Genomic DNA, 1,153,433 nt, shown 5'->3' with positions numbered 1-1,153,433 from the left:
TCTGAGCCCTACAGCGTGCCCAAACAGCCGTTTACGTCCACCGATATGGCATCGCCATACCCGGGAGAACCCTGTTAATATTTTATGTGGTATTTGTGGCACAAACTGAGCACAACATATAGTGCACTAAAATGACACATCAGTGGAAAATTTTAATTTTCACTCTGCACCATCCGCTGCGCATTAAACCCTTTTTCGCACCATGACTTAATAGCATGTCGTGGTGTGGGGGGTGATATATGGAGCATCTCATGCGCTGAGCCCGCGCCATACGCTGCGGGTGTCAGCTGTGTATTACAGCTGATACCCGGGACTAACGGACAGAAACAGCGATCACGCTGTTACAGGAGCCTGTAAAAATCACAATATACTGCAATACATTAGTATTGCAGTGTATTCTACCAGTGATCTAACGATCGCTGGTTCAAGTCTCCCAGGGGGACTAATAAAATATGTAAAAACAAAAGTAAATAGTTATTATCAGTTGAAAAAATTAAATAAATATTTAAAGTCCAAAAAGAAACCCTTTTCACATTTTTTCTCTAAAGTAATTAAAAAAAATAAAAAAAATACACAAAATTGGTATCGCTGCGTCCGTAAAAGCCCAAGCTATTATAATATACCATTATTGAACTCGCACGGTGAACGCCGTGAAAAATAAAGAATTTTAAACGGCAAAATCACAGTTTTTTGGTCACCTCGGCTCTACCAAAAAATGTAATAAAAAGGGCTCAAAATGTCTTATGTACCAAAAAATGGTACCAATAAAAACTACAGCTCGTCCCGCAAAAAATATGCCCTCTCACCACTCTATTGACGGAAAAATAAAAAAGTTGTGGCTGTCGGAAAGCGGGAAGGAAAAACGAAAAAGCAAAAAGCAAAACATGAATCAGTTCGTAAAGGGTTAATTACTTTCTAATGAAAAAGCATTTATGACCACATGTGGGGTATTGCCGTACTTGGGAGAAATTGCTTTACAAATGTTGGGTTGCATTTTCTCCTATATCCTTTGTGAAATTGAAAAAATTCAACATTTTAGTGGAAATAATGTTAATATTAATTTCCACGCCCTAATTCTAATAAATTCTGCAAAAGACGTGTGGGGCCTAAATGCTCACAATACCCCTAGATAGATTCCTTCAGTGGTGTAGTTTCCCAAATGGGGTTACTTTTGGGGGGCTTCCACTGTTTCGGTCTCTCAGGGGCTTTGCAAATTCGACATGACACCCAAAAACTATTCCAGCTAAATTTGAGCTCCAAAAGCCAAATAGCGCTCCTTCCCTTCTAAGCCCCGGTGTGGGTCCAAACAGTAGTTTATTACCACATATGGGGTATTTACGTAATCAGGAGAAATTGTTTTACAAATGTTGGGGTGCTTTTTCTCCTTTATTCCTTGTAAAAATTAAAAATGGCTACCTTTTTTCAGAAAAAAAGTAGATTTTTACCTTTACAGACTAATTCCAATGAATTCAGCAAAACAACTGTGGGGTCAAAATGCTAACTTTACCCTAGAAAAATTCCTTGAGGGGTGTAGCTTCCAAAATGGGGTCACTATTGGGGGGTTTCCACTGTTTTCATCCCTCCAGTGCATTGCAAACGCGACACGGCACTGAAAACTATTCCAGCAAAATCAGAAATCCAAAATCCAAATGGTGCTCCTTCTCTTCTGAGGCCTGCTGTGGGCCCAAACAGCAGTTTATTACCACATATGGGGTATTACTATAATCGGAAGAAATTGCTTTACATATGTTGGGGTGTTTTTTCTACTTTATTCCATTTAAAATTTCTAAGTTTTTTCACAAAAAAAGTAGATTTTCATCTTCACATACTAATTCAAATAAATTTAGCAAAAAAACTGTGGGTTCAAAATACTAACTATACCCATAGATAAATTCCTTGAGGGGTATAGTTTCCAAAATGGGGTCAATTTTTGGGGGTCTTTACTGTTTTGGTACCACAAGACCTATTCAAACCTGACATGGTGCCTAAAATATATTCCAAAAAAAGGAGGCCCCAAAATCCACTATGTGCTCCTTTGCTTCTGAGGCCTGTGTTTCAGTCCATTATCACACTAGGGCCACATGTGGGATATTTCTAAAAACTGCAGAATCTGGGCAATAAATATTGAGCTGCATTCCTTGGGTAAAACCTTCTGTGGTACAGAAAAAATGTATTACAAATGAATTTTCGAAGAAAAAAAATGAAATTTGTAAATTTCACCTTTACTTTGCTTTAATTCCTGTGAAACGCCTAAAGGGTTAAAACACTTTCTGAAAGCTGTTTTGAATACTTTGATGGGTGCAGTTTTCAAAATGGGGTGACTTCTGGGGACTTTCTAATATATAAGGCCCTCAAAGCCACCTCAGAACTAAACTGGTCCCTGAAAAAATTGCCTTTTGAAATTTTCTTGAAAATATGAGAAATTGCTTCTAAAGTTCTAAGCCTTGTAACGTCCTAGAAAAATAAAAGAATGTTCAAAAAATGACGCAAACATAAAATAGACAAATGGGAAATATAAACTAGTAAGTATTTTGTGTGGTATTACTAACTGTTTTACAAGTAAATACATTTAAATTTAGAAAAATGCTAATTTTTGCTAATTTTCTCTAAATCTTCGCGTTTCTTACAAATAAATATTGAATTTAACGACGAAATTTTTTCAGTATCATAAAGTACTACATGTCACGAGAAAACATTCTCAGAATCGCTTGGATAGGCAAAAGCATTCTGGAGTTATTACCACATAAAGTGACACATGTCAGATTTGCAAAAATGGGGCTGGTCCTGAAGGCCAAAACAGGCTTAGACACTAAGGGGTTAAGCATGGCTGATCTTTTTTTTTTCTTAATAGGTTTGTTGCTATTCACAAACAATTTTTTGTAGGAACTCTCACTGGTTATACCAGTAGAAATACTTGAGCTCTAAGGGCAAAGCCCCACGTGGCGGAATTGCTCTTGAATTCCGCTGCGGACACTCCGCAGCGTTAATCAGCAGCGGAGCCATTTCTCCATTGCCTTCCACTTCTTTTTAGTAGGCTTCGTTTAGACGAGGCTGAAAATTCCGCTGCGGAGCATAGGCTGTGGTGCGGAATTTGGTGTCCGCAGCATACAATGGATGTTGCGGACCAGTGGCGGACTGGTTGCGGACTCATTACGGAAGTTCTCCATTGACTTCAATGGAGATTCTAAATTCCGCAATGAAGTCCGCAGATGTCATGCACATGTTATGTGTGCTGCGGATGCGTCTTGATTTTTGGACATGACATTTCTTCATTCTGGCTGGACCTATGTATTTCTAGGTCTACAGCCAGACTGAGGAAGTCAATGGGGCTCCCGTAATTACGGGAGCGTTGCTAGGAGACGTCAGTAAATAGTCACTGTCCAGGGTGCTGAAAGAGTTAAGCGATCAGCAGTAAATGTTTCTGCACCCTGGATAGTGACTACCGATCCCAATATACAGCAACCTGTCAAAAAAATAGAAGTTCATACTGACCGAGAACTCCCTGCTTCTGTCTCCAGTCCGGCTTCCCAAGACTGACGTTTCAGTCTAAGTGACGGCTGCAGCCAATCACAGGCTGCAGCGGTCACATGGACTGCCGCGTCATCCAGGGAGGTCGAGCAGGATGCCGAAAGAGGGACGCGTCACAAAGACAACGGCCGGTAAGTATGAAATTCGTTTACTTTCACTAGGGAAAGTGCTGTCCATTCTCTCTATCCTGCACTGATAAAGAGAAGGGAAGCACTTTTACCGCAGTACGCAGCAGCTAGTCCGCATCAATTTACTGCACATTTTGGGCATATCCGCCGCAGAATCTGCAACGCAGATTCTGTGCGGCATTGATGAGGACAGCTGCGGAGGAAAACCGCCACGTGGGGCCATGCCCTAAGGCTGGGTTCACACAGAGGTTTTTGGAGGCGGAAAATCTGCCACAAAATTTTGTTTGAAATTTTGAGGCAGATTTTGCTCTGCCTGCAGGCCATTGAGCGCCGCGGGCAAAAAACGCCATGAAATACGCTTTCTCTGCCTCCCATTGATGTCAATGGGAGGTCAGAGGCGTAAACGCCCGAAGATAGGGCATGTCCCTTCTTTTTCCGACGAGACGGTTTTTCTGCTAGCGGGAAAAAACCGCCTCCGCCTCCCATTGAAATCAATGGGAGGCTTTTTCGGCCGTTTTTTGGCGCGTTTTCCAACACGGTTTCCGCATAAAAAAAACTCGGCAAAAAACTCTATGTAACCCCTTAGGCTGGGTTCACACAGAGTTTTTTGCAGGCGGAAAATCTGCCTCAAAATTCCATTTGGTCTGATTGGTCAGCGTCATACACTTCTCTCCACAACGCCCACTTGGTCAAAAAGTAAAACACGCCTAGTTGTCCATTAAGAAACTCATTAGCATAAATCTAATATAGGTCATAACTCCGTCAAAAATAATCGTTTTTCAAAATAAAAAACACTGCTGTAATCTACATTACAGTGCCAATCACATTATGTACAAGATAGGCCACTTATAATGTGGTGACAGAGCCTCTTTAAGCTGTAAGCCTATCACTAGTAAATCTAAAACCAGATTACAGCTTCTAAAACGCATTCGTTTTTTAGGTGCATTTTTCTCCCTATGGGTATGTGCACAGAAAAAATAAAAAACGTCTGAAACGGAAAGGGAAAACAGCTCCCGATTTCAGACATTTTCAATTCAAAGTCGCTCTATAGAAAAACAGCTCCAAAAACGGCCACGAAAAACGTGAGTGACTTAAAAAAGGTCTGAAAATCAGGAGCTGTTTTCCCTTAGGGTATGTTCACATGCTTAACAAAAAACGACTGAAAATACGGAGCTGTTCACACGACCTATTTTCAGACGTAAACGAGGCATATTATGCCTCGTTTTACGTCTGAAAATAGGGCTACAATACGTCGGCAAACATCTGCCCATTCATTTGAATGGGTTTGCTGACGTACTGTACAGACGACCTGTCATTTACGCGTCGTCGTTTGACAGCTGTCAAACGACGACGCGTAAAATGACTGCCTCGGCAAAGAAGTGCAGGACACTTCTTTGCAACGTAATTTGAGCCGTTCTTCATTGAAGTCAATGAAGAGCAGCTCAAGATTTACGAGCGTCAAAGACGCCTCGCATAATGCGAGGAGGAGCTTTTACGTCTGAAACGACGCAGCTGTTTTCTCCTGAAAAGTCTGTATTTTCAGATGTAAAAGGAAGCTAGCGTGTGCACATACCCTAATGATTTTCAGGCGATTTTGAAGCTGAAAATTAAACTTCTTTTAATCTGGAGCTTCTTTTCGGGCTTCTTTTGAGGCGTTTTTCATAGTGTTCAATGGAAAATCAGCACCAAAAAACGCCTCAAGAAGTGACACGCTACTTCTTTTTATTGAGCATCTTTTTACGCTCCGTTTTTTAAAACAGAGGCGTAAGAAGACGCCCCGTATGAACTAAATGCTGTTTTTCCAATTGATTTCAATGGGCAAATGTTGGTAGGCGTTGAGCTTCCGTTTTCTCCTGCGTTTTTCAAGGCATAAACCCCGGAAATACTCCTGAAACCACTGCGTGCGAACATACCCATACAGTTCAAAAACGCAACATAAATGCAATATTTGAACCCAACCTTAGGATCGCTACTAATCTGCTCTATGTTTTCCACTGAGACAACATGAAAAGGTGAGATCTATTGATTTGTTCACATGGCTGTGGTGCAGTGTGAGGGTCTCTCATGCTGTGGTGCTGGGCCTGTGGGGGTACGTGGCCCAGAGCCTAGGAGGCTTAGCCTGGCAGCAGGGGTTCTGCTGGGTTTCTTTGTTTCTTTGCAGGTGTTGTGTTGCAGTGGAATTAATTGCCAAGCAGTACTGCACCTAATAGAGTAGGGACCCACTAAGGCCGGGTTCCCACGGGACGGATCCGACATGGAACCCGCAGTATATTCCATCCGAAAAATCACACCACAATGGTTTTTGGGACGGAAAGCAGCACTTGAAAAAAGAACAAAAATGTTGATACTTACCCCCTCCCTCTTCTCTACGCGTAGTCCAGCCTCCTACGATGATGTTGCAGACCATGTGACGCTGCAGCCTGTGATTGGCTGCAGTGGTCACATGGGATAAAACGTCATCCCAGGAGGCTGGACTGCAGGAAGAAGGAGGGCGTTCTGGGTAAGTATGAGTTTTTTTTGTTTTCTGTAGTTGCGAGTTTTGCCCCGTATTCGCTGCGAATTTGCTGCAAAAGTCGCAACACTTGGCTTTCTGTTGCGGTATTTGCATCCCCATAAGAATTCAATGGGGAAAACCTGCAACAGAAAATCAACTAAAACACAACATAAATTGACATGCTGCAGAATTAAATTCTGCACTGCAGGTCAATTTATTAACATTTACACTGCGGTTTTTTTCTGCATCGTGGGCATGAGATTTTATAAACCTGATCCACTTTGCTGCTACTGTAAATGCTGCGGAATTTCCACACAGAATTCCGTTGCGGAAATTTCACAGCGTTTACGCTACGTGGCAACCCGGCCTTAAAAGAGATTGTCGTGAAGTGGCAAGTGGTATTATACAGTTTTATCAAACTGTTTTACAAAGAACTTCATGTTAATTTTTTACATTTCGCTTAGCAGCAATATATCAATGTATAAGTGGATGTGCGGTCCATGTCTTGTTCTACAGTAATGGCAAATGGAAAAGCTATGCAGCTACGTTTTTCAACAGTACAGTACCCCATTAAGGTTAGCACAGGCTTTTTCAAGATATTATAGGTCCAGCCTGGTCATCATGTCGCCTGAACATACTTATCAGCTATTTAGGTGCTGACTGTCTGCTCACCTCTGACTGAACTTCTTCTGCCTTTCCAACCTCAGCCTGAACCTGACCAGCAAACCGTCTTCAGTTATTGCAATGTTTATTCTTGATGTTGACCTTGAACTGCATGACCTTAAATCAGTCAGGGTAATTGCAACCAAAAAAGGAGCTCCTAATTCAGGGGGGTTGATTGTGTTTCTTTATGGAAGCACAATTATCACTCAGTAGATTTGATCAACTTCTATGCAAATTGTTGTTTACCTCAAATCATCAGTAAAGATTAAGGATGACCTAGGCAGGGAATAATCATTTCAGCTGCACAGATGGCCAGTATGAGTTTTATATCTCATTATTTTTTTATTTGATGTATGCATTATTTTTCTGTTTTGTTTTATTATTATCCATTGAAAACATTTGATAAAGAAGAAAACTGTGAAAAAACAAGAAGTACCACAATTTCCCAACATTTTCTTTGTGGGGGCAGAATAGCCAAAGACATGACTTCAAGCTTCTGGGACCCAATTAAAAATCTGTAAGGGCATGTTCAGACGTGGCGGAAATATTCCGCTGCAGATTTTGCCACAAATTTGCCAGAAAATACGCAACGAATCTGTAGCAAAATTAACATATTTGAAGGTTTGTCCATACGTGGTGGATTTCACAGCAGACATGCCGTAGATTTCAGCCTTTGCACTGCAGTGAAAATCCACTGCTTCTCCGCAACAGACTGTGCATGTTGCAAAATGTAATTTCTGCACCGCAAGCTGGTTTCCGCACAATTGTTTTCCGCAACGCTTGCACTAAATTAACTAAAATGCTGTAGAAACCAAGGGAAGAAAGAGTCTGCTGCGGATTTCCACTGCGGCCTGAACGCAGTAGAATTCCGCAGCAAATAAGCCACATGTGAACGTACCCTAACAGAGGCAGTGCAGAAGTAGTGCAGCAGACTACAGTATTTTAGAGGCATAGCTATAGAGTGCAGAGGTAGCCATGGCACTCTGGTGTCTGACGGGGCACAAAGACCCCTCTGTCGCAGAAGGAGATCCAGTTTTGAATGACACATGGTAGACAGGGGGTAAAATAAAACCTGACAGATCCCATTTATATATATACAGTATCTACAAAGGCCCAGGCTATGTTATCATGTGATCATAGTGTGTTTTCCTTTTTTTCATTCATTACTACAAGGTCCGGCCTTAAGATAGATGACGGCCCGTGCCAAATTTTCTTTCGGCGCCCCACCACATCATTAAAAAAATGCCCCATAAAAAAGTATAATACCCACCCCACAGTATAATACCCTTTATAGTGCCCCCCCACAGTATAATGCCCTTTAGTGCACCCCACACAGTACAATGTCCCATAAGTGCCCCCACAAAGTATATTGCTTCCCACACAGTATAATGCCCCTTTAGTGCCTCCATACAGTATAATAATAATATTTGATAATATAATATATTATATTACCCCTTTAACCTCTTAACGCCGAAGGATGGATATATCCGTCCTCTGCAGCTGCTAGTTTGCGCAGGAGGACGGATATATCCGTCCTCTGATCGCGCGGGTACTGCCAGTTTACCCACGCGATCAGCGGCAGGAGCACGGCTGTTATACACAGCCTGGCTACTGCTGCAACTACAGGAATCGAAGCATGCTCCGATTCCGGAAGTTTAACCCATTAAAGGCCGCTGTCAATAGTGACAGCGACATCTAATGTGTTTGACAGAGGGAGGGAGCTCCCTCTATCACCCCATCGGCGCCCCCGCAAAGAAATCACGGGTCGCCATCGGGTTTCCATGGCAGTTGGGGGCCTAACAAAGACCCCCAGGTCTTTCTTCAGAAAATGCCTGTTAGTTTTACACTGACAGGCAAAAATGCTTTGGTATACTAAGTATACCAAAACATTATACATGCGATCAGCAGATCGCATAGTGAAGTCCCCTGGTGGGACTAAAAAAAAAAAATGTAAAGCAGTTAAATAAAGTTTGTGAAAAAAAGAAATAATAATTTACAGTCAAAATCAAATAAAACTAAATTTTTTTGCCCAAAACATGGTTTTATTTAGTAAAAGTGTCAAAACAATAACACATACACATATATGGTATCCCCGCGATCATAACAACTTGAACAATAAAATTAACACATTAATTAAACCGCCGGATGAACGGCGTCCAAAAAAAAATGCAAAAAACAACGGCAAAATTCTCTCTTTTCTCCCATTCCCCCCATAAAAAATTAAATAAAAGTTAATCTATAAGTCATATGTACCCCAAAATAGTACTAATGAAAACTACAGCTTGGCCCACAAAAATCAAGCCCACTTACGGCCACATTGACGGAAAAATAAAAAAATTACGGCTCTTGGAATGCGGCGATGCAAAAACAAGTAATTTTTGTGCAAACGTAAAAAAACATATAAAACCTTTACATATTTGATATACCCATAATCGTGCTGACCCATAGAATAAAGTTAACATGCTATTTACGCTGCATAGTAAACGGAATGCTGGAATAGCTGCTTATTTTAAATTCTCTCCTAAAATAAAGTTAATAAAAGTTAATCAATATAGTATAAGCATCTAAAAATGATACAATTACAAAATACAACTCGTCCCGCAAAAAACAAGCCCTTATATGGCAATGTCCACAGAAGAAAAAAAAGTTACGACTCTTGGAATACGACCGTGAAAAAACAAAAAATAATCCTTGGTCATTAACGCGTAAAATGGCCTGGTCATTAAGGGTTTAAGGACACAGTATTTTGTTTAAGTGTGCCCACACAGTATAATGCCCCCTAGGTGCCACACACAGTATATTGCTCCCTGTAGTGCCCCTTCACAGTATAATGTCTCCTTAGTGGCCCCCTACACAGTATAATGCCCCTTAGTGGCCCCCACAGTATAATGTCCCCCCTCTCCTGGGTGCCCCACACAGCCCCCCTTGTAGATAGTAACCCCCTGTAGATTGTGTCATAAAGCCCCCCTGTAGATTCTGTCATACAGCCCCCCCTGTAGATAGTGCCATACAGCCCCCACCTTCACCTTGTAGATAGTGCCATACAGCCCCCTACCTCCCCTTGTAGACAGTGCCAAACAACCCCCACCTCTGTCTTGTAGATAGTGCCATACAGCCCCCCACCACCCCTTGTAGACAGTGCCCCCTCCTCCCTCTTGTAGACAGTGCCAAACAGCACCCCACATCCCCCTTGTAGATAGTGCCATACAGACCCCCACCACCCCTTTGTAGAAAGTGTCATACAGCCCCTCACCTCCCCTTGTAGATAGTACAGCCCCCAAATAAATAAAAGAAAAAAATTGTACTCACCTAGGCCCCGTTCCCGTGACAAACGGAGCTGCTCCACAACGGGATCCTTGCGTAGGCCGGCAGATCCAGTGATGTCATTACGCCAGTCTGCGCAGGGATCCTGTTCCTGCGCCTGATAGGCTGCAAGGCCTGTAGCCTAGTAAATAGCAGAGCAGGGAGATAGGACACAGATACTATTGAATGTGGCGTCGCTACCAATGTAGCAGCCATAGCGGCTGCTAGAGGTGCCAACGGGCATGGGGGACTGTCCCGGCAAGTGGCACGGGTCCCCTTATGCCGTGAGCCCTGTAGCATCTGCTATGGCTGCTACAGCGGTAGTTAGAGAAGGAGTGCCCGGGTGGAAAGGCAGCTGGAGAGTCGCCGGGCCCAGGCGCTTAAGAAACACAAGCAAGGGAAGAGAGCCAGCACAGCGCCCCCTTCTAACTGCTTGAGTGAAGCCCTGGTGCGATGGCACAGGTTGCACACCCCAATGGTCGGCCCTACATATTTCCCCTGAATTCAATGAGATTTTTTTTTATGACAGTTCGCTTTACCTAGCCTTAGTTCTGTCAGGTTTCCATTGTTTTTGTCAGGCAGAATAGGGCAGTCTCGTTTCTACCTGATATTCCCTGTCTTTACCACCAAAGTCAATAGCATGCTTTCTCTTTCGATTGCTAAAAACAGATATAGAATCCCATTGCAAATGTAAACAGTGACTTGAGTAGAGAAAGTAGAGATGTCCTATGGGATGGTTCTCAGCTCCTTTGTTTGTTAATGTTGTGGTGTCTGTGGAGATGGTAGCCTGTATAGGTTTACTGCCCATGGGAAGGGGAGTGGAACCAATATAGAATGGGCCACAATTATCAGCCACATGGGCTTTATCTATGATATAGTATTATACAGTATTATAAATGGCACATGGTAGGTGGGGACCCTGTTCCAGTGTTTACATTGGGGCCCAGGAGCTTCAAGTTACACCTCGGCATAAGTCACTGACTTCTGTTTGGTGCCAAGAGCTGCAAGAAATCCATACCAGTGTGAAATATATAAAAGAAGTACTTTACGGTTCTGGAGATAATTTGTAGCACATAGCTCTTTAACAAAATATAGATTTTTTTTTTTCAAACCAACAGAATAAACTATAAGATGCTATCAAATATTTTAAAAGAAAATCACTTGATTGTTAGAGTGTCATTTTCCTAGTTAATATATTTTATTGATTTACAATCCTTTGAGAAAGAAAAACTTTTTTTTTTTTTTTATAAATTACCAACATTCCCCAAATAGAATTCTCTAGGGACATTCTGTCATTTTATATTTGTTTGTTTTGTAATGCGGTGTGACGCCTGAGCGCTCACAGTGATTGAGTACTGAAGAGCATCCCTCATGCTTACTTGATTTCTGTGAAAAAGTGTTTCATAAGTGATCAGAGTCAGTGAAAGTGGCATAAAATTGAACTGCTTCTTAAGTGGCAAAGCCATTTCTGCTGTCCCCCCTCCTGAGCTCAAGAGCATTCGTGCCCTCCAATCATGCGATGTGCTCTTACATCTTCAGGCTGACGCATAAGGCATTCTGAATGCCAGGCCAGGAGGGTGAATACTCTTCAACCAGCTCATTCAAACAACCTCAGAGGCCAAAACTGTGACTAGAGGAGCTCTTGGAATGTGAACGAGACACGCTTCTTCTGTCCTCAACACATCAAACTGATTAAAGAAGTCTGGAATACAGCTGTGACACTGTGAGCTTTATTTAACTGTTGATGCCTTTGTTTCTCTTAAATGTTAACTTTTTGCAACCTCTTCTCTGTCTATTCTGTTCTCTTTGGATCTTTAAATGACCTGTATAGTTTATATTACATAAGGCTTAAAGCGGATCTCTCACCAGAATATGCTGCAGCATTGTATGGGGAAAGTCTCGCTGTACCTTTAGCCCAAATAGCACAAAAATAATTTGCCATTTGGCTAATAGAGCCTAACAAGTGCCCCCACACAGTATAATGCCCTTTTTAGGCCCCCTCACAGTATAATGTACACCCCGGCAACCCCGTAGGCGCAAGGGAACACCCACCCCCATCCCCGGGGACCGAAATAGCCAGCAATGAAAAAGTACGAGAGATCAACTCACCGGGCTGTGTCCCCACCAGCCAGGGTGAAGGATTCATCCAGACGTCCATCCTGTCCACCGATCTCTCAGTCATCAACTTCATCTGGACCAGCCAGCCCCGGACAAGCGCCACACGACCGACATCCACGACTCTCCAAGGAAGCACTCCGGACTAGCGCGGATGAACTTGGCCTCTCCGCCAGTCTGTTGGGGGCCTCGTCCACCCCGCGGCCTGCCGGTAGCCGCCCACCTGCCCGCCGTGTCACCACCGACCGTGGTACACGCCTGGAACCCGTGGCATCATCCTATGGACAGGCGGGCCGCCTGACTGGATCATCGCCAGCACGGCCCACCGCAAATTCTGGATCCCGTCTTCTGGAGGCAGAGAGCGATCCCAGCTGCAAGGGAGCCTGCCCCTCCACCTCCGCTGAGCCAGGCCGGCTGACAGGATTCCTCTCAGACCGGGCCGTCCTGCTCCTGGCAGCCGAGCGGGGGGCCCGGCCTGGAGGGTCCCCCGTGGGGCTCCTTACCCGGCGCATGGCTCGCGGCATGACGTCTGGGCTCAATCTCTCCGGAGGCCTCCTCCTCTCCGAGGAGATGACGTCACCGCCTGAGCCCCAGATCCAACCACCGACACCTCCTCTGCACCTGCCGCCGGAGCAGAGGGATCTACCCGCTCCTCGCCTCGTCCGCTCACCGCAGAGCTCGAAGCCGCCGACAGCGGGCCGGATAACCCCAGCCCCTCCGCAAGCCAAGCCATGCTTCATTCTGCCACGGCCGCACGGAGTTGAGTAAGTAGGGCATCTATAGTTGAAGCAGTAAAGGACAAGCTTTCCTGTGCTGCTTAGTATAATGGCGGTGTCCTTCCTCTCTGCCCACCCTTAAAGGGAATGTGTTGCCAGAAAAACATGTTTTTTTTTTTTAAATTAAACATTTAGTGTGTGGGTGATTAAACATTGTTCAAATTTTTTTTATTTTTTTCACGAGTCAGGAAATATTATAAATTAATTCTAAATTTATAATACTACCCATTTTTGGTCACTAGATGGAGCTATTCCCAAAATTGCAGCAGTGCAACATAGGGTTAAAAGCCCTCGCTCTAGTGAGCTCTCAGCATCCCCCCTCCTTTATCCTGGCTAGTGCCGGGATAAACGAGGGGTTTGAACGGTGTAACCTCCTACACTGTGTGTCGCCATTTTTTGAGCTAACACACAGTGTAGTAGGTTTACATACAGTAGTAAACACACACAAACACGAACATACATTGAAATCTCTTACCTGCTCCTGCCGCCGCGGCTCCCTCCGGCCCGTCCGCTCCGTTTGCTGCCGCTCGTCCAAGTGCACAAATCCGGAAGCCGCGACCGGAAGTAGTAATATTACTGTCCGGCCGCGACTTCCGGTCCACAGGAAAATGGCGCCGGACGGCGCCAATTTCGAATTGGACTGTGTGAGAGCGGCGCATGCGCAGTTCCCACACAGACGCCGTACACGGAAGTCAATGGGACGGGAGCCGTTCGCAGTCCCTATGGGACTGTGGCTGCCGTATTCCATGTCTGTATGTGTCGTTAATCGACACAGACAGAAATGGAAAAAAAATGGCAGCCCCCATAGGGAAGAAAATGTGTAAAAATAAGAAAAAGTAAAACACAAACACACAAATGAATATAAACGTTTTTAATAAAGCACTAACATCTTTAACATATAAAAAAATAATTTGTGATGACACTGTTCCTTTAAATATCCCAGCCTCGCCCCACTAACCTCCGCCCCCCACTACTTCCTAGCCACCCCTCCTAACTCCTTAACTCCTTCCCTGCCTACATCCCTGATCATGGTGGCCTCCCCCCAGGGCATTCTGCCGGGTCCGGCCTGTACTGTGAACTTTATTTAACTGTTGATGCCTTTGTTTCTCTTAAATGTTAACTTTTTGCAATCTTTTCTCTCTCTATTCTGTTCTCTTTGGATCTTTAATTGACCTGTATAGTTTATATTACATAAGGCTTAAAGCGAATCTCTCACCAGAATATGCTTCAGCATTGTATGGGGACAGTCTCGCTGTACCATTAGCCCAAACAGCACAAAAATAATTTGCTATTTGGCTAATAGAGGTTAACAAGTGCCCCCACACAGTATAATGCCCTTTTTAGGCCCCCTCACAGTATAATGTCCACTAAGTGCCCCTACACAGTATATTGCCCCCTGTAGTGTTCCTACACTATATAATGTCCCAGTAGTGGCCCCCACATAGTATAATGCCCATTTAGTGACCTCCCACAGTATACAGTCCCTTGTGTCCCACACACAGCCGCCCCCTTGCCTATATAGTGTCCCCTGTAGATTCTGCCATACAGCCCCCCTGTAGAGTCTGCCATACCGCCCCTCTGTAGATTCTGCCATGCAGCCCCTGTAGATATTGCCATACATCCCCTCCCCTCCCCCTTTTAGATAGTGCCATACAGACCCCCACCTCCACCTTGTAGACAGTGCCATACAGACCCCCACCTCCACCTTGTAGACAGTGCTATACAGCCCCCACCTCCCCCTTGTAGTCAGTGGCCTATAGCCCCCCTTTTAGACAGTGCCCCCCAAACTAATAAAACGTTGTCACGCTGGCCTGCAGCCTAGTAAATGGCAGAGCAGGTAGATACCTCCCTGCTCTGCCATAGGATTCAATGGTATCTGCGTCCTAAGGAAGGAAAAAAGTCCAGTTTCATGGACTTCCATACACACAACTTACTGATAAGTATACCTTCCAGCATATATTTATATGTCCTACAGGTTTACTATATGGACACTACAACCAGCAGCTTATCATTACTCACCGCTATTTAACCTGCATGATCGTTCATGTCTGTGTATAATACGAAATCTGACATTACTTCAGTCAGCATGTTACCTCTAGTTTATGGTATTATACCTTATTGATCATTTTTGTGTGGCTCAATTTTGAAGTAATCTATTACTCTATACTACCTTGTTATATGGCCACAATAAATGGTATTTCCTGTTAAATTCGATTAACCATGTCGTTTATTACCCGGCCGGGTTTGTGATGTCTGTTTGTGGTTTTTTGTGCAAGATTGCATAATTTTAAATTCTTTATATATTAATACAAAATGTTGATAACTCAATTTGTGACATATACTGAGCCGAGTGCCCCTTTCTTTACCAGGATCTGTTTTCTTTTTTCTTCCTTTTTTCTCTAAGTTTAGATTTCCTGGTCAGCACCGTATATATATATATACTGAGCTCTTTAGTCTGGAGATCACTTGTTCTCTTTGTTTTTATCTACAGAGTGGCCTGCAGAAGTGGATGTAAGTTACAGTGCTCTGCAGAGGTCGATGTGTAGGTAATAGTGCCCTGCAGAAGTGGATGTAAGTTACAGTTCTCTGTAGCGGTGGATGTGTAGGTAATAGTGCCCTGCAGAAGTAGATGTAGGTTACAGTGCTCTGCAGCAGTGGATGTGTAGGTAATAGTGCCCTGCAGAAGTAGATGTAGGTTACAGTGCTCTGCAGCGGTGGATGTGGATGACAGTGCTCTGCAGTGCCCTCATAGACATACAATGTATGTCTATGGGGGCACTATAATTCTATATGGCAGCAAACTATGATATATTTCTATGGTGGCAGTACAGGGTTGCTAACAGACATATTTTTGAATTCCCAGAGAACCCCTTTAAAGTCATTAATGGCGTAGCCATCGAAAAATCACAAGATTGCTAATGAGAAACGAATATTCCAAGAAAAGTGGGAAAACTTATATTTTGTCATGGAGGTAAAAGACAGAGCCCACTGTCTGCTTTGTTTCCAGTTTATCGCGGTGCTTAACCCCTTCCCTCTTTAGCCACTTTTGACCTTCCTGACAGAGCCTCATTTTTCAAATCTGACATGTGTCACTTTATGTGGTAATAACTCCGGAATGCTTTCACCTATCCAAGCGATTCTGAGATTGTTTTCTCGTGCACATTGCACTTTAAGTTACTGGCAAAATTTGCTCGATATGTTCAGTATTTAATTGTGAAAAACACCAAAATTTAGAGAAAAATTGCAAAAATTAGCATTTTTCTCAATTTAAATGTATCTGCTTGTAAGACAGGCAGTTATAACACACAAAATTGTTGCTAATTAACATCCCCAATATGTCTACTTTAGATTGGCATTGTTTTTTGAACATCCTTTTATTTTTCTAGGACGTTACAAGCCTTTGAACTTTAGCAGCAATTTCTCACATTTTCAAGAAAATTTCAAAAGGCTATTTTTACAGGGGCCAGTTCAGTTGTGAAGTGGAATTGAGGGCCTTATATATTAGAAACCCCCAAAAAGTCACCCCATTTTAAAAACTTCACCCCTCAAAGTATTCAAAACAGCATTTAGAAAATGTCTTAACCCTTTACACATTTCACAGGAATTAAAGCAAAGTAGAGGTGAAATTTACAAATTTGATATTTTTTTGCAGAAATACATTTTTAATACAATTTTCTTTATAACACAGAAGGTTTTACCAGAGAAATGCAACCCAATATTTGTTGCCCAGTTTCTGCAGTTTTAGGAAATATCCCACATGTGGCCCTAGCGTGCTAATGGACTGAAGCACAGGCTACAGAAGCAAAGGAGCACCTGGTGGATTTTGGGGCCTTATTTTTGTTAGAATATATTTTAGGCACCATGTCAGGTTTGAAGGGTTCTTGCGGTGCCAAAACAGTGAAAATCCCCTTTGGACATTTCAATTATTTACTTAAAGCAAAGTAGAGGTGACATTTACAAATTTCATATTTTTTTGCATAAATAAATTTTTAATCATTTTTTTTTTTGTAAAACAGAGTTTTACCAGAGAATGCAACTCTATATTTATTGCCCAGGTTCTGCAGTTTTATGAAATATCCCACATGTGGCCCTAGTGTGATTATAGACAAGCATCGGCCTCAGAAGCAAAGGAGCACCTAGTGGATTTTGGGGCCTTATTTTTATTAGAATATATTTTAGGCACCATGTCCGGTTTGAAGGGCTCTTGCGGTGCCAAAACAGTGAAAATCCCCCAAAAGTGACCCCACCTGGGAAACTATACACCTCAAGGAAATTATCTAGGGGTATAGTGAGCATTTTGACTGCACAGGTTTTTTACAGAAATGATTGGAAGTAGGCTGTGAAAATTAATATCTAATTTTCTTCAAAGAAAATGTAGGTTTAGCGATTTTTTTTCTCATTTCCACAAGGACTGAAGGAGAAAAAGCATGGTAAAATTTGTAAAACAATTTCTCCCGAGTAAAAAAATACCCCACATGTGGTAATAAACGTTTGTTTGCACACACGGCAGGGCTTAGAAATGAAAGAGCGCTATTTGGCTTTTGGAGCTCAAACCTAGCAGGAATGGTTTTCGGAGGCCATTTCACATTTACAAAGCTCCTGACGGGACAAAACAGTGGAAACCCCCCACAAGTGACCCCATTTTGGAAACTACACCCATTGAAGAAATTATCTAGGGGTATAATGAGCGTTTTGACCCCACAGGTTTTTTGAAGAAATTATTGGAAGTAGGCCCTGAAAATGACAATCTAAATATTTTCAAAGAAAATGTAGGTTTAGCTAATTTTTTCTCATTTCCACAAGGACTGAAGGAGAAAAGGCACCGTAAAATTTGTAAAACAATTTCTCCCGAGTAAAACACTACCCCACATGTGGTAATGAACGGCTGTTTGAACACACGGCGGGGCTTAGTAGGGTAAGAGCACTATTTGGCTTTTGGAGATCACATGTAGCAGGAATGGTTTGCGGAGGCCAGGTCACATTTGCAAAGCCCCTGAGGGGACAAAACAATGAAAATGCCCAAAAAGTGACTCCATTTAGGAAACTACACCTCTTGTGGAATTCATCTAGGGGTGTAGTGAGCGTTTTGACCCCACAGATGTTTCATAGAATTTATTAGAATTGGGCAGTGAAAATAAAAACAATCCTTTTTCTTCAATAAGACGTAGCTTTAGCGCAATTTTTTTTATTTTCTCAACAAGTAAAGGAAAAAAAGAACCCAACATCTGTAAAGCAATTTTTTCCGAGTACGGCAGTACCACATATGTTTGGGCAAACGGCAGGGCTCAGAAGGGAAGGACCGCCATTTGGAGTGCAGATGTTGCTGAATTGGTTTCTGGGCGCCTCTGGGCCCAAAACAGTGGAAACCCCCCAGAAGTGACCTAATTTTGGAAACTACACCCCTCAATGCATTTACCTAGGGGTGTAGTAAGCATTTTAACCCTGCAGGTGATTGGCAGTAATTGGTGTGCACTCGATGTTGCAGAGTGAAAATGGGATTTTTTCCCGTAGATATGCCAATATGTGGTGCCCAGCTTGTGCCACCATAACAAGACAGCTCTCTAATTATTATGCTGGGATTTAGAAACACCCTACATGGGGCCCTAATCTTTTGCCTGGACATTCGACCAGGCTCAGGAGTGAAAGCGTACCATGTCAAATTGAGGCCTAATTTGGCGATTTACAAAGTATTGGTTCACAACTGCAGAGGCTCTGATGTGAAATAATAAAAAGAAACGCCTGAGAAGTCACCCCATTATGGAAACTGCACCCCTCAAGGCATTTATTAAGGGGTGTAGTGAGCATTTTCACCCCACAGGTCTTTTCCATAAATGATTGCATAGTGCAAATTAAAAATTTATATTTTTCCTTAGATCTACCATTTCAGTGGCAAATATGTCATGCCCAGCTTATGACGCTGGAGACACACACCCCAAAAATTGTTAAAAGGGTTCTCCCGGGTATGACAATGCCATATATGTGGAAGAAAACTGCTGTTAGGGCACGCTGTAGGGTTCAGAGCGGAGGGAGCACCATTTGCCTTTTGGAGAGCGGATTTTGCTTGGTAGTAGATTTATTTGCGTATTGCTGATGTTTCCATTTATAATGTGGGGGTACATCTAAGCCGGGCGGAGTATATAAGGGGCATAGTCAGGTAGTATAATAATGGGGTAAAAAAACAATAAAATGATCCATAGATGTGTGTTACGCTGTGAAGCAATACTTTCTGCACAGGCCGGTGTCGCACTAATAAATGGCGTCCTTTCTTATCCCCCTTTTGGTCCACACTCCGCACCTTTGCAGTTTGGGGAAATTTGCTGGGAAGTGTGGTCCTGGTATAATACGGGCACCGTCGCTTCCAGCGGATATGTTTAGGCTCTCGTCTTCGTGGTTCCCTAATTTTAGGTCCTTGATAAATCGCCTCTTGAAACAGAAGAAATGTTCCGCTCGGACCTGCACAACTGCATATTTTTTTATTTCCTGACTTATTGGAGCCATAACTAATTTTATTTTTCATAGACGTAGCGGTATGAGGGCTGGTTTGTTGTGGGACGAGCTGTAGTTATTATTGGTACCATTTTGGGGTACATGCGACTTTATGATCACCTTTTATCCTATTTTTTGGGAGGCCAGGTAAACAAAAAAACGCAATTCTGGCACAGCTTTTTTAGTTTTTTTTATACAGCATTCACCATGCGTTATAAATTATGTTAACTTTATTCTGCGGGTCAGTACGATTCCGGCGATACCTAATTTATAGCACTTTTTTATGTTTTACAACTTTTTGCACAATAAAATTACTTTTGTAAAAAGAATGCCTTTTTTCTGTCGCCAAGTTGTGAGAACCATAACTTTTTAATTTTTTTGTCGACGGAGCTGTATGAGGGCTTCTTTTTTTGGATACGTGCGACATTTTGATCACTTTTTATTCTAATATTTGTAGGGCAAAGCGACCAAAAAACAGAATCTCTGGTAACGTTTTTGACGGGTTTTTTTTACGCTGTTCACCGCGTGCAATAAATAATATAATATTTTGATACCTCAGGTCATTACGGTCGCGGCGATACTAAATACGTATGGTTTATTATTATTTTTCAATAATAAAGGACTTGATAAGAGTAAAAGGGGGATTGTGTTTTATTTTATTACTTGAAACTTTTATTGTTTTCAAACTTTTATTTTTTGCACTTTTTTTTTACACTTTTTTATACTTTTTTTACACTTTTTCTCAAGTCCCACTGGGGGACTTGAAGTTCCAATGGTCAGATTTTTTTTTTTCTAATAAATTGCACTACCTAAGTAGTCCAATGTATTAGATCTATCAGTCATTCACTGACAGCAAGCCGATTAGGTTTCGCCTCCCGGCGGGGCCTAAATCGGCTTCCGTAATGGCAGAGCAGGAGACCATTGTGTCTCCTGTGGCCATAGCAGCAGTCGCCAGTCCTGATTGCCTGTCAGGGCTGGAGATCTGCTAGTAACCGCTACGATGCAGCAATCGCTTTCGATTGCTGCATCGAAGGGGATAATGGCAGGGATCGGAGCTACCTCAGGTTCCTGCCGTTACTGGTGGATGTCAGCTGTAACATACAGCTGATATCCACCGCTGATTACGCCGGATCAGCTCCTGAGCCGGCGCCATCTTGCCGGCGGCTACGGAAGCCGATCAGGCTCCGCCGCCGGGCGGATCTTGACCGTCTTCGGTGCTAGGCAGACCGGGAGGCCAGTATTAGGCCTCCGGTTGCCATTGCAGCCACCGGAACCCCGGCAATTTCATTGCTGGGGTTCCGATGAGCTGCAAACACCTTAAGTGCAGCGATCGCTTTTGAGCGCTGCACTTAAGGGGTTAATGGTAGGGATCGAAGCTAATTTCGGTCCCCGCCATTACAGCCGGATGTCAGCTGTAAGATACAGCTGAGATCCGGCGATTATGGCACCGGCTCAGCTTCTGAGCCGGTGCCAAACATTTGTCGTAAGTATACAACATTTTGCGGGAAGCACTGGCTTTCCATGACGTATACTTATGTCGGAAAGGGGTTAAGGACTACAATGTTCGTCGACATTACATGACGCAGCATGGAAAACAGTATGATGCACTGTCTGGCAAAACACGCAATGAAAACGTTCAGCAACTAAAAGCATCACTTAAAAAACAGCGAACCTTTTTCTCAAGTATTAACAAGTCAAGCGAATCTTCAGTAAAAGCGAGTTTTGTCCTTAGTAACATGATAGCAAAATCTTTAAGACCATTCACTGAAGGCCAGTTCATTAACCCCTTAAGGACACAGCCTATTTTGGCCTTGTGGACACAGCCGATTTTTGCAAATCTGTCACTTTATGTGGAAATAACTCCAGAATGCTTTTGCCTATCCAAGCGATTCTGAGATTCTTTTCTCGTGACATGTTGTACTTTAGCATACTGAAAAAATTTAGTCGTTAAATTCAATATTTATTTGTAAAAAAACACCAAAATTTTGAGAAAATTTGCAAAAATCTGCCTTTTTCTAAATTGTAATATATCTACTTGTAAAACAGATCGGAATACCAAACAAAATATTTACTAGTTAACATTTCCTATATGTCTACTTTATGTTTGCATTGTTTTTTTCACGCTTTTATTTTTCTAGGACGTTACAAGGCTTAGAACTAGAGATGAGCGAACTTATCAAAAGTTCGGTTCGGCTAGTTCGCCGAATTTCACAAAAAAGTTCGGTTCGGACCGAACTAGTTCTGACCGAACCTGTCACTTCCGTGCGCCGAGCATGCTACTGTCCGGGGTGCTGATAGAGTTAATGGGCTGCACTAACTCTTTCAGCAACCTTCACAGTACATGCTCGGCGCGCGGAAAATACAATTTAAATGTAATAAAAAAATAAAAATTATACGTTCGTACTTACTTTCCTCCTGTCCGGCCTCCAGCGATGATGTTTCAGCCCTTTCGCCGCTGCAGCCAATCACAGGCTGTAGTGGCGGTCACGCACGTCAGGATGACGCTTTATCCCACGTGACCGCCTCTGCAGCCAATCACAGGCTGCAGCGGCGACATGGATGAAACGTCATCGCTGGAGGCCGGACAGGAGGAAAGTAAGTATGAACGTATTATTATTTTTTTTTGGCATGTATGTATGTTGGCATGTATGTATGTATGTATATATGTATGTATGTATGTATGTATGTTGGCATGTATGTATGTTGTCATGTATGTATGTATGTATATCTGTGCATGTATGTTGGCATGTATGTATATATGTGCATGTTTGTATGTATATTTGCATGTATATATTTGCATGTATGTATGTATGTTTGCATGTGTGTATGTATGTATTTTTGCATGTATGTTGTCATGTATGTATGTTGTCATGTATGTATGTATGTATGTATGTGCATGTGTGTATGTATATTTGTATGTATGTATGTATGTATGTATGTATGTTTGCATGAATGTATGTTTGCATGTATGTGTGTTTGCATGAATGTATGTTTGCATGTATGTATGTATGCATGTTTGTATGTATATTTGCATGTGTGTATATATATATATGTATGTATGTATGTATGTTGTCATGTATGTATGTATGTATGTATGTTGTCATGTATGTATATATGTGCATGTATGTTGGCATGTATGTATATATGTGCATGTGTGTATGTATGTATATTTGCATGTATATATTTGCATGTATGTATGTCGTCATGTATGTATGTATATATGTGCATGTATGTTTGCATGTATGTTGGCATGTATGTATACATGTGCATGTTTGTATGTATATTTGCATGTATATATGTTTGCATGTGTGTATGTATGTTTGCATGTATGTATGTATGTTTGCATGTATGTATGTTGTCATGTATGTTTGTATGTATGTTGTCATGTATGTATGTATATATGTGCATGTATGTATGTTTGCATGTTTTTATTTTTGCATGTATGTTTGCATGTATGTTTATATATATGTGCATGTATGTAATTATGTTTGCATGTATTTATGTTTGCATGTATATTTGTGCATGCTTGTATATATGTATGTATGTATCTTTGCATGTTTGTTTGTTTGTATATATGTTTTCATGTGTATGTGTGTGTATGCGTGTATGTATGATAGTTTGCATGTATATATGTGTGTATGTTTGCATGTATGTATATTTGAATGTATATATGTGCATGCTTGTATGTATGTTTGTATATATGTATGTATGGCCATGTATGATACTGTCTGCTGGCGCCCTGTATCTAAGTCAACTTCACGGCAGGCTTCTATACATGGTATAACAGTCAGTATCACACATTAAACTGAATCTAAGCCTACGACATGTTTTATTTCATTTTTTTTTTTACAGGTTTGGTGTTTGGACTACGTCGGTTTCGAGGACTACTTAGATGACGTTTTTTTTTCTACAATAAAATGGTTAATGAGGGTTGTGTTGGGGGTGCTTTATTTCAATAAAATATTTTATCTATATCTTTGTCTTTTTCTTTTCAAATTTTATTACTACCACTTTAGTAATGGCCGCTGTCTGAGTGACAACATCCATTACTAAGGCGAGGCTTAGTGTTAGCCGGTGCAGAGGCTAACACTAACCACCATTATTACCCCGGTACCCACCACCACCAGGGGTGCTGGGAAGAGCCAGGTACGATCCAGTACCCGACCATCTGTTGTGATGGTCGGGCTCTGGGGCGGCCGCAGGCTGGTATTATGAGGCTGGGAAGGGCCAAAAACAGTGGACCTTCCCACCCTTGTAATGCTAGGCTGCTGCTGCTGTGTTGTATCTGGCTGGTTATAAAAGTGGGGGGGACAGTGTTATTAGCCTGGGAATGGACAAAACCAGTGGCCCTTCCCACCAATGTAATGCCAGACTGCTGCGGCCTTGTATATGGATGGTTATTAAAAATGTGGGGGACCCGTCTATTGCTAAATTTGTTAAATTAAAAAAAAAAAACGACTTGGGGGTCCCCCCATTTTTATAACCAGCCCGATACAACACAGCAGCAGCAGCCTAGCATTACAAGGGTGGGAAGGTCCACTGATTTTGGCCCTTCCCAGCCTCATAATACCAGCCTACGGCCGCCCCAGTGCCCGACCATCGCAACAGATGGTAGGGTACTGGATCGTACCAAGCTCTTCCCGGCACCCCTGGTGGTGGTGGGTACCGGGGTAATAATGGGTGGTTAGTGCTAGCCTCTGCACCGGCTAACACTAAGTACCGCCTTAATAATGGATGCTGTCAATCAGCCAACTGCCATTATCTAGGCACTAATAAAGTTTAAAAAAAAACCACAAAGACAATTCTTTTTTATTGAAATAAGAAATCCCCAACAAAACCCTCGTTAACCATTTTATTAAAATTTGAAAAAACGTAGATCTACGCAGTAGTCCAACGAATCGAAGATGTAGTCCAATCGGTACATCAAAATCTGCAACAACATAAAAAAACAGTTATCAATGTGAACAATACCAATACTTCTACTCACCTACACACATATATACACGCACACACAAACAAACAACCATACACAGACACACACATATATACACAAACACAACAAGATATACACACACACACACACACATAAACAGACAAACACACAGACATATACACGAACTCACACATATACAAACAAAAACACACATATCCAAACACACACACACACAGTTATACACACACACATACACGAACACATATACACAAACACATATACAAACAAAAACACACATACCCAAGCACACATATACACAAACACATATACACAAACACACCCATATATACACACAAACACACACCCATATACACACATATACACAAACACACACATATACAAAAACACACACAAACATCTACACACAAACATATACACAAATACACCCATATATACACAAACATATACACAAACACATATACACAAACACACCCATATATACACACACACACACACACACATACACAAACAGACATATAAAAACAAAAACAGACAAAGTCACATACCCAAACACACATATATACACAAACACGGTTTCTTTTAAATGCTGCTGGGGAACCCGCTCGATCCACTATATAAGGCTGCGCTACAGTGCAGCATTTAAAAGAAACAGGATCCTGACCTGTCCATAGAGTTTAAGGCAGCACAGAGTATTTCAGGAGATGAGCGTGCAGATTCAGTGCTGCTGTGAACTCTGCTCTTACCATTACGTAGCTCTCAGTCTGTTACCTCTCCTCCACTCCTGTCCTCCAGAACACCTTCACATGATTGGCAAGTCACCACGTAATGGTAAGAGCAGAGTTCACAGCAGCACAGAGTATTTCAGGAGATGAGCGTGCAGATCTTGTGCGGGGTGGTGACTTGCCAATCATGTGAAGGTGTTATTGAGGACAGGAGTGGAGGAGAGGTAACAGACTGAGCTACGTAATGGTAAGAGCAGAGTTCACCCGTGGCTGACAGAAGTCTATGGGCCCGCTATTTCGGGTCGTAATTACGACCCGTGATAACGGGTGTTTTTATGGTCGTGTGCATGAGGCCCCATAATGACGGGTGGCTACATGTGTGCACCCGTCATTACGGCAGCGTTGCTAGGCGACGTCAGTAAGGGTATGTGCACACACACTAATTACGTCCGTAATTGAGGGACGTATTTCGGCCGCAAGTACCGGACCGAACACACTGCAGGGAGCCGGGCTCCTAGCATCATATTTATGTACGATGCTAGGAGTCCCTGCCTCTCCGTGGAACTACTGTCCCGTACTGAAAACATGATTACAGTACGGGACAGTTGTCCTGCAGAGAGGCAGGGACTCCTAGCATCGTACATAACTATGATGCTAGGAGCCCGGCTCCCTGCACTGTGTTCGGTCCGGTACTTGCGACCGAAATACGTCCGTCAATTACGGACGTAATTAGTGTGTGTGCACATACCCTAAATAGTCACTGTCCAGGGTGCTGAAACAGTTACTGCCGATCAGTTAACTCTTTCAGCTGAAAGAGTTAACTGATCGGCAGTAACTGTTTCAGTACCCTGGACAGTGACTACCGATCACAGTACCTGTAAAAAAAAAGACGTTCATACTTACCGGGAACTCCCTGCTTCCTCCAGTCCGGTCTCCTGGCCGTTGCCTTGGTGACGCGTCCCTCTCGACATCCGGCCCGACATTCCTTGATGAAGATGCAGCCCATGTGAGCGCTGCAGCCAATCACAGGCTGCCGCGGCCTCTGCAGCCAATCACAGGCTGCAGAGGCCTCTGCAGCCAATCACAGGCTGCCGCGTCAGAAAAGGTCGGACTGGAGGAAGAAGAGGGACTCGTCACCAAGACAACGACCGGGTACGTATGAAATGCTTTTTATTTTATTTTAAATCAGCAGCCTCTTTTCTCTATCAGTGATTGATAGAGACAAGTGGCTGCCGATGTGTATAATGTTTTTGACCGGGTTCGGTCAAAACGGGTTCGGCCGAACCCGGTGAAGTTCGGATTCGCTGCGAACCGAACTTTTCCGGAAGTTCGGACCGAAACCGGGTTCGGTTGTCCCGGTTCGCTCATCTCTACTTAGAACTTTAGCTGCAATTTCTCGCATTTTCAAGAAAATTTCAAAAGGCTATTTTTTCAGGGACCAGTTCAGTTCTGAAGTGGCTTTGAGGGCCTTATAAATTAGAAACCCCCTATAAAACACCCCATTTTAAAAACTGCACACCTCAAAGTATTCAAAACAGCATTCAGAAATTATTTTAACCCTTTAGGCAGTAGTAGAGGGGAAATTTACAAATTTCAATTTTTTTTTTTAATGAAATTCATTTGTAATACAGTTTTTTCTGTAACACAGAAGGTTTTACCAGAGAAACACAACTCAATATTTATTGCCCAGATTCTGCAATTTTTAGAAATATCCCACATGTGGCCCTAGTGTGGTAATGGACAGAAACACCGGCCTCAGAAACAAAAGAGCACCTAGTGGATTTTGGGGCCTCTATTTTATTAGAATATATTTTAGGCACCATGTCAGGTTTGAAGAGGTCTTGTGGTGCCAAAACAGTGGAAACCCCCCAAAAGTGACCCCATTTTGGAAACTACACCCCTCAAGGAATTTTTCAAGAGGTATAGTTAGCAATTTTAGCCCACAGGTTTTTTGCTAAATTTATTGGAACTGGTCTGTGAAAATGAAAATCTACTTTTTTTCTGAAAAAACATACGATGTTTTTGTTTTTACAAGGAATAAAGGAGAAAAAGCACCCCAACATTTGTAAAGCAATGTCTCCCGATTACAGCAATACCCCATATGTGGTAATAAACTGCTTTTTGGACCCACGGCAGGGCTCAGAAGGGAACGAGGGCTATTTGGATTTTGGAGCACAGATTTTGATGGAATGGTTTTCGGTGCCATGTCGTGCTTGCAAAGCCCTGGAGGGACCATAACAGTGGAAACTCCCCAAAAGTGACCCCATTTTGGAAACTACACCCCTCAAGGAATTTTTCTAGGTGTATAGTTAGTATTTTGACCCTACACGGTTTTTGCTGAATTTATGGGAATTATGCCGTGAAATTGAAAATCTAAATTTTTTCTAATAAAATGTAGTTTTAGCTCAGAATTTTTCATTTTTACAACAGATAAAGGACCTAAAACACCCCAATATTTGTAAAGCAAACTCTTCTGAGCACAGCAATACCCCATATGTGGTAATAAACTGCTGTTTGGACACATGGCGGAAGTTAGAAAGGACGGAGCACCATTTGACTTTTGGAGCTCAAGTTTTGCTGGAATGGTTTGCGGCCCCATGTCACATTTGCAAAGCCACTGAGGGGCCAAAATAGTGCAAACCCGGCAAAAGTGACCCCTTTTGGGAAACTATACCCCTCGTGGAATTTATCTAGCGGGATAGTGAGCATTTTGACCCCACAGTTTTTTTTGCTGAATTATTGGGATTATGCAGTGAAAATTAAAATCTACATTCTTTCCACTAAAATGTTGAATTGTTTTCATTTTCACAGAGAAAAAGCGCCCCAACAATTGTAAAGCAATTTCTCCCGAGTCCGGTAATACCCCATATGTGGTCATAAACTGCTGCTTGGATACACCGCAGGGCTCAGAAAGGCAGGACTGCTACTTGGCATGTAGATTTTGGTTGATTGTTTTTTGGGCGCCATGTCGCATTTGCAGAGCCCCTGAAGTACCCGTACAGTAGAAACCCCTGAGAAGTGACTCCATTTTTGAAACTTTACCCCTCAGGGTAATCATCTAGGGGTGTACTGAGCATTTTGATCCCACAGGTGTTTCATAGAGTGTATTAGAATGAGGCAGTGAAAATGAAAAATTATTTTTGTTCCCAAAAATATGTCATTTTGCACCCATTTTTTTTCTCCCACAAGGGTTAATAGGAGAAAAAACAACACATAATTTGTTACCCAATTTCTCCCGAGTACGGCAATACCCCATTTGTGGCCCTAAACTGCTGTTTTGGCACATGGCAGAGCTCAAAATGGAAGGGGTGCCATGTGGCTTTTAGAGCACAGATTTTGCTGGACTGGTGTATGGGCGCCATGTCGCATTTGCAGAGCGCTCTTAGGTACCAGAGTAGAGTGTAAAACCCATGAGAAGTGACCCCATTTTGTAAACTACACCCCTCAAGGCATTTATCATTTGCCTGGACATATGACAGGGCTTAGGAGTGAAAGGCGCATGTGAGGCCTATTTTGGTGATTTTCGCAGCATTAGCCCACAATGGCAGAGCTCTGGGGTCAAATAGTAAAACAAACCCCCAAGTAGTGACCCCCATTTTGGAAACTGCACCCCTGAAGGCATTTTGACCACACAGGTTTTTTTTTCTATTAGAAATGAATGCTCAGTGGATGGTGCAAAGTGAAAATTGCAAATTTCCACAGGTATGTGCCATTTTAGTGCACAATATTTTGTGCCCAGTTCGTGCCACTGAAGACAAATACCTCAAACTGTTAAGCGGGTTCTCCCGGGTATCGCGATGCCATATTTGTGGACGTACACTGCTGCACGCTGCAGGGCTCAGAAGGGAGGGAGCGCCATTTGGCTTTTGGAGCGTGCATTTTGCTCGCTAGTTGTTCTGTTTGGGGTATTACTGGTATTTCAGTTTATGATGTGGGGGTACATGTAATCTGTGCGGAGAACATCAGGGTATAATAAGAGGGTATAATAAGGGTTTATAATAATTATCCACAGATGTGTGACCGGTGTCGCACTGATAAATGGTGCCCAATCTTATCTGCTTTTGGACGCTCTGCACATTTTGCGTCACCATATTCTGAGAGCCAAAACTTATTTCTTTTTTCTCCACTGGAGCTGGGTGAGGGCTTATTTGTTGCGAGACAATCTGTAGATTTTATTGGTACTATTTTGGTGTACATGCGATTTTTTGATCACTTTGTATTTCATTTTTTTGGCAAGCAAGGTGACCAAAAACCTGCAATTCTGATGTTTTTTTATAATTTTTTTTTTTACGGCGTTCGCCATGTGCTATTAATGACAATTTTAATTTATTCTGCGGGTCGGTCCGATTACGGCGATACCATATGTATGTAGTTTCTTATGTTTTGCAGCGTCTGCACGATAAAATCACTTTTGTTTCAAATAATTTATTTTTGGTGTCACCATATTCTGAGAGCCATAACTTTTTTATTTTTCCTTCAAAAAAGTGGTGGGAGGGCTTGTTTTTTGCGGGTCGGGCTGCAGTTTTTAATGGTATCATTTTGGGGTACATGCAACTTTTAGATCGTTTTTTTTATTCTGTTTTGCGAGGGGTAGTGACTAACAAACAGCGATTCTGGAATAGTGTTTTATTACATTTTTTTACGGTGTTCACCGCATGGGTAAAATAGCGTGATATTTTTATAGTTTGGGTCGTTACAGACGTGGGGATACCACATATGTGTACTTTTTTTTATGTTTTTTGTTTTTTCCTATAATAAAAAGACTTATTATAGGAAAAAAGGCTGTTATAGTGTTTTTTAACATGAAACTTATTTTTTAACTGTTTTTACAACATTTTTCTAAACTTGTTTGAACTTTTTTTTTGTCCCACTAGGGAACTTGAAGGCATGAAGCCCTGATCGCTATTCTAATACACTGCACTACCTACATAGTGCAGTGTATTAGAGCTGTCAGCTATTCAATCACAGCGATCGCCGGCAGGAGACCGCTGTGAATGGTCCCCTCATGTCTTACTGTGTCGATCAACTGTCATAAACAGTTGACGGCACAGTTCTGTCACCTTGTCCTTTGACAGGGTAACAGTTTTTAGCCAGGACGCACCGGTACGTCCCGGTGCCTTAAAGCACTTCAATGCAGGACGTACCGGTGCGTCCTCGTGCGATAAGGTGTTAAAGACTGTTTTATAAAGGCATGTGAAATTATTTGTCCGGACAAACATAAACTGTTTGAAGGCATAAGCTTTTCGCCAAATACTGTTGCTAGTAGAATCACTGAATCTGCTAGTAACATTCATCAGGCAACTGATTACAAGAGCGCAAAGTTTTGAAGCATTTTCCATAGCGCTTGACGAGAGTACTGGTGAAACAGATACTGCATATTGTGCTCTGTTTATTCGTGGCGTTGATGGAAACCTAAACATAACCGTGGAATTATTAGATTTATTACCTATGAAAGGCACAACGTCCGGTCGTGATATTTTTTAAGAACTCAAAGGTTGTATTAACACAGCAGGACTGCCATGGGATAAACTCGTGTCCGTGGCAACTGACGGTGCACCAGCAATGTTGGTATTGTGGGCTTATTGAAAGCAAAATGAAACCAGCTTTCTTTGTCGAGTCCTTTCAGTGCAATACACTGCATTCTGCATCAGTGTAGAAAAAGTCTAAAAATGAAAGAAGTTATGGACTTTGTTGTTAAAGAGGCTCTGTCACCACATTATAAGTGGCCTATCTTGTACATGATGTGATCGGCGCTGTAATGTAGATTAAAGCAGTGTTTTTCATTTTTGACGGAGTTATGACCTATATTAGCTTTATGCTAATGAGTTTCTTAATGGACAACTGGGCGTGTTTGTCAGGACACTGCAGTAACGTTATAGTATGTTTATGTGTAAATGAATGGGGAGAAGTGTATGACGCTGATTGGTCAGCGTCATACACTTCTCTCCACAACGCCCACTTGGCCAAAAAGTAAAACACGCCCAGTTAGGCATTAAGAAAGTAATCAGCATAAAGCTAAAATAGGTTGTAACTCCGTCAAAAATGATCGTTTTTCTTAATAAAAAACACTGCTGTAATCTACATTACAGCGCCATTCACATTATATACAAGATAGGGCACTTATAATGTGGTGACAGAGCCTCTTTAAGACGGTTAATTTTATATGGGCAATAGGTCTTAACCATAGGCAGTTCCCTTCATTCTTATCCAATATGGACACTGAATATGGAGACTTGCTGTATCATACCGAGGTCAGATGGTTGAGTCGGGGAAGCGTGTTGAAGAGATTTTATGCTTTAAGACAGGAGATAGCGCTTTTTATGGCACTAAAAGATAACAACGTTTTCCAACTTTCTGACCCAGCTTTTCTATCTGATTTAGCGTTTCTAACAGATGTCTCAGAACACCTCATCGCACTCAACTTGAAACTTCTCGGGCCCAAAGCAGATGATTATTATGATGTATGAAAGTATCCAGGCATTCAGATGTAAGCTGTCTTTGTGGGGCAAACGGCTGAAGTCTAGCAATTTGGCTAATTTCTCAGCTATGCAGTCGATACGAGTTGAACCACAACACTTCAGTTATTACCCAGATATAATTTCTCAATTACTGCAAGAGTTGGATCGATGTTTTCATGAGTTCCGGGATCTTGAACCTGAATTTGCACTCTTTGCCACTCGGTTTGCGGTAGACGTTGCTTGCTTTTCAGAAGATCTGCAGATGGAGATTGTGGACTTTCAGTGCGACACTGTTCTTAAACAGAAGTATATGGACATTGGTGTTCCAAATTTATACAAGTTTGTCTCTCAAGAAAAGTTTCCAAAACTTGTTAATGCCGCTGCCAGGATCATGACCATGTTTGGCTGTACATATGTATGTGAACAGTTCTTCTTTTCTATGAAGATGAACAAATCAGCATTACAGTCAAGACTTACAGATGAACATCTTCGTGCAACATTGCGATTGGCTACCGCGCATGATATCAAGCCCAATAATGACATTCTTGTGTCTGCCAAACGCTGCCAAACTGCATTTAGCGAAACTTAAAGTGGAAAACTGCATTGTGTAAACTCACAAATATCCAGTAAGTTTAAACCTAGCGGGATTATTATAGTAATGTAGTAATGTTATAGTAGTTCAAATAACTAATTGATGATTCAATCTTCGGGGAATGCCCCCGACTGTTATTTGCATTGTTGATGTACAGTTTACCTTTCCTTGTTAACCTTCAATAAAAATTCTTGAAACACAAATAACTAATTGATTAACAATATTTTGTATTGTATCAAATTTTAATGTAATGTGGCCTGTCAACTTCACATTTTTTCCATGTGTGTCCCATCTACCTGGGCGAGTTTGAGACCCCTGCTCTAAACGGTAATGTACCATGATAAATTGTGAACTTTTTTTATTGTGTGGTAACGCGGGCGCCGAGTCACGGTGGGCGGGGCTCTCTGAGCTGAAGTTGGTATTCGTGCCCTTTGGTCACGGTGGCGCACTTTCTCTCTCCCGCTCCTCGGGCCGCAGAACCAGTAAAATAAGTGGTGCTTGTGGGATACACTGTTCTCTGTCCCCTGGGATGTTATGTGGTGTACCCCGAAATAAGGATGTTCCAAGAGACAGGGTTCAATAAACTTTCACAGTACTTTTACTGGGCACAATATGCTTGGTGGTTACTTTTGTTACAGAGGCAATGTCTTTAAGTAGTATAAACATATCACAGGGTATTGCAAATGGTGGTACCTGCTTCACCTCCCTTACTCTGTCTGTAATTCCTCCAAGTGTGCTGTGAGCTCTGGTCCTCTTTCTTCTCTATACTGTGCTGGAAGGTGCGCTGCTGACTGTCCCAATCCAGTTGCACTATCACAGAGGAATGGTGCCCCTTGGGGATTCTAGGCTGTGTGCAAGCTCCTTGCTTTGCTCTAGGTACTCTCAGTAGTGTCCAAGCCCCTTGTCTGTCTTCTGTACCACATGCAACACACACTGACCTGCACTCCTTTCACTTCCACATCGCTGGCTGCAGCATCTCACTGAATCCAACTTCAGACACTGACTTGTCTGCTCTCCTCTGCCTGCACGCTACTGCACACTTCTCCTCACTTCTGCACTCCTCTGCTCCACACTGCTGCACTCCTCTGCTCCACACTGCTGCACTCGGTGAGGTTCGTTCCTGTGTCCCAGCTAGCTACACCCCTCCCCTCTCTCTGGAGAATACATCTTAAAGGTGAAGCAGCCCATTTATGTTTCTTCTGAGTCATATAGGGAAGTGAATTCAGTACCAACCATGATTACAGAATAAAGCACATTAAAACCTGCATACTAAAGCAACAGTACAATGACAGTAAATAAACAGCAATTTTCCTGGGTATCACAATTGCAACCACCAATGTATTCTTTAAAGAGCTCAGGAGCAAGCCATACATGTAGTTGAATGGCCTACCATGGATGGGCGGGGTCACTTCTGGAGACTGCTGGGAGAGAGCATGCATATAAATCTGCAACCTCAAATCCGCCACAACTTTGATCAACAGAGTCTAAGACTACTCTATGGTATTCCCCAGAGCCCACTGCAAGGCAGGATGGTCTTTGTTACATAGAACCCAGGTTGTTTTAGCGAATTCACTGTTGGATTAGAGGTGCAATGCAGGCAAACCTAAACAGGATAACCAGACAGCCAGAGGTTAAACAGAAAGTCAAAATCAATAAGCAAGTGGATACCAGGTAAAGCAGAGGTCAGAGCCAGCCAGAAGCAGATAATCCAAATCAGAAAACAAGGGGTTAACGAGAGACAAGCCGAGGTATGTATTCCAAGAAGTTCAAAAGTCAGAGGTATGGGGTTTAGTCAGAAGCTTGATCAAGACACCAGAAGGTAAGGAAAATCACAAGCAAAGACTGAGTGAGAAAGACAAGTATAAATACTAAACCAAATCTGATAGGTAGAAAGACAGAGAAAAGAGATAGGCTCAAGGGAAAACCAGAACCGCCAGAAGCCAGAACAGTAGTCATGGAGATCATTAAAGGAATAGGCGTTTCCTAACATATTATATGTAAAGCAGTCTCTTATAATCCTCATGGGCTTTACTGAGGTAAGGCTCTATTGTCGTGTCAGACCCTTAGTACCCTTGAAAATCATCTGGTCTTCTGATAGGCCAATTTTACCCTGATCTCTTCTTGGGAAATAATCACTTTAGGAGATATAGAAATGTTCATTCAGTACATGTGAGTATGAAGCAAATTTAAGTTTGTTCTAGCATGAATTAGTGCACCATGGCACTGAGTCACAAGAAGCTTCCACATGAGGCATGTATTCTACATGAGTACAAGTTATTTGAAAATACGCCACATCCTGTAAGGAATTTCACCTCTCTCTCAGGATCTGCTCCAGATTCTCAAAGTTGATGATTCCACATCAGTATGTTGAGCCGCCTTGTCACTTTAGTTTGTGCTGAATATGTCCCAACAATCACCCTTTTCTTAAGGCAACTGATGTTAAACAAGATATTGCACTGTTGGGCCTGGTACTTATACATCACTAAGCAGAAAGTTCATTACTTATTAAACATACTTACAGGTAGTTATTTCGTGGCCAGCATTACTGTTCCCTCTGCTGTTTCAGTGTTCAGTAGACATTAATGACCCCAGTAGGATAATTAAAGAATAACAACTTGATACTTTATTCTCATGAATATTGCCTCAATATCTTGAAGATATATGTGCTATACATTGCCTTTAAGAAAAACCTCTAGTATATATCTAAACATGCAGACTATACCTTGCTTCCTATCTTTTTAGCTATATAAATATTGGGGTTATGTGTAGAGATGAGCGAATTTGGCAAAATTAATTTCGGGTCTGATTTGGTTGAATTCGATTCGGTTCGAATAAATTTGTCCCGTATCTAAATTCTCCTGATTGCACTAAAAAATCATGTATGGGGTTTTCTAAGACTGTATCCAACCTCTTTTAAACTCTTTAACACCAAGCAAGTAGGTAATGTGAAAGTGATAGCAACATATATGGGTAGAGAGAGAGAGAGGCATAACTGCAGTGCATTTATGGAAAGCTGTCTCCAAGGCATTATGGGGAAGCCCGTCCCAGCTCATGTGATCCTTTTTCTAATCAGTATAAAGGTTGCCAATTCATGCTCTGCAAACCTCAACATTTTCTATATTCTCTAAATACGAACCTTTTGGGAATTTAGGACTGAATTCAATTTGTGTAGAAGTAATTAGCTCATCTCTAGTTATGTATCAATATTGTAATTTATACAGCATTCAATTTTGATTTAGTTGGTGGAATGGTATCTATGACACATCTACAATGTCACATACCACATCATACATTCACCACAATCTGATCCATTGGGACGTATGCACAAGAGATCTAGTGTAAGAAGATGATAGGTATGTCACACTATTGCAACTGCTTAGCTATTGTCGGACTACAATTTCTTAGGCCCAAGAAGGTTTTCAACCACTTTGAGTTTTAATATTAATTGTATTAAAACATTATTTAGACATTGAATACTAGTGTTATTAGATTATTTATGTATAGAGATTTATGTATTTTGTCACTTAGTATTTAAAGGGAACCTGTCACCAGCATTTCACCTATTAAACCAGCAATACCTGGTGGTAGTGGGTGAAAATTCATTTCTATATAACCTATAATTATCTTCTTAGTCGGCTCTGTAGCTTTAGTATTCAGTTTTTTAGTGTTCCCACACCGTATGCTAATGAGCATAAAAGAGTCATAACTTCATTTCAAAAGAGTCAAATCTTCGTTTGAAAAGAGTCAAATCTTCATTCCTCAAGTCTTTCCGAGTTTACCCCGCCTCCTTACTTTTGATTGACAGCTCCTCGACTTCCCCAGCACACATAATCCTGCGCTTGTGTATTGATGTCCTCTTCTGCTGTGTGTGCACAAAGGGACACCGGATTATTACGATAAAAGGCGTGAAATGTTTGCAAACCGTTATTTACAGTCGTCGGAGGAGTTTAGGAGAGGGGATATCGGTAATGAACTTTTGATAGCAGCGGCCAGTGAGGGATAAGCAAAGTTCAATAGGGGAAATGCTGGTGACAGATTAATTTCAATCCCTGTATGGTTGTATTTCTTTAGACATTTTGTTAGTGTACAGTATTTTATTTAGGGTGGTGATGGCACTATATATATCGTTCCAAATTATTTAACTGTATGGAGGTGTTATTAGGCCTCCATAGGACACTGCTATGTAGGTACCATACTTTATGACATTTATAATTAGGTACGTTATGGTTATGCACTGTATGACAGTATACCATGTTGGGGGGGGGGGGGGCGACAGAAGGTACTGTACAGGGCATTATCCAATGTGAAGCTGGTGCAGGATCTTCTATGCCCATCTCAGGTCTGGGTCATATTAGTGTTAATAGTAACAACATAAGACTCAAGGTCATAACGATATTTTCTCTCCGTCTTTATAAGGAAAAATAGAGAACACATCTAAGTTAATTTCTATGTTGTATGGATTTATTGCTTTTTTGGGGCTACTTACATGTCTGTGGCGTTTGTTAAATATCACCAGACAATATATGAATTCAGCCTTTGCCCTTTAAGCCAACATAGTAGACACCAATTAAATTTAAGGTTAACGGCAGTGACATTTTAGGAATATGTGAAAACACAGGGGTCAATTAGAATGATTGAATTGTAAGAGACTTGAATTTGTTATGATAAAAATCCATCAACTGGTTGACAGCACATGGGACACAAACACAATGACGTATAGATACTAAACGTAATGTTGATTACATGGTCAGTATGTCTGTTATTTGATTATGAATTGTTTAATAATATAATGACGGTTGCTGACTGACAAAGTTTTTCCATTACACTTTACCCCGCCATAATCTAATTTGATTAGTAAGTTGACAAAAGGTATAAATCCCCAATTTCTGGTTTTGGGGGAGAGGCTGTACATGGTATACTCTTAACACCCACTAAATTAACCCTGAGTGAGAAACTTTTAAATGCACCTGTCTAAAGTTGTCTCATAGGCTGGATTTACACATTGTGTATTTGTTGCAGATTTTGGTTTTGCTTTTTCAGACAGACAGAAGTGGATCCAGGACCAAGGAGAAGTAGAAGTTCTTCCGTTTTATTTTCCATTCCTTTTGAAACCACTTCTGGCTTTGGTTAAAAAATCTGCACTAAAATCTGTAACAAATATGCGATGTATGAATCCAGCCAAAGGCTTTGACACTTTTTTCCTCCATTTTTGTACAGACCTTGAACTCAAGTCTAAATTATACATCCACTTGTTCATACAGTATTTTGATTTCGACTTGTGTCTTACTATTGTCTTTTTGTTTTCATTCTTTTATTCCCATTTCTCCCATTCTATCCATTGTTTATCCCTAATGCCTAAAAAGATGTTAATATTATTATTTGTTACTGCATTATCTTATTTTTACTATATAATTATCTGGGTAGCATGGTGGCTCAGAGGTTAGCACTGTTTTCTTGCAGCACTTAAATCCTGCATAAGGCCCAGTTCATACAGAGTTTTTTGGCGCTGTTTTTGATGCAGGAACCGCATCAAAAACCGCGCCAAAAAAATGCCAAAAACACCTCCCATTGATTTCAGGAAAAAGAAGTGTCATGCCCTTTCTTCAGGAGTTTGCATCTGACATCAATAGGAGGCAGAGAAAGCGGTTTTTGTGACGTTTTTTGCCCGCAGTTACCCATTGGCATCTTCCGAAAAACACAGCGAAAATCGCTGCAAAAAATGCAGGCAAGTCAAAATCTGCCTCAAAATTCCTGAAGGCTGATTTTTCGCCTCCAAAATACTCTGTGTGAACAGGGCCTTAGAATCCAACCAAAGGAAACTGCATGAAGTTTGTATGTTCTCCCCCTGTTTGTATGTGTTCACACCGGTTTCCTCCAGCACAGGGTCGATTCTAGCTTTTCTGCTGCCTGAGGCGAAAATTTAAATGGCGCCCCCAGATTTTGATTGACATCTCCCTGGCTATTCTAAATCACTACCGGCCTCCTCAAACTCTTGCGGATGCGTCGTTCCCTTGTACTCTCCTGGCATGTGCGGTGCAGCGATGAAGACCTCGCTGCATGGTGCGTGCCGAAGTAGTACAAGGCAATGGCCCATCCGAGAAAGTTGTATCAGCCAGGGGGATGTCAATCAAACATGGAAAGGTGGGTTTGGAGGCAGGACTATGTGACTCTCCAGGATAGCAGCACCGCCCCATGACACTTTAATGAGTAAATAGCATATAGCGTGCACCGTTTTAAAAGTTGATTTTATAGATTTTGCTGCATCTGAAAAAATATATACATTTGGAAATATTGTCAGGTCATGTATAACCGCATGGTGGGGGTTCAAGGGGTTAAAACTACTAGACAGGTTCCCATTAAATAGACAATGAATTGAAAACAACTGCATCTGCCCTGCAATTTTGTTATTATAAATATTTCCTATATAATTACAGCTCCAGAACCAAGCTCTGACATATATATCTCCAGAACCAAGCTCAACACATTTAAAAAGCACCAGAACCAAGCTCAGTACATATATACAGCACCAGAGCAAAGCTCATGCATATATACAGCATCAGAACCAAGCTCAGTACATATATACAGCACCAGAACCAAGCTCAGTACATATATATGTCACCAGAACAAAGCTCAGTACATAAATAGAGTACTAGAACCAAGCTCAGTACATATATAAAGCAACAGAACCAAGCTCAGTACATATATACAACACCAGAACCAAGCTCAGTACATATATACAGCAAGAGAACAAAGCTTAGTACATATTTACAGCAACAGAACCACACTCAGTACATATATACAGCCCCAAAACCAAGCTGAGTACATATAAACAGCCCCAGAACCAAGCTCAATACATATATACAGCCCCAGAACCAAGTTCAGTACATATATGCAGCCCCAGAACCAAGCTCAGTACATATATACAGCACCAGAACCAAGCTCAGTACATATATATGTCACCAGAACAAAGCTCAGTACATAAATAGAGTACTAGAACCAAGCTCAGTACATATATAGAGCAACAGAACCAAGCTCAGTACATATATACAACACCAGAACCAAGCTCAGTACATATATACAGCAAGAGAACAAAGCTTAGTACATATTTACAGCAACAGAACCAAACTCAGTACATATATACAGCCCCAAAACCAAGCTGAGTACATATAAACAGCCCCAGAACCAAGCTCAATACATATATACAGCCCCAGAACCAAGCCAAATACATATATACAGCCCCAGAAAAAAAGCTCAGTATATATATACAGCACCAGAACAAAGCTCAGTACATATATACAGCACCAGAACAAAGCTCAGTACATATATGCAACACCAGAACAAAGCTCACTACATATATACAGCACCAGAACCAAGCTCTGACATATACGGCTCCAAAACCAAGCTCAATACATATATACAGCACCAGAACTAAGCTCGGTACATATATACAGCAACAGAACAGAGTTCATACATATATACAGCACCAGAACAAAGCTCAGTACATAAATAGAGTACTAGAACCAAGCTCAGTACATATATAAAGCAAGAGAACAAAGCTTAGTACAAATTTACAGCAACAGAACAAAACTCAGTACATATATACAGCCCCAAAACCAAGCTGAGTACATATAAACAGCCCCAGAACCAAGTTCAGTACATATATGCAGCCCCAGAACCAAGCTCAGTACATATATACAGCACCAGAACTAAGCTCAGTACATATATACAACACGAGAACCAAGCACGCTGCATATATACAGCACCAGAACAAAGCAGTGACATATACGGCTCCAAAACCAAGCTCACTACATATATACAGTACCAGAACAAAGCTCTGACATATACGGCTCCAAAACCAAGCTGAATACAAATATACAGCACCAGAACAAAGCTCAGTACATATATACAGCACCAACACAAAGCTCAGTACATATACACAGCAACAGAACGAAGCTCAGTACATATATGCAGCCCCAGAACCAAGCTCAGTACATATATACAGCACCAGAACAAAGCTCAGTACATATGTACAGCACCAGAACAAAGCTCAGTACATATATACAGCACCAGAACAAAGCTCAGTACATATATACAACACGAGAACCAAGCTCACTACATATATACAGCACCAGAACAAAGCTCTGACACATACGGTTCCAAAACCAAGCTCAATACATATATACAACACCAGAACAAAGCTCGGTACATATCTACAGCACCAGAACAAAGCTCAGTACATATATACCAATGAGGGAGACTAGACATGGACCGGACATCCACTATATACTATGATCAATTGCGGCTATGCAAAATTATTAAACATGAACAAGAGGTTCTTTGTAACATTTTGATCAAATTGTATGCAAACCCACTTGCCACTTCACGGCTACCTCTTAAAAGTGGGTCCCTACTCTATCGGTTGCACCACCGCGTGGCGGTCACCGCCACTGCAGCACCACTCCTGCAGAGGGAGCAACCCAGAGGCCCCATGCCATCAGGCCAAGCCAAGCCTCCTTGGCTCTGGGCCACGTCCCCCCACAAGTGCAGCACCACAGCAACAGACACCACCCCACAGTAGCACAACAAGTGAACAGATGGAATAAGCTCACCTTACCATGCGCCCCCAGTGGACAACTAAGAGTACAAGCAGAAGCAGGAACACTTATGAGGTCATTCCTAAATTAAAATCAGCTGGGCCAAAAGTGTGGAGTGCTGGTACCAAGTAAACCAAAACAAATGAGGGGGATAGACTCTGTATCATATCAATGAGGGAGACTAGACATGGACCGCACATCCACTATATACTATGATCAATTGCATCTAGGCAAAATTATTAAACATGAACGAGAGGTTCTTTGTAACATTTTGATCAAATTGTATGCAAGCCCACTTGCCCCAGAACCAAGTTCAGTACATATATACAGCACCACAACAAAGACCATATATACATATACAGCACCAGAACAAAGCGCAGTACATATATACAGCACCAGAACCAATCTCAGTACATATATATTGCCCCAGAACCAAGTTCAGTACATATAACAGCACCACAACTAAGCTCATATATACATATACAGCACCAGAACAAAGCGCAGTACATATATACAACACCAGAACAAAGCTCAGTACATATATATACAGCACCAGAACAAAGCTCTGACATATACAACACCAGAACAAAGCTTATTACATATAAACAGCACCAGAACTAAGCTCAGTACATATATACAGTACCAGAACAGAGCTCAGTACATATATACAACACGAGAACCAAGCTCACTACATATATACAGCACCAGAACAAAGCTCTGACATATACAGTTTCAAAACCAAGCTCAATACATATATACAGCACCAGAACAAAGCTCAGTACATGTATACAGCACCAGAACAAAGCTCATACATACATACAGCACCAGAACAAAGCTCAGTACATGTATACAGCCCCAGAACCAAGTTCGGTACATATATACAGCACCAAAACAAATCTCAGTACATATATACAGCAACAGAACCAATCTCAGTACATATATACAGCTCCGGAACCAAACTCAGTACATATATATTGCCCCAGAACCAAGTTTAGTACATATATACAGCACCACAACAAAGCTCATATATATATATATATACAGCACCAGAACAAAGCTCAGTACATATATACAGCACCAGAACAAAGCTCAGTACATATATACAGCACAAGAACAATGCTCTGACATATACGGCTACAAAACCAAGCTCAATACATATATACAGCACTAGAACAAAGCTCAGTACATGTATACAACACCAGAACAAAGCTCGGTACATATATACAGCACCAGAACAAAGCTCAGTACATATGTACTGTAACAGAACCAAACTCAGTACATATATATTGCCCCAGAACCAAGTTCAGTACATATTTACAGCACCACAACAAAGCTTAAATATATATATATATATATATATATATATATATAGCACCAGAACAAAGCTCAGTACATATATACAGCACCATAACAAAGCTCATACATATATATAGCACAAGAACAAAGCTCAGTACATAAATACAGCACCAGAACCAAGCTCAGTACATATATACAACCCCAGAGCGAAGCTCATTACATATATACAGCACCAGAACAAATCTCAGTACATATATACAGTACCAGAACAAGCTCGGTACATATATACAGTACCAGAACAAAGCTGAGTATATATATATATATATATATATACAACACCAGAAGCAGGCTCAGTACATATATACAGCACCAGAAGCAAGCTCAGTACATATATACAGCACCAGAAGCAAGCTCAGTACATATATAAAGCAACAGAACCAAGCTCAGTACATATATGTAGCAACAGAACCAAGCTCAGTACATATATATAGCCCCAAAACAAATCTCAGTACTTATATACAGCCCCAGAACCAAGCTGATTACATATACACAGCACCAGAACGAATACAGCCCAATTTAGTTCAACCACTGCTGTATAGGTTTGTACGGTGTAAAACTACAGCTCCTAACATGACACAAACAATGGTAAGGATATGCTGGAAGATGCTGTTTTACAAAAACAAAATCATATCATAATCCTACCACCCATCATCTCGCTGCAGATCATACAGTGACTACATTACTGATTAGAGGCAGAAAAAACATTTACATTAAGTGACTCACCCGTGTCGTCTCAGATTCTAGTTCTTTTTCTCTTTTACTCTCCATCCGGTCCAGACCTGTATAATGACTTCTCCCAGCCACAACCCATTTCTGCAGTTTTCCACTCAGATGTCTTCAGCTTCTCACTTTGAAAACATTTCTGCACCTATAACTGAAGATAAAATTCACAAAACCCCTATTTATAATAGCACCATACACTGTGTCCCTGATTATAATAGTACCATACACTTTGTCCCACACACACACACACACACACACACACACACACACACCGTGCCCCCTGTAGATAGTGCCCCAATAGCCGCCCTGTAGATAATGACCCCCATAGAGCCTCTGTAGATAGTGCCCTACATAGAAGCCCGTGTAGATAGTGCCCACATATAGACTCCAGAGCTGCAAGGAAATAGTGCTAACCACTAAGCCACTGTGCTGCCCTACATAAAGCTCACCCTATAGATAATGCTCCACATATAGCCCATCTCTGTATATAGTGCTCCACATATAGCTCACCCTGTATATACTGTCCCACATATAGCCCACCCCTGTAGACAGTGCCCTACATATAGCCCCCTCTAGATAGTACCCCACAGGTAACCCACCCGTTTAAATAGTGTCCCACATATAGCCCACCCCTTTATATAGCACTCTACAAATAGCTCCCCGTACAGATAGTGGTCCAAATATGTCCACCCCTGTAAATAGTGCCTCACATATAGCGCCCCCTGTATATAGTGCCCCACATATTGCCCACCACTGTAGATAGTGCCTCACATCACCACATATAGACCCCTTCTGTAGATAGAGCCCCTCCTGTAGATAATGCCACTCACAGTTTTATTAGAAAAAAAATACTTTACATACTCACATGATCCCGTTCCCGCGCCGTCCGGTGGCAATGCATACCTGGTTTCTTCATTGCGCCGCTAGTGTAGTTGAAAAGCGCTTATTGGCAGGGCAGAATGACCTGCCCCGTCAATCAGCGCCTTTCAACAATGGAAGCGGCATGATGACGTCATCACTCCGCTAGCGTCATTGAAAGAAAGGCGCTGATTGGCAGGGCAGAATGATTTGCCCGGCCATAAAGCGCTAATTTGTGTAATTGCAAACAATTAGTGCAGGAGGGGGTGGCAGCGGCTGGTTTCAGTGGCGCCGCCGCCGCCCCCTCAGAGAGGCAGCTGCCGTCTGAAGCTCATCTTGAATCATGGGCGGTCCGGCTCTACTCAAACATTTAAAAAACATAGTAATAAGGTATTTAGCTTTCTATGAAATTAGATGTAAGTTTGTCATAAGAAATCTATCTATCCATATTATTATTTTTCCTGGACAAACCTGCACACTTGCTTGCCATTAAACTTTTATTGCTTCTGTCAAACTATTGGACGCACATAGGACATTCACAGGCATTCTTGTACTCATTACATGCTGGGTACATTTGAGTATTGGATTATTTTTCACCAGTGCAGAATACAAATTACTCCAGCCTATCTGTCTTTTCTTGCTATTTACAGACATTTTCTCTGTTTTATGTTAGACACAAAAAGTTACTTTTTCAGAGGAGGACCTATTAGACCCAAACCTGTTTTTATTCCCCCATATAAGACAATACAGCATAACTTTACCATTCTTTACATGCTGTTTAGAGGTTGTATAGGAAAGCAGCATTTGTGAATATCTCATACAAGAGAAAGGAGCAAGGATGTGTGTCATCAGCCCCCTTCTCCACACATGGTGTGAACCTGCACAAGGCTTCCCTTTTTCCATAGATGCTGCAATGTTAGGAAACAAGGACATCAGCTCTCTCCTACAAAGGAGGCAACAAAGTAATGGGTCAGCTCTCATCTATGATTTATGGGGAAAAAAACTGCTGTAAAAAAAGTATGCACAAATTCTAAAAAACAAAAGACACTTTCCAGCACTAAAACATATGCAAACATACAACATACCGATCTGTGCCCCTGGAAATATAAATTATCATCACCAATTTAAACAAGACAAATGGAAGTACAGTGGGTCAGTGGTCTGCACTGTTCTCTTGAAGCGTTGGGATCCACTCCAGATAAGAACAACATTTGCAAGGAGTTTGGTTTTCCCTGTATTTGTCCGAGTTTCCTTCTACATTCCAAAAACATACTGTTCAATTGGCTTCCTATGGAATTAGCCCTAGTGTGTGAAATATAAGGAGATTAGATTGGGGGACAGTGGTAGATGTAAGTGCCCCCAGTGGAATAAGTTGACGCTATATAAACAAAGGAAATTATAATGGAAGTGTAAATATCTTTGTATCTTTTCCCTAATTTGCAATTTGACCAGGCACAACTCCGTCTATCACTTGTGTATCCAATGTGTTCCTGCCTATGTAACAGAGCCATTTATCAATATCGCTCTACTGCAAAACTAAGGCAAAAACCGCTACACAATCACTGGTCTTGAAATCAATCATGAGATTCTCCTTCATTTTAATGGGACAGATTTTTCTTTGTAAATCTGGTGTGGCTAGCAGACTTTGATAAATAACCCACTAATATCTTTCTCTCTCATTGCCTTACACAGAAATGTCTGACATTTATCTTTTCTCGCCACCACTAATATTCATCAGAGAAAAAATGAATTTCTCCTTTAAAAAAAATTGATTTTCCCATTAAACCCTAATGCTAATTATTTTTATTATTATTATTATTATTAGTAGTAGTAGTAGTAGTAGTAGTAGTAGTAGAAGTAGTAGCAGCAGTGGTGGTGGTAGTGGTGATATAGTAGTCACAGTAATAATTATACATTTTGTATCAGCTCAGTAGCCTATGGTCGATTTCTCTGTAAGGAAGTATTAACTGAGCCAACCAGTTTCATAAGTGTTATATTTTCTTGCATTAGTGATCGGCTTTATACATCTATCCACATTACCAAAGACAAACTCATTTACAGCAACTAAAACAAATTATGTACTACTTTATTTTAACAGTACTATATTATATATACATACATATATATATATATATATATATATATATATATACCATGTATGTATATATACATGTATATATATATATATATATATATATATATATATATATATACACACACACACACTACCGTTCAAAAGTTTAGGGTCACTTAGAAATTTCCTTATTTTTGCAAGAAAAGCACAGTTTTTTTCAATGAAGATAACATTAAATTAATCAGAAATACACTCTATACATTGTTAATGCGGTAAATGACTATTCTAGCTGCAAACGTCTGGTTTTTAATGCAATATCTACATAGGTGTATAGAGGCCCATTTCCAGCAACCATCACTCCAGTGTTCTAATGGTACATTGTGTTTGCTAACTGTGTTAGAAGGCTATTGGATGATTAGAAAACACTTGAAAACCCTTGTGCAATTATGTTAGCACCGCTGTAAACAGTTTTGCTGTTTAGAGGAGCTATAAAACTGACCTACCTTTGAGCTAGTTGAGAATCTGGAGCATTACATTTGTGGGTTCGATTAAACTCTCAAAATGGCTAGAAAAAGAGAGCTTTCATGTGAAACTCGACAGTCTATTCTTGTTCTTAGAAATGAAGGTTATTCCATGCGAGAAATTGCCAAGAAACTGAAGATTTCCTACAACGGTGTGTACTACTCCCTTCAGAGGACAGCAGAAACAGGCTCTAACCAGAGTAGAAAGAGAAGTGGGAGGCCCCGCTGCACAACTGAGCAACAAGACAAGTACATTAGAGTCTCTAGTTTGAGAAATAGACGCCTCACAGGTCCTCAACTGGCAGCTTCATTAAATAGTACCCGCAAAATGCCAGTGTCAATGTCTACAGTGAAGAGGAGACTCCGGGATGCTGGCCTTCAGGGCAGAGTGGCAAAGAAAAAGCCATATCTGAGACTGGCTAATAAAAGGAAAAGATTAATATGGGTAAAAGCACACGGACATTGGACAGAGGAAGATTGGAAAAAAGTGTTATGGACAGACGAATCGAAGTTTGAGGTGTTTGGATCACACAGAAGAACATTTGTGAGACGCAGAACAACTGAAAAGATGCTGGAAGAGTGCCTGACGCCATCTGTCAAGCATGGTGGAGGTAATGTGATGGTCTGGGGTTGCTTTGTTGCTGGTAAAGTGGGAGATTTGTACAAGGTAAAAGGGATTTTGAATAAGGAAGGCTATCACTCCATTTTGCAACGCCATGCCATACCCTGTGGACAGCGCTTGGTTGCAGCCAATTTCATCCTACAACAGGACAATTACCCACAGCACACCTCCAAATTATGCAAGAACTATTTAGGGAAGAAGCAGGCAGCTGGTATTCTATCTGTAATGGAGTGGCCAGCGCAGTCACCAGATCTCAACCCCATAGAGCTGTTGTGGGAGCAGCTTGACCGTATGGTACGCAAGAAGTGCCCATCAAGCCAATCCAACTTGTGGGAGGGGCTTCTGGAAGCATGGGGTGAAATTTCTCCCGATTACCTCAGCAAATTAACAGCTAGAATGCCAAAGGTCTGCAATGCTGTAATTGCTGCAAATGGAGCATTCTTTGACGAAAGCAAAGTTTGAAGGAGAAAATTATTATTTCAAATAAAAATCATTATTTCTAACCTTGTCAATGTCTTGACTATATTTTCTAGTCATTTTGCAACTCATTTGATAAATATAAGTGTGACTTTTCTTGGAAAACACAAAATTGTCTGGGTGACCCCAAACTTTTGAACGGTAGTGTATTTCTTGTTGTGACAGCTGTAACAGTCAGTAATGCACTCCCGGATCAAAGGCTTATTAACCCCTTAATGACCGCCGATTAGCCTTTTCACGGCGGTCATTAATGGGCTTTATTCGACAGCGCCGCTATTCCACGGCGCTGCTGTAGAATAAAGTAAACAGAGCAGGGAGCCGTCAAATCTCCCTGCTCTCAGCTGCCAGAGGCAGCTGAGGGCTGGGGGCGTCCCTGCTCTGCCGGGTGAGATCGATACTAGTATCGGTCTCACCCGCTTAACCCTTCAGATGCGGTGCACAATAGCGTGCACCGCATCTGAATGGTTTTGGAGAGAGGGAGGGAGCTCCCTCTCTCCCCCACCGACACCCGGCGATAAAATCGCCGAGTGTCTGTGTCTTCTATGGCAGCCGGGGGTCTAATAAAGGCCCCCAGGTCTGCCTGGAGAGAATGCCTGCTAGATCATGCCGCAGGCATGACCTAGCAGATGCCTGTCCGTTTTAAACGGACAGGCAGTAATACACTGCAATACAAAAGTATTGCAGTGTATTATAATAGCGATCGGAGGATAGTGAAGTCCCCTAGTGGGACTAGTATAAAAGTAAAAAAAGTTTAATAAAAGTTAATAAAAAAAAAAAGTGAAAAAAAAAAAAAGTGAAAAAAAAAAAAATTTAAAACCCACTTTTTCCCCTTACAAAATGCTTTACTATTAAAAAAAACTACAATAAAGCAAAAAAGTTACACATATTTGGTATCGCCACGTCCGTAACGACCCCGACTATAAAGCTGTTACATTATTTAACCCGCACTGTGAACGCCGTAAAAAATAAAATAAAAAACAATGGAAAAATTGCTGTTTTCTGTTAATCCGGACTTAAAAAAAATGTGATAAAAAGTGATCAAAAAGTCGCATCTACTCTCAAATGGTACCAATAAAAACTGCAAGTCTTCCCGCAAAAAAACAAGACCTTATACAGCTATGCCGACGCAAAAATAAAAAAGTTATAGCTCTTTAAATGTGACAATGGAAAAATGTAAAAAATGGCTTGGACATTAGGGCCCAGAATGCAAGCAGGGGGAAGGGGTTAAAGGTTTTCCTTTTCGGTATGTTAATATATCTTATTTGCAATATAAATAAATAGTTATACAATTTTCTAACAATGTTTTGATTCCTCACCATTTTCAAGATATCCGTTTGCTGTCAGTAAATAAGAACAGTCTTGTCTACATTCACAGGCAGCAAACCCCAACCGAGACAATGCTCTGTAAGGCCCAATGCACAAGGCCATAATTTTGATCCGCAATGACGGACCGTAATTGTGGATCAAAGTATGGACCCATTAATTTCTATTGCCCACGAACACCATCGCATATATTTAAGGGAAGGTGTCCGGGCCGTAGAAAGGCTCCATAAAAAAATAGGACATGTCCTATTTTTTTATTTTACGGACTGTGCTACCATACTTTATAATGGGAGCACGGCCCGCAAATGCAGATGACTGTCCGCGGCCGACTGTGCCCCTAATCACGGACTACGATTACGGCTTCGGCTGTGTGCAGGTGGCCTAAGCTACATACATCAGCAGCACCTACACAAATCTCTTCAGAAGTTTACTACAATGCATCAGTTCAAAATCCAGGCTGTTGAGTTTACAGACCAATGCCTAGATCGAATACCATTGTATCCACTTCTCAGCAGGCATAGCTATGTACCAATTTGCAGTCTGTGAATGTAAACTAGAGTGCTCTCATTCACTGCCAGCATACAAGAAAGCGAAGAATAGAAACACAATGTATATAAGAAAGTTGTAGAATTTTTAATTTATGCTGTGATTAAGCATTACTTACATAAAACCGGGAAATCTCTAAAACATATATCATTTAGTGAAGGCGCTATGGGGCACACAGAGCTCATTGTTGCACCATGAGGGGCCTTAGGGGACCCAAAGGCTCCTTTTGTCATAGAAGAAGTAAACATTAGTTTATCTTACGATAGATAGATAGATAGATAGATAGATAGATAGATAGATAGATAGATAGATAGATAGATAGATAGATAGATAGATAGATAGATAGATAGATAGATGTGAGGTAGATAGATATGAGATAGATAGATAGATAGATAGATAGATAGATAGATAGATAGATAGATAGATAGATAGATAGATAGATAGATAGATAGATAGATAGATAGATAGATAGATAGATAGATAGATAGATAGATAGATAGATATTAGATGAACAGATTATCTATCTATGTGAAGTGATTACACATGATATATGGGGGCACTAGAACTGTTAATATCAGAGGCCCGTGAACCCCAAGTTATGATTTCATGGATTCCTATTTAGAAAAAAAACATAATAACACTGCCTGTTTTGTGCTGGATTTTACTTTTTGTGCAATTTTTTTTAATTCAAATTTCCTTGAATGTAGATTTCCCATCCTTAAATGACTCTCATGAAGTGATTTGAATATTTGAATATACTTTTCTCTATATGTCATTTATTAATATACCTTCTATGCACCGTGCTGTATTTTATATTTCCATGTAACAATATGGGCATATTATAATGCATCCTCCCCGTGTCTCGCAATGTTTTACTTTATGCCAATGAAGATAAATGTACTTTTCATCCCCAGCCTTTCTGCTGTGTTTTATGCTGGTCTCTTTTTGTCGCTTTATATTCACCACTAAACTAAAATCTACGCCCTGGTTCATGTTTGCAAGAAAGAAACGTTTCATGAGAGGTTCATGGCAGCTCTTTCAGTGGACTGTTCATTAGTTTGTTACTATTCAGAACACAGAGGGAGCCTATTCCAGAGCATGACTTTGATCATCTTAGACATTGTACAGTCAAGTCACATGAAACAGATGCCATGGAATATATGTTATCATGTACATGAGAGGCAATAGTTAAATCAGAGAAAGTGAATGTAACCATAGCAACTGGGGGTCCTGTGCCTGCTCTGGGCGACCGTCTTGCTGTCCCTATGAATTGGCTGCTGTATGGAAGAAAGCAGGTAGAAGGCAGTCACTTGGTACTTGGAGTTGGGATGTTGCATGTCAACCAAGAATAAGATGACCTAGAAGCGCTTTCCAAATTATGATCCATAGAATCTTCATTTATTCCATTCTTCATATAGATGTGATACCAGGCAAGACATGTAAGTAACTCAGCGTGAAAGAAAATACTCTCCGCAATGCAGAATCCTAAAAATGAGACATTCATTTACAAGATTTATTATTGTTAGTAACAACAGCAAGCTGTAACATGGGCGCTTGTTGCACCTGGCATATGCCATGCACATGTCATAGCGCGCAGCACAGGATACATTGTGCATGCAAATAATTCAATTCTCAGTTTCTCATATTATAGTCTTTGATTCTTTGTCGAAACATCATCACATCTCTGCCGGCTGTGGCACAATAGTGTTCTTATATAATGAGTGTCATGAATTAAACATATTATTAATGGGGGCAAATATTAAAGATATGCCGAGATGTGTCTGTTTCAAAATCTAATTTTTTTAATCAGTAACATAAGTCGGACAACTTGTTTTGATGTAAAAATAAGTTATTGAAATAATGTACAACGGACCAGTTAAAACAGTCATACTATTATTATTATGACTATTATTATTATTATATAACTTTTTTTTTCATTATTATTATTATTATTATTATTATTATATTACTATTATTATTTTAAACATCGCAATAGAACCTTGTTATAATATAAATCCTACAGCTAGGGTTTTTGAAACATATATTATAACACTAAAACACAGTATATCTATGGATATGCAGCATCCTTTTGAAGAGGATCCGTCACAAGAACAACTCTCTAGACCCCACCGTCCGTCAATACCATCGCCGGCCAGAAGGCCAAGATTTAAACTTTTTGGTGCATGACATGTAAATACAGAGACTTTTTGTACTAAGACTTTTTGCCACAGATTAGTCAAAACATGAATAAGCAATTTTACAGAGATTTCAAGGGAACTAATATTACTTTCAGGATGAAAAGGTATCTTCTAATCTCAGAAATCCCATCAAGAAGGAAATAAAAAAAATAAAAAAAAAATAGCTAGTGATTCCTATGGACAGTGATTTCTGAGTGACTTTTTGGATGTCTGACTGAGGTTCCTTGGGCCCACCAGAGAAAATATTTCTGAGGGCCCTCCCTCCATCTATATATCCACATCCATTTTAAATTGCATTGTAATCAAAGTTAGCTCTGAATGGGGTTGTCTTTTGCCTGACCTTTGGGGTGTATTACTGTGTTGCCCTGGATCCTCTGGTGGGTCAGTATGACCTTGTTTTAGAGCAGAGCGATAAAAGGTTTGCGTGTAGTGGTAGCCCAATCCTTCTTCAGTCAGGGGCCAATCCCGTCAAAATCGACAAGTTTGAGCGACTTTGATATAATTTGTATGGCCAGCTTAAGGAGTTAGTAAAAGTACTCAAAAAGCGTATACCAGGGCTGGTTTGTATTAGTAGGTGTTGGGTCTCTAACTTTCAAGTCATGATAAAACAGATGTTCATGTCCAAAACTTGTTGCTCATATTAGCCTAAAAGGTCCTTTTCTTTAGACTTTCACGCAATGTGTCTGGACACCTTTAGCGAGACCATATGCACAGATATAAATGAATTTGGAAAATGAAACGCCTCTATATAGTTATGGCCTCTCCTACTGTCAAGAAGATATTAATTGAAATGTAATTTCTTGTCTTATTAAACTCCGAAGTATCATACAATTGACAGATTTATGCATTATATGAGCTTGTCACTTCTGAGGTTAGGCTTTTTTGGAAATGCAGTCAATACCTTATCGTCGTAGAAAAAATTGGAAGACCCTAGTAGTTGGCAGGTGTATGAATCAAATGGAGAAAACTGTTGTGCTAGAGGCACATAAGCACCCAATTTCCCAACTACTATATAACCAACAATAAAATGTAACTTTTATTAGTATGCTTCAAAATGTCCATGTGGGGACAACAACAGATGCATTGTGGTTAAAAATTTGGCCAAAGTCAGCTGGCACTGACTCTATATCTGCTATGTCTTGTCTGTGACAGGATAGGGTGTCGTAGATACAACGATGTGACTGCATAGGGCAGCAGCTGCAGACTGCTGAATGATGCGTAAGTATGTCAATGAAACCAGATATAGAGGCTAGTCTGACTTGGCTATTAAAAGTGTCTTAGCTCCCCGACATGTTTCGCTGTAGACACAGCGTCCTCAGGGGAATAGAATGGGGCTAGTGAGCGCGCGCTCCGGTTTACTCCTACTTTAAAATCTCGAGTATACAGTGTACAGGAATCACCTCTGTCTGGACCAATCATTTTCCCTGTCTGGGGACAGGCCTACGTACAGGGAGACTGGCGTACAGAGAGGCCAATCAACGAAGTGTGTAGGGAGTCAAATCAGTGAGCGTAGGATGCGCATGCACATCGCATCTAGAAGCGGACTTAGCCGATTTTTTGTTTGTTAGTTAAGAGATCAAGTGCGCATGTCAGGGCACTTAGAATTTGCGATGTCAGAATTAACCTGCTAGGTTTACAGGTAAGAGGATGAAACAGTGCCAAAAAAAAGCATACTAATAAAAGTTACATTTTATTGTTGGTTATATAGTAGTTGGGAAATTGGGTGCTTATGTGCCTCTAAACACAACAGTTTTCTCCAATACCTTATCGTCCACTCTTGGTCACAAGCAACTAACACAGATCTTGTGTCCTACGTCCAGCAGCTTAAAGAATTCAAATGACCCTGATGGGGCTTATCCAGCAGTGAAGAGGTTAAGATCACAAGTCCTTTATAAGGCTAATTTGCCCACAAGTGGATAGCTCTTCGTTCTATTCCTGAAGAAGTATTCTTTCTATTTGCAGAGAATTGGATCAATTTGAGGCTGATTGTCTCTTTCCAGTACATTGTCCCGCCAGTAGACATTCATGCCCTTGGTAATACCTTACGTATGTGGTGATTGAACTTGAGGCCTGACACTTGTCAGCTGCTTATAATCCCAGCGACTGGCAGCCTTGTTCACACATAAATAAAGCAGGACAGGCATAGATAAGTAACCTGGAAATACAATAGTCACCATACTCCTGAATGAACGCACAAATGGAAAGTGATATGGCCTGAACTATTATACAGCCATTTTACTCTATGGATATTTTCCAGCTTGCAAGAATCAACTGTAAAAACTGCCACCAAAAATACTTGGAAAAAATGCAATGAAAACAATTTAAAAATGGTGGTGTAAAAACACTGAAAAAAGAACCCGTCACAATGAGAGACCGTTTTAGATTAGAGTTTTTGTGTGATGCCCTAATACAGTTCACTAAAAAGCCCCCCCAAAGTGCAAAACAGGCATCTGAAAAGAAGGGACTTCCTGATTCTATGGAGTCACATGATATATCACATGGTATATCACATGATCCCCGCCAGTTAGCAGCTCTGAAAAGTGAAATACACTCCCGACTCCTCAGAAACAGTAGTCACAGACTGCACCACATGACCATTTCAGAGCTGCTGACTGGCAGACGGTGATTATTTGATACAGCATGTGACCTCACAGAACCAGGAAATGTTTTCTTTTAAGCCTCCCCTTTTGCACTTTGGGGGAGGGTAGCTTTATCAGAGTGACAGGTCCTTTTTAAAGGGGTTGTCTCATCAAGACAATCCCTTCTCAGATTTCAGCTGGCATGGCAATCAGTTGAGGGTCGTAAGTTTAACTTCAGAAAACCACAGTGATTAGCCGTCATTGTCGAGGGAAGCTGTAGCCAGCCAAAATTTTGTATTATATGCCAGTCGTTCAAATGTATTACAAGGATGGGTCGGACCAGTCAGATCAAGAGCTGTTCTTTGTTAGAAATTCTCCGCTATGGGAGGGGTTTCCAAAACAATGGCGCACTGATATCTACTGCCCCAGAACAACAGCACTGGGACTCTTGGCATCCTGAAAAATAGCACGGACAATTAGGGTCCAAGAACAATGGATTCTTATGACACTTTGGGTCACAGAAAAATGACCCATTGACCCTGGTTACTGCTTATCTAATCCATTGTAAAATCAAGACAGAACTGTTATGAGGAATGACACACAGGGGACAATTTCTAGCTGCGGTTTTGCTTTTTTATACGAAATCCTATCTTGTATTTGAAAAAAGAGGCCTCATTAAAATAAAGGGAACAGTAAGGGTCCTTCACCATAGATAGAAGATATTGTTGTACTATTTGACTTTCTTATGTGTATTAAGTCCCTACCTTTTTATTGTCATTTAACATACATCTCTATCTATTCTGTTGTATACCCTTAAGAGCTCATTCAGACAAATGATTTTCACATCTGGGTGCTGTGCCAGTGTAGAATGGACAGCACCCGGACTGAACACTAACTCATTATAGTTAATTGGCTAATTCAGATGCCAGTTTTTTTTCACGGACCATCCATCTTTGACGATAAAAATTACAGCATGCTCTATCTTTGTTCGTTTTTTACACAGGAATGGCCCATAGAAGTTGATGCCATCCACTCCATTCCGTTTTTCACAGATGGTAGCCTGGAGACATTTGAGACGTGAAACCAGGAAGTAGAGCCAAAGCAGAGTGGTCCTGAATATAAGACATGGTCAGAAGCCAAAAATATGCATGAGGAATATCTCATAATGCTCTCTATGCTATAAGCAATAGAAAATGGTGTTTCTTCGGTCATAAGACCATCTGGGGGTGTTTTCAATTGGTTGGGACAATTAAGGACATTCTTCAGTTTTTTTTTCACATGAAAAACAGATGGCACACTGAAAAAAACGGACAAACTGAAGGCACTTTCCGAAAAAACTGCACAGTTGTCAGTTTTTCACCAACTCAACTCAAACGAGTATAACAACACTTCTCTGAATAAGACCTAAGGGCCTGTTAACATCTGTGTTGGAGGCTCCGTTAGGGGCTTCTGTCACAGATCCGGTCTAAAATGGCAGAAACAATAGTGCAGTATGCTGGGCTATCTTTTCCAGTAAAACGATGGACATCATGACGGAAACCCGATGGAGCCCATTACAGTCAATGGGTTCCGTCAGGCGCTGATAGTGTCTGTTATGCAATGGAACTGGCAGTTCCGGTATTTTCGTTGTTCTGCTCCTCTGACAGGCCCTAACACCGCCTTTGACAGTCCTTTGTTCTTCTAGGGGATTAGCGCTGTCAGGGGTGTGAGGCAGCAGCATATCCCCCTCTAACTTTTAATATATACATGCACGTGTGGCCGAAACAAACAGGAATGTTTATGGGGAGTCAAAAGAGATAAATATTGGCCAAAGGAGTGTACATCTACATCAGATGAAATTATTTGGAGGGGACCCCTCCATATATACAGAACATTTGCATGTCCACGTTTTGTTCCATCATAATCTTTATCAATAGGTTATTTGTCAACCAACTCATAAGACATTGACCCTAGAGGCAAGTCTTTTTATTAAAAAATGATAAAAAATAAAAACCAGCTGTCTAAAGGCCAGATCTCTCTAATAATATGGTATATATCTAGATATTTGTCTGTTCTATAAACGCATAGTTATTGATGCATTTTTGACCTGTCCCAAAGCTATCTTACCACATTTGCAGTATATGGACATACAATGCTGTGAGTGTTGGTTACATCCAGTAGTACTTATTGGGATTTTAATCGATCTTTTGCCATTTTTAAGAGCCAATAACACAGTAGAAAACTTGCATTCATTTTTTTTCTGTATTGATGTTGGAGCCACAAAACAATGTTTAAATTGGTTGCCAAAAATCATTAAAAGTAGAAAAACATGTTAAAACGCAGTTCCCATTCTCCTTGTCAGATATTGGGCCCTGGCCATCTGGCTTTAAGGGATTAGTGATGTGAGGAACATACAAAGAAATCACAGGGCCCCATAACAGAAATCTGATTTGTCCCCCAACCCTGAAAAAAAGCACAATCAAACATCTTCTCTGATTGTATTTGTTTGCTTTCTCTATTCTGCATCTGGCCAAGACCTTCATCAAGGCTTCTTCCAGTTATGCTCGCCTGCTTCTCCCCTTTAAATTGTTCCTGTTACACCCACTATATTTTTCCTGCTGTGCTCCCCCTGTTGCTTTTAATACTGCCTATTCTTTGCTGCCCCAGATGCCACCTAACACTGCCTCTGTTGTGCCCCCTTGCACTGTGCCTTTTGCCCCCTTTACTGTGCTTTCTGCCACCAACTCAATACACATCTCCGTCATTGTCCGTGTGCCCTCTTGCGCCTCCTGGAAGAATGCTTCATGCTTTTGTCCACGTTTTTTTGCAGCGTAAATGATGTCGGTGTGGCTGCATCTCACCACCAGACTCCCCTAGTCCATGGACCCAATAGCAGCTGCATGGTTGACCTCCATTGGAGGTTTGCTACTGGGCGACATCTATTTTATAATATATATGCCAAACCAGTCAGATGTCTCTTAGTGAAAAGATATAAACTTGTATGTATAGAGGAAGTTACTGGGGAATGCAGATATTATAAGATATATATATATATATATATATATATATATATGCAGATATAATCACTCTAGACAAATTTATCAATTACGTGCTGTGTCTTTCTTAGACTGGTGAAACGCTGGGACATTCTGTTCATGTTTTCTTTGTAATAAAGTAATTATTGCTGAAATAATATATACAGAGATAAATGAATTGCTGTGACATAAATATTTATGATGTGGCTCTGTGATGCTATCATAGTTTGATCAGCGGAAAAGCCGGTACTAAGCTTTACTGTCAGAGACTGTTCTTCTGTCCATCATTTCACGTTTTCAAGAGAAGAATTAATAATCTAGTGGACGGGACAAAATGTTGCTGTGATAACTGTGTAATTTAAAAGCAATCAGAGTAATAATATTTTGTCATTCATCAACCTGTACACAATCCGCGATGGATGTCAGGAGGATGCCTGAGATGCTGTGAAGATTAGGGGATGTAGTAGAAATCTGCAATTATTAGAAATCATTGCATCTGCTGCGGAAATCTTGCAGCCTAGGTCCATAGTGGGAGCACAATATTAATAAGTTGGTAGAAGTCCATGACTGAATGCTGTATGTGTTTAGTGTCCTGGTACACAGGTGAAAAACATTTTCCTATACTAGTACCAAGAAGAAGGTGTAATTTAAGGCTGGGTTCACACAGAGTTTTCTGCAGGCGGAAAATCTGCCTCAAAATTCCGTTTGGAAGTTTGAGGCAGATTTTCCTCTGCCTGCACGCCGATTTTTGCGGCGTTTTTCGCCCGCTATCGTTGAGCGCTGCAGGCATAAAACGCCACAAAATATGCTTTCTCTGCCTCCCATTGATGTCAATGGGAGGTCAGAGGTGTAACCGCGCGAAGATAGGGCATGTCCCTCCGCCTCCGCCTCTCATTGAAATCAATGGGAGGCATTTTCGGCCGGTTTTTCGGCACGGTTTCCGCGTCTAAAAACTCGTCCAAAAACTCTGTGTGAACCCAGCCTTAAAGGGATAGTGTCATGATTTTTTTAATTTTTTTTTATAATATTGCTCTTAGTATGATATTAAAATAAATTTTATTTATTTGTGTTCTTGTGGTCTACTTATTTATTTATTTTTACTTTTACTTCTCTATGGGGTCTGCCATTTTTTTTTCATCTCTGTATGTGTCGATTAACGACACATACAGAGATGGAATACGGCACATACATCCCCATAGAGAATGTGAACGGGAGCCGTTCCATTCACTGCAGCGTACACCGTCTGTGTGGGAACGCTCCCACACAGACCAAAACGAAGCTCGTTAGCAGAGCGAAATCCGGATCCCTTTTCATGTGGACTGGAAGCTGCTGCCGGACAGTCAGATGACGACTTCTGGCCGCGGCTTCTGGCCATATTTTCAAGGAAGCGAAGACGCAAGGAATAGGAGCGGAGGCGGCAGCGGCGGCAGGAGCAGGTAAGTTATGTTTGTGTATGTCATGTGTGTATTATGTTCATGTATGTTTGTGTTATACTGTCTGCTGAGCACTGTATCTAATCCTCCTACACTGTGCATTCGCTCAGAAAATGGCAGCACACAGTGTAGGAGGTTTGAAGATTCAACCCCCTCCTTCTCCTGGCACTAGCCAGAATAGGGGAGGAGGGGTTGTGTCAGGACACTAGAGCGAGTGTGTCTACCCCAAATTTGCAGCATAAAACAATGAGGTTGCTTTACCACATTGATCATGCTGCAATTTTGGGAACTTCTCCCTCTAGTGACCAGCACATGGAAATGTTATAAATTAGAATCTAATTTATAATATTTCCTGACTTGTGAAAAAATTAAAAAAATGAAAACAATGTGTAATCACTTAAATAATAATTGTTTAACTAAAAAAATAAAATAATTTCTAGCGACACATTCCCTTTAAGCTCCTGGGACCCAGGGCAAAATCTGTAACCTACCACCTACCGTGTGCCACTAATAATACTGTTGTCTTCTTATGTGGCAGAGTTGCATTTGGGTCCCCTTAGGCTCAAGATCCCGGGCGCGTCTGCTACCTCTGCACTCCCTCGACTAAAAAGAAGCAATCAAGAAGAAAGGTTTGTGTAGCTCTGAAGTAGTAAATACGCTTCTTCTTGGCACCTTTATTTACTCTAGAAAGAAGAATATTGCTGGTCCTATGCGGCTTCCATGATCACATTTGGAAGAAATATGAAGAAGCTGGCTGGGTCAAGAAGGAGTTGTTCACTATAGAGGGTAAACTTTCTACAAGGGGTGTGTGGCACTATTTACAAGGGTCTTTGTGGCACTATCTACAAGGGGTATTGTGGCACTATCTACAAGGGGGGTGTGTGGCACTATTCACAAGAGGCAGATAAGGCTGGATTTCGGCCGCAGATCAACGGGTCAGTATTGCATAATGCAAATGTGACCCATATGAATATAGCCTTACTGTTGGTGTTTATCTCGGACCTTCACCTAGGTAAATAACCCAGGTAAATGGAACTTTAGTAAAAATAGTTGAGTACTCCTGCTTTAGGGGTTGTCCCATCAGGACTGATCATCATGGGGGAAGCAGCAGGTGGTAATCAACCGGGGAAGTTGTGGGTGACCATGGAATACATTGTCCTCCAGGGCAGGGGCCACTTTGCAGCAGCTCTCTACTCACTTATTGTGGCTCTATTGCAAATGAGCAGTCCTCAAGAACAGCTTTAGAAAATAATGATCTTCATTGGAAAACTGATGAGTGCCTGTGCTCCTATAATGGAAAATATCAGAATACCTGCAAGGTTGAGGGAGGGGAGATCTTTAGCAAGCTTTGTTTTTAAGATTGATGTTGATAATCCTGACTGGGCTGGAGCTTCCTTACTGCCAATGCAATATCTGACACATAGCACTGCTGGATTTCCGATCAAATATCAGACAGAGAAGTGAAAATGGGAATGAGGAGGTTCTTTAAATGCAAATAAACATAAGGAAAAATGTTATTTCTATATGAGAAGAACATAATTGTTGTTTAGGGCTAGATGCTTAGGAGGATTAACCCCCTGGTGCACCACGACGTAATAGCACATCGTGGTTTGATGTATGTAGCAGCATGTTTTACAGCAGACACCCGGGACTAACGGCCAGGAACAGCGATCGCACTGTTCCTGGCCGTTTAACCCCTCAAATGCTGACCGCAGCATCTAAGGTTAAAAAAAACAACTTTTTCCCATTTTTCCCTCTAAAAAATAAAAAAATAATTTTTAATTAAAATTGGTATCGCTGCGTCCGTAAAAGTCTGAACTATTACAATATACCATTATTTAACTCGCACGGTGAACGCTGTAAAGAATAAAAAAAAAATATATATTTTAATTCTTATATTTTTGTTTTCCTAACACAAATAAGAAAGGATAGTGCAGACATAAGCAGCAGAGACATTGGCTCACAGACCAGTATATACAGTAAATGCGAGAAAATAACAAGGCACAGCTGAAAACGTTATCGAAAAAGACATTCTATGCATCCTGAACCCGCAGTCATGCATAGCGACCTGTAAGAAAACAGGACAGAAAGAGAGGGAGAAGAAAAGAAAAAGGGTGGGCTGAGGGAAAAAAGAAGGGAAGAAAACTGACACAACACTCTAGGCCTAGGAATTATACTCAAGAGGCCATAATGGTCCTAAACGCAACAGAAGATTGCAATCGAATCCAATGATGCCATGTTTTGAGGAATATAGCATGGGTCACTCTCATGGATGCCATGAGATCCTGCATTCTCATAATCTCCTGGATCTTGCCGAACCACATGCCCACCAACGGAAGACAAGATTGTCTCCACAGCGCGGGAACGAATGCTCTAGCTGCATTCACCAGATTGCGAACCACTGAGCGTCTGTACGTAGATAACGGAACATCACACAGATGGAGCAGGTAGAAGGGGGAAATCCGTAAATTTGGAGATGCGCCACACCTCTGACCAGAAGTCTTGCAACTGCGGGCAATCCCAAAAGATGTGTAAAATTGTGCCCACGTGGTCTCCACATCTCCAACACAATGGTGAGACCGCAGGGATCATCACATGCAATCTGGAAGGCACTCTATACCATTGTGGCAAAATCTTAAATCCCGCCTCCTGAAGTCTGCTAGCCATGGAGGATTTATGTGTCATTGTGAACAAACGATCCTTATGTTCCGCAGTAAATGTTAGACCCTAGTCCCTCTCCCAACTAAGCAAATAGGAAGGTGTGGAAAGATTGGATGGAGCGATCAGGAGAGCATAAAGTCTGGACAGCGAATGACGCACTGTGTATAAAATGAGCAGCATGTCCCCTACCCGTCCTCAACCAGTGCTGGAAGGGAACCCGTTCCCGCCCGGGGGGAACTCAGGATTCCCCAGGATAGGAAACAAGGGGGAGGGAGACGGGGAGATCTCCTTCCAGGGAAAAAGCCGGGACGCAACCGCCAAGGTGGGTCCAATAGTCGGGTGTGTTTGCCCAACCAAGGCAGTGCCTGCAGTGGGACAGCAAGGAAGGTCTGTTCCATCGACACCCACTGTTTAAAGAGGCTCTGTCACCACATTATTAGTGCCCTATCTCCTACATAATGAGATGGGCACTGTAATGTAGGTGACAGCTTTGCTTTTTATTTAAAAAAACAATCTATTTTTACAACGTTATGAGCGATTTTAGCTTTATGCTAATTACGTTCTTAATGCCCAACTGGGCGTGTTTTTACTTTAGACCAAGTGGGTGTTGTACAGAGGAGTGTGTGACGCTGACCAATCAGCGTCATGCACTTCTCTCCATTAATTTAGTCAGCACATAGGGATCCTGCTAGATCAGTATGTGCTGTCTTATACTGACACATTAACGATACTGAAGTGTTTAGACAGTGAATAGACATTCCTTCCAGTCAGGACGGGATGTCTGTTCACAATACCGACACTACGTGAACGTTTCTGTGGTACTTGCAGCAGAGCAACGTAATCTCGCGAGATCACTCTGTAGATGACAGGTTACAGGGAGATTACGCTTTGCTCGCTCTGCTGTAAGTACCACAGAAACTTTCTCGTAGTGTCGGTATTGTGAATAGACATCCTGTCCTGGCTGGAAGGATTGGATTGGAGCAAATATGGCACAAGAAGGGCTCCAAGCATAAAATGAAAATTAAGGGGGACAAGGGACAACCTTGCCTCGTACCATTTGAGATAGCGAGTGAGGAGGAGAAATGACCATTAACCTTAACCCGGGCCGAGGGGGAGGAGTAGAGACTCGAAATCCATTGCATCATATGAGTGCCTAGTCCAATATGCCGTAAGGTGGCCAACATAAAGTCCCAGTTGACCCTGTCAGAGGCCTTCTCCGCATCCATGGACAGAAAGAAAGTGGGCAGAGCTGAAGCAGCAGCTTGATATATTAAATTAATTGCCTGTGTGGTATTATCCCGAGCTTCCCTAAGAGGCATGAAGCCCATCTGGTCGTTATGTATAACATTTTGTAGAAGCGGAGTCATCCTATGAGCCAGGATTTTCGCAAACAGCTTTAGATCTACGTTTAACAAAGATATGGGGTGATAATTTTGGCACATGGAAGGGTCCTTCCCCTCTTTGGGTATAACCGTAATGTAGGCCCTCAGCGTATCTTGAGGAAGGGAACTCCCCTTAGTAAGTGAGTTGGAGGTGTGTAGGAAATGGGGCAAGAGCAGGTCCGAACAGACATTATAGTATTGCAAAATATCAGGGCCCGATGCCTTCCCTGCTGGCGAGTCCTTCAATGCCCACGACAACTCCTCCGGGGAAATAGGAGCCTCCAGAGCAGCGATAGCCTCCTGGGGGATACATTTAATCCCTGAGGACGAAGATATGACTCAATCTTTTCCAAATGACTCCCTCCATCCGGAGATGAAGAGGCCCGAGGGAAATCATAGAGAGAGTGGTAGTAGGCACGGAAGGCCTCCGAAATGTCATGGGGAAGTTGCAAATGCCTATTGTGGGAAGCTTGAATATGAGGAACATAGGTACGAGAACGGGTTTTCCTAAGTGCCCGTGCCAGGGTCCTACCCGGTTTGTTACTAAATTCATTAAAATGCCGTCTGCATTTGGCTAAGGAAGCCCTAGCCTTGGAAAGGCAAAGCAAACGAACCTAAAATCTCAGCTGCCCCAGCTCCGCCCCCACAACCCGGTCCAGGGTTGCCTTATGGGACTGTTCCAACAGATGTATGCGGGACAAAAGATCCAACAAGTGTGCAGTCCGCTCCTTCTTTAGCTTAGAACCAATACGAATGAAGGAACTGCGAACAGCACACTTATGCGCCTCCCAAATGCAAAGCGGGTCAACCTCCGGAGAAATATTTGTGGCAAAATACTCCTGGAGGTCCCAGCGTATGTCCGACACAACCGTTGAATCCTGCAGGAGCGATTCATTCAAGCGCCACTGCCAAAAGCGAGGGTGGACCGTTGGGAGGGAAAGGGTAAGAGTGATAAGAGCATGATCAGAGAAGGTGATATCATCTATGGAGGCTAATGTGAGGCCGGAAAGATGTGTATGACGTAGAAAGAAATAGTCTAATCTGGAATATGAGTTATGGGGAGCCGAAAAGAAAATATAGTCTTTTGTCGATGGATACATGAGCCGCCACGTATCAACTAATTGGTGCTCATGCAACAGCCGACGCATACGACGATGAGCTGACCTAGATAAAGACGAGTGTCCTCGTGAGGAGTCTAATGTGGGGTCCAAGGGGACATTCAAATCCCTTCCCAGTATTAGAATACCTTCCAGAAAGTCATCCAACTCCACCAAAACCCTCTCCAAGAAGGCAACCTGACCAGAGTTAGGGAGATAATACGAGGCCAGTGTGAACAGAGTGTTAGCCAGCCTACCTTTCACGAAGAGATACCTTCCCGCTCCATCTGTGCGAGTCTCCACATGTTCCCAAGGGAGAGAGCATGAAATCAGGATGGAGACCCCTTTAGTCTTAGAATCAGGGGACACACTATGATACCCATCCGTATAATGGGAGTCCGTAAGCTTCGGTATACAATCAAAAATGTAAACCGCCAAAATCGCTGTTTTTTGGTCACCTTAGCTCTCAAAAATTTTTAATAAAAAGTGATCAAAAAGTCGTATGTATCAAAAAATGGTACCAATAAAAACTACAGCTCATCCCGCAAAAAATAAGCCCTCATACCGCTCAATCGACGAAAAAAATAGAAAGGTTATGGCTCTCAGAATTTTTGTTTTAACAAATAGTTTTTTGTTTGTAAAAATAGTAAAATATATAAAAAACTATATAAATTTGTTATCACCAAGATCGTATTGAGTTGCAGAATTAAGTTAAGTTGTCGTTTTTAACACACGGTGAAAGCCGTGAAAACTAAACCCAAAAAACCTAGGAGGAATTACAGCTTTTTCCAATTTACATTTCTTTTTCAGTTTCCCAGTACATTATATAGTACTTTAAATCGTGCCAATAGAAACTATAACTCCTCCCCCACTAAATAGAATCCCTCACACCGCTCTATTGATGGAAAAATAAAAAAGTTATGGCTCTTGGAAGGCAGGGAGTGAAAAACAAAAATGAAAAAGCAAAAAATGGCTCAGTCCTGAAGGGGTTAAGTAATTAAAGCTCATATCATAGTGGCATCTTGCAATGCTTAAGATTTTGGGATAATGCTACTCCCATCATTGCCTTGCTCTAGGTACTGTGCGGTCTGCTATGGTGCCTGCCAATGTCTAGTTGCTCCATAATAAGTTTTTATAAATTTCTCAGTATAAAAATGAAAAGAACAAGAAACATACATATAAAAAAACAAACAAAGGTAAATTTTACATATATCAGGTTTTCACAAAAGGCAAGGCACTGTATATAAGTATCAAGCAAGTAGTGGTGGTGACGGCCTCCCGTGGTATAGTTAAGTTATTCCCGGAATCCAAGCCATACATTAAAGCAGCACATGGATTCCACATTCAATTTTATTTATGCTTATATGCTGCCTTTTCTTTCTACAACTGTGGCTTATATATTAGATGTCATGTATTTATATTATAAGAATATATGTTATGTTAAATAGCCATATTGTGCAGATATGTTGCAGAAAGATCCCACTGATATACATGCCATATGCTATAGCTTTATGCTGGGTCTATTTGAAATGACCTTATCCGAAGCTAGAATTTCCCTAGCTACAGAAACAAGGTAAGCTTTGATGCTGTCATGAATGTTTTCTCTCAAGCAATAAAGCTGACTGAGCCTTCCATTTGTATGTACAGTATTAAAGAAAAAAGCCATATCTACATAATGTTCTTATTATTCTAATAAAAACAATATTTAACATTTGTCTGATTGTAGCCAATCTATTGTGTATACGGACATTTTTTACAGATTCATTGCCCATTATTCACAAAGCCCCAACATTCACAGATATATACAATACCTAAACAATGTCATGACCCTATTGGGGGTCACAATCTAATTTTTGCGATTCAGTACACACTTAAAGAGGCTCTGTCACCACATTATAAGTGGCCTATATTGTACATGATATGATCGGCGCTGTAATGTAGATTACAGCAGTGTTTTTTTATTTAGAAAAACAATAATTTTTTACGGAGTTATGACCTATATTAGCTTTATGCTAATGAGTTTCTCAATAAACAACTGGGCGTGTTTGGAGACGCTACAGAAGTGGTCAGGAGAATGAATACACATCACGTCCTGGCTGGAGGTAATGTATATTCATTGTCATGACACATGAGTAGCGTTATAGTATGTTTATGTGACTGCACATAGCGATATAGCTATATCGCTATCTGCAGTGTAAATGAATAGAGAGAAGTGTATGACGCTGATTGGTCAGCGTCATACACTCCTCTGTACAACGCCCACTTGGTCATATAGTAAAACATGCCCAGTTGTCCATTGAGAAACTCATTAGCATTAAGCTAATATAGGTCATAACTCCATCAAAAATGATCGTTTTTATAAATAAAAACCACTGCTGTAATCTACATTACAGCGCCGATCACATTATGTACAAGATAGGCCACTTATAATGTGGTGACAGAGTCTCTTTAAGGACCTATTACACCGGCCGATTTGGGCCGCTGCAGCGAGCGCCGATCAACGAGACATCGATGATCGGCTCTCATTTTCTTTTTCCCAAGGAGCTATGGATGGGGACGAGCAGTCGTTACTCCGATCGCACGTCCCTATACATTATAATCATGTCGGCAGCGCAGCTCCCTGTTTACATAGGGAGATGTGCTGACAACAACGATAATATTTTACTTTTTTTTTAAAACAATACGATCAGCAGATGACCGAGCATTTGCTCGTTCATCTTCGGATCGCTGTCCTGTTTACACGCGGCAATTATCTGCAATGAGCGTTCTATGAACGCTCGTCTGCCCGATAATCGTCCAGTGTAAAACCCCTTTACACACTACGACCAATTTTATAGATAACCAATCAACCTATCGGCATGATTTTGTTGTGTGGAAGGAGACTGTGGTGTTTAGGAGATATAAAAAAACATGCAAAAGGCTCCCCAATTTTGGTTTAACCACAGTGCTGCAAAACACCAGTATGAACCACCGAGTCACCATGCTCCCCGACCTTTGCATGCAAAAAAAATTACAAAAAATTCTCACAATGCTGCTGTATCATAGAGCCCACAGTGTGAACAATCTGTGCTGCTCAGATGTAGAGTCTTATTGTTCTGAAATATGTGACTAAAGAGTGAGGTGAAATTACCTTTACCCACTACAGCCGCAGTGCAATTTCCATGGGCAGGTTTCTTAATATTGATGGGACTGGAGTTTTTAATTAAATACTAATTAATATTATCACCGCCGCTGCCTCCCAGACTCTTCATAGCATTGTCACATTGATTAATACACATTCATTTATTACTTTTATCTGACATGCTGAGGTGGTTAATGACAAAGCAGATGAAATTATCCTCCTAGCAGTATCATTAAAAAAAAAAAAAAGAATAAAATAAATATACACTCTGCTTCCGAAATAACATTCTCCTTTGTGTAAAAGTGTAATACATTTCATTATATACAGCACTGAGATGCTTTTATACATAACTACTAATACCAGAGTAGAAATTCATTTAATCTTGATTGCGACGGTAGCCCAAGGTGCCTATTATCCAGCATTTGCTGTATTTATGAATATTATTAATGTGCTGGTTAGACAACGGTTGAAATATCCTTTAAAACAAAAATAATTAAAGATAGGAATAATGCGCTAGTAATATGTTATTCCTTTAAAGTGCTTCTGCTGACTAAATATAGTGGAACAGGCCACGGAAAGACGGGTAAGCCTCCTGTCTAGAATACAATACTATGTTGTGGTGAGTGTTGGAGTGAAAGGGCTTTGGGCAAAATTCACGAGAAAAAAAATGATTTATGCTAAATTTGCAGAATGTTTCTGAGTATAATGTTGGCTGTGATAATAGTCCAGGCACTGATCTCACATGAGTCAGTTTTATCTTGATGCAAAGTCTTGAAGGGTAGAGAAACCTATCACTGCTATGTTAGGTCTCATCCTGTACAGTCCAGCAAGTGACACGGTTGTGGAAGGAGAAGGGGGCAAAGGGCTGCACTATTCCATTATAAATGACAAAAGATAAGTCTGAAGGGACACTGAATGCTTTGGATCCATCAATGTCTGCCAAGTGGATATCCCACAGAAGAGTCCAGATGTATTGGATGCTTGTACACAAGAGATATTCACGAAAAAAACAAAAATCATGCAAATTCTAAGAAAGATGTCAGTAGTTTATACAAATAGTATGGGTTTCTTTGAAGACATTACAGTGGATCTGCCAATACTTTGCCTTCTTTTAGAGAAGCTTCCAAAACGTAGTAATGTCGTAAAAAATCTATTGTGAGACAGAACCAAATTTTATTGTATTCTATACATTTACACCCAAATACTAATGTATGAACATATGAAAAATTCAAGCAGTAAACATGCCAAGTGACAGTGATACAGTGTTCGGGTCCAGTTTGACAGTGCTCTGTGTAATGTCAAGTGTCTGCTACACATGATAATGACTAAGGAGCCACGTGCCAGAGAAAAGGTTCTGACCATTGGTCAATGTTGCAGTCATGCGATGACATTCCAGGTGTCGTTGGGGCACAATTGTATCAGCATCTGCGCATAGATAGGTAGCGCCATACATCTACAATGCTGGGTTGGGTGACTTCCAAGAAAACTTTTAAATCTTTACAATCTTTAAATCGTGCAAACAGATCTATGGTTGGTGAGACATCTTCATGTCCTTAGACGCCTACTTTGCCAGAATTACCAGTGGCACAGAGGACATATAAGGGACTAAGAACATGAAGGAGGTGTTGCAATACTGGTCAAACACTGCTGACATCCAAAGGCCTGTAAGAAGTGAAGAGAGAATAGTGAAGAACTGTCTAAAATTATCCTAAATCTGCTGTTAAAATTCCTAACTGTTTAGTGTCTCTGTTATGATACTTCCTAACCTCGGCTAAACTCTTAATAGCAAAGATGTTAAAATCCTCACATGCTCCAACTATCGTTAACTGGGCTGAAAAAGTAGATTTGGAAGAACTTTCTCATTAGAAGAAAATATCTTATTAAGTTTTAAAGACAATCTGATCCTCCTTGTACACAGTCATAACTCCTCAGCCATACTTGTAGCAACTTATGCCTATTTGGCAACCAATTTTTTTACTAAATGCATATTATACATTCATTTAATCATTGATGACCATTTCAACTATACCTCCTACCAAGACCCTACCCCATTTGACATGCTTTTTAAACTCTGTTTTGTTTATACACGTTACAGTTTTATGTTTCATCCTAGTCTATCTTTTGTCTATACAGCAGATCAGATATGAGCAATGGGCGCTATTTCAATGTGTATATCTACATAGCTCACTTGTATGCTGGATCATTAATAGACTCCCTGCAACCTCTGTAACGTCCGTGGTCGCTGACCACTAATTCCTTCCATCCAGTCGACGCCCTTCTCTCAAGAGATGTATGCACATACGGCCGTCTTTCTCCACAGTGACCACCAGGGTGCGCTCACGAGCTCAGTCCAGACTTAAGAAGCCAGAGCGCACGCATGTTGGTGATTTAAGCTAATTGCTCCAGAGCACCCTGGGCTATAAGACGGTCCCAGCCCAATCCTTCCACGCCTGAGCTTTGTTGTTGTGTTCCAAGTCTGTCTTGCAAATGGTCCCCTAGTGTTTCCTGCTCCGTGTTCCCTGTTCCTGTATCCTGTAACCTGTAGCCTGATCTAGTGCCGTGCTGAGCTGTAGTCGTGCTGTGCTGTATACCACGCCTGACGTATACCTGACGTATACCACGCCTGTATACCACGCTTCTCCACGCCTGACGTCTACCTGCTGCCTAGTTCCTGCCAAGCCTGCCTAGCTACTGTCCGAGCTGCCACAGATACCCTATATAAACTATGGACTCTGACCTGCGCCCTGTTGGCCAGCTGCCATACCGCCAAGGCGGTACGGCCCAGTGGGTCCACGAACCCTACGTGACAACCTCATTGCTATGATCATTCATTTTCCTGTTTTATCTACTAATCTTTTATTTTCTTTTTAATCAAAAGAAATGTGAAAATAAAAAATACAAGATGTCTCAAACCATCAAGGCTATCAAACATTGTAAAGCATGATACTGTGCCATACTGAGCCTCCATTTCGTTAATGGATATAAACATGTAAAGATAGAAAAAAAAAAGAGATGAATGATATTTATTACAATCATTTCAAAACACATCCAGGGAATTATGATTTTCTTTGCTATTCAGTCATGTTAGAAAAGACAACTCTAATAATTCCTTGAAGACTAAAAATGAAAAAAATCCAGGTGTCTATGGAAACACAGTGCATGCATTTTGATGATGGGAAATAACTTGAATACACTGAAGGATGTCTAGATTATTCTATATTACATTCTCTATGGATTCCAATTTAAAATCACCTGCTATGTGAGATTTAAGTCAGATATGTGAGTATATGTCAGATGACTTGCATAAAGCAGACTGATATGAGAATAGAGTGGGATAAAAAAAACGTCTCTTCCTTTTTAAAGGGGTTATCTCATGGAGACAACCCCTAGAGGGGGTCCCCCGCTCTGCCCCTCCCTATAAGTCAGAGTAGAAAGCCGCTCTGTTAGAGAAGATTCCATTTTGGTGGACTTGAGTTACATATTACATGGATGGCCATTCATATGAATGTTCGTAATGTAATACTACATGTCTGCGGTGGCTCTTTTCTGAATGGGAGGTCTCTGATGACACAGCAAGGCCGAAGAAACTTTATGTACTGCTGTATGTGCCTCTTTAGAAATATTTCTAGGGGAGAGTACTTCCATAATACAGCATTCAATGGAGCATACAATAATTTTTTTTTCCGTAAGATTTTATATGAAATTGAATTCATACAGCTGTAGAGTATTGACCAATAGACTCCTTTGGGTGCCATATTACAGCTTCATACAGCTCGGATTTGGTACAGAGTGTATTGTGTGCATGAATCCTATCAATTTAGACAGTCTGCCTATCTAGTAACAAATTATATTTCGAAGTAAATGGGGGAGGAATCCTCCAGCTCACCGATCCTATGTCCGAGCCCGGACAGCATACGGATCCCCGTGGTGGCACACGATGAAGATCAAAGCAGAAAAAGGGAAACTTGATCCAGCGCTGGATTTAAAAGGAAGCAATATTCCAACTTTATTCCAAATGTATTAAAAAGTCCATATACAAAGGGGTGGATGCATCAGATAGCAGACCTACGCGTTTCAGACAAATCATTTGTCCTTACTCATGGTGTGTTGCACCACCCCAATTAGCGAGAGACAGCCAGAAGAAGGGGAAGCATAAAATAGAATAGTCTGGGGTTCTAATGGTAGTGTAGTTCCCCATTTTTCCTTGATAAATTCTATCACAGACTCCCAGAACACCCTTACTTGGTTACACATCCATAAGCAATGATACAAATATACCTTAGGCAGGCTACATTTGGGACTAATAATAATAATAATAATAATCTTTATTTATATAGCGCCAACATATTACGCAGCACTTTACAATTTAGAGGGAACATGAAACAAACAATATCAGACATTACATAGTGACAAAGTTCATTTACAATTCAAACCTGGGGAGTAAGGACCCTGCTCGCAAGAGCTTACAATCTATGAGGACATAAGGGAGACACAAAGTGTAATAGTGTTTGTTCTGTACAATGGTCCGGCCATTTTTATACACATGCGGTGGTAACATAAAGCTGCATGAGCCGGTCACCAGCCAGTATCCGTGTATGACGGACATGAAGAGAAGGAGTGTGAGGGAATCTTATTCTGATGACTAATCTAAATGGAGGGCCATGGAAAGGAGTCAGATTAGGGAATGTTATGGGCCTGTCTAAATAGATGTGTTTTCAGGGCACGTTTAAAACTGTGGATATTGGGAATTAATCTGATTGTCTGGGGTAGCACATTCCAGAGGACGGGTGCAGCACGAGAGAAATCCTGGAGACGGTAGTGGGAGGTTCGGATTATGGAGGATTTTAATCTAAGGTCGTTGGCAGAACGTAGAGCCCGAGTAGGGTGGTAGACAGAGATGAGGGAGGAGATGTAAGGAGGTGCAGCACTGTGGAGAGCTTTGTGGGTGAGAGTAATAAGTTTGAATTTTATTCGGAAGGGGATGGGCAACCAGTGCAGTGACTGGCACAGATTAGAGGCGTTGGTGTAGCGGTTGGTCATAAAGATGAGCCTGGCTGCTGCATTGAGGATAGATTGGAGAGGGGAGAGTTTAGTGAGGGGAAGACCGACTAGTAATGAGTTACAGTAGTCAAGACGAGAGTGAATCAGAGCAACAATGAGAGTTTTGGCAGTTTCCTCCGTAAGAAAAGAGCGGATTCTGGAGATGTTTTTGAGGTGAAAATGACAGGAGCGTGAAAGTGATTGTATGTGAGGAGTAAAGGAAAGATCTGAGTCAAAAATAACCCCGAGACAGCGGGCGTGCTGCTTAGGAGTTATGATAGTGCCACACACAGGGATCAAGCGAGATGGAGCATTTGTGTGTGGGGGGATATTAAAAGCAAAAATCGCCCTATTAACGAAGCTAAAGTTTGTCTCCTTATATTGTTCATTAATAACCACTTTCTTTATTATCCTCAATCCTTCAAGAATCTTTTGCGGAGAATCAATGTCTTCCAATATACGAGACAAATCCCCAAAAATGTTGTATGTAATGGCTTCAGTCATTTTCCTCTTAAAACCCCTATAGAGGCTCGATACTAATCTCCTAAACAATGCCTTCCTAATATAGGCAGCAAATGGGTTAGCCCTCACTTCAGCAGAGAGGTCTTTCAATTGTTTAACACAGAATGCCCTAACTTGAGTATATTGCAAATGGACTTCCGAATGAGACAGGAATCTGGCCTGGAGCTCAGGTGGAGAAAGTTACATTAGTTCCTCCCCATGCCACAATTTACACAGATATTTGATACGTTGTTGGCGCCAGGTATTAAACTGTTTATTCACATGCCCTCGAGGGAAACCTGCTGCTTTGTTCCATTATGGAAGATATTTAGAGATTCAAAATGACAGTTTTATGCATTAGAACAGTAAAACATGATTGCAAACATGGACATATCCTTTAAGTGTGTTTACAAATAGAGATGAGCAAATCTTCAAAATTCCGTTCAAAATGTGAACCACTCATATTTCCTGCAAATCATGAACCTGTGAAGTTCATGCTAATATCTCTATAAATAAGTGAAAAAACTGCTTTTTCTCAAGCATTTACCAATTATACATGTTTGACTACAAATAACTGTATGGGAACATAAAAAATCTGTACAATCCAAACAATACGCAAAGTGTAATATTTGATCTGTACTTTTTCTCTTGCAGAACACCCAACCAAATAACCAATACTACTGTTTTCTCTGAAGATATTTCTTTAAGCAGCTCTTCTCCCTATGGGGTATGTTTGAACATGTTGCAAAGCAATTAACAATCATCCCTTGGGAACAGCGTGAAGAAATATGAGATATATAATAAAAGTAACTGTCATACTAATGGAATATTGTCCTTGAATTTTCTATTCCTTGCCTAATTAAACCAAGCTTTACTGACTAATATATAAGAAATCCTTTTTTGGACAGTCATGCTCCTTGTATTTATGGTAAGCTGATGTTAAACTGCACCATGTAAGCAGAGGTCCACAATTTTTTTGTTTGCTTTTGAACTATGTTCAGATATAACAAGTGCAGAGACACATTAAGTATTAACAGGACGGCAATGCCCCATGGGATAAAGTATGCAATTTGGTTCTTCTCCTACCTCCAATAGGTGGCACTAGAGAGATTGTTTTATTTCTTCGGGAGGAGAACTAACTTTCATATTTATTTATTTCTTTCCCCAGCAAAAGTCTCCATACATGTCTTTTTAATGAGGACCAGCACCCCCCTAGCACTTCATGAAGGGCCTTTCACCCAGCGAACATGCACCCTGCTCTGTACTGACATGGGGCAAAAAAACGAAGCAGCTGTCTACAGATGGTTTCTCTTCCTTTTGTCGAAGTCTAGGGTTTGGCTAAAATCCCTAGTCGTGTTTCAAAGCTCTTCTACATGTTGGACATTGATTTACAGGAAAGCTACCTCCAAAAAGTGGCACTAGAGACATGGTTTTCCTTCTATTGGAAGCTTGCATATCATAATAGAGACACGTAACAATCAGGAATATTAGTAAGGAGCAGATGTACACATTAAGCATTAAAGGAGTTTTTCATGAGTAAAACATTGGCCATCAATATTTTATCAGTAGAGGTCTGACCCCCGGGACCCCTGCTGTTTAGAAAAAAAGAAGGGTGATTTAGCCCCTCAATTGTTTACATAGGCACAGTGGCTCATATGGACATTCCACTGTGCCTGTGTAAACAATTAAGGGGCTGCAGCTGACTGGCAGGGGTCCTGGAGTTTGGACCCTCGCCAATTATACATCGATTGCCTATCCTAAGGAAAGGTCATAAATGTTATACTAATGGAATACCCCTTGAAGGAAAGTTCTTAAATTATATTAGTAAATATAACTGAAGAGATGGAAGGTCAAATATATAAACAGATGGAGCGGGCTGCACAGGCGGGTACTGTAGTGATAATGGGAGATTTTAATTTCCGGGATATTAATTGGTGTCATGGTTCGGCTTCAACTGCAAAGGGGAGACATTTCCTCAACCTGTTGCAGGAAAATTTTATGGGCCAGTTTGTGGAAGACCCGACTAGAGGTGAAGCTCTGTTGGATCTGGTCATTTCTAATAATGCAGATCTTGTTGGGAACGTCAATGTTTGTGAAAACCTCGGTAACAGTGATCATAATATAGTTATATTTTACCTATACTGTAAAAAACAAACACAGGCTGGGAGGGCAAAAACACTTAATTTTAAGAAGGCCAATTTCCCCAGGATGAGGGCTGCAATTCAGTATATAGACTGGGAAGAACTAATGTTAAATAATGGGATAAATGGGAGATTTTCAAATCTACAGGGTGGGCCATTTATATGGATACACCTAAATAAAATGGGAATGGTTGGTGATATTAACTTTCTGTTTGTGGCACATTAGTATATGGGAGGGGGGAAACTTTTCAAGCTGGGTGTTGACCATGGCAGCCATTTTGAAGTTGGACATTTTGTATCCAACTTTAGTTTTTTCAATGGGAAGAGGGTCATGTGACACATCAAACTTATCGAGAATTTCACAAGAAAAACAATGGTGTGCTTGTTTTTAACATTACTTTATTCTTTCATGAGTTATTTACAAGTTATGGGTGACATTATGGGTGTCAGGTCCGAGTATTCCTAGATGAACAGTTTCCTGGAAAGTGGATTGGTCGTCGTGGGCCAGTTGAATGGCCCCCTAGGTCTCCCGATCTGACCCCCTTAGACTTTTATCTTTGGGGTCATCTGAAGGCAATTGTCTATGCTGTGAAGATACGAGATGTGCAGCAACTGAAACTACGGATACTGGAAGCCTGTGCTAGCATTTCTTCTGCGGTGTTGCTATCAGTGTGTGAAGAGTGGGAGAAGAGGGTTGCATTGACAATCCAACACAATGGGCAGCGCTTTGAACACATTTTATAAGTGGTCAGAAACTTGTAAATAACTAATGAAAGAATAAAGTAACGTCAAAACCAAGCAAACCATTGTTTTTCTTGTGAAATTCTCGATAAGTTTGATGTGTCACATGACCCTCTTCCCATTGAAAAAACTAAAGTTGGATGCAAAATGTCAGACTTCAAAATGGCCGCCATGGTCAACACCCAGCTTGAAAAGTTTCCCCCCTCCCATATACTAATGTGCCACAAACAGGAAGTTAATATCACCAACCATTCCCATTTTATTTAGGTGTATCCATATAAATGGCCCACCCTGTACTTTGGGTAATTATAGTGCAAAATTTATTCCTACAGGTAACAAGTATAAACGACTAAAATTAAACCCCACATGGCTTACACCTTCTGGAAAAAGGGCAATACATGACAAAACAAGGGCATTTAAAAAATACAAATCTGAGGGTACAGCTGTAGCCTTTGTAAAATATAAAGAGCTTAATAAAATATGTAAAAACATAATAAAATCAGCAAAAATACAAAATGAAAGGCAGGTGGCCAAGGATAGTAAAACAAATCCTAAAAAATTCTTCAAGCATATAAATGCAAAAAAGCCAAGGTCTGAACATGTAGGACCCTTAGATAGTGGTAATGGGGAGTTGGTCACAGGGGATCAAGAGAAGGCAGAGTTACTAAATGGGTTCTTCCGCTCTGTATATACAACAGAAGGAGCAGCTGATGTAGCCGCTGCCAGTGCTGTTAATATATCAGTTGATATACTGAATTGGATGAATGTAGATATGGTGCAAGCTAAATTAAATTAAATAAATGTACACAAGGCCCCGGGACCAGATGGGTTACACCCTAGAGTTCTTAAGGAGCTTAGTTCAGTTATTTCTGTCCCCCTCTTCATAATATTTAGAGAGTCTCTTATGACTGGTATAGTGCCAAGGGACTGGCGCAGGGCAAATGTGGTGCCTATTTTCAAAAAGGGCTCTAGGTCTTCGCCGGGTAATTATAGACCAGTAAGCTTAACATCAATTGTGGGGAAAATGTTTGAGGGGCTATTGAGGGACTATATACAGAATTATGTGACAATAAATAGTATTATAAGTGACAGCCAGCACGGTTTTACAAAGGACAGAAGCTGTCAAACCAACCTGATTTTTTATTATGAAGAGGTAAGCAGAAGCCTAGACAGAGGGGCCGCTGTGGATATAGTGTTTTTGGACTTTGCAAAGACATTTGACACTGTCCCCCATAGACGTCTAATGGGTAAATTAAGGACTATAGGTTTAGAAAGTATAGTTTGTAATTGGATTGAGAATTGGCTCAAGGACCGTATCCAGAGAGTTGTGGTCAATGATTCCTACTCTGAATGGTCCCCAGTTATAAGTGGTGTACCCCAGGGTTCAGTGCTGGGACCACTATTATTCAACTTATTTATTAATGATATAGAGAATGGGATTAATAGCACTATTTCTATTTTTGCAGATGACACCAAGCTATGCAATATAGTTCAGACTATGGAAGATGTTTGTGAATTGCAGGCAGATTTAAACAAACTAAGTGTTTGAGCGTCCACTTGGCAAATGAAGTTTAATGTAGATAAATGTAAAGTTATGCACCTGGGTACGAACAACCTGCATGCATCATATGTCCTAGGGGGAGCTACGCTGGGGGAGTCACTTGTTGAGAAGGATCTGGGTGTACTTGTAAATCATAAACTAAATAACAGCATGCAGTGTCAATCAGCTGCTTCAAAGGCCAGCAAAATATTGTCGTGTATCAAAAGAGGCATGGAATCGCGGGATAGGGATGTAATATTACCACTTTACAAAGCATTAGTGAGGCCTCATCTAGAATATGCAGTCCAGTTCTGGGCTCCAGTTCATAGAAAGGATGCCCTGGAGTTGGAAAAAATACAAAGAAGAGCAACGAAGCTAATAAGGGGCATGGAGAATCTAAGTTATGAGGAAAGATTAAAAGAACTATACCTATTTAGCCTTGAGAAAAGATGACTAAGAGGGGACATGATTAACTTATATAAATATATGAATGGCACATACAAAAAATATGGTGAAATCCTGTTCCATGTAAAACCCCCTCAAAAAACAAGGGGGCACTCCCTCCGTCTGGAAAAAGAAAGGTTCAACCTGCAGAGGCGACAAGCCTTCTTTACTGTGAGAACGGTGAATTTATGGAATAGCCTACCACAGGAGCTGGTCACAGCAGGGACAGTAGATGGCTTTAAAAAAGGGTTAGATAATTTCCTAGAACAAAAAAATATTAGCTCCTATGTGTAGAAATGTTTTACTTCCCCTTTCCGATCCCTTGGTTGAACTTGATGGAGATGTGTCTTTTTTCAACCATACAAACTATGTAACTATGTAACCAATGAATAAAAATTGTAATAAATGTTTTTTGTTTTTAAATTATATAACAATTTAGTAATAAGAACAAATGAAAAAACAAAGCAAGAAAAAAAAAGGAGCCATCATTATGTTCTTAGGCTAAAGTTAAGTGCTATTTATATGGCCTGTCTCCTGTGTCAGATTTTAGTAATTTGATGATATCTTTGTGAACAATAGTATCTACGTACAGCTGCAACATTCAATAGACCCAAGATCCACTTGTGGCTCCCAAGCCAATATCTGGGCATCACTGTGCTCTTTTACTGTTTTACACCTGTATCCAGGGATGTAGCTAGGGACATGTGCCCTAGGTGCTGGAAGGCAAAATGCCCCTGGCACCAGAATGAATTGATAATAACAGGGATACATACTAATTTAGCAGCAGACTCTCTTTGCATGGAGAGTGGGGCCATTACCCAGCTGGGCAAGCTGATGATTGGGCTGGCAGACTACAAATGTCTGCATGCCCGGCAGCATAACGGGATTTGCATGTATTACGTTGTTGGGTGGGGAGGGCAGTAAACTTAATCTTTGAATTTGGTGAAAGAACACCCAGCTTTGACCCTGTCTGTACAGTTCACCTTCTGAACCACAATCCAATTCACTCTTTACCTTTAACCTCAACAAGCAGTTCTCTTCAGAAGGAGGGCTATGTCATGGCTAAAATGATAATTGTTGCTTAATGGCACCAGCCGTATTATGACTCCGTATTGTATAGCACATGGGGCCTTTACTGTAACTCTGTATGCCTCTGATTTCATACAAAAATAATTCAGTGATCGTAAAAAACAAACTGGAGCATGCTCCATCGGATGCTGTATGTATGTAGCTATTCTCCCCCGGAAGCATTACTGTTAGACAAAGGTCTGGAACAACTCTAAAATCTGCACTAAAAACAGCATGTATTATGTGCAGATTTTGGCATGGATATAACCCATTGTATTGCAACAGATAGGTCATGCTGCGGATCTTTTAGTCCACAGCATGACTAGAATCCGCTGCCGATTTTGTATGCTATTTGCAAATAGGATTTGTTGCTCAATTTCCGCAAACAATAAAAAAAAAACGAAAAAGGATTCCAGTCATGCGTCCTGAGGATACATACAAAATGGAATGGAAAGTAGCGATTGCCCATGGCATTGGGCAAAAGACCAGGGCCTAATGACTCCACTTATAGAGAGCATATTTGCACCCGCTATGTGTGCAGAAATGTGTTATAGCTGCAAATCCCTGCTCAACCGCAGGTCTATTGACCTGAACTAGCAGCAACATAGGGACCTGGGATACTGTTAGTTCGGATCATTAGAACTGTGTTTGGGTCATACTTTGTGGCTATTCTGCGCTCATATCACGCTTCTGTGAAACTGGCCTAAAAGTCTGCCAAGGTGCCAACAGATGTCCTGATCTAGAGTTGACTTATGCTAGTGACAACGGACACTTTACCCATTATGGCAATTGTAATCTGAGAAATGGATTGACTGTTGTAATGCAATAAGGATAATTGAAATTCTTAAAGGAACAGTGTCACCCCAAAAAAATTTTTTATATCAGTTTGATTTGAGTGTTTTATTAAAAACTTTTATATTTATTTGTGTGTTTGTGTTTTACTTTTTTTTATTTTTTTACTTTTACTTCCCTATGGGGGCTGCCATTTTTTTTTCCATTTCTGTATGTGTCGATTAACGACACATACAGACATGGAATACGGCACATACAGTCCCATAGTGAATGCGAACGGGGCCCGTTCCATCCACTATGGTGTACGCCGTCTGTGTGGGAACGGCGCATGCGCCGCTCCCACACAGTCCAAGTTGAACTGCGCGCCGTCCGGCGCCATTTTCCTGTAAACCGGAAGTCGCGGCCGGACAGTAAGATTACTACTTCCGGTCGCGGCTTCCGGACTTGTGCACTTGGAGCAGCGGCAGCAGACGGAGCGGACGGACCGGAGGGAGCGGTGGCGGCAGGAGCAGGTAAGTTATTTCTATGTATGTTCGTGTTTCAGTGTGTGTTTACTACTGTATGTAAAGCTACTACACTGTGTGTTAGCTCAAAAAATGGCGACACACAGTGTAGGAGGTTTGACCTTTCAATCCCCTCGTTTCTCCCGGCAACTAGCCAGGATAAAGGAGGGGGGGATTCTGAGAGCTCACTAGAGCGAGTGAGTTTTTTCCAATTTTGCAGCATAAAGCAATGTTGCTTTACCACATGCAATGCTGCAATTTTGGGAATTGCTCCATCTAGTGACCAGCACTGGGAAATATTATAAATTAGAATCTAATTTATAATATTTCCTGACTCGTGAAAAAAATAAAAAAAAAATAGAACAATGTTTAATCACCTACACACTAATTGTTTAACTAAAAAAAAAAATTTTTTTTGCTAGCAACACATTCCCTTTAAGATCTTACAGGCCCAGTTTAATTAACATATAATATAAATAAAAAGACTAAACAAGATAATAAAGCATCTTATATTTCTTGTCACATGTTATAAAGACATCAACTATCGCTTCCGACTTAGCAGTCAAAAGAGAAAAATTGCAAATCTATGTTTAATAATAGACACAGCTCCATTACAATATATTTATTTAATAATAAAAATAATAGCATTGTCAATCACACCCCAGGAAATCAGACTGAGACATTAATACAGCTGCATACGATACCAGTATCGACCTAGACAGGGAAGCAAGCGCTTGTTATGATATCCATGTTCTGATCTGTTTACATTGCGCTACCGCTTGACAGTTGTCATATTTATTACCATAAAACATATTTTCTTACAGGTTTTTAAAGCATCAACACAGCAAGGGGGAGCCGCACACAACGAGAGTTGCGTGGGTGGTAATACCTATGTACCCTTAGTCAAGGGGAATATTAATGCAAAAATATTTTTTAACAAAAATCTCATTTATTACACAATTAAGGTTTACGACATAAGTATGGGAACAGCTCCTCAAAATTACATGACACATCCACATATAACAGATGAAATGATTTTCAATGAGTTGATATGCAGAGCTACGCAATGATGTCATGGTTGTTCAGGTGAGAAGAATTCATAAATTAGTAGCAAAGATTACAATCCATAAGAATGAAGTATTCTTGATGCCCTCATGTATTAGGGCTCTAGGAAGCCTCCTTCTCTCAGATCCTGCACTTTGGCCGTTTCGCGTCAAACGTGGTCCCTCACGTGATTCAAGGAACCACTCTTCTAACCATAGCGCATATGGACTTGATTATATAGTTACAAGCAATAAAAAAACATTTAAAAAGAACAGCTCCAATCCTAGCAACAGTGTAACAGAATGTATCCTAGAGTGAAAATACATGTAAATCATTCCGCTCGTAACTCGTTCATACCTAGAGATCCCAATATCTCTGTGCGTAAAATCAAAAAGGCTTATTTTGTAACAATATCTCATGTTTCCTAACACTTGTCTTTATTCTCAGCAAGCCGGCAAATTTCATGTCGCATCTGCATTATGGCATTCTCTTACAAGTTGTATCAGTCTTGGCACACCACGTCCCGTCGTTATTGAATTCCTATGTTCTCGAATGAATAAACATAAGCCTACATAAAAGAAATTTCATGAACATTTGATGCAATATACCACATAGTCAGAAAGCTCACGTATGTAAATATAACAGAGCCCAGATTGATACAGCCATCCCTAATAAGATATTCACAGAAGGAACACGAACCACTATGATGATTGGTAACCATTTCTCAAGCCACGTATCATGTTCAGACACAAATTAATTTACACAAGGTCAACCCTCAAATTCCCTGCATGTTTAAATGAAACTTTAGGTTTCCTCACAGCCATCTTTTGTAGATCGGGATTACTCTCAATTATATGCCAATGGCGAAGTATCGTGTTTTGTTTTTTCAAGAAATCGGATATTAGACTATATTGAAACGAAAACACAAATCTTTTATCTTATTTTTTCTCCTTTTTGTGAAAATTAAATCTTGCCTTTTTATAGACAGAGCCCTACAATAAGCTTCCTAAATAACTTTGTTTTTATAACCCCTGGATCTTAAGTGAAACTTTAAGGGTATGTTCACACACAAACTCAAAAACGTCTAAAAATACGGAGCTGTTTTCAAGGGAAAACAGCTCCTGATTTTCAGACGTTTTTTAAGCCAGTCGCGATTTTCGCTGCCTTTTTTTATGGCCGTTTTTGGAGCTGTTTTCAATAGTCTATGAAAAACAGCTCCAAAACCGTCCCAAGAAGTTACATGCACTTCCTTGTCGTGGCCGTTTTTTTACGTGGTCATTTTTCATAACAGCCGCGTAAAAAAACGGCCCGTCGGAACAGAACGCCGTTTTTCCCATTGCAATCATTGCAATGGGCAGAGGTTTGGAGATGTTCTGCTTCCGATTTTTCGAACGTTTTTCAGGCGTTTACGGCCCGAAAAACGTCCGAAAATAAGCCGTGTGAACATACCCTAAGGGTATGTTCACACGCAGAGTTTTCAGACGTAATTCGGGTGTTTTACGCCTCGAATTACGCCTGAAAAAATGCCCCTAATATGCCTACAAACCTCTGCCCATTACTTTCAATGGGTTTTACGGTGTTCTGTTCCCACGAGCCTTAATTTTAAGTGTCGCTGTCAAAATAAGGCGCGTAAAAAGATGCCCACGAAAAAGAAGTGCATGTCACTTCTTGGGACGTTTTTGGAGGCATTCATTGACTCCATTGAAAAACAGCTCCAATAACGGACATAGAATACGCCGCAAAAAACGCGAGTTGCTACAAAAACGTCTGAAAATCAGGAGCTGTTTTTGCCTGAAAACAGCTCCGTATTTTCAGACGTTTTTGGTCACTGCGTTTCAACATACCCAAACTCTTCAGCTTGGGTAACATAATCCTCACTAGTAGCATTAATCCTGCGCAGTTACAGAATTTGACCATATAGAACTGCTTTATTTAGATGGGAGGGGTGATTGCTCTCAAAATGTAGCAGGAAATTGGTAGCGGTTGGTTTCTGGTTCCCTCTAGATTTTAACACATTATCTTTAATGTATAGATTTATATCCAAAAAATTGATTGATTGATCCCCCAACTGAACCACAAATCTCTTGTTAAAGAGAACCTTTCACCTGCCCATACATGTGCAGCTGAGTGCAGCATGTAATAGGCAGGGCTGCGCAAACCCTGGGGCACTTTAAATTTTCCTACCCCCCTCCGTTATTTAGATATCGGTGCCGTTATATTTGGCGCCCAATATTTAAATAACCCCCTGAACTGTCAATGTGGCATGTAATTGGCAAGGGGGCATGTAACATCGCTGTGACACTGTCTAATCAGCTACGGACAGTGTCACTAATCAAGAGCTGGAAAGAGGAGAAAGTGTGCACGTGCGCACACGCGCAGCTCTGCCGCCACCACGGAACAGAAGAGAAGAAGAATGTCAATTCTTCTTTTTCTGTTCCATGGTGGCGGGAGTTGCCGGGCCCCACTTTCAATTAGGTTTGGCCGGCCCCTCACACCAGCACCCCTAATACCCCCCTGATGGCAGCCCTGATAACAGCACCGGTATCTAAATAACGGAGGAGGATAGGAATTTTTTTTTATAGTGCCCCAGGGTTTGTGCAGCCCTGCCTATTACATGCTGCACATGTATGGGCATGTGAAAGGTTCTCTTTAACATCATTACTATTAAAGGCTATGTCACCTATGAAATTGTTTCTCTCTTTTTTTTTTTTTTTTTATAAAAATGTCTATCAGTTTGATTGGTGCAACTTTCAAAATACTTTTTATTAAAAATTATTTTTTCTTTTTGAGATACAGCTGTTCTGTTTTCTGCATACAGAACAGCTGTATCGTATGCTGAGAGCTTAATCTGTCATGTCCGTGGCACTGACGAGTTCAGTGTCAGCGCGTCCTGTGTGTCTCTTGTTAAAGATAAATTTTATTGAAAACTGACATAGGTGGTACAAGGAGAAAAAGAAAGGGCATTGGATATGCTGAAAAACAATGATGTAAGCACCTATACATAATGATGTAGCATTTTAGGCATAGAACACACAGCCAACAAATAAATAGCAATAGCAAAAACAAAGGAGTAACTTACAGTAAGGGCCTGTTCACATCACCGTTCATTTCCGTTCTGGGGTTCCGTCTGATGTGAACAGGCCCTAACTCTTAATGAAATACGATACACACAAAGTGGTCAGAGAAGAAAAATGTGAATTACAGGAGGCATCCCACATCTAGTAATGTTATTAGGATGTATGAGGATTGGTTATCCAGGGATGCCAAAGTTTCAGGAATTTATCCAGGCAGCCACACGCTTCATAAGTAAGTTTCAAAACTGGGAGATTTGAGTTAATGTGGTCCATGCCTGCAATGTAGGGACTTTAGGATGTTTTCATTTCAGGAGTATGACCTTTTTGGCATAGAATAGTAATAACATCATAAGGGATCCGGAGGGAACAGCATGAATAAGTTCTTCTAACAGAAGAAGCAAGCAGGGTCCAATATACGGGGAAGTCCAACCTTGGATTCCATAAATTCTAATACTTGTGACCAGAAGGCAGAAATAATCGGGCACACCAAAAACATGTAAAGGAAGGAGCCTTCCTCTCTCTGGCACCTCGGGCATGTAGGAGAAGGGAGCTTCTCCATTTCAAATAATTTAGATAGGGTGTAGTAGATTTGGTGGAAGAATTTAATTTGTATGAATCGATCTCTTGCGGATATCTATGGACCATTCAAGGCACCCAGCATTTCCGCATGATCCTCTGGAGATCAGGAGGGCAGGGTATGGGACCATCTATTCAGCGCTCTGTCAGTTTTATTAGAAGAAACTCGTAATAGCCGTTTGTAAAGTGTGGATAATGGTTTGAATAATGTCCCCTGTGTCACCCAGTCCTCCACCGGGGATGTACATAGCCGTAGATCATAACCCGCAAACTGCGACCAAAGTGCATGCCTAAGCTGGAAGTATTGGAAAATTCAAGTGAGTAGGGACCTGATGTTTAGTCCTAAATTGTGTAAAGGTTACAATTCTATGTTCTACCACCACATCCTCCAGAGTCAGTATGCCCAGTTCCGCCCATATAGAGGGATTGGAGAGTCTTCGTATGTGTTACAAAAGTGGATTATACCAAAGAGCTGAAACCTCCTCGGTGCGAAAGAGCAGGAGAGACTTCTGCTACACCCTCAAGGTTGTCTGCATTAGAATTGTAAGCTGATGACCTGGTGGGGTGCTTGTCGGAATAGAGAATTGACTAGGGCCTTATGGAATCCCAACAGTGTTGCCTAAAGGTCTGTAGATGGGTTCAGATGTCTATGGGTAAACCACCACCAGTCGTATACCAGTTGACTGGTATAATATAGGTATAAATTTGGTAAAGCTAGACTCCCCGCTAAGTAGGGAGTTGGAGTATACCAAGGGTGATCCGAGGGGTTCCACCTGCCCAGATAAAGGATCCGAGATCCTTGTCTACTTCCGAGTAAAACGAAAGAGGTAACCACACAGGGGGAGTTATGAAAGAGATATAGAAATCTCGGGAGGGACTTCATTTTAAATAGATTGATGCTATCTGTTACCGAGAGGGGCAGGTGTCTCCATTTGTCAAAATCTACCTTAAAGAGGCTCTCTCACCCCATTATAAGTGCCCTATCTCCTACATAAGGAGATGGTCGCTGTAATGTAGGTATCAGCAGTGTTTTTTTTATTTAGAAAAATGATCTATTTTCACAAAGTTATGAGCGATTTTAGCTATATGCTAATGACTTTCTTAATAGACAACTGGGCGTGTATTTACTTTTGACCAAGTGGGTGTTGTGGAGAGAAGTGCATGATGCTGACCAATCAGCGTCATACACTTCTCTCCATTCTAGCATAAAATTGAGAACCAAGAGTCACAGAGCTACATATCGAGTAGAAAAGATACATTTTATTACATATAGTTTAAACATACAACCAATTGATAAAAACATAGCAAGGTTTCTAAAAAGGAAAGTAATCTATGAATCACTCCAAAGTAGCATATAACCACAGGGATAGTATGAATATTATACCATAGAGAGAACAGGACATGTATATATTGGGCAGGAGTGGTGTGCAAAAGTGCAGTGTAGTAATGTGTTGTCAAAAGAAACCACTATCTGTCATGTAGAAATGTCACACTGACGTATCAGTACATAGCCAATCAAAATCCCACGTATCCAATAGGTATCACATGGTACTCTCAAGGGAAAGACTCAATCACAAGGAATGTATCGTGTGAACGTCCCATGGCATAAGGAACCATCAGAAATAATAGACATCCCAAGGTGTAAAGGGCTACTCATCTGGAAACTACCAGAGGGAGCCGATAAACACAAACTTACCCATGGAAATAGAAGTGAGCCCCAACCAGAGGGAGCCGATAAACACAAACTTACCCATGGTAAAGAATACCACCCCAACGCGCGTTTCGCTGTTTCAGCTTCCTCAGGGGGTCTAGACCCCCTGAGGAAGCTGAAACAGCGAAACGCGCGTTGGGGTGGTATTCTTTTTACATGGAGCACGGGCTCACTTCTATTTCCATGGGTAAGTTTGTGTTTATCGGCTCCCTCTGGTAGTTTCCAGATGAGTAGCCCTTTACACCTTGGGATGTCTATTATTTCTGATGGTTCCTTATGCCATGGGACGTTCACACGATACATTCCTTGTGATTGAGTCTTTCCCTTGAGAGTACCATGTGATACCTATTGGATACGTGGGATTTTGATTGGATATGTACTGATACGTCAGTGTGACATTTCTACATGACAGATAGTGGTTTCTTTTGACAACACATTACTACACTGCACTTTTGCACACCACTCCTGCCCAATATATACATGTCCTGTTTTCTCTATGGTATAATATTCATACTATCCCTGTGGTTATATGCTTCTTTGGAGTGATTCATAGATTACTTTCCTTTTTAGAAACCTCGCTATGTTTTTATCAATTGGTTGTATGTTTATACTGTATGTAATAAAATTTATCTTTTCTACTCGATATGTAGCTCTGTGACTCTTGGTTCTCAATTTTATGCTATGATATAGTAGAGTCCGCTATTTTCTGACATTTTGGGGGTGCCTTGAACTAATGTTGGTCGTACCTAACCATTTACTTTCTCCTGTGAGACATTTATCTACTTCTCTCCATTCATTTACTCTGCACATAGTGATCCTATATTGTTCACTGTGTGCAGTCACATACACACACATTACCGTTACTGAAGCGTCTTGACAGTAAATAGATATCGCGTCCAACCATGACGGGATGTCTATTCACAATCCTGACACTTCGGTAACGTTTGTGTGTGACTTACAGCACAGCACATTGAGATCACGTTGTACTGTCATTTACAGCGTGATCTCGCGAGATTACGCTTGCTGTGCTGTAAGTCACACACAAACGTTACCGAAGTGTCAGGATTGTGAATAGACATCGCGTTGTTACCTACATCACTGTTGTTACATAACTTTTGTTACCTACATTACAGCGCCGATCTCATGTAAGAGATAGGGCACTTATAATGTGGTGACAGAGCCTCTTTAAATATATTTGAAAATATAATAAAGAAAATTTTCTATATAATGATCAGAACAAAGCCCTTGGCCAGCTCTATATACTGTACATCTTCTCTGGGAAGATGTTGGCCCTGTTATTGTGATTTCATACAAAAGTGCAATAGTGGAAGCATGTGATCAGGTATAAAGGTGTTTGTGTGGGGACTATTTACTGAACCAAGGTATGTAATGTTATCCTCCCACTGTAGGGGTGCAGGAAGAAAAGTTCCCCTGGCTCCCGCATCGACCACCATTATCCAGGACTTGGACCAATTAACTCGTAGACCAGAGAACAGTTAAAATGTATCAAATAGTAGATGCAATGCTTGCAGGGATTGATTAGGGTCATTAAAGAAAACAAGAGTATCATCAGCGTACAACTAAACCGTTTCTTCTCTACCTCCCGCAGTATATCCCACTATATCAGATGACTTTCCTATGGCCAGAGCAAGGGGTTCAATCGCTAACGCAAATAGGAAAGGTGACAGAGGGAAGCCTTGTCTAGTTCCTCTAGCTAGGGCAAATGCAGGGGAGATATGACAATTGGATTTGACACTCGCTATGGGCTGTGTGTATAGGAGATGCACCCATTGGATAAAGCGGTCTCCAAACCAAAATCTGTGTAAGACATGCAGGACCCACTTTCACTGGATACGCCAGTCCTACAGGTTTCAGCTGCTCTGTGTACAAGATACAAAGCAGCTGTATCTCAAAAAGTAAAAATAATTTTTAATAAAAAGTATTTTGAAAGTGACACCAATCACACTGATACACATTTTTATGAAAAAAAAATAAAAAATATTTCAAAGGTGTACATAGCCTTTAATGTACTCAATAAACTGAAAGAATTCCAGTGTGTGTATGAGATAGAGAAAAAGGATCGTAAACCCTATTGGGGACAGGGACTGATGTTAATGGCGAAAATGTCTATACAGCACTGCGGAATATGTCGGCCCTATAAAAGCTACAGAAATAAACAAATAGTTATGGACCATGGGAACAGCGAGTTCAAGGAGGAAAAATGCATAATGCTGTTTATTTAATCTGCCATAGGTGTCATACCGTAGATCAAATGGATTTCTAAATAGGACTGATTTAGGTAGTAAGGCTAGGTTCACACCGCGTCTGTGGTGAACATTCAATTGACAAATGCATGCCAAAAGAGTTTCTTTTTTTTCATATACATTTGGCCGGTATACATCAGGATACAGTTGCCTTAACTGTATTGAAAAGTATATTTACTTATGCCTTTCAATGCAACTGTATAAATAACAAACATTTACTGAGGTATACACATTTTTTTCTTAATGGAAGTGAATAGCAAATGTATTCAAATGTATAGGCATACAGTTCACATCACATTTGATTTGCGCTGTTGAATTGTAAGTTTTTCTTGCTGTTTAACTCCTTGCAGTCCAAGGCATTGTTTGCTGTTTCGTTTTTCATTCCCCGCCTTCCAAAAGCCATAACTTTTTATTTTCTCGTCAATGGAGTGGTGTGATGGATTATTTTTTATGGGAGGAGTTGTACTTTCTATTGCCACTATTTAAAGTACCATATAATGTACTGGGAAAATGAAATTATATCCTTTGTGGGGTGAAATTTGTATTTATGGTGTTCACTGTGCGGTAAAAACGACAACTTAACTTTATTCTGCTAGTCAATATTATTATGGCGATACCAAATTTATATAGTTTCTTTATATTCTGAGATCCATAACTTTTGACCGGTCTGTGGGCTTATTTTTTGTGGGACGATCTGTAGTTTTTATTGGTAGCATTTTTTAGTACCGACATTTAGATCACTTTTTGTTAAAAAGAGCTACGATGACCATAAAACAGCGATTCTGGCATTAAATTTTTTATTTTACAGCGTTTTTTGTGCGGGTTAAATAATGTTATATTGTAATAGGTCAGACTTTTAGAGACATAGCGATACCAATTTTGTTTTATTTACTTTATAGAAAAAAAATAGGAAAAGTGTTTTGTTTTTTTTAATTGTTATTAGCTTATATTTTTAGACTTTTTTTGTACACAACTAAAAACTTTTTTTTAACTATTTATAACACTTTTTACTAGTCCCCCTAGTGACTAGTAAAAAGATTGCTGGTACAAGATTGCTGGTACAATACACTGCAATACTTAAAGAGGCTCTGTCACCACATTATAAGTGCCCCATCTTGTACATAATGTGATCGGCGCTGTAATGTAGATTACAGCAGTGTTATTTATTTAGCAAAATTATCATTTTTGACATAGTTATGACCTATATTAGATTTATGCTAATGAGGTTCTTAATGGACAACTGGGCGTGTTTTACTTTTTGACCAAGTGGGCGTTGTGGAGAGAAGTGTATGACGCTGACCAATCAGTGACCAATCAGCGTCATTCACTTCTCCCCATTCATTTACACAGCACATAGTAATATTACTAGATCACTATGTGCAGCCACATACACACAGATTAATGTTACTATTCATTAATGAATGGGGAGAAGTGTATGACGCTCATTGGTCACTGATTGGTCAGCGTCATACACTTCTCTCCACAACACCCAGTTAGTCAAAAAGTAAAACACGCCAAGTTGTCCATTAAGAAACTCATTAGCATAAAGCTAATATAGGTCATAACTCCGTCAAAAATTGTTGTTTTTCTAAATAAAAAACACTGCTGTAATCTACATTACAGCGCCGATCATATTATGTACAAGATAGGGCACTTATAATGTGGTGACAGAGCCTCTTAAAGAGGCTCTGTCACCACATTATAAGTGCCCTATCTCCTACATAATGTGTTAGGCGCTGTAATGTAGGTAACAGTTGTGTTTTTTATTTAGAAAAACTATACATTTTCACAGTTATGACCTATTTTAGCTTTATGCTAATTACTTTCTTAATGCCCAACGGGGCGTGTTTTTACTTTCGACCAAGTGGGCGTTGTGGAGAGAAGTGTATGACGTTACTGAAGTGTCTTGAGAGTAAATACACATCGCTTCCAGCCAGGACGCGATGTCTATCAAACACTCCCGACACTTTGGTAACATTAATATGTGTCACTAACTCGAGATCACGCTTGCTGTCTTTTACAGATTGGTCAGCATCATACACTTCTCTCCACAACGCCCACTTGGTCAAAAGTAAAAACACGCCCAGTTGGGCATTAAGAAAGTCATTAGCATGAAGCTAAAATAGGTCATAACTTGGTGAAAATTGATTGTTTTTCTAAATAAAAAACACTGCTGTTACCTACATTAGAGCGCCAATCACATTATGTAGGAGATAGGGCACTTATAATGTGGTGACAGAGCCTCTTTAAGTATTGCAGTGTATTGTCAATTTATTGACAACCATCAACACCCCGCAATCGTGTGAGGGCTGATGGGCTGTGGGAGGGGGCCGCCACCCTATTTCTAATGGCTTAGATTCCACAGTTGCTATTAACCACAGCAGCTAAGTGGTTTAACAGCCAGGGTCAGAGTTATCTCTGATCCTGACCGTTAGTGCGAGGTGTCAGCTGTAATACACAGCTGACACCCGCAGCATATAGAGTCTGTGAGCCCTCTCCATATTTCACCCACCGCACCATGACGTACAGTTTCGTCATGGTGCGTCAAGAAGTTAAAGATAAAACATACATTTAAGGCTTTCTTCACACCAGCATTATTGTTTTCCATTGTGTTAAAAATATCAGAACCCTGACGGAAACTTGCCGAACCTCATTATATATCAATGGGGTCCACCTAAATTTGTTATTACCTGTTTGAAAACAGATCTAGCATAGTTGCCATGGCTCTTATGTACAGTAGCCATGACACTAGCGTGAAAGCATGCTGCTGCCATAGTCTTTCATTGTGGAAAAAAAAATAACAGGCAGGCTACATTTTCTTATACAATGAAAGTGGCAACAGTATGAAAGAGCATAGGAATGTTGGATGCTGCTTTTAAATGTATATTTTATCTGCAAACAGCAAATAAATACTTCAATAATACTTAGGCTATGTTCATTCTTTGAGCAACATTTGGGGTATACTCGAGAAATACCCCCTAGACGTTTACCCCAAACATAAACATAGGGTGTAATAGCAACCTGCCTGATGTAAAAGAGGCAGTATCCTTATCGGCTGTGCTTCTCAATGCAACTGGATCCTGAATTTTTTTTTATACTTTGCAGTATACTTTTTTTTTAATCAATCATATATGTATGCAGATGTATAAGCATACAGTTGCATAGGTCTAGCCTATATGTTCTGCGGCCTAAGTCTACCGAACCCAAGTGCAGTATGAAAAGACCCTTAAACAGAAAATGGCAAAATATTCCAATCCTTAGCCTGGGCCTTGAGACAAATAAATAAGCAACTAGCCCATTGTAGAGGTTTTTAGAAATGTTCATCTGCATCTAAAAGAAGTTTTCCGATCCTATTAAAATGCTGATCTCCACTTGTCTCCAAGCACATGTATACGTACACAGGCGGTAATGAAAAATGACATCTTACAAAGTAGAAAAAAATTGAAAAAGAGCATTTCATCTTCGAGACATTGTTTTTGGTCTCGTGGGGGGAAGCGTTTGCATCCTGTTAAAATGTTATCTGTTGTATTGCGCTCTAGAAACTGCTGCATTACAATGCTTTCTATGCTGCTAGTGAATTGCTATACATTTGCTGCAGAGCGCTATAGACACTAACTGTAAATGCCTCTTTCTTCTGTGCTGGGCTTTGCATTTCTATTCTTTAGTCTTTTATTTACCATGGTCTTTGTAAAAGTGATAATAAAGGAAAACTTAATTTCTATTATTATTGCTGCCAGTAAAAGTTGCTCTGTGTCTTTTTCTTGAACGCTTTGCATTCCATAAGGACAGCTACAAAGCATTGTATTCTCATTCTTTATTTATATATGAGCTTTACATCATTTTTAGGGAAAACAGTTATTTGCTTTGTATCACACAGCCGACAATATTATAAAATGGAGCTACGAAGAACAGAAGCTTGACAAGTGCTTTATTGTATTTGACATTACATTTGGAGTAAAGTCTTTTGAGAATTAAGGAAGGAACATAAACATAAAGTTAAAAATAAAGAAAAGAAAAACTAGCACCAATTTAAATTTTTCTTAAAGAAGTAGCTCTAGAAAATATTGCTAAAACTGTCCTTATGAGAAACTGCAATTGTGGTCAATAGGTTAGTCAGTATAAAAAAATGCTACGGAAACTCAGATAAGGCATGCTACAGAATATTCTAGAAAATACAACTACTGGTCAAATTGTGTGGACTGAATTTTTAGATATTCCTTTCTTTATCATATAACATCTGCCCACAGGGGTAAAGCACCACAGTGGCTAAAATGTTCAAAAACACCACATGTAAACTTAGCCTTATGGCAGGGGTCTCAAACTCGGTCGGGTAAATGGGCCACACATAGAAATAATGTGAAGTTGACGGGCCGCATTACTTTCAAATTTGATAAAATACAAAATTATTGTTAATCAATTCATTATTTGAACTAATATAAAAATACTACATTACTATAATACTACATTACTATAATACTACATTACTATAACAATACTACATTACTATAACAACACTACATTACTATAACAACACTACATACTATAATAATACTACATTACTATAATCATACTACATTATGAATTACTGCCTATGTAAACTTTTAAAAATATTTTATTAGTATAAATCTAAAAAATTGGGCACTAACGCCCAACAATCTGAGTATAGGCGTTGACAAAACAGATCATGGATCCCTAATGAAGTGTCTGAAATAAATCAGTAAAGTTTGGTAAACTCATATCAATACGACACTAGACAGGTGTAGTAATTCACACTACCGGTCTATTTGCCATGGCGATACAAAATCATCAAGCCTCATTGAGATGTCCTATATGCACTAGTAATGAACATGCAACACTTTACACATTCAAGGAGGACCCTAACAATTATAACAATGGTCTGTTAACCACAAGTAAGCAAACGTCCCAACACGTTTCTGTGCCCCTGTAAATATAGGAGAGCGTCCACAGGGGTTTATATTGCTTAAATTATTTAATATTGCCGATCAGCACATATTATGCTGTTTATTTTGTATTCTCCGGCGTGCACTGAGACACTGATACCTGGTCCAGTGCACGCCAGAGAAACTCAAGAGCCTTATATGGCTAGCCCCACCCACATCATGAACGTAATTGGAACCTAAACCAATCAATTTATCGAACGTCACACTAACGCCCACCAACTGGAACGGCCCATTGGTAACATCGCATTCAATGAGAAAGATGCATAACGCATCGACAGTCACTAGGGGAGCTTCAGACGGCCTGAACATACATCGCTGAAGAAACAAGGTAAGAGAGATATGAGCGCTAGAGGAAGCTAACGAAGTAGCGAGTAAGCATCAAGACTATAAGGAATCGGTTGTGTATATATGATGCAACAAATAGTATCTACCACAATGAAGGGATAAAACGGCACATAAGGAGTGCATACCGAGACAGGAATAGATCATTGGAATACCAATGCAAAAAGAGGCCAATGTGGCAACAATGGTACGGGGCAATAGCTACATGCTGGTGCGTACAATATGATGATGCAACACTATGTAAACACCCAATAATTCAATAATGAACCCATGGGACAAGGTCAAAGGGTTAACCAGATTATAAAAAGGGGAGATATGATAGGTGTTCATTAAGCCCCAGTGGACTGACGGTTTTCATCCTAAAGATTCACTGTGCCTCCTTCTGTAGAATCCTCCTGTCCCAGTCCCCCCTCTCACAGATGGTTCAATATCTTCCATCCCCTGGAATTTAAGAACCTTGGGGTCCCCTGAATGACTTTCCCACACATGTCTGGAAACTGACGTATCTTGTTTCCTGTTGATATCACAGATGTGATCCCTGTCCCTCTGCCTGAACTCTTTCTTAGTCTTTCCGACATACTGTATACCGCAGGCACAGGTTATCAGGTATACCAAACCTTTCTTCAAACAGTTGATGAAAGTTCTAGTTTCAAAGACTTCCCCTGTGGTTGTACTTTTAAAGGTTCTGATCAGGGGCGTAACTAGGAAAGACTGGGCCACATAGCAAACTTTTGAGTGGGGCCCCCCTCCCCTGGTTGTCACACAACCCCCTCCCTTGTAGATAGTGCCTTTTTTACAGCCCCCCCTGTAGATAACGCCATACAGCCCTCCTCTGTAGATAGCGCTATACATCCCCCTGTAGAGAACGCCATACAGCCCCCCTGTAGATAACGCCATAAAGCCCCCCTGTAGATAACGCCATACAGCCCCCCTGCAGAGAACGGCATACAGCACCCCCCTGTAGAGAACGCCATACAGCCCCCCCTGTAGGGAACGCCATACAGCCCCCCCTGTAGAGAACTCCATACAGCCCCCCCTGTAGGGAACGCCATACAGCTCCCCCCCTGTAGGGAACGCCATACAGCCAACCCCCCCCCCCTGTATGGAACGCCATACAGCGTTCCCCCCCTGTAGGGAACGCCATACAGCGTCCCCCCTCCCAAAATGCGACCTACAGTGTGTCCTACAGTCCCCTGAACTTCTCCATGACAAACCTCTGACTTCCGGCGTCTGCGCAGCTCAATAAAAATGAAAGGAGCGCTGGTCATGCATGCGCACAAGCATTCATTTCTACGGAGCTGCCGACACAGACCCCGGAAGTCCAAGGTTTGTGATGGAGAACTTCAGGGGACTTTCAGTCCCCCGTTCTCCCTATCAATGCCAGCGATCACACATGTATCCCCTATCCTGTGGAGAGGGGATACATGTCCTGTGGAGAGGGGGGGGGGGGGGATACATGTCTTTTGCTCTATTTTGCGCCTTCAGGACCAGACACCGTTTAGCCATTTTTAGCACGTGTTAGTTAAATGGCTATAACTTTTTTATTTGTTGGGCTAACGACATAATTTTTGCGACGTTTTTTCCGTAGACAATGCAGGTTTCATTTTTTATCATTTTTATACACACCTTTTTTGCTATTTTAGAATTTTTATTCATAAAGTTTGAAAATAATAGTAAAAAAATAAGCTTTTTTACATTTCAGCTATTTTTTTTTGGGTAATAACATAGTTTTACCCTAAAATAGACCTTTTATTTGTGATCGTCATTGTCTACCGTAAATGTTTATATATTACATGTCTATATTAGGGTAATTGGGTCAGCGCCAGCGTTACAACAATGATTGGCGGGGGGGGGGGACGTTTTTTTTTGGGGGTGGGTATTTTATGTGTATTTATTATTTACATTTTTTTTGCACTTTACTTTATTATTTTTTTATTACTATGGTCTGTCCCCCAAAGGTCAAAAAAGACCTTTGGGGAACTTTATATATTTTTTTTCTTTCTTTTACACCGTCTTTTCCACTGTAACTGGAGCTGCACAGCAGCCCCAGTTACAGGGGAAATCAGCCCTCTCATAGTGACGATTGTCACTAATAGGGCTGTGCTGGGTCTAGTAAGACCCAGCAACAGTCTGCCACTAACGGCACCCGGCGATCATGTGACCAGTCACATGATCACCGGGAGGAATAGAGACAGCGCCGCTGCTGCTGTCTCTATTCCTGTACACAGCGCGCATTCAGCGCTGTGTACAAGTGATCAGAGAAGACGGAAGCAGCGAAAGCTGCTTCTATCCTCTCCTCAGGGTCCACGGCAGTCACTGACAGCCGGAGACCCGACATTCAGCTGCCCGATCGCGCGGGCAGCAAGTTAAAACCCGAGCCGTAGAAAGTCTATGGCTCGGGTTTTAAGGACCCTGACCGCTGGCCGTAAAAATACAGTCAGCGGTCGGGAACCAGTTAATGGCAGAGCGGGGAGATACCTCCCTGCTCTGCCGTAGTGTTCAGTGGCGTCCCGCTGTAGCAGCCATAGCGGCTGCTAGCGGAGCCTCCGGCCATGGTGGGGGCCCATGCCGGCGGGCGACACGGGCCCCCTCATGCCACGGGCCCCGTAGCAGCCGCTACTGCTGCTACGGCGGTAGTTACGCCACTGGTTCTGATGTTCCACATGGAGATACATGCTTTACATCTACCACAGCTAAACGTACCCTTTAGATCAGTAGATAGCCAAGTCCTGCTTTTTTCCGCCTCCAGATGACTATGCACCAATCTATCTTTGATGTTTCGACCTCTTTTAAAGGTAATCTGTGGCCTATCACCGACAAGGCCACCTAGATCCGGATCTGCTTTAAGGATATCCCAATATGAAGTAAGTATCCTTCTGACATCCTGATGTGCAGCATTGTAGGTGCCTATCACTCTGATAGTCTCCTCCTGTACTGGATGTATTTTGGGGTTTAGCAAGGATTCTTTATTCGCCCCCAAAGCATGTTGATATGCTGTTTTAAGTACACCACTAGGATAGCCTCTCCTTTCGAATCTATTTCTCAAACCCTTTGCTGAGGTCTTGAAATTAGATACTGTGTTACAGTTGCGTCTAGCTCTAATGTATTGACTCTTAGGTATACCTGTCTAAAGGGGTATAGGATGCCAACTATCCCAGCTAAGCAAGTTATTGCTTGCAGTGGTTTTCCGGAACATTTCTGTTCGTATATAGCCAAGATCGGTTTTCTCAATCTTGATATCCAGGAAAGTAATATTCCTCTCCTGGATTTCAGATGTAAAAAAGAGGCCCAAGTCATTAATATTGAGAATGGATAACAACTCATTAAACTCAACAATAACTACACTACATTACTATAACAATACTACATTACTATAATAATCCTAGATTGATATAACAATACTGCATTACTATAATAATACTACATTGCTATAATAATACTACATTACTATAACAATACTGCATTCCATTACTATAACAATACTACATTACTATAATACTACTACATTACTATAATACATTACTATAATAACAATACTACATTTCTATAACAATACTACATTTCTATAACAATACTACATTACTATAATAATAGAGAGCAGAGTTGTATATTTGGTTACCATAATAATACCGCTAGTTTTACACTTAACGGAAATTTGCAAGTTTACTCCACGTGCGTATTTTAACAATCCAGTTTGTGTCGCTAAATGCAGTCCGGCTGCTCAGTTGGCAGCGTTTGACAGACAAAAGAATGTCAAGATTGGGTAGCCCCTTTTTAGATAGTGCCACAGTGCCCTCTGTAGATACTGCCACCCCCCACTGTTGATAATGCCACAGTGCCCACTGCAGATAGAGCCACGCCCCCCTAGATAATGCCACAGTGCCCTCTGTAGATAATGCCACACCCCCCCATAGATAATGCCACAGTGCCTTCTGTAGATAATTCCCCAATGCCCTCTGTAGATAATTACCCAGTGCCCTCTGTAGATAATGCCACAAACCCCTTTGTAGATAGTGCCACACACACACCCCTTTGTAGATGTTGGCACTTTGGCAAGAGATTCCTCTCCTGGAAGAGCCCCCGACGTCACGGTCCATATATGGACAGTTACGTGAGAGGCCTCGTCTATCAGCGGAATCCCAGACCAGTGCATCGGCAGTGCGCTGGCTGGGCATTCCGGTCCAGGAGGAGCCACTGGCTTCACTGTCAATATATGGACAGTTGCGTTAGAGGCCTCGGCCATCAGCGGAAACCCTGACCAGAGCACACTGGCTGGGAATTCCACTCAGAGAGGGAGCCCCAAAGAAACTATCTATAGAGAAGTGGGTGTAGCGCTGTCCACAGGGAGTGGTGTGTGGCGTGGCACTATCTCCAGGGGGGTGTGTGTGGCGCTCCTCCTTCGGCCTGCACTCTGTTCTCACGCTGTCAGGGGGCCACAGATGACAGCTTCAGGGGCTGCATGTGGTCCGCAGGCCGCGTGTTGGAGATCTCTGCCTTATTGGGTTGATCAATTTGTAAATTTTATGATATGTCAATCAGACACTTTATAACTGTCAGATTTGATCCCAGTCCTGACTTGGTCACTGGCTTTAGCATCTAAAGGTTAATTTGGACATTCGGGATGCAGTGTTTTTTAATTTTTTTGCCTTACCATATTCTGAGACCCATAATTTTTTTATATTTTCGCAGATTTGTTGTGTGAAGTCTTGTTTTTTGCATTTTGCAAAGTACAGGAAGTTACAGAGGACAACCCTGAGGGCCTTTGTTATGCCCAGGGCCGTTCCTCAAGGTCAGGATCACACACACAGTCTTGATGCAGTTTTTTTTACTTTTGAGCAAAAGTTAGAAGTGGATCCAAAAGGGAGCAACGTAATAAAACCTGATGCATCTTCCTTATGTGTCCACTCCTTTGTTTAACTTAAAAAATAAAACCTGCACCAAAACTGTGTGTGTGTGATCCTGGCCTATAACTGTCAAGAATGGCAATAGCAGTTAGCGGCAATACTGAGCCCCCTTCCTTGGGATGCTGTGATTGCTGTGCATCCCAAGGATTTAATCATCAGAATTCCGTTTTTTTAAAATCCAATATTGGATGTTTGTGTGATGATCGCTTGGGTATTAGCAATATTAAGTAACACCTCTGTCACGGCGCGGGGTGTGGACCCACTAGGCCGTACCGCGTAGCGGGATAGCAGCTGGCCAACAAGATACAAAACAATGTCAATAGTCCAGAACGGGTACCTGAGGAAATGTAGACAGTAGCGGTGACACAACTTGACTTTCACTGTAGATGACACAGTAGATGCAGTGGAAGACACGACTTGACTTTCACTGTAGATGGCACAGAGACATGGTAGCACGGATAGAGGGTACAGGCAGCAGGAACTGCAAAACACTGGGAAACCATTTGCAAGACAAACTTTAGGTAGACAACAACGCTCAGGCAAGGATCAAGTTGGCAGAGCCATTTTTATAGTCCAGCAGCATTCTGGGCTAATTATTGACTAATGACAGCTGGACGCGTACTGGCCCTTTAAGGCCGTGCACGCGCTTTAATGGGATATGTCGTCGAGAACACAGAAGTCCATGGCTGGGGTCGCCAGAGGGTAAGTCTGAACGACGGACCACGGCCATAGACGTTACAACCTCCTATCGCCGTACATCTATGGCGGTGGGCAGCAAGGGGTTAATGGTGGCTGTGTATGGTAGTTACGGGTGTTACAGCATGTAATTACAGTTTAGTTATGCTAGTACCAGGACATCGCTGCAATAATCTCCCAGACATTTTCCATGACAAAGAGAATAGTTGTCCTACATGAGCCCCTCATTACAATTTGCAATAGCCGCACAGGAAATCCAAAGATAAATCATCAGAGCATCGTGGGAATTGAGTCATTTTGGCGGAGTCCCTTTTAATATTTTTTTATTCTTACTCAAATGACAGATAGCTTCAAAATGGTTCTGTTTGGGAATAGAATAGAAGCCCTCAGTCCGTGTGGAGCATAACACCTGAAATTCTTGCATGAATGCTTTAGCATTTTGATCAGCCCTATGGATTACACTGACAATCGTGTGAACAGCAAACATATGCCGCCACAGAAATCAACAATCCCAGTGCGTTTAGAATTATCAGGGAGCCTTTCTTGTGTCTTGTTCCAGCCGAAACATGACAGGCGGAAACATCCCAGTGTTCATCTGAGTGATCCATAAGTCTGCAGATGTATGATCAGTCATACTGTGAAAAATAAGAAAATTGTCCCGTTTTGCATGATTTCACTCATATACTCCAGTAGATACATTACATAGGTAGATTCTTTTCTGAAAATCTATTGTTTTTGCTTCGTCTTTATATATTTTACATCTGCACTTTATGTATTTATTGTATTTGATGAATTGATGTTAACACTGTTCAGTGAATATCACCATAATGTCTCCGAATTTTGTAACTGCATACAATAAGGCATATTCTTTTTCTATATTTTAAAAGTCACATTTAACATTTTATTACCCTTTTCTGGGACTTGATGCCTGGAGCAAACTTTTACCTTTCGGAATGCTGCGAAGGTGATTATTTTTCTATTTCTTAGACTGCACCAAAATATTTTGTTACCTTTTTTTGTGGGACACATGGGGCTTTTTTTTTTAAATTTAGAAATAAAGCTGATATTAATTCATTTTGTAGGTCTTATTTAGGGAAAAATGGCCAGAAAGAGCAAATACATTTTTTCATATTATGTTCACCCCAAAAATGAAAACTCAAATTCTCCGCTGCAAAGTGATGCCATATATGAGTACACTGTGTGTTACATGAGACGTTGCTATATCACGAGAACTAAGATCCTATTTTAGCTTTAAATGTATCTCTCTTCCTTAGCTTCAGATATGGCCTCTGCACAGGGATGATAATCATCCAGGTACAGAAATAAAGCAAATAGAGCCATGGTAAAACAGGCAAAAATTGTGGCCGGGAGTAATTATTGTATGCTTGTGGTAGTGTACATTCTGGAACGTAATAATGACTGAGCACCTGACGTTCATGCAAAATGCATTTGTGTCATGCAGGATGTTAACCCCCTTAATGACCACCGATACGCCTTTTTCACAGCAGTCATTAATGGGCTTTATTCTAGGCTGCCACCTTTTCACGGCGGCCCAATCAATGTGCGGCACATGCCTGTCCGGCACTAACTATACAGTAGGCATCCTAACTAACACAGTGCAGGCCTAATGCCTGGCACCATAAACCACGCAGGCCATACAACCTGTTATGAACGCAGTCGGTTTGCTCTCACAAGCTCCTCTCCCAAGGCTGAGAGAGAGTGTGACTGAACTGCAGCCTTTTTAAAGGGCGATCACAACTGACCCCTGATTAATAGCTAGACAGCCCAAGACCAGGACTGTGTGGATGGAGTGGGGACCCACCCATCTCTCCCCACTCCAACAACAAGGCCCTTTTCCAGGTTTTAGATAAAACCTATTGCAGAGGGAGAACCACATTCTCTGCTGAATTTATTCCCTGGTTGTTTTCAGATAGTAGAAGACAGAAATCTTGGGGAAATATAGACCCCATCCACAACCTCTCCACATGGTCTGTCACACAACCCATAGAATAAAGGTAGAATGTTATTTATGCCGCACAGTAAACGGCGTAAATTTAAAACGCATAGAACAATGGCTAAAAGGTAATAAAAAATGCTATATACCCCAAAACGGTCCCATTGAAAAATACAATTCATCCCGCAAAAAACAAGTCCACATACAGCCATGTCCACATGAAAATAAAAAAGTTATAGCTCTTTGAATGTGACGATGGAAAAACTAAAAAAATTGCTTGGTCAAGGGGTTATGGGGTGAAAGGGTTATTATTTTATTATTTTTTATTATTGTAATTACTTTTAATTATTTTGATTTTTTAAATATTTTACATTATGTGAGTGTTCCCTGTTTTCCCTATCTATGGATCACTGATGACAGTGATCTAAAGGTAACAGACCAGTGATTTATATACAGAGATATGTAGAAAAGATGTATGTGGACGCGGGGTGAGAGAGAAGGGTTTACTGAAAATTAAGGAGATAGATAGATAGATAGATAGATAGATAGATAGATAGATAGATAGATAGATAGATAGATAGATAGATAGATAGATAGATAGATAGATAGATAGATGATAGATAGATAGATAGATAGATAGATAGATAGATAGATAGATAGATAGATAGATAGATAGATAGATAGATAGATAGATAGATAGATAGATAGATGATAGATAGATAGATAGATAGATAGATAGATAGATAGATAGATAGATAGATAGATAGATAGATAGATAGATAGATAGATAGATAGATAGATAGATAGATAGATTAGGCCACTTTCACATGGCACAATATTTGGGATCAATATTTGTAAGACAGTGGGACCTTTAAAAGCTGTCCAGCTCACATTCATGTTTCAATACCTCTGCACATACACTGTGCATGTTGAATTTTTCTGTGTTAGATACCATTGATCAGGGGTGTTGAACATCCGGCCCACTGGCTGTATAAGGCCCATGAGATCTTTTGGTGTGGCCTGAACTCTCTCAGATCTCGGTGTCGCCGCGTCGTTCGCTACTTGGTACGAAGTATGGCGGCGGCGGTCTGAGTGAGGTCAGTGCCACTATAAAGAACTAGCACATAATTTATTAATTTCAAAAACTGTACAAAGGACCAGGGGACATTTAATATATGTGGAGAAAAGGCGATTCAGACATCAATATAGTAAAGTAAAGGGTTCTTTACAGTTAGAGTATGTAATGCCATATCCCAAGAGTTAGTAATGGCAGATACCCTGACCACATTAAAAAAAAGGGCTAGATCAGGGGTCTAAAACTCGGCCGGGTTAGTGGGCCACATATAGAAAAAATGTGAAGTGGTCAGGCTGCATTAGTTTCAATCTGCCGCAGTGCAGAGCCTATACTAGCGCTCTGCCCGGGACTCCGGCTCAGGGGAAGCTCCAGACATCGTGTGTCCAAACATGGACAGCGATGTCAGGGAATTCCACAGAGTCCCGGAGCAGAGCTGATACTAGCGCTCTGCCCGGGACTCCGCTCTGGTGAAGACCCTGACACACTGTCCATATATGGACAGCGATGTCAGGGAATTCCAGAGTCCCGGAGCAGAGCCTATACTAGCGCTCTGCCCGGGACTCCGCTCTGGGGAAGACCCTGACACACCGATGTCAGAGAATTCCACAGAGTACCGGAGCAGAGCCTATACTAGCGCTCTGCCCGGGACTCTGGCTCTGGGGAAGCTCCAGACATCGTGTGTCCAAACATGGACAGCGATGTCAGGGAATTCCACAGAGTCCCGGAGCAGTGTCGATACTAGCGCTCTGCCCAGGACTCCGCTCTGGGGAAGACCCTGACACACTGTACATATATGGACAGCGATGGCAGGGAATTCCACAGAGTCCCGGGGCAGAGCCTGTACTAGCGCTCTGCACGGGACTCCGACTCTGGGGAAGCCCCAGACATCACTGTTCATATGTGGACAGCGATGTCAGGGAATTCCAGAGTCTCGGAGCAGAGCCGATACTAGCGGCTCTGTGTCCCGTGGGCCGCAGATGACAGCCCGCGGGCCGCGTGCTTGAGACCCCTGGGCTAGATGATTATCTCATGACAAATGGCATAGAGAGACATACATAATTTAGTCTTAAATTATGTATAATGGATTCAAGAAAGGTTGAACTTGATGTGTTTTTTTTCAACCTACGTAACTGTTTTTGCAGGTGGATGACAGAGTGACCAAAAGACAGTTGCAAGACTCCAAAATGACTGACCATGGTTGCAAGTTCCTCTCCTAGCTCATAATAAGAAGAAAAGCCATAGAGCAAAAACTGCTGATCCAAAAAGTGAGTTTGTGCTACCATTGCCCTCATGTGAGAATCCAACCCTAGAGAACAGGAGTTTTATTATTTGAGCAGAGATGCACATTAAATATAAATACAATGACATTTTTTTATTCACAATAACAATTGGAATATTTTGCGTCCTCTAGAACCTGCATCAGCCCCATTATAAGCATAAAAAATTAGCAATACATTTAATATAATATAACCTAGAATCTTATTTATGTCATGAAGTCACATAGCATTTTATAGTATGTACCAGTTTAATGACAGCAGTAGCTTCATCCTATTAAACAATTCATTAGTATACAATTTGCATTGAGTAACAGGTATAAGTACTGTAAGACCATGTCTAATGCATGTTTAACATCGCTAGTATCAATGTATGTGTGACATATATGACACTTTTTCTAATAACAATGACAGCCACTACCATCGTAATTCATTCTTTATAAACAAAATAATGTAAAACCTAAATGTCAGATTGTATATGCTTCATTAATTCAGACAAGCTCATTCCCTTTTGTCAATGAGGTTGATTTAAAAAAAAATGCCCCTGTAGAGTCAAATTAATAAAGAAAAATTTGGGAACAAAGCCACAGCAAAGCATTATCTGGCATCACAAGACAAAGCCAAATAGAAGGTGTAGGTCAGCCTCTTGCTTGTTAGAGCAATCCTTCCATTTCTTTTATGGGGTCTAACCTGCCCCCTGTACCACCACACATATATAACATATTCCTTTTGCTCCAATGATGATCCAGACCTAATTGCATGAGATTGTGATGCCCGAGAAAACAGGGGCGTAACTATAGAAGATGCAGAGGTTTTACTCACATCCAGGGCCTGGATCCTGAGTGAGCCCAAAAGGTTCCTCTGTCCCATAGGAGTAGACCAGTAGTACTAAATGCCATGTGATGGTTAGGGGCCCTGTTACAGATTTTTACTTTGGGGCTCAGGAGCTACAAATTACGCCTATGCAGTCCATCTAGTGAGAAGGAAGTGAAGATAAAATGTGCTCTCTTTCCACACAGGGCCCACTGAAGGGGGCCCAGTGCAGCCGCACTATTTGCCCTATGATTAAATTGGCCCTGCAAGTTCCGACTCCCCACATGGCAATGGAAAACTAGTAAGATCATTATTATATCACGTATTTGCTTACAACTCAGTTTCATAAAAATATAATGTGCTTTATTCACTGCTAGTTAAAATAGACCCCTGCTCTGACATCAGCTATTGGATGAAGCTGCACCTCACAGACTTCTATTTTAGCTGTTTCCTCCTGCATTTGGGCCAGAAAGATTACCTGAAAGGGAGCAGACAGTCTTAACAGTACTATGTGCTGCCTACCTCCCAACTTATGGAAAGAGGGACAACCACGATTCTAACCCTGTCCAATTCCTGTCCATGCACGCCAAACTCTGAGTAGTCTTGTGTCACTGTGCAGGACTAAAACTGTGCTGTGGCTCCTTAATTTTTGAGATTGTAGATATACAGAGTTTTTTTCTTTTATGATAGTGGTAAACAGATAGTTCCTCACACTTTAATAGTTCCCCCCTTCTAGCCCCACACAATAATATTATCCCCTTTGGGCCACACACAATAATAATGCCCCATGTGCCGCACACAGTAATAGTGCCCCCCATTGTACCACAAATAGTATTGGTGCTCCTGTACAGTAATAGTGCCCCTTTTTGTGCCCTGCACAGGGTGGGACAATTGGAAGGTTTGTGTGTAGAGAGCTTGCTGGGTGGTGGGCAAAGCAGGAAATCTGTGAGGATTAGTTTCAGCCAATAGCTGTAGAGCACTGAGTGATGTCAGAGAAGCGGGCGTCATTTTGGGAACTTTTCCTGGACAGCCCAGTACATGCAAAAATATTCTTATTTCTGGGGAAAAATCACATTTCAACCATAGTAGCTCCATTTTACTTATTATGGAAATTTTTATGAAGGTTCTCTTAAGCTGCATTGTTACATAGTTACATAGTTACATATAGTTACATAGTTAGTACGGTTGAAAAAAGACACATGTCCATCAAGTTCAACCAAGGGATGGGAAAAGGGAAGGTAAACATTTCTACACATAGGAGCTAATATTTTTTTGTTCTAGGAAATTATCGAAGCCTTTTTTAAAGCCATCTACTGTCCCTGCTGTGACTAGCTCCTGCGGTAGACTATTCCATAGATTCACAGTTCTCACAGTAAAGAAAACTTGTCGCCTCTGCAGGTTGAACCTTTTTTTTCTCTAGACGGAGGGAGTGCCCCCTTGTTTTTTGAGGGTGTTTTACATGGAACAGAATTTCACCATATTATTTGTATTATGTGCCATTAATATATTTAGATAAGTTAATTATATAGTTACATAGTTACATAGTTACATAGTTAGTACGGCTGAAAAAAGACACATGTCCATCAAGTTCAACCAAGGGACGGGAAAAGGGAAGGAAAAATTTCTATACATAGGAGCTAATACTTTTTTGTTCTAGGAAATTATCTAACCCTTTTTTAAAGCCATCTACTGTCCCTGCTGTGACCAGCTCCTGCGGTAGGCTATTCCATAGATTCACAGTTCTCACAGTAAAGAAGGCTTGTCGCCTCTGCAGGTTGAACCTTTTTTTCTCCAGACGGAGGGAGTGCCCCCTTGTTTTTTGAGGGGGTTTTACATGGAACAGGATTTCACCATATTTTTTGTATGTTCCATTAATATATTTATATAAGTTAATCATGTCCCCCCTTAGTCGTCTTTTTTCAAGACTAAATAGGTTTAATTCTTTTAATCTTTCCTCATAACTTAAATTCTCCATGCCCCTAATTAGCTTCGTTGCTCTTCTTTGTATTTTTTCCAACTCCAGGGCATCCTTTCTATGAACTGGAGCCCAGAACTGAACTGCATATTCTAGATGAGGCCTCACTAATGCTTTGTAAAGTGGCAATATTACATCCCTGTCCCGTGAGTCCATGCCTCTTTTAATACACGACAATATCCTGCTGGCCTTTGAAGCAGCTGATTGACACTGCATGCTGTTATTTAGTTTATGATTTACAAGTACACCCAGATCCTTCTCAACAAGTGAATCCGCCAGTGTAGCTCCCCCTAGGACATATGATGCATGCAGGTTGTTGGTACCCAGATGCATAACTTTACATTTATCTATATATTGTCAGTTCAAAAATAAAGAAACACAGTTATGAAATACATTTTCAAGTAATTCTAGCAAAGCATAAAATATTTTTCCTGGACCAAGACTTATATTTACTGAGCACTTTACTCCAGTCCTTAGCGTAAACTGCACCAAGAAATAGTCGCAAAACGCTGGCACATAGCAAATCTGCCGTTAAATTTGCACCTTTTCTCGTCAATTGCCAAATTTGAAAAGCAATTACGGCACATTTTTACGGGCCCATGGACTTCTATTGGCCACGGGTACCTCCCCGTATGCTTACGGGAAGGTGCCCATGCCGTTGAAAAATATAGAACATGTCCTATTTCAGGCCGTAATTACGGCACGGGCAGGCCCATAGAAGTCTATGGGGCTCCCGTAATTACGGGTGACGACGTGTGTGCTCCTGTAATTACGGGAGCGTTGCTAGGCGACATCAGGGGATAGTCACTGTCCAGGGTGCTGAAAGAGTTCAACAATCAGCAGTAACTCTTTCAGCACCCTGGACAGAAACTACCGATCACAATATAGATCGACCTGTAAAAAATAAAAGACGTTCATACTTACTCAGAACTCCCTGCTTCTTCCTCCAGTCCGACCTCCTGGGATGACGTTTCTGCCCATGTGACCACTGCAGCCAATCACAGGCTGCAGCGGTCTCATGGACTGCCGCGTCATCCAGGAGGTCGGGCTGGATGTCGAAAGAGGGACGCGTCACCAAGACAACGGCCGGGTAAGTATGAATTTCTTTTACTTTTACTGCGAAAAGGGCTGTCTCTTCTCTCTATCCTGCACTGATAGAGAGAAGGGCTGCCGATTAGTGCAGTGCAATTTTGCAGCGAAAACGTGCCCGTAAATATGGGTGGAATACTGGTGACATCGGACCCGTATTTACGGGCACGGGTCCGTAAATACTGGTGCAATACGGGTCGAATACGTGTGACCAAGGACCCGTATTTACGCCAGTATTTACGGGAGGAAAAATATACGTTCGTGTGCATAAGGCCTTAGAAAGTGGACTTGGTTTCCAATAAGATGTAGTTCTGACCGCATTAATTAAGCAAACTAAGTGGAAAAAGGTGCAAATGTTGGTGCAAATCTACGTCTCGTCTTAACTACTCTGTCGGAGAATTCAAAATACAGATGGTGCGTGCCTCATTTATTAAATAAACTATGTTGAAAAAGGCGCACATTTTGGTGCTAATGTACTCCTTGTCATAACCCTACCTGTCATAGCCCTTATAATGCTCCAAACTTATTAAGAGGCGTGCGCCTTTTAATACATTTAGAGCAAATCACTATCTCATTTACTTAGACGTGCGTAGTTGTAACGTCCGTGGTCGCTGACCACAAACTCCTTCCATCCAGTCGACGCCCTTCTCTCCAGAGATGTCTGCACATACGGCTGTCCTGTTCCACAGTGACCACCAGGGTGCGCTCGCGAGCTCAGTCCAGACTTAAGAAGCCAATGCGCACGCAGGTGGGGATTGAGCTGATTGCTCCCAGAGCATCTTGGGCTATAAGAAGGGCCCAGCCCCTTCCTCCCATGCCTGAGCGTCGTTGTCATACAAAAAGTTTGTCTATGCAAATGGTCTCCTAGTGTCTTCCAGTTCCCAGTGTTTTCCCTTACCTGTATCCTGTATCCTGTATCCCGTGCTATCCTGGTCAAGTGCCATACTTGCTACTGTCCGAGCTGCCAGTAGCTGACAGTAGTATATGCCAGTCTTAGTACATGTGGGCCCATGTCAACTACTGTGTCAAAAGTCCAAAAACTCCATCCCCAAACTACCCCTTCTTTTCCTAATGTATTTATATAGAAAATTTTCAAATTAAGGACAACAGCTCTAAATAGCAGGAGACAGCGAACATGGATGAAGCTATATACATGGATGAAGCTATGTACAATCACTGCCTTCTCTTCAGTTTCAGCTCTTCAGACTGACTCTTAGGGCCCTTTTACACAGGCCAATTATCAGGCAAGCGAGCTTTCATGTGAATACTTGTTTCCGATCATTGCCCTGTGTAAACAGCAACGATCAGCCAATGAACCAGAAAACGCTTGTTTATTGGCTGATCTGTTTGTTTTCGGCAGCACATCTCCCTGTGTAAATAGGGAGATGTGCTGCCGACATGAAGGAAATGCATGTTGACAAACGATTGTAGTAACAATCGCTCATCCCCATACATTACTGATCAAAGCTCCTTGTGAAAGGAGCAAACGAGCGCCGATCCACGAGCTGTCACGTTGATCGGCACTCGTGTTTATGGCTCATATCAGCCGGTGTAAAAGGACCCTTAGCAGAGTTATCTTTACACATTTTGAGTACTACATGTCACTATGGCTTGTAACCATATGTTATATTAGTGTGAAACCAGATTAATTTAATTCTAGAAACAAGCAGTAATTCCAGTCTCCTCAGTCCACTTCTGCCACTTAATATTGAACCTAAGTCAATGTCATTATTCTATGGTTTAGTCCTTCTGTTTCGGGGTACCCTTTATATAAAAAAAATTCCGGTTGTTGTTTGCATGTTGTTTTTGTGATTAACCCCTTCATTCTTTGGCCACTTTTGACATTCCTGACGGAGCCTCATTTTTCAAATCTCACGTTTCACTTTATATGGTAATAACTTCTGAATGCTTTTACCTATCCAAACAATTCTGAGACTGTTTTCTCGTGACACATTGGACTTTATGTTACTGGCAAAATTAGCTCGATATATTCACTATTTAATTGTGGAAAAACACCAAAATTTAGTGAAAAATTGCTAAAATTAGCATTTTTCTCAACTTAAATGTATCTTTAAATGTATAATCTTTTTTTGAACATCCTTTTATTTTTCTAGGACATTACAAGGCTTACAACTTTAGCTGCAATTTCTCACATTTTCAAGAAAATTTCAAAAGGCTGTATTTTCAGGGGCCAGTTCAGTTGTGAAGTGGCTTTGAGGGCCTTATATATTAGAAATCCCCAATAAGTCAACCCCATTTTAAAAAACCCTCATAGTATTCAAAACAGCATTTAGAAAGTTTCTTAACCCTTTAGACATTTCACAGGAATGAAAGCAAAGTAGACATGAAATTTACACATTTCATTTTTTTTTTTCAGAAATTAATTTTTTTTTATCCAATTTTTGTAACACAGAAGGTTTTAAAAGAGAAACACAACTATATATTTATTGTCCAGATTCTGAAGTTTTTAGAAATATCCCACATGTGGCCCTAGTGTGGTGATGCACTGAAGCACAGGCCTCAGAAGCAAAGGAGCACTTAGTGAGTTTTGGGGCCTCCTTTTTATGAGAATATATTTTAGGCAGGTTTGAAGAGGTCTTGTGATGCTGAAACAGTGGAAACCCCCCACAAGTGACCCCATTTTGGAAACTACACCCCTTGAGGAAACTATCTAGGGGAGTAGTGAGCATTTTGATCACACAGGTTTTTTGCAGAAATTTTTTGAAGTAGATCGTGAAAATGAAAATCCGAATTTTTTTGCAATAAAACGTAGGTTTAGCAAAATTCTTTTCATTCCCACAAGGACTAAAGGAGAAAAAGCACCACAAGATTTGTAAAGCAATTTCTCCCAAGTAAAACAATACCCCACATGTGGTCATAAACGCCTGTTTGGACACACGGCAGGGCTTAGAAAGGAAAGAGCACCAATTGGATTTTGGAGCTCAAATTTATCAGGAATTCTTTGCAGAGGCCATGTCGCATTTGTAAAGCCCCTGAGCGGACAAAACAGTGGAAACCCCCAAGTGACCCCATTTTGGAAACTACACCCCTTGAAGAAATTATCTAGGGGTGTAGTGAGCATTTTGCAAAGCCCCTAACGTACCAGTACAGTGGAAACTAGGGATGCACGATGCATCGAAACTTCAATACTGTTTCGATACTGTGCACCCTCAAACGGTTCGATACCGTTATTTCATGTATTTCGATACTAAGATATGCGGCCGCACGTCTTAGTATAGTAACACATGAATGTATAAGAGCGGAACAGCGGCTGTGTAATACAGCAATTGCCCCGCTTGTGAGAAGTGTGTGCGGTCAGCATGAGGTGATGCGACCAGTGCTGCACTAATGAGCGGCGGCACTGAAGACAGAACATGGCGGATGCACTGCAAAACACCCCCCAGGTTCTGTCTTCGGTACCTGCCCCGCCGTTCATTAGTGCAGCGCCGCCGCATCACCTCATGCTGACCGCACGTGCACTTATTGTCAGGAGCGGGGCAATGGCTGTATTACACAGCCACAGTCCCGCTGTAACGGCGGAGATCAGAGAAACCTCTCATCTCCGCCGTTATTCCCCTGAATGCTGCGATCAAAGCTGACCACCACCGCAGCGCAGCATTCAGGGGAAATTGAGAAGGTGGGTGCCTCTTGGATCGCATCACAGGGAATTCCTGTGACACGATCGAGGGCCATACCATATATGGTCAGACAGCCCAGGGTCCATTGAAGGACCCCAGGGCTGTCTGACCATATTTCCTGTTGTTAGGACATACTGAGGTATGTCCTAACAGCTGCCTGTGTACTATCAGTACACAGGCTAATGTACTGGCATATAGATATATGCCAGTACATTAAAGTTTAAAAAAAAACAAGGAAAAAAAAAAAAAACACACACACATTAACCCCGTCATGTTCCTCAGTCATAATGGACAACATTGGGTTAATGTGTGAGGTACATGATGGGGTTAATTACTATTAGTCATAATGGACAACATTGGGTTAATGTGTGAGGTACATGATGGGGTTAATTACTATTAATGTGAGGCACATGGAGGTTCAAAATTCATAATACCTCATGCCTACCATAGTGAAAGAAAGCCGTTTTGGTATCTAACTCACAATACTACACGAAGTATCGGTATCGAAGTCCAAATTCTGGTATCGTGACAACACTAGTGTAAACTACCCAAAAGTGACTCCATTCACTAAACTACACCACGTGAAAAATTTGTCTAGGGGTGTAGTGAGCATTTTAACCCACACAGGTGTTTCATAGACTTTATTAGAATTGGGCAGTGAAAATAAAAAAATCCTTTTTCTTCAATAAGACGTATCTTTAGCTAAAAATTTTTAATTTTCTCAACAAATAAAGGAAAAAAAGAACCCCAACATTTGTAAAGCAATTTCTCCCGAGTACGGCAATACCCCATTTGTGGTCATGAACTGCTGTTTGGGCACACGGCGGGGCTCAGGAGAGAAGGAGCGCCATTTGGCTTTTGGAGTGCAGATTTTGCTGGAATGGTTTCTGGGCACTTTGTCGCATTTGCAAAGCCCCTGTGGGACCAAAACAATGGAAACCCCCCAGAAGTGATCCCATTTTGGAAATTACACTCCTCAAGGTATTCACCTAGGGGTGTAGTGAGAATGTTAAACCCGCTGGTGTTTTGCAGAAATTAGTGTGCACTCGATGTTGCAGAGTGAAAAGGGGATTTTTTTGCATAGATATGGCAATATGTGGTACCAAGCTTGTGCCACCATAACAACACAGCTATCTAATTATTATGCTGTGTTTCTTGGTTTTAGAAACACCCTGTAAAGGATTTGCCAGACACAGCTTCTGTGTCGACGCCCGTGGGCAATCAGTCTGCACCTGCTCCTATGTCTGTGAGACTGACTCCATCTTCCACCACTCAGGATGGCAGGCTTAGGAGTGGGAGAGCCTATCACAGCCTGGCCAGACGGAGCTAGCTCCCGCCCACTGTCTATTTATACCTGCCTTTCCTGTTCCTCCTTTGCCTGTGATTCTTCTATGCTTATTTCCTGGCTTGCTGCTGCTGCTTGTACTACTGATCCTCTGCTTGTTTTTGACCTTGGCTTTTTGACCACTCTCCTGCTCAGCGTTTTGTACCTCGTTCTCTCCTGGTTTGACTCGGCTCGTTCACTACTCTTGTTGCTCATGGTGTCTCCGTGGGCAGCTTCCCCGTTTCCCTAGCTTCTGTGTACCCTTGCCTGTTTGTCTGTCTTGCACTTACTGAGCGTAGGGACCGTCGCCCAGTTGTACCCCGTCGCTTAGGACGGGTCGTTGCAAGTAGGCAGGGACTGAGTGGCGGGTAGATTAGGGCTCACCTGTCTGTCTCCCTACCCTGTCATTACATACCACGGGCATCGACACAGAAGCTGTGTCTGGCAAATCCTTTACAGTGCCCCCCCTTTTTGTAATGACAGGGTAGGGAGACAGACAGATGAGCCCTAATCTACCTGCCACTCAGTCCCTGCCTACTTGCAACGACCCATCCTAAGCGACGGGGTACAACTGGGCGACGGTCCCTACGCTCAGTAAGTGCAAGACAGACAAACAGGCAAGGGTACACAGAAGCTAGGGAAACGGGGCAGCTGCCCACGGAGACACCGTGAGCAACAAGAGTAGTGAATGAGCCGAGTCAAAACAGGAGAGAACGAGGTACAAAACGCTGAGCAGGAGAGTGGTCAGAAAGCCAAGGTCAAAAACAAGCAGAGGATCAGTAGTACAAGCAGCAGCAGCAAGCCAGGAAACAAGCATAGAAGAATCACAGGCAAAGGAGGAACAGGAAAGGCAGGTATAAATAGACAGTGGGCGGGAGCTAGCTCCATCTGGCCAGGCTGTGATAGGCTATCCCACTCCTAAGCCTGCCACCCTGAGTGGTGGAAGATGGAGTTAGTTTCACAGACATAGGAGCAGGTGCAGACTGATTGCCCACGGGCGTCGACACAGAAGCTGTGTCTGGCAAATCCTTTACACACCCTACATGTGGCCCTAATTTTTTGCCTGGACATTCAACCAGGCTCAGGAGTGAAAGTGTACTATGCAAAATTGAGGCCTAATTTGGCGATTTACAAAGTATTGGTTCACAATTGCAGAGGCTCTGATGTGAAAAAATAAAAGAAACCCCTGAGAAGTGACCCAATATTGGAAACTACACCCCTCAAGGCATTTATTAGGGGGTGTAGTGAGCATTTTCACCCCACAGGTCTTTTCCATAAATGATTGCGCTGCGAATGGTGCAAAGTAAAAATTTTACATTTTTCCCCAGATATGCCATTTCAGTGGCAAATATGTTGTGCCCAGCTTGTGCCACTGGAGACACACACCCCAAAAATTGGTAAAAGGGTTCTAGCGGGTATTGCGATGCCATATATGTGGAAGTAAACTGATGTTATGGCACTCTGTAGGGTTCAGGAGGGAGGGAGCACCATTTGGCTTTTGGAGCGTGGATTTGCTTGGTAGTAGTTTTGTTTGGAGTTTTACTGGTATTTTAGTTTATAATGTGGGGGCATATGTAAACCGGCAGAGTACATCAGAGGCATAGTCAGGTGGTATAATAATGGGGTAAAATAATCCATAGATGTGTGTTACGCTGAGAAGCAATCCTTCAAGCACAGGCCAGTGTCGCACCTGATAAATGGTGTTGTTTCTTATCCCCCTTTTGGTCGACACTCTGCACCTTTGCAGTTTGGGGAATTTTGCTGGGAAAGTGTTGTGCTGGTATGATACGTGCACCCTCACTTCCAGCAGATATGTTTGGGTCCTACACTCCCTGGTTCTTTACTTTTAGGGCCTTGATATATCGCCTTTTGAAACAGAAGTAATGTTCCCCTCGGGCCTTCACAACTGCATATTTTTCTTTCCTGACTTATTGGAGTCTTAACTAAATATTTTTTCATAGACGTAGTGGTATGAGAGATGTTTTTTTGCGGGACGCGCTGTAGTTATTATTGGTACCATTTTGATCACTTTTTATCCTATTTTTTGGGAGGCAAGGTGACCAAAAACTAGCATATCTGGCATCGTTTTTTACAGTTTGTTTTTTACGTTCACCATGCATTATAAATGACATGTTAATTTTATTCTACGGGCCAGTACGATTCCGGCGATACCAAATTTATAGCACTTTTTTATGTTTTACAACTTTTTGCACAATAAAATGACTTTTGTAAAAGAATGTATTTTTTCTGTCGCCATGTTGTAAGAATCATAGCTTTTAAACTTTTTTTGTCGACTAAGCTGTATGAGGGCTTGGTTTTTGCGAGACGAGCTATAGTTTTTATAGGTACCATTTTTGCATACAAGCGACTTTTTGATCACTTTTTATTACAATTTTTGTAGGGCAAAGTAGCCAAAAAAAACAAAATTCTGGCATTGTTCTTTACGTTTTGTTTTATGCCGTTCACCGTGTGGAATAAATAACATAATATTTTTATAGTTCAGGCTGTTACAGATGCGGTGATACCAAATATGTATAGTTTATTTATTTATTTTCATAATAAATTACTTGATAAGGGAAAAATGGTGATTGTGTTTTATTTTATTACTTGAAACATTTATTATATATATTTTTTTTAATTCACTTTTTTTACACTTTTTTTTACACTTTTCTTTAGTCCCACTAGGGGACTTGAAGGTCCAACTGTCAGATACTTTTTCTAATACATTGCACTACCTATGTAGTGCAATGTATTAGATCTGTCAGTCATTCACTGACATCAAGCCAATTAGGCTTCTCTCCTCCGGGCGTGGCCTAATCGGCTTCCATAATGGCTGAACAGGAGGTCATTATTAGGCCTCCTGTTGCCATAGCAGCGGTCGGCAGCCCTGCTATAGCATTCCAGGGCTGCAGATCTGCTACCAACCGCAATGATGCAGCGATCGATTTCGATCGCTGCATCTAAGGGGTTAATAGCAGAAATCGGAGCTAGCTCCGGTTCCTGCCATTACAAGTGGATATCAGCTGTAACGTACAGCTGACACCCACCGCTGATGACGCCGGCTCAGCTAATTGCTTGGGTGCCGATGAGCTGCAAACACCTTTAATGCAGCAATCGCTTTTGACCGCTGCATTTAAGAGGTTAATGGGAGGGATCGGAGCAAACTTCGGTCCTCGCCATTACCCCAGGGTGTCAGCTATAACAGGCAACCGACACCTGGGGATGGTGGCACCGACTACGCTTCTGAGCCGGTGTCCACCATTTGTCGTATGGAGATACGGCAAAATGCGGGAAGCACTAGCTTTCCATGACGTATGCATACGACGAACGTCGAGAAGGGGTTAAAGAGATTGTTCCAGGGTTGACTAGGATAAGTCACTCTCTATATATTGGAATCCTTGCAGTTCATATTTCATGATAATGTATTTGTTGTTTCAGCTAGGGCATTAGAAACATGAAATCTGTTAATTTCCAGTATGTTGTGATCATTATAGGAACTTGTTTGGGAACCGATCAAGGAACAACAATGCATGCCAAAATATGACGAGCCGAAATGAGGCCAAAATAAACGTACTGAGTAAAGCACATCGAGGAATGTATAAATGAGCAATAAATTCACTGCTCTCATGACGTGTGTAAAGAAGCACAATAAAAAAATGAATAGAAGTAGCCAAGAAAATAAATAGGAAATGTATCATCTACTACGTTGATCACCACAGGCTATATCACATTGGCAGTAACATGCTGGGTACGTGCAAACCGTGTATGCAAGTCATATTACAACATTCTGAAAACATAGGCAGTGTAAACACTTGGGTCCTGTTGCACCCTGCACACTACACACAACATTTATAGAGTACATTTTCCCAAATGTGTAATGATCAACATTTACATTGCTTGCAATGTGCAGGTTTACCTAACATGCAATAGCTGGGTCCAAAATTTGTCATATGCATATTAAAAAATAAAAATAAAAATAAAAAAACAGCTGCACAGTGGTTCAGTTCCATTAAACAACGAAAAGTTAAAAATCAAGCCTTCTGCCCATATGCATCCACAGGCCTCCATTTTATTTCCTCCTCTTTAGCAGACTAAGGCCTTATTCACATGAACGTGTGCGTTTTGCTCACGCAAAAAAATGCTGCGTTTTTTGCGCGTTGCAGTTGCGTTTGTCATCAGTATGTGCTGCGTGGCTGCGTGATTTTCACGCATAAGCCATGCTTATGACACTCGGTTTTGAAGTTTAGAAAAATAAATGAAGGAAGTGCTTTTATTTTTTCCTTCATTTCTTTATCTACTGTTGCGCAAATCACGTGCGTCACACGGAAGTGCTTCCATGTGCCGTGCGTGATTTTCACGCACCCATTGACTTCAATGGGTGCGTGATGCGCAAAAAACGGCCAAGTATAGGACATGTCGTGAGTTTTTTTCAGCGGACATACACTGTGTGATAATCACGGACTGTCTGAACGGCTCCATTCACTAACATAGGTCCGCGCGACGCGCGTGATTTTCACGCACGTATCACGGACGTAATACACGTTCGTGTGAATAAGGCCATAAAACAGGAGCAATGCAGCCGAGACTGCTCCACTGATGTGCTTGCAATGAAGTATAGGCAACCTAAGCCCCACTATTTGTCAGGGGTGTAGCTAAAGGCTCATGGGCCCTGCTGAAAAAGTTTTTTTTGGAGCCCACCCCCGGAATTCTCTTCATCGCCCAACAGCCCGCAGCTTTCAGCTGCGTCACTGGGTCTCTTAAGTGAATCATTGATGCAGCACTAGCAGCCAGGAGCATCTCTAAGGTCTTAAGACATCAGGGGTAGTAGCCGCAATACATATGTTTTGTCCCCCCCAAATATTGGAGACGGCGTATCTATAGGACTTCGACCCCTATAGCTCCGCCACTGCATAGGATTATATACATCAGTCCAGCAGACAATATCACACATCATAGGCTTAGATACAGGGCAAAACAGACAGTATCACACATAATAGGCTTAAATGCAGGGCCTAGCAGACAGAATCACACATGATAGGCTTGGAAACTGGACCTAGCAGATAGTATCCCATATCATAAACTTGGATACTGGGCCCAGCAGGCATGACATGATGACACATGGTAGACTTAGATACAGGGCTCAGCAGACCGTATCACACATAATAGATACAGGGACCAGCGGACAATATCACACATGATGGGCTTTGCTACAGGTCGTAGCAGATAGTATCACACATGATAGACTTGGATAATGGGCCCAGAAGAAAGTATCACACATGGTAGGCTTAGATACAGGGACCAGGAGACAGTATAACACATGGTAGGCTTAGATAAAGGGCCCAGCAGACAGTTTCACACATGATAGACTTAGATACTGGGCCCAGCAGACAGTATCACATCACACATGGTAAGCTTAGATACAGGGCCCAGGAGACAGTATAACACATGATAGGCTTAGATAAAGGGCCCAGCAGACAGTATCACACATGGTAGGCTTAGATACAAGGCCCAGGAGACAGTATAACACATGGTAGGCTTAGATAAAGGGCCCAGCAGACAGTTTCACACATGATAGACTTAGATACTGGGCCCAGCAGACAGTATCACACATGGTAGGCTTAGATACAGGGCCCAAGAGACAGTATAACACATGTGTCGTGGAAATCCATCGCTCAAAATATATTAGACTGAAATTTAGACAAGTCCAAACAGACTCTCAAGGCCAGACCCCATTAGTCAGTATCCTAATTAGGATATTTCACGATATATATCGAGAGAGGAGAAGAAAACACACAGACACTGCTGATATGTTCAAAAATACTCCTCTGAAGGATTTATTACCAAACTCAAACTGTTAAACTGAAATTCAGAAGGGGTGTAGGCTTGAGGTTAACCAATCAGAGACAATGTGACAATATTTGTTATTCAGTAAAAAGCATACAATAAAATACATCCCAGATACATCATTATAATTCTTCACACATTAGGTGTGCAGGTGGCCTTATCTCTTTTGGACAGAATGTTCTCGTGGAGATGAGGGGGGAGACCTTCCTTCACGCATACTTGCCACCCTCCCTTCTTACTCCCTGTCCATTCTCTACCAACTTTGCATGGGAACCAAGGTCAAAGATAAAACATACGAAATCAACATTACTTGTGTTAAAGGAACAATGACTTTCCTATTCACTACAAAAGAACCAAGATGGGAACTCCAGACAAGATGGCTGCTGCACGAAACTAAATCATTTAAACATTATCATAATCCCTTTCACATATTACATAGTAATTCGGCATCCTGCTTGATAATTCACAATGTAATTTCATACAGAGAATATAAGCAAATAAACCATCCTTCACAAACCACCCTTTTTCTCATATTAAATTACAGAAATGATATATTATGATTATGAAACTCAAACAATATATCAATAGGGCCACAACTAATATGATGCCATTACCAATGTCCGGTTTGGGTATGGGGTCCCACCACTGTATTGACAAGTCCTGTACATCATCGTCCTCTTCTTCTCCTGTCTTCTGATTAAAACACTTGATACTGCTGACGGATTCACTCAGGTCTTTGGTCTTTACTTTGAACTTTGCTGATGTCATCAGGACTTGGTTTGGTCCTTCTCATTTTTCAGACCCTGTCTCTTTTAGTTTACGTCACCGGGCTGTACATAGCACCTCATGCTGTGAGCCTGGTGTGAGATCCCACGTAGGCGGATTAGTGGAGTTTTATTGTGACTACCACAAACCCTCCGCTCATCTGTCTTCTTCCTCTGGTAAGTTACTTGTCTGGGCGGCTGCTTGGAATTGGGACACTGCCGTCAGTTCATGACAAACGCGTTGTACTGGCTCCGGCTGCGCCTGCCGCACCTCAGTGATGGAGTTCATCGTATTAAAAATCTTTTAGTTCATATTTACTGGCACTTGCTGGGGACCCCCAACCCTTGTCAATTGTTAAAATAAATACAAATCTGGTGATAACATCTACGTACTATAAAAGTTGTTCTAAGTACATACAATAACAATGTCAGGCCCTTAAACTAAATCAAACAAACACCTTTTATATAAGAAAAACTTCTCTGTTCCAATGGACATGGCACCTAGAAGATGTGTAATTATTGGGTACATTTCATTTGCACTTGGTGTCACACTTTCCAGCAGGATTTGTACCTTGATCTGAGCTGATTGCCTGGAACATCTCCAGCTCACCAAAATATATATAGATTCCACATGTTTATCTGACAAATGTCGCAAACCAATTTTTCTTACTCTAATTTGTATTGCATGGGAAGGCCTCTCAAGGTCTGTTCTCTTTGTGGGAGGCGGGTATGATAAGGTTGGCACCGGTCTGCCAGGACTGTTCTGTAGGCAAATCAAACAGCTCTAACAGAATTTAGCAGCAACAGCTGTAAAGCCTGGGACATACCAATTAGATCTTACCAAATCGATCCTTGCAGTCTTGGGGCATATGTGAGGTCATACACCATCAATACAAGTGCTATCAAGAATGCCTTGGGTGTTACCGGTTCACCTTCCCTTATCCGTCCACATTCTGTTAGAATCTGGTTCTCACGCCTCCATTCAGAGTTGGACTCTTCCTGTGGAGAACAAGCTTTTTCATTGTATAAACATTAATTGATCTTAATCAAATAATTAATTTGAAGAAAAACATTAACAAATAACATCTTTACATCAAATGTTCACATTGAGCAATAACTAGAAGTGATACATGCAAACTCATTTTTCTTCTTTATATATATATATATATATATATATATATATATATATATATATATATATATATATATATGTATATATAAAAGAAACAAAGAAAAAGCAGCACCGTTCCTCCTGTGTGGGGTGCAAAAAATTCCCGTTCGGACACTCGACCGGTGTCTCAAACAACCAATACGCTCCAAAATACGAGACAGCACTCCAGAAATTGTGAAAAAATAGGATCACTTTAGATCATTTTTAGTTATTTTTTTGTTGTTGTTATTATTGTGAAAGGAAAATTCTGTGCCGTGTGTATATATATATATATATATAATACGCTCCAAAATACGAGACAGCACTCCAGAAATTGTGAAAAAATAGGATCACTTTAATGCGACGTTTCAGCCCTACTCCATGGGGCCTTTCTCAAGCTGCTTGAGAAAGGCCCCATGGAGTAGGGCTGAAACGTCGCATTAAAGTGATCCTATTTTTTCACAATTTCTGGAGTGCTGTCTCGTATTTTGGAGCGTATTATATATATATATATATATATATATATATATATATATATACACTGCACAGAATTTTCCTTTCACAATAATAACAACAAAAAAACAAATAACTAAAAATGTTTTCAAATGGGAATATTCCACTTCTGTACCTTTATCTGACACCTCCAATAGTCCAATGCTAAGGCTGATCCAGAACTTTACATAAAACTTAACTTCAGTATTTAATATTCCCACAAAACTTCTTAAATACAGTTATTAAACAAACTAACTTTGGAATAACATCTGGAGAACTGCTGACATCTTATTATTGTACAAACATCAGGTCAATACTTGGGATAACACTGTTCCCCTGTCACTTACACACAACGTCTGCAGTGGGGAAAATACCGGCCGGGCTTCAGGCCCCCCCCTGAGAACAGATCTACACACACGAGCACATTGTCATACACTTCTACCTCGGGTAGTTGTATGTTCTGCAGTCGCTGGGACGGGTAATCTGGCCGGGCTTCACTTTTCACAGGTACCTTTGCTGTTTTACCTATGTCACGCCGTGCGCACATCATGCCGGCTGCTACAAACCTAGTGGTGGCATTATTGTATCCAGGGACAAGCCAATTTACTGATACCTGGCTGCACATTCCCTTGTTGTCAGTTCTGTCTTCTCTTGCTCTCTCAATTGGCTTACCCGATGATCCAATAAAATTCCTACTACCAATGGGCCCATAATTGTGGGCGATGCCAAAAGCGTACCTAGAGGCAGTGTAAATGTCGGCCGTCTTACCTTCTGCCAGGTTATAAGCCTCAGCGAGCACCTCCAGCTCCGCTCCTTGAGATGAACAAGAAGGTGAGAGTGGTTTCTGGGTAATTTACCTTGTGCCTCGTATCCTGTTCTACACATACTGTATATGATGAAGTATGTCTACATTACAAATTTACATTGGAAACCCATGTCACATATAGATAGAACATTTCAAAAGGGTGGAGTTTTATTGTTCTACATTCATCTGATGATCCAGAACACTTGTAAATCCCACCCACCAGGTCCTGTAAATACCTGATTAATACAAAAACAAACAAAATATGTTACTGAAATCTGGCATAAAATAAACAATATTCAAACTATTTTTTTGTTTTGCCTTCTCCCCATCTAAATCTGTGAAGACTCATCTGTGGGTGACGTCACCTCTGCCTCCTGTGTAAATTTGCTGGAGGGGGATGGTCTTTTACACAATACCTCATATTGGGTGGAGACTACAGCACAGCATACCCAGTGCCATATTCACCGTTCTGGAAGGATCTGAAACCATCTACACAAAGAAACCTCAAAATGTAGGTTACTGTCATACACATTTAATCTGGATTACTCATTGAAGCTCATACAAATTTTGTAGATCTCCTAGAACCAAATTCATTAATTCAAAACAAAACACAAAACAAAACTAACTGATCAGTTCCTTCACCAGTCCCTCCTTTTTGGAATCTGCGAAAGTAATGTAGCAGGGTTCAAAACTACAGGTCAACATAATAAAATTGGGCACTCTATCAGGGGGGGGGGCACTAATTTAACCCCCCGTAATACACAACAGCCTGGAACAAAAAATATGACATTCTCCTGACAAAAATAAATTTTATCTTTAAAATGACCTGCAACCATTTACCTGTAAGGGTATGTTCACACAGCCAAATTTCAGACGAATACGAGGCGTATTATGCCTCGTTTTACGTCTGAAAATAGGGCTACAATACGTCGGCAAACATCTGCCCATTCATTTGAATGGGTTTGCCGACGTACTGTGCAGACGACCTGTTATTTACGAGTCGTCGTTTGACAGCTGTCAAACGACGACGCGTAAAAATACAGCCTCGTCAAAAGAAGTGCAGGACACTTCTTTGGACGTTTTTGGAGCTGTTTTCTCATAGACTCCAATCTCACATTTTCAAAAATAACGTTTAGGCAGCACCATAGCACGTGCCTCATGTGTGAAAACAAAAAACAAAACAATTGTAATTAGTTATTCAATAACACAGAAAATAATATATCTGGTAATATTAATTACTGCAAACCAATAAACTATACATAAAAATAGGGAACAGTGGGGGCACATACATTTTCAAGACCCCGTGTCTCACAATATCTGTATTTTAATTCATTTGAATCAACATCAAAACATTCCAACATTAAATCTTATCACATCATAACACATTAATATGCAGTATAGCTTTTATCTTTTTACAAACAGATCCAGCTGGCTGTAATATTTTTCTCGCTTGGTGTAGTTACAGAGAACTGAGCGTGCGCGAAGATAAAACACATTCCATAAAAAATGAAAAAAAAAGTGGAACTGATTTTAACTACATACACAAAACACTACAATTTTTAGATATTACTGCTGTTAAAAATAGGAAACATACAATATAGTTCTGCTTTTATTATGGCCATTAGTTTCAAACTTCAGACATGTTACATTACACACATCACACAGATGTCTCATCACATCACACATGTTACATTACACTCCCCCCGTTCTGACCCACATTAGTCACTGCAATATACACGACTGCTCCGTTTTCTTCACTCTTCCAATGAAAATTTACACTTGTATTTAAATTGTTCTTTCTCACATCATCTTACTTGTAACCACCTGTAATCACCTGCTTTGTCCTTTTAACTTATGCCTTGTCCTGGCCACTCCACTCCCTCTCTCAACATTCCACAAACCCATTCTATTTAAAACATGCAAACATCCTTCTTACGGCTGCCAGCCTCTCCAACAATTTTTTTTACAATGTGTTATTTTGCCTTCACATACTTTACAATTAAAGCCCCAGCTCCTTTTGCTCATTCTAATGTTGGCCGGGACCAGTGCCCCAAAGCATCTTTGTCCAACTTCCTCCTGACCCCATGGTCGGAGAGCAGTAGGGTGATTTCCGGTAAATCCCCCACCTCCAGGCAAACAGGCTACGTTTTCCGACAGATATCTCAGACCAGTCTATCTCCTAGACTGTCTTACCAATACGATATCAAAAGTCGTTCCTCCAGACATTCTAGCAGTAGGATCCTCTGATCCCTCACTGGATTGAACATCAAGACTCTGATCCCTCACTGGATTGAACATCAAGAACAGACAAAATGCTGCCAAACAACAATTACAAGAGCAAATTCTTCAACACAATCGACATTCATGAACCTCCATTGATCCAAACAGGAGTTGGTCACATTCATTTATGTAGAACACTTGCTGCCGGGGGGTGTCTTTCAGTTCATACAGCCTGTGATGTAGCATATATCCCAAACTCTTTCCTCTAGCACTTTGCAATGGTTTCACATGCAAATTATATTTGGTAACATATATATATTATCCTCCCCGCTCAGCCGTTCACTCTGCAGGTTGTAGTTTAGGGGGCTGTTATCTATGTTGGTGATGATTTCTTTAGGGGCTCTGGGTCTGAGCCAATACCAATGTCCTTCACTGTAATTACTACTATGACACAGGTGGCATCTGGGGTAAGTGTCAGGGTCATTCATTGAATACAGGATGTTATATTACAACGGTATTCAATCCAGCGGTCTGATGTTATACTACTACAGACTTAATTACTTGGATGTTATTTTACATCAAAGTGTATATGCCGGATTATCACATGTGCTAGAAATCAGTCTGTACTGATTCCCACCTTATGCCAGTCTGGCAATGCATACAACTGGTTTATGGACCCTTACACACAATATCACTGTCTGGCAATGAGTTAGGAAAATATAAATGATTTTCTAATACAGTATTCAAAGTTTTCCCTATTGCACTGGGTAATGGTATTGAGTGCAAATTCAATATAGACGCAATTGCTTCTCCTTGCACTGGATTCTACATTATCAGGACTTAACCATTGAAGCCCCTGTGGTACTACAGGATATTACTCACAACTATCCAACTTTCCTCTCACCTACCAACAGTCAATACCTCCCAACTATAATCCCAGACAAACGGGTAACAGAACAACTATTAATCCTCAACAATTTGACACAACTATATAACAAATGACACTACAACAGAGCAGCAAGCACAAGTTTTGTTTTTTTCCTCACAGTCCAGACTACAATCTTTTCATTTCAAATACTTCACATGTGAGTTACGACTTCTCTCCGCCATACGCTACATTACTGCATTCCAAAGGCGGAGGTCTTACACTTCTCACAATTTTTCTGGTTAACAATGTAATTGCTGGCAAAAATTCTCTAATGTCTTTCATATCAACAGTTTAAGATCACGTACACACCTGCAATCCCTCATCACACAAAAAGCTTCAACATACCTTTTTGGATCTATCTTTCAATCCACTGCTGACTAAGGAGGCCTCGTCCAGAAGATGTGACGTCTGACAGCTAGATTCCAAGGCTTACGCAATACATGTGTGAATGGTGTAAGAATAAGCTCCTTACCTACCGCGGATTTTTGTAATTCACAGATGCAAAGCCAGACCTCTCCAGTGACAGCTTATCAGACGTGCAATCTCCCGGGTTTCGGCACCATTACTGTCGTGGAAATCCATCGCTCAAAATATATTAGACTGAAATTTAGACAAGTCCAAACAGACTCTCAAGGCCAGACCCCATTAGTCAGTATCCTAATTAGGATATTTCACCGATATATATCGAGAGAGGAGAAGAAAACACACAGACACTGCTGATATGTTCAAAAATACTCCTCTGAAGGATTTATTACCAAACTCAAACTGTTAAACTGAAATTCAGAAGGGGTGTAGGCTTGAGGTTAACCAATCAGAGACAATGTGACAATATTTGTTATTCAATAAAAAGCATACAATAAAATACATCCCAGATACATCATTATAATTCTTCACACATTAGGTTTGCAGGTGGCCTTATCTCTTTTGGACAGAATTTTCTCGTGGAGATGGGGGGGGGGGAAGACCTTCCTTCACGCATACTTGCCACCCTCCCTTCTTACTCCCTGTCCATTCTCTACCAACTTCGCATGGGAACCAAGGTCAAAGATAAAACATACAAAATCAACATTACTTGTGTTAAAGGAACAATGACTTTCCTATTCACTACAAAAGAACCAAGATGGGAACTCCAGACAAGATGGCTGCTGCACGAAACGAAATAATTTAAACATTATCATAATCACTTTCACATATTACATATCTTAGTAATTCGGCATCCTGCTTGATAATTCACAATGTAATTTCATACAGAGAATATAAGCAAATAAACCATCCTTCACACATGATAGGCTTAGATAAAGGGCCCAGCAGACAGTTTCACACATGATAGACTTAGATACTGGGCCCAGCAGACAGTATTACACATAATAGATACAGGGACCAGCGGACAGTATCACACATGGTAGGCTTGGATACTGGACCCAGCAGACAGTATCACACATGATAGGCTTTGCCACAGGGCCTTGCAGACAGTATTACACATGATAGGCTTAGCTACAGTACCTAGCAGACAGTATCACACATGCTTGGCTTGGATACGATACTGGGCCCGGCAGACAGTATCACGCAAGATAGGCTTGAATACAGATCCCAGCAGACAGTATCACATATGGTACGCTTAGATACATGTCCCAGCAGACAGTATCACAGATGGTAGGCTTAGATACATGGGCCAGCAGACAGCATCATACATGGCAGGCTTAGATACAGGGCCTAGCACACAGTAACACACATCACATGTGATAATGTCTGCTGGGATCTGTATTCAAGCCTATCATGCGTGATACTGTCTGCCGGGCCCAGTATCGTATCCAAGCCAAGCATGTGTGATACTGTCTGCTAGGTACTGTAGCTAAGCCTATCATGTGTAATTCACTGGGTGCGTGTTGCGCGAAATACGCACAAAGAACGGACATGTCGTGAGCTTTATGCAGCGGACTCACGCTGCGTAAAAATCACGGAATTGTCTGCACGGCCCCATAGACTAATATAGGTCCGTGCGACGCGCGTGAAAATCACGCGCGTTGCACGGACATATATCACGTTCATCTGATACTGACCAAATCCCCAACTCGATTTGCTCAAATGCAGCCCCAAACTTGCAAGGAACCTCCACCATGCTTCACTGTTGCCTGCAGACACTAATTATTGTACCGCTCTCCAGCCCTTCGGCGAACAAACTTCCTTCTGTTACAGCCAAATATTAAAAATTATGACTCATCAGTCTAGAGCACCTGCTGCTCATTTTCTGCACCCCAGCTCCTATGTTTTTGTGCATAGTTGAGTCGCTTGGATTTGTTTCTACGTCAAAGTTATGGCTTTTTGGCCGCAATTCTTTTATAAAGACCACTTCTGGCTAGACTTCTCCAAACAGTAGATGGGTGTACCTGGGCCCAGGGTCGGCGTCAGAACCCGGGCAAGTGTCGGGGCCCACTGCTCTTGCAGGGGCCCACTCGGCCGCCGGGCGCTTTACGAAGCCCACTTGCTTAAATGAACTGTACCCGTCCATGGTGCGTGGCGGCAGATTGCAGAGGAGCAGAGCGGAGACCTCGTCTCTTGCATCCATAACAACCTAGTGTTGCGGCGCAGATGACGTATTCATGTCACGCTGACGCGTTTACGTCATCTGTGCGACTGCGGCGCATCGCTATGTTATCCATTGAGAAGACAGTGACGAGAGTCGGGACCGTTCAGCTCGTCATGGGAACGTGTTAGGGGAGTTTGTTTTAATTATTTTTATTGAAGCAAAGGCACCAAACTAGGGCAGGTCAGGGCAGAAACTGGGGGCTCGCTTGACTTTTACATTGGAGAACAACGGACTAACTTCTATATGGGGGCATGTATGTATGTATGTATGTATGTATGTCCATGTATGATACTGTCTGATGGGCCCTGTATCTAAGCCTACCTTGTGGTAGGCTTAGATACATGGTCTAAGAGACAGTATCACACATTGGCCCTGTATCTAAGCTTACCATGTGGTTATGGTAAGATGCTTAGATGCAGGGCCCCAGCAGACTGTAATCTTATACAGTATAAGATTACTGGCTGCTGGGGCCCTGTATCTAAGCCTACCTTGTGGCTTAGATACATGGTCTAACAGACAGTATCACACATTAGCCCTGTATCAAAGCCTACCACGTGTGTGTTACTAATAGGGTTTTTTGTTGCAGGTTCGGTTGTTGGACTACATCGGATTCGAGGACTACTTCGATTAAAGCTTTTTTTATTTTCAATAAAATGGTTAACAAGGGTTGTGTGTTTTTTTTTAATTTCAATAAAATATTTTTTCTCTGTCCTTGTATTTTCTTTTAAACTTTTATTACTACCGCTTCAGTAATGGCCACTGGCTGATTGACAGTGGCCATTACTGAGTCAGGGCTTAGTGTTAGCCGGTGCAGAGGCTAACACTAACCCCCCATTATTACCTCGGTACCACCACCACCAGGGAGCCGGGTACAATCCAGTACACTACCATCTGTAGCGACGGTCGGGCACTGGGGCGGCCGTAGCCTGGTATTATTAGCCTGGGAAAGGCAAGTAACAGTGTCCCTTCCCACCCTGGTAATGCTTGGCTGCTGCTGCTGTGTTGTGTCTGGTTGGTTATGAAAAATGGGGGGGATCCCACGTAATTTTATTATTTTAAATGGAAAAATGACCCCCCATTATTTATAACCAGCCAGACACAACACAGCAGCAGGCAGCATTACCATGGTGGGAAGGGCCACTGTTTCTGGCCTTTCCCAGCCTAATAATACCAGCCTGTGTCCACCCCTGTGCCCGACCGTCACTACAGATGGTTGGGTGATGGATCGTACTCTGCTCTTCCTAGTACCCCTGGTGGGTGGCGGTGGGTACTGGGGTAATAATGGGGGTTAGTGTTAGCCTCTGCCCCGGCTAACATTAAGCCCCGCCTTAGTAATCGATGTTGTCAATCAGCCAGCGGTTACTAAGGGGGTAATAATAAAGTTTAAAAAAATCCAATGACATAGAAAAAATATTTTATTGAAATAAAAAAAAAAAACATCCCACCTTAACCATTTTATTGAGAATAAAAAAAAGCCGTAATCGAAGTAGTCCTTGAATCTGAAGTAGTCCAACATCCGAACCTGTAAAAAATACAAACACACAAAAAAAATTAGTAACACATAACAAAGCAATTACATACATACACACACACACACACACACACACACACACGCGCACACACACATACACATTTTTTTTGGGGGGTGGACGTATGTTAGTACAAGGATACTTACTGCTGGGGCCCTGTATCTAAGTATGTCATATGTGATACTGTCTGCTGGGCCATGTATCAAAGCCTATCATGTATGATACTGTCTGCTGAGACAATGCATCCAATTTTATCCAGTGGTGTAGCTATAGGAGCCTTAGATATGCTATCTCTGATATGTAGCACTACTGTATGGGAGCACATAGGGATGTATTACTGTGTAGAGAGTACAAAGTTGGTACTAAAGCTGATCCATAACTGTTTTCTTAAAGGTCGCCTTTTTTGGGGGGTTGGTGTCCTGTAAGGGACAGTATAGGTGGTATTGGTAGAGGCAGTTTATCAACATCACGTTTACCTCTAACTCCTCCAGGTACTGAAATACTCAAGCCTATAGATACCAGGTCTTCCGGAAATCACAACCTCTGTGTAACAGGTACATCAAGATTCACACATCACAGAAACTATCTGGATTCATTGGCCCATGACATACATGTACATGGTAAGTGATCCACGGTTACATCCTTCTGGCATTGTTTGATAAATTCTCACGTTGTATGTATCTTGTTCTAGGGTTTCTTTGCCATTGATCACTGAAAATATTGTTTATCTTTTGGTATTTTAATGTGTTTCATTTAAAGTTAAAAGGGTTAGCCATCTTTTAAAAATGTATGGCCTATCCTTAATTATAGGTCCATTTTCAATCTCTGGTCTCCCAGAAATGTTTACATGCCAGGAGCCAGCTGATCTGGGGGGGTCCCGACAGTTGTACCACTAGAGATTGAAAATGGACGGCTTATCCTAAGGATAGGCCATCAATTTTGAAAGGACGGATAACCCTATGCTACAGGGTTTGGTCAGTGTTATAAATTCATATTCACTGTCTAGTTTGTGCCTTTATACCGCGGCCGCTCGAGTTGCACCGCAAAGGGGCTCACTAAGGCTCTGTCGCCCAAGGGCCCCCCTAAACCTGGAGCCAGCCCTGCCTGGGTCTCACTGGTTTCTGACAGTTCTGAGCTGATAGCACAGTTGGACATCTTCTGATATCAAAGGGAAGTAAACATGATGTGTATTGGATCTGATGCACTAAGTTTCCTTGGCCACTGCGTCTAAGGTTCTCAATGTTGCTTGTTTCTTTGTGCTTCTTCAAAAGAGCTTGAACAGCACATCTTGAAACCCCAGTCTGCTTTGAAATCTTTGCCTGGCAGAGACCTTGCAGTATAACTTCCTTGTGTTTTGTTGCTGTTCTCAGTCTTGCCATGGTGGACCTGTAACATGAAACTGTCTTCCACAACCTCACCTTTGTATCAGAATTTGTCTGTTCCTCACCCAGATTAAGCCTCTACACAGCTGTTTCTGTTACAGTTAATGACTGTGTTTCAACCTACATATGAAAATACTGATCATTATCACCTGTTTGGTATAATTGGTTAATCATACACCTGACTATAATCCTACAAAATCCATAACTTTGTGCATATGTACCTAGAAGAATTGATGCTGTTTTTAAGGCAAATATTGATTTGATTTAGATTTCTCCTCTGTTCATTCACTTTGCATTTTATTAATTGATTAAAAAAAAAACCTGTTAACACTTCTATATTTGAAAGCATTCTTACTGTGCAGCATTTTTCCACAGCTGCCTAAAACTTTTTCACAGTACTCTATATACATATATATATATATATATATATATATATATATATATATATATATATATATATATACATATATATATATGTTCAAAATTGTCTGCTAATTTATTTCTAAATATTTCTTAAAGGCGGTCGGAGCTTTGTTCTGATGCAGAGCTAAAAAAAAAATCCCCTACATATCTGGCTGCCTGCAGCTGCCACTAGAGGGAGCTTAGGCGCTTACTATATACTGCTTGTGCATTGAACTCGATTATAACAAGTATGCAATAAGCTGCTAAGCTCCCTCCAGTGGTGGCTGCAGGCAGTTAGAATGTTATGTTTCAAATCAATGTCTATGCAAGGGATTTGGAGCTCTGTATCAGAAAAACCGAACCCCAACCGCTATAAAGATGTATTAAGAAATTAACCCCTTCCCCCTGCATGCATTCTGGGCCTTAATGACCAAGCAATTTTTTCGTTTTTCCTTGGTTACATTCAAAGAGCTATAACTTTTTTATTTTCCAGTCGACCTAGCTGTATGAGGACTTCTTTTTTGTGGGATGAGTTGTATTTTTCATTGGCACCGTTTTGGGGTATATAGATTTTTTAAATTAACTTTTATTAACTTTTTTGTTTTGGGGGGATATAAAAAAAAAAAACAGCAATTTAGCCATTGTTCTATGCATTTTAAATTTACACCGTTCACTATGCATCATAAATATCATGCAACCTTTATTATATGTGTCGGTATGGTTACAACGATACCAAATATGTACACTTTTTATGTTTTACTACTTTTGCAGAATAAAAAGACTTTTGAACTAAAATAATTTTAGTTTGCATTGCCGCTTTCCAAGAGCCATAACTTTTTTATTTTTCATGATGTCGCCATCTGATGGCTTGTTTTTTTACGGGACTTCATTGCTACCATTGTTGGATACATGGGACTTATTGATTCATCTTTATTATTATTTTTTGGGGGGAAATGGAAAAAATAGCAATTTTGCCATTGTTTTTTTGCATTTTGTTTTTTTACGTTGTTCACTTTGCGGTTTAAATAATATGCTAACTTTATTTTTTGGGTCATCACAATTGATCGATACTATATATGTGCAGTTTTTATTTAGCTTTTTACACTTTTACTAAATAACACCACTTTTTTGAAAAAAAAAATGGTTTTATTTTTTTTCTGTGGACATTTAATAATTTAGGGACTATATAGTGCGATATTTCGATCGCTTATGTAATGATTTGATATACTTAGTTCTTAGTACTTTGGTATCCGAGCACTGAGACACCCACCGATCGCTAAAATGGAGCGCTGAGCGGCTTGGTTTCTGATCGACTTTTCTTGGAAAGCCGATATAAAGGTGTACAGACTTAATAAAAAGTCCATGAGCGCTTCTGCTGCACGTTTTTGCGATCGGTGGGGGTCTCAGTGCTCGGACGCCCACCGATCAAAGCTTCTGACATGTCACTATATGTCACTAAAGTTTAGTTACTCTTTAATAAGATCGCTCCTGCAGGCAATGGTCAGGTCAAGACCAGGTTAATTAATAATGTCAATATTATATAAGAATCCTACAATTAAAAAGTAAATATATATAATATATTCTTCTGATTATAGATGGAAATCTATGTCTGAAATACATCACAAAATTCCTAGTGACATATGAATTTAATGAAGGGGTGTTATGGTGCCAGGGCAATGCTCTGTCACTTTTTTGGCTGCCAGGGCACAGAAGGGTACACTACAAAGAGGCCCCCTGTGATGTGGTAAAAAAAAAACAACTATACCTGGGGCAGAGATTTGCCGGCACATCACCCTATCTGCTGTATAGGAGCGCCACAATGACATTTACATTTTGCTCATGTCTGCGACGCTGGTATGATCCCTTATAGCAGCAAGTTATTTGGAGGACACAATGAATAGTTGTAACTACCGAAGAATATTATCCATCTTTTTTCTACCTAAATTGAGTAATTTATCATCATAATCATATTTGTTCTCATCATTATTGCTGATCTTTAGATTTTTCTACCATATTGGGCAGAGTTTGTGTTTACAATAGTCTGCAATTTAACAATCCTGACATAGGTGGACTGGGAATTTTCCAAAGCAAGATTGCATAAGTAGGTCAAAAAATATATTTTTTATTACCACTAACTGAATTCATAATGAAAAGACAGGAAAAATTAATATACTATTTTCAAAGTTTGAACAAAAGTGCGAGACGTTAGAAGTTGGGGTTTATGTAAATTAACATGGCAATGAACATAATTGTGATGGTGCTATACAACGTTATGAAGCCTTATTAAAAAGTTGTTTATACAGATATGCTTTACATTTTTTGCGGTGAATAGATGGAACATAAAATATGTTTTTCTAGCAACAAAGTTTTGATTTGTTAATAACCTGCTTAAAGAGGATCTGTCACTAGTTTGTTAATTCCCTGTCTCCTAACTATTCTAATAGGCGCTGTCATGCTGATAACTACAGTGTATTTTATTTTTTCAAAAAAGGTTTATTATTTTAAAAGTTATGAACTTTTCTAAATATGCAAATTTGGCTCTAATAGCCTAATAGGAGGTGACTCTATTGGTTCTGTCCAATCAGCATACAGCTTCTCCCCCTTCCCTGCCCAGCGACGCAACGTGACCATATAGTATACAGCTTCCATTCCCGCCTGTGTATTTAACTGGTGATATCTCTGGTTGTGTCACAGCTAGAACTGCAATCCTGGTGCCATATGAAAGATTAGAATTCCATCTTTTATATGCCACCAGATTTCACAGCCGGATATATGGCTATTTGAAGTGATTCCCCTTCCCTCCAGCCTCAGTCTCTCACACTGTGTGAAGCAGCTTCATGCTGATAGGACAGCGTCAGAGGCTGTGAGGGAGCTCCACCTCAGGAGAATCACTGCTGTTGACACCCACTTGTCAAGTATAGGCTTATTTGCATATTTAGAAAAAAGCTCATAACTTCTAAAATAATAAACTTTTTGGGACACAATTTTCACTAGCATTATCAGTGTGACAGCGCCTATTAGATGAGCCAGGAGATTGGGCATTACTAAACTGGTGACAGATTCCCTTTAAGGCACATCTTGTTATAGCCCTCCCTCGGAGGTATACATCTGGAGGACTACCGACAGAAGACTGCAAAGTATCCCACTATATGAGCATACAGTGGGATACATTGCCTATGCAGCCCCCTCTCTTGGCACAAGCAGGCATATACCTCACAACATACAAATCTTAACACCCCCAGATACTGGAGCTCTTATTAATAATAATAATAATAATAATAATAATAATAATAATAATAATAATATATAATAATAATCTTTATTTATATAGCGCCAACATATTACGCAGCACTTTACAATTTAGAGGGAACATGAAACAAACAATATCAGACATTACATAGTGACACAGTTCATTTACAATTCAAACCTGGGGAGTGAGGACCCTGCTCGCAAGAGCTTACAATCTATGAGGAAATAAGGGTTACACAAAGTTTAACAGTGTTTGTTCTGTACAATGGTCCGGCCATTTTTATACACATGCGGTGGTAACATTAAAGGGAATGTGTTGCCAGAAAAACATGTTTTTTTTTTAAAAATTAAACATTTAGTGTGTGGGTGATTAAACATTGTTCAAATTTTTTTTATTTTTTTCACGAGTCAGGAAATAGTCAGGAAATATTATAAATTAATTCTAATTTATAATACTACCCATTTTTGGTCACTAGATGGAGCTATTCCCAAAATTGCAGCATTGCAACAATGGGTTAAAAGCCCTCGCTCTAGTGAGCTCTCAGCATCCCCCCCTCCTTTATCCTGGCTAGTGCCGGGATAAACGAGGGGTTTGAACGGTGTAACCTCCTACGCTGTGTGTCGCCATTTTTTGAGCTAACACACAGTGTAGTAGGTTTACATACAGTAGTAAACACACACAAACACGAACATACATTGAAATCTCTTACCTGCTCCTGCCGCCGCGGCTCCCTCCGGCCCGTCCGCTCCGTTTGCTGCCGCTGGTCCAAGTGCACAAATCCGGAAGCCGCGACCGGAAGTAGTAATATTACTGTCCGGCCGCGACTTCCGGTCCACAGGAAAATGGCGCCGGACGGCGCCAATTTCGAATTGGACTGTGTGGGAGCGGCGCATGCGCAGTTCCCACACAGACGGCGTACACTGAAGTCAATGGGACGGGAGCCGTTCGCAGTCCCTATGGGACTGTGGCTGCCGTATTCCATGTCTGTATGTGTCGTTAATCGACACAGACAGAAATGGAACAAAAAATGGCAGCCCCCATAGGGAAGAAAAAGTGTAAAAATAAGAAAAAGTAAAACACAAACACACAAATGAATATAAACGTTTTTAATAAAGCACTAACATCTTTAACATATAAAAAAATAATTTGTGATGACACTGTTCCTTTAAGCTGCATGAGCCGGTCACCAGCCAGTATCCGTGTATGACGGACATGAAGAGAAGGAGTGTGAGGGAATCTTATTCTGATGACTAATCTAAAAGGAGGGCCATGGAAAGGAGTCAGATTAGGGAATGTTATAGGCCTGTCTAAATAGATGTGTTTTCAGGGCACGTTTAAAACTGTGGATATTGGGAATTAATCGGATTGTCTGGGGTAGCGCATTCCAGAGGACGGGTGCAGCACGAGAGAAATCTTGGAGACGGGAGTGGGAGGTTCGGATTATGGAGGATTTTAATCTAAGGTCATTGGCAGAACGTAGAGCCCGAGTGGGGTGGTAGACAGAGATGAGGGAGGAGATGTATGGAGGTGCAGCACTGTGGAGAGCTTTGTGGGTGAGAGTAATAAGTTTGAATTTTATTCGGAAGGGGATGGGCAACCAGTGCAGTGACTGGCACAGATTAGAGGCGTTGGTGTAGCGGTTGGTCATAAATATGAGCCTGGCTGCTGCATTGAGGATAGATTGGAGAAGGGAGAGTTTGGTGAGGGGTAGACCGACTAGTAATGAGTTACAGTGGTCAAGACGAGAGTGAATCAGAGCAACAATGAGAGTTTTGGCGGTTTCCTCCGTAAGAAAAGACCGGATTCTGGAGATGTTTTTGAGATGAAAATGACAGGAGCGTGAAAGTGATTGTATGTGAGGAGTAAAGGAAAGATCTGAGTCAAAAATAACCCTGAGACAGCGGGCGTGCTGCTTAGGAGTTATGATAGTGCCACACACAGAGATGGTGACATCAGGTTTACGGAGGTTAGTAGATTGTGGGAACACAAGGAGCTCAGTTTTAGAAAGATTCAGTTTTAGATAGAGAGAGGACATGATGTTAGAGACAGCGGACAGACAATCACTGGTGTTCTGTATTAGAGCAGGGGTGATGTCACAGGAAGAGGTATATAATTGGGTGTCATCAGCGTAGAGATGGTACTGAAAGCCAAATCTACTGATGGTTTGTCCAATAGGAGCTGTGTAGAGAGAAAAGAGAAGCGGACCTAGGACTGATCCCTGAGGAACCCCGATAGGAAGAGGAGAAGAAGTGGAACCAGCAAATGACACACTGAATGAGCGGTCAGAGAGATGGGAGGAAAACCAAGAGAGAGCCGCGTCCTTTAGGCCAATAGAGTGGAGCATGTTAAGTAGGAGTTTGTGGTCTACAGTGTCAAAGGCTGCAGAGAGATCCAGAAGAATCAGGAGAGAGGATTTACCGTCCGATTTAGCCGCCAAGAGATCATTTGAGACTTTAGTAAGGGCAGTTTCTGTGGAGTGTTGAGTGCGGAAACCAGATTGTAAGGGGTCTAGAATGGAGTTTGCAGAGAGATAGCGGATAAGGCGAGAGTAGACCAAGCGTTCCAGGAGTTTGGAGATGAAGTGCAGATTAGAGACTGGTCGGTAGTTAGCAGCGCTGGATGGGTCAAGAGTTGTTTTTTTCAGTAATGGGTTTATAATGGCATGTTTAAAAGCGGAGGGAAAGATACCAGAGGAAAGAGAGGTTAAATATTTTAGTCAGGTGACTAGTGACAGCTGGGGAGAGGGACTGGAGGAGGTGTGAGGGGATAGGATCACTAGGGCAGGTAGTAGGACGAGAAGAAGAGAGGAGCCTAGAGACTTCTTCTTCAGTTATTGGGTCAAATGCTGAGAGTGAAGAAGAGGGAGTGCGGGAGGGAAGGGGATCGATGTTACTAGGGAACTGGGAGATAATATCATGCCGGATGTTGTCAATTTTAACTTTAAAATAATTGGCCAGGTCTTCAGCACAGAGATCTGTGATCGGCGTCTGCACTTTAGGACTAAGGAGGGAGTGAAAAGTATCAAAGAGGCGTTTTGGATTATTAGATAGTGTGGAGATGAGAGAAGTGAAATAGACTTGTTTGGCGCGGTGAAGGGCAGAGTTGTACGTTTTGAGCATAAATTTGCAATGGAGGAAATCTGCATCCAAATGCGATTTTCTCCACAGTCATTCGGCACATCTCAAGCACCGCTGAAGAAAGCGGGATTGAGGCGTGTGCCAGGGTTGTCGTCGTCTTTGTCGGGTGGTTCGGAGTGTAGGGGGGGCTGCTTCATCCAATGCATTTTTGAGAGTGTTATTGTAAAGTTTGGCAGCCAGATTGGCACAGGAGAGGGAAGAGATAGGGGACAATGAGGACAGAAGACAGTCTATGAGTTTCACAGTGTTAATGGCATGTAGATTTCTGTATGTCTGATACATAGGGATGACCTGAGAATGCAGAGAATATTTGATAGTAAAGGAGAGAAGATTGTGGTCAGAGAGCGGGAGAGGAGAGTTAGTAAAGTCAGAAACTGAGCAGAGACGGAAGAAGACCAGGTCAAGCGAATACCCGTCTTCATGTGTAGGAGAGTTAGTAAGTTGTGACAAACCTAGGGAGGAGGTTAAAGATAGAAACTGGGAGGCAGATGGGGAGATTGGGTTATCAATGGGGATGTTGAAGTCACCAATGATGAGAGTGGGTGTTTCAGAGGATAGAAATTGTGGAAGCCAGGCAGCAAAATGATCCAGGAATTGGCAGGGTGAGCCCGGGGGGCGGTAGACAACTGCCACTCGGAGGGAAAAAGGGTGAAAGAGTCTGAGGGTGTGGACTTCAAAAGAGGGAAATGTGAGTGAGGGGACCGGGGGAATGACCTGAAAAGTGTACGGTGGGGAAAGAAGTATACCTACTCCTCCACCCTGCCTGTTCTCAGGTCTGGGGGCATGAGAGAACTGGAGACCACCATAAGATAGAGCAGCAGGGGAAGCAGTGTCAGACAGGTGTAGCCATGTTTCCGTAAGAGCCAGAAGGTTGAGAGAGTTAGAAAGGAATAAGTCATGAATAAAGGTGAGTTTGTTGCACACGGACCGAGAATTCCAGAGAGCACAGTTAAAAGAGACAGGAGAAGACATACAAGGAATGGTAAGAAGATTTGCAGGGTTTCTATGTGTGGCAGGTAAGTGGTTGAGCTTGGCAGAAGAAAAGGGAGGACCAGGGTTGGGAGATATGTCCCCTGCAGCTAGTAGCAGGAGAAAGGAGAGAGACAGCAAATGGTTCTGTGATTTATGAGAGCGTTTTTTATGTTGGGCAGTGGTATGAGATGGGTTAAGGTGATTGAAGACAGTGAATAGTGCATGGGAGCTGTACATGGGCGAGGCAAGGAGAGAGGGACTGATGTGGACTGGTTTTTGCCAAGGCCTAAATGGGCGATAGGATTGTAAACCAAGAGCAGCTATAATGGTGAGCGCGGTAGCAAACATGGTTGTAAACATATAGAGTTTGGAATCTAATAATTAGAGCGTGTGATAGTTTGTTTGTTTTGCTAATGCAGCTTACCTGTCACTGACCCTGTGCTACTGCCATGTATAACTGCCATGTGTAACTGCCATGTGTAACTGCCATGTGTAACTGCCATGTGTAACTGCCATGTGTAACTGCCATGTATAACTGCCATGTATAACTGCCATGTATAACTGCCAGGACACTTTGACAGTATGACACTTAGACAGAGATGACTTCTGCCTTCGTGCCCCCCTGCATGAGTGCCTTCCCCATATGCTACATCTAAATTTATAGGGGAGTAGATGCTCAGATCTAGGCCTAATTAAGCTCGTTCAGCTATTAATCAAATCAACTAAACACATGAGGTGAAAAAGCTATGCAGGGATAAACAAACAAACTAGCAGGTCTGGATGATCATAAAACTTAACGACGATCAAACACTTTGACAAAAGTTAGAGATAACATTAGACTATATAGGAAGACAGGAAAGCAGAGTTCCATAAAATAAAAGTTTCAGCTGTTTGAAATGCAGCTACAGCAGAGATGAAGTTCATGCAGGAATGAAATGGATTATGACATTATGACAGCATCTTGGTGCTGGAGGTATGCAGGGCTCCCCTGGCAGCAGCAGAAAGAGGGAAGGCAGGGAACCTTCAGGCTCTGGTCCCCTTGTGACCTTCTACTTCACTGCTGTTGCTGCTTTTGACTTGCCTGTTGGTGTCCGAAGTCTGCCAAACCCCCACCTGTCCAGCTCACAAGGCTGTGCTGCCCGGGAAACATGTCTGGATTGCAATGCGCCCCATGCAAGGACTCCGGCTGCTTCCAGAGAAAAGTGGAGCTGAGGACCTAGCCCAGGTAGTTAAAGGGAATGTGTTGCCAGAAAAACATGTTTGTTTTTTTTTAATTAAACATTTAGTGTGTAGGTGATTAAACATTGTTCAAATTTTTTTTATTTTTTTCACGAGTCAGGAAATATTATAAATTAATTCTAATTTATAATATTTCCCATTGCTGGTCACTAGATGGAGCTATTCCCAAAATTGCAGCATTGCATGTGGTAAAGCAACCACATTGCTTTATGCTGCAAAATTGGGTAAAAAGCCCTCGCTCTAGTGAGCTCTCAGCATCCCCCCCTCCTTTATCCTGGCTAGTGCCGGGATAAACGAGGGGTTTGAACGGTCTAACCTCCTACACTGTGTGTCGCCATTTTTTGAGCTAACACACAGTGTAGTAGGTTTACATACAGTAGTAAACGTACACAAACACGAACATACATAGAAATCTCTTACCTGCTCCTGCCGCCGCGGCTCCCTCCGGCCCGTCCGCTCCGTCTGCTGCCGCTGGTCCAAGTGCACAAGTCCGGAAGCCGCGACCGGAAGTAGTAATCTTACTGTCCGGCCGCGACTTCCGGTCCACAGGAAAATGGCGCCGGACGGCGCGCATTTCAAATTGGACTGTGTGGGAGCGGCGCATGCGCAGTTCCCACACAGACGGCGTACATGTTAGTGGATGGAACGGGCCCCGTTCGCAGTCCCTATGGGACTGTGGCTGCCGTATTCCATGTCTGTATGTGTCGTTAATCGACACATACAGAAATGGAAAAAAAAATGGCAGCCCCCATAGGGAAGAAAAAGTGTAAAAATAAGAAAAAGTAAAACACAAACACAAAAATAAATATAAACGTTTTTAATAAAGCACTAACATCTTTAACATATTAAAAAAAAAATTGTGATGACACTGTTCCTTTAAGGCGTGTACTCAGCCTGCCACCTTAGTACAAGGAGGAGGAGGATTAAGCAAAGGGGAGGGCACAGCAGCCTGCCCGCTCTAGGGTATACTACACATATTGGTTTCTCCTGTGGGTGCAGGGCGGTGGGCTAAAGGGGTGGACAATTGATGCAGCGACAGCTGTGGCAATAACATCACTGCTGCTTCTCGATATACTGTATACGTTTAACAGAGATCTGTCATGGATGCCATAGAGTGGCACACATAGACTGTTATGGCATTCGTTAAACTTATCAGTTTTTTCAATTGTATGCTGTGTTATGGAATATCGTAGTCCACTCTTTGGGCCTTCATCACGCAATGGAGCCCTATGGACACGTTTAGCGTGTACCTCTGGAGCTTCCCCAACGTACATGCTAAACATAGAACAAAACGTGATGTGAACAGGGTCCAAACCAGTTTGCAACCCGCACCTTAATTTCCGTAACTTTTTTTTGCATTAACACGCAGCCTATAAATGATGCAATAAATCACCACAGTAGCTATTTGCATAACCAAACCTCTATTTTCATGACCACACCCACAAATATTGTGTTTACTACTCTAGATATTACAGTCCTAGAACTTTTTTGTAGGATGACATCCATGATGTAATGTAATAAAACCCATCACCTAGGGTATGCAACCACAATTACCTTCACCCTCCCAAATCTGCAGTCCTCAACATCAGCTCTTAAGGAACAAGTACTACTTATGTCCCGCAGAACATTTAAGAATACGGAGGCAATGCAGCAAACATATTTAATTCCACTTATGGTATTTTATCCATGGAGTTACATGAGGATCTCATCTGCATTGGAACATTGCTAAGCTCGGCATGAATAAGCCCCACCTGAAGTGCTAACTCGAACCATTATACTAGTAAGTTGTTCGGAGATTGACAGACAAAGGAATTATTAATTAATTGTATAATTTGGGCTCTTTGTGATATTTTAAGAACATCGAGGGGTAACAAATATTGGACAATGTGGTTCCATAATATTTTTTTTATACCAGTTTAATTAAATTCACGGAGAACCAGTTTATTACAGATAGAACTTCCTGTGACCACTTCTGTATTTGTAGCTATACATACTCACTCGGTGGTCACCAAGACAGGAAGTCACATTCTAGGCAACCTGCATTTAAACAACCAGCAGAAAACACTTAAAGGGAGCAGCAAGAAGAAAAAAACATTGATTCTTCCGAGGTATATATAATATAATAATACTAATGATGCTACAAGTAAACAGTGGAGAAATGCTTTCATTATAATTTATTGTCTGTCCCTTTAATTCATGAAGCCGCCTAGAGACGTTGGAGAAAAAACAATACTGAATAGTCCCGTATTAAAAATAATGCTGCATTTTAGTTCTGAACAGAGATGCCTTAACAATTTTAAGCATTTTAAATAATGAATATATTTACTTTGGCAACCAACAGACAAGTGGAAATAAAATCAATAGAGCTAGAAAATTTCCTGGAGTACCGTAGCTAATTTTTTTAAAAAAAACAATTAAAAACAAAATAAGAATTTCGAACATATTTATGATATTTTTGGTCTGAAATTCTAGTTCTGGACCAAGCGATCGACACATAATGGAATTTCCAATTGAACTGCTGCAGGGGAGTGAATTTAGGCAGCGCTCCAGTCTGATATTCGGCAACAATTGTGTTTACTTTTGTGCTAGAAGAGGCTTTTGTGACTAAACGCTGTTAAATAAAACTCTCATTTCTGGGTTTACTAGGTAATTCAAGCGGCTCAGCTCTCCAGAGCTTCCACGCTGCGCCTTATTTTTGAAAGGGATCTAAATTCACCTTGGAAAATTGAAATCCATCCTTTTTCTCTTGTGTTGCCCGTTCTGAGGGACCACTAGCCAATATATCTGTCTGTCTCCAAGAAGCCAACAAGCATAGCTGATACGACAAGTGGAAACATCCTATCCTTGTGAATGGCATAGACAGCGGGCTATGCTGTAGAATTAAGGCTCCTTTGCATGTGAATGTTTACCGCTGTCTATGCCTTAACTCCTTCCCTGACACATGAGCCATGAGTTGAAAGGAATTCAGGCTCCAGCAAATTTTGCATTGCTCTTCAATGTGGCCTCTGGGATTGAATAAGGGCAAATCTATTATACTGTTGCTATGGAGACCCTGGCACAACTGCTGATAAAGAGTGTGTGATGTTTGGTGAGCCCCTGTAGCATGGTACAAATCATTCAATATGAAAGAAGGCAGCGCATGGAATATGGGAGCGTGATTATGCTGCACGCATGGGTGCAGAATGAAAGCACCAGCTGAAATAGGTTAGATGAGAGGAACATTATGAGAGGATGTCATGTATCACCATGCTGGATGTGCAATAATTTAATGCCTCCAGCAATATAATGTACCAAGCGCGAGTCATCACACAGATATGATGAGGACAGCAAAAAAAAGTGAGGGGAAAAAAAACAAGATGCATTCATTACCTTTCATCCAATGAAATACACAAGATCATTTCATCAATATGTTACCAGTAATCTTCTGGGACAAATAATTTTTATGTTGTGTTTACTTGCAGTGAATACTACGACAAGGAAAATAATCTAGATAGAAAGATTAGATAGATTAGATAGATAGATAGATAGATAGATAGATAGATAGATAGATAAATAGATAGATAGATAGATAGATAGATAGATAGATAGATAGATAGATAGATAGATAGATAGATAGATAGATAGATAGATAGATAGATAGATAGATAGATATGAGATAGATAGATAGATAGATAGATAGATCGATCGATCGATAGATGATAGATAGATAAAAAAAAGTCCACAGTCCAGCAGCACCAGTCAAAGTTGTGGATGGGTGCGCGCCCTGGGAGCTTGATCACTGCTCCAAACCCAAGTATAGTCGTCCAAAGACAGGCAGCACTCCAAGTTTTAGTGAAAAAATTGCTTTTATTTAGCCCTTGTGCAACGTTTCGGCACAGCGTATGGAGCCTTTTTCAAGCAAAAATGGCTCCATACGCTGAGCCGAAACGTTGCACAAGGGCTAAATAAAAGCCATTTTTTCACTAAAACTTGGAGTGCTGCCTGTCTTTGGACGACTAGATAGATAGATACAGGGGCGTAGCTAAAGGCTCATGGGCCCCCGATGCAAAAGTTCTTATTGGGCCCCCCCCCCGCAAACTCCTCATGGCCGATGGTCCGCAGCTTTCAGCTGCATCGCTGGGTCTCCTATGTGACACAACAATGCAGCACTAGCAGCCGGGGGCGTCACTAAGGCTGCGTTCACGCACCCTATTTACGGACGTAATTCGGGCGTTTTAGCATTGAATTACGTCCGAAAATGCGACTCAAAAGCGTTGGCAAACATCTGCCCATTCATTTGAATGGGTCTTACGATGTTCTGTGCCGACGGTCATTTTTTTTACGCGCCGCTGTAAAAAGGCGGCGCGTAAAAAATACGCCCGCGTCAAAGAAGTGCCTGTCACTTCTTCAGACGTAAATGGAGCCGTTTTCCATGGAAAAACAGCTCCAATAACGTCCGTAATGGACGCAGCGAAAGAAGCCTGCACATGCCATTATGTCTGAAATTCCGGAGCTGTTTTCTCCTGAAAACAGCACCGTAATTTCAGCCGTAACGGACGCTGCCGTGTGAACATACCCTCAGGGCTTAAAATGTCAGGGGAAATAGCCCCAATACATGTGTCCGCCCCCAAAAAAATGTGTGTATAGGAGACAGCATAGCATATCTATAGCACTACGACCCTATAAACTATGGATAGGATTAGATACATTGGCTCAGCAGACAGTATCACACATGATAGGATTAGATACAGTGGCTGAGCAGACAGTATCACACATGATAGGATTAGATACAGTGGCTGAGCAGACAGTATCACACATGATAGGATTAGATACAGTGGCCGAGCAGACAGTATCACTCATGATAGGATTAGATACAATGACTCAGCAGACAGTATCACACATGATAGGATTAGATACAGTGGCCGAGCAGACAGTATCACACATGATAGGATTAGATACACGGCTCAGCATTCAGTATCACACATGATAGGATTAGATGCAGTGGCCCAGCAGACAGTATCACACATGATAGGATTAGATACAATGACTCAGTAGACAGTATCACACATGATAGGATTAGATACAGTGGCTCAGCAGACAGTATCACACATGATAGGATTAGATACAGTGGCCGAGCAGACAGTATCACACATGATAGGATTAGATACAGTAGCTCAGCAGACAGTATCACACATGATAGGATTAGATACAGTGGCTCAGCAGACAGTATCACACATGATAGGATTAGATACAGTGGCTGAGCAGATAGTATCACACATGATCGGATTAGATACAGTGGCTCGGAAGGCAGTATCACACATGATAGGATTAGATACAGTGGCTGAGCAGACAGTATCACACATGATAGGATTAGAGATAGGGCCCAGCAGACAGTATCACACATGATTGGATTAGATATAGGGCCTAGCAGAGAGTATCACACATGATAGGATTAGATACAGTGGCTCAGCAGACAGTATGACACATGATACGATTAGATACAGGGCCCAGCAGACAGTATCACACATGATAGGATTAGATACAGTGGCTCAGCAGACAGTATCACACATGATAGGATTAGATACAGTGGCTCACCAGACAGTATCACACATGATAGGATTAGGTACAGGGCCCAGCAGACAGTATCACACATGATAGGATTAGATACAGTGGCTCAGCAGACAGTATCACACATGATAGGATTAGATATAGGGCCCAGCAGACAGTATCACACATTATACGATTAGATACAGGGCCCAGCAGACAGTATCACACATGATTGGATTAGATACAGGGCTCAGCTCGCTGACATTGCTGCTCCAGCGCTGGACCCAGGAAAGGTAAGAATAATAATTTTGCTTCTTTATGTGTTACTGATTATTTTTGTGTGTTTGTGTTTTTTTTACAGGTTCGGTTGTTGGACTTCGGATTCGAGGACTTCAATGACGGCGTTTTTTTTATTCTCAATAAAATGGTTAATGGGGGTTGTGTTTTTATTTCAACAAAATATTTTTTCTATGTGCTTGTATCTTTTTAAACTTTATTATCACCGCCTTAGTAATGGCCGCTGGATGATTGACAACCTCCATTACTAAGGTGGGGCTTAATGTTAGCAGGTGCAAAGGCCAATACTAACCCCCATTATTACCTCGGTACCCACCGCCACCAGTGGTACTGCGAAGAGCCGGGTACGAACCAGTACCCGACCATCTGCAGTGACAGTCAGGCAGCGGGGCGGCCACAGGCTGGTAGTATTAGAATGGGAAGGCCAAAAGCAGTGGCCCCTACCACCCTGGTAATACTGCCTGCTGCTGCTGTGTTGTATCTGGCTGGTTATGAAAATTGGGGGGGACCCGACATCGTTTTTTCCAATTATATTTTTTTATTTTATTTTTTTAAATGACGTGGGGTCCCCCCAATTTTTCATAACCAGCCAGATACAATAAAGCAGCAACAGCAGCCTAGCATTACCAGGGTGGGAAGGGCCACTGTATCTGGCCTTTCCCCTCCTGATAATACCAGCCTGCGACCACCCCAGTGGCCGACCATCACTACAGATGGTCAGGTACTGGATCGTACCCGGCTCTTCCCAGCACCCCTGGTGGCGGTGGGTACCGGGGTAATAATGGGGGTTAGTGTTAGCCTCTGCACCGGCTAACACTAAGCCCCGCCTTAGCAATGGATGCTGTCAATCAGCCGGTGGCCATTACTAAGGCGGTAGTAATATAGTTTCAAAAAAAACACAAAGACATAGAAAAAATATTTTATTGAAATAAAAAAAAAACCCACACAACCCTCATTAACCATTTTATTGATAACAAAAAAAAATCTGTCATCGAAATAGTCCTGGAATCCGCCGTAGTCCAACGACCGAACCTGTAAGAAAACACACAAGACAAACGATTAGTAAAACATGTGTTAGGCTTAGATACAGGGCCCATGTGTGATACTGTCTGTGGGACCCTGTATCTAAGCCTACCACAACGTAGGCTTAGATACAGGGTCCAGCAGACAGTAATCTTATACAGTATAAGATTACTGTGTGCTGGGGCCCTGTATCTAAGCCTACAGTGTGGTAGGCTTATATACAGGGCCCATCAGACAGGATCACACATGGGCCATGTATCTAAGCCTACCATGTGATTGGCTTATATACAGGGCCCAGCAGACAGGATCACACATGGGCCATGTATCTAAACCTACCATGTGATGGGCTTATATACAGGGCCCAGCAGACAGGATCACACATGGGCCATGTATCTAAGCCTACCATGTGATTGGCTTATATACAGGGCCCAGCAGACAGGATTACGCATGGGCCATGTATCTAAGCCTACCATGTGATTGGCTTAGATACAGGGTCCAGCAGACAGCATCACACAATCTGTGATCCTGTCTCATGGGCCCCCTAAGCCTGCTACATCACAGTGTGACCGGAATTAAGTGACCGGAATGAAGGGGAGCAGATCTCGTACGAGTGCTGCGGCCCCTTCAAAACAGCTGATTGGCGGGTCCCGGGAGTCGGACCCCGCCAGTCAGGGCTAATCTTAACTTCCTCTTCAGCTGCGGCAGTAGTTCTGTCGTCTCAATGCTGTGCGCGGCGCATAGCGCTGTGACGTCATGCGCTGCGCACAGCGCTTGACGTCAGGACCTCCGCTGCGATCCGGAACCAGGAAGGTAAGTAAAGTCTGTTACTATAGTAACAGGGGCCCGCGGCCCGAGTTACTATAGTAACTTTTTATTGATGTGGTGCGGGGGGCTGTGGGCCCCCCTGGCTTCGGGGCCCGGTCGCAATTGCGACCGCAGCGACTCCTATAGCTACGCTAGTGGATAGATAGATATGAGATAGATAGATAGATAGATATGAGATAGATAGATAGATAGATAGATAGATAGATAGATAGATAGATAGATAGATAGATAGATAGATAGATAGATAGATAGATAGATAGATAGATAGATAGATAGATATGAGATAGATAGATATGAGATAGATAGATAGATAGATAGATAGATAGATAGATAGATAGATAGATAGATAGATAGATAGATAGATAGATAGATAGATAGATAGATAGATAGATATATAGATAGATTTGAGGGAGGATAAAAAAAAAAGGCAGGGCTTAAATGTCCCACGAATGGGGATATAAATGTTGGGAGGTATGCAGATCTGACTGCCTTCCTGTCTCTTTCTGTATATGATATAGGCACAGATAGCACTACCTTACTGTAGATGATGTAAGCACAGATTGTACTGCCTCCCTCTAGATGATATAGGCACATATATACTACTGTCTCCCTGTAGATTATGTAGGCACAGATAGTACTGCCTCCCTGTAGATTATATAGGCACAGATAGTACTGTCTCCCTGTAAATGATGTATTCACAGATAGTACTGCCTCCCTGTAGATGATATAGGCACAGATAGTACTGCCTCTGTGTAGATGATGTAGGCACAGATAGTACTGCATCCCTGTAAATGAGATAGGCACAGATAGTACTGCCTCTCTGTAGATGATGTAGGTTACAGATAGTACTTTCTCCATGTCTTTCCTTGTATGATGAGTCCTTCTGCAATCTCTCTTATTCATTCACAAAGAATAAAAGAGGAACTTTGTGGTAGAGAAGGAAGTTATAAAAATCAGAATAATACATTATATATCATAAAAATCGAAAATAATACATTATATATCATAAAAAATCTGAATAATACATTATATATCATACAAATATTTTCTTTTTTTATTTGATTTGTGTTTCTGAATACACATATATGATATAATCTTTTAGACAAAAACAAAAGCCACAAAACAGCTGCTACAAAACACTATAAGGTCTACGTAACTAGAGACTAGATACTCCTGTATTATTAGGTAATAGATAAAATATTGGTATTTGCCTTGTTTTACAGCTTTGGAGACCATAACATTCTCTTTGCACAATTTCTACACACTTAATTTGTCAATTTCTAAATTATTCCATTATTCTAATGCCAAATGCTTTAAAACCACAAATGTATGCACAGAAGGTTTGAATATTTGAAGTGATTTTTTTTTCTATTTTTGCACTTTTGGGAAATAAATGCATTGTCAAGCTGTGGCACAAATAAAAAGTGCTAGGGGATACACAAGCATTTCATCAGTGCTTGGTTGATAATGGTCCGCGAGCTTCTAAGAAGGGATATCATCTTTTATCACTATTGTGTATCGTGCAGGTCCAGATGGAGGATAAAACATGCATGAGTTGCCCGCAGCTCTGAAAATAATTATACTCATTTGCCAGAAATCTAGAAAGTGCATCCAACCAAGTCACCACCCATCATAGTGACACTCCGTTTGCATACTGATGAACTGGGGAGTCAGAGACAATGGAATTGATATCAATAATAGCAGAGGGGGCTGGGTATCATTAATGGTGCAGGATTAATGACTCCATCACTTTATATTACATTGAATCTCACTTTATGCTGCATGTCTGTGATCACAAGATATTTTTTTTTTAAATCTTATTAAATAACAATTGCGTGTCTGTATTAAATTCCAGATTATTTACCTTATAATTTAATGATCATTTTTACAATATGTAATTTTAATTTTTTATAATGTTATTTAAAAAAAAAATTATAATAATCCTATCAAATAAAGACCAGCTTTGTGCTAGCAGGCCCAGGATTTGTGTTGTAATTTATTACTCACGAAGGTTGGATATAAATCTAAAAAGTTAATATACAGTATGCCAAGGTTAAAGAGAACCTTTCACCTCCCCATACATGTGCAGCTGAGTGCAGCATGTAATGGGGAGGGCTGCACAAACCCTGGGATACTTTACATTTTTCTCCTACCCTCCTCCGTTATTTAGATATCGGTACCGTTATATTTGGCACCCGATATTTAACTAACACCATGAACCATCAATGGGGCTTGTTTAGGCAAGGGGGCGTGTTACTATGGCTGTGACCAGTTGGGTAGCTATAGGGGTCGCAGCGGTCTCAGTTGCGACCGGGCCCCTAAGCCATACAGCATGTTTTCTAACTAAATCTTGTGTGCCGTGAAGCCGGCACTTCCTGGTTACGGTCACATGGTACACTTAGTGTACCATGTGACCGTGTTGTCACGTGACACGGCTTCCAGACAGAGCAGAAGAGTCGGTGCGGAGGACTCCAGGTAAGCTGCAGTGTAATGTAATGTATTGTGTTGTAACGTTAGGTATTGTAATGTAATGTAATGTGTTGTGATGCCTTGTAATGTATTGTGTTGTTTGCGGTGGAGAGGGGGGGGCATTAAATCACAGCCCCCCCCCTCCTCCACCGCAAACTGCACAATACAGTATAGTACACATGAGTGTATGAGAGCGGGGCTGCGGCTGTGTAATACAGTCACTGTCCCGCTCCTGAGTCCTGACATGTGCGCGCCGTCAGCATGAGGTGATGCGGCCGGCGCTGCACTAATGAGCGTCGACACTGAAGACAGAACATGGCGGGCGCGCTACAAAACACCCCCATGTTCTGTCCTCCGTGCCTGAACCGCCGCTCATTAGTGCAGCGCCGGCCGCATCTCCTCATGCTGACCGCGCGCGCACTTATATCAGGAGCGGGGCAATGGCTGTATTACACAGCCGCAGCCCCGCTCTATAACGGCGGAGATCAGAGAAACCGCTCATCTCCGCCGCTATTCTCCTGAATGCTGCGATCAAAGCGGACTGCAGCATTCAGGGGAAAATGAGAAGGGGGGATGCCCCTGGATCGCGTCACAGGGAATTCCTGTGACGCGATTAAGGGACATACCATATATGGGCAGACAGCCCAGGGTCTATTGAAGGACGCCAGGGCTGTCCTACCATATTTCCTGTTGTTAGGGCATACTGAGGTATGTCCTAACAACTGCCTGTGTACTATCAGTACACAGGCTAATGTACTGGCATATAGCTATAGGCCAGTACATTGAAGTTTAAAAATAAAGTAAAAACAAAGTAATGTTAAATTAAAAAAATACACATACACCTTTTTTATAATAAACATTAAAATAAGTCTCAATACATAAAACATACATATAATCGGTATTGGCGCGCCCGTAATAACCTGCACAACAATTTTTTTGCATCATTTATGATGTGTACTCTGTAAAAAAATGAAATAAAAATTGCTTTCTATCACTTAGGCTCCATTCACACGACCGTGCCCGCAATCACGGCCCGCAATTGCGGGCACGGCCGGCCGCCGACTGCCACCCGCATTTTCGGGCCGTGCTCCCATACAAAGTATGGGAGAACGGCCCGCAAAATGCAAAAGGACGGACATGTTCCATAATTGTCGGAGCATTTCTACGGCACGGACACCCATCCGTAGCGCTACGGAAATGTGTCCGCGCTCAATGAAAGTGAATGGAGGTTATTTACGGTCGTGTGCATGGGGCCTAATTGTGAGGCACAAGGTGCGATGATGAATTTAACCTCCATGTGCCTCACATTAATAGTAATTAACCCCATCATGTACCTTACATATTAACCCATTATGACTGAGAAACATGATGGGGTTAATTACTATTAATATGAGGCACATTCAAAATTCATCATCGGTGAATGAATTCGTGCCTCACATCAGAAAATGGAAGAAGTTTTGTTTTTTTTTTATTACTGTTGGCAAAGTAAACTAAGTATCGGTATCGAAGTCCAAATTTTGGTATCGTGACATCCCTACACTGTGGGTCGCGTCCCCCTGGGGGTTCGTGAGTCACTCACCGAGGTCCCGATTCCAATCAATGCTGGAGCAAGGAGCTGACATCTCCTTGATCCAGCATTCCCTGTGCCGTGAGCGAGCCGACGCAGGCAGGCGGGATGTAGCGACATCATCGCGCCTGCCTGCGCTGAGTCACTCATAGCACAGACCGGAGGAGGCGAAGGATCCTCCACTCGACGTGGGAACGGGGATAGGTAAGTAATTATGCACATATGGGGGCATTATACTGTATGGGGGGGCTGATATTGCGGGGGGGGGCATTATACTGTATGGGGGGCTGATATGGGGAGCATTATACGGTATGGGGCTATTATGGGGGGGCAGTATACGTTATGGGGCATTATACTGTGTGGGGGCAGCTATGGGAGCATTAACTGTGTGGGGGCATTATACTATGGGGCTGTTGGGCAAGGCGTCTGGGTATAGGAGCACGCAGGGGTCTGATGATGATGGTGGTGCTGGGGAGGGGTAGGGGGGCCCAAGCTGAATTCTTGCACCCGGGCCCATGAGCCTTTAGCTACGCCCATGGCTGTGACACTGTCCAATAAGCTACGGACAGTGCCACAGCAAGAGCTGGAGAGAGGAGAGCATATGCGCGCAGCTCGCAAGCGCTTTCACTCACTCTTCAGCTCTCGGCAGACAAGGACAAGAATGTTCGATCTTTCGCGAGAGATCACAGTCTTGTCCTTGTCTGCCAAGAGCTGGAGAGAGGAGAGCAAGCGAGCGAGCGTGCACGCTCTCACTCACTCTTCAGCTCTGGGCAAACAAGGACAAGACTGTGCGATCTCTCGCGAGAGACCACACAGTCTTGTCCTTGTCTGCCGAGAGCTGATGAGTGAGTGAGAGCGTGCATGCGCATAGCTCCAAATTTAGGGTGTGCGCGCGCATGCTTTCCCCTCTCCAGCTCTTGCTGTGGCACTGTCTGTAGCTGATTGGACAGTGTCACAGCGATGTTACATGCCCCCTTGCCATTACACGACCCAATGACAGTTCAGGGGGTTATTTAAATTACATGCTGCACTCAGCTGCACATGTATGGGCAGGTGAAAGGTTTTCTTTAAGAAAAGAGGTGTGCTTTTATCCAGAAAAAGCTTCACACCTGTCCATGGGCTGTACCTGATATTACATTTCTGCCCTATTCACTTAATTGCAGTTGAGTTGCAAAACCACACAGCCCATGGACAGAAGCGGCACTGTTTTTGGAAAAAATACCTTTTTTATAATCCTAGACAACACCATTAACCCCTTCCCCCTGCTTGTATTCTGGGCCCTAATGACCAAGCCATTTTTTGCGTTTTCCATCGTCACATTCGAAGAGCTATAACTTTTTTATTTTTGCGTCGACATAGCTGTATAAGGGCTTGTTTTTTGCGGGACGACTTTTAGTTTTTATTGGTACCATTTTGGAGTAGAAGCGACTTTTTGATCACTTTTATCACTTTTTTTAAGTCAGGATTCACAGAAAACAGCAATTTTTCCATTGTTTTTGATTTAATTTTTTTACGGCGTTCACCGTGCGGGTTAAATAATGTAATAGCTTTATAGTCGGGGTCGTTACAGACGCGGCGATACTAAATATGTGTAACTTTTTTCCTTTATTTTGTTTTTTATAATAATAAAGCTTTTTGTAAGGGGAAAAAGTGGGTTTTTCATTTTTTATAATTTTTTTTTATTAACTTTATTCAAATTTTTTTTTAACTTCTCCTACAAGGGGACTTTAAAATGCCATCATCCGATCACTTTTATATTGCAGTGTATTACTGCCTGTCCGTTTAACCCCTTTAGGACACAGCCTGTTTTGGCCTTGTGGCACAGCCGATTTTTTCAAATCTGACATGTGTCACTTTATGTGGTAATAACTCTGGAATGCTTTCATCTATCCAAGCGATTCTGAGACTGTTTTCTCGTAACATATTGTACTTTATGATAGTGGAAAAATTTGGTTGATAAATTCAATATTTATTCGTAAAAAAAAAACAAAATTTAAAGAAAATGTGTAAAAATTTGCATTTTTCTAAATTTAAATATATCTGCTTGTAAAACCGATAGTAATACCACACACAATAGTCACTAGTTACCATTTCCCATATGTCTACTTTATATTTGCATTGTTTTTTGAACATCCTTTTATTTTTCTAGGACGTTACAAGGCTTAGAACTTTAGCAGCAATTTCTCACATTTTCAAGAAAATTTCAAAAGGCTATTTTTACAGGGGCCAGTTCAGTTCTGAAGTGGTTTTAAGGGCCTTATATATTAGAATACCCCAATAAATTACCCCATTTTAAAAACTGCACCCCTCAAAGTATTCAAAACAGTGTTCATAAAGTATTTTAACCCTTTAGGCGTTTCACAGGAAATAAAGCAAAGTAGAGGGGAAATTTACAAATTTCTCTTTTTTTTGCCAAAATTCATTTGTAATAAAAAAAATTGTGTAACACAGAAGGTTTTACCAGAGAAATACAACTTAATATTTATTGCCCAGGTCCTGCAGTTTTTAGGAATATCCCACATGTGGCCCTAGTGCGGTAATGGAGCACCTAGTGGATTTTGGGGCCTGCTTATTTTTAGATTATATTTTAGGCACCATGTCGAGTTTGAAGAGGTCTTGTGGTGCCAAAACAGTGGAAACTCCCCAAAAGTGACCCCATTTTGGAAACTAGACCCCTCAAGGAATTTATCTAGGGGTATAGTTAGCACTTTGACCCCACAGGTATTTTGTTATATTTATTGGAGTTAGTCTGTGAAAATGAAAATCTACTTTTTTTCTGAAATAACATAGACATTTTTAATATTTTCAAGGAATAAAGAAGAAAATTCACCCCAACATTTGTAAAGCATCTTCTCCCGATTACGGAAATACCCCATATGTGGTAATAAACTGCTGTTTGGACCCACGGCAGCGCTCAGAAGGGAGGGAGCACCATTTGGATTTTGGAGCACAGATTTTGCTGGATTGGTTTTTAGTGCCATGTCGCGATTGCAACCCCCTGGAGGGAACAAAATAGTGGAAACACCCCAAAAGTGACCCCATTTTGGAAACTAGACCCCTCAAGGAATTTTTCTAGGGGTTTTAGTAAGCATTTATACCAAACAGGTCTTTTGCAGAATTTAGTAAAATTAGGCCGTGAAAATGAATATAAACATTTTTGTCCACTAAAATGTTGAATTTTTTAATTTTCACAAGGGATAAAGGAGAAAAAGTCGCCCTGAATTTGTAACGCAATCTCTCCCGAGTATGACAATACCCCACATGTGGTAATAATTAATTTTTTTAATAGAAATTAATTAAACTTTGCAGGACTGATCCTTTTTTGCTTTTCCATTTTAGTTTTTCACTCCCCGCCTTCCAAACGCCATAACTTTTTTATTTTTCCATGAATTCAGCGGTGTGAGGGCTTATTTTTGGCAGGACGAGCTGTAGTTTTTATTGGTACCATTTTTTGGAAGATGCAAACTTTTTATCACTTTTTATTACATTTTATTTAGAGCTTTGGTGGCCAAAAACAGTGATTTTCGCGTTTTAAATTCTTTATCTCTTACGGCGTTCATAATGCGCTATAAATGACAATTTTACTTTATTCTGCGGGTCGATACGATTACGGCGATACCATATGTATATAGTTTTTTTATGTTTTGCAGCGTTTGCACAATAAAATCACTTCTTTATAAAATAATTTATTTTCTGTGTCACCATATTCTGAGAGCGTAACTTTTTTATTTTTCAGTCAAAAAAGAGGTGTAAGGGCTTGTTTTTTGCGGGACAGGTTGTAATTTTTATTGGTACTATTTTCGGGTACATGTGACTTTTTGATCACTTTTTATTCTATATTTTGGGAGGGGTGGTGACCAAAAAATAGTGATTCTGGCATTGTTTTTAGTTTATTTTTTTTGCGGCGTTCACCGTGCGGTAAAAATAACATTATAGTTTTATAGATTGGGTCGTTACGAACGCGGTGATACCAAATATGTGTACTGTTTTTTAACAATTTCATTTTTTCCCTATAATAAGATACTTATTATAGGAAAAAAACATCTTTTATTTTTACACCTTTGTAAAACATTTTTATTAACTTTTTTTAAATTTTTTCTTTACTTTTTACACTTTCTTTTTTTACCTGCAGCTCTGATCGCTGCTAGAATACATTACACTACCTAAGTAGTGTAATGTATTCCAACTGTCAGTGTGACGTCACAGTCACTCTGACAGTTAGCCTACGAGGACCAGCAAGAGGCTGATCCTCATAGGCTTGCATACATGGCAGATCCGGGGGCCGTTGTCTGGCCCCCGGGTGCCATCACAAGCATCTGCAGCCCCCACAATTGCATGGGGGCTGCTGGTGTGCTACAAAGCCCCTACATGCGGAGATCGCAATCGAGCCCCGCATGTAACGGTTTAATTGCCGAAATCAGCGGCAATGAGCCGCTGATCGGCAACTAGTGGAGTGTCAGCTGTCGGGGACAGCTGACCTACCGGTTCCCGATGCACACTGTCGCCGACAGTGTCACAGACACTGTCATCGACAGTGTGCATCGCGAACGGCAGTGACGTCCTGTCACTCTGACAGGAAGACTATCAGGAGGCTGATCCTGATAGGCTTCCGTACATGGCAGACACGGGGGCCATTACTTGGCCTCCGATCGCCATGCTAGCCATCTGCAAACCTCACGATTTTATCGTGAGGTCTGCCGATGAGCTAGAAACTACTGAATGCGGTGATTGCAATCGATCACCGCAATCAAGGGGTTAATTGCCGGAATCAGCGGAAATATGCCGCTGATCGGCATACAGTGGAGTGTCATCTGTCAGGGACAGCTGGCCTCCCGGTTCCCGGTGCACACTGTCGCCGACAGTGTGCACCGGGAACTTCGCAGTAACTGTACGTCCCTGTGCGCTAAGACACTGGCCACAGGGACATACAGTTGCGTCCTGGTGTGCCTAGGGGTTAAAACGGACAAGCATTTGCTAGGTCATGCCTCTGGCATGACCTAGCAGCCATTCACTACAGGCAGACCTGGGGGCATTTATTAGGCCCCCCGGCTGCCATAGAAGACACAGACACTCGACGATCTTATCGCCGGGTGTCAGTGGAATGAGAGGGAGCTCCCTCCCTCTCTCCAAAACCACTCAGATGCGGTGCACGCTATTTAGCGCCGCATCTGAAGGGTTAAACGGGTGAGATCGATACTAATATCAATCTTACACGTTCGAGTAGGGATGTCCCCAGCCCTCAGCTACCTCTGGTAGCTGAGAGCAGGGACATTTATCTGCTCCCTGCTCTGTTTATTAATCGGCGGTCATTAAGGGGTTAAGACATTATTTTTAGATTTAAAAAATTTCTGTCTAGTGTAGTAGTGCAATAGTAAACTCCTTTAAAGGTGGACTGTTCCACAAAACACATGTATCCCCTAACCACAGGATATGTGATAACTGGGGGTCTGACCACTGGGACCCCCAGCGATAAGAAGAACGGAGAAACTAAAGTTCTCCGAAGTGCTCCATGAGAAGCTTGGGACTTCCGGTGGCTGTGACTGGCTTGTGAGTCTGGCAGCTACATAGAAATGAATGGAGCACGGGTCGCGCTTGTGCGCATGCGTGATTGGCGCTCCATTAATTTCTATGGAGCTGCCGGACACACAAGCTGGACACAGACCCCGGAAGTCCCTTGCTTCTCATGGAGCACTTCAGGGGACTTTTGGTCCCCTGTTCTCCTTATCGCTGTGGGACCCAGCGGTCGGACCCCCAGCGATCACACATGTATTCCCTATTCTGTGGATACATATGTTTTGTGGGACAACCCCTTTAACTATATTGTTTCACAATAGGCATTATAATTTGTTATTAAGTCTTAAAATGAATCTCCATCACATGATGTAATTTCAAAGTCCAAAATTCTATTCTAATTAATTTTTCGATATAACGTTATAGAGGTTGCAGATTTGCTTTTCTGATACAAAGCTCCACATTCCCTGCATTAACATATATTGAAAATACAACATTCTGGCTGCCTGCAGCTGCCTTAAGGAGTTTAGGAGCTTACTGCAGACTGTTTTATTATTTGATGTAGACCAGTATGTCGTTAGCTCCTAAGTTCCCTCTAGTGGCAGCTGCAGGCAGATAGAATGTGATATATCAAACACTGTGGACATCTTTGCACTAATTTTGTTTTATTTATTTTTTTGTTCATTTGTTTTCTAAATGCAAAATTAGGAACTTTCCAAGTAGTCTTCCTTAAAAAAATCCTACCATTTTGCTGCTGCAGAGTCTGCACAACTCCTGTTCATAGCTGGCTGTGATTCTGACATATATCCAACAGAACGTTCTTTCTGTTCTCTGCCTTCCTTCTCTAAGTGTTAAAGATAGCAGAAGGGAGGGGTTGTACATGGCAGATCTGAGTGTGGAGAGGCAGAAAAGCATCAAAGTCTTCAGGGAGAGCAGACGTGGCAATCTTTGGGGGGAGGGGGGAATCACACAGGCTGTGTAACACTAGTCCAGACTCTGTAAGGGGAGGGAGGAAGGTCAGCATTAGTGTCTTCCAGCACAAGGGAAAAGAGATCCCTCATGGGCTGTAGCAAGGAAAAGCAGTACACGGATGAAGCCGTACAGATACATGAGATCTAGTGAAGGCAGCATCCTGGATTCACAGACCTCACATCCAGCATGTATAACTGGGAGGGAGATGCTCATAGGAGTAAAGTCTGAAACTAGGAGCAGGTTGTAAACTGAATATGAAAAGGTCTGAAGATGAATGAAGATATGAAGATTGCAGCCTGAAACTTAGTGCAAGTTTTTTTTTAACTCCAGGTAACCACTAACATATGTAAAAATCCTTCATGTCAAAGGTGTCCATAGTTATTACTTGTTGCAGAAAAGAAGGAGAGATGATCCAGCGCTGAATAGAATTTAAAAAGGAAGGATTGATCCCACTTTTATTGGCAAAATTGGCTCTAACATCTTTTGCCATGACTAAGAACACCGTACGTGTTCGAAACGCGTAGGCTTGGGTATTTACCCGCACTACTCCTTGCCTTGAGACTGCGTCTCTATTTCATTTCTTAACGATTTTGCCAATAAAAGTGGGAACAATCCTTCCTTTTTAAATTCTATTCAGCGCTGGATCATCTCTCCTTCTTTTCTGTATCACACACCGCGGGCCGTCGCGGGGATCCGAGCGAGATATCCGGAGACGCAGAACCGGTGAGCTGGAGGTCTCCTCCCTTTCTTATTACTTGTTGCTCTGATGTGTGGACCCCAGTGGCATTGTTAGTCTCAAAGATAACATAGCTATAAAACTATTTTCTATGTATGATATTATCCCTCTAAATTATACAGTCATAAAGTTATTAAATAATACTACTAACCACTATGCAAAGAACAAGTATCACCATACAGTTACTGAACAAAACCCAGTATACCAAGGTCAATTTTACCAATGATACCACTATACAAGGGACAAATATAACCACTACATCCCAACCACATACTACCACCACCACATAGTGACTGAATAATACCACCATACTGTTAAGGCCCTGTTACACGGGCCAATGATCTGGTGAATGAGCATTCATATGTACACTATTGCCCTATGTAAACAGGGCAGCGATCAGATCATCAGTAAGCAAATGCTTGCTCGTCGGCTAATCAGATATTTTATGCGGCCAAAAAAATAATCGCTATTAGGCAGCGCTTATCCCTGTGTAAACATGGAGATGTGCTGCTGACAAGATTAACGATTGCTCATCCCCATACTTGCAATCATTGCTCCTGTTGAATTGATCAAAATAGCGCCCATCGACATGCTGTATTGTTGATCAGTGCTTGTTTAATGGGCAGAATATCTTCCAGTGTAAAAGGACCTTAACTGAATAAAAAGCTTTATACAAAGACCAATATTACCACCATACGGTGACCATATAGTTGTAGATAGCAGTTTTAAAAAGGCGCTCTGCAGACTATATAAGTCAGTGATCCCCAACCACCGGGCCGCGGACCAATACCGGGCCGCGGATCATTTGGTACCGGGCCGCGGTATCTGGTACACGCCCCGGTGACCTCAGGGAATTTCGGGTGAAAAACTGCACCAAACTGTGGTGCAGTTATTCGTCCGCAATGTCCGCTGCGGAAAACTGCTGAGCAGATCTCCTGGGATTACGTTTCATCCTAGGAGACCCCTGAAGCCTGTGATTGGCTGCAGCGGCTGTCACATGGTTTGAAACGTCATCCCAGGAGGCCGGCTCTCTAACGTCATCCAGTCCGGCCTCCTGGGATGATGGTTCATCCCATGTGACTGCCGCTGGTCCCAGTTCCAACTGCATCTGTATCCTTTGAATGCAGATACAGTTGAATTGAATGTTGGAGCAAGAGTGACGGCTCCTTGCTCCAGCATTCACTCTGCCGTGAGTGGGTCGGCGCAGGCAGGCGCGATGTTGTGACGTCATTGTGCCTGTCTGCGCCAAGTCATGTATAGCACAGACCGGAGGAGAAGGATCCTCCACTTGTCGTGAGAACGGGTATAGATAAGTAATTATGTTATTATTTTTTATTAGGCACATATGGGGGCATTATACTGGGTATGGGATGGCGGCATTATACTGGGTATGGGAGGGGGGCTGATATGGAGGCAGCTATGGGAGCATTTTACTGTATGGGGCAGCTAAGGGGGCCTTATATTGTATGGGAGGCCTTATACTGTATGAGGGGCATTATACTGTGTGGGGGGCATTATACTGTATAGGGGGCATTATACTGTGGGGGCAGCTATGGGGAGTATTATACTATGGGCGAAGCTGTCGGGGGCATTATACTGTGGGGAAGCTATGGGGGGCATTATACTGTGAGCGGGCAGCTATGGGGAGCATTATATTCTAAGGGGCAGCTATGGGGAGCATTATACTGTATGGGGCAGTTATGGGGAGCATTATACTATGGGGCATTATACTGTGTGGAGGAAGCTATGGGGAGCATAATATTGTGGGGGGACAGCCAGGGGCGTAGCTAAGTTCTCCAGCACCCGATGCAAAGATTAAGTTTGGCGCCCCCCCAACCTCTTTCCCGACATCTCCTTCCCCCTCGCCATGTTTGTTTTCCCTATCAATCAATGACGTATCATTTCTTTTCCACATTCTTTTTATGTAACTCAAGCATAACAAAATTTGCACATTTTACAAACAATATAGTTCTATACACAACACCAGAACCAAGCTCATTACATATATGCAGCACCAGAACAAAGCTCAATACATATATACAGCACCAGAACAAAGCTCAGTACATAAATACAGCACCAGAACCAAGCTCAGTACATAAATACAGCTCCAGTACCAAGCTCTGTACATATATACAGCACCAGAACAAAGCTCATTACATATATACAGCACCAGAACCCAGCTCATTACATATATACAGTATCAGAACAAAGCTCAGTACATAAATAAAGCTCCAGAACCAAGATCATTACATATATACAGCACCAGAACAAAGCTCAGTACATGAATATAGCTCCAGAACCAAGCTCAGTACGTAAATACAGCCTGAGAACTAAGCTCAGTACATATATATAGTACCAGAACCAAGCTCAGTACATATATACAGCACCAGAACCCAGCTCATTACATATATACAACACTAGCACAAATACAGCTCAATTTAGTGCAACCCCTGCCGTATAGGTTTGCACTAAATTGTTTCCAGCTCCCAGCATGGCCCAAACAATGGTAAGGATATGCTGGAAGTTGCTGTTTCAAAAAATAAATCATATCATAATCATACCACCCATCATCTCGCTGCAGATTATACAGTGATTATAGTACTGATTAGAGGCAGAATAAACATTTACTTTAAGTGACTCACCAGTGATGTCTCAGACTCTAGTTATTCTTCTCCATCCGGTCCAGACCTCTATGACTTCTCCCGAACATAGCCCATTTCTGCAGTTTGCTGCTCAGATGTCTTCAGCTTCTCACTTTTCAAATATTTCTACACTTATAAACAAAAATAAAGTTTTTATTATACCTCACACTATGACCCTAAATATAATAGCGCCATACACTGCACCTCTAATTATAATAGCACCATACACTGTGTCCCACACGCACACCATTCCCCCTGCATATAGTGCCTGCCATAGAGCCCCCTGTAGATAGTGCCCCCCCATAGAGCCTCCTGTAGATAGTGCCCCCCATATAGCCCACCCCTGTATATAGTGTCCCACATATAGCTCCCCCTATAGTGCTCCACAGATAGCCCACCCCTGTATATAAACCCCTGTAGATATAGCCCACCCATGTATATAGTGCTCCACATATAGCCCACCCCTGTATATAGTGCTCCACAGATAGCCCACCCCTGTATATAGCCCCCTGTAGATTTAACCCACTCCTGTTTATAGTGCTCCACATGTAGCCCACCCCTGCATATAGTGCTCCACATATAGCCCACCCCAGTATATAGCCCCCCGAGACCCCCTGTAGATAAAGCCCCCCCATAGATAAAGCCACCCCCCGTAGATAAAGCCACCCCCGTAGATAAAGCCCCCCTTGTAGATAAGGCCCCCCTGTATATAAAGCCACCCCCGTAGATAAAGCCCCCCCCCCCCCTCGTAGATAATGCCACACACTTTTTTATTCAAAAAACAAACTAAGCAAACTCACCTTAATCTTGTTCCAACGGCGTCCAGCGGCAATGGAGACCTGCTCTCTTCTGCGCAGGTCTCCTTGGGTTGAACGAGGCAACCAGCGCGATGATGTGATCGCGCCGCTTGCGTCTACGAAAGGAGCTGATTGGCAGGGCAGAATGACTTTCCCTGTCAATCAGCGGGATATACCCCCGGCCGCCCTGGACAGCGGGACCCCGCCCGGAATCCAGGACTGTCCGGCCGAATCCGGGACGGTTGGGAGGTATGAGATAGATAATAGATATGAGATGGATAGATAGATAGATAGATAGATAGATAGATAGATAGATAGATAGATAGATAGATAGATAGATAGATAGATAGATAGATAGATAGATAGATAGATAGATAGACAGACAGACAGACAGATAGATGATAGATAGATAGATAGTTAGATAGATAGATAGATAGATAGATAGATAGATAGATAGATAGATAGATAGATAGATAGATAGATAGATAGATAGATAGATAATAGATAGATAGATAGATAGATAGATAGATAGATAGATAGATAGATAGATAGATAGATAGATAGATAGATAGATAGATAGATAGATATGAGATAGATAGATAGATAGATAGATAGATAGATAGATAGATAGATAGATAGATAGATCGATCGATAGATAGATATGTTTAACCCCTTCCCTCTTTGGCCGCTTTTGACCTTCCTGACAGAGCCTCATTTTTCAAATCTGACATGTTTCACTTTATGTGGTAATAACTCCGGAATGCTTTTACCTATCCAAGCGATTCTGAGATTGTTTTCTCATGACACATTGGACTTTATGTTACTGGCAAAATTTGCCTGATACATTCAGTATTTAATTGTGAAAAACACCAAAATTTAGCGAAAAATTGCAAAAATTAGCATTTTTCTCAATTTAAATGTATCTGCTTGTAAGACAGGCAGTTATACCACACAAAAATGTTGCTAACTAACATCCCCCATATGTCTACTTTAGATTGGCAACGTTTTTTGATCATCATTTTATTTTTCTAGGACGTTACAAGGCTTAGAACTTTAGCAGCAATTTCTCACATTTTCAAGAAAATTTCAAAATGCTATTTTTACAGGGGCCAGTTCAGTTGTGAAGTGGCTTTGAGGTCCTTAGATATTAGAAACTCCCAATAAGTCACCCCATTTTAAAAACTGCACCCCTCAAAGTATTCAAAACAGCATTTAGAAAGCTTCTTAACCCTTTAGACATTGCGCAGGAATTAAGGCAAAGTAGAGGTGAAATTTAAAAGTTCATTATTTTTTTCCAGAAATTCATTTTGAATCCATTTTTTTTGTACCACAGAATGTTTTACCCAAGAAATGCAACTCAATATTTATTGCCCAGGTTCTGCAGTTTTAGGAAATATCCCACATATGGCCCTAGTGTGCTACTGGACTGAAGCACCGGCCTCAGAAGCAAAGGAGCACCTGGTGGATTTTGGGCCTCCTTTTTATTAGAATATATTTTAGGCACCATGTCAGCTTTGAACAGGTCTAGTGGAACTAAAACAGTGGAAACCCCCCAAAAGTGACCCCATTTGGGAAACTACACCCCTCGAGGAATTTATCTAGGGGTGTAGCAAGCATTTTTACTGGCCAGTTTTTTTGCAAAATTTTTTGGAACTAGGCCATGAAAATGAAAATCGACATTTTTTCAAATAAAATGTAGGTTTAGCTAATTTTTTTTCATTTCCAAAAGAACTAAAGTAGAAAAAGCACCACAACATTTGTAGAGCAATTTCTCCCGAGTAAAACAATACCCCACATGTGGTAATAAACGGTTGTTTGGACACACGGCAGGGCTTAGAATGGAAAGTGCGCCATTTGGCTCTTGGAGCTCAAATTTAGCAGGAATGGTTTGCGGAGGCCATGTCGCATTTGCAAAGCCCCTGAGGTGACAAAACAGTGGAAACCTCCAACAAGTGACCCCATTTTGGAAACTATACCCCTCGAGGAATTTATCTAGGGGTGTAGCAAGCATTTTGACCGGACAGTTTTTTTGCAAACATTTTTGGAACTATGTCATGAAAATGAAAATCTACATTTTTTCAAATAAAATGTAGGTTTAGCTAATTTTTTTTCATTTCCAAGAGAACTAAAGTAGAAAAAGCACCACAAGATTTGTAGAGCAATTTCTCCTGAGTAAAACAATACCCCACATGTGGTAATAAACGGTTGTTTGGACACACGGCAGGGCTTAGAAGGGAAAGAGCGCCATTTGGCTCTTGGAGCTCAAATTTAGCAGGAATGGTTTGCGGAGGCCATGTCACATTTGCAAAGCCCCAGAGGTGACAAAACAGTGGAAACCCCCAACAAGTGACCCCATTTTGGAAACTATACCCCTTGAGGAAATTATCTAGGGGTATAGTGAGCATTTTGACCCCACAGGTTTTTTGCAGAAATTTTTGCAAGTAGGCTGTGAAAATGAAAATCTAAATTTTTTCAAATAAAATTTAGGTTTAGCTATTTTTTTTTCATTTCCACAAGGACTAAAGGAGAAAAAGCACCATAAAATTTGTAAAGAAATTTCTCCCGAGTAAAACAATGCCCCACATGTGGTAATAAACGGCTGTTTGGACACACGGCGAGGCTGAGAATGGAAAGAGCGCCATTTGGCTTTTGGAACTCAAATTTAGCAGGAATGGTTTGCGGAGGCCATGTCGCATTTGCAAAGCTCCTGAGGGGACAAAACAGTGGAAACCCCCAACAAGTGACCCCATTTTGGAAACTATACCCCATGAGGAAATTATCTAGGGGTACAGTGAGCAGTTTGACCCCACAGGTGTTTTACAGAACTTATTGTAAGTAGGCCGTAAAAATGAAAATCTACATTTTTTCAAAGAAAATGTAGGTTTAGGTATTTTTTTTTCATTTCCACAAGGACTGAAGGAGAAAAAGCACCGCAATATTTGTAAAGCAACTTCTCCCGAGTAAAACACTATCCCACATGTGGTCACAAACATCTGTTTGGACACACGGTAGGGCTCAGAGCACCATTTGGATTTTGGAATGGTTTCTGGGTGTCATGTCATATTTGCTGAGCCCCTGTAGTACTAGTACAGTGGAAACACCCCAAAAGTGACTCCATTTGGGAAACTGCACCCCCTGAGGAATCATCTAGGGGTATAGTGAAAATTTTGATCCCAAAGGTTTTTTGCTGAATTAATTAGAATTAAGCCATGAAAATGAAAAATAATTTTTTTTCCCAACAAGATGTAGTTTTAGATACACATTTTTCATTTTTACAAGGAATAGAGAAGAAAAAGCACCCCAACATTTGTAAAGTAGTTTCTCCCGAGTACGGTAACACCCCATATGTGGTTATAATCAGCTGTTTACATATATGGGAGCATTCAGAAGAAAAGGAGCTGTATTTATCTTTTGGAGCGTAGATTTTGCTGGAATGGTTTGCGGACGCCATGTTGCATTTGCAAAACCCCTGATGTACCAAACAAAAGTGACCCCATTTTAGAAACTACACCCCTAAAGGCATTTATCAAGGGGTGTAGTGAGAATTTAGACTCCACAGGTGTTTTTCAGAAATGAATACGCAGTGCATTGTGCAAAGTGAAAATTGCAATTTCTCCACTGATCTGCCTATTCATCGCACAATATGTTGTGCCCCTAGAGAATCTTACCCCATAAATTGTTAAGCGGGTTCTCCCGGGTATGGTAATGCCTTACTTGTGGACATAAATTGCTGTTTGGGCACACTGTATGGCTAAGAAGGGAAAGACCGAGATTTTGAGCATGGATTTTGCTTGGTAATAGTTCTGTTTGGGGTTTTGCTGGTATTTCCGTTTATAATGTGGTGGCATATGTAATCTGTGCGGAGTATATCAGGGGTATATGTAATCTGTGCGGAGTACATCAGGGTATATGTAATCTGTGCGGAGTACATCAGGGCATAATAAGAGGGTATAATAATGGGGTAAATAATACAATTATCCATAGATGTGTGTTACGATGTGAAGCGATCCGTTATGCGCAGGCCGGTGTCACACTGATAAACGGTTTTCTTTCTTATCACCCTTTTGTAACGCTTTGCACCTTTTGGGGACTTTTTCTCCTTCCGTAGTTTGGGAAATATTACTGGGAAAGTTTTGCGCTGGTACAATACGGGCGCCCTCGCTTCCAGCGGATGTGCTATGTCCCTTCCCTTTCCTATTTCCTAAATACTAGGGCCCTGAAACTGAAGGAATGTTCCCCTCCGGCCTGCGCATTGAGATGTTTTTTCATCACCGCATTACTAGTGCCATAACTTTTTTATTTTTCAGTTGATTGAGCAGTGTGCGGGCTTGTTTTTTGCGAGACGGGCTGTAGATTTTATTGGTACCATTTTAGAACACATACGACTTTTTGATCACTTTTTATTTCATTTTTTGGTAAAGGAAATTACCAAAAACAAGCAATTCTGGAATAGTTTTTTATTGTTTTTTTTATCGGCATCCACAGTGTGGCCTAAATTACATGTTAGCTTTATTCTGCGGGTCGATACGATTACGGCGATACCAAATTTATATAGTTTTTTTTATGTATTGCAGCTTTTGCACAATAAAATCACTTTTTTTATAAAATCATTTGTTTTCTGTGTCGACATTCTAAGACCCATAACTTTATTATTTTTGCGTGCACAAAGCGGTGTCAGGGATTATTTTTTGCGGGACGGATTGTCGTTTTTTATTAGTACTATTTTGGAGTAAATGTGACTTTTTGATCATTTTTTATAGCATTTTTTGGAAGGAAATGTGACCTAAAAGCAAAGATTCTGGCGTTGTTTTTCATGTTTTATTTTTACGGCGTTCACCGTGCGGGATAAATTACATAACAGTTTTGTAGTTTGGGTCGTTACGGACGCGGCGATACCAATTATGTATAGTTTTTTTTATTTTTACGGTTTTTCCCATAATAAAAGGCTTAATATGGGAAAAAGTCAGTTTAGCTTTATTTTTATTTGAAATGTGTGTGTTTTTATTGTTTTACCACATTTTTATTTACTTTTTTTTACTTTTTTTACTTGTCCCACTAGGGGACATGAGGGCCTGATGCCCCGATCGCTACTCTAATACACTGCACTACATACGTAGTGCAGTGTATTAGCGCTGTCAGTTATTCACTGACAGCAAGCCTTTGAGGACTCGCCGCAGGCGGGTCCTCATCGGCTCCCATACAAGGCAGACTCGGACGCCATTTTCTGGCATCCGATTGCCACAGCAACCCAGCGATTGCATCACTGGGTTGCCGATCGGGTGAAAACCTATCAGATGCTGCGCTCTATTGAGCGCAGCATCTGAGGGGTTAATCTGCCGGATCGGAGAATAGCTCCAGTCCTGGCAGTTACAAGAGGGTGCCAGCTGTATAATACAGCTGTCACCCCGCGGTGATGGTGCCGGCTCTGCTTCTGAGCCCGCACCATCACTGCGCCGTACATATACGGCGCTTTGCGGGAAGCACCTCCCGACAGCGCCGTATATATACAGCGGATGTCGGGAAGGGGTTAATGGAGAAATTTGTTTTTTTTATTACCACTATTACTACCACTATTCTCCCTCTCCTGCTAGGAGAGGGAAAAGTTACAGCAGTCCCATGAGGGACACAAGAGTTTCTAAAATCATAAAATAATGTCATTTATTTTATGATTTTAGAAACGCTAGTGTTCCCAGGCACTAAATTGTTTACACTGTATGCTCACCACTGTCCTGTGTTTTCTTGTCCTCTGCAGTGCTCCACTCCGGTGTGTCTGCTCCCTTTCTCCAGGCAGACTGCTGCATCATGGACGGTGTTGTTCTGGCATCCCCCTCTAAGTTGCGCCCGGGGCACATGCCCCGCCTGCCCCCCCTAGCTACGCCCCTGGGGGCAGCTATGGGGAGCATTATACTATGGGGGCATTATACTGTGAGGGGGGCAGCTATGGGGAGCATTATACTATGGGGGCATTATACTGTGTGGGGGAAGCTATGGGGGCATTATAATGTGGAGGCAGCTATGGAGGCATTATACTGTGGGGGCATCCATGGGGACTGTTGGTCAATAGTGGCTGGGCACAGGCGCGGGCAGGGGTCTGGTGGTGTTCGGGAGGGGTAGAGGGGCCCAAGCTGAATTCTTGCACCAGGGCCCATGGGCCTTTAGCTACGCTCCTGCTGCTATTTGTTGTGTATTTTACCTCCCCATTGAATTCAATGGGGGAAACCCTGCAACAAATTAGCAACGTTTACGCAAATACAATTGACTTGCTGCGGAATAAAATTCTGTGCCGCAGGTCCATTTCTGAGCGTGTTTTACGCTCAGTATTTACGCAGAGTGTGGATGGGACTTGTTTTATCTCATTCACTTTGCTGCTACTGTATTATGCTGTGGATTTTCCGCAACATATTACAGGTATTATAAGACAGGTATACGCTGTATTTACGCAATGCGTGAACTGACTCTAACCGCTGCGGTACAAAAAAGGTTGGGGACCACTGATATAAGTGAGTACAGTACATTTAACTGTTGTTTCATAAAACTTTTGACTTATCATATTTGAAACAAAGGGGCAGAAACGCTCAGCCAAGTCCACTGCCTCTTTGGCTGTGATGGGATTACTTTGTATATTTTCGGTACTTTTCTTGTGTTTCACTATGTGCTCGGCAACACAAGAATTCTATTTTCAATTGACCAAATTATAGTTAGCTCCCTCCCTCCCTCCGGTCCGTCCGCTCCGTCTGCTACCGGCGCTCCAAGTGCACAAGTCCGGAAGCCGCGACCGGAAGTAGTAATCTTACTGTCTGGCCGCGACTTCCGGTCTACAGGAAAATGGCGCCGGACGGAGCACAGTTCAACTTGGACTGTGTGAGAGCGGTGCATGCGCCTTATGTACCCTACAAGGATATCACCTGGCTACGAGGAGACTTTGCATACAATGAGACACCTGAGAACAGTCCATCGATCAGTAATTTCCAACCTTATTACCATGGGGGAACCCCTAAAAATGTGTTCACTCCCAAGAAAGCCCTATTTACATTCCTACCTCAAAGAGGCTAGATGTAGGAGTCGGTAAAGCATTTTACCATTTCATGTTCTGTACGGGATTTGTTACCTGCCCCCATGCCAAGCATCCCTTGAGCATGCTGAAATCAGTTTGCCATCCCTATTTTAAAGTGGCAGGTCTTGCTGCTGCTTTCTATGGAACCCGTGGTTGGAAATCACTGCCATAGATCATACATTTTAACCCTAAACTGACCAATTAATGGAACCAGAGAGTTAGTTTTCTTTTGTCTGGAGGAGAGCTATTTTACATATTTTGTCTCAGGAAGCATTGCTCTAAAGACTCCCTACCAGCTGACTTTCCGCAAGAAGAGTCAGTACCTTCCCAGAGGCTGGACTCTATCTGAGAAGACTGATAGATCTCCTGATAGCCCCCAATACAATTTAATGAACTATGTTTGGGTTATTTGAAGCTATTTCATATATTGGACTTCATCAACTTCCTGCCCCTCACAAAAATCTTCTAAACAATCGGGATAAATGCTTCGACCCAGGATCTACTGCATCTACTGTGTCAATTATTATGTTTGGAAAAGAGCTTGCAACTAATTTAATAAATTAGACATTATATTGTAGTATAAACACTGATGAATATTTGGTATTATATATTCATAGGATGCGCACTAATGGTATACATCAGCCCAAGTCTATTTATAGTCCAAGGAGAATCAATACGAGGACAATTAATAAAGATGTAAGTTAATTTTCCCCCCTGATGTTCGGAGGAGCTTACCTATAATAAATAATGTAATTTACTGGCTGCATATCCTAATGAAATGCACAGTTTATGCCTAGGTTTACTATACTTGCCATGCGTTCATGCACATACTGTATCTCCTCTGCCACAAAGCAATTTCCAAGAAATTACTTTATGTGTATATATTAAGGAAGCAATAAAGTTATCTATCCCTATATATCAGATGGGATCGTCCCAGATGAACATTATAATGACAGTCACTGACAGTGATTGAGAATTTTTCTCATAAGAAACCACCAGGGTGCTCACTTTAAATGTGTAGAACCTTGAAGACAAAGAAGTGCCCATTACTCTCAATGGGTTGGGGGTTACTAGGAATCTTGCGGTATTAAAGATTAGGCCAATTAATTGTCATTGTTTTTAATCTTATTTTTATGCTTCTTCAAATATTGTAACATACAAGTGTAAGTGTTATCACGTATGTATTACCATGATAAATCATGTATTATATAGGATTATCATTAATAATATTAGCAAGTACATGAGGAATGTGGTAAAAATACAATACAAATCTGATAGGCATAGGGCATGTTGCTGTTTTTAAAAAAAATGCACCGTGCACTAAAAAAAAGTATGTTTTTCAACTTTATTGTGTAAATGAGAGCTAAAGACTAGAGCTAAGTGTTGTGTAAGGCTCAATTCCCATCTCATTTTTCAGGTACGTCAGATGTAAATGCTGGGAGTATTAACTGACATATACTCCAAGGCGACAATAGCCTTCCAGCATATGCTAAAAGAGTATGTGTCGGTATACCTCTTTTTTCACTGTATAAAAAAGTGTGGTCTACCATGCTTTTCTAGGCAGTGGGGCACAGTAAAACCAATTACCACGCATGGCCCACGTATGGAACTGTATGCCATACAGTGGCATAGGTTGGAGGCATATGTCAGAGCCAAACATTGGGAATACTCCCGGCGTATACTTCTCATGTGCCTGAAAAACAAGATGTGAATTGAACCTAAGCTATATTCAGGATCAGTGGCAGTATGCGCCATGTTTGATACTAAAAGGTAACTGGATAGTAGCTGGTGTTTGGAAATAACAATGGATACCAGGCACAACCCGCGATGAAGGTCAGAAAGGTAAATACCACGAGGTGTGGGTATAAAAGGCTCAAGGCTTATAACGCATTTTGAGGTGTAAATGTCTTCTTCAGATATCAGTCTTATAAAGATAATTCTATGGCCTCTGTCGGCTAATGGAGCCCTATGGAAATATTTAGCGTTTACGTCAGTAACTTTCGTGATGTACAAGCTAAATGTAGGGTAAAAACGTGACGTGAATAGGGCCTTACAGAGATGGCCTGGATTTTTAATTGATGGCCTAACTTGGGATAGGCCATCAATATTAGATTGGTGGGGGTCCAACTCTCGGCACCACCGCCTATCAGCTGTTTGAAGGAGCCGCAGCGCTTGTATGAGCGATACAGCCTTTTTATTTTTTACATCAATTTCATTTTTGTTTGTGCTTGCACTTGCTGTTACATTCTTAGCAGCTGTGCAAGGTATTGCAGTGCTGTCCTGCTCTTTTAAACAGCTGATCGGTGGGGGTGACAAGAGTTGGATCCCCACCAATCTAATATTGATGGCCTATCCCATGTTAGGCCATCAATTTTAAAATCCTGGCTACCAATCTAATATAGATGACCTATCCTAAGGATAGGCCATCAATTTTAAAATACCAGATAACCCCTTTAATATGGTGCTATATGAAGGCACCATACAGTGACAAACGAATTATGTATAATATTGTTCCTGGATACATTCCTTACACAATCCTTATACCCATTGTCCCTACCCAATAAAATATTGTATTCTCTGGCAATGATAAAATGTTTTTAGTCCTGCCAATAAAGCTAATTTGAACAAGAAAGAAAGGCCCATGTTGGATACTGAAACGTTGCATTACTATGGGTGAATAAAGCACCACTTTTTCACTGGATTACTTCACTGAGTGCTGCCTATTGTTTGGAATATTACAGATAGATAGATAGATAGATAGATAGATAGATAGATAGATAGATAGATAGATAGATAGATAGATAGATAGATAGATAGATAGATAGATAGATAGATAGATAGATAGATAGATAGATAGATAGATAGATAGATAGATAGATGATAGATAGATAGATAGATAGATAGATAGATAGATAGATAGATAGATAGATAGATAGATAGATAGAGACAGTTAAAAAAACAACATTCATTGCAAATCAGAGTAGCCTGCTTACACTATGTCCTGCTGTGAAAATGGCACCCGCCTAGTAAAAAGGATCCAATAAGTTACAATCTCATTCTGTTTATGCCTATAAAAATAATTGAATGGTTGTCCTGAAATTGTTTATTCTTTTTAATTAACAATGTTTTCCCGGGATAATGATTGTGCACATAATTTTTTTTTTAGCTAATTATGTTATACAAGAAACGTAGTGTAGGGAATAGGTATGGCAGATAGCTTGTTAGGTGTGACAAGATTTGATGTGTCATTTACTTAGACTCTTAATACCAAATATATGTCAAAATCTAAAAACAAATAAAGTATGTTACTTGTATACTCTTTTATTCTTTGCATTTTAATCAGTCTCATCATTATTATTGTTCTGCCTAGCAGGATTGCCTCCTCTACACAGGTACATTCTAATGGAGATAAAAAGGGAAATTTACTTCCATATATATATATATATATAATTTATTTATAGATACACCCAAACCCCAAATCTGGTACTGAGTTTTGCCCCCAGGACAGAAGGGCCTGGTGTTTATTTCTACTTCAACCTCTTTTCTATGACCCTTAGGCCAAAATATCCCACCCCAGTGGCTCCTTCTATCCATAGGCCCCTTTAGCAGCCGCATGGGCTTCTTCAATGAAATAAACAGTATGCCCTTTGTGCCTGGTAAGGTCCGAGCCCATGTGAGGGAGTAACAATAATCACAGTGCTTCATGGCACCACATCAATAGGGGTTTTTTATATTTTTAACAATGGCACTTCCCTGGTTACCCAGTGAACTTCAGGCAACCACTCCTTGGTACTGACAGCTGTGAATTGATCTTTGCTTTAGGCAACTGCCTAATGTTTTTTCTGCACTAATTCTTTTAAATAAGGAAATACAGGGCACATTTATAAAGGGTTGTGGCCTGCGAAAAGAGGCATTGGTTTGCAAAAGGGGCATGACTTACGTAAAAAAAAGGAGAAAGCTATAACTAACCGTAGGCCAGCCTTTTCCACATCCTACATGATCATTGATTAAAAGGAAGTACTAGACAATACTGCTAAAGAAGTATACACATGTGCCGGTTTTGTCAGCTTCCTGCTTCAGCATTACTAGAGAGCGGAGGAGCAGAGGGAGCTCCTCCGCTCACCGAGGACTCCCCGAGTACAGCGCTACTTTAAGTGTTGTGCCCAGGGAAGCCCTTGACATCACTGTCCCTATATGGACAGTGACATCAGTGGCTCCTCTGGTGCGGAATCCCCATTGCCAATGCTCTGGCCGGGGATTTCGCTCCTAGAGGGAACCCCCGAGGTCACTGTACATATATGGACAGTGATGTCAAGGGCTCCTCCTGGAGTGGAATCCCTGGCCAGAGCGTAGGCAATGCTCTGGCAGGGGATTTCGCTCCAGGAGTAGCCCCTGACGTCACTGTCCATATATGGACAGTGACCTCGGGGGTTCCCTCTAGAAGCGGAATACTTGGCCTTTGCTCTGGCTGGGGATTCAGCTTCCAGAGGGAGTCCCAATGGCGCTATCTGCAGTGGGGAGCGCTATCTACAGAGACAGTGGCGCTATCTTATAGGGGGGTGTGTCACTATCTACATGGGCACTGTGGCACTATATAGGGGCACTAGCTACAGGGGCCACTGGTGCTATCTTCATGGGTATTGTGGCACAATCTACATGGACACTGAGACTTTATATGTGGGCACTGGCACTAGGGGCAGCTAAGGGGGCATTATACTGTATGGGGGCATCTAATGCAGCATTATACTGTATGGGGAAGCTATAGAGGCATTATACTATATGTGGTAGCTAGGGGGCATTATACTGTATGGTGGCAGCTAAGGGGCATTATACAGTATGGGGGCATTCTAATGAAAGGGGAAGCTATGGGGCATTGTACGGTATAAGGCATCTATGGGGGCATTATACTGCACGAGGGCAGCTATGTGGGCATTATGCCGAATGAGGCAGCTTTGGGGGCATTAAGCTGTAAGTGGGCAGCTATGGGGCATTATGCTGTATGGGCAGCTATGGGGGGCATTATACTATATGGGGCATTATACTGCATGGGGCATTATGCTGTATGGGGCAGCTATGGGGGCATTATGCTTCATGGGGGCAGCTATTGGGCCTTATGCTGTATGGGGGATGTTGTTTGGGCATTATACTGCATGGGGGAATCTGTGTGGGCATTATACTGTATGGGGGCATCTGTGTGGGCATTATACTGCATGGGAGAATCTGTGTGGGCTTTATACTGTATGGGGGCAACTGTGTGGGCTTTATACTGTATGGGTGCATCTATGGGGGCATTGTACCTTATGGTGACAGCTATGGGGGAATTATAATGTATGGTGGCAGCTATTTGGCATTATACTATGTAGGAGGCACTATGGGAGCATGATACTGTGTGGGCTGAACCGGGTGTGTATGGGTGGGGATTCGGTGGGATTAGAGATGTGTCTTAAAAGAAAAAAAAATTGTCCCTCTTTGTGATACTTGAAAGTTGGGAGGTGTGCACATATGCAAAATTCACTGCAAAAAAAGGTGACAAAACGGCATGCGAGAATGTACCCATATATATGATAAACTAAACTAAACTACTGTGACAGACCATGCAAAATACATACAGCATACAAACATTGGTAGCAAAAGTAAGTCTTATTAGTATGTTTTTGCGACACGCTGAGTACAAAATGTTAGCAAAATCTCTACTATAATACTCACAATTATTTTAAGAATGATAGTTTGCAATATTGCGGTATGTATGTGCATAAATGTGATAGAAAGTATTTGGAATACATTCACTGTGGAATTTTGCTTACATTGGACACAGATGTCTGATAACAGATAAAATGTTAGAGATACTGGAATGGAATCGCAGTATCATCCAGCATGCATTATTTAGAATATAGAAGTTATACACATCCAATATACGTTTGCGTTTTATAGTTTTACATTATTACATCTAGTTTTGCATTGTCACTTAGAGACTAAGCAAGAGACTAAGCAATTTTCTTATACGAAACATATTTATATACAATTATTCCAAGGATGAAATTACCTTTGATGAGCCTTTACTTTTACTTTAGCAAATTGCAACTATTCCTCATATCTATTATCAGAATTACCACTTTCAAAAAAAAAATCCTTATTTAGTTTTTTTTTTCGGATTCAACAATGTCAGAGTGCAGAGTCCTACAGGGAATTGAGGGGGGGACAGGACCTTGCCGTCAAAATTTTTTATAGACACAGAGAAAGCGTTTGACTATGTCCGATGGCCCTGGCTATTTGCAGTTTTGAACAAAATGGGATTTGAGGGACATTTTCGGGATTTTTTTGAAAAGTTTATATAGATAAGTAAAAGCCCAAATAGTAATTGAAGGGAAGATGTTGGAAGTAATTGACTTAGGCAGAGGGATGAGACAGGGATGTCCCCTGTCCCTTCTGCTCTTCAATTTGTCAATACAGCCCATATCGAAAATTTATAGCTAAACAAATACTAATTAGACGTACTGTATAAAAATAAACACACAAGAAATTAACCCCTTCGCGCACCTTGGCGTACATGCACGTCTGTCTAGGTGAGTAGTATCTTCGCAAGGGCGTGCAGTTACGTTCGCGCATTTAGGGCTCGTTCAGACATGGCTGAATTTTTCCGCTGCAAATGTTGGTGCAGATTTGAGGCAATTACGCAACGAATCTGCACCAACTTTTGCATATTTGACAGGTAATTCAGACGTTGCAGATATGACAGCGGACTTGCCACAGATTTCAGTTTTTGCATTGCAAAGGCTGAAATCCGCAGTGAAATTCCGCTTCTTCTCGTCAATGGAAAGAGCATGCTGCGGAGGGAAAATTCTGCACCGCAGTCTGATTTCCGCACAGTAATTTTCTGCAACGTCTGAACTAACTTTTCTAAAAATGTATAGAAACAAATGAAAAAAACGGCTGCTGCAGAATTCCACTGCGGACTGTCCACAGCGGAATTCAACAGCAATTTCGCCACGTGTGAATGTGCCCTAACAGTTAACCGGTGCTCGGCTCTACACCGCATGGGCGGTTAACTGTGCAGGGTGTCTGCCCAGCTCTCCCCGTTGCCGATCAGTGACCCATCACCGCTGAATTCGGCAATTGACCCCTTAGATGTGGCGGTCGATTGCGAGCGCCGCATTTAAGGGGTTTAGAGCAGATCGGCAGCCCCCACATGCAATTTTGGGGACTGACGATGGTTGTCATGGCAATTGGAGGCCAGATGATAGCGTGCCATGTACGGAAGCCTATGAAGACCAGCCGAAGGCTGGACCTCATAGGCTTCCTGTCAGAGTGACTGTGACTTCACAATGACAGTTGGAATAAATTACACTACATAGGTAGTGTAATGTATTCCAGCATCGATCAGAGCTACAAGTCTTCAAGTCCCCTAGTGGGACAAAAAAAAAGTTAAAAAAGGTAATAAAAATGTTTTATAAAAGTATAAAAAATAAAAGTTATAAGTTACATAAACAAGAACTGCGTTTTTTTTCCAATAATAAGGGTGAGTTCACACAGAGTTTTTTGCAGGAGGAAAATCTGCCTCAAAATTCCGTTTGGAATTTTGAGGCAGATTCTCCTCTGCCTGCACGCCGATTTTCACTGCGTTTTTCGCCCGCGGGCATAAAGCACAGTGAAATATGCTTTCTCTGCCTCCCATTGATGTCAATGGGAGGTCAGAGGCGTAAACGCCTGAAGATAGGGCATGTCCCTTCTTTTTCCTGCGAGACGGTTTTTCCGCTCGAGGGAAAAAAACGCCTCCGCCTCCCATTGAAATCAATGGGAGGCATTTTCGGATGTTTTTTGGCACGTTTTGCGGCGCAGTTTCAGCGTCAAAAAACTCATCAAGAATCTTAGTGTGAAATCCCCCTAAGTCTTTTATTATAGGAAAAATAATGAAAACGTTTAAAAAAGTACACATATTTGGTATCATCGCGTTCGTAACGACCCAAACTATAAAAACTATCATATCAATTTTCCCGCACGGTGAACACCGCAAAAAAATAGGTAAAAAACATTGCCAGAAACGCTATTTTTTTGGTCACCAACCCTCACAAAATATAGAATAAAAAGTGATAAAAAAGTCGCATGTACCCAAAATAATACCAATAAAAACTACAACCCGTCCCGCAAAAACCAAGCCGTTAGACAGCTTTTTTGACAAAAAAATAGAAAAGTTATGGCTCTCGGAATATAGCAACACAAAAAATTTAGTCTTTTAGCGGAAACGCTGCAAAACATAAAAAAAACGATATACATATGGTATCGCCGTAATCGTATCGACCCACATAATAAAGTAAAACTGTAGTTTATAGCCCAGGATGAACGCCGGAAAAAAAAAAAAAAAAAAGAATAAAAAACTTTGGCAGACTTAATGGTTTTTGGTCACCTTGCTTACCAAAAAATGGAATAAAAAGTGATCAAAAAATCGCATGTATCCAAAAATGGTACCAATGAAAACTACAGATTGTCCCGCAACAAATAAGCCCTCACACAGCTCCGGTGGAGAAAAAATAAAAACGTTCTGGTTCTCAGAATATGGTGATGCAAAATGTGCAGAGCGTTCCAAAAGCGGATAAGATTGGGCACCATTTATCAGTGCGACTCTGGCCACATATCTGCGGATTATTATTTATTTACCCCATTATTACACCCTCTTATTATGCCCTGATGTAACCCGCACAGCTTACATATGCCCCCACATTATAAACTGAAATACCAGCAAAACCCCAAACAGAACTACTACCAAGCTAAATCTGCGCTCCAAAAGCCAAATGACGCTCCCTTTATTCTGAGCCCTACAGCGTACCGAAACAGCAGTTTACGTCAACATATATGCCATTGCCATACCCGGGAGAACCCGCTTAACATTTTATGTGGTATTTGTCTTCAGTGGCACCAACTGGGCACAACATATTGTGCACTAAAATGGCATATCAGTGGACAATTTTAATTTTCACTCTGCACCATCCGCTGCGCATTAACCCTTTCGCGCACCACAACTTAACAGCATATCATAGTGCGGGGGGGGATGTGATGTATGGAGCGGGCTCACGCGCTGAGCCCACACCATACGCTGCGGGTGTCAGCTGTATATTACAGCTGACACGGACAGGAACAGCGATCCTGTCAATATGACAATATACTGCAACACATTAGTATTGCAGTGTATAGTACCAGAAATCTAATGATCGCTGGTTCAGGTCCCTTAGGGGGACTAATAAAATGTGTAAAAAAAAAAAAAAGTATTAGTGAAAAAATGCAATAAATATTTAAAGTCCAAAAAAAAACACATTTTTTTACAAAAATACACAAAATTTGTATCGCTGCGTCCGTAAAAGTCCAAACTATTACAATATACCATTATTTAACTGGCACAGTGAACGCCGTAATAAATAAAGAATTTAAAACGCCAAAATCTCAGTTTGTTTGTCACCTTAGCTCTCGAAAAAAATTTAATAAAAAGTGCTAAAAAAGTTGTGTCTACCAAACAATGGTACCACAATAAAAACTACAGCTCATCCTGCAAAATATAAGCCCTCATACCGCTCAATCGACAAAAAAAAAAAAAGGCATGGTGAAACAAAACAATTTCTTTTTTAACAAATTGTTTTTACTCTGTAAAAGTAGTAAAATATAAAAAATACCTATGTAAATTTGGTATCACCGTATTCATATTGACTCGCAGAGAAAAATTTAAGTTGCTGTTTTTACTGCCTGGTGAAAACCGTAAAAACGAAACCCAAAAAACGATGGAGGAATTGCAGTTTTTTCCAATTGCACCCTGCAAAGAATTTTATTTTCAGTTGTCCAGTATATTAAATGGTACTTTAAATGGTGTCAATAGAATCTACAACTCCTCCCGCAAGAAATAAGCCCTCACACCACTCTATTGACTGAAAAATAAACACGTTATGGCTCTTAGAAAGTGGGGAGGGAAAAACGAAAAAGAAAAAGAAAATGGATCAGTTCGGAATGGGTTGATTAATTTCTAATAAAAGACATTTATGACCACATGTGTGGTATAGCCGTACTCGGAAGAAATTGCTTTACAGATGTTGTGGTGCTTTTTCTTCTTTATCCTTTGTGAAAATGAAAAAATGCAACATTTTATTGGAAATAATGTTGATATTCATTTTCACGGCCTAATTCTAATAAATTCTGCAAAAGACTTGTGGTGTCTAAATGTTCACTATACCCCTAGATAGATTTCTTAAGTGGTGTAGTTTCCCAAATGGGGTCACTTATGGGGTGTTTCCACTGTTTTGTTCTCCGGGGCTTTGCAAATGCGACATGACACCCGAAAAACATTTCAGCTAAATTTGAGCTCCAAAAGCCAAATAGCTCTCCTTCCCTTCTAAACCCTGCTGTGGGTCCAAACAGCAGTTTATTACCACATATGGAATATTGCCGTAATCTGGAAAAATTGCTTTACAAATGTCGGGGTGCTTTTTCTCCTTTATTCCTTGTAAAAATTAAAAATGTCTACGTTTTTTCAGACTAATTCCAATGAATTCAGCAAATAAACAGTGGGGTCAAAATGCCAACTATACCCCTAGATAAATTCTTTGAGGTGTGTAGTTTCCAAAATGGGGTCACTTTTGGGGGTTTCCACTGTTTTGGCACCACAAAACCTCTTCAAACCTGACATGGTGCCTAAAATATATTCTAAAAAAAAAAGGAGGCCACAAAATCTACTAGGTGCTCCTTTGTTTCTGAGGCCTGTGCTTCAGTCCATTAGCACACTAGGGCCACATGTGAGCTATTTCTAAAAACTGCAGAATCTGGGCAATAAATATTGAGTTGCATTTCTTGAGTAAAACCTTCTGTGTTACAGAAAAAAATGTATTACAAATTAATTTTGTAAAAAAAAATGAAATTTGTAAATTTCCCCTCTACATTACTTTAATACCTAGGAAACGCCTAAAGGATTAAAACACTTTCTGAATGCTCTTTTGAATACTTTGAGAGGTGCAATTTTCATAATGGGTTGATTTATGGGGGGTTTCTAATATGTAAGGCCCTCAAAGCCACTTCAGAACTGAACTGGTTCCTGAAAAAAAGCCTCGTAAGGGCGTAGAAAAATAAAATGCAAACATAAAGTAGACATATGGGATATGTGAAATAGTAACTATTTTGTTACTATCTGTTTTACAAGCAGATACATTTAAATTTAGAAAAATGTTTTTCACAAATAAATATTGAATTTATTGACTACATTTTTTCACGAGTATAAAGTACAATATGTCACGAGAAAACAGTTTCAGAATCACTTGGATAGGTAAAAGTTATTACCACATAAAATGACACATGTCAGATTTGAAAAAATCGGCTTAGTCCTCTTGGCCAAAACAGTCTCAGTCCGGAAGGGGTTAAAACCAGCCTGTTTACTTACGATCTCCTGGTCTTCTTGTCAGACCCAAGATTCTCCCTGCCTATCATATTGGAGATACTAGAAGACTTTGGCACCCGATCCGGAGATAGGATCAATAGATCCAAAAGTAAGATCTTTTTTCTAAGATCTGTAGGGGATAGGAATTGGCTCCGGGATTAGAATAGTAGATCGGAAGTTTACTTATTTAGGGATTGTCTTAGCACGCTTTAAACAAGAGATCTATGATCACAAATTGTGATTCACAATATTGGAGGGGTAATAGAAAAGATTAAAAAAGAATTGCATAAATGGGAAGATCTTTATTTGGGAGAGCACAACTTAAAAATGGTCAGCTTCACATGTCCATTCTAGCCTTTACAGACACTCCCGTCAATAGGATGTTCTTCTCATTGATAAATAGTTAAAAAAATGTATATGGCAAAATAAAAAACACGTATGGCTTTAATGAGATTGATGGGACCAGAAAGAGAGAGGGAGTGAGATTCCCCGATATAAAAAAAATATAATATGGCCTGTTTGACTAGATTCTGTATAGATTTATTCCATACATAGCCGTTTAGAAGAAGAACTAGTGTTGCAATTCTTGTTAGTAGGCATTTTGCATGCCAATTTGACAACTATAACACCTGTAAAGAACATGATTATTATATCAGATACAAGAATAGAGTGGCGACAAATCTGAAAATGGTGTGATCCTCCAATCCACGTCTCTGGTCATTTAAAAATAAAAGACCACCCAAAATTTTGAATGAATGGGAAAACAAGGGGCTTTTATTGGTGAAGGATCTTTTTGATCATGTTGGTAAAATGAGAAAGGAGCTCACCAACAATTTGGTATTAGTGATAGACATTATTTCACATATAAACAACTGGGAGAGTTTTTTTGAGAGATAAGGGAAAGAAGAATTAATCAATTTAGACTGATCCCATTATTTGAATCATTATTTGCACCCGGAACTTCTGTTCCTTTGGCAAAAAGGGATGTAAAAATGAGAAAAATTGGATGTTTCATATTGATGATTGTTAAAGGTGGCAAATGACTATCTGTATTATCTCCCTTTTCTCCGTTCCTAGTCCGTTACCTCTGTTTCCTATATAGTCCGCTTACTTTGTATTATTCACAATGTGCACACACTCCAGTCCTTCACACACCACAGGAGTAACATACAACCCTCGCAGATACTTAAATATATAAAAATACTTTACTCATAACATAGACGTGACAAACCAATATACACTACATCAAGATACAATACATTACATAGACAACACAACCACACACAACTGCCTCTGTTCCTACCTTCCCTGGACACTTTGCACATGTGACTAGTAATGTGTATGTATATATAATATAAATCCAGGTACCAACCTTATACGGTCTCCTGGTACTACAACTATAACCAAAGCCACATACAGCGCCTGACCATTAGTACATGTACATATAGAGACTCATGCATAAACAGCATATATATATCTACTCATCTATAATCCACATAAGATTCCTAGAATATCTCTATGTACACATATAAAGTCTGCTGTAATATAATTATACTTATATACATACACAGAAAGCACACATATAATATAACTTAGCTTGCTCCTGATGTTAAGTGCTGAGCGTCCAGGGCTGGCAGGAAAGAGCCAGCACCAAGAGCTTCCCATGACCTATATGTTCCTATCCCTGGGTTGAACCCACCCATTCCATTGACTCCACCTTATGACCACCCATACACCTTCCAATGTGCATCTGTACAGTATAGGTAAATCTATTCCCAGTATGCTCAGCTGTCTCTACATCCAGTTTACAATGGTTCCTTCCTGTACTGAGGTCCATTGTAATGCTAATAAGGCAGTAGATAAGAATCTATGACCAAATGGCTTCTGAGCATACTGCCACCTCAAAGGGTGAACACCACTGAATAATATCAGTATATACTATATCTATTTACCAGGTATGTTTTATGTGGTCATAAGACAGAGTGTCTGGATGGGAACAATATTCTCCTGTAACATTCCCCCTGTTGTCGGTATACCGACACAATATGTTGGAAGTCTGGTCTTTTGTGTGTGGGGTGCTTACATTTCATTGCAAAAACAATTAAAGGTGAGAGCTTCTGTCAACCACTGTGGAGGAGGTAGAAAAAAACATCTGTGTAATTGGCACACAGCAGGAAAAACACCTAGGAAGTCCACAGTGAAAAAATAAAGATCACTTCTTCTCCCTTGGATGTGAGAAAGAAGATTGTCCACAAGAACATGTATCTTAGAGGCAGTCCATATGTTCTTGCAAGCACATAAGACATAGTATAAGTTTATTCATTTTGCATTTCTGGTCAATCTGTTGGTTCATCTTCTTGGGCATCATCAGTTCTGGTTGTCACTCCATCTTGAAGTCTATCAGAAATGGGTTGTTTGGGCGGATGTTAGGTCACTTTTACCGTTCAAGGCATTCATTGTTTCTTTGTGCATTTCTGTACCTGAAATGATATTAAGAGAACAGTATGCTCCTCGGAGGAGGTCTCCTCAATAGCTGCAGTTAGTACCAAACACAAGGTTCAAGACATTTCATCTCTGCATGTTGTCCATGCTTTCCTTCACCTGTCATTGTTGTCTCAGTTATCTGTCATTTACATGATTAGAATCCATCAGGAGATTTGATGCTCCCCCTGTGGACGGTATCTATAACCGACTACAACACTTGGCACCCTCAGTAGTTACAGTATGAACAGAGGCTTGGGATCATGACTCCTCTGGAGTTCCCCCTTGGACCGGCTGCGGCAAAGACCTGCGTCCGACCGGGCGGTCGTTGTTCCTTCAATGCGCCTCTGTGATTTACAGTGGGGCTATCCACTCCCTCACAGAATCCCCAATAGTGAGAGCTATGCTCCACGGCCTATTGGCTGCGCCGCAGACTTTGAAGGCTTGCGCCCAAATCGCACCACACGCCTCCATGGGTCCTAGTGGAAGCTATCCGCTACATTTCTTTGGACCGGTTACACAATTGGTCGGCAATTGTCGGCCTGACCAACCACCTACGTACAGGGTTTACCTTAGTAAGAGACACAGGAGAATAAGCAATAGGCCTTGGAAAACATGTATCAAGACCCAACACCACCGTGTTCAAGACCGCAGCCTGTATCACATGCAGTTCTGCTGCTAGGTGTGTTCTGCATCATACTCTTGTCTTTTAGGTACATTATGCATCTGCCTTACCATTCTTCAATGGTCTAGGGGTGTTAACATTTTAGCACTCCCAGCATGAACTGAACAGCCCAATTCTACAAGAACTTATAGTGCTTGGAGTTCTGTGCACTACAATAGTTTGAGAACCATCAACACCATTATTGCCATTGGATGCCAAGAGACAAACAAAATAGTAAAAATATTTTGCATTTTAACAAGTCAAAGATTGATATTCATGAGCATACCTTTCACAGAAGACACCAAATGTGTGTGTAAAGTAAGGGTTTTCATGCTATGTTTGCCAGTATAACAAAATTGTACTACAATGAATGTGCATAAACTAGTTAGGCCAGTAGTTCCTTCTTTAAAGGCATGGTGTTGCCCGAAAAACATGTTTGTTTGTTTTTTATTAAACATTTAGTGTGTGGGTGATTAAACATTGTTCAAATTTTTTTTATTTTTTTCACGAGTCAGGAAATATTATAAATTATTTCTAATTTATAATACTACCCATTTTTGGTCACTAGATGGAGCTATTTCCCAAAATTGCAGCATTGCAACATTGGGTTAAAAGCTCTCGCTCTAGTGAGCTCTCAGCATCCCCCCCTCCTTTATCCTGGCTAGTGCCGGGATAAACGAGGGGTTTGAACGGTGTAACCTCCTACACTGTGTGTCGCCATTTTTTGAGATAACACACAGCGTAGTAGGTTTACATACAGTAGTAAACACACACAAACACGAACATACATTGAAATCTCTTACCTGCTCCTGCCGCCGCGGCTCCCTCCGGCCCGTCCGCTCCGTTTGCTGCCGCTGGTCCAAGTGCACAAATCCGGAAGCCGCGACCGGAAGTAGTAATATTACTGTCCGGCCGCGACTTCCGGTCCACAGGAAAATGGCGCCGGACGGCGCCAATTTCGAATTGGACTGTGTGGGAGCGGCGCATGCGCAGTTCCCACACAGACGCCGTACACGGAAGTCAATGGGACGGGAGCCGTTCGCAGTCCCTATGGGACTGTGGCTGCCGTATTCCATGTCTGTATGTGTCGTTAATCGACACAGACAGAAATGGAACAAAAAATGGCAGCCCCCATAGGGAAGAAAAAGTGTAAAAATAAGAAAAAGTAAAACACAAACACACAAATGAATATAAACGTTTTTAATAAAGCACTAACATCTTTAACATATAAAAAAATAATTTGTGATGACACTGTTCCTTTAACTCACAAAGTTTATATGCGCATTGCCACTGCTGTTGTATCTGGGAAATCAAGAGTCACAATGTCTGTGAAAGCTGCATGGCCTTACCCCCTGAGGGGCACACCTGTGAATAGAATGGCTTCTACAGTAAAAACGACATAAAAGCCAAGGCAACTGTAGATATCTATGTAGAGGAATGATCGAGGCACTCACCGAAGCTGGCAAACAATTTCTTTATTACAAAAAGATCTTGGTCAGGATGTGGAATTGCCTACGGCCGTTTCACGTGCTGGTACACGCTTTCTCAAGGCCTTCCTCTACATATATATTCAGCCGATTGTGCTACTCTTTCGATGAGCAACTCCGTGGCAATTTACCTGCAATTATCCAACAGTAAGCAAGCCATATTTCAACTCCCATTCCGATTAGGCGGTTTTGGCAGTGCCAGCCTCCTTCCTTCTTCCCATTGACTGTAGATATCTCTTGTGTAGAAAACCCCCATCCACTGGGGAAACAACAGGACTGTAATACATTTACATTCTGCTAAGAAAAACAATACAACAAAGAGGTTCTGTAACAGTAAACCAAATCCCCCCCCCCCCCCCCTTTGTTGGTGATCATGTCTTATCACCACAAACTGAGAGTTATTTAGGTTTACATGAATAATAAATTGTGGCCAATTTTCTATGGGGTATCCCTGAATATTACATATTAGGGCCAGATGTTTAGGGATCCCCAACCACAAGTCTTACTGTACCAGTATCCCAATATGGGCATCTGTTGTACCAGTGTCTTGTACCAGCCCAACTTTATCTGTAGCCTGTGTGCTCACATGTTCCCTTCTGTACCTGTGTTGGAGTACCTGCCCACCTAACATAATTAGATTTCATTGTGAAACCATTATTATCTAAGCTCACATGATTCTTGTGAACTCTTCGTGGACAGAATCGCTTTATGTGCCCAAATTGTAGGCAATGGAAGCACCGGACATTCCCCCACTTCCCAAATTTGGATGCATTAGGATACACAGGTATTTGGCTAGAAGCCTTATCCTGTAGCACATGGTCATGTTGCAGTTTGCTATTAGCTGCTACCTGTCTCCTGATATTTATTGACTTTCTTTTCTCCAGCAAATCCTGCCTTAACTGCTCTATCACTAATGCTGCTTCAATGAGTGATGGCGCTTTAGCCGCGTCCAAACGAATTGCGATGTCAAGATATGGAAACTTTTCCACAAACATGCGTACCATTCCTTGTGGGACTCCCATACTATGATCCTTAGTCACTTTCCTATACATAGCTTCAAACCTCCCACATAGAGACAAGGGCTCATCATGGATGGTAGGCCTGAAATTACTTAGGACTTCCGGGGTGACGTCTAAATGCCCTGTTACCAATTTCATGAGGATGGAAAGTCTGTCTTCCTCATCATGAAATAGGCCATTCCTGGGGGCAGTTTTCCCTAGGACCTCATATCTTTGATGAAGATGTGTAGGTAACCATAGTTTAAACAGTTCCATGCAATATTCCTGAGTGACAGAAAATTTCTTACAATGTACCTCAAAAATGTCACAGGAAGTGAAGGGATCTACGTTTGGATCATATCTAGGAATCAGTTTGTATATCTTCATCAGAAATTGCATCGTCTCCATGTTATGGAAAGATTGCAATTCTCCAGTACTACTGTGGCACATTTGTGAGTTGGAGGTGGCCTGAAAATTCTCCACGTCCCCCCCCAATCCACCAACTGTGTCACCAGCAATACTTGTGGCAGCATTACAAGCAGTCCCCTTTGGGTCAGACCTTGTATAGTCTGCAGTAGCCATAGGTGCAGTCTCCTCAGTCCCCCTGTTTGCACTCAAAACACAAATTTGTTTTGTGGACAAATATTGTTGACTTGATGACTCACCTATAGTCTTTTTCAGATCACTGATAGTCTCATCCCTTTTACCTAGCTCGCTTTTCAGGTCAGCAATAGTCACATCAGTAGATGCTGCTTTTTCCTTATATTCAGTTATGTCCATATATAACTGTATAAAAACCTTGTCAACATCTGCATAATATTTCTCTCTTTCAGCTAGTTGATACTGTAGCCTGATTATTTGGCTGTCTTTCTCTATTGTTACCTCACTGTTTTCTTTTAGTTGTGTCTCTAAACTGCAAACCTGTTTAACCTGTTCTGTACAACAATAGCAATGTAAATTTCCAGAGATAACTGTCTCTGACCTATTGTGCTGGTCAACCTCCTCCAGCTTACAAATGCTGTTCTCAAAAACGCACACCAGCTTAGCAAGCATGTGAAGGCGTTTAGAGGTTTGGTTCAACACACTATGCTTGGCAATATGCAACTTATCATAGGAACCAGCCTGTTCTAACAGTGATTCCCATAAAATCTTAGTAGATTCATACGTGTTCAGTATTACAGGGTTAAACGTACTGCATTTACTTAACTTTTCAAAAGTTACATGTCCTGCTTTGTCACTCATTGTTACCCTGCGATCCGTGCTACTCCTATGAGTGGTGTCTAGTGGTTGCTGCATGGGAAAGATCCTCTTTTGAACTTCTTTCCCCGACCAGCAAGATTCTACCAAAGGACTGAAAATACAAAACAAAGAAACACAAAAAACAAAAAAAAAAAAAAAAACAACAAAAAAAAAACACAGGAAGTCACCAATATTCTAGGAACTCAACTTAACTAGATTCGCTGTAATTAATCGCTCACACTAGGCCTCAGAAGAAACTGTGCTACCTGTCCGAACCTCTCAGGGATAATAACCTAAGTTCACAGTATAACAAAGATTTCTACTTGATATCCTAATAAAGAGTAGTTAAAACAGTCCACGTTCGGGCGCCATTGTTAAAGGTGGCAAATGACTATCTGTATTATCTCCCTTTTCTCCGTTCCTAGTCCGTTACCTCTGTTTCCTATATAGTCCGCTTACTTTGTATTATTCACAATGTGCACACACTCCAGTCCTTCACACACCACAGGAGTAACATACAACCCTCGCAGATACTTAAATATATAAAAATACTTTACTCATAACATAGACGTGACATACCAATATACACTACATCAAGATACAATACATTACATAGACAACACAACCACACACAACTGCCTCTGTTCCTACCTTCCCTGGACACTTTGCACATGTGACTAGTAATGTGTATGTATATATAATATAAATCCAGGTACCAACCTTATACGGTCTCCTGGTACTACAACTATAACCAAAGCCACATACAGCGCCTGACCATTAGTACATGTACATATAGAGACTCATGCATAAACAGCATATATATATCTACTCATCTATAATCCACATAAGATTCCTAGAATATCTCTATGTACACATATAAAGTCTGCTGTAATATAATTATACTTATATACATACACAGAAAGCACACATATAATATAACTTAGCTTGCTCCTGATGTTAAGTGCTGAGCGTCCAGGGCTGGCAGGAAAGAGCCAGCACCAAGAGCTTCCCATGACCTATATGTTCCTATCCCTGGGTTGAACCCACCCATTCCATTGACTCCGCCTTATGACCACCCATACACCTTCCAATGTGCATCTGTACAGTATAGGTAAATCTATTCCCAGTATGCTCAGCTGTCTCTACATCCAGTTTACAATGGCTCCTTCCTGTACTGAGGTCCATTGTAATGCTAATAAGGCAGTAGATAAGAATCTATGACCAAATGGCTTCTGAGCATACTGCCACCTCAAAGGGTGAACACCACTGAATAATATCAGTATATACTATATCTATTTACCAGGTATGTTTTATGTGGTCATAAGACAGAGTGTCTGGATGGGAACAATATTCTCCTGTAACAATGATGAATCCTCGTTTTTTTTAATATTGATCATTTTTGGCAATAAAAGAAACTAGCTCATTGACCCCATATGACTCAATAACACATCTAAGGATTTTGATACGTCACCTGACTGATCTGTGTTTTAGTGTATCTACAAGATGTCCTGTTAAAGGGGCTTTCCCACAATCTGAATCAAGCCTCATTGTACACCTATTATAAAATAATAAATATTTGCCAGTTTAACCATTTTTCAAAAAGCAACGGTTCTGAAGTAATTACCCCCCAAAATACCCCATGTAATCTGTTTGTTACTACCTGGTTGCCGTTAGTTATATCCTCTGTAGTTCCAAACTTGCACAGTACAGCACCACTATTTTACTATAGCCGTGCTCCCTCTCTCTGTGCTATGCATTCGCAGTTTCCCCCTCCGAGGGCATGAAAGTAAACGCTAGGGGGAGATTGCCTTGGTGTGGACTCTGTATGTATGTACACTACCGTTCAAAAGTTTAGGGTCACTTAGAAATGTCCTTATTTTTGCAAGAAAAGCACAGTTTTTTTCAATGAAGATAACATTAAATTAATCAGAAATACACTCTATACATTGTTAATGTGCTAAATGACTATTCTAGCAGCAAACTTCTGGTTTTTAATGCAATATCTAGATAGGTGTATAGAGGCCCATTTCCAGCAACCATCACTCCAGTGTTCTAATGGTACATTGTGTTTGCTAACTGTGTTAGAAGGCTAATGGATGATTAGAAAACACTTGAAAACCCTTGTGCAATTATGTTAGCACCGCTGTAAACAGTTTTGCTGTTTAGAGGAGCTATAAAACTGACCTTCCTTTGAGCTAGTTGAGAATCTGGAGCATTACATTTGTGGGTTCGATTAAACTCTCAAAATGGCTAGAAAAAGAGAGCTTTCATGTGAAACTCGACAGTCTATTCTTGTTCTTAGAACTTAAGGCTATTCCATGCGAGAAATTGCCAAGAAACTGAAAATTTCCTACAACGTTGTGTACTACTCCCTTCAGAGGACAGCACAAACAGGCTCTAACCAGAAAAGAAAGAGAAGTGGGAGGACCCGCTGCACAATTGAGCAACAAGACAAGTACATTAGAGTCTCTAGTTTGAGAAATAGATGCCTCACAGGTCCTCAACTGGCAGCTTCATTAAATAGTACCCGCAAAACGCAAGTGTCAATGTCTACAGTGAAGAGGCGACTCCGGGATGCTGGCCTTCAGGGCAGAGTGTCAAAGAAAAAGCCATATTTGAGACTGGCTAATAAAAGGAAAAGATTAATATGGGTAAAAGCACACAGACATTGGACAAAGGAAGATTGGAAAAAAGTGTTATGGACAGACGAATCGAAGTTTGAGGTGTTTGGATCACACAGAAGCACATTTGTGAGACGCAGAACAACTGAAAAGATGCTGGAAGAGTGCCTGACGCCATCTGTCAAGCATGGTGGAGGTAATGTGATGGTCTGGGGTTGCTTTGGTGCTGGTAAAGTGGGAGATTTGTATAAGGTAAAAGGGATTTTGAATAACGAAGGCTTTCACTCCATTTTGCAACGCCATGCCATACCCTGTGGACAGCGCTTGATTGGAGCCAATTTCATCCTACAACAGGACAATGACCCAAAGCACACCTCCAAATTATGCAACTATTTAGGGAAGAAGCAGGCAGCTGGTATTCTTTCTGTAATGGAGTGGCCAGCGCAGTCACCAGATCTCAACCCCATAGAGCTGTTGTGGGAGCAGCTTGACCGTGTGGTACGCAAGAAGTGCCCATCAAGCCAATCCAACTTGTGGGAGGGGCTTCTGGAAGCATGGGGTGAAATTTCTCCCGATTACCTCAGCAAATTAACAGCTAGAATGCCAAAGGTCTGCAATGCTGTAATTGCTGCAAATGGAGCATTCTTTGACGAAAGCAAAGTTTGAAGGAGAAAATTATTATTTAAAATAAAAATCATTATTTCTAACCTTGTCAATGTCTTGACTTGATAAATATAGTGTGAGTTTTCATGGAAAACGCAAAATTGTCTTGGTGACCCCAAACTTTAGAACGGTAGTGTATATATAAAGTTTCATCTTGTTGGAATGTGCTGTTCAAACTTTTGTGTTGTTTATGTGATTCATATATGTGAGGTTAGTGACTGCCTTAATTTTTGGATCTTGCACTCCTCCCATTCTGCCCTGGGTGATTATAATTAGTTTCATGCTGGTTCCTACCATCACCAGATATATGTAGGCTTAGTCCCAGTTCTGGGAGTATGTGCAAAGTAGGTCCCCACTATAGAGGACGTCTTGTCGTGGCAGGTGGGCCCACACATTTTGACCAAAATGTGCGCCAAGCACCTCCCTATTGTAAGTATATTTAGCAGTAATGCATATTTATTTATATTTAGCGGCTTAGGTGACATTGGTGTTCGCAGTGTGCTGTCACCATTTTATTGTGCAATGTATATATATATATATATATATATATATATATATATATATATATATATATACAGGGTGGGCCATTTATATGGATACACCTAAATAAAATGGGAATCGTTGGTGATATTAACTTCCTGTTTGTGGCACATTAGTATATGGGAGGGGGGAAACTTTTCAAGCTGGGTGTTGACCATGGTGGCCATTTTGAAGTCGGCCATTTTGTATCCAACTTTAGTTTTTTCAATGGGAAGAGTGTCATGTGACACATCAAACTTATCGAGAATTTCACAAGAAAAACAATGGTGTGCTTGGTTTTAACGTTACTTTATTCTTTCATGAGTTATTTACCAGACCCAGATCTAACCACCTAAATAAATACAGACCCCCTAAACATATAGAGCACACAGACAATACCCTAAAATAAATACAGTCCTCATACCAGTCCCCAGAATATATACAGACCCCTTAAAGAGGCTCTGTCACCACATTGTAAGTGGCCTATCTTCTACATAATGTGATCGGCGCTGTAATGTAGATTACAACAGTGTTTTTTATTTAGAAAAATGATCATTTTTGACGGAGTTGTGACATATTTTAGCTTTATGCTAATTACTTTCTTAATGGACAACTGGGCGTGTTTTACTTTTTGACCAATTCATTTACACAGCACATAGTGACCCTGCATTGTTCACTATGTGCTGTCACTTACTCACATATTAACGTTACCCGTCCTGACAGTGAATAGACATCACGGACCAGCCAGGACGTGATGTCTATTCAGAATACTGACACTTCGGTAATATTTGTGTGAAATTTACAGCACAGCAAGCGTAATCTTGTTTTAAATGACAGTTTACAGCGTAATCTCGTGAGATTACGCTTGCTGTGCTGTAAATTTCACACAAACGTTACGGAAGTGTCAGGATTCTGAATATTGTATATAACAATAAAAATAACTTTTTTTGAAAAATTTAAAAAAGTTGTGAACCATAGTGGCGCTGCTGGTAAGGAGGTTTAGAAAGATGAGGAGAATATATGAAAAACAAAGGTTTTATTATGAGTGGCTACGCGTTTCAACGCCGGACCAGCGTCATCATCAGGCCAAAAAAAAAAATAATGTTTAAGATGATAAGAAAGTCATTAGCATAATGCTAAAATAGGTCATAACTCCGTCAAAAATGATCATTTTTCTAAATAAAAAACACTGCTGTAATCTACATTACAATGCCAATAACATTATGTAGAAGATAGGCCACTTGTAATGTGGTGACAGAGCCTCTTTAAATAAATACACACCCCGGACTAGATTCCTAAACAAATACTGACCCAGATCAGACCCCATAAGCAAATACAGACCTAAGATCAGACCTACTTATTAAATACAGGCCACAAACCAGACTTTACAGATACTCACCTCTCGTAGTTCCTGCAGTACTCTTCACGCCGCGGCACCCCCACAGAGAACGACTGGGAGTAAAGAGGACTGTAGGAACAGGGAGAAATTAGCATTTAGTGAGGATGCAGTGCCCGGGAGACTTGCCTGCTCTTCCTGGATTCCGGGAGGTCTCTCCTTTTTCCAGGACTTGGGAAAGTTGGCAAGTATCGGATCAGTACAAGATGAGTAATACTATGAATTTAAAACAGCTATTCAAAATGTTATTTGTACATTAGTTCTTTATCTAAATTGTAAAGTCATGTTTAATGGTGGACATACCCTTTAAAAAGATCTGTCTGGTAACCTGTTCTCTTAAATAGCTACAACTATTTCTCATCATCATCGTTGTTGTCATCATCATCATCATATTTATCAAGTCTAACCTATAAAGAAATCTTCAACAGCTTTCAACATTTCCAAGGTCACTTTACAAGAGGTCAATGGAACTAGAGGCACAGGGTGAAGAACAGAGTGATGTTATTTTGTTTTTATTAGTGACTCATCTTCATGTAAAACCTTTTCTTTGGTTGCAGGTAGAGCAGCACCACCATGCAATCTGGAATAAACCAAATGTCAGGCTTGTCATCATAACATTGTCCCTTAGTGGTCATGGTTTTTCAGCAGTGGTGAAGCCAATATAATGCGTTTTAGATATTAAATTTAGTTACATTTCGGAATTTCTTTTTAAGATTCCTATGACACTAGGAAAAAATTTATTTTTTCTTCTGAAAGTGGATGTTCAGTTGGACAGTTTATTTCACAGATCATTACTTTACAAGAGTGAACAGAAATTGCAGTAAGAAGGAGAGTGACATTAGCCTGCTGAAAAGGAGGCACAAGTATAGAACACATAAATCTCACCAGACACAGCCAGGCATAAAATACAAGCTAGAACAAAAAAGACACACAAGATAAAAACTAGCGAAATTCAGCTTTGTACAATTACCCACAAATACTGCATGGAGAAAAGACCCAAAAATAGTGTATACAATGCAAATTATTAAAGGGGTTATCTGGTTTAGAAAACACATTTTCAAATAACCTTGACCCTATGGATCTTCAATTTCTCTTCTTCAGGCAAGCACCAATGTTGAGGACAACTACATAGAAAGACATGTAATATAATAGGTATGTATTTGCAATGTTCGAGAAACTTCTGAAATGGTAACCACTGTTCCATCATGCTGTAGAGATGGTACTCAATATAGCAGCTCCTTGAAGGGGTAGTCGCAACATGGACATCACCGTTCAATAGACTGACCCATGCAGGTTATCAATTTTATCAATTGGAATCAATTATTCCTATATCTCTAAATATTATCTTACCAACTCCCCATGATAGGCTGCATGTTTCCCGAGTTGCCTATGGACACGTTCACCACCGGTGCACATTGTGGTGACCATGCCAGCACTATTTAATTGCTTAACATAATATGTTATTTTAAAAAGTAAAACAGTCTTCAAATCAATGCCCTTAATGAACAGTTTCCCCTTTCTCTCTGCACTGACCACGGCTATAGCATCAGTGGTCACCTCTGCTGCAGATCCACAGCTGGACAATGAAATGGACCGTGTTTGTCACTGTGTTTTCCAACATTTATATATTTGTGGCATATACACAGGACATAAATATCTGATAGATGGGCGTCTTACCTTTAAGACTCTCACCTATTGGAAGAAAACAGCTCCTGACCTGTTTTTGGCCAGTAAAGTCATCCAGTTGCCACCAGACCAAATGAAGAGGTGGTCGTGCATGTGCACAGCTCTCTCTATTACAGTATAAGAGATATATGGAAACAGCTAACCACAACTCCCTATTAGTTGGGCTTCCTCCTATAAATCATCAATGGCATCCTGTGGATATGTCATAAATGTCTAAAATACAAAACCCCTTTAATAAGCTATGCAATAAGCATTTTTTCCTGCAGGGCAGAAGCACTATACCTGTTCGGGATATACTATGGGAACACTACATTCAGTGTACTAACGTGGACACAGTTAATAAATAAGTGCAGTCCATTAATGCAAAAATACGCATCTAAAAAGAATTGTTAAGTGGATTAACGGTGACATGTCAATAAATATGCAAATAGAAGTATAACTGAACTTTGCTTTTTAATTAATTTTCTTCAGAGCGTTAAATAAATTATCTGCCTACACGCAGAGTTTAAGGAATTACAGTTCTGCTTGTGGTTGCTAAGATAGAGATGTTCAGCTAAACTTTTTTAAATGGGGGCAGAAAATGTTTCAAATTTCTTTTGGTATATGGCATAATGCACCCATTCATATTTAGAGGTTCTCTATTTTGGGGTTTGACCATGTGATTTATTACAGAGGAGCTACTTATGCACATACCTTCATAAACATCCCTAAGCCTAAAGGACTTACGTGGGTTTACATGCCCATGACAAGCGCCGATTGACACTAAAACAAGTCGATCGGCACTCTTTAACAGGCCCTTTACATGGGCTGATGCTATACTGTATTGGAGTGATTGATCGTTAATATGATCGCTCGTTCCTCAATAGTTTGCATCATTGTCGGCGGCACATCCCCGGTTAAAACACGAAAATGTGCTTCCTAAAAAAATTATTTTATAGGAAGCATAAACTATGTCATCAGCTGAAAAATAAGGTTTTGCTCGTTGTTGGCCGACCACTGCCAAGTTTACACGAACCAATATTTAGTCGAACAAGCATTCTTAGAAATGATCGTTACTGATTATTGGCCCATGTAAATGGAGATTAAAAACTGATCTAGGCTTTAGGTACTTAAATGACTAGCGTGTCAAAAGACTACACTACATTCAAACAGAGGCTTTGATCTGTGTCTCAGAAAATGCTTTTAAATTAAGTAAATATTAGAAAACTCTAAATATTCAATTAGAATCTGTCACCTAAACAGCCCGTCTAGACAACTGGTCCCCATACACATATAGATGGCAGTCAGACGAACCTGAAGATTTTAATTGGATGGGCAGACATTCTGATTTGTATGGTGGTGTCCCCACTTTCCCCTAATGGCAGATGTTCGTGGAAAGAAGGATTTGCATATTGGATTTTAACATGTTTGATCCTTTGTTCCCACAGGAGATAAACTGTTACTAAAGGTGTCTGGCATGAATAATCTCATGTGTGCTAAGGATGCATGTTACGGGCGAGTCGGGAGGAATAGCTGTCTGCCCAGTATGGTTGGGAGAGGAAGTCAAAAGTATCCGGATTGTGTCCCTGGCGCAGTCTGAGATCTGGAAGTTCCTATTTCCGTTAAGGACGAACGACCACTTACTCAACGATTAATTCAAAGGATTTCTAATTGCACATAAAAACATAGAAACACGACGCATTTCGAGGCCGAAACCAGCCTCTTCATCAGGTTAATTACAGTAATACGGTGGTGGCAAATTCCAGCACTTTTATATAAGATCGAAGATAAGAAAAAAGAGTCGGCCGATAAGGATTGGTCGTGATGCTTGGCCTTTGGGTTAAAGGTCACAGTCAGCAAAGCCGATCTTGATTGAATAAAATGATTGCAACAAGATACTAACATAGTTACAGAGTCTCATTGGTTGAAACATATTAATAAAATATTAAGAAATAACTTGCATGTATAAATAGATTTACATTCATTAAAGAAGTGTATACAAAAAAAGTGGTTTGTAATTTATTTCACATCTGCAAGTCAAGAGTATGGAAGTATGTTGGACCAACGGACCCTTATGTTCGTAGCTACTCCCATCATAAAGTATGGTTAGCACTAGTTAAAGCTATTGGGCACTAACTGAACTTATAATCTGTAGCATTTCTTTTGTGAGACTTAGGCCTCATGCACACGACCGTAGCCGTGTGCACGGCCGTGATTTTCGGGTCGGCCGGCTGCGGACTGTCAGCCGCGGGCCGCCCGCAAATCGTAGGACATGCACATGGCCTCCGTCATTGTTTTCAATGAGCCCGGACCGCAGAAAACGGCCGTAATAGGACATGCCCGTTCTTTCTGCGGTGCGGGTTCCCGGGCCATGCACGGACCGTAAAAACTACGGTCGTGTGCATGGCCCCATAGAAATGAATGGGGCCGCAATTCTCCCGTGGATTTTCGGGGGAATTGCGGCCGCAAAAACGCGTTCATGTGAATGTGGCCTTAAAGGGAACCTGTCACCAGCATTCCATTAACCCCTTCGCGCTCAGGTCAGTAATATTACGTCGTGCTGAGCGCATCGTTCGCGCTCAGCTCAGTAATAGTACTGACCTGAGTTAACACGGCGCCATCTTAACCCGGCGCGTGTCTGAGCTGTGATACCTGCTGTTTCCGACAGCAGGCTATCATAGCTTAGTGTGCAGGAACCGATCGCGGTGGTCCCCGCCGATTAACCCATTAGAAGCCGCGTTCAATAGCGATCGCGGCTTCTTAGGGGTTAAGCTGCCATCGCCGGCCTGCTACACGATAGCGGGCCGCGATGGCTACTATGGCAACCAGAATCCTAACAATGGACTCTGGCTACGCCATCGACGGAAGCCTAGTGGGTCCTGACAAAGTCAGGACCCACTATGCTTGCTGTCAGCGAACAGCTGACAGCTCTAATACACTGCACTACGTATGTAGTGCAGTGTATTAGAATAGTGATCAGAGCCTCCTGCCCTCATGTCCCCTAGTGGGACAAAGTAAAAAAAGTGTAAAAAAGTTAAAAAAAGTTGTGTAAAAATAAGAAAATAAAAGTTTTAAAAGTGCTAAAAGTAAAAATCCCCCTTTTTCCCTTATCAGTCCTTTATTATTAATAAAAATCTATAAATAAACAAATAAACTATACATAATTGGTATTGCCGCGTCCGTAACGTCCTGAACTACAAAACGATGTTGTTATTCATCCCGCTCGGTGAACGCCGTAAAAGAAAATAATAATAAACCGTACCACAATCACAATTGTTTGGTCAATTCATCTCCCAAAAAATGGAATAAAAAGAGATCAAAAAGTCGCATGTACCTAAAAATGGTAATGATCGAAACTACAGTTCGTTACGCAAAAAATAAGTCCTCGCACGACTTTCCTGATGGAAAAATAAAACAGTTATGGCTCTTAGAATAAGGTAACACAAAAAATAAATTATATTTTACAAAATGTATTTTATTGTGCAAACGCCATAAGACATAAAATAAAACTATAAACATCTGGTATCGCCATAATCGTATCGCCCCGCAGAATAAAGTGAATATGTCATTTATAGCGCATGGTGAACGCTGTAAAAAAAAAATAGAATAAAAAACAATAGTAAAATTGCTGTTTTTTTAGTCACCGCGCCACTTAAAATAGAATAAAAACTGATCAAAAAGTCGCATGCACCCCAAGAAAACGACAATTAATTACTCAAGGTCTCTAGTTTCCAAAAAAGGGTCACTTTTGGGGGGTTTCCACTGTTTTAGCACCACAAGACCTCTTCAAACCGGACATGGTGCCTAATAAATTAAATTAATTAAATGTCAACTCTACTTTGCTCTAAATTCCTGTGAAACACCTAAAGGGTTAGTAAACTTTCTATATGCTGTTGTGAACACTTTGAGGGGTATAGTTTCTGAAATGGGGTGTTTGATAAGGGTGTCTAATATATGGGCCCCTTAAAGCAACTTCAGAACTGAGCTGGAAACGAAAAAATAAAATAAAAATGAGGCAATACTTCGCTTCTTACATTATACTCATAATGAACCGTGCCCACCCCGAGATGACCCCAGTTTTGACCGTTTGTATAAACGGAGACCCCTATTAGACCGTTTCAGTGCCCGGTTTTCCCAAGCATACAACCCAGAGAAGTGTATTTCTTTTGATGAGTCCTTGGTACATTTTAAAGGGAGGGTTCAATTCCACCAGTACCTGCCGGGTAGGAGGGCAAGGTATGGCGTGAATATGTATAAGCTGTGTGAGAGTGCATCAGGGTATACCTACAAATTTAGGATATATGAAGGGAAGGACACCAGTATTCAGACCCCAGAAGGCCCCCCCTTACTGGGAGTTAATACAAAAATTGTGTGGGATTTGGTGCACCCACTGCTGGACCAGGGTTACCACCTCTACCTGGATAATTTTTATACCAGCGTCCCACTCTTCAACTGCCTCGCTTCCAGAAGTCCTGCAGCATGCGGCACTGCTAGAAGAAATCTGAGAGGCCTCCCTAAGACTCTGCTTGGGCAAACAAGAAGGGGTGAGAGCAGGACACATTCTAGCAGCAACATATTGTGTGTCAAGTACAAGACCAGGGAGATGCCACACCTGTACCCATGTACCTGTACGAGGTACCAGTACAGAGACCCCAAAACCAGACTGCATCCTGGACAGTATACTATAGGTACATGAGAGGGGTGGACTTGTCAGATTAAGTCCTGAAGCCCTACAGTACTTCTGGAGGCAAGGCCACACGCATCGTACCAGGGCAACACTTTTTAGGAGAAGTTCTCCAAACTGGCAAGAAGTGAAAAAGTCAAAAGAGGTGCAAAGTCTGCTATAGGACACAATATATCAATGTGACACGTGTCCCGAAACACCAGAGCTCTGTATGAAAGAGTGTTTTAAAATTTATCATCCATCCCTTTATTTTTAATTTACCCCAGTTTTACTCGCTTTGATCCTCTTCGCACAGCTTACCCCGCCTCATCTTTCCCCTCTGAGCCCTGCTGTGTGCCCAGGCAGCTGATAACAGCCACATGTAGGGTATTGCCGTACCCGGGAGAACCAACATTACAGTTTCTGAGATGTATATCTTCGGTGGCGGATGCTGGGCACAATATATCGGACACTGAATTGGCATATATGTATAGAAAATGGCAAATTTCACTCTGCACCAACTGCTGCACATTATCTTTTACACAATACATGTGGGGTCAAAATGCTCACTACACCTCTAGATGAATGGCTTAAGGGGTGTAGATTTTAAAACAGGGTCACTTCTCGGGGGTTTCAACTGTACCGGTACCTTAGGGGCTTCTGGGTACAAGACTTAGCACCAGAAAAGCTCCAGTAGGCCAAATGGTGGTCCTTTCCTTCTGAGCCCTGCCGTGTGCCCAGGCAGCTAATAACAGCCACATGTAGGGTATTGCCGTACCCAGGAGAACCCACATTACAGTTTATGGGGTGTATGTCTCCGGTGGCACATGCTGGGCACAATATATCGGACACTGACATGGCATAAATATAGAAAATTGCACCATCTGTTGCGCATTATCTTTTACACAATACTTGTGGGGTCAAAATGCTCACTACACCTCTAGATGAATTCCTTAAGGGGTGTCGTTTTTAAAACGGGGTCACTTCTCGGGGGTTTCAACTGTACTGATACCTCAGGGGCTTCTGCACACATGACTTAGCACCAGAAAATTCCCAGTAAGCCACATGGTGGTCCTTTACTTCTGAGCCCTCCCATGGGCCCAAACGGCAGCTTATCACCACAAATAGGGTATTGCCACACTCAGGACAAATTAGGCAACAAAATGGGGTATTTTTTTCCTTGTGAAAATAAGAAATTTTGAGCCAAAACTACCTCTTATTGGAAAAAATAAAAAATAAATTAATTCACAGCCCAATTCAAATAAATTCTGTGAAAAAACTGTAAGGTCTAAATGGTCACAACACCCATAAATAAATTCCTTGAGGGGTGTAGTTTCCAAAATGGGGTGACTTCTCGTGGGTTTCCATTGCTTTGATACCTCTGGGGCTCTTCAAATGCAACATGGCACCCGAAAACCAATCCAGCAAAATCTGGGCTCCAAAGAACACATAGCACTCCTTTCCTTCTGAGGCCTCCCATGGGCCCAAACGGCAGTTTATCACCACAAATGGGGTATTGCCGCACTCAGGACAAATTGGGAAACAAATTGGGGTATTTTATTCCTTGTGAAAATAAGAAATTTTGATCCAAAACTACCTCTTATTGTAAAAAATTACATTTTTTTTAATTCACAGCCCAATTCAAATAAGTTCTGTGAAAAAACTGTGGGGTCTAAATGGTCACAACACCCATAAATAAATTCCTTGATGGGGTTTTGTTTCCAAAATGGGGTCACTTTTGGTGGGTTTCCATTGCTTTGATACCTCTGAGGCTCTGCAAATGCGACATGGCACCCGAAAACCAATCCAGCAAAATCTGGGCTCCAAAGAACACATAGCACTCCTTTCCTTCTGAGGCCTCCCATGGGCCCAAACGGCAGTTTATCACCACAAATGGGGTATTGCCGCACTCAGGACAAATTGGGCAACAAAATGGGGCATTTTGTTCCCTGTGAAAATAAGAAATTCTGATCAAAAATGACATCTTATTGGAAAAATTGTCATTCTTTTAATTTCACAGCCCAATTCAAATCCGCGCTGTGAAAAAACTACGGGGTCAAAATAGTAACAATAACCATAAATGAATTCCTTGAGGGGTGCAGTTTCCAAAATGGGTTCAGTTTTGGGGGATTCCTACTGTTTTGGCACCTCAACACCTTTCCAAACCTGGCATGCTGCCTAAAATATATGCTAATAAAAAAGAAGCACCAAAATGCACTAGGTGCTTCTTTGCTTCTAGGGCTTGTGTTTTAGTCCTCGAGCGCACTAGAGCCACATGTGGGACATTTCTAAAAACTGCAGAATCTGGACAATACATATTTAGTAGTGTTTCTCTGGTAAAACCTTCTGTGTTACAGAAAAAAAATAGAATAAAATTGACATTCAGCAAGAAAAATGAAATTTGCAAATTTCACCTCCACTTTGCTTTAATTCCTGTGAAATGCCTGAAGGGTTAAAAAACTTTCTAAATGCTATTGAATACTTTGAGGGGTCTAGATTTTAAAATGGGGTGTTTTATGGGGGTTTCTAATACATAGGCCCCTCAAAGCCCCTTCAGAACTGAACAGGTACCTTAAAAAAAAGGCTTTTTAAATTTTCTTAAAAATATGAGAAATTGCTGTTCATGTTCTAAGCCTTGTAACGTCCAAGAAAAATAAAATAATGCTCTAAAAACTATGCAGATCTAAAGTAGACTTATGGGAAATGTGAACTAGTAACTATTTTGGCTGGTATAACCATCTGTTTTACAAGCACATGCATTTAAATTCGGAAAAATTCTATTTTTTCAAATTTTTCTCTAAATTTTGCAATTTTTCACAAATAAACACTGAATATATCGACCAAATTTTACCACTATCATAAAGCCCAATGTCTCACGAGAAAACAATCTCAGAATCGCTTGGATAGGTTTAAGCATTCCGACGTTATTACCACATAAAGTGAAATATGTCAGATTTAAAAAATGGGCTCTGAGCCTTAAGGCCCAAACTAGGCTGCGTCCTTAAGGGGTTAATTAAACCAGCCTGGTGGAAGTGGGTGAAATATCATTTTTATGTAAGCTATAATTATCTTCTAAGTAGGCTCTGTACCTCTAGTATTCCGTTTTTTTGTGTTCCTTATGCTAATGAGCATAAAAGAGTTATATCTTCATTCGAAAAAGTGTCATATCTTCATTCCTCAAGCCTTTCCGAGTTAACTCTGCCTCCTTACTTTTGATTGACAGCTCCTCAGCACATATAAAATCCCGCGCTTGCACATTGATGTCCTGTTCTGATGCATGCGCACAACGAGAGACCATATTGGCGCATGCGCGGTAACTAGATTTGAGGCCCGGACGAAGCAGGGAAGGGTGTCGGACCATAAATGATGGGCACATCATAAACAAGATTTTGGCATTCAGGACGGGCCAGTTTTCGGCGGTGAGCGGGCATAAGAAGAGGAACGAAAGAGATTGCCGGATTATTACCATAAAAAGCGCATAATGTTTGCAGACCATTATTTACGGTTGGAGGAGGAGTTTAGGGGAGGGAATAATGGCAATAAACTTTTGACAGCAGCAGCCAGCGAGGGGTGAGTAGAGTACAATAGGTGAAATGCTGGTGACAGGTTCCCTTTAATGCCTCTGGATGCTACTTAGCTAGTTCTAAAAAGGCATAAGAAAGATGACTCTTTCCAGTTAGGCCTTTGCAAGATATAGGTTAACTTTAAGGATCAAGTCGAAACAGCTGATCGGCACAGAGTCGCTGATCGGCACAGAGTCCGGTTGTTGGACCCCCACCGATCATATATTGATGACCTATCCTGTGGATAAGTCATCAGTATGAAAAACCGCCCCATGCCCGAACAACCCCTTTAACTCATTATGTCTCTCACTCCACAGTGGACTTCTTGGATCTGAAGTTACTCATCAAAGAAAAGTCTCTACTACAAAATACCAGAAGGAGACGGCCACAAATAGCCTATTACATTACTGCAGCTTGCATCCTGATCATCTTAAATGGGGCATCCCTACGGACAATTTATGTGGATTTGAAGAAATTGCACGGAACCACACCAATTTAGGGAACAGGCTTGAGCCCTTATACAGTGATTCATAGATTGTGAGTATACACGTGACCTTCTTTCTCAAGCATTTCAAAGACTCACTCTTCCTTATTGCATCAAGCTGATAATGACTTAGGCTGGGTTCACACGACCTATTTTCAGACGTAAACGAGGCGTATTATGCCTCGTTTTACGTCTGAAAATAGGGCTACAATACGTCGGCAAACATCTGCCCATTCATTTGAATGGGTTTTCCGACGTACTGTGCCGACGACCTGTCATTTACGCGTCGTCGTTTGACAGCTGTCAAATGACGACGCGTAAAATGACTGCCTCGGCAAAGAAGTGCAGGACACTTCTTTGCAACGTAATTTGAGCCGTTCTTCATTGAAGTCAATGAAGAGCAGCTCAAGATTTACGAGCGTCAAAGACGCCTCGCATAATGTGAGGAGGAGCATTTACGTCTGAAACGAGGCAGCTGTTTTCTCCTGAAAACAGTCTGTCTTTTCAGACGTAAAAGCCACTTCTCGTGTGCACATACCCTTAAGGTTCATCCCCATGTATTACAAGCAATGAATGGAGATTCGCAAAGTCCTTAGGACTCATTGGAACATTCTGCAAACAGATCCAAGGATTCCATCTAATATACCCCAAACTCCTTTAATTATTGCTAAAAGAGCGCCCAATTTGAAAGATAAGTTGATGAGTAGTCACTTTATAAGACCAACCACCCATATTGGAAGTAGGAAAACCTTCATAGGCTCCTTTCCTTGAGAAGACTTCACTGCACTGCACTTTATAGGAGTTGCGGAAAAGAGTTCAAAAACACATTTACACTATTACCCTTGCCCAAACGTATCAGGCGGAAGACAAGACTAACATCAGTGGTGGCACACTTTCTCAACCAACATCAAGGTAGGCAAAATGGGTTGAAAATTGTGGGATTAAAAGAAAATTCACACCAATATTAGGGATGGGAACTACACTAAGCAGCTTCTAATGAATTTATAACTTGGACTTGGTGACAACTAGGGGCATAAATAATGAATTGTTTGCAAGTTAATTTATTTTGCTTCACCCTCAAATCCAGTTTTGTGCCTTATTTACCTTACATTCTTCCCTTCACGTTATACTCATTTTCACACTTCACACATAGTCTTGTGCCTTTTACACCTTACTGTTTTTAAAAGGGTTGGCCAGTCCCAAAAAATCAATGGCCTATCTGCCGATCAGTTGTTTTGAAGGAGTGCAGCGCTCGTACTTCCCCTTCATTTCCTTTACTGCTCACACTGTGAATCGACAACACACTTGTAGCACCGGTTCACAGTATTACAGCCTTCACCCATTGAAGTGAATAGGAGAAGGATATAATACTGTATGGGCGCTGCAGCCCCTCCAAAACAGCTGATCGGCGGTTGTGCCGGGAGTCGGACCCCAACCACTTAGATATTAATGGCCTATCCTTAGGATAGACGATCAATTTTTTGAGACTGGTCAACCTCTTTAACACATTTTTTTTATACCCATATAAATATATTTCTCACTTAAAGAGGCTCTGTCACCAGATTTTGCAACCCTTATCTCCTATTGCAGCAGATCGGCGCTGCAATGGAGATAAGAGTAACGTTTTGTTTTTTTTTAAAAACAAGCATTTTTGGCCAAGTTATGACCATTTTTATATTTATGTAAATGAGGCTTTCTAAAGTACAACTGGGCGTGTATTGTGTGCGTACATCGGGGCGTTTTTACTTCTTTTACTAGCTGGGCGTTGTGACTAGAAGTATCAGCCACTTCTCTTCACAACGCCCAGCTTCTGGCAGTGCAAAGACACAGCGTGTCTGGTTCTTAGATGCTCTGGTTCTTTTTCCAGACTATAAAAGAGTTGCGGGCCTATATAGAAAACCTTACTTAAGACATTTTGTTCCCAGGCTCCTAGACAGCATATGCTGTCTTTTATTTATCTTTGGTTTTGTACTAATATAAATTTGGGAATTGTTACTTATAACTACTTGAACACATTTTCAGGCCTTCATCACATGATAATCGATTAGAAAATCACTTTATGTGATAAGTGACATCTAAGCATAACATGATTAAATGTCTCCATGATCTTTTAAGGATTTTTTAAATTTGAAATATAATAACTTCACACATGTCTGAATGCCGTACTTTGTTGGCAAATTAGTACTGCAACATATCATTGGGAAGTACTGATGCATTAGTTGATTTGGATTTTATTTATTTTTCTTTTCACATTGAGGCTATAACCTTTATGTACACTAACCCTGAATGCATTTTTCTATTTTGTAGATCAACGCTATATCTATTCATTATTATTTTTTGTTTTTTAGAATCTCTTTATGGTTTTGTTTATGGATACATTGGCAAATCTTTATAAATATACGGTCTTTTTTACTTTTTTATGTATTGTTTTGTTGCCACTAGGACCACATGCACACGTCCGTGCAGTATTTACAGTCAGTAAATACTGCATGGACGGGCTGCGGAGTGCCGCATTTGCGGATCATGCTCACAGTGGTAAGTATAGGAGCAGGGTCCGTAAATGCAAAAAATAGGGCATGTCCTATTTTTGCGGCTCATTTCTACAGCCCGGACTCACACCCGTAAATATACGGGAAGGTATCCGTGGCCAATAGAAATTAATGAGCCAGTATATCATACGCAAATACAGATCTGGGTGCATGGGGCGCATGCACCCTATGGTATACATGTGTTGCAGTAATGACTTGTGTCCACTGGAGGCTTTTGCTGACATGCACAGTATAATACTAGGGTTGATTATTTACTCCTTTTTGACATGCGCACTCCTTATTCAGCGATACTGAGGTTTGACAAGCACAGTCGTAATTTTTTTCCACGTCGAATTCATATATTTTGTATGGTTATTTATACATCTCTCTCTAACTTATTAGGTTAGATGTATGGTCTTAATTTATATCATAATCATTTATTATATGTCACGATACCTACGTGTATGTTTTTGGTAGCTATTTTTTTGTACTTTTACCCCCCCCCCCCTTTTTTTTGTCACTTCTGGTATGTTTTTAGGCACTTGCACTTTTTGTTTCACCTATATGATCTTTATGCCATATACTAGCACCTTATAATCTTGTCGAGTGGAAAGGTTGATTCATTACCCATTTATTTCTTGACTGGTCATTCCCACATTTTGGGTTATCACTAGAGAAGGGTTATCCCAATATTTGTGAATCTTATGTATGAACTACATTTGTTTTAAATGTTTTTAAATTGTTTTGTCAGATGTGTTCATTATACTTAAATAAAGTATTTATATTTTGAGTGCTTTGGGTGTGCACACTTTGTGTTGTAGCTTGAGTTTTGTCATTATGTTCTGCACAAAGATCAAAATTGATCAAGGGAAGTCCTAGTAGTGGGACACTATATGATTAGAATTTTTAAAGGGGTCCTTCCTGCAACAAAAGGGATTGTCCAAAGCAGTACACTCCTTTAAAAAGCAGATTTCATTGCAACCTGTTTTTACTGTAAACATTGTTATGTATATTCAGCCAGAACACAACTCTCAAACTCATTTCTTCTTTTTTCCTAGCAGTAAGAATAGCTCCCTGGTGAATCTATCCATTAAATAAGTTCTAGTACTGTATATCAATTTAATTTATGTTAGGATCCAATATTTTTGCAAACGTAATTAATAAGTTATATAAACTATTCTATTACCATCTGTTATGGAAATGCAAGTGGAGCGATACCTTAAGTCTGCTGGAGTCTGCCGGGAGAGAGTGTGCACGTAAACCCGCAACCTCAAATCCTTAACCACTATGATCGACCCTGTATAAGGCTACTCTAATGTGTTCGCCAAAGCCAACCGCAAGGTGGGATGGACTTTGCTGCTTAGAACCCAAGTTGTCTTAACAGAGTGTAGTTTTGGAAAAGAGGTGCAATGCAGGCAAACCTGAACTGGAAACTAGACAGCGAATAGGTTAACTGAAAATCCAGAAACGGAGCAGAGGTAGTCAAACAAACCACGGTCAAATTCAGCCGGGAGCAGATAATCAGAATCGGTAAGCAGAGGGTTAACGAGAGAGAAGCAGAGGTCAGTATACACGAGGTCCAGAAATCAGAAATGCTGGAGCAGTCAGGAGCTTGATCAGAAACCAGGAGATAGGAAAATTTACAAGCAAAGACAGGTGGGAAAAAGACAGGTATAAATACAACACCACAGCTGATTGTCAGAAGGACAGAGATGAGAGATAGGCTCAAATAAAAGAAGTACTACCCAGAAGCTAGACAGGTTGTCATAACGACCTTAAGGAACCGGTGTTTTCCTAACACTATCCCTGGGTGACATCTTTGTACTATGAAGGATTTCATCACTAATTTCCTATAAATAACTCAACATGTGGCCATGTACTTTATATTCTCAGAACTCCTAGAGGGATTTTATTGGAGGTACTTAGGCCATATATTGTTTACAGGATAGATAGTATATTCATGTTTCATGTTTCAGTTCGGGACAGTATTCCTGCGGGGAGGCAGGGACACCTAGCATCATACATAACTATGATGGTAGGAGCCCCAGCTCCCTGAACTGTGTTTAGTCTGGGAAATGCGGCCGACATGCGGTCCATGTATCACAAACCGAACACGGCCATCTGAATATGGTCTTACAGTGAAGGGAAATCCTAATGCTTCAGCATACCAAGACAATTTGGACAACTAAATGCTTCCAACATTGTGGGAAGTTTGGAGAAGGCTTTTTCTGTCCAAAAAGAAAACAGACCGTGCCCCAGTGTACAAAGCAAGGTCCTTAATGACATGGTTGGGTTAGTTTGGTGCGGTAGAACTTGACTGGCTCACACAGAGCCCTGACCTAAACCCTATTCAGAGGTGAACTAGAACGGAGTTTGCAAGCCAGTCCCTCTCGTCCAACATCGGTTTCTCACCTCACAAATGCTCTTCTGAAAGAACGGGCAAAAATTCCCACAGACACACTCCAAAATCTTGTAGAAAGTCTTCCCAGAAGAGTGGAAGCTGTTTTAGCTGCAGAGGGAGGACCAACTCCATATTAATGCCTATGGATTTAGAATGGGATGCCATAAAATCTTCTGTAGGTGTAATGTGTAGGTGTCTCAATACATTTGTCTGCATAATGTATTTTATTATATAAGAGACTACATTATTGAATAACAAACATTATTTTTTATTGTACTGAAATAAATCTCACTGATTTCTAATGACAGGATCGGGACCTTTAGCAGATAATTAGCACCAATACCAATTAGTTAATTAGCAGTACGGTGTTAAACTGGCCGGTATTACTGATGGCTACAATGGAGTTCAATTTCAACCAACAGGGAGTTTTGTAGGCTGTCTAATGTTTGTTCCCCATGGTCCAAATACGTAATAGAAGATTAATTAGATGTCCATTAAGATGAATTTAATGTATGTAAATTGGCCTTGGTGCAGTGAATGTGTGCCTGTGACACGTAAATTACATTGTAACCTCCTCTGAGGCAAACACTGACGTGTTAGAATAAAATATAGTGTACAACATGTTGTTATAATATAAATAAAATATAACAATAATATTAACATTAGAAGCAACTTCATAGGTTAATAATACAACTATTACCTCAAGGGCACAGCTATTAGAGAAAAAGGCCCCGCATCTATAGTGACCCCAAAACTATTAAAGAAGCCTCAGTGATGTAGAACACTTATTGATCAGTCATTTTCTACTGCAGGAAAATGTAAGAAAAATTTCAGCCAACAATGAAGTCTATTATAATGTGGTGTTTATATGTTTCTTATTATGAGATTGTAAATGTTTTGAACACTCTATTATTGTTATATTTTACACATTGTAGCACTATTTGTAGCAATTGTATCATGAAATAATTTTGTCCAGGCCAGCAAATGTTTCAGTTCTTTGTTAACCCCTAAATTGAACATGTCATTCAAGGGGATCAGTCAACGGTGTAAGAATTGTACAAATTATATACCATAAACATCTGAATGGTGCAGGTCCCACCTCTGGTACCCTCACTTATCAGGTTAGAGGACCCCTGTTCTCCAGATAAGTGAGGGTTCCCAAGGTGTAACCGGCACCTTTAAGGCATTTATGGCATCTCATATAGATATACCATGAATGCCTAAGAAGGGAAAGTACACCTTTAAGGAAAGGGAGCAAATGACACAAAGGACATTGTGAGGACCATAATAAACATATCCTTTTCATTTCGTGAGCTCAGTTACTGCTGATATTTATCATGGTGGAGTTGGGTCCTATTCCATGTTTTGCTAACAGGTCCTCATGGATAGTTGATCACAGTGAGCCCTTTAAAGAGAGAGGGCCTCATAGGAAAGAACAACCTCATTAAAGTGCCTGTTGACCCCTAGTGCCATTTTTATAACTGTTGGGCCAATACCTCCTCTTTTGCATTTAACGCAGTTCCTTTGGAGAGAGGAATCCTTCGCCTAACAGCAAAGTGGATGTGACCTACCAGGGCTGTACCCCCTATCTCCAAGAACCCTATAGCAGCCACTTCATTGATCATCATATTCAGTTCCCTAATCTCTGACTGCTTATGTGCCACCTTTGTGTTTTAGACGCAATTCCTTCTAGAGGACCTCTGAGAAGCAAATAACAGTATTATCAAAACATATTTGCCTAATAATCACACAAGCAAAGGAAACGTCTTTATTTGAAACCATTAAAACTTTTAATGATTAGTTCTGCTATTGCCATCTATTCTCTGTAGAACACTGCAGGTATGCATTCTTTGTTCCTTTTACTGCCAAAATTGTGTGTGCAAAGGAAATATTAATGTCACTGGTGCTTTAAATTGGCTCCTTGGAGATAGATATTCCTTGCACAGTTCCATATTAACTTTTTTTTCTTCTCTGGAAAAATGTTATTCTGTTGATATTAGACTTATTTATCATTAAATTTCATGTCGGTTCAGAAAACAGCTATACAAATAGTTTCAATAAGAGCGCATTATAATATTTTAATTGAAACATGTTCTTTATACCCAAGATACACCATCCACGTCAAATCGCTTCATATTTTTATTTTGATGGCATTTTTATTTTAAATCCTACCTTAAGGAGTTAATGAAGTCCGGAATATACTGTTATAAGCCTAATTATTTTACATGTCTTCATTTCATTAATGAATTTATGTTTTTTTTCCACATGCGTCTTCTTCCCTGTTGGTTTTGTTTAAACCTCCTGGTGGGAAAAGAGAGATTCATTCTGTAGTGCCTTAATGAAAGTGTATGCTACATTAGACGTAACCATTTGGTACGCTCTGCCAACATCACCATTATGCATAATTAGACTCTTTGTTGCTTTTCCCAAACTAAAACTGTCCTTTGATATTTATCTATGAACATAGAAGCACTGACTATAATTGTAATATGTAAGAACATTCCAAAACATGCCAGACCAATAATCCACACAATAGTCAAGAAGAAATGAGACTATAAAGAAGGATTCACACACGGCAGATTTTGTTGCAGAATTTTTTTTAAATGAGAATCAGTTCCATTTATCTGAATTGAACTTGTAAAAATTCTTGTGCCTGCTGCAGAAAAAAACATTCATATGAAGGGTACTGATTTTTAGTTACATAAATTTCTGCAACAAAATCTGCAACGTGTCAAGGCATCCTATCGGTTTTTACATTATTAGCCCTATAGGTGTGAAAGCCGGGCATGTAGATTGACCAGTACCAAGCCTAACTCCATGACTTGTTCTACCTATCAGTGCCCGTGCTACCGCTCTGTCTCCCTGATGGGTTGTCCCAGCCTGGCATTTGGCCGGCCTACTTACAGTGTTTTGATTCCAGATTTGTGAGGGCGGGCTAATGATCTTATGGACCACCTTCCACTATGGTTTCACTTTTGGGTTTTGCTGCTCTGGACAATTTAGTTTTAGACATTGCTTAATAGGATCATCTCAAGACAACCACTGTCTATATACCCTATTATGTCATATGGACATCATAGAGGGGAGTCACCTGCTTGGAACCTTACTCTATGAGCCAGAATATAGAGTTACTAACTCTCACTCTGGCAGGCCAGGTCCATCCATGTTTTCATTGAAATAGCCAGCACGTAATACTACATTTCCATTGCAGTGAAAATGTATGTGTAGCCACAGTGTAAAGGATCTGCCAGGCACAGCTTCTGTGTCAACACCCATAGGTAATCAGTCTGCACCTGCTTCTATGTCTGTGAGACTGACTCCATCTTCCACCACTCAGGATGGCAGGCTTAGGAGTGGGAGAGCCTATCACAGCCTGGCCAGACGGAGCTAGCTCCCGCCCTCTGTCTATTTATACCTGCCTTTCCTGTTCCTCCTTGCTTGTGATTCTTCTCGTTTGGTTTCCTGGCCCTGCTGCAGCTTCTGAACTATTTGACCCTGCTTCATATGGACTCTGGCTTACTGACTACTCTCCTGCTCTGCGTTTGGTACCTCGTACACTCCTGGTTTGACTCGGCTCGTTCACCACTCTTGTTGCTCACGGTGTTGCCGTGGGCAACTGCCCCATTTCCCTTAGCTTCTGTGTACTCTTGTCTGTTTGTCTGTCGTGCAATTATTGAGCGTAGGGACCGTCGCCCAGTTGTACCCCGTCGCCTAGGGCGGGTCGTTGCAAGTAGGCAGGGACTGAGTGGCGTGTAGATTAGGGCTCACTTGTCTGTTTCCCCACCCCTATCATTACATAATCACAAGCGTATATACCTAGTCTACCCTGGTCCCTCACACTACTATGGACCCCCTTGAGACCCTGGCTCAGCAAATGCAGGGTCTCTCCCTACAGGTCCAGGCCCTGGCTCAGAGGTCAACCAGCCTGATGCTACCATGGTAGTGCCCCTCACCTCACCTCTTGAACCCCACCTCAAGTTGCCCGACCGGTTCTCAGGGGACCGGAAGACTTTTCTCTCCTTTCGGGAGAGTTGTAGGCTCTATTTTCGCTTAAAGCCCCACTCCTCAGGTTCTGAGAGCCAGCGGGTGGGTATAATAATGTCCCGGCTCCAGGAAGGGCCCCAAGAATGGGCCTTCTCCTTGGCTCCTGACGCCCCTGAACTTTCCTCCGTTGATCTTTTCTTTTCTGCTCTCGGACTCATTTATGACGAGACTGACAGGACTGCCTTTGCCGAGAGTCAGCTGGTGACCTTACGTCAGGGTAAGAGACCTGTTGAGGAGTATTGCTCTGACTTTAGGAAGTGGTGCGTAGCTTCTCGGTGGAATGACCCTGCCTTAAGGTGCCAGTTTAGGTTGGGTTTGTCGAATGCCCTGAAAGACCTGCTAGTTAGCTATCCCTCTTCTGACTCCCTAGACCAGGTTTGAGCAGTACGACTTGACCGACGTCTCAGGGAACGACAACTTGAAAGTTTTTGTGTTTTCCCCTCTGACTCCCCCATGATGCCTCCCGAGGTTCCGTTGCTTCGCTCTTCCACGGAAGACTCGGAGGTACCTATGCAACTCGGGGCCTCCGTGTCCCCCCGACAACGTAGAGAGTTCCGCAGGAAGAATGGTCTCTGCTTCTATTGTGGGGATGACAAGCATCAAGTGAACGCCTGTCCTAGGCGTAAGAATAAGCAGCCGGAAAACTTCCGCGCCTAAGTTATCATGGGGGAGGTCACTTGGGCGCACAGGTATTTCCCGTAAATATGAAACCTAATAAAATCTTGCTTCCCTTTCCGGTCTCTTTTGGTGGTAGGTCTGCTACCGGCAGTGCCTTCGTGGATTCAGGGTCTTCTGCTAATATCATGTCTGTGGAATTTGCTATGTCTCTAGCTATGCCTTTGATTGATTTGCCTAAACCTGTCCCTGTAGTGGGTATCGACTCCACTCCTCTTGCTAATGGTTATTTTACACAGTATAACCCTGTTTTTGAACTCCTTGTTGGCTCCATGCATTTGGAGCAGTGCTCTGTACTGTTGATGCAGGGATTATCGTCCGATTTGGTTTTAGGCCTTCCCTGGTTGCAGTTGCATAATCCCACGTTTGACTGGAATACTGGGGAGCTTACCAAATGGGGTAATGAATGCTTGACGTCATGTTTTTCTCTTAATTCTATTTCTCCCCCTGAGGAGGTGAACACGCTGCCTGAGTTTGTTCAGGACTTCGCTGATGTTTTCTCTAAGGAGGCCTCCGAAGTGTTACCTCCTCATAGAGAATACGATTGCGCTATCGATTTGGTACCAGGAGCTAAACTCCCTAAGGGTAGGATATTTAATCTCTCTTGTCCCGAACGTGAAGCCATGAGAGAGTATATCCAGGAATGCCTGGCCAAGGGTTACATTCGCCCCTCTACTTCTCCGGTAGGTGCTGGCTTCTTCTTCGTAGGGAAGAAAGATGGTGGTCTTAGGCCATGCATTGACTACCGTAACTTGAATAAGGTCACTGTAAGGAACCAGTATCCCCTTCCTTTGATTCCTGATCTCTTTAATCAGGTTCAGGGGGCCCAATGGTTCTTTAAGTTTGATCAACGGGGGGCGTATAACCTTATCCGCATCAAAGAGGGGGATGAGTGGAAGACTGCGTTTAACACGCCCGAAGGTCATTTCGAATACCTCGTCATGCCCTTTGGGTTGTGTAATGCTCCCACGGTCTTCCAGAATTTCATAAATTAGATTTTTAGAGATTACCTGGGGGTATTTCTTGTAGTGTACCTTGATGACATACTTGTGTTTTCCAAGGACTGGTCCTCCCACATTGAGCATGTCAGGAAGGTGCTCCAGTTCCTTCGGGAAAACAAACTGTTTGCGAAGACCGAAAAATGTGTGTTTGGGGTGCAGGAGATACCATTTTTGGGTCAAATCCTCACTCCTCATGAATTCCGCATGGACCACGCCAAGGTCCAGGCTGTGGCGGAATGGGTCCAACCTGCCTCCCTGAAGGCGTTACAGTGCTTCTTGAGGTTCGCTAATTATTGCAGGAGATTTATTGCTAACTTCTCGGTCATCGCTAAGCCTCTTACGGAGCTCACTCGCAAAGGTGCTGATCTCCTCCACTGGCCTCCTGAGGCTGTCCAGGCTTTTGAGGTCCTTAAGAAGTGCTTTATCTCGGCCCCGGTGTTGGTTCAGCCCAACCAAATGGAGCCATTTATCGTGGAGGTTGACGCGTCCGAGGTGGAAGTGGGGGCTGTCTTGTCCCAGGGTACCAGGTCCCTCACCCATCTCCGCCCCTGTGCCTACTTCTCCAGGAAGTTTTCGCCCACTGAGAGTAACTGTGATATTGGCAACTGCGAACTCTTAGCCATTAAATTGGCATTTGAAGATTGGCGCCACTTCCTGGAGGGGGCTAGGCACCAGGTAACGGTCCTTACTGACCACAAGAATCTGGTTTTCCTAGAATCTGCCCGGAGGCTAAACCCGAGACAAGCTCGATGGGCGTTATTTTTTACCAGATTCAACTTTTTGGTTACCTATAGGGCTGGGTCTAAAAATATTAAGGCTGATGCACTGTCGCGTAGCTTCATGGCCAGACCTCCTTCGGAGGAAGATCCTGCTTCTATTTTGTCTCCAGGTATAATCATTTCCTCGATTGATTCTGATTTAGTCTCTGAAATTGCGGCTGATCAAGGTTCAGCTCCCGGGAACCTTCCTGAGAACAAGCTGTTTGTTCCCCTGCAATTCCGGCTAAGGGTACTTAGGGAAAATCATGACTCCGCACTATCTGGTCATCCAGGCATCCTGGGTACCAAGCACCTCATTGCCAGAAACTATTGGTGGCCTGGGTTGCCTAAAGACGTTAAGGCCTACGTCGCCGCTTGTGAGGTTTGTGCTAGGTCCAAGACTCCAAGGTCCCGACCAGCTGGCTTATTACGTTCTTTGCCCATTCCCCAGAGACCTTGGACCCATATCTCCATGGATTTTATCACCGATTTGCCTCCATCTCAAGGCAAGTCAGTGGTGTGGGTTGTAGTAGACCGCTTCAGTAAGATGTGCCACTTTGTGCCCCTCAAGAAACTACCCAATGCTAAGACGTTAGCTATCTTGTTTGTCAAACACATCCTGCGTCTCCATGGGGTCCCTGTCAATATTGTTTCTGACAGAGGGGTACAATTTGTTTCATTGTTTTGGAGGGCCTTCTGTAAAAAGTTGGAGATTGATCTGTCCTTCTCCTCTGCCTTCCATCCTGAAACCAATGGCCAAACTGAGAGGACTAATCAGTCTCTAGAACAATATTTAAGGTGTTTTATCTCTGACTGTCAATATGATTGGGTCTCATTTATTCCCCTCGCCGAATTTTCCCTTAATAACCGGGTCAGTAACTCGTCAGGGGTCTCCCCCTTTTTCTGTAATTTTGGGTTTAATCCACGGTTCTCCTCCGTTTCACCTGGTAGTTCCAACAATCCCGAGGTATAGGTCGTTCATCGGGAACTGTGCACAGTCTGGGCCCAGGTTCAGAAGAACCTAGAGGCGTCCCAGAGCATACAAAAACTCAGGCAGATAGAAGACGTTCTACTAACCCCTTGTTTATGGTCGGGGATCTGGTGTGGCCATCGTCGAAGAACTTGGCCTTAAAGTCCCGTCCAAGAAGTTTGCTCCCCGGTTTATAGGGACGTACAAGGTCATTGAAGTCCTCAATCCTGTCTCCTTCCGACTGGAGTTGACCCCATCTTTTCGAGTACACGACGTGTTTCATGCCTCCCTCCTTAAACGCTGCTCCCCGTCCTTGGCTCCCTCGAGGAAACCTCCTGTCCCCGTTCTCACCCCTGAGGGGGTGGAATTCGAGGTGGCCAAGATTGTGGACAGCTAGATGGTCCAAGGCTCCCTCCAGTACCTGGTCCATTGGAGAGGATACGGGCCTGAGGAGAGGACTTGGGTACCCGCCCGGGATGTTCATGCTGGGGTATTGGTCAGGAGGTTCCACCTTCGTTTCCCCAATAAACCAGGTCCACCTAGAAAGGGTCCGGTGGCCCCTCATAAAAGGGGGGGTACTGTAAAGGATCTGCCAGGCACAGCTTCTGTGTCAACGCCCATAGGTAATCAGTCTGCACCTGCTTCTATGTCTGTGAGACTGACTCCATCTTCCACCACTCAGGATGGCAGGCTTAGGAGTGGGAGAGCCTATCACAGCCTGGCCAGACAGAGCTAGCTCCCGTCCTCTGTCTATTTATACCTGCCTTTCCTGTTCCTCCTTGCTTGTGATTCTTCTCGTTTGGTTTCCTGGCCCTGCTGCAGCTTCTGAACTATTTGACCCTGCTTCATATTGACTCTGGCTTACTGACTACTCTCCTGCTCTGCGTTTGGTACCTCGTACACTCCTGGTTTGACTCGGCTCGTTCACCACTCTTGTTGCTCACGGTATTGCCGTGGGCAACTGCCCCATTTCCCTTAGCTTCTGTGTACCCTTGTCTGTTTGTCTGTCGTGCACTTATTGAGCGTAGGGACCGTCACCCAGTTGTACCCCGTCGCCTAGGGCGGGTTGTTGCAAGTAGGCAGGGACTGAGTGGCGGGTAGATTAGGGCTCACTTGTCTGTTTCCCCACCCCTATCATTACACACAGCTTCCTATGGCCATGACAGCTGACGCGCTCAGTTTGATGGCATTGCGCACTCCTGCACATAGTTCCATCAGCATGATTGAGCGGCCAGTTTCGGAGCCCGATCCTGTATTGTGACAGAGAATGGAGATAATCTGTTACAAAAAAAAAACCTGAACACAACATTCATATTGAACAATGTTTTCCCGAATGCAGTAGCCACAGCTTCTGCATTTGGGCGGTTCTGCAATCAGGTGTCACTAATGATGTCACAGGGATTTCATGTGGAGAGAGGGGGCTTGAAGAAGATAAGATACGCAAAACATAAAATAATTATCCTCCGGCTATCAATTTAAAGGGAAGGTGTCACGAAAAATAAAGTTTTTTATATGTTATTGCTTTTAGTATGTCATTAAAATAAATTTTATTTATTTGAGTTTTTGTGTTGTACTTTTTTCTTTTTTCTTTCTTTTACTTCCTGCCATATTTTTTTCATCTCTGTATGTGTCGATTAACAACACATACAGAGATGGAATACGGCACATACATCCCCATAGAGAATGCGAACGGGAGCCGTTCCATTCACTATAGCGTACGCCGTTTGTGTGGGAACGGCGCATGCCAATGCTGCAATTTTGGGAATTGCTCCCTCTAGTGACCACCACATGGAAATTTTATAAATTAGAATCTAATTTATAATATTTCCTGACTTGGGAAAAAATTAAAAAAATTAGAACAATGTGTAATCATTTATATACTAACAGTTTTTTTTTTCTAGCGACACATTCCCTTTAAGTCTGTTCTACCCTGGCCCTATCTACTTTTGAACCTTTACTGAAGGTTCGATCCATAGACAGATTCTGTGTGAAAAGCTAAGTGAGGTAGGTACTTTTAACGCAAAAACAGGGCTATATCAATGTCATACATTACACAAAATTAATTGATATTGGTACCAATTTTAAATAATAAGAAAAAGATAGACTAACAAAATAAAAATGTATCTTTAGATTGCAGCACTCCAAAAAGTGAAATTAAAAGAAGGAGGTGCAATGGTGCATGATAATGTAGTCAAGCTAGATAGAAATATTGGGGTAATTTGGTCCCACTAGATGAAGGGATTCTCAGGGCTCACCATTAATTTATACAGCATTCTAAACTATGCTATTATCCCTGCACAAACAGGTCATATCACTAATCATTTCTAAAAGCAAAATCTTATATGTGAATCGACTAATTAGGTTCTGTGTGGATTCTTATTTGTGAATCGACTCCATAAGAATTGTCCATACGAGCAAGTGATGGGTTCCAAATAAGCATCTTCTGCAGACTCTTCCTTAATCTGTGGTGCAGATAGCTCTGTGTGTAGGTCAATTGTGATGATATCTCACTTGAGAGGGAAAAGCATTGCATGTCTCCCCCCCCCCCCCCCCCCCCCCCCCCCCGTCCATGCCTGAAAGATGCCTAGTTTACCAGTAAATCCGCCAGGAGGCAGGGGAGGGGGTTGTAAAAAAAAAAATCTTTGCATTTAATTTTTTATTACTCCCCTCCCTCAAGTCGCCACCCATGGCACTAGAACTCTAGTTCCTAGTGGTAAAAACGGCCCTGGATATAATATACTATAATTTGCATAACATATCTCCATGATATACAGTGTCTTGTAAAGCTATTGACAGTCAAGTGAAGGGCCCAAATCTATCTTTTACACAAAGCTATGCTCCTGTTCAAGACACAATTACATTTTATGACATAGGCGATAGCTGAGCCAAAATGTTATCACCTTATCTGTCTCATCTAGCTATCAGAGGCCCTGGGCCCCAATCCAAGAACTGGAACAGGGTCCACAACTACCATGTGCCATTTATAACACTGGTTTCTGCTTATGTAGATGAGGTGCCTTTGGGCCCCCTCAGATACTGGGGCCTGGGGTGCAACTGCATCTTCTACGCCCTTTTCCGTGTATAAGGGGCTATATGTGTGTGTGTGTAAAAAAGGAGAATTACATCATATGTACTATTATAATTTGCCCAGTTTAAACTTAATGACATAATATAGAAATACATGTGAAATTACTTTTAGAACTGTCATAAAAGAAATTTAATTCTATCAGATGTAAAGGAAAGTAAACCTGACATCTCTATAATTGTGAGTGATTGCTAATTACATATTAGGAAAGTTACTGGTGCTGCACTAAATAGTCTAAAATGAGCAAAAGTATCTATCCCAGTTTCCGTAAATTTTGCCATAAATGAATTCAAAGAGATTTGTTTTAATATGTTAACCGGAGAAAATCTTATTTTTGTATTAAAAATATTCTCAGTGTAGATGTGTCGATCAGAATATTACATTTATTGTGGATGTATTACCACTTAGGAAAATTTCTGTTTTATTTAAAGTGGAACAGCTCTACTATTAGCCAAACAGAACAAAACAATATGATGCCATGTGGTTAATAGAGCCTCTCACAGAATACAGTGGACTCATAGTTATGAGTCTACGGGATTCTTGAGGGGAGTGCTCGACCTGCGCCTCTCCCCGCCTCACCCTCACCCCTCTCATTAGTGACTTACCAATAGTAAAGCAGACCTGTTAAATAGGGAAAATAGGGAAGATTCACTTTTAAACAACAGTTTACTTAAAAATCTACAAAAAATGTTGAGTAACTTTAAAATTACTTTGCTATACTTATCTTGTACTGATCTACAGTTACATCATGAATTCTCTTCAATTCATTAAAAATTAAAGGGGTCTATATTCTTTGGACAATCCCTTTTTGTTAGAAGCGTACTCTGATGATGATCTGATCGCAGGTTGTTTTACCCCTGGGACCCGCAATGGTCATGTGTAATATGTGAAGGCAGCATGTATCCAATTTACCTACAGCACCATTATAGGTGAAATTAAACATTACACAATTCTGATTGACATCAATGTAATGCATAAACATGGTGGGTCCTCCAGAGCAAGAGATGCTCATTGTAGCTGCTCTCCATTCTTGCTAATAGAGGCAAGATCCTGAATAGGAGACTTCTCCCTGTTGAAGGGAATTTCTCAATAAGAACATTTGTCACCTATCCACAGGATGGGTGATAAACGTATGATCGCTGGGGCCCTCACCACTCAAACCCCCACCGATCACTAAAACACGGGTCTTGGGCGATTGCAGCAAGGAAGATTTTAAAGAGCGACGGTAGTGCATGTGGCTTGCACCTCCATTCAATGTCTATGGGGCTGACAGAAACAGCCGAGCGCTACACTCGTCAGTCTCCATTCAAAATCCTCACTGCAATTGTGCAGTAAAGGGGAACGGGGGCTTGGAACCCCCGTTCTAGGGATTGGTGGGGTTCTTAGTGGTGGGGCCCCTGCGATCATACATTTATCACCTATCCTGTAGGGGATAAACCCCTTTAACCTCATGTTGATTTTTATGGAAGGAGAGTAAAAAGCTGTCAGACCTCAGGAATTAAAATTCTTTGCAGATGAGGTGGTAGACAAAATAATTCCCTGATAAAATATCCAAATTGTCTGATTTGTTTTTCCCTCCTAAAATGCATAAGTAAAAGAGTGTAGCAGCCCACGTACGCTGTTTAAACAGTCAAAAACATTGGCACCTTCTGGCATCATAGACATGAGATATTTGTCAGCATTTGTCAGATGGATCTCAGCAGAATCTCTATGGTGAACAGCAGACCATTTCCTGGTGTTGAGGTAGGATAGGGTAAAGAAAAAGAGCTCCTAAATGGGGTCCTCCTGTAGCTGATCTAACCACATGATGGTAGTTAGAAATTAATTGTTTCTATTTAGACAGGACGTACTTACAATGAAACAAACACTGGCTAAAATGGAGTGCTACGCGTTTCGACCTAGTACTTAGGTCTTCACTAGGCTTATGAATAAAACAAACAAGTGCATTCTTTAAATGCTCACTTGAAAGAACTGCTTCTGGGTCAAAGGTGCAGGTGATAGTTCGTGGTAGGAGTGGTAAGTTGCCGTTCCTCTACCAGTGATTGGTAAATGTTTATAATCAAATGTAGTAAAAAAATAAATAATAAAATGCAGTGCATGTAAAAATTGTGACAATGTTAAAACCATGTAAAAACTATACAACACCAATTCAAATTCAAATTGACAGTACAACATGACAGTAAAACATCCAATATTCAATTATGGGCAATAATGTTCCTTTATGTGTTGTGCTATACTAATATTAAAAAACGCACAGAGAATTTTATGTGTCCGAAAAATATATATAGAATAGGGCTATGAGATGTTATGGTGTTGAGGTAAACAAAGATTGGACAGGTGCCAAAAGGTGCCATCCGTCGATTGTTCAACTGATCGCTATCTCACTACTTTGGTCAGCTTTGATCTAATGTGTATGGGCACCGTATGATTGTGATAAGAACAAACGTTTCTAGGAAAGGATAATGTGGAACCTAGGGGCTCACAAATCCTTCTAAATATTTAAATATTTTTTTCTGAAATGGAAAACAATGGAGAGCCCTCAGTGATGTGACTTATTGTATTTCCTCATATAAAGTAGCAATTAAAACAAATGAATTGGAAAAGCAATGAAAATGTACTTTAAACGCTAACGTTGTATGACATATAAGTGATAACAATAATCTAGTAATCATGTATTGTGAGATATGCCCTTGGGCAAGAGATTACATTTTGATTAACATGGTATAATTCAGTCTCTTTGCAGACAACATAATGGCTGTCTAATGGATAACAAAGTGAGAAACAAAGCAGAAGATGCAGAACACACTCTCAGTGGGTCTCCTCAATATTGCAAAATAATTTTTTATCAAATGCAGGTATAACAATTCTGCTTCCTGGTGTTTTCCCTTTTCTTCGCAATTGTAGCCCCTCGTATTATATCTACATTTGTAGTTTATTGTGCACCATAAAACACAAATAAGGCTGTAATATCCAGTAGACCATAGGCCTGGACTGTTCCCTAAACTTCGGCAGTCCCTTTCCTCTTCCCCACTGCGGGCCTGTCATGCCATGTATATGGTAAACACCACTTTATTGTACTAACAGGTTTAAGCCGTTAGCGACCGCCCATAGTTTTTTTTTACGGCAGCCACTAACGGGCTTTATTCTGATGTAATCACCTTTTTTACGGCATTGCATTAGAATAAAATAGTGCCGCCGGGAGGAGAGAATGTTCCCTGCTCCCAGCTACCGGAGGTAGCTGAGGGTTTGGAGCACTGACTGGAGACCATTGTTTGCGGTCCTCAAATCGGTGAACGCCGGTATCATCAGCCCCCTTCTTCACACCCCCATTGGAAAAAAAACAAAATGGCGCATGCATGCCTGTGACGCAGAGACTGCCTATAAATAGTAACTGATCAGGGACTGTTGTAATTAGTCCCTGATTATATGGTCACTGTGATATAACTATCACAGTGACCATAGTCACATATTGAGTAAATACAGCACAGGATTTGTGCTGTTTCTTTCCATCCTCTCACTGAAGTTGTTTTGTGAGAGGAGAGAGAGATGCTGCTTCAAATCTTGTGGTGTCATACTGTGAAAAACACCACATATTTTCACCTGTGTTTGAACATTACTCGTAATCAAATACAGATTACCCATAATCACCCCAAGATTACCCATAATTACCCCCAGATTACCCGTAATCTCCATGATCTTTTTTTTTTTTCCTGATTACGCTGCTATAATAGCGGTTATTAGCTGCGGTTAACGTAAATTTCTTGCTTTTTTTAGTGTTTTATATATATATATATATATATAGAGAAAAATGTAGAGCGTAGTAACGGCACCAGGACTTCAAGATGGATGAAAGCAAAAGTGGATTTATTTCACCTCAACACAGCAACGTTTCGGTTCAACAGGAACCTTTCTCAAGCCATAGTAAACTGAATAAAGTGTCAAACATTTATAGGAGGAGCATACATTAATTGGTAATAAAACAATTACATGTGTAAATCCATCAAAATATGAACAAAACATATACCAGTATTGAATGAAAGCATTTCATAAGGTGCAGATCACTTTTCCACTGTGAAATATACAAAAACAATAAAATATACATACAAAATGTAGTAATAATTACAAGACAACATAAATAAGGACAATTTCCGATAATTGGAAGCAGGCAGAAGCTAATTATAATAAAGCACCAATGTACTCACTGTAAATCATTCAATCTGTGAAGAGATGACAAGTGCGTCCGACACACACATGTGTGCGTCTAATACGCATGTCCAAAGATGGCGCCCAAACCGGATGTTTACATCCGGTGGAACGCATCAGATAGCAGGTTCCTACTGCGCACGCGCCACGACGGAGCTTGCGTTCCACCGCTCCTGCGCATGCGCCAGCCGGAACTAAGCTATTCAAAACCTAAAGATGTCCGAAAATAGCACAATATCTAAATTTAGACCATACTCGACACAATGCATTGGACTCAATTGTCCTTCCATAATGGATTTATGCAGATATTCAATCGCCTATACAGATAGTAAGGCTACAGCAAATATCAATGTGTACAAGATGCAAAGCTGCAGATGTAGTATACGACCCCCTAGTGGTAGAGAACTAAATCTACATGTCATATTATCTAAATATGATATGATTGTAAATATCAATGGGAATATTACGAATATTCTATTAGAGGGAACTTTAAACACTCCAAGCAAGGATATCAGATAGACCCAATAAATAGCAAGGCAGAGAGAAACACATCTGCCAAAAATCACGTAATATAAATGAATATCGACGCTAAACCCATATTTAAGTAGAGAAATAGAGTAACATTTATTAAAAATGCCAGGGAGGAAATACAAACATCAATAGCATTGCAACTATGTGGTCCGGATAAACAAAAATTTTAGGTTTAAACAAAGCTCTGCTAATATGTATTACAAGTGTAGCGTTGGTGCTTTTAAAGGGAAGACTTCTGCCGCTATCCAATGCCTCTCAAAATTGTTTAACAAGCAGTTGTGTATCTAAAGCGTGGAAAAAAAACGTGGAAAAAAAGAGAAGTATATTAATATACAAAATATGCCAATTAAAAACAAATGTATAAAATATATGTATATAAATTCAACCAAGGTCAAAATAGGACCCCAGTTGAACTATACATTACAGACACAAATTATACCTTTGAGGACGTCAACCAATCATATCTCTAAAGAACCACGGGAGAGAATAGATATCAAAAATTATCTCAAATATGTGGGCCACAAGAATATTCAATGTTCAACCCCTTAGGAGACATGGTTTCCAGTCTAAAAATCCACTCAAGCTCTTTCCTTTTGAGTACCAGACCCCTGTCACCGCCACGTCTCAGCTGAGGCACTGAGTCAATGACTCTAAATCTCAACTGTGATAAACTATGCTTCTTCTCAACAAAGTGTCTCGATACTGGTAGATCTTGTCTCTTAGTTTTAATGTTTGATTTGTGATTTCTCATCCTGAGACGTACCTCCGTAGTGGTCTCACCAACATAGTGAAGACCACATGGGCAGCTCAGCAGATAAATCACATAAGATTGAATATCTGCATAAATCCATTATGGAAGGACAATTGAGTCCAATGCATTGTGTCGAGTATTGTCTAAATTTAGATATTGTGCTATTTTCGGACATCTTTAGGTTTTGAATAGCTTAGTTCCGGCTGGCGCATGCGCAGGAGCGGTGGAACGCAAGCTCCGTCGTGGCGCGTGCGCAGTAGGAACCTGCTATCTGATGCGTTCCACCGGATGTAAACATCCGGTTTGGGCGCCATCTTTGGACATGCGTATTAGACGCACACATGTGTGTGTCGGACGCACTTGTCATCTCTTCACAGATTGAATGATTTACAGTGAGTACATTGGTGCTTTATTATAATTAGCTTCTGCCTGCTTCCAATTATCGGAAATTGTCCTTATTTATGTTGTCTTGTAATTATTACTACATTTTGTATGTATATTTTATTGTTTTTGTATATTTCACAGTGGAAAAGTGATCTGCACCTTATGAAATGCTTTCATTCAATACTGGTATATGTTTTGTTCATATTTTGATGGATTTACACATGTAATTGTTTTATTACCAATTAATGTATGCTCCTCCTATAAATGTTTGACACTTTATTCAGTTTACTATGGCTTGAGAAAGGTTCCTGTTGAACCGAAACGTTGCTGTGTTGAGGTGAAATAAATCCACTTTTGCTTTCATCCATCTTGAAGTCCTGGTGCCGTTACTACGCTCTACATTTCTCTCTATCTGGATATTGGGGAATTGATTCACCCCCAGGTAACGAGCACATGGCCTGATTTGTTGCATTTGGAGTGCTGTGTTCATCCACCCTGGACTGTGTTTGTTTGAATCGAACACGTGCACCCTGCTTACATTATTGCTTTGATTATGTCTACTGAGGATGAGCTGGATATAGGTGTGATTACGCCTCAAGTTTTTACTTATACCAGAGAGGACGCCGACCGTATCCTACAAGGTCTATCGGGAGATGTCACCTTTCTAAGTGTTCCCACCGTTGAAAATGTACGGAGAAAATGGGAGGCAGATTCCAAGAGGTCAATTTCCCTTGAGCTACATTTATCAACACTTGGCGAGTATTACAGATGTCTCCGTATACCGCGTGGCATGCGCTCGCATTTGAGACCCAATCTCTTCCCTGCCAATACAGCATTTAAGGAGAGGTTTGAAGCTATCTCAAATAAATACTCCCAAGACCTTCTGCTGTTGAACCTGGAGTTCTTACAGAAGGAAATCGATCTGGTGAAAATACGTGTGAGCGAGAAAGAGGCTCAGCTGAGAGAGATGATGTCTCCACAAGATTTCTCTAACCTGAGAGATAAAGTTGTTTTATATTTACAGAAGTTCCGCAGCGACATTGAGAAGACCAAACGCCAGAAATGGCAGCGAGATCTAGATGATTACGCCACTGGCAAAATCTATTGCTGGCAGGGTGAAGAGGCTGACCCAAGGGGTCCCAGGAGGATCGAAAGAGGACCCAGAAGAAGATACAGGGGAGCCGAGCCATACGTCACGGATTCAGAATTCTCTGATGACCAGTATAATGTTCCTTTTTTAGGGGACAACATGGACACCCCTATTTTAGGAGAAAGCGAACCCGCCGGGGCGGGAGGAAATATAGGAGGAAGAGCGAATACCAACAGAACCAGAGGCAGGTCGACTCCAGCACGGGGGATACGGCAATACCAGACCAGAAAGAAAAACCCCCAGATCTAGTGGTGAATATTTCGTCATGTATATTAACCGATTCACAGGTTAAAGTGCTTAATCGTGGCCTATCTTTTTGTCCAAATAACCCTATTGATTGGTTTAGATTAAATTTAGACCTTGAATGTTTTTTTAGATCATTGAGACTTAAAGCATATTTTTGCGAACAGTCTCAATTCGCTGATGAAACTTCCATGACTTCAGCTAGTGAGATGCTCCATCTAAAGGGATTATGGGTTATTTAATAAGAGTAAATTTCAACCTCCCCAAAATAACCATGCTGTTGAAACTTATATTTTACTTGTTAGAGAACAGATAAATTCATTGAAGAAAGTGCAGAGTGGTCAGTTTACTCAGAGAAATTTGACATACACAGAAAATTTGGCACTTAAAGAATTGATAGATAATAGGGATCTTACCATCAAACCGGCAGATAAGGGGGGTGCCATAGTTGTTATGGACACCTCCCTTTATCTGGAAGAAATGACCAGACAACTGAATGATAGTAGTGTCTATGCTGCTCTTTTGGGTGACCCTAAGTTCATGTATCTTCGTGAGTTAGATACCCTGATTGGCAATGCATTCAAGAGCAAAATTATTGACAGGAATCTACATGATTTTTTACAGGTGAAATTCCCTGTGACCCCCGTTCTTTATTTACTGCCCAAAATTCACAAGGATCCCACTCGGCCCCCTGGACGTCCTATTGTCTCGGGGTGTGATTCCCTATTTGTCCCAGCTGCTACATTTCTGGATAAAATTCTTAGGCAGTTTGCCATTGGTGCAGACTCCTACATCAGGGACACCTCGGACTTCCTGGTCAGGATTCAGGATCTTGTGATTCCTGACCGGTCGGTTCTGGTTACCCTTGATGTGGGTAGTCTGTATACCTCAATCACCCATCAGGAGGGTATTGATGCCTCGCTTTTCTATCTAGAGAGGTCTGGCTTTTCTGAGAATAAAATTGGGTTTATTCAATCATTATTGGAATTTATTCTTGTGAAAAATTATTTTTTAGTAGGAGACACTTTTTATCTACAGAAAAGAGGAACGGCAATGGGGTCCAATGTGGCCCCCACATATGCCAATATTTTCATGCGGCGCATTGAGGAGGGCCTTGTTTATGTGTCCCACCACTTCAGTTCAGTGCTGCGGTGGTGGCGATACATAGACGATGTCTTCCTCATATGGACCGGCTCAATGCTTCAACTACAGGAGTTTGTCACATTTCTCAACGATTTGAATCCCACAATTATATTTACTATGTCTTTCTCTACAAGTTCTATTGAATTTTTGGATACCCGAATTTCTATTGTCAATAATGGATTGGTTTCTGACCTGTTTTCCAAAAAAACGGACAGAAATAATCTCTTACATTTTACAAGTGGGCATCCAAGTATGTTGCTGAAGTCATTACCTTATAGTCAGCTTATTCGAGTTAAAAGGGTTGTGAGTCAGGAAGAAAAAGTATCCTTAAGACTTAACCAAATGTGTAAAAAATTTTCCGATCGGGGGTATCCAGACTATGTGCTGGATTCTAATAGACGGAAGGTGGATCTGCTGGACAGACAGGACCTTCTTAGTGGTCAGATTGCTATTAGGAAGAATGTTCGGTTGCCATTTATCTCCACTTTTTCCTCATTAAGCCCAAAGATTGGTGGGATTCTGAGGAGGGATTGGAAGATGTTGGAAAGAGCTCTTCCTGGAGTTACTGAATTCCAGGAGAGGCCTATGATGGCATATAGGAGAGGTAAAACACTAAAAAACTCTTTGGTCAAGGCAGACATCGGGTCACATCGGAAAAATCAGATGTTTCTGGCCCCCCCTAAACATGGGTGTTTCCCATGTCTTGGTTGTAACATCTGTGATATGATGATCAAAGGTAGCACTTTTAGTCACCCACAAAATGGCCAGTCAATAAAGATAAAAGGTTTTTTCACGTGCCAATCATCTTATGTGATTTATCTGCTGAGCTGCCCATGTGGTCTTCACTATGTTGGTGAGACCACTACGGAGGTACGTCTCAGGATGAGAAATCACAAATCAAACATTAAAACTAAGAGACAAGATCTACCAGTATCGAGACACTTTGTTGAGAAGAAGCATAGTTTATCACAGTTGAGATTTAGAGTCATTGACTCAGTGCCTCAGCTGAGACGTGGCGGTGACAGGGGTCTGGTACTCAAAAGGAAAGAGCTTGAGTGGATTTTTAGACTGGAAACCATGTCTCCTAAGGGGTTGAACATTGAATATTCTTGTGGCCCACATATTTGAGATAATTTTTGATATCTATTCTCTCCCGTGGTTCTTTAGAGATATGATTGGTTGACGTCCTCAAAGGTATAATTTGTGTCTGTAATGTATAGTTCAACTGGGGTCCTATTTTGACCTTGGTTGAATCTATATACATATATTTTATACATTTGTTTTTAATTGGCATATTTTGTATATTAATATACTTCTCTTTTTTTCCACGTTTTTTTTCCACGCTTTAGATACACAACTGCTTGTTAAACAATTTTGAGAGGCATTGGATAGCGGCAGAAGTCTTCCCTTTAAAAGCACCAACGCTACACTTGTAATACATATTAGCAGAGCTTTGTTTAAACCTAAAATTTTTGTTTATCCGGACCACATAGTTGCAATGCTATTGATGTTTGTATTTCCTCCCTGGCATTTTTAATAAATGTTACTCTATTTCTCTACTTAAATATGGGTTTAGCGTCGATATTCATTTATATTACGTGATTTTTGGCAGATGTGTTTCTCTCTGCCTTGCTATTTATTGGGACTATCTGATATCCTTGCTTGGAGTGTTTAAAGTTCCCTCTAATAGAATATTCGTAATATTCCCATTGATATTTACAATCATATCATATTTAGATAATATGACATGTAGATTTAGTTCTCTACCACTAGGGGGTCGTATACTACATCTGCAGCTTTGCATCTTGTACACATTGATATTTGCTGTAGCCTTACTATCTGTATAGGCGATTGAATATCTGCATAAATCCATTATGGAAGGACAATTGAGTCCAATGCATTGTGTCGAGTATGGTCTAAATTTAGATATTGTGCTATTTTCGGACATCTTTAGGTTTTGAATAGCTTAGTTCCGGCTGGCGCATGCGCAGGAGCGGTGGAACGCAAGCTCCGTCGTGGCGCGTGCGCAGTAGGAACCTGCTATCTGATGCGTTCCACCGGATGTAAACATCCGGTTTGGGCGCCATCTTTGGACATGCGTATTAGACGCACACATGTGTGTGTCGGACGCACTTGTCATCTCTTCACAGATTGAATGATTTACAGTGAGTACATTGGTGCTTTATTATAATTAGCTTCTGCCTGCTTCCAATTATCGGAAATTGTCCTTATTTATGTTGTCTTGTAATTATTACTACATTTTGTATGTATATTTTATTGTTTTTGTATATTTCACAGTGGAAAAGTGATCTGCACCTTATGAAATGCTTTCATTCAATACTGGTATATGTTTTGTTCATATTTTGATGGATTTACACATGTAATTGTTTTATTACCAATTAATGTATGCTCCTCCTATAAATGTTTGACACTTTATTCAGTTTACTATGGCTTGAGAAAGGTTCCTGTTGAACCGAAACGTTGCTGTGTTGAGGTGAAATAAATCCACTTTTGCTTTCATCCATCTTGAAGTCCTGGTGCCGTTACTACGCTCTACATTTCTCTCTATCTGGATATTGGGGAATTGATTCACCCCCAGGTAACGAGCACATGGCCTGATTTGTTGCATTTGGAGTGCTGTGTTCATCCACCCTGGACTGTATATATATATATATATATATATATATATATAAATAAAATGTAAATACAAAAAAAAGGTTAATTGGTTAATTAGTGTAGCGAAAAATGAATCGCAGCAACAGCAGGGTGTTTAGGCGTACACCTTGCTGTGCTCCAGCAGTTCAGGCAGCGATACGGACATTGTGTCAAGCAGAATTTAGCTCGGAAAGCGACACAAGTTCTGCTTCTGCCACTGAACCCCCCAGCCCTATGGTGGTGGACGCCGCTGTCTCCGTTGAAGCATCAGAAGCAGGGCTTAGTAATGCAGTCCCTAGCGCTATGTGGGATCCTACAGGCATCAACACAGATGTCTCAAATTTTACCCACTATGACTTTTTTAAGTTGTTCATAGGCGATCTGGTCCTGGAACTAAATGTTCAGCTATGCCAGAGCATGGATCCCCACAACAGTCTCTTAGATAAAAAATTTGGGTTAGTCAAAAAGTCTTCCATCCGGTCCTACCGGGCCACCAGCGCTATCCAAAGCACCCCGGTTTTTGCAGCCGTTATGGCCTGAACGCGCTATGAAATAATAATGCGTTTCATGCACTTCTCTGACAATTCCCAAATCCCCCCCAAGAAGTGACCCATGCTATGATCGCCTCAACAAATTGAGACCCGTTATCTCCCTTCTAAGAGAGTAATTTTTAAACATTTACACTCCAGGTCAAAATCAGTGGACAAGTCTCTTATGAGCTTCAAGGGCCGTCTATCCTTTCGGCAATTTATCCCCTCCAAAAGAGTCTCAATACAGTGTGAAACTTTATAAGGAGGGCGAGAGCACAATGGGCTACACCTGTGTTTTTTTTTATTTATGAGGGCAGGGGCAAGGAGGATATTGGCATTAGTGGGAAAATCGTCTAGGAACTCATGGTGCCATTCCTACGGAAAGGATACCATGTGTACATGGACAATTATTATACCAGTGTCCCCCTGTATAAGTCCCTCCATGCTGCTAGTAAGGAGGCCTTCGGGACGGTACGTAAAAATAGAGTTGGCTTCCCTCAACAACTGGTGTCCAGGCGAATAGCAAGGTGTGCGTCACTCTCATTTGCAAGTGACTAGTTGCTCGCTGTCAAGTGGAGTGACAAAAAGGAGGTTTACATGCTGACCACCGTGCATGAGGACACCACAGTGGCAGTAAGAGAGAGGGGAGCTACCACTGATAAGAGGAAACCGGTCTGTGCAGTAGACTATAATAAATTCATGGGGGGGAGTCGATTTATCTGGCCAGGTCCTACAACCTTACCTAGTCAAATGTAAGACTAGGGCCTGGTATAAAAAGGTAGTGATCTACCTCATCCAGATGGCTACATGTAACAGCTATGTGCTTTACAAGACACAAGGAATGCAGAGTTTCCTACAGTACCAGGAAAAAAATATTGAGAACCTCCTGCTTGACTCCCCCGCACCTGGAGAATCCTTTAATTCAGAGGATGATAAAAGGCTCACTGAGCGCCACTTCCTTCACCCCGTCCCTGCCACTGAGAATTAACAATACACACAAAAGAGATGGCAGGTGTGCAGTAAACATGAAAGGAGGAGGGACACTTGGTTTTACTGCCCCATGTGCCCTTCAAATCCAGGCCTGTGCAACACCATTTTTATATGTATGTATATATATATATATATATATATATATATATATATATATAAAAAATTTAGGGAATACCAAAAAGGGTGGGGTGGGGGTTTCATTTTAGGGAGTCAAATTAATTTATTCATATTTTTTTTTTAGTTTCTGGGCTTTCTAAGGGAGAAAGAGATTCTCATTGGGAGGTAGTAAAGTGTATTTTTTTCAGACTGTAAAACAAATGGTACCCCTTATGATTTTTTATACAATTTTTGGACAATTAAATCCTGGACTTGATCACTCACAAATTATTATTTTTTTTTATTAATACAGTTTATAGTGCAGGAGCCCACATCTGTCTATTCATGTGGGCATTGCATTTATTAGTAGATAAATCCAACACCTGCGGCCCCCTTGCCACCCCTGAATTAGTGGAAGTCGTGCATTTTAGCAATGATTAAAATAATAAATTGAGGATGTATTTCCTTTTTCTTATGACTGTGTCCTGCCACATACAGCTGTTACATTCCTAATTCTGTACCATGATATGGGCATGATATATATATTTTTTGGATGATCTCTAATAATCGAGCTGTTCCTTATCAATACACCATGGGCTTTGTTACAGTTTTGTTCAGATTTTTACTAGGCGTAGTACACCCGACAATTCTTCTGGAAATACTGACATCATTTTGGGGATTAGTGATCCTTTACTGTTCCTATAGATGGTTTTGGACACTGCCCCTTCATTTATACTTTAACCGATTGGTTGTTTTGTGCACATAGCGGTTCCTACCTTGCCGGGCAGGGGTCTGTTATGGTGTACCGCGTCACTTGGCATTTTCGTCCCTCATATAGGGATTGATGGAGCTAAAGAGTCCGTTGTACAACCGGTCACTGAAAAAAAAAAAAGGTCATAACAGCCCTGCAGGTGTTCTTTTATCTTGTGAACGAACAAACTTGAGTTTGCCACATAGTTGGATACATTTTCCTCAATTTTTTTGAAGATATTGCCCGTCACTCCAGTACAGTTTATTTTTTCCTCTCTGACTGATTTTATATTAGGACAGAATTCTGTCCACAATGACATCATAATGGCACAGATGCGGGACAACTGCTTCTTTAGCAAGACATAGTCATAAGTACAGGCAAATACGTCTATAGCGAGATGCATCCGTTATGAATACACGGCTTCAATTCTCTTTTGTATGCCGGACAAATTTATTAATGTGGCATATTTCTAACAAAATAACCTTTTAGCACATGTCTCCCCTATTTCATGTGGAAATATAAGAATAATTTGAAGAAAACATTATATACCCATAGTGTCTGAAATACTACCCATTATTTCCTCCTTTAAAAACATTTTGGTCAGCAGGCTCACTAGATGAATACCTTTAGGGGTTTAGTTTTTAAAATGGGGTCATTTCTGGGTGGTTTCTTTTGTTCAGGCAGCTCAATGCCTCTAAATGTATGATATGGGGCCTAGAATTTATTCAAATGTGCTCTGAAAGCCAAAGGGTGCTCCCTCTCTTTTTGGCCCAGACACACATCTAGTAAGCAGATTGAAACCACAATGGGGGTATTTTTCTAACCTGCTTTGCATTAAATTCAGCAAGAAACTGTGGTGTCAAAATAATCTGTCTTTAAAATTATACATTTGTGAAAAAAAATTGATTATATTTTTTTACACCTGCGTTGCATGAATTCTTACAAAAAAATGGTGGAGTCAAAATACTTACAACACCCCTTAATAAATACCTGAAGGTGTGTACTTTTTAAAATGGGGTTATTTATGGGGATTTCCATCATTCTGACACCTATGAGCCTTTGAAAACTTGGGTTGGTGCAGGAAAACAAAATGTACTTCAAAATGTATAAAATGATTATTAAAATTGTAAGTCTTTTAAATTGCATTTTTTTTTTTTTTAAATGCTGCCCAAATAAAGTAAAGAGATGGAACTATATATTTCATTAAAAAAAATGTGTACAGTATGTTTGTAAATATGTGGCATATTGCAGTTAAAAATAGGGAAAAATTTTAATTAAAAAAATGTCATTAATTTTTGTACTTTTTTATTCATTAATGCAAATCGTATCCGTTTACTTTTACCACCTAAATAAAGTACATGTGACGAAAAACCAATGTCAGAATTACTTGGATATGTAAAACTATTGCAGAGTTAGGGTATGTTCACACGGCAATGCCAATTATGTCTGAAATTACAGAGCTGTTTTCAGGCGAAAACAGCTCGTGAATTTCAGACGTTTTGACAAGTGCACGCGTTTTTAGCGGCGTCTTTTACGGACGTAATTGGAGCTGGTTTTCATTGGAGTCAATGAAAAACGGCCCCAATTATGTCCCAAGAAGTGACATGCACGTCTTTGAGCCGTTTTTTTGGCCGTAATTCGAGGCGTAAGACGCCTGAATTACGTCCATAAATAGGGCGTGTGAACATACCCTTATTGTCTGATAAAGTCAGACATACCAGATTTAAAAATTCTGGCTTGGTCATTAAGGTCCAAACAAGCTTGGTCATTAAGGGGTTAAAAGTGATATCCAGGATTTCAAAATTGATGGCCTATCCTTAGGATAGGCCATCAATATTAGATCAGAGTTGGGCCAACTCTCGGCACCCCGCCGATCGGCTGTTTGAAGAAGCAGCGGTGCTAGACAGTGCTGCAGCCTCTTCATAGTTTACCTCGCGTTTCAGGCTGTTCGTACTCGCATACACTGTTACTTTTGTAGCGGCTGTGCATGGCATTGCAGCGTTGTCCCATTAAATGTTTTATTAACTCACCCGTCTACTTTTCTGCTAAGAAAATAGTTGGAAAAGGTCAGACCTTGTGTTTTTCACTTAAGCCAGATTCATCAACTGGGTGTGCACTCCAATCTGTTATACACTGCACAGAGAAGGAAACTGGCACGCCACTCTCATGGTGCATTAGTATTAAAAGAGCTTCCCTATAAAAATCGGTTATAAATCTATAATGAACATTCATTTAATATAAAAATAGGTAAATTTATCGAAGCTTTACGTGGGGTGTGTGGCTCGTATATAAAATTTTGCTATGGAGCGCTATGATTTCTGTCTACACCCCTGATATACACAATCCAAGCAGGAAATATATTGAAAATAAATACATGTAAAATATCATTTAGATAAATCAGCCATTAAGTAAAATGCTAATTTAATGCTTCTGGCGTACAATTAGTATATTTTTTCATGCAGCAACCATCTTTTATTTTAATCTTCTAAAATTAAAATGAACTAATTATTATCTGTATCCCAGAGTGATACGGTGTGGGAGCTATACATCATTAGGCTTTACATTCATTTATATCAACTTTCCTCATAGACAATATACTGCCATGGCTACAAATTACTAAATGGCGGAATATTAATCAAATTATTATTCATTCATAATTATTCTCAAATGAATAAAGTCACTACCTTTTTTGCGTGTGAAGAATAAATAACAAAACTTTTGTTCTGCATTATATTAGGATGTTCATTTTTTTCCGAAATGTATATTTTATTTATTCATGTGCTTTTCGTGAGTACTTTACAACTCATGGCAGACCATTCAATGGGACAATTAGCAGAGGTAAAATGGGGTAAACAGATCGGTTGTCACCCCCATTCTCAATCGTTTACTCCAAGACTGATCAGAAACTGGACAGGCCTTATGCTGGATGATGCCCTGTGGGGCACTTTCCTTTGGCACACCCCAATGATGTAATGTCATACAGTGCACAAATAATCATATCATACAGTGCCTAATTAATAGCGCCACACAGTATGGTGCCCATATAACAGTGTTGTAGGTTGGCCAAATAACACTTTCATACATTTGCCTAAATAACAGTGCCATACAGTGCCACTACCACCATACACTGCAAAAATAATATATTCTACAGTGCCCAAGTAGCAGTGCCAGAAAATGCTTAAAGAAGCACTCCACTTTTTTTAAATTGCCCCCTTCGTTTGTACATTGGTGCTTTAGTGGGGTGCTGTTTGGAGAAATTCTTACCGATCCCTGCATCGTGTCATTATCGGGTCCAGCGCTGCCCATGTGATCTTCACTCTGACCTCTCTGTGCTCACTGTGCTTTTCAGAAAACTGGAACCCGGACTCTCAATGCATTCCTATGGGAGCCTCCTTCTGACTCCCATAGGAATGCACTGAAACACCAATGTACAAATAGAGGGGGCAATAAAATAAAAAAGTGGAGTGCTTCTTTAAATAATACTAACATACAGTGACCAAATGATAGCTCTATATACAAAGTAATCTAATAGCAATGCTATACAATATACTGCTGTACAATTATTATTGCAATTCTCAAATCACAAGTCCTTAGTGGTGCCCTCTTCAGCAGGGGTGGGTGTTGCAGGCTGTGCGACCACACAGGTTCCACACTCATTAAGCTGGCCATGATCAGTACCAGGGGGCAAGATAAAGGAGTGGTCTAGTTTAGCCAGCTGTTTTTATTTAAAGTGGGTTGTCCAGGCAGGGGGCGGTTTTTCATACACATGATCTATTCACAGGATAGGTCATCAGTATATGATCGGTGGGGATACAGCACCCAGACCCCGCACCGTTCAGCTGTTACGGTTGCCTTCGGGCAGCGGATGTTATACAGTGGTCGTTCTGGAAGCAGAGAGCTCTGGTCACAGTATAGTGGTCGTGCTGGGTTACTTCAGCTCTGCTCCTATTCACTTGATTAGGAGGAGATCTGCAGTACTGCAGCACGGCCACTATACTCTGACCGAAGCCATCTGCTTCCGGCATCGACCACTGCATACTTCTGGCTCCCAGAGGCAGCCTGAACAGCTGATCGGTGCGGGGTCAGGGTGTCGAACCCCCCAATCATATACTGATGCCCTATCCTGTGGATAGGCAATCAGAATTAAAAACCGCCCCCTGCCTGGACAACCCCTTTTAGCAGATCCCTCTGGCATGGGGTCAAGACATGCCCAAAGGATATTTCTTATACATTTACTAATCAGAGGGCCACCTCTATTAACTCCATATGTCCATAAAAGACTATCCATATAATGTGGTTCAGTTTTATCCACTTTTACTTTTAGAATTGTTTAAATACATATGTATAAAATGGATGGGAACTTGAGGATTTGTGTAATTTGCTATATGAACTATGACTAACATTCAGATATTAATTGGTGGTTCATGAACTATTTTGCAAAGACAACTTCATGAATGTTTCTTATATCATGTGCTGAACCATGAATGGCTCCAATGTGTAGATTAAACAAGTCACACATACAATGAAGACATAATGGTGGTTTTCTTATTTCTTGTTTTTGTCTGATCTGTTTATCCATTTTTTGTGTTTACGTCTTCTCCTTCACTGACTGATGAGATCTGAAGGAGCAGAGAGAAGAAACATGAGAAGAAGTCATGCAATCCAAGGGTAAAACAAAAGTCAAGTTGGTTAATCAAACTGTCAGCAATAGGGACTATGGTGCAATCTGGAGCCAGGCCACACGGAGGGCAGGGCAAAGGAGGCAAAAGCCCAAGATTTCACTTTCATACAGGTTTCACGCTGATATTACCATATTTATCTTATCTGAAAAGGTTATCTCAAGATAATTAATTCTCAGATTGTACTTTACTATTTATTTTTCATCAAAAATATTCTGTTTTACATCCGGCCCATCAGTATAGCTTATATCCACCAACAATACTGTTAGAATCTATGATTTATTGGTAGTCTACAGTAATAGGATATCATGTCATAATACATTTGTTTAACCCTTTATGTGTGAACGTTTACCTTTAAGTTTAAGAGTACTCAGGTTAACCAAGGGTTTAAAAGAATTACAAGAAAATGTAATTTTATTTAAAAAAAATATTTTTTTTTCTGTGTTCTAACACAATAACCTATGCACTATAGCAGGGGTAGGCAAAGTTTTTTGTACGGCGTGCCGTTAAAAAAAGAAATCAATGATGAAGCGCTCTGTGTGCCACGCAAACATGAAAGTCATATAAGATACGTGACATTACTCAATTAATCAGTTAGTTAATTTTGTGCACATAGGAGAGGCTACGGCTACTGAACACCAGCTTGGGGGGAGGGGTGCACATAATAGAAAGAGGTTTCAATTTTTGCTAACTTTTTCTTTTACAGAGCGGTTACTGAACTCGGTCCTTACAATGCTGAACACCAGAAGATAGAGCAGTGTTGGACTGTGTGCTTGACATGTGTTAAACAGCGACAAACACAATGAAGCACAGGTCTTTCTCCTGGTAATCAGCGCCGAGGGTGCCAGCAAACCATGCCCCATGTGCCGGCTGTGGCACCGGTGCCACAGGTTGCTGACCCCTGCACTATAGCCTTCCCCTTTATGCAAGGGACCTATAACACTATACAGAATGAAGAGGCTTGTGGAACTTGGCATGATATGTAATTCTCAGGAGGACGGAATAGGCACTGAGCAGACAAAATTCCTTGATTCTTGTGATCAGTGGGGGTCACAGCGGTCATATCCCCAGGATCAGCAAGTGATTGCATATCCTAGCATTATGCCATCACTTGTTAAGATGGGGAAACTCTTTAAGGCAGGTTCCACACAGAAGTAACATGGCACATTTTAGTGTATGTATTACGCCTCAAAATCCCCTGTAATCTCTTGTGTTTTACCGAATTAAACATAGATCACTATAGAACTATAGTGATCTAAGTCCAGTTCAGAGAAAACGCGTAAGGTCGGGTGTTGCGAGCATAATACACAGTAAAATGCGGCCATATGACGCTTATGTGAAATTGACATTATAGGCCATTCAAGGTTTGTAAGCTGGTGAAGAACCCAAGATTTTTAGGTGGAAATGCACTAATACGGTTAAATAATGTGAACATCAGCAATGATAACAATCAACGAAACTCAGAATATGACAATGCTTCACATCTCTCCTCACATTTCTCCTATGCGGGCATTTGAGCTGCCATCTTAATCATCGTAATCAGTTAAGAAAAGTGCAAAGAATACCTGTAATGTTTAATTGAGTCATGCAACTAGCAATTCTCTTTTGAATAGAATATCCTAGCTGTCTTAATAAGAAGTGTTAGATGATTTTCCAACGCCTATCACTCAATAGACTCTAACAATGGAAGTAATTCTGTACAATGAGAGAGCACAAAAATACATCTTAATATTAAGAAAATTATTATTCTAGTTTTGATATTGTATAAATGCTAGATGTAAGTGGTCTAGATCCATATTAATCCGGAGAATCTTGGCTTGCATTTCACCACATTCAATGTTTTTGGTACCTTTGTTTTTGTTGTCTAAGTGTTCTAGCATGTGGGTGTCTATGTTACCATCTCGGACTCTGGACCGAGACTCATGGTCCATAGTTGACTAACATTTGTTTCTGTTTTAGCTACAGTTATACAAGAAGTTTCCTTGGCCTAAGGGCTGACAACATTTATATTTAAAAAGGAAATATTCATTTTTGTTGCAAGTGTTGTAATGTCACCATTAGACAAAAGTTACATGGGCCTGAAGGCAGGTTGTCAGAAGTTGAAGAACCTGAACAGTCTAGCTACTGATATTGGCAGTACAACTCAATCTAGTTGCCAGGGGCGTAACTAGGAAAGACTGGGCCCCATAGCAATCTTTTGACTGGGGCCCCCCTCCGCTGGGTAACACATAACCCCCCCTTGTAGATAGTGCCTCCCTAAAGATTCCACCACACAGCGCCCCCTATAGATAGCACCATACACAGCCCCCTGTAGATAGCGCCATACACAGCCCCCTGTAGATAACGCCATACAGCCCCCTGTAGATAACGTCTTACAGCCCCAAATCCTCCCTGTAGATAACGCCATACAGCCCCCTGTAGATAACGCCATACAGCCCCCCTGTAGATAACGCCATACAGAACCCCTGTAGATAACGCCATTCAGACCCCCCTGTAGATAACGCCACACAGACCCCCCTGTAGATAACGCCATACAGAGTCCCCCCTGTAGATAACGCCATACAGAGTCCCCCCTGTAGATAACATCATACAGACCCGCCTGTAGATAACGCCATACAGACCCCCCCTGTAGATAACACCATACAGAACCCCCTGTAGATAATGCCATACAGACCCCCCTGTAGATAACGCCATATAGCCCCCCCCCCCAAAAAAAAACAAAAGGCCCTTTAGTTTGTCCTACAAAAGACATGCATCCCCTATCCACAGGATAGGGGATACATGTGTGATCACTGGCAGCGATAAGGAGAACGGGGGACCGAAAGTCCCCCGCAAGTTCTCCATGACAAACCTCGAACTTCCGGCGTCTGCGCAGTTCTATAAAAATAAAAGGAGCGCTGGTCACGCATGCGCACAAGCGCGACCGGTGCACAAGTCATTTCTATGGAGCTGCAGACAGACACCGGAAGTCCGAGGTTTGTCATGGAGAACTTCGGGGGACTTTTGGTCCCCGTTCTCCTTATCGCTGCCAGCAATCACACATGTATCCCCTGTGGATAGGGGATGCATGTTTTTTGTAGGAACAACCCCTTCAGTGGCATCGCACTGTAGCAGCCATAGCGGGAAGAAGAAGAAGAAAAAAAAATTGCATGAAAATCTGCAACACTCGATGTTTCCAGCTTAACTCTCCCATACTTCTGTATATTTTGTATGTTTTATTATTATACTTTATAAAGTTTGTTTCTACTTAATATTCAAATATCACATGCTGGGTAAGATGAATAACTACCTAATTGTAGCCAATAATAGTATTCTGAAAATATCAATAAACCTAAAAAAATAAATGTTGTATTTCAGAAGAAAATTAACAAAATAAAAGTTATGAAATCCTGAAATTGTAGTCAATTAACATGGTTATAATAGCTAAATACTTCCTAATTATAAATTACACATTTCTTCTAACCACATTCTTCCTGTTAATTATTTCATAATTAAAATTATTTCTACATATAATTAGCATCTTAAATCTGGAGTTAACTGCTGTTTCTGTTTAGTTAACATGGTGTGATTAGCACTAATTTATGTCTGTCTAGTGAACCTTGGCATATATTCCTGAAAGCTGCTTCCCTATTCAAAATGAGGGGATTGAAAGGTCTATAGATTACTGCTTTCTTACTGCTATTGGTGCATGGCTCCAGGGTAGTGGTCGTTCCATTGTCTGTTTTGTCAGCTAGGCTACAATTTCCATAAAAATCAATCTGTAGTATCAGAGAGAGCTATGTATCTACATAGAGTACACAACTCTCTTGAGACTGGGTTAATGCCAGAACATCTTCAATTATAAAACTGGTTTTACTTGCATTGTCTTATTCTGGGTGCGAAGGTTCTCGAAATGTCCTCTAGAGGTATGGAGAGATTCCTGGGTGGGGCTGATTAAGGAGACACATGTAGTTTTTGTGGCAGATTTTTTTAAATCAAAGCTAGGAATAGATCCAAAAGGAGTGAAAGCCTAAGGGTATGTTCACACGGCCTGTTTTCGTCCATTTTTCGGGAAGTAAACGCCGAAAAACAGCCGAAAGATCGGAAGCAGAACGCCTCCAAACATCTGCCTATTGATTCCAATGGGATAAACTGCATTCTGTTGCGACGGACCATTTTTTTTACGTGGCCGTTTTTTTTTTGCGCCCGTTTTTTTAAACGGCCACGTAAAAAAAATGGTCCGTCGCAAAATAACAGGTCACTTCTTGAGCCGTTTTTGGAGCCGTTTTTCATAAACTCTATTGAAAACAGCTCCAAAAATGGCCGTAAAAAACACAGTGAAAAATGCAGCGAAAATCGCGAGTGGCTTAAAAAACATCTGAAAATCAGGAGCTGTTTTCTCTTGAAAACAGCTCCGTATTTTCAGACGTTTTTAGTCTAGCGTGTGAACATACCCTAAGGCTGGATTCACACGAGCGTGGCATTTTTGCGGACGCAAAAACGCGGCGTTTTGCGCGCGCAAAAACCACTTGACAGCTCCATGTGTCATCCGTGTATGATGCGCGACTGCGTGATTTTCGCGCAGCCGCCATCATAGAGATGAGGCTAGTCGACGTCAGTAAATAGTCACTGTCCAGGGTGCTAAAAGAGTTAACTGATCGGCAGTTAACTCTTTCAGCACCCTCGACAGTGAATTCCGATCACAATATCGAGCAACCTGTTAAAAAAGACAAAAACGTTTGTACTTACCGAGAACTTCCCTCCCGGCCGTTGCCTTGGTGACGCGTCCTTGGTGACGCGCCTCTCTTGACATCCGGCCCCACCTCCCTGGATGACGCGGCAGTCCATGTGACCGCTGCAGCCTGTGCTTGGCCTGTGATTGGCTGGAGCTGTCACTTGGACTGAATTGTCATCCCGGGAGGTCAGACTGGAGGAAGAAGCAGGCAGTTATCGGTAAGTCAGAACTTCTTTTTTTTTTACACGTTCATGTATATTGTGATCGGAAGTCACTCTCCAGGGTGCTGAAACAGTTTAACTCTTTCAGCACCCTGGACAGTGACTATCTCCTGACGTCGCGTAGCGGAAATTTTTTTGCCGGGTTCAGTCAAAACGGGTTCGGCCGAACCCGGTGAAGTTCGGTTCGGCTGTCCGGGTTCGCTCATCTCAAAGACACTCCGTTTGGATGTTTGTAAACAGAAAAGCACGTGGTGCTTTTCTGTTTACATTCATCCTTTTGACAGCTCTTGCGCGAATCACGCAGTTCGCACGGAAGTGCTTCCGTGCGGCATGCGTGGTTTTCACGCACCCATTGACTTCAATGGGTGCGTGATGCGCGAAAAACGCAGAAAGAACGGACATGTCGTGACTTTTTTTCAGCGGACTCACGCTGAGGAAAAATCACTGACATGTCAGCACGGCCCCATAGACACATATAGGTCCGTGCAACGCGCGTGCAAATCACGCGCATTGCACGGACGTTTTTCCCATTCGTCTGAATAAAGCCTCAGGCTGCGTTCCCACGGTGCAGATATGCTGCAGATTTTGTATGTATTTTTTAAGCCAAAACCAGGAATGGAACCTAAACAGAAGAAATGCCTTATAGCTCTGCTCCCCTGGATCCAATTCTGGTTTCGACTTACAAAATGAAGGCAAAATCGCAAATCTGCATTGTGGGAACCCAGCCTTATACTTCTTTTCTTTTTTGTATTTACTCCTGTGTTTGACTTCAAAAACTGCATTGCAAAATGTACCAAAAACGACATGTGTGATGCCAGCCTAGAAGTTCTCATGGCTTACGGTGTCCACAGAAATTGGATTGTTTGCAGTTTTCAACAAGATCCTCTAACAATGTGTCATGACTCATGATCTGTGGGTATGTGGACCCATTGCGCCGTACCGCCGTAGCGGTACAGCAGCTGGCCAACAGGATACCAAGTCAATTTCTATAGTTCGAATAAGGGTAACTGTGGTAATTCAGACAGTAGTGATGGTTCGGCTCGGATGGAACCTTAGCAGCAGACAGACACCAGGCGTGGTGTAACACAGCAGGCGTAGTTTATGGCACAACACGAATCCAACTCCCTACGACACAGGAAAAAGGTAGCACGGGATACAGGATACAGGTAGAGGGTAAAGGAACACTGTGAACTGGAAAACACTAAGGGACAATTTGCAAAGACTAACACGAGTAAACACAATGCTCAGGCAATGAAGGAAGGGGCAGGGCCCTTCTTATAATCCAGGGTGATCATGGGCTAATTTTACCTACTTTTCAGGTGCTCGTCCTGGCCCTTTAAAGCCGGGCACGAGCCTGCACGCGCACCCTATGGGACACCGCAGAGTGAAGCGGCAGTCAGCGCTGGCGTCTCCTGTGGAGGAGATGCGGGCTAGCGCTTACATACTTGGCTTCGGCCATCGGGAGGTGAGTAATTCCGACAGTCCGTGGCCATGGGCATTACAGTATCCCCCCTCTTACGCCCCCTCGTTGGGCCGACTGGAGATAGGTGAGGTTTTTGTGGTCCGTATATATCAGGATGGGGTGAGTTGTGCCCTCTAATAGATGTCTCCACTCCTCCAGAGCCAACTTGATGGCCAGTAATTCCCGATCGCCAAACGAGTAATTACGTTCTGCGGATGAAAAAAGTTTGGAATAATAGCCACATACCACTGCCTTCCCTTTAGAACCTCTCTAGAACAGAAGTGCACCTGCACCAATAGAGGAGGCGTCCACCTACAACGAAAACTTCAGAGATACATCAGGATGATGGAGGGTTGTGGCTGACGTGAAGGCACTCTTAAGGCTATTAAATGCAGTTTCTGCCTCTGGAGGCCACACCTTGGCGTTCCTACCTTTCTTGGTGAGGGTAGAGATGGGAGCTGTCAGTGAAGAGAAGTTTGGAATAAACTGCCGGTAAAAGTTGGCGAATACCCCCAAAAATTCTGTATGGATCTCAAGCCTTGAGGACGTGGCCATTCCAGGACGGCCTTTACCTTCTCAGGATCCATCTTGAGGCCTTGACCGAGATGATGTAGCACAAGAAAGGTAGAGAATTCTACTCAAACACGCATTTCTCCAGCTTGGCATACAGGCGATTCTCCCTTAGTCGCAGCAGAACTTGACAGACATTTCTCCGATGAGACGTTGGATCTGGGGAAAAAAATCAAAATGTCATCGAGATAGACCACAACACAAACATAGAGGAGATCTCGGAAGATGTCATTGACGAATTCTTGGAAGACAGCGGGAGCATTACAGAGACCGAAGGGCATCACCAGGTATTCAAGTGTTAAACCCAGTCTTCCACACATCACCTCAACGGATTCAAATTAAATTGTAAGCCACACGCAAGTCTAGTTTGGAGAAGATCTCGTATGCGGTCAAATAGTTCAGAAATAAGAGGCAACGGATATTTACTTTTGACCGTGACTTTATTCAGACCACGGTAGTCGATGCAAGGTAGAAGAGATCCGTATGTTTTCTTGACAAAGAAGAACTTGGCCCCGGCCGGGGTAGATGATTTTTGTATGAAAACCCTCTCTAGATTCTCCTTGATGTAGGTCGACATGGACTGAGTCTCCGGCAAGGAGAGAGGGTATACCCGGCCACGGGAACGCATCTGGAACCAGTTCAATGGATACAGTCATAAGCCCGGTGTGAAGGAAGCATCTCAGCCAATGACCAGGGCAGAGGAGGCTGGGCAGGATGAATCTGTAACAAACAGCGGCTGTGACATTTATAGCCCATTGGAGAACTTCCCCGGAATTCCAGTCCAGAACTGGGGCATGTAGTCCGAGCCACGGTAGGCCCAGCAGGACAGGATTGACGGCTTTAGGCAAGACAAGAAAGGAAATTAGTTCAGAATGAAGGGCTCCAAGTTGCAGTCTCAGTGACTTTGTCTCAGACACGATCGGATCGGGCAGAGGTAGTCCATTTACTGATGCCACTAGCCAAGGATGTCTCCAGAGAGACTGTGGGCAACTGGAGGAGGTCCACTAGATGTTTTCCGATGATGTTTGCTGCGGACCCAGAGTCTAGGTGTGCCGAACGCAGTAAGTCTTCTCCCCAAACCCAATGGTCATGGGAATGGACAGTTTGGAGGAGAACTTCTTATCTAGCATCGTTCCCCCCTGGTGTTGTCTCGCCAACCAATCCTAGGCATTGGAGTCTCTTTTGTTTCTGAGGGCAGGCATGCACAATATGGCCTCCGAGGCTGCAATACAGACAAAGTCCAGAAGTGTGTCTTCAGAGTTTCTCCTGGACAGACAGTTTAAGCAGGTCCACCTGCATAAGCTCCCCTGATGTGGATCCTCCCTCCCGACAAACTTCTTGGGATTGCTCCCGGATCCTCATGTCAATACAAGTGGCCAAACATAGATCACGAGCAGCAAGTTCGTCCTTAATTTTTGAAGACAGTCCATGCCAGAATGTAGCCACCAAGGCCTCGACGTTCCAGGACAGCTCTGCCGCCAGGAACTGCCTTCGGAACTGAATGGTGTACTCACTGATAGAGGTGTCCCCCTGGTGAAGGGTCAGGAGAGATGCAGCTGCTGAGGAGACTCGGCCAGGTTCCTCGAACACTGTGCAAAAAGACTGTAGGATACCCTGGAAGTCGCGGGACTCTGGTCACTGATGTTCCCAGATAGGGTTTGCCCATGCTAGGGCCCTGCCAGTAAGGAGTGATATGATAAATGTGATCCTTGCGCTCTCAGTAGAAAATGCTCTGGTGTGGAGACTGGTGTGGATCTGGCACTAGTTCAGAAATCCCTTGCATCTCCGTCATAGCGAGGATGTAGTGGCAGCGAGAATCGAGGATCAACACTGGTACTGCCAGGAGGTGTAGCAGGAAGAACAGCCGGAGCAACAGGAACGGATGCTGAGACAGCTGCAGCTCGTGCGCCCAGCCGATGTGTGATAGCGTTCACCGCCTGGAGGCGTTGGTGCTGTCGTAACTGGCAGACTAGCATATCTTCTCGCATGGTTTGTGATGTCGTCATGGTCTTGGATTGACCAGCGGGGTCAATGGCCTGAGCATACTGTCACGATTTGTGAGTATGTGGACCCACTGGGCCGTACTGCCGTAGTGTTATAGCAGCTGGCCAACAGGATACCAAGTCAATGTCTATAGTTCGAATAAGGGTATCTGTGGTAATTCAGACAGTAGCAATCGATAGGCTCGGATGGGACCTTGGCAGCAGACAGACACCAGGCGTGGTGTAACACAACAGGCATAGTATATGGCACAACACGAATCCAACTCTCTACGACACAGGAAGAAGGCAGCATGGGATACAGGGTACAGGCAGCAGGTACGGGAACATTGGGAAATGGTAAACACTAAGGGTCCATTTGCAAAGACTAACATGGGTAAATACAACAACGCTCATGCAATGAAGGAAAGGGCAGGGCCCTTCTTATAGTCCAGGCTGATCATGGCCTAATTGTACATACTTTTCAGGTGCAGAGTGAAGCAGAATTGAGCTCTGGCATCTCCTGTGGATGAGATGCGGGTCAGCACTCACAGATCCAGGGCTGCGGCCATCGGGAGGTGAGTAATCCAGACGGTCCGTGACCATGGGTGTTACACAATGCATATGGGTGTAACTTGGAGTTTACTCAAGTGGTTTTCCTTTAATGGCATCACAGTCCCAGACCAAATGAACGTTGAGCAAAATATTTTACTGGACACCACTGCTGACACAGTACCCATAAGCATACAGTTACAACCCCTTTATGAGGCACGACAAGTATAATGGTTACAACACTCAAAGTGGTGCAATTTCTAAAACATTACTAAACAATAGAACAGATGAACACTCTCACAAACTATTTCCTTCCACAAGTCTCTGTGCTTAGGCCCGGGCTGTGTTACTCCACACAGCTTTCAGACTTCTTCTTAGCTTACCATCTTTTTGTAAGGTGAAACTCTACTTCTAATTGTGCTAAATTTGCCTGAAAACCTTTTAGCCTCTGCTCTTTTAAAGTTACATTCACATTAAGCCCAGGCAAACATGTATGTAAATGGGGATGGCAGACAGGCTGCTAATATTAAGTTTTGAGTTTGATTTTTCTTGGTTCTTCGCAATTCTGTTAACATGGGTTAATTTAATTCATTAAAAGGGTTGTCCACTTGTGACAATCCTTTTTGTTAGAAGGATCCTTTTATGATAAATTAACCACATATTGTCCTGGTGCTGAGACCCCAAACAATTGACTGTAATCTGTAGGGGAACCTGGCAAAAAGTGTTAAGTTCATCTGTAGCACCACTGCAGGAAAAATAAAGCATTGCACAGTTCACAATTAAGTCAATGGACTATATGCCATTATCAATGCAAAGAGAGAGAGAGAGAGAGAGAGAGAGAGAGAGAGAGAGAGACTCTTTGTAGCCGCTCTCCATTCTTGTTATGAGAGTCTTGAGTGTAGGACCATCGTCTATTAATTCAGAATTTCCTAATAGTGTCTTTGAAATTGTATTCTCTAAGCAAGAAAACATCTCTCCAACTGCACAGTCTTTGTTTTGGAGAATAGCACCTTAGAATGAAAAATATGAATTTCAGATGACACTATCCTCAGAAAAGCCCTCAAAGTCTAGTTGTCACATTCATGTTTAATAACGCAGATACACATAAATCGATATAATGCTGGTTGAGAAGGAACAGACATAAGATCAGAAGGCCACGTATACAGTGTGTTTATGTTACTGGTTATTTATGAACGGGGTACTTGCTTGCCACATATAGTAGGTTTTTTCCTCCCCTGTGTATGTTGGCTAAATCATTGCTGTCAAAGCATCTCAATCAACACTTTGGTTAATGTCCCATTATAGTGCATTTCTCTAAGGTCTGTATATGTTTTATTATTTTCACATCATTAATGTGCCCAGCATACTAAGGGATGTGAGTGTGCTGATCTTCTGGAAGGCATTGATCTGTTGTTACCTGTGAGCCCACTATCCTTCAATGAATACAAACAACCAGAATAGCATTTTCCTCTACATTAACATTCCCATTCCAATAAAACTAGATTGCATGCAGGTGTTGTACATTAATCAGATTCATTCATATTAAAATAAGCCTGACAAATACGAAACTGACAATGAAGCAACAAATATCTTTCCACAAACTCACTTTATATCAAAGTCATTGGATTGAGACATGCAGAAGCGTAATTTGAACCTCCTGGGTACCAATGAAAAATCTGTAACCCCCACCATGTGCCATTTTTAACACTTATGTGGTAGAGGGCATTTTGGACTACATCTGCATCCTTTATAGCTATGCCTTTTTGCCCCTGGAGACAGTGGCGGATCCCCATAGGTCAGCTATGGGCGGTTTCCTGGGGCCCGAGACTCCCGGGGGAGCCATGTCCGCCTAAAGACCACATCGCAGTTTTGTCACTTTTTTTGCCGCGGATCGCGGCAAAAACCGTGACAAAACTGAAGGCCCCTGGACTCAATTGTATCCGCATCGAAAGGACGTGGATATAATTGACATGGCTGGCAAGGCAAGGGAACCATCGGCCTTTTCTTGTGATGCAGGCGCCGCTTGTGTCGTTTTGCTGGATGCGACCTGGTAAGAAGAGACCAGGCCTGCATCGTTGGAGAAGAGAACGACACTGGAACAGGGACAGGTAAGTGTGACACTAACTACTGGGCGTTGGTGCATTCAACAAGGGGATGTGTGGCACTTTCTACAGGGGGATGTGTGGCGCTATCTACAAGGGGGATTGTGCTATCTACAGGGTGTTGTGTGGCGCTATCTATAGAGGGGTGCGTGGCACTATCTACAGTGGGGGCTATGTGGCACTAACTACAGAGAGGACTGTGTGGCACTATCTACAAGATGGTGGTGCTATCTACAGGGGGTTGTGTGGCTCTATCTACAGGGGGCTGTGTGGCGCTATCTATAGGGGGGTGTGTGAGGCAGTATCTACAGGGGGTCTGTATGGCGCTATCCAGAGGGGGGTGTATGTGATGCTATCTAAAGTGGGTGTGTGGTGGTACTTTCTACAGGGGACTGTGTGTGGCAGAATCTACATAGGGTGGTGTGATGCTATCAACAGGAGCTGTGTGTGGTGCTATCTATAGAGACTGTGTGTGGCGCTATCTACAGGGGGCTGTGTGGCGCTATCTACAAGGGGGATGGTGCTATCCTCAGGGGGCTGTGTGGGCACTATTGCTGTAAAGGATCTGCCAGACACAGCTTCTGTGTCGACGCCCGTGGGTAATCAGTCTGCACCTGCTCCTATGTCTGTGAGACTGACTCCATCTTCCACCACTCAGGATGGCAGGCTTAGGAGTGGGAGAGCCTATCACAGCCTGGCCAGACGGAGCTAGCTCCCGCCCACTGTCTATTTATACCTGCCTTTCCTGTTCCTCCTTTGCCTGTGATTCTGCTCTGCTTGTTTCCTGGCTCTGCTGCTGCTGCTTGAACTACTGATCCTCTGCTTGTTTTTGACCTTGGCTTTCTGACCACTCTCCTGCTCAGCGTTTTGTACCTCGTGCACTCCTGGTTTGACTCGGCTCGTTCACTACTCTCATTGCTCACGGTGTCTCCGTGGGCAGCTGCCCCGTTTCCCCAGCTTCTGTGTACCCTTGTCTGTTTGTCTGTCGTGCACTTACTGAGCATAGGGACCGTCGCCCAGTTGTACCCCATTGCCTAGGACAGGTCGTTGCAAGTAGGCAGGGACTGAGTGGCGGGTAGATTATGGCTCACCTGTCTGTCTCCCTACCCCGTCATTACAATTGTACTATCTACAGGGGGCTGTGTGGCGCTATCTATCGTGGGGGTGTGTGAGGCACTATCTAAAGGGGGTTTGTGTGGTGCTACCTACAGGAGGGCTGTGTGGCGCTATCTACAGGGGGGCTGTCCAGCGCTATCTACAGGGGGGCTGTGTGTGATGCTATCCACAGGGGGGTATGGCACTTTCTACATGGGGCTGTGTGTGGCAGAATCTACAGGGAGTGGTGTGTGATGCTATCTACTGGGGCTGTGTGTGGCGCTATCTACAGGGGGCTGTGTGGGGCGCTATCTACAGCGGGCTGTGTGGGGCGCTATCTACAGGGGGAACTATGTATGTGGTGCTTTACTTTACAGTGTTTGACACAATTATATTCAGGAGCACAGCGTTTGGTAGTATTTCATTCAGGGGCACAGTGTATGGTGCTATTATATTTAGGGGCACAGTGTGTGGCACCATGAGAAATTTATCTTCATTTATAGGTGTGGAAATGTTGGAAAAGTGAGGAGCCGAAGACATCTGAGTAGCATATTCTGCAGAAATGGCTCATGCCTGGGAGAAGTCATCATGAGGTCTGGACCGGATGGAGAATAAAAGAGAAAAAAAACTAGTATAATCTGAGAAGACGTCATCTGTGAGTCACTGGATTTATAGAGAATCACCACTCCTGGCATGTTTATCATAGGAAATTCTTCTATTTCACAAAAAGTATTTGTGTAGTCCAGGACTGATAGACAAATTCAGGAGAATGTGTCCCTGCACTGTGTGATACTGTCAGCAATGGTTGGAGATTGTCAATATGTAGGGACACAGCCCTTTGACAAGAGGAATCGTAACACCCATTTGTTAATGCTTGCACAAATAGGTAGTGGTAACAATAGTTATGGCACAGCAGGGCGACGGTGGAGAGCAGGGGCCCAATTTTTTTAAACAGCCCAGGGCCTATGGTCTACTTAATCCGCCACTGCCTGGAGACATGCTAATTCAACAGAGCATCCATCACAAGGTCAGTCAGGTGGAAGTAGTCATAGTGAACAGATGTACCAGCACAGAAGGATCATTCTTGTTTAGACCATTTGATTTTCTGAACCAATATGGTGATTCTTCATTAAATTCAGCCACTGACAGAAAATGATCAAGTATTTATGATTTCCTCAAAAAAATCATCTTTTCTATGCACCTTGTTAGAAAAGTCCATTATAGAATGTTGGAAAGTCCAAACTCTAGTCACCTGAATGCCAACAAATATTAGATTCATGATAAACTAATTAAAATATGCCCCCGGATAATGGTTGGTTTGGATGAATGTACTTCTTAAGTCTTCATGCCTTCCTGGAATTAGGCTAGGGCTACACTGCGACATGTGTCACGTCACAAGAAAATTGCTATGTTGCAGTCGCATGCGACTCGCACACAAATCCCGCCCATAAAAGTTGCGTGAGATCAAATCGCATACCATTTTATGTTGCGCAACACTCATGCAATTTGATGTCACGCAGCACATGTGACTTTGTAGTCCTAGCCTTACACCTTCAAACATTTTTTAAGAAAATATTAGCAAGCTGCTAAAAGGGGTTTGTCCCGTGATTATACATTACATTTATCAGTGAGATCACGCAAAACAAACATTTTTCAATTAGAATATTTTTTTTTAAATGCCCTTGTAACTAGATTCTGCAATTACATACTTGTTATGGTACCCCTTAGTGTTCTTTTGATTTCCTCTCAGAACGTCCACCTAATGTGTTCAGTGGCGGTAAGAAGACGCTGCTTCCAGTGCGCCAATTCTTAATGGTTTGCGCGCACAATAGCAGAAAACACTTTGCCGATTATGTTCAAATGAATACAGACAGAGGGACTGAACTACTGGGCATGTGTGTACGCTGTCACTGAAAACATTAGGTGAATGTTCTAAGAGGGTTTAAGGCAGGCGTCTCAAACTCGGCCGGGTAAGTGGGCCACATATAGAAAAAATGGGAAGTTGACGGGCCGCATTACTTTCAAATTTGATACAATACAAAATTATTGTTAATCAATTAGTTATTTGAACTACTATAACACTATATTACTATAATAATTCTACATTACTATAATAATACCGCTAGGTTTAAAATTTGAGAGAATTCTCCACGTGCTTATTTCAACAATCCAGTTTTCCAGTTTAAGTGTCGCTAAGTGCAGTCTCAGTTGGCAGCGTTTGGCAGACACACAAGTCAAGATTGGGCAGCCCCTTTTTAGATAGTGCCACAGAGCCCTCTGTAAATTGTCCATATATGGACATGGTTGTCAGGGACAACCCCAGAGCTGGAGTCCCAGGCAGAGCGCTAGTAGGCTCTTCCTGGGACTCCAGCTGTGCTCCTGATATCACTGGGACTCCTGCTCTGGGGTAGTCCCTGACATCACTGTCGATGTATGGACAGTGATGTCAGGGGATTCCACAGAGTCCCGGAGCAGGGCCTATACTAACACTCTGCCCGGGACTCCGCTCTGGGGAAGACCCTGACAACACAGTCCATATATGGACAGCTATGTCAGGGAATTCCACAGAGTCGCGGAGCAGAGCCTATATAGCGCTCCACCCGGGACTCCGCTCTGCGGAAGCCCCAGACATCGCTGTCCATATATAGAACCAAGAAAGAAAATAAATGCTGAGAGACAAGGAGGTAATGAAAATTACAAAAATGCTTTATTTGACACAAAATACACTATATAATGATAAAAGAATCCATAAACCAACAATAAAAACACGGTTACTCGGCTGAAAAATGTAGTAAGATATATGTAGACGACACATGCGGATTTCCTATATAAATGTTCTTTGAGACATGTGTACTGCCATAATAAATAAACCAAGTATATATATAGTTGCAGATGCATGTAGATTAACTAGTGCCATAAGCCAGGGTCGCAGCCCACAGATAGTTAGATAATGTTGATATTTCAATCTTGGTCTACTGACCTCAACATTATATGTGTCATGGTGCAATCAAAGTAAGTTTAGGCATGTAAAGACAAAGATTAAATCACAAAAACAGGGAAAAACTCACGTACCCATAATGAACAAGAACGATAAATACAGCCGGGATCCTCCCCAACGTGCGTTTCGGCGCTAATGCCTTCGTCTGGGGGTGGTGAAGGGTTGAGGTCAAAGCGTCTTTATGTGAGAATGAGCCAATTGAATATCTGCATATAGGTACGGACATAAACACAATACCGGAATATAGTTACACTTGAAAGCTGACTCAGTTGAAAAATATAATAAAACAACGAAATAAATATGTGTGTAGAGTTGGGACATACATAATGAGGTGTGACAAGCCTGGGAGACATGAAGAATACATGAGGAATACAACCAATGTGAATGAAAAGGTTTTTAATGATAAAATGAAAATATGAGTGCATAATGTTGGGTGTGAACAGGGCCAAATAAATGGCAAATGTATGAAGATACAAATTACACAAATCATCGTAATGATATTTAAGGGCATACAATATACATATATATAGAGGTTTGCTGTGAAGTGTAATATTGATAACACAAAAAAATGAGTCAGTGAAAACCAAATATAAAATAAATAAGGCAGTTTGTGAATCAATTGCTAGTTATACATGTGCATTGAAGTGCATGTGTAATTAAAGTAATGGCTAATACAAAATCGATTACTTGACATATAATTATTAAAATATATATGTATTTAACATAAGCCTGTTATATTGTATGTGTATATAGTTTATATTAACATATATAATAATGTGAATAAGATTGAGGTGTTTAAAAGTGTAAAATAAATAAGTGTAGTGTAAGGCTATGTTCACACGGGGTCTTTTGCCGAGTTTTTTGACGCGGAAACCGCGTCGCAAAACTCGGCAGAAACGGCCCGAGAACGCCTCCCATTGATTTCAATGGGAGGCGTCGGCGTCTTTTTCCCGCGAGCAGTAAAACTGCCTCGCGGGAAAAAGAAGCGACATGCCCTATCTTCGGGCGCTTCCGCCTCCGACCTCCCATTGACTTCAATGGGAGGCAGGAGAAAGCGTGTTTTATGCCCGCGGCGCTCAATGGCCGCGGGCGAAAAACGGCGCGATAATTGCTATTCACACGGAGTATTTTGGGGGAGGAATATCTGCCTCAAAATTCCGTTTGGAGCTTTGAGGCAGATATTCCTCCCCCAAAATACTCCGTGTGAACATAGCCTTAGGCTATGTTCACACTGAGGTTTTTGATGAGTTATTTGACGCGGTTTCCGCGCCAAAAAACTCGTCAAAAACGGCCCTAAACAGACTCCCATTGATTTCAATGGGATGTGGGGGCGTTTTTTCCCCGCTGGCGTTAAAAACGCTTAGAGGAAAAAAAAAGCGACATGACCTATCTTCAGGCGTTTTCCGCCTCCAAAACCCCATTGGGATCAATGGGAGGCTGAAAAACAGCGTATCGAGTTTTCGAGGCTTGTTTTGACGCTGTATTTCACAAAAAGCGCTTGTGTGTAAAACACAAGCCCAGCCCAAAAAGGGGCTGGCATAAACGGGAGGCAGCCATTTCCTGGAAATCCACATCGTGGAAGAACTCCCCTGAGGACAGCAGCATCATCCATTTGAAAAGCACCATCAGAGTGAAAAAGTAAGTGCAATTACTGGTTCCTGTTCACATCTGACATACATGCCATACATGTATGCAGATGTGTTTTTATTTGTATTTTTTTTAATTTTAAAAAAAAAAAATGTTTTTTATTTATTTTTTAAATATTTAATGAGCTTCATTTTACTAAATATTATTTTTTACATTTCAGATACCAAAATGTCTCAAGTGGCGTACCATCGTATTGACTTGAACGTCGGGAAACTGATACATGAAGTGAGTATTCAATGTTTTTTCATGTGTGCCTGTGCACATTAGCGCTGTGTTTCTGTTGTGGGGTTCAGTCAGTGCTTTCATTTGGTGGAACCCCGCAACGGAAAGTCAAACAGAAAGCACAGATTCCCTTTGCATCACCATTGATTTCAATGATGATGCATGTGCGCTAATGTTTTTACTTTGCCTCAGTTGTGCAAGTGTTGCGCTGTTTCACATCAGCGTTGGCTTTCCGTTCAGGGGTCCCATCCGTCGGAGGTTTCCGTTGTGGAACCCCGCAACGGAAAGTCAAACAGAAAGCACAGATTCCCTTTGCATCACCATTGATTTCAATGATGATGCATGTGCGCTAATGTTTTTACTTTGTGTTTGCACTTGTGTTTGCATGTAGTAAATAAACTGACGTTTCAATTATATGTTATTACAGGTCCAGTCACATCCCTGCCTATGGGACAAGGGTGCCGACGGGTATAGTGACCGTAATGTCCGCGAGGATGCATGGACACCAATCTGTAAGGCACTGTACCCGGACTGGAGCAGTCTTTCACCTTTTCACCTGCACAAAAAGTTCGTAACGGTGAGTTTTTTTTGTTTTTTTGGAACTGCATTTTTTTTCCACATGCTATGTGTTTTTGACAACTATTTTGAAATGTTTTTTTGTCGTTGCAGCGGACGATGTAAAAAAACGATGGAAGAGTGTGCGGGACCGCTTTATGAAGACAGAGAGGAGTGGGACCTCTCCATTGAAAAAACCTAAGGTCCCTCATTACGAAGAGCTGCTGTTCATCTTGCCTAGCATGGGACAACGGCCGTAAGTATTAATGCCTATGTTTTAATTTCCCAAACCAATTCTCCTAGGTACTTAATGGTTTTTTTTTTCAACAGAACTGCTGGCAATTTTCACGAGCCAGAGGCGCCTGCCACCCAAGATGAGCAGCAGCAGATAGAGAGGGAACCCACTCCGTCAACTTCCAGCCATCATGAAGCGGAGGGGGAAGATCATCTTGCGGGATACTTGGTGGCCACAGACATGCCGCTGGGGGAGGAGACACCTGTCTCCTCACCCTTGACAGTGTCTCAGCGTGAGGCCCCCCCTGTGGCCACCCAGGTCAGTGATCCCGCCCGCCCTACCAGCACCTCTTCCACGCGGGTGCGCAGAAGGACCCCCCGGGTAAGGGACAGGCAATTGGATGTGGAGTCCGAGGCCATCTCCCTTATCCAGAGGGTGGACGGCGATGACAAATTTTATTTTTTTGGGTACGCGTTGGCATCTTCCTGCCGCAAGATGCCAACAGATAGGCAAGATCATTTTATTGCCTTTTGCCACGCCATGGCGGCAGACTTCTGTAACGCCCCCTCCCTGCCGGAACTCTGTGTTTTTCTTAGCCATTTCTGGCAGGACATACAGCTCCATATGACTCAACTTTCAGGGCGCGCCCACCACCGCCACCCCGCTCCTCCCCAGCCCAATGCTGACCGACAATGTTACCAAACATTTGACTCTTACCACCCTCGGAGCACTGGACAACATCCTTCGTGCTCAAACCCCACCACACCACCCCGGTATTACAATTTGTAGTTCACCTCTGGCTGACGTTGCCCATGTTTTGTTTTTGTTGCCAAGTTTAAAATTGCGGTAAATTATGGTGGGTGGGTACTAAGGGATCCGTTGCTTTTTGATATTACTTGTTTTGTAATAAATTTTTATTTAATTATTTCGTTACATTGTGTGTGTGTCTATTTATTTTAACGTTAAATTGTGTTTTTAATGTTTTCACACGAGACACATTTACGATACATCTACGGAATATGTCATAAATGTAAGGTGTGCGTACAAGACCTGGAAACGGCATCTGTCTTGACATTAATGACATATCTAGCGGATAGCTCATAAATGTCCCTCATGTGAAAACATGACATTATGCTTAATCCACTCTATTTAGATTTCCTTCAGATCTGTATTGGGGTCCCGTTTTTAATTTCCATGGGAGTTTTCCCTCTGAACAGGACTATAAATAGATACAAAGTGACACCGTCATAAAACAGAGGTTTCCGTCTGCATCAACTTTGATTGATATGGTGACGGAGCCGGTGACTGTGGTTTACATTTAGCTCTTTTGTGCATTGAATGACTGATGTAGTGCACAAATGAGCCAAACGTAAACCACATGCATCGGCTCCATCACCTTATCAATTAATAGTGATGGCGACGGAAACCTCTGTTTTCTGACGGTGACACTTTGTGTCTGCTCAGATGTGAACGAAGCATAAGGTACATTTCAGCAACAACACAACTGTACAGTGTCCTGCTCAGACAGAAAATAATTTGTCCACACGTATCCGAATTGCTGCGTATTTGCCACACAGAAATGTGGACGGGAAATACACATCTGAATACAGTAGCAGCAAAGTGTATGAGATTCAACAAATCGCATACACACACTGCCCAAAAAATTAAAGCCGAACTTGACGTGCATGGTCTATTTTTTCAACTAAGCTGATCCACAACATCAAGAACAACGGGATCCTTGCATAGACCGGCGTGATGCGGTGATGGCATCACGCCGCTAAAATGCTGGGATCCATTCTCTGCACATGATAAAGATGCAGTACAAAGATGTCCTCTAGCCTATGGCAGAGCAGGGAGATTCCTCCCTGCTATACCATACTGTTCAATAGTATATGCGTCCAAGGAAGCACATACTATTCAATGTAGTGTGGCCATATCAGATGCTAGCGGCATCTACGGGCATGTGGGGGCCGGTGTTGGAGGACGGCACGGGCACCGTCATGCAGTGTACCCCATGGTAGTTACAACACCGCTAATGGCCTGGATGCCGTGGAATCACATCATCTATTACTACAATGGACATGATCATAATTCGCTCTTCACATATTTTTAGAATTGCAACTGCAAAATCAAACAAATCTCACCATCGCAGTTCTGCGTAGAGATGTCCAATATGTCCCCTCTGTGGCCGAAGTTCATTTATGGGGTGTACCCAGTACCGACGGTGCCGTTCTCTGCGTCGCTCTTCCTCCTGAAAAAAATGAAGCGTTGAACAGAAATGAATGCTTTGTCTAACATTTGATAATGCAGCGTAGAAAAAGTGTTTGTAAAAACTTACCTGACGCAAGCGACATCGACGCACGACGTTGATCAACACCTTCATGAGGAGGCGCATCTCACGCCTCCTCACCTTTACTCGTGGCTGTGGTAATGCCACACTGCTGCGCTGCTCTTCATTTTGGTCCATAGCTGTTCTGTTTCTCCAACAACACTGTGTGTAATGGCGATTGTGAAGACTGGGAGGAGTTTTTTCCCTCTTGGGAAGTACAGCCTTTTCCTGTGGGATGTCTTTAAAAAACCGCTTCAAAAACCGCTTCCTAAACCGCTTCAAAAACCGCTTCAAAAAACGCGTCAAAAACTGCGTCCACTTGTAAAAAACCGCTCAGGTAAAACCTGAACTGATTTTGCTGGAGGAAATTCCTCCTGCAAAATACTCCGTGTGAACAGTAGGCTATGTTCACACGGGGTATTTTGCAGGAGGAATATCTGCCTCAAAATTCAGTTTGGAAGTTTGAGGCAGATATTCCTCTCCCTGCACGCCGATTTTCGCGGCGATTTTCGCGCCGTTTTTCGCCCTCGACCATTGAGCCCCGCGGGCATAAAACAGCGCGAAATACGCTTTCTCTGCCTCCCATTGAAGTCAATAGGAGGTCAGAGGCGGAAGCGCCCGAAGATAGGGCATGTCGCTTCTTTTTCCCGCGAGGCAGTTTTACTGCTCGCGGGAAAAAGACGCCGACGCCTCCCATTGAAATCAATGGGAGGCGTTCTCGGGCCGTTCTTGCCAAGTTTTGCGACGCGGTTTCCGCGTCAAAAAACTCGCCAAAATACCCCGTGTGAACATAGCCTTAGTGACCAACCATTGAATAAATATATAATCAAAACAGATGTTACATTTTTATAGATAAACAGTACTTGATTGAGCTACTGTACATATGTATATGTACATATATGAAAAAATGATCAAACATCGATACAATATAGTTGTTGTAATATTTATGCAATAAACATATGTCGGTATATAATAAGAGATGTGATAGAGATAGATGAAAATGATGAAAGAAATAAAAATATAAAAAAGTGATCAAATAATAAAAATGGATGACGAAAAAAAGAGATGGATGATATAGAGTAAGAGTGTAGAGATAATATATTAGCACAGGAGCACTCGAAATGATTAAAGATAATCAACGAGTGCACAAATGCAAAACTAAAATAATAATACATAATAGTAGGTATCGACGGGCGCAGTTGATGTTCGGATTGTCCGTGACGATCCAGAGGAAGAACAGAAAGACCTCAACAGTAAAGGTAGCAAATATTGATATACGTCTAATCTGTATAGTGAGAAATATAATAAATTAAAATCATAAATTAATAAAAGACAATTAATAATGTACTTCAAACCCCACACCACTAAAATTAGGCAAGCAATCAGAGGAATGCAGAGAAGCCAGTGGTTTCATTAAGACCTTTAGGGGACATCGTTTGGAGTTTCCAGATCCATTTGCATTCTTTTTGTAAAAGACGTTTTTTAACATCACCTCCCCGCATATTGATGTTCATATGATCAATGCCGCATACCCTCAGAAGTTTGGAGTCACATGCATGATGGAGTAGAAAATGTCTAGGGATTGTTTTTAGTATCTCCATGTTTGGCTCCGTTTTGGCATTCTCAATATCCCTGACGTGTTCTCTAACTCTAACTCGAAGTTCTCGAGTAGTCATGCCAATATATATTTTTGGACATGGACAAGTGGCATGGTAAATTATTCCCTTCGTTCTACAAGTAATCGGCCAACAGATTTTAAATTGAATCTCACCGCTAGAATCAGTAAAGGACTGGGAGCGTTCGATATTGGAACAACTAAGGCAATCTCCACATGATTTACAGCCCCATTTTGGGCCTTTGGTGCCAAAGATTTTTCCTGGTTTAACCCCTTAAGGACGCAGCCTAGTTTGGGCCTTAAGGCTCAGAGCCCATTTTTCAAATCTGACATATTTCACTTTATGTGGTAATAACGTCGGAATGCTTAAACCTATCCAAGCGATTCTGAGATTGTTTTCTCGTGACACTTTGGGCTTCATGTTCGTGGTAAAATTTGGTCGATATATTCAGTCTTTATTTGTGAAAAATTGCAAAATTTAGAGAAAATTTACAAAAAATAGCATTTTTCAGAATTTAAAGGCATCTGCTTGAAAAACAGACGGTTATACCACCCAAAATAGTTACTAGTTCACATTTCCCATATGTCTACTTTAGATTGGCATCGTTTTTTGAACATTCTTTTATTTTTCTTGGACGTTACAAGGCTTAGAACATAAACAGCAATTTCTCATATTCTTAAGAAAATTTCAAAAGCCTTTTTTTGAAGGTGCCAGTTCAGTTCTGAAGTGGATTTGAGGGGCCTATGTATTAGAAACCCCCATAAAACACCCCATTTTAAAAACTAGACCCCTCAAAGTATTCAAAACAGCATATAGAAAGTTTTTTAACCCTTCAGGCATTTCACAGGAATTAAAGCAAAGTGGAAATTAAATTTGCAAATTTCATTTTTTCTGCTGAATTTCAATTTTATTCAATTTTTTTTTAGTAACAGAGAAGGTTTTACCAGAGAAACACTACTAAATATGTATTGTCCAGATTCTGCAGTTTTTAGAAATGTCCCACATGTGGCCCTACTGCGCTCGTGGACTAAAACACAAGCCCTAGAAGCAAAGAAGCACCTAGTGCATTTTGAGGCCTCTTTTTTATTAGAATATATTTTAGGCAGCATGCCAGGTTTGAAGAGGCGTTGAGGTATCAAAACAATGGAAACCCACCAGAAGTGACCCCATTTTGGAAATTACACCCCTCAAGGAATTCATTTATGGTTTTTGTTATCATTTTGACCGCACAGTTTTTTCACAGCACCTATTTGAATTGGGCTGTGAAATGAAAAAAATGATATTTTTTCCAATAAAATGTCATTTTTGATCAAATTTTCTTATTTTCACAGGGAACAACATACCCCATTTTGTTGCCCAATTTGTCCTTAGTGCGGCAATACCCCATTTGTGGTGATAAACTGCCGTTTGGGCCCATGGGAGGGCTCAGAAGGAAAGGAGCGCTATGTGTTTGTTGGAGTCCAGATTTTGCTGGATTGGTTTTCGGGTGCCATGTCGCATTTGCAGAGCCCCAGAGGTATCAAAGCAATGGAAACCCACCAGAAGTGACCCCATTTTGGAAACTACACCCCTCAAGGAATTCATTTATGGTTTTTGTTATCATTTTGACCGCACAGGTTTTTCACAGCACCTATTTGAATTGGGCTGTGAAATGAAAAAAATTATATTTTTTCCAATAAGATGTCATTTTTGATCAAAATTTCTTATTTTCACAGGGAACAACATACCCCATTTTGTTGCCCAATTTGTCCTTAGTGCGGCAATACCCCATTTGTGGTGATAAACTGCCGTTTGGGCCCATGGGAGGGCTCAGACGGAAAGGAGCGCTATGTGTTTGTTGGAGTCCAGATTTTGCTGGATTGGTTTTCGGGTGCCATGTTGCATTTGCAGAGCCCCAGAGGTATCAAAGCAATGGAAACCCACCAGAAGTGACCCCATTTTGGAAACTACACCCCTCAAGGAATTCATTTATGGTTTTTGTTATCATTTTGACCGCACAGTTTTTTCACAGCACCTATTTGAATTGGGCTGTGAAATGAAAAAAATGATATTTTTTCCAATAAGATGTCATTTTTGATCAAAATTTCTTAATTTCACAAGGAACAACATACCCCATTTTGTTGCCCAATTTGTCCTTAGTGCGGCAATACCCCATTTGTGGTGATAAACTGCCCTTTGGGCCCATGGGAGGGCTCAGAAGGAAAGGACCACCATTTGGCCTACTGGAGCTTTTCTGGTGCTAAGTCATGTGTGCAGAAGCCCCTGAGGTACCAGTACAGTTGAAACCCCCGAGAAGTGACCCCATTTTAAAAACTACACCCCTTAAGACATTCATCTAGAGGTGTAGTGAGCATTTTGACCCCACAGGTACTGTGTAAAAGATAATGCGCAGCAGATGGTGCAGTGTGAGATTTGCAATTTTATATATGTATATGCCATTTCAGTGTCCAATATAGTGTGCCCAGCATGCGCCACCGGAGATATACACCCCTTAAATTGTAATGTGGGTTCTCCTGGGTACGACAATACCCTACATGTGGCTGTTATCAGCTGCCTGGGCATACGGCGGGGCTCAGAAGGGAAAGATGAGGGGGGTAAGCTGTGCGGAGTGCATCAGGGTAAATTGAAAATCAAGGGATGTATGATACATTTTAAAACAATCTTTTATACAGAGCCCTGGTTTTTCGGGACACGTGTCACATTGGTATATTGTGTTCTTCCTTATCCCCCTCTTATAGCAGACTCTGCACCTCTTTTGACTCTTTCCCTTTCCACCGGTTTGGGGACCTTCTCCTGGAAAGTGTTGCCCTGGTACGATGCGCCCCCCCTTCCTGGTCCCTAAAGATTAGATCTTGAAATTCCAGGAAAGTTCCCCTCTGGCCTGCACATCGATGTAGCACGTACGCATTGTACAAAGCCTTCTGTATGATGTGCCCGGCCAGCTTCTTATACCACACCGCATGGCGCTGTAGGGCTTCAGGACTTGATTTGACAAGTCCATCCCTCCCATGTACCTATTGTAGTCCAGGATGCAGTCTGGTTTGGGGGTGGCCTTTCCTTCATATATCCTAAACCTGTAGGTATACCCTGATGCACTCTCGCACAGCTTATACATCTTCACGCCATACCTTGCCCTCTTACCTGGCAGGTACTGGCGGAATTGAACCCTCCCTTTAAAATGTACCAGGGACTCATCAATAGAAAAACACTTCTCGGGTGTGTATGCTTGGGAAAACCGGGCACTGGAACGGTCTAATAGGGGTCTCCGTTTATACAAACGGTCAAAACTGGGGTCATCTCGGAGTGGGCACGGCTCATTATCAGTATAATGTAAGAAGCGAAGTATTGCCTCATTTATTTATTTTTTTAGGTTCCAGTTCATTTCTGAAGTTGCTTTGAGGGGCCCATATATTAGAAACCCCTATCAAACACCCCATTTTAGAAACTAGACCCCTCAAAGTATTCACAACAGCATTTAGAAAGTTTATGAACCCTTTAGGTGTTTCACAGAAATTTAGAGCAAAGTAGAGGTGAAATTTACTCTTTTTATACCATTTTTTTTATAACACAAAAGGATTTATCAGAGAAACGCAACTTAATACGTATTGCCCAGATTCTGCAGTTTAGAGAAATATCCCACATGTGGCCCTCGGGCGGTAATGGACTGAAGCACCGGCCTCCGAAGCAAAGGAGCACCTAGCGGATTTTGAGCCCTCTTTTTTATTAGGCACCATGTCCGGTTTGAAGAGGTCTTGTGGTGCCAAAACATTGGAAACCCCCCAAAAGTGACCCCAATTTGGAAACTAGACCCCTTGAGGAATCCATTGTAGTTTTCATGGGGTGCATGCGGCTTTTTGATCAGTTTTTATTCCATTTTTAGGTGGCGTGGTGACTAATAAACAGCAATTCTACTATTGTTTTTGTATACTTTTTTTTTTACAGCGTTCACCGTGCGCTATAAATGATATATTAACTTTATTCTGCGGGGCGATACGATCACGGTGATACCAGATGTTTATAGTTTTTTTTATGTCTTATGGCGTTTGCACAATAAAATACGTTTTGTAAACAATCATTCACTTTTTGTGTTACCTTATTCTAAGAGCCATAACGTTTTTATTTTTCAATCAATAAATCCGTGCGAGGATTTATTTTTTGCGTAACGAACTGTATTTTCCATCAGTACCATTTTTAGGTACATGCGACTTTTTGATCTCTTTTTATTCCATTTTTTGGGAGGTGAAGTGACCAAACAATTGTGATTGTGGTACGGTTTATTAATATTTTTTTTTACGGCGTTCACCGTGCGGGATAAATAACAAAATAATTTTGTAGTTCAGGCCGTTACGGACGCGGCGATACCAATTATGTATAGTTTATTTGTTTATATATTTTTATTAATAATAAAGGCCTGATAAGGGAAAAAGTGGGACTTTTACTTTTATTACTTTTAAAACTTTTATTTTCTTATTTTTACACATCTTTTTTTAACTTTTTTTTTACTTTATTACTTTGTCCCACTAGGGGACATGAGGGCAGGAGGCCCTGATCGCTATTCTAATACACTGCACTACATGCGTAGTGCAGTGTATTAGAACTGTCAGCTACTCACTGACAGCAAGCATAGTGGGTCCTGACGTTGTCAGGACCCACTAGGCTTCCGTCTATGGCATAGCCGGACGCCATTGTTTGGTGTCCGGTTGCCATAGTCACCATCGCCGGCCGCTATCGCGTAGCAGGCCGGCAATAGCAGCTTAACCCCTAAAAAGCCGCGATCTCTATAGAACGCGGCTTTTAAGGGGTTAATCAGCGGGGACACAGCGATCGGTCCCCGCTGTAGGAGCTGTGACAGCTGCTGAACAAGACAGCAGCTGTCACAGCTCCTGTATGTGTCGGGAGGATGGCCGAAACGGCCGTTACTCCCGAGACGTACTATTACGGCATGGAGCGCGAACGATACAGCTGCCATGACGTAATAGTACGTCAAGGAGCGGGAAGGGGTTAATTGGTGTTAGGTAGCTATGTACTATAGAGTCGCGCAAATTGCGCGCTCTACGAGGTGCCATAGCTGGATAATCAGGTAGTATCTTTTGTAGTGTTGAATCAGTTAAAAGGATTGGCCAAAATTTGGTTAAGATATTGCGCATTTCTGCCCAACGTGAGTTATATGTTGTTATAAACCTCACCTTATGTTCATGTTGATTTTTGATAGATGTTTTTAGAAGTTGATCATGTGGAGTTTGTTGGGCTCGATAGTAGGCTTTATGGATGTTTCGGTGGCTATATCCCCTCTGGGAAAATCTCTCTTTTAATTCATTCGATCGAATCTTGAAGTCTTCAGTAGTTGAACAAATCTTTTTTACGCGAAGAAATTGACCGGTTGGAATTGCTTCAATAACATGTCGTGGATGTGACGACGTGGCATGTAGCAATGAATTGGTGGATGTTGTTTTGCGGTAAAGGTCAGTCTGCAAGAAACCGTTTGTGTCTTGTTTAATAATGATATCCAAAAAATCTATGCTTTGATAGCTCCACTTATACGTAAGGTTAATGTTGAGAGCGTTTTGATTTAATGTTTTGATAAACAAAGATAGTTCATCTTGAGTGCCCTGCCAGATCAAGAAGATATCATCGATGAATCGGGCCCAAAAGAGCACTCGACTTATCGATGGTATCCGATCTGACATGAACAGATCTCTTTCCCACAGCCCCAGGAATAAGTTGGCATACGATGGGGCGCAAGCTGCCCCCATTGCCGTACCCTGGAGCTGTAGGAAGAATGAGTCATTAAAGGTGAAAAAATTATGTTTAAGGACGAAGTCCAATAAAGTTAAAATTAATTGGGAAATCTCGCTCTCAACATTACCCATGTGTAAGAAACTCTCTACTGCATGCAATCCATCATGATGGTGGATGCTTGTATAGAGAGATTCGACATCGCATTTGACCAAGATGTGGTCAGGCTCTAAATGAATCCCATCAATTTTTAACAAGAGATCGGCAGAATCTCTGCGGTATGAAGGAAGTCCTTCCACCAATGGTTTTAGGTGGAAGTCGATCGATTTACAGATTCTCTCTGTTAATCCCCCGAAGCCTGAAATGATGGGCCTACCTGGAGGATTTTTGATGTCTTTGTGGATTTTCGGTAACAAATATAGAGTCGGTATAGTAGGTTCAGTTACGCATAGGGAATCTTTCAAAATTTTAGAGATAGTCCCGCTATCCACGGCTGCTTCTAAAATCCGCATAAGTTCTGAGCTAAAAGATAATAGAGGGTTAAATGTGAGTTTTTTGTAGCATGCTAATTGTCTTAGCTGGCGGTTTGCCTCATTCACATACATTTGTCGTGGCCACAAGACCACATTACCCCCTTTGTCTGCTGGTTTTATCACTATGTCGTGCCAAGATTTAATCCGTTCTAGACTTTCTCTTTCTACTCTTGTCAAATTATCATTTTTAATTTTACTATAAATATTTGCCCATTCATTTGAAACCAGTTTGACAAAAAGGTCCACAGCGGGACATATCGTAAGTGGAGGAAATTTAGTGGATTTTCTCCTTACGCAGTCAGGTACCTTACCTCCATGCGTGGGCTCATCCTGATTATATAGTTCTTCTAATGTTTTCAAAGTTTCCCTTTCTTGAGTTGTTGTGAATATGGCATCTTCTTCTTTAAAAAAACTCTTTTTAAAGATCAAAGACCTTCCAAATAATTGTAGATCTTTTACTGCTAGAAAGGGGTCAAATGGAGAAGCAGGAGAAAATGTCAGACCTTTTTCTAGTAGGGAGTAATCATTGTTGGTTAAGGTATGTTTAGATAAATTAATTACCTTCATGCCACGTTGGCCCGAATTAGAGTCGTTATCATAATATCTATAATATCTAAGTACGGGTTCCATATCCTTATTGGTTTTTCTTTTGGGATAGATGGAGTTGTTATAGTTAGCTTTCCGTTTCTGTCTATTGATAGTCTGTCTACCCCCCGTACTTCTTAGGGTCATTTCATGATGATCACTAAGTGATGATGTAGAGGATATAGATGAAGAACGGGTAACTGGCATGTGAGGTGTCCTTTGATTCCACCGATACATTTTCTTTTGGATATAGTCGTCATTATCACGACTGAATTTTTTCATTTTAACAGACTCAATTTCCTTTTCCCACATAATACATTGTTGGTCTAGCTGTCTATTAAAAATTCCAAGATTGTCCGTAGACATTTCTAATTTTAACCGCACTTGAATTTTTTCTAGTTCACAATCCATGTGGTCTAGAGATTTGCGGTTTAGATCTATCAATAATTCCATCATGCGACGTGAGCAAGAATTACAATTATCTTCCCATAGGGATGTAAAATTTTCGTCGTCAATGGAAAATGATGGAAAAACTTGTATTCGTAGACCTCGCGGGATTTAGTTTTCTAAAAAGGCCCGATTCCACCAGTCCTTCATCCTCTTATGGATGAGGTTTTTAAACGTATTTTGTAGTTCTCTAAGGCCTCATGCACACGACCGTGTTTTTGCGTCCGCAATTCCACCGCAAATCCACGGGTTAATTGCGGACCCATTCATTTCTATGTGGCCATACCCACTATCCGTGTTTTCACGGCTCTCCGCATGTCCGCACATCCGTGCCGCAGAAACTCCGGACATGTCTTATTACGGGCCGCAAATGCGCTACGGACATGCCAATAGAAGTCAATGGGCCCGTGGAAATTGTGGATACACCTCCGTGTGTCATCCGCAGTTTTGCGGATTTGCGGAAGTGTTGCTAGGCGACGACCGGGAATGAGTTCTGTCATCATGTTTTACCTAGGCTTTTTTTTTTTCAACCGCATTTTGCGGATTACATACGGATGAACTGCGGAGGACATACGGATGAACTGCGGATGACATTTCACGGAACACGGTCCTGGAATTTGCGGACCAGAAAAACACTACGGTCGTGTGCATGAGGCCTAAGATTGCTCTGATTGCCTGCCCCTGTGGTTATGGATTCATTTTTAAAAACATTAGAGATTAATGATAGCCAGGATTGTTCCCTGGCCCGAAAGTCCATAGTGGAGTTGCTGGTATTATCTGAAAAAAACAGACACCAAACATATAACCAATCCGAAAAAGCAACATGAATCTACATACCCAAATGAAGAGCCTATCAAGAGTAAGGTATATGTATAGCTCTGTGGGTTGATTCCAGGGTGTTATACCCTAACAGCTTCAAATTTAAATAGATAGAACCAAGAGAGAAAATAAATGCTGAGAGACAAGGAGGTAATGAAAATTACAAACATGCTTTATTTGACACAAAATACACTATATAATGATAAAATAATCCATAAACCAACAATAAAAACACGAATACTCGGCTGAAAAATGTAGTAAGATATATGTAGACGATACATGCAGATTTTCTATATAAATGTTCTTTGAGACATGTGTACTGCCATAATAAATAAACCAAGTATATATATAGTTGCAGATGCATGTAGATTAACTAGTGCCATAAACCAGGGTCGCAGCCCACAGATAGTTAGATAATGTTGATATTTCAATCTTAGTCTACTGACCTCAACATTATATGTCATGGTGCAATCAAAGTAAGTTTAGGCATGTAAAGACAAAGATTAAATCACAAAAACAGGGAAAAACTCACGTACCCATAATGAACAAGAACGATAAATACAGCCGGGATCCTCCCCAACGCGCGTTTTGGCGCTAATGCCTTCGTCTGGGGGTGGTGAAGGGTTGAGGTCAAAGGGTCTTTATGTGAGAATGAGCCAATTGAATATCTTTTGGCAAAGCTGTTATGTATATCGGACATATGTGGACAGCGATGTCAGGGAATTCCACAGAGTCCCAGAGCAGAGCCTGTACTAGCGGCTCTGTGTCCCGCGGGCCGCAGATGACAGCACCAGGGGCCGCATGCGGCCCGCGGGCCGCGTGCTTGAGATCCCTGGTTTAAGGAGTGCCCGGGCACCTTGATGTTTTGCTGTTCCTTTTAAATTCTGTCTTTTTATTTGCATGTTTAAGACCAAGTGTGCTGCCTATATGAACCTATATATGTATATCCTTTTAGTACTTTCCTGCCACATAGTGGCGAAACTGCATAGCTGTTTCGTATAGTGCTGCTATATCATGTGTGCAGGACCTGTGATCACATGACCAGATAGACAGGTCCCCAAGTTAGTAAGTGTGCTGCACAGTTCCTCATGTAGCATTAAGCATGTAAGTACAAAAAGGAAGGATTTGATCCAGCGCTGCAATGGTGTGATTTAAAAAGGAACGTATTCCCAATTTTATTGGTATCAGTGAATGAATGCCATGATTAAGAGCACCAGCCGTGCTCGAAACGCGTAGGCCTATTACACCTACCAAATACTGCCTTGACGCCAAGCCTGTTACCGAATTTTTAAACAAGTTTTTTGATACCAATAAAATTGGGAATACGTTCCTTTTTAAATCACACCATTGCAGCGCTGGATCAAATCCTTCCTTTTTGTACTATTGCCTACCGTGGACCGTTGCGGAGATCCGGGCGAAGCAGGACTGTCAGGCGGCGAGCTGGTGAGCTGGAGGTTTCCTCCCCCTTGTATTACTTTCTAAGCATGTAAGTGTTAGGCCCAGTTCACACTGACCTTTTTGGCGCTGATTGCAGGATAGAGTACAATCACCTTATACTTAACCACCAGAGACTGAGCTCTAATGTGTTGTATAGTATATATTAAGTGAATAGGAGCAGTGCTGCAGTACTGCAGCATGACGCTAACATTTGGTGGCCGGAGATAGCAGGAACAGCTGATCTGTGTGGGGTCATGGGTGTCGGACCCCCACCAATCATATACTGATGACCAGTGGAATAACTAAAGGCTCATGGGCCCCGGTGCAAAAGTCCTTCTTGGGCCCCCCAACTTCTTCTTATAGACGAGGGCCCGCAGCTTTCAGCTGCATCGCTGGCTCTCCTAAGTGAACCAATGATGCAGAACTAGCAGCCAGGTGCATCACTAAGGTCTTAAAACGTCAGGGGCAACATTTTTTCTGTGCATAAATTGACATGCAGTGCGTATTTTAAAATCAGCAGCATGTCAATTTATCCTGCATTTCTGCTTGCGAATTGTATCTGATTAGTTTTAAAGAAAAATGCACCAAAATACGCAGCATAAAACCGCACCTATTTCCGGATCAAAATGTGAATACCGCACCATTACGTGCAGTTTTAGCTGCGGAATTACGTGCGTACACCTGCGGTTTTGGTGCAAATTTTCTGCATCAAATTACGCAACGTGTGCATGTACCTAATAGAAGCTATATCTGTTTGCAATATTAATACTGAGCAGCCACCCCCCCCCTCATGAATGGTGGGTGTGAGAGTGGACGTTCATCAGTATTTTGCACATGAGCAATCTCCCTCTATGTAGCATTGTGGTTTTTCTGCATTTTGTAAAGAAATGGCATTTGAACCTGCCCTTGTATGAGTAAACATGCCCCCCCCCCCTCAAGGACCCATCACTTCCTATTGATTTCAATGGGCACCATGTAATGCAGGTAGTAGATGAGTTTATGGAATAATCATTACAAATAGTTGGGTAGTGGGCATTACATCTGCTATATATGTGTAAATTGTTCATGATAACGGTATGTTCACACAGACTGTTTTCAGACGTAAATCGGGCGTTTTATACCTCGAATTACGCCTGAAAAAACAGGTCCATTACGCCTACAAACATCTGCCTATTGCTTTCAGTGGGTTTTACGATGTTCTGTTCCCACGAGGTGTAATTTTACACGTCGCTGTCCAAAGACGGCACGTAAAAAGACGCCGGAGTCAAAGAAGTGCATGTCACTTCTTGGGACGTTTTTGGAGCCATTTTTCATTCACTCCATTGAAAAACAGCTCAAATAACATCCATAAAATATGCAGCGAAAAACGCGAGTTGTTAAAAAACATCTGAAAATCAAGAGCTGTTTTCAGGCGAAAACAGCTCCGTAATTTCAAACGTATTTTGCTACAGCATGTGAACAACATACCCTAATAATTTCTGCTTTTTGTAATGTGCAACATACAACAGAACCCACCGTATATTGTAAATCTGTCACACTGTATATAATATATATCAGCTACCAAAACAAGAGTTTACAACATGGCCGATCGGCTGCAGTTAGACGCTATCGGTTCCCTCAGCACTAGTTTTCATAAGTGACCCCCAGTGCATTGTTCAGTAGCTTCCCTACTCTTCTTCCAACTCCCCTGAATTTCCTTCTGACCTTTGTCTTCAAACAGATGTCTGGTAAGAATATGAACATAAATCTCCCGGCAGTAGTGAGAGGGAGTCTACAGCTGTAATTCCATGATATAAATCATATTGGCTACTTCTGAGGAATTGATTAAAAGCCTCTAAATCATCGGGTTAATGTATTGGTGCTCTTTATCCACTGCATCTTGGAATAAATAGAATCTGTTTTGCAGGGAAATTAATTTCTGGACAAGTTTATCAAATAATTAATTTCTACACTTTAAAGTGCAGAGTCATTTTTGATTAACCCATTCCCATCTCAGAATGTAATAGAACATGGCGGTAAGCAGGTGATTCCTTTGATCCCAACCCTTTCACGCAAAGGACATGGTCACCTTCAGTCCCCTCATCGGCCATCCCACCTCATGGGTTGCCATAGCACCCAGGACCGAACAAAATATGTCTGTCAATCAGAATAAGACAAAAAAGTTAAGTAATGAGCCCAAAGTTCCCATTCTTGGCTGTAAAGTAGGATGTGCATGCGCTCTCCCATTTCATAGACTTAAATGAGACTGTTGGAAACAGTCAAATGAACATGTTCTTAAACCCTTACCGACATCCTCTGTACATGTATGGCAGCTGCAAGCTTTAACAATATGGGACAGACTCAGGTGCTGAGAACGCATCAAATCCCACTGTTTTATACGAAAGCGATATCTCAGCAGTTAGGCAGTGGGATGGTGTTCCCTCTGCCCCCTATCGGCCCTCCTTGATGAGATCAAGTGGTGTTGAGCGGTTGCCATGACAGCTGGAGGCCTAGTAAAGTTCTCCAGGTCTGTGCGTCGTTGACATGGTTTTGTTGCTGTTTTGTTGCGTTTGAAAACCGCATGCGGTCAACTGCATGTGTTTTTTATCTCTGTTAGGATAAGGCCACACGTTGCATCGTTGACGCGGTTTAGTTGCTTTTGAAAACAGCATGCAGTCACCTGCATGCGTTTTTTGTCTCTGTAAGGCCTCATTTACACGACGTGTGCGTTTTGCGCGCGAATAAAACGCAGCGTATTGCGCGCGTTGGCATTGCGTTTGCACTGCGTATATGCAGCGTTGTTGTGTTTTAAACACGCGCACGACTAGCGTTTGCAACGCGTGTAAAAAACGCAGAGGGGATTAATGCGAGGCCAGCCTACAAATAGGCCAGCTGGCCCAACCCCTGCTTGCTGGGAGAAACAGGTTTAGCACCTTAATTTCCGCCTCTGCTGAAACCCCAGTGTGTGTTTCTCCATTGAAGTTGGAATTGGCTTTGCACCGCACACTTATGCCTTCTCAGTCGCTGGCACGTGTGCTTCTTGCCTGGATGATCTCACATCGTTTTGGGGAGCGTCGACCCATGCTGCAGCACCAGACGCCTGTAAGATGTCGCATTTGGGTTCATCCACTTGTGGCCCAACGTACGACGAAAGGCCATTTCCATAGCCTGTATGAGGACTTACGACGGCATCCTGAAAAATTTAGAGCCTTCTGCCGCATGTCTGTGGGCACATTTGACCTTCTGCTTGAGCAGATTCGCTCTGGTCTCACCTACAAGAATACCAACATGAGACGCTGCATTTCGCCAGAGGAACGTCTGCTTGTGACCTTGAGGTATGTGTGTAGTTGCTATTACTTAGTCAATGACGCTGTCTGTTTTACCAGCCCCCCCTAACATGTGTTGTGGCTTTCTTCTTCTTTCTCTTTGATTTATAGATTTCTGGCCACAGGCAATAGTTATCATTCGTTACATTTTGAATTTCTTTTGGGAGTGACCACCATTTAGTTCATTGTCACATCCAGCTGTGTCGTGTTGTGGCAGAGGTTAAAGACCAGATTGTGTTGAGGGGTGTGAAATAAAAACAACACGCAATCGAAACAATCAACATCCATGTTTTTTATGTGTTCGTATATCACACTACGAAAACATGGTGTGGCCAGTAAGATAAACAAACACATAGTATCAACAAAAGAACACCAACATGGTGTAACCAACATTATAGAGGACAAGTTGCCATCCCTTAATAAAACAAGTTGGCCGCCCAACTATCACGACACCAACACACTCACAGGTGTTGGTAGTGGTGGCCCGGGGAGGAATACGCGGGCATTTCAGCACCACTATGCTGGACCTGGAGCTGCGGAGGTTGTTCCTCGCCAGCATAGTGGTGCTGATGTTGTCCGTGATACGTTGGGGCAGGGAAGTGGGGAGCCATAGGGCGCATATAGGGGTGCGGCCGGGCCATCTGGGTGGCTGGATGGTATGTTGGCAGCAATTGGGGCGTGGTGGCTGGCATGGCAAATCCGCGCCACTGCTCTATGGCCGTGAAGCAGTGGTTTGGATTGTGGGGGGGTGTGGAGGCGTCGATCAAGGTTATGATCGACGCTTGTAGCCGGGCCATGCGATCCATGGGGACCAGGCGGAGTAGGGGAACTATGCTGCGCCCAAAGAAGTCGTTGCCGTCCTCATCCGCGGCTCGGCGTAGAAATTCCAGTACCCGGCTATTAACTTGGCCACCGGCGGAGGGCTGTGGAGCACGGCGCCAGGAGAGTTGGGGCACGCACGGGGCGCTCCTCAGCCGGAGAGGCGATGGCCCATGCAGACTGGACAGGGGCGGGGTCCAGGGGTGTCGGCTCCGGGCTAAGGGGCAGGACATGGGCAGCAGGAGGTTGCGGCAGAGACTCTCCGATGTCTGTGTCCTCAGCTGTGTCCTCCAAATTGTCGGTGGTTCTATAATGGGAAAACTGCGTAAGAACAGAATATAGAACAATGCCCACAACAACACGATGGCAAACAGGACATGGGCGAACACACATTAGACACATGCAAAAGCAGAATCTCTTACGTGCGCATCTCCATGATGTCCTTCAAGAACATCAATTGTTTAGTATACATGTAGGGGCGCTTACGCGAGCCCCCATCTCCGCTGCGTGCCTTTTCCCTCATTTCTCTCCTGAATTGGTCACGGCAGCTCCGCCACCGTGTTTTTATATCTTGGACTGTTGGAGGAAAAACAAATATAACGCCATAAGAACTCTGCCCTGTCACTAAAATGAGGGGCCCTACCCTGCCAATGACATGGTAACCGGTGATGCGCCTGCTCCACAAAAGGTCATTGGGCAATTGCGCGGAAGACACATACAGGGCCTCAGTTCTTCAATAGGGATGACATTGCATTGCAGGAAAAAACATGGTACTCACCCAACCGACTGCGGTCCCATGTTCGGCCACTCTCCCATTCCTCTCCAAACAGCTCCTTTGCTACCTCCTCCCAGGCGTCCTCCTTGACCGTGCGGTCGTGGTACGCCTCCGCGCGAGTGTCCCAAATAGCCCCATGGCCCTGGACCAGGGTGATGAGGCGCTCCACGTCAATCCCACGCGGCATGGCAGCAGATCTCAGTGGAGTAAAAAATTTCTCTGTCAACAGGCTTGCCCACTCGCAGTGAAAACGCAAGCACTTCCTGGTTTTTGTTTGCTTTGTCCAGCTTTATAAACTCTCTTTCATGGACATAACAAGTGATGCGTGAAATTCGCGCATGCAACGCAGGAGCGTCCGTGTGTCATGCGTGTTTTTCACGCACCCATTGACTTCAATGGGTGCGTGATGCGCGAAAAACGCACGATTATAGAACATGTCGTGAGTTTTACGCAAAGCACTCGCGCTGCGCAAAAATCACGCATTGTCTGCACTGCCCCATAGAGTAATATAGGTGCGTACGACACGCGTGAAAAGCACGCGCGTCGCACGCGCGTATATTACGCTCGTGTAAATGAGGCCTAAGGCTGCAGTTCTGTTGCGTTTTTGAAGGAAATAATTGATGGACATAGTTTTCACCCGTGTTGAAGTTTGTTAGGAGCCGCCTGGATATAGTTCATTACATTGCATTGCAGAACTGTTAGCAAAAACGCAAGTAGTTCAGCAACAACTTTGGCATCGCGGTCATTAACTGCATGCGGTCAGACATTATGAAGATGCAGTTAACTGCACAAAAAAACACATTGTAATATAATAGCAGCGGTCTGTCCATAACAAACATTTCACCATTGACTTCTATTGAAAAATTATTTGCTGCAGTTTAAAATCGCAACATAAACGCACCGTGACTGCACCGTGTGGCCTTACCCTTAGGAGGACTAAAAAAAAAAAGTCAAAAACAAACTGAATAACAACATTAATCAAAATATAAAAAAACGTAAACGAAATAAATGTATTTTTCAAAATCCAATTAATCTAAACAATAAAAAAATATACATGATTTATATAGCTGTATCCGTAAGTCAGAACTATTAAAATATCACGTTATTTAACCCGTATGGTGCACACCGTAGGAAAAAAAAAAAATCACAATTCTAAAATTGCTGTTTTTTTTTCATCTTGCTTCCCACCAAAAATGGAATAAACAGTTAATAAAAAGTTGTATGTACCCCAAAATTGTACAAAATAAACGACAGTTTTTTTTTTTTTTAAAACAAGCCATCACACAGCTCCATCGATGGAAAAATAAAAAGTTATGTCTTAGAATATGACGATACACAAAACAATTTTTTTTTAAAAAGGTTCTCAATACATTATTTTGTTCAATAAATGATGCCACTAAAATATGCAACTTGTCCCACAAAAAACAAGCCCTCATACGGCGGTTAATGGAAAAATAGCAACAGTAATGGATCTAGGAAGGCGAAGATGCAAAATGAAAATAAATAAGCAAAAATTGTCTGTGTCCTTAATCCCTTCCCTCTTTAGCCACTTTTGACCTTCCTGACAGAGCCTCATTTTTCAAATCTGACATGTTTCACTTTATGTGGTAATAACTTCGGAATGCTTTCACTTATCCAAGCGATTCTGAGATTGTTTTCTCGTGACACATTGGACTTTATGATACTGGCAAAATTTGCTCGATACATTCAGTATTTAAATGTGAAAAACACTCAAATTTAGCGAAAAATTGCAAAAATTAGAATTTTTCTCAATTTAAATGTATCTGCTTGTAAGACAGGCAGTTATACCACACATAATAGTCGCTAATTAACATCCCCCAAATGTCTACTTTAGATTGGCATCATTTTTTGAACATCCTTTAATTTTTCTAGGACATTACGAGGCTTAGAACTTTAGCAGCAATTTCTCACATTTTCAAGAAAATTTCAAAAGGCTAATTTTACAGGGGCCAGTTCAGTTGTGAAGTGGCTTTTAGGGTCTTATATATTAGAAACCTCCAAAATCACCCCATTTTAAAAATGCCACCCCTCAAAATATTCAAAACAGCATTTATAAATTTTCTTAACCCTTTAGATGTTTCACAGGCATGAAACCAAACTAGAGGTGAAATTTACAAATTTCATTTATTGTTGTTGAAGAAATTCATTTTTAATCCATTTTTTTTGTAACACAAAGTTTTACAAGACAAACGCAACTCAATATTTATTGCCCAGGTTCTGCAGTTTTAGGAAATATCCCACATGTGGCTCTAGTGTGCTTATGAACTGAAACACAGGCCTCAGAATTAAAGGAGCACCTAGTGGATTTTGGACACTTCTTTTTATTAGAATATATTTTAGGCACCATGTCAGCTTTGAGGAGCTCTTGTGGTACCAAAACAGTGGAAACCCCCCAAAAGTGATCCTATTTGGGAAACAACACCCCTCGAGGAATTTATTTAGAGGTATAGTGAGCATTTTGACGCCGCAGGTTTTTTGCAGAAATTTTTTGAAGTAGGCCATGAAAATGAAAATCTACATTCTTTCAAAGAAAATGTAGGTTTAGCTAATTTTTTTCTTATTTCCACAAGGACTAAAGGAGAAAAAGCATCGCAAAATTTTTAGAGCAATTTCTCCCGAGTAAAACACTATCCCACATGTGGTCATAAACGGCTGTTTGGACACACAGCAGGGCTTAGAAGGGAAAGAGCGCCATTTGGCTTTTGGAGCTCAAATTTAGCAGGAATGGTTTGAAGAGGCAATGTCACATTTGCAGAGCCCATGAGGGGAACAAAACAATGAAAACGCCCAAGAAGTGACCCCATTTTGGAAACTACAACCCTTAAAGAATTCATCTACGGGTGCAGTGGTCATTTTGACCCCACAGCTGTTTCATAGAATTTATTAGAATTGGGCAGTGAAAATAAAAACAATCCTTTTTCTTCAATAAGATGTCGTTTTAGCTCAAAATTTTTCATTTTCTCAACAAATAAAGGCAAAAAAGAACCCAACATTTGTAAAGCAACTTCTCCCGAGTACGGCAATACCCCATATGTGGTCATAAACTGCTGTTTGGGTACACGGCAAGGATCAGAAGAGAAGGGGCGGCATTTGGCTTTAGGAGCACAGATTTTACTGGATTGGTTTCTGGTCGCTATGTAGCATTTGCAAAACCCCTGTGGGACCAAAATAGTGGAAACCCCCCAAAAGTGACCCCCATTTTGGAAACTACACCCCTTAAGGTATTCACCTAGGGGTGTATGGAGAATGTTAACCCCGCAGGTGTTTTGCATAAATTAGTGTGCACTCGATATTGCAGAGTAAAAATGTGATTTTTCAATATGTGGTGCCCAGATTGCGTCACCATAACAAGACAGCTCTCTAATTATTATGCTGTGTTTCCCAGTTTTAGAATAACCCTACATGGGGCCCTAATCTTTTGCCTGGACATTTGACTGGGCTCAGAAGTGAGAGAATACCATGCGAAATTGAGGCCTAATTTGGCAATTTACAGAGAATTGGTTCACAATTGCAGAGGCTCAGATGGGAAATAATAAAAGAAACCCCCCAGAAGTGACCCCATTTTAGAAACTACACCCCTCAAGGCTTTTATTAAGAGGTGTAGTGAGCATTTTCACCCCACAGGTCTTTTCCATAAATGAATGCGCTGTGGATGGGCAAAGTAAAAATTAACATTTTTCCCCAGTATTGCCAATTCAGTGGCAAGTATGTCGTGCCCAGCTTATGCCACTGGAGACACACATCCCAAAAATTGTTAAAAGGGTTCTCCAGGCTATGGCGGTGCCATATATGTGGAAGTAAACTGCTGTTTGGGCACACTGTAGGGCTCAGATGGGTGGGAGCGCCATTTGTCTTTTGGAGCGTGGATTTTGCCTGGTAGTAGTTTTGTTTGAGTATTACTGGTGTTTCCATTTATAATATGGGGGCATATGTAAGCTGGGCAGATTACATTAGGGGCATAGTCTGGGGGTATAATAATGGGGTAAACAATAAAATAATCCATAGATGTGTGTTACGCTGTGAAGCAATCATTTCTGCACAGGCCGGTGTCGCACTGATAAACGGTGTCTTTACTTATCCCCCTTTTGGTCCACACTCCGCACCTTTGCAGTTTGGGGAATTTTGCTAGGAAGTGTTGTCCTGATATAATACGGGCACCCTCGCTTCTAGCAGATATGTTTGGGCCCCCCTCCTGGTTCCCTAATTTTAGGGCCCCGATAAATCGCCTCTTGAAACAGACGAAATGTTCCCTTCATATGCACAACTGCATATTTTTTATTTCCTGACTTATTGGAGCCTTAACTAATTTTATTTTTTCATAGAAGTAGTGGTATGAGGGCTGTTTTTTTGCGGGACGAGCTGTAGTTATTATTGGTACCATTTTCGGGTATATGCGACTTTTTGATCACTTTTTATCCTATTTTTTGAGAGGCAAGGTGACAAAAAAACTGCAATTCTGCCATAGTTTTTTTAGGTTTTTTTTATACAGTGTTCACCATGCGTTATAAATTACATGTTAACTTTATTCTGTGGATCCGTACGATTCTGTCGATACCTAATATATATTACTTTTTTATTTTTTACAACTTTTTGCACAATAAAATTACTTTTGTAAAAAGAATGTATTTTTTCTGTCGCCGTGTTGTGAGAACCATAACTTTTTAATTTTTTCGTAAACGGAGCTGTATGAGGGCTTTTTTTTGTGAGACGAGCTATAGTTTTTATAGGCACCATTTTTGGATACATGCGACTTTTTGATCACTTTTTATTTCAATTTTTGTAGGGCAAAGTGACCAAAAAACAGAAATTCTGGCATTATTTGTTTCGTTTTTTTTTTTACGCCATTCACCGCATGGAATAAATAACATAATATTTTTATTGTTTAGGCCGTTACGGTCGCGGCGATACCAAATATATATGGTTTATTTATTTTTTTCAATAATAAAGGACTTGATAAGAGAAAAAGGGCGATTGTGTTTTATTTTATTACTTAAAACTTTTACTATATTTTTTACAACATTTTTTCACATTTTTTTTGACTTTTTTTTACACTTTACTTTAGTCCCACTAGGGGACTGGAAGGTCCAACTGTCACATTTTTTTTCTACCTACGTAGTGCAATGTATTAGATCTGTCAGTCATTCACTGACAGCATGCCGATTAGGCTTCGCCTCCGAGCGGGGCCTAATCGGCTTCCGTAATGGAAAACAGGAGGCTATTGTTAGGTCTTCTGGTGTCATAATAGCAGTTGGCAGCCGTGCGATTGCAGGGCACGGCTGCCGATCTGCTAGAAACCACAAAGATGCAGCTATCGCATCCAATCGCTGCATCTGAGGGGTTAATGGCAGGGATCGGAGCTAGCTCCGGTTCCTGCCATTACAGGTGGATGTCAGCTGTAACATACAGCTGACATCCACCGCTGATGACGCCGGATCATCTCCTGAGCCGGCGCCATCTTGCCGGCGGCTACGGAAGCCTTTCAGGCCCCGCCTCTGGGCGGGGGCTTGAAGTTTTCCATGCTAGGCACACCGGGAGGCCAGTATTAGGCCTCCGGTTGCCATTGCAGCCACCGACACCCCGGTGATTTCATTGCTGGGGTGTCGATGAGCTGCAAACACCTTAAATGTAGCGATCGGTTTTGACGGCTGCATTTAAGGGGTTAATGGCAGGGATCGAAACTAACTTCGAACCCCGCCATTACAGCAGGATGTCAGCTTTCAGACACAGCTGACATCCGGGGATGATGGCACCGACTCAGCTTCTGAGCCAGTGCCAAACATTTGGCGTAAGTATACGACATTTTGCCGGAAGCACTGGCTTTTCATGTCGTATACATGTCAGGAAGGGGTTAAAGGTACACTTTTGTAAGCAACTTTTTATTATTATGAAATAAATGTATTCAGTGTTTTTAAGCAACTTTTCAAATCACTTTTACTAAAAAATTATTTTCATTTTTAGGAGACAGCTTCTAAGTATCTTGTATACATCTAGTATACATAGAAGCTGTATAGTTCTGTCTCAGCCGATTCCGTCTGTTCAGGTGAATGTGAGAGCGGGTGTTGCATTTCTCTGACACACCGGATCCAGCCAATAATTACTGTTATTAGCTGGATGCTGTGCATCAGAGACACCCAGGACCTGCTCTAAGCTGTGCTGTCAGTTTAGCTGAACTGACAGAATCGGCTGAGACAGAACGATACAGCTTCTATATATACAGAAGCTGTATTTTAAAAAGCAAAAAAAAATTTTAGAAAATAGATCGCTAGTTCATATCCGCTAGAGGGACTAATAAATTGTGTAAAAAAAAGTTTAAGAGGTTTTTAGTAGTGTAAAAGAGTTATATATACAGCATATATTAAAAGTAAGAAAAAATAACCTTTTCCCATTTTTTTCTCTAAAGTTATGTAAAAAATAAAAAACAAAATTGGTATCGCCGTGTCCATAAAAGTCCGAACTATTACAAAATACCATTATTTAACCCGCACGGTGAACGCCGTAAAAAATTAAAATGCCAGAATCGCTGTTTTTTAGTCACTTCATATCCCACAAGAAAATTAAATAAAAAGTAATCAAAAAGTTTCACGTAGCCCAAAATGGCACTAATAGAAACTCGCCCCGCAAAAAATAAGCCCTCATACCTCTCAATTGCCGGAAAAATAAAAAGTTATGGCTCTCAGAATCCGGAAACAAAACACTAATTTTATTTTTAACAATTAGTTTCTTCCTTGCAAAAGTAGTAAAACATAAAGAAAAACTATAGAAATTTGGTATCGCCATAATCGTATTGACCGGCAGAATTCCATTTTTACTGTATGGTGAAAGCCGCAAAAATGAAACCCCTCAAAATATTGAGTAATCTTAGTTTTTTTCCTATTCCATGCCACAAAGATTTTTTTCCAGGTTTCTAATACATGGTGCAATAAATGGTGCCGTGAAAAACTACAACTCGCCGTGCAAAAACCAAGCACTCATATGGCTTTTTTGACAGAAAAATAAAAAAGTCATGTCTTTTGGAAGGTGGGGAGGAAAAAATGAAAATCCAGAAAATGGCTGTGATGGAAAAGGGTTAATAAAAAAAAAAGTGCTTACAAAGGTGTACATGGTCTTTAAGGGTTTAAAAACCTTTGTTCTCGTCAATGGTGGGGGTCCCAGAGGGAGTTTAATATTGGCTACATGGCAAGCACATGAAATCTTAAGTTTCTTTTTTTTGTCGTTTTCAAATTTTTCTATTTTTCTATTTTCTATTATTTTCTTCTATGCGCAGTAAAAAAGATCTGTTGCGATATAGAAATTGTGATCCATCTGCTTGTGACTGATCTGTCACTGGGTTTCTCATGGAGCTACTGAATACATGATGTACAGCTGGGAATGGTCTACGGGTGTGAATTAATCTTTAACACCCTAATACCTCACCCATGCAGCCCTGCTCATTAATACATGAATATTATATAAAGGTATTACATATTAATATGTTAATAAAAAATTTGAGATGTTCATTTAATTAATGATGATGCTATGCCGCTAATCGGTGGGGGTCCCATGGGTGAGAACCCCACCAATCATACATTGATGGCCTATCCTAAGGATAAGCCATCAATGTAATATCCTAGGAAACCAGTTTAAGAATTATTAACAAAGCTAGGCTGCTGTTTGAAGGTTTCCCCATAGCCAAAGATGTCTACTGCACAAGTTAAAATAAATATGTGAAAACTGGTAAAAAGATAATGAAGATGTAATATATCCATGCTAGATTTTAAAGTGGAGCCTCACTTTAAAAAAGGTTTAATCTGGTAGTATATAATGAAATCCATACCACAACCTACAGGCCAATATGACATTAATCAATGCACCAAAGTATAAGTCACATAGCAATACAATCAAAAAGAAGTAATGCAGGAGGCACACGCACACACTGTAAGTCACTTTGGAGGGGAGGTGGGGGCTATAACTATGATGAGTATCTGCATAGCAAACACCTTGTAAAGAGCACATTTCAATGCAAACACATTTCTAATGTGAGCATGATAAAAATGATTAATTACTGTTGCTTTTCCCCTTACAAGAATGAGCATTCCACAATGTGATGTTGTTAATGGTACTAAATAAATCAATGTATGATAAAAGAGAAATCTGAATTAAATTAGCCAGGCTGTTTTCATTTATGTTATACCATAAAGGCGCATAATGTTTATAATAATTCTTTTTATCTGGGAGAAGAGCAGTATATGGGGAAATGAAACACAAGAAAAACAACCTGTGTTCTAGAATGGAGTACTGTCTTATTTAGCTCTGTGGGATAGCCGAAGACGGATTAGCTTGTACGGCACCTGAAATGTCTTTTAATAATACTCAAACTAGCCTCTGTAAAATGTAATTAAGCATCTGATCACTTTACAGCATGACGAAGACTTGAGGGAGCTACATTAAATCACATCACATTCGGCATATGGGTCAGGAACGCTCCCAGTACATACGCTGAACATAACCATAGCCTAATTCACCGAATGAAGACCAAAATAGTGTTGATTTGGTTTTCATCAGGGTGGTTTGCATTGGCATACTTCTTTTTTTACTGTATATAAAAGCACAGCAAACTGCACTTTTCGATACAGTGGGCCACAACATTAAACATTGTGGCATATAGCTGACGTGTACAACTGTATGGCTCTACAGTAGCATACGTTGAAGCCTTATGTCAGAGGTATATGTCGGGGAGTACTCCCGACTTATTGCTCTGACGTGATGTATACAGACTCTAACCCTGAATCCAGAAATTGTGCTGAGCAGAAGATAAAGTAAGTTGCCCATGCTGTTTCACGGAGACCTATTATCATTTGGTTGTCCTCTTTTGCCATGTTGTTAAAAAGTCTAAACTTTGTATATTCTAGGCAAAACAAAGAATAGCGGAATTAAACAGTGCCCACAAAACCTACCCACCCTCATCATCTTATTAATGTCAGTTGCAGAAATTTTTCCTGGGAAGCCATAAAAGTAATAGTGACCTAAAGAGCCCATTTTGCGCCAGATCTTTTCCTGGTATGTTGGTCATGCTCTTCGCCCCTGGGTCTCAAGCACCGTAACCAACATTCTTTCCTTCCCTCTTCCTTGCATCACCCTTCATAATGCAGCATAAGAGAAGAGACTGTTACAGAACCTGCAGGTCAGGTAACATGCTTCCCCCAGGCAGTACTTCATTCACCCATTGGAGAGAAAACAAATCTTCCTTACCAAACCCTGTAGTTAAAGACGGAAACTTCACTGGAGCCTGGAGAGGCATATAACAGGTTACTTTCTCTCTGCCCTGGATCAACAGAGATATTACCATTAACCTGTTCAACAAATGTATACACCATTTCAGCCATAACATTAAAACCAGATTACGTGAGCAACATTGATTATGTCATTACAATGGTGCCTGCCAAGGGGTGGAATATATCAGGCAGCAAGTGAACAGTCAGTTCTTGAAATCAATGTATTGAAAGCAGATAAACTGGGCAAGTGAAAGGATCTGAGCGACTTTCACAAGGGTCAAATTGTGTTGGCTAGTTGACTTAGTCAGAGTATCTCCAAAATGGCAGGTCTTGTGGGGTGTCCCCGGTATGCAATGATCAATACCTACCAAAAGTGGTCCAAGAAAGGACAACCGGTGAAACAGCTACAAAGCAATGGGCACCCAAGATGCATTGATGTGTGTTGGGAGCGAAGGTAGCCTGTTTGGTCCGATCCCATAGAAGAACTACTGTAGCACAAATTGCTGAGAAAATGAAAGGGAGTTCATGGAAAATTGGGTAAGGAGGAGGAATAGTGTTAAAATAATATAATAAGCAATACTCACCTGAAAATAATCCCCCACTACTCCAGCGCCTGTCTTTGTTTACTTGGCTACGATGTGTCTGTATACCCACATGACTGCTGCAGCCAATCACTGGCCTCAAAGGCGTACTGCAAATACCACTAAGGCCAGTAATTGGCCGCAGCAGTCACATGGGAATATGGTAAAGTCATCAGTGCAGTCAAGTAAACCAGCAGGGAATATCGTTATGGCAACGCTGCGATTTATCAGGTAAGTATTGGTTAATTTATGCTCCTCACTCATTTTTGCTGAACTCAGAATACCCCTTTAATGCTGACTATGATAAAAAAAAACTGTCAGAACAAACAGTGCATCGCAACTTGATGCATAGTACAAGACCTGTCAGTGTGGCTATGCTGACCCCTTTTCACCTCCAAAAGTGCCTACAATGGGTTTGTGAGCATCAGAACTGGACAATGGAGCAATGGAAGAAGGTGGCCTGGTCTGGTGAATCACGTTTTCTTTTACATCATGTTGACAGTCTGGTGTGTGTGTGCCGCTTACCTGAGAAAGAAATGGCACAAAGACGCACTATGTTACCACCCACCGAAACATTGCTTCATGACAACAGCATTCCCAAATGGCAGTGGGCTCTTTCAGCAGGATAATGCAGTCTGACACACTGCAAAAATTGTTCGGGTATAGATGGGATACAGGATAAGGAGTTCAAGATGTTGTCTTGGCCTCCAAATTACTTAGATCTCAATCCAATGGAGCATCTGTGGATGTGCTAAATAAACAAGTCCGATCCATGGAGGCTCCACCTCACAACTTACAGGATCTGCTGCTAACGTTTTGGTGCCAGATACCACAGCACACCACTTAGTGCCAGATACCACAGGACACCACTTAGTGCTAGATACCACAGGACACCACTTAGTGCTAGATACCACAGGACACCTTTAGATCTTGTGGAGTCCATGGTTTGATGAGTCAGAGCTGTTTTGGCTGCACGAGCGTCACCTATACAATATTAGGCAGGTGGGTTTTAATGTTTTGGCTGATCGGTTGTATAAAGATAGATAAATAGATACAAAGAAATGTATTTTAATTTATGTATTTATTTTCAAATTATGAGAGACACTCTCTAAAATGACCTGTGGGGAATTCCTACTTTGCTTGTTGCCCAGGGTCCAATTTTCTATAAGGCCAGCCATGAAGCTTTTACTGGGTTTTTCGTACAACACAAGGTTAGAAACAGACAGATAAATGTACTTAGTGCCCTTTACACAGATGATCGTCTTGTATGAATGCTATTTCACAATCATTGCCCTGTGTAAACAGGGCAGCGATCAGACAATCAAGCTAGTTTGTCAGATGATCACATTATTTATGCCCCAAAAATTATTGTTTGTTGGCAGCTCATCTCTCTGTGTAAACAGGGGATGTGCTGCCAACAAGATGCAAACTGTATGGGGATGAACGATCATATTAACAATCATTCGTACCCATACTCCTTATCATTGCTTCATGTAAATGGAGAAAACGACCCCCAAACCTTCCTTAGGATTAGATCTCCTTTTTGTGTATACTATATGAGCAGAGCGGTCAGTGTGGACACAGGCTGAGCTGAGGATCATGTGAGTGGCTCTGCAATAAGTCGCTTTATTATATCTACACTCCGATATGTTGTGCGTTAATTGCCTCATCTTAACCCTCATCTTTTTCCTCATTGTTACCGGATTTCCATACCTGATATTTGCAGCTAAGGCTACTTAGTACTTGACCCTTAGTATAATGTTCGTACCACATTGCTTTTTGGGCCATACTGCTAGTTTGAGTGCATCTCAAACCAAGTCCTTTATTTTTAACATATAATTAAGGGTATGTTCACACGCTGAGCCAAAAACGTCTGAAAATACGGAGCTGTTTTCAAGGGAAAATAGCACCTGATTTTCAGACGTTTTTTGAGCAACTCACGTTTTTCGCTGCGTTTTTCGCTGCGTTTTCGCGCCGTTTTTTCGGCCGTTTTTGGAGCTGTTTTCAATAGAGTCTATGAGAAAACGGCTCCAAAAACGTCCCAAGAAGTGTCCTGCACTTCTTTTGACGAGGCTGTAATTTTACGCGTCGTCTTTTGACAGCTGTCAAACGACGACGCGTAAATTACAGGTCGTCGGTACAGTACGTCGGCAAACCCATTCAAATGAATGGGCAGATGTTTGCCGACGTTTTGGAGCCATATTTTCAGGCGTAAATCAAGGCATAATACGCCTCGTTTACGCCTGAAAATAGGTCGTGTGAACCCAGCCTAAGGGTATGTTCACACGGCCTATTTACGGACGTAATTCGGGCGTTTTTGCCCCGAATTACGTCTGAAAATAGCGCCTCAATAGCGCTGACAAACAACGTTTGTCTGTTCACACGAGGCGTATATTTACGCGCCGCTGTCAAATGACGACGCGTAAATAGACGCCCGCGTCAAAGAAGTGACCTGACACTTCTTTTGGCCGTATTTGGAGCCGTTATTCATTGACTCCAATGAATAGCAGCGCTAATTACGGCCGTAATTGACGCGGCGTTCAAGCGCCTGCACATGCCGGTACGGCTGAAATTCCGGGGATGTTTTCAGGCTGAAACATCCCCGTAATTTCAGCCGTAACGGACGCCCTCGTGTGAACATACCCTAAAGGGGCTCAGTCACCAGTTTCATACGTCCCTATCTCCTACCTAATCTAATAAACGCTTAGATGCAGATAACTACTGTGTTTTGTTTTTTTAAAAAACAAAACCGTTTATTAGGGCTAAAGTTATGAGCATTTTAACATTTATGCAAATTTTTGGTAAAAACAAGCCCAATCAGCGTCATACACTTCTCTTCATTCCTGTCTCGCTTTAGTCACAGCACAGCGTGATCTCGCAAGATCACGCTGTGCCATCACTTACTCCCATAGTTCCTTCACCGGAGCGACGGGACAATGACCAGACATCGCCTCCAGCCGGCTGGCAGGAGGCGATGTCTGGACATTCTACCGCTGCTCCGGTGAAGTTACTGTGGGAGTAAGTGACGGCACAGCGTGATCTCGTGAGATCACGCTATGCTGTGAGTACAGCTGAAAATGAATGAAGAGAAGTGTATGACGCTGATTGGTCAGCGTCATACACTTTCTTTACAGCACCCACATGGTTAAAGTAAAAACAAAAACGCCCAGTTGGGCTTTTACAAAAAATTAGCATAAATGTTAAAATGCTCATAACTTTGTCCCTAATAAATGTTTGTTTTTAAAAAACGAACAAACAACAAAACAGTAGTTATCAGCATCGAAGCGTTTATTTGATTAGGTAGGAGATAGGGAAGTATGAAACTGGTGACAGAGCCCCTTTAAAGGGACACTGTCACCAGTTTATCAATTCCCTATCTCTTAACTAATCTAATATGAGGCTCTATTGGTCAAATAGGATGTAACTCTTTCTTTTCACTCTAGGCGTTGTAATGTTTTCTGTATGACACTGTCCAATCAGCATACAGCTTCTCCCCCTTCCCTGCCCAGCAACACAGTGTGATCATATAGTATACAGCTTTTATTCCCGACTGTGTTTTCAACTGGTGATATCTCGGTTGTGGCACAGCTAGAACTGTGATCCTGCTGTCATATGAAAAATTAGAATCTCCTCTTTCATATGTCACCAGAACCACTGTTCTGAGATATGCCCGAGATATGGCTGTTTGAAGTGATCCCCCTTCCCTTTAGAATGTGTCTCATAATGTGTGTGAAGCAGATTCATCCTGATAGACTGTATGTATGACACTTAAGCCAGCCAATAAAAGGCTACGGATAAATAACCTATAATTAACTTGACACAAGACACCATTATCTTCCTTTTAAACGTGGGTTGACTCGGGGTCGGTCACAGCTTTTATTATAAATCAAAATATTTTAACATAAACATCAATATATATATAGAACTTTTTAGGTAAACACCCGTATGTCGGCCTACCAACATAAGTGGGCATGTATTCACCTTATAAAACCGCCATTAGGAGGGCGTGTATTCACACTACACGATCCTCCGCCCCACCACGACCCCCAGCCAACAAGATAAGAGCCTGCTCAATACAGTCCTGGAGACCAGACAAGAATATATCAAGGCCAATGTCCGTAAGGTGGACTCCGTCTGGCAGCAACAAACATCTGTTATCCCCTTCCAGCTGCCTGTGTCTAACCACCACACCACTCCTTTCCCTCACAAAGCGGGATACCCGTGTATTTAGGAGCTTTCTGCCCCTCTCAATCGCGTTGCCATCCCGGGAACCGTGCCATATCAGGCTGGGTATTACCTCAGACCAGACCAGCACAAGTTCGGGGAAGAAGGAAGCGAATCGCTCCAAGTCTGATTGTATGAGAGCGATCAACTCCCCAAGACGTACTGAGTACAGATGGTTCCCCCCAACATGAAAACCAACACAGTCGGCACCAGTCAGTGCCGGCTAATATCCACAACTTCAGGAGTGTTTGCAACCATCTTAGGCCCCTCACTCCTCTCCAATACACCTCGGCATTCTGAAATCCCAGAGACAAGCCCCCGGGCCTTATAGCTGCTCTCCGCTCAGCCCAAAAGACATAGGAATGGCCCAATATCCACACTGATGGCCGGTAACCTATGAAACAAAATAAATGAATGCAGAGCCAAATCAGGACGAACATAACCTGCAAAATAATTGGAACGCCATCTCCCTATACGATACACCTCAGAATCCATCAAACCCAATTCGCTGGGTGCCAAAGTCGCCGGGGGGCAGGCCAGCGGATAACAATGCTTTTTTGAAAACTGCGGAGAACTGAAATTTAGTGAGAGGACTGCCATCAATATGCGTCAAAAATTGCAAGCCGGACCTACGCAAGCTCAAATAATGAGTGGCAGAAGCGACTGGGCAACTCATACCGGTGATCGGCCGCAAAGAAACCCAGCAACCCCTACTGAAAATGTCAGTTTTTGAACGACGGAAACGGAAACGCAGGCCCGTAGAAGACAAACTAACGTCTTCAAATAAGAAGCCGCCCGGGCGAGATGCACTAAGGTGAACCAATTCTGATATATGCAAAGCGCCAAAAAAGTAAAGTGAAAAAGCCGCTGCAAAAAGGGACGACTTAAATGGGGAGGTGCATACTACCGGCAAACAATGCAACAATTTTATGAGGATTGAAAATGAAACAGGACGTCTAGAGGCCCAACAAACTACAGATTTCTTCCAACCCTTAAAGGTTGTCGCAAATTAAACCTTTTTTTTTTAAGTAAGTTACTTATTTCTATTATATTTTATATAGGTTTTTTGCTGTATTTTTTTTTCTTCCACACGGTGGAAAGTATTAAAAATTTTATAATAATTTGACATATTTTCCTATGTTGGCCACCAGAGGGAGCACCTCCCAGAATTACAGCAAGGTGAATAAGGCAAAGCAAACTGACTGCCGTAAATGTGGGAGGGAATCTCACCCCCCTCCTACAAGCCAGGAAAAGGTGTCTTCAAATTGCTAAGCAGTGTCCAGCTGCCATTTTGGGAGTGATTGTACAAATGGCAGCTGGCAGAAGCTATAGGACTCACCAAAAGGCTAAGGGTATGTTCACACGCTTACTAAACAAAGGGAAAACAGCTCCTGATTTTCAGCCTTTTTTTAATCAAACTCGCGTTTTTGGCCGCGTTTTTTACGGCCATTTTTGGAGCTGCTTTTCTATAGAGTCAATAATAAAACGGCTCCAAAAATGTCCCAAGAAGTGACATGCACTTCTTTTTGGCGGGCGTCTTTTTACGTGCTGTTTTTGGAAAACGGTCACGTAAAAAACACCACCTCGGAACAGAATGCCGTATTTCCCATTGAAACCAATGGGCAGATGTTTGTAGGCGCACTGCTTCCGATATTTCAGACATTTTCTGGACGTTTACGGCCCAAAAAATGGCTGGAAACACTGCGTGTGAACATACCCTTAGAATGATGAAAGTGAAGTGAATGACTTTTCAGTTGACAGGTTCACATGGCGTGTATTTGACAGATTTTTTTTGCACATTTTACGTGCCAAAAACCACATCAAAAGACACTTGATCACGCTTTTTATTTACATAATTGGTAAAGTGCGCTGTTAATACATACAACACGCTTTTTTACACGCGTGTTTTTAAAAAATGCGTTGTGTAAATAAAGAAATGTTGGGTCAGTTCCTTTCCACACACACTCAGCTCTGCTACACACAGACACATACACAGCACTAATACACACAGACACACACACAGCACTGCTACACAGACATTCAGCTCTGCTACACAGACACACACAGCACTGCTACACACAGACACACTCAGCTCTGCTACACAGACACACACAGCACTGCTACACAGACACACTCAGCTCTGCTACACACAGACACACACACTTAGCTCTGCTACACAGACACACACAGGACTGCTACACACAGACACACTCAGCTCTACTACACACAGACACACACACACTCAGCTCTGCTACACAGACACACACACCCAGCTCTGCTACACACAGACACACACTTAGCTCTGCTACACAGACAAACACACATAGCACTGCTACACAGACACACTCAGCTCTGCTACACACAGACACACTCAACTTTGCTACACAGAAACACACACAGCACTACTACACACAGACACACTCAGCTCTGCTTCACACAGACACACACACTCAGCTCTGCTACACAGACACACACACAGCACTGCTACACAGACACACTCAGCTCTGCTACACACATACACACAAACTTAGCTCTGCTACACATACACACACACACAGCACTGCTACACAGACACACTCAGCTCTGCTACACACAAACACACACTCTGAGCTCTGCTACACAGACACACACAGCACTACTACACACAGACACACTCAGCTTTGCTACACACACTCGGCTCTGCTACTCAGACACACACACACAGCACTACTACATACAGACACACTCAGCTTTCCTACACACAGACACCCACACTCAGCTCTGCTACACAGACACACACACAGCACTACTACACACAGACACACTCAGCTCTACTTCACACAGACACACACACTCAGCTCTGCTACACAGACACACACACACACTGCACTGCTACACAAACACACACACACACACACACGCACTCCACTGCTACACAGACACACTCAGCTCTGCACACATCAATGTGCCAATAAGCCAAACAAACATATTTAGACAGGGGTGCGCCAGGAGGGGTCACGAGGGGGGGGCGTCGCGAGACGGGCCCTTAGGGGGGGTCACGAGAGCGAGGGTCTGTGAGAGAGAGAGAGGGACAGACAGAGACAAACACACCTTACCTGCAGTGCAGCCGTTCTTCACAATGGCGCCTGCTAGCTCCCTACAAACCAGCTTCTCTGCTGGGTGGCTCTGAACTGCGCCTGCGCAGCATAGAGCCAGCTGTCAGATGCAATGAATGGCTCACGTTCATTGCGACCTATGCTCTGTGCTGCCGTATTCCATCTGTGTATGTGTCGTTAAGAGACACATACACAGATTAAATAAAACATGGCAGCCCCCAGTAAAGTAAGAAAGTGTTAATAAAAAAAACTTTGTGTGTGAAAAATTAAATAAAAAATTAAATAGTCAAAGGAGGAGGAAGTAAGATGGTTAATAGCATGCACAACACTAAAATTATCAGACCAGAATAGCACTGAAGAGTTCGCCATTGCCTGCCCCCATAATTCAACCGACACAATAATAGGAAACATTTCAAGAAGTGTCAAGTTCTCACACCAACCTCTGGAGCGCCACGCGAACTCTGTGTTAGAAACCGTCGGCGACCTCCAACACGTGCGACCATTGTAAGCCTGTAAGAATATAAACCAAACCCGCATATCCGCTTTTATGCCAGACGCGACGCAAACTAAGTGATGAGGTGAAGAAACTCCCGCCGTCGCTTTAGACAAGTGGCACGAAAAAATTCGACCCATGGGCATGACCCTGCTAGCAAACACCAACAAACGCGCCAACTATTGAATCTGCCGTAATTGGATCTTTATAACCGTCAAGGCGGAGACTAGAATCAATTGCATTTTCTCAATTTTATCCGCGGGCAAACGAAAAATCATGCCCCCTGAAAAATCAGGACCCCGAAAGCCTAGACAAAAAACAAAACAAATCAAATAAGAACTTGCAGCGAGGCGAAGCAGGGGGCCCCGACAAAGAAAAAATCATCTAAATAATGCGTTACGGACGAAATGCCAATTTCTTCCCGAAGAACCCATTCCAGGAATGAACCAAAAACTTCAAAATAGAAACACGAAATATAACAACCCATGGGTAAGCACATGTAATAGTAAAATAGGTCATCCAACTTGCAGCCCAATAGATGGAAACAATCCTCATGAACTGGCAGCAGCCGGAACTCTGACTCAATGTCAGATTTTGCCATGAGGGCCCCGCGACCGGAACGGCAAACCAGTCCAACCGCACAATCAAATGAAACATACGAAACCGCCGCTATTTCTTTACTAATATCGTCGTTCACCGAAAGGCCTTTAGGATAAGAAAGGAGATGAATTAAACTCAATTTACTGATTTATTTTTATAAACAAAAGGTATGAAAAAAACAAACAGAAAACCAGTCCTAAGTAGGCAGCTTCCCCCATCTTGGGGTACCGGTCTAGCCATGGCGACATCATGCTGACGAGGACCAGGGTCCTCAACGCTACTAATGTGTGTCGTGCGACCGGGCAGATGAACATGACCTGAGCAACGTACTGCAGCATGGCCGCCCCCGCAATTGGAGCATTCATGCTTAAATTTGCAGGAGCCATAGAACTTGCAATGCCCTTCATTGAAGAGCCAGCATGATCCAGACCGGCTCACCGCAGGGCCCGCTGACCCTTAGGCGTGATCATCGTACTGTGAAAAGATTTGTGGCTGATTCAGAGCACAGACGGGTTCGTTCAGATAAAGGCATAATGAGGAAGGTTTTTGCCAGACAAATTAATAGGATTAGGAGAGCAGCTGCTAAAATGCCATTGCAAAGCAGCAAACAGGTATTTGCAGCGGCTGGTGCCTCTGGAGTCCCGCGAACCTCTAGGTGTAGGATCCTCCAGAGGTTTGCAAGTGTGCATAAAGCTATTATTCGGCCACCCCTAAACAATGCTCACAAGCAGAAACGGTTGCAGTGGGCTCAGAAATACATGAAGACTAATTTTCAAACCGTGTTGTTTACTGATGAGTGTCGTGCAACCCTGGATGGTCCAGATGGATGGAGTAGTGGATGGTTGGTGAATGGCCACCATGTCCAAACAAGGCTACGACGTCACAAAGGAGGTGGCGGAGTCATGTTTTGGGCTGGAACCATGGGGAGAGAGCTGGTAGGCCCCTTTAGTGTCCCTGACGGTGTGAAAATGACCTCTGCAAAGTATGTAGAGTTTATGACTGAACACTTTCTTCCGTGGTACAAAAAGAAGAACCGTGCCTTCCGTAGCAAAATTATCTTCATGCATGACAATACACCATCTCATGCTGCAAAGAATACCTCTGTGTCATTGGCTGCTATGGGCATAAAAGGAGAGAAACTCATGGTGTGGCCCCCATGTTCCCCTGACCTCAACCCTATTGAGAACCTTTGGAGCATCTTCAAGCAAAATATCTATGAGGGTGGGAGGCAGTTCACATCAAAACAGAAGCTCTGGGAGGCTATTCTGACATCCTGCAAAGATATTCAAGCAGAAACTGTCCAAATACTCACAAATTCAATGGATGCAAGAATTGTGAAGGTGATATCAAAGAAGGGGTCTGTAATGACGGGGTAGGGAGACAGACAGGTGAGCCCTAATCTACCCGCCACTCAGTCCCTGCCCACTTGCACGGCCCGTCCTAGGCGACGGCGTACAACTGGGCGACGGTCCCTACGCTCAATATGTGTACGACAGAGAAACAGACAAGGGTACACAGAAGCTAAGGGAAAAGGGGCAGTTGCCCACGGCAACACCGTGAGCAACAGGAGTAGTGAACGAGCCGAGTCAAACCAGGAGTGTACGAGGTACCAATCGCAGAGCAGAAGCGTAGTCAGTAAAGCCAGGGTCAAAATGAAGCAAGGTCAATAATAATAGCAGGAGCAGCAGAGCCAGGAAACAGGAAAGAATCACAGGCAAAGGAGGAGCAGGAAATGAAGGTATAAATAGACAGAGGGCGGGAGCTATCTCCGTCTGGCCAGGCTGTGATAGGTTCTCCCACTCCTCAGCCTCCCCGCCTGATTGGTAGCAGATCGAGTCACTCTAAAAGACCTAGGCACAGATGCAGGCTAATTAACCACGGACGTCGACAAAGAAGCTGTGTCAGGCAAATCCATTACAGTACCCCCCCTTTTATGAGGGGCCACTGGACCCTTCCTAGGTGGACCTGGCATGTTGGGGAACCGAAGATGGAACTTCCTAAGCAATAACCCGGCATGAACATCCCGGGCGGGTACCCAAATCCTCTCCTCAGGCCCGTAACCTCTCCAATGGACCAGGTACTGGAGGGAGTCCTGGGCCATCCTGCTGTCCACAATCTTGGCCACCTCGAATTCTACCCCTTCAGAAGTGAGAACAGGGACCGGACGTTTCCTCGAGGTAGCCAAGGACGGGGAGCATCTTTTCAGGAGGGAGGCATGGAACACATTGTGTATCTGAAAGGACTGGGGTAACTCCAGCCGGAAGGAGACAGGGTTAAGGACCTCAATGATCTTGTACGGCCCTATATACTGGGGAGCAAATTTTTTGGACAGAACTTTAAGGCGCAAATTTTTTTAGGACTGCCACACCAGATCCCTGACCACAAACAAGGGGTTAGTAGAACGTCTCTTATCTGCCTGAGTCTTTTGGATGCTCTGGGACGCCTCAAGGTTCTTGTGAACCTGGGCCCAGACTGTGCACAGTTCCCGATGAACGACATCTACTTCGGGATTGTTGGAACCACCAGGTGAAACGGAGGAGAACCGTGGATTAAACCCAAAATTACAGAAAAAGGGGGAGACCCCCGACGAGTTACTGACCCGGTTATTAAGGGAAAATTCCGCGAGTGGAATGAAGGAGACCCAATCATCTTGACAGTCAGAGATAAAACACCTTAAATATTGTTCTAGAGACTGATTAGCCCTCTCAGTTTGGCCATTAGTTTCAGGATGGAAAGCCGAGGAGAAGGACTGATCAATCTCCAACTTCTTACAGAAGGCTCTCAAAAACAATGAAACAAATTGTACCCCTCTGTCAGAAACAATATTGACAGGAACCCCATTGAGACGTAGGATGTGTTTGACAAACAAGGTAGCTAACGTCTTGGCATTGGGTAGTTTCTTGAGGGGTACAAAGTGGGACATCTTGCTGAAGCGGTCCACTGCAACCCACACCACCGACTTGCCATGGGATGGAGGCAGATCGGTGATAAAATCCATGGAGATATGGGTCCAAGGTCTCTGGGGAATGGGCAAACAACATAGTAAGCCCGCTGGTCGGGACCTGGGAGTCTTGGACCTAGCACAAGTTTCACAATCGGCGACGTAGGCCTTAACGTTTTTAAGCAACCCAGGCCACCAATAGGTTCTAGAAATGAGGTGTTTGGTACCCAGGATGCCTGGATGGCCAGATAGTGCAGAGTCATGATTCTCCCTGAGTACCCTTAGCCGGAATTGCAGGGGAACAAACAGCTTGTTCTCAGGAAGGTTCTCGGGAGCTAAACCTTGATCAGCCGCAATTTCAGAGGCTAAGTCAGAATCAATATAGGATATGATTATACCTGGGGGCAAAACACAAGCAGGATCCTCCTCAGGAGGAGGGCTGGCCATGAAGCTACGTGATAGTGCATCAGCTTTAATATTTTTAGACCCAGCCCTATAGATGACCACAAAGTTGAATCTAGTGAAAAAAACAACGCCCATCGAGCTTGTCTCGGGTTCAGCCTCCGGGCAGATTCTAGGAAAACCAGATTCTTGTGGTCGGTAAGGACCGTTACCTGGTGTCTAGCCCCCTCCAGGAAGTGTCGCCACTCTTCAAATGCCCATTTAATGGCTAAGAGTTCGCGGTTGCCAATGTCATAGTTACTCTCAGTGGGGGAGAACTTCCTGGAGAAGTAGGCACAGGGACAGAGATGGGTAAGACCCCTGGTACCCTGGGACAAGACAGCACCAACTCCCACCTCGGAGGCGTCAACCTCCACGATGAATGGCTCCATTTGGTTAGGCTGAATCAGCACTGGGGCAGAGACAAACACCTCTTAAGAACCTCAAAAGCCTGAACCGCCTCCGGAGGCCAGTAGAGGAGATCAGCACCCTTGCGAGTAAGGTCCGTAAGAGGCTTAGCGATGACCGAGAAGTTAGCAATAAATCTTCTGTAATAATTAGCGAACCCCAGGAAGCAGTGTAAAGCCTTCAGGGAGGCAGGTTGGACCCATTCCGCCACAGCCTGGACCTTGGCAGGGTCCATGCGGAATTCGTTAGGAGTGAGAATTTGACCCAAAAATTGTATCTCCTGCACCCCAAACACAAATTTTTCAGTTTTAGCAAAGAGTTTGTTTTCCCTAAGGGCCTGGAGCACCTTCCTGACATGCTCAATGTGGGAGGACCAGTCCTTGGAAAACACAAGTTTATCATCAAGGTACACTACAAGAAATACCCCCAGGTAGTCTCTTAAAACCTCATTTATGAAATTCTGGAAGACAGCGGGAGCATTACACAACCCAAAGGGCATGACGAGGTATTCTAAATGACCTTTGGGCGTGTTAAACGCAGTCTTCCACTCATCCCCTTCCCTGATTCGGATAAGGTTATAAGCCCCCCGAAGATCAAACTTAGAGAACCATTGGGCCCCCTGAACCTGATTGAAGAGATCAGGAATCAAAGGAAGGGGATATTGGTTCCTTACAGTGACCTTATTCAAGTTCCGGTAATCGATGCATGGCCTAAGACCACCATCCTTCTTCCCTACGAAGAAGAAGCCAGCACCTACCGGAGAAGTTGGGGGGCGGATGTAACCCTTGGCCAGGCTTTCCTGGATATATTCTCTCATGGCTTCATGTTCAGGACAAGAGAGATTAAATATCCTACCTTTAGGGAGCTTAGCTCCTGGTACCAAATCGATAGCGCTATCGTACTCTCTATGAGGAGGTAACTCTTCGGAGGCTTTTTTAGAAAAAACATCAGCGAGGTCCTGAATAAACTCAGGTGGAGTGTTCACCTCCTCAGCGAGAGAAACCAAATTAATAGAAAAACAGGAAGTCATGCATTCATTACCCCATTTAGTAAGATCCCCAGTATACCAGTTAAACGTGGGATTGTGCATCTGCAACCAAGGAAGGCCTAAAACCAAATCGGACGATAATCCCTGCATCACCAGCACAGAACACTGCTCCAAATACATGGAGCCAACCATGAGTTCAAATACAGGGGTATGCTGTGTAAAATAACCATTAGCAAGTGGAGTGGAGTCGATACACACTACCGGGACAGGTTTAGGCAAATCAATTAAAGGCATAGCTAGAGACATAGCAAATTCCACAGACATAATATTATCGGAAGACCCTGAGTCCACGAAGGCACTGCCAGAGGCATACCTACCCTCAAAAGAGACCTGAAAGGGAAGCAAGATTTTATTAGGTTTCATATTTACGGGAAATACCTGTGCGCCCAAGTGACCTCCCCGATGGTCACTTAGGCGCGGAAGTTCTTCCGGCTGCTTATTCTTACGTCTAGGACAGTTGTTCACTTGATGCTTGTCATCCCCACAGTAGAAGCAGAGACCATTCACAATCACACAGCAGGTAGTTGGAATTGCTGTTATGCTTATGGAATTTCAAGGCGGAAATGTACAGGTACAATGATAGGAATTGCAGTATCTTGAGGTATCTGCGGATGCACATTCTCCTGAACCCCAGCCAGCGGTACCTACAGTACCAGACCTGGGTCGACGTCCCTGAACCAAAGCTTATTCCTAGTTGTCTAATAAAGGCTCATTTACATATTTAGAAAAATGCTCAGAACTTTGCAAATAATAACCTTTTTTTTAAAAAAAAAATCACACTGTAGTTATCAGCAGCAAAACGCCTATTAGATTAGTTAGAAGATAGGGAATTGATAAACTGGTGACAGAGTCCCTTTAAAAGATCTTTTTAAAATGAAGCTGGCTCCGAACCGACATCGCTAACCCCCACCGATCAGCAGTTGTCATCGCTGGAGGGAAGCAGCGTCTACCAACTCATTTCCCCTGCAGTGGCCACTTAATGTAGCATTACAAGGTATAGTACTGCATGTAGTGCATGTACAAGCCGATTCTGCTAGAGCGGGAGTTGCTCTTACAGAGTAGGGTATATGGACAGGAGGTACAAGGACAGGGATTTTATTAGGCAACCCCTTCAATTTTTAATAATGGTCTGCAGTCATAACCATGGTGGAAAAAAATTTGTGCCTTTCTTCCATACAGTGACAAACTGTTTATGATCATATCCTGTTTTCTAAGGCTGTTGATTATAAGTCAGTAGCGTCCGTCGGACACAGGTTGTATTCGTCATATGAAAGATCCGGCACTGCACCCTGGTTTCCGTAGATGTGAACAGAGCCATAAGGCTAGAGGTTACTAAGAAACTTTCGTTTTTTTCTTCCTTAGATTAACAAATGCAAACCATTTTAATTGAATAGATTATTCTTATATTCATGAAGTCACATTTGTTTATTTTAGTAAATGCTGAGCCTATGTGTGAATGAAATAATATCTCAGATATTTTTGTAATCAGCTCCCACGAGCCCAAAGCTGGGAATTTGAACACAGTGTCTGACCATTCACAAGTAATGCAAACTCAGTGCTTTAAATGATCTGTGTTAAATCTATAAAACCTATGCTTGTAAAGCTGTAAGCAAATATGTGCAATGTGCTGAACAAGATGTTCATTATGTTTGGTTAAAAATTCAGCTCTCTGCTAAAATAAAAGCTCAACAAATGCAATTGCATTAACTCCATATTGACAGATTCTTAAAAGTCATCAATGAGATTAGGGGTAAATCAAGATCATTCGCCGTGAACTTAATTAAAGTTCTGTATGGGTTTAGGGAAGCAATATATTTGGTGAATCCTTTTGTTTTAATGATTTGTTAAGTTGATAAGGTCAATAGACGGGACTAAGGCAAGACGGTGTACTACATGACAAGAACAATAGGGGCTGAAACAGTAGGTCAAACTGCATTTATAGAAAAATTATACATAAGTGAGTGGTTGTTTATTTCTCGCCAATGATCATGCTACAAATGCCACAATTTGGAGTTTGTGTATCAACATTAGTTTATGTGTCAATAAGAAGTAAATAATAATCTGTAAAACAACATTAAGATAATCATTTTAAGACATATCCCAAATAAATAGCTGGATTTAAATCTACACAATCCAAGGTTCTAGCAGCACTGGTCACAGTAATTGGGTGCAGATCCCAGGGATTTGACTATCATCCCCAAACTTGTAGAGAAACACAAAAAAGGCAGCACATCCAGTCGTAGTTGTTAGAAAAGAAAGAGCTTTATTAGCCCAAATGCAAAGTTTCGGTTCAAAAACCTAGAGCCTTTCTCAAGCATGATTTAAATCTATAGATCTATCTCATCTCATATCTATCTATCTATCTATCTATCTATCTATCTATCTATCTATCTATCTATCTATCTATCTATCTATCTATCTATCTGTCTGTCTGTCTGTCTGTCCGTCCGTCCGTCCGTCCGTCCGTCTGTCTGTCTGTCTGTCTGTCTATCTAAAATGTCCACCGCCCAGTATAATCAGCTGTAACAGATGGGTGCAAGCCTTAGGAACCCGATCCTAGGTTCCAAAGTATTCAATATTTCCAAAAGTAGACAGCACTCCAATTCAAAAGTGAAAATCGGTCTTTTTATTAGCCCTCGTGCAACGTTTCAGCCCTACAAACTGAGCCTTTTTCAAGCATGCTTGAAAAAGGCTCCGTTTGGAGGGCCGAAACGTTGCACGAGGGCTATTGAAAAAGGCTCAGTTTGTAGGGCCGAAACGTTGCACGAGGGCTAATAAAAAGACCCATTTTTCACTTTTGAATTGGAGTGCTGTCTACTTTTGGAAATATCTATCTATCTATCTATCTATCTATCTATCTATCTATCTATCTATCTATCTATCTATCTATCTATCTATCTATCTATCATCTATCTATCTATCATCTATCCGTCCTTACGGCAGGTGAATGCAAGTGAGTACAAACATGCAAATGACATGTACAGAGTTTGTGTTTCTTAAACCATTCACTCATTACTGTAGATCAGGGGGTATTTCCGTGGTGACAGTCTCTTTAAGGTTTCCAAGCTATGACATAATCCACAGCAGCCGAGCCTCGATACAGCGGCTGAGCTGTACATAGTGCACATCAGGCTGCTGAGGCGTCGCTTGGCAACGGGACACCACCGGGTAGATGGAGCGCAAGGTCAGGGACAGCGATTCCTGCAATGCCCACAGCCAGGGAGATGGAGTGCTGCGGGGGGACGGGCCAAATTGACCCCTCTTCAAGGGTGGCCTCTAGAAACGCTGACTGGATATACCTTGCTGATAAACATTAAACTCCTTGATCAATACAGGGGTGTGAATATTAGGAAGAGGCCCCCACGACTGTTCCTCTGGTCCAAACACCTTCCAGGCAATTAATTATTGTACGCTTCCCCGGTACCTTATGAAATCTACAATCCTTTCTACTTCATACTCTTCCATCTTATACATTTTTATTGGTCTGGGAGCAGGAGATTCACTGGCCCGGTCAGAACTTGGGATGAAAGGTTTTAGCAGTGACACATGAAATAGAGGGTGAATGGATAATGATGAAGGCAACTGAAGCTTGAAGGTGACATCTAAAATTTGGAAGAGGAGAAGACCATCCTTGGACTTACAGTGAACTTGGTTACTTATACTAGAGGCGGACTGTAAAGAAGAAGAGGCCATACCAGCATACACGTAGCTAGATGACAGTACGGGAACTGGGATAGGTGAGTATTGTCAGGTGGCACAGTGTACATATCTGTTTATTTCAGGTGGCCCAGTGTACTTTATTTTTTATTTAAGGGGCACAGTACAGATTATTTAAGAGGGCACGATGGACGTTATTATTTATTTCAGGGTGCACAGCGTGTATTATTATTTATTTCAGGGAGCACAGTGGACATTATTATTCATTTCTGGGGACAAAATATCTAATATTTTTTTATATCAGGGGGCACACTACATTTTTTTCAGTGGCACAGTGCAGATTATTTCTTTCAGGGGGACATTATTATTTATTTCAGAATGCACGGTATATATTATTTCATTCAGGGGGCACAGTGGACATTATTATTTATTTCAGTCGGCACAGTGTTTATTATTATTTATTTCAGGGGGAACATTGTATATAATTATTTATTTCAGGGGGTATTTTTCCACTCCTGGAGAACCCCTATGGCCATTTCTACCTCAAGGAACTTTGTATAGGGGCGAGAAAAACATTCTATAATTCCTGCCTAGAACTGTATTCTGGTTTAGATGTGTTGACTCTTTTTCCAAGGGGTTGTAAAAGGGGTCTTGCAGCTGTGATATGGCAAACCCCTGACCCGGTTGTAAGTAACCCCAGTTGGGAAACACTAGTCTAATCTAATGTGATAAATATCTAATGTGTATGGCGGCGTCCTGACTCTCCCCCAAATATAGATCCGATATGGAGAGAGAGAGACAGCCTCCTTTTTACAGAATATGTCCAGGATGGCATGGTACTCGCTGGGGATAAGCTTTGGCTCAGGGACGTGGACCCAGGTCTGGTACTGTAGGTACCGCTGGCTGGGCTTCAGGAGAATGTGCATCCGCAGATACCTCAAGATACTGCAATTCCTATCATTGTACCTGTACATTTCCGCCTTGAAATTCCATAAGCATAACAGCAATTCCAACTACCTGCTGTGTGATTGTGATTAGTGCCCTCGCAACTTCACTTGCCTTGATACTACGTTCCTCTCTCGAGGCTTGATTCTACTGTAACACTTCATACTCATCTATAAGCCTAATACACCTGGATGCAGTCTCTGGCTAGTGTAAGTCTGAACTTAGGTGCTGGCTGAGGAGCGGTGATGCAGAGTAGCATAGCAGAACGGGCTTCCGTAACACTATGCATACTTGTTGGAAATGGAGCTGCTCATCAGACAAGGAAGATGAATGACAGACTGTTATTTAGAAGGCACAGGCTTACTCAGGGTACGGAGTCTAAGAAATCCCAGGTTCTTCACCCTTAACCCCTGAATAAGGTATGCACTTTGCTAGTAGGATTTCCAGGCAAGCAATGTCAAGTCTAGAAATCAGTTTTAGGAGGCAAGGTCAGGTTCAGGCCAGAGGTTGGTACACGGATTATCAGATCAAGAGAAATAAAGAAAAAGCTGGGTCAAACACATGCAATCATAGGGAACAACAGGAGAGTTGCCAAGAAACTCACCACTATGACTGAGAATCAAGCAAGGAATTCCAGTAGCAATCCCTTTTAGGGTATCCAAGCTATGACATCATTCAATGTCGTCGGGTCTCGATCCTGTTGTTGAGCCACACATAGTAATAAGAAGGAAGCTGTGGCGGCGCTGTGGCAATGGAACGCTAAAGCTATGGACGAATCAACTGGCACCCTGCTAGGTAGATGAAGAGTTTGTAATTCCTGGAATGCCCCACGCCAGGCAGATGAAGTTCTATGGGGGAGGTGCGGGACAGTGATCCCCCACAGCCAGTGTACATGCCCTAATATATTGTGCTAACCACTTTCCTACTACCAAGAAAAATATGCCTGGCAGGAAGACTGGCTGTCAGACAGCTATATTGTCTATAGAAAAGGCAGAAACATTTTATTACTGTCTCTTCGTTCCTGATCACTGAATACATAATATATAGTACGCAGATATTCAGAGTACATGAAGTGCCAATGCAGCTGATAAATCATGTGATCAGTGTCCAGTAAGATCTCAAGCTGCTGAAATATAGTAATATTAAAGCAAAGAAAAATACAAAGAAAAAAAAAAGAACACAAAGAATGTGACTATCAGACCAAACCACAGCAGCAGCCCAGCCCCCAAAAACACAAAACTTTACATCCCCTGTGACAAAATAATTGTAACAAAAAGGGAAACCCCCCTCCCTCACCGAACTGTGGGAGATAGTGTCACGAAGCGGGTAGTGGACCCACTAGGCCGTACCGCCGTAGCGGGGAGGCAGCTCGCCAAACAACAGGACACCCCAGAAATACAATGTCCCGCACAAGGGTACCTGGATAGTCCAGACGGTGGCCGCAGCTCTGGCACAGATGGAGATGGGTGCAGCAGATAGCGCCAAATGTGGCAGATGATACAGGAGCCGCAAGTTGCGCCAGACGTGGCGGATTCCTCCCGACGTGGCAGATGACACAGAACGTGGCGGATTCTTCCGGACGAGGTAGATGACACAGGACGTGGCGGATTCCTCCGGACGTGGCAGATGACACAGGACGTGGCGGATTCCTCCGGACGTGGCAGATGACTTGATACTAAGGAACAGCACGGGAAACAGGAACGGGGAACAAGGCACGGGTCACAACAGGAACGGGAAACACTAATGGACCATTTGCAAGACAGACTGGGAAAACTAACAACGCTCAGGCAAGGATTAGAAGGCCAGGGGCCTTCTTATAGACCAGGAAATCGTGGCAGTTGATGATGATGACTTCCTCGAATAAGCACCCTACGGGACACAGCCGAACGGAGCGGAAGTGAGCGCTGGCGTCTCCTAGGAAGGAGATGGGGACCAGCGCTCACAGATTCATGGCTGCGGGCGTCGGGAGGTGAGTAAACCCGATGGACGCTACAGTATCCCCCCTCTTGCGCCCCTTCTTCTTGGGGCCAGAGCGAGAGAGGAACTTTTTAATAAGAGCAGGAGTTCTGAGGTTCTCTTCTGGCTCCCAGGACCTCTCCTCAGGACCAAACCCTCTCCAGTCTACCAAATAGAAACTCCTTCCTCCTACCCTTTTGCAGTCCAGGATCTCCTTTACCTCGAATACATCAGAAGGACCGCTGGGAGCAACTGTGGAACTAGAAGTCTTGCTGTAGCGGTTCAGGACCACTGGTTTCAGGAGGGACACATGGAAGGAGTTAGGGATTCTGAGGGTAGGAGTCAGCCGCAGCTTATAGGAGACAGGGTTGATTTGTTGCAGGATCTCGAAAGGAACAAGGAACCTGGGAGCAAACTTGTATGAAGGCACCCTCAAGCGAATGTTCCGAGAGGACAGCCAGACTTTAGTCCTCGGAAGATACTGAGGCGGCTCTCTTCTCCTAGTATCTGCCTTTTGCTTCATGCGATCTACCGCCAGCAAAATAGAGGACGGGGGCGGTTGCCAGATTTGCAGGAAGTCCCCATATGCAGAGTCGGAAGCGGGTACCTGAGATGAAGTCGACACAGCAAGAGGGACTCTGGGATGTTGACTGTACACGACGTGAAACGAAGTGGAAGTGGTGGACTCACTTGTGTGGTTGTTGTATGAAAACTCGGCCCATGGAAGAAGCTGTACCCAGTTATCGTGCTGTGAAGAGATGAAGTGGCAGAGATAATTTTCCATGATCTGGTTGATCTTTCAACTTGCCCATTGGACTGGGGGTGATAGGCTGAGGAAAAGTCCAAACTCACATCCAGGAGTTTACAGAGGGCTCTCCAGAACTTAGAGGTAAACTGAACACCCCGATCTGACACGATGTGTAGAGACAAGCCATGCAAGCGAAAGATGTGTAGAATGAAGAGACTAGCCAGACGAGGAGCAGAAGGTAGGCCGGTCAGCGGGATAAAATGAGCCATCTTAGAGAACCGGTCAACCACCACCCAGACAGTGTTGCATCCTGCTGAAAGAGGAAGGTCTGTGACGAAGTCCATCGCAATGTGCTGCCAAGGGGTATTGGGTACAGGCAGAGGTTGAAGCAGGCCGGCAGGCTTGGAGTCACTTTGTTAGAGGCACACACCGTGCAAGAAGAGACAAAGTCCAGAACATTTTTAGGTAGCGTGGGCCACCAGAAGTGACGAGCAATCAGGTCTCGGGTTTTACGGACACCAGCGTGCCCAGCCAGTTTAGAACTGTGTCCGCAGTGGAGAATTCTTCTCCTGTCTGCCAACTGAACAAAAGTCCTCCCAGGAGGGATGTCTCTAACCTGCAGAGGATTAGCAGTGACAATGCAGGATGGGTCTATGATAGTCTGAAGGGACTCCACCGTGTCTTCCGTCTCAAACGATCTGGACAGGGCATCGGCCCTCACATTCTTGTCCGCGAGACGGTAGTGGAGCACAAACTGAAAACGGGTGAAGAACAGCTACCACCTGGCTTGACGGGGATTCAGTCGTTGTGCAGACTGAAGGTAAGTAAGGTTCTTGTTGTCGGTGAAGATCAGGATGGGGTGAGCAGCGCCCTCTAGAAGATGTCTCCACTCCTCCAGGGCCAATTTGATGGCAAGTAGCTCCCGATCTCCAATGGAGTAATTGCGTTCAGCAGAAGAAAACAGTCTTGAGTAGTAGCCACATACTACTGCCTTTCCTTTGGAGCTCCTCTGGAACAGAAGTGCACCTGCATCAACAGAGGAAGCGTCCACTTCCAGAGAGAACTGCCGAGATACGTCAGGATGATGGAGGATCAAGGCTGAAGTGAAGGCTTTCTTGAGGCTAATGAATGCGGACTCTGCCTCTGGAGTCCACACTTTGGCGTTCACACCCTTCTTGGTAAGGGTCAACATGGGAGCTGTCAGAGAAGAGAAGTTAGGCATAAACTGCCGGTAGAAATTGGCGAATCCCAGGAACCGCTGTATGGCCCTTAAGCCTTGAGGACGTGGCCACTCCAGGACAGCTTTCACTTTCTCAGGATCCATCTTGAGGCCTTGATCCGAGATGATGTAGCGCAGGAAGGGCAGAGAATTCCTCTCAAAGACGCACTTCTCCAACTTGGCGTATAAATGATTCTCCCTCAATCGTAGTAGAACCTGACGGACATGCCTCCGATGAGTCTTCGGATCTGGGGAGAAAATCAAAATATCATCGAGATAAACAACAACACATACATAGAGTGGATCCCGGAAGATATCGTTAACGAACTCCTGAAACACTGCGGGAGCGTTACACAGTCCGAAGGGCATCACTAGGTATTCGTAGTGCACGTCCCGGGTGTTAAATGCAGCCTTCCATTCATCACCCCGGCGAATCCGGACTAGATTGTAAGCCCCCCGCAGGTCAAGCTTAGAAAATTTTTGGGCTCCTCGTATGCGATCAAACAGCTCAGAAATGAGTGGCAATGGGTATTTGTTCTTGACTGTGATCAGGTTGAGGCCCTGGTAGTCAATACAGGGACGAAGGGATCCGTCCTTCTTTTTAACGAAGAAGAATCCAGCCCCGGCCGGGGAGGAAGACTTTCGTATGAAACCCCTCTCCGGATTCTCCTTGATATAAGCCGACATAAATAGAGACTCAGGCAAGGAGAGAGGATATACCCGTCCATGGGGGAGAGAGGCATTAGAAACGAGTTCAATGGGGCAGTCATAGGTCCGATGTGGAGGCAGCGTTTCAGCCTCCCTTTTGCTGAAAACATCTGCATACTGAGCAAAATGGGGAGGCAGTCCCGCCAACGACTGAGACAGAGGAGGCTTAAGAGGATGGATCTGCAACAGACAACGACCATGGCACTTGGAGCCCCATTGGAGAACCTCTCCAGAATTCCAGTCCAGGACTGGGGCATGTGATCAAAGCCAAGGCAGGCCCAGCAGAACAGGATTGATGGCCTTGGGCAAAACAAGGAAAGAAATTAATTCAAAATGCAGGACTCCAACTTGGAGCTTCAACAGCTTGGTTTTAGAAACGATGGGATCAGGCAGAGGCAGCCCATTAACTGAGGCAACAGCCAAAGACGTCTCTAGGGGAACTGTCGGCAACTGAAGATGATCCACTAGCTCTTTATGGATGAAGTTAGCAGCAGAGCAAGAGTCAAGATAGGCAGAAACTTGATGCGTCCTGTCGCCGGATACTAGGGTCACAGGAATAGTGAACTTGGAACAGAATGCTCTCTTAGGTTTCGTTCCACCTAGGGTTGTCTCTCCAACCAATCCTAGGCAATGGGGTCTCTCTGGCCCCTGGGGACACAGACGCACAATATGGCCTCTGAGGCCACAATACAGACAAAGTCCAGAAGTGCGTCTGCATTGTTTCTCCTGGTTAGACAATTCAACATAATTACTCTGCATCGGATCCTCTGGTGCGATGACTGAGGAGGATTGCTGGGAAGTAGAATCCAGCCTAGGAAGTTCTCTCTCCCGGAGAACCTCTTGGGAACGCTCCCGAATCCTCATGTCAACCCGGGAGGCGAGTAGGATAAGATCGTCCAGGGTAGATGGCAGATCGCGAGCAGCCAGCTCGTCCTTGATCCCTGAAGACAGTCCCTGCCAGAATGTAGCCACCAAAGCCTCGTTGTTCCAGGTCAATTCAGCAACTAGGATACGGAACTGGATGGCATACTCGTGTAGGGTTAGCAAGGATGCCGCAGCCGAAGAAACTCTCCCAGGTTCCTCAAAGATCGAGCGTAAGGTCCGGAAGAAGCACTGCAAGTCCCGGGTCTCTGGTCCCTGATGTTCCTACAGAGGATTAGGCCATGCCAGGGCTTTGCCAGTAAGGAGAGAGATGATGAAGGCGATCCTGACATCATCCGAACAGAAGGACCTGGCATGTAGTCTGAAATGGATCAGGCACTGATTCAAAAATCCCCTGCAGGACCTCGGATCTCCGTCATAGCGTGGAGGTAGCGGCAAGAAACACAGGGGGTTGGTACCGGTACAGACAGGAAGTGTAGCAGGAGAAACCGCAGGAACGGGTGCGATGACGACTGTGGTTGGAGCAAGCATCCGATGGGCTATGGCGTTCACCGACAGGAGGTGCTGGTCTTGTCGTGACTGGAGATCCTCCATCTCGGCCAGCATGGCTTGTGTCGTCAAAGTCTCAGGTTGACCAGCGGGGTCCATGGCCAGAGCGTACTGTAACGAAGCGGGTAGTGGACCCACTAGGCCGTAGCGCCGTAGCGGGGAGGCAGCTGGCCAAACAACAGGACACCCCAGAAATACAATGTCCCGCACAAGGGTACCTGGATAGTCCAGACGGTGGCCGCCGCTCTGGCACAGATGGAGATGGGTGCAACAGATAGCGGCAAACGAGGCGGATGATACAGGAGCCGCAAGTTGCGCCAGACATGGCGTATTCCTCCCGACGTGGCAGATGACATAGAACGTGGCGGATTCCTCCGGACGAGGTAGATGACACAGGACGTGGTGGATTCCTCTGGACACGGCAGATGACACTGGACGTGGTGGATTCCTCCGGACGTGGCAGATGACACAGGACGTGGCGGATTCCTCCGGACGTGGCAGATGACTTGATACTAAGGAACAGCACGGGAAACAGGAACGGGGAACAAGGCACGGGTCACAACAGGAACGGGAAACACTAAGGGGCCATTTGCAAGACAGACTGGGAAAACTAACAACGCTCTGGCAAGGATTAGAAGGCCAGGGGCCTTCTTATAGACCAGTAAATTGTGGCAGTTGATCATGATGACTTCCTCCTAGTTGCACGCGGTGGCCCTTTAAGGCCAGGCACGAGCATGCGCGCGCACCCTACGGGACACAGCCGAATGGAGCGGAAGTGAGCGCTGGCGTCTCCTAGGAAGGAGATGGGGACCAGCGCTCACAGATCCATGGCTGCGGGCGTCGGGAGGTGAGTAAACCCGACGGCCCGCGGCCATGGATGCTACAGATAATGAGAGCTCTCCCCACACGGGTCAACATGGACGCACACATGGCGTGCCTCGAAGAGAAGCAGGCCAAAGCCTTGCAGGAAGTCTCGCTGACCGTTCGCTCTCTAGACGACCAGGTCACTCGACTGGAGAACCATAATATGTCACTGGTTCCAGACCTCACCTCGCTCACTGAAACCGTGAGCACGCAGGCAGTGCGCATGAAAGACTTTGCCTTCTATCTAGATGATGTCGAGAACAGGGGACGGCGTAACAATCTTAAGCTGCGTCGTAATCCCGAATCTGTAGGGTGGAGGACTTACACGATACAGTGATCTTCATCTTTAATAAAATGTCGGACCACCCAGCGGAGGCCCTCCTTGAACTGGATAGGGTCCACCACTCAGCGGGTTCTAAGACCAGAGACCCGAATCGTCCCAGGGATGTGATCTGTAGAGGTCATTTTTACAAGCAATAGGAGGACATTCTATGCCGCGCGTGGGAGCAAGGCTTCGTACCATATAATGGCGCTGACATTTTGATACTGCCTGATGTGTCTCGGCTGATGTTGTATAGGAGACGTGTCGTTAAGCCTCTCTTGAAGGTCACCAAATGGTCGAAAGCATTGTACCACCTGGGGTCACCCCTTTCATATAACACATTTGCCGTTAGAACACCAGCAGACCTGGCAGAAGCCTTTCTATTTCTGGACACTGACATGGTCCCAGACTGGACACAGCCCCCTCCGCATAAACCTCCCAGGAGAGATGTAGGGGCACAACCCCCAAGACCACCGTCTCGCTGTGGGGGCCTTGTGCTTCCTGTTCCCGCACCTCACGCCAAGGAACTGTAGCTGTGCGACAAGATCTACTAGAACTCCCTACTTGTTCACTGCTGGTGATTATGCTCCCGGTTTGACTGTGTGTTGGATACCCACAGAAGTCGGTTGCTTGAAGCACCTTCTAATATTCCCTCTTGGACCACCTCCCTCCGGAGGAGAAGGATGACTCCCGCCAACCTCCATGTGGGGAGGCCATACATGCGGATTAAAGCGGACAGCCTGTTCCTGATCCACAAAGGTTGAAATATTCCATCTCCCACGTTTCTTTTCTTGGACGCTGTCTACTGAGGAGAGTGGACCAGTTCCCCATTTGGCGTGACACGAAACTCATACTGGTCCACAAACCACCTCTATGTTCTCTCCTGAATATGTCACGCTGCAGAATGGTTTCAATACACTAATCCAAAAGCGAGGAGCCTATCGCTTTGCTGGACATCTGGTATTTTCCCACTGCTCACGTGAGCTGTCCGTACATGTGGCCCCTTATTGATATCCATACCATAACATCTACTACAGCACCTCCTCGGACTCTAAAACCAAAGGCGTATCCATTCTTATATCCAACTGTCTGCCGTGGGAACTCCTGGGATGTCGCACAGATGATGCGGCTGATACCTATTCGTTAATAGGTAAGAACGCAAACTCCACATTGACGTTAGCTAATTTTTACCTTCCTAACTCGGGTCAACTGACGCTCCTGGAAGAGGCCCTTACTGCTCGGGGCGAGTTTGCTGAGGGGACTCTGGTACTAGGGGGTGACTTTAATTTACCACTAGACTTATCCTTGGACACAACCTTATCGCACCTCCAATCCCCTAGACAACTAAACCGCCGCCTACATCGCCTATTACACACCCACCAGCTCATAGAGCCCTGGCGTATTCTTCAACCCGAAGACAGGGATTACACTTTCTTCTCACATCCACACAATATGTACTCCCACATAGATCACTTCTTCCTTCGCAACTCACATCTTTCACTTCTCTCCTCAGCATCTATAGACTGCATATCGTTCTCTGATCATGCCATGATACTCTTAACTCTGTCTCTACCTTCTCTCCGTCCCACGCCCTGGCAGTGGGGTGTAAACTAAACCATGCTTCAAGACCCAAAAATTGTGGAAGATCTGGAGAATGACCACCGCTTTCTCTTTGACACTAACATTACAGACGACTCTAACCCTATCTCGGTGTGGGAGACACATAAATGCATAAATAAGGGGCACACTGATACGTATAGGATCTCGACTTAAAAAGGAACGCTCTGCAGTCTTCTCAGAACTCTTTGAAAAAGTCCATACCATGGAATTATCTCATAAAGGGTCAGGGATAGGGACGGAATTTATTTGCTTGCGGGACAGATTGCACACTCTCCACAGCTCAAGCCACACTTACTAAGTGCCGCAGACATTACAATGAATTCGGCAACAAACCAGGCCGAACACTAGCAAAGGCCTTACGCATACAGAGAGAGCGTACATATGTCTCGTGCTTGAGACACCTGTTCTAAAGGGACCTTCACCTGGTTCGGTCATTGTTCCATATTCAAGATGAACGTGTTACCTCGCCTGTTGTACTTCTTTCAAGCACTCCCCATACTGCTACCACACCTATTCTTTAGCTCCCTCTCCTCCCTACTTGTCAAATTTATCTGGTCTGGAAAAACCGCCCCGTATTGCCCGCACGACTCTAGCCTGACCAAAGTTTGACGGTGGCGTGGGATTGCCCAATATCCATCTTTACTACCAAGCAGCGCATCTGGTACATATTGTGGAGTGGTGTAGACATGGCACTCTCAAGCCTTGGGTCAAGTCTATATGCCACCCCTTGGCTGCGGAACCACCCCACAACACATATAAGATCTCATCCACTCATAGGACCCAGACTACGCGTAGCGTCACTCACATTTAAACAATGCAACATTTCTCCCTGCCCATCACTGCTTTACCCCATACTAGATGACCCCTCTTTCATGCCAGGATGTGAGCCAGATCCCTTTAGCCAACGACGCACCAACCGCGAGACCCAAGCCCGTCACTACATAGTTAACAACAGCTGGAAAACACTATCGCAACTAACTGAGAGTGCGGATTCGGGACGCCTTCCTCCCTAGCAGGCTTCCCAACTCTGTCATTTTCTACTGTCCCTCCCTCCTTTCTCTACCTTTTCCCGCACTGCTACACCATTCAAAAACCTATGCACTATGACGAGACACCTGCACCATGCCCTCTCTCTGACGTATGCCCTGCTAAATTCACCAGCGGAAGACTCACATCCTCCATATTTGTCCAAATGGGCATTGGACCTTAACCTAACTTTTACAGCAGACAACCGTAGTCGAGTATATACCATGACACATCAATCCTCAATATCGAGTAGAATTCAGGAAGCAGGCTTTAAGATTCTGACAGGATGTACAGAGTCCTCTCCAAACTCCACAGTTTTTACCCCAAGGTCTAACCCATGTGTTGGATATGTGGTACCCAGGTAGGTGACCTCTTACATACCTTTTGGAGCTACCCCAGGCTGCCTTTTGGGACAATGTCTGGTACGTCACCTCCAAATTCACCAACTTCACGCTCCCCAAGACACCTGACTTCTTCTTGCTTCATCTGTGTGACATTCCTATCTCTACATACAAGAAATCGGTGGTACATCACCTAGTAAACACAGCTCGTGCCTGTATCCCAGCCCTGTGGAAACAAGATGATCCACCCACAATGCGCCTTTGGTTTCAGAAGATCCAGGAGGTAAGACGCATGGAGGAATTCACGGCCTCTATGCGGGACTCCCATGACAAATTCATATGCTCCTGGTCCCACTGGGTGTGCTTCGAGAACTCACCTGAGTACATATCCTTGTTGTCATAACATCACTCTCAGTGTGGGGCAGATGTTTAAGAGATAGATGCTGAGGAACGTTCCCATTTCTCTCCCTCCTGACCCCTCCCGATCCCTCCCCCTTTCTCCCTTCCCCTCCTTCCTCATTTGTCTTCCTCCTCTTACTTCCTCTTTGTGGTCTCTACCAGTCCAGTTTTAGATGGACTACTAAGTTGTTTGGCTTTAAAGAGGCTCTGTCACCAGATTTTGCAACCCCTATCTGCTATTGCAGCAGATAGGCGCTGCAATGTAGATTACAGTAACGTTTTTATTTTTTAAAAACGAGCATTTTTGGCCAAGTTATGACCTTTTTTGTATTTATGCAAATGAGGCTTGCAAAAGTCCAACTGGGCGTGTTTAAAGTAAAAGTCCAAGTGGGCGTGTATTGTGTGTGTTACATCTGGGCGTGTTTACTTATTTTACTAGCTGGGCGTTCTGACGAGAAGTATCATCCACTTCTCTTCAGAATGCCCAGCTTCTGGCAGTGCAGACACAGCCGTGCTCTCGAGAGATCACGCTGTGTCGTCACTCACAGGTCCTGCATCGTGTCGGACGAGCGAGGACACATCGGCACCAGAGGCTACAGTTGATTCTGCAGCAGCATCGGCGTTTGCAGGTAAGTCGATGTAGCTACTTACCTGCAAACGCTGATGCTGCTGCAGAATCAACTGTAGCCACTGGTGCCGACACGATGCAGGACCTGGGGCAGGAAGTGAGTGACGTCACAGTGTGATCTCTCGAGAACACGGCTGTGTCTGCACTGCCAGAAGCTGGGCGTTCTGAAGAGAAGTGGATGATACTTCTCGTCAGAACGCCCAGCTAGTAAAAGTAGTAAAAATGCCCCGATGTACGCACATAATACACGCCCACTTGGACTTTTACTTTAAACACGCCCACTTGGACTTTTGCAAGCCTCATTTGCATAAAAACAAAAATGGTCATAACTTGGCCAAAAATGCTCGTTTTTAAAAAATAAAAACGTTACTGTAATCTACATTGCAGCACCTATCTGCTGCAATAGCAGATAGGGGTTGCAACATCTGGTGACAGAGCCTCTTTAAATAACAATTAGACATTTATTGTTCTTCTTATGTGCTTATATACTGTTTTTGTATATCACTAAGCTGTAAATTTGTGTTTGTATTGTTTATTTCCTTTGCTAATAATAATAAAAACAGAATTTAAAAAAAAGGGAAACCCATTTAAATGGTTTTGCTTTAGTAAAACTTTATATTATTAAATGTTAAATAGCAAAAAATTTTAAATATATCGATTATGTTCTGTTAGCAACAATAACAGTGGCCAAATGTTTTTCTAAAGTTCTAGAACATCAGCTAATTGCCTCCTTTCTCTAATATAAAACGGTAGCATTAGGGAGTCTTTTGTCGTGTGGGAAGGGTGGTGAGACAGCATACTATTTTGGAAAATCTTGCCAATTTAACCCACTAGCTTAATTATTCAGTAACCTCAGTGGCTGCTGGGGCATAGTGAATCATGAGAAATGTTTTGTAAAATTTGGCAAACCTAACCACTGCCTTTTCACTTGTTTCTAATCCTCATCTATATTTGAAGGACTTATAGTTCCCATTTTCTAAAGAGCAGAAATTGCCTCTTTGGCTTATAGCCCTGGCATCTGTATACTAGAGTACAAGATAAAGTATGTTAGAAATCAAGATAGAATATTGAGAAAGGTACTGTCATTATAGAAAAAAGAAAACTGCAGAAATACATGGTCAATAAAGAGCATTAAAGGAACAGTGTCATGGCAAATAATTTTTTTTATATGTTAAAGATGTTAGTGCTTTAATAAAAACGTTTTTATTCATTTGTGTGTTTGTGTTTTACTTTTTCTTATTTTTTCACTTTTTCTTCCCTATGGGGGCTGCCATTTTTTGTTCCATTTCTGTGTGTGTCGATTAACGACACACACAGACATGGAGTACGGCAGCCACAGTCCCATAGGGACTGTGAACGGCTCCCGTCCCATTCACGTCCGTGTACGGCGTCTGTGTGGGAACTGCGCATGCGCCGCTCCCACACAGTCCTATTCGAAATTGGCGCCGTCCGGCGCCATTTTCCTGTGGACCGGAAGTCGCGGCCGGACTGTAATATTACTACTTCCGGTCGCGGCTTCCGGACTTGTGCACATGGAACAGCGACAGCAAAGGGAGCGGACGGGCCGGAGGGAGCCGCGGCGGCAGGAGCAGGTAAGCGATTTCAATGTATGTTAGTGTTTGTGTGTGTTTACTACTGTATGTAAACCTACTACACTGTGGGTTACCTCAAAAAATGGCGACACACAGTGTAGGAGGTTTAACCTTTCAAACCCCTCGTTTATCCCGGCACTAGCTAGGATAAAGGAGGGGGGATGCAGAGAGCTCACTAGAGCGAGAGCTTTTAACCCAATGTTGCAATGCTGCAATTTTGGGAACTAGCTCCAACTAGCTCCATCTAGTGACCAAAAATGGGTAGTATTATAAATTTTGAAAAATTTGAAAAAATTTATAATATTTCCTGACTCGCGAAAAAAATAAAAAAAATTTGAACAATGTTTAATCACCCACACACTAAATGTTTAAATTTTAAAAAAAAAACATGTTTTTGGGGCGACACCATGCCTTTAAGTCCACTACACTAGAAATAGTCTATAATATTCTAACACTCCCTCCAAAAATGAAACATGATTTGTTTTTTATGGGCAGCAAAACTTTTTTTCGTCAGTCACTGGTGGTATCTGGCATACAATGGATCCTGTAGAGCATTGTGTATTACGTTATAAGCGTAAGCCACAGTGCAAGTATCGACATAGCCTAACAGCCCAATTTAAAAGCCCTCTGGTTAACAAAATATTCGGCGGGCTAAAGATAAGAAAAAACTAACATTATAATTAATTACAGAATTAAAGTGCAGTTTCAACTTTGGACTGTAATTAACCCCTTAGTGCTCGGCACAGTACTATTACATCAAGCTGAGCACATCGCTCGCGCTCAGCTCAGTAATAGTATGTTAGTGCTTTTATTCCAATTCCGTTCCCGCCCCCCCCCCCCCTGCCACATATATGAGCTATAATAACTGCTGTCTCGTACAGTAGTTATCACAGCTCATTCCCCAGGGACCGACCGCGATGGTTCCCGCCGATTAACCCCTTAGAAGACGCAGTCAATGCCACGCCATCTAAGTGGTTACAACAATGGCCTCCGGGTCTGCCATCTACAGACCTAATAGGCTGCCTGTCAGTGTAAAACTGACAGGTATAATACACTGCAATACATAAGTAATTCAGTGTATTATAACAGCGATCGGATAGTTGGACCTTCAAGTCCCCTAGTGTGACTAAAAAAAACAACGTAGAAAGAAGTAAAAAAAATATTATAAAAAAATAAAAGTTTCAAGTAATAAAATAAAAAATCGCCCTTTTGTCCTTATCAAGTCCTTTATCATTAGAAAAACATGAAAAATATAAAAATAAACTATACATAATTAGAAACGCCGCGTCCATAACGGCCTGAACTATAAAAATATTATGTTATTTACCTCACGCAGTGAACGCCATAAAAAAATAGTCACTTCACCTCCCAAAAAAATGGAATAAAGAGTTATCAAAAAGTCGCATGTACCCAAAATTGCTACTAATAAAAACTACAGTTCATTCCACAAAAAACAAGCCCTCACACAGCTTTCCTGATGGAAAAATAAATAAATGCCCTGAGGGATGTAGTTTTTAAAATGGAGTCACTTTTCAGGGGTTTCAACTGTACTGGTACCTCAGGGACTCTGCAAATGCGACATAGCTCCCAAAAACCGATCCAGCAAAATCTGCATGCCAAATAGCACTTCTGCTATTCTGTACCCTGCCGTGTGTTCAAACAGCAGTTTATTACCCCATATGGGGTATTGCCATACTTGGGAGAAATTGCTTTACAAATGTTGGGGTGCTTTTTTCTCTTTTATCCGTTGTGAAAATGTAAAAAGTCTACATTTTACTGGAAAAAATTGGCGATTTTCACTTTCATGGTCTAATTCCAATAAATTTTGCCTAAAATTTGTGGGATCTAAAGACTCACTATACTCCTAGTTACATTTCTTGAGGGGTTTAGTTTCCCATTATGGAGTCACTTTTGGGGGGTCGCCACTGTTTTTGTCCAGGGCTTTGCAAATGCGACATGGCACACGAAAACCATTCTACCAAAATTTGAGCTCCAAAAGCCAAATGACGCTCCTTTCCTTCTAAGCCCTGCGGTGTGTCCAAACAGCAGTTTATGACCACATATGGGGTATTGCCTTACAATTGCTTTACAAATGTTGGGATGCTTTTTCTCCTTTATTCCTTGTGAAAATGAGAAAATCTGAGCTAAAACTACTTTTTGTGTGAAAAAATTTACATTTTCATTTTTACGGCCTAATTCTAAGAAAATCAGCAAAAAAACCTGTGAAAAAACCTTGAGAAAGACCCTCCACTTGTCCCAGGTCGAAACGTTGCCATTCTTTACTGGATGTTTGACCAATAAAAGAACATATTGTTTGAAATTTGAGAGACGTGTGCTGCTGTTCAACCATGCTTTTTCTGAGGATATCCTGTGGATATGTCATAAATGTCCTTGTAGCGTCCATGGCCACGGGCTATCGGGTTTACTCACCTCCCGACGCCCATGGATCCGTGAGCGCTGGTCCCCATCTCCCCATCTCCTGGTCCTAGGAGACGGCAGTGCTCACTTCCGCTCCCGTCTGCTGTGTCCCATAGGGTGCGCGCGCAAGCTCGTGCCTGCCCTTAAAGGGCCAGCACACAGAAGAAAATCATCATCATCATCAACTGCCATGATTTCCTGGTCCATAAGAAGGCCCCAGGCCTTCTGATCCTTGCCTGAGCATTGTTAGTTTTCCCAGTCTGTCTTGTAAATGGTAACTTAGTGTTTCGCGTTCCAGTTGTTACCCATGCCCTGTTACCTGTTCCTGAATCCCGTGCTGTTCTTGTTCCTGTGCCTATTAGTGTCGGAGTAGTGTCACGTCCTGTGTCATCTGCCACATCCAGAGGAATCTTGTGCAACCTGCGGCACCTGTGACATACACCACGTTTGGCAATACCTGCTGCACCCATCTCCATCTGTGCCAGAGCTGCGGCCACTGTCGGGACTATCCAGGTACCCTTGTGCGGGACTTTGTATTCTGGGGTTCCTGTTGTTTGGCCAGCTGCCTCCCAGCTACGGCTGTGCTGCCTAGTGGGTCCACTAACCCGCTTCGTGACAGTACGCTCAGGCCATGGACCCCGCTGGTCAACCTGACACCTTGACGACACAAGCCATGCTGGCCGAGATGGAGGATCTCCAGTCACGACAAGACCAACTCCTCCTGTCGGTGAACGCCATAGCCCATCAGCTGCTTGTTCCAACCACAGTCGTCACCGCACCCATTCCTGCTGTTCCTTCTGCTACACTTCCTGTCTGTACCGGTACCGATCCCCTGTGCTTCCTGCCCCAACCTTCACGCTATGACGGGGACCCGAGGACCTGCAGGGGATTTTTGAATCAGTGCCTGATCCACTTCAGACTACATGCCAGGTCCTTCTCTTCGGATGATGTCAGAATCGCCCTCATCATCTCTCTCCTTACTGGCAAAGCTCTGGCATGGGCTAATCCCCTGTGGGAACATCAGGGACCAGAGACCCGTGACTTTCAGTGTTTCTTACAGACGTTCCGATCGATCTTTGAGGAACCTAGGAGAGTTTCTTCGGCTGCTGCATCCTTGCTGACCCTACACTTGGGAGACCTCTCCGTGGGCGAGTATGCCATTCAGTTCCGTAACCTGGCTGCTGAATTGACCTGGAACAACGAGGCTTTGGTGGCCACATTCTGGCAGGAACTGTCTTCAGGGATTAAGGACGAGCTGGCTGCTCGCGATCTGCCATCTAGCCTGGACAATCTTATCCTACTCGCCTCCCGGTTGACATGAGGATCTGGGAGCGTTCCCAAGAGGTTCTCCGGGAGAGAGAACTTCCTAGGCTGGATTCTACTTTCCAGCAAACCTCCTCAGTTGTCCCACCAGAGGATCCGATGCAGAGTAACTATGTCAAATTGTCTACCCTGGAGAAACAACGCAGACGCACTTCTGGACTTTGTTTGTATTGCAGCCTCAGAGGCCATATTGTACGTCTGTGTCCCCAGATGCCAGAGAGACCCCATTGCCTAGGATTCGTTGGAGAGACAACCATAGGTGGAACGGTACCTAACAGAGCATTCTGTTCCAAACTGGCTATTCCTGTGACCCTAGTATCCGGCGAGAGGACGCATTAAGTTTCTGCCTATCTTGACTCTGGTTCTGCGGAAAACTTCATTCAAAAGAAGCTAGTGGATCATCTTCAGTTGCCCACAGTTCCCCTAGAGACATCTTTGGCTGTTGCCTCAGTTGATGGACTGCCTCTGCCTAATCAAATAGTTTCTAAAACCAAGCCGTTGAAGCTCCAGGTTGGAGTCCTTCATTTTGAACTGATTTCTTTCCTTGTTTTGCCCAAGGCCATCAATCCTGTTCTGCTAGGCCTGCCTTGGCTTCGACTGCATGCCCCAGTCCTGGACTGGAATTCTGGAGAGGTTCTCCAATGGGGCTCCAAGTGCCTTGGTCGTTGTCTGTTGCAGGTCCATCCTGTCAAGCCTCTTCTTCCTCAGTCATTGGCGGGACTGCCCCCCCAGTTTGCTCAGTTTGCAGATGTTTTCAGCAAAAGAGAGGCTGAGGTGCTGCCTCCACATCGGACTTATGACTGCTCCATTGAACTGGTTCCTAATGCCTCTCTCCCCCGTGGCCGAGTATATCCTCTCTCTTTGCCAGAGTCTCTATCCATGTCGGCCTATATCAAAGAGAATTTGGAGAGGGGTTTCATACGAAAGTCTTCCTCCCCGACCGGGGCTGGATTCTTCTTTGTTAAAAAGAAGGACGGATCCCTTCGACCCTGTATTGAATACCGTGGTCTCAACCAGATCACGGTCAAGAACAAATAGATCACGGTCAAGAACAAATACCCGCTGCCACTTATCTCCGAGCTGTTTGATTGCATACGAAGAGCCCAAAAAATTGCTAAGCTAAACCTGCGGGGGGCTTATAATCTAATCCGGATTCGCCGGGGTGACGAATGGAAGACTGCATTTAACACCCGGGACGGGCACTACGAATACCTAGTGATGCCCTCGGACTGTGTAACGCTCCCGCAGTGTTTCAGGAGTTCGTTAATGATATCTTCCGAGATCTCCTCTATGTCTGTGCTGTTGTTTATCTCGATGATATTTTGATTTTCTCCCCAGATCCGACGACTCATCAGAGGCATGTCCGTCAGGTTCTACTATGATTAAGGGAGAATCGTTTATACGCCAAGCTGGAGAAGTGCGTCTTTGAGAGGAGTTCTCTGCCCTTCCTGAGCTACATCATCTCAGATAAAAGTCTCAAGATGGATCCTGAGAAAGTGAAAGCTGTCCTGGAGTGGCCACGTCCTCAAGGCTTAAGGGCCATACAGCGGTTCCTGGGATTCGCCAATTTCTATCGGCAGTTTATTACAAACTTCTCATCTCTGACAGCTCCCATCTCTACCCTTACCAAGAAGGGTGTGAACGCCAAGGTGTGGACTCCTCTGGCAAAGTCCATATTTATTAGCCTCAAGAAAGCCTTCACTTCAGCTTCGATCCTCCATCATCCTGACGTATCTCGGCAGTTCTCACTGGAAGTGGACGCTTCCTCTGTTGGTGCTGGTGCACTTCTGTTCCAGAGGAGCTCCACAGGAAAGGCAGTAGTATGTGGCTACTATTCTAGATTTTTTTCTTCTGGTGAGCGCAATTACTCTATTGGAGATCGGGAGTTACTGGCCATCAAATTGGCTCTCCAGGAGTGGAGACATCTGCTGGAGGGCGCAGCTCACCCCATCCTGATCTTCACCGACCACAGAACCTTACCTGCCTTCAGTCTGCTCAACGACTGAATCCCCGTCAAGCCAGGTGGTCGCTGTTCTTCATCCGTTCCCAGTTTGTGCTCCACTACCATCTCGCGGACAAGAATGTGAGTGCCGATGCCCTCTCCCGATTGTTTGAGACGGAAGACACGGTAGAGTCCCTTCAGATTATCATAGACCCGTCCTGCATTGTCACTGCTAATCCTCTGCAGGTTAGAGACATCCCTCCAGGGAGCCAAAAGTGAACCTCAGTGCTCCTGCTGTTATAAAAAAATTCCTGTCTCGCTCTGGCCCCAAGAAGAGGGGGTGTAAGAGGGGGGATACTGTAGCGTCCATGGCCATGGGCCGTCGGGTTTATTCACCTCCCGACACCCGCAGCCATGGATCCGTGAGCGCTGGTCCCCATCTCCTTCCTAGGAGACGCCAGCACTCACTTCTGTAAAAACTACAGTTCATTCCACAAAATGTGAAAATTAAAAAAGTCTACATTTTACTGGAAAAAATTGGCGATTTTCACTTTCATGGTCTAATTCCAATAAATTTTGCAAAAAACTTGTGTGATCTAAAGACTCACTATACTCCTAGTTACATTTCTTGAGGGGTGTAGTTTCCCATTATGGAGTCACTTTTGGGGGGTCTCCACTGTTTTGGTCCAGGGCTTTGCAAATGTGACATGGCACACGAAAACCATTCTACCAAAATTTGAGCTCCAAAAGCCAAATGACGCTCCTTCCCATTCTAAGCCCTGCTGTGTGCCCAAACAGCAGTTTATGACCACATATGGGGTATTGCCGTACAATTGCTTTACAAATGTTGGGGTGCTTTTTCTCCTTTATTCCATGTGAAAATGAGAAAATCTGAGCTAAAACTGCTTTTTGTGTGAAAAAATTAACATTTTCATTTTCACTGCCTAATTCTAAGAAACTCAGCAAAAAACCTGTGAAAAAACCTTGAGAAAGACCCTCCACTTGTCCCAGGTCGAAACGTTGCCATTCTTTACTGGATGTTTGACCAATAAAAGAACATATTGATTGAAATTTGAGAGACGTGTGCTGCTGCACAACCATGCTTTTTCTGAGGATATCCTGTGGATATGTCATAAATGTCCCTGTAGCGTCCATGGCCACGGGCCGTCGGGTTTACTCACCTACCGACACCAGCAGCCATGGATCCGTGAGCGCTGATCCCCATCTCCTTCCTAGGAGACGCCAGCGCTCACTTCCGCTCCCGTCTGCTGTGTCCCGTAGGGTGCGCACACACGCTCGTGCCCGGCCTTAAAGGGCCAGCGCGCGCACAGAGTTAATCATCATCATCATCATCAACTGCCATGATTTCCTGGTCCATAAGAAGGCCCCAGGCCTTCTGATCCTTGCCTGAGCATTGTTAGTTTTCCCAGTCTGTCTTGCAAATGGTGCCTTAGTGTTTCCCGTTCCAGTTGTTACCCGTGCCCTGTTACCTGTTCCTGTATCCCGTGCTGTTCTTGTTCCTGTGCCTATTAGTGTCGGAGTAGTGTCACGTCCTGTGTCACGTCCAGAGGAATTCGCCACGTCTGGCGCAACCTGCGGCATCTGTGTCATACACCATGTCCTGTGTCTTCTGCCACGTCCAGAGGAATTCGCCACGTCTGGCGCAACCTGCAACACCTGTGACATCCGCCACATTTGGCGATATCTGCTGCACCCTTCTCCATTCGTGACAGATCTGCGGCCACTGTCTGGACTATCCAGGTACCCTTGTACCCTTTGTATTCTGGGGTTCCTGTTGTTTGGCCAGCTGCCTCCGTGCTACGGCGGTGCGGCCTAGTGGGTCCACTAACCCGCTTTGTGACAGTCCCTCATGGGAAAACCCCTTTAGGCCCCAAACTAGGCTGCATCATTAAAGGGTAATTACTAGGCATCTGCATTATAATCAAATCCATTAAATACAATTATTACCCAAATGACTTCCAAAGAGATTTAAGCAATAAGGCAGCAGTGGGGAATTCAAACCCCAGGTGGCTGCTGTGCTCTCCCTACACAATATGTATTCTGTGAGATCAGAGCAGAGGGGTGTCATAATGACCGATGAGTATTGATGGTGGCATTGAGAGAACAGCAAGGGTCATAATGGCCATAAACAGCACCTTTATTCTGCTGATGGTGGTAATAGAGAAGCCATAGGAAATTTCATTTCCCCACTGCTGCACTGTTCTATTACATAAATCACTGCTGTTTGAAAAGGAAGACATTTGGGTAACTTGCTCATAATGCATTCCCTTAATATAATAAAGGGAGTCTGTCATGTATTTAATTTTAGTTTCATCAATCAAATTTAAGTATATAGAAAATAAATAGTAGGAGGAATTTCTTAAAATTGGTGTTCCACATACAAGCCTTAGATCAAAAGGAGTAACATGTGCCTAAATTGTTAAGAGGCGCAAGTCTCTTAATAAATTAGGAGAGGGAATCTCTTGTCGTTCATGCGCCAGAAAGGGGAATCTAGGCCAGCTGTTAGCTGGCGCATATTTCCACTATAATTTACACCAGTTTCTGGCATAAATTGTAGTACATTGTCAGCCTCAAACCCTTACATTAAGCCCCGCCCATTGTTTTTAAAAGTGTCAGAAGTGGCGTAAAACGGCAAACAGTTGCAAATTATTTGCAAATCAATGTGCACCATAATTTGCAACTTTTTAATGCCACAATACTGGCGTACATCCATTGATAAATTCCCCCATTTATTCATTTATTTTTTAAAATGTAGCAAAAAATGCCATTGGGAGCTGCCATACTGGAGGCAAACACTTCCTTCCTTCAATATCTTTATAGATAAAATAGAGCTGTCATCTAATGATAATGAGATGACTTTGCTGACTATATCAAAATCTACTCAGCAAAGCTGAAAAGTTAGCTGCGCAAAAACAGGAAAAGTCAGTCTATTGTCTGTGCTCTAGTGACTAAAAATTAGCATATTTAAAGGGAAACTGTCACCAGCATTTCACCTATTAAACCAGCAATACCTGATGGAATTGGGGGAAAATTAATTTTTATGCGACATATAACTATCTTCTAAGTAGGTTCTGTATCTTTAGTATTCAGTTTTTTAGTGTCCCTGCACTTTATGCTAATGAGCAAAAAATAGCCTCAAGCCTTTCGAGATAACCCTGCCTCCTTACTTTTGATTGATAGCTGCTCGCCTCCCCCAGCATATATATATATATATATAGTGAAACCTCCCGAGAAGACCACAGCTGTGAGCTGCCCTTCAATAAGCAGAACACCTTCTAATCTTTGAAAAGACCACAAATTGGACTGCGCTGTAAATTATCTGGATGCGGCTTTGGAGCAGGAGGAGGAGACTTGTTTGGTACATCAGGAGAGAGAAGCTGCCAGCATTGCGCAGCATCATTAGGGCAGAGAGAATAGGAGTAGGTGCATTTCCAGCATCTTGGAGAGTCATAGGAAAGGAGGTAGGAGGAGGGAGGCTGTCAAGCAAGAGCATGCAGGGGACCAGGGTTGAGAGGGGGCCATGCATTTCCCATATGTCTACTTTAGATTTTTTTTTTTCTTGGACGTTACAAGGCTTAGAACATAAACTGCAATTTCTCTTTTTTTAAAGAAAATGTCAAAAGCCTTTTTTTTAAGGTACCTGTTCAGTTCTGAAGTGGCTTTGAGGGGCCTATGTATTAGTAACCCCGATAAAACACCCCATTTTAAAAACTAGACCCCTCAAAGTATTCAAAACAGCATTTAGAAAGTTTTTTAACCCTTCAGGCATTTCATAGGAATTAAAGCAAAGTGGAGGTGAAATTTGCAAATTTCATTTTTCTTGCTGAATTTAAATTGTATTCAATTTTTTTTGTGTAACACAGAAGGTTTTACCAGAGAAATACTACTAAATATGTATTGTCCAGATTCTGAAGTTTTTAGAAATGTCCCACATGTGGCTCTAGTGCGCTCGTGGACAAAAACACAAGCCCCAGAAGCAAAGAAGCACCTAGTGCATTTTGAGGCCTCTTTTTTTATTAGAATATATTTTAGGCAGCATGCCAGGTTTGAAGAGGTGTTGCCAAAACAGTAGAAATCTCCCAATAGTGACCCCATTTTGGAAACTACACCCCTCAAGGAATTCATTTATGGTTGTTCTTATCATTTTGAACACACAGTTTTTTCACAGCACCTATTTTAATTGTACTGTGAAATTAAAAAAAAATATTTTTTCCAATAATATGTAGTTTTAGCTCAAAATTTCTTATTTTCACAAGAAATAAAATACTCCATTTTGTTGCCCAATTTGTCCTGAGTGCAGCAATACCCCATTTGTGGTGATAAACTGCCGTTTGGGCCCATGGGAGGACTCAGAAGGAAAGGAGCGCTATGTGTTTGTTGGAGTCCAAATTTTGCTGGATTGGTTTTCGGGTGCCATGTCGCATTTGCAGAGCCCCAGAGGTATCAAAGCAATGGAAATCCACCAGAAGTGACCCCATTTTGGAAACTACACCCCTCAAGGAATTCATTTATGGGTGTTGTGACCATTTTGACCCCACAGTTTTTTCACAGAACTTATTTGAATTGGGCTGGGAATTAAAACAAAAATATTTTTTTCCAATAATATGTAGTTTTGGCTGAAAATTTCTTATTTTCACAAGAAATAAAATACCCCATTCTGTTGCCCAATTTGTCCTGAGTGCGGCAGTACCCCATTTGTGGTGATAAACTGCCGATTGGGCCCATGGGAGGGCTCAGAAGGAAAGGACCACCATTTGGCCTACTGGGGATTTTTTGGTGCGAAGTCATGTATGCAGAAGCCCCTGAGGTACCAGTACAGTTGAAACCCCCAAGAAGTGACCTCGTTTTAAAAACTACACCCTTGAGGCATTCATCTAGAGGTGTAGTGAGCATTTTGACCTGAGACATACACCCCATAAACTGTAATGTGGGTTCTCATGGGTACGTCAATTCCCTACATGTGGCTGTAATCAGCTGCCTAGGCACGCAGCAGGGCTCAGAGGGGAAAGACGAGGGGGGATAAGCAGTGCAGAGTACATCAGGGTAAGTAAAACTAGGGTAGATTAAAAATCAAGGGATGTATGATACATTTTGAAGCACTCTTTCATACGGAGCCTTAGTTTTTTGGGACACGTGTCACATTGATATATTGTGTCCTTCCTTATCCCCCTCTTATAGCAGACTTTGTACCTCTTTTGACTATTTCCTTTATTGCCAGTTTGGGGAACTTCTCCTGCTAAGTGTTTCCCTGGTACGATGCATGTGGCCTCGCCTCCAGAAGTACTGGGTGCCCCCCCTTCTTGGTCCCTAAAAATTAGTTTCTTGATAACCACCTCTTGAAATTCCAGGAAATTTCCCGTCTGGCCTGTGCATCGATGTAGCACGTACACATTGTACAATGCCATCTGTATGAGGTGCCCGGCCAGCTTCTTATACCACACTGCATGGCGCTGTAGGGCTTCAGGACTTGATCTGACAAGTCCACCCCTCCCATGTACCTATTGTAGTCCAGGGTGCAGTCTGGTTTGGGGGTCTCTGTACTGGTACCTCGTACTGGTACATGGGTACTGGTGTGACATCTCTCTTGTCCTTGTACGTGACACACAATATGTTGCTGCTGGATTGTGCCCTGCTCTCACCCCTTCTGAGTGTTTGCCCCAGCAGAGTCTTTGGGAGGCCTCTCAGATTTCTTCTAGCAGTGCCGCATGCCGCAGGACTGGAAGCAAGGCAGTTGAAGAGTGGGACACTGGTATAAAAATTATCCAGGTCGAGGTGGTAACCCTGGTCCAGCAGTAGGTACACCAAATCCCCCACAATTTTTGCCAGGGAGGGGGGGGCATTCTGGGGGCTGAGCACTGGTGTCCTTCCCTTCATACATCCTAAATTTGTAGGTAATCCCTGATGCACTCTCGCACAGCTTATACATCTTCACGCCATACCTTGCCCTCTTACCCGGTACTGGCGGAATTGAAGCCTCCCTTTAAATTATACCAGGAACTCATCAATAGAAATACACTTCTCGGGGGTGAATGCTTTGTAAAACCGGGCACTGAAACGGTCTAATAGGGGTCTCCATTTATACAAATGGTCAAAACTGGGGTCATCTCGGGGTGGGCACGGCTCATTATCAGTATAATGTAAGAAGCGAAGTATTGCCTAATTTATTTATTTTTTTAGGTTACAGTTCAGTTCTGAAGTTGCTTTGAGGGGCCTATATATTAGAAACCCCTATGAAACACCCCATTTTAGAAACTAGACCCCTCAAAGTATTCACAACAGCATTTAGAAAGTTAATTAACCCTTTAGGTGTTTCACAGGAATTTAGAGCAAAGTAGAGGTGCAATTTACTTTTTTTTTGTCAGAAAATCTTTTTATAGCATTTTTTTTATAACACAAAAGGTTTTACCAGAGAAACGCAACCTAATATTTATTGGCCAGATTCTTCAGTTTTGAGAAATGTCCCACATGTGGCCCTAGTGCGGTAATGGACTGAAGCACCGGCCTCCGAAGCAAAGGAGCACCTAGTGGATTTTGAGCCCTCCTTTTTATTAGGCACCATGTCCGGTTTGAAGAGGTCTTGTGGTGCCAAAACAGTGGAAACCCCCCAAAAGTGACCCCATTTTGGAAACTAGACACCTTGAAGAATTCATTGTAGTTTTCATGGGGTGCATGCGACTTTTTGATCAGTTTTTATTCTATTTTTAAGTGGCGCGGTGACTAAAAAACAGCAATTTTACTATTGTTTTTTTATTCTATTTTTTTTACAGCGTGCACCGTGCGCTATAAATGACATATTCACTTTATTCTGCGGGGTGATACGATTACGGCGATACCAAATTTTTATAGTTTTTTTATGTCTTATGGCGTTTGCACAATAAAATACGTTTTGTAAAAAATCATTAACTTTTTGTGTTACCATATTCTAATAGCCAGAACTTTTTTATTTTTCCATCAATAAAGCCGTGCGAGGACTTATTTTTTGCGTAACGAACTGTCGTTTCCATCAGTACCATTTTAAGGTACATGCGACTTTTTGATCTCTTTTTATTCAATTTTTTGGGAGGTGAAGTGACCAAAGAATTGTGATTCTGGTACGGTTTATTATTATTTTCTTTTACGGCGTTCACCGTGCGGGATAAATAACGAAACAATTTTGTAGTTCAGGCCGTTACGGACACGGCGATACCAATTATGTATGGTTTATTTGCTTGTTTATATATTTGTATTAATAATAAAGGACTGATAAGGGAAAAGGGGGGATTTTTACTTTTATTACTTTTAAATCTTTTATTTTCTTATTTTTACACATCTTTTTTTAACTTTTTTTTAACTTTTTTACTTTGTCCCACTAGGGGACTTGAGGGCAGGAGGCCCTGATTACTAATCTAATACACTGCACTACATGCGTATTGCAGTGTATTAGAACTGTCAGCTACTCACTGACAGCAGGCATAGTGGGTCCTGACATTGTCAGGACCCACTAGGCTTCCGTCGATGGCATAACCGGACGCCATTGTTTGGTGTCCGGTTGCCATAGTCACCATCGTGTAGCAGGCCGGCGATGGCAGCTTAACCCCTAAAAAGCTGCGTTCTCTATTGAACACGGCTTTTCAGGGGTTAATCAGCGGGGACACAGCAATCGGTCCCCGCTGTAGGAGCTGTGACAGCTGCCGTGCGAGACAGCAGCTGTCACAGCTCCTGTATGTGTCGGGAGGACGGCCGAAACGGCCGTTACTCCCGAGACGTACTATTAGGTCATGGAGCGCGAACGATACAGCTGCCATGACCTAATAGTACGTCCAGGAGCGGGAAGGGGTTAAAAGGACTGGTCTGTAGCTCAGTGGTCCAAAGTCCTGTTTTTGGATGAAAGTAAATTTTGCATTTCATTTGGAAATCTCAGGCTCAGTGTCTGGAGGAAGTGTGGAGAGGCATCAATACAAGTTTCTTGCGGTCCAGTGTGAAGTTTCCAGTAATGGTTTGGGGAGCCATGTCATCTTATGGTTCTGGTCCACTGTGTTATATCAAGTCCAGAGTCAGCGCAGCGTCTACCAGGAAATTTTCGAGCACTTCATGCTTCCCTCTGCTGACCAGCTTTATGGAGATGCTGATTTCATTTTCCAGCAGAACGTGGCACCTGCCCACACTGCCAGAAGTACCAATACCTGGTGTAATAACCACAGTATCACTGCGCTTGATTGGTCAGTAAACTCACCTGAGAATCTATAGGGTATTGTCAAGAGGAAGATGAGACACCAGACCCAACAATGCAGACGACCTGAGGGCCGCTATCAAAGCAACCTGGGGTTCCATAACATCTCAGCAGTGCCACAGGCTGATGGCCTCCATGCCACGCCGCATTGATAACACCTCAGCAGTGCCACAGGCTGATCACCTCCATGCCACGCCGCATTGATAACACCTCAGCAGTGCCACAGGCTGATCGCCTCCATGCCACGCCGCATTGATAACACCTCAGCAGTGCCACAGGCTGATCGCCTCCATGCCACGCCGCATTGATAACACCTCAGCAGTGCGACAGGCTGATCGCCTCCATGCCACGCCGCATTGATAACACCTCAGCAGTGCCACAGGCTGATCGCCTCCATGCCACACCGCATTGATAACACCTCAGCAGTGCCACAGGCTGATCGCCTCCATGCCACGCCACATTGATAACACCTCAGCAGTGCCACAGGCTGATCGCCACCATGCCACGCCGCACTGATGTAGTAATTCATGCAAAAAGAGCCGCGACCAAGTATTGAGGGCATATACTGTACATACGTCTCAGTAGGCCAACATTTCGGTATTAAAAATCATTTTTGAAATTGGGCTTATATAATATTCAAATTTTCTGAGACACTAAATTTTGGGTTTTCATTAACTGTTAGCCATAATCTTTAACATTAAAAGAAAAAAATGCTGGAAATAGATCACTCTGTGTGTAATGAATCTATATAATATATGCATTTCACTTTTGAATCACTGAAATAAATTAACTTTTTGCTGATATTCTAATTCAGAAGGACTAATATATATATAAGTAGAAATCTTGCAGCACTCCAAATGTGAAAAAATAGTGGTTTATTCAGCCAACAAACGGCGACGTTGCCGTCCAACAATAGGACCTTTATCAAGCTTGATAAAGGTCCTATTGTTGGACGGAAACGTCGCTGTTTGTTGGCTGAATAAACCACTATTTTTTCATATCTGGAGTGCTAGAGATTTCTACTTCTGTATACTGCTTTGTCCTTGGATCAGGACGACTTGCGCGGGACCTATACATTTATTTCCAGTGAGTGCTGCTGCTTTCCACTGTTGTGTATATATATATATATATATATATATATATATATTATGGTCATCTTAGTTACCAGGGACACAGTGCAAATATGTTGTGCATTGACAGTGTATCACACATTACATAGTGAAACATATTGCTCTCTCTTGTCCTTCTCCTCTCTGTCATGGCACAGGAATAATTAACTGTGCATATGACATTCATTAATGCATTAGTATGCTTTATCGGGCATGATTAAAATTTCATTGGGTAAAGCAGGAGGAGAGGATACCAGTTCACCTTTCTGCTTGAGAGGAAAAAACTGAAGTGAATGAACCAATGAATTCTTAAGGAAGTAGCAAATAAAACATGTTAATCAAGGAGACTTCATTTAGGTAAATCCACAAGTCGCACAGTAAAGCATATCATGAAAACTGCATGTACAGTATATTATTAGAATTAAAGAGAACCTGTCATCTATATTATGCTGCCCCCACTGAGGGTAGCATAATGTAGTGACAGGCATGCTGATTTCAGCGGTCTGTCAATTATTTGCTTATGTGAAGCAAATATGAATGAGCTGCCATTCAAACTGCTATCTGTTAGTTCCGCCCACTCTTGGCTGATTGACAGATGTCTTCCCATTACTGTGGATAGGGAAACATCAGTCAATAAGCGGGGAGTGGGGGGAGCTAGCAGATAGTGGGCATACCTAGTGGCAGCTCATGAATACGTCGGACTCCTCTCTAGCGGCGCTGCCCAAGCTCTGCATGTAAGTTCTCAGAAACAGCTTCACTTAAGCAACTAAGTGACAGATCGCTAAAATCAGCATGCCTGTCACTACATTATGCTGCCCTCAGTGAGGGCAGCATAATGTGGATGACGTGTTCCCTTTAAGCTCTGCTATCAGATTAAAGACCTTATTTTGGAATAACTCCTAGTTAGGCAGAATCCACACATCACGTTCTTATGCCATTTTTGCCACTGGCAATATATTTTTATGGCTGTAGTGCCCAGATGTATAATATTAGGTAACAGGAATTATTATATATTCCCAATTACCCACAGCTGGCAATTTCACATATCTGTGATTTTGCAGTGATCTTAGAGAATGTTGCATTTATTTTAGATCACAGCATGCTGTAGTTGTTTTTTTCCTCCCTTTAACAGGGAAAAAAAATTCTTAAAAACACATTTGTACACCACGTTCCAAATTATTATGCAAATGTTATTTTTCGCTGATTTTCCTAAATAGTCTATGCAAATGACAGTCATTATAATCTTCAAGCCATCAACCGTTGGAGTATAATGCGAATTTTATTGAACAAATCTCTTAATGATAACAGATTTTTTTTTAGAACTAAAAAACTAAAAATGCACTGTTTCACATTATTATGCACAACAGAGATCAAAACATTTTAAAGGTTGTAAAGAGAATTAAAATGGTAATTTGTTGAATTTGCAGCATCAGGAGGTCATATTTACAGAAATCACAAGCTCTTTCAATCAAAAAAAACTTAACAGGCCAAGTCACATGTTAACATAGGACCCCTTCTTTGATATCACCTTCACAATTCTTGCATCCATTGAATTTGTGAGTATTTGGACAGTTTCTGCTTGAATATCTTTGCAGGATGTCAGAATAGCCTCCCAGACCTTCTGTTTTGATGTGAACTGCCTCCCACCCTCATAGATATTTTGCTTGAGGATGCTCCAAAGGTTCTCAATAGAGTTGAGGTCAGGGGAACATGGGGGCCACACCATGAGTTTCTCAACTTTTATGCCCATAGCAGCCAATGACACAGAGGTATTCTTTGCAGCATGAGATGGTGCATTGTCATGCATGAAGATAATTTTGCTACGGAAGCCACGGTTCTTCTTTTTGTACCACGGAAGAAATTGGTCAGTCATAAACTCTACGTACTTTGCAGAGGTCATTTTCACACCGTCAGGGGCCCTAAAGGGGCCTACCAGCTCTCTCCCCATGATTCCAGCCCAAAACATGACTCCGCCACCTCCTTGCTGACGTCGCAGCCTTGTTGGGACATGGTGGCCATTCACCAACCATCCACTACTCCATCCATCTGGACCATCCAGGGTTGCACGGCACTCATCAGTAAACAGCACGGTTTGAAAATTAGTCTTCATGTATTTCTGAGCCCACTGCAACCGTTTCTGCTTGTGAGCATTGTTTAGGGGTGGCCGAATAATAGCTTTATGCACACTTGCAAACCTCTGGGGGATCCTACACCTTGAGGTTCACGGGACTCCAGAGGCACCAGCGGCTTCAAATACCTGTTTGCTGTTTTGCAATGGCATTTTAGCAGCTGCTCTCCTAATCCTATTAATTTGTCTGGCAGAAACCTTCCTCATTATGCCTTTATCTGAACGAACCCGTCTGTGCTCTGAATCAGCCACAAATCTTTTCACAGTACGATGATCACGGTTAAGTTTTCTTGAAATATCCAATGTTTTCATACCTTGTCCAAGGTATTGCACTATTTCACGCTTTGGCGGCAGAGAGATACTTTTTCTTTCCCATATTGCTTGAAACCTGTGGCCTGCTTAATAATGTGGAACGTCCTTCTTAAGTAGTTTTCCTTTGATTGGGCACACCTGGCAAACTAATTACCACAGGTGTCTGAGATTGATTACAATGATCCAAAGAGCCCTAGGACACAATACCATCCATGAGTTTAATTGAAAAACTAATAATTAAATGTTTATGACACTTAAATACAATGTGCATAATAATTTGGAACACGGTGTATTTTTCTTATTGTAGTACAACATGCAGCTCTCTTTTGAAAGTTTTCAAAAACGTTTAAGAAAAGCCATTTGTCCTTACCTCTAATTCCTTTTTTTTTTGTTCTTTTTGTGGTGAGTCCAGCCTAAAGTTGGCCATACACATTAGATTAAAGCGGAAACAATAACCCATGTCCCTATGCCTTATTAGATTTTATGGACATCATAAAGGAAGCCCCCTATAAGAGCCAAAGCAGGGAGACGCTAAGTAAGATTGGCTCCCGCACTGGCGGACCAGGTCCATCCATGTATTACATGTTTCAGTCATTCATCTATCACATCTACCTCTATCTATCTATCTATCTATCTATCTATCTATCTATCTATCTATCTATCTATCTATCTATCATCTATCTATCTATCTATCTATCTATCTATCTATCTATCTATCATCTATCTATCTATCGCTCCTCATGTACACAGAGACAATACATCATTATAGAACTGTAATAAAACAGCAGGTGTTTTATATATTTTGTATTTGAGTTATACACTCCTCAACATTGAAATTGCAACACCAAGAAGGACAAGCCGTAAGGTTATGCAAATCGTGAAAGTAGCAGGTATCTCTAAGATCTGCAAATTATCGAACTTTCAAGTACCTAGCTCCAATCTGTGGCATGCGGAAGGGGCATAAAAGCCACATTGAAGGAAAAGTTTTTTAACCACATGAAACCTCAAAAATCAGATCAAGCGGTGTGGGATGATTGTGTGATGCCTCCTGTTCATTGTCGTGCCAGTTATCGCCACTTGTCGCAAACTGAGAGGCACTGAATCCTTGAACTGAGAGACCTTGGTTTATCATGCCGGCAGATCGCTACACGCCTAGGCCGAGATGTCAGCACTGTTCAACGTTGCGTGTCACGGAGGTTGGGAGAACATTAACGAATCAGAATGACAACAAAAGGTGCGCGGAGGTGAAATTCTGCACGGACGGATCGTCTGATTGGAAGAATGGCACGTAGTGATCCATTCTGTACTGTAAGTGAAATTCGACATCACATCCCAAGCCTAGGGCGGCAACCACTGTCGACACAAACCATCACAAGGCGTTTGCACGAGATTGGGCTACAAGCCAGATGTCCAGCTACAAGTGTTCCATTGACCACACGCCACCGCTCTCAAAGGCTGTCATGGTGCATAGCAAGGCGACAATGGAGGCTGGAATGGAGGTCTATCTTCTTCAGCAATGAGTCCCGCTTTTGTCTCGGACGCAATGATAGCCGGAGATTGGTCTGGAGACCACGTGGGCAATGCCATGAAGAAGCCTTCACAAGGGACCGTCACAACGGTCCTACTCCCGGTATTATAGTGTGGGGTGGCATAATGTACGGTGGACGGACCCCTCTAGTCTTCATTTCAGGTACACTAACAGCTTGGCGTTACATTGATTTGATTGTGTAACCAGTTGCACGGTCATTTCTCTAAAGTGTCTCAGAAGCCGTTTTTCAACAGGACAACGCCAGGCCGCATATTGCTCATGCTACTGTGAACAGCCTGGATGGCCTAAATGTGCTACCATGGCCTGCAGCGTCTCCGGACTTGTCTTCCATCGAGCACATCTGGAACGTCATTGGTCGGCAATTGCAAAGGGAGCTGCCAGCAGCCAATCTTGATGATTTGCTTGCCCAAGTGCATTCAGCGTGACGTAACATTCCTCAGACAACCATTAATAACCTCATTGATAGGATGCCAAGGCGTGTTAAGTGTGTGTATTTCTGCGCGTGGTGCTCATACTTGATACTGAATATCAAGAGGTTTGGAATATTTTGTTTCAATTTTTTATCATTTGCATATCATAACATGTCTATTGATCTTGTGATTTCCACAATTCCAAAACTTTTACTTCTTGGTGTTGCAATTTTAATGTTGAGAAATGTATATTATGCCAGTTTCAGCTTTACAGAAATTCTAAACACTATGTGTGATGAGCACATTAATGTAATAGTTTATTTAGATATTTTTTTATACTAAATACAAGTGAGCATGTAGATCTCTTTATTTGCTTCATTGCCATGCTAAGGCTGATGGTCCGCACCATATACAGCGTGTTGCTTCTGTACATTATCATCAGTTGAGAGCTGCTCCTGATGGTGGCAGCATTTGACAAAAGTGGCAAATACATGATGCAATACAATACAATACAATACAATACAATACAATACAATACAATACAATACAATACAATCTTATCCATAGGAAACTATTCATACCAGTCACTCAGATTACCCATTCTAGCTGGATTTCTTTCAACTATATCCAAACATGACAAAAATGCTTTTATCACTTGTAGGCAAGGGTTCCACTCCCATTTTTATTGCTGCTACCACATGTCGCTTTGTGATTTTGCATGCAATAGCAGCAGTCCATTGAAGTCTAGCTCATAGATCCGCAACCATAAAAGGTCATCAGAAAACGAAAAACATTTTTCTTGGTTTTTTTGGCTGCTCCTTTTTTATTTTCCAAATACATACCCATACATAAAAAAAATTCTGAAATACGTCCAATGGGGCTCACGCAATAGGGTAATACCGCCTGGTCTGAGCTGCACACTTTTCAGCATGTGCTGTGCAGATATCAGCAGTGATTTCATTATCATTAGGGGGATTTTAATGACTGGATGAAGGCTCCATTGTACTGATAGAGGTAAGGAATGTAGGAATACACTGACAATAGGTGACAGGAAAGTGAACACACAAAAGTGCAAATTTCTAGAGAGTCCTACTTTACAGTGTATATTTACGTTGTCTAACTATAATGCCAAATGGGTCGGATCATAGTTCTTTAAAAATATGTATGTTCTACTCTGTACAGCACACCACCAGTACATCTCCAGTACACACATCGGTTGCTAAGAAATGGCGCTATATTTTCTCATGGTACTTAGTATTAAATACACACATATTTTTTATAAATAATTACAAAATATTTTATATATATATTTTAACAGTTTCCCTTTAAAGTAACAAAACAATGACACACACTGGTGTATTTAATGTTTATGACTTCCAGCTATAACAGGTAGACAGAAGATGACATAAAAGTAATATACTGAGTGATATGTATTACTACTTTGAATATGGCTCCTCCTTCTGGTATGCTTAAGACATTACAGGAATTTCTGTAAATGTGTTCATTTGTGAAAACCTGTATAGCAGAGTCAGGTAAATAGTGATAGTTAGGCAGACTTTATTCTCTCTTAAAAAAAAGCCTGGAAATGTAATGTCAGACATATTTGAAATAATTAAATAAATATATATTCATTTAGAGAAAGTTATGTGATTTGTTGTACACGTTGCAATAATGTTATTGTGGAATGACCAATAAAATATCATTGCATTTTCTCACAAATCCGTCAGTGCAGCTCGGTTGGCTGAGGCTCCTGTGTGCTCCTAAACTATTTCTTTTGACCTCAGTTCTATCAAGTTCAAATGATCCACTTTGACTTAATCAGAACTGAACTTAGAAAATCACTCAGGAGCACACAGGAGCCGCTGTCAGTTGTGTCATTATTGCAACTCTCTGATGAATTCGGCTCAGATTGGCTTTCTGCAGCTTCTTTCTACTGTGATACATAGTGCAGGGACTCATGTGTGCTCGTGAGCAATTTTAACCTCAGTTCTGATCAAGGTTAAATGATCCACTTTGAACTGTGTATCACAATACATAGAACCTGCAGAAAGCTGCTCTAAACCAAATCCGTCAGTGAGCTGAACTGACGACTTAGCTGACAGAGGCTCCTTATGTGCTCCTGAGTCATTTTCTAAGCTCAGTTCTGATCAAGCCAGAGTGGATAATTTGAACTTGATAAGAACTGAGGCTAAAAAACGCTCAAGAGCTGCAGCCAACTGAGCCGTCTGTGCAGCATACTGACGGATTTGTGAGAAAATGCAATAACCTTTGTGAGAAAATGCAATGTTGTTTTATTGGTCATTCCACAATAACAGTCTTATTTCAAGAATCACAACTGATCACATATCTTTCTATAAATAATTGTGCTACTGAAGGATTCATAGAGAGTTGAGTTTCACTGTATATCTATATCAGGGAGCTGTTGGTTGAATCACATGATACATATGCAAGGCTGCTAATTAAATGTGGAATGTGATGAATTCTTATTTTTTCACACTTTCATTGATTTCTATGAAAACGAACGCAAACAGTATAAGTTAACATCTGTTCATTGACAGTCTCTTTATACGACTGAACTGTTTAGACATTCTCTACTTAAATTTATGAGATGGGAATTTCATGACTTGACTGTTGTCCTTACAGTTTTCCCTCATATCAGCTATCAGCCCCACCACGATGAATCTTCGATCCAAAAACTTGAGAATCTGACTGCTAGGAATACTGTAATGACGGGGTAGGGAGACATACAGGTGAGCCCTAATCTACCCGCCACTCAGTCCCTGCCTACTTGCACGGCCCGTCCTAGGCGACGGCGTACAACTGGGCGACGGTCCCTACGCTCAATATGTGCACGACAGACAAACAGACAAGGGTACACAGAAGCTAAGGGAAATGGGGCAGTTGCCCACGGAAACACCGTGAGCAACAAGAGAAGTGAACAAAGCCGAGTCAAACCAGGAGTGTACGAGGTACCAAACGCAGAGCAGGAGAGTAGTCAGTAAAGCCAGGGTCAATATGAAGCAGAGGTCAATAGTACAAGCAGCAGCAGAAAAGCCAGGAAACAGACAGAATCACAGGCAAAGGAGGAGCAGGAAATGAAGGTATAAATAGACAGAGGGCGGGAGCTAGCTCCGTCTGGCCAGGCTGTGATAGGCTCTCCCACATCTCAGCCTCCCAGCCCGAGTGGTAGATGATCGAGTGACTCTATCAGACTTAGGAGCAGGTGCAGACTGATTAACCACGGGCGTCGAAACAGAAGCGGTGTCTGGTAGATCCTTTACAGTACCCCCCCTTTTATGAGGGGCCACTGGACCCTTTCTAGGTGGACCTGGCTTATTGGGAAACCGAAGATGGAACCTCCTGAGCAATACCCCAGCGTGAACATCCCGGGCGGGTACCCAAGTCCTCTCCTCAGGCCCGTATCCTCTCCAATGGACCAGGTACTGGAGGGAGCATTGGACCATCCTGCTGTCCACAATCTTGGCCACCTCGAATTCTACCCCTTCAGGGGTGAGAACAGGGACCGGAGGTTTCCTCGAGGTAGCCAAGGATGGGGAGCAGCGTTTCAGGAGGGAGGCATGAAACACGTCGTCTATTCGAAAAGACGGGGGTAACTCCAGTCGGAAGGAGACAGGGTTAAGGACTTCAATGACCTTGTACGGCCCTATATACCGGGGAGCAAATTTTTGGGACGGTACTTTAAGGCGCAAATTTTTTGAAGACAGCCACACCAGATCCCCGACCACAAACAAGGGGTTAGCAGAACGTCTTCTATCTGCCTGAGTCTTTTGTATGCTCTGGGACGCCTCTAGGTTTTTCTGAACCTGGGCCAGACTGTGCACAGTTCCCGATGAATGACATCTACCTCAGGATTGTTGGAACCACCAGGTGAAACGGAGGAGAACCGTGGATTAAACCCAAAATTACATAAAAAGGGGGAGACCCCTGACGAGTTACTGACCCGGTTATTAAGGGAAAATTCGGCGAGCGAAATGAAGGAGACCCAATCATATTGACAGTCAGAGATAAAACACCTTAAATATTGTTCTAGAGACTGATTAGTCCTCTCAGTTTGGCCATTAGTTTCAGGATGGAAGGCAGAAGAGAAGGACAGATCAATCTCCAACTTTTTACAGAAAGCTCTCCAAAACAATGAAACAAATTGTACCCCTCTGTCAGAAATTATAATGACAGGAACCCCATGGAGACGCAGGATGTGTTTGACAAACAAGGTAGCTAACGTCTTAGCATTGGGTAGTTTCTTGAGGGGCACAAAGTGGCACATCTTACTGAAGCGGTCCACTACAACCCACACCACCGACTTGCCTTGAGATAGAGGCAGATCGGGGATAAAATCCATGGAGATATGGGTCCAAGGTCTCTGGGGAATGGGAAAAGAACATAGTAAGCCTGCTGGTCGGGACCTGGGAGTCTTGGACCTAGCACAAATTTCACAAGCGGCGACGTAGGCCTTAACGTCTTTAGGCAACCCAGGCCACCAATAGTTTCTGGCAATGAGGTGCTTGGTACCCAGGATGCCTGGATGACCAGATAATGCAGAGTCATGATTTTCCCTGAGTACCCTTAGCCGGAATTGCAGGGGAACAAACAGCTTGTTCTCAGGAAGGTTCCCGGGAGCTGAACCTTGATCAGCCGCAATTTCGGAGACTAAGTCAGAATCAACAGAGGAAATGATTATACCTGGGGGCAAAACACAAGAAGGATCTTCCTCCAAAGGAGGGCTGGCCATGAAACTACGCGACAGTGAATCAGCTTTAATATTTTTAGACCCAGCCCTATAGGTGACCAAAAAGTTGAATCTAGTAAAAAACAACGCCCATCGAGCTTGTCTCGGGTTTAGCCTCCGGGCAGATTCTAGAAAAATCAGATTCTTGTGGTCGGTAAGGACCGTTACCTGGTGCCTAGCCCCCTCCAAGAAGTGGCGCCACTCTTCAAATGCCCATTTAATGGCTAAGAGTTTGCGGTTGCCAATGTCATAGTTACTCTCAGTGGGCGAGAACTTCCTGGAGAAGTAGGCACAGGGACGGAGATGGGTGAGGGACCTGGTACCCTGGGACAAGACAGCACCCACTCCCACCTTGGAGGCGTCAACCTCCACGATGAATGGCTCCATTTGGTTAGGCTGAATCAGCACTGGGGCCGAGATAAAGCACTTCTTAAGGACCTCAAAAGCCTGGACCGCCTCTGGAGGCCAGTGGAGGAGATCAGCACCTTTGCGAGTAAAATCCGTAAGAGGCTTAGCGATGACCGAGAAGTTAGCAATAAATCTCCTGTAATAATTAGCAAACCCCAGGAAGCACTGTAACGCCTTCAGGGAGGCAGGTTGGACCCATTCAGCCACAGCCTGAACCTTGGCAGGGTCCATGCGGAATTCATGAGGAGTGAGGATTTGGCCCAAAAATGGTATCTCCTGCACCCCAAACACACATTTTTCGGTTTTAGCAAACAGTTTGTTTTCCCGAAGGGCCTGGAGCACCTTCCTGACATGCTCAATGTGGGAGGACCAGTCCTTGGAAAACACAAGTATGTCATCAAGGTATACTACAAGAAATACCCTCAGGTAGTCTCTTAAAATCTCATTTATGAAATTCTGGAAGACCGCAGGAGCATTACACAACCCAAAGGGCATGACGAGGTATTCGAAATGACCTTCGTGCGTGTTAAACGCAGTCTTCCACTCATCCCCCTCTCTGATGCGGATAAGGTTATAAGCCCCCCGTAGATCAAACTTAGAGAACCATTGGCCCCCTGAACCTGATTGAAGAGATCAGGAATCAAAGGAAGGGGATACTGGTTCCTTACATTGACCTTATTCAAGTTTCGGTAATCGATGCACGGCCTAAGACCACCATCCTTCTTCCCTACGAAGAAGAAGCCAGCACCTACCGGAGAAGTAGAGGGGCGAATGTAACCCTTGGCCAGGCATTCCTGGATATACTCTCTCATGGCTTCACGTTCGGGACAAGAGAGATTAAATATCCTACCCTTAGGGAGCTTAGCTCCTGGTACCAAATCGATTGCGCAATCGTATTCTCTATGAGGAGGTAACACTTCGGAGGCCTTTTTAGAAAAAACATCAGCGAAGTCCTGAATAAACTCAGGTAGAGTGTTCACCTCCTCAGGGTGAGAAATAAAATTAACAGAAAAACATGACGTCAAGCATTCATTACCCCATTTGGTAAGATCCCCATCATTCCAGTTAAACGTGGGATTATACATCTGCAACCAGGGAAGGCCTAATATCAAATCGGACGATAATCCCTGCATCACCAGTACAGAGCACTGCTCCAAATGCATGGAGCCAACAAGGAGTTCAAAAACAGGGGTATGCTGCGTAAAGTAACCATTAGAAAGTGGAGTGGAGTCGATACCCACTACCGGGACAGGTTTAGGCAAGTCAATCAATGGCATAGAAAGAGACATAGCAAATTCCACAGACATAATATTAGCAGAAGACCCTGAATCCACGAAAGCACTGCTGGTAGCAGACCTACCCTCAAAAGAAACCTGAAAGGGAAGCAAGATCTTATTAGGTTTCATATTTACGGGAAATACCTGTGCGCCCAAGTGACCTCCCCGATGCTCACTTAGGCGCGGAAGTTCTTCCGGCTGCTTATTCTTATGCCTAGGACAGTTGTTCACTTGATGCTTGTCATCCCCACAGTAGAAGCAGAGACCATTCTTCCTGCGGAGCTCTCTACGTTGTTGGGGAGACACGGAGGCACCGAGTTGCATTGGTTCATCCGAGTCTTCCGTGGAAGAACGAAGCAACGGAACCTCGGGAGCCATCATGGGGGAGCCAGAGGAGAAAGCACAAAAACGTTCAAGTCGTCGTTCCCTGAGACGTCGGTCAAGACGTACCGCTAAAGCCATAACCTGATCTAGAGAGTCAGAAGAGGGATAGCTAACTAACAGGTCTTTCAGGGCGTTCGACAGACCCAATCTAAACTGGCACCTCAAGGCAGGGTCATTCCACCGAGAGCAGAAAAAAAAAGATCAACACAGGAAAGTTCAGGGGCGTCAGGAGCCAAGGAGAAGGCCCATTCTTGGGGCGCGTCTTGGAGCCGGGACATAATTATACCCACTCGCTGGCTCTCAGAACCTGAGGAGTGGGGCCTTAAACGGAAATAGAGCCTACAACTCTCCCAAAAGGAGAAAAAAGTCTTCTGGTCCCCTGAGAACCGGTCAGGCAACTTGAGGTGGGGTTCAAGAGGTGAGGTGGGGGGCACTACCAGGGTAGCAACATGCTGGTTGTCCCTCTGAGCCAGGGCTTGGACCTGTAGGGAGAGGCCCTGCATTTGCTGAGCCAGGGTCTCAAGGGGGTCCATAGTTGTGTCAGGGACCAGAGTAGAAAAGGTATATGGGCCTGTAATTATGTAATGACGGGGTAGGGAGACAGACAGGTGAGCCCTAATCTACCCGCCACTCAGTCCCTGCCTACTTGCACGGCCCGTCCTAGGCGACGGCGTACAACTGGGCGACGGTCCCTACGCTCAATATGTGCATGACAGACAAACAGACAAGGGTACACAGAAGCTAAGGGAAATGGGGCAGTTGCCCACGGAAACACCGTGAGCAACAAGAGAAGTGAACAAGCCGAGTCAAACCAGGAGTGTACGAGGTACCAAACTCAGAGCAGGAGAGTAGTCAGTAAAGCCAGGGTCAATATGAAGCAGAGGTCAATAGTACAAGCAGCAGCAGCAAAGCCAGGAAACAGGCAGAATCACAGGCAAAGGAGGAGCAGGAAATTAAGGTATAAATAGACAGAGGGCGGGAGCTAGCTCCGTCTGGCCAGGCTGTGATAGGCTCTCCCACTTCTCAGCCTCCCAGCCCGAGTGGTAGATGATCGAGTCACTCTATCAGACTTAGGAGCAGGTGCAGACGGATTAACCACTGGCGTCGACACAGAAGCTGTGTCTGTCAGATCCTTTACATGCCTAACAGTCTTTTCAATAGCGTTGTCATGCAAAAGATCCATAGCAACCAGCCTTTTTCTGATTACTCATGTCTGCAGCTCAATTGAGAACTTCCTCGGAACTAAAGGCAGAGAAGGTTCAAAGAGGTCTGGCAGGACTTAAAGGTTATCTGAACTTTAGTACAAATTCTAACCTATTATTGTGAGCCAAGACCCCCACCATATGGCATGATGAAAGGGTCACTGTGCTCTACTGAACAGCTGCTGTCAGGTTAACCAATGGAGTTCCGTAGTACTAGTGCAAACCTAATGGCTTTCCCATTGTAAACAATGGCACAGTAATTTCCTGTCCGATTCACTTTTGGAAATTTCAGAGTGAAGCCAACTGTAATATTTTGGTGTAATATGTCTTAAAAAAAGGCAGTCCCTTTTAAAATTCTTATAAGAACATGTTTATGTAATAGAGCACATTCTCTAAATGGGACACGGCTCGTTTAGCCAGAGTCAAGAGTTACAACATGTACTACTCTCTAGACTGGAGAACCACTGGCATCCAGCTTGGCTTTTTACACTGGAATTTTTAAATCGTTACGTGAAAACAATGGATGCCCATTAATTTCAATATGCGCTTGGCATACAACATATTTTACAGCATTTCCATGCAATAACAGCTGCACACAGTTCCTCACTAAATGGGTTTTTCCACAATCAACATTTATCACCTTTCCATGAGATAGTTTATAAATGTTAGATGGGTGGGGGCTCCACTGAACACTTGTACATGTGTCATAAGTCCCCCATTCCTCCTCACCAACTCGACCAGTGTGAGGAGGAATTTGCATGGAACGTCAGTCGAACATGAATACTGCGGCTTCATGCAAACTATAAGGCCCCATGTACACGACCGTAAGATTAATCCGTAATTATGGACCTTAATTATGGATCCATTTATTTCTATGGCCGACAGACACCTTCCCGTATATTTACGGGGAGGTGTCCAGGCCGTAGAAAGCTTCCATTAAAAATAGGACATGTCCTATTTTTTTTTTTACGGACCACGCTCCCATACTTTATAATGGGAGCATGGCCCACAAATGCGGATCGTGGGAATTATAGGGCCTAAGGGAATTATAGAAACAGCTAAGTGAAACAGATACAGCTAAGTGAGAGCGATTTGCTGTCTCTGCATGCAATGGCCGCGGTCACGGACCGCAGCCTTCAGTTACCTGCAGACCACAGACCTCCTCTCTGTGGCCGATGTCTCCTTCCCCAGAGACGTCAGCACATCCGGCCGCTATGTCCTGCAATGGCTGCGAGGGGGCGCGCGTGCTGGTTCCCGGCCTTAAAGGACCAGCGTGCGCATATGTAATTAATTTATTAATTATCTCCCGGTCCACCCTGGATTATAAAAAGGGCCCTGCCCTTCCACTCCTTGCCTGAGCATTGTTATAGTTTTCCCATGTCTGTATTGCAATTGGTCCCTTAGTGTTTTCCTGCTCCCAGTGTTCATTTGTCCTGCCTCCTATATCCTGTATCCCGTGCTGTGCCTTGTTCCCATGCCTGTATAGTACCTCAGCCGTGCCTTGCTCCGCCTGCTGGAATACTCCACGTCTGCTGTTGCCTGGCAACCCGGATACCATCCATCACGTCTGGCGCAACCCACTACCTCCAGCCCCATCTGTGCCAGAGCCCTTGCCGTCATCCGGACTATCCCAGGTACCCTTGTGCTACACTCCTACCATAGACTTTTTGCATAGACTGTGAGTTGATCAGCTGCCTCTCCGCTACAGGGGAGTGGCCTAGTGGGTCCACATACCCTTAGATCGTGACACTGCAACTTCCACAGAGTTGTATGGTCCAGCAGTGAGCATGCTTGACCACTGTTCCATACAAACCTGCTCGACTCCAGACCCCCCATACTAGTGATCAGTGTGTGTCCCAGAGACACTATGGATAGTTGAAGTTTAAGTTAGGGGGTCCAGTGATGTGAACTGGCTTGGCCCAAACTAACCAAAAGCTCTTTTTGAACTACTGTACAATGTATAGCCCGGAGGAAGCCAACACTAATATTTATTTTGGTTGGTTGGGCCATTGTTTGTCTGATTGATGGACTGATTGCTGTGGGCAGAGGACACTAAGTATATAATCATAGACAACATTGGCTTTTCCTGTTTCCTTCTCTAGCAGAAATGGATCATTCAAGCAAGTCCAGAAGACCATATCTTAGTGGATGGCATTTACTTAAGGTCAGCTCTTTCCTTTATGGTAGGTTATGTGAGACAGGTTGCTTTGTTCACATTGCTGAGATTTAAAAAGCAGCTTTTCTGGAACTCATTAGCTGTAAAGGTTGCAAACTGCTATTAAAAATCTCATAGTAAGGAAGATTGGACAAACACTTTAAGGGGGGGGGTATTTAACTGTTTGAGATATGCAGCAGGAAATCATTGTATATTTTTTTGACAATAATTATTGATCAGGTTTGCGTTTTGGAGAGTCCAAGAATAGATTTTTTTTATATTTTCCCATCTATAGAGAATGATATGGAAGAATCAATTCACCAGATTTGAGATTCACGGAAAATCAGACTGATTTCTTAATAGAATCTTTAAAGATTTGCTCATCTGTAAGGGTATGTACACACACAAAACAAAAAACATCTGAAAATACGGAGCTGTTTCTAAGGGAAAACAGATCCTGATTTTCAGACGTTTTTTGAGCAACTCGCGTTTTTCGCAGCGTTTTTTACGGCCGGTTTTTGGAGCTGTTTTTCAATAGAGTCTATCAAAAACAGCTCCAAAAACGTCTCAAGAAGTGACATGCACTTCTTTTTCGCGGCTGTTTTTTTACACGGCCATTTTTCAAAACGGCCGCAGAAAAAAAGAGAATGCAGTTTTTCCCATTAAAATCAATGGCCAGATGTTTGTAGGCGTTCTGCCTCCAATTCGAGAAAAACGGCCGAAAATAGTCCGTGTGAACATACCCTAATGATCAATAGGATCTGCAAATATTCTGTCAATCTTTGAACATCATTTTAGATTATCATATATTAAGATATAATCTATATAAAAAGTTGATTAACTTTGTAAATACATTGCATTACTTTGTTTATATTGTTTATATTGATCTATAGAGTCCAGAACTGCATTTACAATTCTGCTGGTCGTCATTGAAAACAGTCAACAACTTGTTGTCAGACACATTTCTAACAGCTAAGAAAAACTCCTATAATGCAATGGAATATTTTTTTTATTTTTTTTTGTACATTATATTTGTGTACAGTGCCTGGTATAAAGATGAGACCAGAATAAAAACCACCAGTGCAAGTTCTATGTAGTATTGACCCAGCAAAAAAAGACGGAGCTACACTTTAGGTACCTTGAAAATTCAAAGCTTGAATTGTTCTGTTCCCACTCTGTCTTCTGAGTTCTCTGTCCACTGCCCTGTTCCTTTATCCTATGCAGTTCCCTGCTGGAAATGTAGTCATTTCTACAGAAATCCAAATACTAAGCAGACAGTGTTAGTTATAGCACTGCGGGGGCCTGATGAGCAGAAAGGTGTCTTTTTTTTCTTTGCCTTTGAAAACCCTCACAGAAGGAGAAGGTAGCTTGCTGTTGCCAATGAAACTGAACAAATGGCTGGAGAGTTTAAGTAAGAAAAGTAGTACAAAACATTTGTTATATTGTACAATACAGGATACAATACTGTGCTTTCACTACAACACTGTAAGAATTGATCTGTTTACTTCAGAAAGCTTATTTTATACAATCTCCTCTTGCAACTGCATTTTACAGTCCTTTGTTTGTCTTTTTGATGGCTGTGATATTGCTATTGCTTTTAGGAAGGTGCAATGGTAACATCGTAGGGGTGCTTATATCATAATGGGGAATTTCCATGTTATTGCCCGACCCTTTATGGCCCCACAATGAGTGGTGATGTCTGGAGTGGCCAATGCAGGAGGTGTGGTGTATCTCTTTTAACCCGTTAGTGACCGCCAATACGCCTTTTAACGGCGGCCACTGACGGGCTTTATTCTGATGCATATGCCTTTTTACGGCGCTGCATCAGGATAAAGTAAACAGAGCAGGAGACGTCAAATCTCCCTGCTCTCAGCTGCTAGAGGCAGCTGAGGGCTGGGGGCGTCCCTGCTCTGCCGGGTGAGATCGATATTAGTATCGATCTCACCCGTTTAACCCATCCGATGCGGTGCACAATAGCGTGCACCGCATCTGAGTGGTTTTGGAGAGAGGGAGGGAGCTCCCTCTCTCCCCCACCGACACCCGGCGATACGATCGCCGAGTGTCTGTGTCTCTAATGGCAGCCAGGGGCCTAATAAAGGCCCCCAGGTCTGCCTGGAGCGAATGCCTGCTAGATCATGCCGGAGGCATGACCTAGCAGATGCCTGTCCGTTTTAAACAGACAGGCAGTAATACACTGCAATACAGAAGTATTGCAGTGTATTATAATAGCGATCGCAGAATCGCATATTATAGCCCCCTAGTGGGACTAGTAAAAAGGTAAAAAAAAAGTTTAATAAAGTTAATTTAAAAAAAATGGGCCAAAAAATGAAAAACCCAGCTTTTCCCCTTACAAAATGCTTTACTATTAAAAAAACTAAATAAAGTAAAAAAGTTACACATATTTGGTATCGCCGCATCCGTAACGACCCCGACTATAAATCTATTACATTATTTAACCCGCACGGTGAACGCCGTAAAAAATGTAATAAAAAACTATGGAAAAATTGCTGTTTTCTGTAAATCCTGACTTAAAAAAAATTTGATAAAAAGTGATCAAAAAGTCGCATTTACTCCAAAATGGTACCAATAAAAACGACAAGTCTTCCCGCGAAAAAAAAAGCCCTCACACAACCGCATCGGCGAAATAAAAAAATGTTACGGCTCTTCAAATATGGAGACACAAAAACAAATCATTTTGAAAAAAAAGCGTTTTTACTGTGTAAAAGTAGTAAAACATACAAAAACTATACAAATTTGGTATCGTTGCAATCGTAACAATCCGCTGAATAAAGTTATTGTGTTATTTATATCACACGGTAAACGGCGTCGATTTAAGACGCGAAAAAGAGTGGTGAAATTTCAGGTTTTTTCCTATCCCCCCCCCCAAAAAAAGTTAATAAAAGTTAATCCATAAATAATATGTCCCCCAAAATGGTGCTATTAAAAAATACAACTTGTCCCGCAAAAAACAAGACCTTATACAGCTATGTCGACGCAAAAATAAAAATGTTATAGCTCTTGGAATGCGACGATGGAAAAACGTAAAAAATGGCTTGGTCATTAAGGTTTAAAATAGGCTGTTCATTAAGGGGTTAAGCCTCCATCACACCTTGGTGATGTCAATGCTGATGATGTCATCAGTAGGTTGTCATGGGCATGGGCGGGTGAAGCCCTTGTAGGGCACACGGCATGGGATGTGGTTATCAGGGACATTTTTATGTTCAAACTGTATGGGGATTGTGTGGTGGAATGGAAGATATATAAATTGGTTCTGTGAGAGTGACCAAGCTATTTACTGTAGTATGTCAAGCCCTACATTGGAAACTTACATCAATGTCTGAGCCCTTTAGATACAACATTGTAGTATTCATATCTAAGGGATAATACTCTCAATCACAAAAAAAAAAAGTCACGTGGTCAAGCATTCTATTGTAACTAATATCATAACCATATTTCTCCTAAATATTTCTCCTCTACAAAAGCTCATATTTAACATATCATTTTCATTTATAAGCCCATTCAATATATAATTACTTCTGTCTGTTCTTTAAACTATTTCTTATTATCTCATTACCTTAAGGCTACTCATAAATTAGGAATCACAATCCATATTACTAATAAAGGTCTAAATTAATTGAGATGCAGTTGTATCTTGAGGTTAATATCATAAGAACATTTCAAATATACCATGCAATATTAAACAGTAGGAAATTAGTAAAATCCAAATTTGTGTAAAAATATATATTTTCTACAGTACTCATAATTTGTATAAACCAATACAATCCTCCACAAAAAATAAATTCTAGATTATATGGAATGGTGACCAAACCATGAATTATATGTATACTTTAGTGTATAAAGTGCAGACAATTCCAATCCATGAATTAACATGGTTATCAAAACCATGATAATGAAAAAAAAAAAAAAGGTCCAAGGCAACCATATATATAAATCCATATATATATATGTTATACCATATATGTTATATTGTACCATATATATATATATATATATATATATATATATATATATATATATATATATATATATATATATATATATATAAACTACAAAACAAATCCAAAATTGTGCCTTAAAGACTTTTGGGGTATATTTTAAATGTAATATTTTTGATATCTCATTTTTATACAGAGATATGATTGTCTAAAAGTTACAGAATCAAATCCTGTAATTTTGCTTCTGAGAGATTCTGATGACAACATTTCCTATTCTGATGGAGACTCCATGGAGATTCACCATCTGTATAAATATCTGCATCCTAACTAACATGAATAATGGCAATTATATGTGGACAATGGGCAGTGGATGTCGCCATGACAAAGCAGCACCTGATAGAAAATAGAAGAGGAGATGATGAGATCAGAATCTCTCTCCCTGTAATTCAGCCTTAGGCTTTGGGCCTGTAACTTCAAGTCTGTTTTCATATCAACCTATATTCTGCTAGTAGATCTATAGTTCAATCCTTGAAAAATTGAACCATTTTTGAGTCCTTTTAGTTATTACTCGAATAGATGTGTGGATGAGAACACTATATTAGCAAATGTATGTTAATGCAATTCCATGACAAATATTATTCAAGGTGGTTTTAAAGTTGGAGCTTCAATTTAAAGGAGTTTTCCAGGTATACATAAATTTGTGATCGCTAGTGGTCCAACCCTCGGGACCTACATCAATCAGCAGAACAAAGGGACGAATAGGCTGAGCTGCAGTACCAGTCACAGCTGCACATGCAGACAAGATGTTGAGATGTTGTGCCTGGATAAACATTGATGGGGCCAATGGAGCTGTTCTGTTGATCAGTGGGATATCCAAGGGTCGGATCTCCACTGATCAAGCCAAGGGCGGACATACCATTGGTGCAACCTGTGCGCTGCACAGGGGCCCAGTATGTAAGGGGGTCCACTGTCGTCTTAAAGCAGCCTTCTTCTTCTGTCTGTTAAATTGCATGTAAATGCCTGAGATAAAGAATTTTATGGCTAACAATTACTGAGGGATTGGATTGTTAGAAAGACATAAGGGGGTGATTTATCATGAGATATTGGAAAGCATGGGGGCCATAAACTGTCCTTGCACAGGGGCTCTCAGCTGTGTGTGTCCGCCCCTGGCACAAACAATGATGGTCTATCCTAAGGATAGCTCAATGAGTTTTCCAGGATAACGCTTAACTATGTATTAAAATTAGCTTCCATTGATGTACAACCGAGAACTGGATATTTACTATAAAGGAAAAAAAAATGTTAACTGACGAAGAAGGTCAGTCAAAGTTAACTAAGTTTCTTGTTACAAAATATCTGTGAATGTAATTAATCTCTGTATGTCTTTTTTTAATATTCTCTATGTACCTGTTTAAAATGAGCCTGCGACGTCTTAAATGCTTATGAAGGTAATAAAAGATGATTTGTGACTTCCATAAAGTTAGAAAATAATTACATGTGTTGTGTTCTTGATGTCCTGTAGACAAGAGAATGACTAATCTAAGGCTCCAGGTCATAGCACAGGGACAGGGTGCCTTATAATGTCTTTATTAGGGAAATGACTGACTTGCTGGAAGGAAAATTTGACTTTTTGCAGACTACACATGAAACTGCAACGGAGCTGACTCTACAGGAGGTTATAAGGAATGACAAATGACCGTAAGTGCAGTAAGCATTATCCCAGGTTAAATTGTGCAAAGTCTGAAGCCTAGGCAACAAAACTGGAAGAAACTTAAGGATCAATAGAATACGCATCTCTGGAGAAATGCACTCGGGGGCTATTACTGTATTCCTGTCTTTAGAATCTTGAACAATGTTTAGATGTTTATAGGTAAGAGCTAGCAGGGTGCCTCATTGTGCAGGAAAACGTATGACCAACAGCGAAACAATTTACAATACATGAAACTAGTAAAATATCGCAATTCTATTCTCAAACTTGAAAGTACTTTCTATAATAATGGTAAGCAATTAAAAACTTATTTTGTTGGGGTCTGGTAATAGTAGGAACCGCCAATATACCATTTCACAGCATTTATCAGTGTCTTCGGTGCGCTTGCCATGTTCTCCCTGCGCAATACTGTCTGTTCCTCCATGAGACATGAGAACTGTCAGCCTGTCTGCAGATACACCTTCCCACACACGCAGATACAGCAAAGTATTTAGGAAACAAGAAACAAGATTTTATGCTGAAAAGACCAAGCAGTGCTGCTGCTGTTTTGTTGACATTGTTTTTCAGTGAGTGCAGAGTTTCGGAACAGTTACTGACTATGTAAAGTAATAGCCACTTATAGGAGGAAAGAGGTCTCTGATAAGTAGCAAAAGATACTTTTTCCTTTAAAATATATTACAAAGTCTATTATCTTTGCATATGTTATTGATGTACAGTATGTGAGAAATTAAACATTAGATATGCTTGAAGCCTTTGTATTTTGTTTTTGCTTTTGTTTTTTTGACAAGTGACCTGGAAAACTAAACGGTAAGTAGTGATTAAAAATAATTATTCACCATGCATAACCTAGCAAAGAAAGGTAAGATTCACAAAATATTTTGTTAAATAGAAATAAATGTTAACAATTTATATTTTAGATTAAAAGTAAATAGGTTTCGCCCTGACCCACCAACCTTTCAGCGGTCAGGTTTGATTATTAAGCCTTTTTCAGATTTGACAGCAAAAGGATTTTATCAAACATGGAGAACGAACTAAAATGTCTTTTTATAATTCAGTATATTTAGACTTACAGATTAATTAAGAAATAACCCCAAGTGACTTTGCATTTTAATGATAGCTAGCTTTGCTATATTACACCTCCCAAGACTCATTGATATTACTGAACTCTGCTTTTTTTAATTAGTTCCTTCAATCATTGTCCTGTGAGATCCTATGGAAAAATTGTCCTCAGAGGAAGGGACACCTCTCTGACTACAGGGAGTAAAGGGGAAGATGACAACAAAACAAATGCACATTGCAAAGATTAAGCTGTGAAATGAGTTTTATTAATTACACTTTGGCTTGTTTGCTAAAGCTGTGTCTCCATTACAAAGTGTACCCAAGGCAAACTGAACATTTTGAATTCTTCAGCCTGTAAGTCCTGCAGATGCATACTAAAGAGATCACCCCATCATGGCGCCCTGTCCAGCCATTATCCCCTGCTTCCAACTAAATCCTACCAGTTATCGGCATCTTTGTTGTCAGACCCATCTCTGGTCTCTGGTGCCACTCCCACTGGACACCCCATGAACAGACCACTCTGCCACCACTCTCCTCCTGCTTGTAACGACCAGCGGGTTGTGGACCCACTGTGCTACTCAACCGATATGACTTATGGCCACCTCAAAAGATGTTGTCTGAGAAGCCCCCCCCCCCCCCACATATTTACCCATTAATTCCCGTATGGAGATCTGGACTTACATAGTTAGTATGGTTGAAAAAAGACCCATGTCCATCCAGTGGAAGGAGCTGAAACGTTGCCACTGTTTATGGGACAATAAAAGTACCCTCTTTTTTCACCTCTATCTGAACGGAGCGCTGCCTATTTTTTGTCTTTTATATATATGTATATATATATATATATATATATATATACATATATATATATATTGTAAAGGATCTGCCAGGCACAGCTTCGGGGTTAGCGCCCATAGATAATCAGTCTGCACCTGCTTCTATGTCTGTGAGACTGACTCGTTGCAAGTAGGCAGGGACTGAGTGGCAGGTAGATTAGGGCTCACTTGTCTGTCTCCCCACCCCCGTCATTACATAATCACAAGCCCATACCTAGTCTACCCTGGTCCCTGACACCACTATGGACCCCCTTGAGGCCCTGGCTCAGCAAATGCAGGGTCTCTCCCTACAGGTCCAGGCCCTGGCTCAGAGGGTCAACCAGCCTGATGCTACCATGATAGTCCCCCTCACCTCACCTCTTGAACCCCACCTCAAGTTGCCTGACCGGTTCTCAGGGGAACGGAAGACTTTTCTCTCTTTTCGGGAGAGTTGTAGGCTCTATTTTTGTTTAAAGCCCCACTCCTCAGGTTCTGAGAGCCAACGGGTGGGTATAATTATGTCCCGGCTCCAGAAAGGGCCCCAAGAATGGGCCTTCTCCTTGGCTCCTGACGCCCCTGAACTTTCCTCCGTTGATCTCTTCTTTTCTGCTCTCGGACTCATTTATGACGAGACTGACAAGACTGCTTTTGCCGAGAGTCAGCTGGTGACCTTACGTCAGGGTAAGAGACCTGTTGAGGAGTATTGCTCTGACTTTAGGAAGTGGTGCGTAGCTTCTCGGTGGAATGACCCTGCCTTAAGGTGCCAGTTTAGATTGGGTCTGTCAAACGCCCTGAAAGATCTGCTAGTTAGTTATCCCTCTTCTGACTCCCTAGACCAGGTTATGGCTTTAGCGGTACGTCTTGACCGACGTCTCAGGGAACGACGACTTGAACGTCTTGATGTTTTCTCCTCTGACTCCCCCATGATGCCTCCCGAGGTTCCGTTGCTTCGTTCCTCCCCGGAAGACTCGGAGGTACCTATGCAACTCGGGGCCTCCGTGTCCCCCCAACAATGTAGAGATTTCCGCAGGAAGAATGGTCTCTGCTTCTACTGTGGGGATGACAAGCATCAAGTGAACAACTGTCCTAAGCGTAAGAATGCAGCCGGAGAACTTCCACGCCTAAGTGATCATCGGGGAGGTCACTTGGGCGCACAGGTATTTCCCGTAAATATGAAACGTAATAAAATCTTGCTTCCCTTTCAGGTCTCTTTTGGTGGTAGGTCTGCTACCGGCAGTGCCTTCGTGGATTCAGGGTCTTCTGCTAATATCATGTCTGTGGAATTTTCTATGTCTCTAGCTATGCCTTTGATTGATTTGCCTAAACCTGTCCCGGTAGTGGGTATCGACTCCACTCCTCTTGCTAATGGTTATTTTACACAGCATACCCCTGTTTTTGAACTCATTGTTGGCTCCATGCATTTTGAGCAGTGCTCTGTACTGTTAATGCAGGGATTATCGTCCGATTTGGTTTTAGGCAGTTGGTTGCAGTTGCATAATCCCACGTTTGACTGGAATTCTGGGGACCTTACCAAGTGGGGTAATGAATGCTTGACGTCATGTTTTTCTGTTAATTCTATTTCTCCCCCTAAGGTGGTGAACACGCTACCTGAGTTTGTTCAGGACTTCGCCGATGTTTTCTCTAAGGAGGCCTCCGAAGTGTTACCTCCTCATAGAGAATATGATTGTGCAATCAATTTGGTACCAGGAGCTAAGCTCCCTAAGGGTAGGATATTTAATCCCTCTTGTCCCGAATGTGAAGCCATGAGAGAGTATATCCAGGAATGCCTGGCCAAGGGTTACATTCGCCCCTCTACTTCTCCGGTAGGTGCTGGCTTCTTCTTCGTTGGGAAGAAGGATGGTGGTCTTAGGCCATGCATTGACTACCGTAACTTGAATAAGGTCACTGTAAGGAATCAGTATCCCCTTCCTTTGATTCCTGATCTCTTTAATCAGGTTCAGGGGGCCCAATGGTTCTCTAAGTTTGATCTATGGGGGGCTTATAACCTTATCCGCATCAAAGAGGGGGATGAGTGGAAAACTGCGTTTAACACGCCCGAAGGTCATTTCGAATACCTCGTCATGCCCTTTGGGTTGTGTAATGCTCCCGCGGTCTTCCAGAATTTCATAAATTAGATTTTAAGAGACTACCTGGGGGTATTTCTTGTAGTGTACCTTGATGACATACTTGTGTTTTCCAAGGACTGGTCCTCCCACATTGAGCATGTCAGGAAGGTGCTCCAGGTCCTTCGGGAAAACAAACTGTTTGCGTCCTGGGGCATTTAATCTGTGCAGGAGATACCATTTTTGGGTCAAATCCTCACTCCTCATGAATTCCGCATGGACCTCGCCAAGGTCCAGGCTGTGGCGGAATGGGTCCAACCTGCCTCCCTGAAGGCGTTACAGTGCTTCCTGGGGTTCGCTAATTATTACAGGAGATTTATTGCTAACTTCTCGGTCATCACTAAGCCTCTTACGGATCTCACTCGCAAAGGTGCTGATCTCCTCCACTGGCCTCCTGAGGCTGTCCAGGCTTTTGAGGTCCTTAAGAAGTGCTTTATCTCGGCACCGGTGCTGGTTCAGCCCAACCAAATGGAGCCGTTTATCGTGGAGGTTGACGCGTCCGAGGTGGGAGTGGGGGCTGTCTTGTCCCAGGGTACCAGGTCTCTCACCCATCTCCGTCCCTGTGCCTATTTCTCCAGGAAGTTTTCGCCCACTGAGAGTAACTATGATATTGGCAACCGCGAACTCTTAGCCATTAAATGGGCATTTGAAGAGTGGCGCCACTTCCTGGAGGGGGCTAGGCACCAGGTAACGGTCCTTACCGACCACAAGAATCTGGTTTTCCTAGAATCTGCCCGGAGACAGGCTCGATGGGCGTTATTTTTTACCAGATTCAACTTTTTGGTTACCTATACGGCTGGGTCTAAAAATATTAAGGCTGATGCACTGTCGCGTAGCTTCATGGCCAGCCCTCCTTCGGAGGAAGATCCTGCTTGTATTTTGCCTCCAAGTATAATCATTTCCTCTATTGATTCTGATTTAGTCTCTGAGATTGCGGCTGATCAAGGTTCAGCTCCCGGGAACCTTCCTGAGAACAAGCTGTTTGTTCCCCTGCAATTCCAGCTAAGGGTACTTAGGGAAAATCATGACTCCGCACTATTTGGTCATCCAGGCATCCTGGGTACCAAGCACCTCATTGCCAGAAACTATTGGTGGCCTGGGTTGCCTAAAGACGTTAAGGCCTACGTCGCCGCTTGTGAAGTTTGTGCTAGGTCCAAGACTCCCAGGTCCCGACCAGCGGGCTTACTACGTTGTTTGCCCATTCCCCAGAGACCTTGGACCCATATCTCCATGGATTTTATCACCGATTTGCCTCCATCTCAAGGCAAGTCGGTGGTGTGGGTTGTAGTAGACCGCTTCAGTAAGATGTGCCACTTTGTGCCCCTCAAGAAACTACCCAATGCTAAGACGTTAGCTACCTTGTTTGTCAAACACATCCTGCGTCTCCATGGGGTCCCTGTCAACATTGTTTCTGACAGAGGGGTACAATTTGTTTCATTGTTTTGGAGAGCCTTTTGTAAAAAGTTGGAGATTCATCTGTCCTTCTCCTCTGCCTTCCATCCTGAAACTAATGGCCAAACTGAGAGGACTAATCAGTCTCTAGAACAATATTTAAGGTGTTTTATCTCTGACTGTCAATATGATTGGGTCTCATTCATTCCCCTCGCCGAATTTTCCCTTAATAACCGGGTCAGTAACTCGTCAGGGGTCTCCCCCTTTTTCTGTAATTTTGGGTTTAATCCGCGGTTTTCCTCCGTTTCACCTGGTAGTTCCAACAATCCCGAGGTAGAAGTCGTTCATTTGGAACTGTGCAGAAGTCTGGGCCCAGGTTCAGAAGAACCTAGAGGCGTCCCAGAGCATACAAAAAACTCAGGCAGATAGAAGACGTTCTGCTAACCCCTTGTTTATGGTCGGGGATCTGGTGTGGCTATCGTCAAAAAATTTGTGCCTGAAAGTCCCGTCCAAGAAGTTTGCTCCCCGGTTTATAGGGCCGTACAAGGTCATTGAAATCCTCAATCCTGTCTCCTTCTGACTGGAGTTGCCCCCATCTTTTCGAGTACACGACATGTTTCATGCTTCCCTCCTTAAACGCTGCTCCCCGTCCTTGGCTCCCTCGAGGAAACCTCCGGTCCCTTTTCTCACCCCTGAGGGGGTAGAATTCGAGGTGGCCAAGATTGTGGACAGCAGGATGGTCCAAGGCTCCCTCCAGTACCTGGTCCATTGGAGAGGATACGGGCCTGAGGAGAGTACATGGGTACCCACCCGGGATGTTCACGCTGGGATATTGGTCAGGAGGTTCCACCTTCGTTTCCCCAATAAACCAGGTCCACTTAGAAAGGGTCCGGTGGCCCCTCATAAAAGGGGGGGTACTGTAAAGGATCTGCCAGGCACAGCTTCTTTATCAACGCCCATAGGTATTCAGTCTGCACCTGCTTCTAGGTCTGTGAGACTGACTCCATCTTCCACCACTCAGGATGGCAGGCTTAGGAGTGGGAGAGCCTATCGCAGCCTGGCCAGACGGAGCTAGCTCCCGCCCTCTGTCTATTTATACCTGCCTTTCCTGTTCCTCCTTGCTTGTGAATCTTCTCTGTTGGTTTCCTGGCCCTGCTGCAGCTTCTTGTACTATTTGTCTCTGCTTCGTATTGACCCTGGCTTGTTGACTACTCTCCTGCTCTGCGTTTGGTACCTCGTGCTCTCCTGTTTTGACTCGGCTCATTCACTACTCTCCTGCTCTGCGTTTGGCACCTCATACTCTCCTGGTTTGACTCGGCTCGTTTACTACTCTTGTTGCTCACGGTGTTGTCGTGGGCAACTGCCCCGTTTCCCTTAGGTTCTGTGTTGCCTTGTCTGTTTGTCTGTCGTTCACTTATTGAGTGTAGGGACCGTTGCCCAGTTGTACCCCGTCGCCTAGGGCGGGTCATTTCAAGTAGGCAGGGACTGAGTGGCGGGTAGATTAGGGCTCACTTGTCTGTTTACCTACCCCCACCATTACAGAAAAGACTTGCTCGCCCAACAACCACAAGCACGGTATAGCATTGGCAAATGGTCCAGGATCGACTGTTTGTGGTGGTGGGTTGCTGTGTTGTAGGTAGCAACTCTAGTATAGGTAGTAGGGGGGTATTTTCTTTATGTTCTAAGACTTCTTTTATTGTGTCAACCACTTTATTACCATGTAACTTCAACATAATAGACTATGAAGAACATGTATTGCTGCCTTTTATCATTATTTGGCATCTAAACAAATCAGCATATTATATAACGATGAATAGTCCTTTCCTATTTCCTGGGCTCAATCTAACCATTGAGCATTCATTTTAGGAAATATTGTTGGGGAGAAAAAATGGCCAGCTTAGGCTAGGTTCACACAGTTTTTTGATGAGTTTTTGATACAGAAACTGCGTCAGAAACCGCGGCAAAAAACGTCCGAAAATGTCTCCCATTGATTTGAATGGGAGGCGGAGGCGTTTTTTTTTACCGCAAGCGGAAAAACCACTCGCGGGAAAAAGAAGCGGCATGACCTATCTTGAGGCGGTTTACACCTCCAGAACCCTATTGGAATCAATGGGAGACAGAAAAACAGTGCCTCGAGCTTGGCGAGGCGTTATTTGACGCAGATTTTGTCAAATAACGCTTGCGTTATTTCCGCCTGCAAAACACAAGCCCAGCTCAAAAAAGGGGCTGGCATCTGATGCAAGCTGGTGGCAGCCATTTTCAAGTTTGAAAAATCGTGCAAGAACTCCCATGAGGATAGGAGCTGCAGTTTTCTGAAAACCACCATCACAATTGTAAAAAAGTAAGTACATTACTGCTCACATCTGCCATACATGCCATACATGTAGGCAGATGTGCTAATGTTTTTTTTTTTTCCTAATTTTTTATTTTTATTTGCTGCACTTCATTTCACTATTTTTTTTTATAAATTTACATTTCAGGTACCAAAATGTCTCAAGAGGCGTACCATAGAATGGACTTAAACGTGGGAAAAATTATTCAGGAAGTGAGTATTCAATGATTTTTTCATGTGTGCCTGTACACACTAGCGCTGTGCTGCCGTTGAGGGGTTCAGTCAGTGCTTTCAGTTGGTGTGACCCCTCAACGGAAAGTCAAACATAAACTAGAGGTTACATTTGCATCACCATTGATTTCAATGATGATGGACCTGTTGATAATGTTTTTCGTTTGGCTCTGTTGTGCAAGTGTTCCGCTGGTTCACATCAGCGTTGGCTTTCCGTTCAGGGGTCCCGTCGGAGGTTTCCGTTGTGGAACCCCGCAACGGAAAGTCAAACAGAAAACACAGATTCAGTTTGCATCACCATTGATTTTAATGATGATGGATCTGTTGATAATGTTTTTCGTTTGGCTCTGTTGTGCAAGTGTTCCGCTGGTTCACATCAGCGTTGGCTTTCTGTTCAGGGGTCCCGTCGGAGGTTTCCATGGGGAACCCCGCAACGGAAAGTCAAACAGAAAACACAGATTCTGTTTGCATCACCATTGATTTCAATGATGATGGATCTGTCCATAATGTTTTTCGTTTGGCTCTGTTGTGCAAGTGTTCCGCTGGTTTACATCAGCGTTGGCTTTCCGTTCAGGGGTCCCGTCGGAGGTTTCCGTTGTGGAACCCTGCAACGGAAAGTCAAACAGAAAACACAAATTCTGTTTGCATAACTATTGATATCAATGGTGACGGAAACAATGCTAATGCCTTACGCCTGTTACCATTCCGCCAGGTTTCCTTTTTTTAAATCAATAGTGCAGTCTCCTGCACAACGGAAACCATTTTCACACTATCCGTCAACATTGAAATCAATGGTGATGCAAACACAAACCTCCAGCTTACGTTTCTTTCAGTTTGGACTCCGTTCATGGGTAGTCCATTCATGAATGGAGCCCAGAGTGAGATTTGAACCAAGCGTAATGTAAGCCTTTTCCTGAGGGATGTCTTAAAAAACCGCGTCAAAAACCGCGTCAGAAAACCGCGTCAGATACCGCATCAAAAACCGCGTCAAATACCGCTTCCCCTGTAAATAAAAAGGGTCAGGAAAAACCTGAACGGATTTTACAGGCGGAATTAAACTAGCCTTACGTTGCTAATTTAATTTACAATAAACCTGACATGGGAAATGAATACATTGTAATGATATATAGATAGCTGACAAAGCAGTTGTAATAAAAAAATAGATTATCATTAAACTACAATGTTTTCGTTTAATTTACCTTACATAAAGCCGATTCACCTGAATGACTGCAGCGCTAACCAGACGACGAAGCAGTGGGTAAATTATCTGTGTATTTTTTTCTCGCCATGAAATCCATTGTTACTTCATTATGAGTACAATGTTCTCTTGTCAGTTGTCCGGCTCTATTCTCCATGTTTTATGAAAGCTGTGATTACCTTCGTCGTTCTATTTTAGAATGTAATTATCTTGCAATGTGCTCTGCCAGTCAGAATAAATTAGTCATATGCCTCGCAGTCTCTTTAAAATATTGTTAAATGGCGGCAATAACAGAAATGCCAGTGGTCTAATTCATCCAATTAAAGTCAGAGATATGTGAAATTTATCTGCATAGCCACAGAACATCAAGTCCAGGACTGACAGGGGCTCGGCCCCTTGCATGATCTCCATAATTTTTAATTTTTGTTCCTGTAACCTTACAGGATACAAAGCAATGTGAGTTTTTAAAATGTAATACTGGCCATACAATAGGGATTTCAGACGGCCGTTTTTTAAATCACTACTCATTCATGGTTGGTCTGTAAAGGTTTAGTTCTAGATGACAATGCCATACGTTAAAATAATACAATGCTGCCAATTGGCAGACCAATCTCTACCTTTATTTGTGACCTGGAATGGGACTTTATTGATGAGATGCAAATCTGTCATTTGGTACAAGCAACGGTCCAAGTAATGCCAGCAATAGCATGCGACAACGATTGAAAAGACCCGACATGGCAGTTTGACTTTTCCACATATATCTTTTTGGTCACTTTAGTTCGTGTCAAGAAAAGGCACAGACAGTCTGCAGAAAATGGCCTACCTCAGCCCTCTAGGGCATCTGAAATTTACATGGATGTAACTGTAGTGGGTGCAGATGCGGCAATCACACCCTGGTGTCTTTGAGGGTCCCCGGAAAGCCCTCTGTCACATAAGAAGCCATTATGTTATCTTTTAACTATTACTTTGGATGTACAGATTATGTCGGACATATGCCATCACAGGAGCTGAGTCCATACTATATGCTTCAGATGTCGGCTGTTTCAAACAGCTGACACCTCCATCAGATGTCAGAAGAGACCACAGCATCTGAGATGTTAGACAGAGGGGGGTTCTGAACCCCGTGATGAAATTGCGAGGGGAAATCAGATGCCATGGCAGCCGGAGGACTGTTGAAGGCCTTCAGGTCTGCATTCTGTTATTTATTATATATTATTATATATTATAGTAGAGCACAGAGAAAAGCAATGCGCTGAAATAAGTATGGCAGTGTATTGCATGAGCAATCCATGGAGGAACTAAAAAAAAGTTACAAAATATTCATAAAATTTGTAAAAATATGAAATAAAAAAATAATTAGAAGTAAAAAAAAATGTTTTACATTTTTCACATAAAATAATGTAAGCCATAAAAAGAACTACACATAATTGGTATTGCTGTGTCCCTAAAAGACTGAACTATTATAATATGCTTTTATGTAACCCGCTGGGTGTATGCCGTTAGAGAAAATAATTGATAACAGCGTTGCTGTTATGTGGTCACCTAGCTTCTCCAAAAAAATAGAATAAAAGTGATCAATACGGTGCATGTACATCAAATATTTACATTTATTGGTACGAATAAAAACTACATCTCAACCTGCAAAAAACAAGCCCTCACGCAGCTCAATCAAAGGAAAAATCAAAAAGTTATGGATCTTAATATGGCGACACAAGACAAATTTTTTCTAAACACAAAGTTTTTTCTTTATAAAAGTATTAAACATGAAACAAACTATATAAACTTGCTATCTCCTTTGACCAACAGAATAAAGTAAGTTAACCTGTCGTTTTTACCGCACGGTGAACACCACAAAGATGTAAACCAAACAACAATGGAGGAATTGCTGTTTTTGTCCCATTCCACCCCACAAAGAATTTTTTTTTCAGCTTCCCATTACATTATATGGTAAATGAAATGGTACCGTTAAAAACTCCAACTCGTCCTGCAACAAAAAATCAATATATATCAATGGAAAAATAAAAAGTTATGGCTCCTGGAATACAACGATGAAAAACTAAAATTTACCAGGTTTTCAGGGGGTTAAATCTATGTCTATGCAGAGGATTTGGCGCTCTGTATGAATAAAAACAACGCTCCTACCGCTATAAAGATAAATCAAGACATTAAAAAGGAACAGAATGTTGAATTGAAAAAATATATTCTGAAAGAAAATGGACATTCTCCGTTAGACCTGGAAATGGGAGGATGTGGGAGGAAGGAAGGAGGAAGGATAAATATTTAACATTTGTGTCCGCCAATTGATACAAAAGTAAGGGAAAATCTGCCCTAAGGGTTCATTCACAAGTTGCGGTGGAGGTGCGGTTAAAAGTGCATGGATAAAACGCATTTGAAAACCGCATGTGTTTTTACCCCGATTTGGTGCGTTTTTCCATGCAGTTGCATTTTTATGGCAACTACATTGAAAGACGCATCAAATCATGGTAAAAATGCATGCCGTTTTTGGATGCAGTTTTTAAATGCAGCTTTAACCTCATCTTATTCGTGTGAATGGAACCTAAAAGGGAAAAAAAATCCTTCCTAATCCCAAACAGATATCACACTGGATCAATATGTTTTTGCGTATTTTTTTGCAAAAGCCAGTAGTGAATACAAAAGTATAAACAAAAAATGAATCCTTCTCTTTTGTAAACTGCGTCAATAACCTGCACTAAAAACACTGCACTAATAGCATTGCTTTATGAATACCAAGTATTATCTGTCTTCCATTTCCTTTCTTCAGTATTCCCACGTTTCCTTATTTTCAGTGTATGCATCAAACAGAAATGCATCCTGAACTATGAAACAAAAGGCTGTGCTGCTCAGCAGATCATTATAATGGACAGTCTAAGGCCTTGATCAGACCTTGTTGTGAGAATGAGGATGGCATGTTCCTTCCCTTAGGTTATTTTGAGACATCAACAGAACAGAGAAGAGCAATAATCTACAGTACAACACAGCTATAGTGTAAAATGAACAAATCGAAGCAATCCGTCACAGATGCCGCTTCGGACCCTTCTCCCTGCAGTAAGCCATCGCTTCCCCCTGGGTCACCTGCTGTACAGGTAAATCCATATCTGCAATGGAATAAAGCTATCGTGTGAAAGTGCTGCTCTATTCCTATGCAGGTACAGACATGTCTCCATAGGAGGTAACCAGGGGAGACCTGGTGGTTTACTGTGGGCACATGGCTGGAAGCCGCAAGATTAAGCCAATTAAGGCATCAAGGCAATGAGATATTAAAGCTGAACTAGTGAAAGTAATTGTATTTACTAAGTGGATCCTGAAGTGCCACTCATAGGTCCACTCATCAGTTTCATGTGATCTCTCTCTCAACTTTGCGGAGTGGCTAAAAGGGCTTTACAGAGAGGAGGAACGTATGTAAAAAACCATTTTGTTAATACCTTTACCACATTAACACTTGTGGGTACAATTACATCCACTTAATGATCCCCTAAATGCCAATCAAGGGGTCAATCATGTGACCCTATCAGCTCTCCTGAGTTGCTAAGAGAGGAAAAAAAATGTTTAGTGGGCACAATTGCACCCAGTAGTCCAGCAGAAGATGTGATATTGTTTTAAAGAAACGAAAATGTACAAAATAAAAGAAAATACCAGCCTCACTTACTATTATATCCATCTTCTCATGCCCTGTAACATTTGTTTCAGCAAATTATCGTAATTTTTTGTATAATTAAAAGTTAAAGAATTTTTCAATATCCTTTCGGTATTAATTCCTCACGGTTTTCAATATCTCTGCTTGTTGTCATTCAGTATGAACAGTCATTGTTTACGTCCAGTGGATAAAACTCTGTCCATGGTCATGTGATGTACACACAGGTGCTGGGTTCTTTAGAAGACACAACTCTGATACACATACTGTAACGATCCATCATCCATGCACCTGTGTGCCCATCACATGACCATGGACAGAATTGTATCCACTAATGTTCTCACTGAAGAACAACAAGCAGAGATCTTGAAAACGCTGAGGAGTTGATACAGAAAGTATATTGGAAAATTGTATAATTTTTAATTATACACAAAATTACATTAATTTGCTGAAACCAGACAACTACTTGTGGACGCAGCCGATTTTTTCAAATCTGACATTTGTCATATTATGTGGTAATAACTTTGGAATGCTTTTACCTATCCAAGCGATTCTGAGATTGTTTTCTTGTGACATATTGTACTTTATGTTTGTTAAGGATCTGCCAGGCACAGTTTCTGTATCCACGCCCATAGGTAATCAGTCTGCACCTGCTTCTATGTCTGTGAGACTGACTCCATCTTCCACCACTCAGGATGGCAGGCTTAGGAGTGGGAGAGCCTATCACAGCCTGGCCAGACGGAGCTAGCTCCCGCCCTCTGTCTATTTATACCTGCCTTTCCTGTTCCTCCTTGCTTGTGATTCTTCTCGTTTTGTTTCCTGGCCCTGCTGCAGCTTCTTGAACCATTTGACCCTGCTTCATATTGACCCTGGCTTACTGACTACTCTCCTGCTCTGCGTTTGGTACCTCGTACACTCCTGGTTTGACTCGGCTTGTTCACTTCTCTCCTGCTCTGCGTTTGGTACCTCGTACACTCCTGCTTTGACTCGGCTCGTTCACCACTCTTGTTGCTCACGGTGCTGCCGTGGGCAACTGCCCCTTTTCCCTTGCTTCTGTGTACCCTTGTCTGTTTGCCTGTCGTGCACTTATTGAGCGTCGCCCAGTTGTACCCCGTCGCCTAGGGCGGGTCGTTGCAAGTAGGCAGGGACTGAGTGGCGGGTAGATTAGGGCTCACTTGTCTGTTTCCTTACCCCCATCATTACAATGTTAGTGGAAAAATTTGATCAATAAATTCAGTATGTGTTTGTGAAAAACACCAAACTTTAGAGAAAATTTGCAGAAATGTGCGTTTTTCTAAATTTAAATGTATCTGCTTGTAAAACAGATAGTAATACCACACAAAATAGTTACTAATTAACATTTCCCATATGTCTACTTTATGTTGGCATAGTTTTTTAAACATCATTTTTTTTCTAGGACGTTTCAAGGCTTAGAACTTTAGCAGCAATTTCTCACATTTTCAAGTGGCTTTGAGGGCCTTATATATTAAAACCCCCCATAAGTCACCCAATTTTAAAAACTGCACCACTCAAAGTTTTCAAAACAGCATTTAGAAAGTTTCTTAACCCTTTAGGTGTTTCACAGGAATTAAAGCAAATTAGAGGGGAAATTTAAAAATTTATTTTTTTGTCAGAAAATCCATTTTAATCCATTTTTTTCTGTAACACAAAATGTTTTACCAGGGAAACGCAACTCAATATTTATTGCCCAGGTTCTGCAGTTTTTAGAAATATCCCACATGTGGCTCTAGTGTCCTAATAGACTGAAGCACCGGCCTCAGAAGCAAAGGAGCACCTAGTGGATATTGGGGCCTCCTTTATATTAGAATATATTTTAGGCACCATGTCAGGTTTGAAGAGGTCTTGTGGTGCCAAAACAGTGGAAACACCCCCAAAAAGACACCATGTGGCAAACTACACCCCTCAAGGAATTTATCAAGGGTTATAGTTAGCATTTTAACCACACAGGTTTTTTGCTGCATTTCGTGGAATTAGTCTGTAAAAAAGAAAATCTAAATTTTTTCCAATTAAACTTAGAATACATTTTTACAAGGAATAACGAAGAAATAGCACCCCAAGATTTGTAAAGCAATTTCTCCTGATTACGGCAATACTCCATATCTTCGTAATAAATGACTGTTTGGACACACGGCAGGGCTCAGAAGGAAAGAGCGTTATTTGGCTTTTGGAGCTCAAGTTTGCAGGATTGGTTTTCAGGTGCCATGTCGCATTTGCAAAGCCCCTGCAAGACCAAATCAGTGGACACCCCCCCTGAGGTGATCCCATTTGGGAAACTACAGCCCTAAAAATAATTTATCTGGGGGCATAGTGTGCATTTTGATCCAATAGGTTTTTTGCTGAATTTAGTGGAATTAGGCCGTCAAAACTTCTATTCTTTTTTTATTCTTTTTTTTTTACGGCATTCACCGTGCGCTATAAAGACATATTTAATTTATTCTGCTGGTCGATGCGTTTACAGCGATACCATATGTATATAGGTTTTTTATGTTTTACGGTGTTTGCACGATAAAGTCACGGTTTCAAAAAAATTATTCCGTTTTTGTGTCGCCATATTCTAAGAGCCACAACTTTTTTATTTTTCCATCAAGAAAATTGTGTGAAGGCTTGTTTTTTGCAGAACAAACAGTAGTTTTTCTTGGTACATGTGACTTTTTGATCCCTATTTATTCAAATTTTTGGGAGCTGAGGTGAATAAAAATAGCGATTCTGGTATCGTTTTATTCTTTTTTTATGGTGGTCACCGTGCGGGATAAATTACATTATATTTTTATAGTTCAGGCCGTTACGAATGCGGCGATACCAATTATATCTATTTTATTCTGTGCCTTCTGGCTAAGCTTTAATATAAGGAACTTTTCTTATTTCAGGGGTTATCCAAACATGACACTTTTTAAATTTTATTTATTAAGTTATTTCATTTTTTTGTGTCACTGAATGTTCAGTTTACATTAGCTTTGGTCCCAAGGATTGTTGGAAGCAATGTCCTTATGGGATCCTCCCAGAAATCTACGGAAGGTGCGTGTGGGCATCAGGCTCCTTACATACTGGAATTCCTTCTCCTCCCCCTTCTGGAGAAACCACCTATTTTAGAGCTGTGGTGGAAGCTTCAAAGACCAGGGTACAGGATGCCTACCTGCTTTAATGAAAGAAGGCAAGTATTAGGCTCTGACCCTTTGTGGCTCGGAGGGTTATGGAATGCCAAGGCTCTTCTCTTTCTGGTGAGGATTTACAATAAACTCTATTGAATTTTGTGTTGATTTGCTTTTACGTATATTTTTATCTACATTTGTGAAAGCAAGACCATACATACCATAGAGACAGAAGATGTGGCTGGTATGGGGCTCTTTTTGTGAAAGGGAGCCCAACCCATAGCTGACTAAGGATGTTTATCCGAAACGCGTAATCGAAACCTGTGTTCCTTGGTAATGCCGTGGATGTTTTAAATGTTGAAATAAAGACGCAAAATTTTATACGTGGATTTGTATCGCTGGAATTTCTCCCTCTATCCATGTCCTATTCTTGTACGCAATTGTGGCATGGACTGACACTGTAAAAGGGGGTGAGGTATTAGCGGGGTTCACCTGCTAGTGTCACCCACTATTACTGCCTCCTTTATAATCAGGGTCACTAGGGTTATGCCTAGTTCCCCTAACTTTATCCTTATACTAACGTCGATCTAAGTGCTTTGCTGCTACTCAAGGGAATAAGACCGTATAGTAAACAAAGATAATATTAATTAACATACAGTAATCACCAATAAAGTACACCAAACACGTTAACTAATCACAGTACAATATAAACACAGAATCACAATCCTAATCTATACCGCCACCCACTTACCTAAGCATACATAGAAGTTACGTTACAATACAATACACATAAGCTACTTGTAATTCTCACACGCTCACTATCTCTATCCCACTCCCTCCTAATATAACTGTCCCTGTACGCGAAGGGTTAATCAGGTAAAGCATTAACAATGGGAAGGTTAAAATGTTTCAAGGGTTAACCAGGGATGCAACAAGGGATGAGCAGGTCAGCAAGGGTTTAACTTAGGGACTGCAAAGGGGTAGTAAGGGTTAACTCAGAGAATCGGGGAGCAAGGGTTACTCAGGGACAGCAAGTGTTACTCAGGGACAGCAAGAGTTACTCAGAAACACCAAGGGTTAACTTCAGGGACAGCAAGGGTTAACTTCTGGGACAGCAAGGGTTAATTTCTGGGGCAGAAAGGGTTAACTTCTGGGACAGCGAGGATTACTCAGGGACAGCAAGGGGTTAACTCAGGGACAAACAGGGAGAGGTAAAGTGTAGCCGTGGCTACCCTATGATACTTAGCGTTTTAGTTGGTGGAGCAGAGGCAGGAGCAGGTCGTTGGTGGAGAGAGGCAGGCAGGACAGGAGAGGTGAGACGGTCCGTAGTGGAGCTCTCGTTGGTGGTGTGGTGGTGATGGCAGGACCCAGCTGCTGAACGTACCGATGCAGGGCTATTTAACCCTGCCGGTACGCTCGCAGCAGGGGACGAGTGGCGCTCGCCCCCAGCTAACATGGGTCGGAATGGTGATAAAGTATCACCGGCCGACTCATTTGCGCCCGCGCGTAATCCCGCGAAATTGCACGTGCACGAGACTGTCCGTGCGCGTGGGAAATTTGAAATGGAGTGACAGCGCTAGATCGCCAGGGGCCAGGATAGGTAAAAATTGCTTATTTTGCTTATTTATTTTATTTCCAGCCTGGATAACCCCTTTAACCTGTTTACCTCTGCCTGCTATATAATGGCTGCAGAGGTAACTGGGCTTTACATCCATGGAAAGACGGTGGCTCGTGGTGATCTCACTTTGAGATCGCACGTTGGTGTACTGTACAATCCCAGATACATGAATTAGCTGTTAGCAACAGAGGGACCATGAATTAAAAGCTATTGCTTCCTGATCCTGCAATTACTGTGATAAAGAAATCCCCCCACCCCCACCCTTGAGGGGAGAAGAGGAGCAGTGATATGAGTATTCATTTTTTATTTTGTTTATTTCATTTTTTTGTTTTTATTTAAAGGGGCTGTTTTTTATACTTATGACCTATCCACAGGATAGGTCATCAGTATGTGATCATTGGGGGTACAACACCTGGATTCCGCACCGAGTAGCTGTTCCAGCTGCCTCCGGGCGTTAGAAGCTATGCAGGGGTCGGACCCTTCCAAAAAAGTAGTGAGTGTGGTGCATAAAGCCCAAAAGTCGCAATTTTCACTGCAAACTGTGTCTCTTGAGCCCCTTTTGCAACTTTTCTATGCCAGAAAACTGGCAAAGAAAGGTTGGTTTTTGCCAGGGGTGACGGCATGCCAGTGCACAACTGCACATTATGGTGCTTGCCTGTTCCAGTACCCTGAGGTAAGTCCTTGTTGCCGGTTCCTGGCTCCCTTTTTGCTGCTGCACTTCTCTTCCTTCTTCCCCATTGACTTCTTTAACGCTGTCGTACAGAACAGGACCCGCGTCTTTCCAACCCGACTCCGCCCCTTCTTAAACAGGCTCCACCTCCCTACTCTCCTGAAAGGAGATAAAGCTAGTTGTTTGCCCGTGCGGCAGCCGGCAGAAGAAGAGGCATGTGGAGTGGTGAGTTAATGCAGCCATGCTCACTACTCCCCAGGCCTAATGTTGGGACAGGCCCTGACCTTAATGGAAACCTACTATAATCTTTGCTATGGGGCCATGTCTTTCATTTATGCCACTGGGTGAAAGAAAGCACACAGTTTGCTTTTACAGTTTGAGTTTAGACTACTGCTTATCCTATTGGTCATAGATTCTAATGGCGCTTATGACTAGATTTCTAGTGAATAGAACAGGTGGGGGAAAATCCACATGTTCCACACCACCAAACATGGGAGGAAATTATTGGGATTGGGTTAGTGACACCGGGTTCTTTTACAAGGTAAGGTATGGAAAACATAACACAAATAATACAATTTTTGTCTCACTTGTCTAATCCATTCTCCATCAATCTCAACATGAAAAAAAACTAATTTTGCTGTCACTAAAGTCCATGGAGTACTTGATAATGCCAGAAATGCATCAGATGCTCAGTCCCTTCTGAAATCTAAAACCGGGTTTACAAGAATTACTCAGAATTTGTTTTTCAGAAAAACTAATTTTCATGCATTAATGATCTGTTTGGTCTACATTGAGACTGTAGGTGGAAAAAAAATCTCCATGCAGCTCCAATCTTAAAAATCCCCTGAATTCTCACCACAGATGTCGAGGAGAAAGACAAAGCCGGCATCTCCGCGGAAGTTGACGGAGTTCTTCGGTTTGTCCCATTACAAGCGGGACAACGCACAATGAGCTGGTAGATACACATTCTGTACTAGAAGAAGAAGTGATACGTTTGAGAAACAATGTCGTGGACCTGGTGGATAGGTCTAGGAGAAATAATATTACATTTCGAGGTATTTCAGAGGATGTATCTACACCTGACCTGATACAGTACCTAACACAGCACTTTCAACAGTTACTCCCGACCTGCTCTATTCTCGATTTCATCATAGACAGAGCACACAGAATCTCTAAAGCCAAAACCACTCCGGACATAGCCACCTGGGACGTCATCATCGCACGTGTTCACTTCTATCAGATTAAAGAACGACTGCTGGCGGAATGTAGAAAGATGGGCGCTCCTCCTGCTCCTTTTGACAAGATCTCAGACCTCTTCTCGACCACCTTGCAGTTGCGCCGTGGATTTTACCCTGTGACCTCGTCTCTCCGCGAAGCTAACATCAACTACAGGCGGGGATTTCCGACGAGGCTGTTTATCAATCCAAATGGTGCTTCGTACACAGTTGTGTCTGTGGAAGATGGATTATCCCTTCTGAATAAATGGGACTTTACTGCAGAACAAGTGCCTTCCTCTCAGCAGCCGGGATCCCCGGCTCATATCCCACAAGAATGGACTGTTGTGAGTAGAAGGGGTCGCCATTCTTAAAATGTGTTTACACTATATCCTTGGCTGACCGTTCATACGGCTGTTCTATGTTCAATTTCTAACCCGACATCAGTTCTAACTGTTGGTATCCCACCATTACCTATCACCTATTGTGCGTATGATGCCTGGTGACCACTGTATTTTTTGTTATGTGATTTTACTATGTTTTTTCTCCTTCTTATGTTGTGTACTTGAATATACTGTATGCCTTCTGATAATGCTATGCCAATACTTACTTTGCTTGCTGCTGCTGGTTTCATGATGCTTGTCAAACATTTTGTTCCCTAGTCTCATGCCGATTTTCATAGTCTCCCGTAATGTTAAGGGCCTGAACAGCCCGTTCAAACGTAGCTTGCTATGAAAAGAAGCTCTTTCCTCGCACTGTGATATATTTTTCGCTCAAGAAACCCATTTCCTACATGGCAAACCTCCGAAATGCACTCATCCCAAATTCCCTCATGTTTTTTTGGCCTCGGATAGTGACAGGAAAAAGAGAAGAGTTCTGATTTGCGGTTAAAAATTATGTGTCCTTCTCACTCCATTCTACATTTAGTGATCTTTTGGGCAGATTTATCATAGTTGTATGTGATATTAATAACGTAGCTTATACTTTAGTAAATGTATACTGCCCTCACATTCAACAGTACAAATTTTTTTCCTCATTAAAAAATGTGAGAGTTTGAGACGGGGTGTTTTGGTTATTGGAGGAGATTTTAATTCGGTACTCGACCCCTCGATAGACTTCTCACTTTCGCAGAGTTCTCCTTCTGCAATTATCCCATTATTGCATAACCTATCGTTATATGGTGCTTGGAAATGTCATCATGGAACCGAGCGCGATTATACTTTTTTTTTCACAGGTTCATTCGTCATATTCTCGGATAGACATGTTTTTCTTGGAGAAACAGGGATTACAAGATGTCCTTAGTAGTGAGATCGGCACCATATCATGGTCTGACCACGCCCCAAATACTCTCAATCTCAATGAGACAATAGGTGGTTTTACAGAGGACGATTATTGGGCAGACGAGCGTTAATATAACGCTTGTTGCCAATAATTGCCCTGAGTAAACAGGGGAACGATCATCAGATGAACGAGCAAACGCTCGAACATCTGCTGGTCGTATCGTTTTAAAAAAGTAAAATATTATCGTTGTCGGCATGACATCTCCCTGTTTGTAAACAGGGAGACGCGTTGGCGACATGATAATACATGATAATAATGTATGGGGACTGTAAAGGATCTGCCAGGCACAACTTCTGTGTATACTCCCATAGGTAATCAGTCTGCACCTGAGTCTATTTCTCTGAGACTGACTCCATCTTCCACCACTCAGGATGGCAGGCTTAGGAGTGGGAGAGCCTATCGCAGCCTTGCCAGACGGAGCTAGCTCCCGCCCTCTGTCTATTTATACCTGCCTTTCCTGTTCCTCCTTTGCTTGTGATTCTTCTCGTGTGGTTTCCTGGCCCAGCTACAGCTCCTATCTATTTGATCCTGCTCCATACTAACCCTGGCTTACTGACTACTCTCCTGCTCTGCGTTTGGTACCTCGTGCACTCCTGGTTTGACTCGGCTCGTTCACCTCTCTTGTTGCTCACTGTGTTGCCGTGGGCAACTGCCCCTTTCCCTTTGCTTGTGTTCCCTTGTCTGTTTGTCTCTTGCACTTACTGAGCGTAGGGACCGCCGCCAAGTTGTACCCCATCGCCTAGGGCGGGTCGTTGCAAGTAGGCAGGGACAGAGTGGCGGGTAGATTAGGGCTCACTTGTCCGTTTCCCTACCCCCGTCATTAGAGGGACGAGCAAACGGTAACAACCGCTCATCCCCATCCATAGCTCCGTGTGACAGGAGGAAGCGAGAGTTGGCCGGTGTAAAAGGGCCTTATCTCTCACGCCCCCTCCTCCCCATCGAGGCTTAATGAATATATCTTATCTCATCCAAAGCACCAGCACATACTGCTACCCGACTTAGAAAACTACTTCGACAGCAATTTACATTCAGTCTCTAGCATGTTCTCGGTTTGGAACAGTCATGAGGGGTATGTTTTTTAAATCTTGTGTTCAGGTTAAAAAGAATAGAGACAAGGAATTTAATTCCTTAACCTCTCGAATTACACTTTTGGAAACCCAAAATAAGGCATCCCCCTCCGCTCAATACACCTCTAAAGTGGTTAAGCTCTGCATGAAACTATGATCTCTTCTAGCTCATAAATTTGATTTTATGTTTAAAAAAAACCAAATGAACTTTTATGTGCATGATAATCGTTCAGGTGCCCTTTTAGCTAGGCAGTTAAAAGCTATTAGGTCTAAACAAAAAATAGGCTACTTGTTAGATTCTCATGGGGGGAAAATTTATCACCCTCAAAAAATAGTGGATCAGTTCGCCTCCTATTATTATTCCCTCTATAATCTCCACCAGGACTGCGATACTCACCGTCCACTTGCTGAAGATATACATGCCTTCCTAGAGTCTCCCTTCCTCACCTCTCTCAGGTACACTTTGATACGGTTTCTCTCCCCACAACCACTGAGGAAGTATCCCGGGCCATTGCATCCTTGAAGGCCTTTACGTCCCCAGGCCCAGGTGGCCTTTCGAATAGGTACTATTTGGCGTCTGTGTTCAACTTGGCTATGAGTCGTGGTTCCTTCCCCTCTGAGTTGCTGGAAGCTCTTATAATTACCTTGCCAAAACCAGGGCAGGGCCTAAACACTCCTGCGAATTTTCGCCCTATTTCCCTGTTGAACACTGACGTCAAACTTTACGCTAAAATATTATCCACTCGCCCTGTCGACATTTTACCTGACTTGATTCATCCTGACCAGGTGGGTTTTGTTCCACGCAGACAGGCCCCTGATGGTACAAGGAGGTTCTTGAACCTTATTAGGGCTGCTGATCTTGCTTGGACTCCTTTTTTGCTTCTCACCTTAGATGCGGAGAAGGCGTTCAATCACATTCACTGGGGCTTTTTGGAGGCCATATTAGAGAAATTTGGGTTCTCATAACCTATTAAATCTGTTATATTAGCATTATATTTTACCCCCTCCGTGAGGGTTTTTTCCTCAGGATATATTTTTGGACCCTTTTGCATCACCAATGGGACGTGTCAGGGGTGCTCCCTCTCGCCTCTAATATTTGCGTTAATGATCAAGCTCTTGGCGGAGTTGGTTAGAAATACCCCAGAGGTGCGGGGTGTAAAAGTGAGACGACATGAACATAAAATTGGTCTTTATGCCCATGACGTAATATTGGCGGTGACTAACCCTACCTTTTTACAATATGCTCTTGCCCGTCTGGGTGACTTCGGTCGTGTCTCCAATTATAAAATAAATAATTCTAAATCGTTAACCCCTTCCCGCCGCAGCCATTTTTCAGATTTTAATTTTGTTTTTTTCCTCCCCACATTCCAAAAGCCATAACTTTTTTCATTTTCCATCGATTAAGTTGTATGAGGGCTTATTTTTTGCGGGATAAGCTGTAGTTTTTAATGATACCATTTTAGGGTACATGCAACATTTTGATCACTTTTTATTTCAATTTTTGTGGGAGATGAGGTGACCAAAAAATAGAGATTCCGGCGTTTACATTTTTTTTTTACGGCGTACACTGTGCGGGTTAAATAATGATATATTGTAATAGTTCAGACTTTTACGGATGCGGCGATATGAATTATGTTTATTTTATTTTTTTACTATGCTCTAGGGCAGGGGTCTCAAGCACGCGGCCCGCAGGCCGCATGCAGCCCCTGAGGCTGTCATCTGCGGCCCGCGACCCGCGGGGAGAGGAGAGAGCGTTTGGAAGGAGGATCGCTCCTTCATGATGTCAGTCCTCCGGCGATGCAAACACATTGGTGAGCCCGCGGGGAGATGATAGATTGGTCGGAAGGAGGAGCACTCCTTCATGACGTCAGTCCTCCAGCGATGCGAACATATTCGTGAGCCCGCGGGGAGAGGATAGAGCGGTCGGAAGGAGGAGCGCTCCTTCATGACGTCAGTCCTCCCACACTGAGAACGCATTGGTGAGCAGTGGCCCGACAGTCTCATGTAGTGGAAACCCCCTGTAGTAGCGCCCCACACACCAGGCACTCCATAGAACAAAGAATAATAAAGTTGTTCCTTTCCATTTCATTCTGACAAAACAATAGATCTTGTTCATTTGGAGGATAATACCAGCAAGATGGAAACATTTTATTTTACTGACAGTTTTCTGTAAATTGAAACATTTTTGTTTTAAAAGCTAATTATGTTTCCATCAGGTTTAATGATAATAAAAGTCATAGGCAAGAACAGAAAGAAAAAAGAAAAGATGTCAGGAACATGATTTAAAATGGTATTTTTCAGATCCTGATTCTGTACAGCACTAATTTTCCAGAACACATACAGTAATTGGAAAGCAATTAGTCATCTCTCTTAGCCCTATGTTTATAGTAAATTTGCTTAACTACTGCATGTATTTCTGTCTTGCCCTTCTTCCAGGTGTTACTGAGTTCTAACTAGCTGCTAGCAAAGTGTAATGTAAATATATGTATATTTATTTAAACTATAATTTTTTATTTGCACTGAAAGTCTTTCTCTTCTTTCAAGTTCTATGCAACCATTTCTTTAGGCATATCTGTTTTTTCTTATCTGTTTTCAAAAAGTGACAATAAATGACCGCCTTAAGTACACTTGTAAAAAGACCCAGCCTTTACAAGCTCTTGAATGTAAATATGACTGGTTATGCAGTGATACGCACGCACGCACGCACGCACACACACACACACACACATACACACACACACACACACACCTGCATAGATAAGCAGATTTGCTAGTAAAGGTATTTTCCAGTTTTATGTAAGTGAAACTTAAAGGGGTTGTCTTGTTATGGCAGCCCCTATCTATATGCACTTACTAGGGCATATGGATGTCATAGAGGGAAGGGGACCACCCTTTACTAGCTAATCTGGCGGACTTGGCCGGTCTGTGCCTTACATGGATGGCTATTTATTTGAAGGCGGACTCACAGCAACCAGCTGCACTATAAAAAGGGGATTATATAATAAGATGGTTTGAAATTAGAAAAAAAAAAACTATTTTTTTTTGTCCTGTGTCATTTTAGACAATAGGATGTGTCTACACTTCCTTCACCGTTTTAGCGGCCATTTTTGACGGATCTGTGTGCACGTTTTGTTGGCCGTGTGGTTTCCGTGTGCACTCCCGTGTGCACTCCGTATTTCCGTTTCCGAGCGCCGAGCATGGTACTGTCCATGGTGCTGAAAGAGCAGGGTTGTTCTGCGCTAGTCACTGTACAGGGTGCTGAAAGAGTTAATGGGCTGCACTGATCGGCGGTAACTCTTTCAGCACCCTGGACAGTGACTAGCGCTGAAGAATGACCATGCTCGGCGCTCGCAAAATAAAATTTTAATGAAATAAAAAAATCAGTTCATACTTACCCAGAATTCCCTGCATTTTCCTCCTGTCCGGCCTCCAGGGATGACGTTTCATCCCATGTCACCGCTGCAGCCAATCACAGGCTGTAGTGGCGGTCACGCCGGACTGGATGACGTCAGAAGGCCGGCCTCCAGGGATGACGCTTCATCCCACGTGACCGCCTCTGCAGCCAATCACAGGCTGCAGCGGCCACATGGACTGCCGCGTCATACAGGAAGGTCGGACTGGAGGAAGAAGAGGGACTCGTCACCAAGACAATGACCGGGGTACGTATGAACTGCTTTTTATTTTATTTTTATCAGCAGCCTCTTCTCTCTATCAGTTCTGGATAGAGATAAGTGGCTACCGATTAGTCTAATATCTCTAATGTACTTCTACCCGCCTGGCCGTTGCTAGGCAACGGCTCCGTCACACACGGATGGCACATGGATGCCTTCCGTGTGCCTTCAGTTGTTTTGACGGCCCCATTTACTTGTATGGGCCTCACGGTCACGGAATCTCGGACCGAAGTAGGACATGCTCTACTTTTGTCGGAACAGAGCAACGGGACCGTCAAAAAAACTGAAGTGTGCATGGCCTCATTCAAATGAATGGGTCAGGGTGCTAGCCATCAGAAAAACAGCTAGCACCCTGAAGAAAAAGACTGAAGTGGGCATGAAGCCTAAATGTGACAACCAAAATGTCCGCACTTCCTGGTGTCACTTTTATAAATATATCTGCCTCAACAAAACAGATACATGCCAATATCTCTGTAGAATAAATAAGACATTATTACCAAATTGTACCTATTATCCTACCATCTAATTCACTAAAATATTAATCAGTTATTGAGGAAATGCTTGGCCTTGAGCAGTTTATCCTCCTTGTATCTGAAACAAACAGAAAAATCCTGTCCAGTGGGGAATCTAGGATTAAAGGGATTGGCAAAGGCAGGGAGGTATCTAAGGACGAGAGCTGAGACTAGTGCCAGGGCAGCTGGGTGCCAAAAAAGCTCTTCTACATTGACCAGGGTATTTTGATACAAGGCTAACAAAACAAACTGAATCTTTCTCCTAGGTGACAAGAGAAAAGGGTGTGAAAATGTTCTAAGTGTACATCAGAGGTATATACGTCAGGAGTATTTCCAAATGAATATCTCCGATGGATGTCTCCATCAGATGCATCCGTCATCCATATTTCCCCATGTTAAAAATTTTTTATACAGGCTGTATACTTTCTTTTTGCTGGATGCCTCTGCAGACTGCTATTCCATACAGTTAAAAAAATGGTATACCAACGTATACCAGCTAGACCGAGTCCAAAATTACACCCTTTTGGTCTCCATCGGTTGAATGGGACCTATGGATATGTTTAAGTGTCCCAGGAACCCCAAACACAGGGTTTGCAGTGATAACTGATCGATTATTGGAATTTCCCAAGACAGCATGCAGCTTTTTAATGTGGTAGCGTTGGACTGGTTAGTGGGGACATTTAGGTAGCTCCCATTGCTTAACTCTCTATGGATGTGTTTCAAATGTACATGAAGTGTACTGTATGATATAAAGTGGATCCTCTCACCTCATATATACAGATGAACCCCTTCCTGACATATACTTACATCATAGCTCTGTGGGGGAAGCAGTGGCGGATTCCCATAGGTCCATTATGGGTGGCCGCCCGTGGCCTGAGGCCGCCCAAAGTCCACATCACAGTTTTGTTACGTTTTTGCCGCAAACCGCGGCAAAGACCGCAACAAAGCTGAAGGCCCCTGGACTCAATTGTATCCGCATCCTTTGGACATGGATGCAATTGATATTGCTGGCAAGACAAGGGAACCATCGGTTCCCTTCCAAGCTGTTTGGTCTTACTTTGTGATGCAGACGGCCTTATTTTGTGATGCAGGCTTATTTTGTGAGGAAGGCGGCTGGCTTGCGTCGTTCCGCAGGATGCGGCGTGGTCAGAAGCAACCTTGCCTGCATCAGAGAAGAGGACGGCACTGGAACGGGGACAGGTAAGTGTGGCACTAACTACAGGGGGTCGCGCATTCAACTGGGGGACTGTGTGTGCCGTATCTACATGGGACTGTGTGTGCCGTATCTACAGGGGGGCTGTGTGGCGCTATCTACAGGGGCTTTGCGGCGCTATCTACAGAGGGGGCTGTGTGGCGCTATCTACAGGGGGCTGTGTGGCGCTATCTACAAGGGGGATGTGTGGCGCTATCTACAAGGGGGCTGTTTGGTGCTATCTACAAGGGAGGTGGTGCTATCTACAGGGGGCGCTATCTACAGGGGTGTGTGTGTGTGTGGCACTATCTACAGGGGGCTGTGTGTGTGACACTATCTACAGGGGGGGCTGTATGTGTGATTCTATCTACAGGGTGTGTGTGGCACTACCTAAAGGGGGCTGTGTGTGGCACTATGTACAGGGGGCTGTGTGTGGCACTATCTACAGGGGGATGTGTGTGTGATGCTATTTAAAGGGGTGTGTGACGTTATCTACAGGTGGGTGGCGCTATCTACGAGGGGCACTGTGGTGCTTTACTGAACAGTGTTTGACACAATTATATTCAAAGGCACAGTGTTTGGTATTATTTTATTCAGGGGCAAATGTATGCGTATTATTATATTCAGGGGTACAGTGTGTGGCACCATGAGAATTTTATCTTCGTTTACAGGTGTGAAAATGTTGGAAAAGGAGCCGAAGTCAACTGAGTGGCAAATTCTGCAGAAATGGGTCATGGCCGGGATGGGTCGTCATGAGGTCTGGACGGGATAGCGAAAAAAACTACTAGAATCTGAGAAGACGTCACCTTTGAGTCACTGGATTTATAGAGAATCTGTCACCTCTCCTGACATGTTTATTATAGGAAATCCTTGTATTTCACAAAAAGTCTTTGTGCAGTCCAGGACTGATAGACAAATGGGTGTTACCATTCCCCTTGTCAGGAGGATGTGTCCCTGCACAGTGTGATACTGTCAGCGATGGCTGGAGACTGTCAGTCTGTAGGGACACAGCCGTTTGACAAAGGGAATCGTAACAACCATTTTTAAATGCTTGCTTGCATAAAAAGGTAGTGTTAACAATAGTTACGGCACGGCAGGGCGGTGGTGGAGAAGGGGGGCCCATGGTTGGGTAACAGCCCAGAGCCTATGGTCTTCTAAAACCGCCACTAAGGGGAATTATGTAGTGGGCTCACGGGCTGAGCCTGCTTCATACTACGCGGGTTTCGGCTGTATAATACAGCTGACACTGCACTTTAATGAGCGGTATCCCGCTAGTTTAACCCCTTATATGCAGCGGTAAAAAGTGACCGCGGCATGTAAGGCGTTAGAAACAGTGGAACAGCCCTCTCTGACAGCCCATCAGTCCCCCGCGTTGCGATGATGGGGTGCCGATGGTTGTCATGGCAGCGTGGGGGCCTAATGAAGGTCTACAATCTTTGTACTCCTAATAAGCCCTGCCACCAGCAGGGTTTAAAGGAACAGTGTCACCACAATTTTTTTTTTAATATGTTCAAGATGTTAGTGCTTTATTAAAAACGTTAATACGTTAACGCCGTAGCGACTGGAGCAGGTAAGGGATTTCTATGTATGTTTGTGTTTCAGTGTGTGTTTACTACTGTATGTAAACCTACTACACTGTGTGTTAGCTCAAAAAATGGCGACACATAGTGTAGGAGGTTAGACCGTTCAAACCCCTCGTTTCTCCCGGCACTAGTCAGGATAAAGGAGGGGGGGATTCTGAGAGCTCACTAGAGCGAGGGATTTTTACCCAATTTTGCAGCATAAAGAAATGTGGTTGCTTTACCACATGCAATGCTGCAATTTTGGGAATGGCTCCATCTAGTGACCAGCAATGGAAAATATTATAAATTAGAATCCAATTGAATCCAATTTATAATATTTTCTGACTCGTGAAAAAAAAATAAAAAATTAGAACAATGTTTAATCACCTACATACTAATTGTTTAACTAAAAAAAACAAAACATGTTTTGCTGCCAACACATTCCCTTTAATAGGAGCCTGTCATTATCATGATATACTGCAATATATTAGTTTTTATGTACAAAAAAACAAGTTAAACATTTTTTTTCCCATTTTCCCACTAAAGCATTGTATAAAAAATAAATAAAAATAAACATAATTGGTATCACCCCATCCGTAAAAGTCTTAGCTATTGCAATCTAACATTATTTAACCCGCTTGGTGAACGCAGCAAAAAACAAAAACAAATGTAAATGACAGAATCACAGTTTTTTAGTCACCTCATCTCCCACAAAAATTTAATGCAGGTGATCAAAAACTCGCAAGTACCCCAAAATGGTACCATTAAAAACTATCGCTTGTCCCACAAAAATAAGTCCTCAATCAACGAAAAAATAAAAAAGTTATGGCTCTTAGAATGTGGCGACACAAAATAAATTGTATTTTTAAAAATTAGTTATTTCCTTATAAAAATAGCAAACCATAAAAAAAAACAATATAAATTTGGTATCGCCTTAATTGTTTTAACCCGCAAAATAAAGTTAACATGTCATTTTTATTGCATGGTGAACGCTGTAAAAACAATACCCAAAAATCAATGGAGAATTAGCTGATTTTTTCCCATTCCATCCCACAAATAAATTGTTTCCAGTTTCCTAGTACATTATAATGTACAATAAATGGTAACATGATAAAACTACTAGTCATCCTGCAAATATCAAGCCCTCATATAGCTTTTTACTACGGAAAAACAACAAAAGTTATGGCTTTTGGAAGGTAGGGAGGAAAAAAACGAGAATGAAAATCCAAAAAATGGCTGCGTAGGGAAGGGGTTAATATCAAAAGGCACCTACTACCTCGGAAGCTATAGCAAATAAATTATGCAACCTCCTTTATTTGATGTATTTGTGTCTTCCATGCCAGCAATGACATTTTAGCTGAAGATACTGAGCATTTAATGGGGTAGCCAATTCCGTGTTGTTAGCAGGATCTCTTGATGATATGCTGATCACAGGGTATTCCACTGCTTAGACCTTGAGCAAACTGGAAACTGTGAGGGAACCTAGCAACAAGTGTTAATTTATCCTGCAGCACCACCGCAGGAGAAATTAAAGGGGTTGTCCCAAGTTGACTCATATTATTTTTTTTAGACATTCTAAGCAGGAAATTAATTTTAAAACATTTGCTGTTAAAAAAATTTAAAAATTCATTTCCTAAGTGCCTTTTTTTTACACTTGATAACTCAGCAAGTGCTGGTTATCTTTTCTAAAAAGGGGCGTGAGCGGCTCGATGTCAATCAAGCCGCTCTGCAGTGTGCGCGCTCCCGATGTTGCTAGATACTGTAGTTCTAGCAACATCGGGAGAATGTTCGTCTCAAGCGGGCATGGTAAGCCCGATTGAGACGAACTTACCGTGAATGTCATCAACCCTACACTACACTACACTACACTACATTCACCCCGTTTCGGCAAACAACTTCTCTCTCCCCCCCTGTCACTACATGTAATTTGTGTATCCGCCGCACCGGTGCTGCATCAGCACCCGGCGAACAACTAAAAATATATAAAAAAAATAAACTCACCTAAGACGTTCTAACGGCGCTCTGAACGGTCCCGTCACTTGCCATCTTCCTTCTTCTTGGCGCCGCTCGCATTCATAGTAACAGTGCGTTGTGGCGCAGATGACGTAATCACGTGTGCCTGATATGATTACGTCATCTGCGCCCACCGCTATATTATTGTGAATGGGAGCAGTAAGAAGAAAAGTGACGGGACCGTTCAGCTCTTCGTGGGAACGTCTTAGGTGAGTTTATTTTTGTATGTATGTTGTCATGTATGTATGCATGTATGTATGTGTATATGTGCATGTAGGTATGTTGTGATGTATGTATGTTGTCATGTATGTATGTGTATATGTGCATGTATGTATGTATGTATGTATGTATGTATGTTTTCTTGTATGTATGTCGTCATGTATGTATGTATGTTGTGATGTTTGTATGTGTATATGTGCATGTATGTATGTTTTCATGTATGTATGTTTACATGTATGTATGCATGTATGTTTGCATGTATGTTTGTATGTTTTCATGTATGTATATTTGCATGTATGTATGTTTTCTTGTATGTATGTTGGCATGTTTGTATGTGTATATGTGCATGTATGTTTGCATGTATGTATGTTTGTATGTATGTTGTCATGTATGTATGTTGTCATGTTTGTATGTGTATATGTGCATGTATGTGTATATGTGCATGTATGTTTGAATGTATGTATGTTTGCATGTATGTTTTCATGTATGTATATATGTGCATGTTTGTATGTATGGTTGCATGCAAGTATGTATGTTTGCATGTATGTATGTTTGCATGTTTGCTTGTATGTATGTTTGCTTGTATATGTATGTTTGCTTGTATGTATGTTTTCATGTATGTATGTTGTCATGTTTGTATGTGTATTTGTGCATGTATGTTTGCATGTATGTATGTTTTCAAGTATGTATGTTTTCATGTATGTATGTTTGCATGTATGTTGTCATGTATGTATGTTGTCATGTTTGTATGTGTATATGTGCATGTATGTGTATATGTGCATGTATGTTTGAATGTATGTATGTTTGCATGTATGTATGTTTTCATGTATGTATATATGTGCATGTTTGTATGTATGGTTGCATGCAAGTATGTATGTTTGCATGTATGTATGCATGTATGTATGTTTGCATGTATGTATGTATGTTTTCAAGTATGTATGTTTTCATGTATGTATGTTTGCATGTATGTTTGCATGTACACTACCGTTCAAAAGTTTAGGGTCACTTAGAAATGTCCTTATTTTTGCAAGAAAAGCAGTTTTTTTCAATGAAGATAACATTAAATTAATCAGAAATACACTCTATACATTGTTAATGTGCTAAATGACTATTCTAGCTGCAAACGTCTGGTTTTTAATGCAATATCTACATAGGTGTATAGAGGCCCATTTCCAGCAACAATCACTCCAGTGTTCTAATGGTACATTGTGTTTGCTAACTGTGTTAGAAGGCTAATGGATGATTAGAAAACACTTGAAAATACTTGTGCAATTATGTTAGCACCGCTGTAAACAGTTTTGCTGTATAGAGGAGCTATAAAACTGACCTTCCTTTGAGCTAGTTGAGAATCTGGAGCATTACATTTGTGGGTTCAATTAAACTCTCACAATGGCTAGAAAAAGAGATCTTTCATGTGAAACTCGACAGTCTATTCTTGTTCTTAGAAATGAAGGCTATTCCATGCAAGAAATGGCCAAGAAACTGAAGATTTCCTACAACGGTGTGTACTACTCCCTTCAGAGGACAGCACAAACAGGCTCTAACCAGAGTAGAAAGAGAAGTGGGAGGCTCCGCTGCACAACTGAGAAACAAGACAAGTACATTAGAGTCCCTAGTTTGAGAAATGGACACCTCACAGGTCCTCAACTGGCAGCTTCATTAAATAGTACCCGCAAAACGCCAGTGTCAATGTCTACAGTGAAGAGGCTACTCCGGGATGCTGGCCTTCAGGGCAGAGTGGCAAAGAAAAAGCCATATCTGAGACTGGCTAATAAAAGGAAAAGATTAATATGGGCAAAAGCACACAGACTTTGGACAGAGGAAGATTGGAAAAAAGTGTTATGGACAGACGAATCGAAGTTTGAGGTGTTTGGATCACACAGAAGAACATTTGTGAGACGCAGAACAACTGAAAAGATGCTGGAAGAGTGCCTGACGCAATCTGTCAAGCATGGTGGAGGTAATGTGATGGTCTGGGGTTGCTTTGGTGCTGGTAAAGTGGGAGATTTGTACAAGGTAAAAGGGATTTTGAATAAGGAAGGCTATCATTCCATTTTGCAACGCCATGCCATACCCTGTGGACAGCGCTTGATTGGAGCCAATTTCATCCTACAACAGGACAATGACCCAAAGCACACCTCCAAATTATGCAAGAACTATTTAGGGAAGAAGCAGACAGCTGGTATTCTATCTGTAATGGAGTGGCCAGCGCAGTCACCAGATCTCAACCCCATAGAGCTGTTGTGGGAGCAGCTTGACCGTATGGTACGCAAGAAGTGCCCATCAAGCCAATCCAACTAGTGGGAGGGGCTTCTGGAAGCATGGGGTGAAATCTCTCCCGATTACCTCAGCAAATTAACAGCTAGAATGCCAAAGGTCTGCAATGCTGTAATTGCTGCAAATGGAGCATTCTTTGACGAAAGCAAAGTTTGAAGGAGAAAATTATTATTTGAAATAAAAATCATTATTTCTAACCTTGTCAATGTCTTGACTATATTTTCTAGTCATTTTGCAACTCATTTGATAAAAATAAGTGTGAGTTTTCATGGAAAACACAAAATTGTCTGGGTGACCCCAAACTTTTGAACGGTAGTGTATGTTGTCATGTATGTATGTTGTCATGTTTGTATGTGTATATGTGCATGTATGTTTGCATGTATGTATGTTTTCAAGTATGTATGTTTTCATGTATGTATGTTTGCATGTATGTTGTCATGTTTGTATGTGTATATGTGCATGTATGTGTATATGTGCATGTGTGTTTTCATGTATGTATGTTTGCATGTATGTATGTTTGCATGTATGTATGTTTGCATGTATGTTGTCATGTATGTATGTTTGCATGTATATATGTGCTTGCTTGTATGTATATATGTATGTTTGCATGTATGTATGTTTGATGGTATAAATGGCTGTATGGCCATGTATGATACTGTCTGCTGGCTCCCTGTATCTAAGCCAACTTTGCGGCAGGCTTCTATACATGGTATAACAGTCAGTATCACACATGAAACTGAAACTAAGGCTACGACATGTTTTATTTCATTATTTTTTTTATATATATATATTTTTTTACAGGTTTGGTGTTTGGACTACGTCAGTTTCGAGGACTACTTAGATGACAGGTTTTTTTTTCATCAATAAAATGGTTAATGAGGGTTGTGTTGGGGGTGCTTTATTTCAATAAAATATTTTATCTATATCTTTGTCTTTTCTTTTCAAATTTTATTACTACCACTTTAGTAATGGCCGCTGTCTGAGTGACAAGGTCCATTACTAAGGGGAGGCTTAGTGTTAGCCGGTACAGAGGCTAACACTAAACACCATTATTACCCCGGTACCCACCACCACCAGTGGTGCCGGGAAGAGCTTGGTACGATCCAGTACCCGACCATCTGCTGTGATGGTTGGGCTCTGGGGCGGCCGCAGGCTGCTATTATGAGGCTGGGAAGGGCCAAAAACAGTGGACCTTCCCACCCTTGTAATGATAGGCTGCTGCTGCTGTGTTGTATCTGGCTGGTTATAAAAATGGGGGGGACCCCACGTAATTTTTTTTTATTATTTTTATTAAAAAGACATGGGGTTCCACCCAATTTATCATAACCAGCCACAAACAACACAGTGTTATTAGCCTGGGAATGTACTAAACCAGTGGCCCCTCCCACCCGTGTAATGCCAGGCTGCTGCGGCCTTGTATATGGCTGGTTATTAAAAATGTGGGGGACCCAACGTCTATTGTTAAATTTAAAAAAAAAACGACGTGGGGGTCCCCCCCTTTTTTATAACCAGCCCGATACAACACAGCAGCGGCAGCCTAGCATTACAAGGGTGGGGAGGTCCACTGTTTTTGGCCCTTCCCAGCCTCATAATACCAGCCTACGGCCGCCCCAGTACCCGACCATCACAACAGATGGTCGGGTACTGGATCGTACCAAGCTCTTCCCGGTACCCCTGGTGGTGGTGGGTACCGGGGTAATAATGGGTGGTTAGTGCTAGCCTCTGCAGAATACGAAGACGTAGTCCAATCGGTACATCAAAATCTGCAACAACATAAAAAAAAAGTTAGCAATGTGAACAATACTTATACTCCCCTACACACACACAAACAACCACACACAAACATATACACAAACACATATAAACACACACCCATATATTACACAAACACACACATAAACACACAAACACACATATACACACAAACATATACACAAACACACCCATATATACACAAACATATACACATATGCACAAACACACCCATATATACACAAACACACACACACACATATACACACAAACATATACACAAACACACATAAACACACAAACATACACAAACACACCCATATATACACAAACACACACATATACAAAAACACACACAAACATATACACATATGCACAAACACCCATATATACACAAACACACACACACATAAACACACACACACACACACATATACACAAACACACAGATATACACTAACACACACACACAAACATATACACATACACACACACAAACACACATATACACAAACACACACACAAACATATATACACAAACACACCTATACATAAACACACCCATATATACACAAACACACCCACATATACACAAACACCCACATATACAAAAACACACACAAACATATACACACAAACATATACACATATGCACAAACACACCCATATATACACAAACACACACACATATACACACAAACATATACACAAACACACACATATACACACAAACATATACACAAACACATGTACACAAACACACCCATATATACACAAACACACACACATAAATACACATACACAAACATACACTAAAACACACACACACACAAACCTATACACACAAACATACCCATATATACACAAACACACCCATATATACACAAACACACCCAAATATACAAAAACACACACAAACATATACACACAAACATATACACATATGCACAAACGCACCCATATATACACAAACACACCCATATATACACAAACACACCCACATATACACAAAAACACACACAAACATATACACACAAACATATACACATATGCACAAACACACCCATATATACACAAACACACACACATAAACACACACACATATACACAAAAAAATATACACAAACACACACACACACACAAATACACACAAACATATACACAAACACATGTACACAAACACACCCATATATACACAAACACACATAAACACACAAACATACACAAACACACCCATATATACACAAACACACACATATACAAAAACACACACAAACATATACACACAAACATATACACATATGCACAAACACCCATATATACACAAACAAACACACACAAACACACATATACACAAACACACAGATATACACTAACACACACACACAAATATACACACAAACATATACACATACACACAAATGCACCCATATATATATATATATATATATATATATATATATATATATATATATATACAGTGAAGGAAATAAGTATTTGATCCCTTGCTGATTTTGTAAGTTTGCCCACTGTCAAAGACATGAACAGTCTAGAATTTTTAGGCTAGGTTAATTTTACCAGTGAGAGATAGATTATATTTAAAAAAAAAACAGAAAATCACATTGTCAAAATTATATATATATTTATTTGCATTGTGCACAGAGAAATAAGTATTTGATCCCTTTGGCAAACAAAACTTAATACTTGGTGGCAAAACCCTTGTTGGCAAGCACAGCAGTCAGACGTTTTTTGTAGTTGATGATGAGGTTTGCACACATGTAAGATGGAATTTTGGCCCACTCCTCTTTGCAGATCATCTGTAAATCATTAAGATTTCGAGGCTGTCGCTTGGCAACTCGGATCTTCAGCTCCCTTCATAAGTTTTTGATGGGATTAAGGTCTGGAGACTGGCTAGGCCACTCCATGACCTTAATGTGCTTCTTTTTGAGCCACTCCTTTGTTGCCTTGGCTGTATGTTTCGGGTCATTGTCGTGCTGGAAGACCCAGCCACGAGCCATTTTTAATGTCCTGGTGGAGGGAAGGAGGTTGTCACTCAGGATTTGACGGTACATGGCTCCATCCATTCTCCCATTGATGCGGTGAAGTAGTCCTGTGCCCTTAGCAGAGAAACACCCCCAAAACATAATGTTTCCAGCTCCATGCTTGGCAGTGGGGATGGTGTTCTTTGGCTCATAGGCAGCATTTCTCTTCCTCCAAACACGGCGAGTTGAGTTAATGCCAAAGAGCTCAATTTTAGTCTCATCTGACCACAGCACCTTCTCCCAATCACTCTCAGAATCATCCAGATGTTAATTTGCAAACTTAAGACGGGCCTGTACATGTGCCTTCTTGAGCAGGGGGACCTTGCGGGCACTGCAAGATTTTAATCCATTACGGCGTAATGTGCTACCAACGGTTTTCTTGGTGACTGTGGTCCCAGCTGCCTTGAGATCATTAATAAGTTCCCCCCCCCCCCCATGTAGTTTTCGGCTGAGCTCTCATCTTCCTCAGGATCAAGGATACCCCACGAGGTGAGATTTTGCATGGAGCCCCAGATCGATGTCGATTGACAGTCATTTTGTATGTCTTCCATTTTCTTACTATTGCACCAACAGTTGTCTCCTTCTCATCCAGCGTCTTACTTATGGTTTTGTAGCCCATTCCAGCCTTGTGCAGGTCTATGATCTTGTCCCTGACATCCTTAGAAAGCTCTTTGGTCTTGCCCATGTTGTAGAGGTTAGAGTCAGACTGATTAATTGAGTCTGTGGACAGGAGTCTTTTATACAGGTGACCATTTAAGACAGCTGTCTTTAATGCAGGCACCAAGTTGATTTGGAGCGTGTAACTGGTCTGGAGGAGGCTGAACTCTTAATGGTTGGTAGGGGATCAAATACTTATTTCTCTGTGCACAATGCAAATAAATATATATAATTTTGACTATGTGATTTTCTTTTTTTTTTAAATATAATCTATCCCTCACTGGTAAAATTAACCTAGCCTAAAAATTCTAGACTGTTCAAGACTTTGACAGTGGGCAAACTTACAAAATCAGCAAGGGATCAAATACTTATTTCCTTCACTGTATATATATATATATATATATATATATATATACACACACACACACACACACACACATAAACACACACACACACATATACACAAACACACACATATACACAAACACACAGATATACACAAACACACAGATATACACAAACACACACACACACACATATATACTTACCTTTACTGGAGCGCAGACTTCTCCACGCAACGGGTGTCTTCCTCGGCATCTCCTGCGCATGCACCGAGATGCGCCGAGATGCGCGTTCACGAGTAAATGACAGCCTCTGCTCAGGACGCAGAGGATGTTATTACGCATGCGCGGCCACCGCTAAAGGTAAATAGCGGTGGCCGGGAACCTAGGCAACGAGCAGGATACAAAGAGGGACTGACCGCAACTTCAATCAAGGATATCAAGAAAACGACATCGCTGGACAACGGACAGGTAATTAGAAAACTTATTAACTTTTCATGGGGAAGCTTCCTAGCTACATTTATCAACTTGGGAATAACCCTTTAAGTGTTAGGCCTTATTTACACGAGCGTATTTAACGTCCGTCATATGCGCGTGAAAATCACGCGCGTCGCATGGACCTATGTAAGTCAATTGGGCCGTTCAGACATTCCGTGATTTTTACGCAGCGTGTGTCCGCTGCGTAAAACTCACGACATGTCCTATACTTGAGCGTTTCTTCTGGCATCACGCACCCATTGAAGTCAATGGGTGCGTGAAAATCGCGCACAGCACACAGAAGCACTTCCGTGTGTCGCACGGGATTCACACTACAGTTGTTAAATAAATGAAGGGGGGAAAAAGCATCACATTCATTGCAGTTTCTAAGCATCTAAACCGCGTGTCATAAGGATGGCATATGCGTGAAAATCATGCAGCCACGCACCATTCATTGATGACACATGGAACTGCAACGCGTGCAAAACTCTGCGTTTTTTGCGCGCACAAAACGCACACGTTCGTGTGAATTTCGCCTAACACAGTGAAATCATTGGGCTGCCTTTGTAAAGCCTGGACGTGTCGGGCCCTTTGTATCCCATCTGTGCTCTGTATAAAATATAAGGATTCTGAATAAAGGACCCCTTCTATTAACTCAGAATTCCCTAATAGGGAATTTGAAAATAGGGTTTTCAAAAACCAGACACCCCTTTAAACAGTATACCATAAATAAAGTCCTTACATGAGGATTGCTAAAGAGCAGCACACTAAACTCTGCACATTTTCTTCGTTTTTTCAGAAGTAGCTGTCAGACGCCTATTAATACAAACTTGAAGCACGAGAAGTATCAATTACATAACTCATACAAAAGAAAATTTCAATAGCAGAAGAGTTAAAAAGAAACATTAGGAAATAAATGCTGAAAAAAAATACATAAACGAGGCAGATTATTATGTGAAATAAAAACATATTTAATATAATGTGTCTTGATTACTGTGGGAATTATGTAATGAATGCCGGGGATAATTTTATGATTGCAGTAAAATAATTTGTGTAGGCTGAAGTTGACTGCTTAATAATTCAAAACATTTTCTTATTGCAAGGACACAAAGCGTACACACATTTCATAGGAACTCCTGATGTGAATTTACACCCACTTTGTATTTGAAAAATATATTATATGAATCATGAATTTTCCAGAGAAATAACTCATGTCTCAGACAAACTCTTATTGAGCATATAGACTGGGAACACTAAGCAAGAGAAATATTATTTTTGTTGTTATATGGGGTTGCCTGAAGTCAAGAGGCGAAGTATGACTGAGTCCACTCCATAAGATGCGGGTGTCGGCTATATTTTACAGCCGACACTTCACTGCAATGGACAGGATCTTTGATTACTATGATCTGGCTTTTTAGCCCTTGAGGGTATGTTCACACGAGGGCGTCCGTTACGGCTGAAATTACGGGGATGTTTCAGCCTGAAAACATCCCCGTAATTTCAGCCGTAACGGCATGTGCAGGCGCTTGAACGCCGCGTCCATTACGGACGTAATTGGCGCTGCTATTCATTGGAGTCAATGAATAACGGCTCCAATTACGGCCAAAGAAGTGACAGGTCACTTCTTTGACGCGGGCGTCTATTTACGCGCTGTCATTTGACAGCGGCGCGTAAATTACGCCTCGTGTGAACAGACAAACGTCTGCCCATTGCTTTCAATGGGCAGATGTTTGTCAGCGCTATTGAGGCGCTATTTTTGGACGTAATTCGGGGCAAAAACGCCATAATTACGTCCGTAATTAGTGCGTGTGAACATACCCTTAGATGCTGTGGTCAATAAGGACAGCAGCATGTAAGCCATTAGAAATAGGGGGCAGCATGAAATTAATTCCTGTAAAAAAAAAAGAAATAGGGGGCAGCATGGGGGCAAATGAAGGCCCAAGTCTGTCATCTTTCTGCCCCTAAAAAACTCATATATACAAAAAAATATTAAAGGTCCAAAACCCCTCTTTTCCCATTTTCCCCCAGAAGCAAAGTAAAAAAAAAATGAAAACACCAGAATCGCTGTTTTTTGATCACCTCATTTTCCAATTAAAATGTAATAAAAGGCGATCAAAAAGTCTTATGTACACCAAAATGGCGACGGGGTACAACTGGGCGACGGTCCCTACACTCAGTAAGTGCACGACAGACAACCAGACAAGGAAACACCAGGAGAGTACGAGGTGCCAAACGCAGAGCAGGAGAGTAGTGAACAAGCCGAGTCAAACCAGGAGTGTACGAGGTACCAAACGCAGAGCAGAAGAGTATTCAGTAAGCCAGGGTCAATACGAAGCAGGGACAAGTAGTTCAAGAAGCTGCAGCAGGGCCAGGAAACCAACAGAGAAGAATCACAAGCAAAGGAGGAACAGGAAAGGCAGGTATAAATAGACAGAGGGCGGGAGCTAGCTCCGTCTGGCCAGGCTGTGATAGGCTCTCCCACTCCTAAGCCTGCCATCCTGAGTGGTGGAAGATGGAGTCAGTCTCACAGACATAGAAGCAGGTGCAGACTGATTACCTATGGGCGTGGATACAGAAGCTGTGCCTGGCAGATCCTTAACAGAATCACTGTTTTATTCCCATTCCCCCCCACTAATAAATTGTTCCCAGTTTTGCAGAAATAGGAGTAATAAAATGGTACAGTAAATAGTGCTGTGAAAAACTCGTCTAGCAAAAAACAAGCCTTTATATGGCTATATCGACGCAAGAATAAAAAGTTGTGGCTTTTGGAATAAGGGGAGGAAAAAACTAAAAAACAAAAAATGACTGCGGTGGGAAGGGGTTAGTAGAACATGTGAGCTTATAGGGGAAATGTTTCCCAGCTCAGGATTGCCCCTCTAGGGCAGATTCAAGAGTAGAGCTGGCCATACACATGAAATAGCTGTCGGCATAACGTTCAAAAGCTAGTTCACTCGACTCCACCATAAATATCCACGCTCACCATGTGACCGTACTGCCAAAATCCAGTTGTTTTTTGTTTTTTTTTACAGTTTCTCCCATTGACTACAACTGGGAAAGTCACCGCATTGAAAACAGGGATCAAGTAGAAATATTTAGAGCCATTCCTATCGTAAAAAACACAGTCTTCCTCTTCTAGGTTTATGCTATGAACAGTAAAGTCTCACACCAGAGTTAAGTCCTTCATTTATGCCCCAAACAGACCTCCCCTATTTTTTTCATCTTAAATATGTATCTGTTTTACATGTGTCTGCACTATATAATTTATTGACTGCCTCTCTCTCTGATCTATGAGCAGTTACTCCGCGTTTTATGTGTCTTTTGAGGATTTTCAGTTTTGCAATGTAAAAAAGAAGCCTTTCTGAGTGTATATCATCAGCATCTCCAGGACACGGGTAGAATGATGGCACATTTCAATGCGTCGCCACTTTTACTTTTTTGACACATGGAAAAAATAATACTTTATTACTTATTTATATTCTGGAACTAGATCGACTCTGCAGAGTTTGGCTAATGAAACTTAACATTGTCACACTGGAGTACTAATGTTCTGTAATAATGATATCTCCAGCATCTGATTACACTACAGGATTCTACTTCTATCAAACAAAGGGTTAATAAATAGAGAGAAACAAAAAAGGTTGTGACCCTTAGTGGCTGGCGGGCACAATATACATTTATAAGGAGAAGGCTGTCTGCAACAGCTAAGCCCAATTTCCCAGCCACCACAATATAGGTAAAATAAAAAACTTTTATTCAGCTACGTATAGCCTAGACAGACCACATGAATATTAGATTAAAATTGTCAACAGCCGAGAACCGGATACATATAAGTGCTATCTGAATAAACAGACACACACAGTATAGGCATAGGAGTGTCAGTATTTCCCTATCCAGTTAGAATTGTAATTTATAAAGTGTCCAGTGAACAACAGTAGGTCAGGTCGACGGCTGTGTTTAAAATATTAGCAGCCCCCCCGACATGTTTCGCTACTAAGTAGCGTCCTCAGGGGTCCACGGGGCTAATGGCGGCGCGGGATGAAAAGGATCCTGATATAGGTGCGTCAGATGACACATCCGAAGGTGTGTCAGGCAAAGTAGCCAATGGTGAAAGAGGAGACATAGCGGCCTCTCAGCTGTCTACAGCTGACGTATAAACGGCAGGATAAGAAGGTACAATCACGGACATGAGGCGGCGCATGCGCACTGGAGTAAAAACGAACTCAGTGCAGTCGTCCTGACCTAGATCCCGACTCAGCCAAAGAGTCGCTAGCGCATGCGCTGATGGGCAAAATGACAACATAGTGCCGGAGAGGCACATTCATGTACGGCGATATTGATTGTTATCACCGTCAGAGTGATGACACTAAACAAGTGTCTATCAGTGTAATCGGCCGACACTGATGACTTATTGTCATTCATTATTAGCCCAGAATTAAGCGCGTGCGCAATATTAATAGGGCCATACTCAGAGAGAAGCACATAGAGGGAACACCTCCCATGTAAAAGTACGTAGAATAGCACACTGGTTCCCAACGGGAGGAAATGTTGTAAATCCACCCGAGGTCCCTCATTTATGATAATGTCAATCATCCAACCGCCACCACAGGATCAATAAAAAATATATATATGGATAATAATAAACCGCCATTCTCATATGGTCAAATCGTAATTAAATAAGCGCGTCAGTTAGTCTAACCACTCAAATTACAAGTGGCTATATCTTTTTGAAAGGATTCTCCACATTAATGCAAAGAATGCAATGAAGGCAGGCAGGTAGTTTTAAGGTTTTCAGTTGTTTTTAATATAAATATGCACATAGCTCCACAGTGGTCCAATAATATAGACAAGGACAACATTGAGAAGGTTCCCACAATGTCCAACTGTAGAGTCAAAGAAAAGCACTGAAAGTAAAACCCTCGTTCAGACCTGAGGGGGACATGGTATTAAGACGATGGATCCATCTCGCTTCCTCCTGCAAGAGTTTACGATCCAAGTTGCCCGCTCTGGGGCCCATTTTGATTTGAGTAATGCCCCAAAATTTAAGCAACCTAGGGTTACCTCCATGAAATTTAATAATATGTCTCGTAAGAGTAGTATCCTCCTTACAAGTTACTGCACTCATATGTCTAGATACACGTCTTCTAAGCTCCTGAACGGTTTTACCCACATATAATTTAGGGCAAGGACACTTGGCAACATAGACAACCCCACTGCTTTGGCAGTTCAAAAACTGCTCAATTCGATAAGACCTGCCATCGACAGGATTAGAAAAATTCTTCACGGTCGGCATTAGGGGGCAGAAAGAACATCTGCCACATGGATGAAAGCCCTTAAGTGACGATTTGAGCCAAGTTGAGGAGATGTTAGATTGCCCTGAATAATGGCTATGTACCAGGAACTCTCGTAAGTTCCTACCCCTTCGATATGTAACACTCGGATTAGCCATCGCTGCATCCCTGAGATCGGGATCAGCAGTGAGAATGGCCCAGTGTCTTTGAAGGATTTGTACAACTTGAGAAGAACAAGCATCGTACGTGCCAATGCATCGGATGATATCAGATGACCCTGCTTTAGTGTCCTTCTTAACCTTATTTGACAGTAGGTCACTCCTATCAGAAACCCTTGCCCTAGCATATGCCCTGTGTAGCCATTTTTTTGGGTAGCCACGTGCTATGAACTTTTTGAAAAGACCGTCACATTCAGTTTGAAAAGATAGTTCGCTAGAACAATTGCGTCTGGCTCTCAAATATTGACCAATGGGTATACCCTTCTTAAGGGCAGGAGGATGATAGCTCTGCCAATGGAGAAGGCTATTAGTAGCAGTAGCCTTACGGAAGATATCAGTCTGGACACCGCCACCAGGATCCAGAGAGATCTTGAGATCAAGAAAATTAATGGTATGGTCATGAATCTCATACGTAAATTTCATGCCAATAGAATTGGCATTGAGCATAGACATGAAGTCACAAAAGGTGCTGACATCCCCATCCCAAAGGATGAGAATGTCATCGATATATCTTCCCCAAAATGAAATGTGTGAAGTGAAGGAGAGGAAATTATCAGAAAAAACTATAGTGTCTTCCCACCACCCTAAGAAAAGGTTCGCATAAGTAGGTGCACAGACAGTGCCCATAGCCGTACCCTTTATTTGGTGATAATATTTATGGTTAAAATTAAAATAATTGTGGGTAAGTAAAAAATGTAGGAGTGACAGAACAAAATCGTTGTGACGTTGAAATTGGGTGCCTTTAGTGTTGAGGAAATGCTTGACAGCATTGAGTCCCAAATCGTGCTGGATATTAGTGTAAAGGGACTCCACGTCTATGCTCGCTATCATAGTGGTGGAAGTTACATTGATCTCATGGATCTTGGTGACGGTGTCCTTGGTATCCTTAAGATAGGAAGACAATGAAGAGACAAATGGTGTTAATATCTCATTGACATAGAGACTAATACCCTGTGTCAGGCTGTCATTACCCGACACAATGGGTCTACCCGGAAGGGGAGAGGTTGCTTTATGAACCTTTGGCAACGCATAAAAGGTCGCCAAAGTAGGAGTCGGATTATAAAGGCACTTGAATTCATCACTGGTGATAAGGTTCTGATTCCTAGCACCATCAAGGAGGGTATATAGTTCGGCAAGGTATTTAGCCGTAGGGTTAGTACTCAAAGTGACATAAGTGGTAATGTCGTCAAGTAATCTATGAACCATGCTAACGTAGTCAGCATGGCTCATGATCACGATATTGCCCCCCTTATCCGAGGGCTTGAGGACTAAATTGTCATCTCTACACAGAGTGTCCAATGCCCCTCTCTCATCGTTGTTAAGGTTACCAAAGGTGTTAGATTTCTTGATTTTAAGTTTTTTAAGGTCATTACACACCATCCTAACAAAAGTATCAATGTGACTATATTGTGAAAATGGAGGTGTGAGCTTGGACTTAGGACGTAATGTCGAGAATGGTCCAATGGCATCTGCAACACCAAATTCACTCTCATGGAGTAAACTCTCAAGGTCCCTCAGGGTGTTAGTTTCCGCACGGTCCTGAAGAGTTCTCCCAGAAAAATTTCCCTTAAAGTACTTATGTAGGGCCAATTTACGTGCGAAGAGGTTAATGTCCTTTACCCAAACAAATTCGTCATAAGATGGAGTTGGAGTGTATGACAGACCCTTTTTAAGTAGAGTCAATTGATGAGAGTTAAGTTGACACGAGGATAAATTAATAATTTGCATCTCATCATCCCTTACTGCCTGTATGTTAGATATTAGGGTTTTATCCCCCAGTTCAGACTGGGTGGGCCTAAAAAAGGAAAAGTAGTGAGGGGACCAGTAGATTGTTTGGTAATATTGTCCCCTCCATGTAGGCTTGGATTGGCACGGGAGACATGAGGTGTGGACGGTGTGTTCATAGAGTTTGGCATAGATGAGGGAACAGGCCCAGACAGAAAGGAAGAGGAACTTGATGTGCTGGGGGGACATCTTGTAGTATGATAAGGAGCGTTAGTTACAAATTGTCTAGACACAGTCGGAGTTCTCTTGGAAAAACTTGGTCTATTGTTCCTAATTTTACGTTTAGTGCCAAGTCTAAGGCTATCGGCACTGTTTCTGGATTCCTCCGTGCCTGATGTATCCGACTCAGAGAAGTCAGTGAACACTGTATTGCGTTTAGGTTTAGAGTATGAACCAGTTTTATAGGTGTAAACTTGTCCAAGGTCAAAATCTTTTCTATCACGGATGTATTTACGATGTTTCCGTTCCTTTATTTCTCCCTGCAATTTTTCTATGTTTTTTTGTAATTTTATTTCAGAAATGCCAAATTCAGGGCATGAGCTAAAGGCTTGTATGTCGACGATCTCCTTTTCAAGTTGAGCACTGACAGCACTATAGTTTTGTTTTTCAAAGTCCAGTAAATACTGGAGCAAACGCATAGAACTGTCAGTGAGAATTTCTTCCCAGCCCTTGATAAAGGCTGTGTTATCCCTATGGGGGATAAAACCCTAATATCTAACATACAGGCAGTAAGGGATGATGAGATGCAAATTATTAATTTATCCTCGTGTCAACTTAACTCTCATCAATTGACTCTACTTAAAAAGGGTCTGTCATACACTCCAACTCCATCTTATGACGAATTTGTTTGGGTAAAGGACATTAACCTCTTCGCACGTAAATTGGCCCTACATAAGTACTTTAAGGGAAATTTTTCTGGGAGAACTCTTCAGGACCGTGCGGAAACTAACACCCTGTGGGACCTTGAGAGTTTACTCCATGAGAGTGAATTTGGTGTTGCAGATGCCATTGGACCATTCTCGACATTACGTCCTAAGTCCAAGCTCACACCTCCATTTTCACAATATAGTCACATTGATACTTTTGTTAGGATGGTGTGTAATGACCTTAAAAAACTTAAAATCAAGAAATCTAACACCTTTGGTAACCTTAACAACGATGAGAGAGGGGCATTGGACACTCTGTGTAGAGATGACAATTTAGTCCTCAAGCCCTCGGATAAGGGGGGCAATATCGTGATCATGAGCCATGCTGACTACGTTAGCATGGTTCATAGATTACTTGACGACATTACCACTTATGTCACTTTGAGTACTAACCCTACGGCTAAATACCTTGCCGAACTATATACCCTCCTTGATGGTGCTAGGAATCAGAACCTTATCACCAGTGATGAATTCAAGTGCCTTTATAATCCGACTCCTACTTTGGCGACCTTTTATGCGTTGCCAAAGGTTCATAAAGCAACCTCTCCCCTTCCGGGTAGACCCATTGTGTCGGGTAATGACAGCCTGACACAGGGTATTAGTCTCTATGTCAATGAGATATTAACACCATTTGTCTCTTCATTGTCTTCCTATCTTAAGGATACCAAGGACACCGTCACCAAGATCCATGAGATCAATGTAACTTCCACCACTATGATAGCGAGCATAGACGTGGAGTCCCTTTACACTAATATCCAGCACGATTTGGGACTCAATGCTGTCAAGCATTTCCTCAACACTAAAGGCACCCAATTTCAACGTCACAACGATTTTGTTCTGTCACTCCTACATTTTTTACTTACCCACAATTATTTTATTTTTAACCATAAATATTATCACCAAATAAAGGGTACGGCTATGGGCACTGTCTGTGCACCTACTTATGCGAACCTTTTCTTAGGGTGGTGGGAAGACACTATAGTTTTTTCTGATAATTTCCTCTCCTTCACTTCACACATTTCATTTTGGGGAAGATATATCGATGACATTCTCATCCTTTGGGATGGGGATGTCAGCACCTTTTGTGACTTCATGTCTATGCTCAATGCCAATTCTATTGGCATGAAATTTACGTATGAGATTCATGACCATACCATTAATTTTCTTGATCTCAAGATCTCTCTGGATCCTGGTGGCGGTGTCCAGACTGATATCTTCCGTAAGGCTACTGCTACTAATAGCCTTCTCCATTGGCAGAGCTATCATCCTCCTGCCCTTAAGAAGGGTATACCCATTGGTCAATATTTGAGAGCCAGACGCAATTGTTCTAGCGAACTATCTTTTCAAACTGAATGTGACGGTCTTTTCAAAAAGTTCATAGCACGTGGCTACCCAAAAAAATGGCTACACAGGGCATATGCTAGGGCAAGGGCTTCTGATAGGAGTGACCTACTGTCAAATAAGGTTAAGAAGGACACTAAAGCAGGGTCATCTGATATCATCCGATGCATTGGCACGTACGATGCTTGTTCTTCTCAAGTTGTACAAATCCTTCAAAGACACTGGGCCATTCTCACTGCTGATCCCGATCTCAGGGATGCAGTGATGGCTAATCCGAGTGTTACATATCGAAGGGGTAGGAACTTACGAGAGTTCCTGGTACATAGCCATTATTCTGGGCAATCTAACATCTCCTCAACTTGGCTCAAATCGTCACTTAAGGGCTTTCATCCATGTGGCAGATGTTCTTTCTGCCCCCTAATGCCGACCGTGAAGAATTTTTCTAATCCTGTCGATGGCAGGTCTTATCGAATTGAGCAGTTTTTGAACTGCCAAAGCAGTGGGGTTGTCTATGTTGCCAAGTGTCCTTGCCCTAAATTATATGTGGGTAAAACCGTTCAGGAGCTTAGAAGACGTGTATCTAGACATATGAGTGCAGTAACTTGTAAGGAGGATACTACTCTTACGAGACATATTAAATTTCATGGAGGTAACCCTAGGTTGCTTAAATTTTGGGGCATTACTCAAATCAAAATGGGCCCCAGAGCGGGCAACTTGGATCGTAAACTCTTGCAGGAGGAAGCGAGATGGATCCATCGTCTTAATACCATGTCCCCCTCAGGTCTGAACGAGGGTTTTACTTTCAGTGCTTTTCTTTGACTCTACAGTTGGACATTGTGGGAACCTTCTCAATGTTGTCCTTGTCTATATTATTGGACCACTGTGGAGCTATGTGCATATTTATATTAAAAACAACTGAAAACCTTAAAACTACCTGCCTGCCTTCATTGCATTCTTTGCATTAATGTGGAGAATCCTTTCAAAAAGATATAGCCACTTGTAATTTGAGTGGTTAGACTAACTGACGCGCTTATTTAATTACGATTTGACCATATGAGGATGGCGGTTTATTATTATCCATATATATATTTTTTATTGATCCTGTGGTGGCGGTTGGATGATTGACATTATCATAAATGAGGGACCTCGGGTGGATTTACAACATTTCCTCCCGTTGGGAACCAGTGTGCTATTCTACGTACTTTTACATGGGAGGTGTTCCCTCTATGTGCTTCTCTCTGAGTATGGCCCTATTAATATTGCGCACGCGCTTAATTCTGGGCTAATAATGAATGACAATAAGTCATCAGTGTCGGCCGATTACACTGATAGACACTTGTTTAGTGTCATCACTCTGACGGTGATAACAATCAATATTGCCGTACATGAATGTGCCTCTCCGGCACTATGTTGTCATTTTGCCCATCAGCGCATGCGCTAGCGACTCTTTGGCTGAGTCGGGATCTAGGTCAGGACGACTGCACTGAGTTCGTTTTTACTCCAGTGCGCATGCGCCGCCTCATGTCCGTGATTGTACCTTCTCATCCTGCCGTTTATACGTCAGCTGTAGACAGCTGAGAGGCCGCTATGTCTCCTCTTTCACCATTGGCTACTTTGCCTGACACACCTTCGGATGTGTCATCTGACGCACCTATATCAGGATCCTTTTCATCCCGCGCCGCCATTAGCCCCGTGGACCCCTGAGGACGCTACTTAGTAGCGAAACATGTCGGGGGGGCTGCTAATATTTTAAACACAGCCGTCGACCTGACCTACTGTTGTTCACTGGACACTTTATAAATTACAATTCTAACTGGATAGGGAAATACTGACACTCCTATGCCTATACTGTGTGTGTCTGTTTATTCAGATAGCACTTATATGTATCCGGTTCTCGGCTGTTGACAATTTTAATCTAATATTCATGTGGTCTGTCTAGGCTATACGTAGCTGAATAAAAGTTTTTTATTTTACCTATATTGTGGTGGCTGGGAAATTGGGCTTAGCTGTTGCAGACAGCCTTCTCCTTATAAATGTATATTGTGCCCGCCAGCCACTAAGGGTCACAACCTTTTTTGTTTCCTAATGCTGTTGGGTTAATTACCCGTTCTACTTGACCCTGTTCCTACCAGGAACGCTCTATTCATTTGGTTACTAGTATAACTTTAACTGGCATGGCAGGTTTTTTATCTAGAAGGCCTGATTTGGAGACTTTATCCGCTGATGCGGCATTTGTCTTCTCTGTAGGGAATATTCCCTTACACCAATTTGACGTTCAGACGGCATTTAGGGACCTCCAAAAAACCTATCAAAAGTACATCAGATCCTGTTGGGAGGTGGCAAGCTTGGAAACTTATTTACAACAAAAAATTATATATAGAGGCCTGAGAATTAATATCACACCAAACTCCTATAGGGATAACACAGCCTTTATCAAGGGCTGGGAAGAAATTCTCACTGACAGTTCTATGCGTTTGCTCCAGTATTTACTGGACTTTGAAAAACAAAACTATAGTGCTGTCAGTGCTCAACTTGAAAAGGAGATCGTCGACATACAAGCCTTTAGCTCATGCCCTGAATTTGGCATTTCTGAAATAAAATTACAAAAAAACATAGAAAAATTGCAGGGAGAAATAAAGGACTGGAAACATCGTAAATACATCCGTGATAGAAAAGACTTTGACCTTGGACAAGTTTACACCTATAAAACTGGTTCATACTCTAAACCTAAACGCAATACAGTGTTCACTGACTTCTCTGAGTCGGATACATCAGGCACGGAGGAATCCAGAAACAGTGCCGATAGCCTTAGACTTGGCACTAAACGTAAAATTAGGAACAATAGACCAAGTTTTTCCAAGAGAACTCCGACTGTGTCTAGACAATTTGTAACTAACGCTCCTTATCATACTACAAGATGTCCCCCCAGCACATCAAGTTCCTCTTCCTTTCTGTCTGGGCCTGTTCCCTCATCTATGCCAAACTCTATGAACACACCGTCCACACCTCATGTCTCCCGTGCCAATCCAAGCCTACATGGAGGGGACAATATTACCAAACAATCTACTGGTCCCCTCACTACTTTTCCTTTTTTAGGCCCACCCAGTCTGAACTGGGGGATAAAACCCTAATATCTAACATACAGGCAGTAAGGGATGATGAGATGCAAATTATTAATTTATCCTCGTGTCAACTTAACTCTCATCAATTGACTCTACTTAAAAAGGGTCTGTCATACACTCCAACTCCATCTTATGACGAATTTGTTTGGGTAAAGGACATTAACCTCTTCGCACGTAAATTGGCCCTACATAAGTACTTTAAGGGAAATTTTTCTGGGAGAACTCTTCAGGACCGTGCGGAAACTAACACCCTGAGGGACCTTGAGAGTTTACTCCATGAGAGTGAATTTGGTGTTGCAGATGCCATTGGACCATTCTCGACATTACGTCCTAAGTCCAAGCTCACACCTCCATTTTCACAATATAGTCACATTGATACTTTTGTTAGGATGGTGTGTAATGACCTTAAAAAACTTAAAATCAAGAAATCTAACACCTTTGGTAACCTTAACAACGATGAGAGAGGGGCATTGGACACTCTGTGTAGAGATGACAATTTAGTCCTCAAGCCCTCGGATAAGGGGGGCAATCTCGTGATCATGAGCCATGCTGACTACGTTAGCATGGTTCATAGATTACTTGACGACATTACCACTTATGTCACTTTGAGTACTAACCCTACGGCTAAATACCTTGCCGAACTATATACCCTCCTTGATGGTGCTAGGAATCAGAATCTTATCACCAGTGATGAATTCAAGTGCCTTTATAATCTGACTCCTACTTTGGCGACCTTTTATGCGTTGCCAAAGGTTCATAAAGCAACCTCTCCCCTTCCGGGTAGACCCATTGTGTCGGGTAATGACAGCCTGACACAGGGTATTAGTCTCTATGTCAATGAGATATTAACACCATTTGTCTCTTCATTGTCTTCCTATCTTAAGGATACCAAGGACACCGTCACCAAGATCCATGAGATCAATGTAACTTCCACCACTATGATAGCGAGCATAGACGTGGAGTCCCTTTACACTAATATCCAGCACGATTTGGGACTCAATGCTGTCAAGCATTTCCTCAACACTAAAGGCACCCAATTTCAACGTCACAACGATTTTGTTCTGTCACTCCTACATTTTTTACTTACCCACAATTATTTTATTTTTAACCATAAATATTATCACCAAATAAAGGGTACGGCTATGGGCACTGTCTGTGCACCTACTTATGCGAACCTTTTCTTAGGGTGGTGGGAAGACACTATAGTTTTTTCTGATAATTTCCTCTCCTTCACTTCACACATTTCATTTTGGGGAAGATATATCGATGACATTCTCATCCTTTGGGATGGGGATGTCAGCACCTTTTGTGACTTCATGTCTATGCTCAATGCCAATTCTATTGGCATGAAATTTACGTATGAGATTCATGACCATACCATTAATTTTCTTGATCTCAAGATCTCTCTGGATCCTGGTGGCGGTGTCCAGACTGATATCTTCCGTAAGGCTACTGCTACTAATAGCCTTCTCCATTGGCAGAGCTATCATCCTCCTGCCCTTAAGAAGGGTATACCCATTGGTCAATATTTGAGAGCCAGACGCAATTGTTCTAGCGAACTATCTTTTCAAACTGAATGTGACGGTCTTTTCAAAAAGTTCATAGCACGTGGCTACCCAAAAAAATGGCTACACAGGGCATATGCTAGGGCAAGGGCTTCTGATAGGAGTGACCTACTGTCAAATAAGGTTAAGAAGGACACTAAAGCAGGGTCATCTGATATCATCCGATGCATTGGCACGTACGATGCTTGTTCTTCTCAAGTTGTACAAATCCTTCAAAGACACTGGGCCATTCTCACTGCTGATCCCGATCTCAGGGATGCAGTGATGGCTAATCCGAGTGTTACATATCGAAGGGGTAGGAACTTACGAGAGTTCCTGGTACATAGCCATTATTCTGGGCAATCTAACATCTCCTCAACTTGGCTCAAATCGTCACTTAAGGGCTTTCATCCATGTGGCAGATGTTCTTTCTGCCCCCTAATGCCGACCGTGAAGAATTTTTCTAATCCTGTCGATGGCAGGTCTTATCGAATTGAGCAGTTTTTGAACTGCCAAAGCAGTGGGGTTGTCTATGTTGCCAAGTGTCCTTGCCCTAAATTATATGTGGGTAAAACCGTTCAGGAGCTTAGAAGACGTGTATCTAGACATATGAGTGCAGTAACTTGTAAGGAGGATACTACTCTTACGAGACATATTATTAAATTTCATGGAGGTAACCCTAGGTTGCTTAAATTTTGGGGCATTACTCAAATCAAAATGGGCCCCAGAGCGGGCAACTTGGATCGTAAACTCTTGCAGGAGGAAGCGAGATGGATCCATCGTCTTAATACCATGTCCCCCTCAGGTCTGAACGAGGGTTTTACTTTCAGTGCTTTTCTTTGACTCTACAGTTGGACATTGTGGGAACCTTCTCAATGTTGTCCTTGTCTATATTATTGGACCACTGTGGAGCTATGTGCATATTTATATTAAAAACAACTGAAAACCTTAAAACTACCTGCCTGCCTTCATTGCATTCTTTGCATTAATGTGGAGAATCCTTTCAAAAAGATATAGCCACTTGTAATTTGAGTGGTTAGACTAACTGACGCGCTTATTTAATTACGATTTGACCATATGAGGATGGCGGTTTATTATTATCCATATATATATTTTTTATTGATCCTGTGGTGGCGGTTGGATGATTGACATTATTATAAATGAGGGACCTCGGGTGGATTTACAACATTTCCTCCCGTTGGGAACCAGTGTGCTATTCTACGTACTTTTACATGGGAGGTGTTCCCTCTATGTGCTTCTCTCTGAGTATGGCCCTATTAATATTGCGCACGCGCTTAATTCTGGGCTAATAATGAATGACAATAAGTCATCAGTGTCGGCCGATTACACTGATAGACACTTGTTTAGTGTCATCACTCTGACGGTGATAACAATCAATATCGCCGTACATGAATGTGCCTCTCCGGCACTATGTTGTCATTTTGCCCATCAGCGCATGCGCTAGCGACTCTTTGGCTGAGTCGGGATCTAGGTCAGGACGACTGCACTGAGTTCGTTTTTACTCCAGTGCGCATGCGCCGCCTCATGTCCGTGATTGTACCTTCTTATCCTGCCGTTTATACGTCAGCTGTAGACAGCTGAGAGGCCGCTATGTCTCCTCTTTCACCATTGGCTACTTTGCCTGACACACCTTCGGATGTGTCATCTGACGCACCTATATCAGGATCCTTTTCATCCCGCGCCGCCATTAGCCCCGTGGACCCCTGAGGACGCTACTTAGTAGCGAAACATGTCGGGGGGGCTGCTAATATTTTAAACACAGCCGTCGACCTGACCTACTGTTGTTCACTGGACACTTTATAAATTACAATTCTAACTGGATAGGGAAATACTGACACTCCTATGCCTATACTGTGTGTGTCTGTTTATTCAGATAGCACTTATATGTATCCGGTTCTCGGCTGTTGACAATTTTAATCTAATATTCATGTGGTCTGTCTAGGCCAGGGGTCAGGAACCTTTTTGGCTAAGAGAGCCGTAAACGCCACATATTTTGAAATATAATTCCGCGAGAGCCGTACAATATGTTTAAAGGGCCATTGACAGATCAATCGCTCCAATGTTCACTTAGTACAGCAAGGAATGCTCCTCCCTGCTGTATAAAGCCACAACTGGACTGAAACAATGGTAATTAGCAGTAAAAAAATTAAATAAATAACTTACATTGTGAGCTTGCGATGCATGACATCAGTCCAGCAGTCTGGCTTTTTCTTTTTCCTGCGCATGACTGGAAGCTGGCATTCTTCCCACCTGATGTTGAGAGAATGCCAGCTTTGAGGCATTCGCAGAAGAAAGAATGCCGCTTCACTAGGGGACGCAGGTGCGTGCTTGCAGACGGCGCGGCTATGCAGGGAGTTATGGGAAATGTAGTCCATGCTCCCTGCCGCTCACCACTGCCGCCAATGCTTATCAGGCCATCAAAGAACTACCAATATCAGCGTGCACCGCGGCCTGATGGAGCGCGGTGCACGGGCTGATGGAGCGCGGTGCATGCATCCTTCCCATAGACAGGTAGGAGCAGTGGCGGATTAAGTAGACCATGGGCCCTGGGCTGTTACCCAAACTTGGGCCCCCCTTCCTCACCGTAACTATTTTTAACACTACCTTTTTGGGCAAGCATTAACAGTGTTACGATTCCCCTTGTCACAGCGCGGTGTCCCTACATACTGACAGGATCACACTGTGCAGGGACACAACCTCCTGACAAGGGGAATTGTCTATCAGTCCTGGACCGCAGAAAGACTTTTTGTGAAATACAAGGATTTCCTATAATAAACATGTCAGGAGAGGTGACAGATTCTCTATAAATCTAGTGACTCACAGGTGACGACGTCTCAGATTCTAGTAGTTTTTTTCCTCTTTTCTTCTCCATCCGGTCCAGCGCTCATGACGACTTCTCCCGGCCATGACTCATTTCTGCAGAATTTGCCACTTAGACGTCTCCTCACTTTTCCAACATTTCCACACCTATAAACGAAAATAAAGTTATCATGGTGCCACATAGTGTACCCCTAAATATAATAGCACCAAACACTGCGCGCCTGAATATAATACCACACACTGTAAAACACCATACACACAGCCCCCTGTACATAGTGCCACACACAGCCCCTGTAGATATTACACACCCCCATAGATATCGCCATACACAGCCCCCTCTATATATCACACATCCCCCTCGTAGAGAGCGTTACACACAGCCCCCTATAGATAGTGCCATACAGCCCCCCTGTAGAGAGCGCCACACAGCCCTCCCCCTCTTGTAAATAGCACCAAAAAGCCCCCCCTATAAAGAGCGCCACACACATACCACGGTGGATAGCACTACACAGCCCCCCCTTGCCTCACAGCGCTCCCCCTTGTATATAGTGCCTCACAGCGCTCCCCCTTGTATATAGTGTCACACAGCGCTCCCCCTTGTATATAGTGCCACACAGAGCTCCCCCTTGTATATAGTGCCACACAGCGCTCCCCCTTGTATATAGTGCCACAAGGTTATGTACACATTTAAAAACTTTATATTAGAATTATATATATATATATATAGTATGTCTGTGTATCAGTGTGATTGATTGATTTTATTAAAAAATATTTTTACTTTTTGAGATACGGCTGCTTTGTATCCTGTATCCGTCAGGTCAGCAGGACTGACGGGATCAGTGACACGCAGGATCCACCTCAAATCTATCACATCTAAGATTATAATTTAGCGCAGGGCCCGTTTCACTGATCCCGTCAGTCCTGCTGACCTGACGGATACAGGATACAAAGCAGCCGTATCTCAAAAAGTGAAAATATTTTTTAATAAAACGTAATTACAAAGTTGCACCAAACACACATTTTTATTAAAAAAAAATAAAACCGACGTTATTTTTGCGACGTTTTTTGCGTAGACAATGCAGGTTTCGTTTTTTATCGTTTTTATGCACACATTTTTTGCCATTTTAGAATTTTTATTCATAAAGTTTGAAAATAATAGTAAAAAAATAAGCTTTTTTACGTTTCAGCTATTTTTTTTTGGTAATAACATTGTTTTACCCTAAAATAGACCTTTTATTTGTGATCGTCATTGTCTACCGTAAATTTTAATATATTACATGTCTATATTAGGGTAATTGGGTCAGCGCTAGCGTTACAACAATGATTGGCGGGGGGAACGTTTTTTTTGGGGTGGGTATTTTATGTGTATTTATTATTATATTTTTTTTTTGCACTTTACTATTTTTTATTACTATGTTCTGATCCTCAAAGGTCAAAAAAGACCTTTGGGGAACTTTATATCTACTTTCTCTTTGTTTTACACCATGTTTTTCCACTGTAACTGGAGCTGCACAGCAGCCCCAGTTACAGGGGAAATCAGCCCTCTCACAGTGACGATTGTCACTAATAGGGCTGTGCTGGGTCTAAGACCCAGCAACAGTCTGCCACTAACGGCACCCGGCGATCATGTGACCTGTCACATGATCACCGGGAGGAATAGAGACAGCGCCGCTGCTGCTGTCTCTATTCCTATACACAGCGTTCATTGAACGCTGTGTAAGAAGACATCGGAGAAGAAAGAAGCAGCGAAAGCTGCTTCTGTCTTCTCCTCAGGGTCCCCGGCAGTCACTGACAGCCGGAGACCCGACATTCAGCTGCCCGATCGCGCGGGCAGCAAGTTAAAACCCGAGCCGTAGAAAGTCTATGGCTCGGGTTTTAAGCACCCGTCCCTGACCGCTGGCCGTAAAAATACAGCCAGCGGTCGGGAACCAGTTGGGCAGGAGGATAATCCTGTACTGACCTCAGCGCCGGCTCTTCTCTTGCTGCTTTGGAGTAACAGAACAGCCGTCCGTCGCTGTTCTGTTACTCAATGGCGGCGGCCCGCACTGTCAGGGAGGCGTGTCCTACCCCTGGATACCGGCGAATTCCCTGCTCCTCCCCATCTTCGGCCGTTAGCAGCGCTAGCGCGCTGAATAGATTTAGGGGATAATGTGCGTTTCGGGCTGCCATGGGCCCTCTGGGAGCCTCGGGCGGCCGCCCGAAACGCCCATATGATAATCCGCCACTGGGTAGGAGCCCTGTCTGCGAGCCAGATACGGCCATCAAAAGAGCCATATCTGGCTCGCGAGCCATAGGTTCCCGACCCCTGGTCTAGGCTATACGTAGCTGAATAAAAGTTTTTTATTTTACCTATATTGTGGTGGCTGGGAAATTGGGCTTAGCTGTTGCAGACAGCCTTCTCCTTATAAATAAATAGAGAGAAACCTAATGATCTCAGAAATAACGTTCCTGCGATCACAATTAGGGTATGTTCACTCGGCCTATTTACGGACGTAAATCGGGCGTTATTGCCCCGAATTACGCCCGAAAATAGCGCCTCAATAGCGCTGACAAACATCTGCCCATTGAAAGCAATGGGCAGACGTTTGTCTGTTCACACGAGGCGTATATTTACGCGCCGCTGTCAAATGACGGCGCGTAAATAGACGCCCGCGTAGAAGAAGTGACCTGTCACTTCTTTGGCCGTAATTGGAGCCGCTATTCATTGACTCCAATGAATAGCAGCGCTAATTACGGCCGTAATTGACGCGGCGTTCAAGCGCCTGCACATGCCGGTACGGCTGAAATTACGGGGATGTTTTCAGGCTGAAACATCCCCGTAATTTCAGCCGTTACAGACCCCCGCCGTGTGAACATACCCTAATAGTTCGAATATATTCAACTTTGCTGCATATTTACTTTCAATTGCAGCTGTTTTACGGGAGAAAGCACACACACATCTGGACTCGTGGTAAATTGCATTGCCATATTGTACGATATTGCATGTATTGTTACTCTATGGGATCAAAAGACATCACATGTAGATTTTTGTGAATATTTAAACTGCGCCTAAAAAAGGTTTCTAAAAACTGTAGCGTTTTTCATATGTAACTGCGTTTTTTTATGGCGTTGTTAGTGGTATTTTTGGTGGCGTTTTTAGTCCTATAGAGAAGCCTATGGAAAAAACGCCGGAAAAAACGCCACATCCAGAGCATGATGTGTTTTGAAAAAAACACCACTGACCACAAAACTGTCTGAAAAAACGCCACAAATCAAAATGCAGTTGTAATTTTTCTTGATGTTATGCCATACTATAATATTGTCTGATGTTTCTTTAAGGCCTTGTTCACACAGCGTGTATTCGCCGTGTTTTACGTGCTGAAAAATGCATCAAAAACGCATGCTTTACGCTTCCGATTGACATCAATGGGAATACGCATTGTAGTGCATACGACGCGTTTTTTTTACACGCGTGTTTAAAACACGCATCGTGTAAAAAAGAAGCATCAGCTCAATTCCTGGCGCATAAGATGCACCGAAAATGCGCCTAGTTCCCATAGTCAATAGATGTTTTAATTATGCGCCCAAAAAACGCAACGAAAACGCAAAAAAAAACATCAAAAGTGCCTGTACTTTAAAAAGCGCTTTGCAAAAACGCTAGCGTTTTTGATGCGTTTATACGTTGTTGTTGTTTTTTAGCTCCGTGTGAAAAAGGCCTAAGGGAGCCATTATTTGTGTATTTTTCTCCTACAGAATCAGTTGACGTTCAATAGTTTAACCCCTTAAGGACACGGCCAATTTTAGCCTTGAGGACAGAGCAATTTTTTTTACATTTCCCTCTTTGCATCCCGACGCTCATAACGCTTTTATTTTTTGTACAACATAGTTGTATGAGACTTTGTTTTTTGCGGGACGAGTTGTACTTTATGTACGTACCATTTTTTGGTACAAATACATTATCGTTTAATTTCTATAAATTTTTAATTAGATTAAAATGCAGAAAAAAAGCAGTTGCGCAGCAGTTTTAATATTTTTTTTTTTACACCATACACCGATCATCATAAATAATGGTATACATTTGTTGTACACGTTGTTACGGTCGTGGCGATACCAAATATGTCTATATTATTTCATGTTTTGGGACTTATATTTTAAAAAGTTTATTTATTATAAAAAATGTGTGTTTCTGTGTATTTTATTTACTTTTTATTTATTTATTTACCATTATTTTTTTTTTACATTCATTTAACTTTTTTTGTTAATCCCATAAAGGGATTTATCATTTTGATTTTGATTTTGTAACTGTAATGTACTGGCATAGATCTATATGCCAGTACATTAGCCTGTTACTGATCGTACACAGGCAGTTGTTAGGGCATACTGAGGTATGCCCTAACAACAGGAAATATGTTCAGACAGCCCTGGGGTCCTTCACTGGACCCTGGGCTGTCTGGCCATACGAGTTGTGGGCTTTGATCGCGTCACAGTTATTTTCTGTGACGCGATCAATGTGCAGTTCCCCCTCGTTGAATGCCGCGATCAGCTGTCATCACGGCGTTCAAAGGGTTAACAGCGGAGAGAAGATGTTTCTCTCCTCTCCGCTGTCAGAGCGGGGCCGTGGCTGTATATTACAGCCGTTGCCCCGCTCTCGATCGCACACACAGAGACGGCAGGGACGGCTGTCACACAGGACGAGTATGCTCGTCCTAATGCGCGAAGTGCTCGCCGCTCAGGACGAGCATACTCGTCCTGTGTCGGCAACCAGTTAAAAGGTGACAGATATGTGGGCACTGTACACTATGCCTTAGTGGCAATGTGTATATATGTTTATTATCTATTCAAATTAATGTTGTGGTCTGATATTTGACAGTGGAAAGTAAAATAGGTACTGTATAGCCGTGGTTTGGCAGCGTGGGCAATATGTTGTTGGGACTGTAAGGCTGAATGCACACGTTGCATATTACGTGCGGATTTGCCTCGCATATTTTCATGCAGCAAATCTGCAGCGTAATACAGTACCAGCAAAGTAAATGAGATTTCAAGAAATCTCATCTACACAGTGCAGATTTTTTCTGCACGTAAATTGACCTGCAGTTTGTATTTTAAAATCAGCAGCATGTCAATTTATCCGGTGTTTCCGCTTGCGAATTGTATCTGACTAGGTTTAAGGAAAAAAGCACCAAAATACGCAGCATAAAACTGCACCTATTTCCGCAACAAAATGTAGATACCGCAGCTAAAAACGCACCAAAAAAACGCACCATTAGGTGTGGTTTTAACTGCAGAATTACGCTCGTACACTTGCAGTTTTAGTGCCGATTTTTTGCATCAAATTACGCAACGTTTGCATGTAGCCTAATGCTCTATGTAGGTAGTAGGTCGACAGCCTGATAGAAAGCTCATGATAAACCAAGTAGAGGAAGCTGCGCCGTTTCCCTGTCTCTGTATTCTTACATTTGTGGGCCGATGTATTTAGATTTAGACCTTTATGTAGCAGACCACATACAGAACATACAGAAGAGGGAAGCAAGGGATTTACAAATTTACTCCACATTTTATGGAGAATTTAACTGTAATATTGTCAAATGTTTTTCAAAGCTGGAGTTATTTTATAAATGGATTTTGTAGCTTTCAAAAAATTCCTCACATTATTGCTGAAACAAAGTAACTGTCACGGTGCGGGATGTGGACCCACTGGGCCGTACCACGTAGCGGGATGGTAGATGGCCAAACAGGTATAGTACAGAGTCTATAGTCCAGAAAGGGTACGTGTGGCAACTCGGACAGTAGCAAGTCAGGCTCGGCTGGGACCAGGCAGCAGGTAGACGTCAGGCGTGGAGTAGCAGAACTCAGCAACAGCTTCAGCACGGCACTAGACCAGAACAGCACGGAATACAGGATACAGGATACACTTGTGAACTGGAAGACACTAGGAGACCATTTGCAAGACAAACTTTGAGTAACGAACAACGCTCAGGCAAAAAACAAGAGGGCAGAGCACTTTTTATATTCCAGTGGCATTCTGGGCTTGATTGCAGACTTCCTGCAATTATGCGTGCACTGGCCCTTTAAGACTGGGCGCGCGTGCCCTCTGGAGGCAGTCTCGATACCAGGAAGTGAGTGTCATCGCCTCACAGGAGGACGATGCTGCAGGAAACTCACATGTCCATGGCCGCCGAGGGGTACGTCAGAAAGACGGACCGCGGCCATAGACGTTACAGTATCCCCCCTCTTACGCCCCCTCTTAATGGGACCAGAGCGGGACAGAAACTTCCTCACGAGGACAGTGGCATAGATGTTCTCCTCTGGCTCCCAAGACCATTAGGGGTACTCCTAATAGTTATTTTCCTCTTTACCCCCTACCCCTCTGCTCTTTGGCCCGTTTAGCCCCCTGGTTGTCATACCAACAGGTGTTGCTTTCTGGTACCTGATATATAAATATATTTCCTAATACTATCACTTTCCTTTATGATAAATTTATATCGATTTTATGTATACATATAATCTTTTTTCATCTGGGTCTACTCATATTTTGCATGCTTCCTCCGTGCGCGTCTCCTTCTCTTCCAGTGTTTTGCTTTTTCTTCTTTGTTTTCCTCCACGGCCACCATAGTCCCTCTGGTTTCCTTGACTACTCTGACACTGGCTGTCTGCTCGTGTCGTTCGCATTTTCCTCTGTACTGCTGCATCTGGCTGTTCTACATCCTCATCTTGCCCGGTTCATCTGAATTCCGGTGAGTGCCTCTGTCCTTGCTTCATCTGTAAGGTTTTCCCTTCTTTTGTTTCTCTTTTCTTTTCTTTTATTTGGCTAGCCGATTTCTGTCCTACGCTCTGAAAATATGTGTTTGACATAGATCTTATCGAAATTGTCACATTGTATGCCTGTATTTATGTCTTTGAAGTTGATCCATCATCATCATTATCATTGTTTACATGTTTTTTACCACTGCTGTTTTTTCCCTTTTGTTTTAAATTGTATTGTAGTCCCAATGACGTCATTTACATCAGTTGTGGTCAGTGCAATTGATTGCTGTTGTCTGGCGGTTTTTTATTTTGATCTCCTCCCCCTCATCCACATGTGTATTTAAGATGTTAGTTCTACCTTGCTTTTACGTATTTTTGGCCTGATGAAAACGCAGGTTCGGCGTTGAAACGCGTTGCCCCTCTTTGCTAAATAAATGCACCTATTATTATTAGTACCTATTTTTACCAAAAATATATATCTTTTTAAATGGCTATTCCTTGCGAAACAATACAATTGATGCCGGTATCTGGATATTGAAAGCTGCAACCTTATTTTATTACTGCCTATATCCCTAAGGTGTACCTGCCAGTACATACTTTGTTAGGTGAGTGTTTTAACTTACCATCACTTTAATTTACTTACCTATCAGGTTTATCTTGCACCATCTGGCGCTGTGTACGTTTTTCCCTTCCCAGACACATATCTGCAGAAAGTCCCTGAAGGTAGAGTCAGAAGCAGGTACCTGGGACATGGTAGAGACAGGAAGAGGTATTCGAGGGTGTTGACCATAGACGATGAAGAACGGACTGGAGGTGGTGGATTCACTTGTGTGGTTATTATAAGAGAACTGTAAAGGATCTGCCAGACACAGCTTCTGTGTCGACGCCCGTGGTTAATCAGTCTGCATCTGTCCCTAGGTCTGATAGAGTGACTCGATCTGCTACCACTCAGGCTGGTAGGCTGAGGAGTGGGAGAACCTATCACAGCCTGGCCAGACGGTTCTAGCTCCCGCCCTTGGTCTATTTATACCTTCATTTATTGTCTGTCCTTTGCCTGTGATTCTTGTGTTTCCTGGCTCTGCTGTTCCTGCTAATAACATTGACCTCTGCTTCACATTGACCCTGCTTGACTGACTATTCTCCTGTTCTGCTTTTGTTACCGCGTACTCTCCAGGTTTGACTCGGCTCGTTCACTACTCTGTTGCTCACGGTGTTTCCGTGGGCAACTGCCCCTCTTCCCTTGCTTCTGTGTTCTCTTGTCTGTTTTGGTTGTCGTTCACATAGTGAGCATAGGGACCGTCACCCAGTTGTACGCTGTCGCCTGGGACGGATTGTGCAAGTAGGCAGGGACTGAGTGGCGGGTAGATTAGGGCTCACCTGTCCGTCTCCCTAACCCTTCATTACAAGAACTCTGCCCACGGAAGCAGCTGCACCCAGTCATCATGCCGTCTGAAAACAAAGTGATGTAGATAGTTCTCCATAATCTGGTTAACCCACTCGACTTGCCCATTGGATTGTGGATGATAGGCCGAAGAAAAGTCCAACTTTACACCGAGGAGACCGCAGAGTGCTCTCCAAAACTTTGAGGTGAACTGGACCACTCGATCCGAGACAATATGCAGAGGCAAGCCGTGCAGACAGAAGATGTGTTGAATGAAGAGGTCGGCCAATCACGCAGCAGAAGGCAGACCAGTCAAGGAAACAAAATGAGCCATTTTAGAAAATCGATCCACCACCAGCCAGATCACACTGCAACCCACAGAGAGAGGGAGATTCGTGACAAAGTCCATTGCGACATGCTGCCAAAGAGCAATGGGCACAGGCAGCGGCTGGAGCAGACCAGCCGGCCTGGTGCGGGCAACTTTATTTGCTGTGCATACCGTACATGAGGAGACAAAGTCCATGACGTCTTTGGGCAGCGTGGGCCACCAGAACTGACGGACGATTAGATCTTGGGTCTTACGAGCACCCGCGAAACCTGCCAGCTTGGAACTGTGACCCCAGCGGAGGATTCTTCCTCTGTCTGCGAGACGTACAAAAGTCCTTCCCGGAGGAATGTCTTTAACTTGCAGAGGGTTCACAGAGAAGATGCAGGAAGGATCAATAATATTCTGTTGGGACTACACAGTGTCTTCATTTTCAAATGACCTAGACAAGGCATCGGCCCTCACATTCTTGTCGGCAGGACAGTAGTGGAGTTCGAACCGGAGTAAAGAACAACGACCACCTGGCTTGACGAGGATTCAACCACTGAGCCGTCTGTAGGTTCTTGTGATCCGTGAAGACCAGGATAGGATGGACTGCGCCTTCCAGTAGGTATCTCCACTCCTGCAGAGCCAGCTTGATGGCCAGTAACTCCCGATCCCGAATCGAGTAGTTGCGCTCTGCGGAAGAAAACAGCTTAGAATAGTAGCCACATACCACAGTCTTGCCTTTTGAACCTTTCTAGAACAACAGTGCACCAGCACCAATAGAGGAAGCATCCACCTCTAATGAAAACTGTAGGGACACATCAGGGTGGTGAAGAATAGAGACTGACGTGAAGGCTTTTTTTAAGGATTCAAATGCGGCTTCTGCCTCCGGAGTCCACACCTTGGCATTCATGCCCTTTTTAGTGAGGGTGGAGATGGGAGCTGTCAAAGACGAGAAGTTGGGAATGAACAGCTTGTAGAAGTTGGAGAATCCCAGGAAGCGTTGTATGGCCCTTAAGCCTACAGGGTGTGGCCATTCCAGGACAGCCATTACCTTCTCAGGGTCCATCTTGAGACCCTGATCGGAGATGATATAGCCCAGGAAGGGAAGAGTCTTTTTTGCAAACACGCACTTCTCCAGCTTGGCATAAAGATGATTCTCCCTTAGATGAAGCAACACCTGGCGGACATGATTCTGATGAGTTACTGGATCTGGGGAAAAAATCAACATGTCATCGAGATACACCTCAACACAGACATAGAGCAGATCACAAAAAATGTAATTGACAAATTCCTGAAACACCGCAGGGGAGTTACATAGGCCGAAGGGCATAACTAGGTATTCATAGTGCCCATCATGTGGATTAAATGCAGTCTTCCACTTGTCACCTTGACGAATCCGGATCAGATAGTATCCGCCACCCCCCCCCCCCGCAGGTCCAGTTTAGAAAAGAAAATTGCCCCCCGCATGCGATCAAACTGTTCCGAAATCAAAGGCAATGGGTACCTGTTCTTCACCGTGATCTGGTTGAGGCCGCGGTAGTCAATGCAGGGTCGGAGGGATCCATCTTTCTTCTTGACAAAGAATAAGAGATAAGGATTTACAAATGAAGCCCCTCTCCAGATTCTCCTTAATGTAGGCAGACATGGACTGGGTCTCAGTCAAGGAGAGAGGGTACACTCTACCACGAGGAGGAGACGAATCAGGAACCAAGTCGATCGGACAATCATATGCTCGATATGGCGGCAAGGTCCCTGCTTCCTTCTTATCAAAAGACATTGATAACTCCACGCCTGACGTCTACCTGCTGCCTGGTCCCAGCCAAACCTGACTTACTACTGTCCGAGTTGCCACAGGTACCCTTTCTGGACCAAGGGCGGGAGCTAGAACCGTCTGGCCAGGCTGTGATAGGTTCTCACACTCCTCAGCCTACCAGCCTGATTGGTAGCAGATCGAGTCACTCTATCAGACCTAGGGACAGATGCAGACTGATTAACCACGGGCGTCGACACAGAAGCTGTGTCTGGCAGATCCTTTACAGTACTCCCCCTTTTATGAGGGGCCACTGGACCCTTCCTAGGTGGACCTGGCTTATTGGGGAACCAAAGATGGAACCTCCTGAGCAATAACCCAGCGTGAACATCCCGGGCGGGTACCCAAGTCCTCTCCTCAGGCCCGTATCCTCTCCAATGGACCAGGTACTGGAGGGAGCCTTGGACCATCCTGCTGTCCACAATCTTGGCCACCATGAATTCTACCTATTCAGGGGTGAGAACAGGGACCAGGGGTTTCCTCGAGGTAGCAAAGGACGGAGAGAAGCATTTCAGGAGGGAGGCATGAAACACGTTGTGTATTTGAAAGGACGGGGGTAACTCCAGCCGGAAGGAGACAGGGTTAAGGACATCAATGACCTTGTACGGCCCTATATACCGGGGAGCAAACTTTTTGGACGGAACTTTAAGGCGCAAGTTTTTTTAAGACAGCCACACCAGATCCCCGACCACAAACAAGGGGTTAGCAGAACGTCTTTTATCTGCCTGAGTCTTTTGGATGCTCTGGGACGCCTCAAGGTTCTTCTGAACCTGGGCCCAGACTGTGCACAGTTCCCGATGAACAACATCTACCTCGGGATTGTTGGAACCACCAGGTGAAACGGAGGAGAACCGTGGATTAAACCCAAAATTACAGAAAAAGGGGGAGACCCCTGACGAGTTACTGACCCGGTTATTAAGGGAAAATTCGGCGAGGTGAATGAAGGAGACCCAATCATTTTGACAGTCAGAGATAAAACACCTTAAATATTGTTCTAGAGACTGATTAGTTTGTCCATTAGTTTCAGGATGGAAGGCTGAGGAGGACAGATCAATCTCCAACTTCTTACAGAAAGCTCTCCAAAACAATGAAACAAAATGTACCCCTCTGTCAGAAAGAATATTGACAGAAACCCCATGGAGACGCAGGATGTGTTTGACAAACAACGTAGCTAACGTCTTAGCATTGGGTAGTTTCTTGAGGGGCACAAAGTGGCAAATCTTACTGAAGCGGTCTACTACAACCCACACCACCGACTTGCCTTGGGATGGAGGCAGATCGGTGATAAAGTCCATGGAGATATGGGTCCAAGGTCTCTGAGGAATGGGCAAAGAACATAGTAAGCCCGCTGGTCGGGACCTGGGAGTCTTGGACCTAGCACAAATTTCACAAGCGGCGACATAGGCCTTAACGTCTTTAGGCAACCCAGGCCATCAATAGGTTCTAGAAATGAGGTGCTTGGTACCCAGGGTGCCAGGATGGCCAGATAGTGCAGAGTCATGATTTTCCCTGAGTACCCTTAGCTGGAATTGCAGGGAAACAAACAGCTTGTTCTCAGAAGGTTCCCGGGAGCTGAACCTTGATCAGCCGCAATATCGGAGACTAAGTCAGAATCAACAGAGGATATGATTATACCTGGGGGCAAAACACAAGCAGGATCCTCCTCCGAATGAGGACTGGCCATGAAGCTACGCGACAGTGCATTAGCTTTAATATTTTTAGACCCAGCCCTATAGGTGACCACAAAGTTGAATCTAGTAAAAAACAATGCCCACCGAGCTTGTTTCGGGTTTAGCCTCCGGGCAGATTCTAGGAAAACCAGATTTTTGTGGTCGGTAAGAACCGTTACCTGGTGTCTAGCCCCCTCCAAGAAGTGGCGCTACTCTTCAAATGCCCATTTAGTGGCTAAGAGTTTGCGGTGGCCAACGTCATAGTTACTCTCAGTGGGCGAGAACTTCCTGGAGAAGTAGGCACAGGGACGGAGATGGGTGAGAGACCTGGTACCCTGGGACAAGACAGCACCCACTCCCACCTCGGAGGCGTCAACCTCCACGATGAATGGCTCCATTTGGTTAGGCTGAATCAGCACTGGGGCAGAGATAAAGCACTTCTTAAGGATCTCAATAGCCTGGACCGCCTCCGGAGGCCAGTGGAGGATATCAGCACCCTTGCGAGTAAGATCCATAAGAGGCTTAGCAATGACTGAGATGTTAGCAATAAATCTCCTGTGGTAATTAGAAAACCCCAGGAAGCAGTGTAACGCCTTCAGGGAGGCAGGTTGGACCCATTCAGCCACAGCCTGAACCTTGGCAGGGTCCATGCGGAATTCATGAGGAGTGAGGATATAACCCAAAAATGGTATCTCCTGCACGCCAAACACACATTTTTAACAAAGAGTTTGTTTTCCCGAAGGGCCTGGAGCACCTTCCTGACATGCTCAATGTGGGAGGACCAGTCCTTGGAAAACACAAGTATGTCATCAAGGTACACTACAATAAATACCCCCAGGTAGTCTCTTAAAATCTCATTAATGAAATTCTGGAAGACCGCGGGAGCATTACACAAACCAAAGGGCATGACGAGGTATTCGAAATGACCTTCGGGCGTGTTAAACACAGTCTTCCACTCATCCCCTTCTCTGATTCGGATAAGGTTATAAGCCCCCCGAAGATAAAACTTAGAGAACCATTGGGCCCCTTGAACCTGATTGAAGAGATCAGGAATCAAAGGAAGGGGATACTGGTTCCTTACAGTGACCTTATTCTAGTTTTGGTAATCGATGCACGGCCTAAGACCACCATCCTTCTTCCCTACGAAGAAGAAGCCAGCACCTACCGGAGAAGTAGAGGGGCAAATGTAACCCTTGGCCAAGCTTTCCTGGATATATACTCAGATGGCTTCACGTTCGGGACGAGAGAGATTAAATATCCTACCCTTAGGGAGCTTAGCTCCTGGTACCAAATCGATAGCTAAATCGTATTCTCTATGAGGAGGAAACTCTTTGGAGGCCTTTTTAGAAAAAACATCAGCGAAGTCCTGAATAAACTTAGGTAGAGTGTTCACCTCCTCAGGGAGAGAAATAAAATTAATAGAAAAACAGGACGTCATGCATTCATTACCCCATTTAGTAAGATGCCCCCTATTCCAGTTAAACGTGGGATTATGTCTCTGCAACCAGGGAAGGCCTAAAACCAAATCGGACGATAATACCTGCATCACTAGTACAGAACACTGCTCCAAATGAATGGAGCCAACAATGAGTTCAAAAACAGGGGCATGCTGCGTAAAATTACCATTAGCAAGTGGAGTGGAGTCGATACCCACTACCGGGACAGGTTTAGGTAAATCAATCAATGGCATAGCTAGAGACACAGCAAATTCCACAGACATAATATTAGCAGAAGACCCTGAATCCACGAAGGCACTGCCGGTGGCAGACCTACCCTCAAAAGAGAGCTGAAAGGGAAGCAAGATCTTATTAGGATTCATATTTACGGGAAATACCTGTGCGCCCAAGCGACCTCCCCGATGGTCACTTAGGCGCGGAAGTTTTCCGGCTGCTTATTCTTACGCTTAGCAGAACACGGCAACAGCTTCAGCACGGCACTAGACCAGGACAGCATGGGATACAGGAAGACACTAGGAGACCATTTGCAAGACAAACTTTGGGTAACGAACAACGCTCAGGCAAAGAACAAGAGGGCAGAGCCCTTTTTATAGTCCAGTGGCATTCTGGGCTTGATTGCAGACTTCCTGCAATTATGCGCACTGGCCCATTAAGACCGTGCACGTGCGGCCGCGTGCGCCCTCTGGAGACAGTCTCGATACCAGGAAGTGAGTATCGGCGCCTCAAAGGAGGATGATGCTGCAGGAAACTCACATGTCCATGGCCGCGGCCGTCGAGGGATAAGTCAGAACAACGGAGCGCGGCCATAGACGTTACAGTAAATAGAGACCAGCACTGTACAGTAATCTGCTGTGAAAGGGAACTATTCTCACAAAACGTAATGTAACAAATTGCATTGCAACATAAAGAGTTTAGGGATGTGTCTGCTAACAAACTGGGTACTGGTTCAGTTGCAACTAGCAGAATTATGAATACAGCTCTGGACTATAAAGGTTTTTAAAGACCCTATTACACTGGCCAACACTTGGCCGAAGCAGTGAGCGCAGATCAACGAGACATCGTTTTCGGCGCTCGTTTGCTCCTGTCACAAGGAGCTATGCATGGGTATGAGCACTCGTTACTCCGATCGCTCGTCCCCATACATTATCATCATGTCGGCAGCGCATCTCCCTGTTTACACCACCGGTATCTTATGGTATGGTCCTGAGGGGTATTTTGTCAATACCCCTCCATCTGTTAAACTTATAAGTTGTTTATTAATCATTAATCTATGCATATCTGTGGCTTATCGTCACCTGTGGGTAACATTGTGAAGTTTAACAAATAATTTAATACGCCTCTGACTAGCCAATATCTCTGTTAAATCTATTATCTAATTAATGTATACTTAGTCTTGATTACTTGAGATATCTTGCATGTCATTCTTCATTTTTTTTATTTTTCTACGTTATCATAGGTTCATCCATATGTCTTTACATATGCTTTATGTTCTTTATGCATTTTTCTGTATTAAATCTGTTTTCTTTTATATATACTTGTATGCAACATACTTATAGTGTGTATCTTTTCTGTTTTGCACATTAGTTTAAGCGATTTTGAAAAAGGCCAGAATTGGCCGAAACGTCATTTACAATCGCTTGTCAGCAATCACTGAGATTTACAATCGCTTGTTAGCAATTACTGAAATTTTGTGAAGATTTATTTCAGTGAAGAACAAACTGACAATAATACAAGAATTAAATGAATCTTATTCATTCATACGTTTGAGTGCTTGGGTTATTTGCTGAATGACTATTATGGGTTTGCCAAAACCGAACCCTCACAGCACCTCAACATCTCTACCAGGAGTGCTATCCAATTTTTTTATGTTTACACAGCAGATGATCGAATGTTTGCTCATTCATCTGCTGATCGCTGCCCTTTTTACACAGGGCAAATATCGGCAACGGACGTTCTATGAACGCTTAACTGCCCGATAATCGTCATGTGTAAAACCCCCTTAACTCTCAGGCCAATATTAAAATTCAAAAAGTTCCCCAGGAACAATAGTTTTACATTCAAATGAAGATAAGAGAGAGTTTAGGTTTACTGCCCTTTTAGTCATTTAGTCAATGGTGTTGTATGAGTCACTTCTGAACGTCCATTTTTTCATCAGCAAATATACGGGAATTACAATCATTACATTACACATTAGCGGATATTACCCTATCTGTTGATACTGCTACTATATTATTCAGTGGAAAATCCAACAAACTTCTGTGAGGATGAAAAAAGCAAATACAAGAAATAAATGAATTATTTGTTTTCCAGAATCCTACCTACGGATCCAGCAGTAGCGTAACATTTACCTTAAATCCATTTGTTACATGCTTTGCTATTTGCAAACTGCAATGCCATTTACTTTAAATCAAGCCAACATTAATAGAAAATCCTAATGGTTTCTGTGAACTTACACTACTGTAAAAGGAAACATTTTTCAACTTTTAGCAATAACGGTTTAGTATCACTAGTAAAATTGATGTACGCCGACAACCAATCTCTAAAGCAAGCTTCTGGTGGTCATGGATCTGGCTGGTAAAATCTCCACATATCATGTGTTATCGGTTGGCAAAGTTGAGGGTGGCTGCAGGGGAAATTTAGATCTGGCTGGTAAAACCTCCACGTATCATGTGTTATCGATTGGCAAAGTTGAGGATGGCTGCAGGGGAAATTTAGTATTACAAGGCGCCCATTCAAATGAATTCCAATGAATCGTGCCCTCCGCCATAGCTGAAGGCGCACTTTGCAGCGGTTTGCCAGTTAGGCTCACAGAGCGGGGTCCAGAGCAGGGCACCTACTTCTATAGGACAATAACCCATTAGACTGTTTACTATATTATTGTAGATGGGTTGTTGATCCAAGGATTTATTCTGTTTGCGATATTGGAGTGAGTAAGGAATTTTTCAGTAAGGGCCTGTTCACATCACCGTTCGCTTTCCGTACCGGGGTTCCGTCGGAGGTTTCCTTTTGGGTGAACATCGCAACGGAAAGCGAAAGTGAAAGCACAGCTTCCGTTTCAGTCACCATTGATCTCAATGGTGACGGAAACATCGCTAATGGTTTCCGTTCGTCACCACTGCGGCAGGTTTCCGGTTTTCCGACGGAATCAATAGCGGAGTCGACCGGAAACATCGCTAATGGTTTCTGTTCGTCACCATTCCGGCAGGTTTCCGGTTTTCTGACGGAATCAATAGCGGAGTCGACTGCGCTATTGATTCCATCGGAAAACCGGAAAGCTGCCGGAATGGTGACGAACGGATACCATTAGCGATGTTTCCGTCCCCATTGAGATCAATGGTGACTGAAACGGAAGCTGTGCTTTCACTTTCGCTTTCCACTGCGGGGTTCACCCGACGGAAACCTCCGACGGAACCCCGGAACAGAAAGCGAACGGTGATGTGAACAGTTCCTAAGATGAGGAAAATTGGCTTAATGGGGGTTTTGCCTTCCTCTAAAACAACATTTCAGAATAAAAGTCTGAACAGGATGAACATATATGTTTTTTCGGCCTTGCTATGACCAAAGACCTACTTTAACAACTGCCATATAATGCTCCCAATTCCCCCATTAACACATACGTTTGGCTTGGTCAAAGTCTCTGGCACCATTTAATTCAAGGGAATATGAAACAGTTGTATAGGAAATATGTATATTATTGGATCTTTGTCACACTAGAAGTAAGTGTTTGTGGGGGTCCATAAGCTGGGACTCTCACCATTTAATTAAATAAAGGATGTCCCGGTCCACATAAAGACTTTGTACACTGCTGCAAGCTTTTTTTTTTTTTTATGAAATCAACTAAGCAAAATGGGATTTGGGATTTTAGATGAAATCCAAAAATATCCTATATCAATAACGGTAAATGTAATAATTGAACTTAGTTAGCCTTTGGATTCTATAGCTGTATTGTCAGAAATCTGTCCTTATCAGAAATGTTAAATTAATTTTTAAATCTAAATTTTTTTTAAATTATCTTCAAATAGTATTAGCTTCAAGGCAACTCACACCTTTGGAGACACAGAATTGAGTATCCTGCATTGATTTAAAATCTTTCAAAGAGATGTTATGCCATAAAGGAGTTATTTTAAAAAAAATGTAAAATCGTAATTTTTTTTTATAGCTTACGAAACCTCGAGAGCCATCGGATGTTAAAGATGCTGCCTATATCCATGACTGCTCTAGATACCTGATTCCAGTGAATGGAATATTGAACTGATCCCATATAAGAACATATTTGTACTTCGCAGCCAAAAAATACAGCCTGATAATCGGAACTGACAGCACGCCGGCATCCAAAGGATAACAATTTTTTTACTAACATTATGGGTAGTAAGGTCATTTCAACCAGGGCCAGCCTGTCTGCTGTATTCAGAGGAAGCTTTTTCTCTAAATTTGCCTTATCTTTTAGAATACTTAACAAAGGATTAACTGTAATGACAGGGATAGGGAAACAGACAAGTGCACCCTAAACTACCCGCCACTCAGTCCCTGCCTACTTGCAACGACCCGCCCTAGGCGACGGGGTACAACTGGGCAACGGTCCCTACACTCAATAAGTGCACGACAGACAACCAGACAAGGAAACACAGAACAAAGGGAAACGGGGCAGTTGCCCTCGGCAACACCGTGAGCAACAAGAGGAGTAAACGAGCCGAGTCAAACCAGGAGAGTACGAGGTGCCAAACGCAGAGCAGGAGAGTAGTGAACAAGTCGAGTCAAACCAGGAGTTTACGAGGTACCAAACGCAGAGCAGAAGAGTAGTCAGTAAGCCAGGGTCAATACGAAGCAGGGACAAGTAGTTCAAGAAGCTGCAGCAGGGCCAGGAAACCAACAGAGAAGAATCACAAGCAAGGAGGAACAGGAAAGGCAGGTATAAATAGACAGAGGGCGGGAGCTAGCTCCGTCTGGCCAGGCTGTTATAGGCTCTCCCACTCATAAGCCTGACATCCTGAGTGGTGGAAGATGGAGTCAGTCTCACAGACATAGAAGCAGGTGCAGACTGATTACCTATGGGCGTGGATACAGAAGCTGTGCCTGGCAGAACCTTAACAGTACCCCCCCCCCTTTTATGAGGGGCCACCGGACCCTTTCTAGATGGACCTGGTTTATTGGGGAAACTAAGGTGGAACCTCCTGACCAATACCCCAGCGTGAACATCCCGGGCGGGTACCCAAGTCCTCTCCTCAGGCCTGTATCCTCTCCAATGGACCAGGTACTGGAGGGAGCCTTGGACCATCTTGCTGTCCACAATCTTGGCCACCTCGAATTCTACCCCCTCAGGGGTGAGAACGGGGACAGGAGGTTTCCTCGAGGGAGCCAAGGACGGGGAGCAGCGTTTAAGGAGGGAGGCATGAAACACGTTGTGTACTCGAAAAGATGGGGGCAACTCCAGTCGGAAGGAGACAGGATTGAGGACTTCAATGACCTTGTACGGCCCTATAAACCGGGGAGCAAACTTCTTGGACGGGACTTTAAGGCGCAAGTTCTTTGACGATAGCCACACCAGATCCCCGACCATGAACAAGGGGTTAGCAGAATGTCTTCTATCTGCCTGAGTTTTTTGTATGCTCTGGGACGCCTCTAGGTTCTTCTGAACCTGGGCCCAGACTGTGCACAGTTCCCGATGAACGACCTCTACCTCGGGATTGTTGAAACTACCAGGTGAAAGGGAGGAGAACCGTGGATTAAATCCAAAATTACAGAAAAAGGGGGAGACCCCTGACGAGTTACTGACCCGGTTATTAAGGGAAAATTCGGCGAAGGGAATGAATGAGACCCAATCATATTGACAGTCAGAGATAAAACACCTTAAATATTGTTCTAGAGACTGATTAGTCCTCTCGGTTTGGCCATTAGTTTCAGGATGGAAGGCAGAGGAGAAGGACAGATCAATCTTCAACTTTTTACAGAAGGCTCTCCAAAACAAAGAAACAAATTGTACCCCTCTGTCAGAAACAATATTGACAGGGACCCCATGGAGACGCAGGATGTGTTTGACAAACAAGGTAGCTAACGTCTTAGCATTGAGTAGTTTTTTGAGGGGCACAAAGGGGCACATCTTACTGAAGCGGTCTACTACAACCCACACCACCGACTTGCCTTGAGATGGAGGCAAATCGGTGATAAAATCCATGGAGATATGGGTCCAAGGTCTCTGGGGAATGGGCAAAGAACGTAGTAAGCCCGCTGGTCGGGACCTGGGAGTCTTGGACCTAGCACAAACCTCACAAGCGGCGACGTAGGCCTTAACGTCTTTAGGCAACCCAGGCCACCAATAGTTTCTGGCAATGAGGTGCTTGGTACCCAGGATGCCTGGATGACCAGATAGTGCGGAGTCATGATTTTCCCTAAGTACCCTTAGCCGGAATTGCAGGGGAACAAACAGCTTGTTCTCAGGAAGGTTCCCGGGAGCTGAACCTTGATCAGCAGGAATTTCAGAGCCTAAATAAGAATCAATAGAGGAAATGATTATACCTGGAGGCAAAATACAAGCAGGATCTTCCTCCGAAGGAGGGCTGGCCATGAAGCTACACGACAGTGCATCAGCCTTAATATTTTTAGACCCAGCCCTATAAGTAACCAAAAAATTGAATCTGGTAAAAAATAACGCCCATCGCGCTTGTCTCGGGTTTAGCCTCCGGGCCGACTCTAGGAAAACCAGATTCTTGTGGTCGGTAAGGACCGTTACCTGGTGCCTAGCCCCCTCCAGGAAGTGGCGCCACTCTTCAAATGCCCATTTAATGGCTAAGAGTTCGCGGTTGCCAATATCATAGTTACTCTCAGTGGGCGAAAACTTCCTGGAGAAGTAGGCACAGAGACGGAGATGGGTGAGGGACCTGGTACCCTGGGACAAGACAGCCCCCACTCCCACCTCGGACGCGTCAACCTCCACGATAAATGGCTCCATTTGGTTGGGCTGAACCAACACCGGGGCCGAGATAAAGCACTTCTTAAGGACCTCAAAAGCCTGTACAGCCTCAGGAGGTCAGCGGAGGAGATCAGCACCCTTGCGAGTGAGGTCCGTAGGAGGCTTAGCGATGACCGAGAAGTTAGCAATAAATCTCCTGTAATAATTAGCGAACCCCAAGAAGCACTGTAACGCCTTCAGGGAGGCAGGTTGGACCCATTCCGCCACAGCCTGGACCTTGGCGGGGTCCATGCGGAATTCATGAGGAGTGAGGATTTGACCCAAAAATTGTATCTCCTGCACCCCAAACACACATTTTTCGGTCTTCACAAACAGTATGTTTTCCCGAAGGACCTGGAGCACCTTCCTGACATGTTCAATGTGGGAGGACCAGTCCTTGGAAAACACAAGTATGTCATCAAGGTACACTACAAGAAATACCCCCAGGTAATCTCTTAAAATCTCATTTATGAAATTCTGGAAGGCCGCGGGAGCATTACACAACCCAAAGGGCATGACGAGGTATTCGAAATGACCTTTGGGCGTGTTAAACGCAGTCTTCCACTCATCCCCCTCCTTGATGCGGATAAGGTTATGCGCCCCCCCGTAGATCAAACTTAGAGAACCATTGGGCCCCCTGACCCTGATTAAAGAGATCAGGAATCAAAGGAAGGGGATACTGGTTCCTTACAGTGACCTTATTCAAGTTACGGTAGTCAATGCATGGCCTAAGACCACCATCCTTCTTCCCTACGAAGAAGAAGCCAGCACCTACCGGAGAAGTAGAGGGGCGAATGTAACCCTTGGCCAGGCATTCCTGGATAAACTCTCTCATGGCTTCACGTTCGGGACAAGAGAGATTAAATATCCTACCCTTAGGGAGCTTAGCTCCTGGTACCAAATCGATAGCGCAATCGTATTCCCTATGAGGAGGCAACACTTCGGAGGCCTCCCTAGAGAAAACATCAGCGAAGTCCTGAACAAACTCAGGTAGCGTGTTCACCTCCTCAGGGGGAGAAATAGAATTAACTGAAAAACATGACGTCAAGCATTCATTACCCCATTTGGTAAGCTCCCCTGTATTCCAGTCAAACGTGGGATTATGCAACTGCAACCAGGGAAGGCCTAAAACCAAATCGGACGATAATCCCTGCATCAACAGTACAGAGCACTGCTCCAATTGCATGGAGCCAACAAGGAGTTCAAAAACAGGGGTATGCTGTGTAAAATAACCATTAGCAAGAGGAGTGGAGTCGATACCCACTACCGGGACAGGTTTAGGCAAATCAATCAAAGGCATAGCTAGAGACATAGCAAATTCCACAGACATGATATTAGCAGACGACCCTGAATCCACAAAGGCACTGCCAGTAGCAGACCTACCACCAAAAGAGACCTGAAAGGGAAGGAAGATTTTATAACGTTTCATATTTACAGGAAATACCTGTGCGCCCAAGTGACCTCCCCGATGATCACTTAGGCGCGGAAGTTTTCCGGCTGCTTATTCTTATGCCTAGGACAGGTGTTCACTTGATGCTTGTCATCCCCACAATATAAGCAGAGACCATTCTTCCTGCGGAACTCTCTACGTTGTTGGGGGGACACGGAGGCCCCGAGTTGCATAGGTACCTCCGAGTCTTCCGTGGAAGAACGAAGCAACGGAACCTCGGGAGGCATCATGGGGGAGTCAGAGGAGAAAACACAAAAACGTTCACATTGTCGTTCCCTGAGACGTCGGTCAAGTCGTACCGCTAAAGCCATAACCTGGTCTAGGGAGTCAGAAGAGGGATAGCTAACTAGCAGGTCTTTCAGGGCGTTCGACAGACCCAACCTAAACTGGCACATTAAGGCAGGGTCATTCCACCGAGAAGCTACGCACCACTTCCTAAAGTCAGAGCAATACTCCTCAACAGGTCTCTTACCCTGACGTAAGGTCACCAGCCGACTCTCGGCAAAGGCAGTCCTGTCAGTCTCGTCATAAATGAGTCCGAGAGCAGAAAAGAAAATATCAACGGAGGAAAGTTCAGGGGCGTCAGGAGCCAAGGAGAAGGCCCATTCTTGGGGCCCTTCCTGGAGCCGGGACATAATTATACCCACCCGCTGGCTCTCAGAACCTGAGGAGTGGGGCTTTAAACGAAAATAGAGCCTACAACTCTCCCGAAAGGAGAGAAAAGTCTTCCGGTCCCCTGAGAACCGGTCAGGCAACTTGAGGTGGGGTTCAAGAGGTGAGGTGAGGTGCACTACCATGGTAGCATCAGGCTGGTTGACCCTCTGAGCCAGGGCCTGGACCTGTAGGGAGAGACGCTGCATTTGCTGAACCAGGGTCTCAAGGGGGTCCATAGTGGTGTGAGGGACCAGGGTAGAGTAGGTATATGGGCTTGTGATTATGTAATGACAGGGATAGGGAAACAGACAAGTGAGCCCTAATCTACCCGCCACTCAGTCCCTGCCTACTTGCAAACCAGGAGAGTACGAGGTGCCAAACGCAGAGCAGGAGAGTAGTGAACAAGCCGAGTCAAACCAGGAGTGTACGAGGTACCAAACGCAGAGCAGAAGAGTAGTCAGTAAGCCAGGGTCAATACGAAGCAGGGACAAGTAGTTCAAGAAGCTGCAGCAGGGCCAGGAAACCAACAGAGAAGAATCACAAGCAAGAAGGAACAGGAAAGGCAGATATAAATAGACAGAGGGCGGGAGCTAGCTCCGTCTGGCCAGGCTGTGATAGGCTCTCCCACTCCTAAGCCTGCCATCCTGAGTGGTGGAAGATGGAGTCAGTCTCACAGACATAGAAGCAGGTGCAGACTGATTACCTATGGTCGTGGATACAGAAGCTGTGCCTGGCAGATCCTTAACACTACTACACTGTGTATTCGCTCAAAAAACGGCGGCACACAGTGTAGAAGGCTTGAACATTTAATCCCCCTCCTTTCTCCTGGCACTAGGAAGAGATAGAGTACCAGCATTTTAGCAAAAGTTTTGATATTTGGTAGAGACATAGCAAACAATTAGATTGGTGGGGTGTCCGGGTGCTGAGACCCCCAAAGTCCCTGAAACAAAGATGCAGAAAAGCTCTGTGATCAAAGCTCCTGGTTAAGCTGAAGACGGGCTCATAGACGTTGTATAGACTGCTGTGGTGTCTTTTGAAACGCCATGTGGAAATGTAACCCACTGTCTTGGACACTGGGTTTGTGGACCCACTAGGCCGCTCCGCCGTAGCGGGGAGGCAGCTGACCAGGTCACAGTCTATGTGAAAGTAAGATGGCAGACAGTAATGCTTAGGTACCTGAAATAGTCCGGGCGGTGGCTGTGGCTTCAGCACGGATGGAGGCAGGTGCGGAAAGTGGCGCCAGACGTGGCGGGCAGTATCCGATGAGCAGATGGCACTTGACGTGGCAGAAGACACTTGACGTGGCAGATGGCACTTGATGTGGCAGATGGCACTTGACGTGGCAGATGGCACTTGACGTGGCAGATGACACTTGAACACGGGTAGGCACAGGAACAATGCGGAATACAGGAACGGTAACAGGGCACGGGTAACAGCTGGAACGGGAGACACTAAGGGACCATTTGCGAGACAGACAGGGAAAGACTAACAACACTCAGGCAAGGATCAGAAGGGCTGGGGCATTCTTATAGAGCAGGAAATCATGTGGGTTAATGAACATTGTTTTCATGTGCGCGCGCTGGCCCTTTAAGAGTGGGCGCGAGCGTGCGCGCACACCCTACGGGACCCAGCCGGACGGAGTGGAAGTGAGTGCTGGCATCTCCTAGGAGGGAGACGGAGGCCAGCGCTCACAGATCCATGGCTGCGGGCGTCGGGAGGTGAGTGAACCCGACGGCCCGCGGCCATGGGCGCTACAGTATCCCCCCTCTTTTACGCCCCCTCTTCTTGGGACCAGAGTGAGAGAGGAACTTTTTAATAAGAGTAGGGGCGCTGAGGTTCTCTTCTGGCTCCCAGGACCTCTCCTCAGGACTAAACCCTCTCCAGTCCACCAGATAGAATGTCCTTCCTCCTACCCTCTTGCGGTCCAGGATCTCCTTTACCTCGAATACATCAGAAGGACCGCTGGAAGCAACTGTGGAACTAGAGGTCTTGCTGTAGCGGTTCAGGACCACTGGTTTCAGGAGGGACACATGGAAGGAGTTAGGGCTTCTGAGGGTAGGGGGCAGCCGCAGCTTATAGGAAACAGGGTTAATTTGTTGCAGGATCTCGAAGGGACCAAGGAACCTGGGAGCAAACTTGTATGAAGGCACCCTCAAGCAAATGTTTCGAGAGGACAGCCAGACTTTAGTCCCAGGAAGATACTGAGGCGGCTCTCTTCTTTTGGTATCTGCCTTACGCTTCATGCGATCTACCGCCTGCAAAATAGAGGACCGGGTCTGTTGCCAGATTTGAAGGAAGTCCCCATATGCAGAGTCAGCAGCGGGTACCTGAGATGAAGTCGACACTGGAAGAGGAACTCTGGGATGTTGACTGTACACGATGTGAAACGGACTGGAGGTGGTGGACTCACTTGTGTGGTTATTATATGAAAACTCCGCCCATGGTAGAAGCTGTACCCAGTTATCGTGCTGTGAAGAGATGAAGTGGCGGAGATAATTTTCCATGATCTGGTTGATCCTCTCAACTTGCCCATTGGACTGGGGGTGATAGGCAGAGGAAAAGTCCAAACTCACATCTAGGAGTTTACAGAGGGCTCTCCAGAACTTGGAGGTAAACTGAACCCCCCGGTCGGACACAATGTGAAGAGGCAAGCCATGCAAGCGGAAGATGCGCTGAATGAAGAAGCTTGCCAGTCGAGGAGCAGAGGGTAGGCCGGTCAGCGGGATAAAATGTGCCATCTTAGAGAACCGGTCCACCACCACCCAGATGGTGTTGCATCCTGCTGAGAGAGGAAGGTCCGTGACGAAGTCCATAGCGATGTGCTGCCAGGGGGCACTGGTTACAGGCAGGGGTTGAAGTAGGCCAGCAGGCTTGCTGTGAGCCACCTTGTTAGAGGCACACACCGTGCAAGCAGAGACAAAGTCCAGAACATCCTTAGGTAGCGTGGGCCACCAGAAGTGACGAGCGATCAGGTCTTGGGTCTTACGGACACCGGCGTGCCCAGCTAGTTTAGAACTGTGTCCCCAGCGGAGAATTCTTTTTCTGTCTGCCAACCGAACAAAAGTTCTCCCTGGAGGGATATTTCTAAGCTGCAGAGGATTGGCGGTGACAACGCAGGATGGGTCTATGATCGTCTGAAGGGACTCCACCGTGTCTTCCGTTTCGAATGATCTGGACACGTTCTTGTCAGCGGGACGGTAGTGGAGCAGAAATTGGAAACGGGTAAAGAACAGTGACCACCTGGCTTGACGAGGATTCAGTCTTTGAGCGGACTGAAGGTAAGTGAGATTCTTGTGGTCGGTGAAGATCAGGATGGGGTGAGCAGCGCCCTCCAGAAGATGTCTCCACTCCTCCAGGGCCAATTTGATAGCCAGTAGCTCCCAATCTCCAATGGAATAATTGCGCTCAGCAGAGGAAAACAGTCTTGAGTAGTAGCCACACACTACTGCCTTTCCTTTGGAGCTCCTCTGGAACAGAAGTGCGCCTGCACCAACAGAGGAAGCGTCCACTTCCAGTGAGAACTGCCGAGATATGTCAGGGTGATGGAGGATCGAAGCTGAAGTGAAGGCTTTCTTGAGGCTAATGAATGCGGACGCTGCCTCCGGAGTCCACACCTTGGCATTCACACCCTTCTTGGTAAGGGTAGAGATGGGGGCCGTCAGAGAAGAAAAGTTCGGAATAAACTGCCGGTAGAAATTGGCGAAACCCAGGAACCGCTGTATGGCCCTTAGGCCTTGAGGACGTGGCCATTCCAGGACAGACTTTAACTTCTCAGGGTCCATCTTAAGGCCTTGATCCGAGATGACATAGCCCAGGAAGGGCAGAGACCTCTTTTCAAAGGTGCATTTCTCTAACTTGGCATACAAGCGATTCTCTCTTAGTCGCAGAAGAACTTGACGAACGTGCCTCCGATGGGTCATCAGATCTGGGGAGAAGATTAGAATATCATCGAGATAAACTACAACACATGTATAGAGGAGATCTCGGAAGATGTCATTAACGAACTCCTGAAATACTGCGGGAGCATTACACAGTCCGAAGGGCATCACTCGGTATTCGTAGTGCCCATCGCGGGTGTTAAATGCCGTCTTCAATTCGTCACCCCGGCGAATCCGGATTAGATTATAGGCCCCTCGCAGATCTAGCTTGGAAAAAATGTTGGCTCCTCGTATGCGATCAAACAGCTCGGAAATGAGTGGCAACGGGTATTTGTTCTTGACCGTGATCTGATTGAGACCACGGTAGTCAATGCAGGGTCGGAGAGATCCATCATTCTTTTTAACGAAGAAGAATCCTGCCCCGGCCGGGGAGGAAGATTTTCAAATAAAACCCCTCTCCAAGTTCTCCTTGATATAGGCTGACATCGATAAAGTCTCTGGCAAGGAGAGAGGATATACTCGTCCACGGGGAAGAGAAGCATTGGGAACCAGTTCAATGGGACAGTCATAATTCCGATGTGGAGGCAACGTCTCAGCCTATCGTTTGCAGAAGACATCCGAAAAACTGGCATACAGAGAAGGTAGGTCGGAGAGTGACTGAGGCAGAGGGGGCACAACAGGACCGACTTGTGACAGGCAATGGCTATGGCATCTGGAACCCCATTGAAGAACCTCTCCAGAACTCCAGTCGAGTGTTGGGGCGTGTAGACGGAGCCATGGCAGACCCAGCAGGATAGGATTGATAGCCTTGGGTAGTACCAGGAAGGAGATCTGTTCTGAGTGAAGAGCTCCGACCCGTAATGTCACCGGCTCAGTGATGAGCATGATTGGATCAGGCAGCGGTAGACCATTCACAGAGGCAACTGCCAGGGGTCTCTCCAGACAGACTGTGGGTAGTTGAAACCGATCCACTAGATCTTGGTGGATAAAATTAGCAGCCGCTCCAGAGTCAAGATAGGCGGAGGAAGGATGTGAAGTCTGTCCGGTGATGATGGCCACAGGTATCGATAATTTGGAAGAGGTTTTAACGTTTGGAGATGTTCCACCTAGAGTTGCCTCTCCAACCAACCCTAGGTACTGGAGTTTCCCGGTTTCTGTGGGCATTGTCTCACAAAATGACCCTTGAGGCCGCAATACATGCAAATTCCAGAGGAGCGTCTGCGCTGCTTCTCCTGTTCAGATAACCGGACTCTGTCTACCTGCATGGGTTCCTCAGGTAGCGCACTAGGAGTGGGCAATAGTGGTCTCTGGGCAGAGGGTGCTGGTCTGTGGGCCCGGCTCTCCTGACGAACCTCTTGAGAGCGCTCCCGGATTCTCATATCAACCCGAGTGGCTAACAGGATGAGGGCATCCAAGGTAGAAGGAAGGTCGCGGGCTGCCAGTTCGTCCTTGATGTGAGAGGACAGTCCCTGCCAGAAGGTCGCCACCAGTGCCTCATTGTTCCATGCCAGCTCGGCTGCTAGGGTACGGAAGGAGATTGCATACTCCCCTACTGTGGAGCCTTCTTGCTTGAGGGTCAACAGAGTGGCTGCGGCAGAGGATGTTCGACCCGGCTCCTCGAACACGGCACGAAAGGACTGCAGGAACAAGGCTAGGTCCGAGGATACAGGTCCCTGTTGCTCCAAGATTGGGTTCGCCCATGCGAGGGCCTTGCCAGCGAGGAGGGAGATAATGAACGCTGCTTTAGCCTCCTCGGAGGGGAAGAGATGAGGCCGTAGAGTAAAATGCACCGTGCATTGATTAAGAAATCCTCTGCATGCTCTGGGGCCACCGTCGTAGCGAGGAGGAAGAGGCAGAGGAACTGATGATCCGGAACAAACAGGGGGAGCAACAGGCAGTGGCACGGCAACAGCCTCTGGAGGAAGAACCGGGGGTGGAACAGCGAGTAGATCCAGGCGGAGCAGAATAGAATTCACCGCCTCAAGGAGTTGATCCTGACGAGTGCGTAGGTCATTCATCTCTGTCTGAATCTTCTGTACTGGGGTCTTGGGCTGGCCAGCGGGTTCCATGGCCTGAGCGTACTGTCACGGACACTGGGTTTGTGGACCCACTAGGCTGCTCCGCCGTAGCGGGGAGGCAGCTGACCAGGTCACAGTCTATGTGAAAGTAAGATGGCAGACAGTAATGCTTAGGTACCTGAAATAGTCCGGGAGGTGGCTGTGGTTTCAGCACGGATGGAGGCAGGTGCGGAAAGTGGCGCCAGATGTGGCGGGCAGTATCCGATGAGCAGATGGCACTTGACGTGGCAGATGGCACTTGACGTGGCAGATGGCACTTGACGTGGCAGATGACACTTGAACACGGGTAGGCACAGGAACAATGCGGAATACAGGAACGGTAACAGGGCACGGGTAACAGCTGGAACAGGAGACACTAAGGGACCATTTGCGAGACAGACAGGGAAAGACTAACAACGCTCAGGCAAGGATCAGAAGGGCTGGGGCATTCTTATAGAGCAGGAAATCATGTGGGTTAATGAACATTGTTTTCATGTGCGCGTGCTGGCCCTTTAAGAGCGGGCGCGAGCGTGCGCGCGCACCCTACGGGACCCAGCCGGACGGAGTGGAAGTGAGTGCTGGCATCTCCAAGGAGGGAGACGGAGGCCAGCGCTCACAGATCCATGGCTGCGGGCGTCGGGAGGTGAGTGAACCCGACGGCCCGCGGCCATGGGCGCTACACCCATGAAGTAGGGGTTGTAAAAACGTTAATGCATAATATAATTGTGGGATGTGACTTTCCTTTGTTTTGGCAAATGTGGGAAAGGCTTGACAAATGTTTGATCAATATAAACGTGAATGTGGTTGGCCCTATCCCAGTGGGAGAGCCTGACAATGGGCAAGCAGTAGGGGTAACCCTGGGTGAAACGGAGAGTTCTCCCTTAGAGGTTTTTTCAGGAGATGTTGAGAAAGACCCTGCTGAAATCGGTCTCCCTGACTTGCAAGTTTCCAGAGATAACTTTGGCACTGCTCAACTCAGAGACCCTACATTAACCCATGCCAGAGATAATGTAAAAGTAATAAATGAGGTACCCCAAGACCCTGGGGCAGAGAAAATATTTCCCCATTTTGCCATGGAAAGGGACCTACTATATAGAGTCAGTAAAGTAGGTGGCCAAGTGGTGGAACAATTGGTAGTGCCCAGAGGCGTAGCTAGGTTCTCCAGCACCCGTGGCAAAGATTCAGTTTGGCGCCCCCTCAACCTCTTTCCCGACATCTCCTTCCCCCTCACCGTGTTTGTTTTCTCTACCAATCGACGTGTCATTTCTTTTTATGTAACGCGAGCATAAAAATATTTGTACATTTTACAAGCAATATGGTTCTATACACAACACCAGAACCAAGCTCAGTACATATATACAGCACCAGCACAAATACAACTCAATTTAGTGCGACCCCTGCCGTATAGGTTTGTACGGCGTAAAACTACAGCTCCCAGCATGGCCCGAACAATGATAAGGATATGCTGGGAGTTGCGGTTTCACAAAAAATAAATCATATCATAATCATACCATCATCTCACTGCAGATCACACAGTGACTACAGTGCTGATTAGAGGCAGAATAAACATTTACATTAAGTGACTCACTGGTGACGTCTCAGATTCTAGTTCTTTTTCTCCATCCGGTCCAGACCTCCATGATGACTTCTCCCGATCACAGCCCATTTCTGCAGTTTGCCGCTCACATGTCTTCAGCTTCTCACTTTTCCAACATTTCTGCACTATAAATAAAGATAAAGTTCTCATTATACCACACACTACGCCCCTAAATATAATAGCGCCATACACTGCACCTCTAATTATAATAGCACCATACACCGTGTCCCACACACACCGTGACCCCTGTAGATAGTGCCCCCATATAGCCCACCCCTGTATATAGCCCCCCTGTACATATAGTCCACCCCTGTATATAGTGCTCCACTAGATAGTCCACGCCTGTATATAGTGCTCCACAGATAGCCCACCCCTGTATATACTATATACAGGGGTGGGCTATCTGTGGAGCACTATATACAGGGGTGGACTATATGTACAGGGGGGCTATATATAGGGGTGGGCTTTCTGTGGAGCACTATAGGGGGAGCTATTTGTGGGATACTATATACAGGGGTGGGCTATATCTACAGGGGGACTATATACAGGGGTTGGCTATATCTACAGGGTGGCTATATACAGGGGTGGGCGATCTATGGAGCACTATATACAGGGGTGGGCTATATCTACAGGGGTGGGCTATATCTACAGGGGGGCTATATACAGGGGTGGGCGATCTATGGAGCACTATATACAGGGGTGGGCTATATCTACAGCGGGGGCTATATACAGGGGTGGCCTATCTATGGAGCACTATATACAGGGGTGGGCTGTATCTACAGGGGGGGCTATATAGCCCCCTGTAGATATAGCCCACCCCTGTATATAGTGCTCCATAGATAGGCCACCCCAGTATATAGCCCCCCTGTAGAGACACACCCCGTAGATAAAGCCCCCTGCGTGTAGATAAAGCCCGCCCCATAGATAAAGTCCCCCTTGTAGATAAATAGATAAAGCCCCCACCCGTGTAGACAAAGTCCCCCCCCCGTAGTTTAAGTCCCCCCGTAGAAAAAGTCCCCCCCCGTGTAGACAAAGTCCCCCCTCCGTAGATAAAGTCCCCCTTTAGATAAATGCCCCCCCCCCCGTCTAGACAAAGTTCACCCCCCCCCCCCCCCGTAGATAAAGCCCCCCCTCTAGATGTAGCCACACACTTTTATTACAATTAAAAAATATATATATATTCAAACTCACCTTAATCCCGCTCCCACGCCGTCCGGCAGCCATGGAGACCTGCTCTCTTCTGCGCAGGTCTCCTGGGGCTTGAACGCAGCGTCTATGAAAGGCACTGATTGGCTGGGCAGGATGACTTTCCCTGTCACTCAGCGCCTTTCATCAACGGAAGCTTCACTGGTACAAAAGGTACCAGTGGCTTCACTCGTGGAAAGGCGCTGAATGGCCGGGCACGGAACGTGCCCGGTCATTCATTGCTTCTAATTGTACCTGTGTCCTTGCGACACAGGTACAATTATAGTGCAGGAGGTGGTGGCACTGGCGCCCCCCTCTAAGTTGCGCCCGGGGCACGTGCCCCGCCTAGCTACGCCCCTGGTAGTGCCTAAGACTCATCGCCAAAATGTGTTAGATCTAGCTCACTCACATGTGCTAGGGGGGCATCTGGCCTATGACAAAACAAAAGACCGTATCTTGCAAAGGTTTTATTGGCCAGGGGTACATGAGAGGTAAAAAGATATTGTGAATCCTGCCTACAGCGTCAATTACACAACCCTGTAGCAAATTTTAGGAGCCCTCTCGTGCCACTACCAATTATTGAAACCCCCTTTGAGAGGATTTCAATAGATCTGGTAGGACCGCTGGTGAAGTCTGCCCGGGGACACCAGCATATTCTGGTGATCCTTGATTACGCTACCCACTATCCAGAGGCTATCCCACTAAGGAAGGTGTCCGCTAAGACCATTGACAATGAGTTGTTCTCTATGTTTACCCGGACAGGGATTCCCAAAGAGATCATCACAGACCAAGGGACACCCTTCATGTCAAAAGTTACAAAAGAGTTATGTAAATTGTTGAAAATTACGCACTTGCGTACCTCAGTCTACCATCCCCAAACAGACGGGTTGGTGGAGAGGTTTAATAAAACCTTAATGGGGATGCTTAAAAAAGTGGTGGCCCAGGATGGAAAGGACTGGGATTGTCTTTTACCTTACCTTATGTTTGCTGTCCGGGAGGTACCCCAAGCCTCTACAGGGTTTTCCCCTTTCGAGTTAGTTTATGGAAGACACCCCCGTGGTCTGTTAGATATTGTCAAAGAGACTTGGGAGCATGAACCTATGCCATGCAAAAGTGTGATTGAACAAATTTCACAGATGCAGGACAGAATTGAAAAAGTAATGCCCCTGGTAAGGGCACACTTACAGCAGGCCCAGGAGAGTCCGTCCCGGGTTTTTAATAGGGCCGCTAAGATAAGGATCTTCAGCCGTGGGGACAGAGTCTTGACACTAGTCCCCACCGTGGAAAGTAAATTTCTGGCTAAATGGCAAGGGCCTTATGCAATTGTAGAGAAGGTGGGAGAGGTAAATTATCGGGTTCTTCAACCAGGTAAACGCAAACCCTACCAAATTTATCATGTTAATTTAATTAAATCATGGAAGGACCGTGAAGTGTTGGTGGCTACCAACAGTACGGGTAAAGTGATTCAGGTCTCGAGGATACCAGAGGTAAAAATTCCAAACACCTTGTCAGGTTCTCAAATCCAAGAGGCCAGGGAGTTTGTACAGAGCAACAGAGATGTATTTTCTGAGTTACCCGGTCGGACCAAAGTAATTAAGCATGATATAATAACCGAACCAGGCGTCAGGGTAAACCAAAAGCCTTCCAGGGTGCCCGAGGCTAGACGTAAAGCAATAGCTGAAGAAGTGCAAATGATGCTGGGAGTTATAGAGGAGTCACATAGTGATTGGTCCAATCCAATAGTCTTAATCCCATTACGCTTTTGTAATGACTTCCGGAAGCTGAATGCTGCATCCAAGTTCGATGCTTATCCAATGCCACAGGTGGATGAGCTAATGGATAGGCTGGGTAATGCCAGGTATTTCACAACCTTAGACCTTACCAAAGGCTACTGGCAAGTGCCATTGACCGATTCGGTCACAGAAAAAACAGCCTTTAGCACCTCTGAGGCTCTGAGGGACACTTTCACTATGTAGTCCTTCCCTTTGGTCTGCATGGGGCTCCAGCCATCTTCCAGCGATTGATGGACAGAATTCTGAGGCCACATCACAAATATGCCACTATCTATCTGGATGATGTGATCATACATAGCCCAGATTGGGAGAGTCATCTACCCACAGTTCAAGCAGTCTTGAACTCTATTAAAAAAGCCGGTTTGACAGCAAACCCAAAAAAGTGTGCCATTGGACAGGAAGAGGCAAAATACCTGGGGTACACAATTGGGCAAGGTATTATCAAGCCTCAAATAAATAAGGTTGAGGCCATTCAGAACTATCGCCCAGGCCGGTAAACAAAAAACAGGTGAGGGCCTTCTTGGGCTTAACCGGTTATTACCGGCGGTTCATCGAAAATTTTGCTACCATTGCTGCACCTTTAACTGACCTCACAAAGGGTAAAGATTCTGTTATGGTCAAATTGACCACTGAAGCTGAGCAGGCTTTTCAGAGCTTAAAGCAAGCTCTATGTGCCCAGTGGATGTTAATAACACCAGACTTCAGGAAAGAGTTTGTAATGCAAACAGATGCCTCTGATGTAGGAGTAGGGTCTGTATTGTCACAACTGAGGGGAGGAGAAGAACATCCGGTGGTTTACCTGAGTAAAAAATACGCCATTGTAGAAAAGGAGTGCTTGGCGATAAAATGGGCCTTAAAAGCTCTCAGGTATTATCTGATAGGGAGAACATTCAGACTGGTCACTCACCATGCCCCCCTCAAATGGATGTGCCAAAATCGGGAGGAAAATAGACGCGTGACCCGGTGGTTCATGTCGTTACAAAACTTCAGTTTTTAAGTCCTGCATAGACCAGGACGTCAACAGGGAAACGCAGATGCCCTGTCCAGGGTCTATTGCATGGAGGCACAGATTGTTCTGCCCCCGATGTCGAAACACGGGGGGAGGATATGTGACAGGACCAGGGGAAAAGTAGTGGACGGAGTGTACATTTCACCCAGGTTCCTGTCATATACATTTTAAAACAACCAGAGAATTGAGCTAGAAGGAAAATGTGTTTTCCTTACTCAAGGGTTTTCTGGGAAAACCTGTGTAAAAGGGCCTGGTTGTTGGAATAGGGAGAGTTGGGAGGGTTCTTATTCCACTAGCCACTTCAGGTATTGCATTGTGGCTAATTACCTGCACAGCTGAGGTGTGCTTTACATAGAGGCAGAGTTCACAGTCTCTCTCTCTGCTCCTGGGAAAGCTGGATGTGAGTAAAGCAACTGTGGTGTTGTGTTTGGGAGTTGGAGCTCTAGGCTCAGCTCTTTGTAGTGAGGAACTACATGTTAGTTAGTGGCCAGACGGCCTAGGATTTACTTTATGTATTTATTTGTTTCCTGCTACGGCTTTTCTACCTAATAAAACTGGCTGAGGCCAGTAGTACCACACTGTGACTGGACTGTAGTCTGTTCTTACTGTGCCAAAAGTGCCCGTCTACCCCAGGAGACAGCGATCCCGTGAGCTGCCCCCTTACACTATGTACAATCTATGTTAAATCCCCCCCCCCCCCCCCCCAGCTGCTTTACTGTAACAGCACCTACAGAATATAAATATTCAGCATATGAAATTTACAGCTGCTCTGGAAATAGTCAACACATGTGAGAACAATCTGTCTCTCTATTTACTAGTAATTAGATTATGGTTTTTTTTCTTTTGAAGAAAATAAGCTTTATTGCTTCATAGAACAACAGATCACATAGAAGCTTGAAGCTCTTTGTGTTATAGCTGCCTGTTGTCCAGTTAGTAAAAATAATAGGCACACAGTGCCATCTGCTGGACATGATGAGGTAGTGTCAACATGCGTTACGATAGGCCCAACAAAAGATACGTAGGGCCCACCTTTTACCTATACGGAGATAGTGCATGATCAGTTTTAGACATATACGTTCTAGGCCATGTTCACAACTGCGCTATGCTTGAGATTGTAGGACATATAAAAAACACATTTCATTCTTCAAGGAGATGTCGAACAAATGAATGTTATTTTTTGTATGATTTAGGCCTCATTTACACGAGCGTGGGCGTTTTGCGCACGCAAAAAACGCCGCGTTTTGCGCGCGTTGGCATTGCGTTTTGACTGCATATTCGCAGCGTTGTTGCGTTTTAAACGCGCACACGACTAGCGTTTGCAACGCGCGTCAAAAACGCAGAGGAGAATCATGGCAAGCCTGCTTACAAATCTGCCAGCTAGCCCAACCCCTGCTTGCTTGTAGAAGCAGGTTTATCACATTAATCTCCGCCTCTGCCGAGCTCGTCCATGTGTGGAATGTGCCTTTGGCATTATGTCCAGCAGGTGGCGTGTCTTTCTGACGCCAATGCAATTGTCCATACAGAATGTCACACGCGTTATAGAAATGTGTGTCGGTCTGCATAACTTCTGCTGCATTCATGATGCTACCTTTGATGCACAATATATCCTTACACATGCAGGCAGCAGCCTCACTGTCCCGGTTACTCCTCTCGGCCGATCTCTCTCATCCTGCCCTCGCGTGTGGGATACTTTGGCGGCATATTTTGAGTGTCGATCTTGACCCGCACCGTGGGTGCGTGATGAACTTTGAAGGGTTCTCTGTTGTTTGTCTGCTTCCCTCCACACGTCACATGTGGCGTGTGTTTTTTTTGTTTTTCGTGGTTGGTGTTGGGTTAGGGACTTGCAAAACAAGAGGAGTCTTGACGCGGGTTGCGAGCTTACATCTTTCGGGGTTTGAGCAGGGCTTTAGAAAGTTGGCAACCCTCTTTCTGGAGATAGAATCTTGTGTGGGATAAAGTTTTGAAAGTCCAATTGCTAGTGGACATAGTTTGCCTCGGGGCCCATGACAGCACCTAAACGTCCGCACCTCTTGCAAACCATATCACACCCCGAGTGTTTAACTCAAACCTCATATCACGTGTGTATGCATTGGACCCAAAGCCCAGAATTGTGCGAGAGTATAGGCAAAGGAAATGTGGCCCAAACATTGTGTTGTGTGGTATCAATGAATAACAACACGAAATCCAACCATTAAACATGCAATTTTTTACTACTGTGTTTTGCAAAAACACCCAGATTTAGCTTCCAAACAAAAACACCAACATGGTGTATAATAATAAACATCAAACCCAAAAAAGAACGGCGACTCGGCATCCCTGCACCACAACCAACTGTGGCGTCCAAAAATCAGGCCACCAACACACTCAAAGGTGTTGGTACTGGTGGCCCGGGGACGAATACGCATGCATTTCAGCACCACTATGCTGGACCTGGAGCTGTGTAGGTTGTTCCTCGCCAGCATAGTGGTGCTGATGTTGGCCCTGGTATGTTGGGCCAGGGAAGTGGGGAGCCATAGGGCGCATATACGGATGCGGCCGTTGCATCTGGGGGGCTGGGTGGAATGGGCCAGGCACCTGGGGCGTGGTGGCCGGCATGGCTGAACTGTGCCACTGTTCAATGGCCGTGAAGCACACGTTCGGATTGTGGGGCGGTCTGGAAGCGTCGATCAATGTTACGATCGACGCTTGCAGACGTCCCATACGGTCCATGGGGACCAGCCGAGGAGGGGAACGATGCTTCGGCCAAAGGCGTCGTTCCCGTCCTCATCAGCGGCTCGCCTTAGATACTCCAGGACACGGGTATCTACCTGGCCAGCTACGGAGGCCTGTTGAGCACGGGCACGGCGAGTGCGGGCACGCACCGGGCGCTCCTATGCCGGCGAGGCGACGGCCCGTACAGACTGCCCAGGGGCGGGCTCCAGGGGTGTCGGCTCTGGGCTGGGGGGCAGGACATGGGCTGCAGGAAGTTCTGGCAGAGACTCGCCAACGTCTGTCTCCTCGGCGGTGTCCTCCAAATTGTCGGTGGTTCTAGAAGGAGAAAATAACGTTAGAACAGAATATTGAACAATGCCCACAACAACACGATGGCAAACAGGACATGGGCGAACACACATTAGACACATGCAAAGGCAGAAACTCTTACGTGCGCATCTCCATGATGTCCTTCAAGAACATCAGTTGCTTGGTTATATAGGGTCGCTTGCGAGATGCGCCATCCCCGCTGCGTCCCCTTTCACCCATTTCACGCCGGAATTGGTCACGGCAGCTCCGCCACCGTGTTTTGATATCTTGGACTTTTGGATTAAAAAACACATATCACGCCATCAGAACTATCACCTCTCACTTCTAAATGATGGGCCCTGCACTGCCAATGACGTGGTACACGGTGATGCGCCTGCTCCACCAAAGTTCCTCGTGCTAATGCGCAGAAGACACATACAGGGCCCCAGGTCTTCAATAGGGATGACATGCATTGCCAGAAAATGCCTGGTACTCACCCAACCGACTGCGGTCCCGTGTTCGGCCACTCTCCCACTCCTGCTCGAAAAGGTCCTTGGCGACCACCTCCCAGGCGTCCTCCTTGACCGTCCGGTTGTGGTACACCTCCAAGCACGTGTTCCAGATCGCAGGATGTTCCTGGACAAGGACGATGAGGCGCTCCACGTCCATCCCACGCGGCATGGCAGCAGATGATTCACAGAGGAAGATACCTTCAACAGTCTCCAGTCACTTACTGGCCTTGCCCACTCGCAGTGGAAACGCAGGCACTTCCTGGTTTTTGTTTGCTTTGTCCAGCTTTATAGACTGTTTTTCATGGACATAACAACTCATGCGTGATTTTCGCGCATGCAACGCAGGAGCGTCCGTGTGTCATGCGTTGTTTTCACGCACCCATTGACTTCAATGGGTGCGTGATGCGCGAAAAACGCAAGATTTTAGAACATGTCGTGAGTTTTACGCGACGCACTCGCACTGCACAAAATTCACGGATCGTCTGCACTGCCCCATAGAGTAATATAGGTGCGTACGACGCGTGAAAAGCACGTGCGTCGCACGCGCGTATATTACGCTCGTGTAAATGAGGCCTAAACTTTTTCGCGGACGTCTTTTTACGCACCGTATTTTGACAGCGACGCGTAAAATTACACCTCGTGGGAACAGAACACCGTAAAACCCATTGCAAGCAATGGGCAGATGTTTGTAGGCGTAAAGGAGCCATTTTTTCAGGCGTAATTCGAGGCGTAAAACGAATTACGTCTGAAAACACTGCGTGTGAACATACCCTCACTGTAACAAGCCCAGCACCTGTGTGTCCATCACATGACCATGGACAGAATTTTATCGACTGGAAGTAATGACTATTGAATAACAACAAGCAGAGATCTTAAAAACCATTCGGAATTAAGCATGTTGAAAAATTGTATAACTTTATTATAGTTATATGCGAAAAATGTCTAAGTTGGAAATAACCCTTTAAGCAATGCAATTAATAGTGATCTTGGTGCTTACAAAGGAAGGGGGTGATTGGGATCGCCACGGTTGATGGTTTTTATATTGGCAGCCTCGGGCCTTACAAAAGCACCCAGGGCTGTCCATTGGCGTGTTTACACAGATTATTTTATGGCATATTTCGAAGTGTAAAGCGCACGAATAACGCTTGAAAATACACTTTAAATAATCCTGGAAACAGCCTTCCGTTTTTTTCAATGGTAAAAAGCTGTCTAGTTCATTCAAGACGTAATTTTAAGTTGCTGTTTGATAAAACGATACGTAAAAATATGCCTCAAAAAAAATAAGCGCATGTCATTTTTTTAGGTGTTTTACAAGCTGATTTTTTCTATTGACACTTCAAAAAACGCCTTAAAAATACCCCTCAAAATGCGCTTTAAAAGCACTTGCAACATTCAAAAAGCTGAGAAAATCAGCTAGAAAAAGGTGATTTCTCTTTAAATATGTTCTTCTTGAACATATGACGTATGAGCATAACCTAGTAGTGCTTGTTAGGGCACACAGTAAGATATGCCCTATCAGATGCTTGTGCATTTTTACAGAGGCAATAATGTGATATTTATAAATATGACGTTACATTATAGTTAAAAGTCCGCTAAGGCCTCATTCACACGGCAGGGTTTCCCGGCCGGGTGCCGGCCGTTCATAAATCGGCCGGCACCCGGCTGCATTAGGAATAATAGACCCCTAATGGGGCTATTCACATGAAAACCGGCCGTCAAAAAATAGGACATGCTCTATCTTCGCCCGGGTACCCGGCCGCCCGGCTCCCATAGAAGTCTATGGGGCCGGGTAATACATGGCCATCACCGGGATGTGTCCCGAGTGATGGCCGGGTTTTCCGGCGCTTGTGCTCTATCTCCTCCTCCTCACAGCGCAGAGTGCATGTGAGGAGGAGGAGTTGATGCCATTCTGACGAATGGCATCGCTGTACACGGTGTGGCAGGGCCGGGGTGTACAGCAGGTGGAAGGGAGCGCTGCGCTGGCTCCCTTCCCCTGCTTGTTTTAAAAGCACCCTGGCCTGGCGACACCTTCGATGGCGCCGCTGGCAGCTGCTGCTACTACTGTAGCGACGCCACTATAGCAGAGCGGGGAGGTATCTCCCCGCTCTGCTATGTGCTAGCCATACTTTAGCTCCTTGAAGGAGCGGAATCCCCGTGTGTTCGGGGATTCCGCTCCTGGACAGAGCGCTTGATGTCTCTGTCCATATCTGGGCAGTGACATCAGGGGAAACTCCTGAAGCGGAATCCCCGAACACATGGGGATTCCCCTTCAGGAGTTGCCGCTGATGTCACTGTCCGGATCTGCCCGGCCCGGCACGGATGCAAAACTTAATGCAAACCGGCCGGGCAAAATGGACGATTTTACCAGCCGACACTCGGGCTCGGGAACGACCCGGTCGTGTGAATCCCGCCTTAAGGGAAAAAAAGTTTTTGATTACAAAAAATAATGACGCATAGGTAAAAATACAACAATGTTTTGTTTTTATTACATAAAATTAAATAAACAGTACAAAATATACACATATGGGGTATACATGTACTGATAATGACCTGTACTTTAACGCCTTAAAGACGCAGCCGAGTTTTGGCCTTAAAGGGATTGTCCCAAGTTGACTCAAATTTATTTTTTTTAGACATTCTACGCAGGAAATGAATTTTAAAACATTTGGTTTTAAAAATTCATTTCCTAAGTGCCTTCTTTTTACACTTGATAACTCAGCAAGTGCTGGTTATCTTTTCTAAAAAGGGGCGTGAGCGGCTCGATGTCAATCAAGCTCTGCAGTGTGCGCGCTCCCGATGTTGCTAGATACTGTAGTTCTAGCAACATCGGGAGAATGTTCGTCTCAAGCGGGCATGGTAAGCCCGATTGAGACGACCTTACCGTGAATGTCACCAACACTACACTACACTACACCACACTACATTCTCCCCGTTTCGGCAAACAACTTCTCTCTCCCCCCCCTGTCACTACATGTAATGTTTGTACCCACCGCACCGGTGCTGCATCAGCACCCGGCGAACAACTAAAAATATATAAAAAAAATAAACTCATCTAAGACGTTCTAACGGCGCTCTGAACGGTTCCGTCACTTGCCATCTTCCTTCTTCTTGGCGCCGCTCGCATTCATAGTAACAATGCGTTGTGGCGCAGATGACGTAATCATATCAGGCACACGTGATTACGTCATCTGCGCCCACCGCTGTTATTGTGAATGGGAGCAGTAAGAAGAAAAGTGACGGGACCGTTCAGCTCTTCGTGGGAACGTCTTAGGTGAGTTTATTTTTGTATGTATGTTGTCATGTATGTATGTATGTATGTATGTGCATGTAGGTATGTTGCGATGTATGTATGTTATGTGTATATGGGCATGTATGTATGTTGTCATGCATGCATGTTGTCATGTATGTATGTTGTCATGTTTGTATGTGTATATGTGCATTTATGTATGTTTTCATGTATGTATGTTTGTATGTATGTATGTTGTCATGTATGTATGTTTTCAAGTATGTATGTTTGCACGTATGTGTGTTTTCACGTATGTATGTTTTCACGTATGTATGTTTTCACGTATGTATGTTTTTTCACGTATGTATGTTTTCACGTATGTATGTTGTCACGTATGTATGTTGTCACGTATGTGTGTTTGCACGTATGTGTGTTTGCACGTATGTGTATTTGCACGTATGTGTGTTTGCACGTATGTGTGTTTGCACGTATGTGTGTTTTCAAGTATGTATGTTTTCAAGTATGTATGTTTTCAAGTATGTATGTTTCCATGTATGTATGTTTGCATGTATGTATGTTTGCATGTATGTATGTTTGCATGTATGTATGTTTGCATGTATGTATGTTTGCTTGTGTGTATGTTGTCATGTTTGTATGTGTATATGTGCATGTATGTTTGCATGTATGTATGTTGTCATGTATGTATATATGTGCATGTTTGTATGTATGGTTGCTTGCAAGTATGTTTGCATGTATGTATGTTTGCATGTATGAATGCATATTTGTTATGTATCTATGCATGCTTGTATGTTTGCATGTATATATGTGCTTGCTTGTATATATGTATGTATGTTATAGCACAAAGAGACAAAAGAGCTTTTAACGCCAATGTATCAATATATAAAAAGTTCTAAATTTTATTTGGACAGACAACATATACATTAAAAATTATACAGAAAGTATGACTCTAGTAAAGTTACGGAGACCGCACTCACAAACTGCTACACACTATAATATATGGGCAAGCAATACCCACCACTGTATGGACCATCCCACAGTTAAAGTCAAAGACAATGCATAGCATAGGGTTGAATGGTCAGATCAAGGGACTTACCCATGTGTGAGACAGAAGGTGAAAGAGTGTCTGCTCCGCCGTATACCCCGACGCGCGTTTCGCCACGAAAAGCTTCCTCAAGGGGATGTGTAACCAGGGCCGCCATCAGGGGGGTATTAGGGGTACTGGTGTGAGGGGCCCGGCCAAACTTAATTTAAAGGGGGGCCCGGCAACTGCCGCAACGTTCTTTTGGTAGGAAAAAACGGGTCCCTGCAATGGGGCCCGTTTTTTTCACCAAAAGAATGTCGTGAGCTGCTGCTGCTGCGGGCCCCCTCCCCTCGTCATGGGGGGCCGTCAAACCGTCCGCCCGCGCGCGCACCCGATCGCGCGCACCCGATCGCGCGCACAAGGAAACTCCTGCGCGTGCGCACTCGCGAGCGCGCACCCACGAACGCCCGCACTCGAGAACCCCCGGGGGGGGACACCCGCGATCGGCCGCGCGCGCACCCGCAAACGAAGCGTGCGCACTCGCGATCGGCCGCGCGCGCACCCGCGAACGAAGCGTGCGCAGCCGCGGACACACATGGACAAAACTTACCTGGAGCCTGGCTGAAGGTGAAGGACTGGACGTCTGGACCGAAGACCTCGTCTGGAAGACATCGCCGGAAGAGGACTGGAGTGGGAGCAGCTCTTCTGACACAGTGAGTAAATTATCTCAAAGTGCTGATCATGTATGGCCCTGTTCACACAGTATTTTGCAGGCAAAAAAAAATCTGCCTCAAAATTCCTTAAAGAATTTTGAGGCAGATTTTGACCTGCCCACACTATCTTGCCGCGTTTTTTTGCTGCGTTTTTTGCGATTGAGGACGGCAGACAAAAAACGCAGTGAAAAATGCATTTTCTGCCTCCCATTGATTTCGATGGGAGGTCAGAGGCAGAACCGCGGCAAGAAAGGACGTGCTGCTTTTTCTTTTTTCCGCGACTGGCTCCCATTGATTTCAGATTAAATCAATGGGAGGCGGTTTTGGAAGTTGTTTGGTGCTGATTCTGACGCAGTGTCCGAGTCAATATCAAGGCCCAAAAACTCTGTGAACTGGGCCTTATTGTTAGGGCTTATTCAGACGAACGTGTAATACATCCGTGCAACGCGCGTGATTTTCACGCGCCTCGCACGGACCTATGTTACTCTATGGGGCCGTGCAGACTGTCAGTGATTTTCACGCAGCGTGTGTCCGTGTGTCCGCTGCGTAAAACTCACGACATGTCCGATATTTGTGCATTGTTCACGCATCACGCACCCATAGAAGTCAATGGGTGCGTGAAAATCCAGCCCAGCACTTCCGCAGCAGTATAAACTATGAATGAAAACAGAAAAGCACCACATGCTACAAACATACAAACAGAGTGTCATAATGATGGCGGCTGCGCGAAAATCACGCAGCCGCGCATCATACGCTGCTGACACACGGAGCTGTTATGGAACTTTTGCATGCGCAAAATGCCACGTTTTTTGCACGTGCAAAAAGCACACGCTTGTGTGAATCCGGCCTTAGGGTAGGAACACACTAGGCGTGAACACTGCGGATTTTATGCAACACATTTTATTGTGGAAAATCCGCAGCGTATTACAGTCGCAGCAGAGAGGATGAGATTTTAACAAATCTCATCCACACGCTGCAAAAATAATGGACCTGCAGTGTGACTTTTTAAGCCGCAGCATGTGAATTTATTCTGTGGAATCGCTGCTCCTTTGTTGCGGAAATGCTGCGGTTCTGCCGCAAAAATCACAAATGAGAAAAAAAAAAAGGTACTTTTTTAAATTGATAAAGTTTAGACTTGCCCCGGCCGTAGTCCTGGTGACGCGATCCTCTATTCTTAGCGCAGCTCGGCCTCCTGTCATGACGTTTCATCCCATGTGACTGCTGCAGCGGTCACATGGTCTACAGCGTCATCCCAGGAGGCGGGGCTACGTTCAGAAGAGAGAGACGCGTCGCCCTAAACTACGGCCGGGGCAAGTCTAAACTTTTTTTTCCCTGCAGGATTCCCGCAGCGGACATACCTCACGAAACCTGCGCCACTATTTGGTGCGGTTTTGCTGTCGGAATTCCCTGCGGCTACCGGGGCGGATAAGCTGTGTAGTTTTACTCAGCATATCCGCCTAGTGTGTCCCTTATGATGTCGCTCCTAGAGCTGCTGCCGGTCTCTAAATAGGCAGTTGGTCCAGTAGAATTTGGAATTATTTTTTTTTGTGAACCAGCTTAAAAAAATACAAAACTTTTGTGTTAGGGCCTGTTCACATCACCGTTCGCTTCTGTTCCGGGGTTCCGTCTGAGGTTTCTGTCGGGTGAACCCCGCAACGGAAAGTGAAAGTGACAGCACAGCTTCCGTTTCAGTCACCATTGATCTCAATGGTGACGGAAACATCGCTAATGGTTTCCGTTCGTCACCATTCCGGCTGGTTTTCGGACGGAATCAATAGCGCAGTCGACTGGTGATGTGAACAGGCCCTAACACAAAAGTTTGTATTTTTTTAAGCTGGTTCACAAAAAAAAATAATTTCAAATTCTACTGAACCAATTGCCTATTTAGAGACCGGCAGCAGCTCCAGGAGCGACATCATAAGGAACACACTAAGCGGATATGCTGAGTAAAACTACACAGCTTATCCGCCCCGGTAGCCGCAGGAAATTCTGCCAGCAAAACCGCACCAAATAGTGGCGCAGGCTTCGTGAGGCGTGTCCGCTGCGGGAATCCTGCAGGGAAAAAAAAGTTTAGACTTGCCCCGGCCGTAGTTTAGGGCGACACGTCTCTCTCTTCTGAACGTAGCCCCGCCTCCTGGGATGACGCTGCAGACCATGTGACTGCTGCAGCAGTCACATGTGATGAAACATCATGACAGGAGGCCGAGCTGCGCTAAGAATAGAGGATCGCGTCACCAGGACTACGGCCGGGGCAAGTCTAGACTTTTTTATAAATTTAAAAAAGTGCCTTTTTTTTTTCTCATTTGTGATTTTTGCGGCAGAACCGCAGCATTTCCGCAACAAAGGAGCGGCGATTCCACAGAATAAATTGACATACTGCGGCTTAAAAAGCCACACTGCAGGTCAATTTTTTTTGCAGCGTGTGGATGAGATTTGTTCAAATCTCATCCACTCTGCTGCCACTGTGATACGCTGTGGTTTATCCACAATAAAATGTGTTGCATAAAATCCGCAGTGTTCATGCCTAGGGTGTTCCTACCCTAAGGCCGGATTTACACGAGCGTGTGCTTTTTGCGCGCGCAAAAACGTGGCGTTTTGCGCATGCAAAAGGTCCATAACAGCTCTGTGTGGCAGCAGCGTATGATGCGTGGCTGCGTGATTTTCGCGCAGCCGCCATCATTATGACACTCTGTTTGTATGTTTGTAGCACGTGGTGCTTTTCTGTTTTCATTCATAGTTTATACGGCTGAGGAAGTGCTGGGCTTGATTTTCACGCACCCATTGACTTCAATGGGTGCGTGATGCGCCAACAATGCACAAATATCGGACATGTCGTGAGTTTTACGCAGCGGACTCACGCTGCGTGAAAATCACTGACAGTCCGCACGGCCCCATAGAGTAACATAGGTCCGTGCGAGGCGCGTGAAAATCACGCACGTTGCACGGACGTATTACACGATAGTCTGAATAAGCCCTAACAATAAGGCCCAGTTCACAGAGTTTTTGGGCCTTGATATTGACTCGGACACTGCGTCAGAATCAGCACCAAACAACTTCCAAAACCGCCTCCCATTGATTTAATCTGAAATTAATGGGAGCCAGTCGCGGAAAAAAGAAAAAGCAGCATGTCCTTTCTTGCCGCGGTTCCGCCTCTGACCTGCCATCGAAATCAATGGGAGGCAGAAAATGCATTTTTCGCTGCGTTTTCTGTCTGCTGTCCTCAATCGCCGCGGGCAAAAGACGCGGCAAGATAGTGTGGGCAGGTCAAAATCTGCCTCAAAATTCGGTTTGCGGTTCCAGGCGGTCGCCGGGCCGCTATCAGGGGGGTATTAGGGGTACTGATGTGAGAGGCCCGGCCAAACCTAATTGAAAGGGGGGCCCTGCAGCTCATGACATTCTTTTGGTGAAAAAAACGGGCCCCATTGCAGGGGCCTGTTTTTTTTCTACCAAAGGCAAGTCGCGGAAGTTTGCCGGGCCCCCCTTTCAATTAGGTTTGGCCGGGCCTCTCACATCAGTACCCCTAATACCCCCCCTGATGGCGGCCCTGGGTACCATGATATAGTGCTGTACGGAGTACCGTTAACAGGCGGTGCCGCGGTAGGGGGGCCCAGAAAATTTAGCTGTAGGGGGCCCTGAAATTCCTGATGGCGGCCCTGTGTGTAACTATGTATGTCCCACCACTACCCCTTTATAGTGTCCATGTCCATTGATTACAATTGTGCCCAGCGGCGCATGAACGCTGAAGCAGCTGGAAGCGAGGCAAGCCCCACATCCGGCTCCAGGCACGGCAGCACACATCCGGAATCCCGACGCGTGACGGGAGTTCCAGACATGCGCAATGCGCCCACGGAGACGGAGGGGGGATGCCCCGCAGCCAGCTGCCGCAGCGGACATGCGCACAGCACCACCGAATCAAGGACAATGGGATCTGTAACGGTATGTGTCCCCGGGCCGATAATCACAGACATTCACATGTCAGATGCATCGCCAATATGCATCCCAATACATCTAATTCCTACATGACCCCACTCTCCAACTACATCCCATGATCTGTTCCAATCCCCAATAAAAAAGGGGACACTGGTTATTAAATATAATAGTATGTAAGGTCATAGAGAGTCCATTAGAATTAATAGGATAAAAGTTACTGTTGCTATGGATACTGTAATTTATAAACGTTCATCATGCCCATTATATATTGCTTTGATCCCATAGATACTGTGACAGTGAATACAAAATACAATATTAATCATATTTACAACGATATATAACAAACAAATAACACACGAACAAAATAATAAATATGACTCCATATCAAGATAGAGATAAAGAGAAAAAAAAAAAAAAAGGAATGTACAGTGTAAACAACCAAATAATATAGAGTGAATAATTTATAAATATATATAATAAATGGATAAATAAAGTGCATATGTGACCTGATCTAGTAGTTTATCATATAGAATAGTAGAATGTGAGAACAGTAAAAAATAATAAAAAATAAAGGATATAAATATAGAATGTAATGAAAAATCGTGAATAAGAATAAAAAATATATAAATACGGGACGGGCATAAGATACGTATATGTGTCAACAGAGAGATCAACAGTTATATATCTATATACAATCGATGTTACGTCAGCCATATCCAAAATTCCAAAGAGGTACATGTCAAGGGACCGATGTCATTGTCCCTATTTAGGAGCATTATTGGCAATGCAGTTTTTCTAGGAATGTTGTCCCGCGGGGTTCGTAGGATTCAGGCCGATTCCAAAGGACACAATAGGGGGCTTGGTCAGTTACTCGTCATATCTAATGAAAAGACATATAAAATAGATGTAATTAAAAATACAAATAGAGACAAACACGGGTGGTAGGGACTGTGAGGTAAACCTATAGAAATGGAACAAAACTGAGATTCTCATTAAGTCCCTGTGGAGCCATGGATCCCAACATAACTATCCATTTGCTTTCCCTTTGCGCCAAAACCTTCTTCGCATTACCCCCCCTGATGCCGCAATGTATCCTATCAATACCTTTCACCAAAAAGGTTTTTGGATTGGAATCATGGTGAAGTTTAAAATGTCGGGGTATCGTTTTTAATTGTGTCAAGTCGTCAACCGTGCGAGCGTTCACAATATCCCGCACATGCACACGGGTACGAATTCGCAGTTCTCGGGAAGTCAGTCCAACGTATATCTTGGAACACCCACATGTGGCAAGATAGATAACGTAAGTGGTACTGCACGAGATATAGTCCCGAATCTCAAAGTGACGTACTCCATCTGCTGACGAGAAGTCAGTTGCCCGACATATGTTGGCACAAGCTCTACATTTGCCACAGGGAAAACAGCCCTTTCTAGGTCCGCTTGAGCCAAAGACCGCCGTCTGACGTGGGACATAGTGACTTTTCACCAATAGATCCCTCAAGTTCCTAGCTCTTCTAGCTGTCATGAGGCGTCTGTCAGACAGATTTTGAGCTAATTGTGGTTCAGACATATGAATGAGCCAGTGTCTCTCTAAGATGCCACGCATCTTATTCCACTGCCCATTATAGGTCGATATGAACCGTACCCCGGGTTCCTTATCCTGTTGCTGTTTTGATGTAAGGAGATCCCGGCGTAGCGTTGTTTTTGCTCTCCTGTAGCCAGATTTGATAGCTCTCTTACTATAGCCTCGTTCCAAAAATCTCTCCCTTAAATCTGCGGATTGATGTTTAAACAGTGCATCAGAGGAACAGATCCGCCTCATCCTGAGAAATTGACCAACCGGGATGGCTTTGATCGTGGATGGAGTATGGGATGATGAGGCATGCAGCAGCGAATTAACCGATGTAGACTTACGGAATACATCCGTGTGCAAATAACCCTCACTATCCGAAAAAATTCGTATATCCAAAAATTCCACCTGTTGTCGGTGGTATTTGTATGTCAATTTGATGTTAAATGGGTTTTGGTTAAGCTGCTGCATGAATCCCATCAGGCCAGACTCCGATCCCTGCCATATGAAAAAAATGTCATCAATGTATCTCAGCCACATCTGCACCTGGTCGGCAGCGTGGGTGCCGTCCCCCAGGAAAACCTGTCTCTCCCATAATCCCAGAAACAGGTTCGCATAGGACGGCGCACACGCCGCCTCCATGGCAGTACCCTGTCTCTGCAAGTAGAAACAGTCCTTAAATACAAACAGATTGTGGCTGAGAATAAACTGTAATAGTTCGAGAATAAATTCACATAGATGGCCATCCCGGTTGCCGGTCCCCAGGAAGAAGCGGACCGCCTCCAACCCATCCTGATGCCTGATGCTTGTATAAAGCGACTCTATGTCTGCAGTCACCAGATACATATCTGTTTCAATTTGGATTCCACTGACCCTCCCAAGCACGTCCGTCGCGTCCCTGACATAGGATGGCAGATCATATACCAGTGGTTTCAAGTAATGATCAATGAATTTACATACTGGATCACACAATCCATCTATCCCGGACACGATCGGACGGCCCGGGGGGTCAATGGGATCCTTGTGAATCTTTGGGAGGAGGTATAGAGTTGGAATTCTGGGATCCTCAGTGATTAGTCCATCACGTATTTTTTGGGGGATAATGCCATCTTCAAAGGCCATGTTTACAATACTCCTCAACTGCTGGGAAAAAAGGTTAATTGGATTCGAGGGTAGTTTCTCATAGGTCGCCTTGTCGCGCAGCTGCCTGAACACCTCCTTCTCATATTTGGCGGTTGGCCAAACCACGACATTTCCCCCCTTGTCCGCAGCCTTAAAAACCACATCATCCAAGGCCTGAAGTTCCCTCAATGCCTTTCTTTGGGTGTGGGTTAAGTTGTCATTATTATTCCTAGTTGATAACTCCTTGAAATCTTCAGTAACCATTTTTGTGAAGATTTCAACCTGTGGGCATAAGGACAAGGGGGGAAATCTGGTGGATTTGGGTACAACGGCAGATGGAAATGTGCCCTGTCTTTCCACAGTTTGCTCCAGAAGGAGGTCTTCCAATGCTCGTAAGGCATCTCTCTCAGCCTGGCTACTAAATTCATTGGACCCCCTATTGTGTTGTTTTTTCAAGACTACCTTTCTTGAAAACAAATGTAAATCTTTCAGGACTGTAAAAAAATTAAAGGAATTTGAAGGTGAAAAGGTGAGGCCCTTCCCCAATACCTCACACTGGGCATCAGAGAGGGCATGCGATGAAAGGTTTATTACCTCCAAGTTGTTTCTGGATTTTTTGTCCCGTTGGTGGTTAAAGGTATTCTTCCGCTTAGCTTGGCGATCAAACTGCCATCGTGGTCCTTGTGTGCTTTGGGTATTCTCAGGATCTCCCAGATTTCTAGTTATTCTCATTCTGGTAGGTTCCTCAGTAGAGGTACGAGAAGAGGCGGACGATGATCTTGAGTGGGAGACAAAGCTACCATTTCTAGGTCTACCTCGTTCTCTATGCCACTTATAGACCCTGTGTTGTTGGTAGTCTTGGACATCACGTTGAAATTTTCCGGCCTTAACTGAGCAAATCTCCTTCTCCCATTTTATGTACTCTTTGTCAAGGTCATCCGACATTTTATTCAGTGCTACACTCGATAATTCTGATCTAAGTGTATTCTGAATCCCCTCTATTTCTTTTTCAATTAGTGCCAGGTTGTTTTGATTGGAAAGAACTAGCAATTCCATAAATCCCCTAGAGCATTTGTCAGAAAGCTCTTCCCACTATGTTTGTATATATGTATGTTTTCATGTGTGTGTGCATGTATGTATGTATGATAGTTTGCATGTATGTATATATGTGTGTATGTTTGCATGTATGTATATTTGCATGTGTATATATGTGCATGCTTGTATATATGAATGTTTGTATGTATGTATGTTTGCATGTATGTATGTATGTATGTATGTTTGTTTGTATAAATGTCTGTATGGCCATGTATGATACTGTCTGCTGGCGCCCTGTATCTAAGCCAACTTTGCGGCAGGCTTCTATACATGGTATAACAGTCAGTATCACACATCAAAATGAAACTAAGCCTACGACATTTTTTATTTCATTTTTTTTTTTATATATATATATTTTTTACAGGTTTGGTGTTTGGACTACGTCGGTTTCGAGGACTACTTAGATGACGCTTTTTTTTTCATCAATAAAATGGTTAATGAGGGTTGTGTTGGGGGTGCTTTATTTCAATAAAATATTTTATCTATATCTTTGTCTTTTCTTTTCAAGTTTTATTACTACCACTTTAGTAATGGCCGCTGTCTGAGTGACAAGGTCCATTACTAAGGGGAGGCTTAGTGTTAGCCAGTACAGAGGCTAACACTAAACACCATTATTACCCCGGTACCCACCACCACCAGGGGTGCCGGGAAGAGCTGGGTACGATCCAGTACCCGACCATCTGTTGTGATGGTCGGGCTCTGGGGCGGCCGCAGGCTGGTATTATGGGGCTGGGAAGTGCCAAAAACAGTGGACCTTCCCACCCTTGTAATGCTAAACTGCTGCTGCTGTGTTGTATCTGGCTGGTTATAAAAATGGGGGGGACCCCACGTCCATTTTTTTTTATTATTTATTTATTATTTTTATTAAAAAGACATGGGGTTCCACCCAATTTATCATAACCAGCCACAAACAACAGTGTTATTAGCCTGGGAATGTACTAAACCAGTGGCCTCCTCCCACCCGTGTAATTCCAGGCTGCTGCGGCCTTGTATATGGCTGGTTATTAAAAATGTGGGGGACCCAACGTCTATTGTTAAATTTTAAAAAAAAAACGACGTGGGGGTCCCCCCCTTTTTTAGAACCAGCCCGAAACAACACAGCAGCGGCAGCCTAGCATTACAAGGGTGGGAAGGTCCACTGTTTTTGGCCCTTCCCAGCCTCATAATACCAGCCTACGGCCGCCCCAGTACCCGACCACCACAACAGATGGTCGGGTACTGGATCGTACCAAGCTCTTCCCGGCACCCCTGGTGGTGGTGGGTACCGGGGTAATAATGGGTGGTTAGTGCTAGCCTCTGCACCGGCTAACACTAAGTACCGCCTTAATAATGGACGCTGTCAATCAGCCAACTGCCATTATCTAGGCACTAATAAAGTTTGAAAAAAAAAACACAAATACAATTTTTTTTATTGAAATAAGAAATCCCCAACAAAACCCTCGTTAACCATTTTATTAAAATTTGCAAAAAACGTAGATCTACGCAGTAGTCCAAAGAATCGAAGACGTAGTCCAATCGGTACATCAAAATCTGCAACATAAAAAAAAAGTTATCAATGTGAACAATACTTATACTCCCCTACACACACACAAACAACCACACACAAACATATACACAAACACATATAAACACACACCCATATATTACACACACACACACACACACACACACACACACACACACACACACACACACACACACACACAACACACATATACACACAAACATATACACAAACACACCCATACACACACACACACACACACACACACATACACAAACACCCACATATACACAAACACACAAACAAACATATACACAGAAACATATACACACAAACATATACACAAACACACCCATATATACACAAACATACACAAACACACACATATACACACAAACACACCCATATATACACAAACACACCCATATATACACAAACACACCCACATATACACAAACACCCACATATACAAAAACACACACAAACCTATACACACAAACATATACACATATGCACAAACGCACACATATATACACAAACACACCCACATATACACAAAGAAATATACACACACACACACACACACACACACACATATACACACAAACATATACACAAACACATGTACATAAAACACCCATATATACACAAACACACATAAACACACAAACACACCCATATATACACAAACACACACATATACAAAACACACACAAACATATACACACAAACATATACACATATGCACAAGCACACCCATATATACACAAACACACACACATAAACACACACACATATACACAAAAAAAATATACACACACACATATACACAGAAACATATACACAAACACATGTACACAAACACACCCATATATACACAAACACACATAAACACACCCATATATACACAAACACACATAAACACACAAACATACACAAACACACCCATATATACACAAACACACACATATACAAAAACACACACAAACATATACACACAAACATATACACATATGCACAAACACCCATATATACACAAACACACACATAAACACACAAACACACACAAATATACACAAACACACAGATATACACTAACACACACACAAAAATATACACACAAACATATACACATACACACAAATACACCCATATATATATATATATATATATATACACACACACACACATAAACACACACACACATATACACAAACATATACACAATCACACACACAAACATATATACACAAACACACCCATATATACACAAAAATATACACACAAACATATACACATACACACAAATACACCCATATATATATATATATATATATATATATACACACACACATAAACACACACACACACATATACACAAACATATACACAAACACACACACAAACAAACATATATACACAAACACACCCATATATACACAAACACACAGATATACACAAACACACAGATATACACAAACACACAGATATACACACACACACATATATACTTACCTTTACTGGAGCGCAGACTTCTCCACGCGACGGGTGTCTTCCTCGGCATCTCCTGCGCATGCGCCGAGATGCGCCGAGATGCGCGTTCACGAGTAAATGACATCCTCTGCTCAGGACGCAGAGGATGTCATTACGCATGCGCGGCCACCGCTAAAGGTAAATAGCGGTGGCCGGGAACCTAGGCAACGAGCCAGATACAAAGAGGGACCGACGTGAACTTCAATCAAGAATCCCAAGAAAATGACATCGCTGGACGACGGACAGGTAATTAGAAAACGTATTAACTTTTTATGGGGAAGCTAACTAGCTACATTTATCAACTTGGGACAACCCCTTTAAAGCTCAAAGCCCATTTTTCAAATCTGACATATTTCACTTTATGTGGTAATAACTTCGGAATGCTTAAACCTATCCAAGCGATTCTGAGATTGTTTTCTCGTGAGACATTGGACTTTATGTTAATGGTAAAATTTGGTCGATTATATTCAGTGTTTATTTGTGAAAAATAGCAAAATTTAGATAACATTTGAAATGTACTGAAGTGGCTTTGAGGGGCCTATATATTAGAAACCCCCATAAAACACCCCATTTTAGAAACTACACCCCCTAAAGTATTTAAAACAGCATTTAGAAAGTTTATTAACCCTTTAAGTGTTTGACAGAAATTTAAAGCAAAGTAGAGTATTTTTTGGGCAGAAAATCCTTTTAATTCCATTTTTTTCTGTAAAACCGAAGGTTTTACCAGAGAAACGCAACTCAATAAGTATTGCCCAGATTCTTCAGTTTTGAGAAATATCCCACATGTGACCCTAGTGTGGTAATGGACTGAAGCACTGGCCTCCGAAGCAAAGGAGCACCTAGAGGATTTTGAGGCCTCCTTTTTATTAGGCACCATGTCCAGTTTGAAGAGGTCTATGGCTGATGGAATGCGAAGAGGCAAAAAAGAAGCCTGTGATTGGCTTCAGCAGCTGTCACATGGGATGAAGCATCATCCTAGGAGGCTGGCCCTCTGACATCATCCAGGCCGGCCTCTTGGAATGACCTTTTATCTATTAGCTATTTGTTGCAGTTTTTACCTCCCTGTTGAATTCAATGGGAAAACCCGCAACAAAAATCAGCATTTACACAAATACAATTGAAATGCTGCGGTATCTTACAGATGACATCCGGCTGTAATGGCGGGGACCAAAATTAGCTTAGATCCCCGCCATTAACCCCTTAAATGCAGCGCTCAAACGCGATCGCTGCATTTAAGGTGTTTGCAGCTCATCGGAACCCCGGCAATTAAATTGCCGGGGTTCCGGAGGCTGCAATGACAATGGCAACCGGAGGCCTAATACTGGCTACCTGGTCTGCCTAGCACGGAAGCTGTTCAGGACCCGCCTGGTGGCGGAGCCTAGACGGCTTACATAGACGCCGGCAAGATGGCGCCGGCTCAGGAGATGAGCCGGCATCATCAGCGGTGGATGTCAGCTGTATGTTAATAGCTCCGATCCCTGCCATTAACCCCTTTCTGGGATCGAAAGCGATCGCTGAATCTTAGCGGATGCTAGGGCTGCCGACTGCTGCTATGGCAACAGTAGACACAATGGCCTCCTGCTCTGCCATTAGAGAAGCCGATTAGGCTTCGCCAGGAGGCGGAGCCAAATCGGCATGCTGTCCGTGAACAACTGACAGATCTGATACATTGCACTACGTAGGTAGTGAAATGTATTAGAAAATAAAAATCAGACAGTTGGACCTTCAAATCCCCAAGAGGGACTTGAAAAAAGGTGTAAAAAAAAGTGTAAACAAAAAGTGAAAAAAGTTAAAGTTTGAAAACATAATAAAAGTTTTGAGTAATAAAATAAAACAATCGCCCTCTTCCCTTATCAAATCCTTTATAATTGAAAAAAATAATAGACCATACGTATTTGGTATTGCCGCGACCGTAATGGCCTGAGCTATAAAAATATTATATTACTTATTGCACGCGGTCAACAGCGTAAAAAAAAAACTTCAAAATCTATACCAGAATTTCTGTTTTTTGGTCACTTTGCCCTACAAATATTGGAATAAAAAGTGATCAAAAAGTCGCATATATCCAAAAATGGTACCTATAAAAACTATAGCTCGTCTCGCAAAAAACAGAGTCTACGAAAAAGTTAAAAAGTTATGATTCTCACAACTTGGCGACAACAAAAATACATTCTTTTTACAAAACTAATTTTATTGTGCAAAACGTTGTAAAACATAAAAAAGTGCTATAAATTAGGTATCGCCGGTATCGGACTGACCCACAGAATAAAGTTAACATGTAATTTATAACACATGGTGAATGCTGTATAAAAAGAAAGCTATGCCGGAATTGCAGTTTTTTGGTTACCTGGCCTCCCAAAAAATAGGATAAAAAGTGATCAAAAAGTCGCATGTACCCCAAAATGGTACCAATAATAACTACAGCTCGTTCTGCAAAAAAAAAAGCCCTCATACCACTACGTCTATGAAAAAATAAAATTTGTTAAGGCTCCAATAAGTCAGGAAATAAAAAATATGCAGTTGGTCCGAGGGGAACATTTCTTCTGTTTCAAGAGGCGATTTATCAAGGCCCTAAAATTAGGGAACCAGGAAAGGGAGGGCCCAAACATATCCACAGGAAGCAACGGTGCCCGTATTATGCCAGGACAACACTTCCCAGCAAAATTCCTCAAACTGCAAAGGTGCGGAGTGCGGATCAAAAGGGGGATAAGAAAGGACACTATTTATCAGTGCGACACTGGCCTGTGCAGAAAGGATTGTGTCACAGCGTAACACACATCTATGGATTATTTTATTGTTTTTTACCCCATTATTATACCACCTGACTATGCCCTGATGTACTCTGTCCAGCTCACATGTACCCCCACATTATAAACGGAAACACCAGCAATACTCAAACAAAACTACTACCAAGCAAAATCCACCCTCCAAAAGCCAAATGGCACTCCCTCCCTCTGAACCCTACAGCGTGCCCAAGCAGCAGTCTACTTCCACATATATGGCATCGCCATACCCCGGAGAACCCTTTTAACAATTTTTGGGGTATGTGTCTCCAGTGGCACAAACTGGGCACTACATATTTGCCACTGAAATGGCATATATATGGAAAAATATACATTTTTAATTTGCACCATCCGCAGTGCAATCATTTATGGAAAAGACCTGTGGGGTGAAAAATGCTCACTACACCCCTTAATAAATGCCTTGAGGGGTGTAGTTTCCAAAATGGGGTCACTTTCTTTATATTATTTCATACTGAGCCCTGCAATTGAGAACCAATACTTTGTAAATCGCCAAATTAGGCCTCAATTTTACATGGTACTCTTTCACGCCTGAGCCCTGTCAAATGTCCAGGCAAAAGATTAGGGTCACATGTGGGGTGTTTCTAAAACCGGGAAACACCACATAATAATTAGAGAGCTGTCTTGTTATGGTGGCACAAGCTGGGCGGCACATATAGGCATATCTATGGAAAAAATCCCATTTTCACTCTGCAACATCGAGTGCACACTAATTTCTACAAAACACCTGAGTGGTTAACATGCTCACTACACCCTAGGTGAACGCATTGAGGGGTGTAGTTTCAGAAATGTGGTCACTTGGGGGGGGGGGTTTCCACTGTTTTGGTCTCACAGGCGCTCAGAAACCAATCCAGCAAAATCTGCACACCAAAAGCCAAATGGCGCTCCTTCCCTTCTGAGCCCTGCTATGTGCCCAAACAGCAGTTTATGACCACATATGGGGTATTGTCCTACTCGGGAGAAATTGCTTTACAAATGTTGGGGTTCTTTTTTTCCTTTATTTGGTGAGAAATTGAAAAATTTGGAGCTAAATCTACGTCTTATTGAAGAAAGAGGATTGTTTTTATTTTCACTGCCAAATTCTAATGAATTCTACAAAACACCTGTGGGGTCAAAATGCTTACTACATCCCTAGATGAATTCCTCAAGGGGTGTAGTTTCCTAATGACATGGCCTCCACAAACCATTCCATACCATTGTTTTACTCGGCAGAAATTGCTTTACAAATGCTTTTTATCCTTCAGTTCTTGTGGAAAGGAGAACAAATTAACTAAACCTACATTTTCTTTGAAAGCATGTGAATTTTCATTTTCAGGGCCTACTTCCAATAACTTCTGCAAAAAACATGTGGGGTCAAAACGCTCACTATACCCCTAGATAATTTCCTCAATGGGTGTAGTTTCCAAAATGGGGTCACTAGTGGGGGGTTTCCACTGTTTTGTCCCCTCAGGGGCTTTGGAAATGTGACATGGCCTCCGCAAACCATTCCTGCTAAATTTGAGCTCCAAATGGCGCTCTTTCCATTCTAAGCCTGCCGTGTGTACAAACAGCCGTTTATAACCACACGTGGGGTATTGTTTTACTCGGGAGAAATTGCTTTACAAATTTTGCTGTGCTTTTTCTCCTTTAGTCCTTGTGGAAATGAGAGAGAAAATCGCTAAACCTACATTTTCTTTGAAAAAATTTAGATTTTAATTTTAACGGCGTACTTCCAATAATTTCTGTAAAAAACCTGTGCGGTCAAAATGCTCACTATACCCCTAAATAATTTGCTTGAGGTGTATAGTTTCCCAAATGGGGTCACTTTTAGCGTATTTTCACTGTTTTGGCACTGCAAGAGCCCTTCAAACCTGACATTGTGCCTAAAATATATTCTAATAAAAAAAAGCCCCAAAATCCACTAGGTGCTCCTTTGCTTCTGAGGCCGGTGCTTCAGTCCAGTAGAACACTAGGGCCACATGTGTTATATTTTCTAAAACTGCAGAACCTGGGAAATAAATATTGAGTTGTATTTCTGGTAAAACTTTCTGTGTTACAAAAAAAATGGATTCAAAATAAATTTCTGGAAAAAAATATGCAATTTGTAAATTTCACCTCTACTTTGCTTTAATTCCTGTGAAACGTCTAAAAGGTTAAGAAACTTTCTAAATGCTGTTTTAAATACTTTGAGGGGTGAAGTTCTTAAAACGGGGTGACTTTTTGGGGGTTTCTAATACATAAGGCCCTTAAAGTCACTTCACAACTGAACTGGCACCTGTAAAAATAGCCTTTTGAAAATGTGAGAAATTGCTGCTAAAGTTCAAAGCCTTGTAACTGTAATGACAGGGGGGTAGGGAAACAGACAGTGAGCCCTAATCTACCCACCACTCAGTCCATGCCTACTTGCAACGACCCGCCCTAGGCGACGGGGTACAACTGGGCGACGGTCCCTACGCTCAGTAGGTGCACGACAGACAAACGGACAAGGGGACACAAGGAAAGGGAAATGGGGCAGTTGCCCACGGCAACACCGTGAGCAACAAGAGAGGTGAACAAGCCGAGTCAAACCAGGAATGTACGAGGTACCAAACGCAGAGCAGGAGAGTAGTCAGAAAGCCGGGGTCAGTATTAAGCAAGGTCAAATAGCTAGGAGCTGCAGCAAGGCCAGGAAACCACACGAGAAGAATCACAAGCAAAGGAGGAACAGGAAAGGCAGGTATAAATAGACAGAGGGCGGAACTAGCTCCGTCTGGCCAGGCTGCGATAGGCTCTCCCACTCCTAAGCCTGCCATCCTGAGTGGTGGAAGATGGAGTCAGTCTAAGAGACATAGAACCAGGTGCAGACTGATTACCCATGGGCGTATAGACAGAAGTGCCTGGCAGATCCTTTACAGTACCCCCCCCCTTTTATGAGGGGCCACCGGACCCTTTCTAAGTGGACCTGATTTATTGGGGAAAATTCGGCGAGGGGAATGAATGAGACCCAATCATATTGACAGTCAGAGATAAAACACCTTATATATTGTTCTAGAGAATGATTAGTCCTCTCAGTTTGGCCATTAGTTTCAGGATGGAAGGCAGAGGAGAAGGACAGATCAATCTCCAACTTTTTACAGAAGGCTCTCCAAAACAATGAAACAAATTGTACCCCTCTGTCCGAAACAATATTGACAGGGACCCCATGGAGACGCAGGATGTGTTTGACAAACAAGGTAGCTAACGTCTTAGCATTGGGTAGTTTCTTGAGGGGCACAAAGTGGCACACCTTACTGAAGCGGTCTACTACCACCCACACCACCGACTTGCCTTGAGATGGAGGCAAATCGGTGATAAAATCCATGGAGATATGGGTCCAAGGTCTCTGGGGAATGGGCAAAGAACGTAGTAAGCCCGCTGGTCGGGACCTAGGAGTCTTGGACCTGGCACAAACCTCACAAGCGGCGACGTAGACCTTAACGTCTTTAGGCAACCCAGGCCACCAATAGTTTCTGGCAATGAGGTGTTTGGTACCCAGGATGCCTGGATGACCAGATAGTGCGGAGTCATGATTTTCCCTAAGTACCCTTAGCCGGAGTTGCAGGGGAACAAACAGCTTGTTCTCAGGAAGGTTCCCGGGAGCTGAACCTTGATCAGCCGCAATTTCAGAGACTAAATCAGAATCAATAGAAGAAACGACTATACCAGGAGGCAAAATACAAGCAGGATCTTCCTCCGAAGGAGGGCTGGCCATGAAGCTACGCGACAGTGCATCAGCCTTAATATTTTTAGACCCAGCCCTATAGGTAACCAAAAAATTGAATCTGGTAAAAAATAACGCCCATCGAGCTTGTCTCGGGTTTAGCCTCCGGGCAGATTCTAGGAAAACCAGATTCTTGTGGTCGTTAAGGACCGTTACATGGTGCCTAGCCCCCTCCAGGAAGTGGCGCCACTCTTCAAATGCCCATTTAATGGCTAAGAGTTCGCGGTTGCCAATATCATAGTTACTCTCAGTGGGCGAAAACTTCCTGGAGAAGTAGGCACAGGGACGGAGATGGGTGAGGGACCTGGTACCCTGGGACAAGACAGCACCCACTCCCACCTCGCATGCGTCAACCTCCACGATAAATGGCTCCATTTGGTTGGGCTGGACCAGCACCGGGGCCGAGATAAAGCACTTCTTAAGGACCTCAAAAGCCTGGACAGCCTCAGGAGGCCAGTGGAGGAGATCAGCACCTTTGCGAGTGAGGTCCATAAGAGGCTTAGCGATGACCGAGAAGTTAGCAATAAATCTCCTGTAATAATTAGTGAACCCCAAGAAACACTGTAACGCCTTCAGGGAGGCAGGTTGGACCCATTCCGCCACAGCCTGGACCTTGGCGGGGTCCATGCAGAATTCATGAGGAGTGAGTATTTGACCCAAAAATGGTATCTCTTGCACCCCAAACACACATTTTGCGGTCTTAGCAAACAGTTTGTTTTCCCGAAGGACCTGGAGCACCTTCCTGACATGCTCAATGTGGGAGGACCAGTCCTTGGAAAACACAAGTATGTCATCAAGGTACACTACAAGAAATACCCCCAGGTAATCTCTTAAAATCTCATTTATGAAATTCTGGAAGACCGCGGGGGCATTACACAACCCAAAGGGCATGACGAGGTATTCGAAATGACCTTCGGGCGTGTTAAACGCAGTCTTCCACTCATCCCCCTATTTGATGCGGATAAGGTTATACGCCCCCCGTAGATCAAACTTAGAGAACCATTGGGCCCCCTGGACTTGATTAAAGAGATCAGGAATCAAAGGAAGGGGATACTGGTTCCTTACAGTGACCTTATTCAAGTTACGGTAGTCAATGCATGGCCTAAGACCACCATCCTTCTTCCCTACGAAGAAGAAGCCAGCACCTACCGGAGAAGTAGAGGGGCGAATGTAACCCTTGGCCAGGCATTCCTGGATATACTCTCTCATGGCTTCACGTTTGGGACAAGAAAGGTTAAATATCCTACCCTTAGGGAGCTTAGCTCCTGGTACCAAATCGATAGCGCAATCGTATTCTCTATGAGGAGGTAACACTTCGGAGGCCTCCTTAGAGAAAACATCGGCGAAGTCCTGAACAAACTCAGGTAGCGTGTTCACCTCCTCAGGGGGAGAAATAGAATTAACAGAAAAACATGACGTCAAGCATTCATTACCCCATTTGGTAAGCTCCCCAGTATTCCAGTCAAACGTGGGATTATGCAACTGCAACCAGGGAAGTCCTAAAACCAAATCGGACGATAATCCCTGCATCAACAGTACAGAGCACTGCTCCAAATGCATGGAGCCAACAAGGAGTTCAAAAACAGGGGTATGCTGAGTAAAATAACCATTAGCAAGGGGAGTGGAGTCGATACCCACTACCGGGACAGGTTTAAGCAAATCAATCAAAGGCATAGCTAGAGACATCGCAAATTCCACAGACATGATATTAGCAGATGACCCTGAATCCACGAAGGCACTGCCGGTAGCAGACCTACCACCAAAAGAGACCTGAAAGGGAAGCAAGATTTTATTACGTTTCATATTTACGGGAAATACCTGTGCGCCCAAGTGACCTCCCCGATGATCACTTAGGCGCGGAAGTTTTCCGGCTGCTTATTCTTACGCCTAGGACAGGTGTTCACTTGATGTTTGTCATCCCCACAATAGAAGCAGAGACCATTCTTCCTGCGGAACTCTCTACGTTGACGGAGGGACACGGAGGCCCCGAGTTGCATAGGTATCTCCGAGTCTTCCGTGGAAGAGCGAGGCAACGGGACCTCGGGAGGCATCATGGGGGAGTCAGAGGGGAAAACACAAAACCGTTCAAGTTGTCGTTCCCTGAGACGTCGGTCAAGTCGTACCGCTAAAGCCATAACCTGGTCTAAGGAGTCAGAACAGGGATAGCTAACTAGCAGGTCTTTCAGGGCGTTCGACAGACCCAACCTAAACTGGCACCTTAAGGCAGGGTCATTCCACCGAGAAGCTACGCACCACTTCCTAAAGTCAGAGCAATACTCCTCCACAGGTCTCTTACCCTGACATAAGGTCACCAACTGTCTCTCGGCAAAGGCAGTCCTGTCAGTCTCGTCATAAATGAGTCCGAGAGCAGAAAATAAACGGTCAACGGAGGAAAGTTCAGGGGCGTCAGGGGCCAGGGAGAAGGCCCATTCTTGGGGCCCTTCCTGGAGCCGGGACATAATTATACCCACCCGCTGGCTCTCAGAACCTGAGGTGTGGGGCTTTAAGCGAAAGTAGAGCTTACAACTCTCCCGAAAGGAGAGAAATGTCCTCCGGTCCCCTGAGAACCGGTCAGGCAACTTGAGGTGGGGTTCAAGAGGTGAGGTGAGAGGTACAACCATGGCAGCGTCAGGCTGGTTGACCCTCTGAGCCAGGGCCTGGACCTGTAGGGAGAGACCCTGCATTTGCTGAGCCAGGGTCTCAAGGGGGTCCATAATAGAGTGAGGGACCAGGGTAGCCTAGGTATATGGGCTTGTGATTATGTAATGACAGGTGGGTAGGGAAACAGACAGTGAGCCCTAATCTACCCACCACTCAGTCCCTGCCTACTTGCAACGATCCGCCCTAGGCGACGGGGTACAACTGGGCGACGGTCCCTACGCTCAGTAGGTGCACGACAGACAAACGGACAAGGGGACACAAGCAAAGGGAAATGGGGCAGTTGCCCACGGCAACACCGTGAGCAACAAGAGAGGTGAACGAGCCGAGTCAAACCAGGAATGTACGAGGTACCAAACGCAGAGCAGGAGAGTAGTCAGAAAGCCGGGGTCAGTATGAAGCAAGGTCAAATAGCTAGGAGCTGCAGCAAGGCCAGGAAACCACACGAGAAGAATCACAAGCAAAGGAGGAACAGGAAAGGCAGGTATAAATAGACAGAGGGCGGAACTAGCTCCGTCTGGCCAGGCTGCGATAGGCTCTCCCACTCCTAAACCTGCCATCCTGAGTGGTGGAAGATGGAGTCAGTCTAAGAGACATAGAACCAGGTGCAGACTGATTACCCATGGGCGTATACACAGAAGTGCCTGGCAGATCCTTTACAGTAACGTCCTAGAAAAATAAAGGATGTTCAAAAAACAATGCTATGTTAATGTTAATTAGCAACAATTTTGTGTGGTATAACTGCCTGTCTTACAAGCAGATAATTGATAATTGAGAAAAATGCAAACTTTTGCAATTTTTCGCAAAATTTTGTTTTTTTTCACAATTAAATACTGAACGTATCGAGAAAATTTTGCCAGTAATATAAAGTCCAATGTGTCACGCGAAAAACAATCTCAGATTGCTTGGATAGGTGAAAGCATTCTGAAGTTATTACCACATAAAGTGAAATATGTCAGATTTGAAAAATGAGGCTCTGTCAGGAAGGTCAAAAGTGGCCAAAGCGGCAAGGGGTTAAAGAGGACTTTTCATCTCGCCAGACATGTCTATTTTAGTAATACTTGTATTCCTTTATAAAATAACAATTCTGGAACATATTTTCTTGCATTGTGACATTCCTATGTAATTCCTTATAGAAATGTATTTAACAATTGACAACTTGTTGTTATCAATTCCTCTTGTCAAAGGGGCGTGTCCCAACACAGACTCACTCTGTCAGCACTGATTGGACAGTCAGTCTATGTAGGGACACACCCCCAACTGGTAACACCCAGTTGTCAATTTAGTCATAAATCTCAAGGAGGGATAACAGGAGCGGCACAATGTATAGTTCTAAGAAAGATGCTCCAGAATTGTTGATTCATAGCTAATCCAATTATTTATTAAAACAAACATGTCAGGAGATGTGAAGGGTTTTCTTTAAGCGGTTAAACTACAGTAAAGTTGGCATATACCATGTATTATAAGTTCATTTTCAGCATGCAAGTGTTGTCTGTGCATAATAGATGACCATTTTATATTGTATCTTCTTTTCAAGTTACTACAAGGATGCATGAAATGGTACAGCATCAACTGCCCAGGGGTGTCGCAAGCAGGGCCGGCCTTAGGGTAGATGGCGCCACGTGCGAAATTATCTTTCGGCACCCCACGCCATTATAAAAAATGGCCCATAAAAAAGCATAATTCCTCCCCACAGTATAATGCCCTATATAGTGCCCCCACACAGTGTAATGCCCCTTTAGTGCCCCACACACAGTATAATAATAATATTTAATAATGTAATATATTATAACGCCTTCAAGGACACAGTATTTTGTCCTCTAATTGTGCCCACACAGTGTTATGCCCCCTAAGTGCCACACACATTATATTGTCCCCTGTAGTGCCCCTACACAGTATGATGTCCGCTTAGTGGCCTCCAGAGTATAATGCCCCCACAGCCCCCTAGTAGAAAGTGCCACCTGTAGATTGTGCCGTACAGCCTCCCTGTAGACAGTGGCATAATCCCCCACCTCCACCTTGTAGACAGTGCCATACAGCCCCCATCTGCCCCTTGTAGTGTCATACAGCCCCACCTCCCTCTTGTACACAGTGCCCCCCACCGCCCCCTTGTAGACGGTGTCATACAGCACCCACCTCCCCATTGTAGAAAGTGACATACAGCCCCCACATCCCCCTTGTAGACAGTGCCATACAGCCCCCCCCCCCCCCGCCTCCACCTGACAGGATCCTTTCCCTGCGCCTCACAGGCTGCAGGCGCCGCTGTAGCCTGCTACAGAGTTTCCCAACCTTTTCGGACTTGAGCCACCCCTGGAAAAAAAAAAATCCTCAGGGCCCCCCCTACCAAAAATTGTTTAGAGAAAGACAGAAAATAGCTAAAAATAAGCACAACATTCTTAGGGTATGTTCACACAGCGTTTTTTGTAAGGCAGAAAAAATCTGCTTTTGAATGGACAGCGTTATTTGATGTGGTTTTTTTTTGCGTTTTTTTTAAGCCGTTGAAGCGAATGCAAAAGACTCAGCAAAAAAAGCTCCAAACGAGCGCCACAGCTATTTTCTTCCTACTATTAATTTCAATTGGAGGTCAGAGGTGGAAACCACTTGAAGACCATCAGCCCCCCCCCCCACTCATAGTAAAATGACCATCAGCCCCCCCCCACACTCACAGTAAAATGACCATCAGCCCCTCCACTCACAATAAGGCTGGGTTCACACACACTATTTACGGACATAATTCGGGCGTTTTAGCCCAGAATTACGTCCGAAAATGCGTCTCAAAAGCGTCGGCAAACATCTGCCCATTCATTTGAATGGGTCTTACGATGTTCTGTGCCGACGGTCATTTTTTTTACGCGCCGCTGTCAAAAGACGGCGCGTAAAAAAGACGCCTGCGTCAAAAGTGCCTGTCACGTCTTGAGACTTAATTGGAGCCGTTTTCCCTTGACTCCATGGAAAAACAGCTCCAATTACGTCCGTAATGGACGCAGCGAAAAGCACCTGCACATGCCTTTACGGCTGAAATTCCGGAGCTGTTTTCTCCTGAAAACATCTCCGTAATTTCAGCCGTAACGGAGGCTGCCGTGTGAACATACCCTAAAATGACCATCAGCCCGTCCATTCACAGTAAAACGACCATTAGCCCCCCACTCACAGTAAAACGACCATCAGCCTCCCACTCACAATAAAACAACCATCAGCCCCCCACTCACAATAAAATGACCATCAGCCCGCCACTCACAGATGCCCCCTGTAGGTCGTGCCACACAACCCCCTTGTAGGTCGTGCCACACAGCCCCCTTGTAGGTCGTGCCACACAGCCCCCTTGTAGGTCGTGCCACACAGCCCCCTTGTAGGTAGTGCCACAAATGCCCCCTTGCTGCACAGCCCCCTTGTAGGTAGTAGGGATGTCACGATACCAGAATTTGGACTTCGATACCAAAACGATACTTTGCCAACAGTAATAAAAAAAAGTTCTTCCATTTTCTGATGTGAGGCGCGTGGTGTGATGCTGAATTTAACCTCAATTTGCCTCACATTGATAGTAATTAACCCCATCATGTTTCTCAGTCATAATGGGTTAATGTGTGAGGTACATGATGGGGTTAATTACTATTAATTTGAGGCACATGGAGGTTAAATTCATCATCACACCTCGTGCCTCACATTAATAAGTGAAAGAATTTTTCTTTATTTTTTACAGCGTACACATCATAAATGACGCAAAAAAATTGTTGTGCAGGTTATTACGGCCGCGCCAATACCGAATGTGTGAATATTTTATGTATTGAGACTTATTTTAATGTTTATTGTAAAGAAAAGGCGTATGTGTATTTTTTAAAATTTAACATTACTTTATGTTTTTACTTTATTTTTAAACTTTCATATACTGGCATATATCAGATATATGCCAGTACATTAGCCTGTGTACGTATAGTACACAGGCAGTTGTTAGGACATACCTAAGTATGCCCTAACAACAGGAAATATGGTAAGACAGCCCTGGGGTCCTTCAATAGACCCTGGGCTATCTGCCCATATATGGTATGGCCCTCGATCGCGTGACAGGAATTCCCTGTGACGCGATCCAGGGGCATCCCCCCTCCTCACTTTCCCCTGAATGCTGCAGTCGGCTTTGATCGCAGCATTCAGGAGAATAGCGGCGGAGATGAGAGGTTTCTCTGATCTCCGCCGTTATAGAGCGGTGCTGCGGCTGTGTAATACAGTTATTGCCCCGCTCCTGACATTAAGTGCACGCGCGGTCAGCATGAGGTGATGCTGCACTAATGAGCGGTGGCGCAGACACCGAAGACAGAACACGGGGGTGTTTTGCAGTGCGGCCGCCATGTTCTGTCTTCAGTGCCGCCGCTCATTAGTGCAGCGCTCGCCGCATCGCATCATCCTCGCGGCGCGCACTTGTCAGGACTCAGGAGCGGGGCAATGGCTGTATTACACAGCCGCAGCCCTGCTCTCATTCATCATGTATTACTATACTTAGCTGTGTGGCTCGAACCATTTGGGGATGCACAGTATTGAAGTTTCGATGCATTGCGCATCCCTAGTAAGTAGTGCCACAAATCCCCCCCTTGCCGCACAGCCCCCTTGTAGGTAGTGCCACACAGATCCCTTGTAGTGCCACACAGCCCCCGTGTAGGTAGCACTCCCTTCCTGTAGATAGCGCCACTGTAGCTCCCTGTGGCTGGGGATTCCGCTCCTTGACGGAGCGATTGATGTCTCTGTCCATATATGAACAGTAACATCGGGCAACTAACTCCTGAAGCGGAATCCCTGTCCACAGCGTTGCAGACGCTGTGACCGGGGATTCCACTCCAGGAGAAGTCCCTGACGTCTGTGTCCATTTAGTCGGGGGGTGCTATCTACAGGGGTTCTGCAAAAAAATCTCCTCCTCCTCACATCCACTTCGCGCTATGAGGAGGAGGAGAGAAAGCATGTCCGTGGCAGTTGTCCAGAGGAGTGTCGCAGCACCCCTGGAGGGTTCTCATGGGAACCTCATGTTGGGAACCACCAGCCTAGTAGATCACAGAGCAGGGAGATACCTCCCTGCTCTGCTATAGTGTTCAATAGTATCTGCGTCTTTAGCAGGGCCGTATTTACAACTCACGCTGCCCTAGGCACTAAGCCTGAATATACCCCCATTAACCCCTTAATGACCAGCCTATTTTAAACCTTAATGACCAAGCCATTTTTTACGTTTTTCCATCTTCGCATTCCAAGAGCTATAACCTTTTTATTTTTGCATCGACATAGCTGTATAAGGTCTTGTTTTTTGCGGGACAAGTTGTATTTTTTAATAGCACCATTTTCGGGGACATATTATTTATTGATTAACTTTTATTAACTTTTTTTTGGGGGGAATAGAAAAAAACCTGAAATTTCGCCACTCTTTTTCGCATCTTAAATCAACGCCGTTTACCGTGTGGTATAAATAACACAATAACTTTATTCAGTGGGTTGTTATGATTGCAACAATACCAAATTTGTATAGTTTTTGTATGTTTTACTACTTTTACACAGTAAAAACGCTTTTTTTTCAAAATTATTTGTTTTTGTGTCTCCATATTTGAAGAGCCGTAACGTTTTTATTTTTTCGCCGATGCGGTTGTATGAGGGCTTTTTTTTTGCGGGAAGACTTGTAGTTTTTATTGGTACCATTTTGGAGTATATGCGACTTTTTGATCACTTTTTATCACATTTTTTTAAAGTCAGGATTCACAGAAAACAGTAATTTTTCCATAGTTTTTATTACATTTTTTACGGCGTTCACCGTGCGGGTTAAATAATGTAATATATTTATGGTGGGGTTGTTACGGCAGCGGCGATACCAAACATGTGTAACTTTTTTACATTATTTTGGTTTTTTAATAGTAAAGCAATTTGTAAGGGGAAAAGGTGGGTTTTTCATTTTTTTCAATTTTTTTTTTTTATTAACTTTATTAAACTTTTTTTTTACTTTTTTACTAGTCCCACTAGGGGACTTCACTATGCGATCCTCCGATCGCTATTATAATACACTGCAATACTTTTGTATTGCAGTGTATTACTGCCTGTCCGTTTAAAACGGACAGGCATCTGCTAGGTCATGCCTCCGGCATGATCTAGCAGGCATTCGCTCCAGGCAGACCTGGGGGCCTTTATTAGGCCCCCGACTGCCATTGGAGACACAGACACTCGGCGATCGTATAGCTGGGTGTCAGTGGGATGAGAGGGAGCTTCCTCCCTCTCTCCAAAACCACTCAGATGCGGTGCTCGCTATTGTGCACCGCATCTGAGGGGTTAAACGGGTGAGATCGATACTAATATCGATCTCACACGGCAGAGCAGGGACACTCCCAGCCCTCAGCTACATCTGGCAGCTGAGAGCAGGGAGATTTGACGCTCCCTGCTCTGTTTACTTTATCCTGATGCAGTGCCGTAAAAAGGCATATGCATCAGAATAAAGCCCGTTAGTGGCGGTCACTAACGGGTTAAAGGCCTATTTAGTTTAGCCAATTATCATCATGATTCGCTCGTTTCTGACCAATTATAATGATATTTGGTCAGTGTTAACAAAGGGGAAGATCAATGATAAAAACTTTGCTTATCGTTAATCTCAAATGAGAAAAAAAAAAAGGTAATACATCCGGCCGTAGTCATAGCGATGCGTATTCTGTTCTGAGCGTAGCCCGGCCTCCAGGGATGACGATGCATCCCATGTGACAGCTGCAGCCAATCAAAGGCTGCAGCGGTCACATGGACTACAGCGTCATCGCAGGAGGCCGGGCTACGCTCAGAGAGAGAGAGGGACTACGGCTGGGACTATTAGCTTTTTTGTAAAATTTATTTCTGCAGTCTTTCCGCCCAAAAAAACTGCACCAAAATTTGGTGCTGTTTTTCAGGTGAAATTCCCTGCGGTTCTCAGGACGTATACACTGTGTAGTTTTACGTATCCACCCTGTGTGTTCCTTCCCTTATAATCAAGTTGCTCTTCCCCACAAATATTATCTCTAAGGGCTTATTCAGACGAATGGGATATACGTCCGTGACATGGACCTATATTAGTCTATGGGGCCGTGCAGACATGTGCGTGATTTTTACGCAGCGTTGGTCCGCTGTGTAAAAGTCACGACATGTCTGTTCTTTGAGTGTTTTTCGCACATCACGCACCCATTGAAGTCAATGGGTGCGTGAAAACCACGCATGCCGCACAGAAGCACTAACGTGCGAACAGCGTGATTCGCGCAACAGCTGTCAAAAGGATGAATGAAAACAGAAAAGCACCACGTGCTTTTCTGTTTACAAACATCCAAATGGAGTGTCATAATGATGGCGGCTGCGCAAAAATCACGCAGCCGCACATCATATGATGCTGCCGCACGGAGCTGTCAAGTGCATTTTGCGCAGGCAAAACGCCGTGTTTTTTTCGTGCGCAAAAGGCACACGCTCGTGTGAATCCAGCTTAGGGCAAAGGCCACACAGAGCGGCCCTGACACGGTCGCAATGCGGCTAACAACCACGCCGGCACCATGTTCAGTGCGGCTGTCAAACAGCATGTTAGTGGCCGCACGTATTCCGGTTACATTCGCATGCGCACTGCCGCTCCATTCATTCTCTATGGGAGCGCCGGAGATAGCCGAGTGCAGTGTTCGGCTTTTTCCGGCGCTCCCATAGAGAATGGATAGGGGGTAAGCTGTTATAATTTGCAAAATTGTGCGGCCATAAAGGGTGTATTAATTCATGGCCGCACGATTTTGCAGATAATGGGACGGTTTACCCGTGTTAACGTGCGGCCATGAATTAATACACCCTTTATGGCCACACGATTTAGCAAATTACAACAACTTACCCCCTATTTATTCTCTATGGGAGCGCCGGAAAAAGCAGAACATTGCACCTGGCTATCTCCGGCGCTCCCATAGAGAATGAATGGAGCGGCAGTGCGCATACGAATGTAACCGGAATACCCCTTAACGAGGTATTGGACAGCCGCTCCTACATAGTGCCAGCGCGGTTGTTGCCCGCGTTGCGACAGTGTGAGGGCCGCTCCGTGTGGCCGTACCCTAAAGAATCCTTTCTCCCCATACGTAACGCTAAGTTCCCCTCCCCCATGATTCATAATAAGCTCCTACACCACTAAATAAACTATACAGAAGTCCCCCTCCTCACAAAATACATGTATAAAGAATCCCCCCACACTCCTATAGCATTTAGGGCAATTTTCCCTCACCTTCAAAATCGATCTGTAAAAAATACACACTCAAATCACCTATAACCTAGTCTCCCCTCTCCCACAAAATCGATCTTTGCAAAAAAAAAAAAACATCCTGTTACACATCACTAAAAGCCGCCTCTTTCCTCCTCCCTCACACAGCACATAAATAAACATAGATTAAGCTAAAGCTGCTGCTCTTACCTGACACTGGAGCTCCGTGGAGGAGTCTTCACTGTGGCAGCAGCACAGCAGGAAGGAGCTGCGGGAGGCTCTGAGTGTGTGTGACACTGCAGTACAGGCTGTGCTGATTGGTGGAGCAGACAGAGGCCCCTGCTGCTGCTCCTCCAATCAGCGCTGACTTCACACAGCCGTGGAGAGGAAGGAACATTTCTCCTCTCTTCGGCTCGTACCCACTGGCGCCCCCCTGACAGCATGGCGGCCGGCGCCCTGTGCGACCGCACGTGTCGCACATAGCTAAGGCCGGCCATGGTCGCAAGCACCGGGCCTTCGGGGCCCAAGCTCCCGATTTTTGGCCCGGTTCCCCGGCGACTTTATTCCCCATGCCTAAACTCCACTGTGTTTTGTTTTATGTCTAGTTTCATTTACTTACATGAGGGTTGTTCTCCCGTTCTTTTCCTCTTGCGAGTGTCCTTTTATTAATATAGCGTCTTGTAACTATGGTTACCAGGGGCATACTGCCGTGACCCGATTGGCAGGCTCCCAACGTATCACTGGGTCTAGCATCACGCCACTATGGCAACAGGGGCCTGGCCATTTGCCGGCTTCTGTTTGGCTGCTTGTCTCCACTCTGCTACAAATGATACAATTAGAGTGGGCGTGGCCAAAAGCTAATGGCGCCGGTCACATAATCCCTGAGCTCCGTGCCCTGCCACACAGCAACAGCCGCAAATAGCACTTACAGTTGCCCATCTATGGGGAAAAAGAGACCCCAAGGGTCTGAATTCACCCCTGCAGTGCCTCATCAGGTCGCTCCTGCTCCACCGACGTTGGACGGCTACTTTTTACGGAGACAGTCCCCCCCGCTCCCCCAGCTACATCAGCCACCATCTTTGGCCTCCTCGTGCCGGTAGACGGAGGAGCTGTCCCTGCAGATGGATGACATGGTTCCCCAGCCTCAGGGTAAGCCACAGGGCCTGAAGGCTACAGCGATTCCCCCTGGCTCCCCTATATTGGCCAGTGCTTTGCCCGACAGTCAGGGGAGAAACAGACCTCACGTGGATGGGGCTGCGGCCACCATGCCACGTAGTGCATCACTACCAGAGGGGGACCCCGCCCTTATGCTGACTGTTCCACCAATGTCACAGTCCCCAGACCAAGCATCCCCTCTATTCTTGGTTGCACCTAAACCCAAGAGGTCTTCAGCCCAGCATAGGGAAATACCATGCTGTTCCACTTATAGATCTTCCCAGTGGCTGGTGGTGGGGAATGATTTGGGGGGCACACCAACTTTAACCCCTTCCCTCCGCGGCCATTTTTCGGATTTTCACTTTTGTTTTTTCCTCCCCACCTTCCAAAAGCTATAACTCTTTTATTTTTCCATCAATATTGCCGTATGAGGGCTTGATTTTTGCGGGACGAGTTGTAGATTTTTACAGCACCATTTTTTGTACCATATAATGTAGTGGGAAATGGGAAAAAATATATATGTGTGGTGGAATAGTTAAAAAACAGCGATTCCTCAACATTTTGGGTGGTTTTGTTTTTACGGCATTCAGCATACGGTAAAAACGGCATGTTAACTTTATTCTGCGGGTCAATATGATTACAGCGATACCAAATTTATATAGTTTTCTTTATGTTTTACTACTGTTACAAGGAAAAAACTGATTGTTAAAAATTTTATTTGAGTTTTGTCGCCACATTCTGCGAGCCAGAACGTTTTTATTTTTCTGTTGATTTAGCCGTGTGATGGCTTATTTTTTGTGGGGCAAGCTACAGTTTATATTGGTACCATTTTAGGGTACGTAAGACTTTTTGATAACTTTTTATTTCATTTTTTGTGGGAGAAGAAGTGACCAAAAAACAGCAATTCTGATGTTTTAAATTTTTTATTTACGGCATTCACCGTGCAGACTAAATAATGATATATTGTAATAGTTCAGACTTTTATGGACACGTCGATACCATTTATGTTAGCTTTTTATTTTTTTACATTGTGCTTGAGGGAAAATGGTTATTTTTTTGAGCTTTTAATTTTTTTCTTTTTTGTTATTTAAAATAAAGTTTTTTAACACTGTCTTTTACTTTTTTTTGCTTGTCCCCCTTGGGGACTTTAACCAGCGATCGTTAGATCGCTTGCACAATATACTGCAATACTAATTCTGACAGTCTCCTATGAAACCCTGCCGGAGGCAGAGCTTCATAGGAGTACAAAGATGGCGGACCTGGGGGACTTCGTCAGGCCCACAGGAAGCCGTGCCAACCAACGGCTCCCACCGATCTCACCGCGGGGGGGCCGTTGGGATGTTACAGGTGTCGCCCCCCTGTTTTTTGTAATTTAAATGCTGCGATTGCTATTGAACGCGGCATTTAACGGGTTAAACAAGCGGGCTCGCGCTCATTACCCGGAAGTGTCGGCTGTAACACACAGCTGACACACTCGCTCTATGTAGCGGTCTCAGCCCGTGAGCCCGCTCCATATTCCCCCACCCGGCATGTGCTGTACATATACGGCGGATGTCGGGAAGGGGTTAACCCCATATGCGCAGATCCCTCCCGTATATGCCTCAGATTCGGATCAGGATGATCCTGTTTCGCCACCCTCGGATATGCCTCAAATCTGGAGGGAATGCTTTTCACAATTGCCTACTAAAGAGGACTTCAAGAGTATGATACAGGAGGTGAAGGAAACATTTCATTCAGAATTGGCGGTGGTTTCTCAGCATATGCACCAAATTGCTACAAGGGTGGAGACTTTGGAGGACGACCATGATGCTACTAGACGCCATGTTTCTGTTCTACAATTTACTATGTTCTCTCAGCTTGCGTCCATTAGACATCCAATTACAACTAGAGGATCTGGATAACAGAGGACGTCGTCACAACATACGGATAAGGGGTATACCTGAGCCCTCGGGAGCGGAGGACCTTCATCTTATGTTAGAGACTATCTTTAACGACATTTTGGGTGCACCCCCTTCTCATAAGATGCCGCTTGAGCATATTGGGCATTGAAACCGAAATCAATCACATCTCAACCCAGAGATATTATTTGTTGCGTTCAAGATTTCCGTACTAAAGAAGACATTATGCTCAAAGCCAGACAGCGTAAAAACTTGGCTTATGGAAGCGCCCTGATCCAGTTGTTTCCGGATCTCTCCTGGATTACACTACAGAAAAGACGACTGCTTCGTCCTCTCCTTGCTTGACCATGCTATGGGTGGATATTGAACTCTATTTCCTGGATAACCGTCTTCTAAAACACCATTTAATTGCATCCACAGCTTTTAAAACACAGAATTCTTTACATTTCTGCAAATCCGCCATTTGTTACATGGTTTTTCTCCTCCGACTCACCTATCAGTATCTAGTCTTTTCAATGTTTGGCTACAGACTCCCCAACCTTGTAAAAAGGGCATCTCGAGAGGCTACCAGTTGATAAAACAGGAAAAGATTGACCCACTTTCTCACCTAAAAGAAGTTTGGGAACATGATCTAAATTTACAAATCTCTACAGACCAATGGGTATCGCCTTTCAACTGTGTTAACAAAACGTCAAAATGTCTTTCACACCTAGAGAACTCTAGAAATGTTTTCTATCACTGGTATCTAACCCCGGTAAAACTTAAAAAAATATTTCCTAGGTTCTCTACCTGTTGTTGGAAATGTAAAATCTCAGAGGGAACTTACATCCATCTATGGTGGGAATGCCCTGTAGTCAAAGCGCTATGGACTAAGGTGTTTGGCCTATTATCAAGATTATGTAAGGTCCACTTCTCACCAAACCCAGGCCTGGCGTTACTAGGTTTAGGCCTAGAACAATTCCCTGCTGATCATACCAAAACGATATCACATTCTTTAATCACAACCAGGTTGAAAATTGACCAACATTGGAAGGGTGACTGCCAGCCAACATTAAAAATGATAATCAAAGTCATTAATGACAACTGTTGGCATGAACTTACTTATGCTGGCGTTAACTGTAATCGTCCTATTCTATTATCCAAATAGAAACTGTGGCTAGATTCCCCATACAACACTATTCCACCATCGTATTTCTAGATAACCTGGGAATCCATATGGATATATCCCCTTCTCCTCATGTCGATGTTATTCATATGAGTTTACATTTGGTTGCATCTGTATCTTGCCACTCATTGACCATCATTGTATCTGTGTCCACATCAATTTATTTTTTATTTTTTGTTATGTAATGTATTATTTGAATGTTTTCAAATGTATTTACCATTCTTTGTATTTGATATATATTTTCAATAAAAATCTTAATGGAAAAAAAAGCCTCCCCTGTAGATTGTGCCCCACATATAGCTCCCCATGGATATAGTGCCCTACATATAGCCCCCCTTAGTGTCCCACATGTAGCCTCCCCTGTAGACTCTGCCCCACACATAGACTCCCCTGTAGATAGTGTCCCACATATAGCTTCCCCCCCTGTAGATAATGCCACTCACACTTTTAAACTTTACATACTCACCTTGATCCTGTTCCCATGCCATCCTGTGTCAATGCAGGCCTGCTTTCTTCTGAGCAGGTCTGCTGCGGCTGAACGACGGCAATGATTGGCAGGGCAGAATGACTTGCCCTGTCAATCAGCGCCTTTCAACAACGGTTGCGGCGCGATTACATCATCGCGCCGCTAGCGTAGTTGAAAAGCGCTGATTGGTGGGGCAGAATGACTTGCCTCGCCAATCAGAGCCTTACAACTATGGAAGCGGTGCGATGACGTCATCGCGCCGCTAGCATTGTTGAAAGGCGCTGATTGGCAGGGCAAGTTATTCTGCCCTGCCAATCAGCATCATTGTAAGGCAGGTACAATTAGTGCAGGAAGGGGTGGCGGCGGCTGGTTTCAGTGGCGCCACTGACACTAATTGTTTGGGCGACCAGCAGGCGGACCACTATTCACCGCCCCATTTGCCAGAACTGCCAGATGGCCAGTCCGGCCCTGCTTTGGAGTCAGTTTGTGCAGGTAAGATCTTGCTGGAAGTCCCTACTCTGCCATTGTCTTCTAGATCTTCACACAACCCAATGTATGTGACAGTTGTACAGAGATTGTTGTCACTCACATCAGTCCCTGTCCTCAGTGAGGACCAGAATCTAATTTCCCTCCTTCAAAAATGTGCACACACTAGCACTAAATTCATTAGACACCACTTAGCCAATCAGTACGTTTTTAAAGCGTGGAAGGAAATTAGAGTATACGCAGGAAACACACGCAAACACACGGAAAACATACAATATACATGCAGATGTTGCCTTTGCAATATATAGAATGATTTCAAGTTTGAACACCAGGCTCATACCATAAAGTTATATCATGACAGCCAAAGATTTATTTTGCTGTATTTTTATATTAATATATAATGATATCAAGGAAAATATTGGTTACCCTAAAAAAATGTAGATATGTCCTAGTTTTTCTTCTCCTGGAGAACTAATTTGCACATTTCTTTCCCATGTAGCATTGCCTGTAAGACTCCATACCAGCTGTGTCTCTTTAATGAGAACCATCACCCCCCAAGCACTACATTTAGGGTATGTGAACACACACTAATTACGTCCGTAATTGACAGACGTATTTCGGCCGCAAGTAGTGGACCGAACACACTGCAGGGAGCCGGGCTCCTAGCATCATACTTATGTACGATGCTAGGAGTCCCTGCCTCGCTGCAGGACAACTGTCCCGTACTGTAATCATGTTTTCAGTACGGGACAGTTGTCCTGCAGTGAGGCAGGGACTCCTAACATCGTACATAAGTATGATGCTAGGAGCCCGGCTCCCTGCAGTGTGTTCGGTCCACTACTTGCGGCCGAAATACGTCCGTCAATTACGGACGTAATTAGTGTGTGTGCACATACCCTAAAGGCCACTCACCTAGCCAACCAGCACCTTGCTCTGTACTGACTAGGAGCAAAAACCCCAAAACAGCTGTCTATAGATGGGTTTTTATCTTCCTTTTGGAGGAGATTTTGGCTTGGCTAAAATCCCTAGTCATGTTTCAGGTCTCCTTTTGTCGGTCAGACATTGACTTACAGGGAAGCTATCTCCAATAGTTGGCACTAAAGAGATTTTTTTCCTTCCTTTGCAGGAGAACTAACATGCATATTTTCTTTCCCATGGAGCATTGCCTGTAATGGTATGTTCACACAGGGCGGATACGCTGTGTAAAAGTACACAGCATATCTGCCCTGAACGCCGCAGGGAATTCCGGATGAAAAACGTCACCAAATTGTGAATGTCCGCTGCGGAAAAATGCTATACTTACCCACGTCCCTCTACCGTCCTGCAGCCCAGCCTCCTGGAATGACCATGTGACCGCTGCAGACTGTGATTGGCTGCAGCAGTTACATGGGATGAAACGTCATCCATGGAGGCCGGGCTGGACGCAGGAGCATAGAGATCTGGGTAAGTATAGGCTTATTTTTTCTGAGTTATCATTTTTGTGGCAGAATCTCAGCTTTTCCGCCGCAAACATTGCAACATCTGCTATTTGTTGCAAGTTTTACCTCCCCAATGAAGTCAATGGGGAAAACCAGCAACAGAAAGCCAGTGATTTCGCAACAAAAATTGACATGCTGCGGATTGTTCAAGTCCCATCCACTTTGTTGCTAATGTAATATTCTGCAGATTTTCTGCAATGATATCCGTAATATTTACACTACTTGTAGACTTACCCTAAGGGGGATTTACATGAGCGTGTGCGTTTTGCGCACGCAAAAAAACGTGGCGTTTTGCGTGCGCAAAAGGCACTTAAAGAGGCTCTGTCACCAGATTTTGCAACCCCTATCTGCTATTGCAGCAGATAGGCGCTGCAATGTAGATTACAGTAACGTTTTTATTTTTAAAAAACGAGCATTTTTGGCCAAGTTATGGCCATTTTTGTATTTATGCAAATGAGGCTTGCAAAAGTACAACTGGGCGTGTTGAAAAGTAAAAGTACAACTGGGCGTGTATTATGTGCGTACATCGGGGCGTGTTTACTACTTTTACTAGCTGAGCGTTCTGATGAGAAGTATCATCCACTTCTCTTCAGAACGCCCAGCTTCTGGCAGTGCAGACACAGCCGTGTTCTCGAGAGATCACGCTGTGACGTCACTCACTTCCTGCCCCAGGTCCTGCATCGTGTCGGACACCGGCACCAGAGGCTACAGTTGATTCTGCAGCAGCATCAGCGTTTGCAGGTAAGTAGCTACATCGATTTACCTGCAAACGCCGATGCTGCTGCAGAATCATCTGTAGCCTCTGGTGCCGATGTGTCCTCGCTCGTCTGACACGATGCAGGACCTGGGGAAGTGACGTCACAGCGTGATCTCTCGAGAACACGGCTGTGTCTGCACTGCCAGAAGCTGGGCGTTGTGAAGAGAAGTGGATGATACTTCTCGTCAGAAAGCCCAGCTAGTAAAAGAAGTAAACACGCCCCGATGTACGCACATAATACACGCCCAGTTATACTTTTACTTTTAAACACGCACAGTTGTACTTTTGCAAGCCTCATTTGCATAAATACAAAAATGGTCATAACTTGGCCAAAAATGCTCGTTTTTTAAAAATAAAAACGTTACTGTAATCTACATTGCAGCGCCGATCTGCTGCAATAGCAGATAGGGGCTGCAAAATCTGGTGACAGAGCCTCTTTAACAGCTCCGTGTGTCATCCTTATGACACTCCGTTTGGTGCTTTTCTGTTTGCAAACATACTTTTGACTGCTGTTGCGCGAATCACGCGCATCCCACAGAAGTGCTTCCGTGTGGTGCACGTGATTTTCACGCACCCATTAACATAAAAACAAGTGTCTGCTACTCATCACCATAGTTTAAAAAAAAAGTATACCACAATATATATGTTTTGCGTGATCCGCAGTATTAAAAAATGTAGAGGTAACAAGGAGGTTAAATCCAGCGCTTCGGTAGAGGTAAAATGGAAAAAATTTTCCAAGTTTAATTTAATTTTCATTAAAAGTCCATTGGAGTATGGTCCTGGTGTGTAGATAATGGGAAAATATGATCCTGTAAAGCCTACGCGTTTCGGATGATAGCAACATCCGAAACGCGTAGGCTTTACAGGATCATATTTTCCCATTATCTACACACCAGGACCATACTCCAATGGACTTTTAATGAAAATTAAATTAAACTTGGAAATTTTTTTCCATTTTACCTCTACCGAAGCGCTGGATTTAACCTCCTTGTTACCTCTGTTCCTGCATCGTGTGCCGACACGAAAAAGATCCAGGCGCTGACAGCGACACCCAATTTTTGTGTCAGGTGAGCTGGAGGATTCCTCCCCTTGTTTTCCTACTATTAAAAAATGTAGTTGACTACACTTGTCAATACAGTTAAAAATTTGGGAAACTCTTTTGGCATACGTTTGGCTATTAGTTTATGGGCATATCGGATATGTGTCAGGAACTGTTCCTAACATATGCACCAAATGAACATGACAATCGTGATTTAAACTCTTTACGACAACACATGGCACATGTACGTCATGGGTGGAGGGAGGTTGTATGGAACGGGCTCAGCTGCCGTCGTCAGCTGACATCCTGCTCTAACTGCTGGGATCACGGATTACTACGATCCCAGCTGTTTAATCAGTTAGATGCCACGGTCAATAGCCAGAGGTAGGGCTTCACAACAGCTGGTAAAAATCATGACATACTACAATACATATGTATGTCAGTAAATTGTGCAAGCGATGATTGCTGGTTCAAGTCCCCTAAGAGGGACTAATGAAAAAAAACAAAAAAACAGTTAAATAAAGTATATATATATACACACACAAGTTGTTGTTTTTCTTAAAAAAATGTGCCCATTTTCCATAGAATAAAAAAAAAAAAACTTAAACATAACTGGTATCGTCGCGTCTGTAAAAGTTCAAACTATTACTATATAACATTATTAAACCCACACAATGAAGGCATTAAAAAAGAAAAAAAAAATTATAATAAAAATGCCAGAATTACTGTTTTTGGTCACCTTTCCTCCCACAAATTTTTTTTAATCAAAAGTTACCAAAAAGTCATATGTACCGCCAAAACTACAGCTCACCACGCAAAAAAATCAGTCCACAGACAACTCAAACAACAGAAAAGTACTAGTTCTGGCTCTCAGAATATGGCGACACCATACAAATTTTTTTTGTAGAAGAATGTTTCTATTTTGTAAAAATAGTAAAATATAAAAAAAAACATATAAATTTGGTATCACCATAATCGTATTGACCCACAGCATAATGTGAACATGTCATTTTTACAGCACGGTAAACGCTGTAAAAACAAAACCCAAAAAACAGTAGGGAAATTGCTGTATTTTTCCATTCCATGGTGGCATGAAATGGTCACACACAAAAAATAGCCCTCATATGGCTATGTCAAAAGTTAAAAATCTATGGCTCTTGGAGGGCGAAGAGGGAAAAACAAAAGTGAAAAAATAAAAAATGGCCTGGTCATTAAAGGGTTAAACATAGCCAATTTATGTGCAGCTTCAGTTTCTGCACAGTGAGAGGGATAAAAGGAGGAGGTTTTTGTTATTGCTTGCACTAGACTTCTAAGGAGAGAGGGAAGGATGGTAAGTATGGCCAAATTCACTTCTATGGGAGTAACAGAAACAGCGTAGCTCAGCAGGCTCAGCTGTTTTTTAAAACCCATCATACTGTGCATGGATAGTACTCGTTTCGCCAATTGGAACAGGAAAGGGACACCTCTATTAAACCTTTAGGGCATATCCTGTGGATACGACATAAATGGCTGTCATGAGACAACCCCTTTAAACTGGCCATGTACATACAATAACATCATGATAACATTTAACTGAGCCTCTGTTTTTCTTAGCCAAACACAGAAGTGGACACAAAAGAAAGGAGATGCATTAGTCTTCTTCTTATAGATTTCCTTCATTTTAAATCCACTACTGGCTTTGACTCAAAAAATGTACCCAAAAACGACATCAAATCTGTGTGTGTGATTCTGACTTTACTCCTAGCCCAATGACATGAAGTTTGGTTAGCTAAATCCCATGGAGAGATGGCATCTAAACATCTCTAATCTTTGTTGGGAGTATATCAACAGGATCAGCCAAGAAAATTAAACTTAGCCAATTTAATCGCCCTCAGAGACTGAAAGTTCTGCAAAATCTAATTTGCATTGGCAACTTTAGGGTATGTCGTCCACACGCAGCATAAACAGTGGCAGATTAAAGAGACTGTCATCAGTTTATAACTGCCCTATCTCCTACCTAATCTAATAGGCGCTTTGATGTAGATTAGTACTGGGTTTTTTTTAAACGTTTATTTTTGACAAAGTTATGAAGATTTTAAGATTTATGCAAATTTGTTCTTAATGCCCAACTGGGCGTTTTTTAACTTTTGACCAAGTGGGCGTAGTAAAGAGAAGTGTATGATGCTGACCAATCAGCATCATACACTTCTCTCCATTCATGTCCAGCTGTAATCACAGCACAGCATGAGATCACGCTGTGCTGTCACTTACTCCCACAGCAACTTCACCGGAGTGTCAGTAGCTGTCCACAATTGCAGAAGCACCCATAGACTTCTATGGGCTAGTCCAAGCTGCAATTGCGGACAAGAATAGGACATGTTCTATATTTTGCGGATCATTTCTATGGCCCGGACACACATCCGTAAATATACTGAAAGGTGTCCGTGGCCAATAGAAATTAATGGGTCCACAATTTCATTCATAATTACGGATTCTGCAAATACAGGTGACAATTACAGTTGTGTGCATGAGGCCTTAATTACAGTTGTGTGCATGAGGCCTTAATTGCCGGAGTGCTTCTTTAAAGGTTTAAAGCCACTAAAAATTGATAGGCTATCCTCAGTATAGGCCACCAATAGCTGAAGAGTCAGGGTCCAACTTTCGTGACCCCTGCCGATCAGCTGTTTTGAAGGGGCCGCAGTGCTTGTTTCTTCTTGCTCACTGTGAATTGTCGACACGCATTTAGCGGCGATTCACAGGTATTGCAGCCTTTTCTCCAAGTTAGGCTTCTTTCACACTGGCATTACTATCAGTTTACATCTCTTCCGTCAGAGGAAGAGAGGATCGATGCATTAAACGGAAAGCAACGGTTCCGTTAGAATTAGGGTATGTTCACACGACAGCGTCCGTAACGGCTGAAATTACGGGGATGTTTTCAGGAGAAAACATCCCCGTAATTTCAGCCGTAACGGCATGTGCAGGCGCTTCAACGCCGCATCCATTACAGACGTAATTGGCGCTGCTTTTCATTGGAGTTAATGAATAACGGCTCCAATTACGCCCCAAGAAGTGACAGGTCACTTCTTTGACGCGGGCGTCCATTTACGCGCCGTCATTTGACAGCGGCGCGTATATATAAGCCTCGTGTGAACAGACAAACGTCAGCCCATTGCTTTCAATGGGCAGATGTTTGTCAACGCTTTCAAGCCGCATTTTTCGGACGTAATTCGGGGCAAAAACGCCTCGAATTACGTCCGGAATTAGTGTGTGTGAACATACCCTAAGCATTAGTTTCAATGGTAATTCTTTTGTATCAGTTGCTTTCCGTTTGTCTCCGTTCGTTAGGTTTCCATTTTTTTGAACGGAAACAAAAGTTCTGCAGTTCTGTTAAAAAAACGGAAACCTAGCGAATAGAGACAAACAGAAAGCAACTGAAACAAAAGAATTACCATTGAAATCAATGCTAATTCTAACGGAACCTTTGCTTTCCGTTTAATGCATCGATCCTCTCTTCCTCTGACGGAAGAGAGGTAAACTGATAGTAACGGTAGTGTCAATTTAGCCTTAAGCGAATGGGAGAAAAGGCTGCTATACCTGTGAATCGCCGCTAAATGAAGGGGAAGCAGTGCTTGTACGTGAGCTGCAGCCCCTTCAAAACAGCTCACCAGCGTGGGTACCAAAAGTCGGACCAGACTCATCAGCTATTGATGGCCTATCCTGAGGATTTTTAGTGGTTGGAAAACCCCTTCTGTACAGTACATTAGAATATGTTATGCCAATTAAGTGCAGTGCAAACCTTGACCATTAACCAACATCCCAGCATGTTACGTAGTATTACATAGTATTACACATAGTCGAATACACACCAAGCAATATTTTGTGGGTAAGTATATTAAATGGTCACTGTCATTTCAACAAACTTATTTCCATATAATGGCCAATGTAAGGACTATCAAAACCGCAATTTACTTTATGTACCAAATATATTTTTATTTTCCACTTGCAAAATTGCTGTAAAGTGATGGCAACAGATCCGCCGAGACAGATTACAGGAAGTAGGGGAGATCCACTGTACTGCAGGAAATATGATGGGACAGCAGATCCCTTGTCTGCCCCTGTCAACCAAGCATTCCCTGCTCCAACATGAGCCTACTCCGTCATGCTATTTCTCCTGTTTCTGACCACATTTGATATGTTTAGATGTCCCGATTGTGCTGCCATCATATCAGAGAGGAGGGGTTTTGGATCGGCCGGCTTTCCATTGGTCAATGCCTGATGTGAAGTAAAGGGAGTGCAGCCCTGTATAGTGCTGGCTGGTACACACACCCTACGCTATTGCTTCCGGCAAAACGACGGATAAGGTGCACAACAGAGGCAAACGGAAACCATGGGCACCGGATCCGTCACCATTGAAATAGATGGTGATGGAAACGGAAATCTCTGGTTTCTGTTTGTGTCAGGTCAGATGGAATGTCAGAATGGGACCCCAACGCAGATGTGAACAGAGCCTAATAGAGTGAATGTAAAGAACAACCGCCAGATGATCGGGCCACTGCGAAGGGGTGGTTAATAGCCATGAACAAAAAACAATCCATATTTACAGCATGTAATCAAGCAGAATATGTATTTAGTCCACATTTGGGTGAAATGACGGGGTGGCTTTAAGCTGACAACTTCTGTTCTAACGCTGAGACTCTTCTTTGATGCATGTAATCCGCTCAGTTACTTGTCAAGTTTAAAGAAGAAATGGTAATTACAGCTGCTCCAAATCAACTAAAATCCTTCTCTATTTCATCACATCAAATGCATATAGTACTGTGTGTATATATATACCATTTGGACCAAAACGGTAGTTACTCATAGCTTCTTTTCAATATAATTATAAATTACCATCATCATTTGGCAGAAGACGCATTAACTGTCATTTCACAGAGGAAGCAAAATTTTATTTTTTTTGCAGATTGTAAATTATAATATTTTCACAAAACTTCTTACATTTTTTGTTCAACATTGTCTTGCCCAACATAGTATAAGGTTGTGCACCCAGGTGCCAATCAAGGTGCAAATGTTTGCTTATATCATGGCAGACCTGGCAGGGGTGTATTACAGCATTTTTCTCAAGGCTGGGTTAACTGTCCTGGATAAGCTACTTGATCCAAATACACATGGATGAACACGCATAGGCACTTGCTATACACATTCTGTGCCCTCATATAAAATCACATAAATAACATAGCCATATAGTACTTCTATTCTAAACAATGCTGCCCTACCTTACACCTAATGTCACACAATGCCGCCCTACTGTACACATTGCTGCCACACTGTACATACTGTACGCATAAAAAAGCCGCCTTATTATACCCCTGAAAAGTGGCAACATAAAATCAGTGGTCTCCAACCTGTGGCTTCCCACTGTTGTGTAACTACAACTCCCAGTATTTCCTGACCGTTGCAGGCGATCACAATAGCTGGAGAACAACAGCCGAAACAGTACTGAAATTATACTTCCATACAGAGCCCAAGAATTATTATTATACAGAGCACGATCACTACAGGTGGGAACGCACAAACGTACACACCACTACATACTACATACACACGCACTCTCATGACATCCATGTATGCATATTTACTATATAGAAGTCCCCAGCACCACTTTTTCTATTGTATTTGATGGATCCGTAGAACTCAGCAAGAATACCATCTAAACGAGAAGACAAAGACAGCCAAGGCAGCGGACTCCACTTTTGATGCAAATCAACATTTTATTCTAGCATAGTATATCAGCACAAGAAGCTTTTTTTCAAGCCATACAAAACCCCCAGCTTTCTATACAATAAAAATCTAGTGACACTCCCCCAATGGTGACATCACCTCTCGTAAAAATCTTAAAATCATAAAAACCATTATTAAAAACAAGATTAGGCTTCATTCACATCTGTGTTGGAGTTCCGTTATGGGTTCCGTCAGGGGAACACACGGATGGAAACCATAGCTTTCCGTTACCATTGAAATAAATTGTAATGCTAACGTTTCCGTTGCTAATGGTTTCCGTTTGTCTCCGTTCTGTAAAGTTTTTTGGGCGGAATCAATAGCGTAGATATATGCTATTGATTCCGCCGAAGAAAAGGAATTCTTACGGAACGGAGACAAACGGAAACTATTAGCAACGGAAGCGTTACCATTAAAATCAATGGTAATGCTAACGGAAAGCTATGGTTTCCGTTTATGGGTTCCCCTGACGGAAAGGTCTGATGGAACCAACGAACGCAGATGTGAACGAAGCCTTAATAATACATTACTTGATGTTCTATTTGAGTCAATATAAAAATAATAATTCCTAAAATAATTTAAGAAGACTTTACCTAGACAGACCAAATGAAGTTAACCCCTTAAAGACCAGGCCAATTAGAGTTTTTTTATATTTTCGTTTTTTCCTCCCCGCCTTCCAAAAGCAATAACTTTTCTATTTCTTCGTCAACATAGCCATATGAGGACTTGTTTTTTGTGGGACAAGTTGTATTTTTTCATGGCACTATTTATTGTACTGCATAATGTACTGGGAAGCTGCAAAAAAATTATTTGTGGCGTAAAATGGGCAAAAAATAGAGATTACACCATTTTTTGGGGGATTTTGTTTTTACGGCGTCCCTCAAGCGGAAAAAACGACATATTCACCTTATTCTACAGGTTGATACGATTAAGGCGATACCAAATTTATATGTTTTTATTTTATGTTTTACCACTTTTAAAATAATAAACTGTTTGCTAAAAAAAAAAAGGTTTTGTCACCATATTCTGAGAGCCATAACTTTTTCATTTTTCCATCAATTTAGAAATGTGAGGGCTTAAATTTTGCGGGGCGGGCTTTAGTTTTTACCGATACCATTTTGGGGTACATGTGACTTTTTAATCACTCTTTATTCCTTTTTTTTGAGAGCTCTGGTGACCATATATATTTTATATATATATATAAAATTGTTTTGTTTTTTTTGGTTTTTTTTACGTCATTCACCGAGCTGGTTAAATAACGCTATATTGTGATAGTTCTGACTTTTACGGACGTGGCGATACCAGTTATGTTAACTTGAAATTTTTTTTAACATTGCTTTAGGGGAGACATTTCAATTATTTTTTATTTTTTTTGGAACATTATAAAAATCTTTATTTAACAGTTTTTTTTTAATTCGTCCCCCTAGGGGACTTGAAGCAGCGATCGTTGGATCGCTTGCATGATATACTTCAAAGGAGTACAAAGATGGCAGACCTGGTGGCATTTTTTTAGGCCGATCGCACTGCAGGGGGGCGCGATGGCCCGTTTGAGGGGGCGCCTCCCTGATTCTAACAATTTAAATGCAGCGGTCGCGATTGACCGTGGCATTTAAGGTGTTAAACTCAGCTTGTGAGCCCGCTCCATACTTCCCCTTAACGGCTACCGCCTACCAGTACGTCACATGCAGGGGCGTAACTAGGAAAGACTGGGCCCCATAGCAAACTCTTGACCGGGGCCCCCCCGGTGCCACATGCAGCCCCCCTTATAAATAGTGCCCCCTGTAGAATGTGCCATACAGCCCCCCTGTAGACAGTGCTATATAGCCCCACCTATAGACAGTGTCACACCCCATTTGTGGATAGCGCCCCCACCTCCCCCTTGTAGATAGTGCCATACAGCCCCCCTGTAGATAGTGCCATACAGTCCCACTGTAGATATCGCCATAAAGCCAACACTATATATAGCGCTATACAGCTCCCACTGTATATAGTACACACAGCCCCCCTCCCTTGTATATAGTGCCACACAGCCCCCCTTAGTAGAAAGTGCAGCACAGCCCCCCCTTAGTAGAAAGTGCCACACACAAACCCCTGTAGATTGCGCCACACCCAGCTCCCTGTAGATAGAGCCACAGCCCTCCCCCTTGTAAATAGTGCCATACAGCTCCCCATGTGTATAGTGCCACACAGCTCGCCCTTGTGTATAGTGCCACACAGCTCCCCCTTGTGTATAGTGCCACACAGCCCCTTTTTGTGTATAGTGCCACACAGACCCCCTGTGTATAGTGCCACAAGGCAATGGCGCATCCGAGAAAGTTGTAACAACCAGGGCGATGTCACTCAAACATGGAAAGGTAGGTTTTTGAGGCAGAACTACGTGACTCTTCAGGATAGCGGAACTGCACTATGACCCTCTAATGAGTAATTAGCATATAGCGTGCGCCGTTTTAAAATTGGATTTTAAGAATTTTGGTGCATCTGAAAAAAACATACAAGGGAATGTTTGGAAATATTGTCAGGTCATGTATTATGGCATGGTGGCGGTTCAAGGGGTTAAAACTACCAGACAGGTTCCCATTAAATATACAATGAAATGAGAACAATTCCATCTGCCCTGCAGTTTTGTTATTATAAATATATCCTATATAACTACAGATCCAGAACCAAGCTCTGACATATATACACAGTACCACAACCAAGCTCAGTACATAAATACAGCACCAGAACAAAGCTCAGTACATATATACAGCACCAGAACAAAGCTCAGTACATATATACAGCACTAGAACCAAGCTCAGTACATATATACAGCACTAGAACCAAGCTCTGACATATATACAGCACCAGATAAAGCTCAGTATATATATATACAGATCCAGAACCAAGCTCTGACATATATACAGTACCACAACCAAGCTCAGTACATAAATACAGTACCACAACCAAGATCAGTACATAAATACAACACTAGAACCAATCTAAGTACATACATACAGCACCAGGACAAAGCCCAGTACATAAATACAGCACTAAAACCAACCTCAGTACATAAATACAGCACTAGAACCAAGCTCAGTACATAAATACAGCACTAGAACCAAGCTCTGACATATATACAGCACTAGAACCAAGCTCATTACATATATACACAGCACCATAACCAAACTCATTACATATATACACAGCACCAAAACCAATCTCATACGTATATACAGAACCAGAACCAAGCTCAGTACTTACGTACAGCATCAGAACCAAGATCAGTATATATATACAACACCAGAACAAATACAGCTCAATTTAGTGCAACCCCTGCCGTATAGGTATGTACGGCGTAAAACTACAGCTCCCAGCATGGCCCAAACAATGGTGAGGATATGCTGGGAGATGCTGTTTCACCAAAATAAAATCATCTCGCTGCAGATCATACAGTGGCTACAATACTGATTAGAGGCAGAATGAACATTTACATTAAGTGACTCACCGGTGACGTCTCAGATTCTAGTTCTTTTTCTTCTCCCTCCGGTCCAGACATCTATGATGGATTTCTACCGGCCGTGACCCACTCTTGCAGTTTTACGCTGAGATGTCTTCAGCTTCTCACTTTTAAAACATTTCTGCACCTATAAACAAAGTTAAAATTCTCAACCCCTCTAAATATAATAAAGCACCATACACTGCACCTCTAACTATAATAGCACCATACATTGTGTCCCTGATTATAATAGTACCATACACTGTGTCCCACATGCACACACCGTGCTCCCTGTAGATAGTGCCCCCATAGCCCCCTGTAGATAGTGACCTACATAGAAGCCCCTGTAGTTAGTGTCCCACATACAGCCCTCTATAGATAGTGCCCACATATGGACTCCAGAGCTGCAAGGCAATAGTGCTAACCACTGAACCACTGTGCTGCCCTACATATAGCTTCCCCTATAGACAGCGCTCCACGTAAAGCCCACCTCTCTAGATAGTCTCACATATAGCTCCCCTGTATATAGAGTCCACATATAGCCCACCCCTGTAGACAGTGCCCTACATATAGCCACCCTGTTGCTAGTGCCCCACAGGTAACCCACCCCTGTATATAGTGTCCCACATATAGCCCACCCCTATAGAAAGTGCCCTAAAAAATAGCTCCCCTATATATAGTGCTCTACATATAGCCCATCCCTGTAGTGACTCACATAAAGCTCCCCCTGTATATAGTGGCCCACATATGGACCCCCCTGTAGATAGTGCCCCACATCCTCACATATAGACCCCCCTTTATATAGTGGCCCACATCCCCACATATAGAACCCCCTGTATATAGTGGCCCACATATAGACCCCCCTGTATATAGTGGCCCACATCCCCACATATAGACCCCCCCTGTAGATTGTGCCCCACATACAGACCACACCTGTAGCTAGTGCCCCACATATAGACCCCCCTGTATATAGTGGCCCACATATAGACGACCCCCCTGTAGATAGAGCCCCCACTATATATAATGCCACTCCCAGTTTTATGAGAAAAAACCCCAAAACTTTACATACTCACATGATCCCGCTCCCACGCTGTTCGCTGGCGATGCAGATCTGCTCTCTTCTGAGCGGGTCTGCAGGAGCTGAACGAGCGTCGTCCAATGATGCTGATTGGCGGAGCAGAATGACTTGCCCCGTCAATCAGCGCCTTTCAATAATCGAAGCGGCGAGATGACGTCATCGCGCCACCAGCCAATCAGCGTCATGCCTGGCCATTCAGTGCTAATGCATGTATTTGGCTGTCGCTAGCACCGGGGCCCCCTCTAGTGCTAGCGACGCCGACAGGCATGAGAGGGCCTGTGTCGCCCGGCCCATACTTGTTGGAGGCTCGGCGGCGCGGACCCCATAGTAGCGGCGCTACCGCTGTAGCAGCAATAACGGCTGCTAGCGGCGCCACCAGGCATATAGGGGCAGGGCGTGTCGGCTGGCGGCACGGGCCCCCTCAAGCCGCAGGCCCCGTAGCAGCTGCTACGGCTGCTACCGCGGTAGTTACGCCACTGGTCACATGTCGTTAAGGGGTTAATGGGAATTACAGGTTAACAACCAATCAGTAAAAAGAAAAATGACTCATTTAGGCCATGCTCACACAGTTTTTTGCAGGCAGAAAAAAATCTGCCTCAGAATTCCTTCAGATTTTGAACTGCCTGTGCTTTTTTCTTCGCTGCGTTTTTCATCCGCGGCCATTAAAGCCAAGTCAATGACTGCGGCAAAAAAACCTCGGACACGAGCGCCGCAGGTTTATTCTGCCTCCCATTGAGTCCGTGGCAAGAAAGGACATGCCGCTTTTTTCCCCGGAAGCGGCCTAAAGCCGTCCAAGATAAAACGGCTCTGCCTCCCATTGAAATTAATTGGGGGCGATTTCGGATGCTTTTTGGCGTTGATTTTGAGGCGGTTTCTGCGCCAAAATCATCACCAAAAAACTCAGTATGAACAGGGCCTTACACTTCCATATTCCTGATCCGTATTAATTTAGTTTTTTCTTATTGACAAAACTGTGCCATTACATTTTAATGGTTTTGTTCACATTTCAGTTTTTTATACACACTTTTGTTTATGCGCATGGCGTTTTTAACAATACACAGCATGTTCCAACGGTGCATGTTCCAAAGGATTGGTCCCGTCTTTAGCCCATAGAAGTCAATGCGTTGAACATAGTTCACATGTGCGTACTTGTTCAGGTTTTTATATCTGGTTTTTATAACCCTAAGGGTATGTACACACGGAGAGTCAAAAAGGACTCAAAATACGGAGCTGTTTTCAAAAGAAAACAGCTCCTGATTTTCAGACGTTTTTTGTGCCACGGAAAACGGCTCTAAAAACGTCCCAAGAAGTGTCCTGCACGTCTTTTTCACGGCCGTTTCTTTACGCGTAAAAAAGTGCCGCGAAAAACGCTCCGTCGGAACAGAACGCCGTTTTCCCATTGAAATCAATGGGCAGATGTTTGGAGGCATACTGCTTCCGATTTTTCAGCCGTTTTTCGGGCGTTTACGGCCCGAAAATAGGCCGTGTGAACATACTCTCAGGCTATGTCCACACAGAGTTTTTTGCAGGTCGAATTTCTGCCTCAAAGCTCTGTTTGGAAGTTTGAGGCAATTTTCCTCTCCCTGCACGCCGATTTTCGCAGCCTTTTTCGCCCACGGCCATTGAGTGCCGCGGGCATAAAACGCAGCGAAATACGCTTTCTCTGCGTCCCATTCATGTCAATGGGAGGTCAGAGGCGTAAACGCCCGAAGATAGGGCATGTCCCTTCTTTCTCCCGTGAGACGGTTTTACCGCTCGCAGGAAAAAGAAGCCTCCGCCTCCCATTGAAATCAATGGGAGGCATTTTCGGGCCGTTTTTGACGAGTTTTGCGGCGCGGTTTCCGCGTCAAAAAACTCAGTGTGAACATTGCCTCAGAGTCCATAGGCTGGATTCACACATTGCGTATTTGTTGCAGACTTTAATGCAGATTTTTGAGCCAAAGCCAGAAGTGGTTTTAAAAGAAATGGGAAGTATGAAAGAAAGATGCATAATACTCCATCCTACTGGATCCACTGATAGCTTTGGGTAAAAAAAACTGCATCAAAATCTGCAATAAATGAATCCAGCCTAAGGCTGGGTTCACACGAGCACATTAACGTCCGTAATGGACGGACGGATTTCGGCCGGAAGTCCCGGACCGAACTCAGTGCAGGGACCCGGGCTCCTAGCATCATACTTATGTACGACGCTAGGAGTCCCCGCCTCTCCGTGGAACTACTGTCCCGTACTAAAAACATGATTACAGTACGGGACAGTTGTCCTGCAGAGAGGCAGGGACTCCTAGCATCATACATAACTATGATGCTAGGAGCCTGGCTCCCTGCACTGAGTTCGGTCCAGGACTTCCGGCCGAAATACGTCCGTCCATTACGGACGTTAATGTGCTCGTGTGAACCCAGCCTAAGGGTTTCAAAGAAAACAACCTCTGATTTTTTTTTTTTTTAAAACATCATTTTTATTAACATTTTTAAAATTTTGTACAAACATTTCACAATAAGAAAAATTTGCGATGTCAATGAACAGCTCGCAACAGCGAGTATAACAGAAGCAAATTAAGTACATACATACATACATGCATGGCATATCGTTTTGCATTTGTTTAAAGGGAATGTGTTGCCAGAAAAACATGTTGTTTTTTTTTTAATTAAACATTTAGTGTGTAGGTGATTAAACATTGTTCACATTTTTTTTATTTTTTTCACGAGTCAGGAAATATTATAAATTAGATTCTAATTTATAATATTTCCCATTGCTGGTCACTAGATGGAGCTATTCCCAAAATTGCAGCATTGCAAAATTGGGTAAAAAGCCCTCGCTCTAGTGAGCTCTCAGCATCCCCCCCTCCTTTATCCTGGCTAGTGCCGGGATAAACGAGGGGTTTGAACGGTCTAACCTCCTACACTGTGTGTCGCCATTTTTTGAGCTAACACACAGTGTAGTAGGTTTACATACAGTAGTAAACGTACACAAACACGAACATACATTGAAATCTCTTACCTGCTCCTGCCGCCGCGGCTCCCTCCGGCCCGTCCGCTCCGTCTGCTGCCGCTGGTCCAAGTGCACAAGTCCGGAAGCCGCGACCGGAAGTAGTAATCTTACTGTCCGGCCGCGACTTCCGGTCCACAGGAAAATGGCGCCGGACGGCGCCAATTTCAAATTGGACTGTGTGGGAGCGGCGCATGCGCAGTTCCCACACAGACGGCGTACACAGAAGTGGATGGGACGGGACCCGTTCGCAGTCCCTATGGGACTGTGGCTGCCGTATTCCATGTCTGTATGTGTCGTTAATCGACACATACAGAAATGGAACAAAAAATGGCAGCCCCGATAGGGAAGAAAAAGTGTAAAAATAAGAAAAAGTAAAACACAAACACACAAATAAATATAAACGTTTTTAATAAAGCACTAACATCTTTAACATATTAAAAAAAAAATTGTGATGACACTGTTCCTTTAAACAACCAACGTGACTTCCCCTATTCCTGGTCACGACTTAGGTCCTAAAAGAGTGGCTCCTCCCCCTCTATCCCCTATCTACTACTAGACTGTCTGTAGTTGTAAGCCTCCTAAAGTGCCAGCCAGGAGCTGTGTATGATACCACGCTGTGTGCCTAAACGGCACAACAATTTCCACCACCTCACTCGCTGTGCATTGCGTTTCTATAAATAGCTGCCATTTAGCAAACAGTTTTTTGGTTCCCGTTTCTTTCCTTCTTTCTACCTCCACTCGTTCAAGGGCTAACAACTGTTTCAAGTGGGACACGATCATATCGATATCCGGTGTATCAGCTTCTAGCAATTTGCATAGAAGGCATCTCAAAGCCACCAACAAAACTGTGTGCACCAGGGGGGGAGGGGATCTGGTTCCTCCAGCCACCTCTACCTCTGGCGGTCTCGCCTGATGGAACAGCAGTGCTTGGGGTGTCATTGGAAGGTTTGCTTTCCAATAATCTGAAATATAGTTATGTATCATTATCCAGTACCGTTTAGTATGAGCACAACCCCATACTCCGTGCCACAAATTCGTCAGGGGGGTATTGTATTTGGGACAACTCGTGATGCGATCGGGGAAGGACTGTGAAGGCAGGATATTGAAGCCATATATAGCCGTATGCATTAATTTGAAATAGGTTTCCCTCCAGCTCTCATTAATGACCACCTTCCGTACTGTCTCCCATCCCCCCAATATGATCTCTCCTATTGCCGGATCATGCGTCCACCGTTCCCAGACTTTGAACATTACCCGTTGTTGCGGGCGGGCAAAATATCCCCCGAGTGCTCTATACAACCGCGCGATAGTCGCCCGAACAGCCACTGGGCCAATGACCTCATCTAACATATGAGTGGTGGCCTCCTTATTTAAATCTCTGAGCCTAGAGGTACAGAATGATCGCACCTGGAGGACTTGTAGGAAATTAGCGCTGTCCTCTGAGGTATTGAATTTAACCCTGATTTCCGATCCGGTTAACCATCTCCTTTCCTCTGTATGCATCAGGTCCCCTGCATTGCTAATACCTGCATTCTCCCAAGAGGCAAATCTGTCTCTACTGTCTACTCCCGGTAAAAATTCCGGGTGCCCACACAACGGCATGTGCTTGGATAGCAGGTAAGGCAAGTCAAAAATTTTACGGACTACTTTCCAGGCTAGGACTGTATCTCTCAGAACAATGGATGTTTTGAGACGGCACGGAAGAGAGGCCACACGACAATGCAACAAGGCCTTTAAGCTCCAGGGCGAGGCATACTCCCCCTCTAGCTCGAGGTTGGAATAATGACTCGTTTCATGAAGCAAGTCCACTACATGTCGAAAGAGGCACACCACATTGTAGCCCCTAATATTGGGAAATTTCAGCCCCCCCTCATGAGCTTAGTGAGTGCAATGCGAGGCCTCTTTCCCGCCCATATGAATTTAGTAAATGCCAAATTCAGCTTGGATACGTCCCCATGTTTCAGTAAGAGTGGGAGTGTTTGAAAGGGGTATAGCAATCTGGGGAAACTGACCCTCTTAATCAGGTGGCACCTGCCCAGAAGGGATCTCGGTAACCGGCCCCATCTGTTAAGTTCCGCCTGCATTTTTTTAAACAGTGGTGGGTAATTTAAGCCATACAAGGTTTCAGGTGCCTTCCCTATCTTAATTCCCAGATAAGTGATACATTGTTTCACCGGGGATATCCCACATCCCAAGGATTACCAAAAGATCCCAGGTAATGGTTTGCCCAACTCCAGCAGTTCGCTTTTAGCTACATTTACTTTGTATCCCGAGCATTGCCCAAAGTCCTGCAAAAAGCGAAAGACCGGCATTAAGTGTTCTTGAGGATTTGACATAAACAGAATAACATCATCAGCGAACAAGGCCAGCTTGACCGCCAAAGACCGCACCTGGATACCTTCGAACACTGCCGACTCTTCCAGAAATCTAGCCATTGGTTCGAGTGCTAGATTAAATAAAAGTGGCAAGGGACATCCCTGCCTGGTCCCTTTATACAGCTGGAAGGGAGCCGACAGAAATCCTGAAGAATAGACACGCGCTTGGGGATTAGTATAGACCCCCTTCAGAAAGTTCAGAAAGGCTCCCTGGACATTCATCTTGTCTAACACCATCCCCAGCCATTCCCATTGTATGTTATCAAACGCTTTCTCTGCGTCTAGCGCTAAGAGTGCCGGCCGGGTACCTGGCCGGGGATCGTGTCGGACTGTTTCTAATACTGTTAACACCTTACACAGATTGGTCACTGCTGCCCTGCCCCTTACAAAGCCCACTTGAGATTTTCCCACCAATGTCGGTAGATACACTGCTAAACGATTGGCTAAGATTTTTGTAAGTATTTTCTGGTCTTGGTCTTGGTCTATCAATGATATTGGTCGATAGAACCCCAGATCCAGAGGGTCCGTCCCCTTTTTGGGCAGCACCTTTATGTGTGCGATTTTGGCTTCCCCTGGTAGCGTACCGGTCTGTAATAAAATGTTATAGTATTCCACCAAGATGGGGCTGATTTCTTCTCTGAGGGACTTATAAAATTCACCCATGAACCCATCCGGCCCAGGGGCCTTCCTGTTAGATAAGGTCCTGATGGTATCCGCTATCTCTGCCTCCGTGATTTCTGCGCTCAGAAGCTCGTTCTGCTCCTGCGTGAGTCCAGGCAGCTTTACCTTCTCCAAAAATTCCTTTCCTTTTTGGGTGTCTACTGGCGTGTCTGAGTACAGGGCCTGATAATATGTACGCAGTATAGTGTTTATGGTTTTTGGATCCACTGTGGGAAGCCCTTTGGCGTCTTTAAGGGTTAAGATGTGTGACGGTGTATACCTCCCCTTCGCCAATCGTGCTAGTAATTTGCCCGCCTTATTACCGAAACGCATAAGGTCCGCATCAAATTGAGACCGATAAATACTTTCTCTTTTGTCTAGCCATTGATAATACTGTCGCTTGGCTTCCCTCCAAGCCTCCCCCAGAGACGCTGATGGAGATTGTAAAAACGCCGTGTATGCGCATCTTACTCGGTCGCTCGCCGTCTTATACCCTTCGGTGGTTTTACGTTTAAGATTAGCCAAAAATTGTATGATTTTCCCGCGAATTACCGCTTTAGCTGTCCGCCAGTATAACGACGGGTCCGTACGGTATGATGCATTATCCCCGTCAAATTCCGTCCACCAGCCCTTTAGCTTTTGTACAAAGCCCTCATCCGCCACCAGAAAGGAGGGGAACCGCCAAATAAAATCCAGTCCCTTAGCTACCGTGTCTGCCAAAGTAATTGTGACTGGGGAGTGGTCAGAGATGACCATATCTTCTATTGCCGCGTCACGTAGCCGGCGGGAGAGAGCATCGTTCACAAGTAAGTAATCTATGTGCGACCACGACTGATGTACGTGAGAAAAGTGTGTGTACTCCCTCGCGTCGGGGTGTAAGCTCCTCCAAGCATCTGTGAGGGCCGTGTGTCTCAAAAAATCTGACAAGATCCTATCCCTCTGTCTCTGCAAAATGGACCCTACACTTCTATCTTCCCTAGTGGACCTTGCGGTATTAAGATCTCCCCCTAGCACCAACAGCTTAGTGCGATCCTGCTGGAGTTGAGTTTCCAATTTACCAAAGAATTCTGCATTGGCCGCATTAGGCCCATAAACATTATGGATGCTAATGGTTTCCCCTGCATTCTCCATTACTAGATGTATCCAACGACCCTCATCATCACACTCCTGGGACACCACCGTAGACGCAAAATTTTTGTGCACCAATATTATCACTCCCGCCTTACCGTCTCTTGCGGCCGAGCCATAAACTTGACCCACCCAAAACTTTTGTAGATATTTAAATTCAGATTCGGTCAGATGGGTTTCCTGTAACAGGGCTACATCCGGACGTAATCTCTTCATATGTCGTAAGAGTTTGGTTAGTTTCTGTGGGGATCTAAGCCCCTTAACGTTCCATGAGACTATTTTCATGTTATTGGGCTATGTCTAAGGTGAACTAAGGTGTCCAAAAATCGTGACCGAGTCGGGGTGTCAGAGCCATCTTTCCCTAAGTGCCATGCATGAACATTTAAAACTTGGCCAAACCCCGGCCTAGAAAACAAAACTAAAATCCAACTCAAAGCCTTCAGACTTTGTTCATAAAACCTTGAAAAAACGCCTGTGACGAGGGCAGTCATCTTCCTCGTGCACATTGACGTCAGAGACTTCACTTTTTTCTGTTGTGCACCAACACGTACCTCCCTCCCATCCCCTCCCATACCTGCATAGCATCAATTTCCAACCGACCTAGCCATGCCGGCCCCTCCTTGCCCAGCACTCTCTAACCACCAATACCCGATCCTATAGCAACGGGTCAACCCCCAATTTCCGCTCCATTCGCCATATATCATTCAGAACTGATCACTGTTCCACTTCAAGGCTTCCCCCAGCAACCCTGAATTTGTCCCTACCAAGACTTCTCCTTGTTTTTAACTCCATTAGTCCTAGCCCCACTCATCAGAGAGACCCTCAGCCCCTTGATTTTCAGCCGCTTTTTAAGCAACTAGCGTTTTTTACGGACGTTTTTGGAGCTGTTTTTCTATTAAGTCAATGAAAAATGGCTCCAAAAATGGCTCAAGAAGTGACAAGCACTTTTTATGACGCGTTTTTTTATGTAGCCATTTTTACGGAAAGCCATTTTTCCCATTGAAATCAATGGACAGATGTTTGGAGGCGTGCAGCCTACGTATTTTCAGATGTTTTTTGGGGTGTTTACGGGCCCGAAAAACGGCTGAAAATAGGTTGCATGAACATACCCTTGGAGTAAAGCCACACAGAGCTGCACTGACCCGGCCTTACCCATAGGGTTGCTCCACACTTGATTTTGAAAATACAGGTCAAATACTGATGCACAATACAGATGTATTTATCTTTTTTATAAAACTTTTTGAACAAAGTTATCACCTTTACTAACTCACACACTATTTTTACTCCTCCTGACCCATTATGGGCCATATTTGGCCATGTTGGACACGATAGATTTTAAATGTACACCGGGATGCAGGAAGCTACTGCATTTTGTCGCGGCAGCCGGCAGAAAATCAATTTTGCAAACGTGGCTCCATCCCACCAGCCCTCCGTTTAAAGAGGCTCTGTCACCAGATTTTGCAACCCCTATCTGCTATTGCAGAAGATAGGCGCTGCAATGTAGATTACAGTAACGTTTTTATTTTTTAAAAACGAGCATTTTTGGCCAAGTTATGACCATTTTTGTAGTTATGCAAATGAGGCTTGCAAAAGTCCAAGTGGGTGTGTTTAAAAGTAAAAGTCCAAGTGGGCGTGTATTATGTGCGTACATCGGGGCGTTTTTACTACTTTTACTAGCTGGGCGTTCTGACGAGAAGTATCATCCACTTCTCTTCAGAACGCCCAGCTTCTGACAGTGCAGACACAGCCGTGTTCTCGAGAGATCACGCTGTGTCGTCACTCACAGGTCCTGCATCGTGTCAGACGAGCGAGGACACATCGGCACCAGAGGCTACAGTTGATTCTGCAGCAGCATCAGCATTTGCAGGTAAGTAGCTACATCGACTTACCTGCAAATGCCGATGCTGCTGCAGAATCAACTGTAGCCTCTGGTGCCGATGTGTCCTCGCTCGTCTGACACAATGCAGGACCTGTGAGTGACGACACAGCGTGATCTCTCGAGAACACGGCTGTGTCTGCACTGCCAGAAGCTGGGCGTTCTGAAGAGAAGTGGATGATACTTCTCGTCAGAACGCCCAGCTAGTAAAAGTAGTAAAAACGCCCAGATGTACGCACATAATACACGCCCACTTGGACTTTTACTTTTAAACACACCCACTTGGACTTTTGCAAGCCTCATTTGCATAACTACAAAAATGGTCATAACCTGGCCACAAATGCTCGTTTTTTCAAAATGAAAACGTTACTGTAATCTACATTGCAGCGCCTATCTGCTGCAATAGCAGATAGGGGTTGCAAAATCTGGTGACAGAGCCTCTTTAAATTATTTCTGGAGAAACTCATATATTATGCATATGGATTGGGTAGAGGCATCATTCAGCGAAGACGAGAGAGTGAAACTGTTTATTTTTACAGTTTGGGAAAGCGTTATCGAAATATTGCCTGTACATGTCCAGAGGACTATTCGTGATTATTTCTCACTACGTGGTTTCAGAAACACGTGTTATTGGTTGAGACTCCGAAAACTGTCTCTTAATTTGTATAGGTCTTGTGGGGTCCTAGGGGATCAGCATGCCATCCTATTTATGGCCATCGAGATTTTGTGGTATACTGTCTGCAAAGTAGAGTGATAAATTGGTTATTCTGTACTCCCCCCCCCCCCCCCATTTCTCTTCGATCCCTTTTCCCCCACCCTCCTCACCTGTGACAGTATGAGATATATATGTTTATGCCTCTCAACGATTTATTCTATGTAGACATTGGATATTTCTAAGCTGTGGCTTTTTGCTATATGTCTAATTCAGATGTTATTATATGCTTGATGCTATTCATGTTTCTTATTGTAAAACTTTAAGATATTTTTTTTTTTAAAAAGTAAAAAAAAAAGGCATGCAAATATAAAAAAAAGCACGTATAGAAAAAACGGTAATGTGAAAAATGGAATTAATATTAATCAGAAATATGGATGCGTAAATAAGCCCAGACTAGTATTAAATGAGCTTGGACTGGTTTCCGACTTGCCCTGTCACAATTACTCCTTGCTTGTATGAAAAAGTATGTTGAAAATATTTGCAAACCATATGCTGAATGGAATAAAAAATATTCTTATTATTATCTTTTAATTGATGGATATTCTGTTGATATTCTATGTAGATGCATGGTTTAAAGGATTTTAAACCAACTAAAGTGACCAAATTCGCACTTTGAAGGTGTTCAATAATCTCTTGAGCTGACCCCCAACAGCCCCTCTTGACATAGAAGGTATATATTGGACCAACTAGTGAATCTTGTTCTTAATAAATTCAGGGATGTGATATCCACTTTTCCTATCAGTGAGAACCGACATAATCTCAACAGCTGGATAGAATCCAACATTTCAACTTGGGGATCTCTATCTTCAGTTTTTTGCAACCTGAAACCTTTAACAGTGTCTCAGAAAACGGGAAGCTCTACAAATGTTGATCTTTTTTGCACATGCACATCATACTAATTTCTGGCGGGGCAGCATGCTCGTAGTGTAACTATACTTTTATAAAACTTTTGACATGTCAGAAGTTTTAATCATTGGGGGTTCGAGCATTGAGACCTCCACCAATTGCTAAAACGTAGAAGCAGAAGTGCTCAGGTAAGCGCTGTGCCGCTTTGTTACTGATCTGCTCTGCTTTCCTCGAAAAGTTTGAGTCCGTACACTGCTCGCTCTGCTTTTCGAGGAAAACAAGACAGTCGATCAGAAGCTTGAGCGCTTCTGCCTCTTTGTTTTAGCAATTGGTGGGGGTCTCAATGCTCAGGCCTCCACTGTGCATATATAGACTGTCACGTCAGGGGTTCCTCCAGGAGAGGAATCCCCAGATAGAGCGTTGCCGATGCTCTGGCCAGGGATTCCGGTCCTAGAAGTGGCCACTCACGTTACTGTCCATATATGAAAAAAAAAAAAAAATGGAAAAAGAGGCAGCACTCCGGAGATCGTATCAAATGAGATAAATTTATTCACCCAACAGTGCAAAAGGCTGCATTGAGTAGCTGAAACGTTGCATCCTTTTGCACCGATGGGTGAATACATTTATCTCATTTGATAAGATCTCTGGAGTGCTGCCTCTTTTTCCATTTTTTTTTTTTGTCTACATTTTGGGATTTACAAGTCGGATTCCTGGAGGCCTGCACCCTGATACCGTGGAGGTTTTTGTTCTGCTGTGCTGCCCACATTTTCTTTGGATACTGCCCATATATGGACAGTGACATCAGGGGCTCCTCCAGGAGAGGAATCCCCAGCCAGAGAATCGGGAATGTTCTGGCAGGGGATTCCACTCCTAGAGGGAACCCTAATGGAGCTATCTACAGGGTATGTGTGTGTGTGTGTGTGGCGCGCTATCTACAGGGTGTGTGTGCATGGTGCTATCTACGTGGGGTGTGTGCGTGGTGCTATCTACAGGGTGTGTGTGTGGCGCTATCTACGTGGGGTGTGTGTGTGCGTGGTGCTATTACGGGGTGTGTGTGCGTGGTGCTATCTACGGGGGGTGTGTGTGTGGTGCTATCTACAGGGGGTGTGTGTGTGTGGTGCTATCTACAGGGGGTGTGTGTGTGGTGCTATCTACGTGGGGTGTGTGTGTGCGTGGTGCTATCTACGGGGTGTGTGTGGCGCTATCTACAGGGTGTGTGTGCGTGGTGCTATCTACGTGGGGTGTGTGTGCGTGGTGCTATCTACGTGGGGTGTGTGTGTGTGCGTGGTGCTATCTACAGGGGGTGTGTGTGTGGTGCTATCTACAGGGGGTGTGTGTGTGGTGCTATCTACAGGGGGTGTGTGTGTGCGTGGTGCTATCTACAGGGGGTGTGTGTGTGGTGCTATCTACAGGGGGTGTGTGTGTGTGTGTGGTGCTATCTACAGGGTGTGTGTGTGTGGTGCTATCTACAGGGGGTGTGTAGCACTTTCTACAGGGGGTGTGTGTGTGACGCTATTTACAGGGTGTGTGGCACTATCTACAGAGGCCATGTGACATTATCTACAGAGGGTTCAGTGGCACCATCTACAGAGGGCACTGTGGCGCTATCTACGGGGGACACTGTGGTATTATCTACAGGGGGCACTATGACATTATCTAGGAGGGATGTGGCACTATATACATAGGGCGCTGTTACAATATCTACAGAGGGCACTGTGGCACTATCTATGGGGGGGCACTGTGGCATTATCTACAGGGGCACTGTGACATTATGTAGGAGGGATGTGGCACTATATACATAGGGCGCTGTTACATTATCTACAGAGGGCACTGTGGCACTATCTACGGGGGACACTGTGGTATTATCTACAGGGAGCACTATGACATTATCTAGGAGGGATGTGGCACTATATACTTAGGGCGCCGTTACATTATCTACAGAGGGCACCGTGGTACTATCTACGGGGGGGGGGGGGGCACTGTGACATTATGTAGGAGGGATGTGGCACTATATACATAGGGCGCTGTTACATTATCTACAGAGTGCACTGTGGCACTATCTACGGGGGGCACTGTGACATTATGTAGGAGGGATGTGGCACTATATACATAGGGCGCTGTTACATTATCTACAGAGTGCACTGTGGCACTATCTACGGGGGGCACTGTGGTATTATCTACAGGGGGCACTATGACATTATCTAGGAGGGATGTGGCACTATATACATAGGGCGCTGTTACATTATCTACAGAGGGCACTGTGGCACTATCTACGGGGGGGGCACTGTGGCATTATGTAGGAGGGATGCGGCACTAACATAGGGAGCTGTTACGTTATCTAGAGTGCACTGTGGCACCATCTACACAGCCTCATCAATGTGTTTTAATGCGCCCCGTCCACCTCCGGTTCGCGCACCGCAGACGTTAGCTGTTTAGTTCATGAGGACCATGCCTTCTTCTGCGCATGTACGGCCCTTCTAGCAGCTTGGTGACGTCGCCGCGCATGCGTGTTGAGGTCTTTCCTAGTTTCGGTTACGTCTCCTCCTTCTCTGGCTGTGAATGTGACCGGCAGAGGCGCTTCATCGCCCGCACCCCACCTCCTCCAGAGCCCCGTCCCGTCCTCCCCTCCTCCTCCTGTTTCCCCGGCATCGCCTGGCGTCAGCTGTCCTCATTTTTCAAACAATAACAGGCAGTGCGAGCCCACTGAGCGCGGGAGAGAGGCCGGCCCCTGGCAGCAGTAGAAGGGACCGGGGTACGGAGGAGGTGGTGGAGGAGGCATGGCAGCCAGCTTCGGAAAGATCCAGATAGGGGTCTATGTGGAGATCAAGAGGAGCGATGGTGAGTGTGTATGATCTTCATTCATTCGTGTGCTCGGGAGCCGCCATTGTGTTGTAGTCTCCCGGGTAGGGCTGGGTAGCTGCAGTGGAGCAGGATGGAGAGGTGAGGATGACAATTGTGACGGGATTGGGCTCTGCTTTCTCGGGCAGTGGTGTAATGATAGGATGGGGGAGGGTCTGTCTGAACATTGGCCGATTGTCTGAGCAGGAAAATGCAGTCATAGACTATTGTCAGCTGCTGGAGCGATCCTAGAAGCATGGCATGTCTATCCAAGATGTCACACAACTGAGTGTCTGGCGTGAACCAATGCACGGGGGTCTAGCTGGCGCAGGCAGGGTGCGCGGGGTCTCTGGCTGGCACGGGCCGGTGCGTGGGGTCTCTGCCTGGCACGGGCCGGTGCGCGGGGTCTCTGCCTGGCAGGGGCCATTGCGCGGCGTCTCTGGCTGGGCCATTGCACGGGTGGTCTCTGGCTGGCACGGGCCGGTGCGCGGGGTCTCTGGCTGGCACGGGCCGGTGCGCGGGGTCTCTGGCTGGCACGGGCCGGTGCGCGGGGTCTCTGGCTGGCACGGGCCGGTGCGCGGGGTCTCTGGCTGGCACGGGCCGGTGCGCGGGGTCTCTGGCTGGCACGGGCCGGTGCGCGGGGTCTCTGGCTGGCACGGGCCGGTGCGCGGGGTCTCTGGCTGGCACGGGCCGGTGCGCGGGGTCTCTGGCTGGCACGGGCCGGTGCGCGGGGTCTCTGGCTGGGCCATTGCGCGGAGTCTCTGGCTGGGCCATTGCACGGGTGGTCTCTGGCTGGCACGGGCCGGTGCGCGGGATCTCTGGCTGGCACGGGCCGGTGCGCGGGGTCTCTGGCTGGCACGGGCCGGTGCGCGGGGTCTCTGGCTGGCACGGGCCGGTGCGCGGGGTCTCTGGCTGGCACGGGCCGGTGCGCAGGGTCTCTGGCTGGCACGGGCCGGTGCGCGGGGTCTCTGGCTGGCACGGGCCGGTGCGCGGGGTCTCTGGCTGGCACGGGCCGGTGCGCGGGGTCTCTGGCTGGCACGGGCCGCTGCGCGGGTGGGGGGGTCTCTGGCTGGCGCGGGCCGTTGCAAAGGGGTGGGTCTCTGGCTGGCGCGGGGCGTCTGGCGGGCGAGTGGCGTCTGGCTGGCACGGGCCTGTCCGCGGGGCGTCTGGCTGGCACGGGCCTGTGTGCGGCCTGGCTGGCACAAGTCACTTTTAAATATTCTAAAAGGTGGTTGGTAGGCTGTGTGGGTTCTTTCTAACCTATGTGTCAGTGATGGCAGACATTTATGACATGGCTGGGCAATCCACATGGTGCCCAAGAACCTATAAATTAGGTTTTGCCTCCTAACTTTTTCTTTTAATGTCTATGGCAGTTCTTATTGTTAGGCCATGAAACATTCAGATTGACTCAAATGATGTACAGTTTTTTGCCTATCCCTGGTATATTAATGTTGCCCGGTATAGTATCTGCAGTTGGCATGAGGGCCTGTCACGTGACGGTGATCTAGCAGTCCTGATGGCACTGTTAAACACTTGAAGTCTTTCTGAGTGGCGTTGTGGTGGTAACACCCCGGGATATAACTGATTGTATGTAATCAGGGTAGAGAGGTTGGCAGGTCAGGGCCGGGTAAGCTGCGAGGTGTATGTTGTGGTGTCACTTTTCCTAGTAACCGGCACAGGCTGAATAATGACACCTCTGACAGACCGGAGGACGCAATGTCTCGGGTTTCATTAACCCATTTCTTGCTGTATTATGGTGCCTTTGTCCTGTGAACATTATTCATCGTCTTCCTCTCCTGGTGTTTCAGTACCGCTGCCTCGTTCTGCAGTCAGAGCACATGTTTGCCAGTCACCGTGCCCTACATAGGTGCATCCCAATGATAACTATTAACTCTCTGTGGTGGCATATCCCCTCGCTTTGCTTTATTTATTCGCCCCCAGTTTGATGCCACATGCTGGATAAGAAATCATTGATGTATGTGCGAGGAGCGGATTTGCAGTTCCAGCACGTTGTGGTGACACATTACAGTCCCCTCCTCTCTGAATGTTTTAGGTTGTCATTACCACAGTAACCGGGATCTTACAATGAATGAATTGTGTCGGTTGCTCGCTGTGTACGTTACAATGCTGCCTGGTGGGTATGAATGGGCTTGGCAGGCGTAACGTTTATCCTATACTGTTGGGCCTAGTGTTTGTGGGTTCAGAACTTTGTGTTAACCCCCTTTTAAACTGCCGGAAATACCGTAGCCTCACTATTATTTTCCTTTATTTTATTCTTTGTGGTTACTGAGATCCATGTCTTGGAAATAGCGATGGGAATGCCCAGAGTATTATCTACGACCTACCGCTTGCCTGCCCAAAGTAACCCTCTTGTACCCAGGCAGCAGCAAGGGACCGAAGCAGAGATCCACGGATTGTGCAGTGATCTGCATCAGTATGCCCAGCCCTGCCTGCTGATTGGTCCACATTTCCCATCATCCTATCGGTGCCAGGACTTGTTGCTATGGCCAGATTGAGGGGGTAACGCTTCCGTTACTAGTTCACAGCTGCTGGAAGCATCTGATTCTTGAGCGTTGTAAAGTCTGTGCACTCTCTAAGTCATCCATGATTATTCACGTTTACAGCTGGGAGACCTATGTCCTTGTTACGCAATGTCACGAAAAGTAGGTCTGACAAGGTGACGCCTGTTTCCTGTATGACGTCATAGTATAACATCACGTGCATGCCGTTTATTGTGTGGCCCACAACTTCTGAAGGAAGCCGTAATCTCTGGTGACGACGTGGTGAACCTGAAATGCAGAACTAAGTTCGCAATCTTGGTTTCTGTTCCTCTGATCTCCTCTCCATGATAGAAGATGTACTCACTCGTTTTGGACCTGGTCTATAAACTAGGGCAGACAAAATGTGTAGCGGTGGCCCATAGCAACGAGAGTCCTGCTTTTTGGTGCAAGCTGTAAAATGAAAGCTGTGATCTGATTGGTTGGTTGCTATCTGCTCTTAGTGTCTGCTCTGCTTTTATACATGGCAAAATCTTACCAGCTTCTCTAAGGCCTTAATAACTGTTCTGAAATATAATTGTACGCTGCTGTGGAAGATGTTGGCGCTATATTAACTGCAGGAAACCAATGTGGACGTGAAATACAAATTGATTTCTCTGTATTTGACTCCCTATTTATGACCATATTAAATTAATTTTTTGTACAGATCCTGAATATATTTGTGAATGAGGTCTAAGGCCCCATTCATCTCATTCGTTGCCTACGTTTACCGAGTACGCAGGGAAAACTGTGTTAAAGGCTTTGACGGATGCATAACCGTGGCATCCGTGACCCATAGGCAATAATGGCATTGGTTTAACGTATATGTCATGAAAAGCCTATGATGTATAAGTTTAGCAGTTCTTTGTTTTTTTTACGGGATAGTCAACTACGCTATTCCCTATTAAAATCAATGGCTACTATCCATTAAAATCAATCGGTTCCGCCAGGTGACGTTGGTTCCCGTCATGCAACAAATCCATCGCTTTAGTTTTTCTCATTTACACCGAAAAAGGCCATACTTACAAATGGACACAGCCAGGTCAGAAACGCTGATGAAGGAGAGTGAGCAGGTGCTTTAAATAATAATAGCCACTCCCACTAGTCTTGAGGGGAGTGGTATGTGGTGCATGGGATGTGTAGTAAGAAATAATAAATGAATAGTGTATGTGCAAGTGTAATACTATAAGTGAAATATAGGGGGCAGTAATGAGTAAAGTGCATCAAAAATAAATTAATAATGGGATGCAAGTGTGTGAAACATGGAGGGATAGTGTGTAAGTCATGAGGCGCAACGTGTGTAGCCAGGTAGAAGCCTATTTGTGACGCCTTGATAATTCATAGAGCGGGCTACCCTGCTTGCTATGCCAAACAACAACACACCAAGCTCTCCCAGCATCAAAGACCCGGCTGTGTCCAAAAGAAGCGAATATAAGTAATAATGAAAAATACCTGGGGTATTAGTGATCATTTTGGCCAAAAGGACGCAAGCTCGCAATCCACGACAAGGATCCCCAGACTTGCGAGTCCCTAACTCCCTAACTGGAGTGAAAAGCTCCTGATGCACAGACAGAACAGATAAAAACAAGGGGACATATATACAAAAACACCAAAAAAGGCCATACTTACAAATGGACACAGCCAGGTCAGAAACACTTGCATCCCATTATTCATTTATTTTTGATGCACTTTACTCATTACTGCCCCCTATATTTCACTTATAGTATTACACTTGCACATACACTATTCATTTATTATTTCTTACTACACATCCCATGCACCACATACCACTCCCCTCAAGACTAGTGGGAGTGGCTATTATTATTTAAAGCACCTGCTCTCTCTCCTTCATCAGCGTTTCTGACCTGGCTGTGTCCATTTGTAAGTATGGCCTTTTTCTGTGTTTTGGAAATATGTCCCCTTGTTTTTATCTGTTTAGTTTTTCTCATTTATTTTATTCCCCTGACGGAACAGTATAATGTGAACTGAGTGTAATAAACTGCGTGGATCTCGGCCACTCTCTGACCCACGTTCTGGACTAGGCCCTACGTTTGAAGGCTATGTACACCTTTGAGGGTATATATATATTTTTAATAAATAGATTAGTCAGTGTAACTTTGTAAATAGTTTCTATAAAAAATTTGTTTTACTTTTGGAGATGCAGCTGTTCAGTGTTCTCTATACAGAACAGCTGTATCGTTCACTAGGGTATGTGCACACGTAGTGACCTAAAACGTCTGAAAATACAGAGCTGTTTTCAAGGGAAAACAGCCCCTGATTTTCAGAAGTTTTTTGAGCAACTCGCGTATTTCGCAGCGTTTTCGCAGCGTTTTTTACGGACGTTTTTAGAGCGGTTTTCAAGAGTCTGAGAAAACTGCTCCAAAGACGTCCCAAGAAGTGTCCTGCACTTCTTTTGACGAGCCGTCATTTTACGCGCCGTATTTTGACAGCGACGCGTAAAATGACAGCTCGTCTGCACAGAACATCGTAAGACCCATTGCAAGCAATGGGCAGATGTTTGCCGACGTATTGGAGCCGTCTTTTCAGGTGTAATTCGAGGCGTAAAACGCCTCCATTACGTCTGAAAAGAGGTCGTGTGCACATACCCTTACACTGACTCTGTCAGGTCAGCGGCACTGACTGATTCAGGGACAGCGGGTCCTTGGTGTCTCTGACATGCAGGACCCACCTGTAAATGATCACTTCTAAATTATGATCAGCTATTCCGCAGCCCAAAAAAATAGGCAAATTTGGCGTTTGTGGTGAATTTTCCTATATGACTAAATGGGGGAAATTTGCAACAAATGCATAAAGATTCTGCAGCGTAAATTGTCATGTTGCACATTCAAAAATTTCTTCTATAAAATCCGGATGGAAAATCCACAGCAATTCTGCTACGTTTGTTCATAGTCAAAGTTAAAAGATTATACCGTATAATTGATTTTTACCCTTAGTGACATCTGCCGTACACAGCGCACATCCGCCGTATATCGCATTATGGCATGGGCTCACTACCTGCTGAGTGGTAGCTGTTTCAGACAGCTGACACCTGCTTGCAACGGCCGAGATCAGAGACAACTTGGATTCCCGCCTTTTAACCTCTCAGATGCCGTGCTCGTTAGTGGCCGCGGCATCTGTGCTGTTAGACAGAAGGTGCTGTGCCTTTTGTGAATTACAATTAAGCTTTTCCAGGGACAGGACTTATGGCTGGGTTCACATTGCACATTTTTGTTGCGTTTTTGAGTTACAGATTACAGCTGAAAGACTTTATAAAAACGCACGAGTATTTAAAAAAACACATGCGTTTTTAGGATGTGTTTTTGTATACAGCATTTCAAAAAGGCAACAAAAAAGCGCAATGTGAACCCTGCCTAATAGAGCACAGATATGGCCTACGTGTGAGGAGTTCATCGCTGTCAATCGGTATACAATGAGAATTTGTATTGCAGCATATTGCATTAGTGATCGAACGATCACATGGTAAAGTCTTCTACGTGTACTTAAAGGGGTTTTCCCACAAGGGACATTTATGACATATCCACAGGATATGTCATAAATGTCAGATAGATGCGGGTCCAACCTCTGGGACCCGCACTTATCTCTAGAACGGGGCCCCCAAACCCTGTTCTACCTTTTTGTGTGTTGGCTGATTTCCGACCATGAAGGAGAAAACAGCGTAGCTCGCTGAGCTACGTTGTTTCCGTAAGTCCCATAGAACTGAATGGTAGTTACGGAAACTGCGTAGCTCGCATGCTACCCTGGTTCAGTAACTGCCATTCACTACTATGGGAGTTACGGAAACAGCGTAGCTCAGCGAGTTATGCTGTTTCCGTAACTCCCGACCATGTAATCAGTAAGTTGGTGGGTGGTCAGTGTGAGCACAAAAAGCTAGAACGAGGTTTAGGGGGCCCCGTTCTAGAGATAGGCGGGACCTTCATCTATCTTACATTTGTGGATAGCTCATTTGTGTCCCTCGTGGGAAAACCCCTTTAAAAAAAAAAAAGTAAAAGTAAGGGAATGTTTAAGAAATAAAATAAATAGCAGTTTCCTATTTTTCACATAAAAATATGTAAACAATAAAAAAAATAAACACAATTGCTATCACCATGTTCGTAAAAGGCTGAACCATTAAAATATTACGTTGTTCAACCCCCGGGTGAACGTTCTAGGAAAAAAAGGTTAATTAATGCCAGAATTGCTGTGTTTTGGTCATTTTGTAATAAAAAGTTATCAAAAAGTCGTTAGGACCCCAAAATGGTACGAATAAAAACTATAGCCCCCAAATAACAAGCCCTTACACCGCTCTATTGTTGGAAAAATAATAATGGCTCCGCTTATGGCGACAGATAATTTTAAAGTAGTAAAACATAAAAAAAAGTTATAATTTTTGTATCGCTGTAGTCATACTGACCCGCAGAATAAAGTTAACATGCCAGAGCAGCATAGGGTCACGCCCCATTGACAGCTGGGCGGTACAGAACCCCCAGTGGTCAATTTCTTCAGAAATTAGCATATCACCCACCAACATGAACGAGGCTGATTGCAGAAAAACTGACATGGAATAAGCAGCGCTAGAACTGAGGGGAAGGGAGCAATGCAGGTATTGGGATCAGGTTACGATTTTTGGGGACATGACAGGTCCTATTTTAGGCTCTGTTCACACAGAGTTTTTCTATGCGGAAACTGGTAAAAAACCGCTCGCAGGAAAAAGAAGCTACATGCCCTATCTTCGGGCGTTTACGCCTCTGACCTCCCATTGACATTAATGGGAGGCAAACGAAGCGTACTTCGCAGCGTTTTTGCCCGTGGCGCTCAATGGGCGTGAGCGAAAATTGCGGCAAATGGCGTGCAGGCAGATCAAAATCTGCCTCAAAATTCCAAACGGCATTTTGAGGCAGAATTTTCTGCCTGAAAAAAAAACTCAGTGTGAACTCAGCCTAAGGGCGGATTTACACGAACGTGTAATACGTCCGTGCAACGCGCGTGCTTTTTACGCGCGTCACACGGACCTATGTTAGTCTATGGAGCCATTTAGACAGTCCGTGACTTTCACGCAGCGTGTGTCCGCTGCGTGAAACGCACATGTCCTATATTTTTGCGTTGTTCGCGCATCACGCACCCATTGAAGTCAATGGGTGTGTGAAAATCACGCATGCCACACGGAGGCACCTCCGTGGGACGCGCGTTTTTCACGCAACAGCAGTAAAAAGTATGAATGAAAACAGAAAAGCACCACGTGCTTTTCTGTTTACAAACAAAGTGTCATAATGATGGCGGCTGCGCGAAAATCACACAGCCACGCATCATATGGTGATGACACACGATGTTAAGTGCCTTTTGCGCGCGCAAAACGCACACGCTCGTGTAAATCCGCCCTTAGGGTTTAAATTATTATTATTATTGTGTTAATATCCCTATAGTTACTAGGTTATTGGTGGAATTATTATCAATATTAATATTAAAGAAAAATCAAATAATATTAACATATTGTTAGGTCACTGGTAATATTGTTAATGGGGTTATCCAGGTTCCTAAAATGATTAACTATTTCCTGCAAGTGACATAAATTAGCAAAACAACCAGTCATCACCTACCCGTTCCCCTGGTGATCCAGCGCTGATGCCCCGGCGGCGTTCCCTTTGATAGTTCATATGCACATAACATGTGACCGCTGCAGCCAATCAGAGGGCTAAGCGGTCATGTGTTAGATTTCTGGCATCATGTTAGAATATAATTTGTTACCGCTGAGCCCTAGGAATGGCTGCAGTGGTCACATTCTGCTTGTATGTTAAACAATAACCGGGAGGGCCGCTGGATCGATGGGGGAAAGGATAGGCGAGTACTGCTTGTTTTGGTAATTTGTCATTGCTGCCATTAGTAAAAAAAAAAAATAGGAATTTAGATATACTTTTATTCTTATTGCTGCATTATTTAATTTTATATATATTTCTTTATAATTCATAATGATTCCCACAATAAGCTAGTTAGAAGGATGACATTTTTTATGTTTTATTTTTTGGGGGTTAAATTATTATTAGATTACGATTAATATTATTTATATTTTTATACATTCTTATTCATCCACCAGTATTAATAGGGATAATGATAACGTCGTCCCTATTATATTTCCTGAGTGATTAATGGTATTATTTTAAATCTGTGTGCTGCTTGTATGACAGGGTAATTCTTATCTAGAAGAATGCCTCCAGGAAAGAAATCTGGGCTCTAGAGGGTAACTAAAATGGCTGTAAATGTAACAAAAAATGGATTACTAACGTAAAATTGTTTTTATTTATATATATATATATATATATATATATATATATATATATATACAGTGAAGGAAATAAGTATTTGATCCCTTGCTGATTTTGTAAGTTTGCCCACTGTCAAAGACATGAACAGTCTAGAATTTTTAGGCTAGGTTAATTTTACCAGTGAGAGATAGATTATATAATAAAAAATAACAGAAAATCACATTGTCAAAATTATATATATTTATTTGCATTTTGCACAGAGAAATAATTATTTGATCCCCTAAAAACCATTAAGAGTTCAGCCTCCTCCAGACCAGTTACACGCTCCAAATCAACTTGGTGCCTGCATTAAAGACAGCTCTTACATGGTCACCTGTATAAAAGACTCCTGTCCACAGACTCAATTAATCAGTCTGACTCTAACCTCTACAACATGGGCAAGACCAAAGAGATTCTAAGGATGACAGGGACAAGATCATAGACCTGCACAAGGCTGGAATGGGCTACAAAACCATAAGTAAGACGCTGGGTGAGAAGGAGACAACTGTTGGTGCAATAGTAAGAAAATGGAAGACATACAAAATGACTTCGATCTGGGGCTCCATGCAAAATCTCACCTCGTGGGGTATCCTTGATCCTGAGGAAGGTGAGAGCTCAGCCAAAAACTACACGGGGGGAACTTGTTAATGGTCTCAAGGCAGCTGGGACCACAGTCACCAAGAAAACCATTGGTAACACATTACGCCGTAATGGATTAAAATCCTGCAGTGCCCGCAAGGTCCCCCTGCTCAAGAAGGCACATGTACAGGCCCGTCTGAAGTTTGCAAATGAACATCTGGATGATTCTGAGAGTGATTGGGAGAAGGTGCTGTGGTCAGATGAGACTAAAATTGAGCTCTTTAGCATTAACTCAACTCGCCGTGTTTGGAGGAAGAGAAATGCTGCCTATGACCCAAAGAACACCGTCCCCACTGTCAAGCATGGAGGTGGAAACATTATGTTTTGGGGGTGTTTCTCTGCTAAGGGCACAGGACTACTTCACCGCATCAATGGGAGAATGGATGGAGCCATGTACCGTCAAATCCTGAGTGACAACCTCCTTCCCTCCACCAGGACATTAAAAATGGCTCGTGGCTGGGTCTTCCAGCACGACAATGACCCGAAACATACAGCCAAGGCAACAAAGGAGTGGCTCAAAAAGAAGCACATTAAGGTCATGGAGTGGCCTAGCCAGTCTCCAGACCTTAATCCCTTCGAAAACTTATGGAGGGAGCTGAAGATCCGAGTTGCCAAGCGACAGCCTCGAAATCTTAAAGAGGCTCTGTCACCAGATTTTGCAACCCCTATCTGCTATTGCAGCAGATAGGCGCTGCAATGTAGATTATAGTAACGTTTTTATTTTTAAAAAACGAGCATTTTTGGCCAAGTTATGACCATTTTTGTAGTTATGCAAATGAGGCTTGCAAAAGTCCAAGTGGGTGTGTTTAAAAGTAAAAGTCCAAGTGGGCGTGTATTATGTGCGTACATCGGGGCGTTTTTAATATTTTCACTAGCTGGGCGTTCTGATGAGAAGTATCATCCACTTCTCTTCAGAACGCCCAGCTTCTGACAGTGCAGATCTGTGACGTCACTCACAGGTCCTGCATCGTGACGGCCACATCGGCACCAGAGGCTACAGTTGATTCTGCAGCAGCATCAGCGTTTGCAGGTAAGATCGACTTACCTGCAAACGCTGATGCTGCTGCAGAATCAACTGTAGCCTCTGGTGCCGATGTTTAATGATTTACAGATGATCTGCAAAGAGGAGTGGGCCAAAATTCCATCTAACATGTGTGCAAACCTCATCATCAACTACCAAAAACGTCTGACTGCTGTGCTTGCCAACAAGGGTTTTGCCACCAAGTATTAAGTCTTGTTTGCCACAGGGATCAAATACTTATTTCTCTGTGCACAATGCAAATAAATATATATAATTTTGACAATGTGATTTTCAGTTTTTTTTTTAATGTAATCTATCTCTCACTGGTAAAATTAACCTAGCCTAAAAATTCTAGACTGTTTATGACTTTGACAGTGGGCAAACTTACAAAATCAGCAAGGGATCAAAAACTTATTTCCTTCACTGTATGTATATGTAAATGTAATATTTGGTCATCGAAAAAATCCATGAGGCCCCTAACTTTTTAGACTTAGGAACCAAAGGCACCCGAGTAATTGTTTAAGCCTGGAGCCTTGTCTGTGTGAGATCTGTACGGGAATGTTCCTGAATATACAGCTAATATTTGTCTACGGAGAAACACATGTGGGATGAAAAAATTGCACCATACTCCTCCATTTTTTGAATGCAAGTTCAGTTTTCCCTATAGAAGTTAGCGGACATCTAAAAATTTGGTTTCATATAGAAGATTTTTATAGTTTTAGTGTGGGTACCGTACATACTAGTATGGTCTATCATCTACATAGTGTTTGCCCTTCTGAGCCGGACATGAGCCACCATACTTTATGGCGGCTCATTCCCCAAAGTAGAGCTGCTTAACCCCTTCATTCCTCTAATATGTAGATTCACATCCTAGTTGCATATGCCCCGTGCAGTCAGTGCGTGACTCTACAGTCCCGTGTTTGTGCCTGCATAGCACTGAGGAGAGCGTTCTGGCACCCCAGCAACCTGCTCACTGATAGCCAAACCAATTGGTTTGGCTTCTGAGCATGTGATCGCCATGATTCATGAATCATGATGTCTGAAAAGTTTATTTGTAAAACTTGTCCTGTCCTTTCAGCCGGAGGCAAGGCTTAATAGGTGTACAAAGATGGCAGACCTGGGGGCGTTCATAAAGCCCACAGGCAGCCATAGCAACCATCGCCCCCTCGCGATTGCGTTGCAGGGTGCGCGATGAGCTGTTAGAGGAGGTTGCCCCCCTCTTTCTGACGATTTAAATGCTGCGGTCGGTATAGTTACACTGAAGTTTTGTTTGTAACATACAGCCGACAACGGCATCGTATGGAGCAAGCTCACTGCGTGTGCCCGCTCCATACTTCCCCCTACCCGACTTTGGCGTATGGATACGTCAAATGTCGGGATGGGGTTAATACATTTTCTTTATAGAAATAACTTTAACATTTATTGCTGCAAATATTGTACGTAACGTCACAACTTTTAACCTTTGCAAATGCTTTATTTTATCATAAATCCAATTGGAAAAATGTATATCTAATTGATTATAACTTCTGTGTTCCCTGGCAGGGAACAGGTTTACACAATCTATAATCAATGAGGCGCTGCGTGCACTAACATCCCCCTCAGCCGTTCCCCGACATTGCCGGATTCACACGACCGCGGTTAACGGCCCGTGTCAGCCGGATTTTGCGGCCCGACCACCGTACATGTGAACGGGACTCCTGGCATCAGTCATTTAGGCTACAAACACACGACGGTGAAAAAAAATTAAAAACTGATCAATGGTCAGTTTTTCATGTCCATTTTGAATCAGTGTCTCCAAATTCTCATCCATTTCCAGTCCGTCTTTCATGACCATTAAAATAAAAAATAAAAATTATGGATTTTGTTTTTCAGGGTAGATAGTGCCCCAGTGCCCACACGTAGTGAGTGCCCACATAGTGCCACCCCCCCCCAATATAGTGCCACACCCCATTGCAAATAGCACGCCCACATGTAGATCTCACCCACATGTGTAGATCGCACCCCCACCCCCCTTGCAGATTGCAGCACCACCCTCCTTCTTTGTAGATCGCGCTGCTGTAGCTGCCACTAGGAGCTGAATCCCCGGCCAGAGGTAGCCCGTGCTTTGGCCGGGGATTCGGCTCAGAGTGGGAGTTACATCGGCGCAATCTATAAGGAGGGGGGTTTTGTGGTGCGAGGTACAAGGGGGTGGTGCGAGGTACAAGGGGGTGGGGCGATCTGCAAGGTACAATGGGGGGGGGGGTGCGATGTACTCGGGTGGGTGCGATGTACTAGGGGGGATGGTGCTATGTACAATTGTACTAGGGGTGGTGGTGCGATCTGCAAGGCACAAGGGGGTTGGTGGTGCGATCTGCAAGGCACAAGGGGGTTGGTGGTGCGATCTGCAAGGCACAAGGGGGTTGGTGGTGCGATCTGCAAGGCACAAGGGGTGTGGTGGTGCAATCTGCAAGGTACAACGGGGGTGGTGGTGCGATTTGCAAGGGGGGTTCTGTGTACAGCATCGTGATCTATAACGGGGGGGTGGGTTGTGGTGCGATCTAAAAGGTACATGGTTGTGGTGTGATCTATGAGGGGGTTCTATCTACAGCGGGGTGGTATCTACAGGGCGGTGTGGTTACGTACTAGTAGTCCCTGATTCCCGTGGAACTGCTGTTTCCATGCTGTATCATTTTGTTCAATACGGTACAGCAGTACCATGGGAAGCAGAGATAGAATGGGGCGGACCAGGCAGTGGTGGGGTGGAGCTTCCTCCTGCAGGATAGCGCCACTAAAGAATCGATTCCACGATTCTGTTAAACAGAATCGTGAGGTCCTTGAGGGCGAATTAATTTTATTAATCGCCCAGCTCTGCAACGAACATTGCAGACGAATTACATATATTGTATTCTAACAAGAAGGGGCACAGGGGATACAAAGTATATGCTTTCTATAATTTAGGCCTGGTCGATGAGGCATCGATGACCTTTGGTCCTGATAGGGTTAAAGGGGTTGTTTACTTTGAACAATACCTACTTGTTAGGAGGATTCCTTGACAATAAGCTGATCACAAAGTGTCTCCTTCTGGGTCCCTCAGAGATCAGCTGTAATCTGTATGGAAATCTTGCAGTAAGTGTTCTATTTCTCTGCAGTGCCACCACAGGGGAAATTGAGCATTACACATTGCCCATTGAAATTAATGGGTTGTCTATGTAATACAGGACAGGTCATCCAGAGCAACAGACGTTTTTTTGGAACTGCTTTCGAGACTGGACAAGAGATGGCGATCCTGAACAGAGGACTCCCCTCCCCCTTTATTGACTTAGAATTTTCTTAATAGGGAATATGAAAATGGTTTTGGCATGGGAAAATCTATAGATCTTGATTAGAAAAGAAAGGTAAAAAAAACCTTACTGAGATGTGTTCTAGTTCAGGTCATTCTTGTGACACCTGCCGCTGACTCCAGAGGGTTAATACTGTCACTTGTTGTGCTTGGTGTATCAAAGAAGTCCAAGAACAAAGATTTTCTGTTACTTATCTCGACCTTGTAACATAGGGACAAATAGTTCCTGCTACTAACTGCATTTAATGTATCATTTTCGCCATACTGTGTTTCTTAAATGTGTGGTAAGGCACGATGTAGGGACACTTGCTCAGAGCAGAATACAGTTTACTTCAAGAATAAGTTAGACTGTTCCAGGAGCCAATCAGACTTTTTTATTTTTGTTCTAGTGAGCAAGAACTGAGAACTATTTTTGGGGTATTTTCTGCTGATGCCAAAATGTCAGATTAATTGAAATTTCTGGTAGTTAATATCAGAAGCAACAACATGATAGACCAGGTTCACAAAGGGGCAATAGTATTTGAGAACCACATCAGTATTGCTCCATAAAACCACAAGTTTTTCTTCTATAAAGCAATTTTTATGATCATTTAAGGTATAGGGTTTTTTTTCATCCCCTAAGTAAAATATAGCTTCTTATTACAAACCGCTCATGTTTTCTCTTTTTGGTTTCTGGACAACCAATTCTCTAAAGCAAGCTGCTGGTGGTCATGCATCTGGCTGGTAAAACCTCCGCGCATCGATTGGCAAAGTTGAGGGTTGCTGCAGAGGAAATTTAGTATTACACGGCGCCCATTCAAATGAATTCCGATGAATTGCGCCATCTGCCAGAGCTGAAGGTGTTCTTTGCAGCGGTTTGCCACTTAGGCTCACAGAGTGAGGTCCAGAGCAGGGCACCTACTTCTGTAGGACAAAAACCCATTAGGCTGTTTACTATATTACTGTAGATGTGTTGTTGATCCAAGGATTTATTCTGCTTGCCATATTAGTCTGGAAGGAATTTTTCCCCAAAATTAGGAAAATTAGCTATTGCCTCATGGGGTTTTGTCTTCCCCCGTGATCAACATTGCAAAATAGTAGGCTGAACTTCCTAGACATATCTTTCTTTGGTCTTAAAACTATGATACTATGACAAAGACTTACTTTAACAACTGCCATATAACACTCCCAATCCCCCATTAACACATATATGTTTGGCTTGGCCAAAGCTTCTAGCCACATTTAATTCAAGGGAAAATAAGAGTTGGATAGGAAATATCTATATTATTGGATCTTTATTAATCTAATTAAAAACGGATTTATGGGGGTCCATGAGCTGGGACCCTCACCATTCACTAAAATAAAGGGTGTCCTGGAACACTTAGAGACTGTCACCACATTATAAGTGCCCCCTATCTCCTATATAAGAAGATCGGCGCTATAATGTAGGTGACCATAATGCTTTTTATTTCGAAAAACGATCTATTTTAAACCACTTTATGAGCGATTTTTAGCTTTATGCTAATGAGTTTCTTAATGGCCAAGTGTGCGTGTTTTACTATAAACCAAGTGCAGAAAAAATGTGGAAAAATCCTCCAGCTCACCTTGTCACAAGTAGGGTATGATAGTCAGCGCACGGATCCTCGTGTCGGCACACGCAAGAGAAACAGCAGAAAAAGGGGAGTTGAAACCAGCGCTGAGAGTGCAAAATCTGTTAAAAACGGGAATCTTCTTCCAAGTTTTAATGTATCTTTGTTAAAAACAAAACAATGAACTACGAAAACATAGTGGTGATGGGTAGGTAATGACCAAGGTACAGAGAGTGATGAGGAGATAGGCGGTAGCCTACGCGTTTCAGACCCTCGCTGGGTCCTTAGTCATGGCTTATGATCATAAGCCATGACTAAGGACCCAGCGAGGGTCTGAAACGCGTAGGTCATTACCTGCCTGTCACCACTATTTTTTCGTAGTTCATTGTTTTGTTTTTAACAAAGATACATTAAAACTTGGAAGAAGATTCCCGTTTTTAACAGATTTTGCACTCTCCGCGCTGGTTTCAACTCCCCTTTTTCTGCTATAAACCAAGTGGGCGTTGTACAGAGGAGTGTATGACGCTGACCAATCAGCGTCATGCACTTCTCCATTCGTTTACACTGCACTAGCGATATAGTTATATTGTTATGTGCAGCTACATACACAAACATTAACATTACTACAGTGTCCTGATAATGAATTTACATCACTACCAGCCTGGACGTGATGTTTATTCAGAATCCTGACACTTCTGAATCTTTTCTGTGAGATTCCAGCAAGGCAAGCGTAATCTCGTTTGAAATGACATGTTACATCGTAATCTCGCGAGATTACGCTTGCCTTGCTGGAATCGAGACGCTACAGACCTGTCAGGATTCTGAATAAACATCACGTCCAGGCTGGTAGTGATGTATAGTCATTATCAGGACACTGCAGTAATGTTATAGTGTGTGTATGTAGCTGCACATAACGATATAACTATATCGCTAGTGCAGTGTAAATGAATGGAGAGAAGTGTATGACGCTGATTGGTCAGCATCTTACACTCCTATGTACAACGCCCACTTGGTCTAAAGTAAAACACGCCCACTTGGGCATTAAGAAACTCATTAGCATAAAGCTAAAAATCGCTCATAGTGGTTTAAAATAGATCGTTTTTCGAAATAAAAAGCATTACTGTCACCTACATTATAGCGCCGATCTCCTTATGTAGGAGATAGGGCTCTTATAATGTGGTGACAGAGCCTCTTTAAGTGGGCTCTAACCTTATGGCTTTCAATTTGGAGATCTTCCAAAACTGAGCTGCTGTTGCCAGTCCTAATCTAGACCTTAATTGGCACTGTTCTAACAATCAGGGGGTCCCAGCTCATGGAGTCCTTCAGATGCAGACTTTTAAATGTCAGAAGTCAGAAAGTAGAGTCAGGCAGGTTACTCTAGTGTAAGTCATTTCAGTATTCACCTTCAGCTGATCAACTAAAATAAACCGGAGAGTATTGTTTTCCTCCACGCCCGATACCCGTCACTGGCTTGTTTCCTCAGGCAGTTGATGCAGACATTGATTTTAGGAAGAAAACTTGAGCAGAAATGCAGTAGCGCAGGTGACACGTGGGCAAGGTCAGGACCATGCGGTACAGGAATGCACTGATCCCCAGATGACATAACAATAGAAACTCTGTTCTTGTTTCATATAGAAGCATAACTTGAGCTCATTCGAGTACATTTTCTGTATCCCCAGATTGGACATTTGTATTTCAGGTGGAGGCTTTTTCTGACGAATACGGTATGAATCCAACAGAAAAAGAATCGTAGCATGCTCCATCGAACTCCATATGCAGTGCTACAAGGGGAGAACATCTCTATGAACTGCACCCAACGAAGGGAAGTATGGCCGTGTACGGAGGCTGTGCGGCTCAGTCATATGGAGCCGCATAGACTCCCTGCATAGGGCTTTGCTGTGTACAAAAGTCATTACACTCCTAGTCCCTGGTGCTCTTCTTCCTGTCCACCTCTGAAGGGAGAGGCAAGGGAGTAACATTCTCATTCTTTGTCACCAGTGAAACTGAGCATTTCAGAGGATCACTTTCCCCATATTGCCCATGTTGTGAAGTATTCAAAAGAAATGGTGGCGATTACAGATATGATTATACAGCCATTACTGTGTTCCTATCGATAAAATGTTAGGGTTGAATATAACTTGAGTAAAACCATTCAACAAACTTTGCCTGCAATGATGCTGCAGAGGAATTGTAGCAGTAGGCTACGTTCTTATGTAGTCGAATTGCTACAGGTTTGCTGTCCAGATTTGCGGGCGGAAAATCCGTAGTAGAATACAGTTGCAGAAAAGTGGATGAGGTTTTAATAAATCTCAGCACGGAAATTGATCTGCAGTGCGAATTTTAAAATCCACAGCATGTCAAATTCTGATGTGGAATTGTTGCCGATTTTCCTCATTGAGTTTGATGGGGAAGTCACCATCCACAGCAAATGCCAATTGTTGGAGATTTTGATGCAGATTACCTACGGATCCACAGCAAAATCCACAAGTCTCAAAGTCCTCCACTATTTTAGTCTAAAACAAAAAAAAGACTTTACTCCCTTGGCAGCGTGTCCCTGGTCCCCTGGCTGGCCTCTGTATAACCGGCCTCCTGTGATGATCGTTCATCAGATGTAACCACTGCAGCCAATCAGTTATAACTGACAAAAAGTCCCCGCAGTAGGCCGGCTGTACAAGGATCAGCTGGAGTGAACTATGGAAGCGACCGGGAACGGGAGTATTTATTTTTTTTGTTTAATTTTTTTTTACACTCTGGAAAATCAGCTATGAAATCTACACCAAAATCAGCACGATTTGGTGTGGATTTTCTGTCGGATTTCTCTGCAGATATTGCTGATAATTCTCAGTATTTTTTCAGTAGGTGTTTTTTTTTTCCCCCTCCTGTTCACCAGTTTCCTAGCTACAAGATTGTTTGCCAACATCAGCACGCAGAAATTTAAGAAGCTAGCAACAACTTGGTATACTGATGCTGGCACAAAGTTCACCATTATCTTTCACCAGTTGGGGCTTGACATAAACATTACTGTGCCTGTTCTTTTTTATGAGATATGTAACATCTATTATGTATTCTGCTTTAGAATGAAACCACAAATCTGACGTTACATACCTGGGAAGGTTGTCAGCAATTTGTTTTTGCATGGTCTTATAGAGCTCTATGGGGATTTAGTGTAAAACCTAAAGTAGCCACAAAGTCAGGGGAGGAGACTGCAGGGACTATGCACTTTTATGACGTCTGGGTGACAACATGATAGAAAACAGCACATAGTGTTAGAACTCGGGCCTAATAAGTTCTATGTTTTTGCATAGATGTAGTTTTCAACCCCAGGTGCAAATCGTCGCAGGGCTGTACTTGGCTGTTTCAGTCCCATAGTCTTTGAATTTGGTGTTTTCCCGCTATGCTGCTTCTTACTGCGAGGGGTGAAGGGGTTCTAGTGATCGGTGGTTCCCTTAGCGATCAGACATTTATCACCTATCCTGGAGATGGATGTTAATATTGGGATAACCAGTTTAATGCACGTGCACAGAGGGATATATTGACAGCAGATTTTTCTTTTTTTGTAATCTTGCTTGTAGACAATCATTCGCTGCTCTGGCCAGGTACAGTGATCCAGCGTCATTCTTCTGCACCCCCACCCACATGTCTGCAAGCTACGTGTCTTGCGTCTGGCAGCGTTTGTGTATTCGGTAAGGGAAGGACAACTATGTCATTTACAAGCAACAGCAGGGGACCCAGATGATCGATCAGTGACCGCTGATGATAGAAGAGCGCCAGGGAGATCCAACATTGCCACCGAACGCATTGATGTTTGATTTGTTTTGTTTTTTTTAATTCTAATTTTAATGGAAAAAAAATATTTATATTAACTTACACAAGTCCATTTAAAGTGACATTGGGTAACTAGATGGGTTGAAAGTGTAAGCTTTTCTGAAGCAATTTCGTTACGTTCGGACAAGCCCTAAGTCTAAGGCCCCATGCACACGAACGTGCTTTTGCGGCCGCAATTCCTCCGAAAATCCACAGGAGAATTGTGGCCCCATTCATTTCTATGGGTCCATGCACACGACCGTGGTTTCCACGGTCCGTGCATGGCCCAGGAGCCTGGACCGTGGAAAGAACGTACATGTCTTATTACGGCCGTGTTCTGCGGTCCAGGCTCATAGAAAATAATGGACGCGACCATGTGCACGGCCCGCTGCTGGCCGACTCGAAAATCACGGCCGTGCACATGGGCCTTAGGGTATGTGCATGAGGCCTTAGGGTATGTTTACACAAAACAGATCCATTGCAGGATATTTTGCAACTGTAAAGTCTGTTCCATACATGTGATTGGGGTTTGTTTCTGAACCATGTGCATGGATTTCTGAAAACTCCAAATGTAAGAAACTGTTGCAGAAATCTCTCCAACAGTTTTTTGCAGGCAGAAAAAAATCTGCCACAGAACTTTCATGAATTTTGAGGCAGATTTTGAACTGTCTGCACGTGTTTTGCTCAAACAAGCGTCGCATGTTAAACGGGAGGTCAGAGGCAGAAACCATGGCGAGAAGCACATGCCGATTTTTCCCTCGTGAGCGGCCAAAAGCCGTCTGGGAAAAAATACGCCTCTGCCTCCCATTTGAAACCATTTAGGCCGTTTCTTGATGCTGATTCAGACGTGGTTTCCGCGTCAAAATTGGCGCCAAAAAACTCAGTATGGACTGAAGCTTACAGTCTTTAGGAAGTGTTGGAGTAGAGCCCCAGAGACCAGAGTGTGACAGGTGCATATAGAGCCTTATCTGTATAGTGTACAGTGTTACTATGCTGCCTTATTCAGGCCCAAAGCAATAGAATAGCAGATTTATTTGATCTCTTGCCTTCTAATGATTAAGAGATTAATCTGATTTATTGTCCCAATCTATACAGCAAAGCTGACAAGTGAGCCCTAGAAAACCGGAAGCTCCAGCCTATTGTGACTGCTCTAGTCATCAGTGTGAGAACTGTGATATAGAAAACATTTTTGCTTAGTCAAATGTTAATTCATAAGCAAATTTGGATCCCTGTGTTATGGCTTTATGCAGCCATATAGAGCCGAGGATGACCTCTGATCTTGCCTTGTGAGATTATGAAAGCCTTTCCCAAAATGACCGATGGTTGTATGAAAGTTTTCAAAACCGCTGAGTGGTGAGCAAGTGTTTTTGTTTTTTTTTGTCATCTGAACATGTTGATAGGGGGAGTTGTTTGTATAATGCACTAACATAGGATTAATTGGCCGCATTGCAGCCGATCGTTTTCTAATGTGTACGGGCATTATTGGGCTCTTTTCACATCGGAGTGTGGATCCTTTGTTGCAAATCCCTTTAGGATGGATACGGGGAATAGCTCTGCATGTGGGGCCCTGTTCTCTCCGTCAAAACGACAGATGCCTCAACGGACACCATTGTAAGTCAATGATATCCGTTGTATGACGGATCCAGCACTTTTGTGGCTACCTTTTTATAAAGAAGCCATGACCCAGATATGAGCAGAGCCTTACATGTAAAGTGTAAGAACATCTGATCTCCATGAGTTGGTTCTTCAATAGCTCTGATCTATCCTATCTATCTATTTCTGTGTAGCTTTGAGTTTGCTATAGCTAATAATACTTGTGTTTTTGTGTATTAGTTATTACTGTATGTTGATTCAGTTTTGTATCCTGCCCTTATGTCCCCTTTTTCCCCATAGATGGGTAAGGTTGGTGTTCTCCGTACATACGCGTCAGTGACGTTGGACATGTTAGCAGTGGTGTATAGCGGATCAGCAAAGATGAAATCCAACTCTGCCAATCTTTTTTTCAGGCAGGGAATAGTTGGAATTGTTCTGATGCTGCACATGCATGAGAAATTCTAGGCAAATCCCTCCGAAAACCATAAGATTTCCTTACAAAAGAAACTTGCGTTGGAGCAATATAACTATTGTCACTCCACGGGTCCTGTCTTACATAGATATGATTCTTGTTTCCTGTTCCTTTCCCCAATGTCTTTCATGCAGAGCACATATCCTAGTAGTCAATATGTGGCCACCCACCTCTACTAGTGCTGCTAGAATGGGGAGTTTTTTCTCCTAATGCTTTTAACCCCTTAACTTCAAAAGACAGCGGGCAGTGCAGGTTCCTGCTATACAGCGACGTCTTTTGACGTTGCCGTAGAAAAGGCATATGAGCGCTCTAGTAACTAACTCAGGCCCCATGCACACGACCGTAACTACAGACCCATTCATTTCTATGGCCGACGGACACCTTCCTGTATACTTACGGAAAGGTGTCCGTGCCATACTAACTTTCCGAAAAAAATAGGATGTGTCCTATTTTTTTATTTTACTGACCGTGCTCCCATACTTTATAACGCGGTCCGTAAATGTGACGGCTGGCCATGCCTGCAATTACGGGTCGTAATTACGGTGTCGGACCCGCACTGATCAAATACTGATGACCTATCCGGTGGATAGGTCATTCGTTGTCTGGTAGTGGAAAACTCCTTTTAAGAATATAACAGGATATTTAGTGTGAACGGGATAAAAAAAATAAACCATGCCGAAAATCACTTTTTCCTCTTATTTACGCCGCAAAAATTAATTAACTTACAAGGTGAACTTTTTCTACCCCCAAACCACGCAGAATTTTTTTTTATATTTCTTCCACATAACACAAGGCCACGTAGCCACGTAGATGAAAAAATACAAAGTTATGGCTGCTGAAAGGCAGAGGCAAAAACTGAGAAAATTTAGCTGGTCATTAAGGGGTTAACCCCTTTCCCGACATCCGCCGTGTATATACGCCGCTGTCGGGCAGGGCTTCCCGCAAAGCGCAGTACCATTACGTCAAGGTGATAGTGCTGAGCCCGCACCATCACCGCCGGGTGCCAGATGTATGTTACAGCTGGCTCCCTGAGGTATCGGTCAAGATCGGAGCTAGCTTCCGATCTGGCCGATTAACCCCTGAGATGCTGCGTTCTATAGAGATCGCAGCATGTGAGGAGTTTTTAGCCACCGACACCCCAGCAACGTGCTCGCTGGGTTGCCGGTAGCTGCAATGGCAATCGGAGGCCTAATATTTACCTCAAGGTCTGCCAGCAACATGGTGCCGGCTCAGAAGCTGAGCCGGCGTCCTCAGCAGTGGGTGTCCACTGTATGTTACAGCGGAAACCCCGCTGTAACGGCAGGAACCGGAGCTAGCTCCAATTCCTGCCATTAACCCCTTCGATGCAGTGATCCAATGCGATCGCTGCATCAAAGTGGTTTGTAGCAAATCGGCAGCCTGTCATGCGATGGCAAGGCTGCCAACTGCTACTATCGCAACAGGAGGCCTGCCATTACTGAAGCCGATTAGGCCCCGACCGGAGCCTGATCGGCTTGCTGTCCGTGAACAACTGACAGTTCTAATACATTGCATTACAAAGGTAGCACAATGTATTAGAACATCAATCAAACAGTTGGACCTTCAAGTCCCCTAGTGGGACTACAGAAAAGTGTAAAAAAAAATAAATAAAATTTTTAAAAAAATTAAAATAAAAGTTTCAAGTAATAACATAAAACACTATCGCCCTTTTTCCCTTATCAAGTCATTTTTATATAGAAAATAAATAAATAAAACCATGCATATTTGGTATTGCCACGTCCGTAACGACCTGAACTATAAAAATATTATGTTATTTGTCCCGCGCAGTCAACGCTATAATAAAAAACAACCTAAAAAATAATGCCAGAATTGCTTTTCTTTTTGGTCACTTTGTTTTCCAAAAATTGAAATAAAAAATGTATCCAAAAATGGTACCTATAAAAACTATAGCTCGTCTTGCAAAAAACAAGACCTCATATAGCTCCGTCCATGAAACAATTTAAAAGTTATGGCTCTTACAACTTGGCGACCGAAAAAATACATTCTTTTTACAAAAGTAATTTTATTCTGCAAACAGTTGTAAAACACATATGCCCCACATTATAAACTGAAATACCAGTAAAACTTCAGACAAAACTACTACCAAGCAAAATCCACGCTCCAAAAGCTAAATGGCGCTCCTTCCCTTCTGAGCCCTACAGCGTGCCCAAACAGCAGTTTACTTCCACATATATGGCATCACCATACCTGGGAGAACCCTTTTAACAATTTTTGGGGTGTCTCTCTCCAGTGGCACAAGCTGGGCACGACCTATTTCCCACTGAAATGTCACATCTAGGGAAAAATTTTAATTTTTACTTTGCACCATCTGCAGCGCAATCATTTATGGAAAAGACCTGTGGGGTGAAACTGCTCACTACACCCTTTAATAAATTCTTTGAGAGGTGTAGTTTCCAAAATGGGGTCACTTCTCAGCAGTTTCTTTTATTATGTCACATCAGAACCTCTGCAATTGTGAACCAATACTGTGTAAGTTGCCAAATTAGGGCTGAATTTCGCATGGTACCCCCTCACTCCTGAGCCCTATCGATGGTCCAGGCAAAAGATTAGTGCCCCATGTAGGGTGTTTCTAAAGCCGGGAAACACAGCATAATAATAAGAGAGCTGTGTTGTTATGGTGGCCCAAGCTGAGCACCAAATATTGGCATATCTATGGAAAAAAATAAAATTTTCACTCTGCAACATCGAGTGCACACTAATTTCTGCAAAACACCTACGGAGTTAACATGCTCGCTACACCCCTAGGTGAATACCTTGAGGGGTGTCGTTTCCAAAATGGGGTCACTTGTGGGGGGTTTCCACTGTTTTGGTCTCACAGGGGCTTTGCAAATTCGACATAGTGACCAGAAACCAATCCAGCAAAATCTGTACTCCAAAAGCCAAATGGCACTCCTTCCGTTCTGAGCCCTGCTCTGTGCCCAAACAGCAGTTTATGACCACATATCAGGTATTACCGTACTCAAAAGAAATTGCTTTACAAACGTTGCGGTTCTTTTTTCCTTTATTTATTGAGAAAATGAAACATTTTGAGCTAAAGCTACGTCTTATTGAAGAAAACGGATTGTTTTTATTTTCACTGCCCAATTCTAATAAAATCTATGAAACGTCTGTGGGGTCAAAATGCTCACTACACCCCTAGATGAATATTTCAAGGGGTGTAGTTTTTTGAATGGAGTCACTTTTGGGCAGTTTCCACTGTACTAGTTCCTTAGGGGCTTTGCAAAAGCGACATGGTTCCAAGAAATCAATCTAGCAAAATCTGTACTCCAAAAGCCAAATGGCGCTCCTTCTCTTTTGATCCTTGACGTGTGCCCAAACAGCAGTTTATGACCACATATGGGGTATTGCCATACTCCAGAGAAGTTGCTTTACAAGTTTTGGGTTTAATTTTTTTCCTTTATTTGCTGAGAAAATTAAAAATTTTGAGCTAAATCTATGTCTTATTGAAGAAAAAGGATTGTTTTCATTTTCACTGCCCAATTCTAATAAATTCTAGAACACCCCTGTGGGGTCAAAATGCTCACTACACACATAGATGAATTCCTCAAGGGGTGTAGTTTCCAAAATGGGGTCACTTGTGGGGAGTTTCTACTGCTTTGTCCCTTTGGTGGCTTTGCAAATGTGACATGGCCTCCACAAACCATTCCTGCTAAATTTGAGCTCCAAAAGCCAAATGGCGCTCTTTCCCTTCTAAGCCCTGCCGTATGTCCAAACAGCCATTTAGGACCACATGCGGGGTATTGTGTTAATTGGGAGAAATTGCTTTACAAATGTGTGCTTTTTCTCCTTTAGGGTATGTGCACACACACTAATTACGTCCGTAATTGACGGATGTATTTCGGCCGCAAGTACCGGACCGAACACAGTGCAGGGAGCCGGGCTCCTAGCATCATACTTATGTACGATGCTAGGAGTCCCTGCCTCGCTGCAGGACAACTGTCCCGTACTGTAATCATGTTTTCAGTACGGGAGAGTTGTCCTGCAGCGAGGCAGAGACTCCTAGCATCGTAACCCTACTAACAATAATTTCTGCAATAAACCTGTGGGGTCAAAAAATGGGGTCACTTTTGGCGGATTTCCACTGTTTTGGCACCGCAAGAGCCCTTCAAACCTGACATGGTGCCTAAAATATTTTCTAATAAAAAGGAGGCCCCAAGATCCTCTAGGTGCTCCTTTGCTTCTGAGGCCGGTGCTTCAGTCCATTAGCACACTAGGGCAACATGTGGGATATTTCTAAAAACTGCAGACTCTGGGCAATAAATAATGAGTTGCATTTGTCTGGTAAAGCTTTCTGTGTTACAAAATTTTTTATTAAAAATGAATTTCTGCTAAAAAAAAATAAATCACTTCTACATTATTTAAATTCCTGTGAAACGTCTAAAGGGTTAAGAAACTTTCTAAATACTGTTTTGAATACTTTGAGGGGTGAAGTTTTTAAAATGGGGTGACTTATTTGTGGTTTCTAATATATAAGGCCCTCAAAGCCACTTCACAACTGAACTGCCCCCTGTAAAAATAGACACTTGAAATTTTCTTGAAAATGTGAGAAATTTCAGCTAAAGTTCTAAGCCTTGTAACGTCCTAGAAAAAGAAAACTATATTCAAAAAACGATGCCAATCTAAAGTAGACATATGAGTGATGTTAATTCGCAACAATTTTGTGTGGTATAACTTGCCTGTCTTACAAGCCGATACATTTCAATTTAGAAAAATGGTAATTTTTGCAATTTTTCACCACATTTTGGTGTTTTTCACAATTAAATACTGAATGTATCGAGGAAAATTTTGCCAGTAACTTAAAGTCCAATGTGTCAGGAGAAAACAATCTCTGAATCGTTTGGATAGGTGAAAGCATTCCGAAGTTATTATCACATAAAATGAAACATGTCCGATTTGAAAAATGAGGCTCGGTCAGGAAGGTCAAAAGTGGCCAAAGCGGGAAGGGGTTACGTTGAATCATGCGTCACCAATTCTCTGTGAATTGTCATAGGTGCGTAACTACAGTAAGTAAATCACTAGAACTGCGTTCTATAAAAGAAAAAAAGAACACCACACTTGAATGGGACAACGTGTGCCGGTGCGAACAAAAGTAATATCAATGTAAACCATGAAAAGGCCGCAGCAGCGCAACCATATCAAACAGCTGATCGACGGGGGTGCCAAGAGTCAGACCCCCACTAATCTAAAACTGTCTTAATGATAGGCCATCAATTTTAAAATCCTGGATGACCCCTTTAACCCCTACCCGCAATAATAATTCAGAAAATCGCTTTTTTCTAAATTCATGTCACAAACGTAAAATAACACAGTAATAAAAAAAATGTATCTTCAAACTTCGCAGGAAAATAATTAAATCTCTCCCGCATATACAGCCAACCTCAATAAAAAAAATAAAAAAAGCTATGGCTGCTTAAAGGCAGAGAGGCAAAAAACAGAAAAATGAAGCTGGTCATTAGGGGGTTAAAGAAGTTGTCTGATGAGATAAAATGTGTGACCTATCCTCAAGATAGGCCATCAATATCTAATCGGTGAGGGGGGGTTCGACTTAGGCTCTGTTCACACCTGCGTTGGGGTCCCGTTCTTACGTTCCGTCTGAGCTTTCCGTCAGAATGGAAACCGTCGTTTTGCCGGAAGCACTAGCTGGTTTCCGTTCATGTCAGTTTGTGTCTGTTCAGGGTCCCGTTCTGACGGAAAGCTCAGACGGAAGGTCAGAACGGGACCCCAACGCAAATGTGAACAGAGCCTTAGCTGTTTGATGGGGCTGCTGCGCTGCTTACTTTTCACCACTCCGTTCTGTAAAACGCTATCACACCTGTAGCGGTGGGTCACAATATTAACCCCTTCAGGACTGAGCCTGTTTTGGCCTTGGGAACGATTTTTTCAAATCTGACGTATCGCTTTATGTGGTAATAACTTTGGAATACTTTTACCTATCCAAGTGATTCTCTGATACTGTTTTCTCGTGACATATTGTAATTTGTTAGTGAAAAAATGTGGTCGATTTAAATTAAATATTTATTTGTGAAAAACACCAAAAATTAGAGAAGTCAGTGACAGTCACTTTGACAGGAAGCCTATGAGGACTAGCCTCTGGCTGGTCCTCATAAGCTTCCATACATGGCAGCCCGGAGGCCATTGACTGGCCTCCCGGTTGCCATGACAACCATCGGCAGCCCCCGGGATTGCTTGTGGAGGCTGCCGATCTGCTCTAAACCCCTTAAATGCGGCGATCGCAATTTACAGCCGCATGTAAGGGGTTAATTGGCGAAATCCACAGCGATGGGCAACAAGGAGAGCAGGGCAGACACCCCAGCGTCGCGCGGCGGTTAACTGTTTAACTTCCTATAACGTCTGGAGTTTAAGTGCGCAAACTTACTGCACACCTTGACGTCCATTAACGGCAAGGTGCGCAAAGGGGTTAAAGCCTTCTCCGATCCACTTGAATAGGTGGAAGCTTGTAATACTGTGAACAGCCGCTTACGAGTGTGACAACATTTTACAGCATGGAGCAGCATAAAGGATGAAGGGGAAGCAGCACTCACCAGACTTCAAACAGATGAAGGGCGGGAGTACTGAGACTTGCACCGCCCCCCCCCCCCCCCCTTATATCCTCAAGATAGGCAATCAATATCTGATATTTTCAGTTTCATCTGATCGAACAACCTTTTTAAATACAATTAAGCGATGGTGGCCTTTAGAATGCCCTGTCTCTGGCTGTGAATCAGGCAGCTTCCTCCATTGTTCTGTCTTCTATGAATATCACGCAAACTAAGCCTTGGCCCTTTTAGTAAATGTTACCCTCTCTGCCTATTCAACGATATTAGTATGAGTTTGGGTCTCCAGAGGGTTTATTTACCTCAGAATAGATATACATTGCCTTGTCTGCCGTAAAATAAGAAGATAATAATCTGTCCATTTTTATCATTATGTCGGCTCATGTCATAGATCAGGGGTGGGGAACTTTTTTTTCTGCCAAGGGCCATTTGGATATTTATATGTCTTGCTATATCTGGTCAAACATTTAATTAACTCCCCTCTAATGTGATTTCTGGAACTGCTTCTCTTTGGTGAGGCGTGTGATGTTAGCCGGTATTGATTTTGCTGCTGCGTCGGTCAGTTTAGAGCGCAGTGGACTCTTTGCAATGGTAAGTTTTGAAAAGAACTCTCAGCAGTAAGTTGTTCCGTCTTACTTAAAGCGGTTTTCCCATCAGGGATATTTATGGAATACCCACTGGATATGTCATAAATGTCAGATAGACACCTGCACCTATCTCTAGAACGGGGCCCCCTAAACCATGTTCTACCGCTTTGTTCCGGCTGATTTCTGACCGTGAAGAAGAAAACAGTGTAGCTCGCTGAGCTTTTTCCGTAACTCCCATAGTAGTGAATGGCAGTTACGGAAAAACCGTAGCATGCGAGTTATGCTGTTTCCGTAACTACCATTCAGTTCTATGTGACTTATGGAAACAGCATAGCTCAGCGAGCTACGCTGTTTGCTTCACGGTCAGAAATCAGCCGGAAAAGAGGTAGAGCATGGTTTAGGGGGCCCCGTTCTAGAGTTAGATCTGGGACCGGCAACTATCTGACACTTATGACATATCCTGTGGATATATCATAAATGTCCTTGATGGGAAAACCCCATTGTCACCTGACCTCACTTCATACGTTTAGGACCGGTCCTATGTCTAGAAATTTAGCTGTGGTCTACATTTAGGCCTCCGATAAGTTTTTAAATTTTAGGTCAGGAGGAGCGCAGATGGAGCAAAGTACTGTCATTCACTACAAAGTGAGGATGTCCGTGCGTGCCGGCCCGGGAGTGAACCAGTCCAGTCACCTGACCTCATGTCCGGTGACTGGACTGGTCCACACCCGGGCCGGCAGGCACCGGCCTCACTCGGACCACCGCCATACTCTGCTTCTTCCGCCCTCCTGCTCCTAAATGTGAGGGAGTAGGGCGGATGGAGCTAAGCAGGGAATAACGCGGCGTTCATCGTGTGGTCGGTGCATACAGTGACGGGAGTGGTCCAGTCACCTGACCTCACGTCACTGGCGTGAGGTCAGGTGACTGGACTGCCGCCCTGGCAGTGGACCAGTCCGGTCACCTGATCTCACTGTCGTGAGGTCAGGTGACCGGACTGGTCCACACTCGGTCCAGCACCTACCGACCTCTCAGGACGCCGCTGCCAGACTTGGCTCCGTAGCGAATGACGCAGCAGCGCGTTCTGAGTGAGGTCGGGCAAGAAAAATGATCTTGCGGGCCGAACGTTCCCCACCCCTGTCACAAAGGCTGAACTTCTGTGAGGATGTACATATGGGACTCCAGACTTGTGTGTCATTAACGTTACGTGTCTGAATTCTTCACGCTGGGGACAAGTAGCAGTTAAATCCTATTTTTACGTCGATAATAGTCGCGTTCTTTGGTGTTTTATTTCCATTGATGAAGCAATGACGCCCCTTTTATCCCTGTATTATCCGCTCTATAGCGTTTCCTTCTAGATATTTGTGCAGTTAGGAAACCACGTTTTTGTTCTGTCATGTACATTGCAGACCGTCTGACACGATGCTGTTTTATTTCTTGCATTTCTTGCAGGGTCGCTATTATTTTCTCGTCAGTAAATGTGATCGATCTGGTATTTACTGAATCAGGTCACCTCTAACAATGAAGCTCAGTGACTACGTATATAAAGACCTGTTATCATTCACATATACAATCACGTCACGTGTATAAACTTTAAGAAAACAACAACATATGCCACCCGTAGAATGGCTAAAAAAAGAACAGGAAAGTCATTGTATGTTGCGTGTAGTAACTGGGTGTGATAATGCTGCATAATAATGAACCAGGAGAGAACCTGTTTATCACCCTGGCATACAGACGATTCATTCACTTTTTACCTCATGAGCCGGTATCATGGCTTCTGCCTCAAAGTGGTTGTGTTTTCTAAGGATTTTTTTTTTGTTTGAAAGGACTGAAATACCAGACACTTGTAATATGAAGTGTGTCCTCGCATTGCGGAACCATTTATCTTGGGGGTCCTTGCTGCGTGGAGCCCACTTAATTATACAGATCTCGGTGTAAGAGTCAGTTCGCCCAGTTTTTTTACGCTAATTTTGACGTGGACACCTGCATCAGAATCGGCGCCAAAAAATGGCCGAAACCATTTGAATGGGAAGCAAAGACGTTTTTTTGTTTTTTTTTCCCTGGACGGCTTCTGGTCATTCGCAGAAAAACAAAAAGACAAAAGCAGCATGTCCTTTCTTGCAGCGGTTTCCGCCTCTGACCTCCCATTGAAATCAATGCGATGCAGAAAAAAACCCACAGTGCCAGTTTCTAAGCGTTTTTCGTGGTGTTTTTTTGCCATCTGTCCTTGCATTAATCTCAATGGCTGCTGCGCAAAAACGTGGAAAAATACGTGCAGGCAGTTCAAAATCTGCCTCAAAATTCCTGGAGGAATTCTGAGGCAGATCTTTTCTGCCTGCAAACAAACTGTGTGAACAGGGCCTAAATGAACTTATTGAAACCAGTGGACAGCCATTGTTTTCTTGGGGGACAGGGAGTCCTGAATGGGGGGGGGGGGAATCAATTGGGTATATTCTCTTATAAGGCATTTAAGAAATTTTCTATAGCAAATATTTTCTTTATAGGTTGGAATATCTGTTCGAGTTCTTTTGAAAATTAGTCCCTTAGAGCGCTCATTTTGGTAACCAGAGAATTGTTTCTTTCCATTCGCCAAGAATTGTCCGGCAAGCGTTCATCTGAAGAATTACACTCGCGAAAATCGATGGGTCGTCCATGTAAAGCACAGATTTGCTGGGTCCTTCAGTGGGAGAACTGCTCTGCTAATAGAAGGGGGTTCTAAGCACAGACCCCCCATCCTCTGTTACAGCCATTTGCACTAACAGGGTGTATGTAATGGGGTTGTCTAAAATTTACATGAAATAAATATTTCACTTTACATTAGTTGCATGTTTTTTCTCCATTCACATCCAAAGCTGAATTCAGAATGACAATGATTTCCTGTTCGAGACCAATGCATTGTGGGAACTTAGTTGTGTTACACAGTTAGAACTTGTAAGGTCAAATGCCTACCAGGCGCTTACCCAGGGTGGTGAGTACAGGATTTAATAACCGGCTGTGTATGTAAATGGAGGAAACAATGGGAAGTGACTACAAATGAGTATAAAATGGTAGGTGCAACTTATCTATGGACTTCTCTGCCAATGTACGTGGAAAAGTGAGCTGGTTTCAGTCTTTATTAAATTCTCGTAATGTGTTCTTCTCTTAGGGCGAATTCATCAAGCAATGGTAACTTCACTGAATGAAGACAGCGAGAGCATCACTGTAGAGTGGATTGAAAATGGAGACACCAAAGGAAAAGAGGTAATGAGGGCAGCTAGCATTTTTCATAAGTCATGTGCCAAGTTGGTACTTTTTGGGGGGCACATGCTGCATCTGGTTTGAGGTTTTTTTTTTTCTGTTGTGGCGGGGTTCTTACACTTTCTGCTATTTATACACTTTTGGGCATGATGAAAGACGATACTGGGGAAGTCAAAATGTGCCCATTTCCTAGTCCCACTAAGGGTATGTTTACACGGCTTTTTTTCGGGCCGAAAAGTGGCCGACAAGTCGGAAGCAGAACGCCTCCAAACATCTGCCCATTGATTTCAATGGCGTTCTGTTCCAACGGGGCGTTTAGAAAAACGGCCGCGTATAAAAACGTCTGCGAAAAAGAAGTGCATGTCACTTCTTGAGTCATTTTTTGAGCCGTTTTCATTGACTCTCTAGAAAAACCGCTCCAAAAACGGCCGTGAAAAACGCAAGTTGATAAAAAAAAACGTCTGAAAATCAGGAGCTGTTTTCCCTTGAAAACAGCTCCGTATTTTCAGACGTTTTTTGCGAAGCGTGTGCGCATACCCTAAGGGTATGTTCACACACAAACGCAAAATACGTCTGAAATTACGAAGCTGGTTTCAGGTGAAAACCGCTCCTGAATTTCAGACGTTTTTGCAAGTACTCGCGTAATTGGAGCTGTTTTTCATTGGAGTCAATGAAAAACGGCTCCAAAAACGTCCCAAGAAGTGTCCTGCACGTCTTTGACGCGGGTGTATTTTTACGCGCCTTTCGTCTTTTGACAGCGACGCGTAAAATTACACCACGTCTGAACAGAACATCGTAAGACCCATTGCAAGCAATGGGCAGATGTTTGTAGGCGTAATGGAGACGTCTTTTCAGGTGTAATTCGAGGCGTAAAACGCCTGAATTATGTCTGAAAATTGGTCGTGTGAACATAACCTAACACTTTAGGAACAAGGATACTGGGAGGTTACAAATCCTAGTGTTTCGTTGACAATTTATTGGAGAGTTCACACTGCGTTTTGTCAGGCAGAAAAAAAATCTGCCTCCAAATTCCTGAAGGAGTTTTGAAGCAGGTTTTGAATTGTCAGCATTTTTAAAATTTAGTATGTTTTTTTTTAGCATGTTTTGCCTGTTTTTTTTTTAGCCGTTGAATCTGATGCAAAAACAGTGGACAAAAAAAAAATGCTCAAAAGGAGCCCCGCAGGTTTTTTCTGCCTGCTGTTGATTTCAATGGGAGATCAAGGGTGGAAACTGCTCAAAGAAAGCATGCCGCTTTTTTTTTTTCCACAAGTGGCCAAAAGCTTCCCGAGAAAAAAAGCCTGTGCCTCCCATTAAAATCAATGGGGGGCAATTTGTGGCATTTCTTGGTGCTGATTCCGACGCAGTTTCCGCATCAAAATCGGTGCCAAAAAAAGCTGTGTGAACTACCCCATAGCCCCTGCACACGTCCGTAGATTTCATCCATCCGTAAATACGGATCCGTAGTCATCCGTAAATCATCCGCATATATACCTAACGGTTTCTTTAAATACGGTCCGTAGGGCATCCGTATTTACAGATCTTCAAAAAACATAGAGGAATCTTGGGTAATCCCTTGGTGTTGCATAGCAATGCTTCCGTATTTACGGACGGCTACGGATGCACATTCGTAGCCGTCCGTAATTATGGAAGCGCCCATAGACGTCTACGGAGAGTTTGTGGCGTAATTACGGACAAAAAAAGGACGTGCTATAATTTCATGGGCACGGGCACCCATCCGTAAAAATATGTAAAGGTGTCCGTAGCCCATAGAAATAAATACAGATGAAAAATACGGTCGTGTGCATGGGGCCTAACACCGCATCTTTCCACCGTTTGGGTTCATTGACGGAGAAAAAAAGTCCCATGGCTTTTCATAGAAGTATTTATAGGAACATTCCCTAGAACTGCTTCTTAAACGGCAGGTATACCATTTTTTTGTGATGAGTTAGTGATGCAGATTCCTGCCGTACCACCACTAAGCATGTGAACGTAAACCCCCACCATCTGCTGTGCTCGCCATGTTCTAGATCAATACGCTACACTATTATTACAAGAAAGGCCTCTTCCTTCCTGTATCATGTCAGCTGGGTATCCCCCACGTCTTCCCATAGTCACCTCACTGTGTTTAGATCTCTTCCCCTATGAATTGACTTCCTACCATAACCCGGTGTACTTACTCATATCCTGTCCATCATCTGTCATAATAGATCCAAATCCTGTTGACCAAGGAAGTAGAACGGTGAATGGACAAGTGAGCAGGGACTATACAGTGTGTTTTATATATTCAAGAAGACTTTCCGCAGCAACACAACTTTTTGTCCTCGCCCAACCTAATTGTGAAGATATTGTACTCCAGCTGGCCATAAACGAGAGATTTTGGTAGTTCTTGGTGCCTTTGCACGCTTCCATACGATTGGCAATATCTCACTTGCACAGCTATTCGCTACTAGTCTTCAACGTGGGTTTACAAATCCTCGACATTGCGATGGAATTGTAGTCACGTGGTACAGAGGCGGCGAATCAAAGACAAGATGGCCGTTTTAATCGCCAAACAATCGAGCGATGGCCTTAACGCACGTCCGTTTGCGGATCTTACGATCAAAATTGGTCACGGATTTAGACGTTGAGACAAGAAATTAGTCGCATCACATGGAATATTGAAGTGTGTAAAAGCCCCTTAACTGTGATCGTTATTCACCCCCTCCCCCATTGACGAGACAGATTTATACTTATTGGCTTATGGAGGGAAAGAGTGTCACCGAAGCCTGATACAGACTGTTGCTATGCAACCACCCCAGTGTACTGGGCCTGCAACAAAAATATGTTTGTGATTCCTTAATGAAAGACGTGCGAACCTTTAGTTATGAACGGAGTTTCCCTTTAAGTCTGTCTTCTATAGATTAAGTAGCAGCAATAAGTCAGTCCCCTTGCCTTATGCGATGTTTGCCGTGTGCCTAACAAACATGTCCAGCAAAAAATGGTTGATTTTTATGGCTCTGATTCCATGAACTGTAATGCCGCCATTAGTAATTCATTCATTTTTTTTTTTCTTTAAAGATTGATTTGGAAAGTATATTTTCACTTAATCCTGATCTGTTTCCTGATGAAGAAATTGACCCCAGCCCTGAAATGCCTCCTCCCCCTACACCGACAACAAAAGTAAATAAAATTGTGAAGGTTAGTTGCGTACACTTGTGGTCTGCAACATGTTTAGAGCGGTTGGTTATATTTGGCTGAAGTCATTGTCTATTATGGAAGAATATTATTGTGGCAGTATCATACATCATTTATTCACTTACTGTAATAGCATTAGTGTGAACTATTGCTTATGCTTGGCGAGTAGTGACGTCACCTGTGGGTCACGTTTAGTAGTCGTCTCTTGGTAAGATCCTGTGCAGTTACCTTAAGGTGTGTTTACATGGGAAAATTTCTGCCCAGAACAATCGAGGATCGACGATTTAAGAAGTTTATCCGCTCTTGTTAACAAGCCCTTTTACATGGCCCGATGCTATACTGTATGGGGACGAACGATTGTTAATACAGTCTTTTTTCCCCCATCCGTTTGCGTCATTGTAGGCAGCACATCCCTGTTTACACGGGTAGAAGTGCTGCCGACAACTCTAATTTTATAGGCTGCATAACTATGATTAGCCGACGACTGATCGTTTGCTCGTTCGTCGGCTGATCGCTGCCAAGTTTACACGAGCCAATAATCAGCTGAACAAACTTTCTTAGGAACGTTAGTTCCCGATTATTGGCCTGTGTAAATGGGTCTTTAGCGTGCGGATGCTGTTCCTGCTCAGTCATATTTTTGGGGCCGGAATGGCTACCTGCTTCATTACTGATCTACCAGGGACCCTGGATGTCTGCACGTATGACCTTTTTGGAGGGCTGTTTCCTGCCTCATCAATAAGCGGAGTCAGCCAGTCTCACTAAATCAAGTGTGCGCAGGGCCTAAAAGACATGGGATTGAAACAGGGCATAATGCAATCCCGACGTATGGGATAATTGAGAGGTTTTACAGCAATGCGAGAACCCTGCCACTGTTCCCAAATAGGAAAATTATTTTTGTAAAAAAAACTGCTTTCTGTTCCAGTACCGCCACAGACCTTAATTGATCCTTCCATTCTAATGTTTACTGACCGTGATGACTTGTCGTCCATACTGATAATATGTTAGCACTCTGGGTCCAGTGGAGGGGGGGTGACTGGGGCAGAATTTTAATTGGTAGGTTTACTGCAATGTCTATTATTTTCTCCTTTAAGGCCTCATTCACACTGACGTTGATTGTACCGCAAACGACAGATCCTAGTGTCTGAATTTGGGTCCGTAATATATATTACGGCCGTGATGTTTCCATGTGTCATCTATTTTTCGCGGTCTGTAACAGAAACAGAGTGCTAAATTCCTGCTTATCTTGTCTTACCCCCCCCTCCCGGAAATGCCCATAGGAAGTTCACGTGAGGCCGTTTTCCAGGCGTTTCCTAGCAGGGTATCCGCAAAATGCGGACAGCACATAGATGGCTTCCGTGTTCTGTTTGTTATTTTTGCGAACCATAGACCTAAATGAACAGCACGGGACGCAAAAACTTACATTGATAGGGCATGTTCTACAATGAATAGAACCACAAAAACCACGGATGTTTGCATAGAAATAAATGTCTGTGTGCTATCTGCATAAGTTGTAAAGCCATTATTCGGGCTTTTTATTTAAAAAATAAAAATAAAATCTGTCAGCTGCACCCCCCCCCCCCCTGAGAAAAAGACCATTCTCTCCTTTTTTAAATCCCCCACAGCTGCAGTGCTGGTTCAGTGGTACCATGCTGATCTTTGTTTACTTTCCTGAAGCGTGACCGCTCCAACCAATCACTGGCCCTCATCTCTTCAGCAAGGTAAACCGAGACCGGCGAAGGACGAATGTACCAGCAATGTTAAAGTTGCGGGGTTTTTAAAAGGGGGGGCTTTTTTACTTCTGTTATTGCTAATGCAGCGGACGGCTTTTTTTTTTTTTAAATCGTTAAACGCCCTAAAGTCATTAAGAAGTAGTCCTGGGATGCACGATGCATCGAAACTTCGATACTGTTTCGATATCGTGCACCCTCAAACGGTTCGATACCATTATTTCATGTATTTCGATACTAAGCTGTGCGGCCGCACAGCTTAGCATTGTAACACATGCATGTTGTAAGAGCGGAGCTGCGGTTGTGTAATACAGCCATTGCCCCGCTCCTGAGTCCTAACAAGTGTGCACCGTCAGCATGTTGTGATGCGGCCGGCGCTGCACTAATGATTGCTGGCAATGAAGACCGAACATGGCGGACGAACTGCAAAACACCCCCATGTTCTGTCTTCAATGCCTGAATCGCCGTTCATTAGTGCAGCGCGGGAGGCATCACCTCATGCTGACCATGTGCACACTTAATTTCAGGGGCAGGGCAATTGCTGTATTACACAGCCGCGGCCTCTATAACGGCGAGATCAGAGAAACCTCATCTCCGCCGCTATTCCCCTGAATGCTGCGATCAAAGCGGACTGCAGCATTCAAGGGGTAAATGAGAAGGGGGGATGCCCCATGGATACGTCACAGGAAATCCCTGTGACGCGATTGAGGGCCATACCATATATGGGCAGACAGCCCAGGGTTTATTTAAGGAGCCCAGGGCTGTCTTACCATATTTTCTGTAAGGGCATACTTGGGTATGTCCTAACAACTGCCTGTGTACTATCCGTACACAGGCTAATGTACTGGCATATAGATATATGACAGTACATTAAAGTTTTAAAATAAAAAAGTAAAAACCTAAAGTAATATATAAAATTTAAAAAAAAATACACATACACCATTTTTACAATAAACATTAAAATAAGTCTCAATACATAAAATATACACATTCAGTAATGGCGCGGCCGTAATAACCTGCACAACAAACTTTTTTCAGAATTTATGATGTGTACTCAGTAAAAAAATTCAATAAATATGGCTTTCTTTCACTTATTGTGAGGTGCGTGGTGTGATGATGAATTTAACCTCCATGTGCCTCACATTAATAGTAATTAACCCCATCATGTACCTTACACATTAGCCCATTATGACTAAGAAACATGACGGGATTAATTACTATTAATGTGAGACACATTCAAAATTCTTCACACCTCGTGCCTCACATCACAAAATGGAAGAACTTTATTATTTTTTTATTACTGTTGGCAAAGTATCGTTTTGGTATCGGAATCGCAAAACGACATAAAGTATCTGTATCCAAGTCCAAATTCTGGTATCCTGACAACCCTAGCACTGTATAGGGTCGTGATCTACTGCACGTAAATTACTGGAATTTGGTGAAGTATTCTCCTAGAATTTTCGCCCATCACTTGACAAGTCGGTTATTACAAGAACTTATTGCTTTTCATGTGATTGGCTTATAATACATCATGTGACTGATAATACCGGCACTTCTTGGCCCCTAGAATGTACGCAAATGTGCTGTATCATTTCTTGTCTTCCCCTATGTAATACAGATATAAAAATTATATTTTCCGATAAGGGTTGAAGTGGAAAGTGGCATTCTTATTTACTTTTTTAATTTGACTTTTGAACAGATGACAAGCACTTGATATTGCACATTGCTATTTTATGAGACCTTCTCGGAGCCCTGTTAGGAAGTCAGATTGAATTCTTTTCCGTCAGCCATATGTCCCGTACTGCTCAGTGTTGGGGGAATGTGCGCTGCATTGAGTGATCGGTCTCTTTTTTTTTTACTTTGCTGGTGGCAATAGCTGAAACCCAGCAGTTCCTCGTAGATTGGGGACAGGAAATGCTGATGTTCAAAGAAACAAACGCAAAATAAATAACACTTTAATTGTTCCAAAACTCGACCCAAAAAAGTGCTGCTTCACCCTTTATTTGACACATTGCAGTAAATGTGTTCTGTTTTTTTTTTCTCTGCTGTTAACATTTTTTCTGTCCATTTGATAGAACCGGCGCACGGTGGCTCCAGCTAAGAACGAAACACCTGCAAGGGACAATAGAGGTAAGGAGTGCAGCTCTGTGCTCATAGGCTTTTTATTACAGTGCTTTGCTTTCTCTCCTTCTGCTGGGTGCTCTGCTCTTCTGTAAGGACATGCTTATTTTTCACTCTATTTCATTCTTGTAGCCTCCTTCTTTTGATTTATTAAATGGTGGTTTATAAAAAATATCATGCCATACTAGTCTCTGCAAGGTACGATCTGCAGTGATTTCTGGTTACACTGTCCGTCTTCTTTTATTGCCTTGAACCCGCAGCGTAACGTTGTTCTATTTTTTTCCTTGCAGCAGTCGGTACAGCCCGGGCACGGCCAAGCCAACCTCCAGAACCGCCGGCCTCTGCACAGCAGAATGGTAGTGTTTCAGATATATCTCCAGATCAACCTGGAAAAAAGGACTTTGGCCTTCCTTGTATGTAACATATGTCTAGGTTTGCTTCACGTTATATATGCACATTGCCAATCCCACATGCTAAATAGTTAAAATCGTATGCAGCGGTCTCATGGGCCTGTACGTAATGAAGCCTCTCTAAAGCTTTTTTTTCTCTTTTTTTCTTTGTTGATTTTTATTTTTAGAAAGTAATCTCCCATAACTCCAGTAACATTGCCCATTCGTTTGCATGTAAATATTGTAACTTGTTTTTGCATGCACAATTGTTTGGTGTCATAGTATTTGTGGTTGGGTTATGCACGTAACCATTTCTAGGGAAGCTTCACTATTGACCATGTAATGGATTCTGCCAGTTCTCTTAATTGCTCAATCTCTGCTGGTACTAGTCTCTGAATTATCTAGGCAGTGGTTTGATGGTGGATAGATGTACGTTCTATAAAGGGGGAAATTCACCGAAAATTTCCCCTACACGCCATATTGGCAATGACGCTATTCTGTAGGAAGAGTATCATTTTAGTCCAAAATTTCAGAAGGGTTTTGGGCACTGAAAGGTGTTGTCCAATTCAGAGAACCCATTTTTCTCCACCCTTTTAGGGAATTCTGAGTGTTGTCCCCTCTTCTGGATTCTCTTCTCTAGGCCAGAGTAGGGAGCTGTTACAAAGAGACTCTATCTCTGGAGCACCTGTCCTGTCCTGCGATCTACAGACAACCCATTTATTTGAATGGGCGCTATGTAATGCTTAATTTCCCCTGCGGGGGCCCTGCAGGAAAATTTAACAAATACTACCAGATTTCCCCATGGATTACACCTGATTGCAGAGGGGCGCAAGAGGGGGACACTTTGTGATCATCCTTCTAACAAGTAGGGACTGTCCGAAGTGGAGAACCCCTTTCACAGAACGCTAAACATGTATTCATGCAATGCAGTTCTTGCCAAAATCAGAAGTGGATCCTATAGAGGGTATTGGGGCCCGTTAATTCACACTCTGACATGGTCCAATCAGTCCTGACAGTGTCACTCTGTAGGGTTACGCTCTATTGACAAGGGGAATGATAACGCCCAGTTGTCAATTTATTCATACATTTCTAGGAGGAATAACAGAGGTACAGCATAATGCGGAGTGTTAAGAAAAGGTACTCCAGCTAATATTTATTAAAACAGCCATGTGAGGAGATCAGACCGGTCCTTATTAAAAAGTTTATGGTGGTGGAATGTGAGTCTGTCTATTAAAAAAAATATAAAGGCACACTTGACCATCGTTGTTGCTCACTTTCTTGTCCTATATCCTTGTCACAGGTTTTAGATTCATTCGTTTTGAATGGAATAGAAATGCTAATAAGCTCATTGACTAAAAGGGATCATTAATTATACCCCTAATTTAGTATGCTGTATATAATCCTGGCTTTTTTGGACTCGCTTACTCATGGTTCAGCTGCATTATTCCATGTAACCTCTAATTATAGCCTATTATACAAAGCTGAATATCGGCAAAACTTCAGTGAGACACAACTTCACTGCCTGCAAGCGGTTTATGTAGAAAGCAGCAGCATCATGGCCCTGTGTGGAGCACATTGTGTTCTCTGATGGCTTAGGCCCCATGCACACGACCGTGATTTTCATCCGTAATTACGGAAAAAATTTAATTACGGATGAAATTGTAGAAATGATCCACAAAAGATAGACAGTGTCCTATTCTATTGCGGCGCGAACTCGCCCATAGAAGTCTCAGATCCGTATTTGCGGACAGTAAAAACTATTACAGTTGTGTACATGAGGACTTAGGCCGTGCTTTCATGTTGTGGATTCAAAATAATGACTTCGCTACGGATTTTAAAATCCACTTCATGCTAATTATTGCCACGAATTCCACATTGAAAAGCCGTGGATTCATTTGCGCTTATCCTTGTGCGGATCAGCATGTTAATCCGCAGCAGATATGAGAGCATCAGCTGTGGATTTTTCCCGCGTTTAAATTGACGTTTGTTGCGGATATTAAAATCTTCAGCATGTCAATTTAAATTACATTCCTGTCTCAGAATTCTATCTGAAGTTTATTTAAAAAATTTAAAATCCGTAGCATAAAATCTACACCTGTTTCCACATCAAAATGTAAAATTTACATCTAAAAATGCATTAAAAACACGCATTATGTATGGATTTACCTTCAGATTTTGCGCATCAAATTCCACAACGTGTGCATGTTGCATTAAAGCGACCCTCTGGTCCCGTGACAAAATTTTAAATATGGTTTATGTGAAGTAATATTACCTGGTGCCTTACAGTTGTGCCCCTCTGCCATGGATATGCCAGTTTAGGGTCCCCTCTGTGCTGTCCCAAAATGGCTGCAGTGCTTCTTATACGAAGTGTCTGAAACACTCCCACTGTTCTCTGATTGGCCAGAGCTGCTCACGTGAGAAGTTCTGTACAATCCGTGAACAGAGGGAGTGTCTTAGACTCAGTCTATTGTGCGCTGTGACCATTTAGAGACAACAAAGAGGGTACCCTAAAACAGTAGAGGGGGGCAACTGGAGGGCACCAGGTAATATTACTCCATATCATATCACATTTATAATTTTTGTCCTGAGACCGGCGGGTCGCTTTAATTTATCTTCTCTGTTTCTATGTTGTTTTTACTGTTACAATTTGTTAAAGCTGACCCCTCTACGAGGATTAATTTAAACAGTCATATGTTTAGGAGGGGTCACCCCACAGGCTTGTACATAGTGACCGCCACCTATCTGCTCAGCTTTCATTATTGACTACAAGTACAACTTTTTACTTATAGAGATTTAGTCATTTGTCTATTCATTTTTGGCGGCAATTTTTTGCAAAGATGACTACAGGAAGTGCGTGGTCCGTTTCTGAGACGTTAAAGCATAGCTCATAACTAAAGACGAGCAAATATTTCCTTCACCAATTCATTAAGCCGTTTACATTAATCAGAATGCCTTGGGCGAATCAAATGCTGCGATCTCTAAATAAAAAAAATGACCATTAAATACCAAAGTTTAGCTGCTGCTCTAGCATCTGATTTACTAATATAAGGAAAATGTTATCCTTTAGAAAGGGGTCCAATGTTACATGGTAATCGTGCACAATACGAAGGGAATAAAGTGAAAAAGTGCAGAGGTTGTCTGCCAATCCCCTTCCATGTGCCTTATTAAGATTGGGGACCTTTGACATAGGTTGTTCCTTCTAGCCAAAAAAAGTTAGATACTTCTACTGGTCAATTCATGAGGCTGCGGAAAATATTGAGTATCGTGTTATGTACTGTAGTTCATGAGGTAGCTTTTTAGCCAAAATAAGGTGTAATGTTTACTGATGGCTTACATGGTACAACACAAGGCTACTAGTAGGACAACTGCAGGGAAACCTCCTTAGCCCTCTAGCCTTATTATGGAATATAATCTCGTTTGCAAAGGGTGATTACAGTAGTATTATATTAACGCCTCTTTACCATGACCGAATCCTTGAAAGGTTTTTCTAATTCTGGGAAGTTAATATTCCTATCGATGCCTTTTAAAAGCTAAATTTGGAGCAAGTTCCTAGTGCACTCACAATAGGTGAATTTGTTGCAGAATTGAACAAATAGTCATGCCGTAAAAGTCTTAAGTGTAGGGAGCAGACTGTTAGTCCCTCACCAATGAACTGGCCCCCCCGCCCTTGAAAAAAACAACCATGAATGAGAAGTTCCTATCCATTCAAGTGAATAGGAAATCGCTGAGAGAGCACCCTCTGCTGTGTCTGTATCTTCCTTATACTTTAATGGAGGATGGTTGCAAGTTGGCGGCCATTTCTCCAGTAGGAGCTGGACACCTGGATTGTTGGGAGGATCGTTGGCTGGACCCCTACAACCAGACATTTGACATATCCTATTAAAATGCCCTACATGGTTTTTGGTTGAAAACCCCCTTCAACTTCAAAACATAACGTTAGTATATGTTAAGTGAAGCGCAGGCTGTGTTCATCTATGGGGCGGATATGGATGGGATGTATTAAGTCAAGCTGTCTGGGAATGGATGGTTCAGTACTCCATTGACTTCTCTCTCACCGTCACTATCACCAGGCGAGCCATCCTTATAACATCTTCCAAATTTGCTTTTATTTGTTCAGTATTTCTCTTTATATGATTGAATGGAGTAGGTTTTTGATAAGTATAGTATTTATATTGCATATTTTACATTGAAAAGGTCATTCTAACAATGACTCAATATTGCATCTGTCTAATCTGATGATTATTATATCCTCCAATAACAGCCAGGAGAAAATCTAATTGTGTGAAAGAGGTAGAAAAGCTACAAGAAAAGAGAGAGCGAAGACGGTTACAACAGCAAGAACTTCGGGAGAAAAGAGCTCTGGTGAGGAACTGTACATCAGACATTACACGTATTTGTATGGTTATATGCTGGTATTATTTGCCCTAACACCGCTGTGCCTCTCCACTACGGAATAGACCTGATTCTTTGATAATATTCGTAATTTGTTTCTATGTAGATCCATTTGTTTCCATGGTTACAGACTACAGACAATTTTTATGTAGTCTGATCCTGCAATCCTACTCCCTTCGATCTGTACTCTGAGGGTAAGTGCACCGGTAATGGAAATCCTGCGGGTTTGCAGATGGAAAATCCCCAGCAGATTACAGTACCAGCCATGTGGATGGTATTTGAACAAATCTCATTTACATGCTGCCGAATTTTTCCACATGGAAATTGACATTCAGTCCGGATTTAGAATCCTCAGCATATCAATATCTGTTGGGGATTTTCACCCATGTCTGAGGATTTTCACCACAGATTTCACCCATTTCAATCCACAGCAAAATCCGGATGCCGAAATCCACAGGCAGATTAGTGGAGGATATTTCTGCGAGGTGTGGACCCAGCGTTATTTTTGCAAGAAGTAGGGGGCAGATGGATGAGAATATGACTGCAGGATCAGGGATCACACTGCAGTTTCTTTGTAATCATGGAGACACCGAGATCTGCTTAGGAGCTGTAGACACATATTTTTATTGTTCCAATGCATCTATAATGAAAAATTAAGCAACTTTTCAAGAGTCCCTTAATAAAAAAATAAGTATTGGTTGATAAGTAAAAACCTCACTCCACTGAAAACATGCGAATTCAGGTGTGAGTGCAGCGTACTCTAAGAACCCTTTACCCTTGCGTCAGACTTACATCCTTAATTACAGGTTGTTTGGTGGAGTCTTAGGCCTTATTCACACAGTGCGGATTTGATACAGATTTTGCATGCCTTTTTTTTACGCCAAAACCAGAATTGGATCCGTTCTTGGTTTTGGCCTAAAAAAAATACATGCAAAATCATCAGCACACAGAACAGAAGAACAAAAAGATGGAAGTGCTTGAGCCATTGCATCACTGACGCCCGACCAAAACCCATTGACTTTAAAGGGTAACTAAATGTTCGACAAACTTCTGACATGTCATAGTGACATGTCAGAAGTTATGATTGGTGGTGGTCTGAGCACTGAGACCCCCAATAATCACTAAAACGAAGCGGCAGAAGCGCTCGTGAGCCGCTTCGTTTCTGTTTGGCTTTTTGCGGAAAGCCCATGTAGTGGTGCACGGGCTCATAGACTTTCTATAATATAAAATACACGGGGAACCCCTTTAATATTATTAGTGAATATAATCTTAAGAATATCACTGCTGCCCACAGTGCCTTTTCTGCGTTACAGGCCGGCACTAGAACATCTAGCAGTATATTGGGGTTTAATGGCCTTCAAAGCTACATTTAAGGTTATTTTCTTTAGTGGAGGTGGGCTTTATAGACATTGTAGTATAATAGCTCTATGTGAGTGCCAAATACTAGATCTATTCCTGCTATGGAAATGTAGGGAAGCCTTTTCAGACATATCTCTTACATAAAATCTTTAGAGCTGCTTGCATGAATGATACTTTATAGTAGTAGGTGATGTCTTAGAATGGAAGCCTACATGAAGTCATTGAAGAATGAAGCATTTCTGATCGTTCTTCTGCGTTCTTTTCTTACATTCTAGGAGGTTGACACCACAAATCCAAACTATGAAATTATGTGTATGATCAAAGATTTCCGAGGAAGTTTGGATTACCGACCTCTAACTACTGCAGATGATGTAAGTTACAATTTTTAAGTGTAACAAGCGTGTTGTATTGTTTACCCTGTATGTTATTAATGTGATATTTGTTTTAGGGTTTTGACGATCCCAGAATTTGGACTACGATACCGATGCTTAGAATAGTATTGCGATATTCTATACCAAAACGATACTTTGCCAACAATAAAAATTCCACAAAAATGTATATCCGTGTTCTGATGTGAGGCACATGGTGTTATCAATTTTGAACCTCCATGTGCCTCACATTAATAGTAACTAACCCCATCATGTACCTCTCACATTAACCCAATGTTGCCCATTTTGACTGTGAGCGAGGTATTTGATGGAATCACTTACTATAATTATAATGGGCAATATTGGGTTAATCTGTGAGGGAAATGATGGGGTTAATATAAGGCCTTATTCACACGGCTGTGTTTGGTCCGTGATATACGGACCGTATGTCGCCCGCATTTCCTGGAACGAACCGTTCAGGAAGGTGGGCTCCTAGCATCAGTAATCTATGGCGACGCTGCCTCCCTGCGGGAAAACTGAAATCATGATTAAAGTACAGGAGAGTTCGGGACTGATGCTAGGAGCCTGGCTCCCTGAACTGTGTTTAGTCCAGGAAACGCGGGCGACGTACGGTCCGTATATCACGGACCACACACAGCCGTGTGAATAAGGCCTTAAGTTAATTAACCCCATCACTTCCCTCACAGATTAACCCAATGTTGTCCATTATTGTAAGAGATCCCATTAAGTACCTCGCTCCGTCATAATGGACAACATTGGGTTAATATAACCGAAAAACACAGCATGGATCTAATTGGCCCAAGAAAGGTATAATGCAGCCGTCAGCAAACATGTAATCAAGTGTGAGCTAGATCCTGGGGCGTGTACCCACAAAGCATCCAAAGCATGTATATATAACCTAAAGAAAAAGATGCCAGTAGACTAAGAGTGTAAGAAAAATGGAAAAATACTTTATTGAAAATGACACAAGTATACAATGATTAAAAAGAATCCACAAACCAACAGGTTAAAAAAAGACATACAAGCCATGCAACTGACAAAATGAGCAAGCTGTGTAGACAAAAAGTGAATGCCTAGTGGCACAACCTATCACTGTGTGCCCCATCAAACTGTATCCTAGCCACAAAAGTTAGACAAAGTAGAATGAACATATGCCATGTAAAATGGTAGAGAGATGAATAGCAAGGTACGTATGAAGATAACAGCCAGATGTAAACAATGCTGACACGTAAAGCAATATTAAAGCAGATTGCAGTATTTAAACATACCCATGATAGGTCCAGGACCGAGTGCACAACCAGACGTCTGCCCCAACGCACGTTTCGGCGCAAATGCCTTCGTCTGGGGGTCCAGACGAAGGCATTTTCGCCGAAATGCGCGTTGGGGCGGACGTCTTGCTGTGCACTCGGTCCTGGACCTATCATGGGTATGTTTAAATACTGCAATCTGCTTTAACACCTTCCCGACCGCCCACTGTCTTTTGACGTCAGGTGGTGCAGGTGCTTAGTCTACAGAGACGTCTTTTGGCGTCGCTGTAGATTAGGCTGATGAGAGCTCGTGTGAGTGCTCATCCTCTAAGCAGGAGCTGTTACTATCAGCTCCTGATCTTAGAGCAGCCTCCTGTACACAGCTGGGGTCGGAAAACATTCGGACCCCAGCTGTGACCGCGGCATGATCAAAGGGAATTCCCCTCTTTGATCGCATCACCGGGATTCCAGTGATGCGATCAAACAATGGGGAATCCCTCTGCAGTCAGCCCTGGGGACCTACAGAGGACCCCAGGGCTGTCTGTTCCGTGTGCCTGCTGTTCGGGCACACTATGTGCTGCCCGATCAGCAGCCTGTGTCATAGTGACACAGTGTAATGTATTCGCATACAGGTGTATGCGAATACATTACAAGTAAAAAATAAAGCTACAAATAAAGTTATCCCTTGATGGGATTAAAAAAAAAAAAAGTAACCAAATAAATAAATAAATAAAAAAAGTCCCAAAAAGAGTCTTTATTTTGCATTAAATACATTTTATTGCCCCTACACTAAATAAAAACAAAAAACCTACGCATATTAGGTATCTACACGACCGTAATAACCTGAAGAATTAATCTAATGGGTTATTTAGCGTGAAACGTGAACGGGATACAAAAGAAACGATTCAGAGAATCGCTTTTCCCTATATTCACGCTGTAAAAAATTTTTTTTTTACCCCCAAACTGGGAAAAAAAAAACTACTATTTCTCTCGCATAAAACAAGGCCTCATACAGCCACGTCAATGAAAAAATAAAAAAGTTATGGCTGCTGAAACGCAGAGAGGCAAAAACAGAAAACTTGAGCTGGTCATTAAGGCCCGGTCATTAAGGGGTTAATATTGCTTTACGTGTCAGCATTGTTTACATCTGGCTGTTATCTTCATACGTACCTTGCTATTCATCTCTATACCATTTTACATGGCATATGTTCATTCTACTTTGTCTAACTTTTGTGGCTAGGATACAGTTTGATGGGGCACACAGTGATAGGTTGTGCCACTAGGCATTCACTTTTTGTCTACACAGCTTGCTCATTTTGTCAGTTGCATGGCTTGTATGTCTTTTTTAACCTGTTGGTTTGTGGATTCTTTTTAATCATTGTATACTTATGTGTCATTTTCAATAAAGTATTTGAACATTGGGTTAATGTGTGAGGTACATGATGGGGTTAATTACTATTATTGTGAGGCACATAGAGGTACTAAATTCATAACACTCCGTGTCTCACATTAATAAGTGACTTCATCATTTCCCTCACATAATGGCTGCATTGGGGTTAATGTCACCCACATTAACCCCAATGTTCCTCAATGCCGGCTGCAAAAAATACTAGTGCCTACTCCGCTCGCAACATTTCCCTTCTCACATACTCAGATTGTCATTGGTGGCAGTAGAGAAAATAGGGAGGAGCGTTCCTCCCTCCTAATGTGATGCTGCCGGCACTACTGACGAGCGGGGGCGGTCACTGAAGGAAAAAAACGTCACAAGCGATTTACAGTGTGCGCGCGACATGTTCTCCATTTATTTCAATACTAAGCTGTGAAGCCGCACAGCTTAGTATCGAAATACATAAATTGACTGTATTGGACCGTTTGCCCTGGCACAGCATCGAAATGGTATCGAAATTTCGTTGCGCTGTGTATCCCTAATTTGTTCACATACGGTTGTAATGCCCGCATCTTAGTACTTCTATTATGGCCTCAACATCTGACTTAGATCATTGTAGAACCACAGGAGGTCCAGGCATTGCAGTCGTATAAATGTGACCGCACTATGACTGTCTGATACCGGTATTACTGTAGTCTTTGTCATTTGCAAACATAACTGAAGATATTTATTTCCTGTTCTACAGATTGATGAACATCGGATATGTGTCTGTGTTAGAAAACGCCCTCTAAATAAGAAGGGTAAGCACTGGCCTACAAAAATAAACTGTTGATTTGATATTTTCTCCACTTTTAGCTATCTTCTTGCACGTCATGGAGAAATGTTAGATTGCGTCACTCTGGGTCCATCAACTGCGTCTACCATCGATGGCTGGAACATGCTCTGCTGTGAATTTGAGCTGAGTTTTACATTTATGAGGAATCCAGTTCGCATGCACATTGTAGGTCATGAGAAGGATAAAAGTGGATGCGTTGATTCCTACCAGGGTGTTTAGTTACATGTTTGAACATGTCAGTGGTCTGCCGTTAAGAACGGTGATTGTCAATGGAAATAAACAGGAGCATGCTCAGTGGTTTTTATATAGCGCATGGCTTCTCTATACCGAACAGATGCTTGTACAATGCGGTTGTATTGGAAATTTCAACATAATTGGCACTACCTCCTCTAACCTCTCTCCATTGTGCACTGTATGTTCTGTGTGTGCCCTGCCTCCCCGCTCTGTACCTGACAATTATCTGAAGGAAGGTGCTATTGGGTACATAACGTTCTAAACCTGCTCCATTATCAACCCCCAAATTCTTCAATTATAAAAATGATTAGCTCCGTGGTGGTGGTGAGAGAATAAAATTTCCCCCTCCCTCACCTAGTCCTTGATGAGACGTGGCACGTAAATAGTGCCATTTTTGCTCTCCCGGTGCATTGCTTTTGTCTCAGCAGACGTGATCTATCATAGCTCCCTTCGTCTCCTGTGTAGGTCAGCACCGGGAGTTAGAAGTGTGGAGGGGTGAGCTTGGATATCCTTTTTTGGTAAGTGCTCTGCTGATTCTAGGGCACCGTAGCATTGTATTTGGTGCAGAGGAACTTTACGTAGGTCGCTATCCACACCACATCTACATGGATGAAGAAGCCCTGGCATGGACGATGACAAGAAGCCCTGGCATGGACGATGACAAGAAGCCCTGGCATGGACGATGACAAGAAGCCCTGGCATGGACGATGACAAGAAGCCCTGCCATGGACGATGACAAGAAGCCCTGGCATGGACGATGACTAGAAGCCCTGGCATGGACGATGACAAGAAGCCCTGGCATGGACGATGACAAGAAGCCCTGTTATAACCGATAGAGCTCCTATTATTCAGCTTGTTGCTCGGAGAGAAGTGGCGGAAAGAATTTTCTCACCAATATGTAAAATATACAAGCATCAGACATGTAGAAAGCCTCCCAGCAATGTTTCACAGTTATGTTTGCTGTGTCTGCACTTACATAATCTGTCACATTCTGCTGCAAACAAAGTGCACACGGGGACATCTGAAGACACGCGAAGATCATTCCAAGTGAAAAACAAAAGCCTTCATTACACCGCGGCCACACGAAGGGCAGAGGGGGTTAACCCTTTTATGAGAAGGCAAATATTTGAGCTTTTACATTGCACGTATAAAGGGACCATCCGATATTAACCTGTTGGGGAATTGTCTTTTATAAGGCTGCCCCAAATAGTCGTAGCGAATGGTGAGGGAAAGGTGTTTTTTGCGATTTTACTATTGATTATTACTTTTTGACGTGTATTTTCTGTCACAGCCATTGAATAAATAGCATTATTTACTGGTGTCTTGCCAGCTAAAACGCAGATTTGGGCAGCCGTGTCTCGTACAGCACTTTAACATTACGTTTTGTGTAGAATGATTAGGTGATGGCAAAGTGTCATTTAATGGTTCTTGTCACTTGGTTGGACCCTGCTGATATAGTTGGTACCAGAGCAAGTAGACGTGCAACAGACCTCGCCAATCATTGCGCTGATTATTACCATATCCTATTCAGGCATGGATACTTTGTGGGCAGCCAGGAAGGAATTAGAACTTTATTTTCTGTTATACGTGTAAAGCATAAATGTCATTGAAAATTGAAAAAAAAAAAACAGCAGTTCCTCCGTTTTCTTATGGGTTTCGTTTTTACAGTGTTCACTGTATGGTGAAAATGACACGTTATCTTTATTCTGCGGGTCAGTACGATCACTTTACGGTGATACTAAAACAGAACAAAAAACTATATAAATTTGGTACCTTTAAAAAAAAATGTAAAAGTTTTAAATAAACGAAAAAATTTTTTGCATAGCCATATTGATGTAGTTTTTATTAATAACATTTTGGGGAATGTCAGGCGTTTCGATCACTTTTTATTAAAACATTTTTTTTGGGGGGTGGAAGTGGCAAAAAAACAGCGATTTGACCCTTTTTCCTGCTACGACGTTCACTGTATTGGATAAATATTGTTATAATTTTATAGTTCTGGCGTTTTCGGACGAGGGGATACCTAATGTGTTTATTATTGTTTGTTTATTTATATACGTGATCTAGGGAAAGGGGGTGATTTATTTTTTTTATTTGATTTTTTTAAATCTATTTATTTTATTTAGTCCCCCTAGGGGGCTTGAACCTGCGATCATTAGATCGCTTATGCAATAGACTGCAATACCACAGTCTATGGCAAAATCAGTGCATTGCTATTGAGACCTGCCACAGGGTCATATAGCAGGTCTGGGAGCGTTCACAAGGCTCACAACTGCTAGAGGAATACAACCGCTCCCGCAATCCCGGCCCCAAAGTGAAAGGGGCAGTAAAAACCCCTCAGATGCTGGTGGTCACATGTGACACCGGAATCTGATGGGTTAAATGCTTGCGGATCAGACGTTTTTCTGTTTGCAAGCATTGCCACTGGGTCCCTGCTGTGTAACACAGCAGACACCCGGCAATGGCGCCCGCTCTGCTTCTGACAACACATGTCTATATGCCCTATTAGGATGGACGTCATAGAAGAAGGTCCCCTGTTCAGTACCCCTCTCTGTATGCCAGAGTGGTCTGGCTGACTTGGCCCATCCATGCATTATATGGACGATCATCCATTTGAATGGCCTCCATCTACTACTTTCCTCAGCAGTGGAAATGAATGGCGGACTGTGGCTTTCCCTGAGAAGCCGGACACCAGCCATATCACCGCGCAGGCTCATGTTTAGTAAGGAGCCATCTTCGACCCTTTAACCTGTTAGTGACCGCCAATATGCCTTTTCACGTCAGTCACTAACGGGCTTTATTCTGATGCATAAGCCTTTTTACGGCGCTGCATCAGAATAAATAAACAGAGCAGGGAGCCATTAAATCTCCCTGCTCTCAGCTGCCAGAGGTAGCTGAGGGCTGGGGGCGTCCCTGCTCGAACGTGTGAGATCGATATAAGTATCGATCTCACCCGTTTAACCCCTCAGATGCGGCGCTCAATAGCGTGCGCCGCATCTGAGTGGTTTTGGAGAGAGGGAGGGAGCTCCCTCTCATCCCACTGACACCCGGCGATAAGATCGCCGAGTGTCTGTGTCTGCGTTGGCAGCCGGGGGCCTAATAAAGGCCCCCAGGTCTGCCTGTAGTGAATGCCTGCTAGGTCATGCCGGAGGCATGTCCTAGCAAATGCCTGTCAGTTTTAAACGGACAGGCAGTAATACAGTGCAATACAAAAGTATTGCAGTGTATTATAATAGCAATCGGATGATCGCACATTAAAGTTCCCTAGTGGGACTAGTAAAAAAGTGTAAAAAAATTAATAAAGTTGTTAAAAAAAAAAATGAAAAACCCACTTTTTCCCCTTACAAAATTCTTTACTATTAAAAAACCAAAATAAAGTTAAAAAAGTTACACATATTTGGTATTGTCGCGTCCGTAACGACCCAGACTATAAAGCCATTACATTATTTAACCCGCACGGTGAACTCCGTAAAAAAATAAATAAAAAAAACTATGGAAAAATTGCTGTTTTCTGTGAATCCTGACTTAATGTCGCTTTTTTTAGTTAAACTGTTAGTATATAAATGATTACACATTGTTCTAATTTTTTTTTATTTTTTCACAAGTCAGGAAATCTTATAAATTAGAATCTAATTTATAATATTTCCATGTGCTGGTCACTAGAGGGAGCAATTCCCAAAATTGCAGCATTGGCATGTGGTAAAGCAACCTCATTGCTTTATGCTGCAAAATTGGAGAAGACACACTCGCTCTAGTGTAATCAAACAATCCCCCCTCCTTTATCCTGGCTAGTGCCAGGAGAAAGGAGGGGGTTGAATGTTCAAACCTCCTACACTTTGTGCCGCCATTTTTTGAGCGAATGCACAGTGTAGGAGGCTTAGATACAGTGCTCAGCAGACAGTATAACACGAACATACACACACATCACATACACAAACATAACTTACCTGCTCCTGCCGCCTCCGCTCCTAGTCCTTGCTTCTGAACATATGGACGGAAGCCGTGACCGGAAGTAGTCATCTTACTGTCCGGCCGCGGCTTCCGGTCCACATGAAAATGGCGCCGGATATCGCTCTGCTGAATACCTTCCTTTTGGACTATGTGGGAGCGGCGCATGTGCCGTTCCCACACAGACGGCGTACGCTGTAGTGTATGGAACGGCTCCCGTTCGCATTCCCTATGGGGATGTATGTGCCGTATTCCATCTCTGTATCTGTCGTTAATCGACACATACAGAGATGAAAAAAAAATGGCAGCCCCCATAGAGAAGTAAAAGAAATAAAAAATAAAAAAGTACAACACAAAAACACAAATAAATACAATTTATTTTAATGACATACTAAAAGCAATAACATATAAAAAAAAAAAAATTCTGTGACACCTTCCCTTTAAATAAAAAGTGATTAAAAAGTTGCATCTACTCCAAAATGGTACCAATAAAAACTACAAGTCTTCCCGCAAAAAAAAAAGTCCTCATACAACTGCATCGGCGGAACAAGAAAAAAAGTTATGGCTCTTCAAATATGGAGACACAAAAACAAATAATTTTGAAAAAAAAAATAGTTTTTACTGTGTAAAAGTAGTAAAACATAAAAAAAACAATACAAATTTGGTATAGTTGCGATCGTAACAACCCGCTGAATAAAGTTATTGTGTTATTTATACCATGCGGTTAACGGCGTCGATTTAGGACGCGAAAAAGTGTGCCAAAATGTCTGGTTTTTTTTCTATCCCCCCCCCCCCCCCCAAAAAGTGAATCAATAAATAATATGTACCTATTAAAAAATACAACTTGTCCCGCAAAAAACAAGACCTTATACAGCTATGTCGACGCAAAAATAAAAAAGTTCTAGCTCTTGGAATGCGACGATGGAAAAGCTTAATGGTATTTTTTAAGGTTTAAAATAGGCTGGTCATTTAGGGGTTAATTGCAATTGACCAGTTACTGAGCAAGTGTGTATTATTTAGATTGTGACACTTGATTTTACAGAGAATGGTGTGAAAGACTTGGATGTCCTTACAATCCCCAGTAAAGATGTGGTCATGGTGCATGAGCCCAAGCAGAAAGTGGACCTCACAAGATTCTTAGAAAATCAAACCTTCCGCTTTGACTATGCCTTTGATGAAACCGCGCCAAATGAAATGGTCTACAGGTACGTAACCAAGGGTGGCTTCACTTCCAAGATGTTCTTTGTCCCTACGAGTTGTCCTGTTCCGTCATATCTAGCTGTATTTAGGGCTTCCATTATCTTATCTTGTCTGTAGAAAGCTGAGTAAATCCCACTTCTCATAGTTATCACAGCGGTGGATTTCTAAACAAACGAGCCTACAAATCTCCATGGCTGAGCTTCTGCTGCTGTGGGGACGTGGCTCTGACGATTGTATCCGCCACGTCTGGGCCTGCGTTTTAGGGACACGAGGGGCAGCAGGTTGGTTCTACGGTGCAGGATTTTACCGTGTGACTTCATTTTTTAGCGGGTTTTGCTTAAGGAATTTTTTATAGAATTCTCTGCTGCTTTAGGAGCAAAATGCTATTGGTGGGTTACATTTTAATAGACCTGTTTTTGTCAGTCATATTTCACTTACATGACATCACAATTCACCGTTCTGTACACAGGAAATAGTAATTACGCCATTTTCTTCACATCAATGCTTCAAAAGAGCACCATTGTGGCCAATGCTGCAAAACAGCGCAAAAGACTGACCACAATCTCTACACTGTAGCGTTTGCTTTTGGTTTTATGCATTTGTTTGCTCATGTAATCCATAAGGCCTAGCGGAAGCCTCACTCCTGTGTGTAAATTTGTAAACTTCAAAATAGTATATTAAAGGAGTATATCAATGATCAGTCCATAGGATAGTCCATAAGTTGGATGGTCGTCTCTTCTGTCGGTATAGCCCAGCAGAGTGTCGCCGCAGAAAAGTAAGGTAGAATTGTGTACCACCTGGTGCCTTTCTCTCCGCGTACCCGCAGTAGGTTTTATGTAAATCCCTATCCTGCATCTTTCCTCAGGTCTACATTATTAAAGGGGTATTCCCACTCACACGCCTATTTCTAGTATATGGCATACATGTGTGACGGCTGCGGGTCCCGCCTCTGTAACCTTTACCAGAATGAAGCATCTTAAACAGCCAATGACCTCGGTCCCTGCATTTGTTTGATACGTATGTGCAGTTTATACATGGAGCGTGTTAAGAGACGTTTAGACAGATGATAAAGAAGAATATTACAGTAAAAATACCTTTTAATATGGGATCTGATAGATTCCAGATTATCGGATGTCCATAGAAAAGTATATAAAACTCGTTTGTAGTGGTAGAAAAAGGCCACGATAAAATACTAAAAAACGATACTAAAATACTACAAGAAAAAGGGTTGTTTAATAAGAGGAATTTCTCTTCTTAGCCTTATGTTTCTGGTCTTGTGAATTTTCACATTATAGTTCGGTGTTCTGTGCCGGATTATGAGACTTTCTAGATTATTAGATGCCGAACTAAAAGAATGTTAGTGCGCTTTGTGGCTCTATCAGTTCGGCTTGGTTGGGTTAACCCCTTGACGCTGGTAAGATGTCAGCTTAGGTGATTATATAGGGAATATTTACTGCCTGTAATGTTACATACGGATATACCAGTAGACTGGTCTCTAAACTTTAATACATTTTTTCCATTAGGTTCACTGCACGGCCTCTTGTTGAAACCATCTTTGAAAAGGGAATGGCCACCTGCTTTGCGTATGGACAGACTGGAAGTGGGAAAACTCATGTATGTATTTAGTCTCCCCACATTATATGATTGAGAATCTATCAGTGCAGCATATGGGAGAAGGAAGCAGGTTAGAACTTGTGAATGTAGATGATGCCAGGTACAGAGACGTCCGTCTGCTTGAGCCTTGCCAGTTGAATATTTGATCAGTGGACGTGATGACTGACACTTAGGCTGGATTCACACGAGCGTGGCGTTTTTGCGGACACAAAAACGCGGCGTTTTCCGCGCGCAAAAACCACTAGACAGCTCCGTGTGTCATCAGTGTATGATGCGCGGCTGCGTGATTTTCGCGCAGCCGCCATCATAGAGATGAGGCTAGTCGACGTCAGTAAATAGTCACTGTCCAGGGTGCTGAAAGAGTTAACTGATCGGCAGTAACTCTTTCAGCACCCTCGACAGTGAATTCCGATCACAATATCGAGCAACCTGTTAAAAAAAAAAAAAAAAAAAAAAAAAAAGACGTTCGTACTTACCGAGAACTTCCTTCCCGGCCGTTGCCTTGGTGACGCGTCCCTCTCTTGACATCGGGCCCCACCTCCCTGGATGACGCGGCAGTCCATGTGACCGCTGCAGCCTGTGCTTGGCCATTGATTGGCTGGAGCTGTCACTTGGACTGAATTTTCATCCCGGGAGGTCAGACTGGAGGAAGAAGCAGGGAGTTATCGGTAAGTCAGAACTTCTTTTTTTTTTTTTTTACCTGTGATCGGAAGTCACTGTCCAGGGTGCTGAAACAGTTTAACTCTTTCAGCACCCTGGACAGTGACTATCTCCTGACGTCGCGTACCGGAAATTTTTTTGCCGGGTTCGGTCAAAGCGAGTTCGGCCGAACCCGGTGAAGTTCGGTTCGCCTTGTCCGGGTTCACTCATCTCAAAGACACTCCATTTGGATGTTTGTAAACGGAAAAGCACGTGGTGCTTTTCTGTTTACATTCAGAGTTTGACAGCTCTTGCGCGAATCACGCTGTTCGCACGTTAGTGCTTTCGTGCGGCATGCGTGGTTTTCACGCACCCATTGACCTCAATGGGTGCGTGATGAGCGAAAAACGCCGAAAGAATGGACATGTCGTGACTTTTTCAGCGGACTCACGCTGAGTAAAAATCACGCACATGTCCGCACGGCCCCATAGACTAATATAGGTCCGTGCAACGCGCGTGCAAATCACGCGCGTTGCACGGACGTGATTCCCGTTCGTCTGAATAAAGTCTTAACATGCACATTCCTCCATCATAGGCAGGGACTACACCGCCAGCAGTGCCCCATGTTACCCTTCCCAGCAGTAGTGTATGGCAGGATAGGCACGTTGTGATCCTGTAGAAGTGGTAGGACGACCAACAACCGTTTATGCAATGATTTGTCAATTGGCCATCTCACTGCTATACGGTTTACTGTGTAGATATGCTGGCAGGCCATTAGCTGTAGTTTTGACTTGTATTTCTTCCCCAAAGGAAAGCATTATCCTCATGTATTCTTTACAATACAGTCCGACAGTCAGAGCCCTTCTAGTGAAGCATCGTCATCTGCCCTGCAGAAATTAAGTCTAATCTTAAAGGGGTTTTCCAGTCCCTAATAATTGATGGCCTACCCTCGGGATAGGATGTCAATAGCTGATGGGTCTGACTCCCGGGACCCCCGCCGATCAGCTGTTTTGAAGGGGATGCAGTGCTTGTACGCGAGCTGCTTCCCCCTCATTTCTTCTTGCTCACTGTGAACCTTCAACACACGTTTAGCGGCAATTCACAGGTATTGCAGCCGCCTTCTCACATTCACTTCAATGGGAGAAGGCTGCAATACTGTAAATCGCCACTACATCTGTGTCGAAGATTCACAGTGAGCAAGTAGAAATGAGGGGAAAGCAGCACTGTACCCCTTCAAAACAGCTGATCGGCGAGGGTCCCGGGAGTCGGACCCCGACCCATCAGCTATTGATGGCCTATCCTGAAGATAGGCCATCAATTTTAGAGGCTGGAAAACCCCTTTAAGGGCATGTTCAGACGTGGCGCAATTGCTGTTTAATTCCGCTTCGGACAGTCCGCAGTGGAAATATTCAGCAACCGGTTTTATCCGTTGTTTTCTATACCTTTTTAGGTAACTTAGTTCAGACGCTGCAGAAAATAACAGTGCGGAATTTAAGCTGCAGTGCAGAATTTTCATTCCGCAGGATGCATGGCCGCCAGCGGATAAGCAGCAGATTTTCACTGCAGATTTTAGCCTTTGCAATGCAAGTCCGCAATGATATCCGCCATGTCTGAATTAACTGTCAAATATGCAAATGTTGCTGCAGATTCGTTGTGTAATTTCCACGAATTTGCGTCAACATTTGCAGCGGAAAAATTCCGCCACGTCTGAACATGCCCTTATTCTGTGGCCAAGATATGATTCTTTTTTTTATGAATTGTTTTAGGAACTTACTTTTTTTGTTTCTCTCCAACTTTCCATTAAAGACTATGGGTGGTGATTTCTCTGGAAAGAATCAAGACTGTTCAAAAGGAATATATGCTCTTGCAGGTACTTAGGAAATTACATTATCCAATCTTTGAGAACCTTGGATACTAAAGTATAACGGCATGATGGGAAAGTCTGTTCTGTTATAATGCGGGATCACCATATTGACCACATCCGTTCAAGTCTGGATGTAAGATCTTGGAGGTTTGCACCACATATATGGTATAGGATGACTTGTTATATCGCTCGTATAAGGTCTCGTCTGCACCATGATAAACTCGTATACGAGTTACCCTCTCATGACTGTTTAACATCAATGCTTTGTAGAGAAAGAAGTGTGTGTGTGTGTGTGTGTGTGTGTGTGTGTGTGTGTGTGTGTGTGGTGTAAAGGTTCAAAGCATTTCCCAATGTTTACGCCCAATGTAGGGAAAAAACAAGATGGATTGGAAATTAATTGCGCCCGATGGAACTCAATGACTTTATTTGGGGTTTTGTCTGGTTTCTGTCATCTTACTGGACAAATTAGCTCTGCATGCTGCGGTATTGTCCAGCAAAAATTATGTAATCTGCAACGGAGGTTCGATGCAGATGTGAACAGGGCCCTAGATAGATGAGCACTGTCTCCAGCTAAATAATAACATGGGTTTGTCCTGAAATTAACATTCATGACCTGCCAATCAGTTAAGTTTTAAAGGGAATACATTTTATTTTTATGTTAACCTAATGGGACATGTAGATTTACTTTTCTAATATAATGTCTGTTTATATGGGGCAGCGTTACATGCTTATAATTTGCGGTTACGTCACCACACCAGGAGTTTATTTTTAATTTCCTGCGATGTTCCGTTTCTTTGCTCAGGCAGCACTTCCGTCTGAGAAAGGCACAGCACGTCATCCACTACATTTACCGGCAGTGGGCCGGGCAGATGTTTCATGAGCTCTTCAGAGCTCCGCCTCTGGTCCCACTGCCTGTAAACACAGTTGATGATGCTCCGTGCTTCTGTTCAGTCGGAAGTGCGGCCTGAGCAAAGACTCGGAGCGTTATCCATCATAGTACACGCCCCCTCCTATTTCGTCGTCAACGCCTCCTCCTCACACTTCAAAGGACGGCCATAACATGGCCGAGAAGGAGGAGGAGGCGTGGACGATGGACAGGAGGAGGAGGGGCGTGTACTATGATCAACTGTGTTTACAGGCAGTGGGATCAGAGGCAGAGCTCTGAAGAGCTCATGAAAGGAGGAGGGTATTTTGTTGCTCCCTGTAGGAGCAGAATCCCTAGCCACAGCTTCAGCCGAAGCTGTGGCCTGGGATTCCTCTCCAGGAGAAGTTCGGGACTTCTCCTGGAGAGGTCCCCCACAGGAAGGTAGGGGGAGGCCCATCTATGGGCGGGGGTGCCATGTACAAGGATGCTGTGTAGCACTACCTACAGGGGGGCTCTGTGGCATTACCTACACCTGTGTGATTATTAGTGTGTTTGACGATGTGCAGGGAGGGAGCTGGCTGCCTATAGTTATAGCAGGGAATGACCATGTGAACATAAAGGGGCGTGGCAGTATGCAAATAGCTGAGATGCTGAGGAAGGGGGGTGTAAGCTGTCTCCTCAGATGCAGCAAGGGATCATGGGTATTGTGGGTTACAAGAGAGGAACAGAAGCAAGGGATGTAAACAAACACAGCAACCGTGACGATTGAGATCAAACAAACTGGTTAGAAAGTATGTAGGGGGTTTTAGTAAAGACAAACCAAGGCCGGGGACACTTTTTTTTAGAAAATATTTTTTTCTTGGCCAACCCCTTTGTCAGGTTATGGTTTGACAGCTGGAACTCCTATCATTCAAGAATAAACATGACTGTCTGAGCTCGGTTCTTTGGTTTCGGTGGAGTAGTGGCCATTTTTGCTTTGTAACACTCCGTTAAAATGAATAGGAATTGTGCAACTCCCCTCATTTTCTGATCCAAAATGAGACGTTAAATCCTATGAAATTTTTGAGAATTATACACATAAAAAAATATTCCTTTGATTCTGCTGTTTTCCTTGACCTATATACCAGTGTTTGCAGGTGTATTTTTGCCTATTTACATCTTACAGGCCTGGACGTCTTTATTCATAATAGAGTTTCTGGGTTTTAATGTTATGTTTCTTTTTTTTATGCAGCAAGAGATGTATTTCAGATGCTAAAGAAACCAAATTATAAGAAACTAGAGCTTCAAGTATACGCTACGTTTTTTGAAATTTACAGTGGTAAAGTAAGTGTTTAATAGCATGCAGTGGATGGTGCGTTTAGATATAAAGAATAGCATACAATATGGTCTTATTAAAAATGTAATATCAGGATTTATTCTTTGGTTTCACGTCAGCAGCTTTTTATTCTAAGGACATTCGATTTCTTTCCTCGTGGGTTTTATCTATTTCTGTTCTGGATGCTTTGGTTTGCAGAAGGAAAGATCCTTTACCGTTTCTGCAAGAGTCCTTGTATTTTCCAGCATTGTTATATGGTATTACTGTAATGGAACTGATGTTTATTTTAAATACATCGAAAACAATCATTAAAGGGTAACTAAACGTTCAACCAACTTCTAATAGTGACATGTCAGAAGTTTTGATTGGTGGAGGTCCGAGCACTGAGACCCCCACCAATCGCTAAAACGAAGAGGCAGAAGTGCCAGTGAGAGCTGAGCCGCTTAGATTGTTAGACTTTTTATGGAAAGCCACTGTAGCGGTGTATGGGCCCATAGACTTTCTATTGAGTCTGTACACCGCTACATTGATTTCTGGAAAAAGCCGAACAGAAACGAAGTGGCTCCGCACTCACACGAGCAATTCTGCCACTTTGTTTTAGCGATTGGTGGGGGTCTCAATGCTCGGAGCCCCACCAATCAAAACTTGTGACGTGTCACTATAACATGACAGAAGTTTGTTGAATGTCTAGTTACCATTTAAAGGGGTATTCCCAGCCAACCACTATGCAGGGTATTGTGAAACAGTCCCTTGTAACCCCCAGGCAGACTGACTCCATCGATCAATACGTGATGGCATTTCCTATTGGTATGCCATCACTCACTATGATGGGGAAAAACCTTTAAGACTAAGGCATTCTGCGGAAGAGATAAAATAATGGCGCCAGTTCCCCTCCTGCCCTGTAGTCTGTACTGTGGTTGCCTGGGATGTAGTGACTGTTAAAGATTTGAGTTTTGCAAATAATTTTGGCAGGTGGATAAAAGGCTCCAAACAAGAAAAATATGAATATAATTCTATTGAGACATGATCATGTCTATATTTTTTCAATAAAGCTTTTTTTTTCTCTTCAATAAAACGGTTTAGTGAATGTTTGATACACTTTTTAGGGTTGTCTGGGAAAAGTAGAAAAAGCAGACCCTTTTTACTAATCTCTGACAATTCCTTTAAAAGGGTTTCCCCAATATTTAATATTTACCATGTATTCACAGGATAGGTGATAAATGTTAGATTGTGGGGATCCAACCTATAGGACTCGATCACTAGAACAGGAGATCCCTGGTCCTCCTCCTATGGATGTCCGCACTGATATGCTCACTTGGCGGTTTACAAACCTCCCATAGACTTGTATGGAATGACTTTTAACCAGCAATTGGTAGAGGGTCTCAATGGATGGACCCTACCTATGGATATGTGATAAATTCTATAGTGGGAACCCCCTTTGATGGATTATTGTATGTAAATAATATGATCTTTTTATATGATAACTGAATCACATTTTGTTTTTTTCTTTAAGGTATTTGACTTATTGAACCGGAAAACCAAATTAAGAGTCCTAGAAGATGGCAAGCAGCAGGTGCAGGTGGTTGGCCTACAGGAAAGAGAAGTGAAATGTGTAGAGGATGTTCTCAAACTCATTGAGATTGGCAATAGCTGCAGGTATGATCCATAATGAGACTTCTTCAGATATTTGTATCGGACATAGGTGCAGCTTAGACCCTTATTACTATGTTTGGGATGGGGCTTCTTTGCTCTTAAGACCAGAATAACACACGCAGTTTTTTTGGCTTTTTTTCTTTTTTTTTTTTTTTACACAAACATAGGAGTGGACACAAAAGAAAAAAGATGCATCAATCCTTTATAGCTTTCTTAACTTTTGGATCCACTTCTGGCTTTGTATAAAAAAAAAACAATAAAAAAACTGCATCAAAACTACATGTGTGATCCTGGCCTTATAGAGTATTTCCTTATAAATGATGATTCTCAATTTTGTAAAAAAAAAAAATACACACTACCGTTCAAAAGTTTGGGGTCACCCAGACAATTTTGTGTTTTCCATGAAAACTCACTCTTATATTTATCAAATGAGTTGCAAAATGACTAGAAAATATAGTCAAGACATTGACAAGCTTAGAAATAATGATTTTTATTTGAAATAAAAAAAATTCTCCTTTAAAACTTTGCTTTCGTCAAAGAATGCTCCATTTGCAGCAATTACAGCATTGCAGACCTTTGGCATTCTAGCTGTTAATTTGCTGAGGTAATCGGGAGAAATTTCACCCCATGCTTCCAGAAGCCCCTCCCACATGTTGGATTGGCTTGATGGGCACTTCTTGCGTACCATACGGTCAAGCTGCTCCCACAACAGCTCTATGGGGTTGAGATCTGGTGACTGCGCTGGCCACTCCATTACAGATAGAATACCAGCTGCCTGCTTCTTCCCTAAATAGTTCTTGCATAATTTGGAGGTGTGCTTTGGGTCATTGTCCTGTTGTAGGATGAAATTGGCTCCAATCCAGCGCTGTCCACAGGGTATGGCATTGCAAAATGGAGTGATAGCCTTCCTTATTCAAAATCCCTTTTACCTTGTACAAATCTCCCACTTTACCAGCACCAAAGAAACCCCAGACCATCACATTACCTCCACCATGCTTGACAGATGGCGTCAGGTGCTCTTCCAGCATCTTTTCAGTTGTTCTGCATCTCACAAATGTTCTTCTGTGTGATCCAAACACCTCAAACTTCGATTCGTCTGTCCATAACACTTTTTTCCAATCTTCCTCTGTCCAATGTCTGTGTGCTTTTGCCCATATTAATCTTTTCCTTTTATTAGCCAGTCTCAGATATGGCTTTTTCTTTGCCACTCTGCCCTGAAGGCCAGCATCCCGGAGTCGCCTCCTCACTGTAGACGTTGACACTGGCGTTTTGCGGGTACTATTTAATGAAGCTGCCAGTTGAGGACCTGTGAGGGGTCTATTTCTCAAACTAGAGACTCTAATGTACTTGTCTTGTTGCTCAGTTGTGCAGCGGGGCCTCCCACTTCTCTTTCTACTCTGGTTAGAGCCTGTGTGTGCTTTCCTCTGAAGGGAGTAGTACACACCGTTGTAGGAAATCTTCAGTTTCTTGGCAATTTCTCGCATGGAATAGCCTTCATTTCTAAGAACAAGAATAGACTGTCGAGTTTCACATGAAAGCTCTTTTTTTCTAGCCATTTTGAGAGTTTAATCGAAGCCACAAATGTAATGCTCCAGATTCTCAACTAGCTCAAAGGAAGGTCAGTTTTATAGCTCCTCTAAACAGCAAAACTGTTTACAGCGGTGCTAACATAATTGCACAAGGGTTTTCAAGTGTTTTCTAATCATCCATTAGCCTTCTAACACAGTTAGCAAACACAATGTACCATTAGAACACTGGAGTGATGGTTGCTGGAAATGGGCCTCTATACACCTATGTAGATATTGCATTAAAAACCAGACGTTTGCAGCTAGAATAGTCATTTAGCACATTAACAATGTATAGAGTGTATTTCTGATTAATGTTATCTTCATTGAAAAAAACTGCTTTTCTTGCAAAAATAAGGACATTTCTAAGTGACCCTAAACTTCTGAACGGTAGTGTATATATTTGTATTTTTTAGTTTTTCTTTTTTTTTAAACCCTTTTCCCCATGTAATATACATCATAGGTGACTGATCTTTTTCTCCCCGTTCTTTAGAACGTCAGGTCAGACCTCGGCTAATGCACACTCTTCTAGAAGTCACGCCGTGTTCCAGATAATCTTGCGACGGAAAGGGAAGCTCCATGGTAAATTTTCTCTGATTGATTTGGCTGGAAATGAAAGAGGTGCTGACACCTCGAGCGCAGACAGACAAACACGACTCGAAGGGGCTGAGATAAACAAGAGTTTATTAGCACTAAAGGTGGGTTTTTATGTAAAGACGAATGACGTGCAGTTTGTGGTGCTAAGAAAAATATAGAAAGGTGACATCCTCGTCCTGTATTGTAATCGCAGACGGCACCTTTTCTGATTGTTGTAGGGAGTGTAAGCAAAATCAGGCTTACTGGGCAGTAAGATACTGGATGGTTTCTGCTAAATATATTCGAAGAATAATCCTCATTCCTATTAATAATAAACCTAATTACTGTAATACTTCATAAGATAGTGTATTAGGCTGAGTTTACACGTCACAGATTTTCGGTGCGGATTCTGAACCGAAAATCCGCAACAATTTACAGTACAATGCCTATGGATGGGGTTTTCAAAACCTAATCCTACAGCAGAAAATACCCATTCGGAATTCAGGGCATTCTGCAGTTTTTCAAATTCGCCGCATGTTAATTCTGTCGCAGATTTTCACTGCAAATTGCACATTTTACTACTCAAAGGGAGAAAGCCACAGTGTCTGAACTCACTCACTGTTTTATCCTTGAAAGAATGTCTATTAAATGTATGAATTATCCCAAAATTCTGCCGTTGTGTCCCGGTACATCTTGTAGACGAGGGGATAAGATTGGCTTCTGCTCTATGTTTTCAGGAATGCATTCGTGCACTGGGTCGAAATAAACCTCATACGCCGTTCAGGGCGAGTAAACTGACCCAAGTTCTGCGGGACTCTTTTATTGGTGAAAACTCTCGTACCTGCATGGTAAGCCAAAACTCCTATTTTGCATGAAACAGTTGGTCACTTGAATTGGAGCCAGGAGTTGTGTACTTTTATAAGGAAATTGGCTTAGAATTAGGCATAACCTTTTAGTATTTTGAGTTACTTTAAACTTTATAATATACTTTGTTTCAGTTCTTCACGATTTTCAAGATCGGTTTGCTGTCAGTGAATGAGGACATGGTTTACACCCAGAGGCAGACTAAGGTTACATACACACAACCGTTTTTCCACAGTATAGCACACTGACCCATTCATTTCTATGGCCCCATGCACACTAAAGTGTTTTGCACAGATCCGTGTGGGGGGGCCATGGGACCGAGCCACCGAACTCCAAGCGGGTCCTTTTCCTGTCCGTGTTTGCGGCTCGGTCTCGCCCATTACTCTATGGCGATGTGAAAACCACGGACATACGGAACGGATGCGGAAGACACACGGACAACGGAGCTGTTGTTTAAAGGCTGCAAAATACAAACTGCTGGTTTGTTGAACTCCTCACTAGACGGGATACAATTAAGGCAGACGTTCATCTGAGAAGTATAATAGCGTTGCAGGTTTTCAGCCTCTGGATGTAAACTAGAATGCCCCCTTCACTGACAGCAAGATGAGATGTTGAAAATTGGAAGGAAGGAAGTAAAAAAATGAACTGTTGCAGCAACATGCAGCTCTGAAAACTTAAGTTACTTGCGATGCAGGCAGCGCAATACAGTGATCTTTGGTCCTGCGACCTGTGTTGCGGCCAAAGTCGCCGTGTAGCCCTAGCCTTTATTCTAGAATAAATCCGTTTTATTTACATAAAACCGGAAACCAATTTTTTTTTATGTATTTTTTTTGTTTTTGTTTAAAGATGAATAATCATGTCCATTCACTTGTAGATTGCTACCATTTCTCCTGGAATGGCATCTTGTGAAAATACCTTAAATACCTTAAGATATGCAAACAGGTAATTCTTTCCTTTCTGATATCTCACTTAGATTTGAAGTATCTGTCTTCAGAGCATATATCTACATTAGTAAGATACATCATTTTTGAGTGTACAGTTCTTTCGAGTTTCTTAACGGGGTTGTATCATGAATAAAACCCATGTGCTATTAGGCGGTGTTCACACAGCGTTTTTTTGTGAGGTGTATTTCGGGAATTTTTTTTTTTTTTTTGCACCTGTGTAATTATCTTGTGATGTAAAAGAAAAAAAAAAAGTGCCTTGTCGATTTTTGCCACAGTAACTGCATTGTATCCCATTTAATTCAATGGGGTGCTTAAAATACATGAAAATTGCTTTTGATTAGAAAACACGTGTATTTTTGACCTGGATTATGCAGGTTTTTTTTTTTAGCTCATAAATTACTCTGTTCGAACACACCCTTAGGGCATATGGATATGATAGAGGGGGTCCCCATTCAGAACCCCTCTCTATGAATCCAGCACATTCTGGCGAACTCAAGCTGTCCATGAATTACATCTGCCGTCTGAATGGCTGTCATGTAATACTACCAAAGAAGGTTTCCCGCAGCAAAATCAGCTGTTTGCTGAGGGTGCCGGGCACTGGACCTACGGCGATGAGCTGATCGCCATGGTGGCTGCATTATGGAAGGAATTGTCTCCAATGAGGCAAAGGTAAATGTCCTATATAATCACAAGCCATATGTCTCCTGGCAGTAAGAGCGGGGGTTCACTATTGCTAAGCCCCCTTTCCCGTCTCTGCCCTTACTTCAGCACTGAGGCTAGTACCACGTTACCGAACAACCACATTTGGAAGCATGTAATGATTTTAGCGGTTGTACAGGATTAGAAAAACCTGCCGCTACACCGATCTATAGGTTGTGGCTAAGGCTGGGTTCACACGACCTATTTTCAGACGTAAACGAGGCGTATTATGCCTCGTTTTACGTCTGAAAATAGGGCTACAATACGTTGGCAAACATCTGCCCATTCATTTGAATGGGTTTGCCGACGTACTGTGCAGACAACCTGTCATTTACGCGTCATCGTTTGACAGCTGTCAAACTACGACGCGTAAACTGACTGCCTCGGCCAATAAGTGCAGGACACTTCTTTGCAGCGTAATTTGAGCCGTTCTTCATTGAAGTCAATGAAGAGCAGCTCAAGATTACAGGCGTCAGAGACGCCTCGCATGATACGAGGAGGCGCTTTTACGTCTGAAACTACACAGCCGGTTTCTCCTGAAAACAGTCTGTCTTTTCAGACGTAAAAGCCTCTCATCGTGTGCACATACCCTTATAATACCACACACAACCTGTGGACAGGTCTGCACTGCTTTTGGATGAAACGGACTGTTTTTTTCTAATCCTGTAAAGCAGTTTTCCCATCATAGCGAGTGGGGACTTATCGCTTACTGATTGGTGGTGGTCTGACTGCCAGGAAATCCACTGATTCAAGTGCCGTGGCTGCTTCCAGGGGTTTTCCTGCACAGTGGTTTGTGCCTCCAGCCACCCGATATGCAGGAAAATGAACTTAGCCCCATTCACTTTAATTCTGTGTGTTGAAGTTTCACACAGGGTGGTCCCTACTTTCCCAGGATAGCCGTATGCCATAACATTGTCCTCTTTAAGCACTTACTGTATACATGGCATCCAGTCTGTTTCATATTACTTAGCTGTACAGCACAAATCTGGTTTGCACTGTGCTGCCAGCAAGGAGGGGGAAAGCCGTTACAGCAGTCACATCGTGGCATTCCCTATCACAGTCCCTTAAAGAGGACCTGTCACTAGGTCATATACGTTGAACTGGTGTATTGACCTGAATAGCTCTGTCTCCGGGATTCCAGCGCTGTTTTTCTTTACTTTTTCCTGGACCCCCTGTTTCCAGAAATATGGCCCACTTGTGTTGGCTGCCCCTATGCTAATTTGCTGTAGTTAGCCAACAGGGTGTGAACTACCCTCAAACTGCCTCAGTGATTTGGTCAGCATCAGAGGCAGGGAAGCTAGCTCCACCCGGTTGGCTAACTAGAGCAATTTGTATATAGGGAGCCAACAAAACAGTGGACCATAGCTCTAGAATGGGGGGGGGGGGGGGGGGGGGCAGGGAGACAGCGCTATCCAGGGCAGTTAACCAGTTCTACTTATGACACGGTGACAGGTTCTCTTTAAAAATGCTCTGAGGTTGAAAATGGATTGGTATATATGCTAGTGTGAACAGATCCTTGTGTACATCTCGCGTTCAAACTCATCATGTTTGTTTCACAGGTTAATATATAGAAATCTGTACAAAGCCTAATGAGTGCTATCACTATGTAATCGGTGGTGACCTGCAGATTCCTGTATGACAGTCTCTCTCTTATTACATGTTTTGTGGTAATATTTGATGGAGCTGTGACATTGGTCAGAGTTGTGCCCAAGCTGCTTAAAGGGCTTGTACAACATTAGAAAACCATGGCTGCTTTCTTCAAAAACCGCGCCACGCATGTCAACAAGTTGTGTGGGTTATTGCAGCTCAGCCCCATTCACGTCAGTGGAGCTAAACTGCAATACCAGTCACAACCCATGGAAAGGTGTGGCGCTGTTTCAGGAAGATAGTAGCAATTTTCTAATTCTGTGCAACACTTATTTTTCTCAGATCACTGCCAGTCTGTTCATGAGCTACAATTTGGTAACAGACAATCTAGTAACATCAGCCCTACTGTGGTCATCGAGCATGGCTGTTACCCAACAACCCTGCCCATAATGTGCCAGCTTAAGCTCATGGACAGTTTGGCAATGATTGGCGAATTATAACCGCCTTGTGCAGCACTGAAGCCTCATATTGATGCAAACTATAGATGATGGATGTAGTGGTCGTGTATTGTTATATAGCACAGTCTTGCTTTGCATTTCTTGTAATGTTCTATTGAATCTGCCATTATGGGTCGACAATGCTAAAATCTGTTCTGTCCTTCTCAAACTTTGCTTCACCTTCCTGCTGTGTCTCGGGCTCCAGGGTAAAGGAATTTGGGATTAGTCCATCGGATATTCCCTTCTCTCAGGGTAGCGGTAGTCGCTCTGATCTCTCTCCTTCCTATGAGTATGACGACTTCTCTCCTACGCTCACCAGGTCTCTCTTACTCCAGAACTTTGTCGTGTGCGCTCATGTGTTGTTTTGGCCTGAGCCATTGACGCTATCCCTTTATTTTTTGCTCATGCTTTCAGTTGATTTTTGTGTTGCATGGTTTTCTACATTTTCATCATAAGTTGGTAGCATGATTTTCGTGTCAGACATTTCTTTTTATTGTATTTATTTTTAGCTGTCGGCTTGTAGAGATTTCCTTGTTCTTGCTGTAGGACACCATTTGGCTTTCTGACACTTAAAAGGGGTTGTCCCAACTGGTGAGGTCAGTGAATAAAACCCCCAATTGGGGACGCTGCGGTAGCCGCACATATGCTGCATGGTGGTGCGTAGTCTGCCAGAGCATGGCTAATAGAGAAAGGGCTCCGCAGTAAAGAACAAACTTTGCATGACATCCTATCCTAAATAGAGACAGGCATATAGACAGGGGTTGTCCAGCTGGGACAACCCCTCTAAGTAGCCCCCCAAAAAAGGTGAGCAGGTTGTGCATGCAAAGTTGCTCTCTTAATGAAAATAATGGGGGTCTCATTCAGCATTCTCCATTGCTGGCATTCATTTCAGTGGCCAACGACCGTGCATGGGTGGTCTGCATCACCGGCCAGGAACACATCTAGGCCTTCCTTGAGATCCGTAGTAGCGTGGCATGTCTTTAGATGTTACATGTGAGTCCCCTCAACCCTAGTGGCCGAGGAGGTGGAGGGGTGTAAAACATATGCATGGGTATTATTTTATCACCCCCATTTAGCACTTTTGAGAGCTGGTCCAATCAACAGGGCATCTGAAAGAACAGTTTTACTCCTTTTTGGGGTGAGTGTCCCTTGTACAAGGAAATCCCACTTTGCCTCTCAGGAATATCTGAAAATGACAAGCCCTGGTATCTTGAACCTGGGAGGAATGGGTTCCCTGTGCCAGCGTTACAGCCTGTATAATGCACTTTCCTCAGGGCCGTTCCATACGTGGGCAGCACATAAGTGTTTCCTATATGCTTTAAAGATGGCATTTCATTGTGTATATAGGACATGGATCTAGAACAAGGAGATCTTACAGCTGACATTATACATTCAGATAGTTCTTTTAGTAGCTGCTGCTTTTCTTGTTGACTGAACATGTGAGCTGTTCCTCATTGTTGTGAACCGCTTCTCGTTTCAGAGTGAAAGAACTGACTGTGGATCCGAGCGCCGGCGGAGACCTCCGCCCCATGTTGCATCATGGCCAGAATCAGCTGGACGACCTGGAATCACTGTGGGGAGTGGGCAGTTCTCCTCAGAGAGATGATCTCAAGCTCTTATGTGAACAAAATGTGGGTGAATCCGTGTATCACACAGGCTGTCCGGTGACTTTATACTGCGGAGTATTGCACATTGTGTACACGATCTCCCAGAACTTGATTTACATATTGTGATAGCGGACTTCACTTTGGTATCGGTTGTTTTGGCGTAAGGTGTCCGAAATGTCCCTGGCGTTATAAAAAAAATCTAACATGCGTTTTTTTAAGGCGTTTTTAGTTTTCTTTTGGTGGCGTTTTATAAAACTCACTGCATGTCCTATATTGGAATATTCACTCACCTATCGCCCATTGAAGTCAATCCGTGTGCTGTGCGTGATTTACGCATCAATTCAATTGAAAATATTTTTTTTTTTTAAAAAGATGTGCTTTGTGAGTGCGTGAATAACGCATGCCACTCGCAAAGCACTCTGATGCATAACGGACCAGATTCACACGCTTTTTTTCACGAGCGTGTATCTGATACGCTCGTGTGAATGTAGCGATATTGGGAAAAATGCCTGAAAAAAACGACATACCCAGAATATGCTGCATTTGAAAAAAAATAAATAAAAAAACGCCACTGACCACAAAACTGCCTCAAAAACGCCACGAGCCAAAACACCGTTGTATGTAGTGCGTTTGTTGCAAAAGGATGCAATTTGTTAGACTTCCCGATGTCACATTTGCCCAAAAATTTGGCCCTCACAATAAAACAGAAAATGCCAATATTTCTATTAATCCCTTGTGACGAAACTGTGTGTCACGGCCGCGAAGGGAGAAAATTGAGCCGGCTAACGGGCGGATCCCGCTCCATGCTAAGCGATTGTCAGCTGTATGTTACAGCCTACACGTCACTGCAACGGCCGGGATCAGGGAGAACTACGAGCTGGCGTAGATTTCCACTAATTTATGCCATAAACTTGCGTGAATTATAATGTAAATTTGTATGGCCGTGGCAGGAGATGCCCCTTTCACTGAGCCTCACCCACTTTTGGGGAAAGTGCCATGGGTGTCGTAAATGCATCAAAAGTAGTAGTTTTTTTGCTCAAATTGCGACTTCTGATAATTCTTTTGCGCCTTTTCTACGCCAGAAAACGAGCGTAAAAAAGATAATGTTCCCAATAGTGTATGTTGACTTTATGACCTAGAAATTTCATTCAGATAATTTTATGTGCACTCATCATTCTGTGATATTCAGGAAGAAGAGGTTTCTCCACAACTGTTCACCTTCCACGAAGCAGTGTCTCAAATGGTGGAAATGGAGGAACAGGTGGTAGAAGATCACAGGGCTGTGTTCCAGGTATGACATATACACATTTCTTTCTGTACAGTACTAGTGCTGTCTACAGATACACATCCACACACTTTTTCCCTTTCATTATAAAGTCCATTGACTGGTGGAGTACACCTTGCGTGGTTTTCTGCAAAGTTATTGTTTAAAATTTTGAGGGCAATTGCCAACTCTCCCGGTCTATAGATACACAACTTCCTTTTGTCAGCAGTTTTATTTGTGCTAGTAGGTGTCACCCCAGGCATTCATTCAGCAGCAATGTGCTATATATGTACATACACCATGTATTATGAAGCGATCAACAGCTTATTTGGCATATAAGCCATCACTTCAGTGTGCTCATACACACTTGTGGGCAGTCAGTGGGTGCAGGATTTCTATGGGTCGGTCTGCCCATTCAGCAGCAGAGCAGTCCTTCCACCTCATCCTGTGGCTAGAAATAGATGTCTCTCTGTAATGAATTTCTTTCATATTAGCTGTGCTTCAGCTGCTAAAGTCTGGTCATGGTCACACACAAGGCCCCTCTCCTTCTCCCTTTCATCTGTCTTCAGGAATCTCCTACCTTAGCTCACCCGCCGCCACGTTACACTTGTCAGTTCATCCCCCTTCTTTCACTGATGAACTCTCCTTACCGCGCTCCAGGGATGCAGGACACCTGTAGGGCACTGATTCTCTGAAAGTTGCCCACAGCTGTTTACCAAGCAGCTAAGAACTATATGAACCAAAGCTCTCAGCTGACATCAAGAAGATGCTGCACAGCATTGCAATCTTCTTCAGCTTTGTCCTATGCTGTAGTGTATGTAGTACACAGCCAGTACAGAAATTAAAGGGCTTTAGCGAGATTTTTATATTTGTCAGAAGATTTCATCAATAGGTGATCGTTGTAGGTCTGACTAGACCCGAGCCCCCCCCCCCTCCTGCACCGATCAGCTGACTTAAAGCATACATGACTTTTCAGAATAAGCTGTCATATGTGTATACATGAGGAATAACACTATTTGTGGCCATTATATGACTTGTATTCTGTATTTGTTTTAGCAGTTTTCCTCTCTGCAGATGCACTCTATAATTTTGAGTTTCCTCAGAGCTAGTGGGCTGAATCTTAACGGCTATCATGTCTTCTATACACTGCACACATAGACTAGCAGGATTCTCAATAGACTCATGTCTGTCTCCTCTTCATGCTCTTCAGTCCCTCTCCTTAGACGCTGCTCTTAGAAGTCTATGGAGAGAGGAGGAGGAAGGAGCAAGTAGAGGACCCAGACGCTGTCCATAGAAGTCTGTGCCTTCCTCTCCCTGCTCCCCCCCAACCTCTCTAGACTTCTATGAGCAGCGTGTCTGGTTCCTCTACCTGCTCCTCCTCCTCTCTCCATAGACTTCTATGGGCAGCGTGTCTGTGTCTCTTCTCCGGTTTCTCTGCTCTGTAACTAGGGAAGGATTTTGCCTGACAACAGGGGATGGACACCAGATTACAGAAAAAGCGCCCCCTAGTGGCCGTAACTTCACACATTTTAACAAGAAGTAAATTACAAAGTGAATATATATGATATACTATTGGATTAGCATAAGTTGTTTAAAAATTTGGTGTCCATTTAGGGGCCATGTAGCTTCAATAAGTGCTGCGTCCCCTTCATTGTTTACACAAGCACAGTGCTGTACATACGGTTGTGACTGTGCTTGGTACTGCATCTCAGTCTTATTCAAGTTAATGGGGCAGACCTACAGTACCAGGCACAACAACAATTTTGTAAGGAAAGGCCATCAATATTAAAGCCCCAGAAAACCCCTTTTAAGCTGTAAAATAGACTAGAGTAGCCAATTGTAAGTAAGAAACGTCCTACAAGGTTTTGCGTTGATCGCTGGAGGTTCAAATTTTAAAACAAATTTAAAGGAGCCAACAAATAGCCAGATGACACACAATAGGGAGCGGGAAAGAAGATGTAATGGGGTGTGAGGTCGATCCTGGGAAGATAACGGTGCAGTGCATCATTAGAGAACGTACATTACATAACCGTGCAACCAAGCTTGCAAAAATATAAAAAATGTATGTGATGTTAATTGCCACTACCAGGGGAGTAGCTAAAGGCTTATGGGTCCTGGTGCAAGAATTCAGCTTGGGCTCCCCCAACACCACCAGACCCCTGCTCACACCAATGGCCAGCTGCCTTGCCTGACAGCCACCATGGGTGCCTCCACAGTATAATGCCCCCCCCCCCCCCCAGGTACCTCCACCATATAATATCCCCCATAGCTGCCTCCACATTATAATGCCCCCCATAGCTACCTTCACAGTATAATGCTCCCACACAGTATAATGTCCTCCAAAGCTGTCCCCACACAGTATAATGATCCCCATAGCTGCTCACACACAGTATAATGCAGCCCATACAGTATAATTCTCCCTCAGCAGCCAGTATAATGCCCCCATTTGTACCTAATAGAAAAATAATAACATAATTACTTACCTATCCCCGTTCCCATGACGAATGGAGGAGATCATCCTTCTCCTCTGCACTGAGCTGTGAGTGACTCGGCGCAGACAGGCGTGCTGACATCACTACATCGCGCCTGCCTGCGCCGAGCTGCTCGCGGCACAGTGAATGCTGGAGCAATGCTCCAGCTTTGAATTGAACTGTATCTGCGTCCTGTGGACGCAGATACAGTTGGAAGCGGGACCAGCGCGGTCAGCGCTTTGTGGCAACGGGCCCTTTGGACTCCCCAGGCTTAGGGGCCCGGTCGCAAGTGCGACCGTTGTGACCCCTATAGCTACGGCACTGGCCACCACATTGTATGTGCAGTAAAGAAAGGACATGCTAAGTTATCAAGTTCATAATTGTGAATATATTTTAACACAGGAATCTATACGATGGCTTGAAGACGAGAAAGCTCTGTTAGAGATGACTGAAGAGGTGGACTATGATGTGGATTCCTACGCTACACAACTTGAAGTAATCCTAGAGCAGAAGATTGACATCCTAATTGAATTACGGGGTATGTACTTGGCAACTCATCAGTTCTGCAAAAATACTGGAAACGGCGTTCATTCACTTGTAGATGGCCCATGGGTTCACATTGAATCCTGTACAGCTGTTTACGGCTATGTTCACATTTACATTTGGAGACTCTGTTGCAAATGACGTCAGAAGAATAAAGGGAAGAATTAGCGCTGCCTGGTTTATTAAATGAGCTAGTACAGCAGATATTGATAAAGTAATCTAGGCCTGTGGAATAATGCATACAAATAATGTTACTTAACCTTTCATTCTAGTCTGTGTGATCTGAATACATATAGTTACAGCAATGGGATTGGGAGAAGTAGTGTGACATAATAGAGTTTAAAGAATAGAAAAATAATAAATGCTTTTAATAAATAGTTAATTTAAATAAAAACAATGTTAATTGATGGTTGTGTAGTGCCAATGTCCCCTAACTCTGCACAAAAGACAAAGAAAAAGTTAGCTAGCCTGACTTACACAGGGCCTAAATGACCAATGTGGTTATGATATGTAACTATACAGATCAATATTTTGGTGGTGTACACCTAGTGTGATCTTTTTGCCCTAACATTATATATAAAATTGTAAGAGGGTAATATCTATAATGTATATCTGTGATCTGAATACAGTCTACTTCCTCTCTTTCAGATAAAGTGAAATCGTTCCGAGCTGCTTTACAAGATGAGGAACAAGCCAGCAAGCAAATAAACCCCAAGAGACCACGAGCCCTTTAAGGAAGGCTTTAACGAAGGATCACCGTATAAAGAACTTTCTCCTGTAAAATAGCATTATTATTAAACTGTGACCGTAAAACCCCATTACTTGAACCGTTAAGTCAACTTTTTATAATGTCAGTGGAAATTTCCTCCTCTTTCACTTGGATGGATATCAGTTTTTGGGCTAACCACTACACTGATGCCTAGACAAGCTTCAGATCCGAACGGCACAAACTTATCGGTAGGGACTACGAGGCACTTTGTCCAAAATACACCATTCAAAGTCTTATTTTGAAAATGTTTGTCAGTTTTTTTTATTCTTTTTTTTTTTTATTTTTTTTGTTTTTTTAAATAAATAACTTTAAAACTGTGTATCGGAGGAAATCCTCCATTTTCTTGCCATCCGAGATTTCATATTGCTGCAGAATGAGAAATGATGGTTCTAAGCTACTTGCCTACTCATCCGTGATTGTACAGGTACAGATATTATGGACTAGCCGTGCACACCTCCTATACACCTCCTATGTGCCTTTCTGAAGGCTATTGACCCAACATGTTTTCATTATGCACAGCATTAATAAAATACAAGCGTCCTTTGTCGGTGTAAAGTTACAATTTATCACAGATCTAATTTTGTTGAAGGATGTGCCATATGTACAGAACAGAGTGGGTTGGCAGCGGCAGAATAATTTGTTGACATTCAAAATTCACCGCCTGTTTGAGACTGATAGTAAAAAAACGAAACTTCCCATACATACCGTTCTTTCATTAGCCATTGGCTGTTCTTTCTTTCTTATTATGGTGGTTATTATTCTTTTTTTATTTATTTTTAATTTTTTAAGCTCTTAACTTTTTTGAGAAAATTGGGAAATCTAAACCACTCACTGTTCTTTAACGGTCAGTCTATGCTTTGCATTGAATTTTTTGGGTCGACATAATGTATAATGTACAGCTGCCAATTATTAATGAGCCTGTTAAACCAAAATCCTAGTCCGACCTCATGCAGATGGCAGAGCTACACTCTGTATGCTGCCTCTATATGCTTCTAGGGAAGAATTCATCCATAATATGGCGTCCGATGGAACATTTTTTTTCTTTCATATTTCATATGAACTAGGTATACGGAATAGACATGGGTGCCATATTACATCTCTACAATTTGTTACTTAAAGCTGTAATATGGATGTGTGAATAAGGCCTAAAATCTGAATATTTGGCTGTGTTCACACATGCATTTATTACATGACCCCATTAAAGTAGAGACACTTGGGGCTCAGTCACGTGTGTATTCAGATACAGGGGTAAATATGGCCATGAAATACAGATTGATTTGTCTGTATTTTTTCTTTCATCAAATATGGTACTAATATAGACGATACTTTGTAACTGCATTGGCTAACATGAGCTCTATATTCAGGAGCTTCCAACTGTAAAACTAAAATGAATGTAAAATAAGCCTGTGTGACTGAGGTCTAAGAGGGCAAATGTTTATTACATGACCGTATCACCGCTTTATACAAGCTTGTAGTTGTACTGAGCTGTAATATGGCACGAACAGAAGTCCAAGGGGCCATACTGTACCTGTGTATTCCCCCAATCTTATACGGAGTTAAAAAAAAAATTTTTTGCCATAGTTTATTTGGTCAAATTTCATATGAAGCTGTGCCATGTTCCATTGGGTACCATATTAGGGAGAACTCTACTAGGAGCAGTAATGCTCCGTAATGCAGTGCCATACAGAAACGCCATATGTTGGCACAGGGGGTGCCTTTGGTTTCATAGTACGCACAGCCCTCTGCCCTTAGCGTTATTTATCAGGGGGTTTGTGAGTCAATGATTGGCTGTTTGTACACACATGATTGAGTTTCTGCCTCTGGTGATACAGCTGTTCCCTCCATGTTTTATTAGGTGCACTTTAAAATCTGACTGGTAACGCCATACACTGTGCCTGCATCTCCTGTAAAGTAACCATCAGTGATTTCCATCTTCCACTTGTCAATGCACATTTTACTTGTTACTGTATAATTAATTTCATTTTTTTACTTTTATATTAGAAAAGAATATGGCCATTAATGACGTTTAGGTGTTGCTGCATATGCTTCACTGACAGAGTGATGGCGCTAGTTCCTCTTTTACACCATGTTTTCTTGTCTAGATCCTAAACAAAATAATGTATGCTGTTAGACCATGCTGTTCATCTGTACATTTCATCAATCAGAAGTTCCGTACCGATGATTATTGAACGATATAAAGTATACAGTCACTGCCTTATGTTCATTCTGTTAACTTATGCCTTTAGCACACGAGTTAACAATAAACAGAACAATGTTGGCAAGAATGGGGCGTTCGATGTTCTTATTGCTGTTCAATATCTTCTGCATATGATGGCGAACATAATGATGACATTATAGGGATGCTGAAAGGGATTAGGAGTTTCTCAGGCGTTTTAGGATCATAAGATGGGTGACATGCATCTTTAAGGGGCCTGCAACAATTTCTAATGTCTTAAAGGTGAAAGTAATTTAATCAAAGGAGGAGGGAGACAAGCAGTGAAAGCTGCCATTGCTTTTTAAATATGTATTACATCTCCAAAAGAGTAATTTTAGTAGAATCCAAAACCAAAATCCCAGGCTTGTCCCAAAAGGCTTGAGTCAGAAACTGTTGGAAACCGGTTAGACGCATGATAACATGATTGAGAACTGACACCCGCAAAGGAATCCTCTGATGACTCATTAAGGATTCTCTAGAAAGGACCGCAAAAGATAAAAAAACTTTACCTGGCATCGGCAGCAATTTACAAAGCGTCCACGGCCTTGGTCACTCAGGCTATGAAGCTATCGATAAAACAACTGAGCTGAGAAGAGACTTTTTTTTTCTTCTCCAGGGCAGAAGTGGAAAGAGATTCTTTTAAGTTTCCGATCGATGCCTCAAAGTCCAAGGCAAAAAAAGATTGTTGCAATGGAAGACCTCAGAGACCAAAACTCTGCCCAGGGTCAGGGAGAGGATTGACCACTTTTACTTGAAGAGGCGAGATACTCCTTGGGCTCAAGGGTACGCTCTTCAGTGGAAAAGGAAAATGGAGGCTGGTTATTGATTTGAAGTATATCAACAAATATCTAGAAAAAGTAAAGTATAAGACCACTTGAGTGTATTTTGCATCAGTATTCGTAAGTCAAAACCAGCTGTACATCTGAAACACGGAAGAGGTACAAATCTTTCCATTATAGGTTTCCGCTGAGTAGGCTCTCCTGATTTTGTCTTACAAACACTGATGAAAAATACTGACCTAAAAATTGTTGTGGTCGAAGATAAAGTTACGGCCTCTAGTCCTGTCCTAGTCAAGAGCCCTAATGCACCGAACTACCAGCATCGTAACTGGAATATGGCCACTAAATTCTGCATTATGGCTGACAATAAGGCCTCGTGCCAATTTCAAGTAATTACTAAAAATATGAAATAATAAAGCTCAGCAGCAAGACATACTAGTCCTCAATGAATTAGAATATCAATTTATTTCAGTAATTAAATTCAAAAAGTGAAACTCATTATATAGATTCATTACACACAGAGTGATCTATTTCCAGTATTTTTTTTCTTTTAATGTTGATTATGGCTAACAGTTAATGAAAACCCAAAATTTTGTCTCCGAAAATTAAAATATTGGGTAAAAGTTGAAGATTGTAGGCTCATGGGGTGACTAATAAGCTAATGGACTCAAAACACCTGCAAAGGTTTCCTAAGCCTTTAAATGGTCCAACAGTCTGGTTCAGTAGCTACACAATCATGGGGAAGACTGCTGACTTGACAGTTGTCCAAAAGACAGTCATTGACATCCTTCATAAGGAGGGTAAGCCACAAAAGGACATTGTTAAAGAAGCTGGCTGTGCACAGAGTGCTGTATCCAAGCATATTAATGGAAAGTTGAGAGGAAGGAAAAAAGTGTGGTAGAAAAAGGTGCAGAAGTAACAGGGATAACCACAGCCTTGAAAGGATTGTCAAGAAAAGGTCATTCAGGAATCTGGGGGAGATTCACAAGGAGTGTTCTGCGGCTGGAGTCAGTGCTTTAAGAGCCACCACACACAGACATGGTATCCAGGACATGGGCTACAACTGTCGCATTCCTTGAGACAACATCAGAAGCGTCTTACCTAGCCTAAGGAGAAAAAGGACTGGTTGGTTCCTCAGTGGTCCAAGTCCTATTTTCAGATGAAAGTAAATTTTGCATTTCATTTGGAAATCTCTGTCACAGAGTCTGGAGGAAGAGGGGAGAGGCATCAATCCAAGTTGTTTGCGGTCCAGTGTGAAGTTTCCAGTCAGTGATGGTTTGGGGAGCCATGTCATCTGCTGGTGCTGGTCCACTGTGTTATATCAAGTCCAGAGTCAGCGCAGCGTCTACCAGGACATTTGAGCACTTCATGCTTCCCTCTGCTGACAAGCTTCATGGAGATGCTGATTTCATTTTCCACCAGGACTTGGCACCTGCCCACACTGCCAAAAGTACCAATACCTGGTGTAATAACCAGAGTATCACTGCGCTTGATTGGCCAGCAAACTCACCTGACCCAAACCCCATAGAGAATCTATAGGGTATTGTCAAGAGGAAGATGAGACACCAGACCCAACAATGCAGACGAGCTGAAGGCCGCGATCAAAGCAACCTGGGCTTCCATAACACCTCAGCAGTGCTATAGGCTGACCGCCTCCATGCCACGCCGCATTGATAACACCTCAGCAGTGCGACAGGCTGATCGCCTCCATGCCACGCAGCATTGATGCAGTAATTCATGCAAAAGGAGCCCCGACCAAGTATTGAGAGCATATACTACATACTTTTCAGTATGCCAGCACTTCGGGTTTTAAAAAAATGTTTTTTGAAGTTGGGGTTATATAATATTCTAATTTTCTGAGGCACAAAATTTTGAGTTTATTATAATCTTCAACATTAAAAGAAAAAAATTCTGGAAATAGATCACTGTGTGCAATGAATCTATATAATATGAGTTTCACTTTTTGAACTGAATTACTGAAATAAATTAACTTTTTCATGATATTCTAATTCATGGAGGACTAGTATATATATTTTAACACATTTTGCTTTGATTCTATTTTAACAATTTGAACTATTTTATCAGGTCCATTACATAGAATCAAATTAAAAATCCATTGTAATGTAATGTATCCGTTGTAATGTAGCAAAACAGAAAAAACACAAAGGAGGGTGAATAGTTTGGCAAAGAACTGAAAGGGTATGTTCATACTCTTACTAAAAAAAAAGTCTTAAAAATACAGAGCTGGTTTCAAGGGAAAACAGCCTCTGATTTTCAGCCGTTGTTTAAGCAACTTGCGTTTTTTTACGGCCGTTTTTGGAGCTGTTTTTCTATTCAGTCAATAAAAAACGGCTCCAGAAGGGACATGCACTTCTTTTTACGTGCCATGTTTTGAAAATGAGGCGTAAAAAAACGCCCCGTCAGAACATTGAAATACACCTGAAAACACTGCGTGTGCACATACCCCGAAGAACGGCTGAAAATACGGAAGTTTAACACCTCCAAACATCTGCCCATTGATTTCAAGGCGGAAACCGGCCTTTCGTTCCAACGAGGCATTTTTTTTACGTGCCCATTTAAAAAAAAAATCAGCGCACCTCACCTCTAGATCCGTTTTACATTGGGTCAATAGAAAAACAGCTCCAAAAACCGCCTAAAAAAACATTTGTAGTTTTAAAAACGGCTTAAAATCAGAGGCTGTGTTCCCTTGAAAACAGCTCCATATTTTACAGCCGTTTTTACTTAAGCATGTGAACATACCCTTAGGGCTTATTTAGACGAACTTATAATCGGTCCGTGCAACGCGCGTGATTTCCACACGCCTCGCACGGACCTATGTTAGTCTATGGGGCTGTGCAGATTGTCCGTGAGTTTCACGCAGTGTGTCTCCGTTGCGTAAAACTCACGACAGGTCCTATATTTGTGCGTTGTTCGCGCATCACACACCCATTGAAGTCAATGGGTGCGTGAAAATCACGCGCAGCACACGGAAGCACTTCCATGTGACGTGCGTGATTCGCGCAACAGCAGTAAAAAGTATGAATGAAACCAGAAAAGCACCATGTGCTTTTCTGTTTACAGTGTCATAATGATGGCGGCTGCGCGAAAATCACACAGCCACGCATCATACGCGGCTGACACACGGAGCTGTTAAGTACCTTTTGCGCGCACAAAACGCACACGCTCGTGTAAATCCGGCCTTATTCTGTGATTGTGTGGCTGCTTCTCCAAAGCAGGGGGGGGAGGCGGGCAGGTTTTTTTTTTTTTATCGTGTCCATTGGTTTTCTGGCTAGGTTTATATATAAATGATCTTGGAAGGCGATTACAATATGTTCACATAGTATGTGTTCTTGTCAGCGGTTTCCTCTGATAAAAGAGGGAAGGTATGCAACAGGTCCCTTGTCACCCCCCCCCCCCTTATCCCCTAGATTCAGAGACCAGTGAGATGATTGGGTGGCAGCCAACTAATGCGGTCTTGTTTTACTACTTTTATTTCACTTTGAAAACAGTGTTTGTAAACATGACGCCAAGTGATTTTGATGTGTTGATGGCAGGCCAGTTGGTGCAGGTCCCAGGGCCAATTTTATAGAAAATCGGTCCCTGAGCAACAAGCAGATTAGACCTGCCCGCTTGCAATTTTTACACAACTATCCTCATAACTTCAGCCCCCACAATAACGCCATACCATTACATTTGAAACACGTGATGAAAAAAAACTGTATTAATTTAAGATCACTTAAAAGGCCATACTTACTCCTACAAGGGCAGGTTATACACCAATTCCCAACAGGATGCAGACAAACCACAATGCTACATAGAGGGAGATTCCTCAGGCGCAAAATACTGATGAACGTCCACTCACACCCACTATTCATGAGGGGGGTGGCTGCTCAGTATTAAAGAGGCTGTCACCAGTTTATAACTACCCTACTTTCTACTTAATCTAATAGGTGCTTTAATGCAGATAAGTAATGTGGGTTTTTAAAAAAAAAAAAAAACACGTTTTTTTTTTACAAAGTTATGAGCATTTTACGTGTTGGGCATTAAGAACATTCAGAGTCATACACTTACCTTCATTCAAGTCCTGCTTAATCCACAGCACAGCGTGATCTCGCGAGATCACGCTGTGCTGTCACTTACTCCCATAGTTCCTTCACACAAGTGACAGGCTGGAGGCGATGTACGGTCATTCTCCCGTCGCTTGTGTGAAGGAACTACGGGAGTAAGTCAGATCACGCTGCGCTGTGATTACAGCTGGACATGAATGGAGAGAAGTGTATGATGTGGATTTGTCAGCGTCATACACTTCTCTTTACTACGCCCACTTGGTCAAGAGTAAAAAAACGCCCACTTGGGCATTAAGAAGAAATTTGCATAATACTTAAAATGCTCATAACTTCGTCAAAAATAAACTGTTTAATAATACAAAACATCAACACATTACAGCGCCTATTATATTAGGTAGAAGATAGGTCTGTTATAAGCTGGTGACAGAGCCTCTTTAACATTGAACACAGATAAGGCTTCAATAAGGGTAAGTTCACACATAGCGGAAATACGCAGCATAATACAGTACCAGCAAAGTGGATGAAATTTTAACAAATGTCATCCACACGCTGTGTAAATGCCGACTGGAAAAAAACGCTCATAAATTGACCTGTGGTGTGATTCTTTAGTCCGCAGCAGGTCAATTGTATTTGCGTAATCACTGCTTATTTGTTATGGGTATTCCCCATTGTATTCAATGGGGCGGTAAAACCCAGAATAGAAGACATTGTTTTTTTACAACCCACAATTACTCTGCAGTGCCCATGAGACAACCAATCAATGGACAGATAATACTGAAACACTGTAAAAATAAAAGTGCCACTTAATGCCAAGTAACATTGCTTTCCAGCAGGCACAACCCGCACACAGTGCTTATGTATCCTCATACTGTGCCCTAATAGTAGCGTATTACAGGGCACACAAGGCTGTGATCAGGACTTTATTTTACGTTTTGGTTGCTGTTGTAATTTACTGCAGTGACAAACAAAAAATAAAGAAACCTTTAAATAATTCTTGAATGTCACTGAACAGAAAGTGCAGCTTGTGTGATGAATCCTGTGCGGCGCAGCAACAAGAAATACTCAAGTTGATGGGAGAAAACTTAGCGGCTAGAAATCCCGATAATTCAGACTGTACAACGTGCGATGTATTTTGTGTATACTTTGCTATAGATGGGTTGTTAGAAGTCACACTCCCCTTGTGTCATCTCCTCCAGCTCTTTAGTCACGTGACCTAAAAGTACTAAAATGGTCTTTCCAGACATACATGTAATAACATTCTAAACAATTTATTCCCTTTTTTTTTTTTTAAGGATTGAGTGGGATTACTGGCCATTGGCATTAACCCTTTTTGCGACATCGGAGGTGCATTTACTGCGCTGGCGTGATGTAGATTGCTCCAAACAACGATAATGTACAGCGCCGGCACAGGATCTGAGCCCGCACCATCCCTATAGGTTGTCGACTGTATATTGCAATGGGAACTCTGCTGCAACAGTTAGGATCGGAGATAAATCCAGATTCCCGTCGTTTAGACCCTCAAATGCCGTGGCTAACAGCCTTAATTCCCCTGTCACCCCATCAGCTTCCACTCAGGGGCCGATCGGTTGCCATGGCAGCCGGGGACTTAATAGCCTGCCTGTCAGTTTTACACTGTCCGAATTATTACAATATAACATTATATCGTACACCAGAATCGCTGTTTTTTGGTCACCTCATCTGCCACAACACAAAAAGGAATAAAAAGTGATAAAAAATGATCATATGCTACAATAGAAACTCACACCGCCCAATCAACAGAAAAATAAGAGTTACGGCTCTCAGAATATGGCGACACAACATTTTACCCCATTCCACACCCAACTAGAATTTTTTACCCAGTTTCCCAGTACTTTATATGGTACTATAAATGGTGCCATGAAAAACTAAGTGAACAAATCTGTTGAGGAATTTCTGCTCCCCATTGAAGACTATGGGTCAAACACGCAGCATCTCCGCACAGAACAGGCAGCATAAATTGAGACGCTGCGGAATTGAAAGTCGCGCCACGGAACATTTTCTGCATGGCATTTCTGCGTTTTTTTTCTGCAGCGTGGGCATGAGATTTTATAAATATCATTAATTTTGCCGCTACTGTAAATGCTGTGGAATTTCCGCACAGAATTCCTTTGCGGAAGTTCTGCAGCGTTTAGGCTACGTGGGAACTCGACCTTGGAATGATTTAATAGGGTGTGTACTGGACTCCATCATGAATAAACACAACAGAAAAGAGGTTTTTTTGCGACTGTAAAATAAATTTGTTTATGGAAAATTACATTATTGATTGACCTGTAAAACTCACAATTCATGCAGGATTATATCCCAAGTATATAGAGCAAAGGACGTACAGGGACATAATTATGTTACACGTGTTCTTTTTTCTGTGGCCTTAATATATACATAGAATGTAAGCTCTTTGTACAAGTTAAAGCAATCACACCTCCTGCCTCGGATTTACAGATCTGCGGTCGGCCTGGTTCTTTATTCTAGCTTACATACATGTCCACTGCCCAGTTCCTGGCTCAGTGCTGATATCAGACGCTATAGAAAATGACACAATATCCTGTTAACAGTTAAAGTTGGAAGAATTCTTCAAATAATTTATGAGAAGTGGATTCCTTCTGCATTAAACCCATGAAGTAACCTATGGAAAAAAGAAATAAAAAAATTCATAATTTAGATTAACGTCTAAAAAAAAAAATATAACAATTTATTTTCGCAGCTAGTTTTTGAATACTGTGAAACGGAATTCACCTGATAAAATCATCTATGTCCATAGTACGGGCTCGTTTGTCACTAAATCCAGTGTCTGTGAGGACCTTTCCAATTTTCTCGGATATGCTGAAGTTTTCTGGAATGGTCTGGTTTAGAAAGTGAGAGTTTGTGTTACTTGCACGGGTAGCGTAAGGTCTTGGTATAGACAGATGTGAGGTCTTATGACATCAGAAGTCTACATTACCATATGCACAGTGATGCCTATAGGTGACATTTTCCCATTTTGTTATGAGAGCAAAAATAATATAAAATATAACTGCTCAAAAACAGAAAACACTGAACTATATGGTGATATGGCCATCAGTCAGATCTCACCCCACCACCCAACTAAAGCTGGTCATACACATTAGTTATTTGTGGGCAGAGCCCACCATTTTGACAGGATCCGATCAGTCTAATGTGAATGGGGTAAAACAAGTACAAACAGTTTGGATTTTAATCAAATATGATTATTTGTTCTCTGGGAGAGAAGTGCCTTCAAGTATGTGATAAGCAGCATGGTGTGTGTGATAAGCAGCATGGTGTGTGTGATAAGCAGCATGGTGTGTGTGATAAGCAGCATGGTGTGTGTGATAAGCAGCATGGTGTGTGTGATAAGCAGCATGGTGTGTGTGATAAGCAGCATGGTGTGTGTGATAAGCAGCATGGTGTGTGTGATAAGCAGCATGGTGTGTGTGATAAGCAGCATGGTGTGTGTGATAAGCAGCATGGTGTGTGTGATAAGCAGCATGGTGTGTGTGATAAGCAGCATGGTGTGTGTGATAAGCAGCATGGTGTGTGTGATAAGCAGCATGGTGTGTGTGATAAGCAGCATGGTGTGTGTGATAAGCAGCATGGTGTGTGTGATAAGCAGCATGGTGTGTGTGATAAGCAGCATGGTGTGTGTGTGATAAGCAGCATGGTGTGTGATAAGCAGCATGGTGTGTGATAAGCAGCATGGTGTGTGATAAGCAGCATGGTGTGTGATAAGCAGCATGGTGTGTGATAAGCAGCATGGTGTGTGATAAGCAGCACCAGGCGTGTTTAGTGCCAGCTCACACTATTGATTCAGCCAAGTCGAATATGCATCTTTTTGGGGGAATTGGGGAAGATAGCGGCTAGCCAAACTATCAAATAGGCATCTTTGACTCTTTCAATATTAAGGAGGCATCTTTGAGAGATGAGGTGGCTTTGCATGGACAGATATTCGCCCGTGTTTACCACCCATTAACGAGCCTCATTCGACAATACAGTTTGTTGATTGGCGCTCGCTTGCCCCATTCAAATGGAGCAATACTTGCTTATGTATGGGACGAATGATCCTTACTAGGATTGTTCCTTCCCATACATTCGCATCTCGTTGGCAGAACATCCCCTGTTTACACAGGGAGATGTGCTGCCGAATAGAAATAATTATTATGGCCGCATAAAAGATGTGATCAGCCGATGAGCAAGCATTTGCTCATTCATTGGCTGACCGTTGCCCTGTTTACACAAGGCAATGATCAGAAACAAGCATTCATACGAGCTTGATCACCCGATCATTGGCCCGCGTGGAAGGGTCTTAAATGTACTGGGTCAGGATGTCTTAGAGCCTCCTGTCTAATCACTTCATCCTGGGTAAATGCTTTTGACAACATCTATAACAGATTAAAGGGCATTGTCCGTTTTCTAGTGGTAGGATAAAAGGATTATCAATGCACAGCAAGACAAGGCTATGTTTTCACCTGCGTCTGTGGTTCGCCGTTCCTCGGACACTGCCGGCGGCCGACGGAACCCATTGACTTTAATGGGTTCCATTGGCTTTCCGTTGGGGTGTCCATGACTATACCGGAGACAATAGCGCAGCATACTGTGCTATGGTCTCCGGTAATCTTGGCCAGATCTGCGACGGAGGCCCCTAACGGAGCCTCCAACCTAGTCGCTCAATGACCATATTTATTAGTGATCTTCGAAAGCCTTTCCAATCTAATTTCATCTAGTATTAAAGAGGCTCAGTCCCCAGATTATAAGTGGCCTATCTCCTACATAATCTGATCGGCGCTGTAATATAGATAACAACAGTGGTTTTTATTTTGAAAAACGATCAATTTTGAGCAAGTTATGAGCAATTTTAGATTTATGCTAATTAGTTTCTCAATAGACAACTGGGCGTGTTTTTACTTTTTACCAACTGGGCGTTGTGGAGAGGAGTGTATGACACTGACCAATCACTGACCAATCAGCATCATACACTTCTCCTTGTTCCAGCCCAGCTTCTTTCACTGCACAATCACACTGTGCTGTGGATCATGCTGGGCTGGAACAAGGAGAAGTGTATGATGCTGATTGGTCAGTGATTGGTCAGTGTCATACACTCCTCTGTACAACACCCAGTTGGTCAAAAGTAAAAACACGCCTAGTTGGTCATTAAGAACTAATTAGCATGAATCTAAAATTGCTCATAACTTGCTAAAAAATGATCGTTTTTTTTTAAATAAAAACCACTGCTGTTATCTACATTCCAGCGCCGATCAGATTATGTAGGAGATAGGCCACTTATAATCTGGTAACAGAGCCTCTTTAAGTGCTTTCAGCTTGTAATTTTCATTTTTTTTTAGTACCAATGCAATGCCAGAGTAAATAAACAAAGAAAAATGCATTTGACTTCTTCATACCAATGGTTAGTAAAGTCCTCACATCCATCCTACAACGTAATATGCAAAAAAAAAAAAAAAAAAAAAAAAAAGAGAAAGAATCCACAGCACTCACCATCCATTTAAAACTTACTTTATTTTTTCAGCAAAGCAAGACAATATAGATGTTGAGCACAAGCCTACAGCCATTTCTCTTCTACCCACGCTTTGTCAAGGCCTTGACAAAGCGTGGGTACATGCGAAACGACGTAGACTTGTGCTCAACATCTATATTGTCTTGCTTTGCTGAAAAAATAAAGTAAGTTTTAAATGGATGGTGAGTGCTGTGGATTTCTTCTTTTTTTGTGCATTCTGAAAACTTGATTCTATATACTACACACCACCACCTGTTGATTGACGCGAGTCATGTTGCGGAACGTGCTGGGATACATAGTACTCCAAGAGATTGATCGGCACTGCTCTGTGTTCTTATAAAATTGAACTTTGCTACAATGAAATACTGTTCCTTGAAATTCTCACTTAAAGGAGTTGTCCAGTTTCAGCAAATAATTTTTTTTTTTGCTATAATTAAAAAAGATATACAATTTTATATTCAAATATACTTTTTGTATTCCTCACGGTTTTGAAGATCTCTGCTTGTTGTTATTCAGTAGGACCATTCATAGTTTACTTCTAAAGGATACAATTCTGTCCATGGTCAGGTGATGGACACACAGGTTCAGGGGTCGTTACAGGACACAGCTCTGATACACCTACTGTAATGTGCCGTGCACCTCTGTGTGTCCAACAAATGACAGAGGACATAATTGTATCCACTGGAAGTAAACAATGAATGTTCCGACTGAATAACAAGCAAAGATCTTAAAAACCGTCAGGAATTAATACCCATTGGACAATTTTATAACTATTCATTACACAAATAAATGACAATAGCTGAAACCGGACAACCCCTTTAATTCCAAGCACACAAACTATTAAACATACACGCCAAGTGTGGTACAACATGTAACAGCCACCACACAAGGATGAAATTCTGCATGTTACTGCTTACAGTGTTATGGAGGGAGCAGTGTATCCTATAATTTTTCTCTAACAACTGCTGGACTGACCTGGATCTGCAAAAAAGAAAGAATCTGAGTTATAGATATACAGAATATGAGGATAGGCCATCAATTTTTAGGGAATGGACGGCCCCTTTTAAAAGACTGTGTCTTTATTGTGTAGTAAAGCCTAAAAAAAACTATATATAATTTTGGTAGCCCCATAATCTTACGGAGAGACAGCAATCCTTGTATTGTCAGCTATTGCCAACATAAGGCTAGCCCCGACCAATCCTGACAATTGTCTATGCAGCCTTGATGAATCCAATAGGACGGAGTATTTCTTTCCAACAGGTTTGTCCTTCTGGCGCAACTTATTTCCCCTGCACTGTTGACATAACTAACATACAAGTTTGGCTGACCGGTATGTGAATTTGTAACGGGGGAATGGGGAGAGAAGATGCTTGGTCAAAAGGTTGTTCAACCAACAGTAATAATACATTTTTGTCCGTGTTAAGTATCTTCAGATCTTTTTTTTAAACATATTCAACATATTAGCGGCTTACATTACAAGGTTCAGTAAATCACAGCCAATACTTACTTAAATCCTGCAGAAAGGGTTTTGTTTTTTCTTACAAATGCAATTCGCACTAAACCATCCCATTCCTAGAAAGATAAGTAACGATGTAAAAAATCGTATTATAAACATATTATTCCTCTATCTATATCAGCTAAAGAGGTTTTCCAAGATTCCATTTTTTTTATAGAGGGAGAGAGAGAGAACGAGAGAGAGAGAGAGAGAGAGAGAGAGAGAGAGAAAGAGAGAACGAGAGAGAGAACGAGAGAGAGAACGAGAGAGAGAACGAGAGAGAGAACGAGAGAGAGAACGAGAGAGAGAACGAGAGAGAGAACGAGAGAGAGAACGAGAGAGAGAACGAGAGAGAGAACGAGAGAGAGAGAGAGAGAGAGAGAGAACGAGAGAGAGAGAGAGAGAGAACGAGAGAGAGAGAGAACGAGAGAGAGAGAACGAGAGAGAGAGAGAGAACGAGAGAGAGAGAGAGAACGAGAGAGAGAGAGAGAACGAGAGAGAGAGAGAGAACGAGAGAGAGAGAGAGAGAGAGAGAGAGAGAGAGAGAGAGAGAGAGAACGAGAGAGAGAACGAGAGAGAGAACGAGAGAGAGAACGAGAGAGAGAGAGAGAACGAGAGAGAGAGAGAGAGAGAACGAGAGAGAGAGAACGAGAGAGAGAGAGAGAGAACGAGAGAGAGAGAGAGAGAGAGAACGAGAGAGAGAGAGAGAGAGAGAGAACGAGAGAGAGAACGAGAGAGAGAACGAGAGAGAGAACGAGAGAGAGAGAGAACGAGAGAGAGAGACAACGAGAGAGAGAGACAACGAGAGAGAGAGAACGAGAGAGAGAGAGACAACGAGAGAGAGAGAGACAACGAGAGAGAGAGAGACAACGAGAGAGAGAGAGACAACGAGAGAGACAACGAGAGAGAGAGAGACAACGAGAGAGAGAGAGACAACGAGAGAGAGAGAGACAACGAGAGAGAGAGAGACAACGAGAGAGAGAGACAACGAGAGAGAGAGAACGAGAGAGAGAGAACGAGAGAGAGAGAGAACGAGAGAGAGAACGAGAGAGAGAGAGAGAACGAGAGAGAGAACGAGAGAGAGAACGAGAGAGAGAACGAGAGAGAGAGAGAGAGAACGAGAGAGAGAAAACCAGAGAGAGAGAGAACGAGAGAGAGACTGCCGATACTGCTGTAATCACAGGTCTCTCTTAGCTATCTACAGACACACAGCTTGTGGATACCCTGTTGGAGTAAGATATTCAAGCGGTTTTAGCCATATATTTCTCAGCAGGTGGAAATTCAAGGCTTCTTATACTGAAATGAACGAGAGAGCGCGAGCTAAATGTTCCTTTTTTTATATCCAAAACAATGGCTAGAAAGCAAGACAATAGAGAAAGATCGAAGTGTCCATGCTACAATAGAGGTAAGTTTTAGCTTTGCTATTGAGTTAACTGGTATATCTGGTAGTACATCGGAGTTATCTCCTTCCATAACATTATGCTACCTATCTATATACACATAGTAAGGGCTAGACATTTAACATCACATTGTTTTTGTGATTGACCTTACCCGAAAGTTTATAGGTGGAGGAGGATTTCTTGGTTCTATTCTAACAACGCTGGATTCCACTTTAGGAGGGGGTCTGAAATTGTTCTTCCCAACCTGAAAAACATCAGTAAACTGGTCATGATTTTATTTACCATGAAGTAAACTCCATAAAGCTTCACAGAAGCTCACATAGATTCAGAGACAGGTCAGAAGTGAATATTGGTGGGGTTTTGGTGTGAAGACCCTACAGATCGCTAGCACCAAGGAGCAGACACACTCCGCTAAGCACCGACCGGTTTGGTTGCGGTTAGCAGTAGAAGACAACCCACAGACTATTGGACTTTCTTCAGCTATCCGTGCCTCTCAGAGCAGACAGTAGTCAAAGGTTAAAAGCGCTCAGCAGAGACCTATAGAGGCCATTTCACTGTATGGGTCCTTGAAATTTCTTATGGCGACCCTAGAGCCATATACAGTTTTTAATAATTGAAAGAGATCTTGGTGACTTGGACAGTGCTACTTGTGTGTACAGAGTACAATGGGTTTCTCTGGTTTAGCCATTAGTCATGTTTTAAGGCTTTAAAAAGGGTTGGACATTGACTTACAGGGTAGTCACTGATAGGTGGCACTAGAGAGCCAGTTTCATTCCATGATGACCCCCTAATAATGAAAGGGCAACACAGAAAAGTTACCTGAACCTTACCTTCATGAGGTGGTCTATACGAGCCAGTAGCTGGGTGTTAATAGACAGGCGGCAGTACAGCTTATCTCCTGGCTTGGCCACTAGTCGCATTGCAAACTCTTTCTGAAACATCAGCACTGCACATCTAGAACATAAATGAAGACGACACATTTTATCAACTAAGGTTGTACAGCAAACCATATCCCTAGAAATAGCAGCTTCTCGGTACTGGTGGCTTTATTGAGAAGATACATGTAATAGTCCTCCATGTAGATGGTCTTATGGAATTTATACTGGATCTATTATTTAGAATCAGCCAAGAAGTCGCGTTCTCTAATACTTAGCAAGTATGACACGGTGTACTGCAAGGCGTGGTCCTAATCTGTAGCAATCTGAGGAGTGCGTTATCTGGAGGTGTGCGCGTGTTTCTTCATACACCGAGGTGATTAACTGTTCATCGCAAGTTGCCAGGGAACGTTACATCTGGCCAGACATTTAATGTTATATTGCAGCCTTACATGACAGCCATTCAAATAACTGAAAACGCTTGTAATGCAGGGACTGGACCACCAGAGCGGGAGCTACTCCTACAGAGTAGCTTTGTCTTCTGGCTCATGGAGGATGGGGCCTGAGCGGGGGAACCCCATCTATGATGTCCATGGGTCATACTAGGTCATATAGACTGGAGTGGTCTTCATGAGATAACCCCCTTGTTGTATGTAGTATATCCAGATGTATGAACATGGATGAGTTAACATTTACGGCTTCATTCATAGTCCCCTTAACATTAGAGGCCCACACAACAAACTGCGCAACTGTTCACTGACTGGAGGCTGTACATTGTCCTGTCTGACCCCAAAACATTCTGAGGTCCAGTAATACTGATCATAATATAACTAGGGAACTCACCTGAAGAATGGTCTGTGAAGAAGCAGTTTGAAAACAAAGGGTGAGGAGATCTATGGAAGAAAAAGGAACACATTTATACAGAAGATGGTGAAAACTTAAAGGGAACCGGTCATGAGTTTTGATGAACCTTAATAGGGTATATAGTGGCTAGAGACACATATCATTGTATAGCAGCAGCAATAAAGCATACCGTAGAGAAAGAAGTGTTAAAATCTCCTGCGCCGTATGCAAATTACTATCATAGTGTCTGCTGGGCGTTTCTTCAGCAGGCAAGTGTCCTGTGAACTTGGTCGTAACCCCTCCCATCTAGGCTTGATGGAGATCGAACACCTCCTGTGTGATCCATTGTTTTCTGCAACGAGAGGTCAATCAAGCCTAGGTGGCACGGGTTGCGACAGAGTTTGCAGGTCCCTTGCCCACTTAAACGCGCAACAGACACTTGAGAGTAATTTGCATACGGCGCAAATATGCTTTCTTACTGCTGCTATACATTGACATGTTCAGAAATGTCTCTTTATCCCCTAAATAATAGTTATAGCAGTTTATGGTCATCAAAATTGAAAACACGTTCCCCTTTAAGGGAAACAATATTCTATATGTGTATGGGGGGGGGGCAGTTACAGTACCTGGTAAGGTAAATTGGCCACACATAGGTCAAAAAACGGAAGCTCAGTCTTTAACACATCACCGACCAAGACTTGAAGTTTACTTGCCATAGGTCTGTAAAAAAAGAAAATGGACTATAAACGACTTCAGTTTTCTGCTGTAACCAGGGTCAAACTTGGGTGTGCGCGAACTGGGCACATCTCCTGCCAATACTAAAGTGGGCACTACTGCCCCTAAGGACCTTAACACCTAAAGCTGCATCCACAAACTCACACTTGGTGCCCGTACCTATGGAAGGGATTAAGGAGATGATGCAGCTTTATTCCCTAGTTTATTCATTTGGCAAGTGGGCTTTATTTAGGCGACAGTCCGGCAGCGATATATGGACACTTTACGGCAACGTTATTTCTAAACTGTAGGATTGTATTGTTTGGGCAAGCTTTGATACACCATAAGGGGGGCATCATGAGAAGGTTCTGCACAGGGCACCCTCCAATCCAAAGCAGGCTCTGTGTTTCCATTACAATAGTCATCCAGAATTCAAGCATTGACGTGCAGAGTGCACCATCTAGTGGCTATACGTAGAACTGAAAACTCTTTACACAGTTCTGGATTATCTAAAGCTGATAAAATATTTTATTTTCTTAGAGTAATATGTGATCTGTCAGAAGGTTTCCCATAAACCATTAACATTTCTAAATAAATTTCTTATACATACATATATATATATTACACACACACACTGTAAAAACTATTTTCTTAGGTTGCAACAGTATTTTGTATTTAACTTGTTTTGTGTGTTCTAATTAACTATTTTGTGCGTTCAATCTAGTCGACTACGCTATTGCTTCCGCGAAAACGACGGGTCTGGTGCACAACAGAGTCAAACGGAAGCCACGGGCACCGGATCCTTTACCACTTAAATCAATGGTGATGGAAACGGAACCTCTGGTTTCCGTCTGTGTCAGTTTGTGTCTGTTCAGGGACCCCAACGCAGATGTGAACAGAGCCTTACATGTATGTCCAGTTATTTGAATGGCTGCCAAGTAGTCTTTATAAATTTGGTCACGTTTCGACACATTCTGGTTTAATGCAACTGTAAAAAACTCTCCCATCTGCTGGATTTTTGGTCACAGATCACACATCGCATGTAACTTTTCCAGCATAGACTTCCATTTGCGACATGTCGGCAATATTTATTTTTGTGGGTGTCTTTTGGATATCACAAAGCCTAAACTGCATGCGACTTGCAACAAGATCGCAAGCTAAAATAGCGGTGACCATGGCACAGAACCTGCGGCTGTACCTGCTTTTGTAAGGCCTAGTACAAAGGCAACAAGCGGTTAAAGAAAATTCAAGCAAATTGCAAAAGGGTTTTCAGAATAATGACATCAACTAGAGAAGTCACATTGGCGAGGGTCCAGCAGCCGAGGACCCCCGAGTGGAGAATGAAACCGCGTAAGCTGGGTATGAGTTGAGGTGTGTACTTACGTGCCCTGGACTCTCTTCTGAAGCTCGGCAACAAGTCGCGTATCAAGTTCATAAGCAACAACCTGAAGGAAAGAAAAGATATTGGAATATTAAATGTTATATTAAAGGCTCTCGGTTAGTGCCACCGACAGGAATTGTTCCGAATTAACTGTAAGTGGGTGCGCACGGTCATGTGCTCCCAGCATCCTGTGCACTTCAGCGGTTAGGGTGCACTCACATTTGGCGTATTAGTAGTTTGCCTCAGCGGATTTTTACGCTGCGGAAATACAAGGCAATTCATGCCTATGGGAAAAATATTCCGCAACTCAGACAGTTTTCTTTAGTTCTTACATTGTAGAATATTTTTCTCATAGGCATACATTGTAAAGCTTCCCGCAGCATATGCTGCGGAAATACAAAGCCAGTACACCACGTGACTGCACCCTTATAGTTGTATTGTGTTTTTGGTAGAGATTTTTGCCTCCGTTTTGCACAGGGCTTTCATAGGGACGCAGGAGTCCTCTACTGTACATCTCTGCGCTTCCCATTTCATACGGAGGCGCACAGCAGTTTGTTTTTAACCATAGATAGCGCTCACATCTTCATGTGTGTGGGATTTTTTTGCTGGATGTGCAATGTTTTGGCTTAGCATTAAAAGCTATGGCCCATTTAAACAGTTTTATTCTGCATGTACTTGTACACATAGAAAACAATTGAAAATCTGTTGTATTAAAAGGTTTCCCCCGTTTGGCTACTGCATCTTGCGTGTAATATGCAATGCAAGCTGCACGATGGCGTGCCGTAATCATTCTGCCAGATCGGTGGTCTGCAGCCACGCTCTCCTTTCCAGAATTCTAATCTAAACTTAAAATGATAGATTTGAGTTTATTTTAGAAGATTTGAGGTTCGATTAGCATTCTGAAAAAACAAAACAAAAAACAAAAAGGAGGGGCCTGAATGAGAACAGAACGACATCGTAAATTGTGTTAGGGTATGTTCACACGATGAGAGGCAGTTACGTGTGAAAAGACAGACTGTTAACAGCTGCCTCGTTTCACACGTAAATGCTCCTCCTCGCATTTTGCGAGCCGTCTGAGACGCTCGTAAATCATGAGCTGTGCTTCATTGAGTTCAATGAAGAACAGCTCAAATTACATGGCAAAGAAGTGCCCTGCACTTCTTTGCCGAGGCAGTCCATTTACGCGTCGTCGTTTGACAGCTGTCAAACGACGACGCGTAAATTACAGGTTGTCTCCACAGTACGTCGGCAAACCCATTCAAATGAATGGGCAGATGTTTGCCGACGTATTGTAGCCCTATTTTCAGACGTAAAACGAGGCATAATACGCCTCGTTTACGTCTGAAAATAGGTCGTGTGAACCCAGCCTTACATGAAAGCCAAACATTTTAAGAAAAAAAAAACAATTGCAACTCTGTTTTAACCCCTTAATACCGAAGGTATTTTTGACCTTAATGACCAAGCAATTTTTTACGTTTTTAAATCGTCGCATTTAAAGAGCTATACCTTTTTTATTTTTCCGTCGACATAGCTGTACAAGGACTTGTTTTTTGCGGGACAAGTTGTATTTTTTAATAGCACCATTTTGGGGTACTTACAATCTATTGATTAACCCCTTAAGGACGCAGCCTAGTTTTGGCCTTAAGGCTCAGAGCCCATTTTTCAAATCTGACATATTTCACTTTATGTGGTAATAACGTCGGAATGCTTAAACCTACCCAAGCGATTCTGAGATTGTTTTCTCGTGACACATTGGGCTTCATGTTCGTGGTAAAATTTGGTCGATATATTCAGTGTTTATTGGTGAAAAATTGCAAAATTTAGAGAAAATTTTGAAAAAATTGCATTTTTCAGAATTTAAATGCATCTGCTTGTAAAACAGACGGTTATACCACCCAAAATAGTTACTAGTTCACATTTCCCATATGTCTACTTTAGATTGGCATCGTTTTTTGAACATTCTTTTATTTTTCTTGGACGTTACAAGGCTTAGAACATAAACAGCAATTTCTCATATTTTTAAGAAAATTTCAAAAGCCTTTTTTTTAAGGTACCTCTTGAGTTCTGAAGTGGCTTTGTGGGGCCTATGTATTAGAAACCCTGATAAAACACCCCATTTTAAAAACTAGACCCCTCAAAGTCTTCAAAACAGCAGTTAGAACGTTTTTTAACCCTTCAGGCATTTCACAGGAATTAAAGCAAAGTGGAGGTGAAATTTGCAAATTTCATTTTTCTTGCTGAATTTCAATTTTATTAAATTTTTTTTGTGTAACACAGAAGGTTTTACCAGAGAAACACTACTAAATATGTATTGTCCAGATTCTGCAGTTTTTAGAAATGTCCCACATGTGGCCCTACTGCGCTCGTGGAATAAAACACAAGCCCTAGAAGCAAAGAAGCACCTAGTGCATTTTGAGTCCTCTTTTTTATTAGAATATATTTTAGGCAGCATGCCAGGTTTGGAGAGGTGTTGAGGTGTCAAAACAGTAGGAATCCCCCAATAGTGACCCCATTTTGTAAACTACACCCCTCAAGGAATTCATTTAGGGTTGTTGTTACCATTTTGACCGCACATTTTTTTCACAGCACGTATTTGAATTGGGCTCTGAAATGAAAAAAATGTAATTTTTTCCAATAAAATGTCATTTGTGATCAAAATTTCTTATTTTCACAGGGAACAAAATACCCCATTTTGTTGCCCAATTTGTCCTTAGTGTGGCAGTACCCCATTTGTGGTGATAAACTGCCGTTTGGGCCCATGGGAGGCCTCAGAAGGGAAGGAGCGCTGTGTGTTCTTTGGAGTACAGATTTTGCTGGATTGGTTTTCGGGTGCCATGTCGCATTTGCAGAGCCCCAGAGGTATCAAAGCAATGGAAACCCACCAGAAGTGACCCCATTTTGGAAACTACACCCCTCAAGGAATTCATTTATGGGTAATGTGACCATTTAGACCCCATAGTTTCTTCACAGAACTTATTTGAATTGGGCTGGGAATGAAAACAAAATTATTTTTGACAAATAATATGTAGTTTTGGCTGAAAATTTCTTATTTTCACAAGAAACAAAATACCCCACTCTGTTGCGCAATTTGTTCTGAGTGCCGCAATACCCCATTTGTTGTGATAAACTGCCGTTTGGGCCCATGGGAGGGCTCAGAAGGAAAGGACCACCATTTGGCCTACTCGGGATTTTCTAGTGCGAAGTCATGTATGCAGAAGCCCCTGAGGTACCAGTACAGTTGAAACCCGCAAGAAGTGACCCCGTTTTAAAAACTACACCCTTAAGGCATTCATCTAGAGGTGTAGTGACCATTTTGACCGGAGACCTACACCCCATAAACTGTAATGTGGGTTCTCCCGGGTATGGCAATACCCTACATGTGGCTGTTATCAGCTGCCTGGACACACAGCAGGGCCCAGAGGGGAAAGACGAGGGGGGATAAGCTGTGCGGGGGGCATCAGGGTAAGTAAAATTGGGGTAAATTATAAACCAAGGGATGTATGATAAATTTTAAAACACTTTCATACAGAGCTCTGGTTATTCGGGACACGTGTCACATTGATATATTGTGTCCTCCCTTATCGCCCTCTTATAGCAGACTTTGCACCTCTTTTGACTTTTTCCCTTCTTGCCAGTTTGGGGAACTTCCCCTGGAAAGTGTTGCCCTGGTACGATGCGTGTGGGCTCGCTTCCAGAAGTACTGGGTGCCCCCCCTTCTTGGTCCCTAAAGATTAGGTTCTTGATAATCACCTCTTGAAATTCCAGGAAAGTTCCCGTCTGGCCTGCACATCGACGTAGCACGTACGCATTGTACAAAGCCATCTATATGATGTTCCCGGCCAGCTTCTTATACCACACCGCATGGCGCTGTAGGGCTTCAGGGCTTGATCTTACAAGTCCATCCCTCCCATGTACCTATTGTAGTCCAGGATGCAGTCTGGTTTGGGGGTGGCCTTTCCTTCATATATCCTAAACCTGTAGGTATACCCTGATGCACTCTCACAGCTTATACATCTTCACGCCATACCTTTCCCTCTTACCCGGCAGGTACTCGCGGAATTGAACCCTCCCTTTAAAATGTACCAGGGACTCATCAATAGAAATACACTTCTCGGGGGTGAATGCTTGGGAAAACCGGGCACTGGAACGGTCTAATAGGGGTCTCCATTTATACAAACGGTCAAAACTGGGGTCATCTCGGGGTGGGCACGGCTGATTATCAGTATAATGTAAGAAGCGAAGTATTGCCTCATTTATTTATTTTTTTAGGTTCCAGTTCAGTTCTGAAGTTGCTTTGAGGGGCCCATATATTAGAAACCCCTATCAAATACCCCATTTTAGAAACTAGACCCCTCAAAGTATTCACAACAGCATGTAGAAAGTTTATGAACTCTTTAGGTGTTTCACAGAAATTTAGAGCAAAGTAGAGGTGAAATTTACATTTTTTTTTTGTCAGAAAATCCTCTTTATACCATTTTTTTTATAACACAAAAGGATTTATCAGAGAAACGCAACTTAATACGTATTGCCCAGATTCTGTAGTTTAGAGAAATATCCCACATGTGGCCCTAGTGCGGTAATGGACTGAAGCACCGGCCTCCGAAGCAAAGGAGCACCTAGTGTATTTTGAGGCCTCTTTTTTATTAGGCACCATGTCCGGTTTGAAGAGGTCTTGTGGTGCCAAAACATTGGGAACCCCCCAAAAGTGACCCCAATTTGGAAACTAGACCCCTTGAGGAATCCATTGTAGTTTTCTTGGGGTGCATGCGGCTTTTTGATCAGTTTTTATTCTATTTTTAGGTGGCGTGGTGATTAAAAAACAGCAATTCTACTATTGTTTTTTTTTTCGTTTTTTTTTACAGCGTTCACCGTGCGCTATAAATGACATATTCACTTTATTCTGCGGGGCGATACGATTACGGCGATACCAGATGTTTATAGTTTTTTTTATGTCTTATGGCGTTTGCACAATAAAATAAGTTTTGTAAACAATCATTCACTTTTGGTGTTACCTTATTCTAAGAGCCAGAACGTTTTTATTTTTCAATCAATAAAGCCGTGCGAGGACTTATTTTTTGCGTAACGAACTGTAGTTTCGATCAGCACCATTTTTAGGTACATGCGACTTTTTGATCTCTTTTTATTCCATTTTTTGGGAGGTGAAGTGACCAAAGAATTGTGATTGTGGTTCGGTTTATTATTATTTTACGGCATTCACCGTGCGGGATAAATAATGAAATAATTTTGTAGTTCAGGCCGTTACGGACGCGGCGATACCAATTATGTATAGTTTATTTGTTTGTTTATATATTTTTATTAATAATAAAGGACTGATAAGGGAAAAGGGGGGATTTTTACTTTTATTACTTTTAAATCTTTTATTTTCTTATTTTTACACATCTTTTTTTAACTTTTTTTTCACTTTATTACTTTGTCCCACTAGGGGACATGAGGGCAGGAGGCTCTGATCGCTATTCTAATACACTGCACTACATGCGTAGTGCAGTGTATTAGAACTGTCAGCTACTCACTGACAGCAAGCATAGTGGGTCCTGACGTTGTCAGGACCCACTAGGCTTCCGTCTATGGCATAGCCGGACGCCATTGTTTGGTGTCCGGTTGCCATAGTCACCATCGCCGGCCGCTATCGCGTAGCAGGCCGGCGATGGCAGCTTAACCCCTAAAAAGCCGCGATCTCTATAGAACGCGGCTTTTAAGGGGTTAATCAGCGGGGACACAGCGATCGGTCCCCGCTGTAGGAGCTGTGACAGCTGCTGAACAAGACAGCAGCGTCACAGCTCCTGTATGTGTCGGGAGGACGGCCGAAACGGCCGTTACTCCCGAGACGTACTATTACGGCATGGAGCGCGAACGATACAGCTGCCATGACGTAATAGTACGTCAAGGAGCGGGAAGGGGTTAACCTTTATTAACTTTTTTGGTGTGGTAATAGGAAAAAAAAAACCTGAAATTTCGCCACTTTGTGGATCTTAAATGAACGCAGTTTACCGTGTGGTATAAATAACATAACATTCAGCGGGTCGATACGATTGCGGCGATGCCAAAATGATAGTTTTTTTTATATGTTTTACTACTTTTACACAGTAAAAACACTTTTTTTTTTTCTAAATTATTTGTTTTTGTGTCGCCATATTTTAAGAGCCATAACTTTATTTTTTCACCGATGTAGCTGTAGGAGGGCTTTTTTTTATTGGTACCATTTCGGAGTACATGCGACCATCACTTTTTTTTTTTTTTTTAACATTGACTTTTATACAAATGTATATAGAGACAATGCAATACAAAAGAGAATCAAATACTAAATCAAAACACAGTAACCATAAATGCACGAAACAAGATGGAAAATAAAATTTTGTATACATGAATACAGTATTTTAGTGACCAAACGTTAAAATTATACTTGGTACATATCTTTTGGAATATTGTTCTATGCGCTATCAAAGCAAGGACTCCACTACGAATAGAATGCGTGCTTTTTATTCTGGGCTCTTGCGTACGTAATATCGAACCAACAATTATCATTTACACCTGGGATAATCATTTGTAAAGATGGGACTTTGTCCTCCTTCCAGAATCGGGCAAGGTTTACTCTAGTTGCAATAAAAGGTGTGTATCATTAGGTTTCTCAGCTCTTTTGAAAAATTAGCCAAGTTTAGGCCTAGTAAAGCCATAGTTGGGTCAGGAATAATTTGGGGTTTTACATTTTTTGATAGAATCTGAAATGCTCGTGACCAGACTATAGAGATGAGGGGACAGTCCCACCAGAGGTGTACAAAAGTTCCTACATTCGCTTTACATTTCCAGCAGTGATTTGGAAACCTAGGATAGATTTGGTTCAGTTTCACGGGAGTAAGGTACCAAAAAGAAAATAATCTTACGTGCATTTTCCAGGTGACTAATACATTTCGATATCTTAGAGATATTAGAATGTGCTTCACGCCATAACTCGACAGAAATAGGTTTGTGTAAAATATTCTCCCATTTAGATCTAGCGGATTCAAGTGGGTCTGCAATTGGGTTATTGAGCAATAGAGAATATTTCAATATACCTCTTCTGTTATTTTGAGAAGATAATAAGCAGCTGTCTAGTATAGAGGGATATGGCTTTTTTGGAGGGTGGAAAAAAAGATGCCAGAAGAGGTCTAATATGTAAAAAAATTCTTGGACTGAAATCCCATATTTGGATACCAAGTTCCTAAAAACAGACAAAGGAAGCATCTTGCCAAAATTAGTCAATGGTTAGGAGGCCTTTAGCTTTCCAAGATAAAAATCAAAAAGGTCCTCAATTGTCTCGAGGATAATCGATAAATGAACTATACAAATGAGAATGGGACAATTTAGCATTAACAGCTGATGCTCTCCACACTTGTGCTACTGCTTTAAAGGGAAGGTGTCATGAATTTTTTATAATATTGCTTTTAATGTAATATTTTCAAACATTTTATTAAATGGTGTTCTCAGGTTTTACTTTTTTATGTTTTCTGACTTTTGAATAGCTGCCATTTTGAGAAGCATACCTCAGATTATTCCTTTATGTGCACACCACACATTAGAATCTGAGGTTTCCCCATTATCATTGGAATCAAAGTATTCCTCTAAAGGAAAAAAACAAAAAACTTGAGAAGATAGATCAGATTTGGTTAACTTAACCCCTTAATGACCGGGCATGTTTGTACCTTAATGACCAAGCCAGATTTGTCAAATCTGGTATGTCTGACTTTATCAGAGAATAACTCTGTGAAAGTTTTGAATATCCAAGTAATTCTGACAATGTTTTTTCGTCACATGTTGTACTTTATTTTAGTGGTAAAAGTAGACTGATACGATTTGCGGAAATTAATTAAAAAATAGAAAAATGGAAGAAATTTTGTAAAAATTACCATTTTTCCCTACTTTTAACTGCAATATGTCACATGTACACACATACTGCACAATTTTTTTAATTAAATATATATTTCTATCTCTTTACTCTATTTTGGCAGCACTTTTGAAAAAATAAAATAAATTTTCAGCAATTTAGAAGACTTACAAATTGAATAATAATTTTATAAATTTTGAAGTACATTTTGTTTTCCTGCACCAAGCCAGGTTTTCAGAGGCTCATAGGTCTCAGTGATGGAAACCCCCACAAATGACCCCATTTAGAAAACTAGACCCCTTAAGGTATTTACCTAGGGGTATAGTAAGTATTTTGACCCCACAGTTTTTTGCTAAATTTAATACATAGCAGGTGAAAAAAAAAAAATTTCACTTTTTTTCATAAAAGTATCAGTTTGAAGACCAATTTCTTTGTAAAGCGACCATGAGAATGAAGAAACACACCCCAAAATCTATCACCCCGTTTCTCCTGTTTTCAAAAATACCAACATTGTGGCCCTAATGCGCTGCCTGGACACACGGCAGGACCCAAAAGGAGGGGAACACCCGGAGGCTTTCAGGACTCATATTTTGCTTGAAAATATTTTAGGCCCCACTGTACATTTGGAGAGGCTTTGAGCTGCCAGAATGATAGAAACTCCCCATCAACGACCCCATTTAGAAAACTAGACCCCTTAAGGTATTTATCTAGGGGAATAGCTAGCATTTTGACCACACAGGTTTTTCGCTAAATATATTGGAATTAGTCTGTAAAAATTAAAATGTACTTTTTTTCTGAAACATAGAAATTTTTATTATTTGCAAGGAATAACGAAGAAAATGCACCCCAATATTTGTAAAGCAATGTCTCCCGATTACGACAATACCCCATATGTGGTAATAAACTGCTGTTTGGACCCACAGCAGGGCTCAGAAGGGAAGGAGCGCCATTTGGATTTATGATTTTGCTGGAATGGTTTTCGGTGCCATGTCGCATTTGCAATGCACTGGAGGGACCAAAACAGTGGAAACCCACCAAAAGTGACCCCATTTTGGAAAAACCTTCAAGGAATTTTTCTAGGGGTATAGTGAGCATTTACACCCCACGGGTCTTTTGCAGAGTTTATTGGAATTAGGGCGCGAAAATTAATATCAACATTTTTTTCCACTAAAATGTTGCATTTTCTCATTTTCACAAGGGATAAAGGAGGAAAAAAACAAACATTTTTTATAAAGCAATTTCTCCCGGGTACGGAAATACCCCACATGTGGTCATACGTTTTTTCATTAGAAATGAATTAACCCTTTCAGGACTGATCCATTTTTTGCCTTCTTATTTTAGATTTTCACTCCCCGCTTTCCAAGAGCCATAACTTCTTTATTTTTCCATCAATAGAGCTGCGTGAGGGCTTATTTGTTGCGGGACAATCTGTCGTTTTCATTGGTATCATTTTGGGGTACATGCGATTTTTTTTGATCACTTTTTATTCAATTTTTTTGCAATCCTGAGTAAAAAACAGGAATTCTGACACCGTTTTTTTAGGTTTTCTTTTTGCGGCGCTCACCGTACGCTATAAATTACATTTTTACTTTATTCTGCGGGTTGGTACGATTACGGCGACACCATATGTATATAGGTTTGGTCCTTTTTTTTAGTGTTTGCACAATAAAATGACTTATTTATAAAAAAAAAATTTCTGTGTCGCCATATTCTGAGAGCCATCATTTTTTAATTTTTTAGTCAAAAAAGCTGTGTAAGGGCTTGTTTTTTGCGGGACGGATAGAAGTTTTTATTGGTATTATTTTCGGGTACATGCGACTTTTTGATCACTTTTTATTCTTTATTTAGGGAGCGGTGGTGACCAAAAAAATTGCGATTCTGTCGTAGTTTTTTATTGATTTTTTTTGGGGTGTTCATCGTGCGGGAAAAATAACATTACAGTTTTATAGTTGGGTTCGTTACGAACGCGGTGATACCAGATATGTGTACTTTTTTAACGTGTTCATTTTTTTTCTATAATAAAAGTCTTATTATAGGAAAAAAAGCATTTAGTGTTTATATCACTTATAACTTTTATTTTTACACTTTTTTGAAAACATTTTTATTACTTTTTTTTACCTTTTTAACTTGTCCCACTAGGGGACACTTAGACTTGCAGCTTTGATCGCTGCTAGAGTACATTACACTACACACGTAGTGTAATGTACTCTGTCATTGTGACGTGACTGTCACACTGACAGGAAGCAGAGGAGGAACGGCCGGAGGCTGTTCCTCCGAGGATTCCGTACATGGCAACCCGGAGGTCATTATCTGACCTCCGATTGCCGTGACAAGCATCGGTAGCCCCCACGATCACTTCGTGGGGGCTGCCGATGTGCTTCAAACCACTTAAATGCGGCGACGGCAATCCGTCGCCGCACTTAAGGGGTTAACTGCCGAAATCAGCGGCGATGGTCCGCTGTCCGGTAAGACTGATGTCTCAGCTGTCGGGGACAACTGTCAGCGCGGGTCTGTCACTCTGTTTACACAGAGTGACAGTTTGAAATGCGGACGAAAATGAACGTCATGGTGCGGGAACTAGCAGCCGACCATGACGTTCATTTTCGTCCTTGGTCGTTAAGGGGTTAAAGGGAATGTGTTGCTAGCAAAACATGTTTGTTTTTTTTTAGTTAAACAATTAGTGTATAGGTGATTAAACATTGTTCTAATTTTTTATTTTTTTTTCACGAGTCAGGAAATATTATAAATTGGATTCAATTTATAATATTTCCCAGCACTGGTCACTAGATGGAGCCATTCCCAAAATTGCAGCATTGCATGTGGTAAAGCAACCACATTGCTTTATGCTGCAAAATTGGGTAAAAATCCCTCGCTCTAGTGAGCTCTCAGAATCCCCCCCTCCTTTATCCTGGCTAGTGCCGGGAGAAACGAGGGGTTTGAACGGTCTAACCTCCTACACGGTGTGTCGCCATTTTTTGAGCTAACACACAGTATAGTAGGTTAACATACAGTAGTAAACACACACAAACACGAACATACATAGAAATAACTTACCTGCTCCTGCCGCCGCGGCTCCCTCCGGTCCATCCGCTCCGTCTGCTGCCGCTGCTCCATGTGCACAAGTCCGGAAGCCGCGACCGGAAGTAGTAATCTTACTGTCCGGCCGCGACTTCCGGTCCACAGGAAAATGGCGCCGGACGGCGCGCATTTCAAATTGAACTGTGTGGGAGCGGCGCATGCGCCGTTCCCACACAGCGGCTTACATGATAGTGGATGGAACGGGCCCCGTTCGCAGTCCCTATGGGACTGGAGCTGCCGTATTCCATGTCTGTATGTGTCGTTAATCGACACATACAGAAATGGAAAAAAAAATGGCAGCCCCCATAGGGAAGAAAAAGTGTAAAAATAAAAACAACACACAAACACACAAATTAATCCAAACGTTTTTAATAAAGCACTAACATATTAAAAAAAATTTTTTGGTGACACTGTTCCTTTAAAGAGAATTGTTTAGTCTCCAAGGGGAAGATGGAGGGGTATTAAACTCTTCAGAGATAGAGATGATATAGGCGCGTGATCAGACCAGGAAGTAGATCGATTCTTAAATGAAGATTTTTTTGAAGTAACCATTTATCTGTAAGACACAGGTCTATACGGGAATAAAGCTTGTGAGGGTTAGAGTAAGAAGAATAATCCCTTTGATTAGCATGAAGGATCCTCCAGCGATCATACAAGTTGTCTTTAAAAAGAATACCCTGGATACCTGGATCTTTGGGAAATCTTTGGTCTAATACAGGATCAGGCACTATGATTTTTTTCTTTCTGATTGCCAGTTCAATAGTGTCCTTTATAAACTTCGTTTGGTAGGTATTAGGATTCGTATAAGGATACCAATGTATAAAAGGACACTATTGATAGAACACCCTATAATGAGAGATCTACCAACGGGATCTGCAATAGATTCTATTAGATTAAAAGCAACAGTGTTTTCAAAACGCTTTTCTTTTGTTAACGGTGTGTGCAAAAAATACATTTGGAAAGTTAAGGTGGTGAACCCTACTAGCACCACCTTCATTTAAATGCGTCTCTTGGGCACATAAAACATCACATTTTTGTGAATTTGCTTCTTTCCAAAGGGAGCGTTTAAAAGGGCTATTTAACCCCTTTACGTTTAAAGAGGTAATTTTGAAAACCATTGTAAGTAATAAAGAGGTAAGCTGCCAATAAAGATCGCATCATTTGCATCACGTGAGAGTATCCACGATAAGACAATAGGATAGGCCCATCAAATCGCACAGTAGAGCAAACATCATAACAAAACTATACGCGAGGTAAGTAAAGTGAAAATTACATTCTGTAACAGTCCAGGGTCTATATGAACCACATTCAAGCACCATGTTGAGGAAAGTGGCTCATCGAACTAAGGAGAGAAAAGAAAAAAAATCGGTTCTACCTAGAACCCATACAAAAAAGAAAAAAAAAAAAAAAAAAAAAAGAAGAGCAACTTCACTAACAGCGGGCATCGAATCGTGCACATAGTAGACCAAACAAAAGGAGAAAAAAAAACTGTCGAAAATCAGGAATGATCCCACATCTGAACGGAGTGTTTGAAGACCGGTGGATCAAGTGTCATCTGTTGGGTGAGAAGTATGGCCGTTTAGCGTTAGAGATAACATGCGTAAACCCATTCCTGGAAAGAATCAGCTTTATGGGGTATCCCCATTTGTATGATATGTTGTCTTCTCTCAGAATCTTGGTGTAGGTAAGAAATTCTCTGCGCCTTGAGAGTGTAGCTGGTGAGAAAACAACGCTATTTGGCTGAAACGTTCAGGGAGATCTTTCTTAGGCATAGCTGCCTTCATCACCGATTCTTTGAGATGGTAGAAATGAAGAAGCGCCAAAACATCTCTGGGTGCACTCGCTGGAATAGATTTAGACTTGGGAATTCTGTGGACTCTCAATCCGGAGATCCCTTCCAGAAGCATCAGGAAGTAGAGCTACGAACAGATCCGTAAGTCTGATAATTGCGAGTCTGCAATCGTTTCAGGAAAACGACGAAAGCGGATGTTATTTCGTCTGGAGCGATCCTCCAGATCTGCCAGTTTCTGTTTAATATTAGAGATGTCATCCTCCATGTCATTGTGAGGATCTACCAGGTAATTATGAGCACCTACAAATTCTTTGATTTCTCCTATGTGTGCAGCGCGGTCACCTATGGAATTAATGTCTGCCCGCAGAGAGGAAATTGCAGAGAATATCTTTATGGAGAGACATAAGTCTAATTTCAGCAGAAGAAAGTCTATGTGGTGCTGCTGCTAGGCAGGGATTGTAATGGAAACGATAGTTTCTCAGGAGAAACAGATAAGAGAAGCTTATGTAGGAGAGATTGGAGATGGAGAGGCTTAGGTAATTAGGTAAAATCCTCATGGGGGATTTGGCTTGTAGGTTTTGTGTAAGGCGTAGCGCTCACCTCTTGCGCTGCACGCCGAAGTTCGGACAGCCGGCATGCTCCGACACCTTTTTGGGAGGCAGAAGGTGCGAAAAAAGTCGTCAGTTTCAGCAGACTAGAAGATTTTGTTTTTTTGCTTCTAGTCATGACTTGGAGGGTAGTCAGGGTTCCTGGAAGAGGATCCAACTTGATAGATCGTAACAACGATCATTAACTTAGCTATTTGAGCTATTAGGATGTATGGGTCCTGGAGCTCCCGTCTCACACCGCCACTCTCCTCCGCATCCGGCCACGCCCCCATCACTTTTTGTCAAATTTTTTTGAAGGCAGGATGAACAGAAAACAGCAATTCTGGCATTGTTTTTTTATAAAAAAAAAATTTTACAGCGACCACCGTACAGGTTAAATAATGCAATTGTTTTATAGTTGGGGTTCGTTATGGATGGGGCAATACCAAATATGTGTAACGTTTCACTTTTTTCATAATAAAAAGTATTTTGTAAGGGGAAAAAGTGGATTTTTAATTATTACAAAACTTTATTAAACTTTTTTTTTTAGTCCCACTACGGGACTTTACTGTGCAATCTTTTGATCGCTCTTCTAATACACTGCAATACTTCTGTATTGCAGTGTATTATGTCTGTCAGTATAAACCTGACAAGCATGTGTTAGGTCATGCCTCTTGCATGGCCTAACAGGCATTCACTAAAGGCAGACCTGGGGGCCTTTGTTAGGCACCCAGGCTGCCGTAGAAACAATCCGCACCCCACGGTTGCATCGCGGGATGCCGGTGGGGTGAGAGAGGGAGCCCCCCCCTCTAAAACCAATCAGATGCAGCGGTCGCATCAGAGGAGTTAAACATAAACATAATCGGAGACCATTGCTAGTGGTCTCTGATCGATGCGCTGAAGCCAGAGGCTGTTCGCAACAGCCCAGGAGCACCCGGCCCGATTCTGGAAAACTTCTTCTGAAGTGCCGACGTGAAAAGACGGCTCTTCAGAAGAACTACCCCTAATGACGCCGGTTGTTAGGGGGTTAATTTGTAAAAGTACATAAAAAAATTTTTTTTTAAAAAGTGTTTAATTGTGTACATAATCTGACATGAGTGCAGTCTATACATTCGCTTTAAATTGTTCCTATTGTGAACATGTCAGGCATTTACAGGTAAGAATAGGCAGAACGGCTTATTGACTTTTGTTAAGAGTGTATGGTCGCCATTGAACACAATTTACAGTTTATACAGTCGAGTCACATTATTATGACCCCCCTCCTGCTTTCGACATCGACAGCCCATGAAGGAAGTGATGTGTCCTGGGCTGGCTTGGTGGGTATATAAGGTGTGTGATAGGCTGTCTGAACACATATCACTCGTTGGGTAAAAGGGGCGATCAGAGTTGCAAAAAGGGATGATTATTGGCTTTCGGGCCAAGGGTGGCAGTATGGTGAAAGTGTATCGTGAGTGGACAAATGGCACCATTGGGAATAACAGACGGGGAAACTGCGGAGCACCACGTGCCATTGATGTGAACGACGGTTACGAAGGTGCGTGAGGGCCGAACGACACGCTACAGTGGAGCAGCTCACCATGAGAATCAACCAGGGAGCTACCAGACGTGTGTCTAAAACAGCTCAGCGAACCCCACTGCATATGGGGCTGCGAACCTCACGGATGCTCACTGCTAAAGGCGCATTGGAAAAAAAGGCTTCAATTTGCACGGCAGTATGGGAATTGGACCACCAATGATTGTCAATGGGTTGCCTTCTCCGATGAGTCACGTTTTCAGCTTCATCGAACAGATGGACATTGGCTTGTCAGGCGAGAAACATCAGAGAACAAATATCCTGCCACCATTGCTGGAAGAACACAAGCTGGTAGCGGCAGCGTTATGGTTTTGGCGATTTTTTTCATTGGATTCTATGGGATCCATGTGGAAGGCACTCTGAACCGATTTGGGTATGAATCCATCGTTGCAGATCGCGTTCGCCCATATATGCTGCTAGTCTACCCCGGGGCAGATGGAATCTTCCAGCAATACAATGTGACTTGTCACACGGCTAGAAATGTCCGACAGTGGTTGGAAGAGTACAACCAAGACTCCCAAGTACTGTATTTTACGGACTATAGGATACACTGGATCATAAGACGCACCCATTAATTGTAGCATAAGAGGTTTTGCCTTTAACTGTACATTTCCTGGGTAATATTGAGACAATAGGGTACCACGGTGCCCCATAACAATGTCAGACACAGAAATACAAGATATTTGCAGCTTTAGTGCTCTCACCCTCCCCTGAACTCACCAGACATCAGAGGTGTGAAGTGGCAGGGGTTAATAGTGTTGAATCTGCTCTTCTTGCTGCTCTGTACATAGGAGGGGGCGTGGCTAGAAGGTCCTTGCAGATCAGGACCTGCACAGATTTACCGAGCTGTGTGTACTAATGTCTGTGTGATCTGCTCACTGAGCAGTGAGATGAAAGAACTCTGTGTGTAAGATGTGACTGTTCAGTGAGTGGATAACGCATAAATCTTTTACACACAGCACAGGACATGCAGCTTCCATTACACTGCACTGCAAGGACCTTTGAAGCTTGGAGCTCAGTCTCCTGGCATCGGTTTGCCTTCAGGGTATAAGACGCAGCAGAAGATTACAGCACAGATTCTAAGAGAAAAACTGCGTCTTATAGTCAAAAAAAACACGGTACTTCCCTGGCCCCCTAATTCGCCAGTCTTTAACCTAATTGAGCATTTGTGGGACCACCTCTTGTTCGCTCTATGGATCCTCCCCCACACACACTCCAGTAAATGTGGGATGCTCTGCAGTCAACATGGTCCCATATACCTGAGACATCCTACCAGCACCTTATTGTCACTCCCAGCCTGTCTGACTGCTGTCCATGCTGCACATGGCGGTTACTCTGGATATTAGCTGCTGGTCATAATAATGTGACTCGACTGTGTATATATAAAATTAATCTACATAAAAACACTGAGTGGTTTATAGTTCATGCCATAGAACAACAGGTCATCTTCAGTTTGACCCGTTGTCCAATTTGCAGCTTTCCCACGGAAATTGAAAAAATGCTAATAACTTTTTATGTAAAACAAACATAATTTGGAGGAAGAACACAGAAAAAGAGAGACTGTGAAAAAGATGAGAGCTGGGATATGAGCTGTATTAGCCAGGAGTCCATTGTGATGAAGATCTTACCCTTTTTGCTTTCTCTAATAACTTGACGGTCATGTTTCCTGTGCCAGGACCAACCTCCAGCACAACATCTGTTGGTCGTATAGCAGCCTGGAATATAAGTAAAATACAATGGTCATCGTCCATACAGCATCTCTATTAGTGTACCACACATATTCCACCGTCATATCACCATCCACAAATACAAAAGTAACTTACGGAACGCAGGCATATTACTAACCTTCTCAATGATGCTGTTCACGACGAGGGGGTTTTTCAGGATATGCTGGCCAATGCCAGTTTTGAACATAACCCCTAAAAGTCATGAAATAAAATACAGAAAGTAGTGTTAGTGCTTCCATTATAATTTGTCCCTAATTCTTATATAGTCATAAACATCTATATTTTACGTATCCCAATATTAGTCTTCTTACACACAGACACGGATACCAGCCCCAGGCAGTTCATGTCTGCTATGTGCCACTAATCCTGCTGCCATATGTCATGCTACCAGTTATGTCACTGCCCTCAAGTATAATATGCTATTCAAGTTGCACATTAAAGCGTACATGTGAGGAATTAGGCCCCATGCACACGACTGTAAAACCGCGGACCGTAAAACACGGTCCGCAGTTTGACGGACCCATTCAGTTCTATTGACCACGGACACCTTTCAGTATCGCTACGGATGGGTGTCCGTGCCGTAGAACTGTTCCGGGAATTATGAAGCATGTCCGTTTTTTCAAGTTTTACCGGCCGTGCTCCCATACTTTCTATGGGAGCACAACCTGAAAATGTGGACGGCCGTGCCCACAATCGTGGGCCACGATTACGGGCACGGTCGTGTGCATGGGGCCCAACACTATTTCTGGCCATTGTATTCTGCTAATACTCAGTGGCCTCAGAGCCTAACAGATATCATGTCTTCTATACTAAGCTCAGAGGCAAATCTACTATCTCTATTATATATATTAGGGTTGTCACAATACCAGAATTTGGACTCCGATACTTTGTGTAGTTTTGCGATTTTCGATACCAAAACGATACATTGCCAACAGTAATAAAAAAATAAAAATTTCCATTTTCTGATGTGAGGCGCGGGGTGTGATGATGAATTTTGAATGTGCCTCACATTAATAGTAATTAACTCCATCATGTTTCTCAGTCATAATGGACTAATGTGTAAGGTACATGATGGGGTTAATTACTATTAATGTGAGGAACATGGAGGTTAAATTCCTCACACCTCGTGCCTCACATTAATAAGTGAAAGAAAGCAGTTTTTATTTCATTTTTTTTACAGCGTACACATCAGAAATGACGCAAAAAAATTTGTTGTGCAGGTTATTACGGCCGCGCCAATACCGAATAAGTGTATATTTTATGCATTGAGACTTATTTTTAATGTTTATTGTAAAAAATGTGTATGTGTATTTTTTTTATTTAACATTACTTTATGGTTTTACTTTTTTATTTTTAAACTTCAATGTCCTGGCACATATCTATATACGGATAGTACACAGGCAGTTGTTGGGTATGTCCTAACAACAGGAAATATGGTAGGACAGCCCTTGGGTCCTTCAATGGACCGTGGGCGGTCTGCCCATATATGGTATGTCCCTCAATCGCGTCACAGGGATTCCCTGTGACGCAATCCAAAGGGCATCCCCCCTTCCCATTGACCCCTTTCATGCTGTGGTCTGCTTTGATCGCAGCATTCAGGAGGAATAGCGGCGGAGATTAGAGGTTTCACTCATCTCTGCTGTTAGAGCGGGGCTGCGGCTGTGTAATACAGCCATTACCCCGTTCCTGACAACAAGTGCGCGCACGCGGGCAGAATGATGTGATGCGGGTGGCGCTGCACTAGTGCGTGGCCTCGCTGGCACTGAAGTCAGAATATGGGGGTCTTTTGCAGTGCACACGTCATGTTCTGTCTTCAGTGCAGCGCTGGTCGCATCGCCTCATTCTGACCGCATGCAGTTGTCAGGACTCCACAGCCACAACCCCCGCTGTATTACTATACTATTCAGCTTAGTATCGAAATACATGAAATAACGGTATCGAACTGTTTGAGGGTGCACGGTATCGAAGTTTCAATGCATCGTGCATCCCTAATTTATAGAAATATATAGATGATAGGAGAATTGAGAAGATTATATAGCAGTAATGAGCAGTGTAGCTGAGAATCAAGCTCTGGGGTGAGGCATTACATTTACCAGGTAGCTGCAGCGTCTGTGTGTCTTTCTCACTCTGATCCATCCTCCTGCTCCTCCCCTAATCCAAAGACTTCTATGAGCAGCATGTCTGTGTTTTTCTCATTCTGCTTCAATACCTGCCAATAGAAGTCTATAGGAGGAGGAAGACAACCCCCTACTGCGGTCCGTCTCCTCTGCTCTGTACTAGGGACTGCTTGACAACAGGTGCTGGACAGCAGATTACAAGAAGGGAGACACCTAGTGGCAGTAACTTCACACAGAATTTTCATGAATAAAATGACTCCATTTTAACCCCTCCCCGATATCCGCCGTATATATACGCACACTGGGGGAAAAAAAAAAGTGCAGAGTATGGAGCGGGCTCACAGGCTGAGCCTGCTCCATAGAGCGAGCGTGTCGGCTGTGTGTTACAGCCCACACTTTAGGGTAATGAGCGGGGTCCTGCTTGTTTAACCCGTTAAATGCAGATGTCAATAGCAACCGCAACATTTAAATGACTAGAAACAGGGGGCGGCCCCCTGTAACGTTCCGACGTCCTCCCCGCAATGCGATCAGGGGGTTCCGTTGGTTGGCATGACAGCCTGGGGGCCCGATGAAGGTCCCCGGGTCCACCATTTTTCTACTCCTATACGGCAATACATAAGTAGTGCAGTATATCGTGCAAGCGATCCATCGATTGCTGGTTCAAGTCCCCTAGGGGGAGAAGTAAAAAAATGGAAAAAGCAGTAAAACAAGTTTTTTTTTTTTAAATAAAAAAAATTCTAAGTTAAAAAAAAATAAAAAAAAAAAAAAAATAAACCCTTTCCCCATTTTCGCTCAAGCACAAAGTAAAATTGTTTTAAAAATGAACATAACTGGTATCGACGCGTTCGTAAAAGTCTGAACAATTACAATATTGTTTATTTAGTCCGCACGGTGAACGTCGTAAAAAATAAAAAATGCCAGAATCACAGTTTTTTGGTCACTTCAGCTCCCACAAATTTTTTTAATAAAAAGTCATCAAAAAGTCTTAAGTACCCCAAAATGGTACCAATATAAACTACTGCTCGCCCCGCAAAAAAGCCCTCAAGTCGCTCAATAGACGGAAAAATAAAAAAAGTTATGGCTCTCAGAACATGGCGACAAAACTAAATTTTTAACAATCAGTTTTTTACTTGTAATTGTAGTAAAACATAAAAAAAAAAAAAAAAAAAACTATAGAAATTTGGTATTGCTGTGATCGTACTGACCCCCAGAAAGTTAATATGCCGTTTCTACTGCACGGTGAACGCCGTAAAAACAAAACTCCCCAAAATATTAATGGAAGTGCTATTTTTTTCCCCCATTCCACCCCACAAATGTTTTTGAAAATCTACAACTCGTCCCACAAAAAAACCCTCATACAGCAATTTGGATGGAAAAATAAAAAAAAGGTTATGGCTTTTGGAAAGTGGGAGGAAAAAAACGAAATTGAAATTCCAGAAAATGGCTGCAGCGGGAAGGGGTTAATGGTAAGTAAATTAAAAAGTTGATCTATATCAGGTATACTATTAGATCAGAATAAGTTGTTTGACAACTTCGTGTCCATTTAAAACTTGTGTGATTAACAGAATGACATTTTCCTGATCCCGCACTGACGACAGGAGTTAAAGGGGCTTTCCAGTTCGGAAGCTTAAAGTGGTGACGGAATCAGCGGACATCCATCTAATGTGTATGGCCAGCTTTAGGGAGAAGAGACAACGGACAGCTGATATCACAGTGGCTATGTTCACACAGAGTAATGTGACGAGTTTTTTGACGCGGAAACCGCGTCACAAAACTCGTCAAAAACGGCCCGAAAACGCCTCCCATTGATTTCAAGAAGCGACATGCCCTATCTTCGGGCGTTGCCGCCTCTGACCTCCCATTGACTTCAATGGGAGGCAGAGAAAGCGTATTTCACGGTGTTTTATGCCCGCGGCGCTCAATGGCCGCGGGCGAAAAACTCCGCGAAAATCGGCGTGCAGGGAGAGGAAAATCGGCGTGCAGGGAGAGGAAAATCTGCCTCTAACTTCCAAACGGAATTTTGAGGCAGATATTCCTCCCCCAAAATACTCAGTGTGAACATAGCCGTTACCTCTTCTGTCCCCTATTTGTTTTTCATCCACTCCAACAAAGTTGGATTTAGGTTGGGGATAAAATAATTGTATTTTGAAGGAGGAGAACTTGTACAATTGTGTTGGTTACTCCTGTTTAATATGCAATTTCAAGTAATAAAAAAAAAATACAGTGTTAATTTTTATATTTTTGTATTGACTCCAACTCCACAGCTGTGATTGTAATAAAAAAAAATGGCGCAGAACTAGTCATTAAAATGACATTTATAAACGTTCCTCATTGTGACTGAAGGTTGTCAGTTGCGACACATTGCAGTAACTTTGTGCGTCACATTATCATCACGCCACTGTCGTATTCCTTTACAACCCGATTCAAAACACACTATGCCGCAGTCTATGACACATTTGGGCCTTTTTATGCCCATAATACCCCCAACAAAGTACCAAAGTTGGGATTGTGCTGCCGTAACAACGCTATCCGTGGAAATGTTCTCATAACGTCGTCCACTATGTAACATGTGCCGCAGACCAGTCAGTTATGGCGCAGATATATGGCGCCATACATAGAAGCGCAGCAGCTGCTACCAGCCGTGGACTGCGCACATTACAAGCCACGCCTACAATAACTAGCACAACATGACGCAGTGGGCACATACCCTGGCTCCTGATCTCCTGGTGCTTCCGACTCTTCTTCTCAGACTTCACTTTCGGCATTTTGAATTCTCTTCCCTGACTGCACAGCAACAACGTGCTAAACTTCTGACCGGCGCGGAAAGATGACGTCACCAGACACTTCCGCTAGACGCATGCTGGGAAGTGTAGTTCTGATCCCCTTAAGTGACTTTTCTATGAGAGAACTATTGCAGTAAAACATGGCGCACTAGGCTACAGTAATAATAACACTATATTCTACTGCCCTGCACTGGATAATGGAGGTGTAGAGCCTAATATCGCATAAAACCATCCATCAGCAGTCAAGGACGGCCTCACTCCCGCGATACTCGCTCTTCTCGCGGGGCTCTCAGCCTATACTGGCGCACGCCGGGAGCAGTGAGGTGAGTGTTACCTATGATCACGTCCTCATCCCGGCATCATCTCCAGCCCGGGAGTTGACTGTGGGTGCAGCGGAGATGGCATCTCTCCTGCCGGCGGCCCATGTGTGTGCCAGAGGAGGTGGCCACCCGGAGACCCAGTATAACCAGTGCGGCACGGAGAGCGTCGTAGTTGCTGAAACTTGCTAGGTGTACTGTGCCTTTCATGCCCACTGCAGTCACAACTTGATGCCTAGAAACTTTTAGGGATAACGATAACGCGTTCTTCAGGCGGCACAGTGTCTCCATAACAGTGGCCAGCTCAGTGCCTCCATACTAGAAACAACCACAGTGACCCCGTAATTGTCATGCTCATTACCTTCATAACTGTGCCAGTCAGTGACCCCATAATTGTGGCAGCCTCATTACCATCATAATAGGTAATTCTTGTGTCCCGTAACTGTGCCATACTCCTAACATCTATAACAGAGACGGTCACAGTGCCCCCATAATGGTGACTAACTTAGTTCCTCCATAACCGTCACAGAACTATGATAGTCCTACACACTACAGTGGCAAAAAATCCAGCGGTGTTTGTTCCTTACTTCTGCGTCCCCCTGTTGCTGAGATATTGCCCCCTCTTTATTAAACAATATGTAAATAAACCGCTGGCTAGCCAAGTGGGTTTGGCCGCCAGCTATTCTCAATGGGTGGAGCTAGCTGAGAGCCTCTGACGCCGACCTATCAGAGTGAGGCTGTTTCCTCCAGACACTCATATGCCAGCGTCGTCGTGTGAGACTCACGCTGATAGGTTGGCGTCAGAGGCTCTCTGCTAGCTCCGCCCATTGGCAATCTCTTATATGCTCATATTGGCGCCCTCACTATTTACACATTGCTGGAATCTAGATTTTACACTCACACTTTGGCACAAAGTTCTTTATTGGTGTTAATTTCTTGGCACGTTTCTGAATCCTGTTATCAGCCGTGCGTGGTTTTCTTGAATATACCTTATCTTTGATAACTCCCCAAAATAAAAAGTCCATCGGGTAAAGTCTGGTTATCCTGGGGGCCATTCAACCGGGCCGGGCCTCGTCTACCTATCCACCTATTGGGTAATTTCTTGTCAAGAAAACGACGCACCGCTAAAGCATAGTGAGCAGGGCTCCATCTTGCTGAAGATAGAAGTCTTCATTTTCATGCTCTAACTGCAATTGTAGTATTACGTTTTCTTGGAGTGTGTTAGTCTCTATTCACACGTCAGGGTTCAAGTGTCGGCGGATAAAAACGGCCGTTTTGAATCCGTTCCGGGCCGTGTTTCCGTTTTTAACAGCCGATTTTGACCCGTTTTGCATCCGTTTTTTTCCCTGTCCGTTTTAAAAACCGATGAATTTAATTTGTAAATCTTTTGCCACACACGTCCCCCTGTAGATAATGCCTCACACTGCCCTCTGTAGATACTGCCACAGCCCCCCTTGTAGGTAGTGCCACACAGCCCCCCTTGTAGGTAGTGCCACACAGCCCCCCTTGTAGGTAGTGCCACACAGCCCCCCTTGTAGGTAGTGCCACACAGCCCCCCTTGTAGGTAGTGCCACACAGCCCCCCTTGTAGGTAGTGCCACACAGCCCCCCTTGTAGGTAGTGCCACACAGCCCCCCTTGTAGGTAGTGCCACACAGCCCCCCTTGTAGGTAGTGCCACACAGCCCCCCTTGTAGGTAGTGCCACACAGCCCCCCTTGTAGGTAGTGCCACACAGCCCCCCTTGTAGGTAGTGCCACACAGCCCCCCTTGTAGGTAGTGCCACACAGCCCCCCTTGTAGGTAATGCCACACAGTCCCCCTGTAGGTAATGCCACACAGCCCCCCTGTAGGTAATGCCACACAGCCCCCCTGTAGGTAATGCCACACAGCCCCCCATAGGTAGTTCTATAGTGGACCCTTTTACATAGCACATCCCCCATAGATGGCAACCCCCCCCCCCCTACCTTTCTGTAGATAGCGCCACCGTTCCAGGAGAAGTCCCTGACTTCACTGTCCATATATGACAGTGAAGTCAGGGACTTCTCCTGGAGCAAAAACACCGGCCACTGCGCCAGGGATCCCGCTTCAGAAGTCCCTGACGTCACTGTGTCCATATATGGACAGTGAAGTCGGGGACTTCTCCTGGAGCGAAATCCCCAACCACAGCGTTGCCGAAGCTGTGGCCGGGGATTGGGGATTCCGCTCCTACTGGGAGCAAAAAAATACCCTCCTCCTCACATGCAGTTCGCACTGTGAGGAGGAGGAGGAGAGAGCGAGCGACGGAAGACACGGTCATCACTCGGAACACGTTCAAGTGATGGCCGTGTATTACCCGGCCCCATAGACTTCCATGGGAGCCGGGAGAACGGCCGAAAATAGGCACGCCTCATTTTTTGATGGCCCGGTTTTCCGGGCCGTCAAAATATCAGTCGTGTGAATAGCCCCAGTTGGGGGGTCTATTGTTCCTACTGTGGCCGTGCGACGGCCGCTTTTTGAACGGCCGTCATACGGCCGGGAAACCCTGTCGTGTGAATAGGGCCTTAAGTTGCAGGTCTGAGGTAACTTGTATTATAGAAGATGGTTCCAATTATCCCTTTACATGAAAGGGACACCCAAAGCATAACCCCGGGTGATTCAACTGTTCCATGGGGTCTTCTGTTGAGTAATACGCACAGTTGTGCCTATTAACAGCACCTGAAAGTTTGAAGTTGGCTTAATCGGACCAAGTTACTTTTCTAATAATGCTGGACTGTTCGAATAATCTCCCCCTGTATACCTACTTATTCACCCCCTGTATATGTTATGTCCTGGAAATTAGGTGCAAGTCTGAATGGGAATAAAGTAAACAATGTAACGGCTAGATCTAGAGAGTTTTCCCAGAATCATAAATTATTACCTATCCGCGGTTAAGGTGATAATTTTATGATTGCTGGGGGCCCCATCGCTGGAACCCCCAGCAATTGTGAGAACAGGGTTCTCGAACCCCCAGATCCTCCTCCTTGCACCCCGCCAGTCAGGAGGAGCTTGAATGGAGCAGCGGTCGAGTACGTGCCCGCCGCTCCATTCATTGTCTATGAGAATTATGGAAACAGACGAACTCTGTACGCTGGCTGAATCTTTAATTTCCATAGACTTTGAATGCAGCGGCGGCATTCTTAACCACCTCTCCATTCATTATCCTCTTCATGATCGGTGTGGTTCCCAGTGGTGGGGCCCCTGGTGATCAGAAAATGATCACCTATCCTTTAGGTGATAATTTAGGGTTCTGGGAAAACCCCTTTAAAGAGGCTCTGTCACCAGATTTTGCAACCCCTATCTGCTATTAATTCACTGTATTAAACGATACATATGATTTGCGCTCCCACAAAATATGAAAAATTGTAAATTCACTGAAGTGATATATGAGTAAAATATATAACTTTATTTCATAACTCTCTAAAAACAGGGGTACAATCACCACTGTGAAAAGCCCCACCGTGTGTATTAAAAAACGTATTAAACAAATACTCCCAAGTCCTGATTCATTTGTGAACCCTCTATGACTGGGTGTACTACAAAGATACCAATCTGGAATCAGCGTTTAAACATTGGTGTAACAGTGGTTTAGACCCTAAAACACACCGGAGCCTGCGATAACCGCACCAACAACTCCTAATGCTCAGGTACACAACGATGCCACTGTCCCCTACGCTAAGATTCCTCACTTTAACCCGACCCTACGCGTTTCTATACTTATCATCAGGGGTCTGTAGCTTGGTCACTCTGGCCAGGATGCCAGCGATATTACTTCAACAGCAGATATTCTACTGCACAACACGGAAGCATGCTCGCATAGATATCAGCAGCATGCTTCACTACGGGACTCTGAGTTACTATAACACATTACTCCTCCCCCTGGCCTCGGCAGCGCACTCCGAACCAGCCAATCACACTCACCCACCAGATTCGTGACGCCTGCCCATGTGACTCCCGGCTGTCATCTGACATACCCGGAAGCAACATCGACAACATCAAACCGAACGCGCAGGCGCAGTGGAAGGCTGTAGACGCATCTCCTTGCTGCACAAGAGCTCATTTTAATCGAGGATGGAGTATAACAACAATAATAAGTTTGGATAAGTATTGCGGGTCAGCTCAAAACCGCAACTGGACTGCCATCGATAAAACACCTTCCCTGTTGATACATATTATATGAATGAATGAGCGATATAATGTCTACCACACTTTGGAATTTTGAAACACTTACTGAAAGGAAGAACCATGCCTATTAGCATTAAATGGCATAATGCAAGTTGCTGTACAAGGACCTGGCACAACGGCCATATATCTGCCTAGGAAATCATCATAATACACAAACGATAAGAATGCATATTTAAATAAAACAGGCATAATTTGTCTGCTCGTTTAACCCTTCAGGCTGTACACATTCCAATCTATAAATCCATTGGGCTTCCTTACGCAGAATGAGGTTGTCCCAATCCCCTCCCCGTTTAGGAGGACGTATAAGTTCAATTGCCTGAAATTTTAAACATTCTGCTCTGCCTTGATGTTTAGCATGTACATAGCAGATCGGCGCTGCAATGTAGATTACAGTAACGTTTTTATTTTTAAAAAACGAGCATTTTTGGCCAAGTTATGACCATTTTTGTATTTATGCAAATGAGGCTTGCAAAAGTCCAAGTGGGTGTGTTTAAAAGTAAAAGTCCAAGTGGGCGTGTATTATGTGCGTACATCGGGGCGTTTTTACTACTTTTACTAGCTGGGCGTTCTGACGAGAAGTATCATCCACTTCTCTTCAGAACGCCCAGCTTCTGGCAGTGCAGACACAGCCGTGTTCTCGAGAGATCACGCTGTGACGTCACTCACTTCCTGCCCCAGGTCCTGCATCGTGTCGGCCACATCGGCACCAGAGGCTACAGTTGATTCTGCAGCAGCATCAGCCTTTGCAGGTAAGTAGCTACATCGACTTACCTGCAAACGCTGATGCTGCTGCAGAATCAACTGTAGCCTCTGGTGCCGATGTGTCCTCGCTCGTCCGACACGATGCAGGACCTGGGGCAGGAAGTGAGTGACGTCACAGCGTGATCTCTCGAGAACACGCTGTGTGTCTGCACTGCCAGAAGCTGGGCGTTCTGAAGAGAAGTGGATGATACTTCTTGTCAGAACGCCCAGCTAGTAAAAGAAGTAAACACGCCCAGTTGTAACACACACAATACACGCCCAGTTGGACTTTTACTTTAAACACGCCCAGTTGGACTTTTACTTTAAACACGCCCAGTTGGACTTTTGCAAGCCTCATTTGCATAAATACAAAAATGGTCATAACTTGGCCAAAAATGCTCGTTTTTTAAAAATAAAAACGTTACTGTAATCTACATTGCAGCGCCGATCTGCTGCAATAGCAGATAGGGGTTGCAAAATCTGGTGACAGAGCCTCTTTAACTCCTTCAGGACTGAGCCTGTTTTGGCCTTGTGGACGCAGCCGCTTTTTTCAAATCTGACGTTTCACTTTATGTGGTAATAACTTGGCACTGCTTTTACCTATCCAAGCGATTTTGAGATTGTTTTCTCGTGACACATTGCACTTTATGTTAGTGGAACAATTTGGTAGATAAATTTAGTATTTATTTGTGAAAAACACAAAAATGTAGAGAAAATTTGCAAATATTAGCATTTTTCTAAATTTAAATGTATCTGCTTGCAAAACAGATAGTAATACCACACAAAATAGTTACTAATTAGCATTTCCCATATGTCTACTTTAAGTTGGCATCATTTTTTGAACATCCTTTATTTTTCAAGGACATTACAAGGCTCTATTCACAAGACAGGGTCCGAGTGTCGGCCGATAAGGCCATATTCACAGTACAGGGTTTCCCGGCCGTTCGTAAAAACGGCCGTCACACGGCCGCAGTAGGAGCAATAGACCCCTAATGGGGCTATTCTCACGACCGTTTTTTTGACGGCCAGGGAAAACGGGCCATAAAAAAATTTGACATGCCCTATATTCGGCCGTTCTCCTGGCTGCCCGGCTCCCATAGAAGTCTATGGGGCCGGGTAATACATGGCCATCACTGGAATGTGTTCCGAGTGACGGCCATGTCTTCCGTCGCTCGTTCTCTCTCCTCCATACAGTGCGAAGTGCATGTGAGGAGGAGGAGGGTATTTTTTTGCTCCCTGTAGGAGCGGAATCCCCGGCCACAGCTTCGGCAACGCTGTGGCCGGGGATTCCGCTTCAGAAGTGCTTGACGTCACTGTGTCCATATATGGACACAGTGTTAGGGACTTCTGGAGCGGAAACACCGGCCACAGGGTCAGGGATTCTGCTTCAGAAGTGGCTGACGTCACTGGACACATGGCCGCAGTAGGAACAATAGACCCCTAATGGGGCTATTCACACGACCAATTATTTTGATGGCCCGGGAAACCCGGCTGTCAAAAAATGGGACATGCCCTATATTCGCCGTTCTCCCGGCCGCCCGGCTCCCATAGAAGTCTATGGGGCCGGGTAATACACGGCCATCACTGGAATGTGTTCCGAGTGACGGCCGTGTCTTCCGTCGCTCACTCTCTCTCCTTCTCCTCACAGTGCGAAGTGCATGTGAGGAGGAGGGTATTTTTTTGCTCCCTATAGGAGCAGAATCCCCAATCCCCGGCCACAGCTTCGGCAACGCTGTGGCCGGGGATTCCGCTTCAGAAAATGCTTGACGTCACTGTGTCCATATATGGACACAGTGAAGTCAGGGACTTCTGGAGCGGAAACACCGGCCACAGCGTCAGGGATTCTGCTTCAGAAGTGCCTGACGTCACTGGACACAGCTTCGGCAACGCTGTGGCCGGGGATTCCGCTTCAGAAGTGCTTGACGTCAGTGAAGTCAGGGACTTCTGGAGCGGAAACAGCGGCCACAGCATTAGGGATTCTGCTTCAGAAGTGCCTGACGTCACTGGACACAGCTTCGGCAACACTGTGGCCGGGGATTCCGCTTCAGAAGTGACGTCACTGTGTCAGTGAAGTTAGGGACTTCTGGAGCGGAAACACCGGCCACAGGGTCAGGTACTTCTGAAGCGGAATCCCCGACCCTGTGGCCGGTGTTTCCGCTCCAGGAGAAGTCCCTGATTTCACGGTGTCCATATATGCCCTCTGTAGAGAACGCCACACCCTGCCCTCTGTAGAGAACGCCACACCCTGCCCTCTGTAGAGAACGCCACACCCTGCCCTCTGTAGAGAACGCCACACCCTGCCCTCTGTAGAGAACGCCACACCCTGCCCTCTGTAGAGAACGCCACACCCTGCCCTCTGTAGAGAACGCCACACCCTGCCCTCTGTAGAGAACGCCACACCCTGCCCTCTGTAGAGAACGCCACACCCTGCCCTCTGTAGAGAACGCCACACCCTGCCCTCTGTAGAGAACGCCACACCCTGCCCTCTGTAGAGAACGCCACACCCTGCCCTCTGTAGAGAACGCCACACCCTGCCCTCTGTAGAGAACGCCACACCCTGCCCTCTGTAGAGAACGCCACACCCTGCCCTCTGTAGAGAACGCCACACCCTGCCCTCTGTAGAGAACGCCACACCCTGCCCTCTGTAGAGAACGCCACACCCTGCCCTCTGTAGAGAACGCCACACCCTGCCCTCTGTAGAGAACGCCACACCCTGCCCTCTGTAGAGAACGCCACACCCTGCCCTCTGTAGAGAACGCCACACCCTGCCCTCTGTAGAGAACGCCACACCCTGCCCTCTGTAGAGAACGCCACACCCTGCCCTCTGTAGAGAACGCCACACCCTGCCCTCTGTAGAGAACGCCACACCCTGCCCTCTGTAGAGAACGCCACACCCTGCCCTCTGTAGAGAACGCCACACCCTGCCCTCTGTAGAGAACGCCACACCCTGCCCTCTGTAGAGAACGCCACACCCTGCCCTCTGTAGAGAACGCCACACCCTGCCCTCTGTAGAGAACGCCACACCCTGCCCTCTGTAGAGAACGCCACACCCTGCCCTCTGTAGAGAACGCCACACCCTGCCCTCTGTAGAGAACGCCACACCCTGCCCTCTGTAGAGAACGCCACACCCTGCCCTCTGTAGAGAACGCCACACCCTGCCCTCTGTAGAGAACGCCACACCCTGCCCTCTGTAGAGAACGCCACACCCTGCCCTCTGTAGAGAACGCCACACCCTGCCCTCTGTAGAGAACGCCACACCCTGCCCTCTGTAGAGAACGCCACACCCTGCCCTCTGTAGAGAACGCCACACCCTGCCCTCTGTAGAGAACGCCACACCCTGCCCTCTGTAGAGAACGCCACACCCTGCCCTCTGTAGAGAACGCCACACCCTGCCCTCTGTAGAGAACGCCACACCCTGCCCTCTGTAGAGAACGCCACACCCTGCCCTCTGTAGAGAACGCCACACCCTGCCCTCTGTAGAGAACGCCACACCCTGCCCTCTGTAGAGAACGCCACACCCTGCCCTCTGTAGAGAGTGCCACACAGACCTCCTTGTAGGTAGTGCCACACAGACCCCCTTGTAGGTAGTGCCACACAGACTCCCTTGTAGGTAGTGCCACACAGTCCCCCTGTAGGCAATGCCACACAGTCCCCCTGTAGGCAATGCCACACAGTCCCCCTGTAGGCAATGCCACACAGTCCCCCTGTAGGCAATGCCACACAGTCCCCCTGTAGGCAATGCCACACAGTCCCCCTGTAGGCAATGCCACACAGTCCCCCTGTAGGCAATGCCACACCCTGCCCTCTGTAGAGAACGCCACACCCTGCCCTCTGTAGAGAACGCCACACCCTGCCCTCTGTAGAGAACGCCACACCCTGCCCTCTGTAGAGAACGCCACACCCTGCCCTCTGTAGAGAACGCCACACCCTGCCCTCTGTAGAGAACGCCACACCCTGCCCTCTGTAGAGAACGCCACACCCTGCCCTCTGTAGAGAACGCCACACCCTGCCCTCTGTAGAGAACGCCACACCCTGCCCTCTGTAGAGAACGCCACACCCTGCCCTCTGTAGAGAACGCCACACCCTGCCCTCTGTAGAGAACGCCACACCCTGCCCTCTGTAGAGAACGCCACACCCTGCCCTCTGTAGAGAACGCCACACCCTGCCCTCTGTAGGTAGTGCCACACAGACCCCCTTGTAGGTAGTGCCACACAGACCCCCTTGTAGGTAGTGCCACACAGACCCCCTTGTAGGCAGTGCCACACAGTCCCCCTGTAGGCAATGCCACACAGTCCCCCTGTAGGCAATGCCACACAGTCCCCCTGTAGGCAATGCCACACAGTCCCCCTGTAGGCAATGCCACACAGTCCCCCTGTAGGCAATGCCACACAGTCCCCCTGTAGGCAATGCCACACAGTCCCCCTGTAGGCAATGCCACACAGTCCCCCTGTAGGCAATGCCACACAGTCCCCCTGTAGGCAATGCCACACAGTCCCCCTGTAGGCAATGCCACACAGTCCCCCTGTAGGCAATGCCACACAGTCCCCCTGTAGGCAATGCCACACAGTCCCCCTGTAGGCAATGCCACACAGTCCCCCTGTAGGCAATGCCACACAGTCCCCCTGTAGGCAATGCCACACCCTGCCCTCTGTAGAGAACGCCACACCCTGCCCTCTGTAGAGAACGCCACACCCTGCCCTCTGTAGAGAACGCCACACCCTGCCCTCTGTAGAGAACGCCACACCCTGCCCTCTGTAGAGAACGCCACACCCTGCCCTCTGTAGAGAACGCCACACCCTGCCCTCTGTAGAGAACGCCACACCCTGCCCTCTGTAGAGAACGCCACACCCTGCCCTCTGTAGAGAACGCCACACCCTGCCCTCTGTAGATAGTGCCACACAGACCTCCTTGTAGGTAGTGCCACACAGACCCCCTTGTAGGTAGTGCCACACAGACTCCCTTGTAGGTAGTGCCACACAGTCCCCCTGTAGGCAATGCCACACAGTCCCCCTGTAGGCAATGCCACACCCTGCCCTCTGTAGAGAACGCCACACCCTGCCCTCTGTAGAGAACGCCACACCCTGCCCTCTGTAGAGAACGCCACACCCTGCCCTCTGTAGAGAACGCCACACCCTGCCCTCTGTAGAGAACGCCACACCCTGCCCTCTGTAGAGAACGCCACACCCTGCCCTCTGTAGAGAACGCCACACCCTGCCCTCTGTAGAGAACGCCACACCCTGCCCTCTGTAGAGAACGCCACACCCTGCCCTCTGTAGAGAACGCCACACCCTGCCCTGTGTAGATAGTGCCAGACAGACCTCCTTGTAGGTAGTGCCAGACAGACCCCCTTGTAGGTAGTGCCACACAGACTCCCTTGTAGGTAGTGCCACACAGACTCCCTTGTAGGTAGTGCCACACAGTCCCCCTGTAGGCAATGCCACACAGTCCCCCTGTAGGCAATGCCACACAGTCCCCCTGTAGGCAATGCCACACAGTCCCCCTGTAGGCAATGCCACACAGTCCCCCTGTAGGCAATGCCACACAGTCCCCCTGTAGACAATGCCACACAGTCCCCCTGTAGGCAATGCCACACAGTCCCTCTGTAGCTAGTGCCGGACAGCATCCCTGTAGCTAGTTCCGCACAGCACCCCTGTAGCTAGTGCACAGCACCCTTGTACGTAGCCACCCCCATAGATGGCATGCACTCCTACCTTCCTGTAGGGGACCGCTTCAGGGGAAGTCCCTAACTTCACTGTCCATATATGGGCAGTAACATCAGGGATTTCTCCTGGATCGGAATCACCGGCCACAGCGTCTGGGATTCCGCTTCAGAAGTCTCTGACGTCACTGTCCATATATGCTGTGGCCGGGCATTAGGGATTCAGCTCCTACTGGGAGCTAAAAAAATCTCCTCCTCACATGCACTTCGCACTGTGAGGAGGAGACGAGAGCGAGCGAGTGGCAGAATGCACGGCCGTCACATCAGAGTGACAGCCATGCTTTACGTGGCGCCTTCTATGGGGGCCAGGAGAACGGCCCAAAATAGGGCATGTTCCATTTTTTGATGGCCCAGTTTACCCGGCCGTCAAAAAATCAGCAGTGTGAATTTGGGGTCTATTGCTCCTACTGCGGCCGTGTGACAGCCATTCAAAGAGCGGCCGTCGCACACCGAGAATCCCTGTCGTGTTAATAGGGCCTCCGAACTTTAGCAGCAATTTCTCACATTTTCAAGAAAATTTCCAAAACCAATTTTTTTGTGGACCACTTCAGTTCTTTAAGTGCCTTATATATTAGAAACCCCAATAAGTCACCCCATTTTAAAAACTGCACCCCTCAAAGTTTTCAAAACCGCATTTAGAAAGTTTCTTAACCCTTTAGGTGTTTCACAGGAATTAATGCAAAGTGGAAGTGAAACTTGTAAATTGAATTTAGTTTTTTTTTAGAAAATCAATTTTTTTCTGTAACACTGAAGGTTTTATCAGAGAAATGCAGCTCAATATTTATTGCCCAGATTCTGCAGTTTTTAGAAATATCCCACATTTGGCCCTAGTGTGGTTATGGATTGAAGCAATGGCCTCAGAAGCAAAGGAGCACCTAGTGGATTTTGGGGCCTCCTTTTTATTAGAATATATTTTCGGCACCATATCCGGTTTGAAGAGGTCTTGTGGGGCCAAAATAGTGGAAACATCCCCAAAAAAGACACAATTTGGCAAACTACACCCCTCAAGGAATTTATCAAGGGCTAGAGTGAGCATTTTGACCCCACAGGTTTTTTGTTGAACTTAGTGGAATTAGACTGTGAAATTGAAAATCAAAATTGTTCCACTAAAACGTAGAAATTATTAATTTTTGCAAGGCATAAAAAAGAAAAAAACACCCCAACGTTTGAAAAGCAATTTCTTCTGATTACGGCAATAAATGGTAATAAATGGCTGTTCAGACACACGGCAGGGCTCAGAAGGGAAGGAGCGTCATTTGGCTTTTGGAGCTCAAGTTTGCTGGATTGGTTTCCGGGTGCCATGTCGCATTCGCAAAGCCCCTGAGGGACCAAAACAGTGGAAACCCCCCAAAAGTGACACCGTTTGGTAAACTACAGCACTAAAAGAATTTATCTAGGGGTATAGTGAGCATTTTGATCCCACAGGTTCTGTGCTGAATTTAGTGGAATAAGGCCGTTAAGAATTCTATTGCTTTTTATTATGTTTTTTTTACGGCGTTCACCGTGCACTATAGATTACATATTTAATTTATTCAGCGGGTCGATGCGATTACAGCGATACCATATTATATCTTTTTTTTAATGTTTTATGGTGTTTGCCCGATAAAATCACGTTTTTAAAAAAATAATTTCGTTTTTGTGTTGCCATATTCTAAGATATTCTGGAAAACAGCAGCACAGCCACAGAAAATTCTTCAGTGTGAAAGGACAACTCCCCAAACATTGGTGGTGCACGCAGTAAAGAATCCCAGGTCCAAGTGAGACAATCAATATGCTTGATAAAGACCCATTCATGGGTTGAAACGTTGCAAGTGTTTTTATGCTTGGTGAATAAATCAAATACACTTCTTTGGATTATCTTGAGTGCTGCAGTTCCTTTCTTCGATGCCATATTCTAAGTCATAACTTTTTTAGTTTTCCATCAAGAAAGCTGTGTGTGAGGGCTTGATTTCTGGAGAACAGACTGTAGTTTTTATTGTTACCATTTTTGGGAACATGTGACTTTTTGATCTTTATTTATTCAGTTTTTTGGGAGCTGAAGTGACTAAAAAATAGCAATTCTGGTATGTTTTTTATTATTTTTTTACGACGTTCACTGTGTGGGATAAATAACATTATATTTTTATAGTCCAGGCCGCTACGGACACGGCGATACTAATTATGCATAGTTTTTTTTTTGTTTTTTTTTCTAATAATAAAGGACTTCATAAGGAAAAAAGGGCGAAAAGGGTAATTCTATTACTTGGAACTTTTACTTTTTATTTCTGTACACCATTTTTTGTTTTTCCTTTTTTTAACTTTTAATTTTTTTTAGTTCCACTACGTACTTGTAGATCCAACTTTTAGATCGTTGTTATAATACCCTGCAATACTTATGTAATTGCAGGGTATTATACCTGTACGTTTCACACTGACAGGCAGTGTAATAGGTCCTGCTTCTGGCAGGCCTTCCGTAGATGGCAGACTCGGAGGCCTTTCTTAGGCCTCAGGTTGCCATAGCAACCAACGGCACCCCGCAATTGCGTTGAGGGGTGGCGATGTTGTTGTAACGCCTTAAATGCGGTGGTCGCTATTGACTGCTGCATTCAAGCGGTTAATTGGCAGGGATCGCTGCTGTGATCCCACCCGATGTCTTCCCTCAGTACCAAGGCTGGTAGTAGCAGCCAGTACTGAGAGATGCCGGGCTGCATGGAATGCCTGTGCGCTCGGTTAGAAGCACACGTAGACTAACGGGCAGCAGGTGCAAGGACCAGCGCTGCAGCCCGTTAGTCTATGTGGGCTGGTCTGGAAGGGGTTAAAGATGATCTGTCACTAGTTTATTAATCAGATAGTAAAACATGTTAATCACTCCAGTGAACATATTTCCACTTCTCCAGAGTCCAGTGGTATCGTACTTTACGACACTCCAACCGATGTTTGGCATTGTGCATGGTGATGCTTTTTGTGGAACTGCATGACCATGGAAACCCCTTTAACCCCTTAACGCACAAGGACGCACCGGTACGTCCTGCATTGAAGTGCTTTAAGGCACCGGGACGTACCGGTGCGTCCTGGCTAAAAACTGTCACCCTGTCAAAGGACAAGGTGACAGAACTGTGCTGTCAACTGGTTATGACAGTTGACCGGCACAGTAAGACTGCATGGGACCATTCACAGGGGTCCCCTGCCGTCGATCGCTGTGATTGGTCAGTCAAAGCAGACTGAGCAATCACAGCTCCATGATGTAGTGTATGTGATGGCGCTGGCTCAGAAGCTGTGCAACACCCCGCTGTAACGGCAGGACCGGAGCTAGGCTCCGATCCGGCCGATTAACCCCTTCGATGCATCGAAGTGACATGTAGCCTGTCGGCAACCACGATGGTTGCCACGGGCGTGGGTGTCAGCTGTTTGTCACAGCTGACATCGTGCCCTAACAGCCAGGACCGGAGCTAGGCTCCGATCCGGCCGATTAACCCCTTAGATGCAGCTTTGGCTGCATCTAAGTGATTAGATCGTACCCTATGGTTGCTAATGACAACCATCGGCACCCGCGGGTGTTCCGATGGTTGCTATGGCAACCGTAGCCTAACAATCGCTTCCTAGTACGGAAGCCTATTAGGCCCCGCCGGGAGGCGAAGCCTAACAGGCTTGCTGTCAGTGAATAGCTGACAGCTCTAAAACACTGCACTATGTAGGTAGTGCAGTGTATTAGAATAGCGATCTTCAAGTTCCCTAGTGGGACCAAAAAAAAGTTAAAACAAGTTAATAAAAATGTTGTAAAAAATTTTAAAAAATTAATTTCTTGTTAAAAAACACTACAACAGCCTTTTTTCCTATAATAAAAGAAACAAAAAAGATAAAAAAACGACACATATGTGGTATCCCCGCGTCCGTAACGACCCAAACTATAAAAATATCACGCTATTTTACCCACACGGTGAACACCGTAAAAAAATTAAATAAAATACTATTCCAGAATCGCTGTTTGTTAGTCGCTACCCCTCGCAAAACGGAATTAAAAAAAAGGATCTAAAAGTTGCATGTACCCCAAAATTATACCATTAAAAACTGCAGCCCGTCCCACAAAAAACAAGCCCTCCCACCGCTTTTTTGACGGAAAAATAAAAACGTTATCGCTCAGAATATGGTGACACCAAAAATAAATTATTTGAAACAAAAGTGATTTTATCGTGCAGACGCTGCAAAACATAAGAGAAACTATATACATATGGTATCGCCGTAATCGTACCGACCCGCAGAATAAAGTAAAATTGTCATTAATAGCGCATGGCGAACGCCGTAAAAATAAATAAAATGAAAAACATCAGAATTGCAGGTTTTTGGTCACCTTGCTTGCCAAAAAAATGAAATACAAAGTGATAAAAAAATTGCATGTACCCCAAAATGATACCAATGAAATCTACAGATTGTCCCGCAACAAATAAGCCCTCACACAGCTCCGGTGGAGAAAAAATAAAGAAGTTCTGGCTCTCAGATTATGGCGATGCAAAATGTGCAGAGTGTCCAAAAGCGGATAAGATCGGACACCATTTATCAGTGTGACACCGGCCACATATCTATGAATTATTATTTATTTACCCAATTATTATACCCTTTTATTATACCCTGATGTTCTCCGCACAGATTACATGTACCCCCACATAATAAACTGAAATACCAGTAATACCCCAAACAGAACAACTAGCGAGCAAAATCCACGCTCCAAAAGTCAAATGGCGCCTTCTGAGCCCTGCAGCGTGCCCACGCAGCAGTGTACGTCCACATATATGGCATCGCCATACCCGGGAGAACCCGCTTAACAGTTTGATGTATTTGTCTTCAGTGGCATGAACTGGGCACAAAATATTGTGCACTAAAATGGCGCATACCTGTGGAAATTAGCAATTTTCACTTTGCACCATCCACTGAGCATTCATTTCTAATAGAAAAAAAAAACCCTGTGTTGTCAAAATGCCTTCAAGGGTGCAGTTTCCAAAATGGGGGTCACTACTTGGGGGTTTGTTTTACTATTTGACCCCAGAGCCCTGCCATTGTGGGCTAATGCTGCGAAAATCACGAAAATAGGCCTCACATGCGCCTTTCACTCCTAAGCCCTGTCATATGTCCAGGCAAATGATAAATGCCTTGAGGGGTGTAGTTTACAAAATGGGGTCACTTCTCAGGGTTTTACACTCTACTCTGGTACCTAAGAGCGCTCTGCAAATGCGACATGGCGCCCCTACACCAGTCCAGCAAAATCTGTGCTCTAAAAGCCACATGGCACTCCTTCCATTTTGAGCTCTGCCATGTGCCCAAACAGCAGTTTTGGGCCACACATGGCGTATTGCCGTACTCGGGAGAAATTGGGTGACAAATTATGTGTTGTTTTTTCTCCTATTACCCCTTGTGGGGGAAAAAAATGGGTGCAAAACTACATATTTTTGGGAAAAAAAATAATTTTTCATTTTCACTGCCTCATTCTAATACAATCTATGAAACACCTGTGGGATCAAAATGCTCAGTACACCCCTAGATGATTACCCTGAGGGGTAAAGTTTCCAAAATGGAGTCACTTCTCAGGGGTTTCTACTGTACGGGTACTTCAGGGGCTCTGCAAATGCGACATGGCGGCCAAAAAAAATCAACCAAAATCTACATGCCAAGTAGCACTCCTGCCATTCTGAGCACTGCGGTGTATCCAAGCAGCAGTTTATAACCACATATGGGGTTTAGCCGGACTCGGGAGAAATTGCTTTACAATTGTTGGGGCGCTTTTTCTCCTTTATTCCTTGTGAAAATGAAAACAATTCAACATTTTAGTGGAAAGAATGTAGATTTTCATTTTCACCGCATAATCCCAATAATTCAGCAAAAAAACTGTGGGGTCAAAATGCTCACTATACCGCTAGATAAATTCCACGAGGGGTATAGTTTCCCAAATGGGGTCACTTTTGCCGGGTTTGCACTATTTTGGCCCCTCAGTGGCTTTGCAAATTTGACATGGGGCTGCAAACCATTCCAGCAAAACTTGAGCTCCAAAAGTCAAATGGCGCTCCGTCCTTTCTAACTTCCGCCATGTGTCCAAACAGCAGTTTATTACCACATATGGGGTATTGCTGTGCTCAGAAGAATTTGCTTTACAAATATTGGGGTGTTTTAGGTCCTTTATCTGTTGTAAAAATGAAAAAATCTGAGCTAAAACTACATTTTATTAGAAAAAAAATTAGATTTTCAATTTCACGGCATAATTCCCATAAATTCAGCAAAAACCGTGTAGGGTCAAAATGCTAACTATACCCCTAGAAAAATTCCTTGAGGGGTGTAGTTTCCAAAATGGGGTCACTTTTGGGGAGTTTCCACTGTTTTAGTCCCTCCAGGGCTTAGCAAACACGACATGGCACCGAAAACTATTCCAGCAAAATCTGCGCTCCAAAATCCAAATAGCCCTCGTTCCCTTCTGAGCCCTGCCGTGGGTCCAAACAGCAGTTTATTACCACATATGTGGTATTGCCGTAATCGGGAGACATTGCTTTACTAATGTTGGGGGGCTTTTTGTCCTTTATTTCTTGTAAAAACTAAAACATCGTATGTTTTTTCAGAAAAAAAGTAGATTTTAATTTTCACAGACCAGTTCCAATAAATTTAGCAAAAAACCTGTGGGCTAAAAATGCTAACTATACCTCTTGAAAAATTCCTTGAGGGGTGTAGTTTCCAAAATGGGGTCACTTTTGGGGGGTTTCCACTGTTTTGGCACCACAAGACCTCCTCAAACCTGACATGGTGCCTAAAATATGTTCCTAAAAAAAGGAGGCCCCAAAATCCATGAGGTGCTCCTTTGCTTCTGAGGCCGGTGCTTCAGTCCATTACCGCACTAGGGCCACATGTTGGATATTTCTAAAAACTGCAGAATCTGGGCAATAAATATTGAGTTGTGTTTCTCTGGTAAAACCTTCTGTGTTACAGAATTTTTTTTATTACAAATGAATTTCGTTAAAAAAAATTGAAATTTGTAAATTTCACCTCTACTTTGCTTTATTTCCTGTGAAATGCCTAAAGGGTTAAAATAATTTCTGAATGCTGTTTTGAATACTTTGAGGTGTGCAGTTTTTAAAATGGGGTGTTTTATGGGGACTTTCTAATATATAAGGCCCTCAAAGCCACTTCAGAACTGAACTGGTCCCTGAAAAAATAGCCTTTTGAAATTTTCTTGAAAATGCGAGAAATTGCAGCTAAAGTTCTAAGCCTTGTAATGTCCTAGAAAAATAAAAGCACGTTCAAAAAACGATGCAAACATAAAGTAGACATATAGGAAATGTTAACTAGTAAATATTTTGTGTGGTATTACAATCTGTTTTACAAGCAAATACATTACAATTTAGAAAAATGCAGATTTTTGCTAATTTTCTCTAAATTTTGGTGTTTTTGACAAATAAATATTGAGTTTAACGTCAACATTTTTTCAGTATCATAAAGTACAACATGTCACGAGAAAACAGTCTCTGAATCGCTTGGATAGGCAAAAGCATTCTGGAGTTATTACCACATAAAGTAACACATATCAGATGTGCAAAAATCGGCTGTGTCCACAAGGCCAAAACAGGCTGTGTCCTTAAGGGTTAATGAAGCTCCCGGCACACAGTTCTTGTGCTGATGTCACTCCCAGAGGCAGTTCTGTATTCTGAAGTGAGTGATATAACACATAATAGGCCATTTTTTACGCACCACATGCTTTAGCACTCCGCGGTCCCGCTCTGTAAGTTTGCATGGCCTACCACTTTGTGACTCGTTGAGTTATTCGTACTCTTAGACGCTACCACTTCAGATTTCTCAAATCAGAAATTTCACAAACTCACTTGTGGCAAAAGGTGGCATCCTATGTCAGTGTCATGTTTAAAGAAGATCTGTCACTAATTTATTAATACCCAATCTGCTAACTAATCTAATAGGCGTTATGATACTGATAACTACAGTGTGATTTGTTGTCAAACATTTATTATTTGCAAAGTTATGAGCATTTTTCTAAATATGCTAATTTGGCTATATTTTCCAAATGGGAGGTAACTCTTTCTTTTCACTCTGGGTGGTGTAATGTTTCCTGTATGATGCTGTCCAATCGTCATACAGCTTCTTCCCCCTTCCCTGCCCAGCCACACAGTGTGATCATATCGTATTCATTTTCCATTCCCGACTGTGTTTTCAACTGGTGATATCTCCAGTTGTTTCACAGCTAGAACTGGTGTCATAGGAAAGACTAGAATCTCATCTTACATATGCCACCATAAGCACTGCTCTAGGCAGTCCACAGGCCGAGATATGGCTATTTGAAGTAACCCCCCTTCCCTCCATCCTCAGTCCCTCATACTGTGTGAAGCAGCTTCATGATGATAAGACAGAGTCAGAGGCTGTGAGGGAGCTCCACCTCAGGAGAATCGCTGCTGTTGATGCCCATTTGTCAAGAATAGGCTCATTTGCATATTTAGAAAAAGCTCATAACTTAAAATAATAAACGTTTTGGGACAGCATTTTTACTAGCATTATCAGTGCCTACTAGATTCGTTTAGGAGATTGGGCATTACTAAACTAGTGACAAATCCTCTTTAAAGAGGCTCTGTCACCACATTATAAATGCCCTACCTCCTACATAATGTAGATAACAGCAGTGTTTTTTGTTTAGAAAAAGCGATCAATTTTGATCAAGTTATGACCTATTTTAGATTTATGCTATGACTTTCTTATTAGACAACTGGGCATGTTTTTACTTTTTGACCAAGTGGGCGTTGTGGAGGGAAGTGTATGACGCTGACCAATCAGCATCATACACTTCTCTCCATTCATGTTCTCAGCACAAAGCGATCTTGCGAGATCACGATGTGCTGTCAGTTACTCAGGCCCCATGCACACGACGACAGCAAAAACGGAGCCATTCACTTTCATTGAACACTGACACCTTTCCGTAGCACTACGGAAGGGTGTCAGTGCCGTGGAAATGTTCCGGGAATTATGGAACATGTCCGTTCTTTCGCATTTTGCGGGCCGTGCTCCCATACTTTGTATGGGAGCACGGCCCGAAAATGCGGCTGTCAGTCAGCGGCCGGCCGTGCCCGAAATCGCGGGCTGTGATTGCGGGCACGGTCGTGTGCATGGGGCCTCACACATTAACTTTACTGAAGTGTCTTGAGAGTGAATAGACATCGCTTCCTGCCAGGATGCGATGTCTATTCACAATCCCGACACTTAGGTAACGTTTGTGTGGGACTTACAGAACAGCACATCGAGATCACGCTGAGCTGTCATTTACAGCGTGATCTTGCGAGATCATGCTGTGCTGTGTGATTAAGTCACACATAAACGTTACCGAAGTGTCGGGATTGTGAATAGACATCCCGTCCTGGCTGGAAGCGATGTCTATTCACTCTCAACACACTTCAGTAACATTAATGTGCGAGCAAGTGACAGCACATCGTGATCTCGCAAGATCACTATGTGCTAAGAACATGAATGGAGAGAAGTGTATGACACTGATTGGTCAGCCTCATACACTTCTCTTCACAACGCCCACTTGGTCAAAAAGTAAAAACACGCCCAGTTGTCTATTAAGAAAGTCATTCGCATAAATCTAACATGGGTCATAACTTGGTCAAAATTAATCGTTTTTCTAAATAAAAAACACTGTTGTTATCTACATTACAGCGCCGATCACATTATGTAGGAGACAGGGCACTTATAATGTGGTGACAGAGCCTCTTTAAGTACTTGTCCTAATACTGTCTTCCTGTTCTTTCTAGCAGTTCTTTGATGACTGCAGGCACGCCCAGTCAGCGCCGATTTAACTTTAGTGCAAACAGTGCACCTTAGCGGCCCCCTGGTGGCGGCACTGCTTTCAACTGTGTTTGTTTCCTTTGGGTGGCATTGCTGTGTGTCTTCCCCTGTGTATGTGTCCTATGTTTTCTCCCCTCTCTGCCCGTTCTCCTACCAGCAGCTATATTAAGAGGTGTGTGGCTCACTGTAGCACCACTGAACACTCTGTAAGGTTCTTGCTGTCAGGGATATGGAGTTCCCTGGCGGCCAGGCTAGAAGGGAGGGAGGAGCACAGCGCCCGCTTATTCTGAGCCCAGTACTGACGAGGCATAGCAGCTGCACGCCAGCTGAGCGGATTGCCTGGGCAGCACGGAGGATGGGAGGAAGGGGATATAGAAGCAGGCAGGAGGGTTGCACAGCAGAGCGTGAGACAATGCTATAGGACCCTACAGTATAGCCCAGATACTCACAACCCTCGGTGTAGCCTGATGACTGGGGAAAAAGACAATATTAACCCTCAGCGCTCCAGTCGGGGGGGGGGGGGGGTTAATTTATGAAACTTCTGCATAGAGATCATCACCGAAGTGCTAAAACAGTCCTGCGCCCAGTGGTCCACTTTTAAGCAGGATTCTTCTCTGTGCTTAGTATAGAAGTCTTGATGGCAGTTCGGCTCCACCCACTAGTTCAGAGAAAACTGAGAATTAGAGAGAGAGCCTGCAGAGGGAAAAACTGCTAAATGATGCAGAATACAAGTCATATAATGGCCAGAAATGGTGTTATTACTCATGTAAACACATATGAAAGCTTACTTTGAAAAGTTAGATACGCTTTAAATATTTTCACAGTAAAGGGTTTTCCAGTTTTGGACCAACCCATTCTGGAAATATTCTGAATGCAGCAGCTAGGATTGCTGTGATTTTAAAGTTTTGGCTTAGTAATATTTACACATATCTTATGTTCACCACTGCTGGCGTTGGGACCTTTATTCATTTTATCCTATACATTTTCTTTTGCAGGTTCCTTATGGATCTGAACAGTGCCAGCAGCGTTGTGCTACAGGTCCTGACACAGGCGAGCAGCCAGGATTCAACAGTGCTAAAGCCGGCTGAGGAGCAACTCAAGCAGTGGGAGACTCAGCCTGGCTTCTACACTGTCCTCTTGGTAGGTGCTACTAATATACTTTTTCTGGTTACAGTGGCAAGATTATAAGCCATGGGTTATATGTATACTATACTCACACCTAGTACCTAAAAATAGTATCCTCCTTAGGTGACAAGACCCCATTAGTCACATTAGTCCAAAATGTTAACGGAATCCACTATGTCCTCACGCCATAGTTGCATGAAGAAATATTCATGGATATCTAGTGGATTCTTGTTTGCATGCAGATTTCCTCACTTCATAGGCACGGTGTAATAGTTTACCTGTCATTAATACGCGGACGAGCAATAATGCTTCAAAATACTAACTATTCAAAAGCATTATACAAGGGATCATAGACTGGCTGCTTCAAGACCTCTAGCGGGACAAAGAAAAAATGGAAAAATTATTTTATTGTTTTAAAAAATTGTTCACCTTAAAAATAATAATACATTTTGGGTGCTTCCGCAATCCTACTGACCAGCATACTGCATGGCGTAAAAAACGCTGGCAGATTTTCTGCTTTTTTGCACACCCCCCAAAATGTATCTTATAAAAATAAGTCAATCATTTTCTAAGTACCACAAAATGGTACCAAGGCTACAACTCATTTGTGTGAACGGCCCGTGAAAAAGTAGGACATGTCCTATTTTTGCCCGTTTTCACAGATCCATCAATAGACTCAAGTCTGAGGGATCGGTGAAATCGGATCCCGCACGGATTCAAATCGGCCATGAAAAAAGGCCATTTACATATTGTCACCATGACAGCACAAATACCGCAGAGATTGCCCCTTGAACCTATAGGAACAGGAACACGCAGAGGTTAAATGCCCCCTCCCCTTCCTGGCCCCTGTTTCTGTAAGGTCAGGGGTAACCCGAGGTACCTGTATGTTCTACGAATTTACACCTCAGCGGTGAGGGACGATCCATTATTCCTTTCCTCCTTCAGGATACCGCTTCTCCCTTTGATTCTGCGGGATTGGAGATAGGACGGCAACTGCGCTCCAGAGGGGTTATACGTTGCATCCTGGTGTGCCACTAGGATCAGAGGTCACCGTGGCTTTCTCCGATCACCCTCTGTAGTCTCCCTGAGATGCAGTGGTGGAGGCATGCTGCGGTCTTTCTCCCCCTCTACCGTTTACAGGGAGCCTGGCGTCACTTCCGGTGGTGCCATGTGAACGCTGGGCGCATCACAGGCGTCTAACTTCACTTCCAGTGATGCCGGGTGAATGTCGGAAGCGTCATTGACATCATCATTGGACGTCAATGTGGCCTGAAACGCTAGTTTCGGCACCTGGTTTAACAGAAACATGGCTTATGGAGGGGGCGGTTCCCGGTGGCGGACGCGGTGACGTCATCAATACCTCAGGTATTTAAGGACTGACGTTTCACTAAGCTGGGTCAAGATGTCTACCTCTGATGGCTAGGTTCCCCAGCACCCTGATTATGTGAAGCCCTTGGTTATCCCTGGTTTATTGAGTAAACCCCTTGGAGGCAGCAAGACTCCTTCCGCCAAACCTAAGTCCCGGTCTTTAAAATGCGCAATATGCGCCAAAACACTCACGCCTGACTGCAAGAAACCACTGTGTAGCATCTGCACGGCTGAGATCGTACATCAGGAGCAGGAAGTACAATCATCAATTTTGACTTAGTACCCCCTCTTTAGCTCAGTCCATCACAATAAACAGCAATGACACTATGAGAGTAGGAGGAAGGTTAGAGTGAGAAATTCCAGTGATACAAATCCACGTCAATGTATAAAATCTTTGCTTCTTTATTTCAACATTTAAAACATCCACGGCATTACCAAGGAAAATGGTCAGAAAATCTAAAAAAGTTCTCCAACTACAAAGAGCTAAGAGCAATCTGGGATTCCCTCATAGCCTCCCAAGATCTTCTTCAGGGACCTCCCATAATGATATACCGAGACAATTCAAACCTTAATGACCAAGCCATTTTTTAAGTTTTTCCATCGTCTCATTCAAAGAGCTATAACCTTTTTATTTTTGCGTCGACATAGCTGTATAAGGTCTTGTTTTTTGCGGGACAAGTTGTATTTTTTAATAGCACCATTTTCGGGGACATATTATTTATTGATTAACTTTTATTAACTTTTTTTTGGGAGGGAATAGAAAAAAACCTGAAATTTCGCCACTCTTTTTCGCGTCTTAAATCTATGCCGTTTACCGTGTGATATAAATAACACAATAACTTTATTCAGCGGGTTGTTACGATTGCAACAATACCAAATTTGTATAGTTTTTGTATGTTTTACTACTTTTACACAGTAAAAACGCTTTTTTTTCAAAATTATTTGTTTATGTGTCTCCATATTTGATGAGCCGTAACGTTTTTATATTTTTGCCGATGCGGTTGTATGAGGGCTTTTTTTTTGCGGGAAGACTTTGTAGTTTTTATTGGTACCATTTTGGAGTAGATGCGACTTTTTGATCACTTTTTATCACATTTTTTTTAAGTCAGGATTGACAGAAAACAGCAATTTTTCCATAGTTTTTTATTACATTTTTTACGGCGTTCACCGTGCTTTTTAAATAATGTAATAGATTTATAGTCGGGGTCGTTACGGACGCGGCAATACCAAATATGTGTAACTTTTTTACTTTAGTTTGTTTTTTTAATAGTAAAGCATTTTGTAAGGGGAACAGCTGGGTTTTTCATTTTTTTTTCACATTTTTTTTTCACATTTTTTTTTAAAATTAACTTTCTTAAAGTTTTTTTTTTACTTTTTTACTAGTCCCACTAGGGGACTTTAATATGCGATTCTCCGATCGCTATTATAATACACTGCAATACTTTTGTATTGCAGTGTATTACTGCCTGTCCATTTAAAACGGACAGGCATCTGCTAGGTCATCTGCTGATATAGCAGGCATTCGCTCCAGGCAGACCTGGGGGCCTTTATTAGGCCCCTGGCTGCCATTGGAGACACAGACACTCGGCGATCGTATCGCCGGGTGTCGGTGGGAGAGAGAGGGAGCTCCGTCCCTCTCTCCAAAACTACTCTGTTGCGGTGCTTGCTATTGCGCACCGCATCTGAGGGGTTAAACAGGTGAGATCGATACTAATATCGATCTCACACGGCAGAGCAGGGACGCTCCCAGCCCTCAGCTACCTCTGGCAGTTGAGAGCAGGGAGATTTGACGGCTCCCTGCTCTGTTTACTTTATCCTGATGCAGTGCTGTAAAAAGTCATATGCATCAGAATAAAGCCCGTTAGTGGCCGCCGTAAAAAAGGCGTATTGGCGGTCACTAACGGGTTAAGACATGAAGGGGGACAAAGCACAAACTCCTTCAATTTCTAGCGGAGAAAATTTTTAAATGGGCCGAGTGAAGAGTCCTTTGAAAGAAAACCAGATAGCAGATTTCTTAAGCCGGAGTGGTCGTTAAATCCATACTTCCATACTCTGACCAGCAGATGGGGCCTTCCGGAAGTGGATCTATTTGCCTTCAGCAAGAACAACAAAGTAAAAAAAGTTTTCTCGCTAAATCCAAGAGACAAAGCATCAGCAGTAGTTGCCCTAGCGCAAAATTGGAACTTCCAGCTGGCATATGCCTTCCTACCTCTACCATTGATACCAAGGGTCTTCCAAAAAATTCAGAAGGCGGATCTTTGTCATCTTCATCTCCCCGGTTTCACCCTAACCTACAAAATCTGCATGTGACAGCCTGGAAGCTGAAAGGACAGTCCTAGTAACAAAGGGCTGATCTTCAAGAGTCATTAATACTCTCCTTGCCTCAAGGAAAAATATGACATTGAAAATCAAAAGAATTGATGGTGCGGTCCAAACCAACCGGATCCACTGAACCCAAATATTCCACAAATTCTGGATTTCCTCCAGGCTGGATTTGAAAAAGGCAACACTCTTTAAAGTACAGTTATCCATGTTTGATACCCAGTTAGCCTGTCATTCATGGATAAAAAGATTTTGCAGAGCAATGTCCAGGTTAAAACCCAGAATTAGGAAACGCCTCCTTGGGATTTAAATCTGGTTCTATCGGCCCTATCCAAAAGTCTGTTTGAACCCCTTTCGGACTCTTCTATTAGGTTTGTCACCTTAAAAACCGCTTTTTTGGTATCCATCACCTCGGCTGGGAGAGTGGGTGAGCTACCCAAGAACCCTTTTCTCAGAAGACCGGTTTACTCTGAAAATAGATCTAGCCTTCCTTCCCAAGGTAGTTACAGATTTTCACAGATCACAAGATATAATTTTGCCCTCATTTTGCAACAATCCAAAGTCAAGTAGGGATGAAGAATTCCATACTCTGGACGTTAGACGTATGATTTTGTTTTACCTTCAGTTAACTAAACATTGAGGAAAGGATGTAAATTTATTTTTACTATTCCAAGGAGCCAGCAGGGGCAGAAAAGCCTCTAAAGGCACTATAGCATGTTGGCTAAAAATTGTGAGGCCTATAAAAATTTAGGGAAGGATCCTCCAGAGGCTCTCCAAGCTCATTTCACTAGAGAAGTCACGGTCTCATGGGCTCAGAAGTCCTCTGCGTCACGAGAGCAGATTTGTAGAGCAGCTACGTGGAAGAACCCACATACCTTCTTTAACATTACAAATTAGATATAGATTCATATTCAGATCTAGCTTTTGGATGCAAAGTTCTACAGGCTGTTGTCCCTCCCTAATTTCTTTTTTGATTTGGCACCTCTTCGGTGTTGGTGCTGTGACCGTGACGATATGTAAAGGTAGAATTATTCCTTACTGAATTCGGTTTTCATGAGTTCACCATGACAGCACCGTTTATTTCCCTCCCTTTTAGTACATTCTTTTTTTAAGGTTTATAATTCTATCAATTCCCTGGTAACCTTATATGAGTTGGAAAAAACAGGGGGCAGCAAGGGGGAGAGGGCTTTTAACCACTGTGTGTTCATGATCCTATAGGGCAATCTCTCCGGTGTTGGTACTCATGGTGAACTCATGAAAACCGAATTATCGGTAATGCATAATTCTTCCTTTTTCACAGCTGGTTTGATACCCATTTGTGTGAATAAGCCTTTATTGGTAGAAAAAGATAAAACGTATGGCTCCCAGGATATAGCGACACAACGCTGGTTTCCCACCGTAGATATACACATAATATGCCATATATGTCTAATAGGTGGGTGTCCTACTACCTATTGTGAAAATGGTGATTCCTCCACATCCAGACGGAGATTGAATGGAGAGGAGGCTGACATTCAAATTTATGGGCTTTACAGAACCAGCTGAGCAAGCTTTGCTCAACTATTACCATGGCTCCCTTAGACTGGAATGGAGAGACCCATGAACGGCAGAACGGGGGTCATTATAGGTGGGGGTCCCAGAGGTGGAACACCCATCTGTCAAACATTTATTGTATAACTTGTGGATATGCCATCAATACATTTAAGGTCATTCTAGCACCATTAAACTGATTTTGTATACACTACTGAAAAATTGTGTCTTAGCGCCAGGTGCGTAGATACAGGGGAGTGCAGAGTAGGGCTAGGCAATTTATTACCTAAATTAAAATCACGATTAATTGAACAAGCAACCTCGATTATGATTAATAAACGATTATTTAGACCACACCCCTTTTTGCATGTCACACCGTATATTTGCATGCTTCGCCATTGAATTAATAATTATTCCCTGACCCTGGTGTATACTACTGTATATAATATACCCCCTGACACTGCCCCACACAGTATATTGCCCTAATAGTGCTCCCCACAGAGTATAATGCCCCATAGCTGCCCGCACGCATTATCATACCCTATAGTTGACCTCCACACAGTATAATGCCCCCCATATTTGCCCTCCACACAGTATAATGCCCCCCATAACTGCCCTCCACACAGTATAATGCCCCCCATAACTGCCCTCCACACAGTATAATGCCCCCATAACTGCCATCCACACCGTATAATGCCCCATAACTGCCCTCCCCACAGTATAATGACCCCATAACTGCTCCACACACAGTATAATGCCCCCATAATTGCCCTCCACACAGTATAATGCCCCCATAACTGCCCTCCACACAGTATAATGCCCCATAACTGCCCTCCACACAGTATAATGCCCCCATAACTGCCCACAACACAGTAAAATGCCCTATAACTGCCCCCCCAGTATAATGCCCCCATACCTGAATTCCATGCAGTATAATGTCCCTATAGGTGCACCCCATACAGTATAAAGTCCCACATAGCTGCCTCCACGCTGTATAATGCCCCCATAGCTGCCCCTAATAGTGCCTGATAAAAATAATATACATACTCGCCTAACCCGTTCCGATGACTAGTGGAGGAGATCACTCTGCTCCTCTGTTCTGTGCAGCACGGAGCGGAGAAGAGCGATAACGTTGCTGCCTCGCGTCTGGCGATACATACTGAACGGTAGAGCAGAGACCTTACGGTCCCCTGCTCTACCATTGTATTCAACACTGATTTATTTTTCAATTATTTGCCCAGCCCTAGTGCCGAGGTAGCAATCGCAACTGGGCTGGGTTGCCCGATGGGGCCCAAAGGCCCCTCTGCTATGTAAGAAGACACTGGTATTAGAAATGGTACATGGTTAGTGGGCAACCTCTACAGATTTTGCATTTGGGCTTAAGGAGCATTTTGCATTAAGGAGCTTTACAGCTCTGGCTAGCACTAAACTTTTTGGGTTGTACACTGTTAATACCTTCGGAAGTTCTAATTTTCTGACTATTGAGTGGTCGAATTGGCTTCTAAAATATACAGTAATATGTCCACCCTAGATATGTACTACTGGGCAGCAGGGAATGAACACTAGAAATATCACAGACACGGAATACTTAGCAAATATGTCACTGGTGATTTAAAGGGATTTTTGAAAATTTGCTAAAGGTGGGGAAACATTGCGCACCTGGTAAATCCACGTCTGCTGTCCTGCAGTGATGCCGTGCCACCTACCCGCATCAACGCAGAGGCCGGTGTTGGCTACAGTGGTTACGTGCAGGCAGTCGGCGGGTTTGTCTCAAAAAAACACTTTCAGTAAAGTTTTTCATGTCAGCCCTGCAATCACTTCAGTCACCGAGCTTCCTTTACAAGCAGGGACAATTCTGATAATATACCGTGGCGTTATGCAGTAGTGCAGTTTCCCTTTATAATGTCGCTAAGCTGGAATAGACAGTAGTTGGGAACCCCTCCTTTAATATGTTTGGTACAATAATGTGTGGTCTCGGAAAGAGTTGGAGTTTGGATGATGCAAAAAAAAAGTTGTGTAGTGCTACGATCTATCTTTTTATTAATCCATCTTTCTAATGGCTCTTCCGCTGTCACAAGCTAATACCCACGACATGACAGGTCTTTTCCTGTTACACTAAATGGGTTAATAAAGACTCCTGTTTTTGGATTTTGCATCTCCTATGCGTTTCTTTTTGTCAGCCTGATCCGCTGAGATTTCCGCCTCTCACTTGACTTTCAGTGAGCCGCATTTGGTTCATTTATCTTATTTTGAGCTGACAGGTCTTTCTTCTGCTGTCAGCTGCATTGTCACACTCTATCTATGTCCAAGTGGCATTTTGTATGTTTTCTTGCTGTTTTTATGCATTCTGTACTCCTGGCTCCCGATTGTTCTTTTTTTTTTTTTTTTTTTAAATATATACAGCACACATTTTATTTTATTCTGTTTCAATTTTTAGTTTTGAGTTTAGTCTGCAAGCACTTCACATCAATGGCTATGGACCATTCACTGTAATATTAGATCACTGCTTATGTAAATATTCTCTCAAACTTTATTCATACAACATTCGAATAGGCTATTGATATATGATTTTTTGGGGATCTGGTCCCTGGGACCCCAACAATCAGCAGAACAAAGGGGCAGTGGTGCTTTCTGCGGCCCCTTCACTGCAGTACCCGCCACGGTGACTCCATACAAGTGTGTCTGTACCCGGGTACCGCAGCTCAGCCCCGCTCACTTGAATGAGATGAAAACCCAATGATCATACATTGATATATCCTAAGGATCTACATAAATAAGTTTATACGCACCTGCTAATATAATTTTTTTATTTATTTAGAAGAATAGTGAATTCCACAAACATATGTAAACAAACAAACTGTCACAGTGCTCCTGCCACTGATTTTCGTGGGTCCAGTGGAAGTACACACGAAATCCAGATAATGCATATATCCATCACAGAGCAGAAACTAGCACCCGCTCGTGACCGATATATCCTTCATGGGTCGTCAAAGAGATCAAGGTTACAGGCATCTTTGACTAGGATAAAATAGTTTTTTACATTTGTTAGCAGTTACCTGAAGTTAAGAAAGTTACACTAAATTTTAGGCTGCTATGTTCATTCCTTCACTAATTCTCAGTCCCCGATATGTCGTTTATAACCTGCTCCTTGTTTCAGCTTGTTCTAATATCGGCGTGTCTCTCCATGTAAGCGTGGATTCACATGCGGCAGATTTTGGTGCAGAATTTTCTGCAACTGAAATTCAATTCCATTTATTTGAATGAGCTTGTTTCTGCAGCAAGCATGAGGATTTCTGCAAGTTCCATTCAGATGAATGGAATGGATTTGCAGTTGCAGCAATCTCTGCAACAATATCTGCCATATGTGAATCCACCCTAATACATGCTAGTTGTGATTTCTATGTATCCAGGATCGGCACAGCTTTATTCCTGTACTGTTTTCCCCTTCTACAACCCCTGTATAATCTCTCAACTGTGCAGACTCTAATGCTGCCTGTATGTGCGATCTCTCACCAACCCCTGCAGATTCTGCTGTGTGCGCTCTACTCCCTATCTACACTGTGATAGAGTACATCATGGAATTCTCCCCTGCACACTCTGGCTTGGGTTTTTTTCCTCCCTATCTATTACAGGCATTGCTCTGCTGTGTATAAACTCCTCTTCTCCCCCCTGCTGGGTTCTGTAAGGCTATGTTCACACCAGAGGTCCCAGTAATACAGGTAATTTCACGCTTTAAAAACCATCTAATCTCTATGCTTGAAAGCGGAATCCTAAAGCACAGGCACTCCTCTCCCTCTTCAGCACAGGACTTACCGAAGAGGGAGAAGAGCGCCGTGGTGCTATGCTTGCGTGCAGTGCCTGTTCAGGGAAGCCAATGAGAAAGCTCCTTACCCACAGCTATTCGTGAGTAAGGAGCTTTCTCATTTGCTGCAGGAGTGATTGCCGATGCTGCGAGACTGTTTGTGACTGCTGCGGTGCCCCGATGGTCTCCTGTATATTGTAGGCAGCATTTTTTTTTTAACAAGCAGCAGCAGTTTTGTTAAATTGGAAGGATTTTTACTTTGACTGCGATCGTGTCTTTATAGCAATATTTTTTGTGGTAAAAATCCTTCCCATTTATTACACAAATAGGTGAAAATTATCATATCATTTGTATTGAAATGTGGTAATCGTGTGTGTAAGATGTACCTTGCACCCACACATTTTTTTTGGACTGCGCAAATCTGGCTTTCTGGGTGTCGTAGTGTACTATTACTTAAATTAGGGTTTTTCCCATAATCAATATGTATCACCTATCCACAGAATAGGTGATAAATATCTAATTGGTGGGGGTCCGAACGCTGGGACCGCCACAGATCAGGAGAAGGGGCTTACCTGGCCTTTCCTGTGCGACCCATATGAATGGCGTTGTACTGTGTATGCTCAGCCACCGCTCTATTCACCATCTATGAGACTGTTGGATTCTGTAGCAGTGGAATGGTAGGATATTTTTAATGTAGACTATTTAGAAAGTTGCTAAATTTCAAATGAACGATTAAAAAAAAAAACAAAAACAACCGCTCAAAAGTGTCCATAGCCTTTAAGTTTACCATAGACCATAAAAATTTCCCTCATTTTCCTGTGGTGAAATTTGGCAGTAAGTGTTCTGTTTCCCTGCAGCACCACCACAGGGGAAATTAAGCATTACACAGTGTCCATCCAAATCAATGGGTTGCCTGTCTAATGCAGGAGAGATCCTCCAGAGCGCGAGACACTGTTTTTGTAATCGCTCTGCACTCTGGCCAAGAAATGTAACGAGAGAGAAGTAGAATCTGTGTTTTTGTGACACATGGCCTTTACTATTTTTCCTTCTCAAAAGATGTTAAAAAACACAAATAGTCGGACAAAAATTAGACTTAATTATTTTCTTGCAGGGTATTGCATTTTCTCATTACAGGGTATTGCATAAGACGGTATGTCATCCAGACTGGTGGGATGTGTATAAGAGCTCCAATTATTTATATAGGTGTATATCCCACTCATCTCCTTGCAAAGAGGGAAGTAATGACAATGCCCCCCTACCCATTCTGTTGTCAGATGCAGTCCGCTCCTCTAAAGCAAGGGGACTGCGGAACGTCTTTTTTTTTAAATGTGGATTTGACCCTTCCGAGGCATTTTTTCATGGCCCAAAACAAAATAAATCATCAGGGTAGATTGGCCTTACAGCCTTTTCCTATGATCTATAGGGGCTGATAAAGATTGTTGGAGCTATTGCTGTATTTTCATAACCCCGTAGAGGTAAGGGGTTTTCCTGGCCCATAAGTTCTCCAAGTTCAGAAAAGGCGCCTGTTTCTGGCGTCTGACGTCATAATTACTTCATAATATTTTCATCATTATTACGGAGGACCTTCTCAAAAATTAAGCCTAGATGGAGGACTTTAAATTTCACCTTTCTCCAAGAACAGCCTGAACAGAGGACCCCCACCTCTGTTCACTCAGAATACCTAATAGGATGGATGACCATGGGTCACATTGAACTTGTTGTCCAATCTGCAGGCAGCATGTTATACAGCAGGAGAAATTGAGCAGCTTGATAAATAGTTCTGTTGGAAAATACTCAGCATAACTTTTTTATTGATTTAAATCACTGCTCATTCTGGGCTTATGAGTCCAGTGGGCAGTCCTACACAGTGATTGACAGTTTTTTCTGTATGCACGCTTATATCGGGAAGGCTGTCAATCACTGAATAGGACAGCCCTCTGGACACATAAGCCCAGAATGAGCAGTGATTTAAATCAATAAATTACAAGTCACAGTCCGGTCACAGTATAGCCGTGAATAGGATCAGAGCTGCAGTAGCCCAGCACGGCCGCTATACAGTGCACTGAGGCATCTGCTTCCGACCCCGGCCACTGCATAACATCCGGTGCCTGGAGACAGCTGGAACAGCTGATGGGTGTGGGGTCCGGGTGTTGGACTCCCACAATCATATATTGATGACCTATTCTGTGGATAGGTCATCAGTATGAAAAACCGCCCAGTGCCCGGACAACCCTTTTAATAATCAACAGCAGTAATATTGATAGGAGTTTATGTCCCCCCTCCTGTGGAGAGCCTGTGTCTCTGGATGACCTCTGAGGTGATGTGTTGAAGGAGTTGCGGCGTGATCTCGCGATTAAAGCTGAAATCACGCTGTGCAGGGAAGGGGGGGAAGCTGTATGGCACTGATTGGACAGTGTCATACAGACAACACAAACACAGTCAAAATAGAGAGTGCAGTGTTACCGCCCCTTTGACAATTATACCCTAATTTGCATATTTATAAATAAGCTCATAACTTTTAAAATAATAGTTTTGGGACACAATTTTCATTGGAGTTATCAGCGTGACAGCGCCTACTAAATTAGCTAGGAGAGAGGGCATTACTAAACTAGTGACAGAACCTCTTTAAAGAAGCACTCCACTTTTATTTATTTATTTCACCCTCCATATGTAGATTGGTGTTTCAGTGGGGTGCTGTGTGCAAAAATACTTACCGGTCCCCGCATCTTGTAGTTTTTCGGGTCCGGCACCGCTTACATGATCTTCATTCTGACCTGGTCTGGAATCGCTGCCTTTACTATGCCTCGTTCTGGCTCTCATAGGAATGCATTGAGAGCCTGAGTTTCGGTTTATTCAAAAGCACAGTGACTCCACACAAGTCAGAGGGAAGATCACGTGAGCGGCGCTGGACCCGAAAAATACAAGATGCGGGGATCGGTAAGTATTTTTGCGCACAGCACCCCACTGAAACACCTATGTACAAATGGAGGGTGCACTAAAAAAATAAAGTGGAGTGCTTCTTTAAGCTTAAAAATAATTCATAGTATTGTCTCCAGGAGACATGATCTTGTATTGAAGGCCGTTCTCTTTTAGACTGATGACACATTCTTTCTATGATGACTTGGCTGGCTAAGCTGTACAGCACAATTCTTGACTAAAATGACACCACATTCCTCCCGATCAATCACCTTTACTCATGTTGCATTGTTTCTGGAGACAAAGACACACATTTTTAGTTGGGGAGATTTTTTTCTTTCATATACATCTTATGAGAATGTAGAGCTTTACACAGAATGTCATCACCCGTACTTCTCTCCATTGGGATGCACAATTTCACTTTTACATACTCTAGCACCAATTTCATAGCTAAACTAAGGTGGATATTGGAACGTGAACGAAAACGTTGCACTAATGCAAACAACTGGAACACGCAAAACTCCAGTCTGGTTTGAACCCACGGCCCCAGTACTGCAGTTCTAACCACTGAGCCACAGTCCTATGAGTTCCCCTAAAATTGTCATTATAGCCTTGGAAATTAATGTGTATGTTAAAGCTTAAAAGGGTTTATCCACCTTAGACAATCATTCCTTGGGTCTCTTGACAAAAACAACATCGCAAAGTATCCCGTTACTGGGTGGTCCAGCATTCCGCTATTATCTGTGGGGAAACTTGGCAGAAAGTGTTCTATTTCCCTACAGCGCCACCAAAGAGGAAATGAAGCATTACACAGTGCCTATTCATATCAATGGGTTGTCTGTGTAATACAGGACAGGGCAGGTCCTCCAGAGTGAGAGACGCTCTTTGTAACCACTCTTCACTCTAACCAAGAGATGGGGATCCTGAACAGAGGACCCCCCCCCCCCTCAGGCCAGTCTATTAACTTAAAATTCCCTAATAGGATATATGGAAACTTTTTAATTATACAACAATTTATTTAAACGACACAACCCCTTTAAACATTGAACCTGCGTATTCCTGCACTTTGGTAATAACCTCCATAAAATTGTCTTGTGACTCATTTCGTAGTGCTTGTATCACAGCCTAGACAAGTTTGTGTCTGTGTGCGTCTAATGTAGGGAATAAAACTTCAGACTGGGATTTAATATTTGGCTTTAAACACAAAAGATAAATACAAATTCTGTTAACAGACAAGTTTAGATTGGAAGCTGGAACATTCACTTAAAATGCAAATAGCGTGACTGTTATTTTTGATTATATTGGTTGTCTGGCCTTTCTGTTTCGTTACACTGGAAATCCCGCCATGCAATCACAGCGGAGGCAATTTTTAGCATACATATAATTGTACATTGCAAATGAGAACTTATTTTGCTGCTCATTTTAAACAATCATTTTACGGTGAGCTTGAATGATAAGACGCCTCTTCCATGTTGTGTCTGATCTCTTAATTTGGAAGCATTCTCTGTTCGTTTTGCTGAATTACGTAAAATGTAATTTTAAGAATTTGTTCCTTACTTAATTTCTTAAAGGGAGCCTGTCTCTAAGATTATACTGCTATTTCCGAGGGCAGCGTGATTTAGTGACAGGGATATGCGACATAGGCAAAAAAACAAAACAAAAAAACACTTGAGTTTAAGAGCTTTCATTTCTTACACATTGGGTCGCGGACAGTGTAATGTGCCGGGCTGTGGAGGTGTATCCGATGGGTGGCTTCCCCTGCCCTCCTCCTGGTGATTGACAGATCTTTTCCTACAGTATATGCTGATAGTAAGAATTACATTATATGGACAAAAGTATTGGGGAACACCTCCTAACCGCTTACTGACCAGCCTATTTTAGGCTAATGCCCAATCTATTTTTTTCGTTTTTCTATAGTCGCAGTCAAAGAGCTATAACGGTTTTATTTTTCTGTCGACATAGCTGTATGAGGACTGTATGAGGATTTGTTTTTTGCGGGATTAGTTGTACTTTTTAATGGCACCATTTTAGGGTACATATCATTTTTTTGATCAACTATTATTTACTTTTTTTGGGGGATTAGAAAAAAACCCTGAAATGTCACCATTGTTCTATGCGTCTTAAATTGACGCCGTTCACTGTGCGGCGTAAATAACCCGTTACCTTTATTCTATGGGTTGGTACGATTATGACAATACCACATATTTACAGGATTTTTATGTTTTACGACTTTTGCACAATAAAAACACTTTTGAACTAAAATTATTCGCCATTGTTCCGTTTTTTTTCCGTTGTTCACCTTGCGGTTTAAATGACATATTAGCTTTATTTATTGAGTCATTACGGTTGCAGCTATACCATATATGTGTCATTTTATTTATTCTTTACACTTTTACTAAATAAAACCACTTTTTATGGGAATTTTTTTTTTATTATTAATCTTTATTTCACATTAATTACTTATTTTTTTAGCCCCACTAGGGGACTTTACTATGCGATCTTCAGATCGCTGCTATAATGCTTTGGTATACTTAGTATACCAGAGCATTATTGCCCGTCAGTGTGAATCTGACAGGCAATCTATTAAGAAGTGCCTCTGGCGCGTCCTAATTGGCATATGCCCAGGGCAGACCTGGGGGCTTTTATCAGGCCCCCAGCTGCCATGACACCCCATCGGAGGCCTGCGATTGCATTTGCGGGCCGCCGATGGGTGACCGAGAGCTCACTCCCTCTGCAGAGGCGGCGACCGTGCCCTCTGCAGAGGCGGCCACCGTGCCCTCTGCAGAGGCGGCCACCGTGCGCTCTGCAGAGGCGGCCACCGTGCCCTCTGCAGAGGCGGCCACCCACCCCTAGATGCTGCCACCGTGCCCTCTGCAGAGGCGGCAACACACCCCTAGATGCTGCCACCGTACCCTCTGCAGAGGCGGCAACACACCCCTAGATGCTGCCAACGTGCCCTCTGCAGAGGCGGCAACACACCCCTAGATGCTGCCAACGTGCCCTCTGCAGAGGCAGCAACACACCCCTAGATGCTGCCACCGTGCCCTCTGTAGATAAAGCAACACACCCCTAGATGCTGCCACCGTGACCTCTGTAGATAAAGCAACACACACCTAGATGCTGCCACAGTGCCCTCTGTAGCTAATGCCACACACATCCCAAGTAGATTGCTCCGTTGGGGCTCCCTCTAGGAGTGGAATCCCCAGCCAGAGCGTTGCCGACGCTTTAGCTTTGGATTTCTCTGCTGTTGGAGCCCCTGACGTCACTGTCCATACACAGTGTGCTGTCGCCATTCTTTTTCTGCCATATATGGACAGTGATGTCAGGGGCTTGCCCAGAGCTTGAGTCCCGGAGCAGAGCCGAGCCGCTTCTAGCCCTCTGCCTGGGATTCCAGCTCTATTCCTGACATCACTGTCCATATATGGACATGGATGTCAGGGGCAACTCCAGAGCTGGAGTCCCGGGCAGAGTTCTAGTAGGCTCTTCCTGGGACTCCAGCTGTGCTCCTGACATCACTGGGACTCCTGCTGTAAAGGATCTGCCAGACACAGCTTCTGTGTCGATGCCCGTGGTTAGTCAGTCTGCACCTGCTCCTAAGTCTGATCGAGTGACCCCTCCTTCTACCAATAAGTCTGATCGAGTGACCCCTCCTTCTACCAATCAGGCTGGGAGGCTGAGGAGTGGGAGAGCCTATCACAGCCTGGCCAGTCGGAGCTAGCTCCCGCCCTCTGTCTATTTATACCTTCACTTTCTGCTCCTCCTTTGCCTGTGATTCTGTCTGTTTCCTGGCTCTGCTGCTGCTTGTACTTTTGTCCTCTGCTCCATATAGACCCTGGCTTACTGACTACTCTCCTGTTCTGCGTTTGGTACCTCGTACACTCCTGGTTTGACTCTGCTCGTTCACTACTCTTGTTGCTCACGGTGTTGCCGTGGGCAACTGCACCGTTCCCCTAGCTTCTGTGTACACTTGTCTGTTTGTCTGTCGTGCACATAGTGAGCGTAGGGACCGTCGCCCAGTTGTACGCCGTCGCCTAGAACGGGCCGTTGCAAGTAGGCAGGGACTGAGTGGCGGGTAGATTAGGATTCACCTGTCTGTCTCCCTACCCCGGCATTACACCTGCTCTGGGGAAGCCCCTGACATCACTGTCGATGTATGGACAGCGATGTCAGAGGCTTCCCCAGAGTCCCAGAGCAGAGCCTATACTAGCGCTCTGCCCGGGACTCCGCTCTGGGGAAGACCCTGACACACAGTCTATATATGGATAGCGATGTCAGGGAATTCCACAGAGTCCCGATACTAGCGCTCTGCCCAGGACTCCGCTCTGGGGAAGACCCTGACACACTGTTCTTATATGGACATCGATGTCAGGGAATTCCACAGAGTCCCGGAGCTGAGCCGATACTAGCGCTCTGCATGGGACTCCGGCTCTGGGGAAGCCCCAGACATCGCTGTCCATATGTGGACAGTGATGTCAGGGAATTCCATAGTCCCGGAGCAGAGTCTGTCCTAGCGGTTCTGTGTCCCGCGGGCCGCAGATGACAGCCCCAGGGGCCGCATGCGGCCCATGTGCCGCGTGCTTGAGACCCCTGGTGTAGGCTATAAGGACATGGACCGCACGCTGTATATATAAAAGCGGACAGTCAGCACTTTATGTACTAAAATTAATATAGGATAATTTAGGCTCTGTTCACACTAGCAACATTGCATTAGTTTATAATGGAGCCATGACACTATGCCGAAAATGTTTTTTTTAGCAAATACCATTAAATCCTGACGAATCCCATTGACTTAATATGGGGGTCCATCATGTTCCTGTTGAGGTTCTGGGATTTTTGATGGCAAGAATGGCACTGAAAACTGCACGTCTCTTGCTGTCAAAAACATTGGAAACCCTGACGGACACTCACATTGCATCTTGCGCATCTTCTTTGGATTGAAAATTTGGGGGTTTTTATTCTGTGTTTTTCAAATAACTTCCATAACATAACTTGCTCCATGTTTTTGATCGCAGAATATTTTCACAAATCATTCCCTGGATGTCAATGTACGGTGGCTGGCTGTGCTCTACTTTAAGAATGGGATTGATCGCTACTGGAGAAGGGTGGCCCCAAAGTAAGTCACTTTTTCCCAATCAATGTCGTTACTCCATAAGTTTGATTTGCTCCACTCTATAGCTTTCATGTTGAATCCCTCTGATCATAGTAAATTTTTCTTATATTTACTGAATGCAAAACCAGTGTAAATAATTTATGTTGATGTGTTTTATTATGTGTTAGTGCAAAGACCAAAGCCTGTCTTCATTCTCACTGTTTCATACATAATGCAAGCTCTGATTTATTTATCACTGACAAATTTGTAGTGGGAAGATGAATTCTTGAACATTTTTAAATAACTGATTTGGAGACATGCCACAATATGATGTTTTATAAGCGTATAAGAAACCCTCCAGGAGTGTAACACACATAGGAAAATATTGTGCTTTCAGGGCATACAATAATAAAAGAACAAGTGTGCATTTAAAGGGAAAAAAATATATTTCTTCTGCACTGACATGTTTCCCCAATGTTTATAGTGCTCAGCAGCTTGGTGAGGGTGGGACCGTAGTGTAACTGGCAGCTCTGCTCTGAAAGTACAAATTTTATTCTGGCAACATAGTAAGACATAATTTTTACTCCTACTCGTACTTGCCTGTGAAAATGAATGCTATACAGTTCTGAAGGCTGCGCTGCACAAAATACACATGCACAAACGTATGTGTCTGTGAAAATGATGTTTTACAAGTTGATGCCTGTGTGACTCTGTCGCTCATTATAAAGCAATCTACATATAGGATAAAGCGGAGCTCTGTTTGTTCGGCCTCAGACAAAAATCAAACTGGTTCCCAAACAAGAATTCCACTCCAGAAGTTGGAACTGGGATGGCAGTAAAACTTTCTAATTTATACTCTGTCCTGATTCTGCCTCCAGCCCGATTATATCAACTACATGGGGCTGTGTAACAGATGCTGTGTTAGGGCATGTTCACATCTGTTTAGGAGGCTCCGTTGGCGACCTCCGTCACAGATCCGGCCCAAAATTCCAAAAACAATAGCGCTATTTTTACTAGTAGAACGGTACACACCATGGTGAAAACCTGATGGAACCCATTAAAGTCCTTGGGTTCTGTGGGCGCCGATGGTGTTCGTCATGCATTTGACTGGCGCTTTCAGTATTTTGGTTTTTCTGCTCCTCTGACAGAGCATAGCAACGGAAATACTGAACGCAGATATGAAAAGGCCCTTACATGCTTTATCATAAAGTAAGCAGTCCTGTGTTCACTGCAGCGCAGAGGAAGGATCAAAACAGGGTATACATTAGAAGGATTTCTGCCATCCCAATCCAGTAGGGTAGGCATTTAAGAGTAAGGCCACACGTATGTGAAAATCCAGGTCGACATGTGGTTTTAAAATTTCGGGCCATGTCCACCGCGTGGATATTAATAAGTATCTGAAAAAACTTGCCAGTTTGCGGAAAAACTAAATACCAACGTAATTTTCAGCCGGTATTTAGTCTCTGTAGCAGCATTTCAAATTTAGCATTGACCCCTGTTCAACATTCCCACCCCTCAGATTTATTATTAGGAGAATTTGAATCTGCATTCAAATGTTGAAAATTTTTGGAATTTGGTAAACTCAAAATTAGAATAGTTTACGACTGTTTAGCACTATTGGTTTTGGTAAGGGGGGATTTGATGGCAGTGTTTGGGTTTTTTCACATGGGTCTGTCAAATCAGCATTTTACCACGAATTTGCGTCAATAAACCATGATTTGACTGCCACATGTGAATGGACTTTTTCAGTACCTACCTTTTATTAGCAGGTGTATTGAAAGCGGAGCTAAGTAATATTAATCACAGAATTGTAGCCAGACTTGTTTTTTATTTTTTAATCTACCCCTCTTGTTTGACGAATAAGGGTATGTTCACACGGCCTATTTACAGACGGAATTCGGGCGTTTTTGCCCCGAATTACGTCCGAAAATAGCGCCTCAATAGCGCTGACAAACATCTGCCCATTGAAAGCAATGGGCAGACGTTTGTCTGTTCACACGAGGCGTAATTTACGCGCCGCTGTCAAATGACGGCGTGTAAATAGACGCCCGCGTCAAAGAAGTGACCTGTCACTTCTTTGGGTGTAATTGGAGCCGTTATTCATTGACTCCAATGAATAGCAGCGCCAATTACGTCCGTAATTGACGCGGCATTCAAGCGCCTGCACATGCCGCTACGGCTGAAATTACGGGGATGTTTTCAGGCTGAAACATCCCCGTAATTTCAGCCGTAACGGACGCCCTCGTGTGAACATACCCTTAGAGGGCTTTCCCAATACAAGTTTTAGCAAATCTGTCCAGTCACACTGTCAGTATGTGACACGGCCGCAGCCAGGACACACACTCTGTGCAATGTACGGGTGACCTGTACATTGTACATAAAGCGAAAGGGGGCTTGTGTACGGACTTAAGCGCCACCAAAATTTTTACTGTTAGTGGGCATTGGAGGGAGGCCATATTTTTGGCCGCTATGCACTTTGGTCCCTGACTGAAACCTCCAGGACCTTCATGTAAGTTTTGGGAGTCTGCGGTCCCTCTGCGTGCATTGAAGGCTCAATAGCTGCAGGATTATTAGTTATTAATATTGTTCTTTATATAAAAATGGGAGAGAATCATAGAAGTGTCTGACAGAAAAACTGTCTTTGTTGCCCATAGCAACCAATCACATCGCAGTTTTAATTTTTCAAGAGCACTATAAGAAATGAAAGCCGCGCTGTGATTGGTTGTCAACAAAGACCGTTTTTCTGTTAGACACTGTACAAGAAGCTCCCTCATTGGATGAGATATATCAAAACCGGTGCAAATAAAAAGTGAAGTAGGTGCTCATGGCAACCAGCAGATTTCACATCTCATTTTTCAGAGGCCTTTTGGAAAATAAAAGCAGCAAACTGATTGGTTGCCATGAGCAACTGCTCCACTTTTCCTTTGCACCAGTTTTGATATATATCCCAGAATCTTTACAGTCAGTTTATACAAAGAACATACATTGTAAACATTCAAATAGTATTTGGTCCGGTGCTGCTGATCTATATCTAAGTTGGGAGCACGCCTTTAGGGTCACAGTCCATATGACCCTTCAATATAGACAAAAGAAAGTGAGGCAGCACTACCAAATATGTGAAAAAAAATGATCCTTTTATTCCACGTGCGACTATTTCGGCTCATTGTGCTTGGGAAAGGCTCACACTGAGCTGAAACGTCGCACGTGGAATAAAAGGATCGTTTTTTTCACATATTTGGTAGTGCTGCCTCACTTTCTTTTGTCTATTGTAAACATTCAATGTCCTAAATCTTCTGCTAGTAGAGAAAGTCCTACTCACCAGACCTTAAGCCGGCCATACACATAAGATAGCCAGCATCTATATCCCCACTAAACATACTGTCAGAGAGGGGGGAAGGGAGGCTTGGTTGTTGTCCCCCCACCCTCCCTTTTCCCCATCAGTCCTAACTACAGCCACAGTCCAAATAACCAAAACCATACATGGTATATATTAAAATGCCCAGGTCATGAGGTGATGAAGAGAAGTGCAGCGATATTCAGATACTCTGATAAACTATTTTCTAGCTCCGTTTCTATGGAGGAGGCAGGTTTTTAGAAAATGGGCACAATGGAATCCAGTAGATGTCACTGTAGATTTGCTAATTGTATATCTAGGACAGACTGAAGTGTTCATTTTTCACACAATTTCTGTATGCCCTTGATACTAGTTACATTACAAAGTGATGTCATTTAGTCCAGTGATTTATGTTGCTTTAATTCCCTGGATGCACCAATCATGTCCTTCGTACAATGGCAAAATCAGCGTCCGTGATCCATACTGGAGCTCAATATATAAGAGCAAGGAAGAATTGTTTCTTCATGTAGGTTATGGGGAAGGATTTGCTTACAAATTTGAGTGATTAACCCAAATTATGTTAAAGTATTTGGAAGTGTGACTGACTCGGGCTTGGAAAATGGCAGCATGTGAACAGAAAATGTACAGTCAGCTTTGATCGCAGCATTCAAGGGAATAGCGGCAGAGATGAGGTTTCTCTAATCTCTGCCGATAGAGCGGGCCTGCGGCTGTGTAATAGAGCCATGCTCCTGGCAATAAGTCAGCGTGCGGTTAGCATGAGGTGATGCGGCCGACGCTGCACTAATGAGCAGCGGCACTGGCACTGAAGACAGAACCTGGGGGCGTTTTGTAGTGCGCCCGCCATGTTCTGTCTTCACCACGCACGCACACTTGTCAGGACTCAGGACCAGGGCAATGGCTGTATTACACAACTGCAGCCCCGCTCTAACAACATTCATGTGTTACTATAGTATCGAAATACATGAATAAATGTATTGAACCGTTTGAGGGTGCATGGTATCGAAACAGTATCGAAGTTTCGATGCATCGTGCAACCCTAGTATGATGCTGATTGGACAGCGTCATACAGGAAACATTACACCGCCCAGAATGAAAAGAGAGAGTAACCTCCCATTTGGCTATTAGAGCCAATTAGCATATTTAAAAAAATGTGCATAACTTTGCAAATAATAAACATTCTTGAAAAAAAAATCACACTGTAGTTATCAGTATCATAGCGCCTATTAGATTAGTTAGCAGATTGGGTATTAATAAACTAGTGACAGATCTTCTTTAAACATGACACTGACATAGGATGCCACCTTTTGCCACAAGTGATTTTGTAAAATTTCTGATTTGAGAAATCTGAAGTGGTAGCGTCTAAGAGTACGAATAACTCAATGAGTCACAAAGTGGTAGACCAGGGGTCAGCAACCTACGGCACTCGTGCTGTTGTAATACTACTAATTCCCATCATCCCCCGACCGCTAAAGGCTTTATTATTCCAGCCAGAAACGGCCAGGGCATGCTGGGAAATGTCGTTTCACAACAGCAGGAGTGCCGAAAGTATCTGAACCCTGTGGTAGACCATGCAAAACTTACAGGGAGGGGCCGCGGAGTGCTAAAGCGTGGTGCGTAAAAAATGGCCTATGATGTGTTATATCACTCACTTCAGAATACAGAACTGCCTCTGGGAGTGACATCCGCACAAGAACTGTGTCGGGAGCTTCAGTAACCCTTTCAGGACCAGACTAATTTTTAGTTTTTATGCTTTTGGTGTTTCCTCTCCGCCTTCAAAGGAGCATAACTATTTTATTTTTTGAGGGCTTAATTTTTATGAAACGAGTTGTACTTTCTAATGGTACCATATAATATTATGTGTGATGTACTGGGAAGCTGGAAAAAATGTCAGAATGGGGTGGAATTGGAAAAAAACAGTTCCTCCATATTCTTATGGGTTTCGTTTTTACAGTGTTCACTGTTCTGTGAAAGTGACACGTTATCTTTATTCTGCGGGTCAGTATGATCACAGTGATAGCTAATTTATATAGTTTTCGTTACGTTTTAGTACCTTTTTAACTAAAAAGTTTGAAAGAAACTGAACTTTTTTTGCATCGCCATATCGTGACCCTCGTAACTTTTTTAGATTTCTGTGTACAGAGCAATGTAAGGTCTTTTTGTACGTGAAAATGTCATTTTTATTAATACTGTTTTGGGGAATGTCGGGCATTTTGATAACATCTTATTCATTTTGGGGGGGGGGGGGTTAAAGTGGCAAAAAAATGTCTATTTGGCCTTTTTTCTTGCTACAACGTTCACCGTATTGGATAAATATTTTTATATTTTTAAAGTTCGGGCATTTTCGGATGTGTGGATACCTAATGTGTTTGTTTATTATTGTTTTTATTTATTTTTATATGTGATCTAGGAAAAGGGGGGTGATTTTGAATTTTTTATGTTTTTTTTAATACTTTTTTTGAGGCCCCTAGGGGGCTTGAACCTGCGATCATTAGATCGCTTTTGCTATAGACTGCAATATCATAATATTTCAGTCTATAGCAAAATCAGTGCATTGCTATTGAGACCAGCCACAGGGCTGTGAGCGTTCACAAGGCACCCAGCTGCTAGAGGAATATATCGACTCCCGCGATCTCACTGCGTGGGAGCCGGTGACCGGCCCAGAAGTGAAAAGGGCAGTAAAAACCCCTCAGATGCCGGTGGTCACATCTGACACTGGGGTTAAATGCTTGCGATCAGAAATTTTTCTGATCACAAGCATTGCCGCTGGGTCTCTGCTGTGTAACACAACAGAGACGACTTCTGAGTGGGCACCATATTTAAATACCCTTTCACAATGTAAATCTACTGCGACGTGAAAGGGTTAAAGGGGTTTCCATGGTCAAGAAGCTCCACAATAGCCTCCCAATGCCAAGCATCGGTTTGAGTGGTGTAAAGCACAATACCACTGGCAGTTTAGTAGATGAATCTGAAGTTAGCAGATGCCAGGAGAACGCTACCTACCGGACTGCATAGTGACTAGGAATGTCACGATACCAGAATTTGGACTTCGATACCGATACTTCTTTTAGTATTGCGATTTCGATACCAATTCGATACTTTTCCAACAGTAGTAAAAAAAAAAAGTTCTTCCATTTTCTGATGTGAGGCGCGGGGTGTGATGATGAATTTTACCTCCAGGTGCCTCACATTAATAGTAATTAACCCCATCATGTTTCTCAATCATAATGGGTTAGTGTAAGGTACATGATGGGGTTAATTACTATTAATGTGAGGCACATGGAGGTTAAATTCATCACACCTCGTGCCCCACAATAAGTGATCGAAAGCAGTTGTTATTTTATTTACAGCGTACACATCATAAATGATGCAAACAAATTGTTGTGCAGGTTATTACGGCCGCGCCAATACCGAATTTGTATATTTTATGTATTAAGACTTATTTTAATGTTTATTGTAAAAAAGGTGTATGTATTTTTTTTAAAATGTAACATTACTTTATGTTTTTACTTTATTTTTTAAACTTTAATGTACTGGCATATATCTATATTACAGTACATTAGCCTGTGTACGGATAGTACACAGGCAGTTGTTAGGACATACCTAAGTATACCCTAACAACAGGAAATATGGTAGGACAGCCCTGGGGTCCTTCAATAGACCCTGGGCTGGGTGCCCATACATTGTATGTCCCTCAATCGCGTCACAGGAATTCCCTGTGACACGATCCATGGGCATCCCCCCTTCTCATTTTCCCCTGAATGCTGCAGTCAGCTGTGATTGCAGCATTCACGGGAATAGCGGTGGAGATGAGAGGTTTCCCTGATCTCCGCCGTTATAGAGCGGGCTACGGCTGTGTAATACACAGTGGCGGATTAAGTAGACCATGGGCCCTGGGCTGTTACCCAAACTTGGGCCCCCCTTCCTCACCGCCGCCCTGCCGTAACTATTTTTAACACTACCTTTTTGGGCAAGCATTAACAGTGTTACGATTTCCCTTGTCACAGCGCGGTGTCCCTACATACTGACAGTATCACACTGTGCAGGGACACAACCTCCTGACAAGGGGAATTGTCTATCAGTCCTGGACTGCAGACTTTTTGTGAAATACAAGGATTCCTATAATAAACATGTCAGGAGAGGTGACAGATTCTCTATAAATCTAGTGACTCACAGGTGACGACGTCTCAGATTCTAGTAGTTTTTTCCTCTTTTCTTCTCCATCCGGTCCAGCACTCATGACGACTTCTCCCGGCCATGACTCATTTCTGCAGAATTTGCCACTCAGACGTCTCCTCACTTTTCCAACATTTCCACACCTATAAACGAAAATAAAGTTATCATGGTGCCACATACTGTGCCCCTAAATATAATAGCACCAAACACTGCGCGCCTGAATATAATAATACCACACACTGTAAAACACCACCTACACACAGCCCCCTGTACATAGTGCCACACACAGCCCCTGTAGATATTACACACCCCCATAGATATCGCCATACACAGCCCCCTCTATATATCACACATCCCCCCGTAGAGAGTGTTACACACAGCCCCATATAGATAGTGCCATACAGCCCCCTGTAGAGAGCGCCACACAGCCCTCCCCCTCTTGTAAATAGCACCAAAAAGCCCCCCTATAAAGAGCGCCACACACATACCACTGTGGATAGCACTACACAGCCCCCCCTTGTATATAGTGCCACACAGCGCTCCCCCTTGTATATAGTGCCACACAGCGCTCCCCCTTGTATATAGTGGCACACAGCGCTCCCCCTTGTATATAGTGCCACAAGGTTATGTACACATTTAAAAACGTTATCATAATTTTATATATATATATATATATTAGTATGTGTGTGATTTTATTAAAAAATATTTTCACTTTTTGAGATACAGCTGCTTTGTATCCTGTATCCGTCAGGTCAGCAGGACTGACAGGATCAGTGACACGCAGGATCCACCTCAAATCTATCACATCTAAGATTATAATTTAGCGCAAGGCCCGTTTCACTGATCCCGTCAGTCCTGCTGACCTGACGGATACAGGATACAAAGCAGCTGTATCTCAAAAAGTGAAAATATTTTTTAATAAAACGGAATTACAAAGTTGCACCAAACACACATTTTTATAAAAAGAAAAAAAAAAAGACGTGATTTTTGCAACGTTTTTTTCCGTAGACAATGCAGGTTTCCTTTTTTATCGTTTTTATGCACACTTTTTTGCTATTTTAGAATTTTTATTCATAAAGTTTGAAAATAATAGTAAAAAAAATAAGCTTTTTTACGTTTCAGCTATTTTTTTTGGTAATAACATAGTTTTACCCTAAAATAGACCTTTTATTTGTAATCGTCATTGTTTACCGTAAATTTTAATATATTACATGTCTATATTAGGGTAATTGGGTCAGCGCTAGCGTTACAACAATGATTGGCGGTGGGAACGGTATTTTTTGGGGTGGGTATTTTATGTGTATTTATTATTTAATTTTTTTTTGCACTTTACTTTATTATTTTTTATTACTATGGTCTGTTCCTCAAAGGTCAAAAAAGACCTTTGGGGAACTTTATATATTTTTTTTCTTTTTACACCATCTTTTCCCCTGTAACTGGAGCTGCACAGCAGCCCCAGTTACAGGGGAAATCAGCCCTCTCATAGTGACGATTGTCACTAATAGGGCTGTGCTGGGTCTAGTAAGACCCAGCAGCAGTCTGCCACTAACGGCACCCGGCGATCATGTGACCAGTCACATGATCACCGGGAGGAATAGAGACAGCGCCGCTGCTGCTGTCTCTATTCCTATACACAGCGTTCATTGAACGCTGTGTAAGAAGACATCGGAGAAGACAGAAGCAGCGAAAGCTGCTTCTGTCTTCTCCTCAGGGTCCCCGGCAGTCACTGACAGCCGGAGACCCGACATTCAGCTGCCGAATCGCGCGGGCAGCAAGTTAAAACCCGAGCCGTAGAAAGTCTATGGCTCGGGTTTTAAGGACCCGTCCCTGACCGCTGGCCGTAAAAATACAGCCAGCGGTCGGGAACCAGTTGGGCAGGAGGATAAGCCGACTAACCTCAGCGCCGGTGAACGCCCGCCCGGGTCTTCTCTTGCAGCTTTAGAGCAACAGAACAGCCGTCCGTCGCTGTTCTGTTACTCATGGCGGCGCCCGCACTTGTCAGGGAGGCGTGTCCTACCCCTTTCCCGGCCAATTCCCTGCTCCTCCCCTCCTCATCTTCGGAAATTAGCAGCGCTAGCGCGCTGAATAGTTTTGTACGATAATGTGCGGTTCGGGCTGCCATGGGCCCCCTGGGAGCCTCGGGCCCCGGGCGGCCGCCCGAATCGCCCATATGATAATCCGCCACTGGTAATACAGTCATTGCCCCGCTCCTGACAGGAAGAGCGTGCGCGGTCAGCATGAGGAGATGCGGCCGGCGCTGCACTAATGAGCGGCGGTTCAGGCACTGAGGACATAACATGGGGGTGTTTTGCAGTGCGCCCGCCATGTTCTGTCTTCAGTGCCGGCGCTCATTAGTGCAGCGCTGGCCGCATCACATCATCCTGACCACGCGCACTTGTCCGGAGCGGGGCAATGGCTGTATTACACAGCCGCAGCCCCGCTCTCATACATTCATGTGTTACTATACTGAGCTGTGCGGCCGCACAGCTAAGTATCGAAATACATGAAATAACGGTATCGAACCGTTTGGGGATGCACAGTATCGAAACCGTATCGAAGTTTCGATGCATCGTGCATCCCTAATAGTGACTGATGTAAAATTTGTTGGAGGAGGGATAATGGTCTGGGGCTGTTTTTTCAGGCTTTGGGCTCCGTATTTTCAGTAAAGGCTAATCTTAATGCAACCGCATAAAAAGACATTTTAGACAATTGTATGCCTCCAGTTTGGGGAAGGCTTTTTTCTTTTCTAGTCTCCCTGTGCACAAAACGAGATTCATAAAGATATGGTGTGTTGAGTGGCCTGCACAAAACCCTGATCGCAAAACCTTAAAACACCTATAGGGTTAATTGGAATGTCGATTTGCGAGCCAGACCTCCCCATCCAACATCTGTGCCTGACCACACAAATGCTTTTTTGCTGAATGGGTAAAAATTTCCAGACACATTCCAAAGGCTTCCAAGAAGAGTGGAGGCTGTTATAGCCGCAAAAGGAGGCCTAACTTCATATTAAAAGGGGGTGTACTTTATAAAATCCATTTTCATATACCCTAACAGGGAATTTGAGTTATTAGAGAGGGGGGGGGGGGGTTACCTGTTCAGGATCCTCATCTGTTGGCCAGAGTAGAGAGCGCTCAGAACGTATCCTGCATTACACAGACAACCCATTGACTTGAATTGGCACAGTCTAACGGTCACGCTGCGTTTATGGTCTCTGTTTGACCTATCCATTAAATGGAAGTCTGTGACCGATGCCTAACAGTGTTAAAAAAAACATATTTTTTTTTTCTACAGGATCCCATAGTATGGTATTGCATTTTTTTTGTGGTATGCCAACATATACTGGCCAAACGAAAACTATATGGACACTCTACAAGGGGTGGGATATATTAGTCTGGAAGTGAACAGTCCGTTCTTGAAGCTGATGTGTTGGAAGCAGAAAAAACTGGAAAGTGTAAGGATCTGAGCGACTAGTGACAAGGATTAAATTGTGATGGCTAGAAGACTGGGTCAGAGCATCTCCAAAATGGCAGGTCTTGTGCGGGTGTTCCGGGTATTCAGTGGTTAGTACCTACCAAAAGTGTTCAAGAACATGACAAAGTTAAAGATGTTGACTTTTGCCTCCTAATTCTCCGGACCACAATTCAATTGAGCATTTATGGGATATTCTGGAAAAACAGGTCTGATCAATGGAGGCTCCACATTGCAACTGCAGGACTTATGCTGGAGTCATACATCACGTATTTGGTGCAGATCGTGTTGCAGATTTTTGATCCAAACCAGAAATGGATCTAGGAGAAAGGAGAAGTAGAAGACTTATTTTTCCTTTGAAATCACTTCTGGCTTCCCTTAAAAATTTGCATCAAAATCTGCAACAAGTTTGTGATGTGTGAATTCCATTTCAAAGGATCTGTTGTAAACGTCTAACTGACAGATACCACGGGCAGGGCCGCCATCAGGGGGGTATTAGGGGTACTGGTGCGAGGGGCCCGGCCAAACCTAATTGAAAGGGGGGCCCGGCAACTGCCGCGACTTGCCATTGGTAGAAAAAAACGGGCCCCTATAATGGGGCCCGTTTTTTTTCACCACAGAATGTTGTGAGCTGCGGGCCCCCCTCTCGTCATGGGGGCCGTCGAACCGCCCGCGCGCACAAGGAAACTCCCGCGCGTGCGCACTCGCGAGCGTCCGCGAGCACGCACCCACGAAAGCCCGCACTCGAGACCGCCCGCGCACCCGCGAAAGCCCGGAAGCGCGGAAGCGCGCACCCGCGATCGCCAGCGCGCGCAGCTGCGGACACACACATGGACACAACTTACCTGGAGCCTGGCTGGAGGTGAAGGACTGGACGTCTGGACCGAAGACATTGCCTGAAGAGGACTGGAGTGTGAGCCAGCAGCTCTTCAGACACAGTGAGTAAAGTGTTGAAAGTGCTGTTTATGTATGGCCCTGTTCACACAGAGTATTTTGCAGGCAGAAAAAAATCTGCCTCAAAATTCCTTACAGAATTTTGAGGCAGATTTTGACCTGCCCACACTATCTTGCCGCGTTTTTTTGCTGCGTTTTTTGCCCGCGGCGATTGAGGACAGCAGACAAAAAACGCAGCGAAAAATGAATTTTCTGCCTCCCATTGATTTTGATGGGAGGTCAGATGCGGAACAGCGGCAAGAAAGGACGTGCTGCTTTTTTCTTTTTTCCGCGACTGGCTCCCATTGATTTCAGATTAAATCAATGGGAGGCGGTTTTGGAAGTTGTTTGGTGCTGATTCTGACGCAGTGTCCGAGTCAATATCAAGGCCCAAAAACTCTGTGAACTGGGCCTTATTGTTAGGGCTCATTCAGACGAACGTGTAATACGTCCTTGCAACGCGCGTGATTTTCACGTGCCTCGCACGGACCTATGTTACTCTATGGGGCCGTGCGGACTGTCAGTTATTTTCACGTAGCGTGTGTCCGCTGCGTAAAACTCAGCGTATTAAAGTCGCAGCAGAGTGGATGAGATTTGAACAAATCTCAACCACACGCTGCAAAAAAAAAAAAATGGACCTGCAGTGTGGCTTTTGGCTTTTTAAGCCGCAGCGTGTCAATTTATGCTGCAGAATCGCTGCTCCTCTGTTGCGGAAATGCTGCGGTTCTGCCGCAAAAATCACAAATGAGGAAAAAAAAAAGGCACTTTTTTAAATTGATAAAGTTTACACTTGCCCCGGCCGTAGTCCTGGTGATGCGATCCTCTATTCTTAGCGCAGCCCGGCCTCCTGTCATGACGTTTCATCTCATGTGACTGCTGCAGCGGTCACATGGTCTACAGCGTCATCCCAGGAGGCGGGGCTACGTTCAGAAGAGAGAGATGCGTCACCAGGACTACGGCCGGGGCAAGTCTAAACTTTTTTTTCCCTGCAGGATTCCCGCAACGGACATGCCTCACCAAACCTGCGCCACTATTTGGTGCGGTTTTGCTGGCAGAATTCCCTGCAGCTACCGGGGCGGATAAGCTGTGTAGTTTTACTCAGCATATCCGCCTTGTGTGTCCCTTATGATGTCGCTCCTGGAGCTGCTGCCGGTCTCTAAATAGGCAGTTGGTCCAGTAGAATTTGGAATTATTTTTTTTGGTGAACCAGCTTAAAAAAATACAAAACTTTTGTGTTAGGGCCTGTTCACATCACCGTTCGCTTCCGTTCCGGGGTTCCGTCTGAGGTTTCCGTCGGGTGAACCCCGCAACGGAAAGTGAAAGTGACAGCACAGCTTCCGTTTCAGTCACTATTGATCTCAATATTGACGGAAACATCGCTAATGGTTTCCGTTCATCACCATTCAGGCTGGTTTTCGGACAGAATCAATAGCGCAGTCGACTGCGCTAATTGTGACGGAAGCTGTGCTGTCACTTTCACTTTCCGTTGCGTCAACTAGGGGTGTAGTGAGCATTTTGACCCCCCAGGTGTTTCATAGATTTCATTAGAATTGGGCAGTAAACATGAAAAATTTCATTTTTTTCCACCAAGACGTAGCTTTAGGTAAAAATGTTTCATTTTCTCATCAAATAAAGGAGAAAAATCACCGTAACATTTGTAAAGCAACTTCTCCAGAGTACGGAAATACCCCATATGTGGTAATAAAGTACTGTATGAATACACATCAGGGCTCAGAAGGGAAGGAGCGCCATTTGGCTTTTGGAGAGCAGATTTTGCTGGATTGGTTTTTCTGTGCCATGTCGCTTTTGCAAAGCCCCTTAGGTAGCAGTACAGTGGAAGCTACCCAAAAGTGACTGCATTTGGCAAACTACACCCATTGAGGAATTCATCTAGGGGTGTAGTGAGCATTTTGACCCCACAGGTGTCTCATAGATTTTATTACAAATGGGCAGTGAAAATGGAAAAATTACATTATTTTCCAATAACACGTAGCATTAGTTAAAAAATTTTCATTTTCTCAACAAATAAAGGAGAAAAAGCACCATAACATTTGTAAAGCAACATCTTCAGAGTACGGAAATACCCCACATGTGGTCATAAACTGCTATTTGGACACACAGCAAGGCTCTGTTGCATTGAGCTATAGTACCAGTACAGCGGTACCCCCGAAAAATTACCCCATTTTGGAAACTAGATCCCTCAAAGAATTGATCTAGGGGTGTAGTGAGCATTTTGACCGCACAAGTGTTTTGCAAAAAGGAGTAAACAATAAATGTTGCAGATTAAAAATGGCTGTTTTCAACAAATATGCCATTTCAGTGCCCAATGTGTTGTGCCCAGCTTGCACCACCGTAGACACACATCCCATAAATTGTTAAGCGGGTTCTCCAGAATACCCCATATGTGGTCATAAATTGCCGTTTGGGTACACTGCCAGGCTCAGTTGGACCACCATTTGGCTTTTGAAGCGCAGATTTTGCTTGGTGTATTAGTGGTATTTCAGCTTATAATGTGGGGGCATATGTGAGCTGGGCGGAGTACATCAAGGGTATATGTAAGCTGGGCGGAGTACATCAGGGTATATGTAAACTGGGCGGAGTACATCAGGGTATATGTAAGCTGGGCGGAGTACATCAGGGTATATGTAAGCTGGGCGGAGTACATCAGGGTATATGTAAGCTGGGCGGAGTACATCAGGGTATATGTAAGCTGGGCGGAGTACATCAGGGTATATGTAAGCTGGGCGGAGTACATCAGGCTATATGTAAGCTGGGCAGAGTACATCAGGGTATATGTAAACTGGGCCGAGTACATCAGGATATATGTAATATGCGCGGGTACATCAGGATATATGTAATATGCGCGGATACATCAGGATATATGTAATAGGTGAGGAGTACATCAGGGTATATGTAATATGTGAGGAGTACATCAGGATATATGTAATATGTGAGGAGTACATCAGGGTATATGTAAGCTGTGCGGAGTACATCAGGGTATATGTAATATGTGCGGAGTACATCAGGGTATATGTAATATGTGCGTGTACATCAGGCTATATGTAAGCTGTGCGGAGTACATCAGGGTATATGTAATATGTGAGGAGTACATCAGGGTATATGTAATCTGTGCGGAGTACATCAGGGTATATGTAAGTTGTGCAGAGTACATCAGGGTATATGTAACCTGGGCGGAGTACATCAGGGTATATGTAACCTGGGCGGAGTACATCAGGGTCTATGTAACCTGGGCGGAGTACATCAGGGTATATGTAACCTGGGCGGAGTACATCAGGGTATATGTAACCTGGGCGGAGTACATCAGGGTATATGTAATCTGTGAGGAGTACATCAGGGTATATGTAATATGTGCGGAGTACATCAGGGTATATGTAAGCTGTGAGGGGTAAATCAGGGTATATGTAAGCTGTGCGGAGTACATCAGAGTATATGTAATATGCGCGGAGTACATCAGGGTATATGTAAGCTGGGCGGAGTACATCAGGGTATATGTGAGCTGGTCGGAGTACATCAGGGTATATGTGAGCTGGTCGGAGTACATCAGGGTATATGTAAGCTGGGCGGAGTGCATCAGGGTATATATAAGCTGGGCGGAGTGCATCAGGGTATATGTAAGCTGGGCAGAGTACATCAGGGTATATGTAAGCTGGGCAGAGTACATCAGGGTATATGTAAGCTGGGCGGAGTGCATCAGGGTATATATAAGCTGGGCGGAGTACATCAGGTCATAATAGGATGATATAATAATGGGGAGAATGAATAATCCATGGATTGTTGTGGTCGCTTTGAACCAATCCTTTATACACAGGCCGGGATTATTGGGTATTATACAAAATATCTGCGCTCCAGTATTGGCTAATATTTGACTTCTTCACTATCCCTATAAGCAGCACAAGGCCCTAAAGTTTCCTCATCTCCGCTGCGTCTACGGGGTCCACCTGTGGGGTCCAGCAGATGACGATGTGGGGTATTTAGTGAAATTCTACTGGACGTAAAATTAGTCTGGGCCGTCATTTAGAATCATTTTGCATCATTGCGTTTTGAGAGTCATAACGTGTTATTTTTCCGTTGACGGAGCTGTGAGGGGGCGCGTTTTTTTGTGGAACGAGCTGTAATTTTTATTGGTTCCATTTTGGGGTACATTTTTTGTTTTTGTTGACCGTGTTCACCGTGCAGTATAAACAACATGTTAACTTCATTCTGCAGGGCGATACGATTACAGCGACACCAAATTTATATTGTTTTTTTACGTTTCACTACGTTCCTGCAATAAAATACTCTTTTCTAAAAAAATCATGTTTTAGTGTCGCCATATTCTGACAGCCATAACTTTTTTATTTTTCCGTTGATATCGCTGCGGGACGGCTTGTTTTATGTGTGACGAACTGTAGTTTCTATTGGTACCATGCAACTTTTTGATCACTTTTTATTAAAAAAATTTTGAGACAAGATGACCAAAAAATAAAATGCTGTCATAGTTTTTTATTAAAATTTTTTACGGTGTTCACCGTGCGGTAAAAATAATGTGATATTTTTATAGATCAGGCCGTTCCGAACGCGGCGATACCTATTATGTATAGTTGTTTTTCATATTTTCATTTTTTTTTCTAATAATAAAGGAGTTGATCAGGGAAACGGAGCAAGTGTTGTTTTTATTATTTATTTATTATTTATGAACTTTTATTTATTTATTTTTCTTTCACATTTTTTTTTACTTTTTTCACTTTTTCTTTTACACTGACCTGGGGACTTGAAGATCTGGTCTTCTGATCCCCGCTACGATGCACTGTACTACTTATGTAGTGCAGTGGATCGTAACTGTCATTTTTCATTTGACAGTTAGCCGATTAGGTCCTGCCTCGGGCTACCGTACCTTGGCAACCAGGAAGCCTAGTAACGACTTCCTGGTTGCCATAGCAACAATCGCCACCCGCGATCCATCGTAGGGGGGCCCGGGGGTTACAGAGGGAGCTCCCTCCCTCTGTCAACCACTTCAATGCGGCGGACGTTATTGACAGCCGCATTGAAGGGGTTAAATGGCTGCGATCGGCGGTAACAGCCATCGCAGCCATTGCAGCGGCATGTCAGCTGTGTAGAACAGCTGACAGCCGCTGAAGATAAAGCGCGCACAGCTCCTGTGCTCGCTTTATCTGCCGGGCGTAACTGTACGCCCGTCTGCGGCAAGTCACTTGGTTTTCGGACGTACAGTTACGCCCAATAGCGGGAAGGGGTTAAAGAGATTACGTTATTTAACCTGCACGGTGAAAGCCATAAAAAAGGAAAATAAAAAACAATGCCAGAATTGCTGTTTTCTGCTCATCCAGCCTTCAAAAAAAAGTGATAAAAAGTCAGATGTACTCCAAAATGGTACCAATAAAAACTAGAAGTCGTCCTACAAAAAACAAGCCCTCATACAGCTGCATCGGTGTAAAAACAAAACAATTATGGCTCTTAAAACATGGCGACACAAAGCCAAATAATTTTGAAAAAGAAAAGTGTTTTTACTGTGTAAAAGTAGTAAAACATACAAAATCTATATTGGTGTCGCCATAATCGCAATGGGAGAAGATCAACCATCACAAGCTCTGGAAAAAAACCTACCAATGAGAGCGTTCCTCAAATTGGTAAACTTGGTCAACTTTACCTATCCAGTAGTCTGCAGTAGGACTAGAATCCATGCAGGGAATAGTAATCAAGCTGCCGACAACAAAGACTTATAAACTGGACTAAAATTGGACATGCACTTTAGATAGTTGTGCAAACAGCTATTCCTCCCCACTCCCCCATACACATTCATGCTCGGCCTAACGTGCATATGTTTTCAATAGGGGGAAAGAAGAAAGCCGCTGCCAGGTGCTTATCTATTAACTAACAAAAGGATCGGCATGTTGAAATTCATCATGCCCGACCCTTCTCTCCCATGGCATCTGGCGTTAGGGTGAGTTGGAACACAGCCATACACATATTGTCGGCCCGCCCTGCCAAAATCAACGGGTTTGTCTGACATACATCTAATGTCTATGGCCAGCAAACGCGGTTTGGCAGAAGGAGGAGGATGAACTGAGAGTAATGCAAGTTCTGGTGATGGGGAAAAGTTGTTTTTGCAGATATTATATTGTATCAAAATATATGACCACCAATTAATGATCTTTTCACATGACTGAAAAATATCTTCTCTTTAGAGCATCTCCAGCAAATATCACAGCCACTAGCGATATAAATCCATGTTTTATACCACCTTGATAATATTTTGTAGCAATTTTCTTGAATACGGACGCAGCGAGAAATGTAAAAAGGGGCTTTACAAATTTAAGAGCCTTCTCTAGGAGTGATGGTTTTCTCCAGATCCTTTTCCCAAAGGTGAAATCAGTGTGGGGGTGTAGATGGGTTTTGCATGGAGAGCTTTTAATTTCTTTAGATTAAATACATATGCTTACTTTGCAGTAGACATTATCAAGCAAAAAACAAACTATAAAATCAGTGTGGAGCCAAAGAAGGAAGATGCAGTTAGTGATTGAAGTGATGATCTTAAATTAGCATTTGATCTTTATTGCAATACCAATGTGCAGCCAAGAGAGACTGTGCCATTAATATCTCAAGTGTTTAATCGATAGTTTTACTGCCTATGGCTCGTTTGCCCTTCATTTACTGAATTATATTCTATATTTCTTTCCGGTTTTTAGATTCAAATTGGTCATAACGTTATAATTCCAGCCCCAACATATACAGTAAATGTCCTTTATTTTTTGCCTTTCCCATATGATATACCGTTCTAACTTTGGTTTCTTGTTATTTTCATACCTTTGAATTCAAGAGTTGAGTTGATGTTGAGAAGTTTTCTTCTCCCAATCCTATGCATTTAATTTTTTTTTTAAAAGGGTTGGCTTCTTTAGATAACTCATCCTTAATTGTTATATCCCTGTTTGGGACCTCCATCTATCAGCAAGAGCAGAGAGTGGTTACAAAGAGCATTTGCCCCTTTGGAAAATCTAATGTTTGTTACATGGATGTCCATTGATGTCAGTGGGCACAGTCAATGCTTTAGTTCCCTGTGGCAGAGCAACCTGGGAAATTCAGTGACTGTCAGGTCCTGCTGCCAATATCAACTGATTCCAGTAGCAGGGCACCCTTTTGCCAGCTTCTCCTCGGAAGACCTTTCTAACATAAATGAGTTTTCCAAAGCTGACAGCCCCTTTAAGGTGTTGTAGACACAAAATATGCTTAGGAAAAAAAAAAACTGCAAAATTAGCAAAATCATCAGAACTGTGCGGTTTTGTGAAGAGCTCAGATTAAGAGTCCAGATACTGAATGAAGCAGCATTGTCTGCCTCTCTCGCAGCAGGGAGTCACAGCATGATCTAATCATTACCTCTAAACAAGATTGTACAATGTTGCAGTAGACAGAAGGAAAGGTTTGGGTTTAATTGACAGGAAAAGGAATTCCAGTATTTTATTAAAAATGCTTTTAGAAGGCACAATATTAAATTTTTTACAATCCGTTTACTGGATCAGTACGTGTCACGTATTGCACAATCAGGTTGGCAGGAGTAGTAATATACCATATCTTCCTCCTCTGTCAGGAGTTACACAAGTAACCGAAAAGTATACACAAAAAAGGATGTCTAATTGCATGTATCATTGCTATACAACTAGTAAGAGCTCTACCGTATACAGACCTATGGAGTGGTGCATCTCAAAATAAGAATCAATATACCTACAAAGCCATGAGACTAGACACTGTTATTAATGCAAAATATCAAAAGGAATTTTATTATAGTACATGTAAGACAGATTATAAAGTTACACAATGGATAAGACGACATTGCAGGAATAAAACCTATGGGATGTAGGCAAGCCCATAGCAATAAGACTACATACAGAATAAAGTGCGTAGCGCAATATAACTCCATGGTATGAGCAATAATCTTAGACACGTGGAAATCAGGATGTACAACACGAGGGATAATCCTCAGTAATATGGGACAAATCTACAGGGTGGGCCATTTATATGGATACACCTAAATAAAATGGGAATGGTTGGTGATATTAACTTCCTGTTTGTGGCACATTAGTATATGGGAGGGGGGAAACTTTTCAAGCTGGGTGTTGACCATGGCGGCCATTTTGAAGTCGGCCATTTTGTATCCAACTTTAGTTTTTTCAATGGGAAGAGGGTCATGTGACACATCAAACTTATCGAGAATTTCACAAGAAAAACAATGGTGTGCTTGGTTTTAACGTTACTTTATTCTTTCATGAGTTATTTACAAGTTTCTGACCACTTATAAAATGTGTTGAAAGTGCTGCCCATTGTGTTGGATTGTCAATGCAAGCCTCTTCTCCCACTCTTCACACACTGATAGCAACACCACAGAAGAAATGCTAGCACAGGCTTCTAGTATCCGTAGTTTCAGTTGCTGCACATCTCGTATCTTCACAGCATAGACAATTGCCTTCAGATGACCCCAAAGATAAAAGTCTAAGGGGGTCAGATCGGGAGGCATGTCTTCTGCGGTGTTGCTATCAGTGTGTGAAGAGTGGGAGAAGAGGCTTGCATTGACAATCCAACACAATGGGCAGCACTTTGAACACATTTTATAAGTTGTCAGAAACTTGTATATAACTCATGAAAGAATAAAGTAACGTTAAAACCAAGCATACCATTGTTTTTCTTGTGAAATTCTCGATAAGTTTGATGTGTCACATGACCCTCTTCCCATTGAAAAAACTAAAGTTGGATACAAAATGGCCGACTTCAAAATGGCCGCCATGGTCAACACCCAGCTTGAAAAGTTTCCCCCCTCCCATATACTAATGTGCCACAAACAAGAAGTTAATATCACCAACCATTCCCATTTTTTTTAGGTGTTTCCATATAAATGGTCCACCCTGTAGTTGATCAAGGAGCTGTGATCAAGTAGTCCGGTGGAATGCTCTGTATCAAGCGAGTGCCAAGCTTAAGTCCACCAAGACATAAATCAAGTACAAGTTGCTCAATACATACCCATGTGATAAAGGAACCGGGGTGGCACCAACCCCGACCTGTGTTTCGGCACATCGTTCCCCAGGGGGTGTCGTCATTTCCGCAGGTAACGTCTTTTATAAGAAGAGTAGTACTATGACACCCACGTAGCCTATGCAATCCAGACGGAAAACATCCCCCTTCATTGTAAAATTGTGTCCTCTATTCCTCAAAGCTCTGCTACTCTCCTGACACAATTTCTTGGTTATAGATTATCACTATACATTAACCTTGTGTATCGATTATGTGCAGTAACTGTATGTTCCACATGGAGACCCGTGTCTGGTCTCCTAGTAACTCAAAGTTCCAAGGCAGTTGTATATACTATAGTTTTTTTTTTTTCTTATTCAAAGTTTTTATTGAGTTTCAATACACAAAGTTACAAGACATAGTGGAGGGAAGGCCTCCACACAATAACCAGACGAACAACGAACAAGGTCAAGGACCAAAGCAAAAAGCAAAAAACAAAAATCAAAAATGTGCATCACAACTCCATATAAAGGACATTGTTCAGTATATGTCAGCAGCATGAATGAGCCAAGAAGCAAAACATCAGAACATACATTGAGGCCACTGAATTCAAGCAGAGAAGGAGAGGCACATTACCCTAGACAGGGAAAGAGAAAGAATAGAAAAAGGCCCCAAGAGAGGGAGGAATAAGAGGGAGGGGAAAGGACATGGGGATCCTGGACTCCTGTTCTGGGGTATTATGAGTGAAAACAGCAGCGAGCAAGCACCACAGTACACTTCACAGGGGCATAGGCCGACTCAGGTTACCGCCGTAAGGTAAGAAGAGGAAGAAAGGAACATTATCCATGGAGACCATGTAGACGTGTACTTTACCACAGCTGCCGGGGAGTGAGCCACCAGGTGTTCCATTCGCTGTATCAAGGCAACCTCCCGAAACCACTCATCTAATGTTGGGGGTATTGCCGTTTTCCACCTACGTGGGATCACTGATATTGCCGCCTGAAGGAGATGTCTAGTTAGGGAACTTTTATAAACATGTATTGGCATCGGGAACATAAATAAAAGAGATGTTTCCGGAGAATTGGGAACAGAGACTCCAGTAACCTCCAATATTAATTTAAGTACTGCCTCCCAGAAACTCAACGAGAGGCAACTCCACCAAACATGAGACATGGAACCTCCCACATCGCCACAACGCCAACAATTGTCAGGCACAGACGGATACCATTTATGAAGAGCAGCTGGGACCCGGTACCATCTAGAGATAATTTTGTAACTAGTTTCCTGAGCCCTGCTGGCTTTAGAGGCTTTTTGAGAAAGGGTGAAACCACGCTTCCATTGTGCATCCGTAAATGTCGTATGTAATTCTCTCTCCCAGGCCCCGCAGAAGGAGGGGAGTTGTTGGGATCGCTGTGTAAGGAGTAGTTTGTATAATGTGGAGATGGTATGGGTAGGGGGCTGGGTGGAGACACATAGGCGTTCAAAGTCAGTTAACAACCGGTGGAGATGTGCACGTTGATTAACGGCTCCATAAAAATGCTTTAACTGGGCGTATTCATACATACGGCGGGTAGAGGGCACCTCATCGGTGCAAATGGAGGTTAACTGGAAAAGAGAGGAATCAGAGAGGACCTGGGCAAAATACATGGGGTCGGTGGGTGACCTACCTAGGAAGGAGAGACCAGCCTTGCCAGCCGGAAAGGCTGGATTATCCGTAATAGGAGTTAAAGGACCCAGGGGGTCAACCAGCGTACTTCCAGGCCCCGAGGACCGCAACGTCAAGAGGGTATAGTGAGCCACAAAGGAGGCTTGGGTCGGTCTATTCCCAGGCAGGGTCCACAGCAGGGTAGATAGAGTACTGGGACATAGTTGTTGAGCCAAATGGACCCACAGTTTTGATTCGCGATTATGAAAAAAATCTAAAACCCGCACATGAGTTGATGCTAGATAATAGACCCGACAATCCGGTAGACCAACCCCACCCGCCTCCCTGGAACGAGTCAGAAGAGCTCGGCTCAAACGCGGACAACCAGTTGGCCAAATGAAGGAGCCAAAGCACTGCTGAAGCCGCAACCAATAAGAAGATGGGATAGAGATGGGGATCATCTTCAGGAGATAGAGTAATCGGGGGAGGAGGGACATTTTAATAATATTAATACAACCAAACCAGGAAAATTCAGTCTTATGCCAGGAATTAAAATCAGTACGAAACTTGGCCAGCACGGGGATGAAATTATTTGTAAACAGTTGTGTGAGGTCTCTACTTATACGGGTACCCAAATATGTAATGCCTCTGGAGGGCCACGAGAAAGGGAAGTTACTTTGGAGAAGCGACATTAACGGGACCGGGAGAGAGACATTCAACGCTTCAGATTTAGAGAGGTTGATCTTGAAATTAGACCATGTTCCAAAACAGGACAACTCGGACATCAATGAAGGGAGAGAGACATGAGGGTTTGTGAGATAGACCAATAGGTCATCAGCAAATGCAGAGCACTTATATTCCGTCCCTCCAATGGTAATACCTTTAACATCCGTGTTGTTTCGAATGGAGGCCATGAGATGCTCCATGACCAGGACATACAACAGGGGGGACATGGGGCAGCCCTGTCTTGTGCCATTATGAATCGGGAAAGGTGCCGAGAGGGATCCATTTATTTTTACTTGAGCCGAAGGCGTGCGATATAGTGTCATAATTTTTGCCAGGAGAGAGGGTCCTATGCCTACATGTTGAAGGGTTTGGCGCAGGGCGGGCCACGATATTCTATCAAACACCTTTTCGGCATCTAGGGATAGGATCATGAGCGGGATGCGGTTAGTCTGGGCGTGATGGATGATATCAAAAGTTTTAAGGGTATTGTCCCGGGCCTCCCGACCAGGCACAAACCCCACCTGGTCCGGATGAACTAGACTAGGCAGGTATTTATTCAATCTATTGGCGAGCAATTTGGCGTAAATTTTTAAGTCTACATTGAGTAAGGAGATGGGACGATAACTTGAGCAGAGTTGAGGATCTTTACCCGGTTTAGGGATAACCGTGACATGGGCCAAAGTGCAGCTAGGAGGAAACATGACCTCCGGGGAGATAGAATTAAAAGCTGGAAGTAGAAGCGGTATCAAATGATCAGCCAACGCTTTGTAAAACTTGACAGTATAGCCGTCCGGGCCAGGACTCTTCCCCCCAGGAAGATCGGTTATAACCGCAAGGAGCTCCGGGGAGGTAAAGTCCATATCAAGTTCCTCGGCCATCTCTCTAGACAACGGTGTGAAGGGAAGGGGGAAAGAATCCCGGTCTGGCGGATGGGAGGGGGCGGGGGTGGGAGGGTCAAGGTTGTAGAGGTCAGAGAAAAAGCTATGGAAGCAATCCGCTATCTCTGGGGTCGTGTGAACAACCTGGCCGTAAGGAGATTTAATGTTTGGTATGTGTGACTGAGCAATCCTAGCCTTTAAAGCTCTGGCCAACATGCGTCCGCTCTTATTGCCAAACTCATAGAACTTACTACGACAGACTTGAAGAGCACGCTGCTGGGCCGAGTCCAGCAGCCGTCTGGCATCCTGTCGGGCAACCTGTAATTCCCGTAAAATCGGAAGAGAGAGTGCACGCTTGTGAGCCAGTTCAAGGGAGATAATTTTTGGAGCGCAGTTTTAAGAGAGTGAGCCCTTTCTCTTTTAAGGCGTGCCCTGTGTTTTATAAGGACCCCCCTGAGGACACATTTAAGGGCTTCCCAACATACCAAGGGGGACCTGTCATCCTGGGCGTGATCGTGTGAAATGCTCCACCGTTTGAAGCAAATCAACATGGCACACCCCATCCAGGAGGAGGGACTTGTTAAGTTTCCAAGTCCAAGGGCCCTTAGTGAGGAAGGGGAGATTCAAGGTGCAATACACCGGGGCATGGTCAGACCATAAGATACTGCCAATGGACGTGGCGGTGTCCCAGGGAAGAGCATGCTGCTGAAGAAAAATGTAGTCCAGGCAACTGTACGTGCCATGCGGATGGGAGTAAATACTATAATCCTTATTAGCTGGATGTTGAAGGCGCCACACATCACAGAGTTGAAGCTGCAAGAGAGCACCTCTCACCCGCCTAATAGCACCATATGCAACACTCGAGTGAACAGTAGAGTTATCCACTGTCGGATCCAAAGTAAGGTTGAAGTCTCCGCACAGCACCACAGTCCCCCGGACCACCGGAAGGGCGGTATCTGTAAGTTTAAGAATGAAAGGCACCTGACCCTGGTTGGGAGCATAAGCGTTAATCACCGTGAACTCCCTCCCACCGATATTGAGCACTAAGATGATATATCTAGCGTCGGGGTCCATGACCGAATTGACAACCTGATGAGGGAGGGATTTGTGGAGAGCTATGGCCACTCCACACGATCTGGAAAGGGGATTATTATTGAAGTGCCAAGTAGTGTAAAATTTATGCTTAATGGTAGGGGTATGTCCTTCCTTGAAGTGTGTTTCCTGGAAGCATGCAATGTGTACCTTATGCTTGTGTAGATGGTGTAGGATTTGCGCCTGCTTTTCAGGAACATTCAGCCCCTTCACATTGAAGGAGGCAATATTAAAGAGGCTCTGTCACCAGATTTTGAAACCCCTATCTGCTATTGCAGCAGATAGGCGCTGCAATGTAGATTACAGTAACGTTTTTATTTTTAAAAAACGAGCATTTTTGGCCAAGTTATGACCATTTTTGTATTTATGCAAATGAGGCTTGCAAAAGTACAACTGGGCGTGTTGAAAAGTAAAAGTACAACTGGGCGTGTATTATGTGCGTACATCGGGGCGTGTTTACTACTTTTAATAGCTGGGCGTTCTGAAGAGAAGTATCATCCACTTCTCTTCAGAACGCCCAGCTTCTGGCAGTACAGATCTGTGACGTCACTCACAGGTCCTGCATCGTGTCGACACCAGAGGCTACAGTTGATTCTGCAGCAGCATCAGCGTTTGCAGGTAAGTAGCTACATCGACTTACCTGCAAACACCGATGCTGCTGCAGAATCATCTGTAGCCTCTGGTGCCGACACGATGCAGGACCTGTGAGTGACGTCACAGATCTGCACTGCCAGAAGCTGGGCGTTCTGAAGAGAAGTGGATGATACTTCTCTTCAGAACGCCCAGCTATTAAAAGTAGTAAACACGCCCCGATGTACGCACATAATACACGCCCAGTTGTACTTTTACTTTTCAACACGCCCAGTTGTACTTTTGCAAGCCTCATTTGCATAAATACGAAAATGGTCATAACTTGGCCAAAAATGCTCGTTTTTTAAAAATAAAAACGTTACTGTAATCTACATTGCAGCGCCTATCTGCTGCAATAGCAGATAGGGGTTGCAAAATCTGGTGACAGAGCCTCTTTAAGGTCAGCCATGGATATAGACTAAACGGCTTGATGATGTGTGCCAGAAAACCCAAGAAGGGCAGGAGTCCAGGATCGCCAGGAGGAAGGAAGGGGAAGGAGACAAACTAGAAGTAAAAAACAGAGCATTAGAAAAAAAACACATACAAATATTCAACAAAAAAGGCAGTAAGAAAACCACTGCCGCATAAGCTAAAGGCACAAATGCGAAAGACCAAAAATTTGGTCCAATACTTACAGGGGGAAGGTGACAACTACGCATGAGTTATCCGCACTCCCCAGCGCACCATAATAGAAGTATGAACAGCTTAACATCTAAGACTCCATGCAAAGAAAAAGGTAGTAAGGCATCTGAGGGAAATACTCAATACAATAGGCAGTCTTGATATCACACAGCAGATAAGGATATGTCCTCATGACAGGAGAAGGCAATCCAGATCATCACATCGAACGGGCAGTCTCCATGGTCGGAGTAGGATTACGTTCTTGCCGGCGACCAGACCTTCTGCGGGGTCCGCAAGGGGGGCGACCCTCCGCCGCATTTAGAGGCCCAGAGAGCGGGCGTCCCGACCGCGATCCCCCGCCAGCAGAGGATAACAACGAGAGCCACTCCGGTAGCGAAACCCGAGGGAGGTTCAAGTCCCGCAAGAATCCAGGCAAGTCGGCCGGGGATCGTACAGTGTGGGTACGACCATCTTGTCGGACCATCAGGGCAAAGGGGAAGCCACCCCTCCAAGAGGGGTTTGAGAGCAGCTCTTTGCGCCAGCGTATGCCGTGACAGGTCCGGCAAAATACGTAATTGCGTGCCTTGGTGAAGAATGATAGGCTGACGTCTATTTTTTTGTAGGATAGAGTCCTTGATGGCGTAAAAGTGGATTCGGCAAATGACATCCCTCGGACGTGGATCATCAACACTCACCGGGCGGAGAGCTCTATGTGCCCGGTCGATCTCTATATGGGTGTTCGGCGGACGGGCCAATAAATTGTTGAAGATGGTAGACAGGGTTGAAAACAGATCAGACGCAGGAATGGATTCTGGCAACCCCCGAACCCGTAGGTTGTTACTCCGGTTACGTTTTTCAATGTCATCCAGATGTTGATGTAAAGTGAACAGTTGGGCCGAGTGCTGCTGGATAGTTATTTGGATTTTTTGAGAATAGTAGCATTATTAGCCATTAGTCCTGAGTGAGGGTGTCCACTCTCGCAGTAAGTGAGGAAAGTTTAGCACGGAACTGGGTAAACTCCAGCTTACATTCTTCCACAATCTGTCTAGCAAAGGAAGTCATATCTGCCCTAGTGGGCATCAATTGAACAAGCTGGCGGATGTCTGAGAGGGTTGCCGGCCTATTTTCACACACGAACCCAGACAACGGGTCTGGAAGATGTAATCCCAATCCTGCCGGTGTATGGCTACTTTCCAGGCCAGGAGAAGGAAGTGGGTGGAATTGAGGACCCTGGCCGCCCGTCTGCAGCGCAGGCAAAATCCCGGGATGCGGGATAGACCCCATATGCAGGGACTGGGTGGTAGGCAATGATATGTTGGGGGGACTGCTCCATGAGGAGCCAGAGGACCAAGAGGGTTAGGCCCCTACCAGCACAGGGAGGGGGAGATCTGGGTGTACAGGCCCCGCGAGCTGATCAGTGGATCGGGCGGTGTGTGGCTCAGGGCCCTGGTACTCACTGTGCCTCCCAGGGGGGGGGGGGTCCTCCATCTGGTTAGTCGGTCGGGTTGTCCGTGGCGTCTCCTATTCCAAGGGGCTTCAGCCCATTCAGTAGCCACCCACATTCCGGACCAGGAGACAGAGGGCCTGCAGGCCATGGAGACATCGCTGCAGGAGGGTGAAGTCCCGGCTTCTGCTGGCCGGCCGGAGAGCGCCGGCGGCCATCTTGGAAGACCACGTGGTCCGGCTGAAGGAGAGCGGCGGCAGCCGCGGAGGAAGCCCCAGAGACCTCCCATCCGGACCGAGGATCCGGCACCTGCCGAGCCAAAGCTCTCCCAGCAGGGGAGAGTGTGAGAAGGGCCGTGCTCTCCTGAGCAGGCCCGCTTCCAGGCGTCGCCGAGTCCCGGCGGCCATCTTGGGGGACAGCAGAAGCTGTCGGCCGGGCCGCAAGATCATCCGGTGCCCGAGGAGGAGACCTGGAGTCAACGGTCTCCTGCAGCTGTACCCGGGAAGGTAAGTGGACGTCGCCTGGTGTCATCTCCGGAGGCCCAGGACACTGGGTTAGTGATGGGGGAGATGCGGGGCGGCCATCTTGATCACAGGCCTCGGCTCGGGTCGAGGCCCTCAATTGCATCTGCGGTTGTCGGCCGAAATAGACCCCAATATCGCGCTGGGGCGATGAGGGGCAAGAAAGGGCTGCTGCCTTTGCTTTTTTTGAGGTTTTCCCCATTACTGAGAGCCGATGTTAGCCGATATAAAGAGCGCTGGATGAGGAGCTGGAGAGGACACGTCTTCACTCTCCCATAGCTGGCCACGCCCCCCTATACTATAGTTTTTTAGTATAAACCGCACACTGGACGTCTGCATTCTCGCAAAGTAAAAAAAAAAAAAAGAGTTACGTTTTGCTAGTACCAAGTGACATGACGGCAGGCCAAGATTGATCCATGTCGTTTCGGGGAAAGCAAGCGTTTGTTTTTTTCGTCAAGGATAAAAATAAGAGAATCAAAGTGACGTTCTCTTTAAGTTTACAGTAAGTTCTTGATGTAAGTTCGCCATATTTCCCTTGTTTCGTGATTTTGCCTGAGTGCAGTTTTCTGTGTGTTTCTTTTGCTTTTTCAGCACTTGTAATGTGAAGTGACACAGTTGTATTATTCTACATTTTAGCTGTTGAACTTTATACCATCTGAAGTCCGTGTAGCAGTACAGACCTGTCATCAAAGCCTTTCAATAATCCTTGCTGATACAGGGCATTAATCATGAGCCGCATATCCCGCTGACTCGATCAGAAATGATCCGAAATTCCTCACATAGTTATTTCTGTATTCGGGATGTGTCATGCCGAGCTTTAAAGAGATAGCGTTTTGTTGAAGCCACTAAATAGATCATTTATTTCACAAGACAGTTGCGGTGTTCAAAAAGCACAAAAGTTCTGTCACTTCACGCTGGTTGCTATTTACTGAAGAGTTTATTTGCTCTTTTTGAATGACCTAAGCATTTTGTTTCTTTTCTGCCGCATTTTCTTTTTAATCATGTTGCTTGAATTTACTGCAGCAAATTAGCTGCCAAAAAGCACATTAACATATGCAAAACGTAAATCCACCCAAAATTTCTCTTGACACTGTATGATCGGTACCATAGGATTGTGTAGTGTAATCGTCAACCACATTGTGGAGTATGTGGCCCTCCCCATCTGAATACAGTTTTATGCAAACTACTATGTGACTACTGTACCTCTGGAATCAGACAGAAAAAAAGATCATACCATGCTCCATCAGGCGCTGTGTTAGAGAGATATTCTCCCCTAGAAATGTTGCTTCTAGGGGAGAAGATCCCAGTTATAAGGCACCGTATGGAGGCACCATATGGCGGGAACAAGGATCAGGGACGATCATGCACTCTGCTGTGTGGCCTAAAAATCCCTGGTGCCTAAACCGTCACCTCCTCTGAGTACCGCTTTGTGGAGCCTATAGTTGGGCATAGAGTTGTCTCTGCCTACCATCATTATGTAGCTTGGTTGAATTGATCATTCTCAATGACATTCATAAGACTTTGCTTACTTTGACCATGTCAATACTTTGTTCACTTTCACATTCCTGGATGGGGGGCTAATCAAATCCATTGTAAGTACAATACTGTGGAATATGTTAGCGCTATGTAACTAAAAGGTTTTTCTAGAAATATTCAATCATTGCCTGTCCTTGAGGGTCTAACCCCCACAATCGGCAGAACAAAGAAGCTGCGGCAGTCCACTGAGCGTTGCAGCCTCTTCAGTGTTTATACGGGAACAGCGACTAGCCCTCCGCTCCGTATATAATATATTTATATGTAGTTATAGCCTGAATGTATCACCCAGGAGAATAGAATTCTATAGAGTTGTTCAACCATTGATAGATTCTCTTTCAAGGTATCCAAGCGATAAACAAACTGTAATTGCTCATGTACCACTTTAATGAAATATTTGTTGCCACTTGACAGTCCTGCTGCGTATGGAGTGATGGGCTTAGCTGAAGGCGGAAGAATTTGTGTCTTGAGTTTGTGCGCAGAATTAGTGTTAAGTGGTTATCTATATAATTCAACAGTAGGCGATTGTAAAAGTAATTAGATTTGTTATAGTGTCATAAAATATAAATCCTTCTTACAATTTTCTAGCAGTCCCCACCGGGTCTTAACGTAGTTTTAAAACCAATTTGTGGGCTGCTTTCGGTCTCCCGGTTACCTGTATACTCATTTTACAGCAGTGAAGTTATATAACAAGTGAGTGGAACTGCATCCCCAATCTTATTGACTTTATATAAAAGATAATCCAGGTTATGATCCTCTTTTATGTCCGCACATAAAAGTGCCGAAAACCATTTTAGAGGGTTAATGTAAATAAAAATAATTTTTACGGGGCTTGTCTTAATTTTTTTTGCCACAATGTTCTCTGCTCACTCTTGTTAGGTACATAGTGATAGCATTACTTATTACGCTGGTAGCTTCTTGCAGAATAAGAGTGACCCACATTTAACGTCGAGACGTCTATTTGAAGAAAGTTGGCAAGACATTAGACGTTAAGATAAGAAGGAAAGGAACATTTGCCGTAACAGATGTTTGATATGTCCAGACAGAAGCTCTAAAAGCCATTTGATGTAGTTGTCAATCCTTGTTCTTCTGATACTTCACAAACTAAAGGAAGTGAACAGAAGCGACGCGCTCTTCCCTCTATAGATTTTTAGCGTCCCCTGCTTTGCTTCTGATGTCACGTCAGTACTGGCTTGTTGATATGCCTACCTTGTCTAATATTTGCAGTTCAAACAGTAGTCTGTTGTGTTGTGATTCTGTCCCATGTGTTCTGTCAGTATAACAGAATATCCCTTCATGCCATGTAACTTGATGATGTTTTGAAGCTATCGACTAATTAAATAAGCAGAGCGGTAAATATTGTGGTATACAGCGTTCAACCAGAACATTAAAACCACCGACTGGTGTAGTGAATAATATTAACTCTTTTGACCTTCCTGACCGAGCCTCATTTTTCAAATCCGGCGTGTCACTTTATGTGATAATAACTCTGGAATGCTTTTACCTATCCAAGCAATTCTGAGATTGTTTTCTCATGACACATTGGACTTTATGTTACTGGCAAAATATGCTGGATACATTCAGTATTTAATTGTGAAAAACACCAAAAATTTGGGAAAAATTGCAGAAAGTAGCATTTTTCTATATTTAAATGAATCTGCTTGTAAGACAGGCCGTTATACCACACAAAATTGTTGCTAATTAACATCCCCCATATGTCTACTTTAGATTGGCATCGTTTTTTGAACATCTTTTTATTTTTCTAGGACGTTACAAGGCTTTGAACTTTAGCAGCAATTTCTCACATTTTCAAGAAAATTTCAAAAGGCTATTTTTACAGGGGCCAGTTCAGTTGTGAAGTGGCTTTGAGGGCTTTATATATTAGGAACCCCCAATAAGTCACCCCATTTTAAAAACTTCACCCCTCAAAGTATTCAAAACAGCTTTTAGAAAGTTGCTTAACCCTTTAGATGTATTACAGGAATTAAAGCAAACTAGAGGTGAAATTTCCAAATGTAATTATTTATTTTTTTTGCAGAAATTAATTTCTAATCCATTTTTTTTTTTTGTAACACAACGTTTTACCAGAGAAACGCAACTCAATATTTATTGCCCTGATTCTGCAGGGCAATAATGTTTACCTAGCGGGCTAATGAACTGAAGCACCGGCCTCAGAAGTGGAAAATTCCCCAATTTGGAAACTACACCCCTCAAGGAAGTTATTATAGGGGTATAGTGAGCACTTTGACCCCCCTGGTTTATTGCAGAAATTATTGGATGTAGGCCGTGAAAATGAAAATCAATTTTTTTTTCAAAGAAAATGTAAGTTTAGCTAATTTTTTCTCATTTCCACAAGGACTAAAGGAGAAAAAGCACTGCCACATTTATAAAGCAATTTCTCCCGAGTAAAACATTCCCCACATGTGGTAATAACCGGCTGTTTGGACACACGGCAGGGCTTAGAATGGAAAGAGCGCCATTTGGCTTTTGGAGATCACATTTAGCAGGAATGGTTTGCGGAGGCCATGTCACATTTGCAAAGCCCCTGAGGGGACAAAACAATGAAAAGGCCCAAAAAGTGACTCCATTTAGGAAACTACACCCCTTGAGGAACTCCTCTAGGGGTGTAGTGAGCATTTTGACCCCACAAGTGTTTCATAGAATTTATTAGAATTGAGCAGTGAAAATAAAAACAATCCCTTTAGCTTCAAATTTTTAATTTTCTCAACAAATAAAGGAAAAAAAGAACCCCAACATTTGTAAAGCAATTTCTCCAGAGTTCGGTAATACCCAATATTTGGTCATAAACGGCTGTTTGGGCACACAGTAGGGCTCAGAAGGGAAGTAGCACCATTTGGCGTTTGGAGTGCAGATTTTGCTGGATACCTCCCAGAAATGACCCCATTTTGGAAACGACACCCCTCAAGGTATTCACCTAGGGGTGTAGTGAGCACGTTAACCCCACAGGTGTTTTGCAGAAATTAGTGTGCTCTCGATGTTGCAGAGTGAAAAATGGCATTTTTTTACATAGATATGCCAATATGTGGTGCCCAGCTGGTTACCAGAACTCTTGACTCTCACAGGCTCGCAGTGCCTACCTTCCCCCTGTGTGAGTAGATCACACCTTTTGTAAAGGAGCCCGCACAGCTTGCAGCTAATAAGACTCATTAGGCAACCCAAGCCATGGACTGTCCTGAAGACAGAGTGGAACTTTCTTTTCTTAAAGTCCAGCAACTTGTCCGTTTAGGTCTACCTAATAGTCATCGTCATATTTGTCTAATGTTCACAGGCAGGTTGTTTGGTTTGGACGACTGAGAAAAACTTTCTTACCTTGTCTGAGAACACATGTGCCCCTAGGAATGTTGAGTACTTTTTATTAGTTTGTGGGTGATAAAAACAGATATCTACATCTAAGTTTTCTATCTTCTAGCAACAGATTCCTCTGGTTTTACCTGAGACGTGTGCTGGTGATAATATAGAAATATATCCTAGCGATATTACATCAATCATTTTTAGTATGGGACCCTATTAATGCCCATTTTGACTAGAAATAAAATATAGGTAAGGGTAGTCTCTGCCTTATGCACTGTACTTTATATGCTGTTTTTATGGCACTAATGTAATAGCTCTTTTCAACTCTTTACAAGATTGATTCTTTTTTTTGTTCTTTTTAACAGTGCACTTTCAGAAGCGGAGAAAGCGACATTGCGCGCAGGACTCATCACCAACTTCAATGAGCCAGTAAATCAGGTTTGTGTATATTTGGACTCTGATGAGTTTCTCACACCTTGTACTTGGATCCCTAAGGAACGGGACTTATGTTATCACCTACGTGTATTATTTATGTCTTCATTATAAGGATTCTTTTTTGTTGAACATCTTAACTGACGGATTTTTATTCCAAAGCTTATTCAAAATAATATTTACTTCTATTTATTTTTGGTCATGTTTATCGAAATAAAATATTGTTCATTTAGAGGGCTTGTTCACTTACATATGTTGAAAATGACCAAATGTCACAAGTCTACTATGAAGTTCATCCTTTCTCAGCTTTGCTTCATGGGGAAAGAAAAATCATTCCTGAACCCGCAATGGCTACAGGGAAGTTTCCTTGGCTTAAATACAATTCTATACTTCTCCCTATTGATTATAACTTTCAGTATTATTAGACATAAATGTCTACAAAGTGTAGCCCCTCATACGGTAAAGAATCATAAATTCATAAATTGATGATGGAATTGCAAATGATGTTCCCTAGTATTAGAATTAATAATTTGTGGTAAGAGGGGTTGAAGCCCAAGCCTTAGGCCTCATGCACACGACCGTAGCCATGTGCAGGACCGTGATTTTCGAGTCGGAGTGTCACCCGCAAGCCGCCCACAAATCAGGGGTCGTTCACATGGCCGTGGCCATTATTTGCTATGAGCCTGGACACGGCCGTAATAAGACATGTCCGTTCTCTCTGCGGTCCAGGCTCCTGGGCCATGTACGGACGTGGAAACCACAGGGTTGGGCATGGCCCCATAGGAATGAATGGGGTTGCAATTCCCCCATGGATTTTCGGGGGAATTGCGGCTGCAAAAGCACGTTCGTGTGCATGGGGCCTTAAAGTGAATCTCCACCTTTTTATCATCATGCCCAATATTCTGTGCCAATTTCATTTCTTAATATATCTTTATAGCGGTTGATGCTCCATTTTCCTGATTGTACCGTATATATATATATATATAAATAAACATTAATAGTGTTCCTGGGTGGACATTTGCTTTAAGGAGTATAAGCTGGTTAGAACGATTTATTCTTCATTTTAATATCATCTTGATTGCAGGTGACCAGTGGATATAATTGAAATACAGTAATATATCAAAAATACACAGTAAAAATAGTCGTTGTATGAAATGTCCAAGAAAGTCTACATAAAATAATCAGATGTCTCAAATAATACACCTGGGGATTTATAGCCTCTTAGTTCCTTTTTGACAATCTTCTTGCTTATTGTGAGTGCTTTTCTATATCTAGATATTGGACATTTTGAAGATTTACATTGATGACTGGAAAAAAAACCTTTAATATAATAAACTGCTAAATAGCACTAAGACATAGGCTAAATAAAGATTGTTGTATCCATTGGACAATTTGTGTGAAGTGGTTACATCAAAGTTGCATTTGCCTGCAAATTTGGCTTGACTTGTGTGACTTGAGCAGCAAGTCGTTGTGTAAGGCTCTGTTCACACCATGTTTGGTGGGTATGTTTAGCATATGTGCTGGTTGATACTCCTGATACACGCTCTGAACGTAGCCATAGTACCCTATGAACTGGGGGAGGCAAAAAGAATGTCCTTTTGGCATCTGCTAGGCAAGTATGCTTTTTTTTTTTTTTCTTCATAGGAAATGTAGTCTGCTGCCCTTTCCTATACAGTGGGTCAATGCAAAAAAAGTATACCACGCAGTATATGTTAAAATTGGGGACTATGTATGACTTTTTCCATGGTATGACATTATATGGCGCACGTCAGGCCTTTACGTTCAGCATATACACCAAATGTAAAGGGAAAATGGGGTGGGAACGGAGCCTAAAACTCATGACCTATATTCCAAAATAAGATCCCCCTCCGATGTAGTATTCATAACATTTGAAAAAAATAATTATAATTTTTATGTTTTTTACGTATTAATATTATACCCCTACTGGTGTGTAGTTACCGCTCAGTCTTAGTTTGCATTTGGATGGTCGTAATATGTTTCAGCGGGAGCCAAAAATTGTATTGAATCCTGTCATGTGTGATCATTGCCAACATTTGGGAGTCTTTTGATTTATACATAAGAGCATCAGATCCGGGTTTAGTCACTAAATAAACTCTACTCTGTAGTGCCAATATTTGCATATTTTTCCCCCAGAAAGCATTGCCCTAAAGACTCTCTATAACCTGGGTCTCCACAAGGAGAATCGGTATTTTTCACAAAGGCAAAACAAAATACACTACAAATATAAAGACTATAAGGTATAATCAGTACACAAACCTTGTTTAGAATAGAGGTCATGTGTTTTGTGTCTCCACGAGTGTTGAGCCATTAAATCTGGCATCATCTTGGCTCTCTGGTTCCTTTTTTTTCCACTGAGGACGATTGGATTATTAATGTCTGTCTGTCTTCTAGATTGCCACCCAGATTGCTGTTCTGATTGCTAAAGCTGCTCGACTTGACTGTCCCAAGCAGTGGCCTGAACTGATCCCTACCCTGATTGAATCTGTTAAGGTTCAAGATGATCTGAGACAGCAACGAGCTCTTCTCACCTTTTATCATGTGACCAAGACCTTGTCTTCTAAAAGGCTCGCTGCAGACAGAAAGTTATTTCAAGACGTAAGTATGTGCAGAGTGATCAATGTCTTCTGTTCCAGCAGGTAATAGTCTCACTTGTTATGTTAGTGTTACATCAGTATCGCTTCTCGAATATAATGAGTGTTAAAATCTATATGAGCCTTCACACCCTGGCTTTTCATCTTTCCTCGCTCCATTCCTTTTTCTGACAGAGGGACTAAGATAAGATACAAACAACGAGATCATTGATTAAAGGTTGATCCCAGAGGCGGATGGAAGAAAAGTTGTTGTTAGTGCGGCGGAAATCTAGCATTAAGGCCCTATTACACGGGCAAATGAGCGTTCACAGAAACCAATCATTGCCCTGTGTAAACAGGTCAACGATCAGCCGATGAACGAGCAAATGCTAGTTCATCGGCTCATTGTACTGTTTCTGCACTGTTTTCTACATCTCACCGTGTAAGAGACGTGCTACAGACATGATAGAGATGTATGGGCACGAGCGATCGTAGTTATGAGTGCTTGTCCCCATACGTAGCTCCTTGTGAAAGGAGCAAATGAGCGCCGATCACGTCGGGCCGTGTAATAGGACCCTTACATGCCCGGTCTGGCAGAGCGGGAGCAGCTCTTACATAGCGACTCTCTGGGGGGTTCAGAGTCGGGAACCACACTATTATTTCTATATGCCCTAACGGCATGTGGACAGGGGCTGTCTTCATGAGACAACCCTTTTAATGTTTATGTTGCTAATATATATGAGACAGAACATTTTATTTTATTTTTTATATTCTAGAGAAAATAGTTATAAGTCTATTAAAACATAAAATGGAGAACACCGAAGAATAGTCATTGACCACTGTTGAAATGACACATGAAGAGCCAAAACCTTAATAATAATAATAATAATAATAGCACATGTAATAATTCTATTCCATTCCTTCTGCTGTTTGAATCATGCATTTTATAAAATCCTCCGCATCTGCAGCACATCTATTGCTAGCTGCTCCACTTAGCGCCTGTTCACATCTGTGTTGGAGGCTCTGCTAGGGGCCTCCGTTGCAGAATTGGACGAAAATACAGGCAAAAATAGTGCATCATGCTGCGCTATTGTTTCCGGTAAAACTACGGACACCCAGACAAAAACCCGACAGAACCCATCAAAGTCACACAACAGAACCAGCTCTTCCGTTATTTTCATCTTACTGCTCCTCTGACTGAGCAGAACAGCAGAAACACCAATGCAGGTGTGAACCCAGCCTAAGCCAATCCAAACAACCGTCTCTGGAGTTATTTTTTGTCGTTTTGCCATCTCTACAAAAATTTTTTTTTTTACACAGGAGCTTTTGACAGTACCAAAAATAGAGTAGTAACTGCCAGAGGAACGGCACCAGGACTTCAAAAAGGATGAAATAGGATTGTTTTATTCACCTCAAGTGGGCGACGTTTCGGTTCACCACAGAACCTTTCTCAAGCCAGTATATATATATATATATATATATATATATATACTGTATATGCACAAAGCATTTATATGTTTGTGCGTGTGTGAAGTGTTATCATGAAGTTCCACCTGTTTGCTGTTTTAATCTGTATTCACATATAGCAAATTTTCCCCGGATTTGCAGACAGAAAATCCGCAGGGGAATACAGTAGCAGCAAAGTGGATGAGATTTGAATAAATCTCATCCACATGCTGTGGAAATTCTCTTCGCAGAAATTGACCTGCAGTTCAGAATTTTAAATCTGTTTAAATCTGCAGCATGTCAATTTCTGCTGCGAATAGTGCACAGATTTTCTCCAGTGAACAGAGAAGAAGAAATTTGCAAGCAAATCCTATTATTGCAGATTTATTTCGGATTTCACACCAAAATCCGCAAGTCCAGAAAAGTTAAAAAAAAAAAAAAAATCTCTGTACATCTGGTCTTCAGTGATGATGTCATGTCGACACGTGATCGCAGCAGCGGTCACATGATACAACGTATTATTGCTGGAGTACGGGTGTACAGAGGACAGCGGAAGCCCAGGGAAGCGTTGCTACTATGGAGCACCAGGAAGGGTGAGTAAGAGCCTGTTCACATCAGCGTTCACTTTCCGTTCTGGGGTTCCGTCTGCGACTGCGCTATTGATTCCGTGGAAAAAACGGAAATCTGACGGAACGGTGACAAACGGAAACCATTAGCAATGTTTCTGTCATCATTGATATCAATGGTGATGCAAACAGAAGCTGTGGTTTCCGTTGCGGGGTTCCACAACGGAAACCTCAGACGGAACCCCGGAACGGAAAGCGAACGCTGATGTGAACAAGCCCGAATACTGACTTAGATTTTATAAATCTCTAGTGAGAGCGCACATGAAATATTAGATCCAGTTTTGGGCACCATTTCACAAAAAAGATTTTTTGTAAAGATTGAGCTGGTTCAAAGGTGGGCAACTAAAGTATTAAATGTAATGGGTGGACTACAGTATCCAAACGATTATTAAAATTAGGGTTGTTTAGTTTAGAAAAAAGACGGATGAGGGGTGACCTGATAACTATGTATATATCAAAGGTACAAATACGGAGATCTCTCTCATTGTCTAGTTATATCCTGGACTGTAACTATAACAAGGGGGCATCCTCTACATCTAGAGGAAAGAAGGTTTCTGCACAAACATAGAAGAGGGTTCTTTACTGTAAGAGCAGTGAGACTATAGAACTTTGTGCCAGAGGAAGTGGTTATGAGGAATTGACTGAAAAAGTGCAAAAGAGGGCCGGATGTCTTTCTTGAGTGTAATAATATTACAGGTTATTGTTGCTAGATTACTGGGGATGGGTCGTTGATCCTGGGATTTCTTCTGATCACTATATTGAAGTCGGTACAGAATTTTTTCCCTAAGATGAGGAAAATTGGCTTTTGCCTCATGGAGGTTTTGCCTTCATGTGGATCAACATTGCAGAATAATATACTGAACTGGATGGACATATGTCTTTTTTTTGGCCTTACAAGCTTTGTTACTATGATTCTTGGCTGTTTTTCGTAGGGAAATCCCCCCAAAAATCTGCACGACATTACTTCATGTCTTGGTGACTACAGAGTCTAGTCTCCTAACAGACATAACTGTTCTGGTCACAAATAGTAATTCACACGGGGGCTTTGGCAAGGCAGGTAGGCTTCACCTAAAAAGGCAGAAGCACCTGCGGATGAAGGCTCCAAGTCCAGTCCTTTATGCCACATTTTTACATGTGCTGTTGGCAAGCATTACATTTATATTTTTTTTAGTGTGTGAAGATGAATGTGTTTTTGTATAAGTGGAATAATATTTCTTATCCAAAGGTCTTTTTTTTTATCTCCTAGAATCTAATTTAATTTATGTAAAGTAATATTGTATAAAAAGTGTCACCTTGTAATAATTGTACTATAAATTATGATTTTAAAATCAATCAAATATTAAAAACCAGTCCTTTCATACAAGTTGCAGAACTCCAATGTGACTTTTTAATGACTTATTCAAGGACACATTATTCCTTATATTACACAATTTGCAGATTGAAACAAAGCATGTTTCATTATGTATGACAGTTATGGTTCCCATTATGGGGAGTTTTAACACCGATGACATCACTACACTTCAAAATATAAGAAATGATAACACTCTAACTCACATAATTCTCTGCTCACGTGTGTTTGGGGTTTTCATCAAGCTTGCTGGTATTTTTGCTCTAAAACATATCGGAATCCTGATGGACCCCAATAAAATCAATGGGATTCCTCAGACAATGAATCCGTCATGGCTACTGTAAACGAAAGCTATAACACCGTGTGAACAGAGCCTGACATTTCCTTCCACTTGGGAATTGACCTTCCTCATACAAGCATACAAGTATTTTAATTTGTGTAAAGTTTTACTTTGCTTCATCACCTGAAAATGTTTTTGGATTGATGAGTACACTGTGGTCCCATAATGAAGTGAACATTTTTCCCCCTTCTAGCCCATAAAAAAAAAAAAAAGTGCACCAGGGTACGGTATATACCAAAGGACAATTAGATGAATTAGTGCGAGAAAACGGGACAGATTCAGGTTCAATCTCACCGGCATGAGTTGTGTAATGAACAGGCACTATTCTGACTCCTGCATGTAGGTGAAATCCCACACCGCACTGTAGCCCCTCCTGTGTCAGATCCTGGCGCAGGGCCATAAGGAGAGGTAATAGAATTTGGTACACCATATATACCTAAATACGGCATTAGTTTAATCCCAAAAACGCATTATATATTATCTCAACAAACCTTCAAATCGATAATACCACCTCTAAACTTGGAATGGTTTTAAGATTATTCAGCCGGTCAATGACGCCAAATTTTAGGTCGGCTTTTGGGAGCAGCAATATTATTAAAGTTCGCTGGTAATACTGATATCAGCTTACATTTGATTATCCACCGATCTGAACAATATGCTATCTTACAGAGACAGATTTCTATGTGTTGTAGTCCTCATGGGGGGCATTGAAATTGCGAAGGGCTGTCATTTCTCTCAACGAATTCCTTGTAGTTCAGTCACCACCAACCTTCGTAAAATAGCATTTTGCACATTTTTTTCTTTCATTTACTTAAATCTATTTACAGTTTATCACATAAAAATGACTGTGAACATGTTGTCCCTTTTCTAATCATCGCTTTAAGCTGTATGCGAAGAAGTCCTCAATGATGTGGAACGGCTTCAGATGTATTCGTGAAAAAAAAAAAGCTCAGTTGAGTGGGGATTTCACAGGTCCGCATTCTCAACATGTGTGGAAGTGTGATAAAATAATAAACATATTCTTCAGAGTCTCCGGAAAGAAATATCTTCACAGGAGACCGATCTGCTGACCCCTCTTTCTTGAGTAGATTATCATCCGTTTTGGCACTGTGTTTATGGAATAATTTTTGTTGGTTTCCCTGTCTATAGTGATGTGTTCAGTGCCGTCTGTACAGCAAGTAAAGTTCTCCAGAGTTTAGTTGCCCATACCTAAGTCTATGGAGTCGCCTGATATTACCCTGACACTTGATGTTGGGGTTGTGGCTTGAAGTAAGGGGGTTTCTGCCACTCCATTGTTCTTGCCCATTTTGATTTTTTTTTATAATTTAAACCTAGTTTATTGAAAGGTCTTTCAAAAATACATTTGTTCAGTATACAGGCTCATAATATTAATCTTGTGTAGGAAAGCAGCTATGAAACCGCTTTCTATTGGGCCCATGGTTAGCGGGGACTTGGCACTAGACTGCATTCACGCTTGTGTAAATACGGCCTTAAAAATAAATTCTTGCTTGAAAAAAACCATTGCTTTTGTTTGAAATCCCAAAATGAGGTTCTTATTAATCTTAGAGACTCTCAAGCTGTTAATTTCACATGTCCAGTTTTTGATGCATTTTTTGCAAAAATAACCGAAAGCTACATTTTTCTGTCACAGAACAAAGCCTGCATATTTATTCCTTTTTATCTTTTTACATTTTATCATCCAGTGTGTCTAAGGCCTTATTCAGAAGACCGTGTTCCGCCATATTTCCCGGACTCACCACAGTTCAGGGAGCCGGGCTCCTAGGTTCATAGTTATCTATGCTGCTGTGAGTCACTGCCTCCCCGCGGGAAAACTGTCCCATACTGAAAACATGCTTATAGTACGGGACCGTATTCCTGCGGGGAGGCAGGGACTCCTAACATCATACAAAACTAGCCCGGCTCCCTGAACTGTGGTCGATTTGGGAAACATGGCCGACAAGCGATCTGTATATCACAGACCGAACATGGCCGTCCGATTAAGGCCTTCTAGTCCTAAAAGTGTGCAATTTTTTTAAATCTTTTTTTTTTTTTTTACTTAGCAGCACATTCACACTTGGTATCAGTGACAAAGTAGAAATAAAACCTATCTAACCCCTTAATGACACAGCCTAGTTTTGGGCCTTAAGGCTCAGAGCCCATTTCATTTTTCAAATCTTGCGTGGTAATAACTTTGGAATGCCTTTATTAATCCAAGCAATTCAGAGAATATTTTCTCATGAAACATTAGTGGTAAAATTTGGTCGAAGTGTTTATTTGTGAAAAATAGCAAAATTTACAGTTTTCTAAATGTATATGCTTGTAAGACAGATAGTAATACCACACAAAATATTTGCTATTTAACCCCTTAACGAAATGTCAACATTTCACTTACTTGTACGCGGCAGCTGTTAAGGGGAAGTGTGGAGCGGACTCACGGGCTGAGCTCGCTCCATACACAGCGGGTAAAGGCTGTGTTACACAACCGACCCTTCACTGCAACGGGCAGAATCAAATTTCAATATGACCTGTTTAACACCTTAAATTCCACGGTCAATCTCGACCGCTGCGTTTAAATTGTTAGAATCAGGGGGACGCCCCCTCTCAAACGCGGCATTTACAGTGGTTGTTATGGCAGCCTAGGGGCCTAATAAAAGCCCCCAGGTCTGCCATCTTTGTACTCCCTTGAAGCCCTTCAAAGGGGACTGTCAGAATCACGATATACTGCAATACATTAGTATTGCAGTGTATCATGCAAGCGATCCAACGATCACTTGTTCAAGTCTCCCAGGGGGACTAATAAAAAAAGTGAAAAACAGTTAGGCCTCATGCACACGACCGTAAAAACTCCCGTTATTACGGGTCGTAATTGCGACCCGTAATAACGGGCTCATAGACTTCTATTGGCGACGGGTGCCTTCCCGTTTTCTCACGGGAAGGTGCCCGTGCCGTTGAAAAAGATAGAACATGTCCTATTTCAGGCCGTAATAACGGCACGGACAGTCCATAGAAGTCTATGGAGCTCTCGTAATGACGGGTGGCTACATGTGTGCACCCGTCATTACAGCAGCGTTGCTAAGCGACGTCAGTAAATAGTCACTGTCCAGGGAGCTGAAAGAGTTAACTGATCGGCAGTAACTCTTTCAGCACCCTGGACAGTGACTACCGATCAGAATAAACCTGTAAAAAATAAAAATAAAAGACGTTCATACTTACCGACAACTTCCTGCTTCCTCCAGTCCGGTCTCCCGCCCGTTGCCTTGGTGACGCGTCCCTCTCGACATCCGGCCCGACGTCCTGGATGACGTTTCAGGCCATGTGACCGCTGCAGCCAATCACAGGTCAATCACAGGCTGCAGCGGTCACATGGACTGCCGCGTCATCCAGGGATGTCGGGCTGGATGTGAAGAGAGGGACGCGTCACCAAGACAACGGCCGGGTAAGTATGAATTTCTTTAACTTTTATTACAGAAAGGGCTGTCCCTTCTCTCTATCCTGCACTGATAGAGAGAAGGGGCTGCCGATTAGTGCAGTGCTATTTTGCCGCCAAAAACGTGCCTGTAAATACGTGTGGAATACGGGTGACACCGGACCCATATTTACGGGCACGGGTTCGTAAATACTGGTGCAAAACGGGTCGAATACGTGTGACACCGGACCCCTATTTACGCCAGTATTTACGGGTGGGAAAAAATACAGTCGTGTGCATGAGGCCTTAGTTAAAGTTTTTTCTAACGTTCCAAAAATAAATAAATATTAAGTTAAAAAAAAAACCCTTGCCCCATTTTTTCCCTAAAGCAATGTTAAAATAAATTAAAGTTAACATAACTAGTATCATCGAGTCTGAACTATCACAATATAGCATTGTTTAACCCGCTCGGTGAATGCCGTAAAAATAAAAAATATATATAAATCATGCAAATTGCTGTTTTTTGTTCACCTCAGCTCTCTAAAAAAAAAAAAAAAGGAATAAAAAGTGATAAAGTCGCATGTACCCCAAAATGGTATCGTTGAAAACCACAGGTCGCCCCGCAAAATGTAAGCCCTCGCGCCTCTAGTTTGATGGAAAAAGAAAAACGTTATGGCTCTCAGAATATGGCGACACAAATTAAAAAAAATTTTAAGCAAATATTTATATTTTTTTAAAAGTGGTAAACAAAACATATAAATTTGGTATTGACGCTGTGACATCACTTCCTCCCGCAGGTCCTTCACCAGAGCGACGGAAGCGTGAACAGACATCGCCACCAGCCGTGCCTTGACGTTTATCCGAATTTGTAGCTGCTGGAGGCGTTGTCTGTTCAGTCTTCCATCACTCCGGTGATGGACTTACGGGATGAAGTGACGTCACAGCGTGATCGTGCGAGGTCACACTGTGCTGTGGATCAAGCTGGGCTGGAATGAAAAGAAGTGTATGACACTGATTGGTCAGTGTCCTACACTTTTCTTTACAACGCCCACTTGGTCAAAAGTAAAAACATCCCCAAAAAAAAGTAGTTATCTACATTAAAGCACCTATTAGTTTATGTATGAAATGGGGAAGTTATAAACTGGTGAGAGCCTCTTTAACCCCTTCCCGCTCCTTGACGTACTATTACGTCATGGCAGCTGTATCGTTCGCGCTCCATGACGTAATAGTACGTCACGGGAGTAACGGCCGTTTCGGCCGTCCTCCCGACACATACAGGAGCTGTGACGCTGCTGTCTTGTTCAGCAGCTGTCACAGCTCCTACAGCGGGGACCGATCGCTGTGTCCCCGCCGATTAACTCCTTAAAAGCCGCGTTCTATAGAGATCGCGGCTTTTTAGGGGTTAAGCTGCCATCGCCGGCCTGCTACGCTATAGCGGCCGGCGATGGTGACTATGGCAACCGGACACCAAACAATGGCGTCCGGCTATGCCATAGACGGAAGCCTAGTGGGTCCTGACAACGTCAGGACCCACTATGCTTGCTGTCAGTGAGTAGCTGACAGTTCTAATACACTGCACTACGCATGTAGTGCAGTGTATTAGAATAGCGATCAGGGCCTCCTGCCCTCAAGTCCCCTAGTGGGACAAAGTAATAAAGTTAAAAAAAAGTTAAAAAAAGATGTGTAAAAATAAGAAAATAAAAGATTTAAAAGTAATAAAAGTAAAAATCCCCTCTTTTCCCTTATCAGTCCTTTATTATTAATAAAAATATATAAACAAACAAATAAACTATACATAATTGGTATCGCCGCGTCCGTAACTGCCTGAACTACAAAACTATTTCGTTATTTATCCCGCACGATGAACGCCGTAAAATAAAATAATAATAAACCGTACCACAATCACAATTCTTTGGTCACTTCACCTCCCAAAAAATGGAATAAAAAGAGATCAAAAAGTCGCATGTACCGAAAAATGGTACTGATCGAAACTACAGTTCGTTACGCAAAAAATAAGTCCTCGCACGGCTTTATTGTTTGAAAAATAAAAACGTTCTGGCTCTTAGAATAAGGTAACACAAAAAGTGAATGATTGTTTACAAAACGTATTTTATTGTGCAAACGCCATAAGACATAAAAAAAAACTATAAACATCTGGTATCGCCGTAATCGTATCACCCCGCAGAATAAAGTGAATGTGTCATTTATAGCGCACGGTGAACGCTGTAAAAAAAAACGAAAAAAAAACAATAGTAGAATTGCTGTTTTTTAGTCACCACGCCACCTAAAAATAGAATAAAAACTGATCAAAAAGCCGCATGCACCCCAAGAAAACTACAATGGATTCCTCAAGGGGTCTAGTTTCCAAATTGGGGTCACTTTTGGGGGGTTCCCAATGTTTTGGCACCACAAGACCTCTTCAAACCGGACATGGTGCCTAATAAAAAAGAGGCCTCAAAATCCACTAGGTGCTCCTTTGCTTCGGAGGCCGGTGCTTCAGTCCATTACCGCCCGAGGGCCACATGTGGGATATTTCTCAAAACTGCAGAATCTGGGCAATACGTATTAATTTGCGTTTCACTGATAAATCCTTTTGTGTTATAAAAAAAATGGTATAAAGAGGATTTTCTGACAAAAAAAAAATGTAAATTTCACCTCTACTTTGCTCTAAATTTTTGTGAAACACCTAAAGGGTTCATAAACTTTCTAAATGCTGTTGTGAATACTTTGAGGGGTCTAGTTTCTAAAATGGGGTATTTGATAGGGGTTTCTAATATATGGGCCCCTCAAAGCAACTTCAGAACTGAACTGGAACCTAAAAAAATAAATAAATGAGGCAATACTTCGCTTCTTACATTATACTGATAATGAGCCGTGCCCACCCTGAGATGACCCCAGTTTTGACCGTTTGTATAAACGGAGACCCCTATTAGACCGTTCCAGTGCCCGGTTTTCCCAAGCATACACCCCCGAGAAGTGTATTTCTATTGATGAGTCCCTGGTACATTTTAAAGGGAGGGTTCAATTCCGCCAGTACCTGCCGGGTAAGAGGGCAAGGTATGGCGTGAAGATGTATAAGCTGTGAGAGTGCATCAGGGTATACCTACAGGTTTAGGATATATGAAGGAAAGGCCACCCCCAAACCAGACTGCATCCTGGACTACAATAGGTACATGGGAGGGATGGACTTGTAAGATCAAGCCCTGAAGCCCTACAGCGCTATGCGGTGTGGTATAAGAAGCTGGCCGTGCACATCATACAGATGGCTTTGTACAATGCGTACGTGCTACGTCGATGTGCAGGCCAGACGGGAACTTTCCTGGAATTTCAAGAGGTGATTATCAAGAACCTAATCTTTAGTGACCAAGAAGGGGGGGCACCCAGTACTTCTGGAAGCGGGCGGCAACACTTTCCAGGGGAATTTCCCCAAACTGGCAAGAAGGGAAAAAGTCAAAAGAGGTGCAAAGTCTGCTATAAGAGGGCGATAAGGGATGACACAATATATCAATGTGACACGTGTCCCGAATAACCAGAGCTCTGTATGAAAGAGTGTTTTAAAATTTATCATACATCCCTTGGTTTATAATTTACCCCAATTTTACTTACCCTGATGCACTCCGCACAGCTTATCACCCCTCGTCTTTCACCCCCGGACGAGCCCTGCTGTGTGCCTAGGCAGCTGATAACAGCCACATGTAGGGTATTGCCATACCCGGGAGAACCCACATTACAGTTTATGGGGTGTAGGTCTCAGGTCAAAATGCTCACTACACCTCTAGATGAATGCCTTAAGGGTGTAGTTTTTAAAACGGGGTCACTTCTTGCGGGTTTCAACTGTACTGGTACCTCAGGTGCTTCTGCATACATGACTTCGCACTAGAAAATCCCCAGTAGGCCAAATGGTGGTCCTTTCCTTCTGAGCCCTCCCATGGGCCCAAATGGCAGTTTTTCTCAACAAATGGGGTATTGCGGCCCTCAGAACAAATTGCGCAACAGAATGGGGTATTTTGTTTCTTGTGAAAATAAGAAATTTTCAGCCAAAACTACATATTATTTGAAAATAATAATTTTGTTTTCATTCCCAGCCCAATTCAAATAAGTTCTGTGAAGAAACTATGGGGTCTAAATGGTCACATTACCCATAAATGAATTCCTTGAGGGGTGTAGTTTCCAAAATGGGGTCACTTCTGGTGGGTTTCCATTGCTTTGATACCTCTGGGGCTCTGCAAATGCGACATGGCAGCCGAAAACCAATCCAGCAAAATCTGGACTCCAAAGAACACACAGCGCTCCTTTCCTTCTGAGCCCTCCCATGGGCCCAAACGGCAGTTTATCACCACAAATGGGGTATTGCCACACTAAGGACAAATTGGGCAACCAAATGGGGTATTTTGTTCCCTGTGAAAATAAGAAATTTTGATCACAAATGACATTTTATTGGAAAAAATGTCATTTCTTTCATTTCACAGCCCAATTCAAATAGGTGCTGTGAAAAAACTGTGCGGTCAAAATGGTAACAACAACCATAAATGAATTCCTTGAGGGGTGTAGTTTCCAAAATGGGGTCACTATTGGGGGATTCCTACTGTTTTGGCACCTCAACACCTCTTCAAACCTGGCATGCTGCCTAAAATATATTCTAATAAAAAAGAGGACTCAAAATGCACTAGGTGCTTCTTTGCTTCTAGGGCTTGTGTTTTAGTCCACGAGCGCAGTAGGGCCACATGTGGGACATTTCTAAAAACTGCAGAATCTGGACAATACATATTTAGTAGTGTTTCTCTGGTAAAACCTTCTGTGTTACAGAAAAAAAATGAATAAAATTGAAATTCCGCAAGAAAAATGAAATTTGCAAAGTTCACCTCCACTTTGCTTTAATTCCTGTGAAATGCCTGAAGGGTTAAAAAACTTTCTAAATGCTGTTTTGAATACTTTGAGGGGTCTAGTTTTTAAAATGGGGTGTTTTATCAGGGTTTCTAATACATAGGCCCCTCAAATACACTTCAGAACTGAACAGGTACCTTAAATAAAAGGCATTTGACATTTTCTTAAAAATATGAGAAATTGCTGTTTATGTTCTAAGCCTTGTAACGTCCACGAAAAATAAAAGAATGTTCAAAAAACGATGCCAATCTAAAGTAGACATATGGGAAATGTGAACTAGTGACTATTGTGGGTGGTATAACCGTCTGTTTTACAAGCAGATGCATTTAAATTCTGAAGAATGCAATTTTTTCAAAATTTTCTCTAAATTTTGCAATTTTTCACCAATAAACACTGAATATATCGACCAAATTTTACCACGAACATGAAGCCCAATGTGTCACGAGAAAACAATCTCAGAATCGCTTGGGTAGGTTTAAGCATTCCCACGTTATTACCACATAAAGTGAAATATGTCAGATTTGAAAAATGGGCTCTGAGCCTTAAGGCCAAAACTAGGCTGCGTCCTTAAGGGGTTAAGGCCTATTTTAGTGATTTTCACAGCATTGGCCCACAATTGCAGGGCTTTGAGGTCAAATAGTAAAATAAACCCACAAGAAATTACCACATTTTAGAAACTACACCCCTTAAGGCATTTGTTAAGGGGTGAAGTGAATATTTTGGCCCCAAAAAGTTTTTTTTTTACTAGAAAATATTGCGCAGTGGATTTTCCACTGACAGTGGTTTTTATTTTGAAAAACGATCATTTTTGAGCAAGTTATGAGCAATTTTAGATTCATGCTAATTAGTTTCTTAATGACTGACTGGGCGTGTTTTTACGTTTTACCAACTGGGCGTTGTATAGAGGAGTGTATGACGCTGACCAATCAGTGACCAATCAGCGTCCAATCAGCGTCCTATACTTCTCATTGTTCCAGCCCAGCTTCTTTCACTGCACAATCACGCGGGAACAATGGGCTGGAACAATGAGAAGTGTATGATGCTGATTGGTCAGTTTCATACACTCCTCTGTACAACGCCCAGTTGGTAAAAAGTAAAAACACGCCTAGTTGGTCATTATGAAACTAATTAGCATAAATCTAAAATTGCTCATAACTTGCTCAAAAATGATCGTTTTTCAAAATAAAAACCACTGCTGTTACCTACATTACAGCGCCAATCAGATTATGTAGGAGATAGGGCACTTATAATCTGGGGACTGAGCCCCTTTAAGTGTGTTCTCCCAGGTATGGGAATGCCAATGATGTGGACGCAAACTGCTGTTTGGGCACACTGTAGGGTTTAGAAGTTAGGGAGTGCTACTTGGCTTTTGGAGCATAGATTTAGCTTGGTAGTTGTTATTTGGGGTTTTTACTGGTATTTCAGTTTATAATGTGGTGGCATATGTAAGCTGTGCATGGAGTACATCAGGGCATTATAAGGGGGTATAATAATGTGGTAATTCAATAATAATCCGCAGATGTGTGGCTAGTGTCGCACCCTTTTGGAACACTGCACCTTTTATGTCGCCATATCCCGAGAGCCAGAACTTTTTTTCTTTTTCCCACTGAGCTGTGTAAGGGCTTATTTTTTGCAGGACAATCTGGATTTTTCATTGGTACCAATTTGGGGTACATGCGACTTTTCGATCAGTTTTTATTCTATTTTAAGAGGCGTGGTGACTAAAAAACAGCAATTCTACTATTGCTGTTTATTCATTATGTTTTTTTACAGCATTCACTGTGCGCTGTAAATGACATTCACTTTATTGTGTGGGTCGACACTATTACGGTGATAACAAATGCATATAGTTTTTTATGTTTTATGGCGTTTGCACAATAAAATAATTTAATTTACTTTTTGTGTTGCATATTCTAAGAGCCATAACTTTTTTATTTTTCCATCAAGAAAGCCGTGTGAGGGTGCAGCGAGTTTGTTTTTTGCGGAACAAACTGTAGTTTTGATTAGTACCATTTTTCATGCAGCTTTTTTATGTCTTTTTTATTTCATTTTTTGGGAGGTAAAGTGACCAAAAAATAGCGATTCTGGTATGGTTTATTATTTTTTTACGGCGTTCACCGTGCGAGATAAATAACAAAACCCTTTTATAGATCAGGCCGTTACGGACGTGGCAATACTAATTATGTATAGTTTTATTTTTTATTATTAATTTATTTAATAATAAAGGACTTGATAAGGGAAAAAGGGCAATTTTTACTTTTATTACTTAAAAAAAATTTTTTCTAAAACTTTTTTTTTTACTTTCTTAACTTTTTCTTTCTTTTTTTTTGGCCCACTAGGGCACTTGAAGGCATGAAAGCCTTGATCGCTATTCTAATACACTGCACTTCATGCGTAGTGCAGTGTATTAGAGCTATCCGTTACTCATTGACAGCAAGCCTAGTGGGTCCTGCCTTTGGCAGAACCTACTAGACTTCCATAGTTGGCAGACCCGGAGGCCATTGTTAGGCCTCCGGTTGCCACAGCAACCATCGGCACCCAGCGATTGCATTGCGGGGCCGCTGATGGTGTTGTAACACTTTAAATGTGGCGATGCCTATTGACCACCACATTTAAGGGGTTAATCGGCGAGGACCACCACGATCTGTCCCCGTGGTATGAGCTGTATGAGACAGCAGTTATCACAGCTCATCAAAATGTGTTGGGAGGGAATGGTGATGGGTTTTACACGCAACATACTATTACTTAGCTGAGCATGAAGGATGCACTCAGCTCGAAGTAATAGTACTGCGCAGAGCGGGAAGGGGTTAAAGTCATGTTTTCTTAATCGCACATATGGTTTAATTATTTTCAGAAATGCTACATAATAACACTTTTAATTGGCCTCATTTGCAGGTAATGAAGGAAGCCAGGTAAACACTGTAGGGTTTTTAGTATCCTGCTGTACATGACGCCATTTCTTTCTGTATATTCCACTCCGTGAAGATTGCGTGAGTGAAGTTCTGTTTTACAAGCTGTGGGCATATTCCTATTTCTCATTTTGCTGAAGATGTAGCTCCCAAGATTCTCATGAGTAGCAACATTGTTTGCTTGCCTTGCCACCCACTTGTTTGGCATCTGCTGTTTTTCTGAAAATTTTGCAGTATTTACTCAGTACATTTTGACCATGAATTTCTGTATCCAAATTTAGAGACTAAAATACATTATAAGGCAATTATCACATTGGGAAAAAATAATTCAATCAAAAAATAATATATACATTTTGGTGTTCTTATCTGCTCAGTCATCTGGACATTACTTAGACTTAGTTCACATATGCGTCAGGGCTCCGTTCTGGCGTTCCGTCTGAGCTTTCCGTCAGAACGTAACCCTGACTGAAACGAACGGAAACCATAGGTTTCAATTTGCATCAGCATTGATTTCAATGGTGATGGATCCGGTGCAAGGGATCTGTCGTGTTGACGGAATCAATACCGTAGTCAACTACAGTTTGATACCAACTTAGCATAGGCTTTAGTGGTGTCAATAACCCTGTGCACCATCTCAACGCAAGGGGGGTTGTCCAAGCGAGCTACGTTGTTTCCAAACTTCCCTTTCACTACCATGGTAGTTACAGAAACCGCGTAGCCCAGCGAGCTTGGCTGTTTCCGGGACCCTGGCCACCTTGCCACTAAGTCTTTGTCTGGATGCAGCGCTCTCGTCACCAGGCAGGTTTGAGGGACTCCCGTTTTTTTTAGATATGTGCGGGTCCCAGAACTGGGACCCGCATCTATCAGACATTTACGGCATATACTTTGGGCAGGATTAAGATATCTAATATAGGAATCGCCCTTTAAGTTGTTATTAAACCCTTAATGATGTAGCTGATTTTGACCTTAAAACCAGTAAATTTGTTCACCCTTCTGCACACTTGCAAGAATAACTTTTTTTTTTTCATCAATATATTTGTTTTTATTAAGAAATTTTCCAAAAATCCATTGACAGGCATTGTGGACCAGTGTATGTCCACTTCACTTCAGTCACACTTCATGAACAGAAGAAATTAACATTCTCCTTCAATGCTACCTCTAACATATCTCCTCACATTATTAATTTTGGGTAATCTTTTATCGGTCTTACTCTTTTCTAGGTTGCTATAATACGGTACCTTTCAACAATTTTTTAGCCTGTCTCCATAGGCCCTCAATATGTCTAGATAACCATAAACAATGTAGTAAATTAGCCTTATTTTCTCCACATTTACGGTCCTATTACACCGCCCGACGAGGGCCGTTTAAACGAGCCTTGATCAATGAGACAGCTCGTTGCTCGGCGATCGTTTGCTCCTTTCACAAGGAGCTATGCAGGGGCGTAACTAGGAAAGACAGGGCCCCATAGCAAACTTTTGACTGGGCCCCCCCCTCCGCTGGCTATCACACAACCCCCCCTTGTAGATTATGGCTCCCTGTAGATTCCACCACACAGCGCCCCCTATAGATAGCACCATAAACAGCCCCCTGTAGATAACGCCACAAAGCCCCCCTGTAGATAACGCCACACAGCCCCCCTGTAGATAACGCCATACAGCCCCCTGTAGATAACGCCATACAGACCCCCCTGTAGATAACGCCATACAGACCCCCTCTGTAGATAACGCCATACAGAGTCCCCCCAGTAGATAACGCCATACAGAGTCCCCCCAGTAGATAACGCCATACAGAGTCCCCCCAGTAGATAACGCCATACAGAGTCCCCCCAGTAGATAACGCCATACAGAGTCCCCCCAGTAGATAACGCCATACAGAGTCCCCCCAGTAGATAACGCCATACAGAGTCCCCCCAGTAGATAACGCCATACAGAGTCCCCCCTGTAGATAACGCCATACAGAGTCCCCCCTGTAGATAACGCCATACAGAGTCCCCCCTGTAGATAACGCCATACAGAGTCCCCCCTGTAGATAACGCCATACAGTCCCCCCTGTAGATGACACCATACAGACCCCCCCCCCTGTAGATAACCCTGTGGATAGGGGATGCATGTCTTTTGTAGGAACAACCCCTTCAGTGGTGTCCCGCTGTAGCAGCGATAGCAGCTGCTAGCGGAGCCTTCGGCCATGGGGGGGCCGTGCCGGCGGGTGGCACGGGCCCCCTCATGCCAGGGGCCCCGTAGCAGCCGCTACCGCTGCTATAGCGGTAGTTACGCCACTGGAGCTATGTATGGGGATGAGCGCTCATTACTCCGATCGCTCGTCCCCATATATTTCTATTATGTCGGCAGAGATAATATTTTAGGCTGCCTAAACAATACAATCAGACGATGAACGAGCGTATGCTTGTTTACACAGGGCAATTGTCGAGAATAAGCGTTTTGTGTATGCTCGTTTGCCTGATAATTGTCCGGTGTAAAAGGGCCCTTAGGACATTTCAGACTATATGTAGGTATTGATTTAATTGTTGGCAAATTGAAAGATATAATGACTTAGTTTTTTACAGAACAAGTTGGAGTTTATTTTTTTTATGAAACGTAGTATTTAATGATGTATATACACACTATATGAGCAAAAGTATTGTCACATCTATTAACCCCTTAATTACGAGTCCTATTTTGGCCTAATTGACCAAGCTTTCTTTTTCATTTTTTCATTGTCACATTCCAAGAGTCATAAAGTTTTTTCTGTCGCTGTATTAGGCCGGATTCACACGAGCGTGTGCGTTTTGCGCACGCAAAAAACGCGGCGTTTTGCATGCGCAAAAGGCACTTAACAGCTCCATGTGTCATGATCATATGGTGCGCGGCTGCATGCTTTTCGCGCAGCCGCCATCATTATGACACTCCGTTTGTATGTTTGTAAACAGAAAAGCACGTGGTGCTTTTATGTTTTCATTCATATTTTTCACTGCTGTTGCGCGAATCACGCGCGTCCCATGGAAGTGCTTCCCTGTGGTGCGCGTGCTTTTCACGCATCCATTGACTTCAATGGGTGCGTGATGCGCGAAATACGCACAAAGAACGGACATGTCGTGAGTTTTACGCTGCGTAAAAATCACGGACTGTCTACACGGCCCCATAGACTAATATAGGTCTGTGCGAGGCGCGTGAAAATCACACGCGTTGCACGAACGCATATCACGTTCATCTGAATAAGCCCTTAGGCTGACGTTCAGAAAAGATCAGACGGAATGTCAGAACGGAGCCCTAGCGCAGATGTGAACGAAGGCTAAGGGCTTGTTTTTTGTGGAACGAGTTGAATTGAATTTTTTAATGGCACATATAATATATTGATTACATTTTATTAACTTTTTCATTTATTAACTTTTTATAAACTTTTGCTGTTCCAGCATTATTTTTCGGATTTTAAATTGACACCATTTACTATGCAGCTTAAAGAACATGTTACTTTATTCTATCGGTCGGTACAATTATAACATTTCCAAATATGTATAGTTTTTTTTATGTTTCATTACTTTTGCATAATAAAAACACTTTTAAAGTGTAGCTAAATGTTCGACAAACTTCTGACATGTCATAGTGACATGTCAGAGGTTTGAATTGGTGGGGGTCCGAGCACGGAGACCCCCACCAATCGCTAGAACGAAGCAGCTGAAGCGTTCATGTGAGCGCTCAGCTGCTTCGTCTCTATTCGGCTATTTCCGGAAATAAATGTTTAGTGTACGGACTCAATACAAAGTCTATGAGCCCGTACTCCGATACATCGGCTTTCCGGAAAAAGCCGAACAGAAACGAAGCAGCTGAGCGCTCACACGAACGCTTCAGCTGCTTCGTTCTAGCGATTGGTGGGGGTCTCCGTGCTCGGACCCCCACCGATACAAACTTCTGACATGTCACTATGACATGTCAGAAGTTTGTCAAACGACTAGCTACACTTTAAACTAAAATTATTTGTTTTTGCATCGCCGCGTTCCAGGAGCCATAACCTTTTTATTTTTCCTTCGATGTAGCCATTTGTGGCCTTGTTTTTTTGCGGGACGAGGTGTAATTTTGGGGTACGTGGGATTAATTGATTTAATTTTTAGTATATTTTTGAGGGGGAATGGGAAAAAGGCAATTTCGCAATCGTTTTTTTGCATTTTTCTTGTACAGCGTTCACCATGCGGTTTAAATAATTTGTTAACTTCTTTGTTCAGGTTGTTACGATTGCGGCGTCACCATATATGTGTACAAAATAAAACCACTTACGGAAGAAATGGGTTTATTTTATTTTTACTGTGCCCTTTGTTTTTTTTCTTTTTATTAAACTAAGCACTACTGCCTGTCAGTGGAAAACTGACAGTCTATTAGACCATGCCACTAGCATGGTCTAATAGGCATACAGGTCCTTCTCAATGAATTAGAATATCATCAAAAAGTTAATTTATTTCAGTAATTCAATTCAAAAAGTGAAACTCATTCTATAGATTCATTACACACAGAGTGATCTATTTACAGCATTTTTTTATTTTAATGTTGAGGATTATGGTAACCGTTAATGAAAACCCAAACTTTAGTCTCTCAGAAAATTAGAATATTATGTAAGCCCAATTTCAAAAATGATTTTTACTACCGAAATGTTGGCCTACTGAGACGTATATACAGTATATGCCCTCAATACTTGGTCGGGGCTCCTTTTCCATGAATTACTGCATCAATGCGGCGTGGCATGGAGGCGATCAGCCTGTGGCACTGCTGAGGTGTTATCAATGCGGCGTGGCATGGAGGCGATCAGCCTGTGGCACTGCTGAGGTGTTATCAATGCGGCGTGGCATGGAGGCGATCAGCCTGTGGCACTGCTGAGGTGTTATGGAAGCCCAGGTTGCTTTGATCGCGGCCTTCAGCTCGTCTGCATTGTTGGGTCTGGTGTCTCATCTTCCTATTGACAATACCCTAGAGATTCTCTATGTTGTTTAGGTCAGGTGAGTTTGCTGGCCAATCAAGCGCAGTGATACTGTGGGTATTAAACCAGGTATTGGTACTTTTGGCAGTGTGGGCAGGTGCCAAGTCCTGCTGGAAAATGAAATCAGCATCTCCATAAAGCCTGTCAGCAGAGGGAAGCATGAAGTGCTCGAAAATTTCCTGCTAGACGCTGCGCTGACTCTGGACTTGATATAACACAGTGGCCCAGCACCAGCAGATGACACGGCTCCCCAAACCGTCACTGACTGTGGAAACTTCACACTGGACCGCAAGCAACTCGGATTGATGCCTCTCCCCTCTTTCTCCAGACTCTGGAACCTTGATTTCCAAATGAAATGCAAAATTTGCTTTCATCTGAAAACAGAAGTTTGGACCACTACAGACCAGTCCTTTTTCTCCTTAGCCCAGGTAAGACGCTTCTGATGTTCTCTCTGGGTCATGAGTGGCTTGACACAAGGAATGCGACAGTTGTAGCCCATGTCCTGGATACTACGTCTGTGTGTGGTGGCTCTTGAAGCACTGACTCCAGCTGCATTCCACTCCTTGTGAATCCCCCCAGATTCTAGAATGACCTTCTCTTGACAATCCTTTCAAGGCTGTGGTTATCCCTGTTACTTCTGCACCTTTTTCTACCACATGTTTCCCTTCCTCTCAACTTTCCATTAATATGCTGGGCTACAGCACTCTGTGAACAGCCAGCTTCTTTAACAATGTCCTTTTGTGGCTTACCCTCCTTATGGAGGATGTCAATGACTGTCTTTTGGACAACTGTCAAGTCAGCAGTCTACCCCATGATTGTGTAGACTACTGAACCAGACTGTTGGACCATTTAAAGGCTTAGGAAACCTTTGCAGGTGTTTTGTGTTTATTCGCTGATTAGAGTGTGACCCCATGAGTCTAAAATGTTGAACTTTTACCCAATATTCAAATTTTCTGAGAGACTCAATTTTGGGTTTTCCTTAACTGTTAGCCTAGGGCTGGGCAATTATGACCTAAATCAAAATCGCAATTAATTGAACATGTAACCTCGATTACGATTAACCCCTTAACGCTCCAGGACATACTATTATGTCATGGTAAGTGCATCGTTCGCGCTCCATGACATAATAGTATGTCATGGAGTAAACACGGCGCCGTTCGCGCGGGGCGCGTTCATGAGCTGTGATAGCTGCTGTTTCCGACAGCAGACTATCACTGCTCAATGTGCCGGGACCGATCGCGGAGCTCCCCCGCCGATTAACCCCTCAGAAGCCGCGTTCAATAGCGATCGCGGCTTCTTAGGGGTTAATCCGCCATCGCCGGCCTGCTACACGATAGCGGCCGGCGATGGTGACTATGGCAACCGGACACCAAACAATGGCGTCCGGCTATGCCATAGACGGAAGCCTAGTGGGTCCTGACAACGTCAGGACCCACTATGCTTGCTGTCAGTGAGTAGCTGACAGTTCTAATACACTGCACTACGCATGTAGTGCAGTGTATTAGAATAGCGATCAGGGCCTCCTGCCCTCAAGTCCCCTAGTGGGACAAAGTAATAAAGTAAAAAAAAAGTTAAAAAAAGTTGTGTAAAAATAAGAAAATAAAAGTTTTAAAAGTATTAAAAGTAAAAATCCCCCCTTTTCCCTTATCAGTCCTTTATTATTAATAAAAATATATAAACAAACAAATAAACTATACATAATTGGTATCGCCGCGTCCGTAACGGCCTGAACTACAAAATTATTTTGTTATTTATCCCGCACGGTGAACGCCGTAAAAAAAAATAATAATAAACCGTACCACAATAACAATTGTTTGGTCACTTCACCTCCCAAAAAATGGAATAAAAAGAGATCAAAAAGTCGCATGTACCGAAAAATGGTCCTGATCGAAACTACAGTTCGTTACGCAAAAAATAAGTCCTCGCACGGCTTTATTGATTGAAAAATAAAAACGTTATGGCACTTAGAATAAGGTAACACAAAAAGTGAATGATTGTTTACAAAACGTATTTTATTGTGCAAACGCCATAAGACATAAAAAAAAACTATAAACATCTGGTATCGCCGTAATCGTATCGCCCCGCAGAATAAAGTGAATATGTCATTTATAGCGCACGGTGAACGCTGTAAAAAAAATAGAATAAAAAAACAATAGTAGAATTGCTGTTTTTTAGTCACCACGCCACTTAAAAATAGAATAAAAACTGATCAAAAAGCCGCATGCATGACATGAAAACTGCAATGGATTCCTCAAGGGGTCTAGTTTCCAAATTGGGGTCACTTTTGGGGGGTTTCCAATGTTTTGGCACCACAAGACCTCTTCAAACCGGACATGGTGCCTAATAAAAAAGAGGGCTCAAAATCCACTAGGTGCTCCTTTGCTTCGGAGGCCGGTGCTTCAGTCCATTACCGCACTAGGGCCACATGTGGGATATTTCTCAAAACTGCAGAATCTGGGCAATAAGTATTGAGTTGCGTTTCTCTGATAAATCCTTTTGTGTTATAAAAAAAATGGTATTAAGAGGATTTTCTGACAAAAAATAAAAAGTAAATTTCACCTCCTACTTTGCTCTAAATTTCTGTGAAACACCTAAAGGGTTCATAAACTTTCTAAATGCTGTTGTGAATACTTTGAGGGGTCTAGTTTCTAAAATGGGGGGTTTCTAATATATGGGCCCCTCAAAGCAACTTCAGATCTGAACTGGAACCTAAAAAAATAAATAAATGAGACAATACTTCGCTTCTTACATTATACTGATAATGAGCCGTGCCCACCCCGAGATGGCCCCAGTTTTGACCGTTTGTATAAACGGAGACCCCTATTAGACCGTTTCAGTGCCCGGTTTTCCCAAGCGTACACCACCGAGACGTGTATTTCTATTGATGAGTCCCTGGTACATTTTAAAGGAAGGGTTCAATTCCGCCAGTACCTGCCGGGTAAGAGGGCAAGGTATGGCGTGAAGATGTATAAGCTGTGCGAGAGTGCATCAGGGTATACCTACAGATTTAGGATATATGAAGGAAAGGCCACCCCCAAACCAGACTGCATCCTGGACTACAATAGGTACATGGGAGGGATGGACTTGTCAAATCAAGTCCTGAAGCCCTACAGCGCCATGCGGTGTGGTATAAGAAGCTGGCCGGGCACATCATACAGATGGCTTTGTAGAATGCGTACGTGCTACGTCGATGTGCAGGCCAGAGGGGAACTTTCCTGGAATTTCAAGATCTAATCTTTAGGGACCAGGAAGGGGGGGCACCCAGTACTTCTGGAAGCGAGGCCACACGCATCGTACCAGGGCAACACTTTCCAGGAGAAGTTCCCCAAACCGGTGGAAAGGGAAAGAGTCAAAAGAGGTGCAGTCTGCTATAAGGGGGGGATAAGGAAGAAAACAATATACCAATGTGACACGTGTCCCGAAAAACCAGGGCTCTGTATAAAAGATTGTTTTAAAATGTATCATACATCCCTTGATTTTTAATTTACCCTGATGCACTCCGCACAGCTTACCCCCCTCATCTTTCCCTTCTGAGCCCTGCCGTATGCCCAGGCAGCTGATAACAGCCACATGTAGGGTATTGCCGTACCCAGGAGAACCCACATTACAATTTAAGGGGTGTATATCTCCGGTGGCGCATGCTGGGCACAATATATTGGACACTGAAATGGCTGGCATATATATATATAAAATTGCAAATCTCACACTGCACCATCTGCTGCGCATTATCTTTTACACAGTACCTGTGGGGTCAAAATGCTCACTACACCTCTAGATGAATGTCTTAAGGGGTGTAGTTTTTAAAATGGGGTCACTTCTCGGGGGTTTCAACTGTACTGGTACCTCAGGGGCTTCTGCATACATGACTTAGCACCAGAAAAGCTCCAGTAGGCCAAATGGTGGTCCTTTCCTTCTGAGCCCTCCCATGGGCCCAAACGGCCGTTTATCACCACAAATGGGGTATTGCCGCACTAAGGACAAATTGGGCAACAAAATGGGGTATGTTGTTCCTTGTGAAAATAAGAAATTTTTATCAAAAATGAAATCTTATTGGAAAAAATATCTTTTTTTTCATTTCACAGCCCAATTCAAATAGGTGCTGTGAAAAAACTGTGCAATCAAAATGATAACAAAAACCATAAATGAATTCCTTGAGGGGTGTAGTTTCCAAAATGGGGTCACTTCTGGTGGGTTTCCATTGCTTTGATACCTCTGGGGCTCTGCAAATGCGACATGGCACCCGAAAACCAATCCAGCAAAATCTGGACTCCAACAAACACATAGCGCTCCTTTCCTTCTGAGCCCTCCAATGGGCCCAAACGGCAGTTTATCACCACAAATGGGGTATTGCCGCACTAAGGACAAATTGGGCAACAAAATGGGTTATGTTGTTCCCTGTGAAAATAAAAAATTTTAATCAAAAATGACATCTTATTGGAAAAAATATCATTTTTTTCATTTCACAGCCCAATTCAAATAGGTGCTGTGAAAAAACTGTGCGGTCAAAATGATAACAAAAACCATAAATTAATTCCTTGAGGGGTGTAGTTTCCAAAATGGGGTCACTTCTGGTGGGTTTCCATTGTTTTGATACCTCAACACCTCTTCAAACCTGGCATGCTGCCTAAAATATATTCTAATAAAAAAGAGGCCTCAAAATGCACTAGGTGCTTCTTTGCTTCTAGGGCTTGTGTTTTAGTCCACGAGCGCACTAGAGCCACATGTGGGACATTTCTAAAAACTGCAGAATCTGGACAATACATATTTAGTAGTATTTCTCTGGTAAAACCTTCTCTGTTACAGAAAAAAATTTCATAAAATTGAAATTCAGCAGAAAAAATGAAATTTGCAAATTTCATTTCCACTTTGCTTTAATTCCTGTGAAATGCCTGAAGGGTTAAAAAACTTTCTATATGCTGTTTTGAATACTTTGAGGGGTCTAGTTTTTAAAATGGGGTGTTTTATGGGGGTTTCTAATACATAGGCCCCTCAAATCTACTTCAGAACTGAACTGGTACCTTCAAAAAAAGGCTTTTGAAATTTTCTTAAGAATATGAGAAATTGCTGTTTATGTTCTAAGCCTTGTAACGTCCAAGAAAAATAAAATAATGTTCAAAAAACGATGCCAATCTAAAGTAGACATATGGGAAATGTGAACTAGTAAATATTTTGGGTGGTATATCCGTCTGTTTTTCAAGCAGATGCATTTAAATTCTGAAAAATGCTATTTTTTGTAAATTTTCTCTAAATTTTGCAATTTTTCACAAATAAAGACTGAATATATCGACCAAATTTTACCACGAACATGAAGCCCAAAGTGTCACGAGAAAACAATCTCAAAATCGCTTGGATAGGTTTAAGCATTCTGACGTTATTACCACATAAAGTGAAATATGTCAGATTTGAAAAATGGGCTCTGAGCCTTAAGGCCCAAACTAGGCTGCGTCCTTAAGGGGTTAATAAACAATTCTTTAGGCCACACACCTTTTGCATGCTACGCCATTGAATTAATATGTATTCCCTGAGCCTGCTGTATACTACTGTATACAATATACCCTCTGACACTGCCCCAAACAGTATATAACCCCCATAGTGCTCCCCACACAGTATAATGCCCCATATCTGCCCCCACACATTATAATGCCCCTATAGTTGCCCTCCACACTGTAAGGTGGCCCTATAGTTAACCTCCACACAGTGTAATGCCCCCCATAACTGCCCTCCACACAGTATAATGCCCAAATAACTGCCATCCACACTGTATAATGCCCACCATAACTGCCCTCCACACAGTATAATGTCCCCATAGCTGCCTCTACATACTATAATGCCCCAATAACTGACATCCACACAGTATAATGCCCCCATAGCTGCCCCCACCCTGTATAATGCCCCCAATAGTTCCTGATAAAAATAATAGTATACATACTCACCTAACCCATTCCAACGACTAGTGGACTGCTCCTCCTGTCTGTGCAGTATGGCGCAGACAGGCACAATGTCACTGCGTCGCGTCCGGCAATACATAGTGAATGGTAGAGCAGGGACATTACGGCTCTACCATTAGATTCAACTGTATCTGCATCCTGAAGATGCAGATACAGGTTAAACCGGGAAAAAATAATTGATAAAACCAAAATTTGCAAGATGACGTCGCCTAATTGCGCTGAATTTAAATTTAGATTATTTTTCGATTTATTGCCCAGCCCTATGTTAGCCATAATCTTAAACATTAAAATAAAGCAATGCTGGAAACAGATCACTCTGTGTGTAATGAATCTATATAATATGAGTTTCACTTTTTGAATTGAATTACGGAAATAAATTAACTTTTTGATGATATTCAAATTCATTGAGAAGGACCTGTATAGTCATGGAAAACCTGGGGGCCTTTGTTAGTAGGCCACCTATAGGTATCAGAGGGAACCCCCTTTCGCTGTCAAACCACGTAAATGCTGAGGTAGATATTACTGTGCAAAATTAGTAAAATATAAAATATACATATTTGGTATCGCTGTAATCTTACCGACCCATAGAAGAAAGTTAAGGCCCCATGCACACGACAGCAAAAAACCTCCGTTTTTGCGGACCGCAATTGCGGTCCGCAAAAACGGAGCCATTCACTTTCATTGAACACTGACGTCTTTCCGTAGCACTACGGAAGGGTGTCAGTGCCGTGGAAATGTTCCGGGAATTATGGAACATGTCCGTTCTTTCGCATTTTGAGGGCCGTGCTCCCATACTTTGTATGGGAGCACGGCCCGAAAATGCGGCTGTCAGTCAGCGGCCGGCCGTGCCCGCAATCGCGGGCCGTGATTGCGGGCACGGTCGTGTGCATGGGGCCTAACACATTATTTATGCCGCATGGTGAACGGCGTCAATTTAAAATGAAAAGAACTATAGTGGAATTGCTGGTTTTTTTTTTCCAATTCCCCCTCAAAAAAAAAGTTAATAAAAGTTAATAAACATGTTATATGCACCCCAACGTATTGGCATTTAAAAACACAACTTGTCCTGCAAAAAAACAAGCCCTCATACAGCTTTGTTGACGGTAAAAAATCTATGGCTCTCAGAATGTGGCAATAGAAACAAACAAATAAAAACATTTTTGAAAGTGTTTTGCAAAGGTAGTAACACATTAAAAAATATATATATATAAATTTGGTATCGCTGTAATTGTAACGAACCGCAGAATAAAGTTAACATGCCATTTTTAGCACACTGTGAATGGCGAAAAAATGAAGCGCAATGAATAAACTGTGGCGGAATTGCTGTTCATTTTACATTCCCCCCCCCCCCCAAAAAAGCTGCTAAAAGTTTTTTAATATATCATATGTACCCCACAATGGTGCCATTGTCCCACAACCAAATAAGCCCTCATTGGAAAATTAAAAAGTGATGAAAAGACGAAAAAAATAATCATTGCGTCCTCAAGGCCCTAAATTGATGGACAATCCCCACTGCATTCACCAGCAAATGGTAAAAGACATGTAGTTAAGGTAAAAGGAAGAAGTGTCACAGACTATTAAACTGCAAAAATAATACATACCGAGGCTGTCGTGGGTCTTCTGATCTATATAGTACTGTGCAATACACTGATGGGCTATCCAGAGGATAGGTAATCAGTATATGATTGGTGGGGGTCCAACACCCGGACCACGCACCTATCAGCTGTTCTGGCTGCTGCCGGTAGCAGGTTGCTCCGGTCATAGTATAGCGGCCTGGACAACCCCTTTAAGGCTACGCACACAAATGATGGAAATTCTGCAGAATTTCTGTCAGGAATTTCTGTAACTAAAAGTCTAGCGGTTTTCGCAAGATAAATTGAATTGCTGGTGACAATCTGCACCGCGGGTCAATTCCCGCACATGTTTTCTACATATTTTTTCCGCAGCATGTGGATGAGATTTGATCAAATCTCATTTACTTCACTGCCACTGCAATACACTGAGGAAATTGTTGACAGAAATTCGGCAGCTTTTCTGTCCTGTGTGATGTGGGCCTAATACTTCTAAGTAGGGGCTGTAATTTTCACAGAGGATGAATCTAATATTTCCATGAATGAAATTAAGTCTTTGAATTGGATAAATGGTCAGAATCACCTGATCTTAAAACCTGCTGACAAACGTGGTAAAATAGTCCAGACGTCCAGGGAATGCTATAAGGCCAGGACTACATGTAGTTTTTCTGTAGTTCTACAGATTGATTTAAACACTTGACCTACTGTACAGCTGTAGTCCAAATGAATACATTTAATTGCATGCAATCGTGTGGACAGCAGCTGTCACTCGAGTTAAAATCAATCAGTAGAACTACATAGGTCTTGTTGTAGCCCTTGCCCTGGTTAGTCTCTGCTGCAATTACAGTTCTTTTTTCTTTTTTTTTTTAACTCGTTTTATTGAAGAAACGTAGTACAAATGCAATCATACCATACACATAATACAGTATACAATGCAGATATGGATGAGAAACTTTAACATTCCAACTTTACAGATAAGGAGAAGTGCATACATGTAATCAGACAGTTAACATGAGTCTAGAATCCATCAGAATTACAAAGCAAGAATACTGGAAATCAATAGCCAAGACAAATCAGGACAGTGTGTCAATGACCTACGGAGGTCGCTATACCTGTGCGGAGTATACTGTGTCACCTCAGAGTCACACCAAGCTTCCCATATCCCATGGAATTTATCAATGCAACCCCTCTGTCTATACATTATTCTCTCATACGGGATAACCGAATTCACCAGTGCTTTCCACCCTGCCACCGTGTGAGGACGAGGGTCCATCCACCTTAAAGCAATAGCCTTTCGCCATAAACAGTATTACCCGGAGGAATATTTTCAAATAATGGGACCACTGTTCATCCTGGAGGATGCAATTACAGTTCTTATTGCCTTGTAATGTCAAGATTGGGGTAATTCCCAAACATATGCCTCCAAACCTTATTGGTATTTCTTGCTTAAAGGGGTTTTCCTCTACCGGACAACTGATGACCTACCCACCGGATAGGTTATCAGTATATGATTAGTGCCGTTTTGACACCCGGACCCCACACCGATCAGCTGCTCCAGCTGCCGGCGTGCAACGGATGTCATTGCACACTATGCAGTGTACGGAGCTGGAAGTAGTTGGCTTCGTACATTGCATGGCGGCCGTACTGCAGCTCTGCTCCTATTCACTTGAATAGTAGCAGGGCTGCAGTACTGTAGCTCGGCCGCTAATCCGAAACCGGAGCCATCGGCTTCCTGCATGGACGTCCTGTGCCCGGAGGAAGCTGATCGGTGCGGGGTCCGGGTGTCGGACCCCCACTATTATACTTATGACCTATCTGGTGGATATGTCATGAGTTGTCCGGTAGTGGGAAATCCCCTTTAAGGTGCATAAATACTTGAAGGGTCACCCAGGACGTCCAGTCGTCTTGCGTACCAATTTAGTGACCGTGCCTTTGTCTCTGTACCTGGATCGATACCGGAGACCTTTTTTAAAAATTGTCTCGTCCCATTTAATCGATAATAATGATCTTCTCTTATCCCTCCAGTTATTTGTATGAAGTTCTGTTTATAGTTTGGTTCCGTTGATGTGGAGAGCCTCTATACCAGGATCCGACAGGATCTTGATGTTGTTATGGTTAAAAGGTACTTGGACAGGACCAAAAAGCAATCTGATTGTAAAAGATTTATTTGTAACTCCCTAGAAATTGTATTGTCACGCAATACATTCACCTTCCACCATCAGTGCTATAGGCAGCGGGCTGGGACAGCGATACGGACTCAGGATGCTCCAGCATTCGCCATCCAGTTCCTGGCGACTTTTAAGGAGGACTACATACTAGTCCTCCTCAATGAATTAGAATATCATCAAAAAGTTAATTTATTTCAGCAATTCAATTAAAAAAAGTGAAACGCATATATTCTATAGATTCATTACACACAGAGTGATCTATTTCCAGCATTTTTTTATTTTAATGTTGAAGATTATGGCTAACAGTTAATGAAGCCCAATTTCAAAAATTATTTTTACTACCGAATTGTAGGCCTACTGAGAAGTATGTACAGTATATGCCCTCAATACTTGGTCGGGGCTCCTTTTGCATGATTTACTGCATCAATGCTGTTGTGGCATGGAGACGATCGGCCTGTGGCACTGCTGAGGTGTTATCAATGCGTTGTGGCATGGAGGCGATCAGTTTGTGACACTGCTGAGGTGTTATAAATGCGGCGTGGCATGAAGGCGATCAGCCTGTGGCACTGCTAAGGTGTTATCAATGCGGCGTGGCATGGAGGCGATCAGCCTGTGCCACTGCTGAGGTGTTATGGAACCCCAGGTTGCTTTGATAGTGGCCTTCAGCTCGTCTGCATTGTTGGGTCTGGTGTCATCTTCTTGCAGTCAAGTGTGTAGTTTCCACAGTCAGTGATGGTTTGCTGGTGCTGGTCCACTGTGTTCTATCAAGTCCAGAGTCAGCGCAGCGTCTACCAGGAAATTTTCGAGCACTTCATGCTTCCCTCTGCTGACAAGCTTTATCGAGACGCTGATTTCATTTTCCACCAGGACTTGGCACCTGCCCACACTGCCAGAAGTACCAATACATGGTTTAATAACCACAGTGTCACTGCGCTTGATTGGCCAGTAAACTCATCTTACCCAAACCCCATAGAGAATCTATAGGGTATTGTCGAGGAAGCATTGGGTCTGGAATGCGGAGCATTATACTATTCCTTTTGCAAGCAAACCCGTATAACGGGTTTTCTATACTAGTTGGTATATGTTGGAATTAGATCCCGCTTTAACTAAAATTGCTTTGAGACATCCGCATTCCGCAGATGTAAAAACCTAAAGGACAATTTAATCCATGGGAGATATCAAGATAGCAGACATGGTAAATGTTGGATCCTGTATTTCACTGCGTCCGCAGTTTTATTACCTGTAAATCAGACTGTGGTGCATGTAGTCTGCTTACCTTGTGGTTACACGATCTGACCACTGTTCATTCAGGTGTTAGTGGTGAAGGTTGCCAAAAACATATCAAACATTTTTGGGATGCTCATGGAGGGGAAGCCAATAGGATTTCCATTGTTAGTTAAGAAAGGGTTTTTTCGAACCCTGGCACATATTGGCAAACACACATATCTACTACAGAGGGAAGCGCATTGGAAACTATTTGCCCATTCCTGTAAAGAGAAAGGCAAACATATTAATTGTGCTAATGAATTACAATGTACAGGTGTCAATATGCATCAGGCGAGTTTGGCTTTTTTGTACAGTCATAGTTTTAAATGGTAATTTGGGGTGTTGCGGGTGTTTCTATCCTCTCTTGTGTGTGTGTGTATATATATATATATATATATATACATATATATATCTATATCTCAATCATGTTTTAGCAGCAGATAAAGCGCGGATGGCGTGAAACGGCTATTGCCTTGTCTGTATACTGTATCCACCATTCTGTATCTTTTTAATGATACAAATACAGTGAAGTGTTTTTAAGGAATATCTGATGAACACCGCAACCTTTCTTATTATTGCTGGACTATGTTGCAATCAACTTTATTGTGTTGTTTAGCACCTCAGAGGAAACCCCTTGGGTTCGGTGGTGTGTTCCTGGAGAGTGGCGATAAAATCTTTTTGCTACTAATACTGCTAAGGTCATCAGCATAATGGGGCGCTTTTCTTGTATGCATGGGATTCGATACATTTTCACACATATCCTCTTTTTTGTATGGACTTTAACCTGATATGTTTTTTTAATAATTTGATGTAATAAAGAGGAAATTATATTTTATTTCATATTGGTCCTGCACTATTCGTTCATTCTTTGGTGTGTCAATTTTGTCCAAATGCGTTTTGACCCCTTTAACATATCGGAAATATTTGATAGGTGTTAATATTTATATAAATATCGCTCGAAAACTATTTTTTATTATTAAATGGCGTAAACTTCTTAATAAATTCCCCCCATAGTTCTCTAACTTTGGCCTCATGCACACCACTGTATTACGGGCGCTGTACAAGTTCTAGTTGTATTGAGCCATAATCCAGCGATAATGGTGGCTTCTGTGCCTACATTTCTCGCTGTTTTGGTATGGAGGCGTTTTTGTATGCACTCCGCATGCCACCACATAAGAAGAAAATTCATGCCCTTCTCAATTGGAAGCTGTATGGGTGCTTATTTTCTCCATAGAAGTTAATGTAGACTAAAAAAAAAAATCACATGCGTGTGTATCGATGAGTGTATAAACCTCTATACGGGTTCCGATTTTCTACCCTACGTTTGCAGAACTGATACAGTACCTAGACAGAGCACTATTCAGAAAAATGAAATATAAAATATCCAGTATGTACTGTATGGTACTGATTTGTCATATGTCATGTGCACGAGATCTGTCTAATATAGTCTGCATTACAATTCAGTCACCATATGCCTGTGGAGGTGTTTGTCGACGTATGCACTTACAAAGTTATAGTATAACTCTCAACATCTGAACCTCCTTTTTTGAGACATATCAAGCCCCAACCCAGATATGCCAAGGAACACCCACAAAACATCCTAGAAACGCCCACTTTTGGATTATTTGCATAACCACTGCCCCGTTTAAAGTCCGATTCACGGGACAATACCACGAAGAATGGAACAGTTGTGAGGTAAACTATAGACCCTCTTTAAAAGGAAATTTACAAGAATAAAATTAGAAAAGGCCCTTTAGTGTATATAAAAACTGGAACAACCATCTTCATATCTTCTATTTTAAGATTTGATTCCTTGAATTTACAGGCCAAGGCCTGAGGCTGCATTTCTGAGGGACTCCTATGACAATACTTCCTGCATCCTGTTCTGTCAGGTGCAGTGTTATTCAAGTCACCACGTACATCAATGTCTTATACATACATATGGAACCGCCACTTTACAATCTAGATGGGATGTAGATATTGTTGTATTTGATCATTTTGATCCATATGGGGGTATCACTCTTCCAGTAGCATAGCCTTAAAAGGGTTGTCTCATGACACATTTATGACATATCCACAGAATATGCCATAAATCTCTAAAATATGCGGGTTTCACTTCTGGGACCCGCACCTATCACCCGAACAGGGTTCCCCTAACCCCGTTCCTGCCTGGTGAGGTGGTCGATGGTTTCAGCATCCAGGCGGAGAATCAGTACACAGCAGGACAGGATTCTGGGCACAGCCATGCTCGCTGAGGTTTTCTGTTTCCGTATCTCAAATAGAAGTGAAAGTTGCAGAAACAGCGGGAATATTTATATCCACAGGATATAATGTGTGTCATGAGACAACCGGCTTTGGGCCTGTAACTTCAAATGTGAGAGAGATATTCTTCTAACTTTAATAGTAAATTATTAGTAGGACGGTTTTACACTTCAAGGATGCTTATGAGTCCTTTTTAACTTTTGAGTCCGCCCACAAGTTGGCTTCCTTCCCTTGTAGTATGAGAGATGGGGACCTGGTTTTAATTCTTGAAGGGCATTGTATCGTTTATTTTTTAGAAATACTTATTTGCCTTGTGTTAGTTTAATAGATTGCTTGTCATGGTAAAAACATTCATTAAATAGGAAAAAAGTGTAATCGGTAGCCTGACAAGAGCAAAATAGTATCATTCATTAGTTTGTCACTCGCTTAAATAATTGAAGCCGAGCGTGGCGCAGGGTCATTTTTTTTTTTACCATGTATTAAATATTCTATTCCGCTGCTTTAAATGAGTTTTGAAATTGTTTTCTGTGACCCGACGGTCAATTTAAGTGCTGCATAAATCCCAGTAGTTTTATCAGGGGTGTAGAAGGAAAGAAAGCGAAGCCCGGCACCTGGCGTCCTCCGTTTCATTAATATCCTTACTATTAAGTAATTGGCTTTTACCTTTTTTGCCAGGAAGTTATTTTCAAGTCCTGCGGTGACGGTCCCAAGCTAGTTTAGAGAACATATTCAATTTCTCGTGTAATGAATATATTTCTTACCCACGGAACCAGTTGCTATTGAAAATCAAATGCGGTATTTGTGCTTAACGTGTTACCTGCGGCACACTATGTCCCAACAATGTAACATATCCATCTGTCATTGAAGTTTAGGCCAGAGAGTGGCATGAATCAAAAACTGTAGTTCTAACAATGTGCCTGTGATGGCTTTGACACAAGGGACTTATTTAAGAGGCAAAAAGACTTCTTATGTTTCATGCCAATGAGAGAGTCGACCTGTAGATCCATTATACACCTAATGACGGCTTATCACGTCGGAAACAGAACAGCGGCAAAATCCAATTTAGATCTTCTGCTATTAAGTTGCGGGATCTTTTTTTGTGTTTTCGTTTTTAATATATGTATAAACCTAGTAGAGCTGCTCTGCAATTTTTCTACAGGGTTTTTTTTTTTTTTTTTAAGGACTGTGATTACAATGTTAATCCAGATGGGGGAGCTGTGTGACAAGTTTCTTTTAAAAAAAAAATTTTACATCCCTTTAACGTCTCTGTAATAAAAAGAAAATCTAAAAAGTGCGTTTAAGTTACTGGGTAAAAATGCCTGGCAACAGGATTAATACAATTTACTAACTAATTCTGACATTTACATAACCTTACGAGGAAAAGGGAGGGGGAGAATGTTGCAGGTTTGTATAACAGGAAAGATTATAGATTAGACTATAGATAATTATTTTTTTTACTGGATATAAAGGCCCTGAATATGTCCCTGAATATGAACTATTTCAATGTTTATAGGCGGGTGTCATTTGGCGCATTAGTTTTATATATAATACAGTAGTAGTAACTATTCTTGTATTCTTTATATGTAAATATATCTTCATAAGACGTGTAGTAATCCGTGTGCGCAGGTGAAGCACATGTTAACCCCTTCCCGACATTTGCCGTACATGTACGTCATGGAAAGTACTGACTTCCCGCATCTTGCCGTACATGTACGTCAAACGTTTGGCACCGGCTCAGAAGCTGAGCCGGTCCCATCATCACCGGATCTCAGCTGTATCTTACAGCTGACATCCGACTGTAACGGCGGGGACCGAAATTAGCTTCGATCCCCGCCATTAACCCCTTAAGTGCAGCGCTCAAACGCGATCGCTGCACTTAAGGTGTTTGCAGCTCATCGGAACCCCAGTAATGAAATTGCCGGGGTTCCGGTGGCTGCAATGGCAACCGGAGGCCTAATACTGGCCTCCCGGTCTGCCTAGCACCGAAGCCGGTCAAGATCCGCCCGGCGGCGGAGCCTGATCGGCTTCCGTAGCTGCCGGCAAGATGGCGCCGGGTCAGGAGCTGATCCGGCGTCATCAGCGGTGGAAGTCAGCTGTACTGTACAGCTGACATCCACCTGTAACGGCAGGAACCGGAGCTAGCTCCGATCCCTGCCATTAACCCCTTCGATGCAGCAATCGAAAGCGATTGCTGCATCGTAGCGGTTACAAGCAGATCGCCAGCCCTGACAGGCAATCGGGACTGGCGACTGCTGTTATGGCAACAGGAGACACAATGGTCTCCTGCTCTGCCATTACGGAAGCCGATTTAGGCCCCGCCGGGAGGCGAAGCCTAAACGGCTTGCTGTCAGTGAATGACTGACAGATCTAATACATTGCACTACATAGGTAGTGCAATGTATTAGAAAAAAAAAAATCTGACCGTTGGACCTTCAAGTCCCCTAGTGGGACTTGAGAAAAAGTGTAAAAAAAGTATAAAAAAGTGTAAAAAAAAGTGCAAAAAATAAAAGTTTGAAAACAATAAAAGTTTCAAGTAATCAAATAACACACAATCCCCCTTTTACTCTTATCAAGTCCTTTATTATTGAAAAATAATAATAAACCATATGTATTTGGTATCGCCACGACCGTAACGACCGGAGGTATCAAAATATTATATTATTTATTGCACGCGGTGAACAGCGTAAAAAAAACCCGTAAAAAACGTTACCAGAGTTTCTGTTTTTTAGTCACTTTGCCCTACAAATATTACAATAAAAAGTGATCAAAAAGTCGCACGTATCCAAAAATGGTACCTATAAAAACTATAGCTCGTCCCGCAACAAACCAGCCCTCATACCGCTACGTCTATGAAAAATAAAATTAGTTATGGCTCCAATAAGTCAGGAAATAAAAAAATATGCAGTTGTGCCCGAGGAGAACATTTCTTCTGTTTCAAGAGGCGATTTATCAAGGACCTAAAATTAGGGAACCAGGAAGGGAGGGCCCAATCATATCCGATGGAAGCGACGGTGCCCGTATTATACCAGGATAATACTTTCCCAGCAAAATTCCCCAAACTACAAAGGCGCGGAGTGTGGACCAAAAGGGGGATAAGAAATGACACCATTTATCAGTGCGACACCGGCCTGTGCAGAAAGGATTGCTTCACAGCGTAACACACATCTATGGATTATTTTTATTTTTTTATACCACCTGACTATGCCCCTTATATACTCCGCCCCGCTTACATGTACCCCCACATTATAAAACACCAGCAATACTCAAACAAATATAGTACCAAGCAAAATCCGCTCTCCAAAAGCCAAATGGTGCTCCCTCGGCCCTGAACCCTACAGCGTGCCCAAACAGCAGTTTCCTTCAACATATATGGCACCGTCATACCCGTGAGAACCCTTTTAACAATTTTTGTGGTGTGTGTCTCCAGCGTCATAAGCTGGGCATGACATATTTGCCACTGAATGGCATATCTAGGGAAAAATATAAATTTTTAATTTGCACCATCCGCAGCGCATTCATTTATGGAAAAGACCTGTGGGGTGAAAATGCTCACTACACCCCTTAATAAATGCCTTGAGGGGTGCAGTTCCATAATGGGGTCACTTATCAGGGGTTTATTTTTATTATTTCACATCTGAGCCTCTGCAGTTGTGAACCAATACTTTGTAAATCGCCAAATTAGGCCTCCACTCCGCATGGTACTCTTCACTTCTGAGCCCTGTCATATGTCCAGACAAAAGATTAGGGCCACATGTAGGGTGTTTCTAAAACCGGGAAACACCGCATAATAATTAGAGAGCTGTCTTGTTATGGTGGCACAAGCCGGGCACCACATATTGGCATATCTATGGAAAAAAATCCCATTTTCACTCTGCAACATTGAGCGCACACTAATTTCTACAAAACACCTGCAGGGTTAAAATGCTTACTACACCCCTTGGTAAATGCATTGAGGGGTGTAGTTTACAAAATGGGGTCACTTCTGAGGGGTTTCCACTGTTTTGGGCCCACAGGTGCCCAGAAACCAATCCAGCAACATCTGCACTCCAAATGGCGGTCCTTCCCTTCTGAGCCCTGCCGTTTGCCCAAACAGCAGTTTATGACCACATATGGGGTATTGCCGTACTCGGGAGAAATAGCTTTACAAATGTTGGGTTCTTTTTTTCCTTTATTTGTTGAGAAAATGAAAAAATTTGCGCTAAAGCTACGTCTTATTGAAGAAAAAGGACTGTTTTTATTTTCACTGCCTAATTCTAATAAATTCTATGAAACATCTGTGGGGTCAAAATGCTCACTACACCCCTAGATGCATTCTTCAAGAGGTGTAGTTTCCTAAATGGAGTCCCTTTTTGGGCGTTTTCATTGTTTTGTCCCCTCAGGGGCTTTGCAAATGTGACCTGGCCTCCGCAAATCATTCCTGCTAAATGTGATCTCAAAAAGTCAAATAGTGCTCTTTCCCTTCTAAGCCCTGCCGTGTGTCCAAACAGCCGTTTATTACCACATGTGGGGTATTGTTTTACTCGGGAGAAATTGCTTTACAAATTTTGTGGTGCTTTTTCTCCTTTAGTCCTTCTGGAAATGAGAAAAAATTAGCTAAACCTACATTTTCTTTGAAAAAATGTAGATTATTATTTTCAGGGCCTACTTCCAATAATTTCTGCAAAAAAACTGTGGTGTCAAATCGCTCACTATACCCCTAGATAATTTCCTCAATGGGTGTTGTTTCCAAAATGGGGTCACTTGTGGGGGGTTTCCACTGTTTTGTCCCCTCAGGGGCTTTGTAAATGTAACATGGCCTCCGCAAACCATTCCTGCTAAATTTGAGTTCCAAAAGCCAAATGGCGCTCTTTCCCTTCTCAGCCTCGCCGTGTGTCCAAACAGCCGTTTATTACCACATGTGGGGTACTGTTTTACTCGGGAGAAATTTCTTTACAAATTTTATGGTGATTTTTCTCCTTTAGTCCTTGTGGAAATGAAAAAAAATTAGCTAAACCTACATTTTATTTGAAAAAATGTAGATTTTCATTTTCACAGCCTACTTGCAAAAATTTCTGCAAAAAACCTGTGGGGTCAAAATGCTCACTATACCCCTAGATAATTTCCTCAAGGGGTATAGTTTCCAAAATGGGGTCACTTGTTTGGGGTTTTCACTGTTTTGTCCCCTCAGGGGCTTTGTAAATGTGACATGGCCTCCGCAAACCATTCCTGCTAAATGTGAACTCCAAAAGCCAAATGGCGCTCTTTCCCTTCTCAGCCACGCCGTGTCTCCAAACAACCGTTTATTACCACATGTGAGGTATTGTTTTACTCGGGAGAAATTGCTTTACAAATTTTGCGGTGCTTTTTCTCCTTTAGTCCTTGTGGAAATGAGAAAAAAAATCGCTAAACCTACATTTTCTTTGAAGAAATGTTAATTTTAATTTTCACGGCCTACTTCCAATAATTTCTGTAAAAAACCTGTGCGGTGAAAATGCTCACTACACCCCTAGATAATTTCCTTGAGGTGTCTAGTTTCCCAGATGGGGTCACTTTTGGGGGATTTTGACTGTTTTGGCACCGCAAGAGCCCTTCAAACCTGACATGGTGCCTAAAATATATTCTAACAAAAATAAGGCCCCAAAATCCACTAGGTGCTCCTTTGCTTCTGAGGCCGGTGTTTCAGTCCAGTAGCACGCTACGGCCACATGTGGGATATTTCCTAAAACTGCAAAAACTGGGCAACAAATATTGAGTTGCATTTCTCTGGTAAAACCTTCTGTGTTATAAAAAAAATTGTATTAAAAATGTATTTCTGCAGAAAAATATGAAATTTGTAAATTTCACCTCTACTTTGCTTTAATTCCTGTGAAATGTTTAAAGGGTTAAGACATTTTCTAAATGCTGTTTTGAATACTTTGAGGGGTGAAGTTTTTAAAATGGGGTGACTTTTTTGGGGTTTCTAATATATAAGGCCCTCAAAACCACTTCACAACTGAACTGGCCCCTGTAAAAATAGCCTTTTGAAATTTTCTTGAAAATGTGAGAAATTGCTGCTAATGTTCTAAGCCTTGTGAGGTCATAGAAAAATAAAAGGATGTTCAAAAAACGATGCCAATCTAAAGTAGACATATGGGGGATGTTAATTAGCAACAATTTTGTGTATTATAACTGCCTGTCTTACAAGCAGATACATTTAAATTGAGAAAAATGCTAATTTTTGCAATTTTTCGCTAAATTTTGGTGTTTTTCACAATTAAATACTGAACATATCGAGCAAATTTTGCCAGTAACATAAAGTCCAATGTGTCACGAGAAAACAATCTCAGAATCGCTTGGATAGGTGAAAGCATTCCGGAGTTATTACCACATAAAGTGACACATGTCAGATTTGAAAAATGAGGCTCTGTCAGGAAGGTCAAAAGTGGCTAAAGAGGGAAGGGGTTAAAGAACATATCGGTTGCACTGGGGTCCTGGGTTCAAATCCGACCGACGACCACATCTGCATGGTGGTTCTCCATGTTTTCGTGTGTTTCCTTCAAGTAATCTGATTTCCTCCCACACTCCCAAAAAAATACTGGGGGAGATTTATTAGGACTACCGTTTAATAGGCCAGTCTTAATAAACTGTTTGCTGATGTAACACATTTATTTAGAGGTAACGCTGCCCGCGTTAGTACCTTGTATGTCCGTGGCTTGCTGTGAGCGCCTGGGGGAGCAGTGAGGTGAGTATTTTATTTTATTTTATTGTCCGATGGGGTATGGGGAGGGGAAGGTACAGGGCCCAGCACAAGTCTCTACCTTGTTACGAGTGTAATCAGTTTCCGGCGTAAATTATAGTTAATCTATAGGGATGCAGGTGGCCCATCCCCCTTAGCTAGTGTACGCCCCCTTTTTTAAAAAGTGGTGAGGGTGACGTAAACTGCCCAAAAGTCTATGTTAATTTGGAATTTAGATTGTGAGCCCCAATGGGGATAGGGACCGATATAAGTAATGATAAACTCTGTACAGCGCTGTGGAATATGTTGGTTCTATATAAATAAAAAAAAGCATGTAGGGAGAGTTTTGTAATTTTAGAAGAAATACTTGTGTATTTTTTGAGCTACTGTGACTGCTAGGAGTCCAGCACTCAAGACATTTGCTCTCGTCCCCCACAACTGTGATTGGCAGCTCTCTCCCTATCATTGTGGGTAGTACAAAAGGTAAGCTGTCAGTCATGACTATTGGGAAGAGAAGTTCCTGACTCACGAATGACCGTTTTACTTTAGTTAGTTTTTTTTCTATTCCGTTCCTTGGATCTGGAGGGTGGGGGGAGGAGTGTAGGTTGGGAATCTGTAGGGTATTGTGTTTAGTGTTATTTTGTATAAGTCTCCGCTCTGTTTGCATCACAATAATTTACTGCATATTAATAAAATATTTAAATTAAAAGAAAGATAATTCTGGCAGCTGAAAACCCCACCGGGGTAAGCTGCGGTCAACCATGGAATACATGGTGGTGTGTAGTCCTCTAGAGTGGAAGCAGCTTTTTGCAGTGGCTCTTCACTCTTACTTAGAGTTGGGGGTCACGGTCAGACAGCTCCCTCTAGGACTTCCATATACCTTTAACCCCTTCGCGCACCACGACGTGCCAATACGTCCTTGTGCAGGGGGTGATGTATGGAGCGCGCTGAGTGCGCTCCATACGCTGCGGGTATCAGCTGTCTTCTACAGCTGACACCCGGGACGAACGGCCCGGAACAGTGACTTCTCCTTGTTGAAGTCTTTTCAGGGTTTAACGTTTTGAAACAGAAGATTGTCCTGTAAAGCTGAACATTCTGAATTCCTTAATGAACAAATTGCTAAGTCTCTTTACCATGGGAGCCAACTGGAGTATTCTGCTAATATAAGGGACAGACAAACTCCTTTAGACTTTAAAAGTCAGCCGGGTTTACACAGGCAGATATGTTGCCGTAACAAGCGGCGTTACTTGATAATTACAGGTCGATCGGCGCTAGTTTAAAGGCCCTTTACATGGGCCAATGTAAATGGTGTGTAAATGGTATGGGGACAAGCCATCATTAATACGATCCTTCTGTCCTCATAGAATCTACATAATGTCGGCAGCACATCCTGTTTTTTTTTTAATAAAAAGGTCAGTGTGATTGGTGCAACTTTTTAAAATACTTTTTATTAAAAAATTGTTTTACTTTTTGAGATACAGCTGCTTTGTATACTGTATACAGAGCAGCTGTATCTAGCGAGCGAGTCATGCTTGTCTCTGACATGCAGGATCAAGCTGCTATCGATAACATTTAAGATAATTATGATGTGATCGAATACAGGTGGATCCCCGCTTTCAATGAACCCGTCAGTCCTGCGGACCTGACGGATTTATGTCTCAGCGCACGATACAGCTGCTCTGTATACAGAATACAAAGCAGCGGTATCTCAAAAAGTTAAAATAATTTTTAGTAATAAGTATTTAAAAAGTTGCACCAAACACACTTGACACATTTTTATAAAAAAAAAACTATTTCATATGTGTACATGGCCTTTAAATCAGATGCTGAACCAACGTGTGATTGTTTGTTGACTGATTGCTGCCCTGTTTACACAAGGCAATAATCGGGAACGAGCGTTCATAGGCTTTTATTAACCTAGCGCATCTCTAGGTGTGTTGGCTAGGTGGCTCCTGGGATTTGTCCACAGACACAATATCAGTAGAAGTAAATAAAATTCATTTTGAGATGACCTAAACCTGACGTTCTCCACACTTGCTCTTTCAGTGTTGTGCTGTGGAAGATGTATCATGTCTTTCCTTAGAGGAAATAAGCATGTAATGAAGCGGCATCCCCAACACATGTGTATGGGCGCTTAACTTGCTCGCTTTTTCGTGTGCAGCGACTGAATAATAAACCGGAGCAGATGCTGTGATACCTGCTTACATTACATTTAAGTGGCCTATTAGTCCAATCAAGTTTTCATGCAGTTTGCTGCCACGCGGTGATAATTGATGTCTATTGAGGAACACTTTTAAAGTTGATGGGGGAAAAAAAGGAGAACTTTTGAAAAAATGGCTGCGCTACATCCTTATTGATATTTTGCGGTCTTACTTTTGTAGATAAAGTAGAAAGCGTATAATCATACATCTCTTCTTGAAAGTACAGAGATAATTATTTTGCTTCAGTAATTGAAATCCTCATCAATGAAAGATTTCACTCGGAGCCGTACACCTGCTGTGATTTTAGAGAGTGGGAATAGGAGATTGCTAAATGCATTTGTGGATGCAATCTCAATTTTAGGAGAAAGTCACAAGTGAGATCGGTTTTAAAGGAAACCATCTGCATAATCCAGATAGGAATTAAATTCCTAGAATATTTTGCGGTCCAAGAAGCGAGCACATTTTATATGCCATGTATGCCAGTTACAATCTTTACAAAGACTTTAAGGAGCACTGGATTTTTCTCTTTAAATTCCACTCGAAAGGTCAAACATCCATTTAAAACTATTGCATTGTAAGCTTAAAAAAGAGCCTTTTAATGGCTTCGGCCAGATCCAATGCTGTTCATTGCTCCTATGGAGGATGGAAGGGACAACCGCTCCGAGCTGAAAACGATAAGGACCCTCACTAAAGTTACAAAAAGATATCCTGCAGTGAGACAAAATGCATATAAAAATTAGATGGCCACAGTATGACGGCAAGGGTTCGGTTCGTTCACACGTGACAGATTTTTCACCTAAGTATCGTTTGTAAAGATCCATCCACGTGCTACAGAAACAACCCCATTCAAATGTATGAAACTGATTTTCAGTCACAGAAATTTCTACAAGTCGGCCACGTGTGAACATAACTTTATATACCATAAGCAATATTGCTGACACTTCTTGGTCCGGAAACGGAAGATTCTGTAATGAACATTATGTGAAAGTGGAAAGGAAGGTTCTGCAGGCTTATACTTGCATGAAAGGGATTTATATGAAGGGTAATAAAACTTATATGAAAGTGTCCAAACAAGTAAAGTTATGATCTATAATAGGACATGTATTGGGATTATTAAAGAAAAACTCTTTTCACCATACTATACTCCACCATTTCCAGTTACACCTGACTAATGTCACCTCCTGTGCATTAATATTGTTCTTTTTTGTATTAGAAAATGGCCTTACAATTTTAGGAACATTGCCTAGCAACAGCCCATGTGACAGCAAGGTGACTACTAAGGTTACCTGGCTAGAGGGAGCGGCACATCATTTTGCTGACAAATTGCTGTAGGCACAGATGGTCTCATAAATAATACAGAAATTAAGGATACGTCAAGAGACATTGTAATCACTGCAGAATTTCCGTCCGGATTTTCTGTGTGGAAATTCTCCAGCGTTTTTGCAATTGACATGCAGCAGAGTGAGAATTCACACCGCAGGTCAACATCCGCACGTGTTTTCTGTGAGTTTATTTTTTCAGCGTGTGGATTCGATTTGTTCAAAGCCCATCATCTTTGCTGCTACTGTAATACACTGCACCATTTCCGCAGTGTTTACGCTGTGTGTGGACATACCCTTAGGTAGCCATTATGTCTAATTTAAATTCTACCCAATCAAATCAGATGTTTAACTGGTCTATTAATTTAATTATAATATGTTTTATTGGCCAGAAAATGTACTTGACCCTCTTAAAAATAGTAGACGTTCCTTGGGTTAGTATCGAAAGAAAACAAAACAAAAAAAAAGCCAAAGAGAAAAAAAAGCTTCAGTACAACCTTCAATGATAGTGCAAGCACAACCCTGGGGTTATTGTAATGGAAAATGAGATAAAAGGAGCCATTATAAGTCAATGGGATACGTTACCCAATGGATCTGTCATAACTGTCTTGGCTCTAGTAAGAATAGAATGCATGACAATAGTCTTATTCTGCTCCCGTTGGGTTGTGGGGGGGGGGGGGCGTATCCTGGTTCAGATGTGATAAATGAGACATGCCACCCCTGAAACATTATCATATATGCATACAAATACAGCTATGTTGATGTCTGTCTGGTGCCTTAATTTGATTAATACTGTACATCGTCCATTTGTGCCTTGGTCCTTTTTACCTCTTTCTCATTGTATGTAAAAAATTTGGCCTAACTTATATTATTACTATGGGGTCATTATACTGTGTGGTGGCAGCTATGGGGGCATTTTACTGCATGGGGGTCACTATGAGGCCACTATGCTGTGTGGGGGCAGCTGTGGAGGAATTATACTGGGTGGAGGCAGATATTGGGGCATTATACTGTATGCGGACAGCTATGGGGCATTATACTGTGTGTGTGGGGTTGGTACTATAGGGCATTATACTGTTTGGGTGCAACTATGAGGGCATTTTACTGGGTGGGGGTCACTATGGAGGCATTACACTGTGTGGGGATGGACAGGAGGAATGTACGAGGCACTCACCGCTGTGGCAATAGAAAGGATTTATTTGAACAGATCTCGGTCAAAGATGATGTGAAAGATGGCAACGACCGTTTCACACTGAGAGCGCTTTGTCAAGGCTGACACGTCACTTCTTCATTGCTCCTTTTATAACACGCCCATGAGAGCTTACAAATACAATAAAGGAAAAACATAAAAAGGAACACAAGAGTGCACAGAAAATAGGTAACAAGATACTAAAATCTAACTGTGCATGTAGTACAAAATTTATTCAACAAATTGAAACAATAATTATATTAAAAAGGAGCTAAGATCGTTGCGGTCATTCAGACCCAGCGGTCCCAGTGCCTCCGTTTTTAAAATAAATTCAGCCTCTTTTCTTAATAGGGTGCCATGCCTGTCTCCCCCTGATGGGGACAATTTTATCTGAGTTAATCCTGCAAAACGCAGTGTCCTGTAATTGTTACCATGGCACTCATTCATATGCTGCATGAATCTTGGGCAGCCCTTTCCTGTGTCTAAGGATCTCACATGTTCACCAAAGCGTTTCTGCATCTGGCGTATTGTCTTGCCTATATAAAAATTTTTGCAAGGACAGAAAATCACATAGACCACAAATTGCGATTTGCAGGTAATCATATCATCTACGTGGAACGAACAGCCCCCCAATTTTAGGTACCTTCTTCGCAAAAGCAGATCGCAAAACCTACATTGGCCGCATCTATAATTCCCTTTCGGTAAAGATGCTGTTAGCCAATCTCCTGACTCAGAATGGGAAGAAAACCCCCTTAACAAGTACGTCTCTCAGATTCTGACCTCGACGGAAAGAAACAATTGGACGTCTGGTCGAGACGTCCGTAAGTAAAGGATCATTCTCGACCAGATGCCAATTATTGTGAATAATCGAGCGTATTACTTCACTCATCGGGCTACAAGCAAACGACAACACAAAACGTTTGTTGTCTTTTTTGGAGATCGCATTCCTACGTCTAGATTTTAACAATGATCGTTGACTTTGGCCAGTAGTGCGAGCTAATGATTTTGTGATGAGATGTCTAGGGTATCCCCGACTAGCTAGTCTCTGACTAAGTTCCTCAGATTGTTAAAAAAATGTGTCATCTTGATTATTTAGTCACCTTAGTCTCAAAAATTACACTGTGTGGGGCAGCTATGGAGACATTATACTGTGTGGGGGCAGCTATTGTTGCATTATACTGTATGCGCATAGCTATGGGGCATTATACTTTGTGGGGGGGGGGTACTATAGGGCATTATACCTTGTGGGGTGGTGCTATAGGGCATTATACAGTTTGGGTGCAACTAAGGGCATTTTAGTGTGTAGGGGTCACTATGGGGCATTATATTGTGTGGGGACTCTGAGGCATACACTGCAGCGGCAGCTATGGGGTCATTATACTGTGTAGGTTCAACTATGGGGCATTATACTCTTTGGGGAGCACTATGGGGGCATTCTACTGTGTGGGGGCAGTGTCAAGGGGTATATCATATTCCGTATTATACAGCAGGCTCAGGGGATATATATTCAATGGCATGCAGTGGCGGATTAAGAAGACCATGGGCCCTGGGCTGTTACCCAAATTGGGCCCCCCTTCTCCACCGCCACCCTGCCGCGCCGTAACTATTGCTAACACTACCTTTTTGCGCAAGCATTAACAAATGGATGTTACGATTCCCCTTTCACAGGGCTGTGTCCTTACATACTGACAGTATTACACTGTGCAGGGACACATCCTCCTGACAAGGGGATTGGTAACACCAATTTTTCTATCAGTTCTGGACTGCACAAAGACGTTATGTGGAATGCAAGGATTTCCTATAATAAACATGACAGGAGAGGGGACAGATTCTCTACAAATCCAGTGACTCACAGGTGACGACGTCTCAGATGCTAGTAGTTTTTTTTTCCTCTTCTTCTCCATCCGGTCCAGAGCTCATGACGACTTCTCCTGGCCATGACCCATTTCTGCAGCCCTTAAATATAATATCACCATGCACTGCGCCCCTGAATATAATTGTGTCACACACTGTAAAGTAAAGCACCACATACACAGTGCCCCCTGTAGATAGCGCCAACCCCACATGTAGACAGCGCCACACACACACACCCACTGTAGATAGGGCACACACACCCCCTGTAGATAGCGCCACACACACACCTGTAGATAGCGCCACACACACAGCCCCCTGTAGATAGCGTCACACAGCCCCCTATAGATAGCATCACACAGCCCCCTATAGACAGAGCCACACAGCACTCCCCCTTGTATATAGTGCCACACAGCGCTCCCTTCCTTATATATAGTTCCACACAGCGCTCCCCCCCTTGTATATAGTGCTACACAGCGTCGCTACAGTGCAGCCCTGGGATGACATTTTATCCCATATGACTGCTGCAGTCTGTGATTGGCTGCAGCGGTCACATGGGATGAAACGTCATCCCAGGAGGCCGGCCTGAACGAGGAAACAGAATTCTGGGCAAGTATAAGATTTTTATTTTTTCTAAATTGCATTACATAACATCTGCTATTTGTTGCGGGTTTTACCTCCCCATTGAATTAAATGGGGAAAACCCGAAACAAATGAGCAGCGTTTACGCAAATACAATTGACATGCTGCGGAATAAAAAAACGCACCGCAGGTCCATTTGTGAGCTTTTTTCCCCACTTATCATTTACGCAGCGTGTGGATGAGAATTGTTCACATCTAATCTACTCTGCTGCTACTGTATTGGGGCTTAAAGAGGCTCTGTCACCAGAATAAAAATGCTCTATCTCCTACATCAGTTTATCGGCGCTGGAATGTAGTTACTAGCAATGTGTTTTTATTTTAAAAACGATGTTTTTTAACAAAGTTATGGCGTTTAGAACATTTATGCAAATGTGGTCCTTAATGCCCAACTGGGCGTTTTTTAATTTTAAACCAAGTGGGCGTATGACAAAGAGGTGTATGACGCTGGCCAATCCGCATCATACACCTCTCTGTCTTACACCCAAGCGGAATTTTTGCTAGTTTCTGCGGAATTGCTGCAGAAATATATATATATATATATATATATATATATACACACACACACCAAGACATACATACATACACATGTACACATCACAGACACACATGAGTATGCACATTATACACATGTAAAGTACACATTGTAAACACACATGAGTATGCACATTATACACATGTAAAGTAAACATTGTAAACACACATGAGTATGCACAGTATACACATGTAAAGTACACATTGTAAACACACATGCACTTACCTTTTATGTAGGATATTTGTGAAGGGCGTTCAGCAGGTTGATGTGGTGGGAGTCTTCACACAGCGTTTCTCCTGCTCACAGCCCTACACAGAGCCCGCAGAAAGTCTCCCCCCCCCCCCCCTCATGTCCCGACTGCTAGCAGCACGAGGAGAGATGTGTAGAGCAGGGAAGGGGAGCTGGAAGGGGAGTTTCAGCACAGACCACGGCTGCTAAGTAGGACAGAAGTTCGCCTCGCCTCATGACAGGTGCGGTTCTGGCACCGGGGTTCCCTCCAGTGCTAGCGACGCCACCGGGCATGAGGGGGTTCGGGCGGCCATGGGCCCCCTGGTGATGATCCGCCACTGATGACATACAAAAAGTGGTGTGGCCTAAATAATCATTCATTAATCGTAATCGAGGTCACATGTTCAATTAATCGTGATTTGGATTTAGGACATAATCGCCCAGCCCTACCATGTACCTATTGTGTCCCTCCTCCTCCTATTTCATTTAAATTGTAAGCTGTAGTGCCCAGGATCCTCTATGCTTTTTCTCATTTATTCTTTTGATTATTTGTCATTTTACTTGTTTGTTACTTCCCCAATTGTAAAGCGCTGTGGAATAAATATGTTGGTACTATATAAAAAAAATAGTATTACAAGCTATTGAAACTTGAAATATGTAATAACAACAGAACCTAGATCACCGGCTGAGCTGCCCAGCAAATGGAATTCCTACTGTTACAATACCCACAATACATACATAATACTACATTATCCATTCTAACCATTATCCTATCTGTTGGTACCATGCCCTTTTGGCTATTCTGCCTATAAAAGTATGGACATTCCACCTAAAGTCGGAAAAGTTGAGAGGATCGGGATGAAATGTGAAAAATCTTAAGATACGTTGCTGTAAGACAGTTTACATTTAACCATCAAAATCCACATTCACGCCAAACCTTTTTTTTGTAGTTTTTGCTTACTTGGGCCACTAGTGTTGGCTGTCTGTGGCGAGGTCAAGGATTCACCCTCCAGTCAACATAAAGATAGAACTCCTACAGTCCAGGGCTGAGATCTTTTTCTAGATTCAACTGACATTGCCATTTTTCCAGCTCACATATTAAATTACGAAGAGTTTATTATTGCAGAAACCCAGTTTGTCTTCTAAGTGTTCGGGGAGTGTTTATTCTTTATGCTTCTAAGATTAAAATGATGTCTAGAGCTGGGAATAAAAAATAGACACCCACGCAGTTTGGTTTACGATGAGAAGTGTCCCTTCAGATAGCACGGTGTATCTCAACTTCATGAGAAATGTTTGTGTTCCTCTAGTAGAACGCTTCCCAGAAGCTTTGTCTCCACCAGTATTTTTATTTACCTACGCAATGTGTTTTTGCATTCAAGATAAGTAGGTTCTAATATTGCAGTTTACAGTAATAGTCATAAATTAAACTGCAGGAAATTTGATGAAAATGTCTTATTAGTTATACAGGAGTAAACTGAACACAGGGTACAACTGTCCCCGAGAGTCCTCCGTTTTCATTTCAATGATAAAAAGTTCTCATATTATATGTAAGATGCTCATTATTCAAGGGCTGTTCACGTCGTACGTATGTGTTTATTTGTCTCCTTCGTTCCCTAGAATTATTTTCTACCTAATGACAATGAAAAGTGGGAATACACTGGATTCTGGTTCCATAGATAATGTCATTGCTTTAACATTTGTAGCCATGGGGACTGACGATGCCGTAAAATGTATTTTAATATCTGGAAAAAAAAAGTCTTATCACAAGTGAAATTAAAGGATTTGTTTTTTTCATCTTTAAAGAGAGCGCTACCTCTGCCCCTGGGCTGTGTCTGGTATTGCATCCAAGCTTCATTAATTGAATTGAGCTGAGCAATACCAGACACAGCCCATGGACAAGAGTGGCGCTGGTTTTTTTTAAAGAAAACACAGGACATTTTTTTTTATAACCTCACAATGCCCCTTTGCCTATAAATATGTATTAACAAATTATAAATATTATTACTAAAAAAAAAAAACAGTGTAGTCATCTTGCCATTTAGGGCCGGTTCACATCAGCGTTGGCTTTCCGTTCATTAGTTCCGTTGGAGGTTTCCGTCGGGTGAACCCCTCAACCGAAAGTCAAACGGAAATCTTAGCTTCCGTTTGCATCACCATTGATATCAATAGTGACGGAAACATTGCTAAAGGTTTCCGTTTGTCACCATTCCGGCAGGTTTCCGTTTTTGTGACGGAATCAATAGCACAGTCGACATGAGTTTTGAAAAAGGGAAAAGTCGCTGCCAGACTCCTGGCAGTGACTTATCTACTAACAAACAAAAGGATCGGGTATATTGAAATTCAACATCCTGATTCTTCTCTCCCCTGGCATCCGCCGTCAGGAGATAGTCTGGACGCCGCCATACACATTAGATGGTCGGCCCATCCTGACTAAATCTGCAGGTTCGGTTGACCTACATCTAATGTGTATGGCCAGCTTTAGTTACGGCCTGTATTATAGACCAGAACTGCATTAAGAACAGTGGACAAGCTTGTTGCACACCTAACCGCTTAACTGAGCTCCTATAATATAGTGGTACAGTGGGACTTTTTCGCTATATGATAAGTACCTAATATAAAGACTAAATTTCCCAGAATGCAAATCACCAGGACATCTGTGCAGAAATTGATTCATCAAGGAATGCTGATTGTTTTCAGCTCTGAGGGCTGCAGAATTATGAATGCAGCTCTGGACTATAATACGTATTATAACTCAGGATCAGTACAAGATACAGTAGGTAAATGGAATGTATGTGTTAAGTTATTCTACTTTTTGTATAGATTAATGATTATCTAAACTGCAGAATGGTGTTCAAGGGGTGTCCTACTCTGTGAGCCTTCTAGAGACGTACAGATCTTAGACATGAACACGTTTTCTAGAATGATTTGTGTTGATTGTAAAATGTATTATATTTTCCTGCACTGAGATTTTACCGACTCTGCTGGACTTTAAAGACACAGTAATGTTTCAAGTTAATGCTTTGAACTGCATAGAATGTATCGATGTCAGTCATTTAAAGAAGCCACTGACTGGAGTTTCCTGTAGATTAATCTTTCAGCAAATGTGAAGTGACTGGATGCTGAATGCCAATTTAACATTGATTTAGTGAAGTCCTGAAAAGTACTTAGCAATGCTGGCATTTTCTTCACACACGCAGATTGATAACTTCCGGCTCTGATTTATATTTTGTGTTTTGTGTTTCAGCTAGCCGCGGAGATCTACAGTTTTGCATGCTGCCTTTGGAATCATCACGCTGACACATTTCTGCAACAGATCTGTTCTGAAGGGGACACGGCAGCTGGTAGTTCCTTAGAAAGAGCCTCATTGTCGTTGAAAGGTGTGCGCTAAAGTTCATTTCTGCAAATCTGAAGGAGTTCAAATTTCCCCCTGAAGCATGCTGAGCTGAAACCAAGACCCCTATCAAGCATTGCTCTTGATCTGAAGCAGTGGTCTCCATCAGTCGCTCTTTAGCTGTGTGGAAACTACAACTCCTACCATGCTGCAACAGCTTTCAGGTTATGCAGTAAGGCCCCATGCACACGAACGTATTTTTTTCCTCCCGTAAATACGGGTCCTTGGTCACACATATTCGACCCGTATTGCACCAGTATTTACGGGCACGTTTTCCCTGCAAACTTGCACTGCACTAATCGGCAGCCCCTTCTCTCTCTCAGTGCAGGATAAATAGAAGGAGCAGCCCTTTCCGTAGTGAAAGTAAAAAAAATTCATACTTACCCGGCCGTTGTCTTGGTGACGCGTCCCTCTTTCGACATCCAGCCCGACCTCCCTGGATGACGCTGCAGTCCATGTGACCGCTGCAGCCTGTGATTGGCTGCAGCGGTCACATGGGCTGAAACGTCATCCCAGGAGGCCGGACTGGAGGAAGATGCAGGGAGTTCTTGGTAAGTATGAACTTCTATTTTTTTTACACGTTGATCTATATTGTGATCAGTAGTCACTGTCTAGGGTGCTGAGAGTTACTGCCGATCGTTTAACTCTTTCAGCAGCCTGGACAGTGACTATCCCCTGACGTCGCCTAGCAACGCTTCCGTAATTACGGGTGCACACACGTAGCCACCCGTAATTACGGGAGCCCCAAAGACTTCTATAGGCCTTCCTGTGCCGTTATTACGGCCTGAAATAGGACATGTTCTATATTTTTCAACGGCACGGGCACCTTCCCGTAAGCATACGGGGAGGTACCCGTGGCCAATAGAAGTCTATAGGCCCGTAATTACGGCCCGTGATTACCGGCGTTTTTACGTTCGTGTGCATGGGGCCTTAGTTTTAGTTTTACCACAGCTGAAGAGCCGCAGGTTAGATTCTGCTCTGGAGGATCATAGGTACCCTCTGAAATCATTGGACATTCCCATTTACACTTCAGCTCTACATGAAAACAGCTTATTTTAAGGGCCCCCGCTTGAAGGATTATTTTAATTTCATAAAGTGATGACATATCGCTAAGATAGGCCATTACATTCTGATCAGTAGAGGGCTGACTTCTGGGACCCAAACTAGAAAAGAACCAGTCCATGACTTCTCCTCCTTCAGGAAGACTTCTTTTACTCTGTTCATCCATTCCTTAGTCATATTAGTCTACTGGTAAGGGATTATTAACCCCTTAGTGCATTAACAATATGGAGCAGGCTCAGAAACTGTTTTATACGGCTTACACCCGTCTGCAACATCTGGGGTCAGAGATAACTTCCATCACAGCCCCCCCCCCCCCAATAAAGGCTTTCTACACCTTTTTTAAAAAAAAATTATACAATTATACATATATACTATTTGAGATACTATCCTGTATACAGAGCAACTGTATCGTGCGCTGAAACCATGAATCCGTCAGGTCAGCGACACTGACGGGTTCAGTGACAGCAGGTTCTGCTTGTCTCTGACATGCAGGACCCACCGTTCTCTATCACATCTAAGTTATGAACTTGGATGTGATCGATAGCAGCTCGATCCTGCGTGTCAGAGATACACAGGACTCGCTGACACTGAACCTGTCATATTTGACAAAAAAAGAAAAAAAAAACTATTTCAAAGTTGTACATATTCTTTAAATGTTACGCCATCTGAGAAGTTAGTGAGAGCAAGGGGTCTCCCTCTGATCCCCCATCACTCCCCCCCCCCCCTCACGGCGACAAAATGTCTGGATGACGAGCATTCATATTTTATTCCCTGGTGGTCTTTAGTAGAAGGGGTTAATATTTTATTCCCTGGTGGTCTTTAGTAGAAGGGGTTAATATTTTATTTCCCTGTGGTCTAGGTTTCCCAGGCTCCAGTGATGAGACTTGCAGTGTTCTGTCAGAAAGCTGAATGTGATGTGCATATCATGCTGAGCTTCTCTTCATGCCCTGCACTGATCATACTGACCAGTGCCAGGCTGGGAATGAAAGGCATGTGCAACTGTCACCATCCACACTGTTTTCTCTATGACGAGAAGGTAAATGAGATGTGCACGTTGCATTCAGCTTCTCCCTCTGCCCTGCATTAATCAGATAAGTGTTGGGCAGCGAGAGAGCGAACACAAAATAAATAATATTTGCCATTTACGTGCTGTTACAAAATGATCTAGTGAAGAGCTATGATATTTACTTACATAGTATGGCGCCACCTACTGTTTAAAGCGTGTAGCAATGTGCAAGTCCACCTAATGAGCTGAGTGCTGGTGGACAGGCATACGGTCTCTCTCCGCACAGCCAGTTCTTTACATAGTGATCCTCTGTACACTGCAGAGCAGCCAGTAGAAATAGCTTTCTGCCCAGCTTGTCAGGGAAGTAGCAGAGCTTCTGCAGTAGCATGGCAGTATACACTAGCAGTGGAGACTTCTGCAGGGAAAGCAAGAAGGGACTATATTGTCAGCTGCCTTAGGGCGAAGGTGATAGACTTTGCTCAGTGCCATCTCTCACAGCAGCATAGATTAGAAGCAGTATCAAGAGAGACAGATGGAAGCAAACAATTATGAAAAAGGTCACATTTTTTGGGGAGATAAAATTACTTTAAAACAGCTATTATCCCCATTTTAGGACTTTTGGTATAAAAATGATTTATGGAATAACCCCTTTAAGTCAAGCGGGTCTGACTGCAGACTATAAGATGGAAACACTTTGTCAAGATTTTTTTATCTTGCTAAAAAATGCAACTTGTAGTCCAAAAAATGTGGCAAGCAGAAAATTAAGTAGAGCGAACCAATTGGGAACTTACCTTCCTATTGAAGGTTCTCTACCCTAACTAGTGAGTATCTTATACTTTTCTATGCCAGTCCGACGATCCAAAATATCGAATAATTTAACACTTACCAGGTCTGATTGATGCAAGATTGTAGGAATTTAACTGCAGTATGTATCTCCATTGTATATAATGTGCTATACTTAAAACATTTTTTCACCCTATATCACCCGTTTTTGCTACAGTAAATTACTGTACAGTGCTTGGTGTAGACCTCAGTTCCCAGAATGCAATTTACCAGAACAAACTTTTTTTGCAGACATAGAGATAGCAAGGAATGCTAACAAATTTCTGCACTAAAGCCTAAACAATTCTAATTGCATCTCTACTTATAATAGAGGGGGAGTTACATGTTTAGGAGCCTCATTTATTAACCACAGTGGAGAGCGTCTACAAAGTGTGTATGGAGTATTCGGCATGTCCATGCTTTAGACATACAGCTCATTGATTTAAATGTGTAATGCTTCATTTCCCCTGCGGTGGTGCTGTAGGAAAATTGAGCACTTGCTGTCAGGTTCCCTCATCGATTACAGTTGCTGTAATTGTTGGGGTTCCAGTATCAGGACACCCTGTGATCCGTTTTAATCCCATGGGATTTAACTACAGTTTTTACCATGAAGCAATACATTTGCAGCCATTAAAAAAAGGGTAAAACAACTTTGAAAAATAGAGGTTAAAAGAGTTTGATACATACCCCAACTCCGTGAGAAGTTTAGCTAGTGGGATAGTTTGACCTATTGTTGGTAAAAATACTTTACTATCCTGTCCTAGGATAAACACTATTAGTGGTGGTGACTAGGCAGGTAGCTAAATATTTGACTTATCCCTTATTCTGTGTTGCAAATGGCCCCATAAGATATGTTATAAACTTGTCGGAACGCTTACTTTGTTTTTTCATCATAAAAAAAAACCCTCTCTGGCATCAGATTTTATATATTTTTTAATCTCAATTTATTTAATTATCTGTTTATGTAATGTGTATTATACTATAATGTTTCATTATTTATCTTCAAGAAAGTCAAAAAGCCTCGAATACTAGGATGATGGAAAGGTGATCAATCCTTGAAAGCTGTCACTGTGCACGGACTTCAAGCATTGAGTTATTAACTCCAACATGAAGGATTCTGCCCATGTGTTCTGATCATTTCTCATGTCGCTTTTGAAGGATTTGTGAGCTGGGAATCTAGAAAGTCGAAACGGGTCATAATAAATGTTAACCTCTGGAGCAAAATGAACAATAAATAACATCCTCATTGCAAACAAAAAAGGATGAATGAACAAAATGCAAATGACGGCAGCCAAGTATAAAAAAAATGAAGCCTTTGTATTTTGTCAGTATGCTGTTTCTCTGAGGCCAGTGACTCCGGGAACCTTTCCAGTCATCTGGTCCTCACTTCTGTCTTTAGCTTTCCGCCCTCTAGTGAATGCAGCTTTGGGTTGTTCTCTATTATTGGTTTGTAGAAATTGCTTAGAAATATTTTCTCTAAATGTTTTTTGACACTTTTTTGTTTTGTGTTTTTAGTTCTACGTAAACTGACTGTCCACGGGTTTACTGAGCCACTCCAGAATGCAGAAGCCATGGTAAGGCCATATCAAGCCTCTGAATATTGAAAATATTCACTATGGGATGGACGTGCTGTAACGGCCGTATTTTACAAGCAAGGTGGCAGGTCGGGAAAGCTGGTAGACGTGATAAGGATTTATTGAAACGTGACTATTGTGCTGTTGGAGCTTGGAATCTGTAGTCGAAAATAACTTGTAATCACAATATAAATCTGGAATGAAGGTGGGATAGGTGAGGATTTGATGCTTTTAGGTCGGTTTCTCTCTATTTAGACTGGTTGAGTCTTATGCTCAGTGTAGGAGTGTGAAGAGAATGTCCGACCACTAAACTGCTTTATGGGAGAAGGGAAGTGACACTCTCCATCAGCACATTTCCAGCTCTGAGGTGTGGTTGTCACTTTTCTAGACCTTCATGTGGTTACCCGGGATGGGTGGGCAAGGGTGAGGCCTGTGAGCACGTATTTCAGTGGCAGCTGCTTTGGACTGTCCAGGACACTACAAACCATTGCAGTATAGATAGTGAGACCTGCACTCCTGTGGAGGAAACATTGTTGTGCAGCTGTGTTCACATGGGTGCGATACAATACCAGGATGCATAGTCCATATGTGATTACAATACATCCCATTGTGTAACATATGCCACTGTAACTGAAGACCATGTCTGTCAGGCAACCTAAAGTGCCCAGCTGGTAACGCCCCCTCCTCTTGGCCTACCTTCTAGCTTGTGTGAATATGTGCTACCAGCAGTATTACGCACCGAGAGCCACAACTTCAGATCTATACAAGAGAATGAAGATTCTGCAAGAAGTGTGACCGTGACATAGTTCATTACGTGACGGTAACAATATTCGAGTTTCCCCCCACACACAGGCATTGACTTCAGAAGCTGTCACTTGAAAATTGTTCTGAACAGGTGACCTAATAGCCTTTTCTGCTAATCGCTGCTTGATGGGATTTTTCAATGATCTCTCAAAATATTCATCACCAATGCCAAATTTGTTTGCTACCAAATGTTTTCTACTTTTAAAGATGGTTATAGATGGCTCTATCTATCTATATATCCATCTCTCTCTCTCTCTCTCTCTCTCTCTCTCTCTCTCTCTCTCTCTCTCTATCTCTATCTCTATCTCTATCTCTATCTCTATCTCTATCTCTATCTCTATCTCTATCTCTATCTCTATCTCTATCTCTATCTCTCTCTCTCTCTCTCTCTCTCTCTCTCTCTCTCTCTCTCTCTCTCTCTCTCTCTCTCTCTCTCTCTCTCTCTCTCTCTCTCTCTCTCTCTCTCTCTCTCTCTCTCTCTCTATCTATCTATCTCTATCTATCTCTATCTCTCTCTATCTATCTCTATCTATCTCTATCTATCTAATCTCTTTCTCCTTTTCTTTCATTCTGTCTATTGAATCTCTTCTACTTTGAGCTCCCAGCAGATTTGGTCCTTGAAGTGGGTACAGTGCTAGATTAACTATTTGCCCCCTGTAAAGCAGATGTCCGTGTGCTACATAAACCATTCACAAGTACAATTTATATCGGCTGTATTATTACTTGTGTCTCTAACGTTCTCCTCAGCGATCTTCTTATGAAATGCGATGCTGCGCTCGTGATAGAAAGTGCAACGTGGTTATTTTTGTCAATCACTTTACAGCTGAGTGACAGCGCTTTAATTGACTATTAGAGCTATACCTACATGATCAAAATGTTATTCTGGATAATTAGTTTCTATTAACACACGCGCTGCTCGCTGAATACAGAATCACTGATACAGAGCGGGAAGTGTCATTGACAGTTTCCTAATAGCGGCAGGAAACAATACAGCTTTTATGGAGGAATGAATACCTGTAGAAAGGCTAATAAATGTAACACGCACAGACATCTGGTACCCTACACATTCATGGCGATTTCTGCTTTTTGGCGTTGTGTAACATTCCTTAGTAACTCAAGACGGAAATTATCAGAACTAAATGAAGCCATTCAAGGATATTTAGTTGGGTTAAGCTGATTCTTATGGCACAGGGGCACTTTAAATATAAGCGTCGACAACATAACATAAAGAGTTAAACCAGTGCAGCTTGAGGAGCCGTACACTACTGTGGCCATCCAAATTCATTTGTTGTCTGGAGGTGCACCATAAACAAAACTCTCCCAAGAATTTTTGCAGTGGAGTGTATAAAATAATAAACCAGCAGTTACTTACCCTTTCAAATGCCTCACCCGCTCTAGCGCTGATTGCCCAATTCGCTGCTGCTTCGGTTGTGGAATCTCCAGCTGCAAACACGTGTCCTCCGCAGTAATACTACTATGAACCACACGTGATTGCTGAGGCCAGTGATTGGTTGCAGCGGCACATGATTGATGAGCGTCACGTGGCCGCTCCTGGAGCTTTTGGGACCAGAGCGGCCGTGAACTGGGGTGTCAGACATGGAGCTTGGGTTGTTTGAAAGGGTGAGTACCTCTTAGTTCACTATTTTATATCTAATCCCTGCCCTCTTGCAAAATTTGAAAACTCCCGAATAACCCCTTTAATTTGAATATTCTTAATAAAATCTCATGTAAGTTATAAATATGTTAATCATTCCCCCATTATTTATTATTTTACAAAAGGGTCTTATAATTAGGATGTCTACAATCAGCGGTGATGCCAGTAAGTGCGGCACGTGACCGCTTTAGGCAATGATTCGCTACAGCGGTCACGTGGTTACAGTACGTCATCGCTGCTGCCATGTAAACAAAACCTAATTGGGGACCATAGTGGTGTCAGCGCTGGAACTGCAAGGGGATATAAAAAGATTTTCTACCAGATTTCACAATACAATACCTGATGAAGCTTGTGTACTTACTTTGAAAATCTATGTCAGAATGGCTGTATAATCCCTCCTCAATTTTATCCTGCCTGATATGAAGATGAGAATTTTATGAGTTCTTGACTAAGGCCTCATTCCCACGACAGGGTTTCCCGGCCGGGTGCCGGCCGTTCATAAATCGGCCGGCACCCGGCTGCATTAGGAATAATAGACCCTTAATGGGGCTATTCACACGACCGATTTTTTGACAGCCTGGAAAACCAGCCGTCAAAAAATAGGACATGCTCTATCTTCGGCCGGGTACCCGGCCGCCCCCGGCTCCCATAGAAGTCTATGGGGCCGGGTAATACACGGCCATCACCGGGATGTGTCCCGAGTGATGGCCGGGTTTTCCGGCGCTTGCACTCTATCTCCTCCTCCTCACAGCGCAGAGTGCATGTGAGGAGGAGGAGTTGATGCCATTCTGACGAATGGCTGTGCGCTGTACACTGTGTGGCAGGGCCGGGGTGTACAGCAGGTGGAAGGGAGCGCTGCGCTGGCTCCCTTCCCCTGCTTGTTTTAAAAGCGCCCTCGCTTGGCGACACCTTCGATGGCGCCGCTAGCACCTGCTGCGGCTGCTACTACTGCAGCGACGCCACTATAGCAGAGCAGGGAGGTATCTCCCCGCTCTGCTATGTGCTAGCCGCACTTTAGCTCCTTGAAGGAGCGGAATCCCCGTGTTTTCGGGGATTCCGCTCCTGGACAGAGCGCTTGATGTCTCTGTCCATATCTGGGCAGTGACATCAGGGGAAACTCCTGAAGCGGAATCCCCGAACACATGGGGATTCCCCTTCAGGAGTTGCCGCTGATGTCACTGTCCAAATCTGCCCGGCCCGGCACGGATGCAAAACTTTATGCAAACCGGCCGGGCAGAATGGCCGATTTTACCTGTCCGGCACTCGGGCTCGGGCGCGACCCGGTCGTGTGAATCCCGCCTTAGAGTTCTATATATTAAAGGATATGTACACCTTTGAAGACATTTTTTTTTTATATACTAAAACAATGTATTGGAGTGTTTTGTGCAACTTTTTTTTTTTTTTCAGGGATTTCTTCATGCCATATTTGATCGCATTAGACAATTTTTAGAATGCAGTAAGTATCTAAGTAATATTATTAACCCTTTTATGACCAAGGGTAATTGATGCCCCTGTGTCCAGGTCAAATTTTCCATTTTTGATATGCATTTCTTTAAACGATCGTATCTTTGCAACTGCTTTGCATTTCACAACTATGTTTACTTTGTTTTTCACAAGACATATGAGGCTTTCATGTTCTAGAATAGTTTAATTAATGCCGTGTTTTTTATTTTTATTATGAGCAGACAAATCACAAAAAATTGGAAAAAAACCCACTTTTTTTGTAAATTTTTACATATAAACGCTATCTAAAGGCGGGTTTGCGTTTTCTATGGGGGTTTGTGTGTGGTGCCATCTACAGGGGGGTGTATTCCGGGCATCTCAAAGCCCCTGCAGATATGAAAGTGCAGCGCTGCTTACATATTAACCCCTTCCCGACATCTGACATATGCATACGCCAAAGTCGGGTAGGGGAAGTATGGAGCGGGGTCACGGAGTGAACCCGCTCCATACGATGCCGGTGTCGGCTGTTTATTACAGCCGACACTTCAGAATAACGAGCGGCATCGCGCTCGAGCGCGACCCCGCTCGTTTAGCTTGTCAATAGCGACCGCAGCATTTAAATCGTTAGAAAGAGGGGGGCGACCCTCTCTAACAGCTCATCGCGCCCCCCCGCAACGCAATCGCGGGGGGGGCGATGGTTGCTATGGCGGCCTGGGGACCTAATGAAGCACCCCAGGTCCGCTATCAAGCAGGGCTTAATAGATGCCTGTAAGAATCACGATATACTGCAATACATTGGTTGAAGTCCCCTAGGGGGACTAATAAAAAAAGTAAAAATGAGTTAAATAGTTGTTTTTTTTGTGTGAAAAGAAAAAAATATATATTAAAAGTAAAAAAAACAACAAACATTTTACATTATATCATTATTTAACCTGCACGGTGAACGCCGTAAGAAAAAGAAAATTGGAAACGCCAGAATCGCTATTTTTTGGTCACCTCATCTCCCACAAAAAATGAAATCAAAAGTGATCAAACCATCGCATGTACACCAAAATTATTATTAAAAACTACAGCTTATCCCGCAAAAAATAAACCCTCATACCACTTAATCGATGGGAAAATAGAGAAGTTACGGCTCTCGGAATTTGGCGACACAAAATAAATTTTCTTTTTTACACTTAGGTTTTTACTTGTAAAATTAGTAAAATATAGAAAAAACTATATATATTTGGTATCGCGCTTAATCGTATTGACCCACAGAATAAAGTTAATATGTTGTTTTAATTGCACAGTGAATTCAGTAAAAACGGCGCGCAAAAAACTATGGAGGAATCGCTGTTTTTTTTCATTTTCTACCCCACAAATAATTTTTTTCCCGTTTCCTAGTAGATTATAGTGCAAAATAAATGGTACTACCAAAAACTACAACTCGTCCCGGCAAAAATCAAGCCCTCATAAGACTATATCGACGGAAAAATAAAGACGTTATGGCTTTTGGAAGGTGGGAAGGAAAAAACTAAAATGAATATCTGAAAATGGGCTGCGGGTGGAAGGGGTTAAACCCCGCTCCAGGCTGCAAACGTTTATATACGGGACAACTGCTCGGGGCATTGGCAGTTGGAATGTATATAGCCGTATGTCGGAAAAGGGTCAAAATAATATTTACTGTGTGTATTTTTTTGGGCATAGTCCATTTAGTTAGTTACAGTTGTTGTCTCATAATGACAACCCCTGTCCATATGCCCTATTAGGCCATATGGACATCTTACAGGTGATCACATACTCGGCACTTCATTTATGAGCCAGAACAGGTTGTGGTGAACCCGACGTATTCATGTATTAGGCCTCATGCACACGACCGTAGCCATGTGCACGGCCGTGATTTTCTGGTTGGCCGGCCGCGGAGTGTCGTCCGCGAGCCGCCCGCAAATCGTGGGCCGTGCACATGGCCGCGTGCATTATTTTCTATGAGCCTGAACCGCAAAACACGGCCTTAATAAGACATGTCCGTTCTTTTTGCAGTCCAGGCTCCTGGCACATGCACGGACCGTAGAAACCACGGTCGTGTGCATGGGCCCATTGAAATGAATGGGTTCCGCAATTCTCTCGTGGATTTTCGGGGGAATGGCGGCCGCAAAAGCACGTTCGTGTGCATGGGGCCTTACATAGACAGCCATTCATTTAAATCGCCGCCATGTAGCAATACATTTCCCCTGCATCTGCTGCTGGAAGGGTAATGAGTGAGTAGACACATCTCCCCCCCCCCCATTAACAACAGCTGCTGATAACTGATTTTATTTTAAAAAGGGGTTGTTTTGCTAAGACAACCCCTTTAAATGTGAGAAGATATTGAATTGGTCTTCTGTCATTTTATAGATACATGTAAGCAGATCACATTGGTGACGTCTGTTATATCTGACCACCACTGAGAACGTGCAAACCACTTTGGCACTTCTGTTATTAAAAATCTGACAACATTGTAAGCAAAGGACCCTTCATATCAATCATGTGCTTACAGTGTCGTCCCGTTTTCTGAGTAGTGCCAATTTTTTGAATGTTCTATACAGACCTTTTATTCTTGAAACCAGTGGTGGTCTGAGATCTGATTCCACCTATGTCTTCTACTTACATGTATCTAAAACATGAAAAAATCATTTTGACTGGTTTTCCCCTTTAATAATTGTATAATGAAAAGTTATTTAATTCGTATCACTTAACTATTACTAGTTAGTAAGTAGTACAATGAGAGTAGGATGACCTTGTATGTGATATTTATAGGGGCCCTGAACGCTCTCCTGACATGTACATTTTAGTAAATACTTGTATTCTTCAGAAAATAACCATTCTGAAGCATCAGATTTCTAAGAAATCTCTAATGTGCCTCTGTTATTCCTCCTGGAAATGTGTGAATAAGTTGACAATTAGGTGTTACTGTTCTTGTCAATAGGGCGTGTCCCAACAGACCCTGACACTGTCCAATCAGTTCTGACAGCATCAGACTATGAAGGGACACACCCTATTGACAAAGTAACGCCCAGTTTTAAATTTATTCATACATTTCCAGGAGGAATAATAGAGGAACAGAGCTCTAATAAAATATGCTCCATAATTAGGTTTTATGCTGCTTGTATCAGTCATTTTAGTCAATTTCCTCAGTATGAGGGACGTTTTGTGAGTTTTAATCTCATTATTTTGATCATTGGTATTGAAACTGGGTATTGTAATATCACCCCACCAGTAATATCACCCCACCACTCCTAGTAAGGCATCATTCAAACTGAATCACTTTGATATGGTTAATAATAGTATATCTATTCCTCAGACAGAAAGGCTTTCTCTTATTACTTGTCATTTTATTTTCTAGGCCGAGTTGTCAGGGTTGAACATCCATGCAGGGAGAAGCTGGAAAAGGTTATCATATTATTCACTAAAGTGGTAAGACATCCGTAAATGCTATCAAGGGAACTTTCACGTCGATGGTATTGCTTGATCTGTACCCAAGTCATGATCGATCTGTATCTGTTTATACTGCTGTGTCTTGTCACTGTGCTTATTCCTTTTTCCGATCGTCACTTAGGCCACTTCAGCTGAAGTGCACACGAAAGCCTTTAAAGCCGGCACCTGCGCTTGCCTTAAGAAATATATTTTTAGCATTCGATTTGAAATAAACTAGTCTACGGCTTGAAGAGGTTAGGGGAGGCGCGCACACTGCGAGAAATACCTTTCTCTTTGATGTTCCACTGTTCATGGACTGTGCTTCATCTCAATTACATTGCAAATATAATAGACTGCAATATGGAGTGGGAGAGCTACAATTACCACTAGCAATTCCTTTTTTCTGTTGTCATATAATTCATACTTCAGCTCCGTTACGTCCTCGCTGTTTGTGTAGAGTTTCCCTAGCTTCTATTTGCTAAAGTCTTGTCTGTAGTCTGCCGATAAATACACAGTTAACTATACAGAGTTTTGTAGGGTTTACCATCAATTTAACTTGTTTCCAGGTTGGTCTTTGAAATGTTCATAAGTTAGTAATATACCAAATGTGTGTCCATTATAAAATACATTAGTCACATAGTAACAAAATTTGTAAGGCTGAAAAAGACATAAGTCCATCAAATAAGCTTTGACCTTAACCCCTTAAGGATGCAGCCTAGTTTGGGCCTTAAAGGGAACCTGTCACCAGCATTTCACCTATTAAACCGGCAATACCTGGTGGTAGTAGGTGAAAAATCATTTCTATATAACCTATAATTGTCTTCTTAGTCGGCTCTGTTCCCACACCGTATGCTAATGAGCATAAGTCAAATCTTCGTTTGAAAAGAGTCAAATCTTCGTTTGAAAAGAGTCAAATCTTCGTTTGAAAAGAGTCAAATCTTCGTTTGAAAAGAGTCAAATCTTCGTTTGAAAAGAGTCAAATCTTCAGTCCTGAAGTCTTTCCGAGTTGACCCCGCGTCCTTACTTTTGATTGACAGCGCCTCGCCTTCCCCAGCACACAAAATCCTGCGCTTGTGTATTGATGTCCTCCTCTGGGGTGTGCGCACAAAGGGACATCGGATTATTACGATAAAAGGCGCAAAATGTCTGCAGACCGTTATTTACAGTCGGCGGAGGAGTTTAGGAGAGGGGATAACGGCAATTTAACTTCTGAATGCTTAAACCTATCCAAGCAATTCTGACTTTGTTTTCTCGTGAGACATTGGGCTTTATGTCAGTGGTAAAATTTGGTCGATATATTCAGTGTTTATTTGTGAAAAATTGCTAAATTTAGAGAAAATTTAGAAAAAATATAATTTTTCTGAATTTAAATGCATCTGCTTGTAAGGCAAATGGTTATACCACACAAAATAGTTACTAATTAACATTTCCCATATGTCTACTTTAGATTGGCATCATTTTTTGAACATTCTTTTATTTTTCTTGGATGTTACACGGCTTAGAACATAAACCGCAATTTCTCATATTTTTAAGAAAATTTCAAAAGCTTTTTTTTAAGGTACCTGTTCAGTTCTGAAGTGGCTTTGAGGGGCCTATGTATTAGAAACCCCCATAAAACACCCCATTTTAAAAACTAGACCCTTCAAAGTATTCAAAACCGCATCACAGGGAACAAAATACCCCATTTTGTTCCCAAATTTGTCCTGAGTCTTCGGCAATACCCCATTTGTGCTGATAAACTGCCGTTTGGGCCCATGGGAGGGCTCAGAACGAAAGGAGCGCTATGTGTTCGTTGGAGTCCAGATTTTGCTGGATTGGTTTTCGGGTGCCATGTTGCATTTGCAGAGCCCCAGAGGTATCAAAGCAATGGAAAACCACCAGGAGTGACCCCATTTTAAAAACTACACCCCTTAAGACATTCATCTAGAGGTGTAGTGAGCATTTTGACCCCACAGCTACTGTGTAAAAGATAATGCGCAGCAGATGGTGCACAGTGAGAATTGCAATTATATATATATATATATATATATATATATATATATATATATATATATATATATATACACCATGTCAGTGTCCGATATATTGTGCCCAGCATGTGCCACCGGAGATATACACCCCATAAACTAATGTGGGTTCTCCCGGGTACGGCAATACCCTACATGTGGCTGTTATCTGCTGCCTGGGCACACGGCAGGGCTCAGGAGGGAAAGATGAAGGGGATAAGCTGTGCGGAGGGCATCAGGGTAAATAAAAAATCAAGGGATGTATGATACATTTTAAAACACTCTTTCATACAGAGTCCTGGTTTTTCGGGACACGTGTCACATTGATATATTGTGTCCTATAGCAGACTTTGCACCTCTTTTGACTTTTTCCCTTCTTGCCAGCTTGGGGAGCTTCTCCTGGAAAGTGTTGCCCTGGTACGATGCGTGTGGGCTCGCCTCCAGAAGTACTGGGTGCCCCCCCTTCCTGGTCCCTAAAGATTAAGTTCTTGATAACCACCTCTTGAAATTCCAGGAAAGTTCCTGTCTGGCATGTACATCGACGTAGCACATATGCATTGTACAATGCCATCTGTATGATGTGCACGGCCAGCTTCTTATACCACACCCTAGATTTCCGCATGGCGCTGTAGGGCTTCAGGACTTGATCTGACAAGTCCACCCCTCCCATGTACCTATTGTAGTCCAGGATGCAGTCTGGTTTGGGGGTCTCTGTACTGGTACCTCGTACAGGTACATGGGTACTGGTGTGGCCATGTATTGTTGTCAATACAAGGACATCTCTCTTGTCCTTGTACTTGACACACAATATGTTGCTGCTAGATTGTGCCCTGCTCTCACCCCTTCTGAGTGTTTGCCCAAGCAGAGTCTCAGGGAGGCCTCTCAGATTTCTTCTAGCAGTGCCACATGCCGCAGGACTTCTTGAAGCGAGGCACTTGAAGAGTGGGACACTGGTATAAAAATGATCCAGGTAGAGGTGGTAACCCTGGTCCAGCAGTGGGTGCACCAAATCACACACAATTTTTGCATTAACTCCCAGTAAGGGGGGGGACATACTGCTGTCCTTCCGTTCATATATCCTAAATTTGTACGTATACCCTGATGCACTCTCGCACAGCTTATACACTTTCACGCCATACCTTGCCCTCTTACTCAGCAGGTACTGGCGAAATTGAAGCCTCCCTTTAACCTCTTCAGGACCCAGCCACTTTTGGACCAAATAACTCAGCCTCATTTTTTAAATCTGACGTGTGTTACTATATGTGGTAATAACTTGGGAATGCTTTTACCTATCCAAGCGATTCTGAGATTGTTTTCTCGTGACATATTGTACTTTAAGTTAGTGAAAAAATTTGGTCCATATATTCAATATTTTTGTGTGAAAAACACCAAAATTTAGAGAAAAAAATTCAAATGTATCTGCTTGTAAGACAGATAGTAATACCACACAAAATAGTTACTAGCTAACATTTCCCATATGTCTACTTTAGATTGGCATCATTTTTTGAACATCCTTTTATTTTTCAAGGACGTTACAAGGCTTATAAGTTAGCAGCAATTTCTCAAATTTTCAAGAAAATTTCAAAAGCCTATTCTTTTAGGGACCAGTTTAGTTCTGAAGTGGCTTTGAGGGCTTTATATATTAGGAACCCCCACAAATCCCCCCATTTTAAAAACTGCACCCCTTAAAGTATTCAAAACAGCATTTAGAAAGTTTCTTAACCCTTTATGCGTTTCACAGGAATTAAAGCAAAGTGGAAGGGAAATTTGCAAATTTCATTTTTTTTTTGCAGAAATTACATTTTAATCTATTTTTCCTGTAATACTGAAGGTGTTTACCAGAGAAATACAACTGAATATTTATTGCCCTGATTCTGAAGTTTTTAGAAATATCCCACATGTGGCCCTAGTGTGCTACGGGCCTGAAACAAAAGCCCCAGAAGCAAAGGAGCACCTAGAGGATTTTTGGGCCTTCCTTTTCTTAAATTATATTTCAGGCACCATGTCAGGTTAGAAGAGGTCTTGTGGTGCAAAAATAAAGGAAAGACCCCATTTTGGAAACTATACCGCTTGAGGAATTCATCTAGGGGTGGGTGTAGTGAGCATTTTAACCCCACAGGTGTTTCATAGATTATTAGAATTGGGCAGTGAAAATGAAAAATGACATTATTTTCCAATAAGATGTAGCTTTAACTCAAAATTTTTCATTTTTTCAACAAATAAATGAGGAAAAGCACCCCAACATTTGTAAAGCAACTTCTCCAGAGTACGGAAATACCAAACATGTGGTCATAAACTGACTTTTGGGCAAGCGGCAGGACTCAGAAGGGAAGGCACGCCATTTAGCTTTGGGAGCGCTGATTTTGCTGGATTCATTTCTCTGAACCATGTCGTATTTGTAAAGCTCCTAAGGTACCAGTACAGTGGAAACCCCCCAAAAGTGACTCCATTTAGGAAACTACACCCCTTGAGGAATTCATCTAGGGGTGCAGTGAGTATTTTGACCCCACAGGTGTTTCATAGATTTCATTAGAATTGGGCAGTGAAAATGAAAAATTACATAATTTTCCAAAAAGATGTAGCTTTACCTCAAAATTTTTATTTTTTTCAACAAATAAATGATGAAAAGCACCCCAACATTTGTAAAGCAACTTCTCCAGAGTACGGAAATACCAAACATATGGTCATAAACTGCTGTTTGGGGAAGCAGCAGGACTCAGAAGGGAAGGCACGCCATTTCGCTTTTGGAGTACAGATTTTGCTGGTTTGAATTCTCGGCACCATGTCGCATTTGTAAAGCTCCTAAGATACCAGTACAGTGCAAAAAAAGTGTCTCCATTTGGCAAACTACACCAATTGAGGAATTCATCTAGGGGGTAGTGAGCATTTTGACCCCACAGGTGTCTCATATATTTTATTAGAAATGGGCAGTGAAAATGAAAAATTACATTATTTTCCAATAAGACGCAGCATTAGTTAAAAATTTTTCATTTTCTCAACAAATAAAGGAGAAAAAGCACCGTAACATTTGTAAAGCAACTTCTTCAGAGTAGGGAAATACCCCACATGTGGTCATAAACTGCTATTTGGACACACAGCAAGGCTCTAAAGGGAAGGAGCGCCATTTAGTATTTGGAGTGGAGATTTTATAAGATTCGTTTTTTGACACCATGTTGCATTGAGCTATAGTACCAGTACAGTGGAACCCCCGATAAATTACCCCGTTTTGGAAACTAGATCCCTCAAAGAATTTATCTGGGGGTGTAGTGAGCATTTTGACCGCACAAGTGTTTTGCAAAAATGAGTAAACAATAGATGTTGCAGATTGAAAATTGCTGTTTTCCACAGATATGCCATTTCAGTGCCCAATGTGTTGTGCCCCGCTTGTAGCACCGTAGACACACATCCCCTAAATTGTTAAGCGGGTTCTCCAGAATGCAGTAATACCCCATATGTGGTCATAAATTGCCGTTTGGGCACACTGCCAGGCATAGTTGGACCACCATTTGGCTTTTGAAGCGCAGATTTTGCTTGGTGTTTTAGTGGTATTTTATCTTATAATGTGGGGGCATATGTAAACTGGGCAGAGTACATCAGGGTATATGTAAGCTGTGCGGAGTACATCAGGGTATATGTAAGCTGGGCGGAGTACATCAGGGTATATGTAAGCTGGGCGGAGTACATCAGGGTATATGTAAGCTGGGCGGAGTACATCAGGATATATGTAAACTGGGCGGAGTGCATCAGGGCATAATAGGATGATGTAATAATGGGGAGAATGAATAATCCATGGATTGGTGTGGTCGCTTTGAACCAATCCTTTATGCACAGGCCGGGATTATTGGGTATTATACAAAATATCTGCGCTCCAGTATTGGCTAATATTTGACTTCTTCACTATCCCTATAAGCAGCACAAGGCCCTAAAGTTTCCTCATCTCCGCTGCGTCTACGGGGTCCACCTGTGGGGACCAGCAAATGACGATGTGGGGTATTTAGTAAAATTCTACTGGACCTAAAAAATTAGTCTGGGCCGTCATTTTGCATCATTCTGCATCATTGCGTTTTGAGTCATAACGTGTTATTTTTCCATTGACGGAGCTGTGTGAGGGTGCTTTTTTTGTGGAACGAGCTGTAATTTTTATTGGTTCCATTTTGGAGGACATGCGATTTTTTTATCACTATTTATTCCATTTTTTTCGGAGATGAGGAAACCAAAAAACATCCATTCTAGCATGTTTTTTTTTTACAGTGTTCACCGTGCAGTATAAACAACATGTTAACTTTATTCTGCGGGGCGATACTCTTTTCTAAAAAAATCATGTTTTAGTGTCGCCATTTTCTGAGAGCCAGAACTTTTTTATTTTTAAGTTGATATCGCTGCGGGACGGCTTGTTTTATGCGTTACGAACTGTCGTTTCTATTGGTACCATTTTGCGTTACTTGCAACTTTTTGATCACTTTTTATTAAAAAAATTTTGAGACAAGATGACCAAAAAGTAAAATACTGTCATTGTTTTTTATTAAAATTTTTTACTGTGTTCACCGTGCGGTAAAAATAATGTGACATTTTTATAGATCAGGCTGTCCCGAACGCGGCGATACCTATTATGTATAGTTTTTTTTCATGTTTTAATTTTTTTTCTAATAATAAAGGAGTTGATCAGGGAAACGGGGCAAGTGTTGTTTTTATTATTTATTTATATATTTATTTATTTTTCTTTCACGTTTTTTTTAAATTTTTTACTTTTTCTTTTACACTGACCTGGGGACTTGAAGATCTGGTTTTCTGATGTAGTGTATGTATTGTAACTGTCATTCTTCAACTGACAGTTAGCGTATTAGGTCCTGCCACGGGCAGGACCTCATAGGCTTCCGTACCCGGGCAACCAGGAAGCCTAGCAACGGCTTCCTGGTTGCCATAGCAACAATCGCCACCCGCGATCCATCGCGGGGGGGGGCGCGGAGGTTACAGAGGGAGCTCCCTCCCTCTGTAAACCACTTCAATGCGGCGGACGTTATTGACAGCCGCATTAAAGGGGTTAAATGGCTGTGATCGGCGGTAACAGCCATCACAGCCATTGCAGCGGCATGTCCGCTGTGTATAACAGCTGACAGCCGCTGAAGATAAAGCGCACACAGCTCCTGTGCTCGCTTTATCTCCAGGGCGTGAGTGTACGCCCGAGTGCGGGAACTCACTTGGAATTTGGACGTACAGTCACGCCCAATCGCGGGAAGGGGTTAAAATCTACCAGGTACTCCTCAACAGAAATACACTTCTCGTGGGTGTATGCTTGGACAAAGCGGGCACTGAAATGGTCTAATAGGGGTCTCGGTTTATACAAAAGGTCAAAACTGGGGTCATCTCAGGGTGGGCACTGCTCATTATCAGCATAATGTAAGAAGTGAAGTATTGCCTCACAACGCATCCTGGACATGGCCATGCGATACATCGGGGTGTGGTATAACAGGTCTGTACTCCAGAAGGTTCAGAAGCACCATGTTCAAGAGCAGTCCACAGAACTTGCCCAACCCTGCTGCGTCTACAGGAGTCCACCTGTGGGATTGGGCATAAAATGATGTGGGGTTCTTTGTTATATACTGTTGGGCACATAAATTTGTCTGGGACTCCATAAGCTCTATAAATTCATCCGTGAAAAAGAACTTGAAAAAGTCCATCTCACTGAGGCCTGCCGTATTAAATTTGATCCCTGGGCTGCCCATGTACTCAGGGATTTGGGGCTCGTAATTGTCTGGTGTGGTGGTCCAAATGGGGTCACTTCGCTCGGAGGTTTCAACTTTTGCGGGGACACTTCTCTCAGGGTTTTCAACTGTGGTGCAGGTCCTGGGGCGTCTCCTAGGGGGTACCTCCTCTTCATCATTGGATGAGGAGGTTGATAAATAAAAGAGAGTCTCGCCATCTGTCGAGTCCGTGTCAGAGGCAAGAAACGCATAGGCCTCTTCCAGAGAAAATTACCTTTGGGACATATATTATTATTTATATGTCAAACGTGTAAATTGTGTTCTTAGTCACGTGTATTGTGTATACAGCAAAATGTGATCTCTTGCACAGTACTTTTATTAGTACTAGTAGAAGCAATAGACTGCTACCCAAAACTTTTTTTTTATGGAACGATTGCCTTACACTAACAAACCCTAATACCAGCTGAGATGCTGCAGATAACTAAATATTGAAACTTTTTTTTTTATATATACCGTATTTTTCATACTGTATGACACACTGGACCATAAGATGCACCCATAAATTGTAGCATAAAAAAGGAGAGAAAAAGGGTTTTGCCTTTAACTGTACATTTCCTGGGTAATATTGAGACGATATGGTACCACAGTGCCCCCAATACAATGCCAGCCACAGTGCCCCAATACAATGCCAGCCACAGTGCCCCAATACAATGCTAGCCACGGTGCCCCCAATACAATGCCAGCCACAGAGCCCCATAACAATGCCAGCCACAATGCCCCATAACAATGCCTGTCAGTGCCCCAATACAATGCCAGCCACGGTGCCCCATAACAATATCAGGCACAGAAATAAAAGATATTGGCAGCTATATTGCTCTCATCCTCCCCTGAACTCACCAGACATCAGAGGTGTAAAGTGGCAGGGGTTAATAGTGTTGAATCTGGTCTTGCTGCTCTGTACATAGGAGGGGGCGTGGCTAGAAGGTCCTTGCAGATCAGTACCTTTACACATTTACTGTGCTGTGTGTACTAATGTCTGGGTTTTCTGTTCACTGAACAGTCAGATTTCACAGAATTCTGTGTGTAAAATGTGACTGTCAGTGAGCAGATAACACAAGATTTTTTTGCACACAGCACAGGACATGCTGCTTCAATTTGCACTGAACTGCAAGGACCTTTGAAGCTTGGCTTCCTCATACACTGGCAGCTGTTTGCCTTCAGGAGATAAGACGCAGCAGAAGATTACAGCACAGATTCTAAGATAAGCGTTATAGTCCAAAAAATACGGTATATATTTTTGTTTTTATAGAACGAGTGGACTTCCCTGACACTAAACCTAACTAGGGCAAGGGTTCCTAACACTAAACCTAACTAGTTTTTATGTGAACTTCCCAGACACTAAACCTATCTACGGCGACGATTCCCTGACACTAAACCTATCTAGATTATTCTTTATAGCTTTCCTGACGCTAAACCTAACTACGGTGACGGGTGCCTGACACTAAACCTATCTAGATTATTCCGAGCTTTCCTGGCGCTAACAACTGATTTTACGCTAAACCTAACTACAGTGATGGATCCCTAACGCTAAACCTGACTACGGTGACGGATTCCTGACGCTAAATTTCCAGACACTAAACCTCACTATGCTTTTTGATGGTTCCCTGACACTAACTAGAAGTGGTCAGTGATAGTAGATCACTGACCAAAAACGGGGGTGACAAGGGGAACACAAGGAAGAGGACAGGTGTGGGAAGTACAAAAAAGTAACTTTTTAACGTTTTTTTAAAGTTTTCCTAAGACAATTCTCTGACACAACCGCTCTGCACAACTCTCCAATGCCAACAGAGAAGTTCAAGAGCGGGTGCGGCAGGATGTGAGGACTGGGGCAGGAAATGATGTATGCGATCGCTGCTATTGGTTAGTAGTCACTGACTAACCAATAGCAACGATCGCCGGGGCGGGACCACTGCAATTAGTCCCGGAGTATTGAGCTGTGATAGCCTGCTGTCGGAAACAGCAGGTATCACAGCTTGATGAAGCCCTGGACGTACTATTCCGGCGCTGAGCGCGAACGATTCACTTAGCGCGACGGAATAGTACGTTGCTGAGCGCGAAGGGGTTAAGAAGGCATAAACCTTAACAAGGCCAAAGGCAATTTTTCTCATTTAAAGGAACAGTGTCACCCAAAAAATTTTTTTCCCATATCAGTTTAATGTTAGTGTTTTATTAAAAACGTTTGTATTTATTTGTGTGTTTGTGTGTTACTTTTTTTTATTTTTACACTTTTTATTCCCTATGGGGGCTGCCATTTTTTTTTCCATTTCTGTATGTGTCGATTAACGACACATACAGGCATGGAATACGGCAGCTCCAGTCCCATAGGGAATGCGAACGGGGCCCGTTCCATCCACTATGGTGTACGCCGTCTGTGTGGGAACGGCGCATGCGCCGCTCCAACACAGTCCAATTTGAAACGCGCGCCGTCCGGCGCCATTTTCCTGTGGACCGGAAGTTGCGGCCGGACAGTAAGATTACTACTTCCGGTCGCGGCTTCCGGACTTGTGCACATGGAGCAGCGGCAGCAGACGGAGCGGACGGACCGGAGGGAGCGGCGGCGACTGGAGCAGGTAAGTGATTTCTATGTATGTTCGTGTTTTACTGTGTGTTTACTAGTGTATGTTAAACTACTACACTGTGTGTTAGCTCAAAAAATGGCGACACACAGTGTAGGAGGTTAGACCGTTCAATCCCCTCGTTTCTCCCAGCACTAGCCAGGATAAAGGAGGGGGGGATTCTGAGAGCTCACTAGAGCGAGGGATTTTTTCCCAATTTTGCAGCATAAAGCAATGTGGTTGCTTTACCACATGCAATGCTGCAATTTTGGGAATTGCTCCATCTAGTGACCAGCAATGGGAAATATTATAAATTAGAATCCAATTGAATCCAATTTATAATATTTCCTGACTCGTGAAAAAATAAAAAAAATTAGAACAATGTTTAATCACCCACACACTAATTGTTTAACTAAAAAAAAAACAACATTTTTTGCTAACACATTCCCTTTAGGGTATGTGCACACACACTAATTACGTCCGTATTTGACGGACGTATTTCGGCCGCAAGTCCCGGACCGAACACAGTGCAAGGAGCCGGGCTCCTAGCATCATACTTATGTACGACGCTAGGAGTCCCTGCCTTGCTGCAGGACAACTGTCCCGTAGTATAATCATGTTTACAGTACGGGACAGTTGTCCTGCAGCGAGGCAGGGACTTCTAGCATCGTACATAAGTATGATGCTAGGAGCCCGGCTCCTTGCACTGTGTTCGGTCCGGGACTTGCGGCCGAAATACGTCCGTCAATTACGGACGTAATTAGTGTGTGTGCACAAACCCATAAGGGAATAAAAAATCCTTCCCATTTCCAAATCTGTTCAATCAGAATAAATCCCTGGATCAATGCCCTATCTACAGTTTTCTAATACTGATAACGTGTAATATTATTACACTCAAGAATGGCATTTAGGCCTCTTTTGAACTCTTATAGTGAATTCACCATAACAAATTTCTCTGGCAAAGAGTTCCATAGTCTCACTGCTCTTACAGTAAAGAATCCCCTTCTTTTTTTTGTGTAGAAACCTTTCTTCTTTAGAGGTAGAGGATGCCCCCTTGTTATAGTTATAGTCCTGAGCATAAATTGATCATGAAAGGAATCTCTGTATTGACCATTGGTATATATATACACAGTCGAGTCACATTATTATGACCAGCAGCTAATATCCAGAGTAACCGCCGTGTGCAGCACGGACAGCAGCCAGACGGCCTGGGAGTGATTCAATAAGGTGCTGGTAGGTTGTCTCAGGTATCTGGAGCCATACTGACTACAGTGCATCCCACATTTGCTGGTGGGTGCGTGGGAGAGGATCTATAGAGCGAACAAGACGATTGAGGTGGTCCCACAGATGCTCAATTGGGTTCAAGTCTGGAGAATTAGGGGGCCAGGGTAGTATATGGAAACAGGGATGGGATTCAAATTTTTAATAATCGGTTCCCTGTTTTTCGGACGAAGACATGCGGGGGGGGATGGGTTCACGGTATTTTGCGGTGCAGCGCGCCACTGAAAATTATTCTAATAATAAAATTAAAAAAAATGATGATATTCCAAATACCCTCTACATTAAAGTGGGCTCTTAATAAAGAAATTCCCTGTCCAGATTGTTTTAGTGTGGATTGCCACATTATTTATATAATTACATAAGCGTACAGACCTACCCACACAATATATTAAACTCACCCATAACGTATAGGCCAATATGCGCACATTCAATATCCTAAGCGTGCTCAGCCCTTTTAGTTAGGCTGTGCACATGAGAAGGGTGGAGGACAGTGCGGCGTACGCATTAAGCCGCGACAACTCTATCTACAGGGAACGCCACAGGGGTCTCTATCTACAGGGAACGCCACAGGGGTCTCTATCTACAGGGAACGCCACAGGGGTCTCTATCTACAGGGAACGTCACAAGGGGCCTCTATCTACAGGGAACGCCACAGGGGTCTCTATCTACAGGGAACGCCACAGGGGTCTCTATCTACAGGGAACGTCACAAGGGGCCTCTATCTACAGGAAACGCCACAGGGGTCTGTATCTACAGGAAACGCCACAGGGGGCCCTATCTACAGGGAACTCCACATGAGGCCCTATGTGGCGTTACCCTATAGATTGAGCCCCCTGTGGTGCTCCCTGTAGATTGGGCCACCTGTGGCGTTCCCTGTAGATAAGGGCCCCCTGAGGCGGTCCCTGTAGATTGGGCCCCCTGTGGCGTTCCCTGTAGATAAGGGCCCCCTGAGGCGTTCCCTGTAGATAAGGGCCCCTATATAGTACCCTGTAGTTAGTTCCCTATATAGTCTTCTGTAGTTCTCGTTCCCTGTGTAGTCCCTTTTGTAGTGCCCTATAGTCCCACAGTAGAAGGAACAACAACACATTTTCTTACCTGTCCCTTTGCCGCACCATCCTCCAGCGACGTCAGTCCTCCATCGGAACGATGTAGCGGCACGATGACGTCATCGTGCCGACTGCATCATTACTAAAGTCCCGAACGGCGAGGCATCATATGCCTCGCCAGGGCAGCGCTAGTCAACTCAATTGTATCCGCGTCCTAAGGACGTGGATACAATTGAGTGCAGGGGACCGGTTCCGGCTTCCCGCTTCACCCGAATCTGCGAACCGGCTGTCATTTTAACAACCGGTTCTGGAGAACCGGGGCGAACCGGCTGGATCCCACCCCTGCTTGGAAGTCTTGGTAATGCTTTTCCAACCACTGTCGGACATTTGTAGCCGTGTGACTTGTCGCGTTGTTTTATTGGAAGATTCCATCTGCCCCAGGGAAGACAAACAGCATGTATGGGTGGACGTGATCTGCAACGATGGATTCATACCCAAATCGGTTCAGAGTGCCTTCCACATTGATGATTGGGCCCAGAGAATGCCATGAAACTTTCCCCAGACCATAACGCTGCCTCCACCAGCTTGTGTTCTTCCATCAATGGTTGCAGGGTGTTTGTTTTCTGATGTTTTTCGCCTGACACACCAACGTCCACACGTTCGAAGAAGGTGATAACATGACTCATCGGAGAAGGAAACCCTTTGCCAATCAGCGGTGGTCCAATTCCGATACTGTCGTGCAAATTTAAGCCTTTTTTTCCAATGCGCCTTTGTTAGCATAGGTGCAGTGACCATCCATCTGCTTCCGATGCTACGCAGTGGGGTTCGCTGAGCTGTTGTTTTAGACATATGTCTGGTTGCCCCCTGGTTGATTCTCAGAGTGAGCTGCTCCACTGTAGCGTGTCGTTCGACCTTCTCGCACATTCGTAGCCGACGTTCATCTTTCAAATCAATGGCACATGGTGCTCCACAGTTTCCACGTCCGTTATTCCCAATGGTGCGATTTGTCCACTCACGATACACTTTCACCTGCAGCACAAGAACAGTTCCAGATACCGCGCTGTTTGAGAAATGCTGCCACCCTTGGTCCGAAAGCCAATAATCATCCTTTTTTTTTTTTTGCAATTCTGATAAATCGCCCCTTTTACCCATGGCAATAACAAGTGATATGTGTTCAGACAGCCTATAACACACCTTATATACCCACCAAGCCAGCCCACGATACATCACTTCCTTCATGGGCTACGCGCTGCCGACGTCGAAAGCAGGAGGTGGTCATAATAATGTGACTGTATATACATAGTTATTAGGTCATCCCTCAGCTGTCTTTTTCTAAATGAAATAACCCAAATTTTTTAGCGAGACTTAATATTTCCCTAAAAAACTTCCGCCATTATAGTTAGAGGATGGTTTCTTTGTCCTACTTAGTGTTTTTGGAACATACATTGCCTCGATATATGGCTTGTAAAATAATGTATTTAAGAGCTTCCTCTGTGCAGTGTACAGTGAGAGAGAAAAGAATATTGGCAAAAAATGATGTATCTAGTAAAAATTATTTGAAGTGGGAACCAACATTTGATTCCCCTGGTGTGGCAGTCGCAAGTGCCACTCTGCTTTGATTGACTGCTCTAGCGGCCAATCAGGAGACCGGTAAAACCATCAATCAGAGCAGAGTGGCGCGCCTGGCAACGTGCAGTACCGGAGCAAATGCACATTATCTTAGTCCAACTTGTGATTAAAGTTTTCTCGGTCATACAACTTGCATGGCTGACAGAATTCAGTATGCTGACAGAACTTCAAAACTGCTGACAGATTCCTTTTAACTCTATATCTGTGTGAAGCTGCAAGCAAGCAATCTGTAGCTCTGTAACTGTAAAATGGTGCTCTGATCCCTATAACAATACGTTAGGAAATGAATAAGCACAGAAATTATTTGGATTAAAAAAATAAAAAAAATATTAAATTGTTACATTTCTGATCCGGAATCAAGGATACCCAGATATGAGATGGTAATAATCCTATAGATTTATACATTTATGCTTCTTTTATACTGTATATTTTTGTATATACAGTTTCATATATACAGTGTCGTACACAGAAAATAAGAGCCCATTAGCAAAGATCATACTGGGTTCCAAATTATTGTGCCAGTTTTTCCACCCAGGACAGAAGGGCTAAGTATTTGTTTCCCCTATGTACCCCCTTTCCATTATTCTTGGGCCAATTTCCCACTCGTTATAGCAAAGGCGGTGGGACCAACCAGAACTGGGCCACCTCTCTCCAAAGACACTATAGCATCTGCATGATCTGCAGCAATGGTACGTATGCCCTTGTGCACAAACACATATCCCAAAAATTATTTAATTTACCCCAAATTCAGCATACGAGGACTATATTTAATGCAGTGTATACCAGAAAGATCAAGACACATGTCTAGCTATTTCTGAAATGCTCACTAAATCCCGGAGAACCCCCTTAAAACTCGTTCAGCCTTTGCCTCTACATTATTGTGAAAGTACATCTTTAAAACACACTTGTGGAGCCTTTAAACAGTGTAGTAAATGGAAGCCAGTATCTTCATAGATTATGATGAGAGACATGTAGAGGAAATCTTCAGCGCTGTGTGGCCCTGTGTGACATCGGCCTTAATTAGAGCAGCTTATCTCAAAACAGCCATTAATCTCCCGCAGATCTGAACTGTTAAAGACGGGGCAAAAAATATATGGTCATTATCATTTCAGTCTAAAGTGTTTTCTAGCATAATTCAGAGAAAACAAGCAAATGTCTTTTATTTGCAGACGTGTTTATTCCATTTTGACATTTCTTGTTTTACAATTTCCTTTCTAACTATAATGGAAATCAGGATCACTTATATATTTTTAGAATAAATTAGGAGGTGACCCTATACAATAATTTTGCCAAGATAAAGTTAGATGACATGTCTGGTCTTCTATAATACCCTTTTTGAGCACAGCAAAGCATAGAGGGGGAGATGTAAGGATATGGAAAGTTGTTTTCTATGGTTTGACCCAGTATTTTCATGTAAACGGCTGGTTAAATGCCTTATGGACTCCTAGAGAAAGCCTGCGAGTCCTGCTTCCCCTGCCTACACACAGTAATTGACAGCTGTATGAGTTTGCGTACAGTAAGAGCTGTCAATCACTCTCTGTGGGTGGAAGCACAGATCGGAGTTCGGTACAATACATTCACCCCTTAATTTTTTCAATATTCTTTATCTGAAAGGGGTTTTCTGCTTTGAACAATCCCATTTTGTTACAAAGGTCCCATAATAATCAGCTGATCACAGGGTGTTCCATACGACTTGTTGATCACTTTTTATTAAACATTTTTGGGAAAGCAAGGTGACCACCTTGCAGGATAAATAACATTATAATATCTAAATAGTTTGGATCTTTACAGATGCGGCGATACCTACTATGTTTATTTTTTTTATTGTTTACACAACATTATGGAAATAAATGGGAAACATTTTTTTTTTGTACTTTTAATGGTTCTTTTTGTACAACTTTTATGAAACTTATTTAGATATTTTTTTTTGTACTTCTGCTAGGAATACTTATATATTGAAGTTTATTGTGCTTTTAACGGTCCCCTATTAAGCCCTGCCTCTGAACTTAATTGGAGAACTAACATGGCGGACCTGGGGGCCTTTATCAAGGGTTAAACTGCTGGTATCGAAGTGGCTAAACAGCCGGGTTTGGAGTTATCTACGATCCTGTACGTTAAAGAGAACTTTTCACCTGCCCATACAGGTGCAGCATGTAATGGGCAGGGCTGCACAAACCCTGGGGCACTTTTTTTCCTACCCTCCTCCGTTATTTAGATATCGGTGCCACTATATTTGGTGCCCGATATTTAATTAACCCCCTGATCTGTCAATGTGTCGTTTAATGGCAAGGGAGCGTGTTACTACGGCTGTGACACTGTCCAATCAGCTACAGATAGTGCCACAGCAAGAGCTGGAGAGAGAGGAGCCGGTGTGCGCGCGCGCTCACAGTTTGGAGCTTTGCGTGCGCGCACACGCGCTCACTCACTCTTCAGCTCTCGGCAGACCAGGACAAGACTGTGGTCTCTCGCGAGAGATCACCCAGTCTGGTTCATGTCTGCCGAGAGCTGAAGAGTGAGTGAGCGCGTGTGCGCGCATGCATGCACAGCTCCGATATGCGCGTTCGCGTGCACACACGCTATATCCACTCCAGCTCTTGGCAGACAAGGACAAGACTGAGCACTCGCAAGAGATTGCACAGTCTTGTCCTTGTCTGCCGAGAGCTGAAGAGTGAGATCTTATGTGCGCACAGCTCTGAGCTGTGCACTCACGCTCTCCTCTCTCAAGCTCTTGCTGTGGCACTGTCCGTAGCTGATTGGACAGTGTCACAGCGATGTTACACGCCCCCTTGCCTAAACTCGCCCCATTGAGATTTCAGGGGGTTATTTAAATATCGGGCGCCAAATAGAACGGCACCGATATCTAAATAACAGAGGAGCGTAGGAGAAAAATGGAAAGTGCCCCAGGGTTTGTGCATCCCTGGCCATTACATGCTGCACTCCGCTGCACATGTATGGGCAGGTGAAAGGTTCTCTTTAAAGCAGGGTGTTAGTTGTAGTATACAAATGACACCTCCTGCATATGGAGCGGACTTAGCTCTTGAACCCGCTAATACCACCCCATGACGTACATATACAGCACTTGGTTGCAAGTGGGTTCAATATTATATCTTTATATTTTTTTAACCCTACCAATGTGTACCCACTATCAGGGGACTAGACAGTCACTTTAATGGTATCCTCACATGTGGCAGCTTTGTTGCAGAGATTTCTGTGACTGTCCTATCCATCTGAATGGGGCTTGCAGAAATCCATTCCCATGCTGCAGAAGCAACGCTATTCACATGTATGGAACTGGCTTTCCAATTGCAGAAATCTCTGCAACTAATCTGTCGTGTGTTAATATAACCTAAACGTTTTTTCCACATATTTCTTTTTTAACACTAAGGGGCATCATTTTTTCTTTACTGTATTTTTCCTTTTTTATATATATATATATATATATATATATATATATATATATATATATGTGTATTTTTGTATAAGATGATTTTTTGGGGCAGTTTTTTTGTGGAATTCTTCTAGTTGTCAGCACAATTTTCGGCAATCATGTCAGCCTGTCTTGTCATTCCATTTGCAGAATACTAGTGCCATAAAGAGTACCTATCAGCTCCTCTGGTGTGTCTCTCTTAATAAATACTTGTAACCTATTAGGGAATTCTCCGTTATCTAGACGGGGGTCCCCATTCAGCACCCTCATTTATCGGCCACAGTAGAGAATCTCTTGTAGAGTGTCCATACATTACTCAGACAGCCCATTGATTACAATAGAACCTGTGTAATTCTACATTCTTGGTGGTAGCACTGCAGGAAAACGGAACACTTGCTGCTAAGTTTCACCACAGATTACAGCCGATCTTTGGGGGGTTCCAGCAGTGGAACATCCCGTGATCAATTTATTGCTTGGGGACCCTTTTGACAAAAAAAGTACAAATAAAGCCTGATGTATGGAAGCTGCCCTCCACTTTTTTAACCATGTCATTCTTGCTTGTAAAGGGCGTTATTGGGTTAATAGAGGTATGTTAGAGGTCTAGGTATGTTAGAGAATTGTAGCTCCCCAATAGCATTACATTTCCAAAGGAATAGCTTTACGTTGAAGAATATTTCTACTTAAATTAATCTCTTATATGGCAGTAGTGGAGTAACGAGCAGGTTGCCATTTTAAGGGGTTGCCACTTTTTAAAGGGGTTGTGTCATCACTCCGGCTCCCCGATACCTTAGCAAACAGTGGTTTGGCTGGGGAAAGCTGTGGCCAGCGGGATATTTTCCCTGCAGCAACCATAGTATTACATGGCGTCCAATCAGATGACCAAAGCTGCTAGATTGAGAGCTGCTGCTTGTTAGCGGCACCTCACTCTGGCTCATAATGGGTGGTTTCAAACTGGGAACCCCCATTAGAATGTACATATGCCCTAATAGGTGTAGGACCTAGTGCAAGAAATCAATATCAGTTGAGGAGCCACAGGCTCACTGTGGAAATGCATGGTCGGTGCCTACTTGTGATAAAATCAATTGCAAGTGCAATTTCTCTTTAACCTGTTCCCAACACAGGACAAATATACTCGTCCTGAACGGCAGGCAGTTGCTTCATCAGGACGAGCATACTTATCCTGCATTTCGCGCAGGCACAGCAAGTGTACCTGTGTGATCAGGAGCAGCCCCTCTCTGATCTCTGGCAATAAAACCCTTTGAATGCCGTGATCAACGGGAATTTCTGTGACGTGATCGTGGCACTTAGTATGTGCAGACAGCCCAGGGTCCATTGAGTTACCCCAGAGCAGTCTGACCATATTTCCTGTTAGGGCATACTTAGGTACTATTCATACACAGACTAATGTACTTGTATAACGCCAATACGTTCTTCACACAGGGAAATGTGCTGCCGACAACAATAATATTTATTGCTGTATAAACACGATCTGCTGCTGATCGAGCGTTTGCGCGTTAATCGGCTCATCGCTGCCCTGTTTACATGATTATGAACGCTTGTTTGCCCGATAATTGGCCCGTGTAAAAGGGCATTTACGAACAGAATCCTGTTCACCCTTGAAGATTGAACCTTTCCCCTCCTATCACAGAGCGGATGACCTTTTGTCCTTTTGAGATGGCTTTCCAGTGAATAGCTGTTCACAGAATATTTATATGGGCCATTTATTTATTTGTATTAGTCGATTGTGCAACCCCCCCCCCCCCCAAGACTAAAGACCCTTTTACACTGGCCAATTATCGGGCAGACAAGCGTTCCTTGAACGCTCGTTCCCGATAATTGGCCTGCGTAAACAGGGGAACGATCAGCAGATAATGGAGCTCGTTCATCTGCTGATCATATAGTTTGAAAAAAACTGAAATATTATCGTTGTCGGCAGCACGTCTCCCGACGTAAACAGGGAGACGCGCTGCCGACATGATAATAATGTATGGGTATATTATAGAAGAATGATCGAGGCACTCACCGGACTGGCAAAACAATTTCTTTATTTCAAAAGATCTCGGTCAGGATGTGGAATTGGCAATTCCACATCCTGACCGAGATCTTTTGAAATAAAGAAATTGTTTTGCCAGTCCGGTGTGTGCCTCGATCATTCTTCTATAATATATTTAGCTGGTTGTGCTGCACTTCCGATGAGCAACTCCGTGGCAACTTACCTGCAATTTTCCAATTAGAAAAGAAGCCATTTTTACACACTCCTATTCCGATTGTGCCGATTCAGCAGTGCCAGCCTCTTTTCCTTCTTCCCATTTCTTTTTATAATAATGTATGGGGATGAGTGATTGGAGTAATGAGCACTCGTCCCCCATACTAGCGCCTTGTGAAAGGAGCAAACGAGTGCCGATCAACGAGCTTTTCTCTTTGATCGCCGCTCGTTGCATCGGCCAAAATTAGCCGTTATAATAGGGCCTTAAGTTAATGTAACAATCTCACTTATTCCTTATCATTGAGGTTCTCTATGACCCTTCTCGATTTTGCTGACTTCCTTTGTACTTTTTCCAGTTTTTGTGGACTGGTGCCCAGATAATAACCATGTGTGATGCCCTCGAAGAATGTACTGTGCAAGGAACTGATCTCACTGAATTGAAGATGCGATGAAATTAGATTTCCTCTTTATATATATATTCACTTTTTCTTCCCCAGCTTTTAGATTTTCTGGACCAGCATCCATTTGCATTCATTCCCCTAATCCAGAGAGCGCTGGAGTTTGCAGTCAGTTATGTTTTTACAGAGGCTGGGGATGGAATTGTGTTTGAACGTTTCATAGTTCAATGCATGAGTCTCATCAAGATGATTGTAAAGAATGATTCCTTCAAACCATCAAAAAACTTTGAAGGTAGGCATTGATTTTCTTCATTTCAACAGCTGAACCCAGTTGGTAGTGGCTTTTTTTACAATATTTCTTTTTGCTGTTCTACGTATTTCTGCTGTTTTACTAAATGATTTACTAAGGTTATTTATACTTGTTCAACTCATTTTGTATTGCTTAAAAGTAAATAATATCCTACGGTTTTGTGTCTACAGCTTTTATGCAGACCTATCTTCGTGTCTCTATGGTTACAAAACTGTGTGTAGTCTAAGTCCTGTGTAATTCCCCTCTACCTGCACGAAAAGGAGGCAGAGGGAGTGGAGTAAGACACAACTGCAGGATAAGAACATATAGGGATTGCTTGTAGTCTGTAAGCACGGAGACACGGAGATAGCTCTGCATAGGAGCTGTAGATATAAGACCTTAGGATATTTTTAATTAAGTATATTTGCGAAGTTGATTTTCTATTTTAGGTGCACTAAAGCTATAAAAATGCTTGCAGAAGTGTACATAGCCTTTAAGAAAGACCCAGAAATCACCTCTCCATTGAAATCAATGTCTTTACAGTAGGTCTGGGCAAATAATCGAAAAAAAAAATAAACTAAACCGAAATTCAGGGATGATGGTAGTTCTATGCAGGAATGACGGGGGTTATATACAGGGATGATGGCTGTCTAGTATATTCAGGAATGATGGGGGTTATATACAGGGATGTTGGTTGGTATATACAGGGATGATAGTTGGTATATGCAGGGATTGTGGGGGTTATAAGGATGATGGGGGTTATATACAAGAATGATGGCTGGCTGGTATATACAGGGATGATGGGGGTTATATACATCGATGATAGGGGTAATATACAGGCACCGCCATCATCCCTGTATATACTAATGTATCCATCGTTATCTTGACTTTTATCGCATTAAATACACAGTGTCTAGATCCCTTATCTTTACTTTTTCAATGGCTTTTGTTGTGTAATATTGTGCTGCAGCAAGTTATCAGAGTCCAGATAAAGATAGCTACATCCATAACCCCCATCAACCCTATATATAACCCCCATCAACCCTATATATAACCCCCATCATCCATGTATATACCATTGGGGCATGCACTGAGCCACAAAGACCGGAGGAATAGAAGCATCTCCTCCAATTGTCGTTTAGAAAGGCGATTAGGTGAGTATGTATTTTATTAGGCACTATTGGAGCTGTGTGAGGGCAGCTATGGGGACATTATACTGCGTGGGAGCCGCTATAGAGCATAATAATGCGTGGGGGCAGTTGTGGGCGCATTATACTGTGTGGGGGTAGTGATGGGGTATTTTACTGCTTGGGGCAGCAATGGTGGCATTATACTGCGTGGGGGCAGCTATGAGGCATTATACTGTGTGTAGTGCATCTGTGGGGCATTATACAGTGTGGAGGCAGCTGTCGGGCATTATACTGTGTGGGGGCAACTGTGGGGCATTTTACTGCATGGGGGCAGCTATGGGGGCTTTATACTGCGTGGGGCTAACTGTGGTTCATTATACTGTGTGGTTGCAGCTATAGGGACATTATACTGTGTGGGGGCAGCTATGGGGGTATTATACTGTGTGGGGCAGTGTCAAGGGGTATATTATATACAGTAGTTTACAGCAGGCTCAGGGAATCCATATTCAATGTTGTGGCATGCATAAAGGGTGTGGCCTAAAATAATTCATTAATCATAATTGAGGTTACATGAGTAATTAATCGTGATTTTTATTTTGGTAATAATCGCCCAAGCCCTACCTATAAAAAAAAAAACAGGTGCTACTGTCACCCATTCTGTAAGGCTGACTGGTGTCCTTTGTCTGAATTTTAGGACATGTTGTTGGAAAAAGCAATGATCCTCATGTATTACTCCAGTTTATTCCTGATTTCTGCAGAAATTGTGCAAGTTACAAAGAAAGATTTGCTCACAAATTTGTGAAATCTGTAGAAAAGTAGGCTTGGTCAAGCTGTAAATGTACATTTAGGCCCTGTTCACACGGAGTTCTTTGTAGGCAGAAAAATCTGAATTTTGAGGCAGATTTTGACCTGCCTGCACTTTCATTGCAGTGTTTATGGCTGCGTTTTTTCGGCGCGAAAAACACTTTCTCTGTCTCCCATTGATTTCAATAAGAGGTCAGAGACGGAACCACAGGAGAAATAGCATATAATTTTTTTCTCAAACAAGCTTTTTTTTCTCTGCTCGCGGGAAAAAAACTTCTCCACCTCCCATTGAAATCAATGGGAGGCAATTTCGGACGTTATTTGGTGCGGTTTCCAGAGTGATTTCTGTGTCAAAAACCGCGCCAAATAAACTGTGTGAACTAGCCTTTCGATTAATTTAATCAAATGCAAAAATTAAGAGGCGTAAATTAGTGGCGCAAATGTCCAGCGCCACATAGCAGTCGTAAAAAGTAATACAAATAGACAATTTCAATTGCATTCAATTTAATAAGAGGCGTGCACCTTTTAATAAATAAGGAGCATTTCTCTCTAACTGTCCTCCCCAATTTCATTGGTGCAAAATGTGCATTTATTAAAAACCTATAATATCATATTTTTATAGTATATCTTTGAGCATGTCATAAACAAGAGATTATTGTGATAAAAAAATGTATCTCTCTTTGACACATGTTGTTTTACTTCTATCATTTTAAACTTCTGAAATAATAATTTTTCAGACAGCAAACCAGAAACCATCAATGCTTACCAAATAAAAATGTCCTTCTTCACTTACCCAACGCTGACGGAGATATGTCGCAGGCTGGTTACGCATTATTTCCTTCTCAGCGAAGAAGAACGGGCAATGTGGGAGGAGGATCCTGAGGGCTTCGGTAAGAATGGACGGCAAAAGATCTCTGTGCTTTAAAAAAAAATAATGTTATGCTCATTGACAGGTACCATATAAAGAGATCTGTGTGCAAGGCACAATAAATTATCTACATGCCGGTAAAGTTCTATATATATATATATATATATATATATATATATATATATATATATATATATATATATATATATATATAAGGGAGATCTCATCAATTTGCATATATGATATATCTATATAAAAAGTCTAGTAACTTTGTAAAAACATACTTATTGTGAACTGATTCTGAGATACATCCTGTATTATACTCCAGTGCTGCATTCATAATTCTGCTAGCCTCTGAGTGGAAATCATCCGGCATTTCTTGCTGGCTCACTGCCTGTACGGAGCTAACTGATGATTTGTGTTCTGTGAAGTGTAGTCTTTATACCAGTCACATGATGTATTTTTTGGTGGGAATTTGGTGCAGATTCTGCACCGATAATATGGTACAATGTATGTGAACCGGGTTTATTGATACACACTACTCAAAATAGTGAAGCTTGCCACCAAACAAGACACAACAGGAAAAGTGTAAGTGTTGTCCACTCAGATTTCAGGGGTTTTTTAGGGTATGAAAAAAAAAAAAGGGTCTAAATGGATTTTACTTTTTGCAAAAACGTTGTCGACGCACGAGGGCTAAAGTGGTTTAGAAGGTTCTGCAACTTTTTATTATACAATAGCTAGGCTTTATAGATTTTTAGGCTGGACATTTTTTATGTTTTCTTTTTTTTTTAGTTGTCAAAATGTTCTAATATTAAAGTAACTCGGAGTTGAGGGAATTATCTTTTGTTTGTTGTTTCATGCGATTTTCTTCCATTTTGGGACCTAAAAATTCCTTAATCGACATCATCATTTTCAATGCAGTGATGTTGCGCTGTATGCACTTAACCCTATAATTACTAGTAAGATAGGCTTCAAGTACATTTATAGAAGTTTTCCAGAGCAGAAGGGCAGCAGGCCCTCATTGAAATGAGCAGAGTTAATCTTCGCTCTGCACATTCCGAATTCATTAATCACCGCCTCGCCGCGTCGTTACAAGGTATGATCAGTGTATACGTACAAGCTTCGCTCTGCCGAGAGAGCCATATTGGATTTCCAAGTTACAGACTTTGCTCTCTAGAGAAATGAGTTTATACATTTTCACTATCATGTTTCCTGCCCAACAGTTAATTGCTTTCAGTGTGTGATAAATTGTTTACGACTATTTCTCTGGGGTCTGCCTTCATGTGGGCAGTGCTGCTCGCTGATTCTTTGTGATCGAAGCTGCTGAATTGTAAACTTGTGCTAAATACAATTTGTTATATGTTTTGCTTTATATTCTACGTTGTAACCCTTTCCTGTGAAATATAATGTGGACCACTGCATAGTTTGTTTTACAGCAGTGACTTGAAAAAGCATGTGAGTTGCATGAAACTTGAATGTAGAATATGACTTCTATTATTTCCTGTGGGAGTACAATTCCATGTGACCAGAAAATCCACGTCGTAAAAATTCTATTAGAATTGGGGATCACATGCATTTATTTTTCCAAAATAATATAAGTTGCAGCCATGGGTTCAAAATATTGTCCATCCTTGTACGTCCATAATTCAATCCTGATTAATTTCTAAACACATCTTTATAATGTTCAGGGCTCCATTTTTCTACTGTAATTCTCCAAATTTACTGGGTATATATATATAAAGTCAAATTATACAGTTCTGGCTATTTTCAGCGACCACTAGAGAAAGCTTAGGTTTCGTTCACATCTGCGTCGGTGCTCTGTTCATGTGTTCCATCTGAGCATTCTGTCGGGAACCCATGAAGGGAACCCTGACTGAAACAAACGAAAACCATAGGTTTCCGTTTGCATCACCATTGATTTCAATGGTGATGAATCCGGTGCAATCCAGTGGTTTCCTCTGCTATTTATTCCGTCAAAACTACGGAACCCTTAAACAACGGTGACAAAATGAAACCATTTGCACCAGATCCATCACCATTGAAATCAATGGTAATGCAAACGGAAACCTATGGTTTCTGTTTGTTTCAGTTTGGATTCCGTTCGTGGGTTCCCCTGACGGAAAGCTCAGACGGAACCCATTAACGGAGTCCAGACACAGATGTGAACGAAGGAATGTTATGCTTACTGTTCATATATTGAACTGAAGGGTTTTTGTACTAAGAACATTTATCACCTATCCACAGGATAGGAGTTTAATGTTTAGTTTCAATAGGTATTTATTGGTATAAAATGAAGCAGAAAACATAAAAAACATAACATTGGATATCCCCACACAGGGGGAGAAAATAAGAGACACTGAAAAGGGTAAAAATACATGGAAGCGGTGATGAGGAGGGACATAGGAAAGGATAATACAGATTAAATGACAAAAAGGAAGAAAGAGAGCCATGGTAATGAAGGTCTACATACAGTCACTTATTCAGAGCAAGTACAATACCTCATCATACAAAAATAAGGGAAGGTGTTATACAGAATTAAAAGTTGATGTCAAAATAAAATATCACAACGCAATGGCATAACAGAAATCGGTAGGAGTTTAATATTTGATCGCTGGGATCCCCACCTGGGATCTCCACCTCTGAAACGAGGGTGCAGAGCTCCTTGTTCCTCCTCATTGCACACTCTGTGGTCAGGCTCCACACCCTGTGGTCAGGCACACCCTGTGGTCAGTGCTCCTTGTTCCTCCTCATTGCACACCCTGTGTGCACTCGGCTGTCTCTGTCGGCCCCTTAGATATTGAATGGAGTGCCAGGGTACACGTGCGACCGCCACTCCATTCAAAATCCTCCTCACTTCAATCGTGCGGTGGTGGGACTCAAGTTCTAGTGATTGATGGGGTTCCCAATGATCATACATTTATCACCCCTTGAATGACACAGAAGAATTCACTAATCCCCAAGCTCCCTTTAGTGGAGGCAACAGAATTTTATAATTTAAAGAGACTCTGTCACCACATTATAAGTGCCCTGTCTCCTACATAAGGAGATGGGCGCTGTAATGTAGGTGACAGTAATGCTTTTTATTTAAAAAAACGATCTATTTTCACAACGTTAGGAGCGATTTTGGTTTATGCTAATGAGCTTTCTTAATGCCCAAGTGGGCGTATTTTTACTTTCGACCAAGTGGGCGTTGTACAGAGGAGTGCATGACGCTGACCAATCGGCATCATGCACTCCTCTCCATTCATTTACACTGCACTAGCGATATAGTTATATCACTATGTGCAGCTACATACACAAGCCCTAACATTACTACAGTGTCCTGATAATGAATACACATGACCATCCAGCCTGGACGTCATGTGTACTCAGAATCCTGACACTTCTGAATCTTTTTTGTGAGATTCCGGCAAGTGAAATGAAATCTCATTTAGCTCCGTAATCTCGCAAGATTTCGTTTCACTTGCCGGAATCTCACAAAAAAGATTCAGAAGTGTCAGGATTCTGAGTACACATGACGTCCAGGCTGGATGGTCATGTGTATTCATTATCAGGACACTGTAGTAATGTTAGGGCTTGTGTATGTAGCTGCACATAGTGATGTAACTATATCGCTAGTGTAGTGTGTATGAATGGAGAGCAGTGCATTGATGCCGATTGGTCAGCGTCATGCACTCCTCTGTACAACGCCCACTTGGTTGAAAGTAAAAGTACGCCCACTTGGGCATTAAGAAAGCTCATTAGCATAAACCAAAATCGCTCCTAACGTTGTGAAAACAGATCGTTTTTTTTAAATAAAAAGCATTACTGTCACCTACATTACAGCGCCGATCTCCTTATATAGGAGACAGGGCACTTATAATGTGGTGACAGAGCCTCTTTAACTATGACTATGTAGGGGATCCAAAGAGTACAGTACCTAGCTTTTCAGGTCAATCTTCAGCGTAAATGAGGAATAACACTATTTCTGGCCGTTATGACATTTTTTATTTTTCTTTCAGTGCTCCCCTCTGCAGGCTATATCTCTAATTCTCCGTTTTCCGTGAGCTAGTAGGCGGAGCCTAACTGCTATCATGTCTGCCATACATTGCACGCATACAGAAGAGAACATCCAACAGTAATGAGCAGTGTAGCTGTAAATTTAGCACTGGGGTGAGATAGAGCATTTACTAGAAGATTCAGCAGTGGATCTGTGTGTCTCTCTGCCTCTCGCTCACTCTGCTCCAGCTCCCCCTTCTCCTCCTCTTCATAGACGTCTAAGGGCATCTGTAACTTAATTCTTCAGTGAACTGATAGTTCATCTTGTCTTGAGGAGATGTATTTAGCAGTAAATTCAGAGTGAGTAAACAGTTAGGGGGGGGGGGCTGATCAGTGGAGTAGAGGCATTTTTCCCTAATAAGATATATTACAAAGTTTACTTTATACGCCTTTTAGTTGCCTTTAAAGCTCTGCTTTAGAAAAACAGACAACCTATCGCTCTAAAGATATCCTAAAAAATAATATTGGACAGAGTGTACAAAAACCTCTACAAAGATAAACCTCGACTAACTCATATCCTTGCAAGGAAAAAGGATTAGTAACTGTATATTTAGTCCGAAAAACGGGATTGGATCCCGTCATGTGTAATCTGTAAACTTTTCCCAATTTTTTTTTTTTTTTGTGTCATGAGAGAGAGGATAAATTTACAGAATTGGATCCAGCTTCGTTCTTGGCACTAAATATACTGTTGTAGTAGAGCCGACCGAATGTAGCCTTATTGCATTGGGTAAACTAATGATATGCAGCAATTTGCCTTTCCCAAGGTTTTCCAAAATGTGTCTGCAGACCACCTTGTCAAGTCACCTGTATACTGGTCAATGGAGGAAGAACTTTTAATAACCTAGTTGGAGTATGAATGATTTTTATTTTTAAAAGACCATGTTAAGAGTTTTTTCCTTCATTTTTTTTTTATTCTGTTATTATTGAAATGTTTTCAAGAATTAAACAAACATCCAATATGGTATATAATCAATGAAACTCCGATGAATGGTAAGTGGGAAATAGTTGTGCATTGAGCATGCCGACAACCCAGCACAGGTACAAACAAATGGGAACTTATAACAAAATTATGAACAAATACATGTGCTTAGACGAACGTAGAACAATTCCACTTCATGCCAGGGTAGAAAAGATTACTCACTGACAGAAGGTTAGGGAACCACATTAGGATGGTCTCGACCATGAAGAATAGAGGGTTATGATCCTTTATCAGTGTCGTTGAACTACCTGGAGGTTCAAATTTTCCCTTTTAACCCAACGACTTTAGAAAAAGCTTATTGTAGATTCAATTATTTACTACAATGAATGTTTTTAATCCCTTAAGAAGATTTGCTCTGTCTTTTACAGCAATGCTCTCTGTTGTGTTTAAATGACTGTTTGGATAAATTACTTGCCAAAAGATCATGCAATGGTTTGGGAGCTTTGAACTTTTTTGAGTCTTTTATCCCCGTAATGACCGTCGATACGCCTTTTCACGGCTGTCATTAAGGGGCTTTATTCTAGGCCGGCACCTTTTCACGGCGGCCTAATCAACGTCCTGCACACGTCTCCCGTACAGGTTGGAGCCGGGGCTCGGCTGTCTGATCACAGCCGGGCTCCTGCTCCAACGGTAGTGATCGAAGTTTACTTAGATCGCGGTCGTTTAACCCCTCAAATACCGCGGTCTTTAGCGACCGCTGCATTTGAGTTGTTTACAGAGGGAGGCTCCGATGGGGTGTCATAGTGAAGTCTCCTAGTGAGACTGAAAAAATAATTAGTGTGAAATAAAAATTAATAAAGAGGTACACATTAAAAAAAAAAAAATCCATAAAAAAATTGTTTTATTTAGTGAAAGTGTAAAAATAAAATAAAAACCACACATATATAGTATCCCCGCAATCATAATGACCCAAAAAATAGTTAGTGTATTATTTAAACCGCAATGTGAACGGCATAAAAACACATAACAAACACGTAACAAACACAGAAACCAACGCCAAAATTACTATTTTTTTCCCATTCCCCCCAAAAAATTAATAATAAAAGGTTAATCAATAAGCCCAATGTACCCCAAAATGGTAGCAATGAAGTCCCGCAAAAAACAAGCTCTTATATGGCAACATTGACGGAAAAATATAAAAGTTATGGCTCTTGGAAAGCAGTGAAGCAAAATAAATTATTTTAGTTCAAAGTGTTTTTATTCTGCAAAAGTAGTAAAACATAAAAGAAATATACATATTTGGTATCATCGTAATTGTACCCACCCATAGAATAAAGGTATCATGTTATTTATGCCGCACACTAAACGGCGTAAATATAAAATGCATAGAACATTGGCTAAATTGCTGGGTTTTTTTTATATCCACCCCCCCCAGAAAAAAAGTTAATAAAAAAAATTCTATATACCCCAAAATGGTGCCATTGAAAAATACAACTCATCTGGCAAAAAAGGAGTCATCATACAGCCATGTCCACATGAAAATAAAAAAGTTTTAGCTCTTTGAATCAGACAATGGAAAAACGAAAAAAAAAAAATTGCTTGGTCATTAGGGCCCAGATTGCAAGCAGGGGGAAAGGGGTTAAATACTGATGATAATAATAATAATAATAATAATCTCTCTCCATAAATGGTGAGGATTTCATCCCAATAAGTAGACAGATTAAGATAGTGACCGTTCTTTCAAAAATCATGCTTTATCTTCACGTGCATGGGTAATGTTTTGCTTGGAAAATAGTAATTTTTTGGATCCTCAGAGATCATTAAAAAGATTATATGTAAAGTACAATTTCTGAAAAGTCCGAGGCATTGAGGTGTCGTCCGACATTGATTATTCATGTCCAGCTTTGATAACAATGGGGCTATTAAATCTTTATAAAAAATAAAAAAAAGTTCTGTTATACTCACTGTTTCTATGCAGAGCGATCTGTCTCCATGGGTAACAAACTACATACAATGTCTGATATTAATTAGAACCATTTGCAAAGTTGCCTTATTGTTTAATTCAGATGCATTGTGACAATAAAAAAATTGCAAAGATGTACATAGCCTTTAGAAAGTTTCTAAAAGAATTTGTATCGTTCAGTAGAATCTTTGCGTAAATTGTTGTATTGTTTATTTACTTATGTAACTTATATAGCGCCAACATAGTCTGCATACAAAAGTTGTCCTCATTCGCTGTCCCCAGTGGGGCTCACACAATCTATGTACCTTATCTGTATCTTTTTGGAGTGTGGGAGAAAATCCCCTCCAATGAAGAGTGACCATGCATTCGCGCTCACTTCCCCAGGGAGATTATAGGATCAGTGGGGTCCCAGATGGTATACTGTACTCCAACCAATCACAATTTCATGGTGTATATACAATGGATATGCCATAAAAGTCATTAGTTGGAGACCCCTTTTAAAGTGAGCTCATTTTTTTGTATTATTAGGTAACCGCTTTATGTTCTAATGCCAAGTATATGCCTATTACCCAAATGACTTCCTTTATAATTGGGATTAGTCTGTATAATAGGGCGGAGCAGCATGATAGGATAACATTTCCCCGGCTGTGAGTTTTATTTCTCCATATTTCTTCCAGATTTTTCTCCGTATTACCTAAATTATTTCTCATTCACTATGGAAGGAATTTAGGTAATGTTAGGATATTATAGAATTCGGAATGGTGAAATTCCATAATATACAAGTAGAGGCTCCCTACAGGCGAACCTTTGCTTTAAAGATATTTCATCATAGACAACCCCTTTAATCTGATCGCTGAGTTCAGCTCCTGAGACCCTTAGACAGCTGATGTTACCAGGGGCAAATTCAACTAGCTAATGTGGAGGACATTCAGATGAATGGTTGTTAATGTTATACATAGATGGCCTAAATCCACCAACTTGAGATCTGCTGCTTGTCAGCAGCTACCCACTCTAGCTCATATTAGGGGTTTCGAGCAGAACCCCTCTATGACGTTCATGATGGGGTGCTGCATTTTGGCTCCGATTTATGTGTGTGTAGCATCATCATTTAGTTCTGCTGGAAAAAGTTTCCTATTTGTGTATCAGAACCAATAATGTCAGATTCCTAATCTTAATTTTTCTCATTTTCTTTGTAGCTGTGGAGGAAAGTGGTGGAGACTCGTGGAAGTACAGTCTGAGGGTATGTTTTCTAAATTATTCAGCCTTGCCCTTTCTTACAATGCATGAAATAGGTAGCATCACTGCTCATGCGCTTAAACAGGGAAATGTTCTAGAATTACATCCTTTTAGGTCCTAAGGGTCTTTCTTCAGAATGTCATCTTTCCTAATCCCCGTCTGTTCTGCAGTAAAATGACCTTTTCACAATACTTTCTTTCATTTGCTATATGGATTTTTCTTTTTAATTTTTGCTATGTATTATTATAGTGTGCCCTTTGCATATAAATTTTGAAGCGGTAGGGTACATCTATGTACAAGTATATGTGAACATCTTCGTGTACACAAACTGGTGATGTAGGAAGGATTCCGATTTGGTACTTGTTACCTAGTGATACAGTGAAAAACTCATTTAAAGGGGTTTCAAGTATATGAAAAACATAGAAAAGTACATTTGTGCATCATTTGTATATCACCAGATGATTCCACCATAACTTAAAAGTAGTAATTTTTATTATTTTGCCCGGCTCTGTGCAGCATTGTTGTTTTAATTTTTCTAGGGGTTGCTGTGGGTGGGATTACAGTTCACATGATTCCTCTCCCCTCGCACATACATTGCCTATGTTTACAACTGCCTGCATGCCCCTCTATTACAAGGTGTAAGGTAGTGCTGTAATTACTCACTGTCTGCTACTGAGACACTGTTCTGCCACTCTACCCTGCACTATCTCTGCTCAGCATGTGAAACATGATCCCTCCAGAGAGGGAGGGGGGGGATGGAACTGCATGTCTGACCGGCTTACAGAGACATTTCAGCTACAGACAGTACATTTGTACATCAGTAAGTGACTAAATCATATGCACGTCCTTTTTAAAGACCAAAAAAAAATACTTTTATCGAAAATCGCATTGTCCTTAACAATTGTTTCTATCACAGAACCACAATATAATTTTACATTTCGCAAGATCACCAATTAAGAAACATTATAGTAGCAAGTTTTCTCATAACATTTTATTTTGGGCTGTGTTTTTGCCTTTCAAATGAGTTTTTATATACTGTAACATTCTGGTAATCCAGAATATCTGATAATCCGACACTTTTTAGGTCTCATTGATGCTGTAATATTGCAGTTTTACTGTACCATAATTCATTTATGAATTTAAGTGCTGTTGAAAAACATTAACATCCACATGGTGTTTTGAGTGTAATAGTGCCTTGGAATAATAGAGTCCCGCTCACTCACATATAGCAGACAACGGCTGCATTTATAAACTGTGCCTGTATTTTGTTTACGTATTCACAGACAAATGTGGGATATTTGAACTTTTGATTTTGAATCTGTAACTTTAAATGCTCACTAAATTATACGTAGCTGTAATAGGGCACCCATAGATTTCTTTGAGGTTCTACTGCACTCCTGTATGCCTCTAATTTTATACGGAAACATACAGAAGTTTTTAGATTTCCTACAAATCTGGCAGGAAAAAATGGTGACATTCTCCATCAGATGCTGTAGTAGGCCCCATGCACACGACCGTAAAAATCGTCTGTAATTGCAGACCGTAATTACGGTTTGCAATTACGGACATATTCACTTCTATTGCCCACGGCACCTTCCCGGTTATTTACGGGAAGGTGACCGGGCCGTAGAAAACCACTGCAAAAGGTAGGAGATGTGCTACCTTTTGCTTTTCACGGACCGTATTCCCATACTTTATATGGGAGCACGACGCGCAAATGCGGGTGGCTGACTGCGGGCCGTGATTACGGGCACAGCCGTGTGTATGGGGCCTTACAGAGGAATTCTCCAACATGTAGTAGCACATTTAGTCCTCGTACTTTATTGTAGATCAAGGTTTTTATTAAAGTCACAAGCCTGGCAGACGAAGTGTCATCAGTCTTCTAAGTGATTTTTCTGATACTAAAATGTATGTCAGTAAGGCTACATTCACACGAGTGTGACAGATTTATGTGCGTAAAAAAGGCTCGTAAATCTGGTTGTGTGCGTGTAAATCTGGTTGTGTGCGTGTAAATCTGGTTGTGTGCGTGTAAATCTGGTTGTGTGCGTTGCGTTTTGTATCCATGTGCTTTGCGAGTGGCATGTATTTTTCATACAGTTGCAAGCAGTTCTTTTTTTTTTTTACAATGTAATTTATGCGTAAAACACAGACAGCATCCGTGGTTTTCACTCACTAAGTGACTTCAATGGGCACGTAGGCACGTGAAAATGAATTAATATAGGACATGCAGTGAGTTTCACGCACTGGACACTCGCTCGGTGAAAACTCACGCATTTGTAAATCGCCCCATTGAAGTCAATGGGGCCGTGTGCTGTGCATTATTTCAACGCATAGCACACTGACGAGATTCATGCTTTTGTGAATGAGCCCTTAGGCTATGTTCACATCACGTTTTTGGCCTACATTTTAAACTCCCGACGTATACATAGGGTGTGACGGATGCCTTATCAGTAACATTCATAGCCATAGAGTTTAATGGTGAGCATTAAACATATACGTCATAAACACTCTTGGCCCTGTTCATGACGTATACGTTAAACGGATATCATTATAGTCTATGTATGCGATAAACGGATGCCTAACAGTGGCATCCATCGCCCATAGACTACAATGGTATCCGTTTATCATATATGTCATGAAAGGCAACGGAAATCTGTGTCACCCATATGATCCAATGCCAAAGTGTAAGTCCAGTTATACTCTCCCGCCGGAACTAACATCAGGCGTCAATAGACACTCCTGCACGCTGGACAGTACTGCTGCCGTGGCAACCGTACGACGTCCAAAAGGGTATTGTGCACGGATTGAATTCTTTTTTATGGGATCCTTCGGGATGGAAAAGCGTAGTCTACAACACATTTCCATCCTCCAAAAAAGTGTACAGATGTATACCAGCCCAACGGAGGCCAAAAGGACACGCTTTTGACCTCTGTTGTGACCATGGACCCCAACGTATACGCTTAACGTAGGCCAATATCGTTATGTGAACGGGACGTAAGAAATGGGTGACAGACGTTTATGACTGTAGGATCAGTTTTATCTTCGTGTGTTTTTTACAGCATCTTTTAGAGGCTGCTTTTGGGCCTCTTAGTTTTTTATTCTGTGGAAAAGAATAGTTGTGATCTTGTGTGTTCCTTATATGTATTTCAATTTCTTGTTGTAGAATGTGTTCCAGACACTTGATTTTGTCTTTTTTGTTATAAAATATTTTGTCTATTGTATTTAATACAATACAATTTGGCTGATTTTAAACGTTATTCATTGAAAACAGCAGGACCTGTGAAACAACTTCATTTTGTGTGTAGTATTTTTATGTATTACAAAACCCTGCCCTCGGGTTTTAACAGAGACTCTTCTGTTATAGACAGTTTAGGGCCTGTTCACATCAGCGTTGGTTTCCGTTCATGGTCCTGTTGCAGCTTTCCGTCGGAGGAACCCATGAACGGATAGGCAAATTGAAACCATAGCTTTCGTTTGCATTACCATTGATTTCATTCGTAACGCTTCCATTGCAAATGGTTTCCGTTTGTCTCTGTTCCGTAAGGTTTCCGTTTTTTTAGCAGAAACTATAGTGTAGTCGACTACACTACTGTTTCCACTTTAAAAAAAAAAACAGAAACCTTACGGAACGGAAACAAAGGGAAACCATTTGCAACGCAAGCATTACCATAGAAATCAATGGTAATGCAAACGAAAGCTTTGGTTTCCTCTGACGGAAAGCTGCAACGGAACCCATGAGGGGAAACCAACGCTGATGTGAACACAGCATTACCTGCTTTCATTCTAGTAAAAAGTATAGTAGGTTGAAATGTCTAATGTCAGGGGTCCGTGGCTTAAATGCACTCACTTTTGATATTAGACTGCTGAATGGTGAACAACTTGTTAAAGAGCTTTTCCCACCATAATAAGCAGCGCTAATTAAAGAGATATTCCCAGAATCAACATTTGCCACCTATCCACAGGTTATTTGATAAGTGTCTGTTTACTGGGGGCCCCACCACTGGGACCCCCCACTGATCATTAGAACGGGGCACCAGGTCTCCCGTTCCTCCTCACTGCACCACCCGCAGTGATGTGGTGTTTTTTAATGGAGTGTAGGTTTAACATGCGCTCAATCACTCCATTCAAGAGTCGCCGTCAACCTCATGGACTTCAAATGTAGAGACACCACGCTTGCTAGTCCGCCGCTTTATTCAAAGTTCTCTTGCACTGATCGTGCGGGCACACTTGCTGATCAGGAGCAGGGCAACGGCTGTAATACGCAGCTACAGACCCATTATAATGGCAGAAATCAGAGAAACATCTGGTCTCCGCCGTTATCCCCTTGAATGCGTGATCAAAGCTGACTGCGGCATTAGAAAAAAAAATGGGTAGGGCGGCACACAATGATCGCTTCACAGGGAATCCCTGTGACGCAATAAAGGGACATAATTTATATGAACAGACAGCCCAGGGCTATTAGTACACAGACAAATGTACTGGCATATAAACATATGCCAGTACATTGAAATTAAAAAATAAAAATCCCCGTATGGGATTAAAAAAAAAAAAGTTCAATTAATAATAAAAAAAAAACATCAGTAAAATAACACACAGCAATGCCCATTTTTTTACAATAAATAAAATTCCCAATCCATAAAAAAATATACACATATTTGGTTTTATCGCGACAGTAGCAACCTGCAGAACAAATTTATAGCATCATTGATGATGATCAGTGTATGATGTAAAAAAAAAAAAAACTGCTTTTTTTTTTTCTGCGTTTTTGCCAATTTAAAAATTGATATTAATGAAATGATGATAATTTAAATGTAAAAAAAAAAAAGGCACCTACAGTGGTGATCGAACCCTTCAGAATTTTCCATACAAGTCCTAAAAGTAGATAGAGAGCCAAATCAAACAAATGATTTCAAAATATTAGACCTAATTTATTTATTGGGGAAAATGATCCAATATCACATATCTGATTAACCCAATGTTGCCCATTATGAATGTGAGGTACATGATGGGGTTAATTGCTATTAATGCGAAGCACATGGATGTAATGGATTGATAACACCATGTGTCTTACATCAGAAAATGAAACGACTTTATATTTTTGTGTGTCTTATATTGATGGTAAAGTATATTTTTGGTATTGAAGATCGCAATGATACACGGAAGTCTAAGGCCTTATTCACACAACAGTGAAAAAAAATGTCCATTTAAAACTGATCAACTGTCAGTTTTTCATGGCCATTTTGCATCAGTGTGTCTCTAAATTTTCATCCATTTCAAGTCCATATGTCCGTTTTTAATGGCCGTTTGACATCCATTTTGCATCAGTTTTTCATGGCCGTTAAAAAACTGATGAATTTCATTGGTCAGGCTTTTTTTTGTCCCAGCCCCCTGAAAACAACCAAAGGAAGGTCACATGTTCACGTAGACACTATTTACAGCCTCCCTGTATATGATGCCACACGCCTCCCTGTATATGATGCCACACCAGCCTCCCTGTATATGATGCCACACCAGCCTCCCTGTAGATGATGCCACACCAGCCTCCCTGTATATGATGCCACACGCCTCCCTGTATATGATGCCACACGCCTCCCTGTATATGATGCCACACGCCTCCCTGTATATGATGCCGTACAACTCCCTGTATATGATGCCACACACCTCCCTGTATATGATGCCACACGCCTCCCTGTATATGATGCCACACGCCTCCCTGTATATGATGCCACGCGCCTCCCTGTATATGATGCCACACACCTCCTGTATATGATGCCACACACCTCCCTGTAGATGATGCCACACGCCACCCTGTATATGATGCCACGCGCCTCCCTGTATATGATGCCACACACCTCCCTGTATATGATGCCACACGCCTCCCTGTATATGATGCCACGCGCCTCCCTGTAGATGATGCCACGCGCCTCCCTGTAGATGATGCCACACGCCTCCCTGTAGATGATGCCACACGCCTCCCTGTAGATGATGCCACACGCCTCCCTGTAGATGATGCCACACGCCTCCCTGTATATGATGCCACACGCCTCCTTGTATATGATGCCACACGCCTCCCTGTAGATGATGCCACACGCCTCCCTGTATATGATGCCACACGCCTCCCTGTATATGATGCCACACGCCTCCCTGTATATGATGCCACACCAGCCTCCCCGTAGATGATGCCACGCGCCTCCCTGTATATGATGCCACACACCTCCCTGTATATGATGCCACGCGCCTCCCTGTATATGATGCCACGCGCCTCCCTGTAGATGATGCCACGCGCCTCCTTGTATATGATGCCACACGCCTCCCTGTAGATGATGCCACACGCCTCCCTGTAGATGATGCCACACGCCTCCCTGTAGATGATGCCACACGCCTCCCTGTAGATGATGCCACACGCCTCCCTGTAGATGATGCCACACACCTCCCTGTAGATGATGCCACAACAACCTCCCTGTAGATGATGCCACACACCTCCCTGTAGATGATGCCACACCAGCCTCCATGTAGATGATGCCACACAGCCTCCCTGTAGATGATGCCGCACCTGCCTCCCTGTAGATGCCACACCTGCCTCCCTGTAGATGCCACACCTGCCTCCCTGTAGATGCCACACCTGCCTCCCTGTAGATGCCACACCTGCCTCCTTGTAGATGCCACACCTGCCTCCCTGTAGATGCCACACCAGCCTCCCTGTAGATGCCACACCAGCCTGCCTGTAGATGCCACACCAGCCTGCCTGTAGATGCCACACCAGCCTGCCTGTAGATGCCACACCAGCCTCCCTGTAGATGCCACACCAGCCTGCCTGTAGATGCCACACCAGCCTCCCTGTAGATGCCACACCAGCCTGCCTGTAGATGCCACACCAGCCTGCCTGTAGATCGTGCCACATACTCACGAGAGCAGCGCCGTCTCTTGTCTTCTTCACTTGTGGTCACTCGTCTGCACGGGATCTGGCAAGGCAGCGCGACGGGGCAATGACGTCATCGAGGCGCCTTCAAACCCGTGAAGACGAGTGACCACACCTGAAGAAGCGCCGCAAACATGAGTATACCAACGATAGCCAGCAAGGGAACTAGTAGTTCCCTTGCCAATCCCCATGTAACAGATCCGTTTTTAACGGATGTTACATGTATTGACAGCCGTTAAAAACGGATCCATTGACTTCTATGGGGGCCGTCAGGCCGTTAAAACGGCAGTGAAAAACTGATGCCACACACCTCCCTGTATATGATGCCACACACCTCCCTGTATATGATGCCACACACCTCCCTGTATATGATGCCACACAGCCTCCCTGTATATGATGCCACGCAACTCCCTGTATATGATGCCACGCACCTCCCTGTATATGATGCCACGCACCTCCTGTATATGATGCCACACACCACCTGTATATGATGCCACACACCACCTGTATATTATGCCACACACCTCCTGTATATGATGCCACACACCTCCTGTATATGATGCCACACACCTCCTGTATATGATGCCACACACCTCCTGTATATGATGCCACACACCTCCCTGTATATGATGCAACACACCTCCCTGTATATGATGCCACACACCTCCCTGTATATGATGCCACACACCTCCTGTATATGATGCCACACACCTCCTGTATATGATGCCACACACCTCCTGTATATGATGCCACACACCACCTGTATATTATGCCACACACCTCCTGTATATGATGCCACACACCTCCTGTATATGATGCCACACACCTCCCTGTATATGATGCAACACGCCTCCCTGTATATGATGCCACACGCCTCCCTGTATATGATGCCACACGCCTCCCTGTATATGATGCCACACGCCTCCCTGTATATGATGCCACACGCCTCCCTGTATATGATGCCACACGCCTCCCTGTATATGATGCCACACGCCTCCCTGTATATGATGCCACACGCCTCCCTGTATATGATGCCACACGCCTCCCTGTAGATGATGCCACACGTCTCCCTGTATGTGCCACACAGCCCTCCTGTATATGATGCCACACAGCCTGACATGAATGCCCTACATTCTCACCGATGCAGCGCTGTCTTCTCATGTAAGGTCTCTCGTCTTCACTGGATCTGCGAAGGCGACGCGATGACACTCACTGTTGCAGCTTGTCTTCACGCATGGTCTCTCGTCTGCACGGGATCTGCGAAGGCGGCGCGATGACCTCACTAGTAGTTCCCTTGCCAATCCCTATGTCACAAATCTGTTTTTAACGGTTGTTGCATGTATTGACAGCCGTTAAAAACGGATCCATTGACTTCTATGGGGGCCGTCCGGTTGTTAAAACGGACAAAAATAAGACATGTCCTATTTTTTGACGGCCATTATTCACGGGCCGTTAAAAGAACGGCCGTGTGAATACACCCATAGAATATCATTGTTTTAAAAAACGGCCATCATATGGCCGTTTTTCACTGTTGTGTGAATAAGGCCTAACTTCTTGTAGTGTGACAAGAATCTCTACAAAACAGGAAGTGTCTATTTATAAGGCTCACTGGCCTGAGTGAAAACTGCAAGATTTTAGGATTATTTTTTTAATATAGATCATGACATATCAATTAAAATAAATTGCCACTAAATCTTAAAAAAAACTTGATGTAAACTATAGGTAATTTTCTGATGACAAGGTCAGAATTACATATTAGTTCAATTGAAAAACTAGATGAGGAATAGTCAATATCTACAGCGGAATGTGTTCCATGCAGGTTTTGCTGTGGATTTAATTCAGATTTCATCCTGTGCATTGCAAAGGGGGAAATTCACATTAAAAATCTGCGGCCTTTCCATCCAAGAATGCTGCGGATCTAAAACTGATTTTTTTTTCCGTTACCCATTTACTTGCATTGTACGATACATTTCTGTGGATTTACGTTACTGCAAATCTACGGCAAGTCCGCTACTTGTGGACCCGGCCTGCCTTGTCCAAAGAAGGAGTATACTTACTGCCATACAGTTGCAGCCTTGGACAAACCCCAGATCTACGGTGTAAATTGTCTCTAGATTCTTCTATATATCTGTATTCAGTATTTGAGACATTTTGTAAATCTTATTTCCTGTGTTTCTTTATCAGCCTTGTTCAGAAGTGCTGTTCATTGACATTTTCCATGAGTACAGCCAGACCCTCACACCCGTGCTCTTAGGCATGGTTCACACCCTTCAAGGTAAGAGTCTTTTACCATTGACATGACATGCTGTCATTGTTTCTGTCGCTGAGTATGATGCTGTCAGGCATTAGAGGAAATTACTGGAGTTACATGAAGTGTCGGCAGTTTTTTTTTTGTCTCTCATTTTATAAAACAATGCTTTCAAATTTTCTCTGAATTCTTTTTGTTGCTATATAAATTTAAGCGCTTGTCTTATGAAAACCCTTTTTAAAAAGAAGCTGGCTCCTCTATCCACTGGTAATCAGCTGTTACCAATGGGGGAAGCCACGGGCCAGCCACACATGTATGTTAAATATAGTATTACATGCCGGCCATTCAATGGCTGCCTCTGGTCTTTGTGCCATCTCTGTTTTGGCACAGAGAAGTCTATGACGTCTATATGCCCTCATAGACCATATGGACAGGGGTTCTTGTCATGAGGCAACCCTATTAATATCATCAGCAGTATTTATATTTGTTAATGTGCAGAAGTTCAGTAACCACATGACAGTCTTCAAATATTTACTGAAATATCCCTCACCCATAGCTAACAAGTAAAAGCCCTCTTAAAGGGCTTAGACTATACCAGGTAAAACGTCTTTTCTCCTAAACCATATAGAATATCTAGTGGCCATGCGAATCATTCTGCATCCTACGAATAAATAAACAAAAATACTCCAAGATTTTTTTAATGCAAATGTAACGATTACTTCAAAAATGATAAGTTGCACATGTCCTTAGTCGGTATGCTTCAATCTAAGGGGAAAAGTAAGATAATGATTCACATATTTTTTTTTTTTTTTTACAGGTCCCTCTTCTTTAGAAGATTTAAATGCGATACTTATTAAAGAAACCGGTAGGTAACATGTATTAACTAATTTGCTATTTGTAGAAATTTTGCCGATCAAAATTTGTTCTTGAATTTTCCATTATTGCTTTAAAATTCTTCTCGCTGGTTGATCAAAAGTAAGGCATGTATTTGGCAATTTTATTTATGAGTGATAATTTACTGTAAGGTTCCTTAAATTTACCTTCATTTTCGAGCACATGTAAATATGTTTTCATTATTACAGTGAAAGAAGTTTTCCATTTAAAGAGGCTCTGTCACCAGATTTTGCAACCCCTATCTGCTATTGCAGCAGATAGGCGCTGCAATGTAGATTACAGTAACGTTTTTATTTTTAAAAAACGAGCATTTTTGGCCAAGTTATGACCATTTTCGTATTTATGCAAATGAGGCTTGCAAAAGTCCAAGTGGGTGTGTTTAAAAGTAAAAGTCCAAGTGGGCGTGTATTATGTGCGTACATCGGGGCGTGTTTACTGCTTTTACTAGCTGGGCGTTGTGCATAGAAGTATCATCCACTTCTCTTCACAACGCCCAGCTTCTGGCAGTGCAGACACAGCCGTGTTCTCCAGAGATCACGCTGTGTCGTCACTCACAGGTCCTGCATCGTGTCAGACGAGCGAGGACACATCGACACCAGAGGCTACAGATGATTCTGCAGCAGCATCGACGTTTGCAGGTAAGTCGATGTAGCTACTTACCTGCAAATGCTGATGCTGCTGCAGAATCAACTGTAGCCTCTGGTGCCGACACGATGCAGGACCTGTGAGTGACGTCACAGATCTGCACTGCCAGAAGCTGGGCGTTCTGAAGAGAAGTGGATGATACTTCTCATCAGAAAGCCCAGCTAGTAAAAGCAGTAAACACGCCCCGATGTACGCACATAATACACGCCCAGTTGTACTTTTACTTTAAACACGCCCACTTGGACTTTAGCAAGCCTCATTTGCATAAATACGAAAATGGTCATAACTTGGCCAAAAATGCTCGTTTTTTAAAAATAAAAACGTTACTGTAATCTACATTGCAGCGCCTATCTGCTGCAATAGCAGATAGGGGCTGCAAAATCTGGTGACAGAGCCTCTTTAAATACTTTTTTGGCATGTCATTAAAGTGTGGCTAGTAAAGTATGCTGTACCGCCACCAGATTCGAGAATAAAGGGATCACTTCCCTGTTGGAGGGGTCGCTACACATGCAAAGTTACCCTCTATTGAGTTTTGAGTAAGCACTCTTCATTTTAGTTCCCCGGATCAGATTGGGAACCCCATTTTATGGGTCTGTTGGTGGGCCACTCTTGAATCTATCATATGTAGAGACATGGAGAAGGTTCTCTTCTTCTGGTGAAAAAACGTCTAAGGCCCCATGAACACGACCGCAAAAATGGACCCATTCACTTTCATTGAACAGGGACACCGTTCCGTAGTGCTACGGATGGGTGTCCGTGCCGTAGAAATGTTTTGAACATTATGGAACATTCTTTTACATTTTGCGGGCCGTGCTCCCATACTTTGTATGGGAGCACGGCCCGAAAATTCGGGTGGCAGTCGGCGGCCGTCCATGCCCGCAATTGCGGGCCGTGATTGCGGGCACGGTCGTGTGCATGGGGCCTTAGAGGTGATCTTAATAACATGTATTAATATTGGTGTGGTCAATACAAAGAACTAGCACATGATCTGTTTCTTCCAAGGACTACAAAGGACCAGGGGACATCCATTGCATGTGGAAGAAAGACGTTTCAGACATCAATATAGGAAAGGGTTCTTTACAGTTGCGGTTAAACTATGGAATGTCCTACCCCAGGAGATAGTGATGGCAGATACTATGTCAGAATTTTAAGAAAAGGCTAGATGCTTATTTATTGAGGAATGGCATTGAGGTTTATAACTAATCTAGCAATAAAAAATATAGTAAGTGGTTGAGAAAGGTTGAACTTGATGGATCTGTGACTTTTTTCAACCTATGTAACTATATGGTGCCTTCCAATAAGGAAACCCTATAGTACTCTCACTACTGGATCATTTGTTATGTACAGTATCAGAGAATAACCTGTACTCCTCCTATGTGCCGAGAGTATCCTGAAGATGCTGGCTACCTGACATCTCCTCAGACAGACTCCAGATGATAGGATTTTGGGTAGTGGAAGCTGCACTCTAACCTGTATAGAGACAGAATTATCAGTTTTTGCCTGAAGTTACATTCTAAATTATGCAATATGACGAAGCAAGAGAAGTTTATACTCAATGCAAGGAGATGAGAAGGGATTTACTGATGTGAAACCTGAATATAAGGAGAGGAAGAACAATTGTGTGTCCAATGTGAAAGAGTCGGTTAGCTGGTAGTAACTGTGTTTAGTTAATCTTATTTCAGGTCCTACCCTACAGAATACCCGTCTTATTCTTTATTTTTTTTCTGTAAGTACCAACAATTTCCTTTCCATTCATCTTCCCTCAGTTTACAATGCTGTAGGACTGGCTGCATATGAATTATTTGATAGTGTGGACTTCGATGAATGGTTTAAAATACAGCTATTAGGAGAACTGCAAATTACCCATGATAGGTAAGAACATCGCATCCATCACCAATTTGAAATCACTTTTATTATTTTGTGTCCCGGCTATATTTCTCTTGTGATCTAAGATTTCTATTACACAAGTAACTCTCCTTAGGATACCACTGCGCTAGTAAAAGGAAATGTTGCACGCCTCTCGTGAACGCAGATGTATATTTTACGTAATATGGACACAGGTGCTGTTATTTCCCCTTCATATCAGGGATATTTTCAGAACTTCATAACCATGGCCAAATTTTAGTTCACAGTTCACGGAGGACTAATATAATGTTTTATTTTTGTATTGGGATAAGACATATCATTGTAGTTCTAGAATAAAAATATTTCTCAATATATTAGGGTTGAGAGTATTATTGCTTTTCAATTTAAGTGCTGATCGGACCTACGAGAACAATGAAAGTTGTCTCGTGAAAATATTCCTTCTTAGGGTTTATGGATTACATAGAGGAGGTCCTCTTTTCGAAACCCCCTTTATGAACCAGAATGGAGAGCTACTCTGTGATATCCACTCCCACTCTCTTAGACTGTTCGTCCATGCATTATATGGAAGGCTGCCATGTCTAGATAAATTTCCCCTGCAGCGGGTACTGTTTAGCTAGATGCGGCTCATAGCTGTGCCAGCTTTCAGTTAAACAGGGGTTGCCTTCATGAAGTAAACCTTTTAACAGCTATATCCTTCTCAGCTTCTATCACTGTATGTATTGCAGCCCCTCAAATGTCTACCATTCTGTAAACTCTGTATTTAGGTGGTTTTGTACATTTAAGGAAGCCATGGTTGAAGATCACAGCTTGATACGAATTACTCACTCTAAGGCTGGTCATACAGTCATGCCTCCCGACACCCCTACTCCCATAAACGTATACGCTTGGCCAAGCAGGCACGTTTATTTCAATCAACCTCTAGCAGTGGTAAATTTAACATGCCAAATGCATCTTTCCCACTGTGTTGGCTAACCTTATTCTATTATGTTAGATGTCAGTAGTCCCAAACATGCCTGCTCATTCAATCCTCTGTATTGTCTAGGCCAGTGTTTGTCAAAATCCATCCTCAAGTACACCCAACAAGTCATGGTTTGAGGTGTTTCCAAAGATCAGTAGTTGCCATACAGGTTGCTGCAATGGGAAGTAATTAAATAATCTGTGTCGATGACCTGTTGGGGGCACTTGAGAACTGGAGTTAAGAAAAAGTTGCTGTGACTTTAAGACTTTTGCTTCCCAGTATGAGCTAAGCGGTAGTCTGAGACTAAAGTATGCGGACGCCTGTAATAGGTGTCACTCACCAGCGCCTGCCCATCCACTTTATTTCGATGTGGGGAAATGGAGGCTAGGTAACTACAAATTACTTTTTAAAAATACACGTACCATGTTTATTTTCAGCCTGCAGAGGAGGAAGGACAGTTGCTTTAAATCTAGTTTTTATTGATAACATTTATTTTTTTATGTGGTTATCCATTTAAAATAACCTATAGCAGTTCAGTTTTCCCACTGGCCACTAGAGCAGTCACAATAGGTTGACATTTCATGTTTTTTGCAGCTCACTTTTCAGCTTTTCTATGTAGTCCGGGACATATGAGCAGAGTCATCTCACTATCATTAAAGGACAGGGGATTAAATTACAGGACTGCAGCTCTGTTTTTCTGCTGGAGACACAGAAAAGGCTGGATAGTAATACTATACACAGATAATGCCTCTATATGTATCTCCCCTTTCACTGATTTCTGGGGCAGGGGTTGTACTGTATTAGTTTATTTACACTTCTCTGTCCATTATCTCATTCATTGCAGCTATTATAAAGTGCACACATCCTGCTGCACATATGTCTGTACAGATAATACAGGAAGGGTATGTGCCTCTAATATAGCCTACCCCATGAAAGCTTAAAAACTGGAAATAAAAGAATACGTGTGAGACATTCCCTTTTGAGAATTTTTAGAAGTATTCACTTTTTATTTTGTAACTAAATATGTATAAACAGTAAAGGAGTATTCCCTTCTTAACACAGTATAAGCCATAAATGTCTGGTAGATGCGGTATCCAGCTCTGGTACCCTCACCTATCTCTCAAGCAGGGGTCCCCTGACTACATACTGCCTGTTAAGGACGCTGCTGGCTGCCGCATCCAGTTGGGCAATCATTGGAGAAGTGGTTGAGAAATCCGGAAACAGTCGAGTTTGCTGTGCTTCGTTGTTTCTGTAGCTCCCATTCACTTCTATTGGAGTTTCGAGAACAGCGTATCACAATAAACTTGGCTGTTTCTGTAATTCCAGGCGCACCTCTTCACTGATTCTCCGCCAGGATGCAGTGGCCACATGTCAAGGGACCCCTGTTCGGGAAAAAGTTGGGACCCGCATCTATCAGACATTTAAGTCATGTGTCGATATGCTATAAATGTCAAGGTGGGAATACCCCTTTAACAATGAAATATTCCAGTTTCCACACTGTTCGTTAGATCACAAACAATAGGCGAACATATCTTTCTATTCAGCACGTTTACCATTATGTACTGTTTTTCCAAAGGTATAAGTTGTTACGACGGAGAGTAATCTGGTTGATCGGACAATGGGTTTCCGTCAAATTCAAAGCCGATTTGAGACCGTCACTGTATCAAGCAATTCTCAACCTGCTACAAGACCAGGATTTGGTTGTAAGTAAATTTACTACTCTATTATGTCAATATTGCTCCAGTATTCCTTTCCTATTCTACGGTTCTTTGTGAAAAATATTTGCTGTATTCTAAAATATGCTTGGATCCAGCTAAACACAAAAAGTAACAGATTTACACACTGTCTAGCAGTGAATGATCCTTCTATCTGTGCTTGTTTTTTTTTTTTTATTTGTCCGGCTTTGTATTTTCAAGAATGTTATCATTAAGTTTATAACATGCAAAATGAATGTGGGGAGAACTTTTAATGTGATACAGCTCATTACAGTGAGTGGCAGTCATCCCTTTACATCTGCTGAAAATAGATATCAGATGTCAAAGGCTTCATCAATGAAGTAATTGGCGGTAAACTGGGAGGAACCAGAAGCTGGAAAGAAACCAGATATGTGTTTAATGAGCACCAGGGCCCTTCATTACCCGCCAATATGTACATGAAACGCCGGCCTTGACACAGCCGGCTATGAGGTCTTTTTCATGCTTGTTGTAAGGGTCCGTCTAGTCTGTAATCACGGTCTACTCACGTCCTTATAATGTCATTGTTATAAAAGATTTGCCTGTCTGTATCTATCTATCTGTCTGTCTATATCTGTCTGTCTTTATGTGTTTATATATGTGTATAATTCTTTTTTTCTACTAAACAAATGCCATTTTCTTTTATAAAAAGATATCATTACTTTTTAACAATCTATTCTAGAGTGCCCATGTAGATCGCAGCCATTACTTTCACAATTGCTTGATAGCTCTATTTTATATTAAAAAAAATATGTATTGATATTACTATGAAAATAAGATAACATTTTCATATATCGTCCCACAATGCTTTGCACTGCAGCCGTCTCAAAGCTAGGGAACAGGCGGTTTATAAATCTGTTCCTCCTATCTAATTTATTCTTATAATACAATTTATAAATATAATGCATCCCTTAAAGATGAAGAGCCCTACGAGATTACCCGTACCGCTTTGTTTCGACGCGTTTTCTCCAGGCCTTGTAGCTCGATTCATCAAGGGACGGAATAGGCCATCTCAAACAGAAGGCTATCATCCAGCTTCTAATGGCCACGGGCTGTGATGTGCGTATGGCACTATCATCATCAGAGCCTTGTACATGGTCTAAGAAATGCAATGAGCCGCCACCCTTCCGACGCCTATGGATGACCTCATCTCACGGCGTCACATTCATTGGGACGGGCTTAACCACAAAGTTACCGGGTAACGCATGACGCCTGTCATGTCAGCATCATGTTCCTAAGGGCGTGCGCGTCACAGAGTGGCTGAGCAACACAAGACAGCCATCACTCCAGCCGTCCGTGGAGATGTTATCCTAGACAGCATAGTATAGTAGGGGTTTCTCTGGCACACCACATTGTAAGCGGAGAATAACAAGTCTCTTAATATGGACTAACATTAATAATTATGCAATGGACTGTGCAGATATATTGTCAGAATCCGTATCTCTCACTGTGGTTATTTGTTGATACAAAGGAGTGCTCTGCATCACGTATTAAAGCAAATACCACAGGTAGGTTGCTAAAGAGTATTTTCAACATATTGATGCATGTATTATAGATGACCAAACCAAAAACGAAAAAAAGATGCAATGCACAATTGTAAGGTATCAAATATAAAATATATAATCTTTATGGAGAATAGTAAAACAGAGCGTATAAAAATGTCCACAGACACACTAAAATAAGGACGCACGTCAAAAAAAATCCTGCACATACGGGGGGTGTGGCTTGGACGCTGCAGTGACCGGACGCAACTCTAGTGAACTCCGCTGGTTTAAGGAATATCCTGCTCCATCTGACGGCCTGAGTGGACTAAAAGCTGTACCATCGGTACCGATCATCTCTATGCTGCTCTGGTGTGCCGAGGGAACTGGTCCGGTGCAATCTGAGAGGTTTTTCGGTAGTTTGGCGAGTTTGGCCTAATCCTCGTGTTCGACCGGGGCCTAGATTTCCGGTGAGACGGATGGTCGGCAGCAGCTGCACTAATACAGGTACCGCTGGGGCCTATGATATCTGCAGGGATAAATGGATGAGAGAAGCTGGCCAGATACATCTACATTAAAGAGGCTCTGTCACCAGATTTTGCAGCCCCTATCTGCTATTGCAGCAGATCGGCGCTGCAATGTAGATTACAGTAACGTTTTTATTTTTAAAAAACGAGCATTTTTGGCCAAGTTATGACCATTTTCGTATTTATGCAAATGAGGCTTGCAAAAGTACAACTGGGCGTGTTGAAAAGTAAAAGTACAACTGGGCGTGTATTATGGGCGTACATCGGGGCGTGTTTACTACTTTTACTAGCTGGGCTTTCTGATGAGAAGTATCATCCACTTCTCTTCAGAACGCCCAGCTTCTGGCAGTGCAGATCTGTGACGTCACTCACAGGTCCTGCATCGTGTCGGCACCAGAGGCTACAGTTGATTCTGCAGCAGCATCAGCATTTGCAGGTAAGTAGCTACATCGACTTACCTGCAAACGCCGATGCTGCTGCAGAATCATCTGTAGCCTCTGGTGCCGACATGATGCAGGACCTGTGAGTGACGTCACAGCGTGATCTCTGGAGAACACGCTCTGTGTCTGCACTGCCAGAAGCTGGGCGTTGTGAAGAGAAGTGGATGATACTTCTATACACAACGCCCAGCTAGTAAAAGTAGTAAACACGCCCCGATGTACGCACATAATACACGCCCAGTTGTACTTTTACTTTTCAACACGCCCAGTTGTACTTTTGCAAGCCTCATTTGCATAAATACGAAAATGGTTATAACTTGGCCAAAAATGCTCGTTTTTAAAAAATAAAAACGTTACTGTAATCTACATTGCAGCGCCGATCTGCTGCAATAGCAGATAGGGGTTGCAAAATCTGGTGACAGAGCCTCTTTAAGCCCAGAGAGACACCTTCTGCTCCGGTTTACTGGAGAAGGAAGCGTTACTGTGCCGTCAGGGGAAGACGAACCTGGGCCTGCAACCCAGGAGACCCTGCAGACTAGCGTCCAAGGACTTCGGAGTGAGTGCCACATATTCCCCCCTATCTTCCTTCTAACCATACGGAGCACAGCTTTAATGTTTCATCGCTGGGCTCGCGCCTAGTGAGTAAGTGCTAACACCCTATTGCTATATACTGCAATTTCTGGACTTCCATAATATATTTTTGCTAGGTGACCCTCTCCTCTCTTGCACTGTGTAGGGAGGGAGGTTGATGGGAAGCTGTAAGCACGGTTCCAAATGATGCACTAGTAACTACCACCGTGAAGATACGCACTTTTTTTTTCTTTCGTACCACAAGCTAATTAAAGATGGTGAAAACGGGTAAAGATAAGCTTAAAGACCTGCAAAACACACCTAAAAAGCACAAAAACCAGCATGATATGGACCGTTTCTTTCATAAAAAACATGCTACCTCCTCTTCTGCTGGGAGTCAGTCTTATGCGCATGAAGATGATGCTGATTTGTCCCAAGATGGGGATTCAGACCGAGAGAGCAGTACGGCCCAGGCTGCATCATCTGCTGACTCTGATGCCTGCCATATCTCTAGAGCTTTTCTTAAGAAATTTTTGTCACAAGCCTTGTCACCAGTGTTGAAAGAACTTTCTGATATTAAAATGGATGTTAAGCACATTGGCCATAGAGTGGATGAGCTGGAAAACGTTCAAACTGCTTTATTGTCTCACAGCATAGTGGCACAGCAGAATGTTATCTCCCAACAATAATACTTAAATCAAGCATTTCTTCAGTTGGAGGATCAAGAGAATCGCAATAGGAGGAAGAACATTCAGCTTAGAGGCGTGCCGGAGACAATTGCACCAGAGACATTGAGGGAAGCGGCCATTCAGATTTTTTCGGATCTACTGGGGGCGGATCGGGCCTCTCCGATTGTTATTGAACACATACATAGATCGCTCAGACCTAAACCTGCACCAGAGGAGCCGCTCAGAGATGTAGTTTGTGGCCTCCTTAGCTTTGTGGACACGGCTGACCTCCTGCACAAGGCCCGGGATTTGCAGGGAGTTTACTATGATAGTTGTAAAGTCCTGTTTTTTCAGGACGTGGCAGCTAGCACACTAACCAAACGACGCATCTTAAAGCCTTTCACAGATTTCTTTAGATTTTGTTGCATCCCCTACAGATGGTTGTACCCTTTTGGAATATCGGTCATGAATAACAGTAAACCTTTTGTCGTTAGACAACCTGCGGATTTACATAATCTCTGGGCCGTGCTCCGCATTCCTCCAATGGACATCCCCTCGTGGCTACCTTTTCATCTTCAAGCTCCGTATCCGGATCTACCTCCTTCAGATGTCTGGTCTCTACAACCTAAGGCTAAGTCTCCAAGGAGAGATCCCATCTGAAATATGGAGACGTGACATTTGTTGCTTTTCTAGATATTTAAGAGAGGCTTATAGGAGGTGAAATTGCTTGCCGAAGTTTTTGCTTTCTAGTAGCGAAGGGCCTCTAATTGACTGTTACAGATTTCAGCTGGAACTTTATGTATCCTTTTGTGAGCTAAATCATAATGGTACTACCAGTTATTTTACTATTTACAGAAAGTGTGTTTCTTCTCCTTCCTTACGTATAGGTTGGATGTGTTTTTCTCCAATGTATATGTACATTCTGCTGTATCTATTTGTTTTAAGGGCTATTTTACTACCCCTGATGGGAGTTTGGATTAAGGTACTCTCAGACCTAGGAATCCGATTTCAATGCGATAAGTACTGTAATTTTTTAAATGTTTCTATTTCTTACTCAATTGGTTATGTTAGAGGTTGTGGTGACGACTCTTGAGTATTTTCCCCTTATTATTAACCCAGTGTACACGTAACTATGGCTGAGGTACATATTGCATCGCTGAATGTGAGAGGACAAACACTCCTCAAAAACGCAGCCAAATGTTCGCTATTGCTAGGAAATATACGGATATACTTTTCCTGCAGGAAACTCATTTTAGACACTCACACTCCCTCATTATCGCACACTTCCTTCTCAAAGTGTTTTCACAGCACACATTTTTCTGCATCAAGAGGTGTTAGTATAGCTATTGGTAGATCTGTTCCCTTTACTTTGTTAGCTCAACAAATTGATCCTTCTGTTAGATATGTATTTGTTAAAGGGACAATAGGAAACACAATAGTTACTCTAGCCAACATTTATGCACCTAATAGAAAACAGGATAAATGGTTGGCTCGTACCTTGCATAAATTACAAACCTTTCAAGATGGAGTGCTAGTGCTTGGAGGAGATTTTAATTGTATATTAGAGCATAACCTTGACACTACTTCTAAAACACGGGCTATATCTTATAGGGCGATTAGGATCATAAAGAGGGCTCTAGGAGATCTTTCGCTGGTTGACGTATGGAGAGCAGCCCATCTTGACACAAAAGACTTCACATATTATTCTCCAGTACACAAGACATATCACAGATTAGATCGTGTGTGTGTGTATATATATATATATATATATATCTTGCAGACACCTAGGAGAAGTTAATGCTTCCGACATAGGGGCCATCTTGATATCTGACCATGCAATGATTTCCATGTACTTGTCCATTTCCTCTCTCCCCAGAAAAACACCGTCCTGGTCACTAAACGAGACGCTACTGGGTTCCCCAGAACATATTGCGACAATCCAGAGCAAACTCCAGGAGTATTTTTGTTTCAATGACATTCCGGAGACCCCTTTGCCGATCGTATGAGAGGCCCATAAGGCCTGCTTTCGAGGCGGGTTTATTTCTTTGGGCTCTAGGGTCAAAAAAGATAGAGAGGCCCAAGTAAATTCCCTTCTGAATAAAATTTCAGCTTTAGAAACGATTGGAAAAAAATCTTCTATACCGCATTCTCAAATTGAACTTGCGAAATTGAGAAACTATCTTAGGGATCTCCTGTATGTTAAGGCTGCTAGGGCACTCCATAAGGGGTCCAAAATTATGTCGAGCCTTATCAAAAAAACAAAAAGAAAAATCCTTTATTTCCAAAATGAAAACCGATAGGGGAGAAGTGCTCTCCACAGAGGATATTGCAACGGTATTCCATAGATTTTATTCCTCTCTCTATAATATACGGTCTGATAAACCACCTTCCATACCGGAGGGTCGTGTGGGGCCCATCGCTGCTTTCCTTGATTCCATTTACTTACCCAAGTTAGAAGAAGATGATTTGGCGGCATTGATGTCTCCTTTTACGGAACAAGAGGTGAAGGAAGTATTGTCCTCCATACCTAGTGGCAAAAGCCCCGGCCCGGATGGGTTTCCCGTACTCTACTACAAAAAATTTGCCACAACTTTGTTGCCACATTTTGTGAAACTTAGCAATTCACTTTTTGCAGGAGACACCCTTTCCAAACAAATACTTGACTCCAATATAACAGTCATCCCAAAGGATGGCAAGGACCCTATGGTGTGTGGAAGTTATAGGCCCATCTCCCTTCTGAATACAGATGTTAAATGGTGGGCAAAGCTACTGGCACATCGTATAAATTTATTGCTTCCCAAGCTGATAAACCCGGAACAGACAGGATTTGTCCCTCACAGAGAAGGGAAGTTTAACACGACTAGAGTGATCAATGTCATGTCTTGGGCCAAAAGAAAGTCTTCCATTAGTGCTGCAGAGAAGGCATTCGATCGGGTGGCTTGGGACTTTATGGAAGCGACTTTAGTTAGATATGGTTTCCCTCCTTCCTTTATTAAAGCCATCTTCACGCTTTATAATCCGCCATCTACTAGGCTTAGAATAAATGGCACCCTTTCCCCATCTTTTAATATTCAAAATGGTACGAGACAGGGCTGCCCATTATCTCCATCTCTCTTTGTTCTCACAATAGAACCCCTAGTTCATAAATTTATACAATCCCAAGAGACTCATGGCCACAAGATAGGGGAAGTTAATCACTCAACGGCTGCATTTGCCGATGATTTACTTTTTATATCGAACCCCCTTCAAGCTTTTCCGGAGATTCTCTCGATACTTGATGACTTCAGAAAAGTTTCAAACTTTAAGATCAATCTAGGTAAATCAGTGGCTTTAAAAATCACGATGCCAAAACCAGTAATTCACAAACTTAAATTGTCTACACCTTTTGCCTGGAACTCTACTGACATAACGTACCTGGGTGTCCGCATCCCCTCAGACCCTACTAAGCTGTTGGAATATAACTATAAAACGTTAATCAAGAAAATTAGTTTGCATCTCTCATGTTTAAAAATCCCGTATGTCTCTTGGATGGGAAGGAAAAATATACTAAAATGTTATATAATGCCACAAATTTTATATGTGATGCAAACCATTCCTATATGGCTTCCACAATCATATTTCGTCCAAATACACCGTCTATTTTCAAAGTTTATATGGAAATCTGCTCACCCTAGAATTGCATATGCTCAATTACGACTGGGTAGATTGCAGGGGGATGCGGATTGCCAGATGTTCAGGCCTATTATAGAGCTAATCATTTAGCTAGATGGTTGAGCTTGGTAAACATGCGGCAGACGGAGTGGCCACATGTACAGATTGAGCGACACATACTTGGAGATGAGGGGGTTATACACCTTTGGTCTGATGTACCACTTAAGGGCGTCCATTCCAGTCATACAATAAGAGGCACTGTTGAGGTGTGGCAGAACTTGTTCCACAAACCAAAAGCGGATGGGGGGCCATCTCCACTTATGCCACTTAGTGATCTCCCAGCCTTCTTGAAGGCGGCCGCTATGCCGACTCAATATCCATGGTCGCATCTGTTGCATACAACGCTTTATCCTACTTTAAGAAATGTCTCGGACCCGATGAAGCTGGCTGGCTTACTAACTCCGCTAGAATCTACTTCCCTCTCCTTTTATACATGAACTGGCATTTAATTCGGTGTGCAAAGAATTTTGCACAAAATATACAAAACCCTTGCGGGATATTAATTGGCTAGAACATTATTTGTTGTTTCCTAAACTCCCCAAGGGCCTTATCTCTAAAATCTACACTAAACTCCTGCAGTTAGCTGCTCGGCTCAAGCCTGGATATTTGTTGGCATGGGAAAAGGAGCTTTCCACCACTTTTACCCCTGCAGAAGTTTCTAGTATTTTGTCCAACTCACACGGATTCTCTCGATGTGTTAAAATACAAGAGAACTCCTACAAGACCCTTACGAGATGGTATAAGACCCCCCAACTACTCTATAAATGGCGGTTTACCTTGGATGAGTTAAGTTGGAGATGTAGATCGGAGGTGGGGTCTAGCTCACATATATGGTATCATTGCCCAGTCCTAAAGACATTTTGATCTGAGGTCACGAGACATATAAAGGTAATATGTAAGAGGGACATATGTATCCCTCCTGGGCTGGTGGTGTTGTGGCTACCTAATTCCTCAGTTCGGCCAGCTAAACATTCATTAGTAACCCATCTGCTGACCGCAGCTAAACTACTCATTCCTCTGAACTGGAAGTCCACGACCCCGCCTTCGATATCTCAATGGTTGGATAAGATTAGACAGATTTTTAGAATGGAGGAGTTGGCTAGCTGGGAGAGTGGAACTCTTGTTAAAGAGGCTCTGTTACCACATTATAAGTGCCCTATCTCCTACATAAGGAGATGGTCGCTATAATGTAGGTGACAGTAATGCTTTTTATTTAATAAAACAATCTATTTTCACCACTTTATTAGCGATTTTATATTTATGCTAATGAGTTGCTTAATGCCCAAGTGGACGTATTTTTACTTTAGACCAAGTGGGCGTTGTACGGGGGATTGTATGACGCTGACCAATCAGCGTCATGCACTTCTCTCCATTCATTTACACAGCGCATAGGGATCCTTTTAGATCGCTATGTGCTGTCTTATACTAACACATTAACGATACTGAAGTGTTTAGACAGTGAATAGACATTCCACAGGATGTCTATTCACAATCTGTGTACTTCGTTACTGTTTTTGTGGTAGTTACAGCAGAGCAAAGCGTAATCTCGCTGTAACCTGTCATTTACCGTGTATGCCAGTACATTAAAGAGGCTCTGTCACCACATTATAAGTGCCCTATCTCCTATATAAGGAGATGGGCGCTGTAATGTAGGTGACAGTAATGCTTTTTATTAAAAAAAACGATCTTTTTTCACAACGTTAGGAGCGATTTTGGTTTATGCTAATGAGCTTTCTTAATGCCCAAGTGGCCGTACTTTTACTTTCGACCAAGTAGGCGTTGTACAGAGGAGTGCATGACGCTGACCAATCGGCATCATGCACTCCTCTCCATTCATTTACACTGCACTAGCGATATAGTTATATCACTATGTGCAGCTACATACACAAGCCCTAACATTACTACAGTGTCCTGATAATGAATACACATGAAAATCCAGCCTGGACGTCATGTGTACTCAGAATCCTGACACTTCTGACTCTTTTCTGTGAGATTCCGGCAAGTGAAACCAAATCTCGTTTAGCTCCGTAATCTCGCGAGATTTGGTTTCACTTGCCGGAATCTCACAGAAAAGATTCGGAAGTGTCAGGATTCTGAGTACACATGACGTCCAGGCTGGATGATCATGTGTATTCATTATCAGGACACTGTAGTAATGTTAGGGCTTGTGTATGAAGCTGCACATAGTGATATAACTATATCGCTAGTGCAGTGTAAATGAATGGAGAGGAGTGCATGATGCCGATTGGTCAGCGTCATGCACTCCTCTGTACAACGCCCACTTGGTCGAAAGTAAAAGTACGCACACTTGGGCATTAAGAAAGCTCATTAGCATAAACCAAAATCGCTCCTAACGTTGTGAAAAAAGATCGTTTTTTTAAATAAAAAGCATTACTGTCACCTACATTACAGCGCCCATCTCCTTATGTAGGAGATAGGGCACTTATAATGTGGTGACAGAGCCTCTTTAAAGTTAAAAAATAAAATAATGTTAAATTACACACACTTTTTAAAATAAACATTAGAATAAAAGTCTCAATACATAAAATATACACATATTTGGCATCGCTGCGACCGTAATAACCTGCACAACTCATTTATGATATGTACTCTGTAAAAAAATCAAAAAATAAACACTGCTTTCTTTCACTTATTAATGTGAGGCATGAGGTGTTATGAATTTAGTACGTCCATGTGCCTCACATTAATAGTCATTAACCAAAGTATCGTTTTAGTATCGAGAATCACAATACTACTAAGTATCGGTATCGAAGTCCAAATTCTGGTATCGTGACAACCCTAGTCACTATGAGATGACAGAAGGTTTCTGAAAGTTTAGTTACCCTTTAAATATAGAAATTAAAGAGACACTGCATGCATAGAACAACATATAATTCCTGTCCCTAATATGTACTGTAGTGTATGGTCCATTTTTTTTATCTGACCTTTGATGAACAAGACATAAGAAGTATCATTAGTTTGTAACTCAGATTTATCTTTATAAAGGGCAATTTTCCTAATTAGCAATTTGTGTATCACATAAATGAATTTGAAATCCAAAGTGTTAGTGATTTAACGGAACTTTAACAAATGACACATATGTTAATATGTTTCAGGCGATATTCTTTTCTTCTTCACTCACCAGGGCTCAGAAGTGGGTGACAAGAATCACATTAGTAATTTCTTTAATTGGCTAAATGTTGTATCGTTTTATCAGCATTGTTCATGACAGGCAGCATAATGAATACATTTCACGGCAGTGAGCCGTTCCTCATTAAATAACTGTCAAGCGTTTCCTTAAGGTTTGCAGTAGGAGGTTTTTTTGTAGCCTTTTATGCAGTAATGTTTTACTATTTATAATGACAGTAATTGAAGTAATAGGTACTAAATGTTAATTGCTATTTCTGAAAGTGAATATTCATAAGTAAAGATGTTACAAAGTAGTCATTATTTTGGGCATTCAGAAACTTTGCTGTGTTTGCAAAGCCGTTGATCTGTATACCTTGTGTATGTATTTTTTTTTAATTGAATACATCTTTTAAATGGGATTCTATCAGAACATACAGACCACTTAAACAGGACCAGAGGACAGCTCTCCTGACAAGTCTGTGTTAGTAAATACTTGCATTCTCTGTGAAATAACAACTCTGCAGCATCTTTTCTTAGAATTCGTTATTGTGTCGTTCCTCTCTTATTCCTCCTAGAAATGCATACATAAATGGACAACTGGCCATTTTTATTCCCCTTGTCAATAGTGTGTGTCCCTACACAGTCTTTGTTGATTGACCAGTGTGAGACTGTGGAGAGATACACCCTATTAAAAATGGGAGTGGTAACACCCAATTGTCAATTTATTATCACATTTCTAAGAAGTATAGCAGAGGAACAGCGCAGCATTCCAAGAAAAGGTATTATTTTATGGAGAATACAAATTTTTTACTAAAACAGACCTGTCAGGGGAACTGACAGGCCCTATTTAAAGGGGTTCTTTATTTTATTAGGTAAATCTGATTAATATTACAGGCTGAGATGGTGAATAGCATAATGTGACTGCTGCCAAGTTGCTTTTTCTCTTTTCTGCTGTCAGCACGTTGCCCATCCAGTCATTTATTTGTACGTTAAGTATCCCTTTAAGCCCCATAGAGAGCACAGATCATCTGGGTGCTGTTTGTAGTGTTCTTTTTATTTTTCATTGCCTCTTCGCTGTTTTACTTTTCTCCACGTACATCCGGAATACTGCTTGTAAAATTGTTGGCATAAAGCAAGAAGAGTTTCAAATATGGGCAGGAAAGGGAAAATCAGATCTCTGCAAAGAAGAAAAATCTCAATAAAATCCCACCAAAAATATTTTAAAAAAAAAGCACAGCACATTAACCTATGTAAGTTGCTCAAGTACACATTGTGCTACGTGTGATGCTGCGGACCTCTGATTATAAATTATGTTTCAGTAATAGCCTTTTGTTGGAACAGCAATCATATTCAGATATGTGTCAAGGTAACAGTCATCATGTGAATTATTGCTATATTACCCTGTGTGCAGCACCTCGTATTCATTAGAACCACATAATCATATATCACACTGGTGTGTATAGAACATTTACCGTATAATTCCTGTGTTCTTTCTAATGGGCCAGATTGTTTGTAGATATTTAGTGCATCTACCATACCATATAGGTGTTTACCGCTTCTCACTGACTATAAGTTAATAGAGGACCCCATAAGATATCAAACTTCTTAAAGAGTAACTAATGTTTTAAAAAACGTTTGACCTGTCATAGTAACATGTCAGAAATTTTGATCAGGGTGGTCCGAGCATTTAAACCCACACGATCGTTAAAACAAATCAGCATAAGCTTTCGGTGAGCACTGTGCCGCTTCGTTTCTGATCGGCTTGCCTCGGGAAGCTCAGCCAGCGGTGTGCGGACCCAACGACTTTATTGAGCCCGAACACCGGAGAAAAGCCGATCAGAAATGAAGCGGCACAACACTCACCCCAGCGCTTCTGCTGATTTGTTTTAGAGATGTGTGCGGGTATCAGTGCTTGGACCCGCAACGATCAAATCTTCTGACCTGTCACTATGACATGTCAAAAGGTTTTTAAAAGTTTACTTACGCTTTAATTAGTATTACACACCCTAGTCAAAACACATGTTTACTTCTGTTTGTGCAGCACTTCCCTGGAATATTTTACAAGATATGGTACGTGTGGATCTGCTTCGCATCCACTTGTCATCTTGTCTGGTCTTCCACTACTGGAATGCATAAAGCCACATGTCTTAAAGTGGGCACAAATAGACTTCCTCTCTTTTACCTCCAAGGCTTGTTTTAGATAAAAAAAAAATAGGAGGGTTCCTCCAGCTCACCTTATCACGGGTATGGTTGGTTGTTAGCGCACGGGTCCTCGTGTCGGCACACGGATTTGCATAGACAAGAAGGTGAAAAAATGGATCCAGCGCTGAGTTTTGTGCATCTGTTAAAACGGGGAACTTCTTCCAAGTTTTATTTCAAAAAGTTAAAACCGTGAAAAAATAAACACGGGTATTTCCAGAGTACAATAGGTGGTTAGTGGTATAGGCGGTGCCTACGCGTTTCAGACGCAGACTGCGTCCTTAGTCATGGCTGCGTCCAACAAGTCTGCATCTGAAACGCGTAGGCACCGCCTATACCACTAACCACCTATTGTACTCTGGAAATACCCGTGTATATTTTTTCACGGTTTTAACTTTTTGAAATAAAACTTGGAAGAAGTTTCCCGTTTTAACAGATGCACAAAACTCAGCGCTCGATCCTATTTTTCACCTTCTTGTTTTAGATCCCTACTAGGCATTAAAGTGAATCTGCTACACGGAAGACTTCCTCTCTGTTTTACACAGACTTTTTTTTTAGGTACGTACATCCCACTGGAATGTGAAACCTTCTTGCTTTGGTATAAAAGCATGCAGGCACAGGAAACATTGTACGTTATGTGTTCTTTGTGCAGAGGTTTAGAGGAAACCTTTTATAGCAAAATAAATAGTCTTTAAAGATAGTCTTTCAATTATAACTTCATACTCAGGAGTTGTACAGAGACAAATCTTCCACATCCCAGAGATCAATACGACTATACAGAAACATTTCTTCAAAGACAGTTTACACAGTACATGAATTAGGAAACCTGTCTTCGGGAAAAATTACTAGTTCTCTTCATACTTTTTACTTGTCTTTCACCTTAATATATTTTAGGCTTGATAGTCTTAGTGCTAAAACTATGTGTTGGAGAATGGAAAAACTGGGGTTTAGAACAGGTGATCGACAAGCGCAAGTTATTGTGTTTTTGCTGATAAAGCGTCTCGGATATAAACATTTCACTTTAAATCCACAACAGAACCTTCCCAATGGTTTACCAGAATTTGTATGTGTGTGTGCTGCCGTCCTATTATTGCCCCACTGTTCAGCGACTGACGCTTTGTCTTTATTTTCCCTTCATTCTCTACCCACAGTTTGTGTTGTCCTATAGCTTTGTTCTCTTCTGAAGTATTCTGTCTTTATTGCTGCTAACAACTCAGTCTGCTTATCACTACTTTCTATAGAAAGCGTCACAAGTACTGTCCCCAAGGGTGCTATAATGTTTTTGTTGACTAGATAATTGGAAAATAAATTGCCATATTTGTAAGGAAATCTGAATTAAATATTTGCTTCAGAGCCGAAACACTTTACATGTCCTTGCTGGCAACTTTGTGTTCATACTGATAATGTCTCGCATATGTCCCTTTGAAGAGACATCTTCCTCTACTTGCAGGCATGCTCTTATTTGCTAATTTGTCAGAAGCAATTTACTTAAAAACTGCACAGAAACTTTTATTAACATTGTGCAAACACAGCACCTAAACGAGGTCCTGTAAGGCTCTGTTTACACTAGCGTCATGGCTTCCATTGACCTCTATGGCGGACCCATTATCAAAAGGATACTAGTGAATCCCGAAGGACTATTGACTTTATTGATTCCGTTATTTTTCTTCACGCCAAGAGTAACCCTGCAGATTATGCTACTCTTTCAATCAAAACTACCAGAAAGGCAGACGGAAACTGTGAATTCAAGTGTTAAATGAACCTTGGTGTAACTAAATGAAAAAATAAGCAGTAGATCAAATCTTACTTCGGACAGTGGCTGCTGGATGAGGTGGGATTGGTTACATATCTCTTGTCTTTAAGCATGGGAATATATATAGGGATCTACAAAATGTATGTAACCTGTACATAATGAATGAACCCTCCTTCACAGCTCCGAAAGCTGTAGTCCCCAAGATCACCACTCATTTTATAAGCGTTTATGTATTATGAAGTTAGAGCATGCTTAATAAATTAAAGGACTTCACCTTTAACCCCTTCCCTCTTTGGCCACTTTTGACCTACCTGACAGAGCCTCATTTTTTTAAATCTGGCATGTTTCACTTTATGTGGTAATAACTTCGGAATGCTTTCACCTATCCAAGCGATTCTGAGATTGTTTTCTCGTGACACATTGGACTTTATGTTACTGGCAAAATTTGCTCGATACATTCAGTATTTAAATGTGAAAAACACCAACATTTTGCGAAAAATTGCAAAAATTTGCATTTTTCGAAATTTAAATGTATCTGCTTGTAAGACAGGCAGTTATACCACACATAATAGTCGCTAATTAACATCCCCCACATGTCTACTTTAGATTGGCATAGTTTTTTGAACATCCTTTTATTTTTCTAGGACGTTATGAGGCTTAGGACTTTAACAGCAATTTCTCACATTTTCAAGAAAATGTCAAAAGGCTATTTTTACATGGGCCAGTTCAGTTGTGAAGTGGCTTTTAGGGCCTTATATATTATAAACCTCCAAAAAGTCACCCCATTTTAAAAAATCCACCCCTCAAAGTATTCAAAACAGCATTTAGAAAGTTTCTTAACCCTTTAGACGTTTCACAGGAATTAAACCAAACTAGAGGGGAAATTTACAAATTAAATTTTTTGTTTTTGCAGAAATTCATTTTGAATCCATTTTTTTTTGTAACACAAAGTTTTACCAGAGAAACGCAACTCAATATTTATTGCCCAGGTTCTGCAGTTTTAGGAAATATCCCACATGTGGCTCTAGTGTGCTTATGGACTGAAACACAGGCCTCAGAAGTAAAGGAGCACCTAGTGGATTTTGGACACTCCTTTCTATTAGAATATATTTTAGGCACCATGTCAGCTTTGAAGAGCTCTTGTGGTACATAAACAGTCGAAACCCCCCAAAAGTGACCCCATTTGGGAAACTACACCCCTCAAGGAATTTATTTAGGGGTATAGTAAGCATTTTGACCAGACAGTTTTTTTGCAGAAATTTTTGGAAGTAGGCCATGAAAATGAAAATCTACATTCTTTCAAATTAAATGTAGGTTTAGCCAATTTTGTTTAATTTCCAAAAGGACTAAAGGAGAAAAAGCACCACAACATTTGTAGAGCAATTTCTCCCGAGTAAAATAGTACCCCACATGTGGTAATAAATTGTTTGGACATACGGCAGGGCTGGGAAGGGAAAGAGCGCCATTTGGCTTTTGGAGCTCAAATTTAGCAGGAATGGTTTGCGGAGGCCATGTCACATTTGCAGAGCCACTGAGGGGACAAAACAACGAAAACGACCAAAAATTTACCCCATTTTGGAAACTACACCCCCTGAAGAATTCATCTACGGGTGTAGTGATCATTTTGACCCCACAGGTGTTTCATAGACTTTATTAGAATTGGGCAGTGAAAATAAAAACATTCATTTTTCTTCAATAAGATGTAGCTTTACCTCAAAATGTTTCATTTTCTCAACAAATAAATGAAAAAAGGAACCCCAACATATGTAAAGCAACTTCTCCCGAGTACGGCAATACCCCATATGTGGTCATAAACTGCTGTTTGGGCATGCAGCAGGGCTCAGAAGAGAAGGAGCAGCATTTGGCTTTTGGAGGAGGATTGGTTTCTTGACACCTTGTCGCTTTTGCAAAGCCCCTAAGGTACCAGTACAGTGGAAACTACCCAAAAGAGACTTCATTTGTGATACTACACCCCTTGAGGAATTAATCTAGGGGTGTAGTGAGCATTTTGACCCCACAGCTGTTTCATAGATTTTATATGAATTGGGCAGTGAAAATAAAAAATATATTTTTTTCCAATAAGACGTAGCTTAAGTGCAACGTTTTTCATTTTCTCAAAAAATAAAGCAGAAAGAGAACCCCACCATTTGTTAAGCAATTTCACCCGAGTATGGCAATACCCCATATGTGGTTATAAACAAATTTTTGGGCACACGGTAGGGCTCAGAAGGGAAGGAGTGGCATTTGGCTTTCGGACTACAGATTTTGCTGGATTGGTTTCTGGGCACTATGTAGCATTTGCAAAACCCCTGTGGGACCAAAACAGTGGAAACCCCCCAAAAAGTGACCCCCATTTTGGAAACTACACCCCTCAAGTATTCACCTAGGGGTGTAGTGAGCATGTTAACCCTGCAAGTGTTTTGCATAAATTAGTGTGCACTCGAGATTGCAGAGTAAAAATTAGATTTTTCTATAGATATGCCAATATGTGGTGCCCAGCTTGTGCCACCATAACAAGACAGCTCTCTAATTATTATGCTGTGTTTTGTGGTTTTAGAATCACCCTACATGGGGCCCTAATCTTTTGCCTGGACATCCGACCAGACTCAGGAGTGAAAGAATACCATGCGAAATTGGGGCCTAATTTGGCGATTTATGGGAAATAATAAAAGAAACCCCCCAGAAGTGACTCCATATTAGAAACGACACCCCTGAATGCATTTATTAAGGGGTGTAGTGAACATTTTCACCCCACAGGTCTTTTCCATAAATAAATGTGCTGCGTATGGTGCAAAATAAAAATTCAAATTTTTCCCCAGAATTGCCAATTCAGTGGCAAGTATGTCGTGCCCAGCTTATGCCACTGGAGACACACATCCGGAAAATTGTTAAAGGGGTTCTCCAGGCTATGGCGGTGCCATATATGGTGAAGTAAACTGCTGTTTGGGCACAGATGGATGGGAGCGCCTTTTGGCTTTTGGAGCGTGGATTTTGCTTGGTGGTAGTTTTGCTTGGAATTTTACTGGTGTTTCAGTTTATAATGTGGGGGCATATGTAAGCTGGGCAGAGTACATCAGGGGCTTAGTCAGGGGGTATAATAGTGGGGTAAACAATAAAATAATCTATAGATGTGTGTTACGCTGTGAAGCAATCATTTCTGCACAGGCTGGTGTCGCACTGATAAACGGTGTCTTTACTTATCCCCCTTTTTGTCCACACTCCGCACCTTTGCAGTTTGGGGAATTTTGCAAGGAAGTGTTGTCCTGGTATAATACGGGTTCGCTTCTAGCAGATATGTTTCGGCCCCCCCCTTCCTGGTTCCCTAATTTTAGGGCCCCGATAAATCGCCTCTTGAAACAGACTAAATGTTCCCCTCTGATCTGCACAACTGCATATATTTTCTTTCCTGACTTATAGAAGCCTTAACTAATTTAATTTTTTCAGGGTGGAATGTCTATTCACTGTCTAAACACTTCAGTATCGTTAATGTGTTAGTATAAGACAGCACATAAGGATCTAACAGGATCCCTATGCGCTGAGTAAATGAATGGAGAGGAGTGCATGATGCTGATTGGTCAGCGTCATACACTCCCCTGTACAACGCCCACTTGGTCTAAAGTAAAAATACCACCACTTGGGCATTAAACAACTCATTAGCATAAATCTAAAAATGCTAATAAAGTGGTAAAAATAGATCATTTTTTTAAAATAAAAAGCACTGTTGTCACCTACATTATAGCGCCCATCTCCTTATGTAGAAGATAGGGCACTTATAATGTGGTGACTGAGCCTCTTTAAGGACACTGCCAATTTTGGCCTTGAGGACAGAACAATATTTTTTAGATTTCCCTCTTTGCATCCCGACGCTTATAACTTTTTTTATTTTTTGTGCGACGTAGCTGTATGAGACTTTGTTTTTCGCCTGACGAGTTGTACTTTATGTAGGCACCATATTTTGCACAAATACATTATCGTTTAATTTATACAAATTTTTATTTTGGCGAAAATGCAGAAAAAAAGTTCAGCTGCAGTTTTATTAATTTATTTTTTTACACCTTACACCGATCATCATATATAATGTTATACATTTGTTGGACAGGTTGTTACGGTCGTGGTGATACCAAATATGTCTATATTATTTAATGTTTTGGGACTTATATTTTAAAAAGTTTTTGGTTTAATTAAAAAAAAATTGTCTTTTTTACAATTTTTTTTTTTATTTAACATTATTTTTTTTTAAATTAATTGAACTTTTTTTTTTATTAATCTCATAGAAGGATTTTTCATTTAGATTTTTATTTAACTGTAATTCACTGGCATATATCTATATGCCAGTACATTAGCCTGTGTTCTGATTGTACACAGGTAGTCGTTAGGGCATACCTCAGTATGCCCTAACAACAGGAAATATGTTCAGACAGCCCTGGGGTCCTTCAATGGACCCTAGGCTGTTTGGCCATACAAGTTAGGGGCTTTGATCGCATCACAGGGATTTTATGTGATGCGATCAAGGGGCAGTCCCCCCTCCGCTTATTTATTTTGAATGCCGCGACCAGTTTTGATGGCGGCATCCAAGGGATTAACGACAGATAGGAGAGGTTTCTCTTCTCTCCACCGTTAGAGCGGTGCTGCGGCTGTGTTTTACAACCGTTACCCCACTCCTGATCGCGCGCAGACATGGCTGTCACACAGGACGAGAATGCTCGTACTAATGCGCGAAGTACCCGCCGCTCAGGACGAGCATTCTCGTCCTGTGTCGGCAAGTAGTTAAAGTACAAAAAATTGAGAACCATAGCCTTTTGCTCTTTTGTTTCCATGACAACTCTTCTGTTCTATATCCAGACATTGTTTATTCTGGTCATAGAGACATTTTGTGGATCAATATAACCCTCCACATCAATGTGCACTTAATTGCCCACATAGCTGCTATTATTCAGTTAAGTTAGGAGGGTGAAGTGAAATACGAGTCTGCAGTGTCCCAGGAGGCATCAATCTGCCCTTCCGACGTTCAACCCCCTTCAGTTCTAGTGCATTTAAAGCAATTTTAAGGGAGAAAGCAAGTGAAGCCTTGGCTTGATAAAAGCAAAATTCTTCCACTTTTATTTCTGTAAAAACGAATCATCTGAACCACATTATTCTTTAGCAAAACCGTCCAGCTGTACTCTAGGCGAAGATGGAGGAGACTTTTGTTTTGTATGGTAGATTTCTTCAAGACTGTTCCAGCAGTTTGCAGAATGCATAATGTCAGATAGGTGTTCCCCATGAATTAACAATTTTGTAGCATCTTTTCTTAGAATTCTATTTTGTGCTGTTCCTCTGTTATTTCTCCTAGAAATTTATGACTACATTTATAACTTGGTGTTACTAGTTGGGGTGTGTGTACCTACACAGACTGACTCTGTCCAATCAGTGCTGACAGAGTGAGACTGTGCAGAGACACGCCCCTTTGTCAAAGGGAACACTAACACCAACTTTTAAATTTATTCATAAAGTTCTAGGAGGATCAACAGAGGCATGGTGCATACTAGTCTTAAAAAAACAGCAATTACATTAATGTCTGCATTGATTATTTTCATGTGTGTGTGTGTGTAAGTGTGTGTGTGTGTGTGTGTGTGTATATACACACACACACACACACACACACACTACACACACACACACACACACACATATATTATATATAGGGTCAAACACATGAAGTCTGTTATAAAAATATAGGTGCCTTCATTGCTTGTTATCTAAGTCACAATTATAGACACACAATCTAACTAAACTAATAACACTCAAACAGTTGTTCTGTTCATCTCTTTTATTGAACACATTGCGTAAACACCCACAGTGCAGGGAGAAAAAGTAACTGAACCTCTGTGTCAATGACTTCTGCAAGAGATTGGAATTGTGGGTTTCACAGGTGCTCTGCCCATTAAATAAAGGCACACAAAGCCTGGTTACTGACAGATCTGTTCTCAAGAAAGATTGGCTAGTGGGAACCATGACTCGAGGCAAACAACTTTCAGAAGACGTATTATAGAGATCCACGAAGCTACAGAACCATTACTAAAGACCTTGGTGTGCATTAATCCACTGTTAGACAACAGTAGCCATCCTGTTAAGATTGCTTCAAGAGCACAACGGGCAATCCTGAAAGAGGTGAGAAAGAACACAAAGGTAACCGCAAAAGATCAGCTGAAGACTCTACAAACTGCAAAACCCTCTGTTCTTGTGTCCACTATTAAACACTGATCAAGTATGGTGTTCATGGAAGGAACATTGCAAAATAAACATGGCAGCCCGTCTCACGTTTGCCCGAGACCTCCTGGATTTCCATAACTGGGAAAATGTTCTATGGACAGGTGAATAAAAGCGGAATTTTTTAGCACAACACTGCTTAGAGGGAAAAAGACACTGCACACCAACACCAATGCCCGATACCATCTTTGAAGCATGGTGGAGGGAGCATTATGGTTTGGGACTACTTTGCTGCCTCAGGGCCTGGACGTGTTGCGATCATTGAGGGAACAATGAATTCAAAGGTATCAAAACATTTTACAGGAAAATATAAGGGCAGCAATCGATGACACCAAGCTGAAGAGACCTTTACCCAAAGTAAATCAACTAAAGAATGATTAAAAAATATGTGTTCTGAAATGGCCACGTCCTGTCCTTAAAGTTTATCTATTATTTGAAAATCCATTAGCTCCTTAAAACATTAATAATTGTTTCAATATGTTATTTAAAAAAGAAATGGAAATATAACTCTATTATATGTGTACTTTCATTATGTAACTGATCCAACAACAAGCAGGAGTTAGGTCTAGAACTTCCGGGTAGGGGTATCCCAGCATGCCCCACGGCAGCATTCAAGCTCAGAAGTTAAGAAGCTGTTTAGAAGTCAGAAGCGCATTAAGGCCACGTTCACATCTACGTTGGGGTCCCGTTCTGACGTTCCGTCGGAGCTTTCCGTCAGAACAGGACCCTGGGCACAAGCTGACAAAGACAGTTTCCATCACCATTGACTTCAATGGTGGTGGATCTGGTGCCCATGCATTCCGTTTGTCTCTGTTGTGCACTGGTTCCGTCGTTTTGCCGGAAGGAATAGCGTAGTCGACTACGCTATTACTTCCGGCAAAACGACTGGTCCGGTGCACAGCAGGGACAAACGGAAACTTTGGCTACTGGATCCGTCTCCATTGAAATCAATGGGGATGGGAACGGAAACCTCTGGCTTCATAGTTAGTTAGTACGGCTGAAAAAAGACACATGTCCATCAAGTTCAACCAAGGGAAGGGAAAAGGGAAGGAAAAATTTCTACACATAGGAGCTAATATTTTTTTGTTCTAGGAAATTATCTAACCCTTTTTTAAAGCCATCTACTGTCCCTGCTGTGACCAGCTCCTGCGGTAGACTATTCCATAGATTCACAGTTCTCACTGTAAAGAAGCCTTGTCGCCTCTGCAGCTTGAACCTTTTTTTCTCCAGACGGAGGGAGTGCCCCCTTGTTTTTTGAGGGGGTTTTACAAGGAACAGGATTTCACCATATTTTTTGTATGTGCCATTAATATATTTATATAAGTTAATCATGTCCCCCCTTAGTCGTCTTTTTTCAAGGCTAAATAGGTTTAATTCTTTCAATCTTTCCTCATAACTTAAATTCTCCATGCCCCTAATTAGCTTCGTTGCTCTTCTTTGTATTTTTTCCAACTCCAGGGCATCCTTTCTATGAACTGGAGCCCAGAACTGGACTGCATATTCTAGATGAGGCCTCACTAATGCTTTGTAAAGTGGTAATATTACATCCCTGTCCCGCGAGTCCATGCCTCTTTTAATACACGACAATATCCTGCTGGCCTTTGAAGCAGCTGATTGACACTGCATGCTGTTATTGAGTTTATGATTTACAAGTACACCCAGATCCTTCTCAACAAGTGAATCCGCCAGTGTAGCTCCCCCTAGGACATATGATGCATGCAGGTTGTTGGTACCCAGATGCATAACTTTACATTTATCTACATTAAACTTCATCTGCCAAGTGGACGCCCAAACACTTAGTTTGTTTACATCTGCCTGTAATTCATGAACATCTTCCATAGTCTGAACTATATTGCATAGCTTGGTGTCATCTGCAAAAATAGAAATAGTGCTATTAATCCCATCCTCTATATCATTAATAAATAAGTTGAATAATAGGGGTCCCAGCACTGAACCCTGGGGTACACCACTTATAACCGGTGACCATTCAGAGTAGGAATCATTGACCACAACTCTCTGGATACGGTCCTTGAGCCAATTCTCAATCCAATTACAAACTATATTTTCTAAACCTATAGTCCTTAATTTACCCATTAGGCGTCTATGGGGGACAGTGTCAAATGCCTTTGCAAAGTCCAAAAACACTAAATCCACAGCGGCCCCTCTTTCTAGGCTTCTGCTCACCTATTCATAAAAACAGATTAGGTTAGTTTGACAACTTCTGTCCTTAGTAAAACCGTGCTGGCTGTCACTTATAATGCTATTTATTGTCACATAATCCTGTATATAGTCCCTCAATAGCCCCTCAAACATTTTCCCCACGATGGATGTTAAGCTTACTGGTCTATAATTACCCGGGGAAGACATAGAGCCCTTTTTGAAAATAGGCACCACATTTGCCCTGCGCCAGTCCCTTGGCACTATACCAGTCACTAGAGATTCTCTGAATATTATGAAAAGGGGGACAGAAATAACTGAACTAAGCTCTTTAAGAACTCTACGGTGTAACCCATCTGGTCCCGGGGCCTTGTGCACATTTATTTTATTTTATTTAGCTTGGACCATCTCTACATTCATCCAATTCAGTATATCAACTGATATATTAACATCACTGGCACCGGCTACATCAGCTGCTCCTTCTTCAGTTGTATATACAAAGCTAAAGAACCCATTTAGTAACTCTGCCTTCTCTTGATCCCCTGTGATCAACTCCCCATTACCATTATCTAGGGGTCCCACATGTTCAGACCTGGGCTTTTTTGCATTTATATGCTTGAAGAATTTTTTGGGATTTGTTTTACTATCCTTGGCCACCTGCCTTTCATTTTGTATTTTTGCTAATTTTATTAAATTTTTACAGATTTTATTAAGCTCCTTATATTTTACAAAGGCTACAGCTGTACCCTCAGATTTGTATTTTTTAAATGACCTTTTTTTGTCATGTATTGCCCCTTTCACAGAATGTGTAAGCCATGTGGGGTTTAATTTGAGTCGTTTATACTTGTTACCTGTAGGAATAAATTTTGCACTATAATAACTCAAAGTAGATTTGAAAATCTCCCATTTATCATTTGTTCCATTATTTGACATTAGTTCTTCCCAGTCTATATCCTGAATTGCAGCCCTCATCCTGGGGAAATTGGCTTTCTTAAAATTAAATGTTTTTGCCCTCCCAGCCTGCGTTTGTTTTTTACAGTATAGGTAAAATGTAACTATATTATGATCACTGTTACCGAGGTTTTCACGAACATTGACATTCCCAACAAGATCTGCATTATTAGAAATGACCAGATCCAACAGAGCTTCACCTCTAGTCGGGTCTTCCACAAACTGGCCCATAAAATTTTCCTGCAACAGGTTGAGGAAATGTCTCCCCTTTGCAGTTGAAGCCGAACCATGACACCAATTAATATCCCGGAAATTAAAATCTCCCATTATCACTACAGTACCCGCCTGTGCAGCCCGCTCCATCTGTTTATATAGCTGAACTTCCATCTCCTCAGTTATATTGGGGGGTCTATAGATTACACCAAAAGTAATTTTTTCAGTGTTTACCTCCCTTTCTAGTTCCACCCACAAGGTTTCAACCTCCTCACAGTATTCACCCACTATTGTCTCTTTCACACTCGCCTTCATATCACTTCTCACATACAGACATACACCACCACCTTTCCTATTTGTCCTGTCTTTCCGAAAAAGTGTAAAACCCTGTAGATTTACAGCCCAGTCATGTGAAGAGAGTCTAGCCATGTTTCAGCAACACCAACTATATCTATATTTTCTTCCAGTATCAAGGCCTCCAGCTCCCCCATTTTGCTTGCTAGACTTCTGGCATTTGTGAACATACACTTTAACTTGCCTGTCAGTTTTTCACTTTGTGTCTGTTCAGGGTCCCGTTCTGATGGAAAGCTCAGACGGAACGTCAGAACGGGATCCCAACTCAGATGTGAACGAGGCCTAATACAGCAGTTAGCGCTTATTGAGACAGAAAGTGAGATTTTGCATTTTAAACTTGGCTACTCCCATGGGGAATGCCGGGATACCCCTACCTGGAAGTTCGGGACCCGACTCCTGGTGGGAGTCAGGTCATCTACATAATGAAATTACACCTATACTAGAGTTATATTACCATTTTTTTTTTATAACGTATATTTAGACAATAGATTTTTTTAAGGCGGTAATGGGTTTTTAAATAAAACCGGTCCCCATTTTCAGGTGTCAGGTACACTTTAACCCTATCTAGATGCTGTGTCATGACTGAAGAAGGCTGTGCATTCTCGGCATCCCAGAAATATTGATGAGCTGAAAAAGAGTTGCTGGTAGGAATAGTCCAAAATTCCACCTTAATATCCTACGTATACACATTACGTACATTGCTGTGGAAAATACGCAGGGAAACCACAAGAAATTCGCAGGAAAATGTTTTTTATGTTGTGCTGCGTAAATCGCGGTGTTTTCATGCCGCGGCTTTTCCTGCGTATTTCTGTAGAACTACAGGGATAGAATTCACAAGCGGATTCGCGGCATAAATTAACATGTCGCAGTTTCGAAAATACGCACTGCAGGTCAATTTACGTACCAAAAAAATACCACAGTGTAGAAATGAGATTCCCTGTATTCTCATTGTCTATGCTGGTATTGTATCATGCTGCGGTTTTGCCGCACTCAAATGCGCGCAGCAAAACCGCACGTAATACGCATCGTGTGCATTGACCCTAACGCTGTCTAAATCTTATTTGCAGCTGCAGGAAACATTTGGTGGAGGTGATTGTCTCTAAAGGGGGATCTACAGGTTATTAACTTCAAGGATTCACTTCACTATTGATATTTACTCAATGTTCTCAATTAAAGACATCAACAGTACAACTGTTTGTATTTTATTAGTTTAGTTTGTGTTTGTCTATAATTGTGACTTAGATAACAATCAGACCACATTTGAAGACCCCACGGACGAAGCAGGTGGCGAAACATGTGTTGGGGATCAGGGTCCCCCTCTTTTGGTCTGTATTCTGTCCTCCTTTTTGTGCCTGTCTAGTCCAATTGTTTTCCCTAACTTGACACTTGTCACTATTAGGGCTGCTGCATTTATTGTTCAGGCACTTGCACTTTGCTGTATTTACCTATGCATTTTTTTCTATAGGAGGTTTTTAGTATTTATGTGTGGGGATCCTTGTATCATGGGTTTGTCGTTCCATTTTATATTCTGTAGTTTGTCTTGTATGTTATAAAGATGTTATATTTTGCATTATACTGGTTATCCTGTCTGTATTTTGTGATATGAGTATATAATTGTGACTTGGATAACAATCAGACCACATTTTGTTAGTAATCAATGCAAAAATCAGGTTATCCAAAAGGGTTTTCCATAGGGTTCACTTACTTTTTCTTGCAACGGTATGTTCCAGAATTGTTATTTCATGGGGAATACAAATATTTAGTAAAATCAACATGTCAGGAGAGGTGACAAGTCCTACTTAAATAGTGCTGTTATTTACTTTTCATCTAATGCAAAATGTAAAGGTTCGCTTGCAGTATATGAACTATCCGGACAGCCCAGCAATAATTCTACCGGGGTAATCGATCATGCGTTTTATGCATAAACAAAATCAAGTCTGTTTTTTTTTTTTTTTTTACTCTTGGATGTGTTCGGTGATTTGTAAATAATGGTTCACAACGAGAGAGCTCCGTGACCCAGAACCTTGTTCAATAGCATCATACTTTGCTGAGCAATTATTTTTAATTGTTTTGTTTATGTTCAAGGTTTACTGGCGGTAATCTTCAAATTAGCTTGTGAACCTTATTATAACAAAAATTCAATAAAATTCTGTAACTAACCTATATTAGCATTTACCCATCCTTTACATTGACACTCTTAACACATTCAACCTTTTAAACAGACACGTCCTCCGGTTATAATGTTTCCTTATTGCGTTTCTTCCACTTTTTCTTAATGGATGGATGATTTATGCGGTTTTATGAATATAGTTGAAACTACAAGATTTTATGATAGATTTGGCTCGGTGACAGTTTGATCTTTGGGCTTCAGCTGTTTGGGTTCTTTTTGCTGGGATGTGTTTATAGGAAGATATGGATTATTCCAAGTACCAATATAACCTCTCCCTGCCCATTCCTCGTCATAGTCAAGGCTGGTCCTGCAATATAAAAAAAAGAGGAAGGGACCTGCGTTTTCACTGGATGTACAGCTCTTGCTCCCATACAGCTGCAGCCACTTTTTACTGTACAGTGTATGAAATATATCATCCAATTTTACTGTAGGCATGCCAACGCTGCCTATCCTACCTTAATGCCAATAAAAACATTGTGTATTGCTGTAGACTTACTAATATGGCCATGCAGCTGGTGCCACGAATGCTTAATCTGCAGAACATATCAGTGGCCTGCCAACAATGTTTCAGGAACTCACCATAAAAGCTCCACTGTCGCACAATGGAAAAGATTAAGAGGGGTTGGCCAGGATTAATCAAAAAAGTCTACTTTTGTTTCCAGAAACAGTGCCACTCTTGTCCATGGGCTGTGCCTGGTATTGCAGCTCTGCCCTATTCAAGTGACTAACGCTGAGCTGCAATACCAGACATGGCACATGGATAGAAGTGGCACTGTTTCTGGAAACAAAAGTAGACATTTGTTTATAGTCCCAAACAACCTCTTTCAAACACATGCCTATCAGGTATTTTCCTGGTAATTCAGCATTAGGATTATTTTTAATTTCTTGCTGGATTACCAGAATTCCGTGACCACCAGTTGGGGGATTAGCAGACTTTTATTCCTTGTAGTTGGTAGAAGCACAGTTCCTGTCACGGAGCCGTGGATAGTAAGGCTCTCTTGGGGCCTGCATAGGATGGTGTGGACCAACTGTGTCACCTATGAATTTGACATGGGGCTAAACTGGGGAGTGGAGTATAAGGGGACCTAAGTATTCACCTGTTAACCCCTATACAGGGATTTGGACTTTGCTGCTAGGAAACCCCAGGCCGCTACCCCCAGAGTAGTCTCCCTTTTGATTTTGTACTGGGCCGATGTTAACAGGCCTAGTACAAAATCAGCAGAGAGAATTTGTGGTCGGGTGTAGCATAAATTAGGGAAAACAGGCTTTCAAGGTTGGTAGAGCCAGAGGTCAGGGCAGGCGGAAGAGGTTCATCACACGTTACAAGCAAGAGGTCAGGGCAGGCAAGGACAGTCAAAGGCACAGACAGAGGTCAATCACAGGAAATCCAAGAAAGTATAATGCAGGGAATTACTTGACTAGCTAGGATAAATCTAATTGCTCAGGTAAGGTGTAAATGAAAGGGAGGTACCTTTATAACCAGTAAAAGCTGGATAGCAGATTTGGCACACGCTGGCCCTTTAAGACTGCAAGGTTCAGTACGCGCATTAGGAAGTGCAGAAGAAGAGTGGCGATGGAGGCCGCGAGCAGACCTGATCGGGAGAAACGTGACGACCAGGAGCCAGGGAACGAAATGAGGTAAATATACGGCATCTAGGATTGGGAGCAGCGGCCACTACAATTTCCCTCTGTGTATGGTTTTAAGAGTAAATAATACTGTTCTGCCACTTTATACAAGTCACATAATTTCCCTTTTGCCCAAGATTTGTTAGAATGTGTTTCCTAGGATAGTAAAGTTTTGGCATAATATGTTATTACTGATCATTTGCATATTTCACTATGTCCCATCTGTTTCTCCCTCTAATCAGAATACTTTGTAATCTGCTGATTTAAAACTGACGGACAGGAATATGTACTTTTTGTTGTTGTTCTCTAAAATGCTCAGTTCCTTCTAAACTGATATTAAACCAGTTTAATTAATCTTTAAAAAAAAATCCTTGTACCTCTAAAATGTCATTGCCTCTGTTTAGCTGACTTAGAATCGGAAGGCTGTGCAGATAGCTGAGGACAAACTGCTGTTAAAGATAATTAATTGTACCATTAGTTTCAACATGTAAAGATAAGCGTCACACGAAGACTGATAAACATGGAGTTAAATTGCATTAATACCGTCATGGACACTACAGCTTTCTGCTTTTAGATGTAGTCATTGTGCCGTCATCCCAGTGCTCGCAGTTGCCACTGAAGTGTGATAATGCTTGAGTAAGCTCTACTGTTCAAACGTCCATCCACAGGTATCGGAGGACCCAAGGAAACATTCCCCACACCATTACTCCATTCCACCAGCCTGAATTGTTGACACCTGACATGAAGGGTTCATCGATTCATGCTGCTTTCTCCAATTTCGGACCCTCGTTTCGTCATTGTGTGTTCATCATGTTTTTCCACTGCTTTTGTGCTGTCGTTTTGTCTTGCTGTTTCCCTCAGCCTGCGATGGCACCCAAAATGGTCATCTGCTATTATAGCCCATCTGTGCTGAGGAACGGTGAGTTGTGTTTTCGGACACGTTCGTTGGAGCACCAGCGTTGTATTTGGCTGCAATTTTCTTGACCGTGCACCACCTGTTCATCAGAACCATTCTTGACATTTTCCTCTGATCCTTTTCATTGACTAGTATTTAACTTTCCAGGATGTCCTTTCGCTGGATGTTTTTCCTCGATCACTCTCTTCTCTATATACTCACTACACTTTTGCACGAGAAAACCCCACAAGTTCGTCAGTTTTTGTAATTCTATCCCCAGCTAGTCTAGCACCGATGACGGTGCCCCGTTCTAAGTCACTCAGATCACTCGATTTTCCCATTCTAATGTGGAGTCGCACTGAACTTGATCCACGGAAAACTTGCTCACGTGAATTTTTATGCTGCACTTTGCGGTCTAATTTCCAAACAGGGAAGCTTCAATCGTGAACGGGCAGTTGTCTCCAATAAAGTTTAGTATATATACAAGCCATATTGAAAAACAAAATTCCTGTATTGAAAGCAGCAATGTAAAGCGAATCTTTGAGAACCCCCCAAATTTGGGTCATTTACCTGATAACATATTTTTTCCTCACTAGCGGTTTCATTGCTTGTAGTTTATATTCATTCTCTATGCATTGATATCCTGCTTGATTTGGAGGTATGGATTTCAGATTACCTCATATTCCCATTTAAGCAATGCAGCCAAGCCACAGATCACAGCTCTGTCCTTTAATTATTTTCCTCTTAAACAAGTTGTCCGGTTTAAGCAAATTAATGTTATTTTTTTGTATAATTAAAAGTAATAAAATTTTCCAATATCCTTTCTGTATTATATCCAGAGGCTAAAAATCTGGTCATGTGATTATCACACAGATGCAGGGCATGTTACTGTACAGTTATCAGAGCGGCTCATGAACAGGAAGGATTTTCAGGTGTAAACAAGAATGTTAATATTTAGTGACCGCAAGCAGAGATCTTAAAACGGAAGACTTGATACGCAAAGTATATTATAAAATTGCAGGACGTTTTAGGAATGCACGATGCATCGAAATTTCGATACTAAGCTGTGTGGCCGCACAGCTTATTATTGAAATAAAGAGAGCATGGTGCGCGTGCACTGTACAGCTCCTGCAATGTTCTCTTCCTTCAGTGACCGCCCCGCTGGTTATTAGTGCCGGCCGCGACACAGTAAGAGGGAGGAATGCTCCTTCTTCTTTTCTCAACTGCCACCAAAGATAATCTGAGAATGTCCGAAAGGGGCAGAGCGGGACTGTTGCGAGCGGCACAGGGTTCCTGATGATGTGCCTGTGTCGCTCGCACTGCAGTGTACAGTGACAGATCGGCCCCAGGCAGGTATTAGAGCACAGCAAAAGACTGAAATAGACTGTTGCCATTATGTGAGGGAAATGACGAAGTCACTTATCATTAATGTGAGGCACATGATGTTCACTTACTATAATGATTATAATGGGCACCATTGGGTTAATGTGTGAGGGAAATTATAGTATGTGGTGAATTCACATGGCTGTGTTCGGTGCGTGTGATACAGACCGTATGTCGCCCGCTTTTTCTAGAGCCAACGAAGTTCAGAAACGGGGCTCCTAGCATCATAGTCATCCATGCTGCTGGGAGTCGTGGCTTCCCCACGGGAATACTGTCCCGTACTGAAAACATGATTACACTATGGGACAGTATTCCCGCGGGGAGGCAGGGTCTCCTAGCATCATACATAAAGGCTTTCTGAACTACGTTAGATCCCAGGAAAAGCTGGCGACATATGGTCCGTATCCCACGCACCGAACACAACCATGTGAATTAACCACATACTGTAATTTCCCTCACACATTAACACAATGGTGCCCATTATAATCATTAAAGTAAGTGATCCCATCAAGTACTTCAATCACAGTTGTAATGGGCAACATTGGGTTAATGTGTAAGGTACATGATGGGGTTAATTACTATTAATGTGAGGCACATGGAGGTTCAAAATTCATTACACCACGTGCCTCACCTCAGTAAGGGTATGTTCACACGCAGAGTCAAAAACGTCTCAAAATACGGAGCTGTTTTCAAGAGAAAACAGCTCCTGATTTTCCGACGTTTTTTTGTGCCACACGCGATTTTCGCTGCGTTTTTTACGGCCGTTTTTGGAGCTTTTTTCAATAGAGTCTATGGAAAACGGCTCCAGAAACGTCCCAAGAAGTGTCCTGCACTTCTTTTTCGCGCCCGTTTTTTTACGCGTAAAAAAACGCCGCAAAAAAGGCTCCGTCGGAACAGAACGCCATTTTCACATTGAAATCAATGGGCAGATGTTTGGAGGCGTTCTGCTTCCGATTTTTCGGCCGTTTGAACATACCCTAAATGGAAGGACTTTATATATATATTTTTTTTTTTTTTATTGTTGGCAAAATATTGTTTTGGTATCGAGTATCACAATACTACACGAATTATCAGTATCAACCCTAGAACTTTTCATCATACGATGATTAAGATTTATCATCTGAAACCAGAATGCTTCTTTAAAGATCTCTATGCTAACACCTTTACAATGTATTTACATAATTCTGTATTCCTAGCACATAGTTTATTTTTATGTTCTTGTCTTCCAGGTTCGCATTGAGACAGCTACAACGTTGAAGTTGGATATCCTTTGGCTATGTGTTTGCAATTGGAAATACATTGGTCTATTCATAAATGCCATTCTAATTATATTCACTTTGCTCCTGCTGAGCACCGCAGTACCACTCGGCCTTTAAAACCGCGTTAAGCTTCTGAAAATAGAAATAATTGATTCCCAAATTAGAACAGTGACAATGACAACACAGTTTGTTTATTAAATGTGGCCACATTTTACAAACTTTGCTTGGTCCCATTGTAATGAATGGCAAGGGTCACCCCCGTAGGAAAATAGTTATTATTAGCATTTTAATCATCTAAAATGAAGGTCGGGTCCTAATATCAAAACATGTAAAGTGTTAAAAGAGAACATGTGACTGTTAGAGAAGATAACATTAGAAACATCCCCTGTGTATAGCTCTTATTACTACTATGTGCTTAAATTAGGATATATGGACGTCATAGAGAAGAGTCTTTCGCTCCGAACCCCACCCTATGCGGCAGAACTGAGTCATTTGCATCTATGCATTAAATGGACTTCCATTTATTTGAATGGCCGCTGCAGGGGAAATATATGTCTAGATAGAGCTTACCTCTGCCGATTGCCGTAGGTTAGAGAGACCAGACCTGCGTACCTGACCTGCAGCTGTTCGCAACGCTGGCTTTTTGTCTTTACTTTTCAGAAAATTTTACAGGCTATGTTCCCCCTTCACAAACAATATATATATATTTTTTATTGCTCTTATCAATGTAAAATAAAACATGGAGTAACCTTGCAAATAGTCTTCATTTTGTGTCTACATCTCCTATGCAGAATTGTATGTTTCAATGGTTACAGACTACAAATAAACCTGTGTAGTCTGATCCTGCAGCCACACTCCTGTCCATATGCCTCTTATTGCTAAAATACATTTGGTGGGTTGTAAGAAATAGGGGACAGAGTATGACTTAAGAATCAGACTACACTGTGTTTGTTTGTAGTCTGTTACCATGGAGACGCAAAGGAAAGATTTTTAATTAAGGCCGGATTCACACGAGCGTGTTCAGTTCGGGATATACGGTCCGTATGTCGGCAGTATTTCCCGGACTGAACACACTGCAGGCAGCTGGGCTCTTATCGTCGTCATTATCTATGACGCTAGGAGTCCCTGCCTCGCTGCGGGGAAACTGTCCTGTACTGAAAACATGTTTTCAGTACAAGACAGTAGTTCCGTGGAGAAGCAGGGACTCCTAGCGTCATAGATAACGACGATGCTAGGAGCCCGGCTCCCTGCACTGTGTTCGGTCCGGGAAATGCGGCCGACCTGTGGACCCTATATCACGGACTGAACACGCTCGTGTGAATCCGGCCTAAGACCATTTGCAAACTTGCTTAATTTTTGAATTTTAGATGTATTAAAATGGATGGAAGATAGGATGTCTGCAAATCGAACTACACAGGGTTCATTAGTAGTCTGTAACCAAGGAGAGACATAGGTCTGTATAGGAGCTATACACAGAAAACTATTTTTAATCAATACTATTTGCATAGTCGCTTAATTTTTTATTTTAGTTGCATTGGAGTAATACAAAATTATATTGAAAAGATTAACCCCTTCCCGACATTTGACGTATCCATACGCCAAAGTCAGGTAGGGGAAGTAGTGAACCCGCACCATACGATGCCGGTGTCGGCTGTATGTTACAGCCGACACTTCAAAGTAACGAGCGCCATCGCGCATGAGCGCGATGCCGCTTGTTTAACTCGTTAAATGCCGCTGTCAATAGCGACTGCAGCATTCAAATCGTTCGAAAAGAGGGGGCGACCCCCTCTGCCAGCTCATCGAACCCCCCACAACTAAATCGCGCGGGGGGGGGGGGGGGCGGGTGATGATTGCTATGGCTGCCTGGAGGCCTAATGACGGCCCCCAGGTCCGCCATTTTGTGGCAGGGCTTAATAGAAGCCTGTCAGTATCACGATATACTGCAATACATTAGTATTGCAGTATATCGTGCAAGCGATTTAGAGATCACTGGTTGAAGTCCCCTAGAGGGACTAATAAAAAAAAGAAAAATGAGTAAAATAAAGTGGTTTTTCTTGTGTTTTATTTTCCCCCTAGCGCATAGTAAAGAAATAAATAAACATAATTGGTATCGCCGCATCCGTAAAAGTCTGAACTATTACAATATATCATTATTTAACCCGCACAGTGAACGCTGTAAAAAATAAAAATAAATTGTAAATGACAGAATCTCTATTTTTTGGTCACCTCCTCTCCCTCAAAAAAATGAAATAAAAAGTGATCAAAACGTCACATGCACCCCAAAATTGTATTATTAAAAACTACAGCTTATCCCGCAAAAAATAAGCCCTCATACCACTTAATCGACTGAAAAATAAAAAAAGTTATGGCTGTCGGAATTTGGCGACACAAAATTAATTTTATTTTTTATACTTAGGTTTATATATTTGGTCTCGCCGTAATCGTATTGCCCCACAGAATAAAGTTAACATGTTGTTTTAATTGCACAGTGAATTCCGTAAAAACGACAGGCAAAACACAATGGAGGAATTGCTGTTTTTTTCATTTTCTACCTCACAAATAATTTTTCCCCGTTTCCTAGTACATTATATGGTGCAATAAATGGTGCTACGAAAAACTACAACTCGTCCCGCAAAAATCAAGCCCTCATAGGACTATATCGACGGAAAAATTAAAAAGTTATGGCTTTTGGAAGGTGGGGAGGAAAAAATGAAAATTTGAAAAAGAGCTGCGGTGGGAAGGGGTTAAACAGATTCTACATCAGATTTTTATTTAGTACCTTTAAAGGCTTGGTCTTCATATCTTAAGCCATGATTTTGTTTTTTCTTAATTGTTTTTTATTTACCAGTTGATGACTTTGAGTTCAGAACGGAGCAGTTTTTGCCGGTAGGTGCAGTTTATCCCAATTCTAAAATATTTTGGTAATATATGGTATTAAGTGACCTACATTTTAATGTGAATAAATACAAGGACATCATCCTCAATGTTAATTCGGGACCATTAGTATTTTTCTTCCTTGGAACTACAAGTGTTAGTAGGCCAATTGATCTGGCCTACTGGAAGTAGAATGCAGTGGTCTACATGTCAGAGGGTCTTTTACTTTAGACCCCCGAGATCAGTAATGTCCTTTATTCTCTCTTTTCAGCAGGCCATTGTTTTGGACCATCCCTTTTTCCTGGACACTCAAATGTCTTTGTTCTAGACACTTACATGTCATTAGACCTCTAACCCCCACATGTCCATAGGCAATTTTTTTTAGAGCCAAAGGATAAAGAATCCTGAACTCCAATGTATTATTTTCTTTAAAACATCCTTTTTAATGTTATAGCAAGCAGCACATAGTAGACTAAGACTATAGCAAACGAGCGCCGATCAATGAGCTGTATCATTGATCGGCACTCGCTGAATCGGCCAGTGTAATAGGGCCTCATGACTATGAGTGTCACTGTGCCGTTATACTCTACTCCTCAGTGACCATCATCTATTTTACTATTACTCAGCTGTCACGCTTTATGTGTGGTAAATAAGCGGCAAGATGGGGGGGGGGTCAAGTCCTTTGTGTATACCCAGTCCTAATTTTTTTTTAAAAGTGTCAGAATAAAGGACTCTATTTTCTCTTATTTATTTGGACAGTTTCTGTGACATTCATTTTGGTGTTTAAAGGATATGGGGTTTTTGTGAGCGTGGGGCACATCCATTTTAATAACCTCCAATTTATGAGATTGATAATTTATTTATACTACCATATGATGTTAAAAGTAGCAATTAAATGTCTTCGCTTGTCTAAAGCACTGAGAGTTTGCTGAAAGTTTAATAGTTACTGTTCTGGAGATGCAGTGTTTCTGCATAGTAAAATATTGACCACTGCTTTTTTCAGTGCCTACCTGCAGACGATGTCACCCATATTTGCAGACAATCCTGGAAAACATGAAAGCTACCCATGGACATGAAATAATTTGTTAAAAGATAATTACGATCTCCAACACCCCCATTACAATACCCCATAGTCTGAAATTACAGTTGTAACTGCGGCCATGTCTTCCACCAGAAGTTTAGAAGTAATGGCAGGAGATATATCCGGGAGAGCGGGCGTTCCAGTTGCCTAGTCAATTGAACAACACCACAGGCCTCCTGAGCCTCTTCTGGCCGTAGCTGTGGCTGCAGTCATAACTTGAGGTACACTTTACCTACACTTTTCCCTAGCTAGCCATATACATTAACCTGTTGCCGACACATGACGTCTATGCTTGTCATGACCGGCTGGACGTTGCCGCATCATGACGAGCATAGACATCATGCTGATCGCACGGGCACAGCAAGTGTGCCCGCGCGATGAGTGGGGCAACGGCTACAATACTCCACTGCAGCCCTGCTCTAGCGGCAGTGATAAGAGCTTATCTTTGCCATTAATCCCTTGAATTCCATGATCAAAGCTGATTGCGGCATTCAAAGGGAAAATAAGAAGGGGGATCCCATTCAATCATGTCACAGGGAATCAATGTGATGCGATCGAGGGACATAATTTACATAGCCAGACAGCCTAGGGTCGATTGAAGGACCCCAGGGCTGTCTGACCATATTTCCCGTTGTTAGGGCATAATTAGGAATGTCCTAACAACTGCCTGTGTACTATCAGTACACATTATAATGGACTGGCATATAGATATATGCCAGTATATTAAAGCTAAAAAAGAAACATCAAAATGAAAAATTCCCCTATGGGATTAAAAGAAAAAATCGAATTAAAAAAAAGAAATAAAAAGTAATGTTTAAATGAAAAAAAAATACACCTAAATGCAAATTTTTTGCAGTTAAAATTTTTTACGTGTCCCAAAACATGAAATAATATAGACATATTCGGTATTACTACGATCATAGCAAACCACAACACATGTATAGCGTCATTTATGATAATCAGTGTCTGCTGTAAAAATAACTAAATGAAAACTGCAGCAAACCTGTTTTGTTTTTTTCAGCATTTTTGCCCAACTAAAAATTTATAGAAATTAAACGATAACGTAAATGTACCAACAAATGGCACCTACATAAGTACAACTCGTCCCGCAAAAAACAGTCTCATACAGCTACGTTGAACAAAAAATAAAAAAAGTTATGAGTGCCCGGATGCAAAGAGGAAAAACAATTAATTGTTCTATCCTCCAAGGCCAAAATTTTCCGTGTCCTAAAGGCGTTAAAGGGTTTTTTCCATCAGGGACATTTATGACATATCCACAGGATTTAGATAGATGCGGGTCCCACCTCTGGGAGATGGGACCCGCATCTATTTGACATTATCAGATTCTGTGGATATCTCATAAATGTCCCTAATGGGAAAACCCCTTTAAATAAATTTCTTCCGAACTCTCCATTTAAGTTGGGATCGGTCAGCAAACTAATGTGTATGGATGCAAACCAACAGAGAAAGTAGGATCACCGTTTTTTGACAAGTTTGATTCTTTTCCTCACGGAGATAAGCGGCTGGTTGCAGCTTATTTCCGTCTACTTATTGAAATAAACATGCACACAGAGCAATCTCATGGCTGGCTTTACTGCATATAATGTTTTTATTTTATAACCATTGTATTGTGTTTCTGTCTCTGTGGATACATAAACCAACTAATCTTTGCATTCCAACTGATGTCTGATTGAAGTGTGTGTATATTTTTGCTTAAGATAACCTTTGCAGGGTCTTTTATTTTCAGTACTTGGAGTCCATCTTCAGTCTGCTTTTCCAACTGCTTCAGCAAGTTACAGAATGTGATTCAAAGATGCAGGTCCTCCATGTACTGTCATGTGTCATTGAAAGGGTGAATTTGCAGGTAACGATCTGTAGTCGATTAATGTACTTGCTTTTCCGAAGGACAGTGCTTTGTTTCTCTTTCAAAATTTCAATTCTACTTATCCCATTATTTAATATGTAAGTTCATGTAATCAGAATGGGGTGTAGGTTTCCATAAAGGTTTTTTTTAAAGGGTCGGAAACTTTTTTACTATTAAAAAGAATTAGTCCTAAAATAAGAAAATAATTCACGCTGTAGTATAAAACCTAATTTCTATTATACACCATTTTTCAGTTCACTGAATGCAAACTGCAATGTAAATAAAAAAATTTGCTCCCCGGTATATAGGACCGTACAAGGTCATTGAAGTCCTTAACCCTGTCTCCTTCCGACTGGAGTTACCCCCGTCTTTTCGAATACACGACGTGTTTCATGCCTCCCTCCTGAAACGCTGTTCCCCGCCCTTGGCTCCCTCGAGGAAACCTCCGGTCCCTGTTCTCACCCCTGAAGGGGTAGAATTCGAGGTGGCCATGATTGTGGACAGCAGGATGGTCCAAGGCTCCCTCCAGTACCTGGTCCATTGGAGAGGATACGGGCTGAGGAGAGGACTTGGGTACCCGCCCGGGATGTTCACGCTGGGGTATTGCTCAGAAGGTTCCATCTTCGGTTCCCCAATAAGCCAGGTCCACCTAGAAAGGGTCCAGTGGCCCCTCATAAAAGGGGGGGTACTGTTAAGGATCTGCCAGACACCGCTTCTGTGTCGACGCCCGTGGTTAGTCAGTCTGCATCTGCTCCTAAGTCTGATAGAGTGACTCCTTCTTCTACCACTCAGGCTGGGAGGCTGAGTAGTGGGAGAGCCTATCACAGCCTGGCCAGACGGAGCTAGCTCCGGCCCTCTGTCTATTTATACCCTCATTTCCTGCTTCTCCTTTGCCTGTGATTCTGCTTGTTCCCTGGCTCTGCTGCTGCTGCTTGTACTATTTGTCCTCTGCTTCATATTGACCCTGGCTTTACTGACTACTCTCTTGCTCTGCGTTTGGTACCTCGTACCCTCCTGGTTTGACTCGGCTCGTTCACTACTCTTGTAGCTCACGGTTTTGCCGTGGGCATCTGCCCCTTTTCCCTTAGCTTCTTTGTACCCTTGTCTGTCCGTCTGTTGTGCACATAGTGAGAGTAGAGACCGTCGCCCAGTTGTACGCCATCGCCTAGGACGGGCCGTTGCCAGTAGGCAGGGACTGAGTGGCGGGTAGATTAGGGCTCACCTGTCTGTCTCCCTACCCCGCCTTTACACCTGTCCATTATTGTGTAGGTTCAGCTTGTGCCGCCAATACAGTAACTAGGTTTATATTAGGAAATTACTTTTTTATTAATTTCATTTCATGGCTTAAAGTGGACCTATGAGCTCTCCTGACATGCATATTTTCGTAAATACTTGTATTCACTATAAAACAACAATACTGATGCATATTTTCTTAGAACGTCCTCTGCAATTCCTCTAGGAAATGTTCCTCTGTTATACCTCTGGAAAATGTATGACTGAACTGGGCTTGTGTCCCAAGAGAGTCTGACATCGTCATCACTCATTGACAAGGGGAATAGTAATGCCCAGTTGTCAATATGTCCATATGTTTCCAGAAGGAATAACAGAGAAATTACTCAAAGCAAAGTTCAAAGTAAATATGTTCCAGAATTGTTAGTTTATGTGTAAAACAAGTATTTACTAAATCAGACATGTCAGGAGACCTTTCAGCTCGACTTTAACAACTTTATTTATGAAAAGTTTAGAACGCCTTTAACTTGTCAGGATTTAAAAGGTGTATGTGAATTTTATACATCGGTATTTGTTATTTATTTTTTTCATGCGACTTGTAGTTTTCAGTTTGAAAAAATGTTTTACCTAATGATGAGTGCACAGAAGAAATGCTGGGAAACATGGTATTGAATAGGTATTTGTTTTACCTTATAGCTTTTCAATATATAATAATTTAGGAGTCCTGACATTTAGGCCCCATGCACACTTCCATAATTTTGATCCGCAATTACAGACCGTTACAAACCCATTAATTTCTATTTCCCACGGACACCTTCCCGTATATTTACGGGAAGGTGTCCGGCCGTAGAAAGGTTCCGCAAAAAATAGGACAAGTCCTATTTTTTGATTTTACGAACCGTGCTCCCATACTTTACAATGGGAGCACGGTCTGCAAATGCAGATGACTGTCCTCGGCTGGCCGTAGACTTAATTGTGGTCCGGGATTACGGCCGTGTGCAGGGGGCCTTCGCAAAGCATATAATCTGAGTCTATCTCTTCCCAAGAACCAGCCATCCTCTTTAATAAATAAGGGATTACTATAGCACTGTGTTACTATGTTTAATTGCTGTTACTGTTCACCTTGTGAGTAGTAGAAATGCTTCAGGAATATGGTTTCTGCTTTTCAGAGGCGATTGTGATAGTATCATTGGAACTGAAATGTAAACGATATAAACAACTACTCATCCCTGCCAACTCAGAATTCACTCTTATCTTCATTTAAAATGCATCATGTAATGTTCCTACATGAACGGAGCACGTGGCGTTTATGTATAAATGCAGTTTGTCTTAGGCCCTGTTTACACAGATTTTTTTTTTGCAGGCAGAAAAAGGCAGATTTTGACCTGCCGGCACTTTCTTGTCGTGGTTTTTGTGGCGTTTTACGTCCGTGGCCATTGAGCGCCGCGGGCATAAAACGCTGCGAAAAACGCATTCTCTGCCTCCCATTGATTAGAATGGAAGGTCAGAGGCGGAACCGCGGCAGGAAAGAGCATGCCGCTTTTTTTTTACCGTGAGCGGCTAAAAACCATCACGAAAAAAAATCATTGGGAGGCGCTTTCAGACATTTTTTGCCGCTCATTCCGACGCAGTGTCCGCATAAAAATCAGCGTAAAAAGACTCCATGTGAACTGGGCCTAATGAGATTTTTGTCATCTTGACAATTAGTGACATGTTGTTATATGTTTGTTGTTCATAGATTCGGCCTTTTGTTGGCTGTCTTGTTCAGTATTTACCGCTACTGTGGAAGCAAAGTGAAGAACACAATATGTTACGTTGCGCGATCCTGACTACATTAATTCACCTGGTTAAGGTAAATATCAGGTAATTTCCCATTTTCTAATAGCTTTGAGTAGAAGCCGTGACAAATCTGCTATGACAGTTTTTATAATGGATCCTAATGGATGCCATTGACTTATAGTGAGTTTGTCAGCTTTCCATTGGTTTGTTTTCAGTTTTGTACTGGATATGTTAATTGCAGCATACTACGCTATTATGGCTGTCAAAAAGCAACTGAAAAGGAAGTGTGAACAAAACCTTGTTGTCAGGTCCCACTTGCTTTGTATACACAACACTTTGCACTAAATACAATACTGGAATGCCAGGAAGACCGTCCTTTTCTAAAATCCTATTGGCTTAAAGAGTACCTACAGTGATCGACTTAAAATTTTTAGGATATGCACCTCAGTGTTTAAAAGTTTTTAATATGGAATGAAAAAAAGTGCTCTTTGGTGTTTATTAGCTTGTTTCACTTGCAGACTACACACCATTTATTTCAATATGGGGCAGAGTAGGAGAAGACGTGAATCATTGCAGTCCTTTACTTCCTCCCTGCTGATGTCAACTGCAGGAGTAGATAGATGCAGAGATAGAGACATACAGTAGATAGAGCTAAAAAATTACCTGAATATCTTACCCAAACAGTGAATTACAACCGATCTGTGTGTCTATAGAGAGAATTCGGAAACGAACAAAGTCCTGTTATTACTGCAGCATCAAAACTAAATTAAGCAGGCAGTATCTTTTCTCCGCCATATGACATAAAATTGTAATATTATTGTAATGTGATCTAGTAGGCTTGTAGACACAGTGACCGGTGACTGGGTTGCTGCTTCACTGTATCTGTGTCCTGGCAAACAATGATAACTTTGTGTTAGTGAATTAAGAAGGAGGAGAGGTCTGCAGCACAAGCGGCTCAGCTTCAATGGAAAGGCTCCACAATGGACCTGCACATGAGGATCTAAGAGTACTCTGATTTTTTTTTGTGTCCACTATGTTTTAAATTTAGCATCTGGTGCTGTAATAAAAAAATAATTTCGGCATGGACACAAAATATGAACGTGCACTACCCGAAATTATAGTGATAAGTTGAAGCAGTGCACATTCTTGGCTGTTAAAGGGAACATTAATCAGCTATGAGCTGTTTGGCCCTCTACACATTGAATGGAGCAGCAGGGTGCAGGAGGGACCACCGCTCAAGTCAAACTCCTCCTCACTGCGATCCAGCAGTAAGACCCCCACCGATCAGTTATTAATCATCTATCCTGTGGATAGGTAGTATATATTGATTATGAGAAAACCCCTTTCATTACTTTGGTTACCTTCCTTTGCACACACTCCAGTTCAGCTTTGTTCTGAAAAAGATCCCCAAAATTGTGCACTATTCAATGTGCTGTTTGACTAGTGATTTGTATACAGACAAAAATATGTTCTTGTCAGGTGCATGTATGCCTCTATTGATGCATCCATGATTTTATTATCCTTGACAGCAGCTGCTTGGCACTAGTTGGTAAAGTTAAGTTCACTGTCCACCAATATCTCCAATTTACTTTGTGTCAATTTTATTATTTAATATATAAATGCAAAAATAAAAATTCTCGTCCCAAGTGCATAGCCTTACATTTATCTATATTAAACTTTGTTTGCCAATTAAATGAATAGACGGCATAAGCAAATGTTACGTTCATGTAATATAAATGTTCAGTAAAAGAGGAAAACATTCCAAGAAGGAATTTGCGATTCTGGGTACACATTGTATCATGAAACCAAAGTATAAAGGTCACCTAGTTTTATGTTATATCAATTGTACATAGGCCAAACTGATTTTTTTTTTTCTGTGTGATTTTGGAAATAGGGCTTAGGTGGAGATAGCCAGAGCTTATATCCATTCCTGCTTCCTGTCATTCAGCTGAGTACAGACGTTTCACAGCCACCGCACATATACCTCCTGGAAGATGGCCTGGAATTATGGTAAAGTAGTTTAAATATAGATGTTATTCTTCTGTTCTAAACATAGGTTAATATAAATGGCTTGTATTGCTTTTTTGTCTTTCCTCCTTATAATTTAATTTTTTTTTTTATGGGATTATGTGTACATGCCTAGACTAGACTTTTTAGAAAAAAACAAAGGATATATTTCAGTTCCGACACACACAGTAATTAAAGGGATCGTCCTATTTGGAGAGTTCCCGTTTGTTAGTAGGATCCACCATGAAAAGCTGGATCCAACAGTGATTAGCTGTAATCTGTGGTGTAAAATGGCAGCAAGTGTTTAAAGGAAACCTGTCAGCAACTTTATGCTGCCCTTTCTCAGCCCACAGCAGAAATGAATTAATTTATCAGCATCTTTGTATTATACTTTTTTGTTTGTTTCTTTACAATATGTACACACAGTCAAATTCGACATATCCAGCATCTGATATTCTAGAATAGGGGTCCTCAACTGGCGAAACGCAGTTTGAAACCGTACTGCGGATGCCGGTTGTCCGGACCCCTGCTATCTGGACCGGCAAGCAGCACTTTCTAGTATGCTGGTGTCAGGACAAACCCGAAAGTGGGGCTTCCGGCACATCAGGCACATGAGTGGGCTTTTATCTCCAAAGCACACTTCGCCTCACATTACTCTGTTTGGTTCTACATATACTTGTGAGTCTGCATTCTCCACTATGAATAGATATACTGCACTTGGATCACAGATGAGCCTCAGTCTGTTTGAATGGCATTACCCCCTAATAAACAATAAATCTGGATTAAAATAGTTTGCAAAAAGTTAGCAACACAATATCTTAACTACTGGTGTTCAGCTTGAATATTCAACTGACGACAGACCCCGGTAAGAAGACCTTTGCTAAAAGTAGTTGAGTACCCCTGGTGTAGAAATTCTAATTATTCAAGACTTGTTTCCAGCACGTAACTACAATACATTATAATGTGGAATTTGAGAGTATCAGAAGTGAAAGACTTAGCAGAGAACTAATAAGAAAAGTCATAAGTTGTGAGATGGGGCCTCCAGCGATCGGACTTATTTTTTTGACACATCCCACAGATGCTCGATCAGATTGAGGTCTAGGAAATTTAGAGGCCAAGTCAACACCTTGAACTCTTAGTCATGTTCCTCAAACCATTCCTGAATAATTTTTGCAGTGTGGCAGTTCGCATTACCCTGCTGAAAGAGACCACTGCCATTAGGTAATACTGTTACCATAAAGGGGTGTACTTGGTCTGCTACAATGTTTAGGTAGGTTTTAAAGTAACATCATCATAAACGCCAGGGCCGAAGGTTTTAAACTGCCTCTGCCGGCTTAAGTTTCTTCCATATTGCATCCAGTGCCATCTCTTCCCTTGGTAAGCGACACACACGCACCCGGTTGTCCATCTGCTGTAAAAGAAAACGTGATCCATCAGACCACGTCACCTTCTTCCTTAACTCCATGGTCCAGTTCTGATGCTCACGTGTCCATTGTAGACACTTTTGGTGGTGGACATGGGTCAGCATAGGCACTGAACGGTGTGTGGCTACGTAGCCCCAAGCGCAGCAACATGCAATGCATTATGTGTTCTGACACCTTTCTATCATTGTCAGGAGCAATTTGTGCTACAATAGCTCTTCTGTGGGATCGGACCAGACGGGCCAGTCTTCACTCCCTACGCACATGAATAAGCCTATGGCACCCAAGATCCTTCACACTGCATACCGGGAGCACCCAATAAGCTTCCGTTTTGGAGATGCTCTGACCCAGTCGTCTACTCATCACAATTTGGTCCCTGTCAAAGTCGCTCTTATAGCTGTTATACCAATAGCAGCAAACTGACAGTTCATATGCTGCCTGATATATCCCACTCCTTGTAAGGTGCCATTGTAACCAGACAATCAATGTTATTCACTTTACCCATCAGTGGATTTACTGTTGTGCCCGAACAATATGTGTATGTATGTATGTATATATATATATATGTATATGTGTGTTCATGTGTATATATATAAAGAAATTCTTACAGCACTCCTAGAATGTAAAAAATTCAATCTTATTTATAAGATTTAATTTTTCACATACTCTGGGAGTGCTGCAAGAATTTCTTTCTACTATTGAAGTTCTTCGGATCAGCATAATTTGCTGGCACCCTGCTCATTTATTTTTTCACTAGTAAAAGCTTTTTGTTTACACATTTTATTAGCCCCCCTAGGGGGCTTGTACCAGCGATCGTCATATCTCTGGTACAATACACAGCAATACAAATGTATTGCAGTATATTGTCATTTTTAAAGGCTTCTGTTAAGCCGTGCCAGAGGCAGAGTGAAGGCCCCTGGGCTGCCATGACAACCATCGGCACACCCCGATCATGTTGTGGGGGCACTAACAAACTGTACGGAGGGGGCCGCCCCCTCTATTAAAAACCTCAGATGCTGCAGTCGCGATTGACAGCAGAATTTGAGCGGTTAAACGGCCAGGAACTGCGTGATAGTTAGTCGCGGATGTCAGCTGTAAGACACAGCTGATACCTGCAGCGTATGGGAGCGCGCTCAGCCCGTGAGCGCACTCCATACTTCCCTATAACGCTTATCATGTACATCAGGGGTCTCAAACTCGGCCGGGTAAATGGGCCGCACATAGAAATAATGTGAAGTTGACGGGCCGCATTACTTTCAAATTTGATACAATACAAAAATTATTGTTAATCAATTAGTTATTTGAACTAATATAATAATACTACATTACTATAATACTACATAACTATAATACTACATTACTATAACAATACTACATTACTATAACAATACTACATTACTATAATAATACTACATTACTATAACAATACTACATTACTATAACAATACTACATTACTATAATAGTACTACATTACTATAACAATACTACATTACTATAACAATACTACATTACTATAATAGTACTACATTACTATAACAATACTACATTACTATAACAATACTACATTACTATAACAATACTACATTACTATAATAGTACTACATTACTATAACAAAACTACATTACTATAACAATACTACATTACTATAATAATACTACATTACTATAACAATACTACATTACTATAACAATACTACATTACTATAACAATACTACATTACTATAATAGTACTACATTACTATAACAAAACTACATTACTATAACAATACTACATTACTATAACAATACTACATTACTATAACAATACTACATTACTATAACAATACTACATTACTATAATAGTACTACATTACTATAACAATACTACATTACTATAACAATACTACATTACTATAATAGTACTACATTACTATAACAATACTACATTACTATAACAATACTACATTACTATAACAATACTACATTACTATAATAGTACTACATTACTATAACAATACTACATTACTATAACAATGCCGCATTAGTATAACAATACTACATTACTATAACAATACTAGACTACTATAATAATACTACATTACATTACTATAATACTACTACATTACTGTAACAATACTACATTACTATAATACTCCTACATTACTATAACAAAACTACATTACTATAACAATGCTACATTACTATAATAATACTACCTTACTATAACAATACTACATTACTATAACAATACTACATTACTACAATAATAATACTACATTACTATAATAATAATACTACATTACTATAACAATACTACATTACTATAATAATACAACATTACTGGGGGGCAGTGCTGGCCACTGACTGAGATGGCGGTGTGGTGAACACTCTCCTGCATTCCTCGTATCAAAAAAGCAGCTCACAGCGACAGTGTGCTTCACATTAAGCTCCATTCTCTGTCCTCCTCCTACTCCTAACTTCACCCGCATCGGCTGTGTATCATGACCAGGAGACGGAAGATGAAAACAGATGAAAAAGCTCCCTGATTACTTTCATGCTTCTCTAACCACTATTGTGATGAAAGGGTTATTGCATACATTGCAAAGCACCATATCTGAAGTGCTGCATAAAGTGTTGACACAAATTAATTTGTCTGTTGATGACCTGGGGTCTCGTGCTGACCAAATAGAACGCAAGGTAGGTGACTACGCTAAAGCGCATAATGACGTTATTTATGCTCACTCTGAGCTTAAAGATGAATTGAAGTCGTTAAAGGATAAAATTATGGATCAAGAGGACAGATCCAGAAGGAATCATTTTAAAATACGGGGTATTCCGAAATACATTTCTCTCTCTGAACTGCTAAACTATCTCCAGGTTATGTGTGGAGTTGTTCAGATAACACTAGTTTTTCTCAGGTGCTCAGAATAGGGTCCCAACCCAGTTGAAGAAATAGAAAGAATTGTATTCGGCACACTCTTGGAAAGGTAATGGGAATTTATTTAGATTTTTTTATGGCACCATTTAGAGCGGCAAGCCGCCATTATTTACACAGCGCCAGCTTCATTAAATCAGTCCCCAGTACGGCTCAGTGCCCGATGAAGGTCTCGCGACCGAAACGTTGTACATATAGCCACTGGCATTACGATAAAAAATCTAAATAAATTCACTTTACCTTTCCAAGAGTGTGCCGAATACAATTCTTTCTATATCTCCAGATCATGTTCAAATCCCTAGTTCCTATATTCTCTCCTGACCTGACTCTGGACAGATCACATAGGATTCCTAAATCCCGCTCTGCTCCTGTTGACTCTCCCAGGGATGTCTTAACGAAAGAGCATTTTTATCAAGTCATGGATCGTAATCTTTAGGAATCAAGAAAGCTGGGTAAGCTTCCTGACCCTTATGGTCCTATTTCGATTTATCCGGATCCATCTGCCTCTACCTTGATGCTACGTGAGCAATTTAATCTGATTACGTCTACTCTTAGGGAGAACAACTTTGAGTATAAATGGGGATTCCCGGTCAAGATTATTGTCTCCTGGAAAGGATCCACTCACGTGATTTATTCTCTCTATGGGCAGCACGGTGGCTCAGTTGTTATCACTATTGCCTTGCAGCGCTGGGGTCCTGGGTTCAAATCCAACCAAGGACAACATCTGCATGGAGTTTGTATGTTCTCCCCGTGTTTGCGTGGGTTTCCCCCGAAATGTACTCATCCTAAATTCCCGCATTTGTATCAGGTGCTTAGACCCAACAAATCGAAAGGGGTACTTATTGCAATAAAAGACTTGGTTTTCTTTCACAAACATGAGGTTCTTTCAGATCCCCAAGGTAGATTCTTGATCCTAATATGTCATGTCAATCATATAACGTATACTACTAGTTATCATATGTCTCCCTAATTCCCATCAACTCTCAGGGCCTGATTTCACATATTTCTCTGCACCACATAAGGTTACTCCAGAATTGACATGTTTCTAGTAAATATACTCTGCCTATGATATATATCTGCATGCTCGATTGGGACTATATCGTGGTCTGACCACGCCCCGATCTCTCTGGTTATTTTAGATCAATCCCCCTTCTCATCCTGGAAACTGAATGATTTGGTATTCGACCATCTCCTGACTAGGGAACTAATGGATACCCATCTTCAAACATATTTTGACATAAACTCCCACACCTCTAATAACTGTTTCTCATTACGGAATGCCCATAAAGCCTACATGAGGGGAATGGGGATTCAGGCCGCCTTCATACTAAAAAAACATAGGGAAAAAACTTCTAATGATATTCTCTCCCAATTGCACACTTTGGAATCTCTTAATAAAAAACAGGCAACCCAAGATACTTCCCAACGCATCAAAGCCCTCAGAGACCAGCTCCAACGTGTTCTTATGTCCTACTATATGGCACTATTCAAATCTTTGCAGTTTGGTTTTTACCTTCACAGTAATAGGCCAGGTGCACTTTTAGCTAAAATAATCAAAAAAAGAAACGCTAATCAAAGAACTACATTTCTATTGGACAAGCAAGGCATCCGTATTACCCACCCCCAAGACATTAGTGAACAATTTAGAAACTACTACCATAGCCTATATAATCTTAAGGAAGACGATGCGACTCACCAGCTGTCATTCCTGGAAATTGACGGCTTCCTGGGCGGCCTGAATCTCCCTTCCCTCTTGGTTGAAGAATGCTGTAATTTAACGTTGCCCCTTACTAAAACTGAGGTATCCCGGGCCATAAAAGGGTTGAAGCAGAGTTAAGCTCCAGGACAAGACGGTTTTACTAATTTTTATTATAAAAAATACTCAAATGTACTAGCTCCAAAATTAGCTGAAGTCGTTAATAAGGCCGCAATAGCAGGATCCTTTCCAAAGGAGATTTAATCTGCTACGATAATCACACTCAAAACCAGGGAAGTTTCTGGATTCTCTTTCCAACTTCCGACCAATTTCACTCCTGATTGTGGACATAAAATTTTACGCCAAAGTGCTATCCAACAGATTAGTTACTTTACTCCTAACCTTATTCATGAGGACCAGGTTGGATTCATTGCTGGCAGACAGGCACCTAACAGCACAAGACACTTCATGAATTTGATTCATTGGGCTAGGACCCGTCGAGTGCCTTCTGTGCTCCTTTCTCTGGATACGGAGAAGGCATTCGACCGAGTCCATTGGGGATATTTAGAGGCAGTTATCACTAAATTTGGCTTTAATGGACTGATTAAATCTGTGATTATCGCACTGTACTCCTCTCCCTCTGTCATTACTAATGGGACTCAACAGGGGTGCCTATTATCACCCTTGATATCGGCTATGTTAATGGGGCCACTAGCTGTAGTTATTATACAGAACCCTTTCATACAAAGTATCCAAATTGGTCATGCCCTTCATAAAATTGGTCTCTACGCTGACAGCGTGATACTCTCCCTATCAAATCCCTTGTGGAAGTCCAAAAGACTTTAGACAAATTCGGGGACATGTCCTACTATAAGGTCAATTGCAGGAACATCCCACTTGTTGAATGTAGGACTTTCTTTGGATGTCCAAGCTAAAATCCAGTGCTCGTTTCCCTTCCAATGGAATTCCCTTAAGATTTCATACCTAGGTATTTCCCTTACTACTTCCACTAATCTCCTTTTTAAACATAATTTTACTCCCCTTCTGCATACCATTCTTCAATTACTATCTTCATACTCCCATGCATGTACATCTTGGGCGGGGAGAATTGCGATCATCAAAATTATGATTTTACCCACTATTCTCTACGTTTTCCGTACGGTGATGATCCCCTTTCCTAAATCGTAAATCGTGACAGATATTCAGAGGATCCTGAATAATTTTATATGAGCGCATAATAAGCCCAGAATTCGGATGCACACAATGTTCAGACACTGGAAACAGGGTGGTATTGGGTGTGCCAGATGTTCAGAGATATTACTTTGGTGACTACCTTAGACCAATTGAAATTTTGGTGTTCCCCATTGCCTTCAAAGAGATGGCTCCATATTGAACAGATCATAGCGGATCGCCTCTTGTATCTCTACTAAGTGCTAATCCAAAGAACTTTCCTACACCTTCTGCTTCCTTATCCTCAACAATCACAGCTTCCCTTAAAATGTGAAAAGCCTACTCCTCCCGCCTTCCCCTCCATGCTCTTACGCCTCTTAGGTATTCACCGTTGAAGTATCTAATTTCCGAGTTACCGGGCCTATATCTGGACAACTGGATATCTTAGCGAATCTCCCATATAGATCTGCTGTTTAAAGATCTTACTTTGTTACCATTCTCAGAATTGGTGAAAGTATACTCTATACCAAACAGATTTTTATAAAGATTTATGCATTTGCCACCTTTTTGCTTCCTTGAATGTTAATACGCCTTTATTCCCTTATGTAGCTCATCGCTTCTATTTTGGCCCTACTTCCCAGAAGAGGGGTATATCTGTATTTTATTATGATCAGTGCAGTGCGCCCGCTTTCTCTCCAGCAAGCCGCCTTATTGTCAAAAATGAGAGTGTGAACTACGGTCCTCCTTTTCTATAAAAGATTGGTGCTCCGCTTTTCCCTGGAGTCTCTGAAGGTGTTAAACATTGGGAATCCTCCCAAAAGCTGTTGCTACGTTGGTATCTAACTCCTTCACAAATTGCGAAATCTAATCCTTCATACTCGGAGTTGTGTTGGAGAGGATGTGGTTGCAAGGGCTCATATTTCCACATGTGGGGGCATTGTCCAGAGGTACACTCTCTTTGGACAAGAGTATTTGAAATGATCTCCCGCATCTCCTCATGTATTATCCAGCCAGACCCAGCCATGGTCTTATTCTACCTTAAATGCACGCTATCCAGTTAGCATGGCAAACAGTGTCTAGTCACATTATTATTGCTGCCCGGCCTGCTTATTGCCAAATCCTGGAAACGTAACGCAACTATCTCCACTTCTGAACTCATTAGCCAGGTGAATATCTCCTTTACGATGGAACGTATGTTCGTTCTTCGGACTCATCGACTGCCTAAAATCCTCTCACTATGGGAACCGTGGACCAAACATCTACCTTCCATATCCTCGGGATCTCAATCTTTATCCTTGGTAACTCCCGTTGTTTGACCACAATTTATAATGGTTTGAATTGATAACTCTACATTCTGGTTACTGGACACATGCTGCTATTTATCAGGTTTCATACTTTATTTTGCTTTTTCTCTTGGTAATAGTAGCATTGATGTAATCATATGGAGCTATTAGCCCTTTAGCCTTCCACATGTACATTGACATGATATCCTACTAGAATATATACTTGCTGGGTCCCGGCCACTGTCTCTCTCCTTTGACTTATGCAGATCTCTGATTATGGTATGTTCTGGGTAGACAATGTTTGTTTGAATTAAAATTTGTGGTTAATATTTTTCGTCCTCATCTTAATGTGTATAATTTGAGACATGTTTTCCTTTACTTTGACGGATACTTCCTTGTTGTACTTTGATTACATCCTGTCTAAGTAATGCTTACTGCATATCTGGTTCACATTGTGATTTCTTGCCTTAATTCTTTATTTGTGTATTTTCTAAAACTCAATAAAAATGTATTGTTGAAAAAAAATAATAATACTGCTTTACTATAACAATACTACATTACTTTAACTGCTTCCCGACATCCGCCGTATATACACGGCGCATGCCGAGTGGGGCAGTGTGGAGCAGGGCTCACGGGCAGATCGGGGGGTGCCGTTGGTTGGCATGGCAGCCTGGGGGCCTGATGAAGGCCCCCAGGTCCGCCATCTTTGTACTCCTATCAATCCCTGCCTCCGGAAGGGCTTCATAGAAGACTTCATAGGAAACTGTCAGAATCACGATATACTGCAATACATTAGTATTGCAGTATATCGTGCAAGTGAACTAACGGTCGCTGGTTAAAGTCCCCTAGGGGGAGAAGTAAAAAACAGAAAAATAACGTTTTTTTAATGAATAAAAAAAGAAAAAGAAAACAATTAAATGTAAAAAAAATTTTTTTCCTGTTTTCCCTGAAGCACAATGTAAAAAAATAAAAAGCTAACATAACTGGTATCCACGCGTCCGTAAAAGTCTGAACTACTACAACATATCGTTATTTAGTCCGCATGGTGAACGCCGTAAAAATTAAAACATGTAAAACATCAGTATTGCAGTTTTTTGATCACTTCATCTCCCACAATAAATCAAATAAAAAATGGTAGCAAAAAATAAGCCATCATACTGCTAAATCGACGAAAAAATAAAAAAGTTATGGCTCTCTATTTTTAACAATCAGTTATTTCCTTGTAAAAAGTAGTAAAACATCAAGAAAGCCTATATAATTTTGTTATCGCTGTAATCGTATTGAACCGCAGAATAAAGTTAACATGCCGTTTTTACCACACGGAGAATGCCGTAAAAACAAAACTACCCAAAAGATTGACTGTTTTTTTCCTATTCCACACCACATATATTTTTTTTCTTGTTTCCCACTACATTATATGGTAAAAATGGTGCTGTAAAAATCTACAACTTGTCCCACAAAAAACAAGCTCTCATACAGTAATATTGATGGAAAAATAAAAAAGTTATGGCTTTTGGAAGGTGGGGAGGAAAAAACAAAAGTGAAAATCTGAAAAATGGCTGCGGAGTTACATAGTTACATAGTTTGTACGGTTGAAAAAAGACACATGTCCATCAAGTTCAACCAAGGGATGGGAAAGGGGAAGTGGGATGGGAAAGGGGAAGTAAAAAATTTCTACACATAGGAGCTAATATTTTTTTGTTCTAGGAAATTATCTAAGCCTTTTTTTAAGCCATCTACTGTCCCTGCTGTGACCAGCTCCTGCGGTAGGCTATTCCATAGATTCACAGTTCTCACAGTAAAGAAGGCTTGTCGCCTCTGCAGGTTGAACCTTTCTTTTTCCAGACGGAGGCAGTGCCCCCTTGTTTTTTGAGGGGGTTTTACATGGAACAGGATTTCACCATATTTTTTGTATGTGCCATTCATATATTTATATAAGTTAATCATGTCCCCCCTTAGTCGTCTTTTTTCAAGGCTAAATAGGTTTAGTTCTTTTAATCTCTCCTCATAACTTAGATTCTCCATGCCCCTAATTAGCTTCGTTGCTCTTCTTTGTATTTTTTCCAACTCCAGAGTGAAGGTCTTAATACTACATTACTATAACAATATTACATTACTATAATACTACATTACTATAGCAATACTACATTACTAAAACAATACTACACTCCTGTAATAATACTACATTCCTATAACAATATTACATTACTACAATAATACCGCTATGTTTAAATTTGTTGGATATTTGCGAGGTTACTCCATGTTCTTATTTTAACAATTCAGTTTTCCAGTTTAAGTATCGCTAAATGCAGTCTGGCGGCTCAGTTGGCAGCGTTTGGCAGACATACAAATGTCAAGATTAGGCAGCTCCTTCTTAGTGCCACAGTGCCCTCTGTAGATAGTTCCACAGTGCCCTCTGTAGATAGTTCCACAGTGCCCTCTGTAGATAATGCCACACACACATCCCCCTATAGATAGTGCCACATACACCCTCCCCCCGATAGATAGTGCCACCCCCCCTGATAGATAGTGCCACACACACCACCTGTAGTTAGCTCTATTGGGGCTCCCTCTAGGAGTGGAATCCCTAGCCAGAGTGTTGCCGATTCTTTGGCCGGGGTTTCCTCTGCTGGAGTAGCCCCTGACGTCACTGTCCACAGACAGTGACGTCAGGGGATCCTCCTGGACCGGAATGTGATGTCAGGGGCAACCTCAGAGCAGGAGTCCCGGGCAGAGTGCCATATATGGACAGTGATGTCAGGGGAAACCCCAGAGCCGGAGATCCAGAGCAGAGCACTAGTATATGCTCTGTTCCGGAACTCGAGGGAAGCAACTCCAGAGCCGAAGGACTGGGCAACTCCAGAGCTGAAGTCCCGGGCAGAGCGCTACTAGCGCTCTGCCTGGGATTCCAGCTCTGTTCCTGACATACACTGTCCATATATGGACAGTGATGTCAGGGGTTCCCCCAGAGCAGGAGTCCCGGAGCAGAGCGCTACTAGCGCTCTGCCTGGGACTCCTGCTCTGCTCCTGACATCACTGTTCATATATGGACAGTGATGTCAGGGGCTTCGTCAGAGCAGGAGTCTCGGAACAGAGCGCTAGTATAGTCTTTGCTCTGGGACTCCTTCTCTAGGGATGCCCCTGACATCACTGTCCATATATGGACAGTGGCTTCAGGGGCTCCTCCAGCAGAGGAATCCCCGTCCAAAGCGTCGGCAATGCTCTGGCTGGGGATTCCACTAGAGCGTGCCCCAATAGAGCTATCTACTACAGGGGGATGTGTGACGGCATGAAGGTGCGCCGGCACGTTCCTCCTTCAGACTGCTCTCTTCTCCCGAAGGAGCTACGGAGCCCTTCAGGGGCCACATGCGGTCCGCGTTTTTGAGACCCCCTGATGTACGATATACTGCGTCAAGGGGTTAATTTAATAGCACTATCCTAGCTATTGACTTGTCATTTTCCATTTGTGAGTTAGGTGCCGATTTTCTGCAATTGTTTTTACTCTTTATGGCTGATGGATCAGCTCTCTTGTGATAGATATTGGTAGGCAACTTTGAATATAGGGAAGCACCTTGAATTGAAATACTTTTTTTCTCTCTATACTAGCTTTCACTGGGTACGGGAACGACCAATGTGCATTAGTCGGTAGTAATGCCACCTTTTCTACCTATAAAAGTAACTACCCCTCTTCCCTGAAGCGGTGACAATATTTGCCGTTTGTCCCACTGAAATCTTTACAATGTGTTTTGTTCTGCTTTTCGCATCTTTTGTCACCTTTTCACAATTCCAAGCACTGATGGCTTTTTTTATTTTTAGGGTAAAACACTTTTTAAAGGTTACTACGTGTTAATATACCTCAGTTTCATGAGTGTCATTGACAGCAGCACTGTTTTACTTTCTTGGCATTCTGTGGTTTTGCGCAGTAGACAGTGAATTAATAGAAATATTGATTGTTCATCCATATCACGTGCCATTATTATACAAACATATATTAGTTTGTAATATATCCCATCTGTCAATGTGAATGTGTGGTCTGCCCTTGGCCCTTTCCCTCCCTTCAATAAATTTTCATATAACACTGGCATATGTCATTTCAATCACTTCAGACGGTGCAGATCATCATTGAAGGTAAAAAAAAACTGTGACATAAAAGCAGTATAAATGCAATGGATAGATTTATATTAACCCTTCAGCTACCATGAGTCTTTCTCCATTTCACGCGGGAGAGACTTTACCAGACCACTTTAGTCTATGTTGTCGATGTAGTCCTATGTCAGAGTGCAAATAACACATATTTATTACTTTCTAAACACATAAGATACCTGTCGTACGAATAGCAGCAATCTCCCCTGACCTTCCCATAGACACGAGGGCTCAGCAGAAAAAAGGATCTCATTTATTTAATTCTTGTTCTCCATCATGTCCCATCAGTGGACAGTTGGTCGGCCTCCATACACATTAGTCGGATTATTCTTCTGACATAGGTGGTATCCGCTGACAATAATCCAAAAGTGTATGGGGCAGTTTAAGGTGGTTTCTTTTGCTTTCAACAATCTATTTTTATTAGAAGGGCCCTCTGAAAACAAGCTGAACATTGGGTGTCCTGTATACTTACCAACTTTTAAAACACAAATTTCTAGGCCTTTTAAGCCCTGCCCAGGAACACCATCAAATTTGCCCAGAACTGCACCCTCCAAATGTAAAATAACACAAACCCTGCTGTGCAGTTTGTGGGAAAAGTCCCAAGAAATTTGGAACTTTTGGCAAGTATGACCCTGCTGCTGGGAATCCCTGCGATCAGCTGTAATTTGTGTAATGTGGAAGTGAGTGTTTCATTCTTTTGCAGCTCCACCTCAGGGGAAATTAGGCATTACGCCCAATGGTGTCCTCCAGTGTGTGAGACTCTTTCTTGCTGCTCTGCACTCTGGCTAAGTGGTGATGCTTATGAAAGAGGGGACCTCCTTTATTAACCCAGATTGCCCAAAAATTGCCTAATGGGTATGTAAAAATCGTTTTTCTAAGCCAGTGAACCCGTTTAAGTACAAATAATGCAGTACATGTTATCTTCAGATAATACCATAGGTTGCTCTGCAGTATTTTGCAAGATAATACATTGTAATACTTCTCTGAGTTCAGATGCTATAGGGTCATCTTGGCATTCAGATCCGATAACTGAAACAAATCTCAGAACTGATTGGTCAGGCAGGATCACACGGCCTGACTCTCTTTAATTTGTGACTTAAGATTAGTTTTAGAATTGTCACTGTAGTCAGATCCTGAGAACCGCTGCTATATAGATCCATATCTCTAGACCATTTGCCATATTGAAAAGTGGCCTCAAATTCAAAAATAAGATACTTCTGCTTATTTCATGTTTTTGAGTATCTTATATTTAGTGTGTTTAATTTGTATTTTTATATTATCATGTGGTTGTTTTATGCCAAGCAGTACTGGCACATAGCTGAGGAGGGCAGCACAAGCATGCTTATTGTGCCAGTAGCTGGCATTGATATTTGGATTACTGGATCTCAGACTGGATAGAATTTTTGTGCACCGTAAATAGTATTCTAATATAATGCATATTTGTTTGTGTTCTAATCCCAAATAGTTCTCAAATTACTTGACAGTCTTTTAAAATATTGCGGTCTACTACTTTCTCAACATTAAACAGTAGAGGAGAAAAAAACTAAACAAACCGCACATAGTGCATCAAGTGATATAGTAAAAAAGCCACAGATAGGTGATCAGTTCTGCTAATCTGGTTGGTTGTGCCAGGAGCACAACATTCTTGAAAGCGTGTTTTAAAATATTGCTGCAGCATGGGTTCCGATCCGGATCCAAAGGGTCCAAGCAAATGTAATATCAGATATTGTTTTAATTACTACCCGTCTCAAGGCCGGACCGGCCTCTTCATCAGGTAAAATACAAATGCTAGCATTTGAAACACGTAGTAATTAAAACAATATCTGATAATACATTTGCTTGTTTTAAATCCTCATTACTCAAGAATGGTTTTACCAGTTAGCAGTGTCAGGGAAAATCCGTTTTTTTCCTTAAGCTTCTCAAATTACCATTTACCACTGGACCCTTTGGATCCGGATCAGAACCCAGGCTGCAGCAATATATTAAAACACGCTTTCAAGGATGTTGTGCTCCTAGCAGTTACCAGCGCCAGGGAAAAATCATTTTTTTTCTCAAATTACCACTTTATCATTATTGACTTTCTTATTATGGATCATTTTCATTTTAGATACAGGTGGAAATATATCCATGATCAGGTATAATACAGGTAGATAAGGCTCCAGTGCCCCCGAATGAAGGTTTTAGCCGGCAGCTGAGGGTTGACATCTTAGAGTCCATCTCTTGATTCACTTTGCGACATCAGAAGACAGTTAGGCCATGTTTGACGGATGTCTCCTTTATAACAGATAGATAGAATGAAATCTGTGCAATGAACGGATGTTGCCCAATGAGTGCTCGGTGTTTGTAGTATAATAAATTCGACTAGCAGCTTGTGCATGATTGTTGACATACACCGTAAAAATCCTTTCATCAAGTATCGTTCTCCTATACTCACACTGATACTAGAGCCTAACAGAAGTGGAACAGTTAATCCTGGTCACCAATCAGATTACTTCTTCCAAATTCGTATTGAATTTTTTACAAAAATACAGTAATACAAGTAAAACACAGTATACATAATTGAACTTAATTGTTCTAGACGTAATGTCTTATGGGGCTGCAGCCTTGGACTCCCGGTCTTCTCAGCCTACAAGCCTGCTCCATGGACACTTTTTTTTTCTTCCCTCCCCTCCATCACACAGGGTGTGTCCTCCTATTGCCACACTCCTTCCTCTTCCTTCAATGCAGTGAGACCTGTACAGAGAGACAAGCAAAGCCCAAACTGTGCAGGAATGGCCAAATCCAACACCAGGGAGTATCAGTTTGGAACAAAAACATTGGTTAAAGTGTACCTGTCGTTTCATTTCACTTTTCAGGATAGTCTGCCCTGTGTGTACATGAGGAGCAGCACTATTTCTGACCATTATATGTCATAAATTTTGTGTTATTTAGCACCTTTCACCTCTGCAGACTAGATCAGTAGTTTGCATTTCTCTCTGAGCTGGGGGGGGGGGGGTGAAGACTGGTAGCCATACACTACACCCAGTAAGAAGAGGATAATCTGCTCCATAACCTTCTCATCACTCACTCAGAAACAGTCCCAGGATCATGCAGGACATATATAGAGAAGTACTGACCTGTACTGATGTGAATAAAGTGCTTTGGTTGTGATAACAGCAGAACCAGAGACATAGAAACTTGCTATCTCCTTCACTCCCTGCTGACTCTTCCCCCTCCCCTCTCCATAGGCTTCCATAGACATGTGTAATCTGATACATGTGAGCTGCGGTCCGACTCTAAACAGACAGAGCTGAATTTTCAGAGTGTGAGTCAGTTCAACAGAGGGGTGGGGGCAGGGAAACAACCAGATATGAGCAGAGAGAGGCTTGTCACTCTGATAAGATATATTACAATGTTTCTTATAATCGCCTGTACTATTAATTTATGCAAAGTTTGTTGAATCAACAGTTACCATTTAAGCACTTTTTGATGTACTCCCAAGTTTGTGTGTAGGTTTTGTAACTCATACCCCGGATTTTTCTGTTCAAGGGAAATCCAGTTTACCACTGGTTGGTATGTGGGCCGTTTTGCATGCAAAAAAAAAGCAAAAAAGGGTACTAGTGTTTATTCATGTGAAACTACATTATAATCTAAGAATCATTTTCTACACAAAATTGTTTGCAACAATACGGCTGTTTTATCCGAGCTGGATATCATAAAGTCATCATTGTCTGGATGGCTTGGTGAACAAAACCTCCCAAGACCATGTAGCTCTTTGCTGCTTTGACATACAATGTGAAAGGATAAGGGGTTATATCACTATAACTAGGCAGATGTGCAATTCAGGATTGTAGGAAAACTGATGACCTCGGTATGAGCTGTGATGGCAGCTATATATTGGTTGTCCTCTAGCTTTCACCCAAAAAAGAAATATATATAACTAAGAAAAGGCTCAATTTTCTACAACTTGGCAGAAGAATACAATGCGAGGACCTATATTTACTGGTGTGTGTTGTTATTTTCAACTGTGGTTTTTTTTTTGTAGATATTTTTTGTTTATTTTAGGGCAAATATTCTTGAAGAAGTTTCAGTTGAATTTTTCCATTTGCTTATATTAGTGTGACTGCTTTGACTACACAAAAAGTAGGTTAAGCTGATGTATGTAGGAGATAAAATCCGCTGTCACTAATTATGCATATGTGAAAAGATGGAATGATCTTACAGTTATTATCATTTCTAGGTTAGTGACATTGGAAAATTGTCCATCCTTTACCCCCGAGCTGCTGAGGATTTTTCAGAACATGTCTGCTCTCCTAGGTATGTTATTTATTTTTTTTCTAGTTATTTCTTCGATATAAGTGTTGTTACCCAGGCCGGCCACAAACCAGAAGAAAAGTAAAAAATGTCTGTTGCTAAGTGACTTTGTGATACCCACACTGTTAGCTGGAAAGTATTTCAGCTTCTGTTAACTATGAGCGTCTCAATTTAATGAGGGAAATTCCAGGTGTAGTAAGGATAGTTCTCCGATTAAGAGACCAAAATCTAGAAATCCTCCTAACATTGTGAATAATGAGACTAAATAAAAGCATAAAAATTCCATTTTTTTTCTAAAGAGGCTCTGTCACCACATTATAAGTGCCCTATCTTGTACATAATGTGATCGGCGCTGTAATGTAGATAACAGTTTTTTATTTTGAAAAACTATCATTATTGAGCAAGTTATGAGCAATTTTAGCTTTATGCTAATGACTTTCTTAATAGACAACTGGGCGTGTTTTTACTTTTAACCAACTGGGCGTTGTACAGAGGAGTGTCTGACGCTGACCAATCAGCGTCATACACTTCTCATTGTTCCCGCCCAGCTTCTTTCACTGCACAATCACACTGTAACAATGAGAAGTGTATGACGCTGATTGGTCACTGATTGGCCAGTGTCATACACTCCTCTGTACAACGCCCAGTTGGTAAAAAGTAAAAACACGCCCAGTTGTCTATTAAGAAACTAATTAGCATAAATCTAACATTTCTCATAACTTGCTAAAAAATTATCGTTTTTCAAAATAAAAACCACTTCTGTTATCTACATTACAGCGCCGATCAGATTATGTAGGATATAGGGCACTTATAATCTGGTGACAGAGCCTCTTTAAATGATTTGTGTTATCTTGCAGCTCCAAGTTAGATCTAAAAAGTGTATAGTCTGCTCTAAAATGTCAATAGTAAGTTAAAAAAAAAAAAGCCTAAGACCTAAAAATATACGCTTTTACTTAAATATATGTACTTGGTTGCTAGAATAGTACAGATAGCTTTAAGGGTCAGTTCACACAGTTTTTTCCGCGCTGACTTTGACGCGGAAACAGCATCTGAATCGGCGCCAAAAAGCATCCGATATTGCTGCCCATTGATTTTAATGGGAGGCAGTTTCGGTTTTTTCCCCAGGTAACTTTTGGCCACTTGTGGGAAAATAAAATGGCATGTCTTTTCTTGCTGCTGCTGTGTCTGCCTCTGACCTACCGTTGAATCAATGAAAGGCAGAAAAAACCTGTGGCGCCCCCTTGCGAGTGTTTTTTTTCACTGCGATCCTTGCAATAGCTTAAACTGCTGCGGGCAAAGAAAACCACGGGAAAAAAAGCACAGGCATTTCAAAATATTCCTCAAATTTCCTGAAGGAATTCTGAGGCATATTTTTTCTGCCTGCAAAAAAACTCTGTGTGAAAAGGGCCTTATAGTTGCTGCTGATTTAAATTTTATTGTTTCAACAAATATTGAACTTATAATGTACAAAACTATATGTAGTGTACAAAAAAACCTTAAAGGGTCACTAAATTAATTAAAAACAAAAAATACTAGGATATCCTCCTTCTAGTCTGCAACTACTTTTCTATCCTATATTGCAATCCAGTGTTTTTCTATGGAAACAGTAAACCATGGTAAGGGGCTGATGTTTGTCTCTGGTTGTGAGGCAGCCTGCTGCATCAGTAGCCTCCATCACTATTAAGACCAGGTAAGCTAAGCTAATGCCCTCATGCGGGACCAGAAGCAGATGGGCACCTGATTTTTGTAAGGCTGTGTCATGACCTTGTAGAACGCTTTTCAACTAATGTTGTTCTTCATTTATGTCTAGGTTTAGTGTCCCTTTAAGCTTTGGGTTAAAGGTTTTTTTTTGGAATATAAATTGATGGCTTATCTTTAGGTTAGGCAAACAATGTGTGATCAGTGGGGGGCTTGACTCTTGGGAACTTCACCACTCAAGTGAATGGCGCTGAGCTGCTGTACCAGGGCAAACTGTTTTGCTTGGAAAGACAATGAAGAGGCTGAAACGCTCTCCCCTTCTTTCTGCTGATCTTGGCGGTCCAAACAGTCAGACTCCTACGGATCACACATTCATGGCCTATCCAATTGAATTTTATAATCTAGAAATGTTCACAAATTGTTTGTTGTTTATGAGGTAGGTTGAGTCAAATCTGTTGATGTGTTTTAGTCCAACTTTTTCTTACATTACCTATTTCCCTATTTGCAATTGCAAAAATGCAATTTATTTTAATTGATATTGCTTAGAATCCTATTAGTTACTGGCAGATCTCGATTGAATTATTAGTTCATTATGTTTCTGTCAGCCTCAATCATTCACAGCTAATTTTCCCTTCAGCTGTCGTAAGAATTCATGGCTTTGGAAACACCTTTATGAATCGTCTTACTATTCAGCTATAATTTTTTTAGCGTGTTAGTTCTCATTAAAATATTTTATAACTTTTTTGTAGATGATTGAATTGAGAATTATAATAAAATGTTGAAACCGGAAACTTTTTTATGTCTAAATACGTAAGTGTTTTTTTGACCATTGCACCTTATGACAAATTTGCTGGTCAATGGTTATAGAGTTCATAATTATCTAGGAAGCTCCTCTTTATATTCACGGTTCGTATGGTTTTATTATATTTTAATAAAGACTAGGCACACAGCATGCTGATAGATGTTCAATTTACTTTACTAAACTTGTCCTATACAGATGCCAACACACAAAAATAATATTCAGGTGTGCCTTACAATACTTATTCAGGGTTTTCGAATTAGTAGGTGAAGAAAACAAAAGCTACATCTGATTCATCCCATGTTTTCAGTGGTTGAATAAAATGTGTTTTAGTAGGTTACAGCCAGAGACGCAGCAACACTGAGTTATGTCTAGTGCAGGGACTGAGGGGGCAATATATTACACATGAATTCTTTCATTGACGCTTTTTGTATCCGTGTGTCGAGCTCCTCCTGCTTGGGCTCTGCACAAGGAATAACACAGAGTATCACTATGTAATACAGGAAGAGAGCAGTACAGCACATGTTGTTCAAGTAGATAGCAGTACAGTACAGGTAGAGAGCAGTACAGTACATGTAGTACAGGTAGAAAGCAGTACAGTACATGTGGTATAGGTACATAGCAGTATATGTTGTACAGGTAGATAGCAGTACAGTACATGTAGTACAGGTAGAGAGCAGTACAGTACATGTAGTACAGGTACATAACAGCACAGTACATGTAGTACAGGTACATAACAGCACAGTACATGTAGTACAGGTAGAGAGCAGTGCAGTACATGTAGTACAGGTAGAGAACAGTACAGGTAGAGAGCAATACAGTACCTGTGGTATAGGTAGGGCGCAGTACATTACATGGAGTACAATTAGAGCTCAGTACAGTACATGTAGTACAGGTAGAGAACAGTGCATTACATTGAGCACAAAGAGACTACAGTACAGGTATAGAACAGCACAGTATATGGAGTATAGGTAGGGAGCAGTACAGTACATGGAGTACAATTAGAGCTCAGTACAGCACATATAGTACAGGTAGATAGCAGTATAGTACAGGTATAGAGCAGTACAGTACATGTAGTACAGGTAGATGACAATGTAGTACAGGTAGATAGCAGCATAGTATGTGTAGTACAGGTAGATAGCAGTACAGTACATGTAGTACAGTTAGAGAGTAGTACAGGGCATGTAGTACTGGTAGGGAGCAGTACAGTACATAGTAGTATACCTACATGAAGAACACCACAAAAGAAATTCCCCAGATACATTTATCGCAGTCACAAAATCTGACCCATCACATAATAACCCATGGGGAAAGACGCATGGTAATAACGGTGAACCCGCTGATTAATTACAAAAACCTATAAATCGGAGTCTGACACACCAAAAATAACTTAAAAATAGAAAATTTATTGAATACATCTAAAAAATTCAAAAAGCAGTACAGTACATGTAGTACAGGAAGAGAACAGTACATTACATGTAGTGCAGGTAGAGAGCAGTACAGTACATGTAGTACAGGTAGAAAGCAGTACAGTACATGTGGTACAGATACATAGCAGTATATTTAGTACAGGTAGATAGCAGCACAGTACATGGAGTACATGTAGAGAGCAGTATAGTACATGGAGTATAGGTAGAATGCAGTACAGTACATGTAGTACAGGTAGAGAACAGTACAGTATGTGGTACAGGTATATTGCAGTACAGTACATGTAGTACAGGTAGAGAACAATACAGTATGTGGTACAGGTATATTGCAGTACAGTACATGTAGTACAGGTAGAGAACAGTACAGTACATGTGGTACATGTACATTGCAGTATATGTAGTACAGGTAGAATGCAGTACAGTACATGTAGTACAGGTAGATAGCAGTATAATACATGTAGTACAGGTAGATAGCAATACAGTACATGTAGTACAGGTAGATAGCAGTACAGTACATGTAGTACAGGTAGATAGCGGTATAGCAGATGTAGTACAGGTATAGAGAAGTACAGAACATGTAGTACAGGTATAGAGCAGTACAGAACATGTGGTACAGGTATTGAGCAGTTTAGTACATGTAGTACAGGTAGAGAACAGTACAGTACATGTAGTACAGGTGCAGTACAGTACATGTGGTACAGGTACATAGCAGTATATGTAGTACAGGTAGATAGCAGTACAGTACATGTAGTACAGGTAGATAGCAGTATAATACATGTAGTACAGGTAGATAGCAGTACAGTACATGTAGTACAGGTAGAGAGCAGCACAGTACATGGAGTACATGTAGAGAGCAGTATAGTACATGGAGTACAGGTAGAGCGCAGTATAGTACATGGAGTATAGGTAGAATGTAGTACAGGTAGAGAACAGCACAGTACATGTGGTACAGGTACATAGCAGTATATGTAGTACAGTCTAAGACTCTACGTGCTGTTAATGGAGGATGTAGAATACATATGAGTCCAGCTACAATGATTCCTCTCTTTCTAGATTGGTGAGTGCCAGCTGTTGATGTTTTTAATAATTACATTGCTTATATTTAATTAACTTTTTAACACTTTTTATAACACGAGGATATTACACTTTATGAAAAGCAATATGTTATATCATGTTTTATCTTTTGCACCATTGATACTTATGTCACTAGTCACTTTATATCATTGTATGATGACAAAAAATCCTTTTATTGTATTATTGTATACTGATTGATTGCACTGATTGTTTTGGGTTGTACCCCTTATATATACGTATGTATTCCTAACACACACTACTTGAAAATGCCTTCATAGAGGAGGTTAAACGTTGTGGTTCCATGTTGGATGAATAAGTTCACTATATTTGAGTGCTGCTTCACGATCTCTTTTTTGGATATCTAACACATAAGGAGAGGTCACTCCTTTATTTTTGAAGCTTTGCACCAGCCTAGTCAGGCATTTGTTCACAGTGCTGCTCCAATCCTCTGCTTTTTTGTACATGTGGTACAGGTAGAGAGCAGTACAGGGTATGTAGTACAGGTAGAGAGCAGTACAGTACATGTAGTTCAGGTAGAGAGCAGTACAGCACATGTAGTACAGGTAGAGTACAATATATGTCGTACAGGTAGAGGTCAGTATAGTACATGTGGTACCGGTTGAGAGCAGTACAGTACAGGTAGAGAGCAGTACAGCACATGTAGTACAGGTAGATAGCAGTACAGTACATGTAGTACAGGTAGAGAGCAGTACAGTACAGGTAGAGAGCAGTACAGCACATGTAGTACAGGTAGAGTACAATATATGTAGTACAGGTAGAGGTCAGTATAGTACATGTGGTACAGGTAGAGAGCAGTACAGTACATGCGGTACAGGTACATAGCAGTACTGTACATGGAATACAATTAGAGCTTAGTACAGTACATGTAGTACAAGTAGAGAACAGTGCATTACATTGAGCACAGGGAGACTACAGTACAGGTATAGAACAGCACCGTATATGGAGTACAGATGGAGACCACTCTATCTTACTTATCGCCATAGTGCATATATTAAAGATCCACCCTAAAAAGTGTTTTTTTCGGTTTTTTAAAATTAAAATACAATAAAATCAAAGTCCAATTTTTAAAAGAAATATAAAGCAAGTTTAAATTGTTATCATAGAGTGTCCTGTTATAGCATTTAGAATTTAAGGTCTTGACTTCAAAATGTTTTGGCATATTTACTTTTATTTACTTTATTATTTTGGGGTGGATGCTTTTTGAATGTGTTATTTATATTGCCTTTTGATGTTCTGAAATCACAGGACCATTATAATTTTTCTACCTATAATGAGATTCTCATTTTATTACCAATATTTATTTGATCCTGCCTTCTGTAATACTATCATATTTTACGCCTAATATTTTCATTGATAATATTTTTTCTGTCACAAAGGACTTATGTTGAGTCAGGTTTAAAACAATCACGATACATTGTGTGTGCACAGTTACTACTGTACATTATGAGGAGACCGCTACCTGCAGAAGTAGTGGATTTACACAAGGCATAAAATTCTATTCGATCCAGGAAATATTGTTCTATGTGTGCTGCCAAATGAAGGCTTTACATGTAATTTATATGCGGGATCTTCACTGGCTGAAGTGATATGGTATGGAAATCGTGACCCTTTATTCACTTTTATGAGCCTGCTGACATCATGTCTCCCCCAGCCATGTAATAATAATGAGAAATGTCAGTGCAATATACAGGAGATAAATAATAAGAGGTAGGGAGGAAAACTTCAGTGAAAAGAGAACACAAATCTTTACATCGTGTTTGACAGCGAATGGTTTACTTTTCATAATTTATAGTCGCTTTCTTTTTGTTTCTTTTAAATTAATAGGTTAAGTCTGATGTCACCTTCAAATTTACGAAGTCGGTGTCATTTTCCGTAGGTGTGCACATTTTTACATTGCTGCTCTATGACAGAATCTGAAATAAAAAATGATCCTATAAATCAAAATTCCGCACCACGTGACAGACGTTAAAGAGGCTCTGTCACCAGATTTTGCAACCCCTATCTGCTATTGCAGCAGATCGGCGCTGCAATGTAGATTACAGTAACGTTTTTATTTTTAAAAAACGAGCATTTTTGGCCAAGTTATGACCATTTTTGTAGTTATGCAAATGAGGCTTGCAAAAGTCCAAGTGGGTGTGTTTAAAAGTAAAAGTCCAAGTGGGCGTGTATTATGTGCGTACATCGGGGCGTTTTTAATACTTTCACTAGCTGGGCGCTCTGAAGAGAAGTAACATCCTCTTCTCTTCAGAACGCCCAGCTTCTGACAGTGCAGATCTGTGACGTCACTCACAGGTCCTGCATCGTGACGGCCACATCGGCACCAGAGGCTACAGTTGATTCTGCAGCAGCATCAGCGTTTGCAGGTAAGTCGATCTTACCTGCAAACGCTGATGCTGCTGCAGAATCAGCTGTAGCCTCTGGTGCCGATGTGGCCGTCACGATGCAGGACCTGTGAGTGACGTCACAGATCTGCACTGTCAGAAGCTGGGCGTTCTGAAGAGAAGAGGATGTTACTTCTCTTCAGAGCGCCCAGCTAGTGAAAGTATTAAAAACGCCCCGATGTACGCACATAATACACGCCCACTTGGACTTTTACTTTTAAACACACCCACTTGGACTTTTGCAAGCCTCATTTGCATAAATACAAAAATGGCCATAACTTGGCCAAAAATGCTCGTTTTTTAAAAATAAAAACGTTACTGTAATCTACATTGCAGCGCCTATCTGCTGCAATAGCAGATAGGGGTTGCAAAATCTGGTGACAGAGCCTCTTTAACCACACAATTTTGGAAGAGGAGCTTCAAAGACATGGGGGGAATTGCATCTGCATTTTTCGCCACACTCGACACTTTTTAAAAGGGGGCATGGCTTACCAAAGAAGGCGGGACCACCTGCGGCCATCAGAAAATACGTATTCACCTCACAGCTTAGCTTCTCCCCTCACTCCATGTGAAGAACAGAGCAGTTGAACGGATCACTCTTCTCAGGTCCAGCTATTCCTCTCCTTTCAGTTTCTTGATAGAACAGCACTACAGGATTGGGTGAATACAAATTGGTTTATTTAGGTATTGGTTCTACAAGGAGCACGTTTACAGTTGTATTGACTTTTCGTACGTTTAGTCTTTCATCAGACTGGTAACGGGTAACTAGCTCCAGTGGCAGGTAGGTTTCGAAACCTGTGACCCCCTCCTTTCAAAACTCTTATGGGGGATTTAGTAAAACTGACGTTTCATGTGCCAGTCTTAATAAACGGTTTCCTTGAGTAAGATGCGACACCTTTATTAAGAGGGAACGTGTCTTAATAAATGTGTCGCATCTTTCTGCTGGAAGTGCACCACAATTGTGGCATAACGATCACGGTTGCAAGGGCCCAATCCACATAAAATAAAAAATATTTACTGCTCCACTTCTCCCCTCAGGCTCTCACAGCAGGACGCGGCTTATACAAGGTACTGACGCCAAGCAGTGCCAGGGCCTTATATACGACGAAGCACTGATGACATGGCGTGCTGCGCCACATACAGCATCCTCACATTGCCCCGGCGTCAGTACGTTGTATGCGCTGCAGCCTACTGTGAGAGCCTGAGGAGAGAAGCGGAGCAGTAAGTATTTTTTATTTTTATTTTACTGTATGTAGATTGGAATTAAAAAAAAAAAAAAGCAATTTCATCGTGGGTTTTTTTTTTATTCCGTTTTTTTTCTGTCGCTCTGAATTCTTGTCTTTTTATGTTTGAAAATAAAAACATATTTCATGGAAAAATATGTTTTTTTACATCACCGCATTCCAAGACCCGTTGGCGTAGCTCTATGAGGGCTTGTTTTATTGTGGTACGTGTCAATTTTTTTGAATGGCACCATTTCGGGGTGCATATCACTTGTTGATTCAATTTTTTTAACATGGGAATAGAAGAAATGAGGGACTGGAAAGAAAAAAAAATTTCCACCATTTTTAAAATTTTACATGCATTGCCCAGCATAAATAATTTTCTATGGGTCATTACGATTACATCAGTCCGAAATATGTATAGATTTTTTTATGTTTTATCACATAACAAAAGCCCTTTTTTTATGCCCCAAAAATTTTTTAGATAACCGCAATCCAGGAGCCATAACTCAGTCATTCACTATACGATATAAATAATGTGTTAACTTCAGTATACGGGTCGTTATGATTGCAGCAATCCCAAATAGGATTTTTTTAAAACACTTTTTCACAATAAAAAAAACTGTTTTCTGTAATAAACATTATTTAACTTTTATTTATTTTTGTTAGTCCAGCTACTATACCGTAGCAGGCTGGGAGCCTTTGTTAGGCCCGCATATGGCATTCCGTGCCCTTCCTTTCTGTAGCCACTTAAATACCGCAGTCACTGTGGACTGCAGCATCTAAGGGGTTAAACTGGTGGGATATAAGTTAACTCTGATCCTGGCCGTTGTAGAGGGATGTTGGTTGTTCATTAGCCAGCACCCGCTGCTGATGGCGCGGGCAAAGCTCCTGTGCCAGTGATATTAACTGCATGTACTATTAGATTTTATTGAGATAAGAGCACTGCAAGTAGGACATAATAGTGCGTCCAAATGCGAGAAGGGGTTAAAGTGTAGCTCCAGTGATTTAGAGCGCCATCTCTGCAGGCTGGTTGTTGTGGCAATCGTTGGAGGTCGAAACCCCACCTAGAAAGCTCCTGTGCAGCATCACCCGACGTTCGTTTTAAGATTTTAACGGAAAAGCTGGCGTTTTAAGTAACCTTAGTTATGCTGTTTTTAGATTCTTGAGACAATTTATTAATTTGTGTCCTAATTTTTCAACAAATTCACCTAAATTAATTGCATGCCACGCCTATACTGGCACAAAAAATCATCTGCAATAAAGATGTGCCAAGCAGGCATTTCAAGTAAAAATAAATTACTAGCCTTGCTGAGAAGAGCTAATGCGTTATTTTTATTTTCCTATTAGTAATTAATCTTTTCTTGTAAAACAACTATTAGGCTGGATTCACACGAGCATGTCGGATCCGTAAAGGCTGGGTTCACACAACCATGTTACGTCCGTAATGGACGGAACGTATTTCGGCCGCAAGTCCCGGACCGAACACAGTGCAGGGAGCCGGGCTCCTAGCATCATAGTTATGTACGATGCTAGGAGTCCCTGCCTCGCTGCAGGACAACTGTCCCGTACTGAAAACATGATTACAGTATGGGACAGTTGTCCTGCAGTTAGGCAGGGACTCCTAGCATCGTACATAACTATGATGCTAGAAGCCCGGCTCCCTGCAGTGTGTTCGGTCCGGTATTTGCGGCCGAAACATGTTCCGTCCATTACGGACGTAACATGCTCGTGTGAACCCAGCCTAAAGGACAGAACGTATTTCGGCCGCAAGTCCTGGACCAAACACACTGTAGGGAGCCGTAATGAAAACATGATTAAAGTATGGGACAGTTGTCCCTCAACGAGGCAGGGACTCCTAGCGTCGTACATATCTATGATGCTAGGAGCCCGGCTCCCTGCAGTGTGTTCGGTTCGGGACTTGCGGCCGAAATACGTTCCGTCCTTTACGGACCAAACATGCTCGTGTGAATCCAGCCTAAGAGAACAGCACTGCTTGCCAAAGCAGCTGCAGAAAAATCTCACATAGAATTAGCCAAATTAGTCAAGCCATTAATTTTCTAATATATTAGGTGTCAGTAATCAAAACATTTGTTCCAAGGATCCAAATCATAAGGAGTGTTTTTGAAAGATTTTCTCGTACTCAACAATAATGGGATTATATTATGGGTAAAGTGAGCCAATATTTGCATTTTTAAATTGTAGTTCTTTTCTGTCTCCATTTTTTATTCTACCTTGATACATTTTATGTAAAACAAGTTTTTGTGGTAACCTGCAATAGATGGATGCGCCAGAGTGGGAGCTGATTATACTGGGTGGCTCTGGAGTTCCTAGCAGGTGAAGGCTGTCTATGATGTCTATAAAGTATGCCTTACCACCTTAACGACATGCCACATACATGTACGTGACAGCCGTTAAGGGGAAGTATGGAGCGGGCTCACGGGCCATTTAAATAATTAGAATCAGGGCGTGGCCCCCTCTGACGAGCCTTCGCCCCCCGCGATGGAGACAGTCAGTATAGCGATATACTGCAATACATTCGTATTTTAGGTTATCATGCAAGCAACCCAAGGATTGCTTGTTCAAGTCCCCTCGGGGGTCTAATAAAAAAAGTTAAAAACCGTTAAATAAAGTTTGTTTTAATATTCCAAAAAAAATAAAATATAAAAAGTTCAGAATAAAACATTGGCCGTTTCTGTAATAGTGCGTGCATACGATCACAATATAGCGTTATTTAACCTGCTCGGTGAACACCGTAAAAAAAAATAATATATGAAACACCCAAATTGCTGTTTTTTTTTTGTACCTCAAAATGATATCCATAAAACCTACAACTCGCCCCGCAAAAAATAAGCACTCACATCGCTCAATCAACGGAAAAAAAAAGTTCTAACTCTCAGAATATGGCGACACAAAACAATTTTTTTTCTAATCAAATCTTTTTTTTTTTTTAAATAAAAGTGGTAAAATACAAAAAAAAAAAAAATTTTGGTATCGCTATAATCTTATCAACCCGTAGAATATGGTGAACATGTAGTTTTTACCGCCTGATGGATGCCAACAAAACCCCCCAATAAATGGCGTAATTGCTATATTTTGCCAATTTGACCCCACAAATATTTTTTTTTCTGATTCCCAGTACATTATGCGGTACAATAAAGGGTGCAATGAAAAACGACAACTTACTCCGCAAAAAACAAGCCCCCATATGGCTATGTCGACGAAATTTTTTTAACGTTATGGCTTTTGGAAGTCGGGGAGGAAAAAACTAAAATGAAAAAGCGAAGATTGTCCGTGTCCTTAAGGGGTTAATAGAGCATATGGGCATGGATTATCTTTACAAAACACGCCCTTTAACCCCTTAACGCCCTATGACGTACTATTACATCATTGGCCTGTTAACGCGAAATGCCGTACTATTATGGCATTGCATTATAGGCTACTGTGTCTGCAGACACCGTTTTAGAGCAGAGGTAGCTTAACGCTATAAACTGCTGCAAGGCCTGGACCGGAGCTAGCCTTCGATCCGGCTGATTAACTTCTTAGTTGCAGCGCTCAAAAGAGAGCACTGCATCTATGCGGTTACTAGCAGATCGGAACCCTGCGATACAATCGCGGCCCAGAGGCAGGGCCAAAAAGGCCTCTGATCGCAAAAAGAAGCTGAGCCTGCGCAATCAGCCGCGGTTGTCAGCTGTATGTTACAGTTAGCTCCGCTCCCTGCCATTAACCACTTAGATACCGCGATCAAAATCGATCACCGCATCTTAGTGGTTGTAAACAATTGCCATCACTGCGATGAGATTGCGGGGCTGCGGATTGTTATATTACTGTAAACTGTACTAGCTGGGTCTCCCTCTCCCTCTCGTTTATTAGCTTGCGAAAGAGGGATCCCAGAAACGTAAGCATGGAGATCTTAAAAGATCCAAGAAATGCGCTACATGCTCCCAAAAGTTGGCAGACGCATACAAAAAACAACTGTGCTCGATCCTCAAATTACTGAGATTTAGAGCAGTCTGGGAGACACTGAAGTCAGGTTCCTTCGCTCTTCAAAACAACCATGTCATCAGACGACACGACGACAGTGAATTTTCCAAAACACCAGGGGGTACCAGATCTCCCACCTTGCTCTCACTATCTCAGACAATATTTTTTTGGGCAGAGGAAAATCTGCTTTCTCTATTAGACATTCACCTGAAGGGGAAAATGGAAGCGGATTTTCTCAGTAGGAGAAACCTAGATCCGGGAGAATGATCACTAAATCAGGAAGTCTTTCTTCAGATCACACGGCAGGGGGGGGGTTTCCTCAAGTAGACCTGTTTGCAAACAGATTAGATTCCAACACAGAACTTTTCTTCTCTCTAAACCCCAAGTATGGTCCCCTAGGCATAGATGCTCTATCCCAGCCTTGGGACATGCATCTAGCATATGTCTTTCCACCGTTCCCGCTGATCTCAAGGGTCCTTCAGTAGCTTTACAAACAAAGTCTGAAACTCATTTTGATTCTCCAATTTTGGCCAAAAAAAGGCCTTTTTCCGAATTCTGAAGGAATTGGCACTGGAAGATCCTATAGAACATCCTTTAAAACAAGATCTGCTGGTACAGGGGCTGTTACAACACCAAAGTCTCCAAAACCTTCATTTATCAGCATGGATCCTGAAGGGACACTACTCAAAGAAAAGGGTTTATCCGAGAAGGTAATAACAACCCTAAAACCTAGTTGTAAACCAGTTACTTTTGCAATTTACATAAAAATTTGGAATAAATTTACATCCTGGTGTGGAAATCCAACCCCGGGACCAGAATCATCCAGTCATCCATCAAATTTTGGACTTTTTACAGCAGAGGCTGGATCTAGGTCTTAGACCAAGCACCCTCAGAGTACAGGTCTCGGCCCTGAGTAAGTTTTTTGACACCCAGCTGTCAGAACACAAACGGGTGAAAAGATTCACGTGTGTGGCCTCAACCGTTAGGCCGCACACGAGACAATTATCTTTGCAGTGGGAGCTTGGCATTGTCCTCAGGGCCCTATCCAGACCTCCCTTCAAACCAATTGAGAACATAGACATCAAACATTTGTCCCTTAAAGTAGCTTTTCTAAAAGCGATAACCACAGCAAGGAGACTTGGGGAAATACAGGCGCTATCCACAGACGAACCATATCTTCGAATGATAGAATCGTACTAAAACTTGATCCTAATTTCCTTCCAAAAGTTGTCTCAGATTTCCATAGAAATCAGGGGATTGTCCTTCCTTCATTTTGCCAAAATTCAAAAAGAAGAATTTCATTGTCTTGATGTTAGAAGGGCAATCTTGCAATATTTACAGGTTACTGCAGATTGGCGGAAAGACTCCAACCTCCTGGTCCAATTTTAGGGGAAAAATAAAGGACCGAAAATCTCAAAAGCTGCTATTGCTAGATGGATAAAGACAACAATAAATCTCTTATTATCTTGAGGGCAAATCAATTCCTATAAACATCAAGGCCCATTCCACCAGATCCACAGCTTCATCATTGGCAGAAAGGGGAGGAGCTCAGTTAGACCTGATTTGTACTGCAGCTACCTGGGCTAGCTCCCTTACCCTTGCAAAGCATTATAGGCTGGACCTTTCATCCAGTGGAGACTTAGCCTTCGGCCGCAAGATACTCCATGCGGTAGTCCCACCCTAAACCATCTCATTTGGTATTCTCCTAGTGTGCCGTCATGGGGGATGAAATAGAAAGTAAGATTTAGTCTTACCGGTAATTCTGTTTCCGAGAGACCACCATGACGGCAGACATTTACCCTCCCTACCTTCTTAGTGGTATGCGAAATTAACATACAGTTAGGATTAGCTAGTTCCTTCCGGTGTAGTGATGGGGTACACACTGGTGGGAGGCTGAGGGTGGGGCCCTTTTAACCTCTCTCAGTTCCTGTCCCTATAGAGGTCAAGGGATCATCCTCCTAGTGTGCCGTCATGGTGGACTCAAGGAAACAGAATTACCGGTAAGACTAATTCTTACTTTTTTGGCAAACACGCCTCAAAACATGGAATAAAAAGTGATCAAAAAGTTGCATGTACCCCAAAACAGTATCAATACAACTACATCCCGTCCCGCAAAATATAAGCTCTTACACTTTTTTGACTGAAAAATAAAAATGTTATGGCTCTCAGAATATGGTGACACAAAAAATATATATTTAAAAAAAGTGATTTTATTGTAATAACGCTGCAAAACATAAAAAAAAACTATATACAAATGGTATCGCCGTAATCATATCGACCTGCAGAATGCAGTAAAATTATAATTTATAGCCCACGCATTACAAAAAATGTAATAAAAAGTGATCAAAACATTGCAAGTACCCCAAAATGGTACCAATGAAAACTACAGATTGTCCCGCAACAAATAAGCCCTCACACACCCCAAGTGGAGAAAAAATTAAAAAAGTCCTAGCTCTCAGAATATGGCTACACAAAATGTGCGGAGTGTTCCAGAAGCGGATAAGATTGGGCACCGTTTATCAGTGCGCCATCAGCCACATATCTGCGAATTATTCTTTATTTACCCCATTATTATACCCTCTTATCATGCCCTGATGTACTTTGCTCAGCCTACATATGCAGCCACATTATAAACTGAAACACCAGTAAAACCTCAAACAGAACTACTACCAAGCAAAATCTGCGCTCCAAAAGCCAAATGACGCTCCCTCCCATCTGAACCATACAGTGTGCCCAAACAGTAGTTTATGTCCACATATATGGCATTGCCATACCCGGGAAAACCCGCTTAACACTTTGAGATATTTGTCTTTGGTGGTACAAACCGGGCACAACATATTGTGCACTAAAATGGCATATCAGCGGAAAATTGCAATTTTCACTTTGTACATTTCGCTGCGCATTAATCTCTAATGAAAAAACACCTGTGGGGGACGAAATGCTCACTACACCCCTTAAAATGCCTTAAGGGATGTAGATTCCAAAATAAGGGTCACGTCTAAGGGGTTTGTTTTACTATTTGATCTCAGAGCCCTGCAAATGTGGGCCAATGCTGTGAAAGTCCCCAAAATAGGCCTCAAATGCGCATGGCGCTCTTTACCTCTGAGCCCTGTCATTTTGTCCAGGCAAATTATAAATACCTTAAGGGGTGTAGTTTCCAAAATGGGGTCACTTCTTGTGGACTTCAACTGTACTCTGGTACCTGTAGAGTTTTGCAAATGCGACACGGGGGCCCAAAAACCAATCCAGCAAAATCTGCATGCCAAATAGCGCTCCTGCCGTGTGTCCAAACAGCAGTTTATGACCACATGTGGGGTATTGATTTACAATTGTTAGGATGCTTTTTCTCCTTTATTTCTTGTGAAAGCTGAAACATTCAATATTTTAGTGGGAAACAGGTAGATTTTTATTTTCACTGTATAGTTCCAATAAATTCAGCAAAAAAACTGTGTAGCAAAAATGCTCACTTTATCCCTAGATAAATTCCTTGAGGGGTGTAGTTTGCCAAATTGTGTCTTTTGGGGGGTGTTTCCACTGTTTTGGCCCCAAAAGACCTCTTCAAACCTGACATGGTGCTTAAAATATATTCTAATAAAAACAAGGCCCCAAAATCCTCTAAGTACTCCTTTGGTTCTGAGGCCTGTGTTCCAGTCCATTAGCGCTCTCGGGCGACATGTGGGATATTTCTAAAAACTGCAGAATCTGGGCAATAAATATTAAGTTTTGTTTCTTTGGTAAAACCTTCTATGTTACAGAAAAAAATGGATTAAAACAGATTTTCTGCAAAAAAATTTTTACAATTTCACCTCCACTTCGCTTTAATTCCTGTGAAACACCTAAAGGGTTAAGAAACTTTCTAAATGCTAAATACTTTGAGGGGTGCAGTTTTCAAAATGAGGTGATTTATTGGGGGTTTCTAATATATAAGGCCCTCAAAGCCACTTCACAGCTGAACTGGTCCCTAAAAAAAATTGCTAAAGTAATAAGCCTTGTAACGTCCTAGAAAAATAAAAGGATGTTCAAAAAACTATGCAAACATAAAGCAGACATTTGTGTATGTAGACTAGTAACTATTTTGTGGGGTATTACGATCTGTCTTAAAAGCAGATACATTTAAATGTAGAAAAATGCTAATTTGTATAGACAGAATTTTACCACTAACTTAACCTCTTAATGACCAGCCTATTTTAAACCTTAATGACCAAGCTATTTTTTGCATTTTTCCATCGTCACATTCCAAGAGCTATAACAGTTTTTTATTTTTGCGTCGACATAGCTGTATAAGGTCTTGTTTTTTGCGGGACAAGTTGTATTTTTTAATAGCATCATTTTGGGGTACATATAATTTATTGATTCACTTTTATTAACTTTTTTGGGGGTAATGGAAAAAATGAGGGCTTGTTTTTTGCGGGACAACTTCTAATTTTTATTTGGAGTACATGTGACTTTTTGATCACTTTTTATTAAATTTTTTTGAAGGCAGGATGAACAGAAAACATCAATGCTGGCATTGTTTTTTATTTTTTTACTGCGTTCAATACTGGTTAAAGAGGCTCTGTCACCAGATTCTCAAATCCCTATCTCCTATTGCATGTGATCGGCGCTGCAATGTAGATAACAGTAAAGTTTTTTGTTTTTTTTAAAAACGTTCATTTTTGGCCAAGTTATGAGCTATTTTATATATATGCAAATGAGCTTTGAAATGGACAACTGGGTGTTTTTTTTCCGTTATGCCCAACTGGGCGTGTTTATGTGTATGACGCTGACCAATCAGTGACCAGTCAGCATCATACACTGCTCTACATTCATTTAGACAGCAGCGATGTGCAGCCACATAAACAGAGATTAACGTTAATCAAGTGTCCTGATAATGAATACACATGATCATCCAGCCTGGACGTCATGTGTATTCAGAATCCTGAGACTTCTGAATCTTTTCTTTGAGATTTCTAGCAAGGGAAACGAAATCTCGCGAGATTACGGAGGTAAACGAGATTTCGTTTCACTTGCTGGAAATCTCACAGAAAAGATTCAGAAGTGTCAGGATTCTGAATACACATGACGTCCAGGCTGGATTTCATGTGTATTCATTATCAGGACACTTGATTAACGTTAATCTCTGTTTATGTGGCTGCACATCGCTGCAGTGTAAATGAATGTAGAGGAGTGTATGATGCTGACTGGTCACTGATTGGTCAGCGTCATACACGTAAACACGCCCAGTTAAAAACACAATACACGCCCAGTTGGACATAAGGAAAAAAAAAACGCCCAGTTGTCCATTTCAAACCTCATTTGCATATATATAAAATAGCTCATAACTTGGCCAAAAATGAACGTTTAAAAAAAAAAAAAAAAACGTTACTGTTATCTACATTGCAGCGCCGATCACATGCAATAGGAGATAGGGATTTGAGAATCTGGTGACAGAGCCTCTTTAAATAACGTAATCACTTTATAGGTGGTATTTTTTTTCATATTAAAGTATTTTATAAGGTGAAAAAGTGGGTATTTCATTTTTTTATTTGGGATTTTTATTTATTATTAACTTTATTAAACTTTTTGATAACTTTATTTTTAGTCCCACTAGGGGACTTCACTATGCGATCTTCTGATCGATTTAATAATACACTGCAATACTTCTGTATTGCAGCATATTATTACCTGTCGATGTAAAACTGAAAGGCATCTGCTAGGTCATGCCTCAGGCATAGCTTAGCAGGCATCCACTACAGGCAGACCTGGGGCCTTTGTTTGTGTTGCAACACCCTCCCTCCAAAACAACTATTAAGCACCGCATCTAAGGGGTTAAACGGCTGAGATCGATGTTTAAATCGATGCCGCACGTTATTGCAGTTGTCCGGCTGTCTTTAGACCGCCCGACACCATCTTTAGCCAGCACTGGATTATCGTGCCGGGCTTATGTCAGCGGCGCTCTGGCATAAGTACCCTTATCGGCCGTCGGGAAAAAGTGTATTGGCGGTCGTTGAGGGGTTAATGTGTCACGAGAAAACAATCTCAGAATCGCCTGGATAGGTGAAAGCATTCCAAAGTTATTACCGCAAAGTGACACATGTCATATTTGAAAAATGGGGCTGCGTCCTGAACATGCCAACTAGTCCACGTCCTTAAGGGGTTAATGGTGGTGTCCTATCAGGGCAACACCGTTTCTTAACGTAGACGCATTGGAGAACTGTTGATTTGCCGATGGGGAGCTGCGGACGACTACAGGTACAGGAAAATTTGCAGTAATATATGGGACCTATTTAAAGGAATGGGATACAATGTAATATATAGCTGTGCCAAATCCTCTAGAGCAGGAAACACTCTTTCCAGCGGCTCTTAGTCCTGAGAGTGAGTCCTAAGCAGGAACTTCCCTCTATGATGTCCATATGCCTTATTAGAGCATATGTAAGCCGGTTGTCCTGTGTGAGGGTTTAGCATCAGGAGAGGTTGGTACAGCGGTTTCTTAGTAGCCAGAGACAGGGACACCATGCATTAAAGTTCATAACAGGGCTTTGCCTGTGTTTTATTCTTGTCAAAGAAACAGCCTCTTGTACAACAAGGCAAAATACAAAATAAATCCTGCTCGTCTGGGCACTAACTAAACAAGATATTATCTAACTATACCAAGTGCCTTCCTACCAGGCACTGGACACAAAGTAACACAGGTCTTTACTCACATAGAATACAGGCTACTCCAGACTTAGTAGTCTCCGGTCTGAGTCAGGGGTGAGACTGACACACACTGTGTCTGCACCTTTTTATACACAGGCTGCAGGTGCAGCTAATTGAGCAGCAGCCTTGTCCTACAAACAGAGATGGACTAGGGATTGAGGAACCCGCCCTGCTCTTCCCCAATCCAACTCCAGGCCCTTTTTCCGGCTTTTCCTTAAGCCGAGATTGGAAAGCTAGAGCTTTCTATTGCAAAAAATACTCATTCCCTGGAGCCTAGGATACATATGACAGGATTCTAGGGGAAATGTACCTTCCATCAATGACTTTACCTGTCACTGTTTCACACCTGATAGGACAAAAACTGGTACAAGCTCTGCGCCATGTCTGACCTGGATTATATTGAGGCCTTGTTCATACAGTTCAGTTTTGAATAATTTAACCTGAATTGAATCCACAAAGATAATTTTCCTTTCTATAGAATTCACTCCTGGCTTTGGTGAAAAAAACAAAACAATATTAGTAGATAATAGCACCGATGTAAAAAATAAAAGTTATTAAAATACAAACGTAAAGTTATTTAGTTTTTCATTCTCTGATTTGATCAGGTGTAAAATGAGCTGGCATTTGGCTGCAGACACCAGAGTTTTGTTGTATGGGACTCATGAGCAAGTAATGTAATATTTATTCAGCACTGTGCTTTACACGGTTCAGTGTTTTACTCACCATATCTTTATGGTATCTGGTCTGCAACCTGCCTCTAGCACTCGAGTGCTTAGTCATTGAAGTAGCATTGATGAGCCCTTAAGGGAGTAGCAAGCATCTACAGAAGTTTCCTTCAGTGTGCGATTTCCATTTTTAGGTTCACGCTGCACATACTGTATAATGCATGCTTAAGTCCGTTAGAAAAATCCTAAAAATGAAAAAAAAAATCCATAATGTAAAAGTAATATTTCATTGAAACTGAGAATGTAAACTTAAATTTTCCCCATGCAGAATTCTTTGTGATCGCAATAACTGACAAATAGCTTTACTTCAATTCTTAGCATAGATAGATAGATATGAGAGAGATACGATACATGGATCGATATGATACATAGATAGATATGATAGATACAATAGATAGATAAATCGGTAAGTAGATACTATAGATGGATAGATAAAACATACTATAGATAGATGCGATAAATAAATAAATAGGTAGATATATTGGTAAGTAGATACTATAGACCGATAGATACATACTATAGATAGATAGATAGATAGATAGATAGATAGATAGATATACTATAGATAGATACGATAGATAAATCGGTAGATAAATCGACAGATAGATAGATAACTTGGTAGGTAGATGCTATAGACCGATAAATGGATGCATTAGATAGATAGATAGATAGATAGATAGATAGATAGATAGATAGATAGATAGATACATAGCTAGATAGATAGATACATAGATCGATACACTACCGTTCAAAAGTTTGGGGTCACCCAGACAATTTTGTGTTTTCCATGAAAACTCACTTATATTTATCAAATGAGTTGCAAAATGACTAGAAAATATAGTCAAGACATTGACAAGGTTAGAAATAATGATTTTTATTTGAAATAATAATTTTCTCCTTCAAACTTTGCTTTCGTCAAAGAATGCTCCATTTGCAGCAATTACAGCATTGCAGACCTTTGGCATTCTAGCTGTTAATTTGCTGAGGTAATCGGGAGAAATTTCACCCCATGCTTCAGGAAGCCCCTCCCACAAGTTGGATTGGCTTGATGGGCACTTCTTGCGTACCATACGGTCAAACTGCTCCCACAACAGCTCTATGGGGTTGAGATCTGGTGACTGCGCTGGCCACTCCATTACAGATAGAATACCAGCTGCCTGCTTCTTCCCTAAATAGTTCTTGCAGAATTTGGAGGTGTTCTTTGGGTCATTGTCCTGTTGTAGGATGAAATTGGCTCCAATCAAGCGCTATCCACAGGGTATAGCATGGCGTTGCAAAATGGAGTGATAGCCTTCCTTATTCAAAATCCCTTTTACCTTGTACAAATCTCCCACTTTACCAGCACCAAAGCAACCCCAGACCATCACATTACCTCCACCATGCTTGACAGATGGCGTCAGGCACTCTTCCAGCATCTTTTCAGTTGTTTTGCATCTCACAAATGTTCTTCTGTGTGATCCAAACACCTCAAACTTCGATTCGTCTGTCCATAACACTTTTTTCCAATCTTCCTCTGTCCAATGTCTGTGTGCTTTTGCCCATATTAATCTTTTCCCTTTTATTAGCCAGTCTCAGATATGGCTTTTTCTTTGCCACTCTGCCCTGAAGGCCTGCATCCCGGAGTCGCCTCTTCACTGTACACGTTGACACTGGCGTTTTGTGGGTACTATTTAATGAAGCTGCCAGTTGAGGACCTGTGAGGCGTACCCGGAAGAACCCACATTACAGTTTATGGGGTATAGGTCTCCGGTCAAAATGCTCACTACACCTCTAGATGAATGCCTTAAGGGTGTAGTTTTTTAAACGGGGTCACTTCTTGCGGGTTTCAACTGTACTGGTACCTCAGGGGCTTCTGCATACATGACTTCGCACTAGAAAATCCCCAGTAGGCCAAATGGTGGTCCTTTCCTTCTGAGCCCTCCCATGGGCCCAAACGGCAGTTTATCACCACAAATGGGGTATTGCGGCACTCAGAACAAATTGCGCAACAGAATGGGGTATTTTATTTCTTGTGAAAATAAGAAATTTTCAGCCAAAACTACATATTATTTGAAAAAAATAATTTTGTTTTCATTTCCAGCCCAATTCAAATAAGTTCTGTTAAAAAACTATGGAGTCAAAATGGTCACAACACCCATAAATGAATTCCTTGAGGGGTGTCGTTTCCAAAATGGGGTCATTTGTGGTTGGTTTCTATTGCTTTGATACCTCTGGGGCTCTGCAAATGCGACAATGCACCCGAAAACCAATCCAGCAAAATCTGGACTCCAAAGAACAAATAGCGCTCCTTTCCTTCTGAGCCCTCCCATGGGCCCAAACGGCAGTTTATCACCACAAATGGGGTATTGCCACACTAAGGACAAATTGGGCAACAAAATGGGGTATTTTGTTCCCTGTGAAAATAAGAAATTTTGATCACAAATGACATTTTATTGGAAAAAATGTCATTTTTTTCATTTCACAGCCCAATTCAAATACGTGCTGTGAAAAAACTGTGCTGTCAAAATGGTAACAACAACCATAAATGAATTCCTTGAGGGGTGTAGTTTCCAAAATTGGGTCACTATTGGGGGATTCCTACTGTTTTGGCACCTCAACACCTCTTCAAACCTGGCATGCTGCCTAAAATATATTCTAATAAAAAAGAGGCCTCAAAATGCACTAGGTGCTTCTTTGCTTCCAGGGCTTGTGTTTTATTCCACGAGCGCAGTAGAGCCACATGTGGGACATTTATAAAAACTGCAGAATCTGGACGATACATATTTAGTAGTGTTTCTCTGGTAAAACCTTCTGTGTTACAGAAAAAAAAATGAATAAAATTGAAATTCAGCAAGAAAAATGAAATTTGCAAATTTCACCTCCACTTTGCTTTAATTCCTGTGAAATGCCTGAAGGGTTAAAAAACTTTCTAAATGCTGTTTTGAATACTTTGAGGGGTCTAGTTTTTAAAATTGGGTGTTTTATCAGTGTTTCTAATACATAGGCCCCTCAAAGCCACTTCAGAACTCAAGAGGTACCTTAAAAAAAGGCTTTTGAAATTTTCTTAAAAATATGAGAAATTGCTGTTTATGTTCTAAGCCTTGTAACGTCCAAGAAAAATAAAAGAATGTTCAAAAAATGATGCCAATCTAAAGTAGACATATGGGAAATGTGAACTAGTAACTATTTTGGGTGGTATAACCATCTGTTTTACAAACAGATGCATTTAAATTCTGAAAAATTCTATTTTTTTCAAAATTTTCTCTAAATTTTGCACATTTTCACCAATAAACACTGAATATATCGACCAAATTTTACCACGAACATGAAGCCCAATGTGTCACGAGAAAACAATCTCAGAATCGCTTGGGTAGGTTTAAGCATTCCGACGTTATTACCACATAAAGTGAAATATGTCAGATTTGAAAAATGGGCTCTGAGCCTTAAGGCCAAAACTAGGCTGCGTCCTTAAGGGGTTAACAATGTATAGAGTGTATCTCTGATTAATTTAATGTTATCTTCGTTGAAAAAAAACTGTGCTTTTCTTGAAAAAATAAGGAAATTTCTAAGTGACCCTAAACTTTTGAACGGTAGTGTACATAGATAGATAGATGGATACATAGATATATAGATACATTCGATAGATCGATACATATGATAGATAAATAGGTATTTAGATAGATAAATTAATTTCTTTAAATGATAGAATCACTGGAAATAGAACGCTTTTGCATTTTGATTATGGAAGTACATTTTTTTTTCCCCCTTTTTTTCATGGAATTTCTTAATGCCTAAAAACGTTTATTTTAAGCAGTTTAAGTTAAACTCCCCACATATTTCAAACTTATGTAATTATACTGTATAAATAAAATGTGAATTTGAACGGCAACATTGGGGCAGCTTTTGGGCCTGTTTACATCAGCGTCGGGCTTCAGTTCATCGGTTCCGTCTGACCTTTCCGTCTGAGGAATCGGTGAACGGAAGGCCAAACACAAACCATAGCTTCTGTTTGCATTACCATTGATTTCAATGGTAATGCTTCCGTTGCAGATGGTTTCCGTTTTATTAGCGGAAACAATAGCGTAGTCGACTACACTATTGTTTTTGCGAAAAAAAAAATGGAAACCTTACTGAACGGAAACAAATGGAAACCAGCTTCAATGGAAGAAAAAAGAAGCTATGGTTTTCGTTTATCGATTCCTCCGATGCATTGGTCGAACAGAAACGATGAACGGAAGCCCGATGCTGATGTGAACGCATAGTAATACTGTCTAAGTTTTAGACCGTGTAATCTTAGACAAGGTAGTCTTAAAATGTGGCGAATTTATCTCGGTGTTGCATGCTGTATCATAAATTTATCGCATCTACCTAAACATGTTAGAACTTTTTCCTTATACCACCTCTTGGTTGGTTTAGTTTACACCAGTATTTTGAGTCATTTTAATGAAATTTTGGCACATGGTGTCATATTTAGCCTTTCTGCTAGACCACGCCCTTTCAGATAAGCTACGCCCCCGTACCGGGTGTGTAAAAAAAAAAAAAAGTTTCTAAAACAGTATATAAATGTGGCGCACATTATGTATGCCAGAATTCTGCCTCAATTTGAATAGTAAATCTGCCCCAATGTGTAATGTTTCCCAGCGAAAAAAATTTCAAAATGAACTTGTTATTTTGTTATTTTTATTACTTTTCTTTGACCACTTTGTCCCATTTTATTATTTTTTTATTTTTGCTTTTTCCTACCCATCTTCCAAAAGCCATAGCTTTATTTTTCTGTTGATATAGCTGTATGACAGCTTGTTTTTTTGTGGGACAAGTTGTATTTTCTCATGGCACCGTTTATTGTAGCATATAATGTAAAACTGGAAACAATTTCTTTGCGGGGTTACATGGGAAAAAAAACCAGATTCCGCCATTGTTTTTTAGGTTTTGTTTTTACGGCATTTACTGTGTTGTAAAAAGACTTGGTCACTTTATTCTGCGGGTCAATATGATTATGGTGATACCAAATTTATATCCTTTTTTTATGGTTTGCTACTTTTCCAAGGAAGAAACGAATTGTTAAAAATAAAAATGTGTAATGTTGTCATATTGTTAGAGCCATAACTTTTTTATTTTTCTGTCAACTAAGCGGTTTTAAAAAAAAAATTGCATTATTTTTATTGCATTCACCCTGCTGGTGTATATTGTAATAGTTTGATTTAAAAGGCACGGCGATACCAGTTGTGTTAATTTTTCTCTTACCTAATTTTTGGGGTGAAAATGGGACAAGGAGGGTTTTTGATTAATGAAATTTTTTTATATGTATAAAAAAAATCTTTTTAAAAGGATTTAACGCTTTTTAATTTTTTATTAATCCCCCTATGGGAATTGAACCAGCGATAGTATGATCGATATAACGCAGTACTAATCTTTTGCAATATATTGTGATTTTTACAGGCTCTTATGAAGCCCTGCATCTGCGCTTAATAGGAGCACAAAAATGGCATACCTGGGGACCTTCATTAGGTCCCCAGGCTGACATGACAGCTATTGGCAACCTGCAATCACATCGCAGGGTGGAGATGGGACATCGGAGGGAGCCACCCCCTCATTCTTAAATGGGGCTTAAATGCCGCGGTCAATAGCGGACGTCCTATCAGCCCCCGTGACACGATTGCAGGGTGCCGATAGATATCACGCCAGCCTGGAGGCCTAATGAAGGCCCCCTGGTCTGCCATGTTTGTGCTTCTAATATCCTTCAAACGGCTTAAATGCCGCAGTCGCTATTGAGCTCAGCAACTAAGGGATTAAAAGAGTGCAGTGAAGGGTCAGCTGTTTCATATAGCCTACATGCTCAACCCCCGGAGCAGACTCCACCCGTAAGCTTGCTCCATACACCCCCTGGCCTCCGCCGTGTGTGTGTATATATAAGGCGGATGTTGGGAAGGGGTTACAGGAGTTCTCTAGGATTGTTTTTTTTTTTCCGTATTAGGCCCCATTCACATCGTGTTTGTGCTATCCGCCGGGCATATACGTTTTATTATAAAAACGTGGACCATTGAAAACATTTACAAACTTGTACTATTTTCTGTTTACGTCTGCGTTTTTTTATAGCGTGTATGTTTAGCACATACTCATACGTCGGCATACGTTTGTCAGTTTTTTACCTAAAAAAAGGATACGTTTTTTCTAAAGTGAACACTGAAAAAAGAAGAAATAGGATAGATTTACTGTATATAAACGGATACAAACGTATAGCATTACATTTGCATACGTCGTCCATTGAGATCAATGCTAAAAAAAAACGTTACATCGCATATACATTTTTTTGAAGTACGGAATAGCGTAGCAGACTACGCTTTTCAGTACTTTCAAAAAACAGTATCCCAATGTAAACCATGACAAACATAGACCAAACGGATTCTATTTTGGTCTACGTTTGACCTATTATAGTCTATGTATACGCCGAGCTATACGTTTCAATACTTTTTTAGTGTTTAAAAGCGTATACGCCCGGCAGATAGCACAAACGCGATGTAAATGGGGCCTTAGGCTTCGTTCACATCTGCGTTTTGGCATCCGTTTTAGCGGATCAATTGAAATGAAAAAAAACGGACAGATTGACTGATGCCAGACTGAATGCAACGGAAGGTAAAATATGTTTGTTTTTGACGGATCAGTTTACCGGAGCCGTCAAAAAAACTGTCTCTTTTCTTTCCGTTTGTGTCAGTTTGTCATCAGTTATAATCCATTTTTAACGGATCCGTTTTGATCTTTGCATCTTTCTTGCTTTCATTTTTAATCTGCGCATGTGCAGGAAAAAAAACTGATCCGTTAAATGTAATGCATAACTGATACAAACGGATGGCATATCAGTTTATATCCATCATCCATTGACTTCAATGTTAGAAAAAATACTGGAAAGCTCCTTTCCGTCCGGTTTCTGCAATTTTTGACGGAAATAATAGCGCAGCAGACTACGGTATTTCTTCTGTCAAAAAGACTGAATCCTGACGGAACGGAGCCTAACTGAGCAAAACTGAAGCAAAAATAAAACCCATTGAAATCAATGTTTTTTGTTACGGAAACGTTCACTTCCGCTCTTGTGGTTCTCTGACAAATACACTAGAACGGAAGCCACAACGCAGATGTGAACACAGCCTTAGTCTCTTTTCATACTGCGTTTATTGGTCTCCATTTGACATACTCGCTAGGAAAAGCTCTCAAAGTATATATTAAACAGAGGCTGTAACAGATACGTAACAGTGGCATCCGTCACCCAAAGGTTCTAATTGTGTTCATTTAAAGGATACGTCATCCCAGAGGCGTAGCTAGGTTCTCCAGCACCCGGGGCAAAGATTCAGTTTGGCGCCCCCCCCCCCAACCTCTTTCCCGACATCTCCTTCCCCCTCGCCTTGTTTGTTTTCTCTACCAATCGACGTGTCATTTTTTTTCCACATTTCTTTTTATGTAACGCGAGCATAAAAACACTTGTACATTTTACAAGCAATATGGTTCTATACACAACACCAGAACCAAGCTCAGTACATATATACAGCACCAGCATACAGCTCAATTTAGTGCAACCCCTGCCGTATAGGTGTTTACGGCGTAAAACTACAGCTTCCAGCATGGCCCGAACAATGGTAAGGATATGCTGGGAGATGCTGTTTCACAAAAAATAAATCATATCATAATCACACCACCCATCATCTCACTGCAGATCACACAGTGACTACAGTGCTGATTAGAGGCAGAATAAACATTTACATTAAGTGACTAACCGGTGACGTCTCAGATTCTAGTTCTTTTTATCCATCCGGTCCAGACCTCTATGATGAATTCTCCCAGTCACAGCCCATTTCTGCAGTTTGCCGCTCACATGTCTTCAGCTTCTCACTTTTCCAACATTTCTGCACCTATAAATAAATATAAAGTTATCATTATACCACACACTATGCCCCTAATTATAATAGCACCATACACTGCACCTCAAATTATAATAGCATCATAGACCGTGTCCCACACACACACACTGTGCCCCCTGTAGATAGTGCCTGCCATAGAGCCCCCTGTAGATAGTGCCCCCATATAGCCCACCCCTGTATATAGTGTCCCACAAATAACTCCCCCTATAGTGCTCTACAGATAGCACACCCCTGTATATAGCCCCATGTAGATATAGCCCAGCCCTGTATATAGTGCTCCACGTATAGCCCAACCCTGTATATAGCCCCCTGTAGATATAGCCCACCCCTGTATATAGTGCTCTACAGATAGCCCACCCCTGTATATAGCCCCCCTGTAGATATAGCCCACCCCTGTATATAGCCCCCCTGTAGATATAGCCTACCCCTGTATATAGTGCTCCACAGATAGACCAACCCTGTATGTAGCCCCCTGTAGATATAGCCCACCCCTGTATATAGTGCTCCACATATAGTCCACCCCTGTATATAGTGCTCCACATATAGTCCACCCCTGTATATAGTGTTTCACAGATAGCCCACCCCTGTATATAGCCCCCCTGTACATATAGTCCACCCCTGTATATAGTGCTCCACTAGATAGTCCACCCCTGTATATAGTCATCCACAGATAGCCCACCCCTGTATATACTATATACAGGGATGGGCTATCTGTGGAGCACTATATACAGGGGTGGACTATATGTACAGGGGGGCTATATACAGGGGTGGGCTTTCTGTGGAGCACTATAGGGGGAGCTATTTGTTTGATACTATATAAGGGGCTGGACTATATCTACAGGGGGACTATATACAGGGGTGGGCTATATATACAGGGGGACTATATCTACAGGGGGACTATATCTACAGGGGGACTGTATCTACAGGGGGACTATATGTACAGGGGGACTATATGTACAGGGGGACTATATACAGGGGGACTATATCTACAGGGGGACTATATCTACAGGGGGGCTATATCTACAGGGGGGCTATATCTACAGGGTTGGGCTATATCTACAGGGGGACTATATCTAAAGGGGGACTATATCTACAGGAGTGGGCTATATCTACAGGGGGGCTATATCTACAGGGGTGGGCTATATCTACAGGGGTGGGCTATATCTACAGGGGTGGGCTATATCTACAGGGGTGGGCTATATCTACAGAGGGGCTATATACAGGGGTGGACTATATTTACAGGGGGCTATATACTATATAGCCCCCCCTTTATCTGGTGCTCCATAGATATCCCACCCCAGTATATAGCCCCCCTGTAGATAGCCCCCCCCCGTGTAGATAAAGTCCCCCCTCCGTAGATAAAGCCCCCCGTGTAGATAAAGCCTCCCCCCGTGTAGACAAAGTCCCCACCGTAGATGAAGCCCCCCTTGTAGATAAAGCCGCCCCCCGTGTAGACAAAGTCCCCTCCGTAGATAAAGTCCCCCTTGTAGATACAGCCACACACTTTTTTATTACAATTTAAAAAATATATATATATTTAAACTCGCCTTAATCCCGCTCCCACGCCGTCCAGCAGCCATGGAGACCTGCTCTCTTCTGCGCAGGTCTCCTGGGGTTTGAACGCAGCGTCTATGAAAGGCGCTGATTGGCTGGGCAGGATGACTTTCCCTGTCACTCAGCGCCTTTCATCGACGGAAGCTTCACTGGTACAAAAGGTACCAGTTGCTTCACTCGTGGAAAGGCGCTGAATGGCGTGCCCGGTCATTCATTGCTTCTAATTGTACCTGTGTCCTATAGACACAGGTACAATTATAGTGCAGGAGGAGGTGGCGCTGCGCACGGGGCACATGCCCCGCCTGCCCCCCCCTAGCTACACCCCTGCGTCATCCACTCTTATTACCCTTTTCATCACGTATCCGTTAGATGATTACCATTAGAGCCTATGGTTAACGGATTCCACTATTGGGAATTCATTTTATGCATTCGTCACCCATAGGCTATAATTCATCTGTTTAAAAGATACGTCTTGAAAAGTCCATGATGTTAAACTGATTCCTATAACAGAGCTTTCCCGATGCATACATTAAACGTACAGGGAAAACGCAGTATTGTAAGGGGCCTTACAAGAAATAAAATAATAGCTTGAATTGTTTTTTATTAAAAAAAAAAAAAAAAAAAGAAGAGATAATTATTGAATGTAAGCCGGAGCTGGCCATGTAAACATTGTGGCTGTAAACCCGTACATTGTATGAAGGACAGCTTCATACATTCTCTATATGACCACCTCACGTGGACGCTAATAACAGATCTGGTGCGGTATGCATGATGTCATGTGGCCGCTGTTCGGAACTGTCCTCTGTGCAATGTACAGGGTGGGGGCACAAAAGAGCTCAAACATTTTTTAATAAATAAAACAATTGTAAATGTATTTTATTTTATGTAACATGTCTTATAAGGCAGTTCACACAGTGAAATGAAGAGATAGCAACTGAATACCCAAAGCTCTCTCAACCTCAAGTGTTCAAATGTGGGGACATCTGACGTTGTGAGTGACCGTCGTATATAAAAAGGCTGGCGACCTGTGGATACAAGCAGATAACCCCATTTTGTCAAATAGGGTTTAATTTCACTACAAAGTTTCCTGTAAATTTGCCCATCATAGAGAAATAGCCCTGACGAGAAGCAATGATTGTTATGATGCCCGTCTGATTGATTGAGGCCAAAATCTGTGTGTAAACCAAAAACTAAGAACCTTTGAGATTTTTTTTTCAAATGCTATTAAAAAGAAGTCTTGGATTTTTCCATATAAGCATCGGTTTACTTGACAGCATGTAGTACATATTAGGCTCTGTTCACATCTGCGTCGGAGGTCCAGGCCTCTAACGCAGAGTCCAGCAGATTTCACTGGAAGAATAGTGCTGCATGCAGCACTTTTCTTCCCGTCAAAACAACGAGCAGTACGACAGAACCCAATTCATAAGTCAATGGTATCCGTCGGACACCAGCGGTATGCATCGTTCAACAGATACAGAAACTATGACGCCAATGTTAGGCTCATTTATTAAACCAGGTGGTTGAGGGAACTAAAATGTTTGCTATGCACTGGCGGAGGATTATATAGAGTTGGACTGACCCTCCAGAGTACCATGAGATCCTCCGGAGGGTCCGGGCCAGTCACAAAACGGTCCGCCAAAGCTCCAGCAGAGTACAGATCCATATGAAATAATTTGTTTTTTGGTCCGACATTGCTTTAATAGCCACAGTACATCAATTCGAGACGTTCCTTTTGTGTAATATTGTAAATGTTTATCTTTATAATTTGTCCTACTGGCCATCCATGACAGAAAAAGCCCAATGTCATCTGAGTTTGATTACGTCTAATCTCCACTGTTAAATAGGAACAACACTGCCTGTATTGTTTTAGCCTACTTTTATCACCTACGTTAATTACATGCATTTTTGCTGCTATCTTGTTTAGATTGTGTCAGTAATGATGGCGGGCCACGCTAGAAAGAAATAATTACAGGCAAGCTTGATGTAAATTTGCCTTCATATTACCTGCGGCATATGATTGACAGCTTGTAAGGTAAACTCATTTTAGAAGTAAAGAATCCGATTTCTAGATACCATCAATTTCCTTTGTATAGCATAAAGCAACAGTAATAGCCGTGGAACCTTGCAGTGATATGGAGATTATTTTGGAAGCTGACACCATTTCCAATTAGTCATTATCTCTCAATTAAAATTCATACATTTTTATTTCCTCCTTTTTCTTTACTTGAAATGTGACTTTGCTATTATTGCATTAGTGATGGGGGAGGGGGGAGCCTGCATGAGAGATTCTGGAGAGGTCTGTCTTCAGACTTGACTTTATAGTCCTCCAGTGCATGACCAAAAAGGAGGTCTATAAATTCCTGACAGTTGTGCTTCAGCAAGATCTGGAGATCCAAAGGCCAAATCGTAGCTTTACATTAGGACTTGTACCACTATTATTAATCATATAGCAGAGTCATGTTTTACAATTTGTGACACACTTTTAAATAGTGCTACCTTACCTACGCAGGCATTGGAGGCACATATCAATTCCCAAGGACGGTAAAGACTTAGAGAAATGTGGATTCTATAGGCCCATTTCTTTATTAAATGCTGACCTAAAATGGTGGGCAAAGTTACTAGCCCAACATATTTGCACTTTCCTTACAGCTTTGATTGGGGAGAAACAAGTGGGATTTGTCCCCCGCAGGGAGGGAAAACACAACACCATTAGAGTCATACATGCCATATACCATGCAAGATCTAGGAAGATCCCAATGGTCCTTCTGGGAACTGACTCCTGTAGCGTCCATGGCCGCAGGCCGTCATTCCTACTCACCCCTCGGCGGCCATGGATCTGTGAGTCCTAGCCGGCATCTCCTTCCTAGGAGACGCCAGCACCCACTTCCGCTCCACTCTGCACTGTCATTATATTTTAAATTAGCCCCAATCACTCTGGACTATTTAAGGGGCTCTACCCTTCACTCCCTGCCTGAGCATTGTTAGTAATTCCCATGTTAGTCTTTGCAAATGGTCCCTCAATGTTATCCTGTTCTCAGTGTTCCCGTGCCCTGCTACATGTATGCCGTGCGTTGTTACTGAGCCTGTCTAGTGTTAGTAGTGTCCTGCTGCACCTACTGCCGTCCGCCACGTCTGGCGCAACCTGCCGCAGCTGCTGTCATCTGCCACTTCTGGCGCAACCTGCCACATCCTGCCCCATCTGTGCTAAAGACTCTGCCACTGTCTGGACTATTCAGGTACTCTTGTGCTGGACATTGTAGTGATTGGGTGCTCTGTTGTTTGGCCAGCTGCCTCCCCGCTATGGTGGTGCGGCCTAGTCGTCACCGCACCTATTCCTGCTGTTCCCCCTGCTACACCTCCTGTCAGTACCATTGCCAACCTCCGATGCTCCCTGCCACTACCTCCTCGCTATGACGGAGACATAAGGTCCTGCAGAGGATTTCTGAACCAGTGCCAGATCCACTTCAGACTACATGCAAGGGCCTTCTCCTCTGATGACGCAAGGATCGCCTTCATAATCTCTCTCCTTACTGGCAAAGCCCTGGCATGGGCGAATCGCCTTTGGGAACCACAGGGACCGGAGACTCGTGACTTGCAGTATTTTTTACGGATTTTACGTTCTATATTTGGAGAACCTGGGAGAGTTTCTTCTGCTGCTGCATCCCTTCTGACCCTACATCAGGGAGACATCTCCGTGGGTGAGTGTGTCATTCAGTTCCGTACCCTAGCTGCAGAACTAACCTGGAGCAACGAGGCCTTGGTGGCTACATTCTGGCAGGGACTGTCTTCTGGGATTAAAGACGAGCTTGCCACATGCGATCTACCCCCTACCCTGGACGATCTCATTCTACTAGCCACCGGGGTTGACATGAGGATCCTGGAGCATTCACCGGAAGAGAGGATTTCCTAGGCTGGTTACTGCTTTCCAGCAATCCCTACTGTCCTCTTCACTCGTCACACCAGAGGAGCCGATGCAGGTGCACCAGGCCAAATTGTCTACCCAGGAGAATCAACGCAGACGCACTTCAGGACTTTGTCTGTATTGCGGCCTCGGAGGCCATGGTGTGCGTTTGTGTCCCAAGAAGCCAGAGACCCCAGTGCCTAGGATTGGTTAGAGAGACAACCCTAGGCGGAACGGCACTAAATAAAAAATTATCTTCCAAACTGACCATTCCTGTGACCATAGTGTCCGGCAAGGAGACGTACCGAGTTTCTGCCTATCTGGACTCAAGAGCCGCGGCAAAATTAATCCAGCAAGACCTAGTGGATCATCTCCAGTTTCCCACCGTTACACTGGAGATGTCTTTAGTTGTTGCCTCGGTGAATGGTCTTCCTCTGCCCAATCCAATTGTGTCTGAAACCAAGCCACTGAGACTCCAAGTTGGAGTCCTTCATACTGAACTGATTACCGTCCTAGTCTTGCCTAAAGCCAAGAATCATGTTCTACTGGGCCTGCCTTGGCTCCGGCTGCATGCTCCTGTCCTGGATTGGAGTTCCGGAGAAGTTCTCCAATGGGGCCCCAAATGCTTCCACCGCTGCCTGTTACAGATCAATCCCGTCCAGCCTTCTCTGCCTCAATTATTAGCGGGATTGCCTACTCATTTTTCTCAATTTGCAGATGTCTTTAGCAAAAAGGAGGCTGAGATGCTTCTTACAACTGTCCGACTGAACTGGTTCCAAATGCTTCCCTTCCCCATGGATGGGTATATCCTCTCTACTTGTCAAAGACCCATGTCGGCCTATATCAAGGAGAATCTGGAGAGGCGTTTCATACGAAAGTATTCCTCCCCGGCCGAGACCGGGTTCTTCTTCGTTAAAAAGAGGGACGGATTTCTTCGATCCTACATTGACTATCGTGGTCTCAACCAGATCACAGTCAAAAACAAATACCCGTTGCCACTAGTATCCGAACTGTTTGATCGTATACGAGGAGCCAGGATTTTTTCGAAACTTGCGTGGGGCTTACCACTTGATCTGAATCATTCAAAGTGACGAGTGGAAGACGGCATTCAACACCCGAGACGGGCACTACGAATACCTTGTGATGCCTTTCGGTCTATGTAACACTCCCACGGTCTTCCAGGAATTAGTCAATGATATCTTCCGAGATATTCTCTATGTCTGTGTTGTGGTTTATCTCGATGACAATTTCATTTTCTCTCCAGATCCGACGACTCATCAGAGGCATGTTCGTCAAGTTCTACTGCGATTAAGGGAGAATCGTCTGTATGCCAAGTTGGAGAAGTGCGTCTTTGAACAAAATTATCTGCCCTTCCTGGGCTACATCGTCTCGGATCAAGGTCTCAAGATAGACCCTGAGAAGGTAAAGTCTGTCCTGGAATAGCCACGTCCTTAGGGCCTTCGCTCCATACAGCGTTTTTTGGGATTCGCCAACTTCTCCCGGCAGTTTATCCCAAACTTCTCATCACTGTCGGCTCCCATCGCTACCCTTACCAAGAAGGGTGTGAAGACCAAGGTGTGGAATCCAGAGGCAGTATCTGAATTTATTAGCCTCAAGAAAGCCTTCACTTTAGCCTTGATTCTTCATCATCCTGACTTGTTTTGGCAGTTCCCATTGGCGTTGGACGCTTGTTCTGTTGGTGCAGGTGCACTTCTGTTTCAGAGGAGCTCCAAAGGAAAGGCAGTAGTATGTGGCTGTTCTTAGAGACTTTTTTTCTGTGCAGAGCACAACTACTCTATTGGGGATCTGGAGCTACTGGCCATCAAATTGACTCTGGGGGAGTGGAGACATCTGCTAGAGGGAGCAGTCCACTACTGTCCCGCTGACAAAAATGTGAGGGCTGATACCTTGTCCAGATCGTTTGAGACGGATGACACGGTGGAGTCCATTCAAAGTATCGTATACCCGTCCTGCATTGTCACTGCCAATCCTTTGCAAGTTAGAGACATCCCTCCGGGGAGGACTTTTGTTTGGTTGGCAGACAGGAGAAGAATTCTCCGCTGGGGACACAGCTCTAAGCTGGGCACGCTGGTGTTCGTAAGACCCTAGACCTGATTACTCGTCATTTCTGGTGCCCCACGCTAGCCAATGATGTTGTGGACTTTGTCTCTTCCTGCACGGTGTGTGCTTCTAACAAGGTTGCTCACTCCAAGCCTGCCGGCCTGCTCCAAACTCTGCTTGTACCCAATGCCCCCTGCAGCACATTGCGATGGACTTTGTCATAGACCTTCTTCCCTCAGCAGGATGCAACACTGTCTGGGTGGTGGTGGACCAGTTCTCGAAGATGGCACATTTTATTCCGCTGACCGGTCTTTCTTCTGCTCCTCGACTAGCAAATCTCTTTATCCAGTACCTCTTCCGTTTGCATGGCTTTCCCCTTCACATTGTGTCTGATCAGGGGGTTCAGTTCACTTAAAAATTCTGGACAGACTTCTGTAGGCTCCTGGATATGAAATTGGACTTTTCCTCAGCTTATCACCCCCAGTCCAATGGTCAAGTAGAGCGGATTAACCAGATCATGGAGCATTATCTCCGCCACTTCATCTTCATGCAGCATGATGACTGGGTACAGCTTCTTCCTTGGGCCGAGTTCTCATACAACAATCACACAAGTAAGTCCACCACTTCCCCACCATTCCACATTGTGTACGGTCAACATATCGAATCCCTCTTCGTGTGTCGCCTACATCTCAGGTACCCGCTGCTGACTCTGCATTTTGGGTCTTGCTACAAATCTGGCAACAGACCCGGTCCTCTATTCTGCTAGCAGTCGATCGCATGAAGCGAAATGCGGATATAAAAAGCAGAGTATCTTCCAGGTACCAAAGTCTGGCTGTCCTCACGGAATATTCGTTTAAAGTTACCTTCGTACAAGTTTGCTACCAGGTTCCTCGGACCCTTTGAGATACTACAACAGATAAACCCTGTCACCTATAAGCTTTGGCTGCCGCCTACCCTCAGGATACCCAACTCCTTTCATGTGTACCTCCTGAAACCGGTGGTCCTGAACCGCAACAGTAAGACTCCTAGTCCCGCAGTTGCTCCCAGCAGGTCATTTGCTGTGTTTGAGGTGAAGGAGATCCTGGACTGCAAGAGGGTAAGAGGAAGGACTTTCTATTTGGTGGACTGGAGAGGGTTTGTTCCTGCGGAGAGGTCCTGGGAGCCAGAAGAGATGCCCCTACCCCCATCAAGAAACTTCTTTCTCGCTCTGGTTCCAAGAAGAGGGGGCGTAAGAGGGGGAATACTGTAGCGTTCATGGCCGCGGACCGACGTTCCTACTCACCCCTCGGCCGCGGCCATGGATCTGTGAGTGCTGGCCGGCATCTCCTTGCTAGGAGACGCCAGCACCCACTTCCGCTCTGCTCAGCACTCTCCCATAGGGTGCGCACGCTCGTGCCCGGCCTTAAAGGGGCCAGCACGCGCACATGAATTATATTTTAAATTAGCCCTAATCACTCACTATTAAAGGGGCCATGCCCCTTCACTCCCTGCCTGAGCGTTGTTAGTCATTCCCATGTTAGTCTTTGCAAATGGTCCCTCAATGTTATCCTGTTCCCAGTGTTCCCGTGCCTTGCTACCTGTATCCCGTGCCATGCGTTGTTCCTGAGCCTGTCTAGTGTTGGAGTCGTGTCCTGCAGCACCTACTGCTATCCGCCACTTCTGGTGAATCCGGTCAAACCTACTGCCGTCCGCCACATCTGGTGCAACCTGCTGCAGCTGCTGTCATCCGCCTCATCTGGCGCAACCTGCTACATCCTGCCCCATCCGTGCTAAAGCCTATGCCACTGTCTAGACTATTCAGGTACCCTTGTGCTGGACTTTTTATTGATTGGGTGCTCTGTTGTTTGGCCAGCTGCCTCCCCGCTACGGCAGTGCGGCCTAGTGGGTCCACATACCCACAGATCGTGACAACTCCGAGAAGGCTTCTGATAGGGTGAGATGGCAATTCATGATAGAAGTCCTGATTAGGTTTAATTTTCCCCTTCCGTTTATATCAGCTATTTTTTCCTTGAACTCCTCCTCCTCTGCCAGGGTTAGAGTAAATGGCTCCCTGTCCGATCTATTCAAAATATTCAATGGCACCAGACAGAGTTGCCCTTTATCAGCTACACTATTTGTACTGGTGATTGAGACCTTACTACTAAAATTTAGATGCACCTCTCAAATTGTGGGACTCAAAGTAGGTCGGTACACCCATTCCACTGCTGTCTCTGCAGATGACCTTTTACTTTTTATCACTAACCCAACTATTGCATTCCCACATATCTTGAGTATTTTTGAACAATTTGGACACATTTCAAATTTTAAGATTAACTATGATAAATCAACTGAATTATACGACATTATATAAAAAAATTAAGAACTACTTACTGAAACGTAATATCCCTTTTATATCTTCGATCGGTAGGAAAAATCTGCTCTCGACTTATGTTCTACCCCAGATTTTATATGTTCTTCAGACACTCCCTCTAGATGTACCTCGGGTTTTTTTTCACTAAGTTTAGGTCTCTATTTATCCAGTTCTTATGGAATAGGAAACACTCGAGGTTGGCCTACACAAAATTGATCCAGATGAGAGGACAAGGTGGCTTTGGTTTGGCAGACCTATATACTTATTATAGGGCTATTCAACTTTCTAGATGGACTCCGCTGCAGATATTTCTTTAACCCCTCCGTATGTTGCTATTGAGAGACGCTTGATGGGGAAACGCCCTTTTTATGGGTGTAAACTCACTTGATGTGAGATCTAACCTCCAAAGTGATCTAACTAAAGGTCTCCTAAGGGTTTGTTCTAAGACGAAGGCCTTGAATTTAGAGAAAGGTGTTTTGTCCCCTCTGGCCCCTTTGAGTGTCTTACCATCTTACTTAGTGAATTCCTTATTAGATGTCCCTACATATTGTCTGAAGCTATCTCAGTGGCGGGTATTCAGGCTTCTGGGCCCCATCAAGACTCTTAACCTATTTGATTTATGTGAAGATATTGGGGAGTCTTCACCCTCCAAAATCCATACTTTTGATTTCACCACCACATGTCAGAAATTCCTGAAATACCGTTCAAATGCTAAAGGTGACCACACATGGCTGGAGAATTATCTCCTATTACCATCTCCACCAAAACAAATTTTGTCCAGAATATATCCTGCTTTGTTGTTGGACCAATCCATTGACCGCCCAGGGTTTATTTTAGATTGGGAGAGAGAATTACAGACTAGCTTCACAGCCTCAAAACTGGCCTTTATTCTGACCCACTCCCGTGGATTTTCCAGATGTGTGCGTGTCCAAGAAAACTGCTATAAGACTCTGGTCAGATGGTATAGAACCCCTGAATACCTGCATAGGATTGATTTGATCGCCTGTAATATCTGCTGGAGATGCAACGTGGAAACTGGCAGTTTATCTCATATTTGGTGGTCCTGTCCGCTCATCAGACCATTCTGGGAGGCAATTAAACAGCTTATAATCCACTTCTTATACATTGAGTGCGGACTTGGTCGTCTTATGGTGCCTACAATCGAATTTCATACCATCAACTAAAAATTTGCCTACCTTTATGATTTCTGCAAGATGGAAGGATACTCCCCCCCCGGCTGCTGATATGTGGATGTCTAAAATGCACCAATTATGTTGCATGGAGGAATTGGCAGCATGTGAACACAATTCTAGATCCTCCTATTTGTCCATTTGGGGGCCCTGGTTGGATTATGTCAGCATTTCCACCAATTAGCTTATTGACCACATAGCAAACCTTTTTTATTTTGGATATTGATACTGATTTTTACGTGACCGCCTTTGGTGAATGTCCTAGTACTTTACAGATAACCTAACTCCTAGCATGTTGTTGGCCGAGGTAATGGAAAGATTTCTACACTTCTAATGTTATTTTGAAACATGTATCTCATGTGAATTTGAGCAATAACATTCCAGATTCCATTTCCTTATATAATAATTTCATTTGTATTTCACGAAGACAACTCAGGTATCTGCTTTTTTAGGACATATTTAATTACACTACCGTTCAAAAGTTTAGGGTCACTTCGAAATTTCCTTATTTTTTTTCAATGAAGATAACATTAAATTAATCAGAAATACACTCTATACATTGTTAATGTGCTAAATGACTATTCTAGCTGCAAACGTCTGTTTTTTAATGCAATATCTACATAGGTGTATAGAGACCCATTTCCAGCAACCATCACTCCAGTGTTCTAATGGTACATTGTGTTTGCTAACTGTGTTAGAAGGCTAATGGATGATTAGAAAACACTTGAAAACCCTTGTGCAATTATGTTAGCACCGCTGTAAACAGTTTTGCTGTTTAGAGGAGCTATAAAACTGACCTTCCTTTGAGCTAGTTGAGAATCTGGAGCATTACATTTGTGGGTTCGATTAAACTCTTAAAATGGCTAGAAAAAGAGAGCTTTCATGTGAAACTCGACAGTCTATTCTTGTTCTTAGAAATGAAGGCTATTCCATGCGAGAAATTGCCAAGAAACTGATGATTTCCTACAACGGAGTGTACTACTCCCTTCAGAGGACAGCACACACAGGCTCTAACCAGAGTAGAAAGAGAAGTGGGAGGCCCCGCTGCACAACTGAGCAACAAGACAAGTACATTAGAGTCTCTAGTTTGAGAAATAGACGCCTCACAGGTCCTCAACTGGCAGCTTCATTGAATAGTACCCGCAAAATGCCAGTGTCAACGTCTACAGTGAAGAGGCGACTCCGGGATGCTGGCCTTCGGGCAGAGTGGCAAAGAAAAAGCCATATCTGAGACTGGCTAATAAAAGGAAAAGATTAATATGGGCAAAAGCACAAAGACATTGGGCAGAGGAAGATTGGAAAAAAATGTTATGGACAGACGAATCGAAGTTTGAGGTGTTTGGATCACACAGAAGAACATTTGTGAGACGCAGAACAACTGAAAAGATGCTGGAAGAGTGCCTGACGCCATCTGTCAAGCATGGTGGAGGTAATGTGATGGTCTGGGGTTGCTTTGGTGCTGGTAAAGTGGAAGATTTGTACAAGGTATAAGGGATTTTGAATAAGGAAGGCTATCACTCCATTTTGCAACGCCATGCCATACCCTGTGGACAGCGCTTGATTGGAGCCAATTTCATCCTACAACAGGACAATGACCCAAAGCACACCTCCAAATTCTGCAAGAACTATTTAGGGAAGAAGCAGGCAGCTGGTATTCTATCTGTAATGGAGTGGCCAGCGCAGTCACCAGATCTCAACCCCATAGATCTGTTGTGGAAGCAGCTTGACCGTATGGTACGCAAGAAGTGCCCATCAAGCCAATCCAACTTGTGGGAGGGGCTTCTGGAAGCATGGGGTGAAATTTCTCCCAATTACCTCAGCAAATTAACAGCTACAATGCCAAAGGTCAGCAATGCTGTAATTGCTGCAAATGGAGCATTCGTTTACAAAAGCAAAGTTTGAAAGAGAAAATTATTATTTCAAATAAAAATCATTATTTCTAACCTTGTCAATGTCTTGACTATATTTTCTAGTCATTTTGCAACTCATTTGATAAATATAAGTGTGAGTTTTCATGGGAAACACAAAATTGTCTGGGTGACCCCAAACTTTTGAACGGTAGTGTATGCATTTATTGGCTATTCCTACAATGTCACCATTTTGATTTGTCTATGTTATATCTGTGTTCTTATTGTATTGTGTATCTTGATGCACCTTTGTTTGAGGAATAGGACTTGTATCGCTCCTTATATATTTTCATGATATTTAATCAGTTGACTTTATAATTGTATGTATTAAGTTTTGAGGATATTAATCCACAGCCTTTCTTTGACCTGCGAGTCATCTGATTTATGCATATTTACCTGAATTTTATGTTTTGGAGATGAATCTCATTGTCCTGTATTTTCATATGCTTTTTTTTATTTCAATAAAAAGAGAATTTATTTAAAAAAAGAAAATCACTGCTTTCTTGTGATGGTATCAGAGAGGAGAGAGATTTAGCCGCCGATGACAGCAGATTGTAATTCAGATGTATGGTATGGTGGTCCGCCAGTCCTGCATTGAGAACTGCATAGCAGTGTAGGGAATAGGTGGCCATGTTTCCTTGCAGCACTGGTGTTCTGCGTTTTCTCTCTGTCTGTGTTCCTCTGGGTATGCTGCGGTTTCCATTCATTATCTTAACTATATTGATATGATAATTGGCTTCCGGGGGAAAAATGTGTCTTAATGTCGGTGTCTGTGATAGGGAGACTAGATTATGGGCCCTATTGGGGACCTGGGCAGTGAATGATTCTAATCTCTGTTCAAGATGCATAATATGTTGGTGCCATATAAGCATAACAATGCTAAGAATTAGTAGGTAAGGGCAGCGGTGAGCAATTAAATGGATTGACAACCATGTAATATAATACATGGTCACTCTGAGTCATCCAGAGTGGCAGCCACTCTTTGCATTGACTCTCCTTTCTGACTCATAGATGGGGTCCCAAGTGAAGGACACCCCCTTGATGTTCATATGTCCTAATAGGGCAATGGTGCTAAAAATACTGCTGTACAGCAATAAATATGTGTGCACTACATGAGATTATAGGATTTCCCGTATCATTTGAAGCCCACAGTTGCACCACATGAAACCCCATCAGCTCCACAACTCCTCTATTGCTATTGTTATACAATACTTCACTTTTAGCAGGTCCTCCACAGCACCCCCAGTCCACACTCAGTCCTTCTCCTAGGACAGACTCACATGATTCACTGTTAAAATATATCCTGATCTATGGTTTATAGATGTTGGATTATAGTTTCAAAACTGTTCATTGGAGATTAAATAATTTTATAGCATGTTTTATAGCAGTACAAGCTACTAGTGGCTCTTTCTGTAATATTTAAATGAAACCTTTTAGCCGTTAGTGTAACTACATGCAACTCTCAGTGATTCTATTCATTGTATATATAAAACATGGAAAATATTTCATTTATGGCATTGGTAATGCAGCATAGTGTAGAGCAATTCAGAAGTATCGAGCTCTTCTTAGTCCTACAGCGGTGAGGCATGATGAAAAGGCAATATAGATTGATTCTCAATATTTGCAGTTTTTTCTGTTCACTAACCATGGGATGCTGCAAACGTATCCTTTCTATTTTTAGTAAAAGTGTTTTATTAATTCGGACAGCCATATGGGGCATAAAAATTTGTAATATAGATCTTCGGCATTATAGAATGAAAGCTTTGTATAAATACTGCTCCTGGCTGTAGAAGAAGCAGCTGGACTGCCATTAGTGGTGAGATTAAGTCTGTCTGTCTTTATATGTTCGTTTTGTTTTCTTCTCCTTTATAGTTTTTCTATTCTTCTAATAACTAATTATTTTATAGCCAGGTATTGTTCGGTCGATAAATGAAACAGATGATGAATTACATTTGCTTCCAGGCCTCCAGTCTATCTTTCATGTGATCTTCTACATAAGTACCTAACTTTCACTGTGACGTTTCCCAAATACAGTTATTAAATATTTGTCTCTTTGTATTGTGTAGACAACTCATTGTACCGGTCTGTCCAGTGGCCCTATTTTGTAATGTGGATTGTCCATTCACCCCCTAAGGTATCTGTTGTCTACACGCAGTCACACAGAGTCCCTGCGGCTCCATAATATTGGAAACGCCATTTTCACAGTATAGTGTCTTTGTCTGGCACTGCATTACGGTTGTTTGTTGTGCTAGAGGCAGTGCTTCTAGAGGAGAACACAGTCGTAATACGGCATCCGGCATGCCATGATTGTTTTTCTATTGGATTCTATATGAAAAAAAAATCTTTATGAAATTAAAGGCTTACAGAGGTCAGTACGGCTCAATATACTTCCATGGGTGCCATTTTACTGCTCTGTACAACTCAGAGGTTATACACAGGTGTAATACGGCCTTGTAGAACTTTGAGGTTATGTGATTAAGCAAATGTAGGACCATTATTAGAAATGTTGGTAAATGTGGTCCGCAACCATCTTTGCAGGTCTCTAAAATACTTTTTGGTGGCAGGAGAGATCCGCTTACTTTGGTGCAAAAACATTTCAGATTTAGATTTTTCCTCAAGTTACTAATGCATTTTTTGGACAGCAGAATTATACAGCGCTAGCAAAAAGCAAAAATGTGACCTTTGCGTGGAGATACACTACTTCGCGCTGGGCGGTAATGTTGCCGCGGTCGCTTGGAGAGTATCGTGCATGTGTCCTATCAGTTACAATAGGACCCATGCACGATATACTCCGGCGTCGTAAGTCTACCTTGGGAACTGTGCAGTCCATCAAGCACTAGCGTATCTCCACACCCAATGTCAGATCATGCAGAATATCAGACATGGAGGGAAACTGTAAAAAATATTTACATGTTTACATTCTATTCTGAGACATCACTGGACGTTAAATGCCCAATGTCTGATACACTATTGAGGGAATCCGATGACAACATGCCCCTTTCTGGTTTGTGGAGTGCATATCTACACCAGTAATTTCCAACCCTTTTATCATAGTGAAAATGTTCCTCTCATTGTGAACCCCTACAACTTACCCTAATGTAAAAGTGATATGCTGTTGCTGTCTCCAAGATAACTACTAACCAAGTTATGCAGAACCCTAGTTGGGTTGGGTGATCTACGGCTAATATGTATTTATAAGTCTGGGTATGGTTGTGGAGACACCTGACAGACACATGAATAGGGAATGTTCTTATAAAGCCCTGATCACATAAGCACAATGCTCCTCTGATGGAGCAGAACAACGGAAACACCAACATAGGTGTGAACCCGGCCTTTAGGACGTGACAGTAGTGCTGCCTATAGTTTTGAACCTGTTACATCAAATGATCATATTACAGTTTAGAAGTAAGAAATGAATTATTATTTTTTCACATTTTGAATGTACACTAAAAGGCTGTAAACATCCCTTCTGGTAGGTCCCTATTAGAGTCCACTATACACATTAAGTTAATTTTGTTGTATTTCCTGCACACGACCGTAAAAAATCTCCGTAATTGCGTACCGTAATACGGTCCGCAATTACGGACCCGTCCAGTTCTATTGGCCGCGGACACCTTTCCGTTCCGCTACGGGTAGGTGTCCGTGTTGTAGAACCGTGCTGGGAATTATAGAGCATGTCCTACTTTTCGTTTTTTACGGGTCGTGCCCGGGCCATGATTATTACGGGCATGGCCGTGTGCAATGAGGCCTTATTCTTTCGCTTTGAGGAGGACATTAGATCCATCATGTTTAATTTTACAGATTCAAGATCAGCAGCCAATAGGGGCATTGCGAGTAATTTTTTTTTTTTTATTACAGGCCAAAATGTCCGTCAGTTAAAAGGTTTGTCTGCTTTGGACAATCCCTTTTTTTTAATTTTTTTTATTAATATATGCATGAGTCCTTTAACGATAAGCTGATCACAGTGTTTCTGCGGCTTGTACCCCCCAGTGATCGGCTGTGGGGGAAATTAGCAAGTGTACAGTTCCTCTGCAGCACCACCACAGGTGAAATAGAGCATTACGCGGTGCCCCTCAATTAACCTTCTAATACAGTATTTCAATATGGGTGTTAAAAATCAGACAACCCCTGTCTAATATAGATTCCTCACGAAAATGCATCTATCTATTTTGTCAGTTTGTTGACAATTAGTATATGGTAATTTGACTTTTTTTTACAAATCTGTGAGATTTGTTATTGCTTTTATTTGAAAACTATATTGTACTGTTATTATTAATATTTATATTAATCAGGCATCATTTCTAATATTGGGAAATATGTTTTACTTGTAGAATTAAGTTCGGAAAACCTCCGCATCGGCTTCAAGATCATCAACGCTTACATGGTCTTTGTTTCCTCTGAATTTTTGCAGGTACGTTGTATCTTGGATGTCCTTTTAACCTGGTTTGTTTGCCTATGTTGTACACAATCTATATTTCTGATCAGCAACGGTAACGGTTTTAATAAACCTTCATACTGTTATTGAAAGACAATTTTGAAGCATATAAAAATGACACCGGAATCGGGCAGAATAAAATAGAGGCCACAGGTGAACTATGTAAACATGGTTTTCTTATAAATTTCAAATTATTTGCCAACCACATAACACTTCTTGCTGCTTTACAATGATTGATGAGCGGTTACGTTTTGTCATTTGACATTTATACAACGCTGTCTGCGCCAGAAGGGGCACAGCACACTGGAGAATTATTATGTTGGATATTGCTCATGAATTGAAAAGGCGTCTTAAGTATTCATCTCTCCTTATGCAACATGAGCCCCACTATTCGAAACCGTATTTAATGCTGCCATTAGTTTTTATGCTACTTGGCACTTTTGATTTGTAGTCTTAAGAAATAGAAACCATTACAGAAAAAAACATACTGAAGTAAAAAAAATCTATGACGAGTAATAAATCAGATTTCTTGGACGTCCGAGCAGTGAATGCAATAAATTGAATCTGAGCTACGGACTTCTGTCTGCCAGCATTATACAGCAGGCCCCTACCTCGTTCATGAGCTGTGATTCTGTTATCTTTTCACATTCATGCTTTAGTATTGTGTGGGTGCGTGTTCCTAAGAATTGCTAACTCAAACTTTAAATTCTCATGATGAACAAAGTTCACAAAGTTATAGTAATTAAGGAATTACTGATGTGGCAGAACTCCAATTGTCATTTTTTTCACTTTGGACAGCCATTAAAAGATGAGTTTTCAGCTCTCCTGACATGTCTGTTTTAGTAAATACTTGTATTTCCCATGAAATAACACTGCTGGAGTGTCTATTCTTAGGATTCTGAATTGTGTTATTCCTTTGTTACTCATTTTGGAAATGTATTAAAAATGTAAAGCTTTCTCTTTGTCAATGGATCATGTCCCTACACACTCTATGTCCAATCAGTGCTGAAAGTGTCAGACATTGTAGTGACACATCCTATAGACAAGAAGAATGGTAACACCCAGAGTTTTATGTATTCATACATTTCCAGGAGGAATAACAGAGGAACATCAGAGAGCTATTTCAGTATGTCTTATGAGGGGATATGTCATAAATGGCATTTCTTACAATAAGTATTTAAAGCTGGAGTGTTTTACCCCGACCCCGAGCTTGATTTCGCTGTAGATATATGTTTTACACCCCCCCCCCCCCAAAAAAAATATTTCACCAACCATATGATACATTTCTGGATTGTTGTTTTTTTTTTTGTTTTTTTTACTATGATTTCATTTTTTTAATGTACCAAAATAAGGGGATAGCCCATTTTAAGGGGTGTAACTAGAAAAACCTAGCTCCCATAGTAAAGTCAATGGGTCCCCATAGGGCATACAAACTTTACCTTCTTGTGAAATTAAGGCAAGGACACTTTCCTGCCGAGTTGCTAAAAAAAAAAATGCAACTAGGCTGCCAAGTCTACAGGTTTAGGAATAGCATAACAAACAAGGGTTGTCCTAGAATTCATGAAAAAAGAAAATCAGACCATAATATATTGCGTGATAATCTCCCTGGATATTATATGGATCCAGAGATCTCTCCATTTATTGCTCCAATTGCACTGTAAGATTTTTTTCAGGCTTCCAGCGTAGCGGGCGTGTCCTGCTGCATCCCCTCCCCCTCCCTGTCATAACTTTTTTAGGTAGATCAATCTGTTTCACTGCACCTGCTCTAGGAGAATCTTTACAAATGCCCCCCAGTCCTTTACAACTGACGAAGACACGCTGTGTTTCTGAATAAAAAGCTCCTTCTCTGCTTCGTTACTGACAAGCAGAGAAGGCATTTTCTATTGGCTGATGGCAGTTGGACAGTGGAGCTGAGCATGTGCGTGCTGTCTCAATCTGCTCAGTAGGAGGATGTGGACGTTACTATACTGATCGAACACCATGGGGCGCCCTATAGAGAAGTAAAGGCAATATCGTGCAACTGGAGTATTTTTGTAACATAAGGCAAATTACAAAACAAATTAATTTTTAATGCTGAATTATATTGCAATAACATTTAATAGTGGGACCATTTTTTTTTTTTATCACTCATTAATACCACTATACAAGGCCCAAATATACCTCCCCACCTTGACCACATATATCTATTACAAAGACCAATAATATTACGATACAGTGGTCACATACTAGTTCTACACTGGCGCTCTGCAGTATAATCACGCTGTGATACAGTGCAATGAACACAGTACAATTATTTCTAGTGTCTCACACGTGACGTCTTCTTTGGTTAGACTCGTTCACTTTCTCTTTTCTCTCCCTCCAAACCAGACCACCATGACAACTTCTGCAGAGATTACTGCCCAGGTGTCTTTAGCTCTTAGCTGTACCATCACATCTTCACCCTGCACAGAAACTTCCTGTCCTGCTACCACATTTAACTATGTCCTAGTGCTGCAAAAATTGTGCCACACAGATAGTGCCTTTAAAAACAGTGGCAAACAGCTCGTGCCCAGCACTGTAATAGTGCCTCCACACAGTACAAGTGACCCTGTGTACCCCACACACTTTCATAGTGCGCTCTTTGCGTGTCACACAGTAATAGTGCCCCCACACTGTGGTAATGCCCCCCTTTGTACACCTTACAGTAATAATGCCCCCTTAGTGCCCTTCACACAGTACTAATTCCCCATGCGTGCCCCTCACAGCAGGGAAGTCCTTTTAGTTCCTCACAGTAATAATGCCCCCTTAGTGCCCCTTACACAGTTAGGATGCACCCTTAGTTCCCCCACTCAGTAAGAATGCCCCTTAGTGTCTCTCTAACTGCAGTAATGCCCCTCAAACAGTAAGGATGCCCCCTTAGAGCCCCACACTGTAAAGCTGCAACTCACATAGTAATGATGTTCTCTTAGGGACTGCCCTACTGTAAGTGCCCCTTCCCAGTTAAAACGCTCCCCCACAGTATTGATGCCTCTTTAGTGCTCCCACATACTAGTTATGCCCTATAAGTGCGCCCCACACTGGAATGCTGTCTTAGTATCCACTCACACAGTAGTGATGCACCCTTAATGACCCACACCCAGTAGTGATGCCCCCACACAGTACTTATGCTCCCTTAGTCACACCTACACAGTAGTGTGAAGTCTGCAGCTCAGCGCCGGCAGGCCTGTGTCAGAGTTCCTCACATAGTGAATGGTGGAGCAGGATGCAGATAAGCTGAAAATGGTCCCGGGTAGCCCGTGCCCCCTAGCAGCCGCTTCGGTGGAGACGCAACTGCCCCTATTCTTTTGTTAAATTTGATTTCCCTTAAATTTGATTGCATAACTTTGCTTAGATTCTGCTCAATTACAGATTCCATATGTATCTGTATTAACAGAATAAACCGTTTTAAACGGCCACATTTAAAGTCCCTTAACAGCTCTATTTACTCTGAATTTGTATTAAAACGTAAGTAAAATGTAATTAAAATGCTTTATTTCCAGTCATTTTGTGCATTGCTTCTTGTCCTCTTAAATGAATAAAACTGAGATAATTGATTAAGAAGTAAATGAAGATATACAGGCACAAAGCAGAATACAATTAATGTATGTGGACATTTTTATAACATATTCACTGATTTAATAAAGTGCTTTATTAAGGTCATCTCCTCCATCAACTTTTTTTTTTCCTGTTTTTCATATCAGAGGAATGTATAATGTTCTGGAGATTATTGAGCTAATTTTATAAGCAAGAAAAATTTAAGTAACTATGTAAAGTTGCATCATAATGTTAAGCTTTTCTTTATTGGCAGATATATGGAGCTGGCCTCTGCCAGTCTTTTCTGGAAGTCCTAAAAGATATAACCATGGAAGGTCAAGTTCAAGTGCTTAAGGTAATCTCATATCTCTGACAAATGTTTAATTGTGGCTGTGAAAAATATATGTGACTGCTATCTTTAATTACTTTGCATTTTTAAGCTGCCCATACACATAGGATGATAGTCGCCTAAACCCGCAAGCGGTACCAGCAGACTATTTGATTTCTATCAGGGTGTCATGAGGGATTGCACATGTTGCGTTTCAACATACCTGATCCTTTATTCCCGCAGGAGATCAGCTGCTGCCAGTGTGTATGCTGGAGGAACAGCTGTCGGCCAAACTACTGATATATCAAGTGTATTGGCAGCTGTAGTAACGCAATGGCATATGTGAACTCAACCTGGTTAAAGAGGTTGTTTGGTAGCAAGCATTCAGTTACTGTACATTGCGACCACAGGGAAAATGGTTAGAATCATTATAAAAATAATGAAAATAATTTTTTTACATTTAATGCAAAGACCTGCCGCGTTCTCCAGAGTGATACACACTCTTCGTAGCTGCTTTCTAGTTAATAAATGAGGGTCCTGAATAGGGGTTCCCCCAGTATTAACTCAGAATCCCCCAATACAATATTTGAAAACCAGACAACTCTCCCTTTAAAAATAACCCGACATATAACTAAAGTTCCATCAAAAAAAGTCTGTTATTTTAACTAATATTTTGGCATATTAGCCAATACAATAAAATATAAAATAAAAATAGAAAATACATCAGGGGAATAAAAAATTGGGAATTATCGTTAAAGTTTATAAAGTCTTAAATCATACATCATCATGATAATAAACAATACAGAAGGTCAGATGCAAGGGGCCCACTAGGCTTTGGGGGACCCATGACAATCTAGGTAAACATACTTAACATTTTGTGTTTTGTGTGTAGTGAAGGTGTCAGCCCTGTGTACAATAAATTTGCCAGCTTATTGGATGGTGTTTGGAAAAATTTGCTTAAAGGAACACTCTAGTAAATGACGAATACACTGTGTTATACTTCGTGCAGGGCCTGAAGAGGCGGTATATGACTTCTACCTGGTGTTCCCTGTCGCTCTGTGTCAAGCACCAACCCCAAAGATCCTGTCATAGGCATAATACGTTTTCCTGGAGTGTTCCTTTAATAAGAAATACACCGAAGCACTAGCAACAACAGTGATGGAGACATTTAAAGAGGCTCTGTCACCAGATTATAAGTGCCCTATCTCCTACATAATCTGATCGGCGCTGTAATGTAGATAACAGCAGTGGTTTTTATTTTGAAAAACGATCATTTTTGATCAAGTTATAAACAAATTTAGATTTATGCTAATTAGTTTCTTAATGACCAACTGGGCGTGTTTTTACTTCTTACCAACTGAGCGTTGTACAGAGAAGTGTATGACGCTAACCAATCAGTGACCAATCAGTGTCATACACTTCTCATTGCTTCAACCCAGCTTCTTTCACTACACAGTGTGATTGTGCAGTGAAAGAAGCTGGGCTGGAACAATGAGAAGTGTATGACACTGATTGGTCACTGATTGGTTAGCGTCATACACTTCTCTGTACAACGCCCAGTTGGTAAAAAGTAAAAACACGCCCAGTTGGTCATTAAGAAACGAATTAGCATAAATCTAAAATTGCTCATAACTTACTCAAAAATGATAGTTTTTCAAAATAAAAACCACTGCTGTTATCTACATTACAGCACCAATCAGGTTATGTAGGAGATAGGGCACTTATAATGTGCTGGCAGAACCTCTTTAAAGAGGCTCTGTCACCAGATTCTGAAATCCCTATCTCCTATTGCATGTGATCGGCGCTGCAATGTAGAGAACAGTAACGTTTTTGTTTTTTTTTAAACGATCATTTTTGGCCAAGTTATGAGCAATTTTATATATATGCAAATGAGCTTTGAAATGGACAACTGGGCGTGTGTTTTTTTGTATGTCCAACTGGGCGTGTATTGTGTTTTTAACGGGGCGTGTTTACTTGTTTTACTAACTGGGCGTTGTGAATAGAAGTGTATGATGCTGACCAATCAGTGACCAGTCAGCGTCATGCACTCCTCTCCATTCATTTACACAGCAGCATCACGTTCTTACTAGAAGGATGTGCAGCCACATACGCAAGTGTCCTGATAATGAATACACATGACCTCCAGCCTGGACGTCATGTGTATTCAGAATCCTGACACTTCTGAATCTTTTCTGTGAGATTCCAGCAAGCCACGCGTAATCTCGCGAGATTATGAGGTAAACGAGATTTAGTTTCCCTTGCTGGAAATCTCACAGAAAAGATTCAGAAGTGTCAGGATTCTGAATACAGATGACGTCCAGGCTGGAGGTCATGTGTATTCATTATCAGGACACTTGTGTATGTGTCTGCACATCGTTCTAGTAAGAACGTGATGCTGCTGTGTAAATGAATGGAGAGGAGTGCATGATGCCGATTGGTCACTGATTCGTCAGCATCATACACTTCTATTCACAACGCTCAGTTAGTAAAACAAGTAAACACGCCCAGTTAAAAACACAATACACGCCCAGTTGGACATACGAAAAAAAACACGCCCAGTTGTCCATTTCAAAGCTCATTTGCATATACATAAAATTGCTCATAACTTGGCCAAAAATGAACGTTTTTAAAAAAACAAAAACGTTACTGTTATCTACATTGCAGCGCCGATCACATGCAATAGGAGATAGGGATTTGAGAATCGGGTGACAGAGCCTCTTTAAAGCAACCAGCAACCTTCCCTCTCTGTACATGGACAGGCATGGACATCTCTTGGATATAACATCAGTACATTGTTTGTTCGCCTCTTCTGAAGCTTCTACACTCTACAGAATAAAGAAGCCATGAAGATCCAGGACACAATTTACATTAGGAGTAACATTTTATTATTGCTGTCTGTTAAACTTTATTTACTGGAACTCGGAATAACGCCTTGAAGTTTCAGCTTTCAGCCACAGTAATGAATGAGAACGTGGCCAGTGATTTACAATAAAGAAACACTGGGAGTCTGAGACGTGCCGCTTGCTTCTTGGAATATAATTTTGAAGGAAGGAGCATTTGTTGAGAACAGCGTGACTCTTCATTCTGGTACATTACACGTATCCAGCTTCAGATAGATTATCTCTTCTTTAAAGCTTTGAGCTCTATTTGCAGGAGAGGTTCTACCATTCAACTTTTCTGGTAGAAAAAGTAAAAAGAAATATAGTTAAAGCAAACAAATGTGTTATCGATTTGAGAAGAACAGAATCTTTAAGACCTAAAGTTAGCTGTTCTAATTTTTAAGTCTCAACATTTTCATTGCAGAATAATTTTTGTGTCCAATGAATGGAGTGATATTGTCTGTCAAAAAGTATTCTTCAGATTGTGCCGAGATTTTTTTGAGAACGTTTTTGAGACCTAATATTCTAGTGTTCACCGATGTATCTATTCATCTGTAGGGGCCAGGGTGCTTCAGACTTTTGTCTGTATTAATTTTTTTTACAGTAATGTATAATCAGTGCTTTAGGTTTGTAATAATTAAAGGGGTTGTCCAGACATCTCTGTTCACATGATGATAGCAGCCCCCTTCCCCCGCATGACCTGCACAGAGAAGATGGGCTTTTTAGAGGGTGAGATGCTTTTTGTGCAGCCCACTGCTCTAATATAGAGGATTGTCCATAGTGGGGGAGCATAAGGCAGACAACCCCTTTAAGGCACAGTATCCCCTTCCCTCAGACAACCCCTTTAAGGCATAGTATCCCCCTCCCCAGCTAAAAATCTGCTTTGTGCTGCCATTATTAAGCAGAGCATGTTGCTGGTGTATTAACTAATGACATAAAATGACGCTTATAATCAGAAGTCCTGTGACCATATGGATTAGATGGGCATTCACATGTTTGTGCACAACCACTCCGCTTAGTAGAGTTTACTGACTTTTAAGATACATTAACAGAGTCTATGGGGAGCGACCTGGACTACTTTTTCCTTCTATGTGACATGGTAGTCTAAAGGGAAATATATTGACTTTGGAGCTACATTTGAACCACATGCTTCAATTTTAGAAACGGATTAAAAAAAATTCCACAGCTGCTCATTTTCCATCAGCTACAGACTCTGATAAGCTCAAATAAAACAAAAAAGTTATACTCCCCTCCCGTGACAAACGGAGCTGTTCCATAGAATCAATGCTGATGGGACCCTTGCGTAGGCCGGCGTGATCCAGTGACGTCATCATGCCGGCCTGCGCAAGGATGCTGAACCTGTTCCTGATAGGCTGCAGGCCGAATGTGGCTTGTAGCCTAGTAAATGGCAGTGCAGGGATACACAAAAGTAGGAGCAGCACTGTGATTATTTGCCTATGAAGGCTGGTGCTACGCTTCCAAACAAGGAGTGACCCCTCCTTGTATAACATATATCCAAGAAAAAGAGAACGAAGCAGCACTCAAAAAAACTTGGATTTATTCAACCAACATCCACTACAACGTTTCCCCCTCTCTATGAGGGCTTTTTCAAGTTAAATGTGTTACAGCATACACGTGTATATATAAGGGGCAAAGCCCAAGCAATCCGTGTTAACAACTTAACAGATAATTCAGAGAAAAAGTGTAATAATACACATATAATAAATATACAGCGATCAGTGAAACCAATCTCCAATTACATACAGTAGTTGTCATACAATACAAAAAAGTACAAAATCGATGTTTTATAAATAGTATATAAAAAAACTGTGTTTTATCCTAAAGTTCATAAACAAGGTGCAGTTAATTAAAAAACAAAATCAGCTGGCACTCACCGATCTACAGAGAAAAAACAATCATTGGACTCATATGTAACACACGTTGTAAGTTCTCAGTGTTGCACAGATCAAACTGCGCATGCTTACAAGCAGGGGCGTAACTAGGAAAGACTGGGCCCCATAGCAAACTCTTGACCGGGGCCCCCCCGGGTGCCACAAGCAGCCCCCCTTATAAATAGTGCCCCCTGTAGAATGTGCCATACAGCCCCCCTGTAGACAGTGCTATATAGCCCCGCCTATAGACAGTGTCACACCCCATTTGTAGATAGCGCTCCCACCTTCCCCTTGTAGATAGTGCCATACAGCCCCCTGTAGATATTGCCATAAAGCCCCCATTGTATATAGCGCTTTAAAGCTCCCACTGTATATAGTGCCACACAGCCCCCCCTTAGCATAAAGTGCCACACATAGACCCCTGTAGATTGCGCCACACTCAGCCCCCTGTAGTCATAGCCCTCCCCCTTGTAAGTAGTGCCATACAGTTCCCCCTTGTGTATAGTGCCACACAGCTCCCACTTGTGTATAGTGCTACACAGCTCCCCCTTGTGTATAGTGCCACACAGCTCCCCCTTGTGTATTTCAATCCAGCGGGAGGAAATTATCCATATCGAGTAAATATGCATACATATACAGGAAAAAAGGCGTTAGCCTTATATGATTCAAAAAATACATATATCTACACATAAGGGAGAAAACGGTCCGTCCACACTGTGAACAACGTCATAAGGCTAATTCCTCCTGGGTACGGAATAAATAGTAATCAATATCCCAGCACGAGATACATCTCCCATTTACCATAAGATGTATGCATATTTACTCGATATGGATAATTTCCTCCCGCTAGATTGAATACTGCAAGTTTTCACGTATGAAGATATTAGTGTACTGGCACTTCCCCTTTTCCAAGATGGCGATATAGTACTGGAGAGGGGATGATCGTGTGTTGCCTGATGACTCTCACGAGAGTTTGCTGGACCTTGCTGTTCCATGTTGCCGTGGTGATGTCTAAGTCAGATGTCTACTTTGATCCAATGGAAACCTTGCTTGTGAGCATGCGCAGTTTGATCTGTGGAACACTGAGAACTTACAACGTGTGTTACATATGAGTCCAATGATTGTTTTTTCTCTGTAGATCGGTGAGTGCCAGCTGATTTTGTTTATTAATTAACTGCACCTTGTTTATGAACTTTGGGATAAAACACTATTTTTTATATACTATTTATAAAACATCGATTTTGTACTTTTTTGTATTGTATGACAACTACTGTATGTAATTGGAGATTGGTTTCACTGATTACTGTATATTTATTATATGTGTATTATTACACTTTTTCTCTGAATTATATGTTAAGTTGTTCACACGGATTGCTTGGGCTTTGCCCCTTATATATACACGTGTATGCTGTAACACATTTGACTTGAAAAAACCCTCATAGAGAGGGGGAAACGTTGTAGTGGATGTTGGTTGAATAAACCCAAGTTTTTTTGAGTGCTACTTCATTCTCTTTTTCTTGGCAGTGCAGGGAGATACCTCCCTGCTCTGCCACAGTGTTCAATAGTATCTGCGTCCTAAGGATGCAGATACTATTGAATGTGGCATCGCTACCGTTGTAGCAGCCATAGCGGCACCTCCTCATGCCGCGGGTTCCTGTAGCAGCCACTGTGGCTGCTACAGCTGTAGTTATGCCACTGCTACCATAGAATTGGATGGGCCCCCTGTTGTAAAGGAAGATGAGCCACTGTAATTTTGAAATCCCTTATCAATGTAGTTCTGCTATATCTTTCCTATTGTGTGGTGCCCAAAATGGAACCCAATATTTTATTAAATTTTTTCTTTCATATTTATCTGGGTTGTATGTAACCAGTCTTTATTGGTCCAATAGTTCTTTTGCTAGGTTAAATTAGTTAAGACATACAAATCCACCTTGCTTTGAAAATACGCAAACGTTATAAGAAAGTCAGATACTTATGAAATTAACTTCTAAATCCTACTAAGTACACTGTCATATTTCAGTATCTTATATTTTTCCTTTAATTTTGTTCTTTAAGATCATATTTGCTGTTCTTTTGATGTGCTTAAGTAGCTCCGAGATCAAAGACACTGCCAATACTTCAAAGGTTGCGGACGATTTTGCACAACCAATGTGCCTAACTGTGACTCAACCAAAAATTTCTGCGCAATTTCCTGAACATTAATCGTTTTTAAATGTATTTTTGCTCACTATAACCTAGTTTGTCCTTGTAACTTCTCATAAATGACACCTGGGCACACTCCCATCAAAATATCCCGTTCTCGCTGTCACACAGGATGAGTGTGCTCGGCAATATCAGGAGTACAGATGGCCTATTACGTAGAGTTTCGGCACCAAGTCAATGTGCATAGAAACATTGCTGAATTATATACGCCTGCGGTTACACTAAAAAAAAGTAGTGTTGAAAGTATAATCTTATCTGTCAATATTCTGGTTGTGTACAGTCATTTTATCTTTGTAGCATACCTTTTGGTCAGAAAATGCGCTAAATTACATAGATGTAGTGAAAGAAGTTATTTAAATGTGCCCGACATCATTTTCAGAATTTGCTCAGGTTTGCCGTACTACAATATGACTTTTGTACCTGTTCCACATTATATCCAATCTTTTACCTCTCTATTCTATCTAATTGTATTAATGTACCCTCTACTTCATTGTGTGGAGACCACTGTTCAGTACTGGTAGATAGTAAAGTCCTCGCGGAGATAGTGATTTGCTACCACCTATACAGTATCTTGGTGTTTCTGCTCTTTAGAGCATCCCTCATCTTCATTTATACATTGAACTGTACCTGTTAACACAAAAAAGCCCTCCAGCTTTGTTCATTATACTTTGGCCTGCTGGTTGAAGAATATGTTTTGGATGAAATAATTCCTTGTGAGAAAAAGACACGACATTCTGTATGTGCTCGTCATTTTTTTTTTTTTTTTACATTTTGTTCTCTATTATATCATTAGTACCAACTTGTATTTTTATTAATTCTCTGTTAGGCATCTTATAAGTGCCCTTAATTAAAGAGGTTGTTTTTGGGTTAATTTGCTTAAGGCCTTATTCACACGAACGTGTCTGTTTTGCGCGCGCAAAAAACGCTGCGTTTTGCGCGCGCAAAAGGTCCGTGTGTCATCAGCATATGGTGCGTGGCTGTGTGATTTTCGTGCAGCTGGCATCATATGACACTCTGGTTTTATGTTTACAAACACAAAAGCACGTGGTGCTTTTCTGTTTTCATTCATTCTTTTTACTACTGTTGCGCGAATTGTGCTTCCGTGTGCGATTTGCACGCACCCATTGACTTCAATGGGTGCGTGCTGCGCGAAACACGGGCAAATATAGGACATGTCATGCGTTTCACACAGCGCATATACGCTGCGTGAAATTCACTGAGAGTCTGTAGGGCCCCATTCACTAACATAGGTACGTGCGACACGCGTGATTTCCACGCACGTAGCACGGACGTATTATACGTTCGTGTGAATAAGGCCTAATAGTTCAATTTCTGCAGGATCCGTTTTGATCCATTTTACAAAGGGTCCTGACCGTTTACATTGACTTATAATTGTTTAGTGCATCAAACTACGCTATTATGTCCACCAGTGGCAACGCAAACCTGAACCAGTGTGAAAAGAGCATAATTGGCATTACACAAAGGAAATTCCTAACTTAAATTAAAGTTTATATAAGACCTAAACGGCCTAAATTAACAAGATTGGCTACAAAGTGCAGTAAAGTTCGTTTTTTTTCATATCCGTCACGATCCTTTTCTCTCCTTGCTGTCTGTTTAGCTTTCCTGGTCAGTAGACGGTCATACCGCCTGTTCCCACGTAACCGATAAATTCAAGAGCTTCCAAGTAAAACTTGATGTAAACTTATAACCCCTCGATTACCCTGCATCACACTTCCGGAAAAATGAAGCATTACATAATTTCTATTGAAATAAATGGTCTGTTACTGTAATGCATGGATGTGCCGGGTCCTCCAGAGTGAGAAGCACGATTTGTAGTCGCTTTTGTGTGCTTTTCAAAGTGCCTAATAGGGTATTAAAAATTGATTTTCTAAACCAGACAAGCCCTTTAAAGTTTAGATTTTCTTAAATCAATGTATATATTTATCTTGCTCTCGTTGTGTGAGATACCCATATGATCAGCCATATATTGTCTGTGGGCTTAAATAATGCAAACCTAAAGATCTTGTATATAAAGCACAAATAAACCTTTTGGTCGTTTTTATAATTCATGTCACTAGGTTGCCCAGCTATAGCACACTAGTGTCTCTTACCAGGTTATGAATAAAATACCTTCAGGTTATTTGTTTCTGACCAGAATTAGATACAGCAGTAATTCCCCAATGTTTTAATCTCTCGCGTAGTCCATCATTAGTCGTAGTTCTCTGCAACATTTTTAAAATGTGTCTCCTGAACCCAATAAAACATCAAAAGAAGGTTGGTGCGACTATAGGAAAAATTGCAGCATACAATCACTTCTATCAAAACTGCATTTCTAGCTAAAACTTACTTAAAATTGGGGGAGTGCACATCACAGTTTGAAAAGCACTGATTTACAATTTGGTGTAACCACCAGAAGGTCTTTGCACCCACTGGACCACTCCGCCGGATTGGTGTAGGGCCACCTCTAAGGGCGCTGTCTAAGCAGCCTCCCTGGTCTTCACCCTTTAACCCCTCTACAGAGATCTGGTCTTCACTGCTGGTAGACTTCCAGGTCGCTACATTTTGAGGTGGTCCCGGTCCCTGTAGATGGGAGTACACTATGATTATTATACCATATGTTGAGGATGGCAAACGACAAATTTTTGGGGATATTCTCTCGAGTGCCAAAGAAGGCTGGGACTATACAACGAAAGTAAGTTGCTGTAAAGCACGAATTGCAAAAATTCCAACACTATTTTACCCAGATTTTACAGTGATTTATTGTCATTTTCTGTTCCTGTATGTCTTAGGAACAACATGAAGTGTCTGCCACAGGATCCCCATAACAGTCATAATAAATAACAATACCTTGAGGGATGCAACCACTGTGATGTTGGCTTGGTGGAGGCCGGCGGTAATTGCAGTTCCCCTCTGAATGTCATTCAGTGGCACAAGCACTGCACAACATCCCCTCTTCACCACCCTCCTGCAGGCATATTCTCACCCATGGCTGCCCATGCCATGGTATACCTGCACTCATATGTAAACTACCATGTGAAGAATTTATAGGCCAGACCAATGGCGGATTAAGTAGACCATAGGCCCCGGGGCTGTTCCACAAACTTGGGCCCCCCTTCTCCACCACAGCCCTGCCACGCCGTGTCTATATTAAACACCACCTTTCTGTGTGAGCATTGACAAATGAGTGTTACGATTCCCCTTGTCAAAGGGCTGTGTCTCTACATACTGACAGTCTCCAACCATAGCTGACAGTATCACACTGTGTAGGGACACATCCTCCTGACAAGGGGAATGGTAACACACATTTGTCTATTAGTCCTGGGTACTGTAAGGGGGCAAGCCCACGGGATCGCTGTCTCCTGGGGTAGACAGGCACTTTTGGCACAGTAAGAACAGACTACAGTCCAGTCACAGTGTGGTACTACTGGCCTCAGCCAGTTTTATTAGGTAGAAAAGCCGTAGCAGAAAACAAATAAATACATAAAGTAAATCCTAGGCCGTCTGGCCACTAACTAACATGCAGTTTCTAACTACAAAGAGCTGAGCCTAGAGCTCCAACTCCCAAACACAACACCACAGTTGCTTTACTCACATCCAGCTTTCCCAGGAGCAGAGAGACTGTGAACTCTGCCTCTATGTAAAGCACACCTCAGCTGTGCAGGTAATTAGCCACAATGCAATACCTGAAGTGGCTAGTGGAATAAGAACCCTCTCAACGCTCCCTATTCCAACATCCAGGCCCTTTTACACAGGTTTTCCAGAAAACCCTTGAGCAAGAAAAACACATTTCCTTCTAGCTCAATTCCCTGGCTGTTTTAAAATGTATAGGACAGGAACCTGGGTGAGATGTACACTCCGTCCACTACTTTTCCCCTGGTCCTGTCACCGTACACAAAGAGTTTATGTGGAATACAAGGATTTCCTATAACATACAGGAGAGGGGACAGATCTATAAATGCAATGACTCACAGGTGATGTCTTCACTGACGGGTCGCTCTCTTTTCTTTTCCATCTGACACATATCGTTATGGCGACTTCTCCTGATGACTGCAGAGTTTCCTGATGAGACATCTTTGCCCCTCGATTCTGTAGCCATTTTCAGCGTCTATAGCAACATAAAAATTCAGAAATTAAACACCCTAAATTGTCTTATACCCCAGACCCCTAAGAAAATTAAGACCCCAGGTCCATACATTAACTCAGACCAATAAATTCAGTCTCCAAGCGGTAACTAAACTTTTAAAAAACATTTGGCGTGTCATAGTGATGTCAGAATGGTTGATCGATTTGTTTTAAAATGAATACATTTTTGGAATGATCTTGCTGTCAGAAATAAGGGTCAAGACAAAATTATGTTGCTGTCAGTACGGGACTTATTGTTCTGATCCCATTGTATGTGTCATATATTTAGATTTTTTTTCCTGCTGAATGAAGATTTAGCCCTTCAAAGATGCCTTGATCAAACCTTGCATTGTGGTAAAGTCTAGCAATCATTAGGCCTCTGTCATTGCATGTAGGTACGAGAATTTAAGGGACTAGGTTTCTTTATTACACAAAAATCTATAAATCTCATGTTTATCAGGACCGGATTTTTGTTACAATACAAAGCAGTAAGCCCATTGCTGACAGGTTCATGTTTAGAATGAAAATCTACTGCTAAAAATAAACTTTAGATGAAAAAATACTAATGCGGAGGATTGAAGTGTAGCCCTGCGCCTGTATCAGGTAAAGCTTATTTCCTGTTATTTGTTCAAAATTTCTGGTAAAGATGTGTCGCGGCGTACACTAATAAATCTGTACAGTAACGTATTAATCTAATCCTTACCACAGTTTATTGCTGTTAATTGTCTGTTTCCCTGCATACAGTTTGGGTGACCATTGTCCTGTGTGATCTGCCATTGTTACTGTCAGATCCTCCAGGCTGGTTCATTTCCTCTGTAGCAGACAGCTATTCTCATCAGTTACTTGATTCATCCTCTCCTACCTCCGGCTAGGCTCCAAGTAATAACCCTGCCCCACTGCTTCTTGCTGCTGGAGACCATTGTGGTTTCTGTCAGCATTATAAAGGGCAGAGGCTGGATTCAGGTATACAAAAACGTAAGTTAGATTTGTCTTGGGGAGGTGGGAGACAACTTTATGAGAGGGTTGGGTTACAGGTGGGGGTGAATTGTACTTGCACTGCCAGAGTTTTTATTTTAGCCTATACTTTATGTAAAGTTGTAAAGGATCTGCCAGGCACAGCGGGGTTAACGCCCATAGGTAATCAGTCGGCACCTGAGTCTATGTGTCTGAGACTGACTCCAGCTTCCACCACTCAGGCTGGCAGGCTTAGGAGTGGGAGAGCCTATCGCAGCCTGGCCAGACTCAGCTAGCTCCCGCCCTCTGTCTATTTATACCTGCCTTTCCTGTTCCTCCAGTGCTTGTGATTCTTCTCGTGTGGTTTCCTGGCCCAGCTACAGCTCCTGACTATTTTATCCTGCTCCATACTGACCCTGGCTTTCTGACTACTCTTCTGCTCTGCGTTTGGTACCTCGTACACTCCTGGTTTGACTCGGCTCGTTCACCTCTCTTGTTGCTCACGGTGTTGCCGTGGGCAACTGCCCCATTTCCCTTAGCTTTGTGTACCCTTGTCTGTTTCGTGCACTTACTGAGCGTAGGGACCGCCGCCCAGTTGTACCCCGTCGCCTAGGGCGGGTCGTTGCAAGTAGGCAGGGACAGAGTGGCGGGTAGATTAGGGCTCACTTGTCCGTTCCCCTACCCCTATCATTACAAAAGTGGTGCAACATTTTTCCCTGACCATATTCCCTGACCATTTTTTTAGGTCACATCCCAACCTCATGCCTTTTTTTTATACATTCCTTAGACCCTGTTCACATTACGTTTCATTTTTCGGTTCATCCGTTCCGTCAGAGGAACAGATGAACAGAAAGACAAACGGAAACTAGTATTTCTGTTTGCAATACCATACTATTGCCTCAGTTTTATGGGCCCGGCTTATCTTAATGACCTCATATATTAATTGTCTTTGTGTAACATCTTAAATGTTGTGCTTTTTTCTAAGTCATTAATTTGTAAACTTGCCTGACGAATGAGCCTGTGTGCTCTGAAAGCTTGCATATATACACTACCGTTCAAAAGTTTGGGGTCACCCAGACAATTTTGTGTTTTCCATGAAACACACTTATATTTATCAAATGAGTTGCAAAATCACTAGAAAATATAGTCAAGACATTGACAAGGTTAGAAATAATGATTTTTATTTGAAATAATAATTTTCTCCTTCAAACTTTGCTTTCGTCAAAGAATGCTCCATTTGCAGCAATTACAGCATTGCAGACCTTTGGCATTCTAGCTGTTAATTTGCTGAGGTAATCGGGAGAAATTTCACCCCATGCTTCCAGAAGCCCTTCCCACAAGTTGGATTGGCTTGATGGGCACTTCTTGCGTACCATACGGTCAAGCTGCTCCCACAACAGCTCTATGGGGTTGAGATCTGGTGACTGCGCTGGCCACTCCATTACAGATAGAATACCAGCTGCCTGCTTCTTCCCTAAATAGTTCTTGCATAATTTGGAGGTGTGCTTTGGGTCATTGTCCTGTTGTAGGATGAAATTGGCTCCAATCAAGCGCTGTCCACAGGGTATGGCATGGCATTGCAAAATGGAGTGATAGCCTTCCTTATTCAAAATCCCTTTTACCTTGTACAAATCTCCCACTTTACCAGCACCAAAGCAACCCCAGACCATCACATTACCTCCACCATGCTTGACAGATGGCATCAGGCACTCTTCCAGCATCTTTTCAGTTGTTCTGCATCTCACAAATGTTCTTCTGTGTGATCCAAACACCTCAAACTTCGATTCGTCTGTTCATAACACTTTTTTCCAATCTTCCTCTGTCCAATGTCTGTGTGCTTTTTCCCATAATAATCTTTTTCTTTTATTAGCCAGTCTCAGATATGGCTTTTTCTTTGCCACTCTTGCCCTGAAGGCCAGCATCCCGCAGTCGCCTCTTCACTGTAGACGTTGACACTGGCGTTTTGCGGGTACTATTTAATGAAGCTGCCAGTGGAGGACCTGTGAGGCGTCCATTTCTCAAACTAGAGACTCTAATGTACTTATCTTGTTGCTCAGTTGTGCAGCGGGGCCTCCCACTTCTCTTTCTACTCTGGTTAGAGCCTGTTTGTGCTGTCCTCTGAAGGGAGTAGTACACACCGTTGTAGGAAATCTTCAGTTTCTTGGCAATTTCTCGCATGGAATAGCCTTCATTTCTAAGAACAAGAATAGACTGTCGAGTTTCACATGAAAGCTCTCTTTTTCTAGCCATTTTGACAGTTTAATAGAACCCACAAATGTAATGCTCCAGATTCTCAACTAGCTCAAAGGAAGGTCAGTTTTATAGCTCCTCTAAACAGCAAAACTGTTTACAGCGGTGCTAACATAATTGCACAAGGATTTTCAAGTGTTTTCTAATCATCCATTAGCCTTCTAACACAGTTAGCAAACACAATGTACCATTAGAACACTGGAGTGATGGTTGTTGGGCCTCTATACACCTATGTAGATATTGCATTAAAAACCAGACGTTTGCTGCTAGAATAGTCATTTAGCACATTAACAATGTATAGAGTGTATTTCTGATTAATTTAATGTTATCTTCATTGAAAAAAAACAGTGCTTTTCTTTCAAAAATAAGGAAATTTCTAAGTGACCCTAAACTTTTGAACGGTAGTGTAATTTTTATGGTTAGCCAATAAAGGTATCATACCTACAATACTTTTGTCTTTTTTGACACAAAAGTATTTAACATTGCAAACTATTTTCACAAAATAATTGCTGACAGTGAAGAACTTCTCGTTGTCTCCAATGATGTGTTTTTATTTTTACCTACTTCAAGCCACTTATTCCCCCAAATTGGTGCAAATTGAATGTATTCCTTCACTTTTACCTAACTTTTAATTTTGTCCCATACTTTATGAACCAAGTGTATTGTAAGTAAATCGACCTTTTAATTAAAAAAAATAACTATTTCCCTACCACTGAAATGTATTATCTTTTTTCCACATTTATCCTTTTGTAACGTCCGTGGTCGCTGACCACGAACTCCTTCCATCCAGTCGACGCCCTTCTCTCAAGAGATGTCTGCACATACGGCCGTCCTGCTCCACAGTGACCACCAGGTGCGCTCACGAGCTCAGTCCAGACTTAAAAAAGCCAGAGCGCACGCATGTTGGAGATTGAGCTAATTGCTCCCAGAGCACCCTGGGCTATAAGAAGGTCCCAGACCCATCCTCCCACGCCTGAGCGTTGTTGTCGTCTTCCAAGTTAGTCTTGCAAATGGTCCCCTAGTGTTTCCTGCTCCCAGTGTTCCCTGTTCCTGTAACCTGTATCCTGATCTAGTGCCGTGATGAGCTGTAGCCCTGCTGTGCTGTATACCACGACTGTCCTGCTTCTCCACACCTGACGTCTACCTGTTGCCTAGTTCCTGCCAAGCCTGCTTTTGCTACTGTCTGAGCTGCCACAGGTGCCCTATATGAACTATAGACTCTGACCTGCGCCCTGTTGGCCAGCTGCCATACCGCCAAGGCGGTACGGCCCATTGGGTCCATTAACCCTATATGACACCTTTTCTCTATCAGCCTTCCCGTGTGATAATTAAGTAGCATAAAAACACAACCTATAGTTTTGTATAGACAAACCTCCTTCGCGTTGGATATAGTTTTTTCAAGCTGAGTCTTGGCTGTTTATACCTCAAGAAGAGGTCCCTACTAATCGTCTCTATTTATTGGAAAGTACTATTCAGGAGCCATAATGGGAAGTTATGCAGGATTTAACATTTGGTGGAAAATATCCTCTTAATCAGAGTAGCTCTTGCTGCTCGGGATATTGACAACTTTTTTCCAGACCCCGCTATTGGATCTTATTTATTTTTTTTACACCCAGTTGTCAAAATAAATTCAGACCTCTGAATACATTTAGACTTCAGACCAACCCCCCCCCCCCCATCTCAGTTACTTACCTCTCGTTGCTTCTGCGGTCCTCCTTACTCCCTGCCGCACAAAACATCCTGATTCCTGGGCCAAGAAAGCAAGTTCTCGTTGTTCCTTGGGTCACAGTGTGACACCTGGAAGACTTGCCTGATGTCCCAAGATTTCAGGAAGTCTCCACTTTCTTCTAAATGATCCCTGATATTTCAGGCAAGAATAGGCAAATATGTTTTATTTTAATCTTGGTTCAAAGTGACCTAGCCTTCACCATAGTTTATGGTTTAAAGCAGTTCTTCCCAAACTGTGAAGTGGATCTCCCTTGTGAGGCACCCCCCAGTTTTATGAGGCGCAGCAGTGGCATCCGCTTTGACAGATGTGAATATATGTTGCAAAATCTTTTCTCTGGCTGCAGCAAGTTCTGGTTTATTAACATAATGTAATTCCCTTTGGGCTTTTTTTTATTGTTATTCTGTGTTTAAAAGAAAAAAAGTTAATATAAATTCAGGTAATTTTTAAACATTTTGGCTTGGACTACAAGGCCCAGGAATCCTCATGCTCTGGATGGTGAGGCCCCAGTATAAAAAGATTGATAAGCAATGGTTTTAAAAAGTACCTAACTTTTTAGGGGACTTTTCCAAATAAGTGGTCCTAGCTGTATACAGGATGAATAACACTATTTTTGGCCATCATATGACTTGCATTATCCATTCTTTTGCATGTTTCCCCTCTGCAGCCTCTATGTTAAATTCTCAGTTTTCTCTAAGCTACCGGGCGGAGCCTAATGGCCTGTATGTAGTGTATACACTACACACATAGAAGGGAACCCTGCTGTCCTATCTCTATTTATCACACGTGCACTATATGGACAAAAGTATTGGGACACTTACAGATTACACCTACAGGAGCTTTTATAACATCCAATTCTAAATCCATAGACATTAATATGGAGTTGGTCCTCCCTCCCCCTTTGCAGGTAAAACCGCTACCTTTCTTCTGGAAAGGCTTTCTACTAGGTTTTGGAGTGTGTCTGTGGGAATTTTTTCTCATTCATCCTGAAGAAAATTTGTGAGGTCAGACACTGATGTTGGACGAGGGGGCCTGGCTCAAAATCTCTGTTCTTGTTCATCCAAAAGGTGTTGGATAGGGTTGAGGTCACGGCTCTGTGCAGGCCAGTCATGTTCATCCACATCAGAAACAAAGTCTCGTTATCCTGAAGTATTAAGATTTCCCTTCACTGAAACTAGGGGGCCTAGGCCAACCCCTGAAAAGTAGCCCTATAGCATTATCCCTCCTATAATTGTCACCAGGGCTGTCAACAGGAATTTCTCGGCCCGATACTGCCAAGGAGTCTGGGCACCCGCCCCCCCTCATTGTCAGGGGGGAGTAAAGGCGCGGGTGGTAGGGCACAGTGAAAAGCAAACTAGCAGGGTCTCTATGGAGGGGCAGGGCAGAGAAAGGACGTGGGTATCAGAGGGAAAAGGGGAGAAACTAAGTGCCAGGGCTCGGTGGAGAAAAGAGTAGGGGGCTGGAAGAACTGAAAGTGGGAGAGTGGCCAGGGGGGAGACACAACCTGACATGGGCACTGTGGAGTGACAGGGATGAGACCGGCTCTGTGGGGGGCAAAACGGGAAACCGTGTAGATGCTGGGAGTAGACACTAGATGGCATGAGCAGAGGGGTACACAGATTGAGGGGCTGTAGTTGAAAGGGCAGCGAGGAGACACCTTGAAAGGGGCTTTGCATACCTTCCAACTTTTAAGAATTGCAAAGAGGGACAAGCTACAGCTAAAATCCACAGCTCCCAGCATGGCCCGAACAATGGTAAGAATATGCTGGGAGTTGCGGTTTCACATACCTCCCATTATCTCGCTGAAGAGCATACAGAGACTTCAGTACTGATTAGAGGCAGAATAAACATTTATATTAAGTGACTCACAGGTGACGTCTTTTTTTCTTTTCTTCTCCATCCGGTCCAGACCTCTATGTTGACTTCTCCTGAAATGTCTTCAGCTTCTCACTTTTCAAACATTTCTGCATCCATAAACGAAGATAAAATTCTCATTGTACCACACACTACGCCCCTAAATATAATAGCGCCATACACTGCACCTCTAATTATAATAGCACCATACACTGTGTCCCTGATTATAATAGCACCATACACTTTGTCCCTGATTATAATAGCACCATACTGTGTCCCTGATTATAATAGCACCATACACTGTACCACGCACATACATACAGTGCCCACTGTAGATAGTGCCCCTCATAGACCCCTCTGTAGATAGTGCCCCCCATAGAGCCGACTGTAGACAGTGCCCCCAAAGAGCCCCCTGTAGGCAGTGCCCTTTATCGATCCCCCTGTAGATATTGGTCCCCATAGATCCCCTGTATATAGTGGCCCCTGTAGATAGTGCCCCACATACAGCCCCCTGTAGATAGTGTCCCACATATAGCCCCCCTGTAGAAAGTGCCCCACATATGGCCCCCCTGTAAAAAGGGCCCCACATATAGCCCCCCCTGTAAAAAGGGCCCCACATATAGCCCCCCATGTAGATAGTGCCCCACATATAGCTCCCCCTGTAGCTAGTGCCCCACATATAGCTCCCCCTGTAGCTAGTGCCCCACATATGACTCCCCCTGTAGATAGTGCCCCACATATAGCCACCCTGTAGATAGTGCTCCACATATAGCCCCCCTTTAGATAGTGCCTCACATATAGCACCTGCCTGTAGATAGTACTCTACATATAGCCACTCACACTTTTAACGTTCCCGTGCAGATTGGCAGAGTGCCTTGCCCTGCCATTCAACTATGCAAGGAAAGTGGCGGTGGCGGCTGCTGGTTTCAGTGGCGCCGCTGCCCCCTCAGAGAGGCAGCGGAGAGTGGGCCCCTTTCTTAAAAATTTATATCCGGGCCGCTGACGGCAGTACCGCCAGTACTGCCCTGGTGGCGGCCCTGATTGTCACAATGCAGTCAGGCACGTATTGTTCTCATGGCATTCGCCAAATCCAGAGTAATCCATCAGACTACCTGATAGAGAAGCGTGATTTGTCACTCCAAAGAACACGTTTCAACTGCTCCAGTGTCCAGTGGCAGCATGCTTTACACCACTCCATCCGATGCTTAGCATTGTGTTTGGTGATGTAAGGCTTGCATTCAGCTGCTCGGCCATTGAAACCCATGTTTTAAATTCTTCAGCAGAGTGTTGGCGACTATTGTGCACTCTGCACTCAGCGACCTTGCTCTATAACTTACCAGGAAGCTGCTGCAGCACGTCTGTCTATGTCTTTTTCACTCTGCCCCTTCTCAACCCTCCCCTCTTCATAGACTTGTATTGACAGGTAGTGAAGAGCCCTACCCCCCACTTCCTGTAGTCCATCTCCTTTGCTCTGTAATCGGGGATAAGTTTTGCTTGATAACACCGTGTCGACCTCAAATTACAGGAAGTGAGACACCTGGTGGCAGTAACTTCACACAGAATTTGCATGCATAAAACAACTAAATTTTAACAGTAAGTAAATTACAAAGTTGATATTTATCAGGTATACTATTAGATTAGCATACGTTTGTTTTAAAAGTTAGTGACCATTTAAGTATTTAGGGGCTAGAATACATAACATTTAGCTGAGAGTTATCCTGTTACGCTGACTGTTTTCAGTTTTAAATCTGACCTGTGAAGATTATATTGAAAAATTTCCTAACTTTGTGAAGGATTGTTTTCCAGTACAGTACAAGTGTTGTCTTGTCTACATGGTACCACAATTACCAGTGTGTAACTATTATACTCTGCATGCTTTAAATTTTAGGGCAATTTTGGTTTTTGTAAGCACAGCGTTATTCCGTAGCAGCTCTGGGCCGCAGCTGTATCTATTAGATCATGGGGAGAGAACTTCACATACATAATTTCTTGTCTGTGTATTTTCACAGCTTCTCTCAGATCTGTATTTTTTCCTCTGGCTTCCTCTTCATGTGCTTGGTTCTAGCGCTTTGTGTGAAGTGCTGCAAAAGCAGCCACCCGGAGACCCAGGAAGATTCTGAAAAATGTTTTCTCTCTGTTAAAGCTATCTTTGATCCATAAAAGTGATAATCTCTCTGAAACAAAGCAAATTATTGGAAATAGACCTAAATAGGGCAAAATACTTCAATTTTATTCGAAAGAGTATTTTATCTCTGGGGATTGATTTGCCTTATTTTGCACTCCCTAGTATAATAACTCACTCTTATTTTTACATATATATGTAAGAGGTTTTTCTTTAAGTTTATCACATGTTTATTGATCAAAAGAAAACCCTATATTAAAAGTCCTCATGCACATGGCTGTATTATGGATGTGTAATATGGGCCCCACGCTGTACCTCGATAAGCCTCAAATATTTTATGTAGATATACAGAAGTTTTTTATGTTGGATGAGAACCCGTTAGATGTGTAGTGTTGGCCATATTGGTTGTCAGTCAGCTTTCAGAGAAACATCTATACAATAGAAGAGGAGAACTTAAAGTAGACAACCCAAATTTATAATACCGTTAGGAAATTCTGAGGAAATGTATTTGTTCAGTATCCTCCTCTGTTAGCCAGAGATGAGGGCGGCAGAAGAGAGCACCTTTTGTCTGCGGAAGCCCCGGCACATCTGTACATTACTTTGACAGTCTTGTGATTTTAATGGGCACCAAGTAATGCCAAGTAATTTCTCCTGTGGTGGTGCTGCAGGGGAATTGAACACTTTCTGCTTCACTCACCCACAGTTTAGTGCTGCTTCTGGGTATCCAATAATTGGAATACCTTGTGATCAGTTTGTCGGGGGACCCTACTAAATAAATAGAATTTGTCCAGTAGACCACCCCATTTACGGATCGATAATTAAAGTGGCTGACGTATTAGTCAATGCCTCATTGATGTTAACTGGAATGTGCCTTGTGACAAGCCCATTTATTACTACAACCCTTGTTTGCAACAACTTGGAGTTTTTAAATGATCCAGTCAGATTATATTGTTGGAGGTTTCTTACCTCATAATACTCAACAAATGGGACTTGTAACGTATTGGAGACACTGACCTTTAAAGCAGATCTGTCAGCGGAATATTCTGACCCCTGTGGGGGCAGTACATTACAGTTACAGGTCCATACTCTTAGTAGCCAAAATGACACAACATGTTTGTGCTATTTGGCTTATAGTACCGCTGAAAGAATACAGTGGACTCATAGTAATGGGTCTGGTGTATTTTTGAGGGGAGTGCTCCCTTCACCTCTCTCTGTTCTTCAGGGTGGTGATTGACAGGCTGCTGTTTATATGTACATACACAGCAGTCTGTCAGTCACTGATCGGGGAGCGCTCCCCTAATGAATACAGTGGACTCATAACTATTCTTTCGGTGATCCTATTTGCCAAAAGGCACAAATTTATTTTTGTGTTGATTTGGCTGCTAAAAGTACGAACCTAAGGCTGTAATATACTGCCCTTACATAGGGCAGTATATTAAGCTGACAGATCTGCTTTAAAAAGACATTCCCTTCCTGCCTTTAGAGGTGATGTCACCTTTATTTCTCCCATTGCTTTGCTTGTGTTTGATTGGTTTATCTGTGCAGATGTTCTAAATCTTTATGAAATACAACATTGCTACAAGCACAAGACTAGCGTATTATTTTTAGTCTTAGTCTGAAGCCCGCAAAAGTAAGATGCAGCTAATGTTTTAATTATGCATTTCCGCTATAATTTTCTGCAATTTTTTTGCAGAAATTATAGTAAATGTGTCGGACATTCTGTGGACCCTTCACCTTCCCCTAAGCACACTTAAGAAAGTTCCGAGAGCGTCGGAAAGCAGGAAAAAGTCGTATAATATTGCCTAAATATGGCCTGATCCATAATATCCAACTATTTAATACTATAATACTGGCGTACAACCATTCCTAAATTTCCCCCACTGTTTCATCACTAAACTGTGACTGTGAAGAAGGTGAATAATTGTTTTATAGCCTTGCCTGTATTTAGAATTATGGAACAGAAACTTAAAGGGTTTCTCCGCTTTGGACAATCCGTACTTGATAGAAGGGTCCATTGATCACGTGCGGTCAGCTATTATCTGTGGGGAAATGTATCAGTAAGCGTTCAATTTCCCTGCAGCGCCACCACAGGGGGACTTATACATTACATAGTGCCCATACAAATCAATAGATTCTCTGTTACACAGGACAGGTCATACAGAGCGAGTGATCCTCTTTGTAGCCACTCTCCAGTCTGGCCAATAGAGGAGAATCCTGAACACGGGACCCCCCCCCCCCCCTCTATTAACTCAGAATTCCCTAATAGGGTGTATAAAAATGTTTTTTTTTTAAAACTAGGCAATCCCTTTCATTTTGATTACCCACAACGTGGGTGATGAAGTTTCATCTATGTCCATGTGTCCGTGACAGCTAATGATGTCTCTGTGGATGACACGTCATCACTGCGACAAGTATTTGGCGATACAGACCCTAATAAGCTGATCCTTCCTGAACCGTCCCACAAAAAATGCAAAGCTATTCCATAACAGATTTGTGCTCTTAATATACAGAATATTCATTAATAAATATAAAACTAAAAATACTATCGTGTTCTGCCTAATAAAGAAGCCGAACTGGCTTTGAAACCCGTTGCTTTTATATACATTGCAATAAATCTTTGAGTTTACTACCAGTTTGCATGATCCTCTCGATTTGACAACCGGCAGCGCCAGGGGAACATTCCAAAACTATTTCTCTCTTTTCTGTTAGATATGTACAGGAGTTACACAGTCTACAGCAGCAAAATGGTAGGGCATTTTTAATGTAGACTATTCAGAAAGTTGCCTAACTTTACATTTAGGAGGGGAGAAAAAAATAAATTCAATGCAACGCCTTTCATTTTATGGATTTGGAACCCCTAAAAGGTGTTTTTCTAACATGCAAAATGCTGGTGATTTATAGGCATAGGTTCACTTTAATGTATCTAATGAGATGTAGGAAAAAAACCGACATTCTACAAATATATGTGTACCTCTTTTTTGTTTTTACTCTACAATATTTACAGTACAATTATTTCCATTCTTGATACTTTGTAATATAAGATTTATTTATCATGCAGCATTGCAGAATGCTTATTGGAAAGGGACATCTGTTCCTAGTCGCACAGTTTGCTAATCATATATTTTTCTTCTGAAGCTGCCATCATTGAAGATCCAGCCTTGGGAACAAAGCACAGATGTTTTGTGGGCTTTGAGTTAGGAGATTATATGATTTGGAAAAATCACACACTAAATATGAACTCTGATGGATTACTAATGCTCATTGTATTTTTGCATCACTTCATTCCAATCTTTTGTTCTAATGGTAATTGCTCTGTCCTGAATATTATGTTGGTTGCATGTTCCTGGAATATTCTAGATAAAGGACAACACGATGTCCATGCTCAAAAATAGACTCCGCTTGTAGTTTGTGCAGAATAATTCACAGCTATAGTGTAATACCTCATTTGTGGGCAAGACATTGTTTATCCTTAGCTCCCTGGTTCATGTATATGATGCCAGCACTACAGTACTAATGCGGCACACCAATGAGGTGAGGGTTCTTCATCCTGACTTTCTTGATTGATGAACAGGACTACTGTAATTTCTGACATAGGCAGTAGAAAAGTAGTAATATATACAATTTAAAGGGTAAACATTATCCTATGGATATGCCATAAATGCCTTATAGGTGTGGGTCCCACCAGACTACACCTGGTTTATTTGTAGTCTGTTACCGTGGCGACACATTGGTCTGCATAGAAGCTGTAGATATAAAATGATAGATTTTTAATTAAGAGTATTTGCACAGTTTTTTCATTTTAGATTCATTGATAAAATTAAACCACTGATTGTGAAGGTGGACATAGTCTTTAACTTTGATTTGTGTATGTTTCATATATTGTATAACCTGTTACTCTTGGAGAATTTCCTTCTATATAAGGTATATTACATTTTAGGTTTTTTCACTTTTCACTTTTCTTCTTGCTACATCTGACAGTACTGTATGTTAGAAGGAAAACACTTTTTTTTTCCACTAACCTGCGTTTTCTACTTATAGGATAAAAACACCATTCTGTGGAAACTGAGTTATTTCTTTGTTATTGTTTTCAAACATGAACGCACTCAATTTGGTAAATGTATAAGCTGCTGGATGCACGTAAATTGAATTTTTTCAACCAAAGGAATTTCTATTAATCTACAATATAAATGCTTTCCTGAGTCCTATAAGTTAAACCTACTTATGTGTGAATTTAAACAATTTCTTCCAGGACTAAACCCTGGTCCCAAGGTGAAAGGTTTATTGTTATTTATTAAGTATGTGTTGAAGGTGGTTTATTGTATATGTTCGTTCCTGTTGCATCATTTTAAACTGTTCACTGACCAGAAAAATAAAACTTAATTTTCTTTCTTTTTCCTTTTTGAATTTTTTATTTGTTAAAGATTTGGAGAAACAATTTTAAGTGTGTTGCTGGCTGATCCTGGCCGATGGCTGATCAGGACTCCCATGATCAGCTGTTTTCACTGTGAGAGCCACAATATACATATTCATTTATGTTCAGCTCCACTGCAGTGGAAATGAAGCCGCATAGGGCAATGGAAAATGGGCTATCCATCATTTAGAAGTAGAACTAATTAGGACTTTGGCACTGTGGGACACTGTCCGACTGTTAGGATCGACTGCTAAAACCCTCCCTAAAATAAAGGAGCCATTGAAACTTTTTTTCACTTTACCACCACCTAACTAGATAATATGCAGATACACTATATGGGCAAAAGTATTGGGACACACCTCTTTATCATTGAATTTAGGTGTTTTATTCAGTCCCATTGACACAGGTGTATAAAATCAGGCACCTAGCCATGCAGTTGCCTTTACAAACATTTGTGAATGAATGGTTGTTCTAAAGAACTCACTAAAGTGGAAGCGTTTAGAAACCATAGAAACTCAGCCACAAATTTACAGAGTGTGGTCGCAGAGTGCTCTGCTGACTCAATAACTCCTGAGTATAAACCTCCTCTGACATGAACATCCGCACAAAAACTGTGCGCCGGGACCTTCATAGAATAGGTTTCCATGGCCAAGCAGCTGCATGCAAGCCTTAAATCACCAAGCAGAATGCCAAGCGTCGGATTTAGTGATGTAAAGCACGCAGCCAGTCACGATCTAGGGTATGTTGACCCACTAGGCCGCTCCACCGTAGCGAAGAGGCAGCTGGCTAACTCACAGTCTATGCACAGTCTTGTGGAAGAGATGCGTAGCACAAGGGTACCTGAGATAGTCCAGACAACGGCAGGGCTCTGGCACAGATGGCAGATGGTACCAGGGATGGTGGTGTATCCAGCAGACACGACTCCGATGCAAGGCAGGCTCAGGAATGAAACACAACACGGGATACAGGAGATAGTAAGAAGGGAACGGGAACACTGGGAGCAGGGAAACACTGAGGGACCATTTGCAATACAGACATGGGAAAAGTACAAACACGCTCAGGCAAGGAGGGGTAGGGCGGAGCCCTTATAGTCCAGGATGAACAGGGGTTAATTAGGGAATTTTAACATGTGTGCCCACTCAGAGCAGGGTTGGACGGCCGCGTGTGCTGGTGTCTCCTAAAAAGGAGACAATGGCGGGATGGCAACGGCCTGTGGTTGCGGCCGTCGCAATATAAAGGAATGCCGGTGGTCCACAGCCGTGGCAGTACTTCCCGCTTACGCCCCCTTCTTCTGGGTCCAGAGCGTAAGAGGAACTTCCTTATGAGGGTAGGGGTATTGAGGTTCTCTTCTGGCTCCCAGGACGTCTCCTCAGGAGCAAACCTTCTCCAGTAGACTAGATAGAAAGTTCTTCCTCCTATTCTCTTATAGTCCAGAATCTCCTTCACGTCGAACACATCAGACGAACCGCTAGGAGCGACTGCAGACTTAGAAGCTTTACTGAAACGGTTCAGAACCAGAGGCTTAAGGAGGGACACGTGGAATAAGTTGGGGATCTTGAGAGTAGTAGGCAACTGAAGTTTAATTAAAAGATACAGGGTTAATCCGTTGCAGAACTCCGAAAGGACTGAGGAACCTGGGAGCGAATTTGTCAGAGGGCATCTTGAGTCTGTTTCTCGAGGACAGCCAGACTTTGACTCCAGGAGAGAATTGAGGAGGAACTGTTCTTTTTATCTGCATGCCTTTTCATGCGGTCCACTGCTTAGAGAATCGCAGCCTCAGTTTGCTGCCAGATGTGAACAAAAGAGCCAAAAGAAGAATTAGAAGCCGGTAATTGAGTCATGGCTGGCACAGGAAGAGGAACTCGGGGATGCTGTCTGTACACGATATAGAAGGGAAACGAGGCAGTAGACTCACTTGTGTGATTGTTGTATGAGAATTCCGCCCAAGGCAGGAGTTGTTACCCAATTGTCGTGTTGGGCGGGAACAAAATGACAAAGCTAATTCTCTAAAATGTGGTTGGTCCTCTCCACCTGACCATTGGACTGAGGCTGATAGGCAGAAGAGAAGTCCAGTTTAACGTCTAGTAGGTTGCACAGGGCTTTCCAGAACTTGGATGTAAACTGTACACCCCTGTCCGAGACAATATGTAGAGGAAGTCCGTGTATCCGAAGGATGTTCGAAATTAACAGGCTTTCCAGGCGAGGAGCAGACGGAAGGCTAGTCAGAGGAATGATTTGTGCCATTTTAGAGAACCGATCCACTATTACCCAGATCGTAGAACACCCAGCTAAAAGAGGAAGGTCCGTGATAAAGTCCATAGCGATATGCTGCCAAGGGGGGTATCGGGAAAGGGCAGGGGTTGGAGCAGACCAGTAGGTTTGGAGCGAGAAGACTTGTTCGAGGCACAGTTACTACATGAAGAGACATAGTCTGCAACATCTCTCGGCAGTGTGGGCCACCAGTACTGACGGGCTATGAAGTCCAGAGTCTTTCGAACACCTGAGTGCCCAGACAATTTGGAGCTGTGTCCCCAGCGGAGAATTCTCCTCATGTCGGTAAGGTTGACAAACGTCTTTCCAGGAGGAATGTCTCTAATTTGCAATGGGCTAGCGACAATAATCCTAGACGGAGTCATTAGTCTCAAATTATCGGGACAGGGCGTCAGCCTTCACATTCTTATCAGCAGGGCGGAAGTCAAGCAAGAATTGAAAACAGGTGAAGAACGACCACCTGGCTTGGCGAGGATTTAGTCATTGTGCTGACTGTATGTAAGGTTCTTGTGGTCCGTATAAATGACAGGGTGAACCGCGCCCTCCAGCAAGTGTCTCCATTCCTTAAATGCTAACTTGACGGCCAGCAACTCTCGATCCCCGATGGAATAGTTGCGCTCTGCCGGAGAAAACAAGTTTGAGAAGAAGCCACAGGCCACCATATTGCCATTAGAGTTCTTTGGACATAGTAGTGCTCCAGCATCAACGGAAGATGCGTCCACTTCCAGAAAGACTTGCAGAGAAGCATCAGGGTGGTGAAGAAAAGATGCTGAATTGAAAGCCCTCTTGAGCTTAGTAAATGCAGATTCTGCTTCTGGAGGCCAAACCTTGGCGTTCACCCTTTTCTTGGTGAGGGCCGAGATTGGTGCAGCCAGAGATGAGAAGTTCGGGATATCCCAGAAATCTTTGCATGGACTGAAGACCCTATGGTGTCACGGTCAGATTCTCTGCCCTTCCTGGGCTACATTGTATTTTTTTCGAATACACGTTTCTCATGTTTAGCATAATGGTGATTCTCCCTCAACCGTGACAGAACTTGGTGAACACGCCTCCGATATGTCATCAAATCAGGTGAGTTAATCAGGATGTCGTCCAGATAGACCACCACACAGACATAAAGCAGATCCCGAAAAAATGTTGTCTACAATTTCTTGGAACACAGCTGGAGAGTTACACAGTCCAAAGGGCATCACAAGGTATGCATAATGGCCGTCACGGGTGTTAAATGTGATTTTCCATTCGTCTCCTCTGCGGATACGGATCAAATTATATGCTCCGCGTCGATCCAGCTTTGTAAATACCTTGGCCCCACAAATTCTATCAAAAAGTTCTGAGACTAGCGGCAGAGGATACTTATTTTTAACCATAATTTGGTTCAGACCCCGGTAGTCGATACATGGACGAAGAGATCCGTCCTCGTTCTCTATCAAGAAGAAGAATCCGGTTACGGCTGGGGAGAAAGATTTCCGGATGAACCCTCTCTCGATGTTCTCCATAACGTAGGCGGACATGGCTACAGTCTCTGGCAGAGAGAGGATAAACGCGCCCTCGAGGCGGTGAAGCGTCGGGGAGTAAGTCAATAGGGCAGTCGTAGATGCGATGAGGAGGATGAGTCTCTTCCTCCCTCTTACTGAAGACGTCCGCAAAACCAGCATAATGAGATGGTAAATCGGAGAGTGACTGAGGCAGTAGAGGCAAAACAGGACGGACCTGTGGCAGGCAGTGGCTAAGGCATCTGGTCCCCCTTTGGAAGACCTCTCCAGAATACCAGTCAAGGACAGGGCCGTGTAGACGAAATCAAGGCCGGCCCAGCAGGACCGGGTTGATGGCTTTAGGCAGGATGAGGAAGGTGATCTGTTCCGAGTGAAGAAATCCGATTTGTAACGTCAGTGGTTTAGTGATGGACACAAGAGAATCGGGCAATGGTAGTCCATTTACAGAAGCAACAGCCAGGGGTCTCTAGAAGAACTGTGGGTAGATGTAGACGATCCACAAGCTCCTGCTGGATGAAATTTGCAGCTGCCCCGGTACCAAGATAGGCAGAGGAGGAGTGTGTTGTCTCTCACGAGATGATGGTCACATAAATAGATAATTTGGAAGAGGTTTGACGTCGTCCCACATAGAGTTGCCTCTCCAACCAACCCTAGGTGCTGGAGTTTCCCGGCTTTTGTGGACATTCTCGCATGAAATGGCCTTTAAGGCCTCAATACAGACAAAGACCTGGAGAGCGTCTGCGCTGTTTCTCCTGCTCGGACAACCTGACTCTGTTTACCTGCATTGGTTCTACAGGTAGAGCAACAGGAGGGGGCAGTAGTGGTCTCTGGAACGAGGGTGCCAATCTATGAAAACGAAGGGGGAAAAAAAAGAGTACACAGCGCCACTTGGTGCAAGATAAACCTGGTGGATAAGGTAGCAAAAATGCAAGGAGAGGTGATTACGGTCACCTATAGGGGTTGTACAAGTCGGGTGCAACACTGATGTAAGCATGTATAGATTTAAAACCGCTGCAGCTCCCCATTCCAGTTACCGGTAGCGTAAACACGGTACCGGAATACGGATAAATATAATGGAAGAAAATGTATGGATATACAGGAAAGCGCTGCTGGTAAGAATTAATTAGCAATGGTAAATTCCTTGAAATATTTAATATAAGGCAACGCATTTCGACACAGGATATGTGTCTTCGTCAGGCCAAGGAAGAACAAACAGTAAAAAATGATATCTCCTATACAAATCCAAACAAGATTACACAAATCAAGAACAGCCCTAAAAAAACGTGAAAACAGAGCTCATGGAAAGAGCTCCTGTCAGTGACGTCATCAGGTAAACAGATGTTAATACAAAGTATGTGAATAAACCAAAAATAAACCTACCAACTTATTAATAATGCATTACCATTGCATTATTCTGCCAATACATACAAGATGAGCAAAGTGGACATTATAATAGCAGGGGTACATAATATGACGTTATGAGCGGTCAAGCTGCGGAAAATATGGAAAGAGAAAGACAGAGTAAAAAGCAACGTTTGAAAGTCAAAAAGCAGCAATTTAAAAGTTAATACTGTATTTTATTTACATGTCTCGTAGATAAGTTCACAGGGGTATGCGGACATGCAGCGGCGGAGAAGATCAGGCCGTTAGCGAACGGCACAAAGCGTTTCCCCGTAGTTATGGCAACAGAGAGCCGCAGAGGACCAAAAGGAGGAGGAAAGCGAACCAAGACAAGCGGTGTGCGCTCCCCAAGAATAGAACCAAGAGGATATAAAGAAAAAGGATGAAGCAAAGAGAAAAAGAATATGTGAGTATGCACAAGGAAAAAATGGTCAGAAAAGGAAGAGAAAAAGAGGGAGAGGAAACTGAGAGGATAACTAAACAATTAATCTCAAAGAAAGGAAAAAGAAAAATCGTTGAGGGGTGATATGTGGATGCTCAAAAATATTGCAAAATTTGTGAAATAAGCTTTGGGAACGAAGTAATAAACAATAAGTGTGTATACATTATGAAGGCACATAAAAAGATAGAATACAGTAATAATACATGAAGCACTGAGCATGATCGGAAAAGGAAAAATACAGTATCTTAAAAATGTATATCCCAATAATATACTTCAACATGTGTAAAATATGTCTAAAAAAATGATCAAAAAAGACGGAATGGGTCAACATGTGAATTCATGTATTGTGGGTTTAATCCAGTGAGGATTCAGATAGATCATTGAGGCCACTGGGTTGTAAACAGGAGAGTTTAACAATCCAGAAATTTACTCTGTTTTTATGTAGTAAATCTATCACCATATGATGAGGGGATATATTCTATTGGGTAGGATGACTAGGATGTTACCGAAATCACTATTGTGTACTGTAATATAATGACGGGACACACTATGTTTCATAAAACCAATTTTCACATTTAAGCAAATATATAACAAAATTGCTACAACAATTGATGAGTGATTTTATTGGGAAAGATTCACTAGTTGTAGAGGAAATGAAGGTTTTGCAGCCATGTGTGATATTGGCAGGGCTGCCATCAGGAATTTCTGGGCCCCATACTGCCAATGAGTCTGGGCCCCCGCCCCCCTCGTTATTAGGAGGGGGGGTGAAATGTAAAGGGGCAGGAGGTAGGGCACATTAAAAAGAAAACTCTTTGGAGGAGCAGGGCAGAGACAGGAGGTGGGTGTCGGAGGGCAAAGGGGAGAGACTAAGTGCCAGGGCTGAGAGAACTGAAGGTAGCAGTGGTAGCCAGGGGGGAGACGCAACCTCACAGGGGCTCTGTGGAGTGACAGGGAAGAGACAAGAGACAGCGGCTCTGTGGGGGGCAAAAAGGGAAAGTGAGTGTGTGTGTGTGTGTGTGTGTGTGTGTGTATATGTGTGTGTATAGAATCTGTCAGGGTGTAGGAGGGCAATATAAACAAAAATCATTGCACTGAAGCCCTATACACAGCAGAGTCACTCACCAAAATGTAGTCCCTAAGATCTCCCACCACCACGGGCATGCCTGGATGATGCTTTTGCATTCTCTTCACACGCTGCACACACGTTATCTGTGTAAAAACCACACAACAAAATTAATTCAGACACCAAACCAGAAAAAAATTCAGATCCTAGACCAGACCTGTTAGGTAATTCAGACACCTTTCCACCAGACCCCTACCTGTGGCCAGAGTTTAGCATTTAGACTTTTATCTACAGGGGGGCTGTGTCTGGAGCTATCTACAGGGGGCAGTGTGTGGAACTATCTACAGGGGGGCTGTGTGTGGAGCTATTTACAGGGGGTTGTGTGTGGCACTATTTACAGGGGGGTGTGTGGCACTATCTACAGAGGGGGGTGTGTGGCACTATCTACAGGGGGGGGGTGGCACTATCTACAGGGGGGGGGGTGTGTGGCACTATCTACAGGGGGGTGTGTGTGGCACTATCTACAGGGGGTGTGTGTGGCACTATCTACAGGGGGGTGTGTGTGGCACTATCTACAGGAGGGTGTGTGTGGCACTATCTACAGGGGGGTGTGTGTGTGGCGCTATCTACAGGGGGGGTGTGGGGCGCTATCTACAGTGGGGTGTGGGGCGCTATCTACAGGGGGGTGTGTGTGGCGCTATCTACAGGGGGTGTGGAGCGCTATTTACAGGGGTTGTGTGTGGCGCTATCTACAGGGGGCTGTGTGTGGCGCTATCTACAGTGGGCTGTGTGTGGCGCTATCTACAGGGGAGGTGTGTGCCACTATCTACAGGGGGTGTGTGGCACTATCTACAGGGGTGTGTGTGGCACTATGTACTGGGGTGTGTGTGGCGCTATGTACAGGCGGGTGTGTGGCGCTATGTACAGGGCTGTGTGTGGCGCTATCTACAGGGGGCTGTGTGTGGCGCTATCTACAGGGGGCTGTGTGTGGCGCTATCTACAGGGGGCTGTGTGTGGTGCTATCTACAGGGGGCTGTGTGTGGTGCTATCTACAGGCAGGGGGCTGTGTGTGGCGCTATCTACAGGGGGGGTGTGTGGCGCTATCTACAGGGTGGGTGTGGCGCTATCTACATGGGATTGTGTGGCGCTATCTACATGGGATTGTGTGGTGCTATCTACAGGGGGCAGTGTGTGTCACTATCTACAGGGGAGTGTGTGTGTGTGGCGCTATCTACAGGGGGTATGTTCGGCGCTAACTACAGGGGAGTGTGTGGCACGTTCTACAGGGGATTCCAGTCCAGGAGGAGACCCTGACCTCACTGTCGGCAACTCTCTGGCCGGGGATTCCGCTCCTGGATGGGTGAATGGCAGAGCAGGAAGCTGATACTTTCCTGCTCTGCCATAGTATTCAATTGTATCTGCATCCTGTGGACGCAGATACAATTGAATATGGCAGTGGCTGAGACACGTCTGGGACAGTAATTTGCCGGGACTGCCTCTGTAGATTCAGGACAGTTCCTGCAAATTCAGGACTGTTGCTAACTATGCCTCCGGTATAAGCTTTCTCCCCCTACCCAGGTATACTCTCTCCTTCCTCTACCCCTCCCCATGTATAATTTCTCCCCTCCCTTCAGATATCATCACTTTTCACCCAATTATTACCCCCCACCCATTGTATAATGCCTCCTCCAGTGGATGGATGTCACGATACCAGAATTTGGACTTCGGTACCGATGCTTTGTGTAGTATTGCGATTTCGATAACAAAGCGATACTTTGCCAACAGTAATAAAAAAACAAAACAGTTCTTCCATTTCTTATGTGAGGTGCGAGGTGAGATGGTAAATTTAACCTCCATGTGCCTCACATTAATAGTAATTAACCCCATCATGTTCCTCAATTATAATGGGTTAATGTGTAAGGTACATGATGGGGTTAATTACTATTAATGTGAGGCACGTGGAGGTTAAATTCATCACACCTAGCGCCTCACAATAAGTGAAAGAAGTTTTTATTTTATTTTTTACAGCGTACACATCATAAATGATGCAAAAAAATTGTTGTGCAGGTTATTACGGCAGCGCCAATACTGAATGTGTATATTTTATGTATTGAGACTTATTTTAATGTGTTTTGTAAAAAAGGTGTATGTGTATTTTTTTTAAATGTAACATTACTTTATGGTTTTTTTTAAACTTTAATGTACTGGCATATATCTATATACGGATAGTACACAGGCAGTTGTTAGGACAGACCTGAGTATGCCCTAATAGGAAATATGGTAAGACAGCCCTGGGGTCCTTCGTTGGACCTTGGGCTGTCTGCCCATATATGGTATGTCCCTCGATTGTGATCCAAGGGGCATCCCCCCTTCTTATTTTCCCCTGAATGCTGCAGTCGGCTTTGATCGCAGTATTCAGGGGTATAGCGGCGGAGATGAGAGGTTTCTTTGATCTCTGCCTTTATAGGGTGGGACTGCGGCTGTGTAATACAACCCGCACGCGGTCAGCACGAGGTGATGCGGGCGGCGCTGCACTAATGAGCGGCGGTTCAGGCACTGAAGACAGAACATGTGGGGGTGTTTTGTAGTGCGCCCGCCATGTTCTGTTTTCAGTGCCGCCGCTCATTAGTGCAGTGCTGGCCGCATCACATAATCCTGGCGGCACGCACATGTCAGGACTCCAGAGCGGGGCCGTGACTGTATTACACAGCCGCAACTCCGCTCCCATACATTCATGTATTACAATATTGAGCTGTGCGGTCGCACAGCTTAGTATCGAAATACATGAAATAACGGTATCGAACCGTTTGGGGGTGCACGGTATCGAAACCGTATCGAAGTTTTGATGCATCGTGCATCCCTACTCAAGTGCCATCCTCCCTCCATTATTATCTCCTTCCCACTCTAGCATAATTTCCCTCCCTACCCAATGCCATCTCCCTGCTCCATTATCATCTCCCTGCACCCATTATCATCTCCCTGCACCCATTATCATCTCCCTGCCCCATTATCATCTCCCTGCCCCATTATCATCTCCCTGCCCCCATTATCATCTCCCTGCCCCATTATCGTCTCCCTGCCCCATTATCGTCTCCCTGCCCCCATTATCATCTCCCTGCCCCCATTATCATCTCCCTGCACCCATTATCATCTCCCTGCCCCATTATCGTCTCCCTGCCCCATTATCGTCTCCCTGCCCCCATTATCATCTCCATGCCCCCATTATCATCTCCCTGCACCCATTATCATCTCTCTGCTCCCATTATCATCTCCCTGCCCCATTATCATCTCCCTGCCCCCATTATAATCTCCCTGCCCCCATTATCATCTCCCTGCCCCCATTATCATCTCCCTCCCTACCCAATGCCATCTCCCTGCCCCCATTATCATCTCCCTGCCCCCATTATCATCTCCCTGCCCCATTATCGTCTCCCTGCCCCATTATCGTCTCCCTGCCCCCATTATCATCTCCCTGCCCCCATTATCATCTCCCTGCCCCCATTATCATCTCCCTGCCCCCATTATCATCTCCCTGCCCCCATTATCTTCCCCCTGCCCCCATTATCATCTCCCTGCCCCCATTATCATCTCCCTGCCCCCATTATCATCTCCCTGCCCCCATTATCATCTCCCTGCACCCATTATCATCTCCCTGCCCCATTATCATCTCCCTGCCCCCATTATCATCTCCCTGCCCCCATTATCATCTCCCTGCCCCCATTATCATCTCCCTGCCCCCATTATCATCTCCCTGCCCCCATTATCTTCCCCACGTCTGTATTAGTTTACACTGCAGCATAGGATTGTATCACTATCAGCTCTACCACGGCTCTTATCTCCTGTCCTGTGTAAACAGAGGGAGAAGACAGGTTTATTGCCACATGTTACACAGGACGGGAGATAAGAGCCGTAGAGCTGATACAATCCTACGCTGCAGTGTTAACATAATACAGAGGTGGGTAAGATATTTACTTTCTATGGGGGCAGGAGGAGATTTTTTCAGGAGTCTCCGGGCAGCAGCAGCCGGACACAGACATAACTCAGTACTCACTGTGTCTGAAGAAGAAGACGACGAACTGCTGCTGCTGCTGGACGTATCCTCCGAGGCTGAGCTCATAACTCCCGCTGCTGTGATGTCTCCTCCCCACACGCTGTCAGCTGTTGTGGAGGAGGAGGGGCGGGCACATCTCACTCTCCAGCGGGCCCTTACGGTTTCATTCTGATGTAATGAACGGCCCCTGCTTCGTGATGGGACCTGTTCCTTTCACCGAAATGAAATCGTAAGAGCCACACTGCCGTGAGTATATTAATTCCAGCGGCAGAGTGCGGGCCCCTTTTTTTTAAATTAATGCCCGGGCCCCTCACTGCAGTACCCCCAGTACCCCCCTGATGGCGGCCCTGGATATTGGTGCAGCACACAATACACTTCCTATCAGTGGCTCTTTCCGTTGTGGACATCAGAGGTGTTTTGTTCTGCACCAATATCACACATGGTTGCAAAACCTTCATGTCCTCTACAACTAGCGAATCTTTCCAAATAAAATCACTTATCAATTGTAGTAGCAATTTTGTTATATATTTGCTTAAATGTCCTTGCAATCTTCAATATGTGGGAAGAACCACACAACAATAAAAATGTAGGATCAACAAACACAGATCTAAAGTGAAAATTGGTTTTATGAAACATAGTGTGTCCTGTCATTATATTACAGTACACAATAGTGTTTTCAGTAACATCCTAGTCACCCCAATAGAATATACCCCCCATCATATGGTGATAGATTTACTAGATTAAAACAGAGATTTTTAAGCTCTCCTGTTTACAACCCAGTGGCCTCAATGATCTATCTGAATCCTCATTGGATTAACCCCACAATACATTAATTCACATGTTCACCCATTCCGTCTTTTTTGATTATTTTTTTAGACATATATTTTACACATGTTGAAGTATATTATTGTGATATACATTTTTAAGTTAAAGGCCCCATGCACACGAAAATCCATGGGAGAATTGCGGCCCCATTCATTCCTATGGTGCCATGCACACGACCTGGTTTTCCAGGCTCATAGGAAATAATGGACGCGGCCATGTGCACGGCCCGCGATTTGCGGGTGACACTCCGCTGCCGGCCGACCCGAAAATCACGGCAGGGGAAATAGCTACGATCGTGTGCATGAGGCATTACTGTATTTTATCTTTTCCAATCATGCTCAGTGCTTCATGTATTACTGTATTTTATCTTTTTATGTGCCTTAATAATGTACATACACTTTTTGTTAATTACTTCGTTCCCAAAGCTTATTTCACTAATTTTGCCATATTTTTGAGCATCCACATATCGCCCCTCGACGATTTTTCTTTTTCCTTTCTTTGAGATGAATTGTTTAGTTATCCTCTCAGTTTCCACTCCCCCTTTTTCTCTTCCTTTTCTGACCATTTTTTCCTTGTGCATACTCACCTAATCTTTTTCTCCTCGCTTCATCCTTTTTCTTTATATCCTCTTGGTTCTCTTCTTTGGGAGCGCACACCGCTTGTCTTGGTTCGCTTTCTTCCTCCTTTTGGCCCTTTGCTGCTTCCGTCATTCTGTTGCCATAACTATGGGAAACTCTTCGTGCCATTCGCTAACAGCCTGATCTTCGCCGCCGCTGTGTGTCCGTATCCCCCTGTGGACTTATCTACGAGACACGTAAATATAATACAGTATCAAATTTTAAATTGCTGTTTTTTAACTTTCAAATGTTGCTTTTTACTCTGTCTTTCTCTTTCCATGTTTTCCACGGCTCGACCGCTGATAACGTCAAATTATGTACCCCTGCTATTATAACGTACCCCAGGGTTCAGTGCTGGGACCACTTTTATTCAACTTATTTATTAATGATATAGAAGATGGGATTAATAGCACTATTTCTATTTTTGCAGATGACACCAAGCTATGCAATATAGTTCAGTCTATGGAAGATGTTCATGAATTGCAGGCAGATTTAAACAAACTAAGTGTTTGGGCGTCCACTTGGCAGATGAAGTTTAATGTAGATAAATGTAAAGTTATGCATCTGGGTACCAACAACCTGCATGCATCATATGTCCTAGGGGGAGCTACACTGGCGGATTCACTTGTTGAGAAGGATCTGGGTGTTCTTGTAAATCATAAACTCAATAACAGCATGCAGTGTCAATCAGCTACTTCAAAGGCCAGCAGGATATTGTCGTGTATTAAAAGAGGCATGGACACACGGGATAGGGATGTAATATTGCCACTTTACAAAGCATTAGTGAGGCCTCATCTAGAATATGCAGTTCAGTTCTGGGCTCCAGTTCATAGAAAGGATGCCCTGGAGTTGGAAAAAATACAAAGAAGAGCAACGAAACTAATTAGGGGCTTAGAGAATTTAAGTTATGAGGAAAGATTGAAAGAATTAAACCTATTTAGCCTTGAGAAAAGACGACTAAGGGGGGACATGATTAACTTATATAAATATATTAATGGCACATACAAAAAATATGGTGAAATCCTGTTCCTTGTAAAACCCCCTCAAAAAACAAGGGGGCACTCCCTCCGTCTGGAGAAAAAAAGGTTCAAGCTGCAGAGGCGACAAGGCTTCTTTACTGTGAGAACTGTGAATCTATGGAATAGCCTACCACAGGAGCTAGTCACAGCAGGGACAGTAGATGGCTTTAAAAAAGGGTTAGATAATTTCCTAGAACAAAAAAATATTAGCTCCTATGTGTAGAAATTTTTTCCATCCCTTTTCCCGTCCCTTGGTTGAACTTGATGGACATGTGTCTTTTTTCAGCCGTACTAACTATGTAACTATGTAACGTCCATTTTGCTTATCTTATATGTATTGGCAGAATAATGCATTGGTATGTTTTTGTTTTTGTTTTATTCACATACTTTGTATTAACATCTGTTTAACTGGTGACGTCACTGACAGCTGCTCTTTCCATGAGCTCTGTTTTCGCGTTTTTTTGGGGCTGTTCTTGATTTGTGTAATCTTGTTTGGTTTTGTATATAAGATGCAATTTTTTACTGTTTGTTCTTCCTTGGCCAGACGAAGACACATGTCCTCTGTCGAAACGCGTTGCCTTATATTAAATAATTCAAGGAATTTACCATTGCTAATTAATCCTTACCAGCAGCGCTTTCCTGTATATACATACATTTTCTTCCATTATATTTAATCTATGAAAAGTCTCTCCCGCCAAACCACTTGATCATGTTTCTGGATCCTCATGTCGACCCGGGTAGCCAACAGGATAATAGCATCCAAGGTAAAAGGGAGGTCGCGGGCTGCTAGCTAGTCCTTGATGTGTGAGGACAGTCCCTGCCAAAAGGTCGCCACCTATGCTTCATTGTTCCATGCCAACTCTGCTGCCAGGGTACGGAAGGAGATGGCATACTCTCCTACTGTAGACCCTCCTTGCTTGAGGATTAGCAGTGGCCGCTGCAGTGGATGTTCGACCCGGCTCCTCGAACACGGCATGAAAAGTCTGCAAGAACAAGGCTAGGTCTGAGAATTCAGGCCTTTGCCTTTCCAGGATGGGGTGCGCCCATGCTAGGGCCTTGCCAGCGAGGAGGGCGATAATGAACGCTACCTTGGCCTCATCAGAGGGGAAGAGATGAGCTTGCAGTCTAAAGTGAATAGGACATTGTTTGATGAACCCTATACAGGCTCTAGGGTCACCGTCATAGTGATTAGGAAACTGCAAGGTAAGAAACGGCGGCGGTCCGCGATTACGGCCGTGACACCGCCACTGGACTCTGACAGTATGATGGACCAGTCTGGGTTTCGCAAATACCAGGAGAACGTTACCGGTCTGACTTCTTTGTGCCAACTATAAAGTTTGGTGCAGGAGGGATAATGCTATAGGGTTGTTTTTTAGAGGTTGACCTAGGCCTCTTAGTACCAGTGAAGGGAAATCTTAATGATTGAGCATTCCAAGACTAGGACAATTGTATGCTTCCAACTTTGCGGGGACAGTTTGGGGAAGACACGCACAGAGCCCTGACATCAACCCCATCAAACACTTTTGGGATGAACTAGAACAGAAATTGCAAGACAGGCCCTTTTGTCCAACGTCCGTGTCTGACCACAAATGCTCATCTGGATGAATGGCCAAAAATTCCCCAAACACCCTCCAAAATATCATAGAAAGCCTTCCCAGAAGAGTGAAAGCTATTTTAGTTTAAAGAGGGGACCAACTCCATATTAAAGGGGTTATCCGGGTTATTAAAATTGATGTACTATCCTTAGGATAGGCCACCAATATATCGGTGGGATTCCGACTGTCGGTACTTCCGTCAATCAGCTGTTTGAAGGGACCATGGTGCTCGTCCGAGCACCGCAGCCTCTTTATTGTTTACATGGTTCCTCTTTCTGTTCGTACTTGCGCGCGCCGTTACATTTGTATGGGCTGTTCACGGTATTGCACTACTGTCCCATTCACTGTCCATTTAGAATGGTATGTCACAAAAGCTCATGTATGTGTAATGTGTAGTTGTCCCAATTCTTTTATCCATATAGTGTATATGCAGTACAGTTCCCTTAAAGCAATTGGGGGTGAGTTGCGTTCTTGAATAGAGCTGGGATTGGTGTAGTAAGAATTGCTTTAAAAAAAAAAAAAAAGAGGATAAATACTACATGCTTATTGTGTTCTGACATTTTACCAGTTCATGTGCTTCTCACAATTGGTTGACTTTTTTTGCCTAATTTGTATTGCTATTTTGCCAAGCTTTTGTTTTCACTGTATGTCAAATGACTAGATATGGCTCTTTTTTTTAGGTCGTGGAGAATGTCCTCATGTCGAATCCAGATGTTGGTCCACAAATATTTCATGCCTTGCTGCCACCAGTGTTCAGAGGCATTCTTGATGGAGAGGTGAACTGTTGTTTATTTTTAAATGTTGATGTAAATGGTGACTGAATTCTACCAACATACAACGACGGCCATACTCTGACTGAATAATATCCCCATACAGTGACTGAATGAAACTATTATACAATGACTGTATAATACTGCCATAGGGTAAATGAATAATACTGCCATACAGTGACTAAATAGGACTGCCATACAGTAAATGAGTAATACCGCCATACAGGGACAAATAAACAACACAATGAACAAGAGTTAAATACAATGGTTGGCTTCTTCTCTGATTCTACTTGTTCACTTTTCCTTTCTTCTCTCAGACTGTCATAAAGCTTCTTTCCATCATTTGCTGCATGAAGTTCTTGGAGTCTTTTCCTTTGCAGCACATCTCCACCATCTCTGGCAACACATCTCTACTTTCTGGCAGCACTTGCACTAATGTTTAGGAGTTAACAGTGGCTTAATATATGTCAACGTCTGTGCCACATAGCAGATGGTGGGGGAAATATATTAACCCCTTACTGACCAGCCTATTTTTGGCCTTAATGACCAAGCAATTTTTTTCATTTTTTGATAGCTGCATTTAAAGAGCTATAACTTTTTTTTATTTTTCCGTCGACATAGCTGTATGGGGACTTTTATTTTGCGGGATTAGTTTTTTTTTTATTAATAGCACCATTTTGGGATACATATAATTTTTTGATTCAATTTTATTAACTTATTTGCGGAGGGGAAGAGTAGAAAAAAAACTGCAATTCCGCCATTGTTCTATGCGTTTTAAATTCACGCCGTTCACCGTGCGGCGTAAATAAGATGTTTCCTATGTTCTATGAGTCGGTATGATTACGGCGATACCACATATGTATAGGTTTTACTACTTTTGCACAAAAACACTTTTGCACTATTTGTTTTTGCATCGTCGCTTTCCAAGAGCCATAACTTTTTTTATTTTTCTCTCAATTTAGTTTTTTGCGGGACGTGATTTCATTGGTACATTTGGCCGTACATGGGACTTATTGATTAATCTTTATTATTACTTTTTTGGGGGGCAATGGAAAGAATAGCAATTCCACCATAGTTTTTTGCATATTTTTTTTTACGGTGTTCACCTAGCGGATTAAATTACAAGTTAACTTTATTTTTTAGGTCATTACAGTCGCGGCGATACCATATATGTGTACTTTTATTTTATTTTTTTTACCACTTATTAATGGAAAAAATTGTTTTATTTTAAATTTAAATTTATCATATTTTTTACTTAACATTTATTACTTATTTTTTTAGTCCCACTAGGGGACCTAACTATGTGATCTTTTGATCACAGGTATAATGCTTTGGTATATTTAGTAGACCAAAGCATTATGGCACGCCCTAATAGGCATTTAGCCGGGGCAGGGCATATTGCGACGACACCGCATCAGTGGTACGCAATTGTGTACATCGGGGCGTTTTTACTAGCTGGGCGTTCTGACGAGAAGTATCATCCACTTCTCTTCAGAACGCCCAGCTTCTGGCAGTGCAGACACACAGCGTGTTCTCGAGAGATCACGCTGTGACGTCACTCACTTCCTGCCCCAGGTCCTGCATCGTGTCGGCCACATCGGCACCAGAGGCTACAGTTGATTCTGCAGCAGCATCAGCGTTTGCAGGTAAGTAGCTACATCGACTTACCTGCAAACGCTGATGCTGCTGCAGAATCAACTGTAGCCTCTGGTGCCGATGTGTCCTCGCTCGTCCGACACGATGCAGGACCTGTGAGTGACGACACAGCGTGATCTCTCAAGAACACGCTGTCTGCACTGCCAGAAGCTGGGCGTTCTGAAGAGAAGTGGATGATACTTCTCGTCAGAACGCCCAGCTAGTAAAAGTAGTAAAAACGCCCCGATGTACGCACATAATACACGCCCAGTTGGACTTTTACTGCAAACACGCCCACTTGGTCTTTTGCAAGCCTCATTTGCATAAATACAAAAATGGTCATAACTTGGCCAAAAATGCTCGTTTTTTTAAAATAAAAACGTTACTGTAATCTACATTGCAGCGCCTATCTGCTGCAATAGCAGATAGGGGTTGCAAAATCTGGTGACAGAGCCTCTTTAAGTTACGTTGGGTGAAAATGCGCCAAATATATGAAGAGATGCCAACCTCTTTATATTTGGCACATCTTTGACTGTCCTTGCGACAGAAATGCAAATCTACACCACCTGTGAGCAGGTGTAGATTTGCGTCAGAATTTACGCCAAGCTGTGGCGTAAATGAGGATACATCTACCGTTCGGCCGATGGCCGGGCTGCCTTCAAATAAATCCCACCCCTTTTACTCCCCTCTTTTGGAAAATGGGGAGAAAAGTAAAAAGTCAAAAATTTGAGCGCAAACTATGGTGTGCGACTTAGTTTGCAACTTTTTTAGGTCAGAAAATTGGCTTAAACCTGTTGATATATTCCCCTCAGTGTCTCTATAACAGAACCTGTCACCATGGTTCTTCTATAAATAGTGACTGCTACCAGGCTGTCCCCATAAACCGTTTCTACCAGATGTGCCCTTTATAAACCGTGCCAGACTGTCGTTCCACTTATAAATAGTGTCTGCCAGATATGTCATGCTTTTGCCACACACAAATCAGCCATAGAGCCCAAAAACCATAGTTACCTCCAGCTCGAGTTCCCGCTGTGAGCAGCCATGTTGGTCATACATAACTCTCTCCCACGGGAGGAGAGCGTTCATGGCTGAGGGATCTTTAATTCACGTATATCTGTGTTCTGACTTTTTGTATGTCAACAGCTCCAACTTTTCTTAGTCTGCTTTTATCCTTAATTTTCTTGTTGTTCTTGTTTTTTAGAAACTTGTTATACCACTGCTCTTGACATAAGATTTATGTTTGTATTATTATATGTTACATATATTCAAAATAAAAAAATTTACACATTTTTGGTACTTCTAGAGATATCCAGTTGTTATGTCTACATACCTCGGTGTCCTTGGACGTGTTCTTCTGCAAAACCAAGCCTGCTTTTCTTCATTATTAAATCAGATGGCACAAGAATGCAGTCAAGAGGTTAGTATTGGATATACAAGTAAAGCATCTAATAAAACTCATCATGGTAGGGTTGGTTATGCGAATCTTCATGAATATGTAGATAATTCTTGGAACTAGTAACGTCACTGAGGCATGACAAAAAAAAAAAACTTCTATTAGAAGGTATCCAGCATATCAAACCTTGTAAAATACTAATGCTAGAGTAGACTAGCTCCATAATACAGCAAGTTTTCGAGCATGCCACAATCTTTTTTTTTTTTCTTACGGATGCCATATGAACACCTCTGTTTACCTCCATATGGAATGGACACGGTCGTACAATATGAGCCTATAGGTTATGGATATATATATAATACAGCATTAAGCATTATTAGGCCCTGTTCACATGGAGTTTTTTTTGCAGGCAGAAAATTCTGGCTGGAACAATCAGCTCCGTTTTTTTTAAGTGGTTTTGCACCACATGTGTTTTTTGCCGCGGTAATTTGAGGCGTTTTTTTCCCTTTTTCTTCCACAGACAGAAGGAATAACTGCGAGCGTTTTTTGACGATAAACGCGTCAAATTGCAGCGAAAAAATGCCTCAAAAAACGCATTTATTTCCGTCTCCCATTGATTTCAATGGGGTTTTTGAGGCGGAAAACGCCTCAAGATTTTTTTGCTTGCAGGAAAAAATACGCCTCCACCTGCCATTGATATCAATGGGAGGCAATTTCGGCTATTTTTTGTCACGGTTTTTGCCGCGGTTTCTGCGGCAAAAACAGTGGCAAAAAACTCTGTGTAAACAGGGCCTTACTGTTTGCCGAACGGCAACAAAAACCCCTCCAGAAGACCATCTGTTTCAATTTGCTTCATCATTCGGAACAGTTTTCATGCCAACATAATAGTATTGAAAAATTACATTTGCAATTCACAAAGCAGAGCTATATCTTACTATCTATGCCCATCTTAGTACTAGATCACAGAATTTGTAGGTATGGGGAGAGAGGAAAATAGAGCAAGATTGGTCAATGTCGCCTTCAATTCTTTTTATTGATACCGACTGTTATAGGGAAGGAATTTATTGTGCAATGTCCCCTTTTCCTGTTATTGCACAACAAACTATTTTTAATTATGTTTGTTTTTTTATTTTATTATTTTTATTACTTTAGAGGAATCCCTAAAGGTGAATTCTTAAGACTAAGGAGAAACTTTTCCACTATTGAAAATGTCAAAAAAGGAGCTATAGATCTAAAAAAACGACTTAAGGAAAAACACTACTCAGGGCATCAAATTAAACAAGCATATAATGTTGCCCTCCGGACGGATAGAGATACACTGTTGCTAGTGAAGTGGAAAGTGAGAATACAGTGAGGTTTATCACCACACTGCACGATAAGTGGCAAGAAATGAATAACATCATGAAACAGCATTGGCAGGTGCTATCATTGGATGAGGATCTGAAAAAACATCTAGGTGCAACAATTTCCTCAGGATATAGAAAAACTCACACCATAGAACAGCATATTGTTAAAAGTCACTTCTCCAGGGACTGTATAAAAACCACATAAATATCCAGGTTTCCATCTATGTGGCTTGTGTACAGCCTGTAAAATTCTTGAAAAGAAAAAGGGCTTTAAAAATTGAACTGGAGGATACTATAAAATCCAAGAACATATTACGTGTGCCACGAAAGGGGTAATATATATAATCAGATGCACATGTGATCTACATTATGTGGGAAACACCAAAAGAGAACTCAAAACCAGAATAAGGGAACATATTGGCAGCATTAAAAAATGATGATAAACTGGAAGTGGAGACTAAAAGACAGAACAAACCATTCCAACCAACACCGGTTACCAGACATTTCAAACACTACCACAATCTCAATTTAAAAGAAATATCAGGCTGGGCCATGTGCCACCTTACCACAGGAATTAGAGGTGGTGATATAGACTCCCTCTTACTAAAAGTGGTGAGTAAGTGGATTTATAAAATGAACTCAGTGAGTCCTAGTGGACTCAACGAGTCCTTTAATTTTGGTTGTTTTCTTTAAATACATGGAACACTCAACAGATATATTACCTGCTATAATGAGAAATCCTAGTGGTCACCCCAAAAAAGACAGAATTATTCTGCCTATATATAATGTACTATGCCAGCTATGCCACCTGATATAAATCCGGTTGTTTTTTTCCACAAAGGGGGGAATATTCAATAAAATAAAAACACCCTAAGAAAAATAATGGAAACTCTATGAACTAGCTAAAGAATGACAACCACTTTGTCAACAAATAACCAACAGTGTCATTTATACTACCAATACAGTTCGTACTAAATGGAATATGCTGTGTGGGTCATTAAAAGAAAGATCCCTCACACCGATGTCCGTAATGGTGTATTTTCCTACTACATATGTATGACTTTCTCTTGAAAAATTATGCAAAAATTGCAATAAAAATAGTTTTCAAAAAAATTGATTCAATAAAAATTTAAAAAAAAAACAAAAACTAAAGAATAAAAATACTGATAACGACTGGCATAATTTGAGAAAGCCGCACAACAAGAGAAAGTCAAAAACTACAAGTTACATTAATAAGATACCCTTAGAATCCTTTTACTTATTTAACAATAGGCAAACTATATATATGTAAAACTGAAGTTACTATATGAGATGACAAGACTTAACTGACAAATTATTAATTGTTTTTGCTAAACACATTTAAGTACGGAACATAACCTGTTGGAAATGTCCTGTTACAAATGTAACAAATACTCACACTACTGTATTCTCAACAAGTGATACGTTATAACAAGTTACCTTTTATTTGATTGGCTAAACTTAATGCCAGTCAATTTCTGGCCTATAAAAAGCACCAGAAACAAAACTCTCCCGCCCCCGGAAGAAGCTGACTCTGATAAGCGAAACGTAATGAAGTAATAAAAATTATAAAATAAAAAAACAAACATAATTAAAAATAGTCTGTTGTGCAATAAAAGGAAAAGGGGATATTGCACAATAAATTCCTTCCCTATAACAGTCGGTATCAATAAAAAGAATTGAAGGCGACATTGACAAACCTTGCTCTATTTTCCTCTCTCCCCATACCTACAAATTCTGTGATCTAAATAGGTGGTGTACACCAGAGTAGGAAGGGTCACTATAATTTTAAACTTAAAGGGGTTCTCCAGCCTTGGTTTGCCTTCCCTAATACCCCCTATTAACCTTCTAACCAGTTTCTGTTTGATCTCCATTGTCACTGCTGCTCTTTCTGTTTGTTTACATCCTTGCTTCTGGTCCTGACTTGTAACCCACCATACCCATGATCCCTTGCTGCATCTGAGGAGACCGCTTGCATCTCCCCCCCATCTCCGCTATTTGCATACTGCCACGCCCCTCTATGTTCACGGGTCCTTCCCTGCTCTAATTCCAGGCAGCTCCCTCCCTGCACACGGTCCTACACACTAAGGCCTCATTTACACGAACGTAATATACGCGCATGCGACGCGCGTGCTTTGCACGCATGTCGTACGCACCTATATTAGTCAATGGGGCAGTTTAGACGATGCGTGAATTGCGCTCAGCGCGTGTGCGCAGAAAAAAACTCACGACATGTTCTATAATCGTGCGTTTTTCGCGCACTCACGCACCCATTGAAGTCAATGGGTGCGTGAAAACCACGCATGCCGCACGGAAGCACTTCCGTGCGAACTGCGTGATTCGCGCAAGAGCTGTCAAACTCCTGAATGTAAACAGAAAAGCACCACGTGCTTTTCTGTTTACAAACATCCAAACGGAGTGTCAAATTCGAGATGAGCGCACCGAACTTCACCGGGTTCGGCCAAACTCGTTTTGACCGAAACCGGTAAAAAATGTTCGGGTACGCGACGTCAGGAGACAGTCACTGTCCACGGTGCTGAAAGCGTTAAACTGGTTCAGCACCATGGACAGTGACTTCCGCTCCGAAATTCCATGAACCTGTAAAAAAAAAAAGACGTTCTGACTTACCGATAACTCCGGTCCGACCTCCCGGGATGACAGTTCAGTCCAAGTGACAGCTGCAGCCAATCACAGGCCAAGCACAGGCTGCAGCCAATCACAGGCTGCAGCGGTCTCATGGACTGCGGCGTCATCCTGGGAGGTGGGGCCGGATGACAAGAGAGGGACGCGTCACCAAGGCAACGGCCGGGAGCCCGGACTGGGGGAAGCAGGAAGTTCTTGGTAAGTATGAAAGTCTTTTTTTATTCACAGGTTGGTGTATATTGTGATCGGAACTCACTGTCGAGGGTGCTGAAAGAGTTACTGCCGATCAGTTAGCTCTTTCAGCACCTTGGACAGTGACGGGCGTCGACTAGCCTCATCTCTATGATGGCGGCTGCGCGAAAATCACGCAGCCGCGCATCATACACGGATGACACACGGAGCTGCCAAGTGCCTTTTGCGCGCGCAAAACGCAGCGTTTTTTGCGCGCGCAAAACGCACACGCTCGTGTAAATGAGGCCTAATAATCATTATCCTTTGTGCCTCCATCTATCCCTGATCTAAGTACAGGCACCCATCTCCCTCCCCCGCCCCTTTCATAGCCTGATAAATGCAAGTCTGCCCACTCCACCTATGTCAGACATCTTGGTACACACAATCCAGTCAGCACATTTTTCTCACCTGAAGCTGGATCTGTTCCAAGAGATCCTGTATTAGGCCCTGTTCACACTGAGTTTTTTTGCAGGCAGAAAATTCTGCCGAGGCAGATTTTGATCTGCCTGCACGCCGTTTGCCGCATTTTTCGCATAGTTTTTGCCTGCGGCCATTGAGCGCCGCGGGCAAACACGCAGTGAAAAACACTTTCTCTGCCTCCCATTGATGTCAATGGGGGATCAGAGACGTAAATGCCCGAAAATAGGACATGCCACTTCTTTTTCCCGCGAGCGGTAAAACTGGTAAAAACGCCTCCGCTTCCCATTGAAACCAATAGGAGGCGTTTTCGGACGTTTTTTTGGTGCGTTTTCCAACGCGGTTTCCTCAGTATAGGCCATCAATATCTGATCTGTCAGGGTCTGACACCCGGCACCCACGTCGATCGGCTGTTTTGAAGGGGCCAAAGTGCTCGTACGAGCGCTGCTTACCCTCCATTTCCTTTACTGCTCACATTGTGAATCACGGACATACTTGTAGCGGCGGTTCACAGTATTACAGCCTTCTCCCATTCAAGTGTATACTGTAATACTGTGAACCGCCGCTACAAGTGTGTCCGCAATTCACAGTGTGAGCAGTAAAGGAAATGGAGGGGAAGCAGCGCTCGTACGAACATCACGGCCCCTTCAAAACAGCCGATCTGCAGGGAGACGGGCCACCACCCATCAGATATTGATGGCTTCTCCTGCGGATAGGCCATCAATTTTTGTGGACTGGAAAACCCCTTTGACACCCCAAATATGATTACTTTATGGAAAGTAGTCCCCAAGGTATTAATTTAACGACATATCAAAGATTTGAAAATCTGCCGTGTAAAATGTCTGCACCATGTAAAATCTCATCTACTTGCCGTGTACTCCGTGTGTTACATGGTGACTTTGGCCATGACACAGGTTGTCCGACCAAAGATCGCTATGTCCCATAGCCTACACCGCAAGTAATGAAAGTCAATGTGGTCGCGTTGCGACCTGCAAGTAACTGCAACACGACAGTTTGGATTTCTTGCAACTGTCATGTCGTGGCAACTTGCGCATTGCGACACAACCACATTGACTTTTATTACATGCAATGTAGGCTACGGGACATAGCGATCTTTGGCTGGTCGACCTGTGTCGTACGTGGCCAAAGTCGCCATGTAGCAGATAGACGTATTTATTTATAGAGGACATTTTTATTGAAAAAATAAAGTTTTTGTTTTTTTTTACATTACATTATTCTTCTCCCTCTCTGGGAGAATGCCAGAGAGGGAGAAGATGCAACTGGTGATCTCTGAGACAGCGATCATCTGGCCAGAGACCACTCGGAAGCCCGGTGATACAGCGGTCTCTAGACAGCTGTATCATGGAGCTCCTTACCATCGGCACGTATGTGATCGTTGTGAAAGGCTGTCACAGCGTCCACATAGCTAAGCTCCTTACCGTCGGCGCACAAGCGCTGCTGGGAGGAGCAATGTAATCGCTGTGATATGCTGTCACAGCGATCACATGACCGGAGACCACACTGAATGGTCTCCGGGTGAAAGCTCTGTGATATCAGCTATCTCTAGACAGCTGTATCACAGAGCTCCTCACAGTCGGCACATAAGCGTTGCTGTTAGGAGCAATGTGGTCGTTGTGACAAGTTGTCACAACGATCACATGACCGGAGACCACGCTGAGTGGTCTCCGGTTAAAGTTCCATGATACAGCTGTCTAGAGACAGCTGTATCACGGAGTTAAATGCCGCCGGGGAGCTGCAAACCTGCTAACTCTGCAGGACGTTCTGGAACGGCCCTGCAGAGTAAATTGCGGACCGCCCGGACGTGACTAAACAGATGAGGAAACACGTGGTACAGTTACGTCATTTGTGACGTAACCGTACACTCTGATAACCGGAAACAGGAAGTTAGCTATCTGAGCTAATGGACGGGTCTGCAGAGGAAGTACCAATTTTGGATTAGCAAGTGGTCACGTGACTGAAGATGGGATACGATGCTACATTCATCAGATCCAACGTAAGTATATTGCAAAGTTACTTGTTTTGCATTGTTTAGTTTAACTAAATGTGATTGCTTCCGGAAAACCCCTTTAAAATAAAGAAATAAAATAGGAGGGTCATCCTTTATAACTTTCTTAGTACTAGATCACTTATACATTTATTTTTATTGGCCTTATTTCGTGACTCAATACAATATACAGCAATTGTATGTTGTCCTACTCCTATGCAGGGGAGAAAGGTGTATTATAATTGCTGTACATTTCTGCAGAGACGTGCAAGTAATGAGGTTATATTTTCTGGTTTACATCACAAATGATTAAGTTCGGGTTGTTTAAATAAAGTCCTGTAAGTGCAATGTAGCATTCGGTGAAATGAGGTCTGTTCACATTCAGTAAACCTGAAGTCAATACAAAGAGTAACCCCGAAGGCTGTGATAGAACACACTTTATTACCTATTTTACCAGGAATTACTGCCGCAATAATTACACTATCACAGCCGGCTGATCTGGTAACACGTTTCCTTCTTGATCTAAGCGTCAGGACTGAGTTTTCTATATATATTGTTTAATCATTAAAAACTTGTCTAAGCTTGAATAGTTTTCTTTGCAGGCTGACCAGATTCTCGGAAATATGATTGAAATGTGGGTGGATAGGATGGACAACATTACACAGCCTGAAAGAAGGAAACTCTCTGCTCTTGCTTTAATTTCTTTGCTGCCCACTGTTAACAGGTAAGAGAAGTTTGTTGTATTTTTTTCTGCTACTACATTACAGGGATCTCAAGCACCTTACAAGTCAGGGATCTCAAGCACCTTACATGTCTGGGATCTCAAGCACCTTACAAGTCTCTAGGACTGCATCTTATTGGGGTATGATAAATGTTGTATATATGAGAATACAGTGTTGAGCTGCCATGGAATAGTTGTCCTGATCCCTATGTATAAATCTACTGAGCAGCATTGAGGATTTCGGCAAAGATGGCATTCATTCCACACCTCTCTTATAGAAGCAAGTACAGTATCAAACTTTGGTATAAAGCTCCGTGAATTTTAGGGTCTTTAAAGGGAAACAAGTGTTTCCTATTGTAATTGTTAATTCGGGAGTCATTAAAAATCTCTTAAGGCCCCATTACACGGGCCACTATTCGGCTGAACAAGCGTTCATATGAAAGCTCGTTCCTGATTATTGGCCGGTGTATACAGGGCACCGATTAGCCAACAAACGCTCGTTCGTGTGCTGATCACATCTTTTGTGCCGCATATAAAAAAAATTGGCGGAAGCACATCTCCCTGTGTAAACGGGGGATGTGCTGCTGACAATGGTGCACACTGATGGGGACTGAATGATTGTATTAACAGGTTTAGACAGTATCAGGCCGCGTAAATGAGCCTATTAACGAGTGCTGATCAACTTCTTATATTGTTGATTGGCGCTCGTTATGGGCAGAAATCTGCCATTGGAAACTCACCCTTACTTTAGCTGCACTGACTGATAAACTGTAACCCAAATACTTAATAATAAAGGACACCGCTGACAACTGACTCCTCGCCATCGACATCTCCTCCACATCTGCAAAAAGATTGCATTCAGTAAAGATATATACGTGCCAACAGAGCACCTGGTTCCAGCTGCCAGGAGTGAAATATAGCACCCAGGCGCCAGTGATGGATTGTTTGATAAGTACGGCTCCATTCAAACTTCTTTCAGGCTACACGAAATGATCCCGATGTATACCTCTGTTGTGCCTATAGCGTTCCATTGCTCAGAAGAAGAGAGTCCTTTTGGCATATGCTTGGCCCTTGTACTTGGATTTACCTTTTGTCAACTGCATTGAAAAGTGTAGTCGACTACTCTTATCAATACAACTGTATTCCACAATTAAATATGTATATTGGGATATTTTTTCTGTAACAATGCAGTGGTGTATGAGCTGGGACTCACATTATTGATCTCAACCAACAGCCCCCATAAATCAGTAAAGTCAGATCCCTTTATTGGCGAATCTCTATTTTCAGAAAGTCTTTCTTTTTCTGCGTGGACCTCCACTGCTGTAATATAAATGATATGTCAGATTTTAAGTGTCTTTTGTATGATATTATTTCTTCTTCAATTTCAAAAGTGTCTTAAATGTTGCAGACAATTATTTATAGCAGTATGTTAGGTTACAGATGATATGCATTATAAACATTTGGAAATCTAGAACATGCAATATCTCCAATTTTGTCTTTTTTGGCATTTATAAATACACTGTGGTCAAACTGTGGTCAAACTGTTGTGCCAACTTATTTACCCACAATGCACTAAAGATGATCAAACCATATGGTATCCTTTCATAACCTTTAGCCATCTGGCATTGTTGTACAACTTTTCCATTCTTGTGTTCTGTACTTTCCATTGCCAAAATGTTACCCAATGTTTGCATGCGTCTTATGACTAACATACATTCAATTATATACAGTATAAGCTAATTTATCTTGTTTCTGCCTCATATTTTATATATCCATATTGTGCGCTATACATTAGTTGATAAAGAATTCCCAACTGTGTCAGAATTTCTCTGCATTTAATGGAGGAAATTGGTCATATCATAGTCCTGTTCACAGCTGTTGGGCTCTTTTCATTGCATCTGTGTAGGTAAATGCCATTAGCCTGGTGTCCAGGGCAGAGTTGAGACTGGTGCTGCTGTAGAGGATTGCATAGGCAACAAATGTTTCCGTTCAGTCCCAGCAAGCAACAATCTTAAAAATGGGCGGAACAAAAAGTATATTAAAAAGTTGCATACTTTCTCATGAACTGTATGACCCTTTTAATGTTTTAGATTTTTGCTCTCCTTCTAGCATTGTTTCTCAATACACTTAGGCCCCCTCACAGTACATTTCGAGTGTAGAAGGACCCTTACTTTACAGTTGTAGGTTGATGAGGTCACCTATGAGTTTACTATACAATGATGTCACTGTAGGCAAATACTGGCCTGGCCTTGCAACCGGTCAGCATAAGGCTTCATTCGCCTTCATGATTGGAGTTGTAATAGGGAAAACATAGAGGTACATGGGCTATACAGGCTTTTTTCTCTTGGATTCCTTATGAATTTTGGCATTTTACATCAGATGAAGTATGCATGGAGCTGTTCTCCCCTAGAAGCATTGTTTCTAGAGTAGAATAACCCTTTAAAATGGCGCTACACGGAGCAGCATACATTGGCATATGGAGCTGCAGGGACTCCACGTGCCGCCCTAAAGCCTCCTGTACATGAAGGTGCCGTGTACATAACGCCATATTCTGGTTTCTTAGAAAATTGTACATAGTATTCCATTATGTAGCTCATTGCAGTCCCCCCTAGATATTTACCGTCATGTGTAAAGTTTACTTATTCCATCCATCACCTTCTCAGAATATATTAACAAAATGGTATTTTAGCTTCCATCTAACTCCTTTCAGTTTGAGTCTTAGTGACTGTGGAAGAACAGAATAATGAAGGCTTAGCTGTAGTATGTCTGTTGTGGATAGCTCGCTGCAGCCACATTCAGCACTGCTGGCGGGACAGCCGGAGAAAACAATAGGTCCGGCAATATCATAAACTGCTCATGTGCAGAGGGATGTTTTGGGGGGGGGGGGATTTATAGGGCAACATCACAGGTGAGCATAGCTGAAAAAACTGTAAAGGTTTTTGTATTATTTGGATTTATTGCTGCAAACGCTACTCAAAACCTAAGCTAGTCAGTCAAACAAATGTACTTGGGTGTAACTTAGCACTAGCAAAACAATTTTAGGGTCCTGAAAAACTCCTTAATAAATAATCACATTAGAAAACTCCAATATTTGCCAGTTTCGATTCATTGGGATTTTCTTTTTATGGAGGGGGGATGTTCTCTTTATGGAGGGGGTGATAGAAACCCGTCATGTATGTGCCAAAGTAAGAGCATTTCCCGCTCTGACGGACCCAGCCTCATTTGAATGGGGGACATGCAATTTTACGCTTTCTCTGCAGTTGCTGCTCCAATAGTTGGACCCATGGCGGTCAGTCATTTACCAGGACGCCTGTTATTAATCTTTAACATTAATGACACAGGACATATTCCTGAATGAACCTCTTATGGAGCACTCCTTCTTACAGCGATTATTAATTTATTCTATAGCACCATCTTGCTCTAGTAAACTGGTTTTACAGACCATCCCATCGCTCATTCGATACACAGTGTTATCTATACAATAGAGGACGCAGTAATTCTACTTTCTACTAATTGCCGGAAGAGCAGTGATGTGACAGAACTGCAGACTTTGTGACAAATGTCATAGTGAAGGGCTGTTTGTAGTTACAGTATAGAAATAAATGTCCCACAGAATTATTTTCGTGCCTTTTAAGGCGTCGTTCACATTTGTGTCGGATGCTTCTGCGTCATAGATCCGGTTATATATAAAAATAAATGGGGGTCAATAGTGGGCGAAAATATTATTCTATTACAGAACTGAAAAACATACAATCCCTGTTTATCTTGTGATTGGCTAAAAAGTATTACATGATGAGCTTTCTATCTAAATTGACTACTTCAATCATAATTTACATTGGCAACAGGAAAAACACAATTGACAAAGTGTAAAGGGTAACCCCTAGCAATTAATAGAGAGGGCCTGTAGACCCCACTAATTTTATTTTATAGAATGTGGTCACATGTTTTCTTTTAGGCCAAAAATACTTCCGGTACTATAGGGTTAAACTTCATTCACATCTGCATCTTAGGCTCCGTTAGGGGCCTCCGTCGCAGATCTGGTAGGGTTTACAAGAGATTACCAGAGACTGCTGCGCTATTGTGTCCGGTAAAATCACGGACACCCTGACGAAATGCCGATGAAACCCATTAAAGTCACTTGGTTCCTTCAGCCACAGGCGGTGTCCGTTGTGCAATGGAACCATTGGTTCCGTAATTCCCTTGTTCTGCTCCTCTGACGGAGATGAACAACGGAACACACCGACGCAGATGGGAATGAAGCCTTAAACAGATATTTTTTAAACTAGGTTTGACTAAATTCAGTTTTTATTCTAAATCGTTATCCCCATCAAGCAAGACCAAAGATTTCACATTTATTTTTATTTTGGTAGGCACTTCCTTCTGTGTGATCTGCCAAGAGGAGTTAGAGGAGGGAAGCGACAACTGCTCTGAGCCCATTTCTGATGCTGACACTTGGTAGTATTGATGAGTAGCTTATTTGAATTCGCTCCATTAATGCTTTATACTATACACTTGGACTAAATGGCAAAAACTCTAATAGTTTCCAATCCTGTATTTAAATATTGTCCATATATAGGTGGAGTTATGGGCAAAATTACATAGTCGGACAATAAATATGTCTTTTAATCACATTTATTTCAATATCTTATTTGCTGATTACTTAAGTATTGGCTGCTTCTTAGCTCTGCTACATCCGTGAAAAGTTTTGATCAGTGACAGCGACTACATTGTCTAGAAAAGTAACTACAAGTTAAAAAATATATATATGATCACCAGGTAAACTGCCTCAGATATACTATATTCTATAGCTAAGATCCTTGAGATCTGCTTTAAAGTGGTTGTTTAAGGGGAGACCTAATATTTCTATGATATGCCAGAAATGTCCGATCACTAGAACAAAATGACAGCGGCGCTAGGAAAGCACAGCGCCACTTTGTGTTCTATTGGCTCGGCTCGGCATTATGGTTAATAGCTGACTATTCAACCTCCAGAGAAAACTATTGGACCTAACAGGCGATGAAGTGGCACGACGCTTTCCTAGCACCACTACCAGTTCATTCTAGCAATCTGCAGGGGTCACAGCATTCATGCATGCCAATCGAGCATTAATCACATATCCTAGTGATCCGCATCCCATGTCTATCCTTAGACCACGCCATTAAAGGTTCAGACAATTCACTTTTTATTTTTTTCATTTTTATTTGTGTTGATCTTCGCTTTGCGGTTATTTTAGGTTATTATTCAGATTTACTTAGAGTTTGTCAGAGGAATGTTCTGTTCTATGGCACAAGTAGCAAAACCTCCCTCTCAATTTGCTTTTTACTTGTTCAAAATACAATGGTCCTACGGGTATTTGGACTAAGCGCTGGTTTGCAAATCCATTTTTTGTTATTAATGGCTTTGCAAGCGGTGGGAAGCCGACAAGTTCTTTGGCACTTTGAGTGACTCGAGTGTCAATTATTCTAAAGGATAACAGTGTTAAATTCCATTTTTCTGTCTTGTAATGGAAAACTTAAATATACAGCGTAACATCAAATCATCTTTTTTACAGCCAACATTTTCCACCTCGTGTTAACCTGAACAGACTAGTTTTTGTTGTTGTGTTTTTTTTTCCCTTTTGGAAGATACTGCATAGTGAGAAATTGTTCTGCCCAGTGGTTTCCATCAGAACGCTGTAGTTCCTTCTATAATATATTAGATTCCACCAGCTACAGTGTTTAAGGGCCTTATCATGAATTACCTGCTGCTATCATCTAAGCATTTATATTTATTGTTATATATTATTTTTAAGATTTTCATTTCCTTTTCTTTGCAGTTTGTTGGTTGTCATATGTATACGAATCTGTATATGAAGGAAACCTATTTGTAATAATTGAAAATTACATTTTAAAGGGGTCTTCCCATCTTTGGAATTATAACATATCCACAGGGTATGCCATAAATGCCTTATCGGTGTTGGTTCCACCCCTTGGACCCTCACCTATTGGTAGAACCGTGGTCCTGCAATTCCCGTTCACTTAATCAAAGTGTGCACTCCTAATTCAAGTCTATGGGGGTTACAGAAAAAGCTGAGTACTGATTTCAGTGGGAAAGTGCCCACCGATGACCTCTTTAGTTCTGCATGTGCCTCTCCCACCTCTGGGATTCTCACCTATCAGGCATTTATGTCATTCTCTTCATAAGTGTCATAAATGCCCAAGTGGGGAAGGCCATATTTACAGAAGGTGAATTTCTTGTGGATTTTCCATGCAGGTTCTGCACCGAAAATCTGCAACCAATTGCAGTACAACGGATGTAAGTGCGCTTTTATAAAACTTCCTTCAAAATCTGTGGCATGTTGATGATTTTCAAAACCTAAACCTTTTCTAGTTTGCTCCAAATTCCCCATGGAAATGCAGTGGGTTTCACCTATTGTATTGGTATGGGTGAAATGTCTGGTAGAATCCCTATGATTATCTTGCAGGGTTTGATGCACATTTAGAACAGATTTTTCCGCATTAAATATACAATGTCTTACTGCGGCCCATGCAGTGAGTTATGGCTGTGTGGAGGGAAGCAGGAAAAGGAGGAAATATGGCGCTCCGTAAAAGAGCTCCAACCATTATAAAGATATGTTATGATAGAATATTATATTATTGCATTATTATTATATCCCCTATTATATGTTGCTATCACTTCAGTGCATCTATCAACTTCAACTACCGGGTTTTTAAAGGAGAATACAAACTCCTCAACGCAGTAGTGCAGTTGGGATTGGGGTCCACTGTTGTAGCAATCCATGGGGGTCCCAGCAGTTAGACTCCTGTGAATAGTTGATAAATGTTTTGCACTGGAGTCATTTACTGGTGCATAGATAGTGAATTATTGATTCATATCAATACCAAATTTGTTCATTTTACCGTTTGTTTCTTTTAGTACTTCTGGGAGCAGTGATATAGATTTTGGTGCAGTATATCCAAAGGCTGAAAACCCATTGTCAACACTGCCCTTAACTGGCACAGGACCTGGCACCGTTTAGCCATTTTTAGCATGCGTTCGTTAAATGGCTACAATGTTTTTATTTGTTGGGCTAGCAACGTGCGTTTGCATTTTATTTTTTTTATCAATGCAGGTTTCTTTTAATATCATTTTTATGCACATTATTTTTGCATTTTTAGAATATAATTTCATAAAAAAATATGCCTTTCTAGCTAAGTTTTTTTTATGGTAATATATTATTATCCTAGAATATACTTTTTATTTGTAATTCATTGCCTACAGTAAATTTTATATATTACATGTTTATTTTAGGGTTATTGGGTCAGGGCTAACGTTATGACAACGATTGGGCGTGGAAAGCGTATTTTTTGTGTAATTTTTATTTTTGTGTTGTTATGGCCTATCCCTCAAACGTCAGAAAAGACCTCTGGGGGGCTTTATTATTTAATTATTATTTTTTTTACACTAATCTTATCCACTGTCAGTGGGGCTGCACATGAAGGGAAATCAGCCCTCCTTTAGTGACTGTTGTCATATTGTCAATTTTTTGTTATTATTGTTATGTTTTCACAACCATTAACCCCTTAGCGCACCAGGACGCACCGGTACGTCCTGCATTGAAGTGCTTTAAGGCACAGGGACGTACCGGCGCGTCCTGGCTAAAAACTGTCACCCTGTCAAAGGACAAGGTGACAGAACTGTGCCGTCAACTGTTTATGACAGTTGACCGGCACAGTAAGACGGCAGGGGACCATTCACAGCGGTCTCCTGCCGGCGATCGCTGTGATTGGTCAGTCAAAGCAGACTGACCAATCACAGCTCCATGACATGTGTATGTGATGGCGCTGGCTCAGAAGCTGAGCCAGCGCTATCACCGCCGGGAATCAGCTGTCCGACGCCCCTCTGCAACGGCCAGGACCGGAGCTAGGCTCTGATCCGGCCGATTAACCCCTTCGATGCATCGATCAACGTGATCGATGCATCGAAGTCTCTTGTAGCCTGTCGGCAACCACGATGGTTGCCACGGGCGCGGGTGTCAGCTGTTTGTCACAGCTGACATCGTGCTCTAACGGCCAGGACCGGAGCAAGGCTCCGATCCGGCCGATTAACCCCTTAGATGCAGCTATCTCTGCATCTAAGTGATTAGATCGTACCCTATGGTTGCTAATGACAACCATCGGCACCCGCGGGTGTTCCGATGGTTGCTATAGCAACCATAGCCTAACAATCGCTTCCTAGTACGGAAGCCTATTAGGCCCCGCCGGGAGGCGAAGCCTAATAGGCTTGCTGTCAGTGAATAGCTAGGCTCCGATCCGGCCGATTAACCCCTTCGATGCATCGATCAACGTGATCGATGCATCAAAGTGTCTTGTAGCCTGTCGGCAACCACGATGGTTGCCACGGGCGCGGGTGTCAGCTGTTTGTCACAGCTGACTTCGTGCTCTAACGGCCAGGACCGGAGCAAGGCTCCGATTGGGCCGATTAACCCCTTAGATGCAGCTATCGCTGCATCTAAGTGATTAGATTGTACCCTATGGTTGCTAATGACAACCATCCGCACCCGCGGGTGTCCCGATGGTTGCTATGGCAACCATAGCCTAACAATCGCTTCCTAGTACGGAAGCCTATTAGGCCCCGCCGGGAGGCGAAGCCTAATAGGCTTGCTGTCAGTGAATAGCTGACAGCTCTAATACACTACACTATGTAGGTAGTGCAGTGTATTAGAATAGCGATCAGGGCTTCATGCCTTCAAGTTCCCTAGTGGGACAAAAAAAAAAGTTAAAACAAGTTAATAAAAATGTTGTAAAAAAGTAAAAAAAAATAAGTTTCATGTTAAAAAACACTATAACAGCCTTTTTTCCTATAATAAGTCTTTTATTATAGGAAAAACCAAAAACCATAAAAAAAAGTACACATATGTGGTATCCCCGTGTCTATAAAAATATCACGCTATTTTACCCGTACGGTGAACACCGTAAAAATTTTTAATAAAAAACTATTCCAGAATCGCTGTTTGTTAGTCGCTACCCCTCACAAAACAGAATGAAAAAAGGGATCTAAAAGTTGCATGTACCCCAAAATTATACCATTAAAAAACGCAGCCCGTCCCGCAAAAAACAAGCCCCACCGTCCCACCGCTTTTTTGACGGAAAAATAAAAAAAGTTATGGCTCTCAGAATATGGTGACACCAAAAATAAATTATTTGAAACAAAAGGGTTTTTATCGTGCAGACGCTTCAAAGCATAAGAAAAACTATATACATATGGTATCACCGTAATCGTACCGACCCGCAGAATAACGTAAAATTGTCATTCATAGCGCATGGCGAACACCGTAAAAAAAGAAATAATAAAAAACATCAGAATTGCAGGTTTTTGGTCACCTTGCTTGCCAAAAAAATGAAATACAAAGTGATCAAAAAATCGCATGTACCCCAAAATGGTACCAATGAAATCTACAGATTGTCCCGCAACAAATAAGCCCTCACACGGCTCCGGTGGAGAAAAAATAAAGACGTTTTGGCTCTCAGAATTTGGCGATGCAAAATGTGCAAAGTGTCCAAAAGCGGATAAGATCGGGCGCCATTTATCAGTGTGACACCGGCCACATATCTGTGGATAATTATTTATTTACCCCATTATTATACTCTCTTATTATACCCCTGATGTTCTCCGCACAGCTTACATATGCCCCCACATCATAACTGAAATACCAGCAAAACCCCAAACAAAACAACTAGCGAGCAAAATCCACGCTCCAAAAGCCAAATGGTGCGCCCTGCAGCGTGCCCAAGCAGCAGTGTACGTCCACATATATGGCATCGCCATACCCGGGAGAACCCGCTTAACAGTTTGAGGTATTTGTCTTCAGTGGCACAAAATATTGTGCACTAAAATGGCACATACCTGTGGAAATTTGCAATTTTCACTTTGCACCATCCACTGAGCATTTATTTCTAATAGAAAAAAAAAAGCCTGTGTGGTCAAAATGCCTTGAGGGGTGCAGTTTCCAAAATGGGGGTCACTACTTGGGGGTTTGTTTTACTATTTGACCTCAGAGCCCTGCCGTTGTGGGCTAATGCTGCGAAAATCACCAAAATAGGTCTCACATGCGCCTTTCACTCCTAAGCCCTGCCATATGTCCAGGCAAATGATAAATGGCTTGAGGGGTGTAGTTTACAAAATGGGGTCACTTCTCATGGTTTTACACTCTACTCTGGTACCTAAGAACGCTCTGCAAATGCGACATGACGCCCATACACCAGTCCAGCAAAATCTGTGCTCTAAAAGCCACATGGCACTCCTTCCATTTTGAGCTCTGCCATGTGCCCAAACAGCAGTTTAGGGCCACACATGGCGTATTGCCGTACTAGGGAGAAATTGGGTAACAAATTATGTGTCGTTTTTTCTCCTATTACCCCTTGTGGGAAAAAAATTGGGTGCAAAACTACGTATTTTTGGGGAAAAAAATAATTTTTCATTTTCACTGCCTCATTCTAATACAATCTATGAAACACCTGTGGGATCAAAATGCTCAGTACACCCCTAGATGATTACCCTGAGGGGTAAAGTTTCCAAAATGGAGTCACTTCTCAGGGGTTTCTACTGTACGGGTACCTCAGGGCTCTGCAAATGCGACATGGCGCCCAAAAAACAATCAACCAAAATCTACAAGCCAAGTAGCATTTCTGCCATTCTGAGCCCTGCGGTGTATCCAAGCAGCAGTTTATAACCACATATGGGGTATTGCCGTACTCGGGAGAAATTGCTTTACAATTGTTGGGGCGCTTTTTCTCCTTTATTCCTTGTGAAAATGAAAACAATTCAACATTTTAGTGGAAAGAATGTAGATTTTCATTTTCACTGCATAATCCCAATAATTCAGCAACAAAAACTGTGGGGTCATAATGCCCACTATACCGCTAGATAAATTCCACGAGGGGTATAGTTTCCCAAATGGGGTCACTTTTGCCGGGTTTGCACTATTTTGGCCCCTCAGTGGCTTTGCAAATGTGACATGGGTCCGCAAACCATTCCAGCAAAACGTGAGCTCCAAAAGTCAAATGGCGCTCCGTCCTTTCTAACTTCCGCCATCAGCAGTTTATTACCACATATGGGGTATTGCTGTGCTCAGAAGAGTTTGCTTTACAAATATTGGGGTGTTTTTTCTCCTTTATCTGTTGTAAGAATGAAAAAATCTGAGCTAAAACGACATTTTATTAGAAAAAAATTTAGATTTTCAATTTCACGGCATAATTCCCATAAATTCAGCAAAACCCGTGTAGGGTCAAAATGCACACTATACCCCTAGAAAAATTCCTTGAGGGGTGTAGTTTCCAAAATGGGGTCACTTTTGGGGAGTTTCCACTGTTATGGTCCCTCCAGGGCTTTGCAAACACGACATGGCACCGAAAACCAATGCAGCAAAATCTGCGCTCCAAAATCCAAATGGCCCTTGTTCCCTTCTGAGCCCTGCCGTGGGTCCAAACAGCAGTTTATTACCACATATGGAGTATTGCCTTAATCGGGAGACATTGCTTTACAAATGTTGGGGTGCTTTTTCTCCTTTATGCCTTGTAAAATCTTAAACATCGTATGTTTTTTCAGAAAAAAAGTAGATTTTCATTTTCACAGACCAGTTCCAATACATTTAGCAAAAAACCTGTGGGCTAAAAATGACAACTATACCTCTTAAAAAATTCCTTGAGGGGTGTAGTTTCCAAAATGGGGTCACTTTTGGGGGGTTTCCACTGTTTTGGCACACAAGACCTCTTCAAACCTGACATGGTGCCTAAAATATATTCTAATAAAATAGAGGCCCCAAAATCCACCAGGTGCTCCTTTGCTTCTGAGGCCGGTATTTCAGTCCATTACCGCACTAGGTCCACATGTGGGATATTTCTAAAAATTGCAGAATCTGGGCAATAAATATTGAGTTGCATTTCTCTGGTAAAACCTTCTGTGTTACAGAAAAAACTGTATTACAAATGAATTTCGTAAGAAAAAATTGAAATTTGTAAATTTCACCTCTACTTTGCTTTATTTCCTGTGAAATGCCTTAAGGGTTAAAATAATTTCTGAATGTGGTTTTGAATACTTTGAGGGGTGCAGTTTTTAAAATGGGGTGTTTTATAGGGGGTTTCTAATATATAAGGCCCTCAAAGCCACTTCAGAACTGAACTGGTCCCTGAAAAAATAGCCTTTTGAAATTTTCTTGAAAATGCGAGAAATTGCAGCTAAAGTTCTAAGCCTTGTGAGGTCATAGAAAAATAAAAGCACGAAACATAAAGTAGACATATGGGAAATGTTAACTAGTAAATATTTTGTGCGGTATTATGATCTGTTTTACAAGCAGATACATTACAATTTAGAAAAATGCAGATTTTTGCAAATTTTCTCTAAATTTTGGTGTTTTTTACAAATAAATATTGAATTTAACGACTAAATTTTTTCAGTATCATAAAGTACAACATGTCACGAGAAAACAATCTCAGAATCGCTTGGATAGGCAAAAGCATTCTGGAGTTATTACCACATAAAGTGACACATGTCAGATTTGCAAAAATCGGCTGTGTCCACAAGGCCAAAATAGGCTGTGTCCTTAAGGGGTTAAAGGAGTTTACCCATAATCAATTTTTGTCACCTATCCACAGCATAGGTGATAAATATCTGATCAGTGGTTAACCGACCGCTGGGACCCCCACCAATCCCGAGAACCGGCTTTCCTGGCCGTCCCTGTGCGCCCCATATGAATGGAGCGGTACTGCGCATGCTCAGCCACTGTTCCATAAATATTGATTATGGGAAAAACCCTTTAAGCTTTATGGTACATAGCGACAGCAATGCGTTTTTGCTTTTCTTTTGCATTCATTAATGCTTGTGCGTGTTTTTGATGGTGGGACAAGTTGATATAGATCTGAAAGGGATAGAGGAAATAGATTTTAAGCATTAAAATGCTTTAACATATATATTATCCTGACTTGCTGTAAATCATTTTCCTTTTAAAGTTCACAAATGAAAATCAATGTATCTCTTTCAAGTACAGGTATTTTTAAGACTTGTTACTGAAGGTCACATGTTTTATTCAATATGAAAAAGTCATATTTTAATTGCACAAGATAGATGCCAGGTAGAAGCCATTGAAAACCTCATCTTTCACTTTCCTGAAATGCTGAAGATTAGCATTTTCCCTGCATGCACCGTTCCATTCCAATGAGCATAGCCCCGACCCCGAGATAAGTTCACAGGCATCACTTCACTAGTAGGTACAACAGATATTTCCCAAACATAAATGAGCTGTAGTATCTGTTCTGGAGATGAGTTTTTCCATTTAAAACATCTTTTCATTTATTTGTACAAATTTCGTGAGTATTATTTTTTTAGATTTGCAATTTGTATGTCTTACCATATAATTATACCTGTTTTATAACTTAATGTTCACTGTTTCTGATGTAAAAAGAACATATAGGAGGGGGAGTATGCGTTCATAGCATTCAGGGTGAATGTGGCCATTCTTAAAGTGACTCTCCCGGCGCCTGCATACTATGTCTTGTTTGCCTCAGTCGGTACGTGGCATTTACCGGATAATCGTAATTTTTTTTTTCTTCTTTGTGTGATTTAGTTGTCTTTAGTTTATAATCTTTCTTCTTTTGATGTAATCAAAATCACTTCTCAATGCACTGTCTTCCTGGTAAACAGCAGCCAATCTGAGGAGAGATGGAGCAGAGCTCTGAGCCAATAATGAGAGAGATGGTGGATTTCAGACTACCTCAGACTCCCTGCCTCTGAGCAGTCGTCACCGATCACAGCTCTGCCCGTATGAAGTGTAGCTAAAAAGCAGCCAAACGACAAACACTAAGGAAAATAAATAGCAGGTAAACATTACTATTTTTGGTAATCTTGGTAAATCACATACACGAGATTGACAGACATGGTGAGAGCAGAAATAGACTATATATAATTGTGTATAGACTGGGTGACTAAAAACGGTACTCATTAGCCCCCAAAATGTCTGACCATGATTCTAGTTGCCGGCCTCCAGTTACAGAAGTAATGGCTGCTTTGCAGCACAAACTTCTCCTCTAACAAGAGAACAACTGTGTAGACTGAGCATGTATGCCTTCTTATTACTAGTCAGTGCGTCACCATATATTTCTTGTTAAGTGAGCAGATCCCAACAGAGTAAAACCGGAAAATCCTTTCTAAGGTTAAATGCAGCCAAATAGGAGAGAACCATTAATCCGTTTCTGTAAGGAATCTCATGCACAGAGCTGTGTGCAGAAGGCTGTTTGGAGACGCATGTAACCCATGTGTCTATGTACTATGGAGATCTAGGCACTCTGTGTGCCGCTATATGGTGATCCTTGCGGGACTGTATTCCGGGGTTATTCTCTACTAGAATCAATGCTTCTAGGGAAGAATACCTCTGTAATACGGGGTCTGATGGTGCATGCTTCTTTTAGTTTTTGTTTTGTATCTATATAAAATTGGCGTATGGAGGTATAGTATGGCCCTATAGAAATCTATGGGTGCCATGTTGCAGCTCCATATAACTTTGGCTAAATAGAGCCATAAGACTGGGTTCCCAGGTAGCGTGAACGCTGCAGAATTTCTGCAATGGAATTCTGTATGGAAATTCTGCAGCATTTACAATAGCAGAAAAGTGGTTGAGATTTGAATAAATCTCATCGACGTGCTGCAGAAAAAATCTGCTGAGAAAATGTTCAGAAATTGACCTGCGATGCATTGTTTTTAAATCTGCAGCATGTCAATTTATGCTGCGGAATCAATTCACTTTTGCTGCGCATTTTCCCTATTGAATTCAATGGGGAGTTAAAACCCGCAGCAATTTTTGAGGAAGCAGCGCTGCAATTCGACTGCAAAAATCGCAAATTTGGAAGAAAACAAAACTTTTTTTTTGTTTAAATGTAATAAAATAATCTATGCTTACACCCTGGCGTTGTCATAGCGACGTCTCCTTTTCTTCCTAGCTGTTTTCCATTCAGCCCAGCCTGCTGGAATAATATTTCATCCCAGGTGACTGCTGCAGCCAATCACAGGCTGCAGTGGTCACATGGGCAGCAGAATCATCACAGAAGCCCAGGCTGCACGGAGAACTGGTGCAGTTTTTCACCTGGAAATTATCTGCGGGTTCTGCAGGTCGGATGCGCTGAGTACTATTACACATCATATTCTATGTGTGGGAACATATCCTAATACAGCTGCATGCAGGAGCTCTCTGTTTTTTTATTTGGGTGGAGATACAGGAACAAGGACACAAATAAAATATTCCTTCATCAAAAGGGAAAAAAAGACTGCATTGATCAAAAAAAGTTCAAAAGCAGATTGTGTCAATAGGAGTCATTTATTTCTATTGTGTCTAATTTCAGGCAATTTACTATAATTACAGGCTTTGTACGTTGTATTACCACTTAAAAACACAGCTGAATATATTTAATCTTTGTGCTTCCAGAACAATTCTGAATGTGATCAATTTATTTATTGTCGTGAACTTGAGGTATATTTTATACACTGCATAAATCACGCTGGATGGCCACTCTCGATGATCTCGTAAATATTCATAGTCGGAATTATATTCACTTTAATCTAATAGAAGCTGGCGGGTATAGACAAGATGCAGGTGGCTTTGAAAAATGAATATTGATGCAGCAGTTTCAGGCTACTACGTGCACCTGTACCAGGCCAATATGTTTTCAGGAGTTTCTTGCTTGTTTGAATGGTTATCCCGTTTGCTGCCAGGAACCACTTCTAAAATATTTAGGCTTAATTCACATTGGCGCTGGGTTCTGTTTCGTTGGTTAGACTCTGTTCACATTACATTTCAGCCTACTGTCGGAAGGTATACGTCAAGAGGATTTCCGAAGTATACCTCAGAAGGAAGGCTGCCACATATGCTACTGTATATGGCATACATCAGGTCAATAGGACCCTATGGATACATTCGGTGCATGTGTCATGAGCTTTATTGTTACATTTTGTATATGGCATACACCATGTCAATGGGACCCTATAGATATGTTCGGTGTATGCGTTGAAGGCTTTCTTGCTGCATTTTGAATATGGCATACACCAGGTCAAGGGGACCCTACGGATACATTTAGCTTATTTGTCGTGAGCTTTCCCATTGCATATTGCAAACGTTGATCAAATGAAATGATCACAGCCTTATACTTCTTGCACTTGTTAAAAAAAAAAGTTTCTGATTGGGTTTTATTATTTATAAATCAATAGACAATTGCAGAAAATAAAAATTTACATAAAAGCTAACAAAGGCACGTTGGGTGCTCTCAGTAGTCAGGAGCAAGCTTACACTATGTATGGGCATATAGAGACCAATCAAGTAAAAAACCTGTAGATTTCCTATGATTGTGCTAAAAAAAAAAAATACGGCAAAAAGATTTGCTATTCCAGAGTGTTAGAAAGTTCATTGCCAACCCCTGTGGAAGCTGTAACATTGGCCATATTAATTGTGCCACAGATTTCCCAGGAATATATTTCTATTTAAAATTATAGAGATCCCTTATTTACTAACTTTTTTTTCTTTATCTTAGAGAGAGTTGTTATTTAAAGGGATTGTATCAAAAAGACAACCCCCTTTTTAAAAAGAAACTGTGTGATCGTGGCTGGTCTATCTTCTCTACGTCCTGGTTGTCCGCTATTCTCTGCAGGAGAAATGTAGCATTACATGGCGCCAATTTAATCGAGGGACCTTCCAGGTAATGCATGGATGGGCCAAGTCCGCCAAACTGGGACCCAAGCTTTCCGTTCTGGCTCATAGAGGAAACACCTGAGTGAAGAACTCCCCTCTATGACGTCCATTTGCCTAAATAGGGCATATGCTCTGGAGTTGTCATCATCAGATAACCCTTTAACTACCAGGCTCATTGGAACATTCATCTAAATTTAATTAATTCCATTTATATTTTTTTCCATTAATATTCCCAACTCCCAAATATATTTGAATTACTTGGTTAAAATGTCATTGTAATGTGCATTATTACAGTAGGTGTGTCTGCAATTACCCTGTAATATATTATAGCATTGCTCGCAATGTATGTACCTCTTGTGACGTACCACGAAGGATATCTACTCATTAGTTTAGGAGAATTTAAGGAAAGTTAGAAAGTAATGTGGAAGTGTATATCACAAAGTCACTAAGAGCAGGTAGCTCAACAAGCGAGACACTGGTAAAGTCAGAATGACACTGGGTTGATGCTCAGGATCTGTGATGCTTGTGAAATGGTTTGGATTTTATAGCACACGATTATTTGCTGGGGAACACAAGACCAGGGGTAAAAACCAGGAGCCTAGAGTAGAACCAGAAGCAAAGCACAATAGTGCAACATAACCCCTGGGTTAACAGGCACTTGGGTATTCTCTTTCTCAACCAACCACGCCACTCATGTCAATGACCTCTGTCTGGTATTGCAGCTCAGCACCATTCACTTGAATACTGGACAACAACCCAAGAGTGGTGCTTTTTTTTGGGGGTGGGGGCAATTATTTTTTTTATATCATTTTTTAAAAGCATATATTTTTTTTAATATTAATTCTAATAATAAGCTGTGATCTCGCCTGTATTCCTTTAAGGCCTCGTTCATATTTAATGTCCTTGTTCCCTTCCTTTTTGTTTGGCTGGAAAAAAAAAAGGATTAAATCTCAGCAGATTGAATAAAGAAAACTTTCCAATGGACTGGCTTTCCCATTTCTGGGGGAAAAAAATACTAGGAGGGAACATGAAACTAATATAAAGACCCTAAAGTGTTTTGTTTTTCAATGCCTACTGCTCAGGGCCTGTTCACATGTGTGTTGATGTTTCTGTTGTTGTGCTCCGTTAGATGAGTACAACAAAGAAAATACCGGAAGCGCCTAATGCATTGTATGGCCGTCACCATTGCCGCCCGACGGAACCCATTGATTTTAATGGGTTCTGTCAGGGTGTTCCGTGGCTTTAACAGAAACAATAGCGCTGCATGCTGCACGATTGTTTCCGGTATTTGCTGAGAAATTTTTGATGGAGGCCCATGATGGAGCAATGCAGGATATGAACAGGCCCTCAGTGTTTTATACAGATATGGATGCTCAGCTTCTCACAATCAGCGTATGTGGTTTTTCGTCTTCTTACATTAACCCTTATTGCCAGACGCGAGCATAAATTGAGCTGCTGCTCCTTAAAAGTAATTTGCATTCTTTTATATGCTCCGTCTGCTGTTTTTACTGTTGCAGAGACAATTATTTGATGAGCTCGTGTTACTGAGGGCTCTTTGCTCATTGTTAAGTTTGGCAGGAATGTATTCCTAAATTCTAACATAGTGTTCACATCGAGAAATTCATTTACTTAGCTTGCATCTTGCACTGTAATTTACTGATTGATTCTCTGTGGGGTATAGTCAATAAATACTTACAGGGTTCTTCAGAATGTGTTTCATATAACAATATCTCGAAGCAAATCACAACAGCGTTATCTTTATTAAACAACCACAAAAAGCAAACCAAAGCAAATTAATATTAAACTTAGCCTTAAAGGGGAAAACCGCTATAAAGCTAGACTTGCCAATTTTGCTGACAGATCTTGAAGTCAATAAGAGCCATGTAAGTAATACGTTTATATTACGGATTTTATACTCAAACAATTCACTTATTCTTTGTAAAGTAGCTTCAATTCAGAGGTGAACTTTAACATTTGTGTCCTGGGTTAAATGTAAAGCAGTCTATAACACAAGAGATCACTTGTATTTCATCTGGGGCTTCGAGTGTCTCTGCTCGATGGCAATGAGAAAGAGTCATTGAATAAAGTAGAAAAACACACCATCAGTTGGAGTAGGGTTTCTTAGGCCCACCACAGTGAGAGATTCTGAGGGCTCGCCCTCTATATATACAGAACATGTACATGTCAAATTTTAATTGCATCGAAAAAAAAATTGTTATTATTGCACACACAGGACATATCAATATGGTCAAATAAGTAAATCAGCCCTTAAGAAATAACCCCATTTGGAGCACTTAGGTTTATCTTCTGCTAGGCATTTGAGCCCATGTATTGTGGTGTGTACACGTAGCCTACACACCATAGTCTTAAAAATGCGAGATCAGCTAATATTGCTATAACCTTTGTATATAAAATGAATAGCTTTATAGATGTTTCTTGGGTTCAGAAGTGTGAATAATGAGGTTTATCGAAGTAAATGGATCTGACGTGTGTTAGAGAACTGTTGTACTATATCTTGGAAACTTTAATTTACAAGGCTCGAATGTATATGTTCACTATGGCACACTAGAATGTGGAAACTTGAACATCATATCCATATGTGTCACGTAGGGTTCGTGGATCCACAGGGCCGTACCGCCTTGGTGGTATGGCAACTGGCCAAGAGGGCGCAGGTCAGAGTCTATAGTTCATGTAGGGTACCTGTGGCAGCTCGGACAGTAGCAAAGCAGGCTAGGCTGGGACTAGGCAGCAGGTAGACGTCAGGCGTGGAGTAGCAGGACAGGCGTGGTATACAGCTCAACATGGCACTAGATCAGGATACAGGTTACTGGAACAGGGAACACTGGGAGCAGGAAACAGTAGGGGACCATTTGCAAGACAAACTTAGGATACGACAGAAACGCCCAGGGTGCTCAGGGAGCAATCAGCACAATCTCCCACTTGTGTGCGCTCTGGCTACTTGAGTTTGGACTGAGCTCGCGAGTGTACCCTGGTGGTCACTGTGGAACAGGACGGCCGTATGTGCAAACATCTCTGGAGAGAAGGGCGTCGACTGGATGGAAGGAGTTCGTGGTTACAGTATCCCCCCTCTTACGCCCCCTCCTCTTGGGACCAGAACGAGAGAGAAACCTCTTAATGAGGGTAGGAGCGTTCAGATTCTCTTCTGGCTCCCAGGACCTCTCTTCTGGACCAAACCCCTTCCAATCTATTAAATAAAAGGTTGTTCCTCTTACTTTTTTAATGTCCAGGATCTCCTTAACCTAGAAGGTGTCTGAAGGACAGCTGGAGGCAACCGTAGGGCTAGGAGTCTTGGTAAAGCGGTTCAGAACCACCGGCTTCAAGAGGGAGACATGGAAGGAGTTGGAGAACTTGAGGGTAGGAGGCAGCCGAAGCTTGTAGGCGACAGGGTTGATCTGCTGTAGGATCACGAAGGGTCCGAGGAACCTGGGAGCAAATTTGTACGACGGCACCCTCAGTTGAATATTCCTGGAGGACAGCCAGAACTTAGGAGGTTCTCTTCTCCTTGTGTCCGCCTTCCGTTTCATTCGGTCAGCAGGATGGAGGATCGAGTCTGCTGCCAGATCTGCAGAAAGTCCCTTAAAGCCGTTTCAGCAGCTGGTACCTCGGACGTATCAGGCATCGGGAGAGGAATTCTTGGGTGTTGGCCGTAGACAATGAAGGACAGTGTCTTCAGTGTGGACTCGCTAGTGTGATTGTTGTAAGAGAATTCAGCCCACAGAAGCAACTTCACCCAGTCATCATGCTGGTTGGAGATTAAGTGGCGTAAGTAGTTCTCCAAGATCTGATTGATCCTCTCGACCTGACCATTGGACTGAGGATGGTAGGCTGAGGAAAAGTCCAACTTTACACCTAGGAGTCCGCAGAGGGCTCTCCAGAACCTCGAGGTGAACTGAACCCCCCCGATCAGACACAATATGCTGCGGTAAGCCGTGCAGGTGGAAGATGTTTTGGATGAACAGCTTGGCCAGTAGAGGAGCAGAAGGAAGACCGGTCAGAGGAACGAAGTGGGCCATCTACGAAAATCGATCCACCACCACTCAGACAGCACTGCATCCAGCAGAGTGAGGCAGGTCAGTAATAAAGTCCATATAGCTATATGCTACCAGGGAGCATCGGGCACAGGCAATGGCAGCAGGTTTGGAGTGAGCGACCTTGTTAGCTGCACACACTGAGCAGGACGAAACAAAGTTAAAAATGTCCTTGGGCAGCGTGGGCCACCAGAAATGACAGGCAATCAGATCTCGGGTCTTACGTGTCCCCGCGTGACCTGCCAGTCTAGAGGAGTGTCCCCAGTGGAGGATTCTCCCTCGGTCAGCCAGGCGCACAAAAGTCCTCCCTGGAGGAATGTCTCCAACTTGCAGGGGATTGACAGAGACAATGCAAGACGGATCAATAATGTTCTGTGGTATCTCCATGGTGTCCTCTGTCTCGAAAGACCTGGACAAGGCATCGGCCCTCACATTCTTGTCGGCCGGGCAATAATGGAGCTCAAACTGGAAACTGGTAAAGAACAGCGACCACCTGGCCTGTCGAGGATTCAGACGTTGGGCCGTCTGGAGATAGGTAAGGTTCTTGTGGTCCGTAAAAATCAGGATGGGATGAGCTGCGCCCTCTAGTAGATGTCTCCACTCCTCCAGGGCCAACTTGATGGTCAGTAACTCCCGATCCCCAATCGAGTAGTTGCGTTCTGCGGAAAAGTAGAGCTTAGAGAAATATCCACATACCATAGACTTGCCCTTGGAACCTCTCTGGAACAGGAGTGCACCAACAGAGGATGCGTCCACCTCCAGCGAGAACTGTAGAGAAATGTTGGGATGATGGAGGATAGAAGCTGACGTGAAGGCATTCTTCAGGCTATTACATGCAGACTCTGCCTCAGGAGTCCACACCTTGGTGTTCATGCCCTTTTTAGTGAGGTCAGAGATAGAAGTCAGTGAGGAGAATTTTGGAATAAACTGTCTGTAAAAATTGGCGAATCCCAGAAAGCGCTGTATGGCCCTCAAGCCTTGAGGGTGTGGCCATTCCAGAACGTCCTTTACCTTTTCAGGATCCATCTTGAAACCTCTATTCGAGACAATGTAGCCGAGGAAGGGCAGAGCATCTTTTTCAAACACGCACTTAATTTAGCGTACAGACAATTCTCTCTTAACCTCAGCAAAACTTGACGGACATGTCTCCGATGAGTCACAGGATGTGGAGAAAAAAATCAAGATGTCATCAAGATAGACCACATCACAAACCTAGAGGAGGTCAAGGAAAATGTCATTAACACCTTCCTGGAAGACCGCGGGAGCATTACACAGGCCGAAGGGCGTTACTAGATACTCATAAATGCAGTCTTCCATTCGTCACCCTGGCGAATCCGGATTAAGTTGTAAGCCCCACGCAGGTCTAGTTTGGAAAAAATTTTGGCATCACGTATACGATCAAATAATTCAGAGATCAGCAGTAATGGATATTTATTCTTCACCGTGATTTGGTTGAGACCCCGGTAGTCAATACAAGGACGCAGGGAGCCATCCTTTTTCTTGACAAAGAAGAACCCGGCTCCTGCCGGGGAGGAAGACTTCCGTATGAAGCCCCTCTCCAAGTTCTCTTTAACATAGGTGGTCATGGACGGAGTCTCTGGCAAGAAGAGAGATTATATCCTACCACGGGGAAGGGTTGCACCAGGGATCAGCTCAATAGGGCAGTCATACGCCCGGTGTGGGGGCAGTGTCTCTGCCTGCCTTTTGCTGAAGACGTCCGAAAATGCAGCATAATGACCAGGCAATCCTGCCAATGATCGAGGCAGAGAAGGCTGGACCGAACGAATCTGCACCAGGCATCGGCTGTGACACTCGGGGCCCCACTGGAGAATCTCTCCAGAGTTCCAGTCCAGGACTGGGGCATGTAGTCGGAGCCAAGGCAGACCCAGCAGCACAGGGTCAACGGCCTTGGACAGGACATAGAACGGTAGAAGTTAGGCATGGACTGCCCCTACTTGGAGCCTCAGCGGCTTTTTCACAGCTATAACTTGGTCTGGCAGAGGTAGTCCATCTACTGAGGCAACCATCAATGTTCTCTCCAGAGGGGTAGTATGTAATTGGAGAAGGTCCACCAGGTCTCTACAAATGAAATTAGCAGCGGATCCAGAGCCCAGATACGCAGAGACCTGATGCGTTTTCTCACCGGACACTATGGTCACCGGACACTATGGTCACTATGCTGATAACTTAGACGGGAGTCCTTCTTTACCCAAGGTTGTCTCTCCTACCAACCCTAGGCTTTGGGGCTTTTGGGGACACAGACACACAAGATGGCCTCCGAGGCCGCAATAAAGACAGAGTCCCGAAGTGCATCTGCGTTGTCTCTCCTGGATAAATAGCTTACATTGGTCCATCCTCACAGACTGCTGAGAAGGATCAGCATCTGAGGATGACAGGGGTTGCTGCAAGGTCAGGGCCAGACTAGCAAGACCTCCTTCCCGACTAACCTCCTGGAGCCATTCCCGGAGCCTTCTATCAATCCAGACAGCCAGGAGGATGAAGTCATCCAGGGTAGACGGCAAGTCTCGAGCGGCAAGTTAGTCTTTAATCTTAGGAGACAGTCCATCCCAGAATGTAGCCACCAGGGCCTCATTGTTCCACAACAGTTCTCCTGCCAGGGTGCATAAGTGGATGGCATACTTGCCAAGGGAGATGTCTCCTTGGCGTAGGTTCAGCAAGGAAGCCGCTGCAGAGTAGACTCTTCCAGGCTCCTCAAACACCATGCGAAATGTCCGGAGGAACCCCTGGAAGTCACGGGTCTCTGGTCCTTGTCTTTCCCAGATAGGGTTCGCCCATGCAAGGGCCTTGCCAGTAAGAAGAGTGATGATGAAAGTGACCCTTGCGCCATCAGACCAAAATGCCCTTGAATACAGGCTGAAGTGGATCTGGCACTGGTTCAAAAATCCCCGACAGGAACTTGCGTCTCCATCATAGCGGTCAGCAAGTGGCAAAGAAAAACGAGGATCAACACTGCCAGGAGGTGTAGTCTGAGGAACAGTACTGCCAGGAGGTGTAGTAGAAAGAACGTCAGCTCGTGCCTCCTGCCGACGTGCGAGAATGTACAAGGCCTGGAGGAGTTGGTCCTGTTGAGAACGGAGGTCTAGCATATCCGCCCGCATCTCTTGTGACGTCGACATGGTCTTGGATCGACCAGCGGGGTCCATGGCCTGAGCGTACTGTCCTGTAGGATTCGTGGACCCACAGGGCCGTACCGCCTTGGCGGTATGGAGCTGGCCAACAGGGCACAGGTCAGAGTCTATAGTCTTATAGGGTACCTGTGGCAGCTCGGACAGTAGCAAGGCAGGCTAGGCAGCAGGTAGACGACACGCGTGGTATACAGCACAGCACGGCAACAGCTCAACATAGCACTAGATCAGAATACAGGTTACAGGATACAGGAACAAGGAACACTGGGAGCAGGAAACACTAGGGAACCATTTGCAAGACAACAACACTCAGGCGTGTGAGGAAGGGGTTGAGACCTTCTTATAGCCCAGGGTGCTCAGGGAGCAATCAACACAAACTCCCACATGCGTGCGCTCTGGCTTCTTGAGTCTGGACTGAGCTCGCGAGTGCACCCTGGTGGTCACTGTGGAACAGGACAGCCGTATGTGCAAACATCTCTGGAGAGAAGGGCGTCGACTAGATGGAAGGAGTTCGTGGTCAGCGACCACAGACGTTACAATATGGATTTGTTCAGCATTTCATTCTGAAACCGTATTCACTGATGTGGAGTTGACCACCACTTCTCCTTTGGTGCCATAACAGCCTCCACTCTTCTGTGAAGGCTTTCCACTATACTTTGGAATTAGCTGTGGGGATACTTGTCCATTCAGCCACAGGAGTAAGATCAAGCACCGATGTTGGGCCTTTTTCGCAGTTAGCGTTCTAATTCATCGTAAAGAGGTTTTCCACCTTCTGACAACTGATGACCTATCCACCGGATAGGTCATCAGTACATGATATGTGGGAGTCTGACACCCGGACCCCGCACAGTTCAGCTGGTCCGGTGCCTCCATGCATCGGACGTACATGCAGGAAGCAGTTGGTTCTGGCCACGGAATAGCAGCCGAGCTGCAGTACGGCAGCTCTGCTCCTATTCAAGTGAATAGGAGCAGACATACAGTTCTGCAGCACGGCCAACTGCTTCCGGCTCAGTACATAGCATTATGTGCCATATCATCCGGGCGGCTGATCGCTGTGTAGTCCGGGTGTCGGACCCGCACCGATGATATACTCATGACCGATCCGGTGGATAGGTGATCAGTTGTCAGAAGGTGGAAAACCCCTTTAAAGATCTCTGATGGGATTGAAATTAGAAGGTTTTGCTGGTCTCAAATGACTTCTAGTGAAGGAAAATCGACACCATTCTAGCACATACACCCAAGGGTTTAAATATGACTTTACATTACGTTATCATTCCCTTGTAAGTCATATTTAATCTTTTGGGAGCCTGTACTATAAAGGTGTAAATTTTCCATCTCTGGAATGTATTTGAGACCAACAAATCCTTCTGTAATCCTTGGATCCATGCTATGATTAGCCACGAAGCATGGGCATTTGGACAGCGGTAGCATCTCCAATACATTCTTAATATTAGAATTGTGCTTATGAAATAGCACAACCAAATCAGGTGAGCGCCTTTCTACCTTCAAATCTATGTACCCATCTCAATTTTTTTATCCTATGAGGCGCTACTCCTCTTCTTTTCCTTCTGGGATTGAGATCAGGCAAGTCCCTCAAGTTCTTTCAGATTAATCTCTGCAAAAGCATTTTTCATGGACCTTGCTGTGCTCAGAGACAAAAAGATAACATTCAGACATGGCTCCCAGATGCAGTTTGGAACCTGGCAGTGAGTATTGTAACCAAGGACAGTCCATTTTTACACACTTCTGTGGCCAACAACATTGCGGCTGAATTGTTGTTGCCCTTAGACATTTTCCTTTCACAGCACTTACACTTCACTTGCTTGGAAGATTGCATCCTATGGCATTGCCACGTTAAAAGTCAGTCAGCTCTTTAGTACAACCCATATTACTATTGCTTTTTCTGCTTATATTTGTCTAGATAGATAGATAGATAGATAGATAGATAGATAGATAGATAGACCTGCTTGATTAGTTTTATGTATCTGTTTGACGTGGGTGGGGTGGAAATGACTTAACCCTAAAATTTGAATAGGTGTTCTACTTTTGTTTGTGGTTAGACAGTTTTTATATCTGTGTAATAAAAATGTTGTGGATTTTTAATCACATTTGATTATCATTTTTGCTTATCTTCCGTTGTTATTTGTATGGTTTTGCTTCTCCTATACAATTGTATACTCCCCCTTCTGTATGTGACATCCATAATTGACTGGTGTTTGACTTGAGTGTTATTGGGATATATTAGTGGTATATCAGTCTTGAGTTGCAGCCTTTCTTTGGACAATAGTTCACTTGCAAGGATGGAATGACTTCCTGCGTACAATTTCCTGTATCCATAGCAACATTTTGTATCCTGTCCGGGCTCTGTGAACTAATAGGGAGGAAAGCATTTCCTGTTCAGTCTTAAAAAAATCACGAATAACACTCTCCGAGTGTCATCTGTCTAGTACTTTACATCTATAAAACAATGAAATTTCAAGATTATTTCTAAAATGAACAACATTCCTGGGGTAAGAAAAATTAATTTTATTGTAAATTTATATGTATTCATCATGAGAGGGAATCTGTAGATGTGCTTATGATTTTATAATATGTTTTCCTGTGTTATGCGTGCAGCTTGGCAGAGTTCCACGTCTCTGAACTTTACTGTTCACAACACGTAGCTCTTATATTTGTCTGTGGTGGACCCCTTTTTCTGAAAACAGTGAAAAATTATTCCTTTTTTGTTTTTAACTATATGTTCATATAGGATAAATCATATTTTTGATTTTGTATACGTTATTTGTTTTTCTTCTGAAAGATACACGTGTACTTTTATAGAGTATAAATTCTATATAGGGACAGATGAGAAGAGCAATGTATTGATTTGGAATAAAAGTATCATTCTAAAATGAAAGGGCTAGATACCTGCAGGCAGATACACCTATCTATCTATCTATCTATCTATCTATCTATCTATCTATCTATCTATCCATTTATCTCATATCTGTCCATCCATCCCAGATCTGGATCTTATAGATAGATAATATCCAGATAGATCTAAAGTTAGCGCTATGTAGATATACAGTAGACAGATTATTATTTGACGCAACACATTGTATTGACAGGAAAAATATACTTGCTTGTGTCTATATAATTTACAAAATTATTACCGCTACTTTCCATACGTTGGCTATTTTACTTCGCAATATCCAATATAAGTTTTAATAAACAGCCACTTTCAGAATGTGGGACCTGCGATACCTTATGTACACCATGTTAGGTTATTTCTATGAATACAGATGCTTATCCAATATATGTTCTCTGATAGTGTTTCTGCCAGTAATCCATTAAACACTAAAGTCGATTAACATGGAGTATAACAAGCGGTGGCAGAATATTCATTTTCTAAAGCAGCAGAGCATGAAAGTTTATTTTGCTTTAGTAAATTATGGACCTTGTTTAGCAAAATGTACTCTTAATTCCTGACTGTTTGTTTTCGTTTTGCTAGCCAGAACAATTATGAGCAGCAAACAAAGGGACGTGCACAGATCTGAGAGCTCTCTCCCCCCACTCCGCATGTGCCTGTGTGGCTATGTCTTTATGTTACTTCTGCAGGAAAGGGTCCTTTGCTGCCCTGCCACTTGCCATATTTGTTTGGAAAAACAGGTTAATTGCCAAAGCTTGGGTCTAACCACTATACCGAGGAATTTTCCCAAAACAACCACCCTCATATATTTGAGCGGCAATAATATTACAAAGGTCAGCCCTAATGAGCTGTCAGACTTTAAGGATCTAGCTTTGCTTTTTTTGGACAATTCAAAAATTTCATACATACATCCCAAAGCATTTTCTTCCTTGACGAAACTGTACTCACTGCACCTGAATGATAATGACATCCAACGGTTAGACACATGGATATTTGATGGACTTCTCAACCTTCATTATTTGTACCTTCAACAAAACCAGATTGATCTCCTTCCTCAAGGATTGTTTGGCCACCTAAAATCTGTGCGACGTTTATATCTTCAAAAGAACAGAATTGGTATCCTTGGCAGTGATATCTTTTTGGGAATGTTTAACCTTCACACTCTAAATTTAGCCAACAATAATATCTCTCGGATATCTGACTCTGCATGGCGTCATCTAGAAAACCTCGAAAATCTATACCTCGAAGGTAACCATTTAGTTCAAGTCCCATCCAATGCTCTAGGATTACTCAAAGGTCTCAAAAGACTTTCCTTGTCAAATAACCAGTTTGGATCAATACACAATTTTGCTTTCCTAGGACTTAACTCTTTGCAGTATCTGTTTTTAGAGAATGCAAATATTCAGGCAATCAGCGACAAGTCTTTTAATGGGCTGAGTAATCTGAAACAGTTGATTCTGAGCCGGAATGAACTACATACACTTGATTCAAAAACTTTTACCAACTTGAATCAATTGGTGTACCTACAGGTGGACAAGAATGCCATCGTAGCCATATCTGATGACACCTTTGAAGAAATGGGGCCATCACTTAAAGTTCTCAACCTGGCATTTAATAATTTGACATCTTTGCATCCTCGAGTGCTTCAACCCCTTGTATCATTAAGTCATTTCCAGGCGAGTTATAATCCATGGCATTGTGGGTGCAGTTTGTTAGCACTTAGAAGTTTCCTCCTTTCTTCATCTTCTAGATTCAGTTTGCATTGCCACAGTCCACTACAGCTCCAGAACAGGCCACTGAGCAATGTGAAATTGGCTGAATTTAGGAATTGTATGGACAATACAACAAATGTTTCACCTCGGTTCTCTCATGTGTTGTCAAGTACGGAAAGGATAGACGGCCACATAAAAAGTGTCACTTACAAACCTTTTCTAAGCTCTCTGACTACTCATAAAACGGTATCTGCTCCGTCAACATCTACAGTGTCTATTAACATTATGCATAGCAGTCCAGGACAAAATGCCGCTAAGCCGTTGTACGACGAGATCGAATTTCACTTTCCATCTGTGAATCTAACCAGTAACGGCGTGAGCCAGTTGCCCCTAGACATTGTTACAGTGTCCCTCAAACCGATTGTAATATGCCAGCCGAAGGCAGAAGACCTACACCAGTCTTTCTACATTTTGCTTTCATTTTTTTCACTGTCTTGTATTGTCATTTGTTTTTTAATATATAAAGTCATTCAGCTAAAAAATAAACTTAGGACTCCAGAACACCAAGGTGACAGTGTGCTGGAATATTATGGCTGCTATCAGTCTGACAGGTACCAAATAACAGATCCCATACACATTCCACCACAGAATCCTTTGCCAAGTCCTGATATTGACTTAATAAGACCATTAAAGCGCTCCCCCTCAGACTCTCAGACTCAGGTTATCTTGTTTGAGCATTCTGCTCTCTAACTGATATCCACTGGGAAACAGGAAATTTTATGCAAAGCAATATAAGCGTGCTATGAATTAATGTAGTTAACATTTGTAAACATAATTTCTTTACTCTGGCATCTGATAATACAGTAAATTTGGAATTCCAGCATTTCTTTTCAGCACAGAACTACAATATAATGTGGAAACTTTTTAATCTAAGTTTTTACTGTTTCTTTTTTTTAAACACCATATTTCTTTGACTATGTGATAATCTGGAATATTTGATAATTTAGCGCCTATCATATGTCAGTGTTACGAGTGCCTGCTGCATAGATACGTTACACTTAAATCATCTATTTCTCTACTGTACAGGTATCATGTAGTTATGTGCAGAACAGTATTACGGCTTCGTACAACTTCTGAGTTATACAGAGGTGTAATATGGCACCCATAGAGATGTATGTGGCCCTTTTGTCCGATATATACGGAAGCCGATAAACAAGGGCTGTATTACAGAGGACTTCCTAGTAGAATATATCTTAGAAATATGGTGCAGTCACCAAACAGTGGCACACATGGTTCCTTTGGATCTATAGTAGATCACAGGGACTCAATGTGCCTCCCAAAAAGCTCCATGCACACGGCTCTGCCTAAGGCCGGATTCACACGAGTGTGTTCAGTCCGTGATATACGGTCCGCAGGTCGGCCGCATTTCCCGAACTGAGCACACTGCAGGGAGCTGGGCTCTTATCGTCATCGTTATCTATGACGCTAGGAGTCGCTGCCTTGCTGTGGGAAAACTGTCCTGTACTGAAAACATGTTTTCAGTACAGGACAGTAGTTCCGTGGAGAGGCAGGGACTCCCAGTGTCATAGATAACGATGACGATAAGAGCCCAGCTCCCTGCAGTGTGCTCAGTTCGGGAAATGCGGCCGACCTGCGGACCGTATATCACGGACTGAACACACTCGTGTGAATCCGGCCTTAGGCAGAGCCGTGTGCACGGAGCTTTTTGGGAGGCACATTGAGTCCCTGTGATCTACTATAGATCCAAAGGAACCGTGTGTGCCACTGTTTGGTGACTGCACTGACCTGCAGACCGTATATCACGGACTGAACACGCTCATGTAAATCCGGCCTAATAATACTCCTATACATTAAAGGGGTTTTCCATCCGGGACATTTATGACATATCTACAGGATATGTACATATCTACAGGATATGTCCTAGATGTCAGATAGATGCGGGTCGCAGCTCTCGGACCCGCACCTATTTTTAGAACGGTGCCCACTAAACCCCTTTCTACCTTTCCGTGTTCCCGCTGCCACTTGTGATTTCTGATCATTTAAGAAGAAAACCGCGTAGCTCGCTAAGCTACACCCTTTTTGTATGTCCGGTAGAACTTAATGGCAGTTACAGAAGCAGCGTAGCATGCGAGCTACGCTGTTTCTGTCACAGTCATTCACTTCTATGGGACTTAAGGAAAGAGCTTAGATCAGCGAGCTACGCTGTTTTTATCTCACGTGGTCGAAAATCACACATATGAGCAGGAACACACAGGGGTAGAACAGGGTTTAGGGCACCCTGTTCTAGAGATAGATGCGAGTCCCAGAGGTGGGACCCGCATCTATCTGACATTTATGACATATCCTATGGATATGTCATAAATGTCCCTGATAGAAAAACCCCTTTAAGTTGATAAGTCAGTACGCGGTTTTAAATTATCATTTATTTTTGTTGACTATCATTGTCTTATCCATTGTGTCTGGAAAAAAAGACTAAAATAAATATTTTCTGACCAATAAAGTTTTTCTTTTAACAAAATGAATTATAATGTATTATCATACAATATTTTACATTTCCAGTATTCTCTTGCAGTATTTAACGTCTACCATTCAAAAAAATGTTGGTTAAAAGGTAGAAGAAACAGTACAAAAGATCATTAGAGTAATCACACAGAGGCACAGAAGTCTAAAGTAGGCCAAACAATTCTTCATAAAATTAGACAAAGAGCAGGTGCTATGAATTGATGTATTGTTCACTTCGTAATCACTTTGACTTTGTTCAATAAGACAGTGAAAATGTAACTAATGAAATAATTAACCAATGTATTAGTAAACCAAAATAATCAGATTCCTGATACTTTCATTGAAAACACTTGTTTCTACCATTTGAAGTATACAATTTTTGTAATCTTTAACCCCTTAAGGACGCAGCCTAGTTTGGGCCTTAAGGCTCAGAGCCCATTTTTCAAATCTGACATATTTCACTTTATGTGGTAATAACGTCGGAATGCTTAAACCTATCCAAGCGATTCTGAGATTGTTTTCTCGTGAGACATTGGGCTTTATGTTAGTGGTAAAATTTGGTCGATATATTCAGTGTTTATTTGTGAAAAATTGTAAAATGTAGAGAAAAATGTGAAAAAATAGCATTTTTCCGAATTTAAATGCATGTGCTTGTTAAGCAAATGGTTATACCAGCCAAAATAGTTACTAGTTCACATTTCCCATGTGTCTACTTTAGATCTGCATAGTTTTTAGAGCATTATTTTATTTTTCTTGGACGTTACAAGGCTTAGATCATGAACAGCAATTTCTCATATTTTTAAGAAAATTTCAAAAGCCTTTTTTTTAAGGTACCTGTTCAGTTCTGAAGAGGCTTTGAGGGGCCTATGTATTAGAAACCCCCATAAAACACCCCATTTTAAAAACTAGACCCCTCAAAGTATTCAAAACAGCATTTAGAAAGTTTTTTAACCCTTCAGGCATTTCACAGGAATTAAAGCAAAGTGGAGGTGAAATTTGCAAATTTCATTTTTCTTGCTGAATTTCAATTTTATTCAATTTTTTTTCTGTAACAAAGAAGGTTTTACCAGAGAAACACTACTAAATATGTATTGTCCAGATTCTGCAGTTTTTAGAAATGTCCCACATGTGGCTCTAGTGCGCTCGTGGACTAAAACACAAGCCCCAGAAGCAAAGAATTTCTTATTTTCACAGGGAACAAAATGCCCCATTTTGTTGCCCAATTTTTCCTGAGTGCGGCAATACCCCATTTGTGGTGATAAACTGCCGTTTGGGCCCATGGGAGGCCTCAGAAGTAAAGGAGCGCTGTGTGTTCTTAGGAGTCCAGATTTTGCTGGATTGGTTTTCGGGTGCCATGTCGCATTTGCAGAGCCTCAGAGGTATCAAAGCAATGAAAACCCACCAAAAGTGACCCCATTTTGGAAATAAAACCCCTCAAGGAATTTATTTATGGGTGTTGTGACCATTTAGACCCCACAGTTTTTTCACAGAAATTATTTGAATTGGGCTGTGAATTTTAAAAAAAAAAACTTTTTTCCAATAAGATGTAGTTTTGGCTCAAAATGTCTTATTTTCACAACGAATAAAATACCCCATTTTGTTGCCAAATTTGTCCTGAGTGTGGCAATACCCTATTTGTGGCGATAAACTGCCGTTTGGGCCCATGGGAGGTATTAGAAGGAAAGGAGCGCTATGTGTTCTTTGGAGCCCAGATTTTGCTGGATTGGTTTTCGGGTGCCATGTCGCATTTGCAGAGCCCCAAAGGTATCAAAGCAATGTAAACCCACCAGAAGTGACCCCATTTTGGAAACTACACCCCTCAAGGAATTCATTTATGGGTGTTGTGACCATTTAGACTCCACAGTTTTTTCACAGAATTTATTTGAATTGGGCTGTGAATTCAAAAAAATGTAATTTTTTCCAATAAGAGGTCGTTTTGGCTCAAAATTTCTTATTTTCACAAGGAATAAAATACCCCAATTTGTTGCCCAATTTGTCCTGAGTTCGGCAATACCCCATTTGTGGTGATAAACTGCCGTTTGGGCCCATGGGAGGGCTCAGAAGGAAAGGACCACCATGTGGCCTACTGGGAATTTTCTGGTGCTAAGTCGTGTGCAGAAGCCCCTGAGGTATCAGTACAGTTGAAACCCCCGAGAAGTGACCCCGTTTTAAAAACGACACCCCTTAAGGAATTCATCTAGAGGTGTAGTGAGCATTTTGACCCCACAGGTATTGTGTAAAAGATAATGCGCAGCAGATGGTGCAGAGTGAGATTTGCAATTTTCTATATATATGCCATGTCAGTGTCCGATATATTGTGCCCAGCATGTGCCACCGGAGACATACACCCCATAAACTGTAATGTGGGCTCTCCCGGGTACGGCAATACCCTACATGTGGCTGTTATTAGCTGCCTGGGCACACGGCAGGGCTCAGAAGGAAAGGACCACCATTTGGCCTACTGGAGCTTTTCTGATGCTAAGTCTTGTACGCAGAAGCCCCTAAGGTACCAGTACAGTTGAAACCCCCAAGAAGTGACCCTGTTTTAAAATCTACACCACTTAAGGCATTCATCTAGAGGTGTAGTGAGCATTTTGACCCCACAGGTATTGTGTAAAAGATAATGTGCAGCAGTTGGTGCAGAGTGAAATTTGCAATTTTCTATACATATATGCCAATTCAGTGTCCGAAATATTGTGCCCAGCATGCGCCACCGGAGATATACACCTCATAAACTGTAATGTTGGTTCTCCTGGGTACGGCAATACCCTACATGTGGCTGTTATCAGCTGCCTGGGCACACAGCAGGGCTCAGAGGGGAAAGATGAGGAGGGGTAAGCTGTGCGAAGTGGATCAGAGCGAATAAAACTGGGGTAAATTAAAAATAAAGGGATGGATGATAAATTTTAAAACACTCTTTCATACAGAGCTCTGGTTTTTCGGGACACGCGTCACATTGATATATTGTGTCCTTCCTTGTCCCCCTCTTATAGCAGACGCTGCACCTCTTTTGACTATTTCCCTTCTTGCCAGTTTGGGGAACTTCTCCTAAAAAGTGTTGCCCTGGTACGATGCCTGTGGCCCCGCTTCCAGAAGTACTGTAAGGCTTCAGGACTTGATCTGACAAGTCCACCCGTCCCATGTACCTATTGTAGTCCAGGATGCAGTCTGGTTTGGGGGTCCCTGTACTGGTACCTCGTACAGGTACATGGGTACTGGTGTGGCATCTCCCTGGTCTTGTACTTGACACACAATATGTTGCTGCTAGATTGTGCCCTGCTCTCACCCCTTCTGAGCTTTGCCCTGCAGAGTCTTAGGGAGGCCTCTCAGATTACTTCTAGCAGTGCCGCATGCCGCAGGACTTCTGGAAGCGAGGCAGTTGAAGAGTGGGACGCTGGTATAAAAATTATCCAGGTAGAGGTGGTAACCCTGGTCCAGCAGTGGGTGCACCAAATTCCACACAATTTTTGTATTAACTCCCAGTAAGGGGGGGCATTCTGGGGGCTGAATACTGGTGTCCTTCCCTTTATATATCCTAAATTTGTAGGTATACCCTGATGCACTCTCGCACAGCTTATACATCTTCACGCCATACCTTGCCCTCCTACCCGGCAGGTACTGGCGTAATTGAAGCCTCCCTTTAAAATGTACCAGGGATTCATCTATAGAAATACACTTCTTGGGGGTGAATGCTGGGAAAACCGGGCACTGAAACGGTCTAATAGGGGTCTCCGTTTATACAAACGGTCAAAACTGGGGTCATCTCGGGGTGGGCACGGCTTATTATGAGTATAATGTAAGAAGCGAAGTATTGCCTCATTTATATTTTATTTTTTAATTTCCAGCTCAGTTCTGAAGTTGCTTTGAGGGGCCCATATATTAGACACCCTTATCAAACACCCCATTTCAGAAACTAGACCCCTCAAAGTATTCACAACAGCATTTAGAAAGTTTATTAACTCTTTAGGTGTTTCACAGGAATTTAGAGCAAAGTAGAGGTGACATTTAATTAATTTAATTTAATTTATTAGGCACCATGTCCGGTTTGAAGAGGTCTTGTGGTGCTAAAACAGTGGAAACCCCCCAAAAGTGACCCCTTTTTGGAAACTAGAGACCTTGAGGAATCCATTGTAGTTTTCTTGGGGTGCATGCGGCTTTTTGATCAGTTTTTATTCTATTTTTAGGTGGCGTGGTGACTAAAAAAACAGCAATTTTACTATTGTTTTTTATTCTATTTTTTTTTACAGCGTTCACCGTGCGCTATAAATGACATATTCACTTTATTCTGTGGGGCGATACGATTACGGCGATACCAGATGTTTATAGTTTTATTTTATGTCTTATGGCGTTTACACAATAAAATATGTTTTGTAAACAATCATTCACTTTTTGTGTTGCCTTATTCTAAGAGCCATAACGTTTTTATTTTTCAATCAATAAAGCCGTGCGAGGACTTATTTTTTGCGTAACGAACTGTAGTTTCGATCAGTACCATTTTTAGGTACATGCGACTATTTGATCTCTTTTTATTCCATTTTTTGGGAGGTGAAGTGACCAAACAATTGTGATTGTGGTACGGTTTATTATTATTTTCTCTTACGGCGTTCACCGAGCAGGATAAATAACGACATCGTTTTGTAGTTCAGGACGTTACGGACGCGGCGATACCAATTATGTATAGTTTATTTGTTTATTTATATATTTTTATTAATAATAAAGGACTGATAAGGGAAAAAGGGGGATTTTTACTTTTATTACTTATAAATCTTTTATTTTCTTATTTTTACACAACTTTTTTTTACTTTTTCACACTTTTTTTACTTTGTCCCACTAGTGGACATGAGGGCAGGAGGCTCTGATTGCTATTCTAATACACTGCACTACACACGTAGTGCAGTGTATTAGAGCTGTCAGCTGTTCGCTGACAGCAAGCATAGTGGGTCCTGACTTTTTCGGGACCCACTAGGCTTCCGTCGATGGCGTAGCCAGAGTCCATTTTTAGGATTCTGGTTGCCATAGTAGCCATCGCGGCCCGCTATCGTGTAGCAGGCCGGCGATGGCAGCTTAACCCCTAAGAAGCCGCGATCGCTATTGAACGCGGCTTCTAAGGGGTTAATCGGCGGGGACCACCGCAATCGGTCCCTGCACACTAAGCTGTGATAGCCTGCTGTCGGAAACAGCAGGTATCACAGCTCAGACACGCACCGGGGAAAGATGGCGTCGTGTTTACTCAGGTCAGTACTATTACTGACCTGAGCGCGAACGATGTACTTAGCGCGACGTAATAGTACTGACCTGAGCGCGAAGGGGTTAATTGGACACAGAACAGTTTTTTGTATGGCCAGCTCTACATTACATCGTATGTACAGCACAGGTGTGTCCAGTCCTGGTTAACAGCAACTGCGGCATCTGAGTGGTTAGATAGAGGGGACTCCCTATCGCCCCCACCCCCGATTAAATCGGGTACCGATCAGTTGCCATGACAGCCAGAGACCTATTGAAGGCCTCCAGTTCTGTCATTTGTGAACTTGACAGAGGCAAAGGTTAATAGTAGAGCACAGATAAGATAATACTCTGCAATATGTACTTCAGTGTATTGCATGAATGATCCATAGATTACCTGTAAGGAACTAAAAAAAAAAGTGGGGAAAAAAAATGTTTAACGTTTTAAAAATATAAATAACAATTAATAAAAGTAAACAAAAAACCTTTTCCCATTTTCACAAAAAATTATATAAGCAATAAAAAAAGAAGTAAATCTTATTGGATTCGCATTGTCCGTAAAACTATTAACATATGTTATTTAGCCTGCCGGGTGAACGCCGTAGGAATAAAAAAATTCCCGAACCAAGCATTGCTATTTTTTGGTCACCTGGCTTCCCAAATAGATGGAACAAAGTGATCAAAAAGTGTACTGTAACCCAAAATGATACCAAGAAAAACTACATTTATGGCTTTTATAATATGGCCACACAATTTTAATATTTTTTAAATTGTTGTTGTTTTTTTAAAAGTAGTTAAACATAAAAAAAAGAAAAAAATTTGGTAATTTCGTATTGACCCACACAATAAAGTTAACTTGTTGTTTTTAATGTATGGTGACGGTTGTAATAACGAAACCCAAAAAACAATAGGAATCACAGGTTTTTTTCCCATTCCATCCTGCACAGAATTTTTTTTCAGTTTCCCAGTGCATTATATTTTACATTAAACCTTTCATGCCGACAATCTGTACAAAGATGTCCTTTTCGCACATACCCAGTACTGCCAATACGTGTATGTACAGATCTCTGTTCCTGCCGGCATAGCGCTGTGAAAAGCGCTCGGACGCCGGCTGTGTCAGTGTCTGCGGCTCCCCAGCAACCTGTTGTCTGACAGCCGAACCGATTGGTTCGGCTGCAGAGAATATGATCACCGGTATTAACCGCTTCCTGACCGCCCACAGTAAATTCACATCGGCGCTTGCTGGGCTCTGTGCAGCGCCGACGTGAATTCACAGTGGGTGTTAATAGCGCGATCCGGGTGTCTCAGAGTAGTGCTAACACCCGGATCGCGCTGTCAACCCCTGCCTCTGGTCCCGGAGACATGACCAGGACCTGATTGGTTCAGGTCCCGGAGACATGACCGGGACCTGATTGGTTCAGGTCCCGATCATGTGATCGCAGGGAAAGTTTGTTGTAGCAACAAACTGGAAAGTTTTGTGCTACAACAAACTTTCCCGAGGACTAATTGCGGGTGCTGCCGTCGGTTGCATGGCAAAACCGGAGGCCATACAACAGCCTCCGGTCTGCCATTCACGGAAGCCTATGATCACCAGCTGGCCCTCATAGGCTTCCTGTCAGTGTGACTGTCAAGGTCACACTGACATTTTATAATATAATACGTTACACTACCTAGGTATATATAATATAATACGTTACACTACCTATTATAGCAGCCATCATTGCTGCAGGTCTTCAAGTAGAACAAGTAAAAAAAAAGTAATAAAAAATGTTTTATAAAAGTGTATAAACAAGTTATAAGTTACAAAAACATTAAAATGCTTTTTTTCCTATAATAAGTATTTTATTATAGGAAAAAAAATAAAACGTTAAAAAAGTACACATATTTGGGATCACCGTGTTCGTAGCGACCCCAACTATAAAACTATAATATTATTTTTCCCGCACGGTGAACACCGCAAAAAAGAATTAAAAAACAATACTGGCATCACTATTTTTTTGGTCATTACCCCTCCCAAAATATAGAATAAAAAGTTATCAAAAATTTGCATGTACCCCAAAATAATACCAATAAAAACTACAACCCGTCCCGCGAAAAACAAGCCCTTACACAGCTTTTTTGATTGAAAAATAAAAAAATGATGGCTCTCAGAATATGGTGACACAGAAAATAAATAAACGCCACGAAAAATAAAAACTATATACATATGGTATCGCCGTAATCGTACCGACCTGCAGGATAAAGTAAAATGTCATTTATAGCGCACAGTGATTACTGTAAAAAAAAAGGACAAAAAAGATTGTCAAAATGTATGTTTTTTTTTGTCGCTTTGCTTACCAAAAAAATCGAATAAAAAGTGATCAAAAAATCACATGTACCCTAAAATGGTACCAATGAAAACTACAGATTGTAACGTAACAAATAAGCCCTCGCACTGCTCCGGCGGAGAAAAAATAAAAAAAAGTTCTGCCGCTCAGAATATAGCTGTAAAGGATCTGCCAGGCACAGCTTCTGTGTATACGCCCATAGGTAATCAGTCTGCACCTGCTTCTATGTCTGTGAGACTGACTCCATCTTCCACCACTCAGGATGGCAGGCTTAGGAGTGGGAGAGCCTATCACAGCCTGGCCAGACGGAGCTAGCTCCCGCCCTCTGTCTATTTATACCTGCCTTTCCTGTTCCTCCTTGCTTGTGATTCTTCTCGTGTGGTTTCCTGGCCCTGCTACAGCTTCTGAACTATTTGACCCTGTTTCATTCTGACCCTGGCTTACTGACTATTCTCCTGCTCTACGTTTGGTACCTCTTACACTCCTGGTTTGACTCGGCTTGTTCACGACTCTCCTGCTCAGCGTTTGGTACCTCGTACACTCCTGGTTTGACTCGGCTCGTTCACCACTCTTGTTGCTCACGGTGTTGCCGTGGGCAACTGCCCCATTTCCCTTAGCTTTGTGTACCCTTGTCTGTTTGTCTGTCGTGCACTTACTGAGCGTAGGGACCGTCGCCCAGTTGTACCCCGTCGCCTAGGGCGGGTCGTTGCAAGTAGGCAGGAACTGAGTGGTGGGTAGATTAGGGCTCACTTGTCTGTTTCCCTACCCCCATCATTACAATAGCGACAGAAATTGTGCAGTGTCCAAAAGTGGATAAGATTGCGACACCGGCCACATATCTATGAATTATTATTTATTTACCGCATAATTATACCCTCTTATTATGCCCTGATGTACTCCGCACAGATTACATGTACCCTCACATTATAAACTGAAATATCAGCAAAACCCCAAATAGAACTATTACCAAGCAAAATCTGTGCTCCAAATGGCGCTCCTTCCCTTCTGAGCTCTGCCGTGGGTCCAAACATCCGTTTATTACCACATATGGGGTATTTCCGTAATCATAAGAAATAGCTTTACAGGTTTTGGGGTGCTTTTTATTATTTATTCCTTGTAAAAATGATTTTTTTTTATATTTTTCAGAAAAAAAGTTGACTTTAATTTTCACAGACCTATTCCAATAAATAAAGCAAAAGACCTGTCGGGTCAAGATGCTAACTATACCCCTAGATAAATTCCTTGAGGTGTGTAGTTTCCAAAACCACTTTTGGGGAGATTCCACTGTTTTGGCACCACAAGACCTCTTCAAACCTGACAAGGTGCCTAAAATATATTCTAAAAAAAAAGGAGACCCCAAAATCCTCTAAGTGTTCCTTTGCTTGTGATGCCTGCGTTTCAGTCCATTAGTACACTAGAGCCACATGTGGGATATTTCTAAAAACTGAAGAATCTGGGCAATAAATATTGAGTTGTATTTCTTGGGTGAAACCTTCAGTGTTACAGAAAAAAATGTATTACAAATGAATTTTGGCAAAAAAAATGAAATTAGTAAATTTCACCTCTACATTGCTTTAATTCTTGTGAAACGCCAAAAGAGTTAATAAACTTTCTGAATGCTGTTTTGAATACTTTGAGGGGTGCAGTTTTTAAAATGGGGTGATTTATGGGGTCTATCTAGTACATAAGGCCCTCAAAGCCACTTCAAAACTGAACTTATCCCTGAAAAAATGGCCTTTTGAAATTTTCTTGAAAATGTGAGAAATTGCTGCTAAAGTTCTAAGCCTTGTAACGTCCTATAAAAATAAAATAATGGTCAAAAAAACAATGCAAATATAAAGTGGACATATGGGGGATGGTCATTAGCAACAATTTTGTGTGGTATTACTATCTGTTTTACAAGTAGATTACATTTAAAATTAGAAAAATTCTAATTTTTGGAAATTTTCTTGAAATTTTGGTGTTTTTCACAAATAAGCTATGAATTTATTGACCAAATTTTTCCACTAACATAAAGTACAATATGTCACGAGAAAACAATCTTTGAATCGCTTGGATAGGCAAAAGCATTCCAGAGGTATTACCACATAAAATGACACATGTCAGATTTGAAAAAATGGGGCTGGTCATTGAGGTATCGATGACCCTTGGTCCTGAAAGGGTTAAATGGTGCTATTAAAAGACACAACTCATACCGCAGGAAACAAGACATCGTATATAGATATGTTGATGGAAAAATAAAAATGTTATGGCTGTTGGAATACAACGATGAAAAAACGGCGAAACAAATACAATGTTAAAAAAAAAGTATTTTTATTGTTCTTAGAGTAGTAAAACGCAAAAAGAATAAATCCATTTTGTATCGCCGTAATCGTACAGAGAATATTTTTTTGTTATTTATACCTCTTGGTAAACGATGTCAATTTAAAACGCAAAAAAGAATGGCAAAATATTTTTTTTTTTTTCTGATACCCCTCCAAAAAAATTAATAAAAGTTAATCAATACGTTATATGTACCGCAAAATGGTGCCTTTATTAAACAATAAGCCCTCACGCGGCTACGTTGACAGAAAAAGACAAAAGTTATATTTTTTGGAATGCGACAATGAAAACTCAGAAAAAATGTCTCGTTTAGTAAGGCCCAAAATAGACTGATCACTAAAGGGTTATATGCAAGATACACATTCAGAATCCTCCGTTTGTGTTTTATTTGTTTGACTTCAGCCTGAGTGGCTTGCCTTTTGCAGGAAAATCTCTTTCACATGAAATTCTAATAGAAATTGAGATGCGTAAAAGTGGCAGCTGTCACAAGATTGACATTTATCCTAAAAGTGAAACTGGAAAAGCCAGAGACCTGCTCAGTACTACTTGAAAGGTTTACGAGACTTTAGACGCAAGTACAAAAATGTATCATCTGTTGGTTAATGCTGTGCTCAGTCAGACAGTGACCAACGCGTAATCTCTGTTATAAAGCACGATGTAAAGAAATGTTGGCTCCCCAAAGTTTCTAGACTAATGCACTGAATTCTTAAATTTGCTTGCACTACACAAATGGTAAGCCATGTTAAAGGGTAACTAAACATTTGGCAAACTTCTGACATGTCAGAAGTTTTGATTGGTGGGGTTCCGAGTATGGAGACCCCCACCAATCACTCAAACGAAGCAGCAGAAGCGCTCATGTGAGCGCTCAGCCGCTTTGTGTCCGGCTTTTTCCGGAAATCGATGTGTCGGAGTACGGCCTCAATAGAAAGTATATGAGCCCGTACTCCGATACGTTGGCTTTCCGGAAAAAGCCGAACAGAGACGAAGCGGCTGAGCGCTCACATGAGTGCTTCTGCTGCTTCGTTTGAGCGATTGTCACTAGGACACGTCAGAAGTTTGTCAAACGTTTAGTTACACTTTAAGATTGTGAGATCTTTCCAGAGAGACTGTTTGTTTTATGGGGTTTTGGTGCTCGAATGGAAAGGAATTTGTCATTTCATCTAAAATTACATGCAGCAGTGAGAAATGCCGGTCTCTGCTGCCATCTTTGAGCCACCGATGGCTTTATGACCACCACAGATATAAGAAGGGGTACTGTGGCTAGTACTATAAAGGGGACACTATGCCTGGCACTGTTAAGGGATCACTGTGGCTGGCACTTTTATTTGTGCAAGGATATTAGGATGGGAGTATTTTAACGTCACTTGAAACTTTTAGATAATTTTTCAAAATAAGCTGTGATTTGTGTGTACATGAAGAATAACACTTTCTGGCCATTACATGACTTGTATTCTGCCTTTTCTAGCAGTTTTCCCCTCTGCAGCCTCTATGTCTAATTCTCAGTTTTCTCTGAGCTAGTGGGTGGAGCCGAACTGCTATCATGTCTGCCATACACTGCACACAGAGGAGAGAAAAATCCTGCTCTCCTATCTCTATCTATCACATATATATATAGAAGCAGCAGCAACATGGAGGGCATTATACAGCAGTAATGAACAGAGTAGCTGTGAATTCAGCACTGGGGCAAGATATAACTCTTACTAGAAGTTGCTGTAGCATCTGTGTCTATCTCTACCTCTCTCTCACTCTGCTCCTGTTTCCTCCTCCCCTCAGTGAGCTGATAGTCCTTCTTTTCTAAGACAAGACGGAGAAAGCAGTAATTTCGGAGTGGGTGATCTGTTCGGAGGGAGGTGGGAGAAATGGAGGCTGATTATTGGAGAAAGACGTTTTCTCTAATAAAATATATTGCAGAGTTTCTTATATTCGCTTGTACTATTGATTTATACAAGTTTGTTCAAAGTGCAGCGCCCTATTTAAGGCGCACTATTTAAGGCTGGAATAATTTCTTTAAAGTAGGCAAGTATGTGTTAGAATGAATGAATAGGTTATGGAATTATTATTGCTGATATTCTCGCTCATTTCTTTTAAGGTTCCAATATGATTGGGATGATCTTTATAACGTACTAGAAAAAGTACCTGGTGCTGCCTGGGTACAACGTGTAGGTCTGTCTGTTTGTGTGTTCATTGGATTTGTTCCAAGGGTGCCCAGGAGGCCAATCCTTGCCCCCTTTTTTTTTTTGTTTACGGGGAAATCGCTAGTAGACCTATATACCCCAGCAGTTACACACTGTTCATTTCAATTTTAACTTTCTAAATATCTAACAGCTAAACTGGTAGGAAATGGAGTCATAAGACTGTGACAGAGCCTGTTGATTGAAAACATTGGCAGTTTTATTACCAGTTGGCCATAGACTATGGTTGGATCATAATTAAAAACCGCATCATGCATGAAAGCCCACTCAATGATGTGCTCGATCAGCTTGCTTTCTGACCTGGGTTCGGGCAGGAGTCTCTGCGCTTCTGAGAGCCACCTGTCTGATCTGTCACTGAGAAAGCCGAATGCTTCAGACCAGCAAACTGCCAAACCTTCTGCTTTTATAGAGGTAGTCGCACTTGCTGATGATCAATAAATCACAGACTTTTTATGAGCAGCACCTGTCTTCTACTTACTTCCTTAATTCCCATGGAAGCAGTAAGGGTGTACTTAGTTTATCACACATGGCTGTTCTATTTCGGACTAGTTTTTGTTAAATAAATAATAACACAGTGTAATTTGTCATGTGGTGTTGTTCATCTGAGGTTGTATTTACCTAATATTAGGACCTTCTAAGAACCAGATGTTTTTTTTATTATGTCCTGAAAATCATGGAATTCAAAGAGGGTGTACGTCTCATGACTAAGTACATCGCTGTGTTAGGTAATGCAGGAAGGGGCTGTGGTGCTGCTAAGAGTAGGCTATTAATGTAAAATCCCGGAAAACAACTAGTTTTTAGTCCCCGGACGTTTTCTTAGAAAAAGGCAACCGCATCACAGAAGAATTCTTATATCGTGACCTACTCACTTAAAAGACTCACTCTGTTTCCAGTTTTCGTGATTAAACTTGTGCATTTTTATTTATAATCTGCTATTTTATCCTACATAAACTCAAAGTACAGATTAATGGTATAAAAAAAATCATATCAAAATCTCGGTTTTTTTCGTTGTAGAGTTTTACATCCTCTGGTTCTACCTACTGCTGTGGGGTATCTTCAGTATTGACCAGCAGCAGAGCCCTTTTGAGTTGTTGCCAGGTTGTTGTAAATGCCCCAATCTGTGTTACCTACTGTATGTATTATTGCGCAATTAAATTACTTTTTTTTCATGTATTTTAAGACGTTCTTTACCATTATATACTTAATTGTATCACAGTTCCTTTCTTCTTTTGTCTTTGCTTGTATATTTTATATTCTAGCTGTTTATCAGCATAATTTCAGGATTTGCTTCCTGCTGTCCTGAAGAGAAAACTGCCTTTTTATTTTTGAATAAATAAACATTTTTTTTGTCACAGACCGGAAACAACAACATTTTGGGTATTCTCAAAAATGAATACTTGTTATAGACCAAAGTTTGAAGCTCTTGAACGTGAAATAATAGTTTATGAATTCTGGAGAACAATGACATGCTTGATCTTTTTTCTTCAGAGTGGAGGCTTATCTTTGAAAATCATTTTACAGTTTACGGTGCAAACAAAAAGTATTTCTATTTTACGATGTAACAGTATTGAATTTAAAGGGGTTTTCCCGAGCTTCTATGTCTTTTTGTTCTATTCAATTACTTTCAATTAATAATTTTTACAAAAGAGGGCTAAATAAATAATAAAAAAAATAGAAACCTGGAAAAAAGCAACTTTATTTTACACCTAAATAATCAACATTCTGTGATGAGGTTTGTGAAAAATACCAGTCAATGAATGGATATAAGAAAACTAATTTTGCTAATTATTTCTCATTAAACAGTTAAGTCAGTTAACCCTTTGCTGACATTTGGTGTCATAGCCAGCAAGGGAAAGTATTGAGCCCGCTCCATAGTGGTTGTCGGCTGTATGTTACAACCGACACTTTACTGCAACGGCCGGGATCGGAGATAACTCTGAACCAGTTCATTTAACCCCCTAGATGTCGTGGTCAATAGAGACCGCAGCATCTAAGCTGTTAGAAAGAGGGACGAAAAACACCTATAACGGCAGAAAAGTAAAAAAAAAATGGTTGCAGCGGGTAGGGGTTAAAACCTGAAAGGAGGAAGCAGCACAGCTGTAATGCTGCCTAGAGACCGTCACCAAAACTGAGTGACCAAGCAAAAGAGACTACTGAAACCTGTGAGAAAATTAGGACTCCGCTAGGACTCGTGCACTTCAGAACATGTAGTGACTCCTTATGGCACCAATTTATGGGGTTATTTTCCCCTAGAATTATTGCTTCTAGGTGAGAATACCTGCGTAATATGGCATTTTGTGGGAGCATGCCGCAATTAATTTTTTCCCTCCATAGATTCCATATCAATCTAAAAAAAACCTCAGATATTCTGAGGCACAGTAGGTTGCATGGAGCTTTAATGATAGTGTGTACATGAGCCGTCATGCAAATCACATGGGAAAAGCCTAAAAACTGCAATGTTAACTTCATGTGAACAGTTTTTGAAAGAATGTCACCTATTAAGACAGAATCAAGATTGTAACTGCTGCCAAAGGTGTCGTGACTATATAATGGTTTCAAGTGGGTGAATAATTATGCATTTAATTATTGTGTATTTAATCATTGTAATAAATGTAGAGCACTTTACAGAGATTTATGTTCCCTTGGAAATTAGTCATTTTCTCTTGGCCAGTATAAAAATGCCTAAAACTCATCATCTACATATAATCTACATACAAACTTATCCTGCTCTGATCATATCTTAGAGCCTATATTATAACCGGTTCAGGACCGGGCTATTTTTTTATTTTTTTTTGTCAAATCTGTTTTTATTGAATATGAAATACAGAAAAACAAAAGACATCAAAATATTACATCACAAGAACACAAAGCAATCTTCATCAACTGGTCCCACATACACTATTCCAGTAGCAATAAAAAACAATGGAGAGATTGTTGATATGAAAATTCAAATAAAAAATTGTATAACCTGCATAAAGCCAGTAAATGTATGTCTCCAAATAATAGGGCAAAAGCATATGTTCTAATACAGTTACTTGAGAAAAAAATATATATCTATAGATTAGACAGTTCTACCAGGCAGAATTCAATCCATTACTTCATCCAACACCGTATGGCTTACTCAAGTCAATGAAGTTTAGTAACAGGACCGGGCTATTTTGATCCTTCAGGACCAGACACCGTTTAGCCCTTTTTAGCACTCGTTAGTTAAACAGCTATAACATTTTTATTTGTTGGGCTAGCGAGTAATTTTTGCAATGTTTTTTTTCTGTAGACAATGCAGGTTTCTTTTTTTTTTTATCATTTTTTATACACACCTTTTTTGCTATTTTTAGGCTTAAAGTTTGAAAATAATAGTAAAAAAATAAGCTTTTTTACTTTTTAGCTATTTTTTTCTGGTAATAACATAGTTATACCCTAAAATAGACCTTTTAATATATTAGGGTAATTGGGTCAGGGCTAGTGTTACGACAATGATTGGCGGTGGGAACGTTTTTTTTGGGGTGTGTATTTTTGTTTTCTTTGCACTTTATTTTACTTTTATTTTTTATTATTATGGTCTGTCTCACAAAGGTCAGAAAAAACCTTTGGGGCACTTTATGTTTTTTACTTCTTTTACACCATGTTTTTCCACTGTAACTGGGACTGCACAACAGGGGAAATTAACCCTCTTATAGTGACTATTGTCACTGTTTGGGTTGTGCTGGGTCTAGTAAGACCCAGCAGCAGTCTGCCACTAATAGCATCCCGGCGATCATGTGACCAGTCACATGATCTCCGGGACCAATAGAGACAGTCGTGCTGCCTCTATTCATATACACAGCACTCATTGAGCGCCATGTACAAGAGATCAGAGAAAGCTGCTTCTATCTTCTCCTCAGGGTCCCCGGCAGTCACTGACTGTCAGAGACCCGACATTCAGCTGCCCGATCGCTCAGGTAGCAAGCTAAAACCTGCGCCGTAAATAGTCTATGGAGCGGGTTTTAAGGACCCCGACCGCCGGCCGTAAATACACAGCCATCGGTCGGGAACCGGTTAAGCATCTCTTCTACAGTTTCTTTCTGCTGGTTGCTACTTTGTCGACTTTTGCTCCACCAACATCTTAGCTACACATCTGTAGTGCTGTTTTGCATTCTGAAAGTGTTAGACCTCAATCAGGGCGTATTGTAGCCATGTTTAGGGAACTATAGTGCTATATGTTTGGTTTTAGTAGAAGAAACTGGGGACCTGGTGAGAAAAACTGGTACAATATGCCTTTTTGATTGAGACCATAGATTCCTTTGCTTCATTCATTTTCTCTACTGTGGTACTTCTCAGCTCCAGTACCCCCAACAGATCATGATTTGAGGTACTCTGGACCGATTGGCCTCCCAAAGTACTAGAGGATCCTCCAGTGGGCCCAGGCGCTTTTTTCAGCAGAAGGCTGTCCCATTTGGAGGGTCTGTGGTAATGCAGTGGTTGTTGTAAAATGTTCAAATAAAGAAGCAAAGATTTTACTACATTGCCGTGGATTTGTATATCTGGAATTTCTCCCTCCAACTCTATATCTTATGGGTTTGTTCCCAAATAACTTTTAAAGAGGCTTTGTCACCAGATTTTGCAACCCCTATCTGCTTTTGCAGCAGATAGGCGCTGCAATGTAGATTACAGTAACGTTTTTATTTTTAAAAAACGAGCATTTTTGGCCAAGTTATGACCATTTTTGTATTTATGCAAATGAGGCTTGCAAAAGTACAACTGGGCGTGTTGAAAAGTAAAAGTACAAGTGGGCGTGTATTATGTGCGTACATCGGGGCGTTTTTACTTATTTTACTAGCTGGGCGTTCTGACGAGAAGTATCATCCACTTCTCTTCAGAACGCCCAGCTTCTGGCAGATCACGCTGTGACGTCACTTCCCCAGGTCCTGCATCGTGTCAGACGATCGAGGGCACCAGAGGCTACAGTTGATTCTGCAGCAGCATCAGCGTTTGCAGGTAAGTAGCTACATCGACTTACCTGCAAACGCCGATGCTGCTGCAGAATCATCTGTAGCCTCTGGTGCCGATGTGTCCTCGCTCGTCTGACACGATGCAGGACCTGGGGAAGTGACGTCACAGCGTGATCTGCCAGAAACTGGGCGTTCTGAAGAGAAGTGGATGATACTTCTCGTCAGAACGCCCAGCTAGTAAAAGAAGTAAAAACGCCCCGATGTACGCACATAATACACGCCCAGTTGTACTTTTACTTTTCAACACGCCCAGTTGTACTTTTGCAAGCCTCATTTGCATAAATACAAAAATGGTCATAACTTGGCTAAAAATGCTCGTTTTTTAAAAATAAAAACATTACTGTAATCTACATTGCAGCGCCGATCTGCTGCAATAGCAGGGGTTGCAAAATCAGGTGACAGAGCCTCTTTAAGACCTGATTGATTACGTATCCTCAGTGCACAATGATAACAAGTTTACAAACCAGTAAAAAGTGAACGTGGTTACAGATCCAGTGCAGATTCTCTTTGAGTTTGTCGAATATGACAAAAATATATATTCCTCTAATGCTAAATATACCAAGGTTAAAGGGGTTGTCTAGGCTTGGAGCCGTTTTATATACTGATGACCTATCCACAGTTGCGGCTGCCTCCGGGTACTACAAGGATCTATGCAGTGGTCGATGCCAGAAGCTATACAGTGGTCGGAGCCTTCTTCCCGCGCCCGGATGCAGCCAGAACAGCTGGTCAGTGTGGGGTCCTGGTGTCGTACCCCCACCGATTTATATACTGATGACCTATACTGTGGATGGGTCATCAATATAAAAAACAGCACCTAGCCTGGAAACCCTTTTAAGTTACAGCAATACTTATATCAAATAAAGCCTCCTTCACTATCTAATCAGGATAGAAACCTGCTAGACATCCTTATCTGAATTTAAAGAAGCACGATCTATCATGTTTAATAACAAATCTCCGGGCAAATTATGCTATTCCCTTTTGAGCTTTATAAAAATAATGGAGATCTAATTTTACCAATACTACTACAGATCTTTGAGAAGTTTATGGATTCCAGGGTCTTGGATTGAAGCAGCTGTAGTCTTGATTCTCCAACTGGAGAAAGACCCACTTTCTATTGATTCATACAGACCTATTTCTTTGATAAACTGTAATGTCAAGCTCTTACCCAAGATCTTTGCATCGAGGCTTTCGAAGTGCATTTCTACTATTGTTTACCCCGACCAAACAGGCTTTATGCCTAGTAAATCTACATCTAACAATTTATTAAGATTATATTCTAATTTACAGGCCCAATTTCTAAATTCTGATATAGATGCGTCAATTATCTTTTAGATGCTTCAAAAGCCTTCGACTCTATTGAGTGTGGGGGTTCATCTGGGAATTGATGAAAAAAATTGGATTTGGTTTAAATATCAGTAAATGGATCCGGATTATTTATACCGCAAGGATAAAAATAAACTGTTTGTTGTCCAAGTCCTTGTCAATTTCCAGAGGAACAAGGCAGGAATGCCCCCTCTCACCTCTTTTATTCTCTATTATTCTAGAACCCTTGGCTATAAGATTACGTTGCTCATCTGAATTTACGGGTCCTAAATACAGAAATCATAAAGAAAGGATATCTCTCTGGACAAATGATGTAATTCTTTGTTTCGCAAACATCAAATTCTATGGTGTTTTCTCAAGCTTGAGAATAACTTGGGCAAAATCATTATTGATGCCTGTAAAGGATCTGCCAGGAACTACGTCTGTGGATACCCCAAGGGTTAATCAGTCGACACCTGAGGCCAGACCTCTTAGACTGACACCGGCTCCCACCAATCAGGGTGGCAGGCTCAGGAGTGGGAGAGCCTATCGCGGCCTGGTCAGTCGGACTTAGCTCCGCCCCCTGTCCATTTATACCTGCCGTTTTCTCTTCCTCATTGCTTGTTATTCTTCTTGGATTCCTGGCCCCACTGCTGCCTTGCTCCAGCCTGCTTCTGCCGTGCTTCTGCCTTGCTTCAGTTCCCGCTTATCCTGCTTCGCTCTGCCCCTGGCTTGCTTCCTGCTCCGTGCTCTGCGTTTGTATACTCCACTACATCCTGATCCTGACTGGCTCGTTCACCACTCCGTTTCCTCACGGTGTTCCGTGGGCTACTGCCCCTTCCCTTGCTTGTTCCCTGTTTGTATCCCCTTGCCCTTAGTCAGCGTAGGGACCGCCGCCAAGTTGTACCCCGTCGCCTAGGGCGGGTCGTTGCAAGTAGGCAGGGACAGGGCGGTGTGTAGATTAGGGCTCACTTGTTCCCTTCACCTCCTTCCTGCCATAACATAATAACAAGCCCATACCTAGTCTACCATTTCTCCTACGCTGACGCTATCATGGACCCCCTTGAGACCCTGACCCAGCAGATGCAGGGCCTCTCCCTACAGGTCCAGGCCCTGGCTCAGAGGGTCAACCAGTCTGACGCTGCCATAGTAGTACCCCTCACCTCACCTCTAGAACCCGACCTCAAGTTACCTGACCGGTTCTCAGGGCACCGTAAGACTTTTCTCTCCTTCCGGGAGAGTTGTAGACTTTACTTCCGTCTAAAACCTCACTCCTCAGGTTCCGAGAACCAGCGGGTGGGTATCATTATATCCCGACTCCAGGAAGGGCCCCAAGAGTGGGCCTTCTCCTTGGCTCCTGACGCCCCTGAACTTTCCTCCGTCGATCGTTTTTTCTCTGCCCTCGGACTCATTTACGACGAGACTGACAGGACTGCCTTAGCCGAGAGTCAGCTGGTGACCTTACGTCAGGGTAGGAGACCTGTTGAGGAATACTGTTCTGATTTTAGAAAGTGGTGCATAGCTTCTCGGTGGAACGACCCGGCCCTAAGGTGCCAGTTTAGGTTAGGATTATCTGACGCCCTGAAGGATCTGCTTGTTAGCTACCCCTCTTCTGACTCCCTAGACCAGGTTATGGCCCTAGCAGTACGACTTGACCGACGTCTCAGGGAATGTCAGCTTGAACGTTTCAATCTTTTCCCCTCTGACTTCCCTGCGATTGCCCCCGAGGTCCCGTCTCCTCGCTCTTCCACGGAAGACTCGGAGGTACCTATGCAACTCGGGGCCTCCATGTCCCCTCGACAACGTAGAGAGTCCCGCAGGAAGAATGGTCTCTGCTTCTATTGTGGGGGTGACAAGCATCTACTGAACACCTGTCTCAGGCGTAAGAATAAGCAGCCGGAAAACTTCCGCTCCTAAGTGATCATCGGGGAGGTCACTTGGGCGCACAGGTATTTCCCGTTAATATGAAACGCAATAAAATTTTGCTTCCCTTTCAGGTCTCGTTTGCTGGCCGGTCTGCCACTGGCAGTGCCTTCGTGGATTCTGGCTCATCTGCTAATATCATGTCTGTGGAATTTGCTATGTCTCTAAAAATGCCTTTTATTGATTTGCCTTATCCTGTCCCGGTAGTGGGTATCGACTCCACTCCTCTTGCTAATGGTTATTTTACTCAGCATACTCCTGTTTTTGAACTCCTTGTTGGCTCCATGCATTTAGAGCAGTGCTCTGTACTGGTGATGCAGGGATTATCGTCCGATCTGGTATTAGGTCTTCCCTGGTTGCAGCTGCATAATCCCACGTTTGATTGGAATACTGGGGATCTCACCAAATGGGGTAGTGAATGCCTGACGTCCTGTCTTTCGGTTAACTCTATTTCTCCCCGTGAGGAGGTAAACACGCTACCTGAGTTTGTTCAGGACTTCGCTGATGTGTTTTCTAAGGAGGCCTCCGAGGTGTTACCCCCTCATAGAGATTACGATAGCGCCATCGATTTGGTACCTGGTGCTAAACTTCCTAAGGGTAGGATATTTAATCTTTCATGTCCTGAACGTGAAGCTATGAGGGAGTATATCCAAGAATGCCTGGCCAAGGGTTTCATTCGCCCCTCGACTTCTCCTGTAGGTGCTGGCTTCTTCTTCGTGGGGAAGAAGGATGGTGGTCTTAGGCCGTGCATTGACTATCGGAACTTGAATAAGGTCACAGTAAGGAACCAGTATCCCCTTCCTTTGATTCCGGATCTTTTTAATCAGTTTCAGGGGGCCCAATGGTTCTCTAAGTTCGATCTACGGGGGGCATATAACCTTATCCGCATCAAAGAGGGGGATGAGTGGAAGACTGCGTTCAACACGCCCGAAGGTCATTTCGAATACCTGGTCATGCCCTTTGGGTTGTGTAATGCCCCTGCCGTCTTTCAGAATTTTATTAATGAAATTCTGAGAGATTACCTGGGAAATTTTCTTGTAGTGTACCTTGATGACATACTGGTGTTTTCCAAGGACTGGTCCTCCCACGTGGAGCATGGCAGGAAGGTCCTCCAGGTCCTCCGGGAAAATAATCTGTTTGCGAAAACCGAAAAATGTGTGTTTGGGGTACAGGAGATACCATTTTTGGGTCAAATCCTCACTCCTCATGAATTCCGCATGGACCCTGCCAATGTTCAGGCTGTGGCGGAATGGGTCCAACCTGCCTCCCTGAAGGCGCTACAGTGTTTTTTGGGGTTCGCTAACTATTACAGGAGATTTATTGCCAACTTCTCGGTCGTCGCTAAGCCTCTTACGGACCTCACTCGCAAGGGTGCTGATGTCCTCCACTGGCCTCCTGAGGCCGTCCAGGCTTTTGAGACCCTCAAGAAGTGCTTTATCTCGGCCCCCGTGCTGGTTCAGCCCAACCAAAGGGAGCCATTTATTGTGGAGGTTGACGCGTCCGAGGTGGGAGTGGGGGCCGTCTTGTCCCAGGGTACCAGCTCCCTCACCCATCTCCGCCCCTGTGCTTACTTCTCTAGGAAGTTTTCGCCCACGGAGAGTAACTATGATATTGGCAACCGCAAACTTTTAGCCATTAAATGGGCTTTTGAAGAGTGGCGTCACTTCCTGGAGGGGGCCAGACACCAGGTAACGGTCCTTACTGACCACAAGAATCGGGTTTTCCTAGAATCTGCCCGGAGGCTTAATCCTAGACAAGCTCGATGGGCGCTATTCTTTACCAGATTTAACTTCTTGGTTACCTATAGGGCTGGGTCCAAAAATATTAAGGCTGATGCACTGTCACGTAGTTTCATGGCCAATCCTCCTTCTGAGGAGGATCCTGCTTGTGTTTTACCCCCTGGTATAATCGTTTCTGCCACTGATTCTGATTTAGCCTCTGACATTGCGGCTGATCAAGGTTCAGCTCCCGGGAACCTCCCTGGGGACAAGCTGTTTGTCCCCCTGCAATACCGGCTAAGGGTACTCTGGGAAAACCATGACTCCGCACTATCTGGTCATCCTGGCATCTTGGGTACCAAACACCTCATTACCAGAAACTATTGGTGGCCTGGGTTGCCTAAAGACGTTAGGGCTTACGTCGCCGCTTGTGAGGTTTGTGCTAGGTCCAAGACCCCTAGGTCCCGACCTGCGGGCTTACTACGTTCTTTGCCCATTCCCCAGAGACCTTGGACCCATATCTCCATGGATTTTATCACCGATTTGCCTCCATCTCAGGGCAAGTCGGTGGTGTGGGTGGTAGTAGACCGCTTCAGCAAGATGTGCCACTTTGTGCCCCTTAAGAAACTACCTAACGCCAAGACGTTAGCTTCTTTGTTTGTTAAACACATTTTGCGTCTCCATGGGGCCCCAGTCAATATCGTTTCTGACAGAGGGGTACAATTTGTTTCCTTATTTTGGAGAGCTTTTTGTAAAAAGTTGGAGTTTGATCTGTCCTTCTCCTCCGCCTTCCATCCCGAAACTAATGGCCAAACGGAAAGGACTAATAAATCCCTGGAACAATATTTAAGGTGTTTCATCTCTGACTGTCAATTTGATTGGGTCTCATTCCTTCCCCTCGCCGAATTTTCCCTGAATAACCGGGTCAGTAACTCGTCAGGGGTCTCCCCGTTTTTCTGTAATTTCGGGTTTAATCCAAGGTTCTCCTCCGTTTCTCCTGGTTGTTCCAATAATCCCGAGGTAGAGGACGTTCATCGGGAACTGTGCACAGTCTGGGCCCAGGTTCAGAAGAACCTAGAGGCGTCCCAGAGCGTACAAAAGATTCATGCTGATAGAAGACGTTCTGCTAACCCCCGGTTTGTCGTCGGGGATCTGGTGTGGTTGTCGTCTAGGAACTTGCGCCTTAAGGTCCCGTCCAGGAAGTTTGCTCCCCGATTTATTGGGCCTTATAAGGTCATTGAAGTCCTCAACCCTGTATCCTTCCGTCTGGAGCTGCCCCCATCCTTTCGCATACACGACGTCTTTCATGCCTCCCTCCTTAAACGCTGCTCCCCGTCCTGGTCCCCCTCGAGGAAACCTCCTGTTCCCGTTCTCACCCCTGAGGGGGTGGAATTCGAGGTGGCCAAGATTGTGGACAGTAGGATGATCCAGGGCTCCCTCCAGTACCTGGTCCATTGGAGAGGATACGGGCCGGAGGAGAGGACTTGGGTACCTGCTCAAGATGTTCACGCTGGGGTATTGGTCAGGAGGTTCCACCTTCTCTTCCCCACTAAACCGGGTCCTCTTAGTAAGGGTCCGGTGGCCCCTCATAAAAGGGGGAGTACTGTAAAGGATCTGCCAGGAACTACGTCTGTGGATACTCCCAGGGTTAATCAGTCGACACCTGAGGCCAGACCTCTTAGACTGACACCGGCTCCCACCAATCAGGGTGGCAGGCTCAGGAGTGGGAGAGCCTATCGCGGCCTGGTCAGTCGGACTTAGCTCCGCCCCCTGTCCATTTATACCTGCCGTTTTCTCTTTCTCATTGCTTGTTATTCTGCTCTGCCCCTGGCTTGCTTCCTGCTCGGTGCTCTGCGTTTGTATACTCCACTACATCCTGATCCTGACTGGCTTGTTCACCACTCCGTTTCCTCACGGTGTTCCGTGGGCTACTGCCCCTTCCCTTGCTTGTTCCCTGTTTGTATCCCCTTGCACTTAGTCAGCGTAGGGACCGCCGCCAAGTTGTACCCCGTCGCTAGGGCGGGTCGTTGCAAGTAGGCAGGGACAGGGCGGTGGGTAGATTAGGGCTCACTTGTTCCCTTCACCTCCTTCCTGCCATAACATAGCCTTTGGGCAATACAGAATATGTGATAAGATTTCAATTCTAGGACCTTCTAATTGCTTTAAATATCTTGGTCTCTATATTAGCCGTGATTATTTTTTCCCCCTAAATTGTGTACCATTGTTTCAGGCTTTCAGAGATAAAATATCTGTATGTAAAAAGTTTCCTTTAACAATGGCTGATAGATTATCAAGAAGATGCTATTGCCTAAGATCCTATATGTTATATCGAAGGCACCGATTTGGATAAAGGAAATCCTTTTCAATAGTATAAATTTTATTTTTACAAATTTCATCTGAAACCGTAAACCACCTTGAGTTGCTGTAAAAAACACTGTTTATGGGGGTTTCGGATGGGGGGGTTAACAGTACCAAATATTTAACTCTATTACATTGGCGCCAAATGAAAACAGATTAAGGAGTGGGAGTGTGTCCCAGTAAATAAATAACTCTTGGATCTCCTATCAAAATATGGTTATAATTCCATTTACATATTTTCATATATTGGTGTCTGGGATACTTGGTTGTTTTCCCTACGAAGTTGCTTTATTTCACTTTTCTATTCAAAGAGCATAGAATGATATTAAAGGGAATGTGTCGCTAGAAATTGTTTTGTTTTTTTTTTTCAGTTAAACAGTTAGTATATAAGTGATTACACATTGTTTTAATTTTTTCACAAGTCAGGAAATATTATAAATTAGATTCTAATTTATAACATTTCCATGTGCTGGTCCCTAGAGGGAGCAATTCCCAAAATTGCAGCATTCGCAATGTGGTAAAGCAACCTCATTGCTTAATGCAGCAAATTTGGGGTAGACACACTCGCTCTAGTGTCCTCACACAATCCCCCCTCCCTTATCCTGGCTAGTGCCAGGAGAATGAGGGGGTTGAATCTTCAAACCTACTACAATGTGTGCCGCCATTTTCTGAGCGAATGCACAGTGTAGGAGGACTAGATACAGGGATAATCAGACAGTATAACACAAACATACACGAACGTAAAGCACACATCACATACACAAACATAACTTACCAGCTCCTGCCGCCACCGCTCCTATTCCTTGCGTCTTCGCTGCCTTGAACATATGGCCGGAAGCCGCGGCCGGAAGTCGTCATCTTACTGTCCGGCCGCGGCTTCCGGTCCACATTCGCTCTGCCGAAGACCTACCTTTTGGTCTGTGTGGGCATGCGCCGTTCCCACACAGACGGCGTGCGCTATAGTGAATTGAGCGGCTCCCGTTCGCATTCTCTATGGGGATGTATGTGCCGTATTCCATCTCTGTATGTGTCGTTAATCGACACATACAGGGATGAAAAAAAAATGGCAGCCCCCATAGAGAAGTAAAAGTAAGAATAAAGTAAAAAGTACAACACAATAACACAAATAAATAAAATTTATTTTAATATCAAACTAAAAGCAATATTATATAAAAAAAAAAAATTTTGGTGACACCTTCCCTTTAAGGGTTTGCTGAATATTAATGGGTACCTAGCCTTTACTCTCTTATAGCATGTTTACGCTTGCAAGAGTTGCAGAATCTATATAATAATTACTGGGTAGCTAGAGGGATTGTTCAAGTCTCCCACATCTTACATAATGAGGACTTGAGAGATTTTCTAAGCTTTAAAGCGAACTATGGTTTGACAGATGGGGATTTTCTCCAGTATCTACAACTAAAATCTGTTTATGACTAGTCAAAACGGAAAAACAAAATTTGTATTGAGCCAAAGGGTATACTGTATGAATTCTATTACTAGGCGAGGAGCTACCTCAAGGTTATATAAGTTATTTTTGAGCCAGCTTTCTAGCTGTACTATCTGTAATTCACGGAGAAGATGGGAGACTGATAAAGGTGAGCAGCCCGAAGAATTTCTGTCTAGAGTGTACCAACAAATACCTAACATATCCTCTAATAGTAACCATAGAATCTCTCAATTTATGATGGCCCATAGACCTTATTTTTCAGCCACTTTAAAAAAATAAATAAAAAAATACAGGGATATGACAATCTGATACATGCCCAAATTGTTTAGGCCCTGAAGCTAATTGGTTTTACCGTACATGGCGATATCCAAAACTGATTAAATATTGTAAGGAGGTGAATTCCTGTATATAGAATATTTTCCACTATGCAATCCCCTCAGATCCTAGGATTTGTTTACTGGGAGATATATCCCTGATATCTCAGATTAGTTGGAACCTTCATCCTATTAGTAAAATATTATTTTTGGTTCGGCCAGAGATTGCAACAAGATGGCTCTCGTCTGCTCCTCTGTAAGTCAGAGCTTGGGAAAAAAAAGTCAACACATTTATTACTAATTAGTTCAGGTTGTCCTGTTCAAAAGGCAAAAGTGAAGTCTTTATGAATCGATGGGATCATTGGATTAAGAAGTTCCCAACTATGAGGTCATAGAGTCAAGCTTGTGGGAATTTCTTTGTATATTCACTTTATGATTAAAATTAGATAAAAAGAAAAAAAGTGAATGTGCACATTATGTATAGATGGAGAGTGGGCCCTCAAAATTATTTTCTCTGGTGGGCCCAGGGGAACCCAGTCCGACACTATTTAAGGATATGCCCTAGAGAGAATAGCGGTGGCAATTCTTGATGCACTGACCTTAATGGTGTATCCTGTGAAATACTGACCTGTTGTGGGTACTTGAGCACTGTAGTTGACAAACACTACTCTAGAGATTCTGTTATAATGGCAACATTTCCCAGAATGCAAATCACCAGAGAAAGTTCCATACAGAGTTGGAACAAGCAGGAAATATTGTTAGATTTGAGCCCAGTAAGAACCCAGCATACGTGTTAAAAAGGTCTTTTTACCTCTCCTGACATGTCCATTTTAGTAAATACTTAAATTCCCCATGAAATACCAATTCTGGTACATAGTTTCTCAGAACTCTGCATTGTGCAGTTTCTTGGTTATTCTTCCTAGTAATTTATTAATAAATTGACAACTGGATGTTACCATCCTCCTTGTGTGTCCCTACACAGTGTTAGGTCAGATTCACACGAGCGAGGGGAAACTCGGAAGTGAAAAACTTGACTTTTTCAGGTCTGTGGTGCCCCCATGTGGGTTTCGTTTTCACGGATCCCCATAGAATTGAGTCTAAGAAGGGATCCGTGAAAAATGAACAAAATAGGACATGTTCTCTTTTTCAATGGACCCTTCACACGGTCTGTTGAAACAAGTCATGTGAACGGCCCCATTAAAATACATGTGTCCGTGTGACGGCCGTTACACGGACGTACTCTACGTTTGTCTGAATTTGGCCTAACTCTGTCAGCACTGATTGGACAGTGTCCGTCTACGTAGGGACACACCCTCAACTGGCAACTCCTAGTAGTCAATTTAGTCATAAATTTCTAGGTGGAATAACAGAGGAATAGCACAATATCAAGTTCTAAGAAAAGATGCTCCAGATTTGTTATTTAGTTGGGAATACCACTGTTTACTAAAACAGACATCAGGAGAGGTGACAGGTCCTCTTTATTGTTACTGTGGATAAAAATGAACTAAAAGACATCAGGTAACTCCAGATCAGTACAAAATACATAAAACAATGTATTTGCAAGAGTTGCCTAACTTTTTATGTATGTAAACTGTAGAGGGTAAAAATTAAAAAATGACAGTATAATAGGTGTATGTTTCCTCTTATTCAAATATAATAAATCTGCCTGTGTAAACGTTTAAAAAAAAAATATTTCGCAAAATTTATCATTAAAAAATGTAGGGCAAAAAAATGCCATAGAATCCAGATACAGGCGTTGGCAGGCAAATCCAAATTGCACACGAAAGCTTGCGGAGTATAGACATGCAATTAGCACCTAGATACGAGTGCCCAACCTGTCACAAACACCCCGCACATTTAGTCCTGCCACGTGTGCTGACAAATATTCAAGTGGATCTGCCTGCCACAAATATAACAGACACACTTCCCAACGCGTTTCTGCACCACATAGGGGAGCGTCCTCAGGGGTATATTTTGTCTAGTTATCTTTATTAGTGAAAGGCCGGTCAGCATGTATTATGCTGTTCATTTAAATTTCGGCACGCATGAGACATCTGATATCGGTCCCAGTGCGCGCCGGCGAAATGCTGAAATCTTATACACATCAAACCCCACCTCCCCAGCCACGAGCAAGGTCGAGCCACACCAATAGGATCTTGAGACGTCAAAACCGACGCCCATCCAACCCATGTGGTTGTCTATGTGCCTTTTTATCATTCTTGTTTGCGAGTTTTTGGTTGTCACTCTTTGAGCCCCTTCTCTTGCTGTTGCACAGCGTTCGGTTCGGTGCTGTGTCGGTTCTGTGTGTTTGGCCGCCTTTGGCTCCCCCCCGTTACCAACGATGCAGTATGCATTGATTCTATTGGCCATGTGGTTACCAGGGGGCCGGCCGGTTGGATGGGCGTCGGTTTTGACGTCTCAAGATCCTATTGGGGGGATGGCAGGCTTTCTCACGACCGACATTAATACTGATAGGTGGATGTGTGATGCGAGGGAGGTGTTCTCGGAGTGTGAGTTGTTGCCGCAATCGCATAACCTGAGTGTGAATAGTGCTTTCAAGCACCTGACTAAAACTTACAAGGACCACATAAGATCGTGGTGGGAGGTCCAAACCATCGAGACCTTCTTAAAGAATAACCTCGTGCCTAGGGGGCTTAGAATCTCACTCACTCCAGCGGTTAGGCTTCGATCAGGGGAGCTGCTTGTTAAATGGGAGAGGGAGTCGATTGACTCGTCTCTTAGGTTCATGAGTATTCTGCTAGAGGAGGAGAAAAATTTGCTATCACGCAGCTCTAAGGAGCTTAAAGAGGGAATAGAACAGGTTAAAAAGTTCTTCAACAGGCCATAGAGAAGTACACCGCACATATTAAAGAGCGGAAGCATTTTTAGTTCGTCCGCGACACTACTGATTTTAAGGAGGGTAGAATTTTTGAGTTTGGCGTTAAACAAATAGGATATCGAGAAATAGACACTGAGTTGTCTTCCTCTGAGCCAGATGTATCTGATACTGACACCCAGAGATACTCATTGAGAACGACCCGTAATAAAAGAATTCAGGGCAGGGTTAACCCTCGTGCCATTCAGAGAGGGGGAAATAGGGGAAGAGCCTCCACTAGGGGAGGTGGTTTTTTAGGCAGGAGCCACCCCATCCTAGACTACTTCCAAAGGGATCCCAGGGATGTTTAGCACCGGGGGGATGCCGCAATGACGACGAGATGCAAATTATTAATCTATCTGAGAGAAACCTATCCCACTATGAAACTGCAGTCCGCAAAAAGGGGTTATCATTCGTTCCAACTAATAAATTTGATCTCTTTTCGTGGGTAAAGGATTTGAACCTGTTCATTAGAAAATTAAAGTGGAAGAAGTTCTTCTGCACACACGACAGGAGACAATGTGCTGAACTTGGCATCGATGAGGAGGATCTCCCTCATGTAAGGGTCCTACAGGGACTACTTGATGAGGGACAACGAGTGGTGGGGGAGGGCCCATTCACCGATCTTAGGGTGGCCTCGACCACTAATCCACCTATAAATGATAATACACCACTGGATGTCTTTTTGACGGTTGTTACAAACCAACTAAAAAAACTTGAGGTTGGCAAACATCTCCCCTTTAATTTATCTAGGGAAGAATCATTGGCACTAACGACATTGGAAAATGATGGTGCGATTATAATAAAGCCCTCAGACAAGGGGGGAAATGTGGTGATAATGGATCGTGCACAGTATGTCATCATGTGCACGAATATTCTCAAAGATAGATTATGTTACCAGGTCTTGGAAGATAATCCAACAAAAAAATACATGGTTGAGCTGAGAGACATCCTGACAGAGGCAAAATGTGCTAGGATTATTGATGCACGTGAACTCTCTTTCATTATTGGGAATTTCCCACAGGTGGCAACGTTTTACAGCCTCCCTAAGGTCCATAAGGGTCTTAATCCACTTAAGGGAAGACCTATTGTCTCTGGCATTGACAGTGTGTCACAAAATGCCAGTCTATACGTGGACAGGATCCTGAGGCCTTTTGTCACGGCACTTCCATCATACGTGCGTGACACGATGGAGGTTTTGTGCAAACTGGAGGGCATCAGAGTTGACTCTGATGTTCTGTTGGCGAGTCTTGATGTAGAGGCTCTCTACAGCTCCATCCCACATTCCCTTGGATGTGAAGCTCTGGAGTATTTTCTGAAGGAGAGAGGTGCTCAGTTTTATGTACATAATCAATTTGTCCTTCGGTTGCTCCGGTTTGTGCTTGAGCACATTTTTTTTGTTTTTGAGCATAAGTTCTTACACCAGCTCAGAGGAGTGGCTATGGGTAGCCCCTGTGCTCCCAGTTATGCCAATCTTTACCTGGGCTGGTGGGCGAGAGAATTCGTGTTCTGCGAATGGAGAGATATTTGTCTTCCATTCTGTTGTGGATAAGATTTATCGACGACGTCTTCATCCTATGGTCAGGTACGACAGTGGAATTTAAAGAGTTTGTGTCGATCCTAAATGTTAATGACCTGGGTCTCTTTTTCACATCGGAGATCAGGGATAAAAGGATAACATTTCTTGACATCCAGATAGAGAAGACGGATCAGGGACACATTAAGACAGAGATGCATAGGAAAACTACTGCTACGAATAACCTGCTAAGATGGGACAGTTGGCATCCTAGATCTTTAAAGATGGGAATACCCAAAGGACAATATATAAGAGCTAGGCGAAATTGCACTACTATATCCGACTTTAGAACATCTGCTACGGGTCTGAGGAACCGATTTGAGCATAGAGGGTACCCTAGTAATGTGTTGAAGTCGGCATACCAGCATGCTATGGTGGCTGACAGGGAATCCCTACTTAATCCGAAGGTACGCCCAAAGGAGGATAATGTTATTAGAATAATCGGTACCTACGATGCTGCACATCAGGAGGTCAGGAATATACTTGCATCCCATTGGGACATACTTAAAACTGACCCTGACGTTGGAAATTTGGTTGGAGATTGACCACAATTTACATTTCGTGGAGGCCGGAACCTTAAGGACCGACTGGTACACAGTCATCTGGCGGGAACGGTGGCTACCACATGGCTGTCTACCAACACTGTGGGTTCGTATCAGTGTGGTCGATGCAAAGCCTGTGCTTCTGTCCTTAAGAGCAAGACCTTTAAGAGTAATGTAACGGGAGATGTGTTCCACAACAGGGCATTCATCAACTGCCTTACAAAAGGTGTAGTATACCTTATTACCTGCAGCTGTGGGCTGCAATATGTGGGCAAAACGAAGAGAGAATTCAGACGTAGAATTCGGAACCACATATGTGATATTAATTGCAAAATAGACACTACAATTTCAAAGCATGTTTGGGAATGTCACTCTGGAGATTCTTCTGTCATTAAGTTTCAGGGTATGGAATGTGTTAAAGCACCAATTAGAGGAGGTGATTGGGATAAACGTATCCTACAGAAGGAGGCCCGGTGGATTTTCAGGATGCAAACTGTCAAGCCACTGGGTCTTAATAAATCGATCTCTTACGCTCCATTCCTCTAACTATATGGGGTGCCCTGTTTTTACTGCTCGTCCCCGTTTGATCACTGCTTAGCTCATGGTACGTCTGGTATTTTTCCTTATATCGCATCATGTTGATGCGGCTGTGCCATGCAGGCTGGTCTGGGCCGTTGCGGTACATTTACATTATGTGTGGGATTATGGCACTCCATTTTTGCTGTCTTATGTATGGCGAGTGGTGCTCCACTAGTGACACCATGTTGGATGCTGACGTCTGCTGGGTCATCATTATGCATCATATGCCTAGGATACTCCGTTTACATGGCCCCTGTTTGTCTCTGGGTTCTTTGGTCATCGTGTCGCGGTACTGTTGTTGTATCTTTTATTCTGGAATATATATGTGGTTGTCTATGTGCCTTTTTATCATTCTTGTTTGCGAGTTTTTGGTTGTCACTCTTTGAGCCCCTTCTCTTGCTGTTGCACAGCGTTCGGTTCGGTGCTGTGTCGGTTCTGTGTGTTTGGCCGCCTTTGGCTCCCCCCCCCCGTTACCAACGATGCAGTATGCATTGATCCTATTGGCCATGTGGTTACCAGGGGGCCGGCCGGTTGGATGGGCGTCGGTTTTGACGTCTCAAGATCCTATTGGTGTGGCTCGACCTTGCTCGTGGCTGGGGAGGTGGGGTTTGATGTGTATAAGATTTCAGCATTTCGCCGGCGCGCACTGGGACCGATATCAGATGTCTCATGCGTGCCGAAATTTAAATGAACAGCATAATACATGCTGACCGGCCTTTCACTAATAAAGATAACTAGACAAAATATACCCCTGAGGACGCTCCCCTATGTGGTGCAGAAACGCGTTGGGAAGTGTGTCTGTTATATTTGTGGCAGGCAGATCCACTTGAATATTTGTCAGCACACGTGGCAGGACTAAATGTGCGGGGTGTTTGTGACATGTTGGGTACTCGTATCTAGGTGCTAATTGCATGTCTATACTCCGCAAGCTTTCGTGTGCAATTTGGATTTGCCTGCCAACGCCTGTATCTGGATTCTATGGCATTTTTTTGCCCTACATTTTTTAATGATACATTTTGCTAAATAAAATGTATTTTAAACGTTTACATGAACGGTAGAGGGGTGTTCAAAGATGGACATACACCATAATAAAAATATACAATTCAGAAGTAAGTAAAGAAAAGTTAATGGTCTAATTGTATTGTATGCATATCAGGCTAAACATTAACCCGTTAGTGACCACCAATACGCCTTTTCACGGCGGCCACTAATGGGCTTTATTCTGATGCATAAGCCTTTTCACGGCGCTGCATCAGAATAAATAAACAGAGCAGGGAGCCGTTAAATCTCCCTGCTCTCAGCTGCCAGAGCTATCTGAGGGCTGGGGGCGTCCCTGCTCGAATGGATGAGATCGATATCAGTATCGATCTCACCCGTTTAACCCCTCAGATGCGGCGCTCAATAGATGTCTTTGATGGGAAAACCCCTTTAATTCAGCAGTGGCCGCTTTCTACCTGTGCTAATATAATTAATTTTCTCTGTCCTTCAGAATACATTGTTCCTTAAATTTCACAGATGTTTATTTCTCCTGAACCTCATAAGTGACCTCCTCATTTGTCTACATGCAGCCCTACATACACCGTTCAGACATAATTAAAACCACTTGCCTAATATTGTGCAAGTCCCTTTCGTGCCACCAACACAGCTCTTATCCGTTGAGGCATGGACTCTACAAGATCTATAAATGTGTCCTGTGGCATCTGACACCAAGACAATAGCAGCAGATCCTTTAATATTTGTAAGTGCTGAGGTGGAGTTTTCAAGGATAAGACTTGTTTTTCTAGCATATCCCACAGATGCTCGATTGGATTGAGGTCCTGGGAATTTATAGGTCAAATCAACACCTTGAACTTTTGTCATGTTCCTCAAAAAATTCTTGATCAATTTATCTAGTGTGGCAGGGCTCAATATTCTGATGAGAGAGGCCACTGTCATTAGGAAATACCCTTGGCATGAAGGGTTGTACTTGGTCTGCAACAATGTTTAGTTAGGTTGTACGTATCAAAGTAACATCCTAATAATCTAATATATCCCACCCGTTGACAGGCGCCATTGTAAACAGATAATCACTTCACCTGTCAGTGGTTTTAACGTTATGGCTGGTGTATAGCTCAGGGCAAGCTGTGGTATTTCTTGTTTACTTCCATTTCTGATTCTAGCAGAAAACCTTTAGATCTTATGACCTATTATGTCTTGGTATAATCTTTATAGCCTATTGTTGATACTCTTATCGACTCTTTTGCTGTTTAAATCACATTTTCATTTGCATCACCATTTTTTCTTTCAGAATTTTTCTCTAGGTTGAGAGTACTATGTTCTTGTGGTTTCCCTATACCAGAAATGTGTCCTTTAGGCCGGATTCACACGAGCGTGTGCGTTTTGCGCGCGCAAAAAACGCTGTGTTTTGCGCGTGCAAAAGGCACTTAACAGCTCCGTGTGTCAGCCCCGTATGATGCGCGGCTGCGTGATTTTCGCGCAGCCACCATCATTATGACACTCCGTTTGGATTTTTGTAAACAGAAAAGCACGTGGTGCTTTTCTGTTTACATTCATAGTTTAACAGCTGTTGCGTGAATCACGCGCGTCCCACGGAAGTGCTTCAGTGTGGTGCGCGTGATTTTCACGCACCCATTGACTTCAATGGGTGCGCAATGTGCGAAATACGCACAAAGAACGGACATGTCGTGAGTTTTACGCAGCAGTCTCACGCTGCGCAAAAATCATGGACTGTCTGCACGGCTCCATAGACTTATATAGGTCCGTGTGAGATACGTGAAAATCATGCGCGTTGCACGGACGTATATAACGTTCGTCTGAATAAGCCCTTCTAGTCAAGACATTTACATAATATAATATACTTTGTCTTTTTTATTTTATTATCCTGCTGATGCCAAACAATTTATATTCTTGTATTTCTTTCCTTACAGTATTATTCAAGATAAGTTCTGTGGCATCATTAATATCTGCGTGGAAAGTCTCCATGATGTAATGACGGAAGATCCGGAAACAAATTCATACAAGGAGTAAGTGCAATGCTAAGTATCTTCATCACTATTTCATTTTGCACTTAATAATTGACAGCGGCTTTTAGTATAATATTAAAGTGTTTGGCATACTACAGGGCAGGTAAAACTTTTATAGATTTTGAGAATGTTCAGCCTGGAACAGATTTCACATAGTCACATAAGTGATGCTGTGCATACTGTCTTGGTCATGTCAATGTTGAACAGTTTCTTGGCACAATGAGCACATTAAAATTAGATCTCGGCATACCCCAAAGTTTATTGTATAAAATTGACCTTCATCAGACCATCTAGTGATAAGTACGATAAAAATTCAAATTTTATACCTATTAACACCAGATGGTCTGATGAAGGTCCAATGTTGAACAGAAATATTAAAATATTTAAGTTTGACATTTTCCTTATCGATCCCTTTTTTTTTTGTGAAACTTTACATTGGTGTTTGTCGAGTTCTAATTTAATTTGGTCAAGCAACAATATCTCCTGGCAGAATGTCATAGTGTTACTGATCCTACAGTACAAGAAAACCATTCTATGCTGCCTTTTTGTGGTTATAGGACTGGATATAAATAGATCATTATATAAATAACTATATTGACCATTGAGTTAGCAATTCAGTCAGCCCTAAGTTAAATCCAAACTAAGGGAGCTCAACTTTGCTAATATTTCTTTGTATTCCAATACACCTATGCCCTTAATCACTTTGGTTTCTCATCTTTAAATTTCTACAGCTCTGTATTTTTTTCAGGACCCAAAACTCTACACAATATTCCATGTGTGATCGGACTAATGATTTATATAAATGTAAAACAATGCTCTTATCCTGTGTACCTGGGCCCCTTTTGATGCATCCCAGAATTTTACAGTATTTACAGAGCCTTAGCAGCAGCTGTCTGGCACTGGCTGCTACAGTTCGGTTATACTATCAACTAACAAAATGAAGACCCTTTCTATGTAATTTTTCCAAGTGCATAAACTTACGTATTAATTTGTTATCCTGTAACGAAAATACAAGACAATAGACTGTTGTCTAAAGGAGTTAGAAGTGGAAAGCTGACAAAAAAAACAATAATTGTCTTGGATGAAAATATAGAAGTACAGCATTGCAATGAAAAATTTGTTTTATAAATAGTGACCAGGTATCCAATACATTTTCTGTCACCCAGTCATCCATGTACATTTACTACGGGGCTCTGTGAACCATGTAATCAGAGGCTCATGTGTGCTCTATTTTATCTGACAATGTTACCTAGCTAACCTAACAAGTAATGATCATGCCTCAAAAGATAAGGCTGGCTTACCTCTTATGGGAAATATACTTGACTTTGTGTTTTTGTGAAGGTATAGCTTTACTTAAAGGGCCACCAAACATTTATTATAATGGAATAACACTATTCAAAAATGTTGATTGGTTATATAATAAATTTGCCCGTGTAAAAAGGCCTTAAAGGAGTTTCGTGAAACGAAAAAACCACCTCTACATCATTAATATAAGGCAAACTAACCAACTTTTTAAACACTGGCAAAAAGTTACTGTTACCCCATTTATCCCTCTTCTTCTGCTGTCATCACGCACAAATCACCCCTAATTCTGTGCGGTCCTGTTTACCGATCCGTCATTTTTTACGTTAAAATCAGTGGGCTGGCCTTTAAGCATTTTCTACTGAGCATGTGCTGATCGGCTTCCCAGATGCATGTTAAATTCACCTTACCCATTGAAGAAACCGTATTGAAACCGTTGAAAAAACAGTAAGGAACTTTAAATGGAAGACACACCAGCGCAATGATGTCACCAGAAACTGACAAGTCCGGAGACGCTGCAGGCCATGGTAGCACGTTTAGGTCAGGCAGGCTGCTCACAGTAGCATGAGCAACATGCAGCCTGGCATTGTCCTGTTGAAAAAACGGCTTCTGGGACACTTTGGATAAATGGCCGTACCACTGGTTCCATGACCAAATCAATATAACGCCAAGATGTTAGTGTACCTGAAATGAAGACTAGAGGGGTCCGGCTACCGTACATTATGCCACCCCACATCATAATCCCGGGAGTAGGACCGGTGTGACGTTCCCTTGTGAAGGCTTTCTTATGCCGTTGCCCACATGGTCTCCAGACCAATCTCTGGCTATCATTGCGTCCGAGACTAACGCGGAACTCGTCGCTGAAGAGGATAGACTTCAATTCCAGCCTCCATTGCCGTCTTGCTGTGCACCATAATACTGTAGTCTTTGAGAGCGGTGGCGTGTGGTCAATGGTACACCTGTATCTGCCCAATGTCGTGCATTTGCCTTCTGATGGTTTGTGTCGACACTGGTTGTAACCCTAGGCTTGGGATGTGACGTTTAATTTCACTTGCAGTACAGAATGAATCACTTTTTGTCATTTATCCAATTACACGATCCGTCCATGCAGAGGTGCGCCTCCGCCCACCTCTTGCTGTCATTCCCATTCATTGTTGCTCACCCAACTTCCGGGACACGCAACGTTGAACAGTGCTGACATCTCGGCCTAGGCAGTAGCGATCTGCCGAAATGATAAACCAAGGTCTGTTAGTTCAAAGATTCTGTCCCTCTTGGTTTGCAACAACTTGCGATAACTGGCATATCGGCATACAGGAGGCATCACACAATCATTCCACACCACTTGATCTGATTTTTCAGGTTTTTATGTGGCTAAAAAAATTTGCTTTCAATCTGGCTTCAATTATGCTCTTCCCACATGCCACAGATTGGAGCAAGGTGAAAATTTGATGGCAGGTCTTAGCGACACCTGCTACTTCCTCAATTTGCATAACCTCACGGCTTGCCCTTCTTGGTGTTGCAATTTTAATGTTGAGGAGTTTATATGCAACTCTGTGTATTCCTATGGACTGCAAATGTTGAAGTTGAAAATGTCTGTTTGTAACTCTAGCCTAACACTTTGTAGCGGTTACAATCCACCACTATGGTCGGGCAGTCTTCCATGTTGGCCTAAACTGCATAAATGATTTTTAGTTGCATTACTAAGGCCGTTTATTGGAACACAACTATACGCAAAAGCGGGGTGAGCTGTAGTTTTTATTGGTACCATTTTGGGGAACATGTGATTTTTTGATCAGTTTTTTTTCTATTTTTGGGGGTCTAACGTGACCAAAAAACAGCAATTTGAGTGTTTTACTTTTTTTTTTTTACGTTGTTTACCGAGCAGGTTAAATAATGTTGTATAGTAAGCATTCTGATTTTACGGACGTGACAATACCAGTTAAGTCAACTTTTTTTATTTCTTTTTTTACATCACCTTAGGAAAAACATGGGAAAAGGTTTTTTTTTGGTTGAACTTTTTAGTTCTTTTTTATGTTTTTTTTTTTTCTTATTAGTCTCTCTAGGGGATTTGAACCAGCGGTCGTTGGATCACTTGCATATGTATTGCAGTATATTTTATACTGAGGCAGGGCTTCATAGGAGTACAAAGATGGCAGACCTGGGGGTCTTCCTCCGGCCCCCAGGCTGACATGACGACCACTATATTCTCTGTATCAATTCCTCACGTTTTTAAAGATCTCTGGTTTCACTCATTCAATAGGAACCTACTCTGTTTACTTATAAGGGTAAAACTAATCTGTCCTTTTCGCCTGATAGGCACCCAGTGCACGGTTCATTTCAGTTATCAGAGCTGTGTCTTCAACCAAGCTGTGCATCTGTGTGATCATCACATGACTAGAACAGATCTATTTCCCTGAAAGTAATGAATGAAAATATATATTTTTATGACAGCAAGCGGAGATTTTGAAAACTATGAGGAGTTGATACAGAAGGTTAATTGGAAAATTATCCTTCTACAAAAATTAGATTTCTTTGCTGATACCAGAATACCCCCTTAGTAATGTCTCCTGTAGAATAATACAATCCTGCTGGTGACTTTACTTAACATTTCGTTTGACAAGGCATCCACATTACAGACAAAATTCCCGGCTGATACGGATGTGTGCAGGAATGTGAAATAAACATTTTGCCGACTTATTTTTTGTGGTTGACGATGTGTGAGATGATAGAATAGATTCCTTTATAAGAATGGAGTTGATGTATAAAACGTGTGCACTAGGCTGTAAAGCTGAACTCTTGATCTTTTGAGGTTTAACTGCGAATGAATAGATTACACTAATGGAGACTGATGGGAGGAAATATTAATAGATCTACTTCACTTTCTAACAAATAGGACTGAGTGATGGAGGAAATTGATGACGGCTGTATTTTGAGAATATCTGATCAGAAACAGATGCCAAGTTTATACCTACGTTTCACAAATACGTGAAGATTATGACAGATAGGAAAATAGATCACTAAAAGAAATAAAATGTTTTAAATTAAAAAAACTATATATACACATTTTAAAGGCTTTTCAGTGATTTATTTTCTTTCAATTACGGTGCTGCCTCTGCCACATGCAGTCTTGTCCCCGCACAATATTTGCTGTCTATTTCTAAACACCCTGTCTTATGAGAGTATCTGTAAAGGCCTGTCCTCATCAGCGTCACCCTTCCATTCATGGGTTCTGTTGCAGCTTTCCATCGGAGGGACACATGATCAGTGTTTTTAACGGTAATGCTTCCGTTGTAAATGGTTTCTGTTTGTCTCCATTCCATAAGGTTTCCGTTTATTTTTTGCGGAAACAATAGCGCAGTCGACTACGCTATTGTTTCCGTTAAAAAAAACAAAAACCTTATGGAACGGAAACCATTTGCAACAGAAGCATTACCATTGAAATCAGTTGTAATGCAAATGGAAGCTATGGTTTCCGTTTGCCTTTCTGTTCATGGGTTCCTCCGACGGAAAGGTCTGATGGAAACCCATGAACGGAAGGGTGACGCTGATGTGAACACGCCCTAAAGTGAACGTCTGCTGTTGAATGCCATTTTTATTATCTAAATGCGTTAAAAATTCTGCAGTAAATATATCTTTATGGCGGTCAGGACTCCATTTTTTGTAATACAGAGCTCCAAATCGCCTACATAGTTAACCTGCAGCCACCACTAGAGGGAGCTCAGGAGATACCTGCATACTGGTAATCCATTAAACTCAATAGTAACACAATGTACAGTAAGCTCCCTTAGTGTCTGCTATTAACCTGCTTATTATATTTTAAAGCTAAGCCTCTGCAGGGGATTTGGAGCTGTTTCATAAAAACAGAGCTACAGCCGCTTGTGGGAATACAAAACAATAAAAAAACGTTTTAAGTGTTTTTACTTTGTAAAAGAGAAAAAAAAAACTCTAAAAATTTGGTATGGCCGTAATCGTATTGACCCACACAATAATGTTAACATTTAAGTCATTTTTACCGCGCAGTTTGCTTACTGCGGCACAAAATTAACTTATTTTGCCAGAATGAGAAGATGGACGTGCTGCTGACTAGGAATAGTTTGTCACATTTTCGGCACATAAGGCCATTGTTCTTGTTACTGGTTCAGAAAATGATTCCTTTGTTTGAAAAATGTCCAGAAACCTCTCCATCTATAACGATAAAACATGATGCAGTTTGATGTGAGACTACATGGACATGTCAGGAATATGGCTGTGGCTATAGTGCAGTCCCTCACACACTGAATGGACAGGAATATCAATCTGTGTTTTCAAGGGTATAAAAATATCCATCACTTCATCATAGAGAATTTCCTGTGAGGAGCTGTAATGGCTTTATGGAATGCTTCATTCTTAACGCTTCTGCGCTTTCAGCAGCAAAAGTATTCGCTGGATCATCTTAATAAAAAATGAACGCGAAAACACACAATTATAGTATTATAAATCTACCTTTTACGTCATCCCCGTGTTAACTCATTACTGTCACAACATGCCTTACAAGGTTTCAGAATGAGTTTTTTCCAAGGGCTTCTGCTGCTCAGCTTGATACAAACCCTTAGCGTTCAGTCTGCAGCAATGAATAAAAGAAATATTATTATTGTTAGCATTATTATTCATATTATTTTTATTTTCATTTGCCTTGCAGGACTTTAAGTGCATTCCACATTGTGTAAAAAACACAACGTGTTATAATTTAAACACAGAGAAGAAGAAGAGCTTGTAGCCAGGAATATATATAAAAAGTAGAAATTTTATTAACATATATAGACAGACAGTTTTGTAAAAAACAATGTATATATATAATACAATACAAGGACAAGACCCTAGTAAAATAGGTTAGGGAGCAATTATCAGCATTACTGATGTACAAGCTGGGTTAGCTATACTATCACAAATCACATCCTGTCATATGTACACAAACTTCCCATATGGAAAGTGAGAAAGTTGTATAAACTCTATGTTGAGTCTGAAACACATGAAAACGGTTTCAAAACATCTTAGTCCGATGATAATGAAGATATATAGATAGCGGCTTACCCATAGTATATTGTAATTGCAGTCCGATAAGTGCTCCAGCACAAAAGCCCCAACGCGCGTTTCGCTGGTAAATTGCTTCCTCAGGGGGAGCCACATAAACACACTATAAAGCTACTCATGTGTCCTGACAATAAATAGACATTACCTCCAGCCAGGACGGGATGTGTATTCAGAATCCTGACCACTTCTCTGTGATTTATAGCACAGCACAGCGAGATCTCGCTGTAAATTACAGTTTACAGCGTAATCTCGCGAGACTACGCCTGCTATGCTATAAATCACAGAGAAGTGTCCGGATTCTGAATACACATCCCGTCCTGGCTGGAGGTAATGTCTATTCATTGTCAGGACACTGCAGTAATGTTCGTGTTTGTGTATGTGGCTGCACATAGCGATATAGCTATATCGCTATGTGCAGAGTAAATGAATGGAGAGAAGTGTATGACGCTGTTTGGTCACTGATTGGTCAGCGTCATACACTCTTCTGTACAACGCCCACTTGGTCAAAAAGTAAAACACGCCCAGTTGGGCATTAAGAAACTCATTAGCATTTAGCTAATATAGGTCATAACTCCGTCAAAAATAATAGTTTTTCTAAATAAAAACCACTGCTGTAATCTACATTACAGCGCCGATCATATTATGTACGAGATAGGCCACTTATAATGTGATGACAGAGCCTCTTTAAGTCATAGCTGGAATCAGTGGGGATGTAAGTGGTTCAGGTAAGGCTGGATTTATAATTCTGCTATGTATTAAATTCTAGGTGTCTTAATACAGACAAGTTCCTTTTATTACATTCTACTGAGTATTAATTCTTAACCCCTGTAGTGCTTACACCAGGGTGGCATTCTCAGAATGTAAATGGCAGCATTTTAGGATTCACATACTTTCTATATCCAATTCTATAGACATAATAATCATTATTGCTGTAAAGAACATGAATAAGAAATGTAAGTATTCAAGTGAAGGTTCATCTATAAACGTCTTATGACATGTCTTTGGGACATGTCAGGAGATGTCATGTCTCACAGACATCTGTCTTGGCTCACGGGCTGCCACCAAGCAATGGGCCGCAGTTCTCTTTTGAACTTTGTGCCCCTTTGTCATAACTCAGAGATTTCTGTATGAGTTATGTCACTGGTCTGCCATTAAAATCAATTGGATTGAAAGTCACCATCCCTAGCAGCAGGAATCTGTAAATAACATACTAATGCCTATGGCTAAATGTAATGTCATTCATAGAAATATTTACATACATTTGTAACGAGCGAGCCTCAATTATTTAAATTTGCTGTATTACACTATTAAGTGCACATTTCTCCTTCCCATTATCATTCTCTTAGTATCCTCAGTGGTAATCTGGGACAGGATGTCTGCCGTGTGTATGAAAATATACTACATCCGTTCCCCTTTCCCGCGGCATACAACTCTTTTTTTCAAAATTCTTACAATTTTGACTTGCATGTTTCTTTTTTAAATTGTTAAATGAACACCATATTTAAAGAACATCTATCAAAACACTATTTTTACATATGTAGATCTTAATTTCACATTTATTACTTTATGTTTACTAGATTCTGGAGATGGGACGTTGATCCAGGGATTTATTCTGATTTGCCATATTTGGAGTCCGGGAGGAATTTTTTTCCCCTGGATCCACACAGTGGGATTATAGGTTGGACTTAAAGGCTATGTACACCTTTTGAAATGCTTGTGCTGAGACCTGAATCCGTCAGGTCAGCGGCACTGACGGGTTCAGTGACAACGCATCCTGCCTGTCTCTGACACCTGTTATTGATCACATCTAAAGGGGGTTATACACTGGGCGATTATCTAGCAGATGAGCATTCATAGAACGCTTGTTGCCGATAATTGCCTTGTGTAAACAGGGCAGCGATCAGCAGATGCACGAGCAAACACTCGATTATCTGCTGGCCCTATAGTTTTAACCCCTTCGGCACGAAGCCATATTTTGATTTTCGTTTTTTATTCCCCGCATTCCAAGAACCATAACTTTTTTATTTTTCGGTCAATAGAGTGGTGTGAGGGCTTATTTTTTGGGAGGAGTTGTAGTTTCTTTTGGTACAATTTATAGTTCCATATAATGTAGCGGAATTTTTTTTATTTGCGGGCTGAAGTTGGTAAAAACTGTGATTCCTCAATTGTTTTTTGGGTTTCGTTTTTACGGCTTTCACCGTGCAGTAAAAACGAAACGTTATCTTTATTCTGTGGCACAATACGATTACGGTGATACCAAATTTATTTTGTTTTTTTTATATTTTACTACTTTTATTGATAATAAACTTTTCATTAAAAAAAAATGTTTTGTCGCCACATTCTGAGAGTCGTAACTTTTTTTATTTTTTCACCGATTGAGCGGTATGAGGGCTTTATCTTAGCTGTAGTTTTTATCACTACCATATTTTGGTACGTAGAACTTTTTGATCACTTTTTATTACATTTTTGTGGAGAGCTAAGTTGACCAAAAAACAGCAATTTTGGCAGTTTACATTTATTTTTTACAGCGTTTTTTTTATTTTTTACATTACTTTAGGGGGAAAATGGGTAAAGAGTTTTTTTTAAAGTTTTAATATTTTTTGTAATTTTTTTTCACTACTAAAAACTTTTTTTCACCTTTTTTTACGCTCTTTATTAGCCCCCCCCCCTAGGGGACTAACGTATTGCAGTATATCGTCATTTTTACAGGCTTCTGCTGAGCCCTGAGCAGCATTTGAGGAATTAAACGGCCAGGAACAGTGCAATCGCTGCTGCCAGCTGTTACTCCCAGGTGTCCGCTGTAAAATACAGCCGACACCCGCTGCATATGGAGCACGCTCCACACATCACCCCCCCTCGCCCAGATGTAATAGCACGTCTGGGTGCGCGAAGGGGTTAAAAAAGTTAAATATTATCGTTGTCGGCAGTATATCTCCCTGTGTACACAGGGAGACGCGCTGCCGACATGATAATAATGTATGGGGACGAGCGATTGTAGTAACCACCGCACGTCCCCATCCTTAGCTCAGTGTGACAGGAGCAAACAAGCACAGGGCCTTAAGTTATTAACTTAGATGTGATAGGTATACATGCAGGACCCACTGTCACTGAACCTGTCAGTCCCACGGACCTGACGGATTCAAGTCTCAGCACAAGATACATCTGCTCTGTATATAGAAAACAAAGCAACTGTATCTCAAAAAGTAAAAATTATTTTTAATAAAAAATATTTAGAAAGTTGCACAAAACACACTGATCGTTTTATTTTTTTTAATAAAAATGTCTATTTCAAAGGTGTACATAGCCTTTAATGGACCTGTGTTTTTTTTTAAACCTATCAACTATGTAACATTGATTTTTTTCATTAACGGGGCCGTGTGAGCCCCTTTAATCACTATATAATGAAAAGGTTTATAATTTTCTAATACTCTTTGTGTTTAAATGCCGTACCATTTCCAATACACCTGCTTGATGTCAGTGAATAGAATATTTTATTTTTTACATCCAGAGGCTGAATTCCACACAGACCTAAGACTTCTCACATCTAAAGTTTTGCTACAATTGTGTCAATTTTGGGCAATCCTTTTTTTAAGCTTAAAACAACCGCAGCCGAAATCTCCCCCTTTCCTCCATCCCGATAGTGTGCTACAATTATCAGTGTAGGTAATAATAATTTACTATGATTTACACCAGAAACTGGTGGAAATAATAGCGGACATCTACTCCTGGCTGCAGTAGAGTTTATTAGTGTCGCACAGACAGTCGAAGATGCTGGGTGCCTTTTAATAAATTTGTCACATCTTACTCTTAGATTGCTTTTTATTAAGATTTCTGTAGTCTTAACACATCTCCCTCAATGAATGTTCCCATCCACTGACCACAAACAGAGATCTTGTATATGGTGAAAATTGAAAGCACAAAGTAGATTAGAAATTTGCAGGATTTTTCAATATACAATAAATACACTTTTTACATAAAACTAGAAAATCCCTTTTATTTTTACCATATCCCTCTCACAAAGCAGTGATCTTAGAGAATGAACCAGTATTTTTCCCACCAATGCACTGACATCATTGAGAACAGCCAAGAAACGCTGTTTTTAGGCCTCATGCACACGACCGTAGCCATGTGCACGGCTGTGATTTTCGGGTCTGCCGGCGAGTGTCACCCGCGAGCCGCCCGCAAATCGCGGGCCATGCACATGGTTGCGTCCATTATTTTCTATGAGCCTGGACGTAATAAGACATGTCCGTTCTTTCTGCGGTCCAGGCTCCTGGGCCATGCACGGACCGTGGAAACCATGGTCGTGTGCATGGGTCCATAGAAATGAATGGGGCCGAAATTCTCCCGTGGATTTTCGGGGGAATTGCGTCCGCAAAAGCACGTTCGTGTACATGGGGCCTTATAGTTTGCTGCGTTCTCTATAATACCGGTTCATCCGGCAGAATAGATGCCTCTGTTTTATTTAGGTGATGGGTACTAATTGGTGAACAATGTAAGACACAGAATATGCACGTATGCAGAATATCATATATATTCTCATCTTAAAGTCTAGAAAGGTGCAGTTCAGGGAGATCGCAATGTTATTAGTATTCTTGCTGTAAGTCTTCCTCTATCATGTCACACATCTGTTTAACTGCCGGCAGCTTGCTGCCTAATGCATACAAATGCAGGTGCATTGTGGGTATAACTGTAAGCTTTCCATGAAAATAAAATGGATTTTTTTAAACTTTTGCCTTCGTAGTTTTGCACTGAAGTTAAGCCAAGGGATACATGGAAAGATGATTTGTTCAACCGTGATAGTAGAATAAAAAAAACTAAAGCTAATAAGGTTGGAGGAAAGATGTGGAAAATGAAATACAGAGAAACTAGGGTGCAGTACAGCAGGAGTATTCACCTAGGAAATAGGATCTTAGGCTAAATTCTGTGTGCATGTATATTAGATAAGCAGAATTATAGGGATTGTCTCAGGTTCTAAAAAAAATTATGTGAAAGGGGTTTAGATGCAATACCAGACACAACCAATGTACAAGAGTAGCGCTGTTTGTGGAGGGGAGGCAGACCCCTTTTTTTTTTCTTTTTTTTTTACAACCATTGGCAAAGTTTATGAAATCACCATAGTTAGGGGATTGTCACCCAGCTTTTTTTTTTTCGTATAAAATCCGCAAATCACAGATCTGCAATATTTGTTTAATACAGTAGTTAAATGTCACGGCGGGGGGTGGGGAAACACTGGGTCGTACCACGTAGTGGGTTAGCAGCTGGCCAACAAGGTACAAAACAATGTCTATAGTTCAGAACGGGTACCTGAGGCAAAGTAGACTGTAGCGGGAGCACAACTTGACTTTCACAGCAGGTGGCACCATGGATGCAGCGGAAGACACGACTTGACTTTCTCAGCAGGTGGCACCGTGGATGCAGCGGAAGACATGACTTGACTTTCTCAGCAGATGCGATAGCACGGGATACAGGGTACAGGCAGCATTAACGGGTAACACTGGGAAATAGGAAACACTGGGAGACCATTTGCAAGACAAACTTAGGTATACAACAACGCTCAGACGAGGAACAAGTGGGCAGAGCCCCTTTTATAGTCCAGCAGCCATTTGGGCTAATTATTGGTTGGTGACAGCTGGACGTGTACTGGCCCTTTAAGGCCATGCACGTGCGGGCGTACGCGCCCTGCGGGAAAAATTCAGAGGACCCGGAAGTGAGTGCCGGCGTCTCCCTGGAGGGAGCGGACGCCGAGAAGACAGATGTCCATGGCCGGGGCCGTCAGAGGGTAAGTCTGAACGATGGCCGCCGGCCATAGACGTTACATTGAACATTCTGGCTTTGTGAAACATACCTCAAACTAATAAAATGAAATTATATCAATTAATGGCATATTTATTTTCCAGATCAAGTAGAGGAAAAAATTACGGAATCACCTTTTAATTTTCATTTCTAATACAAACACCGGCACAAGTCTTATTATATTTGTTATATATTATATTTTATTATATTTTATATTATTCTATTTTTTTAATATATTCTAATATATTATATATTATTAGATTGTTTATATATTATTTATTATATATTAGATTTTTGAGTAAAGGGGGTTTTACACTGGACGATTATCAGGCAGACAAGTGTTCATAGAACGCTCATTGCCGATAATTGCACTGTGTAAACAGGGCAGCGATCAGCAGACGAACGAGCAAACACTCAATCATCTGCTGGTCGTATAGTTTTATGAAAGTAAAATTATCGCTGTCGGCAGTATATCTCCCTGTGTAAACAGTGAGACGCGCTGCCGACATGATAATAATGGATGAGGACGAGTTATTGGAGCAACGAACACTCGTCCCCATCCATAGATCCGTGAGACAGGAGCAAATGAGTGCCGATCATTGATGTCTCGTTGATTGGCGCTTGCTGCACCGGCCGAGTATGGCCTGTTCAGTGATTTTAAACTGAAGTATAAAGCTTATAAAACTGAAACCTATAAGACAAGCTGATAAGAGCCATCACACATATGTATATAAATGTGGGGTTAAATTGGTGACCATGGGAGCCCTGCCTGAAATAGCTGATAACAGGGAACAATAGCTTGTGTTCCCAACAGTGCTACATAAAAGACTGCTGATTTAGTGCCTAGTTCACAGAGTTTCCTGACAGGCAGAAAAAATGTGAAGATTTTGAATTGCCAGCGCTTTTTAAAAGTTTTTTATTTTTGTTCAAATTTTTGTATTTTTTTTAATCCGTTGAAGCTAATGCAAAAAAACACTATAAAAAAGACGCTACAAGTGAGCGCTGCGTTTTTTTTTTTCGGAAACCGCTCAAAGAAAGCGCATCCCATTTTTATTTTCCGCAAGTGGCCATAAGCCGCCCAGGAAAAAAAACATCTCTGCCTCTCATTGAAATCAATTTGGGTTGATTTGGGCCGTTTTTTGGGGCTGATTCCGACGCAGTTTCTGATTTAAAATCAACGCCAAAAAATGCAGTGTAAACTGACCTTATGATGATGCTATGGAAAATACAGTCAAGCATTGCCTGATGGGAGTTGTTTGCGCCTGCGTTTACTACTCCCGATCTTTCGATTAATTGCTGTTAGAGAAGAAGGTGGAGCAACTGCAAAATAAGCATGGAAAATAAAAGATCCGACAAATAAATTGAATATGATCTCTTCTTTTTCTACCCAAAAGTGGACACCTGAGGGGGTATACACAGCAGACCATTGGTGGATTATGCCCAAATTATTGTATGCCTAGACGTGGCATTGATCAATACTGATAGCTTTGCTTTCCTTTGTGTACGGTTGTTTCAAGTTTACAATCTGGCAGCATCTTTCTCTACTAATAATATATTGTATACTAGTATCTTTACAAGACCATTACAATGTTTTCCGTCTGGAAGAGCATCTCATTTTTGTTATTTTGATTTCAGTTGCTTGTTGATTTCCCATAATGAACCCCAAGACATTCATGTGAATGAAGATGATGAGCCTCCAACTGAACAGGATAAGAGGAAAAGAATGGTATGTCATTAATAATAATGAAGTATTTACTTGTATGACACAAAAATACAAGCTTGGACATAAAAGAAAAACAAGCTTGATATGTTTCATCGTCCTTTTAATGCAGTTGTGTCACCACCGGGGGAGATTCTCCGTTGGGCCCAGGCTCCGGCGCAAAAATGGGCTCAAATGTCCAGCAGAAGACATCCCTATTTGGAGCAAGTCACTGGCCACTAGGGTCTATTTGTTATGATTTGATTCACAAATAATCGATTCGATCTTATTGATGATATATCCTGTGTGTACAATGATAACCACAAAGTATACAATGCCATTTTTTACTGATTGTTGAGTGGAGTCAAGTTGTTTTTTGCTGCTGATAACAATCTGGGTATTGCTTCTCCAGAATGTAATGTCTTCTGACTTCTCATGGAGTGTTCTTGATTGTATTCCAACCATTTTGATGCAGGTCATAATCTTTTCCCTTCAACTATTTTAGCTCTTGGGTAGTTGTGATCTAATATGCAGTATTTAAAGGGTCACTATCAATTCAACGTTTTTCCACTGTATTGAACTCTTCAGACCTTGATTAATAACTTTTTAATATACTTCAGCTTAAATCGTATCTGTCATAATTATGTAAAACCTCATTTCTAAGTGGCATTACCTGAGTAAACAGAAGATCCCGTGAACATTTTCATGCAAAACCTGTATACCAAACCCTCTTGTCTTCCTGTTACTGCTGCGTCATCATGTGCGTTCCTCCTCCCGTGTTATATCCAAAGTACAGTCATTCTGCGTAGACAGTGCTTCGGCAGTGTCCGGCAGTAGTCATGTGTCCGCTGACGTCATCTTCTGAGTAGTGGGAGTGCGGTGCATGCTCCCAATATAGCAGTTCTGGCAGACATCGCACAGGAGGTAATCCATGCTGCAGAGACGTTTTGGCAAAGAGGACATAACCCGTGATTAGGGAGAAAGAGTGTTGTATATCGCTTGAAAAGGTAAATTAGCACGATCGGAAGAATAAATATTGGATTCTATGAACATTTAGAAAGTTTATTTGAAAGGTGCCTGAAATGATAGATACCCTTTAAGTGAAATATTTGTACTTTCCCTCTGCAAAAACTAGTTATACATTTACAGGAGGAATAACAGAGGAAATAGATTTCCAAGATATGCAATGCAAATATTTACTAAAAGCTGACAGGTCCTTTTCAAATAGCCATTTCAGCAAAGCTGTTCAAAATGAACAGTGTCACTTTTTCCTATGGAACATGAACTCTTTTTCATCTTGGCACATAGATACACTAGACTTTTTGGCAATTCTTCCAGGCAATGCTGCTTCAACTTCTTCAAGTTACCTGGGTAGCGTTGGTGTACAGCCGTCTTCACGTCATGCCACAGATTCTTAATTAGTCTGGAATTTGACTCAGCGTTTCCAAGACATGTAAATGTTTCCCCTTAAACCATTACAGTGTAGCTTAACCAGTATGTTTAGGGACATTGCCCTGCTGGAAGGTGAACCTCCATCTCAGTCTTAAATCCCTGGCAGACTGAGCCAGGTTTTCCTCAAGAATTGCCCTGTATATCCTGCCATTCATCTTTCCTTCAATACTGATGAGTTTTCCAGTCCCTGACTATGAAAAGTGTTCCCACAGCATGATGCTGCCACCACCATGCTTCACTGTGGGAATGGTCTTCTTGGTGTGATGGGAAGTGCTGGGTTTTCGACACTCCTAGCGTATCCCATGATGGCCAAAAAATATAATTTTAGTCTCCTTTGATCAGAGAACCTCCTTTCATGTGATGGGGAGACTGCCGCGTGCTGTTTGGTGAACTCAGAACTAGTTTTCTTATATTTTCCTTTAAAAAATGGCCTTTTTTCTGCCCACCCTTCCATAAAGTCCCACTTTGTGGAGTGTACGACTTATAGTGATCCTATGGACAGATACTTCCATCTCCGCTGTGGATCTTTGGTGCTTGTTCAGGGTTATCGTTGGTGTCTTTGGTGAATCTATAATTAACCCTTTAGTGACCAGCCTATTTTAGGCCTTCATGACCAAGCTATTTTGTACGTTTTTCCATGATCGCATTCAAAGAGCTATAACTTTTTTATTTTTGCGTCGATATAGCTATTTAAGGTCTTGTTTTTTTGCGGGAAAAGTTGTGTTTTTTAATAGCACCATTTTGTGGTACATATCATTTATTGATTAACTTTTATTACCTGTTTTTGGGGGGGAATAGAAAAAAACAGCAATTTCGGCAATCTTTTTTGCGTCCTAAATTTACGCCGTTTATCGTGTAGTATAATAGTATAAATAACACAATAACTTTATTCAGCGGGTTGTTACGATTGCAACGATACCAAATTTATATACATTTTGTATGCTTTACTACTTTTACACAGTAAAAACACTTTTCTTTTTCAAAATTATTTGTTTTTGTGTCTCCATATTTGAAGAGCCATAGCTTTTTTTTTTTTTTTTTTTTTTTTAAACTTCTTTTTATTGAACATTTTTTCCAAACACTTAAGTTTGTGGGGAAAACAGAAGGAAAGAAAGGAGGGGGAACAATGTAATACAATCAGCAGTCCAGAGGATCAGTTAGAGTTCCAGGAAACACAAATTACACATCATCAAGAAATTGACTTAACTGGCCAAGCAGGATAAGTAGATGGGGGTGGAGGCGGGGAAGGGAGAGAAGGGGGGGAGGGGAGAAAAGAAAACGAAATAACTTTACATTTTTTATCTCGCTGTGCCTATGAAGGAAACAATGCAGATGAAACACTCACATTTGTTGTAAGTTGTAAGCAACTCCCCACCCCAGTGAATTTAAAAAAGAAAAACATAAATCAGGGACAGAGGCGTCCATGGGAACCAGCCCACCACACACAGCCACCCCAACAGAACCCATTGTATCCATACGGGGACAGGGGAGAAATGGTAAGGACATGAAGAAGAAGAAACATGGCTCTTGCCCACACCAGTCAACCACCAGGATCCTGACCATATCTTACACAGGTGCATTCCCCAGGACCACCTGTTCGTGGAACCAGACCGTTAGCTCAAAGCATTTCTGTATTTGTATTTGAATGTTTTGTGGGAGTAATGCAATGAATGTTTCCCATGTTTCAAAAAACTGTTGGACCTGCAATTCCTTATGGAGAGAGGCCTCCACCCAGTCCATTTTCAAGAGATAGGATAATTTATCCAAGAATAATTTGAAAGGTGGGGCCTGATTAGCAAGCCGGGTTTGTAATATGGCTTTCGTCCCCGCCGCCGCCGCCACATAATGCAACAATTTGTGTGCCCCAGGGGAACACCCATGAACTTCAGGGTCCATGTACCCAAACACAAAATTGGTGAGGTGAGTAGTAGTGAATGTGCGTATGCGAGACTAAAAGGCACGAATGTGCGGGCACGACCACAAACAATGGTAGAGATTGGCTGCAGGTGCTTGACATTTGAAGCAACACGATGATGTGTAGATACCAATCTTAAACCCCACACTTGGAGTCAAATACGACCTGTGGGCAATCTTAAGTCGCATTTCCAGAAAACGTGCAGAGGAAAGAAGTTTATGTGCCTGCTCTAACTCCTACCATGATACTGGCGGCTCTAGAGTCTGATCGTCACCCTGCCATTTAGTTAGAGGAGTCTGGGATTGTGAGTAATCAAGGGGAACATAAAGGAATTGGTAGTTTCTAGTTATTTGGCCCTTTCAAGGAGTTGGGACTGGAGAATTTTAGGAGCAAATAAGGATTCCATTCCAGGTCTGGCAGTTGCGGTAAAACCTTTTTTATATAACTGTCGACTTGAAGAAAACTAAAGTGATCGATGGGTAACTCGGGATATTTAGAGCGGAGTTCTAAAAGTGTAAGAGCACTACGTTCGTCCTTATGTACAAGCTGTTTTAAGGAGGTGATTCCTAACGTGTGCCATCTGTGGAAAATTGCCCGTGGATTACCAACCTGAAAATGATTATTACAAATTAGCGGCAAGTGGAGAGATAACAGAGGAGAAAGCTGGTGATGTCGCCTGATTTTCAGCCCAAAAAAAAGTAGTGGTTTAGCTCTAGTCTCTACAGATAATCCCTCATATGGGAGGTGCAGGAGTCCCGACAAAGCCCGTCTAGAAGGTGCTCCCAAGCCAGTCCACGGAACAAGGCCGCCAGGTTGTACTGCCTAATGTCGGGGAAATTAATGCCCCCATTGGCTCTTGGTTGTTGTAAAATCTGGTAGGCTATGCGAGATTCCCCCCCACCCCCACCCCCAAACACAAATGTCCTGTATCAGTAGTTAATGCGGTTTTCATCTTTAGGAGTGAGATATATTGGGAGGGTATGGAAAATATACAGAAGACGAGGGAACTCCGTCATCTTAAGAAGATTTGCCTTCCCTAGGTATGAAAGGGTGAAGTGCTTCCAATTTGAGAGAGTCTTTTCTAATTCCTCTATATAACATGTGATATTAAGTCTGTAGAGTTTAGCAGGTTTTCTGGAGATTTGGACTCCTAAATATTTGATCGCCTGAGTGTTCCACCTAAATGGAAAGGCAGCCGCCCAAAGGGGTTAAGAAGGCCCTCTTAACAATAATGTCTCTGTCTTGTCCCTATTAAGATAGTATCCCGATAATCGGCCCATCCGGTCCAGTTCCTCAAGAAGGGGGTTTAGTGTCCGCTTGGGGTCTGTAACCACCAACAGGATGTCATCCGCAAAAGCGGCTACTTTAAGTTCTAGATCCCGTATAATAAGGCCCTGAGGTTGAGGTTTTGGAAAGGTGACACATGGATCTATGGAAAGATTAAACAGAAGGGGCGACAGGGGGCATCCCTGCTTGGTGCCTCTAAAAATATCTATAGGGGTAGAATTATGCCCATTGACCGCCTCACAGATTGCAGCCCCCACACAAAGGGACTGGATGAATTCAGTAAAAATAGAACCCACCCCCGTACGGACCAGCACCTCGTCCAAAAACGGCCATGCCACCATATCAAACTCTTTCTCGGTGTCGAGACTCATTAACATAGTCACTGGCTGCGCGGGATCCTGTGCTGCGACCGTAGCGGCTATTGTAGATCTAATATTTTTTATTACAAGTCCTACCTCGTGTAAAACCCATTTGAGCATTAGACAAAAGATCAGGAAGGAAGCATTGCAAACTATCCGCAAGTATTCTGGCCAGCAGCTTGTAGTCGTGGTTAAGTAACGAGATAGGACGGTATGATTCAGTCAGGGAAAGATCTTTTTGTGGTTTGGGTAAAAGCACTGTGCGCGAAACGTGGCATTATATACGCGTCATTTTAGTCAAAATCGGGATCAGCTGCGGCGCCAAAATTTTATAGTATTCTGAAGAAAATCTGTCTTAACTCGGAGTCTTCCCATTAGAGGCTGTCGAAATAGCTCGCCTCACCTCATCCTCTTGGATCTCTGCATTCAATAAAGCTTGTTGCTCTACAGACCAATTCAGAGTGCAATTCAACCGTGTCCAGTAAGGAGTTAATGTCTGGGGGAGAGGCCGGGGCCGCCCTGTAAAGATCCTCATAGTAAGCTGTAAAAATGTTTGCTATTTCTGTTGGGTCAGTAGAGACACTTCCTGTAAGGGTATGTGCACATGGTAGCAGCAGGCTTTTACGTCTGAAAAGACAGACTGTTTTCAGGAGAAAACAGCTGCCTCGTTTCAGACGTAAATGCTCCTCCTCGCATTTTGCGAGGCTTCTCTGACAGCCGTAAATTTTGAGCTGTGCTTCATTGAGTTCAATGAAGAACGGCTCAAATTACGTCTGAAAGAAGTGTCCTGCACTTCTTTTGACGAGGCTGTATTTTTATGCGTCGTCGTTTGACAGCTGTCAAACGACGCGTAAATGACAGGTTGTCTGCACAGTACGTCAGCAAACCCATTCAGATGAATGGGCAGATGTTTGCCGACGTATTGTAGCCCTATTTTCAGACGTAAAACGAGGCATAATACGCCTAGTTTATGTCTGAAAATAGGTCGTGTGAACCCAGCCTTAGGGGATTACGTAGGGACAAAATAGGCTTGTAGGGATGCTTTTGTTTCGCGAGGGTCGGGAGTAGTTTACGGGTTCTATTCCCCCATCTGTAAAACCTGTTATCCCTGGATTTAACCTGCCAATGTGATTCAGTATGGATAAAAGCGTCTAACAAATGTTTTGCAGTTTGGTAAATCTGTTGGTTCGGCGAGGTGGAATCATCTATATAGGTTCTTTGGGCCCTAGGGGAGCCTTGTATAGGGCATCAAAACGGGCCTTCCGTATTCTCTGCTTACGAGACAGATATCCTATAATATGCCCTCTCGTCACTGCCTTGGACGTTGTCCACATGGGGGGAGTTATAATCCAGATAGTTGCCCCAGTGCATGCAGAGATATTGTTTGAATTCCTCAGATTCTGCCAAGTAAGCGGGAAATCGCCATATTCTAGTTTTTGGTGAGGAGTGCGAAATTGATAGTGTCATAGTAATCGGGGCATGGTCCGATATGGTAATGGGGTGAATCCGGGAGGAAGAATGGGAGTCGAACAAGGACGTTGATATTAGAAAATAATCTATGCGCGAGAATGAATTATGAGCAACCAAGTGACGTGTATTCTCGCGCTCCCTCATCCAGTACCCTCCAGGGATCGCATACAGTGAGCGAATACATGAAGAGAGCAAGAGAGGAAGCAGCAGCTTGAGACTGAGGGGTAGGAGGCGACCTATCCATGGCGGGACAGGGACATTGCACCAAGTTGAAGTCACCCCCTATAATTAGACTGTCTTGGGAGACCCAATATTAGTTGAAGAATTTCTGGCTAAAATGCCTGTTGGTCACGATTTGGAGCATAGATATTAACCAACAAATAAGGGACATCAGCTATCTCATCGTGTAAAATGAGGTATCTACCCTGTGTGTCACTGATAGAACTTTCCAGTTTGTAGCACAAGCGCTTTTTAGAAAGGATCACCACCCCCCCTGGAAGAGGAGGAATGCGATGCTGAGTAGCAATCAGATAACCAGGGGGCCATCAATCTGCTCTGTGTGCCCGATCTCCAATGAGTCTCTTGTAAGAAGAGAATATCAGGTGAGAGCTGTTTAAGGTGATTAAGCACGTTCTTCCTCTTCAAGGGTGTATTCAAGCCATCCACACTCCAGGAGAGGAATCGGATATGGGGAGAAGTGTGATATGTGTCAGAAGTGTGTGTAGGTTGGGTACTCATCCCTTGTCACGAAGCTGGATCCAGTTCAGATTACGAAACATCCGGCTGCACCCCGCAGTCCCAGCAAGCCACGTTCCCAGCCTAATCCCAGTGGTGTGTGTTACCGCGAGAACCATGCCCGTAGTCATCTGCAAGAGAAAAGAGTTTAGCACAAGCGAGAATGGTAAACACAAAATAAACATGTAAACAATGTTGATGGCAAACCCAGGTTTGGGTAACAACATATTTGCCATCAAAGAGGTAGAACGGCTAAAAGTAACAATTTTTTCACCAGAAAAATAGTAAGCGCATGTCCATATGCCAAGTGCGCGAGCTGTCCCCTGCAAAGACGTGAGTCACTCTGCACCATTTTCTTCCAGGCGAAGTCGTCTTCTGGCCTGTACAGGATCCTCAAAGAAGAGTGTATGGTCACCATCCTGCACCTTCAATTTGGCTGGGAACAGGAGTTGGAACCGGGTGTTCCTGTCATACAGTAGACGACAGATTGGGGCAAAAGCTTTGCGTTTCTGAGAGACCATTGCCGAGTAGTCCTGGAATATTAGGATCTTAGAGTCGTGGATAAGTAGTTCCCTCTGTTGTCGGTAGGCCCGTAGGACTTTCTCCTTTATCGCCCAGTGAAAGTATTTGGCAATCACCGGACGAGGTCTGCCATCCCCCGCATTTCGCCCAGCTCTGGGATGGCCCAATCTGTTTGTAAAGGATCTGCCAGACACAGCTTCTGTGTCGATGCCCGTGGTTAATCAGTCTGCACCTGCTCCTAAGTCTGATGGAGTGACTCGATCATCTACCACTCGGGCTGGGAGGCTGAGAAGTGGGAGAGCCTATCACAGCCTGGCCAGACGTAGCTAGCTCCCACCCTCTGTCTATTTATACCTTCATTTCCTGCTCCTCCTTTCCCTGTGATTCTGCCTGTTTCCTGGCTCTGCTGCTGCTTGTACTATTGTCCTCTTCTTCATATTGAACCTGCTTTACTGACTACTCTCCTGCTCTGCGTTTGGTACCTCGTACACTCCTGGTTTGACTCGGCTTGTTCACTACTCTTGTTGCTCACGGTGTTGCCGTGGGCAACTGCCCCATTTCCCTTGTACCCTTGTCTGTTTGTCTGTCGTGCACATATTGAGCGTAGGGACCGTCGCCCAGTTGTACGCCGTCGCCTAGCACGGGCCGTGCAAGTAGGCAGGGACTGAGTGGCGGGTAGATTAGGGCTCACCTGTCTGTCTCCCTACCCCGTCATTACACTGTTGGCCCGTTCTATCATGAGCGAGTCACCGCCAAGCTCGATGTTCAGAGCAGTAGGGAGGTCCTTGCAAAGATAATACAGCAGTTGTACACCAGTCACCTTTTCCGGGATGCCCACAAAACGCAAGTTGTTACGTCTATCCCGGTTCTCCAGGTCGTCCAGCTTGTCTCTTAGTTCTTGGTTAGAGGCTTGGATTTGCCGCACATTTTCCTCCATGGCGGACACTGATGTATCTGTTGTTACAACCCTCGTTTCCAAGTACGCAATCTTTTGGGAATGCAATGTAGGTTGCGCCAGAGCTACATTAATAGAAGTGTGCAATACCTCCAGTCTTTTGTCAAAAAGTGGCAACAACATTTTAGAGACCTCTTGAGCTACCAGGGTGGCTTGGTGGTTGTCCATCTCGCTGCTGTGCTGCGGACTGTATTGTGGAGACAACATTGGTGGCGTAATGTCTCCTACCAGCGAAACTTCTGGCGAGAACTGTGGTCGTGAGGATGAGGCTTTGGTAGATGAGGATTTAGGAGCCTGTTTGTCCCCTTTAGTGCTGCTCTTGGACTTCTGCATTTCCAGAAGGCGGGAGGAGCCAGACAACTGAGAAATCTGAGAGCGGGTGGATCTCCCTTCTGTAGATTTTGTTAAATATTTGTCCATGACACAATCCTGAAACAGTGAAGAGAAGGGCGAGCACCACGGGGTGCTGTGGGCACAACAGAGGGTTATGACGGGGAACTCTCCAGCGATGTATCACAGAATCATTGAGGCATTAGGAACATGGCGCTTCAGTACTAAGCATGTGTGATCACGGTGAACATGGGAGAGTCGTATAGATCCACCAATGAGTTGTGTAAGAAAAATAAATATATTCCAGTAACAGCGTAAAGTCCTGCAATGTAGATTAGCACATGGGTAAAACATCAAGTGCAGCAAGTGGGGGTTTGTGTGTGTCTCAGGATCCCCCTGTATAATCAGATCCAATAGATATCCTCTGATACGAGGTATAGGAAAGCTGCAAGCAGTGCAGACCTATGCACTATGCCCTGTCGGTACTTCAAGATGGCGGTGGCGGCGTGATTCTAGGCCCGTGGGCTTGCAATCTGGGGGATGGAGTGTCACCCGGAGGCCGATGCGCACCTCCAATATGTAGGCCCAGGCTATAATAGTAGCCGACAGGGATCACCAAGATGGCGGCGGCAGGAAGCAAGGGGTTTGGCGTCCACCAGCCGGTTATGAGGCCTGGGATACAGGGCAGGAGTTCCCTCTCACCTGGAGAGCAAAGGTGCAGGCTCCGGCCTCCGTGTCCTTCGTCGGAGATCTCCCAAAGTGGCAGCGGCCCAGGACTCCGGGGAGACGAAAATGAAGAGCTCCTCCGAGATGGCCCGTTCCCACGATTACAGGAGAAGCACTGGTGAGTGTCTGGAGGGACTGGTGGCCACGATGTGCCCCGGATAGCCTTAGGCCACAAGGGAGCTCCGACTAAAAGCGGCCATCCACGATGCCCCGCCCCCGGAAGTCCGAGCCATAACTTTTATATTTTTCTGTCGATGCAGCTGTATGAGGTTTTTTGTTTTTTTTTGCGGGACTACTTGTAGTTTTTATTGGTACCATTTTGGAGTACATGCAACTTTTTGATCACTTTTTATCACATTTTTTTTTAAGGCAGCATTCACAGAAAAACAATTCTTGCATTGTTTTTTATTTAATTTTTTACGGGGTTCGCCGAGCGGGTTACATAACATAATAGCTTTATAGTTGGGGTCGTTACGGACGCACAATACCAAATATGTGTAACTTTTTTTTAATAATAAAGCGTTTTTTAAGGGGAAAAAGTGGGTTTTTCATTGTTTTTTCACTTACTGTATTTATTTATTATTAACTTTATTAACCTTTTTTTTAACTTTTTTTACTAGTCTCGCTAGGGGAATTCACTATGCAATCATCCGATCGCTTTTATAATACACTACAATACTTCTGGCATGGCCTAGCAGGCATTAACTAGAGGCAGACCTGAGGGCCTTTATTAGGACCCGGCTGCCATAGAAGACACCGGCCCCCTCCGATCTTATGCAAGGTACCGGTGGGGTGAGAGAGCTCCCTCCCTTTCTCCAAAACCAATAGCGAGCGCCGCATCTGAAGGCTTAATAGGGTGAGATCAATATTGATATCGATCTCGGCAATTCGAGCAAGGATGCTCCCAGCCCTCAGCTACTGGAGGTAGCTGAGAGCAGGGAGATTTAACTATTACAGGCGCTGTTTATTTATTCTGCTGCAGCGCCGTAAAAAGGCTACTTCATCAGAATAAAGCCCGTTAGTGACCGCCGTAAAAACACCTATGGGCGGTCACCAACGGGTTAATATCTTCCTTGCCTGGTCTGTGAGTTTTGGTGGGTGGCCTTCACTTGTCAGGTTTTTTTATTTTTAAACAAGGTATTCTGTTTTCATTCTACTGTAACAATTTGGATTATTTTTATCAGGTCCTTTACAAAAAAATCTAATTTAAAATCCATTCTAATTCCCAGTTGTAATGCAATAAAACAGAAAAAACACCAAGGGGTGAATGGCAATGTATTTAGCAAAGGTTTTACTTTATTCAGAGGCATCTCCTTTAGGAGGTTGTAAAAAAAAAACTTGCAACATCTCAGACAACTGTTTGAATTCCGGCATCTACTATTTGGTTTTGTATTCAGTTTAGTAAATCAACATGTTTCCGACTCCCATATAACTATATTGTAATCTATCTTCTAATGATCTTTAGCGCCTGGTCTCCCTGCTTTCTAGGGATCATCACAGGCTGTACAGAATTATCTTCAGCAGGTTCCCATAGGTTGCCCATCATTGATCTCGAATTGATAAAACTATTGACTTCAATGTTAAGCTGCAGAACATTTAGCCTACTAAACATTTCCTCCCTTCCCCCGAAGGAGCTGCAGGAACCAACTAGAGCAAGTAATTTTCCACTCACGTCTGTGCCTTAATAGCGTCTTTAACCTGCGTACTAGATTTTCTATCGTCAATCTTCTTCTTCAGTCCAATAACTGCACACAGGTCTTACAATCCCTGCACTCAAGAATCCAGCTGTATATCGAACACCACTGTAATTACACACGAGCTCAAGTTTTCTAATCATTACTTTCTGACTTCATCTTTTTTTATCTTAATTAGAACAATTTCCTAGAAAACCATTAAATAACATACTGCTGAGATACTTGTACCTTGCGCAGCAATCGTGCCATTCTTGTACTCTTTGCAGGATGCACTTCTCGTTCTGTGGGGTGTTTGTGTAGGCAGACGTCAAGACTATTAGCGAACCGTTCAATTAGGGCAAATGGGAAAATGAATAGTGTTTAATATTGAAAAAGCATTAAAAGATTCTGTAGGAACAGTGTTACTGGTCGTTTTGTAGCTTTGAGCTGTTTTCCTAAGCTACTAAGGCTATAAAAGTATGTCGTGTAAGCATATCCCCAAACTATATATTGTTATTAATGCCAGAGCCCGCTAAATAAGATGTGACAATAATCTGCTTGTCGGAAACACAGGGTCCTATGGCTTCGCTTGCGTGAGTCTCTCGAACACTGGAAATTAGATTGATTACTTGCTGATTGTGGGATTTGTCAATCTACATTATAATTGTCATGGACTTTTTAACCCTTTCCCAACCACCCACTTGCTTTAGACGGCAGGTGGTCCATGCCTGGGATCTACAGCGACGTCTTTTGGGCATCACTGTAGAAAAGCGATCGTTCATTCTCTAAGCAGTAGCTGTTACTAAGCGGTAATAAACTTAGAAAAGCCTTCTGAATACAACTATGATAGGAGGAAACTCTGATCCAAGCTGTTTAACCCTTTGATTGTTGCAGTCCATTACCGTGGCATGATCAAAGGAGACTCCTTTCTTCAAATGTGTCACCAGTGACGTGATCAGTGACTGGGAAACTCTTTGCAGTCAGCCCTGGGGACCTAGAAAGGACCCCAGAGCTATCTCTTCTGTAAGCCTGTTAGGTCACATTATGTGCTGCTCTAACAGAAGCCTGTGTCATAGTATTTGCATACAGGAGTAGGCTAATACATTACAAGTATCAAATAAAGTTACTAAAACTTAATTCCTTCATGGGCTAAAAATAAAATGTAATGAAAAAAAAATAATAATAAAGAAATGTCCATAAAAAAGTTGTAATTTAGCATAAAATATATTTTATAGCCCACACTTTGCATAAAAACATAAACCTACACGTATTAGGTACACAACAGTAATACCAGTCAAAAAATGCATGCACCTATTTATACTGCTGCATACCTAACAGGGAACATGTTCAGGAAGGCTCCATACTGACACTATATTCTGCAGTACTTTTACCCTGGTAATTACATATAGTAGTAGTCGGCCAAACACTCAGTTTATCTCTCCTAACTCACCCCTAAATATGCACGCCCGGCCAAGTTTTCATGTCTATTTCAATAAGAAGTGAATGGGGTGGGGGAAATTTGATGCTGCCAGACACTATCCAATATGCCCAGTTTTTCCTCCTCCCCAATATCTGCTATCGGGATAATTGGTGGCCCCCATACACATTATATTTGATCTATGTTTGAATATGTATGGCCAGCTTTAGAGAAGCTGCTTTTTCATACAGCCTGCCTAAAGATATGGGTCTATCTCTTCTGTCTATCGCCACCGTCTACTATATAATGATGTGGCTGCGCTTGCCTAAGTGTGAAGACTCCAATAACAATCACCAATGAAATTCCAACAGCTAAAAGACCAGGCACCAAAACTGCACCATACCCTATCCTTCAACCATGGGTATATACTGAAATCGTAGGGCCCCAGAGCAAAATTTTGAATGGGCCCCACCCACAATAAGAGCTCAGACAAATGTAGATTCATGTGATGTGGGGTAAAAACAACCCCTCCCCCTTTGTGAGCTGTACTCACATGCTTTTCTTTATATTTAAGGGATAAAACTTTCGCAGCCGTCAGTTACCACTAGGTGGAGCTCAGTGCATATGGATTTACACATCTACGATTGAACTCAATTGGAGCTGTAAAAAAATCTCTATTCAGTGAGCTCCCCCTATGGGTGGCTAGAGGCAACCACTGACATTGTGTGTCGGGAATCAGAAGAGGCAGTTCCGTCAAAGGCCCCCTATACTCACGAGCCCCATAGCAGTTGTGTGGTCTGTCTACATGGAAGGTACACCACTGGTGTTACTGTCACTTTGTTTATATTTGTACCCCACTCCCTTCAATAAGGGACAAATGTATTTAAAAAAGAAAAATGAAATTATTATTAAAAAATTAAATAACCTGCAGTGGGTTATTATGTGCGGATTTGTGCCACAACATAATGCAAAATAAGAACGTGTACAGATGCACAGATGTGTCTTTTGCTATTCCTATGTGTCTTACATTACATAAATCTAAGCTGACTAATTGGTAATGGGTTAATCTTTATTTGCAGTTTGACAGTAGCAGCTATTGGCATTATTATTAGCAATCCTTTTACTCCCGTCTAGGCTGTTTAGAGTTTCTTACATATAGGCAGTTAATTAAATGAATTTGTCATAAAGCGTTTACCTCGTAATTAAATTCCATTACAGGCGCTCACATCGAGAGAAAGACTTAGAAGGTTTTATGTCTTCCCTGCTGAGGTGGTTCTTTAATTAACGTAAATTACAATTAAATCATAAGTTAGACCCGATCATTGTAAAATATGTCAACCAGCGATTCTTCCTAATAATGGTTCTTGTCAGTCCCTGAGTGACGTTTTGACTTGTGAAGTGTAATGAGAACCTTGCCGTAGCTTTCTCAGTGATTGTTTGATATGGGATCTGCATTTCTTCTCCCCCTGTATTTTGATTTCCGCTACTGCCGAGCATCAGTGGAGCGGCACAAAGAAAAGATCAAAATGTACCTTATTCTGACGCAGACCTCTGGTGTTATTCAGTGGCCTGTGGGAGCCGACCATTATGTCTGATCAGATTTATTAGGTTTATTTCAAAACACCAAAGTTATAATATATAACTATAACTTTCTTTACAACTAATGTAACATAAGATACGGAGAAGGAATGATCTACTACTGGCATTGTACTGGTAAAAGTATGCAGCGTATCCACCCTAGTCCCTGCAGGGAATTCCGTCCAAAAAAACACACCAAATTGTAATACCGTTTTTTGTCCGGAACGTCCGCTGCGAAAAACAGCAGGTAAAAAAAAAAGTGCATAATTACCTGTAGCCATAGCGACACGTCCCTCTAAAGTCCTGCAGCCCATCCTCCTGGGATGACGTTTAATCCTATGTGACCGCTGCAGCCTGTGATTGGAGGCTATTTGTTGCAGATTTTACCTCCCATTGAATTCAATGGGGAAAGCCAGCAAACGCACCGCAGGTGAATTTATGGATGTTTTTTCGGCTGTTTTTTTTACGCAGCATGTGGATGAGATTTGTTCAAATCTCACCAACTTCACTGCTACAGTGTTTACCCTATGTGTGGACTTACCCTACTTATTTAAAGGTAGACTAGGTTCTTGGGAACTTTGATTTGAGATAAATAGTGAAGGAGGCCATACACATTAGATAGATGTTGGTTCAGAACTTGTTCAGTCGACTGATATCTCTGCCGAGCGCATGGGGAGAGAGTAAGAAACTGATTATCTCCTGGGAGAACAAAGGATAAGACATGTTGAAATCCAGCAATGCCAATCCTTCTTTCCCCTGATGTCTGCTGATGAGGGAATGTCAAGCTGCCCTGATACTCTTTAGGTATGTGCAAAATGGCGATTTTTGTCAAGTAGAAAACATCTGCCTAAAAATTCCTTCCGGATTAGAGCTATATAAAATAATCAGAACAGAATTTTTAAACTAAAAAAATCCTAGTGTGAAACTTTAGGCCCTGTTTTATTGCAGGTTTTGACTTGCCCGCACGCTTTTTGACGCGTTTTTCGGCTGCGGCCATTGAGCCCCGCGGGGTAGTGGGAGGTCAGGGATGGAAAGGCCCGAAGATAGGGCATGTCGCTACTCTTTACTGATCGCTGGAAAACATACGCCTCCGCCTCCCATTGAAATCAATGGGAGGCAGAGTCGGGGTTTTTTTTGGTGCTGTTTCCGACGTCTTTCTCTAAATGGGAAATCAAGGAATTATCACGTTTTTACTGACCCCTCTCCACGCTTTTCCCTTTTGTATGTCTCATTAAGCACTGCACAATCTGGTCACATTTTTCCTAGTGATCTGTGCCCTCTATTAATAAGGAGCAATTTTGGTTCCTTTTAATTCTAATAATAGAATAATACCCATCTGATCATAAATGCATCTAATGTTCCAAACCATGCGGTTGTGATCTAGCTGTAATTATTCAGGATATGTACAACGATAAGTGCTCATTATATATATTTTTTCATTGCCCATTGGATAATCTTTATCTGTCTACGCATTTATATATGAATAAAACAATAAATCGTTAGTGACTCTTATAGTTTCTGCTTGACCCTTGATCTAGTCACGGTGTTTCATATTAGCAACATCTATTTAACTTAGTAGCTCACTATTCTAACATGAGCCATACATCATTCCGTTTTTAAGTTTTTGGATTGGCAGCTTAGGCTGTCAATCAATCCTGACCCTATTTATAGGTTAGTGTAATGGCGGTCCCCCATCCCTAGAAGAAGCCAGAATGTTAGCGAAACGCGCGTCGGGTGCTCAGTACTTTTAACAATCCAAATGTGCAACAATAGGGCCTTTTAGCTATACAGTCCACTACGATTCCAAACATCGTGGACATAGCTAGTGGACATCAGCTGATCTGGATGCAAGCCAGCGAAGTCTCGCGACAACACAGCGTAGTCTTGCTGGGCTTAGGTTTGCAGTGGAGCGGAACTCAGCGCTCCACTGTCTTTTCCTCTTACCTCAACTCGGAGGTCAATCCCTCCAGTATTCCACACCGGACGGTCTCTCCTGCATCGCCGCCTCCACTCATTCCCATTGGGGCGACGCTGCAGACGACCGCCTTGTCTGGTGTGGCTCTGGTTACGTAGGCTGCATAGCACCAGGGATTTGTATTTAGCCACACGGGCACAGTACAGCGAGGTTCCCTCGCTTTGCCGGTTTGGAATTCCAGACGGCATTCCCCACATTGCCGCTCTACTGACCACTGGTGGAGCGCCACTGCGGGAGTTTGCACTGTCCGGACCATATTCCAGGCAGCTTCCAGTCTCAGCATCCACGTGCTGTTTCTGGTGTAGACTGTGGTCTACAGTTCATAGTGACACATACATGTTGCATCATTTTCCTGGCCCATAGGGGAGTGTGAGTTCAGGGGTCACTCACACATACCCAGTTGCACTTATTGGTGTTTTTATTATTATTTGTGAATTTTAATAAAACTAATAAAAGTTATATATTATATTATAAGACCACACACTTTTCCTCTCCTCCCTTCCTCCATATATTCATACTTACCTAGGTGGTGTACACCAATGTGGTCTATCTCCCACATATTCTATTGTGTGATTGGTGGCCCCTTCCTCATTACTTCACCCCCTTAAAGAAAAGGTCATATTGTGTATAAAATTATTGCAGTCTTGATGCTGAGCTCATATCATTATTATGCACTACATATTTCCACCCCCCCGTTTGTAAATGTAATGTAGAGATGTGCAGTGACTTACCTGGTGCTGTATGTCATGGACGGCCGCTCCGTTCCAGGCCACTGTCGGGTCACGTGATTTGTACTCTGACAATACAGTCCCTACAGTATCTACTGTAGAATCCTGATATCGGTCTCTCTTTGCACTTCATAGACTTGCATTGAGAGCCTGTTTTCCAGTCCCTAGAGCAGACACTGTAGGATACAGGGAGTCAGATTGAAGATCCCATCACCCTACGGCGGCCCGTGAAGTACAGCACCAGGTAAGTCACTGCACATCATTACATTACACTTACAAACAGGGGAGGATCAGAAAATCACAAACCAGGAGTGCTTTTTTAAAGGGGTTATCTAATAAAGACAACCCTGTTTACATGCCCTGTTAAGCATATAAATGTCATAGAGGGATTGGGTCCAAGTTTGTGACAACCCTCTATGAGCCAACGTGATGGCCGCCATGTAACGCCACAATGCTAATAAGTGGCCAAAGTAACTTCCACTGACAACAACATCTTTGTTTTAAAAAGAGGTTGTCTTGGTGAGACAATCCCTGGAAGGGAAACATGTTACTTGGTTTTGGTTAAGATGCATCCGCTAAACAGCCTTCCAAAGTGGCGACTATATACGTCTCAGATACTAGAGGATTCATGTGAGTCACACTGCCTGACTGGTTAAGCTTTAAAGGCCACTCATCACCTACAGACAGCTTAGATTTTGGGTCGGGTACCAGTCACCAACTTTCTGCTCTTCAATTACATTACATTAGCGTTAATTTCTGATGTTTTATGTTAGGACTTTTGAAACTATTAGGGCCTATTCAAATCAGTGTTCGGGTTCCGTTCATCAGTTCCTTTCCGTCAGAGGAACTGATGAAGAAAAATATCGCTTCCGTGTCCATAACCATTAATTTCAATGGTAATGGTTTAGTTTGTTTCCGTTCCATAAAATGTCCATATTTGTGAAAAATACAGAAATTTTACGATACGGAAACAAACTGAAACTGAAGCTTTACCATTGAAATCAATAGTAATGCAAATGGAAGCGATAGTTTCCGTTTGGCTTTCCGTTCACCGGCTCCTCTGACGGGAAGGTTGAACGGAACCCAAAAGCTGATGTTAACAGGCCCTTAGCTGCAATTTGGGTGTCATTAAACTTTAGATATGTATATGAGTTTGCAGAGTAGTAAGTGTTGTTATATCGTGCAAACTTTTAAACAAATGTAGCAATGTAGTTAATGTAGAAATCAAAATTCATTTGTGTGAACTGAGCAGTACACTGAAAAAAATACTTGGGTCCTGTATTTAAAATGTATTGTTGTCCTTGAAAGTTTTGAGATGTTGTCTACTGCATTTTGAACATATCTTAAAAGCACTCCGTGTTTACTACTTCAGAATATAACAACAGTACAAGGGTAAAGCCATTACAATTACCTTTGACATATATTGCAGATATGCACCCACTTAAAGTGTTCCTATAAAAAAAATATATATTTTACAAGGGTCCAAGATTCTGTGCTGATATATTTTATTATATATCTTTTCTTAAGGTTGAGAGCTTCCTTTTCTGTTACAAAGCTTCTCCCTTCACACAACCATAGCGTTAAAGACTAAGGATTTTTTGTAATTGTTCATTTGCTTCATAAATGCAAAAATAGGCATTTTTCTTTATAGTCTTTATCAAAAATGTACTACCATTTTTCTGCTGTAAAGTCTGTGTTACTCCTTCGCCTAGCTGGGTGTGCTGCTCATTCTGATATAAATCCAAAAGCACACTGCTCCTGGCTGTGTTGGCTATCTCTGCTCTCTGACTCTCTTCTTTAGTGTTAGAGATAGCAGCAGGGAGGGGGAGGAGGTTGTACATCACAGATCAGAGTATGGAGAGGGAAGAAAGCATCCAAGCCTTCAAGGGGCGCAGATCGCACATTCTTTACTGTATCACTATGTAGATTGGGAGGAAAGCACACAGAGGGAGGGAGAGGAATCATACAGGCTGTGGAATCGTGTACAGACAGAAAAGAACCCACACAGACACTCTGGAGGGAGGAGAAAAGGGGCGATCACAAACTCAGAATCAGTGACTGTCTGCACAAGGGAGAAGAGATCCCTCATGGGCTGTAGTTGAAAAAAGCAGTACAGGGATGCAACTGTGCTGATACATGAGTATTAGTAAAATCAGCAGCATTCTGGATTCACAGACCTCACATTCAGCATGTATTACAGATAGGAACATTCTAACGTGAGAAAAGTCTGAAATTAGGACCAGGTTGCAAACTGAATATCATGTGGTCTGAAAATAAATTAAGGAATGATGATTACAGCCTGAAACTTATTGCAACATTTTTAAATCAGACTAACCAAGATATAAATCTGGCTGCCTTCAGCCACATCTACGGGGAGCTTACTGAAGATCTATTCAGCTTCTATTGAACTCAATGATAACCCTGACGTAAGTTCCCCCTAGTGATGGTTGCAGACAGCCAGAATGTTATCAAGGTAATGTTTACATGGCATATTTTCAAGTGTATTTTGGATCATAAAACACTCATATTACACTCCGAAATACGCTTGAGATAAGCCTGCAAACCGATTTCCATTAATTTCAATAGGAAATAGGTTGTGTAGTTCATATGAGGCGTATTTTTACGCTGCTGAATGCAAAAACATCTCGCAAAAATACGCTTGCTGAAGCTTTTTTACAAGCTGATTTTTTTACAAGCTTTGAAAATCAGTTCCAAATACGCCTGGATTCCAGAGGCTGTTTTCTCTTGAAATCAGCCTCGTATTTTTCAGCCTGAACATATGCTGTGTGAACATGGCGTTAAACTCTGACTGTGTGGACTGAAACAGGGGATTTGGAGCTCTGTAACTATTAATTATGAAATTAATCAGTTTATTATTTTAAACCTATTTCGATAACACCACCTATTTATAGACTATTATTCTGAAACATACTTTTACATTAAGCCACTTGTATAGCTTGCCAAGAGCCTTTCTCATTGAATGGATGTTGAATGTAGAGGAATGGAGCTGTATTTGACAGTTCAAAGACATCTTTTCAATATGTTTGAGCTTAGGTTATTCAAATGTTATGTAGCTTTGGGCCGATCATATAATCTAGGATTTACTTAATCTCTGAGGTTCAGATATGCGAACTATGAAGTTTAACATTTTGACAACTATAGGGGTTCAAAGGTTGCAGGCGTGCCTTAGTCCTAGTGTCAGAGGTGGCCTAGAGCCCTTCTGACCTGTAACAGCTTATGTTGGGGCCCAGGGGCTTCAAGATTCTCCTGTGAACTTATATATATTCATCTCGGCTCTATTTGACCAGATATTAAGCATTTATAGTACCAATCCATTTTGATATCCTAAAGTGACGTTATTCCAGCAATCCGTATTCGGATATTAATGTGACATTAACTTAATTCAACATATTTTGATCTGTTTACATGAAGATTATTCTTTTTTTTTTTTTTCCCTTATCTGCTGTTTACAAATTATTTAATCTGGAAACATCTCAAACTTTATTATTGCTAACAAAGCATGAAATGCACAAGTCACATATCATGTAATTTTCAGTCTGTAGGTCTTAGTGGATAATGAAAAGTAACTTCTGCCACACTTCCTCTCACTGTCTTGACCATGCATAGTCACTTGGTCAGTATTGCTATTACACTTGGATTCAGCGCCACTCATGTACCAAGTTACCAGTCCCTGTCACCAATAATAGTTTATTATTTTATACCATCCCCTGCCCTACTGTAAATTTTACCAGTCCCGGATAGCCCCTTTTCATCTAAATAGCTAATAATCTAAATAGGTATAAAATGCTGCGCTGATTAATTTCTTATTAGATATTAATTGAAGTTAGAGCTCCATTTTTCTGATACAGATCTCCAAATACCCTGCATAGACACATGGGGAATTTATTAACGTCTAACGCCACTTTTGTGGCATTAAAATTTTGCAAGGCACGCCGTATTTGCTCAATACTTTGCGTTTTTTTGCCCCTTTATGCTACTATCACCACTTTTCAGAAGTGCCAAGGAAAGTAGGCTGAGTTTAGTGGGAGGGGGTGTAACCTCCTGCGGACCGACAGATTTACTATAACTTACACAGTAATTAGCGTATATTTTAGCACAAATCTAAGCCTGCTCGTAGCAGGCACAGATTTAATTTTCTGGTACAGAGACAAGCAAAAATGCACCAAATTTATTAATAGGCGTGCACCTCTTAATAAATTTGAAACATTTTACTGTGCAGTACTGTTGTTTTGATGATGTCAGGGCTTTAAAATGTAAAGCTTCAATGTATGAGACAAAGCGAAATGTAGAGAAAAACTCTAAAGAAAAACTGGCAGTATGTTCCTCAAAACACATCTAATGTGTTCATTTGAATATTCTAGCCCAACTTCTGGCCTTAATATTGTTTGCAGAAATCACACTGGACTTTAGTCCCATTTGACCGCTGCAGCTGATAATTTTTTCTTTAACCCCTCTTCTTCTAACACAGCGGCAAATCTGGTCAAAATTCTGCACCAGATTAAACACAATTTGGAGCGGAACTTCAGACAGAATTCCCTGCGGAATTCAAGTCCGCTTATTTGCCGCAAATCCGACCCATATCAACATAACCCCCTTAACTAACTTTAAGGGTATCCTGGGACCAAAAATTGCTTGGGATATAAATTTTTATGTGAAAAAAAGTTACTTACTAATGTACTTTCATTTTTAATTTTGTACTGAATTGTTCAGTTCAAATCCGGTGAAGTGGTGTCAGAAGTACTGCAGTTTTCCTAATATTGATGACGTGCCAACACAACCCCACATGACTGAGGGCTTGCTTCCTGTGACGTTTCTGTCAGCGTATTATAAAGCGCATGACCGCATGGGGACTCCAGCACTGCTCCCGACATCACTGTCCATATATGGACAGCGACTTCAGGGGTTTCCTATTGCTGGAGTCACCGAGCAGAACATCAGCTGGTGCTCTGTCCGGAGACTCGAGCACTGCTCCCGACGTCACTGTCCGTGTATGGACAGTGACGTCAGGAATTCCCTATTGCTAGAGTCTGGCACTGCTCCAGCTGCGTCCAGCGCTGTCCATATATGGACAGTGACATCAGGAGTTTTCTATTGCTGGAGTCCCCGAGCAGAGCATCAGCTGGCGTTTGCCGGGGACTCCAGCACTGCTCCCGACGTCACTGTCCATATATGGACAGCGCTGGACTCAGCTGGAGCAGTGCTGGACTCCAGCAATAGGGAACTCATGACGTCCCTGTTCATATATAGACAGTGATGTCGAGGACAGTGCTGGAGTCTCCGGGCAGAGCACCAGCTAATGATCTGCTCGGTGACTACAGCTATAGGAAACCCCCAATGTCACTGTCCATATATGAACAGTGAAGTTGGTAGCAGTGCTGGAATCTCCCCAGGCAGAGCGCTAGCTGATGCTCTGCACTTGAACTCCAGCAATGGGTAATGTGCAACTCCCTTTCGGTCATGTGCTTGATAACATGGGGCTATGTCGGCGCGTCATCAATATTAGGAAAACCACAGGACTTTCGGCACCACATCACCGGGTTTGAACTGCACGATTCAGTACAAAATTAAAAATGAAAATACATTAGTAAGTGACTTCTTTTCACATAAAAATATAAATCCAAAGCAATATTTGGTCCCCGGATAACCCCTTTAAGCACAAGAGTTGTCTGTTCTTTTAATTCGCTTTAAAACGTATCAGAAGCTGGAAGGTGTGAACTCTGCCTCTCCGCTTCCTCCTAAAAGAAACTGTTTTCATCAGTCTATGACCCATGGAAGAATCGTGCTCCATTATTTGCCCAGACTGACATCTGTTTCACTGCCATCTAACAGAGTCACAATAGCGTAAATATTTTTGACTGCTGTTTAAGATGTTACTCATCCAAAATACTCGCTTGTAACTTTCGCTTTTCACAGCTCCATTTTCTCCCAGGCTTGTGTAGCAGAGTTTTTTTTCCCTTTTGTAATGACATTTTGTAAGAAGCTTTTCTTGAAGCACAGGACCATACAAACCCTGTGCTTTGTATGTAAACTGTAATTCAGTGAACTTTCACATCAGATTGTATATGGTCTGGAACTTGATTAGGTCCACGTTAAAGCAACCCTCTGGTCACTATGGTGATAGATAGACAGAGAGATATGAGATAGATATTCGATAAATAGACAGATAGATATTGATATAAGATAGATATGAGATAGAGAAATAGATATTAGATCGATAGATAGATATGAGATATAACATAGATATATGATATAAAATAGATATGAGATAAATATATATTAGATAGATAAATAGATATAGAAATTTAATAGAAAGATTGATAGATTTGAAATTAGGGATGGACACCATTTATGCATTCAAAATTGGAGCCAAATACATGGAGCTGGATGCTGTCAGTGATACTGCTGTGACTACTGGGGAAGAAGGAGTCTGTAGTGACTACAGGGGAGTAGTGGGTGGACTCTGGGAGAAGTCTGTATGCGGGGGACTGTTGATACTTGACTACTAGGAAAGTGGCTATTGGTCCTGCAGTGACTGCTGGGAAAGTTGTGATAGAGCCCTCAGTTACTGCTGAGGAAGTGTGGGACTGCTACGTCTACTGGGGATTTGTGGAGGTTGTTGTGCCTATTTGGGGATGTAGGAAGGTGATTAAGATACATTCTTTACTATTTTGGGGATCTCTATTCTGATTATTGGGCAATTATTGTTTTTTTATGTTCATCAATTGCTCTTCGACTGGGTTGTACAGAACTGGCTTTACAGCATGTTGATGCTTGCTCCTAGACCTGGCTAAGATTTGTTCAGATCTGTATGAGATCGATAGATATGAGATAGAGAGATAGATATTCAACAGATAGTTATTGGATCACTAGATAGATATACGCAATAGATGATAGATAGATAGATAGATAGATAGATATGAGATAGATAGATATGAGATAGATATGAGATAGATAGATAGATATGAGGTAGATAGATATGAGGTAGATAGAAAGATATGAGGTAGATAGATAGATATGAGGTAGATAGATAGATATATATGAGGTAGATAGATAGATAGATAGATAGATAGATAGATAGATAGATAGATAGATAGATAGATAGATAGATATGAGGTAGATAGATAGATATGAGGTAGATAGATAGATAGATATGAGGTAGATAGATATGAGGTAGGTAGATAGATAGATAGATAGATAGATAGATAGATAGATATGAGGTAGATAGATATGAGGTAGGTAGATAGATAGATAGATAGATATGAGGTAGATAGATAGATAGATATGAGGTAGATAGATATGAGGTAGATAGATATGAGGTAGATAGATATGAGGTAGATAGATATGAGGTAGATAGATATGAGGTAGATAGATATGAGGTAGATAGATATGAGGTAGATAGATAGATAGATAGATAGATAGATAGATAGATAGATAGATAGATAGATAGATAGATAGATAGATAGAGAGATAGATAGATAGAGAGATAGATATGAGGTAGCTAGATATGAGATAGATAGATATGAGATAGATAGATAGATAGATAGATAGATAGATAGATAGATAGAGAGGTAGATAGATAGATAGATAGATAGATAGATAGATAGATAGATAGATAGATAGATAGATAGATAGATAGATAGATAGATAGATAGATAGATAGATAGATAGATATGAGGTAGATAGATATGAGGTAGATAGATATGAGGTAGATAGATATGAGGTAGATAGATATGAGGTAGATAGATATGAGGTAGATAGATAGATAGATAGATAGATAGATAGATAGATAGATAGATAGATAGATAGATAGATAGATAGATAGATAGATGTGAGGTAGATAGATATGAGGTAGATAGATAGATAGATAGATAGATAGATAGATAGATGTGAGGTAGATAGATGTGAGGTAGATAGATGTGAGGTAGATAGATGTGAGGTAGATAGATATGAGGTAGATAGATATGAGATAGATAGATATGAGATAGATAGATATGAGGTAGATAGATATGAGGTAGATAGATATGAGGTAGATAGATAGATAGATAGATAGATAGATAGATAGATAGATAGATGTGAGGTAGATAGATGTGAGGTAGATAGATGTGAGGTAGATAGATATGAGGTAGATAGATATGAGATAGATAGATATGAGATAGATAGATATGAGGTAGATAGATATGAGGTAGATAGATATGAGGTAGATAGATAGATTTTAGATAGATATGAGCCTGATAGAAAGATATTAGATAGATAATTACATAGATAGATATGTAATAGTCTATTTATCTAACTATCTGTCTACAATTTACTTTGTTGCTCAGAAACTTTTCCACTGAAAACAATGTTTATTTCGCCTTGTAAATCCCGTGCTTGATAATCTGGTACCTGATGGACTAATGGAATTTTATTTTGAGCCTCGACTAATCTAGCTTTCCATTCCAAGCTGTTTATATTTGTTGTGCTTTGATACATCAACAAAATGCGCTCTTTTATTTCATATGCAAGGTCAACCGTGGATGTAGCTTCTGACCAACACAGCAGACAGGATTCAAATAAGAAAAGTATTCCGTAAAATTTGTATCAGCCAATTACCCAGAGAAATACATGCTGGAAGAGCGAGTCCCAGTAGTCAGAAATACATATTTTCTTTAAGAGACCCTTTAGTTAGATTGAGAATTGGCTAGTTATACATTTTCTTTTCAGTTTTAGAGGCCATTAAATAATCGTAATAGTCCGCATCAGGTTCATGTTGAATTAAAGTACTTTGCAAGTAGCAATGAAATTGCTTTATTCCCAGAGGACTTTGGTTTACTCTTTAGAAAACAGACAGGTTTCTTTACTTGCTCTCAAAGGTCAAGTCTTTGTGATATTGTGTGGACACTGAGAGATGCCGGCATGATGACAGTTCCTGATGGTAATTACTGTGACCTTAACTTACTGCACTGTGCCAAGTAAAAGAAGCACCAATGGCAAAGGAATCCAAAAAGTAAAAGCAACAGAATTACATGTAAAGTTTGCTATAGGTGAATAAAACCGATGATTGAAGGCGCAATTCCAGTGATCAAAAATAAAATGATCCGTCACATGACTATGGACAGGAATTGTATCCACTGGAAGTAAACAATCAATGTGCCTGCAGACCAACAAGCAGAGAGCTTGAAAAGCCTAAAGAATTAATGCAGAGAGTATATTGGAAAATTGAAGAACTTTTTATTATACAAAGACAGCACTAATTTACTTAAAGTGAGCAACCCCTTTAATTCTAATACTGTTTTCCGCTCCCAGCACGCAGCCTCTCGCTGATCCCCTTAGAACAAGCTATGAAAATGAAGCAGGACAAGTAGATTTATGTTGATAGAAAATAGCAGGAAGACACTTAACGTGGAGTTGTACGAACAGCTTGCTAAGACGAATGCTTCAGTGCCGCCTGCTGCCATGGCCGATGGCTTTTACATTTTTTCCACCCATTAGAAAGGGGCACAGGTTTTGGTTTACTATAAGCTTACCCAGACATCCATCTTGCTACATATTCTGTTTAAGATGGATACAAATGTTCCATTAGCAGAAATCTGCAGACAAACAATGGAAACGAGCCTCAGTAGAGCATAAAATCAGATTTAGTGTCGAATCCTGTTGAGATTCATTTTTGTGTTTTTGCCATGAGCGTGAGTGATATCAGTGGTGGCAAGCAGAACATTATCCTTCTTATCCATTAATGTCAATATATTAATCCCGCCCCAGGCCACCTCCAGGATGGATTGCAACAATTTAGTTTTTTCCTCCCTATGCTATAGAACATCTTCACTTCACATGTGGTAAACATTTCCCATAGGCATCGCTGGAAGAACAATAGTCTTCTAATCTCCTTCATATTCTCTCATAGTGGCATTCGATTCCATGCTGGATTGACCATAGAAAAATAACATCAGGTCATGGTTATAAGAGATTATGAATGCTGCAAGATACATAATCTTTTCATTTGTTAAGCAAATTTAACCCTTTATGGTGTTTATTCTGTTTCGATGTATTTACCAGTCATGTTTATACTAAGTTTATTATAATAGTTTGTCATTATCCGCTTTAATATTTAGGGTGACTAAAATAATAATACAATAGAAACAATTCTAGCGAGAGATCTATCCAACATGGGTTAAGAAATGGATGATGCTGCCAGTTGCCCACCAGGATTCGTGAGATAGTGGCGGCATCTCTGAATAAAACAGTAGAGGGGTTTAAGTTTCTATGGGAATCTTGGCACTGCTATTGGCTAGAAACGTCCCGCTAGAGCCTTTTCAGTCTTGCTTTTGATCCCACTGGATTTGTACAGTGGATATCGTGTGTTTCCATCCGCCTGTTTTTCCTCACCACCCATGCTCTTGGTCCGTCTTATATGTCACTGAAACCATATTTTTTGTGATGGCTTTGACTTAGAAATATGAAATTTTTTTGTTCATTCAGATATTATAATCGACGATACACAGGGACAAGGCTTGGTTGAATGCTTCTGTTATTTTAGACTTTTATAGAAATATGACATATACTTTATCCTTTTTAGATCCTATTAGGGTAATTCTCTCCTACGGTATGTCACTATTTCTGTTGTTATTATGGATTGTAAAGCCACATTGTGCCCCTCCTATATCTGTATCTTTGTTGATTCATCTTTTATTGTTGTTAATGACATTTCTTCAATATAAATACAGTTTCAAATAAATGAATGATAATAAGACCATTTGAGAAACACTTGTTGACTCTAGTGCAGGCCACCAGACAACATCCTAGTGGAAAAGAGTATCCGTACTGTGCATTTGTGTAAACTTCAGGTAAGGGCACCTAAGTCACCTACGCATCCATATCTCCTTCCATGTGAGACATATAGATTTAAAGTGCCATTTACACAGGCCATTAATCGACCAAACGAGCGTTTGTACGAACTTTCCTGATTATTCGTTCATGTAACCTGGGCAGCGATCAGCTGAGAAATGAACAAACGCTTGTACGTCTGCTGATCACATAGTTTGTGCAGCCTATAAAATCATCGTTGTCGGCAGCACATCTCCCGTGTAAAGAGGGGATGTGCTGCCGACAATGATGCAAACTGATGGGGTCCGGATGATCGTATTAACGGTCATACTCAGACATTATAACATCATCTCTTTTAAAAGGGCCTGATAACGAGCGTCGATCGACTTGTTATATCTTCGATCGGTGCTCGTCATAGGCAGAAATTTGCTTTGTAAACCAGCCTTAACTCCACCTCCACTTGCCCCGAAATGTTCACAGCAACATCCCTCACTTCTTTGAAAAGCCCTGATCTTTGGAGGAGGGAAGCTGAGAATCGGGACAGCTCAGCGGAAATTAGGACTGTTGGTAATATACAATTACCACACAATGCTGGGACTGGTTAACCAATATTCACTTTGTATTTACCTAATGTAAATATGGCAATGACTGTATAAGAATATATTTTCTGTATAGTTTGCCTGCTTTCATTAGATAATGTTTTAATTACTTGTAGTAATGGTGGAACAAGCTGTTTTGCTTCTTAAAGCAAAGTTAGAAGGTGCCTAGCCCTCAGTATGGAACCCCAGTGGGCCCATGTCCAACGAAAGCCCATAGTTCCTTGGCTAATTACATCAGTACTTCGTTTAAGTGCAGGGCCTGCATACATGGAAAAAAAAGAACATTCAAGTGATAAATTATTTTATTAACCCAAATAAAATAGATCATATATTGATAGTAGTGGCTAGTAAGGCGTTTGTGTACTTTCAAAACACTCTCGGTCCATCCCTGGTCTAGTTCCTGGTCACCTAGAGATACACAAACACTTTAAAGGTGACCAAGGGATGCAGTGTTCAGTTCCAAGCGATTGAGTGATGCACTAGACAAACATGAGAGACAATGTTCTTGAACTCTTGTAAAATAGCATTTCAGACCAGCATCAAGCAATGCATCCACAAAGTCAAGGGGAAGTCACTCCTCCCTTTCGCTGCACATCTATACTTCATCCCATATCTGACTTCCATTATTTTTTTGTTCCCTCCATTCCTTTGTTTCCGTCTCGTCAGTCAATCTGATAAATTGTATAGTAAGTAGAGACAGGCAACCCCTCTGAATTTGCTCATAAGATGTGCGAAGGTTTAGTACAGTATAGGACTAAAAGGATGTTTTTTAAGATTAGTTCCCTATAACTTCAAAGCCTCAGAGAATAGCAGTAGGCAGTAAATCCTGTACACACTGTTCTTTATCAGAAGTCTTGTATTTGGCGAGTAGTTTCTGGAATCTATGTGCAACTGGCATCCATGCAGTGTCACCTGGTCAGTCACATATGTGACTTTGCTGGACGCCATAAGGCACTAGTGTTGGAATCAGTGGCTGTGACAGTGGGATTTATGGCAGATGACTGGTATGACAGTTAGTCCAAGACCGATAAATGAAATTACTTTATGCATTGGCTATTTAAAAAAAAAAAATTTCTAAATTAATTTACAATAATATATTTATGAGCTTCATGAACTCACATAAAATGTTGGGATTTAATCTGAACATCAATCCTGCAGTAGCGATTGATGCTTCCCTTGCTGAAAACTTTGATAGCACATAAAAAAAAAAGATCAAAATGAGCTTTATACCAAACATAAACATTTTAAGGGGAGATTAAAAGTTCTAGACAGGTTTTCCACAGCAATGTTACACACGGAAATTGTCATCCCATTGCAGTAGTTTGCAAGCTTACGAGGGGGGAGCGCATTACATTGTATGTGGACATCCTGTTTCATGCACCTGCAATTTCGGATAGCAAAAATTCAACAATGTTTCCTCATGCATTTTAGGCACCTGGGACAGTTTGTGTATCGAAGCAGTTCGGAGGACTTTTAAAATTCTTCTTTTTCTAAAAACAAAAAGAAAACAACAACAAAAAAAGTTTTTCCAGCCTCACATACAGATATCCATGTATTACTCCATCCTTACATTTCCAGAAACTAGATCTCTCCAAGAAACCTTAAAGCATATATTTCATTCCAAGTGAATTTTCAGAATGAGCCGTCATGTGTGTGTACTAAAGTATTAACTATTTCTGACCCCTATATTATCTGTATCATGCTTTTTTTTTTGTGGGCTTCTCCCTCTCCAGGATCCTTCTCTAATTTTCAGTTTTTCCTGAGCTCCGCTACAGAAAGAGAAGGTGCTGGGGCTGACTGCTATGATGTTCTTCCACACTCAGAAGCACTGCAACCTGTCCTTCTGCCCACAATTATGTGCTTCTAATGAGCAAACAGAGGGTCCTAATCCGAGTCCTGGGTGATCTTATCATGTTCTCCCATCCTCAATACTGTACATAATAAAACATTATGTTTAGTCGCATTACTTCCTATTTGGATTCGATACTACTCATTTGCCAGGCCGCTCAGCCCTAGAAACGTCAGCGGCCTCGGGAGTTGGTCAAGTGTGAGATTGTTGATGATCGTGGGAGATTTCAGCAGACAAGTGAACAGACAGTCAGAGACTCACATTCAGCAGCCGGACATTCACCGCCTGCGCTGCCCCGAGACTCAATAGTGCAGTTCGGAGGATGACAGCGTTACAGGGAGTCCTCGAATGTCTGAGGCTCCCATAAACCACACCTACTTTATACTGCTGTTAGGTTGTGTCTACACGTGTCAATTATGTTGTCGTGACTCCTTCAAAATCTCACCCTAATTCTGGACGGTATTTTTTGTTGGGAAAGATGGCAACCGTTACTCTAACAGCTCAACCCAACTTGAGAGCATGCACCTCCATCAATCCTATGAGAAAGATAGGTGCCAGGTAATCCCTCCCAGCCATCCACTGAGAAGGAAGAACTGATCTGCATACATGGTACCTTTTCATTCAGCCTCCCCAATTGGAATTTCATGAGGGCTTTTCTATGGATGTTATTGCAGCCACTCGGTTAGTAGTAGTAAGGTCAGTCTTGGTGACAGATCTTTTTTGATAAAGTTTTACACAAATAAAGTTGAATTGAAGGTTTCATTATTTTTGAGTTTTGGAAACCTTTGTACATATTGATTACTCTTATATCTAGTCCATAGTAGTACTGGTAGCAGACTGAGATATACAATACATATTTCTTATCCGGCTTCTTCTTGCGTTCATGTTCAGTGTTCTAAATTTCACAATGTTTTGCATCTGTATGACTTAATATATTTTTTTATTTTTTTCCGTTTTCACCCATAAGGGAGTATAGAGCGGGTCTCCTAGGAATGGTAGATGAACCATTTCATAATATTCCCACCCAAATTTTCACTAACAAGACCTCTCTCTCCTTTAGGATTTTCTAGTTTCATCTCACCGCTCTGGGCTTTTTTGCTAATATCACGGCAGTACTTTTTAATAAAGTCATGAATAATTGTCATGCCGCCTGTACAACTGATCACTTCACAGATGATTTTGGTGTCAGTTCTTGTGAGACCAATAACCCCACAGCGTTGGTTCCCAGAGGGCACATAGCGTGTAAAACTTTCATCGCAGAATTCAGAGGTGGCTCTGACATTTTCTGTTAGACTTACTATATTATCATAGGACTGCATGTTCTTTAAACTGAATTACTTTATTCCTTTTCCATGATATAGGCCTCTTAGAGGTTTTCTTTAAAAATCTGAAAGATGTAAATTCATAGTTCTGGACACATAAATGACAGTTCTTTAGTTTATTAATGAGTTTCTTATATTCTGATTTTACTTTTCTCAATGGAAATTGGTGGCTCCAGACAGCACCACTGTGTTCTCTCTCAAATATTTTGCTTTTAATATTTTTGTAATTTTTAGATAAATTTGTCTGTGATTGAAGCACAAAAAAACTGTAAATGTAACCCCAATAACTGCACCCCCTCCCTGTGTCACGTCAAATATATACAGGAAGATGGGGAGTTGTTTGTCACGGTCTTAAAAAAGCAGCCCCATACAGTTAAAAAAAATTTTTACAAAAAATCTACTTTTAGCTATTGCAAGGCCACTACATTTATAGTCCAGTTAGAACAACATTTTAATATGTGTTGCTAGTTACTAATATACTGTAAGCCACTTTTCAGTATACTCCATTAGAGTACTGTGCCCCCACTCCATTATGAGGCAGCTGCACGGCTACATTAACGGCCCTGGAACAAGACTGAGTTAATGGGGTCTATCTCCTAGCCACCCTTATCCAATTGGAGGCTTCTAAAGCTCAGCTTCTAGCAGAGACTGAGGCTACCGTGGCTATGGAAGCCTAGAAGAAAGGGTGCATCTCTGATGAAATATAATGTGTTGCCAAGTGCCTAACATTTAGTTGTAGCTGGCGATGAAAGGGCCAGTAGGGTTCATGGAGAAGTGCAGAGGGGTCACGTCCTCTTTAGTCAAAGTAGCATGCCTTTTTGAAGCATGATTGGTAATTTGGGGTCTTTTAATAGTGTCTGTGTTGGTGAAAAAAATTCTGGAAAATTATGTGAGGTTGTTAAACTGGTGCTTTATTTATTAAAAATGTTTGTAGCTAGAACTTCACATTAAGACTTGCACACATTTTTGCTGGGGCTTTTAATAATATGCTTTGGTCCTCCAACATGTACCAATCCAGTGACAGCCATCTCCTCATATGCCAGTGAACTGAGTAATAACATTAATTACCTAAAGTAATGTCTAAACGTTTTTCCCCTCTGTGGTCCTATCTTCAGGTAATGCTATGAAAATGTTATGTTAATTAATCTCCATAATGATACAGGACCCGATGTCTCTTAGGTGATGCGTGTACTTTCTTTGATTGCAATTATAGGAAAATCACAGGTACTGGCTGAACGTTTCTTCAGTCTGCAGTAAGATTCAGACAGGTGATTTAGTTACGCTCTGGAAGTTCATAAAATAATTACGTTTAGGAAATTAAAAAAACACATGCTTCCCGTTTTTGAAAAATGTGTCATTTTAGTAGAATATACACTTCATTTTCAAGGAGAGAACCTGGAGTTCCTTGCTAGGCTGGATCCATGTATGGGTTTTTATACGTGTTTATAAAGTTGTTTTCATATAAGGCGTCATGCATACGGCTGTTGTATAGAGTTGTACGGAGCCATAAGGGACTCCATGTGTGGACGTACAGGCTTTGTGGGCATAATCCCTAACTGAAGACTAATAGCCTGAGATCTTGGAACATGCCTGCATTGTGTTGTGTCTGTCCATATAGCATCCCCTATGGCCACACGGTCAGCCATTCAAGAGCACTTAGTCTTCAGCTCAGAATATAATTTTGACTTTTAATGTTCCATTATATTAGTACAGCTTCAAATGTCTTTGATAATTGATTTTTAAACAGATATCTTGAAATTACCATGATGACATATAATTTTTTAATGGGGATGGATTCTATAAAAATATATATATATATTTACACCCCTAAGTAATATCAAAACCTTCCTCTATAACACCGATGGGTAACTGGCAGTTCGGAAGCTGCTTGTGACCCATCCATGCTCTATCCTTGGCTCCCCTATTCCATCTGTGTACAGTGCACAACACCATGCGTTCACTTTACTGCCCCGTCGAATGCTCTACTGCGTTGTGTGCATATACTGTTTTATCTTGTGTGTGTGTGTGTGTGTGTGTGTGTGTGTATCAGAACTATTAAAGGGGTTTTCCATGTATACACATTGATGCCATACTCATAGATTCTACCATAAATGTGTGATCAGTGGCAGTCTGATTCCTGGGACCCTCATTTATCCTGAAAACATGGTCCCTTTCTCTGGTTTTCAGAAGATAGAGGTTGCATGCAATTACTCTCCATTATAGAAAATGGTACATCTAGAAAGAGAAGAAGATGCTGACTCCAGTTGTTTCTGTATCCTCCATAGACTATAATGCAAAAAGTGACGTTGCATGTGTGTCCAGCTCTCATTGAATGTACTGTGCGGCCCTTGGATGGAGTGAAGTTTCATATGACAAGATTCGTTATAAATGATGATGGTACATGGTAACTGATGATCGTTCCAATTTTGTTAGGAAAGGGGAATACATAATTAGGTATTTCCCAAGATCTCAATTATTTTCCCCATTAGCAAAAATTCTAATAAAATATGTTAAAGTATAAACAATAACTGTCCTTACGGATGGGACAGATACCCGAAGCAGAAATAGTTAAAGTGTACTTCCAGTTGCTATCACTCACCTAATCTGAAATTGGGTATGAAGAGACACTAGTGCATGATGGGTGGTACAGCTGCCATAGAGACCCTACGACGCCCGGAGAGCATCCCTTATGAGATTCCTATTAAACAGAGTTCACCCATGGACGGTACTCTCTTTGCGTTGGACAGTTGCTACGACAGTTCAGTTGAGTTTCTCCACATCCGATGTCAGATCCAGCGGGAAGCTGTAGTTGTAGATGCACTTTATTTTATACTGGTGTATTAACAAAAAAAATATTTTGGTATAGCACTGTGGATGGAGTTGCCAGTAAGATGTTAAAGAAGACCTCCAGTAGAAACACAACTTTCCACATCTGCATTCCCCACCTGACTGTATACCACATGCTACATTTCTTTTATGTATACTGTATCTACTTTTTGAACTGCTGCCTTGTCTGTTCTTTAAAAAAAAGCCTCCATCTTGATTCTTAGCTTTCCCCAGCTTTCTCTTCCTCTCTGCTTTGCTACCAATCACATGATGCTTCAGCACAGCATCACATGACCAGCTAAAGACCATACCATTTCTGCATGCTGGGGGACACTGTGATTATCATTCTCTCTATATTCTCCTAAATAAGCTGAGAAGTCATAAGTATACTGTAAAGGATCTGCCAGGCACAGCTTCGGGGTTAACGCCCATAGATAATTAGTCTGCACCTGCTTCTATGTCTGTGAGACTGACTCCATCTTCCACCACTCAGGGTGGCAGGCTTAGGAGTGGGAGAACCTATCACAGCCTGGCCAGACGGAGCTAGCTCCCGCCCTCTGTCTATTTATACTTGCCTTTCCTGTTCCTCCTTTGCTTGTGATTCTTCTCGTTTGGTTTCCTGGCCCAGCTGCAGCTTCTTGTACTATTGTCCTTGCTTCATATTGACCCCGGCTTGCTGACTACTCTCCTGCTCTGCGTTTGGTACCTCGTACACTCCTGGTTTGACTCGGCTTGTTCACTACTCTCCTGTTCTGTGTTTGGCACCTCGTACTCTCCTGGTTTGACTCGGCTTGTTCACTTCTCTTGTTGCTCACGGTGTTGCCGTGGGCAACTGCCCCTTTCTCCCCCTAGCTCTGTGTACCCTTGTCTGTTTGTCTGTCATGCACTTATTGAGCGTAGGGACCGTCGCCCAGTTGTACCCCGTCGCCTAGGGCGGGTCGTTGCAAGTAGGCAGGGACTGAGTGGCGGGTAGATTAGGGCTCACTTGTCTGTCTCCCCACCCCCGTCATTACATATACAGACAGGGAGGCATCACTATATTCTTATACATTATACCTGTGTGACAGGAACTTGTCTAAGTATCAGTGGCAGCTGATGATAGAAGTTTCTGTCCCCCCCCCCTGTGCAAAACTAGTGAAGGAATTGCTGAAGCCTGTGATGGGTGACACATAGACCTCCATAGACTCATGTAGAGAAAGTGTGTCACCGAGTCTGATTCACACTGCTGCTGAGCAACCATCCCAGTCTGATATATAGAGAAAGAAGCAGCAAGAAAATAACACGTGAGAGACTGACACATTTAATACCATAATGGTACACATGGGAAAGTTTAGTTCTGGCCGGAGTGTCCCTTTAAGAAAAGAAACCATTCTCTAATTATGTATTCTCATGTAAATGCGTTATACGAGTGTGTAACTGTGCAAACATTATTTACTCTTCAGTTGAGCTACAAGTTATAGGCTGTAACTCCTTCATTACCCTGGGCCATACACATGTCCTTCATTCTGCTCTTCAAGAAGCTTTTTGTGTTATTCTGCTGATTCAATTAACAAGTAGGAAGGAAGAAGTTGTCATGACATCAGAGTGGAGTGCGAGAAGGACGCTAGAGACGATGCGTCTTCAATATCACTAGATGTGGATTTCCTGCCCTCTGCCTGTTGTTCTTTTTTCCACCACACCAGTTGTAACTGTTAATTTATAGCAAATACAATACAATGTTAACCTCTTAATGAACAAGGGATTTTGTGTTTCGGTATCAACACTATTTCCTGTTTAGGTGGTTTACTAGAGCATACTGTATCATCTTTACCAGTTTATATCTATTTTAAATCCGATTGGAGAATATTTGACTAATTTAATTGTCCAAAAGTGTAAGCATAAGTAGAGACGGTGATCTTTATAGGCTATTTACACCTATGATAAAATTTTAATAAAAAATAAAACAGTGTATCTGTGTGATTAGTGGAACTTTGTAATTACATTTTATTAAAAATTATTTTTACATTTTGAGATACAACTGCTTTGTATCCTGTATACAGAGCATCTGTATATAACACTGAAACCTGTATCCGTCATGTCATCGGCACTAACGGGTTCAGTGTCAGCGAGTCCAGCGTGTATCTGACATGCAGGATCGAGCTGTTATTGATCACATCTAAGTTCATAACTTAGATGTGATCGATAACAGGTTGAACATGCACGGCCTGCTTTCACTGATCCTGTCACTGCCGCTGACCTGACGGATTCAGGTCTTAGCGCAAGATACAGCTGCTCTGTGTACAGGATACAAAGCAGCTGTATCTGAAAAAGTTAAAATATATATTTTTTTTAATTAATCAGAAAGTTGCACCAATCACACTGAGGCACTGATTTATTAACAAAAAAAAATGTTTTCCAAGGTGTACATAGCCTTTAAAGGGCTTGTCTTCTTTGGACAATTCCTTCTTGTTAAAAGGGTCCCACAACAAAAAGCTGATCACAGGGTGTTCAACTGCCAAGAACCACAGCAATCAGCTGTATACCCCAGAAACAGGTGTTGATTACCCTACAACGCCACCACAGGGGAATTAAGGCATTACACAGTTCTCATCTAAATCAATGGGATGTCCATGTAATGCATAGACGTGCCAAGTCCGGACACACTCTTTGTAGCCACTCTCCTCTCCAATAGGTGATGGTTCTGAACAGGGGACACCCCAAAATTAACTCAGAATTCCACATATCTGATATTTAAAAATTTATTTTCTCAACCAGAAAAGACAAGCTCTTTCAGCCTACCTTAATTCAAAGAACTAGGAAATGCAGATGTGACTCCAGTTGACCCTAATGTCCCTTTTGTTTGATGTAACACCCAAATGCATCTAAGAAGCTGAGTGTAAAGGATTTGCCTGACACAACTTCTGTGTCGACAGCCCGTAGTTAATCAGCCTGCATCTGTTCCTAGGTCTGCTAGAGTGACTCGATCTGCAACCACTCAGGCTGGTAGGCTGAGGAGTGGGAGAGCCTATCGCAGCATGGCCAGACGGTTCTAGCTCCCGCCCTTGGTCTACATATACCTTCATTTGCTGCTTGTCCTTTGCCTGTGATTCTCCTGTTTCCTGGCTCTGCTGTTTCTGCTGTTACCATTGACCTCTGCTTAATATTGACCCTGGCTATAGGGAGTTGTTGTGTTGTTTCCTTACATAGCTGCCCATATGATTACCCACGATGTGGAGGAAACCCTGTGGCACTGCTCATTCTGTTTCCGCCAACAACTAGCTCTGCAGGGTTAAGTGGTCAGAATGGATTTTGAGTTGGCTTAATATAGCCTTAATTTTTATTTATTTTTTTATAGCTTGCCAGCTCGGTTATTTTTACTATTATTTTTGTTAATCGAGACATGAATATTGTATGCAAACACATAAATGTTCTACGTGAGAGTTATATTCATTCTATAGGCTGTGTTTTACTTAAGGTCTATTATCACCTTTAAACACCATTTTGCATTGAGAATACACTACTAACAGTCTTCAGACCCTTTCACTTTTTTCACATTTTGTTATGTTGGGGCCTTGTGCTAAAATAAAAACAAATATTCAAGATTTTCTCCATCCTTTTGCACTCAATATCCCATAATGACAAAGTGAAAACAGAATTTTGGAAATTTTTGCAAATTTATTAATAATGAAAAAATTACATTTCGCATGTACATAAGTATTCCTACCCTTTGCTATAACACTTGAAATTTAGCTCTGAGGACATCCCATTTATCTAGATCATCTTTGAAATGTTTCTACATCTTGATTGGAGTCCATCTGTGGTAAATTCATTTGATTGGACATGATTTGGAAACGCAAACCCCTGTTTATATAAGGTCTCATAGCTGACAATGCATATCAGAGCAAAAACCAAGCTATGAGGAGGAAAGAACTGCCTGTAGAGCACTGAGACAGAATTGTGTGGAGGCACAGATCTGGGTAAGGGTACAAAAAAAATTCTGCTGCACTGAAAGTTCCCAAGAGCACAGTGGCTTCCATAATTCTAAAATGGAATACTTTGGAACAACCAGGACTCTTCCCAGAGCTGGCCGCCCCTCTAAACGAAGTAATTTTGGGGAGAACGGCTTTGGCAAGACAGGTGACCAAGTATCCAATGGTCACTGAGGCTGAGCTCCAAAGATCCTGTGTGCAGATGGGAAAATCTTCCAGAACGTCAACCATCACTGCAGCACTCCACCAATCTGGGCTTTATGGCAGAGTGACCAGAAAGAAGCCTCTACTCAGTAAAAGACACATGAATGCCCGCCTGAAGTTTGCAAAAAAGCACCTAAAGGACTCTCAGACTGTGAGAAACAAGATTCTGTGGCTTGATGAAACCAAGATTGAACTTTTTGGCCTTAATTCTAATCATCATGTGTGGGGGAAACCAGGCACTGCTCATCACCTGCCCAATACCATCCGTACAGTGAAGAATGGTGGTGGCAGCATCATGCTGTGGGGGTGTTTTTCAGCGGCTTGGACGGGGACACTGGTTAAGGTTGAGGGAAAGATGAATGGAGCAAAGTACAGAGATATTCTTAATGAAAGCCTGATCTAGAGTGCTCTGAACCTCAGACTGGGCCGAAGGTTCACCTTCCAACAAGACAATGACCCTAAGCACACAGCCAAGACAACACAGGAGTGGCTTAGGGACAACTCTGTGAATGTCCTTGAGTGGCCCAGCCGGAGCCCTGACTTGAACCCAATCAAACACCTCTGGAGAGACCTGAAAATAGCTGTCCAGCGACTGTCCTCATCCAACCTGACAGAGCTTGAGAGGATCTGCAAAGAAGAATGGCAGAAAATCCCAAATCCAGGTGTGCAAACCTTGTGGCATCATACCCAAAGGGGCTTCAACTAAGAACAGAGTAAAGGGTCTGAATACTTAGGTCAGTGCAATATTTTAGTTTTTCCTTTTCAATAAATTAGCAAAGATTACTAACATTCTGTTTTCACTTATATTCTGCTGCTACTTGAGTTATAGCTTTAATTTATAGTTCTGAGCTGCATTCACATTTCTGCAGGCTTCAGAGCTGAAAATTTCCTTCCAGCTCAATGACACTACAGAGCTTGCCCTGGTGATTTGCATTCTGGGAAATGTCATGTTTACACCAGATATTGTGCAATAGAGTAGTCTGAGCTCAGTCATGCTTTTTAGTGATGTCGGATCACAAGTCTGTCTACTCTTTCCAATAACAATCTGCAGAATTTACAAAGTAACTTAACGTTTTCTCGAGATCACAGTATATCTGTATATAAAATGTTAAATGGTGCTGAAATATGATCATACACTTTAATGGAGCTTTGGTAGCGTTTGTTATAGCCAGTAATAATTTTTATATCCTGTGATATTTAGTTATTTCAGTGCGACACCTTTGCCTATTCGTTCTCTAGAGTTATAATGAGCAGATCAGTGGCAGGATTTATAGCCCTGTCTGGCATCTTATTAGGGAATTGCTAAGCTTGGCTCCGCATTATCCCTCATGTCCCAAAGGGTACAGCACATTATAAGTCTTGCAGTTTAACATAAATGATCATTATGTTTTTTGCAATGGATTATTTTCCTAGAAGCATCTTATTGTAAATTGATATAGCTGGAACGGTATATACATCTGGTATCTTGGGCAGCATTCGGATTAATTATTTTGGATTTGTAGGGGAAATCCCCAAAATCTTTCCAATATTACTAATCAGGGGAGTATGGAGCTATGTACGTTTGTGTAAAAGGAAAAGTGCCACTGTCAAATCTATGAATGGGTTTCCTTCAGGTTCTTTTGCAGTATATGCTATTATTTTCTATGTATGTATATAATGATCTGGCAGAAAACTAGTAAGCTAGGGTAGTCTGGTATAAGATCTGTTTGAGATCCCAGTTACAGTTAAGTTGCAAAAAGCTCCAAAGCACCTGCCAGAACCTCCAAGTTCAACTAGTTTATTAGGGGTTGTGGGGCTACATAAAGTGCCAGAAGCCCCTTCATTTTAGGAATCTGTTGTGGTCCGTGCTCTCAGGCGTCAACTGATGGCTCACCTGACATGTCACTGTGACATTTCAGGTGTTTTTAACATAGATTTCACAATTAAAGTGAATCTATTGTTTATTTTTTTGCATAAAACAGTAATACATGTAAATACATAAAACTTTGATTTATATACTATTTGCAGAAAGTAGCATCTCCCTCACCTTCCAGCAGCATTTAGTTCCCCTTTACTGCCTACCGACGTCTCTCTGTAAATGCTAGCAAATATCTTCAGTCTCGAAAAAGCCATCTAGTGTGAAACTGACTAGAGGACAAGGAGAAAGAAGCACAAGGGGGACCATCAAGAGGAAGCACGGAGAGAAAATGGAGGTGCAGGTTATTGGGATTATTATCATCATTTCACCTTTTTCCCTACACATCAGCTATTTTCTTTCATTTATTTAACCATACATTGTGCCATTTTTTCCAGTATCAAGAACAACTCTTTCTATACATTACTACCTGCATAATACGGTAATATTCCATTACTCTAGCATTAGAAGCACCTGATTGGTATCTGATTATCACAACATTCACATCCCAAATAATATACTAACATAAAATTATGCTTCTCTTATTTTTTTTAAATACGCCTTAAAGTGAATGTCCATTTTTAAACACCATGTCATTTTAAGGTCCAGTATTTTGTGCTGATCGATTTCTTAATATATCTTTATAGTTGGAGCTCTGTTTTTCTGACACACAGTTCCCAATCCGCCATATAGACACAAAATTAAACAAATAAATTCTGTCTGCTTTTAGCAGCCACTAGAGGGAGTGAGTGCACAAACAATATGTAGTAAGCTCCCTCTAGTGGTGGCAGCAGGCAGACAGCATTGTATCATTTAATTCTATGTCTGTGCATGGATTTTGGAGCTCTGTGTCAGAAAAAACATAGCTTTGGTCATTACAAAGGTACCTTGCAGGTTATTATTGGGGCACCTCTGCAGCTAAATGGAGCAATTTCTGTATTAACATTATATTAGAAAATATTTTCTAAAGGGGCTGCAGAGTTGGAGGTTCACGTTTGTATTTGCATGTAAACTTTAATAATCTGAGGATACTATGTATGTACGGATGGAAAGAAACTTGAAGGAAATATGATGTTGTTTTCCCTTATTTTTAGACCTGCTGATCATAGATCTAGTAACACAATTGAAGATCTCCTCTTTTCTTCCATTCTCAAGCCTTTTAATTCTTATTTAACATATTCTCCTCTATGAGTCTGTCTCAGGCTTTAGTTTAAATATTCTGAGGTATAACTAATGCTCAGTCTTTGAAGAAGTCAGATTCGTTGTCTGTCAGAAAATATATTGTTACTGCTGAGATGCTGCGTGCGCTCACCAGAGAGATACATGAGCAGAAATATGTAAACCTTTATTCCAAGACCGGTGTGAGTTTATACTTCTACTTGTATTCCCCATTTTCTCTTCAGAGAAGGTCTCATCTAAGTTTTGGAATAATCACAGATTTCTGGGTTTGTGCAGTTCCCCTGTGCTGCCAGTTGGTAGCATTCAACGCACAAGATTCAGCCTGAAAAGTGCTTGTTTCCCTAGTCATTTATTATCATTTACCGATAAAGCATTTCCACAATTACTGTGCACTCCCAATTAACTTTAGCCTTTTATTCTATTAGTCAGCTCATGAATTCCATGTCTGTTTCTATGGTGTGATTCACAATGCAGATATAACATACATCATTTGTTCATTTACTGCAATGTATCCTGTCCACGGTCCTCCTGATGTAGTTAATCAAAAAATAATATGGTATTTCTCCAGCTTAATTAGTCATTCTGTATACTTGAATATGTTGGCATTCTGAAAGATTTCGCTGGATAGATAGATAAATTTAAAAATAATGGCTAGAGAGAGATAGATAGATAGATAGACTGAGAGATAGATAGACTGAGAGATAGATAGACTGAGAGATAGATAGACTGAGAGATAGATAGACTGAGAGATAGACTGAGAGATAGATAGACTGAGAGATAGATAGACTGAGAGATAGATAGACTGAGAGATAGATAGACTGAGAGATAGATAGACTGAGAGATAGATAGACTGAGAGATTGATTGATTGATTGATTGATTGATTGATTGATTGATTGATTGATTGATTGATTGATTGATTGATTGATTGATTTGATTGATTGATTGATAGACTGAGAGATATAGAGACTGTGGGAGAAACTGAGAGATAGACAAAGTTAGATTTATAGAGACCGAGAGAGAGATATAGAGAGATAGATGGACAGACAGACAGACTGAGATTGATTGATATAGACAGAGAGAGAGAGACTTTGATTGATTGAGACTGAGAGATGACTATAGAGAGATAGCTATGGAGATATATATATATATAGAGAGAGAGATAGAGTGAGATATAGATAGGATAGATCGACTGAGAGATTGATGTAGACAGAGAGAGAGAGAGAGAGAGTGAGTGACTGAGAGATTGATAGATCTAGACAGAGAGGGAGAGGCTGATTGATTGAGACCGAGAGAGAGAGAGTGACTGAGAGACTGATAGATCTAGACTGAGAGAGAGGCTGATTGATTGAGACCGAGAGAGATATAGACTGAGAGATTGATTGCTAGAGACTGATAGATAGATATGAGCTAGATAGATATGAGATAGATAGATAGATAGATAGATAGATGATAGATAGATAGATATGAGCTAGATAGATAAGAGATAGATATGAGATAGATAGATAGATATGAGATAGATAGATAGATAGATAGATAGATAGATAGATAGATAGATAGATAGATAGATAGATAGATAGATAGATAGATAGATAGACTGAGAAAGAGATAGACAGAGAGAGAGAGACTGAGAGTTAGATTGATATAGACGAAGACTGAGTGAGACTGAGATAGATATAGAGAGAGCGATATAGGCTGAAAGATAGGTAGATAGATAGACTGAGTGATCGATAGACTGAGAGATGGATAGATAGAGCGCGAGATATAGATAGAAATATGGATAGATTGATTGATGGAGACTGAGAGATAGACAGATCTAAAGATAGATAGACTTCGAGAGAGAGACAGAGAGATTGATAGACAGTCAGACTTAATCAATGGAGAGATAGAGAGGTCAATTTGTGAAGAACAATAAATAAACCATGAGGTCAACAGATGAAGAAAAAGATAAGGATGGAGAGAGAAGGTATAGATAAAGAGATTGTGGCCAAACTTTTTCAGTTTGGGATCTACTCTTTGTGTAGCCTGAGTTAGGTGATCTTCAGGGAGTGAGGTGATATGGCATGCAGAGGATGTCACCGCACAATTTCTGCATGCCCCTTATTTAGAGCCCTAATCATGACCATGACAATGATCGCAGCCTCAATTAATTCGTTGTTGCACTTGCTCCCCAGCTTAGCCGTCTTCATACTTAACCTTGTTGTTCCTCCCATCCACCCTGCAGTGGGCCTATAATAGCTGTCAGGGAGTATGTGAGGCCCCAGCAGCGAATAGCACGACTCACACGTCCCTATATAATTCACTCATGAGCATTTCATTTCTACTTTTGGCAGCTGTTTGAAGGGGACACGACGCTCGTATGAGCGCCGCAGCCTCTTCATTGTTTAAACACTGCTACATTTGTAGCGGTTGTACAAGGGATGGCAGCACTGTCCTTTTCACTTGACTGGGACAATGCTGCAATACCTTTGATAGCCGCTTTGAAAGTAGCGGTGTGTGCAAGTATGAACAAAAATATGAAGTGTGCAAATAGGAAGTAAAAAATGAAGAGGCTGCGGCGCTTGTACAAACGCCTCGGCCCTTTTAAATAGCTGATTGACGTGGATACCGAGAGTCAGACCCCAACGATCTAATTTTGAAGGCCTATCCTAGGGATAGCCTATAATTTTTTTTTTGTATTTTACTTTTTTATTAGTCCCCCTAGGGGACTTGAAGCAGCAATTGTTGGATCGCTTGCATGATATACTGCAATACTAATGTATTGCAGTATATCGTGATTCTTTTCAACATTCAATTTTTATTGACATTTTTCAAATACAATAACATTTGAAACAAATAGGCAATACATTGAAAATCTTTCGTTGCATTATTACTGATAGCAGTGATCAGGCAAATCCAGATAACATAACAGATAACAAGAAGGACGGATCAGGAGGGGGGGAAGGGGGAGGGGAAGGGAGGGAATCCGAGGGTGCTTGAGCCACCTCGACTGCAACTTTGTGATACAGTATCCAATGATTCCAGAAAGCAATATAAGAGACATATCTGTTTTGTCTAAGATAGAAGAGACGTTTATATATACAATGTGTTGACACTTTGGCGACCACCTACCCACATGTGGGGGACGTCGAGGACTTCCAGGCCTTAGCTATCAAAAGTTTGGCTGTGAGTAAAACATGACACACTAGGCGTCGAAAAACAGGCAGGACCTTCTCTATCTCCAAAGATAGTAGAGCCAGTCCGGGATCCTTAGCTATGGGTATCCCTATAACCGCCGCTAGTAATTGGAAAATGTCAGTCCAAAAGGTGGAAATAAGGGGACAGCCCCAAAAGGTATGGTAGATTGTACCTACCTGGCCACAAAGGCGCCAACATAAATTGGAGGTCTGAGGGTATATCCTAGCCAATTTAAATGGGGTATAATACCACCTCTTCAAAACCTTATGAAAAACTTCCAAAAGATTCATACAAACCGAAGATTTCATAGTCCACTTAAGTGCCGCTTCTCATTGTGCCAGGGTAAATGTTTTATCAAGATCTTTTTCCCAGTTCAAAAAATGTGCTCATCTGGAAATCTCCACGTCCCCATTCAAAGTGTCGTAAATTCGAGCTGTAAGGTTCCCAATTCCCCAAACAGACCCAGATAGGAGAGTACTAATGGATAAGGGCAAATGGAGATATGTCAAAGGCGAACTAGCCAAATAAGACTTTATCTGAGTATACTTATAAATATCTCTATCCAAGATATGAAACTGCTCCTGTAGTTCGGCAAAGGACCTAATACTCTTTCCAGAAATCAAATCTGAAATAAAATTAATGCCTACTGCAGGCCAGTGTTTAATGCCTAGATTAGGAATCAACAATTCTAAGACTCCCACCGGTATCTGTATCATACTGCTCCCAGGAAGTCTAGAGGGTTGTGATAGAAAATAAAGCCAGCTCTGCAAGGAAACCTTTGGGATAGCCTATAATTTTTAAAGTCACAGATAAACCCTTTAATATTTTTGTTTTCAATTTTAAAGTTTAAAATGCCATCATTTGTCTTTTCTTATACTTTTTGCATTTTATTAGACCTATTTCATGGTTTGCGTGTTTCACAGATGTTCTCATTGAACACCTGCCATCCAAAACGATGAGTATAATTACTTTGTGGTGTAATATTGTGCATCTTTCTTAAAGGATTTAGATTTTTTTCCACTTCAATAGAGCTACCGGATAGACCATAAAATTGTGTGGTTTGTCTTATTGTAAACCTAAACAGACCTGTGACTATGTGATAATATATGTTTTAGGCTTTATTGAATTGTGAAGTGCACGCAGTAGGGGCATTTTTGTGTTCAAAATCCATAGGTGGCCTGGTTGTTCATCAGGAACTAATGAAATCATTAACCCTTTCATAACCAAGGGTCATTGATGCCCCCGTGTCCAGGTAAAATTTTCCATTTTTGATATTCACTTCTTTAAATGATAATATCTTTGGAACCACTTTGAATATCACAACTATTTTAACTTTGTTTTTTCATTTTCTAGGTTAGTTTAATTAATTCAGCGGTTTTAATTTTTATTATGAGCAGAAAATTCACTAAAAATTAAAGAAAAAACACTTTTTTGTGATTTTTTTTTCTATCTATCTATCTATCTATCTATCTATCTATCTATCTATCTATCTATCTATCTATCTATCTATCTATCTATCTATGTGTGTATATATATATATATATATATATATATATATATATATATACACACATATACAACACTGTAGAGCTCTGTAACAATTTGTCCTCTTTCTCCGTCACCCTGGATCGCAGTGAGGGGAGAGTGAAGAAGGCTATATACACACGACCGTGAAAAAAATGGCAGTCAACAACAAATCAACTGTCAGTTTTTCATGGCTGTTTTGCATCAATGTGTCTCAATATTTAAATACATTTCCGTTTTTAACCGGCATTTGCCATCCGTTTTTCATGAATTTCTTTTAATTCGTGTGGGTTTTTGTCCCAACCCCTTGAAAACACCATTGTATATAGTGCCACATTGCACACACAAATAGTGCCAGTGTCCACATAGATAGTGCCCACTATAAATGGTAAATAGTGCCACAGTACCCATACAGTGCCACAGTTCTCCCTGTAGATAATGCCCACTTAGTACCACACACAGTGCCCATGTAGATAGCGCCAATGTGTCCCCTGTAGATAGTGCCAATATAATTCCACAGTACCCATGTAGATAGCGCCACACCCCTGTATATAGCACCCCCTGTAGATAGCAACATCCCCCCTGTATTTAGCAATATCCCTGCTGCAGATAGCGCCACCCCCCAGTAAATGGCACCCCCTTCTTGTAAATAACACCACTGTTGCTCCCTGTAGGAGCGGAATTCCTCTGGCCGACAATTCTGCTCCTACAGGAAGCCCCTGATGTCTCTGTCCATATATAGACAGTGATGTCAGGGGTTAACTCTAAAAGCGGAATCCCCTGCCAGAGCAGGGATTCCTTTCCAGGAGTAGCCCCTGACCTCACTGTCCATATATGGATAGTGACTCCAGGGGCTTCTCCAGTAGCGGAATCCGCGACACAGAGTGATCTGACACTGGGGATTCCGCTCCTAGAGAGAGCCACTGACGTCATTGTCCATATATCGATAGTGACACCAGGGGCTACTCCAGTAGCTGAATCCCTGACCAGAGTGTCGGCCGGGGATTCTGCTCCTAGAGAGAGCCACTAATGTCCCCGGCCAGTGCGATCTGACACAGGGGTTTCAGCTCCTAGAGTCAGTTCAGGTGGCGCTATTTACAGTGGGGGGGGGGGGGTACGATAGTAACCCTCCGCTGTAGATAGCATCACACCCCCACTGTAAATAGCACCACCTAAACTGACTCTAGGAGCAGAATCCCCGGTGTAATATCGCACTGGCCGGGGATTCCGCTTTTAGACAGAGCCGCTGACGTCACTGTCCAATGTCCAGTGTTCGATTTAAAAAAAAAAAAACGTATACTTTTTTTAGGTAAAAATCGGACAGAAAAGTAAACCGACATATGAGTATATTCTAAAAGTACACACTATAAAACACGTACACGTTTTCAATGGTACACGTTTTTATAAAAAAAATTATACGCTCGGCGGATAGGACAAACGCGATGTCTTACTATGCAAACTACGTGAAGATTTAAGCTTTAGATTATGCTGTTTAAAGAAAAATCAAACCCTCATGGAACTCATTGTGTAGCCTGTGCCATCTACAGTTAGGTCCAGAATAATTTTGATAGTGACACAATCTTCATGATTTGGGCTCTGCATGCCACCACATTGGATTTGAAATGAAACAACTGAGATGCAATTGAAGTGTAGACTTTCAGTTTTAATTCAAGGGGTTGTACAAAAATATCCTGTGAAACGTTTAGGAATTGCGACAATTTTCCTACACCGCCTCCTCATTTCAGGGGCTCAAAAGTAATTGAACAAATTAACATTACCATAAATAAAATGGTTTTTTTAATACTTTGTAGAGAATCCTTTGCAGGCAATGACTGCCTGAAGCCTGGAACCCATGGACATCCCCATGGGTTTCCTCCTTTGTGATGCTTTGCCAGGCCTTTACTGCAGCCGTCTTCAGTTGTTGCTTGTTTGTGGGACTTTCTGCCTTAAGTTTTGTCTTAAAAAGGCTCTGTCACCACATTATAAGTGCCCTATCTTGTACATAATGTGATAGGCGCTGTAATGTAGATTAAAGCATGTTTTTTTTTATTTAGAAAAATGATAATTTTGACGGAGTTATGACCTATTTTAGCTTTATGCTAATGAGTTTCTTAATGGACAACTGGGCGTGTTTTACTTTTTGACCAAGTGGGCGTCTCAGGAGTTGCAGTTCAGCTTATTACTGAACCATAAAAGTTCTAGACTTTGTGCACTTGCGGGGGCCATGCGAAATGAACTGAGGCCTGCTGGACATTTGCATGTTGTTTGAGGTAACACATAGACTTTAATCTTGTTTCGGCAGGTTGGTAGTATGTATAGTGAGCGTGTTTAGTTAACCTTTTCATCCATCCTGGAGTCCTGGTGCTGTTACCTTCTCTACGATTACCTCTATCTATTTGAAGTTATGAAGTTGATTCATCCCTTGCGGTAACAACACATGGCCTGATTTACAGTCTTCAGAAGAGTGCCATGTTTGTCCTTTTTGAATCTGTATATATAAATAGCGCTACCATCAACTTGCCCATACAGAAAAGATAAGTATTTCTTGGCACAGACCATTTCTGCAGGATCAGGCATCAGTCTTTTGGTACCATCAGTGAACCTCCTTTGTTGGACCTGTTCTTCTTTTGAACAGTACCCATCATTCAACCTACTAGGAGTAATAGTGATTGGATAATATTCAGACAGTTACTATTGAGATAAGCTAATGCCAGTCGTCTTCTCCAATGATCCACCTTACTTCATCGACATGACTTGCTGAACCGTTAATATCCGGAACAGTCTTTTGGATATCAGAAAACCCAACCATTCTTCTTCGAAAGTCTCCAGTTTTATCCTTTGACGCCGCAGCCATTTTTAGTTTTTTCCTCCCTGCCTTGCAAAAGCTATAATTTTCTTTTTGTCAATAGCTGTGTGAGGGCTAGTACTTTGGCAGGGCGAGCTGTAGCATTTTGGGGTATGTACAACTTTTTTTATGATTACTTTTTTTGTGATTTGTGTCTTTTTTTGTTATTGTTTTTTCTCTTCCAGTGTTTACCTTGTGGTATAAATAACATTATATTACGATAGTTTGGGCTATTACTGACACAGCGATACTATTTATTTTCTACATTACTTTAGGGGAAAAATAGGAAAATGTTTTTCACTTGTATGTTACAAGAAACTTGTAACTATTTTTGAAAAAAAAAATTGAGTCCCCCTAGGGGACTTGAACAAGCAATGGTACAATACACTGCAATACTTTGCAGTATATTGTGAATTTCACCGGCTCCTATTAAGCAGGACTTATTAAGAGCACACAGTTGGCACACCTGGAGGCTTTCATTACCCCCCCAGGCTGCTGTGACAACCATCAGTACACCTCAATCGTGTTGCGGCATGCCAGTGGAGTGACAAAGGGGCCCCCTCTGTCTAACGGCTTAGATGCCGCTATTGACCGCGGTATCTACGTTTTTAAATTACCGGGATCGGAGTTATCTCTGATCCCTGCATTTTCGCCATGTGTCAGCTGTAATACACAGCTGACACCTCCATACTCTCCTCCCCACCAACTGTGATGTAAATGTGCGTCAAATGTTGGAAAGCGGTTAAAGGGAATATATCGTCATAAAATTATTTTTTACATTAACCGGTTCCCGACCTCTGGCTGTGTATTTACGGCCAGCGGTCAGGGTCCTTAACCCCTTAACGCTATGTGACGTAATAGTCCGTCACAGGAGTTGTCAGTTTGCGTTAACGGGATGGACTATTACTTCACACCATTAACAGGGTACTGTGTCGGCAGACGGGTCTGCAGACACGGTTTTAAAGCAGTGATAGCTTAACGCTATCACTGCTTCAAGGCCAGGACTGGAGCTAGCCTCCGATCCGGCCGATTAACCCCTTCGATGCAGCCCTCAAAACCGAGCGCTACAAGCAGATCGGAACCCTGCAATGAAATGAAAGCCATTCCGATGACTGCTCTGGCAGACTGGAAGCCTAACAACCAGCGGGGCCTAGAAGGCGTCCGTCCGCAGTTTTAAGATGGCGCAGGCTCAGAAGCTGAGCCTGTGACATCAGCCGCTGGTGTCAGCTGTATGTTACAGCTGACACCGTGCTGTAACGGCAGGGAACGGAGCTAGCTCAGATCCCTGCAATTAACCCCTCAGATGCCGCTATTGCGGCATCTTAGTGGTTTGTAGCGATTGGCACGATCATATCGTGACGATGCTGATTGTTGCTATGGCAACCGGAGGCCTAATATTGGCCTCCTTGTGTGCCGCCTTTTAGGCCCCGCCCACAGACGGGACCTAATCGGCTTGCTGTCAGTGAATGACTGACAAATCTAATGCATAGCACTGCATTGCAATGCATTAGAGTAAAGATCAGAGGTGCAGGACCTCAAGTCCCCTAGTGAGACAAAAAAAAAAAGTTTAAATAAGTTGAATAAAAGTGTAAAAATAAAAGTTTCAAGTTAATAAAAAACATATACTGCCTTTTTCCCTAAAATAAGACTTTTATTATAGGTAAAAAATGAAAAAGTTAAAACAAAGTACACATATTTGGTATCGCCGTATCCGTAACAATCCAAACTATAAAACTATAATATTATTTTCCCCGCACGGTGAACACCGCAAAAAACAAAAAAAAAAAACAATGCCAGAATCACTTTTTCTTATCACCACCACTCACAAAACATGGAATAAAAAGTGATCATAAAGTCAAAGTACCCTGAAATAGTACCAATAAAAACTACAACCCGTCCCGCAAAAAAACAAGCCCTTAGCACTTTTGACTTAAAAATAAAAAAGTTCTGGCTCTCAGAATATAGTGACACATAATGTGCAGAGTGTCCAAAAGCGGATAAAATCGGGCACCATTTATCAGTGCGACACTGGCCACCACACATCTATGAATTATTATTTATTTACTGCATTATTATACCCTCTTATTATGCCCTGATGTACTCCGCTCAGCTTACATATGCCTCCACATTATAAACTGAAATACCAGCAAAACCCCAAACAGAACTTTTACCAAGCAAAATCTGCGCTCCAAAAGCCAAATGGCGCTCCCTCCATTCTGAGCCCTACAGTGTGCCCAAACAGCAGTTTACGTCCACGTATATGGCATCGCCATACCCCGGGGGAACCAGCTTAGCAGTTTACGAGATGTGTGTCTTCGGTGGCACAAACACGGCACAACATATTGCACACTAAATTGGCATATCAGCGGAAAATTGCAATTTTCACTTTGCACCTTCCGCTGCGCATTAATTACTAATGGAAAACCACCTGTGGGGGCAAAATGCTCACTAACTACACCCCTTAAAATGCCTTAAGGGGTGTCATTTCCAAAATAGGGGTCACTTATTGGGGATTTGTTTTGCTATTTGACGTCAGAGCCCTGCAATTGTGGGCCAATGCTGTGAAAATCACCAAAATGGACCTCAAATGCGCATGTTGCTCTTCACTACTGAGCTCTGTCATATGTCCAGGCAAACGTTAAATGCCTTGAGGGGTGTAGTTTCCCAAATGGGGTTACTTTTGGGGGGTTTACATTGATTTGGTCCCTCAGGGGCTTTGCTAATGCGACATGGCGAAAATCATTGCCGCAAAACTTGTGCTCAAAAAGCCAAATGGTGCTCCTTCCCTTCTGAGCCCTGCCGTGTGTCCAAACAGCAGTTTATCACCACATATGGGGTATTGCCGTAATTGGGAGAAATTGCTTTTCAGATGTTGGGGTGCTTTTTCTCCTTTATGCCTTGTAAAAATAGAAAATGTCTTCGTTTTATTGGAAAAAATTTAGATTTTCATTTTCACAGCTTCATTCCACTAAATTCAGCAAAAAAAACATTCCCCACTATACCCTTCACACTATACTTGATAAATTCCTTGAGGGGTTTAGTTTGCCAAATGGTGTCTCTTTGGGGGTGTTTCCACTGTTTTGGCACAACAAGACCTCTTCAAACCTAACATGGATCCTAAAATATATTCTAATAAAAAGGAAGCCCCATAATCTTCTAGGTGCTCCTTTGCTTCGGAGGTCTGTGTTTCAGTGAATTAGCACACACAGGCCACATGTGGGATATTTCTAAAAACTACAGGAATCCGGGCAATAAATATTGAGTTGCGTTTTTCTGGTAAAACCTTCTATGTTACAGAAAAAAAAGGATTAAAAATGAATTTCTGCAAAAAAAAATGAAATTTGTACTTTTCATCCCTACTTTGCTGTAATTCTTGTGAAACGCCTAAAGGGTTAAAGAAAACGTTCTAAATGCTGTTTTGAATACTTTGAGGGGTTCCGTTTTTAAAATGGGGTGGTTTATGGAGGTTTGCATTGTATGGGCTACTCAAAACAACTGAACTCGTCCTTGTAGCCTTTTTAAATTTTCTTGAAAAAGTGAGAAATTTCTGCTAAAGTTCTAAGCCTTGTAACGTCCTAGAAAAATAAAAGGATGTACAAAAAACGATGCCAATCTTAAGTAGACATGTGGGAAATGTTTATTAGCATTTATTTTGTGTGGTATTACTATCTGTCTTACAAGCAGATAAATTGAAATTTAGAAACATGCAAATTTTTCAGTTTTTCGCAAAATTTTGGTGTTTTTCACAATAAAATACTGAATGTATCGACCAAATTTTACCACTAACTTAAACTATAATGTGTGACGAGAAAACAATATCAGAGTCGCTTGGATAGGTAAAAAAGCATTCCAAAGTTATTACTACATAAAGTGACACATGTCAGATTTGAAAAATAGGGCTGTGTCCTGAACATGCAAACTAGTCCATATCCTTAAGGGGCTAAAACCCGCGCCATAGACTATTTACAGCGCGGGTTTTAGCTTGCTGAATGTTGGGTCTCCAGCAGTCAGTGACTGCCGGGGACCCTTAGGATAAGATAGAAGCAGCTTTCACTTCTTCTATCTTCTCTGATCTCTTCCACAATGAGTGCTCAATGAGTGCTGTGTATATGAATAGAGGCAGCGCCGCTGCCTCTATTTGTCCCTGTGATCATGTGACTGGTTACATGATCGCCAGGTGCCATTAGTGGCAGACTGCTGCTGGTTCTTACTAGACCCAGCACAGCCCTGTTAGCGACAATAGTCACTATAAGAGGGCTAATTTCCCTGTAACTGTGCAGCCCCAGTTACTGGGGAATAACATGGTATAAAAGAGGAAAGAAAAAAAAATAACGTCCCCAAACGTCTTTTCTGACCTTTGAGGGACAGACCATAATAATGAAAAAATAAAAGTAAAATGAAGTGCAGAAAAACCCTAATAATAATACACAAAATACATACATACATAAAATACCAACCACAGAAAAAAACTTTCCCTCCACCAATCATTGTCGTAACGCTTATTACCAGAAAAAAATAGCTAAAATGTAAAAAAGCTTATTTTTTTACTATTATTTTCAAACTTAAAGCCTAAAAATTCTAAAATAGCATAAAGGATGTGTATAAAAATGATTAAAAAAAAAAAGAAACCTACATTGTCTACGGAAAAAACATCGCAAAAAATCACGTCGCTAGCCCAACAAATAAAAGAGTTATAGCCGTTAAACTAACGAGTGCTAAAAAGGGCTAAACGGTGTCTGGTCCTGAAGGATGAAAATAGCCCGGCCCTGAACCTGTTAAACTAGGGCTGGGCGATTAATCAGATTAATTTGTCCTGGAGGCCAGTGATGATTCTGTTTTTAGAATGAATTGTTGAATCGATTTCATAATGGCACCGTCGTGCCGAGCTACAGGAGGAAGCTCTGCCCCGCTGCCTCTTCACTGCCCGCCGCATTGTCACCTGTAAGGGCCTGTTCAGATCAGCGTTGGCTTTCCATTCCGAGGTTCCGTCGGATGAACCCCGCGACGGAAAGTCAAACTGAAACCACAGCTTCCGTTTCAGTCACCATTGATATCAATGGTGACGGAAACATTGCTAATGGTTTCCGTTCATCACCACTCCGGCAGGTTTCCGTTTTGACGACGGAATCAATAGCGCAGTCAACTTCACTACTAATAACTTTATTAATTTCTTTTTACACGTTTTATTACTCTCCCTAGGTGACTTGAACCAGCGATCGTTGGATCGCTGGTACAATACACGACAATACTATTGTATTGCAGGATATTGTCATTTTCACAGGCAGGGCTTAACAGAGGCAGACTGAAGGCAGTCCTGGGGGCGTTCATTAGAACCCTTTACTGCCATGACAACGATTGCCACCACCCAATCACGTTGCGGGGGGAGGCATGAGCTTTCGTAAGGGAAACCTCCCTCTATTCAAAGCCTCAGATGCTGCGGTTGCGATTGACTGCAGCATTTGAGGGGTTAAACGGCCAGGAACAGCGCGATCATCGTTCCCGGCCGTTAGACCCGGGTGTCAGCTTCAGTACACAGCTGACACCCGCTGAGTATGGAGCACGCTCAGCCATACATACCTGTACGTGATAATGCGTCAAGGGGTTAAAAGGGGAAATCTTCCTTAAACAAGCTGGCTATTGACATGTCAAATAAGACCATCGGGGGTGCTTTTTCAGTGTGGACCTCACACCATGCCGCACTAGCTCTGAAGGGGTGTGGGCACTTTATAAATCAGTGAGAGTCCTAGATCACAGACGCCCAATTCTTATGTCCCCTGACATATCAGAAGACGTTTTTAAGGTCACGGACACTTGACTGCTACAGGGAGTTATTACCTGGGTACATCAAATCTTACAAGAGTCACACAAGTTGTCCCTTGCTGTAACATAAAGTTTAACGTCACCAATTTAGCTCTTCTGTCTCTTGACAGATTTTTCTTTTCTATTGTTTCACGTGTTATGTTTTATTATTCTTTGTTCATAATTTTGTTCTGTTACCAAGTAATTATGTGCTTGAAAAAAAAGACCAGTCTTTGGTTTTATTGAAAGGATAATATTCATTGTACGAAGGGAATAAAAGTTCCCCAATAACATACGGTGTAACTTCCTATATTGCGTAGATTTATTATACTGCTCCTTTTTGCTATTGCCTTTTATTCTCTGCTGTTGACGTGTGTGAAAGCATCAGCTCCCTCCATGAAACCTTTTCATCATGCGTTAGGGACCATTATTATTTTGATTTTGTTATGGGTTTCCATAGGAATAAATTGCTTGCTTTGTATAGCTCCTAACATGCGATGTAAATAGTACAGTAATGATGCTTGTATATAGAACCACTTATATACTAATGAAGCACAGTTACAAGTGCATTACTGTACACCGGTGTTATCCGCAACACAATCCAGCAACACATAATGATTGCAGTTTTATGTTACTTTAACATATTATTAGAAAAGACTAAACTTGAGATGTTTATCTACTTTTAAAACAATTTCGGATCAATGTGTATTAAGTGAAGATCCAGCTGTGGAGCCTTGTTAACATACATTACGCAATTGCATTATAAGCAATTCCCTTATAAACTTTTTAATCTGAATCCACCCAGGAAGAGTGTCAAGTAATAGGGGAAAGCAGCGGTGGGAAAACTCTTCCATTTCTAGCAGGCACACAGTTCATGGTGTCGATAATCTGTCAATGTACAGAGCAAATGGGTTACCATCATTATTTTGCTGCAACTCCTCTGATCTCCCTGCAGTCAGAATACAGGCAGCTAATGGTGCCTGTATTCTGCTGACAGGAGAGCAGCCATCGAAGATTTGATTTCGCTGTCGCTGTGCCCCTTTTATTATTATTACTGGCTCAACATGAGATCTCCTAATAGTGTAGGTTTGCCAAAGGTGAACCTTTGCTTCAAAGTGAATGTCCACCCCTAAATACCATTTTGTTACTTAAATCTAGTTCGCTTTAAAAATCTGAGCTTATATATATATATATATATATATATATATATATATATATATATCTTTATAGGGATCAGAGCTCAGTATGTTTGATATAGAAACTGAAGCTGCTAAACCTTGTCCAAAAAAAAAATCTTAAAACCTATTGGTCCATGCACACCGCATTGTTGTGTACATGGACCATATATGGCGGTCACATAGGGACTATGTGTGCCAACATATGTTGCCTCAAGGACAATGCTTCCAGAGGGGAATACCTCCTTAATATAGCATACGATAGCGCATGACACAAATTTTTTTCTTGTGTATTCATACAGTATGCATGGGCCCATATAGTTGGGTTCTATATTACAGAGCCATACCACACAACCCCGTAATACGACCATATGCATTAAATCTTAGATTACACTATTTTTCATCTGTGCCGTAATGGAGTTCTTTATGGAGTGCAAACTCGCCAATTTTAACCAATGTTCAGCCAACGTAGCAAACTCACTTTCCAATATGAGTAGAAATCCCACTGTTTTATTTTAGCAGAAACAGTTCATCTATTATACGTTCAGCTCTGTAACCTAGAACACATAAAGGGATTACGCTTCTGAGAGTATTTGTTGCTCTTTTGATCTCCCTGGCCTTAATATATAGTAATAAACCTTAGCTGCTGTTCCTGCCAATAAACTGTCACAAGTGATGTCTGAGCGTGTTCTCTGAAGTTCTCAGCAATAGACCTCAGTTTTGCAAAGCTGCAAAAATATAAACCGCATGTGACACACTAGGTGTATTATGAGCAAGTACAATCAAAGTGCATCTCTACCTAAAAACCCCTCCACTGTATGTTAATAATTGTAAAGAAGGCTGTATACAGGACATTTCCACACACCTGTAAAGAAGGCTGTATACAGGACATTTCCACACACCTGTAAAGAAGGCTGTATACAGGACATTTCCACACACACCTGTAAAGAAGGCTGTATACAGGACATTTCCACACACACCTGTAAAGAAGGCTGTATACAGGACATTTCCACACACCTGTAAAGAAGGCTGTATACAGGACATTTCCACACACCTGTAAAGAAGGCTGTATACAGGACATTTCCACACACCTGTAAAGAAGGCTGTATACTGGACATTTCCACACACCTGTAAAGAAGGCTGTATACAGGACATTTCCACACACCTGTAAAGAAGGCTGTATACAGGACATTTCCACACACCTGTAAAGAAGGCTGTATACAGGACATTTCCACACACCTGTAAAGAAGGCTGTATACAGGACATTTCCACACACCTGTAAAGAAGGCTGTATACAGGACATTTCCACACACACCTGTAAAGAAGGCTGTATACAGGACATTTCCACGCACCTGTAAAGAAGGCTGTATACAGGACATTTCCACGCACCTGTAAAGAAGGCTGTATACAGGACATTTCCACACACCTGTAAAGAAGGCTGTATACAGGACATTTCCACACACCTGTAAAGAAGGCTGAATACAGGACATTTCCACACACCTGTAAAGAAGGCTGTATACAGGACATTTCCACACACACCTGTAAAGAAGGCTGTATACAGGACATTTCCACGCACCTGTAAAGAAGGCTGGGTACAGGACATTTCCACGCACCTGTAAAGAAGGCTGTATACAGGACATTTCCACGCACCTGTAAAGAAGGCTGTATATAGGACATTTCCACGCACCTGTAAAGAAGGCTGTATACAGGACATTTCCACGCACCTGTAAAGAAGGCTGTATACAGGACATTTCCACACACCTGTAAAGAAGGCTGTATACAGGACATTTCCACGCACCTGTAAAGAAGGCTGTATACAGGACATTTCCACGCACCTGTAAAGAAGGCTGTATACAGGACATTTCCACGCACCTGTAAAGAAGGCTGTATACAGGACATTTCCACGCACCTGTAAAGAAGGCTGTATACAGGACATTTCCACGCACCTGTAAAGAAGGCTGTATACAGGACATTTCCACGCACCTATAAAGAAGGCTGTATACAGGACATTTCCACGCACCTGTAAAGAAGGCTGTATACAGGACATTTCCACACACCTCTAGGACTCCCGGTCCAGATTCCTAATATCTTATAAATGATGGTAATATAATGCACAGGCAAGAATGATAATGATAGTCTGCAGACTAAGATTGGAAGGTTTTATTTTCCCACCATGTTTTAGTGCAGAGCAAGTCATGTTACCAATAAAAATATATGGGATAAAACATACTTTGCATTCAGGAAGAAAATTTCTACAGCCAGTATAGTAGCACTGGAACTGTAAATATTGCATTGGATGTGCAGTGTGGAAAGGGATTTCCATTTATGATGTGTGGCTGTGGTGTAGATTTCCCTACAACCCCTAATTTTTAGAAGGGTCCCTTGACAATAAGCGGATCCAAAAATGTCTCCCTGCGGGAACCTACGTCGCTCATCTGTGGGAGACCTGGCAGTAAGCGTTTGATTTCTCTGCAGCACCGCCAAAGGATAGATTAAGCATTACACAGTACCCATTCAAATCAATGGGTTGCCTATGTAGTCTAGGACGGAACAGGTCCTCCGGAGCAAGAGATGCTCTCAGTAGCCACTCTTTACTCTGGGCAAGACATGAGGGTCCTGAACTGAGGATTTCCTAATAGGACGAATGAGGGATTCTAAATTAGACAGACCCTTTAATTACAAGGGATTTTCCAGATGCACAAAAAACATGACATTGCTCTTTGAATCTAAAAGTGAAGCACTTACTAAGCGGTTTATATTACCAAAGATACCCTGATTGCCCAAACGGAGGAGCGGTCACATGATCCTGAAAGTTTAGTGGAGTCTCAGAAAGCTGTGACGCGTTGTCACAGCTACATGTCACAAGTATTCCAACGCATACTGGAGGGCAGGGTAGCTCCTTGTGACAAAGAGTCACAGTGCTTTTTCTGCTTCCGGATAAACCCTTAAAAAAACAGTTTGTTTAAAGGTTTTTTGTTTTTTTTTAGGAAAATAAATCACACCTACTCTACCTTTTCAAAGTAAAATATGTTTACAGTTAAGGCCACATCCCATTACCTTGTTCAGATTATATTTTTTCGCAAAGAAGATCTAACTGTTGTGGGCTGTTTATGTCATGGTCATGTATTGATGACTTGCCGCTCTCCCATTTGTTGCCCCTTTTCCTGCATGTTGACCAGGTGTATACAACTTCTCCACTCGCCATGTAGAAAAACAATGGCACAACGGAGTTCAAAAACAAATAAAGTGAGAGATAAATGACGACACTCTGCACTCCACAAATCAATGCAATTTCTTTCATTAGAAAGTGTGTTACCCAGTAATACAGGGTAAATGTTTTCGATCGACCGACCATCAGATTGCCCTATTGTCACACCAGATAGTTAGGTTATATTGGCGCTGTATATGATTGGCGGTGATGAAAATGGTCTATTATTGGAAGCGTACCTTTAGGTTCTGACGACTATTCAGAATAAGCTGCCATATGTGTGTGCATGAGGAATAACACTATCTCTGTTCATTTTATGATTTTTATCCTGCATTATTTAGCAGTTTTCCCCTCTGCAGACTCTATCTCTAATTCTTGGTTTTCCCTGAGATAGTCGGTGGAGCCGAACTGCCATCATGTCTCTCTACATGGCACACACAGAGAAGGGAACATCCTGCTCCCGTATCTCTTTGTAGCACACCCTCGGAAACAGCAGCAACATGGCGAAAATCAATTCTCAGCAGTCATCTCATTATCATCATAGGCATGATTAAAGTGAAAGGTAACAACTCTATTATTAGGATACCCACACGAGTCGGAATTGTGGGCCATTTTTTTCGCAGCAAATCCACAAGAATATATGTGTTACGTGTAGATTATAGTACGGATTCCCTGTGGTACACCGCAGATTTAACGCCTTCTACATTGAAAAGGGTAAAATCTGCAGTGAGCATTTGTAACAGAATGAACATGCAGTCTGCTGTGATTTTCATGTGTGGAAAATGTGTAGTACTTTAATCCGCAGCGGATTTTCTTCATGCAAATTCACACAGAATATCGGCTTCAATTCAGTTACGTGTGCAGGAGCCTAATTCTGGAAGCAGATAACACAGGATCATACCACTAACAAAAGTTGATGGGAAAAGCTTATTTTCTCCTCCTTCCCTGCTCAGCGACCACCCCATGTGTCACAGAGCATGCCCATAACACTCTCCTAAAGAAGTCAATGAGTCGTTTTCTGACTAAAGATTTTTTTATGTCCATGTGGCTTCTGTAAACCCAATTTCTGAACTGCTATGCACAGTCCAAAGCAGCATCTCAGACACCATGGCTAGCAAATAAAAACTGATTATAAACAGAGAATATTTTTCAGTATGTAGTTTTAATAAGTAAAAATAAAAAATGTTGCCAATTGCAAGTATTCAAGAAAAACTTCAAACTGAGGGATTATACAATTTCAAATGGCAAATTTAAAAAAAAAAAGCAAATACTGTGTTTACGGTACATTTACATTGGCAACATTTGCTGTACATGTACGGCGAATGTCATGAGAGTATGTATGGAGTGGGGCCAGGAGCTGATACCGTTATGTATCTCGCACAGTGAACGCCATAAAAAAATAAAATAAAAATTCCTGAATTGTGTTTTTTTGGTCACCCCACTTTTTTGTAAAACATTTTTTTTAATAAAAATTGATCGAAAAGTCACATGTATCCCAAAATGGTACAGTCGGAGTAGCCTGGGTTTGGGAGAGCTAAAGGCACTCTAAGAATCCAGCCTCGGAGTCCAAATCAAGATAACGATGCATCGGAGAGATCACAGAGACACAGAAAAGTACTACAGTATCACATGACATTCTATGCCTCTTGAGGCCTTCTAGTTTATTTATACAGAACAAGGCAATACACTACAAACAAGACCAATAGGAAACATGATTCAGTTCCAGCCCAGTTATAGAGGTAGCTTAACCAATCACTTCATAGTATATGAATATATTACTTGCATAGAAAAAAAAATGGAGGCATATCCATATATAGCCTCAGAAAATGCTCCTAAGCCCCCTCTATTGGGGTGACAAGTCCAGATTCGTTAATATTGAACCTGAAATCTTGTTTGGAGAAGATAAGATTTTCAGTCTCATTAAAAACTGAAAATCTTATTGTCTTGGGGTCATAAAAACTTCAATCTGTTATTGTTTCTAAACAATTAATCATCGCTGAGACTTTCAAGGTTTAACACGTTTTTGCATAATTATTGACTCTATACTACGGATTTTTCTACTGAATGGTAATTGATTAAATAACAGTTAATAATTACTCTCATAGTACCACTAAAAACTACAGTTCATCCTGCAAATAATAAGCCCTAATACATCTCCATTGAAAATAAAAAAAGTTATTCGGTCTCGATATGGCGACAAATAACAAGATTTTTTATTTTGTAAAAGTATGAAAACATAAAAAAAAAACGATATAAATTTGTATCACTCTAATCGCAATGGCCCGCAGAATAAAGTTAATATGTCATTTTTACCGCACGGTGAACACAGTAAAATAAAAAACAATGGAGGAATTGCAATTTTTTTTCTATTTTTTGTACAGTACATTATATGGTACATTCAATGGTGCCATTAAAAAATACAACTTGTTCGGCAAAAAAAACAAGCCCTCATACGGCTATTTTGACGGGAAAAATAAAAAATTATGGCTCTTGGGAGGGGAAAATAAAAATGAATACTAGCTGCGGTGCCACAGGGTTAATCAGAATGTCCTACGTGAAGATCCTTCTTTCCATTCCTGTTTATTTGTTTCTTCTTCAGTTTTACTTACGGTATGTTGTTATCTTGGTGCTTGAGATGCAGGTGTCAGCTCAAGAGTTTATTACTTTGATATGAAAACCAGGAAATGAATACTGTTTAACGATGTCGCAATATTTCCCGCTCCTGTCTTTTTTTTTTTTTAAATAAGGGAGATATTCTCAGTAAACAACCTGATTATTAAAGTTCTACTTTTTTTTGTAACTTTTGAAGTTTACACTATGAACAACTCCCACAAGTTATTGATATTGGGATATGTGGTCAGAAATGGCTGCAAGAAGCTTCGGTAAAACCGTTCGGATTGCCCCCACTCTTTAGAAATAAAGTTTTGAATCCAGTACGCAAACTCTACCCCTTACAGGGAATGTATCACATTATTTTTTTAAATGTATTAATTTAAAAAAAATATATACATAAACATTTCCTTTTTTCTAATCTGTTTTAATTTTCAAATTGTATTTATTTTTTATTTCATATTAATATTTTCTGCACATTATTGTGGGCGCAGCCATGTTGCCTGAGCTGCTGTTCTGAGGTGTGAACAGCAGGCACACTTGAACATAATAAAAGTTGAGTGTTGTGGGCATGCTCTGTGAAATGCGCAGGGAGGGGGGGATGAGCTGTGTCCATTACCTATTGTACTTCTTGTGAATGGTATGATCCTGTATTATCCCTCCATCTTTATAATTGAGGTGTTACCTTTTATTGTAATACTACCATCTGATAACTAACTTATTGATGATCCGGCGCTCAGTGTACACCGTATAATTTGAAAATTTATGTTTCTACAAAACAGGAAGTGTTAGCCTATTGTAAGAGTAAAATGTGTTTAACGTAATTAGTTGATTAAAATAATAGGTCATTTTTTTACAAGATTCTCTTTAAAAAATAAATAAATGATTGATTGCAGAATATGTTTAGCGTCACTTGTGCATTTTTGTTAAAAATACCCATTCATATGTGACCCCTAATATGTTTTATCAGTTAGACCCAAAAACATGCTAGGGACAATGCTAAGTTACCACCTACAAATACTGATTTAGTGCAGTGCTCTCTAGCTATGGCAAAACTACACCTCCCAGTTTGTAACTGTCAGGGCATGCTGGGAGTTGTAGGTTCACAACAGCTGAAGAGCCCCAAACTGGAGACCACTATACAGGTAACATGTCTTTAACATGCCACAAAGTAATACTGTACACAAAGTTCTGGGTCATTGATGATCGCGTAGCGTCGCCTGCGAGATGCAGTAAAATTGCCAGACTCCTGCGCCTGTGCTGTATCTTCAATGATTCCCTATGGGCTTGATCTTTGTTTTGGTTTTGTTTTTTTTTGCGACGTTCACAAGGTCGCTTGAGGCTTTTTTCGCAGAGGGAAACATTGAAGTTGTTGCACGGACACGTTAAACCTGTGATTGTACTGCAACAAGCGGGCAACACCGTATAGCCTAATATGGTGTACATATTGCAAATGTATAATAATTTTTTTTTCCATACGGCTTGCAGTACATAACTTTTATCCTATGGGTACTAGAATCTGATCAGTTGCTGGATAATGTGGATACTTATCACTTCAGTAATGTGTTTTGTTTAGGGAGATTAGTAACTGATGTATTGGACTTGCTTAGACTGTGACCTTGTCAGCCTTTTCTAATGAAGATGGAATGAAGAAGAAAGTCTCATGTAGAAGTATAACCTGTTTTTTGATGGAGGAGATGCTGGAATAAAATGGATGTCGAAAGAGACCTAAAGTATTTAGAAACTAACAGACCGTGAAATAAACTGGACACAAAAATGCTCAGAGTTAAGGTGTGTGTATTGTGTATCTATTCCCCCTCCAAAAAAATAAATTAATATTTGTATCTATTAGATATAAATCTTGTCTGGGAAATGGGTGTTTTGTACAGTGGTATACATAGAGGAGAGAGAGGGCGCCCGATAGCGAAAATGAAACTGGCCCCGCCATTATAGGGCTGGATTTTGCCACCCAGTACAGACTGGCGTAGTTTTTCCACTTTCCCCGTAATCCTCTTACCGCTACCCCTTCTGGAGTTCCTCTGGAAAGATTAATTCTGCACAGTTTCTCCTCACCCAATAGCAAAAAGATTGGAACAACCAGGACAGGACTCCCTCTCACCAAGGGCCCCACAGCAGCCACTTTGTCTACCTCTTGGGTGCATATGGCCTTTGCTTTGTAGCAGGAAACTTCATTTAACTTTCTAATAGCCTGTGCAGGTTGTTCAGACGGGGCGATGGAAGTGACAATGTCACCGGCAATTGTTATCACTAGAGAAGGACGAGAGACCTTACTTACACCTTGTGGTTTGGATTGGGCTGCATAAATATTTCCTCTAGGTTGAGTGACAAATGTGTGTTTTAGTATTAATCATATTTATTTCCTGCTGCTTATGTAGCACCAACATATTCCACAGGACTGTCATTCTGATGCATTTCTAATGACAAATGGCATTGTAGGTTATAAATAATTTAGCAAGAAATGATGTAGAGCTCACCTGGGAAAGGTTGAACTTGATGGGCGTAGATTTTTTTTCAACCTAAGAAACTATGTAACTATGTCATTGCTTACATCAGACCCAATCGGCAATGGGGCTCAGAAACTAATTTCCCTATCTCAAAAACACATCCACGCTAGGGCCAATTTCATAGGAATCCAGTATGTTTTTGTAGTGTGACAGGAAGTCTGAGAACCCGCAGGAAATCCACGCAACTATAGGAAGAACATACAAACTCCATGCAGAACGTTGTCCTTGGATTCGAACCCAGGACCCCAACACTACAATAGTGCTAGTCACTGAGCCACCACCGTGTTACCTATATTATTATTTATAATTGAAAGGGTAATTGGCAATATTTAAATCAGATATAATTTCCTTATAGTGGTGCCATGCGTGGACCTGAGGTGTTGACGCCATTGGGCTTTGATTTAATGTAACAAGAAGTTTTTTACCATAGGGAAAGTCAAATTGGAATTTGTTTTTGGACAAAGATTAGCATGGTTTTAAAAAGCATAGACACTTTGAAATGGAGAGTATGGGAACCTGTAATGCTAGGTGTGAAAGGAAAGTTATATTTGTAGATATGGGATCATGGGATAATAGTTGATATTTACAGTGATAAAGCTGAGGATACGCTGCTTACCGTATATTGGAATCTTAAATGAAAAGCTGATAGTAACGGCACTTTAATCTCAAGAATATTGGGAGCAATTTTATAGATTGAATCTGGCTGTGTTCATGATGAATTGGAGAAGAAGCCGTCTGTGAAGGGAAAACCAATTACAGTGGGAGTGGGTATTAGCTGAGGTACAATGTGGACAGGTTGGAGTGTTGGGCTCATATTGGAGCTTTTGTCAGGTGAAAATTTCAATTAGCTGAGAGAGTTATTAGCTTTGTCTTTGCAAGGGAGTCTGAAATGAACAACACATATATAGACCTGTGCTATTCCATACAATGGTCAAAGAAAAAAATTATTTTTTAACCACCTACTGCCTTCCATGTGAATTAAATTTTGGCAATTACTATACAGATGTGTCCACTCTTAACTTTTCATGACTTGCGTTAAGTTATACAATTTGTCATGATACTATTTCAATATGATCTCGCGCCATCCAGTAAAGAAGTACCATATTTTTCGGACTATAAGATGCACCGGAGTATAAGACGCACACAGCTTTTAGACAACAGAAAATAAAAAAAACTTATACAAAGAAAAAACTAAAAAATTTGTTCTGTTTCACCGCATTCTGAGAGCCATAACTTTTACATTTTTTCAGTGGTGTGAGGGCTTGTTTTTTGCGGGACGAGCGTTAGTTTTTATTGGCACCATTTTTTGGCACATACGATTTTTTTATCACTTTTTATAAAAAAAAATTTAGCACCAAGGTGACCAAAAAAACGAACGATTCTGGGCTTTTAATTGTTTTTTTTTTTACGCCGTTCACCGTGCGAGTCAAATTCACCCGCATCTATCTGCCATTTATGACATCCTGGGGACATGTCATTAACTATCTTAACTACACCGCGTTCCAAATTATTATGTAAATGTTATTTTTCGCTGATTTTCCTAAATAGTCGATGCAAATGACAGTCAGTATAATCTTTAAGCCATCAACCGTTGGATATCACCTTCACAATTCTTGCATCCATTGAATTTGTGAGTATTTGGACAGTTTCTGCTTGAATATCTTTGCAGGATGTCAGAATAGCCTCCCAGAGCTTCTGTTTTGATATGAATTGCCTCCCACCCTCATAGATATTTTGCTTGAGGGTGCTCCAAAGGTTCTCAATAGGGTTGAGGTCAGGGGAACATGGGGGCCACATCATGAGTTTCTCTCCTTTTATGCCCATAGCAGCCAATGACACAGAGGTACTCTTTGCAGCATGAGATGGTGCATTGTCATGCATGAAGATAATTTTGCTACGGAAGGCACGGTTCTTCTTTTTGTACCACGGAAGAAATTGGTCAGTCATAAACTCTACGTACTTTGCAGAGGTCATTTTCACACCGTCAGGGACCCTAAAGGGGCCTACCAGCTCTCTTCCCATGATTCCAGCCCAAAACATGACTCCGCCATCTCCTTGCTGACGTTGCAGCCTTGTTGGGACATGGTGGCCATTCACAAACCATCCACTACTCCATCCATCTGGACCATCCAGGGTTGCACGGCACTCATCAGTAAATAACACGGTTTGAAAATTAGTCTTCATGTTTCTCTGAGCCCACTGCAACCGCGTCTGCTTGTGAGCATTGTTTAGGGGTGGCCGAATAATAGCTTTATGCACACTTGCAAACCTCTGGAGGATCCTACACCTTGAGGTTCGCGGGACTCCAGAAGCACCAGCGGCTTCAAATACCTGTTTGCTGCTTTGCAATGGCATTTTAGCAGCTGCTCTCCTAATCCTATTAATTTGTCTGGCAGAAACCTTCCTCATTATGCCTTTATCTGAACGAACCCGTCTGTGCTCTGAATCAGCCACAAATCTTTTCACAGTACAATGATGACGCTTAAGTTTTCTTGAAATATCCAATGTTTTCATACCTTGTCCAAGGTATTGCACTATTTCACGCTTTTTGGCAGCAGAGAGATCCTTTTTCTTTCCCATATTGCTTGAAACCTGTGGCCTGCTTAATAATGTGGAACGTCCTTCTTAAGTAGTTTTCCTTTGATTGGGCACACCTGGCAAACTAATTATCACAGGTGTCTGAGATTGATTACAATGATCCAAAGAGCCCTAAGGGTATGTTCACACGATAGCTGGCTTTTACGGCTGAAATGACAGACTGTTTTCAGGAGAAAACAGCTACCTCGTTTCAGCCGTAAAAGCTGCTCCTCGTATTATGCGAGGCGTCTTTGACGCCTGTAATCTTGAGCTGCTCTTCATTGAGTTCAATGAAGAACGGCTCAAATTACGTTGCAAAGAAGTGCCCTGCACTTCTTTGCCGAGGCAGTCAATTTATGCGTCGTCGTTTGACAGCTGTCAAACGACGACGCGTAAATGACAGGTCGTCTGCACAGTAGGTCGGCAAACCCATTCAAATGAATGGGCAGATGTTTGCCGACGTATTGTAGCCGTATTTTCAGGCGTAAAACGAGGCATAATACGCCTCGTTTACGTCTGAAAATAGGTCGTGTGAACCCAGCCTTAGACACAATACCATCCATGAGTTTAATTGAAAAACTAATAATTAAATGTTTATGGCACTTAAATCCAATGTGCATAATAATTTGGAACACTGTGTATTTCTATAATTCATCTATGGGTGTTCTGTTATATATGGGAGCTACACCTATAAGCACTGTAATGGTATTAACTAATATACAGAGCAAATGCTGCTCAATCCTCTTAGAACACTGTAATATACTGTAACTGACGCCGTTTTCCTTCTTTGTAAAAGCTGCTGCTCTCGATAAAAAAAACTGTCAGCTCCCTGCTTCTCTAGCTCCTACGCTCAGTTCCTTAATGTTGCAGCTGTTCGCTAATAAATCTGCTGCGCGCTCAAAAGCTGTTGCCCACTTCTAAAAGTACTTTATGTTAGGCATTTCTAATTAGCATATTTAGCGCGCGGCAGGTATAGTGTTTTCTCCCGGTTTTTTTCGTAAATTATATTTAAAGTTTAGATTTTTTTATAATAGCTATTCTTCAAACCCTTGGAGACACGGCCAATTTGAGTTTTTTCATTTTCGTTTTTTCCTCCCCGCCTTCCAAAAGCCATAACTTCTTTGTTTTTTTTGTTGACATAGACGTATGAGGGCTTGTTTTTGCGGGACAATTTGTACTTTGACATGGCACCATTTTATTGTACCACATAATGTACTGGGAAGCTGAAAAAATATTATTTCTGGGGTAAAATGGGAAAAAAACACTGATTATGCCATTTTTTGGGGGGGGTTGGTTTTTATGGCGTACATCAGGCGGTAGAAACTACATGTGCACCTTATTCTACAGGGTGATACGATTATGGCAATACCAAATTTATGTGTTTTGTTTCATGTTTTACCACTTTTTAAAAAATATATATATATATTTGCTAAAAAAAAAAAAAAGTTTTGTGTCGCCATGTTCTGAGAGCCACAACTTTTTTATTTTTCTGTCAATTTAGCGATGTGAGTTATTAATTTTTGCGAGGCGAGCTGTAGGTTTCAGCTATACCATTTTGGGGTATATGCGACTTTTTGATCTCTTTTTATTTTTCATTTTTTTTAGAGCTAAGGTGACCAAAAAACAGCAATTTGTGTGTCTTATGATTTTATTTTTTACGGCGTTCACCGAGTGGGTTAAACAACGCTATATTGTGATAGTTGTGACTTTTACGGATGTGGCAAAACCAGTTATGTTAACTTTTATTTTTTTAATATTACTTTAGGGGAAAAATGGGGAAAGGGGGTTTAAACATAAAAAAAACTTTATTTAACTGTTTTTTACTTTACTTATTAGTACCCCTAGGAGATTTGAACCAACGATCGTGAGATCACTTGCGTGTTATACCTCAATACTAATGTATTGCAGTATATCGTGATACTGACAGTCCCCTCAAAGGAGTACAAAGATGGCAGACCTGGGGGCCTTTAACAGGCCCCCAGGCTCCCATAACAACCATCACCATTGCGGGGGGGGGGGGCGCGATGGCGTGTTGGACGGAGTCACGATTCACTGCGGCGTTTAAGGTGTTGAATAGATGGAATCAAAGTGAACTTTGATTCCGCCCGCTGGAGTGAGGTGTCGTCTGTGTAACACAGCCTTCACCCACTGATTATGGAGCACGCTGAGCCCGTGATCGCCCTCCATACTTCCCAATGGCTACAGCAATGTATTTGTACGTGGCATGTCGTCAAGGGGCTAATAAAAATATTGGTGAAAGGGACTCTTTAACCCCTTCGCGCTCAGGTCAGTACTATTACGTCCTGCTGAGCGCATCGTTCACGCTCAGCTCAGTAATAGTACTGACCTGAGTTAACACGGCGCCATCTTTCCCCGGCGCGTGTCTGAGCTGTGATACCTGCTGTTTCCGACAGCAGGCTATCACAGCTTAGTGTGCAGGAACCGATCGCGGTGGTCCCCGCCGATTAACCCCTTAGAAGCCGCGTTCAATAGCTATCGCGGCTTCTTAGCGGTTAAGCTGCCATCGCCGGCCTGCTACACGATAGCGGGCCGCGATGGCTACTATGGCAACCAGAATCCTAACAATGGACTCTGGCTACGCCATCGACGGAAGCCTAGTGGGTCCTGACAAAGTCAGGACCCACTATGCTTGCTGTCAGCGAACAGCTGACAGCTCTAATACACTGCACTACGTATGTAGTGCAGTGTATTAGAATAGCGATCAGAGCCTCCTGCCCTCATGTCCACTAGTGGGACAAAGTAAAAAAAAGTGTAAAAAAGTAAAAAAAAGTTGTGTAAAAATAAGAAAATAAAACATTTAAAAGTAATAAAAGTAAAAGTCCCCCTTTTTCCCTTATCAGTCCTTTATTATTAATAAAAATATATAAATAAACAAATAAACTATACATAATTGATATCGCTGCGTCCGTAACGGCCTGAACTACAAAACGATGTCGTTATTTATCCCGCTCGGTGAACGCCGTAAAAGAAAATAATAATAAACCGTACCACAATCACAATTGTTTGTTCACTTCATCTCCCAAAAAATGGAATAAAAAGAGATCAAAAAGTCGCATGTACCTAAAAATGGTCCTGATCGAAACTACAGTTCGTTACGCAAAAAATTCCTCGCACGACTTTCCTGATGGAAAAATAAAACCGTTATGGCTCTTAGAATAAGGTAACACAAAAAGTAAATTATACTTTACAAAATGTATTTTATTGTGAAAACGCCATAAGACATAAAATAAAACTATAAACATATGGTATCGCCGTAATCGTATCGCCCCGCAGAATAAAGTGAATATGTCATTTGTAGCGCACGGTGAACGCTGTAAATTTTTTTTTATAAAAACCAATACTAAAATTGCTGTTTTTTTAGTCACCGCGCCACCTAAAAATAGAATAAAAACTGATCAAAAAGTCGCATGCACCCCAAGAAAACTACAATGAATTCCTCAAGGTCTCTAGTTTCCAAAAAGGGGTCACTTTTGGGGGGTTTCCACTGTTTTAGCACCACAAGACCTCTTCAAACCGGACATGGTGCCTAATAAATTAAATTTAATTAATTAAATGTCACCTCTACTTTGCTCTAAATTCCTGTGAAACACCTAAAGGGTTAATAAACTTTCTATATGCTGTTGTGAATACTTTGAGGGGTCTAGTTTCTGAAATGGGGTGTTTGATAAGGGTGTCTAATATATGGGCCCCTCAAAGCAACTTCAGAACTGAGCTGGAAACTAAAAAATAAAATAATGAGGCAATACTTCGCTTCTTACATTATACTCATAATGAGCCGTGCCCACCCCGAGATGACCACAGTTTTGACCGTTTGTATAACCGGAGACCCCTATTAGACCGTTTCAGTGCCCGGTTTTCCCAAGCATACACCCCGAGAAGTGAATTTCTGTTGATGAGTCCTTGGTACATTTTAAAGGGAGGCTTCAATTCCGCCAGTACCTGCCGGGTAAGAAGACAAGGTATGGCGTGAAGATGTATAAGCTGTGCGAGAGTGCATCAGGATATACCTACAAATTTAGGATATATGAAGGGAAGGACACCAGTAGTCAGCCCCCAGAATGCCCCCCCTTACTGGGAGTTAATACAAAAATTGTGTGGGACTTGGTGCACCCACTGCTGGACCAGGGTTACCACCTCTACCTGGATAATATTTATACCAGCGTCCCACTCTTCAACTGCCTCTACCTGGATAATTTTTATACCGGCGTCCCACTCTTCAACTGCCTCGCTTCCAGAAGTCCTGCGGCATGCGGCACTGCTAGAAGAAACCTGAGAGGCCTCCCTAAGACTCTGCTTGGGCAAACAAGAAGGGGTGAGAGCAGGGCACATTCTAGCAGCAACATATTGTGTGTGAAGTACAAGACCAGGGAGATGCCACACCAGAACCTATGTACCTGTACGAGGTACCAGTACAGAGACCCCCAAACCAGACTGCATCCTGGACTACAATAGGTACATGGGAGGGGTGGACTTGTCAGATCAAGTCCTGAAGCCCTACAGTACTTCTGGAAGCGAGGCTACACGCATCGTACCAGGGCAACACTTTTTAGGAGAAGTTCCCCAAACTGGCAAGAAGGGAAAAAGTCAAAAGAGGTGCAGAGTCTGCTATAAGAGGGGGATAAGGAAGGACACAATATATCAATGTGACGCGTGTCCCGAAAAACCAGAGCTCTGTATGAAAGAGTGTTTTAAAATTTATCATCCATCCCTTTATTTTTAATTTACCCCAGTTTTACTCGCTCTGATCCACTTCGCACAGCTTACCCCTCCTCATCTTTCCCCTCTGAGCCCTGCTGTGTGCCCAGGCAGCTGATAACAGCCACATGTAGGGTATTGCCGTACCCGGGAGAACCAACATTACAGTTTATGGAGTGTATATCTCCGGTGGCGCATGCTGGGCACTGAATTGGCATATATGTATAGAAAATTGCAAATTTCACTCTGCACCAACTGCTGCACATTATCTTTTACACAATACCTGTGGGGTCAAAATGCTCACTACACCTCTAGATGAATGCCTTAAGGGGTGTAGATTTTAAAACAGGGTCACTTCTCGGGGGTTTCAACTGTACCGGTACCTTAGGGGCTTCTGCGTACAAGACTTAGCGCCAGAAAAGCTTCAGTAGGCCAAATGGTGGTCCTTTCCTTCTGAGCCCTGCCGTGTGCCCAGGCAGCTAATAACAGCCACATGTAGGGTATTGCCGTACCCGGGAGAACCCACATTACAGTTTATGGGGTGTATGTCTCCGGTGGCACATGCTGGGCACAATATATCGGACACTGACATGGCATATATATAGAAAATTGCAAATCTCACTCTGCACCATCTGCTGCGCATTATCTTTTACACAATACCTGTGGGGTCAAAATGCTCACTACACCTCTAGATGAATTCCTTAAGGGGTGTCGTTTTTAAAACGGGGTCACTTCTCGGGGGTTTCAACTGTACTGATACCTCAGGGGCTTCTGCACACATGACTTAGCACCAGAAAATTCCCAGTAGGCCACATGGTGGTCCTTTCCTTCTGAGCTCTCCCATGGGCCCAAACGGCAGTTTATCACCACAAATAGGGTATTGCCACACTCAGGACAAATTGGGCAACAAAATGGGGTATTTTATTCGTTGTGAAAATAAGACATTTTGAGCCAAAACGACATCTTATTGGAAAAAAGTTTGTTTTTTTTTTAAATTCACAGCCCAATTCAAATAAGTTCTGTGAAAAAACTGTGGGGTCTAAATGGTCACAACACCCATAAATGAATTCCTTGAGGGGTTTTGTTTCCAAAATGGGGTCACTTTTGGTGGGTTTCCATTGCTTTGATACCTCTGAGGCTCTGCAAATGCGACATGGCACCCGAAAACCAATCCAGCAAAAACTGGACTCCTAAGAACACATAGCGCTCCTTTCCTTCTGAGTCCTCCCATGGGCCCAAACGTTTTGGGGGATTCCTACTGTTTTGGCACCTCAACACCTCTCCAAACCTGGCATGCTGCCTAAAATATATGCTAATAAAAAAGAAGCACTAGGTGCTTCTTTTCTACTGGGGCTTGTGTTTTAGTCCACAAGCGTACTAGAGCCACATGTGGGGCATTTCTAATAACGGCAAAATCAGGACAATACATATTTAGTAGTGTTTCTATGGTAAAACCTTCTTTGTTACAGAAAAAAAATAGAATAAAATTGAAATTCAGCAAGAAAAATGAAATTTGCAAATTTCACCTCCGCTTTGCTTTAATTCCTGTGAAATGCCTGAAGGGTTAAAAAACTTTCTAAATGCTATTTTGAATACTTTGAGGGGTCTAGTTTTTAAAATGGGGTGTTTTATGGGGGTTTCTAATACATAGGCCCCTCAAAGCCTCTTCAGAACTGAACAGGTACCTTAAAAAAAAGGCTTTTGAAATTTTCTTAAAAATATGAGAAATTGCTGTTCATGTTCTAAGCCTTGTAACGTCCAAGAAAAATAAAATAATGCTCTAAAAACTATGCAGATCTAAAGTAGACTTATGGAAAATGTGAACTAGTAACTCTTTTGGCTGGTATAACCATTTGTTTTACAAGCACATGCATTTAAATTCGGAAAAATGCTATTTTTTCAAATTTTTCTCTAAATTTTGCAATTTTTCACAAATAAACACTGAATATATCGACCAAATTTTACCACTAACATAAAGCCCAATGTCTCACGAGAAAACAATCTCAGAATCGCTTGAATAGGTTTAAGCATTCCGACGTTATCACCACATAAAGTGAAATATGTCAGATTTAAAAAATAGGCTCTGAGCCTTAAGGCCAAAACTAGGCTGCGTCCTTAAGGGGTTAAAGCAAATGTGTCACTTATTTTTTCTGCCCTCTACTCTTTGGGTTGTGCTGTATCAATTTGAAGTGATATTTCAATACCTTGGTTATGGTACTGAATAAGAGGCTGTGTCACCATTCAACTGACTTGTTATTTCATCATTGTATATCTTTGTTTTTGTGCTTATTTGTGGTTGTGCTTCTATGGGTAAGAGAGAGGGGGTACACCTCCTTTGTAGTAAGCAGAGCAGTGAGGGGGCTAGAAATACTCATGCAGCAGGGAGCCCAGTAGAGTAGAATTTTTACTTTTTAAAAATACAGCTGCTTTGTATTCTGTATAAAGAGCAGCTGTATCTGTGAGGTCCGCGGGACTGACGGGTTCAGTTTCAGCGGGTCCTGCGTGTCTCTGACGCAGGATCGAGCTACTATCGATCACATGTAAGTTCATAACTTAGATGTGATCGATTACAGGTGGATCGGGCAGGACCCACTTTCACTGAACCCGTCAGTCCCGCTGACCTGACGGATTCATGTCTCAGTGCAAGATACAGCTGCTCTGTATACAGAATACAAAGCAGCTGTATCTCAAAAAGTAAAAATAATTTTTAATACAAAGTATTATGAAAGTTGCACCAATCCCACCGATTCAAAATTTGTCTCTATGGTAACAAAGTACAAACAAACCCTGTGTAGTCTAATCCTGCAGTCATACCCCTATTTGTCGTCTCCTTCTTTCTAACCTGCCAAATTCACATTAGCAATAAGGTGTCAGATTGATGGCAATATGACTGCAGGATCAGACTACACAAGGTTTGTTAGTAGTCAGCAGGACCAGTTTAGTATTTTTCCATTACATCACTCTCTTCCATTACAAGCTTCATGGTAACACTTTTATAGCTTTTATTTTTGGGAATACCTTCTCAATTATCACCTCCGGTCACTTGCTGTACTTGTCTCTTTGTTATATTGTTCCCTTTTCTTATAAGTCGTTGCCCTGTACTTTAACTTTGTTCCATGTCTTCTTCCTTCACCTCAGGTCTTCTAAAATCTCAGGTTATTTTTTCTACCTTACATTCCATCTTCGTACTTGACAGCACCATCCACCTATCTCTCTGTAATCCAATTTTCACGTTGTACTCATTTTAATTATTTCCTTTCTTTTTGGCCGGATGTTACATTACATTTTTTTACATTAATTACACAACCAACCCTCATAGCTCTCAAGAACCATGTTCTAGTGATGAAATAATTGAATAAATTGTAGAATGATGTCTTTTCTGTAACTGATTCACAGAAAATGAATTGTGAATAATTCCTTTATAGTGTATCTATATTGAATGTATATTTCTGTGAAGCTAGCCATAGACGAGATATAACTGTCTGCCGCATGATGGTTTGGCCATCATCTATTTTTCATTGCTCCAACATAAACTTGCCTGTTCGAGCCAAACTGGCTCGTTACGTCTATGGCTAGTAGGGAAGAAGTGACTGCCAGACACATCTGGCTTGTCTTATCTTGGAGGAAACAATCGGTTCCGATGGGTCCCTTCTGTTGCAGATGTTGCCAACTTAAATCTCAATACTTTGACAATCTTAACTAGACATATTTAGAAAAAGAGAAACTTGATCCAGCACTGGGTTTAAAAGGAAGTATTATTCCAACTTTATTTCAAATATATTAAAAAGTCCATATACAAAGGGGTGGATGCATCAGATAGCAGGCCTACTCGTTTCAGACAAACCACTTGTCCTTACTCATGGCGTGTCGCCACGAGTAAGGACAAGTGATTTGTCTAAAACGCATATGCCTGCTATCTGATGCATCCACCACTTTGTGTATGGAATTTTTCATATATTTGGAATAAAGTTGGAATACTACTTCCGTTTAAACCCAGTGCTGGATCAAGTTTCTGATTCGATCTTCATCGTGTGCCGTTACGAGGCTGCGTGCGCTGTCTGGGCTCGGACATTGGATCGGTGAGCTGGAGGATTTCTACCCCATTTACTAAGGCCTGATGCACACGACCGTGTTCGGTCCGTGATATACGGTCCGCATGTCGGCCGCTTGTCCCGGACCGTACAAAGTACAGGGAGCCGGGCTCCTAGCATCATACTTATCTATGACGCTAGGTGTCACTGCCTATCCACGTAACTACTGTCACACACTAAAACATGATTACAGTACGGGACAGTAGTTCCGCGGACAGGCAGTGACCCCTATCGTCATAGATAAGTGTGATGCTAGGAGCCCGACTCCCTGCACTGTGTTCGGTCCGGGACATGCAGCCGACATGCGGACCGTATATCACGGACCGAACACGGTCGTGTGCATGGGGCCTTAGACATATTTACCAGTGGGTAAATACAGAGGAAGAAACAATAATGCATAATTCATTGAGCCTTTGAATTATTTTTTACTTGTTCTCTGACAGGTGCCACACAGCAGACTTTACAAGATGTAGCCACCGTGGCAGAATGGAATTTTTTGTTTGCAAGGATATTAGACAATTAAGATATTTATTTTTTTGTGTCCTGGATAGGAAAACTGTATCTTAAATTAAATCAGTTGCTTTAATGCTGTTAGCCAACCAAATTTTCCTTCAAGGGTAAGCAACTGCCGGCGTTGACTATCCCTAGCCTATAAATACACAGTCTGGGAGTTTGATATAACTATATATGACTTAGGACAGGAGGAAAATAGTGGCAACAAATAGAACATTGTTAGGACATCAGTATGACAATATTATCTCCACATCCTTGAATCATGAAACTGGAGAATTCATGTCTCGTTAAAGGGGTTGCCTAGGATTAGGAAAAAAAAGGTATTTTTTTCCCCAAAAAAGGAACCATTGTGCCTCGTATAACAGTTAATCACCATTAGCCCTTTAACTGCCAAGGACATATATAATACATCACGACTTTAAATGATTGCTGTAATTCGAATATAGATCTTAGAATATAAAGCTTTGATCTTCGTATCAAATTAAAGTTCAAAATCTTCAAATGGTACGTGTTTTGTGAGCAAAGTTTTAGGTGCGGTGTTCTGGACGCTTCACTTGTTTGAAGTCGGGGAGCAATGAAAAGTTTTACTTCCTTGTTCTGTGTCTAATGACTCATGCACACGAACGTGTGTGCCGGTCGGGTCCCGTCAGTGATCCATGGAAGTCGATAGTTTTCACGGACCCATTCACTTTAGCGGGTGAATCGTGTGCGTGAAAATGGACCCAACTTTCTTATCCGTGGAAAGCTAGTACATGTCCTATCTTTCCACGGATCACTGACGGGAACCGGCCGGCACACATGGTTGTGTGCGTGAGGCTTAAAGTGAATGGGTCCGTGAAAACTATCGGGCGCACTCTGATGCTGTGAAAAACGACCCGAGTGGCACTCGGTCGTGTGCAAAGGGCATTAGAGAGGGGTGGGAGGGAGGAAGCTGCAAGTGGGAACAGGAAGGAAGTTCACAGCCTGTTTTTGTCATCTCTCCCTCTGCTACAGGGGTGGGAAGATGAGCAGTTGCATATCTAATCACTCCCTGGGCCTATTAGGCCATTTGTCTACTCCGTGACTCAGATGTTCACTGGCATCTGGATTGCAGAGATTTTTTATGTGTTTGTGAAGATTTGTGCATGTTGACATAGGTATAAATGGCATTTATCAACTCTGCACATCTTGTATTTTTAGGAGGTGTTGGCCATCTCAGGCTCTGCTTGGCTCAGGCGTTTTATACATAAACATAATTGTATATGCATTTTTTACAAAATGTCACGCTTTGGCTCAGTGGTTAGCACTGTGCACTTCTGAGGTCCTGGGTTCAAATTCCACCAAAAGCAACATCTGCATGCAGTTTGTATGTTCTCGCAGTGTTTGCGTGGGTTATCTTTGTGTACTCCAGTTTCTTCCCACACTCCCACAAAAATATACAGAGAAGGTCTACAGATTGTGAGTCCCACTGGGGACTGCAACTGAGGACAACTTCTGCACTGCGCTATGGAATATGTTTAGCACTATATAAGTAACAGAATTAAATTAATTCAAGATTGTATGAAGGCGCCCTTGAGTGTAAAGTGCTGGGTGGCATTTTTTACAATGTGCAGGTGTTTTCTTTCTGAAAATGCAGTATATGTCTATGGGTTTATAATTAATTCTTTTTTAGAATTAATTTACTTGTGTGTGTCAAAAGTGTGAACATATTTCAAAACCCCTAGCAGAAAAAGGGATCACCTTTTTTTTCTAATCCTGGATCGCCGCAGGTCCAGCTTTCCCAGCCCCCAATGATCGACTTTTATTACAGGGGGCATGGACAGATTTTTAAGAATATATTGTAAAAACTATATTAATGTTACTGCATTTCTTCTCATTGGGTTTTAGAAATTTCAGAGATCACTAATCAATATACAGACTATAGAAATTACAATAACTATATACCTTGCTTTGCCGCTTCTCCTGAAACAAGGCATGGATATTAACTATAGTCAGTAATAGCACTAGTGCTCAGGATAAGTTTTACTTTTTACATTAAAAATAAAAGAGAAGAATCCTATATTCATGTCCACCATACAGGTCTCTCCTTAGCTGAATTCTATTGTGGCAACCAAAACATATGGATTATTCCTCTGAGATGTATTCTGTATTAAACCACCATGATCCCTAACCAAAGTCTCACAGCACACTTTAGTTGCTCACAAGATATTGACTTTAATGTTTGCTTTGAACTTGAGGATTTCAACCACTTGCAAAGTATAAGCACAGAGAAGACTATGAACATTTTTACGATTCAGTCTGTACATTTAAATCTATGCGCCAATTCTTCAATGTTTTAATTTCGTTTGGATTAATTCGTAGTAGAACGTAATTGAGGCTTCCAGTTCTTACCCGTAACTGCACAACATGGTAAACATGAACAAAAAACACCTAAAAAAATACTCTGATACACCTCAGGATCTCCTGACCTTTCTTAAGTCCTACCTACTACCAATAGCCAGTATTCTTATAGGATCACGACATGGGTAAACTAAGATTTATTAGTTAAATCTGTGTATTTTTTTAAATTTTGTTACGATCAAGAAGCTGAAGGTCATTCATGGCCTAAGGATACTGTATCTCATGAGTGAGGCCTATGTGTGCGCAGAATACAGATGCCTCTTTGCACTTTCTAGGGGATAATCTGCATGTCACAAGCAATGTCGTCCTGCTCCTATCATTCTTTTGAGGAATTATTAAGTTGACAAAAAACAATTGATTAAACAATGCTTAATTATTTTAATTAAATTCTATCCTCTCATGATAATGTGAGTGGAGTGTTTTATTAATTCCAATTACAGAGGATTAGAAATGGCTGTCTTTTATGAAACGAGGGAAAGAAATGATCCATATAAATTGGAATGTAAGAACAAGTTTATTATTTCTTAATTTATTTTAAACACAGTTACTTTTTATTTAGCTGTTGTTAATAGAAATCCCATAAGGTTATTAATGCTGCAGAACATCATATTTTTTTGAATGACCATAAATGAAATGGATAAAATGGATCCCACTACTGGTGATGGCTCATGTCTCATCCCAGAAAAGTAGGGTCAAACCATTTTTGACTTGGAATAGACGTTCCCCATTCCTTGCCCTCTAAGGGCCTGTTCACATCAGCATCGGGGTTCCGTCAGACCTTTCCGTCGGAAGAACCGATAAATGGAAAGCCAAACGGAAACCATAGCTTCAGTTTGCATTACCATTTATTTCAATGGTAATCTGTTACAGTTAGTTTCCGTTCCGTAAAGTTTCAGGTTTTTTTAGCGGAAACAACGGAAACCTCATGGAACTGAAACAAACGGAAACCAATTGCACAGAAACATTCCCATTGAAATCAACGGTAATGCAGACGGAAGCTCTCGTTTCAGTTTGGCTTTCCTTTTATCAATTCTTCCGACGGACGGGTGGAACGGAACCAATGAACGGCAGCCCGACGCTGATGTGAACAGTCCTGTGGGGAGTGGAAGCTCAGTGCTGGATCTTTCTTCTCATTGTCCATATCTGATCTGTACTATTCTCCATGGATCCTATAGCAGCCACATGATCTACATCTGTGGTACATACGCCCTTCCTTTTATTCTTTTATCACATTTTTCCTTATTTGGATCCAAATCAGTGTCCAAATGAATTTATTATAGGCAGATGTATCCAGCTACAGTGCGGGGGTCTGTAGGTTATTAACAGCTTCTGAGGGCACAATTTCTGTATGGCTGCCTTCGGCCATGTGCACACATCCTGGATATTTTTCACTGGAGAGATGGCTGAAATCCGAGTTTTTGTGACAAATCCAGGACAAAGCTGCAACAGAAACTAGCACTATACTGATTTAAAATTTTTCTCCGCTGCTTATGAATGAGGTTCACATTGCAATATACTGTAGATTATTGCAGATTTTCATTGCCGAATTTGTACCATAAATCCACAATATATTCGCCAGGTTCACATGGCCTTTCTCTAGAGTTTAGACTTTAAGCACTGACGGAAGATCGACCCTACTAGTGATAGTCTAATATGAAATGTTCACAGACCGATAGAAATTTGATCAATTTACTACACAAGTAATATAAAGTGACTCTCCTTGAGAGATTGTTATCTCTGAATATGTTGTCAGGATTTTGATACAAAGCATGGTGTTGTGGGATATTCTATTTTATTGATGAACTATAAATTATGTTGCACAACAATTTCACCTACAAGTAGACCAAAGGATCTCCTGGATCAGGGCAGTAGATAGCCAAGACAGATGGGGTGGAAAATCAATGGTCCTCATTGTCACCAGTTATAGTCCAAGAACTGTTGCACTTGTGACGTGAATATCTAGATATGGTATTTCGTTCCTGACATAGGCTTTCATGACAAATTATTAACAAACCTTTATCCTGCAATGCACAATGCCTGATCTCACCGGGGTTCTAGTGGGACATCAGACAACTAGTGAACAGATGAATGGGAAGATAGTTTTTATCGTTTTTAATTTTACTCTGTGGCAGCCATAAAACATATCTGTTGCTTGAAGACACATATGTATGGAAATAGAAGGCTCCAATAGATTATACACCGTGTCAGCTGAAGGACATTACATACTGTATAGTAGAAAAGCTGCATAGCGTTTATTTATGTAGATTCGGTAGGAGATTAGTGACCTATATTATCTAAAGCCATATAACTATATGCTCTGCCTAGTACTAAAGATGTTTGACATGATCGTGCATTAAATAGTGAATGGAGGTGTTAATCTGTTATTTGTAGATGAAGCACTGAGCCTTCGGTATACTGCCAGTGATCAATAAAATTGATTGTACTAATTGCCATGAGAAAGGGACTTAATCTAATGGGGACGCTGTATGACTGCAGAGTGATATGTAATTGTATATCTGCTAACCTCTTCTAAGGTCAGGAATGAAGATTGGTCATTATATGATTAAGCACTTACTATTTTATTACACTCGTAAGTTACATTCTGGAGCACGCTAATTCCAGGTTGTATGTCAAAATATTTCTTGTCTTCACGGTGAAAGTCCGGATGATTCATGCTTTGTAGAGAAAGATGTAAATCTGGTTTTCGATCTTATTTGTGAGACATGTAATTGGGCATGTACAAAAGTAAAAAGATACCGTATCGCAGCACCAGTCATAGTGAAGCATGTTGAAACTCCCATGTTGTAGAGGTTTAGTATACCCAGTTACAATCAGGATCAAGCAGACGTTTCATGTCCTCTTCGACATAGAGACCATAGTGTGGTCAAGATGAGAACATCAGTGGAGGAATTGGCTATAGAAGAGGTAACCAGGTCCCCCACACATAACATGATACATCCGATCCCTACAAAGTAGTGGGTATGTGCTTATTCTTCTAGGGAGGATTTGATCACCTGCCATCATCAAAAGTGCACTTTACCATCACAGTGAAGATGAGTTTTTTAGGGTCCTTGATACAGGATAAAGAAAATAGAGAATAGGTTGAAAAAAATATTTGGAATCCGTCCTATGTATTGAGGCGTGCCCTACTGATCTTACACTGATGAAAAGGAAGCATAATTTAAATCTTTTGGGCCCCAATACAGATCTGTAACAGGACCCATTATCACTTACCATGTTTAGAACTGATGTGCTCTTATGTGGCAGAGGGGCCAATGGATCCCCGAAGGCAACAGGGCCCAGGTCTGCAACTGCTGTAGCACCTACTCTTCCACCACTATATATACTACATTCTATGAACACCTCCTGTACTCCTCTCAATAAACTGAACTAAAATATTGTACGCCTAGACATTCCCATTTAAAGGCTACGTGCATCTTTAAAAACAGTTTTTAAAAATGTTAAATAAAGCGTATATGCAAATAGTCTTAACAAAAATATCCTACTGATTTGTGTCTACAGCCCCTTAGTTATAGGTGAAAAAAACGCAACAAGAAAGATTGGTCAAAACTCTAATGCAAATTAGAAGCGCAGGAGTCGCTCATAGCAATTTATAATTACTGACTACAAGCAAACCCTATGTAGTCTGATCATGCAGTCATAGTCCCATATGTCCCCCCTTATTGCCATTTTACTGGAAGATTTCAGATGGGAGTAACACATGACTGCAGATTTAAACTGTACACAGGGTTTGTTTATGGTGTGCAGGGCCGGCCTTAAGGGTGTGCCACCAGTGCCATTGCACAGGGCTACATCACTGTAGCAGCCAAATCGACTGCTAGTGGCGACACCGGGCCGCCGCTAGCAGCCGCTATAGCAGAGCAGGGAGGTATCTCCCTGCTCTGCTATCTACTAGGCCTGTGGTTCCCAACCGGGGTGCTGCAGCACCCCTCTGAACCACGGCCGTGCTTTCTCTCCTCACAGCGCGAAGTGCATGTGAGAAGGAGGAGATTTTTTGCAGCCCCCTTGTAGATAGCACCCCCCACCTCCGTAGATGGCAATCCCCTCCCTTCCTGTACATAGCGCCACTGTAGCTCCCTGGTGGAGCGGAATCCCCCTGTGGCTGGGGATTCCGCTCCTGGACGGAGTGCTTGATGTCTCTGTCCATATATGGACAGTGACATCAGGGGCAACTCCTAAAGCAGAATCCCTGTCCACAGGGTTGCTGGCACGGTGATTTAGCTCCAGGAGAAGCCCCTGACGTCACTGTCCATAAATGGACAGTCAGGAGCTTCTCCTGGAGTGGAATACCCGGTCACAGCATCGGCAACGCTGTGGACGGGGATACTGTTTCAGGAGTAGCCCCTGATGTCACTGTCCATATATGGACAGAGACATCAAGCGCTCCGTCCAGGAGCGGAATCCTCGGCCACAGGGGGATTCCGCTCCTTCAGTGAGCTACAGTGGCGCTATGTACAAGAAGGGGAGGTGCTACCTACAAGGGGGCTGTGTGGCACTACCTACAAGGGGGCTCTGTGACACTACCTACAAGGGGGCTGTGTGACACCAACTACATGGGGGCTGTGTGGCACTACCTACAAGGGGGTTGTGTGGCACTACCTACGAGGGGGGGTGTGGCACTACCTACAAGGGGGGGGTGTGGCACTACCTACAAGGGGGGGTGTGGCACTACCTACGAGGGGGCTGTGTGGCACTACCTACAAGGGGGCTGTGTGGCACTACCTACAAGGGGACTGTGTGGCACTACCTACAAGGGGAGTGTGTGGCACTACCTACAAGGGGGCTGTGTGCCACTACCTACAAGGGGGCTGTGTGGTACTGTCTACAAGGGGGCTGTGTGGCACTACCTACAGGGCGCTGTGTGTCACTACCTACAAGGGGGCTGTGTGACACTACCTACAAGGGGGCTGTGTGGCACTACCTACAATGGTGCTGTGTGGCACTACCTACAAGGGGGGTGTGGCACTACCTACAAGGGGGCTTTGTGGCACTACCTACAAGGTGTCTGTGTGGCACTACCTACAAGGGGACGGTGTGGCACTACCTACAGGGGGCTGTGTGGCACTACCTAGAAGGGGGCTGTATGGCACTGTCTACAAGGGGTCTGTGTGGCACTACCTACAGGGCGGCTGTGTGGCACTACCTACAAGGGGGCTGTGTGGCACTGTCTACAAGGGGAGATGGGGCGCTGTGTGGCACTGTCTACAAGGGGGAGATGGGGGCTGTGTGGCAGTGTCTACAAGAAGGAGGTGGGGGATTATGGTACTGTACAGGGAGGCTGTATGGCACAATCTACAGAAAGGCTCTATCTACAGGGGGAGCTGTGTGTGGCAGCCAGGGGACGAGGGCATTATACTGTGTGGAGGCCACTAATCGGACATTATACTGTGTAGGGGCACTACAGCGGGCAATATACTGTGTGTGGCACTTAGGGGGCATAATACTGTGTCCTTGAAAGGGTTATAATATCTTATATTATTATACTGTATAGGGCCACTAAAGTGGCATTATACTGTGTGTGTGGCACTAAAGGGGCATTATACTGTGGGGGGGGGCATTATACTTTTTATGGTGTGTTTTTTATGATGGGGTGGGGCGCCGAAAGATAATTTTGCACAGGGCGCCATCTATCCTAAGGCCGGCCCTTGTGGTGTGTAACCATGTAGTCACACAATTCTGCAAAGCAACTGTATACACAAGACGTTAGGATTTTTTTTCCTCAAAGCTATTTGCAAAGTATCTTCATTTTTTTAGATGCCTTGTAGCAATGAAAAAAATGGCTACATAAGTGCACAGTTGTAAAGTGTGGAGAAAGGCTATAGGTGAAAAAAGAATATACAACTTGACTTATAGGAAAAAGAAAAGTTAACAAAATGAAAGCGATTGATCACAACTCTAATGCTTTTAATATGAGAAGTGGAGGAGTCGCCCATAACAACCAATCGGATATCGCCTCTCATTTTTCAGAGGCCCTTTTCAAAATGAAAGACACAATCTGATTGGTTGCAATATCTGACCTACATTTCCTTTTCACCAGTGTCGATAGTTTTCTCTCTGTGGGCACCATGTTATCACTCAAGTTGTCTAATTTCTTCCGGGAGTTGTTCTTCTTGATTAAAACCTTGTTCAAAATTTCCAGCTGAAAGTAATCCAACTTTAATCTAAAGTTTATGGGCGTCTTTACAGAAAGGGCACCATTTAGGACAATATGCTTCTGTCAAAGCCACGGATGCAGAACTTTAGATAAAGAAGGATGCTTTTTCCCCAAACCGCGTCCTTATTTTCCCCCTTTTCCTTCAGAATTTCTCCGCTCCCATATATATTACCCATCACTGTATGAATAACTGAAGCTTGCGCTTTGTGTTTTCCTGATTATGTGGCCGGCCTTTTGCTGTTACTTTGTTCACGTTTCTAATAGGAAATTATTCAGTGGTTTAATAATATTCTAAACCCTTTACTGGTAGTCAATACTGGAATCATTAAAATTCATTGTTAATTAAAAAATTAAAATATGGGTCATGAAGCAAATTCCCAGTCTTACATACAAATTTTAAGATTATAATTCATGTTGTATACACATAACATATTGCTGCCTCTCTTACATTTTTTACTTTACTGATTTATTTTTTGTGCTGATTTTTTTTTCATTACATTTTTTATTACTTGACATTTTCAATAAAATTATTCTACTATTTCCTTTGGGAATGGTTTTCTTAATTGTTCGTTTTGTATGGTACCTTGGTGTTTTAAAGAAACATGCAGAAAAAGCATGACTGAGAAATACAGTTGGGTCGATGTGCTTTTATAATTGTACCAGAGACAGGAATACAATCACATCATTGTAATAACATTATACTGATTTTATCACTAGTTATATGAAATCGAGAGACAATTTGAACATATAGATCGCTAGAAGCTATGGTGATGGACTTTAATTATCGTGTGTCGATGGCTACAGCCTGTAGCAGAGTTGACTATTTGTGTTATATAATATTGTGTTACGTGTGGTTTTACATAGGACTGCAAGTAAAGCAGCCACAGTATCTTAAAGTAGAAGTCTCATCAAGGCTGAAAATCAGCATCTTGCTCATTCTGTTCTAGATGCGGTTTTCACACTTTTTAAAGAAGGGGGAAAACAACAGAAAAATACACATTGCTCTGTCCCGTGTAAATCCAGTCTAAGACATCCCCTTCCATATGCCCTATTAGAGTATATGGACATAATAGTCACTTGGGACCACCTCTCTTTTAGCCAGAGTGGAGAGCTGCGCCCAACGGAAGCTTTGGATCTGGCGGAACCTGGCCCATCTATGTACTGGGTACTGTATATAAATTCCCATTTATATCTGCCTCACATTATTTTTGGAAGGACCTAGTAGATGGCCAGAGGCTAGGGCGTGCTAATAGTCGTACCTGTGGCATATACTCACAGGCTACATGGGAATGTATGCCCTCCTGGCTCATTCACTGCTGCAGTATGTGATTCTTCCATTGAGGTCAGATTGAGCGTCTCATAGGCATGCTATGTAAGAGTTATTTCCGGTCCACACAGCAGATGCTATAGGATTTGGAAAGTCACAGTTCGGGTCACGTGATATAACGGTGGCCCATAACGGAGAAGATAGTATGGCAATCAATCACCCCGTATGAGTATTACCTGCCCTATCTTTTACCACCTGTACTTTGCATATAAGGACCAAGATAAAAAAAATGACAGGAGTGCTGCTTTAAGTTTTATTGCACCCCCTTCGAATCTGATCTAGAACCAAAGGAGGTTATAAAAATGGCACAGCATTGTAATTCTTTAGAATTCGTTGTAATAAGATTTTCTATCATTGGGTATTCCTGCAAGACAGTAAAGAATTCAGATACAAATAATAGACAGAGTGACACTTTTTTTATCTTGTATCCTAGAATGTTTTGGATATTGAAATGTCATATATGTGCTTTTGAACCTGGGTTGCACCACGTGACTTCAAAGCGGTGAAGCATCTTTCTCACATCCAAGTGCTCTTCTAGGACTGAGGGAGCTTATTCATCTTTCTCTCTGTAGTGACAGATAAAAGCCGAGCATGGAGGAAACCGATTTTTATCTAGCACAAATTACCCTTTGTCATTGTCTGCTTGTTGAATGATGGGCCCACCATAGCATCTTGTGGTAGGGCCCGGGATTCAGTTTATTTGTTATGGATCCTACTTTTCTTGCAATAAATTCTCAGTAATATCTAAAATATAAGCATGTGGATTGATTTTGTAATAGGAGAATAATGTCTGATCATCTTTCCCTTGTATGTTAGTATCTCTGGGAGCTGCGTGTCTACTGGTGATTTATTAATATTTCTTAAAGCAACTGTCTAGTGTAACATTCATTTTAGACATGTGTGTAATGTGTATGTATGTGTGTAATGTGTATGAATTTATTGGTGTGTGTGTGTGTGTGTGTGTGTGTGTGTGTGTGTGTAATGTGTATGAATTTATTGGTGTGTGTGTGTGTGTAATGTGTACGTCATAATGATGTAATCGTTGACATGACATCATGACATCATGTCAGCATGCAGAGATGGATAAGTGGAGCGTTAGAGGACGCACAAGACGTGTGCTGGCGGCTTTTTTTCCTGTGTTTTCTTATGGCTCATCTCAGTCCAGGCAGCAGTGAGACAACACAACTTTTCCAGCATTTATAGCGGAGAAAGAAATATGTGAATGTTTTGCCTTCGCTGTTTAATAATACAAGTTTCTTCTTTCTTTTTTTCCCATTGCTAGATTGCTTTAAGAGACCCAGTTCATGCAGTATCTCTCCAGCAGTTTGTCTATGAGAAACTGAAGGCACAGCAGGAATTACTGGGAGATGAAGGATTTCGGTCACTGATGGAAACGGTAGATACGGAAATAGTGAAGCAGCTGCAAGAGTTTTTACAGGGATTCTAAAAAATATACAAGAAAAATTTGTTACAAAATCATGTGACAAGGAGTTACTTTAATAAAGATGACATTTTGAAAAGTTGTTTTTGTTTCAATTATTCGGGAAATAACATTGTAATTTGTTTGAAATTGAGAAATGTAATAAAAAAAGAGCTTACAAAGGACTTGTCATCACAGACGCCTATGTTATTTTGTGATTATACCTTATGGACTTGTCAGTGTTTTTCTAGGTCCCAGAATCAGAGTGAAGAGCTGACGGTAAAAAAAAAAAAGAAAGCAGCCAAACGTATTATCATTCAGTTCTACAGTAGAGTTCGCAAAACAGGAGTTAAACAATTATTAAAATATAGAGAAATTGAGACTCCTAACAACCATACAAGACTTGTTAGACCACCAGAACTGTGACCACCAAATACTCAGTACGTAAAGATTTCATCTTCCAGATATGAGAAAATGAAGCTCCACAGGGGTTCCTGTCTATCATTCCATTATAAGACTCAATTCTTTGGGTCTGAACGAATGTGTAGTCTTCAAGAAGCTGTTACTGAAAGAGAAAAATAGACAAGAAAAAATGTGAACATTGAAACTTTAAATCTGAGACGTGGAGAAAGAGTTTATGCACTAATAAGTCCAAATGTGAGAAGTTTGGAGTAACAGAGGGCAGTATGTACACCACCAAACAAGAAAAGACTCTTCCAACCATATCTACATGGATGAGTCCAGTATGGTGGAGGATCAGTGCAGATTTGGGGATGTAGGACAATCTTTGGTGTTGGGGAATTGTTTTAATTGAAATTATGAATACTGATAAGTTAACTTTAACTGACATCATGTTGTCATGGACAGACCAGCGGACTGCTAGTGGACCCGATGAGTTGCTAGCGGATTTTGGTGGCTGCTAAACCGTAAAGCAGAGTCTGAGGCATTTTCAATTCTTTTCCTTGAAGCTCCTACATGGTGGTTTGGAGTTTTCTAGGGGGATCCCCAGTTCACTTCCCTAGAGTTAGAGAGACTTGTGAGCAGACTATATTTCCGAAGCACTAGGTATTAGGACGATAGGCGGAAGCGTATTCGTGTGAAACTGAGGTTAGGGTTAGCAAAGTACAGTACTTACAACATGAGTAAATGGGTATGGGCCAGGGTAGGCAATGATCAGGTAACATAGTCAGGAGCAAGCTGAGTCAAAACCAAGTAAACGAATAACCTTCACAAAATCACAAGAACCAGGAGAACCTTGTTGCTGCTGGATGTCAGAGGCAGGATTAAGTAGGCTCACAGGGCACTTGGTGTGCGCTGGCACTTCAAGAGTGTGCCACTATGCTGACAGCGCAGCAGCAGGGTGCAGGATGGCAGCGGTTGGTTTGCTTTGTTGGGTGAATAAATTCACATTTTTTGCTATTTGAGTGCTGCTTCTGGGCTCTATTTTTTGTATATTCATGAGGAGCGTGTCACTCCTCTATTTGAAGCTAGGACCAGCCGTTTTCGGTTTTTTGCACTGCGCTGCTCCTACTATTTGCTTGACCTTATATATAATATATATATATATATATATATATATATATATATATATAATTACCACATATTGTAAAAAGTAGAAATCTTTATTAATGATAAATTGCAACAATACATGGTAACATGACAGTACATAAAAATACGTGGTGGCCATATACACATATATATATATATATATTCCCTACACTGATGGGCAGGACGCTCTCAGGCATAACATACTGTCTACACACTTTTACATCTTCATCTTTTGCTGTTTTATAGCTATTTGCATTGTGATATTAACGTAGGGTGGCTCCCTATGATCATTACCACTTTAGATGTGGGTTTTACAATATATGTTGGGATTTTGCCTCTCATGCTTGATGATATTCATGTATAGTGTTTAATGCATTGATACAATTTATTTAGTACCCAAGTCTGTATAGCCTATCTGCTGCCTGGTATCTATTCTTCCATCCTGTGGCAATCATCTTGGTTTTTAAGGAGTGTTTTTTATACTTTGCATTCAATAAAATTTATACGTTTTATATTGATACTGGTGGATCATAGACTCCTCTTTCTTGTAGCTTTTCACAACAACATGTACCTGATCTTATTTTCCATTTCTAAAGAGGGATGGGGATACAATTTTAGTTTCTCTGGTAAAAGAAAGCTTAGAATTGAGCCTTTAATTAGACTGTCTCTCACACAGCCTCACGTGCCATTGGTTGACGCTCTAAAATAAGGGTAGTAAAACATGTAGAGCCATTTAGACTGTGGCCATTCATAGTTCTACATGGGAGCTGTATACACAAGATAGTAGGATATTTTAGTCAAAACGTTTTCATTTTTTTTATATTAGCTGCACTGAAATATATAAAAATGGTTGCAAAACGGTTTATTCTCTTTTTAGAAAATGTCCTGTTATTCAACTTCAAGCACCAGCTGTTACACACGTTACATCATAATTATTAATGAGAATTTACCATAAGGATTTCTAACAAACTATGGCTCACTATGGCTTCTATCATGGCTCACTCTTTCAGGCTAATGCTCTTTTACTATTAGTAATTCTACACACATCCTTAACTTACAAATCACACTGGGCCATCATACAGTGTAATACAATGAAGCTACATGCTATTGGTTTGTTTCATGTCAGTTTCCAAAAGCCCCTTAACAGCAGTTTCATTTATTGATTGCATGGACAAAAGTATTGGGACACCTACACATTACACCTGGAGGAGATTTTATAATACTCCATTCTAAATCCATAGGCAGTAATATGAATTTGGTCCCCCCTTTTGAAGGTAAAACAGCATCCACTCTTCCAGGAAGGCTCTCTATGAGCAAAAAGAGTCCCTTTTCTGTTCCAGAGTGACTGTGCCCCAAGTCACAGGTCCATAAGGTCATGGTTGGGAGAATTTGGTGTGGAAGATCTTTACTGGCCCGCACAGAGCCTTAACCTCAGCCCCATCAAACACCTTTGTGACAAACTAGCATGGAGATTGCGAGCCAGGCCCTCTTGCCCAACATCAATGTATGACTTCATAAAGCTCTTCTGGATGAATGGGCAAAAATGACCACAGACACATTTAAAAATCTTGTAGAAAACCTTCCCAGAAGAGTGGAGGTTGTTTTTGCTGCAAATGAGAGGTCAGGAGGGACCAACTGCATATTAATGTCTATTGAAGGGGGGTAATGTGTATGTGTCCCAATACTTTTCTCCATGTAGTATATTGTACTTTTACTAATTTGGATCCCACATTACCTATCTGCAGGAAATGTAAGAAGGGACTTTATTTTCTGCTGCCTGAAAATAAAGAGGGGGATAAACGGATTCTGCTCAAAGTGACTCCCCAAGCAGCACAGATTAGCAGCAGCACCTGGAAGCAAGGTTTTTGGCATGAAAATTATTTTGTTTGGTAACCCCTTTAAGGTACAGACAGCTTGAATAATTAAAGTACTTTGCTAAAGTTTTTGTAATTTGAAATATGGGAACAGGTTCAATCAGCCAGATGTTATGGCCAACATTACACCAATTAATACCAAATTGTCTGGTTACAAGATTTAGCGTAACCACTGTAGATTTCAGTTTGTTTATATATATATATATATATATATATATATATATATATATATATATATATATAAATTACTATAATTTTCTTTTCAAGTTTTTAATATGAGGATCCGCATTACTTTGCGGTTCTGAGCTAATAGAACATTCCATGTTTGGCATTAAAAATCGATGCAAATAAGGTTACAAGCTATCAATGTTCTGCAATAATAACTTGCGAACATCCAGGAAAACAAGGATTGAGTTTTTTGAAGAATTCTGATCTGTACACGAGACTGCTGTTTGTTTTTGATTCAACACTCTGGCATACCGACATTTTCCTGCAATAGTTATTTGCGTTCTGCCTAAATTTGTATAATATGAACTCTAGAAAAAAGGAGGAACTTAATTCCGCTGCTATGAACAAATGAATTTTTTAACCTGACCCCTCCAAAAAAAAGTTGACAAGAAAATAGGTGGTGGCCATACAAAACCGCTTTAAAAGCAGAATATAGTGACTACAAGCCATAATTTACCAGGGACTGCTATTATTCAATCTAAAGCTTCTATAGGTGATATGTTGAACGCAATATATGAGTGCAACGCATCTATTGTTGCACCATCTAAAAACATTAGCAATTTGAAGAAGGAGATGCAGTTTATTAGCGATGACATGCAAAAGTTTAAAGAAAAAAAAATCACTTTGAAGAGAGAGTAAGCACAATGTGAGATTTTTGGGGATTTCTAAAGAAAAGAGATGACCACAATTGCACATCTTACATTCAAAACTAAATATTGAAATACAGATGTGTCCACACTTACCTTTGCTTGAATTTGGTTTATTGACTCTAATTTCTCTAAAAACCAATTCGATACAATATCGCGAAATGCTAGAAAATCCCTAGAATGGTCACCTTACACATCACAACAACTGGGTGGCCACACATAGACACAGATAGCATAGACATCTCGTGTTACAGTATTGCAAAATCTTATGTTTTTTAATAAAAGTTAGTCATCACGTGCCACACATGTCAAGATAACATATATGTTGAGATAGACCATCAGACCAAGATTATATATTGAGGAAGATGCGTGAATTTATGTGCATTGAATTGATTCAGAGGGGCAGTTCATTTTTTTGCATTGCCAGTAAAAATGGCCTAACATGTATCCCAGCGGGTGTATATATATGTATACCTAGGCTGGCGTCAGCACGCGGCAAACCTGGGCAAGTGCCGGGGCCCACTGCTCTTGTAGGGGCCCACTGCTTTACGATACCCACCTGCTTAAACGAACTGTACCCGTCCGTGGTGCGCAGCAGCAGATTACAGTGGAGCAGATCGGAGGCCCCGCCTCTCACATCCATAACAACCTAGCGTTGCGGCGCAGATGACGTATTCGTGTCACGCTGATGCGATTACGTCATCTGTGCGACTTCGCCGCACCGCTATGTTATTGTGGATGTGAGCGGCGCCAAGTCAAGTGCTAGTGAGAAGACAGTGACGAAGTCAGGACCGTTCAGCTCATCGTGGGAACGTGTTAGGTGAGTTTGTTTTAATTATTTTTATTGAAGCAAAGGCACCAAACTAGGGCAGGGCAGGGCAGAAACTGGGGGCTCACTTGACTTTTACATGGGAGAACAACGGACTAACTTCTATATGTATGTATGTATGTCCATGTATGATACTGTCTGATGGGCCCTGTATCTAAGCCTACCACATAGCAGGCTTAGATGCAGGGCCCCAGCAGACTGTAATCTTATACTGTATAAGATTACTGTCTGCTGGGGCCCTGTATCTAAGCCTACCTTGTGGCTTAGATACATGTTCTAACAGACAGTATCACACATTGGCCCTGTATCTAAGCCTACCACATGTGTTCCTAATAGGGTTTTTTTGTGTGTGTTTTGTTACATGTTCGGTTGTTGGACTACGTCGGATTTGAGGACTACTTCGATGATTGCTTTTTTTATTTTCAATAAAATGGTTAATAAGGATTGTGTTTTTTTTTTTTTTATTTCAATAAAATATTTTTTCTCTGTCCTTGTATTTTCTTTTACACTTTTATTACTACCGCTTCAGTAATGGCCACTGGCTGATTGACAGCGTCCATTACTGAGGCAGAGCTTAGTGTTAGCCGGTGCAGAGGCTAACACTAACCCCCCATTATTACCCCGGTACCCACCACCACCAGGGGTGTCGGGAAGAGTCGGGTACAATCCAGTACACGACCAAGTGTAGCGACGGTCGGGCACTGGGGCAGCCGCAGTCTGGTATTATTAAGCTGGGAAAGGCCAGAAACAGTGTCCCTTCCCACACTGGTAATGCCAGGCTGCTGCTGCTGTGTTGTGTCTGGCTGGTTATGAAAAATGGGAGGGACCCCACGTAATTATTATTTTTTTTTAAATTGAAAAAATGACCCCCCATTTTTCATAACCAGCCAGATACAACACAGCAGCAGCAGCCTGGCATTACTTGCCTTTTGTCCCAGTGCCCGACCGTCACTACAGATGGTTGTGTACTGGATTGTACCCGGCTCTTCCCGGCACCCCTGGTGGTGGTGGGGAATGGGTAAAAATGTGGTTTAGTGTTAGCCTCTGCACTGGCTAACATTAAGCCCTGCCTTAGTAATGGATGTTGTCAATCAGCCAGCAGCCATTACTAAGGTGTAGTAATAAAGTTTAAGAAAAGACAAGGACATCGAAAAAATATTTTATTGAAATTAAAAAAAAAACATCCCACCTTAACGATTTTATTGAGAATAAAAAAAGCCGCCATCGAAGTAGTCCTCGAATCCGAAGTAGTCCAACATCCGAACCTGTAAAAAACACAAACACACAAAAAAAATTAGTAACACATAACAAAACAAAAGCAATTATATATATATATGTATATATATATATATATATATATATATATACACACACACACACACATTTTTTTGGTGGGGTGGACGTATGTTAGTACAAGGATACTTACTGCTTGGGCCCCGTATCTAAGTATATCATGTCTGATACTGTCTGCTGGGCCATGTATCTAGGCCTATCATGTATGATACTGTCTACTGAGTGTAGCTGTAGGAGCCTTAGTCTTATAGATATGCTATCTCTGATATGTATGTAAAAATGTATTTATTTTTCGGGGGGAGGGGGGTATACAGTGAAGGAAATAAGTATTTGATCCCTTGCTGATTTTGTAAGTTTGCCCACTGTCAAAGTCATGAACAGTCTAGAATTTTTAAAAAAGAAAATCACATAGTCAAAATTATATATATTTATTTGCATTGTGCACAGAGAAATAAGTATTTGATCCCCTACCAACCATTAAGAGTTCAGCCTCCTCCAGACCAGTTACACGCTCCAAATCAACTTGGTGCCTGCATTAAAGACAGCTGTCTTAAATGGTCACCTGTATAAAAGACTCCTGTCCACAGACTCAATTAATCAGTCTGACTCTAACCTCTACAACATGGGCAAGACCAAAGAGCTTTCTAAGGATGTCAGGGACAAGATCATAGACCTGCACAAGGCTGGAATGGGCTACAAAACCATAAGTAAGACGCTGGGTGAGAAGGAGACAACTGTTGGTGCAATAGTAAGAAAATGGAAGACATACAAAATGACTGTCAATCGACAACGATCTGGGGCTCCATGCAAAATCTCACCTCGTGGGGTATCCTTGATCCTGAGGAAGGTGAGAGCTCAGCCGAAAACTACACGGGGGGAACTTGTTAATGATCTCAAGGCAGCTGGGACCACAGTAACCAAGAAAACCATTGGTAATACATTACGCAGTAATGGATTAAAATCCTGCAGTGCCCGCAAGTTCCCCCTGCTCAAGAAGGCACATGTACAGGCCCGTCTGAAGTTTGCAAATGAACATCTGGATGATTCTGAGAGTGATTGGGAGAAGGTGCTGTGGTCAGATGAGACTAAAATTGAGCTCTTTGGCATTAACTCAACTCGCCGTGTTTGGAGGAAGAGAAATGCTGCCTATAACCCAAAGAACATCGTCCCCACTGTCAAGCATGGAGGTGGAAACATGTTTTGGGGGTGTTTCTCTGCTAAGGGCACAGGACTACTTCACCGCATCAATGGGAGAATGGATGGAGCCATGTACCGTCAAATCCTGAGTGACAACCTCCTTCCCTCCACCAGGACATTAAAAATGGCTCGTGGCTGGGTCTTCCAGCACGACAATGACCCGAAACATACAGCCAAGGCAACAAAGGAGTGGCTCAAAAAGAAGCACACTAAGGTCATGGAGTGGCCTAGCCAGTCTCCAGACCTTAATCCCATCGAAAACTTATGGAGGGAGCTGAAGATCCGAGTTGCCAAGCGACAGCCTCGAAATCTTAATGATTTACAGATGATCTGCAAAGAGGAGTGGGCTAAAATTCCATCTAACATGTGTGCAAACCTCATCATCAACTACAAAAAACATCTGACTGCTGTGCTTGCCAACAAGGGTTTTGCCACCAAGTATTAAGTCTTGTTTGCCAAAGGGATCAAATACTTATTTCTCTGTGCACAATGCAAATAAATATAAATAATTTTGACAATGTGATTTTCTGTTTTTTTTAAATATAATCTATCTCTCACTGGTAAAATTAACCTATCCTAAAAATTCTAGACTGTTCATGTCTTTGACAGTGGGCAAACTTACAAAATCAGCAAGAGATCAAATACTTATTTCCTTCACTGTATATATGTCTTAGGGCTTGTGCCCCTGATCTTTTAAGACCCTAGCAATGCCCCTGGGCCTAACTAATATAAGGGGGCACAAAGGAGACCTAAAAAGTATATAGGGACACAAAGGGCGCCTAACTAATATATAGGGACACAACTAATATTTAGGGGCACAAAAGAGAACTACTATTCTTGCGGGGGAAAAGGGGAAATTACTACTGTATGGGAGCACATAGGGAGGTACTACTGTGTAGGAAGTACAAAGTTGGTTGGTACTAAAGCTGATCCATAACTGTTTTCATAAAGGTCGCCTTTTTTGGGGGGTTGATGCCCTGTAAGGGACAGTATAGGTGGTATTCGTAGAGGCAGTTTATCAACATCACGTTTACCTCTAATTCCTCCAGGTACGGAAATACTCAAGCCTACAGATACTAGGTCTTCCGGAAATCACATCCTCTGTGTAACAGCTACATCAAGATTCACACATCGCAGAAACTATGTGGATTCATTGGCCCATGACTTACATGTAAATGGTAAGTGATCCACGGTTACATCCTTCTGGCATTGTTTGATAAATTCTGACATTGTATGTATCTTGTTCTAGGGTTTCTTTGCCATTGATCACTGAAAATAATGTTTATCTTTTGGTATTTTAAGGTGTTTCATTTAAAGTTAAAAGGGTTAGCCATCTTTTCAAACTTGATGGCCTATCCTTAATTATAGGTCCATTTTCAATCTCTGGTCTCCCAGAAATGTTTACATGTCAGGAGCCAGCTGATCTGGGGGGTACCGACAGTTGTACCACCAGAGATTGAAAATGGATGGCTTATCCTAAGGATAGGCCATCAATTTTGAAAGGACGGATAACCCCTTAAAATCTTAGCGGGAGTTTTGTCAATGAATTGTTGTATTTTGGTAGTCCTATGCTATAGGGTTTTGTCAGTGGTATAAATTCATATTCACTGTCTAGTTTGTGCTTTTATACCGCGGCCACCCGAGTTGCACCGCAAAGGGGCCCACTAAGGCTCTGTTGCCCAAGGGCCTCCCTAAACCTGGAGCCGGCCCTGTTTATACCGCCCCCCTTTTCATTAGAGATATTAACTACACTACATATTTTATTTTTTTAGACTCTATTGCCCTTTATAATTTTTTACGTTTTTAATTCAGTTTTAAATCTAAGTCTAGATAGGCTGTCAATATCTGCCAACATGTCTACAGGTGAGCCATCTACGACGTTATTGACATTTATATTGGAGGTTGGGTGGTAAGATCTTTGTCAAATGAGATATCCAGGGAAAAGTCAGTTTTCCCGCCATTCTAAAACCCATGGGTCTTTTTCCCGTAATGGTTTCCTTATATGCAATGAGATAGCTATATCCTCTGTCCAGAGAATTAAATATACTACTCACGGCCTGTTAGATCATAATTAATTTAGTTTCCACCGTAAACGTAGCTTATGTCGTGCGTATAGTTTTTTTTAAATTATTTAATCCAACTTGGCTTGGTCTATTTGAGGATAGGGTTGGTCTTTCCAGCACCATCTGTGATTTTTTTTCAATTTTGAATCCTCAATTTCATAATTATGGTGGGACGCGTTTAAAACCTTCTTTAGAGGAGCTCTACTGAAATAAAGTAAGTGAATGTAAATTAGCGAAAGGAAAACATGAAAAATAATTTCTGATTAATATTTAAAAATGGAATCACTACCTAACATGATAATAAACAAGTGTTTTTAGAGGCACAAAATGTATATGAACTGTATAAGCGTCAAGTTGGGCAATGTGATATTAAAAATGAAGCTACTTTCATTGAAGGTGTTAGGTCGGGTAAAATACTGTCTAATATGATTAAAAACTCTTCTTCTCCTGTGAAGATATGCTCAATTAGAACTTCTAGAGGAAATATTGTCAATAATTAGAAATCTTTGAAGAATTTTGAGACTACTAATCTACATAGTATACCTCTGTTCCTACTTATTCTCATAAAGATCTTTTCTTATACTTCGATAAGTTGAATTCACAAGAAATCTTCTAGACTCTAATTTTCATGGTGGAGCTGCAGGTGGCTATTTCTCAACTTCCTTGTGGTAAAGCACCTGCGTGAGATGGCTTGTCATTGGATATTTATGTCAACTTTAGTAACGCGATTCTTCAATATCTTATAGTATTCAATAATTAATTTCAAGGGAGAACGCTTCCAAGGTCAAATAATGAAGCACTAATTATGCTTATTTTGAAATCAGATAAAGATCCTCTAGCTGTTGATTCATATGGTGAATCAGTTGATTAAAATTATCCCAACCATTATAAGTGATGACCAAACAACATTTATGTCTTCCAAATCAACCACTTTTTTTAAGGATGTCAAAATATGTAATATATTTTCTAACACAATACTGGGTGCTAATAATCCCAGCAACAAGGAACAACATGATACGTTATTTGGAATAAATCGAGAAAAGAATGGGATTGATGCCCAATATTCCAAACATTCTCTAGTAAATTAGTTTTATTTTCAGCATCATTAAATGGTAATATATTTATAACTCGACACATTGTGGATTTTAAGTGAAACCTTCGACATAGCTTTGCCTCACAAGATGCCTCCCTCCAATGTAAGTTACTGACTTGAATATCGCGGTCTCCCTGATTCCAGAATTATTGCTGTTTTGTTTCCTGGACCCTCCTTTCCAGAGAGATGGCCCACTGTTTTGTTGGCACCCTATATGCTAATTTGCTGTAGTTAGCCAACAGGGTGTTAACTACCCTCAAGCAGCCTCGCGCTAATTGGTCAGTATCAGAGGCAGGGAAGCTAGCTCCACCTGCTCTTGGCTAACTACAGCAAATTAGCATATAGGGAGCCAACAACACAGTGGACCATATCTCTGGAACGGGGGTGTCCAGGAAAAAAAAAGCAGAGCTGGAATCATATGATTGGGGTTATATAAGTGGATGATGGCTGATATACACAGGGATGATGGGGGTTAATGCAGGAATGATGGCTGGACTACCCATCATCCCTGTATATAACAACCCTCATCCCTGAATATAACAACCATAATTCCTGTATATAACCACCAACATTCCTGTATATAAACCTCATCATCACTTTATATACCAGCCATGCTACCCCTGCCATATAGGTTTGTATGGTGTAAAACTACTGCTCCCAGCATGACCCGAACAATGGTAAGGATATACTGGGAGTTGCTATTTCACAAAAAAATCATAGCACCCATCATCACGCTGCAGATCATACAGTGACTACAGTACTGATTAGAGCCAGAATAAACATTTACATTAAGTGACTCACTGGTGACGTCTTTTCAGATTCTAGTTGTTCTTTTTCTCTTTTTTTCCTCCTTCTGGTCCAGACGTCTATGATGACTTCTTGCGGCCACAGCCCATTTCTGCAGTTTGCCGCACAGATGTCTTCAGCTTCTCACTTTTCAAACACTTCTACACCTATAAACGCAGATAAAATTCTCACGGTGCCTCACACTACGCACCTAAATATAATAGTGCCATACACTGCACCTCTAATTATAATAGCACAATACACCGTGTCCCCGATTATAATAGAACCATACACTGTGTCCATGATTATAATAGCACCATACACTCTGTCCCCAATTATAATAACACCATACACTGTGTCCCACACACACAGTGCTCCCTGTAGATAGTGCCCCCCATAGATACCCCTGTAGATAGTACCCACATACAGCCCCTTGTAGATAGTGTCTCACATATAGCCCCCTGTAGATAGTGCCCCACATATTATCCCCTGTAGATAGCGCTCTACATATAGCCACCCCTGTAGATAGCACTCTACATATTGCCCCCTGTACATAGTGCCCCACACATAGCACCACCTGTATATAGTGCCCCACATATAGCGCCCTGTAGATTGTGCCCTACATATAGCCCCCCTTGTAGATAGTGTCCCACATATAGCCCCCCTGAAGATAGTGTCCCACATATAGCCTCCCCTGTAGTTTGTGCCCCACATATAGCTCCCCCATAGATATTCAGGTCGCCCTGCTATTGCCTCTCACCCTACATACCCTAAGGATGTTCCTACTGTTGAATGGAAGAAACTGTTTTTTTCTATTCTAACTTAAAGTGCCCCTCCAGTTATACTCTCCAGCCCTAACTAACATAGAGCATGGAGAGATGCTCCTGCACGCTGGCAGGTACTGTTGCCGCAGAAAATGTACAATGCCTGAAGAGTATCATGCACGAGTCCAATTCTAATTAATTTGACTCGTGCACAATACTCTCCAGCTGTATGCTTGCTATGGAAACAGTAACACCCAGTGTGCATGAGCGTTTCTACACTCCTGATATTACTTTGGGCAACAGAATATATCTGGAGGGAAATTTTGCACTATACTAAAGTATATAAACTCCATGGGGGAGATGTATTAAGACTGCGCACGTTCTTATTAAATTATACATATATATGAATATATATGTGTGTATATATATATATATATATATATATATGTGTGTGTGTATATGTATATATGTGTGTGTGTGTGTATATGTATATATGTGTGTGTGTGTATATGCATATATGTGTGTATATGTATATATGTGTGTATATGTATATATGTATATATATGTGTGTATATCTGTATATATGTGTGTGTATATATATATATATATATGTATGTATGTGTGTGTGTGTGTATATATATATATATATATGTATATGTGTGTGTGTGTGTGTGTGTGTGTGTGTATGTATATATGTGTGTGTATATATATATATATATGTGTGTGTGTGTGTGTGTATATGTATGTGTGTATGTATATATATATATATATATATATATATATATGTGTATATACACTACCGTTCAAAAGTTTAGGGTCACTTAGAAATTTCCTTATTTTTGCAAGAAAAGCACAGTTGTTTTCAATGAAGATAACATTCAATTAATCAGAAATACACTCTATACATTGTTAATGTGCTATATGACTATTCTAGCTGCAAACGTCTGGTTTTTAATGCAATATCTACATAGGTGTATAGAGGCCCATTTCCAGCAACCATCACTCCAGTGTTCTAATGGTACATTGTGTTTGCTAACTGTGTTAGAAGGCTAATGGATGATTAGAAAACACTTGAAAACCCTCTTGCAATTATGTTAGCACCGCTGTAAACAGTTTTGCTGTTTAGAGGAGCTATAAAACTGACCTTCCTTTGAGCTAATTGAGAATCTGGACCATTAGATTTGTGGGTTCGATTAAACTCTCAAAATGGCTAGAAAAAGAGAGTTTTCATGTGAAACTCGACAGTCTATTCTTGTTCTTAGAAAAGAAGGCTATTCCATGCGAGAAATTGCCAAGAAACTGAAGATTTCCTACAACGGTGTGTACTACTCCCTTCAGAGGACAGCACAAACAGACTCCAACCAGAGTAGAAAGAGAAGTGGGAGGCTCCGCTGCACAACTGAGCAACAAGACAAGTACATTAGAGTCTCTAGTTTGAGAAATAGACGCATCACAGGTCCTCAACTGACAGCTTCATTAAATAGTACCCGCAAAACGCCAGTGTCAACGTCTACAGTGAAGAGGCGACTCCGGGATGCTGGCCTTCAGGGCAGAGTGGCAAAGAAAAAGCCATATCTGAGACTGGCTAATAAAAGGAAAAGTTTAATATGGGCAAAAGCACACAGACATTGGACAGAGGAAGATTGGAAAAAAGTGTTATGGACAGACGAATCGAAGTTTGAGGTGTTTGGATCACACAGAAGAACATTTGTGAGACGCAGAACAACTGAAAAGTTGCTGGAAGAGTGCCTGGCGCCATCTGTCAAGCATGGTGGAGGCAATGTGATGGTCTGGGGTTGCTTTGGTGCTGCTAAAGTGGGAGATTTGTACAAGGTAAAAGGGATTTTGAATAAGGAAGGCTATCACTCCATTTTGCAATGCCATGCCATACCCTGTGGACAGCGCTGGATTGGAGCCAATTTCATCCTACAACAGGACAATGACCCAAAGCACACCTCCAAATTATGCAAAAACTATTTAGGGAAGAAGCAGGCAGCTGGTATTCTATCTGTAATGGAGTGGCCAGCGCAGTCACCAGATCTCAACCCCATAGAGCTGTTGTGGGAGCAGCTTGACCGTATGGTACGCAAGAAGTGCCCATCAAGCCAATCCAACTTGTGGGAGGGGCTTCTGGAAGCATGGGGTGAAATTTCTCCCGATTACCTCAGCAAATTAACAGCTAGAATGCTAAAGGTCTGCAATGCTGTAATTGCTGCAAATAAAGCATTCTTTGACGAAAGCAAAGTTTGAAGGAGAAAATTATTATTTGAAATAAAAATCATTATTTCTAACCTCAATGTCTTGACTATATTTTCTAGTCATTTTGCAACTCATTTGATAAATATAAGTGTGAGTTTTCATGAAAAACACAAAATTGTCTGGGTGACCCCAAACTTTTGAACGGTAGTGTATATATATATGTATGTAAGTATGTGTGTATATATATATATATATATATATATATATATATGTATGTGTATATACAGTGAAGGAAATAAGTATTTGATCCCTTGCTGATTTTGTAAGTTTGCCCACTGTCAAAGTCATGAACAGTCTAGAATTTTTAGGCTAGGTTAATTTTACCAGTGAGAGATAGATTATATAAAAAAAAAACAGAAAATCACATAGTCAAAATTATATATATTTATTTGCATTGTGCACAGAGAAATAAGTATATGATCCCCTACCAACCATTAAGAGTTCAGCCTCCTCCAGACCAGTTACACGATCCAAATCAACTTGGTGCCTGCATTAAAGACAGCTGTCTTAAATGGTCACCTGTATAAAATACTCCTGTCCAAAGACTCAATTAATCAGTCTGACTCTAACCTCTACAACATGGGCAAGACCAACGAGCTTTCTAAGGATGTCAGGGACAAGATCATAGACCTGCACAAGGCTGGAATGGGCTACAAAACCATAAGTAAGACGCTGGGTGAGAAGGAGACAACTGTTGGTGCAATAGTAAGAAAATGGAAGACATACAAAATGACTGTCAATCGACATCGATCTGGGGCTCCATGCAAAATCTCACCTCGTGGGGTATCCTTGATCCTGAGGAAGGTGAGAGCTCAGCCGAAAACTACACGGGGGGAACTTGTTAATGATCTCAAGGCAGCTGGGACCACAGTCACCAAGAAAACCATTGGTAACACATTATGCCGTAATGGATTAAAATCCTGCAGTGCTCGCAAGGTCTCCCTGCTCAAGAAGGCACATGTACAGGCCCATCTGAAGTTTGCAAATGAACATCTGGATGATTCTGAGAGTGATTGGGAGAAGGTGCTGTGGTCAGATGAGACTAAAATTGAGCTCTTTGGCATTAACTCAACTTCCCTCCACCAGGACATTAAAAATGGCTCGTGGCTGGGTCTTCCAGCACAACAATAACCCGAAACAATCTGCCAAGGCAACAAAGGAGTGGCTCAAAAAGAAGAACATTAAGGTCATGGAGTGGCCTAGCCAGTCTCCAGACCTTATTCCCATCGAAAACTTATGGAGGGAGCTGAAGATCCGAGTTGCCAAGCGACAGCCTCGAAATCTTAATGATTTACAGATGATCTGCAAAGAGGAGTGGGCCAAAATTCCATATAACATGTGTGCAAGCCTCATCATCAACTACAAAAAACGTCTGACTGCTGTGCTTGCCAACAAGGGATTTGCCACCAAGTATTAAGTCTTGTTTGCCAAAGGGATCAAATACTTATTTCTCTGTGCACAATGCAAATAAATATATATAATTTTGACTATTTTATTTTCTGTTTTTTTTTTTTTAGATAATCTATCTCTCACTGGTAAAATTAACCTAGCCTAAAAATTCTAGACTGTTCATGTCTTTGACAGTGGGCAAACTTACAAAATCAGCAAGGGATCAAATACTTATTTCCTTCACTGTATATAGATATTGCCTATTTGTCCTGCTTTGTACTCTTTATATTGGGCTGAAATATATTAGACAGAATGTATTCATTATTCAATTCAATTTAATGAGTTCTTTTTGTTCTCTGTCTATTACAGATCAATTGTGAAGACTCACCCAGTACGGATCCCCTCATCAGAATATCATGCATATGACCTGAAGAATCGCGTAAATTGTCTGTTAGGTTGCTGTCTTTTCCAAATAATATCGTAATGATTATCCTTTACAATACACACTTGAAATATAATTGAAAGTGAGAAAAAACGTAAAAATTAACACAGAGTTTGAGTCTTATATGGGACTTAGTCCTGCTTCCAATCCCCATTCATGGCTCTTTTGGGACGACACAAGCACGATCTGTGTATAACGGGTCGGGCACTGTGTCATGCCCTATCAAGGGTGAAATGTCTCCGTTTCACAAGGGGACTGTCATCGCTTGTTGAGCCTTAAATTAACCCAGAGGGTAGAAGCTGTATATACATTGTCTGTTTTTCTAAACAATAAATAAAGTATATTTGACTCACAGTGTGTTGTTCCGGAATGGGACATATGAGGTTAATCCATTACGAATGCAATTCGTTAATCTGAGCATGCGCGATATGCGTTCCATGTACTAGTGCGTGTCATGACTCAGGATGGAATCATAGCAATAGTCACGTGCGAGATATCAGGCTCTGCGCAGGCGCACTTGTTCTCGGAAGTTACCGAGACAACAAAACAGCTGGAGGAAGTGAGGGGATCCGCCGGAGGGTGAGCCCAATACTAATGATTAAAACGTTTTTAAATATTTTGTATGTTATGCACCTGCACTTTATGAATTGCCACTTATTCAATTAGATCATACTTAGATCTTTTTACACACTATGGGTGATATGCCCTCATAATCATTACACACACCGATTGCTAAAATCACATGGAAATGTACTGGAATTATTTTATTGTAAATCTGTGCTGGAATCAGATAATTGTACAATACTGTGTTTATTGTATTTTTTATTGCTTAATTATGTACCTTGACAAACCATGTATTTAAACGTGCACTGTTCACTGAAATGTACTGCTTGAGAAAGGCCCCATGGAGTAGGGCTGAAACGTCTGGTCGAGTGTCCGAACGGGAATTTTTTGCACCCCACACAGAAGGAACGGTGCTGCTTTTTCTTTGTTATTTTTTTTTTTTTTTTTATATATTATATATATATATATATATATATATATATATATATATATATATATATGTATATATATATATATATATGTGTGTGTATATATATATATATATATATATATATGTGTGTGTATATATATATATATGTGTGTGTATATATATATATATATGTGTGTGTATATATATATATATATATATATATATATGTGTGTGTATATATATATATATATGTAGCAAGGTTCGGATAGCACTATGTTAAGGTGTGGGTGCATAAGTAGGGTCCCAACCCGATCCAATGGAGAAAAAGCACTATTCACACCAAAGTGGAAATTCTTTTGCAGATAAATAATTTGTTATATTTATAGCCAATGACAGTGCGACGTTTCGGTCAATACCATGACCTTCCTCAGACACTATAGAATTTACAAACATATATTATATAAGTATAAGTTCTGTAACAGCTGGTACAGAATGTCATCAGTAACATGGAGAAAGCAAAGTAGTTGTACAGATCACAAATGCATATAAATCTTCCTAGGAAGCAATATTAAGTCATTGAGTACAATAGGTACTATTTGTTATAGGTTACAGATGGTCAAAAAAAAGAAAAGAAAATAATTTAGTCACATGGAATGCATATTACAGATATTAGAATATGCATGTAACAGCGCATAAATTGCAGAAAAAATTTCGTAAATAGCAAGGAGTGGTTGCGGATGATCAGACAGTGAATATATGCCATATATCAAGTCATTTGTTGTGAATATTTGCAGTGTTAAGTCATCATCTGTAGAGGTATTTAAAGAGAAAAGGGCATGCCAGGAGATATTAACACAAGAATTATTAACACAAGGATAGATAGTTGATGGATAGCAATAGATGGTACTTAGCATAGATATTCTATTTGGATAGTCTAGAGAAGTACTACTGTATGTGAATGTGTATAGTCTTATGTGGAGAGAGAGATGATAGGTAAAGTAAAAGTACGATATTATGTAGATAGTGCAGGGATTTACCTTAGTCAATGTATGATCCTGTATGGATGGCGCATTCGTATGGCGGCTGACCACTGTTATTCGGCGCTATAGGAGAATCAGGAGTATCCTCTATCTCCCGGTGTAGGGTCACATGTGTAGCCTTGTGGTGCTTGTAACGCACATGTGAAACGCAACGTGACCGGAAGTGGTTGTAGGACTGGAAGTGGTTGTAGGGCCGGAAGTGGTTGTAGGGCCGGAAGTGGTTGTAGGGCCGGAAGTGGTTGTAGGACCGGAAGTGGTTGTAGGACCAGAAGTGGTTGTAGGACTGGAAGTGGTAATCGGGCTGTGCAGAGAACTGCTAACACATGGCTAATTTGAATATCGCCATTGATTGGATGGTGAGGATAAACACAGCGTTGGGGACACATTTTCTTATTAAGGTAAGATGATGTGTGTGCACTAGGGAATATATAGGCAGATTAAATTCATGATTGA

At 42.4% G+C, this 1,153,433-nt stretch overlaps 4 protein-coding genes and 2 long non-coding RNA genes across 13 annotated transcripts; 5 read left to right on the top strand and 1 right to left on the bottom strand.

The window, feature by feature from the left end:
* Positions 1 to 50,563: 50,563 nt before the first annotated feature.
* Positions 50,564 to 56,095, top strand: LOC142746129 (uncharacterized). Its single transcript, XR_012881695.1, has 2 exons — positions 50,564 to 50,752; positions 55,094 to 56,095. It is a non-coding gene; the product is annotated as an uncharacterized LOC142746129 (long non-coding RNA).
* Positions 56,096 to 175,775: 119,680 nt separating this feature from the next.
* On the top strand, positions 175,776 to 195,425 carry LOC142746118 (uncharacterized). The gene is made up of 3 exons (XR_012881694.1): positions 175,776 to 175,833; positions 192,976 to 193,026; positions 194,988 to 195,425. It is a non-coding gene; the product is annotated as an uncharacterized LOC142746118 (long non-coding RNA).
* A 310,943-nt stretch (positions 195,426 to 506,368) lies between these two features.
* Positions 506,369 to 582,428, top strand: KIF2A (kinesin family member 2A). Of its 7 annotated transcripts, XM_075839274.1 has the most exons (22): positions 506,370 to 506,705; positions 523,785 to 523,809; positions 538,280 to 538,374; positions 541,429 to 541,548; positions 545,348 to 545,402; positions 545,684 to 545,806; positions 550,044 to 550,144; positions 551,809 to 551,904; positions 555,302 to 555,356; positions 560,616 to 560,778; positions 562,297 to 562,387; positions 564,833 to 564,896; positions 566,987 to 567,078; positions 568,584 to 568,726; positions 570,782 to 570,986; positions 571,602 to 571,712; positions 572,603 to 572,670; positions 575,661 to 575,774; positions 576,936 to 577,086; positions 578,252 to 578,353; positions 581,200 to 581,335; positions 581,989 to 582,428. In XM_075839274.1, the coding sequence occupies exons 1-22, from the start codon at positions 506,682 to 506,684 to the stop codon at positions 582,072 to 582,074; spliced, it is 2,220 nt and encodes a 739-aa protein (XP_075695389.1). In that variant the 5' UTR covers positions 506,370 to 506,681; the 3' UTR covers positions 582,075 to 582,428. The 7 variants fall into 7 exon arrangements, with proteins under 7 accessions (XP_075695424.1, XP_075695389.1, XP_075695398.1 ...); XM_075839283.1 differs by lacking the exon at positions 523,785 to 523,809 and having other exon boundaries at positions 541,429 to 541,530; XM_075839266.1 differs by lacking the exon at positions 523,785 to 523,809.
* Positions 582,429 to 591,362: 8,934 nt separating this feature from the next.
* On the bottom strand, positions 591,363 to 623,332 carry DIMT1 (DIM1 rRNA methyltransferase and ribosome maturation factor). The gene is made up of 12 exons (XM_075839252.1): positions 622,881 to 623,332; positions 618,175 to 618,248; positions 617,958 to 618,044; positions 601,423 to 601,484; positions 599,952 to 600,045; positions 599,326 to 599,375; positions 598,438 to 598,561; positions 597,759 to 597,851; positions 596,220 to 596,284; positions 595,630 to 595,693; positions 591,943 to 592,049; positions 591,363 to 591,832 (listed from the first exon to the last, which is right to left on the bottom strand). The coding sequence occupies exons 1-12, from the start codon at positions 622,936 to 622,938 to the stop codon at positions 591,790 to 591,792; spliced, it is 921 nt and encodes a 306-aa protein (XP_075695367.1). The 5' UTR covers positions 622,939 to 623,332; the 3' UTR covers positions 591,363 to 591,789.
* IPO11 (importin 11) lies at positions 622,929 to 1,134,740 on the top strand. Of its 2 annotated transcripts, XM_075839216.1 has the most exons (30): positions 622,942 to 623,279; positions 644,725 to 644,869; positions 661,805 to 661,905; positions 695,590 to 695,662; positions 698,069 to 698,272; positions 749,284 to 749,416; positions 753,836 to 753,894; positions 757,760 to 757,808; positions 761,160 to 761,230; positions 781,640 to 781,832; positions 784,501 to 784,653; positions 792,748 to 792,791; positions 801,891 to 801,981; positions 802,772 to 802,819; positions 805,260 to 805,365; positions 807,894 to 808,020; positions 839,756 to 839,789; positions 842,631 to 842,671; positions 845,488 to 845,604; positions 848,573 to 848,686; positions 850,508 to 850,623; positions 867,469 to 867,545; positions 912,736 to 912,815; positions 916,666 to 916,746; positions 956,589 to 956,684; positions 959,617 to 959,730; positions 966,969 to 967,090; positions 1,032,747 to 1,032,842; positions 1,046,646 to 1,046,736; positions 1,134,418 to 1,134,740. In XM_075839216.1, the coding sequence occupies exons 2-30, from the start codon at positions 644,732 to 644,734 to the stop codon at positions 1,134,580 to 1,134,582; spliced, it is 2,934 nt and encodes a 977-aa protein (XP_075695331.1). In that variant the 5' UTR covers positions 622,942 to 623,279; positions 644,725 to 644,731; the 3' UTR covers positions 1,134,583 to 1,134,740. The 2 variants fall into 2 exon arrangements, with proteins under 2 accessions (XP_075695341.1, XP_075695331.1); XM_075839226.1 differs by lacking the exons at positions 1,032,747 to 1,032,842; positions 1,046,646 to 1,046,736; positions 1,134,418 to 1,134,740 and adding an exon at positions 980,765 to 980,934 and having other exon boundaries at positions 622,929 to 623,279.
* LRRC70 (leucine rich repeat containing 70) lies at positions 993,374 to 996,360 on the top strand. The gene is made up of 2 exons (XM_075839240.1): positions 993,374 to 993,500; positions 994,481 to 996,360. Exon 2 carries the CDS (start codon positions 994,492 to 994,494, stop codon positions 996,358 to 996,360), a length of 1,869 nt encoding a protein of 622 aa, XP_075695355.1. The 5' UTR covers positions 993,374 to 993,500; positions 994,481 to 994,491.
* Positions 1,134,741 to 1,153,433: the final 18,693 nt, after the last annotated feature.

This window comes from Rhinoderma darwinii, chromosome 1 (assembly GCF_050947455.1).
Source record: "Rhinoderma darwinii isolate aRhiDar2 chromosome 1, aRhiDar2.hap1, whole genome shotgun sequence".
Classification (NCBI taxonomy): Eukaryota; Metazoa; Chordata; class Amphibia; order Anura; family Rhinodermatidae; genus Rhinoderma; species Rhinoderma darwinii.
This window is presented reverse-complemented; position numbering and strand designations above follow the sequence as displayed.

What these genes read in the sequence shown, in the direction of transcription:
- DIMT1 (XM_075839252.1), bottom strand. Translation starts at nt 622,938, where the DNA reads ATGCCGAAAGTGAAGTCTGAGAAGAAGAGTCGGAAGCACCAGGAGATC. An exon ending in TGAACAGCATCATTGAGAAG is followed by an intron (nt 618,045 to 618,174) that starts GTTAGTAATATG and finishes CTTATATTCCAG; the next exon opens with GCTGCTATACGACCAACAGA. An exon ending in ACCCTTTCTGCAGGATTTAA is followed by an intron (nt 595,694 to 596,219) that starts GTAAGTATTGGC and finishes TCTTTTTTGCAG; the next exon opens with ATCCAGGTCAGTCCAGCAGT.
- IPO11 (XM_075839216.1), top strand. Translation starts at nt 644,732, where the DNA reads ATGGATCTGAACAGTGCCAGCAGCGTTGTGCTACAGGTCCTGACACAG. An exon ending in AGCCTCATTGTCGTTGAAAG is followed by an intron (nt 749,417 to 753,835) that starts GTGTGCGCTAAA and finishes TTGTGTTTTTAG; the next exon opens with TTCTACGTAAACTGACTGTC. An exon ending in CATTAATTCACCTGGTTAAG is followed by an intron (nt 848,687 to 850,507) that starts GTAAATATCAGG and finishes TTTTGGAAATAG; the next exon opens with GGCTTAGGTGGAGATAGCCA.
- KIF2A (XM_075839266.1), top strand. Translation starts at nt 506,645, where the DNA reads ATGGCAGCCAGCTTCGGAAAGATCCAGATAGGGGTCTATGTGGAGATC. An exon ending in TTCGGGAGAAAAGAGCTCTG is followed by an intron (nt 550,145 to 551,808) that starts GTGAGGAACTGT and finishes CTTACATTCTAG; the next exon opens with GAGGTTGACACCACAAATCC. An exon ending in CATCCTAATTGAATTACGGG is followed by an intron (nt 581,336 to 581,988) that starts GTATGTACTTGG and finishes CCTCTCTTTCAG; the next exon opens with ATAAAGTGAAATCGTTCCGA.
- LRRC70 (XM_075839240.1), top strand. Translation starts at nt 994,492, where the DNA reads ATGAGCAGCAAACAAAGGGACGTGCACAGATCTGAGAGCTCTCTCCCC.